This window comes from Balaenoptera ricei, chromosome 9 (assembly GCF_028023285.1).
Source record: "Balaenoptera ricei isolate mBalRic1 chromosome 9, mBalRic1.hap2, whole genome shotgun sequence".
NCBI classification, from domain to species: Eukaryota; Metazoa; Chordata; class Mammalia; order Artiodactyla; family Balaenopteridae; genus Balaenoptera; species Balaenoptera ricei.
In genome coordinates, this window is record NC_082647.1 from 238,699 (window position 1) to 1,260,000 (window position 1,021,302).

The following is a 1,021,302-nucleotide window of genomic DNA, read 5'->3' on the forward strand; positions in this document are numbered from 1 at the left end:
CATTACAAACTTTATATTTAGTGGTTTTATTATACCATAGTATTATCATAATACAATACAACTCATATCATATAGCATATTATTATTCCATGTTTACTCTATAAACTTTAAAGATATTCTAACTTTAAAACGTTCATTTCATTTGGCCCAGTAATTCCATTTCTAGGAATTTTTCCTATTTAAGTATTCAGTTGTGCACACGATTTACGTGCAAGAATAGTCATCACGATGTTATTTATGATATCAATGTCGAAGAGGAACAATAGAAACATTCAGTCATTACAGAGTGATTAGATGTTGTGACTGGACCACAGAGTGGAGACTGAGATGGAAGGTGCAGGTGGGGAGCCTCACCAAGTCAGCCAGGAACCGCTGGGTGCTCTTGAAAGAGGCCAAAATCCTGGGAAGGAAACAGCTGCATAATCTGAGAGGCCATCCAGAGGTAGCCCTCAGGGGTGGTCAGCCTGCAGTTCCCACCACCGTGCGTCCCTGCAGTAATTAACTCGGTCAAGCAAACCATTAATAGTGCAACACAAATTGCATGGTCCAGTTACTCACCTAGCAAGGGTATTTAGGGATAAAGTTTACAACAGCCATGTTTCGATCAAACAAACTGGGGAAAGGAAACGGCCAGCTCATCTCGCACAGGTGGGGTCACTTATAAAGCAGAGACGGGTGTGTCTTCCCTTATGGCTCGGTGTCTCTCCCCGAGGTCCAAACTCAAGTTTCCACTTGCACATCTGACATCATCCCCTGTACACCCACATCTTCTTCCCCTTCATGATGATGAAGGGTCGATTCATCAGGAAGACGTAATAGTCCTAAGTGTGCCAGCACCTGGGGACAGAGCTTCAGACGCAGGAAGCAATGGACAGAACTAACAGAAGAAATAGACGCATCTATCATCATAACTGGAGATTTTAACACACTTCTCTGTGACTGATAGAACAGGCCCGCCAAAAAGTCATTGATATAGAAAATGTGAACAAAACATTAACCAAAAATATCACCCAACTTGGCCTAGTCAACATATATAGAACATACACATAGAACATATATATAACACACAAAACATAGAGAACATACATATAGAACACATGTGTAAAGAACACACATAGAACATATCTACATATGTAGAACATATATACAGAACATATACATATGGAACATATATAGAACACATCAGCCAACAACTGCAGATTGTGTATTTTTCAAGTGCACATGGAATGCTCACCAAATAGACCACATGCAAGTTTAGACAAACTTCACAGAAATAAAACCATACAGAGCAGGTTCTCTGTACGGAATTAAGCTAGAAGTTGATAACAAAAGTTAACTAGAAAATATCCAGTATTAAAAGTTAAACAGCACGTGTCTAAATAGATCTGAGAAGAAATCACAAGGGAAATTATAAAATATTTTGAACTGAATGATAACAAAAATACAATGTATCAAAATTTGTAGGACTGAACTAAAGCAATCCTTGGAGGAAATTTTATAACTTGAAATACAGATAGAAAAAAAAGAAAATTAGGAAAATCAGTGACCTAAGCTTCTACTTCATGAGAAGAACAAATTAGCGTCTTCCTCCCAAATCGGTTTGTCCCGTTACACTTTCAAGCAGAAGCCCTGGAATCACCCTGTCCTCACAGCCAGTTCATCAGGGTGTCTCATCGGCTCCACCCACCGCCTACCCGGGGCTCCTTGTGCCACCTCCCCGCCCCCCATCCCCTCGTTTACAGCCTCATTTTGTGGGTGTTAACCGGCAGCTTCTCAGCTGGTCTCTCAGTGAATCTTCTCCCCCCATATTCTTCCCCAAACCAGCCACAGGGTGACCTTCCTGAAGTGCAGTTCGGCTCACGCTGTGCCCACCAGAGCACCTTCCAGGGCCTTCACCCCCTTCGGGGGCTCTCGCTGTCATGAACACTCTAGTCCCTTTTTCCGCTGGACTCTAAGTCTCTTGGGACAAATGATGTCTTGGTCACCTCTGCACCCTCCGAACTGAGGCGTCACTGCAGAAAGCAGGTCCCTATTAACTTGCTCCTTGTTAATTTGCTGGTGGTGGCCGAGGCCGTATGTCGCCTACAGAAGTATGTAGGGATCTGGCCCAAGTTAGAAGTCACCCCTCTCTGCCCATGTCATCAGGACTTGTAAACTCAGGAGGCAGATATTTTGGGACACAAAGAAACAAACGGGCCAAGGGTCTCCTGCCCCTTCTATTTCCAATGAAGGGCAACGTCCAAAGGATTCTTAGACGTTGACCTGCTAGCTTTCCTCTCTGCTTGGAAGTAGAAAACCTTAACTCAGGAACAGAATTCCTAGAGATTGGCCCTATTAGATCTTTCCAGGGAATAAAGATCCGGGGGACTCTTAGCCAGTTCCTTATAAACCTGTCAAAGTCACAGCACACACAGCACTGCTTGTCTGTGCTCAGTGGTGAGTAGATGAGGCACCTGAAGACAAGTGGCCCAGGGGCCCCAGGGCCGCGGGATGTGGTCCCAGCGCACCTGTGATAGGGGCTGTACCTGAGATAAAAGGACAACCTCCCCTCAGGGAAGCCAAGGCCGAGGGAGAGGCCAGCTGGGCCCCTGCACCAGGCATCTGGGGATTTGTGTAAATTACCCGTCCTTCCTCAAGGCAGGCAGCAAACAAGCTGCAGAGAAGGCACGGGAGCCTCCAGGCTTCGCTTAGGAATAATGACCACAGACGCCTTAGCTTAAGAAAGAAAAAAATAGGTCTTGGAGAAGTTCAAGCTGTCATTAAAATTTTCCCTAATGACAGGATAGGTCACAGGAAGGCACCAGCGGGCTGGAGGGGTGGCTGTGACCATCAACTGACCCACCGCCTGGCCGCCAGGTTGGCGGCCTGCGCCTGATTAGGCCAAGACTGTATAGGCCTTGGGTTTATTTTCCTGGGACTACATTTGAAAATATATATTTCTACGAGAAAAAACCAAAAACCCAATTTAAAATAAAGTGACTCACTTCCTCAAGTGGTCACTTTGGTTCCAGCTACCTGCCTTAGCACAAGATACTTATTGCCATAATACAAGTGCGGAGTGAGAAATTTCAGAGTTCTTCCTCAGAAAACTGTTTTGGTTTTGTTTTGATGGGATCTTTTCATTAAGATGGCTCTGTTCTCAAACGGCACACGGATCTAGTTTGGCGCCAAGGTCAAACGGAGCAAATGTTGCCCAGCCACGCAGTGTGACCACGTTTCCCCTCCAGCAGCCCAGCCGCCCCGCCGCTAAGAACGCGTCCGGCGAGGAGCGCCGCCGGGGCTGCAGATCCTGGGGTGGCATCGCGCTGGCTGGGGTCTGTGACCCAGGCCCACCCAGTGTCCCCCGCTCGTCCCGTGGCTCTGCTCCGGCCCCTCGCCGGGAAAGGTGCAGCTCAAGCCAGGCCCGCACCTCAGGAGGAGCAAGTCTGAGCTCACGCGTGAGGGGACTGAAGCCACTCCCAAGAGGCCCAGACGTCCACGGGCTGCTCACCAGCCACACCCGTCCCGCCAGCACCTCAGGAGCTAGTGGCGCTTCACCTGACAGGGGTTCTTGAGGGCCCTTTTCAGGAAAAATACCAAAGTTCATTTTAAAACCAAAAAAGAAAAACATATGCTAGTACTTCACATTATGGATAAATATGAACCTCAGATGGATTAAAAAGTTAATAACGTATTAAAAATCAAAACCAAAAAATATTACAAGAATATATGGGTGAATTTTTTTTATCATTAGTTGAGAAAGCTCTTCCTAAACTCAAAGAAACATGCTCCATTTTACCACATAAACATTTTAAATTTCTGCACATCAAAAAAAAAGAAAGCCATAAACTAAATTAAAAGGCAAACAATAATATTGGAAAATATTTGCAAGAACTATGAAAAGGAGTTAGTATTCCTAAGGTTCAATCAGTAAGAAATCTGCCAAGACTCCAAGAGATAAATAGGCAATTTACATAAAAAGCCAATCCACAAAGTATGAATGAAAATGACTAATAAATATATGGAAATTGTTCACCCTCACAAGTAAGCAAAGCGATGCATTTTTATTTTTATTTCCCAATACTTATAATAACTTGTAAAATAAATAAGCAATATTCAACTCTGTGAGGCAGGACCTAGAATGTGACTGACAGGATTAAATTGGTCCCAGAGTTCAAGAAAACAATTTGGTAATAACTTTAAAAATGTTCATGAGGGCTTCCCTGGTGGCGCAGTGGTTGAGAATCTGCCTGCCAATGCAGGGGACACGGGTTCGAGCCCTGGTCTGGGAAGGTCCCACATGCCGCGGAGCAACTAGGCCCGTGAGCCACAACTACTGAGCCTGTGCGTCTGGAGCCTGTGCTCCACAACAAGAGAGGCCGCGACAGTGAGAGGCCCGCGCACCGCAATGAAGAGTGGCCCCCGCTCGCCGCAACTAGAGAAAGCCCTTGCACGGAAACGAAGACCCAACACAGCCATAAATAAATAAATAAATAAATAAATAAATAAATAAATAAATAAAAAATAAATGCTACCTATGCAATGCCTAAACTTATAAAAAAAAAAAAAAATGTTCATGAATTCTGACCAGATAGTTTCACTTCTTAAGAATCTATCCTAAGCAAAAAGACAAAAAGAAGAAAAGGTTTTAAGCAGATATGTATGCACAAGGGTGCACACAGGGCGAGAGCTGGGAACAGCAGACAGTGACCAGATCAGAGTGCACCTGTTCACTGGGATATGATTTGACCACAGGATGCTGATGATGCAACGATAAAAGATCATGCTCGGGAGGTGAGATGAAAACAGAAAACACTTAAATTGTGTGTAGAATCCCTATTTCATACAATATGCATTAAAAATATTGGTAATTCAGATTTCCATCAAGCGGATTTGGTGATAATTCAGATTGAAAGTATATGGGAGGTATGTCTGAGAGCAGTAATTGAACTTCAAATTACTCTTCTAAATTATAACTTGACTTTTTTTTTGTAATTAAAACAATTTCTATAAACACTGAAACAAATTACATAGAAAGGCTAAAAATCAATCTACCCTCAAATTTCTCTGCAAAACTAGATGCCAGATTTATATCCAGCTAAATTCTTTTCATGTATAAAGGCAAGAAAAGATGTAAATATTCAGAAAACATAAAACTCAGACATCACCCAGGGACTCTATTTTTTTAATGAAGATACATGCCAACAGTTTGACAAATGGAGAAAATGAAAATTTTCAAGAATGAGAAAGTGATGGTATTAAAAAAACCTGTCAGGGGACTTCCCTGGTGGCACAGTGGTTAAGAATCTGCCTGCCAAGGCAGGGGACATGGGTTCAAGCCCTGATCCAGGAAGATCTCACATGCCACGGAGCAACTAAGCCCGTGCACCACAACTACTGAGCCTGCACGCTAGAGCCCGAGAGCCACAACTACTGAGCCCGCATGCTGCAACTACTGAAGCCCACGCACCTAGAGCCCATGCTCTGCAACAAGAGAAGCCACCACAATGAGAAGCCCATGCACTGCAACGAAGAGTAGCCCCGCTCACCGCAACTAAAGCCCACGCGTAGCAACGAAGACCCAACGCAGCCAAAAATAAATAAATAATTAACTTTAAAAAAAAAGAAAAGCTGTCAGCATCAAGTCAGTCGAAATAGAGATGATCTAAATAATTAAACTGCTTTTTAAATTAAATGAAAATGTAAAAAAATCTCAATATTGAATTACATGAATAAGATTATATAAAATAATGATAATAGTCCTTTTAAAACAGTAGGTATTTCCACAAATCCTGAGCGGTGGGCATAAGCAGGGCACGTGTGTGAAGAGGAAAGTGCTCTAAAGACGCATCTTCAACAGCAGGGGATTCAAGAGAGATCACATCACCACTGACTCTACTACTTACAGGGTATAGGCTAAAGAATGCCTTTAAAAACTAAAAACAATCACTCGTTAGCACTGAATATAGTACATATTGCTTCTAAAACATAGAGAAAAGTAAAGAAAATATATTGGGTCGGCCAAAAAGCTTGTTCAGTTTCAAGTAAAACTAAAAGACACGTTTTTCATTTTCACGAAAAACGTGTTCACTAACCGAACGAACTTTGTGGCCAGCCCAACCGTTCCCATACGAAAAGAAAGAAGCAGCACGCAACCCTAAACTAAAATGAGGAAACAGTATTTACATTAGATATCATTATAAATCACTCATAGGTTAATTCTCTGTAGAAGGACAAATCCCAAATCGTGTCTAAAACAAAAATCCAACTACGTGCTATTTTTAAAGGTCACACCTAAAATAAATGACACTTGAAACATTACTATATTTATTTATCTATTGGCAAAGTATCCGGGCAAATACAGTGCCGAGTAACTCAGGGTGGCGGCGGAGTTGGTTATTGGTCAAGTTTCTCTCTGACAGTAATTTACCAGGCGCCACCCCCCGCCCGCCCATGTGCTTCTGGGAGGACGCGGAGAAAGTTCCCGTGTCCACGAACTTCACCGTTTGACGCCCCGCGCCCCGGCAGCTCCGGTCTCCCCTGGGGGCCTTGTCGGAGTCGGCGCTCTGAACGGATGCCCCGCATCTAAAATCTGCCGGGCGACCATGTAGGGAGGAGTCGGGGGAGTGGAGGGAAAGCGCCCCTGGAATGCAGGCTCCCTGAAAACAGCCCCCAAAACGCGCCCCGCGGAGTGTGTGACTTCCCAGCGGGGGCGCCGCCTTGAAGGAAGAGCAGCGGCGGGTCTGGGGCACCTGCGAGGTAGGGCTCTGCTGGGGCTGGGAGAGCTCTAGGGGCACAGTGCGGGCAGGTGACCCCGAGGCTGGGGCCCCCAGGGGCTGTAGAGGAGTGGCCGTGTGAGACGCCAGCTGTCTCTCCCAGACGGTATCTGTCCTTCAGTGAGGGTGACTTGAGTAAACCATAGTTTCCGGAAGTTCCCAAAACACAGTAATGTGCGGTTTCTCCTTCCCAGGCAAGCATTTCTTGGACGGTGAGGTCCAGCAGGGCGGCTGGACCGGTGGGCCTTCTCCCGCTGCGGGAAGGGGTTTGAATCCAGGCTCTGATCGCGCTTGTTTTAGTCTGGGTTCCCCTCACGCCAGGAAAGGGCTTGCATGCAGGACGTTGATCTGGAGCTGCCGTCTGGACGCCGGCGGAGGCGCCAGGCAGCCCGAAGAGGGAAGCAACATCCAGCAGCCCCGTCCACCCGGGGTGCACCCGCGACCCCCGCCGCGCCCGACAGCGCCGCCGGCCCGGTCCCCGGGCGGTGCTGCTCACCTGGTCTCCTGTCACGCTTATCAGGCAGCCTGCGGGTCGCCCGGAGCTTGACTGAGAGAAGCCAGTCGTGACGGGGTGAAAATGACCTGCGTAGGGGTGTGTGGCCTCCCCCCAGCCAGGCCCCCCCCACCAGCCCCCAACCCAGCCCAGGGAGGGTCTCGTCCCTTCCCTCTTCCCCTCCTGCAGGTCCAACACCTGCCTCGGTGAAGTCCAAGGACAGGGTAAGAGAAACAAAGCGAACCCACGGAACAGGAATCCGCGGGGGAGGGGCACGTGGCGGGAGCACAGGCGGGGCCGGGGGCTCTGGGGGCTCTGGGGACTCGGGGTGTCAGCGCAGCACAGAAAGCACAGGGACGTGGCTGAGGGCTCAGGACTGGGACGGAATTTGTCCCGTGAGAACAAGACCTGTACCACGGTTCTGCGTGCCGGACGGGACGGACCAGACACTCCCCCTGCCCCCCTCCCCCCGGCCTGCTCCCCGATAGGCAGCCTCACGCGCAGGACGGGACGGACCAGACACGCCCCCTGCCCCCACCCCCACCCCGCCTGCTCCCCGATACAGCAGCCTCACCCGAAGGCCGGCGCAGGCGTTCAGACCACGTGGGCTTTTCTGCAAACGCCGGGTAGTAACCACCGGATGCTTTGGAAGAACCACAGACGGCACGGGGCGGGAGTCGAGGCCTGTTTACAAAAGCAGGTGGCGCGGAGTGGCTCTCGGGCCGAGGTTCCAGACCCAGAAGGGGACGGCTCCCTTTCTCACCATAAAGTCACGGGGGCCCTCACCGCAGTGACCCGGGAGCCCCGCTCTCTCCCCCTGGGGCTTAGATGGACACTCCGTGTTGCAGCCCAGGGGAGAGGGCGGTGGGCGGCCCCTCCTGACGGCCCACGGACACGCCATCCATCCCGATGTGGTCCCAGCCGCACACACAAATACTCAAGCTGCGCTGCAGGACCCACGGCCCGAGCGGGGCCCCCAGAGGGACAGGACCCTGGGGCTGGGCTGTCCCAGGCACCGGGCAGTGTGGACACACTCGGCGTGAGGAGGGCTGGGTCCTGAGCCTCACGGGGCATCTCCTGCGGTGAGCGCCCCTCCTCACCTCCCGCAGGGCGGGCTCTCCCGGTTCCTGGGAGGCTAAGCCCAGCCTAGGGCCCTGGAGAGCATGCAGTCTACCCGGGGCAGCAGGGCCTGGAGGAGTGCGGTCCCGAGCTCGGGCTGATCTGGGGCAGCGCCTGACCTACGTATTCGTCCGACATATGAGGATGCGGCCAATTTCTCACGGAGGGCAAAGGCTGGGAAACATTTCTGAGTGGACACGTAATTAATTGGTGCTTTCTTTCTCCATTTAAGCATCTAGCAGTCATTCACCTTTGTTTAAAAAAATACAAATTCCAGCTTCTCAGACGTCTGCACTAGAGCACGAGGGAGGACCGTCTCGGTTCTGGTGACTCTTCACCGAAAAGCAGAGAACAGAGTGAGAACAGAAGCGAGCGTCCCAGGAGTCTGATGGCCCTGACGAGAGGCACGTCTTCTGATGTTCACCCAAGATATGGGTTCCCTGGAGCAGGAACTTTGTCTTTTCTGGGCATTTATAAGCGTGCCTGACACACAGTAGACACTCCATTCGCATTTGTTGAATGAATTATACATTTAAAGATTTGAAGCACAGAGAAAAAGTGACATTTGAAGATCTGAGTAGAAAAACATTTTCCAAGTTTTGAGGAAAACAAAATGTTTGAGTCCTGAGGAGCAGGGAGATAATTTTTCTGAAGTCTCTTTGTTCTTTACTGAGCATTTGGACTCCACTTCCCCTGCCTTCTTACCCACCCTTGGCCCAAACTCAGAAAGGACTGGCCATTCGGACTCTTGTGACCCAGGTGAGCTCCCGTTCGGTGAGGGGCAAGAGGCAGGGCTTTCTCTGCTAGTTGGGACAGTGGGGGCCCCTGATCCCATCCGGGCGCCTCCAGGGCTGGACCCAGAGGGGCTGCAGGGGGCTTCCTCCGGGGGCCAGCCCACGATCAGTCTGCTCCTGCCGAGCCCTCTTTGCTGGACTTGGGGTTCTCCCGCAGTGTGCACGGCCCGTGCCTGGTGGGACCTTCTGCTGTGGGAAGATGAGGGTCCACTCGCCATCCTCCCTCCTGTGGTTCTGGCCTCCAGGACACAGCAGCGGACACTTGGCCCAAACCTGGCAGCTCAGCCACTGCACGGGACAGGCCTCCAGACAGGCTTCTCCCCATGGGGCTGCTCAGCAGGAGGCCAGGCCCCTCGCCCACCTACTCTCATTTACTTGGGCTGGGGTCCAGCCGAGGCCTCAGAATGTTTAAAAGCTCTCCAGGTAATTCAGCGTGGCCCAGGAGGGGCACCACGGTTGGAAGGGGGTCTGCACGCTGGCCACTTAGACTTGCCTGGAGAAGCTTCATCCCCCACCCCTGACCTCCAGCACAAGGACCCGCACCCAAGAGGGCGTCTCCATGCCGACGGAGGCACGCGTCCTGGGAGAGGGGCTGAATTACTCTGCTCCTGGCCTGGGGGCTGGGGGTCTGCTCGATCCCCCCATCCCCTGTCACTTCCTTCCAACCCATTCTCTTCACGTCTGAGGAAAGCGTGGCCCTAGAAGTAACTAATTTCTATTCTGTTCAAATATTGTTTGAGCACTTTCCTAGGATTTTGTGATGTTGATTTCCTGATTAGCAAGACCCATCCTAAGGATGGTAAATCATGTTTTGATCGTGCAGATTTAATCATAAAACGCAGCTCCCTCATCACAGGTCCAGGTTCTCTGGGTCCACAGGGGCCACGTTTCACACACGTGGTGGTGATGTCTGGCTTCTGCAGAGCTGCAGCTGCTTCTGAAGCACTTCTGTGTAGATAATCTTGCCTGATGGCTGGGTCGATCACAGCTTAGCAAGTGAGAGGCCCAGGTCACACGAGGGAGAAGCCCCCGGCCCCAAGCTGGTTTCCATATTTCCAGGAAGGTGGTTGTTCCCCTTTGCAGACGTATCACCGTGGAGGTACGGCTGAATCAAGGCAAAACAGACAAGAGATGCACAAATCCTCCAGTCACAGCCGCAGAACACAAATCAACAAATAAATACAGTCCCTCCAGTCTACCAGTCTGCTGTGCTCAGAGGTTTTCACAGGTGTTGACTCTCTAGGGGGATGATTTCAAGTGCCAGCCGCCACCTCTCCTGGACCTCTCTTCACGTGAGATAAGTAAACCCCTCCTTTTCCAAACTATGGAAAGTGGTTCTGTTACTTACAGCCAAGGAGAGTCTGGGACCAGAGATCAGATCTTGTCTGCCGGTGTTTCTCCCCTGCCCCCGGTGCACTAGCCACACCCACCCCTGTGGCACCCCCTCCCCGGGGAGCGGGGACCAGAGACCCTGCCTGGGCCAGTCCCACAAGAGCTTCTGCCATTCCTAAGGTCTTGGAGTCACCTGGAAACCGCAAGCTTTCACGGCCTGAGTCTTGGCAAACGCTGCAAAGCCAGACGTATCCAACGCAGTTCCCCCGTTGAGCTGGGTTGTCCTGACACCTCAGGGGCTGTGTACTCCCCCCCAATCCCCGGGCTCACATCAGAGAGGCCAGTCCCTCCAAGCTGAGCCCCCAGGCTTCTCACCAAGGTTAGAGGACAAGCTGGCCAGTGACACTTCAGAATTCCTGCCATAGTAGATATTAGGCTAACAGACCGATGACGTCTCCACTAGTTACTCTTTTCATTACTGACGGATCTCGGTATGATCGTTTCTCAATAGTATGCTTTAGTCCTTGGCTGGATGGATGACCATCACCGAGTGTCCTGATAGAAACCTGGCAAAGCGCTGCTAAAAGCCGAGGCTGGCCACCTGGGAGCCACTTCAGGGTGGCCTGGCCTCTGCCAGCTAGAGCCACAGAAGCAGGATGCAAAGTTGGAAATCAGGAGACCTGGGCACTCCCATCTGGCTGTCCGTCCACAGCTCCCGGCCCCAGGGAGCTGGCGTCCAAGGCGTTGTACCTGATTTCCTAGGTCAACCCACTGCAGGTGCCTCGCTGGCCTGCTCGTCAGTTCCTGCAGGGCAGGAATTTGGGATGAATGGTCCTCCTAATTTTCTAAGATGGAAGCCTTCTATAATTAAATCAAAAGGCAATTCTTCACTCAGCAGCAGTAAATATTGGAAATTCTGGGCCAGCAATTTGTGACGACAGAATCGTTTCAAGTGAAACCAAAAACCATCCCCAAAATATTTCAGCTGCTGCCAGAGGTTGAAGGAAGAAAATGGGAAGAGTTTAGAATGAGAATCAGCTTTGTGCAGACAGCTTTGCCAATTTGCTGTTGTGGATAATTTGTTGCTGTTAATCTCACAGGATGTTATGGCATTTTCCACATGAAGGCCTGCCGGGGAACGGGACGCAGGAAGGCCCAGCTGAGCCGAAGGACTCCATCCCTGGAGTCAGCTCACCCACCTTCTGGGGAAGCTCCCCCACCAAGCAGAGCTCTGCATCTCGTTTATGGGAGGAGCGGCAGGAAGGGCAAATCCAAGGACTCGCCTCAAAAACGTCCAGAAAAAAGTGCAAAAGTGAAAGTCGCCCCCCTCAATAGCTGAACTGACATCACACTTGAGTAACTGGGATCCCCCTTTTGGAAGAGGGGTGGCCGGGGAAGAAACTGCTACCATGAAAACCCCCAGAGGAGGGAGGGGCTGGTCTCCCAAAGAGCCTTCACGGCTGACCCGGTGTCTTCTCAGGAAGAGAGGTCTGCTAGCGGTGCCTGTCCCGGCCACCTGGACGCTCAACCGTCTCCCTCCTCACAAAGCCCATCTGCAGACTCCTGAGTGGGGCAGAAGAAATGCTGGACTAAAAGCCAGAAGCCTCGGATGTCTTCATAAAGAAGCTCATGAAATGCATGACCAAATGAGATTGTCTGCAAACACAGTGAACTTTTTCAATAAGCGAAGAACAGGAAAATACGTTTCTTTCAGACCATGGGGCCCCATCACTTGGCTGGGAAGTTTGGTCCCTATAGCCAAAGCTCTGGCCCTGACCCTGGACAAATCATCAAAACCTGACTCAGTTTACCAACCTGTGAAATGGGAAAACTTTCACCTTCCCGCCTGCTTAGTCAACCTGGAACATACGAGAGTATCTGAAATACAGAAGTCATTCTTAAAATTCAAGTCCTTATCTGCGCTGCACAGACACAGTAGTGAGAGCACAATGAAGGCAGTTGCCTAATTCTACCACATGGCAGTGTGTTGAGAGCTGAACGTCACCTGTGCTGGGCAGGAAGAATAGATCCGAGTCAGCTGTGGACCGGGAGCAAGGCACGCAGGAGCAAACCCAGGGGGGACAGGAGGCCGGCTCGGAGGCCTGGGTCTGCTGAGGAACCCAGACCAGCCTTACACTGACCAGATCCCTCAAGCATAGGGGGCCTCGTTAAGGAACGCCTGAGCCCCGGAGGGACGTCGGGCATTGATTGCATCTGTCACCTGGCTGTGCAGGACACAGAGGAGCCCACTGGGGCCAGCCTGGCCGGGGCTGCCCCTCCCTTCTCCGCCCCCTCACTCTCATCTTCCTCTGGGCCCAGTCCCCAGGCAGAGAGGGTATGATGTCAGCTCCCTTAACATGTTATTTTGGTGAAGAAATTTGAAGTGGAGAGTTCTCAAGAAATACTCTTTATAAAATAAAACCTAAGGTCCTGAGTCAGCTCAGCCGGCCCGCCAGAGACCCTCATTCTTAGGAGAGCCTGTTGGCCACACAGGCATCTGGCCTTAGAGCCTAAGAAACAGTAACTCCAGAGGGCCTCCCTCCCGGCCCTGTGGAGTTTCACTGGTCCTTTCACCCGAGCATATTCGGAGTGAAAAAGGCCATCAAATCTGGGCCAAACTAAGCAGTTCACACCTCCCGGGGCCCACACACAGGGACACAGCCCTAGGTCAAGAGTCCAGAAATCAAAGACAGATTTAGAAAGTGGCAGCTCTGGCCCAAAGCTGGTAGGATTCTAATTAATTTAATTAACCAGCAGCTGAGAGTGGCCTTGTGTTGACCCTACATCGCAAGGACAGGTTTCTGTGGTGCCAGATAGGGCAGAATGTTCTAGAGTGGCATAGTCCCCATGGCTAAGAATCGCTTCCCCAGCTTACAGGCAAAGTCATTGGCCTCCTGGACCATCCCCACCTTGCTGAGTAAGAACATCCCTGGACGCGAATCTGACTACCTGCTACTAATCCAGGTATCCTCTTCCCTCGCTCTACTCATGTTGGTCCCGGTGAGTCCCCTTGTTTCAGAACACACAGGCCTACAGTAGATTATGAGAGAGGTAGAAATGGTGGGTTCTGACCCCAAATCTCCACAGAACACAAGCCTGGAGGAGCTCAGGGCCGAGGGCCAGGGAGCACAGTGAGCCGTCTGGGTGCGGGTGGCCCCTGGGGGGTCGTGTGGGCAGCACGGCAGACTGGCAGCCGTGCCAGCTTCTCACAAGGAGTGTGACCTGTCCAGCACCTGACTGTGGGTGGCCTGAAGAACACAGTTCCTCCGCTCTTTCCCTTAAGTGCTGGCTGGGCTGCAAAGGAGGCCGGCATGTGCTCCATCCTTTAACCCTTGCAGAGGCTATAACAGCTTCAAACATGTAAACTCTTGGAAACCCAGATTAGCAGTTCCTGAGCCAAGCGTTAGGAAGATTTGTGGCATAGAGAAAACAGCGTGGCTGTCACATAGGCGATATATACACGGGAAGAGCGAACTTCCTTCCGAAGAGGGACACCTCCCATGCAGTCTGTAAGTTCCTTTGATTAAACTCTTGTCCATTACCGTAGCTTTGTAATGTATTTTGATATCAAGAAGTGCAATGCTTCTGGCTTTGTTCTTCTTTCTCAAGATTGCTTTGGCTATTCTGGGTCTTTTGTGGTTCCCCATTAATTTTAGGCTTTTTTCTATTTCTGTAAAAACTGCCATTGGGATTCTGATGGGGATAAACATTGAATCTGCAGATCACTTTGGGTAATATGGACATTTTAACAATGTTAAGTCTTCTAATCCACAAACACGGGATATCTTTCCATGTATTTGTACCTCCTCTAATTTCTTTCCTTAATGTGTTTTGTAGTTTTCAGTGGACAAGTCTTTCACCTCCTTAGGTAAGCTAATTCCTAAGTATTTTATTATTTTTGATACTATTACAAATGAGATTGTTTTTATTAATTTCCTTTTCAAACTGAAACACTTTGCTGTACACCTAAAGCTAACACAACATTGTTAATCAACTATATACTCCAATAAAAAAATTAAAATTTTTTTAAAATTCCTTTTCAGATGATTCATGTTAGTGTGTAGAAATGCAACTGATTTTCGTATCCTGCAACTTTACTGAATTCATTTATTAAATCTAACATATTTTTGTGGAGTCTTTGGGGTTTTCTACATATAGGATCATGTCATCTGCAAACAGAGATCATTTTACTTTTTCCTTTCCAATTTGGATGCTTTTTATTTCTTTTTCTTGCCTGATTGCTCTGGCAAGTGGACACTCTTGTTTTGTTCTTGATCTTAGAGGCAAAGGTTTTGATTTTTCACCACTGAGTATGATGTTAGCTGTTGGCTTGTCATATGCAACCTTTATTATGTTGAGGTGAATTCCTTCTATACCTAGTTTGTTGATCATTTTTATCATGAAAGAGTGTTAAGTTTTGGTCAAATATTTTTTACATCTACTGAGATGATCATGTGATTTTTATACTTCATTCTGTTAATGTGGTGTATCACATTTACTGATTTTCATATGTTAAGCCATCCTTGCATCCCAGGATAAATCTCACTTGATTATGGCATGTGATCCTTCTAATGTGCTATTGAATTGAGTTTGCTATTATTTTGTTGAAGATTTTTGCATCTATGTTCATCAGGGATATTGGCTTGTAGTTTTCTTTTCTTGTAGTGTCTTTGGCTTTGGTATGAGGATAATGCTGGTCTCATAAAATGAGCTTGGTACTAGAATATAGACACACATATAGACCAGTGGAACAGTATAGAGAACCCAGAAATAAACCCACACATATATGGTCAACCGATTTCTGGCAAGAGTGCCAAGAATACACCATTGGGAAAGGATAGTTTTTTTGATAAACGGTATTTGGGAAAGGTAGATATCCACAAACAAAGGAATAAAACTGGACCCCTACCTTACACCACACACAAGAATCAACTCAAAATGGTTTAAAGACTTAAACATAAGACCTGAAACTGTAAAACTCCTTGAAGAAAACGTGGGGGAAATATTTCTTGATATTGGTCTTGGCAATGATTTCTTGGCTATGACACCAAAAAAGCACAAGCAACAAAAGCAAAAAAAAACCAAGTGGGACTACATCAAATTAAAAAGCTTCTGCACCTCAAAGGAAACAATTAACAGAATGAAAAGGCAACCTATGGAATGGGAGAAAATATTTGCCAACCATATATCTGGTAAGGGATTAATTCCCAGAAGGTATACAATAACAAAACAAACAAACAAAAACCTGATTTTTAAATGGACAAAGGACTTGAACAGACATTTCTCCAAAAAAGACATACAAATGGCTAATGAGTATATGAAAAAATATTCAACATAATTACAAATCAAAATGAAAATAAAAACTACAATGAGATGTCACCTCACACCTGTTAGGATGACTATTATCAAAAAAACAAAGGATAACAGTTGTAGGTGAGGATGTGGAGAACCTGGAGCCCTTGTACTGTTGGTGGGGATGTATGATGGAGCAGCTGCTGTGGAAAACAGTGTGGAGGTTCCTGAATGAATTAAAAGTGGAGCCACCACAGGACCCAGCAATCCCATGTCTGAGTATAATCCCAGTTCTGGGTAAATATCCATAAGAAGTGAAATCAGGATCTCAGAAAGATACCTATGCCCCCATATTCATTGCAGAATTATTCACAATAGCCAAGATATACACACAACCCAAGTGTCTATCAACAGATGAATGGATAAAGAAATGCTGCATATACAGAAAATGGTTTATTACTCAGCTATAAAAAAGACGGAAATCGTGCCATTTGAAACAACACGGGTGAAGCTGGAGGACACGGTGCCGAGTGAAATAGGCAGACACAGCATGAATACTAACCATTCCACTTACATAAGACGCCCCAAATAGTCAGACTCAGAGAAGCAGATGATGCAACGGTGCTTGCCAGGGGCTGAGGGGACAAGGAAATGGAGGGGTTTCATTCAAAAGCCTCATCCAGAGGCCTCTGAAGCACAGGCCCTGGACAGCCTCTGTCTCACAGGCCCAGGAAGGATCAGCTGCTCTGGGGGTCTTGAGGGAAACAGAAGAGAAAAACTGTGCCTCAGGGAGCCTGACATCTCACCATCAGAGACGCTTTGCCTTGGTTGTAGGCTTTGCTGCCTGGGGAGGTGCAGGATAGGAATAAAATGATTCGTTCTCTCCGTGTGACCTGAAGCACCGGGTTCGAAGCAGCTCGGAACCTGGCCCCCTTCCTACACGCCACCGCATCCCCGTCTTCTCCCTGCACCCTCTTCGCCCCTCAGTCTCTCACTGGCCCCTGCCAGCCCAGCCTCTGCATCCCCAGCCCTCTTCCCTACAATCCCTCCCACATAACTTCTTATGACCCCATGGCTTGAAATTCCATCTCTATGTTGACGAGTCCCAAAGCTTTCACTCTCGTCCAGACTCATTGGACCCAGACACGCTGGTCTGACCAAGGTCTCCACTTGGACGCCTCAGAGGTGCTTCACGTCCCCAGCCTGCCCCCGTCATGCTAAATGGCACCACCGCCCACCGGCGCCAGGCCCCTCAGACTTGTCCTGGAAGCAGGCACCTTCGTGCACGCTGCCCACGTCCAAAGGCGTCTGGGTCGTCCCGTCCATGAGAGCTGCCGGCCAAGCCCATCCAGCTCACACGGACCACAGCTCCCTCCCCGTCAGCCTGTCTCCACCAGCATGGACGTGGTCTTCCTGACACATGGCTCAAATCACATCCGGGTCCTGCTGGAATCGCCGCAGGGCCTTCTGTCACACTTGCAATTACGTCCAGCGCCCGGCAGTGCTCAGGAAGGGTGTCCAGCCCTGCCGGTCTCCGGGCCCCCCGGAGGCCACCTCCTGGGCACCTGGGTCCAGGCACACAAGTCCGCACCTGACCGCACAGCTGCTGCCTTTGCAGCTCGGCACCAATGCACACGTTCCTCCTCTCGCTCCCAGGACGCGCTGCAGGCTTGTTGGGGGAAGACTTAGGGTGCAAACAGGCTGCCCGCTGGGCTCTGTGCGACCTCAGGGAGGGCCTGGCCGGGGCCCGGCAGCGGCGTGGCCCGTGGCCGCTGACCTCTGTCCCCCTCTCCACGCTGGTTCCACCACTGAAGCCAGAGCCCTGAATGCCACCCAAAGTCCCAAAGTCCCAAAGTCCCCAAGTCCCTGCGAAGCACAGAAACTCACCGGACCCGCCCTCTGAGGCCAGCTCGTCCCCTGAGAGAACTAGCGAGCCGTGCTCCCTCCCCGGAGTGGCCTGCTGGGGAAAAGAGAGGGACGTGGGAGGGGACAGAGCGCAGCGGCCAGCAGGAGGCCCTGCAACGCGTCTGAAGGGGGCGGTGCAGGGCAGCAGGCCGATTTCCACCCGGGCCCCACGGAGCAAAGCCGTCCGCGAGCAAAGCTAATTTTCCCACAGCATGTGCGGATTTTGCGCTGTTTGGATGGCTTGGGCCGCAGAGGATGGAGCTGGGACGTCAGGGTGAGAACCCACGGCCGCGGGCCCGCTCAGCCTCTTCCTGACTGTAGGTGCCAGCTAACTGGTTCAGCCAGTGGCAAGTCGCTAACCTCTGAATTTAGTTTCCTCACCCAATAAATGGGGTGTATTTGGTGGGGATCGTGCCTCCCACAGCACTGCCTATGCCCCCAGCAGACCCCAGACCCAGGCCTGCTGATGCCCTGGTGGCTTTTTGTCCACTCTCGGAGCAGAAGCTGTCCTCCGGGGTCTCCCCCGCTGCTTCGGGAACCGTGTCTCCTGCCCTTGACTCTGAGGAGCTCATGACCGAGAGAACGCGGCCAGCCGACGCCCTGTGCCTTCTGAGGCCCGACGGCCAAGGCAACGTCCTGTCCTGCTGTTCTTCCAGAGGGTTCCCCACTGAAGGCGCCAGGCTGCGAGGCAGCCCCACCAGCCCACGGGGAGGGGCCACGTGGAGAGGCCCTGAGACCCCTCGGGGGAGGGGCGGGGCCTGGGCAGCCCACCACTGCTTTCAGCCCCGCCTGGTTCCAGCTGCCAAGTCCTTCCCGAATTCCTCACCCACAGAAAGCGTGGGTCGTGCACCATGACCACGGACAGTTAGGGCACGAACTCTCGGGTGACCTGGAACACAGCCACATTCCACCAGAATGCCACAAGTCTCTTTTCATCTTCAGCTCCAGGCAGCTGACTTGGCTTTCACGGGAATCGTCTGACATTAAAGAAAGACCTCGTCCTCTGTTGAAACCATGACTGGAGATGCCTTTAAAGGTGCCAGTTATTTCACAGGGCAGAGCTAGTGCCCACAACCCTCTTCATCTCCCCCCCTTTTCCATCCAAGCCCATCTCCTGGGGCAGCTGTTCCTGATCAGTCACTGACTCTAAACATTCCTTTCTTTGGGCTCAGTGGTCTGCTCTGTCGACTCCTCTCTCTGTTTGCATCCCCCTGTGTCTGTGGACCTCCTGGACACCTCAATGACCAGTCTAACTCCACAAAAGAGGTTTTCTTTATCAAGTCGTCAGACATTCATTGAGGTCCTGGGCTGGGAGTGCTGAATGTCTGGGAAGACCTTACAAGCCACGGCAAGAACACTGTCTTGCTGGGAAGACAAAGAAGATAAGGAAAATGCGAATAACAATTCAATAAGTAAGCATCCATGCAAATCATTGATACAAAGACTATTTTATTCACTTGATATTTATTGAGCTTCTGCGTGTTGGGCACAGTTTTTAGGAAATAACAGTGTTTAAGAGCTAACCTTGAAGCATTTTGTGAAAACTTAGACCTGAGTCAGAGAGAAAAGTAATCCTTCTTCTGGAAATCCAATGAATTTTTAAAGAAAACTTCTTTAAAGAAAACTGTGATTGTCTGCCCAAATCAATGATTTATTAATGCATATAATAATCAGAAGACTGATGAACAGACAGAAATTTCTAACAGCCATTCTGTAATAATGAGGATGTTGGCTTTCTCTGTAATTAGGTGGGATGACATCTATGTTAGACCAGAGCCAAGCTGTAAGGTCAGCAGCATAAAGGACGCCCTTCATCCCTCCCCGTGAAGGCTTCCAAGGGTCACCTTCTTGGCCAGGAAATAACTAGTCCTGGCTCTGTCACGAGTTATTTCTGAAATATTGGTTTGATATTTTTAAGTAGTAACTGGCATCTTCTGAAACATATTTTTGGCCTCTTGGGACTTCTTCATTATTTTCCTATGAAGCCTAACCTTTCAAATAAAGTAGCAAATATCCTGAGACATCACACTTGTGGCACTTCTTTACCCACCGATATTTAGCGATTTGCCATTTTCTGAATTTGCCTGGTTTTCAAAGACCAAGCAAATAGCAGGCTCAGCCCACCGGAGAGTCTAGTCACACATGAGCAAAGCACAAGCACTGCAGTATCATTACAGCTCCTTCAGATGAGGACGTGAAGCTACAGTTCTCTCCATCCTTTCAAGCTTGAGAGCTGATCTGTGGTTCTTAACATCACCGGGGACAATGACAAATGGCTGTAGGGAGAGGACTGAGAGGGCGTTTGGGAAGGTGCATTAGGAGGAGAAGTGGAGACCACTTGCTGCGGGGCTGCAGGGCGAGGAGGGCGCAGGTCAGAGGCTCTGCCTGACCACCGAGGACACGCGGGCGCCCTCTGGCCCGGGAGCGGTGTCCTCTGGGTCTCACACGCTCATCTCCTTGAGGCTCCTGAGCCCAGGCTCCCTCCTGGAAGCCCCAGTGCAAGCCCGGGCCCTCAACCACATCTGATTTCAGCGATTCCTTTCCAAGTCTGCAGATTCTATCACAATATGAAAATACAAACAAATATTTTTCATTTTTGAAGACAACAAAAAACGCGGTTTACAGATTAAGCCTACTTGTGATTGGCGATTTACATGGAAGAAACAGTGCACGGTAGATTGTAATATTGTGCTGGAGCTTCATGCTGAAGACCAGGATCCATGAAAACAATTTTTTCCTTTTCTGAGATGCCACAGATTTTCTTTCCTAAACTGGATTCCTAATCTTACAACGATATATGAAATGAATGTCTAGTTTTCCACGCTTCTAGACTTGCCTAATAAAAAAATCAAGAAACTCTTGACAGGCATCTTTATTTTTACAGCCACATGTCTCTCCTTGGCCCCCTGACTCTGAAACACCAGCCCACCCACCTCCCATCCCCAGCCCCACCTGTAACCTCCCACCCTCCCCATTCCCTAGAAAACTCCATGTGGGCCCAACCTGGCCTTTCTCCAGCCCTCATTGCACCCCCAGGATTTGCATCACAATTTGCCCACCACTGTCCTAAAGCTTTGGAGCCGGCCTTGATTGCCCAGCCACTCTGGCCAGTGTGCTGGTGCTGAGGCTGTACAGGGTATGGGGACGTCCCCCTCATGTGAGGCCTCCAGAGGAGTCAGAGTCATAGAGACAGAAAGTAGGATGGAGGCTGTCGGGGGCTGGGGGAGGGGATGGGTGTCTGATGGGGACAGTCTCAGTCTGAGAAGATGAAAGCGTTCTGGGGAAGATGGTGTGATGGCTGCACAACAATGTGGATGTTGGACTTCCCTGGTGGCCCAGAGGGTAAGACTCCGAGCTCCCTATGCAGAGGGCTCGGGTTCGATCCCTGGTCAGGGAACTAGATCCCACATGCATGCTGCAACTAAGAAGCCTGCAAGCCCCAACTAAAGATCCTGAGTGCCGCAGCTAAGACCTGGCACAGACTAAATAAATAAATAAATAAATAAATAAGTATTAAAAACCCACACACAATGTTAATGTGCGTAATGCCACTGAGCTGTGTGCTTAAAACTGGTTAAGGTGGTGATTTTATGCTGTGCGTATTTTACCACAATAAAAAAGAGCCTTCATGACGCGCTCGGGACCAGCAGGTGTCACTTGGGGGCAGGTAGGAAGGAGGCCGGTCAGGAAGGCAGAGCCAGCCCAGGGACTGGGCAACAGCAGCAGGTTGCAGCCTGAAAGTAAAAGCAAGGCTCCCCCTCCCCGCAGATCCCGCCTTTGACCCTGATTCCTCCTCTTCTGCCCTCTGTTTTCATCTCTAACTCCAAAGTCATGAGGGCTTTGAAGGGCCAGAGTAGGGGCGGCAGGAGGACCAGGCCTGGCTGGAGGGTGGGGAACGGAACCCTGAGGGCTCGCCCTGGGGGGCCGGGCTTGATCACCGCCTCTGCTTCTGCGTCCATGGGGTTCTGGGGCGTCTTCTCAGCTCATCTACAGGCGCCCCCATCTGCCTTGGTCCCTCTGGCCCTGGACAAGTTGGTAAAAAAGAAGCACTTTAACTGAGCATCATTAAAAAAGAGGTGGAACATTCCCAGTTCAGCAGACTCTATATTTTAAAAGATGTCAACCAGAACCTAAGAAATCTAACAACGTAATTCCAAACAAAAGGCCAGAGGGGCGCCACTCCTGCCGGGACTGCACAAAACAAATCTGACGCTCGCCTGCAAGGATAAGTGCACGAAAGACTGGGGCGCTGCTCCAGTTTGCAGACAAAGGAGCCAGATAATCGAAGGCAACGCACTTAGGTTAACAACGGTGCCGCGTGAATGCTGGTTTCCAGTGTTGACGGCTGAGTCACCCGCCGCGCTCCTCTCCTCCCACCCCAGCGGTCGGGGCAGGATGTGGCGGCCTGAAACCTGCTCAGCGGGGAGAACTCGCCCCAGAAATCAGCAAACCCCACGCATCTCCCGCCCCCCGGCGCCCCCTCCCCGCCCTGGGTCAGCCCGGGAGCCCCGGCGCCCCAGTCCCTCGGCGCCTGCACCCCAAGCCCCAGGCCCTGACCCGCTTCCCAGGCCCGGCCCCTCCGCGGTCCTTCTCGAAGTGCCCTCCACCAGCACCTGTCAAGAGCCCACATCATCCACGATATTTGCAAAAAGATCCTAGGTTTGGGATTGGAAAACGTGATCTCCACAATATTTACGTGACTTATTTTGCAAGGAACTTGTCTAAACTTTCAGCGACGTAAAGATGGCATGGAAACATGCAGGTTTCCGCCTCCTGCTCCCTGGGGGGCGGCCCGGGGCTGCGCGGGGGGCGCCAAGGCCCCCCGGAAGGCTCAGCCGAGGGCAGCAACTGGCCCTGCTGCGAGCTGACCCGCCAAGTAACGTGGCCCGCTTGCATTTCATAAGCGAAGGGCCAGGGACGGAAATGCACGCGGTAACAAGGGTTTGAGGAGAGGAACTTAGAGGAAAAGCCATTTCCAATAAACCTCTCAACCCGCCATCCACCTTCGCCGCCACCGACGCGGCCCCTGTGACTCTGACGGGGACCCAGGGACACAGACGTGCCCAGGGACCTGCCACCGTCTGCCCCCTGCCCTCCGCGCTGCTCCAGGAGGTTGGGATAAAAGGACACTAGCGCTACACACACAGACCCAACAGACACTATTGCTGCGGCGATAACGTGTAAAGCCAGGAGGAAATGGTTTTACTCACAAAAAAACTCTCTTTCCCCTCAAAGACTAGGAGCCAGCAGGCCTCCAGGGAGCCAGTGACCAAAAGGAGCCGCGCAGACCGGCCGCGGCCGCTCTGGGTCGCGACCAGCCCAAACGGCCGGCGGCCTGGAGCTCGGAGGGAACGAGGCGCTGAGCTGGTGACGGTGGCCTGGGTCCTTGCGGAGGGCCAGGCAGAGAGGCCGGGCTGCCCCCAGGCATGGACCACCCTGTGGGCCGAGGGGCACGTCCAACAGAGCAGCTCTGAAGCCGCACAGGCCAGGCTGGAACCCCGGCCTCGCCCGCAGAGGCTGTGCCGCGCGGGGCTCGTGACTTGGGCCCCCAGAGTCACGGCAAGTGGGGAAAACCCTGCTCTGTGGGAGCAGCAAGTGTTCCAATGGAGGGACCGGCGCGTCACGGGCCGTGAACATTGACCCCATGCCACGCCTCGTGGCCACTCAGACTGCAGCACAGAGAAGCTACAGAGGAAAAGATAAAAGTGCCTCAGTGGTGAAATGGTAGCTGACCGCTCAGGAAAGAACAGCCATCATCGCCCTTAGATGTGCACAAAACAACGCCCCATGGTTGAAGGAAATGATCACCCGCCCAGGGACCTCCAAGCCACCGTGGGACCCACCTGCGTGAATCCGCTCAGGACAGTGGGTGACAGACCACAGAAAGGCGTTTCCCAAGTCCTGGAGGCTGGAAGGCCAAGGCCAAGGCCCAGCAGAGTCAGTGTGTAGTGGGCCTCTTCCTGGTTCACAGATGCGACCTCACGGAGTGGGGGGAAGGGACAGGGGTCTCGCTGGGATCTCCTCTTATAGGAGCTTTAAGCCCATCATGGGGGCTCCACCCTCCTGACCTCATCACCTCCCCCAGGCCCACCTCCTGACACCATCGCATTGAGGGTTTGGTCTCAACATATGAATTTGGGGGCACAGACGTTCAGCCCACAGCACCAACAAGTGTGTAGGGCTGTTAAAGAAAAGGTTCAGAGCAAGCCTGTAGTGAGAGGGAAGTGTTTAAGTTGTGGTGTCAAGTGTGAAGACAGATCAGTGCACGTGATCCGATGGGGCGCCATTGTGAGGAGCCCAGAGGAACTGTGCGGGACGCGGCGGACACCGTGCCCAGCTGCGAAGCCAGCGCTGTCAGGCCGCCTCTCCTGTGGCCTCTTCTCTTCTCTCTGCCGTTCTAAACCTTCTATACGTATGAGCATGAGTTATTATAAAAATTATAATGTTATAAAAATTATTATATAAAATTATTATTTTTATAACAGAAAAACAGATAGTAAACCATTTTAAAAATAAGTTACAATTATAAAGAAAAAAATCAGCTTAGTAAAGAAGTCTGGTTATATAATGAAATGGTAGGTTTCTCACCAAGAAAGTCAAATGGGGCTTTTGTAGAAGAGATTCCCCTTCCAATGTTAATATTCTGAAATTCTAACGTACTTTACTTCTCATAATCAGAAAACTCTCCAATGCTTAAAAAAACTACTGTGTAAATTAGAAACATCATTTCCAGGCCGCGGAAAAATTAACTGGGGACATGATGTTTTAACGTATGCTGCTAATCTGGGATATAAATGCCCTTAATTTGGCATTTCTCTTCCAGCAGCTAATCTTAGTTTCTCCCGCAGTGAGAGTGAACGTTTGCCTCGTGGAGAGAGTTTGCATTTACACCAGCGGACAGGAAAGCCTCACCTCAGGGCCAGGAGGAGCCAGGGCTGAGGTAAAGGTTTGGTGCCGTTTTTAATACAGAAGTTTCTATTATTCTTAGTGGAAGGAGCGTACTTTAAATATTAACAACAAAATTACCAACCTTAGCATTTTCTCTTTGAGATTTATGCATGGTTGTCTTGGCCCTAAACAAGGCATTGCCTTCCTCTTTCAAATTCCATTTCATTTCCTGCCTTTTTTTCCTACACTACTACGTTTTCAGAATAAGTTCTCTGACATCTCAGGCCATAGAAGTGAAGAAACCAGTGTAATTGATGGGTCTGCCTCGAGAAATGATGTAGATCCCAACTTCCTGAACTGAGTCCCCAGACGCTGCCTCTGAGACATCAGAAGGCAAGATGAGGGACAGTCCGGTGGTTTAAGGGATTTTCCTTCATCTCTTACCAATGGATTACTCACACACAGTGTCACACACGCCTGTGTACATGCAGCGACGTGTTGCTTCATTGCGGGAGTCCTGGACTCCCTCCTGAAGTCCCACTGTCCACACTGAGGCACTGAATCCTGCAGTCAACAAGCTCTTGGTCTTTAGTCCAGTTTTTCCAAACGCACTGTATCTCATTGACTCTAAGAAGCCATTGTTTGAAAACCTATGACTAGTTTATGTAATAAGTAAGTAAGAAAGAACAACTAATCACTGCTGATAAACTATGACACGCTTGCTATGAATGATAAGACACATCATGACTCTGGAAATGTTAAGACGTTCAAATGAGCATCTTAGGATCTACTGAACTACGTTCCCTCTCTAGGTGTATCGCTTACCCACTACTGCCAAGCACAGCACCCAAAAGTGGGTGGCGTAAACTGTTGCTTTATTCGCTCATATTCCATGGGTCTGCATCGTGGCTCAGTGGGGCCCTTGCCCTCTCCAGGCCCTTCTTACAGCCACGGACACGTGCAGCCCCGCGGGGACGGCTGGGCCCAGAACGCCCTCCCTCACATGTCTGCTGGGCGGCCTGGAAGAGGCAAGCTCAGGGCCATTCCCGCTGTGGTCTCAGGGCTCCAAACAGCCGGAAGAGGGGCCTCGGTGTGCGGGAAAGAGCCAGAATGAAAGGAACCATGTCTAAAGGGCTTCCAAGGCCGATGGAAATCAAGGGGATTCTGGAGGAGAGAAGCATGAGGAGCCCCCAAGTCTGAGTTTAGTTCCCTCAGATCCTTGGTGAGCCCTGAACTGCACAACAGGGAGGGCTCCAAGGGGCCGGGGAGAAGGGACCCTGGAGACCTGGAGAGCTGAGTGGACAGCACCTCCGCTGGGGACCATGGGGTGTGGGTCCGAGTCTCCCCAGGCTCGGAGGCTGGGCACTCACTCCCCACTGAAACCCTGGGAGAAACACGCCTTACAGCAAAGAGGACCAAGCGGTGCTCGAACCAAGGGGAAACTGAAATAGATCTGTCCTAGCAGGCTGTGAAGCCAGCCTCCACAAGTTCAAGGCCCTCCAGAGCACAGCCCAGCACTCTCCCGAGAAGTTCAGGGAAGCCAGCCTCCAGGTGTCCCTCACAATGCCGAGTAAACAACACAAAAGTTCCTGCAGAAACAGGAACATGTGACTTATAGTTAAAAGTCAGTCAATAGGAAACTCACCAATGACTCAGAGATTCTAACTAGTAAAAGGGGGCTTTAAAATAACTGCGATAAACGTGTTAAAGATTCTACAGGGAAAAGATAGATACAATGAGCAGGGAATTTCAGAAGATATTTAGAAACTTTTCTAAAACGATATTTTAGACATGAAAAATATGGTGTCTAAAATAAAAAATTCATTGATTGGGATCAACATTAGATTAAACATATCAAAATAAAATATTGGTGAATTTGAAAACAGGTCAATAAAAAAGATTTATTTAAAAGTGAAGAAAGGGCTTCCCTGGTGGCGCAGTGGTTAAGAATCCGCCTGCCAATGCAGGGGACACAGGTTCGAGCCCTGGTCCGGGAAGATCCCACATGCCGCGGAGCAACTAAGCCCATGCGCCACAACTACTGAGCCTGCACTCTAGAGCACGCGAGCCACAACTACTGAAGCCCACGTGCCTAGATCCCATGCTCCGCAACAAGAGAAGCCACCGCAATCAGAAGCCTGCACACCGCAACGAAGAGAACCCCCTGCTCGCCACAACTAGAGAAAGCCCGCGCGCAGCAACGAAGACCCAACACAGCCAAAAATAAATAATATATTAATTAATTAATTTTTAAAAATATATTTTAAAAAGCTATAAAAAAAAATGAAGAAAGCCCAAATGACCTATGGACAATATCACATGGTTTACAGATGTGCAGTTGGAGTCCCAGAAAGAGAGAGACAGAGACAGAGACAGAGACAGAGAACAAGAGAGGGATGGTGCATAAAAATTACTTAAAGCAAGTGTTGAAGAAAAGAATATTCGATGACACTTGCTAAAGATGGTGAGGGTCCGTCCAGAGGAGCCAACAAGGAACCTCCCCAGACGACATCTCCCCCTCCCCAGGAGGCCAGCAGAGGTGCCTTTAAAGGACAAATTTATCTTAGATTTCCCCCCCGTTTCTGGGTCAGTGTTTGCTCTTCTGTTGCTGTGGCAACACCCAAACTCTGGATTCTTTTTGACTAATAAGCAGATTTCTCATGCACGACCCCAAGCCAGAACATGCCAGGGGATCCCGACTTTCATTTTTTTCACAGTAAGTAACCATACTCAACCATCACTTACCCATGTTACTCAACCATCACTTACCCACGCACTCAGCTGTCCTTCAGAACTGACTCAGAATAAGGTTCACATTTATTCAGTTCTTACCACGTGCCAGGAACCATGCTAAACGCCCCACGTGGAAGGTGAATTACTTCATTAAACTTGCCCGTCAGCTCCATGCGGGGGGTGCATCATCACATCCTCCGTGCAGAGGGGACAGGAGCACAGCCAGACCAGGAGGAGCCCCCAGGCCTGAGAGCAGACGCCAGTGCACTGTCTAAACGCCATTTACATCCATCCTTCCTACGAGAACCGAGTGTTGCAACAAGACAGAAAACAGGCCAAAGCAATCACGCTGCTACTTCCCTCAGGTCTGTTATATTTTAGGAAGGTGACAGGAGCAGTTTGTGTGTCGTTGGTGTCAGAAAGAAACCCGGGTCGGGGGAGACTTGTCAGGATGCCCCATAACGAAGGTACCACTCTGGGCCTTGCCCAGCAGCGACCTCAGATAAGACACACACACACACGGGGCTTCCCTGGTGGCGCAGTGGTTGAGAATCTGCCTGCTAGTGCAGGGGACACGGGTTCGAGCCCTGGTCTGGGAAGATCCCACATGCCATGGAGCAGCTGGGCCCGTGAGCCACAAGTGCTGAGCCTGCGCGTCTGGAGCCTGTGCCCCGCAACGGGAGGGGCCGCAATAGTGAAAGGCCCGCGCACCGCGATGAAGAGCGGTCCCCGCACCGCGATGAGGAGTGGCTCCCGCTTGCCGCAACTAGAGAAAGCCCTCGCACGAACCGAAGACCCAACACAGTCAAAAATAAATAAATAAATAAATAAATAAATAAATAAATAAATAAATAAATAAATAAATAAAATCTTTGAGAAAGAAATGTGTTGCAAAAAAAAAAAAAAAAAGACACACACACACACACACACGTCCACGTGTACAAGTCCATACAAAGGGAACCATGAAAGTCCCTGGAACCAAGCAGGGTTCAAACATGAGACAAGCAGTTAAACCCAGGCAGGAAGGTCGGTCACTTCCCCCAAAGCTGTCTAGACAGAACCTGCTCAAGGGCCAGATTATCTAACAGAAACTCTTATCCAGAAAACCAGTCGTTCAGTGGTCACCATGTTGGAGCACACGAAGAGTCTAGCTCTGCCCACGAGCTGGAGACAAAGGGCTCTGGGAACCCCAGCAAGGCACAGGCATGCGCACACACGTGCACATGCACACACGTGCACACACATTTACCACTGGGCAGGGTGTTGGAGCTGGCTCGTAAGTGACCAGAACATCTTGGCACCGTCAGCAGTGTGACTGATTGGGGTCCTCGGGGACCCCAGGACCTGGGTTGTGCACTCACCGGGCAGGTGCTTCACACACTGCTAATTATACCAAGCTGCCCGGCAGCCCACGGGGCCACTGCTCCAATGTCCCCTCGGTCGACACATGGCGTGGACGTCACCTGAGCATGGCCTCTTTTAGGGCCCAGGGTGCCTGTGACGACAGAGGCTGGTATTAATGACCAGAAAGGCTGTCCTGACGTGCTGCCAGGCCCTAATTTAAGCACAAACACAGTCTTGGCCTTTTGTTCCCTTCCCTCCTGCGTTTGAAGTCTGAGAGCCGGGGGATCTGCCCCGGGGGTCTTCCAGGCTAGAGATGGCGGCCGGGGACGGCAGACAGGGACATGCAGTGGGCAGAGAGGTAAGGTGACTTCCCTCAAGAAGTCAGGTGAGGGGACTTCCCTGGTGGTCCAGTGGCTAAGACTCTGCACTCCCAATGCAGGGGGCCCAGGTTCAATTCCTGCTCAGGGAACTAGATCCCGCATGCTGCAACTGCGTTCCCATGCTGCACTAAAGATGCCACATGCCACAATGAAAAGAACCTGCATGCCGCAACGAAGATCGAAAAGCCTGTGTGCAGCAACTAAGACCCAGAGCTGCAAAATAAATACATAAATAAATATTTTTTTTTAAAAAAAGGAAGTCAGGTGTGGACAGCCAGCGGCCTGATTTCACAGATCGGGATCCGAGCATGTCTAGGCCGGGGTGAAACTGCCTCTACGGGGGTCAGGTTCACGGTTGGAAGCCCCGCGAGCTGACCGAGCACTCACCGTATTCACCAGGCCAGATGCCAAACGCACTTCAAAAGCTGCATCCCCTTCAGAGATACGGATTTCCCAACCGTGTCCAAAGAGACAGTCATTGGAACCCGGGAGGGGCCGCTCTCCTGCCGCTGGGGTCCCTCCTCACCACGGCCAGCAGGGAGGGCAGCAGCCCCAGGAGGCCAGTCCGTGGCTTTGGGGTGACCGATCACAGCCACCTGGGTGTGAACAGCCGTCTTAAGGGGCCGCACTCTGGAAGCTGGACGGGGCGGGCATGGAGAGTCTCGGTCCCAACGGGCAGGGGGAGCCCCTTGGGGGTCTTCTTGGAACCTAGGCGCTTGGCCTCGCGCCCTTTTCATTCCTTGTGTGTTTCAGGTTGTTTCTAAACACAAACCCTGGCCCCTCCTGAGGTGAGAGGACCTGGGATTCGCCTCCCTCAGGGGACAGCAAAGGATCAGTGGCTGAAATCAAGAGGGAAAGCAGCTCCAGGAATCAACAGGCACAGGCGTGAGCTTGGGGCAGCTTGGTTCCACTTAACCCTCCTCCCACCCGCTTCCAGGCTCCTCCTCCCAAACCTTCATTTCTGCAGGTGACCCCTCCTCCCCCTCCACCTCCCAGGAGCCTCTGGGCTGTGGGAACTTCCCCTTTGAAATGGCTGGTTCTTCATCCTTCTACATAATACAATGGACTGAGTTGGAAACGAATAATCACCACTTACAGCGCTGAAGAAAGGGATTTGAAAGCCCAAACAACAAATTTAAAGGAGGTTTGGAATAATATCCATTCATAAATCCCAGATTATTTGCGTATAAATAAATGCATGATTAACTCAGAAGAAAAGAGGCTCTAACCTTGATAGATTAAGAAAAAAAACACCTAAAAAGTTAAACTTCAGTCATCCAGTTATTTGGAATTGGGCAGACAAGGTAAAAGAACCTTTCAGAAAACACAGAAGCTGAGTCTGATGAGATGAGGTTATCCTACACAACGATATGTAACACTGAGAAGGAAAATGAGGGAAATCGGCTAAAAAATCATTAATAGAACCAAGTAATCTTAGAGATTCATTCTCACTGAGCAACTTTCATGCAAAACCTGTTACCCAGACTTTTGGGAATTCCCATGACAGCCCTCAAAGAACCTACGGATCATAGATCAGGGTTTCTGTAAACCCTGCAGGGGAAAGAGAATCCATTTCCACACACAGTTTATTGCAAAACAGCGGAACAAGAATGTTGGTTAACCAGAAAAAATTATGACATTAAATAGGGACAGCCACTACTCATTTACTTCCATTGTCACTGTGCAGACAGTGGCAACGAAAGGATTTCTCACACCCTTGTCACCCCCTTCCCGCCCTCAACAGAGCTAAGCTCTAAGGACCGCCACTGGGAGAGGTCTTCACAGGAATTCTAGTCTAAAAACCCTGCAGTTCATTCAGCGCTGCTTTGCACCTAAATTAGAAGCAATCTAAATGCAAAAGGTTCTGCCTGTGGTGTTTGGGAAAGAGCCTGCTGGCCAGCTTCCCGGTGGCGCCTTCCTCTAAGTTTTGCTTTTCCTCTGGGGCCCTCTTCAGGGTGTTTATGAAACTGCCCCGAAACTAAGGCCTCCGGGCCCATCGCCGTGGAGACCAGGTCCTGCTCCGCTCTCTGGATGACTGAGACAAAGCTGGGGCATGTGCCAGCCTTGGAGTGTTGGGAGGGACACGCACGCCGCCTCGGCCAGTGCGGAGCTGGGCCCCAGGGAACCGCAGCCACCGCCAAGGGGCGGATGGGTCCTGAGCAGAGCCTGAGTCACCGGTGCGCTCATCAACAAGTCTCTCTCCTTCGCTTCAATCTGAGGCAGCTGCAGACGCGCTTGCTGGGGGTCCCTCCTTTAGCAAACAGGAAGGTAAGGGGCACGGTCCGTGTGAAGGTCCAGTGAGAGAGAGGCCACTTGCAGACCCCAGGGCGCCATGTCCGTTCTGGGAAAGGCCTGGCTCTCTGCCCGGCAGGACTGGGCCCCTCAGCGAGAGGCTCCTGGCCTCTGCCCAGGGTGGCCTGTGGTCCGGAAACGCACAGACCCGTCTTGCGTGGAGGAGCCTGGTCGGGATCTCCCACGGAGGAAAGGGTTTAGTTCATCTTCAGTGTATCTCCCTCAGGTGCTCCAACGTGTCGCAAAGCACGCGGACTGGCTTCTCCTGGGCCCACAGGATGTTGGTCTCGTGAGTGGTCTAAACAGTCGTAAACCACAGGCTTTTAGAGTCAGAAGAAAGCTTGGATCATCTACGCTGTGTGTTCAGTGCCTCGGATTTCATGCCGGGGACGCCCCCTGAAGGCCAGGCCCCCCAGGATTCAGCAGGAAAGGCTCCGATCACCAGGACAAGCCCGGAGGTAGGGGAGGAGCGCCCTTAGTGTGGCAAGAGCTGCAGGAAGAATTTTATGTGTAAATGTTTTTACAAGAGGCGGGGAGGCCTTTGGGGATGGAAGCAGTTACCGTACAGGTTTTGGGGGTGGGATTTAGACACATACATGTCACCCACCCCAGATTATCCTGAGCTTTCTGGACGTGTGAAGCCAAGGAGCTGATGGGAGCAGGACGAGGCGGGCAGCGGCATCCGGGCAGGCTCCTGGGACGCCGGCAGCCACTCGAGGCAAGAAAAGGATTGACCGGCAGTCCTGGAGCCAGAAAGTAGGCCCAGCGAGGAGGGAAGAGCGACCGTGTTTTGGATCTCCAGTCGGCAAGTGGCGAGGTGACGCCACGCTGATGTCTCAGGCAGGACAGGCACAGACGTGCTTCTGAGCCACAGTGTTTGCTACGCTTTGACGTTTCTGGAATCAAGATGCAGCTCGTAACCAGTGTTACCAGAAATCAGGCGGGTCGTGCTCACGCTCCCAGCACCAGCGCCTCGGCCTGTCGGGGCTTCAGCTCCCTACATCTGTCCCACCACACACAGCGTAACTGTAATTGCAATTTTAATCCCTAATTATGACTTTACGTAGTCTCAAAACATCTCCAGTCTGATGCGTTAAAATAAAAAGTGGGTATACAGTTGGCTACCTGTCGTCTGCACAGTAAAATTAAAGAGAAGAAAATTTTCCTGTTCTCTCAGAATATGTCACAAAAATTTCAGAATGAAAAGCGCTAGTGTGACAGGTTCATGTAACACAAAACGCATATCCCGACCGCTGAGCTGCTGGCGGAGCCGGCGGCGGGTGCTGACAGGAGCCGTGTGACCCTCCACCAGTTCAGCTGCAGAAACGCGTGGCCCTGCAGGACACACCTGCAGGACAGACCCCCGGCAGGCAGGTGACACCCAGCCCCAGGCAGCGTCACCCTCTCCATCCTGAGGGTGCCAAGGAGGCTGAGACTTCCCAGAGACAGCAGCCAAGGCAGGTTCAGGGGATTCGGAGGGGAGGTGTGCGACACCGGGAAGAGCGCTCCCAGGGCCAATGACTCGGAACTCCTCTTCTGGAGAGGTCGGGGCTCTCTAGAGGGAACGCAAGCCGGCCCTCATCAAGGCTGCGGGAGCCCAGACTTTCTGGAAGACTCCACCTCTGAGAGGTGACAGGGCAGATGGGGGCTAGGAGCCAGAGGAGAGAGGCTGGGGGAGAGCCATCTGCCCCTCCCAAGGGCCCCCAAACTTTCAGGGCCTATTATTACTCAATCACTAGCTGCCCAACAGAGTGAACTCAGGGCAGCTGTGGGTGCGGAGCGAGCTTCCCAGCCCAGTGGACACTGGGTGAGCTGAGGCGCTTCCGCAGCAGACAGAGGGGCCCCCGGGGACGCACGGAAGCGGAGGGGATGGTTGGCGAGTACGGCAGCAGGGGTTCGGAACAGTCCATCTTACTGGAAACCCCGGGGGCAGGGAGGTGTCCCTGGCATCTGAGTTGCCACATACAGTGTCTGTTCAAAACGTGCACAGGTGTTGTTTCCTTTCCCCCTGGGATGAGGTTAGTGACCGCAGGCCGTGGGGTGCAGGGGATGTGGTGTCAGCCCCTGGGCTGTTGGTGGTCACGGACTCCACTCCAGGTGTTTGCAAAGTCTCCAGTGACCCCGTGTGGCTCAAGGCTGGTGGCAATGGCTGGGAGCAGAGGGGGAACCGAGGAGCCACCCTGCAAGCGTAATAAGCACCCCAACATCTACCAGCACTTCACAGGTCACGGTGTAGCACACTTGTGGAATCTCACGCCCACAACAAGATAAGAAGGAAACATACATCACTCCCATTTCATAAGTGGGATGTAGGGTCTGAAGAAGTGAACTGGCTGGGCCAATGACAGGGAAGCTGGGGGTCCAGGTCTTCTGAGCCCCACCATTCATCTTCCCATCTCCTCATCTGCTTTGTGCACAAAGGCTAAGGAAACAGAGGGAACATGCACTTCTCTGGGCGCTGAGAGACCCCATGCTGCCTTCTGCCCAAAGGTTCCCATGTAGGGCTTTGCCCCCGCCCCAGAGTGAGAGGCCCTGACCTTCGGTGGACACATTTCTAGCTTCCCTGCAGGATGGCACACTCCTGAATGGGAGTGGATTACAGGACCGTACCCTACCACTGTAGACGGTACACACACTCCTGAACGGAAATGGATTAAAGGACGTACTCTGCAACTGTAGATGGTACACACACTTCTGAACGGAAGTGGATTATAGGATGTACTCTACAACTATAGACGGTACACACACTCCTGAACGGAAGTGGATTATAGGACCTACTCTACAACTGTAGATGGTACACATGCTCCTGAAAGGAAGTGGTTATGGGACATACTCTACAACTTAGACTTTACACACACTCATGAACAGAAATGGTTTTAGGGCGTACCCTGCAACTGTAGACAGTACACATGCTCCTGAACAGTGGTGGATTATAGGGCATACCCTACAATTGTAGATGGTACACACACTCCTTTGGGAACTAAGGGAACTTTTTCCTGCATCTGGACGGATTAGCTGGCTGTTAGAGGCTCCGTTTTTTGGCTGCAGACTGAAATCTTAGTACAGTGCCCGCTGGACTGCAAAGCACAGCCTGGATCACGGCGAATAGATCTGTGCGAACTATCAACACCCGTGGAAAACAACTCAAAGGGCAGACACTGCAGAGAACGGGCCAGGAGTTTCCTTCATAAATAATGGAGTTGAGCATTATGGGACGGGTATGTCGGGTGATTTTATTTAAGAAAAATTATGCTTCACTAAGACAACACTGCCGCTAGCATTATTTGAGGCTCTTTTTCTTACGAAAATAAAAGTAACATTTCTATATGCCTCTCTGTGATATATATTTAAAAACACAGGATCCTTTGGAAATGTCTTCAAATCTTACTTTCCATCCTCACCTCTACCTCCTAAAATCACCCCAAAATACCAGTCTAGAAGAACTGAATGTCCCACTTGAATGGAGACCTTGGTGTAGCAACACAGAACTATTAACTTTCTCTCGAGGAGAGAGGAAGCTGTCTAAAGATATAAGAAGAGGGCAGGTGCTCTCTCTGGGCCTTGCACACTGGGGGCTGCTGAGGAGGGATGACCTTCACCAAGGATGGGCCAAATACATCTTCAACAACAAAGAAAAGGAACAGGGAGTTGAATTTTCATGTCATGAACAGATTTACCGTACACATCCTGACTGCATCCACGTGTGTGTATATATCTCATTTAAAAGACCACGGTATAACCACATTCAAAAGAATGATATTGGGCCCCGATCTCACACCATGTACAAAAATTAACCCAAAATGGACCTAGGAACTAAATTTAAGAGCTAAAACTCGAATATGTTTAAAAAACCGAGCAGTAAGTCTTTGCAATTTCTTGTTAGGCAGAACCTCTTACACATGACACCAAAAGCACATGCAACAAAGAAAAAAAAATGGATTTCATCAAGATTAGAAACTTGTGCTACAAAGTAAACCATCAAGAAAGTGAAAAGACAACCCACAAAATGAGAGAAAATATTTGTAAATCACATATCTGATAAGAGACATAACTAAAATTTATAAAAACACTTACTATTCAACAATTAAAAGATAAACAGTCCAATTTAAAAAATGGGAAAATGATCTGAATAAACTTTTCTCTAAAGAGAATATACAAATAACCAATTAGCACATGAAAAGATGCTCAACATCATTGGTCTTTAGGGACACGCAAATCAAAACCACAGTGAGATACCACTGCATACACACTGGGATGTCTATAATCAAAACTTCAGATGGTAAGTGTTGGCAAGGATTCCACTCTGAGGTGTGTACCCAGGTGAAATGAAAACATGCATCCACACAAAAACTAGTACACAAATATTCCTAGTAGCATAATAGTCCCAAAGTGGAAACAATTCAAATGTCCAGGTGATGAATAAATAAAACGTGGTAGATCCATACAATGGAATAAAAGGAAATGAAGTACTGATACGCAGATGAATCTTGCAAACATTATTATGTAAGTGAAAGAAGCCAGTCATAAAAGACCACATATTATATGGTTCCATTCATATGAAATGTCCAGAATAGACAAATCTATAGAGACATAAAGTAGATTAGCATTTACCTAGGGCTGGTGGGACTGGGGAGGATTGGGGAGAGACTGCTAAAGGACACGAGATTTCTTTTCACATATATAAAAATGTTCTAAAATTGGATGATAGCAGTGATTGTATAACCCTGTGGTTTTAATACCCAAAGCCATTGAAGTGCACACTTTATTTTTTTGTAATATTTATTTATTTTGGCTGCACTGGGTCTTAGTTGCAGCACGCAGGACCTTCGTTGCAGCACGTGGGATCTTTTAGTTGCAGCATGCAAACTCTTAGTTGCTGCGTGCATGCAGGCTCTAGTTCCCCGACCAGGGATTGAACCCAGGCCCCCTGCATTGGGAGCATGGAGTCTTACCCACTGGACCACCAGGGAAGTCCCAAACTGCACACTCAAAATGGGTGAAATGTATGGTATGTGAATTTTATCTCAATAAAGCTGTTTAAAAAGTGCAAAAAAAAAAAAAAGACACTGGACATAAATGTAATAATACTAAAGAGTATTTCCTTCTGGGTGGTCCAAGTACAATTATCTTTTTCTTATATTTTTAATACAATTCTCAATTATCTTCAATATGCACATATTACTTTTTATAATTTCAGAAATAAACCCAATTTTAAAATAATATATAATATCCTTGACGCATGATAGGTTACGTCTTTATTCAAGTAAAACTGGGGGTAGAGTCACGATGATGGCAGGCGAGGATGCGGAGTTTGTGTCTCCCCACAACTAGGGTGCCTGCCAGACACTAGTGTGGGACCTCGAAGCCCAAGGAGGTGGGAGGAACCCTCGAGCGACCGGGTAGGACGAAGGGGGATTGATGGGGGAGGAGAAGTGGAGGCCAGACAGGACCAGCGCACCTGAGGGGTAGCTGGGAGGGGGAGGGGGACCCACGCCTAGAGGGACCCTCAGGGGCTCGGAGGATCGGGGGGAGCGCAGCTAGTGTCTCCCCTGCCCAACAGGCCAGGAGGCCTGCTGGGGTCCCAGGCAGGTCCCCTGCCCACTGGGCTCCTGGTCCTGGTCCTCCATTCTCCGGGGCCCCCTCCAGCCTTGTGGGTCCTAAGGGCTGGGAGAGAGGGACGGAGGAGGGGGGAAGACAAGGAGAGGCAGATGGTGGTGGGGGGACCCTCCAGGACCAGAGGATCAGGGGAGGCATGGCAGGCATTTCCACCCACCCACTTGGGCCCCAGGAAGCCTGCTGGGCTCCCAGCCTGGTCCTCCATTCTCCAGGGCCCCCTCCAGCCTCATGGGTCCTAGGGGCATGGGAGGGAGGGAGGGAGGAGAAGAAGAAGAGAGGCCAATGGGGAGGGGCCCTCTAGGATCAGAGAATGGGGGAATGTGCCTAGCATTTCCCCCACCCACTCAGGCCCAGTGAGTCTGCTGGGGTCCTGGACCTGGTCCTCTGCCCTCCAGGGCCAGAGGCACACCTGGGCCCCTTCTGCTGCAGCCCCTCCTGCTGCACCTAAGCCACACCCCTCACCCCCCTAGAGCCTTTTCCCGCCCTGTGGGTCCTAAGCATAGGCCCCACCCACCACCTAAACCCCGCCCCTTCCTAAGCCCCGCCCCCACAGCCAAGGCCTTGTCCAGCTTTTTTTTTTTTCTCTTCTTCTTTACTACTGTAGGTCTGTTTTACCTTCTGGTTGTTGTTTCATCTATATTCTTATTTTTTAAATTCTTTCTAACATATCTCTTAGTTTTCTAATCTAATTTTATTTTTTACTCTTTGTTATTGTTCTGCTCCTTTTTTTCTTTTTTCTCCTTTTTTTTTTTTCCTGCCCCACATGGCTTGCAGGATCTTGGTTCATGAGCCAGGATTTGGGTCAGAGCTCCTGTGGTGGGAGGTCTGAGTCCAAATCACTGGACTAACAGAGAACCTCAGACCCCAGGGAATATTCACCAGAGTCAGATCTCCCAGAGGTCCTCATTTCGGCACCAAGACCCAGCTCTACCCAACAGCCTACAAACTCCAGTGCTGGACCCCTCAGGCCAAACAACCAGTAAAATAGGAACACAATCCCACCCATCAAAGTAAATAAATAAATAAATAAGGTGACAAAAAAATATGTCACAGATGAAGGAACAAGGTAAAAACCTACAAGACCAAATAAATGAAGAGGAAATAGGCAACCTACCTGAAAAAGAATTCAGAGTAATGATAGTAAAGGTGATCCAGAATCTCGGAAATAGAATGCAGGCACAGATTGAGAAAATATAAGAAATGTTTAACAAAGATCTAGAAGAACTAAAGAACAAACAAACAGAGATAAATAACACAATAACTGAGATGAAAAATATACCAGAAGGAATAAATAACAGAATAACTGAGGCAGAAGAATGAATAAGTGAGCTGGAAGACAGAATGGTGGAAATAACTGCTGAGGAGCAGAATAAAGAAAAAAGAATGAAAACAATTGAAGACAATCTCAGAGACCTCTGGGACAACACTAAATGCACCAACATTTGAATTACAGGGGTCCCAGAAGAAGAAGAGAAAAAGAAAGAGATTTGAAGAGATTATAGTGGAAAACTTCCCTAACATGGGAAAGGAAATAGTCACCCAAGTCCAGGAAGCACAGGGAGTCCCATACAGGAGAAACACTAGGAGAAACACAAGACACATATTAATCAAACTAACAAAAATTAAATTCAAAAAAAAATACTAAAAGCAGCAAGGTAAAAGCAAAAAATAACATACAAAGGAATCCCCATAAGGTTATCAGCTGATTTTTCAGCAGAAACTGCAGGCTAGAAGGGAGTGGCAGGATATACTTAAAGTGATGAAAGAGAAAAACGTACAACCAAAATTACCCAGCAAGGCTCTCATTTAGATTTGATGGAGAGATCAAAAGCTTTACAGACAAGCAAAAGCTAACAGAATTCAGTACCACCAAACCTTTAGCATTACAACAAATGCTAAAGAAAATTCTCTAGGCAGGAAACACAAGAGAAGAAAAAGACCCACAAAAACAAGCCCAAAACAATTAAGAAAATGGTAATAGGAACGTACATATTGATAATCACGTTGAATGTAAATGGATTAAATGCTCCAACCAAAAGACACAGACTGGCTGAATGGATACAAAAACAAGACCCAGTCAACCACCAGAGGGCAGACAACAGAAGCAAGAAAAACTATAATCCTGCAGCCTGTGGACCAAAAACCACAGTTACAGAAAGATAGAGAAGATGAAAAGGCAGAGGGCTATGTACCAGATGAAGGAACAAGAAAAAACCCCAGAAAAACAACTAAATGAAGTGGAGATAGGCAACCTTCCAGAAAAAGAATTCAGAATAATGATAGTGAAGATGATCCAGGACCTTGGAATAAGAATGGAGGCAAAGATTGAGAAGATGCAAGAAATGATTAACAAAGACCTAGAAGAATTAAAGAACAAACAAACAGAGATGACCAATACAATAACTGAAATGAAAACTACACTAGAAGGAATCAATAGCAGAATAACTGAGGCAGAAGAACGGATAAGTGACCTGGAAGACAGAATGATGGAATTCACTGCTGCGGAACAGACTAAAGAAAAAAGAATGAAAAGAAATGAAGACAGCCTAAGAGACCTCTGGGACAACATTAAACGCAACAACATTCGCATTATAGGGGTCCCAGAAGGAGAAGAGAGAGAGAAAGGACCAGAGAAAATATTTGAAGAGATTATAGTCGAAAACTTCCCTAACATGGGAAAGGAAATAGCCACCCAAGTCCAGGAAGCGCAGAGAGTCCCATACAGGATAAACCCAAGGAGAAACACGCCGAGACACATAGTAATCAAAGTGGCAAAAATTAAAGACAAAGAAAAATTATTGAAAGCAGCAAGGGAAAAACGACAAATAACATACAAGGGAACTCCCATAAGGTTAACAGCTGATTTCTCAGCAGAAACTCTGCAAGCCAGAAGGGAGTGGCATGATATACTTAAAGTGATGAAAGGGAAGAACCTACAACCAAGATTACTCTACCCGGCAAGGATCTCATTTAGATTTGATGGAGAAATCAAAAGCTTTACAGACAAGCAAAAGCTAAGAGAATTCAGCACCACCAAACCAGCTCTACAACAAATGCTAAAGGAACTTCTCTAAGTGGGAAACACAAGAGAAGAAAAGGACCTACAAAAACAAACCCAAAACAATTAAGAAAATGGTCATAGGAACATACATATCGATAATTACCTTAAACGTGAATGGATTAAATGCCCCAACCAAAAGACATAGACTGGCTGAATGGATACAAAAACAAGACCCATATATATGCTGTCTACAAGAGACCCACTTTAGACCTAGGGACACATACAGACTGAAAGTGATGGGATGGAAAAAGATATTCCATGCAAATGGAAATCAAAAGAAAGCTGGAGTAGCTATACTCATATCAGATAAAATAGACTTTAAATTAAAAAATGTTACAAGAGACAAGGAAGGACACTACATAATGATCCAGGGATCAATCCAAGAAGAAGATATAACAATTATAAATATATATGCACCCAACATAGGAGCACCTCAATACATAAGGCAACTGCTAACAGCTATAAAAGAGGAAATCGACAGTAACACAATAATAGTGGGGGACTTTAACACCTCACTTACACCAATGGACAGATCATCCAAAATGAAAATAAATAAGGAAACAGAAGCTTTAAATGACACAATAGACCAGATAGATTTAATTGATATATATCGGACATTCCATCCAAAAACAGCAGATTACACATTCTTCTCAAGTGCGCACGGAACATTCTCCAAGATAGATCACATCTTGGGTCACAAATCAAGCCTCAGTAAATTTAAGAAAATTGAAATCATATCAAGCATCTTTTCTGACCACAACGCTATGAGATTAGAAATGAATTACAGGGAAAAAAACGTAAAAAGGACAAACACATGGAGGCTAAACAATACGTTACTAAATAACCAAGAGATCACTGAAGAAATCAAAGAGGAAATCAAAAAATACCTAGAGACAAATGACAATGAAAACACGACGACCCAAAACCTATGGGATGCAGCAAAAGCAGTTCTAAGAGGGAAGTTTATAGCTATACAAGCCTACCTAAAGAAACAAGAAAAAGCTCAAGTAAACAATCTAACCTTACACTTAAAGAAACTAGAGAAAGAAGAACAAACAAAACCCAAAGTTAGCAGAAGGAAAGAAATCATAAAGATCAGAGCAGAAATAAATGAAATAGAAACAAAGAAAACAATAGCAAAGATCAATAAAACTAAAAGTTGGTTCTTTGAGAAGATAAACAAAATTGATAAGCCATTAGCCAGACTCATCAAGAAAAAGAGGGAGAGGACTCAAATCAATAAAATCAGAAATGAAAAAGGAGAAGTTACAACAGACACTGCAGAAATACAAAGCATCCTAAGAGACTACTACAAGCAACTTTATGCCAATAAAATGGACAACCTGGAAGAAATGGACAAATTCTTAGAAAGGTATAACCTTCCAAGACTGAACCAGGAAGAAATAGAAAATATGAACAGACCAATCACAAGTAATGAAATTGAAACTGTGATTAAAAATCTTCCAACAAACAAAAGTCCAGGACCAGATGGCTTCACAGGTGAATTCTATCAAACATTTAGAGAAGAGCTAACACCCATCCTTCTCAAGCTCTTCCAAAAAATTGCAGAGGAAGGAACACTCCCAAACTCATTCTATGAGGCCACCATCACCCTGATACCAAAACCAGACAAAGACACTACAAAAAAAGAAAATTACAGACCAATATCACTGATGAATATAGATGCAAAAATCCTCAACAAAATACTAGCAAACAGAATCCAACAACACATTAAAAGGATCATACACCACGATCAAGTGGGATTTATCCCAGGGATGCAAGGATTCTTCAATATACGCAAATCAATCAATGTGATACACCATATTAACAAATTGAAGAATAAAAACCATATGATCATCTCAATAGATGCAGAAAAAGCTTTTGACAAAATTCAACACCCATTTCTGATAAAAACTCTCCAGAAAGTGGGCATAGAGGGAACCTACCTCAACATAATAAAGGCCATATATGACAAACCCACAGCAAACATCATTCTCAATGGTGAAAAACTGAAAGCATTTCCTCTAAGATCAGGAACGAGACAAGGATGTCCACTCTCACCACTATTATTCAACATAGTTTTGGAAGTCCTAGCCACGGCAATCAGAGAAGAAAAAGAAATAAAAGGAATACAAATTGGAAAAGAAGAAGTAAAACTGTCACTGTTTGCGGATGACATGATACTATACATAGAGAATCCTAAAACTGCCACCAGAAAACTGCTAGAGCTAATTAATGAATATGGTAAAGTTGCAGGATACAAAATTAATGCACAGAAATCTCTTGCATTCCTATACACTAATGATGAAAAATCTGAAAGAGAAATTATGGAAACACTCCCATTTACCATTGCAACAAAAAGAATAAAATACCTAGGAATAAACCTACCTAGGGAGACAAAAGACCTGTATGCAGAAAACTATAAGACACTGATGAAAGAAATTAAAGATGATACCAACAGATGGAGAGATATACCATGTTCTTGGATTGGAAGAATCAATATTGTGAAAATGAGTATACTACCCAAAGCAATCTACAGACTCAATGCAATCCCTATCAAATTACCAATGGCATTTTTTACGGAGCTAGAACAAATCATCTTAAAATTTGTATGGAGACACAAAAGACCCCGAATAGGCAAAGCAGTCTTGAGGCAAAAAAATGGAGCTGGAGGAATCAGACTCCCTGACTTCAGACTATACTACAAAGCTACAGTAATCAAGACAATATGGTACTGGCACAAAAACAGAAACATAGATCAATGGAACAAGATAGAAAGCCCAGAGATTAACCCACGCACCTATGGTCAACTAATCTATGACAAAGGAGGCAAAGATATACAATGGAGAAAAGACAGTCTCTTCAATAAGTGGTGCTGGGAAAACTGGACAGCTACATGTAAAAGAATGAAATTAGAATACTCCCTAACACCATACACAAAAATAAACTCAAAATGGATTAGAGACCTAAATATAAGACTGGACACTATAAAACTCTTAGAGGAAAACATAGGAAGAACACTCTTTGACATAAATCACAGCAAGATCTTTTTGGATCCACCTCCTAGAGTAATGGAAATAAAAACAAAAATAAACAAGTGGGACCTAATGAAACTTCAAAGCTTTTGCACAGCAAAGGAAACCATAAACAAGACGAAAAGACAACCCTCAGAATGGGAGAAAATATTCGCAAATGAATCAACGGACAAAGGATTAATCTCCAAAATATATAAACAGCTCATTCAGCTCAATATCAAAGAAACAAACACCCCAATCCAAAAATGGGCAGAAGACCTAAATAGACATTTCTCCAAAGAAGACATACAGATGGCCACGAAGCACATGAAAAGATGCTCAACATCACTAATTATTAGAGAAATGCAAATCAAAACTACAATGAGGTATCACCTCACTCCTGTTAGAATGGGCATCATCAGAAAATCTACAAACAACAAATGCTGGAGAGGGTGTGGTGAAAAGGGAACCCTCTTGCACTGTTGGTGGGAATGTAAAATGATACAGCCACTATGGAGAACAATATGGAGGTTCCTTAAAAAACTAAAAATAGAATTACCATATGACCCAGCAATCCCACTACTGGGCATATACCCAGAGAAAACCGTAATTCAAAAAGACACATGCACCCGAATGTTCATTGCAGCACTATTTACAATAGCCAGGTCATGGAAGCAACCTAAATGCCCATCAACAGACGAATGGATAAAGAAGTTGTGGTACATATATACAATGGAATATTACTCAGCCATAAAAAGGAACGAAATTGAGTCATTTGTTGAGACGTGGATGGATCTAGAGACTGTCATACAGAGTGAAGTAAGTCAGAAAGAGAAAAACAAATATCGTATATTAATGCATGTATGCGGAACCTAGAAAAATGGTACAGATGAGCCAGTTTGCAGGGCAGAAGTTGAGACACAGATGTAGAGAATGGACATATGGACACCAAGGGGGGAAAACTGCAGTGGGGTGGGGATGGTGGTGTGCTGAATTGGGCGATTGGGATTGACATGTATACACTGATGTGTATAAAACTGATGCCTAATAAGAACCTGCAGTGTAAAAAAACAAACAAAACAACTAATACTAAACTTTCATTGGGTTATTTGTATGGAAACATGTTAATATAAATGTTTCAGACATTACATGAAATTTCTAAAAATCTTATATTTGTATTTGTGTGGAAATATGTTAATATAAATGTTTCAGACATTACATGAAATTTCTAAAAATCAAAAAAAAAAAAAAAAAAAAAAAAAAAACAAGACCCATATATATGCTGTCTACAAGAGACCCACTTCAGACCTAGGGACACATACAGACTGAAAGTGAAGGGATGGAAAAAGATATTCCATGCAAATGGAAATCAAAAGAAAGATGGAGTAGCAATACTCCTATCAGATAAAATAGACTTTAAAATAAAGACTGTTACAAGAGATAAGGAAGGACATTATGTAATGATCAAGGGATCAATCCAAGAAGAAGATATAACAATTATAAATACTTACACACCAGACATAGGAGCACCTCGATACATAAGGCAAAGGCTAACAGTTATAAAAGGGGAAATTGACAGTAACACAGTAACAGTAGGGGACTTTAAACACCCCACTTACACCAATGGACAGATCATCCAAATAGAAAATAAATAAGGAAACACAAGCTTTAAATGACACAACAGACCAGATAGATTTAGTTGATATTTATAGGACATTCCACCCAAAAGTGGCAGAATACACTTTCTTCTCAAGTGCCCATGGAACATTCTCCAGGAAAGATCACATCTTGGGTCACAAATCAAGCCTCGGAAATTTTAAGAGAATTAAAATTGTATCAAGCATCTTTTCTGATCACAATGCTATGAGATTGGAAATCAATTACAGGAAAAAAACTGTAAAAAACACAAATACATGGAGGCTAAAGAGTGCACTACTAAATAACCAAGGTATCACTGAAGAAATCAAAGAAGAAATTTAAAAAAAAATACATAGAAACAAATGACAACAAAAACACGACGACCCAAAACCTATGGGATGCAGCAAAAGCAGTTCTAAGAGGGAAGCTTATAGCAATTCAATCTCACCTCAAGAAACAAGAAAAATCTCAAATAAACAATCTAACCTTACACCTAAAGCAACTAGAGAACAAGAAACAAAGAAAACCCAGTCAGTAGAAGGAAAGAAATCATAAATATCAGAGCAGAAATAAATGAAATAGAAATGAAGAAAACAATAGCAAAGATCAATAAAACTAAAACTTGGTTCTTTGAGAAGATAAACAAAATTGATAAACCTTTAGCCAGACTCATCAAGAAAGAAAGAGAGAGGACACAAATCAGTAAAATTAGAAATGAAAAAAGAGAAATCACAACTGACACCGCAGAAATACATAGGATTATAAGAGACTACTACAAACAACTATATGCCAATATTCTTGGGAAGGTACAATTTTCCAAGACTGAACCAGGAAGAATTAGAAAATATAAACAGATTTATCACAAGTAATGAAATTGAAACTGTAATTTAAAATCTTCCAATAAACAAAAGTCCAGAACCAGATGACTTCACATTCACATTCAAATTCTATCAAACATTTAGAGACAATACCGATCCTTCTCAAACTCTTCCAAAAAATTGCAGACGGAGGAACACTCCCAAATTCGTTCTACAAAGTGACCATCACTCTGATACCAAAACCAGACAAAGATGTCACAAAAAAGAAAATTATGGACCAATATCACTGATGAACATAGATGCAAAAATCCTCAACAAAATACTAGCAAACAGAATCCAACAACACATTAAAAGGATCATACACCATGATCAAGTGGGATTTATCCCAGGAATGCAAGGATTCTTCAATATATGCAAATCAATCAATGTGAAACACCATATTAACAAATTAAGGAATAAAAATCATATGATCATCTCAATAGCTGCAGAAAAAGCTTTTGACAAAATTCAACACCCACTTATGATAAAAACTCTCTCCAGAAAATGGGCATAGAGGAAACCTACCTCAACATAATAAAGGCCATATACGACAAACCCACAGCAAACATCAAACTCAATGTTGAAAAACTGAAAGCATTTCCACTAAGATCAGGAACAAGACAAGGATGTCCACTCTCACTACTCTTATTCAAAGTTTTGGAAGTTCTAGCCACAGCAATCAGCAGAAAAAGAAATAAAGGGAATGCAAATTGGAAAAGAAGAAGTAAAACTATCACTGCAGATGAAATGATACTATACGTAGAAAATCCTAAAGATGCCACCAGAAAACTACTAGAACTAATCAATAAATTTGGTAAGGTTGCAGGATACAAAATTAATGCACAGAAATCTCTTGCATTCCTATACACTAACAATGAAAAATCAGAAAGAGAAATCAAGGAAACAATCCCATTTACCATCACAACAAAACGAATAAAATACCTAGGAATAAACCTACCTAAGGAGGTAAAAGACTTGTACTTAGAAAACTATAAAACACTGATGACAGAAATCAAAGATGACATAAACAGATGGAGAAATATATTATACCATGTTCTTGGACTGGAAGAATCAATATTGTGAAAATGACTATACTACCCAAAGCAATCTACAGATTCAGTGCAATCCTTATCAAACTACCAATGGCATTCTTCACAGAATTGGAACAAAAAATCTTAAAATTTGTATGGAGACACAAAAGACCCTGAATAGCCAAAGCAATCTTGAGAAAGAAAAACAGAGCTGGAGGAATCAGGCTCCCTGACTGCAAACTACACTACAAAGCTACAGTAATCAAGACATTATGGTATTGTCACAAAAACAGAAATATAGATCAATGGTACAGGATAGAAAGCCCAGAGATAAACCAACGCACCTATGGTCAACTAATCTATGACAAAGGAGGCAAGAACATACAATGGAGCAAAGACAGCCTCTTCAATAAGTGGTTCTGGGAAAGCTGAACAGCTACATGTACAAGAATGAAATTAGAACACTCCCTAACACCATACACAAAAATAAACTCCAAATGGATTAGAGACCTAAATGTAAGACTGGACACTATAAAACTCTTAGAGGAAATCATAGGAAAAACACTCTTTGACATAAACCACAGCAAGATCTTTTTTGACCCACCTCCTAGAGTAATGAAAATAAAAACAAAAATAAACAAATGGGACCTAATGAAACTTAAAAGCTTTTGCACAGCAAAGGAAACCATAAACAAGACGAAAAGACAACCGTCAGAATGGGAGAAAATATTTTCAAATGAAGCAATGGACAAAGGATTAATCTCCAAAATATACAAACAGCTCATGAGCTCAATATGAAAAAAACAAACAACCCAATTAAAAAATGGGTGGAAGACCTAAATAGACATTTCTCCAAAGAAGACATACAGATGGCCAAGAGGCACATGAAAAGATGCTCAACATCATTAATCATTAGAGAAATGCAAATCAAAACTACAATGAGGTATCACCTCACATCGGTCAGAATGACCATCATCAAAAAAATCTACAAACAATAAATGCTGGAGAGGGTGTGGAGAAAAGGGAACCCTTTTGCACTGTTGGTGGGAATGTAAACTGATACAGTCACTATGGAGAACAGTATGGAGGTTCCTTAAAAAACTAAAAATAGAACTACCATATGACCCAGCAATCCCACTACTGGGCATATACCCTGAGAAAACCATAATTCAAAAGGACACATGTACCCCAATCTTCATTTCAGCACTATTTACAATAGTCAGGACATGGAAACAACCTAAATGTCTAACGACAGATAAATGGATAAAGAAGATGTGGTACATATATACAATGGAATATTACTCAGACATAAAGAGGAATGAAATTGGGTCATCAGTAGAGATGTGGATGGACCTAGAGACTGTCATACAGAGTGAAGTAAGCCAGAAAGAGAAAAACAAATACCGTATATTAATGCATATATGTGGAATCTAGAAAAATGGTACAGATGAACCTATTTGTGGGGCAGGAATAGAGATGTAGACGTAGAGAACGGACATGTGGACACAGCGGGGGAAGGGGAGGGTGGGATGAATTGGGACTTCAGGATTGACATATACACACTACCATGTGTAAAATAGGTAGCTAGTGGGAACCTGCTGTATAGCACAGGGAGCTCAGCTCAGTGCTCTGTGATGACCTACATGGGGCGGAAAGGGGGGGAGGGAGGTGCAAGAGGGAGGGGATATATGTAGACATATAGCTGATTCACTTCATTGTACAGCAGAAACTAACACAACATTGTAAAGCAATTTTACTCCAATTAAAAAAAACCGGTAATATCTCATTTTATAATTTTAAGATGGTACCATCATATTTAAGAGAATTCTTCTATTCTAACCACTGTACATAAATTAAATAATCCCGATGGATTTAGAGGTTCCGGTCAGTTCGGCTCAGCCCAGTTCGCACAGCCCAGTGGAGCTGGCCTTGCGGGAGGCTGCTGCTGACCCGGGCAGTGGAGCGGAGTCCGGGGCTCCGGGGCGGGTCCCATGTGGTGGTCCACGCGACCAGGTCCCGGTCTCTGCGGGGAGGGGGGGCGGGGAGCTGGATGTGGGGCTGGGCAGCGTCGCCTGCACGGGGGTCGCCCTCTCTGGCCTCCGCTTTGCACTGTTCACTTCCACTCGTTTCAGACTCTGTTGGTTCCCTGGGAATTGACACGACACGACATGACATGACACGACACTCTCGTTTGCTGTTTCCCGGGACCGGTTGCGTGGAAGGAGCAAAGGCCTCGGCGGGCTGGTCCGCGTGTCCCGAGGACGGAGCCCAAACCTGGGCGGAGGGGACCCCGGACTGGACCCGCGAGAAACCCCCAGGGAGCCGCTGGGGTGGGGAGCGGCCACAAGGGGCTCCCACGAAGGTCACCCACGGGAGGCACCCACTGGACACCGTCCAGGTGAGCGCCTGGACCCCCGACACCGCCCGAGCCCTCTTCCCCCCGCGGCGCTGGACATGAGGCGTGCCGGGCGCCGGGCTCCAGTGGCACAGGAGGCGAGCGCAGGGGGCCCGCGTGGACCCCACGGTGGGCGGTCAGGGCCCGACGCCTCCCAGCCCGCAGGTCGCGTCCCCCGGGTCCTGGTCCTTGGCAGGATCTGGGCAGCAGGGCAGGCAGGGCGCAGCATTCTAAGAGGACGATGGGAAGTTTAGGGATTCATGAGAAACTCGGTGAACAGCGCCGGGTGCTGGCCTGCTGAGGGTGCCCCAGGCCCCAGGAGCCTGACTGTTCCCTGCCTGGTCCCAGTTCTGGGGTGAAACTGCCCCATCGCTGGCGAAGCAGCAGCCACATGTGGCCCAGAGAGAACCAACCTGCCCCCCACTGAACGCTCACCTGTCACTGTGTCAAGTGACACTGGGTGTAGGCAAAGGCCATCACCCCAGAATTCTCCTGCCCTTAAATCCCTATAACTGTACAATTAAGAGAATTTATATATTGCATCATCTTTACACAAAACTAATTTTTAATAATAAAGCATAGTGCAAATGTGTCTGAACAGACATCCCAACATTACCAGCAGAAGTCCAACAGAGTATTAAAGAAACACAGGTGGGAGGTCATTTCAGCAGAGTCAGTCCTTTAATTTAAACCTGTGAATATGTCATTTTACGTATGACTAAGAAAACTGTTCATTAAATACATTTTTATTTGGATTGTTTAAAAATCTAGTAATAAATGTTACAATGTTTTAAAGCTGCTCTGAAAATCAGAAATATTCTTGGAAAAGAGCATCCTACCTGGCTCTCTGTTGCCTTTGAAGTTCAGTATACACTAAAATGCTGTTTCCATTCAAAAATAGTAATTTATTTATGGCATACTGAAGTGACATTCTTGAAAAATGAACTCTGGACAGACACACGCCTTCTATCTACACGAATGTACACCCATCAGCTGTAACGTCGGGGTCACTGCACGGCTTCCTCACGGCGTCCCACCACCTACAGGGCTTCCCGCAGCAGCAGCCGCAGCCTCTGCAGCTCGTCGCCCACCGGGGCCACCCACTCCCGCCGCAGGTACTGGACATCCACGTTGCCTGAGGCTCTGGCCAGCACCAGGGCCAGGAAGCCACTGCAGGTCCTCTCTGCTTCACCCACGACAGTCATGGCCACCAGCCTGAAATCGAGAAGCACACGCCGTGTGATCCTGAGTCTCCCAATTACCCACCTTCCCAGGGGGGTGCAGGAGGAAGAGAAACGCTGAAAACATAGGGGGTAAGCTCCTTGACATCAGTCTGGGGATGATTTTGTTGGATCTGACTCCAAAAGCAAAGGCAACAGAAGCAAACAGGTGGGACTACTAAGCAGCTTCTGCACAGCAAAAGAAACCAGAAACAAAATGAAAGGGCAACCTACAGAATGGGAGAAAATACTTGCCAATCATACATCTGTTAGGGGGTTAATAACCAAAACATAAAGATCTCATACAACTCAATAGCAAAAAACCAAGCAATCCAATTACAAAATGGGCAGAAGATCTAAATAGAAATTTTTCCAAAGAAGACACACAGATGGCCAACAGACAAGTGAAAAGATGCTCAACATCATTAATCACCAGGGAAATGCAAATCAAAACCACAATGAGCTATCACCTCACACCTGGCAGAATGGCCATCATCAAAAAGATAAGAAATAACAAATGCTGGAGAGGGTGTGGAGAAAAGGGAGCCCTCCTGTACTGTTGGTGGGAATGTAAATTGGTGCAGACACAATGGAGAACAGTGTGGAGGTTTCTCAAGAATTAAAAATAGAACTACCATACAATCTAGCAACTCCACTCCTGGGTATTTATCCTAAGAAAATGAAGCCACTATCTCGAAGAGATATCTGCACTCCCATGTCCACTGCAGCATTATTCACAAGAGCCAAGACATGGAAACAACCTAAGTGTCCATCAAGGGATGAATGGATAAAGAATATGTTTTATATATATGTGTGTGTGTATGTGTGTGTGTATATATATATATATATATATATATATCCGTATACATGTGGAATATTATTCAGCCATGAAAAAGGGAATCCATTTGTGACAACATGGATGGACCTTGAGTGCATTATGCTGAGTGAAATAAGTTAGACAGAGAAGGACAAACACTGCGTGATCTCACTTCTGTGTGAAACCCCACCTCCACCCTGCACACACACACACACAAAACAGGCTCACAGACAGAGAACAGACTGGTGGTTGCCAAAGGAAGGGGGTGGGGCATGGACCAAATGGGCGAAGGGTACAAGCTTCCAGTTATAAAATGAACAAGCCGTGGGATATAGTGTACACATGGCAACTATGGTTAATATCACTGTGTTGCATATTTCAAAGTTGATGAGAGTAAATATTAAAACTTCTCATCACAAGAAAAAACTTCTGGAACTATGTAAGGTGACAGACGTATCATTTGACAATATATACAAACTTCACATCATTATGTTGTGCACCTGAAACCAATATGTTTTACATCAATTTTACCTCAATATAAATAAATAAATAAATGATAATGTAATTCTTTGATCCTTAGACTATTTTGGACTAAATATGAAATAAACACACTTTAAAGTGGTTTTTTAAGATCTTACTCAAATATATAAATATAAAACTAATATTTAAATTTAAATATAAATAACCATACTTTAAAGTGTAGTGGCCTTATACATAAATCAAGTAAGAAAGACCATCAGTGATGCTTCTGCAAAAATCACCTAGGAGGGCTCATCCTGAGTTTCATCAGACTTACCTGTCCGGATAGACGGGCTGTTTGGCGACAGGACCCAAATCGCTCTCCAGGAGGTCCCAAATATACACACAGGATGTGTCGTCCTGGACCAGGAACACAGCCGGTCTCGTGGAGGACCACTGCAGGCCAGTGACGGCGCGGCCGTCGGTGCTCTTGTCCCACTGCAGGAGCGGCTGCTCGGCCGTCAGCTGGTGCAGCCTGACGCTCCCGTCAGAACAGCCGGCCTGGGGGAGGCGCGGAAACATTATCACAGTTCTTTTCTCTTTTTCACTCAAGCTCAGTAGCCAAGGAAAATTTTCAGAACGTCAAGCTTTTTTGTTGTACAGCAAAAATATTTGGTTTATATTTTGTTTTCCAAACATAAAATCATAACACTAAATCTTGTCCTCACAAATCACAAAGGTGAGCGTTTGGAGATTCTGATACACTTTGTACCCCCTGCCCCTCCCCAAAAGGGCTAATAATCGGTGAATTCAGTGAACATATAAATAGGTGTTTATTTTTAACAAAGCTGAATACTGCTGATTCAAGCATAGGACATTAAGATTGGCAAGACTGACGTCTTTTTTTAAAAAATCACATACATTTGCACATATAATATGGCTTTATATTCCTTTTGGATTGAAATTTCCATAAAACAAAACTCAGCTGGCCTAGTAAAAGACTAAATTTTTAGCCTAGGAAAAGGAAATTTAATTCCTTTTTACTCAATATATTTAATTCTTCACATATTTAATCTTTCAAAAAAAGCAGAGGCAAGATATAGCAATCACGAAAGCTTCTAAAGTAAATGAACAGATTTATGCATAATAGAGCCAGGTGCCCACTGCCGGGAGGGTGGAGGGGACCCTGGGCCAGCCCGGGACTAGGGTGTGCGTGTGACACCTGGTGGGTGGTGAGTAGATGGAGACCAGAGGAGATCTCGAGGTCGTGTCCTGTACACAAGCACTTCTGACTGCCCAGGTCTTGGTTTCTAGGTATTTTTCTCCGAACAGGAGCCAGGACTCCTTGGAGAAATGGCTGATCTCGAGGGTTCCTGTGCCAGAAAGCAAAGAGGGGCTCCCGGAACGATGTCAGAACCACCTCCAGGGACCCCTTCCCCCAGGGGGACCATCTGAGCAGCGGCATAAATGCAGGCAGCGAATCTGAGACGCACTGAGGACAGTGAAAAGCCTCGTGTCCACGTTTAGACAAGAAATACACATGAAGGAGGAAAGGCAGTCTTCCGACCGGCAACAGCGCCCATGGAATTAACGACAGGGCGACAGAACCGGCCTGGCGACCGACACGGGGTGGGGTGAGAAGCAGCAGCAGCTCAGTGTCTGTGCGTCTTCCACCAGCCCCGGCCGATCAGGCAGGGAAGGAGGGGCCCCACGGTCAGGAAGCGCCCGCATCTGATGGTGAGGAGACGTCCCCAGACTCAACAGGGGACGCCCAGGCCCTCTGTGCGATGCTGAGGCCAGTCCCAGGTGAAGGCGGCGAGGAGCCACAGTGACTGAACGGGACGCGTGACCTGGGCCACGGCGCTGCTCACGAAGGACACTGTCGGGACAGTCGTGGGCTTGCGCTCAGACCCGCAGAGAGCAGGACTGACTCGGACGGGCCTGGGCTACAGGAGACCAACACCCGGCCCCTGCGGTGGAGCGTCCTGGCCACGGCAAGTGTGTCACCGCACACTCAGGATGGTGGGGGGCGAGGGGCAATGCTTTGTGCCGTCCTCGTAGCTTTTCTACAAGCCGAAAGTTACGTCAGAATAAAACGTCTGAAGAAGATCCAGACGACAGCCTCATGGAATGAGCTGTGCCGACCACACGGATGGGACTTAGGAGGCCAGACCCGAGTGCTGTAGATCCCAGCAGACGCTGCAGAAGAATCGGTGCTTAAAACACAGGCGTTCTTACCAGGAATATCGGTTCTCCAAACGGTGAAAAGTCAATCACGTTCACCTTCACCGGCCTCACGCCCTGCTGCTGGGGCCTGAACAACCTGGGAGAGACTCTCACGTCTTGTCTGGTGCCATGGCTGATGAGGCCCTGGAAGGGAGAGTAAGGAGGGAACCAGGCGGGGTAAAACTCTTTTTCTTGAAACAATTTAATCAACATTCTGATTAAAGCAAACAGTAAGTTTATCTCCAACAAAGATACTTACAGAATGAAACCTAGACCATTACTCACCATGTCTGTGCCAACAACAAAGCGATTAGGGTCTGAAGGCAGAAATTTAACGTTCAGTGTTTGTGTGGACCCCCGAAATTCATAACCTTTATGGGAAAGGCTGGAAAACAGCAAAGATGAACAGATGGGCAGTCTTGAAACTGTCAGGGCGGAGGTGACACTTAACACCGTCACCTGCCGTCTGCCACTGGATGCGCTTCTAGCTCCTTTTCCCTTTGGTTACCACGCTCTGGACAGTTCCTTCAGCCCGTCCCCTTGCTCACTCATTCTTTCTTCTACTGTCTAATCCACTCTTTCATTCACAGACTTAAATTTCAGAGACAACAGTTCCATTTCTAGAAATGTCCTTCTGATCGCACAATTCTCTCTCGTACCCTGGTGGGTGTCCCTCACACGGCAGCGTCCGTGACTCTCTCCCCATGAGCCTGGCCGTGGACGTGCCCGCCGGTAGGCAGCTGTCCCGGTGCTGACAGCCCCCGGGCACTGGTCTGCCCCACACTCACTCCTCAGCTGCGGACCCCTGACCACACCCCGACTCGGCTTCTGGGATTCTCCAGCTGGAGGGGCAGTGAGTCCCAGGGTCCCGGGCAGGGGTCAGCCCCAGCTCGCTGCCCAGCAGGCCTGACACGTCCCTGGTCCCCACGGGAGCCAGCTCCCAGCCCCACCACCCCCCAAAAGCCTGAAGGCTGACTTCAAGCTCCACCCTTATTCTGGCACTTTCCTCTCTTTTTTAAAAGACTGTATTTAGTGTGTTGTTGGTTTTTTACCTTGCACAGCGTTTGTATTGTAACAACCAGGGCCCAGGGCTGCTCCTGCCACGCTGCCCCAGTCCCGGGTCGGGGATCTGGCCCCTCAGTCTCTCCCCTCTCTTCTTACCTCCGGCCCAGATCCCCGCCTCGGGGCCCGCTGCCCTGGTCACCTCCACGCTGGGCCGACCAGGTCCCGCCCCTCCCGCCCCCAGGCCCCCTCCTCCCTCCTGGTCCTCAGCTGCACGGTGCCCCTCAGCTGAGCTGGACGTCGGGCGAGAGGCACGCTCTCCCCGGTTCCTGGAACCAGCCGGCCACCAGGTGCGCTCAATCCTGCCCTTTGCTGAGCCCAGCCCTCCGTCCCCACGAATGCCGCCTGGTTCAGACTCTCATCTCTGATCTCCATCCGTCCCCACGACAGCTCCTGAGGCTGGCCCCGAGTCCCCTCCTCTGTTTCAAGCTTACACTGTCGCCAAGTTTACGGCTCTAAACTGCAAACAAGATACGATCCCTCCCCACGATCGAGACGAGTCCCCTCCTCTGTTCCAAGCTTACACTGTCGCCAAGTTCACGGCTCTAAACTGCAACAAGACACGATCCCTCCCCACGATCGAGACGAGTCCCCTCCTCTGTTCCAAGCCTACACTGTCGCCAAGTTCACGGCTCTAAACTGCAACAAGACAAACCCCTCCTTCCGTAGAGCTCCGAGACGAGTCCCCGTCACCTTCGAGGGAACCGTCTGAACCCTCGGCGCAGCGGACCCGCCTCGGGGTCAGGCCGCCGACTCTACCCCTCTCTTGACAGCAAACCTACCGGCAGGTCTGAAACCATCGGCGTCTTCATGCCTCTGGGCTCCCTCTGCCCGGGGCGGGCTCCCTGACTCTCATCTCAGCCCCCGTCCCACCGCCGTCCCTCCTCCGAGCCCACACTCCGCGTGGCTCCCCCCAGCGCTTCCCGCGTGTGCCGAGCCACGGGGATGAGGAGACGTGCCACCAGGCCACTCTCAGGGGAGGCCTTGCTGCCCCAGGCGTCAGGGGCACTGCACCCAAGGTCCCCCTCCTCCCCGGGATGCCCGCGTCCAGGGCCGAGGGAGGGAGGCTCAGGCCTGGCAGGGGGACTCTGGGGAGCCGCTCCTGCTCTGAGCCCCCGGGCCAGGCAGCTGCCGGGGGGCCCGCCTCTCAGCTCAGCCCCCTCGCCGCCACCCCTGCCAGACTCCCTCCGCCAGACGCCGACCCCACGGCTGCAGCAGCTACTGGCCACTTGTCTGCACTCGGGGCCCTGAGGGAAGAGGCACCACGAAGCAGCCGGGAGGGCACGCTCCACTCGGCACGTGTGGGCACGGTCCGGACGGATGTTTGTTACCCCCGGGCCTGGGGAGGCACTGCCACGCCTTTAGCGGGGAAAACCCAACGTCAGCTATGGTGACACTCTCCTTTAAAGAGCGTATAGTTAAGTACAGGAGAAATTTATAGTTAAAAGACAAATGCAATGCATGGTATGAAGTGATACGGCCATAATGGAGATGAGAATGGTCTCACAGAAATTCAGTGAGCGGTCAGGGGGCCACCCGTGGCGGGCTCTGCAGTGTATTAGATGAATTTTTTCAAACATAACTCACTTCTTGTCATAATTATACTGAAATCAACGGCAGGTGATTTACAATCATGAAGCACGTATGAATTCATTGATACAACCCAGAGGTGTTCTGTCTGAGGAGGAAAAGTCAGGCTAATATCAAAGCGTTTTCCAGGGTAAATCACAGGCTGACAGCTAGGCCCTGACTGCGGTGAAAAGATGAGAAAAGACATCTTCGGGAAATAAATTAACATGAAGTATATAAATACCACAAACAATATTCATACATCTAAGATTTTTACATCCTATTAAGTTATTTGAGTAAAAACAGAAACCTAATTTCTGAATAAAACTTTCACACCAATGTTTCTAGTTCCTGAAACTTGTCTATTTAACTTCAGGGTTGTATTAAAACTGGATGAAAAAGAGTCAAATCGTACCAATTCATAAAATAGAAAATATTTTAATCAAAGAAAAATGTTAGCTCCATACCTGGCAATTGCATTTATTACTTTGATTCATTAATAATAAACTAAGTATCAAATAAACTATTTAGCAAAAATACAGTGGGAGAAGTTAGGGTTCTTCAGCACCAGCCCAGCCGTGCCTTTTACCTCACACTATTTCCTCCTGGGGGAAACAGGGCTTTGTGAGCAGGGAGGCGGCACAGACCTACCTGTCACTCAGCTGAATCGCGGCACTATGCACCAACTTTATCCTCCCTCCAGGTAGCAAGCCTACAAACAGAGAAACCAGAAATAAATGCTCCTCTTAATACAAGTTAACCAAAATCCAATTACATTTGCCTGGAATTATTTTTCATTGCTTAAATATCTGTGTTAGGAAATAACATAAAAACGCAGATTGATGAAGAGTGTCCTATCCCTCACTCAGGGGAGGTTCCTGCAATTGCCTTAGGATATGAATTAAGAATTTGCAGTTCAGGGCCTTAGGGGAAGAGGGTTGGTGGAATCAATATCAAAAAGCCTTTACATTTTTAGATTTGATTTAAAAAGGGAAGTACACTTAAGCCAAAAAAGAAAAAAATCAATATTTAACAAACCTCCAATGCCCCACAGAAACCCTCTCCTGTAAGCGTCCTCCGGCACCCGTGTCGGTTCCCCATGCAGGTGGGGAGGCCCCCTCCGGCCCCTCTAGCCGCGTCCTGCCCCGCCCGATGTCCCACACCCGCAGCAGCCCCGGGTCACAGGGAGCAGAGCGGATTTTGCACGAAGACAAGGCTGAGAAGAGAGGCCCCTCGGGACGGTTTCCACCACGTCCTCTCTCCAGGAGAGGGGCGTCCACAGCACCGGCCCCTCTTCATTTCAAGAAGTCAGAGTGACTCTGGTCCTATTTTCTGGCTGGCTCTATGGGAGTGCCCCCGGCCCGAACAAGGTGAAGGGGCCAGCCATTAAATAAGCGGCTGGAGCTGCTGAGGAAGTGCAGGCGGGCGGCCCCTTGGTGCCCGAGCCCAGGGCATCGGGACAGCAAACTGCCGGCCGCAGAGCCCCACCCCCCCCGGTGGCTCCAGTCTCAGAGGTCTTGGGGGTCACACACACCCAGGCCTTAGACACCGAGTCTCAGGGACGCCCTCGGGGAGCACAGAGCAGATGACACGCACGGGCCTCCCGTGACAAGGGTGTCAGGGGCCTGTTCAACAGCTGACAGGTTATAAAATACACAACTTAATTTTCATTTTCCATGCAGCTAATTACTGATTCTTCAAAGCGGTTATCAGTATCTTTAATCTTTATTGATTTTAGCAACCGTTGATTAAAATCAGTTTTTATTTAATAGTTACCTAAGTCACTTATTGCCCCTGCAGTATCTGCCTTTGCTAATTCAACCACCACCTGAAATAGAACACTGAAGATGAATATCAGCACGTGTAATAATCGTGAAACAGTCTAAGCAAAGTATAGTTCTAATTAAGACAGCATGTTACATTAGGCACTAAAAACTTAATTGCTCCAGAAAGAAGACTAGCGTTTACAAGTTATAAATCTCCTTCTTCGACCTGTTCCTCTACACTCTGTGACCGGTCAATGCCCTGTGCATCTCCGGCCCTGACACCGTTCCCCTTTCACTCCCACAGACACCCCCAGCAAGCCCGTCTCGTCCTGGTCTCCCCGCCGTAGCTGACTGCATGGTCGCCCCTGCTCCACACGCATCTCCCCCTGCCACCCCGACCACAGACCACCGACCACCACGCAAACCCTGGCGCGAGCGCTCGCGCGTCCGACTCACCCACACGTTGAGAACCCCACTCTCGTCCAAGGAAGCGACGTGGAAGGACAGGCCTGCTGGCTCTAGTGAAGACAGAACCGGGGAAGGACCGGCTCATAACCAGGAAACCACATCTCACAACTTGAGCTCAGGATTTTACGGAAGTGAAGGGTCACGTACCTTCTTGAGAAGAAAAAGGTGAAAGCACACAGCTCTGTCTTTTGCAGACAGACCCTGCGATGGGCTCTATTGCCTGGAGGGGACTGCGGTGGTTTACAGACGTCAGGACACCATCTGGGGATGAAAAGCACAGGCACCACATGCACGTAGTGAGTCGTGGAGCAGAATTAACACTGTGCAGGGACAGGCACATCTTCCCAAAGCACAAGGCCACGCGGACCACGGTGAAAGGACACGTGCCGTGGCTCTCAGCGTCACCGAGGAGCAGAGGCCACAGACCTCGTCACACCTGTGAGAAGAGAGACGGGCCCTGTGTCTGCACGACGGCAGGTACAAGGATGGACAGAGCGGGCCCCCGGGGGGCTCTCCACGGCAAGAGGGAGTCGCAGAGACAGAGCAGAAGCTGGGGCCACCCCGGCTGCGGGGGAACGGGGGGCTCACGGCCAGAGCAGCCCAGGGAACGGGGAGTAGGCAGACTCGGGAGCTGCAGGCTCCCCCCCGCCCCCCACCGAGAGCAGCACCTTTAAAGAAACGACACCTCACGGTCCAACGGAACAGAGCTCCTCTGACCTGGCATATCCACCTATAAAATGTCCAGGAGTAGAAAAGAACAGACAAACTCCACACAAAGCTACCGTAGGAACTCGAGAGAAAATGCAAATGAAAGTATTTCAACCCATGAAAATTCTCCCTCCAAAAAGCAAGCGTGAAACAGAAGACCAAAATCCAAACTACATCACATCTCTTCAAAAATACATCTGTAAATGTATTTAAAGCACATAAACAAACAAAAACACCTGGAATCAGAAACCCAGAACAAAAATGGATTAAAAAACATCAAGAAAGAAAATGAGAGTTAGGGCTGAACTCAGGAAAGAAACTGAAGAAAAAGACAAAATGGTCTCAGGAATGAAGAATAAGTGACAGGGTTTCAGATTCAATGAACTCAATTGAGGGAGGCCCACTGAGGAAGGGGTGTCCTCTGGATGTGAGGTTACTGAAACTTTGAAGGTTTTAATGGCAATGTTTAGATGGCAAAAGAAAACGAAGGACGCACGTTAATGGAGTAATTAAGTTTAAAAACTTAAGAGTTTTAGTGTTTTGAACATGGTGGTGAATTCAAAGGTTAATTAGTAATAGCAGCAGCAGTTAGAAAATGCACATTCTTAAAAGATATCTTTTCTAACGGCATCAAACCCATAAGGTACCTATAAACTCATACATTCTCAATAGTGGCAATTTCACCCCCAAAGGGGCAAAAATTGGTTGTTCGGAGACAAAAGAAACCTTGCCCTTTTATGTATAAAACACAGATGTACTCAGAGAACGTAAAGAGATACACAGTATATGTGCGGCGCTCCAGGCAGGGGCGATCAGGCTACTTGGTGAAGAGAAGGAGGCACACCCGACACACCTGACACAGGACCGTGTCCAGAGCACACGAGGCCTCGAACAACGCAACAGTAAGAAGCAACAAATCAACTTACAAATGCGTGAAGACCTAAACACACCCCACTGAAGACAGACAGCAAATAAGCACCTGGAGACACTCCGCATCCCACGTCCTCAGGGAAACACAAAATAAAACCTCGAGACACGCTCGTACCCACCAGAAGGGCAGGAAGCCTGCCGGCCCCGCTGGTGAGGACATGCGGCCTGTGGCACCCAGGGTGCAGGCTGCAGTCCTGACCGCCAGCCACGGGAATTAACCAGCAGCCCGCCCACCAGCGGGTGCAAAAACCCACATGGTGCCCAGCAGAGACCCTGCCCAGAGAAGGAGGGGTGACGTTCTGTGCCCCACACAGCCGTGACCGCAGGCACATCTCCCAAAGGGGCGGGGGCCAGGCTTGAAGGTCTGGGCCCCGCAGGGTCCCATCATTTGCCTCTGAGAAGGTAAAACTACAGAGAAAAAGCCGATCCTGGGAATCGTGAGGACGGGGAGACGCAAAGCCAGCTGTGGGTGTTGGGGGGGTCCCTGGGCAGGAACAGGGAGAAGGATGGTGAGAAGACAGTCAGGTCTGAGTGCAGGCCCTGCCCGAGGTCAGTGTGCTCATGGACAAGCCTCCCATCCCTGAGTACTGGCAGATGGGCAGAGACGGCTGCTGAACAGGTCACGTCCACAAAGCACTGAGAGAAAACTCCAGAACACAAGGGCCTACCCAGGGGCGGGGCGGGGTGGGGTGGTGGTCGTGCTTGTCCTTGTTTGTGGTTGTGGTTATGGTTGTAGTTGGTTATGGTTGTAACTGTGGTTGTGGTTATGGTTGTGGTTATGGTTGTGATTGGCAGTGATTGCAATTGTGGTTGTGGTTGCAATTGTGGTTGTAGTTGGTTATGGTTGTAACTGTGGTTGTGGTTATGGTTGTAGTTGGTTATGGTTGTAACTGGTTGTAGTTGGTTATGGTTGTGATTGGCTGCGGTTGTAATTGTGGTTGTGGTTGGTTGTGGTTGTGGTTGGTTATGGTTGTAACTGTGGTTGTGGTTATGGTTGTGATTGGCTGTGGTTGTAATTGTGGTTGTGGTTGTAATTGTGGTTGTAGTTGGTTATGGTTGTGATTGGCTGTGGCTGTAATTGTGGTTGTGGTTGTGGTTGGTTGTGGCAGCAGCCGCATGGCATGAAGTATTCACAGGACTCTAACTAGGGGTCCTGGCAGGTCCGGTGGTTCTGGTTCCTTTCGACCCCCGAGAGGCCACTACTTCTCTCCTTCAGCTCCAGTGGGGCTGTCTGAGCCACAGGAGCGCACACACCAACACACCCCAGGCTGATTTAAAACCGGGCGCCATCTCACTGAGGACCTGAAGCCCCAGAGCTAACAGGACGGAGCCCTCCCATCACCACTGCCGCTGCCCGAGCAGCTGCCGCAAGGAGGCTGTTTCTCCTGTTCATCACAGGTCTCTTTTGCTCTTAGGTCAGAGCCGTCCTCTGGGACGACCTGCATGAACGATGCAAGGGGATTTCACAGCTGCTCCAGAAGACCCTGGGCTGGAGGGCAGTGTCACTGACCGGTGGAAAAGGTTGCGGTCCTGAACGTCCAGAAGCACCCGCTCAGCTTCACGTAACGATGGATCCTGGCATCTTCCCTCAGGTCCCACACGACCACCGAGCCGTGCACGGTCCCAGCAAACAGCAAGAAGGCTTTAAAGGGGCTAAAGCAGCAGCACGTGACCTAGAAAGATGCACAGAAAGCCGGAGGCTGACAAGTGGAGGCACCGGTGCCCGAGGACCTTCCACCTGGAAGCCGAGGGCATCTGCGTGTCACCTCCTTGGGTGACGGGAGGGATGGCGGCTGTGGGGCGTGGCCATGGTGCCTCCATTCAGCCCCATCAGGTGGCCCAGAAGGGCTGAGCCCTCCTGCCATTTTATTTACATCCTGCATCACAGTAAGTTATTATTTTCAAGCCCCCAAAACTGATACCCATATAAGTTATCCTTCTCCACAGCTTTGGAGGAAATCGATGACTTTGAGGTCAAGGAGCACATGACTAGAAACACACGTGTAAAAGGGCAGCTCTCCCACTGTACCCACGTGGTCATCACACCACAGCCCCGCTAACCAGGGGCAGGAAACGCACGAGGCCAAGGACTTGGAAAATCTCAGGCACATTAAGAAACCTCTACAATATCCGGACCAACTAGAGCAAGCCGGGAAGCATACTTCTGAGATCCCAGGGGTGCCAGAGCCAATGTTTCCATTAAGTCACAGCCACGACAGTGCTGAACGCCAGGGACTGAGAGGCTGCGGTAACCTGGCCCCTCCGTCGAGCTGGTCCTTCCAACTAGGAGTTTCTGCACCTCGTCACCCTGCACACAGCTGGGGTGGCAGGGACAGAAAGCAGTGGCCTTGGAAGCCCTCCTGGTGCCTGCCCTCTGCTAGTGACACCCACGGCTCTCCCGGGCTGTACCTTCGACTCGCATATCAGGACCTTCTGGGGCCCCGACGGCTGCCAGATGTCCCACACGCAGAGCACGTATCTGCCGTCCAGCAGGGGCGCGAAGGCTTTCCCAGGTCGCCCGTGCACGGACACCACCATCCGCCTCTGAACCTGAGAGGCATGCAGGTAGGATACTCTCCGGTCTGAGGATAAGACAAGAAAAATGTTTCTGCATTTAGTCATCTGCCAGAATCCACGTTAAACTAACATACTTAAGATTATTCAGATACATTTCAGCTTAATGAAGAAATAAACATGGTCTTTCCAAGATGCCCGCACCTGAAATCCGGGTTTTGACAAATGGCCAAGCTTGACTTGAAAACGTCCAAGTTGGCCTCGTTTGCTAGAAGCCACCCTCCTCCACGCTCGGCACAAAGCGGCCTGGGACTCCACTGTCCATCAGCTACTCCCAAGGGCCCGTGGGTGTGGAGGTGACCTGGGTGGGGCGTCACAGCTGCCCCATCAGTGCCTTCTCCCCCGGCAACAGGACCCTGCCTGACACCCACCTTCCTCCTGATATCTGTCCCTCAGACACACTGTCTGTTCCCCTCGTTCGGTCCACTTACAGAGGCAGGATTTCTGTCTGTCTGTCCACTGTGGCTCCAAGGCCTGGGACACTGCAGACACCCCTGAGTATATGTGGAACCCAGAGAAGAATGAGTGGGCCACCAGCACTGCGCGTTTCCTGGCGACGGTGGCATCGAGCGGACTCTGTGAAGGTCCCGTGTCACTCCTTCGGAGCTCAGATACAGGTAACGTGAACCAGGCCCAGGTCAAGGACACCTGCCATCCCAATCTCCCCTCCCGTTACCTCAAAACTCACTTTACTAAAACAAAACACAAGAAAAACCTCCACTCTGCCCACACTCGGAACTAAGGGGCAAGTCCCGGACAACACCCGTGCGTCCTCTGTCTCTTACTAAGGGTTCTGGAACAAGCACAACCCGGCCCCCAGCCCCGGCTCTGTGAAGCCGCCATCGCTCATCAGCTCCTGGAGGAAAGGACTGCTTTAATTCCTGTTTCTTGGGCTGCAGGGGGAGGTTGGGGTGTGGACAGCTGTAGTTTGAATGCTATAGGTGCAATGATTTATTGTTTTTCTAATAGGATAACTCTTACCTTTTAAAAACAAAAATACCCTCAAACAACATGAGTTTTTAAAATTAACAATGCCATTTGTGCCAATGGTCAGTGCAGAGGTACGGATACGAATCTAGATCTCTACAGCAGGCAGGATAGAGGAACTTCCAGAACAAGCGGCATCAATGCGCCGGGTCACGCAGGCCCAGAAGCACCCGGCAGAGCTGACTGCGGGGCCCCTGCACTCCTCGCCCCTCTCCACGCAGACCAGGACCATGGTTGCCACCCAAGCCCTCACCAGCCACTTGTTTTAAAAGCAAGGAGGTGACTCGCTTAAGCAATTTACACTTGGTCATGCGCACGCAGTTTGTTTCGTTTATGAACACATGCCGTTATACTCCATGTGTGACGACACGGGCTTCACTTCGGTTGCTCTGTAACCACGGATCAACTTAAATCTAAGTCAACGTTGGGCTAAGTTAACCACACGACTCCCACCTGGACGCTCCCTCACGCCACTCCCACTGTTCCTCTACCCATGAGTGCCCGTCATTACGGTAACGCACGCGCTCAAGTCTGCAGAAGCTGAACCTGCGCTCTCTGTTCAATAATCCCCCTGTTAACACCGGGTGTAACAGTAAGGATCACTGTCTCAACGCCAATGTTTACTTCGAGAACCGCTTACTTTGAAGGAACGGCAAGCTGGTGTTCAGCTGCGCGGAGCTATCGCTGAAACGCAGGGTGCAGTCCTGCGCCTGGGGTGTCCAGATTGGCTCCAACGCCACCCGATCCTCTTCAAGCAGAACCGCAATCACCTTTCAAAGACACATAAGCAGTCCTTCTTCAACACTCTCAAATGGACTCATTTTACAAGATAAAACAAAGCACTACCTAATCTTACCTGTTTCTTAAAATAACTGCCTAAGTCCAAGACATCATATAAACGGACAGAATGAAATTATTTTGTCCTTTCCCCACAGTAATAGAAACTATCAGGTAAAGTTCCATTAATGTAAACTCCAGAGCCATTATTTAACATTGGATGTCATTTTTCATAGTAAACCTTTTGCTAAAATAACAGGAGTGGGGAAAGGGACCCTCCAGCTTTTCTAGAAGAAACAGGGGCATGGAAATGCCACCTACAGCACCACGTCCTGCTCACCGGGCTGCAGTAAGGACCCAGCGTGACAGCAAATCGCCGTCACTGCCCTCACGGGTCGTGGGTCACACTCAGGACGACAGTGGGGAAGAGAAAGGCGAGGTGGACTCAGGAGAGGCGCCCGCTGAGAACGGACGGGATGGGGTGGGAGGCCCAGCAGTGAGATAAAGGTCTCCGACCCCCGGCCGCCCCTCCTTCCTGCTCCAGCCCACCTCTCCACCACATCACCCGGCACCCGAGCGTGTGAACTCTCACTGAGAGAGGCTGACTTCATGTGCGTGTGAAAGCATGGTCATATCTCGTAAAGCACAGACTCTCCGTAACGCAGCTCTGAGACCAACCACCAGGCGTCCAGCACGGGGCTGAGGACAGGCTCATTCTGAATCTACATGTCAGGTTCATGTTTATTATACTTATCGGTGCTTTAGACTTGAATTCTGAACTGATGTGGAAACAATACGAGACAACTGAAGAAACACAAACGCCGACCTTACACTTGATGGTACTGAGAAATGTTACTGACCCTGATCCTCTTCCTCCAGGGACTCATACGGAAATACCCATGGCGGGACCAGGACGGTGACCGTGGTTTATTTTGAAATAATTGAGGGGTGGGTGGTGGGGCTCAAGAGGTGAAGGTCTGCAAGCTGGGACCTCTGAAGCACGTGGCGGCCACCTGCCGCCCCTCAACCTTTGTACGGACTTTGAAGATTTCCATAACCAGTTTTTAAAGTCATGAGTTTACTAGTTTCAAATACCCTAGATGTGTGCTCACCTTGCCGACTTTGTATGTCTGTTTTTTAGTCTATATTCATTTCAAAATGCAAGCAATCAACATTACAGTACAGAATCCAAACACACAGACAGTGCCTGCAGCCACAGAAGCTGCCAGGGTCCCTGCCCGGGGCAGAGCGCACCTGGCAGGCGGCCCGGAGGAAGCTGCACAGGCGGGGCGTGTTGACCTTCGGGACGACGGCGGCGGCATCAAGGGGGCCGCTCCGCTCACTCCCTGAAAAACAGCGCACATGAAACCAGCCAGAGCGACTCTCACGGTCACAGTCGCACACGTCAAAGGGCGTATGAGCGAACCAGGGGCCCTGGAGGGGAAGCCAGGGAGTCCCATCTCATCCTCTAGATCTCCTCCTGATTTCTCAGAAGTCTATAAACAGAATCCTACTTAAAGCATCAGTTTATTATGTATGTGTTACGTTTAGGTGTGTTATTTTCTTAGGATGAGGCTTCCCTGAGGAAAGGGAGTAACAGAGGTAATTCCTCAGAATGAACAATCCACCAGTAAAGCAATATTTAGCACGTAAATAACCAAGGAGAACCCAGGGCAAGCAGAACTCTGCATATTCCAGGGGCTTCCATCTGTCTTGATGTAACATACCTGGAAAATGTACTTAAAGGTGAAACTTCTCTAAGAATGAGAACAGACTACCCCAAATTAAGAGCAGAGAGTGTTCTAGAAGCCCATCTGCAAAGTGCTGGTTTGGTGTGTGGGATCTTTCCCTTCTGTTTAGGAACAAGTGTCGTGAACCCTGATCAGGGCCCAGTCCAGGCCTCCAGCTCCGCGCAGGTGCTAAGGGTGGTGTTTGGAAGAGCTCTGGTGTTTCCACAGTCACGTGGTGACAACCACACTCGAGACGGAGGAAAGAACAAGAAAGGGAGTAAACACAACTCCCAGGGTCGAGAGCAGAGGCTGGTTACCCCCAGACACGGCCGCGCCTTCCCCCGGGTGCTGGGTCCACACTTCCTGAGTCTCAGCCTCTTCAGTCTGGACGTCTCTGTCCACGTTATCTTCATTATACTGAACGTAGGCCTGAAAAACAAAGCTGGGCTGAACTGGCTTTGGATCTCAACCTCAGAGCCATTTCTCATTACTGAAAACAACTAAAATTTTTTAAGTTAATGATGACAGTCTTCTAGTTTGTCAAAAGTAAGCATCATGGCATAAATAACAATCATGCAAAGACTGGTTGTATCTTACACATTTGATAATATGGGCCTAAATTTCAAAAGTGTTTTCAAAAAGTCACAACAAACAATTCAGCTCTGGTTTGAAAATACGATGACCTAGTCCACCAACACCCTATTCTCTAAGATCATAGCAGCTTTGCAAAACCGGACACAAATTTATTTATTTCAAAAATGTACATGCTTCAGTAAAGACAGTTTTGATACTAATAGTTTTAAGATGAGGAAAACAAGCAAAGAAGTTAGATAGTCTGCTCAAGGTCAGAGTGAGTCAGCTGCAAAGCCAGGGTTAATCTGCCAGCTTCTTAAATGTCCTCCTGTGACCTTCTCCCCCGTGAAAGATTACTGACCGACCGATATACCCAAGAGCATGTTGACAGGTGCGCTGTGGGGACAGAAGAGGAATGTCCCAGGGGACCCCTGACTCCAGGATTTCACCACCTCGGGAGGTGGACTGTCACACAGTCAACAACTGGAAGTACTGCAGGGAAAGACAGGGCTGTGGGGGACGTACTGGAGCAACCTGGAGCCAGAGGACACTCAGTGTCAGTCATCAGGGCGGGGTCACCGAGTTGCCTAGAGGGCAGGACAAGGACAAAGAGCAACAGGCAAGTAGATGGCAGGAGAGGCTGGGTGGCCCAAGCCAGGTAATGGAGAAAAACAGGTAGATGACAAAGGGACCCGGCAAGAAGGATCCACAGGCAGGTGATGGGGGAGCCTGGGAAGGTAAGGGGGATCCACAGGCAGGTGATGGGGGAGCCTGGCAAGGTAAGGGGGATCCACAGGCAGGTGATGGGGGAGCCTGGGAAGGTAAGGGGGATCCACAGGCAGGTGATGTGGGAGCCTGGGAAGGTAAGGGGGATCCACAGGCAGGTGATGGGGGAGCCTGGGAAGGTAAGGGGGATCCACAGGCAGGTGATGGGGGCCTGGGAAGGTAAGGGGGATCCACAGGCAGGTGATGGGGGAGCCTGGGAAGGTAAGGGGGATCCACAGGCAGGTGATGGGGGAGCCTGGCAAGGTAAGGGGGATTCACAGGCAGGTGATGGGGAAGCCTGGGAGGGTAAGGGGGATCCACAGGCAGGTGATGGGGGCCTGGGAAGGTAAGGGGGATCCACAGGCAGGTGATGGGGGAGCCTGGGAGGGTAAGGGGGAATCCACAGGCAGGTGATGGGGGAGCCTGGGAAGGTAAGGGGGATCCACAGGCAGGTGATGGGGGAGCCTGGGAAGGTAAGGGGGATCCACAGGCAGGTGATGGGGGAGCCTGGGAAGGTAAGGGGGATCCACAGGCAGGTGATGGGGGAGCCTGGGAGGGTAAGGGGGATCCACAGGCAGGTGATGGGGGGCCTGGGAAGGTAAGGGGGATCCACAGGCAGGTGATGGGGGGCCTGGGAAGGTAAGGGGGATCCACAGGCAGGTGATGGGGGAGCCTGGGAAGGTAAGGGGGATCCACAGGCAGGTGATGGGGGAGCCTGGGAAGGTAAGGGGGATCCACAGGCAGGTGATGAGGGAGCCTGGGAAGGTAAGGGGGATCCACAGGCAGGTGATGGGGGAGCCTGGGAAGGTAAGGGGGATCCACAGGCAGGTGATGGGGAAGCCTGGGAAGGTAAGGGGGATCCACAGGCAGGTGACGGGGGGCCTGGGAAGGTAAGGGGGATCCACAGGCAGGTGATGTGGGAGCCTGGGAAGGTAAGGGGGATCCACAGGCAGGTGATGGGGGAGCCTGGGAAGGTAAGGGGGATCCACAGGCAGGTGATGGGGGGCCTGGGAAGGTAAGGGGGGATCCACAGGCAGGTGATGGGGGGCCTGGCAAGGTAAGGGGGATACACAGGCAGGTGACCAGGGGGCCTGGCACAGGAAGACCTTGAGAGGAGGGCGAGGAGAATGGAACAGGCAGGAGGGATACTGAGGTGAGCCCAGTGTCTTGGGATTTGGGAGGCACTCGGTCCCTGATCTTGGAGTCCCTACACGTAGGAACATACGTGCAGGACTCGGAGGCAGTGCTGGATGCTACAGCCCCACAGGAACCCAAGCAAGTGATCCGAGGTGACTTCCCGGTGACCTTCAGTAAACCCCCCCTACTTGGGGTTGTCCTCAGGGCTTGGGAGCGATCCACATCCGTGCCCAGGAGCCTCCAGGGCACCGAGGACGCCGGCCCAACCTCCAGGTGATGAGCACATGACGTCTGCGTCCCTCACAACCACTCTCAGGTCTAATGTCCAGACAGGACACAGCGCCACACAAATTCCTGCCAACGCACTGTACTCGCACTTGGCAGATAACCTGGTACTCACCTGCTTGGTGTTTTTTTTCCCAAAGTTTCTGATGTACATGTCGTACTCATTCACTGGTGGGAGGTCCAGGAGGGAGAAGGTGAAGGAGAAGTCCAGGTCGATAAGCCGGAGCAGCTTTGTGCTGCGTGTCCTGGAAACAAGACGACGTGACATCAGCCATGTGCAAAGGGAAGAACGGGCGGGGGAGGGAGCCCCACAAGGAGCTGGCGGCTCCGGCCAAGGGGCGCGTGAGGTTCTGCCTAGGTGGGAGCCTGAGACGTTAACAGTCACTAAGGTGGGAACCCACGCGTGGACAGCGAGGCCGCGGGGCTGCACCCCCGGCTGTGCTGTCGGCGCCCTCGGGCCCCCGTCCCACCTGCCTGACGCCCACGCCGCTCTGAGGGACTGAGCCCTGGCCACTCCCGAGGGACGCGCCCAGCCAGGCGAGCTCCTGCCCTCCGCCACCCCACCTTCGCCTGACAAGACACCGGAAGAGCCGCGCTGCGGCAGAGGTGACGGCGTGAGACCCGGGGGAGGGAAGCCTGCTCTCCACCAGTGTGTCTCCCAGCTGACCCCACTCTCTCTAAACCTACTGCGTCCGTCCCAGATCTGGGCGGACTCTTGCATCTACTCCCAGATTGTACTGGGTTTAGTACAGCAGACCATGGGCTGAGATTCTCTTCTCCACTTTCATGAACCTAGGAATTTTGCAAATTTCTGCGTTCACAGTCACGCACGCCTGGACTCTGACGCCCGGCGGCCCTGGCTGTTCAAAGCTCACACCCACTTCCACCAGAGGCTAACCTGGAGCCTGCGCTCCGTCATCTACATAACTGGCCCGCGGCACCCACGGAGGACACCGACACAGGAGGCACAGCGCCCGGGCACCCGACGGCAGGGCCAGTGTGGGACTCTTCGCCCATGAATCCCCAGCTGCCTCACGCGAGAAACAGCGCTGGCTCTGAGTGACGCCAACCACAGGGCAGGAGGGAGCAGTACCACCGGCGCCGGCTGGGCCAGGCCCACTCTCTGCTCACGGGGTCCGGCCACCAGCCTCGCGGGCCCCTGACGGTGACCCTGCCGCAGCCGTGACATGGGGGCTCCCAGGGCCCCCCAGAACTAACACCAATGCTAGGGCCGAGCTTGTCTGCAGCACTGCACACCCGCACCAGGACACAACATCTGGACGCGGGGAAACGGAGCACAAATGAAATCACGTGACTGAACGCCAGCAGTGAAAACAAAGCAAGAGCTAATTTTTAAGGGTACGTTGAAGAAAAGTGTATTAAAACTCCCTAATTCCTTCTGCAAAGTTCCCAACACACCTACTTTTGCTTAAGGGCCTGAGTCCGACTCTTCTGGCGGCGAGAGGCTGTCGCAAAGTCCAGGAAAATCCCACAAGTGGGGGTTTCGGAGGGGGAAACGTCTGCAGCTGCACACACACAAAAAGCGTTTTCGTGACACTGAAACGTTTCTTCAAGCAAAAGAAATCAAGAGTAAACCAACTAGAAGCATGCAAACCAATTATGTTCAGTAAGGTCTTTACACATAACTAGTGTTAAACATCTTCGACGAGCATTTAAGAACCACTCCAGCTACCGTCATCTAAAACTTTCAGCAACAAAGCAAAACTTCCTACGCATGTGCCAATCACACTACGTTTAGAAATATTTAAGAATACATGTACGAGGCAGTCCTCCACTCCCGCCCCACTCTCCCCCTCCCCCTCCAAAAAGTGTGTCCTCTGGTAAGGGAGTTGAGATGTGAATGCACAAAACAACTGAAGAACAGAGACAGATGCAAGTTAGTGCTGGATCAGCCACTCACTGTGGCAGAGAGAAAACAGGCAGACGCAGGCAGGGGTTCGTCAGGTCACAGGGTGCAGAGGTCGTTGGCCTGGTGACCCACCATCAACTGCTGAAGGCTCCCACCAGGACGGACAGCTCGGGCCCTCACCCTCCCGTGCAGACAGCCTCCGTTGCCTCTGTCCCCTAAGGATGTCTGCGCTTCCCGTGCAGAATGACTCCCGTCTTTGTCTACGCATTTATTTCAGTTGTATCTTACTCTGTCTTCTCATTCCTCTTGGATACGTGTCTGAACTCCTGCAAAGAGTGTGCCCTCTCCTGCCGTCTTACAGCTCTATCAGACCCGCCAGGCACAGCCGGCTCCCGGCCAGGGCACCCGCCTGGAGGCCGCGAGCAGGTTGCTGACCGAGCGCCTCCTGTTTCTCACCCCTCAGAACCCCTGGCACTCAGGACAGTCAGAAGCGTTTATGAAAAGAACGCTCCTACCCTTACAAGTAACCCTCTCATACCCAGATGCCAAGAACTTCTGAGCAAAATACATTTCCAATCTCCTAAAGAAAATCGCTGGGAGGGGACAGCTCCCTGGGGAACAGACCCTGGGCCGCCACGCTGCCCCTCTGACACGCCCGGGCCTCCTGCCGACCCTCACGTTCCTCTGTCAGAAAACCAGCAGCCTGTGCAGCTGACGGATGACTCAGCGCAGGGAAGGAGCAGGGCTGCGCCCAGGCCTCCCGCGCTGAGCAGAAAGCCCCCGCAGTGCCACTTCCTAACCTGAGCCTCCCCGGCGTCCCTGGGGCCCTGAGCACCTGCCGGGCACCGTCACGGGGGCGGAGGGGCTGGGAGCGACGCGGGACCAGCATGCACTCACGTACCCGGCCCCGGCCCCCTGCCACGCTCCGTGCGGCCTTGCTTCTCAAACAGCTTCGAGGACAGCTCGCCGACCCGCTCGTTCTCCGCGTGGATGGCTTTCTGAATTTCCTGTATCTCCCTCCTTCTGGCCAGAGGAAGCTCTTCCGCCGTCTCTCCCGATTCAGGCTCACGTGCTACATCGTCATCGTCCCCGTCACAGACCTCAAAGTCATCCTCGTAGTCCTGCAAACAGTAACAGACACGTGCACAGCACAAAACGCACAACTTACAGTCTGGAACAGACATGGTCCTCAGCGCGGCTCAGGGCGACTTCTACAGCTCGCAGATTTCAACATCACTGCATCACAAATCTGTATGAACTGCTGCGCCTGTTTTTCTGCATCTGTATAAACGCTACAGAACTACGGACACTGAGAGCTCTGAATGAACAATAATGTGCAAACGCCTCTGTGCTGAGAATGGGAGTGTATGTGCACATAAACATGTGTGCTACTTGCATACTCCATGTAGACGTACACATATATACGCATACACACGTGCACATATACGTACACATTTGATTGCGTTTGATTGCAGTGCACTAGCAATAGCTTAAATAGAAAAACCACTTAATTACATCATATTGGTCAGCAATGGTAGACATATAGCAAACTTTTTATAGGTGCCAGACCTAAATCAAACAGCTATGGAGTATTGAGAGCAATAAAAAGAGAAAAAAACTATTAAGTTACTGATTTTAGAACAAATTATCTTTAAGCTGAGAAAATTTTAAATTTTTATACCTACTTCAAAATCATCTTCAAAACTGGCTGCATATTCATCAGCTCCAGCATTTTCTAAGTCAATGTCTTCCTTTTCAATTTCCTAGAAGTAGAAATCAAACATATAATTAAAATATTCAATCATAAGTTGACTCTTGCAAATAGGTTGGGAAAATACACGTTTTCTCAGATTCACTTGATGTTGCTAATTTTAAAATGCAAATATTTATAAAACTAACATAAGCTAATTACAACTCTTTAAGAAATACCCTAACTTATAAGTCTAGCCAGAAAGAGAAAACAGTGAACAATCATATTCTTTTTGGGAAACCTCTATAACTCTGATGGCTAAAGAAAAAAGGTGTGGTACTTCCCTGGTGGCGCAGTGGTTAAGAATCCGCCTGCCAATGCAGGGGACACGGGTTCGAACCCTGGTCCGGGAAGACCCCACATGCCGCGGAGTGACTAAGTCCATGCGCCACAGCTACTGAGTCTGCGCTCTAGAGCACGCGAGCCACAACTACTGAGCCCACGTGCCACAACTACTGCAGCCCGTGCGCCTACAGCCCATGCTCCACAACAAGAGAAGCCACCGCAATGAGAAGCCCGCGCACCGCAACGAAGAGCAGCCCCTGCTCGCTGCAACTAGAGAAAGCCCACACGCAGCAACGAAGACCCAACGCAGCCAAAAAAAACCCCAAAAAACCAATGGAACAAAATTTTAAAAAGAGAAAAGAGAGAAGGTATTATACAAACAACCCACAGACTGGCACTCAGCACTGCCTTCCCCACTGTGCCTCTCACCCATGATCACAGCCCGGCATCTGCAGTTAAGAACAGACACACAGACACACGTGCTCAAGCACTCGCCAGCCAGGTCCCGTGTGACCCACCACAGCTCCAGGGATCAGGACGAGCCCACAGCCCTGCCCCACAAGCAGGCAGATGGGCTGCTCTGCCCCTGGCCCGGCCATCACTGACCACCGCCAGCCTCCGTTTCTCCCCTGAAGTCTGAGTAAGTCCTGCAGTGGACGTGTGCTCAGTCGTGCTCCGCAGGTTTGGGGAGCTGCACGTGTCACCCTCAGGCCGACCCAGTCCGGGTCTGAGGGACGAGGAGGAGGGTGCCGGGAAGACGGAGCAGAAGGACGTTCCAGGTCTCCAGGCCAGGAGGCGGCAGAAGTGAAATACAGGTTCAGGAAACTCACACTTGCCCCCAGGGCTGTTCCTTCTCTTGTCCACCTCCGCTCCCTCTCGCCCGATTTACTGGTGACGTGGCACCTCCACTGCGCACAAGCCTACACACCAGGAGCCCGCCAGGACCCCGCTCTCCCCGCCTGCCAGCCGGCCCTCCGCCCCAACCCTGCCACCCCCCACCATCCCTGCCATGTGCCCTCTCGTGCCCTCGGAGTTCAGAGGCAACCTTCTGAGCAGGAAATCTGATCACACCACACCTGCTTCACACCCACACAGCTCCCCAGCGCCCGTGGCGGACACCCCAAGCACCACAAATTCAATCACCGGAGGGGCTTCCGTCTCCATCCTGGAGGAAGAAGCAAAATATGCCTGGCGCCTGCAGGCAGGACAGACGTGGGGAGGTGAGACCCACCCGCAGGGCTGGTGCAGAGGTGGGCACTGCTGATCTGCCCAGGGGCAAGGAGACGACTCGCAGGCTTTCGGGGTTCAAACAGGACAGATGCTGGGGATGGAGGGCAGAGGGCGAGCCTGGGGAGCACGGACCACCCAGAGGAGGGGCCGAGCGTGGGCCATCCAGGAGGAGGGGCCGAGCGTGGGCCACCCAGGAGGAGGGGCCGAGCGTGGGCCACCCAGGAGGAGGGGCCGAGCGTGGGCCACCCAGGAGGAGGGCCGACAAGCTCGGAGCTCAGAAAGGAGGCGGGAAGGGCTTCATCTTCTCTCCAGAACCCAGTGCCCTGCCGTGTGGTGACCAGTGCCAGGAAGTCAGTGATCTGAGCCACAGAAGAGCCAGCTGAGCCTCAAAGTGGCCATTCGGTCCTGACCCCGGGGATGAGGACGTGGCCCTGCAGGCCCAGAGGACCAAAGAGCTGCCCCATGAGAAGATGCTTTCGGCACATCGTCATACAAAGTCACCGTACGTTATGGTGAGTGACATGCCGCGTGTAGGGTACCAATAAACAGGACCCTGTTGATTGAGAAGACAAACTAAGACAAACTTCATGCAGGAGTTTTAAGCAAAACTCACAGCATCGCAAGCTCACCGCGTGCCGGCAACTCATCCCTCGGCAAACACCCACGGCCTCACGGTGCCCAGGGCGCCCATCAGGGGCAGACAGGAGGACGGTGCCAAGAAAGCGTTCCTCCACCTCCCACGGGGGCCCTGAGCAGAGAGCTTTCTGCTTCACCCTGCAGTTTTGGAGAGAGTGCCTTGGCGTCACCAATGGCCTCTTACAGGAGGAGAGGGCCATTTCCTTTGCCTCTGGTTTGGCTTTTATTTCTGAAAATTATCTGCTACGTGGAATATGTCTCACTGACAGTGGCCTAAATCGTGTCTCTGTGATGCCGCTGTTCAGTTTCTTCCATTCTCCCCAGACCTGCTTTCAACGCAGAGCAACACCGAGGAGGCTGAGGACTCGTCCAGCCCACGCTCCTCAGGAAGCCGCACACCCGAGGGCAGCGCGGGGCACACACGCAGCTCCCCCTCCGTCCTAATGTCCTGCTGCCCAAAAGGAGGAGGGATCACCCCCAGAAAACACACCGCGAGAGCCGGGACACGAGTGACCGCGCGCGTTGGGACAGAAGCAGAGACACGTCCTCTCCTTACCAAGGCCTCTTCGCTCCCTTGCCTCCGGGCCAGCTTCCACGCCGAGGGGCCCTCTTCGCGGCCATGCTGGGGGACAGAGCACAGCTGGTCAGCGCGGAGGGACGGAGGGAGGGTCCCAGGGCAGCCACAGGGCCCACACCCCTCCCATGGGGACGCAGGTCCTGACTCAGAGGGGCACTGGCGGTGCGACTTCACACAGGAACTCAGCCTCTCTGGGCCTCGGTTTTCTCTTCCAAGAAATGGGGAGAACTGTGAACCTTCTTCCTTGTGCCAGTGAGGCAGCACAAAACCATTTGGTGCAAAAGGGTGGGGAGTACACGGCATATCACCATGAAGAAAATGAGCAGTTTTCCACGTGTCCAGAAAATTATTCTGGCATATTGTGGGCTCTCCATAAACGCTGAAGAATGTTGATGCTATAAAATATATGACCCAATCATAAGCCAGAATGAGCTGCCAAACATCTTCAAAATCACTTCTGGGCTCTCTTAGGGGGAAAAGGCATCACATATTTTGCTCCTTTGGCAAAAAAAAGAATGTAAAATGTCTCATTCATAATTTTTTATATTGGTTACATGTTGAAAGAATAATATTTCAGAAATGTTAGATTATATATGTTATTCAAATTAATTTTATGTTTCTTTTTTAAGGTGACTACCAAAAATTTAAAATTATAAATGTGGCTCACATTATAAGTCTAGTGAACCATGCTAACACTTACCAAAAAAATTGGGAGACAGAAGGAAAACATTAAAAACTATATATTTTCATCCAATAATTCCAGTTCAAGAAATTTAGGGCTTCCCTGGTGGCACAGTGGTTAAGAATCCGCGTGCCAATGCAGGGGACACGGGTTCAAGCCCTGGTCCGGGAAGATCCCACATGCCGCGGTGCAACTAAGCCCGTGCGCCACAACTATGGAAGCCCGCGCGCCTAGAGCCCGTGCTCCACAAGAGAAGCCACCACAGTGAGAAGCCTGCGCACCGCAACAAAGAGTAGCCCCTGCTCGCCACAGCTAGAGAAAGCCCATGCGCAGCAACGAAGACCCAATGCGGCCAAAAACAAATAATAAAATAAAATAAATAAAAGCCTTTCTCTAAAAAAAAAAAAAAGAAAGAAAGAAATTTACCCACAAAAAGTAGGAGGGAGATCTGTATCATTAGGACTGGAGGGGTTTCCACAACAAATTAGGAAAAACAGTATATGCTGCATGGGGTGTATGTGTATATAAAACAGAAAAAAAGGCATTCAAATCCCCCAAATATATATATCAAAATAGGATTGTGAAAGATAATATAGAAAAAAAGATTATGTGGGAAGAATTATTTGTAAGGCTAACTTTTTTTTCTAAGGTGTGGCTACAGCTAGACAGTAAGGGATCCCAACCACTGCCCAAAAGTGAATGAATAAAACATCCTCACATCAAACAACACATGCTGCATGACCTGATTTATGAAAGATTACTGTGCTTTTGTGTATGTATATGGAATAAAGACCCGTAAAGACATGGCACAAGATGCTAAAGACAGGTATCTCACAGGCCAGGGTTTCAGACAACTATCAGAGAAAGAAAACGATTATTCTTCACAAGTAACAGAAGCCAAAATCTGCTTGCCACATTATCTATAACAAAACAAAAACCTAGGAAGTGGTTTGATAATAATTTTAACACCATAGTATACAATTCTAGAGATACTAAATAATCATTATGAAGACTCTTCTGATGATAATTATGAAAACGGTATAAAAGATGAAGACTGGGAGTTGTGGTGTCCTGAGTGACACCGTACCACCGACACATGCTTCTCGAGTATACACACACGCACACGTGGTCCAGAACATGAAACTATTACACCTTATGACTTGCATGTGCTTCTCGAGTATACACACACGCATGCACACACACATGCTCGCACACCTAGTCCAGAACATGAAACAACTACGTAAGGAGCGGGGCCATGCGGGCGTCAGTGATAATAACAAATGTTTGACAGAATTCGCCAGTGAGGTCATCTGAGCCTGGGTCGCTTTGTGGAGAGATTTTCTACACTAACACAATTTTGTTACTAACCACAGATCTACTCAGACTTTCTGTTCCTTCTTGAGGCAATTTCACCAATTTATATCTTCCAGGAATTTCCCTTTCATCTAAATTGTCTAATCTGCTAGCATGAAATGCCGTCATTCTATTAGTGAAAGTGGGTGCTAAAGTCTCAATCACTGCTGAATTTTCTATTTCTCCCTTTAATTCTGCCAGTTTTTGCTTCTCGTATTTTGCGTCTCTTCTGTGAGGTGCGTGTTCATTTACACTTGTCACATCCTCCTGCAAGCTAATTATTTTATTACTACCATACATTCCTCCGCCTCTAGTGCAGCCACTCAGGCTCTGTTACAGCTGCTGTTTGATGGTTTACCTTGTCCATCTTGTTACTTCTAATCCATTTGAGTCTTCTAATCTAAAATGTATCTCTCATGTGCCTCCTGGAATCGCCACTCAAATAAGCCATCTGCAAACAAGGCCCGCCTTGGGGTCTGAGTCGCAGGACCACGCCCACTGCATAACAGAATCAGTGTGAAGTGTCTTACCTTCCTTCTGGAGTCTTTATCTTTCCCATTATTCCTCTCTAAATTCTCTGCATGCCTAGGAAGCAAATATGATCAAAATTAAAATTAATTTTAAATGAAGACTTGAAAATTAAAACATTGACATCCCAGTGAAGGCTCAGCAATTGATATGATTAAGAATGGCAGTAGGCTGGCACATTTGCAAAGCATGCTATATTAGAACTATGAATACTAAATCCTTTTTTAAACTATTTTTACTATTTCAGCAGTAGTACAAGATAAGAAATATCTTCAGTAGAGAGAGAAGAAACTATGTGTTTTAACAAACTTGTGTTTGTGTATGAATCTATATCCTTATAAGAGTTCTAGAACATTCCTGTAATTTTATTAGAGAATCTCCCAAATGTTATTTTGTGTTTAATATAATATTTGTATTTCCAAAAGAAAGATTTATCTTGAAATATGTTCTATTCTTTAATCATATTTTATATGTTTACCTGGGACCTAAAATAAAGGCTTTCAAAATTGCAAGTTGATTCTCAATTTTTGGAACTTACATTCATACCAATTCAATACAGCATATGTTTAAAAACATACAGAACCAAGCAAAAGCTTCACTGTGCATTCCAGCAGATCTGCAATATAAAATCCAGGAATCTGCACCCCCAGGTTTAAGTACTAACTTTGTTCACACTTGTAAGAATTTGGGCAAGGCATTTAACCTGAGTCTTCCTAATCTGCGAAAAAGAATTACCAAATATAGTTGTCACAAAGAACAAATTATAACCCAGAGCTCATATACAAAATGAGGGTTTACACACAAACCCTAATCTGTAATCTTCATAAACCGCACAAAATAGGTATCATCCGAGCTGCATCAGAAAAGATGAGGCTCCAAAGGGCCACCCAACATCCCAGGGAAGATGCAGATTTGCAGCGGCCAGGCCAACGCCCTTGCCTTTGTCTGACTTGCAAACATTGGGCAGCGGGGGTCTGCGGGCGTGTCTGCGCTTAGCGTTTAGGGGACATGAACTACAGGCCGGTAAAAGGTGCGCAACAGCCCACCTGCAGACACTCTCCCCTCGCAAAGTGGAGACTCCCAAGCGAATCGGTCCCCCAGGTGAGGGCGGAGGGTCTAATGCTGCATGAGCAAGTATGTAAAAGGCAGAACAGGACTAATGATTCATTGATATAATGAGCTTCCAAGCTCCACGAGTACACCAAAAATACAATTTAGAGGGCTTGCATTGAGAGTAAATGAGGTGTGCCTATAATTTATTCTCACTTACTGGCCCCAGTCAGGCCCCACAAGCAGAATTCATTTTGAAGCTCTGTGTGGGAACCGTGCTGTAAACAGAATAACCAACAAAAGGACGAGTATCCTTACTGGCTTCCAGTACCATCTCTCTTCGAACTTGCGCCTCGGTTTCCGCGTTCACCATTCTATCAAAAGAAATTCCACAACCATTCATTAGAATGTCATAATGCATTAACCATAATTAGCGAACTCTGTAAAAGGAGTCACGGGCTCAGAATTTAACAACAGCATCGATGTTACCGGCTTCTCTTAAAATAACCGTTTTCACAACCTCTCTTTAGTAAGTAAGGGACTTGACATAAGGGAGACGATAAGGTACACCAAAAGGTGGTTATTTGTTACCTGAGTAATGTTACCTAAGTAAAAGAAACTTATACTTATCAATTTCACATAATTTTCAGAAAATCAAACGAGATCCTTACACATTTTCAAACGATAAACTTTCAAAAACATATGGAACATGGCTATTTCACAAATCCATGCACCTATAGAAAAAAATTTAAGTGACTTTCTCTTGAATTAAGTGAATTTTTAAAAACAAAATTAAAATCAACGTACGAAGGTAGGTCGTTTAAAAAGAGAGCCATCTGCTGAGTAAGCACTGGCCAGTAGCGCGCTTGGAGGGAGGGGCTGAGGCCACTCTGTGACAGGAGGGTGCGGGGAGGCGGCGCCACACCTCCCCAGGGCAGTGGGGCTCCAGACCGGGGGTGATGCATGAAAAGCAGAGCGGAGCGCAAGAAGGGCCAGCAAGCAGGGCACGTAGCAAACGCCGTGAAAAAGTTAAAATTATTCAAACACTTTCTGTGACCAATAAATTTTACTTCTAGGAAATTATTCCTAGAAAACAATCAGACATGTCTTAAGAGTTTCAATCTGTCATCACAGAATAATTTATAATATCAAAAAAATTACTGACCTTAGTGTTCAATATTAGGTTACCTGTAAATAAATGAGGTTATGACCACAACAGAATACCAAACAGCTATTAAATGTCCCAGTGTTAAAAAGTATTTCCCAGAATTGCCCGTGAGCCACAATTACTGAGCCTGCGCGTCTGGAGCCTGTGCTCCGCCACAAGAGAGGCCGCGATAGTGAGAGGTCTGCGCACCGCGATGAAGAGTGGCCCCCGCTCGCCACAACTAGAGAAAGCCCTCGCACAGAAACGAAGACCCAACACAGTCATAAATAAATAAATAAATAATAAATAAAAAATTTTAAGAAAGTATTTCCCAGAATAAAAAGAAAAAAGAGCGTAATCCCAATCTTGCATTTTTAGAAAGCTCATTTATATACAGGAAAAGGACTGCAACTAAATACACACATACTGCAAGATGGATCATCTCTGAGCCTGGGGTCACGGGTAATTTTTACTTTTTTATTCTTCCTGTGTTAAAATAATCTTTCCAAAATCAATTAGAAAAAAGTATAATTACATGTTTAACAGGAAGAACAGTCTGGCATCAGTCTATAAAATAGAGTGGAATGGAAAAAGAATGAAATCGGGAGTGCTAGGTAGGAAAAAAATATGATTTAATCGCTATCTAGGTACAAAAATGGAGAAAAAGTAATCATGTTAATTGTAAGAAATAAATTTAAGTGAAAAAGGACACCCAGCACTGGCGGGGCCTGGACCCAGGCTGCACGTGGGCTCAGGTGACACAGCAGGGAGGGCCACCCCATCAGCACAATTCCTGGTTCCAGCTGTATGGGCTGGTGGGGAGGCTTCTGCGCTAGAAGCAGACGTTCACAGCAACATGTGAAGTCACCTGCCCAGGGATGGCAGTGCCCCAGGTCATGCTGGATTCTTCCACTAAAGAAGTCATTCTTGGTCAGCAACCTCTAGAAGGCACTCTGTTGTATTTATTATACTTAATCACACCCTCTCCATCCCTAATCAAAAACTGCAGCAGGCACACATTAAAAGACACATGCAATGAAAGTGATGAATTGGAATTCAGATGAAGTGAGCACTTGCTCAGGAGAGCACACATCCCCGGGAACAGTCCCCGTTTCCACCTGCCATCCTGGCATCATTACTACCAGTGCTTCCCTGCACTTTATAGTCACCTCAGCGAAAATTACACCAATCACCAGGCTAACACAGTAACTAAGCTGAAAAGTATATTTTGAATACCTGAAAGCCAATGCAAAGAAAATGCTAATTATACGATGCTCACCAATCACTCCTGACATTATGATGTCACCTACTCACTTGTTTCTTTCTTTATTGCATGGCTTCTGCAATGGAATGCAAGCCCCATGGAAATGAGAACCTTTGTTTTGTTCACAGCTGTGTCCTTAGCACCTAGAACAGTGGCCTGCACACAGCGGCCCGTCAATAAATATGAACAAATTGGCTAAAAAGGAAGTTTGTCAACCGTCCTGGGACTAACATTATGTTAACCCTTATGTAAGGAGCACTGTTGAAGGCATAGGTTTTATAAAGAGGCAGAATAATGCTCTTTGTGGGACCATCTCTTATATCCACCTTTAATGAAAGCCAAAGGTATGCACATGACACGTCCAAGAAAGGTGTTTCTGTGGGGAATGAAGCATGTCATTTCTAGTAATTAAAGTTGATCAAGGGAATATAAAATAGGCAAGTTCAATAAAATGCTAGTGATAGGATCTAGGTGGTGGAAATTCTGTCAACTCTGCTGGATGTTTGAAAATGTTCTTAATAAAATGTTGGGAGAAAACCCTGAAAAGGTTTTGATCTATGGAAAGAGATGCAAAAGACAAGGGGAATAAGCACCTGTCCACAAGGGTCTCGTGCTCAATCACCAGCCTTCTGCTTGTTGACAAGTCCGTGGTGAGGAACATGAACACACCGTGTGGCTGATCCAAGGCAGGCCTGGGGCTCAGACCACATGTGTGTGTACGTGTGACACACGGTGCTGTCCTAGAGCTGCTAAGAAGCACGACCCACGTCCTGGGCCAAAGGAGGGCAGTGGGCTGTGGGCGACACGGTGGGTTCTGGTCCCGCTGCAAAGAAAGGTGTGGTAGAATGCGGTCACGCCCACTTCAGTCCGGAAACACAGAGCAGCACAAAATGTACCCACAAGAACAGATACACCAAAATGACTGCAGGAAAATATTAAGTAATTACAGTCATTATGTGTGGAAGGGAAATCAGACCCTCTGCCATCAACAGTTCTATTTTTGTGTTTTGTTTTTTTTGCAAACTTAAAACTACCAATTCTGGTTGAAATATTTTGCTAAATTATTCCCTTAATTTCCACTTTAAAAAATATCAGTTTCTTTTTTTTTTTTTTTTTTTTTTTTAAATATATATATATATATATATACTCAAGGATATTTATTGGAGCACTTTTTTTTTTTTTTTTTTTTCTACTTTATTTATTTATTTTATTTTATTTTTGGCTGTGTTGGGTCTTCGGTTCATGCAAGGGCTTTCTCTAGTTGAGGCAAGTGGGGGCCACTCTTCATCGCGGTGCGGGGACCGCTCTTCATCGCGGTGCGCGGGCCTTTCACCATCGCGGCCCCTCCCGTCGCGGGGCACAGGCTCCAGACGCGCAGGCTCAGCAGTTGTGGCTCACGGGCCCAGCTGCTCCGCGGCATGTGGGATCCTCCCAGACCAGGGCTCGAACCCGTGTCCCCTGCATTAGCAGGCGGATTCTCAACCACTGCGCCACCAGGGAAGCCCTCAGTTTCTTTTTTAATGTTAAATTTCAAAATGTTATGACAGATTTCTGAATATTTGTTGACAGTACATTCACAGGGACTTCCCTGGTGGCGCAGTGGTTAAGAATCTGCCTGCCAATGCAGGGGACACGGGTTCGAGCCCTGGTCCGGGAAGATCCCATATGCCGCGGAGCAACTAAGCCCGTGCACCACAACTACTGAGTCTGTGCTCTAGAGCCCGCGAGCCACAACTACTGAGCCCACACACCACAACTACTGAAGCCTGTGCACCTAGAGCCCGTGCTCCACAGCAAAGAGAAGCCACTGCAGTGAGAAGCCCGTGCACCGCAACAAAGAGTAGCTCCTGCTCGCCACAATTAGAGAAAGCCCGGGCACAGCAACGAAGACCCAACGCAGCCAAAAATAAACAAATGAATAAATTTATAAAAAAAATATATATATTCGCCATATAATCCAAAGCCTCCACTTCACGCCTCCCAGAAGATCAGTAATCTCCGCACGTTGATCACGTAACACAGACCTGAATCACGCTTTCACCAAGGTCACCACCTTTAGGCAACAAGCCCATCACCTGGCTGCGTCCCGATGCACCTTCCCTAAGGGAGCTGGACGGTCAGGAAACGGTACCTCGGCCTCCCGCCTCCTGTGCTCCTCCTTCTCGTCCACGCTGCCTCGCTGCTTCGCCTCGTCCACACGGAAGCCTTCCTTATGGCGCTTTTCTTTATGCCTTTCTTCCCCTTCCTTGTCAGAGAATGAACTGCTTTTTTCTTTTGAATACTTCTCTCTTTTCTCCCTCGTGCTGCTTTTTTCTCGATGTTTCTTTTCTCTGTCTGGTTCTTTCTGCTTCCTGTGTCGTCTTTCACCTTCTTCTTTATAGAGCCAATACTTGAGAGGATTGTCTTTGCTGTCACCATACTGCAACTTTGAACGTGACATTGAAAAACACATGAGCGTATAAAACAGACGCCTGCTGTCGTATATACACATTACAGCAAACACAGGGGAAGACACAGAGCTCCCCTGGCTCTCGCTCCCCTGTCCTGCCGCGGGCACCTTCCCATACTCACCTGGCGACGGGAAAGGAAACCGCGCAGACCACACACACACACGCGCACGCGCACACGCACGCACGCGCACACACGTGCACACACACGCGCACACATACACACACGTGCGCACACACGCGCGCACACACACGCGCGAGTGCACACACACACGCACACACACACACACGACAACAGACACCACAGCCAGCAGCCTCGCCCTAAGAGGGAGCATCGTCCCAATTCCTCCGCATGGCGGACACCCTTGCCCTTCCTGCCGCCTCTCCTCGACTCCCCCGCGTCCTGAGCGCTACCAACACGCAAGGCCCTCCTGAGAGAGCCATGTGACTTGTCTGGAAGGACATCCGCTGCCGTGGGCGCACACTGCGCCTCTCTTCACGGCACACAGCTCACATGTCTGCCCCCACCCGCAGGGAGATGGTTCAGCCGTCCCTGCATCCCCCAAGCCCCCAGGGGTGTCCAGTGACCACGGGCGCCGAGGCCACAAGGCAGCGAGCTGCGAGCCTGTACGGCGGGTCGTGAGCGCCCGGCTTGGGGAGCACCACCACCACGTCTCAACAGGACCCAAACCGAACCGTCCTTCTCCGTCCACTCAGGGCCTCCTCCGCCTCTGTTCCCCGTGGTTCCATCCCCTCCACCCCTCTGTGGACCACCCCACAGCCCCCACCTGCTCTGCCCATGGCCACCAGGATAACCTTCCCAAACAGAAACATGGAGAAGCTCCTCAGGTGTGAAGTTAGATTCCTGCACCCCCATCACAGACTGAATTCTAAGGGAATTAAAGATTTACCGTTAAAAAATTATGAGGACCCAGAACAAAACACAGGTGACTCCTTACATGACACCAGTGTGGGGGAGAGGGCTCTCCAAGCATCACAACAACAACAGAAATAAGGAAAGACAGACCTGACTACTTCATAACTTTAAACTTACTTATAAAAATAACAATTGCACAGTAAAACAAACAGAACACTGACATATATAACTAGCAGAGAGTTCATCTTTAAAGTACTCTTAAAGTTAACAATACACCCCACTAGACAAGTACACAGACACACACAGGTAGTAACTCATAATAGGACAATAAACCTTTTTATAAAATGCCCTTTGGGGACTCCCCTGGTGGTCCAGTGGATAAGACTCTGTGCTCCCAATGCAGGGGGCCCAGGTTCGATCCCTGGTCGGGGAAATAGATCTCACATGCATGCCGCAACTAAGAGTTACATGCCACAACTAAAGAGCCAGCGAGCCACAGCTAAGGAGCCTACCTGCCGCAACTAAGACCCAGCACAACCAAATAAATAAATAAATAAAAATAAGTATTTTTTAAAAATGCCCTCTGCTTCTGAATCAAATTAGCAAATGTTAAAAATTATGATAATGCCCAGTTGCTGCTTAGGACATGGGGAATCACACTCTGATGATATGAACAATTACAGTCTAATGTAGTAATACAAATGGGCTAACACTTACTTTGATCTAGCAAGTTCACTTCCAGAAATTAATCATAAGGAAATAATTATGAATAAATGCAAAAAGTTTACACCATGGATGTTTTTACAATACAAAAAAAATTTAGAAGCAACATAAGTATCCAAAAAAAAGCAGATGTGTCCAGAAAACATCATTGAATACTGTATTATGCAGCCATTAAAATACTACAGACAGATACGATAGCTTAGAAAAAATGCTTAAAATGTATTAAACAGTCATAAAACAGTAAAAACAGTTATAAAACAGTAAAAATGCAACTTAAGAAAATAAAGTTTCTATGTACATATCCAAACACATACACATATATGAATATATGTACATAAACCTATAGGACATATATCTAAACATTATCAGTAATTATCTTTGTTTTTTATTTTTTTTCTTATTATTATTTGCATTTTGTAAATTTTCCAAGATAACCAAGGTTTACTCTTGGAATCGGAGAAACACACTTGACTGTGAGAACTTAGTGCCTGAGAACTGTCTTTGGTCTTAGATTCTGTTTTACAGTATTTTCCAGAAGCCCTCTAACGCCCCTGCCTGAGCGCCCTGAGCTTTGCAGCTGGAGCCCCTCCCAGGCCTCGCCCTGCGTACCTTTCTTTCTCGGTATCTTCTTTCTCTCTTCTCATCTCCTCTCTCAGAGTCCTCATCTCTCCGTTCCCCCTCTGCAATTCTTGCTTTACTTACTACAAAAATAAAACAGACTTTTAACATTCTGAAACTTTAGCACATCAAAAATATCTTCTAACATCCTGCTGCAGTCTTTACTGTAGATATCACACAGTAGTACATATGAAAACATATTCGTTAATTAAAACACATTTTCCAATCTCAAGAATGGAAAGTTCTAGAATCTAAACTTAAAATGGAACAAAGAAGAAGGAAACCTGGAAAGCGTGTCAGAGGAACGCCTGGGAACCCGAGAGGGGCCCCAGCCCAAACACAGGCCTTTGCAGCTCCTGCCCTGGACTGAGGTGCTCAGGGAAGCAAAGTCCAGTCCAGCTGGGCAGACGTTCATCCGCAGGGAAAAGCCGGCTTCGGATGAACTGGGGGACTGCTCCCCGCCCAGGGTCTCCCACAGCCCCGCTGCCTGGGGCACATGGATACAGGAGGCCCTGTGATGCAGGTGGGTGAGGCTGAAGCTGGCACCCACCCCACCCCATGATCTCTCCCTGCCACGGGGGAACCCAATAGAACCACCTCACTCACTGCTGATGCCTGCAGCCCCACTCAGTAGTGAAAAACTAGACTTTCACTTTTGAATTTGCACCAAGTTATTAGGCTTAAAAATAAAGGAATCCACATTTTTAAAGGTGAGGACAAAATTCAACATACAGAGATCATCGAAACAAAGTTCATTCACTCCAAAAGTATTCACCAAACCTGACCACTTTCTAAGAGCCTGGGGTACACGAGATCAAAACAACCGGTGGGGGTCCCCTGGGGGGAGACAGGAGTGAAGGGCTGGTTTCCGAGAGACTGGAAGAGAAAGAGTGGGGGATCAGAATGATCCCCAGGATTTCTGACCTAAGGAAGGAAGGGAGGGCCCCAGGGATCCAGGGGAGACACAGAGGAGACGAGGGAAGAGGCACGAAAACAACCAGGGGAGGAGGGAGGACCGTCAGAGTCTAGTTGTGCAATGAGTCTCTCCAGAGCAGCCCACTCAACACTGCACTGAAAAACCAGATCAGGCAGCAGACCAAAGGGCTGATCTGAAACCAAAACAGACTGTATTACTAAACAGTACCAGGCTTCCCTGGGGGCGCAGTGGTTAGGAGTCCACCTGCCAGTGCAGGGGACACGGGTTCGAGCCCTGGTCCAGGAAGATCCCACATGCCGTGGAGCAACTAAGCCCGTGCGCCACAACTACTGAGCCTGTGCTCTAGGGCCCGCGAGCCACAACTACTGAGCCCGTGCGCCACAACTACCGAGCCCACGTGCCACAGCTACTGAAGCCTGCAGGCCTAGAGCCCACGAGCCACAACTACTGAGCCCATGTGCCACAACTACTGAAGCCCGTGTGCCACAGCTACTGAGCCTGCGCTCTAAAGCCTGCGCGCCACAAATACTGAGCCTGTGCACCACAGCTACTGAGCCCACATGCCACAGCTACTGAAGCCCGCATGCCTAGAGCCCACGAGCCACAACTACTGAGCCTGTGTGCCACAACTACTGAAGCCCACGTGCCACAACTACTGAAGCCCGCGTGCCTAGAGCCCGTGCTCTGCAACACTGCAATGAGAAGCCCACACAGAGGAATGAAGAGTAGCTGCCGCTCGCCGCAACTAGAGAAAGCCTGCGCACAGCAACAAAGACCCAACACAGCCATAAATAAATAAATAAATAAATTTATTTTTTAAATAAAAAATTTAATTTAATTTAAAAATACCAAGAACATCAAAATAATAATCCTAAACAGAGGCAATGGATAGTAAGGTAGTCAGTGTTAAACTTAATTAGAGATAACCCTCTTAACCCCAGCCCTGCCCCAGCATTCGGCCCGGCAGAGATGCACACTCGGGTCCTCAGGGCCTGAGCCCCTGCACAGGAGGGACACATGCCAACCGGGACCACGGACCGAGGTCCTGGTCCCATCGTGTTCACAGCCTGAGGATTCTGAGAGTCACTACACGTTCTTCCCATATGTTCCTTTTCTGTTTATGTCGGCTAGTTTGAATTTTTTTATAGGAAGCAGACACTATTTGCATAATAAAAAATAATGAAGATACTTATTTCCATTTTGGGGAGGAAAAAGTATGTACCTCTACCTTAGAATTCCTAGGAATTTGGACAAGTAATATTTAAATACGGCTTAAATCTGACACTTTTGAGGAATTCTTTTTTATCAAAGAGCATTATTTTTGTTTATTTACAACGTGGATTGAGATCTATTGAGGTAATAAACCTAAAATATATTTCAATGGTAAAACTCCAGCAAATATGAGAAAACTGTTACTCCTTTTGTTCACTGAAATGAGTTTTAAAAAAACCCGAAAGAAAAGAGTGCAAAGTGCACACGCGGGCCCCACCGGGGCCTCCGACCTCACAGCCAAAGCCGAGACCTTCACGAAAACCAGGAGAGGAAACCAGCGGGGAGGGGACACCTCCGAGGAGGAACGTGCGCCCGGGACACAGACCTGCCCGCCTGCGCTCGGGCCTGTCGCGGTCCCTGTCGCGGTCCCTGCGGCGGTCGCGGTCGCGGTCACGGTCGCGGCCCAGCGGGCCGGGGTGCGCCGCCACCTGCCTCAGCTCCTCCGGCCGCGCCCGCTCCCTCTCGCGCTCCTTCCCTCGGCCGCGGGGCTTCTCCGCGTCCCGCTCCCGCTGTTGCTCCTTCGGCCGGGCCCTGTCCGTCCTGCCGTCCCGCGGCTGGCCCCTGACCCCGTCCCCGCGGGGGCGCTCCCTGGCAGCCCGGCCGTCCCTCTCGGCCGCGCGCTCTCTGTCCTCGGCGTCACGGTCTGGGGCGCCGGCTCTGCGCTCTTGGCGGTCCGCGCCGTCCGCCTCGGACTCCCTCCGCGGCTTCCCGGCTCTGGGCCGCGTCTCCGCCGTGGGCCTGGCTGATGCAGCGGCCTGCGCAAGAGAAGGACAGCGGGGCTCTGAAGCCAGGCTCGCGCTCACTGAAGGGCCCTGAGAAGCACCGGCGTCAACTGCTCCCCGTCCGGCAGGACCGGCCGGGACGCAGACTCTGGAACCCGCAGAAGTGGGGTCGCCTTGGCAGCCCGCGCCCGGCGAGGCGCCCACTTACAGGGACGTCCCCGTGTGCTGGCAAATCAAACCTCAAGTGCTACGTGGGTCGGAAAGAAAAGAAAGGGGCGCTGAGGCGGTGCGGGAAAGTCTCCGGGACACTATCCGCCGGGGCCCCCCTCAAGGAACAAGGACCCTCGTCGGAAACTCTCAGGAGGTCTTCTTCTGGCCATGCTGCGCGGCATGCGGGACCTTAGTTCCGTGACCGAGGATCGAACCCGAGCCCCCCCGCACTGAAGCACGGAGTCTGAAACACCGCCGGACCGCCGGGGAAGCCCCCTCTCAGGAGGTCCTGATCGCGACCCCTCAGCCCCGCACACACACGCACACAGACCACACACGCGCACACGCACTCACACACAAGGCCCGAGCTCTGAACGCGGACAGGAACCCGACTGGTGGGATGCTGGGCCGAGCTGGGACGGAAAACCCGATCCAAGACGGTTCCAGAGCAATCAACCACATGGCTTCATCTCTGAGCCAAACCACCTCTGAAATGAGCCACATGTAAGCAAAGTTGTGCAGAGCTGAGAACCCGGTAACACTGTGCAAGATTACCATCCAGGGTCCAAACAGACCCCAACTCAAATCTTTTTCCCCAAATCTTTAAAATATATTACCCAAAGGTGTTTTCTGAGCTCATCTTCTTTCCAAGTATCATCTTTGGTCCTTCTCTAAAAAGAAAAGTATACAGTTAGAATTTTTAAAGTTTAAAATATCTAATTTTTTATGCTCCAGTGAGCTGCTTTTTCATCAGACCATTTTAGTCAATGGCAATCCACGGTATGCCAGAAATTACTGTCTATCTACAAGAATAAAAGGCAATACGAACACCGATTTTTAAAAATTACCCACAAATGATCACAGGCTACTTCATATTCATGCTGCTCCGAGGCTCGGGCCCACCACAGGCACCCAGCCCCACCTCTCCTCGGTGGACTCAGGGCGGACTCCTCGGTGGGATCTGTGCCGGGCAGGTGCCTCTTCAGGTGCTAAGGGCACACAAGCCCACAACACGGAGTTCCGGCCACGTGCACGGGGTGATAGATAACAAAAACCACCAAGGATGCTTTCCCATAGAGAACAAGATAAATCTGCCCTGACTACCTCATTTCCCTTTGAGAAACTCTGCCTTAAGGGCACAAATACAGGGCGATTTGGTGTGTTTAAAATTTAAAGCAAATGGAGTACAAATGAAAATGAAAACATATTCACGGATCAGCCACCAAAAATTTTCCTGTTGATGTGAAAATGAGGGAAGCAGAAAAAAATTCACAACAGCTCATAAACACTCTAAGGAGAAATAAATAAAAAGCAACCAGGTCAAGAATCTACAAAGTACAACCAGAAAGTGCATCGTGCTCTGCTGTCACTGGAACACGTATTCTTTTCTGATAAATTGGTCGATTTAACAAAAGGGGTCCACAGTAAGACATGGTGAAGATGGTCAGCGGCAGTTAGCATAGCTATAACCTGCAGCTGCTGAACTTTAAAATGTTTTCTCTCTCAAGTTAACTGCTCTTTAGAGAGGTTTAATACGTGACCGTTTCCAAAACAAACGGCCCAAACCCGACAGAAAGCATGCGCTGCTTGTGGAGCGGGTAGCCTCTGTGACGAGTGTGTGGGAAACGGGGCTCTTAACGGCTGTGATTGTATTACTGAGGCCAATAGAATAAAAACACCTGAAGACAACAGATCACCGGAGACCCCAGGACTTCCCAGCCGCCTCTTCCGTTTTCACCAACAAAAACCCAGCCGCCTCTTCCGTTTTCACCAACAAAAACCCAGCTTCGGGCCTTACTTCATCCTGAAACTTTTCTTTCTTTCCTTTCTTTTTTCTCTTTTAAATTTTTCAAGCTGTAAAATGACACAGAGCTCCTTGTGCCCATCACAACCCCATGTGTCACACGTATCCCCAGAAACTCCACGCACACCCCGTGTACGTGAGACCACAGCACTTCAGACCAGGAGCCCCGGCCCTGTGCCCTCCACTCAGCCAGGGTCCTGCCCTGTGAGGCAGGTAGGCAAGTCAATTAAAATGGACACTCCAAGTAGGCAGGCAGCATCTCCTCCTTCGAGAGGAATAAACCCCACCCCGAAAACAAAAGAAAACCCCAGCAGAGCTGCCTGAACAGCAGAACCTCCGACCTCCTTATCTAAGGGTAAGCTAAATACAGACATACCCCTCCTACTTACCTGTATATATAGGTGTATACGTGTTCACATTGCTCGATGTCCTCCCTGATCCAATCACACTACATAGCTCTGCAGTGAACACTGCTTATATAATCACCATGTGATAACTGATGATATACCGACATTATAATAGAGTGATCCCAGTTCAGGCAAACAAAAGCGGTGGCCAATGAGGATCTGGTCTCAGACACGTACCTGCACCACTGAGAACTTGAACTTTTCCTGAACTGCACCAGACCCAAGAACACCACCAGTCATCAGAACAGCACCTGCCAGCTGCAAGGACCCCAACCAAGCCCTCACTTATTCCAAGCTCCAATGATAATTCTTGACAAACAACTCATGTAGCTAACCGTTTTGCCTTTATAAGCCTCCCTCACTTTGCAACTGAGAGAACACAGTTCAAGAGCTTGAATCTGTGTCTCCCGGGCTACAGTCATAACAAACGCCAAATAAACACGTTTTTATCTCAATCAAGTCTCCATTTCTAAAATTTTGGTTAACACAACTTTTAAAACATCTTATAAACAAATCACAGAAAACTTAAGTTATGGAATAACTTATGAAAATGTAGAGAGATTGGTTCAAGATGGCAGAGTAGAAGGACATGCTCTCACTCCCTCTTGCGAGAACACCAGAATCACAACTAACTGCTGAACAATCATCAACAGGAAGAAACTGGAACTCACCAGAAAAGATACCGCACATTCAAAGACAAAGGAGAAGCCACAATCAGACAGTAGGAGGGGCGCAATCACAATAAAATCAAATCCCATAACTGCTGGGTGGATGACTCACAAACTGGAGAACACTTATACCACAGAAGTCCACCCACTGGAGTGAAGGTTCTGAGCCCCACTTCAGGCTTCCGAACCTGGGGGTATGGCAATGGGAGGAGGAATTCCTAGAGAATCAGACTTTGAAGGCTAGCGGGATTTGATTGCAGGGCTTCAACAGGACTGGGGGAAACAGAAACTCCGCTCCTGGAGGGCACACACAAAGTAGTGTGCACATCGGGACCCAGGGGAAGGAGCAGTGACCCCATAGAGACTGAACCAGACCTACCTGCTAGTGTTGGAGGGTCTCCTGCAGAGGTGGGGGGTGGCTCTGTCTCACTGTGAGGACAAGGACACTGGCAGCAGAAGTTCTGGGAAGTACTCCTTGGCGTGAGCTCTCCCAGAGTCCGCCATTAGCCCCACCAAAGAGCCCGGGTAGGCTCCAGTGTTGGGTCGCCTCAGGCCAAACAACCAACAGGCAGGGGACCCAGCCCCACCCATCAGCAGACAAGTGTATTAAAGTTTTACTGAGCTCTGCCGACCAGAACAACAGCCAGCTCTACCCAACACCAGTCCCTCCCATCAGGAAACTTGCACAAGCCTCTTAGATAGCCTCATCCACCAGAGGGCAGACAGCAGAAGCAAGAAGAACTGCAATCCTGCAGCCTGTGGAACAAAAACTGCATTCACAGAAAGATAGAAAAGATGAAAAGGCAGAGGGCTATGGACCAGATGAAGAAACAAGATAAAACCCCAGAAAAACAACTAAATGAAGTGGAGTTAGGCAACCTTCCAGAAAAAGAATTCAGAATAATGATAGTGAAGATGATCCAGGACCTTGGAAAAAGAATGGAGGCAAAGATCGAGAAGATGCAAGAAATGTTTAACAAAGATCTAGAAGAATTAAAGAACAAACAAACAGAGATGAACAATACAATAACTGAAATGAAAACTACACTAGAAGGAATCAATAGCAGAATAACTAAGGAAGAAGAACGGATAAGTGACCTGGAAAACAGAATTGTGGAATTCACTGCTGCAGAACAGAATAAAGAAAAAAGAATGAAAAGAAATGAAGACAGCCTAAGAGACCTCTGGGACAACATTAAACGCAACAACATTCGCATTATAGGGGTCCCAGAAGGAGAAGAGAGAGAGAAAGGACCCGAGAAAATATTTGAAGAGATTATAGTTGAAAACTTCCCTAACATGGGAAAGGAAATAGCCACCCAAGTCCAGGAAGCACAGAGAGTCCCAGGCAGGATAAACCAAAGGAGAAACACGCCAAGACACACAGTAATCAAAGTGGCAAAAATTAAAGACAAAGAAAAATTACTGAAAGCAGCAAGGGAAAAACGACAAATAACATACAAGGGAACTCCCATAAGGTTAACAGCTGATTTCTCAGCAGAAACTCTACAAGCCAGAACAGAGTGGCATGATATACTTAAAGTGATGAAAGGGAAGAACCTACAACCAAGATTACTCTACCCTGCTAGGATCTCATGCAGATTCGATGGAGAAATCAAAAGTTTTACAGATAAGCAAAAGCTAAGAGAATTCAGCACCACCAAACCAGCTCTACAACAAATGCTAAAGGAACTTCTCTAAGTGGGAAACACAAGAGAAGAAAAGGACCTACAAAAACAAACCCAAAACAATTAAGAAAATGGTCATAGGAACATACATATCGATAATTACCTTAAACGTGAATGGATTAAATGCTCCAACCAAAAGACACAGGCTTGCTGAATGGATACAAAAACAAGACCCATATATATGCTGTTTACAAGAGACCCACTTCAGACCTAGGGACACATACAGACAAAGTGAGAGGATGGAAAAAGATATTCCATGCAAATGGAAATCAAACAAAAGCTGGAGTAGCAATACTCATATCAGATAAAATAGACTTTAAAATAAAGAATGTTACAAAAGACAAGGAAGGACACTACATAATGATCAAGGGAACAATCCAAGAAGAAAATATAACAATTATAAATATATATGCACCCAACATAGGAGCACCTCAATACATAAGGCAACTGCTAACAGCTATAAAAGAGGAAATCGACAGTAACACAAAAATAGTGGGGGACTTTAACACCTCACTTACACCAATGGACAGATCATCCAAACAGAAAATTAATAAGGAAACACAAGCTTTAAATGACACAATAGACCAGATAGATTTAATTGGTATTTATAAGACATTCCATCCAAAAACAGCAGATTATACTTTTTTCTCAAGTGCGCATGGAACATTTTCCAGGATAGATCACATCTTGGGTCATAAATCAAGCCTCAGTAAATTTAAGAAAATTGAAATCATATCAAACATCTTTTCTGACCACAATGCTATGAGATTAGAAATCAATTCAGGGAAAAAAATGTAAAAAACACAAACACATGGAGGCTAAAAAATACGTTACTAAATAACCAAGAGATCACTGAAGAAATCAAAGAGGAAATCAAAAAATACCTAGAGACAAATGACAATGAAAACACGACGACCCAAAACCTATGGGATGTGGCAAAAGCAGTTCTAAGAGGAAAGTTTATAGCTATACAAGCCTACCTCAAGAAACAAGAAAAATCTCAAATAAACAATCTAACCTTACACCTAATGGAACTAGAGAAAGAAGAACAAACAAAACCCAAAGTTAGCAGAAGGAAAGAAATCATGAAGATCAGAACAGAAATAAATGAAGTAGAAACAAAGAAAACAAAGGAAAGATCAATAAAACTAAAACCTGGTTCTTTGAGAAGATAAACAAAATTGATAAACCATTAGGCAGACTCATCAAGAAAAAGAGGGAGAGGACTCAAATCAATAAAATTAGAAATGAAAAAGGAGAAGTTACAACAGACACTGCAGAAATACAAAGCATCCTAAGAGACTACTACAAGCAACTCTATGCAAATAAAATGGACAACCTGGAAGAAATGGACAAATTCTTAGAAAGGTATAACCTTCCAAGACTGAACCAGGAAGAAACACAAAATATGAACAGACCAATCAAAAGTAATGAAATTGAAACTGTGATTAAAAATCTTCCAACAGGGCTTCCCTGGTGGCGCAGCGGTTGAGAATTTGCCTGCCAATGCAGGGGACACGGGTTCGAGCCCTGGTCTGTGAAGATCCCACATGCTGTGGAGCAACTAGGCCCGTGAGCCACAACTACTGAGCCTGCGCGTCTGGAGCTTGTGCTCCGCAACAAGAGAGGCCGCAACAGTGAGAGGCCCGCACACCGCGATGAAGAGTGGCCCCCACTCGCCGCAACTAGAGAAAGCCCTCGCACAGAAACGAAGACCCAACACAGCCAAAAATAAATTAATTAATTAATTAAAAAAAAAAAAAAGAAACCGATTCCATGTTACTCAACAATAAATAACATTTAAAAAAAAATCTTCCAACAAACAAAAGTCCAGGACCAGATGGCTTCACAGGTGAATTCTATCAAACATTTAGAGACGAGCTAACACCCATCCTTCTCAAACTCTTCCAAAAAATTGCAGAGGAAGGAACACTCCCAAACTCATTCTATGAGGCCACCATCACCCTGATACCAAAACCAGACAAAGATGTCACAAAGAAAGAAAACTACAGGCCAATATCACTGATGAATATAGATGCAAAAATCCTCAACAAAATACTAGCAAACAGAATCCAACAACACATTAAAAGGATCATACACCATGATCAAGTGGATTTATCCCAGGATGCAAGGATTCTTCAATATACGCAAATCAATCAACGTGATACACCATATTAACAAATTGAAGGATAAAAACCATATGATCATCTCAATAGATGCAGAAAAAGCTTTTGACAAAATTCAACAGCCATTTATGATAAAAACTCTCCAGAAAGTAGGCATAGAGGGAACCTACGTCAACAGAATAAAGGCCATATATGACAAACCCACAGCCAACATCGTTCTCAATGGTGAAAAACTGAAAGCATTTCCTCTAAGATCAGGAACAAGACAAGAATGTCCACTCTCACCACTATTATTCAACATAGTTTTGGAAGTCCTAGCCATGGCAATCAGAGAAGAAAAAGAAATAAAAGGAATACAAATTGGAAAAGAAGTAAAACTGTCACTGTTTGCAGATGACATGATACCATACATAGAGAATCCTAAAGATGCCACCAGAAAACTACTACAACTAATCAATGAATTTGGTAAAGTTGCAGGATACAAAATTAATGCACAGAAATCTCTTGCATTCCTATACACTAATGATGAAAAATCTGAAAGAGAAATTAAGGAAACACTCCCATTTACCACTGCAACAAAAAAGAATAAAATACCTAGGAATAAACCTACCTAAGGAGACAAAAGGCCTGTATGCAGAAAACTATAAGACACTGATGAAAGAAATTAAAGATGATACAAACAGATGGAGAGATATACCAAGTTCTTGGATTGGAAGAATCAATACTGTGAAAATGACTATACTACCCAAAGCAATCTACAGATTCAATGCAATCCCTATCAAACTACCAATGGCATTTTTTACAGAACTAGAACAAAAAATCTTAAAATCTGTATGGAGACACAAAAGACCCTGAATAGCTAAAGCAGTCTTGAGGGAAAAAAACGCAGCTGGAGGAATCAGACTCCCTGACTTCAGACTATACTACGAAGCTACAGTAATCAAGTCAATATGGTACTGGCACAAAAACAGAAATATATATCAATGGAACAAGATAGAAAGCCCAGAGATAAACCCACACACCTATGGTCAACTAATCTATGACAGAGGAGGCAAGGATATACAATGGAAAAAAGGCAGTCTCTTCAATAAGTGGTGCTGGGAAAACTGGACAGCTACATGTGAAAGAATGAAATTAGAACACTCCCTAACACCATACACAAAAATAAATTCAAAATGGATTAGAGACCTAAATGTAAGACCGGACACTATAAAACTCTTAGAGGAAAACATAGGAAGAACACTCTTTGACATAAACCACAGCAAGATCTTTTTTGATCCACCTCCTAGAGTAATGGAAATAAAAACAAAAATAAACAAATGGGACCTAATGAAACGTAAAAGCTTTTGCACAGCAAAGGAAACCATAAACAAGACGAAAAGACAACCCTCAGAATGGGAGAAAATATTTGCAAACAAATCAACGGACAAAGGATTAATCTCCAAAATATATAAACAGCTCATTCAGCTCAATATTAAAGAAACAAACAGCCCAATCCAAAAATGGGCAGAAGACCTAAATAGACATTTCTCCAAAGAAGACATACAGATGGCCACGAAGCACATGAAAAGATGCTCAACATCATTAATTATTAGAGAAATGCAAATCAAAACTACAATGAGGTATCAACTCACACCAGTTAGAATGGGCTTCGTCAGAAAATCTACAAACAACAAATGCTGCAGAGGGTGTGGAGAAAAGGGAACCCTCTTGCACTGTTGGTGGGAATGTAAATTGATACAGCCACTATGGAGAACAGTGTGGAGGTTCCTTAAAAAACTAAAAATAGAATTACCATATGACCCAGCAAGCCCACTACTGGGCATATACCCAGAGAAAACCATAATTCAAAAAGACACATGCACCCCAATGTTCATTGCAGCACCGTTTACAATAGCCAGGACATGGAAGCAACCTAAGTGTCCATCAACAGATGAAGGGATAAAGATGTGGCACATACATACAATGGAATATTAGCCATAAAAAGGAACGAAATTGAGTCATTTGTAGAGACGTGGATGGATCTAGAGACTGCCATACAGAGTGAAGTAAGTCAGAAAGAGAAAAATAAATATCGTATATTAACGCATATATATGGAACCTAGAAAAATGGTACAGATGAACCGGTTTACAGGGCAAAAATTGAGACATAGATGTAGAGAACAAACATACGGCCACCAAGGGGGGAAAGTGGCGGGGGGGTGGTGGTGGGATGAATTGGGAGATTGGGATTGACATGTATACACGGATGTATATAAAATGGATGACTACTGGTAACTGACTATACTGCTGAACTGAATGAATAAGCATTTTCAGAACTCTAATGGAAAACTGATGAATTCATAAAAGTGCTAACAGGGCTTCCCTGGTGGCGCAGTGGTTGAGAGTCTGCCTGCCAATGCAGGGGACACGGGTTCGAGCCCTGGTCTGGGAGGATCTCACATGCCGCGGAGCGACTGGGCCTGTGCGCCACAGCTGCTGAGCCTGCGCGTCTGGAGCTTGTGCTCCGCCACAGGAGAGGCCGCGACACTGAGAGGCCCGCGCACCGCGATGAAGAGTGGCCCCCGCACGCCGCAAGTCGAAAAAGCCCTCGCACAGAAACGAAGACCCAATGCAGCCAAAAATAAAATAATTAATTAATTAAAAGAAAAAAAAAAGTGCTAACAAAAGATCAAGATGAAAAAAAAATTAATTACATGGGACTGAGTGAACTGATGAGGATGATTATAATTTTTGTGACTTTCTGTTTAAATTAAAAAAAAAAATCCCACAAGGACTCAGAGGCAAAAAATATACAAATCAATTTTCACTGCAAAGTAAAGGAGCTGTTATAGTGGAAGATTACTGGACTGAATGTCAACATTATGACATAGTATGAGTGTGTTTCGTGTTTGGTAATTGCAATCATTGTTGCTTTTGTTGTGGTCATCCATTTACAATGCTTGGTGTCAGTTTATTTGTCTCTTGTAAAAATAAAATACAGTGTGTGTGTGTGTGTGTGAAAAAAAATAAAATGGATGACTACTAAGAACCTGCTGTATAAAAAAATAAATAAAATAAAATTCAAAAATTCAAAAAAAAAAAAAAAGGAAAGAAAATGTAAGGGACCGGTGTAGAAGATGACAGCGGTCAGGAAGTTGGTGAGCTTAAAAATAAATTGAGGGCAGCCAGAGCACTAACTTCCTAATCCATATTATTAACGTTATAAAAGTGGATGATAGAAAAAAAAAAGGAATAGGAGGTAAGGTACGAAGAAATGCATGCAAACTAAATTCCTCGTCTTTTGCGGGAATCCACAGACAAGCGGAACGACTACAGTTCACAGTTAGTGAGTGAGTTAATAACACCATTCTAAGCACTTTTATTTGTAGAACCTCATCCAATCCTACTAGTACTGTCCAGATTTATTCGCTGGGAAATAGATACGTCGGTAACTTTCCCACGGTCGCACGCGCAACCAGAATTCCAGTCCCGGCCCTGGTGAGACCTCCGCCCGCGAGGAGGTGGACGGTCCCGGCGGGGACGGGCCTCCCCGCGCGGCGTTCGCACCCACCTTTCCGGGCTCCATCGCCGCGCGCAGGACGGGGCGGCCGTGGTGAGGGTAGGCCCCGGGAGGAGACGCCCCGGCGCCCGCACCCTTAGCCGGGCCAGCGTCCCGCCTCCTAGCAACCCGCAGGCTGGGCAGCGGAACGCCAAGCGACCGTCGGCCCAGCGTGCCCCGCGGCCGCCCCCAGCGCGCCTGCGCCTCCCCGCCTCCTGGCAACTGGTAGGCGGGGCAGCGGAACGCAGAGCAACCGCCGGACCGGCATGCCCCGCGGCGCGCCTGCGCCTTCCCGCCTTCTAGCAACAGACAGGCGGGACAGCGGAGCGCCGAGCGACCGCCGGCCCGGCAAGCCGCGCGGCTGCCCCCAGCGCGCCTGCGCTTCCCCGCCTCCTAGCAACCGACAGGCGGGGTCGCAGAGCGCCGAGAGACCGCCAGCCCGGGACTACCTGGAGGCCCAAAGGAAGCGGGGGGAGGTGCAGAAGGAGGCTGAGCGCTGCCGGGACTCCCGTCGGGTGGGATGTGTGGTTCGGGGGCGCGGGGTCTCCCGCCTGGTGTGAGGCCCGGCGGTGTTCGGGGCGGGGAAGAAGCCGGGCTGAGCCCGCGGGCTGCCGGCAGGACCGGAGCTGCAGCAGGCAAACAGGCAAACCCGCTTTTCGAAGCGGGAGCGGAGGGAGCTTTCCTTCCGCGGAGGTTCTCGATCCTCGAGTTACTTTGCCTGCGGTTGTCGTTTGGTTAGGACGCACTCTGCAGGATTGGTAGGAATCACAAAGTATCTGAAAAAGTAATTGTTGAAAGACGCAGTTTTTATACAAATCAAGAGACGAGAGGACTGAAATACTAAGACACATGGTCTGCATCTCACATTTATCTTACCACAACTATTTTCTTTAAAGCTTAAAATAAAAGCCAGCCTTAAACATGCAAGGCTGGAGAGGTGTGGGTCCCACTCCCGTGATGCACGTTATAACTGACATTTAGCCCTGATTCTGCAAACTGTTTCGCGTCTGTTTAGCCTGAAAATGTTACTTGGAAAAGATTCCACTTACCGTTTTCACACGAGAGAGAGAGAAGGCTCTCAAACCGTGTGCTAAGCAGCACATCGGTGAGCGTGTTATTAGGGGTCTGTGCTTTTGATGTCATGGTTTTTCTGTAAACACACTACTTTGCAGACGTTGTGCTTTTGAGTCACATGCTATTACGGTTTATGGATCAATCTACTTTCCTCCGGATATAAAAGCCATTTACTCAGCTCCTTACCTTAGAGAAGTTAATAACAGATCCAATCGTCCTTTTATATTTAATTGTGCTCTGGTTTTGGAGTTTCCACTACTACCTTTTTCATTTTCACTCAGCAGGGCATAGGAAGAACTAAACAGGAAAGGAGGGTAGGAAGGGTAGTTTCAGTGATAGCTATGATTTATTTAGGAACCGCTCCAAAGGAGGCACCAAACTGAAACCTTTCCCTTGGTAATTCATTTAATTCTCATAGCGTCCCTGTGAGATAGGCATGTTACTGTTTTTCAGATGAGGAGACCGAGGGCCAGAAAGATTAATTCATTTGCCTTAACTCAGAAAGCTAGGGTGGTGGATGGTCTGACGCCAAAGTCCATTCTCTTAACCACTGGGTAACTCTCTGTCAGCTGAGAAAACAGCTCATACTGGGAAAGCTTCAGACTGTTGACTGTAATGACAAAGTCATCAGCCACGGTATTAGATTAAGTCACGGACATGCACACTGCATGAATGAGCTGGGCTTGGGCCTGGAACCCTTGGAACCCTTCTCCTTCCCCTCCCGAGTGCAGTCAAAACTCCTGTCAAGATGTGTCTTGAGTGTCTTCCTCATTTTTTTCCACTCCAGCCCCACCAATCCATCCTGTGTTGCAGGCAGCAATCCAACAGGTGACTCACCTCACTCCCTGCTTCTGTCTCCACCTGGCTCTCACTCGGTTGCACTCTTTTGTCGCCAAACAGAATGATTTAGGGTTCCCCAAATGCACCATATTCACAGGGCTATCTCCTCTCTCTCACCATCCCCACAATATTTGCCGAATAAATGTCAATAGAAGAAGTTAAAACAATCTTTCTCTCCTCGGACTTCTTTTTTTTTTTTTTTTAATTTTATTTATTTGTTTATTTATTTATTTATTTATGGCTGTGTTGGGTCTTCGTTTCTGTGTGAGGGCTTTCTCTAATTGCGGCAAGTGGGGACCACTCTTCATCGCGGTGCGCGGGCCTCTCACTATCGTGGCCTCTCCCGTTGCGGAGCACAGGCTCCAGACGCGCAGGCTCAGCAATTGTGGCTCACGGGCTTAGTTGCTCCGCGGCATGTGGGATCTTCCCAGACCAGGGCTCGAACCCGTGTCCCCTGCATTGGCAGGCAGATTCTCAACCACTGCGCCACCAGGGAAGCCCTCCTCGGACTTCTTAAAATAATTATTTTCTAAGTAACTTATTTGCCAATCACATTTTATCTTGTGATGTTTCTTCTATCATCTTTATTCAATAGATGACTCACAAGTTCATTTGATGACATGGGGACTGTTAGAGTGCTGGAGACAGATAAATAAAACACTGCCTGGACCTCTAGTCGCTCATAATCACCAGGAGCGAGAAATATGCAAACAATTATTAAATAATGTGAAAGTGTAAGAGCTACTCATAAAATGCAGTGCATGAGGAAGTGGCAAAGTGTGCCTGGAGGAAAGGAATGAGGATGGGAAGGGCCTCATTTCAGGTGGACCTTGAAGTGCAAAAAACCCAGGCAGAGACCTGCAGAGAACATCTTAGGGGAAAAGAAATATGGGTGCAAGTGCAGAGGGAGGGAGAGGTTTGGAGAGTTTAGGAAATGTAATAATTGTATATGTAACAGTGCTGTCCAGTAGAAATATAATATGGGCCACAGGTGTGATTATAAATTATCTAGTAGCCACATCTTAAGAAGTGAAAGGGGCTTCCCTGGGGGCACAGTGGTTAAGAGTCCGCCTGCCAATGCAGGTGACACGGGTTCGAGCCCTGGTCTGGGAAGATCCCACGTGCCACGGAGCAACGAAGCCCATGCACCACAACTACTGAGCCTGCGCTCTAGAGCCCGCGAGCCACAACTACTGAGCCTGCGTGCCTAGAGCCCGTGCTCCACAACAAAAGCCACCGCAATGAGAAGCCCGTGCACCACAACGAAGAGTAGCCCCCGCTCGACGCCACTAGAGAAAGCCCGCGTGCAGCAACGAAGACCCAACGCAGCCAAAAATAAAAATTAATTAATTAATTAATTAAACATAATAAAAAATAAAAAGTGAAAAACACAGATGAAATCAAATTTAATAAAATATTATATTTAACCAAATATATACAAAATATTATCATTTTGTCATTTAAATTATATTTAAAATATTGAGTTGTTTTATACTTTTTTAATACTGGCCTCGAAATCCGTTGTGTATTTTGTACTGACAGCACACCTCAGTTCAGACTGGCCCCGTTTCCTGGGCTCACAGCCCCACGTGGCCAGTGGCTTCCACACTGGGCAGTGCAGGTCAGAACACAGGGTGTGTGAGTGGGGCAGGATGGCAGGAGACAAGGCTGGAAAGGGGGACGGGGCCAGTTTGTCAAGGGCCTTGGAAGGCTCGATGTAAAGATTGAAAGTGTTAGGCTGGGCAGTGATAAGTCATTAATGTGGGAAGAGAAGGCTGTGGCTGAAGGGTGGGTGGGTGGAGAACTCCTGAAGCCCAGAGACTAGGTGGCGGCTTGGTGGCCTTTGTGCCCTGTTCAGCCTCGTGGCCTTTGTGCGGGCTGCTTCTCCGCTTGGATCCCTGCAGCTTTACCCCCTGCTCACGCCAGAGCCTCGTCTGCTCCACCTGTGTCTGATTTGTTTGTCACAGTCTCCCATATCCTCTTCCCTGTAATTTAAAAATGTATGTCCAGCTCCCTTACTAGCCTATAAACCAGTACAGTTGCAGGTTGTGATAGAAACAAAAGATTTTTTTTTCACAGTAATAAGTAACTTTGTTACAAAAGTCACATCACCATAGTGTCACTGTAGTGTGTGGATATGAAACCTACCTGCCATGTTAACTAAGGGCTGGTGAGAAGTCACTAGCAGAGTGTTTTACTGCCTGCAGTAAAAGTGGGAATTACAGGGTACCTACTCTGTAGGGCTTGTGAGGATTGAAGGAGTAATTCTGTAAAATAGTGAGCATTTTGTGTCTGGCGCAAACTGAGCAGTCAGTAAAAGATAGTTATTAACACTTTTATTATTGTTGTTCTTATAGGTTATCGCCTAAACAATAAGCATTTAGAGATGAAAATGGGTGGGATACCAAAACTATAGGCTTCCTTTGTAAATTCACAAATTATCCACTACCATATGAAACCATAATTGGAGCACATTTTGGAATTTCAGAGGGCCCATCAACACCCCTTTCTTCTCTCAACCCACAAAGAGACTGTAGTGGTAGAACCCTAAATGCCCCTCGAGTCCGTGGTCCACTCTCCTCGAGACTGTGATGATTTCAGGCCTGAGACTAGCTTACTAATCAGCTGAGTCAGAAAGGAGATTATCCTTAGTGGGCCTAACACCAAAAGAGGTGATGCTTCAGAGAGACACTCCTGCTGCCCTGGGAGAAGATGAAGCAAACGGCCACGTCAGGAGGGGCCACGTGGAGGAAGCCAAGGGGGACCCCTGACTGTCAGCCCCCAGAAATCAGGACCTGAGTCCTACAACTGCAATGAACTTGGGAGAGGATCTCAGGTGAGGGTCTCCAAGAAGACCACAGCTCAGCCAACGCTTGACTTGCCTCTCTAGGCCTGAGCAGAAGGGCCCAGCCAGGCTGCGCAGGTACCATCTTCGTTATCGGTGAACACGGAAATAGGGCTTGTGACTCAGTACTCGGCTCCAGTTGGGGACTCTAATATGTACCGCCTAATTCAGACTCCTCCACAAACATCAGGGCTTCCCTCACAGGCACAGAGCTGCTTCGGGGCTCCTGAGCTGTACTCAGTAGATAAGTTTCGTCATGGAGACAAGCCTAGACAGCATTAACTCACTGCCGCAGAAGGCTTCCCACAGGTGGAGACATACAAACCAGGTTTTGAAAGATGAATAGGAGTTTTGCATAAGGACAGAAGGAGAAGGATAGTTCGGACACAGAGAACAGCAGTGCAGGTGCAGAGGCACAGAGAGAGAAGACAAGAGTGGTTTGGGGAGAGTGAGAAGCAGTGCGACCGTGCAGGGCACAGACGCTGGTGGGGTGGGGGTGGGTGCGAGGTGAGACGCAGGGTCAGAGCTCTGCTTGTTCTGCAGCGGATCTTTTTTTTTATTATTATTATATTTAGTTTAGTTGGCTGAGTTGGGTCTTAGTTGCGGCACGCGGAATCTTCATTGCGGCGTGCAGGATCTTTAGTCGCGGCATGCAAACTCTTTAGTTGCGGCATGTGGGATCAAGTTCCCTAACCAGGGATCGAACCTGGGCTCCCTTCTTTTGGGAGCGTGGAGTCTTAGCCACTGGACCACCAGGGATGTCCCTGCAGAGGATCTTTAATTTCACAGCAGAAGCAAAAGAAACAGTTCATAAGCAGGGAAGAGATTCAATCAAATCTGCATTTTATATTGGCCATTTGATAAAATAGGGACTTTAAAAAATAATTTTCAAAATAATTTCAAATTTAGAGAAAATATTTGAGTACAAAAGTCTCCATCACCCAGATCATACAGCATGTGCTTCCGCTCGCCTGTCCCTGTCTCACACTTATCATCTATCTACACACACACCCATCATCACTGGTCTTTCTCTGAGTCATTTGACAAAGAGCTTCAGATATGACTACTCATCACCCTGAAATACTCCAGTGCCTACTTCCCCAAAACAAGGACAGCCCCTGCTCCACAACCCTCCCAGTCCAGAAGTAAAGATTGATACAACTCTGCTGTCTAATGCACAGACTGTCCCCCAAATATTTCTTTTCCTTTGTGGCCCAGATCCCACTCGGGAACATACATTGCATGTAGTTGTGTCTCTTGTTTCCTGCGATCCGGGGTAATTACAGTTCCTCAGTAAGAAAACAGGGGCCCCTAACACTTCACCTGTCCAGTGAGCCCCCGGGCCACACCTGGATCAAGCTTTCTGGCAGAAACGCCCAGACATGCTGCTCTACTCCTCTCAGCTCGTGGAGTCAGGATGCAAAATCCCAACGTGTACCCAGCCCGCTGGCAATATGTAGCTGGGTCACACCTGCCGGCTTTTCGCTTTGGGATTGACGAGTACCTAGTAGCAGGTATTAAAACCTCCACCTACCATCCTTAGCCTCCACTGATAACTCACTCCAGCCCTACGATGACTGCTAAATGGCGATTTTCTGCTTCCGTCACTCCAATGATTTATTTCGCATGCATTCCTCACTTGCTTGTTTACCTACATCGGTATGGACTCGTGGGTTCCTGTTTTACTCACTGGGTCGTAATCTGCCAACATCATTTTGATTTTGCTGCTCAAATTATCCCAGATTTAATCAGTGGGCACCCCTCCCGTTGCCTCCCATGTCCTTTGACATCATGTGATTGTTTGATAATTTTCTTACTTTCTGGCACAACAAAATATTTCAGGCTCATCTTGTACTTTCACTGCTCCAGCCCTGAAGTCAACTGTTTCTCAGAAGATCCCTGGCTCCTTTTGCTGGAGAATGGTATTTAGAAGCAAGATCTGGAAACTACATGTACGTCTACCTGTACACTTATATCGAAACACACGAGTTCATACTCCCTCCAGCTCCAATCCAGCGCCTCAGGGCTCCCTCCAGCCTCCCCCTTTGCATGCTTATGGGATCTCCAACAGCAAGAAGCCTGAATTGCATTATCCTGGATAATGCATTATCCTTGCGTTATCCAGTGTATGTGTCTATTTGCCAGTATAACCAGGCTGACTGGTCACCAGTACTAGGCCTAACACTGTCTCCTCCATGCTGGGGAGCAAAGGTCTCTAGGGAGCTTTTAAAGAGGGCAAGATTAAAGGGATACCAATCAATTAAGAAAATGTTGTAGTAATCTGGGCAAGCAAGCAAGGACCAAGCTTTTCCTGATTCCTCTAGTTGCACAGCAAAGAGACCCACTCGGGTGGCTCAGGTAAAGAATGTGTGATTGTGTCACCAGAGAAGCATCTGAGAAAAAGGAACAGGAGTCTTGATGAGTCTGGGAAAAATGAGACTCGTTGGTAGTGCCAACTAAAGATTGCCGCTCGCCATCTGCCTCTGCAAAGATGAGGTCACCAGCCACTGCAGTCGCTGACCTTCCACACACCCTGAAAGGAGTTCAGGGCAGAGATCAGGAATGAGGCCCTTTGTGCTCTGCAAAAACTGGCAGAACAGGTCTTCAGATAGTTAGATATTTTCCGGAGACCATGTTATGAGCCCAATTTCTTGCATCTTCTCACAGCTAGAAAAGCACTAAAATCGTTTCCAGAGACATCTGCTCCTCGTGACGAGCAGCCACCTGCCAAGATGTGTGCTCGATTGCGTGTGCCTCCTTCACCAAAATCACACATACACTGAGCAACCCTCCGTCCCCACCCCGGCCCGCTGTTTGGAGCAGTTCCTCAGAACAACCTGAGAGGCTGTCTCCTGGGCTATGGTCCTCATTTTGCCCCAAATAAAACTTAACTCACAACTCTCACTTTGTGCATGTTTTTCAGTCGACAGTAGCCTGAAAGGAAGGGAGGCAGACTGTGCCCCTCCCCTCTGCACTGAAGCCCATGTGGAGGTGCTGGGGAAGGAGCTAGGACAGGGAGAGGGGAAGAGGTGGACGAAGGGTTGATAAGGCCCAGTCCTAGGCAGGAGGGGATCTAAAACAAAGCAGAACGGATTGAATTTAAACTGAAGGCAGCACTTTTCTCTGAAACTAGAAAGGAGGAGTGCAGAGGCTGAATCTTTAGAGTTCTGCACTGGAACACACAGTGATGTTCTTCTTTCCTCTGAGAAAGCAGTGCCTTTCATTGGAGAACTGTCTGCAGAGAAGGTAAGGAAAGAGGTAACATGAAGAGGTCACAGGAGATTGGGGTATAGAGTGAAATGTTAGCAAAAACCGAAGAACTAGGCCGGGCCTGCCATTAGACTCAGCAAAGAATGAGATGGGTTCTGCCTTGCTGGGAAGTGGCCAGAAGTTCAGTGGGGTCACAAAGGCAGCAGAGGCTGGAGGCTGATTGGTGCACAGCATGGGCCTGTCTTTTCAGTGTATTTTACATCCCTAGACCCCCCAGGTCAAATGCTTTATCACAGACATGCAGGATTTCTTGTGTGGCTCATGTTCACCCAACTCTTTATCTACAGGATGTGATTCTACAGCTTTTTAGAGGAAAGACCGCAAGACAGAAAGGCTCATGCTCCTTCCTGTGCTAACAAGGCAGCTACTTGTTGTGAGGTTGTAACTTGGTCTTGAGTGAAAGGTGGCATTAGAGCTTTAAGCTGTTGCGCAGAAAAAGGGGTAAGACTCACCATTTTACATATTTGCAACTCACATAATGTAATTTGGGGGAAGGAAAACCATTGCTTTCCTTGCTTGCGGTTTAGTGCCCTTGCCCAAAGTTGAGTGTTCTAGCCCCTGGAGCAATGTTTATGAGATTATATATTTATACATATATCTCCATAGCCACACACACACATATATGCATACGTAATTACATACAGACTCACAGATGAGGGGAGAGGAGGTATCCTTTATTCATTCAGTACGTGCTGTGCCAGGCACTGTGCTAGCGTGAAGATATGATGATACACATAATACAGTTCTTGCCCTCATGGACTTAAAGCCTAGTTGAATGATTAATGAGACTTTGGCAAAGTTACCAATGCACGCAGATGCTTCCCTTCCCACTGCCCCCAAAAGTTCATGGCAGCAGCAAGTCCTTCACTCACTGCATCTAACAGGGCTGTGATTGCAGTTGTCTTCAGCTGGTGCTCCTCTTCATCTTTCAGCCTTTCACTCTCCTGTCTGCACAGCAAAATGGTCTGTGGGATATCATTGTTTTGTCCTGAAAATGGCAGTCTTTGCCCTGCAAGTACTGCACAGTTATCATTATTCCAGAATCCCTACAATATGGCAGGGAAGGGCCCATGTGACATGAACACATCCACCAAGAACTTAAAAACATGTAAGCATGCTGTATTTCTCTCCAGTAGTCCCTGCCCCTCCTAAAGATGATCATGCAAGGCTCCCAGTAACAAAGATTTGAAGAGCAAGAGAGGGGAAAAAACTAGCCCTATTGTTACAAACTGAATTAAAACATCCTAGGAACTCAATATGCTTAAAAAACTTACCTAGGCTGTCCTCTGCAACTGTTTGGCTTTAAGGAGACTACAAAATAAATATAATTACCCTGATTGAGTTTAGTGGAAAGCAAAGCGATGAAGAGCTGTCTGTGCTTCTAGAAGCGATTCAGAAATCGCGGGCAGGATGTCAGCGCCCGCAGCAGAAGCTCTCGGGCACGGACAGCATCCTGCTTAGTGAGCGGGCGCTGTGTCCCCGCTGTCCCGCCGGGCGAGGACAGTTTCTGTCCCATGCGCACACAGGGGCCTATCCCGCGCGCTCCTCACGCCTCCAGGACCGCTGGGAGAGTTCCATCAGGAAAACGTCTGCACGCTGTGGGCTCTCAGCACAGCCGGGGCCCCACAGAACCACTCGGATTTTCTAACAGCTTGGAAGTGCCTTTAACAGTGACTTCCTAAAACTTGGCAAGTGTAGCGCAAACTCAGGAGCGTGTACTTCTTCCACAGCAGCCCTGTACGAACCGCGACCCAGGTGACGGGGCGAGCTGAGCCCTCACCGCCCGGGGGTCCCGTCCCAGGAGCCGACCCTCGCCAGCCACGGAACCCATCCCTTCCAGCCTCACACCCCGCAGCCAGTGAGTTCCACGCCGTGACGTCCACGCACGCCCCGCCCACATTCGCCTTATGGGCGCCCAGCCCCGCGTGTGGACGGCCACGCAGGACCCGCCCCCCTCGCCTCATCGGCGCTCTGCCCGCCCGCGCGATGACGTCACAAGGCCCCGCCCCACCCGCCTCAGGGGCGCTCGGCCAGGCCTGTGGGGTGACACCCACGCCGGCCTCGCCCACCCTGTGGCAGTGGCGCCCCGCCCGGCCGCGCGATGACGCCACACATCAGCCCCGCGCACCCGCCTTCGCGGCGCTCCCGGGTCCTGTGGGATGATGTCCCACGCTGGCCCTGTCCACCCAACGTTAGGCCGCGCCCAGGCCCGGGGCCACGCCCGACCGCCGCAGTAGAAGCGCCCGACCCCTCGCCGCCGCCGCCCCGCCAGGCGTGCTGACGTCGCACGGCGCCGCGGGCGGAAGCGCGGGCGGGCAGGGCGGCTGCGCAGTCCCCTCAGAGGGGCGCTGGCGCGCGGGCTGAGGCTCGTCGTCCGGGAGTGGACCGGAGCGTTGCGCGGCGGGGCGATGAGCGGCGCCCGGGCCCCGGGCCCCGAGGCCGGCGCCGCCGGGGCCGAGCCCCCTGGCGCGGCGCTGAGCGTGGACGTGGCGGGGCTGCTGGCGCAGCTGGCGCGCAGCTTCGCGCTGCTGCTGCCGGTGTACGCGCTGGGCTACCTGGGCCTGAGCTTCACCTGGGTGCTGCTGGCCCTCGGGCTGCTCGTGTGGTGCCGCAGGAGCCGCGGCCTCAAGGCCACCCGTCTGTGCCGCGCGCTGGCGCTGCTGGAGGACGAGGAGCGCGCCGTGCGCCTGGGGGTGCGCGCCTGCGACCTGCCGGCCTGGGTGAGTGGGCGCAGCGGACCCCTGACCTTCCTGTCCGCCACGACCCCGCAGGGTCAGGCGTCCCCGCCCGCCCCGCCGGTCGGGAGTCCCGGCCCCCCTTTCAAGTCCTCCCGGGTCTGGGGTCCGCTCACGCCCCAGCCTACCCGCCCACGTTGGGGCGTCCTGACCAGGGGCGGCACGTCCGCCTGGGTGGGCGCCGGCGTCGGGCCTGGGCCTGTGTACCTTGCGGGGCCTCGCCGCTGTCGCCGGGCCCAGCCGCCCGACCGCTCTCGGCCCGCGAACTTCTTTGGGTTGGTGCCTTCCCTCCGCCGCGCGGGTCCCGAGCAGGGCCGCACAGGTGAGGCGCTGTCTGCGCTGTCCTGCCTTGGCCACGTCGCCACGCCTCGCTGTGCGGTGCCGTGACTCCCGCCTGCGGAATGTGAGCTCGCGGCCGCCGGGTTCCCTGCGCGGGCCTGGACGCCACTCCCTGCCCCCTGCGGAAACGGCGGCCAGCGGTGTGGGGAGAAGGGCGGTTTCCTCCTTGCCTGCGAAGTCTCGGCCGTTCTTGGTGGTTTCTGGCACAGTTGAGGAGCAGTGGGGGGTCCCTTGGAAGATTTGCTGGTACGATGATTGGAGGTGTGTTCCAGTTCTTTGGAAGTAACGTTATAAGCTGAGTAACTTTCATGTAGGGTGAACTTGAATCCCAGGTGAATTTGGGGGTGGGTGGGGCAGGCGTGGTATTGATCGTTTGTGCCCCAAGCGGTTCCCTGCATGTTTTATTTAGGCAGCGTGGAAACTAACGGAGTTGGCTCCCTCGTTCTTTCTTAACCGTGAGTTGGTGCCAGGGTTTCAGACGGCAGGAAACAGTGCTTGCTTTAAGATAAATGATGCTCCTGTTAGGCTTGATGTAAACTCGGGAAGATGGCCAGCCAGTGAGTTTCAAAAGGGTCGTTTTCTCTTAGAGGAGAAAAGGGCTTGGAGTGCGATCCCTGTTTCCAGTCAGGAGACACTTGGGAAGCAAGGCATGGAGTGTATGACACAAGGCAAACAGGTTGCAAAGCAGGAGTGCCCACGGCCAGGAGGAGCTCAGTGGCTACTGCCTTGTGGTGACAAGTTGCAATTGCAGTAAAAACCTCACAGTCAGGGACTTGGTAAATTTAAAATTCCGTCAATACGTGGTGGACGTGTGGCACAGGACTACTTGGAACAATCACAGTAACCAGCGTGGTGTAGCTTTTTGCCAGAAGCAGGAAAGAGGAGGGTGGTGTAGAAAACGGGAAATCAGTAACGGAGGTGCGAAAAGCCAAGAACACAGAGGTGCACTTTGGAAACGCAGAAGGACTTTCAAGTGGTGTCTGGTATCTTGTGTCACACCGAATTAATTGATTCCAGAAAGTAGCTAAAAACAGAGAGTAGGGGCATTACCAAAACAGCAGACATAATCAGGGCAGAGATTCACAGAAAGTGGGGGTGCTGATGTTCATAGATACTCGGTTATGGAGCAGTCGGCTAACATCAGATTTGCTTGTAAAAGCTGTGAAATGCACACTGTTTCCACATAATGAATTAACGAGTATGGTTGTTACCATATTGAAGGACAGGGCAAATTATTGTGATTATTTTTAGCAGAAGAAAAGGGTGATCAGCCAGAGCTTCCTTCCTTGGGTTTCTCTTCGGTGTGACTTAAACTCATGAACCGTGGTGTTCATCTCGTACAGTAAGGCATTTATATTTTTTCCAAAATTTTTCACTTGTTCATTCCAAATTTGTGTTTGTGCTCATGTCACACACAGATACATACTTAAACATGCCTGTATGGCTTAGAAAACTACTGTGAGGATTCACACGGAACTTGACGGTGATCATACCCAAGAAAAGCACTAGGAATCTGGGGTTTTAGGCAGATTTTTTAATACTTTTTCTTATTGTAATACCCATGTGTTGTTTTCACGACAAAACCAGTGAATTACACTGTCTAGAAGTGGACCTGCTGTAGCCAGGGAGTCCGTGCATAAGAAGAGTTAAGTTTTCTGTATTAGTAGTTCTTTGATTTTTACTGTACATACTTAGGTTCTTGGGGTTCAGAACTTTGGCCTGATATTTTGCTTTGAACAACATATGTTTGTACGGATTTCATAGTGTGTCATTGACAGCTGTGATTGACAGCAGGGTAGAAGCAGAGCAAAACTAACGTGCTCACTTCCTAACCTCACTTTTGAATGTGTTCACTGACAGTTTTTCTTCTGTTTATTTAGTAAAGTAAAAATTTATATTGGCTGTAAAATGAGATGATTAACAAATGTGAATACTTGGAGAAAAAAATATACTGTTTCAAATTAAGGCTATTAGGATATGAAAAATGGCTCTCAACGTGATAATTCTGTAAGACCTTGATCCTACAGCTTTAATGTAAACCACATTACTATTCATTCTTTTTTTTTTTTTTTTTTGAGAAATAAATGTTTGCTATTTATTTATTTATTTTTGCTGTGTTGGGTCTTCGTTTCCGTGCGCGGGCTTTCTCCAGTTGCGGCGAGCGGGGGCCACTCTTCATCGCGGTGCGCGGGCCTCTCACTGTCGCGGCCTCTCTTGTTGCGGAGCACAGGCTCCAGACGCGCAGGCTCAGTAATTGTGGCTCACTGGTCCAGTTGCTCCGCGGCATGTGGGATCTTCCCAGACCAGGGCTCGAACCCAGGTTTGAGATGACAGATTGAGGACTGGCCTTTTTGTTGTACCAGTGGTCTCCCCTTGTTAATTGGGCCCTGTAAAATTAGAGTATGGTTGAAGAATATTGTTGAAGAGTTTTTATAGACATGAGTAGGGGTGATTGTCCACTGCTGTTTTTGTTTATTTGAAAAATTAGAACTTGGTGTGAAGTCTGTCCTTTTCCTGCTTTCACTACTGCCAATAAATGCTGATTCCATGGCTGCAAATAAGTAGAGACCCAAACCTGTCATAAATGACAACTGGTCTGTTATTCCTCGAATACTTTGATGATTGAGATTTAAAGCATAGTGAACTTCTGTGTTCTGCTGTTTTTACTATTATGCACCAGCTTTTCTTTAGGGAGAGCTTTCTTCCCATGGTTCTTCTGGTAAGTTCAGGAGAATTTAACTCTCGCCAAAATTTAATATGTGTAGGCTAAGAACCAAATGGACAAAAGAAAAGAATACACTTTGGTCTCATGTGAAGGAAGGGCAAGTACTTTTATTCTCAGTGTTAATCATTGACTTATAGTTTAAAAAATTTTTGTGAACACTTGTAACAGACTTGTAGCTAAATCAGGATCCACAGTTTAGGTATTTTAAACTGTGGTTGCAACTTTAGCATCTAGATCCTAGAGCAGTTATGTGCTTTGAGAAGATGTTAGAACCTCCTCAAAGCTGTGAAGGGGATGTGGATAATCTTTGGGTTTCTTGTTTATGTGCACACTACTGCTGTCTATCAAAGAGGAAAAGGACAGTCACCCTCAACATTGCTGTTAGGCTAAGTGCTTCATGAAGTTAGAGCAGGAGGCCCCATCGTTGCTGGACATAAAGCAGTAACTATTTGTTTTTTAGTTTAAGCTAAAAACTGGATTTAAATTTAGGATATATGCACCCATCAGGTTGTGTGCTCTGGTTTTTCTGCATCAGATGAATATTAGCCTCACTTTATATTCAGGATGGGAGCTAGGACTGAACTATATTTAAGTAGATACAGGAATTGAAAATATAGTATATTTATGTTGAATTATATTAAGTTAATACATGTTGTGTTAAATTATATTAAATATGTTTATAAAATATAGACCTTGATCCTGTGAAGAACCGATTATGAACAACTGACTAGTGAGTTAGTGTTCTCCTTAGGCCTGGTGAACCTCTTACCTATTTTCTCTGTGGGTTTTCATGATTTCTACATTGGTTGCAACATTTAACCTTGAATGATATCACAGACATTGTGAATAGATTAAAAACCATTGAATTGTACACTTTAAATGAGTGAATTGTATGGTATCTGAATTATATCTCAGTGCTGTTGAAAAATATTATAGACATTGAATTTCTTTTAAAAATAAAGAAGTGAAACAGGTGAACAGTTATAGTACAAAGTAAGCCATACAAACCTCCTTGCTTATGGAATTCCAGCTAAAACTGATATAATTTAAAAAAATTATTGTTCCAATATAAATTTGGAAACATTTACATTTTAAAGAATATTTAATGAAAGTGGAGGGCTTATGAATGAAAAAAGTAACTAAGTAAATGTTTTTATCTTAAACCTAATGTTACTTTAAGCATTGATACTACATTGGCTAAACAAACAAATTGTGCTTCAAAGATATACATAGCCTAAATGTGTGTTTTTTGTGTGAGTTATTCTGAACTCTTACTTTAATTCAAGTACTGATAAGTAATTACAATGTGTGTTCTGGAAATTTAACCTATAAATTGGTTTGTTTTCTATAAATGTATCCTATCATAGCATTATTTTATTTTTTTAAAGGCCCACTTTAAAAAAATTTTTTAATTTAAATTTTTATTTACTTATTTATTTATTTGGCTGCACCGCTCGGCATGCAGGATCTTAGTTCCCTGACCAGGGATCGAACCTATGCTCCTTGCAGTGGAAGCTTGGAGTCCTAACCACTGGACCGCCAGGGAATTCCCCATAGCATGATTTTAGAAACTATTTGTAGTCTCTTGCGTTTTGTTATGTTTTGTTAAATCATTACCTTTTTTGGTTTCCATGACAATGCTGCCTCAGATGAATTTTCCTTCCCCATTTAAAGATCTGAGGACCCACTACCTACAGAAGTGTTAGAGGTCACCTTGCCCTCATGTGTGTACTTACTTCCCGGTAGATACGAGGTGGGGTGTGATGGCCGAAGAGTGCCCTGGTGGGTCAGAAGGTGGTCAGTGGTGGGGGCGTGCATATAGACACACTAAAGGACATTGAAGAATAAGTGGGAACAGCAAGATAAAAGTGCAGGATTGGGAAATCAGGCATCTCAGGGGGTGAAAGCATCAGAGCCCAGTAGGACAGCAACCTGAGTACCGGGCCCTGCTGTCAGGAGGGAGCTGTAAGGAAGGTGAGGAACTGTCAGCTGGGCCCAGGGGTGAGGAGTAGAGCTGCTCAGACTGGGGCCGGGCCGCCTCCCAGGGCAGCACTGGCATTTCTCAGGGAGGCATGGCGTGCTTATACATGGGAGGAGGGGGACATCGTGATGTACTCAGAACCAGTTTGTGAAGTCAGAAAGTGGAAGCTCCCGTGCAGTGCCGATTACTGCTGGATTGCCCTGCTCTGCACCCTTGAGGTCGCTGGAGACGCCTGTCCACCTACCCCAAATAGCCTGTTTTATTTTACTCTGAAGGGTCTTACTGTGCCATAAACACTGCGTTATCCCCTGCTCTTTTGGAACTGGGTGGGCATAGTTCTTACATAAACAGTGTCAGTAGTTGTCTTGCATGGAACCATTTTTCCATTTAACATGTTTTATTCACAAGTTTTCTCATGGCCTTTTGCCCTCTCAGTGGTTTTTCTTTCTTAATTTTTTTTTGTTCCTTAACTGTTAAAAAAAAAAGTCCTGTAAATTTTTTAAAGAAAACCATCTATTTTGGTGAATTTTTCCTAGAGTAGATCACATTTTAAGGAACAAGCCCAGCTTAAGTGCAGAGATCAAAAATGAGCTTTCATTGATTCATCTATTCACTCAGCCAGTATTTATTGGACCTTTCCTGTGTTCCAGGTACTGTGCTAGGTGATGAGTTAGACAAGGCCTCAAACTCAAAAATTTACTAGGTGGTGATAACACAAATCTAGGGATAATCCTAGTTTTAGTCATAGTATGCACTGGTAGTTTTTTTCTTTTTTAGTAAAAATAATACACATTCATTTTTGTTAAATCCAGAAAAAGTATATAAAAACATTATTCATAATTCCAAACCACCCAGCATAGTAGTTGGTAAAAACTATAGCAACTTTGAATGGAATTGTTACTGTGTATTCATCTATTTGTACTGATAAACCGTACTAAAAATCATTTGTTCAGAAAAATATGGTTTAGCATTTAAAAGTTTTCTAGACTCTTAACTACATGTGGAAAAAGAAAGGCAGACCTTTATTAGGTCTTTCACTTGGTGAAATAGTATGTTCATTTTTTTAAAAGACTATGCCTTTTAGAGCATTTTGTACATTTATTGAATAGCTCAACTCTTTAAATCAGTGTATTGTAAAAGATTTTATTGGTGAGGATTAAAACTGTTTTCTAGGGTTTGTAGATCTAGCTGTGCGTATAAGTTCCGTTTTATGCTATCCTGTCTTTCCTATTTTGTGAAAGGCAGTCTTATGATTACTCATAGTGGACGCCTCTGAGACCTGTAGTTCAATATCTGGTGTCTTTTTTTTTTTTTTTTTTAAATAAATTGATTGATTGATTGATTGCCGCGTCGGGTCTTCATTGCTGTGTGCGGGCTTCTCATTGCGGTGGTTTCTCTTGTTGCAGAGCACGGGCTGTAGGTGCCCGGGCTTCAGTAGTTGTGGCACGTGGGCTCAGTAGTTGTGGCTTGCGGGCTCTAGAGCTCAGGCTCAGTAGTTGTGGCGCACGGGCTTAGTTGCTCCGCGGCATGTGGGATCTTCCCAGGCCAGGGCTCGCACCCGTGTCCCTTGCATTGGCAGGCAGATTCTTAACCACTGCGCCACCAGGGAAGCCCTATCTGGTGTCTTTTTAATGGACTACAGCAAGATGTCCAGAGGAAAGTATCAATGCAGAGTAACAGCACATCTTAAGTGCACCCCGTGTGTCAGCAGCAGTGATTCCCTTTTTAAAAAAATGCCATTGTTGTACCTGGTGACTACACTTGAGAATGGGTGATAACTACACAAATGGCAGATGTGGAAATACTAGTATGGAAGTTTTTATTATGCTTTCTTTTTTATTATTTGTAAAAATGTCATTGAAGTTGAGCTTGAAGTTCTTTTGTTTGTTCAATCACTTAGTGAACTTATCTTTCTGCTTTAATGAACATGCAGACGTGTTTGCCTTTATTTCTTATGTTATGGCTAGACAGGTTTTAAAAACATGACTTTTCTGGTATGAAAGGAACACATGCTCATTGTAGAACATTTTAAGCTTTGGAGAATAAAAAGGAAAAAAGCTACCTGCAATCCTGCTAACCAGTGATAGCTGTTATTAAAGTTTCGGTGATTTTCTGAATCTTTAGTGTGTCTGGAGGGACGTGGATGTTGTATTTGCCTACACTAAGGATTATGTTGTGGACGTTATATCATTATTCTTCAAAAATATGACTCGTTTTTTGCAGTAGTATCTATTTTATTTAAATTATGTCTGGTGGACAGATTCTAAAAATCAGATTGTTATAGTTACTATACGTTGAGAAAAGGTAAAACTAGAGTTTGAGATATTTAATTTTCTACTCTTTTCAAGTTATAAAAGATTATTTGCTTGAACTATTTGTCGGATTGTCCAGGATATATGAACTATTTTTGAACTCATAAGAGTAGCATGAGGGGCTTCCCTGGTGGCGCAGTGGTTGAGAATCTGCCTGCCGATGCGGGGGACACGGGTTCGAGCCCTAGTCTGGGAGGATCCCACATGCTGCAGAGCGACTGGGCCCGTGAGCCACAACTACTGAGCCTGAGCGTCTGGAGCCTCTGCTCCGCAACAAGAGAGGCCGCGATAGTGAGAGGCCCGCGCACCGCGATGAAGAGTGGCCCCCACTCGCCGCAACTGGAGAAAGCCCTCGCACAGAAACGAAGACCCAACACAGCCAAAAATACAAACATAATAAATAAATAATAAATAAATAAATTAAAAAAAAAAAAAAGAGTAGCATGATAATTTTATAAACAGAAGTCTAGCTTTAGGGGGCAGTGTTTGTTTTTGAATGGTATGATGTTAAAATAAGCACAGTAGATTTATCCAGATCCCCTCTTACGTAAATAACCTTTGGAAGAAGAGAGTTCTCCCACGCAGAGTTGCTCTTCCAATGGCTTTTCTTCCTCTCTGCTCTGTTGGGATGTGAGAGTTGGTTAAGTTGAAGTCATGGCTTTGTGTAGCAGTGTTGGGATTGCTGTCTGGAGATTGCTGAGAAGGCTCACTGCATTGTCCTTGATCTTGCCTGAAAACAGCAGCCGCATGATTGGTGTCGTCAGTGTCACTTGGCAGCCCTTGGGCACTGAGTGGTGTGGGCCACCCTCGTGGGTACCCATGTCACGCGTGGCGGCATGGCTGCTTGGGCACACACTCGAGAAGCAGGCTCTGGATCTGATAGATGTAGGTTCCTGTCTGAGACCCACCCACTCCCAACTCCGTGCCTTGGGCAAGTTGGTCACACCTTTTAGAACCTTAGTTTCCTCATCATTAGGTGGGCATTGAAATGAGCCCGACCCTGTGTTGTCGTTGTGAGGCTGGAATGAAGAAAGGCCCAGGGATGTGGCAGAGGTGGCTAGTGGTACCCTGGGGTTAGTGATGCCACTACTGATGCTTCCTTTCAGCTGCACTGGTGTTAACGGCCAGCTTCCTGCTGCCTGTGGCGCTTCTCTAACTCACCTTGCCACCTCCTCCCCACTTCAGCTGGAGGGGGCAGATGAGATCGGAGCTTATCCTTTACTGTGGTTTGTTTATCTGGTGTTGTTGCTAAGAATTTATCTGCCGTAATGCTTTGTTACTAGTCGCACTCTGAAGTATTCCTTGTAATTTCTTTCTCTTTTTCTCTGTATATCCCTAAAGTAATTACCCCTCATCCTTGCTGCTTCTTCCTTAAAACAAATTCTGTCCTGAGGCTGTGGTTAATCTCTCCTTGCTCTGCTTGCAGCAGTTGCCCTGATGCAGTAGATAACCGTAGTTAGTGCCATTATGACAGTATCATGTAAAATTTTTAAATTCTTGTAGTCGTTTCCTTCCTCTTGTGAATAAGTGTTGGTTAGTGACTAAAGTGGGGATTTGAAAATGTATATCCTATTTCTGGGTCAGTTGTAATAGTTTAACTTAATCTATATTAGATGTGGAGTTGTTTTCCTTCCGTTTGCATCCGAGGGGTTGAGATGTGTTTTAGGTTTCCCAGAGGACGGTGGATCTGCAGAAGATAAATCCAGTAATGTGGGAAGAGAACATCGTCCAGCTTGCTTCATGCCATAAATATTACACTGGAGTACATATTCTATACTGGTTTTCGGGTCTGCCACTCATTCTGAGGTACCAGCATGGGATTGCTAAAATTGTTCATCTGAGTGATACTTGTACCTTCTGTTTTCTTACAAAACTTTGCTTACATTTTTGGTTTTTTGTGTGTTTTTTTTTTTAAGGTGTTACTTTACCTATTTTTCTTTTTTTAAATTTTTTATTTATTTATTTATCTGTGGCTGTGTTGGGTCTTCGTTTCTGTGCGAGGGCTTTCTCTAGTTGCGGCAAGCGGGGGGCCACTCCTCATCGCGGCGCGCGGGCCTCCCACTATCGCGGCCTCTCTTGTTGTGGGGCACAGGCTCCAGACGCGCAGGCTCAGCGGTTGTGGTGCACAGGCCCAGCCGCTCCGCGGCCTGTGGGATCCTCCCAGACCAGGGCTCGAACCCTTGTCCCCACATTGGCAGGCAGATTCTCAACCACTGCGCCACCAGGGAAGCCCTACATATTTGTTAAATCATTTAGTTAAGTATGTTTAGTCCTGTAATTGTGTGTAGGGTCAGGAGTTTGAAGACAGGGACTTTTTATATCTGCCATAGCATCTTAACAGTATTTGCATGGAGTTTGCACAGTAAACCTAGTGAGTTGTTGGAACAGTGAGCTACTAATTGTTTGTTTTATTAGGAGTGTCTATACCCAATTATAAATTGTCGTATAATGCCTGTGTTGCCATTATTACACATATTTGAGGTGAGCTGCCTACTGAGATCATTAATTTATTTCATTTGTGCTATAAACATTTAATTGCCTAGCAAGCAAATGCATAAGATCTGTTAATACTAAGTTAATGTCTGAGTACTGGGTTTTTAAAACCAAAAACCCAAATATAATCTGAAACAAAAATGAGAATACAGTCTCAATTTTTTCACATACATAAAGGTCTTGAAATTTATCCAGAGCTATTAGAAAGTGTTGATTTTACTTGATAGCTTGAATCAGATTGTGGTTTTATATTGGGTGAAATGGAATGAGCACTGCTGTGTGTATGAAGGATGGTTTTAACAGGAGTTATCTGTAGATTGTTATCTCATAGTGGATGGTGCAAGAGGGGAAAGGTAACAGCTCAACTTTGCTTGCTGCCTGCACTGGGGCCACTGTAAGAAAACGCGGCAAACTTGGTGGCTTAACAAACACAAATTTATCATTTACAGTTCTGGAGGCCCAAAGTCTGGAATCAGTTCCTTTGGGCTGAAACCAAGGGATCAGCAGGGCCGTGCTCCTCTGGAGGCCTTTCCTAGCTTCTGGAGCTGCGTTCCGGGGCTCATGGCCCTTCTGTACCTTGAAAGCCAGCAGCTGCTTTGATCATCACGGCGCTTTCTGTTTTCTTTCTGTGTCAATTCTGCCTCTGTTCCCTCTTGAAAGGATACGTATGATTGCATTAGGGCCCACCCAGGTGATGCAGGATAATTTCCCAAGATCCTTAATTGATCACATCTGCCAAGTCCTTTTTTTTTTGTCTCATAAGGCAACACTCACAAGTTGTAGGGAGTAGGACGTGGATGTCTCTTGAAGGGCCACCAGTGCTGCCCTACATTTTGGAATACTCAGGAGCCAAGGTGGCTGAACACAGTGATGACGGCTCAGCTTTGTTTCATCAGTTCTGAAAGGCACTTTCCCTCCACTTAACATCTCTGGTCTCAGATTCATCTCACAACCGCATGTGATTCAGTTAGTGTACTCCTTCTTTCTTAGTGGCACAAAAGTGGTGGTGTGTCTTATGGTTGGTCATTTCTTGAATTCAACACTGTGGCTGTTCCCTTTTTCTGCCGTAGCCCTGGTGCCTGAGAGTTACGTGTGGTCTTGGAGAGGCAAATGGGGGAGAGAGAGGAGCTGAGCTATTGGATGAAGGGCGGCCCACTTGGGCCAAAGTGTTTGCATTGGGAGATGAGGAGAGGCTCCCGGGGAGGGGCCTTACGCTGTGTGAGTGCAGGAGTTTGGGCTTGATCTGGATGACGCCCGGAAAACACCAAAACATTTAAAAGAGTAGTGTGTCCCGATTTAAAAAAGGCATGTGTAGCAAGATAAATCTGGCAGTGATGTCCAGGTGGACCGAGGGGACAGAGTGGTGACCAGATCCAAGCACAAAGAGTCACACTGGGAGGGAGGGAAGAAAGGGGCGGGATGCGAGAGTGCAAGGTGACTCCAGGTTACTTGCTTGGCTCCTGGGTGAGGACATGATGATATTTGCCAAGAATGATTCTATAGGAACAGTAGTTTGGAGGCCTAGGGATAAGGATGGGAAATTGTTAACTTTGTTTTATAAACGTTGAGTTTAAGAACCCTAAGGGGGTTCCAAGAGGAGTTATCCAAACAGCAGCCAGCGGCTGGTAGGTGAGATCTGGGGGACACACCCGGACACCTTCAGTTCCTAGGTGACGGGTGGCTGAGATCACGCTTGAAGTGGAGGAATGGAGAAAGCGTGTGTAGACAGCATAACAAGACCAGAGGGCCCAGGACAGACCTTTGCACTCTGGAGGAAATCAGGGAATGGAAAATGAGGGGAGGGAATTCCCTGGTGGTCCAGTGGTTAGGACTCAGCGCTTTCATTGCTGTGGCCCGGGTTCAGTCCCTGGTTGGAGAACTAAGATCCTGCAAGCTGCAGTGTGGCCAAAGAAAAGAAAAAGAAAGAAAGAAAATGAGGGAAATGGTTCATTCATTCAGTGCTCACTGTGTGCAGGTTCTCTTCCAAGCACTCTGCGTAGACACCTGTTACCCTCATTTTGCAGGTGAGGGGACAGACCACTCTAACACTTGTCTTTGGTCCCAGGGCAGAGTTTGAACTGGGAAGTCTCTTGGTGGTGAGGAAGAAACTGGGGATTAGACACCATCTAATCTAGTTACTTTGATAATTTCTACTTTTCAGAGGAGGAGGCCAGGGCCCAGGGGTTCAGCGGTCACTGCAGTCACACAGAACTGGAGGCAGTGCCGGGCTGGGGTCATGTCCCTGCCGGCCACGCCCTCTCCACCGCCCCTCGGCCCAGCTCACTTGGTTATACAGCATTAGCTTAGCCGTCTCAAGTATCGTGTTAGGCAGCGGGGTAGGCTGTCAATGTTTTCGGTCTCTATAATTGGCACAAGTCCTTTTTCCGTTTCCAAGTTTTTGTCTGGGATCATTTTCCTCCTGCCTGAAAAACTCACTTTAATATTTCTTTTAATGCAAGTTGGACAGTAACCATTTTTCTCAATTTGTGTTCATTTACAGAAAAATCAAGCAGATAGAGTTCCCATATCCCACCTGCATCTAATTTCTTGTATTAGTGTCTTGCATTAGTGTGGTACATTTGTTGTAATTATTGAACCAGTGTTGATACATTATTAAGTTCCCAGTTTACATTAGGAGTCTCTCCTTGTTTGTAGAATAGTTTCACTGCCCCCGCCCCCCCCGCAACCCCCCTAGTCTTCCCTCCTCCCCATCCCCACACCTCTGGGTGGCCACTGATCTTTTTACTGTCTGTAGTTTTGCCTTTTTCAGAATGTCAGAGAGTTGGAATCACACACTGTGTAGCATTTTCACATTGGCTTCTTTCTCTTAGCAATATGCATTTAAGATTCCTTGTTTTTTCCTAGCTTGATAGTTCATTTCTTTTATTTTTATTGCAATAAAATTCAAATAACATACAATTAACTATTCAGTGTCATTTAGTACCTTCACAATGTTGTGCAACCATCACCTCTGTCTGGTCCCCAAAATTTTCATCTCTCCAAAAGAAACCCTGTATCCTTGAGCAGTCACTCCCACTTCACCCGCACCCACATGCAACCACAAATTTGCTTTCTGTCTCCATGATTTTACGTATTGTGGATATTTCATATAAATGGAATCATTACAATATGTGACCTTTTGTGTCTGGCTTATTTCACTTACCATAACATTTTTAAGATTTTACCCTGTAGTATGCTTTGTTTCTTTTTTATGGCTGAATAATGTTCCATTGTTCAGATATACCCCAATTTGTTTATCCATTCATCCTTGGAAGAACTTTTTGGGTTGTTTCTGTGTTTATGAGTTGTTTCTGTGCTATTATGAGTAGTGTTGTGAACATTCATATACAAATTTTTGTTTGAATACCTGTGTTTAGTTTTGTAGGGTATATACCTAGAAGTGGAATTGATGGGTTTAACTTTGCAGAGCTGCCAAACTGTTTTCCATAATAGTGGGAATATTTTATATTCTCACCAGCGATGTAAGAAGGTTCCAATTCCTGCTGATGCTTGCCAACACTTGTTATTTTCTGTTTTTTGATTCTGAGTCATCATAGTGGGTGTGAAGTGGTGTCTCATGGTGGGTTTGACTTGCATTCCCTGATGACTTACGTGCATTTCCTCTCAGCTCCACATTTAGTGAGATTCTTTTGGTAGCTCGAAATTGGCCATGGCGGGAATATTTACACCCTGGAAGTTGGCAGTCTCAAAGAATTGGTTGTGAACACGTGCTGGCTATACCACTGCTCTGAACGATGTTTGTTCCCCTCCTCCAGAGAGGGTGCACCCCAATCTCTAAAGGCAGAAGGGGAACAGATCACCTTAACCTAGTAGGGTTTGAGTTGGCCTGAGGGTGGATTTCAGGGAAAAGCTCTCTCTGTTCTGGACCCATCCATGCTTAGGGTTCCATCCAACAGAGGCTGTAACTGAAGACCTGCCGTGTTGACCGAGTGCCCTCTCAGTCCACCTCAGAGTCCAGACCGTGCTTTCTCAGTGCAGTAAAAGCTCTATTTTGCTTTTTATAGGCTAGCCTCTTGCCCTCATAGCTCAAGAATTTGGCAAATGCCTGAAGGGAAACTCAGCTGGCTTCACCTCCCCCTCCCAGGATCTGGGCTCTCAAGTCCTGTCACGCAGCTGACCCGAACTCCAGTTCCTGTCTCTCTGCTCTGGTGAGGTTTCTGTAAGCTCAGCTGGCTTCTTAGCCGCATTTCTCTGGATTTCTCAACCTCTGGTACCACAGCCATGGGGGAAAAACAGCCACAGAATGTTACACCATCGCCCTGCGGGGGCTTCTGCCCTGCGTTTTCATCTTTCACGCCTTGAGCTGCCCAGCGTCCTCTCGTGGGCTGGTGAGCCGTGGGCTGGTGAGCGGGTCTCATCTGGCTTTTCTCAGTGTTCTCAGCAGAATGGGTTGCTGCAAGGTGCTCTGATCATCATAGCTGGAAGCCAGTGTTATTTTTAGGGAAAAATAGATTTGAACTCCTAGTGTATTCCCCTGTGAAAGTTAGGAGAACAGATACTTCCTGTTGTTGAGTGTACACTTTGGACGGGGAATGGGGAGATAGGTTTAGGAGAAAGAGGGCAGGTGTTGGGTGTTACTTGTATAATTTATTTCAAAATGTTTCCCTGGGTAAATATTTTAAGTTTAGGTGGGTTTCATGGTTTTGGGGGTTTGTTGCTATTATTGTTGCTTTCAGGAAAATACTATTACTGTTAAACACAAGGTGTGAGGTGATTTGTAAATTTTAAGCAGTGGAGCTTGAAGTAAACAGCTATAGAAAAATTCCAGTTAAGGCTTCACTTATTTTATCTGTGAAATGTCACCTGACAAGTCAGGTACACTGTGGAAATACCTGTTCAACATGACCATGTAGTGAACTTATCTTTTTATGAGTGGTGAGTATTATTTGTTTCATTCATTTTATACTTTATAGCTCCAGCCTGAAAACACTGGGAGTGTTATAAATAGAGGAGAAAAAAGGTTTTGAAAAATGGATTTTAAAATTTTTCACAAGAGCCCCCTTCCTGTGTAAGGAGGGGCAGGAAATCTGGCCGCCCCACGGGACAGTTTGGCCCAGCACTGCCTCAGGGACCCCAGGAGTTGGCCTGGTGCAGGCGCTAGATCTGGAGTCCGAGGCCAGTCTCAGCGTGGCCACCCGTGCTCCATGGCCAGTGCCTACCTCGTGGGACTCAGACTCTTCACCCGCAGAGTGGTGAGGAAGTGCAGTGATTGATCTGTCGGGTCCCTGCAAGCTCTTAACAATAAAACAAAGAGTGAGCCAGGAGCCTGACCTTAAGTGAGGGGTGGGGGCAGGCGGAGTAGCTTAGATGAGGTGAGAAACTGCTCTGAAGTGGGCGGTGAATGTTGAATAGGGTAGAGGAGACTGAAGCAAGAGATTGGGTGGGAAGGAGTAGGTTGTAGGAGGGAAACACAAGCCCTGGTCGTTAAATACACAGTATATCACACGATAGGGCAGTTTAGTCACGGAATTCTATGGCCTCACCAAATATTTTGGTTCCGATGTTTATATAGGTTTTTAATTTCAGAAATCATTTGGGGCCCACAATGGCATGACTCTGCTCTTCCTTCATCAGTGAGTGGCCCAGGGGCCCTTTAAGGCCAAATACATCACTAACGTTTCCTTGTTTGTTGGCTAATTGACTAACAGCTCTGAATCGAGCTACTAGTTTACCTCGAGGCCACTGGAGTTACTTACTTGGTCTGTTATTATTTGGGGAAATACCTGATCCACACGAGTGCAGATACTACACAATCCGCGGTTGGTTGGAACCGAGGATACGGAGGGCTGACTGTAAATTATATGTAGACTTTTGGCTGCGCAGAGGGTCAGCTCCCCTAACCCCCGAGGTGTTCAAGGGTCAACTGTATACAATTCAGTGTTTTTGGTATATTCACAGGATTGTGTAACCGTCACCAAAATCAAATTTTATAATAGAATGTGTTTGTCCATATGCACTAGCACTCACTCTCCATTCCCTCCACATCCCTCATGCCAACCCTGGGCAACCACGAGTCCACTTTCTGTCTCAGGGCTTCCCTGTTCTGGACATCCCATGCACATGGAATCAGACAGAATGAGGTCTTTGTGGCTTTGACTACCTGTGTGATAGATGATAGAGACTGGTAGATAAGTGATAGAAAATGAGAGAGGTGACATGATTGATAGGTACAATGGTGATGGATTGATAGATAGATCGATGACACCCCATCCATCTCCTGCTGTGATGTTGTACTATAGCTGTATAAGATGTAACCATTGGGGGGTGGAATCTGGGTGAAGTGCACACAGGGGCTTTCTGTGCACTTTTGCAATATCTGTAATTATTTCAAAAGAAAAAAATTTTGAGGGTGATCTTCTGATCTAATTATTGGTTTCTATATAGAGGTATGCATTTATAGTAAGTAAACTAGTGGGTTTTCTAGGAAGAATTGGAGAGAGTTTGGGGTTTGATCAGGAGATGTACAAAAATTTTTGTAATTTTTTCCTGAGGTATCTTGTTATTATTTACTCTCTTGTATGGAAAACAAAAGAAAGATAGCGTAAGCCAGTGTTTCTCCCTGGATCATCACTTTAACACCAAAACTGAAGGGTTTCTTTTTTATTTTTGTTGTTGTTTTAGGTATTTCTGTATTGCATGATCACAGTTAATGACAAACAAGCACTATGGGAGATGTACTGGAACCTTGGTCTCAAACATCCAGTAAAGATAAATGATTATATTCAGGAAAAATGTCTTAATGTTTTCAAGTGCCTGATTACCTATTGTTTCTCCATTGCATACAAATAAAGGAATAAAAGGAGAAAACAAGAAGATTTTAGGTTGGTAAATTTCTCTGACTTCGTTCTCATAATTTTTGAGATATTTACTGTCTGTGTGAGAGAATAAAAGTAAGCTTTTAGAAATACCGTATAAGCGTATTTTTTTCTTTACTGTAAATCAAAAGATTTATTCATAGCTTTTCTGAATTCCTTTAAAAAAACAAAACCAAAATAAACATCCCCCTCTAAAAAAACTCCCACACAGATTCTCTCCAGTATAATTTCTCAGAACTCTTACGATTTTGCCACACTCATTACAATGGTAGTTTTTCCCCAGGATAATTCTGTAGGTTTGAAATACTGCAGAAAGTCACCCTATGTTAAAGTTCATATATAGGGTTGCTTCTTCTCCTTAGAAGAGTATTTTAAAATTTAATAAATATTACATGGTACTAAACCTATTTCTTGAAAATGAAAAATTCACAGTAAAATTTCAAACATGATGGGACTTCTGATTCCATGTAGATGTTTGGTAAACCTGTCAATTCTGTAATCTGTAAATTTAATCCCAACTTCACAGTCTCATACTTCCTCCCTCCTTCCCTCCCTCCCTTCCTTCCACTTTCCCCTCCCCTCCCCTCCCTCTGCTCCCCTTTTTTATAATAGAACAAAGTTGGGTGGATCCCACATAGTACACAGAACGTGTGCAGTTAATTCAGTGCTACAGTTACATCTCTATCTTCTTGTCCATCCCAGTCAAGACCTAAGCTTGTAAATTTGAAGAGTAGCATTGGATTGGAATTTAAAATAAAAAACAACCAGATTTTCTTATGTGTTTAGTGAAGGAGATGAGAAGGAGATGTGTTTTCTATTCTTGGACTCATTTTAATTTATGAGATTGATATATCTCATGCCAAAACCTGGACTTTAAATCAAGATTGTCAAATAATTTCCTTGTGTGATTTTTTTTTTCTTTTAGCAGTTACAGAAAGAATGTCTAAATGACTTTAGAATTTTGTTAAAATATACTTCAGGTCTTTGAAAACTATCATAAACATGCATCTATATGTAAGGCATTAAATAAATCTCTTGGCATTAGTATTTGATGAAGGGATGTCTAATTGTTCTCCTGGGTAGAAGTTAGATGTATCCCTCTTTTGACCCTGCCACTGACTCAGTCCTGGCTTAAATTTTCTTTTCATTCTATGCATGCACTGAAATTTAAGTCCACCTTCAAAAATAAATGGATGGATGAATAGTATATCTAACATAACAGATATATTATAGAAAGCCTCATAGTAACATTCCTTTTTAGCGAATTAGAAATAAGAATTGGTTTTCACATAATTTGGACAGCTTTGTTAGTTATAGAAGGTATGCTGGGATAAGCCTAGCTCCACGTGGCATGCAGGATCTTAGTTCCTTGACCAGGGATCGAACCCGTGCCCCCTGCAGTGGAAGTGCAGAATCCTAACCACTGGACTGCCAGGGATTCCTCAAGGCTAGCTTTTTTAAAAAAATTTATTTTAGGCTGTGTTAGGTCTTTGTTGCTGCCCGCGGGCTTTCTCTAGTTGCGGCGAGCTACTCTTCATTGTGGTGCGCGGGCTTCTCATTGTGGTGGCTTCTCTTCTTGCAGAGCATGGGCTCTAGGCACGTGGGCTTCAGTAGTTGTGGCTCGCGGGCTCTAGAGCACAGGCTCAGTAGCTGTGGCCCACGGGCTTAGTTGCTCCGCAGCACGTGGGATCTTCCCGGACCAGGGCTCGAACCCATGTCCCTTGCATTGGCAGGCGGATTCTTAACCACTGCGCCACCAGGGAAGCCCCCGAGGCTAGCTTTTTAATTTTTATTTTACTGTTTACCGATTTGCAAAAATAGTGGTCATTTATATAACAAAGAAATAGTAATGAATTATTGGGCGATAAACATGCTCTAAACAAGCATTTGTCAACAGTTGTATAATTTGTATTTGTCAACAGTGGTATATAATTATTTCCCCTCTTCTGCCACCTCTGCCATCCTTGAGCCAGGAAGAGCCTCGGGTCCACGAGCTGTGGCTCTCCACTGTGGTTTCAGCCATCTTTCCTCTTGTCAGCAGCCAGTTCTTAGAAATGACAGAAGAAGCAACAAATTTACCCTCACTCTGGTCGTTTGTAGTGAGCAAGTAGGAGAGGTCCGGTCACTCCCTACCTGTGGGTTCAGGTAAAGACGGCAGGAACAGTAGTGCTTCTTCAGACTCCCTAGTGAAATTTCTCATGAACGAAAAAGCACCTTGGAGAGAATTTTGAAAGTGTTTCCTGGTAGGAAAGGCCTTAAACAAAGGCCTAAAACTTTTCCAGTTTTATTTTAATGTCTTTGTACTACAGTGTTCTTCTTGGTGTATCAAATCACCCTGTTACACAGTAATCAAAGTCTACATAAAGCTGGTAACAAACCACTGGGAAAATTGTAACGCTGTGGATGTTGAAAATTATAAATTGCTGTATTTTCTGTGTGAATTAACTGATTGCCTACTTTTTATGTACACTAGAAATAGATAAATCCAGTTATTTTGTGCAATTTCTTTTTACCATCCAAAGGAGTAATTTGGCCACACTGTTACCATTTGATAGAGGTTCTGAGAGAGACGTTCCTCTCTCACCTTTTTAGCCTTGAATACTTTCTTCTTTATAGAGTAGCTATTAGGAGGAAGCATCCCAGTATTTTAGAAAACATATCCTATTAAGACTTCTTGATCCTGTTTTTCCAATTTCCATGCATACTGAGTCTCTGGAGAAGGTGGGAGGTGACAGATTGGAATTGGGGTTGTGAGGAAAGATGGAGATGGTTTAATGGGTAAAGAAATGTTAGTGTAAAAAGGTCGGAGGGCACAAATTTATGTTGGTGCCAGTGTACGTTTGAGTCGTTTTCTCCTGACATGCTCACCAGCCAGCCTTGAGGAGTGCCCAGAGCTCCCCACTGCGGGGCCACAAGGAGGTAGCATGGATGCTGCAAGATGCTGGTGGCTTAACATTGCAACTTTGTTTAAAGCCTCTTATTTGGAAGTCTTGTCCAGTGTCAGTATTTATTAGTGTTTCTAATGATTTTTTCCCGTCATAATTACATAGCACGAAGAAATTGTAAGGGGCTTTCCTCTAAGCCCCATGCAGATGCTCCCAGGTCCCCCTAGTTTATCTCAGCAGACTGTATACACATGGTTTTCTGTGTCTGTCGTGATTGGAAAGCACTGGCATAGAGAGCTGTAGATGGCCGGTTGACCCAAGGTCGAGAGAGTGAGAACGACTCTCTTTGCCCATCATTGACAGCAGCTCCCAAATCCTGGGTTCTCCAGGGAGTCCTTCTATATGTTGGAAACTTGGACTCGCTTTGAATTTTTCTGGGCAATTTTAAATGTCTGTGAGTCTTTCCTTTCCCATTTGCATTGATTTTAAGGCTAATCCATATGCAGACAAAGGAACATTAAACGTTTGAAGATTTTTAGTTAGTCTCTCCCCAGCCTGTGAACTCTTTGAATGCAGTCAGGTCTGTTTAAGTAAACTGCAGTGTACTTCCAGGTGAAGATATGTGTTGATTGCTTAAAGGCTTCCTGAAAACAGTTTCTGTTGTGAGATGATAAAGTACAGGCTTCTCATGGTTTCATAGAACCTGTGGTTCGATTGTCCTAGTTTTGCCTCATCTATTCTTTTTTTTTTTTTTAGTGGCTTCAAGTTTTTATCTCTCATGGTTGTGTGGGTTGATGGGGTTCAATTGGCCCATTCTTCCTCGGCCATGCCTCATCTATTCTTATTTTTAAGATGTAAGTGTTAATTTTAGACAGGAAAACAAAACTCCTGCTTAGATCTTTTCAGCTTGTGGACTTAGGTAGAACTCGTTGCATACTGCAGGAAGATTGGTGTTTGGGGATCGACGAGAGCGGGTGACACTCTGGTGTGCTGGGTGACCGGTGAGGTAGCGCCTGGAGGGCCGGCTGCCCAGCGGGGACCTGTTCTGGGCTCCAGGGCACACTCTGAGCAGCTGTCCCAGATGAAGTGAATTCTGCCACTGGGACCAGTCATTACTCCAAGTAGGAATTTGGTGGGATTTTTGATGTTGGTTTTTTAGTTTTTGGTTTTTTTGAGACACTGCCTAAAGGAATGTAGAAATGAGCAAAGCTCAAATCCTTCTTGGAATAAGGAACAGTATGAACAAGTGAACTTGATTGGCCAGTTTACTATTTGAAGTTTAATGGCATTTGGTTTCTAAAACGATCATTTTATCCATTATCTTTTGTATTTTACTTAAAGACATTAAATCAGTAATGCTTCAGGTGAAATAGATATGTTATCTTCACTCATATTTCCCAGACATTGACCGCCTTATTTTAGATTTCTAAAATAAAGGAACTGCGTGTTTCACCACCACTAGTGGTGGTGGGATTTCAGCAGGACTCCCTGCAACTGCACTTTGTGTAGTTGCCTTGGACTGAGCAGGGACGTCTGCACGAGTGCCGACTATTAACAGGGTCTTCAAGGGGAATGCTGTTTAAAGAAAGACAGTTCTTCTGTTTAGCTTCAGTTCTAAACATTATCCCATGTTCAAAAGTGGGTGAAATATGATTCAATAGAAAATTTTAGCTAGGTATAAATTTGTTGCATGTTTTATACTTTAGGGAGGACTTCAGAGCCCTGTGGGTCTGGGCCTCTTCCCTCTAGCTCACTTATTCCCCTGTGATTTTAACAAATTATCCTTCGGGTGAGTCTGTTTCCTCATCTGTTAGGTGGGGCATTAACTGTGGACAAGGTTGTTGTGAGGATTAAACAAGACATTGTCTGTAGGTAGGGTTCTGGCACACAGTCAGTGCTCTGTCTTTTCTATTTGGTTTATTTTTTCTAAACAACTTTGATAATATCAATATCATATTAGAATCCAAAATATGACTTTGTTCTTTTTAAAGAAAAGATTAAAAAAGATTTCTTGGGTAGTGTCAACTCTTAAAAATAATCAAAATTTCAGTACTCATACAATGGTTATTTCTAGTTTGTAAAGATACTATGAATAATAAATATGAAAACTTGTTTCATAATTAGACTTGTAGAGGAGATTTGAGTGGGGTTTTTTTTTTTTTGGATGTTGTTTTGTTTTTTAGGTTTTGTTTTTCAGCTGAAAAATTGGATTTGAAACCGAATGACATGTGTTCATCATTCCTGTATGCCTTAGGAACACATTTTCTATTTTCCCTGTACATCTCTACCTTTCTCTGTGATGTTTTTGCTACTTTAAATTCTGTTTTGTGGAACATAAACAAGTGTTTATGAATATGTATTAGTGAGAAGCAGATTTTCGACTTAGTGAACAGATTTAAAATTTGGTAACAGATTTACTATCTTCAATTTTGATACATTCTTTTTCTTTGGCACTTTGAAACCATCCCTTACAAATTAAAAACCTCAATTATTGAATGTCCTGGGATTCTCCACTAAGAAATGGCTTGACTTTCAGAATTCATCTTACATAAACTTCAGTGATGTGAGCCAGTTCACTTGTACTGGAAGCCTACTTGTGCAGATGGTTTCTCTGCCCTCTCCTCTGGTAGTTCCAGAATCCGTTTCATCAAATATTAATCTTACATAATTTCCCTCCTGAAAACTCCAGCGTTGACCCATTGCCAGTAGAACAAAATCCACACCCCTCTGCGTGGCACAGCAGGCACTTCAGGCTGGTTTTGACCTGAGTTCTCAGCTTCAGCATCTACCATTCCTCCCTTCTCTTTTTTTTTTTTAAAATTATTATTTATTTATTTATTCATTCTTGGCTGTGTTGGGTCTTCGTTTCTGTGCGAGGGCTTTCTCCAGTTGTGGCAAGCGGGGCCACTCTTCATCGCGGTGCGCGGGCCTCTCACTGTCGTGGCCTCTCTTGTTGCGGAGCACAGGCTCCAGACGCGCAGGCTCAGTAGCTGTGGCTCACTGGTCCAGTTGCTCCGCGGCATGTGGGATCCTCCCAGACCAGGGCTCGAACCCGCATCCCCTGCATCGGCAGGCGGGTTCTCAACCACTGCGCCACCAGGGAAGCCCTCCTCCCTTCTCTTAATCCAGCCAGAGTAACTTGCATGCGCCATTATTTCTGCTTAGCGTATTCTCTTTGCACGGCAACCCCAGCTAACCCTTTCAAACCCATCTCACGTACTGTCTTCCTGAGTCTCTCGTGGACTCCTGGAGGCAGCATCAGACCCTCCCCAGCCCGCACTGTTCTTTCTTCCTAGGCTGGCGGTCATACCTCTCCATGCCCGTCCACCCGCCAGCATGAGCCTCCCAAGGACAGGACCACGTCCAATTCCGTGTCATGTCCCTGGCTCTGGGCACAGAGCCAGACCCCACTAACTGCTCGAAAAATGGCTTCTTCAGCCTGTTTTTCAAAAAGAACAATCTATACGTTTGCGGTAGATTAAAGCACAGTGACGAAAATGCAGTAACAGAATCAGAATTCACAGCAGGCGAATTGTATTTCTGTCCTGGTGTATGATGGTGAGTAGAGAAGCTCTATTATTACATGTAGGTGACTCGTGGGACTGGTGTGTGTCTTGCCTGAGGTGTGACAGGATGAATAGGAGTTGCTGGTGCACTGGCAGACCTAACTTGAGAAATACCAGTGAATTTAGAGAAATCAAATACTGTTAGGGAAGGCGAATATTTCATTTTGGAATATTTTTTACAGGAGTCATTATTGTTTTTGGTCATTAAACTGTTTGTTTCAACATAGTTGTACTTTACCTTTAAAACTTGATGATTCAGAAAAAAAAATTTTCAAATCAGATTTGGAGTAGATTACTTATAAGAGCGTCTTGTTTCTAAGTATCATTCTCTCTAATATAATTAAAAGGTAGTTTATGAAAATTCTATTGTCACATAATTTTAGAGTCATTTATTGTATACTTCTGTGTTAGAAAATTCTTAGTTTTAATCGTAAATTACAGTAATAACTAGAAAAGTAGTTTATGCTTCTTACAAGTAATTCAAACCTACAGAAATAGAGGAAAATATAAAAGCCTCATTCCCCTCCTTGTATTTTTTTTAAAATTAATTATTTGTTTTTAGCCACGTTGGGTCTTCGTTGCTGCGCGCGGGCTTTCTTTAGTTGCGGCGAGCGGGGGCTGCTCTTCGTTGCGGTGCTCGGGCTTCTCATTGCGGTGGCTTCTCTTGTTGCTGAGCACGGGCTCTAGGCGCGCAGGGCTCAGTAGTTGTGGCGCGCGGGCTCAGTAGTTGTGGCTCGCGGGCTCTAGAGCGCAGGCTCAGTAGTTGTGGCACACAGGCTTAGTTGCTCCGTGGCATGTGGGATCTTCCCAGACCAGAGCTCAAACCTGTGTCCCCTGCCTTGGCAGGTGGATTCGTAACCACTGTGCCACCAGGGAAGCCCCCTCCTTGTATTCTTGCAAACTTTTTCTGTACATTTATAAACTTGTATAACATATAAAAGTATATGTTTATATGCACACATACAAACATAACAGTATTTTTAAGAATATATGGCCTCTATTAATAAATTTTCATTAATTGGAAAGTCTGGCAATGTGTTCTATTACCAAACATAGTAGTTTCTTGTAATGCTTTAATTGAAAGTAGAAGTTTATTTGATGGTATTTGCACACATGAATTTGGTACGATGTACTGACTGGAAGAGAGAGGGACTAATACGGGCCCAGTTGGTAAATTAAATCACTTGTTTTGGTATCAATAGGAATTCTCCAATGCTGGGAAGATTAGAAAGGAGCCACTTAAGTGTGCCGAGATTTTAAGAGTTGGACTTGGAGGCAGGAGGTGAGGGTCTGCCCGTGCCCATGGTTGTGTAACTCGAGGCCTGTCTGCATGGTCGTGGTGGTGGCTGTGAGGATGGCTGGGCGTGTTCCCAAACAGGAGCAGAGCGGGGTCCCCTCCAGTGGGGCTGCACTGGGGGCTGGGCAGGGTTGGGGGGCTTGATTCCACCTAGGGCTCTTCTCATGCGCTCGTTTCTTCTACCCTGTCCCCTTCTTCCCCGGGCAACAGTGTTTTAAATTTTTGTTCATTTTTTATTAAAAATTTTTTATTATTCCCCCCCCCCACCGCCGCACCCCGAGATGAATGGTAGCCAGTTGTACCTGCTTTTCTCCGTTTGTACTTTCACTTAAAAATAAACCCTGGGAGTTACTCCACAGCAAGTATGCAAACAATTCTGGAAATCACTGCTCTGGAGCCCCTCCCCACTCCTGCGGCTGCGCAGCACCTCGAGTGTGGGTGCAGCGTCTGTTCCACCCAGCGGTCCTGGCCGCGGCCGCCACGGGCAGCGCTGTGCACGCATCATCTTTCCAGAAGAGATTCTCAGAAATGGAGTTGCTGGGTTGCAGGGTGCTTGGATGCACATGGAATTTTGTCACTGCTACTTAATTATTAATTCGTGTTGATGGATACTAGCTCTTTCCGAGGAAGGAGTTTGAATGTTGAGTGAAACCAGTCTTAACTCACTCTCTTCTTAGTCTTGGGTGGAACACTGGGTCTGGTAACAGTGTTTTACTGTGAACTGCTATTGTGTTTGCTGAACTTTGCCATCGGCTGTTTCAGGATTTGTGTAACCTCTGGAGTATAGACGAATCACTATTAAACGAAATTTTCTACTTCTGGCTGGCACTCAGGACCTCGTACATTTAAGGCATGGAATCGGAGTTTCAGACTCTACTCTGATCGGAGTGTGTCCTCCTGAGGGCTCGGCGAGCTCCACGCACTTTCCACGTCCCTTAGTAGCAAAGTGGCCAAGAGCATGGGCAGACCAGTCTGGTTTGTCATCCCCGTTCTGTCACTAGTAGCTACCCTGCAAATTTGGGGTAGTAATAGTTCAAATTTGTAGATTTGTTGTAAGAATTAACTCAGATACCATGTGCGTGACTAGCTTAGCACAGAACCTGCTGCATAGATAGCAATTCATACTCAGTAAATGGTAGTTACTTGTATTATTTCACACAAGTGTAGTTTGTAGCTTAGTCGTATTGCCCTCATTGATCTTCCAGAAACCTAGTTCCGGAGAGATTTACGATCTGTCCGTTGGCCATCCCTCGGCATCTGCCTTCCCTCGGCATCTACCTTCCCTCCGCTTTTGCTCCTCTGAACCTTTCAGCTGAAAGGCCTTGAAGAGAGCTCACCCTCATCAGCCACCTCATGCCACGATCTAATCCTCTTGTGGCCTAGCCCAGCTAGTCTGGTAAGCCCTCCAGCTCTCCCCACCCCCAGCCCCAAATGCCTCCTGCCTTTTGGGGGGAAAGTGCAGTCCAGTTCCCTTCGGGTCAAACCTCTGCAGTGACATAGCCTCCAGATCTGGGCAAGCTTCGCCAGCAGTCCTTTCCTGAGTCTTTGCTTCTTGAGCCTCATCTTTCTCAACTCTTGAGCCTTTTCTTCATTCTGGAAGGTTGCTATCCATTGGGTTTTGTCCCAGGATGGATTCAAACTAACTTAATTTAGAAAAACTTAACTTGTCATGCTAGCCCACCCTCGGGTTCAAGCAAATTAAAAGCTTCACGTCCTGCAGCGTAAAGGAGTAGGTCTGCTCGGGCACGTGGACGTGGGGCAGGTGGAACGTGCTGTGGCCTTTCCGTGAAGCGGTGGGACCACAACAGACATGATGACGGTGGCCTCTCCAACCAGGACCTGGCTGCTTCCAGCCCCATTCCGTGGTTTGCGCTTAGAGGCCAAGCCTGAGAGTGGAGTTGGTCCTCAAAGAGACATCTTCTTGGGGACACCTCACCCCACAGTAATATTACCTGACCAGCTCCTCTCAGCCAGAGGATGGGGTGGGGCTTGTCTTTTACTGGCTACAGTATCTGTGTTACTTAGGAAGGTAGGTGTGGCAGTTCCAGACCTTGTCCCAGTCACCGGTACAGACCTGCCTGAGATGCATCGTGCAGCTGTGCCAGAACTGCAGTTTTCAGGATGTTAGTGTGGCCAGCGTGTTCTTCTTTCTTCGAGGGGTTGGGGGAGTACGGAGCATTTCTCAGAGGAGGACTCCCTGTCCAAAACAGCTTTAGCCTTTTTCTGCAGGGGTTGTTTTAACACCAAGTAGGTTTTTTCCTACCTCTGTGCTTATTTTCTCCAGTATACAGGCCCCATCATGGAGAACCATTAGAATTCTAATCCTCATCTGGGAGATGGTGTGGAGAGATTTGTGCCGGCTCCTTTGGGCCAGAAGGGGAGGGAAAGGTGGGCTTCTGAGGCTCTGAGCCTAGGTGCTGCAGGCAGGGGCCATACTGGTGGCGAAGGAGGAGCTTGAGACTGCACGCTCCGGGAGCCCCTCGGCCCGGCGGCGAGGTGGGCAAGGGCTTCAGAGTGTCCTTAGAGCGTGGAGAGCCAGGGCCGCACGGTTCTGTGTAGGGCTTCCCAGCAGCGGGCTTAAACAGCATTATACAAACAGTAGATATACAAGAAGAACACTAAATGGCCTGCGTGGCGTTTTACTGAGAGTTGTCAGGAGATTGTAAGTCGTGTGTGTGTTTTTCTCTTAGGTTCATTTTCCAGACACTGAAAGAGCAGAATGGCTAAATAAGGTAAGAGAAGAATACCGAACACCAGATATCAGTGGGAATTAGAGGATGACATGCCATATTGCCATATTTGGGGGTTTGGATGCTGACAGTATGTGAACGCATTTGGACCTAGCGGGCTGGCTTCTGCTCTCAGAAGAACTCAGTCATAACTGAGACATTACTTCCCTTTTCTAAACAGTGCAGACTCTTTCTTTGACATGAGAAAGTTAATGATACATTCATAGTTGGATGTTTGGCCCTGTGTCTTCTTTCCTGATCAGCTACTGCTCAGATCTCTTTTATGATAGTCATAAGTGAAAATTTTGGAACATTATTGTGAAGAGGGAAATAACTCCCAAGAAATCTAGTGGTAGATAATAATCTTTTTTTTAAAGGTTATGTTTTTAGATCATTATACTTTGAAGTAGATCTCTTTTATCTCTATATTTTATATATCCTTAGAGTTATATAGTAAAAACTAATGTGAATAATGATTACCCAAAAAGTAATCACTAGAAGTTAGTCCATCCTTAAAGAAAACTCATTAATGTTGAGAACGATACAGTTTTAGAAAGTTTTTTAGCAGTGAGTTGAAACCACAGGATTTTCTGACTTTTTAGCAATGATTAAATGTGCTGATATGATTAAACAGCATATTTAACTAGAATAACTAATTCCTGAAACATATTGGTTGGTTAATCAATAGTTTACTGTCGTAATACATTTTTAAATTTTAGGTGCATAGCAAAAAGGACAGCCCCCCCCTTTTGCTTTTCAAAAATTCTGGTAAACTATCGGAGCATAATTTTCCATGATGACTTAAGTACTATACCATCTTGTTTAACCTGAGCTCTTTCTCCTTTTCAGACTGTAAAACACATGTGGCCTTTTATTTGCCAATTTATAGAGAAGTTATTTCGAGAAACCATAGAGCCGGCCGTGCGGGGAGCACACACCCACCTCAGCACCTTCAGCTTCACGAGGGTTGACGTGGGGCAGCAGGTTTGTTTCTTCTTAAGTGTTCTCACCTGTGCACAACTGAAAAGAATGGTAAACTGCCTGAGACTGTCTCTAGAGAAAGCTGCTTTGCGGAAGGCTGACAGTGTGTGTGGGTCCTCCCCAGGTCTGCCTCCCATGGGGCCCTCTCCTCCTCTGTTGGGGCCTCGCCTCGTTCGTCCACTGTGGTCTCCGGCCAGTCCAGGTCCGTCGGAGGTCCCCTCAGCCCCAGAGAGTCTCTGCCCCACGTTCTCCTGTTAGAATTACCTTTGTACAACCTTCTACCGTCCGGCCTGCTGGAAAGGGAGTTTGACGTGTAAACTCACTAAGGATGATGAGACTGACACAAGCTGGAGGCGCCCGCTCCACCGCAGCGTTTACGACAGCAGCCCAGGCTCCAGTGCTGGGCTTGCGGCATGGCGGTAGTGACACAGGGGAAGGGAAAGGTAGGCTTTGTTGTTGGACTCACATTATATACAAAAGAAAGTCACGAATTCCAACACTGCTAGGAAGCCTCAAGACCACCATTAAGGGCAAGTTTCCTTTTTTATTTTTTTAAGTCAGTGTTTACAATAATTAGCAACAGTTGAAGGTAATATTTTTTTCTGTTGAGGTGTAATTGACACATAACATGGCATTAGTTTCAAGGCAACATTGTTTTTTTGCCTAATAAAAATTTGGAGTTCAGTGGTACTTTTAAACTCACACACCAGGGCAGAGCCCGACAACCCACTCTCACCACGCACTGCGTCCCGATGTCTGTGCTTCAGCCTGTTGGGGTGTCAGTGAATGTGGCTGAGGACCATCTGACCCCCATCCGTGTCACTGCCCCCAGACTCGTTCCCATCCCACACTCCCCAGGCTGTCAGTCACCTTTCCCCATCAAGGCCCATTTTCTGTGGGCAGAGAATGCTCCTTCTCTTCTGCGGTGCCTCAGGTGTGTGTGTCCTGCCGAGCTGTGTTGTGCAGGCCGTTTGCCCGCTTGACTGTGACATCTGCAGCACGCTGCAAGCCGGGGTGTGGGCATCCTTTTGTTTGAGCACACCGGGCCAGCACAGGACCACCATGGGACACTACCTTTCATTTTCACTTTACCTCAGTCACCTCCAACGGTCACGACAGGTGGGAAGACACAGCTACGAGCTAGAAAGCACGTGACTGTGAAGGGCGGACGGTGACTAGCTTAGGCCTCGACAGCCGCATAAGGTCTCTGCGGCGCGTCCTTCCCCTGCCTGCCCCTCTCCTCCGGCCCTGCAGTCACTGTCTCCCTCTGGCTGGTGTTTGTGTCTCCCAGAGTCAGGTAAGCTCATGCTGGCGCAGATCTGGAATTCTCGCTCCAGCTGGGTTTGTCTCAGGAAGAATTACGTTCCTGTTTCACATGCGCTTCAGTTTGATGCTATGTAAGATCATCATCGGAGGAGACGGCAGGAACGCAGAGAGTAGTGCGGGTTCATTCGGGGAGCTTGGCGTCGCCGTGGCTGCATGGACCTCTTTTGGGCACACGGGACCCGGGCTGTTTGATTGAAGGGACAGAAGAGAGGGGCAGGAGAGCCCGAGCAGAAAAGCCCCGGGACCTGGGGTGGTAGGAGGTGTACACTTAGAGCTTCTCCTGCAGCTGGGTGAGGAATACGGTTTCAGGACACCCGCACTGTCAGAGTGAGCAGTAAGACTCCAGAGGTCCGGTCGTTCTTCAGCTTGAGTTTTTAATGCTCAGATGTCATGGTGAAAACTTTCTTAGGAGGGGTCTCAAATCAATTAATGGGAAAAAGGTTTTGACATGATGTTGAAATATAGCATTTATTGTAGGTCTGCCTTTTCTTTTTACAGAGTCATTTGATTGTGACCTTGTAGCATGTATTAGGTGTTGAAAATATAGCTAGTATTTTTGATTCACTCAAAAACCCCATTTGTATTAAAATCTTAAGAAATGGAAAATTATGACATAAAAAATGAAAGGAAGTTATATTTTAAACAATTAGTAAGGATGGAGTAGAGGGAAAGGGTCAAAGTCATATGGAAGAGACAAGGGCCCAAGGGTCCTGGGAAGGAGTGAAGCTGGGTCATAGCGGAGCTGCGTCTGTGGCCCCTGAGCACCTGCTGTGCCAGGCCGTGCTCCTCGACTTGCATGGTCCTGTGTCCTGTAGCCTCACTGTCGCCCATGTGGAGCTGCCCTCCTGACCATGTTTTACAGATGAGGGCGCTGAGGGACAGAGGTTGAACAATTTGCTGGAGGTGAAACAGCTAGTACATTGTGAAGCAGAGTTTTCACTCCTGTGGCCTGATGCTGAAGCTCGTTGTCTCAGCTCTGCCATGTCACAGGGCTTGGTTTTCTTTCACCCTTCCTACGTTTTAAGTAAGCCAGTTCTTGTTTCAGCCCCTCAGGATCAATGGTGTTAAGGTGTATACTGAAAATGTGGACAAAAGGCAAATTATTTTGGACCTTCAGATTAGGTAAGTTTGTATTTATGTCATAGTTAATGATGTGTGATGTCACTTAGCTGTACCCATAAGGTGGAGGATATAATGAGCACATTTCTTACCTGCTGTTTGATGGAATTGGACTAACTTCTTGTTGAAGACCTAAATTTATTTACTTTCTGGTTTTAGTTCCTGGTAGCCTAGATAATTGCTATCATTCATAAAACATGTTAAATAAAAGAAAGTAAAGGCACTACAAGAAAAGAAAACGACAGACCCATGTCCCTTGTGAACATTGATGCCACAATCCTCAAGAAAGTGCTAGCAAACTGAATTCAGCAACATAGTAAAAGGATTATACACCGTGACCAAGTGGGATTTATTCCTGGGATACAAGGATGGTTCAACATAAGAAAAGTGATCAGTGTAATGCCCCACATAAACAGAATGAAGGGGAAAAAAAAACCCTGCATGATTATCTAAGTTGATGCAGAAAAAGCATTTGGTGAAATTCAACACACTTTCATGATAAAAACACTTAAACAGGAAACAGACAGAAACTACTTCAGCATAATAAAAGGCATATATTCCCAGCAAGTGGTATGCTCAGTGGTGAAAGACTGAAACCTTTTCCTCTGAGATCAGGAACAAGACAGGGATGCCTGCTTTCACCACGTCTGTTCAACATGGTACTGGAAGTTCTTTTAGAGCAATTAGGTATGAAGAAAACGAAGTGAATGGCATACAAGTTGGAAAGGAGGAAGTAAAATTATCTTTGTACACAGGTAATATGATCTATGTAGAAAACCTGAAAGATTCCACAAAAAGCTTTTAGAACTAGTAAATGAATTTAGCAAAGTAGAAGGATACAAAATCAATGCAAAAAAAAAATCAGTTGCATTCTATACATTAACAACAAGCAATCCAAAAAGGAAATTAAGAAAACAATTTCATTTACAATAGAAACAGAAAGAATAAAATACTTAGAAATTAACTTAACCAAGGAGGTGGAAGACTTGTACAATGAAAACTACAGAACATTGCTGTAAGAAATTAAAGAAGACATAAATACATAGAGATACATCCCATGTTTGTGGTTTGGAAGACTTAATATTGTTAAAAGTCAACACTAAAAGCAATCTGTAGAAGCAGTGTAATCCATATAATCATATATCTGATAAGGGATTGAGATCCAGAATGTATAAGGAACTCCTACAACTCAACAGCAACAAAAAAACAAATAACCTGATTCAGAAATGAGCAAAGGACTTGAATAGACATTTCTCCAAATGAGCAAAGGACTTGAATAGACATTTCTCCAAATACACAAGTGGACACAGGCACATGAAAGGGTGCTCAACATCACTATTAATCAGGGAGAAGCAAATCCAGACCACAGTGAGATACCGCCTCACACCCATCAGGATGGCACCTATCAGAAAACAGATTAGTGAGGATGTGCAGAAATTGGAACCCCTGTGCACTGATGGCGGGAATGTAAAAGGTACGGTTGCTATGGAAACAGAATAGTTGTTCCTCAAAAAATTAAACAATTACTGCATGACCCAGCACTTCCATTTCTGGGTACATACCCAAAAGAATTGAAAACAAGGTCTCAAAGAGGTATTTGTGCACTTGTGTTCATAGCAGCTGTATTCCCAATAGCTAAAACATGGAAGCAACCCAGGTGTTCATTGACTGTTGAATGGGTAAGCAAGGTGTGTTATGTACATACAGTGGAGTATCATTCAACCTTTATAAAGAAGGAAATCCTGCAGTGTGTAGTGTCCATCCTGCTACAACAGGGATGAACCTTGAGGACATTATGCTAAATGGAATAGGATAGTCACGAAAAGACAAATCCTGTCTGATTCCACTCATGTGAGGCCCCCAGAGGAGTCAGATTCACAGAGACAGAAAGTAGGATGAAGGCTGCAGGGGGCTGGGGGAGGCGGGATCAGAAGTCACTGTTTAACGGGTATAGAATTTCAGTTTTGCAAGATGCAGAGAGTTCTGGAAGTGATGGTGGTGATGGTTGCACAATAATCTGAATGTGCTTAATGCCACTGAGCCGTGCACTTAAAAATGGTTGAGATGGTAATTTTATGTATATTTTACCACAATAAAAAATAATTGGGAAAAAAATTACTTAGGGATCTGCCAGGTGCCTTGCCTGCGTGGTAGAGAGGTTTTCTCTGGCTCTTGTCTTCACTGTTCGTGAGCCTTTTTTTCTTTTTTTTTTTTTTTGGTGTCTTATTGACTGCCAAGATTCCGGCTTTCCCTGATGCCCCGGCGCAGCTGTGTGCAGGCCGCTGCTGAGCTGCTGACTGACACACGGCCCCGCAGGGTTTGGTTTGTTGTTTTGGCTAAGGGTCATTTTATTTTATCATGTCATCTTTGAGTTTCTAAAGTGTGTTAATATAGTAAATGAACAGTCAGTACCAATTACCTTTATTCTAGAAGGGAGCATAGAATGTTGTGATGATGTAATACGGAAAACTCTGCATCTTTAACATATTTGGAACTACTGCAAACGCTGCTGCCATCAGTGCAGTAAAAGAGGAAGCCCCGCGTATGTCTTCGGGTCAGCTGCACCCCGGAAGGGCTGTCCACTAGGCTGAGGATGAGCTTCAGGAGCGTGGGAACCTTGTTCTCTTGTTCCAGCACCGAGGGAGCACTGCATACACGTTCATTAAATAAACATTGGAATGAATCTGCTACCGGACACCATTTTGAAGATGCAGCCTGGCTTTTGTGGTTTCAGCAGACATGACAGCATACGCAAGTTATGCAGCTCAGATATTTATGTCTCTAAAAAGTCTGCTTTTTCCTGTGTTCCAGATAAGGACCGTAACTAGGTTACTGGCCGTGGAGTTGGGGAAGGAGTAATTGAGAGCTATGAGGAAATAAATGATCAAATCTTAGTGTGTGTGGGCGAAAACCTGTCGCTCGCCATCTGCCTCTACAAGGGTGAGGCCACCAGCTACTGCAGTTGCTGACCTTCCACACACCCTGAAAGGAGTTCAGGGCAGAGATCAGGAATGAGGCCCTCTGTGCTCTGGGAAAACTGGCAGAACAGGTCTTCAGATAGATATATTCAGGAGACGATGTTATGAGCCCAATTTCTCGCATCTTCTCATAGCTAGAAAAGCACTGCTATCATTAACTCAGATGTCTGCCCCTCGTGGCTAGCAGCAACTTTCTGCCAAAATGTGTGCTTGACTGTACGTCCCCCCTTCACCAAAAGAACCTACAGGTACTGACTTTTACATCAGGACTGTGAATATTGGAAGACTTTCATCCCAGATGCCTTTTGTCACTGTTTTGCTCATGTGCTTAGACAGTCGCTCTCATGGTTATCAAATTGCCCCCCGACGCTCCCACGCAGGAGTGGGAAGTCCTGCTTCCAAGAGTCAAGGGTGGGAGTCAAATCATACGGATCCCACACAAAACGTTGTGGACGTGCCATGTTCATTGTAAAGATGGGTGTAAGCCTTACCTTCAGCATCATGCTGTATTCATGTTTGTTTCACATTAATGATTGAAAAGACTTAATCGTTGAGTAAAATCGATGCCTCAGATGGATGTAATGTCTTTAACCTTTGACATCAGAGGGCCCTGAGCACTGCTAGTTTCCTCAGTACGGGGAGCTTGGGCACAGCATTTATTTGTGGTGAAATATAATCTCAGCATTTTTTATGTTTTAAACAAGCATAGTTGTTTATAAAACAAATGAAAACTACGTTCCATCAAGAGACTGCTCCAGAAGTTGCACTTTGAGAAGTGACATTTATACCAAGGCCTCTGGCCAGGCTGCCTGCCTCGCCACCCGTGCGGTGGTACTGACTGGTGTCAGTGACCGCTCCAGTGCTGGCACTAGAACACTCTGGCACAGCCAGGCTGCAGGTTACAGCTTTGCGTACAGTCTAGTTCTGGTTGCTTTACTGTCATTGTATTCAGATTATAAAGCTTGCAGGTCTGTGGTGATTAAGAGAATGTAATACAGAACTTTTTCTTTGCTAGTTTTGTAGGAAATTGTGAGATTGATTTGGAGATCAAGCGATATTTTTGTAGAGCTGGTGTGCAAAGTATACAGGTAAGGTTTTTTTAAGTTTCATAGTCTTCTCAAATTCTCTGTGCTCTATTCAGAAAGAAAATCATGAAGTTTTTATTAACTCAGAATTTCTTTGAAGTTAAGTTTTTGTTTATAGGTTATACTTGAGAGAAACCTGAAGTCAGATGTTCAGGAATCACTGAGAGGATCCTGCATCCTCCTTCTTGTGTCTCTAATGGCCTGTGGAATTGTTTTCTGTTAATGTTTCGGTTTCCCATTTGAATTTAGATTCATGGTACAATGCGGGTGATCCTGGAACCACTGATTGGAGACATGCCCTTAGTGGGAGCTTTGTCTATCTTCTTCCTTAGGAAGCCAGTAAGTCAATGTTTATTTCATTCTTTTCTTCCCATTCACTGACAAGAATGTGTACATATCGAAGAATAGACAGAGTGGAGAAAAAGAGCTTAACTCACTTTATTCCCTTTGGTGCATGAATCCTGCGTGCTTTCATCTCTTTATGCCTTAACAGAGGGCTTCACATCTCTCCATAGACAACTTTTTTCCTCATTATAAAAATAATATGTTTGCTGCAGAAAATTTGAAAGCAGACCTTAGGAAGTATAGGTTGTAACTAACATTCAGCACCTATCACTGAGTATGATATATATTTACTCATTCAATCCTCATAGCTCTGTAGTTAAATACTAACACTAAGTACTTTTGCCGACCAGGATCTGAGAGTCTGATTTGTCCAAGTCACAAAACCAGGAAGTCTGGGGATCTGCACCTGGACCTGCCCTGGTCCGGCAGAGATGCTATCCTCATACTCAGCCTGAGTCACCCTGCTGCTGCCCCCCCCCGCCAACCACTGCCTGCCTCTCGGGGTGTGTTGAATGAAGCACGCAGTATGCTGTGTTTTTAAGAGTCACAAAGATTAATTTTGACTAAGTTATATTTTAACACTTGGATAAACCGTGATATTATTATTTTACATTCCATTTTTGGTTATAAGTCATCAATACTTATTATTAGCCACAAACGTAAGACAACAAAAATGTCACCTACCTAGACTCTCCCTCACTGAGACCCTTTCTCCTCGCCGAGGCCCCTCCCCTCACTGGGACTGTCCATCCCCACCTGGGTGGCTCCATTCCTACAAGGCTCCTCATCTGGGCTTCTGCAGCCTCTGCTTGGCTTCCTGCCTTGGCTCTGTCCTCAGTGGACTTCACTGCTAGGGGTCTTGCCCCGGCAGACTGACCCACCAGGGGCCGGCTCTCACTCGCAGATGGTCATCTGTCCACTGCAGTGGTAGTACCACCCCCACCCCCTCCCACATTGTCCCTTCCACCTCCCTCTTTCTCTCTCCCTCCTCTCCTAGAATGCTGCCCTTCCCAAGACACGGGCAGCCAGGTTCCCTCCTTGTCCCTGTGCCTCGTAGCACACTTCTTAATCTATGCAAGCCACAGCCATATCTGTCTCCATACAGTTCAGTAAATGTCTGATGAATGAATGGATCTGTTTCTCAGATACCTCTTCACAGTGTGCCGTTTTTGTAACCTGCGATGAGTTCTTTCTGGAGGTGTCATTAACATCATGTGTAGTGTAAAATGGGGATATTCATTTGTATAATTTGATTCAAATAATATAAATCATTGTTGCTGGTTTTTAAAATACAAGTTTATCTAGACCAAACAAGTGGTACTTTTCTGTATAAAAACATAAGAAGTAAGTGTCATCACTTTTTGTTACCGCTAAAATTATTATTCTCATTTGCTTTTTATTGCTTAAATAATTGGCTTATTTTGAACGTATCTTAACAACACAAAACATGGTAAAATTCAAAAGCTATTAGGGAACATCTGTGTTAAATTTTAATTTATTACAATTTTGAGAAATGAAGAAATCCGTAAAAGATTCAAAATTCATGGGGTTTTTTCCCCCACATACAAGTTGTTGAAAAGACTATGTTTAAAAAATTCCTTCATTAATGAATATAAAAAACTAATCCTTAGCAAGTTGATAAGTATCTTTAGTTTGCAGGGAATTTTTAACAATTTAAAGAGTTTTTTTTCAGCTCAATGTAACAAAATCCAAATCTTTAAATCTTCCTCAAAACTTTGTAATATTCTTCATTGGATCTTTCTTAGGTATACTTAGTTTAAAAATAACATTGTAGGGACTTCCCCGGTGGTCCAGTGGTTCGGACTCCGTGCTTCCACTGCAGGGGGCCCAGGTTCGGTCCCTGGTCAGGGAACTAGGATCCCACAAGCCGTGCAGCCAAAAAATAAAAAATAAAATAAAAATAACATTATAATATTAATTTCCAAATGAAATTTTAGTACTCAGAAAAGCAGGATGAGGCTGTGAAAGGTTGAGGATCACTTGTATCCTTATATGGTGAATTACAGTCACCAAGCACAGGCTTCAGAGAAAAGGGACTTTTTCAGTCGCTTTCATCTGGAAAATGTAAGAGCAGAATTCCCTGCTGGCTGCCAAGTCCTTCCTCACCCCAGTGAAAAACAGAAAGATTGGGGTTTTGACTATCCAGATGATTTAGAAGCATGGCAACCTTCAGAAGAATATGAAACTTTCGCACGTTTTTTGCTCGTTGATTTGTTTAGATTAGTTCTGATAATGTGCTACTTGTTTTTAAAAAAATAACCACAGGTGTCTGCAGTGCTGACCTCATTCAGCACAGTGGGGGCAGGGCGGATGTACTGTCCCTTTATTTCAGGTTAAGTGACAGACATGAGCGCCACACAGCCTCACTTTCCGCTCCTGTTTCTTTCTCTCCTTTGAACTGTGTGCTTTGAACAAATTACCATCTTCTCCCAGTATCCAACAGGGGATTGGTTCCAGGACTCCCACGGACCAAAATCCGTGGGTGTTCAGGTTCCTTATTAAATGGCGTAGCATTTGTACATAACCTACGCACATCCTCTCGTATCCTTTAAATCATCTCTAGATCACTTATAATACCTAGTACGGTGTAAATTCTGTGTAAATCGTTGAAAGTCCAATGTAAATAGTTGCCCTAGTGCAGCAGATTCAAGTTTTGCCTTTTGGAACTTAAGGAATTTTTTCTTTCCGAATACTTTTGATCCGTGTTTGGTTGAATCTGAGAAGGCAGAACTGGAACCCTCAGATACGGAGGCCCAACTGTGTTTCATTTCTGTAAGCCTCAGTCTCCCCATCGGTAACATGGGGAGTACACTAATACTTCCCTCAAAAGATTAGAGGTGACGATTAAATGTAAAACACTTGGTATAGCACCTGGCACTCAGTGAGTCTTCAGATGTTTAAGAAATTAAATATTTTCCTATATGTAGGGTTAGCATTCTGGTGGGGTCCTGGCAGCAGAGGTCGAGCATTGGTAAGCACAGAAGCTGGGGTTAAGGTTCTGGTACGAGCCAGGGCGACCTACTCTCTACCCTTGGACGTGTCCCAGGGGAGTGGTGGCAACCCACTCATGCTAACTTGACAGTTGTTGGGATTGCCTCTGGCATACACTCTTAAGGGTGTTTCAGAACCCTTAGGTCATTTTTAGGTCTGTCTCAGGAGTATGGATTAGAGTAGACTGGGTCAGGAGGTCCTTTCTAGAACTTCTCCAGGAGATGGTCTGGGGCTCACTCTGAACCTGTTTATCCTAAAGGGGTCCTCCCAGCTAGCAAAGGACATGCCTGCTGAGTCTTTGATCCACAGATTGAGTTTCTTCATCTATAAAATGGAAATAGCATCTTCCTTTTAGAGTGATTGTGAAAAGAAACTGAATCCTACTAGCTAGGACTCCGGCAATTGAGGTACCTTAAGCAAAGGAAGGGGGAGAAGGGGGAGCTTTATTTAAAAACAGAATGAGCATATATGGATGTCTCATGAAACTCATGCAGGGGCTGCAGTTGGGAGTCAGGAACAGGACGGAATGTGGAATGTGGACGCCGTGGCCACTGTCTCCTGTGCCTGTTCTGCCTCAGCTTCGTTCTTCTCTCACCCTGAGACCAGCCTCCTCTGGTCCTTCAGGCCACAGGCCAGAAACGCTGGCTGCCGGTGCCCCCAGGAGTGAGCCTCCCGGTCTTCCCTTGGTCCTTGCCTGCCCTATTCCAGCTGCATCAGATACAGACCCTTAACCCCGAGACCAGGAGTAGGAAGGTTGCAGCATTCGAACGAGGCTCCCAGAAACCGATTCCTGCAGCCGTGCGTGGGAGGTGGTCATGAGGGGCGAGGGAGGGCTGGGCTGGCAGGTCCATGGAGCCCACTGGACGGAAGAGGCCCAGTCTTAGGCCACACATTAAGCCACTGGGGAGTTTGTGGCTGTTTATCCCGCCAGGTGTCCTCTGCATTTCTTGGATCTGGGGTTTGATGTCTTTCATCATTTTGAAGCGTCTTGCCCCAGCACCGTTGTTGTGGTGCTCTTTCGGTGGCCCTGCCCCCTCCCTGTGACTCTGTCTTTGGAGGGTCTTGTGCAGGAGAGAGTGTTGCACCTGCCCCCAGCGATACCGGATCTCTGTGGTCAAGGCATAGAGGGTGAATTCTGTTCCTGTCCTCTGAGTGGCTGTGGTCCCTCGCCTCTGGAAGGCAGGGCTTCTGTCTTTCCTGCAGCAGCTGTGCTCTCCTCGGCCTGCCCGATTTCTGTGGATTTCACAGGGTTTACTCTGGCTCTCCTGCCCTCGGATGGCCCTGCCGCCTCAGCTCTCCATGCATTCAGGAGTGATGCTCTTCCCAGTTTTCTACATCCCAAGTGAAAGCTCGAAGTCCTAGGAGCTTTAAGACATAAGAAAAATATTCGTGACCTTTAACCACCAGCCCAAATCAGAAAATTCAGAAACTCTGGAGAAGGGTGGAGCCACCAGTCTGTTTTGTTTTGTTTTTAAATATTTATTTTCTTTTTGGCTGCATCCGGTCTTCGTTGCGGCACGCGGGCTCCTCCTTGTGCCGCGCGGACGTCTCTCTAGTTGGGGCGCACGTGCTCAATAGTTGTGGTGCGCAGGCTTAGTTGCTCTGCTGCATGTGGGATCTTAGTTCCCTGGCCAGGGATCGAACCCGCGTCCCCTGCATTGGAAGACGGATTCTTAACCACTGGACCACCAGGGAAGTCTCCACCAGTCCGTTTTTAACAGACTTCCTGTGTAGGACGCCTGGCGTGTTGTCAGTGCTGAAATGAGCAGTGGCTGTCGCCGACTCTCCTGCAACCCACAGATGGCACGGAGGGCAGAGGGCAGCCGACTGAGGTTCCCGTGAACACATGCTGCGCTGGTGGGGTTGCAGTTGCAACGTGCCCACCTTACTCACTGTTCCTCGGCAGCCCAAAGAGCTGATTTCCTGTCCTTTGGGAGCACGTCTCACTGGTTCTTCAGTTTCCCGAAAGGAGATCTCAGTCATCCAGACTTGGCACTAATTTTAGTTGCTTTCCCAAAGCGCTGCCTGGATCTGCCCCGCCCTCACACCTGTCCACCTGCTCACACACTCACTCTCGTCCTCCCGCACACAGTCACTCACACTCCTCTCTCACCCCCTCAGCTTGGCTCTTCTGTCCCCTGGCCTCCCTGTGTTCAGGGACAGGCCAGCTCCCCCTTCAGGGCCTTGAACGCGGAGGCCCTTCCCCTGGGGCCTTCTTTCTTGCATTCAGATCTCTTCTTTTCAAGCTCACCTGAGTCTGTCCTTCCATGAATTCTGCCCCTGGCTCGCAGGCATTTTGTTTCTCTGAATTTGGGTAGCATCCAGGTACATCTTACCATTTTGCCAAGGGTCCTGCGAGTCGGCCCTCTGTCACCTGAGCGTTTGTACTCTAGTTATAATCCCCTCCGGGTGACTGCCCTTTGGGAGGGCCTGTGAGTGCTTCTTTACTCCTGGTTCAGCAGGGTGCCCCAGACCTGGAGTCAGCCATTTCTTCAAAATCCCCTGTTCCTTTTAGTGGAAAACGCGTTTAGAGATCGTAGTCAGGGTGCTAGGGAGTCCTAGGGAGGTTAGTGTCTCAGGACTTTATTAAAGTTGTTGCTTTTGAGTTTTGCTCTGTCCGAAAGAATCTTGACCCTTCCAGTTCATGTTTATAACCACCTACTGCCCAGCTTTGTCACTCCAGCTCTATGGGTAATAGAGGTCATGCAGTTTCACTTGGCATCTTCTACAACATAGAGCACAAGTAATTTCATTATGTGCAGTATCCGTCTTGACAGGAAAAGCAGTGTTTCCAATCAGTACTTTTTACCTGTCCACATCCGTTTAATAGAATCTCAGCCAACTATATAGGAATTATTCTAAGATAAATACCCACTAGAAAAATGAGCAATAAAATACAGGTGTTGAATGAATGAATGGAACATGTCCCACTAGTATGAGGAATATGCAGACTGAAACAGCAATAAAGTACCATTCTTTAACTGCTGGATAGACTGATTTTTAATATAGGTGTAAAATATTTTTAACAGGTTGTAAAGAAAGGACATTTTATACAGTTCTGATGGGAATGTAAGTTTGTACAATATTAGGGCAATTATGTAGCATCTATCAACATAAAAAATGAACGTGTATCTTTGACCAGAATTTCCACTTTTTGAATGCTAGTCTCCATGTGTATGTAACAACACGTGTGTACAAAGATATTCACTGATTCATTACTTACAATAAAAGAGAAATTGTAAATATTCTAAGTGCTCGTCAATAGGAGGATGGGTATATAAATAATTATGATTTTACTGGAGTAAATTTTGACATCAAAAGAACAAAACAAGAACAGGCAAGGTATCTATACCAACAAGGGACAACGACCTTGATGTTTTACAAAGTGAAAAACAAGGTATAGGACAGTAGTATGTACTAACCCATTTCATTTATAAAGAAACAAACCTGCATGATTTGATGTGATAATTGGAAATAATTTGCATACTTAATATTTTTGCCCTTTTTTTAAAACAGCTTTTAGAAATTAATTGGACAGGACTGACTAATCTTCTCGATATCCCCGGATTGAAGTAAGTACTCTGTCACGTCCTGTGGGTAGCTTGCTGGTGGTGTCACGTGCGTTTCCAGTGTCGCGAAGACGACACAGGTGTTTGAGAGCTATGTCTTCCGAGCAGAGCCCATGCTTTCTGGGCGGGCTCTCTTGGGCTCTGGTGTCGCCGGCCCATCTGAGGCTCTGGGTCAGAGCCGCATGAGAGCCCTGTTAGGACTAGATGGAGCCTTTTCATTAGTCATGAGGTGTCTTTCCAGTTTTGGTGTTTTAATATCCCAGAAAATTGAAGAAAACTTTAAAAAGTTTTCAAGCTTATAGGTTTCAAAGCTAGCCCTTCCTGGAATCTTTTCAAGCTGTGCTGCGCCTTCCCTTTGTGCCTTCTGTGCCTTGACCCCCTCCTCCCTGGAGGCGTAGGCGTCAGCCCTGGACCTGGGAGCTGCGTCGTGTGGCTGGGAGGCCCTTGTTGTTCCGTGTCCTCTAGTGTCTAAAACACGAGGAAACCTTCCGCCACGAGCATGGGAAGCCCTTCAGGGCGTGTCCCGCCTGTGGGAGAAGGGAGGCTTCCTGGTCGCGCCACAGTCCCTCTGTCCTCCGAGGTGGAAGGTGGTGGCGGCAGACCTGTTAGCCACCACTGAGCAGGAAGGGCTGAGGCTGCAGCCGCCAAGCCTGCTTCTGCTGATTTCACTGTTGCATTTGAAGGTTAAAGTGTGTTGCTTGTTGGTTAAAGTTACACATGTTCCTAGTGGACACTGCTAATCTGTGGGGGGGTTTTCCCCCTAAAATGGCTTAAAAATTGAATTATGAAAGCCTTGGTTTCAATCTCTTTTTTCTCTTCCCGTGTATTTGTTTATGCCCTTGAAATGGCCATTAGGAAGAATTTTATTTTGTTTCATTATCAGGGAAAAATCAAGACTACACTGAGGCATAGTCATAACAATAAAAGTCTTTTTTAGGTGCTGTGGTTTATTGGATATAGAAAAATACTGTTATCTTTAAAAGATTTTTGGAACGAAAGGACAACTTTAAAAGAGTTTTGTTGAAGTGTTGATTAGGATTCTTGCTTGCAACAACAAACCCAACTTACCTGGTCTTCATTAAGTGAGTAAATAATTGAGTAAACAAATACTGTTTTTTTTTTTTTTTTAAATTGGAGTATAGTTGATCTACAATGTTGTTAGTTTCAGTTGTACAGCACAGTGATTCAGTTAAACATATACATGTATTCACTCTTTTTTTTTTTTTTAATTTTTATTTATTTATTTATTTATTTATGGCTGTGTTGGGTCTTCGTTTCTGTGCGAGGGCTTTCTGTAGTTGTGGCAAGCGGGGGCCACTCTTCATCGCCGTGCACGGGCCTCTCACTGTCGCGGCCTCTCTTGTTGCGGAGCACAGGCTCCAGATGCACAGGCTCAGTAATCGTGGCTCACGGACCTAGTTGCTCTGCGGCATGTGGGATCTTCCCAGACCAGGGCTCGAACCCGTGTCCCCTGCATTGGCAGGCAGATGCTCAACCACTGCGCCACCAGGGAAGCCCCAAATACTGTTTTTTAGAGACAGTCTATTCACTCGTCCGACACATGGGTACGGAGTGCCTGCTGTGAGTGCCCGCTGTGGCCGTGAGCAGAGTGGAGCCTGCACCCTCGGCTGGTGTCGCCGAGAGGCCTGCGGCCCTGTCGGGTAGCCAGGCACAGCCAGGTGCTGGCATCCACAGGACGGCTCCTGACTCTGCTTTTCTGTGCGTGGCTTTGTTGCCAGGCAGGCTCTTTCTGTGCAGTAGCCGCTTCTAGCTTCTATTCCACACGCTCAGCAGCCTCAGTCGGAAAAAGAACCTTTTCCCGCGAGTTCCAGCAAAAGTTCTAGGGTTGACTTCTGTTTGTCTGCCTGTCCTTGGGCAGACTCTCCTGGTTCTGAGGGTCAGGTTGGGCCTCGTGCCCACGCAGAGAGGAGGCAGAGAAGTGCTTCAAGAAGCTCCAGTGAAGGGGGGGCGGGGGGGGCCCCCAAGGAAGGGCTCCAGAATTCGGAGGAGAGGGTGCTGCTTAGCTGGCAAAAACGACAAATCCCTGCTGTCGTTTAGTGTAGAGGAGTGTGGTCTGCTTTCCTGCCCTCTGCGTCGTGGGAGGGGTTTGTCGAGCATCCGCCCTGCGGGCCGTGGTGTGCTGGCTCCCTGTAGAGAGCCCGAGGGCGGGGCCTGCCGCGGGAGCCTGCAGCGCGGCCCGGGTCAGTCCCAGGGCTTTCAGTTGGAAGGGAGAAACGCATGCGCACTCGCTCGAGGCGCGCATACAAGTACAGCGCCATTTCATTGCGTGATTTTGTATGAAGGCAGGCTCTATTTGTATAGCAATAGCTTCCGGCTGTTGTTTTAGATATGGGTTTTCATATATACGATATATAAAACCTATTCTTCTATATTCATTATGTATAGGATTGCATTTATCATTAAAAGTATCAAAATAAACTCATATAAGAAATACAGACGGAAATAGACACACACCATTCAAAAATGAGACTGTGGTATAAAAGGGATATGGTAAAATACCCCTTTTAAATTATATATATTTATATATGATACATAATTATGTAAATTTTATGTGATACAATATACGCATATCTACTTAACATAAAACTTGGGCTACTGTTTCTCAAAGATTTTGTCAAACAACTCACAGCTGTGGCAAGCCTTGTCTTATAAAAATAAATATTTAATAACTTTGAACCTAACATAATGAAATCTTGCCCCAAGCTTTACAAAATGAACATCTACATGCTCTATCCATTGACTACAAAACAGAATCCAGGGTATTATAAAGTAGCAGTGATGCCTGAATCACTTTACCACAAATTTTAGCTATCCTTAACATTTTTCAATGAAGACCAATAAACTGAGTGTTGAAGGGATGAGGGTTGTGACAGAAACAGAAGTAGGGTGATGAGCAGGGTCGGTTCCAAAGGACCAGGAGGGTGGGACACAGTGGAAGCTGCTGTGTGCTGAGCCCGGCGTAGTCAGGACGAGCGGAGTGGCTCAGGGGATGCCCAGCCCCACTTGGGAGCCTGCGGGTGGGGCTGCCGAGCTGAGCCTGGTGCTGGCACCACCGTAGGCGTCAGAGAGAGGTGAGACGGTGGCCGACCACCGTAGCAGCTACGGGATTCTTGAAACGTTTATGTCATCAGTGAGGGGTCTGCTGTTTCAACAGATTTTTCAGTATAAACAAAACTGGTACTTCTGCAGGGAAATGCCTGAAGTAAGACTATGCTTGGTATTAATGCTTTGAAGGACCATCTCATCCTCTGCGTGGTGAACACTGATCCAGTGTCTACGGCTTAGACCCTCTGAGTCCCCCTGGACTGTTAGCGCCCAAGTAACTGGCCTCTTCAGCAGTGAAGTGTGGAGCTGTCTGTGGGTGTGTGGTTTGTCTGCCCATGTCGGGCTGAAAGGCGCTGCGCTGAGGTTCCGCATCTTGGCCTTGCATTTGGACCCCCAACCTGCAGTGAGGCTCAGTTATCACTCAGTGAATGACGGCACTTTCACTGTGTCCCAGTGGATGTTCCGTGTGTAGTTACTTTACATCTGCGTGTTCATAATGTTAACATCTGAGAAGTACTGGCAAGAAGTAAGGTTCTTTTAAAACTTTGCACTTCTGGCTAAAGGTGTTCTTCTATAGCAATGAAACTTGGTTTACGTATGCCTCAAAAGTGCTGTCACACATACGTTGCTTGATTCTCACATTTACACCAAAGAACAGACAAAAAGCATATTGAAAGCACATTTGCTTCTTTAGCCTCCACAGTTTTATTCTTGCTACTGAGATCTCTGTGCAGTGGTGTATAGTCTTTCAAATTGATTACAGTATTCAGTACCCAAATAAAGTGTGAAGAAAGAATGAACTGTAAATTCCTTTGCTTCGTTGGGACCTCTGCATATATAACAGGAAAGATAAATTTAATGTAATAAACATGGAATGAGTAAATAAATGGATGCTTGTTTTGGTATTCTCTGTACTTTTATGGGTGTTTGAAATAGTTTATGTTAAAAAAAAGAAATTTATTTAAATGTATCTTACTTATTCAATATTAAATCAATGATAAAGTTATGTGGAAATGTATGAGATGTTATTTAGGACATTGTGAAATATAGCCAGAATAGTATCTTGTGTTCTCAGAATAAACCCCACATAATCGTCACTGTAGCAGTACTGCATCTAAAGTATTAAACTGCTGGCTGTAAATACTGTGTTAGAGGGATTAGCTCCACGCTGTCAGTGGGATGTTGTGTCATGTCTATGCTAAGTTCACTGTTAACAGGCGATAACTAGTACTGAAGTGTCTGAGAGTTGGTTTGTTTGTTTTTTACCTCCCACCTAACAGTGGTTTGTCAGATACTATCATTTTGGACATAATATCAAACTACCTGGTGCTTCCCAACCGAATCACGGTTCCTCTCGTCAGCGAAGTTCAAATAGCACAGTTGCGGTTTCCTATACCAAAGGTAAGCATCCGTTCATTAACACTTACAGACAGACTGGAGGAACTCTTCTCATACTTGGGTGTTGTGACTTCTTGTATTTCTCCTAACAGCAGCCTTGCCACGTGGATCTTGATGCAGTAAAGGTGGTCTGTCCTGCCCTGTTCCTTAGGAGATTGGCTAAGGGGCATCTGGCCGAAAACTTTCAGAGACTTGAGGACAGTTCTTAAACCTCAGCTGTGAACCTCAGAGCTGCTCATAGGGATTTAATTCTGCAGATGTCATTACAGGTTGTAAAGGACAGCTATGATAACTTATTTATTGCCTCAGAAAGCACTTCCTATTTGTATGTATCAAGATGTAACAGTTCAGCGTAAGCTGGGAACTGTACAAGCCTCCCCTCAGATATGACAGAGTGGGCATCTTTGGGGTCACTCAGGGAGGGATGTGGCAGGTGCGTCGTTAGTGTTACAGCTGCCCTGGGTGGGATGGAAGGGCACGGCCGGGGCTGAGCCACAGCCCTGCGGTTAGGCAGCGGCTTCACTTCGGGAGCGTATTCCTTGGTGTGTCTGGGCTGCAGTTTCTTCATCTGTAAGTTGGGGTGATGCCCTGCACACAGAGGCGCGTCACACGTGTTGGGGTCGCCTTCATTTGAGTAAAGTAAACAACCTCAGCCTGAGACTGTGAGAGCCTGCTGGCCAAGGACGTGGAATCCTCTGCTGGGCACAGAGCTGGAAGGTTGGCCCCAGTTAGCAAGGGCTTCTCCCCACCCGTCTGGTCTGACCGACCTTGAGCTCCAGAAGTGGAGTGGGCAGCCTGTCACATGGTGTCTGGTCCTAGTTCAGTGTTTGTTTCCTGAAGTAGAAGTGGCCAGCCTTTCCCCACTGCCCGTTACTCTTTCTAGGTAAATTCGATCTCAGTAACAGTGCACAAACCAACAAAAGTGCATGAGCATTCCTGTATTTTTTCAAGTAACAACACCCCAGTCATTCATGCCCAAATCAGTTACATTGTTGGCATTCAGCAGATGTGATGGGACACCACGTATGAGACAGGGATGTCTTTTTTGTTAACTTAGGATTCTCATCTTTGGAAACCCAGGCCTGCCTTTCCACATAGAAATCCCCGTGCTCCTAGGCCATTAGGCTTTGTATTCTCTGAGTACAGGTGACCATCTAAGCCTGCCCGGATCCAGCCTCCCTGCTGCTCAGATTTGTTTGTTGCCACATTATCTAAGCTTTAGACCTGTGAAAATATAAGCAGGGGATTTTGTTTTGTTACGGTTTTAAAAGCGTATTTATCTGTAAAAATGTCTATCTTTCTATGCTGATTGGTTCAGAAATATTACCTGGTAATTTTTTAAAAAGTGTTTTGTGGTGTAGAATGCTACCCTCCAAAAGGTAACTTTACAGGTTGTGTTTGCTTTGAAAGAAATATGAGTGGAGGTTTTTAATTTTATCAATTAAACAACATTTTTGGAAAAGATAACTATGTTAAGTCTGTGAGTCATATGCATCTCAGATTTTCAGTTTCCTATGCATAAAATAGGTTTAATGACAGTATTTCATAGGATTGTTGTAAAAATTCAGTGATGTAATTGGAAAGTAATTGCATATCAAGGACTTAGGAACAGTCTCGTGCATCCTGTAGTGCCTGTTATCACTGCAGTTACCACTAGTGTTACTACTACCGAAACACAGGACTGTTCGGTGACCCATGAGGCCCTGTGCCATCTGACCTCCTGCCGTCCTGCCCTGCCCAAGTTGGGCTCCTGGGGTCCCTGGGGCACAGTGCCGCTCTGGGACCCCGCGTCCCAGGAGAAGTCTGCAGGAGGTGGTGGCTCACGCCAGCTGCTCCTGTCTCTGGCTCCGGTCAGACCCCTGGGACCCCGCGTCCCAGGAGAAGTCTGCAGGAGGTGGTGGCTCACGCCAGCTGCTCCTGACTCTGGCTCCAGTCAGACCCCTGGGACCCCGTCGCGCTCCTCCTGAGCGTCGCGTGTTTGCCTTTGTTGCTCAGGGAGGAGGAGCTGCCTGGTCCCTGGGCACAGGCTTCACCCCGTGCCTGTCGGGTGAGCCAGCGAGCAGTCTGCTCTGTCTTCCTTCTTTCCAGGGTGTCCTGAGGATACACTTTATTGAAGCTCAGGATCTTCAGGGAAAAGACACCTACCTTAAGGGACTTGTCAAGGGGAAGTCAGACCCCTATGGAGTGATTCGAGTTGGCAACCAAATCTTCCAAAGCAAGGTCATCAAGGAGAACCTCAGTCCAAAGTGGAACGAGGTGTACGAGGTGAGGGAGTGGGTGCTGCTGCCGTCCCCCCCTCCACGTTCCTGTTCCACTCCTGCTGCGGGGTCGTGGTGTGCTTAGTTCAGGGTAACCTCAATTCTCTGCTTGCATTTTCCATTTTTAAAACCATTGTACCTTGTATCCCTACCTCACACAAAATTTTAAACCTTAATCGCATCAAGCTATCACGGTAAATAATTAGCCTTTAATACACATAAACGTATTCCAAAATGAGGTTGATTATTTACTGTTTTGTAAATTTTCATTTAATACATCTGGACATCTCTACATGTCAATAAATATAGCCGTTCACTTGAGTAGGTACCATCATGTTTTTACTCAGAGAGATCTTGGCTTTTGGGTTCATTGTAACCAGTGCTGTATGAGTGCCGTGGGTTTTCTGCATTTGGCCAAGTTTTCCCCAGATTACGCTCCTCAGAGTGGAATTGCTGCATCACAAGGTACGCGGTTTGGAAAGAACTGAGAAGTGGTGCAGCTTATACCCCATCAGCTTCCCGTCCTCCCAGCCCGGTCTGTTGCCACATCTCTCAATCTCGGAGTGGTGGTGAGTGGGGCGCTTGCGGCCACCCTGCAGCCAGCACTGACCGGGGCCGCTGCCGGAGTGGAGAGACATCCAAGCTTGTGGCCCCCGGTAACTGGGAACAAACGCAGCGGCCCGTGGCCGTGTGCGCGGATATTTCACAGGGACCCTGCCATCCAGAAGTCTGTCGGGTCCGACAGTGGGGACCTCAGTGCTGTGCAGCTGCTACCGCTGACTGCAGTCACGTACTCAGTAGACACGATACTGGTGACTGTGAGATAACTGTGAGCTGTTACCTTTCAGGCTCTGGTCTATGAACACCCCGGACAGGAATTAGAGATCGAGCTCTTTGACGAAGACCCAGACAAGGACGATTTCCTCGGAAGGTAAATCCTTCATGACTGAGGAGAGCGTAGACTCTTTTTCTTTGATAATCAGTGTTAAACGTGTAATATAACTTCAAAAACAGAATTATGTACATGTTATGTGTATTTTAAAATGGCTCTTAGATGTAGCGTTGCTTCACCTTAGACTTCTTAAAACACGTTTTGTTCCTAAAACATTTCACATTTAAGTAAGAAAAGGAAAGCTGCTAGATCTGTATCCATCATAGCAGCCACATGTTGCTATTTAAGTTAAATTGATTAAAGTTAAACAAAATTTAAAATTCACTTTCTTAGTTGTGCTGCCCCATTTTAAGTGCTCAGTAGCCACGCATGGCCCCAAATCCAGCCCAGCTCTCCAGCCTTTACACCACGCAGGCAGGTGTGCTCTAGGTTATAGATACAGGTTTTTTAACTTTTGATTTGTTATTGGGTTATGGGGGGCGGGGAATAGATAGTAATTTATATTGTGCCTGTATACTGGAAAAGCAAATATTGACTTGTTTGCTTAAATTGAACAACCTGTACAGCTGAAAAAAATATCAAAAAACACACTTTAGCCTCATCTTTATTATTTAACTGAATTTCTTGTGGCATAAAAGATATAAGGATAGATGACATTGGACAGGTCTGGCTTCATCAAGAATGGCTTGTGTGTTAGGCTGTGACCTCAGAATTCATTCATGAGACAGTTTAATGAGGAGCAACCGCAAGATTTCAAGCAAGGCAGTGAACAGATCAGACTTGCATTCCAGTAAAGCCACTGTTAGGTTAGGTTATCAGGGATTGAGACTGGGGACCGGCCGGCCTTCAGGAGGCTGTTGGAATAGATCAGGAGAGAGATGTCGGGTCTGACCTGGGGCAGAGCTCGGGGGCAGAGAGGAGGGGTGGCTGCAGAAGAAGGGGGTGTCATCGTCCCGTCCTGGTCGTCTCTGGCTCGGGGGCCGGCTCCATGCTCCCAGCAGTGCAGGATTATTGGGGGAAATGGAACGGACCGTCGGGGGTGTGCCGAGCACAAGGCAGAGGCCTCTGCGGCCACAGAGACGCTGGTCAGAGCTGAGGAGCGAGGCTGGGAAGGCAGTCAAGGCCTAATTGAGCCCACGGGGGGCTGAGCCGGAGCAGTGGGCAGCAGCTCAGGGAGAGCGCGTCAGACCCAGGGCGGAATATGCCTGCACATTTGGGACGCGAGTGGACAGCTCCGTGTGGGGAAGACCAGCCCTCCCGGCTCTGCCCGCAGCTGTGCCTCACTGAGTGTTCCCACCTCCCTGCTCTTCCCTACCTCGCTTCGCTCTCGTGGGTGGAAGCTTGGGGAAGCTTTTGGAAGAAGTCTGTTTCTTGATAAACTAGCATTTTGTTGCATTTCTGGAGTACTTTTTCATAGACTAATGCTTAAGGTTATTTCAGTTGTAAGAAATGTGTTTCTATGTTCTAAAGTTGTTGTATTGTTATTTCTATAGTCTTATGATTGATCTTATTGAAGTTGAAAAGGAGCGCCTTTTAGATGAAGTAAGTTTCCTTTGAGTATTGTTCTATTTCATGAGTGTTGACAGAGCACCTGCTGCCACCGCCACCTGATGGTCTGAGAACTTAACATCCGCTCACAGACGTTGAGGACTTAGGCCTTCTAGTAACAGCAAAGTGAAAAGAAGTCAGCACCTACCAGACACTCGAAATTCCTGAGGATCCAAACACACACCAACTTTGTTTCAGGCAGGCACGCTCTCTTTCGGAGTCAGGGCAGAATCTGGGAGAAACTCCCCAATAACAGGCATTTTAAAGGTAGTTGGAGTTCACAGCAGAGCTGGCACAGTGCAGTTGATGAGAAATTGTCTCATGAAAGATACCCACAGATACAGTGTGAATTGACAGCAACAGACGTACTTCAGGCAAGATATTGCTATCAGAATAAAAAGGATAAAAAAGGAAGTTTGTGGTGGCTTCTAAAAGATGGGTAAGATTTGGATAAGTAAAGCATAATTAACCAAACCACTGCTGAGATCTGCTTTCAAAGTAACATGTTTCCCTTCCCGTGCACGTCAGCACACACTCAACAGGTATCTGCAGTTTATCGTGTTGTTGTATGCTGGGTACCGTGTGCGGTGACGGGCAGAGCAGACAAAGCCCTGCACTAGGGGCAGTCTCTTCTTAATACTGAGTGTTTGGGGGCCATCCTTGATTAATTGTTTTGTGGCTTTTAAGCTGAAACAAGTGTATACTAATTGTTAGTATATAGTGATGAGGAAAAACAAACCTGTTAACGTGTTTGATATTGAAATTCAGACTTGGGATCAGTGTTATATTCTCTCTTGGCCCGTAAATTCTATGGAAGTCCATACGTAAAAGCCTGACAGTGTTGCGTGGTGTAAGAAGACATTTGAGTCCTTGCGTGTGAATCGGGGGAGGAATTGGGAGTCAGTGAGTTAACACACGCAAAGCGGCCACTGCTCTCAGTGTCTGGGGCCAGCAGCTGGTTCTCAGGCCTGGAGCTAAAGGTGGCAGGACTCAGGCCTTCCACGTTTGTGGAGACTGTTCAGTTTGCGTGTCTGATCCAGGAGGACTTTGGCTGAACTGTCTTGCTTTCTCTGCAGTGGTTCACCCTGGACGAGGTCCTCAGAGGAAAGCTGCACTTGAAACTGGAGTGGCTCACGCTCATGCCAGACGCTTCAAACCTCGAGAAGGTGCTGGAGGGGGTCCCATGACAGCCTGCACTCCTGATCGCTAAGATTAGTACCTGTAAACTGTGCTGCTGCTCACTTAAAAAAAATTACAGCAATAATTTTGACTCCTGTGCTGTAAATCACTACAGTAGCATCAGGGGTAAATTAGAGATAATGGAATTTTACAGGTCATTCTCACCTGTTTTATGAGATCTTTAAATTTTGTGCTTGATTATTGCATAGGGATTTGAAGAGCCACAGGTCACCTGAGTGCTTCGTTTGATCGATCTGAATAGAATCTTATGTTCATTGTCTCTGTATTGCATATATCAGATGCTTATTTCTCCACCTTTCTTATTTTCTTGAGGGTTATAGACATAATCAGGAAGAAATAGTCAGGAACCTTGGAAACCCACCTGCTGAAGCTTTTTCCTTTCCTTGTAGGTGCTGACAGACATCAGAGCTGACAAAGATCAAGCCAATGACGGGCTGTCCTCCTCGCTGCTCATCTTGTACTTGGACTCAGCCAGGAACCTCCCGGTAGGTGCCTCCGCGAGAGCCCACTGGGTGCTCGTTTCCTGGCAGTGGATCCTGCTGTGTTCAGCCGCGCCCACGCCGTGTCCCCATTCTTGTTGCTGTGTTTTCACTTCACTCCAGTCCAAGAGAGCAGCAGTGGAGAGGGATACGTGTGCATTTCCTCCATGAGTGTAATTTTATGTTTACATCTTATTGGTTTATCCAGGATGGTCAGAATTATCTTACATGTTTTAAGAAGAAATCTCCAATACATAGGAAAAGAATACACCTAGTAGTTAGAGAAGAAGGTTTTCTGTAGAGAATCACTAATTATTAAAATTTAGTGCCCAAAGATGACAATTATATCCCTCTGGCATCATCCTGGAAGTAGCACAGCAGGGTGACGGGGCCGCGTCGGGTGATCCCCTGCACACACGGCTTCTAGCCCAGAGCGGTGCTCCTCCTCATGGGCGTCAGAGTTGTTCCGCGCTCAGAAAAGCCGTAGAGAACAGTTCTTACAGGTAACGACCAGAAGCGTGGAGAAGGGTCGGTCAGGCCCTGGTGTGACGCTCGCCTCCACCCTGAGGGTAGTGTGCTCGTGGTCAGTGTTTATCGTTTTGATAATGCGTTTTGGGTGCCCATTCACTTGTTCAATAGATGGCCTTTCTTGTTCCATTTCACTGTTGGAGGCCAGTTTTGTTGAAAGAAAGACAACTACCTCCAGATGAAGGGTGTTTCCTCCTGAAATGATACTGGTTCCAGGTCACCCAAGTGCACCTGTAGACAGTCCCCCAGGGTGTGTCCTTGGTGCGGGTGGACGTCTGGGCATCTCACCTCACTGTGATCGCACCATGCTGTTCCTTTACCTCGGGAAATGCACACCCTAATTCTGTTTAGCACCTCTCAAGGGTTTAAAATTGTGCATTACTTGGGCTTTGCTCACAAGCAAAGTCAATGTATTTTGGGCATCTCTATGTTTTATTTAAAGTTTTTAATGATTAAAATGTGATCATGTATTTTTTTCATTTTGGGAAAATGTAACAATTGTGTGTGTAAATGTGTATAATTGTACTCTTTTCTTTCAGTGAAGGTTTAACCTTTCTGCAGAATTATTTGTACGGTAGAACTTTTTGCTTTTAACCACAATAATGTTTTAAAGTGTTTCATATATGCCTGATGGAAGTGAATTTGTTGTGTATTTTAGGATATAGAGGAAAGTAGTGGGGAATTGGCCTCTCTTTAGAACTGTGTGTTTTGTCACATTAAATTAAAATTGAATAACGTCATGTAAGCAAAAGACAGACAGAAAGAAAAGTGATTGTACTAACCTTCTGTTACAAGGGCACTTTGTGCATGAAGTATGCTCTGGCCGTCAAAGGCAAAGGATCTTTACAAAACCGCCGCCCGGTTGGGCCTGTTTCCACAGGAGTGCGTGCCGTCTCCTGCGTTTCTGCGTGATTCTTTGACTCTGCCTGTTGCATCCTGGTTATTAGTGCTTTTGTGCCTTCGTTGACCGCAATCCACCATTCTGTGCTTTCTCCTCCCATTTCCATTTTCCCAAGAGTATCTACGAGGGAAACTTTGGGTGTGGCTACTTAAAAGAGAGGCGAGCGTCGGGACTAGTGTTTTGTGAGAATTCCGCCTCAGTCTGTAGCGCACCGTTTGTGAGTTCTCAGCGTTCTTCCTTCCTTCTGTTTGGCGGAGGCTGCTAGAGCGCGCACTGGAGCTTCAGTGCCACCTGCCCAGCGGTGGGATGATGTGCACGCCTTTCCAGCTTCTTGCGTGATTGCAGTTCCCGGGCGCGTTTCTTTCGTGCTTGTTTTGTGAGACGTAACACTGCCGTAACTAATGTTGGTGACTGCATCTGACACCGAGGTGGACAAACCCCATGAGCCATGGAGGAGCCTGGGGCTCTGACGCTGCTCCTGGCCCCTAAAAAAATTAAAAAAAAAAAAAAAATCTGAGGAAAAAGTAGTGAAGCCATAATGATTAAAATGGATTTTCTTATGGTTCGTCTCAATGTGAGATGTAAATATTTCTTGGCAAGCTTTCAAAAAACTTCCTTAAATCTACTTTCTCCTCCTGACCAAACACAGAAGTGTCAGAGCTTGGCTTTCCATGAAGTCCCCCGTGGCCTTGGGGACAGTCAGTGAAGGCAGAAACTCACTGCTGCCCTGAAAACGTGCCTTCTCCCTCCCCATTTAACCAGAGCTCCTAGGGTGAAAAAACATGTTGAGTTTATGATTCACTTCTTTTAAGGAACTTAAAGAATTTCCTGGGGTGGATAATTGAGCATTTCTACCTTTATCTGGGAAGCTGATCTTCATCTCACATGTTTCCCTGAGGCCTTGCTCTGGTGCCTTGATCCCTGGCACTGTTCTTGGACCTTTTAGCAGTTATTTTCACTTGCTTTGGGGTCAGAGAAAGCCACCGATGGCTTAGTCATTAGTCTAGAAACTAATTATTGATTTAATTCAATAACTAGTGAGATTCTTAAAGTTCATTTGTTTCATTTTAATTTATTTCTATTTCCGCATGCATTCTCAGTTTATTCTTATTTAAAAAATAAAAAAGAAGGGGGAGAGCAAAACTGAAAGAATAGGCATTTTGACCCATTTTATAGATGAGGACAGTCAAGCCGCTGAAGAGTGGGTGAGCTGCTGTTGGGTCTCCTCGCATCCCCTGCCCACCTGCTGGGAGGTCAGAAGGAGGGCAGTCATGCGTATCAGCAGCTGTTTCCTGTCACTTCCAGGTGTTTCCTAGTGGAAATCTGTGTTGTAAGCTGCTGTCAATGACAGTCTTGCTCAGCTGCATGAGTTACTGTTTTCTGTAACTGCTTCTTCTAAAGGAAATATTTCTGAACTTGTGTCAGGATTTTTTAACTTGCTTTGTAATATTTAGCTAAGACGTGGCTGGGTTATCCAAGCTAACTTTCCTCCCACATTACCAAAACCACATGCTCTGCTTGATGATTCAGGTACAGGAATCAACAAAATGTCCTACAAAATAAATTCGAATAGACTGATCACTTTTCTCCCCTTTGATTGGCAGTGGGAAGTGAGATCAGTTGTCAGCTGTCCCTGAGGGCCGAGCCTGTGGCTGTGTCCAGGAGAGGGTTTGGGCTGCGGCCAGCCCGTCGCTCTCCTACCTTCTGCTGCTCAGAGCCCTCTTCATGTGCAGCCGCACCAGTGCATTTCCACCGGTGGTCCCGTCTGGGAGCCTCAGCATAGCAGGACTTTCTCCCACGCTGGGAACGGCCTCTTTATCCTGTGGCCTTAGCACTCGGGCCTCCTCCTTTTGGCCAGAGGAACGAGAGGGTGATTTCTGACCCCGGGAGGCCAGCTTCAGACCCTGAGGCCTCCCTGACCACATGCATTTCCCAAGTACTTTCCAAGGGCTCTGCGTGCACAGCTCATTGAGTCTCAGGCTGGCAGGACCTTTTCTTAGATGAGGCGCTGAGATTAGAGACCCAGGGTCGCCACTAGGAAGCCGCAGAGCCGGGATCTGAACACAGCTATGTGACCCAGAGCCCACATTTTCCACCCTCCTGTCTGGTCCATCCTTGTATAAAGTGAACTAGTTATCACTTCATTAAGTTTGTAAGTTCATAATGCTGTATATGGGGTTTATCTGAGGGGAGTGGTGTTTGCACTAGTGTCCACTTTATACATAAAAGTGTTGGTTGTATAACATGGAGACCCTTGGGTGTGATGCTTCTAGGTGCTCTGTGAAAGTGATTTGAGCTCTCAGTTTAAAAGTGCAGGTAACTGTTACTGCCCCCGCTTACGGTGCGCAGCCCCCGAGCGGACGGTGCGGTGACGTCCGGAGGCCCCACGCTGGGCCCTCGCCGAGCGCACCTGAGCAGCCTGATCTGCCTCGCCTCAGGCCGGTGAGGCTTCCCACGCCCGCCCTCGCAGGCCCCTCTTGCACCCCTAACACCTGCCATGGCCTCTCTCTTTGTTTCACTTTACTCGATGCGCTTTGAATAACATGTGCACAGTACAGGTCACATCCATGCAAAGTTAGCTACAGGAGAGGTTCCTTGATACCCACAGGTTGTCCCTCCTCACAGCTCAGGGCAGCAGTTCCCAGCCCGGCCCGGCCCCACCCTCTAGGGGCATCTGCTGGGGCTGGTGTTTCAGGCTGCTTCATAAAGAATAGAATTCAATTTGAAGTTAATTACAACTAAAGTGATCAAGTTTTTCATCTTAAATGTTAATCCTCAAAGGATCTTGCAAAACAACTCAGTCTTGCCCTTTTGAGGGCAAGAAAGTAATGAGTTTTTGAAAATCAATAAAAGAAGGACATAAAACCTGTAATAATAGAACTTTAAAGCAAGGAGGAACTTTTGAGGTGACTTAATCAGCCTCTGCATTTTGTGCTTGGAAAAGAATGGGGGACGAAATACATCAGGTCCCGTCTCTACTGTGGTTTTCCACGAGAAGGTAAAGTTCAGAAGGAGGAAAAGTAGCATTTGGTGTTATAGGATATGATTTGGTTTGAGAGCAGTTGGGGCATCTGTGGCCCATTCATTTGTACTTTAGATAAAACCTTTAGGTTAATTATGGTTGATATTTTAGGGGTTTGTTCAAGCAAAGGATAGTAAATAGAACCCTTTCCTCAAGTTTCACTCTTGGATTTTTCAAATCCCAAAGACAAGAGGGGTGGGGGAGTAAAAGAACAGTAATCATAGAGGGTAAGGAAATATGTTTTGATATTTATAAAGGTTTAGTCTAAGATAAAATCTTGGGCATAAAGAATACTTTTACAAATGATTTATACTGTTTCTTTGTGTAATTCTTGGTGGTTTTTGTTTAAAGATTTTTTGTTGTTGTTGTTGTTTTCGTAAATTTTCATGTCATTAACCTTAACATAAACTCCTCATTGCATGTTTTATTAACCCTTGGTGTATTCATTTTCTTCTGACTTGAAAGAGTAACCCATTAGAATTTAACCCTGATGTCTTGAAGAAGGCTGCAATTCATAAAGCTTTAAAGGTAAACTAACAGTTTTCCCTTTGAAAGTTAATTAAAACATATTGAAAGAGATGATGCTCTAACCTTTATCGGTTTACTGACAAATTCTTCCCAAAGTAATAGAGTAATTACTTGTTTAGTTGCGGAGAGCCTACTTTTGTTGTCAAAGAATTAGTAGTTAGAAGAATTTAAGTCGATTTTGACGATAAATTTTACAAAATGCCAATATGGTAAATTAGACTTTTGTGCTGTTGGCCTTAGGCAGCAGTATCTAAGGTGGTTTTAAATCATCTGTACTTTAATTGGATTTGAATTTGTGAAAATGGTGAAATAGAAGTTCTGTTTAAAATCTTAACCAGTTTTTAGATTATGATTAAAACGTATGCCCGATGCACTGTGACTTTCCATTAAAAAAATCACCTCTTCCAATATGCTGAGTCAGGGCTGTCTCTTGAGTCAGTGACCTCGTGGCTTTTGGTGCTGCTAGTTTGGGTGACAGATCTTTTAAGAAGCTTTAAATCTCATTAAATGAGGTATATTGAAAACTAAGCTCCACTCCCGAAAATGACATGAGCATGTATTTTCTGGCTAAATTGTTAAAGGTTTTCTATGACTTACAAATGTTTTATTATGTTTTTCTAATTTCTTTGAGCATTTTAGACTTAAATATTTTGGGGGGTGAGGGGTTAAATGTAGTTGCTTTAAGAAAATTCTATCCAAAGGAATCAGGAATCGTTTTTAATCAGTTTCATCCAGAAGAATAAGTTAAAATTCAAAAGTGAGGAAGACTAGCATTCTGCTTTGATGCAGTATTTAGTAAGCCCTTAACCCCACCCCACACTGAGGAGGTGAGGTGGACTACTCCTTTGGAGTACTAGTTAGTTAGCAGAGTAATTGAAATACCTGTTCGGATAGAAAGCCCAGAGATAAACCCACGCACATATGGTCACCTTATTTTTGATAAAGGAGGGAAGAATATACAGTGGAGAAAGACGGCCTCTTCAATAAGTGGTGCTGGGAAACCTGGACCAGCTGCATGTAAAAGAATGAAATTAGAACACTCCCTAACACCATACACAAAAATAAACTCAAAATGGATTAAAGACCTAAATGGTAAGGCCAGACACTAAAAAACTCTTAGAGGAAAACATAGGCAGAACACTCTATGACGTAAATCACAGCAAGATCCTTTTTGACCCACCTCCTAGAGAAATGGAAATAAAAACAAAAATAAACAAATGGGACCTAATGAAACTTAAAAGCTTTTGCACAGCAAAGGAAACCATAAACAAGATGAAAAGACAACCCTCAGAATGGGAGAAAATATTTGCAGATGAAGCAACTGACAAAGGATTAATCTGCAAAATTTACAAGCAGCTCATGCAGCTCAATATCAAAAAAACAACTCAATCCAAAAATGGGCAGAAGACCTTAAATAGACATTTCTCCAAAGAAGACATACAGATTGCCAACAAACACATGAAAGGATGCTCAACATCACTAATCATTAGAGAAATGCAAATCAAAACTACAATGAGGTATCATCTCACACTGGTCAGAATGGCCATCATCAAAAAATCTACAAACAATAAATGCTGGAGAGGAGGGTGTGGAGAAAAGGGAACCCGCTTGCACTGTTGGTGGGAATGTAAATTGATACAGCCACTATGGAGAACAGTATGGAGGTTCCTTAAAAATCTAAAAATAGAACTACCATATGACCCAGCAATCCCACTACTGGGCATATACCCTGAGAAAACCATAATTCAGAAAGAGTCATGTACCACAGTGTTCATTGCAGCACTGTTTACAATAGCCAGGACATGGAAGCAACCTAAGTGTCCATCGACAGATGAATGGATAAAGAAGATGTGGTACATATATACAATGGAATATTACTCAGCCATAAAAAGAAACGAAATTGAGTTGTTTGTAGTGAGGTGGATGGACCTAGAGACTGTCATACAGAGTGAAGTAAGTCAGAAAGAGAAAAACAAATACCGTATGCTAACACGTATATATGGAATCTAAAAAAAAAATTTTCTGAAGAACCTAGGGGCAGGACAGGAATAAAGACACAGCTGTAGAGAATGGACTTGAGGACACAGGGAGGGGGAAGGATAAGCTGGGACGAAGTGAGAGAGTGGCATGGACTTATATATACTACCAAATGTAAAACAGCTAGTGGGAAGCAGCCGCATAGCACAGGGAGATCAGCTTGGTGCTTTGTGACCACCTAGATGGGTGGGATAGGGAGGGTGGGAGGGAGACACAAGAGGGAGGAGATATGGGGATATATGTATATGTATAGCTGATTCATTTTGTTGTAAAGCAGTAACTAACACACCATTGTAAAACAATTATACTCCAATAAAGATGTTTAAAAAAAAAAAGAAAAGAAATACCTGATCCTCACCAGAACACTGGGAGGAATCATATCCATAGTCTTCGCTCACCATTTCTTTGATAACTGAAGATTATTAACCCACAGAGCGTGATGGTTAGAATGAAGGCTCTCCAGTTAGGCTAGACTGTCTGGGCTTTAATCCCAGCACAACTGCTCCTCAGTGGGACCTGCAGCAGGCTGCTGAGTCCTCCCTGGTTTGTTACTCAGAGTGGTAGTGATATTCTCTTCTGTGTGGGAGTGTTGAGTACATTAACTAAGTACATGCATGTAAAAGTGCCCAGTGTAGCGAGCATAATATGTATGTTTTTAATTGCTATTATATTATTTAAGCCTAACAGCTGAGTTCTGGAAATGGTATTATGCCCATTTTATAGATACGAAAACTGAGGTTCAAATAAATACATAGATCTCAGTAATCAAGTGGTAAAAAGCTAAGATTTAAATTCAACACAGTCTGACTTAAACGCTTATATTTTCATTATACCTTGTGTGTCTTACTTGTGCTGATGCATTTTGAATATTGCGTCCTGATAGAAAACTTAGTCACTGATTTAACCTTATTTCATAGAATCCAAAACATCATCCATTTTAGGATGCGGGTTTCGCATCCACGGGTTCAACCAACCGAGGATCGAAAATATCCTGAAAAAATCTACAGAAAGTTCCAAACAGCAGCATTACATTGTGTTTACAACTATTTACATAGCATTTACACTTTATCTGGAGATGAGTTAAATTATACGGAGGATAACACCAGGTCATTTTATAGATGGGATTTGAGCATCCTCGGATTTTGGTATCCTGGGGGGTCTTGGAACCAACCTCCCACAGATGCTGAGGGACGACTGTACACCATTATTTTATGTACTGCTAAGAAAGAAAGTAAGGTGCCAGTTAAGGTTTGATAGTGTTTATTTTATACTTACTGAAAGAATTTTTAGACTTAGGATAAACATAGATTTTTATCATGTCACATGCACACACAAAAGCAAAATACAAGCAAAATAAATTGATGAAGGCAGTGATAACTACCACTCTAATCTGCCCAAAAACAGGCGCTTAAAGTCATCAATTGTAAGTTTCATTTTGTTTTCAGAGATGTTAGAAAGTTTAAAAGCGGGGCGAGGGTATATTGAAACTGATGAGCTACAGTAAATCTCTAGGAATGAATGGCTGCTTTTTCAGAGATTAAGTAAGTGTATTAGTTAAACTCAGCTTCTGTATCAAAGTCTCTAGAGTAGCAGTAGCTTAAGTAAAGACAGAAGTTTATTTCCCTTGAATGTCGCAGAATTCTGGCCTGTGGCTTTGCGGTGTTCAATGCCTCCAGCCAGAAGAGGGGCACAGCAAAGGCCAGAGCTCCCCAGACTGTTACAGGGCCACACCTGACTACAAGGGAGATTCGGAAATAGAATCCGTGTCACAGAGGATTTGTGCTCAGCTATGACTCTAGGACTCTCGTGTTAAGGGAAGAAGGAGAAATGGATTTAGGGGGGGAATTAGTATCCTCCCACGGTAGTCTGTAGCCTTGGATTTTTTTTAACAGTGTTTATTTCATTTTGCAGAATTCATTCACATCAAAAAGATGAACCAGAAACTAGATTATCGCAGTAGGTTTGGGCTAGTAATATTTTATTCCAATAATCATGAATTTTACGCCTCTGTCATTGTTGCAGTGTTGAGGATTGACTCTAAAATTATTTAACTTAAAAACATTTTGTGACCTTCTAATTAATTTCCACTAACACAAATATTTAACAGCATCGTCTTGTGGGGCTAAGTTATAAATAAACCTCATGTCCCATATATGTTGCATTTTACTATGTATTCTATCAGCTGTCTGTGCTAAAGTAATGCTTCTTACCATTTTTTCTTATTCCTGAATTTTTCTCATTGCATTTGTATCTGCTTAAATGCGATTTAGATTGACGTTTATTCTTCCAGTCAAAATTACTTTAACAGCTGGTAAGCAAGGTTCGATAATCTGATAGCTACATGTTTGAACGGAAGATAATAAATTAAAAACGTAAAAATGTGCCTCTGACGCTTTATTATTTTTACGATTCCAACCAGAAGACTGTTCTGAATCACACACTCTCACATTTGTCCTTCCTGTGCTTTTCTGTTTACATTTGTTGCACTTTATTCATTTTGTTACCCTAGTAAAATAAGTTTTGAGAGCTGGAATTAACATTAAAGATTTTCGGAAGATTCCGTTTTTCCAAAGTTGCTTGCTTTAAAAAAAGACCTAAACGTTTTAAAATTGTTTGCAAGTACAAGTTTTCTTGATTTATTTTATGTAGATACAATTATGGCTTTGGGGTGTGTTAGCAATTAATTGTTTTCCAGTTAAATTGTGCCTAGATACTCCCTGTAACTGAAGTATCAGAAGTAAATAGAAGTGACTGTTAATATAAGCCAATAATTCCATTTTTAGTAATCCCCATTTCAAGATGTGTTTATTGATTTTTATCTGTTTTTTGTTTTTGGATAGTCAGGGAAGAAAATATACAGCAACCCAAATCCTCTTGTCCAAATGTCAGTTGGTCACAAGGCCCAGGAGAGCAAGGTAAGGCGCCGACAGTCTGGCTGGGGCTCCCTGTGACTGTGCTGTCACTGTCACCAGTTGCGGGTGGTGCAGGCATCAAGACCATTGATTTATGAGTCTTTCTTTTGTTTTCCCAAATCAGTTGTTTGATAACCAGCTACTTAATTTGGTATCAAATATATTCATTTAAAAGTCACATTAAAAAGTGACATGAATATGTTAATTATGCTTTTGCTTGATTTCCTGGGTAGATGACATGGGACAGATTCTAAGTTTCCTTTGAATGTCCTATTAATATTTTGTTTAAAAGACAACCAGCGGTGCACAGTAAGTCCCCTACATGCGAACGAGTTTCTTCCTGAGAGTGAGTTTGTAAGTCCAATTTGTTAAGTCCCACAGAGTTAGCGTAGGGTACCCCACTAACACAGTCAGCTATATAGTACTGTACTGTAATAGGTTTATAATACTTTTCACACAAATAATACATAAAAAACAAACACAAAAAATAAAACATTTTTAATCTTACAGTACAGTACCTTGAAAAGTACAGTAGTACAGTCCAACAGCTGGCCTCCAGGGGCTGGCATCGAGTGAACAGGCAAGAAGAGTTACCGACTGGAGGAGGGAGAGGAGGGGTTGTCGACAATAGGAGCCAGAGGGCGGGCTGCAGTTTCACTCACGCCTGACGTTGATGGCACAGGTTCTGGTTCCTCTGGAACCGGATACACATTTCGCGTCTTTGTAAGGTCACAGCTTGAAGGTGCATATGTAGGGGACTTATTCAACAAATATGATTCTATTCAAAAATTGAGAGAGGGCATTGCTGTTGCTGTAATATGTGCTACTTTCAGGAAACATTTCAGGAATTCCTCCCGTTTATTTATTTATTTATTTATTTATTTATTTTTATGGCTGTGTTGGGTCTTCATTTCTGTGTGAGGGCTTTCTCTAGTTGTGGCAAGCGGGGGCCACTCTTCATCGCGGTGCGCCGGCCTCTCACTATCGCGGCCTCTCTTGTTGCGGAGCACAGGTTCCAGACGCGCAGGCTCAGTAGTTGTGGCTCACGGGCCCAGTTGCTCCGCGGCATGTGGGATCTTCCCAGACCAGGGCTTGAACCCGTGTCCCCTGCATTGGCAGGCAGACTCTCAACCACTGCGCCACCAGGGAAGCCCCCTCCCTTTTTTTAACTGCTAACCATTAATCTAAGAAACTTCCTGACGTGCAGCACTCCGCCAGCCTGGGGAGGTTGTGGTGTGACGGCCACACATGCGGATGGCGCATTGTCATGGGGGCCGGACCCAGGCTGGGAGCTGCTGGCAGGTCATCCGCTGACACACTCTAGACCTTCCACAGTTAACTTGTGATAGGACAGCCCAGAGGATAGGTATCATCCTTAGCTTCCAAGTGCAATACTCGATAAACACAGTGTGGTAGTGCTTTTCCACAGAAAATATCCCAGAGCTGATTTTGATATTTCTTTCAGATTCGGTACAAAACCAATGAACCTGTGTGGGAGGAAAACTTCACTTTCTTCATTCACAATCCCAAGCGCCAGGAGCTCGAGGTGGAGGTAAGTGATTTGCATGTTTACGTGGTTGTGTTTGTACCTCTGCGTCACATAGTCAACACAGGGAGAACCGCCATCGTGGGCCCACCAGATGTGTTCATGCCCTAAGTGTCGGGTGGGGGCCGGTCAGTTTTTAATTTTCAACTTTTGACTGACTGTTACTGGCGTCCAGAGGTGCAGTGGGTGTTGGTGTTCACATGTTGGCACCACTGTCAGCCCTGCTGGACGTGCTTATTCTAGTCGCTTCCGTGTGGATACCTCAGGGTACTGCTCGTAATGACACTTCCCTTCCTGTTCCTTCCTCACTGCCAGCCCGGCCTCGGCGTCAGTGGACACCTTTGCCTCCTTCCAGATCCTTAGGGCAAAGCCTTTGTGTTTCACTTTCTTCTACTCCTCCTGCCGGTTTGCTGAGTGTTTTTGTCGTGAATGGGTGTTGAATTTTGTCAGAGACTTTTCTATAAGTATTGAGATGATCACGTGATTTTCCTTTTTAAGTTTGTAAATATGGTGAAATGCAGTGTTGACTTTTAAATCTTAAATCTTGCAAACATTTACTGGTTTTCAAGATTTAACATGAGAAAACCTTGCAAACAAACCTTTATTTGGGCATAACCCCACTTGTGATGTAGTATCCTTTTTATGTGTTCAATTTAATTTGCTAAAATTTTAAGAATTTTTGCATCATAAGTAAGCAATAAAGGTATATTGTGCAGCACAGAGAACTAGAGCCATTATTTTGTAATAACTTTAAATGGAGTACAGTCCATTTGTAATAACTTTAAATGGAGTACAGTCCATTTGTAATAACTTTAAATGGAGTACAGTCCATTTATGTACAATGTTAATGAATAACTTTTATATACCTGAAACTAATATAATATTGTAAACTGTACTTCAATTTTAAAAAAAGAATAAGATGGGCTAACCTTTAAAACAAAGAATTTTTGCACTACTCTTAAAATAATCTATAGTAACTGGACTTTGAATTAAAAAAGATAATTTGTAACGTTCTGTGAAGTTAGTTATTTCATTAAAAAATGCTTTTGCGATTACAGTTTAAAAAATAAGCAATCAGGCTTTTCGGTTTTCACGTGTAGTTAACTTATTTGATCATTGCTGTAGAGCCTGTGAAACCACCAAAGTTCTTACTCCTTTTGCTTAAACTACCTGTATCGCAGCAACCTAACAGGAGTAATTCCTGTGGCAGAGGCAAAGCTGAAGGTTATTATTCAGGAGCCAGAAATTGTCATGCAGTTAAAGCAGATATTGTACATTTTGAGTAGAAGTCTTAAAAGAAGCTTAGAAATGGGTCTTCTCCATGAACAAGTGTCACCACTGGAACTTGGCGCACCGCTAGGCATGTGTGTTGTCACCGTTTTCACAGGACTGAGGACATTTCCTTCTAATCTTCAGATTCGTGTGGACTGCTGCCACTCGGCTCAGGGTCCTTGTAATGGATTCCTCGAGCGGGGTTTTCTCTTTCTCGTGCTCATTGTGACTATGAGATTGGGAGATGACAGGCCCTGTGACATGGCTATGCTGTAGCGTCACTTGTTGCAAATGTTTTGAGTCTCCCTGAGGGGGTTTCCTACTGCGTTGTGCATGGCGACAGGATGTAGAAGGAGGTGGCCGAGGACGGGGTTCTGGGCCTCCCTGCGTGTTCCGTCTCCATCCCCAGCGTTGAGCGCTCCGTCGTGTTTGGCAGGTGAAGGACGAGCAGCACCAGTGTTGCCTGGGGAACCTGAGGATCCCTCTCAGCCAGCTGCTCTCCTGCGAGGACATGACCCTGAACCGGCGCTTCCAGCTCAGTAACTCAGGTCCCAACAGCTCGCTGAAGATGAAGCTCGCCCTCAGGGTACTGCCGTCTCCAGAGCCTGGCGGGGGGAAGGGTCCTGGGTGGGCGGGCTCGTGGCGCTCCTGGTGCTGGACGCCGGGCGGGGGTGACAGGAAGGTGCTTTACGGGGAGTGTGAGTTTGCACGTTGCTGCTGGCTGTGTAGCTCAGGGGAGAGATGACCAGGGCTGGGACTCCGGCACCGACAGCAGCGGTGTTTCCAGGTTGCTTGAGCAGGCCCGGAACTGTTCCTTGGGCTTTCACATCAATCCCACCAGCCTTTTTTTTTTTTTTTTTTTTTTTTTAATCCTTTTGTCCAGAAAGTATTGCTATCTGGATCAATAAAGTTTTCTGCTAATGTTAAATTTTCTAAGGTCATTCAGAAAAGAATTTTAAAAAACTCTGCAAGACGGTGGAGATGACAGGAAAAATATTGTCCAAAATAGACGATGATTCATTTGTAAGTACCTAAGGAAATGCTGAAAATAAAACTGGCAAACATACAGGAAAATGCTAAAACTCTCTAATTTTTAAAATGCAAATTAAAATGCAGAACCAACTTTTTTTAAAGTAAAACAAACTTAGTCTGTGGAAGGTGTGGTGGAAACGGCCTCCTTGTGCCGGGTCACAGCCTTTCCAGAAGGGACTTCAGTGTCTTCAGTTGTAAATCACAGAGCCCTTTCTCTGGAAACCTGGCTCCTGGTAATAACACAGAACTGGGGGTGTTGGCTGCAGCTTTACTTGGTAAAAGCGGGAAGAAACTTCAGGCCGTTGGGATGACCCCCAATGCAGGGTGTAGACTGCTCGGGGACATGTGCACACTCAGAGCTAATGTGAAAGGAAGCAAAGCGGGGAGGTGTTGCTCCCATGTCAACCCTAGGGGTCCGGCAGCCTCGCCCTTCCCCGGTCGCTGGTGGAGACGGTAGGATAGGGGTTGGTGTAGGGTGGGGTTTGTGGCTCGGGCTCTGCCACTGTCAAGCTGTCACCACTGTGCAGAAGAGTGGCCAGGAGGAGGCCGGAGACAGATGCACAAAAGTGAGGCTTGCACCACGCGGTGCTGTGGCGGTTACCCGCATGTGCCTTTTTCTACACTTTCTGTAATATGGTAGGATAGCTGAACAGAGAGGCTAGATTGTTTTTCATGTTTTGTGCCAAGCTTTAAAGAAACGTTTGCAAATGAGTATCTCTAAAGCTGTTCGTGTATGAGGCTGTTACCAGTGTCACCCATTTTAATTTTGTATCTATTTTCACCTCTAGGTACTCCACCTTGAAAAGCAAGAAAGGTCTCCAGACCACCAGCATGCAGCTCAAGTAAAGCGACCCTCTGTTTCCAAGGAAGGGAGAAAAATATCTGTCAGATCTCATATGTCTGCATCGCCAGGCACTGGTGACAGCTGCACAGCCCCGTCCACGCCGGTCATCGGGGGCTGCGATAATAAGCCAGGTGTGGAAGAGAGAGCCCAGCCTGCAGAGGCCAGCCCACAGGGGCCGCGGGACCTGGGCAGAAGCTCCTCCAGCCTCCAGGCCGGCAGCACCGGCTCCCCCAGCCACGTCTCCGTCAAGGAGCCCACCCCAAGCATCGCCTCAGACATCTCGCTGCCCGTCGCCACACAGGAGCTGCGACAGAGGCTGCGGCAGCTTGAGAAGTAACTAGACGCCCCTTGCTCTTGCTGAATCGGCGCTTGACCCGCGGGCTGCGGGGAGGGAACGCGGTCCTAAGCCAAACAGCTTTCAGGCAGTGTGGCCCTTTCTCTCACCGAGCCTTTGGCTTTCAAAGTAGACCTGCCATTTCCCAGGGCCTAGTATTTGGCTTATTTAAAGCTTAGGAACGGTGGAGTGATCCTCAGACCAGGAAGGCAGAGTCTCAAGCTGACCTGACACGGAAAGGCTTGGCGGAAGCTGGACACGTTTGTTGCATGAGAACAGGCCCTGCTCTTTCATGCTTGGCCCCCACCCGTTTCACCGCCCAACGGGTTTGTCTGTCTGTGGATGTTTGTGTGGATTTCTCACTTATGCCCCGTGAGTCATGGGCGTGTCCGTGGTTTCCTTAGATAAGGACAGAGTCTGCAGTTACTCTAAGCTTCCGACGTGAGCCTTTTCCTCTCAGCAGGGGGAGTGGGTTGCCCTTTGGGGCGGTCTCCTCTTTGCTGCCCTGCGGTGTGCTGAGCACGGAGCAGAGGCCGAGGTGTGGAGCCTGTGGCCCGGGGCTCAGCCGGGGCAGGCGGCCGTAACCCATGCGCAGAGCAGCTCTGCTCGTGGCTGCGATTTTGGGAGAAAGGAAGCAGTCCCTCTCTCTCCCTTGCTCTAGAAAGAAATAGAATTTTAAATAAGAAACCAGTTTTTCTCAGGAGCTAAATCTGGGGAGAAACCGAGAAGATCTCGGAGCTGAGTCAGAGCCGTCATTGGTTGTCCTGGAGCTGGTGCCTCAGCCTGAGACAGGGATGGAGGGGAGGGGGTGTGACCTCATCAGACGACCCGTGAGGTGCACAGCAAGGGGCTCTGAGAAAGGAGCGCAGATTTGGGCAGTTCTGGGGTAGACGTAGCTTCAGAAACACTGAAGAGTTGATGTTTGTAAGGAGACGCCTGTGTCTTGTTTTCACTTTGGGCCATAGTTTTTAGTAGTTGGGTTATATTGAACCCTCGGATGAAATATGAATCCAGCTGGTCCGTTTATGCCCAGAAGTTCAGACTGGGTTCACGTTTGTGGGCACTTTCCTTCCCTCTTGTCTGAGTGAATGGCTGTGCTCACAGCCTCTGTGCTGTCTGAGGAGCGCTCTCACTCTCGCCTTTGTTTCCCCAGCGGGACGACCCTGGGACAGTCCCCGCTGGGGCAGATCCAGCTAACCGTCCGGCACAGCTCGCAGAGGAACAAGCTGGTGGTGGTCGTGCACTCCTGCAGGTGAGCCGGGCTCTCGGCTCTCGCGTCACGGGCAGCGGTTTGTTTCATTTACAGACCAGAGCAAGTAGGCGATACTGCAATTAGATACTGCAATCCTGGTTTTCAGGTTCTTAACCTTGTTTCATAACATTTTCTGTTAGTAACCGTTTTGGTTGCTTTGTAACACTCCCTTAAACTGCCGTATTGTAGCTTATAAAACATTCCCTATGGCTGAACGTTTAGAACATGATAATGAACGTAGTTTTCTTTTATTGAAGTGTCTTTTGGGGATTCAGTTTCCAGGAGTAGATTTATAACAATTCAGAGAATCCAGGCAAGTCTGTGGGATAGTGACAGGAATAGCTGTAGTTGTTCGGGAAGAGCAGACGAGCTCTTGTCCCCACAGGCAGGACGGTTTGTACCGATTCAGTAAACATCACGTGAGATGACGGTGTTGCTTCACTTTGTGTTTGATGAATGATGATGGTGTGGAGCTGGTTATTTTCCTTTACGTGGCTTGACTGTCTCACTAGTAGCTGTGATGTAAATACGTGGATGTTATAAAAAGGTGTGGAAACAGGAAAGTAAAATTAGTAACATTTAGAAACATGATTATATAAATGTCGAGTTCGCTTCACTACCTATTTATTGAGCACCTTCTATGTTCCTGCTGCCGAGATAATTACTATGCGAGATTCCGGAGCAGCAGTCTGATTCAGCGGACTCTCCCTCGTGGGCTTTCGGTCCATCAACAAGGGAACGGTTGGAAGTGGTTGCAGGGACAGCTGACCCCCCTTGAGCAGCGCGGGTTTGAGCGGCATGGCTCCACCCACACGGGGAGCTTTTTGGTAGTAAATGCCACTGCCCTACACGATTTGCAGTTGGTTGACTCCACGGAGGCGGAGCCACGTACGCGGAGGGTTGGAGCCCTTAACCTCCACGTGGTTCAGGGGTCGGCTGCAATTAAATACTAGCGTGTTTGGCCCAGTTGTCCGAGGACAAGAGCAGCGTGAAGCTGCGTGAAGGAGGTGGGCCTGCGTCTGTGAAGCGTTCAGGTGGACGAAGGGCAGAGGGTGGGGTCCGTGACCTGAGCAGGACCCGGGGAGGGGTCTCCCGCGAGGCTGACCGCATCCCCTCACTGGGAGGGGACAGTGAAGCAGTGTGGAAAGGTGATTCTGTGCGGGTCAGAACATCCCCCAAACCCTGGGCGCAGGAAACGGGGCAGAGACCACCTCTGCAGAGCCGCTGAACGAAGTGCGCGTGGGAAGAAGGCAGTCACGGGATACAAGTAAAACCAGGCAGTAAGTTCCAGTGCGGTGCTCCTTGTCATTTTACTAGATTCTAATACCGAGCATTCTCTGGTCTGTGTTATAAGAAATCTCATTGCCTTCTCCGAAGACGGCTCTGATCCCTACGTCCGCCTGTACTTGTTACCAGACAAGAGGAGGTCAGGAAGGAGAAAAACACACGTGTCAAAGAAAACGCTGAACCCCGTGTTTGATCAGAGGTACGCGTCCACTCAGTGGGGTAGACAGTTGTGTTCACCACTCAAGGAAGGCCTGGTGGTGCCTTGGAATGACTGAGGCATTTACACCAGTGAGAGCATGAGTGAAAAACGCCTCCCGAAGAGCGGTCGTAAACTTGTTAACATAAATAAATAAATAGGCATTTGAGCATCACATCGTGAATCCTCAGGCCACACTCCACCAGCCTTGGCCTGTGCACGTGTGGGGAAATAGTAGGTCGAATGGTGTTGATATCCATTAACTCAGTTACTAGTCACTTAATCATGGTTTGTCACCAGTGACTTTATTTACACGGAGATGAGAAACCGATGGGCAGGCACCCGGTCCTGGTGTGGGTGTCTGGCTCAGCCGCAGCCTCTAAGAGTTCCTTCAAACCTGGGGTTCAGGCTGCCCGCTCTTGGGAAGGCCGGCCACGTCCACGTGTCCCCACGTCCCCACGAGGCCTCCGACCTTGTCCTCTGCTTTGCCAGCTTCGCTTCTGGAGGCTTTTGTCCTGCAGCATCCAGCTTCAGCCGCCAGAAGGTGCCTGCAGATCCCCTCCTCTGTGAGGCTGCTTCTCGGACACCCCACTTCTGTTCACTTGCAGGCTTGGAGCTCACTCTCTTTGGGGGAGCGGACTGGCCTGGGCTCCCCAGTGTGTCGCACACCATGGCCCACGTTTTACACCGGGAGTCAGGCGTCGTGTCCACGCGGGGGAGCCATAGGGTCAGCCTTTCGCATGTTTAGGATTCCAGTCTCCTCTTATGTTTGGAAAATAATGGAAAAAAAACCTTTGAGTCTTCCTGAAGGGCCAGGTCCAAACATCTAGCAGGAGAGATCAGTTTTATAATAAAAAATGAACATCACATTTGGAATGGTCTCATAAGCAGCAATGTCATTTTTTAGTTACAGTAAAACAGAGCAAAACTATGGAGAAATTTAAGGATGATTCTCTTTTTTCCACTTCAGCTTTGATTTCAGTGTCTCGTTGCCGGACGTGCAGAGGAGAACCTTGGACGTGGCCGTGAAGAACAGCGGTGGCTTCCTGTCCAAAGACAAAGGGCTTCTCGGCAAAGTAAGTTCGAAAAAAAAATACTACGCTTTGTAAAAATTAAACACTTAACCCAGAGTACTCTTTTTAGACTTAGATTTATGTACGTGGATAATCCACGTCAGCTAAGCTGCTGTGAGTGGTTTGTGAGCCAGTATCGATGTGAATTATCTCCCCTGGTACTTTGTGATAACTTACTGTCAAGACTGTTGGATACAGGAAGGGCCTCTTGGGTATAATTGACCGTATAGGTCATGGGTGGATCATAAGGGTAGAAAAGTTGAAAAGTGAGAGGCTGAAAATGAGGGAGAGTGTGTTGCCAGAGAAGATCGGAAGCGGTGGTGAGAGGCCTGAAACCCACTGTTGCAGGCCTTTTCTCACCACAGGTCCTGGTCGGTCTGGCATCTGAAGAACTCGCCAAAGGCTGGACCCAGTGGTGAGTGTCCCCCAACAGACAGACGCAGAGCCCCGTGCGTCCATTCAGGAGCGCTTCCCCTGTGACCGCGTGTCTTCCTGTGTCTCAGGTACGACCTCACGGAGGATGGGACGAGGCCCCACGTGGTGACGTAGGCTGCGCTGGCCGAGGAGCCCCCGCTGTATCCGCCAGCCCCGTGCCGACACGCAGCCCACACAGACGCACCCATGCTCTTTTTATAATTTCATGTACTTGGTTACTTGTCCCTTAGTGGTTTTATAAAAACATTGACGTTTTAGGCGTATTTGGCCATTATTAGCATTAAGTTTTGTATGTTTAATTTCCTCTAGTATTTGACCAGTTTTTTCGACGTGCATAGGATAGTGGTCAACCGTTGTATGCGTAAAGCTGTATGTCAGTTGTCTCTCCTAGGAAGCCGATATATGGTTGTGCTTTTTTATGGCTTTGTTTTGTATATCACTGAGGTGCACTATGCTGTGTAAATAGACTATTTTTTATAATCTCTACATGCTGGTTTGAATTCAGAAGAACATGGATCAAGGAAATATATATATTTTTTTCTTCTAAAACTTATTAAATTCTTATGACAAATAACCGTTTTTGTCTCTGCAGGAAAAAGCTCTCAGTGACCTATTTTGTGGTGTTTCTTTTTAAAAAGAAAAGCTGAAAGATTAGTAAATATTAGTATATTTCTGCCCATTATGAATGATGAAAGAATGTATTCAAAGTATTTACACTTTCATAAATATAAAGATATATTATTGAGAAGTCAGTTGAAGTGCTTATAAGGAAAAATGTCATATAACTGAGTTATATAAAATATTAAGAGAGTTGTCATGGTTCGTAAATCATAGTGCACTAATCTGAAATTTCTTACATAAAATGGAATGTCTTAAGTTTATTTCTAGTTGCTTGTTGTAACTTATTCATGAAATAGTGCAGATACATAATCATACTTTTCCTGAAATGTAATACAGACGGATTTTAAATGTTAGCAGTTAGTCTGTTGTGAAATTTACAGTGTTTTTCAGCCCGAAAAGAAAGGCAAACTCATGTTGTCCCCGTAGAGGCTGTGAGGTAGGTCGCGGTGAGTAGCTAGGAAGCCGACGCCGGCCCGTGATCGTCAGCGTGACGCACACAGAGGACAGAGGCCCCGAGCCGGCGCCAGCCACCGCCACGGCCCCGGGGTTCCGGCACAGTGGCTGCTGGTTGTAAAGAACCCCTTGCTGGGTTTCCTCACTTTATGCCACGACTGACCTCAGTGTTGGGATATTGTTATACAGCTTTTATTTGGGAACATTTTTCTTCTTAGATTACGAAAAGCATGTTTTAGATACTTAAAGGCCCCAAGCCTCTTAGGAGGTGAGGCTGCAGAGCTGTGCGGTAGCTGTGCGTGCCCCGAACACAGGGTGCACGTGTGCAGAAGGAGCTTTAAGGATTCTAAGGCGTGTGATGCAAATGACTTCCTGAGCCACGGGGGCACCCTACAGTTACGTCGTAATCCTGGGGAAAACAGAGCTGTGAGATTGAGTCAGAGACCTCACTAGGGCCCCGCCATGGACTCCTGGGCGTGACCGGCCTGCCCAAGTGCCTGTGTGGACGCCGCCGCTGCTCCTGCCCTCTGGCGGGTTTCAGTTGTGTCCACCGCACACTTTGAACCCTGGGTGTGCGTCTGATGGGGCCTGTAGCCTTGCAGTACGTCTCACGCAGTCGTGCAGACCCGGCGCTCTCGCAGCTTCCTGGGTCATGAAGCTTCTCCGAAGCCCCAGCAGAGACCGTCTCCTCTGTCAGCGCAGAGGGCGTTAGGAACGTGGTGACACTCAGGGGTGTGTGCTCGGGAAACACCTAACTCTGGTATTTTAGCAGCATGAGGAAGACAGGTAATTCCTAAATCTAGTTGCCTGCCCGTGGTATTAGATCTTTGGAGATTTTTTAAAAATTAGGTTTGTTGTGGGAATTCCCTGGTGATCCAGTGGTTAGGACTCGACGCTCTCACTGCCAGGGGCCTGGGTTTGATCCCTGGCCAGGGAACTAAGATCCCACAAGCCATGTGGTGCAGCCAAAAAAAAAAAAAAAAAAAAAAAAGGTTGTTGCAGGGCTTCTGGCAGTGGTCCCCAGCTTTTTCGGCCCCAGGGCCCAGTTTCGTGGAAGACGGGGTGGCGTGGGGGAAGATGGCTCGGGCGGTGACGCCAGCAGTGGGGAGCGATGGGGAGCGGCAGGGGAAGCTTCGCTCGCTTGCCCGCCGCTCACCTCCTGCTGTGCGGCCCGGTTCCGGTCCTCCTCCCGGGGGCTGGGGACCCCTGGCTCCTGGCATAATTTCCAAGACAGGAGAAACACTCACTGAAATGTAGCATATACCAGTGATTTCTACCAACATCCCCAGCTTTTGGGTTTTGTAACCACGTGGTTCACCTATTCAACGTGTATTTTACACGATGGAATGCTTTAGTTAAGCAATTAGGCAAAATAAATGCCGTGAAAGGTACAAGACCCAAACAAAGCAAGTTAGCAGCATGATGCCCACCCTCTGTGTGGACGGGCAGGCTGGACACAGACCCAGCAGCCAGCGCCATTCTCTTCAAAAGGAAAGGGATGATCTAAGGTCACTGAAATACCTCCCAGGCAGGATTCTGTCCTGATGGCTGATGGGTGTTTTGGGAACCTCTTGTGTCCAGTCGGGCAGCTGAGAATCAGTATCAGGCCAGACCCCCGGCCAGGCTCCAGGATCCTGGCGATGGACACTCCGTTCTCAAAACTTTTCATCGCTGGTGGTTCTGAATAATTGATTCATCTGGGAAAAGGGAACTTTAGCTTTTCTACCTTGAGCCAAACCAATGGAGGGGAAATTAGTGTTGGTTAATTTGAATTGTTACTTTGTTGCTTATCCTGTGCCTTAAAGTAGGAAGTGTGAGGCCTTGCTTCAGGTTAAAACACAAGGAGCCTTGCAGCTGAGTTCGCCACAGTTATTCCTCATCCAGAGGTCGGCCCTCCTTTGTCAAGCACTGAAGCCAAATGCAGTCAGCGTGTGTGTTTATATTGTGGTTGTTGCTTTAATTCCAGTCTAGCTGGACGGCCCGCTGTGGATGGAACACAGCAGAGGGTTTATTGTAGAATGCCCTTTCCGCTCAACTAATTTTACATGACAGTGCATGTGTTTATTCAATAAAACTTTTCTGTTAGTTCACTTGTGATTTGTTCTTCATCTTTTGGAGTAAAATTTTTAGTGTGGAACCAGATAATTTGAAAAGTGGTTACAGTCTAGTATTTATATTTGCCAGTTGTGAATTCTTTCATTTTCAAAAGAACTACCTCAGAGCACTGATACTACTCCTTTTGTTTCCATCTTAACTTGACTATTCTCTGCCTACCTCAGACTCTTGAGTTTTGAAAACAGCTCTTCTGAAAGGTAATCATGAGTAGAAAAAACAGTCTTTAAAACCAGAGCCCTGAGAAGTAATGAAAGAGGCTCTGGTTTGAACAAGTGGAGGGGAACCCCTAGGGGTGCCACTGCTGTCGACATCCCCTGCCGATGGTCGGGGTGACTGAGGCGTGTCTCGAGAGTCTGGCGTCAGCCTCGCTGTTAGTAGCTCACTCAGCACCGTCACAGTAGCCTAATCCCAGTTCAGCTTTATTTAAAGCCATTTCCCGCCTGGACCATACGTGTCCAAAGCAGAGGTTATGTGCGTGTTATTTAAGCCTTTTCCAGTTGTTTATCACTGTTCTGAGCACACAGTTGGTGAATAAATATCAGTTGAGTAAAGGGTGAATAAACCTGGCAGACCTTAAATAACATTAATTTGTCCTAACAAGTTTCCATTTAAGGAAAGGTATTGATAGTTCTTAGTTCCGGCTAAAGAGAAAGGTACTGGTGAACATAGTAAAGAGTACACCCTATTGAGACAGAGGCCATAGTCTGAGAAATAATTGTCTGAGAAACAATTGAGGCAGAAAAGTGGGAGATGAGCCAGGAAGTCTGTCTGTATTTAGTGTTAATCTGGAAATCCTGGGCAATACGATAGGGAAAGAAAAAGATTATAAATTTTGTATTGGGAAAGAAGGTCATTTTCAAATACGAGATTGCCTATGTGAAAAACCTAAGAAAATCATCTGAAAACTTTTGAATCGAACAAGTATTTAATAAAGGGTCAGTTATAAAAACATACAAATATCTGCGGTTTATACACTAATATTGATAGCGACTAGAAAATATAATGGAAAAAATCATACAGCAGCCCTGGAACCACAATAGCAGTGAAAACCTGCAGCGATTGGGAGCGGGTAGGGTGGGTTCAGCACTCCCCAAGAGCCCCGTCCCCAGAGAACTGCCACTATTTGGCCCAGCTGGCTCCTGGGGAAACCATGTGGAAAACAATCAGTGGCAGTTGTTTAACACAGCAGGTCCCTGGGGTGGCGATACAAGTTGGGACAACAGGAGGCTGACCAAAAAAGTTTAAAGGAAAACCTGGGAAATTGATGTCCAAAAGTGGCTTGGGAAAACTGGCATTCCTGGGGCTCTAGAAAGATGTGCATGTGCAGGGCTGTGCACGTGTCCAGGAAAGGCCCGTGCGAGTGAGCTCAGACCCGTCACCTCCAGCTGGTGTTCAGGCACCGTGCAAGCAGGAGGTGAAGGCTGAGGCAGAGGTGTCAGGACACACACACACACACACACACACACACACACACACACACACACTCTCTCTCTAGCCCTCAGCAGGTACTGGGAGACGAGTCCAAAGTACTAGAGAGACCTCTGCCCAGTCACTAGCTGACCAGGTCGGCTAACTGAGCACAGACTTCAGAGGCAGCACAGAGCAAAGGATGTAGCTTTTAGGGGACTCATCCAAGGTTACTAAGCGAAAAATATCCAAGTCGGTGGGGAGGGCTCTTACAGCGTTGCCATGGTATTATTTTAAATGTTCGGTTTTCAACAACGACAGAACATGAGACATTCACAGAAACAGGATAGTATGGGCCACACACAGGGAAAAAGCAGTCATGGAAAGTGCCCCCAGGAAGCCCAGATGTAAGTAGACGGAGACCTTAAATCAGCTATTATGTAAGTATGTTCAAAGAAAACTGTGTCCAAAGAATTCACGGAAAGTATGAGAACGATTCTCAGCAAAATAGAGAATGGCAGTAAAGACAGAAATCATCAAAAGGATGAAATAAAAATTCTGGAGTTTAAAACACAGTAAGTGAAATGTACATTTCACTGAAGTTCAACAATAGATTTGAGCGGACGGAAGAATCAGCAAACTTGAAGATGAGTCACTGAGACGATCTCATCTGAGGACAAAAAGAACAGAATGAAGAAGAATGAACAGGGCACCAACTTACACACAGTGAAGTCCCAGAGGGGAGGAGGGAGCAGGGCCAGAAATTACATTTAAGGAGATGATGGGCAAGCGTGCTCGGATCTGATGGAAAACATTACACATTAAAGAAGCTCAACGGACTCCAGGTGGGATAAACTTAGGCCCACGCCAGGCACATTTCAGCCAAAGGGTGGAAAGTCAGTCTTAGGCCATCTCCCACAAGGATTCCTCGATGAGATACTGCTGACTGCTCACCTGAAACCACAGAGGCCAGGACGGGGGTGACGATGCAGCGTGGTGGAAGAGCCCCACCTCCAACAAGACTCCTACAGAATGAAGGAGGGTGTGGGTATCCCCAGATACTCTTTTTTCCCTGTTGCTGCCCCACCTGCCTTGTAAGGACCACTAAAGGGACGGATGTCTCTGCATCCATACATCTCGTTAGATGTCCCCTTGTTTCTACCTGGAGTGGCCCAGGGGCTAAGAGCGAGGTTCCCAGTCAGACCACCCACGCTCAACCCGCACCTGCCCCACGTGACCTGGGGCAAGTGCATCGTACATGCCTGCAGGAGTGGGCACACGTATGTGTGTTGTGTGTGCATGCTGAGTGTGCATACATATGCCTAGTGTTGTGTGTGTGCATGCACATGTGAATATGTGCTTGTGTGCATGTATGTACTCTGCATATGCATGTTGTGTGCACGTGTGTATGTGTGAGTATGCACGTGTTATGTTTAGCTCCTCCAAGACCCATCTTCTCAAACCCAGGGTCTCAGCCTGGATCCCCCTGAAAGTAGAGCCTAAGGCGAGGCTTGGGTGCATGTGGTCATTCGGAATGTGGGCCTGTGAGGGAAACTTCTTCCTTTTGTTCTAGTCTCTGAAACAGTTTGCATAAGATAGTGATCATCTGTTTCTTAAAAATTTGGTGAAATTTGCCTATAAAAATTTCTGAGCCTGATGTCTTTTAAGAAGATTTTGATTACCCATTCATTTTAACATTTTGTATTAATTTATTTTCAATTTCTTATCAAATCAATTTTGAAGATTATCTACCTCATGCTTTCCAATTTATTGGAAAACTATTTCTTATGAATTTAATATCTCTGTTATATTTGTAGTTGCATCTCCTTTTAATTTCCTAACATTGTTTATGTGTACCTTCTTGATTAGACTTGCTAGAAATCCATTTATCTTACTAGTTTCTTATAGACCTTGCTTGTTATTTTATTATAGCAATTGTTTTTGTTTTTGTATTAAATTTTGCTCTTGCCTCCCTTTCTGTCTTCTTTGGTTTACAGAGTTGAACAAACTTATTTTCCATCTTTCTTTTAAAACAATTAAATTCATTTAAGGCTAGAAATTTTACCCTACCTCCTGCTCCAGCCTCACCTCCCAAGCTTTGGTAAGTACACACTTTCATCCAGATGTAGGCATGTTCTAATATCTATTGAGATTTACTCTATTCCTCGAGTTAACGTAGAACTCAAGGAATAAGTTTCAAAGCATGATGCCCCGCCCCCCCTTTTTGGTGTTGGTTATGAATTTAATTGCACTGAGGTCAGAGAAGATGTCTACACGACATTGATTCTTTGGGGGGAGATTGAACTCATCCCCTTGCCCCTGTCTTTGCTCTCCTGACCCCTGGTCCAGAGCAAGTCTTAAAGGATGTTCTGAGACCCCACTCCGTGGGGAGAGTTGAGATTTTGAGATAGCAGTTCCTGCAACCAAATGAGGGAGGAACTTGACGTGGCTGCTGGTCGGGAGCTGTGTCTGGGTCCGTGGCTCCTGTGCCAGAGGCACTGGGTTTTGAGCCTTTCTGCTTCTTTTCCTGGGCAGGTGGGTCTGCCTGGCCCTTGGCTGCAAGCAGAGAGCCCAGACCTGGTCTCGGTCCTCCGTGGGGCACGCCCAGCCCACTTGCCCGAGGAACCGCACTCGCTGCACCTGCCTGTCCATGGCCTGCACCCCCGTGGCCTCAGGACCTTGTTCTGCATTCCTGTTCCATTTATGCTGCATTGGCACAGAGACGCATTTTCGGCTTTCTCTGTTTGCATCCTATCTCCCATAGCTGCTAGGAGCAGGGGAAGTGAGCAGAAGCGTGCACTCACCGCGCGTCGTAACCCACAGCACTCGCGTCTGTGTCATCCTGCCAGAAAGGAGTCCTGACAGTCTTGGGCTGGTGACTGACGCCTCCTCTCCCTCAGGAGCCTTGGTGCCACCAGGTGGCGCTGCCACCACTGTGATACCTTGCGGTTTTTAAAGGTTCCGTAAGGAGCCATTTCATTCATTTCTGCATGTATTTTAGAACCAGAAGGAGCCGCTAGTTGTTACAGCTCTGCCTCCCATTTTCCAGGCGAGGAGCCAGGCTCTCAAAGAAAATGATTTGCCCAGGATCTCGTAGCTAATTGCCAGAGCCAGGTAAGCCCCACCAGCGTGTTTTACAGGCATCTCAGGATGACAAACTTGCCTAATACGGAGGCTTCTTCTAAACTAGAGGTACAGCCAAATCTAAATACAACAAAATACTTACAGTAAAATTATTCTTATAAGATTAAATGGGTCGATGGCCCATTACTTCAGTTATTATTTTACTAAACTATCTCAATATCACAAAAATATTTAGACCATCCCTTGAATTTAATTATTCAGTAGCAGCCAATAATTACAGTTTCTTTACTCTTTCACAAATGGACTTGTAGGAAAATATCCAATAGAAATAAGATAAACAGAGTATATGGTATAAAGTGATTTAACAAGATAGATAGTTAATGTTAATTTGGATAAGACAAGACTAACCTCTGAGCCATTTACTATAGGTGCTCTTAACATGTGTATTCCTGGAAAAGGCTGCGAAAGGCAGTCCTCACTTTCATGCAGGCAAAACGCTATGCAGAGGGCTCTGCTCCTGACTAAGGGGTCTGGGTCGAGTATTTCATAGAAATTGCTGGCAGATTTAGCTGAGTGTGAGTGACACATGGAGGAGCCCCCGCAGGAGCAGCAGTGCTCAGGGGCCCCTTTCCCACCTCCCGGGAACTGGGCACCCCGTGCATCTGCTGTGCAGTGAGAGAAGCAGACACAAAATGCCACATAGCATGTGATTCCTAGGAAATGTCCAGAACAGGCAGATCCACAGTGGCCTTGGGGCCAGCTCGTGTTCCTGCCTTCTCAACACTCTCCCCTGGGCCCCTGGGTACACGTGGGACCCGTCCCCACCTCCAGAGAGCCTGAGCGGGCTGGTCTGGGGAGGCCCAGGCTGGGTGTCAAGGACTCCAGGGTGATTGTGGTGTGACTCAGGGCCGAGAACTACTGTTGCCGGGTGCGGCTCCCTTCCGGAGGCTTCCTCAACGTCCTGCTGCCCGTGAGCACTGCCCAGGGGTGTGGGCCGTGCAGATATTGCCACACCAGCCCTGCTTTCCCACCCCAGTTAACTCGGATTCGAATCCCCAGCTTGGCACATCTGTGTTGGTACTCATGCTGGTGAAATTTGTTTATAACAGCTTTATTGAGATACAATTCGTATGCTATAAAATTTACCCTTTTAAAGTGTACAATTCACTGGTTTTTAGTATGTTCATGAGGTTGTGCGCAACCATCACCACTGTCTGATCTCAGTTCATTTTCATCACCCAGAAGAAACCCTGCACCCATTAGCAGTCACCCCCGTCTCTGTCAGCCCCTGGCAACCCCTAACCTACCTTCTGTCTGTGGATCTGCCTGTTGCGGACATTTTGTACGAATGGACTCACTCTGTATAGCCTTTTGTGTCTGCTTCTCTCACTGGGCATCGCGTCTTCAAGCTCATCCACGTTGTAGCCTGTGTCAGAACTTCGTTCCCTCTAAGGCTGAAGAATATTCCACGGTCTGGGTGGACCCATCTTGTTTGCCCATTTGTCTGTTGGTGGACATTGGGTTGTGTCCAGTTTCGGTGGTGCTGGTGCTCTTTGAGGGGGCGGTGATCACGTCCTGTGTTGGACGCCTGGCTGGGAAGGATGCTGGCAGGGTGCCTTCCCCCAGCCAGGCCACGCTCCCTCACTGTGGACTCAGCATTATTGGTTCTGTGCTCGTGCCACTCAGGTTTCCTCTTTCTCCATCTTTTCTGCGATCGACTTCTAACCTGCACATTAGGATCACCTGGGGATCCTAATACTAGTTAAAAACACGAATGCTCGCTGTGTCCCCCAGTCGTCTGACCTAATTGGTCTGCACAGGTATAGGCTCATGGTCTCACAAGCAGCTCACTGAATTCCAAACTGCAGCTTGGCTGAGCACGCTTTGCTTGGGCCGTCTATCTCGCTCTCCTCTGAGTTACCCATGCAGGAGACCCCACCCAGCTCTGCGGTGGTCTCCCCGGGAAGAGCTGCCCTGAGCCAGGAGGGAGACGAAGGCGGACAGCTCCCCTTTCCCCTTGTCTTTCCCCTTGTCTTCCCAAGGTCATCACGGCAGGTGGGCGTGCAAATGGCGCCTACAGAGGGGCGCCGTCTTCACCCTTCCCCCCCGCGCCGGTGTTTCACTCGGGTCTCAGTCTGGAGCCCAGTCCCCAAGGTAGGGCAAGGGTGGGCATCGGGCTTCCAGTTGCTTCTGCATTTCCTTTCACTGTTGTTCAAATACATCCACGTTTCCCAACCTCAAACTTTTACTGACAGAGACAGTACAGTATAAAATCACAGAAAGAAGGACGAGTTTCTGCACGTGCCTCCTCTTTAGCCCTGAGCCCGCCCCCTTTGGGCTGTGGCTTCAGAACCGCCTCGTTTTATCACTTTCTACCCAGGAGACAGGACCACGGAAGAGTGGACACGGGGATGGAAAGAGGGGGAAGGGGAGCAGGTTCGGCGCCCGGGAGGCCGTGAGCGCCCGCAGCCCGTCGGTGTGCAGGCAGCTGTGGGTTCCGAGGCGGGAGTGGACGCCCAGGACGGGGTGACCGGCTCCGGAGTGAAGAGGGGGGTCCTGAGCTGGGGCGTGGCATTCGGGGACTGCAGGGGAACCGGCGCTGCGCGGGAAGGCGGCGGGGCGGGGGGAGGCGGAGGGGCGCGTAACCGCCCGGGGACGCGCCCGGTGGGGCCCTCCGGCCTCACTGCCGCAAGCTTCCTGACAGACCAGGACCAGCCCCAAAGCCTCTGCTTTCATGTTGTTGGAATGACAGTATTTTTGATCTCATGGGTTTAATGAGGCACGTGGTTAAGTTCATTTCACCTGTTTGTTCTCATTTTTGCTAGTGAGGTCGCTGGGGTCACAGCTGCAGATGTGGCTCCCGTCATTTTGCCACCGGACAGCACTGTATCGGGCCGGCGGTGACCACCCTCCCCCTCCCCAGACCGCCGGTTAGTCCACAGTCCCCTCCAGACGCTTCCAGCCTGAGGGAAGGCAGGTGCAGGGCTGCATCCTCACAGAGAGCGGCTGGGCAGGAGGGGACAGGGTTTTGCTGGCGAGGGCCTGGGGCTTCCAGGGCACAGCGGAAGGATTTCTGACGTTGGGGTGGGTGGGGAAGGGCTAGCACGGGGCCTCGTGGGGACCGGGGCTGGTAGGTGGGCTGCAGCTTTGCGTGGCGGCCGGCTTGAACCGGGCGGGGGCCCAGGGCACCTGCATCCCAGCCAGGCCCTCACAGCAAAGCCCAAAGCCTCAGGACACGGGGTGATGGGCTCACGCTGGACCCCTGGGGACAGTCTTCCTCCAGGCCCTAACTCCAGGTGGAGGATAGGCCTGGGGTGAGCCTGGGGCCTTTGTTCCTTGACCCTGGTGTCCGAGTGGGCCCGTGGCCCCCATCTTAGAGATGCATTCTTTATTCCTCAGCAGTTTATGAACAGTTCCCGAGGCTTTTCCAACACAGTTCATTCTGATTTGGCTGATTGGCTTAACGGTGAGGCCTGGATTTATGGATCGGATTGTTTCCATAAACTGAGTGAGTGCAATCTGCAGCTCTTCAAGGTGTGGGAGAAACATAAAGCAAGCAATAGAACATTTTATTTAAAAAAAAATTGCATTGGCAAAAGTGCCTTGAAATAAAAGAGTAACTGATATAATTAATAGTAATTCAATGTATCTGGCTAAAGGTTTTTTGGAAACCGAGAAATGATTTTAAGTGACGATAAAAATTCTTTTTGAAATTCAGGTGGTTTCCAAGTCTTTGCTTTGAACAAAAATTGAAGGAAAGCCCAATCAAGTTATTAGCTGATACAAGTTAAATTAAAAGAAATTGATGATAGATCAGTATGTGATTTTTGGCATTTAATTAAAATACATTCAAGGAATAGGGTACATTGCTATTAATTTTTTTTTCATTTCTGTCTGCTTTTTTTGGTGTGAACAAGTTTTCTCAGTATTTACATCTATAAACATAAAAAATCAGAATAGAATATTTATTCTTAGAAACATAAATTGATTGAAAAAATAGTCTTGACCATAGCAGTAAGAGGTGTGTTTCAACAAAATTTTAGTTTTATATTTGATAAGTACATATCAAATTTATAATCAGTTGATACGGCTTTGATCTATTTGTATCCCTAATTAATAAAAGTGTGAATGTAGAGAATTTTGGTCACGAGATACTAAATATGTATCTGTATATACGTATATGTATTTATTTATATATATATTTGCTGGAGACATGGTCCATAGAAGCTGCGTAGCAAAAGTAGATACTACGTTAGTACAGAATTATGTGGGAAACGTGGAATTGACATATGCGTTCACGAACACTCGTCCAATTGCTAGAGAATTCAGACATCACTTGATGTATATAAAGGATGATGTTACAGTTTTATTTTGAGTCAATCTTTATGTCAGAGATTGCATCTATTTCAGTCATTTAAGGCAAGACAAATTTTGATGTCAGACTAAAAAATGTCAGGATCCGAGCTCGCGTGGAAGAGGCGGGGCCCGGGCACGGGTACGGCCCGGGCCCGGGAGTGGTGGGCCTTGGGGGAGGGCGGACTGGGAGGCGGGGCGTGCGCCCTCCGGAGGCCCCGCCCGGACGCTTCCAGTTCTCGCGAGAGTGGCGCGTGGTGACGCGCGGGCGGGCGGAGCGCGTCGAGGGCGCCGGCGGGCGGGTTTGAATCTGGTCCGAGCGCGGGAATCTGCGGGTCCCGGGGACGAGGTGAGCGCCGCGGTGCCGGCCCGCGAAGGGCTGGGGGCAGGGGCCCGGGAAACAGCGGGGTCGGGCAGGTCGGGCCCCTAGCACCGCAGCCTCCGCATGGGCCGTGATCTGAGCCCGCGGCCCGGCTGGCGGCTCTGAGGTGGCCGAGGAGGTGGGCACCGGAGCCGGGAGCGCGCCACACTCCGCGCCTTCCCTCCAGGACTGAATTTAGAGGATATCCAGCCTGGACCCGGGACTGACACTGGACAGGACTCCCAGCCTGGGCTGGGAACTGACTCCGTATGGGACCCCCTGAGCCCTGGACCTGGAACTGACCCCGGACGGGACCCCCCGAGCCCTGGACCGAGGGCTGACACCGGACAGGACCCCCCAGCCCTGGACCCGCGACTGACCCCAGACAGGACCCCTTGAGCCCTGGACCTGGGACTGACCCCGGACAGGACCCCCCGAGCCCTGGACCGAAGGCTGACACCGGACAGGACCCCCAGTCCTGGACTCGCGACTGACCCCAGACAGGAACCCCTGAGTCCTGGACCAAGGGCTGATCCCAGAGAGGACCCCCAGCCTGGACCTGGGACTGACCCCAGACAGGACCCCCAGCCTGGACCTGGGACTGACCTTAGAGAGAACCCCTCCAGCCCTGGACCAGAGACTGACCTCAGAGATCAGTTCCCTGAGCCTCCGTGCTCTGGGAAACCTGTCCTCACGTATCTCTCCTACGTCTGAGATGAATGGTTTGCTCCAGGTGATGAGGGTTTTCCATGGTGACAGTGTGACAGGGATCTCTTTTTAATGCTCATCTTAATTCAGTGCCGACCTCCTGTGTGAAGAGCACAGTGCCATGGGGACGGTAGCTGCATGGTGGGATGATCTCTCACCTAGCAGGTAGCTCTGGCTGGAAGGGTGAGGTCTTGTGCACATAGTAGTGGGTCACTTTGAGAGAGGGAGGTTGCGTGTAAGTTAAGAAATTAGTAACCCTTGAAGAACTACAGTCACTAGTGTCAAAGAGACAGTGGGGAGTGTGGCAATAAATCCGGTAGTCTAGTGGCAGAGGATTACTGTGGTTAAGACCAACATGCCAAGAATTACACTTGGAAATAGAGCAAACCAGAAAAGTTAGCCGAATCACGAAAAAGCAAGGAGGGTCCCAGTTTAAGGTATATGATTCCATGCAGTTGATTGCACCTTTTTGGAAAATTGTTTATTTAAACTCTTGAATTGGTACTAGCCATTGTCACTCATCAGGCTTGTTGCTGGTGGCCCTCCTGCCCGCTTAGCCAGTCGCAAGTTATGCTCACAGCTCAGGCATCTGAGTTGAGGGATGAGGTGGCCACACTTCAGTGGTGCTTACGTGGAGAAGTTATTTTCTATCCTTGTTGGTTTAATTTAACTGCTAAGATCTTGGGGTTCTGTATTTAAGATGACTCTATCCCCAGAATTATTGCCGTTGGTACCAGTAATTTTCCATATTGCTCTCCTTATGACTGCAGGAGGTTTTCACTTATTTGTAAAGTGAGCGTCCTGTTACACGTACGTTCCATCATTTTGCTATTACTTCATTGGGCTGATGTCTTTCAAACCGGGGACCGCTAGCACGAGGCGGTGTGAATGGCAGATGGGATTTGTTAGGGGAGACACGGGCAGCGAGGGAGGCTGCACACAGTCCCTGAGCTCTCGTCCCGCAGGGGTGGGGAAGAGTGTGCTGTCGTTGGGAGCACCTGGTGCGCCCTAACAAGCTCCCAGGTGACCCCAGGGCCACCCTCTGCATAACAGTGTGACCGTGACAGGGATTTTCTTGGTGGAGGAATGGTGCTTTAGGAAGGGAGAGTCTTCAGGATTTGGCAGCTGGGCTCGGTCTGTTCTGAGCTGACGCAGACCTGAAGGAGCGTCTTGCGAAGGTGCTGAAAAGGGAGAGGAGGTGAGCCTCCTGGAGCTGCTGGGTTTCTCTTTCCTTAGTTGATAACCTCGTTCACATTCGGTAGAAACATGATGTTATGTTGATACTATTCTCAGTAAAGAAAATAGGGAAGTTATTTTTATTTATTTTTTAAATTAATTTTTATTGCAGTATAATTGATTTACAATGTTGTGTTAGTTTCTGCTGTACAGCAAAGTGAATCAGCTATACGTATACACATATCCACTCTTTTTTAGATTCTGTTCCCATATAGGTCATTACAGAGTACTGAGTAGAGTTCCCTGTGCTGTACAGTAGGTTCTTACTAGTTATCTGTTTTATACATAGTAGTGTGTATATATCACTCCCAATCTCCCAGTTTATCCCTCCCTCCCCTCTCTCCCTTGGTAGGGAAGTTCTTTTTTAGATATGGTAACTTGTTTATGTCAGAATATTGTTAGAAACTGTCTATCATAGGTGGTACAGGGATTTTCTTGCAGTTTTGGATACTAACTAATGTACCAAATTACATCTTGTAGGAAAAGGTATATTTGCAAATGCAAGTTTCAATATGATTGTGTTTTTTACTAGGGTTACAGAATAAATGCCATATGAAAAACAGTTTGATCTGCCATGGAAAAACGTGAGACATTTGTACAAGCAGTGTCTAAGGAGCTGATTGGAGAATTTTTGCAATTCATTCAACTTGATGTAAGTTTTATGTTTAGCTTTATTGTGTTTGTGACCGTTAATGTAAGACATTTTCCTAAAATCATTATATCCACAAATGAAATATAGTCATCTCAGTGAATCCGTAGGGACCAAGGTTTATTTAAAAAAGTAACAGAAAACTGTACTCAGATAGACCTGCTGATGGGCAACTACTCCCAAATGGTATTCCCTCCTTTCTTTTAAGAGGGTTGCTGTAAGGATGGTAAGTGGTGTAATGCAGCGTGCTTCTAATTACTTAAGTCCTTACTGACCTCTTGCTACGTGCGTGGCACAGTGAGGAAGACATCCTTTTCGTCCTCAGTTATCTCCCGGGTTGTGGTGGATTCAGGCGTGAAACTACAGCACGGTAAGGGCTAGGCTGGGGCAAGGGTGTGGAGGGACAGGGTAGTTTTACCAGGGATCTGAATGGGCTGCGTGGAGACTGGGGGAGGGAGAGAATTCTGGACAAAAGGGAAAGACAAAGACCCTTGAACAGCTCGGGTGAGCGTCCTGCGAGAGGAGGCTGGTAGGATTAGGATGGAGAAGTGGCCTTGGAGGGCCCTGGGGGGCTGCCCCGCCCCTTGCCTAGTGAGCCGCCCTGCCAGTTCCCGCCTGCCCCTCCTCTCCAGCGTTCTTAGTCTTCCCGTATTCTTTTTGCGTCATTGGAGAGTCAGTTGCAGGCCATGTCTCATTATCCCTTAGTATTTCCCTGGGTGTTCCTAGAACATAGACACTCTCCTGTAGAGTCACAGTAAAACCTTCAAAGAGGGAGCTGGATGGTCACCTGCAGGGTGTTTGCGGATCTTTTTGCCCAGTCCCGTATCACGCTCTGTGCTCCGCTATCTGACTTGCTGGTCTCTTTAATCCAGAGAGTTTCACAGCATCCCTTTTCATGACTGACGGTCTTGAGAAGTGCAGGCAGCAGTTCCGTGGTCTGTCCTTCCTTTGCCCTTGTTTGCTGATGTGGTTAAGTTTATTTATGCCTTTTGGAGGAACTGCGTACATAAGTGGTGTTATGATCTCCTCACTGGGTAGAAGTAGTTGACGATTCTTGCCTGAATCGATTATTACTATGATAGCTACAAAATTGTGATTTCCCAATCCCATATTGCTTCTGTATTTATTCATTGCTATTATCAGTATGGCCTTGTTGATTCTTATCTTATTTAAAGGGTTATTATCCCTTACTGTCGCTATTTCGGTGCTCAGATTGTACCAGATTGGATTCAGGGACAAAGTCATGGCCCAAGTTAGGTTGGAGACCAGAAACTTAGCATGCAGTCCTTGGCGTGGATGCCTTATTATCGTTGTTGCTTTTGTTATTACTTAAGCTCTAGCATACTTTTGTAACCTAATTATAGACCTGGAGATGGTGGACATCTGGATGGATTGATTTCAGGGAGGGTTTTTGCTAGGTGGGTGAAGATTAGTTTAGCAGGACTGGCTAGGGGGAGGAGGGATCTGCTACTTTCTGTCTGATAACCCCTTTACTTTTCCCTTTTAAGAATGGACTTTGAAAACTACAGCCAAACTCTTGAGCTTCTAACTAAGTTAGTGCATAAACTTTTCGCCAAGGATAGAACTAATCTTTTGTATTTGGAATGTAACAGTTGCTATTTATTTTGCAGAAAGATGCCTCTGACCCTTTCAACTTAAGTGAATTGCTAGATGAATTGTCAAGGAAACAGAAAGAAGAGCTATGGCAAAGACTCAAGAATTTATTAACGGATGTGTTGGTGGAGAGCCCGGTGGACGGCTGGCAGCCAGTGGAAGCCCCCGGTGAAGGCAATATGGAAACAGAGCAGGGGTCAAAAATGGTAGCACCGGTCTTGCAAAAATCAATTTCCTTTTTCTTCGTTAAAAAATAATTTTTTTGTGTGTATAATTGAATTTTAAGTTAAGGAAAAATTTAAAGGTAGAAGTCAAGAATATCAGAAGTCTGTTTATTGTAGTTATACCCTTTTCTGATCCTACCACCATTAATCTAGTATTCAATGTTGCTGTTTCACACTGCTGACTTGTGTTCAGCTTTAATTCACTTTTTAGAATAAATGTCAAATGTGGCTTGATTTTCTTTTACATTTAAAAATTAAATTTTAAGTTGATTTTAATTTACTTGTACTCTGATTTTTTTTCATTTATAGAAAAAAAACATAGAAATAATTCATGCAATTACATCTGTGATTCTTGCTTCTGTGTCTGTTATAAATGAAAGTGAGAATTATGAAGCCTTACTGGAGTGTGCTGTTATATTAAATGGTAAGTTGACTCAGCTATAATGTGGGGTGTGTATGAGTGGTGTCTGAGTGACACTTGGTACAAGGGAGCCCTCAGCAGGGGAGAAGCAGAACTTTGCAGTCAAGCTCTTGTACTTCAGCTAAAAAAAACTGAGCAAAAGAGCATTCTTTTAGGGGCTATCCTGAGCAATTATTTAATGTAAGGCACATATAAATGGTTCACATGGTGAAAATGTGCGTTACTGAACAACTGACTGCTGTTTAGGGGCTTTTAGAGATGTCTTATTTGACCTTCAGGACCAAGGATAAGAGCTGATAAAGGGGAAGCAGTCTGATTATAAATTTCTCAGCTAGTGATTACTGCCAGACATTTCAAGTTAGCCCAGCATTTGTGACATTGCACTTTTTTCTTTAAGTATGTTATGAACATGACCTGAGGAATAATTGTTGACTCTTAGGGGAGTTTTACTATACTAATATTTATATCATGGTACTTTTCAAATTTTAACTAAACTGTAAAATTGTAGTTATTAATTTAGTGGGAACACTAGTCTGAATTAATGAGAAGATCTGATTATGTAATATTATATGTGTAAAATTATAGATATAAAAGATGCAAAAGTAACTTTTAGTAATGTTCTTTAAGAAAAATATCCCAAGTACCCTCACCTCTACTGTGTGAATCTGATTAGTTCCATGTGACAGATTCTCAGCGTCACTTGGTTTATGTATCTGTTTAGTATGCTGTTTTATTAAGAATTCTTGTGTTGAAATAATGTGTCTTATTAAGAAGTTACCCTAATCAGTATGAAAGTAGCTCCCAAATGCTTGTGGGTGTTACCACCAGTTTATCTTCAGTCTCCCTACATGCTTTATAAAATGAGGAGTGCTAATATTGTGCATCAGTCCCCATTAATTCAGGAATTTTACATCAGAGTAATGGCATTCGGATGTCTGTGGATTACAGTTATGAGCACATTATCAGTATTTTAAATTAGTTCTTGAGCTCTTCTGTTAATAACAGTACTATAGCTTTTGTATTCATTATAATAGTTGCTCTTACTATTTTTCACCAGTGAGCCAGAACTTGAGGCCCATGAACTGAGGGATGGTTGTAGTGTGTTGCTGGTCACTAGGCCGGGCCTTGCCCTGCTGCTGAGTGTTGCCCTGGGTGTCGCTACACTCGGATTTGGAGCCCAGCGTCTGCCTCTTGTAGATGAGGAGTTTGGACAATAGGCCCTCTCTGGGTCTTCCAGTTCTAAAATTCTCGGTTCTATTGGGTCTGCTTTTATAACAGTGGAAAACAATTTTTTAATTAACACCGTTTGTATCCCATAGATAATGTGTACAAGTCTTTGGCAAGTTAAACATAAACTAGTATTTGCTTGGCAGACCTTTGAAGTCATCGTGCTCTACACAGTTGAATATGGACTAACTCTGGTTCACTTGACTCATCGCGCGATGACTGCTCCATTGTAGGTGTTTTGTACGCGCTACCTGACTCTGAACGAGAGCTCCAGGGCTCCATCCAGGATCTGTGTGTGATGTGGTGGGAGAGGGGCCTGCCCGCCAAGGAGGACATGGGGAAGACTGCTTTCGTCATGCTGCTGAGGAGAAGTCTCAAGACGAAAACAGTATGTTCGCTTTCTAAAGTACATGCTGCGTGTTACTTGAAAGTGCAGGTGTTTATACCAGTTAGTAATTGTGTTTGCTTGCGAGAGGCCTGGCCCAGTGGCTTTCAGTTAGGGTTTTGCACTGGAGGATATTCAGAGGTGGGCATTCGAGGGTGGGCAGAGGCTCCACGTGTGGTCGTACGCAGGCTTTCTCCCCATCTTCCTCGGTATGTGGCCTTTGAGAGGCTGTCCCCATGGTGGGAATTGCTCAGGGAAGGACAGAAGGGGGTGGGATGGTCAGGGAGGGCCTGCAGACCCGAGGGGGCGCTGGGCAGGAGGGCAGCCAGGGTGGGGCTGTGGACTGCAGCCCAGGCCTGAGGAAGCTTCGGCGGGGCCAACAGAGGGCATGGTGAGGGTTGGGTGTAACTTGGGCTGTTTCTCATCCTTCAGTCTTTGGTATACAATTCAGAAATCCAGAAAAAGAGCAGTATTTTTCCCTGATCAAACAACGGCAGATACTTATGTTCATCTTAGAAAATTGGGCAAATGAAGAAGAGGGAAAATGAGGAAAAGAAGAATTGTCCGTAATCCCACAGCCAAGGTGACCCTTGTGATTCTAGGGATCTTTGGGGATTTCTCTTTGACCGCCCCCCTCACATCTTTACTTACTTGTCACAGGTTCCTACAAAGGTACCTACAAAGTGAAATTTGTAGGTCAGTGGGTTTGAACTTGGAGCTCTTGGTACACATTGCCAACAGCTTTCTATAAAGCTCACAGCTGGTCACGTTCTTACCACCCGTGGGAGAGTCCGTCTCACTGTGGCCTCCCAGGAGCAGTCAGTTTTATGGCAGAAAAGAACCTTTTTGGCTATGTCCTCAGCTAGTGCTTTGACTTTCTCTGCTGGCCATAGGAGTGATTTGAAAAATCCTTGTTTGTGTCAGAACTTAGCCTTAAGCCATCACTGGTTTGCCTTTTTAAAATCCATTTTCACTGCCCTTTTTGTTCAGCTTTTAAATCAAGACCCTATTTAACGTCTTCCTTATGTTCTACACCTGTGCCTTTACCACAGTAGCCGCTAGCCACACAGGGCCATTTACATTTCAAGTTAAGAAAGTTAAAGGTTTGTTTCCTCGGTGGCACCGGTCCCGCGTCAGCGTCAGTTGCTCCATAGCCCGACGTGGCTGATGCCCCACACTGGTCGGCATAGACTCATGCTCGTCGCACGAAACTGGTGAACAGCTCTGTCTATCAACATCTCTGCTTGCTTTTGCCTAGGTTTTAAGAAAATGTTCTCTAGAGCTCCATTTGCAAATTTTAAGATGTTTTCTCTTGGCATTATTTCTTTTTTTGATGATATATATAAAATAGTCTCATATTTTGAAATGTGACCTTACCCTTTATAAAAGAAAAACTCAGACGTTTTTCTTTTCATGTCATTCCCAGGGTGCAGACATCTGTCGGCTATGGCGTATCCATCGAGCTTTATATTGCTTCGATTATGATTTGGAGGAAAGTAGAGAAATTGAAGACATGCTGCTTGAGTGCTTCATAAATGTTAATTATATCAGAAAAGAAGAGGTAAATGGTTTTTCTTTTTTGGTGTGTTTGTGAACTGCTTTTTAATGGAAGTTTTTCTTAAGTTCATGTGTTTGCTGTTTGCATCTTGCTCAGTGTATTAATAAAAGAGTCAGCTTAACTATCAAGAGCTATTATATTTTTTGTAATTCATTTTTACTGCATGGCAGTGTTAAGCAAACGTTTTCCAAGTCCTTGCATATTTCATCATTAAATCAGAAGGTAACAGGTGGCTGTGTGAATCCTGGGGGAACCATGATTGCATTTTAAATTAAAAATGAATAAAAATAAGGTTGAGCAAGCACTTCCCCATGGATCTGACTCTCTGCCCTAATTCCAGGTTAATTGGCATATAACTCAAAACCATCATCACACAGTATTCTTGGTTTCTTTTTCCTACCCATCCAATAAATCCAAAGAGAGGCTTCTGGCCCAGTGCTACATGGTCCACTGGTGGTCACTCCCACATGTGGCTATTGAGCAAGCTCATGAAATATGGCCAGTCCAGTTGTGGCCTTGAGTGAAAACTACACACGGATTTGAAACTTAATACGGGAAAAGAATGTTAAATTTCCCACTAATAATTTTTATATATTTATTACATATTTAAATGATATTTTGGATATATTGGACTATATAAATATATTATTAAAGTTAATTTAATCTTTTTTGCTTTTATTAATGTGGCTACCAGAGGATTAAAAATTGCAGAGTGGCTTGTCTGGTTCTCTTGGACACGTTGGTCCATTGTCTTAGGAGTTTTCTGTAGTTGTCGTAGATTGACTGTATCTCCATGCCGGGGATGCAAAGCACATTTTTTTAATTATAGAATGTAGCCTTCTTCTGATTATTTGTGGCCTGGCAGACCTGATTGGAGGCAAAAGGAGGCAGTTGTCACCCCCCCGAAGGATGTGTGGGGAAGGACCTCCCAGAGGAGGGGGGGGACCCTAAATGAAGAGTTTGCTCAAGGTTTCACCCTTACAGCTGGCCAGGGGAGTGAAGGATTTGACCCCAGTTTGCCCACTCCCCACGCACAGTCTCTGCTGGTGAGGTTAAAGGGTTGTACCGGATGACTGGCCACACTGGCCAAGACCTTCAGCTCTCGGGGTCAGAAAGGCTGTGTTCAGACCCCTGTTTGTCCACTGAGTAGGTGGTGACCTTGATCACACTCCTTTCAATCTCAGTATTTCCTTCTGTAAAATAGGAACAGCAGGTGCCCTTTCCCAGGATTCCCTTGAGCGGCACACGAGGCCATTCATAGAGCTTTTAGTGCCTGCAGGGCAGGAAGTGCCCTGACTGTGTTCTTGCTACTCTCCCATCATCATTGTTGGGAAGACGCTGGACGCATGGCCTCTGCCCTGAGTATCCCAGGGTTGTTGTAAAATTTGGGAGAGTAAAGAAGTTAAGAGTGGATTCAGATAAATACACTTTATTTATATTGACTTATACATAGCAGTGGATGAAGCGTGCTTGTCTCACACATATGTATGTGCAGGTGTAGACATAAATATACACGTGTGTGTCTTAAAGCTCTCTCTTTTTTAAAATTGATGTGCTCTTTTGAATTTAAGATATCTAAACTTAGTTTCCTAATCAGTCATTAATTTGGTCATGTCAGTTTCCAGTCATTCTTGGTAAACAGTAAATCTCTTCTATACTCTACTGGCAAGTTACTTCCAGTAAATACTTGTTTGTTTATTTTTTTAAATTTATTTGGCTGCACTGGGTCTTAGTTGCCGCAGGCGGGATCTTCATTGCCACATGTGGGCTCTTTAGTTGCGGCATGCATGTGGGATCTAGTTCCACGACCAGGGATCGAACCTGTGCCCCCTGCATTGGGAGCGCAGAGTCCTAACCACTGGACTGCCAGGGAAGTCCCAGTAAATATTTTTTTAAAAATTTACCTGTTGCAAGCATGGTTACCCTGCCTTTTGTATCAAAGTGTGTTGCGTGTCTGTAGGACTCCAGACACTGGTGTGCTGGTAAGCAGTGAGGAGGTGATGGTGCCCTTCACAGGGAAACTCTGGGCAGATGTATTTTATGCCCCCTGTAGAGAGTAAATATAATCTTGCTTTTTAGGTTCACATGTGTAATCTAGTATTATGCATAAAAATTAATATTACATGATATATGTATGATATTTATAATTACATATAATATATGGGGACTATATGTATTTGAAAATTCTACCTTGGCAAACACTTAGCCTCTTAACTTCACAAGCCCTCAGTTTTGTCTTTTATAAAAGATGAAATGAAGGGATGTTCAGTTCCATTCCCACCCCAAGATGCTAGATTTCAAGCATTCTTTGATTTTCGGTTGTGGAGACATCAGGACAGAGCCAGAGTGAAGTGCTGGTGCATCACTTAACTTGCGTGCTGGGCTGTGGGGTAGCTTCCTGGGTCACCGTGTGGTCGGACAGGAGTAGCTCAGAGGTGCCTGCTGCTCCGCCCTCCACGGGGAGCCTCCCACCTGCTGCTGCTGCCCAGCTCGGTCCCTCCGAGGCTCCTGCCGCCGTCCCCACACGGGGCTGCCGCCCGAAGCACTGTGCTCGAGTGCAGCTTCAGTGTGTAGATTCTAACTTAGAAGTATGGATGCTTCCTCGTTGGGTGTAGCAAACTTTAGTGTTACTACGCTTTCAAAGAATGTTTGTTTTTTAGTTCCTGGGAACTTTTTATTTGGTTGCAATTTTAACATTATATCCTACTTTTTTAATTTATAGGGAAGAAGATTTCTTAGTTCTCTCTTCAACTGGAATATAAATTTCATTAAAATGATCCATGGGACCATTAAAAACCAGTTACAAGGATTACAAAAGTAAGTATTAAGGGTAATTAATATTTTGTGCTTAGTGTGGTTTTAAAAGTTTCTATGTGACCTGACTTTTAAATTATATTAATGTATTAGAAGCTGTGAAAATTATCTCTTCAACTGTTATTTATTATGTACTGTTGTATCACTGGATATTTTTTTCCCTTGCTATAGGAAACCATTTTTTTTCCGTAGTGACACTGAAATTAAGATTTTACTTTGTGGCAGTTCTTTAAATAGTCAAATTATTTACCAGTTAAATTTCAGCTTCAGTCATAGTAAAGCCCATGTCACTAGTACTTCTGATACCTTTGGATGTAATGTGCACTGTGCGATTTCCCGTGGACTGAGCTATGTGGTTGGTGGGAAGAGTCCTTGGGGAAGGGGCTCGGAAGCACGCTCTTGCCCGAGCTCCCAGCCTCTGGGCCCTGACAGCATTTGGAGTTATCTGCTGGATTCACGGCCAAGTACTTAATCTGCTCCGGGGCTGAAGGAGGCTGTATTTTATTTATTTGTTTATTTATTTATTCATTTATCAATTAATTAATTAATTAATTATTGGCTGCGTTGGGTCTTCGTTGCTGCGCGTGGGCTTTCTCCAGTTGCGGCGAGCGGGGGCTACTCTTCGTTGTGGTGCACGGGCTTCTCATTGTGGTGGTTTTTCTTGTTGCGGAGCACGGGCTCTAGGCACATAGGCTTCAGTAGTTGCAGCACACGGGCTCAGTAGTTGTGGCTCTCGGGCTCTAGAGCGCAGGCTCAGTAGTTGTGACGCACAGGCTTATTTGCTCCACGGCATGTGAGGTCTTCCCGGACTAGGGCCCAAACCCGTGTCCCCTGCACTGGCAGGCAGATTCTTAACCACTGCACCACCAGGGAAGCCCGAGGCTGCATTTTAAAACCAAATCCTTGTGTTTGCTTTGGCAGCACATACACTAAAATTGAAATGATACGGAGAAGATTAGCATGGCCCCTGTGCAAGGAGGACACCCAAATTCGTGAAGCATTCCATATTTTTAACAGATTGCCAACAAACACATGAAAGGATGCTCAACATCACTAATCATTAGAGAAATGCAAATCAAAACTACAATGAGGTATCACCTCACACCAGTCAGAATGGCCATCATCAAAAAATCTACAAACGAACTTCCCTGGTGGCGCAGTGGTTAAGAATCCACCTGCCAGTGCAGGGGACACGGGTTCAAGCCCTGGTCCGGGAAGATCCCACATGCCGCAGAGCAACTAAGCCCGTGTGCCACAACTACTGAGCCTGCGCTCTAGAGCCCACGAGCCACAACTACTGAGCCCATGTGCCACAGCTACTGAAGCCCGTGCGCCTAGAGCCCGTGCTCCACAACAAGAGAATCCACTGCAATGAGAAGCCCGCACACCGCAACAAAGAGTAGCCCCCGCTCGCCACAACTAGAGAAAGCCCGCGCACAGCAACAAAGACCCAATGCAGCCAAAAATGAATGAAATAAAATAATTAAAAAAAAATCTACAAACAATAAATGCTGGAGAGGGTGTGGAGAAAAGGGAACCCTCTTGCACTGTTGGTGGGAATGTAAATTGATACAGCCACTATGGAGAACAGTACGGAGATTCCTTAAAAAACTAAAAATAGAACTACCATACGACCCAGCAATCCCACTACTGGGCATATACCCTGAGAAAACCATAATTCAAAAAGACACATGCACCACAATGTTCACTGCAGCTCTATTTACAATAGCCAGGACATGGAAGCAACCTAAGTGTCCATCGACAGATGAATGGATAAAGAAGATGTGGCACGTATATACAATGAAATATTACTCAGCCATAAAAAGAAACGAAATTGAGTTGTTTGTAGTGAGGTGGATGGACCTAGAGACTGTCATACAGAGTGAAGTAAGTCAGAAAGAGAAAAACAAATACCATATGCTAACACATATATATGGAATCTAAAAAAAAAAAAAAAACCGAATCCTCAAACTCTTGAGGTGGGCCTGGTTACGTCAGGCAGCTGTATAAGTATTGAGCTGGGATGTGATTCTGGATCTCTGATTGTTTACTAGAATACTTTCTCCTGTTCCCTCATTTGCAGAATATTTGGGTTGAACCAGCAGATTTTCCTAATTATGATTCTAAGTCAGCCCTGGTATTTTAGGGCTCCCTGTACCTGAGCGAATTAGTCCGGAGAGTCCAAGATGACTTCCAAGTCAAAAAGTGTACTTATATTTAAAGGTTTTTTACTTAAGAATTTGGTTCTGGGCTATGTGTCATAGTTTTATAGGAAATAGTAAAGTTCTGGGGAAGCCTGATTGAGAAAGAAGACATGGTTTGACATTTCAGTCCTCCTTCTCCAGACTTTTGTTTTCTACTTTCTGCTGCAGGTGAATAACATATCTCTGCTTTGCAAAGCACTAGTCCAAAACAGTTTCTTCTTCCCTAGAAGAGGAGAGTTCCTGAAATGATACACATTAAAAATATAATTCTTCTGACTTGCATTAAAATTTTTTGATTTTTTCTTCTAGATCTTTGATGGTACACATTGCAGAAGTTTATTTCAGAGCTTGGAGAAAGGCTTCAGGGAAAATATTAGAGGTATTTCCTTTTCATTTTATGAAATGTTAACACATTTTTATTGTGTTCTGGTTACTAAATAAGCAGCTACAGTAGGGCCATTTGAAACCTGTGCTGATGCTTGTCTGTCGCGCTGAAGCCCATGGTGAGCGCCCTCCACGCGCACTCAGGGTCACGTCCGTGCCTGAGCACAGCCTCAAGATGCCCATGACTCACTGTGCCGTGTAGTTTGAGTGGAATCAAGACTTTTGCCCCAGGCATTTTGGCAGCTCTAGACCCGTAGTGCCCAGCCGCATGTGGCTGCCGGGCCTCTGAAACATGGCCAGTCCAAACTGAGATGGGCTGTAAATGTAAGAAACTCACCAGACTTGGAAGACAGTGTGGAAAAAGAAGAATGTAAAATATCTCGTGGTTTTTTAAAAAAGAATATTGATTGCATGTTGAAATGATAGTGTGTTGGATATATTGGGCTAAACAAAATATATTATTAAAATAAGTTTACCTTTTTCTGTTTTTAATGTGGCCTCTAGAAAGTTTAGAATTGTGTCTGTGGCTTGCGTTCTGTTTCTTCTGGCCAGTGCTCCTCGGGACCCTCAGGCCACCTCTTTAGCAACATCATTTGAGAATTTAAAAACTTGTGTTTGAATACAGCTAACCTTTAATGACTATAACACCTACATTCTGGCTGTGTAATTCACAGTCACAATTAAACATTCACAGGCTCTTTTGGAAAAAAATCAGAAGAAAGTGTCTTTGTCTGATATCCCTTATGTTTTTCTCATGCTAGGTTCTTAGATGTGTTTTTTTCCTTCTGAGGGTAAAATTTTTACTCTTAAGTCATAAAGGGGTCTTTCCTCCTGGGGGAGCAGTCCCTGGACTGGTGCGGGTGGGGAGAGGGGAGGTTAACCACCGGATGTTTGGAGTGTATTTCTGCCCACTCTGCTCTCCTGCCCAGCTTAAGCTTTGGTTAACTATACTGGGGTCTATCACTGACATCTACTTCTAGAAAACGAAAACTTACCACTTCTATTCCCCTGCTGACAACTTGTAGAATAGTTTTACAGTGTATAATTTTGGGGGGAAATGGCAGAACCGGGACATTGTTATGCATTTTTTTGCATTGCTTTATTACTGCATGAAACTTGTTCACAGGAAGGAGTATTTGTTCCCCTTTTCTCCAATAGTGGTTTAAAAAATAGGAGTTTGTAATTTAAAATTTAATTTTGACTAGATCTGTACCAAATTAGTACTAGCAATTTGTACTTCTCAGTTTCACTCCCTTCCCTCTCTTCCCTCTGTCCCTTCAAGTTTTTAAAGCAAATTCCAGACGTGACACCTTATTTCTGTGTACTTCAGTATGCATCTCTAAAAAGTGTGGTTATACAGTGCCATTATCATACTTCACAATAATTCCTGGGTATTTAAAAAATTAATTGGGTCATATTTAAATTTCTCTGCTTTGTTTAAAAAATGTCTTTTTATAGTTTTTTTTGGAGTCAGGATCCAACAAGTCTCCCAATGGCATTTGCTTGTTACAGCATTTAAATCTCTTAGAGCGTTCCTCCCTCTTCTCTTTAAAAAAAAATGTCTGCCATTGATAATGTTGAAAAGCCTGGGTCAGTTGCAGGATGTCCATGTTCTGGTAGTTAGCTCTCAGGGGTCAACTTTTGTGGCCCAGACACTTGACTGGCAGTGCCGTGTGTCTCCTACGTCATCACAAGTCAGACAGTTCAAAGTTCATGGAGAAGAGGTAAAGATGTTAGTAGGAAGTTTTCCTTATATCCTTCCCTAAAGCCATGGAATCCTGGGTATGGAGGCAGAATGCAGGCTAACACACCAGGCCTTCACTGTCCTGGTGTGAACGAGGAGCTGCCCACATCCCCGCCCCTGCCCCGCCCCTCTCTGTGGCAGCCCTGAAAGGTGGTGTTTTGGTCAGTTTGGAATCCTGGCCCCCACCGTAGAGGTAGTTCATTGTCAGTTCTGGGGGGGCTCTTGGAACATATCCAGTCTTCTGAGATTATCAGGATGACTCAGGAGAGGGTGCTGCCCGGCCCCCCTCAGTCTCTGAGCCCTGTCTGGCTTGAACCAGGCTCCAGTGCCCTGCTATTTAGCACAAATGTGATATTTCATCAAATAAGACAAAGGAAACTAAAAGTTCTCTTTGGTATCTGAAGATGAAAGGAATTCTAAGAGGTGTAGACTTAAAGTCGAAAAGCTCTGATGAAAGGATCCAGGCCTTTTCCCTCATGAAATAGAAGATGAACAGATCAGACGGTCCTTTTGTGCTCTAACCGCTGCACTGCCCGTCCTGCCGTCTGTGGGAATGTGCTCTCCCAAGTTCTCGCGTTGGGGTGTCGTTGCAGGCCATCGAAAACGGCTGCATCCAGGACTTCTTGTACCACGGCGTCCACCTTCCTCGGAAGTCTCCAGTGCACACCAGAGTGCGCGAGGTGAGCCACACTCTCACAGCACTTTTGAAAATCATGTCTCATCTTTTTTGTTTTCAGATAATTGTTTTTGTGAAATTTTGTTAAGCTTTCACAGGCATCCGTTAAAAGGATTTCTCAGAATCTTGATAGTTGGAACCTGGGACTTTCACCCTGCCACCAAAGTTTCGATTAGGAAAACAAAGGTCTACTGTTAAGACATCAGAACTTTATTCAAACAACTTTAATTAAATTATTCGACATAAAAATGTATAGAATCATCACTTCCTTACTGCCACTACCACTGTTTTCAAGAAAAGAGGCTATTCAAGATTATTTTTTGTTATTTACTCTCATACATTATATTTCCACTTTGTATTCTGCAAACCAAATTGAATAAATGTTTTGATAGTTTCTCTTGATACAATTTTATTTTTAAAAGGTAGTCTCAGAATTTGGATATGGATTTTATCCTCATGTTGTACATGATCTGACTAAGCAAGGCTCTGCTGCCAGTGTGGTTATTACACTGATAGGAGTTGGCTAATCACAGCGATCCTGGAGAAGGAATTGGAAGGTCTGGTCTGTGGTGTTGAGCAGTGTCCTAATCCAGGGGCGACGCCTTCTTTGCTTTCTGTTAGTTTTGGCAACTGTGTGTCAAGCTAAGGGAAGAAAGACTACCTCTTTACTTTTTTGTATAGTGAAACTATTATTTGTAGGATGTAAATATACTAATTATATTAAGTTTGAATGGACAAAAAACATTTCTTTTACGTTTTTGATGATTTACTTTGCATTATCCAAAGGTAAAGAACCAGAGATAAATATATGCACGTGCCCCTTCCACCCCCCCCCGGCACACACACAATCCCAGGTGCTTCATAAGCTGTAGGACAGTTGGCGCCACTTACTTCACGTGTATGATTTGGCGTTTCAGATTCTATTGAATCGTAAGGAATAGCATCATGTTAAACTGTACAGATGTGTGATGTAGTTGTTTCACTCTTGGACCAAATAACTAAAGACTTTTTCATACCTGATTTTCTGCTGTGATAGTGTGAGTGATTAAGGTGTTATAAGTATAGGTATCATCATTTGTTAAATTTATGGAAAAATGCAAAGAAGGAATTGAAAGGCAGAATATTAGATTTCACTTTTCAAATGAAATGTATTCCTGGACTCCAAGTAATTGTTCCTACTGCTTATAACACATTATAGCTTCTTTCTCAAATCCTTTTTTTGATAAATATCAAATTTACCTGATAAGTCATTTTATTGCTATATTGAAAGAAGCTTCAGGAAATACCTTAGGAGTCATTTGAAAGTAAGAAATCCTCATATCGTTGATGAAAATCTTCTAAAATTAGGTAGTAGTAATGGTTGCACAACTCTGAATATACTAAAACCCACTGAACTATACACTTTAAAAGAGTGACTTTTATGGTATGTGAATTGTATCTCAGTACAGCTGTTTAAAACCTTTCTATGAAGTGAGTATACCATTGATAACAAATTAATATTGTACACAGAAAAACAAATGATAGACTAAAATCTCCTAAATGAAAAATTAACAATCAGAAAAAAATAATCCCCAGATTGTAGTTCTTTTAGGGCAAAATTGATTCAAGTCTGCTTAAAGTATAATCTGTAGTTTTATAGCCTAATTTAAAAAATTTTTCCATTTTTCATTAATACAATTTTAGCTCCAAGAGTTGTGAATTAAGGAAAAAGGCAACATTGATTGTTGTTGGGGACAGGAGTCTGTGAAGAGTTGCCGGAAGATTCTGGCTGGTTAAAAAGGGGGTAGAAGAGAACAAAGGGATGGAGCTAAAAGAGCAGTGTGTTTTCTGATTATCCATGAGTTTGGGGATGAACTTGACATCTAAGTTAAGTTTCTACTGGAAAGGATCCCTAGGCAGTGACACCTGCTTGAGATAAAGTCACCCCTCGGGATCTGCGGGGGATTGAGTACCAAATGCACGGATGCTCCAGTGCCTTATACATCCTCGTGCAGTTTACGTCATCTCTAGATTACTTACAGTAACTAATACAGTGTAAATGCTGTGTAAATAGTTGTAAATACTATGTAACTATTATGTAAATAGTTGCTAGTAAGCAGCAAATTCAAGTTTTGCTTTGAAACTTTCTGGAATTTTTTTTTTTCCCAAATATTTTCTATCCAGGCTTGGTTGAATCCACAGGTGCAGAATCTGTGGATATGAAGGGCTGACTGTATATCCTGTTTTTGAATGCCCAATATAGGTTCTTAAAACAAAAGATGGTTGTAGCCAGTGCATTGTAGAACCAGAATGGGTTGTAGAAACCACTTAGGCTGACTCCTTTTTCATTTGACCCTGAAGGTCAGAGGTGTAAGTGACTTTCTATGAGGTTTTGTGGCTACTGGTAGAAGAGTAGAAGCTGGAACCCAAACCTTTGTACAGCCCAAGGCCGTGGGTCTTTCTCTCCACCATAGATGGCTTTTGCATGATTTCCATGTTCCGTGCTGTCAGCATGTCTTTCCACTGTGGTTCCTGTTAGAAAGAATTGTCAAGACTTACGAATAAGGTGCAGCCTATGCTCCCTGTTGTTTCCTCAAAGTAGGATCTTAAATGCTTTTTTGAAAACACCAATGTTACCATTCTTTTCTTCTTTTCTTGGCTCTTAGGTGCTGAGTTATTTTCATCGTCAAAAGGAAGTTCGGCAGGGAGTGGAAGAGATGCTTTACAGATTATATAAGCCCATCCTTTGGAGAGGATTAAAGGTACACCTCTTAAATAGTCTCTCTCTGTTTAGAATGCTAATTATGCTTTTGAGCTTAACATACTGTAATTCAGAATTGCAGTAAGGCACTAAAAGTAAGACTCGAGGCTGGGAATGCTGTGAGATTTTGGGTGAATATTTTATTCTTTTATTAAAAGCATTTCTTAAACTGGGAATCTGAATTGGTTTAGTGCGGACTGCACAGCTGGAAGGAGGGTAGTCATGCTAAGTAAACTGGCAGAGCTGGGCTGAACCGTCCTGGTCCTCAGGACCTCTTGCTGGTGACTGGGGGACAAGATGACAGCACTCTGAGGAGTGGTCAAACGAGCACATGGGTAATTTTCAACACAGGTGACTCTGGTGTTGGGAGCGGGACATGATGGTCACTGTTTCTTAATGACACAAGATGGGCTTTGAAGCAAGCTCCATCTGTCGACATGGAGCTGGGAGTTCAGCTTCACTTAAGGAAGGTCTCACAAGTTTGGTTAGTTTAAATGTTACAGTTGTCTTTAATTTGTAAATAAGTCTGTATTGAGACACTAGAAGCATTACTTTAGGAATTCTACACTGAAGGCTTTGAATGTCAGCTCTTTCTTTGGATTCTGAAACTCTTCTTTCAACTATTCCAGGCCAGAAACTCGGAAGTCCGGTCCAATGCTGCACTGCTGTTTGTTGAAGCATTTCCTATTAGGGATCCAAACTTTAACGCCATTGAGATGGATAGCGAAATTCAGAAACAATTTGAAGAACTCTATGTATGTATTTCATGTGGTCGAGCTCCTTAAGCCTTCAGCTCTGTCTGGGCCTCGTGTGGGTCCTGGCCATCCCCCCGTAACTGCCCTGTGCTGACCCCAGATGGCAAGCTTTCCAGATCTTGACATTCTTCAAGGAAATCCGTTCTCTCCCTGGTACCTTCTTTGACAGTGTGCACTCATAGTCTGTTTCCTCTTCGTCTCAGTCTCCTTTAGAACATCTGATCGTTTACTGTGTGTAGTTTTCAGCGTCTTACGTGTATCCCTGTTGCCCCAGCAGAGAGACAGTGTAACAGTGGTTAGGACAGACCCCGGGTTTGATTCCATCCCTCGTTTGATAGCTGTGAAACTTTGGGCAAGTTTGGGCGCTGACTTTTCTGTCTTTATCTGTGAAGCGGGCATGGTGATAGTGCCTGCTGTAAAGTTGTGTGGCAGCGTTGTGAACAAACACACACTGGTTATGTTTTAAGGCAAGTAACGCCTGTTGCAATGGATTTTTTTCAGATGACTGATTTTTCGAATGAGACATTAGGACATCAGGATGCGACATTTATTTCCAAGGGGTATCTCGAATCTTTTCACCTGGTGGGAGAGTGTGAGCCTCTGCTTCTTTCTCTACCGCCCTTTACATTTGCAGGGTCTCCTGACACAAGCTAAGAAGTATTACTCATTGTCCTAGTTAGTAGAATAACATTTTAGGCAGTGATAGCAAAAATGCCATGGTAATGACGGTTACCCATAGCAGTCCTAAAAACTTCCTTTGGTTGGTTTGTTTCCTGATCTCCTATGAAAAATCTCAGACATGCAGAAAGTTGAAATAATAGTATAATGAGTATGTGTCTACTTACCTCTTCACATGCATTCACATACGTGCATTCACATATACATGCATAAACACCCAGCCACACACACCCCTAAAATGAACAGTCATTAGTATTTTGCCATGTGTGCCTCATCTACATGTATGTTTATTTACAAGTCCCTTTGAGGATCATGGTTAATTTTGTGGAAAGATGTTGTTGGGCAAACCAAAACTAGATTTTGGTAGCTTTTAGCCATAAAACGATGAAAAAAACTTTTGCTCTTTTTAACGCAGGTGTCCAATCTATGAACCACCTGTTTTTGCCTGAGTGTTTAAGTCTCTGCATTTGCCTGCAAAGATGGAGTGTGTGGCGGTGGCCCAGCTACCACCCCTCCTACGTTGGACCCGGTGTGTTACTTGCCCACAGCGATTGCTTGGCCCCAGCCGCTGACCTGACCGTATACGAGGAAGGCATTGCAGGACTGGGGTCACCTGTCAGCCCGCAGATGGCAGTTTGCACAGTGATTTAGAGTGGGGTCAGGCATTTTGTTCTGAACGCCAGTTCCCACTTAATAAGTCTGATCTCTTTCAAATTACTTAATCTCTCTCTAGTCCTGGTTCTTCTTTAAAACTGGGAATAATATTTTATAGGATTGTGATGAGGTTTCAGTGAAAATTTGTGTATAAAGCATTTAGCTCAATCCCTAGCACTAAGATGACAGTGGTTATAACTGTACAAAAGGACATTAAAATATGTAAAGGGTTGTAACTGTCGCACAGAGTCCTCTGTAACGCAGAGCAGTCTATATTCAGATTAATCATTGTGAGTTTTGTATTTGTTTTATTAACTATTTAAAAAATAAAAATTATTGCATGCTATTTTGTTAGAGTTTAAGGAAAGAAAAACAGTAAAAGATTGTTGAAGTCACAAGTGTTTCTTTTTTTTCAGAACAAGAAATATTAAATTCTAAATAATTCCTTTAAATTAAAAAAATGGTAGGTTGTAGAAAACATTGATGTTATGGTTATTTTTTAAAGTTGCATATGTCTTAGTGGAAATAGGGTTATGTTTTTCAAGTAGCAAAACTTAGTCAACAAACAGTCTCAGAAAAATGAGATGTCACTGTCAGATTTAAAACAGCAATAACAGAGTTTCCACTCTAAGTCTTGTTTGGGATGAAAACTGACAGGGAGAGGCTCGTGTGTAAGCAGCAGGTCCTCTGGAAGCCTGGAATCACCTTCGGGGGTGCAGTGAACGTGTTGAGGGGGTGATGGCAGCCAGTGAGTGTGGGAGCCGAGGGAGTCTCGGTGGGTCCTACCTTGCCGCAGGGCGTCCTTGGGGAGGCAGGTGCCTCTAACTGTTTGAGCCCTAAAATGTTCTTTATTTTTCTGTGACAGTTTACAGTTTGTCCAGGTCGAGAACTTTATATTCAAAATCATTTTATTCCAGGACTGCCAAAATATTCTGTATTGTTTTCTAGTGTCGAGGGTATCTGAGACTTGAAGGATGTTTTTCTTTATCTTTTGATTTTTTTCTGTGGCTGTAGCATGAAATTCAGTCCATTGGTTTGAATCTTAGACAAAGGAAATCTTCTTAATCTTTTTCTTTTCTACTTTCCAGTGTCTGTTTGTTCCTAACTTCTTTTAGGAAGCAGGGCAATGCAGTAGTGAAGTTAGTAACAGTAGTAGGTAAGAGCAGGAGTTGTTTCTGTAGAGGACCAGCCGGAAGTGATTTTAGGTCTGCGGGCCACGTGGCCACAGCTCTTCCATCTGCCTCTGTGGCACAAAGGCGGCCACACGTGTACGGGGAAGAGCAGGGGTGGCTTGTTCCAATTAAACCGATCCACAGATACCAAAGTGTGAATTCCATGTAATAGTCTCGTGTCACAGACTATTATTCCTTTTTCCAACCATTCAGAAGTGAAAAACCATGCTCACGCCCTGTGGACCACACAGGGATAGGCATGGGCCAGTCTGGCCTGTGGGTTGGCAGCGAGTTCATGATGCTGCTGGATCAGGGCCTGAGTAGGTGGCAGCGAGTCCTGTGGGGTGGATGGGCTGGGGGGAGTCCAGGAAGTGAGGGCAGCGTTGTCCCCGTGTCCTGCACGCTTTCTGCTCTGCTGTTTCTCCAGCTGGAGTGGAGGGAGGCCTGGTTGGAGGTGGCAGATCGAGGCCTGCATGCATGCCTGTGGTTTGGGAGGTGCAGTGATTCTCCTCATAGAAACTGCTTTACAAGTCAAGTGCCCTCATCTTGGTGACAGAGTGATTGACTGGAGACACAGATGTGGGCCCTGACTCCTGTGGGACTGTGTGTTGCAAGGTGATTGATTATCCAGAGTTATTTTTGAGGAATAATGTTGGAAGTAATTCATAGAAAATAAAAGCCTTAAAACCTGTGAATTCCTAATGTTCTCTTCTATTTTTTATTTTATTTATTTTATCTTTTTTCCTTGCTGTTTGTTTTCTCTAGTGACCTGTCGTCTTCACTTTTCCATCCCTATTTTGAATAAAGGATTGGGTTGAGTTGGTGGCTGACATGGGTTTTTCTCTGGTTGTGCAGAGCTGAGTATTAGTAGCTTCTGCCTTGTCTGCTGAGTTGCCCGTGGTTTTGCATCCGTGCTCAGGGCTTGTCAGCAGACGGGGCTCCCCTTGGGCTCTGCGTGAGGAACAGGCCAGCTGGTGCGCACCGTCCCCGGGTGGGGAGGGAGGGGTCTTTCCTGCTGCGTGGCGTCCTCTCCTTTCTTCTTTCTCGTGGAGGTTTTCGAGTTATTGCTGGCTCTCCTGTGCACCTGGCCCCCAGCGTCCGTTTCGAGACCTTCCCGGCAGGTCGCTTACGCCGCCCTGTGTCCGCTGAGTCCTGGCCCTGAACTGCGGCCGGCCTGAGCTCTGTGTGGGCTCAGCAGGGTCCGCCTGCAGCCCTCTGCCCTGCGGTACGTGGGGCGGCGCCTTGCTTGCTCTTTCCCGCGGGACCCCTGGGTGTTTGCAACACCGCCGGGGAGGAGAGGAAGGAAGTGCTTACTCATTCCCAGCTCAGCCTTCTTTTGGTCTAGTCGTGGAGTAAGGGTTATTTTTGTTTTTAAACTTTGAGTTAGAAAGTTTCACACATAGCAGTAGAGGGCCTTGTACAGTGAACCCCCTGTGCCTCCAGACGGTCCCGGTGATACTGACCTGGGCCCACTTGGTTTCTTCCCTGTTTTGAAGCAGATCTGAGCAAGCATTTCAACTCTAATTACTTCAGTAGGTGTCCCTAAAAGACAGGGACCCTTTTTTAAAGCATAATCCTACCACTGGCACAACTAAAGTAAGATGAATCGTGATTCTTTGATGTCATCAAATATCCAGTCATTGTTTTTCAGTGACATTTCAGTGATGTTTTTTCCAGTTTTGTTTGAGTCTGTGTCCGGATGAGACCCATGTTGTGGTCGGCCAGTGTGTGTTCATCTCTTGGACGATCAGTTCCCACTTAGCAGTCACTCCCGCTCCCTCTCTCTTTTGTTCTTTCTATTTTGCTTGCTTTTGTTTTTGTTGAGGAAGCCCAATTATTCTCTCACTTCCCACAGAACCTAGCCTGCTTGTCACTGATACGTGCCTCTGCCCTTTGTATTTCCCGTAAGTTGGTTAAACCGAGAGTTGACTGGGGTCACGTCTGTTGTGTTGAGATGCTCCACGGCTGTTGTGTCCGTCCGTCGGGGCTGCGTAGCGTCGTCGCCACTTACGTTGTTGGCAACCCCGGACGCCCGCTGCCTGGATCGGTTCTTTACAAGCAGGGTCCCTTTATTCTGGGCTTAGTGCATTACAGCATTTTGGAAATTCATGAGAGTGGTTTAATAGGTTGTGTCTCACAGGACTGACTGAGGTCCCTGAGTGTCCCTCTGCGTGGCGGGGCCCGTGGCGGGGGCCCTGCTGTCAGCAGAGTCCTGCAGACGGAGTTGGCAAGTAAGGCACCACCTGCGTCTGCGTCTGGATGTCCTCCTTAAACACTCGGCTGCAGAAACGACAAGAAACTGCAGATCCCCAAGTCTGTGTGTGACTCTATGACTTGAAACGTCTGTTCGGTTGTGACTGCCCACTGTGCCCGCGTGTAAAGCCAATACTGATAAAAAGCAAACTAATTTAAGGTAATTAAGGCTCTTTCCCTCTTGTACTTATAGAGCCTTTTAGAAGATCCTTATCCGATGGTCCGTTCCACAGGGATCCTTGGTGTTTGTAAAATAACTTCCAAATACTGGGAGATGTTGCCTCCGACCATTCTTATCGATCTTCTCAAGAAAGTAACTGAGGAACTGGCATTTGATACGAGCTCTGCTGACGTGCGCTGTTCTGTCTTTAAGGTAAGGTTTTAAATTATATAAGCAATGCCTGTTTATTGTAGAATAGTTCTCAAATACAGAGAAAGAATAATTTAAAAATCACCCATAGCCCTATTCCATAAATATAGCATTATTTACATTTTCGTTGTATATCCAAAGTAACCTTTTAAAAAAACAAAGGAAAAGTGTTTTCTAAAAAAATAGTCTACTTGAAATAATACTAGTTTTTAGTGTATGTGTTGGGGGGAGGGCATAGCATTTTAGAGTAGTAGCTGCATGTATTTAAATTTTTTTAACATTATTATACATTAGAATGGGCTTTTTGTGTGTACTGTATGTACTTTAAATAAGAGCCTACAAAAATATTCTTTGTCCATCATCCCGTTTCAGCAGTTCTTAGGGTACATCCACTCTTGTTTCACTGTGGCTGCATCCGTCGCCCCCCACACACCATTACTTTGAAGCAAATCCAGGACATTTATCAGCTCATCTGTAAATATTTCAGTGTGATCTTTAAAATATAAAGTCTCTTAAAAATGTATATCCTAACAGCTGGAAAGAGAAGGTGGTGGAGCGCGTCAGCTCTTCAGACGTGCGTGTCTGGTCTGAGCTTGGGCCGGTCTCTCGGACGCCCATGTGAGGTGTGGGCACAGCCGTGCGGGAGTGCGTCTCACAGGCCTGCAGGCCCTGTGCCCCTCGTTTTCATGCAGCATCGAGTCAGGAAATACAGGGAATCTGTGGGATGTTAAGAGAACCTAAAAGGACTCTTGGACTCCAGCTTTGGGGCCTCTCCACCAGGGTCCTCTGGTTTCTTTCAACTCTAATAAAATCCTTTAAAGTGTAGTTCAGAGAAAGCACTGAAAAATTATTTCGTAACCGCTTCAGTCTTGTTTGAATGAAGCAGGGGTGAGCTGATTATCAGGCACTGAAGCCACACTAATTCACTAAAATAGGCTTTTTATACGAAGAGGGTTAGAAAAGAGTTATTTTCTGTGGGTATGTATATTTCACTAGTAGTTTTAGTAAAGATGGAACTGAATTTTTCTTACCTGAACTTTTCGTGGTTTATGTTCTAATTTTGAACTGTTTATCTTTCTCCTTTCTTGTAGTGTCTGCCGATAATTTTGGATAATAAGTTAAGCCACCCGTTGTTAGAGCAACTTTTGCCAGCGTTAAAGTTCTGTCTCCATGACAATTCGGAGAAAGTGAGAGTGGCTTTTGTTGATATGCTGCTTAAAGTTAAGGCTGTGAGGGCTGCTAAGGTAAGGTGAACAGAGGTTTTCTTACTTAAGACACGAAATAAATAAGTACATTTATTTTCAACAACAAAAAGACAAAGCAGTTTTAATTCCAAGAGTTTCAGTGACTGCATTTTAAACCAGTTGGTGTCTGGTATATTCTGCTAGTTGTTTGTGTCATAAAATTTTATTTGTTTTGTCAATGTATGTTTTCTTTTTGAAAGACATTAATGGAAGCAGCCCCCACCTTAAATTATATTTTTATCCTATACATGAAAGTTTTTGTTGAAATATTTAAATGCTTGGCACACAGTAAGCACTTAAAATATTACTTGAGAAAATGGTGAGTATGAGATCCCCATCCCCCCACATTTACAGAAGGAAGCTAGGAGGTATTTGTTGATTTGTGTGCATTTTGGTGTAAACTACTGAGGGGAGAGTGTTTTCCCTTAACTCTAGTTCTGTTCAGCTTTTGGCTAAAAATGTTAGTTACAAGGGTCTGCATTATTACTTGCTAACACTGAATTTTCTTCTCTGCACAGTAGCTCTCTGAAATTTACTTTAAAGTGCTGTTGTGTCGAGGCCCAGGATTTGGGAACAAGCTGACACGTCTGTCAGTGTAGGGTCAGCGCCTGGCCCTGTGGTGCACTCGTGGCATGAAATGCTTCCATGCGGCCACAGAGAGGAGCGCACTTAGGAGGAAGGGCCACTCAGCGAGGCGTGTGGGAGCGAGTGCAGACGAGCTGCAGGGTCTGCCGGCTCCGTAGGACGGGGAACATGTGTGTGCGTTTGCTCAGCTACGGCTCACACATCCCTGGGAGAGAACAGGAAATCGGCCCCAGTCTCTGAGGCGAGGGGAGGGGACTGGGTGTCTAGAGACAGGGTGCTGGGGGGGCCTTACCGCTGCAGAGGATACGCATTGTTTTATGCTTTTCAAATTTTGAACTGTGAACTTTTTTCATGAGAAAAATAGGATATTTTACGTGGCCCATGGGGTACAGATACCCCACGTCATGCCCAGTCATACTGCCTCGGTACGTTTGTTGAAAATCAGTTGCTTGTGTGTGGTCTGTTTCTGGACTCTGCCTGTCCATCCTCAGGCCAGGCCGTACTTCCGAGCTCACTGCAGCTTTGCAGGAAGTGTCGCCATGTGTGTCCTCCCGCTCTGCTCTTCTTTCACAGTTCTTGGTGGTTTGGGGCCTTTGTATTGCCATATAAAGCTTAGAATCGGCATGCCAATTTTGTTAACAAAAAGGCTGGCTGCAATTTTGGTTGGATTTGTTATAACAGCCTGTTGAAAGTGTAGTTCTGAATCTGAAATGGGAGTTTCCGCTTAGTGTTTTGTTTGAAGTGTGCATCCGTTTGCAGAGGATCACTGAGGTGATGGCTGGTGAGGCAGTGGGCAGAGCAGGTGTTCTGAGGTGTGTGGGTCTTCCCAGGAGAACAGGGAAGACCTGGACAGAACGTCTGACTGGAGAGTTTGGGGTTTGGGGGAGTAGCAAGAGCAGAAAAGGAAGAGTAATGTTTTAATGAGGTGCTTCTTTCATGTTAATCCTTGGCTTGCACAAGCAAGGCAGAGCGTGATAGAGCTGTGAGATCTCTGGAAAGGTTTGTTATGGGCGCACCAGCTAATTCTCCTTGAAAATCAAGGTCAGTGTTTGACAGGCCTGTGGAGAGGCAGCTAACAGGAAGGGGGGTTGATTGTCCAGCAGGTTGGAGTGACAGGCAGTGTGCCACTGCACTGTCTGACACCGGCCATGCTGGCGTTATTAGTGCACGTTGGCGCAGTCAGGCCTCCTACATATTGCTTTGAAGGAGTGAGGGGTGTACCTCCTTACCTTCCTTGGTGAACCCTGGCAGGGCTGCACTCAGGATCTAGGAGCCACATCTTATTTGTGAAGGCCCTGGGCACGACGACACGGTAGAGAACTAAAGCTGATTAGATAAAATTATGTCCTGTGGCCAAGGGGCAGTTACCAACTTAGTTAATTAGGCTTCTGTTTATAATTTTCATTGTCAGTGCTACCGGTTTCAAGTTGTTTACTGTTTGTTTTGAAATTCTACATTTTTAGTATTGTATACCTGAGATTCAGGCCAAATCAACAGTTACTAATATTGAAACGTCTTTATTAAAAAAAAAAAAAGGGGGGGTTTCTTAATATGCAGTTATTATTTTTTAATTAATTTATTTTATTTATTTTATTTTTGGCTGCGTTGGGTCTTCTTTGCTGCGCACGGGCTTTCTCTAGTTGCGGCGAACGGGGGCTACTCTTCGTTGTGGTGCGTGGGCTTCTCATTGCAGTGGCTTTTCTTGTTGCGGAGCATGGGCTCTAGGCGCACGGGCTTCAGTAGTTGCGGCTCACGGGCTCTAAAGCGCGCAGGCTCAGTAGTTGTGGCACACAGGCTTAGTTGCTCCCTGGCATGTGGGATCTTCCAGGACCAGGGCTCGAACCCGTGTCCCCTGCATCGGCAGATGGATTCTTAACTGCTGTGCCACCAGGGAAGCCCCTATGCAATTATTTTTAACATTAGTAATGAAACACCAGTTAGCAATTTTGTTTATGGTCTTGTCTGATGTTAATATCAACCTGTGGGTAATGTGTTTAGATAAAATAAAACCTCAGGTAATTGAAGAACCCTAAACTAATCAGAACTGTTCTTCATTTTATTTTAGAAAAAGTGAATCAAAGAAAAATAGGTTAATATGGGGAGTTTCTGGAAAGGCAGACTTGCGGGGAATGTTCACTGCAAGAAAAACCCATGGAACCTTGGCATTTGGTGTAAGTGCCGATCGCTAGTTTCCGTTCAAGGTCGTCTGGTCTCCATGAGGGCTCAGGAGCCAACCTTTCCAATGTGAAAACCCTCTCTTTTAGGCACTGCCCCTCGGTCCAGTCTCAGTGCTGTGACCTACAGTGTTTCTTGGGTATATTGGTTTCAGCAGATCTGAACTCTGCGAGGTCTTGAGGCCTGAGAAGCCCCTGCTCTCCTGAGTACCTCCCTCGGTTTCCCTCTTGGGATCTGTCTGTCGCTGTGCCGGCCGCTCTGGGGCCGACACTCAGCTGGTGGCATGGCTGTCGGGCGGCACTTGTCCTTACTACAGTGACTATTTCAGAAACACCAAGTGTGTGCATGGAAGTGTTCCGGGAGCACCTGGGGGAATGGTCGTAGTGTCGGATGCTCAGGCATTTCCTCGGAAGGGGGGAGTATGCTTGTCTGAACGCGCAAGGCCCTTCTGACCTGGAGGGCGGACTGAGGTATCGTGGGGGTGAGGAGGGGGCCGGGCGGGCAGCTGGCGGGGGCCAGTCCCTGGGTGGGGGGTGGGGGGGGAGGAGACGGGGGAGCGTACTTAAGAGCTGATGAGAAAGGTCCACTGGGAGTCCTGGAGAGAGGCGACGGTCATGAGAACCAGAGTCCGTGTCAGTGGTGCTGTCCCCTGTACACAGATGAGCGTACGTGTTTGCACAAGTGACAGAGACAGGATTTGAACACTGCACCGTCAGAGTCTATTTTATTTCCACTATTCTGTGGTGTTTCCCCTTGTTTTGAATTTCTTGCTGAGAAGTTTGGCCCTTTTCTGTGGGCAGTGGACGACTTTGATGCTTTTACGCCGAGGGGCAGCATGACAGTCCTGCTGTGTGCAGGTGTGGGCAGTGGCTGTGAGGCAGCCGGAGGAGGCCTGTGGCCACCCGGGCAGCGCCCAGGAGAGGGCGGGAGGGGTGACCGGGAGGGGTGCCTCTGTGTCCGAGGTGGGAGACGGGGGACTCACTTTAGCTTTCTGTGCCAAACCTGTTGTAGATGTTTAAATTCACTTTTCATATTAATGGGCCCGAAGTTGTGGTGTTCTAGGAAACTTTAAAATTATTAGACTGATAATCATAACTGTCATTTGAGGGTCCCCTGATGGTCCTGATGGATTATAATTAATCCCAGCAGCCTTGTGCTTATCTGCCTTATATGTCAGTGCTTTTTAAAATACGGGTTTATTTTAATTTGTCTACAGAAGAGTCACAGATTCTGGTATAATCATTTGAGATGAATTTCCTTGAATGTAAAAATTAGTTCCTTTTTGATTATGCTCTGGAAATTTTGCTTGAAATGTTTTCAGGGTTGCAGGAACGACTGATGGTTCCCTTCTGCACATGTGCTTTATCCACAGTTTTGGAAAATATGCCCCATGGAGCACATTCTGGTCCGTCTGGAGTTGGACTCTCTGCCCGTCACTCGGCGCCTGGTGGGCCTTATCTTCAACTCCTTCCTGCCCGTGAACCAGCCCGAGGAGGTGTGGTGCGAGCGCTGCGTGACGCTGCTGCAGATGAACCACGCGGCTGCGCGGAGGTTCTACCAGCACGCGCACGAGCACACGGCCTGCACCAACATAGGTACCCCCGCCCCGCCCGCGCCGTGAGCCTGGTGTGTTTGCTTCGTGCTCAGTGTGGTTCTTAATGAGTTCCCATAAAGTAGCACTTTAATTATTTGGGATTATAATTTCACTGTTAGAAAATTTTGTTGAAGAAACACGTAAATTAATTATTGGTTGTCTTATACATTTTAGCAAAGCTGATTCATGTGATTCGCCACTGCTTGAACGCCTGCATCCGGAGGGCTCTGAGTGCGTGCGGGGAGGACGATGAGGAGCAGGGGAAGGAGAACGTGAGCGTGAGTTGAGCCGCCGCCGCCTCCTTGGGGCCACGGGGCTGGGGTCGGGACCGGGGTCTTGGGGCTGGGGCCGGGGCAACGGGAATAGGGTCAGGGCTGGGGTTGGGGCCACAGGGATGGGGACAGGGCCACGGGGTTGGGGACAAGGCTGGGGTTGGGGCCACGGGGTCAGGGAACGGTGACGGGGACCGGTACAGGTGCTTCTCCCGCGGGAGAAGGGCAGGGCAGCAAGGCAGAGATGTTATTTCCACAAGCCGTTACCTTAGCAATATTTTTATTTTCCATTTATTCCTTTAGTACTGATACTTCACCTGATTATTTTGGAGGATCATAAGTAATTTTCTAGAAAGAATTTCTGTGTATCCTTTGTAAGTTCACTGTGGAGTTTGAGTAGGATTTAATACAAAGGAAAAATTATTATTGGTGACACTCTTTTCCCAGTTTTCTTCACCTTAAGCTTCTGTATATTTTAATTCGACCTGGGGGTGGCACACGTGGATTGGGTCTGGACGTTACCGTATTTTACAACTAGATGGGTGGTGGCGCTCTTAAGGATTTATTCACCACCACTGCCCTAAAATTCTACTAGAAACGTCGTGGGGTTGAATTTTTGGGAATGAGCTTTATTTAGAATTGTCTTTGAAAAAGTAATTTATCAAGGAGGCTATATAGCTGGTGTTTCTTCAGAATCCAAAGTGACCAATTGTATCATTAAAAAAGGAACATTTAAGACTTAGACTCATATTACTTATGAGCAGTATCTTAGGCTTATAAACAAACTCTCATGCTTATATGTACCTCTAAAGTAACAATTTTGGATAGTTTGTGGTGCTATGTAGATTAGGAAACTGGCCTTTGAAAGAAAGTCACAAGATGTTGAATATACTTCAATTAAAAGCAAAAAAAATGAAAGTCTCAGAAGATAGTTTTGCCCTTTTGATGAAACGTGGTGCGCGCTGGCTGCAGGGTGAGGCCCCTGTGCCGTCCGGCCGCCCCCGCCTCCGCGTCCCCGCCCTGGGTGCAGGCCCTTGGCCCTTGAGAGCCAGGAGCCGACAGGGTCGCCCCGCGCTGAGGCTGGGGCTGCGCCGGCGGGCTGTTTGTGGGGCTCAGTCGGCCTGCCCGGGGGCTGGGCGGAGCACTCCCCGGACCCCCCCCGCCCCCCGCCTCAGCCTCCCCTCTCCTCTCCGTCCACTGGGGCAGAAGCGGGAGGAGAGAGAAGAGCCTGATGTCATCTCAATGGCCGAGCCTCCTGGCAGATCCATCAGCTCACAGGCCGGTTCAGCCGGGAGCGTCTGGAGCTGGTTCTGCTTTCTTGGTGGGATTTGAGTTCCTCTTTTCAGGGTGTTCCCCTCAGCATATGGGTTGGGTGGGCAGAATGTTTTAGGAAAGTGATTCTATAACTTTAGAGACCCTCACTGGGATGCCAGCTCCAGGCTCGCGGGGCCCTGCGCCTCTGGGCCACCCCTTCACACTCGTGCTGATGGATGGTGGAAGTGGTTTCGCCAAAAAGTGAAAACTGTTACAGTTTTTAAATACTGAAGGCACCCTCCACCCCCTTATTAAACCTAGACATTATTGAGAAAGCTTGCATTTTATCACATTTTAGGTCAGTTTCTGTACCGTTAGAAAACACAAGGGTTTAGAAATACGTAGCTCTATTGTAACCGGTAGTAGAAAAAAATACAATTTGCCGTCTGGATGTTGTCATTCTAAGAATATTTAATGGCTAAAGCATAATTTTTTGAATTGGTTCTTTTACCTTTTCACATTGCTATCTACTAAAAATCTCTGCTTTCTGTTTAATGAAATCTTACTTAGGAACTTAGCATATTTTTGTAAAGGAGAAGTGGTGGCTTTCTCAGGGGACTTTAATGATAAGAGTGCTATGCTAATCATTAGAATGTAAAAAGTAAAATTAAATACAGATTGAAGTTTTGTCAATTTGTTATCTATATCATTCTCATAGTAGTGTCTAAGCCTTTAGTAGTTTCATTGCTTTTTAAATTTAGCCATAAGTCATTCCAGGTATTAAGTGCCTATTGAAAAATCTAACTTTATATAGCAACTACTTTTGTTTTTTCTGTGTGCCCTCATTAATTAAGTTAATTTGTTCGCCGTATCTTTTCCCATTACATCCGAGTAGCACAAAAATACCAACCCCTGAAATGAATCCTGCTTTGCATCTCAAGGTAGCCTTTCCAGGAAGTGGCCCGTGTGGCAAGTTGTTGGAGTTTGTCACAGTCCCCGGACAGGGCTGGCGTCTGAAGTGGAGCGCGCAGGCGAGCGTGTGGTGCGGGGGAGGCGGCCCCTCCCCGCTGCGCAGACAAGGAGGGCTTCGCTAGAAAACACTCAGACACGGGGTGCTGTCCCGCCCCGCCAGCCCACAAACCAGAGCAGCCCACGGTCACACCACAGTCTTAGGGGTTCTATCTGCCTCTCCCTCCATCTCTGCCTTAGGTCTGGAATTCTGAGATGTGCTTTTAGACACAGTGCTGTTCTCTTGAGCGTTATTATGATTTGATTCTTTCACAGTGCAATTTTTTTTATCTTAGGCTCTGGACCAAACGCTGTCAATAAGCGATGCCGCGTCCATGGCGGGTTTGTTAGAGATCGTTGTGATTCTCTGGAGAAGCATTCACAGGAGTATGGAGAATAACAAAGAGGCCAAAGTGTACACCGTTAGCAAGTTCGCCTCTATGCTGCCAGAGTACATGAAGGTGTTTAAGGTAAGCCTGGCCCCCCTGCTAAAGCAGGCGCGCGAGGTCACGTCTGTGCAGAAGCAGCCTCTGGACCTGCTGCTCGTCTGCAGAGTTGGGGGCTGAGCCACCTCCCACCCTGCAGGCCGCTCGGCCTCTCTCCCTTCACGGGGTGAGGCCACGTGTCCTCCAGCCTCCATCCCGGCACCCAGAGACTTGTCTGGGGGAGCACTGGTTTGCTGTCTCTAATGGCCCGACACTATTTTAGAATCTGGTTTGATTTGCTGGGAGTTGAGAAAGAGGAGTTTGTGAACATCAAGATGTAGTAGCACCTTGGTTTTGGGGGCAATTTTAGGCATTTGACGGCATCCGGCAAGCACATATTTCTGAAGTATCTGAGTTGTGTCTGTGTTATTGGGACAGACAGAACTGTGTGCATAACTTCTGTTTGGAGGAAGGAAACCTCCTCATTCCTTGACTTTCTATTTCTGAGCAAAGGCCATATTTCAAAACCAATGGAAATAAAACTGCTATGTAGAAATGCAAATTTATTCCTAATTATGAAGAAAGCGTGGCTTAAATATAGAAAGGTCATAGGTCTTATGAATCACCCTTCTCTTGGTAAATTTTACTTTTGGTTCTTCTACAACTGCTTATGTGACCTTGGACTTCTTAGCTTTTCTGAGCCATATTTCTGTGACTGTTATGTCTCCGAGCTCCATCCTGCCTCTGAAATGCAAACGTGACCTGTCTGTGAAGGTAAATAATCAAGGCTGCCCAAGTCACTAGGGCATTTAAAAGCTCAGATAATCACATGGGGCTGAGAATTAGAAGATAAACACAGAGGCCATAGGACACCGGATGAGATGACAGGTGAACAGTGTGGCCTGGGTGTGTCCAGGAAAAGGGAGGTGGTGAATTAAGTCTTTAATCCCGAATTATTCTGGCCAGAGAGCTTCTCTGCCCTCAGTACCTCCGAGAACCTTGTGGTTGGCCCATAAGTGGGTAAGGCCTCTGTAAGCCACACATGGAGTGGAATCAGGAGTAGCTGCCAGCCGACTGTTGTAACATCAAGAAAACATTTTCTTTATTGGGAGTTGGGGGTGAGGGTGGGTTCACTCTGACTGAATGCAGATTAATTACAGGCCAGATTGTGACATTGCACCTGTTTCTGTTTCATGTATATGTTCAGGAAAATTGTTGTTTCTTTTCCTTTTAGGGCCCATCTTCTTTCATCCTCTCATCTAACCAAGGGTATTTCTTATTAAGTGATCTTGATGGAGTCTGGTCTGTCTGCTCTGTTACTGTGATAATACTAGTGGTGGTGATGTAGCTGCAGTGGGGCCCGAGGTGGCTTCCTCACTCGGTTCCTGCCAAAGCCCCGCCCTCAGAGGCCAGCCCTTCTCCGTGTGTTGTGCCAGCTGGTTGGGGTGTGGGATCTCATGGGACTTGGGTTTGGCCAGGTAGCTCCATTGCACTGCACTGTCTTCCTAAGGTATTCTGATTATTTTACTTAGGAACTTTTCTGACTAGTTTCATTCCCTTGAGTTTTATACTCAGGACACACTGAGTGTATAGAGTTGGTTTTTTTTTTTTTTTCCTTTTATCAGTATTGTTTTTCAAATACAAGTCAGTGCCTTGACAGCAAGGACTTTTGTCTATTCTGGTTACTGCTGTATTCCAAGGATCTCCTGGTACACAGTAGGTGCTTAATAAATATTTGCTCAAATAATTCATCACAGAAAGCAGTAAAGCGACCTATAAAAGTTTGAGAAGACTTATCAAGCCTAGTGCTTCCCGAGGGGTTACGTCCTCCTGTTGTGTGTTGAGAGTATCACTCTAATGCCTACCAAGCAGCTTTGAAAATGGGATCCTGGGAGTCATGGGGCCCTCGGGATCCCATTGCTTACGTTCCCTGTTGCTGTGTGTCTTTTCATGCTTTCAGGATGATCGCTGCAAGACCCCTCTGTCTGTGCTGGCCTCCCTGATGCCGGCCTCGGCTGTGCCCACCTTCAGGTGCCCGCCCTCTCCATGCGCTCCTGATCTCACTTGGCGACGCCTGCGTGACCTTCAAGCCCCCAGTGCTGTGCTCCCTGCCCCTGGCCTCCTCCCCTGTGGCAGGGAGAGCAGGGGATGTGGCTTCCAGGGCTCCGGGACTGCTGAGGGACACAGGAAGCCACCACGGGGAACTGAGAGTCTGGCGTTGTTCAAGTGCCAGATGGTGAGACGTGAGCCATCCCGCCGTCCACCACGGAGCCTTGGCCACACGTGACTCTGAGTGCTTAGAATGTGGAGACTGGGTTGGGGCGAGCTGTGTGTGCATCCTGGGGTGATGCAGACTCGGGGACTTGGTGTGAAAGAGGGATGTAACATGTTTCATCAGTAGTTTTCTACAGTGACCACGTCTTAAAGGATGTCGCGGGTAGGCTGGGCTAAATAAGATACATTATTGAAATTAATCTTGCCTTTTTAGACGTGGCTGCTAGAACCTTTATAATGACACACGTGGCCTGCTTTTGTGGCTCACATTGTGTTTTTTATTGGGCAGTGTTGCGCTAGGGTGTTGGTTATTAACTCAGTAAAAATTACTTATTTTTATTCATATTTATAAAAAAAGAATGTTTTGATGCTGAACAAAAAGTATTGTCCCCAGATTACGGATCTTTACTCTAGAGTCTGACAGAGGCAACACAGAAACAAAAGGCCAGGGTTTGTAAGTGCCTGATGTGTCCTCAGTGCCTCACATCTAGGGGCCCCTGAAGCTGCTTTCAGGGTCAGCATTTTGTACTGGACCTTGTCCTGCATAGTAACTGTGGGAAAACAGTGTATTTTTCCTGCGGTGGAGAACGTCTGAGAGTTCCCACGATAGGAAGGGCTTATGTACCCTCAGTTTTTAGTTTCTTCATTTTCCCCGCCTTTTAGAAAAGTGAGAAATTGCTACTGAGATATTAGATATGATTTTATATATGTGGCATTTTCAGCTGCGGTGTGATTTCCACACTAAGAAACCAAGAGGAAGGAACAGCCGACAAGAGCTACTGTATTCTGTTAGACTGTCTCTGCTCCTGGGGGCAAGTGGAACACATCCTGGAGCTCGTTTGTGACTCGCTGCCAGAGGAGCAGCCTCAGAGCAAGGTACACCTGTGTCATTTTTAAAGTTTGCTGAAGGAGGGTATCTGTATGCTAGAACTCACGTGCTCTCCTGCTATGCGCCTCTCTCTCTCTGCGCTTTCAGGGTAACTCTGCGTCTAAGCGGAAAGTGCGGGTCCAGGACCCGCGCCCAGTCAAACCCGGGCTGGCGCTGGTCTACGTTGAGTACTTGCTGACCCACCCGAAGAATCGCGAGTGCCTGCTTTCCGCACCCCAGAAGAAACTGAACCGTCTTTTGAAAGCCCTTGAAACATCCAAGGTAACTTTGTAGAACAGATGCAGGTGCCGTGGAGGTTGAGTGATAGGGTAAGGTCTAAGTTTTCCACGTTTATAGTGTAAAATTTTCACCTGGGGGCGGGATGGGACTGGGTGAACACTTCCAGGCCCTGGTCTTCCTAGCAAGTCGTGTTCAGAGCCCAGTGTCCTGTTGAGTGCAACTCTGAGGGTGAGCCGGTCTGTCGCAACAGGCCCGACGGCAGGAAGACTGCCCGCCACCCCAGGTCCCCTTGCGTTGGCCCTGCTCATCGACGAGGGAATTCCAGCCCCCTGAGTCCCGGGCAGGCTTTTCTAGGGCCCTTTGGAGAGCGAGTCCTGTGAATTTCCCATCTCCTCTCCCCGTCCTGGCTCTTCAGCCGTCTCCTCCAGGCCAGCCCTCGGAAGCAGCCTGTCACTGCCACTGCTGCCAGAGGCTCCCACCTATCAGCACCAGGCGTGGGACGTCGGCGGGATGGAGGGGGGAGCGGGGGCTGCAGGGGGCAAGGGCTGGACGAGCTTGACCCTGAGGGCTCCTTGAGCAGCACCTATGAAAAGCTGTCTTCCTGTCCCTTTACGGGAGGCTTGGAGGAGGGAGGACACTGGCCCTGCTGCTCTGGCAGCCCGCTCCCGGCGCAGCTGTGTCCTCACCTCATGCGCTGCCTGCTGAGCCGGGACCTGGCCTGCAGACGTCCTGTTCCACAGGTGGATCTGGAATCGATTTTGCAGTCGCCAGGTGGGAGCCCTCACCACCTAAGCGAGGGCGCTGTCCTGCGGGCCTTCAGCCTCCACTGCCGGTTGAGTATCCATCTTCAGCACAAGGTGCGTCCGCCAGCTTGGGTCAGAACACGGGGCGTGTCGGCCCAGCGGCTCTGTGACTAACCTGTCTTCTGTTGTTGTTGGACAGTCCTGCTCAGAAGGCAAAGTTTACCTGTCCACTTTGGAAGACACTGGGTTTTGGTTAGAAAGCAAAGTTTTATCTTTTATCCAAGATCAAGAAGAAGAATATCTGAAGCTTCACAGGGTCGTTTATCAACAGATTATCCAGGTTAGAAGTCTTAAGACACAGAAACCCTTCTCCAAATTGTGATGTGCTTCCAGGTTTTATTTTCTAATTTAAAGCTGTAACTTTAGTCAGTAGTGCTGCTCTTCTTAAATACTTACAGTGGCATCTGAATATCTAGAGTTTATCTTTTTTTTTTTCGTATGTTTATTTATTTGTTTCTTAGTTTTCATCCATTTTATACACATCAGTGTACACATGTCAATCCCAATCTCCCAATTCATCCCACCACCATCCCCCACCGCTTTCCCCCCTTGGTGTCCATACGTTTGTTCTCTGCATCTGTATCTAAATTTCTGCCCTGCAAACCGGTTCATCTGTACCATTTTTCTAGGTTCCACGTGTACGTGTTAATATACGACATTTGTTTCTCTCTTTCTGACTTGCTTCACTCTGTATGACAGTCTCTAGGTCCATCCACATCTCTACAAATGACCCAATTTCATTCCTTTTTATGGCTGAGTAATATTCCATTGTATATATGTACCACATCTTCTTTATCCATTTGTCTGTCGATGGGCATTTAGGTTGCTTCCATGACCTGGCTATTGTAAATAGTGCTGCAATGAACTTTGGGGTGCATGTGTCTTTTTGAATTATGCTTTTCTCTGGGTATGTGCCCAGTAGTGGGATTGCTGGGTCGTATGGTAGTTCTATTTTTAGTTTTTTAAGGAACCTCCATACTGTTCTCCATACTGGCTGTATCAATTTACATTCCCACCAACAGTGCAAGAGGGTTCCCTTTTCTCCACACTCTCTCTAGCATTTGTTGTTTGTAGATTTTCTGATGATGCCCATTCTAACTGGTGTGAGGTGATACCTCATTGTAGTCTTGATTTGCATTTCTCTAATAATTAGTGATTTTGAGCAGCTTTTCATGTGCTTCTTGGCCACCTGTATGTCTTCTTTGGAGAAATGCCTATTTAGGTCTGCCCATTTTTGGATTGGGTTGTTTGTTTTTTTAATATTGAGCTGCATGAGCTGTTTATATATTTTGGAGATTAATCCTTTGTCCATTGATTCATTTGCAAATATTTTCTCCCATTCTGAGGGTTGTCTTTTCGTCTTGTTTATGGTTTCCTTTGCTGTGCAAAAGCTTTTAAGTTTCATTAGGTCCCATTTGTTTATTTTTATTTTTATTCCCATTACTCTAGGAGGCGGGTCAAAAAAGATCTTGCTGTGATTTATGTCAAAGAGTGTTCTTCCTATGTTTTCCACTAAGAGTTTTATAGTGTCCGGTCTTACATTTAGTTCTTTAATCCATTTTGAGTTTATTTTTGTGTATGGTGTTAGGGAGTGTTCTAATTTCATTCTTTTACATGTAGCTGTCCAGTTTTCCCAGCACCACTTATTGAAGAGACTGTCTTTTCTCCATTGTATATCCTTGCCTCCTTTGTCATAGAGTAGTTGACCATAGGTGTGTGGGTTTATCTCTGGGCTTTCTATCCTGTTCCATTGATCTATATTTCTGTTTTTGTGCCAGTACCGTATTGTCTTGATGACTGTAGCTTCGTAGTACAGTCTGAAGTCAGGGAATCTGATTCCTCCAGCTCCTTTTTTTTCCCTCAAGACTGCTTTGGCTCTTCGGGGTCTTTTGTGTCTCTATACAAATTTTAAGATTTTTTGTTCTAGTTCTGTAAAAAATGCCATTGGGAATTTGATAGGGATTGCATTGAATCTGTAGATTGCTTTGGGTAGTATAGCCATTTTCACAATATTGATTCTTCCAATACAAGAACATGGTATATATCTCCATCTGTTGGTATCATCTTTAATTTCTTTCATCAGTGTCTTATAGTTTTCTGCATACAGGTCTTTTGTCTCCCTTGGTAGATTTATTCCTAGGTATTTTATTCTTTTTTTGCAATGGTAAATGGGAGTGTTTCCTTAGTTTCTCTTTCAGATTTTTCATCATTAGTGTATAGGAATGCAAGAGATTTCTGTGCATTAACTTTGTATCCTGCAACTTTACCAAATTCATTGATTAGCTCTAGTAGTTTTCTGGTAGCATCTTTGGGATTATCTATGTATAGTATCATGTCATCTGCAAACAGTGACAGTTTTACTTCTTCTTTTCCAATTTGTATTCCTTTTATTTCTTTTTCTTCTGATTGCCGTGGTTAGGACTTCCAAAACTCTGTTGAATAATAGTGGTGAGAGTGGACATCCTTGTCTTGTTCCTGATCTTAGAGGAAATGCTTTCAGTTTTTCACCATTGAGAATGATGTTTCCTCTGGGTTTATCGTATATGGCCTTTATTGTGTTGAGGTAGGTTCCCTCTATGCCCACTTTCTGGAGAGTTTTTATCATAAATTGGTGTTGAATTTTGTCAAAAGCTTTTTCTGTATGTATTGAGATGATCATATGTTTTTTTTTTTTTTTAAAGTTTTTTTTTTTAATTAATTAAATTATGGCTGTGTTGGATCTTCGTTTCTGCGCGAGGGCTTTCTCTAGTTGTGGCAAGCGGGGGCCACTCTTCATTGTGGTGCGCGGGCCTCTCACTATCGCGGCCCCTCCTGTTGCGGAGCACAAGCTCCAAACGCGCAGGCTCAGTAGTTGTGGCTCACGGGCCCATTTGCTCCACGGCATGTGGGATCCTCCCAGACCAGGGCCCGAACCCGTGTCTCCCGCATCGGCAGGCAGACTCCCAACCACTGCGCCACCAGGGAAGCCCGATCATATGGTTTTTATTCTTCAGTTTGTTAATATGCTGTATCACATTGATTGATTTGCGTATATTGAAGAATCCTTGCATCACTGGGATAAATCCCACTTGATCATGGTGTATGATCCTTTTAATGTGTTGTTGGATTCTCTTTGCTAGTATTTTGTTGAAGATTTTTACATCTATATTCATCAGTGACATTGGTCTGTAATTTTCTTTTTTTGTAGTATCTTTGTCTGGTTTTGGTATCAGGGTGATGGTGACCTCATAGAATGAGTTTGGGTGTGTTCCTTCCTCTGCAATTTTTTTGGAAGAGTTTGAGAAGGATGGGTGTTAGCTCTTCTCTAAATGTTTGATAGAATTCACCTGTGAAGCCATCTGGTCCTGGACTTTTGTTTGTTGGAAGATTTTGAATCACAGTTTCCATTTCATTACTTGTGATTGGTCTGTTCATATTTTCTATTTCTTCCTGGTTCAGTCTTGGAAGGTTATACCTTTCTAAGAATTTGTCCATTTCTTCCAGGTTGTCAGTTTTGTTGGCATAGAGTTGCTTGTAGTAGTCTGTTAGGATGCTTTGTATTTCTGTGGTGTCTGTTGTAACTTTGACTTTTTCATTTCTAATTTTATTGATTTGAGTCCTCTCCCTCTTTTTCTTGGTTTGTCTGGCTAATGGTTTTTCAATTTTGTTTATCTTCTCAAAGAACCAGGTTTTAGTTTTATTGATCTTTGCTTTGTTTTCTTTGTTTCTATTTCATTTACTTCCGGTCTGATCTTTATGATTTCTTTCCTTCTCCTAACTTTGGGGTTTTGTTTGTTCTTCTTTCTCTAGTTCCTTTAGGTGTAAGGCTAGATTGTTTATTTGAGATTTTTCTTGTTTCTTGAGGTAGGCTTGTATAGCTATACACTTCCCTCTTAGAACTGCTTTTGCCGCATCCCATAGGTTTTGGATCATCATGTTTTCATTGTCATTTGTCTCTAGGTAATTTTTGATTTCCTCTTTGATTTCTTCAGTGATCTCTTGGTTACTTAGTAACGTATTGTTTAGCCTCCATGTGTCTGTGTTTTTTACGTTTTTTTCCCTGTAATTGATTTCTAATCTCATAGCGTTGTGGTCAGAAAAGATGCTTGATATGATTCCAGTTTTCTTAGATTTGCTGAGCCTTGATTTGTGACCCAAGATGTGATCTATCCTGGAGAATGTTCCATGCGCACTTGAGAAGAAAGTGTAATCTGCTGTTTTTGGATGCAATGTCCTATAAATATCAATTAAATCTATCTGGTCTACTGTGTCATTTAAAGCTTGTGTTTCCTTATTAATTTTCTGTTTGGATGATCTGTCCATTGGTGTAAGTGAGGTGTTAAAGTCCCCCACTATTATTGTGTTACTGTCGATTTCCTTTTATAGCTGTTAGCAGTTGCCTTATGTATTGAGGTGCTCTTATGTTGGGTGCATATATATTTGTAATTGTTACATCTTCTTCTTGGATTGATCCCTTGATCATTACGTAGTGTCCTTCCTTGTCTCCTGTAACATTCTTTATTTTAAAGTCTATTTGATATGAGTATTGCTACTCCAGCTTTCTTTTGATTTCCATTTGCATGAAATATCTTTTTCCATCCCCCTCACTTTCAGTCTGTATGTGTGCCTAGGTCTGAGGTGGGTCTCTTGTAGACAGCATATATATGAGTCTTGTTTTTGTATCCACTCAGCAAACCTGTGTCTTTTGGTTGGAGCATGTAATCCATTCACGTTTAAGGTAATTATCAATATGTATGTTCCTATGACCATTTTCTTAATTGTTTTGGGTTTGTTTTTGTAGGTCCTTTTCTTCTCTTGTGTTTCCCACTTAGAGAAGTTCCTTTAGCATTTGTTGTAGAGCTGGTTTGGTGGTGCTGAATTCTGTTAGCTTTGCTTGTCTGTAAAGCTTTTGATTTCTACATCGAATCTGAATGAGATCCTAGCAGGGTAGAGTAATCTTGGTTGTAGGTTCTTCCCTTTCATCACTTTAAGTATATCATGCCACTCTGTTCTAGCTTGTAGAGTTTCTGCTGAGAAATCAGCTGTTAACCTTATGGGAGTTCCCTTGTATGTTATTTGTCGTTTTTCTCTTGGGGCTTTCAATAAGTTTTCTTTGTCTTTCTTTAATTTTTGTGAATTTGATTACTATGTGTCTTCACGTGTTTCTCCTTGGGTTTATCCTGTATGGGATTCTCTCTGCTTCCTGGACTTTGGTGGCTATTTCCTTTCCCATGTTAGGGAAGTTTTCGACTATAATCTCTTCAAATATTTTCTCAGGTCCTTTCTCTCTCTCTTCTCCTTCTGGGACCCCTATAATGCGAATGTTGTTGCGTTTAATGTTGTCCCAGAGGTCTCTTAGGCTGTCTTCATTTCTTTTCATTCTTTTTTCTTTATTCTGTTCCGCAGCAGTGAATTCCACCATTCTGTCTTCCAGGTCACTTATCTGTCCTTCTGCCTCAGTTATTCTGCTATTGATTCCTTCTAGTGTATTTTTCATTTCTGTTATTGTATTGTTTATCTCTGTTTGTTTGTTTTTTAATTCTTCTAGGTCTTTGTTAAACATTTCTTGCATCTTCTCGATCTTTGCCTCCATTCTTTTTCCGAGGTCCTGGATCATCTTCACTGTCATTATTCTGAATTCTTTTTCTGGAAGGTTGCCTATCTCCATTTCATTTAGTTGTTTTTCTGGGGTTTTATTATGTTCCTTCATCTGGTACATAGCCCTCTGCCTTTTCAACTTGTCTGTCTTTCTGTGAATGTGGTTTTTGTTCCACAGGCTGCAGGATTGTAGTTCTTCTTGCTTCTGTTGTCTGCCCTCTGGTGGATGCGGCTGTCTTAGAGTTTATCTTTTTGCAAAGCATAAACTGCATAATTTTAATGTAATTTGACACATTGCACGTAACACGTGTTCAGTAATGTTTGTGGAATTACATAAAATGTGTTTTTAGATTTCTTATGGAAAGAGAAATGAGAATTAATGTATCTTTATGGAAATTTCTTTTTAAACATCTTTGTAGACATCTGCTTTATGAGACCCCTAGTGGTACCCTTAGATATTAGGAGCTTTACCAGCTGGATGTCCCCTCTTGTCCCTTCTGTGGCCTTTGTTGGGTAATCACATCATCATGTCTACCTCTCTTACAGACCTACCTGACTGTGTGCAAAGATGTCATTTTGGTCGGCCTTGGTGACTGTATGTTTCAGACACAGCTTTTACAGCGGAGCCTTGGAATCATGCAAACAGGTACTTCATTTATTAAAGGACTAGTTTAGAGCAACTAGCTGTCAGAACCAGCCCCTCTCTCCCTCCTTCACTTTGCTGGTCAGGACTCTCGTTTTTAAGTGACAGATGTGTAGCACATACCAGCTTACACCAAAAGAGGAATTAACAGGCTGAGGCAGCCAGGAAGTTCAGAGGTGTTTCTGGCCTCGGACGTGACCAAGTACAGAGTTTCTGGCAAGGTCTTGGGATTCTCCTCCGGTGGTTTGTGTGATTGCGGCTGCTCTGCCGTGTGGTCACCAGCACGGCCCCAGCCTGTCTGCTGCTCCTGTCTGGTGTCTGTCATCGTCTGCGTGCAAGTCAGGAGCTGTTTAATGTCCCCCCCCCACCGCCCTGAGACCACTGGGAAGTTGCTGTCACCCCAAGGACAGGATCCCTGGTAACTAATACCATGGCGTCCACACAAGTTAAATGTGTTCAGTGAGTGAGTGAGAAGTTGGCCTCCTTCCAGGCGGGCTGGGCTTAGGGATTATCTGGAGCATCACATCCCGGGGGGCCGGGCCAGATCCTTGCAGCCCCGTCTCATTGTGGCGGGGGGAGTGTGGGTGGACCCAGGATGCCTCCTCTGCCTCGGGTCATGGGCTGGCTGAGACGGGCACCGCTGGGCTGTGACCCCTGCCCGCCGCCTACCTGGGGCAGCCGAGTCGGCACAGAACACCCCAGTGCTACAGTTGGTTCTTCCTGAGATCCCTAGAAGCTTGGAAGTGCGTAATTTGAATTTCTTTAAGCCTAAATATTTGCTAAAAGAGATTGAAAATATTATCATTTACCAAATTCAACATTAAGTTTGCAGTTAGCTCTCTGGGGTCTTTTGCTGTAGTCTTGAGTATCGTCGTGCAGACCCCGGGCAAATCTTGGCCACAAACCCCACAGCTTCTTTCTTTCATGGTTCTGCCCCTGAGGTTGGCACTTGGCCTGCATGGGAGCTGGGGTGGCAGTCACTCTGCTCTGCTGTCTCGAGTGTACGTGTCCTTAATCTGTAATTACAAGCAAGATTTTACATTATTTGGTTACAATATCCACAAAGACTAAATATTAAATAGATGAAATGTTTTTTGTTTTAAAATCTAACTTTTTCCTTTGTTTAAGTCTTTATAACTCTCACTTTCTATTGTGAAAACAGCGTTTTAAACTTAAGCTTAATGATTGAAACATTAAAAATGATTTGCATTTTTAAACTCACTTTATCATTTAAGAATTATTTTCCCCTAAGGATTGAATCTATTTTTAGTATTTATAAAATTTTCCAAGGAGCTAATAAGAATTTTAGATCTCCAGTGTAGCCAGTAAGCTACTGACCTTACCTTCGACCAAGCTGAAATGATCTTTGTATTTCTACGTTCTAAGAATCGGGATTTCCCAGCAGAGAATCGACTGTGTGCTCATTCTCTGTAGTCCTGTTACAAATGAGATTGTACACTGCAGTCTACCTAGGTAAGCCCAGAGTCTGTTCTCTGGACTTGCTCTACTTGAAAGAGTCCTAATAGAATATTTAAATTTAAAACTCAGTCACATTTATGTTATTAACATTTGAGCGTGGCGTTCTCCATGCTGAAGTGCGTATTCTGGAAGAGATGTCCTTGAATACAGCTGAGTTCCCACACATAACCCAGATGTAAACAGCTCAGTTCATAGTTTACTTAACCACCACCTATATATATTTGGTTATAACACACGTATGGCTTGAATGTAATGAAATAGCTTTCAATTAAAACTTTCAACATTTCAGATTTTTGTCAGTAGTAAAGACATTAGTTAGTGTGAGGTTCTCCCACTGCACCAGGACCTTGAGGGTGGATGCAAGGGGACAGGCCCCCTTGTCCTCAGAGCCCTGTCACCCTCAGCGTGTTGGCCTCTGCTGAGCTGCTGCCTCACTGCCTGCTTCACTGAAATGACTGATATGTGGAGAATGTATCTGTCTGCCTTCTTCTAGATAAAGAGATTTGTTTCTTGAAAGTTTCTGTTAAGTTTGCAAAGACTCTCCAAACTTTGTGTTGATTCTGGTAGTGCCGTACACCTTTTGAGGGGCAAACTCAACTGGAACATGACCATTTCTTTTACTTACTTTAGTAGATAAATTTGGATTCGGGGTTAGTTTCTTATTTCTGTCTCAAGCAGAACTTATATGTCTATTAATCTCTTTCATAAATCAAGGAGCTTCCCTATTAGGGCCACATGATTCCTATGTAAGGTAGGAGAGGTCATACGCTTTGTCCCCTAGATACTAATCTTTTAACGAGGAACATTATTTCTGTGCTTTTCTATGTGACAGGTTTTTAAAAAATATACATGTATAGTTTATATAGTATATACTTTTAAATGTACATAAGGAAGAATCATGGTTCCGGCCCAGTCCACCAGGGATGCAGCCCTGCATGCAGACCTGAAGGTTAGTCAGCGGTGGGCAGTGCGAGGTGCAGCATGGGTGCAGAGTGGGGCAGGGGCGTGGGAGGGCGCGGCCGCTGGCTCTGTTGGCAGCGCAGCTTACAGGCCAGTCTGGGTGGAAACAAAAAAGAAAAGTGAAGGTCCTCAGGATGAATTGTAGAATTGAGTTCACACTCTGAAAACATTTTACCAAATCGTTGCCACACAGGAAAGGAGAGAAAGACACCAACAAACTACACAGCGCTGGGGATTTAACAGAGTTGGCCTCGGAGATTCTTAGGTCATAGTTTGAAAGCTCTAGGGTCTTTCCTCTCAGACCTGTCATCGATGTCACCATCGTGTGAGCAAGTGAGGCACACCCTCCACCCAGGTGTTCAGGGAACCGCAATGTCCACACACGCAGCGCTTCTTAGTGCCTGAGCCAGGTGTGGACTGTTAACCGTTACTGAAGGCATCGGCTTTGTATGTGATAAAAGGAGCAAGTCACGTGCGTGTATGTCTGTTAGGCTTTATATTCATCTGACCGACCTGGTACTGGCTCGCCAGTAACACTCTCTTTTAAGTTACCGTAATATACATGTGTTAAGTGAAAAATGTAATAATTTCAACTAATTGTGTGATTAAATAACTGATTTTTTCAACTTTCTTTCCAGTGAAGGGTTTCTTTTATGTTTCATTACTTCTTGGCATTCTGAAAGAGGTAACCAGAAGCTCCTTGACGCAGAAAGCAGATTCAGAGAAAGAAGTCTCAACACTGTTTGATTTGGTGCAGAAAGTATTTCAGCAGATGTTGGAATGTATGGCGCGGAGCTTCAGGAAGCAACCAGAAGAAGGCTTGCAGGTACTGGCGCCTCCCCAGGGCGGGACAGAGGGACTAAAGGGGCAGCGCCCACCTGGTGGACCAGGGTGTGCGGAGCCAGGCCTGCTCACACGCTGGGGCCGTCGGGCGGGGAGCGGTGCCACACCGGCAGGAAGTGGCTGCCAGGTGCCACCTGCAGCTGGGGCTGCCAGCCCTCTCCCTGGGGTGGCACGCTCTGGGGCAGGAGGCGAGGGAGGCCAGGGGCCCACCTCGGGCCACCGGTCTGGGGACGGTGTTGGCGTGTTCAGGTCCGTAGGCCAGCGGCCCGAGTGCTCCTCTGCCCAGCAGGACAGAAGCAGAGAATGAATACAGTAGCTCGTGAGTGCCCAGCTGTCAGTAGTAAAGATTTAAAAAATGCTTAAATGGGAGGATGTTTATGAACTATTGAAACTTTCAATTTTATCCTGTTTTAGCTGGTAGAGGTGATTGAAGGTTATTGGCCATATTTTCTGTAGCCTAGCTCATATTTGAGTTAATTTGAAATAGTCCTGTTTTTGATGAGTTGGTTCAAGTGTCTGTGATCTATTTACGGAATTTGTGCCAAAATTTTTTTCTTTTCTCACCATTGTCTGCGCAGCTTCGTTCAGAACACGTGGCCTCATAGTGGGTGTCTTCCCTTAACGTCAGTGATGTTTCTTCATCTTTCCTTTCGGAAACTTTACTAACGTTACTGATGCTCCTATTCTTGGGGATTTTCCCTTGCTCTGGGGAACGAGTGTCACAAAGGCCCTTCCTGGCGGGCTTCAGCCCTGTGTGTCGCCCTCTGGTCGTGGCGCCCACCAGCTGCAGAGAGGACGGCACGGCAGTGAGGCGGGGCGATGGGACGGGCCCCGGGCCCCCGGGGGACAGCAGGAGGAGGCCTCCTTCTTGAAAGTGGTTTTTTAAGCGCTAACAATGACTGATGTGTTTTTCGTAGCTCCTTTATTCTGTTCAGACTCCTCTTCATGAATTTATCAGCACCGTGCAGTCCTGGCACGTGGACACGCCTGTCCACCGGGGCGTGCTCTCCACTCTGATTGCCGCGTCTGTGGTCGAGATAAGTCACCGGCTCCGAAAGGTGAAGTGTGTTGTCCTGAAACTGCTGTGTCTTGTTTTGACTATTCAAGAGGCTGTTTTCTGCTGGCAGCACATTTTTATGTTTTTCCAAGTATTTTTTCAGAGCTCAGGTATAGCGGGAGGTCTGCTTCTCCCGCAGCTCCACCTCACAGTTCCGTGGCTGGTTTGTGTTTAGAATCACGTGACCATGGGGGGGAAACATGCTAAGGATGTTGTCGTTCTTCATTAAAACCAAGCTGCTCCTTGCATCGTGAATACTTCTTTTCGCCATGTTTTAGAGGTTTAAGCGAGTTGATACATTTCTTAAGATTCCCCCCTCCTGGCAGGCAGAAGTGGCCTGGTCAGTGGAGAGCAGGATGCACGACTGCTCGTGGGCTGTGTTTCTGGAATAGTTCACACCTCTGACTGCCTGGCTATACGTGAGCCTTACTGGCCGTTTTCCTAGCAGTAGCCTATTTTATATGATTAGCCTACTTGGTTCAAGATTGACATAATCAGGCTGGTAATCCAGGTCACAACAAAAACCACTCTTTTCACGGCTTGGAATCCTGGTGGTAGCGAGTGAGGGCATGGAAGAATGCCTTAAGATAGTTAAATAATGAAGCGTTTTCTCAGTATGAAAAGCTGAAATCTGATAGGAAATATCATTGAAATATACAAATGCAAACATAATGTGCATAAATTTTGTATTGTAAAATCACAAATATAAAAAAAGTTGACAAAATTCTGAGACATTAATAGAATTTAAGGTCCTCCTGAAAGCTTGAAGGGAGGTCGTTTTGGTTTAGGAGCGAGATTCCTGGACTACACACCGCCCAAGAACTGGAAGTTGTTCGGGCCTGTGAGCTGCACAGCTGCTGACGACGAATCCGCCAGTGGCCTGTGGGCCATCGTGGCCCGCGGTCTGTTTTTGTAAATAAACTTATATTGGAACATGACCAAGCCCATTTATTTACCTTTTTTCTATGGCTGCTTTGTGCTGTAACAGCAGAATTGAGTAGTTGTGGCAGAGATCGTTGTGCCCACAAAGCTGAAAACATTTACTCTTTAAATATTTACTATCTTACTACTTTATAGAAAAAGTTTGAGTTGAGAAAACCTGATCTGGACTAATAAGAGTAAGGAGTTGTTTGCTCAGTGTAGAAACACGTTGTTTACAGAAGGTAATCGAAGTAAAGGGTGTTCCGCAGAAGGCTTGTTGAGTGGCTCTTTTCTTCTCCCCAGTTGATTGACACCCCTGTGCATAGTAATAGGTTAGTCATAATCATGGTAGGCGTTGCAGCAATTAATAAAAACCATTGTTTTGAGTTTCTGGAAAGCCCTTCTCAAGTTTGGAAGAAAACCCAGGGAAGTGTAAAATGAGTGATTAGCGCAGTCTCAGTCTCAGTTCATGTTACTGACTTGACTTTTTTTTTTTTTTTAAGGTTTCTGATACCAAAGAGCTTACTCCCCCAGAGGGTCTTGCAGCCCTTCCACCATTTTCAAGGTGTTTAATAGGAATAATAATAAAATCTCCGAATGTAGTCAGGTAATCTCTTTTTCTTTGCTGTTCTCTTAATCCTGTCGTGGCTGTAAGCTCTCAATAACTTTAGCTCTATTCCTTTTACTCTCACCGTTTCTCAAAAGTGCATTTTTTTCCTAAGAGAAAACATTCCATACAATTTTCTCTCATTTTATCAGAGATTAAAAATATTAGCATTATACAAAGAGAAATTCTAACTTTCCGAAAGATATATTCATCCAAATAGTCTCTGGTTATGCTTTATCATAACTACAGTTCATTTAGGGGGAAACATTTAAAATTTTAATGTCACTGAAATACTTCCTACAATGGACACTTTCAAAACACTTGACTTGGGTAAATACCATGTGGGTTTCATTCGGCACACAGCTGTTACTCATTTCTCCATGCCGTGTGTCACCTGACCTGCTTCTAGGGTCTCTAGGGTGGCACGTGCAGGACTGCTGGGCTGCAGAAGGGAGAGTTTTGCAGATGTCTGATACCTGTGGGAGTTTAATAGTAGATATGTTCATTGAAAACTTCAAAAAGCATTGTTTTTAACAGCTATGAATTATCTTTCAGTGCCATATCAAATCTTTTTTGTGGGCATTTCAAGTATGCAGAGTGGCTTTCTTCACTAACCAGAACAACCCTGTTCTCTTTCTAGCAGCGCCCTCTGATTTTAGTGTCTCACCTGTATGATTTGGCATGCTTACAGCGAAGAGTATGGGAAGAGCTTAGTCAACTTCCCATGTTACCTGAAAACTAGAATTCATGGTGGTTGATGAATCTTGGCTATATTTGTCTTTCTATAAAGTATTAAGATATACTATAGAGTAATTTCAGTTGTTTTTTACTTTTTTGCAGGTCATTTTTAGATGAATTGAAGGCATGTGTTATTTCTGAGGATATTGAAGGCATCGTGTGTCTCACAGCTGTTACGCACATTATCTTGGTTATTAATAGAGGTTGGTTAAATTTTCTGTGGTAGCGTCTGGGACATTGCTGGGTGCGTCTTACACAGGACAGTTGTGGAATGTTTGGGAGTGAATCCCCTGCTAGTTAGGCTGTCACGGCACTCGCCCCCAGCTCTCCATGCGCTACACGTGTGCCGTCTGCCTGGGCCCCTGCTGTGTGACTGCCCTGTACCGGCTTGAATGATGGCAGCTTCTTAATGCAGCTGCTGTCCACTTCCCCACTTTCCCCACTTCCCCACTGGACCCGTCACGTCTCCCTCTCTGTGCCGTACACGGAATTTCTACTGATTTGTCATTTGTTACCTTTGTCATGTACATTTAAAAATCTGAGTTCATTTTTGCTAATGACGGTGTGTTTTGGTGTTAATATTTGATGTGTCTGTGTTTTGCTTAGCTTTAACTGTGCCTATTCTGGGTATCCCAACCAGTTGAAATAGTATTGGAAAAATAATTGGAGATACCTATGAAATGCTTACCTAAGTGTAAAATATGGTAATGTCACTGCAGATGGACTACTGTTAAGTTTCTGTATTTTTGGACCAGTTTTACTAATGTTGAAATTATTTTCTAAGATATTATTCATAGAGTGTTCCTCTCAAAACAAGCTCTCCCCATAAGCAGGAATGCATAGTATGGCTGTAGAGTCATGACAGGAGTTTGTAACTAGTTTGACCCAGGCCAAGCAGCAGGAAAGTCCTGCCTGAGGCAGTGTCTCCTGGGGAGACATCTGCAGGAAGAGGGACGTTCTCCATGTGGAGGGTGTGAGGATGGAGGCTGGGGTGCAGACGACCACCTTGTACTTAATAGGTTCTTCAGTATTTGCCAAACAGATGATGACTCTGAAATGTGTTAGTTCCATTACTGTTGAAGGTGTTGGTGATCATCGAGTCTGATGGCGTGGACAGAACTCACGGGATCATGGCCTTGGGAACTACCTCAGAGCCAATGAGGTGCTTTGTGATCACTCATTGGATCTTCTAACATGTTACCCTTTAAAGGGATCATTACTGTTCCGCAGGTCAATACATGCACTGGCTCAGAGGGGAGGGTAGGAGGCTCTGTCTTACTGAAATTGTACCTGCATTGATAGAGTGTGTGTGCTTTTTTGTGTGGTGGTGTTCAATATTTTTCTGTCTTTAACAGGTAAACATAAGAGTTCAAAAGTAAAGGGTGTTGCAGCTACTGTTCACAGAAAACTAAAGACATTCATGGAAATTACTTTGGAAGAGGATAGCTTGGAAAGGTAAAACACTAGATACCCACCAGGTGTGATTATCTGAACACTGCTAGTTATTCCTTAGGTATATTTGAGATCACGTTTTCACTGCTGCTAGTTACAGCCAGGTAGAAAACTGGGGATTGAAGGGATAGAAGTGTTTCTGTTGGCAAGACCCCTTGAGCATATGTTTTAATTACTTCCTCATTCTGTCTTTAAAAACAAAAACAAAACTGTCACTTGCAAGATTCTGCCCTAGAAAAGGAAGGGCATACAAACTCATTCTATATGGTTTTATTTTATTTTATTTTTTATTTTTTATTTATTTATTTTTGGCTGTGTCGGATCTTAGTTGCGGCACGTGGGATCTTTCCTTGCGGGCTTCTCTCTAGTTCTGGTGTGCGGGCTCCAGAGCGCGTGGGCTCAGTAGTTGTGGCGCGTGGGCTTAGTTGCCCCGTGGCATGTGGGGTCTTAGTTCCCTGACCAGGGATCGAACCCGCGGCCTCTGCATTGGACGGTGGATTCTTACCCACTGGACCACCAGGGAAGTCCCGTCATTCTATATGGTTTTAAACCTAGACAGATTATATTTGGTGGTTTGCTGTATTTCTGAAACCATCAACGTTCATTCCTGGGTTATAATTACCAGTTTACAAGTATCCATGTTGGGAATGGGAAAGGTCCCTCCAGAGACTGAAGAAATGTGCATTGTTTTCTACTTTCCAGGTAGCCTGTTGCTGCTGCAGGGACTGCTGTCTAAGAATGTGTTCATTGGGCTATTTTTCCAGCCAGGTGCTTTTGCTGCTGTATAATGTTTTTGACATGCTGTGCAATTTCCTGTAGACTCTTTTCTGAATTATGTTTGACTCTCAGACCAGCCACAGAAACAGTGTTTTTCCTGCTGTTTTCTGAACACCATACAGTTAAGTGTTACAGAGCTTTGAATTAGGTAATTAGTTTTATATATGCCTGGGAAATAAGCCACTTCCCATAGCTACTTTCTCCTTTGGAGAAAGGCTTTCAAAATCCTAAATTGCTAACTTATGAACAAAGACAGTTTTATCTCTTCCTTACCAATCTGTATACCTTTCTTTCCTTGTCTTTTTTTAAAAAATTATTTATTTATTTATATTTATTTTTGGCTGTGTTAGGTCTTCGTTTCTGTGCGAGGGCTTTCTCCAGTTGCGGCGAGTGGGGGCCACTCCTCATCGCGGTGCGCGGGCCTCTCACTGTCGCGGCCTCTCCCGTTGCGGAGCACAGGCTCCAGACACGCAGGCTCAGTAGTTGTGGCTCACGGGCTTAGCTGCTCCGCGGCATTTGGGATCCTCCCAGACCAGGGCTCGAACCCGTGTCCCCTGCTGGGATCCTCCCAGACCAGGGCTCGAACCCGTGTCCTCTGCATTGGCAGGCAGATTCCCAACCACTGCGCCACCAGGGAAGCCCTCCTTGTCTTATTACATTAGCTAGGGCTTCTGGTACAATATTGAAAAGGAGTGGTGAAAGGACATACTTGTCTTGTACATGATCTTAGTGGGAAAGCTTCCCATTTCTCACCATTAAGCACAACGTTAGCTGTAGATGTTCTTTATCAAGTTGAGGAAGTTCCCCTCTATTCCTAATTTACAGATAGTTCTTATCATAGTGGGTGTTGGATCTTGTCAAATGCTTTTTCTGCATCTACTGACAGGGTCATAGGATTTTTCTTCTTTAGCCTGTTGATGTGGTAGGTCACATTAGTTGATTTTCAGATGTTGAACCAGCCTTGCATACCTAGGATAAATCCCACTCGGTCATGGTATATAATTTTTTAATACACTGTTGGGTTTAATTTGCTAATATTTTATTAAGTATTTTTTGCATCTATGCTCATGAGTGAGATTGTTCTGTAGTTATCTTTTCTTGTAATGTCTTTGTCTGGCTTTGCTACTAGGGAATTTCTGGCCTCATAGAATGACTTAGGAAGTATTCCTTCCCTTCTTCTGTCTTCTGAAAGAGACTGTAAAGAATTGGTATAGCTTCTTTCTCAAATATTTGGTTAGAATTCACCAGTGAATCCATCTGGGTCTGGTGCTTTCTACTTTGGAAGGTTATTAATTATTGACTCAATTTTTTTTAAAAGATGCCTATTCAGATTGTCTATTTCTTCTTGAATTAGTTTTGGCAGATTGTGCCTTTCAAGGATTTGGTCCATTTCATCTAGGTTGTCAAATTTGTGGGTATAGTATTCCTTAATTGTCTTTTTTTTAATGTCCATGGGATCTGTAGTGATGTCCTCTATTTCATTTCTGATATTAGTAATTTGTGTCCTCTTTTTTTTTTTTCTTCCAGCCTGGCTAGAGGCTTATTGGTTTTATTGATCTTTTAAAAGAACCAGCTTTTGGTTTCATTGATTTTCTCTATTGATTTCTGTTTTTCATTTTTTTTTTTTTTTTTGCTTTCTGCTCTAATTTTTATTATTTCTTTTCTTTTGCCTGCTTTGGATTTAATTTGCTCTTTTTTTTTTTTTTTTTTTTCTGGTTTCCGGAAGCCTAGATGACTGATTTTAGATGTTTCTTCTTTTCTAATAGGCAGTGCTATAAATTACCCTCTAAGCACTGCTTTTGCTGCATGGCACAAATTTTGATGTTATGTTTTCATTTTCATTTAGTTAAAAATATTTTAAAATTTCTCTTGAGATTTCTTCTTTGCCGCATGTGTTCTTTAGGAGTGTGTTATTTAATCTCTCAATTTTCCAGTTATTTTTCTGTTATTGATCTCTAGTTTAATGTCTGAGAGAAGACATTGTATGGGTTTCTATTCTTTTAAATTTATTAAGGTGTGTTTTATGGCCTAATATGTGATCTATCTTGGTGAATGTTCCATGGGAGCTTGAGAAGAATGTGCGTTGTGCTGTTGTAGGGTGAAGGAATCTGTAAATGTCAGTCGTGTCCTGTTGGTTGATGGTGTTGAGTTCAGCTTGTCCTTACTAATTTTCTGCCTGCTGGATCTGTCCATTTTTGACAGAGGGGTTTTCCTTTATATATTTTGTAATCCTGATATTAGGAGCATATGATTTTAGAACTATTATATCTTCTTGATGGATTGACCCTTTTATTTTCATGAGGGGTCCCGCTTCTTCTCCAGTAGTGCTTTGCTCCGTAAAGGCCATTTTGTCAGGTATGAAGCTGGCTCCCCAGCCTCCTTCAGTGAGCGTTTCTGGAGCGTCCATGGTGTTTTAGTCAGGAGGCGGAAACCCCGCAGTTACGGGACAGTGTAAGCTCCAGGTCAGGAGCTCCCATCAGGGCGCTGGCGCAGCGGACTGGGGGCTCGTGAGGGTCACAGCGAACTGTAAAGGGTGGGGGAGTGGCAGAGGTGAGGAGCAGCACTACCCCTAGGGAGGACACCCCCCCCCCCCCAGGCTGAGCCTCTCCCAGGATGGAGAAGTCCTGAGGCCTTCTGGGGGGACCGCTGGCCATCTAGTCTCCGGGGAGCGGGGCCCATCCATAGGGAGGTGCTGGGGGAGCTGCTGAGCCCATGAGCCCTGCTGTGGGGCCTGGGTGCTGCCTCTGCTGCCCGCGCCCCCCGGAGAAGGCTGGACCTTGTGGGAAGCCCTCCGGCGCCCCTGCTGCCAGGGCTGGTGCCGTGCCTCGTGAGCCCCAGCGGGGCCCTGGAGCGGCGGCTTGCTCGTCCGTGAGCCAAGGACGTGTGTTCAATTACAGGCTTTACTGCAGAGACTGTTGACTATTTCCTTTGCAGTTTAGGAAGGGTCTTTGAGGGAGAAACCCAACAGACTCTAGGGTTATGAACTTGTTTAATTTCTAGGTATGTGAGGAAGAGGGAAGTGAGCTTCTGATTTGGAGGAAACTGAGGAGTGTTTGTATGTTTCTGAAAACACAGCGCAGTGCAAATACTAAATAAGGCCGTCAGAATTACAAACTAGGTAAATGATAGGCTATTGTCATGGGACATGGTCATGACCTCGGAAATGCAAGCATTTTACAAGATTTCTCTGTTAGAAATACCATCTGTAAGGACAGTTTTTTGGAAAAGAATGGTGTGAACTGCTCTGAGGGTGTAAGGAAAGAGGGACGTTTGCACCTGTACAGAGGTTCAAGGCGAGTACTTGAATTGTGTTAGTTACGTTGACAGAAAAAAAGGCCTTAGAAGTTCAGAACTTACTCCGTGGAAAAGAAAAGGATATTCATAGAAATTAAATTCAGGGCATGTAATATTTTGTTTCTTCATTGTTTCTACAACTCTGCAGTTTTCTGTGCTAAGCTGATACACAGATGGCAAGAAAGAGTTCTTGCCTTTAAGAAGGAAACATCCTAAAAAAGTAAATAGGTAGAGACTGAAATATTGGCTTCTTACTTAAATATGCAAGAAGCACACTGTACAAAAACCAGTGTCTGGAAAATAAAAGAAAAGAAGAACCTAAAAAAAAAATTGATGAAACAAAGAAATCAATCTAATGGAAGATAAGCAGTTAAGATTTAGGACTCTATTTTAGAATATTATTTATTTTTGTTGGCATAGAGACGTTAAGGCAAGTCTGCATCTTTAAGACTCTTGGGACCCTTTGGTCCAATGAATATTTTAGGAGATGGGGCATTAATTTAGAAGTGGATGTTTTCTTAACAAATACACTAGCTTTCTCTGCAGCAGGGTTAGTATTTTGTTGACTGTCTGTTGGGTGCTGTCTCATTGCACTTTCAGTGCCTCACCTGGCATAGTGCTCTGTAAATTCTGTAAATTGTGTAAACCAGACTGTTTTCTCAGGAGCAACAGCATGCATTCAGCAATGCACTCATGCATTTAAGTGTCAAAGGATGTCACCTTTACTACTTTCATACATAGTGTACGAGTAGCACTATAATTAGAGATTATTTCTTAAGGTTTGTGTTATACCATGAATTTTTCCCTCTAAGTGAACTGGAATCATATTGTAAGCAAGTTAATTACCAGCATTAACTGTGTTTTGGCAGCTTTGGTGGTGTGTGTGCGTCCCCAGTGTTAAACCTTGTGATTAGACTTGAAGCAAAGGAGTATCCCCTGAAACAGTGGCCTCTTTTTTATGATCAAGTATTGATACGTAATATCACCTTATTCCACTGTATGTAATTTTCATAGTCTTTTTTAAAAATTGAATTCGAGGCTGGATGCTTTTTGTAGCTCATTTAGAAGCATGCATCAAAACCTAGGGACCTTGATGTGGATAAATAAAAACTACGCGAAAATAAAACCCTTCTTTAATTAGAAAACATACGTTGCTTATCTTACCGATCGTTTTTCTCCGAAGGCTGATTTTGTGCCTCTCCTGTGTTGGCGTCTCCCGCCGTGAGCACGGCCGGCCTTGGGCCGTAGGAGCTGGAGGTGGGCGGGTCGTGGGGGAATCAGAGCTCAGTGGGCGACATGGGGGACCCTGGACCAGGGCTGCCACTGTTCCTTCCAGCTCTGAAATTGTATGCTCATTTATTTTGCCCCTTAATAATTCTGATTCCTCTGGTCTATACAGTGTACCCAGCCCTCTCCCCAGGTAATAGGAGAATGACTGAATTCACAGGAGAGCAGAAGAGCTTGTTGGTATCCGAGCCCCGTGGGGTAGTCAGAGGCCTGGTTTGCACCCACTGGGCCTTTGCTGATGCTGGGGCCCCAGGCAGGTTGCTTTGCCTCTCAGCCTCGGTTTCCGGCCTTGGAAGGAGAAGTCAGGACGCCCGGCAGCCCGGGACTGGCCTGGTGCTCGGTTCGGAGGCGACCAGAGGCTCAGACTGGACTTAGGCCAGCGTGAGAGGCTGACTACCCTGTAGTTAGTTAACAAGTCCTTTTGCCAAGGTAACCTAACATTTTTCTTTAAGGGTTTTAAAATTCTTACATAAGGAGACAGTATTTTCGAGTGATTAAAAATAAGTCTTAGATTCTGGGGCATTGGTGACTTACCGTGTCCTGTGTCCCTCTGTCTTGTCTCCTGGGTGGGGCAGTGCTCCCTCCCTCTGGCCACCAGGGAGCTGGGGCCTGGCTGGCATGTCGGCCCTTGCAAGCGTCCTAGCCTATAGCTCTCGAAGAGCTGACGCAGGAGGGTGGTGCCGTCGGGCGCTGATGCTGGGAGACCGGAACGGGTGGGGAGCATCCGAATCTCCTGGTGTTTCTCTGGATTGCAGACACCTGCTCGCTGCTGTGATGGGGCGGCTTCCCTAGGCTTCGTGCTTCCCACCGTCTGCCGTCTCTGCTCAGCCTGAGGCGTCCGTGGGGCGCAGACAAAAATGACTGCACACGTGCAACCGTGGAGCGGTGAGAGAGAAACAGGACAACCGTTAGTAAAGCAGCAGTGCTGGGCCAGCCAGACACTTAATGACAAGAGTCTTCAAAGAAAAAATCAATCGTAGCCCAAAAGAATGATCTGGAACTAAAAACCCTTGAGTTGGAAACGTTGCTGAGGCACTGGAGCCTCAGCTCCCAGGTGGTCCAGAAGGTCGCCGTGGAGGGTGCCCCCGAGCAGGACAGACACCGATGAGGAGGGTCCTGGGGGGAGCAGACCAGGGAGAGACCCAGGGAAGCAGCAATCCAACTGCCGACGGGAGAGGATTTCCTGGGGCCAAAGAGATATGCAATTTTAAAGATTCATTTTTTGTTGTTGTTGTTCCTTTAAAGTTTAGATGGGACTGATGAAAAAAATCACCATAAGTCTGAATAAAATTCCTGAATTTTGAGACAGAGAGAAAAATATGAAAGCTTTTCTAGATCTGTGTTGGCCCCTACGGGGCCCCTCGTGACGAGTGGAACAAGTGAGTGTGACTCGAGATGTGGCCCAGGTGTGAGGACCCACGGGCTCTGCGGCTGGTGTGCAGAAGGGCTGTGAGATACGTCGGTGATGTTTCTGTGTTGGTTACAGGTTGACTTATTTCGGTGTGTGGGGTTAAATAAAATACGCTGTTGACTCTTGGGCAGCACAGGTCTGAACTGTGTGGGTCCACTTAAGTGCAGACATTTTCCATAGTAAATAGCCCAGGACTGCACAGTCGTAGTTGGGTGAATCTGTGGATGCGGAACCGCAGATATGGAGGAGCTGCGTTCTCAGAGGGCCGACTAAGTTATCCGCAGGTTTTCAGCTTTGCGGAGGGTCGCGGCGCCCCAAACCCCTGCGTCGTTCAAGGGCCAAACTGTCTTGAGACGAATTTCACCCATTCTTTTCATCTCTTTGAACGTGGCTACTAGAAAATGTAAAGTTACCCCATGCTTGCGTTGATACTGGACCAGGCAGGACACGGGCAGACCCAAGTGCCCATAACAGCTCCAGGCTGAAGAGTGAATCAAGCTGAGAGGCCGTTTGGGATAAAGGTTGAGGTTTGTCTCGGCAGGAATTCAAAGTTGGCTGGCCCGCACGCCCTCCGAGGGGAGCTCGGGGGATGGAGAAGGAAGGGGAGTGGGTGACGGGCTGCCCAGCCAGTCTCGCCTGGGGACAGGTGTGCAGGGGGTGGGACGAGAAAGTGAGGTGTGTGTGTGCAGGAAGTGAGCGAGCATGGTCGCAACAGTGCGTCATGGGGGTTAATAGTTGTTGTTTACCTTGTGCTCTCGCGAAGGAGGGAGACGAGCTAGCGATTGTGGGCGTGGGAAAAGGGGGCGCCCGGCCGTACCCGTGAGCCTGCCATGTGTCCGCACAGCGGTCTAGATCCGCCTAGACGCGAGTCCTTGTGCGTGAAAGAGGAAGCACGGCCAGGTGAGCACCTTTCACTGAGAGGGTCTTCTGTTCGTGTTCCTTGGGGACAGAGGACGCCTCCGGTCACGGATGGCTCTGTGTGCCGTGTGTCGTGCTAAGGTTTCTGCTGATGGCGATTCTTATTACTCCATTTACCTTTGAGAAACAGCGATTACTTCGGTTTTCTCTTTAAGTGTATTCTGTTGCAAACCATTTTTAGATTTATTCTGTGAAAATGTAAATTTGCATAATTCAGTCACATTTTCCTGTAGCTAATTCTTTCTCTGTGTTTCAGGTTTCTCTATGAATCATCATCAAGAACTTTGGGAGCACTTTTGAATTCATAACGAAGCCAACATCTTGGTCATGTAAAAATAGAGAAAAAGGACTTACAGAAAGCTAGATGAATGTGTATTTTCCTAGTGTTTTTAATGTTAATAACCCATATAGTAGAGAAGGGGTAGGATTTATTTTGGGGTGGGTATGAGTAGAAAACTCAAAGGTTCTTACATTTTTGCCCAGCGCCTGCATAAATGATACATTTAATGTAACAGGCTCCAGGTATGAATGGTGCAGAAACCCACAGTGCAAAGAAAAAAAAAAGACACCTTTCTAGCAAACCCGGTTGTTTTAAAAATGACTTTTATATATAATATTGCTTGCAAACTATGAGTAATAAAGCAATGACAACACCTGTTTGTCTACTTGATTTAAAAACATTAGTACAAGTTTTCCCCTGCAGGAACGAGGGCTGAGTTCTGGGCGGGCCTGCCTTTCTACCAGGGGCAGAGGTGTAAAGCGCAGGGAGCGGCTGGGTGGGCGCGGGGAGAGGGGCCACACGCGGGGGCCTGTGGCTGCGAGTGCCAGGACACAGATCCGGTCACGCAGCCTGAAGCTGAACCACCTTTTCTTTCCGAGAGCTGTCCCGGCTGACGGAGGACTGGCCCCCGGCTCCCTGGCTGCATTGTCCTGCGTCACCACCCCCGTTGCCAGAGTGTCCACGTTCAGATTCCGACAGCCACGGCCCAGGTCGAGGCCGTCAGCATCCTGCCGCCTTGGGTGCTGCTTCAAACACACGCGTGTTCTGTCTCAGCCCCCCAGCAGGAAGGAAAGAAGTGCCAATGTCTCAGTGCCTCTGTTTCTCGAAGAAGGTACCTAAATGGACTGTGCACCGTGGTCGTGAGCATTTAGGGCAAGGTGTTGCCGAGGGATATCTGAGGACTGGGGGGTGGGGGTTGATTACTTTAGCTGGTTTTGAACATAAGACTATCTAAACATCTTTGCTAATTAACTAAGCCGTACTTTGTATTGGTGAATTTTTTTTTTTTTCTTTTTTACCTTTTCCTTGTTTGATTTAGGTTCAAGAATAGGCAAGCCTCATAAAATGAACTGAGGAGTGTTCTGTCTTTTGGTATTCCTGGAAGAGTTTGTGCAAGATGAGAAGTGGTTCCTTGGATTTGTTGTAGCACTCTAAAATGGAGCTTGGTGTTTGTTTCCTTTGTGGGAAGAGGTTAATTGGCTTTTTAATTTACATGTACGTTTTTAGGATAGTCGGGTTTTCTTTTATCTTGTGTCAAACTTGATGGGTGAACTAATCCAATTTGTGAAAAAATATAATTCCATTTTTATTGGGTCAGAATAGTTCAGACACTCCTGCTGTAGGCATACACCCTAGAGAAGTCCCTACACGTGTGCACGGGGGCCAGAGCGGGGTGCTCAGATGCGGAGGGCTGGGGCGCCGGGGCTTCACTAGGGGAGCAGGTTTAAAACACGCAAAGCTGAATGCTGTATTGCTTGTGCGCGCGTGTGTGACGACAGCGTGTGGATGAGCGAGGAAAGGATGAAGACACACCTCCCGTCTAGTCCACCCATTCACGGAGCCCTCCTCTCTGTCTTCACACACGGAATGAAAGCAGGGTCTCCTGGCTCACAGGCAAGGGTCCCTTCGTGGGGCGGGGAGGCCCTCCTTGAGATTTCCATCCTCCGGGTCTCCAGAATCCTCTCAGTGTCCTGCAATCGCATGCTCACCCTGATTCCTCCAAGCTTTGGGGTGCAGCTCCTCCCTCCCCACTCTGGGCTGTGCCCTGGAGTCAGGCGGCACTCTTGTGTGGGACAGAGCTGCCACCCCGGGGAAGGGGAGGGAGGCACGGTGTACTCGGGAGTGGGGAGTGGCGGGCGATGTCCCTGGGCTGAGTGACGGCAGCCACGTGGGGTCCTGGCCTCTGCAGCAGTGGCATGGGGATCGTTTGCTCCCCGCCCTCTAGAAGGGGCTCCGTGAACGCCACAGGCTAGCAGCCGAGGGCCCATTAGAGGCCCCTTTCCTTGGGGTCTGGCAGCCCACTTCCCCTCCTGGGTGGAACTGGGACCGTCAGATGTCCTGATCAAGTGGAAGTCCAATGGGCATTCCAGCCTAGCACACTGGCCGTCCACCGACATGAGGTAGGACACAGTCGGTGCTGCTGACGCGGTAAAAACCTTGGGATCCGTGTCTGAGCCCATCTCCTGCCAGCTCCCACGCCCACCATCTCAGTGAATCACCTGCGGCTGGGCCATTTTTTTCAGCACAGAGAGTGGGAGCCCAGCTCCCCCATTTTGAATACTTTCTGGTCCTAATGAGATGTCACAGATAATTCTGGTCGCCTCCGAGGTAATCCAGAGCACTGACAATCAAAACCATCAGGTTGGCCAGCGGTTTGATCTGTCACCACTCAGCAGCATGAAGGCCGCAGAGCTGGTGCACTCAGGGCTGGGATGGGAGCCCCACCTGTGTCCTCGCGGGGAGTTTCACCTGCTCCCTCCTCAGGGGGACAGGAGGCCCCTGAAGGGACACATGGCTCAAGGGTCTTGAAAATCTCCTTGAAAGAGTCATTCCTTGACCTGTGACTGCAACTATGTTCTCACTGTGAACCACAGGACGGCACCACATACAGACTCTGGCATGCTATGGCTGCCTGTCGTAAATATCAGCAAGTGTGACAGTAATGGGCTGAATGATCTCGTAAGGAGAAAGGCACAAAGCATCAGCCCATGCAGGAGACACCCACCCCCCACCCAAAGGGCTCAGGGAGTAATAAGCATGTGTTTGGTTTTGAATGCTGTGCACCCAGTGGACAGATCCATGTGTCTCCGTGCCTTGTACAGCATTCAGACATGTTCTCACACACACACGTGCAGTCACACACGCATACAGACACGCTCCCGTGTGCACACACGCACGCCTGCTTGTCGGGGCCCAGCACTGGGGATTCGTACCGTGCCCACGTACCCGGCCGGCACCCCAGAAGGGGCCGTGCACAGCCCTCCCGCCCATCAGAAATCTGGGCTGCCTCTGGAACGGCCCTGTTCTTCCCACGCGAGATTTCCTTTCCTCCCTGCCTCACGCTCCACTTCTCCCCCCGTGAGCGTCCTCTGTCCCGTCAACGGAACTCGGCCGCGTGGCGGGTGAAGCAGAGGCCAGCACGGTCTGCTCTGCGCAGAGCAGGGCAGCCTCCTGCGCCTCCTCGTGGGTTGTGTGCTTCTCCCCAGGCCCTGTTGCCGCGATTTCCTTGCGGTCCCTCCTGTGCTTCTGGTTCCCCACTTTCCCTTTCTGGGGTGTTTCCCTCTAACTGTGCTGTGACTGCCAGAGTCCTGGAGCTGGGGCCCAGGGGTGAGGCAGGACCTGGTTCCGGAAGCCACCGTCAGCAGCAGCCAGGCAAACAGGGAAAGAACGAACCCCCCACCCCCACCCCGCCCCGGGCTCTTCCTGGAGCCCGTGTAACGACGACCACGCCCCCGGGAAGGAGCACCACAGCCCCAGGCGGCAACAGTCCTGCAGGGCGCGGGCTCAGGAGGGGCCTGGCTCCTCTGGGTCCTTCACCGAGGCCAACCTGTAAATGCCCTCGGATTTGCCTGTCAGGCAGGAACCTGACGACGACGGAGACCTGCATCTACAAGAGGTGGAGTTAGGCCCTTTGGTATCGCATGGACCTTGCTGGGCGGTTTCACGCCCCGCCCTCGTGCTTCTGAATCGCTTAACAGCCTGTCACGAATGAGCTCTACCTTCTAGCCCGCCCTGGTCTTATTCTCTGTCTTTTCCTGTTGTTTCCGTCAGCAAATGTATCACCAGTCAGCTCTCTGGACATCAGAGGACAGACGTCCTGGCAGCCTCAGGCCTTCACCGGGGTGGGTCTCATGCCCAGAGCCCACGTTTGGGGTCAGCTCCATGGGCTTCCATTGCGGCTGGCGGGGTGCTCAGCGTGGCTGAGGAATGAGCCTCTTGGAGCCTTTCTCGGACGAGTCTGGGGATGAATCATCTCAGCAGTGCGTCCACTCCAGGAGGCTCGCTCGTATGCCTTGAGGGGAGAGCAGCATGGTGCTAACGCAGGTCTGGCTGCGGAGAATAACGCAATGAACAAGTCGTGCCCTGAAAAGCCCACTTGCCAGTGCTTTTCCCCAACCGGTGGGCCACCCTTTGTGGGGTGCAGCAGGAAGAGGAAAGGGCGCCGTGGGACCACGATGGATGGTGGCGGCTGCTGCATCCTGGGGAGGGACGGTGGCCCGCAGGGTGGTCAGCACTTTCTCTGGGGGGCGGTCCCCTGGGCCACTGGGCCAAAGAGAAGATAAAACTCCCCACCCACCTGCCTGCTAGGCCAGGAGACAGGAGGAGGAAGTGCTCTCTTGGGTGCTGCGGCACGGAGGATGCCGAGCAGGGTCGGGAGGCGGATGGGCCTGGGGTCTGTGGGACAGGCCCAGTGTTCAATTCCACATGCAGGTGGGCTGGCCGAGCTGTCACCCCCAAACCCAGAGTCTGGGCAGCCCAGCCTTGTCTGGGGTGGGGAGGCCGCAGGAGGCCTGCCTGGATGAGGGCCCGGCAGGGACCAGGGACGGGCTGGAGTAGGCACAGCTGACCCTGGGGGCAGAGGAGGCTGCGGAGCCACACCAGCCAGCAGAGAGGGGTGACGGAGGGGATAAGCCGGGGTAGGGTGCGGGGGACACCCAGCTCAGCCCCGCGCACGCACACGCACGCCCCCCTCCTCTCTCACACATACACAGCCCCCATCTGCTGAAGGACCCCGCGCCGTGCCCAGGTCTGTAGGGAGTGGAAGTCTCCAGGGGAGGAACGCAAGGGCCCCAGCGCCCCTTGCTGGACCCTCGGACGGTGGCCCGTGGAGGGCGGGCTACAGGGAGCAGGGAAGGACCCCCGGCTGGCCCCACCTCAGGGCAGGGTCCCCACTGTGGAATCCTGGCCCCGCTGGCTGGAGCTCAGGGCCGCAGCCCCCGTCCCCGCTGACCCCGCAGGTTAGGCTCCCCCAGCCCCTCCTTCCCAGACTGAAGGAGGTGCTGAAGCCGCCAGCCCCTGCGCGGCTCCCCCTCCTCATGGCTCCAGCCCCTTCCTGGGGAGGCCCGCACTGCCCGCTTCCGGTGCGCTTCCCACTCTGGCCGTGGGCCGGCGTGGGGTACTGGGGTGGGCGGGGGCTGGGCGCCCGCAGGGGCGGAGGGGTCGAGGAAGCCACGGGATGCAGGCGGGCCGAGGAGGCTCGGCGGCCGCAGGGCAGCAGGAGGCCAGGGGCGGGGCACTCGGGGCTGGGCGCCCGCAGAGACGCGGCGGGTTTGGGGGCCAGGAAGGCCGGAGCACGTTTCGCGGACCGCTCCCCGAGTGGGGGCGGGGCGTGGGCGTGGCCGGCGGGCGGACGCGCGGCGTGTCGGGGGCGGGGCCGGGGCGGAGCCGGGCGTGTCGGGGCGGGGCCGGCGGCGCTGTCCGGTGCTGAAGCCGCGGCAGCGCCGGGAGCGCGGGGAGGGGCGGCCGCCATGGACTGAGCGCCGACGACATGGGGCCGCCGCTCGCGCTCCTGCTGCTTCTGTTGCTGCTGCTGCTGCCGCGCGCCCCGCCCGCCGCCCCCGCGCCCCGCGCCCGCCAGCTCCCGGGGCTGCTCGGTGAGTGGGGGTCGGGGTCTGGGTCGAGGTGGGGGAGGGGCTCCCGTGCGACTGAGGGGAGCGGCGGAGGGGCGCGCGAGTGGGGGCGGGGCGTTCTCGGTGCGAGAAGGCGGTGTGGGGGGCGCCTGGGAAATGAGGGGCGGGGGGGGAGGAGGTGAGGGCCGCGCGGGGGTCGCGGGTCCGCCCGTGCTCCCCCTCGGTTTGCGGCCCCCGGCGGGCGCGGGGCGGTGGGAGCGCGCTCTGCGTGGGCGACCCCGCGTGGTTGTGCCGCGTGCGCCGCGGGCCGCGCCGGGGGGCGGGCGGGGCGCCTGGGAGGGCGCGGGGCCTTCGCTCCCCCAGCCTCGGCCCCCCGCGGGGTCCTCCCCGCCGCGCGCGGCCTCCTCCCCCTGCCGGCGCTCGCAGTCGCACGGACATTTTCCTCCCGTGACGGGAGCGGGAGGGCGAGGGTGGGGAAGCGCCACGGGGAGCGCCCCGAGTCGCCTTCCTGCAGGCGTGGCCTTTGCCACTCCGCCCCGGGAGCAGTCGGGCGCCTCCCTCCCGCCGCGCTCATCTTTGTGTGGAGGAGGCCTTCCAGCCGCCGGCGTGCCCGCGGCTTCAAGGCCGGAATAAACGGTGCTGCAAGACTGAGCGCAAATCCAGGTCCAGGGTGGTGGAGGGGGCCTCGCTCCGCCGCCCGCCGCCTCCTCCTGCCTCTGGTCTCCTTGGGCTTCGCTGTCCCAAGAAAAGGGAAACTGCAGCGAGCGGTGGACAGGCGGTCTCCCCAGACTCCTCGTTAATGCGGCCACTCGCCCTGAGCCCGTCCCTGCTTTCCGGGTCTCCACACGCACTCCCTGGCCTGGTGGGCAGCGTCCTGGCCTGGTGGGCAGCCTGGCACAGTTGGAGGCAGAGCTGGATCCAGGAGGAGGCCCTCGCCTGCTGGGGTGGAGTCCTGGGGTGGAAGGGTGTGTCTGGTTGGCCACATCCTGGGGTCGTGTTGTCAGAGTCACCTTGGGCCCTGGGGGCCGCTCCATGCACAGGTGAGCCTTGCCAGGTGAGCCCTGCTTGGGAAGGCTTCGGGGCCTGGCTCACTCGGCCTTGAGCTCCAGGACCTTTCCCCAGATCAGCAACAAAGGCCGAGCTGTGCGCTGGTCTGCTTTTGCTGCGCTGTGTTCCCTCCTTCGTCGGGCCGGAACTGGCATATCACCTGCCGTGAGGGCTGTTTGCTCAGCTCGCCAGACGCCACCCTCCACACACACACACGGTCAGGGAGAGCCAGGGTCAGCTGACACTGGCCACTCAGTGTTGCAGGGAGGGCAGCTTCTACGAGATGAGGGGGAGGCTGGTCCTCGACTACTCTCCTTCCATTGTAATTGCCAGTTCATAGCATTTTTCAGAAATCGTAGAGAAAGGAGGAAGTGGGGAGGGGGGTGGTGGCTCAGGGAGGGAGCAAGGAAAACCCAAGGCCGGACACATGTGAAGAGAAGAGAATCTCTAAGCTGCCCAGGACAGCACTGCCCGACACAGCAGTGGAGTTGCGGCTACAAGCGAAGTCGAGTCGTATCACTGAGAAGGGGTGACTTATTCCCCCTTTGTTCACGATGTGGCCCAAGGGAGCCTCCTGGATGCAGTCTTGATGTGGGACAACATTAGGGGCCCAGACATTGTTAGAACTGTCTCAGGGACTCCAGGTGATCCGTTTAACCTGCTGTATCCAGGGATGATTGGACACTGCCATGACAGTGTGTACAGGTAGTGAGGTGGAAGTGTGGTCTTCCCATTTGGGGCCCCAACCTGGGGTTGCACGTAGCTGTGTCTACCTACGTACGCTCCCAATGTTCTGTTCACCCAGCCTTTTGTCCGTGCGCCGTCCTCATCCAGAGGCTGCTGCCTTATCCTCAGGATTCACATACACAGTCTCCAGAAAGTGCACGGGGAACCGTGGTCACCCATGAAAGGCATATGCTACTATTTTCTCTTTCTCAGCCATCTGGATCTTGTTTGTTAGTGGTCACACCAACTACAGTGTTCCAAATAATGATGGACAGGGAAAGATGCACCCAGAGACCTTAGATCTGGCCCCAACCATGTCACTTGTACCTATTTTTTTATTTAGCTCTTCACATTCAACTTCATGTTAAGGCCTATACAACACATGGTTCAAGGAGATAACACGTTTTTGCTCCTCACTTGCACCCTAAAGTTGTAGGTTAGAATGAAGGGTCAAATGTCACCAAGACCTAAGACCAGTTCTTTTTGCACCGGATGCCTTGCCTTGAGCGAGGGGCCTCTTCACATTTAGACAGTGAAGGAGCTCTTGTTGAAACCCTGGGTTGACAAAACTACCATGTCTGAGTTTAACTTCATTGCTCTGAGCCACATGCCACGGCGAGGCCTTATTTCCACGGCAGCTGATGGCAGCTTCCCACTGACAGTGGATGTCGTACCTCTCCCTTTCTCTTCAAGTGCACCCTTTCCACCTTAATCACTTTAGCTTCCTGACCTTGCACCACCCATTCTGCCCATGTCTTTCTGGTGCAGAAGGCTCCCTTATGGCCCATGGTGTCCCATTATTTGTGACACTATTATCAGAGCTGAATGGGGCTGGAATAAGGCTCCCCTTCTCAATGATATGACTCAACTTTGTTTGTAGCTAGAACAACACCATTGCTGTGTCGGGCAGCTGCGTGATTCTCTTCGTATAAGTCCATCTTTGGGTTTTCCTTCTCCCTCCCTCTGCCTTTCCCTGTGATTTTACGATGTCCTTTTGTTCAGGTGCTCAGTACTTTTTCCATAAGGCTGATGCGAACGTGAGCCTTTTGTCTTTCAGCCATTCTTCAGTTACAGGGAGGCCAGTTTGTGAACCTGCTCCGGCAGGCTCCACGTTTAAGGGCAGTCATGTTAAAGATCCTCCTCTTTTGCTAAAGAAAAATGAATTTCCTTTGCCAAAGGACAGAGTCAACCTTTGCTGCAAATTTTGCTTGGAGAATCCAAAGTCAGAGCTACCCAGTGCACCCGGCTTTGAAGATGGGCGCCTGTTTCTTTTTTCTCCTTTGTTTTTGCCTCTCGATTTGCCCACACATATTTTTCATTCACTAGTGAGCCCACATGGAGCTGAGGAGAGAGCTGCCAGGAGCAGGAGTCGGCTTGCTTTGTCACCTAGATGGCATGATGTTTATTTTTAAATCAAAGCATCCTTCCTGCCACAGAAGCACAAATCCATCTTTGCTTCTCGGGGTCCGGAGCTGTTGATTTTGTTGGCTGGATGGTGTTGAGCAGCCTGCCCCTCCCCCCGCGAGAGCCCTGCTGCCTTCTCTCTGGCTGCGAGCCTTTCTCTGCCTGTTGTTTCTTCCTCCTCCTGCTCTGGCTGCTACAGCCTCAGGTGCTGGTTGATGTCCCCATGCAGAAGGACTGGGGCACAGGGAAAACCCCAGGCTTCCGGGAAAGGCAGGTACCAGACAGTGGGCTCACCCACGGATACAGAGGCGTTGGGTGGGACAGTGGTGCGGCTGTCTCCTGGGTCCAGAGACGGCAGTTACATGTGTCAGACTCAGGAGGAATGTGTAGGGAGTTACAGAGGTTTTTAGATGGCTTCCTCTCTGCGCTGAGCTTAGCTGCGCACCTCAGCATCTTGCATCTCTTCTTTTAAAAGCCCATCTCTTTTTGCACCTGGTTACCAAGATCAGCATCAGTGGTACCCACCAAGGAGGTGCAGGGGGTGTGCTAAATTCGTAGTAGTCTGCTTTCTACTTTCCTCTCGGTGGTGGTGCTGGTCTCCGCTGATAATTTCTCTACGCCATGAAGTGTGCAGACTTGTTGGATTCCTGGCTTCCCGTGAAGAAGGGCAGTAGCAGCACAGTGAACCTGCAGCTCAGGCAGGATGGAACCCAGGGCTCATCACCCCAGGGCATATGTTTTGATGAACTCTGTGGCAGTCATTGGTCCTTTTATGTGATAATAATTTATACGTTCTGAGTTTATTTTGTTCTGTTGTACATGCGGTATTACCTAACTTGAAAATGCAGTTATTCATCCACTTTTCTTAGGATTTTTGAAAGTTAGGAATATGGGGCGAGGAAGTGGAGTGAAGTATGGAGAGATGGGGTCAGCTGAGCTGTCTTTACACATGGTGTTATTAAGAAGGGTTTCCGTTACCACGACCTCTTGGAGCATTACCTTAGAATTTCAAGATATTTATGAAAGGATATTTGTAACTAAATGTGGTCCAAATTAAAAAGAACCCTCTGGCTTTGGGTGGTAGATATTTAAGATATGCCTGGTTATGTGCAAATATTGCTAGTTTAAGGATTCTTTATGTGTGGAGAGGCAGAAAAAAGCTTAAGAAGTGGACAAAAAGGGTTTTCATCTAGATGTATCCCAGTAGACGCAGGCCCGGTGAGGCTCAGCTAACTAATAACCTATCTTATCTCTTGTGACAAGACGTTCCATTTCCTGAGAAAGCAAACAGTTGAATTCATGGCAGATAACTCTCTGTGCCACATAAAAGCACCTGGCAGCTGTTTTCACATTAGTCTAAATTGACCTTCATAAATGTAGACCCAGCTGGACTTATTTTTCAAATCTTGGTTGATAGGAGGCCAGAGAACTGGAGGAGCAGGAAACAGTCAATGCACTTTTCTGCTGGCTGGAAACAGAGTTTGTGGAAGGAAGAAGGAAATTTTTTCTTTTAACTCGTGCTCCAACAACTTGACCATGATCACTACTTAAGTATCTAGGGCAGGAAGTGAAAAGAGGTGTGGTTCTCCTGGAAACACTCATGGTCACATGTTAAGTGACATTTTCCTTTGTTAGTTGTGGGAAGTGGGTGACTCCCATGTTAGCCGGAGAAACTGAACTTTGGGCTAGAGGTGCTGATGTGTGAAGCATCAGGGCCTATAAAACGGCCTCCGTGTGTGATGTGCAGAAATAAGGAAGCTGTTGAGGGTTTTGTGATGATCACTTGGTGTTAACTCTCCTGTGTGGAGGTGGGTAAGAGGGCATTTGGTTGACTTGTTTTGTGTTTATCTGTTCCCTCCAATCGTATTGACTGTGATTCAGAAAACCCAGACACACGCTCTCTCAGCCTGTGTGACTAGTAATGGTTTCCGTGAGGGCAGTTGGAGGGCATTGATGGGCTGGAGGGGATGAGCTAATAGTTATAAAACAGATTGGGGTGATTTCTCTTTTTAATTTAATTAAAAATGATCACACAGTGAAATGGAGTTTTCCTTTTGGTATATGGTTCTACGTATAGATTCCAGTGACAGGAGGTAGCACAGTTCCATAACCCCAACACTGCCCCGTGCCCTCTGTCTGTCCCTTGAACCCTGGCAACCCCTGGAGCACTCTACATGTGGTTACGTGTACGCCCCCGAATAGCTTTGATAGGTAAGCGTTTCTATCTCCATTTCACAGATGGAGAAACACTGAGACTTGGAGTGGCTAAGAAGCACGCTGTAGGACACCCAGTGCTGGGATTAGGTCCTGGGTCTCTGACCTTTTCCAGCAGATGACCCCAGGATGGGGCAGGGACACCTTTGTAGGGTGCAGGTCCCAGCAGAAGGATTCTATGTGCTGTTAGAACTTGTCCCTCCAATTCCACAAGAACAAGGACGTCTGGGGCGGGGGACACTGATTTTCCAAGTTGGGATTTGTTCTGAGTGTCAGATTCAATTATTTGGTTAGCTGTTCTGGGGAATTTTGATGTTTGACTTGGAAATGGATGACTTGTTTTTGGACACCTTTAGCCTTCCCAAGATAGCAGGAGTGCAAGTGCCACCGTAGCATTCACAGATTGATGTGTCCATAAACTCTGTTCAGAATGCCTCTGGGTTTCCATCAGATTTTTTAAATGTAGTAATACAAACACCAAAGAAGCTAGCTCTCATTTGAGACTTGTTACACCAAACAGTGTACTTCGGAGTAAGGCATGAAGGAGGGATTACTTTCATAAGAAAAACTTAAGAGTAGGTTCCGTCTAAGCTTGACATTTAGGGTGGCAGACAAGCAAGGGATGGGGCATTCTGGTCACTCATTATTCTTTCCTGAGGTGTGCTGGCAGGTAAGAGAATGAAGCTTCCCTCATGTGACGTGAGCAGTCTGTGTCACCGCGTGGTCCTAAAAGCCCATTTTGCAATGTCCTACGTACAGTACAAAGGGTGTGTTTAGAAGTTTGTTTGGCGGAAGGAATTTTCAGAAGAAAGGCCGACCTAGCCGCCAAAGGGAAGAGGACTTTACATTAATGGTGCAAGTCAGTTCTGACTCTAGCAGTGAAATGTAGTCAACTTGCAAATGGACGGAGCAGCCACTAAAGTTGGCCCTGGGAGGCTGATGCCTTTTCCATCTGGGGCTGTGGCTTTAGTCCAGCTCAGAGCAGGAATTAACCTGAGGTACGGCTTGAAGCCAGTTCAGTGATATGTGTGTTCTCTGAAATAGCTGGTATTTTAATGGCACCAGACGAGGCAGACCAGTGAAAGAAAGCACAGTTTCTCCATGGTGGGTGGGAATGGGAATCTGGGGAAGAAGCAGAGCAAGTTGCCGTACCCCAGCCTTCCCATCTCAAGCCGTCTTCTGTCCTGCAAAGGCACGTCGCTTTTACCAAAAAACACTTTGGGTCTTCTTGAATCTCCTCTTCTGCTTTTGCCTGAAAATAGGCCGAGGTTCAGATCACCAAACTTCCATCTGAGTTAAGTGTTGCCTAAGCAAAACACAGGGAAGTCCCGGGGTCAGTTCCGGGAGACAGGGGCCCAGCCTTGTGACTGAGCCTTCCCCAGCCTCATACCTGTCTCCCCCGGGCGTCCTGGTCCCTGATTCCATGACATGGTCCACGTTGAACCAAGAGAGGATTCTAGCAGTTTCCAAACACGTGGTGGGGATTGAGTGGATATGGGTCCAGGACACAAATTACATGAGAAAAGATACCATTTCAGGGGGGCATGTGACTGACTGAGAGGCTGCCTCATCTTTCCATCTGGTGATCTTTACAGTTTACACGCACAATAGGAGTCAAGAGAAATGAAAGTATTTCACCTAAACCACTCTGAATTTATACCGCGAGAAAAATACCAAATTTTTTGTGTTTTTGAGAAGATTTTATGAGATGGTGGGAGAGCCCTTGGTAATGGCAGTCCTAGTTGTAACGCTACTTGTTTTTAGAAGCTCCAGGTTTCTCCAGCTTGGTGGCCAGACAGGGTGGAATATTGTTATTATTGAAAACAGTGTGACTTTGCTGAGTCCTAGTCTCAGCTGAATTGACTACTGAGGTTTTTGTAAAAAGATTACAATTTAAAATAGTAATATCGGGAATTCCCTGGCGGCCCAGTGGTTAGGATTCCGTACTTTCGCTGCAGAGGGCCCGGGTTTGATCCTTGGTCAGGGAACTAAGATCCCACAAGCCGTGTGGCGCGGCCAAACCAAAAAAAAAAAAATCAAAAGTCATATGATTTATGTTTTTAATAAGCATATTAAAAAAACGTCACCAGCCCAACTAGACTGCAGTCCTCATTATGTTGTAACAGTGAGAACAAATAGTGGTGATAACACGTCTGCAGGTATGTCATCCCTTCAAAGAGCTTAATAAATAAATGAATAAAGGAAAGAGGGCTTAAATAATAGTCATACGAATTCTTACACGTTTGAGTGGAGAGTGTAATAAAAAGGGATGGTCCATACTCTTTTTCAAGCACAGTAAACGCTTTCTTTTAAATAATATTTAACTGTTTGATATTTGATAAATGCAGAAATCAGAGCACTTTTGGGGGTATATTTGACATGCCTAGTTGGCACCGTTTTAAGTGTCTGGATTTTTGTCTCGTCACCGAAGCATAAACATATTTGACGGTAGAGACTGAAGGCCTCACGTATCTTGCGGAAGCGTTGGGGGTCACACGCAGCATTCGGGGCCCAACTTGCTGAGCATGTCTGCCTTGGGCGCCTGACACAGGACACGGCGGCCGCCCTGCGAGGGCACCGCACGCAGCGTCCCCGGCAGCCCCGCGGTGCCCGCTTCTCGTGGCGAGCGGGCTCCCCCAGCGCAGGGCTCCCGAGCCCACCACCGCCTGCGCCGCTCACCTGCGGACGTTCTGTGCCGCGCGGTCTGTCGGAGAAGATGGCCGCGGCGGGGACGGTAGCCGCGGAGCGGGGCCCTCGCTGCCCCCGGGTCCGACTCCGCAGTGTCTCTGCTGTGGGCCCTGGGCTCAGGCCTTCTGGTTTGGGAGCCGGGGTGCGTGGGCCTCGCACCACCAAGTCCCCTCTGGTGCCCGGCGGTCGCTGCTTGCCTGTGTGGCTCTGCGGGCCGCCCCCCTCCCCGCCCTCCCGAGGGGAGCCCGGTGACTCTGGCCGGTTGCCTGCCCTCTGAACTGCCGTTTGAGGGGCGAGTCTCGCCGCCCCGTGCTTGGCAGGCCTGTGGGAAGGCGGGGTCTTCCACCTGCGTGGGCTGTCCGAGTCCTGCTGCGAGGTATCTGCTGGGCGCCGGTCAGTGCCCCGTTCCTGTGGTTTGCTCCCCGGGTTCACCCGTGCTTCCCCGCGGCCTTTCTCTCGGAGGAAGGACGACGGGGCCAGGCGCTCCCCTCGCTCTGCTCCTGGCCTTCGTCAGGCTTCTCGGGTTCCGGGGACCCGGCCCGTCTGTGGGGCGGAGGGAGGTAAGGAGCTGAGCCGGCTGTCTTCCACCTTGCCTGACCGTTGCTGCCAGGGACAAGCCCTGGTGCCGTGCAGGTGAGCTCGTGTGGCCTGCGGCTCGCCGCCCCGCCGCCCTGCCCAGAAACCTCCCCCCAGGAAGGTCCGACTTTCCCTCCGTCCGCGGTCCCTGGTCTCCACTCCGGGAGCTCACTCCCAGCCCTCTCCAGGCTGCACCCCACTCCTGTCCTCGCCGGGGGTCCGCCCTCCCCAGAGGAAACCCCAGCGCATGCCTGTGGGGAGGGGAGGCAGAGGCGCCAGCGGGGTGTCCCGTGGGGAGCAGACGGCGAGGCTGGGGTCCTGGTGGAGCCCTCCTGGGGGGGGGGGCACGCTCTGGGCCTTGCCCAGCAAGGATTCCAAGATCTTCGCCCAACTTCCGTGTCACACCCAGGGCCTGGAATATGCTTTTAAAAAAGGCTTTTGGCAGAGTGTAGGCGGAATAGAGAAACTGTGGTATCAGAAGCCAAGGCTTCCATCTCCTGCAGAACCAGGTGTGGGCTGAATTTCTCTCTGACAGGAGCCAGGCAGGGTGGCCCAGCCCCCGGCTGTGCCAGCGTCTGTTTCCCCGGAAGTGGCCGTGCCAGGCCTTGGGTCTCCTGTTTGCTTTTGTTTGTTTGGGGCAAGCACTTCAAAGGGCACGTCAAGTGCAGATGCTGAAAGCCCAGAGAATGCTCTTTTACGTGAGTTGTTCATCACCGGGAGTTTAAGCAGGAGGAAGCATTTTGATGACTTGAGTAAAGAAACCTTTTTTAAATGGAAACATTATTTTTCAGAATAAAGATTAGATTCTTAGTTTAGTCTACTAGGAAGCCGAATCACTTATTTTGAATGTGATAATTTTTTTTTTAATTTTTGCATTTTATTTATTTTTTTATACAGCAGGTTCTTAGTAGTCATCCATTTTATACACATCAGTGCAAACATGTCAATCCCAATCTCCCAATGCATCCCACCACCACCACCACCACCCCCCGCCGCTTTCCCCCCTTGGTGTCCATACGTTTGTTCTCTACATCTGTGTCTCAATTTCTGCCCTGCAAACCGGTTCATCTGTACCATTTTTCTAGGTTCCACATGTACGCATTAATATACGATATTTGTTTTTCTCTTTCTGACTTACTTCACTCTGTATGACAATCTCTAGATCCATCCACATCTCTACAAATGACCCAATTTCATTCCTTTTAATGGCTAAGTAATATTCCATTGTATATATGTACCACATCTTCTTTATCCATTCGTCTGTCAGTGGTCATTTAGGTTGCTTCCATGACCTGGCTATTGTAAATAGTGCTGCAGTGAACATTGGGGTACATGTGTCTTTTTGAATTATGGTTTTCTCTGGTTATATGCCCAGTAGTGGGATTGCTGGGTCGTATGGTAGTTCTATTTTTAGTTTTTTAAGGAACCTCCATACTGTTCTCCATAATGGCTGTATCAATTTACCTTCCCACCAACAGTGCAAGAGGGTTCCCTTTTCTCCACACCCTCTCCAGCATTTGTTGTTTGTAGATTTTCTGATGATGCCCATTCTAACTGGTGTGAGGTGATACCTCATTGTAGTTTTGATTTGCATTTCTCTAATAATTAGTGATGTTGAGCAGCTTTTCATGTGCTTCTTGGCCATCTGTATGTCTTCTTTGGAGAAATGTCTATTTAGGTCTTCTGCCCATTTTTGGATTGGGTTGTTTGTTCTTTTAATATTGAGCTGCATGAACTGTTTATATATTTTGGAGATTAATCCTTTTTCCATTGATTCGTTTGCAAATATTTTCTCCCATGCTGAGGGCTGTCTTTTCGTCTTGTTTATGGTTTCCTTTGCTGTACAAAAGCTTTTAAGTTTCATTAGGTCCCATTTGTTTATTTTTGTTTTTATTTCCTTTACTGCAGGAGGTGGATCAAAGAATATCTTGCTGTGATTTATGTGAAAGAGTGTCCTTCTGCTAACTTTGGGTTTTGTTTGTTCTTCTTTCTCTAGTTCCTTTAGGTGTAAGGTTAGATTGTTTATTTGAGAATTTTCTTGTTTCTTGAGGTAGGCTTGTATAGCTATACACTTCCCTCTTAGAACTGCTTTTGCCGCATCCCATAGGTTTTGGATCATCGTGTTTTCATTGTCATTTGTCTCTAGGTATTTTTTGATTTCCTCTTTGATTTCTTCAGTTGTCTCTTGGTTATTTAGTAACGTATTGTTTAGCCTCCATGTGTCTGTGTTTTTTACGTTTTTTTCCCTGTAATTGATTTCTAATCTCATAGCGTTGTGGTCAGAAAAGATGCTTGATATGATTTCAATTTTCTTAAATTTACTGAGGCTTGATTTGTGACCCAAGATGTGATCTATCCTGGAGAATGTTCTGTGCGCACTTGAGAAGAAAGTGTAATCTGCTGTTTTTGGATGGAATATCCTATAAATGTCAGTTAAATCTATGTGGTCTATTGTGTCATTTAAAGCTTGTGTTTCCTTATTAATTTTGTTTGGATGATCTGTCCATTGGTGTAAGTGAGGTGTTAAAGTCCCCCACTATGACTGTGTTACTGTCGATTTCCTCTTTTATAGCTGTTAGCAGTTGCCTTATGTATTGAGGTGCTCCTATGTTGGGTGCATATATATTTATAATTGTTATATCTTTTTCTTGGATTGATCCCTTGAGCATTACGTACTGTCCTTCCTTGTCTCTTGTAACATTCTTTAAAGTCTATTTTATCTGATAGGAGTATTGCTACTCCAGCTTTCTTTTGATTTCCATTTGCATGGAATATCTTTTTCCATCCCCTCACTTTCAGTCTGTATGTGTCCCTAGGTCTGAGGTGGGTCTCTTGTAGACAGCGTATATATGGGTCTTGTTTTTGTATCCATTCAGCAAGCCTGTGTCTTTTGGTTGGAGCATTTAATCCATTCACGTTTAAGGTAGTTATCAATATGTATGTTCCTATGACCATTTTCTCAATTGTTTTGGGTTTGATTTTGTAGGTCCTTTTCTTCTCTTGTGTTTCCCACTTAGAGAAGTTCCTTTAGCATTTGTTGTAGAGCTGGTTTGGTGGTGCTGAATTCTCTCAGCTTTTGCTTGTCTGTAAAACTTTTGATTTCTCCATCGAATTTGAATGAGATCCTAGCTGGGTGGAGTAATCTTGGTTGTAGGTTCTTCCCTTTCATCACTTTAAGTATATCATGCCACTCTGTTCTGGCTTGTAGAGTTTCTGCTGAGAAATCAGCTGTTAACCTTATGGGAGTTCCCTTGTATGCTATTTGTCATTTTTCCCTTGCTGCTTTCAATAATTTTTCTTTGTCTTTAATTTTTTCCAGTTTGATTACTATGTGTCTTGGTGTGTTTCTCCTTGGGTTTATTCTGTATGGGACTCTGCGCTTCCTGGACTTGGGTGGCTATTTCCTTTCCCATGTTAGGGAAGTTTTCAACTATAATCTCTTCAAATATTTTCTCAGGTCCTTTCTCTCTCTCTTCTCCTTCTGGGACCCCTATAATGCAAATGTTGTTGCATTTAATATTGTCCCAGAGGTCTCTTAGGCTGTCTTCATTTCTTTTCATTCTTTTTTCTTTAGTCTGTTCCACAGCAGTGAATTCCACCATTCTGTCTTCCAGGTCACTTATCTGTCCTTCTGCCTCAGTTATTCTGCTATTGATTCCTTCTAGTGTATTTTTCATTTCTGTTATTGTATTGTTTATCTCTGTTTGTTTGTTTGTTTGTTCTTTAATTCTTCTAGGTCTTTGTTAAACATTTCTTGCATCTTCTCGATCTTTGCCTCCATTCTTTTTTGGTCCTGCGTCATCTTCACTATCATTATTCTGAATTCTTTTTCTGGAAGGTTGCCTATCTCCACTTCATTTAGTTGTTTTTCTGGGGTTTTATCTTGTTCCTTCATCTGGTACATAGCCCTCTGCCTTTTCATCTTGTCTGTCTTTCTGTGAATGTGGTTTTTGTTCCACAGGCTGCAGGATTGTAGTTCTTCTTGCTTCTGCTGTCTGCCCTTTGGTGGATGAGGCTATTTAAGAGGCTTGTGCAAGTTTCCTGATGGGAGGGACTGGTGGTGGGTAGGGCTGGCTGTTGCTCTGGTGGGCAGAGCTCAGTAAAACTTTAATGGGCTTGTCTGCTGATGGGTGGGGCTGGGTCCCCTGCCTGTTGGTTGGTTGGCCTGAGGCGACCCAACACTGGAGCCTACCCGGGCTCTTTGGTGGGGCTAATGGCGGACTCTGGGAGAGCTCACGCCAAGGAGTACTTCCCAGAACCTCTGCTGCCAGTGTCCTTGTCCTCACAGTGAGGCAGAGCCACCCCTCACCTCTGCAGGAGACCCTCCAACACTAGCAGGTAGGTCTGATTCAGTCTCTGTGGGGTCACTGCTCCTTCCCCTGGGTCCCAATGTGCACACTACTTTGTGTGTGACATCCAAGAGTGGAGTCTCTGTTTCCCCCAGTCCTTTTGAAGTCCTGCAATCAAATCCCGCTAGCCTTCCAAGTCTGATTCTCTAGGAATTCCTCCTTCCGTTGCCAGACCCCCAGGTTCAGAAGCCTGACGTGGGGTTCAGAACCTTCAATCCAGTGGGTGGACTTCTGTGGTATAAGTGTTCTCCAGTCTGTGAGTCACCCACCCAGCAGTTATGGGATTTGATTTTATTGTGATTGCGCCCTTCCTGCCGTCTCATTGTGGCTTCTCCGTTGTCTTTGGATGTGGGGTATCTTTTTTGGTGAGTTCCAGTGTCTTCCTGTCGATGGTTGTTCAGCTGTTAGTTGTGATTCCGGTGTTCTTGCAAGAGGGAGTGAGAGCACGTCCTTCTACTCCGCCATCTTGAACCAATCTCTGTGATAATTTCTAATGGCTGTTTATTCCTAACATATCATAATGAACTTAGATTTTAATTTACCCTCATCATAGAAGATGTGGATGCATACATACAGATGTATAACCAAGATGGTGTAAATGATATTGCTGGTGTGCTGAAAACCATTGTACGAATTCATATGACAACTAAATGTCTAGGAGAATGGATCAATGCAATATCAAAGGAACAGTCTGGGAATGAAAACCTTGTTAGTAAAAAATATGGTAAGTGTGTACGGGATAAAGAGTATCAATACGTAGCAATGAAACTAGATTCTGCTTGGTTACATCTGTTTTGTCTCTGAGAAGAAGTAGTTCTCAAAGAATATCTTGATTTAGTGCTATTCTGAGAAGATAAAAATGTGCAATCAAGCTGAAAATTTGGATATTTATGTAGATACGCCTGTTCTTATTCTCCAAAGGTTCTGAGGGAGTGAAATACAGATGTAAACCCATTTTAGGGCTCTAGGAGACTACATTATTGACATATTAGTACGTTAATTAAGCAGTCTATTGGCGATGTTAAAAAGTGATATGTTTGGTCTAAATTGATATTGTTGAAGAATATGTAGCATTTGTTTAATGATTAAATGTTTTCCTTAGGAACTCTGAAAGAACATCAGATATCCAGGGTACATTTAAAGTCAAACACTGGGAAAAAAGAATGTTCCAGATTGTTAGAGGTGATCTTACATAAAATAAGATGTTTCACAAAGATTGTAGAAGATGAAATGGGTACTAACTCCAAAATCAAAGCCTTATTTTGAAAGATTCGATGTGAGTATGGGTGTACGTGTTCCAAATGGTGTAATAGTTCCTCCAGTATATCAAAAGCTGCTGCTTTACTGTGTAAAATGAATAAAGGGGGAAGAATATGTCCTTTGAAAAAAGGCGGAGGGTTGTTTTAACCTTCCCCTGGAGAAGGGGGTGTGCAGTTCCTTTATGTAACCCAGTGGTTCTCCACTGGGGTCTCAACTGTCTTGGGGACATTTTTGGTTGCCCCAGCTGGGGTGGGAGGTGTGCTGCTGGGACCTCCAGAGAGGGGGCTGGGATGCTGAATGAATGTCCTGCAGTGCACAGGATGCCCCCACCCCGGAGGACTGGCCAGAAGGTCAGCCGGGCTGGCTGAGGAGCCCCGACGCAGATGGGGGGGCTTGGGAGGAGCTGCTGGCTGTGTGCTCACCTGCAGGAGAGGGAGAGGAGGGCTGATGGGGGTGGCAGAACAAAGTGTAACGGAAAGAAGTCTCGTCTCCTCTGCATGCCCTCCAGTTCTGGTGCAGTGACCAGGGACCGCCCCGAGAATCTGCCCCTGTCACTGTTCTACTGGAAACCTCACCTCATGGACGTGGTCCGCGCCATGTGTATGTGTACGTGTAGAGGTATACACGTATGTGTATATGTATTTGCAAATTATCTACATGCTCTACTGAACTAATGCTTATTATAAAACAAATTAAAACTAAATGTAAAAGAATGAAAGGTTAAACATTGCCAATGATTAATTATTATTGTCAAAGGTACAAAAACCTTTTGTACTCACTAAAATTATTAATATTGTTTCAGATGCTTATTTTTTAAATGTCTTTTCAACCTCAGTGGCTTCAGGGTAAAACCGCTGTCTCAAGGCACACTATGCAGTTAGAACAGTGTCCACCATTAATGATAACATATGTAAACCCATATTTGAAAAAGTCTGGAGGGTGGTTTTTAATCTTTTTGACTGCTTTCTTGTTGGGTCTGATTAAATTGCCATTCCTTTGACCTCATTGTGTCTGAAGGGCTCCCGCCTGGAGAAGTATCAGCTCATCCCATTTTCTGAGTTAGTGTCATCATTAACAATCCATGATTTCTTTGCAAGAATCCCTTCAAATCTGATTCATATTGTGTTTAGTTAAAATAGATCATAAATCACGTCACCGGGCACACATGAGCGGCAGCACATTGAGAGGGCCCCTCGAGGGTGGTCCACCCTTCCTTCCCAAGAACTCACGGGCCTGTTTGCCACAGACCTCGTGCGGCTGCAGAGTGAGCCCATATATCAGAAACACTTAGTTTTAAGTCGGTGTAATGGTGGGCATATCTGAATATATACACTCAGTCATATTTGCTGAATAAATGAATGAGCCAATTATAGACTTTCAGAGCTGGAAAAGATTCCCTGGTCCAGTTTCATCAATTTATAAATAACTACTAAGTAAGGAGATTCAGACCTGGGGATGTGGTGATCACGAAGCCTCCCAGACTGACCCAGACAGAGCCTGAAGAGGGATACGGGGGGTTCTCTTGGTCTGAAAGTCCTCACGGGCAGAATAAACATAGCCATGAAGTGTGGGCGAGCACTTGCTGGAAGTCGGGACACTTGCCCAGTTACTCTTCCAGACTCCCTTCCAGTTACTCTGTGATTGGACTCTTTATTTTCAAAAGTGATACTGGGGACTTCCCTGGTGGTGCGGTGGTTAAGAATCCACCTGCCAATGCAGGGGACACAGGTTCGATCCCTGGTTGGGGAAGATCCCACACGCTGTGGAGCAACTAAGCCCGTGTGCCACAACTACTGAGCCTGTGCGCTAAAGCCCGCAAGCCACAACTGCTGATCCCATGTGCCACAACTACTGAAGCCCGCGTGCCTAGAGCCCATGCTCTGCAACAAGAGAAGCCACTGCAATGAGAAGCCCACGCACCGCAACGAAGAGTAGCCCCCGCTCTCCGCAGCTAGAGAGAAAGCCCGAGTGCAGTAACGAAGACCCAACGCAGCCAAAAAAAAAAGAATGACTATTTTTCACAAATATACATAATCTTATTTTGAAAATTTCTTGAGTATCTGAACATCTCTTCTGGCCTCATCAGCACCCAAAGTTGATGTTTTGTGCATTTCTAGGAAGCAGATTCCATTTCTTGTTCCCCACCCCATTTCTCTGGGTTGGTATAAAAAGCCAGTGAAATACAAAGGACTGTTGATTATCCGATGACTAATTCCTATCAACTATTTTTATAAAAGTGGGACGAGGGAAGGGAATACATTTCTACATTATAAGCATCAGATTTTCTTGCTACTATTCATTATGCGTCACTCTAACCTCCAGAATGACACTTTATAAAATTCAGATTCTCATTCTAAGAACATTTCAAAATGAGTGAATGACTAGTCTTCAGCTTAGAAAATGTCAGGAAGTGAGGTTTGCTTATTCAGTTGGAATAAAATGTAAATCACTCAGAAAATATAAACTCATATGTGGGGGCTTCCTCTACTGGCACCAATCAGTGGGCTGAATGACCATACCATGCTCTCATCTTCATTTAGAAACCACCATTTTCACGTCCGCTTAATTGCTTTCTACTGAAGACCAAGTCTAAAGCTATTTCAATGCCAAAGATTCCAGAGGGAGTTCTGTGTCCATTAGTGGTGGACTGAGGCGTTTGACTAACCCACTAGAACACAAGAGAACCTGGACAAGGGGTAGGAGACAGAAAAAGAATCAGAGTGAAGAGTTAGGGGTGGAACTCTAGGAGAAGACGGATCAGAGCATCAGCCAGTTCTGGGGAGGGCTCCCTGCTTCCCAGGCAGGGGTCCTTGGAGTGTCTCTGAGGTGCCATTTGGGGCTGGGGCCCCAGTGGGCTGTGGACAAGAAGCGGATCAATGGAGACAGGACAGGCCTCGCAGGGACAGAGGTCCAGCTGCGAACCACCTCATCCTGGCTAGATAAGGCTCTCGGGGCCCTCAGTCCTTAGTCACCAGACAGAAGCAAGAACCAGGCTTCTCTGGAGGAAGGTGACATCCTTAGAGCTTAGAGGTAGCGCCACAGTTCACATCTGTGCCCAGGACTAAACAAAATGACAGTCCACCCTTGAATGGCATGGGTTTGAACTGTGTGAATCCACTTACGTGTGGGTTTTTTTCGATTAATACGTTACACTACAATCTGTGGTTGTTTGAATCGATGGATGAGGAACCACAGATACAGAGGCCCAAACTTGGGACTTGAGCATCCGTGGATTTTGGTATCCATGGTGGGTCTTGGAACCAATTCCCCATGGATACCAAGGGACAGTGGTACATTTTGAGGAAAATTCAGATATTTATCCTTTGTCAGGTTTCTCTATTCTCATTATGAACAAAGAGTGTCGATTTTCCTCTGAACTATACAGTTAGCCATGTAGAAAAACCTCTTACCGCTGCAGTGAACTGAGCATGTACTGTGTGCCAGGCCCTATACTGGGCACTGGACGTGCAAACACAAGTCAGTGTCTCCCTGCCCTCCAGAACCTTCCCTGCCTTCCTGAACTCTTAACCACACCAGGTTCAACCAAAATGCTGAGATGCTGAGCTTGGCAGCGAAGAGAGGGTTTATTTGCAAGGCAGGCCTCTCCGAAGGCAAGGGGCTCGGGGCTATCTATGGGATAAGAAATAAAGAAGGAGGGCAGTCCGAGGCCTGGGAAGCATGGAGAGGGTGGGGAAAGGTGCTTGGGAAAAGGTGCGGGAGTCGTAGTTCTGCGCGGGGGTGACTGGGCTACAGGCCTCTGCACGTTCAAAAGGTCACTGAGCGGACACTCGTGCAGGCCCAGTTGGAGGGTTGGTGGTCCTATCTTGTCTCAACCAGCTCAGCTCAAACTAGGCGCAGCTGATTCCAAGTTCCTGGAAAACAACTCAGGCAAACATCTTATTGTTTAGCCTACGTGGTGCTTGGAGGACACGGAGATCTTAAAAGGACCTGGATTAGTGAAGGCGGGTGAAATGGATCTGACTAATTATCCATGGTTTCAGAGCTTTCCCTGTTGCCAGAACCTCTCCTGCCCTCCAGAACCTTCCCTGCCCTCCAGAATCTTCCCTGCCTCCAGAAGATCACCAGGGCCTCTTTCCTGTAAATTCCTAGTGCTTGTCGTATAACGGAATTTTATTAAGTTAATTCACTTAATAACTGGAGAATTTTCCATGCCGCATACACGTTGTTGGTTTGGGAAGTCCTTATCTGGAAAGGGCTTTCCATGTGAGAAGACCTTCATGTGTAAGTACTAAATTTTTTTATTCCATGGATATTTATTTTGTTGTGTTTCCTAATTCTTGCCAGGAAAGGGAAGTAGCACTTGCGAAGTTGACGTTTACCTTTTGGGACCCTGAAGAAATAGATGTTTCCCATGTTTCTCATTAGCTGTGCTGACGAACGTGGGCCTTACTAAAAAACAACAACATGCCAAAACAAACAAAAATCCCAAACCCTGCAACAGGTAGAATAAAAGAAGTGAAAGAGGGACCCGTTTAGAACCTGAAGACTCTGCAGGCGGAGTGTCAGGTCCAGCTTGAAAACACACCTTGCAGAACGCTTTTGTACGAACGTGGTGGCCCCAGGGCGGGCGTTTGGAAAGGCAGGGCTCCTGTGTCCTGGCCTTCCTCCCCACCTCCTCGTCCTTCATGGCCTCTGTGATTTGTTGTCTGGGTCCTTTGGGGCTTTGCATGGGGTAGCTGCTGGGGTGAGAGAAGAAAGCTCTTCTGTAAATCCCTAACGGAGGAGCCGTCCCTAAAAAGATACAAACGTCTCAGCTTCTGTGCTATGAATTGTCTCCTTAGCCACGAACTACCTGACCTCAGTCTAGCAGCTTATAAAGTGTTCCATGTATCAGCACTGAGTGGCTAAAAGGTGACCCATCCTCTTTAGGTGCCTCTGCTGACCGGCGGTGAGTTCAGGGGCCTGTAAGGGTATTCTCTATTTCTCTGCTCTGTGCTCTGCGTGGCTTGTGTCTGGAATTGACCTTCGGCTTCTCTGGGCTGTGTCCTAAATGAACAACGAGGAAAAACTGAAAGTGAAGTGTTTGTGGAAAGGAAACGAGAGTGAGAAGGAAGGGCTCTTGTTTAGATTTGCACGCTTGGTGGTGTCGGCAGGGGTGTGAGCGCTCAGTTGTCCTGTCCTGACCGCACAGACCCACGTGGGATGCTCGGCGAGTCGTGACCTTCTGGTCCCAGGCCCAGGCTGTGAGTGGACGGCGTCTGAACCTGCGGTAGAGGTGTGGCCCGGAGTTGCGAGCGTCCTCCCTTTGACGGCTCTGGTTTGGCTCAGAGGCTGCCCCTGTTTCTGGTATGTGGCGCTCCAGGTCTTGGGGCAGCACCCCTGTGATAAGACCTGGCGGAGCAGCCCGGGTCCTGAGACCTGAAGACAGTGAAGCCAGAGAGGGAGGCGGGGGTCAGGGCAGACCCGGGCCTCCTGCTTTATGAGTGAAATGCCCTGGAAATTGGGCTTATATCACACACTGTTTGCAGCTCTGGGGCAGGAAGGCAGCATTGCTCTGAGCAGAGGCTTCCTGATCTTTTGAAGCGGGCTTTTCGCATCGCTCTTGTCCTGGCCTTCCCCGTTTGCGGGCCTGGTGCTCTGAATTTTCTGGCAGGGGTGAGGTGCAAGGTGGCATTGGCGGGCTTAGAATTCAGACTGACCGTGTGTGCTTGCTGCTGGAAGGCAGGGGGACAGCAGCGTGGTTTCGGCCAGCGGGAAGGACGGCCAGCGCCCGAGGGGCTTCACAGACGGTGCGGCCACCACGGTCTCTTGGTCTCTTGAGAGGACACCTCGTCTGTAGCAAGGACGGCGGATGCATCAGCATCAAGTGGGCCTCTCCTAGTCCTCCTCCTGCCGGACAGGGTGATTCTGCTTCTTCTGTCATTGTGAACAGACAGGCACGTTCTCTGCGGGCAGCGAGCTTAGGTGGATGCGCACACACACACCATTCAGTGTTCCCAGCCTTAGCAAACCGCCCTTGCCTGGCTCCCCGGCTTCTGCCCCAACTCGCAGTGATGAATGTCACGTCAGGTCCCTGAGTGTCAGGACGGCGGGGCTGGGTGCGCCCTCCGTTTTGTGAAGGCCCAAACTTGATTTCTTTCCAGGCTGCTCAGTGATGATCCAGGTCTTGGAAGTCAGTCCATGCTCCCTTACAAAGCCCGAGTTATAGCCCGAAACCTTGAGAGGACGGGGGACGTGCGCCCCGGGAGTGACTGGCGTGGATCATTTCCCCTGGGCCGCCCCGAGGACCGGGTCTGAGCTCCTGGTGAGGGCAGGGCAGACCTGACGTCCTCGGTGCCAAAGGGGCGACGAGTGACTCGTTTCCATCAGGTCAGATCTATTCACTGGGAAAGACTTAAAAAATTTTATTATATTCTCTCTTTTTTTGTTAGTGATTTTTCTTTTAAGAAGTGATTGTGATAGCAGGTGGTAGGGTTTTTTTCTATAAGCATTTAAAATTGGAACTGTAAAGATTTGGCAACTTTGTATCAGTTCCCCACATTTGAAAAAAATGGTTACTAGTTTGCAGGATTAAAAGAATACAAACGGCTATTTTAAGGAATGTTTATTTTTTTCCATTTCAGTTTTATTGAGATACAGCTGACACACAGCACTGTGTAGGTTTAAGGTGTGCAGCGTAATGACTTGACTTCCGTGTATTGTGAAATGATTACAGCAAGTTTAGTTAACATCCATCATATAGATAACAAAAAGAAAAAAGAAAAAAATGTTTTTTCCTGTGATGAGAACTTTGAAGATCTACTCTCTCAACAACTTTCAAATACACCACACAGCAGGGCTCCCTAAGGTCACTGCGTTGAAGCAGTATTTCTGTGAAGTGTGACAGGTGAATGATCTGCTCCAGAAACATTTGTTTAGGTATTTGTGGCAAGTATCCCAAATTGTGCAGTATAAGTCAGGCATATGATTGACACCAATATTTGGAGACCTCCTTTCCCTGCATATTCCCTCGGTATGTTGGAAAAAGGAAATCTAGACTAAAAGTTGTTTTTTCTCCCAGACCGAGGACCCCAGAAGGAGTTATTTAATGTCCCTATCATCATTAAATTATCTGTGAGTAACAGAAAAAAAGTAAGGGGTTTCATGATATTGTGAGTGACCAAATTATCTACTTTCTCTGGACCTCAGTTTCCCTGTTTATATATATGTAATAAGGAAGTTGAACTAGATATACTTATAGGTATACAATTTATAAACACTCGTTTTTGATAAGTAAAGGGAGTCACCGCCCTCTGCAGTGTCTTAGTGGCAGTCGTGGGCATAGCTGGCAGCGTGCGGGTCAGCTCTGTGCCCAGGATGGCCTGCACAGCCACCCTGCACACCTGGGCTGGGGAGAGGCGCCTGGTCCGGGGCCGGGACCTTTCCCGAGCCTCCCCTTCCCCGAGAGCCCGCATGACTCTGCTCCTCCTCCTCGGAGCACTTCCAGCACGAAGCGCCCGCCCGCCTCTCGCCCCCATCCTGGAGGCTGTCCTTCCTCCAGAACTTCCATCGGTTAATCAACTTGGACGTTGGGTTGCCGGCTTTGGGGGAGCGGGCCAGGCCGCTCAGCACAGGCCAGGAACGTGTGCGTGTGTCAGATAATGCGCGAGCCTGGAGGTCTGGAGGGCGCCCACGGAGCCTCAGCCCTGACATTTTACCTCGCCATAATGAAAAGCCTTCCTAAAATAAATGCTGCCTGGGTAATGTCTGATCTGTTCTGTTTGGAGGGGGGAAATGCAATTGCAGGCACAGCGGCCTCAGCCAGCCCGTTTGTCACAGTGACAGGACAGCCTGGCGAGAGCTCAGGAACCTTCAGGCCTAGAAAAGATGGGAATAAACACCATAAATATCCAGGGAAGCACAGGGCAAGATACATTTTCATTCATTCAGTTGGATGAAGGCCATTTGGCTTCCGTTAATTTTTGATCACTGCCATGGTTTTGGTGTTTGCTAACGGACCGGCCACGAACAGGACTGTCTGGTAACCGGCGAAGACCAGGGGAGCTCTGCCCTCCTCCCACCCGGAGAAAACCATGAGGATGGAAATCCTTTTCTCCTCTGGAGACGTTTGAAGGAAGGAAACCCAGAAGCTCAGAAAGGACCCCAGTTTCGCTAGTCCAGGGCCCCCCACCTCTGAAGGTCACCAGCACAGGGATCAGGTGTCCTGGGGTTAAAGGTCGGGGCTGCGCGTGCCGGGCGACTGGCTGGGGCTCGAGGAAGGGAGGCAGGCCTTGGGGCCGCGCGCTGACCTGGAGAGGGCTCTGCAGCGTCACGGGTGACCCTCTGTCTGATGTTCTCGTCTTGAGGGCTTGAGGAGCTAGCAGGACCTTCTGACGGCTGTGGTTGATCTTCAGTGTCTTCAGAACGGTTTGTAATCTCAGGGAGAGGTTTTCAAGAGGAGGAGATGGCTCAGAGGAAGGAAACGTCTTCGGGGATGGCGCTGTGGTGGAAGCCTGGGTTGCGGCCGCGTGAGGGGGGCCCTTAACGCCTCGTGCCTCAGTCCGCTGTCCTGTAAGCGGCACGTTGCGGTGAGGCAGGGGTCGGGTCGTTCCTGTTTATTGTGTGGAGTCCTGGCGTGACAGAGCGGCGTTGGGACCCCCAGCGCCAGGTGTCTGCTCCCTGGGGCTCCACATGGACTCTCTGCCGAGGCCGGGGAAGTCTGGCGTCCAGTTAGGGGCCCTCCCCACGCTGGGCTTCCAAGGGAAGCTGCACTTCTGTGGACATGGCCACTTAGTGCCGGGCCCGGCGGAGCCCGATGGCCCGTGGGGTGGAGATGACCGGTTGGGTGGGGGGTGGCTCTCGGCCGTCTGCAAAGCTCCCCTTCCAGATGGCTGTATTTGAAAGTTGCTTATTTAGCTGTTTTGACAATCTATGTCATGTAGCCACAAATGTTGCCTGTATGAACTGCGTATTTGCAGGTAAAAGTTAACCATCTAAAAGTTAACCCTCGCTACATGTACAGTCAGATCCCGTTCCTCAGACCGGATGCACCGTGGGCCACCTTCTGTCCTGGGAACCTCATGGTTTTAGAAAGGGGGAGCCTCAAGCCTGTTTGGTCAGGCCTCGCCTCTCTCCCCATGATACGGGGTTCCAAGCCCTGCACAGCCCCGGGGCCGCGGCATACAGGACGGGGCTTGGACCTGGGTCTCCCTGTGGTTTCTCCCGGATGCAGATCCCACGGAGAAGCGAGCACTCGCACACAGGCACGATGTGGGCCCCGCTTGCCCCACGGCGCGGTTCTTCTCGGGTTTGCACATGCGTCTCCTTGCTCCAGCAAGACCCTCGTTCTCCTTCACGTTCCTGGCTGATTTAGGTCGTGGAGCCTTTCCTGGGGCTAAAGGATTGGCGGCCTGCTGGCTGCGCTGGTGCTCTCCGGGCCTTACCTGCCCTATACATAAACATGTGCCAGGTGAAGCTAAAGCAAAAGGGTTCTAAACGGAGATGGGGGACACAGTGGGAGGTGAGGGGATCAGGGCAGGTGCCCCCAGGGGTGCTCAGCTGGGATGGGGCGGGGCAGGAGCCTGGCAGCCACACACAGCCTGGCTCCCTGCTGACGCGCCACCCTGGGCTTGGGTGCTGCTCACGTTCTCGTTCGGTCTCCACGCCTCACACAGCACTGGGGTGACCGGCGGGGGCATGGGGTGCCCCGCCCTCATGCCCTCTTGGTGGGAGTAGAGTTGCTTCAGCTTTTGCAGTGATGTTTGTGCAAGGATCTTCACTGCTGCATTTTTCTGTTACAAAAGGATACTAGAGGGACTTCCCTGGTGGTACAGTGATTAAGAATCCGCCTGCCAATGCAGGAGACACGGGTTCGAGCCCTGGTCCCGGAAGATCTCACATGCCACAGAGCAACTAAGCCCGTGCGCCACCACTACTGAGCCTGCGCTCTAGAACCCACGAGCCACAACTACTGAGCCCTCCTGCCACAACTACTGAAGCCCACGCGCCTAGAGCCCGTGCTCCACAACAAAGAGGAGCCACCGCGATGAGAAGCCCACGCACTGCAAGGAAGAGTAGCCCCCGCTCGCCCCAACTAGAGAAAGCCCGCGTGCAGCAACAAAGACTCAACGCAGCCAAAAAAAAAATAAATTAATTAAAAAAAGAAAAGGATACTAGAAACAACTTACTTTTTCTTACTAAGAGACTGGTTAAATGTATGCTGTATTCATACCACAGAATCTGCAGCTGTTGGAAAGAATGAGGTGGAAGAGTCTTTGGAGCTTTGGCGAATGATACTTGGAGTAACAGTTAGCTCCCATGGAGAGCTTGCTGTGTGCCTGGCACTGCTCTGCCCTTTATCCTGGTCATCTTGTTTAGTCCTCGCAACGGCCCTGTGATGGAGGAGCTATTCTGATGCACGTTTCATAGACACACTCAGGCACTGTGGCTTCGGGCCCGAGTTCTTAACCATGATAGTAAATAGCCAGTGTAAAGCACGATCCCATTGGCAGGTTTTAAATATATATACATATGGCCTGTAAATAGAAAAGACTGTTCATTAAAAAATAGGAATCTTATGAAAGATGTCACCATCTTTTCAAAGCTTATTGGGGGATGAGATGAAGGGAGGTGAGACTGGGCCTGTAGAGTCCCCCAGGGCCTTGGGCCCCCCTCTCCTTTCCCTGCCACAGTTGGGCCTGCTTCAGGCCATGGGGCTCGCAGAAGGGGTGTGGCCCAAGCCGACAAGGAGGCCCAAATGTTGGAGACAGGAACGCACGTCCGGTGCTCCCGTGCAAGCCGCCGGGAGCAGCTGAATGCTGTGTGATTAGCTCCGTTTGGGAGAGGCGTTCGTTGTAATCAAGTTGTATTTCCAAGGGTTTGCAGCCCAGTTGTTTTTCCAGCTTGCACCAGCTGGGTGTTGGCACTGCCTCACCCAAACTTCAGATTATGAAACATCACGGCCAATTTGCAAACTGCTGTAAGAATAAGCCTTGCATTTCATTATGCTTTTGGTTCTTCCTGATGTACCCTGTGTCTGTTATGTTTGAATCCTTCCTGTGTTGAACTTCAAGAAAAGGGCATCGGTGAATAGTTAATGCTGGATGATCAGTGATTCTGCCTTTTCCAAGAGGCCACTTCAGGATACCGCCCCCTCCCCGCCGCCGCCCCCAGGACTTTAGCTGTGAGTCTGCAGTTGTGCCTTGGTGGCAGGGATTTCAGCTCTTGGGTCACCCCATGCTGGGGGCGCCTTCTTCCTTGCCTGCATGAGGCAGAGGGGTCTCTCTCTGCGTGAGGGTTTGGCCATGGTGGGCAGTTCCTCTGCAGCCAGGAGGACCACTCCCTGCCCCAGGGAACAACTGCTGTGGGAAATACCGAGCTACCAGTATCTCTAAACCAAGCTTGGGTCCGCTCACCAGACGCGAAGCAAAGCCAGTCTACTGACGTGAGGTTGTAGTGAAGGGAAATACAGTGTTTACTGCAGGACCAAGCATGGAGGACAGGCAGCTCGTGCTCAGAAGACCCAAACTCCCTGATGGCTTTCAGGGAAGGGTTTTAAAGACAAGGTAAGAGAGAGGGTCTCAGGGTGTGTGATCAGCTCGTGCACAGTGCTCTGATTGGTCGGTGTTTTGGGAATCTCAGTCATCAACCCTCTGGTTCTAACTGGTCTGGGGTCTATGGGCTGGTGGTCAGCAGTTAACTTCTTCCACCTGGTGGGAGTTTCCGTATCTGCAGAACAACTCAAGGATATGGCGCAGGACATTATCTATAGCCCTTGGGAAGGAACTAAAGGTCCTTGACTTTGTTTTATGGCTGAACTCTTATTTTGTCTTGCTTGACTGTTTTTCTTTGTTTCTGCACTTTCTCATTTTTCTGATTAAATTTGCTCTTTGGAACTTGGGGAGGGCCTAGGTGGCTAAACCTTTTTTATAAAACGAGGTGGGGGACACAAGGGGGGTGGTCTGTCCCCAGGAAGGCCCCTCAGGGTCCTGCTTGGTCTCACCAGCCTCTGCCATCCACTGATGCTGAGACAGATCAGGGAGACATCCTGTGCTTTTGAAGGACATGGTACTCAGTATAAGGAAGGCTTTTTATGTCTTTGGTTTGGTATTTAGTTAATCTGCTCCATCCACATATGTGATTTTGAGCTGGGTCCCATCACGTTCTGGCACGGGCCCTCTGCAGCGTTCATCATATCGATCCTGGACTCCTGCTGCAGGCCTTCCAGCCCCGTGTAACCGGTGGGGTTGGCGGTACAACGGAAGACGCGCTTCATGAATTATTGAGCCGGTGGTAACTGAAGAGCTTCCCTCTCACGGTGTCTGTCAGCACACTGTCCTTCCTCAGGCCTCCTGCGCAAGTGCCAGCACGTGTGGGGAGGATTGGAGGTGCTGCTGTTAGCGCTAAACGACGGTTTATACGGGAAACTTTACCCCAGCGCTGGCTTTGTCTGTGGGAGGTGGAGGGGTGTCCTAATGCAGACAGGCCCTGGGTGCGGCTGTGTTGACTCGGATTTTGTTTGCTGCCGTTGTTGTCAATTTCACGATCACTTCTGGCGCGAAGGGAAGGTGGAGCCAGGCTCTGCGCCCCTCGCGCCACCTCAGAAGACGGGCACTGGAGGTCTCGCGAGCCCCGTAGAAGACTCGTGTCCGTTGGCCTCTCTGCTGACGCCCTCGGCACTAGATTTGTGGTCGCAGGTTTCACCCTGTGGGAACGTGTCTATGGAGACTTCCGTCTGTGGGCGTCCTTCAGGCTCCTTTCTCAGTGACCAGGCTCACCCAAACTGTGGAGTTCCAGCCGAGCATGGGCAGCGGGGAAACCAGTGTGATTTAAGGCGTGGCATGTTCGCCCCAGGGATATCTGCCTCTTAAGCAGCGTCTTGTCTCACACAGGTTCTCAAACTGAGATGTGATTGAGTCACGGGGGATGTGTTAGAATGCGGCTGCAGGTTTGGACCCTCTGGGGCCACACTTAGAAAGTGAGGTCTGAATCACCATTGAAGCAATGGGCTAAGCAAGGAACCCCATGTTGCTTGGGGATCAGGAGAAAGTTTGCTTTAAAAGAGAGAAATGAAAATAACACTAAAACTTGCTGGACCACTTGGTCTTTTCTTTAAAAAGTCTGGTGTGCTCAAATAAAACACACACATATTGGAGGTTGCCCACGGTCAGCAGAAGCAGACGTTTCCCCACCTCACAAAGGAAGGGCTGAGAGCCCTTCCCCAAACAGCTGTCAGGGGCTCATTATCTCTCAGACCTGAGGCGCTTTGCTTTTCTATAGCAGTAGGTGTTGCAAATTGGTAATTTTGAAAAATACCCTGAAGTGTTAATCAGAACTGCTACATTGTTCCTTTTGGAACCATTGCAATGTTCTGGCTTCAGGGAACTATGGCAAAGTTTGACACGTGCGTGCCCTGATCCTCATAATCTTTCTGAATTTTTGAGATGTATTGACTTGGTCAAGTTTACAAGGGGGGGGGGGAATTAGTAAAACTAAAACCCAGGGCTCCTGACCCCTAGACCTGAGCCTTTCACCATTCAGCTCCCGTTCATGGAACCCCTACGTGTGCGGGGATTTTACTGACCAGTGTCAGTGAGCCTTCTTGACGTGGATGAAGGGAAAAGTTGAGCGGAAGTTGGGCAGCTGCACATGAGTCCTTCAGGGCGGGGTGCTCCTGGGAGCGAGCGACGCCGTCACCAGTGGTCTCACTGCGATTGGGCAGCAGTGGTATGGCCAGGACCCATGGTTTTTTTTTTTTTTTTTTTAAATTAATTAATTAATTAATTTATTTATTTATTTATTTTTCACACACACACACACTGTATTTTATTTTTACAAGAGATAAATCGACTGACACCAAGCATTGTACATGGATGACCACAACAAAAGCAACAATGATTGCAATTACCAAACATGAAACACACTCATACTATGTCATAGTATTGACATTCAGTCCAGTAATCCTCCACTGTAACAGCTCCTTTACTTTGCAGTGAAAATTGATTTGTATATTCTTTGCCTCTGAGTCCTTGTGGAATTTTTTTTTTTTTTTTTTTTTAAATTCAGACAGAAAGTCACAAAAATTATACTCATCCTCATCAGTTCACTCAGTCCCATGTAATTAATTTTTTTTTTTCATCTTGATCTTTTGTTAGCACTTTTATGAGTTCATCAGTTTTTTTTTTTTTTTTTTTTTTTTTAAATTTTATTTATTTATTTATTTATGGCTGTGTTGGGTCTTCGTTTCTGTGCGAGGGCTTTCTCTAGTTGCGGCAAGCGGGGGCCACTCTTCATCGCGATGCGCAGGCCTCTCACCATCGCGGCCTCTCTTGTTGCGGAGCACAGGCTCCAGACGCGCAGGCTCAGCAATTGTGGCTCACGGGCCCATTTGCTCCGCGGCATGTGGGATCCTCCCGGACCAGGGCTCGAACCCGTGTCCCCTGCATTGGCAGGCAGATTCTCAACCACTGCGCCACCAGGGAAGCCCCAGTTCATCAGTTTTTCATTAGAGTTCTGAAAATGCTTATTCATTCAGTTCAGCAGTACAGTCCGTTACCAGAAACCTGTACTTGTCAGAGTCTTTTCCATGTATTTCTTGAAGATGAAACCCTTTTATAGGAACATATTTGCAAAATCATCAGAGTACACCCAGAACTGTCTGTAAATGACAAAACACTTAAAAATGACCACGGTTAAAGATTTGATGACAGTTCATAATAATGCAGTTGACAAGAAAATTAGTTATTTCTGAGATATACATTTTAAAGTAATAACTAGAATTATTACTTATAACATTATACCAGAACATATAAGATTTTTAGAAATTTCATGTAATGTCTGAAACATTTATATTAACATATTTCCATACATATTTCCATACAAGTACAAATATAAGATTTTTAGAAATTTCATGTAATGTCTGAAACATTTATATTAACATATTTCCATACATATTTCCATACAAATACAAATATGATTTTTAGAAATTTCATGTAATGTCTGAAACATTTATATTAACATATTTCCATACATATTTCCATACAAATACAAATATAAGATTTTTAGAAATTTCATGTAATGTCTGAAACATTTATATTAACATGTTTCCATACAAATAACCCAATGAAAGTTTAGTATTAGTTGTTTTGTTTGTTGTTTTATACTGCAGGTTCTTATTAGGCATCAGTTTTATACACATCAGTGTATACATGTCAATCCCAATCGCCCAATTCAGCACACCACCATCCCCACCCCACCGCAGTTTTCCCCCCTTGGTGTCCATATGTCCATTCTCCACATCTGTGTCTCAACTTCTGCCCTGCAAACTGGCTCATCTGTACCATTTTTCTAGGTTCCGCATACATGCATTAATATACGATATTTGTTTTTCTCTTTCTGACTTACTTCACTCTGTATGACAGTCTCTAGATCCATCCACGTCTCAACAAATGACTCAATTTCGTTCCTTTTTATGGCTGAGTAATATTCCATTGTATATATGTACCACATCTTCTTTATCCATTCGTCTGTTGATGGGCATTTAGGTTGCTTCCATGACCTGGCTATTGTAAATAGTGCTGCAATGAACATTCGGGTGCATGTGTCTTTTTGAATTACGGTTTTCTCTGGGTATATGCCCAGTAGTGGGATTGCTGGGTCATATGGTAATTCTATTTTTAGTTTTTTAAGGAACCTCCATATTGTTCTCCATAGTGGCTGTATCAATTTACATTCCCACCAACAGTGCAAGAGGGTTCCCTTTTCACCACACCCTCTCCAGCATTTGTTGTTTGTAGATTTTCTGATGATGCCCATTCTAACAGGAGTGAGGTGATACCTCATTGTAGTTTTGATTTGCATTTCTCTAATAATTAGTGATGTTGAGCATCTTTTCATGTGCTTCGTGGCCATCTGTATGTCTTCTTTGGAGAAATGTCTATTTAGGTCTTCTGCCCATTTTTGGATTGGGGTGTTTGTTTCTTTGATATTGAGCTGAATGAGCTGTTTATATATTTTGGAGATTAATCCTTTGTCCGTTGATTCATTTGCAAATATTTTCTCCCATTCTGAGGGTTGTCTTTTCGTCTTGTTTATGGTTTCCTTTGCTGTGCAAAAGCTTTGAAGTTTCATTAGGTCCCACTTGTTTATTTTTGTTTTTATTTCCATTACTCTAGGAGGTGGATCAAAAAAGATCTTGCTGTGATTTATGTCAAAGAGTGTTCTTCCTATGTTTTCCTCTAAGAGTTTTATAGTGTCCGGTCTTATATTTAGGTCTCTAATCCATTTTGAGTTTATTTTTGTGTATGGTGTTAGGGAGTATTCTAATTTCATTCTTTTACATGTAGCTGTCCAGTTTTCCCAGCACCACTTATTGAAGAGACTGTCTTTTCTCCATTGTATATCTTTGCCTCCTTTGTCATAGATTAGTTGACCATAGGTGCGTGGGTTAATGTCTGGGCTTTCTATCTTGTTCCATTGATCTATGTTTCTGTTTTTGTGCCAGTACCATATTGTCTTGATTACTGTAGCTTTGTAGTATAGTCTGAAGTCAGGGAGTCTGATTCCTCCAGCTCCATTTTTTTGCCTCAAGACTGCTTTGCCTATTCGGGGTCTTTTGTGTCTCCATACAAATTTTAAGATGATTTGTTCTAGCTCCGTAAAAAATGCCATTGGTAATTTGATAGGGATTGCATTGAATCTGTAGATTGCTTTGGGTAGTATACTCATTTTCACAATGTTGATTCTTCCAATCCAAGAACATGGTATATCTCTCCATCTGTTGGTATCATCTTTAATTTCTTTCATCAGTGTCTTATAGTTTTCTGCATACAGGTCTTTTGTCTCCCTAGGTAGGTTTATTCCTAGGTATTTTATTCTTTTTGTTGCAATGGTAAATGGGAGTGTTTCCATAATTTCTCTTTCAGATTTTTCATCATTAGTGTATAGGAATGCAAGAGATTTCTGTGCATTAATTTTGTATCCTGCAACTTTACCATATTCATTAATTAGCTCTAGCAGTTTTCTGGTGGCAGTTTTAGGATTCTCTGTGTATAGTATCATGTCATCCGCAAACAGTGACAGTTTTACTTCTTCTTTTCCAATTTGTATTCCTTTTATTTCTTTTTCTTCTCTGATTGCCGTGGCTAGGACTTCCAAAACTATGTTGAATAATAGTGGTGAGAGTGGACATCCTTGTCTCGTTCCTGATCTTAGAGGAAATGCTTTCAGTTTTTCACCATTGAGAATGATGTTTGCTGTGGGTTTGTCATATATGGCCTTTATTATGTTGAGGTAGGTTCCCTCTATGCCCACTTTCTGGAGAGTTTTTATCAGAAATGGGTGTTGAATTTTGTCAAAAGCTTTTTCTGCATCTATTGAGATGATCATATGGTTTTTCTTCTTCAATTTGTTAATATGGTGTATCACATTGATTGATTTGCGTATATTGAAGAATCCTTGCATCCCTGGGATAAATCCCACTTGATCGTGGTGTATGATCCTTTTAATGTGTTGTTGGATCCTGTTTGCTAGTATTTTGTTGAGGATTTTTGCATCTATATTCATCAGTGATATTGGTCTGTAATTTTCTTTTTTTGTAGTGTCTTTGTCTGGTTTTGGTATCAGGGTGATGGTGGCCTCATAGAATGAGTTTGGGAGTGTTCCTTCCTCTGCAATTTTTTGGAAGAGTTTGAGAAGGATGGGTGTTAGCTCTTCTCTAAATGTTTGATAGAATTCACCTGTGAAGCCATCTGGTCCTGGACTTTTGTTTGTTGGAAGATTTTTAATCACAGTTTCAATTTCATTACTTGTGATTGGTCTGTTCATATTTTCTATTTCTTCCTGGTTCAGTCTTGGAAGGTTATACCTTTCTAAGAATTTGTCCATTTCTTCCAGGTTGTCCATTTTATTGGCATAAAGTTGCTTGTAGTAGTCTCTTAGGATGCTTTGTATTTCTGCGGTGTCTGTTGTAACGTCTCCTTTTTCATTTCTGATTTTATTGATTTGAGTCCTCTCCCTCTTTTTCTTGATGAGTCTGGCTAATGGCTTATCAATTTTGTTTATCTTCTCAAAGAACCAACTTTTAGTTTTATTGATCTTTGCTATTGTTTTCTTTGTTTCTATTTCATTTATTTCTGCTCTGATCTTTATGATTTCTTTCCTTCTGCTAACTTTGGGTTTTGTTTGTTCTTCTTTCTCTAGTTTCTTTAAGTGCAAGGTTAGATTGTTTACTTGAGCTTTTTCTTGTTTCTTTAGGTAGGCTTGTATAGCTATAAACTTCCCTCTTAGAACTGCTTTTGCTGCATCCCATAGGTTTTGGGTCGTCGTGTTTTCATTGTCATTTGTCTCTAGGTATTTTTTGATTTCCTCTTTGATTTCTTCAGTGATCTCTTGGTTATTTAGTAACGTATTGTTTAGCCTCCATGTGTTTGTCCTTTTTACGTTTTTTTCCCTGTAATTCATTTCTAATCTCATAGCGTTGTGGTCAGAAAAGATGCTTGATATGATTTCAATTTTCTTAAATTTACTGAGGCTTGATTTGTGACCCAAGATGTGATCTATCTTGGAGAATGTTCCGTGCGCACTTGAGAAGAACGTGTAATCTGCTGTTTTTGGATGGAATGTCCGATATATATCAATTAAATCTATCTGGTCTATTGTGTCATTTAAAGCTTCTGTTTCCTTATTTATTTTCATTTTGGATGATCTGTCCATTGGTGTAAGTGAGGTGTTAAAGTCCCCCACTATTATTGTGTTACTGTCGATTTCCTCTTTTATAGCTGTTAGCAGTTGCCTTATGTATTGAGGTGCTCCTATGTTGGGTGCATATATATTTATAATTGTTATATCTTCTTCTTGGATTGATCCCTGGATCATTATGTAGTGTCCTTCCTTGTCTCTTGTAACATTCTTTATTTTAAAGTCTATTTTATCTGATATGAGTATAGCTACTCCAGCTTTCTTTTGATTTCCATTTGCATGGAATATCTTTTTCCATCCCCTCACTTTCAGTCTGTATGTGTCCCTAGGTCTAAAGTGGGTCTCTTGTAGACAGCATATATATGGGTCCTGTTTTTGTATCCATTCAGCCAGTCTATGTCTTTTGGTTGGGGCATTTAAACCATTCACGTTTAAGGTAATTATCGATATGTATGTCCCTATGACCATTTTCTTAATTGGTTTGGGTTTGTTTTTGTAGGTCCTTTTCTTCTCTTGTGTTTCCCACTTAGAGAAGTTCCTTTAGCATTTGTTGTAGAGCTGGTTTGGTGGTGCTGAATTCTGTTAGCTTTTGCTTGTCTGTAAAGCTTTTGATTTCTCCATCAAATCTAAATGAGATCCTTGCCGGGTAGAGTAATCTTGGTTGTAGGTTCTTCCCTTTCATCACTTTAAGTATATCATGCCACTCCCTTCTGGCTTGCAGAGCTTCTGCTGAGAAATCAGCTGTTAACCTTATGGGAGTTCCCTTGTATGTTATTTGTCGTTTTTCCCTTGCTGCTTTCAATAATTTTTCTTTGTCTTTAATTTTTGCCACTTTGATTACTATGTGTCTCGGCGTGTTTCTCCTTGGGTTTATCCTGTATGGGACTCTCTGCGCTTCCTGGACTTGGGTGGCTATTTCCTTTCCCATGTTAGGGAAGTTTTCGACTATAATCTCTTCAAATATTTTCTCTGGTCCTTTCTCTCTCTCTTCTCCTTCTGGGACCCCTATAATGCGAATGTTGTTGTGTTTATTAATGTTGTCCCAGAGGTCTCTTAGGCTGTCTTCATTTCTTTTCATTCTTTTTTCTTTAGTCTGTTCCGCAGTAGTGAATTCCATCATTCTGTCTTCCAGGTCACTTATCCGTTCTTCTGCCTCAGTTATTCTGCTATTGATTCCTTCTAGTGTAGTTTTCATTTCAGTTATTGTATTGGTCATCTCTGTTTGTTTGTTCTTTAATTCTTCTAGGTCTTTGTTAATCATTTCTTGCATCTTCTCAATCTTTGCCTCCATTCTTATTCCAAGGTCCTGGATCATCTTCACTATCATTATTCTGAATTCTTTTTCTGGAAGGTTGCCTATCTCCACTTCATTTAGTTGTTTTTCTGGGGTTTTTTCTTGTTCCTTCATCTGGTACATAGCCCTCTGCCTTTTCATCTTCTCTATCTTTCTGTAACTGTGGTTTTTGGTCCACAGGCTGCAGGATTATAGTTTTTCTTGCTTCTGTTGTCTGCCCTCTGGTGGTTGAGGTTATCTAAGAGGCTTGATGGGAGGCTCTGGTGGTGGGTAGAGCTGACTGTTGCTGTGGCGGTCAGAGCTCAGTAAAACCTTAATCCACTTGACTGTTGATGGGTGGGGCTGGGTTCCCTCCCTGTTGCTGTGGTGGTCAGAGCTCAGTAAAACCTTAATCCACTTGACTGTTGATGGGTGGGGCTGGGTTCCCTCCCTGTTGGCTGTTTTGCCTGAGGCAACCCAACACTGGAGCCTACCCGTGCTCTTTGGTGGGGTTAATGGCAGACTCTGGGAGGGCTCACGCCAAGGAGAACTTCCCAGAACCTCTGCTGCCAGTGTCCTTATCCCCACGGTGAAACAGAGCCACCACTCGCCTCTGCAGGAGACCCCCCAACACCAGCAGGTAGGTCTGGTTCAGTCTCCCCCAGGCTCACTGCTCCTTCCCCTGGGTCCTGATGCACACATTACTTTGTGTGTGCCCTCCAAGAGTGGGGTCTCTGTTTCCCCCAGTCCCGTCAAAGTCCTGCAATCCAATTCCCACTAGGCTTCAAAGTCTGATTCTCTAGGAATTCCTCCTCCCGTTGCCTGACCCCCAGGTTGGGAAGCCTGACGTGGGGCTCAGAACCTTTACTCCAGTGGGTGGACTTCTGTGGTATAAGTGTTCGCCAGTCTGTGAGTCACCCACCCAGCAGTTATGGGGTTTGATTTTACTCTGATTGCACCCCTCCTACCGTCTCACTGTGGCTTCTCCTCTGTCCTTGGACGTGGGGTATCCTCCTTGGTGAAGTCCAGGGTCTTCCTGTCAATGATGGTCCAGCAGCCAGTTGTGATTCTGGTGCTCTCGCAAGAGGGAGTGACAGCACGTCCTTCTACTCCGCCATCTTGGTTAATCTCCAGGACCCATGGTTTTGTTCACTTGCTCCAAGGCCAGGTCTGTTGGGCTTCAAAGGTCCACTGTTTCATTTAGCACTTCCTTGACAACAGCATCTGGGAACAAACCCCGGGGAAGTCACGGCACCTGCCAGAGGCCACGCAGGGCCTGAGAGGCAGGGCGGCACACTTGCTGGGGTGTGGCCTGGGACCTGGGGTCAGGGTCACCTGGTGCCACAGGGGCCTCTGTGGGGGACCCCGGGTGCAGAGGGGCAGGAGTGGGAGCAGCCCGTGTCTAGGGTAGAGCGAGGACGGCCTCCTTCTTAGTCACCACCATCGCCCATGTTCTCACGGGAATCCCCGTAGCCGGTGGGCTCCATGTGGACGTGGATGAGTAGTGGCGGGCCTTTCTCCTGGCCTGCACGGCGAGCGTCCAAGCAGGGCTGTGTCTGCGGGGCACTGGGCAGGGACGGTCTGCCCAGCCCCTCCCGGTCTTAAATTTGGCTCAGTGCTGTTGCCGTAACTGATACCAGGCCCGTGTTTTGTGCCCTCTGGGTTTCCTTCCCTTGGAGTCTATAGATCTGTTGGCCTTCGTGAATCTGCTGCCCTTGCATTATTTACGGAGGAACTGGATCCACAGAGAAAACTCCTGGGGGAGGAGCGACAAGTGTTGGTCGTGGGTCTCTCCCTTCCGAGAGCACACACGAGGTAAACGGACATTTTTATTCAGGGACCGTGGCTTTCCCAGGGGGTCGATTCGCCTTTACGTTTATTGCTGCAGACGGTGCGTGGAGCCAAGTACAGCCCTTGACAAGTGTCTGCAAAACACTGTGGACGGGGCAGGGCTGTGGGTAGACTTATGGTTGACGGCTCTGAAGGTGGACAGAGAACGTTAGGGTGCAGCGTTGGGGTGAACTCGGTGCTCCCAGAACTCTGCATTAAGGGTCCTCCATTTCCAAGGTGAATCGGCTGTCTGACCCATTAGAGGACCGCTCTGAGGGGCTTGGGTCTTCCAGAAAAGGAAGCAAAAATAAACCAATAGGAAGAAAGTCAACTTTGCCTGCACAGAAGTGAATGCCGTGGGGCGGCTGCTGTGCGGTGAGCAGGACGGGGGACTCTGAGGCCCGCGGAGGGGAGAGCAGGCGGTTCTGTGAATTTCCGGGCTGCTTAGCGGCCTGCCCGCCTGCACTGGGTTGGTGGCCTTGCCCTGGGGGAGGCGGGCTCTGGACACGCCTGGGCTTCTCTCCCGCTCAGCCAGTGACCACCCACTGCACATGCGTCCTGGGGAGTGATGGTGTGACCAAGTGGCCGCGACGGTGGGAGACCCACAGGAGCGCTTCTCAAGCCCACACCCTCCCGGCTGCTGGCACAGGGGGGCACTGGTGGGGGGGTGACAGGTGGGGCTTCCATGCAAGGTCGTTCTGGCCAGTCTCCTTCCTCCGCATTGGCCCTCTGAGCACCTCAGAGATAATTCATTTCTCCCGGAACAGAGGCTGCCTCTGTCCAATGAGCACGTGCTTTCAGAGAGTGACACTTGGAGGGCAGCCAGCTGGACTCCTCCAGGGGTATTTACATGTTGCTGGCGGCGATTTGTTAAAAGGTCCAAAGCTGTGCTCAAAGCTTGTGCTGCAGGAACCCCCATCTCCGATGCAGGTGGGAATCTCAAGATGCTGGAATGTTCTCTGTATGTGGAACTGGAGCCAAGTCCTCTGTGCCTCTCACCTAAGAGGGTGCAGTCAATGGCCGAGAGTCCTTTTTGCTTTCTCGCTCCAGGAGGACACACCCAGTCCCCAGATTCCTCATTTCTTGTCACTGTGCCCTGTTGGCATCTCAACAGTCCCCCTAGAACATGACACAGGCTGGCCTGAGCCTCTGGCCATGTTGCTGTCCAGTTTGTTGTGGGCTCTCCCTGGGTGATGGTGAGGCGCTCAGGCTTGGCTCTCCTGACCTACTGGACGTTACGGTAGGACCAGGAATTCCTACAAGAGTGAGTGGGTGACATGCGCCTTGGAAGTCTACATTTCTGAGTCTCAGTTTCCTCAGATGTAAAACGGGCAGCGCAGCGCCTACCCCATAGGGCTGGGAGGAGTACATGAAATAACGTGGAGGACCTCGAGCATGGATGGCACTCAGTGGGCTCAATCTATCACTGTCCTCTCACTCCGCAAGCTGGTCGGCTGGAGCTCAGTTGCCAGCTGCTCGGGGTCAGACATTTTGGCAAAGGCCCAGAGTGCAGATGTTCCAATTAAAATGTAAATGCTTTGCTAACAGAGGTGACACAGTTATGTCTTAATATTAAAGTAAGTGCTGAGTTTCCTGGCAGACAAAGCAAAAACAAAAACTCATCAGATCACGCGATTTATATTCGCTGATCAAAGGAAGCTTCGCAAAGAAATTGAATGTGCACCTTTGTTTTGGCAAAGGCCCCACCCCGGGCGTGGGAATCGCCTTTGAGCCTCTCGCGGGAAAGAGTTCACTGAAGTGACCTCAGGTCAGAGCTGGGCCCTGAGTGGGAGAAGTGCATCCAGCTGCACAGAGAAGGGCAGAGAGGGCGCCAGAGGGCCAGGTCCAGCATCACTGTCCCGCTCCTGCATCTAGCGGAGCTTGCCTGGCTCAGGTGTGTGTGGGCGTCTGACCAAGCTTGGTCTCCAGCTGTAATTACTGCTGAATTATGTCTTGTAAAATCTGAGGGTCTTAAAGGAAAAGGGGGCATGATGAGATCCGGAGGGGACAGCAGTCGGGAGCAGCAGAGAATTCACTGGTCGCTTGCTCCGTGACCGCGGCTCCTTGCTTCCCCTCAAGGGGTCTTGTGCTGCGTCTGCACCACTCCAGTAGCTGGTGCAGAGGCTCAGGAAGCAGTCCCCTGGCGATGTTTCGAGATGGCACTAATTTGAGGCCCCACAGACGCCTCTCTGGGACGGAAGGTGACCGTGTCAATCCTGGGAAGGGTGTAGGGAAGAGGAGGAAATGACACATGAATTTTACTTGGAAGGAGGGTTTATGTAGGAACGAGGGGTTTTCTGGGCTTAGCGTGTGTTCTGAGCAGTTATTTTGGAGGGTAGAGTTTGATGGAAGCACCGACATGGCCAGTGGCTGCACCCCACCCGCCCCTTCTTCGGACCTTCGTCGGCTCCACCTGGCGTTGCCTCGGTGTTGCCAGGAGCCCGGAAAGGCTGGCAGTGGAACGATGCGGGCACCACCTGCTCCTAGCACCTTCTGGAAGGATCCTCATGTGGGTCCCCGTGATGTGACAAAGGCCAGGCAGGAAACAGGATGGTGGTTCCCCAAAAAGCCAGATGTTTTTACGTGTCTAACTGCCCCTCGATGTTACTCAGCTGGGTAGAGGGTTAGGTACTGAGATTTGGGGAGGTAAACTATTCCTATTTGCTTTTCTAAAGGGATGGTGGTGAGATAAGTTAAAAAAACATGTTAAGTAAAATCTTAGAAAAAGAGGAAACCATCAAATTCCCAGACAAAGCCGACTGGATAATGAGGCTGCTGGCTCCAGCAGTGACGGGCGACAGCCAAGTGTCTCTCGTGGAAACGGGCTTTCTGACCGTGACACACTGAGCGGCGCGGGAGGGCTCTGCACGCCTCGGACGGCGCTCGTCTGGGCTTGGCGATTGTTCTGGGTGGGTTAGTGGGGGAAGGCGGAGCCCCCTAGAGTCGCATCTCTGCACAGCCCCACCCTTTGTGTGCCAGGCTCACAGCAAGCCCCTCGGTCTATGACGACACAGCCACGGCCCTCACACGCCTCCCCGAGTCTTGGGACCAGGCGTGCCGCGCCGCGAACGGGCGCGGAGCCCGACGGGCTGGGCTCTGGTGCCCGGTGAGGGGCACCCCTCAGGGAAGGAGAGGGTGCTCCCCCGACCTCTGGAGGTTGGAGGTGGGTGGGGTTCCAGGTACATCAGCCGCAGTCCTGGCTGCACTTTTGGCAAAGGACCGGGACACGGGTAGCTAGGAGCTGAAGTTGGCTCTTCAAGTTAAGGACTGGGTGAAGGACACTGAAGATCTACCCTGCAGGGCGTCCGAATGCTCTCCTCTGATGAACCCTCCGAGGTCACACACAGACAGCCTGGCAGGGGTTTGTCCCCTCCCCCTGTGGCAGTGCTCAGCCCCACAGTCACAAGGCAAGGCAGGCTGGGGCTCAGGCCTGTGTGCAGGGCTCCGAATGTTGGTTTGTGTTAAGTGTTTCCTGGCACTCACTGCGTTTGCAGTCAGGCCTCACACACAAGTGAAGTGTGGTTTTGGATAATGCTGGATTAAATGTAAGATCATGTTTGTATCTGCACGTGCCAAAGTGCAAATATTATAATTTCAAATGTTCTGCCATCTTGGCAGGAGTTTTTTTTTTAAGATGATGCAGTTACCCTCAATCCTGTTTTTCCGTCACATACCAGGGTGTTTTTAGTTATCATAAGAAGGGAAATAAAATACAAGAAAAGAAATCGAGCTATTAGTGGCATGCTGACCTTTCTGAGGGTTTTATGAAACCGAAACCGTGATGAGAGGGATAGAGTGAGCGGCTTTGCTCTGGCTCTGTGCGTTTCTTCGCCCACCTTCCCGAGCGGCCTCCGCTGGCTGTGAGGGTGCAGAGGGCTGTGCCCGGTGAGGCCGACGGCAAAGCTCCCACCTTCCCTGCTCAGGGCTCTGCTGTGACCGGTGGCTGACAGCGGCTATTCCCTCAGCTCCCTGGGTCTCAGTTTTCCTGTTTGAAAAGTGAATGGATTGAACAGACCAGTATTTTTAAAGTGGGAGAATCTTTTCTTCAAACGAAATTTGATAAAAGCGTTCACTAGGAAAGCACGCTCATTGTACTGGGGGCGTGCAGGGGCCGTGGAGGGGGCGTGCAGGGGCCGTGCAGGGGCCGTGGAGGGGCCGTGCAGGGGCAGTGGAGGGGGCGTGCAGGGGGCGTGGAGGGGGCGTGCAGGGGCAGTGGAGGGGGCGTGCAGGGGCAGTGGAGGGGGCGTGCAGGGGCCGTGGAGGGGGCGTGCAGGGGCAGTGGAGGGGCCGTGCAGGGGCAGTGGAGGGGGCGTGCAGGGGCCGTGGAGGGGGCGTGCAGGGGCAGTGGAGGGGGAGTGCAGGGGCTGTGGAGGGGCCCCCGCCCTTACCCACCGGGGGTCGCCTCCGGGCAGTGCCCGCCCGGTGGTGACCTTCAGAGCTCGGGGATCGGCGAGCTTGTATGTGCCGCGAGGGCCCGGCTCCCCTGTTCCTGGAGGCTTCAGAGCAAAGCCTCGATAAATAAAGAAGGAGCCCTTCTCTACACACACAACCCAAAGGCCCAGATCCGTCGTCAGCATGTATTAGCGTTGTATAAAACGTAACTTGAGAGATTTCCATCATTAATATCTGAAGAAGAAAAAGAAGGCTTGCAGGCTTTCTGACAGAGTGAGGTTGTGGGGTTTAGCGTGCAGCTGAAGGACGGCGGGGCTGGCGCTGCCGTTCCTCCCCGGCTGCGCCGGAAAGTGGCCATGGGCAGCTGGCTGTGCTCTGGTCCGTCCTCGCCCAAGAGCGACACTCGCAGAGCCAGAGGACCACCCGCCGGCGAGCGTGTGTGTGGCTCTTTGATGCCCCAGAAAAATGCCCCAGAGAAGTCAGTATGAAGTAACAAAAATAAGGGAGCTGGTTTCCTGGGACTGATGAAATATCTAGAAAACATGTCCAGTTTTATTTTTTTAAAGAATGTAGCTAAAGCCAGACAGACACATTTTTTGGTCTCCTATTCTTCGTCAGGGATCTTACTTTTTATAAATAAATAAATAAATAAATAAATAAATGTATGTATAACATGTATATAACATTTATATATATATATAAATGTTAGTAATTAGCATATTAATTGGTAGTTTGAAAGTGGATGCTTGTAATAAAGCAGTGTTTGTGGTCTCAAGTAGGTTAGACCTACTTTGCTTCATAAATCAATTTAACAAACCACACCTTAGCAACAGTCCTAAATTCTGTGCAAATGCTGTGTGGAAGTGAAGCCTTGCTCTTTCTTTGTGTTCTTCTGTCTTTCTTTTAGTTTCTCCAAGTTGGCCCCCTCCCACTTCCAACGCAGTCTCCTTTTGTAGCACTGCAGCCCTTTTTCATTCTCAGCTGTGGCAAGCTTTAGCAAGTATTTCGATTTTCTTCAATTCCCTTAGCTAAACCTTAAAAAAAATTAACTACTGTTCACAACTTGGTAGAATTATAGCCAGATTTTGCAGAGCTTGTGAAATGGCAGCCAGATGGCCGTGGAGTCTGAGTCTTACTCTGGAAACCGTAGCAGGTTTTCTGTCTTGATGACGTTCTGTGTGCGAGCTCACCTGGCTTGGGGGCCCCGACACCCCGTTTGTGGCAGCGACGCTTGTGTCACAGCGGGACGGGAGGAGGGGGCACCCGACCCTGGGGTGCAGCATTGGGGCAGGACTGGGCAGGACTGAGTGAATAACTGCTGCTTTTCTGGTGTTTGGACTTGAATTTTAGAAAACAAGTTATGTTTGCAGTGCTTCTGGGCAGATCAAAGCCGGTGGGTTACCTGCTGTTGCAGTCCTGACTCTCAGGACGATGCTGCCCGCCAAGCACCAGCTAAGGCTGTAGGCACTTCAGGTGGCACATGGTGATGGAAAGCCCTACAGGAGCCCACGAATGTCACTTCGACATTTATAACAAAACTCTGCCCTCCATCTTCCAGAGGAGAGGCTGGCATATGAAGTACCATAGTGCCAGGCACTCTGACGGTATGATTTACTCGGGTATTTTGTGGCCATACAACCAGAATCAGACCTGGATTCCAATCCCAGCACCGATTATTGGCTGTGCAGCCTCAGACAGATCATTTAACCTCTCAGAGCCTCAGTTTCCCCATCTGCAAAATGGGGATTTCTATCTTGCTGGTTGTTGTGAGGATTAAACGAGGTCATTTATGGAAAGCACTCTGTGGTTGGAACTCAAGAAATACTTGATAGGGACTTCCCTGATGGCGCGGTGGTTAAGAATCCGCCTGCCAATGCAGCGGACACGGGTTCGAGCCCTGGTCCGGGAAGATGCCACATGCCGCAGAGCAACTAAGCCCGTGCACCACAACTACTGAGCCTGCGCTCTAGAGCCCGCAAGCCACAGCTACTGAAGCCCGCGTGCCTTGCGCGACAAGAGAAGCCGCCGCAGTGAGAAGCCCGCGCACTGCAACGACGAGTAGCCCCTGCTCGCCGCAACTAGAGAAAGGCCGCGTGCAGCAACGAAGACCCAACGCAACCAAAAAAACGGGAAATACTTGATAAATGTGACATATTATCACTAGATGTCAGATGGCCATAACTGAAGGTGTAACCCTGTAGATAGATGCGGGCACATGATACTTGCTTGGTTGATCTGAATGGAAGGAAAAACTCGTGAGATTTTAAGGGTGGAAGAGGCACCAGTGGTGGGTAGGTGTCTGAGCGCCCCCAGGGTGCACAGGGAGGCCTGGGGCCACCACGTCACTGCCCCCGAAGTCCCAGGGTTTGTGCTGCCTCCATCCTGGAGAAGGGAGGGCGCTGTGCCAGATGCCCCCGAGCCCTGCGCTTGCCAGCCCTCCTCAGGGCGCGGCGGGGAGGGGCGCCCTCCTTAGAAATCCCACCGCACGCAAGCCCTGTTCCCCGGGTGACGGAGGGGGCATGCTGCCCAGCCCCTCCTCGCCCACGAGGCTCCACCTGCCAACATGCCTTGTGTTGTGGACTCAGGCAGGGAGCCAAGCGCCTTCGCAGCCCCAGGGACACTTGGCTGGCAGCCGGAGCTCCAGGCCGAGTCTTCTGTTTGAGGGTGATGTCAGTGACTTAGGAGTCTGAGGCCCTCTGCAGGGAGACAGCAGGTGACGCTGAAGTGGGCCCCGCAGTGTGAAGGACCAGCGTGGAAACGCGGACCAGGGCAGGCCCCGGCCAGCGGACGAAGTGCAGCTGCAGCGGGGGCGGAGTGCCCGTGGGCGCAGCTACACGCAGGCTGTGGTCCTGCCACACCAGGCTCCGTCAGATTTACCCCAGCCTGTGGCCCAGCGGCGGGCACTGCAGGTGCGGGCACAGGTGGTGCAGGCAGAGGGGCCCCGCCCACATGGAGAAGGCGCTGCCCTGACCCGGAGGCGCCGTTCTCTCCAGTCAGACATCACGGCTGTGCCCCCTCCTCCTCAGGGGCGGCCCTTGGAGATGCCTTCTCTTCCCTGCCCCAGAGGCTGGGGCTGAGTGCACTCCTGGGTCCTCAGTCAGGGCGAGCTCTGTAGACTCACCCGGGAGTGTGCACTGAGACCGCGGGGAGCCGGGAGCCGTGTCGGCCAGGTTCAGGGCCCCCACGTGTGGTGCTGAGCCTCTCACACGTGCATCTCTGTGGAAATCAAACGCTTGCTTTTTTGTTTTGTTTTTAAAGCCTTTGAGTAATTAGTGTATGAGACTGAAATAGGACTTTTTTTCTTAAACCCACGCACTTAAAAAAAAAATTATTTATTTATTTTTGGCTGCATTGGGTCTTCGTTGCTGCGCACAGGCTTTCTCTAGTTGCGGCGAGCGGGGGCTACTCTTTGTTGTGGTGCGCGGGCTTCTCATTGCGGTGTTTTCTCTTGTTGCGGAGCACGGGCTCTAGGCACGTGGGCTTCAGTAGTTGTGGCACGTGGGCTCAGTAGTTGTGGCACGTGGGCTCAGTAGTTGTGGCACGTGGGCTCAGTAGTTGTGGCTCGTGGGCTCTAGAGCGCAGGCTCAGTAGTTGTGACGCACAGGCTTAGGTGCTCCGCGGCATGTGGGATCTTCCCGGACCAGGGCTCGAACCCGTGTCCCCTGCATTGGCAGGCGGATTCTTAACCACTGTGACACCAGGGAAACCCGAAACACTTGGTTTTAAAGGAGCAACTCCCAGGGTGTTTAAAGCAACCCCTTTGCCAGTTTTGGGGGTAAATCTATGTTAATTAAATGCGCACAACCAATATTACTATTAGTTGTGGCTAAAAGCACTGAAAATGTGAATAAGATAAATAGTAAGTCCACACCTTAGTGCATTTGAGTATAAATTTCAAAAGATTCTCAGGCTCATTTGAATTCATAGTCATATTTTTAGATGCAATTTGGAGAAAGAGTTCATGGGAAAATGTGCCGGTTTACTAGCTCGTTACCAGTGTAGGTCTTTGCAGTGTCTAACTATGGAGAACTACAGCTAACAGCCAGGAGCATTATTTTCCTTGGGACATTTCTGAATCTGTAATTTAGTTCCCTGCAGAGCTTTGGGAAGGAAAAGGGTGATCACCCCACTGGGTTTGGAAAGACTGGCCTGCAGGGGTGGGCCTGGGTTCGGGAGTGAGACCTAAGGATGCAGGGCACCCAGCCTGCCGCCCCCTCTGTTTGCTCACCTCTGAAATGGGAGTAGAATGCTCCCACTCAGTGCTCTACTCAGTGCTGAATTGAGTAGGAATTCATGTAACTGTTTGAATTACGAGATGATGAGGTAAAGCGCTGGACTCAGTGCCCACACGTGGTCAGTGTTCACAAGTGCCAGCAGCCATTCTTCCCAGGCCCAGCCTGGCCTTTCTGCCTGGTGTCCTCCTTTTGAACCATGCAGTGGACACAGGCATGTCCAGAAGGTTCAGAGCAGCAGAGGGCCTGCTCTCGTCTTCACTGCTTAGGGAACGGCGAGATCCACCTATGGGATTGCAGGGAGCCCTGCAGAGCTTATGGAATCGATCACATCTATTCATTGAAGCAAACATGTGTGAGCCGTGCTGGACTCCTGGACACCCGCGCATCACGAGCATGGCATGTCGCTCTTGTCCTCCGGGAACTTGAAGTCATGCCCTGATTGGTGTGGAACACACAGGACAGTCAGACACGGATGCGGGGTGTCCATTAGTGGGATTCCGCAGGACGACTTCAGCACAGGAACGGTGAGTGGCTAGGAGGGAAACCACTGAAAATAAATGTTTATAACTGCACTCATCACTTACGTGGTAAACAAAAGAAGACCCTTAAAAACAGTTTCAAAATGAGATGCGGTTCACAGTCCTGGCCTCGTGCTTTGTGAAGCATGAAAAGAAAGCAACTTAATGCGGCTCCCTAAAAAATTGACACTGATCCAGAACTGCCTGCACTGTGGTGTTTAGTCTCTGTCCAAAACAGACTTTCTCCATCGCCCCAGGGGGAATATGAAATTCCCTGGTGTTTTACTCATTGCAGCTCTTGGAAAGCCAGAGTTTCGCTTCCAAAGCTAGAAGAAATAAATTACGAGCAAAACCAATTATTTTCTCTCACCAGCTCTAAAATGACGGCTTTTCAGCATTTTGAAAAGCGGTTCTGCTGCTAGAATTTGAAACAACAAATTAAATTTATGTGTCCAGGTGAAACTAGGAAATGTAACACGGGAAAGAACATTCATAAATAAAAATGAAGAAGAGACCATCATTTATCAGAGCGCTAAATAAGGACTTAAGCTGAGAGTGCTGTCAGGCAAAACTCTTGGTGTAAGGGCCACGTCGCCCAATATTCAGAGTTTTATGCAAGAAACAGAGTTCGGCAGAGGAACCCAGAGCAGGCTGGTCGCTCTGCTGGCAGGACGTGGCCTGGTGTTCTGTGTCTTTCCAGGGATGTTGTCTGCTCTCCCCAGCCTGCTCGAGCCGCAGGCTGGTCTGGCATCCTGGCAGCTCCCTGGCTAGTGGCCCCGGTCCACTGGCAATGGGAGCCCAGCAGGCACAGAGAAGGAGCAGGGGTGTCTGGGGTTTCTTCCTCGGACCCCCTCCCAGTTGGCCCTGTCCTGGGGCTGCAGGTCACTGACCCCCAGCGTCTTCATCTTCTGGGGCCTTGGACGCTAACCGGGAGCCCCCGCAGAGCCCCAGGGGTTCCGTGCGTCCTCCACACACCCTTGTAAGTGGTCCCTCTATTAAACCCTCTGCACGTGATCTTAACTTGGCTGAGCCATCTGTCTTAGTCCCTCTGGGCTTGTGTAACAAAATACCATGCACTGGGCCGCTTAAACAGCAGACGTTTGTTTCTCATAGTTCTGGAGGCTGGAAGCCCAAGGTCAGGGTGAAGGTGCTGCCGATCGTACCTGGTGAGAGGTCTCTTCCTGGCGTGCAGACAGCCGCCTTCTCGCTGTGTCCTCATGTGATGGAGAGGGGAGGAAGAAGCAAGCTGCCAAGTCTCTTCCTACAAGGGCACCAGTCCCACCACGAGGCGCCATCCTCAGGACCCAGCCCCCACCTCCTGACGGCTATCACCTGGGGGACTAGGGTTTCAACATGAATCTGGGGGACACAGCCGTGCTGTCGGCAGCTCGGCTGTCTTATCTCCTCCCTGACCAGTAGACCTCCCTGAGGTCTGCTCCGTTCCAAGTTCCGGCTCAGTTGGCGGTGGAGCTGGAAGCCCACGACGAGTCGACTGCCCAGCTGGTCTCATACGTACCTGGTGCAGAAAATAGACGTCACCCAAGCAGGCTCGCTTATTTAGTTTCTTCTTATTGTTTGTTTGTTTTTCCTGACGGTGTCATCAACGTTATGAACCCATCAATGCTTCAGATCACTCGGCAAGCGTGTTTACCCATCCTTATCTGGACCCTGAGCCGGAGTGAAGCTTTCCAGCAAACCTTAAAGAGCACTTCAGACCTTCCTGTTTTAATTTTCATGTTGTTGAATTTATTATTTTAATTGATTGGATCAGTGAAACTTCGGGCACTGCATCACCACAACCACGACAAAAGTTGATTGGGGGCTGGGCTGGGTGTGTAGTTGCTTTAGAAGGTCCTAGCCTTGTGAGTGGCAACTAAAATCATATTTTCCCTGTTCATCTTACCTAGGGCTTGGCCTTTTAGATTATTCATTTTTGAAGTGTTTTTCTGAAATAAAAATAACAGGATCGTGGTGGAAAATTTAGACCTTCTGTAAAGAATGAAGAAGAGAAAAATGACACTACCAAGTATAGCCCCTGTACTGAGATTTGCTGTCCTTCTTCCCTGTGTGTCCCTGCCTGTCCCGTGTGTCCGGTGCCTGGTGTGGAGCCCTAACCGCCCCGGCCCCCGGGCTCCGGGCAGGGACAGCCGTGCTGTGGTGGACGTCCTGGCGCTGCCGCTGCACTTCTGACAGGGGCCCTGCCCATCCTTCGTCCTCACGGCCTGGCACGTCCGGGAGCCGCAGGGCCACTGCTCAGGCAGCCGGTCGAAATGCATGGTTGAAAAAAACCACAGTCATGGACGTGCTTGACGTAAAAGTTGTACCCCGTTTTTTTCACTTTGCATTGTGTAAGCGAGTTACCAAGTAAGCGGAAACCTCTTTATAACCTCATTTTTAATGTTTGCCTAATGAGGATTTTCATACGTTTTGAATAAACAACCACCTGAATGCTGTGAGAGGGAGCCACCTATGCCATGATCTGGTCCCCAGGGAAGCCCTAATCACCCCTCCGGCTTTCTCTCTTTTGTTAAATGTGCATCTGACAGCAGTTCAGTTGCTGAAGGCAAGGTTTCAAATGCAGTTATGTGTGGGGAGAGAGGCAAAGCCAGGCTCCCAAGTCAACTGCTGTGCAGGTTCTGCCCGGCGCCCACAAGGTGGGCATCACCCATCCCCCATTTCACAGAAAGGAAAACTGAGGCACAGTCAGTGTAAATAACCTGCCCAGGTTCTCACAGCTGGAAGGGATGGCGTGGGGATTTCAGTCAGGTCCATTTGGCCGAAGCCCACGGTTCCCCACTGTACTGTGCTGCCGAGAGTATCAGAGACCAAAGCTACTTTTTCTCTTCGACGAGACTGTGGAAGGAGCACGAACTGCCTTTTCTACAGGGTAACTTGGAACTTAGACCCTTCCTCAGATTATATGAGTACGAGCCACAGGAAAGAAGCCCCTGGAGACCTGACCTTTCCAGGTTGGGAATCGTTGGGGTGACAATGCAGGAGGAGCGGGGGCTCGAGCAGCCTGTGGGTGTCGCAGACCCCGAGTGTGTGGCGTGGGGCCTGAGCTCTGAGAGGGGCTTCTGTTCCGAGCCGACAAGTCCCGCTTCTAACACGGGCGCCTTCTGTGGCTCAGCCCTGTGGGTGGCCTCTTGACGCCCGTCTGCCCTGAGCGTGCAGAGTGGGAACCGGTGCACCGTCTCTGCTGACCCAGCAGCACGTCTCTGTGGATAAGCTGCCTGGAGCCGCGAAGCGTGTGAAGAGTGTCTTGTCCCCAGAGCTGAGATCAGACACTGCGCTGGGAAGGCGACCAGCGAGCCACACCCCTTAGCTCTGGCCAGGACGGTGAGGCCCAGCGTGGCGGAGCCGGCTGTCCCGGCAGGGGCTGTGGCGGGCAGCCTGAGCAGTGGCCCTGCGGCTCCCGGACGTGCCAGGCCGTGAGGACGAAGGACGGGCAGGGCCTCTCTCAGAAGTGCAGCGGCAGCGCCAGGACGTCCACCACAGCACGGCTGTCCCTGCCCGGAGCCCGGGGGCCGGGGCGGTTAGGGCTCCACACCAGGCACCGGACACGCGGGACAGGCAGGGACACAGCCTGCAGGCACGTCTGGGCGAGGCATCCCTCCAGCAAGGCCCGCCAGCTGGGGGAAGCTGGGATGCAGGCAGCGGGAGGGTTAGTGTTGCCCTATTGCTCGTGTTCTGTTCGGTTCACTCGGCGTCTGTGTCTTGAGAGGAGATCCCTGGGACTCTCTGGAGAGCCCATCGGGGCACCTTGGAGAGCTTGGTAAAGGCTTCGTGGCGGGGAAAACAGCACCCATTGTAGCTGGGAGCTTTCGTCATCGATGGGCTGATTGACATTGGCTTGTTCTCCGTTGCTCGAACCCCTGTGAGCCTCGGTGCTCCCGTGCATCTGCAGGCTGGAGACCAGCAGGGTTGGGGTGAACTTGTCCCTCTTTCCTTCCGGCTTTGTCGTTTGTGTGCAGTTTTAATGCAGCAAAAACCTATTTTAAGAACAAAATAAGCATGTTTTATTACTGGTGGAATGAGAGGGCTCAGACTGCTGTGGCCTTTTGCCCCCATGTTCTGGAGAACAACCAGCTGGGACACCTGGGCTGTCACACTTAGGCCTTCACACCTAGGCGCTCGTACCTGGGCTCTCACACCTCGGCCCTCACACCCAGGTAAATGTGTAGGCAGCAGCTTTGCACTGGGGAGCTCAAGCTTCCAGGTGATTCTGCAGGGGCAGGGATGGTGCTGTTTGTCTTACGGTGTTGCTTGGCAACACGTATGAGTGGGCGCATGTTTGTATAAGAGTGATAGGAAGTGCACTCCTGCACAATTGTATTCCTTTACTCTCTACCCGAGGGTGGGGCGGCAGGTGGTGGAACTGAGGCTGGTGTTTGAACGTTGGTTTCATGGGATACACTTTTCTTAAGTTATTTCTCCGAAGGTGGTATTTTTTTTTTTAATAAATTTATTTATTTATTTATTTATTTATTTATTTATTTATTTATTTATTTATTTATATTTGGCTGTGTTGGGTCTTCGTTTCTGTGCGAGGGCTTTCTCCAGTTGCGGAGAGCGGGGGCCTCTCTTCATCGTGGTGTGCGGGCCTCTCACTGTCGCGGCCTCTCCCGTTGCGGCGCGCAAGCTCCAGACGCGCAAGCTCAGTAGTTGTGGCTCACGGGCTTAGTTGCTCCGCAGCATGTGGGATCTTCCCAGACCAGGGCTCGAACCCGTGTCCCCTGCATTGGCAGGCAGATTCTTAACCACTGCGCCACCAGGGAAGCCCGAAGGTGGTATTTTAATGGCTCATTGCTTTTATTTTTTCCCGAACTTTGTGAAGGCTGTGCACCTCTTGGCCAGGACAGTTTATTTTTATCTGCTGCTTTCCAGGAGGCTGTTTGTAAAGTGTAGCTTCCACTCCCCCAGAGTGTCTTTGTGGCGAGCCTTTGCCCACTGCTCCCCTGGGGCCTCTGTGAGTGTGGGGATGGGAGTGGGAGGCTGGGCCTGGGCCCTATGGGCGCCGTGGGGTGGGGCCGGGGGTGGGGCGACAGGTGGGCGGGGGCGTCCCTGGGCCCGCGGTTTGACCTTGGCTCACAGACCTGCATCAGGACTTTTTCCTGCCCCAGCGATCCTTCTCGGAGTGGCTGCCGCCCGCGGGGCGTCTCTGGTTTGGAGCAGAGTCTCGTCTTTTTTTTTTAACATCTTTATTGGAGTATAATTGCTTTACAATGGTGTGTTAGTTTCTGCTGTATAACAAAGTGAATCAGCTATATGTATGCATATATCCCCATATCCCCTCCCTCTTGCGTCTCCCTCCCTCCCGTCCTCCCTATCCCATCCCTCTAGGTGGTCACAAAGTACCGACTTGATCTCTCTGTGCTATGCGGCTGCTTCCCTAGCTATCTATTTTACATTTGGTAGTGTATACATGTCACTGCCACTCTCTCACTTCGTCCCAGCTTCCCCTTCCCCCTCCCTGTGTCCTCAAGTCCATTCTCTACGTCTGCATCTTTATTACTGTCCTGCACCTGGGTTCTTCAGAACTCTTTTTTTTTTTTAGATTCCATATATAAGTGTTAGCATACGGTATTTGTTTTTCTCTTTCTGACTTACTTCACTCTGTATGACAGTCTCTAGGTCCATCCACCTCACTACAAACAACTCAATTTCGTTTCTTTTTATGGCTGAGTAATATTCCATTGTATATATGTGCCACGTCTTCTTTATCCATTCATCTGTCGATGGATACTTAGGTTGCTTCCATGTCCTGGCTATTGTAAATAGAGCTGCAGTGAACATTGTGGTACATGACTCTTTTTGAATTATGGTTTTCTCAGGGTATATGCCCAGTAGTGGGATTGCTGGGTCATATGGTAGTTCTATTTTTAGTTTTTTAAGGAACCTCCATACTGTTCTCCATAGTGGCTGTATCAGTTTACATTCCCACCAACAGTGCTAGAGGGTTCCCTTTTCTCTGCACCCTCTCCAGCATTTATTGTTTGTAGATTTTTTTATGATGGCCATTCTGATTGGTGTGAGGTGATACTTCATTGTAGTGTTGATTTGCATTTCTCTAATGATTAGTGATGTTGAGCATCCTTTCATGTGTTTGTTGGCAATCTGTATATCTTCTTTGGAGAAATGTCTATTCAGGTCTTCTGCCCATTTTTGGATTGGGTTGTTTGTTTTTTTGATATTGAGCTGCATGAGCTGCTTGTATGTTTTGGAGATTAATCCTTTGTCAGTTGCTTCGTTTGCAAATATTTTCTCCCATTCTGAGGGTTGTCTTTTCGTCTTGTTTATGGTTTCCTTTGCTGTGCAAAAGCTTTTAAGTTTCATTAGGTCCCATTTGTTTATTTTTATTTTTATTTCCATTTCTCTAGGAGGTGGGTCAAAAAGGATCTTGCTGTGATTTATGTTATAGCATGTTCTGCCTATGTTTTCCTCAAAGAGTTTTATAGTGTCTGGCCTTACATTTAGATCTTTAATCCATTTTGAGTTTATTTTTGTGTATGGTGTTAGGGAGTGTTCTAATTTCATTCTTTTACATGTAGCTGTTCAGTTTTCCCAGCACTACTTATTGAAGAGGCTGTCTTTCTCCATTGTATACTCTTGCCTCCTTTATCAAAGATAAAGTGACCATATGTTTGTGGGTTTATCTCTGGGCTTTCTATTCTGTTCCATTGATCTATATTTCTGTTTTTGTGCCAGTAACATACTGTCTTGATGACTGTAGCTTTGTAGTATAGTCTGAAGTCAGGGAGCCTGATTCCTCCAGCTCCATTTTTCTTTCTCAACATTGCTTTGGCTATTCACGGTCTTTTGTGTTTCCATACAAATTGTGAAATTTTTTGTTCTGGTTCTGTGAAAAATGCCTTTGGTAGTTTGATAGGGATTGCATTGAATCTGTAGATTGCTTTGGGTAGTGTAGTCATTTTAAAAATGTTGATTCTTCCAATCCAAGAATATGGTATATTTCTCCATCTGTTTGTATCGTCTTTAATTTCTTTAATCAGTGTCTTGTAGTTTTCTGCATACAGGTCTTTTGTCTCCTTAGGTAGGTTTATTCCTAGATATTTTATTCTTTTTGTTGCAATGGTAAATGGGAGTGTTTCCTTAATTTCTCTTTCAAAATTTTCATCATTAATGTATAGGAATGCAAGAGATTTCTGTGCATTAATTTTGTATCCTGCAACTTTACCAAATTCATTGATTAGCGCTAGTATTTTTCTGGTAGCATCTTTAGGATTCTCTATGTATAGTATCATGTCATCTGCAAACAGTGACAGTTTTACTTCTTTTCCGATTTGGATTTCTTTTATTTCTTTTTCTTCTCTGCTGTGGCTAAAACTTCCAAAACTGTGTTGAATAATAGCAGTGAGAGTGGGCAACCTTGTCTTGTCCCTGATCTTAGAGGAAATGGTTTCAGTTTTTCACCATTGAGAAGGATGTTTGCTGTGGGTTTGTCATATATGGCCTTTATTAAGTTGAGGTAGGTTCCCTCTATGCGTACTTTCTGGAGAGTTTTTATCAAGTGGGATAAACCCCACTTGATCATGGTGCATGATCCTTTTAATAGTGCTGTTGGATTCTGTTTGCTAGTGTTTTGTTGAGGATTTTTGCATCTATGTCCATCAGTGATATTGGCCTGTAGTTTTCTTTTTTTGTGACATCTTTGTCTGGTTTTGGTATCAGGGTGATGGTGGCCTTGTAGAATGAGTTTGGGAGTGTTCCTCCCTCTGCTGTATTTTGGAAGAGTTTGAGAAGGATAGGTGTTAGCTTTTCTCTAAATGTTTGGTAGAATTCGCCTGTGAAGCTATCTGGTCCTGGACTTTTGTTTGCTGGAAGATTTTCAATCACAGTTTCAATTTCAGTGTTTGTGATTAGTCTGTTTATATTTTCTATTTCTTCCTGGTTCAGTCTCAGAAGGTTGTGCTTTTCTAAGAATTTGTCCATTTCTTCCATTTTTTTTTCATTTCTTCCATTTTTGTCCATTATTGTCCATTTTATTGGCATATAGTTGCTTGTAGTAGTCTCTCATGATCCTTTGTATTTCTGCAGTGTCAGTTGTTACTTCTTTTTCATTTCTTATTCTGTTGATTTGAGTCTTCTCCCTTTTTTTCTTGATGAGTCTGGCTAATGGTTTATCAATTTTGTTTATCTTCTCAAAGAACCAGCTTTTAGTTTTATTGATCTTTGCGACTGTTTCCTTCATTTCTTTTTCATTTATTTCTGATCTGATCTTTAGATTTCTTTCCTTCTGCTAACTTTGGGGTTTCTTTGTTCTTCTTTCTCTAATTGCTTTAGGTGTAAGGTTAATTTGTTTATTCGAGATTTTTCTTGTTTCTTGAGGTAGGATTGTATTGCTATAAACTTCCCTCTTAGAACTGCTTTTACTGCATCCCATAGGTTTTGGGTCGTTGTGTTTTCATTGTCATTTGTTTCTAGGTATTTTTTGATTTCTTCTTTGATTTCTTCAGTGATCTCTTGGTTACTTAGTAGCGTATTGTTTAGCTTCCATGTGTTTGTATTTTTTACAGTTTTTTTTCCTGTAATTGATATCTAGTCTTATAGTGTTGTGGTCGGAAAAGATACTTGATATGATTTCAATTTTCTTAAGTTTACCGAGGCTTGATTTGTGACCTAAGATGTAATCTGTCCTGGAGGATGTTCCATGAGCACTTGAGAAGGAAGTGTATTCTGTTGTTTTTGGATGGAATGTCCTATAAATATCAATTAAGTCCATCTTGTTTAATGTATCATTTAGAACTTGTGTTTTCTTATATTTTTTCATTTTGGATGATCTGTCCATTGGTGAAAGTGGGCTGTTAAAGTCCCCTACTATTATTGTGTTACTGTCGATTCCCCCTTTTATGGCTGTTAGCATTTGCCTTATGTATTGAGGTGCTCCTATGTTGGGCGCATAAGTACTTACAATTGTTATATCTTCTTCTTGGATTGATCCCTTGATCATTATGTAGTGTCCTTCTTTGTCTCTTGTAATAGTCTTTATTTTAAAGTCTATTTTGTCTGATATGAGAATTGCTACTCCAGCTTTCTTTTGATTTCCATTTGCATGGAATATCTTTTTCCATCCCCTCACTTTCAGTCTGTATGTGTCCCTAGGTCTGAAGTGGGTCTCTTGTAGACAGCATATATATGGGTCTTGTTTTTGTATCCATTCAGCCAGTCAGTGTCTTTTGGTTGGAGCATTTAATCCATTTACATTTTTTAAAATAAATTTATTTATTTTATTTATTTTTGGCTGTGTTGGGTCTTCATTGCTGTGTGCGGGGTTTTTCTAGTTGCGACGAGCAGGGTCTACTCTTTGTTGCAGTGCATGGGCTTCTCATTGAGGTTGCTTCTCTTGTTGCGGAGCAGGGGCTCTAGGCACGCAGGCTTCAGTGGTTGTGGCTTGCAGGCTCAGTAGTTGTGGCGCACGGGCTTAGTTGCTCCTCAGCGTGTGGAATCTTCCTGGTCCAGGGCTCAAACCCGTGTCCCCTGCATTGGCAGGTGGATTCTTAACCACTGCGCCACAAGGGAAGTTCTAGTCCATTTACATTTAAGGTAATTACTGATATGTATGTTCCTATTACCATTTCCTAAATTGTTTTGGGTTTGTTTTTGTCGGTGTTTTACTTCTCTTGTGTTTCCTGCCTAGAGAAGTTCCTTTAGCATTTGTTGTAAAGCTGATTTGGTGGTGCTGAATTCTCTTAACTTTTGCTTGTCTGTAAAGGTTTTAATTTCTCTGCTGAATCTGGATGAGATCCTTGCTGGGTAGAGTAATCTTGGTTGTAGATTTTTCCCTTTCATCACTTTAAATATGTCCTGCCACTCCCTTCTGGCTTGCAGAGTTTCTCCTGAAAGATCAGCTGTTAACCTTAATGGGGATTCCCTTGTATGTTATTTGTTGTTTTTCCCTTGCTGCTTTTAATATTTTTTCTTTGTATTTAATTTTTGATAGTTTGATTAATATGTGTCTTGGCGTGTTTCTCTTGGATTTATCCTGGATGGGACTCTCTGCACTTCCTGGACTTGACTATTTCTTTTCCTATATTAGGGAAGTTTTCAACTATAATCTCTTCAAACATTTTCTCAGACCCTTTCTTTTTCTCTTCTTCTTCTGGGATCCGTATAATTCGAATGTTGGTGCATTTAGTGTTGTCCCAGAGGACTCTATGACTGTCCTCAATTCTTTTCATTCTTTTTTTCTTTATTCTGCTCTGCAGTAGTTATTTCCCCTATTATCTTCCAGGCCACTTATCCGTTCTTCTGCCTCAGTTATTCTGCTATTGATTCCTTCTAGAGAATTTTTAATTTCATTTATTGTGTTGTTCATCATTGTTTGTTTGCTCTTTACTTCTTCTGGGTCCTTGTTAAACGTTTCTTATATTTTCTCTATTCTCTTTCCAAGATTTTGGATCATCTTTACTATCATTACTCTGAATTCTTTTTCAGGTAGACTGCATATTTCCAATTCATTTATTTGCTCTGGTGGGGTTTTACCTTGCTCTTTCATCTGCTGCATATTTCTCTGTCTTCTCATTTTGTTTAACTTACTGTGTTTGGGGGTCTCGTTTTCGCAGGCTGCAGGTTCGTAATCCCCATTGTTTTTGGTATCTGCCCCCAGTGGGTGAGGTTGGTTCAGTGGCTTGTGTAGGCTTCCTGGTGGAGGGAACGGTGCCTGTGTTCTGGTTGGTGCAGCTGGATCTTGTCTCTCTGGTGGGCAGGGCTGTGTTTGGTGGTGTGTTTTGGGGTGTCTGTGAACTTAGTATGACTCTAGGCAGCCTCTCTGCAAACGGGTGGGTTGTGTTCCTGTCTTGCTAGTTGTTTGGCCTGGGGCATCCAGCGCTGGAGTCTGCTGGCCGTTGGGTGGAGGTTTCTGGGAGAGCTCTTAGCGTTGAGTCTTAGTGTTGAGATGGAGATCGCTGGGAGAGCTCTTGCTGATTGATATTACATGGGGCCAGGAGGTCTCTGGTGGTCCAATGTCCTGGACTCCCCTCTCCCACCTCAGAGGCTCAGGCCTGACACCAGGCTGGAGCACCAAGACCCTGTCAGCCACATGGCTCAGAAGAAAAGGGAGGAAAAAAAGGAAAAAAAATTTGAAAATAATATTAAAAAAATTAAAAAAATGAAAGAAGAGAGCAACCCAACCAGTAAACAAATCCACCAATGATAACAAGTGCTAAAAACTATACTAAGATAAACATAAAATTCAAAGCACATTGGGAGGTCAAGTGTGCTCCCTGCACTTTACATGGAGTCTGAAGATCATGAGATCCATGGAGCCCAATGAGATGGTGCAGGCGATCAGTCAGATACTGCAAGAAAACAGCTGTGGGTGCATGGCCCATCCTCGAGAGGACTCTGTGCAGTGGAGGATGCAACCTGCCTGGCCTTCACTCACGGGGTTCAAATAAGAGGATATCCGGTGCCTCCATGGCCTTCGAAAGCCTAGTCTCCAAGTTAACTGGCAGCTCAAAGGGCTGCCATGGGGCCACTGGGGAGACAAGAGGAGAGGACCCTGGCCGGAGCCGCAGACCGGCCCCTCCCCTGCACCTGGGTGAACTTCTGAGGCCAGACTTACCCCACCCCCGGCATTTCTCCTCTTCACTGCTCTTCTCCATCTTGTCTTCCATGTTTGTGGGGGAGGGGAAATGACTCAGTAGAAATAAACACAATCGAAAAAAACCCCATAAAAATCAGAAGTCAGTCGCAGACAGCAAACCCCAAGTGTACAGTTGCTCCCAAAGTCCACCTCCTCAGTTTGGGATGATTCGTTGTCTATTCAGGTATTCCACAGATGCAGGCACATCAAGTTGACTGTGGAGCTTTAATCTGCTGCTCCTGAGGCTGCTGGGAGAAATTTCCTTTCTCTTCTTTGTTCGCGCAGCTCCCGGGGTTCAGCTTTGGATTTGGACCCGCCTCTGCGTGTAGGTTGCCTGAGGGCGTCTGTTCTTTGCTCAGACAGGACGGGGTTAAAGGAGCCGCTGCTTCCGGGGCTCTGGCTCGCTCAGGCCGGGGGGAGGGAGGGGTACGGATGTAGGGCGACCCTGCGGCGGCAGAGGCCGGCGTGACGTTGCACCAGCCTGAGGCGCGCCGTGCGTTCTCCCGGGGAAGTTGTCCCTGGATCACGGGAGCCTGGCCGTGGCGGGCTGCACCGGCTCCCGGGAGGGGCGGTGTGGACAGTGACCTGTGCTTGCACACAGGCTTCTTGGTGGCGGCAGCAGCAGCCTTAGTGTCTCATGCCCGTCTCTGGGGTCCGCGCTGACAGCCGTGGCTCGTGCCCGTCTCTGGAGCTCCTTTAAGCGGCGCTCTGAATCCCCTCTCCTTGCGCGCTGCGAAACAAAGAGGTAAGAAACAGTCTCTTGCCTGTTCGGCAGCTCCAGACCTTTTCCCGGACTCCCTCCCGGCTCGCCGTGGCGCACTAGCCCCTTCAGGCTGTGTTCACGCCGCCAACCCCAATCCTCGCCCTGGGATCCGACGGAAGCCGGCACCTCAGCTCCCAGCCCCTCGCCCGCCCCGCGGGGGAGCAGACAAGCCTCTCGGGCTGGTGAGTGCTGCTCGGCCCCGAGCCTCCGTGCGGGAGTCTCTCCGCTTTGCCCTCCGCACCCCTGTGGCTGCGCTCTCCTCCGTGGCTCCGAAGCTCCCCCCTCCGCCACCCGCAGTCTCCGCCCGCGAAGGGGCTCCTAGTGTGTGGAAACCTTTCCTCCTTCAGAGTTCCCTCCCACTGGTGCAGGTCCTGTCCCTATTCTTTGTCTCTGTTTTTACCTTTTTCTTTTGCCCTACCCAGGTACGTGGGGAGTTTCTTGCCTTTTGGGAGGTCTGACGTCTTCTGCCACCGTTCAGTAGGTGTTCTGTAGGAGATGTTCCACATGTAGATGTATTTCTGATGTATCTGTGGGGAGGAAGGCGATCTCCGCGTCTCACTCCTCCGCCATCTTGAAGGTCCTCCCACAGTCTTGTTTTTGATGTGTCTTTTAGTTTGTTGTCGGCCTTTTGGTGGCAACTAGAGTTCATGTGAATTCCATCGATGGACTTCCATCTGGCGGCAACGCCGACTTTTCTTTGAGGAAAAACGAGAGAGAAATGAGCTCTGTCTGCAACTCTGAAGTTCCTTATTGGTTTTTCCTTTATTTTTTCCTCTTTAAATTAAAACAACTGGAACACAGAACAACTGCCAGTTCTTTGACTTCTGGGTTCTGCTTGTGTCACTCAAGGAAATACTGGTGCTTAAGCCACAGAGACTCGATTGTAAATATCTTGTGTGTGCACATAAAGTTGGTTGTTCCTTTGTGCATTTCCCCTCCCCCAAAACATGCCCTCACACGCACGTGCACACATGCATTTATGTTTCGAGGTGACTTGCCCACTCGATCACCCGCTACCACCATAACACCCACACTGTTCTGAGTGAACAGAGGCTGCGTCAGGAACTGTAGGGGCTACACCACCCTCAGGAAGGGTGAAGAAATGGGGGTTTTGGTGGTAAAATACACCTCAGGAGGGTGATGTTCTTTTTCCTTTGCTACCAACTCTTCATGGTGGGTAATTCCAACCCTGGCTCTGCTTTTCCGTACATTTGCTTAAACCTGCACACACACCCTGCCCACACACATACACTCACACTCACCGCACGTGCACACACACACGCACGCCCTGTGGCTGTGTCCCCGTCTTTCTCTTCCGACTCTCGCTGTCAGCCCAGGAGAGCTCCCCTGTCCTCTCCTTGCGCCCCTTTCTCTTCCCCGCCTCCTCGTTTACACTGTGAGCTGCACAGCGTTCCTCAGAGCCAGTAAATGTGAGAACAGCGCCATCGATTCCACCCATTTCAAGGAAAAGGCGTAAGACGACGAGAGGTGAAGTACAAGATGGAGTGAGCCACGTGCCAAGCGTCGGGGACTTGAGTTCGCCCGGAAGGCTCTGCAGAACCCCCGAATCACCGCCCTGGTCCTCAGCCTGTTCTCACTGAACTGTCTTCCTCAGGTTCTTGAATCCGCACTCAGTATGAATAAACATTTATTGGGGGTTCCATTCAATTGTTTTTGCTTAATTATTGTTGCAAAGAGCTGGTTTTCCGTTACTTTAACATTACTTTTTTTGCAAATATGTAGTATTTAAAGTGTATTTTGGATTAAACAGGTTTCGTGGGCTGGCCAGGCCACCAAATCACTAGTTCTGAGCTCCGAATATCTGACTTAACTCTACTTCTTTGTTGGGGACAGTCTGTCCTAAGAGTGAATGTCAGTATCTCTCTGTGTTCTCTGTTTGCGTCTTGGCTGCAGCAGCAACCCTGAGGGGCGTGCTTGCATGTGTGTGCGCGTGTGTGTGAAGGGGGTGGGGAATGACAGGAGCTCATTCCATGTTTCTGCTCAGTTCCTTACCTGCCCCCTTGGCCCCCTTTTGCCAAATGGTCGGGACCCCCTTGGAGACCCCGCGTGGTGTAAGAGTGAGGGAGAGTCTCCAGGGGTGAGGGGCCCCCTCCCACATTTGCAGCTCCGCATGTTCGTCGGAGTCGCTTGCTGTGCAGCTCCCCACTGCTCCCTCCTCCCGTTTGATTCTCCTTCATCCAGAACACACAGAATCCCTGACACAGAGAACGCAGGTTGTTCCAGAGGACTGTAGCCCCTTCAGGAGAAGAGAGTTTGCAGTCGTATCCCGGGCGGCCCTGTGAACACCGGCGTCCATCCCAGCGCCCTCTCTCAGTCACCTGTCTGTGGGTTACCTGTGGTGGGGTCCATGTTCCCGCTGGGCTCCTCCTGGGCATTCCCACTTCGTTCCTGCTGGCCTGGTGGGCAGATCAACGTGTGGGCAGGGCTGGTTTCTCTGAGGCCTCTCTCCTTGGTGCGCAGTTGGATGTCTTCTCCCCGTGTCCTCACGTGGTCACCCTGTGTGTGTCTGTGTCCTGATCTCCTTTTTTTATAAGGACGCCCGTCGTATGGGATCAGGGCCCACTCATGACTCACGGTTTTAACTTAATCACCTCTTTATAGACCCGCATCTCCAAATGCAGCCACATCCTGAGGTCCTGGGGTCAGGACTTAAACGTACAAATTTTGGGGGACACAGCTCAGCCTGTCGCATCCATACATAGGAAACGAGGTCAGGAATGCAGGAGGACGGAGTCAGTTTTCCGAGCCCTGGTGAGCCCCGCAGAAGTGGGGAAGCAGGAGACAGAGGAGGGGCGAGGCCAGGGCCAGGTGGGTTCAGAGGCCTGTCAGCAGCGGCAGGAGGGGAGCCACTTTCTCCCCCCGCGGCGGCCCTCTCCCCCCGCGGCGGCCCTCTCCCCGTGCTGACCTGCCCGCTGCCCTGGTGCTCGTGCGGCTGCTTTCACGCTTCCTGATCAGCGGCAGTGTTTTTAACGTTCACTGAAAGTTATCTGGACAAGAAACAGTACTGCGGGTATAAATTGAAGAGACACAGGTGGATGGTTTCCTTTACTTCGGGTGCTTTTGCTCTCACTGTCTCTTCAGGGGCTTTTGTGGTGAGAGCAGGCAGGCCCGGCTGGGTCACCAAACCAGACACACGCCGCATGACGTAGGTGGGTAGGTGCTCGTCACTCTGGGAGGGGTCAGCCACGTGGTCACATTTGTGATGTCGTTTTCTGTCCCTATTTTCTTTTTAAAAAATATTGTATCAACTTTGAAAGGTAAAGTTTCAGAGGGAAGTATCTTTTGACCTTGAAATTCCACAGAAACTGTTCCTGTTTTCTTTTTAATGAAACAGATTAGGGCAGATCTATCCTCTAATATTTTCTTTTCATAAATATTCTCCAAATCTTTCATTAGCTTTAGGTGAGGAAGAAGCAAACTCAAGCAGACAGCTGCTTGCACGTTGGTGGGTGCTGTGTTCAGGTGTCGGCGGTGTGTTTGCGTGTCGATGGGTGCTATGTTTGCAAAGTGCGTTTGGTTCTTACCTGTGTTTCCTTTGACCACCCGCTGGGCACAGGGGAGGAGGGGTGGCTGTCACACACATGTGAGTTCTTGCCGATGAAATGATGACTCTTCCGTCAGTGGGAGCCATCATCTTGTCCTGGGGTGTGGCGGTATGTTATGTCCCTCGGGGACGCCCACAGCTGGACACAGCTGAGACTGTCTCCTCTGGGGCCACGTGGGCTTAATTACTTCACCAGCGCTAAGCGTCACTCTGCCAGGCCACTCTCGTGGGGCTCGCAGCCCCGAAGGTCCCCCTGATTGGCTCCCACCCGTTATCCCCACCAGCTGTGTGTCCTCTGCGTGAGCCCTCCCCATTTACTGGGTTGTGTTCAAGAGAGCTCAGCCCAGAAGCCCCGACATTCCTGGGGTGGGGTAAGGAAGCCCTCGGGGACAGAAGGAAAGGTTAGGGCCTGTCGAGTAGCCCTTCTTGGAATCAGTCTTAGACGGAGCTTCAGGAAGGTAATGTGGTCACAGCTTCTCTGTTCAGTATCTGCGTTGTTCAACTCAAGGTTTGTTGACACAGGGTTCTGGGCATTTTAAAGATGAGCCAGACCTTTTGGTTTTCTTGGGGTGATGGGCTGAGCGAGTGAGCAGTCAAAACCACTTTCAAACTGTGAAGAAATCAGGATCGTTTCCTCAACTTCTTTTATCCAATGACTTTTTGTAAATCCAGTAACTGATAACCTGTAGAATATTTCATACTACAAAGGCAATAACATTTAAAAACACAGATTCACACAAAAGGAGAAAATAAAATGGCAGCATATTCCCACTGCCCAACGTAGAAGACCACTGTAAATTTCAGTGCTGCTTTTTACACCCTTCGTATTTATAGCTAGCTTTTTAGAACTTAATTTAGCATAAGTCTATTATTATGTTAAGAAATATTAACTTATAGAATGTTTGATGGTTTCGTATATTCCATTGTGTGGCCATACTATATATAAGTGTACGTGTGTGTGTATATATATATGTATTTTAATTTATTTAAAAACAACTTTTTAAAAGAACAGTTTAAGATTTACAAAAAGACTGTGACGATAGTACAGAGAATTCCCATATACCCCACACCCAGTTTCTCCTTATTAACATCTTACATTAGTACATATATTTGTTATAATTAATGAACCAATATTGACATATTACTATTAGCTAAATTCCACACTTTATTCAAATTTCTTTAGTTTTTCTCAGCGTCCTTTTTCTGCTCCAGGAGCCCATCCAGGTACCATGTTACATTAGTCATCATGTCTCCTTAGGCTCCTCTTGGCCATGACGTTTCCTCAGACTCCCCTTGTTTTTGGTGACCTTGACCTTGAGGAGTGCTGGTCAGATATGTTGTAGAGTGTCCCTCAGTTTGGCTTTGTTGATATTTTTCTCATGATTACACTGGGGTTATGAATTTCTGGGAGGAAGACCACAGAGGTGAATGCTGTTCTCGTTACATTGTGTCAAGGGCACACACTATCAAGATGACTTATCCCTGTTGACGTTGACCTTGACCTCCTGGCTGAGGTGCGTCCATGTGAAGTAGCTCTTTCCCCCCTTCCACACTGTGCTCTCTGGAAGGAAGTCACTATGCACAGCCCACGTCTAAGGGGTGGGACTTGTGCTCCCCTCCTCGAGGTGGGAAGTCTACACACATTGTTCGGAATTATCCTGCACAGGAGATTTGTCTCTTTTCCTCATTTATTTATTCGCTAATTTCTTTTATACTTTGGATAATAATCCACTACTACTTTATTTTTTTTGCTGAGATTTTTCCAGCTTTGGTCATTAGGAGCTATTTCAGTTGGCTCTCTTTGAATACTCCCATTTATATGGCTGTTTTTTTGAGCACTTCCTTACTTTCTGGCACTACATGATGCTCTAGGCTCATCTGGTGTATTTCCTGCCCGAATCTTAGAATTAGCCATTTCTTTAAGGAATCTTAGTGCCTTTTATTTGTGAGTGGGATTAGAAGCCAGGATCTGAGCACTGGGTGTGCTCATTGCTACTGTGGTGTCATTGCTTGTGGGCGTCTTAGCTAACAGAGCAAGGAGTCACGTGTGTGCACTAATCATACTTATAAATATTTCTATCTGTGACCATCTGTATCTGTATCAGGCCAAACAGCAGCTCTTACTGGTGTCTCCAGCCCTAGTTCATCGCCACGGGGGTCCTTCTATCTCCTGCCTTTGCTTCTGTAGTCTCCAGCTCCAACAGTGAGAGATCTGGCCCCCACCAACTGCCATCTATTTACTTAATTGTTGGATTTCAGTGTCAGAACTGCTAGTCTGTGCTCCTGGTGAAACTTTATCAACCAGAATACAGGGCTTATGTACAGTCTCTTTTGCCAGTAGTTTTATAGGCTCTCCTCATTTCCAAAGTTACTTAGGTCAACGTCTTTCCCCCAGCCCCTGAGAGGTGGTGGTTTCTCACATTTGTAACACGGTTAGATTCTTTTGTCATAGTCTTCATTCCATCACGGGGTCCTCCTGCCTCACTGTTAATTTTTGGTTAAATTTGCATACATTTAGGTTCATCTTTGTGCTGTAAGTTCAATGGGCTTCGACAGGCGTGTAGAGTCATGTGTGCACAGTTACGGAGAAGTTTCACTGCTCGAAAATGCTCTGCGCTTCACCCAGTCAGCCCTCTCTCCCTGGACCCCTGGAAACCACTGATCTTTTTCCTGTTTCTATAGTTTTGCCTTTTCCAGAATTTTCAGACTGGCTTCTTTCACTTAAGGATGACTTCTTTTTAAATACTGCGATAACAACCTGTTCTACCCAGGGGCCCAGTGAACAGGCTCCCACCCACACGCTTGAGCTGATCCCCTGGGGCCGCAGAGACGTGATGCTTGGGAAACGTGTGGGGACTCTGCGTGTTATCTGTGGGGCAAGGCCGTGCGGCGAGACTTGCCTGTAGAAGTTTTCCTTTTTCTTCAGCAAGGCCGTGGATGTCTGTTGAGGTGTGTTCAGGGGACAAGGGCAGCACCCTGTTTGTATGGTCTTTCATGTGGCTACAAGACGTGCACGGTTTAGAAGAGTTGGAGGAACAAATCATTCTGTGATTTGTGGGTTCTCTTACCTTCTGAATTCTATGTAAATTGATGTAACCTCCACGTTCATATCTCAACGCGTAGCCTTTGTCCAGTCACTTAAGTGGAATCACGAAACCATGCTGCTGTCTGTGGGCCCCGGGACAGGATGAGGCTGGCGCTGCTAGTCCTGGAAATGGACCTTGAGGTGCTATTGCCGGTCCTGACACATCAGCTCGCTCAGCCGCCTCCTTGTTTTTTGAGGTGAGGGGGAAATGAAGAGAAGACCTGTGAGAGGGTAGGGAGGGAGGGGGTTCTGCAGTGATCTGCACCTAAGAAGAGGGTGTAGAGTCACAGACGTCAGAAGAAAAAGTAACCTGGCGTTTTCTGCTGTCCCCAAGTCCTAGGCAACTGTTTTCAACCTTTTGACTTGAGAAAAACAAATTGAAAATCGTGCATCACTGGCACTTGTTATGCTGGTGAGATTCTCTGCAAACTACATACGGTCTCACATGTGGGAGAGAGTAAGGCTTGTTGTGGGAGGGGTCATAAGACAGCAGAGCGCCTTGGTTCTCGTGGCTACTGCTGCCCTGTGCACAGAAACCAGGACCCATCACTTTCTCATTAGTTAATTGTCTCTGAAAAGAGTCCAGTCTCCTTCTAGCACAGTGTTCTTTGTACCCTTTCTGGTGGCTTTTCGCATTCCCATCTGATCTGCTCACGACTGTCTTTCTCCTGCTGTTCCTTCTCTTCCTCATTTTTCTGAGAATGTGGTTGCTTCTTCTACACGGAAGTGTTTTTCGTCAAATGGGAGAATTTCTGATGTCTCTGAACTGCTTTACTGTTACAATAGGAAAGAAAGAACCTGGGCTAGAATAGAAGGGGAGTTACAGTGGATGCGAAGAAGGGTAGAATTTTCTTTTTGTAATGAAATCTTGGAAAACATAAAATACCCTTATTCTGAACGTGTGAGAATGAGAAGGGGGGGAGTTTGAGGGTGTGAGGCTCTCACGGGGTGAGAGTTTGAGAAATCACTCATTTATTACTGAATAAATGCAGCAGAGCTTTTAGTTCCTCTCTACCGAGCACCTGCTCTGCGTTGAGTAAGCGAAGCAAATGTTCGTCAGCGCACCGGGGACATCCGGGTTATTCTGTGTCATGGGGGCTGCGGGGGACCCCAGAGGGGGAAGCCAAGATACAGAGTCATCACATTGAAAACATCCAGTGTTCCCTCTGAGAACCAGGCCCAGAGGAATGTTCCTTAGCATGCACAGGACAGGGCACATTTTCTGGCATGCCCTCGACACTTTGGGGATGGAGGCCCTGAAACGTTACTGGTGGGTCATCATCACCGATGTGAGGTATGCAGATGCACTTCCCGTGGTGGCTTCTGGGGACGGGCCTCTGTATTTCACTTGTGTCTGTGGCCCATAAGGGACCTTGAATGGATGCTTGCTGAGTGGAATTGCAATTTAAGATGCCCCTAGTTGCTCACAGCTAGGCACGGAGAAGGAGGTGGGCGCGTCACCCATCACTTCTCCTGAGCAAACCTGTAGGCAGCTCTGCTGGCGTGTCACCGTCAGTTCTCGCCATGTGTGGCCACCCAGGGCCTCAGGCCAACCTGCCAGCACCAGACAAAGACGGGGCTCATCACATTTTCCTCGCGGCCCTCTGCCCGTGAGCTCAGCCACGCCTGCTGGCTGCTGGCTGGCAGTTTGCCTTTTCCTATAGTGTGTTGTCAGCAGAACCCATAATATAGATGTACATGAGGCCGTGGGGACTGGAAAGAAGGAAAAGAAATCTTGAGAGCTGATTTCCCCACGCATGCAGTTGTGGTCCTGCTTTTTGAAACAGCACTCAACTTTGGTTCTGTGTCACCTTGACCTTTTAATAACTCTGCTTGATAGAAGGGGGAATGGGTTGGGTGTTGGGCCCTTGAACTGAATCACAGAGGTGACTCCGTGAGGTTCATGCACCGCCTACTGGGCGGGGGGCAGGATGGCACGTTGACCACAGTCCTGCTTCCTTCTCTGGAGGAAGAGTCCCGCGCCTGCCCCGCAGGGTCAAACAGCTGTGGCAAATGTGGAAAGAAGGCTCGTAGGGGCATTTGCTGCAAGCTTTTACCAACGACCTTGGTGGTTAGCCAGCCCTGGACGTGGCCCCAGGCCCAGTGCAGAACTCAGTTGACCCTGCCTGCCCAAGACTTAGATATAGATGGGAAGGATGGACCGGTTTATTAAATGTGCACAGGACGCAGAGGGGAGGGCTGGAGAGAAGCTGGAATTGCACAGGTAGAGTCCAGAAGATTTAGGCTGAGGCTACGACGTGTGAATCCCCACGAGGATGAGGACAGAGTCCCGTTCTGGGGTCAAGAGGTCAGTGGTGGGAATGGTCCAGGACGGTCCAGGCTGGGTGGCTCAGCAGTGAATGTGGGAAAAAACCAGCTTGTGTTCTGAGGTGGACTTGGAGTCCGTGGTGTCCTGGGACCCCGGAAAGGCCCCCGTGCGCTTGGGCAGTGCAGTCCAGGTCTGGGGGCGAGTGGCTGCCCCTGTGTGGACTGTGCTGGGGCCGCGAGGCCACCTGACGTAGGCGAGGCCGGCCTTGCGCTCCCTGCCGGCTCTGAGCGTGCAGCGAGGAGGGACGCCCCGAGGAGCGTGCTGGGCCGGGCTGCTGCGGAGTCCCGTGGGCGCGGCTGCATCCCTCGTGGTGTGTTCTGGAGGGGTCCTGTCTTGGTTCCCGCCTGTGTTTCAAGCCCAGTTTCTAACCTCCTTTTGGTCCCATGAGCAATCTGCTTTCCTTCTAAGGGACCGGGGCCAGCTCAGTTTTCCGTAAATAACTGAGGCTTTTCAGGCGCATGGTGTCTGTCACAAGTATTGAGCTCAGCTGTTGTAGGAGAGAAGCAGCCCTAGATGAGGCGTAAGCAGGGGCGTGGGCTGTGTCCCAATAGCACTTCACCTGCACAAGCGTGTGGCCGTGCTTTGCGTGCCCCGGGTACCCTGAAGCTCCTGGGGCTCCTCTCTCTGACCCCCGGGTGGCTTGATGGGCTCCAGCTCTGGTGAGGGGAGGGGAGAGGCGGAACCAGGGAGAGGAGTGTCCACCGCTGCAGGTGGCCTGTCGCTCCTGGTCTCTGTTCACTCCTGAACTGTGTGCCTCGCTGGAGACAGGGATAGACGAGAGCAGGGAAGGTAGACTGAAACCTTGTCAGCTCACAGTTTTCAAGTGTAGTGGCCCCAGCCCTTTCTGCGTAAAGCTTGTTAACGTACCGTGGCCTGTGTCCTACGGGACGTCATTGCCAACTGGACGCTGCTCGTTCATGTCACTGTGACACAGTTTTCAGTCATTTTTCTTCCCTGTTCCGCTGTGTGATCTGGACCTACCATGGACAGCAGAATGCAGGAGATCAAGGATGCAGAAATACAACAAGTTAAAGAGGAGGAAAAAAACAGTTACTGCTCAGATTCACCCAGACACGCTTCCTAGCCCTTCAGCCCCGTCCTCTGTCGTGTGTCTGCGTGTCCCCAGTACTTTAGGTGTCAGTGTTAAAAGGGTGTGCAGTGACAGTTGTCTCATTTGGGTTTTCATGTTTGGCATGAAGACTACACTTACCACCATGCTTCTTTTGTGGACAAGTGCTCACAAATAGCAAACGTTCTTTCTTATCTCATCATTTAAAAACAAAACCAGAAAATTATCTGAAAAAGACATGAGATGTTTCTGAGCTCATGGTGTGAGAATTGTAAACATCAAGCCATAGGGGCAGTTCTTGCCTTTTAATCCTGATTAAAATATAAATATACACCTATCTTAAAATGAAACCTAAGATACTCATAAACGTTAGTTGATGTATGATTTTTTTCTTTCATAGCTAATACAAAATAATTTGAATAAGGCATGTCACTTGATGTTTGGAAAAATACAGAATTTGGATCCAAAAAATGAATCATAAAAGCTTTGTTAAATTTACTTTATAATACAATCTTTAATAATATGCTGATTCAAAATTTATTGATTTATTTTTTTGGGGGGATGCTGCTATTTATTTATTTATCTGGCTGCGTTGGGTCTTCATTGCTGCATGCAGGTTTTCTCTAGTTGCGGTGAGCAAGGGCTACTCTTCGTTGTGGTGCGCAGGCTTCTTATTGCTATGGCTTCTCTTGTTGCGGAGCACGGGCTCTAGGCGCGTGGGCTCAGTAGTTGTGGCTCACGGGCTCTAGAGCACAGGCTCAGTAGTCGTGGCGTGTGGGCTCAGTAGTTGTGGCACACGGGCCGTAGAGCACAGGCTCAGTAGTTGTAGCGTGTGGGCTCAGTAGTTGTGACTCGCAGGCTCTAGAGCACAGGCTCAGTAGTTGTGGCGTGTGGGCTCTGTAGTTGTGGCTTGCGGGCTCTAGAGTGCAGGCTCAGTAGTTGTGGCATGTGGGCTCAGTAGTTGTGGCTCACGGGCTCTAGAGCGCAGGCTCAGTAGTTGTGGTGCACGGGCTTAGTTGCTCCACGGCATGTGGGATCTTCCCGGACCAGGGATCGAACCCATGTCCCCTGCATTGGCAGGCGGATTCTTAAGCACTGAGCCACTGGGGAAGTCCTAAAAATTTTAAATTAAAATTATTTCTACACGTTGTGCCCTTGCTTCTCGTTGGAAATGCGGAAACTTGGGATCCACTCCGGCCTCAGGAATCAACGTGGCATTTTATGAGGACCCCAGTTGATTCATGGGCAGTAAAGTTTGAGAACTGTGTGTTCTATCATGTGACGATGGCAAAATAAGATCGATTTCCTAAGGAGGGTCCTGAGATTTTATGGGACTGTCCAGGGGCCCCATGCATCACGAATGGCTGAGAAACTGAACTAATCCTCCCCTGTTTCTCCTGAGACCCGAGGCAGCCCAGCACTGCGACAGTCCCCAGGCCAGGCGTCCAGCACATCCGCGGAAGGCTGGGTCTGCAGCGTGCGTGCACCACACCCGCAGCCCTACTTCTGCCTGGTCTCCGTCAGTTGTTCTCACTTCCACGCGGTTCTTTCACGGGGAGCTGCTGTGTTTGGCCTGGACCATGACTGCGCCAGTCGGGGGGTCTCTGGGGTTCCATTTCTTTCTCCTAATGCAGTGGGTGTTTGCACCCTCAGTATTTGACATTCAAGGCTCCTTGTTAAATTTTTTTTTCAAAGCTTTTCTTTAACTTTGTATCTATGGAAACAAGGTTAGAAATGCTTCCTAAATCCAAAAGAATAATTCAACAAATACCCTTTTTGGGGAAAATATTATTGCAGTTCAGAAAACCTGTCTGAGAACAAAAAGCAAAGAGACGGTTAAAATGCCACTCAGAATACACCTAGTCCAGCTGGAGCGGGAATGCATGGGGCTGATGTTACTGAACCAGGTGCACTTTGCCCGCCGCGCAGCAAGCCGCCCAGGTGTGCAGCAGAGAGAGGTTCGCGTGGCCGTGGGGTGGGAGGTGTGGCCCTGGCAGAGCCCACACCTAACGACCTGGGAAGATGAAGGTGGACGTGCAGGACGTGAGGACGAGGGCTGCCACCCGCTGGCCGCGGGCTGGCTGCAGGGCTTTGTTCCTGTCTCCGCCCCTGCACCGTCCCCTTTGTGGACAGAGACCTGCTGGTGGGCGGCTGCACACAGCAGAGGGCTTGCCCGCCCCCCTCTCTCCGAGGGGAGGACGGGCCTGTGACGGGAGCTGCTTCTCCTTCTGGGGCGTCCTGGGGGGCGGGCAGCCCCGCTCCTCCCTCTCCCCCTTTTGCTCCCCACTCTCTTTGAAATCTCCATCAGGGCTTCCATCTGCGATCTTGTTGCCCTTGTCTCAGGAGGTAAGCGCCAGTTTCGGATTGCGCAGCCCTGGGCTGGTGCCCTTTAATCTCTTGCTTGCTTTTCAGAGTCTTGTTCCAAGAGAAGTGGGTTTTTAATGTGGAAGTGGTTTTCTGTTCCTGCCTGGACACCCTGCCCTGAAGCATTTTTGCCTTTGATCTGATGGAAGCATCCAGGCACAGCTCAGTGGGCGCAGGGGGCCTCGCTGTTTGTGTGGCCTGTGCCTGGGGCGCGGTGACGTTGAGAGCGGTGCCGGGGGCAGGGAACCCCCGCCTTCACCTCGGAGAAGTCCGCGCGGAGCCGGCCCCTCCGCTTCCCCTTCAGAATATTAGAGATGAAGACGGCCTTAAAGAGAACCTCTGTTCACTCTTACGCCTTCGTTGCTAATGTAGCTCCTAGAAAAGGGTGTAATGTGATCCCCAGAATTCAGGGTTGCAAGCCCTTCGTGCTTTCCGTGAGGGAGCCGATGAGAAGCTGATACGGGGCGGCCGCTGCCGCTGGGTGCCGCGGTCACGTGCCCCGGGTCCAGGGGCTCGCGGCCCCGCGGCGCTTCCTGAGGCTCAGCAGAGCCAGGCAGACACGGCGCCGCTGCCGGGGAGCAGCAGCGGGCTCGGAACCGTGTCGGCAGCAGCGCTCGCCGGGCCTGGGTGTCCGCTGGGGTCTCGAAGAGGTCAGGGGCAGGCGGGGTTTCTGTCACGCGACTTTGCCTCAGATGTTTAAGTTGTGACGCCCGCCGTGTTCCCCGTGCCAGAGCCGGTACGGCTGTGGCGTAAAACACGCTCGCAGACGCCGTGGCCACGAGAGGCTGAGTGTCTGTCCTGAGAGGCTGCCTTCTGTGCTCGCACGACTCTGTCCGCCCCGTGTGTGTGGCGATGGGGGCAGCCCGGGGGCTTCGCCGGGTACCAGCCTCAACGTGGGCCCCGTGGAGGACCGCTCAGGGGCGAGGGTGAGGGAGTGCGTGCAGGCACCCGCCCGCGGGCCTTGAGGAAGACACGCACAAGCCTGGGGAAGAAGCAGGTCGGCCTGGGCCCCGCGGTCCAGGTGACAACTGTCTCTGCTATTGCCCAGCACCAGCTGACGGCCCGGTGCCTGCTGTCAGATGCCAGCTCCATTCAGCCGGGCTTGACAGGCGTCTGTGAAATGGGCTTGATGCCGGACTCAGAGCTGCCTGTGCATCCCTGCGGCTGTCAGGGAGGGAGCCGGGCTGGGCCTTCCACCCCCGCCTTGGCAGGGCTTCTCTGCTCTTTTAGGAGGTGGCCCCCCCCCGCCCCGGCTGGAGAACCCGGCAGTCGTGGTGGGAGAGGGGACCTGTCGCCACCCGGTCCACCAGCCGCCCCTGCCCTGGACCTCTGCCCCGTCAGGAGAGGCCCCTCCTGCTGCCTAGTGGGCCGGCCAGGCACTCGAGAGACGTCGGGCCCGGGGGTGGACGGTCACGGGATGAGGGTGGTACACGCTTTACCAGAGGCCTTGTCCCTGTCACCTGTGTGCTGACACCACTTTTCCCAGTAAAGGGAACGACTGAACCGGGCGAGCCACATGCTGAGTGTGGACGCCCACGTTTGCGAGCTGGAGGCCTTGAGAGCCCCCGTCCAGCTCCCTTTAGGAGCAGAGGAGCGGCCCCTCCCACGTGAGCTCGCCCGATCCACCACCACGCGCCGGGCCCGCTCCCGGGAGGGCCTGGCGGGGGACGAGCAGGGGGGTCCACGTGCGTGCGCGGGCGTTAAGCGGAGCCGGGGGCGTCTGTGCCCAGCTCCAGCTCTGAGGGCTGCCCGGGGACCCCGGAGCTGTCCTGGCGCTCGCCGCGGGGAGGTGGCCCTCAGGACCCACACCCGCAGGGGCCCCCTGGCCTGCAGGCACTGCGCTGGGAGGGCCTGCACTGCTCCCACTCGGGTCCGGTGGCTCACAGCTTGGTTCAGGCACGAACCTTCGTGTTCCAAGGCCACACACACGCAGCTTCTAGGTTGCTGCTACTTAGACAGGTAGAGCCCAGAAGCAGCTCCCGGAAGAAGAGAAATGGTCCAAGTGAGTGGAGAACAAGCTAAGTATATGACAAGTCAGTACCAAAAGCGAAGCCTAAAAAACAAACCAGCTCCAAATCGATGTCTGCCCATCTGCCGGGCTTTCCTGGGGCGCCACCAGGTGGGGCGCTGCTCCTGGGCTGGTTTCCCCTTGTTTCCTTTGGTTTCTTCAGCTTCTGCTTTGAGACTTGCCTCAGGCCGGTGCCTTTGGGCCGGGGCTCCTGGTGCTCAGCTCACGGGACGGGGTCTGCCACGACTTCGCGTGTCTGCAGGGGCTGAAGCCCTGCGTCCCGCCCGCTCTGAGTGGCCGCCCGTCCCTTCCTGCCGGGCTGGGGGCTGCTGCCGGGGCTGGGGCAGCGTGTCGGGGCCGGGAGCAGAGCTGAGGCAGGGGTGTCGCCGTAGGGAAGGCGCGTGTGGCTGCAGGGGCTCCCCGAGGGTGTCAGTGGCCCTCTCGCCCTCCCTGCAGACGGCAGGTCACTGAATAACGCACAGGCTGTCCTCTCCTTCCCCCAGATCTGCTCTGCACGCACGGGAGGGAAGGGCTGCAGGTGAAGGGGGAGGAGTGGAGTGAAGGCTGAGGTCTGGACGTGCCGCTCCGTCAGGTGCAAGTCCAGTGGCCTCACCCCTGCTTCTCTCTGCTCAGGTGACCTTGGTGAGCACACACCCTCTTACCCGGAACAGCATGGAATAGTGGGGAAGAGCATCTTTGGGGCAGGGGCAAACCAGACTTTTGGCTGTGGACATATCATTCACCTTTTTGGGTCCTGGTTTTCCTCATCTATAAAATGGGAATCGGTGCATTGCAGGGTTATCGTAGGCCTTGACACAATGTATGGAAGGCACAGGTCACAGTGTTCAACTGACAAGCTCAGGAGCACAAGTGTACAAGGTAGCGGGAAGGTCGCTACATTGTATTGTTTACTTGGGACAAGTGACAAAGTAACGGAAAATCCACGTATGAGAAGACATTTTGTGGAAAATTGCCACTGGGAAAAGGATGACGTACTTGTCATTAACACATGCCAGGTAGTCCTGTGCCGGCTGGATTTCACTGTAGTTTTACTTGGCTGTGATACTAAACCATTCTTGGCTTAGCAGCATTATCAGCTCTCGGTTCTAACAAAACTGGGTGAGAGTACTCTTGGTTTCTGAGAATCTTCCTCTTACCTTGTAGAAGATCCAGAACCACTGCTCTTGTTCCTGTGGTCCATCTGAGAGGGGAGCTATTTTATTTCTGGTGAGAGAATTCACTTTACATTCAGCTTTTTCTTACATTATTCAGTCACAAAACCTCTGTATTATGTTAGTGCATGTTTATGTCTGTCTCAGAACTTTTGCAGAAGCCCTGAGGGAGGGGAGGGAGTTCTTTTGATTCTGGTTTGTCAGGCGAGAAGACCAGCCCCAGGTGGGTGAACGGCTCCACTGTGGCTGGTTGGAATGGAGGTGATGGAGTTGGCGGGGCTGGGGCCTCTGGCCCCTGCAGCAGAGTCCCACCTGCGGGGACCCCCAGGAGTGGAAGGGACAGGTTGGGGGCAGGTGAGGGTGAGTCTCCAATCGACAGCGCGGTGGGGTCCAGCTCACATGGACTCATTCCACCACAAAATACAAAACCCTTCCTGCATGCCTCTTGGGAGTGGTGGGGTATGAGAGGCAGAGCCTGCCTGGGTGCTCTCAGAAGAGCTGGATCCATTTTAGTTGTGAATAGGATAAGAAAAAAGAGGCACCAAGATGGTGACACTGTCCCTCTCAGTACTCAGAGAACGTAAAGAAGAAGGAGATTTTGAATTAAAAAAGCTCAGGGGTGTGTGTGTGTGTGTGTGTGTGTGTATGCGCGCGCACGTGTGTGTGTGTATGTGTGTGCGCGTGCGCTCCTTGTCTTTATGGGCAGTGTGGACCACACCCTTAAGTGAGGAGTTCCGGTCTGAGCACTGGGCCCCAGGAGATGCAGGGTAGGTGGCCGGCTGTGGCTTTCTTCATGGATTTAACTCTTGCCTTCAGAGCGACATCTGGACCCGAGAGCATCCATGCACTTGACCTGAGGCAGCAGCGTCAGCGGGGACCGCCCAGGGTGAGGGGGCAGTGCCGGCCTGGGGACGGGACTCTGTCCAAACCAAGCGCTGTCAGGCAAACGTCTCTTTCTTTCTCTCTTGATGGTTTATGGCTGATATTTAAAATGAAATATGGTCTTTCTTAATTTTAGTGCAATTAACAACACGAGTAAATTAGCAGTCAGATTAGCATGTTGCCTGGCTGGGTGAGATGTGCACAGCGTTTGCAGCTCTGGCCGTAAATAACTTGACATGCTGCCGGTGGCGGTCTCTCTGACGCATTTTCTCCAGCTCCCTGGGGTAGACCAAGCCAGGTGGACACCGATGGCACACTGTTGTTCCCAGGTTGGGATTCGAGTGCCTCATGATGCACATCCCATTCAGATCGCATCTGACCGTCAGCCGTGACTAGAGCAGGATGGGAAGCGAATAAAGCCTTTTCCTGATGCCTTTTCTAGCAGTGTCACCTGCCGCTTCCACGTGACAAGCACGGAGTTCTTACTGTGGGCGTGTCTCCGGCCCGAGCCGTGCGGCCGCCCTTGCCCCTCTGTCCTGCCTTCCTCCGAGGTCTTCTGCGATCGTCCCGGGCAGTAATGGAGAGCAGCCACCCCTGAGGGCCTGGGCCGTGGCAGAGGCGGCCCGAGCCCCGGGCTTCTCGCGAGACCCTTGGCAGTTGCTTCTGGTCACCCAGCCGAGCGGGTCTCCCTCTGGGTGGATGAGCAGAGCCTTAGAGGTCGGCTAACCTGGCCCTGATTGCAGTGCTCAGGATGCTGAGACCAGAGGAGCCAGGGGACCTCCTCGAGGTCACTGCTTTGGGGGGAGCCAGACTGGACTCAGTCTCCCTAAGTCTCCCTGTGCCAGGCTGTCTCGGGGGGGCATTCGCGCAGCTTCCCTCTTAGGGTGTTTTCCTCCTATCCCGCGCTCGGCCTGGCTCTGGAAGGAGGGAGGAGTGGGGCAGGAGGCAGCAGCTGCGAGAAGAGGGGAACTGGACCCTGGGGTCAGTTCACGGTAAAGGAGGCGGTAAAGGTGTGCGTTGAAACTAGACTAAAAAGGAAGTGCGGTCTCTCATGAGGCTATGAGGTTTCAGGAGGATGGAACCTCTGCTTAGAGCTGAGGCCCAGGGCAGTGTCCAGCTTGCTGCGGGTCTGCACCCTGGGCCTGCCTCTTAGGGCTTCTCCTCTGGACCGAGGGGACTGTAAGGTCCGGCTCTTAAGGTCGTCACAAGGGCAGGGTGAGACTCCTTATTCTCATGAATTTGGGCGGTTCCATCCTCTGTGAGACTCTCTTCCTTGGTTCTGGGACCATATTTTGCATCCTCTGCAGATCCGGGTTCTGGGCCTTCCTCAGTCCTTACCTGTTTAAAGGAATGAGTGCTTCAGCTGTAGGACCTTAGAGCAGTTCCCTGATTGGAAACTTCACAGTGACCCTGGGGGTGAACCCCTTGTAATTAATGACTTTCTCTCTTTGTCACCCTCTTTTTCACTCATCTGTTTACTCTTGAGCACCTGCAGTTCGCCAGACACACGGGTAGCCATTCAAGCAATGGTAAAGGGTAAAAACATGAATTTATGTGGTTCCTCACCTTGAGAATCTCATGTTCAGAGAAGTTATGCCCTTAAGTTGACATCACAGTACAATGTGGAGAGTCCTACAGCGGATGCCTGGACAGAACTAATTGGCCAGCCTAGTCAAGGGAGTTTCCAGGGGGGACTGTTGACTTGGGTCTTAGTGGATAAATAGGAGTTTGTCAGTTGGAGGAACAGGAGTGAAGGCATTATACTTTGAAGGTAACGTGTTCTCTGCACTGCTGAAAGGCACAGTGTGTTCAGAATACACCTGGCTTTTGTTGGCTCACGGCCCTCCGCTGGGGCAGGTGTGATTATAGCATGGGGGCCCTGAGGACCCCTCTGAGTATTGTTCGCGTTGTTCACACCCTCACCTGACCGCATCACCCCACTGGGGATGGATTTTCTCTTGTCCTTTCCCTGCATCGCAGATGTACTTGAACGCAGGGCAGGAGGTCCACCTTCTGTGCCCTTCCCCCGCCCCCCGCTTGTGGGTAAACTTGTCTGGCGTCGCACTCGCTTCACGTTCTGGTCTCTTTATGGAGCGCGTGCCTTTCTCCCTCCTCTTTCTCCACTCCTTGGCCACAAACGCAGGCTGCCTGTCCACTTCGGGCGTGCACGTAGGGGGTGTCAGGATGCTTGAGAGAGGGACCCAGGGCGCTGCCCGAATGATGGTGCTCACAGAGCCCTGTGGGCCTGGCCCTGACGGGGAGCTCGCCGCGGAGGGGTCTGCCTGAAGGGCCCAGCCCGCGCGCCCCCTCCGCTGCTCACCAGGAAGGCCCCCTCGGGCGCACGGCCCCTCCTCGTTGCCAGAAGGGACAGGATGACTGTGGTTGTCCTCCTGGTGGAGAAGCGGGCCTGCATTCATTCCCTCTCACTGACTCAAGCCAGGGGCAGCTTGTTCTGGCTTCCAGATGATGCAACGTCATCTCAGAAAGGCCAGACCCACAGAGCCCGTGCAGGTCTGCACTGTTTCTCTGGGACGCGGGAGTCAGCAGATGCCATGGCCCCGAGGGCTGCCTTGCTCGTCTTGAGGCTCTGACTCCTTTCTCCTTTGTGTTTCCTCCCCAGGCTGCTTATTCGAGGATGGCCTGTGCGCACCCTCTGAGACCTGCGTGAACGGTAAGTGCTGGTGCCACCGGACACACGGCTGAGGGTCTGGGTTTGCCTCTGTCCCACCAACCCACCGTGACTCCAAGAGTGGCTTCACTGTGCAGAGCGAAGGTTCTGGGTGAGGCTGGTTTTGTTTGATTCTTCCGAAGAGTGTCATTTTAAGGTGATTCATGAGAAGCTTTGAACAGTAAAGCTGTTTATTTGTATTTAGAAGTTACAGGTGGTTATGCTCAGACTAGTGTCAATGAAAGTAGCTAAGGCTCCATGAACCTAGAATTCCGGAGTCGGGCTGGTTGATTTGGGGACTCTCAGGTTCTTCCCATCTCTCCTCTTCCGCAGCTGCATCCTTTCGGCCCCCTCTTTTCCTCTCTTATTAGGCGGAGAAGAAGACGTCTGGTGCTTTGTGTTTTCAGGTAGGGCTCGTAGCCCACAACGGGGGACCTAAAATATCAGAGCAGGGCGTCCTCCCAGGCCCGGGCTCTGGACCTTTGCTCAGAGGGGCTGCCCCTTAGAAGAAGACCCAGCGTCTTGTTTGATGGGCAGCAGATGCACACGTTGATCATGGCCCAGCATGCGGCGGGCTCTCTTCTCCCTCACTGCCCGTCCCTGGCGTTAGATTATGGGTGTGTTTGGGGTGGATTTTGTCCCTGCCTGGATCCTGCCGGCAGCGCTCACTGCCTGACACAGGCGCTCTGGCTCCACCTGGCTCTCTGTGCAACGCGGGGCTTGTGGGTGGACCCAACTTGGGAGGCCGTGCGGCCCTGGGACCCTTCTGTCCAGTGCAGTGAGGCCCTCGGGGTGAAGGGGCCTCTGCCTGACCTTCGCTGAGCTCACTGGTCTTTGCCAGGCCCACGGGGGACACTGTTGAGGGGCTGAAGGTCAAACACCAGGTGCACCAGGCATTCCGGGGTGAGAAAGTCCTGGGTCGGAGAGCGCGGATTTCAGGGCTGGGAACAACTTTGTGTCTGTGTCCCGGCAGCTCGCGTGCCCTGGGGACGAACTGCTGACCGGCTGGATGGTTCGGTTTCGTGTCTTTGCTTGGGGGGGTTCTGTTCACATCATGACAAGCGGTGGCCTGGGCTGGGGTGTGGCCTCTGTGACCAGAGGTGTCCCGGTTTGCGACGCTGCAGGGCTGTCCGGCCTGAGCGCCTCGGGGTGCAACCTCGCGTGGCTGGCCCTCTCTCTGGGTCCCGCTGTGGCTTCTTGCGACGGTACCTCCTGAAGCTTTTATTTGGAGGCAGCTTTAAAAATAATTTTATTAAAAAAATATGTCATCTGCCCTGACTTGGTGAAGTTGGATTATAAAGGAAACAGGTGTGCCTGTTTAATTTAATTGGAGACTAGGGTGGCACCAGCGGGATAAAAGCTGTAGCTCTGTTCCCTCCCCTTTGTCCTTGACAAAAAGCAGGCCTGGAAGTCACAGCTGTTCTCGGAGGCTTTCCTTCCCTAACCCCGACTGGCCTCCCTGGCATGGAATTACGTTAACATTATATAACATAATAGCTTTGAGTTCTTTGGAAAAGGAAAACAATTTAAATGTAAGTATAAACACACAGGCCTTGATTTATGGAGACAGACAGTATTTGATATGTTCTCTAGTACAGTCAAGAGCCGGCTGTGAAGTGGCAGAGTGGGGTGATAGGCAGCAACAAAAAGAGGTGCTGGCCTGGATCTGTGGTTCCCACGAGTGACTGCATGATTCAGCCTGGCAGCAGGTGGGTGTGGGCCAGAGAGGTGTGGCCCGGCAGCCAGGACACGACAGGGGGCCGGTGTGTGGAGTCCAGAATGTTCTGCGGTCAGACTCGGTTCCTCTCTCCCTCTCTCTCTCTCTCTCCCCCCCTCCCCCTCTGGCCGTCTCTCCCTCTCTTCTCCCCTCCCTTTTCTTGGAATACAGGTAGAAATATATGCTCCTACTAACCTTATATATATTTTCAAAAAGCCCAACAGGCCTTGTTAAGCACAATTAAAATGCTTGCGTGGAATAAGATACTTTGTAAAGAAAAGCCAAAAGAAACAGAGTCGCCACCTCACACCTACTGTGATGGCTACTGTAAAGAACCAAAACCCAGAAAATCACAGGTGTTGTCAAGCATGTGGAGAAATCGGGTCCCTTGTACCCTGTGGGTGGGAATGTAAAATGGTGTAGCTGCTGTGGAAAATAGTATGGTGGTTCCTCAAAAAATTAAAAATAAAGTTACAGTATGATCCAGCAATTCCACTTCTGGGTATATACTCAAAAGAAAGGAAAACAGGGACTCAGATATTTGTACCTCCAAGTTTACAGCAATGTTACTCACCGTGGCCAGGAAGCAACCCAACTGTCCACTGATGTGAATGGATTAACAAAATGTAGCTCATGCACACACTGGAACGTTACCCAGCCTGCAAAAGCAGGGAAGTTCTGACACATGTTACAACATGGGTGACCCTGGAGAGCATGATGCTGAGTGAAATAAACCAGTCACTAAGGACAGATACTTAATGATTCCACTCATTTGAGGTCCCAAGAGGAGTAGATTCATAGAGACAGAAGGTAGAATGGGTGGGGGGCACCAGGGGCTGGGAGGGGGGACGGGGAGTCCTGTTCAGTGGGGACAGAGCTTCAGTTTGGGAAGATGAGAAAGTTCTGAAGATGGATGGTGGTGATGGTGCATAGCAGTGTGGATGTACTTAGTGCCAATGAGCTGTACACTTAAAAATGGTTAAGATGGCACATATTATGTACATTTTGCCACAATTATAAAAAAGATAAACAGATTGGGAAAACCATTAGCAACATGGCAGACCAAGGGTTTGGATTCTTAACTACAAAGAACTCTTACACATTATAAGAAAAAGGCAAAGAATTCCATAGGAAGGCGGGTGAAGATGTGAATAGTAATTTACAGAAGAGAAAATGAAAAAGGCCCACATACTACGTGAAAATATGTTAACCTTCAATAGTAATTAGGTTACTATTTACTAATAGTAATTAGTAAAAAACATAATTATAAACCACACCCATCAGATTGCCAAAAATTAAAAGATGAATAACATCCAGTGCTGGTGAGAACACAGGGAAATGGGCGCTGATGTACTTTGCTGGTCAGTATGTTTGGTGACATTCTTTCAGAATGTAATCTGGCAATATTTACCAAATGAAAAATACACTGATAATTTGATTTATTTTTGAGATTCACACATATAAAAGCAAAGACATCCACCAGTATTTATAGTGGCAAAAACCCATGACAGCTGTAAATCCAGTGATGTGGGAATGTTTTATGGTAATGGTTTCCTAAATTATGGTGGATCTATGGTATGGAATATTACAAAGATACTTAAAAATGAGTAAAATGTCTATTTTCTGACCAGGAAAATGTCCATTATATAGTAAGTAGGAAAAGTAAGTTGCAGAGCAGTGGTTATAACATGATGTAATTTTCTGGGAAAGCCCATCTGTGTATCTGCATTTCCCCCTCCGTGTATGACCAGGAAGAAGGGTGTGAAAAGGACCACTGGTATCTTTTTGGGGAACTAGAGACAGTTTGGAGTGGGTGTGTATGGGGGGATCATTAACTTACGTTTAAGTACCTTTGCATTGCTTTATTTATTAAAGCAATCATGTGTTACTTTTGTAATAAAACTAATCTTATAAAGACATTTCAGAGTCTGATTTAGAAAGGCAGATCTTGGACTTCCCTGGTGGCACAGTGGTTAAGAATCCGCCTGCCAATGCAGGGGACACGGGTTCGAGCCCTGGTCCAGGAAGATCCCACATGCCGTGGAGCAACTAAGCCCGTGCGCCGCAACTACTGAGCCTGCGCTCTAGAGCCCATGCTCCGCAACAAGAGAAGCCACTGCAGTGAGAAGCCTGCGCACTGCAACGAAGAGTTAGACCTCGCTCACTGAAACTAGAGAAAGCCCACGTGCAGCAACAAAGACCCAACGCAGACAAAAATAAATAAATAAATAAATAAGTTTGTGAAAAAAGAAAAGAAAGGCAGGTCTGGTTAAGGCCCGCTGCCTTGGGTGCTGACCTGTGCAGGCCAGGACTCTAGCCAAGCCCCCAGCTCCCATGCAGAGGGCAGCCCCGGGGGAGGCATTAAGACCCCATTCTGGGGCTTCCCTGGTGGCGCACTGGTTAAGAATCCGCCTGCCAATGCAGGGGACACAGGTTCGCGCCCTAGTCCAGGAAGATCCCACATGCTGTGGAGCAAGCCCGTGCACCACAACTACTGAGCCTGTGCTCTAGAGCCCACGAGCCACAACTACTGAGCCCACAAGCCACAACTACTGAGCCCGTGTGCCGCTACTACTGAAGCCCACATGCCTAGAGCCCATGCTCCACAACAAGAGAAGCCACTGCAGTGAGAAGCCCGTGCACCGCAATGAAGAGTAGCCCCCGCTCACCACAACTAGAGAAAGCCTGCACAGCAACAAAGACCCAACGCAGCCAAAAATAAATAAATAAATTTATATATAAAAAAAAAAAGACCCCATTCTGGCCTCAGATGGAAGCTTCTTGGTGGAAATGTCTTGGGTGTCTGAGGTGGGTGGGCAGGAGGACAGATGGTACCTGATGGTCTTCAGGTGGGGTTAACACTGGGTGGGCAACTGGACGAGAACCTGGGCACAGAACAGCCCCTGAAGTCCAGCGATGAACACTAGTGGGGCCGGCGTGGAGGAGCAAACGCTGGGGCTGGGGAGGGGACCTCTAGGACGGCCGCCTGGCTCCCCTAAACAGCATCCGTCGCCACAGCAAGCGCCTCACTGGGCCCGGCTGGGCTGGCGGGCCTCCGAACCCGGAAGAGGCCTGGGGTCAGGTCCCCGGCCGCCCACTGCCTCTCTCTTGAGTTGTGGCCCTTCTGGGGTCTCAGAAATGCGGCTGCCGGTCCTCAGCCCCACGGGCCCCTGGGCCCCGAGCGTGTGAAGGAACCATCCTCCCTCCTCCCTCCCTTTTTTCTTCTTTTCCTTCTAAAGCTTTCTTGAGGTCTGAAAGAAGCAGACCAAATCAGTATTTTTGTTGGAAGCTCTCAGAACATTTTTCTTTTTTTTTCATTTTAGTGTTTAGCGACCACAAGCTGGGTCTGTCAGCTGCTGGTCGTGATCTACTGGTGTACCCAGCATGCCATGGCAAATTTGATAAACGGAGCTATTCTGTTTTATTGCACTGGAAAAAATAGAATAATAAGATGCTTTAATTTGACAACTTGGAGACCATGAAAAAGTACAGTCAGTTTGAAAAAGAGATTAGGTAACAGCAATAAAATCAACACGGTATGAATCATGGGCCACCCGGAGAGCCTGAAAAGGCCCGTGTGATCTGGACATTCTGAGGCCGCTGGCTGAGGAGACTCGGCCCTTGGCCGCTGCTGGCTCTGTGCGGAGGGGCTGCCCGAGGGCGGGCTCAGCATTCTGGCTCTCTTATGGCCGATTTCGGCAGCTTAATGGGATTTCCATGGAATGGCTGTACAAAATCCACTTTGTGAGAACCCTTTTCACCATGTTTCAGGAAGATGATCCTCCTGTAGTGGCTACTGCTGTTTAGGTAATAAAAGCAGCACCGAGGAATGATCGGATTACTGGTTCTTCACTTGCCAGTAATATCCTGATTGGGCATCTAGACTCCAAGGAGGTAGAGTCCGATGATAGTTTTGTCTGGATAAGTCTCAAGTTCATGGCGCTATAAATCTTGGATAAAGATGTTGAGGACGTGGCCTTTTAAGGATTGTTTTATCAGCAAGATGTAGAGGCCAAGTCTTGGGTTTTGATCTTCACCAGTGGGCCGTTCTCGTGCTTCTCTTGGGCTGTTCCAGTTCCTGAAGCGTGCCCTTGGGAGTTAAGCTGCAGTGTTCGCGTGTCGGCCTCTGCTCAGGGCCCTGGGGGTGTCTCTGAGGACGTCCCTGTGCTGGGCAGTGAGGACCAGTGGCCCGTCGCCCCTCCTCTTGTCCACGTTCCCGCAGGAGCCCTCGCTGAGCTTGCTGTGGCGGAGACTACAAATGAGACCAATTGCATGGCTCCGAAGGATCAGGAAGAAAGTTAGGATTTGAATATTCTGAAGTCGTCAGTTTGGGGGCAGCCCTAGTGCTTTCTGTGATCCACGTTGCTCTGGGCCCACTGAGCAGGATTTTCCTTGAAAAATTCCTGAATCCTGGGAGAGAAGTTGTGCCCATCTGTCTGTAGTTTGCCCAGATGGAGGGGCCGCCATTTGTAACCTGGGGGAGTTTTCAAGTATCCTGGGAGTCCATTTGTCTGCATCAGAGAAGCGATTCCTTTAAGGAGGCACGGTTCTCCTGCTGTGTCCTCGGCCATTCAGGCTTATACCCTCACTTCACTGTGTCCTCAGTTCTTGATGACGTCCTACCCTTTCCGTGGAGAAGGGGCTTGGGGAGGATGGCGTGTCCCGGCCGCAGGAGAGCTTTGTGCGTGGAGGAGCTCCCTCCTGGGGAGTGAACCCTGAGTGGTGTCGCGCCCACTTCGCAATGAGCGGCTGCTTTTGCCACGACCACCCGGGCCCAGAGGGAGGTCTCAGTCCCTGCAGCAGAGACACAGACTGCACGCACACCCCGAGCTGGCCCGGGTCACTGAGCTATGGGAACGTTGTCATCGCAGCGCGACTCAGCCTTGGCCAGCTGACCAGGGAGTGCACAGGTGGAGTGGTTTCCTGCCCTTGAGGTTTCCCCACCTTCCCCGAGCAGAAACGTGAACTTGCCCCTCTGGGTGTGCGCGCGTTCCCACGCCTCTCCTGGGAACTCATCCCACGCTCTGGTGCCTCTTCTGGATCCGGGCCCTCTCCCCCTTCCTGATTTATTTAGTCATTTCCTCCCACTTCTCTTCTTTTAATAGAGACGGGCTCATATTAAAAAGTTTGAAAAGCAGAAAATCTGAGGAAAGTAGAAGTCACTGCCCAGGGAAAACCTCTGTGTTAATAGTTTAATGGCATTTCTCCAGCCTTTTTTCCTGTGCAGATTTTTGCATAGTCACCAGCATATTAAACCTATAGTTTTGTATCCTGAGCAGTTAATAGTCTAAACCTGCATTTTCTGATGCTACGAATAACTGTTTGCAGACCTTCTCTTTTATATCTGCCTAATATTCAAATCATGTGGTTGTAACATAACTTTAAAAAGCATTTCCATGGTTTTTAATATTTAGGATGCATCCACTGTTGTTTAAATTAATATAAGTATCATAGCAAAGAAGAGCTTTGTGCCTAAGGTTTTCAGTAGTATTTTGCATCGGTTTCCTAGAATATATTCTCACACCCAGAGTACTGGGTCGTGGTCTGTGGGGCTTTGGAGGCTCGTGGCGTGTGCTGGCAAACCGGTTTCCATCACGCGGTCTTGATTTGTGCTCCCATGGCAGGCGTGAAAGCAAACATCTCACTTCTCAGCCGAAGCACGATCTTTTAAAAATCTTTGCAAATTTGATTTCCTTTTTTCTTTATATATGGAGTAGTTGATAATTAGACCTTCAGAATTTATTTTTAGGACATAGCATCTGTTTTTTGACTATTTCCCATTTCGAGTTATTGGCCATGGAATCAAATCTACTTTAAAAAAATTTGGAAACCTGCTTTCCTAATATTTAGTATACCTGTGGGATTGCACCTAAACTCTCTTTTCTGTAATCTGTTCCAGGATGACGTAATCTCTTTCTCTCAAGAGTCACTTTTGGAACACTTACATTTGTTCTCTAATGGCCAAAGTTATTTCAGTTTGCTCTTTAAAGCTGTCCTTTTTGTCTGTCGCCCTAGATCTGAGGGACCCCTCATGCACAGCGACCCCCGGTCCTGCCAGCTCTCCCTCTGCAGTATCTTCTGATTCTCTGGTTTTCATGCTCACAAGGACCCGCGCTGCTGCTTGGCTGCATTTCCCTCCTGACTGGTGGACCTGCCCCCAGTCCCCTCCCCCTCCATGCGTCCCACCCACTTCGGCTGTGGTCCTCAGTGCCTGTCTTCCCACAGAGTCGCGTCCAGACCCCTGCGGCCAGTGCGAGCCTTTGAGGTCACTCTCCACGTGGCTGCCACCGCCGGGTTGCCTTTAAGGTGACCTCCCTCCACCAGGTTGCCTTGCACGTTGTCCTCGGGCTCCTTCCTTTCCCGGCCCTCTTCCCTCGTCCAGACGCCCCCCCCCCTCCACCTTCCTCCTGCGTTCCTGCACCCGCTGAGCTTTCCCTCCGGCTCTTCACCAAAACACCGACCTTGTCCTGCCACGGATCTCAGTGCCTGGAGTTTTCTTCAAGGGTTTGTGTTTTAACTTCCCTTCTGGGTTGAAGTTTTTCGAGGAGTCTTGAAGTACTACCTTTCCTCTGCTAGGGCTCTGCTATCATGGGCACGCAGAAAGTACTTACTGATTTCTGGACAGTTTGCATCCAGACACGGAGGCCTGTTGGAGATGAACGGTGGCAGTCCACTGAGTGAGGGGTCCTTTCCTGACCCATGCAGTTGCTGGGAGCACAGCACTTCCTCTTCAAGGACGTGCCCTGGACCAGCAGGGGCGCTGGTCAGATGGTACCGGTCGTGGGGTGAGCGCACAGAGCGCCCTTGCCCACCCACCCTCCTCCTTGCCTCTCATGGGTTCCTGCCCAGCAGTGCCCACCTGCCTTGGCCCCTGTTGGCCTGGCCTCCTCGCTTTCTGCCCCCAGGTGTGACCTCCATCCTGGCCATGGACGGGCACGGCGCACGGGCTAAGTTGTTGTGCCGAGTCAGGGCCTCACTCGGACTCTCTGCTGGCTGGGGTGACCCACAGGACTTGCGCTCGTCCCAGAAAAGGCCATTTCTGGAACCCGCTTGGGGGCCTGCCTGCCTCCCGGGACCAGACCCTAACCCGGGTGCGAGCATGAGTCCTGCCGGCTGCGGATGGGGAAGCAGAGGAGGAGGGGCTTGGAGAAGCTGGCCAAGTGCGGCTGGACGCAGCGGTTGGCGGGGGAGACGGGGGGGGGCTCTCCTCTCCCCCACCCTCGGCTGCAGGGTCCGTCTCTGCCCTCAACAGGCCTCCCGTACCCCCTGCTCCAGCGTTGGATTCCATTTTACGCATCTGTTGAGCTCTAAGGAGAGAAAGTAGGGCTCCCCATCCAAGCTCACTTTGTCCCGCTGGAGGGTTTTCATGTGACACGTGACCCCAAGGCGAGTCCTCTGCAAGCAGCATCTGAATGCAGCTGCATCTGCACCTGCTGCGTGGACCAGGCTGCTGCCTGCCTGTGATCGGAGGGGCAGCGCCAGGTGGGGCTAACCCGCCCTCCTTCTCGTACAGCCTCGAGGGTTCTGGGTGGAGAGCGTAGGGCCGTTTTGGCTGTCCACGGGCGTCCCTGGTGACGGGGAAGAAATGAGGGGACGCCCACATCCGGGTCGGTGCCTTTGAGAACCAGAGCTGTGGAACGAGGGGCTGTGCGCCTGTAAAAGTCTGTCCAGAGCCCTTGAAACTTACAGAAAGGGCGCATTACTGAGGGCACAGATGTTTGTCTGTTTTAGTTTTGCTTTAATGGAGAGTTTGGCACCTTCTCCTGAGTCAACATGCTTACTTATGTGTGTTGGTTTAAAGCTGAATAGCTGTTTGGAGGGTAGAAAATGGGAACCAAATATGTATTACCCATAAAATGTAAATGGCACTGGTTTCCGGAACTTTCTAGTGTACCAGTTTTTGCAGAGACATACTGTCAGGTAGTAAAGCACTCCCAGAGTCCTTAAGAAGGATACCATGCTGTGAAGCTTATTTAAAATAAAGCTTATGAGAAATAAAATTGTGTCTTTTGTTATTTTCTAGCGGACATACACCATTTAATTGAATGTTAGTGATGACGCCAAAAATCTCCTCTTCCAGGAAGTCTTCCTGGTTGATTTAGAACCCCCTCCTCCTCTGCCCTGAGCAAGGTGCATGTGCGCACCTCCCTCACCACAAGCTCCGAGGTCCGGGGCCAGCGTGTCACCTGACACACGGGCATCGTCTGTGGCAGTTGGCAGAATGAAGGAAGTTGTTGGAGATCAAGGAGGAAACGGCAAAGTCTAATTTTGCATTGAGTCACAGCGTGTAAATTCTCACTGTTTATATTCACATCTGTTAAGTGGATTTTTAAAAATAAAGACTTTGTTTTATTTCTCCTAATTATAACATATAAAATCTGGAAATAAAGAAAAGAATAAAGGACACAATAAAAATTCCCCCAAAGATAACACCACAGCTCATTCTGTTTCTTCCACTTAAGCAATTCTCTTTTCTCTTAAGTTTTCACACCGTGTGTGGCATGTGCACACAGGACAGTGGGCAGCGGTCAGCACTCGGCTCCCGTGAGAAGCAGAGCATCATTGTGAATCCTGAGCCCACTTCTGCAGTATTGTGATGATAGAAGATGGCAGCAAAGTCTTACTGTACAAAAAAGGAAAATGTTAGTTCCTGGAGTATTTACCTGCTTTTCTCTTTTTGGCTTATCATGTATTGATTCAAAGTGGATTATACTGATAATACTTGGATACATTCTCATTAAAAATGAGCAGTTTGGAAATACATAGAATAAAAAGTGAAGTGTTTTCTCCACACCCCCTCGTCCACCACATCTGAGCCCACTGAGAGGCAACGGCTTTTACCAGTTGCTGTGCGCCCTGCCAGACTGTTTCCCGTGTGCGGTGACGTGGAACGTGCCTGGTGTTGCCTCAGGAAAAAGATCTAGCAAAGAGCATGCCTGAGCGGTCTCACCGCCTTTGTCCTGTGCTGGGATAGAACCATCTGTGTCATCCGAGGCTGCTCTGTGGGCAGGACCACGGCCCCAGCTGCAGACCCGGAGCCCAGAGGTGCGGGACTGCATCCCTCGGTGTGGCCGGGAGGCTTGTTCCGCTCCCAAATCCCAATTAATCAAAACTCAAAGGGAATGGGAATTAATTACTGAGTTAAATGGTGTGAAGCAGAGTTTAATTTGGCATGTTAACAGGAAAAGAAATGCAACTTTGAGCCTCACGTGAATGACTGGAGATGAGTTAAAATTGATTCGGCTCCATTTGAGTGCCCGCCACACACACACACGCACACACACACACGCACACGCGTGCTCAGAGCACGGGCACGACCGTAGGCGCCCAGGGCTCCGAGGAGCCCTTTGCGCCTGTCCCCCAGGCTGGGCTCCTGCAGGGGAGGCGGGAGGGGCAGAACCGGGCTTCCCTCTTCTCTCACTTCCTTGCAGCTCGGGAAGCAGGAAGCTGCGCCTGGAAGTGACCCGCTTTCCTTCCTCTCAGCTCCGGGGCGGCTGGCGGGTCACCAGGCAGCGGTCAGGCTCGCACTCCCCTCCCGCTTAGCGGCTCTGGGCCCTGAACTTCCAGGGAGGTATGGGCCGCTTCTTCCTGCACCCGGGCTGGCAGTTATCGGGGGATGAAAAGACATTCATACGTCGGAAGCTGAGGACTCTGCTTCTTCGTGTCTTCATGGGGCGCCGCGTCAGCACCGTCGATGCGACCCTAATGTGTCGTATCTGCTGTGGCTTTGTAACTACAGTAATCAATACTGGGAAACGACGGGGGTGTTTAATTCTGAATAAACAGCGAGAGGATGCACGTGCCCGTGAGTGAAAGTGTAGTTTCAGGTCTTCCCTTGAGTCAGGGCGTTAAGGAAGCAAAGTCCTGGGGGTTCATCCCTGCACAGCATGGTCCTGAGCGTGCTGACGCCCGCACCTCTTCCCCAGCAGCCTGCCCGACGAGCCTCGCTTCGCCTGTCCCCGGGCGCCCACTGCCAGACTCGGTTAGGCTCTGCTGAGTGCACCCCACTCCCTGGAATTTCAGGGTGACGGTCCAAGGCCCTGTGCCCCATCCCCTGCTCCCAGGGCACAGAGGTGACCTGCTGCAGTTCCCAGTTGCCCGGTCATCGCGCGTCCCCAGGGAACAGTTAAACTGTCCCACTGGGGCCTTCGCCTCACCAGGCCTCTCCAGGACGTCCTCCGGCAGGACTTGTCCTCCAGCCAAGCAGCCCGTCCTTCCGCCAGAGCCCCGCTGCCGCCTTGCCCACCCGTCCTCAGGTGTCGCCCTGCCGGGGGTCTTCACCTCCACCTGGTGGACCCCCCCCCCACCCCACGGAGGAATGAACAGGAGTGTGAGGCGGTGTCTCCATTTCACAGGTGGACCACCGACTTGGAGGACGGTGCCCCAGCTTGGGATGTGCGCGTGGGTGAAGGTGCTCTTGAAATATTATTTTTTCCTTTTGTCCCTGTTTCTAGGTTGATTTACCAATGACTCGAATTAACCCTTCGAAATCTCTAATTGTGAAGACAGTAGAGGATAATGAATTATCTAGTAGATGAAGCCTATTTTCAGGTTTTCTGTTATATCCAAACCAGAGCTGTTTAGAGCTTTCTCTGGGGGAAAGTTAACTCGAAGGGCCAGTTATGGACAGTGTCTCCTACAGGGTCCAGGGTCCATGGATCCGCTGGTGATCTCGGCGTGTAATAGCTTCTTGATGAATGAGCAGATTTCGTGTGTGGAGTCAGAGGCCCTGTGCCTCTTCCCCTGGGATCGGGGTTTGCTGTGATGAACGGCCCGCTGCCAGTGGGCAGCGCTGCCTGGCCCTGCAGGTGGGCGGGGGCTGAGGGGATGAGAAACTACATCCACATCCCGGCGCCCGCGCTCACCAGGGCTTCCTTTCTGGCCTGAGTCTCTGCTAATTTGTTTATGCTGCAGTTTGGGTTTGGGTCTTACAAGTACTAGATCTTGTGTGTGCCTAAGAATGTCACCAATGTAAAGAGGAGAGCTATTGTACAGGAGCATCTGGGGCCTGGGTGGAAAAAATTAAGCCAAGTAGATTATATCAGAGCCAAGAAGTGTCACTATTTGAGGTTTATATTGGACTGGTATTTGCTCTGCAGTTTTTTTCTTTTCCTTTCAAGTGCCTAAAACATTTGGTTTTTAAGATATTTATGGCAACCTGTTTTTTTCTGCATTAATATTTAAAACAACATTTTTTTTTTTCAGTTTATCATTGTCAACTGTTAGATAGTTGGATGGTCTGAGTTGTCTTTGGAAGCCAAGATTGGAGTTTTAATCAGCTCATTTCAAACCACCCTAGATTTCCTGAGCCTACGACCGTGCCCTTCTCTGGAGCCCTGCGTCTGGGGATGCATTTTTGCACTTTAGGAAGCATCCCCTTCTCAGAGTTGGGAACCCTTTCCTCTCCCCCACCCCATCCAGTTGCCACGGTGATTATAAACGTGTCGCCAGCGGGGGCAGGGCTGCAGCAGTGTGGTCCAGTCTGGAGGGTATGGTCTTCTCCCAGCTGCAGCAGCCCCTGCTGGACGCAGACCACGTGGCTGCATTCGCCCTCTCTGCTCTGGGGCGGGATCGGCCCACCTCCACGGAGCTGTCCCAGGAGTGGGCTCATGCCTACCGGCCCTGGGGACGCCCACACCCTGAAACAGCTCCTTACGGACACAGTTTCTTCAGAGGATGGACATGGGTTTGTGGCAGGAAGGGTTTTAAAGTTTTAACGTGTTTCATGGCTGCTCCTTCTCTGTTAGTAGGACTCTGAGTCTAGAATTGCTGCAGTCTTGAGAGAAATATGCTACATCTTCATTCAGTTTTGGTTCATTTTGCTGGAGGCGTTGGAAGAGATTGGGAGACGGCGTTGGGGGTCACGAGCTGTTGATATTTTCAGCCACGACCAGAGACGAGATGAGGGGCGTGTGCCAGTGGTCACGCCACTGTGAAAAGCACAAGGCTATTTTTTTTTTTTTAAAGATTTTTATTGATTGATTGATTGATTGATTGATTGCTATGTTGGGTCTTCATTTCTGTGCTAGGGCTTTCTCTAGCTGCGGCAAGTGGGGGCCACTCTTCATCGCGGTGCGTGGGCCTCTCACTATCGCGGCCTCTCTTGTTGCGGAGCACAGGCTCCAGACGCGCAGGCTCAGCAGTTGTGGTTCACGGGCCCAGTTGCTCCACGGCATGTGGGATCCTCCCAGACCAGGGCTCGAACCCGTGTCCCCTGCATTGGCAGGCAGATTCTCAACCACCGCACCACCAGGGAAGCCCCCCACAAGGCTATTTTTAAAGCAAAATTTTATACTAAACTTGAGTTCTAGAGATGATATATTTTAAAAAAACTTTTGTTTTTCTTTTTTGATCTATAGGTAACCATGTTGGGATTTCAGTGGTTCAGCCAGTGGTATGTTGGTAAATGTTCAGCAACCAGCTCTGGCCGGGGGTGTGTTGATTTGCCGTCAGTTTCCACGGCCTAAATGTTGCCCCTGGGCTGATTTCCAGCCAGCCGGCTCCACCACAGGGGCGTTGGGCAGACACACGACGGTCAGCTGTCAGGAGCCAGGGCCATCCCAGGGTGAGCCTCTGTTTCAGAGGTGCCGTCTGCCCGTCCTGGTACCCTTGGGCACACAAGTTCCGAAGGGGCGGGTCTGTTGAGTGTCAGTTGACGGCTGGGTGACGGCAGGGGTCTCCGCTTCCCTCCAACTCGGGTGATTTTCACGAGGCCAAGCTTGGCGTGGGGTTGTTTTGAAACATGCCCTGGTCTGTTCCCCGGGCTCAGAGCTTGTGAGGGAGTCCGAGTGGGTTAACGCCCCGCATGTCTCTTCTGTAACTGAAACAGGGTCACACGATAACAGTGTGTTTGCATTGGGTTATGTACTTTTCTGAGTGTTTTCACACGTTATATTCTTGGATTTCTGCAACATTCCTGAGCGATTCTTTTCTCCTGAGATAATTTCGTTCTCATTTAACAGGTGGTAAACTTGGTCTCTTAGATGTTAAATTGGGTGAACGCGGCAGAATCTAGAACCATGGGTGACCCACTGTGCCTCCAACTGAACTCATCATTTGCTTCCCACAGCTGCACAGAAGCACGGGGGGCTCACCATCATGGGCCTTCAAGGGGCAAGTTCTCGATTTGCTACTTGTGAACCCTTCATGATGTTGGCAGAAGTGAGGAAATGGTCGTTTATGGTGAGATGGGTGTTGAAGTGAGAATGACCGCGTTGCGAGCACCTTTGCAGGAGCCGGGGCGGGGGCTGGTGGCACCAGCTGGGCAGGCTGGTGACTGGTGGTGTCTTTTTGCTCTGAAAACAGATTCCAGTGATAGAATGAGCCAGGAGTCTCACGCACACCCAAACCCTGGAGAAACCCCGGGCCAGGGTACCCATCAACTGGGAGGCTCTTGGTTGCTTTCACTTTCATGAATAAGAGAAAACGATCTGTGGCGGGGCCTCCCCTTGATTCATGTGGCTCGAAATCAATTTTGTTAATGGGGTTTTAAACTTGTTCTCAGAACTGGAAGAAATCCCAGAGACCGGAAACTGGTGGTGCTGCGTGTGGGTGAGACGCTGTGGAAATCAGGCTGTGGCCGGCCTGTGGGCTTTATCAGGAGGGCGGGGGCGCGAGAGGGAGAGGGAGGCTGGCCCTGTGGCCAGGGAGGTTCTTCTTTCGTCTCCACGGAGAAGGTTCACCGGCTCAGTCATCTTCCGCCCTGGGGGAGTGCTCTTCCCCAGCGTCCTGCTGTGAGGTTTGACAGGAGGACCGTTCGCTTTCCTGTTTTCTTCCTCCATTTTGGAAAAAAAATAACAGCTGTGATTTTTGCTTAGAATAGAACTGATCCTCTGAGAGTGCTTGGAGAGAAAGAGGGGGAAAAGCGTGATAGCCTGAAGGGCTCTCAGTGGTGGGATTGGTCTGGACAGACCTCAGGCTCCCCAGACCTCCCACTGCTCTGGGTCTGTAGAAGTCAGGCCAGCTCAAGGTCAGGAGTCCAGTTTTTTGAACAGCGTAACGTGGTGAAGAGATTGGAAGTGGCACAAGATTAATGGATGCGTTAGAATAGTGATTACCCGGGCTGTGGTCCAGACGTGACTGGCCTAACCAGGATGACCAGGGTTTTAAGTCCTTGAGGGGCCAGTCCGACAGGGTTGGGGCGGGGGGCGGGTCACCATGCAGGTCCTGGCCCCTCCCTGCAGTGTTGCCCTGCCCTCAGGAAGTTCCTGGCTGCCTGGTGGGCTCACCTGAGGCTGGAGCAGGCCCTCCCCACCCCCGTGCCTTCTGTGCCCACCACCAACATGCAGCTCACCCCTTCCTTGAATTCTACGGGATGCACGAAAATCCACCGAGATGCGCACTCAGGGTGTGTGTCTCCCTCTCTGTACGCTACACCCCAAGTAACGTGGGGTCCTGAGCTTGCTCTCCCCCTGGGCCGTCCGCACCGCCCTTCGCCTCGGCCCTCTCTGGCCCACACCTCCCGCCTCAGACGTTTGTTCCTCTGTTGCTGAGTCCTGTTCTGTCGATGAGTGGGCCGTGTTTGGGTTGTTTCCGGTGTTTGGCTGTCGTAGGAAGGCTGCTGTGAACACCCTGTGTGGGCCTTTGGGGGTGGAGGAGGAGGAGGTAGGGCTTGTCTTGGGGTGCCTACCTGGGAAGTTCCCCTGAGTCTGGTTACTTGAGATTCTGGTAAGATGCAGAAATGTAAGAAATAAAAATAAAGAAATAAAAGGCAGATTATCCCACATGCCACTAGGAAAACACACAGTTGGGAAAACACATAATAGGATTGCCTATTGGTCAGTCTTAGTTCTTCAGCAAAATGGAATAAATTTTATGTTCCCAGTTGTTGAAATGAAACACTATGACCTTATTTGATTATAACCTATGTCCAAATGGAATTCTCCCATCTCTACTTTATTATTTCCCAACATGTCAGACCTTGTTATGATGGTAGGAAAAATCCCCGTTCCTTATGTTTTCCTTTGGCTAGAGTTTCTCTCTCACTTGCCAAGTGGCCTGAACAAATTCTATATGGCTACTGACCTGGTAGGATTCTGTTGTTCTTATTTGTTTCAGTGAACAGAAATGTACTCGAGCATTATCAAGACCCCCGTGGGTCGTGGGGTCAGAGCGGGGGCCAGTTGTCAGTCTCACATGTCCAGAGCCCAAGTCATCAGAGCCCTATCTTTAGTCTGATGGGCTCTGGCCTCTGTGGACTTCAACCACCGAGTCACGTTTCTCCCTCTGGCCTGGTCAGGCTGGGGGTCGGGGAGTCTTGAGATGCTTACACCCATTGTCTCAGCAGGGGTGGTGGGCTCTTCTCTGCCACAAACAAAGGTGCATCAACAACTTGCATCTTGTTTCTTCACTCTTTAAAAGGAATCACAAACAAAACAACTAGACCCAAACTTTACACATTTTGGGTCTGCTCGCTGTGGATTAATGTTTTCATTTCCTTAATCTGAAAGCCTGAGGCCATTGATTCATCTGGCATGTGTGCGTGTGCACCGTCATTGACACAGTGTGGTCATGATATCTGAAGCAAGAGCATATTGGACTGAAAGTCAGAAAACTTAGGGCCAGTCTAGGCTCTACCAGCAGACATTTCCTTGACCTTCTATTTAAGTGAATTCTCCATGGAAGGAGCCAGTTTTCTCACCTATAAAATGAGGAGTTTGGCTACATCAGGGGTTACAAACCGTGGCTGCCCATTAGAAACACCTGGAAGCTTTTAAACAACTGATGTCCAGGCGTCGCCTGGCAGAGTCGGATCAGGATTGGGGAGGGGGCGGTCGGCATCCGCGTTCTTTCTTTTTCTTCTTTTCTTCTTTTTTAAGCTCCCTGAAGTGATTCTGATGCACAGTCATAGTTGAGAACCGCTGGGCCAGATGATTTCTAAGAAACCTTCCAACCCTAAAAATTCCATGACATCTACACTAAAATGCCAGCTGTGCTTTGTGCAACAGAGCCAAAGGTATGGAGGGGGTTTTCAGTCTCCTCATTATTACTTGTATGGTTTGTTAGAAAGAACATCATTAGCATAGAAGATATTTGTCTGTGGACATGCAAATCAATGCAAATGACTAATCTGCCATTTAAGAAATTGCAGATTGCAGCACAAAACTGTCTTAGGTAAATAACCCTAGTCCAATTAGTTGACAGTATTCTGTACTTCGTTATTAAGGATATTTGCCAAAACACAGAAGACTGTAAAAATGCTACAAAATATTATTAATACCTGCACAGTGTTTTACAATTTATGGGAGATTTCATATACTTTATTTCACTTGAGCCACAAAATTCCAGTTGTACCCTAGACTGACTACTTGTATGGCTGTTTGGTCAGGTAGAAATAGGGTAGGGTGTCAAGGAAAGCAGGGGTGTAGACAGTTGGCAACAACGCAGTACAGCCCAACCCAACAAGGCCAGATCTGGGAGGGGGCTGCCAGGTCTTTGGCAGTAGAATTACCTAAGTTTTGGAGGCCAGTGACTTACACATATGCCATGTAAGGTGAGGGGGTGAATTCTGTGTTTGCTTTACGTGCGTCCTTTTTGTTGCCGCACAGATGCAGACGCATCATGCAACAGAAAGACCACCGGGCGAGAGGGCAGGGGGTCTGGGTTCAAGGTCTGAAAGTAGGTCCCCAGGTGAGCAGCTGAGCACATGTGACCCTGGGAGCTCTATGCTGTAGACTCAGGGGGTCAGAGACCGTGTGCCCGAGGCCAGCAGGTGCCTGGCGTGCGACTGGGTCTTAGCAGGCGTCTATGGAGGCCATGTACTTAGGGCAGTGTCTGGTGTGTGGCATCTCTCACCAGTCTGGGTGCTGCTTATGGGCATGGCTTGTGGTCTGTCTGCCCCTGGAATGGGAGTTGCATGGGCAGGGTCTTGACTGTCTCTGGCTAATTGATGTTTCTGGGCATCTACAACAGGGCCCACTGCAGGGCTGGCTGAAGTAGAGGTCAGTGTTTACTTTGTGTTTATGGGACATGGTGCTTTTAACTTTCCCTCAGTTAACTTTATCAAAGCAATGTATATACGTAGTTTCGAACAGTCAATTAACACGAGGTTCCAATAAAAGCAGAACACCCCGCCCCCCTCCCCAGGCTGCCTGTCCGGGGAGCATTTCCCACAGGAGCATCGCCTGGCCGTCCAGTCTGAGGTCCGGCGGTTGCCTCTGTGTATCCACGTTGTGCACTTCCACCCTCGGTCACCGTGGTCCCCTGGTCCTTCTCTTGTTCCTACTGTAACAGAGCAGGACCCTATGGGGCCTTCCCAGGACAGACCCCGCATGTCCTCTGCCTGCCTTTTGTCTGTAGGAAAACTTTAAAGAATAAATTTAATCAGAGAAGTCAGAAAATGCAGAAGCAAAGGAAAACAGTGAAACAAGCAAAATAATAATAGTTTAGCCGTTGAAGTCAAGGCCCTTCAGTTCCTCCTCAGGGCCGCAGATCATATTCTGAGCTGCTTTGTAGATCCTGAAGCGCCCCCACTAGGTTGACTACGTGACGACCAGACGTAGCCGTGACACAAGCTGCCACAGTTCCGAGAACTGGCCTCGAGGAAGCAGCAGCGAACTGCCCTGGACCTGAAGCCTAACTGTATTAAAACAATCGGGAGGACGCCGGTCGGACGTTGCACGAGCAGTTTCAAGGTGGCGGCGGGAGCTGTCCGAGCTGCCCTGCCGTGCGTCCCAGCAGCGGGGCGGGGCGGACAGGCCGCAGGCGTCCCGCGAGGTGGGGGATGGAGCCGAAATCGCCCCCCGCCCCGGAGGTGGGAGATTCCTCTTGTAACTCCTCCCCGACTCCTCGAGGGCCGCGCACGGGCTTCTTGGGATCAGGCCGAGCGCCTGTGGAGCGGCGGACGCGCGGGGGTCTCCGAGCGGCGCTGCCCCACCGAGGCCGCGGCTCTGGGCTCCCCGAAAGGGCGCCTGGCCGGGCGGGCAGGCGGGGCTCCTCGCTCCTTCCTCGGGCCGGTTCACGCAGCGCGCGGTGGGGAGCGTTTCGGGCCCGACCGCTCTGTCGCCGATTCTCGGGATCCCAGCGGGGCGGGGGGCCTCACGCCCGCTGGGCCAGCTGCTGGGCGTGCCCGAGCCCTGGACGGCCCGGTGTCCTCCGGCCCCACCGCCGGTCCCTCTCGCAGGTCTCAGAGCTGCTGCCCCGGGGAGCGGGAGCGAGTGCCACCCTGCATGCAGCCCGTGGGCAAAGCCAGCTGCTGGGGCACCGCTCGTGGGGAGCCCTGCGTGCGGACAGGGTGACCCTCCCCCCCGGCCACGCCTGGCCGAGCGGGCACGAGGCGGTCCCCGCATGCCCTGCCTGAGCGTCCCAGAAAACGAAACGGAGCCGTCCGTTCTCACATGCACACAGCGGTGCCCTCAGATCCTGGCTATCCAGGGCGCGGAGAACCCCCGAGTCATAGCGCAGCGTTACCTCACGTTTAAGTGTAAGTGCTTTATAGCACCTCATAAAATTTAAGTCAGTCTTCTAAACATTGTCATTGACAGTGAGGATGGCGTGGAAAAAGGCTGGATACTTGCGTAGAGGTGGGATCCAATCAAACTCGATTAAAAATTTCCACAGATATTCCTCTGGGCAGAAGTAGGTTAAAAAAAGCATAATACAGACTAATAATTATTAAAAGTCATTCAAGAGTGATATTTTTTTCTACGCAATCCTGTTCTCAATTTTAACTGATTCCCTTAAGATCAAAGTTTTTAAAAATGTACTTTGGTTTTCTCCTTCATTTCCTTTATCCCAGGACAGGGTCCCTCTCCAGTCGCGGGTAGAGGCGGTCAGTCTGCCCTGCAGGGTGAGGCCTTGCTCCCTGGGACCCCGTGCCTGCCGAGCGGGAGTCACAGTGAGTCCCTGAGGGCTTCGGTGTTGGCACAGTGGCCTGTAGGCATTGCTTATTTTAAGCAAAAGGTGCTGACTGGTAAGGCCCAAAGCGCAGAGTTTTATGGAGGTTTTATTTATTTTCCATTCTAAAAGCAGTATTCTTCATTAAAGAAAAATTGGGAAGAAGACGAGCCCGTGGTCCTGTCACCTGAGACAACTTAGTTTTGATCTCTTTTTTCCTGTGTTTTTCCTGCATTTGGACACGTTTTATGCATTTATAAACATATTGTTACTATAATTCTCTCTTGAATATATACAATACATATTTTCCTATCTAATTCACTCTCTTCCTAAATATAACCTTTAAAAGAGTAATAGTTTGGGGTCCTAAAATTAATATCAAAATCACAATCCCTCTTTACTGCTTAGGTAATCCGTTTCTTCATTAGTTCATTCACTCACCGTTTTGTGAAGGGACTTTGATTTATGAGTGTCAGTGCCAGAAACTGACTGGAGCTGGAGTTTCACACCACCCCAAGCATGCAGGGATGTGGGAAGGCAGACATCTGAATAATGGTAACGGGAAAACACTCTCCCACCCCAAAGATGGAGCATCTAATCCCACCTCATGGTGGGAGAAGAGGAAGGTCCAGGCTCACAGGTTTAAGGATGAGTAGCATTGTGGAGAGAGAGAAAAAATTCTAGGCAAGAGTTACTACTAAGTTTTTACAGCTGGTTTAAATGTCACCTTTTCTCTGAATCTTCCCTGATCTTTCATGGTGGTTGTTTGTATCCGTTTTCCTCCCCCCGCCCCCGGGGAAGGGAAGTTTTGTATCACCCGTGACCCAGTGCTGGCACATGTGAGGCGTCAGTGTGTTTAGTCCATTTGGCGACGCTGACCATCTTCACTTAGGCAGCGTGAGGAGAAGGGAGGCTTTCCCGTGGACTCAGCTGCTGTCCAGAGAGACCTGCATCTCCAGGAGGGCTGTGCGTGGTACCACTGCCCGCCCATCCATATATGTGTGCGTACGCATGGGGGGCTTTGCCTTAAGAAGTCTGTTTTAGAAGAAATGAACAGTAGAGAGCAAGTTATTACAGTGACATTGTTTATAAAAATACCACCTTTCTATCTAACTTCCAAAGCATTGATAAATCCAGTGGTAATTAAACAGCTTTGGAGCATAACACACAGAAAACCTTCAAATTCTCTATTACAAAACAGCATTGATACAAAAAGCTGTAAAAGATAGCCCACAGTCAAAAAAATCATAGTACAGTACCACTCAAACAGTCTTATACATATCCTAAATAAAATATTACTAACATAATCTAGTAGCACATTAGAAGAATAGTATGTCAGAATCAGTTGGGGCTCATTTCAAGAATGAAGAATAATTCCATAGTAAGGAATTAATATGACCTACCATATTAATAGGTTAAAGGGGGAAATACATGTATTTATTTGCAGAGTACCAAAATGAGATTTGAGAACATTTAACATCTATTCCTTAACATGATAAGATTTATAGGTAGATAGGTTGTCAAAACCCAGCTTAACTACATAGATTTCAGCGTCCACATGTACATGCATACCTGCTGTGTACGTGACTTTAGTCCTGTCACTGAGCACAGCGTCGACAGCACCAGCCCAGGGCTCTCAGCCTTGCCCCACATCAGGGTCACCTGGGAGCATTCAGGGGCTTCTGCTGTCTTCATTCTGCCCCAGATCAATGGAATCAGAATTTCTGTATTAGCTAATCAAATAAATGTGAAAAACATAAGAGGTATAAAACCAAAAGGAAGAGACAACCTGATCATTGTTTTCAAATGATATGATTATGTACCTGGAAAACCTCAATGAACCCATGGGAGAACTACTGACAGTGTTCAGTGGGGTGACTGGCTACACGATGAATGTAGAAATGAAGAATTTTCCTAAATACCAGCAATCAACAGAAGACACAGTGGAAGAAAGCAACAATGAAAAAAGTTAAACCATCTGGGAATAATCTGAAGAATGTGCAGGTCATTTATGAAAACCCCTCAAATTCTGCTGAGCAAGTTTCTGCTTCTGAGTGTGATGACCAGTTTGCAGCAGACCCATTTTACCTTAAAATGAATAGAAAAGCTGGATAAAGTAGAGAAAACTTCCAGTAGAAGACACCAGGGAGTTACAAAGACAGCCAGGACTTGAAGTGCCAGGGCCGCAGGAAGAGGAGCCAATTGAGGCCAGTCAATAATCGATGCTCTCAGAGGGATGGCAAGAGAGAGAGCAGCCGCTCAGAAGCAGTTATGTTGACTTCTGGGGGCTGGAGAGCTGTGGTTCAGGGCCTGCCAAGGTGCGGGCACCCTGGCGGGCAAGCTAGGCTTTCAGTCGGGGCCCCTGAAAGGCCGTGAGTACAACAGGAGAACCGCGGATGGGCAAGCCCAGTCTCTCAGCCCAGCCCAGCCCACGGTGCATCGAGGCCCTTTGCCCTGCACCGCTGGCTGCGGAAGCTGAAGAAAAGCCCTGTGTGGGGTAAGATACCAGCGAGAGCCTATTCCACTGTTCACACGCTGGGTCAGCATTTGGTCAAAGCTGCCTCGCGCGTCAAGTGACAGGACTGAGAGAAGACAGGCAGACGGTACAGGAAGATGCGAAGTGGTGCAGGTATTGAAGTCATCAGCCTTTGACACTGAAATAACGATGATTCAGGTGTTTGAAGCAATAGTTGATAAGTGGAGAATTTCAGAGAAGTACAATCAGCAGAAAAGAACCACGTGGAAATTCTAGCCCTGAAAAATGCACGTACTGAATTTAGGAACGTAATCGATGGGTTAGTAGCAGATCAGACATAGTGGAAGTGGGGATGAGTGAAGGAGGTCAGAAGACCATATCCAGAGAGAAAAAAGGATGGAAAATGTATAGAGAGGGAGAGACCCATGAGGCTTGTAAGGAGGCCGCTTACTGTGAAGTATAGTCCACAAAGGGGAGGACACAGAGAACGGGCAGAAGCAGTGTTTGAAGAGGTGAAGACTAGCAGGTTTCCAAAACGTGGGAAAGACGTCGAACAAAAGTTCAAGAAGCACCACGAATCCCAGGAAGAATATGCCCGCGTGCCCACCTGCACACACACACGCGCGTGTGCACACACACATGCACTCTGGGAACAGTATAGTGAAACTGTTGAAAATACAAATTTTAAAAAGCTAGAAAGGCCAGAGAAAAGACGTATAACCTCAGAGGTTCTAAGAAGACTGCAGGGAAGATGGCAGTAAGTCCCAGGTCTTCCTCTTTTCCTGCACTCGTGCCCTCTGCCAAGCAGCTCTCTTTATAAATGGCGCTCGTTCTCCACTGCCTTATTCTGGACCCAGCTGCTGGCTCACCTTGGTCAGCCAGACGAGGGTGGAATAATGAGGTCCTGACACGGGGACCTCTCTTGCTTCTCCAGCGTTGTCATGAAGATATGACTGAGCCACCCCCTGGCCCCAAAGGAGGAGGAGGGTCACCGGGAACACAGCCACCCCTAGCTGACCCCTAGCTCATTCACAGACTGATGTGAAATTGCATGTGATTGTTGCTTTCAGCCCGTGGGTTTTGGGAGTGTTTCCTTATGCAGTTGACAGCAGCTTTGACAGAGTTGGGAGCGGCTAGAAGATAATGGAATGATATCTTTAAAGAACTGAAAGAAAATAACTGCCAAACTGAACTTCTATACCCAGAGGAAGTATCCTTCTAAAAGGAAAGGGAAATTATGACATTTTCAGGCCATCAGAAAAAAAAAAAAATAGAATTTATTGCTAGCTGCCCTGACTAGAGAACCACCACCAGGAGGTCTTCAGGCAGAAAGTCTGTGACCCTAGATGGCAGCAGAGGGAGAAGGGCATGGAGGGCAACGGGGAAGGCACGTACACAGCCAGTCTGGACTCTGCCAAACTCAGGCTACAAAGGGGCGAATTGCTGGGAAGACAGTGTTTCTGCGTAGGAAGGTTTAACGTGATAGCGTAGCAGTTCTCTCTGAATTAACCTTGATGTCTAAGTGAGCACAACAAAACATTAACAAAATTTCTTTTGAAACTTAGCAAACTAGTTCTAAAGTTCATGTTGAGAAATAACAGGAAGGTTGTGAAGCAGGGAAGTTGTACGGGGGCCGTTGACCATCCCACGCCTGGTGCTCTGAGATGATGGAGTATTTACACCCGAGTGGCCGTGATCATGAACAGACAGACGGATTGAAGGAAAAGAATAGAAAGCCTAGAAATAGACCCAGTGCATATGGGTATTTAGTATATGATAATGATGGCATTTAAAATCAGCGGGGAAAGATGTATTATTCAATAATGATTTGGGGACAACTGGCCAGACATTTGGAAAATATATAGCTGGATCGCTCCCAATTTTCTTACCCCAAAATAAAATCCAGATGGCTCAAAGACTTAAAAGTATAATGGGACTTTATAAGTACTAGAAGAAAACTTGGGGGAATTTTTAATAATTTTGACAGGGAATTTATTTTATAAAGCAAGACAGAAAACCCAATATCTAAGAAAATGTAAAATGCACATCCTTTTAACTCACCAGGTCTACTCCCATGAAAGTCCATGATGAATATGCTTAAGTATGTTTGTAAAGAATTAAATGTAAAATGATTCTTTGAAACATTGGAATAGAAAAAAAGCATGAGCATCCTAAATATCCTTCAAATTATGGTTTATCCTCAAGATGGAACTGTGTATGTGCAGATATAGAAAGATCTGAAGATATTTTGAATGAAAAAATGAAGATGCAGAACAGCTGGAATCCATACTAGAAAAAATGAAATTGGACCTAATTTCTTTCATATCGGTCAACTCCTATATACTTAAGTGAAAACTGTTTTTAGATGGGAACGTAACATTTTCATGACCTCAGAGTAGATAAAGATTTTGAAACAGGACTTAAAAAACACCAACCACAGAGTAAAAGATTGATAATTTCAACTACCTTAAGATCAAGAACCTCTCTTGATAAAGACAGAGTCAAGACAAGCGACAGTCTTGGGAGAAGGTGAAGTACGTGCACCCAGGAAAGGCCTCACGGTCAGTAACATAAAGACTCCCAACAAATCTTTAAGGAAAAGGCAGACAACCAAGAAAAAATTGGAGGAACACTTGAGCAGGAACTTCTAAGGAGGAAACGCAGTGACACAAATGTATCGGATGGTGTTCAACCTGGTTGTTGAATCAGAGAAGTGAAAGGGAACCACGTGACACACAGCAGACCGCTGACTAGATGGGCAGGAGCTCCAAGTCCTCCAGTTCTGGGCGCTGCTGAGAACGCAGAGCGCGAGAACGCTGGCCTGGCGGTGGAATAAACACCACCCGAGCTCCAGCAGGTCCCTGGATGGCAGTAGGCAGCGCCCTGGGGCCCTGAAGACGCGCACGCAACAACGTTCATAAGTAGGGTTGTTTGTTAGCTTCCCAGTCTGGAAATCCTCAAACGTACTTCAGGGGCAGAAGAGATGAAATAAATATTTCATACCATGAAATTTATATGTTTTGTATATTGTATGAATATTTTTCATATTCACGAATATAAGCTGAATATACTGTATATTCGTTACATTCATACAACAGGAACAAACAGTGATGACCTGGATCACATATAAAACTGAGTGAAAGAAGGAAGGCACGAGAGATTCCATGCCATGCACGTCCAGTTCTAAGAAGGGAAAGACTAGAGGACACGGCGGCCACCTGGCCAGGTGTGCTCGGCGAGGGGGTTATATTTCTGGACCTGGGGAGTGATTCTATGAACATTCACTTAATAATTGTTTGTTATATATTTTTGTGCACGTTTCTCTACGTTCATTACATTTCACAAGAAGAGTGAAAAAAATGCAAGAATAAATCCCCGTTGTGTTTAACCAATGTGTGTGTGTCCTCATGTGTGGGAAGACAGTCTCTGAAGGATGCCAAGAATCAGCTGGCATCTGTAGGTTGGGGGACTGGAATAGGAAGAAAATTTATATTCCACTGTTAATTCTTCTTTATTAATTTTTTAAATGAAAAAGGAAAAAACTCACCTTAGACTTCTACAGTGCATGTGAAAACCCTACAGTTTCAAAAAAATTCGCCAATATGCAGCTTTTCGGAGACCGTATCTAATTTGTTCAGATACAAGGGAAGGGGGCAGGGCGAGGCCCGGTGCGCACGGTGGCGCTGCCCCCGGTGATGCTTCCGCTGCTGCCGGGGCGGAGCACGAAGATACAGTCTGCTTAAACCGCCTCTGGAGGCTTGTGGCAGAACTTCCGGCACGTGTCCTGACGGCCGCACTGTGCAGGTGTGATCGTTCTGACAGGGAGGCAGGTGTGGCCGATGTGGACGCGGGCCCCTCTCCGCCTCCACCCGGGCATCCACTGTGCTCAGTTCAGCGCCCAGCGCCTCCTAACTTCTGCAGTGTCCGGAGTGGTCTGTCTTCCCTCGTTTTCACCAAATGAAACAATTTATTTAAAAGCCCTCCTGTTTCAGCGTGTTCAGCAGACAGTAATGAATATTTTTCCAATTAAGAGAGAGTTTGTACCTAAGTTTCCCTTCCTGAAGAAAAAATTAAATTCAAGGATATGCTTGTGATTTCGTTCTATAAAGTGGTAGAACTTAACAAATGAAGGTTAGATTCATCCTCAGCATGAACGTTGCTTAAAGAGCTGCCTTCAGGTTGGCTGGGGGTCACTGACAAATGACAAGATTGCCATTTTAAGAATAACAAGTTCCGGCTCTGAGGCGGGAGCAGGACCGGGAGCCGGGGCGTCGGCGTCGGGCCCAGCGCTGGAGGCCAGACTCACCGCGCACGCCGCCTTCTTTTGAAAGGGTAAGAAAAAGAAGAGGAAGGGAGAGAAACTACAGGAATCTACGTCAGTCTGGAACTGAACCTGTAATGTCTCCAACGTATGCCTGTTCATATTTTTAACTGATTAAAATGTCAAAAAAGGACCAGAAAGCAGAACAAACAGAGAGTATAGGAATATTAGCCAGACAAAAGCACAGAAGAATGGAATGAAAGACAAACCACACTAAAGTGCAAAATTGGACAAGTGTTGCCATTAAAGACAACGTGAACAATCGTCTGCAGACTTGGGTATGGGAGTGCACAGGTTCAAGAGCCTCTCTACAGGCACATCAGGCCACAGCTCAGTGTGCTGGGTCCTTCCTTGCCGCTGTGTACCAAAGATAAAGTGGAAAGAAATACTAGATCTTGAAGAGAGTTGACTGAAATGATGAAATAGATGGGCAGTATAGCCTGTGGTGAAAGATAAAAAGATTTTAATTCTTTTGTTCCAAGGTGAATGTTTATAACTTGGACCTGAGATTACAAAGCCATGAAACAGGCTACTAAATGAAAGGGTGGTTCTTTGATTCCTACAAATTTTCAAGGAGAATAGAGATTGTGATCTTTTAAAGGACTTGTATACATTATATAGTTCTTCTAAAGTGGAAATTGGGACCTAATCTATTTATGCCCCTTGAAGAATTATGGTTCTGTGAAATTTGCTTAACTTTCTGCCATCACATTCTTTTTAACTTTATGTTCTTCAGAATAATTTCATGACCTTAATTTGGCTTCGTAAATAGGTTTCTTCTAACGGGAAAGGAATACATTGATGGGAAACAAGAGGAGGGTTATCTAGGTAGTTACAATTCCCGTGGTAAATGAATATATAGACCTTCTCTTTAACAAGTTAGTGTTCTGTGAATTTGGTAAGTCTATGGCAGGCTGTTAGGGCCTAATAAACCCTTCAGTCGTGGAAGAAAAGACTTGAAACTGAGGTAATTAACTCTAAGACTTTTAAGGACAAGGATATATGCCACCAAAGGAAGTCTGTGTATGCAGCTAATCTAGGATTTGCAAATATAAGCTATGTTATTCCCTATTACCTTACATTGGTTATTGGATACTGTTGAGGAGACGTGTTGACCTTGGCATATTAGCAATGCCCAAAATGCAACACAACTAACTTAACAAAGTGCAGTTAGCTAAATGGATTATTAATAGAATCATTGCTATGGGCACTAATTAAGATGAAAACTAATTTCATGACCTGGTATAAGAAAACATCTAATCACATAAATTATCACCATTACAGAAAACTGGTTGCCTTAAGAAGCCACATCTTTAAAAGGGTGGGAATAAACCACGTATAAAAATGGTGTATCACAGCCATCTAGTCATTGGGCTTGAACACATATTAAATGCTTATGATATTTCGTATGACATATGTTAGGGTTAACAGTGATATAAAGGTACTATTTAGAATTTTTTTTCAAGATCTTTATTTCAACTAAGTGGAAACCCAAGGAAATTATATACTGTATTATCACAATAAACGTTTTTGCACATGCAAAAAAAAAAAAAGAGTAACAAGCTCCGAAAGCCCGCAGCATCGGGGTGCAGGGCCGCCTTTGCTGATGGGGCAGCGGGAGGCAGGCGTGCCCCTGGCTGCCCGGCTCATTGCCGAGCACGCTCTGTCCTGTGACGGTGGCCGCGGGCCACCGTCACTCTGCGGTGCTGAGGACCAGTAACGCGTGCTCCTCCCTTTGCCGCCTCCCTGGCCGCCAGTCCTCGCCTGTGTCACTGCCCGACTCGGCATCCAGGTGACCCCAGGAGATGGCTGTGAGCATAGGAGAGCGTGGGGAGGAGACACACACGTCCTCCTTTCCTGCTCCTTGCTCTGGAGCGTACATCACGGCAGCAAGACACCGGAACACTGGTCACTCAGAAATTCCGCCGCCCACGAAAGGCTGGGAAGAGGAAGTGCTCCGTAAACAGGTGCAACGTGGATGAATCGGCAAAGATCTTCCTCTCGCGTCACCAAAGGCTGTTGAAAGCAGAGTGGAGCCACGTGGCTGGCTTCGGGAGCCCCACTCTCTTCAGACCCCCGGAGAGAACGTGCTCCTGTGTGAACTGCCTTTTTGCGGGTGATTATGTGGGCAGTGCACACGCCCACCAGCCTGACTATTGACAGACGCATAGCCAGGAACAGTCCCCCCAGAGCCCAGCCCAGGGCTCTACCTGGGACACAGCTGCCCGAGGATGGCTCCCGGGTGGGCCACCTGGTGCCCTCTGTTGCCTCCCAGCCTCCCCTCTAGACGGTTGAGTTTGTTTGAGACCAGGCCGCGTAACAGGCAGCATGACTTCATCATATGGTGTCTTTGCCGTAAGCAAACGTGTGGGTCCAGTGCTGAACGGAGGGAGACGAGGTGAGACCAGGACTTGAGTGAAGAGGGGCCGCCTGTCGGCACCGGCCCGCAGGCCCACCGAGTGAGCTCCCTCTCAGCTCAGGCCAGAGCCTCCCTGCTGCGTGGGCGATGACCCTGCCAGATAAACCCGAGTTTATTCAGAGTGGCGTGGATGAAGTTGGTGAGTCGATGTGCGGTGAGTGAGAGGAAGAAGGAAGACGGCAGGTGCTGGCTGCAGTCACTGTGGGGCCGCAGGAGCAGGGTCTCCCTGCTTGTGTGTCTGGAGGGGGCACTGAGGGACGTGGGCCTTGCGCGTAAGCACAGCACTCGTGTCTGCGTTTCCGCCTCTGTTAGAGCAGCGTTTCAGGTTGGTCCTAGCTCCGCTGTCTTCATTTTAATACCAGTTATAACATGATTTTGAAAAGCAGATACTTTAGGAATAAAAGGGGGTTTCGTGTTCGTGTTTGCTGGGAAAATCACAAAAGGTTACTTGACTACAAAGATGGATGAAAGGCCACAACAAGTTATATGACTGCTGGAAACAGCATGACTTGTTAATAGTTTCATTAAGATGCTCCAGATGCAGTCATCAGGCTGCTGAGATGCAGAGGACAGAGCTCTCAGCTTCATGCTGGTCTGCTTTACCACGTTGGTGGTGATGTGGGTGAGTTCAGAAAGGACCAAGCGAAAGCCTAAGCCCTCAGCGCTTTCACTGCTACAACTTGAAACCTCTTAGTTCAGTCCCACTCAGCTGGCAGTGCCCTGCGTGTCTCTGTCCATGGGGACCGGCCCTGTGGGTTCATCCCTCCTTCGTGACCTCGGGGATGTTCCTGTCCCTAGGGACGGTGAAGGTGGAATACGGTGATTCCCTTTCCCACGTCCCAGGCGGTGCCCTGGACAGACGTCCCAAGGCTCCCTTTGGAGCCTTGCTGTTTCGGGATCAGGAGGTGAACGGCGTGAGTTGTGGTGGAGCTGGCATCGTCCCTTCCGAGCGGGGGTGAAGGGGGAGGACCGATCATCAGGTCACTGTGGTTCTTCTGTCTTTCCCCGTGGCTCTCCAGCCAGCGTGCTTTTGAAGTGGCACTCATTTGAGCAAACCAAGCGTATCATAAAAGTGTCTTTTGGAAGCTGTGGTCCTGTCAGCTCAGCCGGTGCTCACAGTTCTGAAAGATTCCTGTGAGTCGAGTGTGTGAGCTCAGCTTTGGACTGGGGTAAGTTTCTCTTACTGGAGACATGCCGCCCACCCCCATGACCTGGGCGACACAGGGTTCCTGCTTGTTCCCCTGCATTGGTTAGTTGGGAGGAGAGAAGAGGGGGAGCTGGTTTATTTTCCCTTCCGCGTGAAGGTTCCTGGACCGTGAACTTGCCCCGTGGGTTGCCGGGAGGTGTAGGGGAGGGTGCAGGGTCAGGCGACTCCGAAAGGTCACCTGGGTTTCAGTCCTGCGCACCACGTGACGGCGCGGACACCCAGAGCGTCCCCCCGGGTCCTAAAAACTAGTCCCCTCGTTCACGAGAGCTTGAAGCGCGGGCGAGTCCGGCCGTGTGTAGTGGTGGAACCAGCCCCAGGCTGACCGGGCGGGCCTGTGAGGCTGTGACCTTCTGCCCAGATGCAGAGGCCAGAGCTCCTTCCCTGGGGGCTCCGCCCTGGACGCCCGCTGACAGCGGGAAGCGCGGCAGCTCAGGCCAGGGGCGGCACGGGCCTCCCGCTTCTTGGCACCAGGGTGAGGAAGGGGATGGGGGAGGGAGGGTCACCTGAGGGGGAGGGTCACGGGCGAGGCATTTCTGCCCGCGGCTCGGGAGGCAGCGGTCAGCGGGACAAGATGACGTCTGTCCAGGGCGTGCCGCTCACGCGGATGTCAGGTCAGCTTCAGGGGAGGTCACTGCAGCAGCTGAAGCTCCAGCTGGGCCGGGGCGAGGGGAGGGGGGGGTGACCGCAGCCTGGGTCTCTCTAGGGAGGGGATGGCCGAGCAAGAGGTGCCGGAGGGGCCCGGCCCCCAGGGCTTCCCACCGGAGGCCCAGCAGCAGGGCTGGTGTGGAGCTTGGCTGCAGGCCTGCCCTGGGCAGCTGTCCCCGGCCGTCGTCCCCAGGGCACCTCCCAGCAGACCCCTCTCTTCTTTAGCACCGGCCTGTGTGGCGGGTGGGAGGAGGGTTGTGCCCGATGGCGACGACGGGCACCTCAGAGTCCGGGGAGGCGCCACGTGCGATGCTGGGAGACAGGGGCCCCCGGCAGGAGCGCTTCGCGCCCGCCCCCCCCGAAGGCTGCCAGCTGCCCCACCTGGACGGGCCCCGCGGGGCCCCGCCGAGTGTTGGGGCCTCACACGGTACGGGGTGCTCTGCCGTGGGGACCGTCTCTGCTGAGTGTCACTTGTAGGAAGGGACCCTGTGGGTGCCCTCAAGGGGAGAGGGTGGCCCGGCCCTGAGGGGACACGTGGCTGCCATGCCCAGTGAGGAGGAATTCGCCCCAGTGCGGCTCTTGCAGGCCAGTCCCTCTGCCTTCCTCCCCCTCCTCCTCCTCCCCCAGGGCCCTCCTGGCAGCTGGCAGCGACCCAGGTGCTCAGTGTAACGGGCTCCACGGCATGATTAACCAGGTGGGCAGGGAGCAGGCCCACAGCTCTTAAAGATTAATTCTCCGCTGACTCATTTTATCGTTTCGGAAGAAATATCTTGTGTATCGATTTGATATAACCCAGCCCCGCCCCCCGGATGCATGGGCAGCTCAGGCAAGAGGAGGTGACGCTGAGCGAAGCCTTAGGTGCCTTTGCTGGGAGTTCGCCCTTCAGGCTGTGGCTGCAGCCACAGGTGAGCATCTGGGAGGAGCTGCGGCGATGGAACACGTTCTGCGCGCGGCTGCTTCCCTTCCCCACCCGTCCGGTGATGTGGCGCCGCTCAGCTGGGAAGAAGGAGTTTGCTTTGTGCTTGTTGACCAGGGTTCAGCAGAGCAGAAGGTACTAAAGAAAAGAGGCACAGCTGTGTCCCTGCAAGGGCTCCGTCCTGCTCTTCACTGATCTTTCTGGAAAGCCTTTGACATTTTATATTTAAAAAAATTTCTTTTAACTGACGAATGTGGTCAGTTTGCTTTGGGCCCCTTTCCTCTTCTTATCTCCCATGATTTGGGAAAAATGGAAGTAGATGGAATCTGTTTTAATTTTTCCCAAAATTGAAATGTATTATTTAATTTTTTGATGAAAAAAGAAATATAAGTATATTTCCTTTCATACCTTTTTCATATGCATGTTTCCCATAATATTTCCCATAATTAAAGCATATATACAATAAAAAAAGAAATATGCTAAATGGTGGACATTTGGGTTGTACAGAAAGATGTAAGGAATAAAATAAAAATCACCCACTTATTATCCTAAAACCCCAAAGTAATCATCATGAAGGACACTTCAGTGAATAGCCTTTCAGATGCTTTTCTGGCACAAAAATGGAATCCTGTAGTTCTGCAGATTTTTCTTGTCACTTATCAAAATACAGACTCTATTACCCCAGTTTGCTGAGTCATATTCCCCTGGTAGGTACTGACAGGCAGTGCCCATTGTAGGGAAGTGCTGTTATGTCTTTAACTAATTCTCTAGTGGTGAAAACTTAGGTTTCAGTGTTCTGTTTCAGCCCCTTTAACCCCTTCATAATCATATGAAGATATTCTCAGCTCAGGTTTGGGGAATCCATTAGTTTCAGGTTTTGTTTTTTTAAACCGTGTCAGGTGCTCAGAGAATGGTCTTCTGATCACCACCACCACCACCATCATCATCATCCATGTTGAGTAAATCTGGCTGGGGCTGTGTTAACACCCTGAAAGTACCTGTATGAAATCTGTGACCCTTCACAGGCACCAAGGCCTCCAGTATAGGGCCTTTCTGGAGAGTTTTGAGCTCTTGCGGGCTGGACCTGGAGGTGTTGGGCATCTGAATATCAAGCCCATGGAGCATGTGTTTGAGGTGGTGTCTTTGCCTACAAGGAGACGGTTTCTAGTGTGGTTCTCCACCTGTGTGGCTGTGGCCACCCAAGCTGTCCTGGTGGGATTAATGCATCGGTCTCTGTTCTTACAACTGAGCTTGGGGGGAGTGTCTGATCAGAAGTGGTGACACATTAGAGTGAGAGGCCAGGAAGTTGGCAGGACCCAGTAGGACTCATGTGAGCACATAGAAATGAAGCTGTTTTCTAAGTGATTTAATTAGTTATGTCCAGGAAACGCAGGTGGTGTCTCAGCATGACATTGTAGAACCTGAAACCAGCTTTCGCTTGGGGTTTTCCTCGATGGGTCTGGTCAATCCCAGTTACTCCCAGGACTCAACATTTCCACTTTGCAAAATGAGTTCCGAAAGACCTAGCCTCCCTGTGAACATTGTGAGATGTACCACCTCAAATCAGCCCAGAGGACTCTGCAGACCCTGTAGTCCTGTTGTTGGTCTTTGAAAGACATGTCTTGCAATTAGAGCAAAATTATTTCTGTGTCCTACACTTTCTATAACTAATGTATTTAATATATAATTTCTATATTAATATACACTAAGAATTCACATTGAAAGAATGAGAGATGGGATAGAATAAGGGTTGGCAAACTGTAAATTATCAGATGATAAATATTTTGGCTTTGAAGGCCATGTAAGGTCACCGTCTCCTTCTCCATTTCCTCCAACTCCTTTTTCTTCTTCCCTTTAAAAATGTAAAAATCATCCTTAGTCTGGAGGTCCTATAAGGCGAGGTCAAGGGCAGGGTTGGGTCTGAGGGCTCTAGCTTGCTGACCCTGGTCAGAGTCTCTCCCACGAAGTTACTGGTAACCGAAGTTCTGCTGAGCCCTATGTTACTCCGCCGTACACCCAGCTCAACCAGAGTTTTAAAGGATGGTTTCACACAGCATGTATTCATATTTGTTAATTTCCAAGAAAATTTACAAGAATCAGAATTGAACTACAGACTTCTCCTCTTGGCCATGATGAGCAAGTTTGCAGCAGATCAGATTTCCTGCAGAGAACAACTAGAAAACCTGGATAAAAAACATAGGACGTCTGTTTGAAGGCATTGGGCAGCTTCTAAAGCGATCAGGACTTAAGAGGCCGAGATCCCACAGAGAAGGGGCCAGAGGAGGACTGATGCTGTGCTTCTGGGGAGAAGAGGCTGAGAAACTACGCAGGGGTTGTGGGGAAGAGGCATGGAAGAGAGCAAGAAACCCAGTAGGGCATCCTGCCATGTCACACACTTGTGAAGTCCTCTAGCTCCCAAAGAGAAATAGGTACAGAGAAGAGAGGCCAGGGCCTGTGGCTCTCTCCTTCCAGGTGTTTGCCCAATTATTGGGTTGCAGGGCTAAAGCCTGATCAGAAAGGAACAGAGAAGCAGAGCAGAATTTTTGGCAGTCTCATACATCCAAAGAGACAAGACTGGAGTTCAAGGACTTCTAAGGAGGAGAGGCCATAGCCCACACCCAGGCCTCAGCTGAGACTCCTGATGAGTTGCACCCCAGGCGTGTGTGTGACCCTTGACAAGAGGTATAATGGCCCTTGACAAGATGAGTCCTGTCTTGTTGGCTTAGTCCTTGACTGGATTAAGTGATCTGCCCCTGTTCTGGCTGCCTAACCAAGGAGGAAGGTAAGGAGATAAAATCTCCCAGAGTGGCTGCAGTTTCATACATGATATCTGGCATTCAGTTGTCAAGAATGAATGACCAAAACCAATCACAAAAATAGGTGATAGAAGAATGTCCACACACAGTTACTGTACTTACCACACTCAAATTTTAACATAACTGTGACTGATATGTCCAAGAAAATAGATGACAAGATATAAACTTTTACTGAAGGAATGGATTCTAGAAGTAAAATAATCAAATGGAAATACTTGCACTGGATTTAGGAACTTAATGATGGTATAACAGAAGATTGGACACAGCAGAAGAGGGGATCAGTGAACTGGAAGTAGGTCAGAAGGAAATAACCAGGCAGAGCAAACTGATAAAAACTACAGGAAAGAGTGTATGAGACAAATGGGGTATGTGGAAAGGTTTGCTACACGTGTAACTGGAATCACAGAATAGGAGAGAAAATGGTGCAGAAGCAATACTTGAGATAATGTCTCAGATTTTTTTCCAAAACTGAAGAAAGACACCAAAACTTGGATTTTAAAAGATTTACTAAATAGCCATTATGCAGGTAAAAAAGGTTGAATAAAGGCAGTGTTTTATGGTTCAACCCCATAGAATGAATATAAAGAAAACCACACCTCTGAAGACCGTACTAAAATTAGTAAAAACTAAAGTTGAAGAGAAAATCTGGAAAGCAACATTACATTCTGTTAGTTTTACATTCCATTCCATAGTTTCTGTTCTGTTTGAACAGAAACTATGGAAACCAGAAGACAGTGTAAAGACAATTCTGATGTGGTGAGAGAAAGAGCTCTTAGCCTAGACATAGAATATTCTCTGAAATTATTGTTCAGATATAAAGGTGGCGTAATTATATGTCGAGACAAACAGAGCTTGAGAGACTCCATCAGGAGAAGACTCTCAGGAACATGTAAAGGGAGTTCTTCTGACAGCAGGATGTGAAAATGAGGAGGTGCAGGAAGGAGTGGGGAGGGGCTGGTGGCAAATACACACAGACATGGGCCTCATGGGAGGTAAGGTGTCCTCAGGTTCTAGCACCACCTGGGACACGATGACCATGCTACACTGTAGTGAGTCGGGGACCGTGTTGTAGTTTCTAAGGTGACCACAAAAAGAACAGCTAGCAAGCTGAGAAAGGGGAAAAAGGAATAATAGAAATACTCAATCCAAAAGCAGGCAATAAGAGAGAGAGAAAAAGGACACATAGAGCAGGTGGGACAAATAAAAAACAATGATAGGTGGTAAGTGCAAACTCCAGTACACCAATAATTGTGTTGAACATAAATGGGCTAAATATTCCAATTGAAAGTTAAAGATTGTCATTGAAAAACAAAACCCTTTTATATGTTGCTGATTACCACTTTAAATTCAGGGATATAAAAGATTGAAAATAAAAGAATGGAAGAGGATACCATGAAAATACTCACCTAAGGCGAGCTGACATAACTATACTAAGATACAAGTAGATTTTAAGGTAGGAAGCATTTTTAGAGATAAAAAGCTCATAATAAAACATGAGGGTCAGTCTACCAGGAACATGCAGTAATTATACATTTGATGCCCCTGATGATATAACTTCAAAATACATAAAGCAAAAATTGAGAGAACCAAAGGTAGAAAAAATGCATAATTAACAGATTTTAGCATATTTCTGTAAATAACTGGTAGAACAAATGGAGCAAAAAATAATACACGAAGATAAGAAGATCTGAAGAACAGGATGAATGCATCTGACCTAACAGACTCATGTAGAACCCTGCACCCATCGAAATAGAATACACACTCTTTTCAAATGTACGTGGAATATTATCAAAATTGATCAGATGTTGGGCAAAAAAAATGTCTAAAGATTGAAATCACTCTCAGTAGTTCTATGACTTAAGGAATTAAGCTAGAAATCAATAAAAATAGGTAGAAAATCCCTAAATGTTTGGAAATTAAGCAGTACTCTTCTAAATACCCTGTATATCGAAGAAGAAATATCAATAGAAATTAGAAAATATCTTGAGCTGAATGATAATGAAAACACAACATTGTAAGATTTGTGGGATACAGCTAAAGCTATGGTTGGAAGGAAATTATGATCTTAAATGCTTTATTAGAAAAGAAGAAAAGTTAAAAATAAATAATTCAAGTATACATCTCAAGAATTTAGAAAAAGCAGGAAATTTAACTAAAAAAAAGAAAACAGAGGAAGGTAATAATAAAGAACAAAAAATACTGTAGTAGAAAACAGATGTACAGCAGAGAGAATGCAAAGCCAATAATTGGTTCTTTAAAAAGATTTTAATGTTTATTTCTGGCAAGACTAATCAACAGGGCTTCCCTGGTGGTGCAGTGGTTAAGAATCCTCCTGCCAATGCAGGGGACACGGGTTTGAGCCCTGGTCTGGAAAGATCCCACATGCCGTGGAGCAACTAAGCCTGTGCGCCACAACTGCTGAGCTTGTGCTCTAGAGCCTGTGCGCCACAACTACTGAGCCTGTGCTCTAGAGCCTGTGAGCCACAACTACTGAAGCCCGCATGCCTAGAGCCCATGCTCCAGAACAAGAGAAGCCACCGCAATGAGAAGCCCGCTGACTGCAACGAAGAGTAGCCCCACTCGCCGCAGCTAGAGAAAGCCTGCGCACAGCAACGAAGACCCAATGCAGCCAGAAATAAATAAATTAAATAAATTAAAAAAAAGACTAATCAACAAAAGAGAGAAGGACCAAATCACCAATACCAGGAATAAAAAGTGGACATCACTATAGATCCTACAGACATTAATAAGACAGTGGGGGAATATTGTGAACAACTTTTGCCTGTAAATTCAGATAAAGTGGCAAAGCTAGGTATATAAACTCTTCCCCCATGATTCAGCAGTTTCACTCCTAGGTAAATATTCCCAACAGAAATGCATACTTAGTTGTACAAAGGACATATACAAAGATGTTCCGTATCTGTGAAAGCTGAACATATTCAGCTCTTATGGTCCAGTAATTCCACTCCAATTATATAACCAGCAGATGGTGACCGAGCGGGGCAGGGCGTGCTCTGGATTATGGGTCTGTTTCTGAGCGTGTGCATTCATTCTGTGAAAGCCATCAGGCTGGGCGCTTCTCATTTGTGCACTCTTTGGAATGCATGTTATATTTTAATAAAAAGTGGTTTGTTTTCATACCACTTTAAACATATTCCAGGGGCCTTAAAATATATTGTCTCAGCTGAAACTCACAAAAACCTTTGTAGGAGGAGACTCCAAGCTTTCAGTGACCTTCATTCTCACCAGTTAGGGGGGCGTCTGAGCCAGGTCCAGCGTCCCAGCTCCAGCTCCGTCTGCATCCCTCCCACTCTTCAGCATGGCCTGGAAACACACAGACAGACTCATTTTTTATAAGCTACATGTTTGAATTCTGATATGTGTGCTGCCTTTATGAGGGACTCTTGTTTGTAGTCTTCCCCAGCTTGTTAAGTTTGGGTGCTCATTTAGGGAACGAATCCACTGTTGCTGAACACCTGTCCCGTGTCAGCCACTGTGCAGACACCTGCACACATCACTTCTGTTGGTCCTCTCCATATTACTGCAGGCATGGCCATCTTTCTTTTCTCCCTCACATTTCGTGAAAGGTACTCAGTCCTCTGGGTGGTCTGGAGAACATTCCGTGGTCCTGGCTGCAGTGATGGGTCAGGAGGGGTCATGTGACCCCCACTATCCAATCCAGGTGAATTGTAGGAGTTGCCGAGAACGCTGGGGGCAGAACCCTGTTTCTGCTCATGTGGACAGGACAGCAGGTGTGAGAGCTGTGCAGCTGTCATCACCCAGAGGAGGGAGCCTGCAGGTGAACCCCATGACGCAGTGAGCGGATAAGAGAGGGAAAGAAAGCAGACTTGATAACACAGCGGAGCTATTGCTAGTGCCCGCCTGGCGCTGCGAGTCTGTGCGTTTTTAAACGTTGTGTGTTCTTCCTGGGTGCGGGTGGGTTTCCTTGGAGACCGGCTCCGTCACAGCTTCCATCTTGGAGGCAAGATTCAGTAACTTGTGAAATTAATGCATTCCTGTCAGTTTGCATGTTAATGACACGGTTCTGTAGGTGTTCTTTGAATGGTGGATTTTATTGAAGTATTTCTGGGATGAACCTTGATTGCTAATGACCAAACTTCCTCTTTAACAGTAATGTGGCCTCCCTCTCAGCCCCTCTCTGGAGATGATTTCACAGGTCTGATAATGAAGGAAAAGAAACCTATCTGTTTAGAGTTCAGACAAACTTTGTTTTTTTATCCCCAATAGTAATTCTCTATTTCCTCACAGCTATTGATGAATATGTGGCGTAAATGTTTGATCACTACTTCTAAATGTAAAAAGTTTCAATTTCAGCTATATCCCACATATATCAAACAGAGCATATGGCTCTCAAAGCAGCACAGAACATATTGGAGAGAAAACCAGCGACTTGCTCCACATTCAGCTTCATTTTTCTTTCACTTTCATGGAAACCATAGATTGTTTCCGTGTTTCAGATCAAACATGTTTTTGAGCAAAGAGTACATTACCCAGCTGTCCTAAAAGCCATTACTCGTCACTGTTCAAATTTAATCCAGGCCATCTGTTACACTTCTTTCTCTGCATTTATTTTTGAGGCACATCGCAGGAAAGCTGCTTCTTGACATATCTCACTTGGAGAAGTTACAAAAAGGAAAATATGTCAGAAACTTTAGGTATCATTTTGTCAATGCATTTTTGCATAAATAATTAAGTTATATTTCACTTAGGTTCAGAAACCCAGTGCTCTTACCCCAACTTAGAAATAAATTTGAAGACTCCATGAAACAAAACAAATCTTTTTCTATTTCTTAACGGGGTGGGTCTCAATAATATGCAACAGGTTAAATTCTTCCTTTTAAGTGTGATTCTGTTGAAATTTCTATCTGAAGACTTGAGACTAAATGGTAATTAGTGTGTAATGTATATACTAGTGTATTCGTAATTGGTCATGTACCTGGTAAATGGGTATAACTGGTCTATTTTTATTCTGAAGCCTGAAATAAAGATCTGAGCCACAGGGGCTGAAGGAGGTGTGAGTCATCTCTCCAGAAATGAACTTGAGCTCAGTCGTGTCATCAGATGACCTTGGCGGAACTGGGCGCGTGGTTGCCTCCTACATTGGCTTTGGAAACGACGGGGGGACGAAGGTGAGGGTCTCCGCACGGCTCTGCTGGAACCTGGGCTGTTCCCTTCCCCAGGGCTGCAGTCCCTGTGGTTTCCCGCTCTGTGACTCAGCCGCACTGGGGATGTGGACACGTCTCGTTTACAAGGACGGGGAGGACGTGAGTCAGTGGCTGCAGCAGCCCCGGTCACGACGGCTGCCATGGTATTACTCGCTTCAGGACGGGATGTGGGACGAGGGAGACGGAATCTGTTTTTCTGGAAGCCCGTGTGGTTTAGAGTGAAGACATTGTTTTCCTGATTCACGTCCGTGACAGCCCGTGTCTTTGGGAGGGAAGAACAGCACAGGAGCCACACCTCCGTGTGTAAATCGATTGCATGACATTGGTTAAGTCTCCCCTTCCTGGAAATACCTCTCGAATCGAGAGCAAAAGCCAGCTTTGCAGATGCGCTGCTCTCCTTTGCCTTCGAGGAGGAGGGGAAGCTTGTGCGGACCCTCTGCTGGGAGTGGTCTTGGGCTGAACCCTCAGGAGAGCAGGCTGAGGGCCTGAGCTCTGAAAGGAGCCCCTGGGCGCGCAGAGGGTGAGGAGGTCGTGGGACCCGCCATGGGTAGGCCGTGGTCCTGCTCCTCCGACGGCTGTGTCTGAGCCCCAGGCAAGGCCATCGCCGTGCCGTGGACTCCTTGCCTGCCTTGGGAAGGAAGGCAGACAGTAGCTGTGTCGGGAGAGAGATGGCTCTTGCTGTTCTTTGCCCCCTTACCGAGTGCTCAGACCCAACCTGGCAGAACCCACTACGATGTGGCTTATTCCCACTTAGGCTTGGAGACGAGACGGGTGAAATCATGTGCAGAGCATGACCGTTGCTCGTGCTCAGCCAGTGTTTGCTGAGAAAGTGACAGATGTGGAAAACGTCTGTACTGCCCGGCACATGCTCTGCTCCCGGTGGGCTCCGTCTCAACACTGGCCCATCCAGGCCTCCCTCAGGAGTGCCTTTGAAACGGAGACCACCACCTGCCTCTGGACTCGGAGGTGGTGGAGGGAAGGAACGCTGAGCTTCTGGAGACCGTGAAACGTTATTTCTAAGCAGCCTTCGGAGTCTCTTGGTGGGGAACATTGGTACAGGAAGGAAACCGTGGGCTTGTTAATTGGGCCGTTTACCCTCACGTATCATTTTAATTCCGGTCGGCAGTACACTGCCGACTGGCCTCTTGGCATGAAGCGGAAGAGGAAGGTCTGCACCAATCACTATCAGTCCCTGAGGAATAATGATCGGGAAGGAAAGAGCTGACGCTCCTCTGACTTTCCACTTTAACAGTGTTTTTGTGAAGCTGTGCATTTTAAGGGCTCCCTGATGCACTTGATAAAGACTTCGTAAGTCTATGATTATTAATTAAAGCAGCGAATGGATCCTGGCTTATACTGTGGGTAATGTTTGCAAAACAGCCATTTCCTAAAGTGGGGCCTTCTTGGCCAAAAGGACTTCCTGTTAGAAAATAATTATCAGGCCTGTGCTGTCCTCCCCGTAATATTCTGGAAAGATGGATGTGCACGGAGGCGCTCGCGCTGGTCAGTCGTAGGAACCAGGCTGCCCGGGACACAGGCTTTCAGGCCGGACGTCCCTCTCCACGCCTGGCGGCGATACTGTGGCTGTGCTGAGCAACGTGTCCGAACACAGAGGGCGCTCTCGAGACCGGAGCCCACGGTCCTGACTGCGCGCGGAGGCTCTCGAGACCGGAGCCCACGGTCCTGACTGTGCGCGGAGGCGCTCTCGAGACCGGAGCCCACGGTCCTGACTGCGCGCGGAGGCTCTCGAGACCGGAGCCCACGGTCCTGACTGCGCGCGGAGGCTCTCGAGACCGGAGCCCACGGTCCTGACTGTGCGCGGAGGCGCAGGACCCAGATGAGGCCCCGCCAGGCTAACCAGGACTCAGGGCCATGAACCACCAGCGGGGAAAATTACCGTGGTTCCAGCGCCTTTACATTTTTTTGTAAAAAAATGAAGAAGTCTCTTAATGCTGGTTATGTGTGTATAAATGGAAACAGAAACATTGATATTGATTGAATGCATGTAACTTAAACCATCAGACACATTGAGGGTCAGCCGTCTTAAGTCTGGCTCCAACAGTGCCTCCTTCTTGTGTTACAACCTGTGAGCAGGAGGGAGCAGGTGTTCTACGACTGGGTGACGCGTCCTGCACCTTTCTGGGTCTAGCTCGGCCTCCAGTGTTTTACCCTTTGAATGTTCGACGTCGTGAAATGTCTCCGAGGGTTCCTCACTTGAGTGTTCCTGCCGGCGTCACCTCCCCCACTTCGCCCTTTTCCTCGCGACCACGTCCCTCGTTCATGTGGATGAATGGCCTTCACCACCTTCCTGGGGCCCCAAGTCGAATCTCCCAGACGGTGGCCGTGTCCCCGTTCCCTGGTCAGCTGCCTGCTCCATGACTCAGGTTTCACTTCCAGCCTTACCTGCTTTTCATCTCTCTGCTGCACTTCTGTCTTCCTTGGTCAGTTTTCTGTCTTGATGACCCGTTTCTGCGAAATGTTATGTGGTTTGTCACTGGGAGCCAGGGCGCCAGCACGCCTGCGTGCTTCGCTGACAGACTTTGGAAGAAGAGCCGTGAGTGGTGACCGGTCACGATGCAGATCTGTTGCGAACACGGTGATTTGTGCACTGAGGACCTGGCAGCAGACTTTGTCCTTTAGGCGACCGTCACAGTTACCGTCCTGTGGGAACTGAAGTGTGAGCGTGTGCCTGGGGACGGCGCTGTGTAACGAAACGAGGGGGTGAAGCCAGCACGGCCATCAATCCATCACAGACAGCAGGGCCTCGGACCCGGCGATTACTGAGTGGAACCGAACTCTGGTTGCTGGGCCCCAAGGCAAACCTGCCAGGTCGTGTACACGCGTGGAAACACTCTCAGGCGACTCTGACGTGCAGTCAGGTCTGGGGGACACTGACAGGCAGGGTTCAGTGTCCACGAAGCCCCGCCACAGTCAGGCGTGGCAGAGAAGCAGGCCAGGCTCAGTACACGGTGTTGCTGCAGAGGGCGGCCTCGCCGAGATGGAGGCCAGGAGGCTGGCCCAGGGCGTGGCCCAGAGCGCAGCCAGGAATCCCAGGTCTCACAGCTGCAGGGCCGCCGAGGGGACACCCAGCCCGCTGGTTAGCGCCCTCCCACTGAAGGTCTTTGCACACGCGATCGTAGGACCTGCTCTGAAGTCAACTCTTGGTGACTAAATCTAGGCTAAATCAACCTGATTCACTCAGTTTTCCTTAAGAAACTTTCTTGTTTATCATGCAACAAGGAGGAAGCACGCTTGGCCAGGGAGCCTTGATGAGGGGTCTTTGATGAGGGGTCGGGGGAGAGGAAGTCATCAGAAATAATTCTAGGGTGGGCGCCGTGGCATCTAATGTGTGTCCATGGGATCGGCCCAGGGTTCTAAACCCTTACTGCCTGTAGAGTCTCCTGGGGAATTTGTGCTGGAGCCAGTGTGGATGCCATCAGACCAGTCCCATCAGAGCCTCCAAGGCAGGGCCCAGGCACCTGCGCTCTCGAGGTCCCAGGTGGTCCCGGTGTGCAGCCAGGGCCCGGGAGGTTGGTAGGGGCTTTGAGGAGCCAGCAGGTGCGGCCGAGGTGACCCCGGGCCCTGAAGGCAGAGGCGCTGGCCCTCTGCGCGGCTAGAGCAGGCGGGCTCCCGGGCGGCCTGCTGGGGCGTGGCTGGTTGGTGTACAGCTTCGCACCAGCGCAGACGAGGGGTCCCAGGGCGGTGACTGGAGAGGAGAAATGAATCTGGAGGCGCGAAGCAGATGGTACGGCGTGTGGCCCTGCCGTCAGCCAGGGAAGTAAACGGCCGGGTTCCTGTTAAAGGGCCTTGTGCCGGAGCAGCCCACTAATCTCCAGTCCGGCGGGGAGTCTCCTTCCCGCCCCCCGAATGTGGATGACTAATAACAGCTTCCTTCCGACGACCCGGCCGTTCCGTTAGTGGGATGGACTTGGGGAGGAAGGAGCTCCTCTGCCCCGGTGTCCGCAGCCCTGGGTGCTGGCGGGAGCCTCGAAGCATTAACCACACCGGTGTGGACCCCACAGGGGAGCGGGGCAGTCGGACGGTTGTACTGGCTGCGGGACCTCGGGGCAGTCGGACGGTGGTCCTGGCTGCAGGACCTCGGGGCGGTCGGACGGTGGTCCTGGCTGCGGGACCTCGGGGCGGTCGGACGGTGGTCCTGGCTGCGGGACCTCGGGGCGGTCGGACGGTGGTCCTGGCTGCGGGACCTCGGGGCGGTCGGACGGTGGTCCTGGCTGCGGGACCTCGGGGCGGTCGGACGGTGGTCCTGGCTGCGGGACCTCGGGGCGGTCGGACGGTGGTCCTGGCTGCGGGACCTCGGGGCGGTCGGACGGTGGTACGGGCTGCGGGACCTTGGGGACGAGGCCCCGTGGGCCACGGAAGGCGACTGCGTCCCGGCATGCATAGCGCAGGGAGCCAGCTCCGTCATGGGGATTCCCGGCGGGTGGTTCTGATACATCACGTACAGCGGAGCCCGGAGATGCCCGATTTCTTTGGCGCTCCTCTTTCTCACAGATGCAATTACTGTAGTGAAGTGTGGTCCAGGAGGATGGGATGAGATTCTGTTTTAAGGTGATTTCTTTTCTCTGGAGGGAAGGCTCCAGCAGCCACTGTTAACGCCCTGCTACCCTCCCGATCTGCCCTTTTGGGCTCCAGCCCATTCATTTGCTCTTCACTTTCTCCCAGGTGGGCTCTCCTGGTCAGCGCCTTTGTCTGAACCCACGGTTAGGGCCGTCCTCCTTCCTCACGGTGGGCTGGGAAGCCTGCCTCCCTCTGGGGGCGGTGATGACGGGTCACTCCACACAAGCCCCATCATTTGAAAGCTCTCCGGTCCGAGGCTCCCACCTCCCTGACTGGACCCGCCGGGTGGGGCCCCGCCTCACCTTCAGGCTGTCCTCGTGCACCCGGTGCCCCTGGCTGTGCTGTCCTGCGGCCTCCTAGGAGGGTGCTCGCCGCAGAGGAAGTCTCTCCCGAGCCTGCGGGGAGCCCGTAACTCAGGGCTCAGGGACCCCAGGTGAGTGCCCGGGGCCCTGGGCTAGGGAATCACCTCTGACCTGAGGTCTTCCCGGGGTGTTTCCTCCAGAAAAAACGACCAGTCGTCTCTGGGAGGCCGTGGAGAGTGCCTGCTGTGTTTCCTCGTCTGGACTGTGCCCTGGGAGGGTGGCTGGACAGCCCAAGGCTGGGCCCCGCCGTCTGCCAGCGTGCAGTCCAGAAGACGGCGGAGGAGAGGGCGGCAAACCGACGCGTTAGGTCCGCACCTCGTGTCTGCTTGAGGGTAACGTCTTACTGTCCTTTACTTTTGTCTCCATTTGGGTTCAGATGCTAAGTGAACTGTGTAGGAAATTTAAACATACGCTAGGAATTGAGTTCTCCTTTTTTTTCATAATGCCCTACAACTTGTTACAAATCAAACACAGAGGGTTATTTTCTCCTGAACTAAACTCTGGTTCAGAACTTGTCTTCCTTGCTGTAGATTTTGTCATGGGTCCTTAGCCAGCTCACCTCTGTTAGATTGGGACTGGAAAACTGACGTCTGCTCCGTGGAGAGAGGAGTGGAGTGTCCCAGAGGCGAGGCGTGCTGGGTGCTGGCCGGGCCGGCCCTCCACCAGGCCTGCACATGTGTGGTCTCCTGTCACCCTCACGAGGTGGGGATGTGGTCCTCCTGGGTCACACACGGAGCCTGCGGAGGCGGCTCACTGCTGCCCAGGTCACACAGCCCTCTGGCGGGCTGGGAGGCTCACCTGGGGGGAGGTCAGCTGACTTCGGGTGGGGGGCTGGAACTCCAGGGGGCCCCGACCTCCGTGGGCGACTCCTTGCCGAGGGCCCAAGGTGGGCAGCGTAAGCGTGGGTGGTGGTGTTCCCAGCCCCGTGGACTGTAGTGGACCCACAGGTGGCCGAGTGTCCCAGTTGGAAGTGAAGGTGCTGTGAGCAGGATCAGGAGAGCGACTCAGTGCTGGTGTTCTCTGACGGCGGCCGTGGCTACCAGGGGACGCGCCTCTTAGGAACCAGAGGGGACGTGTGCGGTGCCTTCCTCAGGCGCAGCTGGCCCCGGGGATAGACTGAGGGTGATGATGGCGGAGCTCCTGGTGCCCTGGCGGGAACAGGGGGGAGCCTGCCGGGCACCCGCGGGAGTTGGGGCTCTGAGCACAGTAGATGGGCCGAGCGGAGCCCCGTCCAAGGTGTGAGGCCGACAGCGGCTCTGCTGCCATCCTGCCAAGGGGACGCTGACATCCACCAGCCTGGTAGAGAAATAGACTCTGTAATTTAAAAAATAACGAGCTTTGTCACTCCGGACAGGAGAGTTTATTAACAGGCAGTGCACGAATGAGTGCCAGGCTCCAGGCCTGAAGACGGCAGTCGATTCTAGAAGGTACTGAGTGGTGGTGACACGTGCAGGCTTCCCGGCAGCGGCTAACCCGGGCGCGTCGGGCCCAGAGTGACGGTCCTGGTTGCACCAGCGCCGCGGCCAGTTCCTCCCTCGCAGTGCAGGCGAGCTTCAGAGCTGGAAATGCGAGGCCTCCTGGGTACAGATCCACCGGGAGGCGCCCGGCGACCGCCCCGTGGCCCCTGGCTCCTCGGCCTGGTCCTGAGATGGATACGCATGGTTACACACGGGGCCGAGAACATAGGGCGGGGGTTTCAAGGAGCAGGTTCCTCGGGGGCTGTTGCTGAGCTGCGTCCCTCCCAACCTTGGGGAGACCAGGGAAGTGTGACCGTCGAACCCAAGCCTGCAGGGGGCTTTGAGGGACCCCTTGGCGAGCTGAAGTAGTTCCTGCAGACGCCGAGGACTGGGCCTGTGGAGTGAGGTCTCCCCCCGACCCCCAGAGGGCAGGACAAGCTGCCGGGGCTGCGGCTTCCTGTGGCCCCATGTGCCGTCTGGAAGGGAGAGATGATGAGGGTCCGGAAGGGCCTGGGGACCTTGGTGGGATGCGGTCGGGTGGAAGAAGGAGCCAGGAGACCTGCGGCCGAGAGGAGCTGGGGGCTGACTGGCTTCAGGGCGGAGGCCCAGGGCTGCGCACGTCTCCCAGCGGGGTCGGAAGAGACAGGCCCCGTGGAAACGCTCACGAAACTCGGGAGCTTTGATCACGGTGACGCGCTGTGTTCCCTGGGTCCCCCAGCTCCCTGGGGTCCATCCAGTGTCCGCTCCGTGAGAGACTGAGCTGCATGTGAGAGACAGTTGTGTCCTCGTCTCGGGGAGCCGGCCCGTGAAGAGGAAGCTCTGCCCAGACCCCCGGCCTCCTCCCTGTGCTCTGTGTGCATCTCTTCTTTTGCAAGGACCCCAGGCACTGGGTTCTGGGCCCACCCTAAATCCACGATGATCTCACCTTGAGGTCCGTAACTGATCGCATCTGCAGAGACCTTGTTTCCAAGTCCTGTCGAGTTCTGAATGGACACGAATTCTGTGGGGACTCTCTCTGCAGCCCATCACAGGACCCTGTTCCCGAAAGGGCGAAAAGCCACGGACGTTCTTGCTCTCACTTTCGGGCCGAGGAAACGGCTGCTCGGAGAGGATGGCCCCGCTCAAAGGCTTCAGCTGATTCGGGATGCCCTGGGAGCCTGTGCCCCCTGGTGCCCACAGGGCCTCAGAATCCCGGAGCTTTGGCAGGAAGGAACCTTGGCTGGAGCTGGAGGTCAGCTTAGAGAGCATCCACTCCATCACCTTCCTCTGCAGAAGTTTGGGGTCGGCTGGGTAACCCCGGCAGGACAGTGATGGACCCTGCTGCCGTGACCTTCGTCTGTCCTCCTCCCTCACCGCCCCCCCAAGAGGGGACCACGTGTGTGTCCCCATCGCTCTTGATGAGGCTGATGCTCTGGGTGTGGGGAAGGAGCTGCAGGAAGAGAGTGGGGCTCCCGGGTGGGCGTGTGCCTTGGCCTGTGCCTGGAGCTGGGAGCAGAGGGCCTTGGTGCCGCAGAGGTGGGCTGCGTGTTTCTTAACCAGCGCTAGAGAGGGAGGGTGTCCACAGACCTCGGTGCATCAGCAAGTACTCTCGAGTTCTGCTTGCGGCCCCTGGAAGATTTCGAGGGCGAAGTCCAGACCCTGGGGTGAGTCAGGAAACTGCTCTGGCGGCGAGGTGAGCATCTGGGTGGGAACCACGCAGGTTCCCAGGGGACTTGGGAAAGCAGGTGCGTGGCATCTACTCAAAAAGGCACCAGCTTTCTTTTTAATACTGGATTTTTGGACAGGTGATGTCAACACATTCTTCTTAGCTCTTTACTTCAGTCTTAAAATACTTCTCAGATCCTGCAGGAAATATTCTGAATGTCTGCACTTTAGTAAGACTTCCTGCTCCCCAAGCCTTGGGCGGGCGAGGTCTAAAACCAGCCAGAAGTTCCCTGCTCTCGGGACCTCCAGGGACCCCTCGGCCCTTCCGTCAGGCCCTCACAGGGTTAGCTCGCCAGTGCTTCCGCATCTGCGTGGACCGCTGTCTGCTCTGGGCATCTCCTGTGTGTGGGATGACGGTCTGTGGGCTTCCGCGCTTTGCAAGTGGACGAGCCTTGGTCCTGAGGATGAGGGCGTCCTGCCCAGCCCAGTGTGCTGGCAGCGGCCTCGGCACAGGGGCCAAGGGCAAGCGCTGCCTGACCCCGTCTAGTCCGGCCTCCGCCTGGCGTCTCTCTCCTCGGAAAGAGAGAGTGGCTGCCTGGTCCGGCGGCTGAATCTTGGCGAATCCGGCTCAGAAGCAGAGCCCCCCGCGTGGCGAGCAGCCACGCTAGCTCCTTCCAGACCTGCGACAGGGTTTATTACTGATGACTCCGTGAGGACCACGGCCTGAGCCTCCTTCTCAGGTGTCATGACTCATGTCGAGGTCGGCGGGTTTTCCCTTCTCGCCGGTGTGGCCCTGCTCATTTCTTCAGAAGCCGCAGTAGCCCAAACATCCAGGGCCTGGCTGGAGCCGCAGGGGCGTCGACCCAGTGCGGGCCGGGTCAGGAGGAGGGCCCGCCGCGGGCGTGGGTGAGGGAAGGGGGGCTCCAGCTGCAAATGCCGACGGCTGGGTCTGCAGGATCCCCCTTCTGACCACGCAAGATGTTGGGCGTGCTGGCACCTCCCCAGCCGGTCACAGTGTTATCAGCCCTGCAGCCTGTGGTACCTGAGAGCCAGCCTTGCCTGCAGAGCGGGGGCCTGCCCTCCTGCCTTGGTGAGATTCGCACCGGGCTCTGGGTTCCCCGCTGTTCCCATTGCCTTCCAGGTTCACAACCAGGAAGGGAGCGGAGGGGGTCAAGCCAGGCTTTAGAGGGCGGTAGGCACTTGCATCATTTCTGCACGAAATACAAATGTCCACAGTCACGTTAGGAGATGGTGGGGTGTCTGTCCAGTGTCAGGCGCCCTGCTGGCCTCTGGGGTGACCCGGCCATCGCTGTCCAGCGGAGCTGCTGAGGAACGTGGCGGGACAGTCCAGTGCTGACTGTGGACAGTGGGACTGGCCTCAGGTACCACAGTAGCCAGCGGGGAAGCAAGCCCTGCACGGCCTTGTGACGGCGAGGACGTGAGCCCTGGGAGCCTCGGCGACATTAACGCAGGAGTGGGCGTCGCCCGGGAGGAGGAGTGGCGGCAGGGAGAGAGACACCTGGGCCAGGCCCTGGGGCCACCCCGCCCGTCCAGGGAATTGAAAATGTCCCCTGGGGCCGGAAAGGAAACCTGGGATGGACGGACGCTCTTCCACGCCTGGAGATGCCGCTGGTTCATCTGTGAGACTGGAGTCACTCCTGGGTGCAGCAAAAAGTGGATTAGATGGTGCTTGGAGAGGGGGGCAGGCATGATGACCCTCTGACGCGTTTTACAAATTAAAGAGGGTAAAGTTATTACCAGAACGGGTGGCAAGTATGGGGATTAACTGTGTTTCTTTTAGAGTAACATTTCCAGTAACAGAGTTTCAAACTGTGTTTGGAATCTGTAGGCACAGACAAGCAAACACATACAGATGTTACTGGGGAGGTCCCGTGTCTGTGTTATCGGTATTTTATATAAACATATTTGACCTTTGACCAACTTTGAAATTTCGATTGGGCCTCCCGTCTTCTCCGTGGGTTGCAGTTATCGCCGCAGTCAGATTGAAAGGGGTGGGTGCTCGTATGTTTGAGTGCATTTCTGCAAACTCAGGGGAAACACATATACCATGAAATCACCTTATCTTGTGATTTGAAGTTTTCTGAGCCCACTGAATTACCCATTTTATTAATTTAATCTTGACACACACAGTAATAAATATCACTTTGCAGAAGTAAGTGATGAGTCTCCACTTTCTCCTGATTTCACTCCTGATTCTCCTGATTTCACTCCTGATTCTCCTGAATCACTCCTGATTCTCCTGATTTCACTCCTGATTCTCCTGATTTCGCTCCTGATTCTCCTGATTTCACTCCTGATTCTCCTGAATCACTCCTGCGGGTGGCAGCAGCTTCCTGTGAGGTGCTCCTGAACGTCCAGCGTCTTTGTATTTTCTCCCCAGAGGAGAGAGTCTCCTGGTGGGTGCCCACTGGGCCTGACTTCTTGCCCCTCCTCTTCTTGTTAAATTCTGTTTGACAAGTTCCACTGTGCGCGGAGCTACTCCAGTCTGGCTGTTAAGAAGCTGTGGCCCAGGAACAGGAAAATCATGCTTTATTCTTTTGGTTTATTAAAATGAAAAAGGCATAAAGATGTGCTCTTAATAATTTCTTCATTATTTTATTAACATTTTCTACTGCCTCTGGTGGTGTTTGCTTTCAACCCCAAAGAAGAGGTGAAGACGTGTCTTGATTGAATGTGCATTTAGATCACAGAGTGAGAGACCCCCAGGTGTCAGTGTAACTTAGGGTAGAATCTCAAGGCCGTGTTGCTCTGTCAGGGGATCTCTGCTGACCTGGAATCGGGAACCTTGGGGATGCAAGGACTTGAGTCGTGAAGTGTTGCTGTCACCCCTGAAGAGTTGCTCGTCCATCTCCTCTGCTCTCAGCGGCATGGCGTTCCAGGTCACGGGGGCGGCCCCTGGACCAGGGCCGAGGTGGTTCAGTCTGGGTCTCGGGGTCTTTGTCTGAACTTTGACCTCCTCAGAGATGCCCCCCCGCCCCGAATCAGTTTTCACTCCAGGGCCCTTGCTTACAGCCCGAGGGTGTACAGGCCTGTCGAGGGTGCATGGGCTCCTTTTCTTTCCAGGGCTGTGGCTGAGTATTAACTCTGGGTGAACCCCTGTGCTGTGTATGCTTTGTCCAATTCATATTCATAAATTTCTCTCCACGTTTCGTAGTTGAGGGAAGTGAAATAATTTGTCTCAAGTCACTGATCTGTCCGGTTCAGAACCTTGTTGTCTAGGCTCTGTTTGATGTCAGGTGAGAGAAACAAAACTAGCTGAAACACAGACCTAAAAGAGACCCCCCAGATCAGGAGCATTTGTTGAGTGCAGAAGGTGTTCATGGAAACCGAGTGAGGAAGTAGCCGGCTGCTTGTTCCGCAGGACGGGGGGTGAGAGAGTGGCCTCCTGAAGGCCCACGGCAGGACAGGCGCTGGGAGAGGAGGCCGGGCTCAGGCAGGAAGCCGTGGAGGCAGCGAGCGGGGTCCAGGCGGGGGCCGGCGGCCGGGCCTGTGCGGGAGCTGCCGCCCTGGTCGCCGGGGAAGGGTTGGGTGGTAAAGGCCCTCAGGGTAAGCAGCCTGCCCCTGCAGGTCACGGGGGCCGCCTCGCCGATCCCCGTTTCAGCCACACGTCTCAGGAGCCTGGCCGTCCTCGGCCTCAGCACACAGCCTCCCCGCTTCGCCACGGGAACGGTTCTCCAGGTTTTCTACGGAGACGCTTCGCAGGGGAGTTGCACTGTTTCAAGCATGGAAAGAGCACAAATTTGGTTGAGTTCAGAAAAGTAAGTTCTGAGTACGTTCAGGGAAATACTGGCTACCACATAACTGGATAAATCTTATTTTGCAGTAGGGAGAATTGTGTAGGTAAAACGCTGTTTATTACAAACTCTTGCAGTTTGTGGTTCGTCACCTGCCAATCAGGAGGACGGATCAGACACCTGCAGCTTGTTTTGTGTCCCTGTTCGGCGCAGCGCCAAGCAGGCGTTTCCTGCAGAGGCGTGTTCTGGAGAGGCGAGCTTCGCGGAGGTTTGGATCAGGAAGTCCTCAGGCCTTCCGGACCAAGCTCTGCTTTACAGCCAGAGTCTCCAAAATCTCCGCGGCCACATCCAGCCTTCGCTCCAGCGTCCGTTGTTAGACGCCTGCATCAGGCATCACATTTATAGTCAGGAAATTTGACATTTAAAATCTTGGGGGGACAGTGCACTCTGAGCAAGTAACTTTTATGAAATTACTGTTTCTTATTGACACGGCGATGCCTTTTCACCTAGAAAGTTCAGAGGATACAAAGGATCAATAAGAAGGAGGTCTAGGTCACCCCAGTATTCTATTACTGTTTTTGTGTGTGTCCTGTCAGTATTTCTTTTCTTTGGTAGGTGCATGAGTATTCATAAAAAAGTGAAATCATCATGTACTTTGTGACTTTTAACCTGCATTTAAAATTTTATTACCTTGATTAGTTGAATTTTTACGTTAAGCTAAGAGGTAAAGCAAATATCCATCTCCTCCCTTTCAACAGTTGTTGATTTTTCCAAAGTGTGTTATCCTAGCATCAGCTTCAGAACTCCGGGGAATCCAAATGAGGTCTCGTTCAAAGGGACTTTGGTGGGTGTAGGGCTCCTCCAAGTGGGTGGTGGCCAGTGTGATTCTCAACCTGCCACGTTGCCCTCACCCCGGTTAGTCTATTCAAGTGAATCTCTCCGTGCTGAACGCATCCTCTGTCTGGAGTTTGGGCCTCACGTGCACTTACTATTGGGCCCTGGTTCTCAACCCGCTGCCCCGGAGAACTGCCTGGCAGCCTGACTCGTCGTCCAGGGCCTGGTCTAATCGACCTGCACGTCCCCATGAAAGCCCTCAGCGGACTCCCACGTCCAACCAGGATGGAGAAGGACTGCTCTAGCTCATACCCGGGGATGATTTTTAAAAATCGTACAAGAAAGGAACTTCCGTTTTTGTGTCACTGGCTGCTTTAGCTTAAGAGGTGGCTTCTTTGGACCTCTGTTAGTGGAGGCCCGCCGGCCCAGGCTCTGCGCTTGGCCCTTTGCTGCTGTAGGCCCGTCTCTGTCACGTGGCTGGATGTGCTTTGCCTCACACGCACAGATCGTGAAAGGCACCACGGCGCCTTCGTGGGGCTTTGACCGAAACTCCTGAGCTGCCTCCAAACCGTCTAACCAGGAAGGGGCGGAAGTCCGTCCTGGCTGCCTCGGGACATCCTGAGATGTGGGAGGTGTGCAGGGGACAGAGTGCCAGGAGGTCTCCAGGGCCCACACGCTTGGAGAGCAGCACGAGGTCAGGAGGCACTGAAGAACACAGCGGACCAGGAAGTAGCTGACCTCCGCGCCCTGTTACGGCTGAGCTGTGCCCCAAGGCCACATGTTGAAGCCCGACCCCCGGGTGCTGCAGAACTTGATGGTTACTTGCAACAGGGTTGTTGAAAATGTAATGCATTGAGATGAGTCATTAGGGTGGGCCCTACTCCCACATGACAGGTGTCCTTGTAAGAGGACGGTGGCCATGTGAGGACACGGAGGAGATAGCCGTCTACACGCCAAGGAGAGAGGCCCCAGGAGAGACCAGCCTCCAGGAGTGAGGAAGTGCGCTTCCACTCTTCTGAGCCGTCCGGTCTGAGGGACTTGGCTGTGGAAACTGAGACAGGTCCTATCTCCTTAGCTGGGCCTCAGCCGCTGCCCTATTTGGGGCTGTCGTCTGGCTTCTCCAGGCCTCAGAAGCTGCCCGCAGCTGCCTTTGGATCTCTGACTCCAGACTTGCACCTTTTCTCACCCACTAGCTCTCAGCTTCCCTGCCCCTGAAACCAAAAAACACAACTTTCCATTCGAGCGCCAGATGGAAAAACATGCTCATTTGGTCTTTGCCCAAAAGTAGCCTCTTTTTTTCTCCTGAAAATCAGTCCAGTCTGTCTTGAGTGACAAGAACAGGGAGAGCCTGTGAACTTTCCTTGGGAGTAAAAATAATGTCTTGACAAGGTTGCCACATCCGTGCTGGTTTGATGGGAGCTAGTTTTCAGGGTCTAATCTCAGAGTGTTTTTAAACATACGCATGCAGAGTCGCGTATTTTGGGAGGAAGGACAAGTAGCAGGTGAGGCAGCTGGGCCGGCCGTGGAGTCTCCCGCGGCGTGAGGTGTGCCTGCCTTGAGAAGACACGAGTGGGGAAGTCTGGCCTGCATCTCAAGTCACAAGCTGTGCCGAGACACCAGGAAGAGGCAGCAGCCGCCTGTGTCCTCACACATCCCTCGGGTCTGTCCGGTGAAGGACTGAGCCCCCATTATGGGAGCCCGAGCGGAGGACCAAGGATAATCCCTCCAAGGCTGGGCCTTGAGAAGCCCTAGCTCGGCTGTGCCAGTTTCCTGTTTGGTGCAGGCTCCCAATTCTCTTTTCTGCTCAATTGCTACAAACCCTGAAATTAACCCAGAATGTGCAGCCATCAAGAGGCAACGCCCGTGGCCTACCATAATTCCATGGAAAGGAGCATTTCCCCTTGCCTGTGTCCAGTGGCCTGGGATGCACGTAGCGCTTGGAACAGAGTGCCGTGTCTGCTTGGTGGACAGAGACGTGGGGTGGAAGGCGTAAATGCCCTCTTTCCACCTGGAGTTGTGTTTCTGCTTCAGATGGTGCCTCGTGCCAGCTCTGCACGTGCTGATGCATTCAGGGGGTTGAGGTGGACTGACGTGAATAGACGCCATCACGATAACCTGCCGGGCGGCCAGTGGGGCGGAGGCCACACCTAGGTAATCGGGTGGCAGAGGAGCGTCTGGTTCCTGCTTGTCTGCAGTGACTGTGACGGTGGTCAGATGTGAAGGGAATTTGGAGGTGGGTTAACCATCGGCACTCCTAATCGAAGACCTGCCCACATGACTTGGAAGCTGCAGGAGGGAGCGTGGGGACTCGGCACTGTGTACCTCACAGCCGGCAACCACCATGCCGGCTGCGCTGTCAGGCTGGAGGGCCAGGCCACCAGCCCGCTGTGCCACAGGGGCTCTGTGCTGCAGGGAAGCCTTTAGGAGGGAGCTTCGTCCTTTGTTTTGCACAGTTTATCAGCTAACCTGAATCGGCCGTGAGGGAGTAAGGTGTGTTGCAGGGGATGGCACTAACGATAGGCAGGCTTTTGTGAAGGACAGTTACTTGTTATCTCAGGAAGGACCCGGTGCCTTAATTATATCTGCAGTTACGAGATGTGAAAATTCTGACTGATGTTCGTGGACCTGCTTGCCAAATGTCGGTGCAAAGACACAAGTACCAGGGAAGCTCAGGCACATTGTTATTCCCCACCAGCCCCTCAGTTGTGCAGAGGGAGTGGTAGTTCAGTCCCATTAAAGAGAGATTAGAGTCATTACAGGACTGATTGGAAACTACTAATGGGATGTCTATCCACAAAGGACTCAACTAGATTCTATTTAATCACATGCAAAAATTGTCCAGGGCTGTTCAGTAGTAACTCAAGTCTGAGGACCCTGGGAGGATTGCAAGTTCGATTGAGGGGTAAGGTTTATAAACACAAACAGGGGGGTCTGGGATGGTGAAGCAGGAAGCCCCCCCAGTCTGTGTTTTGCCTGGGCAGCAGCTGTGCGGGCAGAGTCTCTCGGATGTAACTCTTTTGGAGCTCTGGAGTCTCTTGAAGGCTTGCACCTTCCAGGAGAAGCCTTGGACGGTCGTTGCGGTTAACTTTGGTCATTTTCAGCTCTTAGTGCAGCAGCAGCTGCCCGCCCCCCACCCCCGCCCCCCGGCCCAGCCAAACAGCAGATGTGTTCCCCGAGCAGCCGGGAACTGACTGTGGGAGGCAAGCGAGGCCTTGTCCTCCAAGTACTGGGAAGCTGTGCTCTGCTCGCGTCTGCTGCTTCTGGTCACAGAGGTGAGTACTAAGCCCATGGTGGCCTTTGCTGTCGCACCTCCCCCGTTGTCACATTACCCTCCCCCTCCGGCTGAAGTCACTTCCGGGGATTTAAAAGGTCAGCATCCTTCCATTTACCCCTTCGTTTTTCACTTTTCCCCTTTTGGGAGCCAGATGTTAAAGACCAGGATATTAAAAATAACTGCATATGTGGGGAAAATTAGAACGTGACTAGGTATGCCCAAGGAAAGGCTCAAAAAAGACCTAAGAAGACATTAAGTTTAGACCTCAGGCTGATCCTCAGCATAGAGCCAGCCCAACAATCAAAGTAACAATAACAAAACCCAGCAAACCCTGGGAAGGGGGAGAATTTGATTTCCAGACTCACCACATTATTAGATTCAAACGTCCAGTGTTCAACAACAAAAAATCACAAGGCATACAAAGAAGTGGGAAAGTGTGGCCCAGTTGAAGGAAAAAAAACCCAACAGGATCTGTCCTGAAAAAAAGCCTAATGGCAAAGGTCTTTAAAACAACTGTCTTAAAGATACTTACAGAACTAAAGAAAGATGTGGGGAAAGTCAAGAAAACAATATGTGAGCAAAATGGAAATATTGATAAAGAAAAAACCTAAAAAGAAATCAAAAAGAAATTCTAGAAAAAATATGATCTATTGCTATTTGCAACAACATGGATGGACCTTAACAGTGTTATGCTAAGTGAAGTAAGCCAGAAGGAGAAAGACTAGTGCTGTATGATCTCAGTAATATGTGGACTCTAAAAACAAACAAATAAATGAACAAATCAAACAAGAATGAATATGTAGATACAGAGAGCAGAGTAGTGGTTACCAGAGGGGACGGGACAGGGGGTAGGAGGGCAAAATGGGGGAAGGGGGTCAACTGTATGGGGATGGTTGTATGGTGGTGAGCATGTAGGGTGTACTGAAATAGAAACATACTATTGTACACATGAAACCTATATAATGTTATAAACCACTGTTACCTCAATTAAAAAAAAAAAAATTCTGGAGCTGAAAAGTACAGTAACTGAAATGAAAAATTAAGTAGAAGGATCCAAATGCAGATTTCAGTGGGCAGAAGGAAAAGGTCAGTGAACTTGAAGATAGGACAATGGAAATCAAGTCTGAGGAACAAAAAGAAAAACGATTGAAGAAAAGTGAACAGAGACTAAGTGGATCAGATATGCCCTGTGGGATTCCCAGAAGAAGAGAGAGAGAAAGGGGCAGAGAGAATATTTGAAGAAATGCTGGCTGAAAACTTCCCAAATTTGTTGAAAGGCATGAATATAAACATCCAAGAAGTTCAGTGGACTCCAATAAGATGAACTCAAAGAGACTCACACCAGGACACATTATAATCAGACTTTCAGAAGCCAAAGACAAGGAGTAAATCTTGAAAGCAGCAAGAGAGAAGTGAATCATCACATACAATGACCTGAATAAGATTACCAGCAGATCTCTCATCAGAAATTTTGGAGGTCTGAAAGCAAGGGGCTGACATATTAAGTGCTAAAAGAAAAAAAATTAACCAAGAATCCTATATCCAGCAAAAACGTCCTTAAAAGTGAGGGATAAATCAAGACATTCCCAGATAAACAAAAGCTGAGGGAGCTCGTGACCACTAGACCTGCCCTTCAGGAAATGCCCAAGGGAGCCCTGCAGGTGAGATGAAAGGGCACCAAACAGTGCCTCCAAGCCAACGAGGAAATCTCAGTCAAGGTAAATACATGAGCTGTTACAAAAGCAAGTATTATTGTAACAGTGGGTTGTGGCTGCACTCTGTTTTCTCCATGATTTAAGAGACTAGTACATTTAAAGGAAAAAAAATTAGTGCGAAAGCCAGCCTTACTGTAGCTTTGGTTTGTAACTCCAAATCTCATTTTCTACATAATTTAGTGGACTGATGCATTTAAAATAATTATTATTTGTGTTTTGGGGCACACAGTATATAAGGACATAATTTTGTGACATCAACAACTGAAAGATGTGGAGACGGAGCTGTAAAGGAGCAGAATTTTTGTATGTTTATTGAAGTTAGGTGCTATGAGTTCAAATTAGAGTGTTATAACTGTAGGATGTTAAATGCAATCCACATAGTAAACACAAAAGAATTGCTATAGAACACACACAAAAGGAAATTAAGAAGGCTTTTAAATATTTCACTCAAAAAATCAGCCAAGCATAAAAGAAGACAGAAATGCAGGAAATGAGGGACAAAAAGCTATGGGGCATATAGAAAACAAAGAGCAAAATGATATAAGTAAGTCCCTTCTTGTAGTAATTGCTTTAAATGTAAATGGACTAAATGTTCCAATCAAAAGACAGAGATTGGCAGAATGGATAAAAGCACATGATCCCACTATGTGCTGTCTACAAGTGACTCGCTTGAGATCCAGAGACACAAAGAGATGAAAGACAGAAGTGGTAAAAGACTGATGGCTGCTATAAAAAAGGAAACAGGTGTTGGCGAGGTTGTGAGGAAACTGGAGCCCTCGTGCACTGCTGGTGGGAATGTAAATTGGTGCAGCCACTGTGGAAAACAGCATGGAGTTTCCTCAAAAAACTAAAAATAGAACTACCATATTTATTTGAAGAAAACAAAAACACAAATTCAAAAAGATATCTGCATTCCCATGTTCATTGCAGCATTACTTACAATAGCTAAAATGTGGAAGCAACCCAGGTGTCCATCAATAAATGAATGGATGAACAAAATGTGGTCCATCTATACAATGGCCTATTATTCAACCTTAAAGAGGAAGGAAATTCTACAATATGATACATGGATGAACCTTGAAGGCATCGTGCTCAGTGAGATAAGCCAGTCACAAAAGGACAAATACCGTGAGGTCCCTGGGGGAGTCAAATTCACAGACACTGAAAGCAGATGGTGGGGGCTGGGGGCTGGGGAGGGGAATGGGGAGTGAGTGTTTAATGGGGACAGTTTCAGTTTATAAGATGAAGTTATGGAGGTGGACCTGGTGATGGCTGCACAACAATGTGAAGGTGCTTAATGCCACTGAGCTGTGCGCTTAAAGGTGGTTAAGATGGTAAATTTTTTATGTGTATTTTAACACAGTAAAAAAAAGAAAAACAACAACAGAATCAATGATGCCATTGTAAGGTGCTGAGATACTCAGGTTTTGAGGGCAGATTTCGATGAATTGTGAAGGTAACAAGCCGTTAGGGATGGAATGGGTTTATTCTGCTTGGTCTGATACAAGAATCATGACCGACAGGGCCTTAAATCTCAATAGTTTCCGGTGTCTGGTCATTCATGGCAAAGATGTATGGACAGACGGAGGAGGGGAGAGCATGAGTGAGGCCGCCTAATTGGTCCTACCGACCACAGCGACCCAGCTGGACGTGGTGACGGGGAGTGGCCATCAGTGCTCAGCCTTGCACGCTGTCCTCCTTTCCTAGAGGGTAAAGCCTTGTGCGGAGGCCCTTGAGGATTCCGGCAGAGGTGGTGGAAAGCCTTAACCAGGGGCGCCAGTCTGCCGTGCCTCCTGCCTGTAAAATGGGGCAACGAGACGGGCCTTCAGTGACGGCCCGAGGCTGCCCTGGCCCCGATTCCAGTCTTCCCGGAGGCGAAAGGGAGCAAGCCGGCCGCACACAGGTGCTCGCTGTACCCGAGCACAGCCGACGTCACACACGCGACACCGCAGGCTCGTGGACATGGTCAGCCGCTCTGGGTGCGACTCAGCCCTGGAAGGTAGGGCCGGGCTTTCCTAACTCACCCTTCCTGAGCAAGCTAAACTGGGCCTCGTTTCTCTCCTTTGAGACGGACATGGCGTGTCTACCTCACTGGGACTTTTCTGACTGGGCTGAGCGTGTGTGAAGAACTGAGGCACAGAGATCCACCCAGAAGGGGAGCTGTGGGGTCGCACCCTTTGTTTAGGTCGAGGAGGTGGAGAGCCTGCCTCTGGCACAGCACGCGCCGCCCGCCGCTTCCCAGCTGCTTCTTGGTCAAACACATTTGCTGTGGACGCCACACCCACCCATCCCTCCACCTCTGGCAGCGTCAGACCTTGAGCCCATGCACGGAGTCGTCACGTAGGATGTGGGGCTGCAGGGACAGTGGACCCTCCGCCAAGACTTCCCTTTCCCGGGAGGGAATAGCAGGGGCTGCCCAAGGCGAGTCAGCCTCAGGAGGAGTTGCACGACCCTAACCCTCTGCATCTGGGGCAGGGGTTTACTTTTATCGGAAAGTGTGGGCTGAGCCCCTACATATTGGATGTTGGGATGCAGTCACGCTGCAACATCGGTTTCTGGCGCTGTGGTGCGTGGACTCCTGAAGGACACTTAGATTCTCACTGATTCACACTCACCAGAGTGGAGGGTGTGGGCGCATTAGCACAGACCCCACAGCACAGCCGCCCGCTCCTGACCTTCCGGCTGGGTGCGCCTTCCCGCCTGAGCAAATGTGCACGGGCCGCACTGAGGCCCAAGCCTCCCTGACAGGGAAAACCCGAGACAGCCCTGGGCGCCTGGGCCCTGAGCCTGCTGCCCTCCTGTCCTGACGTCAGTAAAGTCGTGGTGACCGCTCTCCGTGGTGGGCCTCTGGGACCCTCCCAAGCTTCCTGGTCTCCTGGCCGTTCACGGAGTGAGTGCTGACTCCGCCGACGTCCCCAGCTCCTCTCTGTCCCCAGCGCTGCGCCTTTCCCAAGCCCTGCTGGACGCCGACCAGATCCTCCTTTCTCAAGTGTCGCTGTCTTTACTGAAGGCGGGGACCAAGGCAGACATCCCGCGAGACGACTCGCACGTCCCAGTTCTTAAGCTCCCATGTCCATCCCTGTGCGGGGCGGGGTGTCTGCTGTCCCCCGGGTTCCATCAGTGCAACCACTTGACTTTCTCATTGTCTGCCTCTCGGCCCCTTCAAGCCATGTCTTAGCTATTCTTTCCTCCTCTAAAATACATCAAGGTATATTACTAACTATACTTCTTCCACAAGATTTTGCTGTTGGCTGTTACGCCAACACTTCTCCCCCTACTCGTGACTTTCTAGTAGAATGCAATCCCATCTGTGACACGGGTACCAGGGACCCCCACCTTCACACACACCCCAGGGCTGAGCCCCTCCAGGTCACTGCCTTCACTCGGCCCTGTGAGGGTCCAGCTGCTTCCGTTGTGGTAGCAGAACGGGAAGTGAGTTCCTGGCTTATTTTCTCCTCTGTGGAGGGTTTAAAGACTTGTCATTGTAGAAGAATGGGAAGCAGCAGAGTGGAAACAACAAAGGAGGAATGAAGTCTCAGGTCTCACGCCCTCCTCTACCACACCGGGAAGGAGCCTGGCTCTGCCTGTCTTTGGTCCATGTTTCTGAACAACCGTCAGAACCTCACGAGTCCCAAGAACCCTCAGGCCACTTAGGATCATTGCTGCCAGCTGCACACCCGTCCCCGTGGAGGGTTTCCTGCTTTCCCTTTTTATTCCCTGTCTCTCTGGATGCAGAGAGCAGCCGTCACGATGACGCGTCTTTGGGTCAGCAGGGGCTGGAGCAGGACACAGGGGCACTTTGGAGGAAATCCAGTTTGACTGCTTGCTCAGCTTTTACTCACAGAGTGAGAATACCCCAGATCCAGGGTATTTTTCACAGCGTCTGGGGAGGGAAGGAGAGGGATGGGGGTTATTGGTTGGTGTTTGAGGAGCTCACCCAGAGCCAGACTGCCCCCGGAGACCTGTCCCGGCTGGCGTGGCCAGTGTGGCTGGTATGGCCGGCATGGCACAGGCAGTGCCTGTGTGTGTGTCCAGGACACTGTGGCGTGAAGCTCCATGGAACTTAAAGCCCGACCCTGATCAGGTGCTTCAGGGGTTATGAACAAACGCATCCCACCTGCATTTGTGGCTGGAGGGGTGGCCACCAAGTCTTCTGGCTCCTGAGGTGAGTCTCAGCTGCTGGAGAGATGCAGCCCACAGTGCAGACTGGGAGCTCACGGGGACGGTGACTTCCGACCATTCTTCACTTTGGTCTTAATTGAAACCAGAGACCAGAGGTTAACGCAGTTCCTTTGTTTTTATCGGCTTTGCATCGACCTGACCCCTGCAACATTATGATGTCAAGATGGCTTTGAATACCAGAGAAATTGACTTGAGTGATTATAAAGTGATCCCATTGATTTTTTTTTTTTTAATAATTTTATTCTTTTGGCTGTGTTGGGTCTTCGTTTCTGTGCGAGGATTTTCTCTAGTTGCAGCAAGCGGGGGCCACTCTTCATCGTGGTGCGCGGGCCTCTCACTGTCGCGGCCTCTCTTGTTGCGGAGCACAGGCTCCAGACGCGCAGGCTCAGTAGTTGTGGCTCACGGGCCCAGTTGCTCCGCGGCATGTGGGATCTTCCCAGACCAGGGCTCGAACCCGTGTCCCCTGCATTAGCAGGCAGATTCTTAACCACTGCGCCACCAGGGAAGCTCTGATCCCATTGATTTTTATGGGTCTTATTTTGCTGTGGTGATAAAAGAGATCTTTCTGTCAGGTTTTGAGGAGCTATATGCCTGATAAAGCATACAGCAATACAGAAACAACAACAAAAATCTGCCCAAGCCCCAAGTGCGGAGATAATAGGAAAGCATGAATTTTGGTTACAGATGCCTGCTCCGTCCATGCAAGTAGTGCCTGGATTCTTGCTCCTATTAAAAATGTGATTGGATGGATCCAGACGTAATCAAGACATTGCTTTCAAAAGAAATATTTATCAGTTAAGCTTTTCCTTTGGGCAAAATTCATGAAATTTATGGGGTCAACATTAAGCTTGGTTGTGTTAAGTAGAATGGCTAAGATTAAGTTTCAGTCTATCAGAAAGGGCAGTGGATACATTTTTAGAATTTCTTTCCTGTTTGGACTTTATTTCTTGGATTATTTACATAAAAGCATCTATCATATATAAAAGGTATTTATTTACTCTAGTTAACCCCCAATATGAAAGGGAGTACAGGAGCCATGTAGATATAGTGGAAGTGTTTCAATCAGAGCAGATTTTTTATATCCAGGTAGTTTGACAAAAACCACCTAGAGACACTTGCCTGGCAGAGCTCATGCTCCGGCCCCAGCCCCTTCAAGGGCGTGACCCCATCTGCGATCCTTTGGGACTGAACATGCAGGGGACTAATAAGCCCTGCTCCCCGCCCCTCTTGCTGTAGGAGCCCCAACCAATGGCCAACGGAGGGGGTACCCCAGCTACCCCCTCCTTGGGTGGGATGATTCTGAGGCGTGTGGTCACTTTAGTGCCCAGAGTTTCCCCGTGGGGTTAAGCTCCAGGCACCCACAGTGATAACTGGCTTGACAGTGCCTCTGTTGTTGGAAGCCTGCCTTTCCTTGTCTCGCTGTTCCAGTACCAGTATTTCTTATTTCGGAGTCTGCTTCTGGGGGAACAGAAACAAGGACAAAATTTGCCCAATGAAACAGCTCAGTGGGGTTGCTTGTACTGACACCACCGTCAGCAACTCCAGGTGCACACAGCTCCCAGTCAGCTGCCTATTGCCTCGTTATTAAACATGAGCAGGCAGTCCGGAATCACCGGACACTTACAGAAAACCCATAAGAAAGGACCGGAGTCCAAACAAACACATGGAAGAAGACGATATATAAACAGAGGCTGAAGACTAAGCAAACACATGGGACATCTACAACTCCAGGAAAAATGAAAAGGAGTGATAGAAAGGGATACGAATCACGGTATATTACGTGGCCTAGCTGGGAATAGCATTTACAAAGTGATAATATTGCAATTATAATATAATATTGACCTAATGAAAATTACATATAACTGAAGTGGGACAGTGGGGTGTGTGTGTGTGTGTGTGAGAGAGAGAGAGAGAAAGGGAAAGGGAGAGAGGGAGGGGGAGAGAGAGAGAGAGAATGTTGGAAGCAGTGCTGTGTGATAGAGAAGGCAGGCCCCGTCTCCCATAATAGCAAGTCAACAGGTAACCCTAAATCTGAAAAAAGGAGAAAGAGGAACGTGAATGTGACATTCAGAGATACGGAGATGGAAACCAGAAGAGTAAGTTAATTGTTGAAAGCGCTTGACTCTGAGGGGTAGGAGGAAGGTGAGGAGTAAGAGAATTGGAGATGTGCTGGTTTTCCTAACAAGTCTTAGACTTTTCAAACTACACTGTGTATGGTGTTAAAAAATAAATCCTCAGGTAAGAGACGAGAGTTAGCCTTTACAACCGCAGCAACAAAAACCCAAATACAATTTATATATTTCTTCTGCTCTTTGTTCCAGCAAATGTGTTGATCAACCTCTGCCATCACTAGGGATAGATGGGTGGACGTCATGGACCTGACCTTCCACCCGGGGCTGAGCGGTGTGGGCCGCAGAGCCAGCTGGCCGCTTAGGAGATGGGCAGCCAGTCCTCGGTGCCCAGCCTTGGAAGGCTGTTTGGGGGAAGGACAACATAGTGACGGGACATTTCCTACTCCAGATGGGAGAATAATATCTAGCATTTGTTGGGCACTGTCAGTTTTTCTGTCACACTAGTTCTGGAAACATGCAGTCAGTACACGGGGGACACTTTGAGTGGAATGCGCTGGCTTATGGACGATGAATGACGTTTTGTACTGTGGTCGGACATTTCCAGACAGGTTTATGAGTTTGACTGCTTCCCTCAGGACCACGGGAATATATAAAAGTGTCCGCACTGAAGCATCTCTGTAGCGTCTTGAGCCCCCTGACCTGAAAGTGAGGCCTCATTTCCCTTTGCAGTCCTCAGCCCAGGCTTCAGTGAGTGGCCGTCCTCTGCCCCACCCCCATCAGCACCACGTGCACTGGCCACTTCACGTTTGCAGGCCCTTTGCGCCATCCTGCCCTCCAGGCGGCACCATCCTGTTGCTGCATTTCCAAGGGCGCTTCGTTTGGTCTGCTTTGCATGTTTGTCTATATATTCAAGTAGTTGCTCTTATTCTGTGGTTATACTTTTATTCTATATTTGTTTCTTGTTCCTTTTTGGTTGAAATACCTCAAGAGGCCTTCCTTCTCTTGAGGGTGGAGGAACGCAGCCCGGATAGAGGCTCAGCGGTATGGCAGCTGGTTCATTGGTGTCAGGACTGAGGCCCTACCCCGAGCTCTGGGATTCTGAGACCAGCGTCGTGATTTCATTCCGGTCTCTTCCCCTAAAGTCTACTTCTGGGAGGCCCGGGTGCGAATTGCTGGAAGGATGTGAGGGGCTCAGATGGTGTGGCCCGTGGGCCCCCAGCTCTCTGGGGCAGCGCCCTGTTTCATCCCTCATTTGAAGCAGGGACACAACAAGCTGTTTCTCTGGGAAGGAGGGCGAGGGTGCTGGGACGTCAGAGACGCCGGGGCTGCAGGACCAGCCTGGACCCGGGTGCCAGCCCTCAGCATCCAACCTCACTGCCCCAGGAGTGCTCCGAGGGCAGGTCCAAGGAGGGGTCCTGCCGCTGGCCGTCCTTACGTCATGGGGGCACAAGTGGGCGCCTGTCCAGTTCCGGGAGGTCTGGAGGGAGGATCCCGGCAGCCCCTGTTAGTAGGATCAGCTCAGAGCAGGGTTTTCTGCAGGGCCCAGGTCCAGTCCTGACCCCGCCTCTAGAAGTGGAGCCCATGTCTCTGGCCCAGGACTCAGGCAGTGAGTCTCTCTAAACCTCGTTGGGCTTGGGAATTATGCAGGGAAGGGAAAAAGCAGAAGTCTGAGTTTCAGAGTGCAGGCAGGGTGTGGGCCAGGGAGGGGAGCCCAGAGCAGGAGGCTTTTCGGGATCAGCCAGGAGACTGGAGCCCCTTCTGTGGAACGGGGTGTGTCCAGGGGAGGCGTGCTGGAATTCTTCCCAAAGCTGCCTGTATGTCACCCTTTTCTTGGGGTTTCAGCTCTTTGGGGGCTGTTTCTGGGCTCCCGCCGTGTTGTTTTGGGCGCTGCTGCCGAGCTGGCTGGACTTGGAGGCTGGGTGTTCTTTCCTGACGTCTGCGGCTGGAGGGCGAGGACAGGGGACGACCCGCGTGCAGGTCTCACCCTTTTGGTGCCCATTCTGAAGGACTTTTGGTTTCAGGCCATGCTGCATGTTTGAAAGTAAAAATATACATAGTAGCCATTACCCCACACAGTACTTTCATTCTGTGTTTCAAATAGCTTCTTTTTTTGGTAGAAATGCTCAAAAGGCCTTTGATACTGACAGTAAGGGAAGCAGCCCCAGTGGGGTACAGCATCTCCCCTGGAAGAGGGGCCCTCAGGCCTGTGGGCCTGGTGACCTGCCCCATGGCCCTGAGCAGTGTCCCCAGGCTGTCCCCAGAGCAGTGTCCCCAGGCTGTCCCCAGAGCAGTGTCCCCAGGCTGTCCCCAGAGCGATCTAGCGGCAGCATTTGACCTCCTCTTCTGCCTGAGAACTCGGGTCGCCAGGTCACAGTGTGGGGAGGCCGAGGCCAGCCTGAGTGTGAAGAGCACCTGGGAGGGAACGGCCCCCCACCTGCTCACCCTGGACTCACTGGAGCCACCTGGGTGGCTTGAAACTGTCCCGTCCTGGGCTCTTCGCCAGAGGGTCTGGGTGGTCTGGGTGGGCCCATGACGGAGACCTGCCTTCACCCCTGCGCAAGCCCGGAGGGAGGAGCTGAATTCCCTTCTCCCTGCAGCCCTGAGGAACTAGCTCGCGCCTCCCTCACCTGCCCTCCCCGCTCTGGAGGGAGGGCAGTGAGGGGCAGGTTCACCTGGCCCCGGGGGCGGCTCCCCACACCTCCCTTCGCAGGTGAGAGGCTGTGCCCAGGGTGTGGGTTAAGGCCTCTCTTGGATGCCATCTTGTGACCGCTTTCTGGTATTGCAACCTTCCCACCGGAGCCAGGATCCCACAAAAATGGCGAGAATTAATTCCACCCTAGCACCTGGAAGGGGGAGTGGAAATCAAGGACGACCACCCAGATGAAAACAGAGGCTGCTTACCTGGAGCCGGCTGCAGCAGGCGGGGGCGGGGATGCTTCCTGGGGGCAAAGGGGAGGTGGCAGGTCTGGGGGCTGCAGGGAGGCGAGCCGGGAGCCGCGTCCCACGTGACGTTAGGGGAACCAGGGCTTCCTCCGGGGTCCCGACCGAGTGGGACCCAGTCCCGGCTGCTCCGGCCGCGTCCCCGAGCCCGTGCAGCCTGCCCGAGGGCTGTGCTTGATGCCGAGGCTTCGGGTCGCAGAGAGCTGGGGGAGGAGCCGCCCCCAGCACCCGTCCGCTGTGTCCTCTACAGCCTTCATTGCTCTTCCTCGAGAATTGGAAGGTTTGACATTTACTTTTCTCCTCCAGTAGGAAAGTTTCTCTGTTCGCTCAGCTCACCTCTGTGTCTCACCCCCTCCCTCTGCTTTGGGGGCCCGCAGCAGGTGGTGGGCGGCACCTCTGGGGCAGGGGCGCAGGTCCCGAGCAGCCCCGCTCCCAGCTCAGCGCCGTCCCGGAGGCAGCGACCGCCCCCCAGGGCCTTTGCCCGCAGGGCCCCCTGCCGCTCTGAACGGGGCGGGCTTTCACCTGGAAGATTCCTCCCTGCCTCTCGGCCTGACCCTAACCCCGCTGGCCCCCCCAGAGCCATCACTCCCCGCGTCCTGGGGGAAGGACGACGGTGGCGTTTGATGGTTGGGGATGTGTGGGGAGAAGGGAGGCTGTGGGAGGTGCCTCGTACCTTTCCCAAGAAGCCAGTACGTGACGTGCCGTCGTGAGGCGCTTCGCTGCCGCGCGTTGCACTTACACATCACAGCTCCATCTTTACGAGTATTAGGTAATTAAGTTAGAGTGAACACCCTTAGAGTAGTTACACCGTTTGGAAGGCTCGCCCAGGAAGCCATGAGAAGTTGCTTTGAAAAACAAGAGGCTTTACCTGATGAAAATTACATTTGAAAAATTTCAATTCCAAGGTGCAAATTCGCCAAAGTAAGAAGCCCACAGCCGCGTCAAATCCCTAGCAGGCTTCCAGGCAGGAGGCCCGCACGTTGTCTCACAGAAATGCTTCAGTCCCCGAACTGTGCCCTGACCATCGTCTTTCCGCCGCGTTGTCCCTGCGAGGCGGGGACGGGTGGTCCGGGTGGGCCCGTGATGGGCGTCTGCTGAGGGCAGATCTGCAGGCGTGCTCGTGGCATGGGTTCCCCCAGGTGCCCCCGGTGGGCGTGTCTGCGAAGCCAGGCTGCCCCGTGGTTTCCCAGGTGGGAGCTGGGGCGTGTGCTGAGTCCACGCGACCTTCTGAATTTAGAACCACACTAGGTGTCTTGGGTGTTTGCAGGGTTTTCAAAGGCAGGTGTTTGGGCTAAAAGAAGCCACGGGGTGGGGCAGGGGCCGTGGCTGCGGTCGAGCTCTCGTGAGGGGCGTCCGCCAGCTCCCTGTGCCCCTCCTGCCCCTGGCTGCTTTCTGGCCCAAGTCACAGTAGGACCACGGTCCCCTGTCGAGCGCAGGGGCCCTGTGAGGACTGGTCCCCGCCGCTTTTCCGGGGACCCTGGGGGTGGGGAGAGGGAGGCAGTATTGTGGAGGTTGCCCAGTGACCCTTTCCCTCCTGGCGGGCAGGGACCTCTGCACCACTTCAGGGGGAACAGGAAGGTCAGAAAGGTTGCCCTCCGTGTCCTTATCACTCTTTCCCCTAACGGAAGACTTACGTCCCAAATTCCATCCAAGGGGCTGCATGGGGCGACACCCCCAGGTGCGAGGGGAGACCTGGGAACGTGACGCAAAGCCAGGGCGGAGGCCCAGTTTGCAGGTCCAGCTGGAGGGGAGTCTTGAGGCAGGCGGGGGGGGGGGGGGTCGGTAAGGAGCGGGCGGCAGGGTCTCCGGCTCGGTTTCATGCCCTGGCAGCTCACGAGGCACCTGAGTCTCCTCCGTTTCGGCGTCGTTGCGACGTGATGGGGTCCCGGCGCCTGAGTCAGCTTGACCGCAGCATGGGTGCGCCTGGGCTGCTGGGTGGGTGCTGGGGCAGTCCCTCCCCACGCAGGCTGTGCCCTGGTTCCCTGATCAGCTGGGGGTGTGTGTCCCTGAGCCGACAGCCCTGACCTGGCCCTCCTCACATCAGGAGCAGCGTCCACTGGAGCTGTTACCACCGGGACGACCCCGCTTTCCACCCTCCTCCTGCCTGCTGAGCTGACGGGCTGACAGATTAGTTCTTTTTGCCCATTCTTTCAGCCACTCTTTCCAAGGTGAGCCTTGCCTCCTTTCTGCCTCAGCTTCCCGGGTTCACATCCCTTGGTGGTCCCACCAGAGTGCCCCCTGCGTGGCCCCCAGTGTCTGTCCCCCAGGCCTCTCCCCGTGGGTGCCCCAGCCAGGCTGGTGCCCTTGGTTGAAGGCCAGCCCTGTCCACACCAACCCCCTGTCCCTGGGGTGTGGCCCCTCCCTGGCCCCTTACAACCCACCAACCCCGGTGCTGCACTGTCCCCGAGATGCCTTCCTGCACCCAACCCGGCTCTCGGAATGGCCCCCCACTAAAATCCCCGTAGCTGCCAAGGTGGGGTTCACCATCTGTCTGTCCGGAGCCCGTCCCGGGCGGGTCTTAGCTTACCGGCAGGGCTCTGTCAGCCCCGGGAGCTAATGCCTGGGAACCCACTCTGGCAAGAGAGGTTGTCTGAAGATGTCCCTGGTTTATGGGGCTGGCTTTGCCTGGGGTGCGGCTCCTCGCCCCTTACTGACCGCTGGGGCTCCCGGTCCAGCGCTGGGAAGCCCACCCTCACAGAGAGGCCTCCCTTCCACCCGCACCCACCTGGCCTCCGCTCATTGCACCCCGGGACTCTCGCCCCTCATGGGGGGTCTCAGGGGGCATCAGCACCAGCCATGGGTATCAGAAGGTCCCTTTTCCTGTGGGGTGGTTAGATGTTTCTCATCATACAATGAGCCGTCTTATCCCCTAGCCTGGTGATTTTTGCTCCAGGAAGAGCAGGGGGCACCCTGCTGTGGGTGGAGGTCCTCCCCAGAGCTGGGCCACCTCCTGATGGGGCCCAACAGGCAGAGTCCCAGAGGAGGGGCTTTGGCTCAGAGACTGGAGCAGGACCTGGATTTCAGGAGTGGTAAGGACTGGCCAGGAGAGGGCGCTTCTTCCGAAATCGGAGGCTCTGCCGGAGCAGCACCTGCCCAGAAAGCTGCAGAAGCAGACGTTGAAGCCTGGGTGTCCCTGTGTCCTTAAAGGAGGAGCAGCCATGGCTTAGGGCCTTTGGAATAAGAAGTGTTTGTTTTGGCTTGTAATTGGCAGTTTTACATTTGAGCTTTGCAGTGTAGCAGCTGCGTTCAACCCTTATAGGCGGGAGTAGCAAGCTAGCCTGTGGTTGGAATATTGCAACCCCACACACTTTGGGGATGTGCTCAGTGGTTTGCGGCACAAACACTGAGACCTGCGGGAAGCCTACGGTGTAGACAGCGAGGGGACACCGTGGTTTTCCAGCTGCCTTTCCTCCTGTCTTTTGCAGTCTCCTCTTCCTTTTGCTCGGACGTTAGTACAAGTACGCTGCACTTGGTGAGGGGGAGGAGCAGAGCAGGTGTGGGCGTGGGGAGGCGGGACAGGCGCGCCGGGCGGAAGGAAGGAGCGTGAATCTGTAGCCACAAAGGCCCCAGGGCAGTGCCCGGCGGAGGGAGTGACGCACAGCCCTGAGGACGCTCCGCTCAGCCCGGTTCCCCCCGTGAAACGAGGCTGTCAGTGCCCAGGCTCCGAGTGCTGGGTCTCTGTTGACTTAAGCCACATCTCGCAGGGATAGAGGGAGGAAGGCCCAGGCGTTCCGGGGTCCCCCATCCCACGGGGGAGGAGTTCCTCTCTGCTGTCACCCTCCAGCCCGTCCAGCTGTTGGTTCCACTGGCATTTTCTTTGAAGGCGAGCCCATTTTCCATAAAGATTAGTTTGCCCTGACTTTTCCGTGGTCCCTGCCTCCAAATAACTTCTTAGGAAGGACGTGTTCCCTGCTTCTCCAGGGCTGCGAGACGCGCTCAGCAGGCTGATCTGAGCTGAGCTGAGCTGCAGGACCCGTCGGAGAAACAGGACGAGACCCAGGATGGGTGACGCCCTGGCGTCCGGGTGGAACCGCGTTGGCACGCATTTCAGTGCATCTGGCAGCGGGGTGATGGGCGTGTGGGTAGGGGAGGAGGCCTGTGGGGACAGTGGGTTTGAGTGGACGTGGCTGAGAGTTGAACAGCTTTTAGAGACTTGACCCCTCTTAGGCCCCATCTGGTCTTGGGAAGGGATGTAAAGAGCGTCGTTACCCAGCCCCCGGAAGGGGAGGCAGGAGCCCCGTGGCTGCAGGAGGGAGGCTGGTCTCCAGGGTGCGCTGCCTCCACCAGAGCCCCGGCCCAGGTCTCCTGCGTTTGGGAGGTATCTATGAAGACTTCACAGCCTTGCCCGAAGACCTCTTGACTCCTACCTCCTTTCTGCCCAGTAGCCCCCACTTGTGAAAATGAAGAAGACGTGGTGAGGAGGGAGAGAAGGAAGTGGGAAGGGAGGGTGGGTTATCACTCGGCTCTTTCTGTCCTGGGGGCTGTAAGGCACATAATAGATGGACAGACGGGTGTCGAATGCAAACTGTTACCACGCCTTTAGGACCACAGAGAGGCCAGGGCCCTGTTCTGGAGCCAGAACCCAGAATTAGGTTTGTGAGTATGGCATCTCTTCATTTTAAGTGTGCTTTTCTTATGGGTCCATCTCACAGATCCTATTATTTTCAATTTACTTAACGAGAGGAGTGTTTGTTTCATGGCCCAGAATCAGAGCTGTGATTGTTCACATTTACCTCCGTAGCTGTGTGAGGGGCCACGGGTCCCCGTTCCCTATCCCTCAGTGACAGAGACTTGGCGGAGGTGCCGCCACAGGAGAAGGTGCACCTTGTCTCTCTCCTAATGGATTTGCACTTTGGAGCTTAAACCCAAAGGGACGGAATTCTGTAGCCGAGTGCGTTTTGCTTCGTGTGGTTAATGAATGCAGCCATGTGTCATCCACAGGTTTTCTAACATGTGTACTGATTATATCAACAGGAACAACTTTGTGAAAAGTGGGTGTGTTGTGTTTTATTTGTTTAGGAATCACTAACTGAAACGTGGGCCAGGCCTGGGGTGCATCAGCAGGTCCTCCCCAGGTGTCGGCCTCCAGTTTCCCTGTGTTCCTGCAACTTCTGTCCCAAAACACCATGTCCCAGGGGCCTCCTGGGCCATGCGCGGGCAGCGTCACCGTCAGCCGTTTCTTCTCATGTTGGGTTAAGACCCTGCCCTTAGGTTCCAGTCACCCTCGGGGGAAACCCATCCCTTCGGACCTACCACGGCTGAGCCCAGCGCTGGGGATGGGAGTAAAATGAAGTTCAGTGGAAGCTGTGTGTGCTGTAATAAAAAAATACTTTAGGTCTCTTTATCTGAGCTAGCAGAATTGATTTCTTAGAGCAGTGTTAGGCTCACGGTAAAACTGAGTGGACCGTGCAGAGTTCCCACGTGTGGCAGCCCCGCTGGCATCGCCGTCTGTGTCAGCGTGGACGCTCGGCATCGTGATTTGTCAAAACCATAACGAGGACCGGAGTGAGGCCGAATGTGAGCCCCAGGCTGCGCGGTGGCTGGTCTTTGTCCTGGTCCCCGACTCGCAGCCCCTGAAACACTGGAATCTCTGAGTGACAAATAATAGTCTCTTGTACACTGATGCGGCAACTGGTGTCTGGGGCCCAGGATGGCTTCAGGATGGGACTGGTCCCCAGAAAGATCAGGGCGTGATTAGAGGGGTGGAACCTTCAGCCCCACCCTGACCTCCAGGGGAGGAGAGGGGCCGCAGGTTGGACCAGTTGCCAATGGCCAGTGATTTAATCAGCCGTGCCTGTGTAATGGAACCACCGCAGAAGCCCCTAAAAGCCCTTAAACGACTGCGTTCAGGGAGCTTCGGGCCGGTGAAACGTGGAGGGCCGGGAGGCTGGGCCCCCTGAGGGCATGGAAGTTCTACCCCACCCCCTCCATCTGGCGGTTCCTGAGTTGTGTCCTTTATGATAAACCAGTAACAACAGGGAGCAAAGTGTTTCCCTGAGTTCCACGGGCCACGCTGGCAAGTTACCAGACCTGCGGAGGGCTTGGTGGGGACCCCCGGTTTGTAGCTGGTCGGTCAGAAGAGTGGGTACCCGGGACACGGAGCTGGCGTCGGAAGCGGGGGTGGCCTCTGGGACTGCACCTGTGACCTGGGGGTCTGCACTAACTCCGGTGTGAGTGTCAGATTTGGGTTAAATTGTTGGACATCCAGTCGGTGTCAGGGAGTCGGACTGGGCTTGGAAGAGACGCCACGTTTGGTGTTGGGGGAACCTCAGGCTGTGCTTCCTGCAATAAAGGAAAACTTAGACATGATCGTGTGTGTTTAAATGCAAGTTACTTATTGATGGATACAGTCCTCATCTACGCGTCTTGGTTTGGGGAGAGTTTTATGAACATGTGGAAAAACCACCTTCTAAACGTACCTGGGTCTACACGAACAACTCGGAAGGAGGGTAGGGCAAGGGTGTGGGCTGACCGTCCCAGAAGAATCCATTAGTTGGATTTTTGTGATCAATTTAGTAATAGATATTGTTGGGGGAAAATAAAAAACACTCATAAAACCATAATGGAAAATGGAAAAATATGGAGCAATATGAATTATGGGTGAGAGAGTGCCAAAGTAGCACGTTACGAGTGTTCTGGTCTCCAAATTGTTCTTTTGCTTATTTTTATTACATGAGTAATTAAATATAAACATTAGTTTATATTTGTATTAACTAAAGTTTATATTTAATTACCCCTGTAATACATCTTACTATAGAAACATGACAAACAGGGAAACACAGTGATCATCTTTGTCCCAAACATGGCAGTAGCTGTAGGTGTGATTCTCACCACCTGAGATTTAGGACCCGGAGTGCTGGGATGGGTACCACCTCCTGCGATCGTTGGCAGGTCATAGATTTACACTGGGTGACGGGTTGTTTTTCTTACAGGCGAATACTGAGGCCTGAGGGAGTGTTTCAGCCTCAGGGCTGAGGCTGAATCGCATCTCAAAGTACACATCTTACCAGATTCTCGGGAGTGAACCCATTATAGTGTCTGAGGGTCCCCTGGGTGGTCATCCCATCAGATGGGAAAGAATAAGCTGGAAGGAAGGGCTTCCCTGGGGAAGTAGAGCGGTCGGCGCCCAGACCCCTTGGAGCAGGACCCACTGCCCCGCCAAGCAAGTGCAGGCAAAGTACAGGGATGGAATTTGTCCGTCCAATCCGGGGACAGAAACCCGTGATATGGACAATTCAGAGCGCACTTCACTTTGGGAGCAGATTTTGATAAGAAATAGGTGATATGAGTTTTCAGGAGAACGGCCTCAAGTTACTCTTCAGTTCAGAGGAGTTGTAACCCTGGCCCTGCCTGTCTTGGGCACAAGCCCGAGGAAAGGGGGGACAGGGCGTAGGACTTCCTGGGGAGCTGGGGGCTGCCCAGAGATGCCACCTCAGTATCTCAGTGTCACCCCAGCATGGCGGGGCCACTTGGTTTGGCCACTGTTACCTGAATGAAAGAGGATGTTTTCTGAAGCTTGAAAATTAAAGATGAAATGATTGGCATTCTAATCACTAAGGAAAATAATACTATGGTCTCGATTACCTGATCTTCAGTTAACTAGGATGTTGTATGTTTGCCCAGGCGAATGTGTGTCTTTGAATTTGATTACCTCCGAACAGCTGTCTCTGGTTGCAATGCCGCGAGATATTTTTCTCAGAAATAAAGACAGACGTCAAATTCTACTTTGGTTGTTTTGTGTTGACCTTTAAGTCCCTTCAAAACTGAACTTCCATCAGAGCAAATTTTCATGGGTGCAATTAAAAAAATTTCTCTGTGGCGTCTTGCCTTAATTAGAAAGAGACGAAACAGAATTGGCTGGGACTCTGGTCTCCGGAGCTGCCCCCAGGACTTTATGTCAAAGCAGCTTTTGTTATTGTGGGTCTGAAATAGTGGTGGCCTACGCAGAAGAAGTTTAGGTCCTTGTTTGTGTTACCAGAAGGAAGGGATTGTCTCCTCTTTACCATTCAGGGTACCCAGGGCACTCGTGGGGGGTGGGGCACAGACAACTCAGAGGACGGAAGCCGCATCCGGGACGCTGAGGTTCCGGTGGGATCCAGTCCAGCGAGCTCTGCTCCCGTCCCCGCACGGCCTGGTTGTCCTCCGGGAATTGTCACTTCAGTGCTTGTGCCTTTGGTGCCTTGTACATGAAGGCATATTCCAGAGTTAAGTAGCATTGTTGTTTTTTCTTTTGTAAATTGAACTTATTCTAAACATACAGATACAGAGTTTGAGGTGATGTTGGATGAGGTGAAGGTTCTCTCTGCTCACGAGCACCCTTCCGGCCTGACGGCCCCTCTGCGGTGGCTTCCGAGATCCAGAGCTCCCCTGGCCTCGGCCCCGGAGGCGCTTGTGTCCCCGGCTTCTGCTGCAGGGACCCCTGACCGCCAGTGACCCTCCGCCTCACCGCAGGCAGCAGCGTGGTGGGAAGAGCCTTTGGAAGTCGGATCATGGCTTCCGCGGCCCTCGGGGTGGCTCTTCCTGCCCGTGGTCCCTGCGGCCTGGTGCTCGTTCTCCGTGTCGTCTCCTGGGCTTGTGCTGCCGAGAGCGCCTTCCTGGTCTCCGGGCTGCCACGCGCCCTGGAGATCAGTGGACTCCTCCGCTTTGGAATGTGTGGGCGCAGACCCCTGGCGGCCTTCCTCCTTCACCTCCAAACGCTGCTCTCTGGGGGCCGTCAGTGGACTCAGGCGTGTCCGGTGAGGTTGAATGAGAAGGCAGAAGGCGGGGCAGGCGGCACACGTGGGTCACCCGTGCAGGACGCGTGTGGACGATCAGTGACAGAGGCAGAGGGCACCGAGGGTGAGTCCTCAGAGTCTGCTCTTTGCCACGGTGTCTTATCTGTAAAAGCACTATGTTCGTAATTTAAAATGTTGTTTTTGTCTCCGAAAATGTTAGGAGTCAGAGTTCTCAGCAGAAAGTAACACTACGAAATAGGGAGCCTTTTCAAACCAGGGGTTCAAACAAAGCCAGATTCCTTCTATGTACTCAGACTTCCTGGATCGTAGTATTTCTCACACGTCCAAGGATTGAAAATATATTAATGACCACGCTTGTTAGTGTCTCTGCACGTTACAAGGCAGAGGTGATTCGGCCTGAGCGTGTGCTGTGCCCACCTCACCCTGGTCCTGCTGCCCGGGTCTCTCGTTGTCGCTAAGCTCACGCTCTGGCACTTGACTGAGTCGATGCCCGTTTTCCCTGACCATGAAGAGGCCTTCCTTTGCCCCCCTGTTTTGATGACTCTATTTAGAGTCTTATCTTGACATTTGAACTTCACATTACATTTCTGACACTCTGGCGGGTTAGCTTTAAAATCATTTCTTGGAATCCCTGCAGGATATTTAGCGTCTTTGACTCCATGTAATTAGTGAGAACTGAGCACGTGCAGTGGCTAAACTCTCCATCTCGCTCCAGTGGCGCCATCGGTTGGCGCGTAGTACTTACACAGCAAACTCTCCGTGTTGCCCTGACAGCTCCAGAGGGCTGGGAGGGAGCTCTTCTTGAGACGCTTGTACTTTTTTTTTAAAATTTATTACTTATTTATTTATTTATTTTTGGCTGTGTTGGGTCTTCGTTTCTGTGCAAGGGCTTTTCTCTAGCTGTGGCGAGCAGGGGCCACTGTTCATTGCGGTGCGCGGGCCTCTCACTGTCGCGGCCTCTCGTTGCGGAGCACAGGCTCCAGACGCGCAGGCTCAGTAGTTGTGGCTCACGGGCCTAGTCGCTCCGCGGCATGTGGGATCTTCCCAGACCAGGGCGCGAACCCGTGTCCCCTGCATTGGCAGGCAGATTCTCAACCACTGCGCCACCAGGGGAGCCCAAGAGACGCTTGTACTTTAAGGTTTAAGTACGTGCAGTTTTCTGTTTTGTTGATAGGAGTGATGTTATTAATGTCGTTGTGTGCTCGGAAGCAAACGCTGGTCCCTTGGATCATACCAAACAGATACACTCCGTATCGGAAGAGCAATGCCTGGATCCATCTGCCCCTTTTGCCTCTGATCACTTTTTTCAAGTGAGTTGTAAAAATAATTCTTCAAAGCAGTTTAAGAAGAATTTTACATTAGGTCTGCCTTTTGAGCTCTTGTCAGATGTTCAATTCAGGAGGTATGTCTTCAAGGAAACCCTGGCATGTTAACGTACACATTAATATTCTCTAGGTAGCATGCGATGATAAACATTAATAGACTATAAGGAGATGGAAGGGAGTGTGTATCATTTATTAATGTACCACAGGAGAACAGAACGAGAGAAAACGTTCTTTCCTCAGGAGAAAGATTCTCTTCCGTGGTGTCTCCTGAGGAGGGGAGGGGGTCGGTGGGGAGCTAGCACTTCTGGAGGACTTGGCGATTCGGTGCGGTTTCGCCTACGTTGGGCTCACGGGGTCCTGACCCAGGGAGCCGCGGGGCTGCTTTTCGACCCCCGTGTCTGTGATCCCAGCCGGGCTCCTCAGTCCTGGGGCTTGGCCCAGGTTCCTTGTCCTCCTGCCCGTCTCTGAGGGGCTTCCAGGCTGTCCCACCCCCGGGGCCGCCTCTGTCCTAGACTCTACCCCTCCCGCCCCCGGCTGCGCAGGCTGGGGCCGCCTCAGGCCAGGTCTGCGCGCAGGGGGCCCCGGCCTCACCCCGGTGGCCCTTGTCAGCTGTCTTCTTCGAGGCGCTCCACGAGGGCAGGGGTTTAACCACACGAGCTCTCGGTAAATGTCTACTGGTAAATGAATTCACAGGCGAGAGGGCTTTGGAGCCGGAGTTCCCTCCGTTCTATTAAAGTCCCGCAAGTAGGTTAACACCGGGCACCCTTCATCGTAATGGCCACCATCACTGTTTTGGTGAGAAGCTCTCTAAGCATTTCGTGTGTATTATTTCAGCTATTCCTAACAACGCTGCTGTGAGGTAGGTGGTACTATTATCCTAATTTACTGATTAAAAAACCTCTTTGATGAAGCACTCGTCCAAGCCCACACAACCAGAAGACCCTCAAGTCCACAGTTCTACCCTGGTGCGCCTGGCCCGAAAGCCCAGGGGTTTGCGTCCTTGCTTTGGAAGCGTGGAGGTGCCACGGCAGGTTACCTGCATGAGGGCTCTGGGGCCAGGAGGCGGGGTGCTCAGCCCTTCGGCTCTGGGGGAGAGCGTGAGGTGCCGCGCTGGCCTGGCGCAGGCCCGTGGGATGGGGGCTGCGTGCTGCACAGGCGCCTGCTGCCCACCCTTCAGAGCTTCCCGTTTCTGTGAAGAGCGCAGGCGTCCTGCAGCAGGCGGGCGTCCGATGTGGGGCGAGCGGGTGAGGGGTCATCACGAAGGGGACTGGGACCTGGAGCCCGACGGCTGGATTAGGTGGAAGCACCGTAGTCAAGGCCCGTGGGGTTGCCAGCAGTAGCCTCCCAGAGCGGCCGGTGCGTCTCAGGTACTGAGGTCGGGCTTACTTGGGTAGTTACGTGTGTGACTTGCCTGCAGTGAAGGCCGTTCTCGTGGTGCCCGTCTCAGTGGCTCCTGTACCACCGAGTGGCGCTCTGTCCGCAGGTACACAGATTCTGTTTATGGATACAACGTCTGCTTTCCTGTTGATGGACGTTTCCTTTTTCATTTTTGGTTATGAATGAAGCTCCTTTGAACATTCTCGTACCGTTATTTTTATGAACATGTTTTCATTCCTCCGGGCAGATACCTCGGAGTGGAATTGCTGGGTTATTGGCTAGGTGTGTGTTTATCTTACAAGGAACCGCATGTTGTTCCCCAAAGTGGCTTTCCACCCCGTTTTACCAGGAACGTGGGAGCCGGTCACGCTGCATCCTGGCCGGCATCTCGGTTTCCGTTCGCCACGTCCCTCTGGGGCGCAGCTCCCCGTCTCAACCAGAGCTTGGGGTCAGGGAGGTCAGCGTTTGGAACCCAGCTCTTCCTGGAACCGCTGCTGGGACCGTGGGCGAATCCCTCAGGCTCTGACCTGGTTTCCCCTCTGTGAGATGGGGATGGTGACAGCGCCCGTCAGGGAAAGGGGTCAGTTGTGTGGAGCAGCGCACAAGCCCCCCTGTCGTCACTGTTTGTCCCGGGTGCAGCCCACCGTCCTATTGCGCTGGTTCAGCTCGGCGCCGCGTGCGGAAGCGTCTCATTCCTCATCCCCTCATTCCGAGGTCCTCGGGGGCCACCTGGGGCAAGGCCGACCGTGGCCTTGGGCAGGAGGCAGGCCACACGGAGGGGGGACCTCTGGGTTCAGAGGGGCCCTGGCCTCTCCCATGCAAAGCACTTTGCGTTTCCTTCTTGCCAAGCTGGTCTCTACTCTTCAGGCCACTGTTGTTTATTGGAATGTTCCCGAGTCCTGTTCCTTCTTCAAGTCTCGTTTGCTGGGAATTGGCTCTGCTGCAGTATAACCCTCCACTTCAGAGACGGATGGATCACATCAGCCCAACAGAGAACAGCAATCCGGAACCAAAACAACCACAGATGTGTGCCAGGAGAGACAGACTTTACTTGATTCTGCGGTAGCTGGTGTAGCGTTTCCTCCGAAGAGATGGAGTAAGAGAACTCTCGGTAAATATGTGTGTTACAGAAATGGCCTCGCCGCCTCTGAGCCCGCTAGTTTACTAAAAGGAAACATTTTCCTTTAAATCAATCTGACTTTACTTGCTGAAGATAAATGTACTTAAGGACACGCTGCGTGGTGCTGTGGAGGTCAGAGCGTTCATCCTCGGCCGGGACAGCAGTGCCTCCGAGCCTTCGGCAAACCCGAGATTCCAGCAGGAGTTTCACATCCGGGGTCGTCCAGAGCAGGCCGGCCGCGGCCCCGTCTTCAGTCTGGGGCTCCGTGTGCATCAGGCGATTCTGCAGTGCACGGGCGTTACGGTGGGGCCACAGGGCTTCCGTTGCAGTTTCGTAAAAGCTGTGTTAATATTCCCTTCCAGACAGAGCCGCCTTGGTTCCTGTCTGCACAAGTTTCTTGTGTGTGAAAATCCTGGATTCCACACGCCACCGGGTGAGCTCTCTGTGGCTCCACTTTGTCGCGTGCTGGCCCGTCGAGCGGTCGCCCTCATTTCCAGCGGGGCTGTTGGGAAAGGCGCTCGGAGGCGGCCCGTGCAGGGCCGGGGCCGCGGGGCTCGCTGAGCTGAGGCTGCCGGGCACGTGGGGCGTCTAGAGGGCAGAGGAGCCCCGCGCTCCCTCACTGCATTTCCTTTGGGTTTGCTTGCTTCGTAATGTCACCTCCTGCACTTAAAAATAACACGAACTGTATAAAAACCAGAAGAAATAGCAGGTGGGCTTTCCCAGGAGGACGTTGAGAGGGCGCTCGCAGGGGGACCCTGGCGGTGGGGGGGGGGGGGGCGGGCAGGTGGTCGCTCAGGCCAGCGGCGGCTCAGCCTCGGGCAGGGGGCCGGGGGCCCTTCCGAGCTGGCCCAAGCGGGATGGACGGGTGGCCCCGGGACGCACTGCTCTGCACACTGAACTATCAGGTGCTCAGCACGGGCCTGGGCGCCCTCCGCACGCTTGCCAAGGTGGATTCCTAGTGTTTCAGGCTTGTTCTAGTTTTCACTTCTTGTGCCGAGAAAGTGTGTTTTTCATTTTGTGAATTTTAGCGGTGAAGGTTGTTTCAGGTATTTTATCCTGGATGTCGATTATATTCTCTACATGGTTTAATAAAAAGGTAAATCTTTATGAGATTAAATTGATGCTCCCCTTTGCTTTCTTTTTTGCTTGGAAGACTTTCTCATTCTAAAATCCGATGACTATTCACCTAAATTTTTTCTAGTTTTTTGAAAGGTTTCACTTTATTCTATTTAATCTCTCTCTATTTTGCTGTCAGGGGTAAACTGAGAACTTATCCCGGTAACACACACCTCATTTCACGCCTCTGTTTCCTTCCTATGTAGCTGGTCATGTCAGGGTTATTCCTAGGTATTTAAATTTTTGATTTACTTTTGTGAATGAGATTATTTTTCTCCGTTACATTTTCTAAATGGTAATTCCTTGTATATTTTTAACTTTCGCCTTACAATGGGCTGCTTTACCAAGACTCTGTAATTTTAATAGTTCATTTAATTCTTTGTAACTCAAAAAAGTTACATGTAAGGACTTTAAAAACGTTATTAATTTAACGTGGTATTTAGTAAACTCTTCGATCTTCAGACTAGACCCTTTGGTCCTGAAAGGCTTCCTGACTTACGACCTTGATTTTGCTTCCTTTCCACTCACCTGGTTTCCTCTTCCACCTCTTCCTTCATCCCCTTCCCCTTCCCCTTCCCTTTCCTCTTCTTGGCATTTATCCTGAAGCTGGCTCTCATTCTCAGTCTTCTTTGTATGTCACCTTCCTCACCACAATTCCCAGCACTTTGTTTTGCACGTTAACGTAGTTTTTATTTTTCCATGTTTGGCTTCCACGTGACCGATTGGATTTTCTGTGGCGACAGTTCTGTCTTGTGAGTCTGTGATCCAGACTCTCCATTATTGCTTCTCTCCACATACTTTTTCTTATCGAACTTTGTTTTTTCTGTCTTTCATTGAATTCCCTTTACATCTGGCCTGCTGTGCTATTATCTCCTTTTTTTTTTTTTTAATTTATTTACTTTATTTTTGGCTGCGTTGGGTCTTCGTTGCTGCGCGCGGGCTTTCTCTCGTTGCGGCCAGCGGGGGCTACTCTTCGTTGCGGTGCGCGGGCTTCTCATTGCAGTGGCTTCTCTTGTTGTGGACCATGGGCTCTAGGCATACGGGCTTCATTAATTGTGGCATGCGGGCTCAGAAGTTGTGGCTCACGGGTTCTAGAGGGTAGGCTCAGTAGTTGTGGCGCATGGGCTTAGTTGCTCCGTGGCACGTGGGATCTTCCCGGACCAGGGCTCGAACCCGTGTCCCCTGCATTGGCAGGCGGATTCTTAACCACTGCGCCACCAGGGAAGTCCCTCTGATAGTAATTTTTAAAAATATTTTTCTCACACCATCTGAAACAAAAAAGGTTTACCTTTTTTGTGTTACGGAATCATTTTTCAGCCCTCACGTGCTTGTTTTTGGTGTCTGATGTTGTTTGTGGCTGTTTACAACTAGTTTTTATCCTTGCACGAGGAAGCGTATATTCGGGCTGATATTTGCCCAGAACAGGGCGCATGGGCCTCCTGGGTGCAGGTGGAGGGACGCGTCCTCGCGGCTGGGCAGTGGGGCTCCCTCTTCCCGGATGCCTGCGGTGGCCGGTTTCTGTCTCGGCCCCGCCGGGCGGGGGCGTCCTGCTGCTGCCCGCGGCTGCTGGCCGAGGGTGGAGGGCTTGGTCCTCGGATGCTGGGTCGTCAGGTAGCTGTTCCCACGCACAAGCTCCCAGTACGCGTCCTCTTTCTTCAGCTTTGTCCTAAAACTGTAGTTCCCGTGGGAACACAGGGGCGGAGAAACCAGACCTGCAGATTCCCCGTGGCCTAGGCACAGGCTCACCCCCTGCTTCTGGGTGAGCTTGCCTTTCCCGGAGGCTCCCAGGGACTCTTCTGAGCAGAGTCAGCTCCCCGGCCCTGCAGCGATCCTTTCCAAGTCCCAAGAAGAAGAAGACAGATCTTTGCAGCAGTGGTGCATTTGCGCTGCTGCGGCAGGAACACCCACCAGAAATCAGGAAAGGAACGGCTTCACTCTCGCTTTCCTTGGCACGTCCTCAGTTATTTTCAAAGTTTATTTCTATTTGCAAACCCTGGAAACAGAAAGCAGTTATGTGGCAGCAGCTTTTGGATCTCTGGTGACCAGAGGCAAAGAGAAAAATCCAGGGGCAGGACCCCCGGCTGTGAATGGCAATTGATTTAGCAGGAAAGTGTCCTTGAACCAGACCCACCAAACGTGGCGGGAGAACCGCCTGTGATGGCGTGGCCTCCTGTCCTTCAAACAGCGTGGGTGCTGGTCGCTGGAGATGCCTCCCTGGCGCTGTGTGAGGGAAACAAGCAGTGTCGTGCTTGTTCAGGGTTGCCATGGCGATTCCTCATTATCGCCAGGCGGGGGGAGAGCCGTGCGCGGGGTACTGGCAGTTTACGTGTGTCCTGCTGCTTCTTCCGGTAGTGACTGTGCTCACGTGCGTGTGCCGTGCACCCGTTCAAGAAAGGATCCTTCCAGCTGCAGGAGCTCACGCCAGGACGCACGCCCGGGCCCTGGGTGGGCGCAGGCTCCTGGTGCCGAGGGCACACCTCGACCTGCACCCCTGCCCTGGAGAATAAATACAGAGGTGTTCCTCACCGCACCGTTTGTGGTATAGGAGGGAGGGAGAGACAGTCCACTGCTTTTTCATGCACACAAAGCTGTGTAGACCCAGGCTATGAAAATATGTACCTCTCATTTCTGTAAACGTTCTTAAGCACAAAATGTTTATCATACACTTTGTGTAGAAAATTAGTATGGAAACTTGAAGCCCAAAACAAAACCAACACCTCACATTTGCAAATGGGTATTATTTTTCTATAGAATCAAAAAGAATTTTTCTTAAATAACTGAATATTTTCTACAAACTGAGGCCCATAAATATCTCATCAGTCTTAATATGATGATTTAAATGTAATAGTGACGTTCTTTGAGACTTTAAGAATTTAGGACACTTTATTAGATCCGCCAGTCTCACCCTGTTGTCGTAGCTGTACTGTGGTGACAAGCAGAGGAGAAGCTGAGACCATGCTGGTCATGTAACAGCGGCCGATTAAGCGCGGAGCGTGGTGTGTGCGCCTGGCTGTCTTGTTGAGCGAGCAGTGGCCTCTCTGAGCCACAGCGGACGTGCCGACGTCTGGCGAGGGCCGTGCTCTGAGCGCTCCAAGCGCTTTAGAGAAAGGTCTGAATATTTTAAAACTTTTGATCAGATTGCAAAATTGTCCTTTAGAAAGAGCGTGTCCCATTTACACGCTCCCCAACAGTAATTATTTAGTTTTAAAATGGATGAGCCTGAACGCTCAGCAAACAGCAGCGGCCAGAACCATCACCACACAAAACCTTTGCCAACCCTTTGGGCAAAACCACTGTGTTGCTGTCGTTTGCACCTCCTTCATTACAGGTGAAGAAAAAAATGTTTTTCTCCCGTGTGTGTGTGTGTGTGTGTGCATGCACGTGTGCGCGGGTATGTGTGTGCGCTTTGCACCAGACTTGCTCTGGCCCATCCATCCCTGTTGCCTGATCCCATGGGGGTCCTGATGTTTGGTGCCGGCTGGTTGCGTGTAGCCTGGCTCTGCATCCGTGTCCTTGGTGGGCAGAGGGACACCGCTGCCCCTGCAGTGCCCTTGGAAGAGCTTGGGGACAGGGGGCGGGGCGGGGGATGCCGCAACTTTCTCACCTCTCCAGTCTGGGACTGGGGTTTAAATTGCATAACAGAAAAGGTCTGGATCAGGTGGCACATGTAAAGGGTGATCTATACTACTCAGGGAGCGAGGAAAGAAACGGTGGGCGAGAGGGGAGCAGGGGCCTGAGCACCAGGCAGGGAAGTGAGGGTCACAGCGGGGATGGTCCGGAGGTCAGGGCCAGTGCAAGAGGCCAGGCATGGTTCTGCGTCGCCGCTGTCAACACGGCACTGGTTGCGCCGGCTCGAGACGCCCCGGAGGGCCCGAGTCTGTGCCAGAGCCCCGGGTGACTGAACGTGGGCAGGGAATGCCCTGGGAGCCTCCTGCCCGAGGCCCTCGTGAGGTCAACTGTGGAGCCAGTGGGGACACTAGGGTCCAACCTCTCAGTGCCTTCGCATCCGTACCTGCTTCAGGATCCACCTGTAAGGTCACCTGGTCTGACTTTCCCTGGACGGCTCCGGGCTGCCTGGGCAGTACCTGAGCTGAAGTCAGGCGGTGCCATGTTGTAAAGTCTTAAGAACCTGCTGTCTGTCTCCTGTGGCTACTGTGGTCTCAGAGTCTGAGAATTCGAGCCCAGACTTTATGAGGATTCTGTCAGCGGTGCCCGCAGTGTCCTGGGTGTGGGTGGACACTCGGCGTCCATGGCGTCCTGGGTGTGGGTGGACACTAGGGTCCACGCCCCCGTCTGAGGGACCCTCTGTTGAGTGTGGTCTCGGTGAGGCCCCGCTAGATGTGGTGCCCTCGGCGCCCTACTTCTGCATGTGTCCCAGGTCTTGGGTTCCGAGAGGACACCCTGTCTATTAGTGCAGTTACTTCATATTAAAACTGTCAGAGAAAGGAAAGCGATTTCATCAGGACCCAGCTAATGAGAGCTGGCTGCACATTCCTTTCCTTAGGCGTCTGGGCTCTTGCAGGGCTGCCATTCTTAATCATATTTTAATTTTCAAATAAATTACTTTCATTATCCTTCCATTTCCTATAGCATGTGCGCATCGCTGCTCATTAATGTGTGTCAGCTGTTCTCTGAGCGGTTTTTAAATGGCCGTGGCTGTAGTGCAGTCATCAGGGATGGTCCACGTTGGTTTATAGGAATTATTATTATTGTTTAGTCTTTGAGAAAACGACGCAGAGAGTTGCTGAAATTGGCCCTTTTGATGGAAACCTGTGAGGGCCACGTGAGGACGGGGACTGTCCTTGACCTTGTCTGGAGGAGGCTCCTGGGTCCAGCTGGCTCTTCATCAGGAGGCCCGTCTGGGGTCTGGCAGGGACCAGACTGGCTGTCAGCCTCGCCAGAGATCTCTTTGCCGACAGGAAACCAAATGAAGTTGTTTTTGTAAATCCACTATTTAAGAAAACTCATCCAGGACTTCCCTGGCGGTCCAGTGGTTAAGACTTCACCTTCCAATGCAGGGGGTGTGGGTTCGATCCCTGGTCGGGGAGCTAAGATCCCACATGCCTCGTGGCCAAAAAACCAAGACATAAAACAGAAACAATATTGTAACAAATTCAATAAAGACTTTAAAAATGGTCCACATCAAAACAAAAAAAAAATCTTTAAAAAATATAAATAAAAAAACTCATCCCCCCAGGAGCTGATCTTGTTCAAATCAAAACCAAGACACTTTCAAGTTAAATCATGGGCTCTTGCACTGGATGTGCTTGTCTCTAATGAGGTCTTGGGTTCTGATGATGCGTTTTGACCCACACATGGACGGCTTTGGCCCATGAGGTTCTGGATTGCGGGCCTCGGGGAGTAGCGCTGCTTCTTCCTTATCTCTGGGCAGCTCTCTGGCCATCACTTCACGCCGTCTCGAATTTACAGCCTGGTGAGTCTGCAGGCCTGTCTGCCATCCCCCTCCTCCAAGGGGGGAGCTTCTCTCTCCCATTCGGTTTCTCATTCATTCGCCAAGCTTCTTATTGCTCTTTTAGAAATGTAGTAAAATATACATAACATAAAAGTTACCATTTATTTTAACCTTTTGGGTCCATAATTCTGTGGCATCCAGTACATTCACATTGTTGTGCAGCCATCACCACCATCGTCTCCAGAAGTTTCTCGTCTTCCCAAACTAAAATTCTGTCCCCATTAAACACAACTCCCCCTGCCCCCCTCCAGCTGCTGGGACCCGCTATCTACTTTCTGTTTGTATGAATTTGATCACTGTAGATGCTCATATAAGTGGAATCATACAGTATTTGTCCTTCTGTTGTAGCAGGTGTCAGGATTTCTTTCGTTTTTCAGGCTGAATCATGGATGGACCACATTTTGTTTATCTGTTCATCCATCAGTGGACACTTGAGTTGCTTCCTGGCTGCTGTGAACATGCAGGTACAAATATCTCTTCACGTCCCTGCTGTAGATTTTGGTACATTATTATTAAGTAATTTCCATGGGCCAAGCATTCTGGTAAGTGGGACCCACCTTCCCTACTGCAAGGGGAGAGGTGGGCAAATGATGGTTCCAGAATGCAGGGCTCACTGGACACCAGGGAGGGTGGGAGATGCTGGGGGTCGGAGGGGCCAGGAGATTGAGTCCTGGAGGAGTGGTGAGCCGATTCCCAGCTGCACGGACTGGACCCGGCATGTGGAGAGCGTCCTGGGACTGTTGGGAGGGGTGAGGTGACACAGGACCCTCCAGTACAGCAGGTCCCCACTGCTCCCCCGGTGAGCACGCAGACGCTGAGGGAGGGGAGACCAGGGCAGTGGAGCTCCCGACCCTGCACTCTCAACGTCGGGAGGGGGAGGGGGAGGGGGAGGTCGTCTCCAGGATGCACCCTAACACATTCCCTGAGCACGTGGCGCCTCGCTGGGTCTGGGGGAAAGGCACGCCCACACGTGCATCGCCATCCCAGGAGAGCTGGGCTGCTGGCGGGCCAGAGGGTGGGACCCTGGGACGAGGCTCTGGCCTGGGGTGTGCTCCCCCTGGACTGCCCTGAGGGGAAGGCTGGTGGCCACAGAGCCACCCTCGCCCAGGGCGCCTCCCCGGCCACTCGGTCCTCCTTCCACCAGCTTGAGGACAGAGCTGGGAGCAAGGCAGGGAGAGGGTCTCGGTGGGTTTGACCTTGGCTGGGGCATCCTCCTGAGGCTCGAGCCAGGGGCAGGCCCTCTGGGCTTCCCAGACTCGGGGCTGTGAGTGGCTCGGCTGGCTGCCCCTGGGCTGGAGGGCATATATGTGGGTGACTCAGAGTGCAGGACCTTCCATTCTGAGGAGCTGCCTCAGTCTGTGAGAGCGGAGGGGGCAGGGGAGTGGGGAGGGGAAGAGGAGGAGGGGGGAGAAAGAGGGGGAGGGGGGGAGAGAGAGAGAGGGAGGGGGAGAGGTGAGGGGTCCTTATGATAACCCTGGGTATGGACAAGTCCCCTCCTCCCCCTCCCTGCCCCTCCCTCCCCCTCCCCTCCCCGCTCCCCTCCCCCTCCCCCTCCCTCCCCCTCCCTCTCTCTGGAAGGTGGGCGAGACCCTCTTCAGTAGGTGGAACGGGAGTGGGTGCAGAGGCACGTGAAGGACGGCTGTTTTTGAGTAGCTGTCACCATCCAGATAAGATGAGGGCTAACAGATTCCGTCCCCGTATCCCACATAATGTGCCGTTTTCGTTCAGCGCTGCTCACAGCCCTCAGCGCCAGGCCTTTCTGTTCTTCTCTGAATCGTCAATGGAACGTTCCGGGCTGATAAGAGAGGCGGCCTAGTTCCCTGGCAACGGGCTGGAGCAGAGGGCTGCTGGTGGGAGATTAGCTGCCTCAGATACACCGCCTTGCTTCCTGCTGCTTGTCTGTGCGCCCAGGACAGACGGCAGCAAACCCGAGAGCCCGCAGAGGTTTGGGTGGGATCTGAGCTCCCGAAATGAAGTTTGCTGAGTGCCCTTGAGCCAGCCTTGGGCGGGTCTATCTGCCGGGAGGAGCCTGGCCTCCCAGGACCTGGAGGTGGGGCTGGCCGGCTGGTTAATCCTGTTGCCTCCAAGAAAAGAATGGAAACACGCGGAAGCTCCAAAGCCTGTCTGGTGTGTCAGCCCGGGCCAGGCCCTCGCCTGGGGGCAGGGACACCCCACCCAAGAGCTTGCAGCTGAGGCCTGCAAATCGGGCGCAGTCAGTGGTTTGGTGTTTGCTTCTTTATCTTTTAATTGTCTTTCTTCCAGTAAATGCCCTTTAGTGTAGTTGAGATCCTGCCGGCGTCTGGGAGCTGTCTTCCTGCACACAAGCCCCGCGTCCACTCCACTCTCCTCTGCCCTTGAATCTTGGCTTTTATTTCCTGGTTGTTTGTAAAAGAACGTGGAATTTTAGAATTGGAAGAGAGGTTCAGATCATTTGGTTCCTCTCTGTTATTTTCAGAAACAAACCAACAAAATTCAAACCCCAAACCCCTGACGACCAGAGAGGCTCAGCATAGGGCGGAAGTCACACAGTGTCTGGGCTCCTCCAGGCTGCGCCCCGAAGGTGCTTCCTGCTTCCCAGCAGCGATTTCGAGGGTGACCATGATGCGTTTTGGTTGGTCTACGTAAACATTCTCTCCCCGGGACAGTCCATCTAACTTCCCCATAGAAAATGCAGAGACAATTTGGCTATTAGAAATTGTACTTTAGCTTTTTTATTACATTATCACTTGTCCACATATCTGACTCCTAGAGAAGACGTGAGGCTCCATCTCTATCTCTGCATTTTCTTCTCTGCGAGGCTGGTGCGCGTTGAGACAGGCCTCTTACTCACTTACTCGGAGGCATGCCTTGGGCCTGTGTTGCAGGCCAGCACTGGGTTTGTGCTAGAATTCTGGTCGCCTTTCAGTTGGGAGTTTACTATCATGACTTTTAATTATGTTCTGCTTTCCTCTGACGACAACAGCAACAAAAGTAAGGAAGCAGCAAAGAGCTGTAGCGTGAGTCGGATGAATTTGGAGCTGAAATGGGAAATCCCAGCCGAGGAGCAGAGGGAAGCAGACGTGCTGCCCTCGGCGGTCAGGCCGCTGCACCGAGTCTTCCATTTGCCTGGAGTCCCCAGCACGTGGGAGAAAAGGGGAAAACAACAGGCTGGATGTGGTTTTCTAAAAAATATAAACGTTCACATGTGAGGTGAAACAAAGAGGGGCGAGTGACTCAGAATCCAAGGAGGGTTTTATCAACAATTCAGCAGTCAAACCGGTTTTACTGTCCTTATGCGCAAAATGACCACCTTTTACGTTAGCTATCTTGTATCCCAACAGTGAGGATTTTAATAATTTATTGAACTGTCACAGAGACAGAGCCACGAAGACATTTGGCATGGGTGTATGTGTGTGAAAGAGTGTGAAAAAATTCTCCACCATAAAAAAAGATTGGACTTAAGGCTCAATGGCTGTGACCTCAGTCCTGAGAATGAGACGCCTGGAGGCTGGTCAGTGCTGGGTCCTGGGAGCTGGGCAGCGGCCGAGGGGCCGGGCTTGCCCCCGTCGGGAGCCGGCTTCTTCTCCACGGTCTCCGGGGCCACAGGCGCGGCGCTCCTCTCCGCCTAGAGCCCTCTGGACTTCGTCCCCTGCGGCCGCCTGTGCGGATAGCAATCCCCGTGGCGTCCAGGTGGTGGACACCGGATCGTGGGCGTGGCTGAGCAGCTCTGCAAAGCCCGGTGTGCTTTGGGGACCGGGATGAACCTCTCGGGCTGAGGCCCCCCGGCTGCTAGAGGGCAGCACCGCGCGGGTCTCTGGCCGTGGCGGCCGCCTCTGTTCAGTTGTCTGTTCGGCCACAAGTGGACAGACGGGCCCAGTGCAGGGGCGAGCAGGTGCTGGCGGGGGCTGGCTGCCACTCTCGGAAGGGGTGAAGGTGGGCAGTTCCTGCCCTCAGAACAGCTGCAGTGCAGAGGCTCCCGGTGCCCCACGGGCTTTCACGCAAGCCCAGAGCGTTCGAACCAGCGTGGAGCTTGGGAAATGTCTGATTCAGCTGCCGTGTTTTAGGGACTGAGGCACAGAGAAGGGAAGTCTCGTGCCCGGGGTTGCACAGCAGGCTGGCGGCAAAGCTGGGGCTGGAGCCTGTTTCCTGCTGTTGTCTCCTCGCCCTTTAGTAGAACTCGGGTATGAGGCACACGCAGCCCTTCAGGCCTGAAGCGAGCATGAACTGCAGCTTCAACGTCATACGCAGCAGCGTGGAAGCCGTCCGACCAGGATCTTCTTAGGACTTAGCCCAAAGCGGTGTGTTGTCTTTCCACCCAGACCTTAAATTTTACTCTGTTGTCACCTGCTGACGGAAAACCGCGGGCGCCGAAGCATCAGACCAGGGCCAAGGGTGAGGGTGGCTGCAGGCGGTGCACGTCCTGGCAGTGAGCGGGGGGCAAGGACGGCGGCGACCCAGGCAGGTCGCCCAGCCCCTCAGGACTGCAGCCTTCCGGCCTGTAGGACGAAGGGGCCTGAATACAGTACACGCTACTGCTCTCTTCAGCTCTGGTTAAAAACCCCTGTGTATTCCAGAACCCCGGGGTGCGGTCTGTGGGCTGAGGTGCGGAGACCCAGCGCTGTGGCCGAGCATCGGGCAGGCGGCCAGGCCGGGGTCTGGCCGCGGTGGGGAGCGAGCAGAGGCCAGGGCGCGGGAGGAAGCAGCTCAGAAAGCTTGGTGCCTCCGCTGCGAATCCGTTACTGCTCCCGCCTAGACGCTCCGGTTCCAGCAACTGGAAGCCATCCTTCATGATGCCGAGTTGGGTTTTCTTTGCAGGAAGGGCTACGCTTTGGAGGCTGAGGTGTGATTCGGCCTTGACGGTCAGTGCTGTGCTCAGGATCCCAGATGCCAGCTCCCACCGGCCGGCCCTGAGGCCCAGAACTTTCTGTGCCGGCGCCCCAAACACTTCAGTCTTCAGGGGCCGGAAGTCCCTAAGGAGTTTAGCTGCAGCCGGGCGTGGGTGGCGGCCTCGCACAGACCCGGCCCCGCCTTGGTTCTCGTGATCACCGGGAGGCAGCGGGGTCAGCGGAGGAGGCTCTCGGCGTTTGGGGAGCCTGTGCGCCCCCTCCTCGGCTCTCTGTGCGGCCGGAGCCTAAATCACCGCGGAGGAAGGCCTCCAGGTCACGCGGACGGCCTGCCACGTCGGGATCCGGCTGTGCGGGGGCAGCTCTGGGGTGGGGGGGGGCGGCAGGGCCCCCGCTGGCCTGTGGCGCCCACCAGGCTGCTGGCTCTGCCCTCTCCCACCTCCCCAGTGCGTTCCTGAGGCCGTTCCCCCCGGAAAAGTGCGATGCCCCCCGGGGTCCCCAAAAGTTAGCTTTGGTTTTGTTTAATGGGATCCACGTGGGTCCTGGAAGCTGGTTCTGATGGGATCTGGTTGCCTCAGCACGAGGTTGCACAGTTCACGCCTGGGGGCGGTTCGGTCAGCAGCTGACAGGCGTCTCTCATCCCAGGGTCTCGCTGGGAGGAGGGGCCAGGGCGCCAGCGCCCAAGCGAAGCCTCCGGAGAAGCGTTGCCCGGCTGACTGGGGGCTCTCCCAGGCCTCGCCTCCCCGTGTGTGTCCGGGAGCCCTCCAGAAGCGGGCCTGCTGAGCCGTGTAGTAATTCTACATTTAAGGTTTTGAGGGACTTCCGTACTTTCCGCCGCGGCTGCACCTCTGTACAGTCCCAGCAACACTGCACAGGGACTAGTTGTGTAGATTGTTTGCTTTTTGAAGAAAAATCGTATTTGTCTTGATACTTTACCTAGGTGGTTAGTTTCTTAAGATCCGGGTTCCTTCGAGTTCTCCGTTCTGTCAGACGCTGAGCACGTGCATGAGTCACGGCGACTGCCCGATGCTTTGCCTTTGATTTTGTTTCCTTGGGAAACATGGAAGCAGCTGAGCAGTGAGGATGTCCCGGCCTCATCCAGCCCTCAGCCTGGAGCTGAGCTGGGAGCGCCGGCGTGGCAGGGCTGACCGCAGGTCTCGGGGCAGCACCGGTCTGTGGGTCCCTGTTTCAATCGGGGGAGCCCCAGGTGCCTCAGTAACCCCGCGTCTCGGCGGTCACCACGGTGGAGCTGCCCTCGCTCGCCTCACCCCAGTGGGTGGGAGGTGCCGCCTCCAGGATGGCCACGTGCAGGGGTGGGGAGCGACCTCCAGAAGGCCGTGGACGCTTCCTGTGGCCGGGGGCGACTTGGCCAAGGTGCGGAGTCCACAGAGAGCTGTCGCTGGTGCCCACTGGCTATAGGAGCCACGTGCTGGCCAGCCTCTTCTCCTTCCGTCCTGGATGTGGGCTTGGGCAATAACGATGGCGAGGGTCCTTGAGCTGCCCGAATCTGAAGCAGCTGGCCCTGCTCCCCACGCCCTGGCTGGGTGCTCCTTGTGAGAGCAGCTGGTGTGATGGTAGTAAAGAGCACGGGCGCTGGAGCCAGCCTGCCACTTCCTGTGTGACCTGCGGCAAGTCGCTCAACCTCTCTGGGCCCTAGTTTTCCCGACAGAGAAAGGGGACCGTGATAGCTTAGACCACTGAGGACTGTCATAGGATTAACCGGGTCGAGTGTGTCAGAATGGGGCCTGGCACTCCGTAACCGTCTGTAAACGTTCACTCTTATTTTGAGAGTTGACATATACGGAACCACAGGGATTTTAGAGAACAAGACACTCCATCACTGCAGCGTAACTATGACGACCGCGTTTTCTATGTCAAAAGCCGGGATCCCGTTCTGAAAGGAGGCTTGTGCTCTGCTGATGCCAGACAGCGCAGGGAGGGCATTTGGGGGATCCTGGCTGGACCCGCGGGCCTTACGGTGGGAGCTGTGGCTGTGACTTTGGGTGACTCCCGACCCCCTGTGTGAAGTGGGCTGATGGGGCCCACGTGCAGCACGTTCCTGGGAGTATGGCTGGGACTCGACGAGTTATTACAAGTAGAATGCTCAGGAAAGCGCTTGGACGGGAGCAGGCTCTGTTCTTTGCTGTCTTCACACTCTCCCCACGTGGGCGGGCCTGACCTCTGCTTGGCTGTGCCCTGACCCCCAGCCCGGCCCCTTGGCCTGGGGCTCAGTACCAAGTTTACCTTCCCGGACCTCATTCCACTTTGCGGGGTGGGGAAGTGGACCACTGACATTTACAGAAGGGGTGGTGGGGTATCACCACCTCCTGAGCCCGGGGGCCTGAGGCCAGTGGGCAACTCAGGACAGCTCAGGCCTCTGTCGGTCCCTGGCCGCCGTGCACACGCTGCCCCATCACAGGAGCCTGGAATTGTGTTCCCCGAGAATAGAAACAGTTTTATAGCTTCGTTGCAGAAATGTATGTGGAGGATATTTTATCAATTCAAAGAAAAGTTTTTTCTCTTCTCTGGAGAATTCTTTTCAACTGGGTAGTGGTTCCGGGCTGCTGTTACTTTTCTCTTCTCCAAAAATATCTGGGGAGGGCCTTTTCCTTGCTGCTGCACCCTGGGGCTCTGAGAGAGCAGTGGGTTCCTGCCTATGCGGCGGTGGTGTAAGACGTCCTGGGGGATCAAGGGAGCCCCGGGCAGCACGGCGGGGAGGCCCAGGCTTCCTTGCAGGGCAGCTTCCACCGGGAGGGGTGGGTGGGGAAAAGCCTGGGGTTCCGAGGGGTCCCAGAAGGGGACTCAGGAAAGAATGAAAGGGCGCTCCAGCCTGGAACATCAGGGCACTGGAGCCCGGGGCTCCCCGGGCTGGCCTGCGAGCCTGGTGCAGGCGGCTGTCTGTAGCCGGGGAGACGACTGTGCCTGGCGGTGGACTCCGCAGACGGGGGCTGCAGACCCGGGCTTTGCTTCTCCAGGGGCGAGGGGGTGTGCGCGCCTGAGGCCTGATTAACGGGCCGCGGGCTGGGTGCTGAGGGGGCAGGGATGCCTCTGCGGTGGCGCCCTTGCTGTGGCCTGTGCTTGGCACTTCCTCTGTGGTGACAGCTGTCCCGCCGGGCGTGAGGGCCGCCTCCGATCCAGAGGGGAGGGACAGGTGCCGTCGGCCCGTCGGGCTGAGCATGCGCTCTGAGCGCCCACGGGGTCTCCCGCAGGGCCCCGCACAGGGAGGCGCGCATGCGTCCGTGTAGCCCGGGGCCGAGGCCCCAGGCCGGCCGAGGTGGAGCCCGAGCGCGGGGAAGGTGAGGCTCGTGCGTGTGCGCCCCGCCCTGGGAGGGCTCCGCGGGGACGAGGCGGGGGACACGGCACAGGGTCGGCGTGGGAAGGCTCCCAGCTGCTCTTCCGCGTGTGCACAGCGAGAGCGCGCGAAGCTTGCGCGACTATGTGCACACGTGTGGCGGTGTGAGTGCGCCTGCGTGCATTCAGTCGTGAGCGTGTCAGCTTGTGTGCGTGCACAGGCGTGTGTGTGTCTTGCTCGCCCGCCTCCCTCCTAGTCCCAGTGGCTGGCGCGGGTCCGGCGGGGCGTCCCCGGCCTGAGCGGCAGAGCTGCGGCCGCGGCTGCCGAGGACCCGGCGCTGCATGCGGGGCGGGGCCGTGAGGGTCACTGTTGCTGCTTTGTCCTTCCTGCCACCTTCCCGCTGGGAGGGGGGACAAGCAGGCCGTCTTACCAAGTGTGACGGGCGGCTCCGCGTGGGCGGGCCGGGCGTGGCCGGGTCCCCTGCAGGCGCCGCCGGAGCCCCGCCATTTCTTTTTTTTTTTTTTTTTTTTTTTTTTTTTTAATTTATTTTTGGCTGTGCTGGGTCTTCGGTTCGTGCGAGGGCTTTCTCCAGTTGCGGCAAGTGGGGGCCACCCCTCATCGCGGTGCGGGGACCGCTCTTCATCGCGGTGCGCGGGCCCCTCACCATCGCGGCCCCTCCCGTTGCGGGGCACAGGCTCCAGATGCGCAGGCTCAGTAGTTGTGGCCCACGGGCCCAGCCGCTCCGTGGCATGTGGGATCCTCCCAGACCAGGGCCCGAACCCGTGTCCCCTGCATTAGCAGGCAGATTCTCAACCACTGCGCCACCAGGGAAGCCCAGCCCCGCCATTTCTGAGCCAGGGTTCAATTCCAAAGGCCTGGGAGGCCCCGTGGCCTCGCCTGCTGTGCCTGCCTGCCTTGCCCTGGGCTGCCGTAGACAGAAGATTTCTGTTGTTCCTCTCATCCCACGGCGGGTCCCCTCACGAGGGGCATGAACGTGAGTTTGGTGCCTACTGTATACAGTGCTTTGAGGACCTGCAGGATGCCACAGCATGCGATCACCTGTGGTTGTAGAAAGGAGCAAGGCTGGTGCCCACGCAGGCCTCGTGGCCTTCCTTGCGAGGGGAGGACGCTGCCTGTTCTTCCCTCACAAGGAATTCTCACGCAGATGATTCATATGATGTCTCTCACCGGCCCCGTAATTATTTTAAAGCCACCTCTGGTGCCCCCTCATTTTCAAAGACTTTATAATTGTGGCACCTTTGCTGCCTAGCTCTTCTTGCTCCAGAATCAGGAACATGGATTTTGAGGTTTCCAGGGAACCAAGATGATACGTTTACACATGTGTGTTATGTACGTGCATAAACTATTCACACAATTACTGAGCAGCTGTGTGCATTGCAATAATTTGTAAATGTGCCCTCAGCTAATTAGCCCACTTTGAGAGTCGAGGTTAGGTGATGACATCGTCTTTAATAATCCCCCGTCCTATGATCTCTTCCGAAAGAGGTAATGAAGAAATGTAAAAAAGACATATAACAAACAAAAACAGGCAAAGACCTTAGAAAAGGAGGAAAGAGGATGGTATATTATGGGAGCAAAGAAAATATTTACTTCACTGAAATGAACAGCACCAAAGCCTGCACAACTGAGAAAGGTTGGTAACCTGACAGGAGCTGCCTGGTGGGCCCAGGCAGAGAGGGTCCTGGAAGGTGGAAGGCAGTCCTTCCCAGCGCTGGGGTCTGGGGGGGGGGGGTCCTCCCATGGTCTCAGGATAAAGATGGCAGTGAAACCGGGGGTGACTGTTCTCAGGTGCATGATTAGGTTCCATAGGCTTTTTTCTTAGAAGGTCCTTTAACGCAAGCCTGAGGCACATCACTGAAGGGACACGTAGCAAAAACAGTTGTCTCAGGGGGAGCCTAAACCGACTTGTTCCAGCCCGTGGCTGCCCGCTGGCCTGACGTGATGGCTCTGGGTCGTTCTCTGAGACACCCAGCACGCAGCAGTCCCTGAAAGCCACAGCATCTTGAGGGTGAAGGCTCAGCATCTCCAGGTGTCCCTCCCCCAAGCAGAGGTCCACTAGGACCGCCTTCTCCATGTGTGAGGCTGGGAAATGGATGTGCTCGGGGAGAGCCAGCACCTGAGCCCGAGAGCATGAGAGGGGAGGAGGCGTAGTGTTGGCTGAGAAAATATGGGGACACGTGCTCCTCGTTTGCTGTCCCCACCGTGACCCCCCTCTGTTTTGCCTCAGTGATTTGGGTCCTTAATCCAGCCAGGTCATCTGCTGGGAGTTGAAGACTTCTAAATCTACGTGAGATTACAGCAAATTAAGGTTCTAGCTAATGGTGTTATACATTTCTCTGGGCATCTCTGTTTTATTACAGGCAAAGGGAAAAACACCAGTTAATCAGATACAGATATTTATTTAATCCACAGTGGCTGCAGAGTGCAGTGTCAGATGCTTGCGAGGTTTAAGAGGCAGGAGCTGTGACGCCTGCCTTCTAGGAGCTCGGGCACTCCTGGACCAGAGACGTATGTTGGTGCTCAAGGGTTGGGGGGTGAGGGGGGTCTTGTCGACATGGAGATGTGAGTGCATGTGTGTGCACACGCATGTGGTGGTGAGGCTGGCGACACACGCAGTCCCACACTCTCAGGGGGAAGTGATCTGGAAAGCTGGTCCAGGAGGAGGGCCTTGGGATGGGCCTGTACAGGTGTTGAGGAGACAGTGATGATTATGAGTCAAAGTGACTTTTGCCTGTGGAAACAGTGCTCCGAGGAGGGCTGGTTAAAACAGATGAACAACAGACAAGATAAACAAGCAGTTTTTTCACATTCTTCCCAAAATCCAACCAAAAAATTGTTAATGTTTTCCCTTTCCAGTGGAAGAAATCAGCCTCCCAGTTCTAGGTGACTGATAATCAGATTGTCTCTAAACAGAGCCTTTGCTCCCAGAACTTCTGGTCTGTGGTGCTTGGTTGGCTGGGAGATGGCCGTCTGCTTTCTCAGGGCCTCAGACATCCCTCCCATTCCAATCTTTAGACCCATCCAATCTCTGGTCCCCAGAGGCAGTGGCGATCAGTCTTATGCTCTGCAGAATAAATGGGGGATGTGGGGACAGCTTCGGAATTCCGCTGAGTTCCCCAAGTTTGGGAAGTTCAAGTCCTTGCCTGCATCTGTGGTTGCTGTGGTCACCTCCCACAGAGGTCTGGGGGGTGACGTCCCCCTGGAAGGACGCAGCCTCGCTCCCCTGGAGGCCCGTGGGCAGTGCTTGGGGCCAGTGGCCGTCAGGAGGCAGCCGCTGTTTCCCCACCTCCGCCAGCCAGCCTCAGAGGGCTTTGTTACTGCTTTGGAGAAACACACGTTCTGTGAGCCGCCTCTCAGAATATCCCCTTGAGCCCAGAGCCTCTCTGGGACACAGGCACGGGGGTGGGACCACCCTGTAGCTGGGCAGCACCGATGTCCTGCGGGCTCACCTCCGAAAAGGCTACGGATCTGTCTAGTTCTTCCATCTCCACCGCCCTCGCCGAGCCACCCCCTCTGCACGGGCAGCTCCCTTCAGCCCCGTGGCTCCTGGCAGAAAGCGGCCCCTGCCTGCAAGGCCCTGGCAGCCTCCTGCAGCTCCCGGAGGAAGGCCAAGCCCTCCCCACGCCCTCATGTCTGCCTTACCTGCCCGCCTTGCTCCAGCCTTGGAGCTCTGTCCCTCTTGGTCCCGGAGCCCCGGTGACCAGGCGCTTCCCTCCCTCTGCAGGTCCAGCTCCCCAGCCTGCAGGTCCTTGCCAGCCCCGGGCGGGCCAGCCCGTTCCTTAGATGCCGCTCCTCTGGGGCCTCTGCCTGTGGCACGGGGCTGGTGTCCCTTGTTCGTGCTGTCCTCGTAGCCTGTCCACTGTGGCCCACATCACAGTTAGAGGTGAATAATTTGCGTGTACTTAGTGCTGTGTGGCCATCTGCCCTGTGAGCTGCAAGCCCCTGAGAGCAGAGCTGTTTTGTCCATCTTTGCCCCGCGTGCACGTCCCACGGCTGTTCTGCCTGTTGGTCCAGCGGGACGTTAGGGCAGGGCCGTGTCCAGGGGTCAGGGGGCAGCACAGAGCAGTGTGCGTGGGGACGAGTCTGCTCATTGGAGAGGGTAGGGGCCTCACAAACTCGCTGTGGACACGGGACCGGACATGCTCAGAGGTGTGCCGATGAGAGTGTACGCCGTCCTCCAGCGGAAGCAGAGAAAAAAGTAGTGAAGTTGTTTGTTGAGGAATAAGTGAGGGAACCAGTTTTCTGGGACAGAGGTATTAGAAACATCTGTTTCTGGGATGAGTTTAGAGGTTGGAAGACCAGCTTCCTTGTTCTTGTGGTGAGTTCGACAGTTAAACAAATGTTAGAGGCTGTGTATCTATACACATATACATGTGGACACCAATGCACACACATTATACACATAAACATGTACGTACACAGTAGACACGTATACACCCATACACACGTGGAGGTAGACACATATACATACACAATACATGTACACATACACATTCACATACATATACACAACACACATCTACATATGCCTACACACATTTGCAGGCATATACACATACGTGCATGAAAACACACACATATATGTAGACACAGTACATAGCACACACATGCACATATACTTATACCTTGGTGTCCTTTAAATATGGTGGTAAAGATGAATGACGTTGTTGAAAAATGCATGGGGTAAAACAGTAACGAGCACAGTACACCTACTAGAACAGCCCAAATCCAGACGCTGACAGCACCAAATGCTGACGAGGATGTGGAGCAACAGGAACCCTCGCTTCTGGTGGGAACGCAAAGTGGGGCAGCCCCTGGGGACGAAAGTTTGGTGGTTAATTACAGAACTAAACAGACTCTTACCATAGGGTCCAGCAACTGTGCTCCTTGGCATTTACCCAGAGGAGCTGAAAACATGTCCACACAAAAACCTGCACATGGATGTTTATAGCAGCTTTATTCATAACCGCCCAAACCTGGAAGTAACCAAGATGTCCTTTGGTAGGTGAATGGGTAAATAAACGGTGGTGCCTCCGGCAATGGAATAGTATTCAGTGTTAATAAGAAATGGCTGTCGAGCCTCAAAAAGACATGGAGGAACCTTAAATGAATATGACTGAGTGAAGGAAGCCAGTCTGAGCAGGCTGTATTCTGTATGATTCCAACCATATGACATTCTGGACAAGGCAAATTTATGGAGACAGTGAAAAACATCACTGGTTGCTGGCGTCAGGGAGGAGGGAGGGAGGAACAGGTGGAGCACAGAAGAATTCTAGGGCAGTGAGAATACTGTGTATGACACTGTGATAGTGGACACATGTCATTATACATCTGTTCAAGCCCATAGAAGTACAGCACCAAGAGTGGACCCTAACATGAACTATGGGTTCCGTATGATGATGGCATGTTGATGTAGGTTCGTCAACTGTAACAAATGTACCATTTGGTGGGAATGTTGATAATGGAGAGGCTGTGCATGCATGAGGGCAGGAGGTTTATTGGGGAATCTGCGTACCTTCCTCTTAGTTTTGCTGTGAACCCAACACTGCTCTGAAAACTAAAGTTTATGAATTAAAAAAAGCTACTGGGGACAGTGTCTCTACCTCATCAGCCTGGCTAGAGTCTAGGGGCAAAGAGCATCCAGGGTTAGCTTTCAAACAACCCAAACAATTAAATTATTAGCTAAAACGAATTCTGAAAGCACAAACAATATTATGTATTATGTTATCTATAGTCTAAATATATGTTTAAAAGAAAGGTTTCAAGAAAATCTAATGAATATTTTTCTTAGAATATCTCTACAACGTTGTACACCACAAACCAAATTTAAAGAGTGATGCCATTACACTTCAGAAGGGAAATAATTTACTTGGAAAGCTCCAAAACAGAGAGGAAATGCCTTTGCCCCTTTTCCTCTGTGACCACCTGCGTGATGGGGTGTTCCCTGCGGGAGGTGCTTCTCAGACGCGCCCCGGAAGCGGGGTTACCTGCAGGCGTTTAGCTGGTCGCTGACACGGACCTGATGTCTCTGCCTGCCACTCAGCGCAGCTCCTGGTCCCTCCCCGAGGCCGAGGTCCCTACACTCCAGCCTCGGTTTTCTCATCTTTAAAACGTTGGGTTGGACCGTCTTAATGCTCCTTCCATTCCCTGGTTTCAAGATATTTCCATTTGAAGAGGGAAATGCAAGTTCCGGGTGTATTCTGAAGAGTTCTCACTTTTCTCTCCTTGCCCCACACCCCAAGCACGCCACCCAGTGGCATGGAGTTCTTTGCATGAAACAGAGTCAGAGAACAGGGACACTTATCGTCTGTGTTGCAGCCGAACAGACCGTCCCTCTTGCTGGGGGGTGGCAGTGGGGAGGAGACCCTCCCTCGGAGACAGCTGTCCCCGGATCACTGGTGGCAGTTGGGGTAATTTCAGCGGCGCTCACTGGGGGAGGGGGGGGGGGGCAGGGGCTGAAGGTTGAACTTCTCACGTGGCCGTCGTCTGCCTGCTCCCAGCGGCCCGGCAGGTCGCCTCCCGGATTCCCTGGGCTTTGCAGAGGCCCACAGAAATCCAGGAGGTGCCTGCGAGAGGACACTTACGATGATTCTCTGCTGCTCACGCGGGGCCCTCTGTCTTAAGCACATGTGGAATATCCGAGCAGCAATTACCGATCAGCCTGGTGCTGGGCAAATGTGCTTCTGCTAATTAAACTGGTTGCATTTGAAAGGCAGTGAACAATGGAGGCGCTTTCCCCCTGCGCCCAGCCTGACGCTGTCGATGCCACCCTGGGTGAGGCCCTGGGTCCTGAATTAGCCTTTTGTACCCAAGGCGGTGATTTGAATGTTTGAACCCCCATAAGAAGCTTGTCTCAAAGTGAACAATTCTCTGAATAAGGACTAATTAGGGTCTAAATTAATTAGAAGGTGCGGTTTGAAAAGATGTAGATGAGCAGAGCCTGTCATTTCAGACAAGTAGGACAGAGCAGGATAATGGGTCCCCATGAAGATCTCACCGTCCCTGCAGCCCCCCTTCTTCACCACGTTCTCGCGCGGCCCCCCGGAAGCCAGCCCTGCCGGGGCTCCGTGGCCCCCGCCACCAGCGCCTCCGGAACCTGGCACTTACGTTCCTAGGCGTCCTGTTTCTCATCTGGAAGACCGGCCCTGAATACTATTGACCTTTTGGTCACTGGACAGTCAGGAGCAAAGCTTCACATCAAAAGTGTGAAAGTCTCCGGTGGCAAATGGCAAAAAGGCGGGGGCTGGGCAGGGAGGGCTGGAAAGTAGACTGAAAACCCAGGCTAGGCTGGACCCAGCCTTTGCACCTGTGGCTTCCACGATGCCCTGCTTTTCACTACAAACACGGTCACTTTGCAGGCGCTTCCGATCCTGGCAGCTCCTCCGAGCCTTGCCGCGGGGCGTGGCCAGGGCTTCCTGGCCGTCCGTCTGTCTCCTCTCTTACCTGACCTGCCTCCCTTTGTTGCAGACGGAGTGTTTGGACGGTGTCAGGAGTTCCCAGCCGTAGACGTGCACCACTACGAAGTGTCGCCAGGGGTCCTGCAGCACCTGACGGCCACCCTGCGGGCGCTCTCCCGCACAGGTACGCAGGCCGGGGCCCAATCCGCGTCCTGGTGCTGGGCCAGCGGCCACCACGCGCCAAGCGCTCAGCAGACATGTTGCCTCTTTTTAAAAACCCTCGGCCTCTTAGGTGGTGAGGAGTTAGGAAAGGGCCGAGCCAGCCAGCGTGTGATGGGCAGGGGGCAGGCGGCCTGGGGCCCTCCTGGGTTCGAGGTGGTCCCGGCAGCCGTGGCCGGCGCTGCCGGCCAGTGAGGGTGGAGGGGTGGCCGTGTGTGTTGTTACAGGACGGCCGCGCCGCCGGAGCCCCTTCCTAGTGTCCCAGCCCAGCCGCCTGGCTGCTCGGTGGCCCACGGTCAAGCATGCAGCCTTGAATGAGGCCCGGAGCAGGCCAGGGGCAGCTTCCTCAGGGAGAGGCGTTTTCTGCAGAGGATGCACCCTGAGGGCCTGCCCTGTGATTCACCCGCCGCGGCCTTCCCAGGCTCCTGCGGCATCGGGTCCGCCGTGGACCCTCCGAGCGTGGACCCTCCAGGCGTCTCACCCGGGCACGTGGGACCGTGGCTGCCTCCTGTCCACAGTGTCCCCAGTGTCCCAGTGTCCCCTGCACGAGTCCCGTGAGAGGAAAGGCGATCAGGGCCCCAGAGTCCTGGACGGCGCCGAGGGCTGGAGCGCTGACACGTGGCGGTGTGGCTGGCCCGGCCCCTGAGAGCGGGCTTCCTCTGATGGCCGCTGCCGCGGGCGGGGGAGCACGTGCCGTGGGCTGTGCCACTCGCTCTGGCAGAAAAGACGCATGGCGGCGGCAGCGGTCGGCCCCGTGCCGGTCCCTTCGTGGAACCCACCACTGTCCTCCAGGACACACCGCCGTCCACAGACGGGCGTGGGATTCCTCACCCTCCTTGGTGGCCGCACAAACCTCTACAGTCCCTCCGGGGATGGGATGTTGCTTTTGGCCTATGATGTCGTAAGTGGAAACTGCAGCATGTGGTGGTCTTAAGTGGAGGTACTTTGAGTGCCTTTCCCACGTGATACCCTCACTCCGCAGGTCAGGGAACAGGGTGGGGATTCTGGCAGCTGCTGAGTGTGTGCATTCCAGAGCCGGGGAGTAACCACAGGACTGGTTTGCTCACCTGCCCCGTAAGCCCCTCTGTGCCTGGCGGGCCTTGGTGATGTTTTGGGTCTTCCGGTGTTACTGTCAGTTGAGCCAGTGTCCAGCGGTCACTGAAGCGTCTGCTGACGTCCTTTTCCTCAGTGCACAGCTGCCCCGGTAGAAGGCTACAGGTCCCTTTTGGGGGCTGGGGGAGATGAACAGGATGAGCGTCTGGCTCGTGTAGCAGAGTCTTTCCTCCAGGGGGCCTGCTCCCACCCATCCTTCAAGGGGCTCTGGTCTGTGGCATGGAGTTTCCAAGTGAGGAAACTGGTGGAGGGGCTGTGACTGGTTTGGCGATTCAGTGGATGTAGAACTTTCCTGCTGGTGCAGGTCCCTGGACACTGGTGGAAGGCCCATCTCGTCCAGCTCTGGGAACACTGCCAGCGACTAACCACTGCCCCAGGCCTCATGGGCCACTTTCCTCTGATCAGTGCTCTGTGGTGACCACACCCCCTTCTCTTTGGCCCTTAAGTGCCCCCACTTGGCCCCTGCCTCCCCAAGGCCCCATCATCCTGGTGCACTCAGGGCTCCCAGGTGAATGGAAGCAGCTCCCAGTGTATTCCTGACACATGCGGCCATCACCGTGAGCCCTTCGAGGATGCTGGGACCCATGAACTCATTTCTCGTGCCCTCTGGACCCTCCTGGGGTCATTGGCAGGTCGATTGTGCTGATCTCTCTAAGCCTTTGGGCACATGGCTCTGTCACGTAAAAAGGGAGTTCTGGTGTTTCCGCTTCACTTCAGTAGGGACCTTGTGCCCCTATTTATGTCAACCAGCGGTGGAGACTGCTGGAGCCGTTGGCTGGAGAATCTGTGCTTAGGGGCCCATATCAATAAACTCCGCCTGGTCCAATTTCTGTTCATTCCACCTTGACCTCGCATCCTGAAGGTCCATCCCCGCGTGTGTTTCTGTTGCTACAAATCGGCAACATCATGCAGTTCTTCCCCGTGCTTTGCACTCGCTCTGTGGCCATGCCTCACCCTCTGGGCCTGCTGGGACTGCCGTCCAGATGTGGGATGAGATGCACAGAGAGGTGGAGGGTCAGCAGGGCAGCAAGGCCACCACCTGGGGGGCATTCCAGTTTCCTCAGGAGAGGAAGGGGTGCTTCTCCGGGCGGAGCAGTTTTGAGGGTTCAGTGTCCCAGCGCCTGTTCCCAGCACTGTGACAAAAGGCCGTGAAGCTGGGGATCCAGTGTGTGTCGCGGTTCAATCTCACGGGGTCAGACTGTGAGATCATTTCGAAGGGAGTTCGAGACATACAGAGAGCACTTCATGGAGGAGGTGAAACATAGAGGAAAATAAGTTTTTAAATTAATAGATTTCATTGTTTTGAGCAGTTTTAGATTTACAGAAAGGTTGAGCAGAACAAGTAGAGAGTTTGCATATAATACTCCCCCGCTTCAGAAGGTTTTCTCGATTATCAACATCTGGCTTTGGGGCAGTACATTGACTGCAACTGATGGGTCAGTACTGATACATTATTATCAACTAACATCCATAGTTTACATCAGGGTTAGCTGTTTGTTTTGTACATTCTGCGGGTTTTGACCAACGTGTAATGTCATGCATCTACCATTATGGGATTGCACAGAGTAGTTTCACTGCCCTAAAAAGCTTCTGTGCCCCACCTGTTCGTCCCTCCCCTCCCGCCAGTCCTTGGCAGCCACTCATCTTTTAACTGCCTTTTCCAGAATGTCATATAGTTGGGATCATACAGTATGTAACCTTTACAGATTGGCTTCTTTCACTTAGTAATATGCTTTGAAGTTTCTTCCGTGACTTTTCATGGCTTGAAAAGCTTGTTTCTTTTTAGCGCCAAATAATATTCCATTGTCTGAGTGGACCAGTTTATTTATCAGTTGACCTACTGAAAGACATCTTTGTTGCTTCCAAGTGTTAGCAATTATGAATAAGCTGCTATAAACGTCTGTGTGCAGGGTTGTATGGACATGAGTTTTCAGCTCCTTTGGGTAAATACCAAGGAGTGTGATTGCTGGGTCGTTTGGTGAGAGCACGTTTAGTTTTTTGATTAACTGCCTGCCTGCCTCCTGGCAGCGGGTATGGAGGGGAGGGGAGTTACTAAACCTCTTTGAGGGGCCGTTTCTTTGTCTGGTAAATGTGGATGATCAAACAGGGCTGTTGTGAAGGTCAAATGCTGACATCACGTAAAATATTTTAAACCCTTTTATAAACGTAAGTATTTCCAAGTGTTAAATATTATTTATGTGGTACTCTGTTTCCAATTTATGGAGCTATCACACAGATCATACCCACCTATTTTTTTTCCAGTGGAATTATTGCAAAGTTTCTGCTAAGTTGGTTAGCTCTGTGCATCAGTTCAAATGCCGGAAAAACAGCCATTTTCCAAGGGATGAGGATATGTTCTAGTTCTTTCCTTAGAACGCTGGTGACGATGACGATGATAACACAGGTCGGCTCACTGACCGGCGAGCACGGCTGTGCCCTGTGGGAGCCGGTCTGGAGGTTCTGTGATCACGAGGCAAGGGGACAGGCGGGAAGGACAGCTGGGGCCTGGCGCCGCAGTCCTGTCCTTCCTGAGCCCAGCTCAGTCCCTCCCGGGAACACCCTGTTTTTAAGCTAATTCCCCCGGCCAGTCCTGAGCAGGTTGCACTCGGTCTCTCGCGAGCCCTGTGGCGACTCGCACACAAGCAGGAGGAGTTCTTTTGGGCCTGGGGTCCTGGTTGGGGATGGTGTTTTGGCTTCTGCTGCTGGTGGCTCTTTGCTGCTGGGCCACTAGAGGGCACGTCCGAGTGACGGGACAGGCCCATGGCGTTGCGCTCTATTAGTTTGTACCTGGTGGCACGTTGCATTTCCTTCTGTCTTAGCGGAGTGGAGGACTTGCCCTAGTGAGCCTGGAGGTGTAGGCGTGAAATAAGGTTTTATAGGTTAGGTTGAAAAGAAGCATCATGGGGGCATTTGGGCTCTCCTAAACTGCTTGTTCTAGTACTTTCTGGACATGATTCTGTGTTTCTCCCTGGGCCCCTCCGCCGGCTAATGCTGCAGCTCTCCGTGCTCCCCTCCCCCCTCCCCGGGCGGCTGATGGCGGGACTCCTTCTCTGCCTCTCCCCCCGTGGCCAGCAGGCTGGAGGTGGCGGCCCCAGGCCTTACGGGTAGACTCCCCTCCAAACTGCCCATCGTCCTTGGGTGTGAGGGTCAGTTTCTGGAGGTCAGGTCTGCAGATGTTATGGGGCGTAATGATGGATCCTGGGGAAAATCATCATCCAGCTGGAGAGTCTGACGCCTGGGACTCATGTTTTCGCCCTCTCGTGTGGAAAATCACAGGATCCAACCTCCGTGCCGTCTCGTGGCCTCGGCGGCCGCGTCCACAGCAGAATCGGCTGCGTGTTGCTATTGCTATTGCTCGGCCTCCTCACGGCCACTCCTCAGAGACAAGGGTCTGGTCTCAGTGACAGACGGCAGCTTGCAGGGCCTTCCTCTTGACGAAGGAAGGGAAAATGGGGTTTAATTGTGCAACTTGCTTCTTCAGCGTAAATACATACATCAAGGAGCAGAATATGTTCACTTTTATTCACTATCCTTGTCTCCTGCAGGCAGCAGTGTTTCATGGGTGGACACACTGTTCTCTCGTGTATTAAATTTTTTTTTTTTTTAAGATTTTTAGGAATTTCATGTAATGCCTGAAACATTTATATTAACATATTTCCATACAAATAACCCAAAGAAAGTTTAGTATTAGTTGTTTTTTTTTAATTTTTTAATTTTATTAATTTTTTTATACAGCAGGTTCTTATTAGTCATCAATTTTATACACATCAGTGTATACATGTCAATCCCAATCTCCAAGTTCATCACACCACCATCCCCACCCCCCTGTGGCTTTCTCTCCGTGCTGTCCATACGTTTGTTCTCTACTTCTGTGTCTCAACTTTTGCCCTGCAAACTGGTTCATCTGTACCATTTTTCTAGTTCCACGTACATGCGTTAATATATGATATTTGTTTTTCTCTTTCTGACTTGCTTCACTCTGTATGACAGTCTCTAGATCCATCCACGTCTCAACAAATGACTCAATTTCGTTCCTTTTTATGGCTGAGTAGTATTCCATTGTATATATGTACCACATCTTCTTTATCCATTCGTCTGTCGATGGGCATTTAGGTTGCTTCCACCACCTGGCTATTGTAAATAGTGCTGCAGTGAACATTGCGGTGCATGTGTCTTTTTGAATTATGGTTTTCTCTGGGTATATGCCCAGTAGTGGGATTGCTGGGTCATATGGTAATTCTATTTTTAGTTTTTTAAGGAACCTCCATACTGTTCTCCATAGTGGCTGTATCAATTTACATTCCCACCAATAGTGCAAGAGGGTTCCTTTTTCTCCACACTCTCTCTAGCATTTGTTGTTTGTAGATTTTCTGATAATGCCCATTCTAACTGGTGTGAGGTGATACCTCACTGTAGTTTTGATTTGCATTTCTCTAGTAATTAGTGATGTTGAGCAGCTTTTCATGTGCTTCTTGGCCATCTGTATGTCTTCTTTGGAGAAATGTCTATTTAGGTCTTCTGCCCATTTTTGGATTGGGTTGTTTGTTTCTTTAATATTGAGCTGCATGAGCTGTTTATATATTTTGGAGATTAATCCTTTGTCCGTTGATTCGTTTGCAAATACTTTCTCCCATTCTGAGGCTTGTCTTTTCGTCTTGTTTATGGTTTCCTTTGCTGTGCAAAAGCTTTTAACTTTCATTAGGTCCCATTTGTTTATTTTTGTTTTTATTCCCATTACTCTAGGAGGTGGATCAAAAAATATCTTGCTGTGATTTATGTCAAAGAGTGTTCTTCCTATGTTTTCCTCTAAGAGTTTTATAGTGTCCGGTCTTACATTTAGGTCTCAAATCCATTTTGAGTTTATTTTTGTGTATGGTGTTAGGGAGTGTTCTAATTTCATTCTTTTACATGTAGCTGTCCAGTTTTCCCAGCACCACTTATTGAAGGCACTGTCTTTTCTCCATTGTGTATCCTTGCCTCCTTTGTCATAGATTAGTTGACCGTAGGTACGTGGGTTTATCTCTGGGCTTTCTATCTTGTTCTATTGATCTATGTTTCTCTTTTTGTGCCAGTACCATATTGTCTTGATGACTATAGCTTTGTAGTATAGTCTGAAGTCAGGGAGTCTGATTCCTCCAGTTCTGTTTTTTTCCCTCAAGACTGCTTTGACTCTTTGGGGTCTTTTGTGTCTCCATACAAATTTTAAGATTTTTTGTTCTAGTTCTGTAAAAAATGCCATTGGTAATTTGATAGGGATTGCATTGAATCTGTAGATTGCTTTAGGTAGTATAGTCATTTTCACAATATTGATTCTTCCAATCCAAGAACATGGTATATCTCTCCATCTGTTGGTATCATCTTTAATTTCTTTCATCAGTGTGTTAACGTTTTCTGCATACAGGTCTTTTGTCTCCCTATGTAGGTTTATTCCTAGATATTTTATTCTTTTTGTTGCAGTGGTAAATGGGAGTGTTTCCTTAATTTCTCTTTCAGATTTTTCATCATTAGTGTATAGGAATGCAAGAGATTTCTGTGCATTAATTTTGTATCCTGCAACTTTACCACATTCATTGATTAGCTCTAGTAGTATCCTGGTGGCATCTTTGGGATTCTCTGTGTATAGTATCATGTCATCTGCAAACAGTGACAGTTTTACTTCTTCTTTTCCAATTTGTATTCCTTTTATTTCTTTTTCTTCTCTGATTGCCATGGCTAAGACTTCCAAAACTGTGTTGAATAATAGTGGGTGAGAGTGGACATCCTTGTCTTGTTCCTGATCTTAGAGGAAATGCTTTCAGTTTTTCACCTTTGAGAATGATGTTTGCTGTGGGTTTGTCGTATATGGCCTTTATTATGTTGAGGTAGGTTCCCTCTATGCCCACTTTCTGGAGAGTTTTTATCATAAATGGGTGTTGAGTTTTGTCAAAAGCTTTTTTTGCATCTATTGAGATGATCATATGGTTTTTATCCTTCAGTTTGTTAATATGGTGTATCACATTGATTGATTTGCATATATTGAAGAATCCTTGCATCCCTGGGATAAATCCCACTTGATCATGGTGTATGATCCTTTTAATGTGTTGTTGGATTCTGTTTGCTAGTATTTTGTTGAGGATTTTTGCATCTATATCCATCAGTGATATTGGTCTGTAATTTTCTTTTTTTGTAGTCTCTTTGTCTGGTTTTGGTATCAGGGTGATGGTGGCCTCATAGAATGAATTTGGGAGCGTTCCTTCCTCTGCAAGTTTTTGGAAGAGTTTGAGAAGGATGGGTGTTAGCTCTTCTCTGAATGTTTGATAGAATTCACCTATGAAGCCATCTGGTCCTGGACTTCTGTTTGTTGGAAGATTTTGAATCACAGTTTCAATTTCATTACTTGTGATTACTCTGTTCATATTTTCTATTTCTTCCTGGTTCAGTCTTGGAAGGTTATACCTTTCTAAGAATTTGTCCATTTCTTCCAGGTTGTCCATTTTGTTGGCATAGAATTGCTTGTAGTAGTCTCTTAGGATGCTTTTTGTATTTCTGCGATGTCTGTTGTAACTTCTTTTTCATTTCTAATTTTATTGATTTGAGTCCTCTCCCTCTTTTTCTTGATGAGTCTGGCTAATGCTCTATCAATTTTGTTTATCTTCTCAAAGAACCAGGTTTTAGTTTTATTGGTCTTTGCTATTGTTTTCTTTGTTTCTTTTTCATTTATTTCTGCTCTGATCTTTATGATTTCTTTCCTTCTGCTAACTTTGGGTTTTGTTTGTTCTTCTTTCTCTGGTTCCTTTAGGTGTAATGTTAGATTGTTTATTTGTGATTTTTCTTGTTTCTTGAGGTAGGCTTGTATAACTATAAACTTCCCTCTTAGAACTGCTTTTGCTGCATCCCATAGGTTTTGGATCATCGTGTTTTCATTGTCATTTGTCTCTAGGTATTTTTTGATTTCCTCTTTGATTTCTTCAGTAATCTCTTGGTTATTTAGTAATGTATTCTTTAGCCTCCATGTGTTTGTGTTTTTTACGTTTTTTCCCCTGTAATTGATTTCAAATCTCATAGCGTTGTGGTCAGAAAAGATGCTTGATATGATTTCAATTTTCTTAAATTTACTGAGGCTTGATTTGTGACCCAAGATGTGATCTATCCTGGAGAATGTTCCATGTGCACTTGAGAAGAAAGTGTTAATCTGCTGTGTTTGGATGGAATGTCCTATAAATATCAATTAAATCTGTCTGGTCTACTGTGTCATTTAAAGCTTGTGTTTCCTTATTTATTTTTATTTTGGATGATCTGTCCATTGGTGTAAGTGAGGTGTTAAAGTCCCCCACTATTATTGTGTTACTGTCGATTTCCTCTTTTAGAGCTGTTAGCAGTTGGCTTATGTATTGAGGTGCTCCTATGTTGGGTGCATATATATTTATAATTGTTATATCTTCTTCTTGGATTGATCCCTTGATCATTATGTAGTGTCCTTCCTTGTCTTTTGTAACATTCTTTATTTTAAAGTCTATTTTATCTGATATGAGTATTGCTACTCCAGCTTTCTTTTGATTTCCATTTGCATGGAATATCTTTTTCCATCACCTCACTTTCAGTCTGTATGTGTCCCTAGGTCTGAAGTGGGTCTCTTGTAGACAGCATATATATGGGTCTTGTTTTTGTATCCATTCAGCAAGCCTGTGTCTTTTGGTTGGAGCATTTAATCCATTCACGTTTAAGGTAATTATCGATATGTATGTTCCTATGACCATTTTCTTAATTGTTTTGGGTTTGTTTTTGTAGGTCCTTTTCTTCTCTTGTGTTTCCCACTTAGAGAAGTTCCTTTAGCATTTGTTGTAGAGCTGGTTTGGTGGTGCTGAATTCTCTTAGCTTTTGCTTGTCTGTAAAGCTTTTGACTTCTCCATCGAATCTGAATGAGATCCAAGCTGGGTAGAGTAATCTTGGTTGTAGGTTCTTCCCTTTCATCACTTTAAGTATATCATGCCGCTCCTTTCTGGCTTGTAGAGTTTCTGCTGAGAAATCAGCTGTTAACCTTATGGGAGTTCCCTTTTATGTTATTTGTCATTTTTCCCTTGCTGCTTTCAATAATTTTTCTTTGTCTTTAATTTTTGCCAGTTTGATTACTATGTGTCTCGGAGTGTTTTTCCTTGGGTTTATCCTGTATGGGACTCTCTGTGCTTCCTGGACTTGGGTGGCTATTTCCTTTCCCATATTAGGGAAGTTTTCGACTATAATCTCTTCAAATATTTTCTCTGGTCCTTTCTCTCTATCTTCTCCTTCTGGGACCCCTATAATGCGAATGTTATTGTGTTTAATGTTGTCCCAGAGGTCTCTTAGGCTGTCTTCATTTCTTTTCATTCTTTTTTCTTTATTCTGTTCCGCAGCAGTGAGTTCCACCATTCTGTCTTCCAGGTCACTTATCCGTTCTTCTGCCTCAGTTATTCTGCTATTGATTCCTTCTAGTGTAGTTTTCATTTCAGTTATTGTATTGTTCATCTCTGTTTCTTTGTTCTTTAATTCTTCTAGATCTTTGTTAAACATTTCTTGCATCTTCTCGATCTTTGCCTCCATTCTTTTTCCGAGGTCCTGGATCATCTTCACTGTCATTATTCTGAATTCTTTTTTCTGGAAGGTTGCCTATCTCCACTTCATTTAGTTGTTTTTCTGGGGTTTTATCTTGTTCCTTCATCTGGTACATAGCCCTCTGCCTTTTCATCTTGTCTATCTTTCTGTGAATGTGATTTTTGTTCCACAGGCTGCAGGATTGTAGTTTTTCTTGCTTCTGCTGTCTGCCCTCTGGTGGATGAGGCTCTCTAAGAGACTTGTGTACGTTTCCTCTCATGTATTAAATTTTTAAAAAATACATTTCCCTTCTTCTGACAAGCCATTAAAATTCAGCATATAAATGTCACTCGTTGGCACGTGATTTGCTGTCATAGAAACATCTATGGATTCATTTCCTGGCAAGAGTCCCCTGACGTATTGAGCTGTATGTCAAAAGCAAAAAACAAAAAAAAGCAAAAATTAGCAATCTAATGCAATGTCGCATTTCTGTAAAAGGGAATGAAAAGAAATCCCCTGATGATATGGAACGGAACATGGGAAACCAGCGTGGGCTGCAGAGGTGGTCAGTCGGGCCGAGACTTGGCTCCCGCGCGGCGGCTACCTCGGTTCCAGTGATGTGCACTCACTCACCCGTCGGCTGCTGTTGGAACACCTGCCCTGTGCCCTTGGAAACTGGGGTCACCCCTTCTTGCTGGGGTCCAGCCGAGGCCACCAGCCCGAGCTCCAGGTGGGCTCACGCCGTGTGGTGGAGGGGAGCACGTGAGGATGGGTACTGGTCACGAAGTGACACTTGCCCTTCACAGGATTACGTGACGTCCAGCTGGACGTTCACTCCTGCTGGAAACACGGCCCAGGGACCAGCAGGGGTGGACGGCAAGTGGAGGGGAGACAGAGGTGGTAAAGGGTCCTCTGTTCTCACGGCCCCCTTGCCCACCCTGCACCCAGGGTGCTTCTAACTTCTCCGTATCCCAGGCCGTTTCTGTGAAAGGAACTCCTGTTAAACCACCCACTTCCCAAATAACCAACATGAGCTTCAAAGCTCGGTTTTAAACAGGCCCACGTGGCGGGCAGGCAGCAGTTTGTGGGTTTAGGTGCCGTGTGGTAAGGGGGCAGCGAGGCCAGGGCCGGGTCCCGCCAACCCCTCCCCTGGGTAGCGCTGCAGCCTCACACAGCCCGGCTTTGAGGAGCCGCAGTGACCACTAAGTGACATTGTTTCTGCACTTGAGTTTCTGTGAGGCTTTTAAGGGCCCAGGGCTCAGCACACTACCCGGCACAGGGCAGGATTCCTTTGGCGGCAGAGAAGAACACTGACTGTACCCCAGACAGAGGAAAGATTGCGGTTTCTGGAGGCGGGTCGTGAAGCACACCATGCAGGTCATTGCTGCTGGGGGCTGTCACCTGTCCAGTGTCCGAGGCTGCTCCTTTCAGTGGGGGGCCCGTGGGTCACCTGTGTGCTGGGGGGTGTCACCCCTCCGGTGTCAGAAGCCACTCCTTTCGGTGAGGGCCCTGAGGGTCACCTGTGTGCTGGGGCCTCCTGCAGCTTATCTCCAGCACGGCCTCCGCCCGGCTCCAGACCCGGTCAACTGGAAAGGAACACGCACCAGAAGGGGACCGTTCATTCCATTCACACGCCTTCCCAAACCTGCGCTTTCCCAGTCTTTGCTCGTTCCCATAAATGTCATCAGCATCCACCACCTCGTCTGTGACACCAGCTCTCTACCTCACCTGTCCTGGCCACCTGCCTTCCCTCCTCACCCCACCTGCCTACCCACAATACTCCCTCCGCTTCTTTCTGGAGTGGGCTCTTATTCTGGAACTTTCCATTCCACTGTCACTCATCACAGTCAAGTAAAGCGTCCGTCTTGGCTTTGCTCTCCTCTGTGACACCATTACTTTTGGATGTTGTGTGTGAGGAGCTCCGAAGGCCTGGCTGTGGTTGTTCGCTGCTGCGCAGGCACCGCTGGCGCCTGGTGAGCAGTAGGTGTCTTGTTGGACAGGTGCATCCCGACTCCACAGTAAACCTGCACAGCGGGGAAGGCGTGGCCACACGGGGACAGGCCATTCCCTGACCGCGAGCCAGGACGTCTGAGGCTCATCTCCAACATAAGCTAGCTGTAGGATCCCATCACTAAGGCCTCTTTCCTTTTAAGACACTTTTTAATCATTTTATTGTAAGATGAAACACAGATACAGAAAATTGTACACAACCTGTACACGTGTGTGTACACACACATATAAACACACATGCGTTTATATATATTCTCATGAATTCATACTGATATTTCTAATTCAAATTAGGGCTACAAAGTTTATGTAACACTTTTAATATTATATTTAAATTTCCTTTCTTCCACAGTGAGAATGGTGGTTTTCCAGGGGACAGGGAATGTTGCCATAATAGTGACTTAGTTTATGCTACTTTGCACAGGCAACAGTCTCAGAAACAATACAAAGACCATCTCTTCCAACTGCTATTGCTGAGAACAGTTACAGATTGCCTTTGCTTACGCCCTCTGTGTTTGCGCATTTGTCACCCCATTTGTTTTTACGGTTGTGCCTGTTTACCTTAGTGCCAGGTCTTGTGGTGAGCGTGTGCTGTAATCTCGCCGTGACCCGCCTCCGATCCCGAGTCCCCAAGGAGCCGTGTGTCACTGCTCACGGTCCCTCCTTTCTGGCCTGCTGTCCCATCGTCTGCAGTGATGTTATTCTGTTCCTTCTTTTTTGTCTCCTCCTGGTAACTTTTTATGGGATTTGATGCCTGCAGTTTTTCGTTGCTCTTTTTAAAAATGTGAACTTAGTTTCCCTGAACGCTTAGAAGGAGGCTGGGTTTCTAAAGCTTTTCTAACTCTGTGGAGCTCTCCCTTCTGTGGTTTGTTTTTTGTTTTTGTTTTTTGGTGCAGTGTCAAAAAATATGTGGCAGGTTACTTCTTTTTATATGTTATTGTGATAGAATTGACGTGCCACAGATGAACTCTTTGTAAGTGTACAGTTTAGTAGTTTTTAGTATGTTCATGAAGTTGTTCATCACCACTAGCCTATATCAGAAAAGAAACCTCAAAGATGACAGTACTCACTCCCTCTTCCCGTGCATGCCCCGCCCCCAACTCCTAGCTACCACTGATCTAGTTTCCTTCTTAATGGACTTGCCTGTTTTGGACATTTCATATAAATGAGTTCATACAAACGTGGACTTTTTGTGTTTAGCTTTCTTTTCCTTGGCATCATGTTTTCAAGTTGCATTCATTCTGCAGCATGTATCAGTACTATGTCCCTTTTTAAGGCTGAATAATATTCTATTGCCTGGATATACCATATTTTGTTTATCCATTCATCAGTTGGTGGACATTTGAATTGTTCCATTTTTGGCCATTATGAACAATATTGTTATGAGTACTCAGTACAAGTTTTTGGGACAACATATGTTTTCAGTTCTTTTGGGTATACCTAGAGTGGAATTTCTGGGTCATATATAGTAACTTTATACTTGTTTTATGACGTAAAATATGGTTTCTCTCTAAGAATATTCCATGTGCATTTGAAAAGAATATGTGTTTTGCTGTGTTGTGTGGTGTGTTCTATAATGTCTGTTAGGTCTAGTTGGTTTGCAGTGTTGTCCAAGTCCTCTGTTTTCTTGCTGGTCTTTTCTTTAGTTGCTCTATCCATTATTGAAAGTGTAGTATTGAAATCTCTGACTCTTATTGTCTATTTCTCCCTTCGATTCTGACAGTTTTTCTTTTCGTACATTGGAGCTTGGTTGTTAGGTGCCTACATATTTATAATTATTATACTTTCTTGGTAGATTGACCCTTTGTCTCTAGCAACACCTTTTGTCTTAAAGTTGATTGCATCTAATATTAGTATAGACACTCCTGTTCTTTTTTGGTTATTATTTTTTTAAATATTTATTTATTAATTTATTTGGTTGCACCGGGTCTCAGTTGCGGCAGGCGGGCTCCCTAGTTGTGGCATGCAGATGCTTCACTGCCGCATGCATGTGGGATCTAGTTCCCCCACCAGGAATTGAATCCAGGCCCCCTGCACTGGGAGTGCAGAGTCTCATCCACTGCACCACCAGGGATGTCCCTGGTTACTATGTAACGACATTTCTTTTTTCATTCTTTTAATTTCAACTATCTGTGTCTTTGAAAATAAAATGTGTTTCTCATAGCATATACTTGGATCATGCTTTCGAAATCTATTCTACCAATCTTTGACTTTTACTTGGAATATTTAACCCATTTACATTAATGCAATTACTGATTAGGTAGGATTTATGTCTTCTGTTTTGCTATTTGTTTTTCTGTTTTATGCTTTTTTTTTTTGGTTTTTATATTCCTCCATTACTGTCTTCTTTTGTTTAATAGGTATCTTCTAGTGTATCATTTAAAATTCCTTGTCATTATATTAATTTTTTACAATTTTTTTAGTGCTTGCCCTGGGGATTACAATTAATATCTTAATTTATAACATCTAATTTATATTAATACAACTCGATTTCAATAGTATACAAAAACTTTATTCATGTATTGCTTCCGTCCCTCCTCCCCTCCTTTTTGCTGTTATTGGCACACAAATTATATTTTTATACATTATATATCTGTCAACACAGATTTATAATTATTGCCTTATGTAGCTGCTTTTAACTCAGGAGCAAATAAAAGGTTAGATACACAAAATACATTTATTCTGTTGTTTATGTTTACACACATAGTTACCTTTTCTTGTGCTCATTATTTCTTCATTTGGATGTGAGTTATTATCTAGTTTCCTTTTGTTTTTGTCTGAAGTACTTCCTTTGGTATTTCCTTTAGGGAAGGTTTGCTAACAATGGATTCTCTGTTTTTGTTTGTCTTCATTTTTGAAAGATAGTTTTGCTGGATATAGAATTCTTGGTTGACAGTCTTTCTTTTAGGATTTTGAATGTGTCATCTCACTGCCTGTGGCCACCACAGTTTCTGATGAAAAGTTAGTTGTTAACATTGTTGGGGATCCATTGTATGGATTGAGTTGCTTCTCTCTTGCTGCTTTCAAGATTCTCACTCTGGCTTTAGTCAGTTTGATGCTGATGTGTCTACATGTGGATCTCTTTGATTTGTCCTACTTCTGATTTCTTAAGCTTATTGGATGTGCTGATTCATGGTTTTCATCAAATTTGGGGAGTTTGGGTCATTATGTCTTTAAATATTCTTTCTGGCCCATCTCTCTTTCTCCTCCATCTGAGACTTCTGTTATGTGTATGTTGGTGTGTCTGATGATGTCTCATAGGCTCTGTTCATTTTTCGTCATTCTTTTTTCTTTCTGTTCCTCAGACTGGATAATCTCAACTGATTATCCTCAAGATTGCTGATTCTTTCTCTGCCTGCTCAGATCTGCTGTTGAGCTCTTCTAGTGGACTTTTCATTTCAGTTATTATAACTTTTTTTAAAATTTATTTATTTACTTATTTATGGCTGTGTTGGGTCTTCGTTTCTGTGTGAGGGCTTTCTCTAGTTACGGCAAGTGGGGGCCACTCTTCATCGCGGTGTGCGGGCCTCTCACTATCGCGGCCTCTCTTGTTGCGGAGCACAGGCTCCAGACGCGCAGGCTCAGTAGTTGTGGCTCACGGGCTTAGTTGCTCCACGGCACATGGGATCTTCCCAGACCAGGGCACGAACCCATGTCCCCTGCATTGGCAGGCAGATTCTCAACCACTGCGCCACCAGGGAAGCCCCCAGTTATTATAATTTTTAACTGAAGAATTTCTATTGTTTTTTTAATATTATTTTTACCTCTTTTTTTTTTTTTTTTAATTTTTATTTATTTATTTATTTATTTATGGCTGTGTTGGGTCTTCGTCTCTGTGCGAGGGCTTTCTCTAGTTGTGGCAAGTGGGGGCCACTCTTCATCGCGGTGCGCGGGCCTCTCACTATCGCAAGCTCTCCTGTTGCGGAGCACAGGCTGCAGACGCGCAGGCTCAGTAGTTGTGGCTCACGGGCCCAGTTGCTACGCGGCATGTGGGATCTTCCCAGACCAGGGCTCGAACCCGTGTCCCCTGCATTGGCAGGCAGATTCTCAACCACTGCGCCACCAGGGAAGCCCTATTTTTACCTCTTTATTGGTATTTTCTATTTGATGACACGTTGTTCTCATTCTCTCCATGAGTTCTTTAGACGTGGTATCCTTTAGTTTTTTGAACATATTTAAAATAGCTCACGTAAACTCTCTGTCTAGTAAGTTCAACATCCAGTTTCTCAGGGACAGTTTTTGTTGTTTGCTTTCCCCCTCTGTGTATGGAGCTTGCTTTCTTTCTTTCTTTCTTTCTTTCTTTCTTTCTTTCTTTCTTTTCTTCCTTCCTTCCTTCCTTCCTTCCTTTCTTTTCTTTCTTTCTAGAAAATGTGTTCTTATTGATGATTACAGTCACTCACTAAGATTCAGGAGTAGAATACACTTTCATTTTTTAAGATCACCGGGGGACTTCTCTGGCAGTACAGTGGTTAAGACTCCATGCTTCCATAGCAGGGGATGTGGGCTTGATCCCTGGTCAGGGGAATCAAGATCCCACATTCCTCATGGCATGGACGAGCATACTCTCTTGTTTCTTTGCAGGTCCCAAAAATTTTCATTGAAAACTGGTTATTTTAAATGATATAGCATGGCAACTCTGGAAATCAGGTTCTTCCCCCTACGCAAGGTTTGTTGTTGTTGTTGTTACTATTTGTTATTGTCTATTTGTTTAGTGACTCTGGTAAACTAACGCTGTAAAGTCTGTACTCTCTGTTGTGTGTGGCCACTGAAGTCTTGGCTCAGCTAACTTAGTGGTCAGATCATGACTGGACTGGTTTCCTTAAACATCTGGAATCAGTAAGTCTCTAGGCTTTGCTGAAGGTTCTGTATGTGCACACCCTCAACACTCAGCCAGGTAGCTGAGAACTCTGCCTTGGGCTTTACTTCCCACTGGCTCAGAGCCTCAAGGTCATCCAGAGGTGAGCACTGAGGGTCTTCTCATGTCTTTCCTGAGCATATGCACAGCCCTGGGCATGTGGTCAGCCCTACACATGCTTGTGGCCATCCAGATTCCCAGGATTATGGGAGAGCTCTACAAAGCCCCTATGGATATCTTATTCCTGAGTTTTTCCTTACAGATTCTTGGTTCATCTATTGTTTGCCCCAACTGTTACCCCCACCTTAGGCAGCTGAGACATTCAACATGCCTCTAAATGTTTTCAACAACTGCCCCTGGGGAAGAGGCTTTCACACATGATGAGCTGTGAGTCAGATTAAATAAAGACAAGTCAGGTCTTCTGGGGAACCACAGCCAGGTCAGATAGTGACAGTCTTCTGGCAATGAGGCTTTGAGGACCTCCAGCCCATCCTGCCCTTTCCCATGGCTGCCAGCCTTCTGTTTTCACTGTGATTGTGGCTGTTCATTTCCAGGTTGTGGCAGAGATGGACAAGGTGATGGAAATAGGGCAAGTTACCAAGCCAGGAAGTTCACTGTTCTTACTGAGAATCAGCCATTTTTCTTGAGTAAATGCTCCCCCCAGATTCCTGCCAGCCTTGATTTCCAGAGTTTTGAAAAAGTTGATTCTGACCATCTTTGACCTTTTTCTCACTGTTTTTATGAAGGACTGCCATTTTTACTGATGCCCAGAGCTGGCTTCTTGAGGTTTCTTGTCTCTAGTCCTCTTTCTGGATATTGTCTTGGGGTTACCTGTCCTTGGAGATAACTTCACTTAGATTTGATTTAAATGTGGTCCTGGGTTTTGCTCACCACCTGGTTGCTATGTCTACTTTTATATGGCAGTTGGGGATTATCTAAAGCATTGCAGCCATGGCCACGTCCATCTTCCCAGAATTAATTGATCACTCAACCAACTTCTATCCTCTCTCTCTCTGTATATATATGAGAGAATATATATATATATTCTCTCTCCTCTCTCTTCTGTCTGACATGGAAATGAATGCCTATTTAATCTGTTGCCCTTTCCTTGTTGAAAACGTCCACTGCATTACTCTGCACTGAAGGAAGTGAGCCGCTCTGCCTTCAGAACAGCAGTTTCAGCCCTGGCACCACACTAACATAACTTGGGAAGCCTCAAAAAAGAGGATGTCTGAGCCTTATCCCCAAAAGATTCTAACTCGAATGGTTTCATATGGGGCCTGCCATCTGCACCTCTTAAAAATTCCCCAGGTGATTCCAGTGTCTTAATATCTCTTTTCCTATAAAATGGGACTAAGAGTCTCTGAATTACCTAAAACTTGTTTTATATACAAGCATACGAATCACTTTCTCCCTATGGGTGTCTTAAATTTTTTATCTGAATGTTTTAAGATTTTCAGATTGCACATTTGACATCATTTTAACCCTATACAGTAAGTTAATATGATATATTTTGTTATAATTTTCATAGAATAACAGAGAATAGCAATACTCAGTATAGTATAGAAGAGTATAATTTTAAATAGTTATAATTTCAATATTCCACCCATGCTTTCTTTTTGATGTAAGAGGAATACACCTTTTCATTTAGTACATTAAAAAAAAAAAAAACCAGAGGCACAAAGGCTGTTCCCAGTGTCACTTAGTTGGTGCAGAGTTGGGGTTAGAACTCCCAACAGCAGAGTGTAGAACAGGAGTTCTCAAAATTCTGATCTCAGGAACACTTCATACTATTAAAAATTATTGAAGACCCCAAAGAGCTTCTGCATTTTTGTGGGTTAGTGCTATCCGCGTTTACTGCCTTAGAAACTTAAAGTTGAGAAAATTTTAAAAAGCTGTGTTTTAATTCCGTTTAAAATAAAAATAGTCATAATAAACTTGTTACATAATAACCATAGTGACTCTGTCTTCCAAAACATTTTTAAAAATGTGTTAAGTGTTATGTTTTTGTTTTGTCTTAAATTTTTGCATATTTCTTTAATGTTTGCCTTAAGAGAAAACAGTTGGGTATGCATATCTGCTTCTGCACTCATTCTAGGCAATTTCCACCCACATAGCCTCTGGAAAACTCCAGTGTAAGAGAAAATAAAATGAAAAGGACAAATAGTGCCTTAGTATTTTATGAAAATAATTTTGACCTAATGCCCACCTTAGAGCCTCAGGGACCCATGGAGGCCCTCAGGCCACACTCTGAGAACCGCTGTAGAGAGAAAAGGGGGTGGGTTTGGAGTCAGGAGGAAGCATCAGCTCCAGCTGTGCCCCGAGCGGGCCACATCCGCTCGGCACACACGTTGTGACAGTACCTAAGCTCTCCTGGTTTCCATTTCCCTACCTGTGGCGTGCGGGCAGCACCACACGCCTTTGGTCGGGCGCCCTGGAACCAGACACTGAAACAGAGGTTTGCTGCGGTCAGGTCCTTGGAGAGCGCTCAGGGCATAACACCTGTGCAGGTGGTGGGAGCCTGGTTGGGCGGAGGGGGGACGCAAGGGCGATGCCACGCAGGGGGTGCGGAGCGGAGCCCAGAGGAGCTCTGGGTCTGGAGCCGGGCTCAGCCTTCGGAGGCGACCCCATGGGGGCACGGGGCTGGGCCTCTGTGCCCAAGGAGGGCCAGGGCCCTGGGATACGCTCTGCCCAGGAGGCGGCTCGGGGTGGTGACTGAGGGAGAGGCCGTTCCCCGTGGCTGCGGGAACGGAGCGGACAGGGCTCCAGCTGAGGGCTGCCGGCCTGCCAGTGTCAGAGGCCGAGCCCCGGTTAGGCGTGCGTGCGGCACGACTCCACCCCACAGCCCCTGCATGGTGTTCCATCGTTTCTCAGACGCACTTTGTGTTCACATCTTAACACCCCTGAAATCAGGGGTGCATCTTACATCAATAGCACGCCGTCACTTAACCGGCAACATTTTGGCTTTTCCTTAGCAATACTGAAATGGTCTGTCTCAAGATCAAAATTTCTTAGCATGGATGAAATACAGTAATACCGTCTCATAGGATTGTTCCAATCCCCGGTGGTGCGGGTGGTGCCTTTCTCTGAACGCTCAGGAAATGTTGAAGCCCTTTGTCACCCACACTGAGTTACGGAGCGCCTTCCCTTCCACGTGGACTCTCGCAACTCAAGCCGGCGTGAGCGGGGCGGCCGGGGAGGGAGACTGAACGTCCTCAGCGGATGGACTGCTGGCTCGGTGTGGCCATCGTGTGGGTCAGTTATGACTAGAGCATTCTGTCTCAGGAGCTAAAATGATAAGTCAGAACTGGGTACTGTGGTTAACTGCTTGGGATTCTGAACATATACATTTGTTCAGCTTTTACGGTTGGGCGCAAGTTAACACAAGCAGATGGGAAAAGGAAGGTGGGGCTGTAGAGCGTCTCAGCTGGGAGCCTGAAAGCCGCCCTGAGCGGGAGCTGACGTCTGCGCATGCTCTACCTGTGCCGGCTCTGCAACCGCAGGCCAGGCGCCGGGGAAGAGCAGGAACTAAGGCATCGGACGTTCCCTCCACAGTGTCCCTCCGCCTGTTCTGGTGTTTTTATCTGCTGTTCCACGTCATTCTAAGTCAAGAAAAATTAAGAAATTATTAGCACGGACTTTTACCATTTGTCTTTATATTGTGCAATTCTGGTTTTAAATGCAAGTATAAGAGCATTTAATGCCCACGCAAAATCACCAAGATTATCCAACTCCTATTTCCTGGCTCGAACGTGCATACATGCTGTCCATGTTACAACGGCGGAGACGCTGCTCTGTTTCACTTCTCGATGCGGACACATCCCACCAAGCCCGCCTTTGGCTCCCCGATGGATACGTAGGACCGAGGGAGAGGAACTCTGGCAGCCCTACCGTCCCCTCTCCTTCCCTGTCGTCATTCAGCATAGGTGGCTGGGAATTCGGGGAAGTGGCGGGAATCATAAAGGATGCGACGGGGCCCCCCTTGTCTGTGTTTCTCGGAACACCGCTGCTTGCTTTCTGTGTGTGAAGCGAGTCCTGGGTGGAGGCGAGCTTGTCTCTGGGAGCCCCCTGGGTTCTAAGATGAGGGCGTCTCCGAGTCGACGTGTGAGCGGGCCAGGAAGGGTGGCAGGCACGCGGACGGGGTGCCCCTCCGCCAGCACGCACCCCCGCCGTCTGGTCCGACGTGCCTACAAAACGCAAGTTCAGAGATGAAGTTGACGGTTTCAGGACGGGCGGTAGAGGAGGAGAGCAAACGGAGCTCCTGTGCGCATAGACCTGTGTTCTGCCCGCAAGGCTGGGTGGGTACGAGAGGGACCTCGGTGTGTGGTTGACGGCCTCGCCTTGAGCGGGTCACGGCCGACGTCCCCGCTGTGCATCACCACCGGCGGCCCTGCCCGCCCCAGTCATCCACCCAAGCAGTCGCCGAGCGCGTGTCTCTATGAAAGTTAGCTTCTGCCTTGGCCCACCTCGTAATTGCAGAGGCAGTGTCTGTGGTTCAAAGTGACGTCAATTGCTTGCTGCCGAAACGTCCCAGGTTTCTACGTAGAACACAAATCCTTTTGACTGTCGGACGTTGGGAAAATGCATTTCTGGGAGGAATGGGAGCTTGTGCCGCCCACCCGACCCCATGAGCCCCTGGATGCTGACTCCGGGAAAGGCCTCTGCGGGACAGGCCTGCACTTTGGCCGAGGCTTTGGAAACCGGCCTGTGGAGCTGGGGCGGAGCCCGGGGAAGCCAGGCCTGGGGCGTGGGCCTGGGGGGGGGATGCACCCGAAGACCCGCCTGTGGAAGGCAGACGAGCGAAGGTGGGAGACCGGAGGGGGCCCCGTGGGGGTCGCGCTCACTGGGTTGGAAGGCGGGAGGGACTGAAAGCGGAGCAGCAGAGGACCAGGCGATGCCCCTGCCGGCGGGCTGCGGCGAGGCCGCCCTGAGGACGCACCTGCGCCTGTGCCCAGGAGGGCATGTGGGCGGCTTCCAGGCGTCCGAGCTTTGAGGCCGAGGAGCCGCCAGCGCCCAGCGCCCTCGCCTCCCCGAGGCGGCGGGGGGCTGCTCGCCCTGTTCCCGGGGGCTCCTTCCGAGGGCTGCAGGGGGAGGCCCGGGCTGCGGGACGGGTCCCCCCCCCCCCCCCGTGCAGAGAACGGCGAGTCCGCTCATGGCCGGGCGTGTCCCCCGAGCTCGGCCTGGCCGGAGCCCCTTTCCGGGCTCTTTCTGTCGCTGCGCTTTTCTCTGCACGTGTCACAGGCCCCGTTTACGTGGGGCGGCTTTGTGCTCCTTGTCGTCCGCACGTCTGGACGGGGACGTTCACGTGGGCGGGGAGGGTTTGCTTCCTCGCCCTCCCCCCCGCCCCACCCTGCGCGGTGCCTGATACAGGAGGTCTCCGAATACAGGCATTAGGAGCGGGGACAGGGGAGTGGCTTCTCTCCTCCTCCGTGGCTTTTCCTTCCTTGTCTCTCTGGCTGGGAACGAGGCGCTGCACTTACAGTGTATTGATGCGTTATTTTAGTCAGAGCCCTTGATCATTTGGTTTCCACAGGAGAGGGTGGAATCGTGGTACTGCCGGCCAGTCTGAGGTACCTTTTGGTTTCAGATCCCATACTCACGCCCCTTCCCACTGAGGTGGGTAGACTGCAGCTGATGTCGCTTCAACATGAGGACCACGTGAAAAGGAGTTGACCTTTCCTTTGTTTTGTTCCTGAAAAACTAAAAGTTATTAAACAGACATCAGCAGCCAATTCAGAAGCTGGCCCTGGTCCCTGTGTCGCGTGTGGCTTGGACCACGAGGGGCGTGAGGCCCGCCGGGGCGGGCGGGAAGCAGCCTCCACACGCTGCCCCGAGCCAGCGGCACCTGAGGGTACGGCATCCGTGGAGCTTGTGTGTTCGTCGCAATCACTGATCCACGCGTTTGCTCACACGTTAAGGGGCGCCTCGAGTGTGAGAGGGAAGGAGCCCTGGCCGGACTGTTGGGGAACCGCTTTCACACCACAAAGGGGGCACGCAGTAAGGGGGGGAACTGGCATCCGGGCAAACAGGGGGTGCAGGTGTCGACGCAGCTCGGAGGGGGCTTTGCCCACGCCGGTCACGCTTGACGGGCTGGGGTTCTCACAGAGACGCCCGCCTGCAGTGCCGGGACTCCTTCGCGTGGTGGCCGGGACGCTGCAGAGACCAAGGCAAGGGGGACGTCACGGCCACAGGGAGGTGTGCAGCCAGTCTCACCTGTACTCACGTGCTCATCCGACACACCTCCAAAGCGCAGACGTCGCCTAGTGGACGGCATCTGGCCACAGCCCTGGTCGGGGTCCGCCCCTGCCCTCCCTCTGAGCCCAGGCCTGCCTGGAGCGACCCCCGCCCCTGCCCCTCCCTGGGGGCCGCTCTGGCAGCCTGGGAAAAGTGCCCCGGCTGCGACCTGTGCTCGGCGCCGGGTAGAATCGGCAGTTTCTGCTCCCCGCCCACCAAGTCCCCGTGCCTCCTGGTCTCCTTCCACCTCTGTCGTCTGTTCCCTTTTCATTAAATTCTTGGCAGGAGGGCCCGTGCTGGGGGTGTTGGCGAAGGGGGCTGTGGCCTGGCGGGAAGCTGGGGGGCCAGCCTGCGCTCCCTGCAGGGCCGAGCTCGCCGGGTGCTCTTTCCAGGTGTGGCCCGACTGGGGTGCCCGGCAGGCGGCTGAGGACCCCCGGCCGCGGCTCCTCCGCGGTGAGCAGCGCGTCCGGCCGCGCGTGGAGACTAAGCGCAGCCCTGGCTCCGGCCGCAGCCTGCGCCGCAGACTTAGCACCGGCGGCCCCGGGCCACGGGAGGCGTGTCTGGTGCCGCCGCGCCTCACAGGCCGCCTCTGTCTGACCGCAGCCTCCCCCCGCAGCCTCCCCTGGTTTGCGGCCCCGAGCGCGCCTCCCTCCAAGCCCTCGTCCGCCCCCACGCCACGCCCTGACCGCCTCAGGAACAGTGCGCACGGGGTGGTTTTAATTCAGGCTTTAAACTGCAGGATGGAGGAGGGATTGCGACGGGAGAGGCTGGAGAGGATGCTGAGGGGAGGCTCATCCCCCGGCGGGTTAACCGCGAGTTCCGCGCGGGCGGGGGGAGCGGGGTTCCCCCCCGAGGGCCACGCAGCGCGGGAGGCACGGCCGCGGGGCCGGAAGGGCCTGCTTTTCAGGGCTCTGCCCTTAGGCTTGTAAGAGCCGCCCGGCCTGAAGTGCGAAGGTCTGTGTGTGGGGAGGAGACGCCGTGAGGTCGGGGGACAAGACCGCTGCCTGAGCGCGGGTGTGGGCACAGGTCCTCTGAGCCCAAAAGAGGTCCCTGGCTTTCTGAGTTTTCACACATGTTGCCGGTGGGAGTGGGTAGCCATGGGAGAAGGCCCAAATGTGGAGGTGATGTGGGCCCTGCTGATGGGACTGGCCCGGCCACCAGCCCCTGACGTGTTTGTGCTGCGCCCTCCTGCGTGGCCGTGAGCTCAGCCCAGGTCCGCCTTGCAAGGCTGACGTGCTCAGACGCAACCCATGGGGCGGCGTGGAAGTGGGGAAGCTTCAGAAGTCAGTTCCCCAGAAGCATTTCAAAACTTAGCCAGCAATCTACCAGATATCCTTAGGTGACATGATTTGCTCTGGAGTAACGTGTGTTCTTTTGAAAAGTTAATTTTCTACTAAATGAGTTAAGATGGAATACTGTGTTTCAGTCTGGCTTCTTCTGGAGGGGGTGGTGAGCCTTAGTTTCCTCTGTTAATGAGGCATCTCACACTGCTTGCAAAACTAGTGTTGCCCTCGAACTGACCCAGGTGTTAAACATCTGAGAATGGTCATCTCCAGAGTAGGTGCCTCAGAGGTTATATGCTCATTCTGACTAAGCTACCTCTGCTGATGGCACTGCGGGACTCCGCTGTGAAAATGTGGTCAGAGACAGATGTGTCTACTGGAATAGTCATTGAAAGCAGAACCCTTCATACGTGGAAGAATATGTGGGGAGTTTTAGAACATCTAAATGTGCTTTGGAGTTAAATACAACAGTCGGGAAGATTTCTGGTGAGAAACAACATTATACAACCAAAAAACTGGACTCTTTGCATGTAACTGTGAAGACAGTTCCTGAAAGAAAGCCTCCAAGTTATTCTGAAGGTCTAGGTGAGTGTTCGTGTGCCCCTTCTTGGAGGACTGTGTTTATCAGGACAGGCCTGCAGAACCGCTGACGTCCCAGAGGCAGACGGAAGCCACACTTTCCTGACTTCGGATCTGGGACAAGCTGGAAACCCTGACTCAAACGAGATCACAGGGAGAAATCACCCACTAGGATGAGCCAGAAGAAGCAACGGATAAAAGGATCAGACTCTCAGAATAGAAATAATGGAATAGGCTGAAAGAGGCTGCCTATTCACTGTTTGAAATAATTAAGGAAATAATGCAAGCAACAATAAAAATGCAAAAGAATGAAAAAGGGATGAGAGGTTAAAACAAAATTACCAGAACGTATGGAAATAGAAAATGTGGTCCCGCTAACTAGAAACTCTGTGGATGGATTAGACAGCTGGTCAGACGCCCACTCATAAAGTGTGAGGGTTATTGAGCGGCAGCACGGATCTGAAGAGATGACCCAAAGTGCAGCGTCAAGAGCGACAGGGATGGAAAACGTGCAGGGACAGGCGAGGGATGCAAGGTCCACGTGGCATCACGTGCACGTTCCTGGAGGGGAGGGGAGGGCGCAGGAGAGGCAGTACTTGAAGGAGTGGCCACGGAGCTCCCAGAAGTGCAAGGAGGCGCGAGGCTGCGTGTTGCCGGAGTACCTGGGTTCCCAGCAGGGTGTTGCAAACCGGAAAGTCAAGGTTGGACACATCGCAGTGGGTCAGTGGGAGACCAGAGTCCAAGAGGAGACACAAAATATGTGAGAAAGGACAATATTTAGATTGCACCTTTCTCAACAGCAAGGAAGGCGGGGAACAGTGGGGATTCTTCCAGATCCTGAGAAAAGATCATTGGCACCAGGAATCATATGTCCACTGAAGTATAATTAAAAGCAAAGGGATAAATAACAAATGGAAACTAAGTTTCCCACTAACAACTAAAGGAACTTCTAAAGCATGGGCTTCAGGAGGGACACAGACCCCCGAAAAGATACAGAAGTACAAACTATAGGGGAGCGAGACCGGAAGAGATTGAAGCGTTGTGATGGACAGCGTTTGCGTGTGGGCACAGGGAAGTGCAGAGCGGAGCGCAGGCAGGATGGGGATCCTGTGACACGTGGTCAGGCAAACGTCAGTGCCCAGCACGTAAAGAACACGCGTAAGTCAGGAATAAACAAAGGCCACCCAGGCTCACTAGACATCAGAGAAGTTGAAGCTAAAAATCACAAGATATTATTTCCTTAACTGTAAGATTGGAAAAAATGAAAGAATCTGGCAATCCCAAGTGTTGGCCAGAGTCTAGGGCAAGTTGGAAATTCTTAGACACAGCTGATGAAACCATTTTCGATGCTGTTTTGGCAACAACAACAAAAATGATTTCATGAAAGTCCTACATTGAAGCTCTTCCATTTGTAGTTATTCCACTCCAGGTATTCTGGGCACTAGGAAGCCTGTGCCGAACAGTCCTGCCGCCTCCGTCTTAACAGCAATCAAATGGGAGTTCCCCGAACACCCGTCAACCATAGGGCAATTCAGCACCACAGAGTAACCGCCATCGACCACCTGGAGGCACACGTATCAGCATGTCTGCGTCTCACAAGCGAGGTGAGCAGGTAAAGCACAGAACACACAGAGGCGGAGAGCATGTGAAGTCAGAAGAGAAACCGTACCGTGTGCCGTTTAGGAGAACTCACACACGCAGTGAACATGTAATGGCGAGTGTGGGATGTCGGGTACGGCAGTGGGACAGTTGTCAGCTCCGGGCGAGGTGAAGAGAGAGGCGCAGTCAGAGAGGAATCGCTAACGGAATGTTCTGTATCTTCCGTAAATCAGTGGTGTGAACAGGTTCTTCGTTATGTTTCTTCATTCCTTTGTGACCCCCCACCCCCCGGAACGTTTCATAATAAATTAAGTAATAAAAAGGCCAACGGAGCAAGCAAAAGACAGAAAGAAGGAAATAATGGAGACAAGAGCAGAAAATGAGAAACAGATGGAAAAGGCAAGCATCAGGAAAACAAACAAAAACCCTAGTTCTCTGAAAAAACACATAAGACAGACCTCTGTTTAACCAACAACAGTAACAAAAGGGCATAAATACGCAATTATTGGGAAAAAAGGGAGCATCACGATAGGTGAGCTGAGTTTAAAAATCACAAGAGAACACTATGAACAATTCTGAGAAATGTGAAAAGATGACATAAAAAACTGTAAAACAGTAAAAGTGGCTCAAAAAAGGTCACTTTTGAATTAGCCTATAATCGTCAAAAAATCAGATACCTAAATTTTCAAAAGGGTTGTTTTTGTAGATTCAGTGAGCATAGTCTACATTCATAGTGGAAAATCCATTCTGTCCCCAAACTACCCTATTGAGATGATGCCCCAAACCTGGGACCAGCCCCCAGAGGTGAGGGGGCACCTCCACCGGAAGTCGCTCTGGCCTGGCCAGCGGTGCACGTGGAAATCTAAACTTTGCAAAAGCCTCTGTGAGTCTAAACACTGACCATCATCTCCTGTTTGGTAAGAATCCCCCTGAACTGTATTTTTTTCTAGGTCCATATTTACTTGTAACATTTCCTTATTGGCTCTAAAGAACTCCTCCATATTGGTGAGTTTTGCAATCAAACAGAAATGAGGGCCTTAATTAAATGAAGACCCTTTCCAAGAGAAATGCCTTCTCTGTCTCTAAAAAAGTAGAAAGAATGGTCGAAGGAGCTCGTGGTGTCCTGGGCTGAGGGTTGCTGAACTGAAAGGAAAGACAGTGTCTCAAACGAATGCCGTAGCTACATCATCAACATTGCAACGGGGGCTTCTGGAAGCATTCTTGGCAGATTTCCTTTGAGCAAGAGCTCCCCTGGTACATTTCAGAATTGGTTTCCAGATCCTGACACCAGGGCAGACATGGGAAAGCCAGAGAGTTCGCAGCTTAAATGTTGATCGGCCTGGAATGAAGAGAGAACGGCCCTGTGGTTAGAACAGAAAATACGATCTGTTTCTAAAGCTCGCTTGCCCGGACGCTGAGAGCTGTGATACCAGAGACTGCACGTCCCGCACCTGCTTCTCTGGGACGCGATTCTGAGAGAATCAGTCTCACTCTGCACGTTCCTCTTCAGGATCAGAATAACCAAGAAGACATGTGTCTTTGGATGTGGAGAGCTCATATTTTCTGTGACATTTGAGGACTCCCAGCACGTTGCCGTCTGGCCAGCACTTGCCCGGCCCCCCGCCTGGCCTTCTGGGGTCTCTGCGGCACGAATGTGAGGAGGATCCCGCAGGGCAGGTGCACGGCCTCTCCGCCGCAGACCACACGCTCTGCCCCACGAGCTGCTGCAGGAAGATGGACAGCCGTCACGAGCGGATGGGCCGAGAGGGCTTAGACTAATCAACACAGGTTCACCCTCCGATTATTTAGCTGCCTAACCACCTCTGTCACGTATCCGAGGGTCGACAATATGATGATTTGTAACTGGCACCAGCTGTCCGTGAACAAGCTGGTTGTTGTGGAAATGCAGGAAGGGGCCGACAGGGCAGGTGTCGTGGACGCCCCACGTCTGGGTCTCAGCCGGGTAGGCAACCCAGCGGCGGCGCGGTGCAGCCAGCTTCTCTGCCCCTGGGGGTCCCCGCCGCCGTCTTCCTCCACGGCCCCTTCTTACCAGGTTCTCCCCGTCCCGTCACATCACAGGCCCCGGGTGGCTCCTCCAACCGTCAGAAGAGACGCGGACACGTTTCTGAGGCCACAGTTTGTCTTTCTGGAGCGGATGGCTGGTATTGCACGACCTCTTCTCACCGCAGAGGAGACGCAGACAAGGGAGCTCTGTCGCCCGAGCTGGGGTGCCATCAGCTGACACCAGGGCGACCCTTTACTTCTCACGGAAGACTTCGAGTATGGGAACCAGAAACGCAGACAGAATCCTCCCACGAAGTGTTACCGCTTTGCGGGCAAACCACAGACATTCTTATTGATGTGTATTTGAGAGGCGAATTTTTCTCTCTTAGCAGATGCCTAGGTATCCCTGTAGGTTCAAGGAATATTGACAGACTGTATACTACTCTTATAATTAAAAGTAGATTTCTTAACTTTGAACACTCTTAAAGCTTACATTTTTTTCTGATGCAAACTAGAGATTTTTGCTTTTTAATTTTAAAGTTTGAGGTCAGGTCGATTTCATCTGCACTAAAATTTCATAAGCTGAAGGCTTGGTTCAGGGCACTGTTGAGCGTTAATGGAACAGCTGAATTGGAAGGCAGGCGGGCCTTTGAACGACCTGGAGGGGGGGCCTCGTGTCAGACCCGGCAGAGCCTTCACACTCAAGAGAATTGGATGTAGCAACAGAGGCGGAAATTGAGACCTCTGGAAACCTGGAAGCTTCCCAGACGCACTGAAAACCTGCATTTCTGAGAACAGCAGGAAGGTGGGGAAAGGATATCCATTTATGGGCTGTATGGGATGTAATTTTGTCTTAAACCTCACTAAGAGCTATATGGGTCATGGAGACAATCAGGCTTTTATTCTTTGAAATAATTCACATTACAGGCTTGTGTCTTACTTGCCTTATCAAATAAAAGCCTTTAGCCTCGTGTGGGCAGATAATTACAGTTTGATTTCTGGACCTCATTTTGGAAATGGTTTTTGCCCTCCTACTCTTCTTTCTCTTCCTCTTACATCTCTCTCTTCCCCAGCTAGACTTTGTGGTTTTGTAGGGTTCCGGGGGTGTTAGCTGGCCATATGAGTAGATGCCAAAGCTATATGAAGAAGTCACTTTTATTTGAACTCAGGAATTGAATTACAAAGTGCAGGAACATTGGTGCCGAGAGAGAATTTCTTTTAATGCTGTCTTCAGCCGCTAAAGGACTATTACCAACCAGAAAGCAATAAACCAGACAGCCGGTGGTGCCGGCAGGGTCCAGCGTCCCTCACAGCTGCTCTGGGATGTGTTCTTGACATGAACTCTGTTTTACTCAACCCGGCGAATCTCCAGCTTCAGGACAAAAAGCAGATGGATAAACACCTTTTGTAAAACATTGGAAGCCAACCACAATCTAGTTTATTCACCAAAACGAAGTGGGGGAATTGGAGGGTCCCAGACCTTAGAGTGAAAAACCGAAATAAAACAAAACAAAAATAAACACACTCCAAAAAATGAAATCTCCATTATTTCCCAGATCTGCAAATATGTGCAGTTCTGTTCCAGACTCCGCCTAGAGCCCTCAGGCATGAGGATGGTCGGCCGTGGTCAATTGTGCAAAGTAACATGGCCGGGCCCGCAGCAGAGAGTCGACAAGCCCGATGGCGGGTGTGCGGGGTGCGCTCAGAGGACCACGGAACAGGGGGGTGGGGCTGCTGCCAGCCTTGCCGGGGGAGGGGGGAGGGCAGTGGAGACGCCTCTCCTCCCCCCGCAGTTCTGACCCCCCTCCCCGTCCGGGAAGCACTTCCTGCTCAGCTGGTCACCTCCTCTGCCGCCGAGTCCCTGCTCCCTTAGGAATCAGACACCCTTTGAAGACTTTGCAGGTGCTCCCGTGTCCATCAGCCACCATTTCTGGAATGTTCCAGGGTTACTGGACACGGAGATGGGCCTCTCCAGACCCTCTCTCCGGAAGTTCGCCATCGAGCAGAGAAGGCTGGTGACAAGGGCGAGATGCTCCGTGGGCACAGTGGGAGGTGTTCTCTGGACAGAGGACATGGGAAGGGCGGTCTTCCTGGCCGTCACGGGCCAATTGCGCCGTCTCTCCCTGCACACCCGCCAGAAGCCGGTCTGGTTCACGCGTCCCGTGCAGTGGACAGTAGTGCACGCTGACCCCACGGCCGCAAGGGGGGCCTGGGCGTGCCCTTCCGCCCCTTCCGCGTGGACACGTTCCCCCAGCAGAGGACCCGAGCGCCCTCCTGCTCGGCCCCAGGGTCTCTGCCCCCTCCCCACACCGTCCCTGCAGGAGCGTGACCCTCACGGGGACGCCCACACTCAGCATGTCGGAACACCGTATGTTTTCAGTGGAGCGCCAACAGGACAGGGTCCAAGTGTTCAAAACCAAAACCACAAACGAACAAAAATCAAAGCGGGATTACGGAGCTGGCTGGTGGTTCGTCGGAGGATGTCGTCACCCTGTGGATTGTTCCAGGGCGATAGCGTCGGCGTGGGCAGAGGAGGCCACGTGGCGTGGTGTGGGTGGAGGACGGGTGTGGGCGGAGGACAGGGCTGCGTGTTCACACCCTGTGTAGTACTGCTCTGTGGCCCTCGTGCAGTAGCGGTGCTCACAGGTACTCGCGGCTGCACACGCGGAGCCCTCACCTGTTTGCTCAGGAACGTTCTGGCAGAGGAGCAGGGTGGGAGGACGCCCAGGGAGGTGGAGGGAGGGGCCGGCCAGGAGGAAGCGAACCCTGGGGGGTGGAGGGGGTGCAGAGAGAAGGGCCTGGTATTCTCGGAAGGGCCGCGATGAGTTGAGAGTCGTCCTAAGTGGTCACGAGGAAACGCACGGCCGGGTACTGAGCATCAGTACTGCGGGGGGTGGGGTCCCTGGGAGAGCGGCCCTTCCACCTGCTGCAGGCTGACTGGGCGGGAATGCGTGACCCGTCTAGGCCTCCGTCTCCCCGTCTGTACTCGGGGACCGTGTGCAAGGGAATTTGAGAGTGTTGATAGTGGAAATGCAGTGGCCTCAAAATAGAGCTACGATCACCTCTCTAAAGCATGTTTTAAACATGTAATTGACTAACATATGATCTGCTTTGGATTTTCTTAAAGTCAAAAATTTTTAAAAAGCAGGAGAATCATTTTGAAGAAACTGTGGTCCGTTTTCGTGTTTGCTCCTCCGGGACACGGCAGTGAAGATGGAGACAATTAGAGTGCATTTTGGTGGAGCGTCTCACCTTTTCTGCTGTTCTGGGTGCTCCGGGATCCTCTGGGGGGAGTGGGCTCTGTGGGAGGGGCCTGTGATTAGACAGCGGGCCCATGAGTGTGGCTCTGCCTCCGGGGGGGGGGGGTGGGCAGGCGGGGCCCAGGGCAACCTCCCGTTCGCCCCTGAGCAGGACGCTGCTGGTTTCTTCTTGTGCCAAATGTAAAATCACAGTCGCAGGTGCCGGTACCCCTGCTGCCGGGCACATAGCCGACTGCGCCCTCCTTCTGGCCGCAGGCCCTTCTTTTCTGTGGTCCTTCCATCAGGGTGTTTTCCTCCCCGAGTCTGGGGGTCGGGGAGGTGGGGGAAGCCCTCACTTCCGTGTGTTGTTCCCTTTAACGTTCAACACGTCTCACAAGGTAAGTGCGGCTTCCCCAGGTTCACAGCTATGGCTGCAGCCTTAGGAAGGGTCAGGCCCGCCCCCGGGGCTTTGGGACTGTGAACCCTGGGTCTGCAGTCCCCGCCCACGCTCTGTGCTCACAGCCCAGTAATAACTGTGTCCGTGTTCACTCCGAAGCCGCCCACTGTGTTCCCGAGTCATCTGCTTCACCTTACGTTTCAAAACCAAAATGTACTTTCCCCTCCACTTTTGGTGAGTCATGTTCCCAAGACGACGGGAAAAGACAGGTGACTCAGCTGTAGTTTTTAGGGTTCTGTGCTGCTTATGCTGGGTGAGAATCTGTTGAGAAGTAGCGGAACAGGTATCCTGAAGCTTTATTGGGCAGATGCCTATTTCTTCTGTTTTGCTGCTTTAAAAGAGAAAAGAACCGCCACTGAGGGTAGTTGGATTATGAACCACAGGCCCTGTGTCAACAGGCTCGGTCGGACCGTACAAAACCGTTCAGGGGAGACTCCTGAGCCTTACTAGTCTGAGGCCAGAGCCCCCCTCAGAAGGCAGCAGCCCCTCAGACCAATCCAGAGGGAGTCCTCACCCCGGACAGGTGTGCACTTTCCATGAGGCCACAAAGTCTGGGAGACCATGGCTGGGTTTGCATCCCTTGAAACCATAAATCCCCTTGTTCTGGTGGCAAAAACGAGATGTGTGGGGACGGGGCATCTGAGACCATGGAAGCCTGAAGAAAACGGTCAGGATTTCTGTGGGTTTTACCTGTTACTGATTCACAAGCCTGCATGGAGAGCTGTCTTTGCCAGGAGCGTGGATTGGGGGCTGTGGCCCTGAAGGACTTTGGCTTCCAAGACAGGGCTCCTGTGTCCTTCAGGGGATGTGGTGGGAAGAAAAGCCAGTCCTCTCGTGTCAGGACCTGGGCTCCAGGTCCGCTCCCTCCCCCTGCCCCTCAAGTGTGTCAGGTTAGGGGTGTCGAGCACCAGAGTCTTGAGGTTGGCGGGATGGTGCTTTGAGGGTGACAATTCCTGTCCAACCTCGAGGTCGGCTGGTGACCCCGTTCTCTGTGAGAGGACAGCGAGCTTGCACGCGTGTTCTTAGAGAGGACCTGCGTGCCGCTCCGGCGTCCGCGGGCCACACGGGGTTCTGAGTGAAGGGCGTGAGGCCCACACGCAGTCAGCGGTTCTGAGGTTCGCTGTGTCCTCACACGGCCCCGCTGCTTCCCCCGTTGTCGTGCCCCACCCCCATTAGGCCTGGCTTTTCATTTCCTAAATGCTCTCCGCAAAAAATGCTTCCATTGTTCAACGTTCGGGAAAATTTAAAAATTGATAATATGGCCCTCGAAGGAAAGAGGTCTGTGATGTTCCCTCGTTGGGTTAATGAACCCACTCCAAGGATCTGGGGATGGAGGAGCCCGGAGTCCGTCCACGCGGCGTCCTCACGCGCCTTCTTTTGTCATCTGTTCGTCATTTCATCTCCTGCTTCTCATTTTATCTGCTCTTTTCTCTCTCAATAAACCTCTGCTCTTTCGAGCTTTATCTCAGTACCACAGTGAAAGGTCTTCAAAGAGCTAGTTTCAAAAGCATCCTGCGGAGAGAGCCAATTAAATACATGCAAATGGTTTGGGGGGGGAGGCTGGAGTGATTGGGGTCACGAGAGCGCCTGGAACTTCCAAGTGGAGCGTGGAAGCCGGGGCACCGCAGCCCCGCCCCTACCTCCTCAACAGAGTGTCAGAGCCCCGGGGCCCGCGGGGGCCCCGTCCTGTCCTGCGCGGGGCCTCCCCTCTCCAGCGGGCAGGGTGTCTCCAGCAGCCGCTTGGCACATTGGGAGACACAGCACCAGCTCTCTGAGTTCCAGCGTCTGCGCGGGCCCCTGATCGGGGAGGCTGCGGTCCAGGACCTGTGAATTCCAGTGCGGAGACCGGACTGGACGTTCCCCGGGGCAGGAGCTCCGCCAGCCCTGCCCGGCTTCGTGTGGCCGCACACGGGGAGGTCCTGCTCGCTGAGGTCTGGTCCAGTCAGGAGGGGGGCCTCACTGAGCACAGTGATTGACTCAGTGGTGGGATCTGACCTTGAGCCCCTCTTTTCTGGGGGAGGCGACCCAGCGGGAGGCAGGTAGTTCCCGCTACTTCATCTGAGAGAAGTTGCATCTGGGAGGGGTGTCCCGTCTTTTCTGGAAGCATCCTCGGTGAGGCTGGGGGAGCGGCCCTGGGCCCCCAGGGAGGCTCTGAATCCCACACACAGCTCCGTCTGGGGGGCCACACGTCCCTCTCTGGACAGCACCCTCCTCGAGGGTGGGGAGGCAGCGGCCCCGGCCCCTCCCGGCCACAGGCTGTCTTCTCTGTCCCGGGAGACCTGGCCTGGAGGCGGCTGCCCGCGGAGGTGCCCCGAGTAGGGGCCCAGCCCTGGCAAGGCAGCAGCATAATGCAGCACCTTGCCTCTCACCAAAGAACAAAAATTACTCATAATTACATGCAATTAGCTATTTTAAATTATTAATGGTGGTGAAATAATGTGTCTATTCAACAAGGAATCTGTCATAATTTTTAGTAATTGAAAGTAATTTCTAGCCATTAAATCCTAATTTAGTGCATTTTCTGGGTGATGCCTTTTTTCAGGAGGTGCCTCTGAGTTGTATTATTGGGTCTTTTTCCCAGGCACTTTGTTCAGTAAAATTTGCTGGGTAAGATATTTGGGGGAGCAAAATAACCATAGTCTTGGAAGTGAAGTAAGAATAAAGGGTTGATCTGGCTAACACGAGGCCGTGTTTGCCGAGGGTGTGAAAGATGTTTGCCCCCTGGTCTTCCCCACTGAGTCACCCCCTCTGGGTTTGTTCAGAGTCACAGGAGACTGGTCTGGTGAAGAGCCCCAGAACGGGGCCGGCCCTCGGACCAGTGTCCAGTGGGCTCATCCTACCCACCCGCTCGCTGGGTCCTAGGACACAGGCCAGGGCGGCCGCTGGCCCTCGCGACGGCCAGGCTGGGGCCAGGGCAGCGCAGGACAGAGACGCTGCTGCACAGGTCCCAAGTCTTCTTGTTTACTCCTTCCTTTAGCTTCCCGAACTGAGCTCTCGTCTCAGCAGGCAGGGTGCTGGGGGAGAGCTGGGGCCAGCAAGGGCGGGAGACCGGCCGCACCAGGATAACTTCCTCATGGTGGGTTTGCCTGTGGACAGCAGGCAGGAGACCATTTTGTCCACCCGAGAGGGGATCTTATCCCTGATAAAATCTGCCACCTCCTTTGTCAAGTAGCAGATAAATATTCTGAGTAAATTCTTCAGAAATTAAATGACTTGGGTTCATCTGGGAACCTTGCAAGTTAGTCATTTTAACTGGGCATGACTTCTATGTCCTGGCGGTAATTGAAACTTGAATGTGGTTCCTGCCCTCCTGTGTTTATTTTCTGTCGGGAACGGTGGGACCAGCAGCCAAAAACCAGAGATGAAAGGTGACCGTGGTGACACACGTCTCTCCAGAGCAAACCGGGACTGGGGTGACCCCCCCGCCCCTCCCGGACGGCAGCCCTGTTCGTACCGTACACGCGGTGCCGGGGGCTGCCCCTCCCCTCGCAGCGCTGCCGTCCACACCATCCCACGTGTGCCCAGGCTTCCCACCCTCTGTCTTCCTCCTGTCGCTCGGATTCCTTTGCCAAATCTGCAAGCCCCTCCCTGCCTGGTGACCTGAACTCCTCAAGCCCAAGTCCACAGCCACCGCAGAAAGTCACGGGAGGGTCACGCCTGGCTCACGTGGTGGGGCTCTGCCTTCTCAGATCCGGGCCCTCTGTATGTGAAATATTTTGTCATGTCCCCTTTACTACCCTGAAATAATAATAGCATCCCAGCACACTAGAATTTTGACAAATGAAATGCTGTGATATGAAGGGCAGGCAGGAGAAAGATGAGTGATGATAAGGCAACACAGATTTTGATCTGTGCGCGCCTGTGCACGGCAGGGCCGAGGGTGGAACAAAGTGCCTGGTGCAGATCTCAGGGCCGGTGTGCTCCTCCGGGTGACGGGGGGGCCCAGCACTGAGTCTGAGTTATAACAAGGGCCCCGTAAATGACGAGCAGACGAATGAAAATGCATTCCAGCTTCTGGAAGCTGCAGTCTTGCCCCAAGTCTCCAAAGGTGACCAGGATCCGGAGGCTCATTCCGCGGCGGGTCCTTTCAGGTCCTCCCTCCTGGCGGCCGTGGGAACCTGAGAGCTGAGGCGGGCGGTGTCCCCGGAGGGACTGGGCGAGGCCGAGCTCCCGGTCACCTGTGCGGCGCAGCGGGGAGGAGGGCCGGGTACCCTGTCTTCTCCTGCCTGCCCTCTGCTCGCAGGCCTGATGCCGACACCCAGCTCCCAGGCAGAGGCGGGCTGCTCCCCGAGGACCAGGCAGCAGCGGCGGGTTTCCTGAGTGAGTGTTTAGTAGTCACACCAGCAAGAGGGCCTCCAAGCTGTGGAGAAGCCGTGGCGCCCAATCCATTTCCCGGGTCGTTTGCTGGGGGAGCCCGGGGCACTGACCTTTTCAGCTTTACCTGCCAGCATCTCTCAGGCGGAGCGGTCTGGGTGGAAGGAAGCAGGGGCGGTACGTTCCCTTTCTACAGACGTGACCGGAGGGAACAAAGAGCCGCCTGTGCTCTACACACGAGCAAGGGGAAGAGAAGAGAGCAGGCAGGACTCACAGCCGCGCCATGACCCTGGCCTCGGACCCTCAGGGGCAGCAGAGGCCTTCATTTCCGGGCAGCACCTGCCAAGTGCCCGGCACACCGCGGGGCCTGGCCCTCCTGCTGCAGGCCCGTCCTGGCCCCAGGCTGAGGGGAAGTGCCCTCCTGAGGGCGCATGTCCATTATTCGGTCCTAACTCAGGTCTGGGTTGACGCATTTAACACCTCTGCTTCCTCCCCGGGTGAGCGGCCTGGACCCAGAGTCTCCGCTGGGAGGGAGGCGTCCAGCTTTGTGTGTTAACTGCGAACGTGCTGAGGTCAGTTGTCACGGTAACATCACCAAAACCTAATACGGAGGAGAGTCAGTCTAGAAACTAGAAACAACTCATAATGCTGCTGTGTGGTGATTGGAACAAAAGCTTGGCGTTCATGGTGGGTATATACTAAGATTCTTGTGAATGCCAAAATTTATTAATTAACTCTGTAACAGCACATAATGTACTCCTTAAGATGGTAAAAATATAATTTAAGAAATTAAGGAAAATTTCAGAGCCTCAATGATTCTATATGAATAGGACTAAGGAAGTTAATAAAGATACAGAAATATTGCCGCTAAACTAAACCGTGTCACATTGTCACATTACTCAGTGCAGTTAAGTGACTTGCCCCCTGCAGTGACGAGGCAGTGCGCGAGCTTTGTCGGGGGTTGGTTCCACGCGTGTGGGTGGGTGGAGGTGATGATGGTGATGGTGAGATGTACAGTGTGTCGAGGTGAAGTCACGACCAGGAGTTGGGGAAGAGCTCCTGACTTCCCAGATCAGCCGGGTCACCAGGAAACGGAAAGGGCAGAGCAGGAGGAGGGGAGACCAGGGCAGACAGCACAGGCGTCGGGGGCGGGGCGTCCTCCAGAGCGAGTTCTCTCCTCCCCACGCTGATTATTGCCTGATCTGGAGCAGTTCTAGGACTCGATGGACCAGTGCTGCTGGAGGAGTGAGCTGGGGCGCCCTGGGGGGCGCGACCGGCGGGGGCGACCGGCAGGGGGTGACCGGCGGGGGGCGCGACCAGCGGGTGCACGTGTTACATCCCCCATTCGTCGGCCTGACTCTGCTCTCCCCCTGGCCAGTCCTCCGCCCCCTCCGGTTAGCGCTCTCCGTCACGCTCATCCACGTCTAGGACACCCTCACCGGACACTTGTGAGCTTCACGTCCCCGCTCCACGAAGGAGGTCCAACAAAGTCAGGTCTCATCGCAAAGGGCTCCCTGGCCCACAGCAGCTATTTCAGATTTCCTGGCGCCTGGCACTCAGAGGTTTACGCCCTTGTACGCTGGCTCGTGTCCAGACTCGAATTTCACCCCTGGTGCGCTGTGTGCAGTGTGTGGAGGTGGGGCCACGTGCTGGTGGAGAGCGAGGGGAGCACAGTGGGGACGGGGAAGGACGTCCTGACCTTGGGGGGCAGGGACTGGATCTTCTGGGCAAACCCGTTGAGTGTCTTTGCTAAGCAAGGCCTTCAGTGTATTTACCTAGAGAACAGTCAGACGGGAGATGTGAGGGCAGGGCGTGAGCAGGGACCACACCTGAGCCCTCCTGGGTCCACTGTAAAGACCTGGCAGCGGTCACCCTGCCCTTCCTGAAAACAAACCTGAGACGTGCAGCACACACTTTTTTTTTGGTTTGTTTTGATAATCAGCTTTATTGAGGTATGAATATAATAAAATTAAACAATTTCAATGAGTTTTAACAGAAGTATACAATTGTCTAACTACCAAAATGACTTAGAACATTTCTGTCACCCCATAATTTTCTCTGTGCACTTTTGTAGTCAATCCTAACCCTACTCCTGGCCTGTGCAACCCCTAATTTGCTTTCTGTAACCATAGTTTTGTCTTTTCTAAAATTTAATTTAAAGGGAATAAGAAAGAAGGTAGTCATTTGTGTCTGGCTTCTTTTACTTAGCATAATGCTTTTAAAATTCATCTACATTGTTGCATATGTCAATAGTTTATTACTTTTTATTACTGAATAGTATTCCATCATATTGACATAACAGTTTGTTTATCCAGTCAAAAATAGACATTGGGATTGTTTCCAGTATTTTACCTAATATGAATAAAACTTCCTTGTATATTCAAGTACAAGCCTTGTGTGGACAAATGTTTTAATTTCTCTTGGGCAAATATCTAAGAGTGGGGTGTCTGGATTGTATATACGTGAACGTTAAACATTATAAGATATTGCCTAACTGCTTGCCAAAGTTGCTGTACCGTTTCGCATTCCCACCAGAAATGGTGTTTACTGGGTGTTTAGCGGTATCTCACTGAGGTTTTAATTTGCATTTCTCTAATGACTATAGATGTTGAGTTTCTTTATCTGTATTTTTTCACCATTTGTATTTCTTCTACGGTGAAGCAGCACACACTTCCGAACCACTGCAGTTTTCGGGCCTGGCCACTGCTTTCAGTGACGGTGCCACCGGGTGTCCCGATAACAGTGTCCCCAGGCGTTCCCTGCTTGGCTCTTGACTTGCCCACGGGCTGACCTGTGTCACTGGCGGGTGTGATTGCTGCTGACCCTCTGCCCGCACCTCAGGGTCTATTGTGTTGCCCTGAAGATCCCTCCGGCTGCAGCACTAATGGCCCCAAATGCACTCAGTTGGGCCAGTGGTCTGTGTGTCACCAGCTCCCTAGGTGTTTAAGTGACAGGCGGGTGGCATCCACTGTACCAGCGTTCATATGACTTTTGTAGCAGAGGAGGGGAGGAGATATTACAGAGCAGGAAATAATATTTCTGGCACCACGGGCACCACTAATGTAAAGAAGTGCCCAAAGCCCTGCCTCGGAGACGGGAAAAGCAAGAGCCAGGCACGGCTGGTCACAGAGGCTGGATTTCGTTTGCTGCCCTTGGGTCGTACACAGCCCGGGCACTAAGAAGTGGGCATGCTTGAGGTCATCTGCGCAGTGATTTAACTTTGACCTTAACTTATGGAAGGAGGACCTTAACTTATGGCAGGAGGATCTTGACTTATGCAAGGAAAGGGAGAGAAAGGACCACAGGATTTTGGATGTCCTTGTCCAGAGAGGGCAGGTAGGGGCTCAGCCCCGACCGAAGCAGACCCCGCAGTCTGCTGTCATCAGTTGTCTGAGAGCTGGCCACACTGACAGCCCTGTGCTGCCCGCCAGGCTCTGGCTTCACCACCGTTAACGTGAGGGGTCCCGATGGAGCCCCCTCTGCCTCCTCTCAAGGTCCCCGCGGCTCCAGGATGGAGGATTCCTGTGCCGAGGGGGCTCTGGCACCTGGTGCTTTGTGGCCGGGAGAGCGTTGCCCACGGTCACTGCTGACACACTTGCTCGGCTCCTGAAGACACTGAGATGGGGAGCGGGCCCCCCCGGGTGTGTCCGGCGAGGTCGGCGTCCCGCCCATGAGTGGCTCTGCGCCGGCAGGTGCTGACCGCCGGGGAGTGTGGCCCATGGCCTGGCGAGAAGCCGGCGTTGCTCTCCTGGCTCATTGTGGCTCCTTCCTGATTAAGCACTTGGCGAGACCACAGCAAGGTGTCAACTTTTCTTTTTTTTCTTTTTTAACTTATTTATTTATTTTTCTTGGTTGTGTTGGGTCTTCGTTTCTGTGCGAGGGCTTTCTCTAGTTGCGGCAAGTGGGGGCCACTCTTCATCGCGGTGCGCGGGCCTCTCACTATCGCGGCCTCTCTTGTTGCGGGGCACAGGCTCCAGACGCACAGGCTCAGTAGTTGTGGCTCACGGGCCTAGCTGCTCCGCGGCATGTGGGATCTTCCCAGACCAGGGCTCAAACCCGTGTCCCCTGCATTGGCAGGCAGATTCTCAACCACTGCGCCACCAGGGAAGCCCCATGGGTGTCAACTTTTCTGAACCTCGTAAATGAAAGAGCTTTCTGAGTGTCGGGCGGAAGCTGCGGCAGGTGTAGCAGCTGTATAATGTATAAATCATTAGAAGGGGGCTTGGAAGTAGGTGAGGCATTTTTGCTGCAACTCCTCTGCCCTTTAGCAGCAAAGGAAATGGAAAAAAGCTGCGCGTGTCCGATGCAGAGGGGAGCAGGCTGGGCGCGGCCGACCGAAGACCCCCGGCAGCAGCTCCCCGTCAGGACCCTGATTCACAGACGTTTAAAGAATGCCACCGCTCGTCATGACAATTGGAGCCTATTTTCTTCCCTTTCATTTGACCAATGGATGAGAACTTTAAAAATCTGGCATAATTGAACTCCATTTTTTTTTTTTTAATGAGTTTTTTTCTTTCTGGCCGCACCACGCAGCAGGTGGGATCTTAGCTCCCCGAGCAGGGATCGGACCCGCACCCCTTGCATTGGGAGCGTGGCGTCCTAACCAGTGGACCGCCAGGGAAGTCCCTGAACCCCGTCTTGTAATGGTGTCATTTGACGATGGTACTTTGAGTGATTGAACTGTGAATTCAACCTTCGGAGATAACAGAGCTTCACCTCGGCTCTGGCGGCAAGTGTAATGTTGCTCCAGCGGCCAAGTCCGTGAGGGGCTTCCCCACACCTTCCCTCAACCGTGCAGAGTCGGGCGCTGCCCGCAGCCCCTCTCACGCGTGGTTTCCTGTTGCCACACGTCACGGAGCCAGGAAGGTGCCCGCGGCCCCAGATGCACCAGCTCTGCGCCCCGCCGTCCCCAGGGCGGCCTTGGACCTGACAGAATGTCCTGGGTCCTCCCTCTTCCTTGTCCCCTCGGTCTAATCCCAGCAGGCCCCGCAGCTGTCCCACTCACCTCTCCCCAGGAATGTCGGGGAGCCAGGCGGGAGGTGAGCGCGGCCTGCATGTGGCCCCTGCATCCGTCTGTGTGGAGCCCAGGCTCGGCCGCTGGCAGTGACCGTGGTGACGGGCGAAGGGGTGAGCGTCCCACCCCGTCCTCCTTCAGGACTGTTCCCGGGTGAATAGTGCTGGGTTTTGGACACGTGTATCCCTCCCACCCCCCAAAGAGAGGAGGAGGGAACCCAGCTCGCTCAGGCTCTGAAGGCGCACCCACCTTGGGGAGGGCTTCGCTCCCCCGCTGGACTCTTCCTCCGGGAGCGAGCGCTGCCTCTGCCCTTCCTGCCCCGGGGCCACCCGGCAGCCAAGGAGACGTGTGACTCGGTGCAAAGGCCTTGGCAGGACCGCGGCTCGGGGGGGAGCTGGTGTCAGGCCAAGGCCCTTTGGAGAGGTGTCTGGACCACCGCCCAGCTTCTCATTCCTTCCGTCCACCAGTGTTCGTGGCGCCCGCTGTGAGCAGGTGCGGCTTTCCCGGGCCGTCTGTGCCGCCACCTGGCCAGGGCCACGTGTGCCGGGGTGACGGGAGCCCCCGGGTCCACCTTTCCCCGCCGTGCGGACAGCAGGCCGCCCAGAGGATGGGAAGCCTAAGCCAAAGCCGGAGACCCGTGCTCGGCGCCTGCCTCGGGGCCGCCTGGAGGGTCCCCCGCAGGATAGCCAGTGCGGGCGTGGCGCCAAGGCCACTGGGGTCTCAGCTGAGACCACTGCCCACCAGCCTCTGCGGAGTCACCACAGAAGAGCCCCTGTGGTCAGGAACAGCGCTCCCTGGTGGAGGGCTACGCCCAGCAGATAGGAGAGTGACCCCCGGGCCGGGGCACGCGGAGCAGAGAGCCCGAGGTTGGCAAGGAGGCACGTAGAGGGAGACGGCGTCCTGTCTGCCCCGCGGGGGAGAGGGCGGAGGAGGGGCCGTCTACACACAGGGAGAAGCAGGAGGAAAGAAGCAAAGTCTGGGACCTGAAGCACCTCCCAAGATTTTGAGGGAAGTGCCCAGAGTGGACGGGGCCCTGCGTGGGCATGACACTGGCTGGGTGGCGGTCACGCTGTGGAGAGGGTGTGCTGGGCACCGTTCCAGGGCTTCCTACCAGGAAGGCACATAGCATAAGCCCACCTTTAGAGTTCGGGAGCTTGCAGCACCCAGCCGAAAAATGGGTTGGAGCTCTGGTGAGGAAAGGGGTCCTGGGGAGAAGCCCCTGGCCCCCACCCCTCCTGTCCTCCCGTCCTGACAAGGGGATCTGGAACCGTGTCAGGTGTCCATCCGGAGGCGGCCTCTGTGGCCTGGACTGTTGCAGTAGCCCCTGAAATCACCCCTCCTGCTGCTCTTGCCTGCCGAAGCCTCTGCACAGGACCTGCTGGGCAACCTTTCTGCTGTGAGCAGGGCCCAGAGAGGCCGTGGTGCCCTGAGAATTATGAGAGTCAAACGCCAGGCGGTGGAGACTTTGCAGGGCCCTGCATGCAGTAAGAGCCCAACAAGTAAACACGCCTCTAGTCGGACGCGACTTCACACGTGAAGGTTAGCAGCGCCCACAGGTAACTCTGCAAGTGTGGATTTCCGTGCCCGTGCTTTATTTCCTCTGCTGAGTTGGGTGGTTTTATTCCCAGAATGGGAGGCAGCTGTCACCTCTGAGCAGATGAGCACTGACTCTACACAGGATGCAGTTACTGACCAGGGACAGGGATGTCAGGAGGGTCGGAAGGTAGCAGCGAGTCATGCCTGGACCGTCCGACCTCCTTCCACATCGCCCTTCCCAGGGTGCCAAACGCGGATGTCGGAGGGTAAGTTGGGGAGGCCAGACCTGGTCTGAGTCTAGGGAGGGAAGGTCAGCACCGGTCAGCTGGTCAGCGGGCTGCAGGTCACTGTTCGTCGAGTGAACAGGCGCAGGGTGTGCTGGGAAAACATTGCCGCTGGGTCAGCGGTCCTCGAGAATGTCTGTGGAATCGGCGTGACCGGACACGGTGCAGGGAGAGGCACCGCGCTGGATGGCAGGCTCCTGGCAAGAGGGTGTGTGCTGTGTGTACGCAAGTGTTAACGTTTATGTATGTGCACACTTGAGTATGTGGCCGTGTGTGCAGAGGTGGGTGTGTGTGCGCACGCACGCGAGTGTGTAGGTAGGTCAGGAGAGCAGGGCGGGGAGGCGGGAGAGCCCAGGGCGGCCTTGGGGCAGTCATTTCAGCCGTCGGGCCACCCAGCCGTCGGGCCTGAGGAGACAGCCCCTCCTCCGTCAGGCAGCAGGTCTCGGGCTCTGAGGCCCTGGGGCCCTCGGTGCTGCCGGCCTGGGAGCAGGGGCCCGGGACTCCTGGGGCAGCACGTGAACTGCGGTGCGGTTTGGGGTTTGAGGCCGTGCGTGCCCCGGAAGTCCTGAGCGCTACGTGCAGAATTGGCTTGTCCTGAAATTGTGGGAAACCCACCGGGATATTCAAAATGCAGCAGACCCGTTTCCTGAGCACGTCTCCACAACCTGCAGGTCGCATCTGAAAGGCGTTGCGTGTGTCCTCGTCTGCCTGGGGTGCTGGCGCCTGCAACTCCGGGGGATGGCCTGTATCTAGGGGCCCGTCTCACTGCTTTGTCTTTCCCACCTCTGCGTTCCGCTCAGGCCAGGCTGCTGGGGTCCTGAGCTCCCAGCCGAGAGCCGCTGCCCCGCCTCACTGCCCCCGCACCCCATGCCCCACGCCCCTCGGCCTTGGCCCAGCGCTCCTGGAATGTGCCCGGGCCTCCTGTAGGGGCCACGTGGTGGGCGCGGGGAACGAGCGTCTCTCAAGTCCACATGCTGTCACTCTTTTCTGGGCGACGTTTGCCTCAATCCTGGGGGCTCCCTTGTGCCCTGCGCCTTCCTGGGCCACCTCTTCTGCCCCGGCCTCGCCCACCCGGAGCCGGGATGAGGGAGCTGCCCGGCTGGCACAGCTTCCCCCTTGCGCTGCATCTTCTGGGCCGTCGGGGAAGAGCCTGCTCGTCCTTCTCTCCGGGCCACTGTCTCTGCCACTTAGAGAAACGTGAGCCGCCCAGGTTGGGCCGGCGGCTCCCGGGTTAGACGCCCAGGTCCCCGTCGGAATGAAGCTGCTCGGAGGACCGACCGCTGCTGTCACACCGCGGGTGCTGGACCGCTGAGCTGAGCCCGGGGCTGCTGCCTCGGCCTGCCGTCTGCCCGTGGCTCACGCGAGGCTGAGCCGCGTCCTTGGCCTCGCTGTTCCCGGCCCGAGCTGCTGACAGGCCCCCTCTAACGTTTTAGCCTGTGGGTTTTCCCAGACTGCTGTTCCTTCTCAGAGTTTAGGAGAAAGAAACCGCTCCTGCACCTGCCGGTATCCCTTTTCTGTGAAGGTGCTGAGTGCTGCTTCGCGGGCAGGGATTTTAACCTTATCCTAACAGTTTGAACGTCGACAGGATACGGTGGTGCGGGTGTTTTGTTTTGGAGGTTGTGGGAGCGTACACTTTGGATTTCATAGCCCTTCCGGGCTCTATCCAAATAGATGAGAAAAAGTCATATCCAGCTGGGCTCATGGCTTCTTAAACCATGATTTATGAATGTATGCATCACGATATATTACTGACAAATTATTTATAAAGGAAAGTTTTGTGTATAAAACCTTATTTCTCCACGGGATTATTTAATGAAGTTTGAGCAGTGCTGAGAGGGCAGCCTTGCAGGGACTGATATGAAACCCTTCTGTCAAGCGTGCGGTGATGCGGGCAGGCAGCCCGTGGCAGCATCCTGGCTCCGGGGTCCTCACGTTGGTAATTTGCTCAGCTTTGCTGGGTTTAGAATGTCTGGTGGCTGCACAGATGTGAGCCTCCAAGCCCCACGGATGGACAGACAGGCGTCCTGTCCATCAGGCATATAGGCACTCTGTTCCCATTTGCAGACTCGAATGCCCCACACATGTGCACACATGCAAATGTGCACATGTACCCACACACCCACACACGCACACGCATGCAAATGTGCACATGTACCCGCACGCAGACACAAGTGCACACGAGCACACCAGCACACACGGATGCACACGTGCGCATGCATGCATACACCTGCACACACAGTTGTGTCCGCTCCCTGGCAGAGGCTGAAGGGGCTCATTACCCTCATCCCAGAGTGGGAGGGGTGGGGTCCACAGGCAGGAGTCACCCCGCCCCCCCTGGGCTCATCCGTGCCAGGCGTGGAAGTGTTCGTGCCGCGCAGCGGTCGGGGTGGTAGAAACACTCTTCTCCAGCTTCCGAGCGAGACGTTCCAGCCGTTGGTGAAGACATACTTAGGCGGCCGTCGCGGTGGTCCATGTAGGTTCATCCCAGCGACCGAGGGGCGTTGGGACCTCACTGCCCTTTCCCGTAGTGCAGTGGGGGCTGCAGGAGCCAGTGAGGGACCAGAGGACGCCCGTCTCCTGCGCTGCCTTCCCGCCTGCTCGCACGCACCTCAGCTGCCACCCTTGCTCTCCAGACGCCAGTTGTCACGTGTTTATGCTCTCACAGCCTCTGCCCGAGCACCTTCTACTCCCAGAAGTCTCTCCACAGGTTCTGCTCCTACCAGACGGGTTTGCGAGCGGGTTCTGACTTGATAGAATCTTCAGCATCAGAGCGAAGAGGCATCAAGGAGCCTTTCAGAGCAGCGTGTGCGCTTCAAGGCCTGGCCGTGCAGGTGGCTGCCTGGAGGCCCCCTGGGCCGCGTGCCCCCCCGGGTCTCCTGTCCCGCCCGTGCCTCCTTCACTCCACGTGAGAGCTGTTTCGTCGCCGTCACCCCCTCCACAGCATCTCCTTATGGGACCGGGACGTCCAACGTGGCGCTGTCCACCCATCAGTCAGCACTGCGTCCACCCCAGTGCCCGCTCATGGGAGAACTCTCCTGGCCACGGCTTCTGGTTTAGGGGTCATGTGAAACCACATCTCCAGGTGTTTCCCCACAGCTTAACAATATGAACAAAAAGCAGCAAAAACAGACAAGTAAGAGTCAGAAAAACCACAGGTGTGGGCAGTCCTCGAGAAGCCCGGTGATCCCACAGAAGTGGGGCCGCTCAGGGTCACTCCTCATCCTCCCAGAAATGGGTGCAGGAGAGTCTTACCTGAGCTGCTACCCAGGGTGTCCCTTTGGGTGGAGATGCAGGGGTGCAGAGTAGAAGGATGGTGAACGCACAGATTCACGTTTCTGCCTCAGCCAATAGAAATCCAATCAGTGTCAGCAACAGGAAAGAGAAAAGTCATCTGTGAAGACTGGAGCGGGAGGGAGGCCCACAGAGAAGAGGGTCCCCATGGGCAGCCTCCCTGCCGGATTCCTCACCAGTCTGCACGCAGAGGAGGGGCTGCAGGGGAGATGCTGGGCCACAGGTGGGGAAGCTGCTGGCCGGCATTTCTGGAAGAGTCTGAGGCTTGGGTGGGTTTGGGAAAAGGTGCTAAGGCAGAGAGAGTGGAGAAGATGCCAGGCAGGACATTCAGCAAAGCTGCGCCAGGAACATCAAGTGAGAAAGAATCAAGTAGATTGATAAACCTACCTGAAGACAAATTGTACGCGGGGTCTCCCAACAAATGGCTGGTTTCCTAAAGTAGGGTTAGTGCTCCACCTGGAAAGGAAAAACTTCCCCATAAATGACTCTTAGATGGCAAAGAATAAAAAATGCATTACATTCAACACTGGTGGGGTATGGCTAAAGCAGCACTCAGAGGAAAAGCCATAGCCTTTACCACCCACATTACTTTACAGGCAGGAGTGCTTCTAGCCAAAAGGAAGGAAATCCAACAGTGGGTTGAGCAATACAGGTAGTTCTGATCTCTCCACACAAGGAAGCTGGAAGTAGACGTCTGTTAACTGGTCCATGATATTGGCTCAGACCTAGATTCCTTGTTTGTGCTCCAGAGTTCTCAGCACGTTAGCTCTTCTTTCTCAAATGTCTCACCCCTGTCCTTGTTACCTAATGACCCCAAGTGTCTCCTGCATTCCAGGCACCATATTTGTAATGAAAGAGGGAGGACCAGAGACAAAATGAATTTTCCTTGAGTGGTTCTTTCCTTTTACAGCAAATGAAATAATTTCCACCCCGGCCCAGCACACCCTCCCTGGGTGGACTCCCGTCTCCCAAAACTGGTCACCACTGACCCCCAGGCATGTGGTCAGTTCTTCTAGCCTTGACAGGAGTAGTAAGGGATGGCCCTGGTTGGCCATGCATGGTGTCCCCACGATGTCTGAAACAGAAAGGGTGGGGTAAGCGAGTGAAGCATTTGGTCAAGAAGTTAGAAGAAGAACAAGACACACTCAGGAAAGCATAAGAAGTAAAGAAGATGAAGCAGAAATTAATGGATTAAATATGGAAAGTCAGTAAAATCGACGAATAACGTTAAGTGCCAGCTATTTAGGAGAAAAGGAGAACAAGAAAAAGTGCCAGCTAATCAAGAAAAAAAGCGATAACACAAATACACAAAATTAGATGCAAAAAGATCATTAAAACAGAGAAAAAGTTAGTACTTTGTAAAAGCATACAAAATACATTTAAAATCTGAACGAAATAAATTCTTTTAAAAGAAAAGAGTTATTAAATCTGATCGCAGAACGTGAGGGCTACCTAAACAGAGTGCTGGTATTGGGAGAGAGATCAGTTCTACAACCAACCCCACCCACCACCCATGAAGTAACCGGCTAGTTGGTTTCAGAGGTAAATTATTTCAAATCTTCAAGAAATGGATAATTTCAGTGCTATGTGAGCTATTCCAGAATATAGATAAATATTGAGGGTTTTCAAGTTAAGCATCATGCTTCATAGCTTATTAGAAAAACAAAGGAGAGTCCAGAAATAGACTAAAATACATATGGAATTTCAGTCTAATAAAGATAGATTTTTAAATCAATAGGAAGAAGACAAATTGTTCAATAAACTGTGTTGTAATTGTTTGGGGAGGAAAGTATATTTGAGTTCTTATTTCTTTTGGCAAAAATAAATTCCAAATGCATCAATATTAAATGAAAGTAATACAAAAAAGTTGTAGAAGAAAGCATGGGTGAACTTGATTTATGTCGTGGGAGCCCTTTTTAATTGTGATGCAAATCTAAGAAGCCATAAATGGAAAGAGTGATAAATTTGACTATATAAAACTTAAAAAAAGTTGAATGGAAAAAATATTATAAGAAAAGTTGTGAGACATGTGTGACTGGCAAGAGCTAAAATTTATGTACTTTACATCTCCTACGAACGGGTGTGAAGAGCATAGACAAGTGATTGAGAAATGGCCTAGGCCGTGAGCGGGCGGCTCGCAGAAACAGGTGATGTGAGTCATCTGCAGATACGTGAACACTCAACCTCCCTCGTAATGAGAGAAACAGGCAAAAACAAAGGAATAGGATTCCTCACTCAATAGACTGACAAGAAATGAGACTTTTGGTGGTGCCCAGTGCCAGGGGCAGGTGTGGAAAAAGGAACTCTCATACATAGTTGATGGGGATTTAAATCGGTACAGCTTTCTGGGAGGAAAAGTCGTCATTCTCTCTTCAGTTACGAGTTCAGGTACCATGTGGACCGGCATCCTCACCGTGAGAAGCGACCTGCGCGCATACTTGCAGTCGGCCTGTGTGTGGGGGGGTTTCTCGGCACCGTTGTGGTACAGGAGCCCGAGACAAGCCACGTGTCTGTGACAGCGGACATTCCCGCGGGGGCGCTGCTCCCAGCCTGCCGGCCTGCTTCTCGTCCCTCCTGCTCCCGGCCTCACACTCAGGGCCTCAGCAGGCTGGCTAGGCCCCCTTCCTTCCCGCTCTCCCCCCCCCGAAGGCGGCAGGCAGCCCTACGCTAGGTCCCCCTCTCCCCCGACTCGCCCCCTGACTGCCTAACCAACACACTTCCTTTAGGTTCATCCGAAGTATCTCTCGTTCTGACCCCGCGTCCAGGCTAGACCCCAGGGAGCCTCCTTCCCCTGAAGGCTGGGCCGTGGGGGGCAGCCGCGTGTGGACCTGCTCGTGCCACTGTCCTCTGCTCTGGAAGGAGGGCCTGTCTTTTTCTGTTTACACCCGCCTCTGATCTGCCTTATCTCCTGCCCACAGACTCCCGGGACTTAGGGTCTGCTGTGCCCGACGGGGTCAGGGTCCAGGTCCCAGCCTGGGCTCTGCCAGGCGTTCCCGAAGGAGGTGTGGAGCCTGCGTTTCTCCGCGTGGATCGGATCCTCTAGGGCATCCTGAGCGGGAGGGGCTCAGCAGGGCTTATTCTAAAGGGTTAGGAGTGCCGCCCGTTCTAGCAGGAGGGGTCCCGGTACCCAGGTCCCCGGCTGGAGCTTGGCCATGTACCTAGCCAAGCAGCGCAGTGAACGTGCCGTCGGGGGGGAGGACGGAGCCTCGGTCAGTCGAGGCTGTCACGAGGGCAGGGAGGGCTCGGCGCGGGCTCGCCGAGGCGGTGCCAGGCACCTGGGACCGCGGCGCCGGTTGGATCAGCGCCTGCTGAGCGGAAGGTCCTCGAAGGCTGGCTCTGGGGGCCGTGGCTGGCGCTCCGCGGCGCAGCCCCTCCTCTTATCCTGTCGGGCGCCCCAGGCAGTCCCCCCCCCCTGCCAGCCCCCCTCCGCTCCTCCCCGGGAGCGCCGGATGCCGCATCCCACGGGACCGGGGCCCTTGGGTGAGATGAAACATCACCGCCGACTTGCTGGGGGCCGTGGTTGCAGCGTCCGAAGTCGAGACCAGTCAGAACGGCGCCGCAGCGACCATGCCAACACGCCGTGTTCCAGTGGGTGATGTGCGGCGGTGACGCTGAGAACTGTCCGATGGCAGCGGCGCGCAGCCGCACGGAGACCAGGTGCGGGGGCAGAGCAGGCCCGGGGCCGCTGGGACGTCCAGGCAGGGAGGGCACGCGCGCCCACACGCAGCCGCCCGGCGCCCGAGCCCCGGCACACGCTCTCCTCCGCTGCCCTGCGTGGTGCCGGGCGGATTCGCCTGTTTCCAGCTCCTCATGGTGACGACTGACGTGCTCCCGATAAGGAAGAGGGCCTCCCTGCTCTGAGATCCGGGGGGCTCCTCTCGAGGCTGCCCTGGGCGTGAACCCTCTTTTGCTCCAGGAGCTTGGCCCTTCGGGCTGAACACATTCAAGCAGGGCAGGTCTGTGTGTCTGTGTTTCTTTTGTGGTGGGACCCGCGGGACGCTTGTGGGAAGGGTCACAGAGGCCCCAGTATTTCTCCCAAATACGCTTGGGTGAAACCCCATTATTGGTGTTCTTTTGGTGGGGAAATCATAGCCTTGAGCGGGTTCTTTTAAAAAAGCATACACCTGCGTCTCTGTGTATGTGCACGTGTGCTCGTATGTGTGTCCCAGCAGGCCTGCATGGGCTCCTCGTTGTGAGGGGCTTTAGCTGCTGGCACACTGGGTGTCAGGAATGGACGGGAGCCCCACAGAAGGAGAGGCTGGGAGGATGGTGTGGAGGGGATGCCGAGGAAACAGAGCCTGAGCCTTAATTTTACCCCCTTTACAGTTTTTTCCTGGGACGAGCCCACATCTCAGATGTTTCCCTGTAACTCTACGATTCGTATTTCTTATTTGTTTTCAGGTCTGTTTTGCTAGACAAAGCAGGTCTGTCTACGAAATAAATTTCAGGGCTCAAGGAAGTTGAAGTACGTGGTTTTCCAGGAGCAAAGGTGACTGACGTCGCCCCCTGTCCCGTGGGGAGTTAAACCCACGCCCTCTCCGTCCTTAATGTGGGGTCAAAGGCCATCAGCGTCTCCGGGAAGCTGAGGGTCTGGGCTCCTCTGAAGGCAACTGTGGTGCTTAGTGTTCGGCTAGGTACTCGCCGGGGCTGTTCGTCTTCGCCTGGTATGTGTGTGAACCTCTGCAGTGTCGTCTCAAGAGTTGGTCCACCCTTCTTTGAGCCATTTTCTCAAGGTCTGCCTCTTTTTGGAGCATTTTTAACAGTGGGCGCCTTTGTTCGGGGAAGTCCCAGCTCCCGGCTGCGGACCCAGCAGCCGCCGAGGGCAGCAGCGGGCAGGCTGTCCTGTGCCGGCCGGGGCGGGGGGCACCGTGTCCTGGATCTGTGCGGGGTTCTTTGTAGAAGGAACACACGTGACCGGAACCACGGGGACCTGCCAAGAATGGGGCTAGGAGGCTTGCGTGCGGCGCACCCCTCTCTCCTTTCTTAAACAAGGTCCTGTGACAGGAATGGGCTAACAGCCAACTAACTTAACTACTCACTGATGACTGATGACCACGCCCCGCCCTGCTTGCTGGCTCGGCCTGGGCAGCTTCAGCTACGCACACCCAGGTCCGGGTCGCCCAGACAGTGAAACGGCCGAGGTGGGTCTGCACGATCCGGTCAGTTTAATGGGAGCAAAGACGCACGCATTTATTTTAAAGTCTCCCAGTGTTAGTGCACAACACGTATTTAAAGCACTTGGAAATAAAAGGTAGAATAATTCTGGTTTGATTTTTTCTGCACAGGTAATTCCCACTCAAGGGAATCGTGCCTTCACCTTTGTCTCTGGTTCTTGGCTCGTGAGGGGGAGGTAAGGAATTCTGGATCAAACTGGCTCTTACCCGGCAGGCGTCAGTTCAGGGAAGAAGGAGCAGACCGCCCTGAATGAATGTGTCCGTCGGGAAGCAGCTCTGTTTGCCCAGCGTCTAAGCCACCTCATCTCTGGCTGGCGCTGTGGGAGGGGTGGAGTCGAGGGCAGGCGGAGGCCCCGGACTGGGTCTGCCCGTCGCCCACGTCGTTTAGGGAGCCTGTGCTGTTTTCTGTCCAACACTCGACCTCACTGGATTAACTGCCTAGCCCGTCTCGATTTCGGCGCTCAGCTGTGACCGCACCCCGATCCCCGTCCTGTTCCGTGCAGCCTCGGCTCCGCCGGCGGCCTCCCCGGAGCCCCTGCCTGGGGCTGGGGGCAGGGCTGGCGTCCCTCGCGGGGGTTGGTGGGGGGATGTGACGGTTGGGGGACGCGAGTCCCCTTTGCCCGTTGTAACCAGAGCGGAGGTGAGGGTGGGGAGCAGAGGCTTACTTTGCTTATTGAACACATTCTGTCTCATTCTGCCCTGGCTCTGGGTAGAAGCCCAGACTGGGCTGAAACAGCAGGCGTTTACTGCTCACCGTCTGCAGGCCGGAAGTCCAAGGTCAGGGCGCCGCAGATGCAGATGCGTGTCTGGTGGTCAGGACACTGATTTTGTTTTGCAGGCGACCGCCTCCTCGCCGTCCTCTCAGGGCCGAGAGGGAGCGAGAGTCTTTTCCTCTTCTTCTAAGGGCACGGATCCCACCAGGGGGGCTCCACCCTCAAGACTACATCCAGCCCTCACCTCCTCCCAGGAACATCCCCTGGGGGCTGGGCTTCGGCTCATGGATTCTGAGGGACACAAGCCCGCAGCCCACGCACCTTGTATTTCCCTTCATCGCTCACCTCAAGGAACCTGCCTCCAGGTCATCAGGAGACCCCCCCCCCCCCCGCCACGGGTTCGCACTGTGGTTTCCACTCGCTGGTGCCCTTTCCCCCGTCCTTTAAGCGCTGACTTTAATTTTTGTGGGGTATTTATATTTTGCTACCTGTACCCAGAGGCTAGGAGAAATGTGTATTGTAAGTAAGTCTAATAAATAAATCCATCCATCTGTGGCTGCAGCCTAGCCCGGATTCTCCATTTTTAATGTGTCCTGATGTCACACAGCCTTGTGTCATCACCGGAGGTAGCATCATGCGGTATTTATGCTCACAGGCGGAGAAAGCGTCTCAGAAAATCTCGCTGCTGCCAGCCTTGTCGGTTTGTGCCTCGATGTAGCTGGAAATCATGTTTCCTCCGAGAGGCTTTCCCCGGGGGCGGCGGGGTGGGCGTGGGGGGTCAGGCCGGCGCCTACCCTGAGGGTGCTCGGGGCGCAAGGTGGATGGTAACAAGGACTGAGCGTGAGGACCGCCGTCCGTGCTGCGCGCACTGCTTCCTGTGCCGGCTCGTGAGTCCTGCCAGCAGCCGTGTGCATCCCGTCCAAGTCTCGGGAGAACAGCGCCGAGGGTTTGCGAGCCGGTCCCACTGCCGTGAGTGTGGACGTGCGGAGTTCCGTTCGTATCCGCCAGACTAGATCCAGCCCGAGAGGCTCCCTCATTCCGGTTCCTCCCGAGGAGACTCTGTTCTGCTTCGAGACATCTGCTCGGGTGAAGGCTCCTGCGGCGACGCAGGTGGGGGCGGGGCGCGGCTCTCTGGCCAGCTGATCAGTCAAGGCCACGGGCCACAGCACTCAGTCCCTTAACCGAGCTCATTCTGAACCAGGGAGGCTTCCTGTGGGGCCGGCGCCCGAGCTCCTCCTCGCGTGGGCCCCCAGGATGCGTGGGAATAGCTGGGATGTGGGGCTCTCCCGGCCTCTTTTGAAAGATGACTTCCGGTCACATGGGTTCTCCCCTCCCACATTACACGTTTCCATGGATACCCCAGTTACAGGACAGCAGCATTCCAGGTGTAAATGAAACACATTTTGTCTACTTTAACGCTTGAGGCAAACTTGAGCCGTTCCTCTTACACATGAGGAACCCGGTCACCTGAATGGATGATGTCACTGCCTGGAACACGCAGATTGAGGGCGGTGGGGCTTCCTCCCCCTCCCCCTCTTCCTCCCTCCCCTCCCCCTCCCCTTCCCCCCCCCCCCCCCCCCCCGCTCAGCGCCCACTCCACATTTGTTACATCAGCCACACACAGGCTCAGAGAAAGTTCAGTTCCTGTTAAAACACACACGCACACACATGCACACACCCACACTCTCACACGCATGCACATGCACACTCACACACTCATACGCACATCAGACAACACAGTGTCTGTGAACGTTCCACGTCTCTTTCTGTCTCCTGTTTGGTACTTGTAAGCAAGACACGTTTGTGGGAAATTTTCAGCCTTCTGCTTCAGTTCAATGCCTTGACTTTTTCACTTTTCGTTTGTTTCTACTTTGAGGTACTTTTGTGCTACCCCCTGCCCTAAAGCATCATTTTGAAATTTAGTTTCATTTTCTGCACTTCTTCGTTAAGAAATAAAAGCCCTTATGGAAGTTCTTCCAAGTCCCAGGGAGGATGCCACGTCGGACGGGACCAGGAATGTTTGTCTGAACTCGAGATGCCCTTTGTCTGGATGGGGCTTCGACTTTCCCTCCTGACTGAGCAGGAACCACCATGCAAGTCCCTGGGAAGGAGGCCACTTGCTCTCTGCCCAGGGCTGGGTGCTGCAGCCATGGTCAGAGGGGAACGTGGGCCATGGCGGGAGAAGGGAAGGAGGGAGGGAGGGCAGTGACAGGTGCCATCTGAGAGGCAGGGGTCAGGACTCAGTGGATGCTGTGGAGGAGGTACTTAGTCCCCAGCAGTACTTAGTCCTCTTAGCACCCAGTAGCACTTAGTCCTCAGCAGAGATGGCCGCTGTGCAGGTACTTAGCACCCAGTAGCGCTTAGTCCTCAGTGGAGACGGCCGCTGAGCAGGTACTTAGCACCCAGTAGCGCTTAGTCCTCGGCGGAGACGGCCGCTGAGCAGGTACTTAGCACCCAGTAGCGCTTAGTCCTCAGTGGAGACGGCCGCTGAGCAGGTACTTAGCACCCAGTAGCACTTAGTCCTCAGCGGAGGCAGCCGCTGAGCAGGTACTCAGCACCCAGTAGCGCTTAGTCCTCAGTGGAGACGGCCGCTGAGCAGGTACTTAGCACTCAGTAGCGCTTAGTCCTCCACAGCAAAAGCAACAAGACAAGCAGCTTAGTGAAAATATGGTCTCCTGTGTGAGACACATCTTGTGTCTGAGAGATTTCAGATCCCAGCGCCGCTGGAGCCGTGCAGGCCCCTTTTCTTTCAGGTCCACATGCATTTTTAGGAACATTGAAGCTGTATCATCTCCTTGACTTTAAAAAATGTTCTGAAATATTTTCTTATTCAGTAAGCAATTGAGGGGCCCTGAAGCTGTGATTTCTCATCAGGGGAACTGTGGGCCATAGAAGGTTAATTTAAAATCAGTCACAAGATTCCGGTAGAATCCTTCCCCGGTGGACCAAGACCAGAGGGGTAAGAATTTCAGGAAACAGTATCATTGTGGTGGGTTTGGGTGGGATGACCTGTACTTTGAAGTCTGTATCGAGGGCAGTGAAAGATCTTAAGTAAAAGGTGGAGTCCATCAACAGTCTGTTATGAAAGGAAATATTGCCAAAACCAGCTTGGTGATGGAAAGAATTGATACAATCCCATGATTTGGAAAACTGTGAAGTCTCCATCGTAAAGGTAGACCTGCATGCTTGCTGCCTCAGCACAGAGGCCACTGTTACGGGGGCTCTAGCCCGAGGGTGCCTGCCAGTACCACAGACGTGCTTGGGGTCTGTTGGTTTGGAAGTGACGTCCTAAGAGCTCCTGGGCTTGCGTGGGGCCCTCCCCCAGGCTGTCAACGCAGCCTGCACTCACTCCCTGCTCCGTTCATGAATGGTTGAGAATAAGGACTTTATCTCAATCATTTAATGGGGTTTTTCTCATTTGCTGTTAGAAAAATGTGGTCCGCTGAATGGTTCTTCAGCAGAGTAGTAGACTCTGGCAAGTGCAGAGTTTGAAGGAGATGCAGCCTTTAATCACACCGGCCTTTCTGGTACGGCTGTGTTTTGGGTTTTTATTTAATAGCATTGAATACGGTTCCTTGCTCTCTCTACCTCCCTTCTCATACTTGTTTGAAAGACCAATTGGCTAGTTTTATGTCCCTGTGACTCCCCCTCTTTCTCATGTATTCCCCCATCATTTTACTGGGCCTGTTAACAGGGGAGAAGTGGAGTTACCCTAACCCAGCTTCCTCTGCGTCCACCAGAGTCGGCAGGCCTCAGAGAGAGTGCGCTGCGAGTCCCACCGAAGCTGCACAGGCCTGACTCCCTGAACTTCCCGCTGGTGTTTTTCCCTCTTGCTTGGAATGCGTAGCTCTGGCCGCAGGGACCCTGTCCTTCCCTGGTGACTGCAGATGGCCTGCTTGCCGGGTCAGACTCTCCAGCTCCACGTTGCCACTGCACCCTCTTCACACGAGCAGGTGCCCGTGGTTAGTGAGGCTGCATCACCAGGCGGCCGAGGGAGACTCGGGGCCTGCTGTCATCTCGCTGGGTGGTGACGGCGCCTCATCTCTGCCACATCCAGCGGTGGCAACATGAGTCTCACTTTGTGCACCCGCCCAGGCAGTCACTAGGAGAGCCGTGTGAAGTGACTCAGACATCATTTGACATGTCCTTACTCTGGAAATGGAAGTCTGCGGTGAGATGAGGGTGGTGTCTGGGGACCGTGGAGCAGCCCCGGGGACAGTCAGGTCCCCGTGTTGACCCAGCAGTAGTGAAAATGGGCGAGAGCGCTCACCTGTGCCCAGTACATCCTGACGGGGTGATGGCCAGGGTGCAAGTGTTGCAAGGAGCGAAATAAAGCATCAGCCTTAGGGAGGGAGGGAGGAGGGGAGGAGGGAGGGAGGAGGGGAGGAGGGAGGGGGAGAGAGGGGGAGGGAGGGAGGGGAGGAGAGGGAGGGAGGAGGGGAGAGGGGAGAGTGGGGAGGGAGAGGGGAGGGAGGGAGGAGGGGAGAGTGGAGAGGGAGGAGGGGAGAGTGGAGAGGGAGGAGGGGAGGGGGAAGGAGGGGAAGGGAGGGGAGGGAGGAGGGGAGGGAAGAGGGGAGGGAGGGGAGAACCAGGCTCCAGGGCTCATTGTGAGCGTCGTGGCTGCAACAGTGTTTCTGTGTCGCTCCAGTAAAGCGGACTTGCTCACTCTTGTCTGGACGGTGGTTTGCAAGCCCCGTGGGGCCAACACACGCCCCCTTGTGAAGTTTCCGAACCGTCCTGATATCCGGGGAAGGCACGGAGGACCTACTGCTTTGTGACTGACGGCAGAGGAGGTGGTGGCCTCACGGGGGTCTCTGGGCCCGCGAGCGCCTGCAGCCTCTTCCAGGAGGGATGCGAGGCGGCCCGGGCTCAGCTTCAGGCGACCCGTGGACAGATGCTGCGTGGGGTCTGCACCTGGTGTCACAGCACTGCCCCGCCTCTGTCCCATATCCCTTGTCACTGGGCCCCTGATTTTGTGGCCCCTTCCAGGGTCCTTTGTTCCTCCAGGCCTGCGGTAGAGGCCCTCTCACTGCGAAACCACCCGTTGGAACGCTAAGGCTGCTGCCGGGCCAGTGGAGCTCATGTCCCGGGGGAAAGCCCCCAGCTGGCCCCGTCCCCGGGGGACTTGCAGTGCAATAGGGGGGCAGTTCCCATAAAGAACGGGGGGAAAGGGAGTCACAGAGCGATGAATCAGAAGCCTGGACTCTAGAATAAGACAGTTTCCAGCAAGCAGGACTCCTGCTCAGACGCACGTCGGATTGAGAGGGACGGTGACTCAGGCAAGGAAACAGGCATTTGCAGCGGGCAGGTGGGTCGAGCACACCCGTGCGGTAACCTCCTTGCCCTGCCTGAGTCCTGCCGTGCTCTGCTTTTGCTGCCAGATAAACCCACTTTCTGTTTTTTAAAAATATTTTAATTTTTTAAATTTATTTTTTATTTTTGGCTGCGCTGGGTCTTGGTTGCTGCGTGTGGGCTTTCTCTAGTTGTCACGAGCGGGGGCTGCTCTTCGTTGCGGTGCGCGGACTTCTCACTGCGGTGGCTTCTCTTGCTGCGGAGCACAGGCTCTAGGCGCACGGGCTCAGTAGTTGTTGCGCACGGGCTCAGTAGTTATGGCACATGGGCTCAGTTGCTCTGCGGCATGTGGGATCTTCCCGGGGATCGAAACCTTGTCCTTTGCATTGGCAGGTGGATTCTTAACCACTGAGCCACCAGGGAAACCCCTGCTTTCTTTTAAATTGATGAATAGGATTTGCTTGGCCAGGGAAACGCAGGCAGCCTGCTTTTCCTACCTCCCCTGTGAGGTACCCCCTCTGTGAGGTCCCCTCTCCTCTGTGACGTCCCCTCTCCCATGTAATGTCCCCCCATCCCCTGTGAGGTCCCCTCTCCCCTGTGAGGTCACCCCTTTGTGAGGTCCCCTCTCCTCCGTGAGGTCCCCCCTCTGTGAGGTCCCTCCTCTCCTGTGAGGTCACCTTTCTCCATGAGGTCCCCCCTCTGTGACGTCCCCTCTCCCCTGTGAGGTCCCCTCTCCTCTGTGAGGTCCCCTCTCCACTGTGAGGTAACCGCTCTGTGAGTTCCCCTGTCCCCTGTGAGGTCCCCCCTCTGTGAGGTCCACTCTCCCCTGTGAGGTCCCCTCTCCTCTGTGAGGTAACCGCTCTGTGAGTTCCCCTGTCCCCTGTGAGGTCCCCCCTCTGTGAGGTCCCCGCTTTGTGAGGTCACCACTCCTCTGTGAGGTTCCCCCTCTGTGAACTCCACTCTCCCCTGTGAGGTCCTCTCTCTTCTGTGAGGTTCCCTCTCCCCTGTGAGATCCCCTATCCTCTGTGAGGTCCCCCCTCTGTGAGGTCCCCTCTCCCCTGTGAGATCCCTTCTCTGTGAGGTCCCCTCTCCCCTGTGAGGTCCCTTCTCTGTGAGGTCCCCCCTCTGTGAGGTCCACCCTCCCCTGTGAAGTCCCCTTTCCTCTGTGAGGTCAGCCCTCTGTGAAGTCCCCTCTCCCATGGAGATCCCCTATCCTCTGTGAGGTCCCCTCTCCTCTGTGAGGTCACCTTTCTGTGAGGTCCCCCCTCCCCTGTGAGGTCCCTTCTCTGTGAGGTCCCCTCTCCCCTGTGAGGTCCCTTCTCTGTGAGGTCCCCTCTCCCCTGTGAGGTCCCTTCTCCCCTGTGAGGTCCCTTCTCTGTGAGGTCCCCTCTCCCCTGTGAGGTCCCTCCCCTGTTAGGTCCCCTCTCCCCTGTGAAGTCCCTCCTCTGTGAGGTGCCCTCTCCCCTGTGAGGTCCCCCCTCCTCTGTGAGATCCCCCCTCTGTGAGGTCCCCTCTCCCCTGTGAGGTCCCCCCCTCCCCTATGAGGTCCCCTGTCCCCTTTGAGGTCCCCCCTCTGTGAGTTCCTCTCTCCCCTGTGAGGTCCCCCCTTTGTGAGGTCCCCTTTTCTCTGTGAGGTCCCCCCTCCCCTGTGAGGTCACCTCTCCTCCGTGAGGTCCCCACTCTGTGAGGTCGCCCCTCTCCTGTGAGGTCCCCTTTCCTTTGTGAAGTCCCCCCTCCCCTGTGAGGTCTCCTCTCCCCTGTGAGGTCCCCCCTCTATGAGGTCCCCTCTCCCCTGTGAGATCCCCTACCACTGTTAGATCCCCCCTCTGTGATGTCCCGTGGCCTCTGTGAGGTCTCCTCTCCTCCGTGAGGTCCCCCCTCTGTGAGGTCCCCCTTTCCTCTGTGAGGTGCCCCCTCCCCTGTGAGTTTCCCCCTCTGTGAGGTTCCCTCTCTTCTGTGACGTCCCCTCTCCCATGTGAGGTCCCCCCCTCCCCTGTGAGGTCCCCTCTCCCCTGTGAAGTCCCCGCTCTGTGAGGTGCCCTCTCCCCTGTGAGGTCCCCCAATGTAATGTCCCCTCTCCTCTGTGAGGTCCCCCCTCTGTGAGGTCCCATCTCCCCTGTGAAATCCCCCCTCTGTAAGGTCCTCTCTACCCTGTGAGGTCTCCCCTCTGTGAGGTCCCCTCTCCCCTGTGAAGTCCCCCCTCTGTGAGGTGCCCTCTCCTCTGTGAGGTCCCTTCTCCCCTGTGAGGTCCCCCCTCCGTGAGGTCCCATCTCCCCTGTTAGGTACCCTCTTCCCTCTCAGGTCCCCGCTACCCTGTGAGGTACGCTTTCCTCTCTGAGGTTACCCCCTCCCCTGTGAGATCCCTCCATCCCCTGTGAGGTCCCCTCTCCCCTATGAAGTCCCCGCTCTGTGAGGTGCCCTCTCCCCTGTGAGGTCCCCCAATGTAATGTCCCCTCTCCTCTGTGAGGTCCCCCCTCTGTGAGGTCCCCTCTCCCCTGTGAAATCCCCCCTCTGTAAGGTCCTCTCTACCCTGTGAGGTCTCCCCTCTGTGAGGTCCCCTCTCCCCTGTGAAGTCCCCCCTCTGTGAGGTGCCCTCTCCTCTGTGAGGTCCCTTCTCCCCTGTGAGGTCCCCCCTCCGTGAGGTCCCATCTCCCCTGTTAGGTACCCTCTTCCCTCTCAGGTCCCCACTACCCTGTGAGGTACGCTTTCCTCTCTGAGGTTACCCCCTCCCCTGTGAGATCCCTCCATCCCCTGTGAGGTCCCTTCTCCCCTGTGAGGCCCCCCCTCCCCTGTGAGGTCCCCCCTCTGTGAGGTCCCCTCTCCCCTCTGAGGTCCCTTCTCTGTGAGGTCCCCTCTCCCCTGTGAGGTCCCCTCTCCCCTGTGAGGTCCCTTCTCTGTGAGGTCCCCCCCTCCCCTGTGAGGTCCCCTCTCCCCTGTGAAGTCCCCCCTCTGTGAGGTGCCCTCTCCCCTGTGAGGTCCCCCAATGTAATGTCCCCTCTCCTCTGTGAGGTCCCCCCTCTGTGAGGTCCCATCTCCCCTGTGAAATCCCCCCTCTGTAAGGTCCTCTCTACCCTGTGAGGTCTCCCCTCTGTGAGGTGCCCTCTCCTCTGTGAGGTCCCTTCTCCCCTGTGAGGTCCCCCCTCTGTTAGTTCCCCTCTCCCCTGTGAGATCCCCTCTCCTCTGTGAGGTCCCTTCTCCCCTGTGAGGTCCCCTCTTCTCTGTGAGATCCCCTATCCTCTGTGAGGTCCCCTCTCCTCTGTGAAGTCCCCCCTTTGTGAGGTCCACCCTCCCCTGTGAGGTCCCCCCACTGTGAGGTCCCCTCTCCTCTGTGAGGTCCCCTCTCCCCTGTGAGGTCCCCTCTCTGTGAGGTCCCCTCTCCCTTGTGAGGTCCCCCATGTGTGAGGTCCACTCTCCCCGGTGATATCCCCTATCCTCTGTGAGGCCCCCCCTCTGTGAGGTCCCCCCTCCCCTGTGAGGTCACCCCTTTGTGAGGTCCACTCTCCCCTGTGAGATCCCGTATCCTGTGTGAGGTCCCCGCTCTGTGAGGTCCCCACTCCTCTGTGAGGTCCCTGCTCTGTGAGGTCCCCACTCCTCTGTGAGGTCCCCCTTCCCCTGTGAGGTCCCCTTTCCTTTGTGAGGTCCTCCCTCCCCTGTGAGGTTCCCCTCTCCCCTGTGAGGTCCCCTCTCCTCTGTGAGGTCCCGTCTCTCCTGTGAGGTTCCCCCTCTGTGAGGTCCCCTCTCTCCTGTGAGGTCCTCTCTCCCCTGTGAGTTCCCCTCTCCTCTGTGATGTCCCCTCTCCCCTCTGAGGTCCCCTCTCCCCTGTGAGGTCCCCTCTCCTTTGTGAGGTACCCCCCCCCCCCCGCCATGAGTTCTGTCCTCCTTCAAGATTCCCTTCCTAGTGGTGTAGCCGCCAGCCTTTGACCTCACCTTACTCTGGTGTAGACCTGCAGCTCATACCACGCCCACTATCAGTCCTTGAGAGCCCAACCTCATAGCCTCTTGAAACGGAGAATTTTTCTAACTCTTACCAAATGCTTTCTTCTTTCTCTCTACTATCTTTAACTTGTTGTTCACAAATCATAAGGATTAAAACAGAAAGTACTTAGAAGTGTGCCTGGCTCGTGGGTAGGTATTATTATTGTTTTAAAATTAAAAATTTTTGTCATAGTGTTATTTTATCCTCCTTCTAAGACATAGTTGGATAGTTTTGTCCTACTCAGAATGTTTTCATGGCTCCGCGCTGCAAGCAGAAAACGCCAGGCCCTCCTTGTGTGGTGTCCAGGGCCTCCTGTGGCCTCACACCAGCCCTCCACCCCCCGCTGCCCCCTCGCAGGACTCGCACCCTCACCAACCACGTCAAGCCCTGGCCTGGCACTCCATGTCCTTTTTGGATTGGCTTTTCTCACTCGGCAGAGTTTTCTGGAGATTCGTCCCGGTTGTGGCTGTGTCTGTAGTCTCTCCCTTTTACTCCCTGAGTCATTTTTACTGCTGAGTACTCGTCCATGGTGTGGATGCACGTGTTTGTTTAACCCTCCCTCACTGGATGGCATCTGGGCTCTTTCTAGTTTGGGGGTATTATAAATAAAACCGCGATAAACATTTGTTTACAAGTTTTTGTGTGAACGTAAGTCTTCGTTTCTCTGGCATCAGTGGCCAGGGGTTCAATCGCTGGGTTGTATGATGTGCATGTTTAGTTTTTAAGAAACCGCCAGACTGTTTTCCAGAGTGGCTGCACCATTTTTCAATCCCACTAGAAATGTAACCGTTTCTCCAGATCCTCGGCAGGATTTGGTGTCGCCACGATTTTTAATTTTAGTCCTTCTGAGAGGTGTGTAGTGATATGTCGTTGTGTGTTTAATTTCCGTTGGCCTGTTGGCTGATGATGTGGAACAGCTTCTTGTGTGTTTATTTGCCGTCTGTACATCCCCTTCGATGAAGTGTCTCCTCATGTCTTTTGCCCATTTGATAACTGGGTTTTTTAATGTTTAGTTCTGAGAGCTCTGTATACTCCAGATACTAGTCACTTGTTGGATATGTAGTTTGAATTATTTTCTCCCACTCATCTGTCTTTTCCTCCTCCTAAAAGGACCTTTCGCAGAGCAAAAGTTTTTAATTTTGATGAGATCTCTCTCGTTTATCAATTTTTCTTTTTATGGATGATGTTTGGTGTCAAGTCTGAGAACTTACTGCTTAGCCTTAGGTTCTAAAGATTTTCATTTCTCTAGTCCCCTAAAATTTTTATTGTTTTATATTTTACATTTACATCCATGACCCGTTTTGGCTACTTTTTGTGTAAGCCATGAAACCTGTGTCAAGGTTCCTGTTTTTGCCTCTGGATGCTCAATTGCTCCAGCACTATTTGTTGAAAAGGCAATTTTTCAACCATTAAGTTCCTTTTGCACTTTTATCAAAAATCTGTTGGGCGTTTCTGTGTGGGTCTGTTCCTGGGTTCTCTGTTTTGTTCTGTTGATCTCTTTGCCTCTCCTTCCACCAGTGCTACACAGCCTTGATTACTGTGCCTATTAATAAGACTATAGGTATAGAATTATTAGGTAGAATTCTACCAAATCCTGCTTCATTCTTCTTTTTCCAAATTGTTTTAAGTTCTCTAGTTCCTTTGCTGTTCCACATAAATTTCTTGTCTGTATCTACAAAGAAGTTTTCTGGGATTCTGATAGGAATTGTGTGAAACTTGTATATCAATTTAGGGAGAGTTTACATCTTTATTATACTGTGATTTCCAGTCCGTGAACACATTATGTCCATTATTTATTTAGATCTTTGATTTCTTTCATCAGCATTGTGTAGTTTTCAGTGCACATGTTTTATTAGATTTACACCTAAATATTTTACTTCGTGAGTGACTGTAAATAATATTTTAGTTTCAGTGTCAATGTGTTCATAGCTAATATAGAAAAAATTTATTCTAGGAGTTTTTTGTAGATTCATTGGAGTTTTCCATGTGGAAAATTATGTCATCTGGAAATAGGTACAGTTTTATTTCTTCCTTTTTCATCTGCATGACTTTTATTTCCTTATATTGCCCTATTGCACTGTTGAGAACTTTTGGCTCTGTTGAGTAAAAGTGGTGCAAGAGGACATCCTTGCCTTTTTCCTGATTGTAGTGGGAAAGCTTCTAGCTTCTCACCATTAAGTATGATGTTAGCTGTAGGGCTTGTGTAGATGTTCATTGCCAAGTCGATGAAGTTCCTCTCAATTTCTATATTTCTGAGAATATCCATCATGAAAAGTTGTTGAATTAATTGATTTATTTTGGATTAAACCAGTCTTGCATCCCTGGGATAAACCCCATGATGTATAATTATTTTTATATATTGCTGGATTTTATATGCTAATAATATTGTATGGATTTTTATGTCTGTACTCATAAGGGATATTGGTATGTAGGTTTCTTTTTTCTTTTTCTCTTTTTTGGTACTGTTTTTGTCTGCTTTTGGTATCAGGTTAATATTAGCTACATAAAATTAATTGGAAACTATTTCCTCCTTTTCTGTTTTCCAGAAGGAATTGTGTAGAATTCATATTAATTCTTCCTTATATGTTTGGTAGAATTATCCGGTGAAACTATCTGGGTCTAGAAATATCTTTTTGGGGAGGTTTTAAATTATGAATTCAATTTTCATAATGGTTATAGGGCTATCAAATTATCTATTTCATATTGGATCAGTTGTAGTAGTTTGTGTTTTTCGAGGAATGGGTCCATTTCATCTAAGTTGCTATGTTTATGTGTGTAGACTTGTTTGTTCCCTTATGAGGTCTGCAGGGTCTGTACTGATGTCCCCTGTTTCGTTGCTGATATTGATAATGTGACTGCTCTCTCTTTTTCATTGTCAGTCTTGCTAGAGGTTTGCCAATTTTACTCATCTTTTCAGGGAAGCAGCTTTTGTTTTCACCGATTTCTCTTTTTTTTTAATTTCAATTTTGTTGATTTCTGCTCTTTATTATTTCCTTCCTTCTACTTGCTTTGGGTTTATTTTGCTCTCCTTTTTCTGGCTTCTTCATGTGGGAATTTAGATGATTGATTTGAGACTTTTTCTAATGTAAGTATTTAGTGCTAAAAATTTCACTCAGTGCAGCTTTAACTGTGCCCCAGTTTTGATTTTGATATGTTGTATTTTCATTTTCACTCAGTTCAATGTATTTTTTTCCCTTGGATTCTCTTTGACCTGTGGCTTGTTTAGAAGTGTTGTTTAAGTTCCAAGTGTTTGGAGACTTTTCTTGTTATATTTATGTTATTGATTTCTAGTTTGACTCCATTGTGATTGGAGAACATACTCTGAATGATTTTGATTCTTTTCATGTTGCTGAGTTTTATTTATGTTCCAGGATATGGTCCACTTTAATTGGATGAAGATGCAAATATTTAGGAGGGTAATTGGGATGATGACAATGTAGAAACTTTTGTCAGTTTCTGCTTCTCATATTTGCAGCTCTGTTGCTTGATGTGTATACATTTAGGATTGCTGTATCTTCTTGGCAGATTTACCCTTTTATCATTATATTATATCTCTGTCCCTGGTAATTTTGTTTGTTATGAAGACTAATTTATCTGCTATTACGATAGCCACTGCTACTTGTCTTTAATTAATGATACATCTTTTTTTTCCTTTTACTTCAACTTGAAAGCTGGAGTGAGTTTCTTATAAACAGCATATGGTTGGGTCATGCATTTTTAATCCACTCAGTCAATGTTTGTCTTCATTGGTATATTTAGCCCATTTATATGTAATGTAATTATTGATTTGTTAAGACTTAAACTCCTATTATATATTTTTGTTCTATTCTATTTTTTCTATTTGTTCTATTTTTCTCTGTATTCTTTTTCCTGCATTCCTTTAGGTTATGTTAACAGTTTTTTACAAATCAATTTTGATTTATCTGTATTTTTGAGTGTATCTCTTTATCGCCTTTTTAGTAGTTGGTATAGATAGTACATACATTATATATATATAAAATGATCTCAGTTTACTGGTGTCATCATTTTACCATTTTGAGTGGGGTATAGAAACCTTACCTCCTTTTATGGTTTTCCCCCTGTTTATTATAATTATTTTAAATATTTCCTCTATGTATATTTAGAAGCACATCAGACAGTGTTATCATGTTTGCTTCAACTGTCAAACATAATTTAGAAAGCTCAGAAGAAGGAAAGCTTATCTTATTTACTCATACCTTTACTTTTCATGCCGTTTTTCCGTCTTGATGTTCCCAGTTTCTTCTGTCATCACCTTTCTATTTAGAGAAGTTCGTATAGCAATTCTTTTGGGGTAGGTCTGCTGGCAAAATATGCTCGCATTTTCATTTATCTCAGAATGTCTTCATTTCCCTGTCATTCCTGAACAATGTTTTCACCAGGTATCTGGATTGGTAGACTTTCAGGATTCTGAATTGACAGCTTTTTCTTTCAGAAGTTTCATGTGGCCTCTGTGGTTTCTGATGAGAAATCCTCTGTCATTTGAATTACATTCCCCTCATAGGTAAGGTGTCATTTCTCTGGCTACTGTTAATACTTTCTTCTTTGCATATAGTCTTAAGAAGTATAATTATCATGTGCCTTGGAGGAGATTTGGGTTTATCCCATTTGGGGTGCTCAGCTTCTGGAATCTTTAGGTTTATATCTCTTGCCAAAACTGAGAAATTTTCAACCATCATTTTTTTGAGTACCTTTTCAGCCCTGCCTTCTTTCTCCTCTCCTTCTGGGATTCTGATGACATGAAAATTAGATCTTTTGTTACAGCCCCAAAACCCAGAGGCTCTGTCCCTTTTTTTTTTTCAGACTATCTTCTCTCTATTGTTGAAATTCGGTGATTTCTATTGTTCTGTCTTCCAGGTCACTGATTCTTCTCTCTGTCCCCTCCATCCTTCTATTAAGTGCGCGCAGTGAGCTGTTTATTTTGGTTATTGTATTTTTTAGTTATAACATTTTCACTCTTTTTTTTGTATTTGTGTCTTTACTGAGGCTTCCCATTTTTTCATTGTTTCCAGAGTGCTCATGATTGTTCACTGAAGTATTTTTATCATGGCTGCCTTATAGTCTTTGTCAGATAAGGCTGACATCTCAATTTTGGTGTGTGCTGATTGTCTTTTTTCATTCAGTTTGAGGTTTTCTTGGTTTTGGTAAGAGTGGTTTTCTGTTGAAATCTGGGCATTTTTGTATTATGTTGTGAGTCTCCATCTCATTTAAACTTGTGTTTTAACTGGCTTTTTCTGGCACTGCTCTGCTGGGGTAGGGGCTCTGTTACTGGCAATGGAGATTGAAGCCCAGGTTCCCCACCAGGTCTCTGCTGGCACCTGAGGGAGGGTTCTTGTCCTCACTGCTGGGCAGCAGGTAGGTGGAGTCTGAACTCCCCACACGGTCTCCACTGGCACACCAGGGGGTGGTTACCACGCAGTGGGGAGGGAAGTCCCCCTCCCCACTTGGCTGCTCTGATGACACTGGCAGAGTCACTCTGGCCTCACAAGGGAGGGTGCCCAGGTTCCCTCTCGGCCTTTGTGGTGTTTGGTGGGAGTGGAGCTCTGCTGTCTGCAAAGTGCTAAGTCGCTTCTCTCCCGGCCCTCTGACTAGAGAGAGGTAACTTCAGCTGGGCCCCGTCGGCCACCAGCGTTGGTGGCTGATTCACTTCCAAGTCTGAGATCACAGCCCAAGGGAACCCCAGGGGGCCCAGCACCTGTTTCTTGGGTCCCTGGGTCCCTGGCCAGTCTTCTTTCCACACTGCACAGCGTTCCACACGTATGGTTTCCAGGGATTGGCTGTACCTGGTGGGAAGAGTGTCTTCCCATCTTCCAGACGCGGACCCTCTCTTCCCAGGGTTTTACCTCCTCTGACTGGCCTTGGAGAGAACTTCAGGGAGGACGTCTAGGCCCCTGGACCTACACATTCCTTTGTTTCTCTCTCCGAGTGCCCAGTTCCTGCCTGCTCCCAGGAAAGCTGACAGGTCTGGGCTGGGGTTCAGGGTTCCCCTCGCGGCCCGTGTAGACCCCCTCTGTCAGGTGCCCACCTGCTGCAACTGAGGCCTCCTCACAGACCGCAGAGTTGGCACAGCTTAGACTTCTGTGCTCTTTAGATAAAAATATTACTGAAGTTCTGTTATTTAAATTTTAAAAATGATTTTTTTTCCCACAGAAAGTTCTGTTTGCGCTCGTGATATTTTCTGTTTCCTGGTGGATATTGACATGAAGACCATCCTTTAGGGAATGATGTGGTTAAACCACGCCTGTTTTCTGAGTCTGCAGTGCTAGATGTTATGCTAATATTGCAGATGTGCTTCCAATTGTGAATACTCCTGGGAGTGGACCGATAACAGCCACACAAACACATTTCACGTGGGGCGTTTTCTAGTTGCTTTTGGCAAATGGAACAGACTTGCTTATTATTAAGCACATTGAGTCCTAAAGTAAGGGTAACGGTGCCAGCGGGGCTGGGTCTCCCTGCAGGGACCTCTCTCGAAACGTCACGTCGCAAACTGAGCTGCTTGCTGGTTGCTGTGGTTGCAGCCGGGGGGCGAACTTCCCCACAGCTCCCACTTTGGATAATGCCATCGGACCTTCTGAGATTCAGAACTATTCCAACCGCTTGAATCTTGCCACTTGTAAATTTTAAAAAAACGTTAGATTTGCATTTGAAAAAATATTCAAGTGTGTTCATGAAGGCAGCTTATGTGTAAGAGCCGTTCTTTTAATTCCACCCAGAATATGTGTTCTCAGCGAGTTCTGGACCTTCTTGTACCACACTCACACACACACACAAACAAGCACAGCGGTCCTGATTTGAAGGTTTTGGTAATGTGTTTTTGTACAGGGCATAAAAATATATCTCTGTAATTACATGATATTTAGTGATTAGATAATTACGGATAATTGCATGGGGTAGTTCTAAGTGCTAAAGTGTTACCATAAGATCCAAAATGTACAAATTGCATAATAATTATTCTTAGGGGTTATTTGGTAATTCTGAGCATAATTATCATGTGATCTGCAGTGCATGTAATTAATGCATAATCACATGGATTTTGCCTTCATAACTACTTCGCCCTTGTTATAAAGCTCTTTGTCATAACATTTGAGTATAAATATAATGTAATTGGCTCCCAGATACAGTACATTAAGCCCCGTGATAATTGCTTTCACAGTAACAATAGCCCTTATTTCACTTCAATCGTGTGGCTCTTAAGCTGGGCGGGGTTGCGAAGAACGAATCGCCAGGACGTGGAGGCGGCGAGCAGGCAGGGCGGCGCTGAGTGGTGGCCACTAGGCGCGCTTCTGGGTGAGGAATGTCTTTGCCGTGACCAGACCTTTCCAGGTAGAAGAGTTTGCACCTTTGACTTGGAGCCTGTCTTCTAACGGCGGCGCACGCCCCTCTCCCGCAGCAGCCGGCCCCTGCATACAGCAAAGCACCCACCGCATTTCGGGTGGAGGGGCCGCAGAGGGCTGGAATTTCTATAAGGAGGAGATCTTGTAATAAACTGCAGTGAGAGGGGCCTTGGCCGATGGGTGACATTGTGGGAGAACACCTGGGACAGCAGCAGTTACTCAGAGACGGAAACAGGAGCTCTGGCTCGACTTCCGTGTCGTTAACGCAGTTCCTGCAACTCTCCCCGCAGGTCTCACGTGGCAGGATGGCTACACCCAGCACGTGATGGCGCGGGAGCTCGCCGGCCTTCCCCAGGCCTCCCCGCGGCGCCCTGAGGCCTCCAGCCCAGCCAGGTAAAGTGGACTTGGTTTACGGCTCCCCGCTGGCGGCCACGCCAGCATCCACCAGCCCTCTTCCTTGTTTCACGTAGCACAGTACCCTGTCTTTCCGTGTAGACGTTCCAGGAAGTTGGAATGTGTGTAAGGAGCAGGAGGGGTCCTGGCCCCGGGGGAAGGGTGTATGGGAGTGACCCTCCCACAAGGGGCCGTTCTCACCAACAGACGTGCCCAAAGGTCCTCCCCGCCTTCCCGAGACCCTCGGAAGGTCTGCATCTTCAGAGCCTTGGTTGAAAGCAGAGAAGTCAATAATTCTCACTTCCCAGTAAGAATTTGTGTTCATTTTAGTACAAGAAGCAAATTAAACCATGAAAGGCGTGCCGTTCCCCAAGCACGGCAGCCCGTGTGAGCCGGATTCATTCCATCTCGTCCTCTCTGCACACGTGCGGAGGTGCAGACGCCTTGCCCGCTCGTGCAGGGGGCACACAGACCCCGGCAGGTGAGGACTCCGTCCACAGACAGAGCGCCGGGCGCGGGCCGCCTCGACCCCGAGCCGGCGTTTATACAACAGGGAGACGACCTTCCCCCAAGGCTTCGCTTGGAAGTCCACTCTTCCCTCGGAGAGTGAGTTGTCTCTGTCCGTAGCCTCAGTGAAAATAATCTCAGTGACGGACAGAAACATCAGCCGTCTGCCTTCCTGCCCAGGCTGCCGAGCCGAGGAAGCAGCTAAGCCGCCAGGTCCTGCAGGGTTAAATGCACCAAACGTGAAAACACGTTCACCGTGGCGGCTCTCTCACTGGCCAGACCGTGAGTCTCTTGAGGGTAGGAGCTGTCCTTTGTCTTTCTTGCTGGTATACTGAGCTTTAACAAGGAGACTGTGCCACTGTAGTCTGCTCTGTAAACACAAGACACAAAAGCCAAAGTCAAGCTGTCCTGAATTTCCATTTTCATCTGGGTGAGTTCAGACTCTTCACGCTGGTCTTTCAGTGACATTTGGGCCTTTCAGCACCGGCCGCTGCTCCGTCCCTCCCGGCGAAGATGTACCTTAGTGGGGTGCACTGTCCCAGACAACCTTGAACTCCACTGAGGAGGCCAAAGGGCAGAGGGATAGGGGAATGGGGAAGACCGAGCAGGAACAACTCCGTACGTAGTCTAGACAGTCAGTAAGTATGGTGGAAAGGCCAGCCCGTCGTCAGGGAAAGAGCATTTCCAGAGAGAACAGCCCTGAGAAATCAGACACGGTGCGACCACGGACAAACACCTAGCTCACCACGTTCTCAGCAGCGTTAATATTGTCATTTAAAATAATTGCCCCTTTGTTATGAAAAATGGTAACTTCGCTTTTTTAGATTACAAGTGAGGTTAAAAGTTTAAAAATACACATATGTAGAGATTGGAATTCTCTATATGGATTTCCTGTGCATAATCTTTGTTCATATACAAAGTATTTTTTGTATTTTTCTGCTTGGTTTCTTTCTGCATAGTCTTTATATTTAAGGCTAGTAACTCTTCACGTACCATATTTTATAGAAGTAGCTTTCCAGTCTGTTCCGTAGATGGCACGAGGTACAGTTGCCAGCGGAAAGGGAGCTCATAGCCCTCTCGCGATGGGAGTGCTAATTTCTTCCTTGAGGGTGTTAATTCCCTCCACCCTCACCCGCTCTGCCCCAGAGAGATGGGCTTCCTGGGCGGCACCAGCAGGTCCTTGGCCTTGGGCTGGGTGGGTTTGGCCGTGGTACACCCCTGGCTGGGAGGGCAGGAAGGCATCACACCCACGGCTCTGCCAAGGTCATGGCTGCTTGGACCCCCACTGTGACCCTTTAACTCCTCCCTCCCATAGGCCCAGCCCTTCTCCACCGTCAGCCTGTCGGTTCTCTTGGTCCTGCTCTGTCTTTGCGAACAGTTCCTTTGTTAAACTGCCGGACGTCCCATTTGGAGACGCCGTGTGTCCTATGGGGCCTCTGCCTGGTGGCAGGAATCCTGGTCACCCACCCTCTTTTTCCTCAGCTTTTGTCAAGGTTATAGGGTCGTCATGATACACACGGAATAGTTTTCCTTCCTTTCAAAAACCTTCTGCAAAACTTTCTTTGATGTTGAAATTGTCTGCTGCCTGGTATATATTTTTAAATGATCTTTCTTTGTAGGTAAATCTCATAACACTTTCATTGTCTTCTGAGATTATTGGTGAAATATGCTCAAAGGTTTTATTTACAATTTTGCAGAGAACTATTATCCTGTTCATAGGGATTTCCAAATTTGTTAACTTAGTGTGATTCACAGTACTGTATTATAATTTAAAAAATCATTCGCCATATGTGTAATTATCACACCTTAGCCATTGATTTTTCTCTTTACCCTTTTAACACAATTTTAAAAAATAATTATCTCTTGGACTTTTCTCTTTCTACCATTCTTAGATTTATTGTTTTTATGAAACTTCTTGAGCTGAAAGTTTTGTTCTTATTTTTATTTATTCATTGTTAAAAAGCAGTGAAATCACTTAAGGCTATGCATTCGCCTGTGAGCGTGGTTTTGGCATCATCCTGTAATGTTGATGGGCTCATTTGCTTTTGTTCTAAATTATCTGTAATTGTAATTTTATATCCTTTGGGAGCAGTAAGTGTAGGCTCTTTCCTTTGTTCATATTTATGTGCTCTTGTTTTTAGTCTTTAAATCAGTGCCTAGTTTTATTGCATTTTAGTTAGAGAATGTGACATGTTCAATTTTTACTTTTTAGAAATTTGGGGTTCTCTTTGTGGCCTAGTTTATACCATACTTTTATTAATTTTCAATGGATACTTCAAAAAACTATTGTATCCACTATTTACAGAGTACAGATTTTTATATATAGTTTATAATCATATATAAAATTTATAATTACATATAAATTATATTCCTCAAAATCAAATATCCTTATTTATATTTTTATTTATTGAAATTTCTCAGACAAAAACTATTTCCATAAATTTTCCTTCCATTTTTAACATATTTTGCTTTACACACTTTGGGTTCTGACGTTCAGCCCACACACGCTCACAGCGTTTCTTCTTCACTGTGGATCATCACACCTGCTACCGTTTTTAAATGGAGACTTCATCATCTTTAGTGCTTTTTGTCTTGATCCCACTTTTCTAAAATCGGTATTACCATTCCTGTGTTCTCTCTGTTTTGCTGTCTAATTAATCCTTTAAAATTCTGCCCTTTGGAGTCTCTTATTTTGCATGCAGCATTTATAAACAATATCAGGTGGCATTTTTTACAGCCCCTCTGGCCAGAGACCCCTGATTTCTCTGCTTTCTTTCTTGCCCTCTCTGGCCTGTGACTGGTTTACTTTCATCATCTTTAGTGTTTGTAACTATGTATCTTACTTCAAATTCAGTCCGCGGCCATCACCTTTAGGCTTTCCAGGCAGTTTTTGAAGTGACAGATCTGAGTCACTATTAATGGAGGAATCCCACCTTCGGACCCCCCACCCCCTTCCCAGCGCATCCCTGGCGCCTGGCACATGCCGTGTACAGGTGGGTGTCCAGCCCAAAGCTGTTGACTAAAGAAGGAAGGAAGGAATGAAGGGTCTTGTGACACTTTTGTTTATTACGTGGGTAACCACACCAACCAAGAATCCTGCCTGACCTACATTCCACAGGGTACTTCCAGAGCTTTCTGTACCCCGTAGATGTGTGAATATCCACAGTCAGCAATCTTGGGACAGGACAGGTGACCTTAAAAGAGATTAAGGAACTGGCCCCAAACCAGTGACCCATTCAGGAGGTAGCAGTGAGCTCCGAGTGTGGTGTCAGGACGCCCAGCCCCAGTCTTGGGGGAAGCAGAGCAAGCACTGCCTGAGAGCCAGGAAGAGGCAAAGCCGTGTCGTGGACGCTGCATGAGGGACAGACGCCGGGAGCCTGGGGACACCCTCTGCTGAGGCCCCTGATGGCCAGAACAGATGGGGGTGGGGTGGGCAGCAGTGTTATGGAGGACTTGACTGAGCCATGAATTCTGTTTACGTGAAAAATAAAATGGCACCGAAATGATCATTAGACAAAGTTGGGATTATGGAGAAAGGAGTGAGAACCAGGTCACTGTGTGCTCTTTGCAAAGCTTCTGCTTATAATTCGGATTTTTTTTTTTCCTGAGCACATTGGGTGCCAACTGAAAGCATCCCATGTTATTGGAGCCTGAAGGTCAGTGCAAGGAAGTGGGAAAGGGACCAGTGGAGACCGACGTGTAGGGACTACATTCTTAGTCTTTTGAGGTAGAAAATGTACACTTAGAAAGTTTTGACCTACTTCAAGCCGAATGACAGGGCAAAAGTCAATCTGAGAGCTAGCTGCTACAGTGTCGCACACACAGAGAGGGACGCTCTCTTGGCTGCTGTAACGTATTACAGTGTCACAAACAATCCTCCAGCAGCGGACACGCGGGGAAGATGAATAAGACAATTTAAAGACACATTTATGAGGTGGTTCTATCTGCATTGATTAGCAATTAGTGAGAAAAATAGATAAAGTACCAGAAAAGTAAATTGACTTCAGTTAAATTACACACAGAACATGAAATTTCATCCATTAAAAAATGGTCAAGGAAGCTGTAGCCATGATTTGAGATGCAAAGAACCGTGCAGCTCCTGATCATTTATACGCCTATTAAGTCTGAGCCAGTGTAACTTGAAAAGGCGTCAGAAATAAAAACAGGACAGTTGGGGCTTCCCTGGTGGCGCAGTGGTTGAGAATCCGCCTGCCAGTGCAGGGGACACGGGTTCGAGCCCTGGTCTGGGAAGATCCCACATGCCGCGGAGCAACTAGGCACGTGAGCCACAGTTACTGAGCCTGCGCGTCTGGAGCCTGTGCTCCGCAACAAGCGAGGCCGCGACAGTGAGAGGCCCGCACACCGCGATGAAGAGTGGCCCCCGCGCGCCGCAACTAGAGAAAGCCCTCGCACAGAAACGAAGACCCAACACAGCCAAAAATAAATAAATAAATAAATTAATTAATTAAAAAAAAAACAGGACAGTTTTATCAATCGCAATAATTAAACACAAATGTGAAGATTTTCTGTAAGTCCCAGATTTTATGAAATACTTACAGATATCAAACCCCTAACATTAGTGATCTGTTCTTGAAAATCAGACTTTCTACGTGGAAACACTAGCCGGGAGCCTGTTCTCCGTTACTCCAAGTGGGAAATCTACAAAAAGGTACACACCCACCTAAAACCCCAGTACATTCCCTAAATCACAGTAAAGACCCACATATAAGGAATAGGTTGTCATGTTTGGATATAAAATACTTAAAACATTGTTTCCTGGTCCCTGAAAGTGGATATGGTTGTTAGCACACAGGCACTTTATTTGTAGTAACACGGCCTCACCCAACATCTGCAAAACACACAGGCACACACAGATACACACGGACACACAAACACATCGACACACACACAGATAAATACATATACACACCCAGGCACATATAGACATACATACAGACACATGCGCATCCATGCAGACATGCACGGACACACACACAGACGCACACAGACGTACCCTCAGAGACACGCATGCAGGCACGCACGCGTGGTGACCCCACTCTCGGTCACTGCAGACGCCTCGTTGCCATCAGGATGGAGGTCGCTTCCGCTACAGAGCACCGTTCTCACTGTTGGACTGCGGCAGAGTGCCCGGATCAACCTGGGAGACAGGACACTCTCCTGGACCTGAAGAGGCCACGGACGTCCTGTCCCCGTGAGGAGTGAGCGTGGACGGGGCCGCTGACCCTAGATCCCCGACTGGGAAGGAAGCTCAGTTTTATTTGTCTGGTTTCCGGGCGCAACCAGAGCTGGCCTCACCACGTGACCCAGTGATGCGCCGGGGCTCGGTCCCCTCAGCTGGACGATGGGGCGATGATTCTTCTTCCTCAGGTTGTCGTCTGAGACGACACCAGGCCGGCGGGGCTGCAGACCCAAGCCCATCGGGACCCTGCCCCGGGGCGCCCAGGGAGCTCGTCTCGCTTGGGTCCTGAGCTGCGTGGGACGCGGGCTCCGGTGTGCAGTGGAGTAGAGGCCGGGCACCCGCAGTACCAGAGGTTCCGGAGCCCTGAGCCTCCCGGGCCCGGGGCTGGCGCACATCTTCTGAGGTGACCTGGGCAGGCCGGGTGGCCCTCTCCGGGCACAGGCCGTGGGCTGTCTTCTGGCTGCAGCGAGAGGCAGCGGCCGAACAGGGAGCCAGCCCCGCCGTGCTGGACGCGGCCCTGCTCTCAGCTCCCAGGCTGGGGGTAGCCGGAGGCTGCACGCGTCCTCTGTCCCTCCGCCCGCGCTTACAGCCTTTCCATCCCCACCCAGGCCGGGGAGCTGCAGCACGTCCACCTCTGCGCGTCAGAACACCTCCTTTTCTACAATTATCATGGCTCTTATCACATTCGGTACATTTGTAAATAAAAGTGAAGATCAAAAGCCATGGCTCTCCAAATACAAAATCAGAGAAAGGATGGGAATAAACGAAGAAAACAGCGAATGCGTCCTTGTCCTTCACACGTGCCGAAACCACACATCAACGGCGTGTCAGCTCTGCCTCTTCTGGTGGTCTGGGGTATTCTTGTTCACATCTAGGGCACTTCCGGCAGTTAATAAAAAATAAAACAAACTTAAAACCCCATATTTACTTACATGAAGATCAAATGAGTTTAGTAGGTGAGAAAACCCCACGCGCCTTGTATGTAAACGTCAGGGAGCGCTTGTGTGCAGTTATTTACGATTCACAAATCACCGCACGTTTGTTGAGCGCCGGCACAGAGCACAACTTGAGGTCGTGTGTAGTCCAGCTCTTTCCGCACAGACAGCGTCTGTGGTTGTCAAAGAGTCTGACAGGGACTGCGTACTGTGTTTTATATAATTTAAAAAGTCCATTTTCTTAAAAGAAAAAGAAAACGTTTTTTCCAAGTAAGTCCATAATCTGCATCACTGCCGTTCACCACAATAATTAGTTTGTTTTCCTAAGTTCACTCCCAGTGATAAACGATTTTAGTCACAGAGACGCTTTTCCTAACGCTGGAAAAGTACCATCTGCGAGGTCAGCGGTGGGAAAGGCTACTGTTGTAAAGCTGACTCGGTGTCACCCCAGAGCCTACCAGGTGTTTCCAAGCTGGTTCTTTCAGTGGGCGCTGTTTTCAGTGCCGACACTGACTTAGTCTCCGTGCAGATTCTGGGCAGAGCAATGAACAAGAGAAACCCACAAGAACAAGGTCCCTTCTTCCAAGCAGCCTCTCAGGATTGCTTCCTGCCTTTTGCGGTCCTCGGGCCCCATCCTTCAAAGCTGGAGGTCTTTCTCATGACATCACTCTTGACACCAGCCCTCTACCCCCTCTTCCTCTTCTAAGGACCTCGTGGTCACACTGGGGTACCGGGAGGGCCCCCCACCTTAGGGTCAGCTGAGTAGCAAGCTGATGCCACCCGCTCTGCCCCCCGCCGTGCCGTGCCGCGGAACCCCATGCGGTCACAGCTTCCGGGGGTCGGGATGTGCCGTCGTGAGCACCACCCCCTCACGCAGTGCGTCCCTACCCCATTCCTCTGCACATGGGGGGCGCTGGCTGAGATGGTGGGGTCCCAGAGCAAGTGGGTGGTAGGACCAGGGCTCTCCAGTTGCCCCTCCCCACACTGGGGAAAGCTCTCTGCCGCTCAGATTCTTGCTGGACTTGAGTAAGTGCCAGCTGTTTCCCACATTCTAGTTTGTCTCCTGTCCCTGGTGGTCGGGGGCGGTTCTTGAGAACGTACTTTAGTGCTGGCCCTCTTCTCAGGGTCACTCACCAGGTCCGCACCGTGTCCGGCTGCCAGGCTCAGGGGGCGCATGAGAGGTTCCAGCTGCAGTTGGTGAGAGCAGCGGGGGCCGGGCTGTCACCGCCTGGCCTGACGCCCGGGTCCCCACGTGGTCCCTGCGGCCACCCTCCTTCGCCATGGCAGCGTCTGGCCGCGCAATCAACGCCATGCCCCGTGGACTGGCTCACGCTTTCCTTTTGCTTTGCAGGAGCTCAAAGCAGAGTGTCCAGGACAAGCGGAGCCTCAGCCTGGAGGGCGACGTGCTGGCCGAGGCCCTTCAGCGCTACCTGCCCTACCTGGAGGCCCTGTCCCAGGCCGCCGGCCCTGACGTGCTCCCCGGGCTGAAGCCGGACAGGCCGCCGGCCCAGGTGACCCTCGGAGCCCCTCTCTGGTCTGGGGTGTGTCTGCCCCTGCTGGGGGCTTCCTCCGGGCACGCACAGGGAACGTTTCCTATGGCTGTGGCATCGCTGGGCTTTTCTCCTGTGTCTCGGGCTAGCCGGGGCGGGGGGGGGCTGGGGAGAGACGGGGTGCGTCTCCACCCTTTCGGGAGGACCTGCGCTTACCGCCTGGACCCGGGACCCGGGCTGCGGGGTCCACCGTGAGGCAGGACAGCAGGGAGTCGGTGGGCACGGGGTGAGCAGCCATCCTGGTTGCCCGAGGCTGTCCTGGCGTCGGCACTGAGGTCCTGTGTCCCAGGGCGGCTCTCCTTACGCAGCCTGCCCTCGGGGGCGCCCTATGTGTGCCAGCTGTCAGGTCCTCAGTGCAGGTTCATTCTGTACCAAGGCCAGTCTGCTCTAGAGCCATCCAGGACTCGAAGCCCATTGAAAAGAACAGTTTATAGAAACGATGAGAAATCTCATAACTTTCTAGATGGGAAAGTATGCATGATTTTATGACAGCCGGTTAAACCAGAGTTGCCAGCTTTTGACTAGCCTAGAAGAGGCGGGTCTAGCAGTGGTGTCCAGAGCCAGAGGCCCTCATGCATCTCGAGGGTGGACTCTGGGGAAAGCGTGGGCGTCCCGGTGCTCTGGGCACGTTGGGTGTTCGGCAGCCACACTCACGCTTCCTTTCTGCGGAAGGTTAGTTCCGCCAATGGAATTTGACTCACTTTTCTTTCTAACCCTGATGCCGTGCTGGAAGACGGAGGAAAGCCCGGACGCTTTGCTCCTCTCACACCCCCCAGATTCATCCCAAGGCGGCGCGGCCCTGGGACACCGGGGGAGCAACTTGGGCCACACCTTCACTCTCGTCACTTCAGCCAGCTCTGGGCTGGATGTTGGGCGGCACACGTGGTGGCCGTGCAGGGCGGCTGAGCTCGGTTAGCTCCCTGGGCCAAGAGAGGCCTGAAATCACCCGGAGGGGCCTGAGCGGCCCCCTGACTCTCCGCCACGCTCGCCTACTGTCCGCGCCCGCGAGACGCGGGAATTGGGAATAAGCTGCAGCACCTGCAGGGACTTGTTGACGGCGGGGTCTTTGAGCCTCCGGGAGGTGCTGCGGTGACGCGGGCGAGCAGCTGACACGGCTCCGGGGGCAGATGTGCTGCGCTTCCAGCTGATCCGGGGACTTAGCGCAGAGCCTTTCCAGCCCTGACCCGTGCACACGGTGGGCCCAGCCCCGGGCGTGTTCTCCAGGCGCCTTCCCCACTGTAGGAGAAGGATGACTGCTGTCTTTGCCAGGACCGTTCATTCCTCCCGGAGCTGTACCCTCGGGCACTGGGCTGCCTCGGAGAGGAGTGATCACATCCCGACCTGCTCTCCCTTCCAGGAAACAGCGATGGGGAAACAGAATGGCTGTCCCTGCCCTTGTCCAGCGTTCCGTCAGCGACGGCCACCGTCCATCAAGTTTGCCCTCCGTAATCTTTAACACTCCCACCCAGGGGAATGACCACACCTCGTGGTCCTGCTGGACCGTGCCGGTTTGTGCCTGCTGCCCCGTCGTAATTACTAAGAAGCCCCTTTTCCCTCTCAGAAATGTCCAGTTTGAATAATGAATTCTGTGGTCATCTCACCACACAGCTGTTTCAGCATGACAGTCACACGGATTATTCGCAAATGAGCACTTGGTGGCATTTTGGCTTAGGCATTTTTATTCTGTGTTAAGATAGATGCTTCTCAATATTTAAAAATGCATGAAAACCTAGAACTCATTATTTTCTCTGTCCAGGGTTTAAATGAGGAGAAAGCACTTCATCATTCCTCTAATAAGCTGAGACAGGATAAGGTACAAGAAGCTCTTCGTGCAGACTTTTGCCAGGGATTTGGGCAGTGTTTTCTGATCCCCTCCGCTCTCGGTTGATCAAGTATTTCAGTTGGAAATGTAAGCTTTCTACACAGATGATCTTTCAAGGTGCAACCAATTTGCAATGAATTATTTTATGAATCATGTTTCTATGTATGTGCCATCAAAAATCCAGCTGTCATAGACAGAGAAATGCTGTGAACTTATCATCTTTAGAGGCTTAGTACTAATTACTTCCTGACGGAAGCCAGAGGGAGTAAGTCACACTCCTCTTGGACAGAAGTGCCCAGAAGCGCCCAGCCCCAAGCCCTGGCACACACCTGTGCCCTTAGCATCACCACATCAGTGCGGTTACTGCTTCTGCATTGTTAGTGGTGGAAACCAGCTCCCGCTTTTATCAGCCACAGCAGGGCTGGTTCATCACAGACAACATTGTAGGTCCCAATTTATTCTATGCTTTGGAGGAGGTTTAAACCGAAATTCATCATTTGGAAATACCATGAATTAACTGATTTATTTGGAATCCTTGTTTGACGCATTTTTAATGTGCAAGAAACTGTGCTAGGTGCTGGGATTTTACAATCCTGCCCTCTAGGATTTTACAATCTCACTGAATGAGGGAGACACAAAGATACATTTAAAAACAGAGCAGGTGCTGTAATGGAGGGAAGGCTGAACTTGAACCAGGTGGGCACGTGGGGTCAAGGGCTTCCCAGGGGCTGGGCGTTGGAAGAACAACCAGAAGTCAGCAGTTGAAGATGTTCAGATGAACTCAAAGTGAAGAACGTCAAGAGATCACCCCAGTCTACCCTGACAGCAGGAATAAGCCAAGTGAGCTACTAAACCATAGCCTTCAAACAAAAACCCGGAAAGCTAGGATACAAAGAAACCTGAATGAACTAAACTCAGGAAGTGATGAGCTCATTCTAGGGGAGAAGAGACCACAGCTGCTTGCCCACGGGCAGGAACCACAGTGGGGAGAGGAAGAAGGCAGCCTAGGTTTTAAGGACGGTTGGCAGTGGAGACTGATGTGAGGGTCGAGTCCGGAGGCAGCCTCCACAGAGCCCTGAGTGCTGGAGGGCGGGAGAAGGGGACAAGGACCGAGAGATGACCTTCCAAGGAACTCCAGGCCGTTCTGAGCACACCTCAGCCCTCCGAAGGCTTGGGATGAGGCTGCATGGTGGAGAAGGATCTGGGCTGTGACTCAGAGAGAGCTCCCCTGGTTCAGAAAACCGGCGGCTGTCTGCAAAGCATGAAGCGATCCTCAGAGTTGCCCTGGGGCTTGGATCGGAGCCCTGCCGAAGAAAAGGCCCCAGTCCTGCCCTCAACATTACTGTAGTCAGTAGTGACCGAATCCGACTGCCTCTGCAACAGAATCCACACCAACTTCACTGACAGACTTCATGGACTCAGCTGCCACATCAGCAGACTGAGAAAAGAAGGGACACTCTGCTTTAGGGTTAAATATCATTTACTTCATTCTCCATTACTCTTTTAAACAAAATTTCCAGCGTACGATAAAAAATTGGGAGACGCATGAAGGAACAAGAAAATGTCCCTCTTGGTCAAGAGAGTAAAGAGTCAATAGGAGAAGATCCAGGTATGACTCATTCATTGGGATTATTGGGAAAGGATATCTTAATAATTAAGATAAATATGTTAAAGGATTGAGTGGGAAAGGTGAAAAAGCATAAACGAACAAGTGGAAAATTGTAGCAGAGAGATGGACACGGTAAAAAAGAACCAAATGGAAATGCTAGAAATTAATAAGATCAGAAGTAAAGAATTCATTTGAGGAGCTTAATGATAGACTAGACACAGTAGAGGGAAGAATCAGTGAATTTCAAGTCAGCTCAATAGAAATGATCAACAGTGAAACAAAAAGAACGTATTGTAGGGCTTCCCTGGTGGTGCAGTGGTTAAGAATCCGCCTGCCAATGCAGGGGACACGGGTTTGAGCCCAGGTCTGGGAAGATCCCACATGCTGCGGAGCAACGAAGCTCGTGTGCCACAACAACTGAGCCTGTGCTCTAGAGCCCGTGAGCCACAACTACCGAGCCTGTGCACCACAACTACTGAAACCTGCGTACCTAGAGCCCGTGCTCTGCAACAAGAGAAGCCACCGCAATGAGAAGCCTGTGCACCGCAACGAAGAGTAGCCCCCGCTCGCCGCAGCTAGAGAAAGCCCGCATGCAGCAATGGAGACCCAACGCAGTCAAAATAAATAAAATAAATTTATTTTAAAAAAGAACATATTGTAAAAAAGAGTGCAAAATGGAACAAAACATCCAAGATACATGGTGCAATTTCAAATAACTCTAAAACAAGTATAATTGGAATCCTAGAAGGGAAAGAGAAAGAGAATTAGGCAGAAGAAATATTTAAAGAAATAATGGCTGGGGTTTTTCCAAAATTGACAAAACTTATCAAAACATAGATCCAAGAAGCTTAGTGAACCTCAAGCAAGATAAATACAAATCTAGGCATATCATAATCAAATTGGGGGAAAACCAAAGATAAAGAGGAAATCTTAAAGGTATCCTCAGGGGAAAAAAGACACCTTACATCCATGGGAATGATTATAAGAATGAAGTCTTCCTTCTCATTAGGAGACCATAAAACAGTGGAAGGACATCTTTCAAGTACTGAAAAGGAAAAAAAGACCAAACAAGTCCTGTCAATTTAGACTTCTATATTGTTCAAAACTGTAGGTGAAACAGGAAGAATCTGTGTCTGGAAGACTCATACTCCAGAAATGCTAAAAGAAGTTCTTTACCTTAAAGAAAAATGATATCATATAGAAGCCAATATCTACAAAGGCGATGAAAAGAACCAGAAATGGTAAATTTGCAAGTAAATATAAAAGATACACACACATAACATATATAAATTTTTGGATAAAAGCTATTGGATATTTAAAGCAAAATAATAAAAATGTATTGTCGGGTTTTTAGCTTACGTGGAAGAAAAATACATGACAACAGGACCACAAAGAGTAGGTAGGAATACTGTAATTACACTGTTGTAACTTTTTGTTGATTTGTGAAGTTCTGTGATATTATCTGAAGGTAGACTGTGATAAATTAGACACATTATAACTTTTACAGCAACCATTTTTAAAAATAGGCAAAAATAGGTATAACTGAAGGTCAACTTAGAGATAAAATGGAATGCTAAAAATGCTTCATTTATCCGTAGGAAGGAAAGAAAGGAGGAAGAGAGGAAGAAAGATCAGATGGGTTGAATATAAAGCAAATATCAAGAAAGTAGAATTAAATCCATCCATATCAATAATTATATTAAATACAAATGGATTAAGCCCTTCAAATAAAAAGCAGAGATGTTCAATCTGAATAAAAATAAAAACAAGCTTCAACTATATTCTAATAAAGCCAAAGCACGTTGAAAGACATATAGGTTGAAAGCAAAAGTATGGAAAATATACACAATGGAATCCCTAAATATACGAAAACTGGTGTGACTATATTGATATTAATCAAAGTACACTTCAAGACAAATAGTATTATTAGCTATAGAGACGTTTTATAATGAGTAAATGGTCAATTCATTAAGATGACATAGAAATCTTTTTATGAACCTAATGTCAGAGCCTCAAATACATAAAGCAAAAATATGAAACTATTAAAGAGAAATGTACAAGTCCACAATCATTTTTAGAGATTTCAACTTTCCTCTCTCAGTAACTGATTATACAAACATTAAATATCAGTAAGGATATAGAAGATTTGAACAACACCATCAACCAACTTAACCTAATTGATATTTATAGAATGATACACCTAAAAACTGCTGAATACACATTATTTTCAAGTACACGTAGAGTATTTCCCAAGATGGATCATATGCTGAGCCATAAAGTAAGTCTCAACAAATGTCAAAGGATCAAAATCATACAGAGAAAGATATTAAAAGAAGAGAAAACTACAGATGATTATCTCAGAAATACAGAAACAAAATTTCTAGACAAATCAAATCCAGCAATATAAAAAAATAATAATACATCATGATCAAGGGAGATTTATTCCCGAAATGCACAGCTGGTCACATCTGAAAAGTAATCAGTACAACTTACCATATTAACAAGGAAGAGAAAAGCTATATGATAGTCTCAAAAGAGAAAGCACTTGACAAAAGCCAACATCCTGATAGAGACTTACAGCTAACACCATACTGAATGAGGAAGGACTGAATGCTTTCTACTTCAGGTCTGGAATTCCACAAGGATGTCTGCTTTTACCTCTTCTGTGCAACATTGCCCTGGAGGGCCTAGCTCGTGCAATAAAGCAAGAAAAAGGAATAAAAGGCATCCAGATTACGTGACCATCTTTGTAGAAAATTTGGTGGAATCTACAAAAAAGCTACTAAGACGAATAAGTGAGTGTGGAAATGCTGTGGAATGCAGAGTAAATATACAAAAATCAATTGTATTTCTATATACCATCAACAATTAGGTATTGGAATTATAAAAATATCATTTGTAATAGCATCAAATATTATGAAACAACTAGACATAATCTAACAAAAATATGTGTAAGGCTTTAAACGTTGAAAATTTTAAAACAGTGAGGAGAGTAATTAAAGAAGACCTACATTTGTGGAGACACACACCATGATCATGTGTGGGAAGACTCAGCAGTGCTAAGGTGGCAGTTTCCCCCAAACTCTTCTATAGACGTGACACCTCTGTTTACAGAGGGAAACCGAGGCTGAAAAAGACAGAGTGAAATGTTCACTTTCAGATGCTTAATTGGTGGTAGAGCTGAAATCAGGGCCCTGGAATTCTTGTTCAACTTTTTCATGTTTGTTTTTTAAGCCAAAAAGAAGGTCCCCAAGTTGCCTTCTTGGAACCCAGTTGAGCACAGTTCTGTATTCTCCGTCAGCCAGCCTGCAGAAAATGGGCCTGCTTCTCTGTGGCACTGCCTGAAGCCAGGCCTGGGGCCAGATCCAGCTCTGCTCCCACTCACCAGAGAGCCTGTCTCCTTATCCACAAAATGGGGAGTCTGCAGACACCAAAATGTCATGTCTGTTGAGAGGGTCAAAAAGAAGTAAAAACACATAAAGCCAAAGAACGGCCTGGCACTGGCGGTCAGAACACACCACCCACGTTGTGGTCTTTACCTGAGGCCCTCCAGGTGGACGTTGCAGGCCGCTGACCTGTAACCCCACGCCTCGTGCTCACCCAGGGTGGACAGAAGAGTGGCCTGGAACTCCGCTTCAGTCCATTCCCTTTGCTCTCTGCCTGCGGGCGTGAGGGTGTGGGGTGCAGCTGCTGCAAAGCACAAAATGCAAAGCGGGAGGAGCGCACGGTGAAGCAGAGGAGATGCAGCAAGAAGGCAGTGCCGAGGGGAGCCGAGGACCAACATGTGCTTCCTGTCATTGGCCGTCTCTGTGCGCTAGTTCCAAGCTACATAATGGGGCATCATTTGCAGGTATCCGTAACTTAATTAACATCCACGCTTCGTACTGCTGTCAACTTCCTGCAAAATTCACTGATCCTGTGGTTTAGAACTTAACGCCTCTTCAACCTCAGATTTTGTGGACTCTAGAAACTGGGGACTGACTTTTCTAACTGATAGCTCTGTATCTGAGCAGCAGGTAGCGTAGCTGTCGTGGTCAAAGGAAGACCAGCGTGAGGCTCCTCTGAATGCAGAGATGTTTGTGTCCCGGGGACAGTGCTGTCAGTAAGAACGACACCCCCAATCTGCTGCCCCTGAACGTGGGCGGGTAGCTTAGAGCCTGAACGGGACTGAGCACTGACCACCTTCCCACTGTGTGGGGAGAGAGAGACACAGGACGGTGTGCCAGAATTACCCTCTACGGCCCGAGCCCGAAACGGCAGAGCAGGCTAACCCCAGCTCTCCGTTAATGAGCCGGAGGTGAGGGTTGCCGAGACCCACCCCAGCTCCCCAATCTTGCCGCCTGCAACGGCATCATGGGGCCGTCTCATTAGGAAGCCTGTGGACAGCCCCACCGCTGTGTGCTTTGTCACGCCGGCAGCAAGTGTGTCGTGATCAATGTGCTTGTCACTGCTGCCTTCGGGCTGTGAGACAGACCGGAGGAAATGTTTGTTATGTGGTCAAATGATGGCTCAATTTGGGTTTCCTAATTTGTTCTGGGTCCTTGGCACAAGAGAATATTTGATGAGCACGAGTGACCAGTGTATAGACAAAAGTCTCATCCACTCAGCGTTTGCTGGCAAGTGGGACTCTGAGGGCCTGCAGTCTGAACTCATAATTGTGCAGTCTGGGACTGGGCAGGTGTACTTCCATGAGAGGAAGGGGCCCTGCCTTCCGGCTCTAGTACCCAGGCCCTGGCACAGCTGGGAGCAAGGGGAGCCACGCAGGCAAGGGATGTGGTGCAGGTGTGGCTCCAGGAAGCTGCCCTGATTTCCCCAGCTGATTGTGATCACTTCCAAACTCCGCATCACCAAACCTCTTTGATGTACTTTCCGTTATAGCTACTAATGTCTATGACTTAACTCCCATTTCAGTCTGCAGGCTGTTTGAAGACAGGCCCATGTTTGAGGCATTCTTCCCCCGTAGGATGGAGAATGTGGTCCAGAGCTCAGCACACAGCAGCAGTAGTGGTTGTGATGCTTGATGGCAATGGCACTGATGCTGACTACCATTTATCCCGTGCCCTCCGCTGAGCCGCGTGCTGAACTAGGCACCTATACGCTCCCTAATACAACTGCTTCAGGAAAAAAAAGGATCCCCCCCCCCCCCCGCTGCCACCTCAGTTTTGCAGGAGCAAAAGTGGAGCTCAAAGAGGTTAGGAAGTTACGAAGGTTACGCAGAGCTGTGCTGACGGGACTGGGCCAGTCTCCCAACCGAGCCTTCTGTCCGCTTGGTTTACTCAGCAGACCCTTGTGGGATGTGCAGGGAGCGGATCTGCGCCGTCTCTTGTGGAGCACGATGGGCTAAGGAATATCGTCTCAGGGTTCATTCCAGGAAGGTCGGCAGCAGTTCTCAGCTGCTTCACACGCACGACGCAGACCACACCAGCGACACCCAAACTAGATTTGTATGACACACAGTGTGAAGGGTTAACCTGCCAGGAGTGGCTGTACCACGTGCTGGAAATTGGCCAGTTCTCATGCTTTTCAAAGGTTGCTAATCTCCAGAGTTGGGCAACTGCAGTCGTAACAATTATTCAGCATTATCTTAGGAAATCTGACATCATAGGTTTGTTGAACTGAGGTTTAAAACATCTTCAGAATAGGGGTTTGAAAATGAGTTGCAGAATTTTAGACTCAGAGGGGCAAGTGGAGCAGAGCCCACTTGGATGGCTCTCTCAGGGCTGGTGCTCAGGTCCCTGCCGCTCTAAGGGAGATGCAGGTGTGAGACGGTCAAGTGAGTGACAGCCACTAGCTGTTAGCAGGCTAGCGGTAAGCCACTAGTAAGTAGGAGCTACTAGCGCTTCTGTGCCAGGTGCTACGACCATCATCCCCATTTCACAGGTGACTTAGAGGTTAAATAACTCGCCAAGGCAAAGGTCGCTAAGCAGCAGAGGTGAGATCCAAGCCCGGGCGGCCTTGCCCGGAGTCCGGCTCCCTCCACACGCTCACTCCGTCCGGATAGGAAGCCTCAAAGAGGAAGCGACCGAGAGGATACCCTCCTCGCTGCTCCCCCCGACCCCAGGCTCTGGGTGACCTGGGCACCCTCACCAGGGGCCGCGGTAAGCTCTCCCACTCTCAGAGGACCTGGGGTCACCTGTGAAAACTGAAGTTTTTTTTTTATTATTATTACTTTTACAGTCTGCCTACTGAAATATTCTTTTTCCCTCTTCACCTTAATTTGGTTCAGAGCATAAAAGACCCCACACAGATTGTTTACCCTGGTCCACTGCACGGATCACACTCGGCGCTGATTGTCTGCGCTGCGTGCAGCCTGCTGTGTCCGCTACCCGAGCTCTCCACTCGACTATAATGAAAGGCCCTTTGAGTAGAAGGTGCGTTCGCAGCAAAGAGGGTCGGTGCTCGTGGCACCGTAATGAGGCTCTCGGAGGCCGTCCCAGCCCCCAGCGCTGGGGCGGGCCCGACCAGGTGTTCAGAGACAGCCTTTCTCCACGGAAGTTCAGGCTGAACTTAAGATTGACACTTACACCCAATTTGTGCAAAACTGCTGGAGGGGCTATTTGTTGTGGAGGCATCCTCTCTCTCTTTCTCTCTCTCTCTCTCTCTCTCTCTCTCATGAATCTTACTTTTTCTCTTCTAAAGGAAAAGCAGTTGATTTCAGCCAGCACTTGAACAAAATTATACATTTGGATGACAACTAAAATCACATCATTTAGAAATAAAAACAATCTTAGAGATAATGGCCAATCTCCTTTGACAGTAGAAAACCGAGTGTCAAGAGGTCAGGTGACTTGCCCAAGCTCATATGTGAGAAAGGAAAGTAGCACGCCTGTCAACCCCAGTTTCCTGCTTCAGGCTTGCTACATGAAAATCTATCCTGCAAGGCTGAACCCAAATATTTTTAAAAGTAGACAGATTTGGGAGTCTGAACCACTGTCTTAAATTCAGTGATGGCTGCACATCTTAACTAGATCCCCAAGTATATACCCACTGACTAAACACTGATTTGTGCCCCAAGGGAGGTGCATGTAGAAAATATGAACGGGCAAGATTTTAAATGTTTATGGTCCCTGCACCCAGAGAAAAACCATGAAAGCAGCCCTGAGTAATCTCCAAGTGGGCAATTAATGTTTGTCCATGAAATTCTGATGGTGCCATCGTCAGAGGTAGAACACTGAGATTTCTAACGTTTTTACAGCTGTCCCGGACGTGAGGAAACTGGGCCTTGTTTTGTCTAGTGGGCAAAACAAAGTGTGATGAGATGACGTCCGGGGAACGTTTACTAAATGAGTGAGGAGGGAAGGTGGACGGAGGCTGAGGGAAAGGCCATGGATTCGACATCATCTGTAAAACAAGAGGCCCTGGCAGCTCCACCTGCCAGAATATCGCGGTTAAAAGGATTGGATGGATATAAAAGGGATTTAAGTGATCAGTAAAGACAGGAGCCGGAGTGAAATAAAAACCATCAGACAGAGGAGAGGGTCAGTCGCGGGGGAAGCTGCTCTGTGGAGTTACAGTACGCACCAGTGCAGGCACAGGGGTTGGGTAGACATTCCCCACAGAAGGCATGAGCACGTGAGGAGGGGCTCCGCATCCCTCGCCAGCAGACCCACGGGAGCGCCCTCACCACTGCATGCCTACGTCAGAGGAAGACAGCTCTAACGTAAAATAAAAAATAGTAAGTGGAGAAATGGAGCCCTCACGCTGCTGGCGCAGTGACGGTGGTGCTGCCACGCGGGAACACGTTTTGGCGGCTCCTGGACAGTTCATGCAGAGCTGACCACTGCCCAGCACCCCACTCCCAGCCAGGCACGTGCCCAGGAGACATGAAAACATAGGTCCACACAGAGACTTGTACAGGAAGGTTCACAGCAGCGTTATTCACAATGGCCCCAAAATGGAAACAACCCAGATGTTCACCAGCTGAGGAACGAAGAAACCAAAATGTGCTCTGTCCTTAATCAGAATAATTTTCAGTCATCAAAAGGAATTTGGCACCAACACGCTACAACACGGATGCACCTTGGAATAATCATGCTCATCGAAAGAAGCCAGACACAAAGGCCCCATTGTGATTCTGTTTACATGAAGTGTCCAAATTAGGCGAATTCATGGAGAAGGGAGGTAGATGAGCAGTTGCCTGGGGCGGGGGGAGGAGGAACGGGAACGGGGTGATAAAGTGTTCTGTATCAGGCGATGTTTGCACCGCTCTGTGGATCTACTGAAAACACTGAATGGGGGGAATCTCATGGCATATGAACTGTATTTCAATAAAGCTGTTATGAAAACAACTGTGGGAGGAATGTGCACGCGGCACCCGGCCCATCGGTGAGTTAATCCGTGGCGCCTGTTTGGGGGTGTGCGTTCCGGGTGCCTGGTGCTGCTTTAGCGCCTGGAGGTCCAGACCCGGTGCCACTTCAGGGCCTGCCCGTCGGTGGGCGCTCACCTGCTGTTTGTCCCCCGGCCCCTGCAGGGTGAGGACCCCCCGGCCGACAGCGCGCTGACCTTCGTGGCCCGGACGTCCGCCCTGACCTACGCCCCCGCGTCCCGGGCCGACTTCCCCGGGGACCGCCCGCTGCGCACGCTCCGCCGGCTCCAGCCCGACGAGCTCAGCCCCAAGGTGGCCGGCGGTGCGGACAGGCAGAGTCTGGTCGCCGCACTGGGTGCCTTCGCGGCCCGGAAGCCCCCCGCGCCCCCCAGGGACGGCGACCCCGCACCCCGCAACCTCGTGCGCGCGCCCTGGCGAGAGCCCAGGGTCCTTTCGGCACCGGCGGCCCCCCAGAAATGGCCCTCGCCTCCGGACCCCAGGGACGCCCTGGGCACGGACGACGGTAAGTACCCTTCGCGTGCTTCTTGTCGGCTTGTTTCTGCCTCTCGGGCAGCTGCCCAGGCCGGGCCTCCGAGGGTCTCTCCACGCGCACCAGGCTCCCCCGTAGAGGAGAGGGGCCGAGGCGTGGGAGGGGCCGTCCGTGCTGGCCCTGCTCCTGGGTCGCGGGGACTCGGGCGGCCGATGACCGCGGCGGAGGGGCCTTCGGATCTCCTGGGGCAGGCGGCTTCCGCGTTTAGTTCTCGCTGCCCCGACAGTCTCGCTCTTTCATGACTTCATTGATGGAGATGATGAGGGAACACGACTCACAGGCCAAAGCTGGCCCCGCCCAGCGTTTGGCAGATTGAGTATAAACGACTTACAAGTCCACTGCCCTTTCCTTTTGTCTCCGCCTCCCCACTCCTGTGGTCGGACTCACGCCCAGCTCCTTGGTTCATGGGTGTTTGCTGGTCCCCATGAGACCGGCCGGAAACGAACGCTGCCCCCAGTGCCGTGGGTGTACTTGGGCCCTTGAAGTGACCGGCCCTCGAGGCCGCAGCTTCGGCCCTTGATGTGAGTCACCCCTGCTGTGGTCGCCCCACGGGAGGAGGGCTGTTGGTCGGTCCTAGCCTCTGTAAGATGCCCAAGGGCCTCATCTGTTTTCTAACAGCCTTTCCCTAAGACCATAAAATATAAAGTGCAATTTCGATAAAATATGACTTCTCCTTTGAAGATATACAAATAATAACATCAAGCAGGTAACAGATTAAAAAAATACTGAGTGTCCGTTCCCATTAGCGCTCCCTGTCTGTAAGTGGAGGCTTGATCGGGGCTGCTCTGGTGGGGCTCTTCGGGGAACAGCCTCTGAAGATGCTCTCTCCGCTCTCCAGTGACCCTTACTAACGGCATCATTTGGTTGGCGTTTTCTCCTGTGCTACGTTGCAGTGTTGGTTATCTTTTTATATATATTGTCTTCCCATCTGCGCTGTATGCTCTAAAGAGTCATGTAAAATGTTAGTCTTCAGAGCAAACAGAGACTTGTAGGATGAACGCCCACACATGCATTGCTGGGCTCCTCTCGCTACTTCTCTCGCTACTTCTGTGATCCCCTCCTCCCCTACGCTGACAGATTCAATCTGACGCTGTCAGATTTCACCTGGCACACTTCAGTATTCCACTGCCAGAGATACGACTCTTGAATAAACCTAACCAGACAGCTTTATCACATGTTAAACTTCATACTAATGTCTTCATATCACCAAATATCTAATCTGTGTTTAAATTTCTCACTTGTAAATTTTCTTTACAGTCAGTTCTTTGAAGGCAGGATCCAAAGACGGTCCACTGAATTGGTGGACGTACCTGTTAAGCCCCTTTTAAACTACAAAAGCTTTCTCCTCCCTCTTTTATTCCCTTGCATCATTTTAAAAAAAAATATTGTTTCAGGTGTACAACATTTTAGTTTGACATCTGTATACACTACAGAGTAATCACCATCAAAGGTCTAATTACCATCCATCTCCATACAGCTGACCTCTTCACCCATTTTGCCCCCATCAACCCCGTCCTCTCTGGTAATCACTAATCTGTTCCCTGTATCTATGAGGTTTTGCTTTATCTTGTTTCTTTATTTTAGATTCCACGTATGAGTGGAATCATACGGCATTTGTCTTTCTCTGTCCAACTTATGTCACTAGCTTAATACCCTCTAGGTCCATCCACGTTGTAGCAAATGTCAGAATTTCATTCTTTTTCATAACTGAGTAATATTCCATTGTATATATGTATGTACTGCACCTTTTGTTTTGTTTTTTTTTTAAAGATTTTTTTTTTTGATGTGGACCTTTTTTTTTTTTTTTTAAGTCTTTACTGAATTTGCTACAGTATTGCTTCTGTTTTATGTTTCGGTTCTTTGGCCCTGAGGCATGTGGGATCTTAGTTCCCCTACCAGGGATCGAACCTGCACCCCCTGCATTGGAAGGTGAAGTCTTAACCACTGGACCACTAGGGAAGTCCCACCACATCTTCTTTATCCATTCATCTGTTGATGGATACTTAGGATGCTTCCATATCTTGTATTGCAATGAACATGGGGGTGCATATATCTTTTTGAATTAGTGTTTTTGTTTTCTTTGGATAAGTACCCAAGAGTGGAATTGCTGGATCATATGGTAGTTCTGTTTTTAATTTCTTGAGGAATCTCCATACTCTTTTCCAAAGTGGCTGCACCAATTTACATTCCCACCAATAGTGCACAAGGGTTCCCTTTTCTCCACATTCTGTCCAACATTTGTTATTTCTTGTGTTTTCAATAATAGCTATTCTAATAGGTGATATCAATGAGGAGATATCTCATTGTGGTTTTGCTTTGCATTTCTCTGATGATGAGTGATGTTGAGCATCTTTTCATGTGCCTGTTGGTCATCTGTATGTTTTCCTTGAAAATGTTTACTCAGATCCTCAGCCCATTTTTTAATCAAGTTTTTGGCTTTTTGTCGTTGAGTTGTATGAGTTCTATTTATATCTTGGATATTAACCCCTTATTATTATATGCTTTTCAGGTCTCTTCTCCCATTCAGTAGGGTGCCTTTTCATTTTTTTTTTTTAAATTTTATTTATTTATTTATTTATTTATTTATTTATTTATGGCTGTGTTGGGTCTTTGTTTCTGTGCGAGGGCTTTCTCTAGTTGCGGCAAGTGGGAGCCACTCTTCATCGCGGTGCACCGGCCTCTCACCATCGCGGCCTCTCTTGTTACAGAGCACAGGCTCCAGACGCGCAGGCTCAGTGATTGTGGCTCACGGGCCTAGTTGCTCCGCGGCATGTGGGATCTTCCCAGACCAGGGCTCGAACCCGTGTCCCCTGCATTGGCAGGCAGACTCTCAACCACTGTGCTGCTAGGGAAGCCTGCCTTTTCATTTTGATGATGGTTTTCTTTGCTGTGCAGAAGCTTTTTAGTTTGATGTAGCCCCATTTGTTTATGTTTTGCATTTGCTTCCCTTGCTTTTGGTGTCAGATCCACAAAAACATCTCTAAGATCCATGTCAGTGAGGTTACTGTGTATGTTTTCTAGGAATTTCATGGTTTCAGGTCTTACATTCAAGTCTTTAATTCACTTTAAGTTAATTTTTGTGTATGGTGTAAGATTGTAGTCTAGTTTCATTCTTTTACATGTGGCTGTTCAGTTTTCCCCACATTATTTATTGAAGAGACTGCCTTTTCTCCACTGTATATTCTTGCCTCCCCTATTGTAGATTAATTGACCATATAAGTGTGGGTTTATTGCTGCGTTCTCAGTTCTGTTCCATTGATCTATGTGTGTGTTTTTGTGCAGTACCATCCTGTTTTATAACTGAGGCTTTGTAGTATAGTCTGAAGTCAGGGAGCTTGATGCCTTCAGCTTTGTTCTTCTTTCTCAATATTGTTTTGGATATTCAGGGTCTTCTGTGGTTTTACAGATTTTAGAATGATTTGTTGTAGTTCTGTGAAATATGACATTGGAATTTTGATAGAGATTGCAGTGAATCTGTAAATTGCTTGGGGTAGTATGGACATCTTCACAATATTAATTCTTCTAATCCATGAACAAGGAATGATGACCTTGCTGGGTAGAGAATTCTTGGTTGGAAGTTTTTTCCTTTCAGCACTTTGAATATGTCATGCCACTTCTTTCTGGCCTGCAAACTTTCTGCTAAAAAATCTGCTGATAGCCTCACGGGGGTTCCCTTGTATGTAACAAGTTGTTTTTCTCTTGCTGCTTTTAGGATTCTCTCTTTATCCTTAACTTTTACCATTTTAATTATAATGTGTCTTGGTATGTGTCTCTTTGGGTTCATCTTCTTCAGAACCCTCTGGGCTTCCGGGACCTGGATGTCTGTTTCCTTCCCCAGATTAGGGAAGTTTTCAGCCACTATTTCTTCTAATAATTTTTCTGGCCCTTTGTCTCTCTCTCTTCTCCTTCTGGGGTCCCCATAAAGCAAATGTTATTTCGCTTGATGTTCTCCCAAAGGTCTTTTAAGGTAGCTTCACTTTTTAAGTTCTCTTTTGTTTTGCTGCTCTGAGTTCCACTGCTTTGTCTTCCAGCTACTGATTCGTCTTCTTCCTTATCCAGTCTGCTGTTGAACCCCTCTAGTGCATTCTTCTGTTCAGTTATAACTTCTGTTTGGTACTTTCTTATAATTTCTGTCCCTTTGTTAAGTTCCGGCTGTGTTCGTCCGTTCTTCTTCTGGGTTCAGTGAGCATCTTTATGACCATTATTTTAAACTCTTTATCAGCTGAGTTGCTTTTCTCTATTTCGTTTAGTTCTTTTTCAGAGGTTTATGTCTTGTTCTTTTGATTGGAACATGTTCCTTTGTCTCCTTATTTTGCCTAATTCTCTGTGTCTGTTTCTCTGTGTTAGGTGTGTCAGCTACCTCTCCCGGTCTTGAGGAGTGGCTTTTGTAGGAGACATCCTGTGGGGCTCAGAGGTGCAATCCCACTGGCCACCAGAGCCCGGGGCTCAAGGGGTGTGCCCGTGTGGGGCACCTGCCCTCCTGTCGTGGCGAGGTCAGGGTTGCAGAGGGGCGCTGGCAGGTGGGGTTATCGCTGACTGGTCGTGAGCCCTGCTGAGGTGCAGGGGTGGCAGCGCTCTCGGGAGGGTGCTAACAGGTTAGGTGGGGATTTCCACAATGGCGCCTGCAGTGTCTCGGTCCCTGGGGAGCATCCCAAGTGGTCCCTGTTTCTCCAGCAGGTACTTCAAGATTAGTAAGTGGGTCTCCTTCCTCTGTGATCCAGGTGCCTTGCAATCTGGCACGTTTGCGTTGGTTTTGAGTCAAGTGAGTCTGCACGAGGGCCCTTTAAGAGCAAATTTCCCATTCTCTGTAGTTCTGTAGTTTTCTTAGATGTATTTCCGTTGGTTTTCAAAGCCAGCTGTTTTGGGGGCTCACCTCTCCTGTGCAGGGTCTGGGGGCTGGAGAGCCTCTTGGGGGGCTCGAATCCCTCGCTCCTCAGAGGGAAGATTCATCCCTTTGTGATCCTTCGCGGCTTGTGGCTCGCCGTGGCTGTGGGTTTTCTCTTGGCGAGACCACCTCTCTGCTTTCGTACCCGTTGATGCTGTCCTTTTACCCACGTCCTGTACTTTCCTGGTTGCGCCCCAAAGAGGACGTGTACTTGTTCCTCTTTTCCACACGTCCTGTGAACCAGGAGCTCGGAGATGTGACTGTCGTGTTCACCGTTCGGCAAGGAGCCTTCAGGGGGGCGGCGACCTCCTGTGAGGGGGACCTGCCTCCCTGTGGTTCGTTAGCGTCCAGCAGCCCCAGCCACGTAACCTTTCTGGCACATTTCACCTTGACTCTTTGGAAGGTGCTCGATCCCTCAACAAGGGGAGCTTACCTCACCCTATCCCACCTCGAGGGAAGCCCTCGCAGGGGTGTACTTTTCTCTGGAGCATGTCTCACAGTCCGACTTGCGCATTTGCATGTATTTGATAAACGTTTGTCTCTGCTTGTAGACCATCGACTTAAGGAAGCCAGCAAACTGTGCTTCTTTTCTCACATTTGCACCCGGGACTCAGCATGTGCCTTGCAGGGTGTTTGCTGAGTGGATGAATGGTTTAATTTGCTCTTCACGTCAACCATGAAAGATGGTGTTATTGTCAAGCCCATTTTCCTGTTGAGGAAACTGCAGCTTGAGATGGCAGGTGATAGCATTTGTCCCAAAGTCAGATCACTTAAGGCAAAGTGGATGGAAGCTTTTAAGAACCATCTGTCTAAAATGCAGATTTAAACACAATTTACTTTGTTTCTTGGGCTAATTGGTCCTGGACTCTAATGTTTTAAGTGGCCATTCAGCTCCAAATTCTAGCTTTCTCTGACATTCATTGTGTGCAGAGTTGTGTGCTGCGCCTTTAGCGGGAGCAGAGGAGTAGAGAAGGGTCACCTGGGGGCAGGGGTGTCAGCCAGGGCTGGAAGAAGGAAGGGTTCTCTTCTTACATAGTGAAAAAGGACAAGGCAAGAAAAGACCAACCGTCTTCTAAAGCCCCAGAGCTTCCCGGGGTTACCTGTCCAGACCAGTCACAGGCAGGCCATTCCACACCACTCACCCCTGGAAAACTGCCCCTGCCATTCGGTCTAACATCCTTCAGAACCTCGGGGAACGTTCAGGTAGACGCAGTGAGCCATGAGCACAGGATCCCTAGGAAAGCGCAAGGACACAGCAGCCCTGTCCTTGAAACCCAGTTTCACCTTGAAAGCATCAGCGAGAAGGTCAGAAGGGAGGCCCAGAGGGCCAGGGTGTGTGACCGCCCCGGGGGCGCAGCCCTGGAGAGCTGGCTGTGCCGGGCACCCAAAGGGTGTAGTGCGGAGGACAGGGACGTGGGTGATTCAGATAGAGGCTGCCCTTCTGCAGGACGGTCGAGACCAATTTGTAGCCCTCAGGGCTCAGGAAAACCCACCCATCCCTGCTCCCGAATCAGTAAATCAGGCCACTGACTTCATGTGCATGGCAAATGTTCACTTGGTAAAAACTTAGAAAAGAGACCCTCTTCCTTCATTTATTCATTATTTACACCTTGTCGCCTTTGAAAAAACTTTAATTCACATAAAATTAAAAGACCAGCGTGCAGTAGGATAATGGCAAGGGCAAACGACAAAGTGTGGAGTGAAGTGTGGGATTCAGACGCGGTTGGGCCAGCTTCTCCTGTTTAGGACACGGTGTCTCGGGTTGTGGCCTAGCTGGGAACGCTCCTCGTTAGAGAGTTGTTCTGTATTCTGTGATCAGTTCTCTACGGGAATCAGAATGTGTAAAGGATTATTTGTTGTGCTTTGTATCAGTGGTAGAAGTAGTAAATGGTTACCGTGCGAAACCAGAATAGTAGATGTGTGGAAAGAAGACAACAAGTCGCCTTTGATCTCATCGCCACCAGGTGGGTGCGTTGAGCACCGGGCGTGCCTTTCGGTGCTCCGTGTGCGTCCGTGAGGCCTCGCGCTGCACGCGGACCCGGGGTGTGGCCGTGCACAGCTGCTGCTTCTCTCCGTGTCCCTTCAGTGCGTTCGCCAGGGCTCGTTCTTCCTCCGTCGCTGGGTTAAAGTTCAGGCAAGTCCCATGAACTCCAGTCACTCTTAGGTAATAAAAAGTGCGAGGCCACTTTTGTATTTAAATTTTTAAAAATTGTGGTAAATACACATTGGTTTGGCTCTGATCATAGATTGAGTTCCTGTCTGCCGAACTGCAGCACGAAGCGTGCACACCTGGCCATCTACCATCCAACCTTTGCTGCGGGGAGGGCGTTCGGCAGCTCTCACCTTCAGAGGGGGTTTCCATGAATGGGATCCAAATGCCTCGCTGATTCAGCCCATTTAGTGAATGTAGACAGATTCCAGGGGCTGCCCCGGTAGCCCTTCCTGGGAAGTTTGCTACTGTGGTCTGCATTTGCCACCCAGCATGTGTCTAGGCTGCTCCCGAGTGTGATGATGGTGACGATGAGGGTGACGAGAGTGGGAATGGTGATACTGGTGATGGTGGTGATGATGGTGGTGATGTGTGTGCTTGTACGTGCCTAAACCGTGTACTTTCATGTACACGTGGTGGTAAAGGCACTTAGGAGCAAAAACTGTTGTGTATGATTCACATCCGCTTTGTGAAAGCAGATTTGTGTGAGGTTAACTGCACACCATTGCTTATTCTCTAAAGCTTGTAGCATTTGTCTGGGGGACCCTATTAAGACATATAATTTCTGTAGGTCAGGCCTGCAGCAGTTGTTCATGGGAGCTGATCTCCTACTCCAGGCCTTACATATTTGATGTCCTGACATTTCGTGTAATTGCTCTGCTAGAGCCCACTTGGCACATTGAAAGCTACTTAAAATGTCATTATAAGCCGGCTGGATCTCGGAATTACATGGTGCGGCGGCCGGAACAGAGCGTCTCACTTTGATGCATGTGGTATTTGATTGTGCTCTGCGCCACGGCCCCTCTTCAGTCCACCAGGGCTGGCTAGACTCTTTAGAGAGGATTTCCTCATTTCTGCTCATCTTCAGATGACTGACAGTGGGTGCCTCCTGGCTGACTCACGGTGGTCAACAGCACTTAGGCGGGAGATGATCGCTGACACGAGTTCATTGCTCTCCTCCTAAGTGGTCAGCCGCTAAGCATATACCATTATATACCTAAGGGGTTTTTAGTGATTTTTCACTAATGGTAATCTGAAAAGTTTCTTTTTTGGATGAGAGGAGACAATCTTAGGAATTATATTTTATTATACCATTTTGAAGATGGATGTTTCTTATTATAGTTAGAGAGGCCCACGGAAAGTCTCTCCTGTTCTCTGGTCTTTATCTTAAAGAACATGAGTGTTTTCACACTGCAGGTCTATTTCTGCTCTTCCTTCCAAATAAGGAGAATAGAGCTGAGGGAAGTTAAGGGAAAAGACATGTGGTAACCGTAGGGAGGGTTTCTCTGAGGTATTAAATGTCAGGACAGATTATTGGAGGAGGGGCACAATTTCCCCTTAGCTATTTGGTTATTAGACGTGGTAGACAGACTATATACATTTGATTTCATTTTCTCAGTAACCCCTTCAAGTGGGAGTTGCTGACCCATCTACACAGACAGACCCTGAGACTGCAGCCTGGGTGTGGCTGGCCACAGAGCACACTTTCTCCAGAAGACCGTGACCCCCTGTTTGCGGTGGGTCTTTTAGCATTTCTGGTCTGACTTGCCCTGTGTTTGACCAGCATTCTTCCTGCCCCGGGTTGCATAAAACAAAACATCACCCGGTGGGATGCCTTGAGGGGCTGCCGAGAGCCCCCAGCCCTGCCCAGGCTCCCCCGACGCTGGGAGCTGACCTCACACGGCTCCTCCAGCCTTGCTGTCCGTTATCACCCACCTGGGCTCTGTTCCGCCCCCTGACCCTCACATCCGGTCCATCTGGACCTGCCATAGAAACAAACACAGGCTCCCGCCGGCTCTGCCTGCTGCACCGCCATCCCCAGCTGGGTTCCTGCAGGAGCCTCCTCCGGCCTCCCTGCTCTGACCGTGTCTCAAGCCTGCAGGCCTCTTAAAATTGTAAACCAGATGACGACTCACTGCTCAAAACCCAGCAAGGGCTCCTCATCTCACTCAGCAAAAATCCAGGTCCTTTTCATGGTCTGAGACCCTGTAAAATGCCCCCGACTTCACACCCCCTTGCTGCTCCAGGTCACCCACTCTGGCCACCTTTCTGTCCTTCCAGTGCCTCTGCCCCAGGGCCTTTGCACTTGCTGTTTCCTCTGCCCGCAGAGCGTTTCCTTAAGATCGTCCCTGGGCTCAGGACTTCCCTTCTTTGGGTCTCTGAGCTTTTCTCCGACAATCCTGTCTAACAAAGCATCTTCCCTCCCCACTGCCCCATCCTCCACGCTCTGGATTATTGTTCCCACAGCCCCATCACCACCAGACCTTGTATGCGTTTGTTTTTAATTGTTTATTTTCTGTTTCTTCTACTATAGATGAACGTTCCATGAAAGCAAGTGCTTTGCTAACTGCATTATTCCTGCGCCTTGACAGGCAGCTGAGCGTAGACGATGTGCAGCGAACATCTGTGGAGGGAAGGAAAGAACGAAGGGCGGGAGGACAGTTCCTGCTCTTGAGCTCTGCTGTTTAGCTTTGAGACCCTCTGGGAGGCCTGAATCTCTCACTGATTATCCGCCTCCCTCATGACCTGGAATGTGTGTCTCCCACCCAGGCAGCCTGAGAGCAGCTGGGGGGAGGGACGTGTGCAGGCAAAAAGGTCACGGGGCGGTGACAGGCCCTGGCCCCCTGCACGAGGTCGGCACCAGGGAGTCAGGAGATGCGGATGTGGCCGCCCACAGGCCAGGCCGTGCCCAGGAGAGCCTGCCTGCTTCAGCCACAGTTCAGTCCGCGGCCGACTTGCTACCCAGGGTCTGAACTGTCACCCTGAGACCCGTGTGCCCTCATTCGCATTACGGTTCTAGCACAGTAATCCCACCGGTCCTGTTCCTAAGTCTGGAATCTGAGAGAAAGTGGACTCTTAGAAGGAAATGTTCTGGCCAACAGCGCGACTCAGGGGCTTCACTCAGTGGTGAAACATGCTCGCAGAGCACAGTCGGGGCAGGGAGCCCACCTCTTGGACCCTTGTTAGGAGGGACGCAGCTCTGCGCTGAGGGTGGTCCAGCGGAGGACAGGACCGGATCCTCGGGGAACCAGGGCCCTCGGGAAGGGAATGTTCTCCTCAGCCGAATGTCCTGGTTAAGTTTGCGTTCCGCAGAAACACATTTTGGATTCAACACTTGTTAAAAAACGTCTCGTAAGTGTACTGATCCATTTCCTGCCTTGGTCGGTGTCCTGGGACGCCAGGGTGGGTTCTGCCATGCTCTGGCCCCTGGCGGGGACCACGCCTGCAGGGGCCACGCCTCGGCCTCTACTTTCAGGGCATTGCGTTTCCTCACCTTTCACGCCATGGCTGCGACAGTACAGACCGCTGAAAGTTGATGTGTTTATAACGCTAGAGGCTTAATAAACAGCTAGGTGGTGTTTTTCTTACTGTTTGCTCTACCTTAGTGTTTCTCTTTTCTACGAAGCTACGTGTGCCCTTTGTCAGCCCAGAAAGGCAGGAGTTCTGACACCGTCTGTGGTTGGGATCCCTCAAACCTTCAGCCTCCTGCGCTGTTCTGTGTCAGGCATGCTTCTCTGTGTTTTTACAATGCTTCTGTTCATGAGGAAGTGAGAAATATTTTTCCAGGTTCGCTGCTGGAAGTTATTTTTAAGGCAAGCGTTTGGTCCCTAAACGTATCTACGGGGCTGTGGGGGGGAGGGATGCAGGGGGAGGTGGGGATGCAGGGGGAGGGATGCAGGGGGAGGTGGGGATGCAGGGGGAGGGATGCAGGGGGAGGTGGGGATGCAGGGGGAGGGATGCAGGGGGAGGTGGGGATGCAGGGGGGCAGTGCCCTCCCCAGGGGCTCAGGTCGGGGGCAAGGACCACGGAGGCAGCAGCCACGGGGAGGTCATCCATCTGCATTTCCTTCCACGGGAAGCTGTGTCAAAGTGCAGGTTTTATTACTGTTCAGGTGTGGTGAGACCAGCAGATCAGGAGAGGGTTATCATGAAAAAGATCGTGATAGGCCCAGAGGTCAGAGCATCAGGAGCTCCTGGTTGACACGGAATCAAGGCCGGAGCTGTCACCACCCTGCGGCAAACCTTGTGGGGGCCTCCCGGCCACCCCACTGCTCTCCAGCCTGCAGAGCTTTTCCTAGCATCTCCTGCACTGCAGGTCCAGGGTGAGGGACCATCGTAACTCTTTTTTTTTAAAATAATATGAAAATGTCTTTCTTCCACTCTCATGTTTGAAGGATATTTTCACTGTATAATCTAGACTTCTGAATTAGACACCTTTTCTTTTAGTGGTTCAAATGCATCCCTCGTCTGTAAATGATCCAGTGTGTAATTATGTATCATGTCACATATGTCATGCTTACAGGGCGCGTCCTGGGGCCACCGCCCTCCTGGCCCCGCCTCTGGCTGATTTAACATCTTCTCTACCTTGGTTTTCTGTGCCGCCTGGTGAGCTTGGCTGTGAGAGGCCACCGTGCGGTTCTCTTTAATTCTTCTTGAGGTTTACCGAGTGCCTCGAATCTCTGAGTTAATGCTCTTCACCAATTTTGGGGAATTTGTGGAGGTTTTTTTCTTTTCTTTGTCCCCTTGTCTCTCTCTCCTTTCCCTCTCAGATCCAGTCACACTTGTGATGCCTGATGCCGTGCCAGGTTGCCAAGGTCTGTCCAGTCCTTTCTCCTGGTTCCACGGATGATAATCGTTTCCGTTATTTGTCCTCAGGTTCACCAGCTCTTTGCTCTCCATCATCCAGTCTGCGGTTCAGCCCATCCAGTCTGCGGTTCAGCCCATCCAGTGAGCTTGTGAATCTCGAATACTGAACTCTTCACTCACAGAATTCCATTTGGCTCTTTTTTGCTTCCGCCCCTCTGCTGCGCTCGCCGGGGGCCGCCCGTCTGCCCCTGCGTGTAGCCACTCCTCTACATCCTTGCGTCCTTGTTCTAACGCTGTCCCTTGTCTCGGTTTGTCTGTTTTGTGTGTGCCGTCTAGGGGCACGTGTTCAGGCTCTGCTGAAGGACCTGCGGAAGCGCCCGGGCAGCGTGGAGGGTCTGAGCGCCCTGGACGTGGCCGAGGCAGCCCGTGCGATAGCGAGCGCGATGCCAGGCGGGGGCGCGGAAGGGGAGCAGGACGGCGCCGGGAGAGGCGGCGGAGGGCCGAGAGGGCAGGCGGGCCGCTCGGGGGCCACGCGCCACAGAGACGGCGTGCCAGGTGAGCGCCTCCGGCCGCTCGCCCGCGTGTGCACGTGGCGCGCTGTGCTGCATCTTTCTGCTGCGAGGTGGGATTCGTGTTAATGATTTGTGTCTGTCGGAACTTTTGCCTCTGAAAGCCTCCTTCGCAGGCTGAGCCTTCCAGAGCACTTACGCTGAAGGGGGAATTGCTCCCTGGAGGGGGGCTGCGATGCCTCCGTGCGAGGCTCCGGGTGCAGAAATAGCAGTGGGAGAAGGAGGTTTTGCCCGGATTGTGTGAGTGATACTGGGGAGGCAAATATTTGCATAATAAAGTGAAAGAGGTTCATTCGAATGTCTGCTTGAGGCTCACACCAGCCTCTGAGGCTGCTCCAGGGAGAGCGCAGAGATCCCCACGCCCCGGCACACGCACACTGGTGCACACTGACACACACACTCACACACAGAGACACGCTCACACGCCAGCACATGCATACTCACACACACACAGAGACACGCCCACACCCCGGCACATGCACACTCACACACACAGACACGCTCACAGCCCAGCACATGCACACTCACACACACACAGAGACACACCCACACCCCAGCACATGCACACTCACACACACACACAGAGACACGCTCACAGCCCAGCACATGCACACTCACACAGAGACACACTCACACCCCAGCACATGCACACTCACACACACACACAGAACCGCCCACACCCCAGCACACACACACGAGACACACTCACACCCCAGGATATGCACACTCACACACACACTCACAGAGACACACCCACACTCTAGCACACACATACACACATCCCAACATTCACACTCACACACACGCTTACACACCCCAACCCACTCACACATACGTACACCCATAAACAGCCGCCAGGGAACGTTGGGCGAGGGCCGAGCAGGGCAGGCCCCATCTCCCCTGCCTGACCGCTTCTCAAAGTCTCAGAAGCTACATTAAAGCATGTAACACAGTGCCCTGCACACAGTAGGTGCCCAGGAACGTGCCAGGTGAAAGGTGCATGTCTCTCCCTCCTCTGTGGGCTGGGACGAGGCTTGCCTGGAAGCTGGAGGCGTGGCTTGACTGATGCAGGAAAGGACGCTGGGTTGCGACTCGGACGAGGTGGTCCAGGGGGCGGTGGTCCCTGTCCCGGGGCTGGGAGGGTCTGCAGGGGCACAGGAGCCACACACTGACTCCTGCGTGTGTCCTTAGAGGAGTGGCCACCACAGGAAAGTAACCAGTCTGGAGGCATCTCAGCGTGAGATGTGTGGGTTCGACACTTCAATTTCCTTTGTCATGACTGCCCACTGCTCCTGGCTCAGCGGCTCTTTCTTGCTCTGAGCTATCTGAAGGATAACACGTGGTTCCCTGGAACTGGCCTCGTGACTGACTGACGTCGTGTCTGAGCTAGTGGGTCACCCCTCCTCTGTCGTGGGCTTTATGGAGCGCCATCCCTGTACTGTAAGCGGAGGTTTTCGTTGTCGTGGGAATGAGGCCAGCGTCATCGTGCCTGACCTACTCGGTGGTCGCCCTGTACGTGCCGTGACCTTTGTGCTGACGTTCTGGACCGGGATTTTGACGAGCTCGTGTCTTTCACAGATAACAGAGTGCGAGACGGCGGTGCAGGAGTTTACCAGGAGGTAAGATGGGGCGTGTTTGGGGCCTGTGAAGCCCAGAGTCACGTTAGTTTTCTTGTCCATAGTTTGGGAACGTACGTGAAATACAAAAAAATTTTTTCCAGAAAAAGATAGAAAAACCCTCATAATCTCAAATTAATATTCCTCAGAACCCCCCCCCCCACCAGGGAAACGGGAGGGTAACACCGCACGATGAGACTGCACGCCCACTTCGTGTCGTTGACGTCACCCCGTGTGTCCTGGCTTCCGAGGTTCATTTAAGGGACATTCGCAGGCTCTGGATCATTTACACCCGCGGTGCTGTCCGTGGTGGTCGCCACCAGCCATACGTGGCTGCTTGAACTTAAATCCATTAAAATTAACTCAGTAAGAATTCAGTTCCCCAGCTGTGCCAGCCACACGTCCCGTGCTCCCTAGTAACTGGGGGTGGGGGGGTGGGGAGACCACTGCTCCTCCATCGTTGCCAAGGGTCCCCTCGACAGTACTGGTCCAGAGGGGTCTGGAAAAGGCTGGGACACGGGTGACGCCCACCCACAGAGCGGTTTGTTGGTTTTCCCTGTTGAAGAACCTCTGCTCATTTGTATTAGTCTTAAGGATGCAGAAAATCAATTCATAAGCAATGGCAGTGATGTGGTTCTACGAAACTCTATTTTGTGGGTGGAAAGGAATTTCTGGTTAGTACTTCTCTTGTCAGATTATGTTAGTGGTTCCTGGTTCAGTGCCTGTTAGCAAGTGGTGAAGAAAACACCAACAATTCTTTTAAATGTCCATCAGAAATAAAAAAATGGAGGGTTCGGCTATCCGAGTTGTGGAGGGAGCCATGGGGTCTAGGGACTCGTTTCCTAATTCGGGACGCAGAGGGAGAGGCCAGCAGAGCTTGGGGTCTCCAGACGACATGCATTCAGCCAGACCCCGAAGTCGCCCTGCGCGGCCCACTCCCAGCCCCAGGCTCACGTACGCCAGTGCCCGCTCCCCCATGAGTCCAGCGCTGATGGCTTCTCTTGTGACTTGGGGCACATTCTTAAGCTGGTTTCCTTTCTGCCAGGTCAGCCGTTTGGGCGTCAAACTCGAGGACCTCCTGCAGGGTCCTGGGTCTCCATTCCTGCCTGGAGCCCCCCGTCTTGCTGGGTCCTTCAAGACGGAGATCAAGAAATCAGAGGACCCTGAGGCCTCCCCGTCTTCAGAGGAGGATCGCTTTGGGGTGGAGAACATAAAGAGTCAGACCTACTCCAAGGAGCTGCTGCAGAGGCTGCCGCACCCAGAGCCGGGGCCGAGCAGGCTCGGGGCGTCGCAGCTCCAGGCTCCGGTGGCCCCGCAGGAGGACCAGCGCCCCGGCGCCGGGGCCCGGAGACCCCCCAGCCAAGGCCTGCGGCTGGAAGTGCAGCCTCCCCAGGAGGAGTACGGCTACATTGTGACGGAAAACGAGTGAGTGGGAGCTTTTCATCTCTCCGTGGGTGAGATCCTGGTCCTGCGCAGGCTGGGGAAACGCTTTCATTTTTTTCCCCATCTTCACCTGGAGGTGGAGGGTGGGCCTCCCTGGTCTTGCAGGTGTGGGAAGGCAGCCGGGAGCCAGCCCGTCCCCCCGACCCCGTGTTCTGGACCGGGAACCCGAGCTTGAGGGTGATTCTCCACAAAGCAAACCCCAAACAAAGCCCTGCCCGGCTCCTTGGTCCTGGCCCCATCACCTGCAGCTCGGACCACAGGGTGCCTGTTGGAGCTGGAGCCGGGGTGTCTCAGGCAGGACGGGTGGTGCAGGGGGCGCCCCGGGCAGCCCACGTTGGCTAGAACTCCAGAAGCTTCAAGTCGTCCAAATACTAGGGTATGAGTCACTCTTCAGAGGGAAGAACGTGTCGCACACCATGGAGTGTTCTGTCCTCCCCTTAATTTTGTGCTGAGCGTAACAAGGGACAGAATCAAATGTCACGTGCCCAGCAAGTGACAAGTGGGCGGCCCTGTTCTTCAGGTCGTCTCACTAACGAATCTGACGTTTGACGCTTTGCAACGGAAGCGGGGATTCCAAGGGAAAACACGTCTGTCTGGCTGCAGGCACAGGCGTGTGTGCGTGTGCAGGTGTGCGCCGGTGCGTGTGTAGGTGTGCGCGCACGTCCACCCGCGGTTTTGCTTCTGCGTCATCCCGTGCCTCTGGTCAGGCGTCGAGGGAGCTTCCGTGGTTACTCCCCGCGGCGAGGGGGCTACGCCAGAGCGGGAGCCGTCTCTCCTGCTGACTCCGCGGCCTCTGCGCTCTCACCCGCGCGTGTTCGCCGTCGCTGCACCGCACACGGCAAACGCCGCCTGTACCACCGACACAGACCCTGTGTCAAGGCCGCGTGAAAGTGGAGGTGGTGTTCTCGCCTGGGCTGGGAGACCTGCGCAGCACTGGCGCCTCGCCTCTCCAGCCTTTTCATGAAGATGCGCCTGCCCGTTCCGGCCTCCACGCCTCCGGGCCGTGCTCCCCGCGCTCTGTCTGCCTTGAGCCCCTTCGCTCAGAACTGGGACTCCCGCTGGGTGTGTCAGGATCACGCGTGACGCAGCGCGCAGGGGGGCCTGGGTGGTGCTGTTGCGTCGGACCCGCCCGGCGGCCTGCTGCGCAGTGTGACCTGTGCTGTGGGGTTTCCCTTTCTCAGCAAACGTTGCTGTCGTGTGTGTGTGTGTGTGTGTGTGTGTGAGACGTGTATGTGTAGTATTGTATGTTTATGTGTCTGTGTATGTGTTGTGTATGTGCATGTGTGTATGCGTTTGTGCATACGCGTGTCTGTATGTGTGCATAGTACGTACGTGTCCCTGTGTGTGTGTGTGTGTGTGTGTGGATGTGTCTGTGTGCATCTCTGTGCTGTGTGTGTGCGTGGTCACTGGAGGGACCACTGTGCAGCTGCTCTGAGCACCTTTCCTCCCGCCAGGATCTCCTGATGCCCAAGGGCTGGTCCCCGGCGCAGGGCACGGGGCTGCTCCTGTCTGGGGCCTGGGGCTCAGCTGCGCACAGAGGAGACTGAGGCCCTGTGCAAGTGCTGGAAAAGGATTCTGATCGTTGGGAAGACTTTTTGAGTCCACATGAACAACGGAGAACAGAGGACGATGAACTTTAGAGCAGGACCATCCAGGCCTACCGTCCTCAGCGTCACAGGAAACCCAGCGTGAGTGGATGACGCCTGGATGGAGGGAGACCCATCTCGTCGGGTGTCTCCTCTTGTTCTTGCTGGATTTCCTGTTAACACGAAGCCACTTCTGAGGGTTTCTTCTCTGCGTCCAGAGTTCATTTTCCTGAGGGCTTTTCCTTGGCCTCACCTTTGGGGCCTGAACATTTACCTGCTACAAGCACGGGTTAAAGAAAAAGATCATTATCCTATCTTGGCTGACTTCCCATTTTCTCTTTTGCTGTTTCCGTTGGATGGAAGATCTGTGGTGCAGCCGACAGCTTTACATCCGGAACTCTCTGTGTATCACAGGGGAGATATGCTCCAGAAGCTTCTCCCACCCTCCCTCCACGGACAGACAGAGGTTTCTGCCTCTGTTGTCAGATGAACTGGTAATTTGGGATTCTCTGGGGCGAGGTTTCACCAGATCTCAGTTTAAGCCTTAATGGACCAACTGTTTACTGACAAGAATCTGACACTATTCTTTTTCTTTTCTTTTTTTTTAAAAAGCACTTTTGTATGTTTGGTTCTTCCTAAAAGGAGAAGAGCATGACGGGCAGCTCAGCGTCCTCTCACCCCTGACATTGGCGGGGATGGCGCGCTCTCCTCGCTCGTACATTTCCTGGTGGGCGGGGCTGTAGTTTCATCCTTTGCCACTTGCATTTTCATCCTCTTTACAAACCGGATGGATTATTCGAGACGCATGAAGGGCAGGGCAGCCATCCCAGGTCCTCCAAGGACGATTTAAAAGTTATTTCAAGTTAGGCTGCCAGGAAGGGACCCCAGAATGGAGGGTGCATGTGAAGCAGAGGGACTGCTCACCTGTCAGCAGAGGACACACCGCCTTTACAGCTGAAAGACTGGGAGTCACGAGGTGCACTGGGCAGGGATGCCCCCCCCGAGGAGACGGGCCCTCGTGTCCTACGGGGACCTGTTCCTGTACAAGGATCGTCCGAGCCGCGCAGACCGAGTCTGGGGAAGTAAACCCACGGTGTGAGCACATGCAGCGGCCCCCGCGCCCTCACGGATCACCTGGAACGCCCAGCGTGGGGCGAAGCCCGGGTCCCACTGGGGGCTGCGCCCTGGGCCCCACGGCAGCAGGCGACCCAGGTAGTGGCGGCGGCGGCGCGGGAACGGATGGGGGGGGGGCGCGCTCACCAGATGGGGCGTCAGCCGCAGCGCTCTCCGCGGGGAGGCCGCCCCCCCCCCCGGAGAAGCGGAGCGAAGGCCCGTGGGTCGGGGGAGGCTGTCCGGGGGGCGCCGAGGGGCGTCGGGCCGCGCGCTGCTCCCTCCCTCCGCCGGGCAAGGGTAGGGCCTGGGCAGTGGAGTCCGGAAGAAGGGCCCCCGTTTGGCAAGGCCTCGGGAGCGTGTGCCGCCCCAGGCCGTGCACTAGGCTGCCCTGCCGGCCGCGCCGGGGCAGGTACTGTCCTCCTCCTCTCAGACCCCTGCCGCTGGCAGCCCCGGGGGAAAGCCTGCCCGCCCTCCGCCATCCCTCACCGCCGTGGGAGAGCCCCGTGTTTGGGCTCGCCAGCCGGCAGCCAGGGGGGCGGGACGGGGGGGCTCCCGCTCAGCCGCGGGAGGGGGGTGTCCAGCCCTGGTCTCCCTCCGCCCTCCACCCTTCCCCGCCCCGCCCGAGCAGCCCCTCAGGGCTCACGTGGCTGCTTCTGTGCCCGTGGGCAGCTGGGCGCGGGTCCTGCCCATCTCTGCGGGTTTTCCCTCCCTTGCTGGAGAAGGGAGACTCCAGAATGTCGGGGGGCGGTTCTGTGTGTGCGGTGGCAGCGCAGACTGTAGTTACTCAGCGCCACTCTCGGGCCATGTCTCGATGACGTGTTGAGAAGGTTCGGCCCCATCTCTGTGCGGAACCCTTCCTGGACAGCCCGCCCATGACACCATCCATTCTTTGTTTTGTTTGTCTTAAAAGACGGCCTTTGGTGTGATGGGTTTACTATCACTTAAGATTGGGGGGGGAGGCGGAGATAGCCTCAAGGAGTAAAAATAATCATTTTTTTGTGTATTAAAAAATGGTAAGAAAAAGAAAAAAAAATACGCCAAATCTAAATTTTTGACTGCTTAGTTGGTAGTTCTGGGGACTGTCAGTGAGAAGAACGGTGAACAGTGGTCTTCAAGCCCCAGAGGGTGGCCCAGTTCTGACTTGTCTGTTTCCTGCCGGCCTTTCTGGACTTGGCGCCCCAGCTGTGAAATGGGACGAGTGTTGAGGACCCACAATGACCAAGACACAGGAGGTGCTCACAAAAGTAAAGCGATCCAGACGTAACACAGTGTAATTTTTCCCCTGAGGCAGTCAGACATACCTCCGTTCAGCTTGGTGGGTTGTTTTGAAATTCAGCCGAGGAAAGTACAAAAGTAGGCTGTGAGATTCAGAACCCCGGGGTGTCTGTGTTGTTAATGAAGGTGTAAGCAGTGTTAGCCGGGTGGGTCCCCAAGCGCACGAAGTAAAGAACCTCGCGATCCCGTGTCACAGCTCGAACCAGATCTCTACCTGTAAACGTCTCACCCCTGACCCAGCTGTCTCCGCGTCGCTCTCCTCCTACTGGTTACAGGACCCCAGGGACTGAACTCGACGGTGCTCAGCCCCGCCCCGCCCCGCCCACTTCCTCTGCCGTCACCTGGGGTGTGGTGCCTCCCTCCCCGCCCCCAGCTGCCCGGCTCCTCCTCCTAGTCCGGGAGACGCTGTCCACGCTGACGCTGACGTTTCCACGCCAGCCCTGCCCCTGCAGGACCCCTCCCAGGTCTCTCCGCATCCCCTCCATCCTTTCTCCGCAGGAGAGCGCTCCGTAACCTAAACCTGACCGTGTCATTCTGTCCCCGACGACGACGGCCTTGCCCAGGCCTGGGCCCTGCGGCTCCATCTCCCTCCGCAGCCTGCTTCCTTTCTGCTCTGGAATGTGTGGGGTCCTGACAGGAGGCCTTGGGTTTGCTCCTCACTCAGCACGCTCAGATGCCACCTCCTCCAGGCAGCTCTCCTTGGTCAGGGTTCCTCCTCCAGGGCGCCGCCCTCCCCTCAGAACCTTACCTGGGGGTGGAATGATACACCCTGTGGGGTTCTTCCGCTTCTAGCAGGGGCCGCATCAGCGTTTGCTCAGTTGCGTCCCAGCCCCTGAGGCCCCTGGCTCCTCCGAAGGCGCTGGTGGTCTGCGGTGCTTTCCTTCCCTCTCGCACCCTTGACAGCCCCCCGCCCGCTTTCCCTGCACGCGTCCCTCCCTTCCTGATGTAGCCCCAGTGCTGCCGTAAGATCGTGCAAGCTCCCCGGCTTGATGCCCTCACTCCTCCACCCCGCTGCTGTCACCGACCTCCGGACCCCGCCCTCCAGCCACGCCCGGGCTCTCACGTTCGTGGTTCTGAATCTCTCTGGGAAAACACTCACTCCTCAGGGCGGCTGGGATGGGCTTCTCTATGGAGACCCCCTCTGGATCTGTTTACTTAGTTGCAGATCATGCCTTCACACAGACATCAGGCTTCTTGTGGCGGCTGCTCTGTCCGTCTTGCACCCCCAGCACCAGACGGGCACTGGGGGTGCTGGGGGAGTAAGTGACAGGGTGAGAAGGGACTTCCGGAAGCTGAGGCCTCCGCTCGAGGGTCAGCCCGCTGGGGGCAGGCTTTGTGGAAATTCTAGGAAAATGGATGTAACTGATGTGAGAGTCCTTCCCGAGGCACTTTGAGGATCCGATGGTAACAGAAACCCAAAGTCACAGAATTGAGTCTTTAAAAGCACCAGTGACAAGGCTTTTGCCTCTAAACAAAGGTTCTACTTAGAAAGCCCTCCCAGGGTCAGTTCACAGCCCTACATCTGCATCCTCAGTGCTGATTTAAGGGAGCCTGGGGGCCGCGAGGATAACGTGCCGGTGGCCGCGCTCCAGGGGCCTGGGCGGTGTCCCCATGGCCTCGGCTCGAGGGCCTGGGCATCCCAGGTGACGAGATGCAGCCACGGGGTCCCCTGTCCAACAGGCTTCCCTGACTGTCAGTTTCGTATTTTTCACGGGGCAGCAGATTTGTGTTTGCTTTTCCCTATGCAGAGTTTTGAACACACACAAGAGCAAGATACTGACCCAGGCCCGGCGACCCAGACAGCCCAGGCCGGTCACACCCCACCTACTTGCAGCTCTCCTCCTCCTTTGAAACAAATCCCAGTTATACTGTCTTAGAAGCATTTCATGAAATATCTTTAAAATGGAGGGATTCTTTCTTTTTAACATAGCGTAACGCCATATCACACCTACAAAGGACCCCAAATCCCTTAATATCATCAAGTATTATCAAATATGTAGTCTGTGTTCAAATTTCCAGTTGTCACGTCAGTGTCAGAACTTTGTTTTTGTTTATTAGCTTGTTGACTCGGGTTCCAAATAAGGCGACACCTTGCGGGTGGCTCTTTGGTCTGCGATGGCTTGGAATCTGCGGGCTCACGTTTGCTGAGGTTATAGAGCCGTGTTGGATTTTGATGTCTGCTATTGGCTGGAATTCTAGAACTGGAGGATATTTCACATTTGCCTGGCCTCTAACCATGGCGGTAGACGAAGTGAGAAAATGCCCTAAAAGTGCAAATGTGATGGGTGTTGAAAACAATTTCAGTGCCTCTCTGGCCCAATGCCTTCCAGGTCAGCTTGGCCATGTCTAGCTGCCCAGAAAGTGCCAGAAGGAACGATGGTGCCAGGGGACCCTTTTGGTCTCTGACTGTGAGCCCCCTTCCCGCATGGGATCCTTCTGCTGCAGCAAAGGGCGAGATGTGTTGTTGGTGGGCGGCGCCGGGAGGGGAAGGAAGCCCAGCCCACGCCGAGCAGGCCTGGAGCCTGGCCCTGCAGCCTCCCTCTGCCGCACGGTTGTCCTCAGAGGCCGCCTCCTACCGGCTGGTTCTACAGCTCAGCCTGGGAGTGCGGAACGTAGGAGGGTCTGGGGACGTGGGGACTCTGCTCGCTTAGCCATGAAGACCTGTACCTGTATGTGTGTGTCTGCAGCTGCACCTGTGCGGATACCTACGTCTGTACACCTACATCTGTGTCGTCTGCTTAGGTCTTTGTCAGCTGTATCTGTGTACCTACATCTACAGCTACACCTACATTTATCTGTGTCTACGTCCATATCTGTGTCTGCATGTCTACACCTACAGGTACACCTACACTCATACCTATACCTACGTCTGTACCTGTGTACATCTCACATCTGCGTCATCTATTTATGTCTGTATCTGTCTGTCTACATCTACAGCTACACCTAACCTATACCTACACCTATATATGTATACCTACATCTGTACATCTACATCTGTGTCATCTATTTATGTCTACATCTACAGCTACACCTAACTTATACCTACACCTATATATCTATACCTACATCTGTATCATCTACATCTACATCCATATCTGTATCTACGCAGCCCACCAGCTGCTTTGCTGTTGGATTTCCATAATCATCGGGGAAGCTTAGCTTTTTGTCTTCAACGATGCCCTGAAATTCCACAGTAATCCCCACAGACCTTCATACCTTAACACCTGCAATTGATTTTTTGCAAAGTGTCATCTGTGTTATAAATGGGCCAAGACTTGAATCTGTCAAAAGTTAAGCAGTTTAAATTCCACTCCTACATATGAAGGAGTAGGAAAGAGGGAGAAAAATATGAAAAGATGGGATTTGCCCTGCTGTCAAAATAGTAGTAAGTCTGCAAGTGAATAATGAAGCCAGAGGGAAAAGGAAAAATGGAAAAAAACACCAGTATCCAAAGGAGACTCAGTTGAGGCATATAGGCTTACGTAGAATGATGACTTTAAAAAGTTTTACTAGAAGCGCTAGCTGTGGATACTGGTTACGTCGGAGCTGGTTTCAGGCTTCAGATGAGCTTGCAGGGCCCCTGCTTGGAGCTCAGCAGGGGCAGGCGGGCGGAGTGGCACAAGCAAAGGCCCCGCCTGCGTCAGGAGGCTCGTGGGCACCTGAGGGGCTGAGATGAGGCTGGAGGATGGGCAGTGAGCGGTGAGGTCTTCCCCAGCAGATGTAGGATGGCCCTGCGGGCGCCAGCGGTGGGTGGCGAGGTCAGAGTCCGCTCTCCTGGGTTCTCTGCTGCCCGTGGAGGAGGGATAAGGGGGCCTGCAGTGGACGGAGGGGACCGGCCAGTGGGCATGCTGGCCGTCAGCACCGTGCCCACCTCGCTCTCTGTGCCACGGGCGGCGTCTGTGCTGCGACCTGGGCTGGACTGAAATCTGAGTTCGGCAGTTGCACCTCGACTGCTGGGGTGAGGAGTCTGCCCTGGCGAGGTCTGGGGTCAGCCTCCGGGGCCCGGGCGTGGGACGGGGGAGCCAGCAGAGGGCCACCCGCTGCTTCTCGCGGCGGGGCTGAGCTGGCGGAGGCCGTGTGTCCCGAGGAGGCTCGGTGGAGGATCCCCACGTGTGGGTGCCGCTGGAGGTTAGGGCCGCCGGAGGGGCGGGGAGGAGAGTCAGGAGAGGGGCTCCCGGGGGAGATGTTCCCTCCCTCCCCCCACTCCTCCCGGACCCTGATCCGCGCTCCGCCACATGGGGGACACAGCGTGTCTGGGTCTCATGGAGTGTCTTGGAAGCAGGTGAGAATGACCATCTCAAGAGATGTAGGAAAAGCCTTTGACAAAATTCAACTTCCTTTTATGATGAAAACGCTCAACAAAGCGGGCATAGCGGGAACTTACCTCAACGTAAAAAGGCCATGTATGACAAACCCACAGGTAACATCATACTCAGTGGTGAAAAGCTGAAAGCCTTTTCTCTTAGATTGTGCTACTATTGACTTTTGCTTTGTGGTTACCATGAGGCTTACATAAAACATATTTACAAGTCTCTTTTGAGTGGATAGCAACTTAACTTTGAATGCATACAAAAGCTTTACATTTTTATGTTTTTGGTGTCAATGCACTTTTTATAAAGGTGACACTCTAAGATGTTGTATACTTAGATTTGTATTAAGCGGTTGGCAAATTTTTTTTTTTCCTGGAGAATAAAATTGTTTTGGAGAATATATTTATTCAAATATATTATGGAGAACATATTTGTTAAAATTTTGAATATATTTATGTTGAGAAGCACAGTCTCATCTTGATGTTAAAAAATGCCAAGTTGTTAGCAGACAACAGTTTTTTATCTATTTATGATTTACCTGTGAAGAGTGGATGGTTGTTAACAGTTTTTAATAAGAGTAATTCAGGGTTGTCAGAGGCTCGAGGTGAATTTGCCTGTGCTCTGCCATGCCGGGGGGCTCCGCCCTCACGGGAGCTCAGTGTGTCTGCCCAGATTGTCATAGGCTCACTCACTCACGCTCTGCAAAACGGGGCCTTCATTCGACTCCTGCGGGAAAACGGTGGTGCGAGGCTGGAGTTGGGACCTTGAATCACTGTGGTGCCTGCAGCAGCATCGTCCTCGTCAGAAGCGTCACTTCTCTGCACCGGGGAGAATTCCTGTGGGTTAGCAAAAACTTTAACTACCTTACAGGATTATTTAAAAAGGTAAACGTCGTTATTTGTTATAATGATGGGTACGGATAACTAGAATAATTGGTGAATCCCGTGAAAATCTCATTTTATTGATTGATTTCAAGTATCATCTCATCAGAAAGATTTCTATCAAGGTTGACTCGTTTTCATTTTGTGATCCATCACTCATTTGGTTCCCAGCCTTTGGTGAATTTTCAAATAAATAAACGTTCACAGTGAGGCAGTGAAGCAGCAGAAGCCCAGTCGGCTCTTGGACGCAGAGTCCCAGGCGTGAACGTGCGGCTGGCGGGAGCATCCAGCCCCGTCGCCGCGTCCCGTTCTCAGCTTGCTTTCACGTGTCTCGTAAGTAAGAGACGATAGCGCTTGGAAAAATAAGACCTGGAGAGGTTATGGGTGCAGACGCTCTTCAGTCTGGTTGGGCTAAAATCCAAGCAGAGGTGCAGCAGTCGGGGGGCTCACCCCACAGTCGGGAAGCCGACATCCCAGCGTTAACTTGACATTTTCCGTTTCCATCTTTCTTTGGGGATTTACTAGCACGCTCTCGGGCAAGGGATTTAATTTCCCGAGTCTCAGTTTGCACCTCTCTCAAGTGAGGTTAGTACGGGGCCTTCCTCCCAGGTCTGTTGTGAGCGGTGAGTGAGAGAATTTCCATGGAGTCACGCACGGCCGAGGGCGGAGGGACGCCTTCCAGAAGTTTGCACGGGTCCTAATCTTTCTGACCCTTACGCCGTTTTCACTAGTCTTTATTTTCGGGGTGGCCTCCGAAGCTCCCTCATCGCCTCCTCATTTTGGCCCCTTCCTCTGGTCCAGCAGTGACTGAGGACGCCGCGGCCATCGTGGGGCTGTGCGTGTGGCCATCAGGCTCTCCTGAGCGTGGGGCGCGGCCGCCCCTCAGCGGGCTTCCATCGAGGTCAGGATGCGGACGCAGTCCATTGCCCCTGTTTGGCTGACTTAGTGGCTCCCAGCAGCAGCCTTGTTTAACTCGGTTAAGCAGCAGGAACGTGTGGCTTCAGAAAGGAAGTGCCTTAGTGAGGAGGCCCGGCCCAGCTGTCGACGGGAAATCCTTCCTGCCGCTGACGACCAGGCGGGCAGAGGACCCCACGGCCGCTGCTGGCTCTGACCTCGGGCTGCTAGAAGCGCCCCCATCGCTCTCTTCCAGGCGGTGCTGGGCGTCCAGGTAATCAGGGTGGCAGCTGTCACAGGCGGGCCCATGAAATTGCACATGCTGTAACCGTCCATTGACTTTTGAAATGAACTCCAACTGCTTTCTAAGGAAGTTCAGACCATGAAGTGACAGCTGATGGCCACATAGTTTAAAAATGAAACAGAAATAACTGCGTGCTCGTTCTGAGTGCAGTCAGCAGCCTCTCGTGTGTCCGACTTGCACAAGAACGGAGCCGCTGTTGTCCTGAGCCATTTGCCCTGCCTGCCCGGAGCCGTGACAGCGAGATGGGAGGCGCTGACGGGGTCACCGCGCGGCTCTGGTCGTCGAGGCGTCTCCTCGGAGAGCGAGCCGGCCTCTGAAAACATTCTGGGCTGGCGAACTTCATCATTATCTTCAAGGCTGTTTTAGATAATCTTGTGATGGAGGAAAGCGTTCAGTTTCTGGGCTGTGAGGGTGGAAGAAGGTGGGGCCAGGAGGCTCACGGGGGACCTGACATCCACGACGGAGGCGCCGGGCTCCGCATCTCCTTACGTTACCCCTTGTTGAAGACAAGCTAGGAAACGGGGTTCGTGGAATCTCGTAGCAACCTGGTTGGGAAGTTGGTTTGTGTCTGGCAGGGGCATAGGCTTTGGAGAGAAAAAAAAAAAAGATAAGAGCTGGTCACACCCTCAGCAAGCCTGCAGCTCATGGACAGAGTCAGGACCGAAACACGCGAAATCCTCAGAGACCTTTGAAAATAAGTGGCGTGCTGGGTGGTTTTGAGTCAACGTGCAGAGGGAGGTTCAGGGAAAGGAGGGAGCCTCGCGGCCTTAGGGGTGAGAGCTGGTGGGGCCTGCTCGGTGGCCAGGAGCCGGGGAGGGGGGGACAGGGCCCTGTCTTCCTGACGCCGGGCTGTGGGACTCGTCCCCCCTCTGATGTGGCGGGATTTCTCCTGCGCACTGAGCTGGCGCTGTGGTCAGCACCGGATGGCTCCCTCGAGACCTGTCCCCGGCACCAGGGCACAGGTGCCCACGGGGCTGCCGTGAAGCCAGGCCTGTCCCCACGCGGAGCTCGGGGTCCCAGCAGACTTCATGTAGATGCAGACGCGCTCGAGCACCAGGCTGGCTGAGGAACAGACGGACCTGACCTGCAGCTCCTGGCAGGGAGGGTTCCGAGTGGACTCCTTTCCCGGTTGGCAGCTGACCTCCTGGCGGGGCTGAGATGCCAGCTCTGAGAGGTGTGCCTGGGATTCCGTGAGTGAGGGGACAGGGTAAAAGGGCCCGTGTCTGCACCACATGCACACACACCTCTTTAAAAACATTCTTATTTTAAAACCTCATAACGTGAAAGCCTCTGGAGAGCGTGTTTGGGAGGTTTGGGGGATGCGTCCACCCTTGATGGGACGGTCCCCAGCCCTGAGGGCTACTTTCTCAGGAAGCAGGATGGTGGGGGCAGCCCCTCAGTTGCAGACCGGGACCAACCTCTCCTTCCTCACCTTACGAAGAACGGCTTGGAGGCTGGAGAGAGGGTTTGGAGTCCCCAGCAGGGGTGTGGCGAGCGGGCCTGGCACAGTCAGTAAAAGTGGTGCCACTGGCAGCAACCGGTGTCCCCACCCAAAAATCACATTCCAGCTCCTTCGCTGGGCTGGCGGCCCCGTCTCCCCCCAGAGAAGAGGTGGGTGTAGCGTGAGGCGCCGCCGTGGGCGGCGTGGCTCCCAGCCCAGACCTGCCGCCAGCTCGCGGTGGGACTGGCTGATGGCAGCCCCCCGAGCGGTTCCTCCACTGGGTGACAGCATCTTCCGAGGGACGCGGCGGTCAGCCTGGGAATCTCGGAGCAGTCGCCCCCAGTCCCGTCGCTGCGCCTGCTTCTCTGCCTCTCCTCGGGGCGCAGCGACGTCTGGAATCCTCCCCCGACGCCAGCCGACCTCACAGCCCGTGTCGACGTGTCTACGCGGGGACTCGGCCTCTGCCCTTCCCGAGGCGACCCCCTCGCCCCTGGTCTCGCTCACCTGCCAGTCGCTGCTGCCCGCACACCCGAACCATCTCAGCAGGCTGCGGGGCCTGCCCGGCACCCGCCTGCACGGCCCCCGCCTCTGGGAGCCCCCTTGGTTCCTTCTCGTGCCCTGTGCCCCCGCTGGCCTTAGAGTCACGCGGTCCTGGGACAGCCCATCGGGCACCTCCTGCATGTTCACCGCCCTCCCCTCACAGGGTGCCGCCAGGGCTCCTGCCGCCCTCTGCGGGGGGCGAGGGGGCTTGGCACCTGGGTCCTCGCGGTCGTCCCCCGGGCGTGTCTGTGTCCCGACCTCCTCTTGCCATGGGGACCCCAGTGCTGGTGGATGAGGAACCGCCTGATGACCTCACAGACCCTGTTTCCGCGTGAGACCACATTTTGAGGTTCCGGGTTTAGGACGTGAAGGTGTGAATTTTCGGTGACACAGTTCAACCCCCAACGACACAATCCCTTTCTCTTGTTGGTGACTTTGCTGCTTATGTCCCCACTTGGATATAAACCCCAAGAAGCAGCTCAGTGTTTGTTGCTGAATTTCCCGGGTGGCGCCCGGCACCCCGTGGCTTTCTTGCACGTGTGCTGAATGAATGAATGAATGATAGGCTGGGACGAAAACCCTGGCTGTCGACGGTGCTCACGTAACCGCAGGCGAGTTCTCCTCTGAAGGGCTCTGACGGGCTTTCACGGGCAGCGCCTGGGGTGCGAGACGGGCTGGGCTCAGGGACCTGAGTCACGCGCGCTGCTGGAGGAGCCCCCCTGGGGGCGCTGGCCTTGCTGGGGGTCCGAGGCTCCGTGCTGCAGCTCGTGAGCCCCTTCGGGGAGTTGCTCCTGCGCTGCCTTGCCATCCTTAAAAGTGTGACCTTTCAGTCTCCTCACTGGCGCATAACTCATTTGAGAAGTGAATCCGGATCCATTTAAAGACATGCGTTTGCTCCGTACGTTTGACGCCCCTCCTGAACTTGGATTCCCGGCCTCCGCTCCTCCACCCCCCCCATCTCCACCCCTGCCCCCCGCCCCCCGGCTGAGATGAACCACTTGCCGGTTCCTGGGCCCATCACGCTCCCCTAACAACCCCATTCGCATTGTACTCTTGGTCTATTGCTGGAAAATGCAGGTGATTCATCACGGCTGGGGAGGCCTCTGCCCCCCCCCGGTGCCTGCAGCCCAGCCCTGATGTGACAGGGGCACAGCCAGGGCAGTTCTCCGAGCAGGGCGGGAGGGCGGGCTGCGGGGGTCCCTGCTCCTCGGGTGTGACAAGCCCACCGCGTAACCCTGTGCTCTCCCCACAGCCCGCTGAGCCCAGAGAAGGGGACGGAGGTGCTGGAGGACGTGGCGCGTCTCCTGGACATGCCGGCGGGTGTCTTCTCGGACATCGCGTGAGTGTGGGCGGGGCCCTGGGCGTCTTCTCCGTCTGGTGGGTCCACCGTGAGCTTGTGGGGTGTGCTAATTGTGTCACAGAGAAACTGGTGAGGGAAGAAGAGGAAGGAAGGGTCCAGTGGGGTTCAGGTTGGTTCTGTAAGCGCAGCTGAAACCCGAGCGTCCTCAGAAGGACTATAATCCCCTGAAAGAACCCCGCCCCAGGCTTCAGGTCTCCCCGCTGCACCAGGAACCACCCGGGAGGCTCTAGACCGTCGGGACGGCCTGGCGCCCGCAGGCGAGCCAGGGCCCCGGGGATGGTGCCCCAGCTAATGAGGCTCTTCTGGCAGCTCTGCGCACGTGGTGGCCCACGGGGACAGTTATGGCTACACAAGTGTTTACCAAGCGCTGAGTGCCCGGGTGGAGTGGAGAGCAGGCGGGGGTCCTGCTCTGGGGAGCTGAGCTTCCAGCAGAGGTGGACACGTAGACAGAGCCGGAGAAGGTCAGGCGCCTTCCGTCCTGTCCCCGCGAACAGAGGCATGAGGCCAAGAGGGAGGAACCTGGGGCAGGAGACCCCACCCACGGGGGGGGGACGTTTACATGGGAGGGTCATGCGGCCGTGGGAGCCCGGCCGGGAGCCCAGGTGGCCTTTGTCCCAGTGCTGGAGCCACCGCGGATGTTCTCCAGGAAAGTGTCTTTCCAGCCGCACGGAGAATGAACTACAGGGGACCCAAGCGGAGCCCAGGTGCCGTGGGGCCGCTGAGGTCTCCAGTGACGGGCCGTGGCCTCGGAGAAGGAGGGGCGGTGGGAGGGGCGGGTGTGAGACGAGTCACCCGCTGGTAGAGGGTCCATTTCTGTGTTCCGTTAAGCCGCACGCGGGCCCCCGAAGCCACTTGTATTCCCACCTGTAACGTCAAGGGTCCTTTACAGCTGTCCTGTGTCAAATCGCATTGATTGGCAGTGCGTCCGGCACCGCTCCTGTGTGCAGGACCTCCAGGAGGGTCTGGTCATCAGACTCAGGCCCTGGAGTGGGAGGGCCTCACACAGCCCAGCAGGGAGCCGCTCCTGCTGACCGTGGCCACTTCCACAGGCCCTTTGGCCCCGTCACGGTCTCCGTGTGGCCCAGTAAGCAGGACAGACGGCCTGAGCCAGAGGTCCCGACTGGTCCCTTCAAAGAGGAGGAGGGGGTCCCTGGAGCTTCCTGCCTCGTTCCTGGCTCCCGTGGGCAACTCCCCTGGGCCGCTCACACCACTGGGTCCCCACGGGCTTGGCCACTGAGGACCCAGCTCAGGTCCAGTGGTCCCTGCTGCATGTCTGCATAAGCACGCCTGGCACGCTGACCGCACGGCGTGGGTGCGTGTTACACACACGCATGACGGAATGAGTGATGGACCCCAGTGACACTGCACCCCTTCCTCTGTAGAGGGGGCATTGAATGTGGCCCAGGGCTGAGGGAGGGAGGGAGGGAGGGAGTGGGCGCCTCCTTCATCAAAGGCAAGAACCTCGTGCGAGAACTCCAAGGCCTCACGTACCAGGCAGAGGGGTCCTGAGGCAGGAGCTTCCAGGAGCAGCTGGTGGCCTGCGGCACTAGGAGCCCGTCCTCGTGGCTCAGAAGTAATCACCCAAATCAGCTCTAGAGTGGGGCTCCTCAGGCCCACGCGGGGCTGTGTTGATTGAACCTTCATTATCTTCCTTTAGCAAAACCCTCCGTGGTGACCAGGCAGCAGGCGGAAGGCAGAGGCCCCAGCCCCAGGCTGTTTCCTGGAGACGTGCCCTCTGCTGCCCCGCTGCTGCCCCTTGTTTCTTAGAAACCTTCCAGAGGGGATGGAGGCCGGGGCTGCCCCCCCCCCCCACTGCTGCCACGGTGGGGTTTGAGGGAGGGTTGGAGAGGAAAGGGAGCTGTGGGAAGTGGCGTCAGTCCTGGGGGGCTCCAGTGGGGGGGCTCGGGCCTGGGGGGCTTCAGGAGACGCTGCCTAACCTGCCTGGCGCCCCCTGTGGCCCCTCTCCTGGGTCTGCTCCTCACTCCTCGGCTCTGTCCCTCCAGACACGCTACCTCCAGGTTTGGAGACTCTGGGGACACAGGGGTGTCCTGGGGGGCTTTCCAGCCTCGGAAGCTGGGCCGGTTCCCAGACCAGCTCTTTTGTAGATATCACCTGCCAGTCTCTTTCCTGCTCAGGGAACGGGGGCTTCCGACTTCCCCCGGGGCCATGCTGGACCCCGCTCTTTCAGCCTTTGGGAGTCTGGTCCAGGGCTCTCGCGTGACTAAACCCCTGAGCGGCCCTTTCCCCGCAGCCTCGCCTGGGCCTGGAGTTCCCCGTCTGCCCTCAAGTCTGCTTCTTGGTGCCCAGGCCTCGTGGGAGCCCCCGTCCTGCCCAGTTAACGCTTGTCTCACACCTCTGGGTATTTAATGCTGTACGTGGTCTGTGGGGGGGGGGGGTGTTGCGTCCCATGCCGCACATGCATGTCCTGTGTGTCGCCCCCAGGACCCAGCACGTGAGGACGCACACCAGCTGCAGGGACTGACCTGGGGGGTGCCTGGGGGGACGACCGCGTGGCCGGCACTGGGCTCTGCGTGCCGCAGACGCTCTCAGGGCTGGTCATCGTTGCAGGAGAGGAAAGGAGTCTGCCCCACAAAGCGGCACTTCCAGGACCGTCTGCGTTTTTATGGAAGTACTAGTTATGCTTAATATGTTTTGTTAATGGTTATGTAGCTGTCAAGCAAATTTCATTATTTCTTATTACATCATTAGCAGCCATTAAAACGGCATCAGCACACTGGTGTAATTACGCCGGCAGACGCACGCCGACCGCAGCTGTGGTTTATAATCTAATCGTGGCTGTCCGGGGCGGTGCTGATTGATGCCGCTGCTCTGGGCGCTTAGTCGGGTGGGCGGCGCTGCAGGGCCTCGCGGACTCCCAGCCGCTGGGGGCCTCGGCCGAGCCTGCAGACCAGCTCAGGCAGCGCAGGCGCCAGCCGCATCCCGGGTCCCCCTTTGGATCCCCCTTCGTGAGCCCTCATGGGGCAAGAAGCGGTGTGATTTCCCTTCCGTGTGGTCGACTGCGCTGGCGAAGGGCGGTTCCTGAAGACGCAGCGGGAATTCACAGCCTGACACGGTCGCGAGGTCCTGTGCACAGGCCAGGTCAGCTGGACCCTGCCGGAGCCCGGCGAGGACGCGGCACCCCTGTCCCGTGCCCACCGCCGACCCTCCACACCTCCCTCCCCATGTGAGGACCCCTGCAGGTTTGGAGGATTCTGGAAGACGTGTTTCAGTTTCCTGGAGCAGAGTTTGTACTTATTTGCCTCCTGTCTTGTTTCCCTGGCGACTTGCCAGAACTGCCCCTGTTTTACAGCTGGGCAAACCCAGGCCTCGGAGGTTAAAAGGCTCAGCAGGGTGACAGATGGTGACACAGGATGTGGCTGTGCAGTGGAAAGTCTGCAGAGGCTTTCGCATCCCCGCTCATTAGAGCAGGTGCTGGGGAGGGGGCACCTGAGCTCACGTCGTGTTCGGCCATAAGGGGTTGGATATGCCCCGTGCAGCGGGGTGACCCTTCCCTCACTGGTGCCAGGGCCAGGGCTCAGCTGCGCAGGGGCTGGGCCGTCACAGACCAGGTGTCAGGTAGGGAGCTGGTGACAGCAACACGGACCCTCCATTCAGGGCGTGCTTTCCACGCTAGGCGGTCCCAGGGTCACGGGTGTGCATCCCGGGGTCACATGTGTGCATCCCAGGGACATGTGTGTGGCGTCCTGGAAGGAAGGAAGGCCCTGGTGCCCCGTCGGCCTTTCCCGCTGGTCCCGCAAGTGTTGGGGCAGGTGAACAACCCCTGTGTGCTCCGTCTTTGGGAAACCGGGGACGTCCGTGTGATCTTTAGAGAAAACCGTCGGCACCTGAGGGAAGATTAGATGTGGGGGGTCCCGTGTGCCTGGAGCTCTGCAGACGCAGTTTAGATTAGAAACGTCCAGAAACCACACGTGAACCCAGAGTCGTGCCGTGCGGCTCTGTCGTTAGTGCTCTCTGATGGTGGGTGCAGACTGCTCGTGTGAGGAAGGACTTTCTCTTAGTTTTGGAAGCAGTTGCACTCAGATGTCGTGACTCAGTCCCAGACGTAGCCCCATCGTCCACACGCGTGTAAGGCGCCGGCGGGAAGTGTCATCACACGAGTGATCTGTAAAATAATTAACGTTCAGTTCAAGCACAAACCGGGGGGGGGCAGTGGAACCGAACATAGAGCCTGTCGTGGGGAGCCTCACTGATCACCAAGAAGAGCAGCTGCCTTGCCAGGGGCATCCTGATGGCTAGGGGCCCCTGGAAACCACGCGTCTGATGGGAAGGGCCGAGCGCACGCAGCCGCCCCCGAGCCGCCCGTGCCGTTCCGGCTCCCTCGACGCCAGCTCCTGGGGGTTGTCCGGGAGATGACGGGCCAGGAGATGCAGAGCTGGGACAGTCCTGACGAAGGTGGCCTCCCTGCCCCTCTTCAGACGAATCAGTTGTTAAAAGAGGGATGTACTTTTCAAAGTCATGTGCAACACAGTATTTAAAAAGCTTTGAAAAATTTTGACAACTCCTGTCTAGCAATCCCCTGCCAGTTATTTTTTTACTGAGTAGTTCTAAAGATTTCAATAAGTTCCTTTCAAGAGAATTTTAAAAATACCCATCTCTTTCTTTTCTGCTTTTGGTTCCTGCGGCTCCCTTGGGAACAAAATACTGAAAACAGTTTCCATAACAATTTTTCTTTTTCCCTTGCAAGAATATTTGCTTGTTATTGTTGGATATTGGGGTTGATTTGAATTTTTTGTAAGAGCCCTGCCGTGTGTGCGTTAGAAAAGCGAAGCCTGTGGATAGAATTGCTGGAATCTGGGAACAGAGTCACAGTGACCCCGCAAAGCCACCCCCGCGGAGGTCGCGTGTGGAGGAGCAGCGCCTGGGGTGCGTGTAGTGTTCAGGGAAGGGGCCCGTGTGCTGAGTGGTTCTCACGCCTGTGAAACGCTCTCTTCCAGGGTCTCGGGACCAGCGGTGACCTTCAGGGTGCGCGCCAACGTCCAGAACATGACGGCGGCGGACGCTGCGAAGGCGGCAGGTGAGGCTGCTTCCGCGCAAGCGCACGCGCCCACCCGGGCAGGGGAGGGGGGCCAGCTGCTCGGAGGACAGCCGTCTCCCCAGAACCCCGACGCTCATCGGGTGGGGCCCGGAGGGGAGTGGCTGGCCTCGGGGCGGGGGGGACGGCGACCGCACTGCTCGCTCGGATAGAAGGCGGTGTAGGGGCCGGGCTCCGGCCTCTGCGGTGACCCCGTGTGGACAAAACGGTGCCCTTGTGCTTTGAGGCTTTCCGTCCCGTCCCAGCCCAGCAGCTCACACGGGCTTCACCGTGTCCACCTGGCGCACGAGAGCACGGGACGAAGGTCTGAGTGGCCCCGTGCTTGACCTCGGCGTCCCTCTTAGAGCCCAGCCCGTCACTCGCTCACGCGTTTTGAGATCTTCTGGGGGGTCCCAGCGTGTGGTTGGTTGTCACTGAATGAAAAACGCAAAGCGCAGAATGTGGGGTGTGTACGAAGCCTGCTTTCCCCTGCACCCCACGTTTGTTTTCAGCTACTGAAAGCTTGTGTAAAATGTACAGTCCTTCCGCCCAGTAAGAAAAATATAGGAAACATAACAGAACCTGAGCCTGATGGTTTCCAGTAACTCAGTGGGAAGGACTCTCGTGCTTTATGGTCGTTTGTAAGCGCCGTGGCTGAATGCACCGACCCAGACGCAGCAGAAAATGACTCTTTGTTTCAGCCAGTCCTGTATGTGGCTAAATATATGAACTGTTTTTAATGAAACTTACATCTTCACCCCAATGTACAATGCAGCACGGTATTTTGGCTGATTTAGAGATCTGGACGTTTAGTTCTCGTCAATTGAGGTGTCATCTTATGGCGTCTATTAACTTAAAGTTTCTTTATCCAGTGACGGTAAACAGGGCATAAAAATATCTGTAACACCCTATTTGGTGGAACAAACTATAGGTCTTCTCTATTTTGGTTGCTGTTGGCTTTTCCTTGTAGGATATTTTGGTGCCCTTAGGAACTCTGATTTGCTGAAAGGAATGATTTGGGGAACAGAATTTTTGGTTAAAGAAGAATGCCTTGCGGAGTTGTACAACTTCCCAGAAACCTGGCAGCTTTAAGCCTGTGGAGAGCTGACGCGCACGCCCCCAGCCCACGTGCCTCCCAGGCTTCATTTCACTGTAAGGGGTGGAGCTCGGGGTCCAGCTGAGCGGAGCAGCCTAGTGGGTCCCGGAGAAAGGAAGTCAGCAGATTCCATTCTAAACACTCTGCGGGCTGAAAAGGAGCGGAATTCCGTGTTAATGGCTTCGCTCTGTGTGACCACGGGCTCTCTTTCCCTGCACAGCACCCGTTTTATGGTCCTCGTCCCTCAGCATAAGAGATTATTGAATATATTTAAGACCAAATCAGTTATCAGTTTTTTACCCAGAAATGCATTAACAATTGTTCCATAATTGGCAATTCATCCCAGTACTGGGAAGTAATACTTTCAAAATTGGATTTGCTGGAACTTAAGGATGCTCTCAATGGAATAAAAAGGAATGAAGTCTTTTTATCTTTTAGAATTGTGACAATATATTCATGACAATGGCATTTCATTTATTTTATTGCTTTCTGTGGGAAATAAGGTTGATTATTTGAAGTCTGGTTCCTTGGTCATTTTAAATGTGTTCATGTCAGGTACCGAGGGGGAAATTGCACATGCAGTTTGAGTGTCGTATCAACAACCCTCTAAATACTCAAATTTCTGAATTACATTTTCGTGAACCAGCGTAGCTGTGCCAGCCAGGGTGTTTCTTGCTTGTGCAAAATGGATAACATACGTGCATACTTTAAAAACTTCGTTTCTTTTGTATTTTAAATAATTTCATGATGTTATGGATGTACCTGACGCTATACAGGGAAAGGATTACGGAGAAGAGTCTGTGACCGTAGGATCTGAGCGTTTGGCGGCAGAAATACCAAACTGTAGTGGCACCTCGACCCCGGCCACCTTGAGGGCGTGTTTGCTGCCACCAGGAGAAGCAGCCTCCTCCAACGCGGGGTCCACGTAGAGGTGGACGTGACCCTGTGTTATCAGGAAGAGTTTGAACTTAGAAGGACGTTTTGTGGCTCCAGTTTTAGAAGATGACGTGGAATCTTACTAGCGTTGTTGCGGCAGTGTGGGCGGGGCCGGCGGGATGGGCCGCGTGCAGACCGCACGGCCTTCCGCCCGCGTGTCGGCGCCCCTGCAGATCCCGGGACCGTTTGCCCTTGGTTCTCGCCATGGGGCCTCCTGGTGCTGCGCTGTGCGCCCCTCTTGTTACCAACGAGGGGAGACGTGACCCTGTGATGGAGTTCAGAGGGCATTTCCTTTGCCTATTCTGCACAGCATGGTACAGAACTTAATGAAGAGTCGTGTAGCTGATGACACGTCTGTCCCCACCAGACATGGTCCGTGTTTGTCCTGAAAGGTGGATGCAGTGGGTTTCCTTATATGGGTGGTTCTTTCCTGGCATTAATTAGTGAACTTGGGCGTGGACGTCAGGCGTGAGTGAACAGTGGTTCCCAGGAGACACTTCCTGCGTTCAGAGCACACAGAGAAAACTGGTGGTTACGTTCAGCCTTCGTGGCCATGTCATCTAGTCAAATTGAGCAGGACGGAAAAATCCTTTTTTCACTCTTCATTTTCTCGGTCGCTTATCCTTAAGTAGCGTATTTCTAACCCGTGTGTGCGTCTCCCTTCAGGGAGGATGTGCTTGATCGCCTTTAGAGGAAGCACACGCTTTGCTCCCCACGCCCCGCAGAGACACCTGCCCCGTGGCCTCCGGGTCCGTGGCCTCTTGCGTGCGCTGCGCGGCCCCTCCTGCCCTGAGATCGGCCGTGTCTGCCACCCTCCCGGGGGCCTTCTCAGCCTCGGCTCCTCTTTGCTGGGGTGTCTGACTCATGCCTGTCCAGCAGGTGATGGGCCTGGCTCAGCGGTTTGTCTCCCTTGGATCTTAGCACCACCAGCTGCGTCCTGTCTAATCCAAGCTCTGGCCTCGGCACTCGGCTTCCATTCTTCCTCTGGGCTCATTTCAAGTAACACACGTGATTTTAAATCCCAGCATCTCCCGTTCAGAGAACGATGCCTTTAAACCCTGTCGGGTGCGGGCCCAGGGCTGGGAACCGGGACAGCGGGACACCAAGACCCACCCCGGACCGTGAGCTCTGCCCAGCCTCCGGGTGAAGGGGGCAGGCATGTCCTTCTGCAGAGTGCGATGCCGTCGCTCCTGGGAGAACGGAGTGACCCCTGCTGTGATGCCCATGGAGTGCAGCCGTCTGGACGGCCGACCAGGCTTCTCCCTGACGGGAGCACCGCGCGAGGCCCAGGCCCCAGGGGCATCTGCAGAGCCCGGCCTTCGGAGGAGGGGACGCCTCGCCTGGGTGCTTGTCGGGGGGCTCTGAGGACCAGCGTGGGTGCCAGGTGGGCTGGAGGCGAGAAGGGGGCCGTGCAAGGGCAGCCACGGGGCCGGGCGGGGCCGGCAGCTTGACTCACCCGACTCAACTCGGGGCGGGGCCGGCAGCTTGACTCTCACCCGACTCAACTCGGGGCGGGGCCTTTGGGTCCATGAGAAGGGCTCAGCGAGTTCATGGCGGCTTGTGGGGCCAGCGCTGCCTTCCTGACACCCAAGGGGCTTGGCCAGTGGCCCAGGTGCCCGCACCTGCACGAGGAATCCCGGAGCGAGGAGGCTGCTGGCCCGGGGTGGGGGTGGGGGGGGCTCCTCGCTGCAGCGCCAGCCGCGCACACAGGTTCCCCCGACGGCGCGGCCTGCTTGCCATGGGCACCCCCTCTGTTCTCGCCTGGGACGCAGCGCCTGGACCTGTGAGTGTGGGCAGGCAACTGTGCGTGTAGGTGCCCGAAACCGGGTTTGCGCCCAGTGTGCTTTCACTGTGATTGAGAGACCGGAATAAATGCTAGAGGGACTGGTGAGCCCTGGAGCTGGAAAGAAGGCTGTGCTTTTTCAGCGAGACCGAGGAGGATGCCTGGGAAATGCTCGCTCAGCGCAGCCGCTAGGAAACCGTGCTCTTCTGCCGGGGAGTGGGACGCCCGTCAAAAGCTGGTGGAAGCCAAAGCCTGCGGGGACTCTCATCTTCTCCAAGGCGTAACGTGAGAGAACCGGAGGAGTTTTTAGGTAAAAGCGACGTCGGGGTTCCTCCTGATTCGTGCCTTGTGACACAGATGAGAAACACGGGCCGGAGCGGCGGTGGCCTCGTGGTGGGACGCGGGGAGCCCGCGGGGCCCGCTGACCTGCCCGTGGCAGCAGGCGGTGAGCGGCCTGGTCTCAGCTCTCCAGGCAGTTCTGGCGCGGTCGCCTCGCAGCCTCGGGCAGGTTCCAGGTCGAGGGCCCATGAAGCCTGGCTGAACCTGGGGGGGGTCACCGGCGACGGGCAGGGGGCCCTGCAGGGTCAGCTCACCTGCCCCTCCCAGTTCAGCAGGCGGGTTGGCGGACGCGGCGCCCGAGGATTGAAGCGGGAAGATGGGCAGCAGAGGGAACCGGCCAGGGGTCTGGGGACTCGGCAAGGGTCTCGGACTCCAACAGGGCGATTCCGGAAAAGAAACTGAATAATTTTCCAGCTCTGTCTGTCGTGTATCCTGTGTTGTTACCTGGAAGGGACAAGCTTGCTTTATTTCGCTGAATGGATAGACTGTGTGTTTCCAAAGCGAAGCGCGCGACAGAGGCCCGTCCTCCTGCTGGCCGTCGGATGCACCCTCCATGTCTGCCGTCCAGGAACGAGGCTCATCTGGGCCGGGGGTCACCATGGCCGAGTGAACGTTCCCCCCCTGCAGAGGGAGTGTGGCCTGGAGCCCCTGCTTTAGCGGGTGCTTGTGCTTTTCCTGAGGATGAGAAAGGAGTCTAAAGACAGAGCCGCGGTCCTCATGCCTGTTCAGAAGGAAGCAGGGGTGGTGACGGCTTCATCCTGGATGGATTCGCGACCAGCTGCAGAACACACATCGGGTGGAAAGATGCTACTGGAAAAAATGAATCTATTAACAGTCAAAACACGTTGTCATTTGGGGGATATTTCAGTTTTTGGAGAACTCAGCTCAAGAAGTTCCTGTGATAACGGCTGGGGCTGCTTCCTCTTCATACTTACGTGAAGACAGAATCTGCTTCTGTTCGGATAGACTTGGAGACCTGTCTGCAGACGACTCTCTTGTCTCATCCTCGGTCCCAGAAAGGTATTTTCTGGCTTCTTTTGGGCACCCCCTCCCACTGCTACAGCCCCCAGCAGAGTGGACGGGAGGCTGAGACCAGGCGTTTTCAGTGCACGGGCCTCACTTTCCTCCTGGGATCCGGCTGGCTGCCCCGGAGTTGGGTGCAGTCCAGAGCCGAGGGCTGTTCGTGGGCACCTGTCAGTGTCAGAACCAAACGCCGACACGACGCGATCCTGCAAAGGCAGAGTCGGGGTCGAACCAGAGTCGGGACAGGAGTGGAGTCCAGAGCTTGGGGGTCCTGGGGGGCCAGACCCACGTGGGTTCTGGAAGCTGTCAGCATTGGCCGGGGCTGGGCGCGCGAGGGTGGAAATGTGGACCCGGGCTGGCCTGCTTACACCCTGGCCAAACACGAGTGCAGAACCGGGGAGTGGGAGGGGGCCGGCTTAGCTTCGAGGTGTCCACGCCGAGGACTTCTGCATTCTGTTGTCTCTGGGGTCGAGGTGTCTCATGGAGCTGCTTTTAGTCGAGGCCAGTTTCCCACTTACCAGTCATTGGTTGGTACCAACGCAGGGCGGCCAAGTGCCAGGCCCTGTGCTGGCAGTGGGGATGCTGGGGTGATGGAACAGAGGCTGGGCTCTGGTGAAGGTGCGGCCCAGCGGGGGAGACGGAGGAGGAGGACGTAAATATGCAACGCGATGTAGTATGGCGCGACATGGGGCATGTGACGTAGTCTCTAGTGTAGTCCAGCAAGATGCCAGGTAATGCAGTGCCACATTGCGTGCACTATCACATGATATAATTTTGCCATTACATAATTATCTGATATTACCTGACATTGTATAGTACGTGATATAGCATGACGTGGTGTGTGGTATGTTGTAGCATAGCGTTATATGTAGCAGTACAATGTAACATGCTGTAAGACAGTACACCGTACGATAGTGTGCTGTACCTCACATCACCTCAGGGAACGTGGAGTGGTCTGAAGGGAAACCAGGCAGGGCGTGGGCGCTGGACGGGTCGGGACGGGAGCTGGTTTAGATGGTGGCCAGACAAGGCCCCGAGCGGCCGTGGAGACAGAAGCCGAGGCTGCCGGCAGCTAGGCCTCCGCGTATGAGCAGTGGGGTGTCTGCGTCTCTGGGTTGGGGCCCTGGATCTGGGAGTTGGCGACACGATGCCCAGCACATCCTTGGAGTCTGTTTGTGGTTGTCAAGGTGGGTTTTGTAGTCTCACGCTTATAAGTCCCATTTCCTTCCTTCCTTCTCCTTCCCTCTTCCCACTCTGTGCTGGTGCCAGGAGTCACAGAGAACCAGACAGAACAGGTCTTGTCCTCTCCAAGCCTGGTGTCTGCTGGAAAGAGAGACATTGTGGCCCAGGCAGCCTGAGGAGGCAGGGAGGGCTTCCTGGAGGAGGCGTCTCGAGGGAGCACTGGGGTTCACGAGGGGGAGTGATGGGCTCAGACCTGCAGTTTTAATTGTGATATATGACACTTTTGAAAGCTCCCGGCTTCAGCTCGAGGGGTGTATGGGGAGACGAGGTGCGCTAGAGGTGTTTGTGTGGTCCAGAGGGACACGCGTCATGGATGGGGACACGGCAACGTCGTGGGTGAGGTCACAGGGGCCCTGGGGACACGTCTGCTGGACCTGGTGTATGATGACGGTGCTGGGTGTGCAAGAAGCGTCCAGGCTGAGGGCACCAGATTTTCTGGCTGGGTCACCCGGGCAGAGGGGCGTTTGCCGGGCGGTGGGGGAGACAGGACGCACTCAGGACAGGACGACGTGTTATGGGGACGCGGTAAGTGCTGTTTGGCCCATGTGCGTCTGGGGCCCCGAGTCTCCAAGAGTGACACGTGCAGGTGCAGCTGGAGAGAAGCGGCCCCGGTGGCCCCAAGCTGACCCGAGCTGGGCAGGTGCCACCTGAGCAGCTGCTGTCTGCGGAGGGCAGACTTCTCGGTCACACGGGCCCCGCCCAGCCCTGTGACCTATGACCCAGCCCTCTGGGGCCCTCTGACCTCAGACAGCCTGCTCCACGCTAAGTCCCAGGTGGCTTGTGTGAAAATGACGCAGGAACCCTGATCCGCAGGACAGTCGAGTGCTGGGTAAGGGGGTGTTCAGGAGCGGGCCCGGCATGCGGGCACCCGGTGGGCAGTGTCCTGTGAGCTGCCCCTGGGAGTGGTTGCCAGGCTCCTTCCCTACACGTGGGCCTCCCCCTCCACTGCCGCAGCCCTCGGCCCCACGGGGTCAGTGCTGATCTCAGTGGTCAGGGTGTAGCCGGCCGCCCTTGGAGGAGGTGACCCGCCATGTGCAGGGCTCAGGTGGACGCTGTGTCCAGTGACGGGGCTCCGGCCCCCCGGCGACACGCAGAGGACACGCCTGCTGTCCCCTTGCCCTTCTGTCTAGTGAGTGTCCAAAACCCCAGTCCTTCCGAGTCACGCAACTGTTCCCACAGTTGATCGTCGTGACGCTTCGTCGGCACGTGAATGCTGTTCCCTCCTCATCTCAGCACCAACCTGAGCGTCCTTGTGCCTAAGTGGAAGGTGGCTGGTTTTAAAAATAGGGCTGTGGCCGCAGCGCAAGACAGGCACCGGCGGGAGGAGACGCGGTGACGGCACGGGCGCGCCACCCGGCAGCGTGTGGGGAGGGACGGTGTGACCCGTGGCCGGGGCCTCCTTCAGCAGTTTCCAGCGGCCCCCCTGCCCCCGGCCGCACAGCTGGGCGAGCGCAGTGTGTCCGAGCCACCTCCCCGGGGCTCTCTGGCTGCACCAGTCCCCATGGCAACGGCGGAGGGCGCGGAACAGCGGAGCAGCCGTGAACGCGCTTCCCTGTTTCTGCGGGCCGGCTGCTCCAGGTGGGGTCTGAGTGGAGGCTCCCAGCCCAGCCCCTCCCTGGCCCCCATGATGCTGGGTCGGTAAGCCTGGAGCCCCGCGCAGACCTGGGGGCCTCCTTCCTCCTGGGTGGCTGTCGGACCAGCTCTACGGCCAAGCTCAGGTCTTTGACTCTTGAGGTGTCCTGATGCTATCATTTCAGAGGCCCTGTGACGCCTAACTGTTTAACAAATTCTTCCCACGAGCCCTTCGGTGTCTGAGCCCCTCACCATTTCTCCTAGACGCACCTGCAGCGTGTAGCCCCTCCGCAGACCTGGCAGCCGCGGGCGGTCACCTGCGGGGCCCAGGGCAGGTCCCGCAGATGCTGGGATCAGGAGAGGCACCTCCCGCTGCGGGACAGAGGACGGTCAGGAGCCACGAGCTCCCTGCTGTGGGCGGGCCGGGGCCCTGGCTTTGTCTGTCGGCACTTGGGCAGGAAGCCCTTGGAAACTGGTGGGGACGTTTGTCACAGGCAGGTCTCGCTGTCAGCAGGCTGCTGAGGCCAGCGCTGCCTTCCTGGGCTTGTTTCCCACCCACTTGCCCGTTTTCCTCCTGCACAGGGACACTGAGGCCCCAATGGCCCATTCTTAAAAATGAGCCCCTAATTACGGGGCACGCTGGTACCCCGAGTCCATGTGGTTCCCAGGGCACGCTGGTACCCCGGGTCCGTCTAGTTACAGGGCACGCTGGTACCCCGAGTCCATGTGGTTCCCAGGGCACGCTGGTACCCCGAGTCCATGTGGTTCCCAGGGCACGCTGGTACCCCGAGTCCGTCTAGTCACAGGGCACGCTGGTACCCCGAGTCTGTCTAGTTACAGGGCACGCTGGTGTCTGAAGTCCATGTAGTTTACAGGGCATGCCGGTACCTGAGGTCCATCTAATTTACAAGCGACGTTGGTACCCCAAGTCCACCTAATTCACAGGGGATGTTGGTACCCTGAGTCCACCTGGCCCTGAGACACAAGTCTGAAAAGGCACCGTGTGCATCAGGGAGCTGCGGTAACTCCGCGGGTGGCTGTGTTACGGGACAGCAGCCCTTGGGGTGATGCTGAATGTGTGACATGCAAATCAGCCAGCGAACAAAAGGCTCCACGGGATGGCGTGTGAGCCCAGCTGGAGCAGCTCCCACGGCCCTCTCCGTGGGAAGAGGGGTATGCACCACACGGTGGGCACCGACTTCCAGGCGAGCTGGCTGCAGGATCGCCCGCAAGCTGAGAGCCAGTCGGCACGGGCTCCAGTCCCAGCCTGGCCCGGCGTCCCCTCTGCTCTTTCTTGGCAGCCAAAGTTGGGGACACAGACCCGCAAGAGTGGGGACCAGGGTTCAGAGCTGAGTCCCAGCCCCCATCCTGCTGCTTCGTCCTGTGACGGCTCCTTTGTCGGGCTCCCGGCTCCTTCTCTGTGGGACGGGACTGGTACTTATGCCCCTGGGGTCGCAGTGGGGTCAGGCAACGGAGGAGGAGTTCGGTGTGAGTGAAACTGCACTTCTACAGGGTTGGCAGGCTGCTGTCATTGCCCACCTTGGATTTCTGTCGGTTTTGCTTGCCCGGAGGGCGTGGTGTTCTCCGCGTGGCCGGAGCTGCATTGGTGCATCGTGGGGTTGGACGAAGGGGAACCGGCCGTGTGTGAGGGTTGTGGGAGGATCGCAGGCTGAAGGGACCATGGCGTGGTCATTAAACATGGACCCAGGTCTTCCTGGAGGGGGAGGGAGGTGTGTGGCCACCGTCTGCCCCTGGACTCCCTTCTGCTCGAGGACCGAGGCCCGCAACGTGAGGGCAAAGCCTCGGTGTGGATGGTCGCCCAGGGGAAGGCAGCTCAGGAAGGACGCCCGCAGGGTCGATGCCCTCGTGCTGATTAAGGTGGTTGTACAATTCCTCCTTTTCCATTTAAAGGCGATTTGCTCTCTGTCAACACCTCGTCTTATTACAATTGCAAAGCATGAAAAAGCAAATTCAAAATGAAAAGTCTTCAGCAAAAGCAATGATAGGATTCCCTGCCACAGGATAAAATGGTACAGGTAAAGTCTTGCCAATGTCACAACCAAATCGACATCCCCAAACTGCCCCTCGAGGAGGTAACCCAAGCTGCCACTTGTTGGAGAAAACTTGGTCATGATGAGTGAATAGAGACGTCCCGGCTGGACGACGGCGAGCCGCGTCCTGTAGGTGGTCGCCCAGGGGCAGTGCTTTATTTAACCCTGTGACTTTAAAGAATGAGAACAGTGACACCGTCCGCGGGGCCTCCCTGCAGGGGCTGCTGGTTCACCTCTCTTGGCTGCAGAGCCTGGAGCAGGGATGCCCTGTGCTGGGCCCTGCGTGATTTTAGGGACCTTGGCGGAGACAAGCAAACCACGGGGCAGCGAGGCCAGCACCCCCGGCGTTTCCCCGGCTTCCTCGTTTCCTCCTCCTGCACGGTGAGGGAGTGAAAGGAAAGGGCAGGCCGGGCCCGGAGCCCCTGCAGAGGGGCCGCCTGCTTGCCAGGCTCTGCCCGGGCTGCTGCCGGGACCCCGCAGCCCACTCCCCCTGCGGACACAGCCCGGCCCTTCACGTACCTCCACCGGCTCCTCCAGCCCCTGTGCTGCCCTTCCTGCACCTCCCAGCCCTGCCTCTTCCCCCGACCCCGGACCCCGGATCCGCACCAGCTCAGCAGGAAGCCTCCCTGTCCGCCCGTCGCTGCCCACGCGACCCACTAGGCCTCCCCCTCCGCCCCCAGGGGCGGCCCTCGGCCAGGCTGGCTTCCTGCGGCTCCTGGGCAAACCACAGTTGGCGCCCAGCCAGGCTCCCGCGTCTGCGTCCGGCTGGCAGCTCTCACTTGCACGCAGGGGAGCGGTGTGGCAGGATGAGCGTGTGGCCCCAAAGGCTGCACTCTTTACTCCGTGGCCCTTTGCAGAGTCCTAGGACGGTGGTTCTCAGCGTGTGGTTCCCCAGAGCAACCACGTCAGTATCGACTGAGAACTTGTTAAAAATGCAAATTCCTGGGCCCCCAGATGTCCTGAAGCCCTTACTCTGGGGAGGGGGCACAATCCGTGCTGGAACCAGCCCCGCAGGAGCTGCTGTGATGCAGGCGCCTGAGAACCTCTGGCTGTTGTAGACAGACATCCCCAGACACCCGCCTGAATCCGCAGAGGTCTCCAGACCCGCCACCCGCTGGGGCTTTGCCCATGCGGGGGAGCAGACGGTGTCTGTGGTCGGCGGGAATGGTGATGTGGACGAAAGGAAAATGTGGGCACTTGAAATGTGCGTGCCCTGTTTCAAGAGCCGCCCTAAATGGAGGAGTCCTGATTGAGAAGTGCATTTATGGCAGTTTCATTTATACGGAAGTAGAAACTTCATCCTAACGCTCCCTCCCCTCCCTCCGCCCATCTGGACACACCTCTGACTGTCCAGGACGTCCCGGCGCTTCTCCGTTGGCTTTGCTGCTGGTGGAGGAGATGGGAACAAGCCTGCTCTCTCCCCAGCTCTGAGGTTGTCATCTGTGGCGATGACTGCTCCCCTGAGACGCTTCCCAGGACGAGGGGAAAGGCCGGAGGGTCTGCTGGCTGCTTCCCGCTGGTCAGCCTTAGGGACCTGCTACGGGGTCTGGTTGCCAGCGTGACCCGGGCCCGCTCGGCTCCCGTCACCGGCTCTTTCTTGCGGCAGCCCGAAGTCCCAACAGGGCAGGCGCCTCCAGAAGGCGGCCCATTGGGTGAGAGCTGGGACCACTCAGAGTCCTAGAAGTAACCTTAACCTTAACATCTTCCTGTGGAAAATCATTTTTTGTGCTTCACAATGTTTTGGAACGTCTCCACCGCATTTTGTAAATGCCTCACGTGTCCACCTGAAAGTCAGGACCCCTTTTAGTGCTCAGAGGGTCTTTCTAGGTTGAAGAACTTGGGAGACATTCGAAGATGCCTGCAGAAGAAGCGCAGCCCTAGGTGCCTGAGCCCAGCCCCCTTGGGACGCACGCCTAGTTAAGGCTCTTTCCCACCTGGAGCCAGAAAGGCGGACCCCTCGGGAAGGAGGGAGGAAACACCTGGCTCAGAACTCAGCGACCTGGGTCGCGCTGGAACCTGAGGGTGGAGCGTACCGTCCTACGGGTCCTCCTTATTCCCGACTTTAAAGAAACATTTTCAAGAACGAAATGATCATGTAACTTTCTTCTTCTAAAATAATACAGAGAGACTCTGACGTTCTCATGCTCTGAGGTAATTTCCATTCTAAATATGAAATGTCTCATCATTGAAGAAAAGTCAGATTTTGTTTATCTGTAATTAAACCCAGAATGTGTTATTATTTGAAGGCCCTCGTGGATTTTCAACTTTGTTGTTCTAAAAATGAATTGGGTGAGGGACTCCCCTGGCGGTCCAGTGGTTAGGACTCCACGCTTCCACCACAGGGGGCGTGGGTTCCATCCCAGGTTGGGGACCTAGATCCCGCATGCCCCGCGGCATGGCCAAAAATAAAAAAATGAACGAGTGAAACGGTTCCGAGCACCAGTTTAGTGAACGGTTCCACTTGCTGTACTGTCCACCCATCGTGGAAACAAGAGTCCTGAAGCGTCCGTGGACTTGACCTGCGGCTGTGCTGTTGCCGTGACCCCGTCCACCCCGCGCACAGCACCGCTGGCGGACACCATCCTCATAAGGCACAGCTGGCGGCCTCTGTGCCTCTCAGACACTTACCTGAGACTTACCTTCACGCGGCCAGAGCACCACTGGAGAACAGCTGGCGCTGGAGGCCTGAGTGCCGAGGGTGGTTCACCAGCCGCTCCTGGAGGTTCCCCAAGATGTGTCCACGCCGGCCTCTTGAGCACCTTTCCTGGACCGACCACTGAAAGGAGTCCTCGTGGGGACAGCACACCTGTGGCCGGTTAGGGAGCTTCTCTGTGGCTCTCCGCCAGGAAGCTCCACGATACACTTCGGAGCTCGCGGCCAGGGTAAAGGCTGTGTTCCAGGGAGCTCTCAGGATTCCTACCAGGAGGCGCTGAGAGTTGCTGAACCCATTGTTTCTCTTCGCCCTGACCACCCGGAGCCTCACGCTTGGACTCCGTGCCCACGCGTTTACCATTTCCCACCCGGGAGCATGCCGTATACTGTTTCCTGTCACGCGTCATGTCTGCTGTATCCTGTCTTGCTGTATCCCATCCTGTATTGCTGTTTCACACCGTGTCCGACTGTGTCGTGTCACTGCCCCGAGCTCCTCGGGAGCTGCTTTCCATCCCCTCGGAAGCAGGCGGAGCCTCGGCCATCACTGCCATTAGCTGCTCGTGCCCCACGTGGACCGTCTGTCCCGACTTTCTAGGGGACACCAGGCAACCTGCAGTTCTGTGGACGGTCACACGCACAGGGTCACGAGGACCCCATCCAGCCGCGCTTGGAGGACGGTGCGATGGACCGGCAGTCAGTCCCGCTCACGGGAGGGGACCTTCCACCTCCCTGCCTACAACCAGCGGGTGTCCCCCAGCAGATGGCCTTCTGGAAGCCACTGCAGTGGGTGGGATCAAGGTTGTGTGGAGGAAGACGGTGTCATTGAGAAAAGGGTTGTTCTGAGAAAGATGGAGCCATTGGCATCCTTCAGATACAGTGAGTAGGCAGCTCTGTGTGGATGGCTCTCTGGGTAGACAGTTCTGTGTGGACGGCTCTCTGTGTAGGCATCTCTGTGTGGACGGCTCTCTGTGTAGACAGCTCTGTGTGGATGGCTCTCTGGGTAGACAGTTCTGTGTGGACGGCTCTCTGTGTGGACGGCTCTCTAGGTACATGGCTCTCTTTGTAGACAGCTCTCTGTGTAGACAGCTCTCTGTGTAGGCAGCTCTGTGTGGATGGCTCTCTGGGTACACGGCTCTCTGTGTAGACAGCTCTCTGGGTGGACGGCTCTCTGTGTAGACGGCTCTCTCTGTAGATGGCTGTCTGTGTAGATGGCTCTCTGTGTAGGCAGCTCTGTGCGGACGGCTCTCTGTGTGGACGGCTAAGCAGTGATTCTGAGCGGAAGCAAATGAGGCCCCGGCACAGAGCCGCCCACGGCAGCACAGTCCGCGCCGGGCCTCCTATCACCTGGGCCCTTAGGTTGCCCGCACAGACCACACGCAAGTGAGAGCGTGGCGCAGGCATCCGTGTTATTTCCCTCTCACACCTGGACCGGATGCTGTGGCCGCAGGGCCAGGAAGCGGGCCTGGCCGAGCATCGCACAGAGTGACGCCAGCCTCCGCAGATTAGTGGTAGTGGCGGACGTACGCCTTGCTTCATGGACTTCCAAACGCTTGTCGTAAAAGAGAAGGCTCGTCTCAAATCACACTTCCCCAAAGTTGCGCGATTCTGGCTGGAGAAATGGGTGTGGTGGGATCGGGGCCTTGAGCGAGGCCCCTGCAGGTCGGACTAGAGCAGGGGCGTCTCCGGCTCGTTCTGGAATTGCCAGTGGGGGAGCCAAGCGGGTGAGGGGATGGAAAAGGGAAAGAGGAAACGTGGGTCCCGGTCGCGGACGGAGGGGCGGCGATGCGGCTCCCCTCCTTGCACGTGGCGGGTGTGAGGCCGGGCGGGCTGTGTGGTCCGCCGGCTGCCGTGGGGCGGCGCGTGCGGGCATCGCTCCCGGACCCCAGTCCCACCTTCGGTCGGAGGAGCTCTGAGGGCTGCCGAGCCCTGACACCTGACCAACGGCCCCGTCTCACCTGCCTTTATAGACATCAGGCAGTTCCCACCTTCCCTGGTGAGAACATTGACTTGTGAACCATCGGGAGACGGTTCGAAGGGTGTTGATGAGGTGACACCTGTCAGCCAACCTGTCGGGTTGACCGTAGTCACTGGAAAAGGGTTCTTCGAATCAGAAATAAAGTGGGCCTTGGGGGCGTTAAGTGCCTGACCCAGCCTGGGGCACAGGGCAGGAATTTGTGCTGAAAACAAATCCAAGAGAGACTTCTATGAAGTGGTTTTCCCCACACTTTCCCAGGACTGACGGGGGCTGTGAGAGCAGCGCGGCCCCCTGGGCGCTGCCCGCAAGGCCAGCCCGCCCCGTCCTTGAGCGTCTGTCTGTAGGAGACGCACATCTCACCGCCGAGGGGCTGTGATTTACGGAGCATCTGTGAGGAGACCTACCGAGTCCGCAGGAGGATGGCCTCGCTTTGCCTCGAGATGAGTGGGGTGTGAAGGTGTTGACAGAGCCAGTGAAGGAGGGTGGCCATTCCAGGCAGAGAGCGGGCAGGAGAGGGCAGGACCCCGTGCAGAGATGTGCCCCGGGCCACAGGGGCCTGAGGAGGCCAGGGGGCTGGATCGAGGCTGCAAGGACGGCAGGGCTGGGCGGAGCCGGTTAGAAGCACCCCTCTGGCGGCCGACCACCACGGGGCCTGCCGGGCAGGCAGAGGCGAGGAAACCAGGGCCCCTCCTGGACTCGTCGGCCCTCGGGGCACGGGCGCAGGCAGCAGGTGACTCCAGTGGGATTTGATGGACCGGACGGAGGGACGGAACCGTCAGGGGTGAACGGCTCGCAGGACCCCGGCTCTGTCACCTGGCCGCGTCCAGGTGGAGGTGTGCGTCGGGGGTGCAGAGTCCGTCCCCACTGCCCCCCGTGGGGCCTCCTGTGGCCGCTGGATGCTGGAGAGCTGCGCTGCCGGCAGGCCTCTCCCACCAGCCACGGGAAGGTGTTCGGAAATGCTTGCAGGATAAATACTGCGTGTCGGAGAGTAATTTAATGTTTGTAAGACCCCGGACTCGGGCAGCTTCGTGGACATGAGCCCCGCACGGTCCCCGTGGGAAGGTCCGCTTTCCCCCCGACCTGCCCTTCTTTCTGTGGCCGCCCCGGCATGGGGCGCACGCCCCTCCAGAGGGGCCTCTTCCCGATGTTCCTGTGCGTGAGGCCGCCCACCCCCATCCCCGCTGGGGCACCGGGCTTCCTCTTGGTTCTCAGGGCTGGAGCTCGGCCGAGTCGGCGCCGTGTGGGCCAGGTCCTGTGGAGCAGTGGTTCCTCCCCACTAGGGCACCTCCGCCTCCAGGGACCCCAGATCTGAGCCCCCTTCCGTCCAGTGTCTCTGGAAAGGCGCCTCCTCCCCACAGGACCCCACTCTCTCTCTGGAGTTTCCTTAAATCTTCCACAGTTGGTTTAAACACTATGTAAATGAAGAGAAACTTCCTTACATGCAGCCTCCAGAACACGCCTGTTACGTTTAAATGTTTTTCTTTTACCACACTAAACAAGTTTAATCCCTTTAACAGTTTGTAATAAAACACACAGGAAAGTTTGTTTCCCATTTGGTCGCGATCTTCCTTGCTCTTTGGAGCGCCGCGCATTGGGTGTAAGATGCTGCAGTGGGTCCTGAATGTGTTTTCTTTTTCTCTTTTTCGAATAACCTGTTTTCTTCTATTCCACACTAAGTGGTGGCCTTCCCCCAGAAGCCACCCCGGTGTCACAGGCCTAATGAGGAGATGCAGAGCCCCCGCCCCGCTTTTCCCGCTCCTCTGGGAAGCCGCCGACGTCGCTGCAGCGGCGGCTCTGACCCCGTGGGCGCTCCTCCGTCGGGTCCTGCGGCGCGTCTGCCCCGTCGTGAGCTTTTCCACGGTCTGAGCTCCTCTGACGCCCACTCTCTGCTCCCTGAGATTCTGTCCCAGGCAGACCCTCTGGGTGAGGTTATGGGAACCGCCTCTACTGACGTGATCCGAGGTTGAAAGGACGGCCCCCCCCAGACGACGTGGTGGTGAAAAAGCAGAACTTCTGTGTTGCCGTATGGCCGCGGTCAGGGTTCCGAGGCGGGCGCCGTTCGGCAGAGCCCCTGCCGCGAGGCTGAGCGGGGCAGGAGCCGGGCGGGCGCTCACAGCCCCACGCCCTCCGTCCCCGGCCGGCAGCAGCCTGGGGACCCGGGCCTCGGAGGGAACAGCTGGGCCGCCAGCCAGCCTCCCTGGCCGAGATCAGCCTCCCTGGCCGAGATCGGGGCCGCCAGGGCCCCCGCGTGTGGCAGGGAGGCGAGGACCAGACCGGGCGCTCCCCTGGGTCCTGATGTTTCTGGTGGGGAACGGCTGAACCATTTCATTATTTTAAGAATTTCCCCCAATCACCCACAGACTCCATAGTCATTGCTTTTGGAGGAATCCAGGGAGGGCCCTCAGTCCTTCCTTAACTTTCAAAGCCCAATTTCCAGACAGTTTTTGCTCCCTTCTGAAGAGAAAGTCAGAAGCCAAGGAACAGGTGACGGGCCGTCAGGGGAGGTCACGTATCAGAAGAAGATGCTGCACGTAATAAACGTGAGCACGTGCTCGACAAAAAGCCTCCTCGTAGGAGTCGCTCCGTGTTAATTTAATCCTGCTGTTGAAGAGAATGCCATCTGTTTGAACAGCCTCTCGACTTCGCTGCCCAGGACCCTCTCTGCATCAGGGGCCGAGTGTCCATCACCCGATGAGCTCATCCGAGGTGACAGCCTCTGATGCAGACGGGGACCCTCCTGTCAAGGGCTTCTCGTCAGAGACAGCGCCCCACGTGTGTACTCACCCCCTCCCCTCGTGCGTGCGTGACGAGCTAGTAGCTGTCCTCCCACGGTGCCAGGTCCTCATCGCAGATTGAAACTCAGCCTTTGTGCTTCGAGCTGCCGGTGCCTGCGAAGCTGTTTACAGGCCTGGCAGCGTTGTCTGTGTACGTTCAGTGTGTGTTTTGACATGTAAATTTACATGAGGCATATTTAATCAGCCACAGTGATATGCTAATTGGATTCACCTGTGAACTGAATAAGAAACACATTTGAAGAAAAATGAAGTGAACTTATTACCAGCTGAGACACTTTGTAATCAGTGCTGTGCGTCGTTAAAATGCGGAAAGGTCAAGTGCCAGGTATTTGTGGGGACTGGGCTGTCCCAGTTCAGGTCGGCTGTTTTCCTCCTTCCGTAAAACGCAGTGTGACTTGTGAACACTCAGCAGGGCCGTGTCACTGTCCTGGGTGCTGATTTGCAGGAGCCCTGGGGGCACCCGACACCAGGGCAACCCGTGAATCCATTGTGGATGTGTGGGTGTGTGACCATGAGTGTGAGCGTGCAAAACACAAGGTGAGTGTGCAAACATGAGTGGGCAAGTGCGTAAGCACATGTGTTGGGCGTGTGCGAGTGTGCAAGGATCAGCGTGCAACGTGAGAGCGCTGTGCAAAGCATGGGCGTGAGCATTCAAACACGAGTGTGCAAGCATGCAAACGTGTGCAGGTGTGAGGGAGTGTGCCAGCACAAGCACGCAGGCACGTAGAAGTGGAGAGGAGGGGTGCGTCCCCGGCCTGTCCCCGGCGTCACACCGGACCACAGGCGCTGAGCTTTGCCCAGAGCAGCAGGCGGGGCTCCCGCCCTCCGTGTGCACAGCAGTGTCAGAGCCTGGGGCCCCCCATGGGGAAGCCGCGCACAGGCCGCTGGTGCTCCGTGGTGACACCCGGCTCCATGGTGACCGCACGCTACCCCTCCCTCCCCCAGACACACCCTCTGAGGCGCTGCCAGCCATGGTCGCCCTGCTCACCGTCACCTCTGCTTCTCATCCTTTAGCTGGAACCGGCGGAGGGAGGCTGGAGCTCTCAGACGTGAGGACCTCTGGGCCTGGGCGCCCCGCTGGGGGGCAGCATCTCTGGGTTCCGCCCGCTCTGCCCTCATAAGTCTGCTCACCAGCACCGTGCACACGGTCACTGGGGGCGGGGTGCTTCCCGGACTGTTCCCTGCGGGAATGGCTTTTGTAAACGCAGCAGCGGCTGGAGCGAAACTTACCCAGTGAAGCAGTGGTGGACGGAGACGGTCAGTGCAGCTGGACGGAGAAGGGGTTGGCGGGGCCTCTGATGTGTCGAGCGTCTTTTTGTAGGAGCAGAGGTGCGAGAGTGATGAATGGGCTTTTCCTTTTCAGTGGGCAGGTACTTGAGGAGCCGGGAACAGGCAGGCAAGACGGCGGGAGAGACAGAGTGGGATGGGGTCCGCCCCCCCTCCCCAGCCAGGGATGCCTCTGAACCCTGCGGAGAAAGGAGCCCAGCGGGGCTGCAGAGACCAGGCCGGGACGGGACCGTCGGCCCCGGAGGGTGTGCGCCTGGGGAAGCGGGAGGCCGGGATGCAGGCGCGTGGCCTCTGGGTGGTGAGGAAGCCCCAGAAAAAAGCCTCGGAGCCTGTTCGTGAGCCCCCGGAGGACCCAGAACAGCAGGGGCTTCCTGAGGTGGTCGGCTTCAGGCCTGCAGGTGTGAGTCGTAAAATCGGGTCCAAGTTGAGTTCAGCTTACTTTTGCTGGTTAAGCGAGAGGGCGCTGAGCTGAGGAAACGTGAAGCGTAGCGGTGCCCACGGGCAGTAAGGACGGGGCATGGAGTAGAGGCTCCACTCTGGGACGTATGGGTTTTCTTTGATTCGAAGAGAAGATAGAAGAAAAATCCATGAAAACCTGCGTTCAGCGAGGGGTTCTGCTCTTCAAAGTGATTCCATCAACAGTTTTAACTGTAACTTTTCTTAGGCAACTTAAGCAGCGGTTTGGTTGGACACATCCTTCTGGGTGTGTGTTCTTGGTCAGGGTGCCCACTGGTTGTTCGCAGTGGCTTAGTGTCCTCTGTTCTTTAACTTCTGGGGCCCCGAAGGTGGCCGGGCACCGAGCGTCTGCCAGGCAGCAAGGGGCAGCCCTGGGCTGGTGTGCGGGAACTCGAGCCCCAGAACTTGGGGATCAGCTGCGGGTCTGAGCGCCAGGCCTGGCCTCCGGCCTCAGTGTTTACACAGCCATTCGAGGGTCTCGGTGAGCAGGTGAGGAGACAGGGCAGCGTCCACCGGGAGAGCGAAAGCCACGGGAGCTGAGATGGGGCAGCCAGGAGGTGGCGGGGACGGCCAGCCGAGGACGGAGGAGCCGGGCGGGCAGAGGCCAGTCCCCGGAGCAGCCGAGGCCCCGGGCGGGGCCGCTCGGGAAGGGGCCTGGTGGTGGGACGGGCAGGACGTCCGGGCCTGGGGCACTGCAAAGGGGGGTTGGCGGGGGCCTGCCTTCCCTGCTTCGTCCACCCGGGGCCCTGACCCCGGCACAGCCGCCCTCCGTCCCCCTGCAGTGCTGGTGCCAGGATGCCCAGGTGGCCCCTTGGGTCTGGCGAAGAGTCCAGCCGTCCACGCGTGGCCCCTTGTCCCGGCTCTGGCTCCCTCTCAGACCCGCCCTCCGCCCCCAGCACCACCTCCATCCTCCCGGGCGCCCGCCCCGGTGCCGCTCGCGCTGCGGGGCTGCGTGTCCCTGCCTGGACCCTGGCAGGCTGGACGCTCCGGCCCTTCTTTCCCTGGGGCTACGACGACGAAACTGGTCATCGTGCGCATCCCTTGTCTTCCTCTCGGACCAAAGGCCTCTGGAGGGGGAAGGAAGCCCCTCGTTGGCCCTCGGCCCACTGAGCTGTTCGTGGTGCTTGGCCCCCACACGGTCCTTCCGACTCTGCCCGTTACTCCGCCACTGCTGAGCCCGCCCCGGAGAGAGCAGCTGGTGCCGCAGAGGTGCCGCGTGCAGAGCAGGCGCCGAGACGGTGTCCGGGAGCACGGGAGTCGGTGTGGGTCAGCCACGTGTCTGCAGGTTCCACCCCAGCTGGGGGCCACGCGCCCTCTCCTGCTTGGTTGTAGCCTGATGGCCTGTCCCTTAGCTGATCCAGGTGGATTGAGGTTAAATTAGAAATAAGCCTTGGTAGGTTGGGACGGCTTTCTCGCAAGTCGGTGGGACGGACGCCCAGCGCAGGTGCGCAGAGGTCAGGGCTCAGTCTGTAGGTGGCGGGTGAGGGATTATGGCTGAGAAACTCATCCCCAGTTAAGGAGGCGCAGGAGCCCCTCGAGGTGGGTGCTCCCCTGCTCTGCCGCCTCGTCCAGGCTGCCCTCACCTCTGAGAGGTACCAGGTGCCCACCTCCCGCAGTGTCGGTGGGGTATACGCCATTACCGCGGGGACAGTGTCGAGAATGTGCTCGCAGGTAAGTCCGGGACGGACTTAGTTACCTGAAGGGCGGCTCTTGGAAAGGCAGTGTCAGGACCCCGGGGTTTAGGTTTTGCCCCTGGGTCTGTCGCTAACCGGTTGTGTTAGTTGTCACTAACTAGTTGTGCAATGATTACTAGTTGCTTGCTCTCTCAATTCCTCAGGCCCCTAGTTATAAAACAGGAGGGGTTTGCTAAGTAATCTCTGGAACCTCTGCCGACGGAAAGATGCTCTGAATCCAGGGCGTGTCCGCACCCTGCACTCACCTCCCCGCTTCCCCTCCAGCATCCACTCTGCCTCTGCGTCTCCTCTCGACGTGAATATTCACAGTGCCGACCCAGGCCAGCACCACCAGGGCATTCAGGATGCAAAGCCAGCATTTACCTGCGCAGCCAGGATCTTTACCACTGGGAAGTGGAAAAGTGGAAATCTGATGAATGTAAACGTCTTCCCAATTTGCTTTTTTTAAACAAAAAAATTATTTTTCCAGCCACTTGGAGCCGCCTGACACAGAGGCTGGCTTAGCTCTACTTGTTCACTGCTGTCTTCTCCAGAAACAGATGCCGGTGCTGCACATAATGTGCCTGTTTTCCAAAAAGCCCTTGACTCTTTTAACTGAATCGGATCCCCGTCCCCAGCTGTACCTTTGGATGGTTTCAGCATAAATTCCCATTGATTTCGGGGTCGATGCACATGTGTAGGTTCAGCACAGGGAGGTTTAACAGAGGACCCCTTTTTGTTTTTAATGTGGGAAGTTTGCTTAAAAACCATCCAGCAGGGATCACCTCTCCTGCGATCCTGTTTCTCCCCTCAGCTTCCAGCTGCTCCTGCTGAGAATGAAAGACCGCCCTGCGTCCCCTCCTCGGTGTTTCGTGTGATTAAGCTGAACCTCTGGAGGCTTGTGTGCAGGAGGGACATCTTTCCCGGGCGCCCAGCACCCGGCCTACACCGCCCAGGCCGGTCCCATCGTTGTCATCCGGGGCCGCCGTTAGCTCAGCTGCTCCTGTGCCCCTTGCCCTCCGCTGCCGAGTTTGATTTTACAATGACTCGGGGTCCCGAGCCCCTGCTCCCCCAGGCCTCCTCCCCACCGGGTCTTCCACGACACCGGCTGTGCTTCCCTCCCAGGCCCCTGACCGCTGGTCTCCCTTTGGGGCTGCAAGTAATTTAGACCCGGCTCCCTGTTAAGTAGGAACTGGAAAGACACACGTGTTGGAAAGCTGCTTTGCTTTGTTATTTTCCAGTTTCTGCAGAGGTGAGGCATCTGCAGGGGGAGGATGAGGGCCAGACACTGATGAAATGGATAATAAGAGTGCCCCCAGCCCCTTCCCCTCTCTTTCCGGTTCTTCACTCTTCATCTCGTCAAGTGCTCCCTAGATAAGCCAGCTTAATAATTTCTCTCCTGTTTTCTGTGCCACTCAATCATTTTTTATTTAACCAAAGACTGCTTTGGACATTTCATGGGCTGTTGGTTTATAAAATCCTGTAGCTCAGATAAAGTGTTTTAAAATTTTCTGATCTTAAGCATCCTGCAGGGTTGCTTTGGGGGTTAATTAATTTTATGAACATTGCATGTGCCGTGGTGTGGGACAGGAGTGTGAGACGCAGTGTTGGTGGCGGGTCTGTCCTCGCCCGGGGAGTCCTCACCATTCCCTCCGTCCCCTGCACACGTAGGTGCTTGGCGCACCTTTCAGTGAGTGAAGTAAGTTAACCTTGCACATTCCACGAAGGCTGTGTGGCCTGTGTGTGAGCCCTGCGATGCAGCAGGCATGTCTTCCCGGGTCGCGTGTCCAGCTTCAGAATCTCTTGGCGTGTTTAATTGCATCTTCCTTTAACACAGACATCTTTCTCTTGACATTGACCTTCCAGAAGGCTTCTAACAGGTAATATCTATACAGGAAGACCCCCAAACCATGTGATTAATAAGAGCTGTGCAAGGTAGAAGCATTAATAAAGGAGCTAGACGTGGCTTGAAGGCAATCTGTCTTTTCAAACACCAGCTTAGTCATCGGTAGGAAAGGATGTTATTGAGAAGAGTCTCGTGACAAAGGGTTAGGAAAAGCTGAGAGCTGACCTTAAACGAACCAAATCCACATAAACTTAGTTCCTTTTTCTGGACCTAAGTACTCAGGTCTCTGGCCAGAGGTTTTCCAAGACAATAAATATTGACTGTTTGTAGCTTTCGATTGTTTCTTTATAGTAATGGTATTAAGAACTACTTGGGAAAAAGGAGTCAACGATTTTTATACGGATAATGTATTTTTATTCTTGTTTTCGACGTCCCTTAATGATGAGTAGGTCCATTTCAACTTCCCCGGCTTTCTTGCTGCTCCTCACACATTCCAGGCAAGTTCCCCCGCGGGCCTCTGCATGTGCCTCCCGGAAGCCTGCAGTGATTTCCCTCGATATTTGCATTGTTTCTTTACATAGATTCTCATTCCTTACCTACATCACTTTCCTTCTCTCTAAGGAACTTCTTTTAACATTTCTTTCAAGGCAGATCAGCTGTTGACAAACTCGCTCATTTTTCTTCTATCAGAAAAAGTCTCTATTTCTCCTTCACTTTTGAAGGATCCAGAATTGCTAGGTTGGTGTGTGTGCTTTTTCTTTCGCACATTAAATGTCTAATTCCATTCCCTTCTTGCTCACGTGGTTTCTGAAACAGAGTCGGTGTAAGTCTGTCCTTGCTCCTCTGTGGCTGCTTTTCCCTGTGGCTCATTCACGATCTTCTCTGTGGTGTTGTGTAGTTTGAATATGATGTCGTAGGTACAGACTTTGTGGGAATTTCTCCTGCTCGGCGCTCTCCGAGCTCCCTGGACGCGTGGTTTAGTGTGCGTCACTCATTTTGAACTTTTTCAGCCATCATGCCTTCAGTTGTTTCTTCTCCTTTTGGTTTTCCCATCACACAAGGTGCACCTTTTGTAGCCGTCTCACATTCCCAGGTAACCTCCCCGTCTTTTTCACTCTCTCTCCGCAGAGCAGTTTTGGGGCCTCTTCCTCAGCCCTGACCAGCCTAGGCCTTCACCGTTTCTGCTACAGTGTTCCAATTTCTAGCATTTCTTTCTGATTCCTTCTGAGCGTTTCCATTTCTCTACTTATACTACCCATCTGTTGTTACATGCTGTCCATTTTCTCTGTTAGCAATCTTAGCATATTGATCATAATTATTTAATATCCCTGGTCTTATAATCCCCAATCTGTGTTTTGTCTGAGTCTGAGTCGTGTTCTGATCTCACTTTGCCTCTTGAGGCAGTGATTTTTGTTTCTGTTTTGTTTTGTTTGCCTTTGAGTATGCTTTGTGATTTATTTGTTGCTGAAAGCCAGGCACGATGTATGGGGCAAAAGGAACCGGGGTAGATGGGCCTTCTGTGCGAGGTTCTGCATCTCTCTGGCTGTGAGTCAGGCGGTACTTACGGTTTACGTGACCATAGGAGTCAGAGGCTAGTAGTTTTTCAGTTTGTTTCGTCTCCTCTGTCCTCTTTGGGTTTCCCTAGAGACGTCTTCTTAAATGAAGTCTGAGAGGCTCGGTTCTTTACCTGTTACTGCGCAGAAGCCCTGCGATGCGGTGGTGAGGCATGGAAGGAGGGGCCCAGCCCCTGGTCTGCGGTCGGGTCTCAGTCCTCAGCGAGCCTGGGCCGTGCCCGTCGCACACGCTTCTCAGCGTTTCTCTCCCTTAAGTGAGCGTGAAGTCTAGAGGGGCCTGGGATTGGGACCACGTACATATCGTTTATGTCTTATAAATGGCGCATGCATAGTATTTGCAGTGTATTATATGTACTACATTATACATGCATTATAAATGCTATATGCGTTTTATATATTACATAAATGTACACAGTTGACCCTTGAACGATGTGAGAATTAGGGTGCCAACCCTCCACACAGGCACGAAAATCTGAGTGTAACTTTACAGTCAGTCCATCATATCTGCGGTTCCACATCCGTGATTAAACCAACCACAGTCCTGTAGTATTTACTACTGAAAAAACCCATGCAGTTCAAACCAGTGTTGTTCAAGGGTCAACTGTATTACCTTAAAATATATAAATATAATTATTTACATACAAATGTTATATATTTTTATATATGGTATAATATTTGGTTATATAATCTTATAATATCATATTTGAATACTAATACTTTTTCAGTTCATTATATATGTTACAAAGATAAAGATATAGCTTATCTTTTATCTTTTTGTATGGTATCTTTTTATTGCATAGAATTTAAAAATTAATCTCATCAAGTTTATCAATATTTTTCTTTATAATGTTTTACTTTATGTATATGCATGGAATATTACTCAGCCATAAAAAGAAGGAAACCCTGCCATTTGCAACAATATAATCAGGTTTGAGGGTATTGTGCTAAGTGAAATAAGTCAGACAGAGAAAGACAATTACTGTATAATCTCTCCTCCATGTGGAATTTTAAAAAACCAAACCCATGGAAACGGAGAGTCGATTGGTGTTTCCCAGGGCAGGGGTGGGGAAGCCACGAGATGGTCAAAGGGCACAGATTTTCACTTGGAAGATGAGTAGGTGCTGGAAACCTGGTGCCAGCCTGGTGACTGTGGTCAGTAACACGACAGTTGCTGAGAGGAGATCTTAAACGTTCCCACCACACACACACAAAGTGACAGTGTGAGGTGATGGACATGTTAACTGACCTCATGTGGTCATCATTTCACAGTATATCCGCGTAGCAAATCATCACATTTTACACATTAACTTACACAGTGTTACATGCCATTTGTATCTCAATAAAGCTAGAAACATAATAAACATTAGTTCAACTGCAAACAAGGTAAAATTATTTTATAGTTGGTTGCTGCTGGTATGTAGGCACACGGATTTGTATTTTGACCTTGTGTCTTTCATCCTTAAAAAAAATCTCGTATTAGTTATACTTGTTTGATTATAGATTCTCTTAGCATTTTCATAGATGTATCATCTACAGTGAATATTTGCTGTCTTCCTTTCTAATCCTACGTATCTTGTAATTTTTCTTATTTTATTAAGTTATCTAGGATCCTCTGTATAGTGTTAAATAAAAGGAGTGATGTGAGACGCATCAATTTTTCAGTATTTCATTTTGCCAAGGATGATGTTTGCTGAATGATTTTACTACAAAACCTTTATTGAACTAAGGAAGTTGTATTCCTAGTTTTTAAAATTTTTTAAATTTTGAATGGATGAAATGCTTATTCTTGATCTCTGAGATGTTATTGGGTCTTTTCTCTCTTTAGCTCTTAGCAAAGCAAATGACATTGACAGACTTCCTGCTGTAGAAGCACTTTTGCCATTAGGTTAGACCCTTTTGGGTTATGAAGTTTTGTTGATTTCCTTTGTTGGATTCAGTTGCTAATATTTTTTGAGAAGTGAAATTCACTTATTTTTCTTTCTCATATTTTTGTTGTCCAGTGTCAGCATCAAGGTGGCTCTTGACCACAGGAGAATCTTTGTCAGGCAGGGAATACCTGATGCTCTGGGTGCGGGGAGTCTTCTGGGAGCCGAATTCCGATGCAGCCGTTTAACGTCGTGAGAATAGTCAGGTTCTGTTCTCCTCAGTTCAGTTTTGGAACTTTGTATTTTTTCCTGAAAATGATTCGTTTCATTTATGTGTTCCAATTGTGTTTATATTGTTCATAATTTTCTCCTGTGGTTTTGTGAATCTCTGCTGTGTATATTGTCACAACCCTTTTCCATTCCTAACATTATTTATTTTTGCTTTCTTTTCTTTCCTGATAATCTTGATTAGATGTCTTCCGAGTTTACTAGACTTTTCAATTGACCAGCTTCTGGGTTTTTGTCAATGTTCTCTATTGTTTTCCTTTTCATTAATTTCTGCTGTTATGGTGTCTTTCAGATGCTTACATTGTCTCAATTTCTTATGGCATTAATTCTCTTGTTTGCCTTTTCTTTTAAATTTTGCCAACATTGCCTCATTATGGATCATTTTCTACGTGGTTTATAATTTTCATTGTAAACTTATCTTCCACGTCTCCCTTCCCCTTGGGAGAACCATATGGAAGACCCAAGAACCCTAAGTGTGGGACATGTTCCTCCAAAGTGGTTTTAAGGAGAGTGATCCCAGTTGGCGTGTTAAGTACACAAGAGTTTTACTGTATTAGGGCGTGACACCCTGTATGATGCAGACTCTTGGTCTCTCTTGCCCATGAGAGATATTTTTGTTTCCATCCAGGGTCTGAAGACAAGGCATCCTGCCCCCCGCCCCGGCGAGGGCAGGTTGTTCTGACCCACTTGCACGCCAAGGCAGCGGTTCCGTCCTTCATGTGGGTGTCAGGACCCGTGTCTGCACGCCCCGCCTCTCAGAAGCTACCCCACCCGTTGCCGTTCTTGCTTGTGGCTTGAGCTTTGGGTTTCTCTGTTTGGGGGCATCTGGGGTTTCCCTCTGCTTCTTCCCAGTTTAGTAGTGGATCAAAATCTTTGTCCCACTTTATTTAACATGCTTATGCATCAGACAGGGAGCAGTGTCCATGTTGTTTTTACAATGTTGGCTTCAGCCTAAAGTGCCTCTTGACTCTTTAAAGTTCTGTGATAAGATGCTTGTTGCTTATGAAATTAGAGTATTTGAAAGTGCACATTTTTGCCACATGGCTGCTTATAAAGACAATCGCATGTCAGATTTCCTAGACAATCAGACCTCAGATTTTCGGTCCTCCTGAGCGCAGACGTACTGGACAGGCCACGTGTTCTGAATTGGAGTTCCAAAAAAATGGTGACTGTAGCTATGAGAAGAATTACTAAATCGATCCCAGTTTTCAGTGAGAGCGTTTTGTCCATCGTGGGTGTGAGGAAGGTTCCGCGTGGAACGGTGGCTGGTAGGCAGGTGTCCGTGTGCGCCTCATACCGCAGCTCTCGGAGACCGGAGTCCTCTCTGCCAAGCACTGGCACCGTCCTGTCATCTGGGCTCCACGTCAACGGGCCAGGCCTCTGCGGGGACCCAGACGGTGTCGTCGTTTCTGGAGTGGGGAGGGGAAGGAGCTGGGGCAGGTGAGGGGTCCAGGGCCCCCCAACTCTGGTTCCGGGTCTGGTGGGGCCTCCTGTCGGTCCCTCCGTGTGTCCCCTCCTGCTGGGGTGCGGAGGACGGCTGAGCCGCAGACGTCACAGACTGGGTGCCGTGCGCGGCTGCCGTGGATCTGGCCCTGCTACCCGGGGTGAACCCCACTTCTCGGGTGGAGGGCACAGCCCCCAAGGCTGCCCTTGCTCAGACCCCAGCTGCAGGCTTGGGAGTCCCCAGGCCGCCCACACTTCTGACCACCGACTATAAATTTGGGGTTCCCACAACTCCCTCAGGGTCAGTGACTCCCTAGGGCGACTCGGAGAGCTCAGGAAAGCACTAGCCTTACAGCCAAAAGGGGTACAAACCAGGACCACTGAAAGAAGGGACCCAGAGGACGAGGTCTGGGGGGGTCCCTGAACGTGGCTTCTGTGCCCCCTCCCCGCGAGCTGGGACATGCCGCTCTCCCCCATGTCCACTTGTCAGGACAGCAGGGCGGCCAGCCACGTTGGCTCCCGAGCCTGATGCCAGGGGTTTTATGGGGTTTCGCTGTGTGGGCGAGATGGCTGAGTCCTTGGCCGCGAGGCGGGCACCGGTGGCCAGCACCCCAGCTTCCTCTCCTGCAGGGTCTCTCTGGGGGGCAGCCCTGTCCGGAGCCCTCGTTGGCACCAACCACCGGGTATGGTCCAAGGACTCGCCCGTCACAGGGAAACTACAAGGATTTAGTGGCTCCTCCTAGGAACCGGGACAGAGCAGCCAAATCCTAAACCACCCACCGAGCTGAACCAGGCGTGCTTCCTGGCCCTCGCCCTCCCCGACCCGGAGGTGAGCTGGGTCCCCCGCCTCATGCCTGGCCTCACCGAGCCTCACGCCGCCCAGATCCTGCCTCTGGCCCAGAACCGTCTGGCCTCCGGCCCAGGCTCTTGTTCTGCTCTCAGCCCAGCGCTGGGCCTACAGCTTGGCCAGCTGCCTCCGTGAATCCTTCCCAGGAGAAGTGCTGAACGGGCGCGTCCCGAGAAGCAGCTCAAGGAGGCTTCTCACGAGGAGACCGGCCCCTTCCCCTGCGGAGCCTGGAAGTCAGAGACGGCCCGCCTCTGCTGTGTAGGAACCAGCTCCCCAGCCCGTCCTTGAAGAGTTCGGGCTGGGGGTGTGAAGAGGTCGCTGCCCCCCAGGCCACGCTGGACACGTGGCCTCCCAGGTCCAGAGTTCTGCTCGGCCCTGTCATTAGCACTGTCGGCCCTCCGGGTGTCGCCCCGGGTGACCAGCGGGAGACAGATGCCTGCTTCTCCGTGAATGTACATCCGAGCATACGTAGGACCTCTTTGTGCTGACAGTCGTACAAACTCACCACCCAGCATTACATGCCCTTTATCCTAAATTCCCCTAGTCTGAGCCTCACAGGATCCAATCCAATTCTAATGCGTGAAAAACTGCCAAGTGTGCCCTTAGGTACGCTGCATGTGATTCAAAACTTTGTAACCTGTCTTTTCTACTCTGGCATTCATCTTTTCAGACTAAACAGTTATTAATTACAGACTTTCTCCCTTTAATTTGCTTTACCTTTGCCTTCCTCTGGACTTTATTTTAATTCTGAGATACACACACACACACACACAATTAACACACAAATACAACTCACACACATGTACACACACATGCACATGCTACTGCACTGATTTGGTTACTTGATTTGCTACCATTCCATAATATCTCCCCAATATTGAAACTTTTTGCCGTTTTCCTCTGGAAATAATTATGGCTCAAATTAAGTTTGAGGTGATCCCAGCGCCTGGAGACCCAGAATATGACTTGACGTGTAAGTTACTTCAGCAGCACTTCTGCTGCTTCAGGGAAACACACGGCTGCAGCGTTTCTGCCGTCTTAAGGGACGGGACAGGCCCTACTTGTCCGAGATCCTCGTGTCTTGCTCTGTGTCCTAATGAGTCTTAGAAGGATCATTTTGGTAAATATTTAAACGACAGACACTCATAAGGCCTTCTTTAAAAGACGTAATATATGCTTTTAGTTGATTGATTCATAGAGCTACATTTTAAGGGGATCGTAAGTGGATTGTCAATTTATGCATCTGCCTGGGATTATGTCCTCTTGGGGGCCGAGAACAGTCACCTGTTACGTGACCCCATGGTTTAATTGTACGTACGATAGGATTTCCTGCCTGAGTTTGGGGTGTGTCCGGTGGGGTCACTTTTCCCTGCAGATGTACCGAGGCAGGTGGCACGGAGTGGGGTGGTGGCCGCACACCGTCCTGGGCTCCCTCTGGGTCCCTCTCGCCCAAGGAGGACCTGCTCTCTCAGGCGTCACGCACGCTCACGGGGCGGGGGCACAGGAGGGGCCTGGAGACGGGGCCAGACCCGCCTCAGAGCCCGCCCCGCCCTCCCTGACCAGAAGCATCTCGAGCTCCAGGAGAGGCAGTACTTACAGAAGGCGGTGAGCACAGCCAGCTCAGTTGCCCCAGCGCGAGAAGCAGAGGAACCCAGGAACTTGAACGGTTTCGGTGGGGTTGACGCCCCAGCTTCCCAGGGGCGTCTGTCTTGCAGTTTCCCTGCAGCAGTGTTAGCGGGGTCCCGCGTCGCTGCTGTAAAGACCGCCACCCAGGTGCCGGCCCTCTTCTCCGGCACGGTCGACCTTGTCTTCCCCACTTCGTCTCTCATGTTATCTAGCAGCTCCTGACCTATCTTCCTGTTCCTTTTTTTTAAAACAGATGAATAGTAACATCCATTGAGGACTCAAGCACCTTTTGAAGGTGTGTGAGGACGCCATTCCTACAAAATATACTCTGCCTGCCCTTCACTTATTTTTTCTAAAGTCAGAAGAAGCATTAATTTCCCAGTTCCTGAATATGCATTGATATTATAATTTTTCATTTAAAAAATAAACATAAAGCAGCTTAAAGGGATTTTTTTCACACTCTCATTTGTGGACAATATTTTATCACAAAGTGATGGCATTTGGTGCAAACACACTGGTTATAAATGAATATCTTATTATAATTAAGGGCATTTCTGCGACTTTACTGTTTGTTGCTCTACCCTTGGCGAGACCTGTCCTCCATTGAAAACAAAATAGACCCCAAATGTCAAACATGGGAACCTCTGAGTGCAGGGATGCAAGAAAATTCGGCAAGGTGTAATGTTGGTCCCTCGGCTGCCGAAGCAGCACCACAAGCTGGTGGCCGAAAACTACAGAAACGATGGCCTCACCGCCCGCGGGCGCCGGCAGGGCCAGGCTCTCTGCGGCTCCTCTTCCTGCAGAGCGTCTGGGGCTGCCGCGTCCCTGGGGTCCCCCGGGTGTAGACGCATCACCCCGTCCGCCTCTTCTTCCCGTGCTGTCTTCCCTGTCTGCGTCCAGATTCCCCACTTTCACGAGGACGCCGTCATACTGGGCTAGGCCCACCCTGTGACCCAGTGTTAACTTGCTCACCCCCGTGAAGGCCCTGTTTCCACACGAGGTCCCGCCACAGGGCCTGGCACTCAAGCCCAGCGCATCTCCTGGGGGCCATGAGCACACGGTGTCGGCCGCGCCCTTTCCCGGAGCCGGGGCGTGGGTCGTGGGTTCACCTCACGGGCCTCTCGGGTCTGCCCCGTCTATGCAACTTGCCTCTTTGGGGGGATTCACGTCTGTACTGTTTCACCTTTAAAAGGAACCAGTCTTGACTGGCAGGTGCAGTTCCAGCGTGGCGATGCCGCCTCGGACAAGTCGTCGTGGCTGCTTTCTGCTCGTCCTTCAACTGTTACCCTGGTTGGGTGTTGTTTCTGCTCAGGAAGATGTTTCTTTCGCTCTAACACAATATTATGATCGTTCTTACTTGTGTGTATGTTTCCTCTCTGCGTGTCTGGCTGTCTTTGGAATTGGTACGCTCATGGTTCACACATCACGTCCTTCGGGTTTTGTCGGGTGTCTGACTGCTTCGTGGTGGGGGGAGAGGTTCAGGGGTCGTGCCGGGAGGGGCTCCACCTCCTCCTCTTCTCGGGCCAACGCGCCTCCTCCCCACACCCCTGCTCCGGTCACATGTTGCGTTATGAAGGACGCGGCTCGGGGCAGGCAGAGAGGAGGGGCTCCGGCTCGGAAGCTCCCCGGCCCCGTGGTTTCGGGGTGTCATGGAGGCTTTGGGGAGGGTCCTGCTGGACTGGCTGTGTGGAGCCCTTGGCTGTTGCTGACGAGCTCAGCGTCCAGCGTCTCCCCCCGGAGGCTGGGGGTTGAGGCTGAAAGTTCTAGGTCTCTAATCAAGGTTGGGTCTCTCTGGTGACCAGCCCCGTCCTGAAGCCCAAGAGTTGCCGCATTAGAACAGAGATGCCCCATCATCCTTGTCCCTCCAGAGACGTGGGGCTTTTAGGAGCTTGTGCCCAGAAGTGGGGTGCAGGACCAAGGCGGCCTCGGGGTTCAGGAGGCCTGGTGCTGAGAAGCGCGGCTGCCTGCCTCGGGGTCGGTGGGGCAGTGCAGGAGGAAGAAGGTGGCAGACGGGCCTCACCATCGAGGGAGGCTCAGGGGAGACAGGACGGGGTACCGGGGGCCTGCTGTCCCGGGAGGTGGGGCGAGGGCCGTGGGCAGGACAGACAGATGTCTGCGGTCGGCCTGGAGCAGCCTGGCTTGTCCACCGGCTCGCTGGGGCATCCGACCGCTCCGAATGGGTGACTGGCTTGAGCGGACAGCCCGATGTTCTGCTTCGGGTGTTAGGATGGCTGCTTTCATGGGCTTGAGGTATTTTCTACCAGGTGGTCTTTGCAGCGTGGGCAGGGCCATGGTCCTCACCCCCTTCAGGGGTCCTGGTCTCCTGCGCAGGAAGGGGGTCTGGCTTCCCCTCACCCTGCTCTGTGCTGCTCCCCTTCTATGGATTTTGATTCTTCCCTGACGGTGCTGATTTAGTCCTTGCTGCCCGCCCAGTTTTCACGGGGCTGGCCCCTCTGTCCCTCACGTGGTGACCCTGGGGCAGGACGCCGAGCTCCGGTGGGAGAACAGCCCATGAATCAGTGTTTCAGAAAATGCAGGGCCTTCTTCCTAAGGTTGCTGTTCAAAACTATTTTTTCCTTCCAGAACTTTAGTCTTCCCCCCAGCCCCCCAGTTAACATCAATTAATTTAGTTCACTTCTCTTTCCCTTGTTCCTAATTTTCATTTGATTCCGCCATCATCTCTTTTCGGCTTAGGCTGGTTGGTATTCTGGTTATGGTTTCCTTGCCTGTTTTTTCTCCTTCTCTCTCTTATCTAAATGGCTTTCTCCCGACATTTGGGAGAGACAGGCCGGTCAGTCCTTGGTGCTGCTTTATAGAGTGCCTTCTCTGTACTTTTCTTCTTCATTTTCAATTTTTTAGCTCCTTCTTTGTTTTTCTCCTCCTTCTTTTCTCCTCAAGCAGATTTTTCACCTGTCTTGTCCATGTAGGTTTTGCAAGTTGACTGGCATTCAAAACAGTGTCGACATAATCTGAGCCCCAGAGATTTCAGGAAAAAATTGTGTGAACGCTGGGCCGTGGGTGGGGCTGCTTGTTACGTGGTGCAGCCCTGCCTTGGGCACCCGGGACCACCTGGTAGAATCGCTGTCTATGGGCTCCTCGTGCGCCACGCGGCCCCTGGAGGAGAGGGCGGGCGTGTCGTCAGGCCTCTTTTTATGGAAAACACCACGAGGTCACCCTGGAGTTGAGTGTGTGGAACCATCTGTGTGGCTGGGCAGAGCACTCGGGGGATGCAGGTGCTGTGCTGCAGGGTCTCAGCGGGGCAGGTCCAGAAGCAGAGGCAGCTGTGGTCCCGGGGCCTCCGGTTGGGAGTTTCCGCTGCTGCTGCGTCAGGAGCCCTCGGTGCACCCGCTAGCGGTGAATGGGCTCTTTGTCTCTAACTGGTAGATCCCTTTAGCTTATGATCACATAGGAACTGCAAACGTAAGGCCCTTATACGTGTCTGAGTAAGAGAAGAACAGAAGGAATTTGAGCCAGTGCTGAGACGGGTGAGTCTTGCCTCTGAACGGGGTCTGCCCAGCTCAGTTCTGCAAAGGCGCTGCCCCGAGGGGTCCTGCCCGCGTCTGCACAGAGCCCAGCCCCGCCACCCTGACCTGACTGCCGGCCAGAAACCGCTACACGTTCTTCAAAAGAGCCCGGGTCACCGGACCAGGACACCTTCTTTGGAACTTTGTGCACATGTCAGTTCCGTAATCCCTGGCGTTTTACCTGCAAATTAATATTCTGGGAAACGTGTCAGTAGCAGTGCTGTGGGTTCTGTGATTTTCCCCAAATGAGCGCGTGCTCTGGATGAAACCACAACATCTAAATGTCACGTCAGCCGCTCAGCCCTCCTGCACGCGGCCCCCGGTTTCCATCCGAGCCCAGCCCTGTGCTGCTGTGATGGGCAGGCGTGCACAGAGCTGGGCGGCAGCGGGACCGCTTACAGGACGCTGCTTCCCATGGAGCGCGGCCGCCTCGGGAGGTTCACGATCACGGTGGGTAACATTCCCTGCCTGTTACAAAGGGAACCAAAGGCAAAGGTAAGACCCAGACCAGGGAAGGAAGCGCCGGAGCAGATCCACCCTGGCTCCGTGTCGGCCGCCTGGCCCAAGGGCCTGCTTTCTGCTCTGTGTCCGTTGCTGCCCGCACACCTCCTGGCAAAGCCTTTGTGGAAGAGCTTTAGTTTTTGCTTTGTTTTGCTTCTGCTCTGAATCTCACCTGCCGATACCCCGCGGATCAGCTGAGTAGGGAGATGCGAGCACAGGAGCCGAGACCGTCCCAGCGGGTCCCCTGTGCATCTCAGCCCCAGTGGGGTTTTTTGCTACCTAGACCTGCTCTGTGCGTTGGGCTCGGCCGGGTGTGGACGGCAGGCTACAGCTCAGTGTCTGAAATCTGACCCTGTTTCCGGGGTGCACTGGCCGCAGGAGGGAGAGCCCCAGGCACCACTGGTGTGCCCTCAGGGGAGGGAGATCAGAAACCAGGCCACGCGTGTACCTTGGGGACCTCGGCCTGCAGTTCTTAAGTGTTAAGAATGCTTTTTAGCTAACAGGGCAGGCAAGGTGTGGTCGGTTGCGTTGTGCCTGTGCGGCGGTCTCCATCCACACGGGCAGCAGGCGGGCGGGGGCCGCCCTGCCTCTTCTGGAATCAGGCCTTCCACCCCCTCCCCAGACAGTGACGCTCGCCTGCATCCCTCTGGGGCACAGTCACTCTGACCCTGGTGCCCTGACCACCTTGGAAGAGAAATCTAATCTGATGGCCACAAAGCCACACAACCACCACCGACTAAGCAAGCCGGTACCCTGCAGCCCCCAAGCCCACTAAGCTTTCTGTTTTTAGGTAAAATCTGTTGTTTATTGAGAACCTACTGTGTGATGGCCTTTGTCCAGGTACAGGGAAGACACAGGGAGACCGTGGGAAGGCACCGGGTGATGCTCGGTGCCGAGGGCAGGGACACCTTAGTGCGGGGGGCCTTCCCCAGCCCAGCCATGGGCCGGCGGGCTCGAGCCCCCGCGGTCCGAAGGGGACCTCCTCTTCTTCATCCACTTGTCCCCAGAGCCCTCGCTTCTGCCCCACAGCCGGGGACAGCGGGTCCAGAGCCTGTCCTGGTCATCCTGTTAGCACAGGCCTGGAGGTGCACCTTGGGCACGGCTGGGCTCACAGATGCAGGATGCGTGTCCGCGGGAAGGCCGGGGTTAGGTCATGTTGTTGTGCCCTTTTCAGTGGCCACAGGCGATCTTCTGGCAGTTTTTTTTCTTTAAAAAAATTAAATGCACACGTTTCCCTAGATCTTTAAACTCCAGAGCCACCGCCTGATGATTTCAGTTGAGGGGACTGTTCAGGGCAGCTAGGTGCGCTTGTGATTGATCTGCTTCTTGGAATGAGCTGACTGTGGTTTGCCCAGACCAACCAGTCAGTTAGGTCAGACCCTCCATCCAGGTTCCAAGGGCCTGGGTGCATCGAGCCGCTGGCAGCAAGGATCCTGAGCTCCATGGTCCTCCGCTTCTCGGGCGTGCACGGGGCGTTTGGACAGAACACGAAAATGGCCCTCACGCTTCAGGGGGAATTGACACGCTGCCGGACACAAGCACTTAGTTCTGTTTACAGCATCAGCCGGCACCTGCCAAGGAAAAAACCCCAGCGCCGCGCTCTTTGCGAGCGTGTGTGCATGTGCACGCCTAAGTGTTTGTGAGTGTACGTGTGTGCACGTGTGTCGGGGAGCGAGAGGGAATGACTCGAGGGGCAAGGGTGATCTGGTGAACACCCGGGACGTGAAGGCTTGCATCGTGATGTCGAGATATGCTGCGGTAATAATTTCATGTTAAAGACATGGGTATCCACAGGACGCAAGGTCAGGGAGCCTCACGTCCACGGTCGTCTTTGCCGTGGTAAACACGGATCCACTGGTGCAGATCACCGGGCGGAGGATGGGCCGGCCAGGATCAAACCGCTCTCTGTCCTCTGCTCCCCACGGTGAGTGGGCACACGCGTGAGGTCTGTGCCTTTGCAAAGTTCTGTGAGTTATTTAAGAGCCCAGAAATAGAAAAAAAAAATTAAGTGTTACTTACTACAAAGAAAAGTATGCACGTCCAAGGCCTGGGGCGGAAACTCTGCTCCGAGGGTTAAGATTCTGGCTCAGCCCTTTGGGGCTGCCGTAACAGAACCCAGCCTGCGTGCAGACAGCAGGAGTTTGTTCTCACCTGTCCTCTCTGGGGTCCTTTCTGAGGGCACTGATCCCATCACCAAGGCTCCCCCCCTCGTGAAGGCCCCTCCTCCTTCTATCTCAGCCTCTGGGAGTGAGGATTCAGCATGGATTTGGGGAGACCCAAGCAGACCACTGGACGGTGCCCTGCCCTGGGGGGCGCTTGGGGGGCAGCTGCGCTCCTGCCTGAAGCCTCCACGGGATTCGGGCCTTGTGATTCGGTCACACGCAGAGCCGGCCGCCCCCAGACACGGCGCTGGGCATCTCCTCCTCAGAGAGAGGTGCATTGCGGGTTCGGCTGGTGTTCCATCAGCGGACCGCTTTTAGGACAGGACTGGGTGGAAGGGGGACGGGCCCCCGGAGGCCCCGTGATGGGAAACCGTTGGGAGGAGGGGCTGCGCTCCGAGATGGGGAGCTTCTGAGCCACTCGAGCCGGGAGGGGCCGTCACGCCCGGGTGAATCTTCCCCAGGCACCCCCACCCCCCGGCCCGCTCCCCAGCACTGGCTCCCAAGGGGCCGCATCCTCTCCCTGCTCCTCCAGACGTGGCTTCCCTCCCGGCGCACACCCAAGGCTGACGGGTTCGGGAGCCCGTCGCCTGTCGGGTGCCCCGGGGTAGAGGCCACGCGGAGTGTGTGTTCAGTCCCCTGTGGTGCCCGCAGCCGGGGGGCGAGGCCGGACCATGGAGACCAACGGCCCCCTCCCCCACTCCCTCCCTTCCCCGGGGCACCTTGCGAGACCACTCGCTCGGTTTGGGTTTAACTCCAGAACAGATGTTGGCAAACTCTGGCCTGTGAACTGGCCACCAGTTTTTATAAATACAGCTTTTGTTGGAACTGGTTTTGTTATTAGACGTATCAGTCTCCAGGGCTGCTGTAACCACCACAGACGGGGCGGCTTAAACAACAGAGATTTATTTTTTCAGTCCTGGAGGCCGGAAGCCGGGGGTCAAGGTGTCAGCAGGGTTGGTTCCTCCTGAGGCCTCTCTCCTCGGGTGACCTCCTTCCCGCTGTGTCCCACAGGTCATCCCTCTGTGTGTGCACGTTGCTGTCTCTTCCTGGGTCCAAATCTCCTCTTCTTACAAGGACACCAGTCATACTGCGTTAGGGCCCATCCTAACAGCCTCATTTTAACTTAGTCACCCCTCTAAAGGCCCTGCCTCCAAATCAGTCACAGTCTGATGTACTGGGGGCAGGAACTTCAGCATCTGAATTTGGGGGGACACAATTCAGCCCATGATATCAGAGTTAGCAGTTAAAAATACAGGACAACAGTTAAATTTCAGATAAATAGCAAGTTGTGCATAGGAAATACTTATTTTTAAAAATTCTTATTTCTATGAAATTCTAGTTTAACTGGAAAGCTTACCTGACAGCCCTAATTTGAAGCTAGTCATACCCATTCGTGTATATTTTGCCTGTGACTGTTTTCACGTTACAGTGGCTTGAATGAGTTGAAGCCAACCCCAATTCCTTTCAAAGTTCACTTGAAAAATTAGCCACCGCCCTGGGAGAAGGATGTGGAATTTGTAATTACTTCCCAGGACCAGGGCTTTGAGCACAGTACAGAAGCTAAAACAGCACATGAGAGTTAAAAGTCTGCTCCCCTAGACGTTCAGTATTGAGTCTGTATTGACTTAAAACCTCCAAAGACCCGAGACTGTATAATTGGGAGTGGGATCTATATTCTGTATCAATTACCTATATATCCTTCTATCTGTTTTCCTTAAGGACTTCCTAATATTCTCTTTATTAATATGTAGTTGTTTTTGGCCATCATCATTGATTGAGTTTCTCATTGTCTCGTCCTGAATTAGAAAAGTGTTGTCTGTTGGTCATTATTGTGATTTTTTTCTTTCTTTCCCTTCTTACTTGCTGTTTTCATTCAAGGCTTTTGAACTTGTTTTCCTGTAATTACGGTGGCTTGAATCTCATCCAACTCCTTCCTAATACCTGCTGTGTCCTAACAAAGTAAACACAGGCGTTTAAAACTTGAGAAGGCAAAGGATGTCAACAAATTGGAGGGAATTCAGAGAAAGGCACAGAAATGGTTAAGAGCCTGGAAGATTTACTTGTGAGAAAAGTGCAAAGGAGGTAAATGTGTTTGCCTTGGAAAAGCAGTGACCAAGATGGGCAGAAGCAGAGCCGAGAATTTTGAGTGTAACGGTCCCAGGAGAGAGGATTATTTTAGGGCTGCAGAAGGAATTTAATGACCAAGAGAGAAAGGGGCCTTTTGACCGGAGGTCAATGGAGGAAGGTCTTCTGTGAAGTTGGGTCCGGCGGAGGGGAAGGAGGAGGTGGGGGGAGACCAGATGCGGCGGGAGGTGAGGTGGCGGGCGGGTAACGGCCACATTGAGCGAGGTCCCATCCACCATCGGCTCCTAAAGGCCGTAGGGGACCTTCTGCTCTTTGTGCCTAGCAAAGTGCAGCTTCTTGGTGGCCTCTGCCTGGACTTGGCTTCTCCCTGTCTCCATCCCTCATTCCATTGGAGAATCTATTTCTGCCGTGGTCCTGGGAGCGTCAGTGAGGCGGGGTTTGGGGACCTCAGCAGCCTCATCAGACGTCACCACGCCGTGCCGATTTCACCTCGGGGATGACCCTGGAGTCTGTTCCAGCCGCTCGGCGGCCGACTGCATCCCCAGTGCGGGCCCATCACGTCCCCCCACCCAGTCCTGACCCGTCCCTCGCCAGGTCGGAGCCCCCAGTGGCCGCTGGACGCAGGCAGAGCCCGCGGTCCTTCCGGCGTTCCCTGCCTCGCCCCACAGGCTCCCGGCAGCCCCACACGCTGCTTCTCACCCCCAGGCTCTGCCACTGGAGGTCTCCTGCCTGGAATGGCTCCCCACCCCTCCCCGAGTGAGACCCTGAGAGACGCAGCCGAGGGGGCCGCCCTGCGCCCCGCATCCTCGCCGTGTCTGTAGCGTTGCACCCAAGAAGGGATTAAGATGCAGGAACAGAGTTGCATTGAACTGTGGTGATAACAGTACGATGTTCTAGGTAGGCGAGGGCAGCGCTGGACCCTCAGGGACGCCCCTCGGTCCAAACCACACTGAACGAGGGTGGGGCTCAGCCCCGGGCCCTCCGGGAGGAGGAGGGCGACGCAGAAGTCCAGGGTCAGCGCGGTGTCGGAATTCCTGGTGACCGTGGGCAGTAGCCAGGACGGGAGGCGTGGAGCCCAACCTGCAGGGGATGGTCTGGAGAGGCTGGGGGGACAGTGTGATCAGTAGATCTCCCGTGCCTGGCCAGCCTGAGGCTGGCGCTTAAGGCAGCAGGGCTGACCCCCGGGGACACTTCGTCCTGGGCAGGGCTCCTCCTGCATGGTCAGGCTCCGCCGCTTGGTTCAGAGCTGACCGGGCCTGCAGAGGTGTTTAGTGGGCCTGTGAAGGGAGCAGATAAGACCCGCACCCCCCTTCCCATCAGATGCTTGTCACTAACTCCTGAGGTTGTTTGCTAAACGCACGTCTTCTGAACAAGGGGCTCGCAAGAAATTCTGGTTTCTCTATTTGATGATATTTAAGCTCCCTCTGTCATCCTTGGAATTCTTTAGAGGAAAGAGACTAAGGAAGAAAAAGGAGTCATTGTGTAAACAAGCTGAATCTGTCAGTAGGTCCTGAAGGCAGAGTGTTTTGCTGCATCCTGCCCTCCAGCCAGGGGTCTGTCGTCCGTGACCCTCCGACCCCCATTACGTCTTCACCCCCTCTCCTGTGTCCACACCTAGAGGAGAGGGGGCTTACAGACACTCACCGTCTCCCTGCTTCCCTCATGTATCCTGTGTCCGATCCATATGCTATTTATTTACAATGCTCATTATTTTATATTTGTACACTGAAAATACTCGATACAAGATAAATATTATTTGGTGACAAACACATTGTTATGACAACAGAGAGCCCTAGAATCAGGAAAGCCTCCCTTGAGTCTGGGACCCATGTGGCATCTTGTCTGCGGGTCAGGATGACCCTTGGCCCTTGAGGTTGTTCCTGGGAGCTGCACGGTGGGTGGGACACTGGCACCAGACCCTCCTGGTGTTTCTACCCACAGCTCAGACGGATCCAGAGCTGCTTCCCTCATTCTGTGTTACATGCGATCATGCTCATGTTGTAATGTATTCTACTTCCTAATTTTAGTGAATTAATTTCACTTGATTTACACATTTCTTATAGTCTTTAAAAATTTTTTAATTTTTTATATAATTTTATGAATTGAGGTATAGTTGATGTACAATATTATATGTTTCAGGTGTATAACATAGTGATTCACAATTTTTAAAGTTACTAAATATATCTTTCCATTTACAGTTATTATAAAATATAGGCTGTATTCCCTGTGCTATATAATATATTCTTGTAGCTTATTTATTTTATACATAGTAGTTTGTACCTCTTAATTTCCTACCCCTGTCTTGCCCCTCCCCAATTCCCTCCCCGCACTGGTAACCACTAGTTTTGTTCTCTATATCTGTGAGTCTGCTTCTGCTTTGTTATATTCGCTAGTTTGTTTTATTTTTTTAGATTCCACATATAAGTGATACCATACAGTAGTGGTCTTTCTCTGTCTGACTTATTTCACTTAGCATAATACTGTCCAGGCCCGTCCATGTTGCTGTAAATGGCAAAATTTTATTCTTTTTATAGCTGCATAATATTCCATTGTTTATACATACCCCACATCTTTATCCATTCATCTGTTCTTGGACACTTAGGTTGCCTCCATGTCTTGGCTGTTGTAGGTAGTGCTGTTGTGAACATTGGGGTGCATGTGCCTTTTCAAATTAGTGTTTTCATTTTCTTCAGACAGATACCCAGGAGTAGAATTGCTGGATCATATATTAACTCTATTTTTATTTGTTTGAGGAACCTCCATACTGTTCTCCATAGTGGCTGTATCAATTTACATTCCCACTGACAGTGTAGGAGGGTTCCCTTTTCTCCACACCCTCTCCAGCATTTGTTACTTGTAGACTTTTTTGATGATGGCCATTCTGATAGGGATGGGGTGATATCTCACTGTGGTTTTGAATTGCATTTCTCTGATGATTAGTGATGTATAGCATCTTTTCATGTGCTTGTTGGCCATCTGTATGTCTTCTTTGGAAAAATGTCTATTCAACTCTTCTGCCCATTTTTTAACTGGGTTGTTTGTTTTTTTGAGTTAGTAAGTTATATGAGTTGTTTATGTATTTGGGATATTAACCCCTTATTGGTCATACCACTTGGAAATATTTTCTCCCATTCAGTAGATTGTCTTTTCGTTTTGTTGGTGGTTTCCTTTGCTGTACAAAAGCTTTTAAGTTTAACTAGGTCCTATTTGTTTATTTTTGCTTTTATTTCCTTTGCCTTAGGAGACAGATCCAAAACATATTGCCATCGTTTATGTCAAAGGGTGTTCTGCCTATTTTCTTCTGGGAGTTTTATGGTTTCTAGTCTTACATTTAGGTACTTAATCCATTTTGAGTTTCTTCTATATATGGTATTAGAAAAAGTTCTAATTTCATTCTTTTACGTGTAGCTGTCCAGTTTTCCCAGCACCACTTGCTGAAGAGACTGTCTTTTATCCACTGTGTATTCTTCCCTCCTTTATCGTAGATTAATTGACCGTAAGTGTCTGAGTTAATTCTGGGCTTTCTATCTTGTTCCATTGATCTATGTGTCTGTTTTCATGCCAGTACTGTACTGTTTTGATTACTGTAGTTTTGTAGTATAGTCTGAAGTCAGGGAGCATGATACCATCAGCTCTATTCTTCCTTCTCAAGGTTGTTTTGGCTATTCAGGGTCTTTTGTGTTTCCATATAAATTTAAAATTTCTTGTTCTAGTTCTGTGAAAAAATACCACTAGTATTTTGCTAGGGATTGCATTGAATCTGTAGATTGTCTTGGGTATTATGGTCATTTTAACAATATTAATTCTTCCAATCCATGAACACAGTATATCTTTCCATCTGTCTGTGTTGTCTTCAGCTTCTTCCATCAGTGTCTTATAGTTTTCTGAGTACAGGTCTTTTACATCCTTAGATACGTTTTTCCCCAGGTATTTTATTTTTTGGATGTGGTTGTAAATAGGATTGTTTCCTTAATTTCTCATTCTGATAGTTCATTGTTAGTGTACAGAAATGGAGCAGATCTCTGTATATTAATTTTATATCCTGCAAATTTACCAAATTCATTGATGAGATCTAGTAGTTTTTTTGGTGGCATCTTTAGAATATTCTATGTATAATGTCATGTCATCTGCAAACACTCACAATTTTACTTCTTCCATTCCAGTTTGGATTCCTTTTATTTGTTAATCTTGTCTGATTGCTGTGGCTAGGACTTCCAAAACTATGTTGAATAAAAGTGGTGACAGTGGGCATCCTTTTCTCATTCCTGATCTTAGAGGAAATGCTTTCAGTTTTTCATTGTTGAGTATGATATTAGCTGTGGGATTATCCTAAATGGCCTTGATTTTGTGAGGTATGTCCCCTCTATACCCACATTCTGGAGAGTTTTTATCATAAATAGATGTAAATAGATGTTGAATCTTGTTACAAGCTTTCCCTGCATCTATTGAGATTATCGTATGGTTTTTATTCTTCAGCTTATTAATGTGGTATATCACATGGATTGATTTACAGATATTGAAAAATCCTTGCATTCCTGAGATAAATCCCACTTGGCCATGGTGAATGATCCTTTAAATGTATTGTTGGATTCAGTTTGCTAAGATTTTGTTGATGATTTTTTTCATCTACATTCATCAGTGATGTTGGCCTGTAATTTTCTTTTTTTTTTTTTTTTTTTTTTGTGATACCTTTGACTGGTTTTGATATCAGGGTGATGCTGGCCCCAGAAGGAGTTTGAAAGCATTCCTTCCTCTGTAATTTTTTGGAATAGTTTGAGAAGGAGAGGCGTTAACTCTTCTCTAAATGTTTGGTAGAATTCACCTGTGAAACTATCTGGTTTGTTTCTTGGGAGTTTTTAAAATTACTAATTCAATTTCATTACTGGTAATTGGTCTGTTCATATTTTCTATTTCTTCCTGATTCAGTTTTGGGAGATTGTACAATCTAGGAATTTGTGCATTTCTTCTAGGTTGTCTACTTTCTTAGCATATCATTGTTTGTAATAGTCTCTTATGATCCTGTGTATTTTTATGGTGTAGGTTGTAACTTCTCCTTTTCCATTCCTGATTTTATTGATTGGGGCCCTCTCTCTTTTTTTTTTTTTTTTTGATGAGTCTGGCTAATGTTTTTTCAATTTTGTTTATTTTTTCAAAGAACCAGCTCTTATTTTCATTGATCTTTTTATTGTTTTGGGGTTTTTTTTAAAGTTTCTATTACATTTACTTCTGCTCTGATTTTATGATTTCTTTCCTTCTACTAACTTTGGGTTGTTTTGTTCTTATTTTTCTAATTCCTTTAGGTATAATGTTATGTTGTTTATTTGATATTTTTCTTGTTTTCTGAGATAAGCTTTTTCACTATAAACTTCCCTCTTAGAACTGCTTTTGCTGTGTCCCATAGATTTTGGATCATTGTGGGTTTTTTTTTATTTGTCTCCAGGTATTTTTTTATTTTCTCTTTGATTTCTTCAGTGGTACATTGGGTGTTTTGTAGCATATTGTTTAGCCTCCATGTGTCTGAGTTTTTTTGCAGTTTTTTCTCTTGTAGTTGATTTCTAGTCTCACAGCATTGTGATCAGAAAAGATGCTTGATATGATTTTAATCTTTTAAAATTTATGGAGACTTGTTTTATGGCCTAGCATGTTATCTATCCTGGAGAATGTTTCATATGCACGTGAAAAGAATGTGTATTCTGTTGCTTTTGGATGGAATATAGATATCAATTAAGTCTATTTGGTCTAATATGTCATTTAAGGCCTGTGTTTCCTTATTGATTTTCTGTCTGGATGTTCTGTCCATTGATGTGAGTAGGTGTTGAAGTCCCTACTATTACTGTGTTACTGGCAATTTTTCCCTTTATGTCTGTTAATATTTTCTTTATGTATTTAGGTGCTCCTATGTTGGTTGCATATATGTTTACAGTTGTTATATCTTCTTGGATTGATCCCTTGATCATTTTTTAGTGTCCTTCTTTGTCTCTTGTAACAGTCTTTGTTTTAAAGACTGTTTTGTCTGATGTAAGTATTGCTACCCTGGCTTTCTTTTGATTTCCATTTGCGTGCAATACCTTTTTCCATCCCCTCACTTTCAGTCTGTGTGTGTCTTTAGATCTGAAGTGAGTCTCTTGTAGACAACATATATATGGGTCTTGTTTTTGTGTCCATTCAGCCAGTCTGTGTCTTTTGGTTGGAGCATTTAGTCCATTCACATTTAAAGTAATTATTGATATGTATGTTCTTATTGCCATGTTGGTAATTGTTTTGGGGTTATTTTTATAGTTCTTTTTTGTTCTTTTCTTCTTCTTTCGTTCTCTTTCTTGTGATTTGATGACTGTTTGTAGTGTTATATTTGGATTCCTTTCTCTCTTTATGTGTATCTATTATAGACTTTCAGTTTGTGGTTACATGAGGTTCATATATAGCCATCAATTTATAATAGTGATTGTTTTAAGTTGCTACTTCTTAATTTCAAATGCATTTTAACAACCCTGCATTTGTGCTCTCTTCCGCTCTTGGTTACTGTTTTTGGTATCGTATTTTACATCTAACTGTTTTGTCTCTTAACTACTTGTGTGGATATAAATGATTTTACTACTTTTGTCTTTTAACCTTCTTAAGAGCTTTGTGTGCGGATGATTTACTACCTTCACTGTATATTTGCACTTATCGATGAACTTTTTCCTTTTATAATTTTTGTGTTTCTAGTTGTGGCCTTTTCTTTTTTGTTTAGAGAAGTCCCTTTAACATTTCTTATAAAGCTGGTTTGCTGATGCTGAATCTTTTAACTTATGCTTCTCTGTAAAACTTTTGATCTCTGCATCAAATCTGAATGAGAACCTAGCCTAGCAGAATACTATTGGTTGTAGGTTTTTCCCTTTCATCATTTTAAATATGCAGAGGCTGCCTGTCACTGGTTGGTGGGGCCAGGTCATGAGGCAGCTGGCTGTGGAACCCCGGGGGCCTGGGGGCTAGTACTGGTTCACTGGTGGGCAGAGTTGGGGTCTGGGATACCTTGGGGCTTGTGCCCACCCACTAGTGGGTGAAGCCAGGTCCTGGAGCTAGTGCCAGCCCACTGGCGAGCAAAGCCAGGTCCTGGGATCTGCCTGCAATGTCCGGGGGTACTGGACCCCTGGCAGGTGGGCCCAGATCCCGGCACAGATGACTGTGGGATCTGCCTTGTCGCAGAGTTTGTGTTGGCCCAGCTGGCGGGTGGACCGGGTCTCCTGGCTGGAGCAGGCTCACGGGTACACAGAGCCAGGGATTCTGGGGCTGGTGGCTGTCCCCCCGGTGGTTGGGGCTGGGGCCCAGGGTCTCTGGCTGCAGGGCCCTGGGGGTCCGAGGTCTGCTGCCTGTGCCCTGGGGTGTGGGGCTAGGTCCTGAGCCCTTTGGTGGGCAGGGCCATGGCCAAGGGCAGCTGTGGGCTCAGGGGTCTGAAGGCAGCCTTTCTGCTGGTGTGTGGGGCTGTGTCCCTGCCTGGCTAGTTGCTTGGCCTGAAGTATCCGCGTACTGGCGCTGACGTGCTGACAGTGGGGCCGGTCCTGGTGCTAATGAGCTGGAGGGAGGACTGCACAGTGGCTCTTGCCTGCACCAGTGTCCACGTGGCAGAGCGAGCTCCCAAGGTGGCTGTGCCGGCGTCTCTTCCCCAGGGGGAGCTGCGGTCGCCTCCCGCCTCTTGCGGACTTGCTCAGATCAGCGGGTGTGTCTAGCCCAGGCTCCTTTCAAATTGCTGCTCCTGCCCTGGGTCCCTGAGCTGTGAGATTCTGTGTGCGCCCTTTAAGAGTGAAGCCCCTATTTCTCACAGCCCTCTGGTTCTCCCGAAAGTAAGACCCGCTGGCCTTCAAAGCCAAACATTCTGGGGGCTCGTCTTCCCAGTGCAGGACCCCAGGCTGGGGAGCCCGATGTGGGGCTCAGTCCCCTCTTTCCTTCGGGAGGATCTCTGCAACTGTAATTATTCTCCCATTTGTGGGTCACCCTCCCAGGGGTATGGGATTTGACTATATCGTGACTCCGCCCCTCCTACCCTTCTCATTGTGGTTCCTTCTTTATATCTTCAGTTGTAGAAGATCTTTACCAGTAGGTTTCAGTCTTTTTCGTCATTAGGTGTTCTGTAAATAGTTGTAATTTTGACCTGAGAGGAGGTGAGCTCAGGGTCTTTCTCTTCCTCCATCTTGGCCGACTTTCTCTACGTTTCTTATACTCTCAAAGAGAAACCAACTGAATCTTTGAGTAGAGATGGTTTCTACCAAACATGGTGATGTTACAACACGTGGGACAAAGCTCCCACAGAGATCTTCCACAGAGACAGACATTTTCTGAAGAAAATTTCAAGTCCAAGGCACACTGTATGTCACAGACTACGAAATCTTCGAGCCTTTCAGATTTATGTAAAGTAAACAGTGAAGTGTCTCCTTACCCAGGAGTTACAGTTCCACGTAGGTGCCATCAGAGCGCACGCGGCCCTCGGTGCTGCCGTGCCGTGTGGGAGTGACACCTGACAGCCGCAGGGCCCTGTCTGATGGTCAGGTGGCCGCCCGTTGTGGGTGTTTCCTCAGCCTCAGTGCCCGTGGTGGGCGTGCACGCCTCCCAGTCCCCCTGCAGTCCCAGTGTCCCTCGAAGAGGAATTGGGCTGGTCCTCCTCTTCGCCTTCACCACCTGTTGTGAACGTCTGCAAAGCCTTCTCCGTCTTGGCCAGATAATCAGAATGTCACAGGAACCCTCCCAAGGGCTCTGGGCTGGTGATGGCCGCCCCTGGCAAGAGCCCACGTCTTAGGGACACTGGGGAGGGTGTGCTGTCCCTTGGGACCAGTGCCACCAAAGGGATGGTCTTGGAGCAGAGACTCAAGTCCACTTAACTCGGGTGTCCGCAGCGATGTTGTCGCAGTGAGGAAAGGAAGACAGGAACGGACTCTCTGAGAGGCAGTTTGTTGGCACAGACGAGTCATGTCTGCGTCCCGCCGTGCGTGGCAGGTCGGCTGGCCAATCAGGTGCTGGTGTGTACTTAGAAAAGACAGTGGGGTCAGGCATGGGGCAGACCTGGTGTGGGTGGGCCCTGGGGGCTTCTGCATGAGGGTAGGATTGCCATCACTCAAGTTGGAGGGACCGTGGGGTTGTGTCCCTCACACCTTCCTTCCCCATCCACCTCCATGGCCTTCTTTTTTCTCGGATTTATTGAGGAATTGTTGACAAGTAACGTTACAATGTATGATGATTTGCTATACGTATACATTGTGAAACTGTTCCCCAAACCAAGTTAACTAGCACATCCATCTCCTCACAGTTAGTTACCTTTTTCCCCCTTTTCTCGGTGAGAATGCTTGAGTCTGCCCTCTTACTAGCCCATTTCAGGGGCACGACACGGCGGCGTTACTAGCCACAGTCTCCGCACGGCATGTGGCATCCTCAGAACGCGCTGCGGCTCGCTCTCAGGGAGGGGCCTCCCACGAGGGCCTGTTGCCCGGCTGCTGGCAGGAGGGTACTCCCCTCACCCAGCCCTTTTCTTGGCTGCTGGCTTGTTCCTCGATTACTGCCCATGCATTTTAACGTGAACTTAGGCAGAATCGGGGCAGTTAATTTCGAGAAATGAGAAAAAGAGCATAAATTCTTCTGAGGCACTTTAAAACCAAACCTAACGCAAACGTGACCACCCCTTCCAGCACTGCTTCTTCTCAGAGCCCTGGGGTGGCACCAGCGCAGTCAGGAGACCTGGGGGAGAGAGCCCTCTGTGCTCTGGGCCTGGGTCCTTAACCCCGCGGAGGTCCCCACGGCGTCCCCAGCCTGGCTGCGGGGTGCAGACTCGACCGGGTTCTCAGGACGTTCCTTCTCCCCGACTTGAGCACGGGGCCTCTCTGTTTGATGTTCCCTGTTGGGAAAATCAACAGTGGATAATTATCATGACCTTTCTTCTCTAACAAGTTTAAGCCACACTTGTCAGGAGGTGCTGGCGTTCATTTGCAAATGCACCTTTCTATAATCTTCAGGCAGAAAATTCATTTCAAGAAGCACCATCCTGCCCTTTGCCATAGTGTTTGTTAACGTTATTAATCTGATTTAAGTAAAAATTATCCTTTATATTGCTTCCCACATATGCACATTTTTCCCTTTAAAGTTGGGAGGTTATACCAAATGCTGTGTTTTCCTTTCCTGCAAAGATGTACAGGGCTGTTTTAACACGGATTAGTCCAAGTGCAATAGGGAAGCACTGTGGGTGGTGAAACGCACTTATCATTTGTATGATTAGTTTCACCTTGTAGCTGTGTCTCCGAAAATGCAATTAACAGTTTCATATTCAGCTTCGCCAGCTTTTATTTCTGCTGCGTGCTGTGCAGCATTTGCATCATAAAAAAAAAACTAATTGGTAAACACAGTCTTGCCAGCTTCTCTGCAATCCACCCCGTTCTCTTCGCGTTAATTGGCTCAGCTTCAACACACACTGGATGGAATTTCAAAGGCTGCTGCAGATGAGAGAGCTTGCGAGCACTTGTGTTTCACAGGACGGACTCCAAGGAGACCGGGGGAAAGTATTTTAAATTAATGCCGAATACAGGCAACTCTCTTGTCCAGTAGTTGCCATGGAAACCATTTTGTCTGCTAATCTGATGGGGGTGTGTGTGTTTACTGGGATTCGTCCCTAATGACCTTCAGAGAGGAAGTGGGCTCTGAGGGCCCAGTGCCCTCGGCCGCTGAGGGAGGACCCCCTGGACCACTTCTGTGCCTCTCAGCCACATCCTCTCTCTGCCCCAGCTCAGCCCGGGAGCACACTACCCTTCTGCACGCGCGTGACCCCAGGTGGCAGCACTGCGGGCAGAGACGCACACGTCCCACCCGGAGACGCGGTTCCCTGTGCAGGAGCGTCACCCGCCGTCCCCTCCTTTCCACTTCCCTACTCGTGAGCCTTTCACAGCATCAGATGGCACCTTAGAGATAAGCTTGGTTTTTCTTTCTCTCAGAGAAATGCTGGTTGTTGGCTTGAATGGACAGGGTCTTGGAAGCAGTTTTTGTTCCTCAAGTAGGGGGCCATCCTGTGCGACCCGCGTGCCACATGTTTTCCGTGGAAGCTCACAGAGCCTGAGCGGCTGGGGCGACAGTCCACTCAGGGTCATTCCCTGCACCCTGTGAGGCGCTCAGAACTTGCCCAGTGACAGGAGGTTCCCCTAGCCTTAAAATTAGACGCTTGTTTTCTCTGCTCTCCTCCTCCTCCCCTCCCCTCCCCCTTCTCCTTCCCATCTCTCCTCTCCTTTCCTCTCCTCCTTTACCTCACCCCTCCCCTCCCCCTCCTCCTAGATCCTAGACTCTGGCTGCTCCGTGTTAATTACCAGGCCCTAAGGAATAGATGTTTCCCCTTACTGTTTACCCTGAGGACTGTCAGACAATTGTATTGGAGGTATTTGTTATCTGTTTTGAATTCCTATAAATAGCTATTTGCTTGATCCCAGAAAAAAAGGAAGAAAGACCGCATATGTTCAGCTTCCTTTGAAAGTGGATTCTAAATATGTAGATGGAGAGCAAGAGGGGGGGATGGGTGCAGGAAGCAGGTGTTCCTCCCTGTCGTGGGCAGGTAAGAGTGAAAGGAATTGTGAGACAGGGTCATAGTGCAAGGACGCAGAACCAGGCCGAATCCAAACTGAGCAAACAGGGGTCTCCAGCACCCCTGCTTCCCCATCAGACACTGAAGGTAGTGCCCCCCACCCCAGCCCTCCTAGAGACACAGTTCATGCTTCAGTCCTGTCCTCTCTCTCACTTGTCACAAATTTTCTAAAAGTACCTTGAATACTTCTTTATCAATAGACTGGAAATTCACTCATTTTAGTATTTAGGTTAGGAATAAAATGAACAAATGAGGACAAATGAAGAAAAGGTAACAAGATATTATGGTTTAGAGAAACTCAAAGATAGGCAATCAAGTCATTGGATCCAACATGGAACATAGATGGGGTGTGGATTGGCGCTCGGCCGTGCTTGTGAAGACAGGTCAGCTAAGTGCTTGAGCTTCCTGGGCATTTGGAGCTACAATCTTTTTCTTCTGCTCTGTCCAAGCCTCCAATTTCAGCTATCTACTTTTCCCTGTAGGATTTTCAAGATAAAAGGGAAGAAAAAGAGAAACAAATGAGAGAGTAGAAGAGGAAGAAAGACTCTGAAAAGTTTATATTATGTTAAAAATTAGGAACTGAAAGTAAGTTTTTGAATTTAAAAAAGAGATTTCAGGGAAAACAATAGCCTTAACTCTTTTTTGTTTTGGAACAAAGGGAAAGATAGATGAATAGAGGTAGATAATGGATGGATGGATGACAGATGGATGATGATGATGGATGGTGGATGATTGGATGGATGGGTGGATGGATGGTTGATGGGAGATGGATGGATAGATTGGATGGATGGTGATTGATGGATGTATGATGGATGGGTGATGGATGAATAGATTGGATGGATGGTGGATGGATGGATGGACAGTGATGGATGGATGGAGGATGGATGTATAGATAGATGGATGCATGGTGGATGATGGATTGCGGGATGGATGGTGGACGGTGGATGGATGAATGGATGGTGCATGAATGTATGGATGGATGGATGGATGATGGATGGATGGACAGGTGAATGGATGGATGGATGAATGATGGATTAATGGTGATGGACAGATGATAGATGGATGATTGATGGATGGATGAATGGATGGATGGTGGATGGGTGGATAGATGAATGGATGGAAGATAGTGGATATGAAAGGAACATGTTCAGCAGTGGCCAACATCCCTACAAATCCTGCCTAATGGAATGTTAGCTTGGAAACTTGACCAATCTGCTTGGGAGCTGACTGGCTGAAAGAGAAGGCACTGGGCTATGATTCTGAAGTGGAATTCAGGGAAGAGTTTTCCTTCAAGAAGCATGCCATTCAGCTGATGGGAGCCTTGGTGAGCTGGAGCATGGGTGGTAACATTAATTTTTCTCATCTGGCTAAGTTTTTGGCAACCCCATGCATTTCCTCCTGTCAGTGGAGCCGCTCTCCATGGCCCAAGGACAGATCCTGATCTCCATCATGAGCATCATGGGTTGCAAATGCAGGCGGTCATGAACAATGAGCCCTGCAGATGGGCATTTCCCTCAGAGCACTGCAGGTGTACATGCTCCTCTGAAGCACATGTGAGGACAAATGTAAAAGGGCCTGGCCCACTGTCTGTGGGGGGGAAGATGGGTACAGAAACTGTTCTTAGTCTCTGATCGCTGTGACTGAATGTTGGTGCACCACCAAATCCCGGATGCTGAAATCTTAACCCCTGGTGAGACATTAGGAGGTGAGGCCTTTGGGGGTGATGAGGTCATGAGGGTGGAGCCCTCTTGATGGGATTAGTGCCCTTATAAAAGAGAAAGGTCCATGAGATCATTCTTTCCCCATAATGAGAGAGTGTACAGTGAGAGGACAACCATCTGTAAGCCAGGAGGAGGGCCTTCACTATAACCCTGGCAACACTGGCACCAGACCACAGACGTTCAGACTCCAGAACGATGAGAAGTAATCATCTGTGGTTTAAGCCGCCCTGCCTGTGGTCCTGTTAGAGCAGCCAAGCTGACAAACGCTGATTCCGGGTTTATTTGTCTCCCCTCGCCACCATGTCACATCCAGAATGCTGTGCTCTGATGCTGAGCACGTTTAAACTGCCCCACCCCCACACGGGTGCTCTGAGCCCAGCATCTGTCGTCTTCTTCCTTAGTCATAGAACCATAGTTGAGTTTGGGCTCCCCTTCATCTAGGGGAGGCCGCTTGACTAAGTCCTGGCCAGTTGGCATCAGCCAGAGTGTTCTGCACACATTCTTTGTTCCTCCCTCATTTCTGTGTCTTATTCCCATTTCTAGAGTGTAGATGTGATGGCTGGAACTGATGCCACACCACGTTCCATGAGGTGACTTGGGAATTGAGGCCATAAAACAAGAGCAGCAAGAGAGGGAAAGGAGGGCTCACAAACCCCAGCCCACATATTAGCCCTGAACTGCCAACTTCCAAGTTTTATGTGAGAGACAATCTGCTATGTTGTTACTTGGGTCTCTCCTGTCACTTGCAGCCAAAGTCAGTGCTAGCAGAGACCAGAGACAGCATGTGACTTTAGCTGATGTGGGTGTAAATGGAACCCCACTCACCCCACCCCAAGCTGATTACTTGATACACCTTAAAATATCCCCCTTCTACATTTTGTGAATTTTGGTATTTCTTCCATGGGGATTTATTATCCCTTACTTTATAATTTTCTACTCTGGTTAACTAAACACCATAGTTTTTTTTTGGAACATTGCTGCCTAAATTCTGCAGGCTTTCTTGCATCTGCCTTACTGTGGCTTACTGGGTATGACATTATCATTACGTCCTCTACGTATCACACGTGGTCACAGGTATTTCTTCCTTCTTCCTCCATTTATCCACTCACACACCCCGCAGATGTTTTTAAACATCCTCTCTGTAAAAAGTGTATATCAAACACTATGAAAAATAAACAGCTCTGGGCCCTGCCGTCTGTGCTCCTACAATCTGTTAAGGAAGGTTCTAGAAAGGGAAAAATTATTTCATAATTACACAATAAATGACTGTATACAAAGCAGAAATTTGAGCGACTTTCTTAATAACCTTGAATTCATCCACATGAGTAAAAGGCTTCTGTTCATTGTCCCAGGCTGAGTCTGAAATCCTTGGTAAGTTATGAAATGGCTATTTTTGCTCTCTTATTGTTACAGTTTTCTGAAAAGGAAGGGAGGGAGGGAGGGAGGGAGGAAGGAAGGAAGAAGGGAGAGAAAATGAAAGAAAAAAAGAATTTTACACTATGATCAGACTGAGGAAGAGCTGGAAAAGGTACCTTACTGTAAAATAATTACCTATGACCAACTAAACCAGTCTTTAAGCCATTTTGAGTTTATTTTTGTGTATGGTGTGAGGGAGTGTTCTAACTTCATTGATTTACATGCAGCTGTCCAGCTTTCCCAACACCACTTGCTGAAGGGACTGTCTTTTCTCCATCGTATAGTCTTGCCTCCTTTTTCGAAGATTAATTGACCATAGGTGTGTGGGTTTATTTCTGGGCTCTCTATTCTGTTCCACTGATCCATATGTCCACTTTTGTGCCAATACCACGCTGTTTTTTTAAATTTATTTATCTAATTTATTTATTTTTGGCTGCATTGGGTCTTTGTTGCTGCATGTGGGCTTTCTCTAGTTGTGGTGAGCAGAGGCTACTCTTTGTTTGGTGTGCAGGCTTCTCATTGCAGTGGCTTCTCTTGTGGAGCATGGGCTCTAGGCGCACAGGCTTCAGTAGTTGCTGCACGTGGGCTCAGTAGTTGTGGCTTGCGGGCTCTAGAGTGCAGGCTCACGAGTTGTGGTGCACAGGCTTAGTTGCTCTGGGGCATGTGGGATCTTCCTGGACCAGGGCTCAAACCCATGTCCCCTGCATTGGCAGGCAGATTCTTAACCACTGCGCCACCAGGAAAGTCCTACCATGCTGTTTTGATTACTGTAGCTTTGTAGTATTGTCTGAAGTCTGGGAGGGTTATGCTTCCAGACTTGTCCTTTTTCCTCAAGATTGCTTTGGCAATTCTGAGTCTTTTGTGTTTCCATATCAATTTTAGGAATATTTGTTCTATCTGTGAAAAATGTCATGGGTAATTTGATAGGGGTTGCATTAAACCTGTAGATTGCTTTGGGTAGTATGGCCATTTTAACAATATTAATTCTTCCGATCCAAGAGCATGGGGTATCTTTCCATTTCTTTGAATCATCTTCAGTTTCCTTTATCAATGATTTAGAGTTCTCAGCATATAAGTCTTTCACCTCCTTGATCAGGTTTATTCCTAAGTATTTTATTTATTTTTTGATGCAATTTTAAAAGGGATTTTTTTTTTTTACTTTCCCTTTGTGATATTTCATTGTTAGTATAAAGAAATGCAACCAATTTCTGTATGTTAATCTTGTATCCTGCTACCTTGCTGAATTTGTTTATCAGTTTTAGTAGTTTTTGTGTGAAGTCTTTAGGGTTTCCTATATATATTATCATGTTGTCTGCATATAATGACAATTTTACCTCTTCTCTTCCAATTTGGATACCTTTTATTTCTTCTTCTTGTCTGATTGCTGTGGCTAGGACTTCCAATACTATGTTGAATAGAAATGGTGAGAGTGGGCAACTTTGTTTTGTTCCAGATTTTAGCAGGAAGGCTTTCAGCTTTTCACCAATGAGTATTATGTTGGCTGTCGGTTTGTCATAAATAGCTTTTATTATGTTGAGATATGTTCCTTCTATACCCACTTTGGTAAGAGTTTTTATCATGAATGGATGATGAATTTTATCAAATGCTTTTTCTGCATTTATTGAGATGATCGTGTGGATTTTGTCTTTTCTTTTGTTGATGTGGTGTATCACATTGATTGATTTGCTTATGTTGAACCATCCGTGTGACCCTGGAATGAATCCAATCTGATTGTGGTGTATGATCTTTTTCTTATCTATTGTTGGATTTGGTTTGCTAATATTTTGTTGAGGATTTTTGCGTGTATGTTCATCAAAGATATTGGCCTGTAATTTTCTTTATTGGTAGTGTCTTTGTTTGGTTTTGGTATCGGTGTGATGGTGGCTTCATAGAATGACCTTGGGAGTGTTCCCTCCTCTTCAGTCTTTTGGAAGAGTTTGCAAAGGATTGGTATACGTTTCTTCTTTGTATGTTTGGTAGAATTCCCCAGTGAGGCCATCTGGTCCTGGACTTTTGTTTGCAGGGAGGGTTTTGTTTTGTTTTTTTTTATTACAGATTGTTTTTCACTTCTAGTGATCAGTCTGTTCAAATTATTTCTTCTTGATTCAGTTTTGGTGGGCTATATATTTCTAGCGACTTGTCCATTTCTTCTAGGTTGTCCAATTTGTTGGCATATAATTATTCATAGCATTCTCTTACGGGTTTTTGTATTTCTGTGGTACAAGTTGTGATTTCTCCTCTTTCATTTCTTATTTTAATTATTTGGGTTCTCTCTCTTTCCTTCTTAGGGAGCCTGCCCAGGGGTTTGTCAATTTTGTTTCCCTTTTCAAAGAACCAGCTCTTGGTTTTATTGATTTTTTCTATTGTTTCTTAATCTCTATTTTATTTATTTCCTCTCTGATCTTTATTATTTCCTTCCTTCTGCTGACTTTATGTTTTGTTTGTTCTTCTTTTTCTAATTCTTTTAGGTGGTGGGTTAGGTTGTTTATTTGAGATTTTTCTTGTTTTTTGAGGAAGGCCTGTATTGCTATGAACTTTCCTCTAAGAATTGCTTTTGCTGCATCCTGTAGATTTTGTATGGTTGTGTTTGTTTTGTATTCTTTAATTTTATTTCTCTTGGCCCACATCTTCTTATGAACCAAAGCATCATAATATGTCCTTAGCCTACTCTGTAGTTTTCTATTACCGGATGCTGTTATTCTGGTCGTGATGATGATCTGATTGTTCAGGGTTCTTTTAAACATGTGCTCCCTCTTCTGGTTGGAAGATACTTTGAACTCGAATGGAACCAAACACATGTGCACCTGTGATTGAGGGTATTAATACTTTAAAAAACCATTCCAATAAAGGATTTCAGAAACAAAGATAACAGAGAAGAGCTTCTATCAGCTCTTAATGATAATTGGGAGATAGAGACTATGGTGCTGTTCTTTTATAAAACTCCCCATGTTTAAGCATCATGGGGAAGCAGAGGCGACTGTGAGAGTCATTTTCAATGTCGCACAGAGGCCCATTCTGTTTTCTTTAGCAGTGACATGAAGACGGGATCTTGTGTTGGTAAAGACACCATGGAAATCCCATAATGAACATCTTTGATCATTTTCAAGGACACCTTTTACTGTCACATTCCATGATCCCATCTGTGTTCGTAAATTGGTGAACTTCTAAAACCTTCTGTGTGCAGAAGTGGGTTTTATTCAAAGCAGAAAGATGCTATTAAAGTAGGGATGTCCCTTCCCTTCCACAGCCAGATGGAACCATTTGGAACAGGGACAGCAGCCTCCTTGTCACACAGTGTCTCAGGCCTTGGGTTTGACACCCAAAGCACCGTGCTAATATATGCAATGAGGACTCTGAGTCATCAAGAATAAATTAGTCTCTGTTCATTCTACCAGGCTTAAGGCATCAGAGAAATAAGCAATACTTTTACAAAATAGACTTCCATCTTAAACCTCTCAAATGGACGCTTATGTAGGTATGTTTTAAGGTATCCTGGAAATATATTTTTTTGGAATAACTTTTACCTGATTAATGCTAAATAAATGAGGTGCTACCGTATCTTCTCTGAAACCTGAATTTTTCTATGGTTTTCAATATTTGCAAGACTCTTCCATTGCCTGTTACCTGCACACATGGGGGTCACTGTGAAATGGAATTGGCACCAACCTCTGTTCCCCACTTTAACCACTGATCTTGGGATTCTTACTTTTTCAAGTATAGAAGAGATGTTGTGTGTGTAACCGACGGGGAAAACACCCAATGCTGTGAATTCGACTTTAAAAATCGAGGGTTTGTGTATCTGTGGGTCCATTTTAGGCATCCGTGGACCAGGGGGTGAGTGCTGAGCCGGTGGGTACACCTGTGAGTGAGCAAAGGCTTTTCACCCCCAGGACCCTCTGCTCTTGGGGAGCAGACAGACGCCCCCACAAGCCCTGTTGAGACTTCGCCCTGAGGACCAGTGGGGATGCCCATGCCCAGGGCGGTCCTCCCACAGTGCCTGGATGGGAGACGACAGTGTAGACGGGAGGAAGTCTCTACCAGAGGCACAGGCATGCAGGGAATGGGGAGGATGGGGAGGTGGGGAAGCGGCCCTGCTGGGGCTGGTGGACGGCATCTCCCCAGCAGGATGAGCTGGTGCAGAAGGGCGGGATTGGACAAGGGCATGGGATTCCGGAAATGGCACCACGTAGCTCATACGTGAAGAATGTGAAGCATCAGGGAAGTGTCCCGTTCGTGGGGAGAGTGTCAGCGGCGGTGCTCATGATTCTAGACTGGAGACTCACACGCCTGCCACTGCCTTGGGGGGTCTTCCCTGGGAGAGACACCCCCTCCGCTGCTCTTCTCAGCCCAGGCAGAGCTGAGCCCGGCAGACACTGGAGAAGGGGGGCTGGGGCTCCAGGTTGCATGGTGGGTGCTTAGGGGTGCCAGGCTTGTGGACAGAATTGCTTTTGGTCAGAATTTAAATGTGTCCTGATACTCAGTACAACGCCAGGGTTTTCACGTAAGTGGGAAAATTTGGCTTGTCTAAGATTTTTGGTTAAGAATACCCAATGATCGTTAAGACTCATGGCCTCATCGTTGGAAACTTTTTAATCTTGTATATTTTACTGTGCTGTTGCTTCAAATCACATCGTCTCCATTTCCCTCATGTGTGGGTTCCACTTTCCATGCAGAATTGACTTTATCTGCATTTAAGATAAAATGGTGACTTTTCCACGGACAGAGCAAGTAACTGTGTAAGGTGGAGGCTCGCTGGCACAGAACTTAGACCAGCAGCGCGGTTAACGGAATGAATTCTGTGGGTGTGACGTGCCTCAGAACTGCGGGCCCACACTGGGTGGATACAGATTTAGTGATTCATGAAGGTGTTTTCAAGTCCAGCCTGGAGAGAGTGGTTGTAAAACGACTGAAACACTGCGCAGGGCGTGAGTGCACGGGGCTCAGGGCACCTGGGCCAGGACCGTCGCTCCGGATGAGTGAGGGGGATTCCTAACGCTCCGCGAGGACCAGTCCTGCAGGGAGGCCTGTCATGCTGGACTCCGAGGTCCCCGGAGCCCCGAGAGGGGAGGGTCTGTGCCTGTAACTTCACAAGAAGGTCACGGGTCAGTGTTTGTGGTAAAATTCCCTGAACGTCAAACATTTACTTATCACATTTACTACATATGTACTTAAGAGTGAAAACACTTACAGCGACTAGACCATGAGAACAATGTACCCGTGAGACAGGAGAGTACAGAAGCAGGAGGGTTGTGGAAGCTTTATTTAAATTCCGGACAGTTGGTGAGTGCCTGCAGTGCCCCAGGCGTTGTGCAAAGGTGGCAAGAAAGAGGCTCTGGCTCTGAAGCCTCACGGCCCGGAGTGGCGGCATCTCCTCGGCTACAGGCTTCGCCGTCAGGGGGCAGTCTGTAGGATACATGAAAGTCAGCAGAAGACAGAACAAGTCGTAAACTTTCCTTTGATGATTGGGCAGCCTGTAGGATATTCCGAAGGCATCACAGTGAAAGGTGGAACGATTCAGACCCGGGTTGAAGGAGAGGCAGAGCTGGACGTGCGCAGGCCGGGTGGCCGGCCCCCTGCTCGGGGCTCGCAGCCCCTCTTTGTCTCGAGGATGAAACTGGGAAGAGCCAGGACCCCATGTCTCCCCTCTGTGCTCTCAGGAGGAGTTCTGGTTGGTGTCATCCCTGACTGTCTGGTCCGTTCGTTCCTCAGAGCTCACCAAGCACCCTGTGTGCGTGACAATCACTCACCACATACACATCGCGCGCCTTCATATTTTTCTGCCTCGTGTCTTGCCCGGCTGTCCCTCTTCCTCACAAATCCACGACCGTTCCTTTCAGTTCCTTTAAGGACTACGTCAGGCCCCTCTTGATCGGGATCACCACGCTGACTCACTGCGATTTCGGGTCCGCTTACTTCGGGGAGCCCCTCCCGAGGTCTCTGACTCTCCCGTCCGTCAGGTCGTCCTCTCTGACCTCCGCCCTCAGCGTGGCCGCCAGTGGCAAGTGGGCTCACGTGAGGCTGGAGAGGAGCCAGAGAGCATTCGCACAGGACCCCTGCCCCTACATGCAGACCAGCACCGCTTCCTCGACTCCCCTGATCTTTCCGGTTACGGCTGAACTGTGTGTCCCTGAAATCTGTATGTTGAGGTCCCCAAGCCCAGTGTCCCGGGATGTGACTGTATTTGGGGTTGGGGTCTTTAAAGAGGTGATTGAGGTGAGCTCCTATGGCTGGGCCCTGATCCAGTCTGACTGGCGTCTTTCTGAGAGGAAATGCGGACACACAGACACCAGGGATGCACACAGAGGGCCAGCCACGTGAGGAGGGCACGGGGAGAAGACGGTGTCTACACACCAAGGAGAGGCCTCGGGAGGAAGCAGCCTGCCCACACCCTGATCTCGGCTTCCAGCCACCAGGATGTGAGGCAATGTTTCTGTGGTTTGAATGTCAGCCTGTGAGCGGGTGACGAGGGACCCACCCACACGGCACAGATCGCACCTGGGGGCCATCCCAGCCGAGACCGCGGGGCAGCCTTGGATTCTCAGGCTCGTGTCTCTGATACCTGCGACCTTCAGTGTCTCTTCTTGGAGAAGCAGTGACAGTCGGGGAGGCCGACGGTCGGCATCCCTCTCTACAGTGACCCGAACAAGACGGTCTGACCGCGCCTCCCGTCCCAATGAGGACGCGCAGGTCTCACAGGACAGCCAACCGCCCGGCGCTGCAGCTTGGCCTCTGCCCCAGTTGCGGGAACCACTTTAAAAGAGAAGTGAGACCCTTAGAGAAGCAAGGGGCACAGAGCAGGGAAGAATGTTCTAGAAAGGGAACGTGAATGATGAAAACAGTCACACTGGGGACTTCCCTGGTGGTCCAGCAGTTAAGACTTCGCGCTCCCAATGCAGGGGCTCCGAGCTGGATCCCAGGTCCCTGGTCGGGGAACTGAGATCCCACATACCGCAACTAAGCCCGCGGGCCGTGGCGAAGACCCAGCGCAGCCAAAATAAATGAATAATAAATTAAAATAAATTGTTTACAAAAACAGCCTCATGCTGTTTTCCTTCCTTATGCTTTGCCCGGGACCACCCCTCGCTGGGGCTTGGGCAGCGGGTGAACCCCGAGAGGCTGGCACGACGGGAGGAAGCCGCGCTCTGGGAACGTGGGGCTCCAGCCTCGGATGCCGGAGGGAGCCTCCAAGTCTGGCTCCAGACCCCTCAGTGCTGGAGCCACGCCGAGCACGGGGCAAGCAGAGACCTGGACTTTTCTCTTTCAAAAGGAAAAGGGCGCTGAACGCAGCCACTGCCCAGAAAACGTAGTGCTGTCGTTTTCTTAGGTGCGCGGCCGCCTGCGGGCCGGGCACCCCCACGCCGGGGAAGGACGCGCCCCGCGCGGAGCAGGGGCCGCGGGAACCCAGGCGGGAGCACCTGCCGCCTGCGGGGCCTGGAGGGTGCGACCCTGGGTGCTCCTCAGGGCGGTCAGGGCCAGGCTTTCCGTCCAGAGGGTGGGACGTGAGTGTTCTGGAACCGCAGTCAGGCCCGCGGGAGCCCTCACTCAGCCTCTAGCGGTTGCTTCCGTGACGGGCTCCAGGTGCGGGTGCCTGCGCGGAGGAGCATTTGAACCGGGTGCGCCCCAGCCCGAGGTTCCCGGCCCAGACGCGCCCCCGGGGCGCAGGGTGTGTGCGCGGCTGCTCGGGGCGCCGCTCTGAGCTCCGTCTGTGCGTCCCTGCCCGCGCGCCCGTCGCTGACTCCCTGAAGGCGGCGTGAGGACCCAGCGGCCTCCCATCCTGTTTCCACGTCTGAAGGGGCCCCATTAGCAGCTCTGTGTTTCCGTCAGTGTGGGATCACTGGATTCCAGACGTGACTTCCTGACCTTTCTCCCCGCATTTGCTAGAAGAAATCAACAGAGACAACAATAGTGACCTGTCTGCGTTCGTTACCATAAGCTGCAGTGACCTTAAGAAGAGGCCTGGCAGCCTAGGGTCCGGCACTCACGGCGGCCTGGACACCGGACGGCTCTCCTCCCCTTTCCATCTGGAGATGGGGCTGCTTCCAAGGAAACGGGAAATTGATTGTTTCTCACATTTTGTTTATGAGACCATTCGCATTTCTGCAGCACGTCTTATGCTCCTAGAGGCTCTAAAACCATCATCACGAGTATCTCTGTTGTGAGAAAAACGGAAATAAGCATTTTAAAGATAAAAATTTGGTGGAGTGGAGGTAAGGCTTCTCAAACCATTCTTTGAAAATGAACTCAGAGTCGGTGAAATTTACATTTATTTGCTTGAAGGACATGGTTTAATAAAGCCTCCAGGAGTAATATATTGTCACGAATTTTTTAAAAATGGAAACAAATTTAGGGAGAGCAGGAAGCCACAGTCCTGAAATTAAACTGTCGGCAAAGTGATACAAACCATAGTGAAAACCAAGCTTGATGTTTAATCCCTTTGCGTGTGTGTTAGGTAAGGCATCAATCATAGCAAAGGACTGCATACAACCCTTTAATAAGAGACCCTTGGTTGACTCTACCTTTGCTGCTGAGAGCAGTGGCCCCCCCAGAGGAGGCAGAGGCCGATGGCGAGGTGTAGGTGGGGACCCCGGGTGCGGTCGGAGCCCAACTCACCTGGCGCGAAGGTTCTCCCGGGGCCAGATGGGGCGAGCGGACCTTTCCAGAAGATGCACAGAGACGGCGCAAGCCCCCCGAAACCCCGCATACTTATCGCAGGCAGAAACATCACTACTGGTCTCCTTTTCGGGTGATAACATCCAACATCCATCCTTCACCCCCAGATTGGGCACTGGAAGCATTAATAGAGCAATTTGTGCCTTTTCCACGGCTCCAGGCCCAAGGCATTTTAAATGAGGAACTAAAACCCTGCTTCCATTCGGACCCACTTTATTCTGGCTCAGTATAGATTTTCCCGAACTCGGGGAAATGAGAAACATCGTCTGGGGATCGAGGTGCTGACGAGTTTGCTGTAATATATGACAGTGAGTAGCAAATGAGTTCCGCAGTTTATAGAATTGTAAATGAAGTTTCTGATTAAGTCGGCAGCATGAAATTAATAGATACTCTCAAAGTAATCAGACAAGCAAGCTATTCTTTAAAGAGGAGAGAGATGGAAAACTGTACTGCGTTTTGTCAGTGACCTCGGACGTCTGGGAAGGGAAGGGCCGATACGCCCAGAGGGGGCTCCGAGCCACGCTCGGCCGGAGAGACGAAGGAGTCCGTCCTGCGTTGGTCAGCTGCCCTGACAGAGCCCACGACCCCGGGAGGGCGGCCCAGCTGGCCACACCGGGCACCTCCAGGGCCACTGACCCCCATCGGTGACCAGTGAGGGGAGGGCGCCCAGGCCTGGCTCCGCGCTCAGGTGGGAGTGTCTCTGAGGCCCATGGGCTGGCGGAGGCCTTCCAGGGCCTGACCCAGTTGGCCCTCTCCCTCCCCCGTCCCTTCCTCTCGCTCCCCGCGGCCCCTGCGCAGACCCCGAGGCACAACCGCAGGACCTCGCGCACACGGCCCGAATCCCCGTCCTCCTCTTCGCTCTTCAGCAGGCTGTGAGCTCCCGGAAAGGGGTGGGCAGGAGACCCCTTTTCCTACGCCCTCCGCGTCTGTATGTGTTTGGTCTGGGCCTCTCGTGCTGCATGGAGATTTCAGGGGTTTCTTCATCCACGTTTTCTGTGCGTTTGTTTGGCATCTTTAAGCTGCCTGAGCGCCGCCTGCTGTGTGAAGCATCGCCCACCGAGAGGCTGCAGGGTCCAGCGTTCTCGTCGCCACCATCTAACACAAGCCTTTTAACCGGTCACCCTGATGCCGGTACCCCTTCCACTCTCCAGGCACTGGTTCCTGCGCCTTCTGTCCCCAGCTGAGTCATTGCTTAAGACAGTTGCTCGTGAGTGAGTGAGTGAGTGAGTGAATGAGTGAGTTTGTGAGTGAGTGGGTGAGTGAGTGAATGAGTGAGTTTGTGAGTGGGTGAGTGAGTGAATGAGTTTGTGAGTGAGTGGGTGAGTGAGTGAATGAGTGAGTTTGTGAGCGAGTGGATGAGGGAGTGAATGAATGAGTGAGTGGATGAATGAGTTTGTGAGTGGGTGAGTGAGTGAATGAATGAGTGAGTGAATGAATGAGTGAGTTTGTGAGTGAGTGGGTGAGTGAGTGAATGAATGAGTTAATGAGTGAATGAATGAGTGAGTGGATGAATGAGTGAGTTTGTGAGCGAGTGGATGAGGGAGTGAATGAATGAGTGAGTGGATGAATGAGTGAGTTTGTGAGTGAGTGGGTGAGTGAGTGAATGAATGAGTGAATGAGTGAATGAATGAGTGAGTGGATGAATGAGTGAGTTTGTGAGCGAGTGGATGAGGGAGTGAATGAATGAGCGAGTGGATGAATGAGTGAGTTTGTGAGTGGGTGAGTGAGTGAACGAGTGAGTGACGCGGCAGCACGGAGCTCGCGCGGGCCGGACGCCGCCTCCGGGATTTGGGCTCTCCCCGTGGCGCGTGGTCTCAGCTCAGTCCGGGACGTGAGCGCTCCTGCTCGGGTGGGTGGACAGCCTGGCCCCTGAGTGCCAGTTCCTGCCTCGTTTCCCGGAAGGGGGTGTGAGCGAGGACGAGGCTCCCACCTCGCCCCGTGTTTACAGTGGGCGTGCCCCGTGGCTCCTGGTCTTATGCAGAGGGAGATGGCACCGAATGTTTCCTGGCAGGAAGCTCACAGCCCGTGTCTTTATTCACAAGCCCCCGTCCTGGTAGGTGGAGACCATTTACCTAGTTCGTGGTGTTTATCTGGTTTCTGAATCCGCGGTGCCAGGATGTTTGCGTTCAGACTGTCTGAGATGTGATACAACCCATGGTGTCTTTCATACAGGTCTGGTTCTGGGTGAGATACGGCAGCAAATAAGACCGAATCTCTAGAAGGCCTGCCGCCTAAACACATGAACAATTTTACAGATCTTTTACAGCGGTAGTGCACGTTTAGGATAGATTGAGAATTACATCACGGAAGTGGTTGAACTCTCATCAGTGCTTGAAACAGCTCGTATCCCACCAGTTACAGCACTGCCTACATCTGTTTGCAAGGTCGAAGCACCCAGCAAGGACAGGAGTCAGCCTGCAGCCGTCCGTCCCCAAGGAAATGGCCTTGGCTTCGGCTGCCCCTGTTTCCAAATTCTGGCTCTGGTTTTAGTAGTTGTGTGAGCTGAGAAAAATCATGTAGGTCCCTGAGCTTCAGATGCCGTACTCGTCAAGCAGACTCTAAATTCTGCATCTCAGGGTCGACCGTGTAAGTTGCGCAGAGCACAGTCTAAATACCAGGCTGCTCCTTGTGGAACAGAGTGGGGGACAAGGGACAGGAGGAAGATCAGGGCCCCGACAGGGGCTCTCTGCACGTCGGCCGGCGCCTCTCACGGGGCCCTTGCTTCCCGGCGTCTCTGGGCTCCGCACCCACCTGCCTGCCTGGTTATGACTGTGAACTGATGACTCACCTTCCTCTTTAATTCTAGTTGTTCCCCAGTTGTAGCCTGAGGTTACCCTATGGCTTAGAAAACAGTTTATCAGTGAGGCAAGTACTTAGTTGTCAAAAAGTAGGAAACAGGGCTTCCCTGGTGGCGCAGTGGTTGAGAATCTGCCTGCCAATGCAGGGGACACGGGTTCGAGCCCTGGTCTGGGAAGATCCCGCGTGCCGCGGAGCGACTGGGCCCGTGAGCCACAGTTGCTGAGCCTGCGCGTCTGGAGCCTGTGCTCCGCAGCAAGAGAGGCCGCGATAGTGAGAGGCCCGCGCACCGTGATGAAGAGTGGCCCCCGCTTGCCGCAACTAGAGAAAGCCCTCGCACAGAAACGAAGACCCAACACAGCCAAAAATAAATAAATAAATAAAAATTAAAAAAAAAAAAAAAAAAGTAGGAAACAGAGGCCAAAGTTCATCAGGTAAACGCTGAGCTCAGATACGGGCGCCCCTCACCCCCAGGTCACAGCCCGCAAGCCTTACCAATGCGCCGACTCACGGGGTGACCGTGTCCCCCACGTGGGCTCCTTCCCCGCCGCCCAGCACAGGTGAGCCCAGACCCTTCCCAGGCCACCCGCCCCTCCCTGCCCGGCCTCGCGGAGGCCCCGGGACGTGGGGAGGGGGAGAGGAATCGCCGCGGCGGCCTGTGGAGTTGGCGGGGGCCAGCCGCTCAGCCAGCGAGAACTGGCTTCCTTTGGGAGGCAGGTGGTGAAGACGGTGCTGTTCCTCTGAAGGGAAGACGAGGGAGGACAAGCCCACTTGACCCCCGAGGCCTGAGCGGGAGGACGAGTGAGCAGGCAGCTGTGGCTCTGGGGCGCGAGGCGGGTGTCGGGCAGGGACGCGGAGTGGCGAGGGTCAGCGGTGCCAGGCGTGGTGCCGCCGCGGCCCGTCGCCCTCGGGGGCCCGGGTCGTCCCACAGAGCCCGGCCGGACAGTGGGGAGATGGCCTGTGCACGGAACACGCCTCGTGGGTGGGACGGATCCTGGGAATCGGGGCTGGAGCCCTCGCTCGCTGAGCTCCACGTGCAAGGCTGGGCCCTGCGTCTCCGTCCGGCCGCGCACGTGCCCTCTCAGTGAGCCGCGCTCAGCTCCACTTCCCAGGGCGCCGGCTGCTTCCGCCCAGACCTCTGCCCCCGCCTGAGCCTGGGGGACCCGACCCCGCAGAGCCTGTGCTGTAATTCTGGGAGGATTCCGTGGCCCCTTTCCTATCCTGCAGACGGACACAGATGGACCACTGGGTCCAACAGTTAAAAAGGCAGAGAAGAGGTGGGCGACATGCCCGGTGTCCACAGCTTACGAGCTTTCAGCACTAAGTATATCATTCATTTTATTCTCATCTGTTCCACTTTTCCCCCCAAAACATCTAAACGTGCCTGCGTCTCATCGCCCCGACCTCCTTAAAAGCCGAGCTTCCCACTGGTCAGCGGTGCCCGCGTGCGGCTGATCAGCCACCTTGCTGCAGTGTCCACAGCGCCGTTCAGGAGAACTTCTGCCCCACGGTCCCACTGCCCAGCAGGAAGCCTCTCGCCACAGGTGCCTGCTAGGCCCCGGCCACGTGGCTGGTCGGGTGGAGGGACTGAATTTTTACTTTACTTTAGCCGCATGTGGGTTGTGGCTCCCCGAACGAATAGGACAGGCCCTGCGGTTCGGTTTGATACTGTGAAGCGTTTGGAGCTAAGATTGTGGGCGGAAAGCGTTAGAGCTTCACCGGCCAGCTGCCTGCACTGGTGGACCCACTGGACTTCGCTGTCTCCTCTCCCTGTCCTGAGGAGGGAGAGGGATGAGGGAGCGAGAGGAGGGGGAAGGGAAGGGGAGGAAGGGGGAGGGGGAGGGGGAGGGGGAGGAGGGGCCTGCACAGGACTCTGGGGAGGGTGAACAGGTCGTGTCAGGCACCTTGCGCTCTGTCTACACCGGGGGAAGTGAGTGGCCTGCAGAGCCACGGACGTGTAGGGCCCAAGTTCTCACCCAGGACCTCCTGGTATCCAGTATTGTTGTCATAGTTTTGACGTTTGATGGTAAAGCCTGGGTGACTTCCAGGGTCCAGGGGAAAAACTCTCAGCTCAGAACTGGAAACAGATACCCCAGCTCCTACAAGGCCATTTTATAGGGGGTTTTACCCATGAAGAAAATGGGTTTTCTGAATGTTGGGATCCTTTTAGGCAGCTTCATCGCCAAGCTCCTGATCAGATGAACAAATAATGAATCACAACGTTAAGCCAAAGTAGCCGCTTCTCAGCTGCCACAGGTAGTTCATCACCCTGAACGGCGTAGACACAAAAACGGTTTTCATCATCATCTCGCAGCCCACTCGTGGGAGAGAAAGCCTCAAAGATGCTGGGTTCTCAGGGTCGGGGCAGATTGTTGAAGCAGGTCAGTGACTTTGGAGACAAAAAGATTTAATCAGTTTTCTTTCCCAATAGCCCCTATTTTCATAGGGTTTTTGGGCCAGCCCCTGTCGGGTACCCAGAGTACCCCCAACCTCGCCAGCCCTCAGCTTCGCCTAAAACAAAAGATAGAGCAACTGGTGGAAACGCTGGCCTGCCTTTTGCTTTGGGATAAAGGTTGAGCTCTCCTGCTTTCCCACTGGGAAGGCAGAGGACTGAGCTGGGTCACAGCTTTGCGAGTCCCACCCGGCGGACCGCTCCTGGCTCTCTCGTGTAATGGGCCAAAGACTGCTGCTCTAATTCAGACCAGAAACGGCCCTGAGTCCTGTATGATCTTTTTTCTTTTTTTTAACATCTTTATTGGAGTATAATTGCTTTACAATGGTGTGTTAGTTTCTGCTTTATAACAAAGTGAATCAGCTATACGTATACATATATCCCCGTATCTCCTCCCTTTTGCGTCTCCCTCCCTCCCTCCCTATCCCACCCCTCTAGGTGGTCACAAAGCACCCAGCTGATCTCCCTGTGCTATGCGGCTGCTTCCCACTAGCTATCTATTTTACATTTGGTACTGTATATATGTCCATGCCACTTTCTCACTTCGTTCCAGCTTACCCTTCCCCCTCCCTGAGTCCTCAAGTCCATTCTCTATGTCTGCGTCTTTATTCCGGTCCTGCCCCTAGGTTCTTCAGAACCGTTTTTTTTTAAGATTCCATATATATGTGTTAGCATACGGTATTTATTTTTCTCTTTCTGACTTACTTCACTCTGTATGACAGTCTCTAGGTCCATCCACCTCACTACAAATAACTCAGTTTCATTTCTTTTTATGGCTGAGTAATATTCCATTGTATATATGTGCCACATCTTCTTTATCCATTCATCTGTCAATGGACACTTAGGTTGCTTCCATGTCCTGGCTATTGTAAATAGAGCTGCAATGAACATTGTGGTGCATGACTCTTTTTGAATTATGGTTTTCTCTGGGTATATGCCCAGTAGTGGGATTGCTGGGTCATATGGTAGTTCTATTTTTAGTTTTTTAAGGAACCTCCATACTGTTCTCCAGAGTGGCTGTATCAATTTACATTCCCACCAACAGTGCAAGAGGGTTCCCTTTTCTCCACACTCTCTCCAGCATTTATTGTTTGTAAATTTTCTGATGATACCCATTCTGACTGGTGTGAGGTGATACCTCATTGTAGTTGTGATTTGCATTTCTCTAATGATTAGTGATGTTGTGCATCCTTTCATGTGTTTGTTGGCAATCTGCTGTACGATGTTTCTAATGCCTCCATTTCATCGGAACATCTGCTCAGGCTGGGGAAGCTGGCTGGAATTCATGACAAGCTCTCCAGGGCTGAGCCCGGGGTCACAACAGGGTCCCAGGCTGGGCTTCTGGAAGCCGGGAGTCATTGAAGGGGAGGTGAGGGGCGGCCAGTCCTGACCCCACGGCCGGGGTGGCTCTTCCCGGGGCCTCTCACATCCCCTCGGCCCCGCCCCCTGCACTCCCGTCAACCTTCCTTTCAGCCCTGGCGTTACTGCCCCTTCCTCGAGGGAGCCCCCAGCCCCAGACGGCTCCCGACCTCCCCATCACTCTCCTTCCTGGGACCTCCCACGGGGACTCTAAGGTCAGCTGTTTCTTGTCTCCCCTCTAAATGGAAGCTGCCTGAGGCCGCGGCTCCTTCCACTGGTTCACCAGTTATTGGGGCAGAACAGTCGGGGGGCGAGGGGGCCACAAGTGGATGCCTCCCAGCGCCCCCGGCCGCTCCTCGTAATCAGGACAAAAGCTGCGGCTGCCCCGGCGCGTGCCCGGGACCCTGGGGGCCGAGCGGCCACGGACGGGGCTCCTCCCGCTGACGGCGGCGTCCGGCGAGAGGCCGAGGTTCGCGTCTGGGGCTGGGCGCTTCCCCAGCAGCCCTTCCCCTTGAACCTGACGGAGCTGACTCTGCAGCCAGCAGCCAGGCAGAGCCACTGGCCCGAGAAAAGGGGCTGGAAGGCGCGGAGGCTCACACGCCCCTGCTCCCGCCCCACCGTGACACAGGGTTCTGTGAGGAACGCGCGTGGTCTGGACCCCAGAGGTCCCTCCTTCCAGGGGAGGATGTCATTGCCACCCAGGAACGCTGGCTGCTGTGGTCCGAGAGGTGTCACCTGCCCCGAAGCTGTGATCACTTTCCCTCTAGGAGCAGAAGACTATTGGAGGCCCGGGTAGTGTTGCCACCAATAAAATATTTAAAGAGGATGAAGCCAACATTGGAATATGAGGTCTGTTCTACTTGTTTCAAAGAAACACCTAACATGCTATTTGACAATATTACGGCCCTAACAGTAAATATTCAGGTCACATTTGTTGTGTAAATTGTAGCCGTGCACGCGAACTTGGGGCAGTGAAACAACAGCTGTGCGTGTGACATGCGACCCGGGGACTGTCACCGAGACCACCTTATTTTCGTCTCCCACCAGCCCTGGGCACTTTGAGGGCTAGTCCTCTGGCTCTAGACAGCTCTGCTCACTCCCATATCCTCCCATCCCCTTAGTGGACAACACTGGTCCGCAGCTGGAAATTTGGATTTCTGGCCTGGAATGACCCAGTCCCCTGGTGCTGGGCCAGCCGTGGGTCCGTCCCCCAGGGCTCCCTGGAGCCTCCGCAGGCCTCCCACCCCCTCTGCATGCGGGAGTGGTAGGGTTGGGGAGGGGACGGCTCTTCTTGGCGGGGGGCTGTGATTCTTTAGGCAGGCAGGTGATTAAAATGGCATCTTTCCTATCTTTCCTGAGCAGTTAGGCGAGCCTTGGAGGTTTCCTGCTGTGCTTTCTCTTTCGCAGTCTCAGGTCCTGGGTGGGTACATCATGGAAATTACTTTTCTGAAAGGAAAAGAAAATTGACACCCACAGTGAGTGTGTCAGCTCTGCCGCAGCTCGGGGATGGGCTTGTAGGTCTTTTCCTCTGCAGATGCTGGTGGCTGCTCAGATACTAGTGTTATTTAATGTCAAGTCGTACCACCTAGAAAAAAAATCTGTTTCCCTCTACGTCCTTGGACTTAATCTTAAGCTGAACTGGTACAGTGATGTGGGAAGCCTGCTCTACAGAGAAATCTGAGTCTATTTATGTGTGATGGAAAATCTTTCAAATAGCACATACATTGTGGGAAAATGAGTCTGAGCCGCATCAGAAAGCGGACGCTGCGGTACACGGCCTGTTGGAGGCACATCGGGTTGCTCGTTGTAAGAGCCGGGTGCTGGCAGGAGAAGGGGCCGTGACCCAGCCCTGCGGCCCCTGTAAGGGAGCCCTGCCTCCCTGGGTGAGGCGGCTCCTCCGTGGGGAACTGCCGACTCCTGGTCTGTTTACTCTCCTTCAGGGGTGCCCGTGTGGAAGATACAGAAAGTATTTGCCAACGCTTTCTACATGAAGACGTTGAGGGGTCATTTTATTCAGTGTTCATTCTTAACGCTTAGCTGTTTGCAGTGATTAAGCCTAGACACTGGAGACACCTGAACAATTACCTGGAAACCACACGACACTGATGGGCCGTGATCCTGGGGTCCTCAGGCTCCTGGTCTAGCTTTGCCTCCGTCTCCGGCCTCTGCTCTCGGCCCACCCTCAGCTGAGAGCTGAGCCTCCCTCGACAGGTGTCCTCCAGGGAAAGTCGGGTCTGGCTTTTATTTTAGTTTCTGTGCGTTATGTAATGTGAGAAAACCTCGCAATGTGAACTGCGGTTTCACCAGGACTGTGTGGAATGAAGGGCTGCAGGGTCTTCCTGACGGACCCCGTGTCCTGCTTCCCCCGGGCAGCTCAGCCTCCCACCCAAACTGTTCAGACGTGGCGGCCCCCGACTCCACACCCTCACGTGGGCCGGCGATCGGGATCAGCTCCAGACCCTTCTTACTCGTTAGCACGGCCCACCCTCTTCTTGTTGAAGGACGGGTCCTCTTGCGGTATTTTACTGTTGTTTTATTTTTAATTTAACATAACACTATGTTTTATTTTCATTGTTCTCATCTTCAGGATCACCTTCTTGTAGCAACGATGCTGGTTTTCATTTACAATAGTAATACACACTTTTCCTATATTACTAATTTATTCCATTAAAAAGTGAGACCTTAGGGACTTCCCTGGTGGTCCAGTGGTAAAGAATCTGCCTTACAATGCAGGGGACGCGGGTTCGATCCCTGGTCAGGGAACTAAGATCCCACATGCCGCAGGGCAACTAAGCCCGCCTGCCACACTACTGAGCTCGCGCACCTCAACTAGAGCCCGCGTGCCACAAACTACAGAGCCCACGCCCCCTGGAGCCTGCGTGCCACAACTAGAGAAGGGAAAAAGCCCCCACGCCACAACTAGAGAGAAGCCCTCGCGCCACAACAAAGAGCCCGCTCCACAATGAGAGATCGACATGCCTCAATAAAGATCCCGCACGTCACAACTAAGACCCGACGCAGCCAAAAATAAATTAAATAAATAAGTAAATAAATCTTTGAATAAGTAAATAAAAAGCGAGACTTTAAGGGAATTCGCTGGCGGTCCAGTGGTTAGGACTCTGCTTCTACTGTAGGGGGCACGGGTTCGATCCCTGGTTGGGGAAATGGTACCCTGTGTGCCATGTGGCATGACACCCCCAAAAAAGTGAGACTTTCAAAGACCTCCCGTACATAATAGCTCAGGTGGCTGGCGATAGGCCTGGGGAACAACGTCCACTCGTTTATTGTAAACACCCATCCAAATCTCCTGAGTGCCCATCAATGTGCCGTGACCACAGGAACCTCTGTGGGCCTCAGCCTCTGTGTCTCTAGAATGAAGAAATTGGACGAGCTGACCCCTCTGGCCTTTATCTGCTCCAGAGTTCCATGATTTTAAAGCCGTCCAAAGCTAACCGTCACCACTTGGCGGTTTTGCCTGAGGCCTCGTGGTAGAAACCGCAAGCTGCTCACCAGGTGGTAACTTATCGAGTGGTTCTCGGCTCTGCGGTGCCTCCTGCACAACGTCCCTGCCCGCCCCACCCATGTGCTGGCGCAGGGCTGTGGGTTAGAGCATCTCATAGCTCCCCAAGCTGAGAACCCGAGATGTGTGGTCAAAGCCCCACCCCCGCCCCACCGCCTGTGTGGGGCCAGTGTATGAGGATTCTCGCCTTTCTCTTGTCAGTACTGGAGTCAGTTGTCACGTTTCAGCTCCAAATGCCCCAGGGAGGGCCTCATCCAAGGGTGATTTCCGAGGTGCTTGGAGGAGGCTGGTCAGGAATCATCCTCGCTGATGGACCAGGTCGGGTGTCTGGCTGGCTTTTCTTGCTCTCAGTTTTTGAGCTCATGGCTTCTTACCTACACCTCTCCCAGCACTTTTTCTGGCTTTGCAATATGCAGAAGACACACTTGCTGTGTCCCACACCGAAGAAAAAATTTAAAAGAATAGAAGAAGGATAGAGCCTTCAAGACCACAGTGATGGATCTGAGGGTGATTGAATCTTCAACACTATACATATTCCTTTCCAGCCAAGGGCTTCTACAGCATAACTGCATTTCTCATCTCTAATCACTAGTGCTACATGTCAGTATCTTTTATTTCTTTCCCATTCTGAGTGACACAGTGTGATATGTCTAATGACAACTAGAACAAATTCTGGTAATGAGGTCACCTTGGGCCTGTATTACCGTCTGACTGCTGTTTTCCATAGAAATTATTTATAAAAGCACCCCACGTGCTCAGAATAACTTCCCCTACATAAGTGTGGGTGTCGACAGGCAGATATGTTAAAACTTGCAAGATACAAATGGCTTGCTTTGGCCTCTCTAGTTTAGAGCTGTAAATTGGTCTGTAATGAGACAGCTTCTGCTTTCATCGCAAGGAAAGAGTGATTGGTTGTGATTAAGTTATTTAGTTTCCTTTAGACTCAGGCTTCTTATGCAGAATGTACTAAGTGGTTTAAACGTAAATCGGGCCCAGGACATCTTATTAATTTTTTAAAAGGGAGTTTTTAGTGAACATATACCACGTTTCCAGAATTGTAGAAAGCATTGTCGTCGAGGTGGGTGTCCGGGAAGAGACAGAGGGAGGCTGTGGGGACCTGCGGAGATGGGCAGGACTTGGGACGGAGAGGCGTGGGCCTTTCAGCAAGGAGTGCGTCTCGGGCACGGGAGGGGCTGTGGACCAGGAACGAGCCTGGAGAACGTGGGGCAGGGGAGGCTGTGAGGGGCTGTGACAGAGACCCCGAGGGCTCACGCCAGGGAGTGGTGGAGCGTGGCTGGGGGGCTGAGTGCAGCCCAGGCTTGAGAGTCACGATGGCGGACCTGAGCGCTGGACCTGCCATGTTGTACCGCTGGGAGCCATCCCGGGCAGGTAGAAGGGTATGCATGACACCGCTCTCGAGTCAGGGGAGACAGGTTGCAGATAGACTTGGAGGAGACCAGAGCCATGGAGAAGGGGTCAGGAGGACCCTGCTGCTTCCAAGCGGGTCACATAGCGTGGGTGCTAATGTTGATGAGGACAGCCCACCTCCAGGGACCTGGGCTGCAGGCCGGAAACCCTGAGGACCCAGCCCCTCCCTGCCGGGTCTGGGGGCTATATCCAGGGCCCCACATGTGCACCCCGGGTTCTCAGACTCCCAGCCAGAGCGGGTGGTCTCTGTCACATGGAGCTTAGGCTTGGGGGCAGTACCCAGAGGCAGGTGATGCTCTTTTAGAGGAAGTCATCCTCACCTGGACACCACCTTCCGAATAATGAGGGAGCACGAGCTGTAATACAGAAATGCGGTGCTGACGGCTGAATCCACGCGTTACCTTTCTTTGTACTCGGCTACACAAGTGCCTGTAAATCAGCTCTGTGTTCTAATCTCGAGGGCCACGCTGGCACCTGCTGAGCTAGTGACCTTTGCCATGACCCGTAACGTTCCCAGTCCTCACAGGCAAACAGGCCATCCCGGTGCAGCAGTCGCATGGAGATGATCAGGGCAGTGCTCAGCCCGTGTCCGTGTGCAGACACTCACGTGTGTGGGCACCTCAGACCCGCACACACACACACACACACACACACACACACAAGCTTGCAGGCTGGCTGCCTCTTGCTGGGAAGCAGGCCCCCTGGGGACCGTGTGGATGTGTGGCTGGAGGCCCTTTGCTCTTGGGAAGGTAGTGAATGGGTGAAGAGGCACATCCTTCAAAACCGTGTTTCAGCCTCTGGCTGCGTCAGAGTCACCGGGAGGGTTTGTGAGAACAGTGATTACTCCTGTCTCCTCCATCATGATTCCTTAGGTTCGGGTGCGCCTGTAATTTGCACTTCTAACAATTCCCAGGTGACGCCTGGTCTAGGGGCTACACTTGGAGGACCTTTGCTTTAAGAAACCCGTGGAGAATTGCTTCATTTGATAGGGGAGCTACAGTTACATCAACTTGAGGTCTTCAGTTCATAACTGTGCCATTCTGAAAGTATTGTCAATTAATTAACTTGGATACAGATCACACGTAATACCCCAAGGCAATTTTAGAGCAAGCCTTGCTTCTGCAATGGATATAGGTCCTGATAAGTTATGCACCAATAGGATTTTAGAACATTGGATCATTAAGTCATTTGGTGTACTGATTTTTTTTTAATTTGGTAAAACTGGATTATTAAAAAATAAAGAAAGAAATGGAAGAACTCCCTAGTTAAAGTCAAAGGGAAAATTTTCTTTAAAAAAAAGAAAATTATTCTTTTTTAGAAAGAAGTTGTCGTTTTTAAAAAATCTCCTCTTTTATCTGTGACTGGAGTCAGATTTTTTTGTTTTAAAGTTTATGAGCTGGTTTTATCCCAGTGAGCTCCATCTGTACTGGAGTAGACGTCTGTCCACCACAGGAAGTTGCCCCATTTTCCACCAGCACACCGCTGTCTCAGTGGCGCTCCCGGTAACCTCTGTCTGCAGGTCCTCCTCTGAATCTGTGTGAAGACCAAGGAAAGGAGGGGCTCTGGCAGGGTCCGAGGTCACTCCTGGGGTAAAGCCGGTTTGTCCAGTGGACGTTGGTGCATATCTTCTGCATGTTCCTGATCTAAACTTCTTGCCAGAGGACAGAAGGGGAGGATGGCGGTCGGGTCCGTGCATCCCGGGCATGCATGGGGGGCTGGGCTCAAGTGGCCCTCCCTGACCCCACCGACCTCAGCATGTCCCTTCCTGCTTCTCAGGTCAGCTCCAGTTGTGGGAAGATCTTCGTCTGTGTTATTTGTACAGACTCAGAAATGACACCTCCTGCAGGTGAAGTCCTTGCAGAAGAGAATCTCTTCATTTTCCTTTCAACCCAAAAAGCCCAGTGTAAAAATTACTGTTTTCAAAACATCTCCTATTTTATCTATGATTGGAGTCAGATTTTTGTATGTTTTAAAAATGTTTTAGCCGGGCCCCAGGGAATATTAATCGGTGTGAGCTCTCCCAGAGGTACTCATCTTGGCACCAAGACCTGGCTCCACCCAACTGCCTGCAAGCTCCAGTGCTGGATGTCTCAGGCCAAACAACCAGCAAGACAGGAACACAGCCCCACCCATCAACTAAAATGAGATGACAGAGGAATATGTTACAGAAAAGGGGCAAAGTAAAAACCTACAGGACCAAATAAATGAAGAGGAAATAGGCAATTTACCTGAAAAAGAATTCAGAGTAATGATAGTAAAGATGATCCAAAATCTCAGAAATAGAACAGAGGCATGGATTGAGAAAATACACAAAATGTTTAACAAGGACCTAGAAGAACTAGAGAACAAACAGTGATGAACAACATGATAACTGAAATGAAAAATACATCAAAAGGAATCAATAGCAGAATAACTGAGGCAAAGAACGGATAAGTGAGCTGGAAGATAGAATGGTGGAAATAACTGCCGAGGAGCAGAATAAAGAAAAAAGAATGAAGAGAAGTGAGGACAGTCTCAGAGACCTCTGGGGCTACATTAAACAGCATTTGATTATAGGGGTCCCAGATGAAGAAGAGAAAGAGAAAGGGTCTGAGAAAATATTTGAAGAGATTATAGTGGAAAACTTCCCTAACATGGGAAAGAAAATAGCCACCCAAATCCAGGAAACACAGAAAGTCCCATACAGGATAAACCCAAGGAGAAACATGGTGAGGCACATATTAATCAAACTAACAAAAATTAAATTCAAAGAAAGTATATTAAAAACAGCAAGGGAAAAGCAACAAATAACATACAAGGGAATCCCCATAAGGTTATCAGCTGATTTGTCAGCAGAAACTCTGCAGGCAAGAAGGGATTGGCAGGATATATTTAAAGTGATGAAAGGGAAGAATCTACAATCAAGATTACTCTACTCAGCAAGGATATCATTCAGATTCAACAGAGAAGTCAAAAGCTTTACAGACAAGCAAAAGCTAAGAGAATTCAGCACAACCAAACCAGCTTTACATCAAATCTAAAGGAACTCCTCTGGGCAGGCAACATAGGAGAAGAAAAAGACCTACAAAAACAAACCCAAAACAATTAAGAAAATGGTAATAGGAACATACATATTGATAATTACCTTAAACGTAAATGGATTAAATGCTCCAACCAAAAGACACAGACTGGCTGAATGGATACAAAAACAAGACTCATATATATGCTGTCTACAAGAGACCCACTTCAGACCTAGAGACACATACAGACTGAAAGTGAGGGGGTGGAAAAAGATATTCCATGCAAATGGAAATCAAAAGAAAGCCGGAGTAGCAGTTCTCATTATCAGACAAAATGGACTTAAAAATAAAGACTATTACAAAAGACAAAAAAGGATACTACGTAATGATCAAGGGATCAATCCAAGAAGAAGATATGACAATTGTAAATATTTATGCACCCAACATAAGAGCACCTCAATACATAAGGCAAATGCTAACAGCCATAAAAGGGGAAGTCAACAGTAACACAATAATAGTGGGGGACTTTAACACCCCACTTACATCAATGGACAGAGCATCCAGACAGAAAACTAATAAGGAAACAAACTTTAACTGACACATTAGACCAGATAAACTTAATTGATATCTATAGGACATTGCATACGAAAGCAGCAGAATACACTTTCTTGTCAAATGCACACAAAACATTCTCCTGGATAGATCACATCTGGGGTCACAAATCAAGCCTTGGTAAATTTAAGAAAATTGAAATTGTATCAAGCATCTTTTCTGACCACAAATGCTATGAGATTAGAAATCAATTACAGGAAAAAAAAAACTAAAGAACACAACACATGGAGGCTAAACAATATGCTACTAAATAACCAAGAGATCACTGAAGAAATCAAAGAGGAAATCAAAAAATACCTAGAAACAAATGACAATGAAAACACGACGACCCAAAACCTATGGGATGCAGCAAAAGCAGTTCTAAGAGGGAAGTTTATAGCAATACAATCCTACCTCAAGAAACAAGAAAAATCTCAAATAAACAACCTAACCTTACACCTAAAGCAACTAGAGAAAGAATACCAAACAAAACCCAAATCTAGTAGAAGGAAAGAAATCATAAAAATCAGAGTGGAAATAAATGAAATAGAAATGAAGATAATAAGAGCAAAGATCAATGAAACTCAACGTTGGTTCTTTGAGAAGATAAGCAAAGTCGATAAACCTTTAGCCAGACTCACCAAGAAAAAAAAGAAGAGGACTCAAATCAATAAAACTAGAAATGAAAAAGGGGAAATTAAAACTGACACCGCAGAAATACAAAGGATAATAAGAGACTACTACAAGCAACTATATGCCAATAAAATGGACAACCTAGAAGAAATGGACAAATTCTTGGAAAGGTATAACCTTCCAAGACTGAACCAGGAAGAAATAGAAAATATGAATAGACCAATCACAAGTAATGAAATTGAAACTGTGGTTAATAATCTTCCAACAAACAAAAGTCCAGGACCAGATGGCTTCACAGGCAAATTCTATCAAACATTTAGAGAAGAGCTAACACCCATCCTTCTCAAACTCTTTCAAAAAATTGCAGAGGAAGGAACACTCCCATACTCATTCTATGAGGCCACCATCACCCTGATACCAAAACCAGACAAAGATATCACAAAAAAAAGAAAATTATAGACCAATATCACTGATGAATATAGACAAAAATCCTCAACAAAATATTAGCAAACAGAATCCAACAACACATTAAAAGGATCCTACACCATTATCAAGTGGGATTTATTCCAGGGATGCAAGAATTTTTCAGTATATGCAAATCAATCAGTGTGATACAGCACATTAACCAACTGAAGAATAAAAACCACACGATCATCTCAATAGATGCAGAAAAAGCTTTTGACAAAATTCAACACCCATTTATGATAAAAACTCTCCAGAAAGTGGGCATAGAGAGAACCTACCTCAACATAATAAAGGCCATATAGCCATATATGACAAAACCACAGCAAACATCATTCTTAATGGTGAAAACTGAAAGCATTTCCTCTAAGGTCAGGAACAAGACAAGGATGTCCACCCTCGCCACTATTATTCAACATAGTTTTGGAAGTCCTAGCCACGGCAATCAGAGAAGAAAAAGAAATAAAAGCAATCCAAATTGGAAAAGAAGAAGTAAAACTGTCACTGTATGCAGATGACATGATACTATACATATAAAATCCTAAAGATGCCACCAGAAAACTACTGGTGCTAATCAATGAATTTGGTAAGGTTGCAGAATACAAAATTAATGCACAGAAGTCTCTTGCATTGCTATACACCAGCAACAAAAGATCAGAAAGAGAAATTAAGGAAACAATCCCATTTACCACTGCAACAAAAAAGAATAAAATACCTAGGAATAAACCTACTTTAGGAGGCAAAAGACCTGTACTCAGAAAACTATAAGATATGATGAAATTAATCAAAGATGACACAAACAGATGGAGAGATATACCATGTTCTTGGATTGGAAGAATCAATATTATGAAAATGACTATATTACCCAAGACAATCTACAGATTCAATGCAATCCTTATCAAATTACCAATGGCATTTTTCAAAGAAGCAGAACAAAAAATTTTACACTTTTACGGAAACACAAAAGACCCCGAATAGCCAAAGCAATATTAAGAAAGAAAAACAGAGCTGGAGGAATCAGGCTCGCTGACTTGAGTATATACTACAAAGCTACAATAATCAAGACAGTATGGTACCGGCACAAAAACAGAAATATAGATCAGTGGAGCAGGATAGAAAGCCCAGAGATAAACCCACACACCTATGGTCAACTAATCTATGACAGAGGAGGCAAAGACATACAGTGGAGTAAAGACAATCTCTGCAATAAGTGGTGCTGGGAAGACTGGACAGGTACATGTAAAAGAATGAAATTAGAACACTCCCTAACACCATACACAAAAATAAACTCAAAATGGATTAAAGACCTAAATGTAAGCCCGGACACTATAAAACTCTTAGAGGAAAACTCTTTGCCATAAATCACAGCAAGATCTTTTTGACCCAGCTCCTAGAGTAATGAAAATAAAAACAAAAATAAACAAATGGGACCTACTGAAACTTAGAAACTTTTGCCCAGCAAAGGAAACCATAAACAAGATGAAACGACAACCCTCAGAATGGGAGAAAATATTTGCAAATGAAGCAACTGACAAGGGATTAATCTCCAAAATATACAAACAGCTCATACAGCTCAATATCAAAAAAAAAACAAATAACCCAATCAAAAAATGGGTGGAAGACCTAAATAGACATTTCTCCAAAGAAGACATACAGATGGCCAAGAGGCACATGAAAAGATGCTCAACATCACTAATCGTTAGAGAAACGCAAATCAAAACTACAATGGGGTATCACCTCACACCGGTCAGAATGGCCATCATCAAAAAATTTACAAACAGTAAATGCCAGAGAGGGTGTGGAGGAAAGGGAACCCTTTTGCACTGCTGGTGGGAATGTAAACTGGTACAGCCACTATGGAGAACAGTATGGAGGTTCCTTAAAAAACCAAAAATAGAATTACCATCTGACCCAGCAATCCCACTCCTGGGCATATACCCAGAGAAAACAATAATTCAAAAAGATTCATGCACCCCAATGTTCACTGCAGCACTATATACAATAGCCAGGACATGGAAGCAACCTAAATGTCCATCAACAGAGGAATGGATAAAGAATATCCATATATTCTTTGTGGTACATATATACAATGGAATACTACTCAGCTATAAAAAGGAACGAAGGTAGGTCATTTGTAGAGACCTGGATGGACCTAGAGAGTGTCATACAGAGTGAAGTAAGTCAGAAAGAGAAAAACAAATATCGTATATTAACGCATATATGTGGAATCTAGAAAAATGGTACAGATGAACCTATTTGCAAAGCAGAAATAGACACAAACGTAGAGAACAAATGTATGGACACCAAGGAGGGGAAGAGGGGGTGGGATGATTTGGGAAACTGGGATCGACATGTGTACACTACTGTGTATAAAATAGATAACTAATGAGAACCTACTGTACAGCACAGGGAACTCTACACAATGCTCTGTGGTGACCTAAATGGGAAGGAAATCCAAAAAGGAGGGGGGATATATTATATGTATAGCTGATTCACTTTGCTGTACAGCAGAAACTAACACAACACTGTAAAGCAACTATACTCCAATAAAAAAAAATTTTTTTTAATGCATTAGCTGGTTTGTTAACCTCAGAAAAGTGGATGCTGGTCAGTTGTGTCACTGCCTTGCTCTCAGCTCCCCGGGTGGAGGGGAGGCTGCCTGTCTCTCGGGGTCACTATAGGCTCAGTGCTGACCCTCACACACAACAAAAGAGCTGCCCAGGCCTAGGAGTCTCCCTTCCCACTCTGCAAAGAGCTGGGGTAGTTTAATTTGGCCTCTGAGAAAACTTGACTGCATTTCTAAGATTTTTGAAGAATATTCTTCCCTGGAATAAAAAGCGTGTGTGGTTTAAGAACTTTCCTACCCAGAGGCAGAGATACTGGATAACTGTCAGTGCCCAGCTTCGCCCACTGGTCTAAGAGTCACAGACTGCAGAAAAGGAATACCCTGATGACTGTGTTACCAAGCCCCATCTTTTGCAGGAAAGTCTCAGTGATGTGCTAATACACTCATCATTTTCAACACTGCTGAATTTTTACCAGGTTATCAAAATGTGATGGCCATTGAACTTTAATGAGAGTAGGGTACATTACAAAGGCTAAGGAATGTTCAATAGTGACCTTTACAACCCTTTCTAGAAGTTTTTTTCATTCATTAAGGAATATACTGTATTCGTTATCTGATGCTGTATAATGAGTTATCCCATACTTGCCAGCTTAAAACAACAAGCATTTATTATCTCACAGAGATAATTTCTGTGGGCCAGAAATCCAGGAACTGCTAAGCCAGATGATTCTGGCTCAGAGCCTCTTAGGAGACTGTCATCAAGCTGTGGGCCTAGGCTGAAGTCTCACCCGAGGGCTTGACCAGGGCTGAGGATCTGCTTCCGAAACGGCACCTTCACACACCTGCTGACCGAAGGCCATGGTTCCTCACTGCACAAACCTCTCCAGAGGGATGCCCATGGCAGGGCAGCCAGCTGCCCCAGGAGCAAGTGATCCAAGAGAGAAACAGAGCTACAGGAAGCCCAGCACCTTTTACGACCTAATCTCTTCCGTTTTATTCTATTCATTGGACATGAGGTTTTAAGTCCAGGTCACACTCCAGAGGAGGGGAATTTGGCTCCACCTCTTGAAGGGAACAGCATCGAGCAATTTGTGGACATCGTACAAACTCCACACATACCGATAATAAAGAAAGGAACTAAAAAGGTAATATTCCACTGCAGTCCGGCTGCCTGGGTTAAGATGCTGGCTTTTCTACACATTGACCAAGTAACCTTAGACAAGTTACCTCAGTTTCTCCATCTATAAAACGTGGGTTAGGATACTACCTCCTTCATAGGATTTTGATGAGTTCAATATGATGTAAGAACTTAGAATAATGACTAGTACATAGTGAACACTCAGCAAGACAGTGTTGCTGCTAACATCTTCATCATTATCATTATCACCATCATCACCACCATCATCGCCATCATCACCATCATCACCATCATCACCACCGTCATCACCATCATCACCACCACATCGTTATCACCATCATCACCACCATCATCGCCATCACCATCATCACCACCATCATCATCGCCACCATCGCCATCATCACCATCATCACCACCGTCATCACCATCATCACCACCACATCGTTATCACCATCATCACCACCATTATCATCACCACCATCGCCACCACCACCATCATCACCACCATCATCACCACCATCATCACCATCATCACCATCATCACCACCACATCATCACCATCATCACCACCATCACCACCACCACCATCACCATCATCACCACCACCACCATCACCACCATCATCACCATCATCATCATCACCACATCATTATCACCATCATCAGCACCATCATCATCACCACCACCACCACCACCACCATCATCACCATCATCACCATCATCATCACCATCATCATCATCACCACATCATTATCACCACATCATTATCACCATCATCATCACCACCACCACCATCATCACCACCATCATCACCATCATCACCATCATCATCACCACCACATCATTATCACCATCATCACCACCATCACCAGCATCAGCACCACCATTCCATCATCACCAGTCTCACCATCATCATTACCACCATTTCTGTTGTTATTGCTGCTTCAGCCACAGCTATGCAAAGAGTGTTTTCTCAGATGTTTGAAGTTTTAAAGAGTGGTGGTTTTTCCAGAGAAAACCAAGGATAATATTTTTTAAACTATACTTTATAGTTAACATGTCTTTCTGTTGGGAATTTCTTTCTCTGCTTACTTAAGTAATGTCCCTTCATCTCCTTTGAGTATTTCAAATATTTGAAATTTTTTTCCTTTTTTATCCATTCAACAGTCATTCATTGACCACCTACTGTGTACCGGGTCCTGTGGTAGATTCTTAGTGTACAAAGAAAAAGAAATGGTCTCTTCTGCCCAGGCACTCACAGGGCCATGGGGGTGGTAAACGCATAAGCCCAACAGTGGGGGTGCACTGGGGACTCGGGAAGGAATAACCCCAAGCACATGTGGTCCATTTTCTGGATGTAGCAGCATCCTAGCTGGGTAAGCTTGAGCAAGCCACCGTGCTTCTCCGACCTTCAGGCCCCTTTGTGTGTAATAGAGCAGAGACGTCCAGCCTCACGGGCGCTCGTGAAGATCAGAGTGGCTCAGAGCACAGAGCCAGGCCCACCCTGAGGCTCTGTCCCTAGTGGCCGTGCTGCAGGGACATGGAGAAAGCACGACGGTCATTCCGCAGAGCGGGCACTGACCTCATCAAGTATGAAACACTGCTTTGCGCCCCGAGAGAAGTGGGAGGGAAGGGCAGGAGGGCATGTTTGAAGAAGGAGTAAAAAAGCGTGTGGTTCCGGAGGGAATCCGGGAAGGCTGAAGAATTCTCTCCTGTTTCATAAAGCGTCAGTCCTTGAAAATGTATGAGGTGTGATCAACTCTCAGCTTTGAGAGAAGTTTAGCTCCGGTTTCTGTTTTTCTGGGTTTGTGACTTTGAGGGGTTTGTTCAAGTTGCCAAAATTAATGCCTTCCTATTATTCTCACAAACGTTATAGCTGTGGGCCTGAAGGAACAGCTGCCTTGCTGGGAACTAAGACATGCTGGAGCTCAAAGCCTTCTCAGGAGTGAAGGACTCGGAGGGCCAACCGGCATTTTCCCCGATGGGCCGTGATTTCTCTTTGTTGGGGAAGGCTTTTGATCTATATTATCTAGGAGGAGAGGCTTGGCCCCTGAAAAGGAAGGTCAAGAAAAATGTGATGAATATAACAAGTTACTGTGCTGTGCACACCCGACATGGACCGACTCCGCGAGCCTCTCCCAGCCGAGCTGTTTGAGGAGCAGGCAGGGCAAGTGTGGGGCCTCGTCGGGGAAGACGTGACGAGACAGAAGCAGGAAACCCCGGGGCTGCTGGCAGCCTCCCGCGGGCATCCCGTCCGCCCCTTTGACCCCAAACAGTGGTAACAATGAAAACCCACCGGAAGCACCATTCGCCTCTTTTTGAAAACCTGTCTGGAATTGAATCTGTAGGTGACACGCCGGTCTCCACTCCCCCGGGTCCGCCCGCGGGCCACCTCCTCGTCAGAGCTTCCGGGCGTGGTCGTTTTCGCTTTCCCCCCACGGCCGCCACGGGGATCTCTGGAGCACAAGCAACTCACGTGCTGTCCTCCTGAGATGCAGCCGGGACCCCACACCACGATGCCCACACCTGCCTCCCCCTCCCCCTCTGCCCTCCCGTCCCCACCGAGGGCCCTGAGCCCTGTCACTGATGCGTCAGCCCCAGAGCTCCTCGGCAGGCCTTTCCTGGCTCCTGTGTCTCAAACAGGCCCCCGGCCCCGCTCATCAACCCCCGTACTCGGTTCAGAGCCGTGTCAGGATCCAAAATTATCTTGTTCAGTTATTGATCTGCTCTCTGACGATCAGAGGTGCTGTTGACGGGGCGTCCGGTGCCACCTGCCCACGGGGTCCACCTGCCCTCATAGCTGTGCTTGATCAATGCACCTTCGTTAATTAGTCCACTGATTAATTAGTTGCCAGGACTGTTGCCTCTGGTTCATGTCCTTGAATCTGTTTCATTTTCCGTAACTGCTAACAGTTTTTGATTGAAACTATTACTGTTAGTAATTATATATGCCTTTGAAATTTGGTGAAATCTGTAACAGTTCATAACATGTCAGTGACCTTTGTTAATGACCTCTGATTTGATTCAACTCACTTTTCTTACCCTAAATCTGGCTTTCGTGACTCTGGAGCTTAAGAAAAACATTTATATTATCTAATGACTTTGTAAAATGCTCCCCACCACCATGCAATTTAATATAAACTAGGTAAAATGGGTTTAGATGCCTTTAAAAACAAAAGATTAGAGTTATTATTAATTACATCTTAACATTTTATCTTAATTATCTGATGTAAGAATATTTAGCTCAATTCAGTACACATTTATCAAGTGATTGAGTCGTATTCGGGGCATCACTTAGATGGTCTGGAAGACACGGGGCGGAGGAAAACAGGTCGCGGGCGCTGTAAGGAAGTGACAGTACGTGCACGACGGACCCAGGGGAAGGCAGGGTTTGTAGCACCTGTGGAGGTGCCACCGGCACTGGACCCTGACTCCCGGCCGGGGCTCTCCGGAGACCTGGGAGGAGAAGGTGGCCACTGGGGAGACCGTGAGGGCGGAGACGCGGGACGAGGGGATGAGACAGCACGGCGCTTGGCGACTGGAAGCCACCCGCTTGCAGTGGGGTGCGTGCGGGGACATCGAGGAGAGGCTGGAAGGGCAGGCCGTGGCTCCCGGGCTCTGCAGTTCATACCTAAGTGGTAGGGGCACCTTTGATCAGGAAGGTGTGAGGATCGGAGCTGCGTTTTAGGGCGACGGCTCCTCGGTGGCGCGAGGGAGCAGGGGGGGAGCTGAGACGGCCGCCTTTCGTCAGGAGGTGAGGCTTCATCCCCCCCACCGCCCCGCCAGCCTCAGATGGCCAGGATGAGGGAGGCTCGGGCCATGCAGGGCCCCCCGCCACCGAGCCCCACGTCTGGGCCTCTCTGCCTGTGCCCCCTTGATGCCTCACATCAGCCCAGGAGCACCTCACCAGAGCCTTTCCCTGCTTCCCCGCCCTCTGTCGTGTGCGTCTGCTCTGCCGCGGCTCTGAGGCCCTGCGTCGTGCTCTCGGGCCTCTGGCGTCTTTGTCTCCGTCTTGTCTGTGAACCCCTCTGGACAGGAGCCATCTCCACATTGCTGGTACCCAGGCACACACCAGGCACCGGGACGTTTGAAAGAAGGGCAGTGGAAATGGGTGAATTCGGATGAAAAAGGCACAGAGAGTTTCTGTTCTGAGGCCTTGGAGCTGCATGTGGCCCTCAGAGGGGAGACCTGGGCCTGCACTGCCGAGTGGTCACTCAGAGAGGGCTGGGGGCTCGGGAGTGGACGGGGGAGTAGGTGCTTGGAAGTGGTGGTGGACACAGCGGGCAGGACGGGGTCGGGGGAGCGCAGAAGCCCTGGGGACAAGACGCCGAGTCAAGGACCCGGGAGGAGGGGGAGCGCAGAGCCGCTGAGGAGCCCCAGGATGGAGGGCGTCTGGCTGGTGGAGGGTGGAGGGCGTGTCCCGGCTGCATCTGCCCGCATGCGGCCCCCGGCCCCCTGCTCGCCCGCCAGCCCCGTGGAGGCCGCGTGTTTCCGGAGCCTTTCAGGCCGTTGCAGGGCCGTGTGCCCTGGGTTTCCTCCGTCAGATGCGCCTGCTTCTTCTTCTTTCTCCCCAGGGCCCGCTTCCCAGCAGGTGGGAACAGGGAACGAATGAAACGGGCTCTCACACTCAGGGCGTGTATGCACCCGCAGGCCCGCCCCTGCCGGTCAGGTGCCCCCTGTTCCCCAGTCCAGGGACCCCGCCCGCCTGGGCACCGATGCTCCCCAGGACGCCCCTCCCTCCGCCCAGGACCTTCTCCGTCATCAGACAGCCGGGTCCTCCCGCAAGCCCTGCCCGCCCTGCCCAATCCCCTGGGGTCGAGGTCCCGCCCAAAGGAGCCAGATCTCTGGCGGCTGAAACCAAACGTCCCTCTCACGTCGCGGCGTCTGAGGGCAGTGCCGACTGGGAGGCGCCCCGACTCTCTGCCCACGAAGGGCTTCGTCCTCGGACCGTCGCTCCGTCTCCAAAGCAGACGCCCCGGGTCCTGCCGCCGCACGCAGGTCGGCCGCGCAGGCCCAGAGCCCACTCCCCAGGGCGGCCTCGGGGAGCTGCCCGCAGATCGGGGCCCGAGGTTGGCCGCACTGGGCTTGTCCCCGGGGCATGCCCATCGGAAGACCCGAGGGTGGCCGAGGCTTCCTGCGAAGCCGGCGCGCTGGGCTCCAACGTAAAGAGCGGCCGCGGGAGCGATCTCGTTATACGTGTGTCGTTCAGTAATTATTCACAGAAAAGCTCGCCAAAGGCTCTTAGTGCAGCTGGCAAGTGAACCCTCTGAAATATATTTCCGGTTTCTATTCTTCATCATCTTTTCAAAACAAATTGTTTTATCTTTGTTTTCTTTTTTTACTTTCCATTGCCATTAAAAATAAATACAGATTTGAAAAACCTTACAACGCTTTTTATCGTCTTATACACTTGCACCTGCCCATGACCTGGAAGCTGGGCATTCGATATTTAAGGAAACCGTTGTAGCTTTGAGCGAGACCCAGGGGCGGCCTCCCAGCATCCTCGGCTGTTGCAAACGGGTTGCTCGTTATGGAATAAGTGGTGCCTAACGGTTATTACATCTCTCACGTGGACCTCGGCCCCATGCAAGTCTTCTCTGTAAAGCCTATGGTTATTTTGTAAAGTTTCTAAATGATGTGCAGCCTCCCGCCTTATCTGCAGGGGAATGGTTCCTAGAGCCCCTGTGGATGCCTGAGACGGATGGTGGTACCTACCCCACATATACTATGTTTCTCCTGTGTGCACAACTGTGACACAGTTTAATTTGTAAAATAAGCACAGCAAGGGTTTAACAGCAATAACTAGATACGTGTGTCCATCCTATCGGCCCATCGACCAAAGGAGGCCAGGCAGGGCTGTCCTGTTGGAAGCCTGCTACCCACCTCTTGACCCCAAAGCAGGTTCGGGGCTCGGGCGTCCATCCCGCTCTGCTGCTCGGGGTGCAGCTCTGCGGGGCCCCCGTTCTCATGCTGTGACATCCCAGGGGTTTCCCCGGAGGGACCACAGCCTCCCTCTGCTGTCTGGACGGTATCAGCCTACTCTCGTCCTGGGTGTCTTGTCAGGCGGCTCCGGGTTCGCCCTCTAAGATCTGGGGCATGACTCGCTCATTTCCGGTGCCTCTGAGTGTCTGTCCTCCCTAAAAAGACGCGCATATGAAAGACGCACATAGAGCCAGCAGAAAAAAGACATGGGATGATTGACGTGGCTTCTGACACGGCTTTTGTGAGGGCTGTGGCATGCCATTTGCTGGGGACCCTCTTGTAATGACGCCTCTGCACTGCAGCTGTGGGGCCCCGTGATACACGCCTCTCTCCACCTCGACAGCCAAACGCCAGTCATTGGGGAAAATTGTGCTGCTGAATGAGGTGGCATGCAATTTATCCTCTGGAAATTGAACACTTACCTTAAGTGGTAAAAAAGGTGTTTTCTGTACCTTGATATAAGTTTGCATATAAATCTCTGCCTTCGTGTGTATCATTCACGTACACTGAGCGTGTGTCTTTGTGAATCATTCTCTTTTATTTCACTGGAGTGTTTACTACACATTTTTAAACTGCTTCTGTACATAAGAAGTTAACAAATTAAAGTCCAGGAAAAGGTGTTTTCGGCCTACACCTCCCTTGGGGAGTTCAGTCCCAGCAGCCAGTGTGACCGCAGGTGGTGGAGCCTGGGCCACCTTGCCGAGGCTTTCCTCACCGGACACCAATAGGGCGTGTGTTTCTTTCCTCTATGATTTTCTTCTTTATCGGCTTGGGATTTGTGTCTTAATCAAAGTGTGCAAGAAGCACGCTTAATCGTAAGGCATGGTGACACTTTTACAAGATGCTCCAGTTAATTCATGCGGCATTGCTGTGGAATGTCGCAGGAGTGCCTGCGATTTTCCATTTACACCAAATGAGTTTGCTGTGATTAATGTTATCGTAGGAAATACCAGAGGAGTTAATAATGATTAGGCCATTACTTCCAAGTGGTGCTGAAAACTCAGAGATCTTTACTCATTACAGCAAGAGCTTTCGAAAAATCCAACTTGAGTGTCTCTGTTCTGAGTGTACAATTTGAACTCGGCGATCTTGAGTGAAACAAGTCCCCGGACTTACCAGCTGGTGTTTGGTTTTCGATTCCTTTTTCTCCCAGAAGTATTCAAATTTGGGATCATGATGGGTCAGAAAAAAATAAGTTTTTTGAGGGGTTGATGTTTAAAAATTCATTTATTCATTTCAAAAAATATTAAATGCAAATTCAAGTGTTTATTGTGCACGAGGCCCTGCGTCAGGTATTCAGGGGACGCAGAGTTGAACATGATGTGGTCCCTTTTTTGGGGGACCCGAGGAGGAAGCACCACACACAAGATAAGTGAGGACCATGTGGCACAGAAGCTGAGATGGAGACGCCCGGGGTGGGGCGGGGGAGGGCCAGGGGTAACCCCCCAGGATTGTCTCGGGGCCTATAGGACAGAAGAAACTTCTCCCTCTTCCAGCGATGGCGGGGAGTTTGCCAGGCGGATGAGCCAGAAGGCGGCCTGGAGTTTGATGTGTTCAGGGCAGGACGACTTGGATGTGGCCTGGGAAGGACCCTGCACAGCGGGTGGAGCCGGGAACGGCCAGGGGGTGCTCTGCAGAGGCAGTGTGGCTGCCACGGGCAGCCTCTGAATGGGGCAGAAACCACGTGGACGAGCCCTAAAGGGGGCGTGCCCGCCGTGCAGCTGCCCCGTGCGGCCGAGAGCAGACGCCACGGCGGCTGTGCCGGGACCTCCGAGCTGCCGTCCTGGGCGCCCGCCTGGGGTGCGAGCAGCGTCTGAACTCGGTGGGTGGGGGTGGGAGGGGGGCAGCGTGCAGGCAGGGGCGGCCACCCAGACATCGGGTGGACGGGGCTCTGCCCTCGGGCCTGGTGGGACCGGCTCGCCGGCCGAAGGTGATCTCCGCCCGCTCTCTGTGCAAGCCCGCCTGTGCTTGGTTCTCCTCGTAACATCGTGTCCTTGGTCGGGAGTGGAGACGGGGACCCCCTGCCTGCGACGACCTTCACCTCCTGGCAGTCAGGGTGAGGACCCTGGGCAGAGGGCCTGGAGCTCGGCCTGCGTCTCCCCGTCTCTGCTCTCTCTGGGCATGTGCATTGAGCTCTGGGAGCCCCTGCGGCAGAGGTGGCGAATTCGCTGAAACTGTCCCCAGGTTATGATTTCCTCTGCTTTGCGCCCTCGTCTGAAGAGCTGAGTGGGTCGGGCCGTGACCGCACAGAATGTTAATTCAGGTTGTGTGCTTCGGGGCCCAGCCCTGCCTCTGCAGTCGCCCCTGCGGCCGTTTCCATGGGCCGCCCCCCATTCACGTCCTCCCGTCCTGGCTGCTCCTTGTGTCCTTCCCTGGCCCTCTCCCTTCAGCCCTGCGGGGACCCCTCACTGCTCTCCAGACCTGCGCCCCCAGCCCTTTCGGCACCTACAAGCTCCAGGACGTTTATGGACATTTCCACTGGGTGCCTCGCTGCCGTCTCTGCGATCCGCCTGAAACCTGACCCGCCAAGGTTCCGGGGCTGCTCCAGGAACCCTTTCCACTGGCGGCAGGAGCCCCAGGGCTGCCCCCTCCGGTCCCCACGTTCAGGCCACATTCTCAAACCTTCCTTCCAGGCCTCTCTCCTCTCTCTCTATTCGTGCTTCCTCGTCTCCATGGTTACCACCTGGCCCCCTAGAGATCTCCTCAGGCGGTCTGATGAAATGCGGGCAGTCCCGGCCCCAGCGCTGGCCGGTCAGCGCCCACCCACCCAGGGCAGACCTTCCCTGCTGTGATCCCACTTCAGCCCGAAGCAGCCCAGGGCTGGACAGTGGGGGCCCGACGGGGACGGGGGACGGGGGGCAGCCCTGATGCGCCTCTTCTTGGCGGGGGGGTGGGTGTAGACTCATCATTTAGCCTGGATTAAAAGATTAAACAAGAAGAGCTTTAAGAGGGAGATGAGTACGTGGCTTGTGGGACAGGGCGCTCTGTCGCTTGTTCTCGGCAGCCTCCTCCGAGCTCGGGAAGCAGGCGTCTCCCCAGGGCAGCCTCGAGCGCCGGGCAGGGACTCGGCTGCCGCTGGCTTGAACTCCCCGGGACCTGACAGCATCTCCTGCCTGAGCATCTGCTCGACGTCCTCCTGGCACTTTGTGTCTTCTTCTTTCTTTCTTTCTTCACTATATGCATGGGATAAAATAAGTGAAATGACATCAGGGATTCACTTGGAAAAACAAAACAGCACAACTGCTAGGCTACATCCTGGGGCCTAGATCCTCCGTCTCTGCTGATGGCCCTGGACACGCAGAGCTGGAGGGTCGGGTGAGGGCCCGGGAGGGCCTGGCCCAGCCTCCAGCCTCCAGGAAAGAGGAGAAATGGAGGCCGAGAAAGTCACCCGCTTTTCTGAGAACTCGAAACCTCCATGGGCTCTGATCGCCCTGACCCCGCATCACAGTCACCTTGGACAAGCCCTGACTTCTGAGGCCTGGTTAGCGCCTCTGGAAACGGGAACGAGCTGGCCCCCCGCCCCTGCCCTCACGCGCAACCCTGCCTTCCTGATTATCCGCTCGAGAAGCCCCTGGAAGCCAAGCATCTTCTCAGGGCCCACCGCGCAGCAAACGCCCTCAACTGCCGTGAGCTCCGTGCTGACCACGGCCCACAGCCTGGCCTGATCTGCTGCAGGAAAGTCAGTGCCAGCATATTGGGTGCGGCCCAGACCCCCGCCCACAGAGCATGCTGAGGGTGGGTGGAACCGTGCCTCTCAGGACCTTCTGTGTCCCCGACGGTGTCCGGGCCTTGGAGATGAGGGCTGGGCCTGTAACGCCGACTTCTCACGGTTAATTTGAGTTCAGTGGTATAAGGTGGGCAGAGGTGCTTTGTAAACCACGGAAGGTCAGGCAGCTGTTTTTAATCTGCCTTTGAGAGCACCCGCACAGGCCGGGAGGGCGCCCCTGCCCGAGAGTTCGCTGCCCCTGGTCCTGGGTGTCCGAGGCGTTAAAGACGAATGCTCTGCATGATGTGGCGTTAAAACTCTTGGAGCTGACCGTCCTGTGAAAGAGCCGACCCAGCGAGCCCCGGCACCCCCGCCCCCACCGCCTTATATCTCATTTACGCAGCTTAGAATCATACGTCGCCTCGGTTGCTGCTGGTTTTGGACCTTGAAAAACAGAGGGCGCGTCTGAAATTCGGTGCTTCGGTGGAGGGGGCTATGTGCGTCCTTTATTTTTTGTGTTTAGCTTTATTTTTCCCGATAATTCAGCCCAAGGCAAGTTTGTCTTCACCACGGGAGGCAGGCTGCTGCTGCTGCTTTCCGTTTGCATCCCCTTCCTCGTTCCTTCTTCCCGCTTCCTCTCTGCGTCCAGCAGCTGCGGGGGCGTAACTGACACAGGAAAGGCGGGTCTCCTCCTAAACAGCCGGGTCGGTTGGGAGCAGCGGGCGCCCTGCCCCTCCGTCCACCTGCAGGCGCCTCGGCCCACAGCCCCGCTGGCCCAGCGTCCAGTCCCAGCCAATCCTCCGCCTTTTAAAGGTCTAACAGACAGGAGCGGCTCACGTGTCACCACCGTTCCCGCTACACGAGTGGGGCTCAGCTCCGCACAGAGGTTTCACGTCCCTTCCCCAGCCGGTCTGCGATCGGCGTGTCCCCGAGGCCCTGGAGGCGCGAAGCTCGGTCGGTGGTCGACGGGGCTGAGAGAGGGCAGGCCGCCTGGCGCTCATCACCTCCCAGGGGCCGTGTGTACTTGACCCCCAGGCTCTGTCTTACGCCTGGAGGCACGACTGTCCACTGAATAACAAGCCCCCGCTGCCGTGAGCGGATGGGCAGGAGGGTGCCGCGTGGCTGCCCATCTCCTCTTCGGGGGGCCAGGACCCTGCGCTCAGGAACCCGCAGCGCATCTGCTTTGTCCACGAAACGCCCTCTCGCTCTGGGTGGGAGAAGCACCTCGCCGGCGCCCTCCTCCTGAGCGCCGGGAGCCGAGAGCGGGTTCCCACACGTGGCACGTGGCACTCTGCAGGTGTGATTCGGGCGGGGCCCCGTGATGGGGGTCATGCCCACAGGCCAGCATGAGCGCCGGGCTCCTTGCAGGTGAGGGGCAGGCCGCGGGAGGAAGGCCCCGAGAGATGCGGCCTCGCCGGCTTTGGCGGTGGAGTGGTGGGCCAGGAGCCCCCGAATGCGGGAACCCGGGGAAGATGGAAAAGGCTGGACGTGGATTCTCGCCTGGCGCCTCGGAGGGACCCAGCCCCGCCGCACCTGCAGACCGAGACGTTTCTGCTGCTGTAGGTTTGTGGTAATTTGTTAGGGTGTGAACACACGTTCAAACCCGGGACTTTTCGAATTCAGGCCTTTTTGGGAAGGATGCCAAGGAGGACGGTAAGAAGCAGGGGAGGAGGAGGGGAGATGTTATCAGGGACCAGGCCGCAGACCTCTTCTTTCCAGGAAAGCCGGCAGGCCGCGGCCACGCAGAGCTGCCCCGTGAGTAACAGACAGAACGTGCTTGCAGACTAATTCCAGGAGATTTTACAGGCACCGAGGGACTCTTCTCAGGAGCGGCGAGTTGCTGTGGCTCTCGTGTTGGCAGCGGGCCTCCAGGTGGACTGGCTCTCCTGTCACCTGCCTGTGAATTATCCCAACCTCCCTGTCTCCATGGTGGTGAAACCACAAGGCTGACACCCTCACACGTGGCCCAGTGGAGCCCGTTCCCCAGGGTTTGCCAAGGTCCCAGCGCACGGGAGGGATTCAGGGCTGGTGGAGGTGCTGGGGGTGTGGATTTTCTGTGGTCTTCCTCAGGAGATGTTTTGGGAGGTGTGCTTTAAGTTTCCGGTAATTAAGGGCCTCCTGTTTTTAAAGCTCGGAATTCTTCAGAAAGACATCAAGTCAGACTGTGTTATTTGAGCATCAGAGGGATGTGGGGTGGAGCACCGCAGCGACGTACGTACGGAAGAGAATGGAGAAAACGAAGACGATAAACCACAACTCCACCCCCTGAGAACTGCAAACCTCCCTGGGCCCTGATCGCCCCTAACTCTGAATCACAGGGACCCGCCAGCCTGAAGAGCAAGGGGGTGGGGTGAGTTGAGTGGGACCCAGAGTCGTCACAGGTGTGGGAGGGAAACACCCCAACTTTCCAGGCAGGGCCGACTTTGATCTGAACGCTGGCCTCGCCACTTTTAACTGTGTGAACCTGGGGAAGTTACCTGACCTTCGCTGTGAGATGTTTGTCCATGTCATCGTAGCTCCTCCAATCCCAGCTCGGCCGTCTGTGAGACACACCTGCACTTCGTGTGCCCTCAAGAGAAGGGCTCCCATTCCCAAACTGTCTTGCCATTGACAGTAAGACACATCTTGAGTGCAGAAACGTTAAAATGTGAAAAGCTGCAAGCGGAAGTGATGAGGGGTGACGGTGCTTGTCTCCCATGTGAGCGCTAAGTAAGCATTTAGCACAAAGGGGCGCTTGCAGGATACCAGCTCCTGTTCCACGTCCACCTCCTTACTCTAAAATTCCTCCATGGAGCTCACTTTCCGGGTTTTAGCAGGTGACTCCTGAACTTCCTGTTGAGTGAAGACGTGTCGCCTACGGATGGAGTGACCGCATGTCCAGTTTCGGGGGACAGTCCTGGCTCATCCCTGGGCAGCACCCACTCTCAAAGGTCCTCTCTTTGCAAGATGCATCGTATTGTGACCTGACTTGCAGAGAACAAAGGGCCAGCAAACCCAATCCCAGACCCACACGTGTGGTTAAGAAACGGGCAAGAGGAGGACGGTCACAGAGTGCAGGTGGTGACAGGCTGCCAGGGCTGGTGGAGGTGGGGCAGCCGAAGGGGGGCGGGACAGTCGTGCTGGGACTGAGGTAGCTGCATCCCAGGCTGGTGTGGGTGGAAGCAGCTCCCGGTGGGGAAGACGGCCGGCTCTGGACTTTGAGGGGGTCGGGGGGAGACGTACCCAAGGCCACTCTGTCCTGCCCAGGGTCGCTGACTGGACCGTTTGACCAAGCTAACTGACCGCCAGCGTGGAAAGCTTCAAATGCAATCAGTTTAACTCCAAATTGATTAATTCCTCTCAAGGCCAAGCTGTCCTCAGCTTTTACCATCTTGACTAATTCAAGCGACCCTTTCACTTTTGTAGTGGTCAGAACCGCAAGTCACAGCCAGCAAGCATCTTAATGTCGTGATGACCATCCTCTTGCTGCTCTTAGGGATCATCTAGGAAGATTTTTTAATTTATTTTACTTTATTTATTTGTATTTATTTATTTGGAGTATAGTTGATTTACAGTGTTGTGTTAGTTTCTGCTGTACAGCAAAGTGATTCAGGTATACATACATATATGTACTCTTTTTCATGTTGTTTTCCATTATAGGTTATTACAGGATATTAAATATAGTTCTTTGTGCTATAGAGTAGGACCTTGTTGGTTATCTGTTTTACATATAGCAGTGTGTATATCTTAGTCCCAAACTCCTAATTTATCCCTCCACCCTTCCCCTTTGGTAACCATAAGTTGCTTTCTATGTCTGTGAGTCTGTTTCCATTTTGTATGTAAGTTCACTTATGTCACATTTTAGATTCTACATGTAAGTGATATCATATGGTATTTGTCTTTCTCTGTCTGACTTACTTCACTCAGCCTGATAATCTCTAGGTCCATCCATGTTGCTACAAACGGCACTTTTTCATTCTTTTTTTATGGCTGAGTAAGTATTCTATTGTATATATGTACCACATCTTCTTTATCCATTCATCTGTCGATGGACACGTAGGTTGCTTCCATGTCTTGGCTATTGTAAATAGTGCTGCAATGAACATTGGGGTGCATGTATTTTTTCGAATTAGAGTTTTCTCTGGATATATGCCCAGGAGTGGGATTGCAAGATCATATGGCAACTCTATTTATAGTATTTTAAGGACCCTCCATACTGTTTTCCACAGTGGTTGCACAAATTTGCATTCCCACCAACAGTGTAGAAGGGTTCCCTTTTCTCCACATCCTCTCAAGCATTTATTATTTGTTGACTTTTTTTAATGGTGGCCGTTCTGACTGGTGTGAGGTGATACCTCATTGTGGTTTTGATTTGCATTTCTCTAATAATTAGAGATGTTGAGCATCTTTTCATGTGCCTATTGACCATCTGTGTATCTTCTTTGGAGAAATGTCTGTTTAGGTCATCTGCCCATTTTTTTGATTGGGTTGTTTGGTTTTTGAGTTTCGTTTTTGTTTTTGAGTTGTAAGAGCTGTTTGTATATTTTGAAAATTAAGCCCTTGTCAGGCACATCATTTGCAAATATTTTCTCCCAGTCCATATGTTGTCTTTGGTTTTGCTTATGGTTTCCTTTGCTGTGCAAAATCTTAAAAGTTTGATTAGGTCCCATGTGTTTATTTTTGCTTTTATTTCTATTGCTTTGGGACACTGACCTAAGAAAAACATTGGTATGATTTATGTCACAGAATGTTTTGCCTATGTTTCCTTCCAGGAGTTTTACAATATCTTATATTTAAGTCTTTAAGCCATTTTGAGTTTATTTTTTGTGTACGGTGTCAGGGACTGTTCTAACTTCATTGATTTACATGCGGCTGTCCAGCTAGGGAAGATTTTTTAAATGCTGATATCCAGACCCCAAACTCATGAATCAGGCTGCAGGTGGTGGAGTTCAGCTTCTGCATCCCAAAACTCTCACGTGATCCCGCTGTGCCCACAAGCTGGAGCCCGGGCTAGTCTGGCGTCCTCACAGAACGAGGATGTTGAGGACCCTGGCGCGGGGGCCCAGGGGGTGGGCGGGAGTCAGCATAGCTCTCAGCACTCCACCCCCCAGTGCTGTGGGGAACTGGTGAGGCACGGCCGAGGGACGGCCAGGAGAGGATGAGTTTCTCCCAAATGATAGTTCCCTTAACTGCCTCTTACAGATGTGGAATAAGATCTGTTAAGAATAGTCTTCACTTAAAAATATATATTGTTCAAACTTAACCAGGACGAATAACGTATAAATAGGATTTAATCATAGAAATTACATTTCATCAACGTGGCAATCACTGCTGTCAAATTGGAAAGGTACATGGAGACCACTTAGTGACTAGAATTAATACTAATTTGGCCTCTTCATCGTGGACTTTCTCTCCTGCTGCTAAATGAAGTGGTCTTGGCTGTAAAAGGCGTCATGCACTTTGGTTGTGAGCGTGAGGCCCTGACCAAAGGTCAGGTGTCAGGACTTGTGCCCCAAGACAGAACTGTTCTCAGGCAAGGTTGTGAGCGGATTCTTTATGGAACACATTCCCGGAGAAAATGTGAAGTAATTAAATCTAAGCTAATGGGCTATTTAGCAACTGAACTGATGTCTTTAACGTGTATCCCATATAATTCTTTTTAAGAACTGAGTCTTAACCACAGCCATATTGCTTAAAGAGAAATAATACAACGGAATCGATTCTTAATTATTTCAGTCCTAGAGCACAAGGATGCCTTCAATAAGTGAAATCCACAAATGGCTCCGAAGCCTTGTATCTGAAGTTCCAATAACTCATCTCCCCTTTCCCGGGGACAGACTTGCCTGTTTCTCGTCCGCTCCCCGCTGGACTCAGCGGTGGTGCCTGTGCGCCCGTCTGTGCTGCAGCGCCGCCCGTGGGGCCGCACTTACACTCACGCGGCCTGGGAGGTGCAGGTGGGTATTAACTGAAGACGCCCGCATCCGCGTGCCGTCCTGGGGAGGGCACATCACGCCCACTTTGCAGACAGAGCCTCGGACCTGTCTGCCCGTCCACTTCACACACTGCCAGGTGGTTTACCACCGTCACACATGGTTCACCCGATCCCATGGTCCACACAACAGACGGTCCCCAGACTGGATGGTAATAGCTGTCCTGAAACGGGGCCCCTCACATTAACCTCGGTAAATCCCTTCGGGCCATGGCTGAGATCGTTCCTGACGGCTCGGTCGTGAACTTTCCCCACAGCGTCTATAGCAAGAGAGAGGTCAGGGACCTTCCTCTTCCACGGGCTGCCATCCAGATCGCTTCCTGGAGATCCCTCCTCTCCCATCACAGGTGTTTATCGAGTTCCCAGCCTGGGCTGGACTCCAGAAAGGCTTTCAGTTCTTTTGGGTAAATTCTCAGAAGTGTAAGCACTGGGTCATATGGTAATTCAATCATTTCAACGATTTCAATACTTTTTGAGGAACCGCCATACTGTTTTACAGAGTGGCTGCGTGGTTTTACATTCCCACAAGTGAGGGTTTTAAAATTGCTCCACACCTTTGCTAACACGTATTATTTTCTGGGCTTTTTGGGTAATAGTCATCCAAAGGGGTATGAGGTGGTATCTCATTGTGGTTTTGATTTGCACTTTCCTAATGATTGGTGATGTTGAGTTTCATTTCATGTGTTAATGACCACTTATATATCTTCTTTGGAGAAATATCTATTCAAATCTTTTGCCCATTTTTAAATTCTTTTTTTTTTCATTGATCCTGAGAGTTCTTGATATATTCCATATACTAATCCCTTACAAGATACGTGATTTGAAAGTATTTCTCCCATTCTTTGGTTACCTTTTTACTTTCTTGATGATGTCCTTTAATGTGCAAAAGGTTTTAATTTTGATGAAGTCTAACTTGCTCTTTTATTGTTTTGTTACCTCTGCTTTTGATGTCATATCCAAGAAATCATTGCTAAATCCAATGTCATGAAGATTTCCTCCTACGTTTTCTTCTGAGAGTTTTACAGTTTTACCTCTTACAGTTAGATCTTTGACCAATCTTGATTTCATTTTTGTATATTATGTAAGGTACAGGTTCAACTTTATCCTTTTGCATGTGGATATCAAGTTGTCCCAGCACCATTTGTTGAAAAGATTGTTCTTTTCCCAATGAGTGGTCTTGGCACACTTGTCAAAAGTTATTTGATCATACATGTGAGAGTTCAATTCTGGGCTCTCTATTCTATTCCATTGTTTTGTATTTCTGTCTTTACTCCAATATCACGTTGCTTTAATTACTGCTGCTTTATTATAAGTTTCGAAACCAGGAAGTCTGACTCCTCCAATTTTGTTATTCTTTTCCAAGTTTGTTTTGGCTATTCAGGGTCTTTTGAGATTCCATATAAATTTTAGGATGGATTTTTTTCATAAATGGAGCGCTGCAAAAAGTGGGGGCACTGCAAAGAACCTCATTGGGATTTTGATAGGGATTGCATTGAGTCTGTAGATTGCTTTGGGTAGTATTGACATATTAACACTATTAAATATCACAGTCCATGAACATGGGATGTCTTTCCATTTATTTGTGTCTTTTAAAATTTCTTTCAGCAACATTTTGTAATTTTCACCATACAATCTTTCACCTCCTTGGTTAAGTTTATCCTTAAGTATTTTATTTTTTGATGCTGTTGTAATTGGAATTGTTTTTTTTTAATTTCCTTTTCAGATTTTTCATTGTTAGTGTATAGGAACACAGCTGATTTTTGCATGTTGATTTTGTATCCTGCAACTTTGTTGAATTCGTGTTATTAGTTCTAACAATTTTTTGTGGAATTTTAAGGTTTTTCTACATATAGGATCATGTCACCTGCAAACACAGCTAATCTTACTTCTTCCTTTCCAATTTAGATACCTTTTACTTCTTTTTCTTACCTGATTGCTCTGGCTAGAATGTTCAATACTATGTTGAATAGAAGTGGTAAAAACAAGGATTCTTGTCTTTTTCTTGGTCTTGGAGAAAAGCTTTCAGTCTTTTACTATCGAGTATGAGGTTTCCTGTGGGTTTTCATATTTGGCCTTTTTGTTGAAGTAGTTTACTTCTACTCCGAGTTTGTTGAGTGTTGTTCTTTTTTTTTTATCATGAAGGGTGTTGAATTTTGTCAAATGCTTCTTTTGCATCAATTGAGATGATCTTGTAATTTTTTTTTCCCTCTTCATTTTCTTAAAGTGTTTTATTACATTGATCAATTTTTGTATGTAGAACCATCCTTAAATTCCAGGAATAAATCCCACTTGGTCATAGTGTATAATTCTTTTAATACCCCACTGAGTTATGTTTGCTAACATGTTGTTGAGGATTTATACATCAATATTTTTAAGGGATATTGATTTATATTTTTCTTTTCTTGCAGTGTCTTTATTTCACTTTGGTATCAGGATAATGTTGACCTCATAGAATGAGTTAGAGAGTGTTCCTTACTTTTTTTTTTTTTTGGAAGAGTTTGGTGTTAATTCTTCTTTGAATGTTTAAATCTGATCCAGGGCTTTTATTTGTTGAGAGGTTTTTGATAAATGATTCAGTATTTTTACTAGTTGTATGTCTGTTCATATTTTCTACCTCTTCATGATTTAGTCTTGGTAGGTTGTCTGTCTAGGAATTTATTTGTAGTACTCTGTTGTAATACTTTTTATTTCTTAGCATACTTAGAAAGTGTCAAATATGACTATTTTAAAGCATTACTTAATTTGATTTTTTTCATCTTTTATCCAAATGTATTATAAATATTTACCTCTAGAGATTATTTCACCATACTCTGATGCTTATTTCATTCTATAAATATACTCCCTTTTAAGTCTCTTATCCACTCACTGCCTAGTATGTAGTTTGCGGGCTTCCCCTGTGTGGATTAATACTCCAGCTGCCATGCGGCACACAAGCACATTCCAGGGGCGCAGTTGCGATGCTGGTTATGCCGTATGGGGGGAGCTGGCACTGTGTGTGGGCGCCACCATTCTGGGATGGTAGCACCAAGAGCGTCTGCAGAGACCTAAAGCCCCCTCGTGTTGTCCTCGTGTCCCCTACTAGTGCTGTCCCCTGTGTCCCCTACTAGTGCTGTGTCCCCTACTAGCGCTGTTGTCCCCTGTGTCCCCTTCTAGTGCTGTGATGGGATCAAAAGTGCAGAACCCCCAGAGCAGTTTACAGACTCCGCCCACCTCTCTGCTTGCTCCCTGCACGTCAGTGTCAGACACTCGTGTTCTCGGAGTGCCCGCTTGCCCTGCTCTCACCCCATGGAGGACATTCCCTGTCGTCTTCCATCCCGTTCCTCTTTAGGGGACCTTCACAAAAACAGAACCCGCTCAGACACAGGGTTTTACAATGGTGTGGATAAGGTGTTCCAGCCAGGATGCACATTTAAATGATCCCTTTGCTCTGTGGCAGTAAACAAATTCTTTTTGTGAATTTCTGATGTGAGTCAGTCACGCAGATTAATTCCAACTCTCAGGCCCAGGAGCCAAAAGACAGCAGGCCCTGTATATGAAAATGTATCCTCTGGGAAAGTAAGATTTTTGTTAAAAACTGAAGCAGTGACCCAGGACATTGGCCACCTCTGTGGGCCTTTCATGCTCATGGCGTCTCAGCGCCTTGCGGTCATTCCTCCCCCGGGGGCTCGGAGCTGCGGCCTCTCTTACCTTATTCCTTTGTTTACGAAACACACATCACGGCTAAAGGCTGAAATTAGGCTGACGCCCGGGACAGGCAGAGCACAGAGGGCCCGGCGTTCACCCGTGTGCTCGTCACACACCTCTCGTGTTTGCTATTGCCCGAGGACTGTGTGGTGTTTCTCAAACCAGGGCCCCGCCTGTCACAGACTCACTGGCCCAGACTGAGGAGCAGTGTGTTTACGGCGGTTCGCCCAGACTCTGTCGATCGACGTCCTGCTGACCCGCGCTGGGAATCCGGCTGTGGGCAGGAGCCACCGCTGCCCCAACAGGAGCCCGGCCCGCCGCCCACAGGCTCTGCCGCATCTCTTACTGGTCGCACGTGTCGATGCGCAGGGCCCCGCGCCCGCCGCCAGCACCGCGACTCAGAGGACCCCAGGAAAGCTCTTAGCTTAAACCCCACGGCTCCCTAGCCTTTCTCACAAAACGGCCGCCAGTAGCCGTGTACTGACTGCCAGCGTGAGGAACGATAAAGCGTCCTACCAGCACAGCACAAATGCATCGCGGTGCTAGGGGCACACGATGTCCCGGCAGCTGACGTCGGGATTAGAGAACACACTTGTCACAACTTGCATGTTTCCTTCTTGGCCTCCCGGGTTCCTGCTGACCCGAGTCTCCTTAGAAATATGCAAAGGCCACTTTTTGTTGCTGAAAATTGCACCAATCTGGGGGCTTTCTCAGAGGTGTTATTTCGGAGTCTCCTGCCTGTGCCTCACGAGCCGGGGGCACGCTGCGCTGCTGACCGCGGCACCGGGGCTTGAGGGGGACCAGGAGTCGCACCGTCCCTCGGGGCCTCCCGGTCAGCCCCCTGTGCCGAGCTGCCGTGCTGACCTCACCCTTCCCGTCTCTCTTTTCTGAGTGGCGCCCTGCCGCTTCAAACCAGGCTGACTAGGGGTGGCCTCAAGCGGGGATGTGCCTGGAGCCCGTGCCTTCCAGTGCTTGAGTCACCCCCGCCGTGCCCTGTCGGAAGCAGACGCGGGCGCAGGACCAGGTGGGGACGTGCCGCTCTCCTCCAGGGACCTGAGACTGGCTGCTGATGCCCTCCCGGCTTATGCCTTTAGAGAAGTTGATGTGGTTTAGAAATCACTGGCAGGGCCTCCCCGTCCACTGATTAGATCTAGAAGTAGCCCTGCGCGGGGAAGATGTGAGCCTGTCTCATGTTCTATGATAGGTTTTCAGCTGCAAGGAATTTTAAGTATCACAAACATGAAGTAGCTTTGGCTGTAGTACTTAGAATTGCTTTTCTCCACCAAAGTACTTACGATCTGGCATAAATTCAAGATATTTATTGCCAAAGAAAGGTTGCCTAATCGGTAGTGAGCAGTATGCCAGGATAGAAAATTCCAGGCTTTTCTGAGTTACTTGGAGCTCACACCAGAGCAGCGTTTGTATGTGTGCTGTTCCAGTGCACAAGAGTGGCCTCGGAGAATCGATATTTCTGGAATAGAGTGTGGAGGGGTGTTCCTCTCACAGAAAAAAGAGATTTATTTACACTGACCCAGCGGCACTCCGCTTCATCCCTGGGCAGAATGTGAAATCGAACAAAGAAGCAGTGCTTTGTCAAGTTCAAGGAGAATGCCAGAAACTCCCCAATTTTTATATTTTAACTCTATTATTTTGCTGTATTATTCTTATTTATTTTAAAAGACAATTTGGTAGAAATAGACATAATTACTGTAAAGCACATGGGATATATAAACCCATCGCCTGACTTGGTTCCAGAGATTCAGAAGGAACTGGTCTGGGTCCCCCCAGGGGCTCAGAGTGTGACAACCCCCCTCCTGGTGCACAGGTGCCGTGGGCCCCCTGGGGGCGCCGAGAGCCCCCCACTCCCACCCCCACCTCTCCTCACTTCTTCGTCTTGACACCACTGGCCTCCCCTTGCCCCCCACTATCTAAAGGTCCTTCAGGCAATTAAGAATGAAATAACAATTTAAGATCAAATGTGTAGCATTCACTTTTTAGCCCAGAAACTGAAACTGGTTCACTGTTGCTGGAACCTCCACTAATGCGACATTTAAAAAAAATACTAACCCTTTGAACTGCCTTTTAAGAGCGTCCTCTGGGTGGAGCTGCTCCTGTGAGCAGCCGTCTTCAAAGCGTAGCGTCTGCGGCTCAGGGAAGGGGGAGACATTCAAACCAGTGGTTTCTGCTTCACAATGCTGACTTTCCTGTATTCCTCCAGCGTGGCTTTGTGGCATCCCCTTCTCAGTGCTGTCACGGCCCCTTCGTTCCTCCGTCTCTCCGTAAATCTCTTCCCTGGGCCAGTCCTACGTCTGAGCCCTGCTTCCTGCCCGGCCCCTGGCCTTCAGCATGGTATGCAGGCTACACCGCCGTCCGCAGCTGCCCTCAGACCTTCTGAGGACCAGGCTGTGCGCAGGAGCTGGACCACTTCTGCAGGCCTGGGACAGATCAAGCGGGCGGGGGGAGAACCGGAGCTCAGCGGTGCAAGCAGGTGAGTCCTACCCCGAAAGACACGGCCGTGGCAGGTGGCGTCACAGGGCAGCTGCAGCATCAGACCGACCAGACCATCCTTCCGCTCGTGTTTGCGCCCCGTGGAAGGGGAAGGACCAGGCTGGACGCTGGGGTCCCTCAGACGGGGCTCTGGGACGTCCTAAAGGGTTTATGGGGCAGCGGTGATGGCGGAGGTCTGACGGGAACTCAGGTTGCAGCGTGGGTGCAGGTAGGGACCCTCAGACCAGGATCCGGTGGCACAAAGTTGGACGGATTCCTGAGCCCCCAGGCTGGGCTCTCCGGCCGGGTCAGCAGGTGCACGTGCCCTGCGCTCTCGCCCGGCATCTCCGCGCAGCTGCCCGTGTGCTGGAGCAGGTGGCAGGCCCCCGGGGAGGGTCCCATCTGGTCGCGTCCTCCCCTGAGCTCTGGGCGTGGAGCCCTCCCCGGCTGCGGTCACAGCCAACACCGCACGCGCTCAGGACCGCGTTCACGCACCTGAGGGGCGGCCGCGAGTGTCACGTCAGATCGGACCTCACCATTAACACAGGACTCGCCAGAGACTCCGCTGGGAGGAAATTCCAGGTTCCAGAGCGTCCGGGGATCTACTTTGAGTGTCACCTGTCGGTCCCCTGGGCTCCTGGGCCTGCGCTTCGGGTGTAGGAAGCTGTAGTTTCTCGTTCATATTACGTTTCGGAGCTCATCCCCCGCCCCCCGCCCCATCTGTCTTTGTCTCTCTCTGTCTCTATCGCTGTTTCTCACACACGCACGCACGCACGCACACACACGCACACGCGCACGCACACACACACACACACCCTCTGATCCCTCTGCCGCCCCCTTGCATGCAAGCCTCTCCCTCTCTGAGGTTTGCCTTCCGTCTGCGATGCCCAAGGGGGCCGAGCGAGGCCCAGGCAGCGAGCGTCCCAGGGGAGCTCTGGCCGGAGGTGCCTTCTCTTCTGCCAGCTCTCCAGCTCAGCCTCGATTTTGTTCTGCGGTTTGACCCTCGAGGGTTGCGGGCAGCTGAGGCTGACAGAGGAAGAGGGGCACAGGCGTGGGGCGGTCGTCCGTGAGCTCTGGAGACATATGGCAACAAACCACAAAACGAGACCCAGTCTGCAGGACGCAAAACAGGGCGTCTGGAGAAACAGAATCAGACCCGTCGATGCTCGGGATGAAAGCAGCAGCGGGGGATGAGCTGGAGACGCATGCAGCAGCCCGACACTCGTCAGCTGAGCAGACGCGGGTCCAAAGCCAGGAGCAGCGGGACTCGGGCCCACCCAGGGTTGGACAGACACGCGGACTGGAGGGAACTGGGGGGTCACAGACGGGAAAGGGGGAGGCACAAAGGGAGGCAGACCCTGAGGCACCAGCGCCAGAGGTGACAGAACTCGGAAGGCATCTGAAGCCAGAAAACCTGCCAGACTTAAGACCAGGGAGCCAGGAGCTGGGATTAGTTCATTATTTCGATTAAATGAGAGTCAGTTAAGAGTAGAACATCTCTACTTTTCTCCCCGTTGAGAGGCTGTGACAGTGTGTCTGTGCCCCTTCCAGTGCTAGGAGTGGGTCAGAGTGACAGTAACTGGACCTCGGTGGAACCCCTGTTACTCGTGATGTGCCCAGGCCTCGCCTGTCCTTCTCAGGACACGAGCTGAACTTCTCCAGACCAAAGATGAGAAGTCAGAATAAAAAGCACACAGGTCCCCGGGCAGAGCCCGTTGGGGTTTGTTTGCTGGTTTTACAAATCCCCAGTAATATATTAATTGTTGTGCGTTTCCTCTTTTTTAGGAGAGGTTCTTTGTAAACCTAGTAAAATTAGTAAAATCCTAATTTCCTGCAGGTTTTGATTAAAAGAGGTTTTATGTATCCGTTTCAGACAACGGGCCACCCTTGCCTGACCTTTACTAAACTGGGCACCAGTGTGTGTTTCATCCCTGACTTAGAGAATGTGATTTGGATTATGAGGTTGACCAGTCCAAGGGGCCAGAACACGGAGGGGGTCTTCTGTCCCGGGGACCTCCCGTGGCGCACACATGCTCTCCACGCGGGGTTGTGAGCTGCAAACCCCGGTAACAGCCACCCTGGATGAAGTTAAACTATAGCAAGTGGAGGCCAGCCTCCCAGGTTACGCCTCGTGAAGAGTTGACAGACTAACGACGCAGAGGGATTTCATCTCGTTGTATTGTTCATACGTGAGGGGCCCTCGCTCCATCGGCGGGAAAGGAACCGGCGACTCTCAGTGTCCCCACGGTCCTGGCAGCGTCATCACTGGAGCTCTGAAGTGTCCCCCCACCCAGATCTCCCAGCTACACGGTCATCCCGCCACCACGCCCACCCCACTCCGGTTCTCGGCTCCAAAGTGGAAAACAAAGGGCCCGGCTCACAGCAGAGCCCACATGCCCTCTGTAAAGCAGCTCCAGGGCAGCACCGCCTCCATGATGCGGGGTGCTCGCCATGACGGAAACAAAATCGAAATAACAACGAAATACAGGAATACGAGAGAAACAGGAGGTCACAGGCCAAACTGCCAGTAAACACCAACAAAGATAGCCAAACATGAGTCTGAACGTTGGAGCAGAGGCAGGCCAGTTACAAGGGTCCCAGCAGCAGCCTCTGTTCATTCAAGTGTTCATTCCTTCGGAAACACTCGGTCGGGAGGCCGTGCTTGCTGCCGGCATTGACCACGTTGGGGGCACAGGATGAGACCACAGGACCACAGAGCTTCGCAGTCTGGAGGAAGGACGGCAAACAGACATGGATGCTACAGTATACACACAGCGTGGCCTTAGAATCTCATCTGTCCTGACATGAACTTAAACATTTATTATGATATTTTTACCAAGATATAAAATGTTGGTGACCCACAAGCTAAATAAGAAATATATCAACCCACAGTCTCAGGATTCTAGTGCAACCTTTTAGAACCTTTCCGCCAATTTGAACTCAGTTTGTCGAGAGGTTGAAAGTCAGCTGGCGGGGCCTGGAGTCTGGATTCTAACAGAGCCGGGAGGAGCTCCAGACGGCGCTGGGAACCTGGCCGGGCTCAGGGCTGGGGAGGCTCTGGACACAGCCCGCCCCCCTCCTGGGTCCCTCTCCTCAGGCATCCATCGTGGGCTTCAGATAAGCCTAGTGTCCGGGGGCCGAGGAGTGAGGGCCCCTGCCCAGTGGGGGACAGACGTGTAAACAGTCCATTTGTTTTTAAGGTTTGGATGGAATGTGGGCTCAGAGGAGACAGTGGTCCAGGTCACCGGCTGGAGGGCAGAGGGGTGACTCCCGCACCCCAAAGGCCGGACACGCGGGTACCCGCTCGCTGTCCTGGCAGCCCAGGCGGGGTTTGTGAACAGAGCTGTGGCCGTGCCCCCGACCCCCAGGGTTCTGATTCAGTGGGCCAGGGAGAGCCCTGGGATTAGGACATCTTGACGGCCCGTAGCAGACACAGGCCGTCAGAGCTGAGAGGCCACAAGGCAGCCCCAGGGAGGTGATGGGTTTCAGGATGAGAGAGACCAGTTTGGCGTTTCCGAGCGGGCGGGGATGAAGGCAGCTCAGGCCCGACAGCGGCGGTGAGGACGGGGGTGGGCGGGGCAGACTGAGGGGACGAGGACCTGGACGTGCCAAGGGAGGGGCTGGGGGATGGGGCCGGGGGACGGTCTCTCCTAAAATGGGACGTCCAGTCTGGCTGGAAGGGGACCCCGTCAGCGCCGCCCGAGCCCCGCAGGGCCCTCCAAGGCCTCCGTGACTTGTAGAGACCGGAAGGCCCCCAAACCACCTGCAGACACCGTCTCCCCTCGTTCCTGAACCTTCCGGAATCCCTTTCGGTGGAGAACAAACCTTGTGCTTCTCAGTAAAAGAGGAAAGGCTGACTGACGTTCTCATCCCCAGGCGTAACCCTTGGGTCCGCAGAGGCCCGCAGGGAGGGCTCGGGCTGGGGACTCTGCCCCGGAGTGGGGAGGAGCCCAGGGGGTCGCTCCCCGCGGCTTTCACACGGAACACGTCTCTCCACACCTTGTGCCGGTGTCTGCACGTGTGTCTTTGTCACGTAAAGTAGCCTGAGAGTAGCCGGCAGCTCCGGCCCTCGCCAGAGGGACCCCGTCCACCTCAACGGAACCCGCCGGCCAGGCAGCGGCCACTTGCTCGGCTTTGGGGGTGGACGGAAACGGACGAGGTGTGGGCTCTTGGCACCTTGCCTGGTGCCTTTCGTTTTACACGTGGGGCAACCAGGACCCTGCTCAGGTGGGCCTGTGCTGAGCCCCCTGCCCCCGTGACGCCCGTTTCTCCCCACCCCGTCCATCTCGTTGTTCCCCTCGACCTGCACCCTCGCCTTCTGTCTCAGTGCCGGTGCCCGATTCCCGCTCAGTGTGAGGAAAGGCGAGCCGTGCACTTTATCCGAGGCTGAGCTGCGAGGGCAGCGCCCGGTGGGCTCCGGGGCCCAGCTCTGGGCGATCCCTGTGCGTCCCGCGTGGGGGGGACCGGCCGCTGAGGGTACTTCAGGAGGTCACTCAGAACCGTGTTCCTTGCAGAGCCGACTGTCCTAGAAAGGGCTGTCTGCGGCCTCTCGTGCAGCCGGGGAGGAAGAAATCCAGAGTGACTGTGGGCTCCCAGCATTTTATTTAAACTGGACGCTCAGCCCTGTAGCAGATTCAAGAGCAAATGCCCGACGTGCACGTATGGAAAATACTTAACATCCCTCCCCCTGCAAATCCCAGCGGCTGGGAGCCTCCTGGGCGGCAGAGCGATGGCACTCGAGGCTGGACAGAGCGGCGAGCGGGGGGCAGAGCCCCGTGGGAGCCCGTCTCGGCACGAGGACTTCACCCGCATTTCAAGCTTCCACGGTCTGGCAGGCTGATGAGTTTGCAGAGGTGCTGCCGGGTCTCTGGCCCGTGGACGGAGGGACCCGTCAGGAGAGATGTCGTTAACGTGCTCCTGCCTGGCTGAGAGGTCAGCGGGGGGCTGGACACGAGGGGGGTCTGACCGGGCTGCTTGCACCAGTGACCGGGCTTCGTCCTCTGTACGGTTAACCTCCGAGGTCACTTCCTGAGGGCAGAGGGGACCCTGCCACTGTGTCCGACTTCACTTCCGTGCAGACCCTCCGTGCAGTCCTGCCGGGGTCCCTCACGGGCCCCACCAGGTCCACGACGTCCCCGCCGCACCTCTGCTCGTGTTCGTCCTCGCCGGGAGGTGCTCGTCACCCCACGAAGCCCCAGGCCGCTGAGCGAGCGGGAGCTCTCCCTGCCCTGAACCCTCTCAGCGTTTGTCTTCCGCTGCTCTGTGTTGTCACTTGTCTGTTTAAGCATCACTGGTTTTGTCTCCTCTACAAAACCGTGAGCTCCGTCAGGACAAGGCCCACGTCTTAGTCTCTGCAGCGCACGCACCCCGACACAGCAGCTGCCACGGAGCTGCAGCAGGCAGCCCAGCACGTGGCCCCGCCATCGCCCACGGCTCCCAAGCTCACAGCCTCCAAGCCAGGTTCCTTCAACGACTGCTGACGCCCAGTGATTTGCGTCCCCGCATCTCAGGCCCCCTGCAGCCTCGCCAGCTGCTCTGGAAACAGCAAGCCCAGCCGTCCCCCTTACACCCGCCTGCTGGCCCTCCCCTGGGTGACAGCGTGGCCTGTGGGCTCCCCCCAGGTGTCCACATGGCCCATTGGCTCCCCCGGGTGACCATGCAGCCTGTGGGCTTCCCCCCCGAGGTGTCCACGTGGCCTGTGGGCTCCCCTGGGTGACCATGTAGCCTGTGGGCTTCCCCCCCAAGGTGTCCACGTGGCCTGTGGGCTCCCCTGGGTGACCACACGGCCTGTGCCTCACCGTCTCAGCCAGGCCTCCCTGACCTCTGACCCAGGGTGGCGCTTCCTACCCCGTTCCCTCCCCTGACCTCCTCCTTTACGTCCATCACCAGTTTGTTTTTAATTTTATTGTCTGCGGCCCCTGCTAGGACGTCATCTCCGTGAGACCTAAGATTTTGTCTGTCTTGTTCCCTGTGGGATCTGGGAGCCCAGGGTGGTGCCCAGGGCATGGACCACGGGCAGTGGACCTGGTGGACGTGGACCCCCCGTTGTGTCCGGAAAACCTGTCAAATGTGCCAAATGCCCCACGTTGCTATAGGAACCAGGCCAGTCACCTTCGTATATTTAAATGTAAGACTTCAAACGCTGTGAATGTGTCTTAGATATTTGTAAGGAAATAGTTGTAGAAGAAAGACTGAGAATTTTGAATATAATCGCTCTCCCCCCTCTCTGTAGCTTCCAAGTATATTGACTCCGAGTGAAGGGAATCTTGTCAAATGAACATAATTTGTAGGAAAAGGATAGGATTTGGTTTCCAGGTTTCCTGCGCCCTCCCTAGCATGAGTGTATCAGGGAACGTTTCTGAGAAGGGCCTGCCTGCCTGCCTTCTTGGTGGCTTCAGAGCAGCTGATCTCTTCAATCTTGTTTTTACAACCAATGTCAGTCACAAAGGCAGAGGAATCCAGAGTGACCTGGTCCTCGGGGAGACGAGCATGGACAGGGCCGCCTGGCACCTCTGTCTCTCGGTCCTTCAGCAGCCGTTCACCGAGGGCTCCAGGGCCTGTCCTGTCCTGGGGCTGTGAGGCTGACAAAGCTTGTCAGCAGTGGTCGAAGGTGGCCCTTCCAGAGCCTGCTCACAACGGGGGAGCCGCAACCTGCAAAGGAACCGGTGCAAGGAGACAGGACGGGGGTCCGCTGCTCTCTGAGCTTGAAGTGCTGGCGCGGGGGGTGGGGGCCGCGACCCCTCCTGCGGCTGGAGATGCCGGCAGGCTGACCCTCACGGCCGTTGTGTGGCCATCAGTGTGGGTCACTCGGTGATGTCACCGTGCTCACTGGTGCCGCCGACAGATTTTCTCAGGCCAGGCACCAAGGTGGCGACATCACAGATGAGGAATACGGCCCCATCCCTGCTCTTAAAACACCCATAATCCACAGCAGCAAATATATGGGAAGCAGATAAGTGCAGCACAGCTAAACTGATGAAGCCTTTATAAAGCTGAGCTTAAATCCACATAGCATAAGCTTGAGCATTTTAAAGTGAGCGACTCAGTGGCATTTAGTGCATTCACAGTAACATGCAGCCACCCCTCCGCCTGCTCGGTAAACATGCGTCATCCAAGATGCACCCTCTCACTTTCAACTTACTTGTGTCTTTGGATCTAACGGGGGTCTCTCATAGACAGCATGCAGTTGGATCAGACTTTTTAAAAAAATCTATTCTGCTAGTCTGTCTTTTAATTTTCCAATTTAATTCCTTTACATTTAAAGTAATTTCTGACAAGGAAGGGCTCACTTCTTCCAGTTTGCTATGTTCTCCTCTATATTGTACATGGTTTCTGTTCCTCAGTTCCTCCTTTTTTTGTTTTTGATTGATTGATTTTAGTCTACCATTTTGATCCCCTTCTCATTCCTTCTCTGTAAAATTTTTAGTTAGTTTTTTTTTTTTTTAGTGGTTATCATGGGGATTACAATGAACATCCCATATTTATGGCAATCTGTTTTGAAATAATACCAAATTAATTTCAGAAGCTCCTGTACAGCTGCCCACCCAGCTTTACATTGTTATTGTCACAAGTTACCTCTTCATCGTCCCGTGCCCGTTAACCTGGATTTATAATTACTGTGTTATCCATGCGTCTGCTTTTAGATCGATTAGGAAACAAAAGAGGAGGTACAAACCCAAAATACAATGACACTGGTTTTCATATTTATCTACGCAGTTATTTGATTTCTTTGTACGACCTCGGGTCACTGTGTACTTTTCTTCCATGCCAGCCTCAGTGACTCCCTTCAGCATTTATTGTAGAGCAGGTCTACTAGCAACAGATTCCTTCAGTTTTTGCTTATCTGGGAATGTCTTAATTTCATCTTCATTTTCAGAGGATAGTTTTGCCAGGTATAGAATTCTTGGTTGACAGGTTTTTTTTCTTTTAGCACTTTAAGTGTGTCATCCCATTGCCTTCAGGCCTCCATGATTTTCTGATGAGAAGTCAAGTGTCGATCTCATTGAGGCTCCCTTGTACCTGACAAGTCGCTTCTCTCTTGCTGCTTTCATGATTCTCTGTCACAGTTTGACTAGGATGTGTCAACATGGGTCTCTTTGAATTTATTCTGTGTGAAGTTAATGGAGCTTTTTGGATATGTACATTTGCGTTTGTCACCAAATGTGGGACGTTATTGGCCATTATCTCTTCTAAGACTCCCTCTGCCCCTTTCTCTCTGTTCCTCTGGGGACTCCTGTAATGCATATGTTGGTGTGCTTGGTGGTGGGCACAGGTCCCAAAATGTGGGCTTCCTCAGGAACAGTTTCTCCAATTGCTTTTTCACTCGTGAATCAGCCATACTTTCCTGTTTCTTTGTATGCCTCATAGGTTTTTTTTTAAGAACTGGACTTACTGAGTATTATAATGTGGTAACTCTGGAAATCAGATTCTTTCTTTTCCCCAGGGTTTGCTGTTGTTGATTGTTGAGGGCTGTGGTCATCCGTTTGTTTAGTGACTTTTCCAAACTCTTTTTGCAAAGACTGTATTCCTTGCCACGTATGGTCACTGCAGTCTCTGTTTCCTTCTCTTCACAGTCAGCCAGTAACCTGACAGAGATTACCTTGAATGCTTGAAGCTAAGAGAGGGATTGCAGATGGGCTCTGAGCTGGCCACTCCGTCACTCAGCCAGGCCACCCATAGCTCCTCACTTCTTGCTTGTGCAGAGTACAAAGATCAGCTGGAGGTGTGAGCCCAGTATCCCCTCAGCTCTTCTCTAGGATGAGTCTAGCCCTCGGCACATGTGTTACTCTCCAAATTCCCTGGGACATGTTTCAGCCCTTCAAAGCCCTCATTCCCTGAGAACATCCTCTCAGCCTCCCTCTTCCCCAGCTTTCTGGTCTCTCTGCTGCTTGGCCAGCTCTTGCTCCAAGTGGTCACAGCCAGGATATCTCTTTAAATGCTTTCAGCAGATGCTTTCCAGAAGGCCAATCCAGCTAAACAAAGGTTACGCTCTGTACTGGTCCCTCAGGGAATCAGTACAGGTCAATACACACGACCACAGTTTTTTGAGAATGAGGTCAGTCTAGCCTCCTGGTACCAGCAAGTCACACCGGGAAAGGAGGCCACCATCCCCATGGCCTCTGTCAAGTTTGGGAGCCGAGGGTAATAGATGGGTAAGCAGAAATGCCACAATGCCTTCTTACCAAATTTAGTTATCACTTTCTCCTTTGAACACTCCCTTGGTCCTCTGGTTGCTCTAAGTTTGTTTATACTGTGCCAGAGTTCTGAAAAGTTGATTCTGTCTGTGTTTGTGACCTTAGTGGTTATTTCAGTGGAGGGACAGTCCTTGGAGACACCCACTCCACCACCACCATGGTGCCATCAGTCTGATAGAAGCCCATCTTGGAAGAAAAACTCTGTAACAGACCCCTCAGCCCTACCCACCTCCCCCCCACCCACCTGGGCCCACCTGCAGCTCTGCTGGGCAGTTCCTGGTTATGTCGACGGCTTCGGGCCCTAAGCCCCTGCGTCCCTCTGGCTGAACAAGCCCATTTGGTCCATGTCCAAGGTGGGCCAGGGCTGCTCAGCGGTTAAGTCCTCTAAGACCCTCAGAGGATGAGGCATGAGAGTTGACAGGTAAACACCCTGCTTCTCTGCCCCTCAGACAGTTCTGGGGCACACTCCAGAGTCCCCCAGCGGACCCTCCAGCGCATTCAGCACCTTCGTCTGCTTCCTCCCTCCCCAGTCTCACCTCCTCACCCCTCAAGCTGTCTCCTGGGATCACCTCCCAGACAAACCACAGGTACCCGCATCCTTATTGCAGGATCTGTTTCTGTGGAAGGTGTTTAATCCACGGAAGTGCCACGGTGCGTGGAGTCAGCCTTGGCCGCCCGCTCAGCAGAGGCTCCAGCGCTGGGGCGGCAGACGGGGGCCTGTGCCTGTCCCTCAAGGTTAGGACCCTCCACTGCTGGCTGTGGGCCTCAACATCTGGGTTAGAGTTAGTAATTAAAAGCTTCTCATTTGTGTACAGATATGTCACAGTGGTGAAGTGCAGAATCCTTGCCTTGGGACAAAAATAGGCATGTGTGAAATGGTGTAGAAAAAAGTGGTTTATTGTGTTCTTGGTGTCCATGACCTCACTCAGTGCGTGAGCAAGTCTTCCAGCTGAACTTCCCGGATGAAGAAAACTTGCTCTCTAAGGACTAGCTGGATCTTACCCTTTTTTTTTTTTTTTGGAGTGTCTTCTTGGAAAAAAGATCTATAAAAGCTCTCATGAGGACTTCCCTGGTGGTGCAGTGGTTAAGAATCCACCTACCAATGCAGGGGACACGAGTTCGAGCCCTGGTCTGGGAGGATCCCACATGCCGCAGAGCAACTAAGCCCGTGCGCCACAACTACTGAACCTGCACTCTAGAGCCCATGAGCCACAACTACTGAGCCTGCGTGCCACAACTACTGAAGCCCGTGCGCCTAGAGCCCATGCTCTGCAACAAGAGAAGCCACCGCAAAGAAAAGCCCGTGCACCACAATGAAAAGTAGCCCCCACTCGCCGCAACTAGAGAAAGCCCACACGCAGCAACGAAGACCCAACACAGCCAAATAAATAAATAAATATATTTATTTTTTTAAAAAAAGCTCTCATGAGGTGTAAGCCACTGAACAGACTTCAGAAAGCTGGTTTGGTTATTTTATAAGAGCAGAAAGTTGGGGCTTCCCTGGTGGCGCAGTGGTTGAGAGTCTGCCTGCCAATGCAGGAGACACGGGTTCGAGCCCTGGTCTGGGAAGATCCCACATGCCGCGGAGTAACTGGGCCCGTGAGCTACAGCTACTGAGCCTGCGCGTCTGGAGCCTCTGCTCCGCAACAAGAGAGGCCGCGATAGAGAGAGGCCCGCGCACCGCGATGAAGAGTGGCCCCCACTTGCCGCAACTGGAGAGAGCCCTCGCACAGAAACGAAGACCCAACACAGCCATAAATAAATAAATAAATAAAAGCAGCTAAACCCCATTATAAAAATCAATTACTTTAAAAAAAAAAAAAAAAAAAGAGCAGAAAGTTGGGTTTTTTTCCCCACTTCCCTGGAAGTGAGTTTGGGAGCAGCTAACTGTTCACTCTGTGGTTCTGAGAAGTGATTCAAGGGCTTCTCTCTCCTTTTCTCCTGCTCCTGTCCCCATACTCAGAAGCGAGCCCAGGGTTGTGGAGGTTCCAGCTGGGAGCTGTGTCCTGGTTCTCCTGTTGTGCTGGGAGCTGCACCCCTGCCCTGAGCCCTGGGTTAGCCTGGGACCTGGCAGCGGGAAGCCTCGGGCTTCTTGCGGGGAGGGCGGAGGCCCAGGAGTGGAGACAGCCCATCTGCAGTCACACACTTCTCTGGTGGCTTTTCTCAGCTGTGGACCTGATATGGTGACCACAACACGGGGACAAAACCAAATGGGAGCTGGTGACGTGCCTGGTAGACCCGGGGCAGAAAGGGGCACCTGAACCCATTCGGGGGAGCCCCGTAGTCTCAGCTCCCCCTCCCCACTCTCTTCTCCTGCTGACGGGCGCCCCGTTCCACACCCACCCTGGGCCACGGCCACAGCCCTGGGCTGCAGGGAGCCGTCGGTGGGGCTCATTCAGAGCCCGGTTCTGGCTGGTTCTCCCCTGATGGCTCAGGGCAGCGGGCAGCTCTACCATCATCTGACAGGGGTTGGTGTCTTAGGGACGTGTCCTCTTGACAGGAGCCTCCAAGGGCACAGACATTGCTGTGGAGCTTGTGAGAGTGCCGTCCGCGCAGGGGTCCAGGCAGGAGGCAAGAGGGGGTGGGGGCAACGCGGCCCCTCCAGCTGATTCTCCTCCCGTCGGCACGTTCTGCCCGTAGAGAGGCTTCTAATCCTCAGTGAGTTCCGTGCAGACATACGCCACTTAGAGGAACCAGCGGCCGGTCCCCAGGGCAGCGCTGGCCCAGAGCTTCCCGGGATCGTGCGGATGTCCTAGATTTTGCTGTCAGTGTGGCGGCCACTGGTTGGGCTGCTGAGCAGTTGGAGTGTTGCTAGTGTGACTGAGGGCCTTAATTTTGATTCCAGCTGATGTAATGGGAACCCGTGGGGCTGCCGTGGGAGTGGCGAAGCCCTGGGGGCTCCTGGGGGCTGTGGGTGCTCTCGCGGTCTTGAGGACCCAGCTCATTTGCCTTTAGTGCCCGTGTGACCGTCTTGACCAGGCAGTTGTTTCTTGTCGCCTAAATCCGTAGATTTAAAAACTCTCCGTTTCACTATTAGAGGTTAGATCATCCTGCATAACGAGTTGGAGCCCCCCCAAAAGGTGGTTGTTTTCATTGACAAGTGACCATGTTCAGTGGATCAGAAAGACGATGTGTCTGATATGAAACAGAACTTTTGGGAGGAGAGTTTCTCATGGCTCCAGCACTTCGACACACCCCAAACATTTGATATTCAACGTACTGCTGTGGTAGGTCTAATACTGAACACGGTAGTGTTTGGTGCAAGACCGACCTGGGTCCACGTCCTGCCTTCGCGTCGTGTGTGTGGCGGCCTCCTGGGTCCCTCCTCCCCATCCGACAGGGGAAGGGGCAGCGTCGGGTCCCCGTGCCCGGCACGTGGTGGGGCGGGGAGGGTGGCTGTGCCTGGCAGCCTGTTTCTCGTACCTGACCCTCCCCTCCCCCGAGCAGACGTGGCCGAGCCATCGCATCAGGCCTGTGGCCGGCAGTCACCCCCGGAAACCAAGCGTCCCCGAGACCCGCCCGGATGACACATCGCCCATCCACTCAGCACTGCCCCCGCGTCCTTCTCCTCCACGGCTCCCTGTCCCCTGCGTTTTCACTTTGGTTCATGTGGGATTTTCCACACAGTGGGTGCTCCAGTGTTTCTGAGACTGCCGACTGTTCAGAGCAGAGGGCGCCTTTCATCAGACGCAGTCGTGTGCGTTTGGCAGTCTGAGTGCCCAGCAGCTTGGAGCCACCCGCTCTCCAGAGCCCCCTGTTCCACGCGGAGAGTGGCTCTTGGCTTTGAACGGCTGGGGTCGAGTTGTACGTAAAAACATGGCACAGCCCTGCCGTGCATTTGGCCTCAGATCTGAAGGCTCCGTATGTCACGCTGTTTCCAGAGTTTAGATTGACGTCGTCAGAGGAAAGCGAAGCAAGGGAGAGAGAACAGGGGACGTGTCCAATAGTAACTCGGTCCCCCGGTCACCGCGGTTGTAGTCGGGGCTGAGGAGCCCAGGTTACGGCCAGGCTCCCGCCGTCGGATGGGAGAGGACGGATGGGGAGAGCGCAAAGCGCAGGGCTGCTCAGGCCGCCCCTGCAGCCCTTTGTGAGCGTGGGTCCGTCCACCTTCTCGCAGCTCCGTGGGCTCAGGACTCGCTCACACCAGAACCAGAGGCCAGCCTCGCTCCCAGCGGTGAACAGAGCTGGTGGCGGTCGGGAGCGGAAGCTTTGGACTCGTGAGCCCATCCAGCCCCTCTCTGGCTTTTTGAACGTTGTCCCCCGAGTGTACAAGGTGAAAGCCCTCCATTCGGTGCCTCGTGCCCGGGTCACCCTAGAGCATTGCATTTGGAAAGTGAGGCCATCAGAGCCGCACCGCAGATGGCTGTCTCCTCTCGTCAGACCCTTGGGTCGGGCTCCACCGTGTAGACGATGGGGAGTTCAGTGTGGCCACACGAGCTGCTCCAAAGCTCAAAGATAAGCATATTCTCATACCTTTTCACCTCCTCACGAAATCCTCAGATCCCCTCACACTCAGGTAGCAAGAGGTCCTGCATCCCCCTCCTCACTCACCTGTGTGTGATGAGTTCTACATTCGTGTTGTCACTCATGTTTAGGACCTGCAACAGTGGCACTCACAGAGGACCTCAGCTCTTTAGATGTGGAAGGAGTGTCAAGATACCCTCAGGCCTGAACCTTTGCCCTAAGGTACATGGAGCACCAGGAGGCCTTCCTGGAGAAGGTGTCTGGGATGGGTTCTGAAAGATGAGGAGGAATTACTCAAGTAAAGGAGGTCAGTGTGAGGGTGAGAGAGGCAAACACGTGCAAAAGGTCCAAAAGTGAACGAGAAGATGGTGCGTTTAAGAAAATGCACGTGGTGGGGCAGGGCCTGGTGGGAGGGCAGGCTGAGAGACGGGATCATGGTGGGGATGAACCTGAAGGACTCATTCATCAGAATAGCACTCTGATGCCCCCTGAGGACTCGGAAATTCTCAGAAGGGAGTGAGAAGCCTTTGAAGAGTCCTGCCCAGGGTTTCGTGTGATCAGACTTGCGATTTAGAGGTCTCACTCTGGCTTCAGAGCCAGAAGAGGTGTTGGAAGTGAGAATTGCTGGCGTGAGGAGAGCAGCAAGGAGTCTGTGTGATAATCCAGGGAGGCAGAGGCATCGTGGTTGGGGAGGAAAAGCGGGCTGATCGGAGAGCAATTAGTAGGAAGTTCAGTAGGGTCTGGTGAAGTGACTGGGTGCGGGGAGAAGGGAAAGGGAGCAGCTCCACAGGTTCTGGGGCATCGTGTGGAGGCAGCAACACCCACGGAGCCTGTGATCTCGTGTGTTATCTCCCCGGGAAAACAGAGAGCTTAGCCCAGTAAATCTGTCTTGTTCTTTGTTTTGTTTTGTTTTTAACTAGTCGCAGCAAAATACCTCTTCAGACTTTCCTGTAGTAGTGTCATGGTAGTAGTGAGATTCAGTGATGACTATTAAGCATCCCTGTACAAGAAACTGTGGTAATGAGTTAAAGTAAAGAGAATATGTTTGCATTTACTTTAGTGGTAGACATATGATTAGTTCATTTTTGGATTGCAAAGCGTACATGTCAAAATAGTGTTGGTGCACATTCTAGGGATAACTAAACAGCTCTAGAGAAAGAGAAACAGATAATAATGAATGCAGATACTAGTAACTCACAGTTATTTCTAATTTAAAAAGCAACTAATAGGTGTAAATAGATTTCTATGATGTCTATTCAAAATGTCCAGTATACAATCAAAAATTACTAAACATGTGAAGAAGCAGGAAAATGTGCCCCAAAATGAAAAAAGAAAGAAAGAAAGTAGTCAACAGACACAAACTCTGAGATAAACCAGGCAGGGACTTTAAAACAACTATCACAAATATGTCCAGAAACTTAAAAGGAAAATATGGTCATAATGATTGGATACATGGGGAAACTCAGCAGAAAAATGAGGACCATACAAAACACCACATAGAAATTTTAGAAAAGAAAAGTACATGTAAAGTTTTTAAAAGTCACTGGATGGACTTAACTGCAGATTCAAGACTGCAGAATAAAGGATTGGCAAACGTGAAGAAAGACCAATAGAAAATATCCAATCTGCAGAACAGAGAAAAATAGTGAAAAAAATACACAGAGCCAAGGTGAGATGTCGGACACTATCAGGTGGTCTAACACTCATGTAAGAGGGATCCCAGAGGAGGAAGAAGAGAGATGGAATGGGACAGGGGGAAAATGAAAGAAAGTACACCCCCCTCCAAATCTGTGAAAAAAGCAGCTCAGAGAACTCCATGCAGGATAAATGAAAAGAGAACCAACCTAAGAACCTCAGAGTCCAACTAAGATGTCTAAGACAGAAAATCTTAAAAAAAACCACTGGGAAGAGAGACACATTGCTTTCTGAGGAGCAGTGACATGGATGGCAGGTGACTTCATTTCACACCAAAAACAAGAGAGGCCAGAAGACAACTTAACATCTTTAAAGTTCTGCAAGGGGGAGAAAAAGTCAACCCAGAGTTTTATATCCATCAGAGATATTCTTCCAAATAGGGTGAAATAAAAGCATTTCCATGTCAGCTCATCATGAGAGAATCTGCAGGTTTGGACCATAACTCTCCAAATGCCAAAGGAAGCTCTCCCACCAAAGGGAGGACCCAGCAAGTGGAGACCCAGCTCTGCAGGAAGGATGGGGAGCCCAGGAAATGGCAGGTTCTCGGTGATGCAGGCGCAGAGCAGAGCTCAGGATGCAGTGGGGAGGAGAGTGAGATGACCCTGCAGCGGAGCAGGAAGGGTCCCACGTGTGATGGTGCCATGCTTGTCTGCTGCCCCGGGAAACGGCCACAGACCAAAGCGAGTCTGGGCAGGTGGGGACAGAGGAGACGGAGAGGGGAACCTGCAGAGACCGCAGTCAGATGCCTGTCCCATGCACACGACAGCAGCAGAGACTGAGGTGCAATGACTCGTCTGCTCAGACCACCCCCCCTCCTCCCTGGTTACTCCAGGGAAGGGAGAGTAAAAGGCACGTCTCATATTCGACATCCATAGCTATTAATACCTAAAATCTCCTCACATTTTATATTCTTTATAGTAAAATCAAATAAATCTTGATAGTGCTTGATTCAGACAAGAATCACCAATGCCTGTGAAGATGAGAGGGTTCAATTCTGAGGGATAACAGGGTGGATCTCGCCACAGGTATCAACGCCAACGGGAACATGGTGACGTTTACACGGAGAGACCTGGCCGATGCCACCCTAGCATGTTACGGATGTCCACAGCACCTGCAGTGCTGAGGAACAGACAGCACCCCTGCCCCTTGATCATGCCCTTCTGCAGTCTTCTTGCCAAAGTGCAAAACCTGCCTCTCCGACAAACTTGAATAGAGGGACACAGTGTAAAATAACTGACTGCCACATGGTAAAAATATCAATATCAATATTACAAGAGACAAGGAAGCACTGAGAACTTGTTCTTCATTAGAGGTGGTTAAAGAGACACGACCACCTAATGTGATGTGCGATCTAGGCTTTATCTTGTCATAGAAAATGTTATTGGGATAATTGGACAAATCCAAATAAATTCTATTGATTAGATATTGGTACCATATCAATGTAAATTTCCTGATCTCGATAATTGTACTATGATTATGTGGGAGAATGCCTTTGTTTTTGGAAAATACACACCAAAGTTTTTTTTTTTTTTTAATTTTTTTTTTTTATAGCTATTTTATTTATTTATTTATTTATTTTTGGCTGTGTTGGGTCTTCGGTTCGTGCGAGGGCTTTCTCTAGTTACGGCAAGTGGGGGCCACTCTTCATCGCGGTGCGCGGGCCTTTCACTATCGCGGCCCCTCCCGTTGCGGGGCACAGGCTCCAGACGCGCAGGCTCAGTAGTTGTGGCTCACGGGCCCAGCTGCTTCGTGGCATGTGGGATCTTCCCAGACCAGGGCTCGAACCCGTGTCCCCTGCATTAGCAGGCAGATTCTCAACCACTGCGCCACCAGGGAAACCCCCACACCAAAGTTTTTAGGGCTAAAGGGATATCATGTCTGCAACTGCCTCTCAATTGGTTAAGAATCATAAAGTAAAATATAAGTGTAAATATATAGAGAGGTTGTCAGGAAGAATACAGTGTGATAAAATATTGGAGGAATCTGGATGAAGGGCATACAGGATTCTAGTATGATATTCTTACAACTTTTCTGTTAATCTGACATATTGCAAAATAACATGTAGCAATCGAAAACCAAGGCCAACCTAAACCATTTTCCTAACAGTGGAATTGGTAGAATTTCCATTTTAGGCACCTGCTTCTACAGTTGGCCCTCGGTATCCACAGGGGACTGGTTCCAGGACCCCTCGCTGACACCAAAATCCACAGATGCTCAAGTCCCTTGTTGTATTTGTGTATAATCTGTGCACATCCTCCAGTACACTTTAAATCATCTCTAGATCAACTTATAATACCTAATACAATGTTAGCACTATGTAACTAGTTGCTGGTGTGTGGCAAGTTCAAACTTGCTTTTTGGAAATTTCTGGAATTTTTTTCAAATATTTTTGATCCCCGGTTGGTTAAATCTGCAGATGCGGAACCCACAGATATGGAGGGCCAACTGTATACAATAGGAGCTGTGGAACGTTGCTGAGCACGGGGTCAGAATCAGTGGTAAACTCCAGTCATTTACTGAATTTAGTTTACCAAAGCTAACCTTCTAACAATTTGCTGTAAAGAGCCCTCAGTCATATATAAAAACCAGAGTTTATGGAATTATCCATAAAATGTTGAAAAGGACTTGCATTTTTGGATTCATTCATGACCCATTGAGATGCCTGTCAAGTTCCCCCAGTGGCTGTGGAGTTGGTGTAAGAAGGAGTGCTTTCACCCCAAACAGATGCCTGGGCCTCTGTAAACAGGGGAGACGAACAGTCCAGCTCCCGTTTAAACTGCCTTTCTCTAAGTGTCTGTTCAACATTTATTTGGAAGAAGCCTGGGTGCTGTGTGGAGAGCAGAGACTGCTGTTGCCCTGGCAGTTCTGCTCAGGCCCCAAACTTGCACACCCTCCCCAGTAGAACAAAACCTCTTTCCTGGACCTGCCTTTTAGAAAGAGCATTGACTGTTACTTGAGCGTCACCCTCTGGAGACCCTGTCCCTCCCCTCCAGCATCTGGTCAGTCAGGATTCGTTCGGATAAGCAGCAGAGCCTAGTGTAGGCAGCAAATTCGTTCTGAAAGGTGTTGGTCGGATCCGAGGCCTGCCGGGAGAGCTCCGGAACCAGGCCCTACAGCCTGGGAGACACTGAGCCCATGTCCTCGAGCCGTGGCCACTGATGTTTACACCACGGCGTCTAGAGACCCCCTCTGGCCGCAGCCCCTGCAGCTGCCAGAGTAGTGCTGGTTTCCTCTGCTCCCAGCCCTGGTCCGTGCAGGAGGGAGGGCCGGCCTTGGCCCCTGCGCCCTTGCCGTCCGGCCGGGGAGAAAGCCGTCGTTGGGGTCAGCATCCGGGCCTGCATGTGGGAAGCTGCCTCTGCCTTCTGCCAAAAGAAATGTCTAAACACAGGAAGGCAAGCAGATAGGTGGGCGACAGAAAGACTTCATATTCGCACTGACACAGACATTTCATCCACAAGTAGCCCTGTCCCGTGCGCAGCCCTGGGAGACACACGTTGGTTCTCCGTCTCGCGCGCTTCCGAGGACGTGGCCTCCCCGTGGGCGCGGCCGCCCCGGGCAGGTGTCCAGCGCCTCTGCCCCTTGGTGCGTGTCGCCCAGGGAAGCCCCTTCAGAAGCAACGACATTGGCACGAACGACGGGCTCCGCGGGCGCAGGGAGCGCCGCCAGCCCCCACCCGCGTGGGAGCGCACGGGAGCGCGTTGCAAGCGCTTCAGCCGCGTGGCGTGCGTGAGGCCGCCCGCAGACGTTCCGGGCCAGGATTCCGACCCACGAAGGAGCACAGAGCAGGGACCCCGCGCCGAACGCGGCGGTGCCCGGAGAGCCGTCAGGGCCGCTGGATTCCGAGGCGTTTGTGATCAAATATTAATAAATCAGACCCGCTTTAAGGGCTACCATTTAACACGGCGTGTGCTATGAATATTTCAGAATTGTGGTCAAGGGGGCAGGAGGAAGCGTTTTCGAGAAGGTGCGGCATCCGCCAGACGCCGGGAAGGCCCAGAGCCTTCAGGAGACGTGCCCCCAGTGATGGGGGGCATCCCCTGGAGAATTGGCATTTGGGTCTCCTGAACGCCAGCCGGGGTCCCCACCAAAGAAGCAGGAAAGAGCAGGGGTGTCGGACAATGGAGTGATTGCGCTACCAACCAGGGTTCTTGACGTTACCCAGTCAATAGAAATTGACTAGAGGCCACACGAGAAACTCAGGCAGGGCTTTATTGGGGCCCCTGCTGCAGCAGGGGGGAGTGAGAACAAGTAACAGGTTCCCTGGCTTGCTCACTCCCCGCGCGGAAGGGCGAGCTTGTTCCTTATACGGGGTGAAGGTAGGGGTGTGTCCAGGGGCTGGGCCAGAGGCGTGGCTTAGGTGTTTTGCCCACCCCTCTGGTGGTGGTGTGTGCAGGGGGCATGCTCAGTTCCCTGCTTTTGCTCCAGACCCCCTGTTTTTGCTCCAGGCTCTTCAAAAGTGGCAGTTGGGTTTTTTGGTCTCCTTGTATCTTTTGGCTTTAGAATTTGCCCCAACTGCTCATGCACGCAGTTATTTTTAGTCGCCTACAGTTTCTTTGTATTTTGCTGCTCAAGGAGAGGTGTGTCCAGGTGCAAGCGTTGCAACACTACAGCAAAGAGTCCCAGGTCCCAGCCTGTCTCAGTTGGAGCAGAGGGGCCTGGTTATGGGGCTGAACGATGTGCAGCAGGAAACATGGGGTGGAAGGAAGGCTTTTGCTCGCTTGTAACCTTCAGCCAGTCACCTGTGTTCCTGGGTCTCGGTTTTCCTGTCTCGAGGCAGCTGTGTTGGGTCACTTTTTCCTGCTCCACGTTATGGGACACTCTGGGGAAGCTGAACTGTGAACACTGACTGAGCCTTGGCCTCCTCTGCAGGCAGAGCATGTGGATGGTGGATGCATGGATGGATGGATGGATGGAGGGAGGGATGGATGGATGGATGGATGGAGGGAGGGAGGGAGGGAGGGATGGAAGCATGGATGGATGGACGGATGGAAGGATGGATGGATGGATGGAGGGAGGGAGGGAGGGAGGGATGGAGGGAGGGATGGAGGAATGGATGGATGGATGGATGGTGAGCGGATGGATGGATGGACGGATGGAGGAATGGATGGATGGACGGATGGAAGGATGGAGGGAGGGAGGGATGGATGGACGGATGGATGGTGGATGGACAGGTGGATGGCAGGTGGATGGATGGATGGATAGATGGAGGGATGGATGATGGGTAAGTAGACATGGAGATAATAGATGGTAGACATACAGATGCAAAGATAGATGTAATAACTAAATGTAAATCAAATCCATTCATTTGTGTCACAAATGTACTCAATAGCTTAATAAATTCTGTCCCAATATGCCATAATTGTAGTGCATATATTGAAAATTATGACAAAAGTACAAAATATGTTTTGTGAGGAAATAATCCTCTCATCCCTGGGAGAAGAGGTTTTATAATTACTCAGAGTAAGAGAAGTCTGATAAAGAATGCTTTGTATAGCTGCCCTTTTTTCCTCTACAGTTTCCTTTTTTTAATATCAATTCATTTTTTCCTGATTCTTTTTTTTTTTAGCATCTTTATTGGAATATAATTGCTTTACAATGCTGTTAGTTTCTGCTGTATAACAAAGTGAATCAGCTATACATATACATATATCCCCATTTCTCCTCCCTCTTGCGTCTCCCTCCCGCCCTCTCTATCCCACCCCTCTAGGTTGTCACAGAGCACCGAGCTGCTCTCCCTGTGCGCTGATTCTTTTAATTTAGGGTGGGACGATTAGGTGCTAGCTTTCTGCGGCCTCCACGCAGGAGCTTGCTAGAAATGCAGGATCTCCTGAGTCGGAATCTGCATTTTAACGAGATCCCAGGTGGCCCCTATGCACATAGAGCTCCAGAAGCACCGCCCAGGGTGTCTCATGGTTCCCACTTGCCTCGCAGGGGGCAGTCACACCCCAGCCCCCAGCCACAGAGACGGGGCCCATCCGGCAGCTCCAGAGCGGAGCCCAGGCTGGCCTGAGTAGTGCAGGGGCCGTCAGGAGCAGAACCCATCGCTGGCTGCTCTGACAGCAGCGTCGGGCACAGCAGACGCAGGCATTTAGACTTTCAGGATCCAGGAGATTCTGGGAGAGATTTATCCCAGTAAAGTGAGATCTGACACACAGGGCCCTACATCCTGACGGCACATCAACGTTTGCATTTGCCCTTTTGAACTTTGGCTGCAACGTTTTCATCACCTAAGACAGTGAGAATTACACAACTTCATTAAGTGAAGCTGGGTGAGCTGGAGAGTTGAGTCAGGTGCTGGTGGCTTCCTGCTCCACCCTCAGTGTCCTGATGCAGAGGGCTTCTTACCCCTGGCATCACCCGAATACACCAGAGGCACCCTCTCCAAGCCTGGGGAGTCTACACTCTGTCTTCTTTTGGGCTCAAGAATGGAAATGGCCATCGTGGGGTCAGGGACACCTCTGTTGGCTCTGACGCGGGACCACACTTGGGGCCTTCGTAAGCAGGTCCCTGTGAACGGGGCCTCGGAGGCCCTGCTGGGACAGGGGTCCCGGGTCAGACCATGCTCAGAAGGAGCGGGTGCCTCTGCCCGATGCTGCTCGCCTTGTCAGCTGCCGTGGAAGAGGATACCTCCGCTCTGAACCCAGGATTCTTCCTCTCGATGCTTCGGCCGAGTGTGCCTCCTGGCAGGGAAAAGGAGGGGGAAAGGGAGGGTGTTTCCCATGAGCAGCCCCTTCGGAAGCCCCGTGGACTCCCCGATCCCCTTCGTGCTCTTGTCCTGCCCCTGTGGGGCGGGTCCCCGCTGAGACTGGGAAACACTCAGGACTGCTGGCTGCTCGGAGCCCCCCGCCCTTCCCCATTTCCAACACAACCTTTACGATGAGGTTTGCAGACTCCTCCGTCCCCGGTGGTCCTTCCCTCCACGGGCCGCGGGGGCCTTAAGAGGTGCCATCGGAATTGAAAACCAAATTCAGATGGTTTGTCTTAACCTAGAAGCAGTGATCTCACTTTATCCTTTGCCGTCCCCTCTCATTGGCCTGACGATCAGCCGTTCTACCTGTCGGGGCCCTTTGCAGAAGGATTGGCCTCTCTGAGTTTCTGGCTTTTTGTCCATCGGTTCAGGGGATGGGATTCAGGTCCTCTGAGGTCTGCCTTTGCCCCAAACAATGTGCACAGACTTCAGAGCTTGGTTCTGGCCTCAGTTTGGACCATCTGGCACATGGGGAAGATGTGGATGATATTCTTTGCGTTTCCAGCTAAGAGTGGGTATGTGTCCCACGCTCCGCCTCCTCTGAAGAACCGTCTGGCCTCCCCCTGGGAACCTCCCGAGCTGGGGTGGGTCCAGCCCCTGTCTCGCCCTGCCCGCCCCCCCCCCCCGGACACGCCCAGCTGGTCTTTGCTCCATTGCAGGCATCACGGTAATGAATCGCCAGCTGCGCCCACCACACCCACGCTGGCTCATAGGAAAGCTCCTGGTGGCTTATCTGATTTTTATAGCTTGGGGTTAGAAAAATTTCCCAGTGGAACTGCTCTGATATTGCGTTCTGCAGAGTGTTGGAATAAAGATGAAAAACCCAGAGTGATGTTTTATTTATAGACCTGCTTTGAAACACATACCATTTAGGCTAAATTTTATGTGAAGCCCCGGTGACAAATAAATGTGTCCATCTGAGTCAACAGTCTCTGGGGTCTTTATTAACATTGCTTTAAGGAGAGAGGAATTTTTTAACTGCCAGTGAGCGGAAACCACGGAGATGGCTGGGCCCAGGGCCGGTCGATACTGCTGGCATCACTCGTAATGGATATTTTCATTTTGCTCTGAAGCAGAGCAGACAGACGCTTGTAAGCGAGGGGCCTTGTGGGTGAGCTGTGTTATCTGTGACGTGGGGAAGCCGTCAGCTGAAATATTCACAGTGTTTTCCCCGCTCAGCTGAGTCCAGTGCTACGCCCACGGGACGCTGGCCTCACACGGTTTCGAAGGGAAGGACTTAACCTGACACTAACGCTGCCTCCTGGCCCCAGCGAGAGGGGCTCCCAGAGCGAGAGTGACGGGGCGAGGCCACCTCCAGCTGAGACAAGGTCACCACACCTGAATCAGCACCTGGCTGTGGGCACGGGTCTCCCCGCCCATAACTCTCTCTGCAACCCCAACTTTGCAGAGTTGGTTGGACGCTCCGCCACTGGCCTCTCGGGATGCAGGACTGTGGCCCGGACGTCTGTTTTCTTCTTTGCTGCGGGCCAGCACGCGCAAGGGCCCCAGGGCGCAGGGCGAGGCGCCAGCCAGAGCTCAGCCTTCTGTGTGGTGCCTCTCGCCTCTGCCCAGTCGCCCAGTTTTAAAGAATTAAAAATCCCAGATTTGAGATGTTAGACACAGAACACCAGTCAGTTGAGTTGGAAAATGATAATCACTCTTCAAAATTCCCCTGAACTTTCCTCTGCGGTGATCATCTTTGGAGGAGAGGATGCCCTTTTCCTAAAGTTCTTAAGACACTGAACATCTGCCCAGGGCCATCTACGCTTCAGACAAGAGCAGCTGACTCCTCGCTTTGCTTTTAGAGCAGTTGTCCGTTTACAGAAAGGCGGTCGAAAGCGGAGAGAGTTCCCTGTACGAACGTGTTCGCCCTCCCTCCCCACAGCGTCCCTGTTGCCAACACCTGGCTCCAGCTGTACACAGGTTGCCTTGAGGAGCCACTATTCACACGTGATTATCGACTGAAGCCCCCAGTTTACGTCAGGGTCACTCCTGGTGCTGCACGTTCTGTGGGTTTTGACAAGTGTGTGATGTCACGTCTCCACCATTATGGGATTGCGTAGAGTAGTTTCACTGCCCTACAAATCCTCTGTGCCCCACCTATTCATCCCTCCCCTTTTCCCCTAACCTCTGGCCACCACTGATCTTTTCACTGTCTCCATAGTTTTGTCCTTTCCAGAATGTTATATAGTTGGAATCATACAGTGTGCAGCCTTTTCAAATTGGCTTCTTTCACTTAGTAATGTGCATTTAAGGTTCCTCCATGCCTTTTCATGGCTTGATAGCTCATTAATTTTTAGCACTGAATACTATTCCATTGTTTGGATGGGCCACAGTTTATTTGTCCCTTCCCCTTCTGATGGACATCTTGGTTGCTTCCAAGTTTTAGCAATTATGAATAAAGCTGCCATAAACATACACATGCAGGTTTTGAGTGTGGACATAGTTTTCAGCTCCTTTTTGTAAACATCAAGGAGCGTGATTGCTGGATCGTATGGTAAGATTATGTTTAGTTTTGTAATTAACTGCCAAACTGTCTTCCAAAGTGGCTGCACCGTTTTGCGTTCCCACCGGCAGTGATGAGAGTTCCTGTTGCTCCACATCCTCGCCTGCATTTGGTGTTGTCAGTGTTTAAATTTTGGCCATTCCAATAGGTATGTAATGGTATCTCATTGTTTTAAGTTGCATTTCCCTGATGACATATGATGTGGAGCATCTTTTCATGTGTGCTTATTTACCATCTGTCTATCTTCTTTGCTGAGGTGTCTGTTCAGTTCTTTTGCCCACTTTTTTAAAAAAAAAGTATTTATTTATTTGGCTGTGCCTGGTCTTAGTTGCGGCACCTGGGATCTTTGTTGTGGCATGCGGGATCTTTAGTTGCGGCATGTGGGATCAAGTTCCCTGACAAGGGATCGAACCGGGGCCCCCTGCATTGGGAGTGCGGAGTCTTAGCCACTGGACCACCAGGGAAGTCCCTGCCCACTTTTAATTGGGTTGTTTGTTTTCTTACTGTTGAGTTTTAAAAGTCCTCTGTATACATTTTTAATGTATTTGTATATATTTAGTATATATACACATCCTTGGTCAGATACATCTTTTGAAATATTTTCTAGCTTGTCTTACCATTGTCTTTTGCAGAGCAGAAGTCTCTAATTGCAACAAGGTCCCATTTATAGATTGTGTTTTTCATGCTGTGTCTAAAAAGTCATCACCAAGCCCCAGATCACCTAGATTTTCTCCTCTGTTATCTTCTGGAAGTTATTTAGTTTTGCAATTTACATTTTCGTCTAACTTTGGATTAACTTCTGTGCGAGGTGTGGGGTCTGTGCCCAGATCCACCCTCTGCTTGTAGACGGCGGCTGCCCCGGCACCACCTGTTAGGCGCTGGCCTCCCACTGCGAGCTGCCGTGGCCGCTCTGTCAGAGGTCAGTCAGCCCCGCCTGTGCAGCTCTGACTTGCAAACGTCGGGATGAGATGGACCTTTCACTCACGAGCTTCTAGAGTGTCAGCACCTGCACCCTGTGTCCGCATCGTCACACTGAAAGGGAAGAAGAAACAGGCAGGGCCATCAGCTCACAGGCCACGGGCCACAGTGCTGGAGGCGAGGTCCCCGGCTGCCCTCGGCTGTCAGCGCTTCCCTGTCGGGGAGGTTCTGGCCCTGACTGCTCACTCCATGGGCCTCCGCGCTGGCCGCAGCCCTGTGAGGGGCTGACCAGGGGTCATTCACTCCTTGGAGTCTCAAAGGTGTTACCGAACCAAACTTGGGTCCGTTCACCTGTGCGCAGTAAAGCCAATCTACTGACCCCAGGTTGTGGTGGAGGAAAGCGCAGCGTCTATTGCAGGCGCCAAGCAAGGAGTCCAGGCAGCTAGTGCTTAAGAGACCTGAACTCCCCGAAGGCTTTCAGGGAAAGGTTTTTAAACACAGGGTGAGGGAGAGGGTTGCAGGGTGTGTGATGAGCTCATGGACATTCTTCTGATTGACTGGTGGTGAGGTAATCGGGGGTCAACATCCCTAACTTTCTGGTTCCAGCCGGTCTGGGGTCTACGTGCCTGTGGGCAGCATGCAGTCAACTTCTTCTACCTGGTGGGGGTTTCAGTATCTGCAAAACAGCTCAAAGGACGTGGCTCAGAATAGTGTCTTGAGGAGGAACCCTCAAGATAATATTCTACCCTTGAGGAGGAACCAAAGGTCCTTGACTTTGTTCAATGGCTAAACTATTATTATTTTGTCTTGCTTGATTGTTTTTCTTTCTTTCTGCATTTTCTCACTTCTCTGATTAAATTTATTCTTTGACTAAAGTTTTTCTACAGACAAAAGGCAGGCGGAGGACATGGGGTACAGGGTCTGTTCTGGGAAGTCCCCATAGGGTCCTGCTCAGTTACAAAGCCACTTTGCTTCCTCACAGTCTGGGCCTCATGCTTTTCCTGAAGGAAATTTCTTTGACAGTCTTTTCTATTTCTTCGACAGTCTTTTCTATTTCTTCATAGTTTCCCTCTTCACACTTGCCAGTTTAGTAATTTATATTTTCTTTATTCATAATTCAATTCCTTATGAGTTCCAAATTTTTATACACTAAGCAGTATCATTAGCTTGTAACTCTTAAATTTCCACTGTATCTGTGGTTATGTTTCCTTTTTCATTATTAATTTTTGGTAATTTTTGGATCAGAGGTATCTTATTTTTCCCCATATTAGACTTCTAGTAAGAGTTTTTGTGGGTTTTTTCCCCCTGAAATCAAGCTCTTGGATTTATTCATCAATCCTGTTTCCCTTGTATGGTTTATTAATTTATATTTTTATTACTTATTTCTATTTCTTCCCTCAAGTTTTAACTATTTTACTTTTGACTCCTTAATTCAAATGCCTGGTTTGCTGTGTTCATTATTTCTTATGTGACAGTGAAAGCATGGGTGGTCCACACCCACCATGATGGGGGCGCTCTGGCACCTCCACAGTTCAGATTTATAGCGTTCTCACATCATTATTTTCTAAGTATTCTGTAATCACAGTTTAGATTTATTCTCTAACCTAAGAATTACTGAAGAGTGTACTTTTCAATGCCCAACTGATTGGAGAGTTTTATTTTCTGTTGTTCTTAATTTCTAATTTTATTAGGTTATGATTAGAGATGCAATTTGTATAAATTTTACACTTTGGAAATCGTGAAGGCCTTCTCTGAGGCCCAATATCTGATCAGTTATGACGTTGTTTCTAGACCATGGAGTCTGACCAATTGCTACTGAATTATCTTTATTAATTAGGTTGTTAAGACTCTCTGTATGTCCCCCATGTGGGTTATGGAGACTAGTTTCAAATCTGGCCTGTCATTTACTAGCTGTGTGACGTGACTTGCCCTGTAAACCTCAGGCTTCCTCATCAGTGCCCTGGGGCAGCGGAAGGCACCTGCCCCAGAGGCCACTGTGAGGGTGTGTTGTGCATGCAAAGTGCTGGGCTCGGCTCCCAGGATGACGTAAGTAGTCAGCAAGGGCTTCTGTCTGCCGAGCCTGAGAGGCATGTCTGCTCTTCTTTATTAATTTCAATGTTTTGTTTTATTTCCTGGCACGTGCTGGTTCATGAATACTATACCTTCATTTTGGATTTATTTTTCGTTTGTTTTTTGGGTGGGGGGGGGTTTACCTTTTTTTTCATTTTATTATTTTTTTAATATCTTTATTGGAGTATAATTGTTTTACAATGTTGTGTTAGTTTCTGCTGTATAACAAAGTGAATCAGCTATATGTATGCATATATCCCCATATCCCCTCCCTCTTGCGTATCCCTCCCACCCTCCCTATCCCACCCCTGTAGGTGGTCACACAGCACCGAGCTGATCTCCCTGTGCAATGCAGCTGCTTCCCACTAGCTATTTTACATTTGGTAGTGTATATATGTCAATGCTACTGTCTCACTTCGTCTCAGCTTACCCTTCCCCCTCCCCGTGTCCTCAAGTCCATTCTCTACATCTGCGTCATTATTGCTGTTCTGCCCCTAGGTTCCTCAGAACCATTTTTTTTTTAGATTCCATATATATGTGTTAGCATATGGTATTTATTTTTCTCTTTCTGACTTACTTCACTCTGTATGACAGACTCTAGGTCCATCCACCTCACTACAAATATTTCAATTTCATTTCTTTTTATGGCTGAGTAATATTCCATTGTATATATGTGCCACATCTTCTTTATCCATTCATCTGTCGATGAATGGTTAGGTTGCTTCCATGTCCTGGCTATTGTAAATAGTGCTGCAATGAACATTGTGGTACATGTCTCTTTTTGAATTATGGCTTTCTCAGGGTATATGCCCAGTAGTGTGATTGCCAGGTCATATGGTAGTACTATTTTTAATATTTTAAGGAACCTCCATACTGTTCTCCGTAGTGGCTGTATCAATTTACATTCCCACCAACAGTGCAAGAGGCTTCCCTTTTCTCCACACCCTCTCTGGCATTTATTGTTTGTAGATTTTTAAATGATGGCCATTCTGACTGGTGTGAGGTGATAGCTCATTGTAGTTTTGATTTCCATTTCTCTAATGATTAGTGATGTTGAGCATTCTTTCATGTGATTGTTGGCAATCTGTACATCTTCTTTCGAGAAATGTCTATTTAGGTCTTCTGCCCATTTTTGGATTGGGTTATTTGGTTTTTTGATATTGTGCTGTATGAGCTACTTGTATATTTTAGAGGTTAATCCTTTGTCAGTTACTTCATTTGCAAATATTTTCTCCCATTCTGAGGGTTATCTTTTCATCTTGTTTATGGTTTCCTTTGCTGTGCAAGAGCTTTTAAGTTTCATTAGGTCCCATTTATTTTTGTTTTTATTTCCATTTCTCTAGGAGGGAGGTCAAAAAGGATCTTGCTGTGCTTTATGTCATAGATTGTTCCGCCAATGTTTTCCTCAAAGAGTTTTATAGTGTCCGGCCTTACATTTCTGTCTTTAATCCATTTTGAGTTTATTTTTGTATATGGTGTTAGGGAGTGTTCTAATTTCATTCTTTTACATGTAGCTGTCCAGTTTTCCCAGCACCACTTATTGAAGAGGCTGTCTTTATTCCATTGTATATTCTTGCCTCCTTTATCAAAGATAAGGTGACCATATGTGCATGGGTTTATCTCTGGGTTTCTATCCTGTTCCATTGATCTATGTTTCTGTTTTTGTGCCAGTACCATACTGTCTTGATTACTGTAGCTTTGTAGTGTAGTCTGAAGTCAGGGAGCCTGATTCCTCCAGCTCCGTTTTTCTTTCTCAAGATTGCATTGGCTATTTGGGGTCTTTTGTGTTTCCATACAAATTGTGAAAGTTTTTGTTCTAGTTCTGTGGAAAATGCCATTGGTAGTTTAATAGGGATTGCATTGAATCTGTAGATTGCTTTGGGTAGTATAGTCATTTTCACAATGTTGATTCTTCCAATCCAAGAACATGGTATGTCTCTCCATCTGTTTGTATTGTCTTTAATTTCTTTCATCAGTGTCTTATAGTTTTCTGTGTACAGGTCTTTTGTCTCCCTAGGTAGGTTTTTTCCTAGGTATTTTATTCTTTCTGTTGCAATGGTTAATGGGAGTGTTTCCTTAATTTCTATTTCAGATTTTTCATCATTAGTGTATAGGAATGCAAGAGATTTCTGTGCATTAATTTTGTATCCTGCTACTTTACCAGATTCAGTGATTAGCTCTAGTAGTTTTCTGGTAGCATCTTTAGGATTCCCTCTATATAGTATCATTTCCTCTGCAAACAGTGACAGTTTTACTTCTTCTTTTCCGATTTGGATTCCTTTTATTTCTTTTTCTTCTCTGATTGCTGAGGCTAAATCTTCCAAAACTATGTTGAATAATAGCAGTGAGAGTGGGCAACCTTGTCTTGTTCTTGATCTTAGAGGAAATGGTTTCAGTTTCTCACCATTGAGAACAATGTTTGCTGTGGGTTTGTCATATATGGCCTTTGTTATGTTGAGGTAGATGCCCTCTGTGTGCACTTTCTGGAGAGTTTTTATCATAAATGGGTGTTGAATTTTGTCAAAAGCTTTTTCTGCATCTATTTAGATTATCATATGGTTTTTATCCTTCAGGTTGTTCATATGGTGTATCACATTGATTGATTTGCATATATTGAAGAATCCTTGCATTCCTCAGATTAACCCCACTTGATCATGGTGTATGAGCCTTTTAATGTGCTGTTGGATTCTTTTTGCTAGTATTTTGTTGAGGATTTTTGCATCTACGTTCATCAGTGATATTGGCCTGTAGTTTTCTTTTTTTGTGACATCTTTGTCTGGTTTTGGTATCAGGGTGACGGTGGCCTCGTAGAATGAGTTTGGGAATGTTCCTCCCTCTACTATATTTTGGAAGAGTTTGAGAAGGATAGATGTTAGCTCTTCTCTAAATGTTTGATAGAGTTCACCTGTGAAGCCATCTGGTCCTGGGCTTTTGTTTGTTGGAAGATTTTTAATCACAGTTTCAATTTCAGTGCTTGTGATTGGTCAGTTTATATTTTCTATTTCTTCCTGGTTCAGTCTCAGAAGGCTGTGCTTTTCTAAGAATTTCTCCATTTCTTCCAGGTTGTCCATTTTATTGGCATATAGTTGCTAGTAGTAATCTCTCATGATCCTTTGTATTTCTGCAGTGTCAGTTGTTACTTCTCCTTTTTCATCTCTAATTCTGTCGATTTGAGTCTTCTCCATTTTTTTCTTGATGAGTCTGGCTAATGTTTTATCAATTTTGTTTATCTTCTCAAAGAACCAACTTTTAGATTTATTGATGTTTGCTATTGTTTCCTTCATTTCCCTTTCATTTCTTTCTTTTTTTTTAAGTTTTTATTTATTTATTTTTTTATGGCTGTGTTGGGTCTTCGTTTCTGTGCAAGGGCTTTCTCTAGTTGCGGCAAGTGGGGGCCACTCCTCATCGCGGTGCGCGGGCCTCTCACTGTCGCGGCCTCTCCTGTTGCGGAGCACAGGCTCCAGACGTGCAGGCTCAGTAGTTGTGGCTCACAGGCCTAGTTGCTCCGCGGCATGTGGGATCTTCCCAGACCAGGGCTACGAACCCGTGTCCCCTGCATTGGCAGGCAGATTCTCAACCACTGCACCACCAAGGAAGCCCCCCCTTTCATTTATTTCTAATCTGATCTTTATGATTTCTTTCCTTCTGCTAAGTTTGGCTTTTTTTTTTTGTTCTTTCTCTGATTGCTTTAGGTGTAAGATTAGGTTGTTTATTTGAGATTTTTCTTGTTTTTTGAGGTAGGATTGTATTGCTATAAACTTCTCTCTTAGAACTGCTTTTGCTGCATCCCATAGGTTTTGGGTCATCATGTTTTCATTGTCATTTGTTTCTAGGTATTTTTTGATTTTCTCTTTGATTTCTTCAGTGATCTCTTGGTTATTTAGTAGCATATTGTTTAGCCTCCATGTGTTTGTATTTTTTACAGTTTTTTTCCTGTAATTCATATCTAGTCTCATAGCATTGTGGTCGGAAAAGATACTTGATAGGGTTTCAGTTTTTTTAAATTTACCAAGGCTTGATTTGTGACCCAAGATATGATCTATCATGGAGGATGTTCCATAAGAACTGGAGAAGAAATTGTATTCTGTTGTTTTTAGATGGAATGTCCTATAAATATCAATTAAGTCCATCTTGTTTAATGTGTCATTTAAAGCTTGTGTTCCCTTATTTATTTTCATTTTAGATGATCTGTCCATTGGTGAAAGTGGGGTGTTAAAGTCTCCTACTATGATTGTGTTACTGTCAATTTCCCCTTTTATGGCTGTTAGCATTTGCCTTATGTATTGAGGTGTTCCTATGTTGGGTGCCTAAATATTTACAATTGTTATATCTTCTTCTTGGATTGATCCCTTGATCATTATGTAGTGTCCTTCTTTGTCTCTTGCAATAGTCTTTATTTTAAAGTCTCTTTTGTCTGATATGAGAATTGCTACTCCAGCTTTCTTTTGATTTCCATTTGCATGGAATATCTTTTTCCATCCCCTTACTTTGTCTGTATGTGTCCCTAGGTCTGAAGTGGGTCTCCTGTAGACAGCATATATATGGGTTTTGTTTTTGTATCCATTCAGCCAGTCTGTGTCTTTTGGTTGGACCATTTAATCCATTTACATTTAAGGTAATTATCACTATGTATGTTCCTATTACCATTTTCTTAATTGTTTTGGGTTTGTTATTGTAGGTCTTTTCCTTCTCTTGAGTTTCCTGCCTAGAGAAGTTCCTTTAGCATTTGGTTTAAAGCTGGTTTGGTGGTGCTGAATTCTCTTAACTTTTTCATGTCTGTAAAGGTTTTGATTTCTCTGTCGAATCTGAATGAGATCCTTGCTGGGTAGAGTAATCTTGGTTGTAGGTTTTTCCCTTTCATCACTTTAAATATGTCCTGCCACTCCCTTCTTGCCTGCAGAGTTTCTGCTGAAAGATCAGCCGTTAACCTTATGGGAATTCCCTTGTATGTTATTTGTTGCTTTTCCCTTGCTGCTTTTAATACTTTTTCTTTGTATTTAATTTTTGATAGTTTGATTACTATGTGTCTTGGCATGTTTCTCCTTGGATTTATCCTGTATGGGACTCTCTGTGCTTCCTGGACTTGATTGGCTATTTCCTTTCCCATGTTAGGGAAGTTTTCAACTATAATCTCTTCAAATATTTTCTCAGTACCTTTCTTTTCCTCTTCTTCTTCTGGGACCCCTATAATTCGAATGTTGGTGCATTTAATGTTGTCCCAGAGGTCTCTAAGATTGTCCTCAATTCTTTTCATTCTTTTTTCTTTATTCTGCTCTGCAGTAGTTATTTCCACTATTTTATCTTCCAGGTCACTTATCCATCCTTCTGCCTCAGTTATTCTGCTATTGATTCCTTCTAGAGAATTTTAAATTTCATTTATTGTGTTGTTCATCATTGTTTGTTCCTTAGTTCTGATAGGTCCTTGTTAAAACTTTGTTGTAATTTCTCCATTCTATTTCCAATATTTTGGATCATCTTTACTATCATTACTCTGAATTCTTTTTCAGGTAGACTGCCTATTTCCTCTTCATTTGTTTTTTCTGGTGGGTTTTTCCTTGCTCCTTCATCTGCTGCATATTTCTCTGTCTTCTCATTTTGCTTAACTTACCGTGTTTGGGGTCTCCTTTTCGCAGGCTGCAGGTTCGTAGTTTTTCGTGTCTGTCCCCAGTTGGTAAGGTTGGTTCAATGGCTTGTGTAGGCTTCCTGGTGGAGGAGACTGGTGCCTGTGTCCTGGTGGGTGGGGCTGGATCTTGTCTTTCTGGTGAGCAGGGCTGCATCCGGTGGTGTGTTTTGAGGTGTCTGTGAACTTAATATGATTTTAGGCAGCCTCTCTGCTAATGGGTGGTGTTGTATTCCTGTCTTGCTAGTTGTTTGGCATGGGGCGTCCAGCACTGTAGCTTGCTGGCTGTTGGGTGGAGCTGGGTCTTAGCGTTTAGACAGAGGTCTCTGGGAGAGCTCTCTCCAATTGATATTATGTGGGGCCGGGCGGTCTCTGGTGGTCCAGTGTCCTGAACTTGGCTCTCCTACCTCAGAGGCTGAGGCCTGACACCAGGCCAGAGCACCAAGACCCTATTAGCCACATGGCTCACAAGAAAAGGGAGAAAAAAAGAAAGAAAAAATAATAATAATAAATAAAATAAAATTATTAAAATAAAAAAATTTTTAATTACTAAAATAAGAAAATAAAAAGGTAATTTTAAAAAAAAGAGAGCAACCAAACCAGTAAACAAATCTACCAATGATAGTAAACTCTAAATACTAAACTAAGATAAACATAAAACCAGAAACAAATTAGATGCAGAAAGCAAACCCCAAGTCTACAGTTGCTCCCAAAGTCCACCGCCTCAATTTTGGGATGATTCGTTGTCTGTTCAGGTATTCCAGAGACGCAGGGTAGATCAAGTTGATTGTGGCGATTTAATCAGCTGCTTGTGAGGCTGCTGGGAGAGATTTCCCTTTCTCTTCTTTGTTCGTACAGCTCCTGGGGTTCAGCTTTGGATTTGGCTCCCCCTCTGCGTGTAGGTCACCCTCAGGTGTCTGTTCTTTGCCCAGACAGGATGGGGTTAAAGCAGCGGCTGATTAGGGGGCTGTGGCTCACTCAGGCCGCGGGGAGGGAGGGGTAGGGAATGCGAGGTGAGCCTGGGGCGGCAGAGGCTAGCATGACGTTGCAACAGCCTGAGGCACGACGTGTGTTCTCCCGGGGAAGTTGTCCCTGGATCACGTGTCCCTGGTGGTGGCGGGCTGCACCGGCTCCCGGGAGGGGCGTTGTGGAGAGTGACCTGTGCTCGCACACAGGCTTCTTGGTGGCGGCAGCAGCAGCCTTGGTGTCTCATGCCCGCCTCTGGGGTCTGCACTGATGGCCACGGCTCATGCCCGTCTCTGGAGCTCGTTGAGGCCGTGCTCTGAATCTCCTCTCCTCACTCACTCCGAAACAATGGTCTCTTGCCTCTTAGGCAGGTCCAGACTTTTTCCTGGACTCCCTCCCAGCTAGTTGTGGTGCACTAGCCCCTTCAGGCTGTGTTTATGCCGCCAACCCCAGTCCTCTCCCTGGGATCTGACCTCCGAAGCCCAAGCCTCAGCTCCCAGCCCCTACCTGCCCCGGCAGGTGAGCAGACAAGCCTCTCGGGCTGGTGAGTGCTGGTCAGCACCGATCCTCTGTGCAGGAATCTCTCCGCTTTGCCTTCCGCACCCCTGTTGCTGTGCTCTCCTCGTGGCTCCAAAGCTTCCCCCCCGCCACCCCCCGTCTCCACCAGTGAAGGGGCTTCCTAGTGTGCGGAAACCTTTCCTGCTTCATAGCTCCCTCCCAGAGGGGCAGGTCCCATCCCTATTCTTTTGTCTCTGTTTTTCCTTTTGCCCTACCCAGGTGCATGGGGAATGTCTTGCCTTTTGGAAAGTCTGAGGTCCTCTGCCAGCATTCAGTAGGTGTTCTGTAGGCGTTGTTCCACATGTAGATGTATTTTTGATGTATTTGTGGGGAGGAAGGTGATCTCCACGTCTTACTCCTTGGCCATCTTGAAGGTCCCCCCTGGATTTGTTTTAACATTAATATACAGTTACCTTATTTATTTCACTAAAAAAAAAAATTGTACATTATCTTGATGTTAATGCCATGACCACTCCTTCATTTCTGTTTATATGTACCTCCTGTTTTCCTACCCTTTCAATTTTTAATCTTTCTGAACTGCTGTGTTATAGATGTGTTTTCTGTGGATAACATATAGTTTGGCCTGAGTGAGAGAATTTGTCCTAATAGTATAATTTAACCTATTTACATGTATTGTCATAATGATATATATTTTTATTTATCATCTTGTTTGTTTTGCTTTCCACTTTCTATGCCTCCTTCCTGTTTCTTTTATTGTTTGTCTTCTGCTGTGTAGATTGTGTTAGTTTTATATTGTTCTCAAGTGAGTCGGAGATGATATTCACCATTTTATGTTCTTCAGACTTTTCAAAAACAGTTTGGATCTGTGTATTTCTAATTATCAACTTCAGGAATTAAACTAATTATCTCCCCTTAAGAGGGCATTGAGGACATCTGACACTCATATTTTATAACATGGAGGCCTGATTAACTTCATGCTCACCTTATCAAAAGCATGCCTTTACCAGTGTCTGTGCTAATAGCTAAAAAAAAAAAAAAAAAAGTATAAGAAAACTCAGAACCTAAAACTGCAACAGTATGTCTGGAAGAAGGCTTTTGTAGGGGCAGGTTGAAGGCCTTATGGCTGAGAATCATCAGAAAATGTGTTGATGAGGAATGTGGCTGTTTAGCTACCTTTTAATAAAAACAGCTTTGTCAGATTTCACTGAAATTTGCTTCAGGAAAGCCAATTACACAGTGAAATTGGTGGAAAATCTTATTATTATGAGCTCCTAGCCCTTGCTCTACCTGCTTACTTTAATGTCTAGAGATAAACGATAAGAAGACAAATTTCCATCTCTCCTACGCACCAGGGTCCCTCCCTCCCCCGTCACTTTTATTGAAGTAGCAGTTTGCCAGGATCCATGCATGGAAAATTGCTGAAGATAGACACTGTATTTTAAATTCCTCCAGGCAACAAGGCAGACTGGAAAAAATCATTTGAACAAATTGAAAACTGAAATGTTGATATCAGATATTAAATTAATATAAGTGAGATTGGGACAATATCTAATTAAAATAATTTGAAAAATGAGTTGGAAATTGAAGCTGACATAGCTTTTACCAGCTTGTCATTGTTGTCACGTTGCGGTGAAGCTCTGTCCTCACCGAAGCCCAGCCCGCTCTCGGGAGACTTCACAGGACACCGGGCAGATAAAAGCCTCCTATATTTACTCAGTCAGGGCTGGAAGACAAGGCCTGAAGGACCTTTCTGGGGACCGCGCACGGGGGTCTGACACATTGGCCTCTGTTTCCAAGGGAGGATGGATCTCAGACGTGCATTTCTGCATTTGAGGCTGGACGAGTTCAGTGCTTCGCTTCACACGGGCAATAAAGAGAGAACGGGCAGGTTTGGAAGGCAGAGTGGTGAGGCCGCTCCCTGCTGCAGGGACCCCACGAGCGGGCAGGATGTGCGGCCCGGGGGTGCGCGGGGCATCGCGCTCTGGTGCCGAGCGAGGGCTCCAAGGACAGGGTACCACGCCGCTCTCCGGATGCAGACGGGGCAGCATCTGGTGTGTCTTTCCTGCTCCTCTCACAGCCGCTTTGGGACCATCCACGCACCTCTGCTTATGAAGCAAAGATGACGGGAGGGGAGCCGTTTGTGACGTTGGAACGCTCACTTCTTCATGATCCCAGGCGTCCTGAAGCGGAAGATGGCCTGGAGTCCGGACGCCTGCCTGTAGCGCCTACAGCCACACCGAGGGCCTCGGGGAGGAAGCGTGCGTCTGCCTGTCTGTGAGCCGGGGCGCTCTGGGGTGTGCCTCAGCCCCAGGCTGCTCCCCGGGGCCGAGGCGTCGGACGCAGAGTCTGCAGGACCCTGCCAATTGTGGGTGGAGGGACCTCGACCGGACTCTGGCCACACCAAGAGGAGGGGTTACTGACGCTCCGTCTCCCAATCCAAGCAGGAGTTCCTACAGCAGATTGCACACAAACATTGAATAATCTGACGATTTTATACCCACGTGTACATACAGGTACAGAAAATTGCTGATCATCTGATGTCTTACGCACCTCATATGTATCATTCCCCGAGGTTTTGCTCAAACTCACTTAAGCCTGGAGCAGTCGAGGATGGGGTGGGGACTTCCCAGAGGATGGCTGGGGCTTCCCTGCTTCACCAGTGCACTGAGAGAACTAGATACTGGGACGGATCCTCATTCAGAAAACAAGCAAAAGTGCCGGAATATGAAGATAAAAAGAGACAATTTTAAACATATTAGGTATGTGGCAACATTGAAATCCTTAGAGATCCCAGTTAAGTGGAAGCAGGAGCCTGGGACGTAAGGGAGAGTAATGTGGACCTTTATCTTGAGGGTAGTTTCCAAACCAGGTGAACTTGAACTTTAGCATTCATGACCCCATAGACTGTGGAGGACAGGAGGAAGACCCAGGGTGGGAATAACACAGCGAGGCCGGTGAGGACCCGCCACGAGCAGCCAGGACTGCCTCCAAACCACGGGGGGTGACAGCAACCCCTGACTGCCCCGTTTGACCCTGAGGATGGGAACTGCCCATTTCCCGAGCTGTCACCGGGTATGGGGCTGGCACTGGGCACTCGCAGCCCCACAGGAGTGTGCCGTCCACCTGCACAGCTCCTGGTGTCCCCAAACCCCAAGCACGCAATGCAGTTTAAACTGGTCCCAAGTTGGCAGGGATTCTGGAAGCCTGGAAGAAGGGAATGCAGATCCTCTGAAGGAATCCTCCGTTTTCTCTGTCCTCAAAGGATTCCCACAGTTAAAATCCCGAGAAATAGGAATTTCAGAACATGCTGGAGAACAAGGCACCATGAGAAAGGTCACCTGAAAGCATGGACAGAATGAAACCTCAGACACTGACTAGTAGACATGGAACGTGAATTCAAGAATCATGGTCTGTTTAGCGGAATACAAGAGAGAGGAAAAATATGACCTAAAAATGTCATATTAAAAATGACCATTTTTGTCTTAAAAATGACCAAAAGTACTTTTTAAAAGAATAGAATTTTTTAAATGAAAGATACAATTATAGACATTTTAAACTCAGGAGGTGAGTTTAATGACATTAAATCTAGTTGAAGAGGGAATTAGTGAACTAAAAGATAGAACTGAATAAATTATCCAGGATGCAGCCTAGAGAGAGAGAAAGAAATGGAAAATATGAAAAGAAAAAAGGTAAGTATTCCTAGAACACAAAGGAAGAAGATCTTTTATACACTTACTAGGAGTTCCAGAAGAAAGCAGAAAGTGGTCAAGCTGCAATGTTTGAAGATATAATGGCTGAAAAAGCCTGTCACTGATGGAAGACACCAGTTCTCAGATTCAAGAAGTCTATTAGAGTGAAAACAATTCCACACGTAGGTTCATAACAGTGACACTGCAGGACAACCAAGACAAAGAGAGGATCTGAACAGCAGCCAAGGAGAAAGACAAGTGATGCGGGAAGGAATGAGAATTTGATTCATGGCTGATTTCTCAGCAGCCAAAACGAAACATGACAGGAGAGTAGTGTCTTCCTATTACTGAAGGGAAATTGTTGTCCACCTGGAATTGTACCAAGAGATAGCATCTTTCAAAAATGAGGCCTTAACAGAAAATAAGGTTGAACAATGATACTTTATTAAAAAAAAAAAAAAGAGTTTGTCACCGAGAGGTTCTCATTTAAGTTAATTCTAAAAGATTTACTATAAGCAAAAGAAAATAACCCCATAAGGAAGACCTTGAGTGCAGAAGGACTAATGAGCAAAGGAAACAGTAAATGTGGGAATGCAACTAAACAAAGTATACTGTTTGAAATAATAATGTTTTGTGAGGCCAAAACAAGGGAGGATTGAAATAGTGATCGTGAAAGCAATAGTGTTTAAACTGAGATCACTTAGGGTCTTTGTAACGTTTAGGAAGAGAGCATAGATCTTTACTAACATGAACGTTTGCTACCTGTGGGTAATATAGTCTCTGGGAAACCACTGAAAAATAGAAATAGAGAATATAACTTTCAAACATAAAGACAACAGAGGATGCTAGAAATAAATTCAAATATGTCACAATAAATGTAAGTGAACAAAAGTTCCAGTAAAAAACAGAGATTTACAGACTGGAAAAAAAATAGATATATGTTCTTTTTGAGACATAGGTAAAAGAACACAAAAAGATACATATATATATAGAGAGAGAGAGAGAGAGGGAGAATATATATCAAAATGGAAATTTAAAAAATATAATCAATAATAATGGATGATAGAAATACTGAAGTATATTTTAATACCCTGAAGTATATTTTAATACTTGGGAGTTTGCTTTAAAAGCAGAAACTTGAGAGAAATTTATTGCTTCAACTGTTCATATTAGAAAAGAAACAAGACTTAATTAAGTTTTTAATTTAAGAGTTAGAAAAAGAACAATGGAATAAACCCAAGTAAAGTGGAAGGAAGGAAATAAAAAAGATAAAAGGAGAACTGACTGAAATAGAGAACAAATATAAAACAGAGAGGATAAGTAAAGCAGAATACTTCTTCTTGGAAAAAACTGATAAAATTGAAAAATCTGTATCATAAATGGTCAAGATAAAAGAGAGAGAAAACAAAAACTATATTGGGAATTACAAGTGGAATGCAAATAAAGATGCTTTAGTGTATAAAAGGATAGCAAGAGGGTGAACAATGTTGTGATAGTTTATTTGAAGACTTAGATAACATGACCAAAATGAAGAAATAGAAAACTTTAATAGTCCTATAACCAAAGAAGAAATTGAATTTATAGGTAAATGTCTTCCCGTGAAGAAAACGCCAGGCCCACATATTTTATAAGTACATGTTCCTTCTACACATTCAAATAAACCCAGTCTTATACAAAACACCCCAGGCTCCTCAACTCATGAGTTAGGATAACCCTGATACCAAACTCGACAATGACAGTGCAAGGAAGAGAAATTAGAGATGAATTTCCTTCAAAAACACAGATACACAAACTGAACCAAATACAAGGAATTAAATGTAGCAATTTATTTTAAAAATACATCATGAACAATGTAAGGTCCAATATTAGAACGATAATGAATGTAATCTACCACATGCATAGATTAAAGAAAAATCATGTGGTTATCTGAGTAGATGTCGATAAAAACATTTGCTAAAAGTTAGCATTCATTCATAAAAAAATGCTTAGTAAAGTAAGATGAGTTTGTTAACTTGATTTTAAAATCCTACAGAAATATCATACTTGATAGTGAAACACTGAAAATATCCCCTTTAGCACCGGAAATCAGACAAAGATGTGTGCATCCACTACGTTTATGAAGTGTTCTACGGGAGGGTCCCGTCAACTTGCGGTAAAGCAGGAAAAAGAAAGAGAAGGTGGGGTTAGAAAGGAGGAAACAAACCCATTACTTTTTAAAGGCAATCTCGTTATTTACTCAGAAACACAAAGGAAAACCCAGATAAATTCGTCAGATAGTTGAGGGTTGCTATATATGAAATCATGTGCAAAAATCAATTGGATTTCTGTACTTTAAAAAGTTAGCAAATATAGTTTTTAAAATGATAATTGTTTACCATAGAATGAAAAAAAGGCACCAGGAATAAATATTTTTATATGCAAGAACTATACGGAGAAAATTATCAAACTTCATTGAAAGATGTGAAAGAAGGCCTTAACACCTGGGAAGATTTACCTGCTCACAGGTTGAGAATAATGATGTTAATTCTCCCAAACCTCCGGATTCAATACAATTTTAACAAAAATCTCAGAAGATTTATTTTTTTATTGTGTTTTATTTTTTATATTTATCTGGAAACTTGACAGGCTGATTCTGAAGTGTATTAGAAAGTGCAAAGAGCCAGAACTGGCAGGGCACCGCTGCAGGAAAGCAGGGTGAGAGGCTGCCGTGCTGTGATGCAGCAGGTACCAGGTACTGGGGCGTGTGAGACGGGGCGGGTCTGGGCGCACAGAGACTGGGGGACCCCGAGCCCAGGAGGCCCGGAAGTGGGCCCTCCTGTGGAATTGATTGCAGATGGAGGCGGCATCGCAGACTGGAGGGAAGAAGGGCCTTCTCTGTAAATTGTGTGGCAAAAACTAGGTGTCTGCTTAGAAAACAACTTCTCCTCATCCACAAAATCAGCTCCCAGAGGTAGGACTCACCTGTGAAGGGCAAATCTTAAATCTTTTAGAAGAAAATATACAATGATATCTTTATGATCTTGGGGTAGAGGAGAATTCTTTAAACAAGATACCCGAAGTGCAAACCTTAAAGAAAATGATAAATTAGACTGTATTAAAATTAGGAAATGTGAAATAAGCCAAATCACAAACTGAGATAAGGTAGTAACACATGTTAACTGACCAAGTGTTCGTGTGCAGAATGTCTCAAGACCCCCTACAAAGCAATAAGAAAAAGACAAACAGCCCAACAGAAAAATGGGCAAGAAACACCACAGATATTTCATGTAAGAGGAAGCATGAATGGCGAACAAACACACAAAGTGCTCAACCTGATCAGGAATGGAAGACACACACAGTGAAGGCACCAGGAGATACAATGTAACAGCTACCAAAAGGGCAAAAATGTGTATCTACAAACTGGTGAGGACCTGGAGCAGGAGGAACGCTTGTGAGCTGATGGCAGGCGTGTAAATTGGTGAAATCACCTTGGGACTCTATGTCCTAGCGATTCTACTAGAGAGCATTCTCTCCACCTGCCTGGAGATGGGCAGGGATGCTCACGGCCACACCATTTGAGCGGCAGGTGAAGAAGAAACAGGCCCGTGGTCCCCTTGATTGGACAACTGACTGGAAAAGTCAGTTAGGATGTGCTGAATGTATTAATGCAGCCAGAGAGCAGTGAAAACACATAAACCACAGCCAGCGCAAGACCCAGTCGGGCCTCAGAAACGCCAGGGTCAGCACGAGATGCAAGTTGGAGGAGGACCTGTTTGACATGTTTCATCTCATTAAATTCAGACCCAGCAAAAGCAAACACTGTGCCCATGTGTGAGAGAAAGTCTGCGGAAAAGGAAACCGTCACCCCAGAATTCCGAGGACTTACTGCGTCTGATGGGGGGACTAAGTAGGGCCATGATGGATGCTCCGAGTATCAGGTGCAATTGAAACGCTGCATTTCTTTGGCAGAGGGTGGCTGACGGGGCGTTTGCTGTCTTATTATTCTTTATAACCAATATATATTTTATAAAATGTCTAATCTTTAATTAAATACCGAAATAAAATATTGATATTTTTGAATTACAAATTAACAAAACAATATTTCTAACAGTCAAGAGAACGTCCCCATGAGTCGGCAAGGGAGATGCTTTCCAGGAACCTGTGACACACCTTTAAACATGGGGTGTATTTCATGCGGACATACACCAATACGCATTTATTTTATCTCTTTAGCAACAATGTTGCTCTTTTCTCTCTCAGCACGGGGAGCCTTGGGTGATGTGGAAACGAGCCCTGTAGCATCGTGTAAATGTGTCAGGTGGCGTCTCCTCAAAACAGAAACCCTTTTAGGAAGCCAGAGGGCACTGCGGCCCCTGATGGGGAGGTGCCTGGAGGCCCGTCTCCGGTGCCAGGCCTCACCGCGGGCACAGGGACACAGTGATGCAGGCTCTTTGGGGACGGCCAGCACCACCCCCTTTGGAGACCAGACAGAAGGTGCAGAGGAAGCTGCTGGAACTTCCCCCCCACCCTCCTCCTTCCCTCCCTGGGAACGAAGCCTTAAGCGCTGTCTCTGGTTCTGGTATATTAGCGTCAGGGAAGCAGTTATGCTCCGGGATTATTTTAATTCTTTCTGACACTTAGCAAAATCAAATCCCCAAATATCGTGGCAGCACGCTACTGTAGGTGACTCAGCGTAAAGTGATGGACAGAGGACACCTCCCGGGGCCGCGCTGTCACGGGCGGGGCTGCGATCACAAGAGCCACCAAGCGCCCTCCTGCGGCCGCTCCGCCGGGTCTGAACGGCCAGTGCCACGTGGTCTGCGTCACACTCGGGCAGTGGGTGCCGCGTGGGAAGCGGGAAGCCTGAGCCGAGGAGCCTGAGGTGGTCTGCACCTCGTGCAAGCTTGAGCCAGAGCTCAGGGCTCAGGGCGGGGCGGGGGGAGACCCTCCGTCGTGAGGGTGCTCCGTCCATAGGCACCCTCGGACTTTTCTGGGTCGACGCTTTATTCAAAAACTGGAACTGTGGGTGTGGAAAAGCTCCCCCCAACACACACACGTATGTGTGATGGTGATAACCTGGTGATTCACGGTCATGGTAAGAGTAACGGGGCAGAAAACACCAGTAGGGCCTGCATTGGCTTGTTCGTTCTACGCATCACGTCCCGGTTCCCCCGGTAAACAGACCCCGAGCGCCTCCTGTGTGCTGACGCTGTTCTAAGCCTGCGCCCACCCTGCCTCGCAGGAATGTCCTGTCTGTTGAGCTACGTTCTAGGCAGGAAAGCAGATAAGCAAGCGCACATTCTGTTGGCTGGGGATAATGGCTCTGGGGAAAAGTAAAGCTGGGCGGGGAGGGGAGGACCACACGGGTGAGGGGCGATTTGATACTGGGTGGAAATAAGGTGACTTTAAACCAAGACGTGGAGGAGGCGAGTCATGTGGACCCAGGCACCCAGGGAACAAACGGCAAGTGCAAAGGCCCTGAGGCAGGAGCTCCCCTCCCTGCCCCTGGGAATGCTCAGGCCAGAAGGAGCAGCGTGGGGGTGGTCGGGGGTGCCAGCAGGGCAGCGCCACCTGATCGTGAAGACCTTGCACGTGTGGCAGGAACCTGAGACTTGACCGTGAGTGAGGAGCGCCCCCAGGAGAGGATGATGTGACCAACTCGCATTGTCACGGGGCCACTGGGCTGCCTGCTGGGAATCAGCTGCCCCAGTGCCGGGGACCCAGGCCGAGCACGAACCAAGGCCCCGCACTGGGTTTCTAATAGTGAAAAGTCTGCATCAGGCTAACGAGCTGTTGACATTCTACCTTTATACTTGGAAAATATATATTCATAGTGAAGAAATGTTTAAATATGCATAAAGCTATGGGTTTTCTTTCTGAAAATCAGCCAAATATAAAAGACAGCTGGATTGAATTATTATCTTGCATGTTTGGGTGTTGTCTTAATGAGTTAGCAGAGTTTGGGTGGGTAATGAGTTCAAGCATACACAATCCCTAAATTATAGCGCATTTATTTATAAATGTATTTTCTTCCCTTTGTTTCACAAAATCACTGATAATATTGTTTAAAGAACATTTTCATAAAATCTATGCATTTAGACACAAATGATCTAGCTGTAATTGTACACAATGTATAAAATGTGGAAGTATTTTCCTCAGAAATATAAAATACATATGAAATTGCAAATTAAATTTATATGCCTTCAAAAAGGCATTTTTTAAAAAAATTCAAAATGAACTATTATCATTATAAAACAAAATATAATTAATAAACAGCAAAGCTTTAAATCTAAAGTATTTAAATAAAGCTGAATTTTTTATTCTATTTTTTGAAAATGTAATCAAATTGTAGTTATTTTTATAAAAATAAAGTACGTGCAGTTTAGCTTCAATATGCATCTAGTTGCCAACGTGATGAACCAGGAGCATAATTTGTGGCGTTCCATCCAGACTGACATACAGGAAAACTGGTAACTAACAGGTGTCATTCCAGCTGCAAAATGCTTTTCCGCCGCTGCAGGTACTGCGACGGTCTGTGAAAACTTGCAGAACAGCAAACCGAGATGTAGGGAAACTTGAGAGTTGGGCATGCAGCCCCGCTGGGAAACGGGGCCTCTTCAGGCACGAACCCTTTGCTTTCTGGCTGAGAGGCAGGTTTGACAAGTTAATTAATTTGTGTCTCCTCTCCCCCCGTCCCCCACCCTGCACTCCTTCCTGCCCTGCCGTTCAGACCCTCCGCGGCCCCTCCTCAGCTCAAAACCCTCGCGGCGTTAGGTGGCAGCAGCGTGTTGCCCAGAGGACACGAGGGTGTGCAGCTCACCCAGGGTGGCCTTGTCGATGACGGGGCCAGCACCTCCGCTCGGGTCCTGCTGTGGCCCCGTCCCCTCACCCTGCGGGTCTGCAGGGGACAAGCTGCCAGGGCCCCTAGGGTATGTGCCTCAGTGCAGCCAAACCCTAAGCGGGGGCTCGGCCCGGTACCTTCCACCTGTCCTCGGGCAGGTGTCGGGCAGCTCACCTCTGGTCCTGGGAGGACCGCTGCTCACGTGGCCCACTGCTCTGAAACACCCCCTTGGCCCCGAGAGCAAAAAGGGGAGGTGCGGGCGAGATTGCCCAGAGCGCCGACGAGGGGGCCAGGCACCTGGAGCGTCGGGGTCAACCTTCTCTCAAGCCTGCTCCCCTTCCCAGGACTGAGTTCAGCCCGACAGGTTCCGAGCAGTGGGAGTCTCTACGGGAGGGTCGAGTCACTTCCCGGGCTGGTGACCGGAGGCCGTGCGATTTCAATAAGGCTGATCCCAGGGTGTGGGGGACAGCGGGTCCGGTCAGTGGCCCCCGAACGGTCTAGACTGTCCACGTCCGCAGACGCCTCTGGGTGGGACCAGGTGCAGAACGGATGCATGTCTCTTAGGGTGGAAATACGCAGGGGGCGCAGATGGGTACCCCCAGGAGCAGTGCTCTTGGCTCTGCCAGAAGCCGGCTCCACGCTCTCCCTAAGGACCCCAGCCCCCTGGCGTCTGCCCACCTCCTGCACCCTGCTCCCCGCCCTCGTGCTTTCTAATGGGCCACGGCCATTAAGTTGTCCCTGTAGCAATTGAGATCACAGAAGAGACTTCTGCACACCCTTTCAGGTTAAAATCACGAGGATAAAGAAAGAGGCAAAATTATTCCACCGTAGCTACGTGTTTAAATTATATGGAATGCTGCATAAATTGTCAAGTGCAAAGAATTATTCTGATAAATTAAAATACTAATTAAATAGGCTATTGCAGAATTTTGAGAACATTGTAGGGTTCTGCTTCTCCAGGTAATTTGCATATCCTTCATCTAGTGAATTTAATTTTAAAGGACTTCTTTTTGTGTTTGGAAACCCTTTTTGTCTCCCGTGAAGATAAGAATGGGCTTTGTGCATTGTTCTCGCCTTTATTCAAGCAGCTCCTCCAGGGGTCTCTTAGCCCTGGCCTGCTGGTGGCTCACACCCACCAGCTCGGAGTCTGCATTTGGTCATGAAAATAGCCTGGAGCCGACATCCGACAGAACATGTAGCCCCAGCAAAGCTTTTCTTTTCCCCTCAAAGGCCTCAGCAAAGCCTGAAAAAGTGGCAGTGAGTTCCCCGCCTCGGTGGAGAGGGAGATGCTGCAGTTAAACGTGTTTCCAGAGAGAAGGAGTGGTTGCCGGCCGGGAGGGGAGCACGGGGGCTGGTGCCCGCGAACCAAGTCTGACTGCCTGACGGAGGTCACGGCGTACATCTGGGTGAGGGATACCACATACGAACGTCTGAGATCCGGTCCCACTGAGCAGAAGCGATGGGTGAGAGGAAGTCCATGCAGCTGTGCAGGGAAGTCTCAGAGGAAATATACACAATGATGAACGTGTACGAATGCTGCTGGGGAAGATTCCGGAATGGCCTGAGAGTTACAAAATGAGCTCAAGACTACTGGGCTTGTTGCTCTTTTAGGTCAGTTTGAGCTAAAATAAATAAATATAGATAAACAAACCAAAGAAACCCAAAATGGCTGTGCTTAAGATAAATTGTGTACCTTTCACACATGCTGGAAAAAAGGCACCATTACAGTGTCTCTGTTTGGCTACCATCCCCACCAATGAGAAATTTCAAAGAACGAAAAAATTAAAAAGAGCGAGACAGGCTTTGTTGAAAAGGACTTGATGCCCAAGACTGAGAAGTTCGCAAGAGAGCACGAAACCACGAGAAGTGGGTTGAAGTCCCACGGACGCGCATGTTGCAGCCGCCAAGGGGACTTGCAGGTGTGATTAGAAACCGCATCAGCCATCTCTGCGGGGGTTTCTCGGCTAAAAGCAGGAAGATGGGGGCCCTGGGTGGGTTCTCGGAGGACCCCGGCTCCAGGCAGCTCCTCGGGGCCCTGTCGCTCTCTGGACGAGGATGGAGGTGGGCTGGAGGTGGACTCAGAGTTGGACACAAAGGTGGCATGAGTCACGATTCCGGCTCGAGTTGTTAGGAGGTGCCGCGGCCTCAGGAGGCTCCCATGAGCATCACGGCAGAGGGTCCTCGTGTCCTCCGTGAAAGAGCCCCTGGTGGGGACAGCCTCAGCGAGATGCAGAAGGCTCATGCTGTCCTTGGGGTTTTGGGGGCAGATTCACCACTTGCTGAACAACAGCTGCTACAGAACAGAACCTGTGGGTTCATGTAAAGCTGAACAATGGTGACTGGTCCTCCCCGCAGGGTACCGCTCCTGGGTCTGCCCTGGTTGTGTGTGTGTGCCCCTGTGTGTGTGCCCGTGTGTGAGCGCCCACGTGTGCGGTTATTTGGAGGAGGTCCCTTTTGGGGAGGGGTGGTTAACACCCTGCGTCATGTGAGGAACATAATAGGATCGAAGGATGGAGCAGACATTGCAAATCGAAAGAGAACAGGGACAGACGTGGCGTCCTGACTCAGGTGACGGTGATGGGCCACCTGCCCCGCCTGATCCATCACACCTGCGGAACAGGTGACGCTCCTGGGACTTCCGTAGCGGTTAATGGAACGACCGGGAAGACAGTGATCCCTCGTGCTGATGCTGGAGGGACGAGGTCACGTCCGGGCCGCTTTCCAGTGGATCCTGGACGCTCCGACTGCCCGCAAGGACGCACCTCCAGCATGTCCGTCCCATCCATCCCAGGGTTTTCGTTTCTCAGGGACAATTCCCTGGAGTGCCGTGTCAGTTCTCAGTGACAAACCTTTAACAGACGCAACCCCTTGTCAGCACGAGTCTGGGTCCCTGGGCTCCCTGGCTGGACCCTCAGGCAGGACGTGGACCCTGAGAGGCGGTCAGCCCGGAGGGTCCGCAGTGGCTGCACTTGGGGACGGGTCACCATGAGGGTGAAATGACATCACTTTCCAAGGCGACGCCCATGGTTTTCCAAGGATGATGCCGCCATCAGGACTGTTGCTCAGGTAGGCTCCGGGGTGACCTTCCAAGCAGCTGATGCCCCTTCTAGAAGTTTCTGCTTTGTTGGAGGTGCCTGTGGGAAATTTTCTGGTAGAAACGAGGACGCGTGTCTTTCCTCTGCAGCCTCTGAGGCCATGAGCTGAGGTCGGTCAATAGTGGGCCCCATTCCCACGACGGTGGCTGGAACAGGCCGACTGCAGACGTGTTCAGATGCGGGGAAACACGCATTTTAGAATCGAGGAAACGTGACATGTTAAGACCTAGACTTTGGGTAGAAACAAAGTACTGTACGTATGGGGCTGGAGCCAGCTGGACCGGTTACTGGAGCTCGTTTTTACTTTTTCAGGAATTTTTTGAGCCGGTTATTAAACACAGCCATCATGAAAAATTAAGTTTTACACGCTTGCAGTTACTTACGTTAAAGACAAAAGACCTCGATACCCAGCCAGTCGCCTGTACATTTCACCACTGCCGGGCGCTGCGGCTCCCCTCCCCCTCCGCACCCCACTCGGGGGCCCGGAGCTGTGTTCACAGAGGGCAGAGGTCGGGGGCGTGTCTGGCAGGGAAGCGGCTGCCAGGGCCTGGGGCGAGGAGCCAGCCCGGACCCTGGACTGGCCGGTGGCAGTGGTGCTTGGGGGACACAGGGCAGCTGTGCTGAGACTGACTCCGCACCACGTGTGCCCCGGGGGCAGGGCCCAGGCACAGAACCTTCTGCACAGCGTCGGGGGGCGTGGGGGGCGGGTCTTCGGGCAGCGAGCAAGGCCCACAGTCGCCTCGGGGCTCCGCGGGCTTGTGCAGGACACAGCCAGGACCTGTCGCTCGTCCCTCAGGCCCGTCCACACAGCCGTCACACTGCCCGCCCGCTGGGGACCCATGGCGGCCGAGCCTCAGGTGTCCCCACCTGGCCTTCCCAGCAGGTTTGCTGACCCCTGGACTGGGTCATCTGCATCTTACTGCCCGGCTGGTTTGTTCATTCCTGAGCCTGGAATGCCTGTCACTTCTCGGCAGCAATAGTGGAGTACTTTTAATTTCCATCTTTACTTTGTGCTTTGTGTCCCTCAGCCTATTGAAGACTCACTGTTATCCCCAAGGAGCCTGTCATTCAGCAAAATGCCTCCTTTGTTCACAGGGGAACGTGAAAATCAATTGCTTTATACTCTATCTCTTAAGAATATTCTCCTCCATTCAAGGTTTACCTTTGGGCCACTGCCCCCTCCCTGCCCCTCTGCACCCCCCAGCTTAGAGGCTCTTAAAGTGCTGGTGCTCTAACCCCAGGTTTGTGTCTGCCCCCCCCCCCACCCGGTGCATGCATAATTACCTAAATGTAAGAAATAACGTTGGTTTGTTCAAAGGAAAACTTTCTACCAGACGATGAGAGAGCCCCAGAGGCGGGGGAGGCAGGCCATAGCAGGATCCAGTTTCTATCCCTCTGAAAGATATAATTTCATTACCCAAGACTAATGTAGGTGTTTTACAATAAGAGGTGAAAGTAATTGCTATTTTCTTGCTATCTCGTTCTGCATTAATCACAGTTGCAGTGCACTCTTCCTTCTTAGGGTTTGCAATAAAATCTATTTTTTCTGGTTTTCATTTCCAAAATGACAGGGGCTTTATCCGAAAGAATGCTTCTACAGAATCGTAAGCCAAGGTCAATTGCTTTGTGACACACTTCCTCTCCAAGAGGTGGGGACCGCGGCTTTGCCGCGCTGGCATCGGGATTAACTGGGCTTCCTCTCCGGCTGCTAATTGTTTCCAGGGCTCAATCCGCTTGGTCTGACACGGAGGGTAATTCATTCTCAGGGAGTCTTCCTCACTCTAAGTCAGGAGCAAACTAGGATGAGGGTTGATTGTGGTGGAGGCAAATTATTATAGGATGTTCTCCTGGGACAGGAGTAAGAGGGGTACAGCAGCTCCCAGGACTCACGGAACGGAGGCGCAGTTCAGTCTTGCCTGCTAGCGAGTCTGTCTTGTGAACGCGGAATGCTTGTGAATGGAACCCAGTTCCCAGTGATTATATACTTGTAACCATCATATCGTTCGAAAGTAAGGCTCTACAGTTTGCAAAGCAGGTCTGCCCACCGTTTCTCAAGCAGTCTTCACAAGGATGCTGTGAATTTCCTGTGGACGTTCTGTGGGCAAAGCTGGAGGGACTCACGTCCTGGCCCTACCTCTGCCGGCCCCTCGGTGGGGAGCCCCCTGCCCCGGTTTCCGCCCCAGGCTTGTCCACAGCACCTGTTCAAATGGCGCTCTGGCAGTGACTATGGAAGTGTCTGCAGAGGGAGACGCTCAGGGTGTCTGGAGAACGCTTGCCTCTCAAAGCTGACCGCTTACTTCTTAATTTCCCCTAACAGCTGACAACAAGGACCAACTGGAAAGAATGTCTGGACTGAGAGTTCTTCAGACCGGAGTCGGCTCGGTGAGTAGCTGCGGGCTGTGTGGTCCGGGCAGCCTGGCGGGCTTGGGCCGGGGGCAGAGGTCGGTCGGCGCCAGGCGGGGGGCTGTGGTAGGGGGGCCCCGGCGTCTGGGCCGGGTGAGTCCTCCCGTCCCGTCGGCAGAAGTGCTGGTGCGCCGTGTCAGGCTCGTCTGACACTGTTTGGTCGCCTTTGAAATCGTGATTCGGCGTCTCCCCAAGAAAAAGCGGTCCTGGCTAAGAAAACATTGGATCCTTTGGAAATGTGTACTTCCTCCTTCAGACGATTCTCAGTTGCTGAGTCTGTGTAGCAAGAGAAGTTGCTCTTTCCTCTGGGTCTGGTGGGCACACTTTTGTCTTCCTTGTTAAAGACGTGTATGGGGTGGGGTGTGAGAGGAGGATGACTGCTGATAAATTTAATGACACTCAGAGGCGCTGTGTCCCAACGTCGCTGCGCTGGCCTCAGCAGCAGGTACTTGACCAAACTCTCCATCAGCAATTAGAGCCGATGGTACTCAGCCCCAGGCCCTGGCGGACGCCTGAGCCCCGATCGCGGGCAGTTAATGAATTGTACGCACGACGGCGGACGCGACTCCTCTCGGGGGTGGATGTCTGCGCTCGCGCGCGTCTGAAATCCCAGATTTCACGGCACCCGCCGTGACAGTAATTAACTATTAAGGGCGCTTATTTGCGATGCTCCTCGCCAGGACCGAGATGCCGCCACGGGGCCACTCGAAGGCCAGCCGCCGTCTTCGGGGGAGGCTCCGCTCGGCCGTCATGAGTCCCGGCTCTTGAAATAAGAACTTGCTTAGTGGCTGGTCCTCCGCAGACGGAGCCCCCAGCTCTGCAGGCAGCGGGCGGGCGCCTTGCCGGGGGCGCCTCGCAGGGGGCGCAGGCCTTGAAGTCACTGTGTTCCCAGCACGCGGCGGGCACGGCGCAGACAGGAATCTGGGTGACCGCAGACCCATCAGAGCGCGGGGCTGGGTTGATGAGGCTTTCACAGCTGAGGAAATCCTGGTCTTTTCTCCGGAAACTCGCAGTAACTTTGGCGGCCGGGGAGGGGGAGGGGGACGCCGGGAGTCTGTGGGTTCCTAAGACCATCTGTACCCCCATGGGGTGCAGTGACTCCTGGCGGGAAGGGCCAGAGGGCTCAGAGGATCCAGGCCCGCGTCGGAAGGCTCTGACCCGCGGCCCCTGCCCTCCCCCTCGTCCCTCGGCCTCAGCTGGTGTCCCTCCTGCAGGAGCAGCCCCAGTGCCCAGCGGCTGGGGGCAAATCCAGACTGACTCGGGTTAGGGCCTTTGGTGCTCCGGGGTCAGAGGAAACTCAGGCGCTGGGCCTAACCCCTCCCTGTGCGTGTTCCGTGGAAGCGGGCTGGGCCGCCCCGGAGCAGGGGGCAGGCAGGGCCAGGGGTGGGAGATGCAGAGCCGGGGGCTGGGAGGTGCCTGGAGCCGCCCGGTCCTCCGCCCACCCCGTGGTTGCGGTTCCTGGGCAGCGGGGAGGGTGGAGGCGGTGTGTTAGGACTTGGCAGACTCATGTGAGGTCACAGGCACAGATCCCAGAGGGGGATGCTCGCCGCCCACCCCCTCCTCGCGCCCAGCAGGCAGCGCCCAGCGCACTCACACACAGCCGCCCCATCTGTGACCTGCCGCCTGCATCCCTGCGCCGAGCCCCGCGCCTCCCTCGGGGAGCCCACACCCCTTCCCTCCGGGGACGGTGCCCCCCACGGCCTCCTTCCTGTCCTCTCTCCTGCGTCGCCACTGCTCCGTCTCCCTGGCCCCATCCGGTCAGCACACAGATATGCTCCAGTGTTTTCCGATTCACTAAAGTGAGAGCTCCTAGGACTGGTCTCACCACGTCAGCGCTCTCGCCTCCCACTGGCTCCCTGTCTCCTTCATCGCAAAACTACCGCCACGTGTGTCTGTATCCCTCGTGCGGACACGTCGGCACCTGTTTGCTCCTGACACCCGGCCAGGCCTGGTCCCCACTGCCCGCTGGACGGTCCACCGTCTGCGGCCCCAGGACCTCAGTTGTCAGGCCGTCTGCACTGTCCTGAGCGTTGCCGACTGACCTCGTTCCGAAGCCCGGCTGCTCTGAGCTCCTCTCTCTGAGGGATCTGCGTCTCCCCGAGGCCGTGGCCTTTACATTGTTTGTATGATGATGACCCCAGAGTCCACCTGTAGCCGGGCCCATTTGCCTTGTTCCAGGCACGCACAGCCGCCGGCGCCTGCCTTTCTGTCCTTGGAGACCCGTGACGCATTCCCCGAGCCTGGGCAAAGCAGGGCTCTTAATGTCCTGCCACCACCTGGCTCTGCCCCCGGCTCCTGGGCTCAGAAGTGGAAGCTGGTGACGTGCTGTCCAGGAACTGGGAGCCTGAGTTGCTCTCGGCTTGTCTGTGAAGATGACAACCTAACCTCAGAGGGACATCCTCTGCCTGTTCCAGGTGCCCGTCTCACATGGGGGCAGGAGGTCCCTCCTAGACTGGGGGCGGGAGGCGGCGGGGGACACAGGGCAGAGCAGAACCCCCGTCGCACCACTCCTGCATTTTCATCGAGTCTGATCTGCTTCCTCTCTGGTCCCCAAGTGGCCAGGAGCCTGACCTTACCCTCCCTGGGGGCAGAAAATGGCCACATCCCAGACCATTTATTGATACTTCATTCACCGATTGAAACATGGCAGTGAGAGGCTTGCCCACCCTAGTTCTCCCTGAGCCACCTTTGTCTTCTTAGGGCCCCAGGGGTTTCCTTGGTCCACGCAGACCAGCTCTCCAGTCTCCTGTCCTCTTCCACGTGGCAGTTTTCCATTTCAAAAGGCAGTTTTGCTGTCACCTGTGAAGTTGTCTGAGGTCATTCTGATGGGTTCTCAAGCCCAGAACCCACATTCCATGCAGCTTTGCCTGACCAGTCTCCAGTTCGGATGGAGGGAAGGAGCGTTTGTATATTTGGAGTGAGTTTTGGATCGTGAAAAAGGGAGCAGAGATATTTTAAAAATGCTAACAATATTTCTTTTTCTAATTTTTATTGCCTCGTGCAGTATTGAGCCTGATTTTGATGCTTCTGATTTTCTTTGAAACGTATTTGATATGAATGTCTCTGCTAATTCCTGACTCTGGAAAGTAAAGCAGAGTTCGATTCCTCGAAATCTAACAGCGTTTACCGAATGTCTCCCTGGTGCTTGTGATTCAACATGTGATGACAGATAGCGGAATTAAAACCTTTTAAGCCAAATGGAAATATTTCAAAACAAAATTTAAAGGAAATGAACACACTACAGTAGACACACACGTTCCTGATAGATTGGTGGTATTTTGACGTATTTCAAAATCTAATTTCTGATATCTAGAAAGTATTCACATTTTTCCAGATGAAAAAAGTCATGTTTCTTCCAAAGGGAAATTATGATATTACCAAGAAAAACTCAACTATTTGGAAGAAAAATAGATGATTGTCCCCAGGCGAGCATTTCCATGAGTATGGCTTCCAAGGTGCATCCGAAATAAGTCATGACTTCCTAAGTTCTTGATAGTGTGATAAACGCAGTATGATTAACGATTAACCTGCCCACGTTTCAGTAGGAGTCTCTGTGCAGCCGCGGGAGGCTCGGGGCTTCGACAGGGAAGCCCAGAGCAGCGCGTTCCCGGTGCAGACACCCTGCTCAGCCCCAGACGGGCTGCCTCCCAGCCAAAGTCAGGCGGGAGGGGACAGGCCTCCACGCGGGTTCTGGAAGAGAGAGGAGGAGGTTTTCCTGGACCCGTTGAGGGTCCTCGGCTGCAAAAGGTAAACGGATGAAGACAGACAACAGGAGCTAAGCAGCACCTTTATTTGATCTGAGTTTCACGGGACACGTAAGGGAGTGAAGCCCGCGGACGTGGGTAGACCGGGTGCCTTCTGCTGGGTTGGTGGGGAGGGCCAGGGGGCGTGGGGACCCGAGGTGGGTCTGTAGCCAACCGGGCACAGGGCGGGCACAGCTCCCACGAGGGTCTCGGGCCTGCTTCGGGGAGAAGGGGGTGGACAAGGTTGGAGACACCTTCGGCCAAGGTGTCGTGTTTGGGGCAGTGTGTCCTGCACCCACCACTCATGCCGTGGGATGTCAGACCTGGCTTCAGGTACTTCAAAGAGCCCTGGGGTTCCAGAGCTCAGCTGTACGGGGGCAGGAGGCCGTGGAGCCCCAGCAAACCGCCGTCCATACGCTGGTTTAACCCACTGAGCTTCCCTTGCCTTGGTCACTGTTTGGGGTCCTGGGTAGGATTTTGTCCAAAGAAAGGGTTTTTGTGGCCAAGACTATGTCGATCCCCAGAGTCCCTTGAGAGTCTACGAATCCGTGGTCGTGCTCCTCCCCCCACAAATCAGTGTGACTTTGTTGTGCGATGTGTGTGTTGGTGGGTGTGTGTGCCTGACAGCTGTCCCATGAGACCGAGCAGGTGGGACGGGGGTCCGTGATGCATGTCTGAGAAAATGGCTCGTTTCCTCTGCAAACCCCACTTGGTCATCGCCTGTCTGCTGGAAGGGCTGCTGCTGCTTTAATGCGCGTTATCAAAACCTGAACCCAGTGGTCTAGGGATTTCTGAGAGCAACTGGGTATCACATGTCAGCGGGCAGAGGAATGCAGGCGGGGGTGGCCCGAGTCACGGGGGCCCTTGGGGGAGCGAGCGTCCAGCCGAGCCCCCGGAGACCCGACCACAGGTCTGGTTGGACTCGGGGGATGACTTGACGTTGAGGGCCCTTTGCCAAGGTGTGAAGATGGCACAGAGTAACCCCACCCCCAGCGAAGACGGTGGGACAGAGCTCCCCGTGGTCATCAGGTTGAGGGGAAGCTGTCACCCCCCGCGTGTCGCTTTTCACGCGTGGATGGAGCCGGCACCTGCCTTTCGCACGCTTGGTAAACACCAGCAGGTGTGCAGTCCGGACTCACAGGCGATGGGGCACTCAGCTTGTGGGAGTGCGTTGTGGCCGTGTCAGCGGGTGACTGGCTCTCAGGCCGGGGGGGTGGGGCGGATAAGTTTGCGGTGAGGCAGGAATCCCCGTGGCAGCTGGGGGCCGGGGGGCGGATGCATCAGAGGACCCTCCATTGAGGAGCCTGCGGGTACCCTGTAACGTCCCAGCATCCAGTCCGAAGCCTCATCCTTGGAAGTGGTTACAGAGGTGGCTTACGGGTAATAGTCTTGGTCCTTTAATAAAGATCAAAAGTGCTAACACTTAAACTCGACTCTTAGAAAGCAGCGTGACAGTGGGAATCTATTGCTTTAAAAAAACTTACCCTTCAGATCAATAATTGTACTCCCAGAATTTTATCTTAAGAGTATCATTCACCAGCTAAGAAAAGGAAAAAACAAAGCTTTGGAAAAACCAAAACTGACCTAAGTATAAAACATAGGAAGCTATCTAATTATAGTAATCAAATAAACGGATTCAGTGATTTCACTAAAAATCGTTGTGACACCTCTGAACTTAAGGGCAGCTGTGAAAACTGTCTGTGCCCACAGATCCGGGCTGGCGGACCACGTGCAAATGTGAGGTCAGCTCTAGAACGGGGTTGGTGGGATTATAAGCGAGTTCTCTCCTTTTCCAAAATTTTTGTTAGTACCATTTTTTAACTTTTTATTTTGAAATCATTATAGATTCACTGGAAGTTGCAAAGACGGTATAGAGGTGTCCGTGTACACTTCACCAAGTCTCCCCTGTGGTTACATCCACATAATTCTAGGACGGGAGTCAAACTGGGAGATGGATATCGGTTCAATGTGTGTGTATAGTTCTTTGTCGTTTTATCTTCAATACCATTTTTTAGTTTTAATAAAGAAAAAACATGCAACCAAAGTAACTGAGCACATACTCGCTTTTAAATAAGTGAGGACGCAAGAAGAAGCACCACCCGTGTGTGAGCTTGGTGTGGCTCCCAGGTGGCTATAGAGAATGTTTCAATCAACTTGAGTCATCACATATTTATGAATACGGTGCTGTGTGTATATGCACAAGCAGGATGCAATACGTAATTAAAAATATCCTGGGTTCAGATCAAGGCCCATATTTGGAAATTCAGGAGAAAGAGCCCTGGTGTGTGTGGACAGCAGAGGGGCAGGAGAGGCCTGGAGGGATCCCACCTGACACCCCGGGCAGGTGCAGAGCTGTGACAGGTGGAGGATGGGTCTTGTCAGATAGAGACAGAGCCACGGACTCAAGAGTGCGTGAAGGAGAAGTTGGTAGCGTTTGCAGTTAAGTATAACGAATAAGACGGAGACAGTGTCGGAGCTGACAGGGTCTCTTGGGTAAAGACTCCGAGTTGAGTTTGAGATGATGCCAGGTTTACCCAAGTGCGCGCTGGAACCTTAAAGACTCTGGGACTCCTGGGCGGGGCTGCCATCCACCCCCCCCCCCCCCCCCCGCCCCGGCGGCTCCCGCACCCCTGCCAGCCTCAGGCCGGCTGCGCCCAGAGGGCAGAAGGTGGACACCAGCGGTCACCCGGGGCGAGGGGTGTCCTCAGCCGCCAAGGGCCCTGCCCTGTGCCCGTCCACGTGGGCTCTGGCTCCTCAGCGTTGTAATTGTGTGCCCATCCCCTTATTTTATTCGAATCTGTGTTTCTAGACAGGGAACGCTGATATTTTTTCTTCTCAATGCAAAATGTGCATCAGTCCTAAGAGAAGCTTGTTTACTTGTCAGTATTCCTAATTTATGTTTGAAAAGGGAAATCTGCATGACATTGCATTAAAATATTTGCAGCGGCCTGTCCGAAGCTGCCCTGAGGATACCCCACACAGGGCTGAGATGTCGTGATAGAGGTCAAAGTTCAGGGGCAGCCGTACGGCCCCTTCCGTGGTGACACATCCCCACCTCTGCTGGCGGGGGCCCCCCCGGAGCTCGGCACCCTCCGCCCAACGCAGCCCTAGCCACCGCTCTTCATACCCTTCTCTTATTTCTCAAAAGTGAAGAAAATCACACGAAAATATGTTCGATATAATTAACTGCACTTGACATATTGACAAATATGAGTTTATTATGAAACGGCGTCCTTTTCTTCTGAAATGCTATATAAAGCAGCCTGTCACGTGGGCCCACGGGTGTCTTTTCCGTACTTTTCGTGATTTAAAGCGGGCGAGGTGCCGTGTGATGAGGCAGTTGCTATGGTGACAGATTCGATTTTTATCCACTATCAAGGTAAGTAGTCACGGAAAATGAAATAAGTATCGTCTGCCTGTGGCAGCGGCAGCTCAGGTGTCCCCCCACCCCCCTTTCTGACATTTCAGCCACGTTTTTCTAGAAAGTGCGTGACGTGTGTCTCCTTGCCAGGCGTGGCCGTGGTCCGGCTGGGACTGGACGGTGGTCCCCCTGAGACACGGAGGGGCCGCCCGTCTCAGTAACGTGTGAGCGGCTCTGCCACACAGCCGGGTAGCGTGGAGTCAGAAGTTAATTTCCATGTAAAAAGCTGAACTCTGGAGACGCTCATAAGAGCCCTCGGAATGTAATATTCCAGAAACCCCTTTTCAATCCTCAACCCGGAAGACTTGGAATTGCTCGAAGGAGGGTGAAGAAAATTAGAGGCAGGCACACAGGGCAAAGCCCTCCCCACTGCCCAGCTTCCTACGGAGCAGCGGAGGTGCCAGCGCGCCGGGCTCGGTCGAGCCGTCCTGGGCGCCCCACGCGCATCCCCTCCAGGGTCCCACCAGGTGGACACACTTCACGGATGGGGAACCAGGCACAGCGGAGTTAAGGTCGGAAACGCCCCTCCAGGTGGTCACCTCCAGGTGGTCCCTGAATGGAGCCCGAGGCTCGCCGGCCTTGAAATCGGAGAGTCTTGAGTTCCGCCTTTTAGTGAAAGGATCCCAGAGGCTCCTGTCACTTGGAGGTGCGTCCACTGGAGGGTCAGCCTCGGAGTGGGCTTCCGGTCTCCTGCCCACAGATGCCTGTCCTCCTGGAAGCCCCACACCAGCCGCCAACGCGTCCTCGAACTCTGGCCCGAGACTCCCGTAGGGGAGGGTGAATCGGGGGTGCGTCACTTTACAGGAACTACAGGATCCCGGGGCTCAGGCCCACCCTAATGACCTCACTGTAACTTGATCCCCTCTGTAAAGGTCGCATCCAGAAGTCCTGGGGGTCAGAACTCCACTTTATCCATCCTGAGGGGGGACGCGGCTCAGCCCGTAGCAGGCCGGCGGTGCCAGCCCTCCCGCCCCGCTGAGGACGGTGCTTTCAGAGCCTTCTTCCCCCCACCCCCACCCCAGGGATCCCGGAGTCGAGGGATGGGGGAGCTGCTCCGGGCGGACTGCTGAGAAGGTGCGTGTCACCCAGGGCTCCCCCGTCCCCTCCCTCCTGCCCGGCTCCTCCGTGGCGTTCCCCAGAGCGCGCTGAGTCCTGTGAGTTCAGGTCTGTCTCTCAGCCTGTGAGCTCCGGAGTGAACCCCATGTGTGTCTCTGTCGCCCGGTGCCTCCCGACACGTGGCAGGAACTCAGTAACCCCTGGCTGGGACAGTGAATCGTGAGCCCTGGGCTGCAGGTGGACACCCCACCCTGGCACACGCCGATTCATCGTGCCGGCTTCTTCCTGGGTCACTCGACTGCTCTCCTGGTGCTTCGAAACCTCCGTGAAAGCTGCCTTGCTCCGGAAGAGGTTTCCTCCTGACCCGGGCCCGCTTTCTCTGTCATCCCCGAGACAACAGAGGCCCCTCTTCTATGTTGGCGCCGAGGCAGCAGTGGCCCTTCTTTCTGTGACAGTGAGCACGCCGGGCCACATCGCCATGACAACTGATATGAATCCCTAATTGCTGATTTGAATACTTCCCCTCTGCTTTATCCATGGGTTAAAGAAACAAGGCTGTTTTCACCCATGTGAAATAACTAGTAATCAGTGTAACACAAAATATAATCAAGTGCCAAATTTAAAATAATCTCACTTCGAAACAGATAAGCAGCCAGTGCCATGGTGGCGAGCACGGCAGAGGGGAGTGTGGTGTATCACGATGGTCCACACGTCTCCTGCAGTGAGAACGGGGCCCCCACACGGGCGTCTCCCTGAAACTGGGCCTCACTCCTCAGTGTGCCTGGCACCGGCAAGGCCACTGGTGTTTCTCCAGCCGTCAAATGCCTCAACCCGCATCCAAGCAGAGTGGTTGCAGGTGGGAAGGGCGGCTGGGGCCGGAACGGCGGCCCCAGGCCGGGGCTCGGTCCTGGGCAGCAACCGGGGAGGTCAGAGGTCCCGTGGGCCCAGCGGAACCACCCCTCCCTTTACCTGGACTCCGGGGCGCACTGCCCTCTCTGTGGCTCCACTCCAGGCCCTGAAATCGGTCCACGAAACCCCACCCTCACTGGGGCCACGAGGTCCTGTGATGTCTCTGCACCCCTCCCACATGGGACCCTATTAATAAGCCTCGGTGCCCGTGTTACCCCATGTCACCGCAGGGGTAGCATCTGCAGGGCCGGCCTCGTGACCTGCCCTTGTCCTGCGGGGCCGCCCACAACCGGCGGGTGGCCCTCAGCCCTGGGGTCCTGCTGCCCAGCAGTTTCTCGCCCAGACCGGGCCACCGCTGACCTGGGTGTCAGGGTCCCAGGGCTTCTGTAACAAAGCGCCACAAACTGGGGGCTTAAAACAACAGAAATGCGTTCTCTCGCAGTTCTGAGGCCAGATGTCCAGAATCCAGGCGTCGCAGGGCCACGCGCCGTCGGGGGCTCCAGGGGAGGGTCCTTCCTGCCTCTTCCTGCTCCTGGGGCTGCCGCGTCTTCAGCTGCATCCCTCCAGCCTCTGCCCCATCCTCTCACGGCCTCCTGTGCATCTCCTCTTTTGAGGACACGGGTCACGTTGGATTAGGGCCACCCTGCCCCCACTGTGACCTCATCTTAACTAGATCGCATCTACAAAGACCCTACTGCCAAGTAAGGCTCCTTCCCAGGACTGCGGGTTGGGAGGTGCACACCCCCTTCTGGGAGACACCGTGTGACCCTCAACACCCGAAAATCACAGGGGTCATCCAAGCACCAGGAGCGATTATCAGCTGACCTACAGCTGAATCTCTCCTTTCGGGGTGACGGTGCCTTGCTCACCTGACTCGTACACAGAGTTCGCCTTTCTAGCCACGTGGGTTTCCCGGTTAACAGTCAAGTTTGATGGGATGGACCTCAGGCTACTCTGGGTCCCCTCCTCCCCAGGCCCCCCTGCACATACACACACACACACACGCACACGCACGCTCCCCAGACCCCCCTCCCCAAACGCGTCTGCCATGCGTGAACGATGATGGGCCGCTTGGGGCTGAGGAAGGAGACAGCTAATGTCCACGTCCAGGGCTGGGGCTGTGACTGATCTCGCCTGTCCTGTTAAATGCATTGGGTGAGAAAGACATGGAAACGGTTCACTTACAGGCCTTTTTGATAATGGCATATTTTCAAGAAAACATGAAAAGTAAATAATTTGTTATTTTTATAAAATTAGCTAATTCTCACTGTATTGTCATATTGTTGTCTTTTTCTTGAGATTCTTGGAAGTTGAAATCCCTTAGTTACACCCCTGAGGCACATTGACACCTGCTGTACTCCACGAATAGGACATATTTTTAAACTAGGTGGTAGGTTAACTGCACAGATAAAATTTTCACCTGCAGAGGTCATGAGACAAGTGCGAAACCCTAATTTCCCAACCTCTGTATACACTACGCCTGCTCGAGCGTGGCGGGGCCCACGGTCACCTCGGGAAGAGCCCTCAGGGGCGGCGGGGGCCCTCGGTCTGGTCTCGGGGTCACAGGTGCATCCTCAGTGCCTCCAGACGCTCCTCCTTCCTGACCCCCCGGCACCTCCACTCGGGCCTCCGCCGCCGGGCAGGTGTCAGCTCGGCACCTGGAGACAAGGCGGGCGGTCCTGCCCCACACAGGGCCCCTCCGGATGCCGAACCTGGACCAGAGCCCGGGGGCTGTCCTTCCGGCCCCTGGACGGCCCTTCCCGTCTGCTGGATGTGCCTTTCAGTCACTCACAGGGGACCCTCAGGACAGCGGGCACAGGGAGAGCCCCTCCCTGGGGTGGTGGCCCCAAGCTGCTCGGGGAGGGACAGGAGCACCAACTCTCCATCGGTCTGTCCGCACAGACTTCACCTTTGTTCCTGTGGAGCGAACGCTCAGAGGCAAGTTAGGCTTCTGTGTGTGCAAACCCTGAAGCACACTCTGTTTTTTGAGTGAGAGCATAAAGCAAAGAGCAGTGTTTTAAGAGGTAGCGTTCTTCCCTTGACAAGCACTGGGACTTAATGCTGCACTAAAAACATCTAATTCTTTCCCGTTCCTGGGGGAACACCGCCTGCGATCACGGCGAGGCGTGGCCAGGGCTGGGTGTCTCCACGCCACCTGCGCTGGTTTCCTGGGACGGCCTCAGGGAGTCCCGCAGTTGGGCCGAAACGGGCACCCACCGTCCTGGAGGCTGGGATCTGACACCCAGACGTCGGCCAGTCAGACCCTCCTGGGCCTCTCTCCTCGGGCGCACATGCCATCTTCTCCCCGTGTCCTCACGTGGTCGTGTCTCTGTGCGTGTCTGTGTCCTGGCCTCCTCTTCGTATCAGGACACCAGTCACAGTGGATCAGGGCCCACCCATGACCTCACCTTACGTTGTCTCCTTCAAGGCTCATCTCCAAATGCGGTCAGATCCTGAGGTCCTGGGGTTAAGGCTTCAACGTATGAACTGGGGGGACGTGGCTCAGTCCCTAACACTGACCCTAACCCTAGGGTTAGTTACAAAGGGTCACCCTTGGACAACTCAGCTTCTAAGAAATATATGTGTCCTGTGCTCTACGCCATGCCAGGCAATAACTGAAAAAGTGAAGAATTCTACATGCCAGTCAGGGACGTAAACATAAATAAATAAAATGTAGTGTGTATGGTTAGAAGCGTAATGGGATAGTCTTGTCCGAAGCCCCATCAAATCCATGGTTTGACCTGGGACGCCAGTCACAGCACTGAAGTAGCAGCTACCACGGGTGTAGATAAACGACTGTCCCCATTGCCGGTGGGCGTTCAGGTGAGAGGGCTGGCCGTGCTCGCCGCTGACCGGGCCCCCAGGGCGGTTTTGCAGGGCAGGTGTGTCTGGGGATGTGAGGACCAGGGCGTGATGCAGACGCTCCCCTCCGCGGGGGTGAGGGGGCAGTGAAAAATTCTTGACTTTGAGACAATATCAGTTGTGTTGCCATTTTATTTATTTGGCAAAGGGCGTCTGTTTCTTTGGCACGTTTTCGTTTGGGTGTACAGCAGGCAGACTAAAGAATTTGTTGTAGAATTTACCTGGGGGTGTCAGCGGTGCTTTGTGATATTGCCCTTTGGCAGCAGCATAGAAGGGCCTGCTTGTTAAACTGCTAATTTACAGATCTTCTCTAAGTGAATGCAAACAAACTCTGGGCCTCAAAGCCCTGCTAATATACAATGTTCAATTTTTAATTTCCAGTCCATCGTAGATTATGGGAATGAAAAACAATATTTAATCCCTCGTTAACACATGAATAAGCGGAAGCTGTCATTTTCGACCAGACAATAACGGGATTATCTCAAGAACTGTCAGTTTATGTGAAAACATTATGTTGCCCAAATTTTCATAAAAATTAGCAGTGGATAATATTCAAGATCAGAGCAATGGAAAGAGGGAAGTCTGCATTCATGGTAATAAATATTCATATTTGTCTGCTCAGGAGATGAAAATCTAATCAAGGGGCTATTGATGCGCTGGCTTTTTTTTTTTTTTTTTTTTTTTTTTAACCAAGACGTTTCATCTAAATTGGGTTTGATATGGAAATTCGTCTCACTGGAGGCCTCCAGGCCGTGAGCACGCGGGGCTCACGGGGCAGGGTGTCCGCTGGGTCAGGTATGGCCCTGGCACAGGCCGCCGGAGTCCACCTCCACCTGAGCGATGGCCGTTACCAACAGCTTGCACCACCCAGCGTCCTCCGCATTTAATGTGTGGAGTGTTTGGGACTCTCCCTCCCTTTTTTAAGGAAAAAACAACATAATTTCATGCCGGTTAACTCCTAGCTACTGCAGGGTTAAAAACCGTCTGTGTCTTTGCTTTTGTTGACAATTACCATAAATCAGAAGACGCTCTGCATGAAGCTTAATGAAATATGTATGATTTTAAAAAGAAAAGATGGTGACTGCAGGACGCTGCTTTGTGTGTGTGTTCCTGCGATTTCCTCGAAGGCTGTGCTTTTCCCGACCCGTCAGCAGGCGTCTGCCTGCGAGGACCTGCCGCCCGTCCAGTGCCACCTGGTCTTCCGTGCACGTGGCAGGCGAGCGGTGAGCGGTGTCCTCCAGCGCTGGGCCAGCGGTCGGAACCCTGTGTCAGTCAGGGCTCCCGAGAGAAGCAGCTGGCCATCGATTCTGAGGCTGAAGTCCTCTGTCTCCAGGGTAGAGGCCCAGGGCAGCTGGTGGTGTCGGTTCCGGTCCAGACCCAAAGGCCGGGGCCCGGGGGAGCCAAGGTGCACGTCCCAACCCACCTCTGAAGCCAAGACCCCGAGCACCGTGTCCAAGGACGGGAGAAAGTGCATCTCCCCCCAGGCAGCTAGCAAAGCCACCTTCCTCCGCCTTCCTGCTCTGTTCAGACCCTCGGCAGACGGGGTGATGCCCCCGCGGTGGTGGGTGACCTACTGATTCACGTGCTAGTCTCTTCCAGAAACACAGGCACGGACACACCCAGCCGCCTGGGAGTCCCTCAGCCCGGCCATGGTGACACGTGGAATTAACTGGCACACCTCCTAAAATTTCTCATCTTCCCCGCGGCTGCCCTGAGACACTGAGACAGCTTGCTGCTTCCCCAGGAAGGGCAGGGGCAGTTCCAGGGCTTGGGGTTGGGCAGGAGTTTGTGTCTCACAACTGTGCTTCTTCCAGGTTGGGTTTCCGCTGCTGCGTGACCTTGGGGGGCCGTCCCCGTTGAGTTAGGAGTGACAGAGTCCTGTGACCTCCAGGCTTATCTTTCCCTGGAGGTGAAGACTTAGCATCACCTGTTCCTGGTGGGCCGAGCAGAGCTGCACAGCCCAGACGCCCGGCCCAGGAGAGGAGCAGGACGGGGGCGGGGTGAAATCTCCGTTGACTGTGGTCCTCGAAGGGGAACTTGGTGTAACTGGGAGTATTTGTGTTGGTGCTAATATGAATTCTGTTCTTTCAAGGAAAGGGATAATTTGCCACAGGGAAAAAAAAGAAAATAGTATTGGATTTAGATGCACTTCTGGTGGTGCTGCCACCCCAACACCACTGCCGCTAATTCCGTCTCCTTGGGGCCGGGGAGAGTTTGCGGGATGGTGGCCCAGAGGAAGCGCTGCTTCTCAGAGTCGCCCCAGAAACGCAGCGGGAGAGGACGCAGCATAGTTAGCAGGTGGTCCCCGCAGCAGGAGGGACCAAAGAGGAATTTCTGATGAAGTCCCTGGGCACTCGTTCGCTGGGTGTGGTTCGTCCAGACGTTACCATGGAGGAAGGAGACCCGGGACGGCAGGGTGAGTGTAGGAGGGAAGCGGGTGAGCAAGCGGAAATCAGGATCCCAACCCTGAGCTTGTGGGGAGGAGCCATAGCGGGTGTCTCCCCAGACGAGGACCGGCTTCCGTTCTCCGCAGACGTGGCCGAGGCCCCTCCTCCGAGGGGAGCAGGCCTGGCCTCTCCGGACCTCCCCGCCCCGCGGGGCGGCCGCGGCTGCCCCACTGGGGTCACACAGCCCTGTATCCAGAGTCAAAGGGGCCCTAGGGTGAGGGGGGGGCTCCATCTCCCGCGAGCTGGCGGGACTCTACCAGGATCTGAGGAGGGGGCCAGAGGGGCAGGCGGGACGTGTCCAAGCTCTGTCTTCAGGGAAGCCCGGCTTTCCAGAACTAAGGCTCCTGGGACTGCGCTCAAGTCTGTGGGTGGAAGGAGTTACGGGGACTTATCCTCTCGCGCTGGCACCACCGCCGCAGAAAGGTGACGTGCGACCTTCGGCAAGGTCGTCAGAAATCGCTAGCTTGTATTTTCCCCTCTTCTGCTGTAGATACTTGAAGCCAAGGGGAGGAGGGGCTCCCCCAGTGCCTGTGGAAGACCTGCCTGCTGTCTGGTGTCCTCGGGCTTGAGGAACTAAAGGCTCCGGGAGAGCATGTGGGACCCACCAGCAGCCTGCACAGGAAACCACAGCGGGTCAGCTGGGGGCCGCAGGGCACAGGCGCTGCCCTTCTACGAGGGGCTGCTGCACGTGACCCCTGGTCTTCCGTTTATCTGTGTGCGTGTGTGCGCGTGTGTGAGCGCGTGTGCGCGTGTGAGAGCGCGCTGCCTGCACGCGGACCCGCCGCTCTGGAAGCCCGCGGGGCCACCCTCCCCCCCTTCTCCTGGTCCCCCTGCCCCCAGCCCGTCTGCTGGGGGCTCAGAAGTTTGCTGATCGAGGGGCAGTTAGGTGGGCCTGCAGCTTCTCTAAAATGAAAGTCTCAGGGAAAAATGGGAATTGCTTGAGGGAAAAGTGGTTGTGAACATATCAGAAGCAAGAAGGACACCGTGCGCTGGGGTGGGGACACGTGAGCCGCGTCAGAGCTGGAGGCCGTGGGGTGGGAGCTACGGGCTGGGGGGATGGCGGAAGCCGGTGGGTCTGAGGAGAGAAGGAGGTGCATGTGCCTCATGGACACGGTGGCTGTCAGAACGGGGCTGGAAAGCAGCGGGACCTTAGATTCCAGGCGAGGGGCTGGTGGGTCGGTCGCAACGGGGGTGGTGAGTGCTGGGTGGGCGGCGGCCTGTGCAGTTGGGCCTGGGGGTGGAGGGAGGAAAAGGAAGCCCGGGGATGCCGGGGGGTCGGGGAGGGCTGGAGCCGCGGGGCTGGGGGGGAGAGAGTGCAGGGTGGCCCGCCCCCCGACCCGACGGCTGCTCAGACGCGCACGTGGTGGGTTGGCGGGTGGGTGGCCCCTTAGTTCCCCCCGTCACCCCTCTCTTCAGGCCCCAGAGCTGGACACAGGCTGCTGAGGACCCTGGGATTTTGTGGAAGTCTGGACTTCGGGGCAGGTGGGCGGCTGGGTCAGGAGGAGGGGAGAGACCGTGGTGTGAATCAGGGAAGAAGTTAACCTTCGGAGCCGAGGGCAGAGGTCGAGGGGAGGGACGCGTCTTACCCTGTGTCCCACCCAGGACGCATCCCAGAGGCTCCAGACAGTCGGGACTCGACAGCCCGGTCCCCGTGTGTGTGCGCACACGTGCGTGCGTGTGTTTAAGGGAACTTTAACCCTCTGACCTTCCAGCTTACGTGGAAAATATTCCCCAGTGAAGTCACAGAGGAGCTCGAGGACTTAGTGACGGGAGAGGAGGTGGGTGAGTCGTGCGGTGAAGCGGGGCTGCTCCCTGAGGCCCGGGTGCGGACGGGGCAGCGGCCCTGCAGACGCACCATGCGCCTCCCCCGCAGATCAGCCCAGAGCCGCCCACGCGCAGTTCTCACCCGTCACCGAGGCAGGAGCGCCAATGCTCGGCGCAGGCTCCGAGCCCGCCCGGGGCCCGGGGTTCAGGGGCCGGGGGCCAGGCCCGGGAGTTGGGAAGCAGCGCTCCGAGGGCCCGGGTCTTAGCAGGTGAGAGGAGAGGGGAACTGTCCCCACATCACAGTCAACCTCGAGGGTTCCGGGAAGCCTGGCTTCCTCTTGGGGGCGCTGTGTGACCAGTGGTGTCTTGTGCAGCCAAGGGCACCGTGTGGCACATACCAGCCCCCAGAGCTGCCCCACTCAGATCACAGTGGGAGGGCCCAGCTGGGGGACATTCTTTTTTTTTTTTTTTTTTTAAAGATTTATTGATTGATTTATTGATTGATTGATTGCTATGTTGGGTCTTCGTTTCTGTGCGAGGGCTTTCTCTAGTTGCGGCAAGCGGGGGTCACTCTTCATTGTGGTGCACGGGCCTCTCACTATCGTGGCCTCTCTTGTTGTGGAGCACAGGCTCCAGATGCGCAGGCTCAGTAGTTGTGGCTCACGGGCCCAGTTGCTCCACGGCATGTGGGATCTTTCCAGACCAGGGCTCGAACCCGTGTCCCCTGCATTAGCAGGCAGACTTTCAACTACTGCACCACCAGGGAAACCCTGGGGGACATTCTTGGCATCTTGGAGCCCAGGTGAGCTGTCCCCCCCCCCCCATCTGGCATCAACAAGCGTGATGGCACGTCCGCCCACCGGCTTCACGGAGAAACCGGCTGTGAAATACTCCACGAGGCCAGGGGCGCGGCACAGGGCCGGTGACCGAGGGCAAGTGGCTCTGGCCCGAGGGGCCGCCAGGCTGGCAGGAGGGGAACACCAGGAGAGCATCACAGCATGTCCATGGCCCCCGGGGCGGGCCTGGCGTGTTCATCCCAATTCTGTCCTTTCTCTGAGTTCATCCAGCACTTAGAGCTGTCATCTCTGTCTGTGACGTATTTGTCTACTAACTGAGTGAGGGAAAATGTAAACTGCTTGGTCTTTACTTTGGCACTGAGTGGGGAGCCCTGCGCCTCTCTTGTCAGTTGAAACAGTTCACAGGATTCCACACGAAAAAGGGACAACTGAGGCGGCGAGTCCCTGGCCCAGACCCCCACTCCCGGCAGGGGCTCCAGGCCCTTCACAGGCCTCCTGGGCGTCCACGGGCCGGGCTGGGTGCTTGGCAGGTGTGCAAAGCGCTCATTCGGGCCCCAGCAAAGCGGAGGCGCCGGGAAGCGTTCGTAGAAACGATCTGATGTTTCAGTGGAAAACCTCGTACTCCTGAAACCTAATACGTCTAATTTTTCATTGCGTGTGGTGTGCGCTGCAGCGGTGCTGGGAGTCCGTGACCTTGACTTCGAAGTCTTTATGAGTCTTGGCTTGGCCCTGCGCGGAGCCTTGTGTGAAAGCAGCTGGGGTTGCGGTGGGCATGGTGGCCGGGGCTCCCCACGGCTCCCTGGGGACGCTGGACCAGCGGTAGAGCCCTGCCGGCCCTGCTCCCTCGCCACCGAGACGGGAAATGGGGCGGACGACCCTGGAGGAGGCGTCGGGTGGACCGGCGCTTGCTCTCGGCCCCCGCAGGACCCGTCTGTCTCCCAGCCTGTGCATTGAGCCCTCAGTTACCTCCGCGAGGGCTCCTGGGTGCCGTCCCTAAGTGGTCCCAGGAGGTGGTGGCATGTGTGTCCTCATCCTGCTGTTGCAGACTCTGCAGGCTGTGTCCCCAGGGCCCGGCCTCCGGCACGGCTCTGTCCCGCACGGCTCTGTCCTGCACGCCCCTGGACTCCGGGCCGCTGAGCTTCAAAGTGAGCCGCGCACCAGCAGGACCCGGCCCCCCGGGGGTCTGGGCGGGGCCGGCGCCCCGCTCCCCGCCTCCCCGCCAGCCCGCTTCGCCTCGCACAGGCCTGGGCCTGTTCAGTCTCTGTAGCTGTTGGTCCCTGAGATCCATTCATTATGATTGACGGGGATCTGGTCCGTCCTTCCGGCCCTGGCGTCAGGTTCCAGGTTAAATCCAAGTCTCAGCTAATCCGTCCACCCTGAGGACGGTCCAGCCGTCCCACGGTGTCACGAGCGGGGCTGTGATGGCGTCTCTCTGGGCACGGGAGCTGTGGCTTCTCAGGATGCGCAGACGGGGAGGGGTGGGTCCCAGCGGAGGCCGCGACGCTGAGCTGGTGGCCCCGCTGCAAACCCTGACGCTGCCACTCACGGGCGGTGTGACCGCAGGGAGGTGGGAGCCTCTGCGAGTGACGGTCCTCCTTGTCATTGCGAGGACGGAGGGGCGCACGCGGCGGCGACGAGAGCAGAGGCGGTGGGCACCGTGTGCGCATGCGTGTGTTTTATCTGTGTGTGCACGTGTATATATGTGTACGTGTATAGGATTGTGTATCATGTGTATGTGTATACGTATAGTATGCGTGTACATGTGACTATATGTACAGTGTGTGTATATGTGTGTAGTCTGCCTCTGTGTGGTATGTATGTATGTGTGTATATTGTGTTATACGTGCATGTTTGTGTGTTTTATGTGGGTATAGTGTATATATGTGCATGCATGTGTACGTGTATTTTATGTGTGTATTTATGTATATGAATTGTGTGCACATGTGTTACAAATACATGTATGTGTATGTATAGTATGCACATGTGTATGTATAGTGTACATACATACAGTATGTGTGTGCACATGTATAGTGCATGTGTGTGTGTGTGTACATGTGCAGTGTGTGTGTGAGTGTGTACAACGTAATTTCCTTTTCGCCAATTTACTGACACAGAGGTACATCAGACCGGGGGGACCAGAGCCTCAGCTTGTCCTAAGTATTTAACTCAAGCCCACAAGCGGCTGCCTCGGTCCCTGTGGTTGGAGCATGTCCGTCACTAAAGCAGTGTTTGTATAAAAGGAAAAGAAACAAAGCGCAGCAAAAACGGCGCATCCGGCCCCCAGCTTCTAGCCTCTGCTCTCAGTGTGTTAACGCAGCAGCAGAGGCCGTGTCCTGAGGAGGGACGTGCGGGTGCATCTCCTGTGATGCTGGCTGGGAGGGTGGCCTGTGGGGAGGGCCCATTGAGGCGTTTCACACGTGTGTTCTCCAGAACCCTGGTCTATACGAGACCTTCAGGAAAAGGGGGTCGTGGCTCTGCAGGTATGTGGGGTGATGTCCCACCTGGGGTCGTGGCTCTGCAGGTATGCAGGGTGATGTCCCACCTGGGGGTCATGGCTCTGCAGGTATGCAGGGTGATGTCCCACCTGGGGGTCCTCGACTGCCACTTTTTTGGCTGAAAATCCTCGGCGAAGTTTAAACAGACAATCACCTGACCTCCGGTGCCCACTGCAACCAGAGCGCTGAGGGTTTCTGGAGCCAGGAGTGACCCCAGAGACCGGACGCCCCGCCTCTTTGTGAGGACAGCCCGTCTGCCTGGAGCCCCATCACTTGCCGTCCAGCTTCCTCACTGCAGCGTCTGTTTTCTGGGCATTTACGCTTGGCCACCGGCCCATACGCACTGCCGGGCTGGGAGCGGGGGGGTGTGACTTTCACGGCTGCGGTGGCAAAGCTCTGCCCATCGCCACCCTTGTGCTCCCAGGCCCGCGTCTGAACAATGCACATCCCAGATGCCAGCTCTGTAGATCCTTCTTACAAAGCATTTTATGTTGGGTAAGAGGCCCTTGCGCTTTTTTTTTTTGCCAATTTGTGAGTATTAAATATTCATTCTTTCATCCCATAAGCATTTTGTAAACCTCAGGAACCATGGAACCACACACACCGGAGGCTTCATTCTCAAGGCTTTTCAAGGCAAGGCAACATCTGGGTACCAATTTCTGTTCTGAAAATCGAGATGAATTTAAAGATGAAAAGTCACAGATCCTGCCCTCAGTTACCTTATAATCTAGTGGGAGAAATATGATGAATGCATAAAAATTAGACAAGTCAACAGTGTTGTGATGAATTAGCATATGTGAAACAAACAAGAAATTCTTTGTGTTCAGAAAAGACTCCGGGGGCGTGGGCTCTAGTCCCTCGATGGAACTTCGGAACAGAGAAGGTGCTTAAGCTACTGTGGACGGTCAGATCCTGTCCCATGAAAAGACATGTGAAGTCCCTGCCCCCAGGACTCAGAATGACCCCTTTTTTGGGGCTAGGGTGGCTCCAATGTCACTATTTCAGTTGAGATGAGGCCATGCTGGGGCAGGTGGGCCCTTAATCCAGTGCGGCCGTGTCCTTAGAAAGGGGACAGCACCTGGACCAGGCAGAGGCCGCAGGAGGCCCCTCCCCAGGGACCTCGTGGGGTGGGAGGTGGCAGCCCTGCCACATCCTGACCTCAGGCTTCAGCCTCCAGACTCTGAGAGAATAAGTTTCCGTTGTTCTGGGCACTCGGTGTGCGGTGATGAGCGACGGCCGCCGCAGAGGACTAATGCAGCTGGATGTCAGTACGACGCGAGGTGTCTGGGCAGAGACCGGGGACGGACAGCAGCCAGGGGTCCCCGGGAGCTGGTGGGGAAGCCGGTCTGGAGCCTAGCGCTGGCCCAGGGAGATGGTAGGAGATGGGGCAGCTCCGGTGGGGCCGTGCCGAGCCCGAGACCAACCACCGGACCGACCAGTGGACTGACCACTGGACGGACGCGGGAAGAGAGGCCTGGTTCCCCCAGGCGCCCATCAGAGCACCTGCACCTGCTCCCAGCAGGACGCTGTACTCCCACGCGTGGACCGCCACCGCCCTCCGACCAAGTCACACCCGACGGCTTCCAGGCAGTTGTCTGGTTTTATCAGCTTCACTCACCCGAAGAATACGAGACTTGAGCGCTTGGGCCTCACGGGGGTGTCCTCTCCGCTGAGAGGAGGGGCTCTGCCTCCCATGTGGCGGCTCCTCCGGGGCCCCTTTAAGAGAGAAGAGGCGCGCTCCCCCTCGTCCCCTCGGCTGCCTCGAAGGAGGCCCGTTTCATTTATCCTCCTCTTGATTCTTAATTAACTTTAGGCTGGTCCAGCTGTGCCTGTTCTGGACTCCAATTTTGACAACTATTGACTGAATTGCCTGGTCAGTTCCATGAAAAAATAAAAATGAGCCCAACCAGCCAGTTGCCGTGATTGAATCGACCAGCCCGTGCAATCGAATGGTTTCTCAAGTCGCCTGGTTTAGACGCCACGAGTGCGTTCAGTTGCTGTATTTAAAGCTTGTGTATTTATATAAATGTAAAGGACGGTCTGCTCTCTGCCCACAGAGTAATTGTCTAGCTCTATCACCTAATTATCTCAACACGGTTAGCGATTGAGATATTAAAGCAGAAGATTAGGTATTAAAAAGCGTCGTTAAAACACAGAAATGAGATTTTGCATAGATGATGTCTAATTCCAAACCGGAAATGCGTTCACAGAGGATGCGGTTAGATATCGAGCCCCAGCTTGGAAAATCCGTACAGGAGAACAGGTGAAAATTCGTGACTACGTCCAAAACATAGGGACTCTGCCATTTTTTAAAAAGTTGCAATGCTATGGATGTCCCAGAAGTGCTGGATGATGAGAACAGCTGAGGAATTCTGTTTGCAGAACATGGTCCAGCCCTGGAGAGGGAGCGGGAGGGCGGTGGGATAGGGCAGCTGCTCCGTGGTCACGTCCACACCGTCTGGAGAGACGACCTGTCACGGCCCTGGGCCTCGTGAGTCCTGGCGCGGCCCGACCCTGTGCTGCCCCCTCCCGCGGGTGCCAGGCACGCGCTGACCCGGCCAGGGGGCCCTCCTTACAGGGCATGCGAGGAGGCAGCTTCCTCACACTGGGGTGCCAGGGAAGAGCCGCTGCCCAGCCTGCGACCGTCACCGAACGCCGGGACCTGGACGTGCCCCCGGCCTGTGCTGCTGCTCGGGTGGACGCCCCCGACCCTGCCAGCGAGGACTGCTTCCCCGCGAGGGCTGGCCACTCACCAGCTTTGTCGTCGGGCGAAATGCCAGATGGACTTACCGAGGGTTCGAGGGTCTGTGCTCGGAGCAGAGTTGACCACATCTCGATGTGCACACGTTGTGACCCTCCAGAGGGAAGAGGTAAAGAAGATCAGTTCAACAGAGCACACGCAATCCCTCGTAACAGCAATGCTCTATGGGCAAAAAAAAAAGCCCTAAAATTGGAATAACTGTGGGTGAAGTAACTGCTGTGGCTGAAAAAATACTTCAAAAAGATTCTGGGGTGAAGTTACAGAATTTACACCACATGTGAAATCCATTCCCTAACTTATTCAAATTAATACGGCAATAACTTAATTTTATATATTTAATGTATTTTTAAGATTTTATAAACTTTATAAATACAAGACCTCTAAACTATTGTACAACCTTTGTAATAAATTTCGTAATAAAACAGGGAGAAACCAGAAAACATGTGCCACACAAGTTTGCTTGTTATGCGGCAAAATATTTTAAGAGAGTTGAAGGGCCGTTTGAACCCGTGTCCACAGCATGTGTCCACAGGTGCTGACTTAGGTGGATGGGATGCTTCCCAGAAAACGTCCGCAGATAAGGTAAACCTTCAGGGCAAAAGAGGCATTCGGAAATATTTCCCTTTCTCTGTGATACCTTACAGCTTCAAGAGCTATTAAAACAATTATCAAAATAATACTGGATTTAGACCTTCAGATATCTTTAGGACAAAATATAAACCCAATCTTAGCAAAAATAATGAAGCATATGCAACCATATGACTGTCACTGAAGTGTATTTTAGAGCGAGCAAAATGATCTTCACACCATCACGTAATACAGGGAGTTACTTTTAACTGTTGTTTATTTCATCTTTTTCTCGTCCTTTAAAAGTTATTTAATAAATTCTCTACAATGTACACCATGTATTAGGACAATAGTAGATGGATACGTTGCCAATAAATCAATAACTATTGGCAGATGTTCAAAAGTTATAGAAAGAGAACATTTTAAAGCAGAGCCAGGTGATTGATGGTGATTTGCAGGCTGGAATTTTTTTTTCTCGTTCATCTATATCTCTGCTGTTTCTCAAAAAAATACTGACCTTTGTGATTCCGAGACCTCCGACCTACATCACCCTGGGGGCAAAGGTAAGCTTCCCGCCCGCGTCCCGCCAGCCCCGTCTCTGGCCGAGCTCCCCAGGCCCGGCGCCCTCTCTTCTCAGCGCGTCCCCAGTGGCCGTTGTCACAGCATCCGGCATCATCCCCAGCAGGGGCCTCTCCTGTCTTCCCTCCCGGGGAAGCCACACTTGGACCCCCGGACTGACTGTATCTGGGTCAGTCCACGTGGAGAGTCTGCATATCAAGTCCACGTGTAAACCACGGTACTGGCCTCCCAGGTCCACAGTCCAGACCCAGAAGCAGCCCCGCAGGCCCAGGACACCAGAGACTGGCCCCGGGGCTCCTGCCCTTGTTTGGCTAGCATGTTCGCAGTGGGGACCCTGGGAGACCTCCTTCCCCGGCATCAGGTCTGTAGCTCAGGAAATGGAGCGGGCAAGGCGGCTTTGGTCGATGGTCTGGCTGAGGCGGTCACGGTCAGCGGGTTCTGGGTTCTGTCTGGCTCAGGCCAGGCAGCGTGAGGCTAGGCGTCCCCAGCACCGCCCTGCCGCCCAGCAGACGGCCCGTGGCTCTGACCTCATGGGACCACGGCTCTCAGCCCACCTGCCTGCGTGGACGCCTGCAACGTCAGTGCTGGGCAGGCCACCCAGGCTTCGCTGTCCAGAACCTTCCGCAGGGCTCAGAGCTCTCCTCTGATCTTTCCTCTGCCTCTGTGTCTCCTGCTGCCCCGCGGGGCGCCCGCTCTGCTCTCAGCCCCGTCCACAGAGCCGCTCCAGGGGACTCACGGGCAGACCCCCAGCACAAAGGAGGGTGGGGTTACGTGGTCCCCACCCAGGTGGCCTCAGTGCCACGTCCTGGTCTCACCGTGAGGACCAGAGGGCTCCGTGGTCTGACACCGGCCCAGCCTGCACCCTGCAGCTTTCCCGGGGATGTGGGCAGGTCCCGCCCCTACCTCCCAGCCTCGCCTGCAGCCCAGAGATGAGCCCGGCTTTCCGCATGCGGGACGTCACCTCTTCCTTCAAAGGCGTCAGGGGATTCGAAGGTACTCTCTTACTTTTGCACAACCAAGAAGTGGGCCGGTCCCTCTGGCCTCTGCAGGACGCTGCCGTCTCCTGGGCTGAATAGCGAGCAGGAGACGTGGACAGGGCCGGGTGGGAGGGGCTTATCCCAGAGGCTGCACGCAGGCCTCCCTCCTGAGCCAGCCGGCACCCTGCTGGGCCCTGACCCGGAGCAGCGAAGGGGGAGGAGGGTGGTGTCCCCACATTTCCCAAGGCTGCTGGGACGGCCGCAGACCCTGGGGGTTAAGCACAGACGTGTCTCTCTCACACGCGGAGCCCGGGATCTGGGGTCCAGGTGAGGGCAGGGCCGGGTCCTCCGGAGGTTCTCTCCTTGCCGTGTAGATGCCGTCTTCTCCCGTGTCCTCACGTGGCCGTCGCTCTGTGTGTGTCTGTGTCCTGATCTCTTCTTCTTACAAGGACACAGTCCTCTGGGCTCAGGGCCCACCCGTGACCCCGTAACCTGATTACCTCTGCAAAGACCCTCCTCCAAGTGCGTTCTGAGGTCCTGGGGGTTAGGACTCAACACGTGATTTGGGGACACAATTCAGCCCTAACATGTGGGAAGCGATGTCTTCTTTTCAAGACCAATTTCCCTACAAACACCAGAGGATGGAACTCTCTCCACATATTTCTGTTATTGTTGATGGAAACGCCCGTTTTGTTGTGAAAGAACTTCCGGGGAGAGCTCCGGCCCCTCCTTTTCTCTGTCTGATCTTCCAGGCCCGTTTCTGATAAAGCATCACCAAGGAGACGCAGCCGTGACAAAGGGCCGCCTGCCCGTCGGGAAGGGCTTAGGGTGTTGACTGGAGGATTTTCCACTTCACATTTACACAGAGTCAGACACAAAGGCGCTGAGTGAAGTGCGTGGGGAAGAGGGGCAGACAAAGCACAGGCCCTTTTCCTGGACTGCAGCCCCGTCCCCTGGGTTAGAGGGTCCCGTCTCCCCTTCCTTCCTGGGCGGATCTTAAAGGAAACGCGCCTCCCTCCCGGCCCCGCGCTTGGCACGCGGTGGGTAGCCCTGCTGCCTTGGGTCTGCGGCCTCCCTGCCACACGGAATAAATTCCCCCCAGAAGAGCCATGCAGGGCCCTCCCCCAGGCCCCCTGGTCGTTCCTCGTCTCGCTCTCCTGGACAAGCCCCTCTCTGCCCCTTGCGCCTGGCGGGTGGGGGACGGACTGTGGGTGGGATCCTGGGCAGGAAGGCTGCTGCCCCCGTGGTCCCCCCAAGGATGGGGACACCTTCCTTCCAGAATAAACGCTTTTCACGTGGGCCTGGGGAGGAATGACCCTCCGAAACTGGTGGATTAGCACGAACCCCTCTGAACCTCACATTCGGAATGGTTCGTTCGGTCATGAATAACACCCACGTCACTGCCCGCAGCTTTTAAGGAAGCAGGAGGAAATCTGAAAAATCTGACCTGCCCTTCGTGAGCACCGACAGCCCCACAAGAGAAACTGATTTCAACATGTAACTTAAATTTATTTATTTATTTATTTTTGGCTGTGATGGGTCTTCGTTTCTGTGCGAGGGCTTTCTCCAGTTGCGGCGAGCGGGGGCCACTCTTCATCGCGGTGCGCGGGCCTCTCACTGTCGCGGCCTCTCTTGCTGCGGAGCACAGGCTTCAGACGCGCAGGCTCAGTAGTTGTGGCTCACGGGCCCAGTTGCTCCGCGGCATGTGGGATCTTCCCAGACCAGGGCTCGAACCCGCGTCCCCTGCATTGGCAGGCAGATTCTCATCCACTGCGCCACCAGGGAAGCCCTCAACATGTAACTTAAAAGTAATCACTTGGGGGGAAAGGACGGCTCGGTGTAGAAACCGTAAGATTAACATTTCTTGATCCATTTATGGCCTCGTCGCCTGAATGTCGTTAATAAACTTATCTCAACGTAAGTGGAGCTCCCTGTACATTTTAAAGTAATGGGTTGCTTGATGCTTGTTTTCTTAATTGTTTTCAACAGAGATACACAAATTAACTTTTTTTTTTAATATGGTGGTGCCTTTGACTGAAAGCTTATGTAATTGGGCAAAGAGGTTGCTAACATTTAGACTTTTTTAACAAAATAATCTCTGTAGAAATACAACTTTCCTTAGTTCTGTCACTGTGATGCTGGGATATTTTTAGCATATTTTAAAAATCTAGACACAAAGGTGGGCACCATTTTAAGCAAACTCAACCGTAAAGCCTGATAACTCTGTACTATAGTTTTCAGCACCAAATAAACTCCACACAGAGGTTATTGTTTTTGTTTTGTCTTTACCAGGCAGGTATGCATCACATTTAGAATGTAATTCCGATAACTCGTCCCCTCCCAGTCTTTTGGGGAAATTGTGTGTTGTCTAGAGTGAGCCCGGTAGGCAGGTGTGTGCACCAGCAACGCAAGGGGAGAAGATTTTGTTCAATTACAAATACAGGGCATTGAGGTTTTGTGCCAAAGAAAAGAAAATTTGCAACGTGGGCATCTTGCTTCTCGTGTAAAAGAGAATCCAGTGCGTCAGAGGATCTGAGGACACATCGGTCTTGCCTGAGGGGTTCCCACGGCCTGATTGCTTCCCGGGGCTGGTCTGGTTCCTTGTTGGAAGTCGCTCGTGATGACCGACACCTCCTGCCTGCAGAACAGCTGCTCCTTCTCCCCTGGGGCAGGAAGGAGGGCGCAGCGGGTGGTGTGGACCCACGGGCTGGGGCAGCGCCTCCTCAGGATGGGCTCGTCTGCCGTGACCCAACCTGGCTCGAGCAGATTCTGGACTGGGAACCCCCTGGACAGAAGAATTGCTCCCAGCACCCGGAATCAGGGCCAGGGACGCCCAGAGGTGGGCGTCAGGGAACTTCAGTCCGTGTAGGTTTGTGGTTAAAAAACAAAGGCGCACTTTTATTCATGATCCATATTTGTGTGAATTTTCAAATGCGTGTTGTGATTATCTTGAGAAGCTAAGGGATCGTTTAGATTCTTAGCCGATACTCTTTTTATTACTTAAATAGCACATGCGCTTATTAAGCATCAACTGCCACCCCGTAGGGGGTGGGACCCAAAATGGCCTCATTAAAGGGGTGATTAAAAGGCCCTGGTTAAAGACCCCTCCTCAGGGGTGGTAATGACCAGCGACCACCGGTGTTTACTGGGCCGAAGGGCAGGAGCGGCGAGGATGCCTCGCCCCTCGGCTGGTCCTCCGTCCTCGGCTCTGCGTCTCTTCAGCCCCCTCGCCCTGCCCCTGCGTGACTCACCTTGCTTTGGGCAAATCAAGGAGAGTAAAGCTCTGAAAACCCTAATTTATAGAACATTTCAGAGGTGATGATTCACTTTCCTGAAAGAAAAGCATCCTACACAGCTACGCGGCGTGAATTTGCGCCCAGGTGTCTACCTGCGGCTACAGGGAGGCTCCACCGCCCCTGGCCTGGGATCTAGACCTCGTTGTCTCTGGAGAAACTGGGGGTCTGGGGCCTCCACGGCCCCACAATGGACCCCTATTGAAGGAACTTGAAGCCAGATCCGGTGGGTTGAGCAGGAAAGACTCTGGATACTGTGCAGGACTGTCTTTCTTCCTTCCTTCTTCCTCCCTCTGTCCATGCTTCTTTCTCTCTTGTTCCCTTCTTCCAACTTCCCTGCACTAGCCCAGCTGGGAAAACCTTGCGTGTGGCTCACAAATTGAGCTGCTGTGAAACACCAAGACCCCTGGGGCTGCATGCGGGGTCCCCACGTGGGAAATGACCAGCAGTGGTTCCATCACCATCAGAGAGTAGCATTATCTCTATTTATTAGGAATATTCCCTTTCCCTCCATAAAATATTTCGAAGCACATTTGATCTATAATTTATTTAAACCAAGGGCATTTGAGTGGAAGGTGGTATAAACTAAAACAAGGAGAGTTTAAACGTGTCAGTTCCTGGAGGACAGTCCGAGGTGCAGGGGAGCCCCCCATAGTCTGCGTCTTCCCTCCCTCCCAAGACAGACCCTGGTCTCATCGTGTTCCCGCCCTGCGGCCAGGAGAGGGCGTCCCCGCCTCCCTGGAGTCGGCCACCTGAGATCTGACCTCGAGGCCACGTGGACGTCCCGTCAGCGTGGACAGACCCTGCACGGGGATGAACGCTTCCCCCATGGCCGCCAGGACAGGACAGACAGCAGGACTCCAGCCGGCGTCTAAGACGGCCAGAGAGCTTGGGGCGGAAACCAGGAGTGAGGCCAAGTGGATGGAGGGGGCCGCCGGCCGCCCCGCCCGGCCCTGGCTTGTTCTGTGCAGGAGAGAATTGACCACGTGGGATCCGGCCCGCTTGATAGAGGTTTCCTGCTACGTGCAGCCGAAACAGCCCTGAGCGATGCCTGGATCTAAATGACAGCCAGCCCAGGCTGCCCATTCTCGAGGGCGGGGATTCCGACAGAGAAGGGACCTGACCTTCCTCAGGATTCAGCTGTGTGACCTGGAGCAGATACGTAGCTTCTCTGGACCTCCGGCCTCCTGCACTCCTCCTCCCGGCCCGCCCCACCTCCCCCAGACCCAGTGGGGACCCTCACCTCCTAAGGTTTTACCTTGGGAAGGGAGCCAGAGAATCACCCCATCACCTCAGAGACCACCATGTGTCCAGGGTACGGACTCGGGCGCAGAAGCCCTGGGGTTCTGGAAACCAGCCGAGTGGGCCTGCCCACGGGCCTCACCCCTGGACCTGCAGTTGGGCCAGAATGTGGGGCTGGGGTCAGAGTCCTCGTCGGGGGCTGGGCGTGTCCAGCCTCCTTCCCTCGTCTCAGCGCGGCTGTGGCCTAGCCAGTCACGGGCAGGTCTGGGCTCCACGGTCACCCTGGCCAGTGTGTGCGCCGTGGACACCCAGGAGGCCCGGGGCCCGGGATGACCGTCGGAGGGCGGGCCTCAGTGTGACCCTGAGACGTGCCTCGTTGTCCCGCAGTTTGGAGGCCGGGGATGCTGCTGACGGCCTCCTGGAGGCTCAGGACTGTTTTCTCACCTGTAAGTGGGCAGCTGTGACTCACAGGACGGGGCCCAAGTCCGTGAAACAGCGGGAGCTCCCGCAAAGGTCCCGTCAGTCCCCGTAGGCTGACCCGTCCTCACAGTGGTCATCCCGCCCGTGCTGGGCCCGGGCTGCGCCCCACGGACCGGAGGCGGGGGCCCCCCAGCTGTGCTGGCCGCACAGTCGCGGTGGGTCCCCGCCTGCTCACGCTGTCGCCCAGGGGAGGCCCAGGGCCTGTGTCTTGGGAGCCCCGCCTGCTCGCGGCCCCCAGCTTCCCCCTCACTCCCCCCAGCCGCCCTGAAGGAGACCTGGGCTGTTTAGGGTCCACTAAGAACCCGACTCTTCTCGCAGTAAATTAAGAGGCTCTCCGTTTTCAAGATCAGTTTTTTACCCTTTACTAATTTCCTAGGATGCAGACTTGAGTCATAACTGGAAGCTTCTGAAGAGCCCTTTCCATGATTCCCGCTTTGTCTTGTGAAAATACCGGCAGCTCCTCATCTAAGTGTCCTCGCTGCCCGGGGACGGGGGAAAGGACCCCTAGTTCTGCCTAGGGGACCTCAAGTTTCTCCTCCTGCCTTGAGATGCCCGCCCACCCCCCCCCCCCCACTTTCCAAGAGTGTCTTGTGAGGCCCAGAGGATTCTCCTTGAGTCTAATCACATTTTATTACCCTTTTCCTTTGTGGTTTGTGCTCCCCTACGTTCAGAGCGGTATTTGGATGTTTTCCAGTATTTCCTTTGAAGCATTTACAGTTCCGTGTTCACATTTAGGCTGTCATTTGCCCGGCGTTGGTTTTTACGTGTTGAGGAAAGCAGGTCCAGCAAAGCCTTCTTCTTCCCTGTGTGGCCCTCCCATTGCGTGTCCCTCCCTGCCCTCTGGCCCGTGGTGCCACCGCCACGTCCTCGCGCGTCTGGGGTCCCTCCTCTGCCCCTCCCCCAGTGCCCACATGGGGTCCTGCGGCTGGACACTGAGGCCCCGGGTGTCCAGGTTGGGGGGGGCCCCCTGCCTTGGCCGTCAGATGGTCTCTGTTCGTGGGCTGTGCGGCCGTGAGCACATGTGATGCAGAGCTGTGTGTGTCACAGGGAGAAGCCTCAGAAATGTGAAGCAAATGGAAAAAAGGCAAATTTCAGCAGCATCCATACGAGAGTGACCATTTTGTGTGTTACCTCCACGAGGCATGGGACACGGGAGCCGCACAGGCCGGGCCTCGTGAGTCTGTTTCCTGCTCTTCCCGTGGCTGTCTGTGCACCTTCTCTAGGTGGAAAACTGTCCACTTGAAAAAGAAGAAAGAGAATCTCTTGGTCCTTCTTTGTCTTTCTTGATCAACATGCCCTCGTGTCCAGGTCCCCGCCTCTCACCTGTCTGATTTGACGGAGTCCAGACCATTCAAGGGCACCCAGGTGTCCACTCTCCTGTGGGGTGGGTGGGAAAGCTGGGCTCCTGTGGGACCACCCACTGGACCACCGTCAGAACCCACAAGAACATGATAATAACAGTAAAACAGGAGAACCGGAGCCCGTGGGGTGCATGGCCACGTGCAGGAGTTGGGGGTGACCCGTCCTGGCCCAGCGTCTGCTCCCTGGCCTGTGGACCTGAGCTCAGCATCTGCGCTCGGCGGTCACGGTTCCCCCCTCTGGCCCCCGCCCCTCCACCGGCGAGTCCTCTGCCCTTCGGCAGGCAGCTCTTCCCCGGCATCAAAGGGACCTGACGCGGAGACATGGTGACCCGGGAGTCTGGAGAGGATGCCGTCACCACCCCGCCTCTCCTCGCCCCTCCGCTCTTTATCAACAAACCTCCGTCCGTCCGTCCGTGCGCAGACCTCGGCCGTGGGTCATCAGCACCGAGGCAGGGATTTCTTTTGAAATTACGTGTACGAAGCAGGGAGCTGTGTGTCAGCCTGTCGTGGAGCATTTAAGGAAGAGCCCGAGGGCATCCACGTGTGTCAACACTCCCTCAGCGACCAGCCCCCAGAACGTGGCTGTTCTCGCCTGGCCTCACCCACCCCATGGGGGGCGCGGCCTTCAGTGCCCAGGGAAGGTGGTGCTGCAGGGATGTGACCTTGACTCGCAGGAACACTGCAAGTGGAGGCAGGTGGGCGCAAACCCAGGAAGCAGCGCGCCACCCGGCGCCGGCACGCCGACCCCTGGGGACGATTAATTCATTAGCGCCCGAGCCAGCCTGTGCTGTTTCCTTGTAATCACACCCACCTCACACACTTGCTTTTGAAGACATTAATTGCATGATTAGTTTTATGATTTCTTCTGATTACCAATTAAGTTACCTTTTTTTGTATTTCATACATGCCATTATGGTTTATAGTGCAGCTTTTTAAATTTCTCACCCAGCGGGGGATCTCACACATTTGAAAGCTACATTATCCACTCAATAAACAGAGAGAGTTTAATTTTCTGTGCAAAGTATTGGTGTGGACCTGGGAAGACGATGTTTCAGATATTATGCCATCAGGAGTGACGTTTAATTCTACAGGGGAGAAAGCTTGTCTTTCGCTGTCATGACGATGCCCACGGAGCGTGACCTTAGCGCCGCGTGGGGACCCAGCGTGAGGCTCCGGGGTCGGCCGCGGACGGTGCTGAACGGTGCTGCGGCCCCTGTCCTCCCTTCCGCGGGGCTGCTCCCACCCCGCCGACCGCGTGCCTGTTGGCGGTGGGTGCCCTGCCCCGGAGACCCGGCGGCCGCCCCGGGCAGGGACCCACCGGCACCCACCCAACGGCACCCACCGAGCACGCGCTCGTGAGGTCGGGGGGCGGGGGGGGGGAAGAGGCAGACCAGCCAGGCTCCCGCAGCTGCTCGAAAAACGGCCTTCGGGCCCTTGTTGTCCTGTCCGCTCCACAACCTCCCCCTTCCCGCAGGAGAAGAAGCGCAAATAGATGTGTAATCAGCGTCCAGGCAGGGGACCTGATGCCTCACTGGGTGCACTGAAGGCTCCACGAGGGGGGACGTGGACCTGATGCCTCACTGGGTGCACTGAAGGCTCCACGAGGGGGGACGTGGACCTGATGCCTCACTGGGTGCACTGAAGGCTCCACGAGCGGGGACGTGGACCTGATGCCTCACTGGGTGCACTGAAGGCTCCACGAGCGGGGACGTGGACCTGATGCCTCACTGGGTGCACTGAAGACTCCACGAGCGGGGACGTGGACCTGATGCCTCACTGGGTGCACTGAAGACTCCACGAGCGGGGACGTGGACCTGATGCCTCACTGGGTGCACTGAAGACTCCACGAGGGGGGGACGTGGACCTGATGCCTCACTGGGTGCACTGAAGGCTCCACGAGGGGGGACGTGGACCTGATGCCTCACTGGGTGCACTGAAGGCTCCACGAGCGGGGACGTGGACCTGATGCCTCACTGGGTGCACTGAAGACTCCACGAGCGGGGACGTGGACCTGATGCCTCACTGGGTGCACTGAAGACTCCACGAGGGGGGGACGTGGACCTGATGCCTCACTGGGTGCACTGAAGGCTCCACGAGGGGGGACGTGGACCTGATGCCTCACTGGGTGCACTGAAGGCTCCACGAGGGGGGACGTGGACCTGATGCCTCACTGGGTGCACTGAAGGCTCCACGAGGGGGGACGTGGACCTGATGCCTCACTGGGTGCACTGAAGGCTCCACGAGCGGGGACGTGGACCTGATGCCTCACTGGATGCACTGAAGGCTCCACGAGGGGGGACGTGGACCTGATGCCTCACTGGGTGCACTGAAGGCTCCACGAGGGGGGACGTGGACCTGATGCCTCACTGGGTGCACTGAAGACTCCACGAGGGGGGACGTGGACCTGATGCCTCACTGGGTGCACTGAAGGCTCCACGAGCCGGGACGTGCGGGGGGGAGTTTAACCGTGCGATTTAGCAGCGTTGGTTCACAGCTCCGCGCACAAAGGGGCCACTGAATGATGCCGTTTACAATATCGTGTGTGGGTTGGAGAACTTCACGTTGATTTAACATGTACGTGTGGGTCCAGTGCTCTGACCGCCCGGCCGCCCGGCAGGGGAAGCTGCCGAGGTCTCAGGGACTTCTAAGTGGATGCGGCTACAGAAGGAGAGAGTTCCGAATCTGATGCGGAGCCTTACGGTGTCAGCTCGACAGAGCTCTGCATTCTGGTGGAGGGAAAGGGAGGGGACCGAGGAAGGCGAGGAAGGCCCCTGGGAGCCCCTGCGTCCCGCGGCACCCTGGGGCCTGGAAGCCCGCCAAGAAAGTGCCAAATTGAAGGTGCCCACGATAACAGGGAGGGCGGCTGCACCCTCAAGCTGCAGTTTTTCCTGAAGTGTAGGGAAAATTGTAGGGTTTCTTGGGTAACATTTGTTCACTCCCGGCTTCCCTCCGTAACCGAACTCTCTCTCTCTTTTGAACGCCGGCCGGCTTCACGTACAGCCCTGAGTAATGTATGAGCCGGCCGGCTCTGTCACAAAGGTGACAGGGGCACAAAGGTCCCCTGGGGGCAGGGTTCTCGGGCTCAGCAACCCCTCCCTCCACGGCCTGGGAGTCAGTACCGCTCCCTGCCCCATATATTTGCGTCTCCCTCTGAGGCTAATTCAGGGTTTCTAATTTAGGGGCGCTGGGAGGCGCCACCGTGTGAAGTGGACGCGGGAGGGGAGGGGGCCTTCCTCCAAGTTTCACTTACAACCCAAGTGCAATACTGTAAGTTAAAAAATCCTTCAGGAAAAGAGGACAGTCCCGTCGGCCGGCCTCGAGCTGTCCCGAGGCCCCAGGTGGTGCCTGTGTGGGGCTTTGTCCTGAGTGGGCAGCTGTCTGACCAGCTCCCCCAGAGTCATGGAAGCACAAGAAGGATGAACGTGGTCCAGACGCTTCGGGACCCTGCAGCCCGTCCAGAAAACACCCAGATGAAGCCAAAAGTTCCTGTCCTGCGGGCCGACAGCTTTCCTGGTGACGGCAGAGCTGGTTTCCGCCCAGCCCACATCCCTGGGCTTTACGTAGGCCGCTGGCAGGGACCTGGTCTGACCGCTACGCAGAGGCGAGCGGGACGCAGTGCCTGCAGCAGGAAGAGGAGCAGGGCCTGGCGACCCTCGGGGGTGGGCGCAGCTGCTCCCCAGGAACCTGGACCAAGCCCGCCCCTCCTTCCCCGGGCTCCCCTCACCCCTCAAGCAGAGGAGAGTGTGACCGGGAGGGCTCTGGCGTCGGGCCAGCGCTGGCCGGCCGGGCCAGCAGCAGGGGTGGACACACAGCAGAGTTGCCTTTGGTCAGCCTGTGTGTCTGGAGCAGAGTCTAAACCGAGCCTTGTCCCACTCAGCACTGCCCTCTGACCCTGGGAGACCCGGGCCCTCACGCCCCGCCGTCCCCCAAGGGCCGGTCCCCTCCTGGCCGCCCCGCCGGGAGCCGGGAAGTATCAGTACTCAGAAACGCCTGCTGTTACGTGACGGAAAATGAGTCTGGGACAAAGAGGCAGCCCCGCTGGGCGATGACACCTTCACACCCCACGCAGACACACTCACAGTCACACAAGAGTGTGTGAAAGCCACTGGCTTCTAGAGACTCGCACAGTCTGAGCGGGTTAGCGCCACCAGAGGTGACTTCAGGAAGGCGGTGGATGCTTGTGGCTCCTGGGAGGGAGGGAAGGATTTGCACAGACATCGGGGGGGCAGGTACGTGCCGGGAAACACTTTCATGCGTGGGCTTGGCACGTGGGGGATAAGATGCGTGGGACCCGGCCCCGTGCCTGCAGCTCCCGGTCTAACGGGTGGACAGACGCATACCCTTGGCCTTGCAACTTGGGGCAGCACGTGCCTAGAGCTGTGGCCTGTGGGCAGAGTGTGGATGGAAGGAGCGGGTCCCCACGTCACAGAGGAGCGCTCTGCTCTGGGCCTGGGGCTTGGTAGGATTTGCTGAGCAGGCCTGGCCCAGGAGGACGTATACACAGGGCAAGAGAGGCGTGAACCATGCTGCAGCTGGGGCTGTGGGCACCACTGGCCTGTGTCCAAGGGAGAGCCAACCGCCTGCCCTGGCGGCGGTCCCCTCCCCTGCTCCTGTGAAACCCTGTGCTTGGCTGGTTCCCGCGGCTCCACATCCAGCCACCTCCTCCCTTACCCTCTGCACCCCTCAGGGGCACAATTACGTCCTAGCCGTCCTTAAACCCCAGGAGTGGGCCTTAAACCTGGCCCACAGTACGCTGCAAGTGGAAGTTCATCTGATCAGATGGACAAGTGGATGGACAGGTGGATGGAGGGATGGAGGATGCGGACATGGGGGATGGATAGGGGGATGGAGGATGGAGGATGTGGACATGGGGGATGGGGGGTGGATGGAGGGATGGAGGATGCGGACATGGGGGATGGATGGGAGATGGATGGATGGAGAATGCAGACATGGGGGATGGATGGGGGATGGATGGATGGAGGATGCAGACATGGGGGATGGGGGATGGATGGATGGAGGATGCGGACATGGGGGATGGGTGGGGGATGGGGGATGGAGGATGCGGACATAGGGGATGGATGGGGGATGGACGGATGATGGGTGGATAAGTGGGTGGATGGTCAGACAGATAGACGGGTGAGTGGGTGGGGTGATCAGGTTGTCAGATGAAGGAATAACCCACACGAGCAAATGCAGCTTTGGTGACAGTATTGGAAAGACTCTGGGGAGATAAAAATGGTCCAGGCCAGTACATTGTGTCATGGCATGGGCCATAGGAAGCCTTCTACATCTTCAAAGTCAGGAAATGCATATTTTTGTTAAAACACTTGTTTTATTTTATTGAATACTTGTGTGGAAAACTTAGAAAATGCAATAAAACAATAAAATTACAATAAAATAAAGTCACTAATATTCTAATAAGCCACCCAGATTTGCTCATGAGTTGGTATTTCTTTTAGAATATGTGTATGATACACACTTCATAGAGGGAGTTTTATCTGGCTTTTTACTCAGCGTGTTTGGCATTATCAAACGGTCTTTAGAACATTACTCTTAGGAACCGTAATTTATCTATTAACCAATCTGCTCTTGCTGAACGTTTAGGTTGTTTCCAGAACTTCACTTTTGTAAATCTTGCTGCAGTTAAAGTCCTTATACATAAGTTTGATCTATGTGACTTCTTTCTTTAGGACACAGTCCTAGAAATTTAACTACTGTGCCAAGAGGTGCACAGTCTCTCGGTTCTTATTATCCAGTGGAGCCGCTGTCTCCCCAGATCCCAGGACGTCCAGGAAGGTGGTGCATCTGATGGGCTCTTAGCAGCGCTGAGACGGCCATTCAGCTTGCGTTTCTGGCATTCTTTAAGGCAAATTATGGCGTCTTTTCATTGCTTTAATTTGTGGGTTTGAACTCTTGTAAAGGCAAACACATGTTCTGATGCTTGATCATGAATTGTTCTGCTTCTGGGAGTGAGCTGCTCAGAAAACTTTGTCGTCCCTCTTCCTTGCGGCAAACGTCCTGGGGTCTCTGCATCTCAGTTTCTTTGTTGTAAGTGTTTGAAGTGCAGAATGTGAAACTTTGGTGCATTCAAATATATTTGTCATTTCCTTTCAGATTTTCGCCAATTGGCTGTCATGTTCAGGGAGTTCTTGATCATTCTGTGGTCAGGTCAATAGTAATTTTTTCCTGTAGTTTTTTAATGGTTCATATTGTTCCAGTTAATCTTTTAATCCATCTGGATCGTCTTGGGTTGCTGTCGTCATATACTGTGAAGTGAGGGATAAACATGGATTTTTTTCCCCCAGATAGACCCTTGTTTGTTGAGTAACCCATCATTGGCCCGGTGATTTGCAACGTTTCCTGCAGCTGTGTCATTAATTTCGCCTAAAACACGGCTGCCTGGTGGAGAGATCTGCTGAATCCTTCTGTAGAGCCTTGTGATTTTCACACCAGGGTCTTCTCAGACCTGGAGACTCTTCTTCGAGTCTCCTCTTGCTCCTACTGGCGATCCTGGCCTCCCTCCCAGTTACGCCCAGGCCTCCTGGACCCTGCAGCTGCGCCCTCCCCATGCTGGGGCAGTGCTCCCCACCCACCTGAATCCCAGCTCACCGTCTCCATTTCCTTGCCTTGTGTCCATCCCCCAGGCCCGCTCTTCGCCTTCCTGACTGTGTACCTGCTTTGCTTGCCTTTCACCCTGCGTTTAGTCACCGCCTGGGCCTCTGCCCCACACCGTGGAGACCGTGGCTCCTCCAGAGGCCGGCACGGTTGTCCCTGGTCTAGAACGTTCCTCCAGACACCCCGGCGCTGGTTCTTGCATCTGCTCCTGGCTGTTCCCAGGTGGAGACCCGTCCTTCTGGTCACGCCCCAGCTCCGGCCCTTGTCCTGTGCTCTGCTAGAGTCCCCTCCCCAGATGCACTGCTTGCTTGGGGGTGGGGAGGACACTCGTTTGCAGCAGAAAGGCCCCCATTTCCAAGGCAGGTTTGGGCAGCTTTCCTGATGATAAAATCCACCAATCTGATGAGTTGTGACAACCATGTACAGCTTTGCGCCCTGATCCAGATCTAGAACTTTCCCAAGCCCCTCGGGACCCTCTCCCTACCGCCCCCCCCGGGGCTCTGGCCACCACCGATTTGCTTTCTTTACTCTAGTCCTGCCTGTTGTGGAATTTCATAAAAGTGGGAGCATGTGGGATCCAGTCTTTTGTTTCTGGCATTTTCCGTGGGGCAGGTGCCGGGTGTTCCCCTCCTCTGAGCAGAGGCTGAGGACCAGCAGGCAGCCTGTGCCTCTCCTCCCTGTGCCTTCAGGCCGATGAGGAGCAGCGGGGGAGGGGGCAGGACACCCCCTGCCTTCCACATGACGTCCAGAGGCCGTGCAGCCCTCCGGCCCGGCTCCCCAGACCCAGGGAGACGCGATCCTGAGCCCCGAGGCCGGCTGTCTGCAGGTTGGCGCTGGTCGGGTGCTGCCAGAGAGCAAAAGCAAGGCCACGAAGCCGTATTTACACACGACTCACACTTAGTGGGTTTTCTGGGGGGTTTTCTTTAAGTTTTATTGGAGCATAGTTGCTTTACAATGTTGTGTTAGTTTCTGCTGTATAGCAAAGTACATCAGCTATACATATACACATATCCCCTCTTTTTTGGATTTCCTTCCCATTTAGGTCACCACAGAGCACTGAGTAGAGTTCCCTGAGCTATACAGCAGCAGGTTCTCATTAGTTACCTATTTTATACATAGTATATATGTACGTAGTGTATATATGTCAATCCCAGTCTCCCAATTCATCCCACCCCCGCTTTCCCCCTTGGTAGCCATACGTTTGTTCTCTACATCTGTGTCTCTATCTCTGCTTTGTAAATAAGACTGTCGATACCAATTTTTTCAGATTCCACATATATGTGTTGATATACGGTATTTGTTTTTCTCTTTCTGACTTAGTTCACTCTGTATGACAGTCTCTAGGAGGAATCAGGCTCCCTGACTTCAGACTATACTACAAAGCTACAGTCATCAAGACAGTATGGTACTTGCACAAAAACAGACATATAGATCAATGGAACAGGATAGAAAGCCCAGAGATAAACCCACAGACCTATAGTCACCTTATCTTTGATAAAGGAGGCCAGAATATACAATGGAGCAAAGACAGCCTCTTCAATAAGTGGTGCTGGGAAAACTGGACAGCTACATATAAAAGAATGAAAGTAGAACACTCCCTAACACCATACACAAAAATAAACTCAAAATGGATTAAAGACCTAAATATAAGACCAGATACTATAAAACTCTTAGAGGAAAACATAGGCAGAACACTCTATGACATAAACCACAGCAAGATCCTTTTTGACCCACCTCCTAGAGTAAGGGAGATAAAAACACAAATAAACAAATGGGACCTAATGAAACTTAAAAGCTTTTGCCCAGCAAAGGAAACCATAAACAAGATGAAAAGACAACCCTCACGCTTAATGCCTCATCTGGGCCGTTACACCGAGGGTAGTGACGCATTTACAGGATGCCCTGGATCATGAGAACAAGCCAGGCTCGTCTCAGCAGCTCTTTCCTCCTGGGATGGGACTTCTCAGCCAACGAGGGGCTCCCATCCTCTGAGCTGCGTCACCCAGGCCGTCCCTGTGCCTCCGACACACCTGGCTCCTTGTGGGGAGTGGCCAAGCTGAGCCCCCCGGCCCAGTCCCATGACCAACAGAGCTGGGGATAGAGGGCAGGAGGGTCCAGGACCTCGGTGGGAGCCCACCTTCTGCCCCTCTGGGCTCCAGGCGGAGGGAGGGTGTGAGGCTGCAGGACCGGCCCCAAGTCCCGTCCGCTTTCCTGAGCACAGGCGTTCTTCAGGCACAGTGGAAAATGGAATTTTCAGGTCTGCCCACTTTCTGCCCTTATTTGGCTCACAAATACCTGCTGCTTTATGGAGCTGAGCGACTTGTTAGTCCTAAAGTTTCCGTAAGAAAGAGTTTGACCAGAAGAAATGCGGAATACTGATTTCTATCTGGAAAGAGATCCAGGTGTATCGGTTAAAAGCACCCACGGCCAATCATCATCTCCAACTCTGCACCCGGATCCCGGGTCCGCCGTCATGTCCATCCGCCCACTACCTCCGCTTGAGGTCCCTCCTTCTGGACGTCGGGACCGACGCCTCCATCCGGCTTCCTGCTGAGGAATCTGGTGACGAACGTTGTCCTGATGACTTACCCGCTTTCCCTTTGGTAGTTTTCTCGCCGCCACATTTGAATTTACCCCAGAGCCCCTGTTCTCTGCGGCTGCTTTACTACTCGGAGGAGAGCAGGTCCAGGTTCTGAAACATCAGGCTGGGCCTCCAGCAACAAAAGAGCCTCCAAATCAACCCCAGAGTCCTGCTCGAAACACGTGTTTTTGAGAACTGCCACAGACTGTGCATTTTCCCTCGCACCCTGCCACTCCCCACACCACTGGTCTCCTTCGTGTTCTTTGGTTTCCTTCTTCCTTTTTTTTAATGGCGATTTTTGTGCTATCTGCAAACAAGTGCAGTAAATCTCTGGGTTTCAGGAGAGCTTGAGAGCATTCACCAGTCGGGCAAAATACGGATCAAACTTGGACATGGTGGGGACATCTATCAGCTCAGCTGAGCCCCTGAACTTCCTTGCCTTCCACCTGCTGTTCAAATTCATATTTAAAATAAAAACAAAAGTCTTCCGTCTCCAGTTTACAAAGATGCAGCCATCCTTAACAGCCCAAAATGGATTAGAGCCGCTGCATCAGCAGAGCCCACTTAGCAAAGTGTGAAACCGTCACAGCACAAGGTAATTTGCGAAATGCAGTCGCCTCTGATCAATCTGAAATAATCCGCCTGTTTATAAAACAGAACATAAGAGGCGGCACCGAGCCTGACGCCAGTTACGCTGGTAACACGGTTTTAAAGTGGCTCCCAAACCCCAACTCCTGGGGGCTGGCCAAGCATCGGAGTCGCCTGGCAGGCTAGGATATTCCCTTTCTGGGGCGACCGGAGGAGGATTAATCACGTGGCCGTGGGAGCCATTTCCATCCTAGGGAATTAACGGAGGCGCCAGACACCGAGCACCACCGCCACCCTGCCCGGCCACAGTGCCCACACAGATGCCAGCAGGAGCCCGAAGCTTTTCTCCCACTTTGTCAGCAAGCACAGCCCGCCGCAGGGGTGAGTGTCCGTGCCCCTTTCAGGACTCCGCTGGATCAAACCTTGACCCTCACTGTGTTTCAGGTTCAATTCCGGCTCTGCAAAGGGCTCCCTCCAAGGAGGGGCAACAGCTGCCTCGTGGGACGAACTGTGCGTTCCAACGTGTGACACCTGTAAGGGGACGTGAGCCTGGGGGCTGCACCCGTACCTTCCTGGGCCTCTGTTCCAGCCCCGAAGCCGAGAGGAACTCAGTAGAGGACATTCGTTTCTCAGGGTGGTTTCCTGAGGGCTGAGTGTCTTCCCGAGTCTGACCCCGTGAAGGCGGCTCTGACCCCTCCAGGTTCCCCTACACTCTCTCCCCATCCCCCCACCCCATCCCCTCCCCATCCCCTCGGTGCCCCGGGGTGAGGACTGATTCCCGCCCCGTCCCCAGGAGAGCTCCCAACGTCCAAGCCCTTTAGAGCTCTTCCCTCAAAGCATCAATCTGCACCGTTAGACGCTTTGAAGAAACAACAGGAAAGCCAGGGAGGGGGCTGACCCCGCAGGGGAGATGAGGAGCAGGAGACAGAGGGTCCCGAAGCGGGTATCCCAGCCGTCCTCGGTGGTGGCTTCTGTCCCGCGCTGTCATAGGACGTGAAGCTGTGCCCAGCATCTCCCCAACCCCCCGAGCCAGGCTCATGGCAAAAAGGAGGAGTGTTTCTGCATGTTTCTCCTTTGACCCTCGATTTTATTTTGCAAATTTCAAACTTGCAAACAAGCTGAAAGAAGAGTAAAGTCAACACCCGTTACTGTTCATCTAGATTCACCAATCGTTAGCATCTACCCTGTCACTCATCTGCTACCTGGATGAAATTGTTGAAAGTATGTTCCAGACGTGAAACTCCACCGTGAAGTACATTTTTAAACATGTGTCTTCTTCTGCATCCTCCCCCAAAGTACAGCATTGATGCAGTCATGTTATTTAACACAGTTTGTGGTCAGAGTCCCCCACCTCATCCCAATTACGCTATTCATAGCTACCCTTTCACTTTTGATCCAGATTCCAATCAGGGAGCAATGCTGCTTCCTGTTGTCACACCTCCTTAATTTTCTTTATTCTGGAACACTCTTCCTACCTTCTAATTCTGTTTTATGTTTAGTCGTTCCTAATATAGCGGTTTTTAAAGACATGGGGCCAGCTGTCCTGTGAAATACGTCTTGATCTAGGTTTGTCTGATTGTCCCCCAGGGCTCAGGTTCAGAGGAAAGGTTTGGGCAAGAGCGCTGCACACGTGGGTCCGCATGTGCCCCCGGGGCGCCACGTCAGGAGGTGGATGGCGTGGGTTCCCCCAGGTTTGGGCGGTGCCGAGTGGACCTCCTGGGGAGGGTGGGGTCCAGCACGTTGCTCCACTAGGAAGGGACCTTCTCTCCTTGGTAATTAACCATTAATCTCGGAGATACTTTGGGACAGTGGGACCCCCCTGGTGCCCGGCTGCCTTTCCCCGGGCGCCTCTTGTTTCTGGCCGAGTGGGGAACCTTTACACGGAGGAGGCTGGGCACTGCCTGTGCGGCCCTGAGGTTCTCAGTGGCGTCTCCGGCGGCCGTGCAGGCACAGAGATGCCAGCACCTTGTCTCACGGAGGCTGGAGCTATCGTGGGGCCCAGAAGGCAGGACACCGAGGGGACCGGCCAGTGAAAGTGGGGGGAGTGTCCGCAGACGGGCGCGCTTTGGAGCCGGAGGACAGAGAGTGTCCCCGAGGGGAGGCTGTCCTCCCAGGGGGAGAGCCCGCCCGGCGCGTCTCGGAAGAGGAGGGGCTCCGAGGGGCGGAGGACACCGTCATACTACAAAAGGCAGATGTCTGGATGGCATGGCCTTTGCCCAGGGCCGGGTGTGCGCCTCCCAGATTGGTGTCCTTTGTCAGGTGCTCGAAGGGGACCAGACAGGCCCTTCTGGGGGAGCCCTGGGACACGGCCGTCCTCCCTGCCATCCCGTCGGGGCCTGGGCGCTTCAGCGATGCCTCCCTCAAGCAAGGGCCTGTGGTAAAGCCTCCTCCAGGCCCCGCTGTAGACGCGGCATAGCTCAGAGGCGTGTTCCTTTTCAAGTGTTTGAATGAGACCTCGTAAACATAACTTTCCACCAGAGTTCCCTCTTAGTCTTGCTAGAGCCACTGAACAGTGGAGCTTTCCTGCCATTTAACAGCCCTCCTTTGGGGACACCCTGTGGGGCACAGACTCACCAGCAGGTGGTTCTCACGCCCTGGGCACGTGAGGTCTTGCCCATGCACATGTGGTCACGTGTGTGCTTTAGGGCAGCGTGACCGCGGAAGGGCCCCCAGATCATGGCCTGATTGATGTGGAAAAGCTCTGTTTGTCATTTTTAAAGACATCTACTTACCAACCAACTTTGTGAATCACCGTAAAATGTGGTCTTTCTTTTGTGCGCCAACAAATTCAGGGTCTAGGTAGCACCTATCCGAACAATTGCTTTGGGAATGGAGTCTTTACATGTTTGCTTTTGACTTCAAATGGCTTCTCTTTGTAGAAGGCAGTTTATTATGGATCACTTCTAAGGCAACAAATTTAGCCGTCCTTATCAAAAATGTACTACATATTTCGAAATAAGTGGCTCACGAGGATGCCGGGCTTGGTCGCACCTCACGCATCAGGAGAGCAACATGCGGGGAGGCGCTCCGAACACATTTGAAATTAAAATAGTGTTTAGTCTTGAGATGAGGATGTAATCAGTTTCCCTTAGAAAATTATGAAAACTGAGATGCAGGGAGAAATGTGCTTTGACGGAACAGTGATGCCGTCTTGTATGAATTCATGGCTCGAAACACCTGCCCCTGGAGGTGACGTCCGCAGTGCTGCACGAGCCCCTCTCCGGGGCGTGGCCGCATCTTCCGCTGCTGTCCCCCCTTCACCTGACTCGGGCATAATCAGGAGTCCCTGACCCGGAGCTTCCCCTGTAACCTGTCAGCTGTTTGGCAGCAAGCTGGTACCTGCCATCGAGTGAAGTTTGCATGGTTTTGTTTAACTTCTTGTAAGCACACGTTTGACTCAAGTTTTCACATCTGCAGTAACCAGAACCTCCACCCGGCGTCTGCCTGAGCTCTGGACCACCTCTGCTCACTTGCCTTCGCTCCAGCCTCTGGGGCTGGCAGGGCTGCCGGTCTGAGAGGTGGCGGACGGGCCAGGAGCGGGTGGACACGGGCTGATCTCCTGCTTGATGGCTCGCTCGCTTCACACACCGGCTCCTTAATCTACTTGAACTCTGACGTGAGTCACTAAAACGCAGATCGTGTCCAAATGCAGATGCAGTCCAAGGCAAAGAGAAGACCCCTCAGTATCCAGACGGGTCGGAAAGGGAGGCTGGGGCTCTGCAGGGGTTTGTTAAGAGGCCTCAGCCCGGCCGGGACGGTGCCGCAGGTCCAGGGAGGTCTCGGTGGTGCCCGTGGTCTGTCCCGGGGCTCAAGACGTCTCCCACAGACGGCAGCTGCTCAGATCAGGACCCGTCTGCCTTGTCTGCCAGAGAACCCGAGCGGCTACACCGGGGACCCACGCGATGGGAGCTTGATGACGTATTACTGAGGGAGGGGAGGGAGGGGGACGGACGTGCTGGCTCTTTATTCACGGTTTTTCATGGGTGGAGAAAGTCATAAACGGGTTATCAGTGTGTCCAAATGTGCGCTGCCAGCCCTGTTGCCGGGAGGGGTGGCAGGCCTCCTGGGCCTGCATCCCATCACCCCCAACTGCTGGGATTCTCGGCGACTCTCCCCTGGAGAATCTGCCGCTCATAGCACTCAGGATCTGGAAGTCCGGTTTATGGTTCCGGAAACTCGCTAAAATGCTCCAAATAAGGCGGCTAGCCTCCAATTCTTCACCTCGAACTCTCTGAAACCAAGGGCTCTGGTTCCGACCAGCCGTGATCACTTCTCTGTGCTGCTCGTACCGTATGTGTCCTGCTGCCCACGGGGAGCCCTTATCCAGCGCTGGAGTAAGTGCTCGAAGTCTGTGAGGCGGTGCCCGTCTTTCAGATGTGGGGTCCGAGGCCTAGAGAAGCTGGCCGTTGCCGCTCAGGGTCCCTCAGAAAGGGGCCCGCTTCCACGGCTTTCACCCTGGGCAGTTCCTGCCGGCAGGAGCAGACTGGATCTGAACTTCCCTGGCTGGATTACATCCCTGCAAGCCTGGGTCTGTCTCTTCCGTCAGCTCTGAGCGAGGCTGAAGGACCACTTCCAGGGTGGGAGGCCCCTTGTCTCCCCGCCCCCTCATCTTGCAGGAGCTGGAGCTGGACTTCACCTCAGTTTGTGTGAGACGTTGTGGTGATTAGAGGCTCGGTTTTCTTCTAACCCAGAGAATCAGGCTGGTCCCAACTCTTGTCTGAATCTGGGGAAAATTAATCTAAGGAAGGAGGGAAATCACACCCAAACGTGCTTTGTGGTGGGTGCCTTGCTAAGAATAAGCACCTGTTCTGATTTTACCCTCTTGGTGGTTTCTTTTCATGCTTTCTCTCTGACTAACATGAATAGGGGCCTAATATGGTCTTAAGTCTTACCCTGAAACGGGAGCAGTAGGAGAAGAAACGAGATGGGCGGAAAAACTCCCGAGAGGCACGGAACCAGCTTCTAGACGCTTCCTGGCCTGCAGAGTAACTGTCTACCCGGATGATCTCTGCCGGGTTCCTCCCAGAATTTCTTACCGCGCTTCCTACCCCTGGGGCTGCTGGCATCACGAGCCGTCTGAACGTGGGGTGTCTCCCCCAGAGCCGTCTGAACGTGGGGTGTCTTCTGAAATAATCCTGAGAAAGCAGTAACCCAAACCGCAGTGGCAGGGTGGGTGGCCCGGGGCCTGGGTTCCTGCATGTCAGGGGGCGTCCTTGGGAAAGTCACCCTGGTCGTCCTCATCCTGTGGTGCCTGGTGTCTGGACGCCGGCTTGGGGATCAGGGCACATTCCCAAAGATGCCAACAAGCCCCCTGGACGCAACATCGTTCCTGGCCCTGTAAGTTCCGAGGACAACCTGACCTCTGCGGGGAAGGACGTGACTTGATGCCTGTCGGAGCCCCAGGCCCGCCCTCTGCTCGGCCCCGACCTGAACCCCTTCCGTGGAAAGTGAGCCTGGGCTCTCTTGATGCAAAGGTGGGGCCGCCTCTCGAGACGCTGGAAGGTAAAATCAGGTTTATGGGGACACACAGAGGGCGTTACAGACAATCTCCAGGGACAGATAATTCCAGAAAACCACGGAACCCTTGAACACTATTAAGGTAAGGGGATTTTTATATCTTAGAAATGTTTGTACAGGTGTCAGGGTTGGGTTGGTATGATGTTTACAGATGAAAACTCACAGCCAGCCTGCCTGCTCAGACAGCACCCTCAGAAGTCAGGGCAGCGCCGCGTTCAGACCAAGGCCTCCGTCTTGGGAGATACCCGTTGGCAGCATTGCTGGAGACACGGGCGCACGTCTTTCAAACACTCGTGGGGTCCCGTGCTCGGAGCTACCTGTGGGCTAACGCGTGTTCTAACAGGTGCAGTGACCCCTCTGCAGGCCGTCCAGGCTGCCCAGCTCCCTAAACCAGCCTTTGCTCTGAGTCCCTCCGTGTCCAGTGGGTGCCCCTCACTGTGCGGGGCACCCAGGTCCCTACCGGCTGCGATCGGGACGCTGCCTCCTACTTCCGCCAGCTCCTGTCTCCCCGCAGGGTGGGGTCCTCACCTGGAAAAGGGGAAGAGCGAGGCCTCCCGCGCGGGAGGTGCCTGGCGCAGGACACGTCTACACAGCGTGCGCTGTGATTGCTCTACTCACCTGCAGGGTGTCCTCGTCCCTACGTGTGCCTGAAGGCAGGACCATGTCAACCCTCATACACGCAAGCGAGCAGGTGGAAAATGGAAACAAGGGACGCTGAGCTCCTCCAGAGGAAAATGTGGGCCGAGCCCACAGAAGAGCTCCCAGTGCCGGTGTCCACACCTGCACGGCCAGGAGCTCTGCCCAGGGAAGCCTTCTCCGGTGCTCAGAGCCTGCAGATCCTAAAACGGCTCCAGGGAGCAGGAGAGACAGCAGGAGGCGGGGCGGGGCTGGGCCTGGGACTCAGCTGCGCACAGAGACACAGGTGCACGTGGGGACCCGTCTTCCTGATGGCGCACTGGCCCTGCAAGCCTCCCTCGTTCAAAGGTGTGATTCAGAAGCTGACTTGGCGTTCTGACGTGTTTGAGAGGATAACCCGTTTACTGGCAAACTCATGTGCATTAGTCGGGATTAGTGTGACTGACTTGTGACAGAAAACCCAAAATAATAGCAGCTTAAACAACTAGAAATTTATTTTCATTTCCTGGGGAGGAAAAAGTCCAGAGGCAGGGAATCCAAGAACCGTGTGGCATCTAAGGTAACAGAGGCCCTTCCCCTCGTGTCGCTCCCACACCCTCAGCACGTGACTCCCTCCTCATGGCCCAAGCTGGCTGCCCGACTCCCACCATCAATCCACATCCCAGCAGCAGTGACAGTGGAGTAGTGAAGAAGCACACATGCACCATGAGACACTACCTGGAGGAAGTATTGGCAGAAGCTCCCCGAGGGAGTGGCTGGGAGGTAGAAGCATTAGTCTGGGCAGTCGTGTGTCCAGCTAAAGCCCAGGGGTTCCAGGAAATCAAGAAGTGGCAGGTGTAACGTGAAAATCTCACTTCAAGGTGGCACTCTGGCAACCCCGCCCAGGCTCCTTCATGGTTCCAGGGCCGTGTCACCTAAGGCAGGTCACCTGCTTTTTCTGGGGCCTTGAATCCTCTTTCTCAGACCACTTTTCAGCCATTCCACCCGCTGACCTCTGGGGAGACGGGAAAGGAAGACAGCACTGATTTGTCTCCTGGCCCCGCCCAGGCCCGGGCAGGAGCTGCAGAGCGCAGCCTGAACCCCGTCCCAGCAGGAGCCAGGCCCTCTAGAGCTTTTGAGTTATTCGAGCACCTTCATCCTCAAGGAAGAGCTTGACGTGATCAAAACCAAGTCCCAGGACATCAGCCCCAGCCGGTCAAGGGGGACCGGACAGCAGGGCTTTGAACAGTTCACAGGAAGCCGGCCAGTGGGTGAAGGAAACTCCGGAGACTTACCTGTCCTTACCTGTCCTGGGGACCTGATGACCCACCCAATAACCGTAGGTGGTGGGGCCTCAGAGACACAACGTCCAAACTAACGTGTCCCCAGAGGATGAAGACACCAGGGTGCCGGGGGTGCAGCTCCAGACGGGGCCTCCCATCAGGAGCGAAAGGTGGGTGGAGCCCGGGGCACCAGTGCAGCTAGAGCAGCTGCTGGGGGTCCCAGCGCAGGTACCAGCGGCTCCTTGACAAGAGCCTGGGCTCTGGGCCTGAGGCAGGGAGTCTCTTGACGCCAAAGATAACCTCGTAAACATTAATCAGGATTTCTCAACTTTATTCAGCTAATAATTTATTTTCCCAGGCTTTTATATTTTAGGTATTCATACATTGTTTAGGTTTTATTAAGTATTTTAGATAAATATTAGCTCTCTTTTGTACAACGTGGGTTCTCAATAGAAGTTTGGTTGGTTGCATGCATGGGAAGATGGATGGATGGACGATGGATGGATGGAGGGAGAGACAGATGGGGTGGATGATGGATGGATGGATGGATGGATGGATGGACGATGGATGGAGGGACAGACAGATGGGTGGATGATGGATGGATGGATGACTGTATGGACAGACGAACAGGCAGATGGGCAGCTAGGTTGGTGGGTGTGTGAACAGTGGATGAGGATTCCTGGTGGGATTTCCCTGAGTAAAGAGAGAAAACGGAGGGACGAGGGGACGGGTGTGAGCCCCGTGTTGCTGGGCAGGAGACTGAGGAGTGAGCAGAGCGCCCAGCACGGCCTTGCTTCACCCCCGAGGTGCCGCCCTCGCAGCCGCCCGCACACCCTCTAGGAGAGCTCAGGCCCTGCGGGGAAGGCAGCTCCGCGCAGACGGTCAGCACGGGGTGAGCAGGGCGCGCCCCTGGACACACCCGAGGTCTCAGCCCCATACGTGCAGACCCTCTGCTCGTGTGAAACCCAGGCTGCGCGGGCTATGCCGTCCTCCGTCCCCCGGAGCTGGGTCGGGGCGAGGGACGCGGACGAGAAGGGCGTGGGGGTGGGAGGCCGGCCCGGCTGGGGCGCGAGTCCACACGGGCAGCTGTGGCCCCGGAAGGAGGCGGCCGCCATGTGGGCGGCTGGTCCCCCCAGGGCGCCCGGCGGGAGGGGCAGCTGCGCGGCGAGCAGGGTCGTGAAGGAACACGTGTGCGTCAGGCATGTGCATGTAAGTGTGTGCTCATACACACGTGAGCGAGAGAGGCCGCCTCAGCGCCGGTGTCGTCGCCCTGTGTCTCCACACCGTGTCCCCTCTGCGTGTCCAAATGTCCCTTTTTATAGGCACTGGTGACGTGGGATCAGGGCCCACCTGGGGGAGCTCATTGCAACTTGATCGTCTGCAGAGACCCTGTTTCCCACATGAGGTCTCAGTCAGTGGCCTGGGGGTTAGAAATGCCATATCTTTCGAGGGGACACAATTTAACCCATGACACCCACGGACACTGGCTTTTGCGCCTTGGTGACAATTTTTCTCCACGCTGATCCATAAATACTAAAACGTCAGTGGAACCGTCGGACTGTACCTTCAGTTTCCATGGACAGAGCCCACATCTAGGCCCAGGTCACAGCGAGTGATGGGCCAGGAGAACTGCAGCCTCGGCACAGGAAGGGCCTGGGACCGGGCCAGCCCTCCATCCGGGCCCCTCGGGCAGTTCGAGGTTCCCCACCCCAGTCAGCCCACCCTCTCGGCCTCTTTCGGGACCCCACAGCCAGCCACGTCCCCTAAACATGCCTGTGGGCGGCCTCAGAGCAGAGCGGGTGGAGCTGGTGAATCCCAGGTGAAAGGAAAACCACAGAGCCGAGCCTGTGGTCACGTCTCCACCTTCCAAAATCAGGAAGAGGGGGTCCACACCAGCGCGATTCACCCCCCAGTTCTCAAGGGCAGAGTCACCTGAGGTCACACCCAGTGTCAGGTGCTAGTAGTGACGACTTGCATGTGACCATTCGGCCCTAGTGAAAGGAATATTGAAAGCTGGGGAGAGAGCTTTCTATCTGCTGGCTCTGCTGGGAGTTAAGTGCCTGAGTCTCACACTGTTTTATGACCCCAAACCAGTTTGAAGATTGAAAGAAGTCTGCACTTTTTTCACTTTTTATTTTTTGAATAATGGAATTCCCGTGGGTGAGGGGCTGGGGGTCTGAGGGTGACGATGGGGGGGAGGGCGGGACACCTGTGCAGGACCCTAACCCGCCCGAGACCCCACCCTCCTCTCTGCCAGCCCTGTGGCCCCCGTCAGGTCCCTGTCTGCGCTGTCACCTCCTCCCCGCCTCCCATCAAACCCCCAGGGCGTCCAGCACCGTCCAGAGCACGTCATGTGAATTGGGCACTACTTGGGGCCGCTGACTGGCCGTACTTCCTCCGCAGGGATGAACACACTCTGTGCTGCGTAGATCTGCTCTGGGAGCGAGCAGAGGCGCGGGGCCGGCGCGGGGTCCAAGGGCGCGCCCTCCTCTGCCCGCTGGACGGAGGGGAAGCCGGGGGTCCTGAGGAGATCGCAGGCTGCAGCTCTCCAGCTACGGCTGCAGAAGCAGAGCAGACCCCTAGGGCCGCCGGCCGCGTGCGGGGCCTTCCCTGGGGACAAAGCCCGGGCCAGCTGGGCCCAGAAATGCGGTGTTGCTGGTGGCCCCTCCTGGCCCGTCTTGTTAGGAAGGACAGAGCTGTACCAACGCACAGGCGGGGCGGCCTCTGGACACCTGTGTCGTGTGGCAGTGGTTCTCACAGCGGGTCCCCAGAGCAGCAGGAACTTGAGGGAAATGCAGAGTCTCGGGCCCCACCGCAGACCCAGTGAGTCAGCGTCTCTGGGGTGGGCCCAGCATCGGTGCTTCAACCAGCCTCCGGTGATTCTGACCCACGATCAGGTTTGAAAACCACCAGCCGAAGGTGTGCTCACCGTGTAGACAGTGACACGGGGACCAACTTCAGTGCAGGCGTGGTCAGCTCGGAGCAGTGACCATGGGGTGCTGAGGCCTGGGTGTCAGCTGGTGACAGGCTGCCTGCCGGCCGGGTCTCCCACATGGTGACCCCAGGCACCTCCCCCTTCCTGCCTGAACCTCTCAGTTGTCCTGCCTTCCAGGCGCCGACTCTGCTGATTTTCCTGGTTTATCTCGCAGACTCCCGTGACCATTTCACTGTCATTACTGGATGCATTAGGAATGCCTTTGGCTGCAGGTAATGGGCCATGAGGACGGTCAGGTATCTCACTGGAAAGGGGAGCCCGCAACCATGGGAGGCCTCCACGGCACTTCCTGTCACCTCCGCCCCGTGTGCAGGAGCAGCAAGGCCTCGGCCCAGAGCCTGGGCAGCAGGGTCCCCTGGGAACCTCGAGCGTAAGCTGACGGTGCCTCACCGTGCCGTCCCTTCTTTACAAGGAGGGACTTAGGGACTTTGTTTTTGTAGCTGCGATCCCGGTGCTGGACCAGCCACAGGGGCTCCTCTCCGACGCCTGCTGTCGCTCTGGTGCCCCTCGCTCACGGTGGTGCCCTTGGCCCAGCTCCCATCCCCCCACCTGCCCACACCTCGAAAGCTACATGCCGTCTCTCCCGCCCCGGGCACCACAGAGCTCGTCGTAAACGACAAGCAGTGGAAACCCAAGACCATTGGGCCCGAGTAACGGGGGCTGCAGGGTGAACTTCGAACAGCGTGTTCAGTAAATATTAAACAATCTCGTGAAAATTCCAGCCAAGCGACTCTGAATTTCAGGGACCCCTCGCATCACGGGGGAGGGGCAGGGCCTTGCGGTAGCGGCTTTGGAGCAATTACTCTGAAAACACGCGCATTAGCTGTCCACAGATCAGACCTAACTTTACAACGGAGCTGATCCTTGCTCCGTGGAACAAGTTACGTCCATTATATTTGTTTGCAAAGAAGATTTTCGTTAAATATTTTTTAAAAAGAATCCCCTTGGAGTCGGAAGCCTTTGTGCGGACAAGTTGTTGAGGTGCTGGTCAGCCCGGGACACGCCGCCCTCCCGGGCCATCCCCACCCCGGCTGGGGCCCTCTCCCCACTGGGCGCCTCTGACACCAAACCGGTCGACTGTTTGCTGAGTCACAGCCCGCAGGATGATCTTACACGTCCGGACGTGCGAGGCGGCCTGAGAAGCTGGAAGGTGGAATACGGAAGTCTGCAGACCGTGCCAGGCCTTTGGGCGACAGCGGGACGTGAGGTCTTCACAGCCACGAAGACGCGAGCGCAGCCGTGGGAGACGGGGCGGAGCCGAGCCCTGAGCTCAGAGACGCTCCCCACCCTCCCCCGGCCCTAAAGCAGCCCCCGTGGGACTCCTGCTCAGATACGTCGTGAAAGGCCTTTTGGTGGGGGCAGTGGGGACGCTCTCACGGGAGGGGGTGGCGGGCCACCGGGCTGCAGACGTCACCACCTCCTCCTGGGGCCCCTTCCCCGGGTGTGCATCCCTCCCCGGCCCCACGCCTCCACAGGGGGAACCATGAGGCCCCGGGGGGGCCTGGGCGTCTCCAGCCACCACTCTGGACCCGTGGACGCAGCTCCTGCATCACCTCGCCATGAGGCCGTGGTCCTCCTGTCCTGGCACTTCCGCAGGCATCTTTCCGCCTCTGTGTGACCTCTCTCCATGCTGTCTCATGTTGCCATGGGCAACTAGACAGAATGGAAGAAAACCCGGATCCTGCGCTGGCCTGGGTCTCACCAGTGGTTGCCGGCAGACGAGGCCAGCCCGGGGCGCGTCCAGGCGTGGGACCTTCTCTGATGAGCAGGGGCCGATCCTCGCCCGGTACGAGCCCGCCCGCGGCACCTTTCAGACCCAGCGCCTGCCATCTCGGCAGGGGCACCTCGCCCTCCAGCTCAGCCCCCGGCCGGGTCTGCGCCCCCCGTCCTGCCTGGCACTCGGCCCCACGTGGTCAGCACACGGCCCTGGGGCTAACCCCGCAGGGCCGTGTCCATGTGCCCTCCCCATGGCTCAGGGAAAGGCGATGCCCGTCCCAGATGAGGACCGGAGCCCTCCGAGCCCAGAGCTGACCTGTGGCGGGTTTGGACCCAGTCTGCTGAGTCCCAGGCCCGTTTTCAGAGCCCCCTACACGGCCTCGCTTGTTGGACGCCACCCGTCTCTCAGCTCCTACAGAAAATGTCCTGCAGAGGCTGCTTGCACGGGCTGAGATTTTCCTGGAAAGAAAATGAAATGAAACAGACGGCCGTGCTGCAGAAGTCCCGGGCGGGCTGGGCTGAGCTGGGCACTCCCGGGAGGCCCCGCAGTTGGTGCCGAGACAGAGGGGGCAGCGGCCCCATGGGGAAGGTGGGCAACCCCACCACCCAGAGCACACGGACCCCTCCTCCGCGCTCCTGGGCGCCCCCCGCCCCGCACCCTGTGGCCGTGGTCCTTAACCCTGTCTAACCATCGAGTAATGCAGGATCCTCATGGGACGTTCGGAGCGTCCCGCAGGCCACGAGGACAAGGAAAGTCACCTGTCCCCCTGCCCCACAGGAAGCGGCATCACCTTCCTCCTGGGGCGTCTCCCTGGGCTTTTTGTGTAAAAGTGGGATCATCAGGTTTTGCGTGTTGAGCTGTGGAATTTAACAAACAGCTCACATTTCCCGTGCCTTGTGTGCACCTGCTCTCAGACCCTCGGATTTCTCCTCTCTGTTGCGTCCGGGCTGTCCCCCTGCCCCGGCCGCCCCGGGGGGAACCCCGCTCCTACCAGCCAGAGGAGACAAGGGCCCGTCCCACCTTCTCTGAGACGACTCGCGGCCCTAAAGTGCGTATTTACGGGTTTGCTGTCTTGTTGGAGGGATAATACCACGTATGTGAGCAAGGAACTCAGCATGGGCCCAGCCGACTGCGGGGCCGGAAACGCCGCTGTAATCCCTCACCATCTCCCTCCAGGCACCTGTTCTCTCTTTATAAAATCACGGATACTCGTTCAGAGGTGAGGGGCCAGATTCAAACGATTAGCCAGGAGCAGGGTGGAAGGTGAACAGGAATTTGTGACTTCGGAGCAAAAGATGAAGGGATGCTGGATTGGGGACGGGGACAAGTTTTCCACATTTTGATGCCAGTTTGCACAGTATTGGTTCCAAATGGAAATCTCAACGCAAAGGGAAGATGACAGTAAACGCCTTGGGTTCCTTTTCCTTGAGCTCAATTTCTATTTCCGTGAAGCCCTGTCTCTCCCCTGTTGTAGGTCAGACAGATGAAATTACAGGCCTCTTTTACTAGAAATTAAATGGAACTTGGCTGAATACCTGGTCGTCGTGGGGTGACCGTGGAGGACTGCGGGCGTCTCTCTTCTCTTCCCGTGCAAGTTTCTCAGCCAGAACACAGTCCCCCAGTTTTCTCTGGCAGTTTCTCTCTTTTTACAATTAGGAAAAACTCCAGATCATTCCGATCGGCTGTGCGTTAATGCGTATGCACAGGCGCGTTGAAAGAGCTCTGTCCCCTTGCACTCACGAGACCCCTTGGGGGGGTGTTACTGTCCCTCCAGGACCCCGGGGAAGGTGCCTCTGGTCTCCCCCACTCCCAGAGGAGCACAGCTGGGGGCCGAGGGGCCACCTGGCGTCTGCGGGAGGTGGGCGGGAGTGTCGGCCCACACCCGTCGCCACAGCCCCCCACGTGTCTGCCTCCTGGGCCTGGGCCCCGGGCGGGCGCACACGAAGGCTCCTGCCCCCCAGCCTGGGAGGCCCTCGGCCAGCCCACCTGGGCTCTTGAGCGAGGTGTGGGCTCGGCTCTGACCAGTGCGCTCCACCCAGGGCGCCCGGTCTCGCCAGCCCAGGGGTCTCGCGCGACCCCTCTGGATTCCCGAGGGCACAGCGGCCACCGGACGCTCCTGTGTGACTTCGTGTCGAAAATACCCGCCGCTTTGGGCCGGAGAACAGCAGCCCTGGATGCGCAGCTTCTGCTGGGCCTGAGTGGTTCTGAGGACAGGGGCCGAGCTCAGCAAGACTTGCATGTCTGCCGGCAAAGGGTATCTTTCCCTTAAAAAGGACCCTTGCGCCCCACACACTGAGCGTGAGGACAGACCATGCATCAGGGTCCTGGCAGCCGGTTGGGGGAGGGAGGGGCGCTGGTCTCCATGGTGACCTGGAACGGCCTCTGCTTCCCCGGCTCTGCGTTTGGGCCTGGACAGTGGACGGAGGGTCTGGGGGACGGAGACAGGGCAGGGGGGTGGGGGGAGCAGGAGCGCAGATTCGGGGAGGTTGAACGTGGGAGGTGGGTCAGCATCCAAGGGGGCCGTGGGGTCCGGGGAGAGACGAGGCTGGGAGGCCCAGGGACAGGCCAACAAGAGGACAGAGCCCCAAGGGGAAGAGCAGGGATTTGAGAACTAAGACCCAGGGTCCCGAGGTCTGGTGATGAGGGCTGGGGGGGCGAGGTTTGGGTGTGCTGGGGTGATTTGATGCCTGGGGGGAAACGCTGACCTGATAAGAGCGGTCCTCTGGGTTCCCCAAAGTGCGCTTTATTGAGAGATGGAAAGCCCCAGCCTCAAATCCATTCAACTTCCATTATCCCGCCGTACTAGTGGGGTCAGTGCAGGAAGCTCTCAGGGCAGATCTGAGGAAGCTGCCCCACTGCTGGGCTGGGCTGGGCTGGCTCTGCGTGGAGCCGGCGGGGCCCGGGCTCAGAGAATTCTGAAGCAGTTCACAAGCCTCTGCTCCGGCCTTCAGGGCTGGGGACGCCCGCACTCCCTGGCCTTCGGAGGTGCTGTCTGACCTCCACAGGCGTTTGTTTCTCACCCCATGGAAGCCCTGGACCTGAGAGGTGCCTGGAAGATTTAAAGCCCTCTGCAGATGAGGGTGGGAGACAGAGTGAGGCCGCAGTCTTGTCCTCCTGGGGGGGCGGGGCATGGGGGCGATGGAGTGACGGGGTCGCGGGTGTTTGAAGCATCTCTAAACTTCTGAGAACACAGGAGGGCCTGCCTGTCTGCAGAGGACATCGGCCTCGTAAGGAGGTGGCTCTTCCTGGGCCTCTCTCCTCGGTGTGTAGACACCGTCTTCTCCCCGTGTCCTCACGTGGCCGTCCCCCTGTGCGTGTCTGTGTCCTGATCGCCTCTTCTTACAAAGACACTGGTTACACTGGATCAGGGCCCCACCCATGCCCTCATTTTACCTTCATCACCTCTTTAAAGACCCCTCTCCAATTGCAGTCACATCCTGAGGTCCTGGGGGCTCAGGGCTCCAGCATGTGAATTTCAGGGACACAGTTCAGCCCATGACACCCTCAAAACCCCTCACCCATTCTCGGGGCAGGTGGTTTCAGCACGTCTGCAAAGCGCTGGTGACGGCCGTGTGGTCCCCTCGCTGGACCAGGGGCACCTGGACATTCGGAGACCAGGGGGACTGGCTCTCGGGCCAAAGTCCATGGTACCTGACTTTGGGCAAATGTTTTGACCCGTCTGAATGTTGGGGGTATTTTATCTGTGAAAACTGAGACTCGAGATACTTAGCAGAATTGACAGGAAGAGAAATTTGAAATTGTGAGCGACTAGGGGTGTAGCACGGGGCCCCACACAGTGTCGCTGTTCCATGGGCGTCAGTCTGTCTATTGTCCCCAGGCCCTGCCTCACCCCCGCCTGCAGGCGGCACACGTGTCCTCTGTCTCGGGTGGGAGAAGAGGGGGCGGCCTCGTTCCCGCAGGTCCTGGAGCTCGGGCGGGACGATGGCGGGAGAGAAGGTGGGACCCAGGCTTCCCGCCAGGCCTGCCTCTCAGCGCACAGATGGGCGTTGGCTCACTAAGTCGGGACCAGCACAGAAACAGCACTCACCTCCTGCAGGTGGAGAAGGTGGGTTTGGAAAGTGAACCTAAGCCACTTGGCTCTCCGCTCGGGAAACTGTCCCTGGAGAAGACCCAGGCCGCACAGCCTGAATCTCAGGGCCTCGGAGCACGTGAAACGCTGGTCTGCACACACAGCTGCTCCAGCTCGAGGCCTGTTGGCGTTTACCACGGAGCAGGTGTTTCTGGTGCGTCCCCTACGCGGTGGCCGGCACCACGGACACTGGGCACTCTGAAAGGGTTGGGCTGGGGGGGCAGCCACGGGCCGTGTCTCGCCCTTAAGCTCGGAATTCTCAAGACGAGCTCGAGACACCTGCCCCGGTAGGCGGTGCCACGCCAACGGTAACAGGAAGGAACAAACATTTGCTTTTTACTGAGGTATAATTGACACGGAACATCATGTCAGTTTCAGGTGTAAATGTGATGATTCGATATTTGTATACATGAAGATTTGGGGTAAAATTAATTTGATACTAAAACATACATAGTTGTATTATAGGGCAGATTGCAAAAAGCCACTCCAGCTTTTCAGATGAAGGATGGGACTCCAAAGCCGCGTCCCCCGCAGTCCCGAGCCCCGGACAGGCCGCTCTGTGTGGGAGTGAAGGGGGGCCGGCAGGCGGGGGTCCATGGAGCAGCGGACCAGCTCTGGGCCCCGTGGGCGTCCGGCTCCCGGGGGTCTGCCCGCGGGTCCCGTACTGCGGACGGCCGCCCTGGGGCATGCGGGGCGTCTATGCCAGAACCGTCCCCGTGCCTGTCGGCAGCCTACCAGGGAACTGTTCAGCGCATCCCTCTTGGGTTTAACTGGTAACAGTGAGGCTGCTAGGCTGCGTCCCAGCAAAACTCACAAGACGTGGCGCTGCGCCCCTCCGCCCCTCCGCCGGCAGTGTTCCTCCGCGTCACCGCCGGCAGCCCTCCCCTCACGGGGCGGCAGGAGCGGGAAGGCAGGGTCACGACGTGGCCGCAGTCCCCCTCTGGCCCTGCTGCCCCCTCGGGCCCCTCCAGCCCCCCTTGTCCTGCGGCCCCAGGAGCTGCTTTCCCAGCGGCCTCCCCAGCCCCACCCCGGGCTCCGCCTCCCGCGTGGGGACCGCGAGTTCGCGGTCTGGGGCGCGCAAGTCTGAGGTCACGGGGTCGGGGGCCATGCTGCCGAGAGAGTCCAGGGCGCCTCCTTCCCGCCTCGCCCAGCCTCGGGGTGGCCGCCTCCCTCCAGTCTCTGCTTCGGCCTCACGTGGCCTTCTCCCTGTGTGTCCCTCCTCGTAAGGACACCAGTCCTCTTGGATCAGGGCCTGCTGTGATGGCCCCATCCTAACAAACTTCCCCTGCAAAGACCCCCTCTCCACACAAGGCCCATTCACAGGGACCCGGGTTAGGATGCCGACCTAGGTTTTGGGGGACACGGTGCCATCTGCACGGTCCTCTGAAGTCAACCCCCCTCGTCCCATAGGGAGCCGCCCATCTGGACCCGAGTCCGGCCCACCTGGTTCCCACACTGCTCGCTTAGACACGGCGTCCCACCTGCCCTGAATCATAAAACACCTGGTCCTCTGCTGCGTCTTCTCTTTAAACTGGCTCAGGTCTGAAAATCTTCATACTCATCTTAAGCAGGAGTGTCCGTGAAATCATGTTTCTGATACACTGATATGTTTTCCTGATACACGTTAAAAGAAGCACATATTTGAAAAATATTGTCCACATTCTACCTAAAACCGACATTCCATGCTTCAGGAAACAGGAGTGGTGGTAGATGCTGAATGTCTAAAATGTGAGCCCTCCTAGGCAACAGTTGCGCTTTGTCAGAAGCTCCTTCCACAAAGGTGTTTCCAGGGGTGGCCGTTCCAGGCCCAGGGTTTGTCCAGTGGGAAGAGACTCAGGGGCCCGTGGACTATTCCAAAGGCCATGAGCTCTGGGACCAAACAGACCTGGCTCAGACCCTAGCTCTGCCCTCCCTAACTTGAGGGGCTCGGCTTAGGGAACGGAACCTCTCTCGGCCTCAGTTTGCTCATCTGAGCAGTGGGTGTGTGCATGTGTGTGTGCGTGTATATAGATGATATACATGCACATCTATACATATACACTTCTACACATACACACATATATACATATATGCAAGTATACACAGACACACACCTATACATTTGTACACCTGTGCACATATACATCTTTATACACGAATATACATACATGCGTATTCATATACATGTGTACACATGTGCAGACGTACATTTATACACATCTGCATATGTACACATATATACATGTGTGTACACACACATTTATCCACATGTGCATGTACACACACACACATACATATAAACATACACCCATGTGTACACATTTTTCATGGCTTCTGCTCTCCAATGTGTGCTCCTCTCCACGTGGGGAACTAGGTGTTCCTCCGTGGGCCCTGGGACAGCCACAGTGACCGACACAAACCATGTGGGCTTTGCCATCGCCTGGATTGTGCGCCGAGGCCTTGGCTCCCAACTGGACGTGATTTCACCATCTGGGAGCCCTGGGGTCCCCAGGGTTCTGGAGCCTACGGTGTCCTCACAGGTGGCAGAACAGGTCAGAACTCACCAGGCGCATCTGGGCCCTCCTGGCCCTTTTGAACAAAGCCCCGCTCTCCAGGGCCCTCTGTGTGTGGCACCCACGGTGGGATCACCCTAGGCCTCTAACCGTTGCTCTTTCCTTCCCGGTTTAATTACTTCTGTTCCACCTTTGCAAAATATGGTTCATCGTTGAGCTAATTAATTAAGATTTCTCTCTTAAATATTAGCCACTGTGCACCCTGCCCCCCTCCCCTGGTGAACGAGGCCAGGAGACCTTTCAGCTGACAATTCTGCTGCACCTTAAATGCCAAGCTTTGCACGTCTGTTGCATGTTCCGTGCGTCTGATTTTCCTCCCTGCTGCCCATTGAAATTCTCGGCGTGTTTTCAAATCTTATTTCTTCTTTACCCATCTCCCTGAATTTTACACTCGCCTAATTTATAAGAAAAATGTGCTTTGAACTTTTAAGTAGGATGTTGGAGAATAAGCCATCTTTCATTCTTGATAAGCTGACGTCCTTTTTCTTTTCTTTAAACCTTGAATTGCTGATATTTTATATATTTTTTCCTTCACTCCTTAACAAAACAAGAAGGTCTTTAAAAGACTTTCTGCATGTGGGAAGGAAATTAATAATTATTATTAAAGAGGGAGAGCTGATCCTTAATTCTTAATGGAATTTGCATTTTTCTGGAATTCGTGGAAAACGTATCTGAGCGTGTGGGCACGGCTGTCGGCTGCGTCCTGTGGTTTTGTTGTTGTTTTCAAGAGCTGAAGGGAAGGGGTCTTGGTAGTTAGCGGTCCACATGCCCCCACCACCCTGCGATAATTCGGCCAACAGGACCCTCTGGTCACTCTGACAGCCAGGACAGCGGAAGCCAGTATGAGGACAGAGAGCATGAATCGCAATAACAACAGTGGGGAGAAAACAAACCCTCACCTGGATGAGGCCCCGACCTGGGGCTGCAGGTGGGACTGGGGAGGGGGTGACATCAGAGCTCTCAGCAAAAAAACACCACTGCAAGGAGTCAGGTCTTCAAGTTCTGACTGAATGATGGCTGTCGGTCTCTTCCATCACCTACTGGCCACCTGGTAGGGTCAGAAGGGCAGGAGGGAGAAGGGGGTGTGTACACACCTACACGTATCATGATCTCCTCATGAGCTATTTAGTTGGGAACATGAAATTCCCTCTGGGAGCAATTCCCAACAAGTATCAACTTGTTTCATGACCTGGGAAATTCATCTTTTCTGACCTCGTAGCTGGGCACTACCAAGCTCTGACACTGCAGCCTCTTCTAGTGGAGCCAGTGTGTACTCAACGAGGATCTCTGGACTATTTGGAGACCAAGGGCTTGAGCCTGCTTCTTAGGGAATCCCAGACTGCAATTTCTAAATTTCCCATAATGAGGTCTTTTATTTCAACTTTCGGTAGGTTAAGGATACATCAGTATTACCCACTCTTGCACCCATTTATACCAAGTGATTTCAATAGCTCCTCTCGAGGGGCTTTTAGAAAATGTTTATTTCACCATCGAAGGAAAATGTGAGTTGGCAGCGAAGAAATTACACCAAAAGAAACAGTTGGCATGTTTTGCTCTCATGAAAAACCTGCCCAGAATGCAACTAAAGATCCTGCAACAGCTTCTGATCTCAGAATACATTACAAAGCTCTGGTACTTTAAACAGTGTGGCACTGGCATAAGAAGAGACCCACAGGTCAATGGAACAGAACAGAGAGCCTGGAAATAAACCCACGTGTATATGGTTGACTCACATTGTACAAGGGCACCAATGGGGAAAAGACAGTCTCTTCGATAAATGTTGTTAGGAAAACTGGATATACACATGGAAAAGAATGAAACTGGACCCCTATCTTTTACCATACATAAAAATCAACTCAGAATGGGTTGAAGATTTAAACATAAGACATAAAACTGTACAACTCCTAGAAGAAAACAGGGAAGAGCTTCATGACATTTGGCTTGACAGTGATGTCCTGGATATGACACCAAAAGCTCAAGTAACAAAAGCAAAAATAGACAAGTGGGATTACATCAAACTAAGACGCTTCTGCACAGCAAAGGAAACAATCAACAGAGTGAAAAGGCAACCTGCTGAATGGGAGAAAATATTATCATATATCTGATAAGGGGTTAATATCCAAAATATATAAGGAACTCTTACAACTCAATAGCAAAATAACCATCATAATAATCTGATTTTAAAATGAGCAAAGCACTTGAATAGATACTTCTCCAAAGAAAACATAGAAATGGCCAACAGGTATATGAAAAGATGCCCAACATTACTAATTATCAGGGAAATGCAAATTAAAACCATAATGAGATACCACCTCATACCTGTTAGGATGGCTATTATCAAAATGACAAGAGATAACAAGTGTTGGCGAGAATATGGAGAAATTGGAACTCTTGTGCTCTCTCGGTGGGAATGCAGAATGGTACAAAATACTGCAAAATGTGTATGTTCCTAAAAAAACTAAAAATAGAACTGCCATAAAATCCAGCACTTCCACTTCTGCATATTTATCCAAAGGAATTGAAATCAGGATCTTGAAGAGATATCTGCACCCCCGCGCCCATTGCAGCATTATTCTCAAAAGCCAAAATATGGAAGCATCAACAGGTGAACAACTAAAGAGAACGTGGTGTTCCCATGCAGTGGGCTATGATTCAGCCTTCAAAGAAGGCAGTCCTGCAATAGGTGACAACGTGGCTGGACCTGGAGGGTGTGATGCTAAGTGAAGTAAGCCAATCACAGGACAGATACGCCTGATTCCATTTCTGTGAAGTATCCAAAACAGTCAAACTCACAGAAGAAGAGGGTGGAATGGTGGAGGCCGGGGGTGAGGGGAGGACACGGGACTTAGTAGTCAGCGGCATAAAGTCTCAATTGTGAAGACGGACGAGTTGCAGAGACCTGCTGTGCGATCCTGAACCTGTGGTTAATGGCACTTAAAATGTGCTAAGCAGACAGATCCCAGGTTATGTGTCCTCACGGCACACAGGAGAGGCCGCTGGAAGGGGGCGGAGTCGGAGGGAAGCCAGGCGCTGGCTTTGAGGGGGGCGAGGGGACCCAGAAGGCAGTCCCAGAAGCTGAGAGAGTGAAACCAGCCCCGCAGTTTCTGCCCAGCAAAGCCATCTGAGACTTCTGGCCTCCAAAACTAGGTGAGAATAACTATACAACAGTGATAAAAGCGTGCAAGTTTCCAATAAGGCCGGTTTGCTTTGGAGGGAATCCGTGCCCCTTCCGTGCCCTTTACCTGAGCCACTGGGGCCCTGTCTGTCCCAGGTGACACAGTGAAACCCACCTTGCATGGCGGCATCAACCGCCACTCCTCCTCCTGTGAATCCTCCTCAAATAGCATTTGGCAATGATAATACCATGTCCATCAAGTCTCCCCAGAATCAATAATCGTTTGTGCGCCTTTAAAACATGCACTCCTTCCTTCTTCCAAGAGAATGTTGGCTTTCGAGCAGGCTGAAAATATGTGTTTTTACTACACTCTGTCACCCACAGATTTCTCAGCCCAGTGGGGCAGAAATGGGGATTTGTGCTGTTTGCATGTGGAGTTTGACATTAAAAAAAATCTATGCGGCTCCTCCCCCAGGGCAGCGTGGCATCTCTCTCCAGTGGATTAATGAGTCACTCTCACGACGCGTTCACCACGGAAAGAGCCCAATGAATGAATCACCATGGTCCTCTCTGGAAAGGAGAAAACAGTGCTCACTAAGTGGTGGTGTTTATTCTGATTCACTGTTGTTGTTGAGAAGCTGGGAGACTGACGTGGGAGGGGCACCCGGTGGAATCAGTGACACTTCAGTATCTGAGGTTGGGATCTTGTTCTGACACCACTCAGCAGTGGGCTGATTTCTCCTCGGCCCTGAAAATCAACCAGTCCCTGAAATGCCTGGATCTCACAGCCAGTGAGTTTCCGGATGAGGGTGTCAAAGTTGCTGTGTTTGACTCTGAGACACCCACTGTGTTTCCTGCAGAAATTGTCGTTGGAAAACTGTCACCTTACAGAAACCTGTTGTAAGGAGCTGTCTTCTGCTTTGATTGTCAACCAGAGGCTGACCCACCTGTGCTTGGCCAAAAACAACCTTGGCGTTGGCGGGGTGAAAATTCTGTGTGAGGGCTTGAGTTACCCCGAATGTCAACTACAGACCTTGGTGTTGTGTCACTGCAATGTAAACAGACATGGCTGCAAATACATCTCAAAGCTTCTCCAAGGAGACTCCAGCCTAACAAGCTTGGACCTGGGTTTCAACCCCATAGCCACTGGATTGTGTTTTCTCTCTGAAGCTTTGAAGAAACCAAATTGTAGCCTGAAATTTGTAGGGCTCTGGGGCTGTTCCATCACCCCTTTCAGTTGCCAGGATCTCGCCTCTGCTCTTATTAGCAACCAGAGCCTGGAAACTCTGGACCTGGGCCAGAACATCTTGGGGCAGAGTGGAATAATGGTGCTCCTGGAGGCTTTAAAACAGAAGAATGGCCCCTTAAAGACACTCAGGTTGAAGACAGACAAATCTACCATGGAAATCCAGAAGCTGTTGAAGCGTGTGAAAGAAAGCAATCCACAAGTGATGACTGAATGCATTAATGCCAGAACAACAAGGTCCTCTGGTTGTGACTTCCTTTCCTGAACACCCCGAGATAACTCTCTCGCATGTCCCCAGAGGGGGCCATCTGATATCTCTAAGACATCTCATTAATGAAGACCAGAACATCAAATGTTAATTACTGGTTCAAAATGTAGAATTGAGCACTGGTTTTTCACTCTCTGGTTTCTGGTAAATTCCGCACAAGTCACGTACCCACTTGATGTTAAAATGTTCTCTCTCACAAGGATAAAAAAAAAAAGCAAAGTGCTTTGAAAAAAAAAAAAAAACTGAACTTTGTTCAGTTTCTGGTTTGGAGTCACTTCTACCTGCACCACATAATCACAGGAGACACACAGATCGCACTGTAACACCACCGTGAGGGTAAAATGTGAATTGGATGTTCATATTTTAAAGGTTTTTTTTTTTCAGTCCTCTCTTTAACAAGGTATTGATTAAATTTAAAATGAACCAGGGAAAGCAGGGAAACCAGTCTGTTTCACAGAGCGTCTACACCGGACAACCCCGTAGGGACAGTGCTGTCGGATGCCAGAGGCCTTCAAAGGAGGCGGGGGGGGGGCGGGTGGGGACACACCAGGTGAGCCTACCTGGCCGTGTAACTCAGGTTCTAAACGAGCAGACGGGTGAGGTCATTTCAGATAACGAGCGATTCAAAGAAAATGGAACAGTGATGAGACAGAGGCTGCCTGCAGCGGGAGCCCCCTGACCAGGGTGATGAGAAGCAGCCCCCCCCCCAGGGAAGAGCAAGGAAGGGAAGCACCGAGACCACGTCGGGTCTGACCGGGCACAGCTGGGACTGGCAGGCAGGTGGCCCGCGGGAGGCGGCTGCAGGTCACCAGGCTTGCCCAGCACCGAGGGGCTTTGGGTTCTGTCCCAACAGGTTGAGAGCCAGGAGGTGGTCAGTTAGCAGAGGGACATGTTTAAATTACGACTTCGGAAGATCAGTGGGATTCCACCGCAGGGACGGAGTGTAGGGCACGGCAGGTTCGTGGGGCGGTGACGCTGTGGGCCAGCCTGGGCCGAGGACGGGGAGGGCACGGCGGGTGCACGTTGGATGGGGCCGAGCGACCGCCCAGCAGAGAACGGAGGACCCCGAGGCCGGGCTGCCCTCCCCTCGGCTCTGAGGAGGCTGCGACCAGCCGTCCCCCTCCCGCCGCGGGCTCCACGCTCCTGACCACCGAGGGGCAGACCCAAGTGCCCCCCGAGCACGTCCCATCGGGCAGCCGGGAGCCCTCGCGACTCTGAGTCAGGCCTCAGAGCGGGACCCCAGGCCTTTCCCCTCCTCCTCCCACATCCAACCCAGTGGACCTCCTGGGAGTCTCACACGCGTGTGTCGGCCCAGGCGCATCCGTGCCAGGCGGCCTGGGGGGCAGAAGCTCGGTCAAGGGCTGGATCCCAGCCCCCAGATGGTGGGTCTCGTCCCGCAGCGGGGGCAGCAGGCGGGGCTGCAAGTCCGCTCTTCACTGGGCGGATCTGGATACGGCCCCGCTGCGGGTGCCGCCAGGCAGGGATGGTCGGCGGGGCTGCGGCCGCTGCCAGCCTCTCGGCCCGTGAAGGGAGGGCGTCCTTGCGTGGCGACACAGCGCAGGCGGGAGAGCTTCTCCCGGAGCCCGTCACATCTTCACCTGCTCGTCCTCCGACCTCGGTCTCCCCGGCGATAAACGGGAACGACCGCGACCATCTCAGAGGCTGGCGGTAAAAGTTAAAGGCGTTCACGTGTGGCCGTGTGGAGCCCGAGCCCTGGCAGCTCCTGCAGCCCCCTGGCTGGGCCGGTCACCTGCGAGAACGCCAAGTAGAGAAGGGTCTGTCGCACTTTGCAGCCTCAGGGTTTTTCACGTCCACAGGCCCAGAGCTGCCGGTTCACGACACTTTGGGTTCCCCTTATAGAAGCAGCAGCCTTGTCTGCGGCTGAGGGTGAAAATGCCTTAGTGGACGTTCTACTCGGGGTCCAAACGCCCCAAAGCAAGGCTGCCATCCTCGTAAATCGGGTGAGCCCTCAGCAGATAGGAAAATCACGTGCTTGGCGTGTCTGTCGCCGTCAGGAAGGTTCGGTGGGAAAGAAAAAAGCCATGAATGCTTCATCAGTACCTGTGGAGAGAAGATAACCTAGAGACTGATGTGAGGTCCCGGGTCTGAGGAGGAGATTTATGTCATTCAGATGGAGAACTCATGGGACTTGGCCTTCCCTGTGACTTGGGTGACGCCTTCTTTCCCAGCTGGAATGTGTGCTCACTGGTTCCCACGCTGTGCTGGCCACTTGTCTGCAGCAGGCACGTGGGCTGGGGGGCTGGGGACTGCATGCACTTCGGCCCCCGGCTGACCCGCCCTCGATCACCCTGCGGACTGCACGTGGCACCAGCCCTTCCGGTGCCCGTGCTGTGTCACCCTCTGTCACTATGCTTCCTTAGACGAAGCAGGATTTCTCAGGAGGTCACAGAGGCTGTCCTTCTCTCCGCTTGGCTCCCCGAGTGCTGTGTTCCCGTCTCCCAGTGTCAGGGGTGTGAGGGCAGCAGCCACAACCCTGCTGGGAGCCTCTTGCCCTTTGTCCTTTGCCCTGGGCGGTGCCTCGGTGCCTCGGCCCGGAAGCCTCGCCCAGCAGGTCTCACTTACACCAGTGGGCTTCCCGAGGCCTCTGGGGGCTCACCCTTGTTAGTGGGCGATGGCTGGCAGTCCTAGCCCTGGACCGGTCACCACCAGGATGGTGTGGCCTGTGCGGGACCGAGCATCCCCCGGGGGGTCCCCAGATCCTCACCTTCTGGGACTCAGCCCCAACTCTTAAGGCTCGGGGCCGGTGGAGCTGGGCAGTGTCAGCGAGGCCAGCGGGAGCTTGGCACCCGGGCCGCCAGGCGGTGTGTGTGCTGGCCGGCCTTGGCAGGAGGTCCCGGAGGAGAGCACGGTACCAGCAGGACAGGGCAGCTCCTTCTCGTCCTAAGGAAGAACGTCGATCATTCTCAAATGACTCGTTCCTGAGGAAGAACAGTGTCACCGCCGGCTGCAAAGCCTGGGCTGTGGGGAGTGAGTGCTGAGTTACTGGTTGATTGAGTGGCTGTGAGTCTGTACGTGTCCCTAGGTCTGCCGTGGGGCTCTCATAGACCAGCATACGTACGGGTCTTGTTCTTGTGTCCATTCAGCCAGTCTGTGTCCTTTGGCTGGAGCAATTAATCCATTTACATTTAAGGTAATTATCGATATGTATGTTCCTATTGCCACTTTCTTAATTGTTTTGGGTTTGTTTTTGTTGGTCTTTTTTCTTCCCTTCCTCTTTTGTTCGCTTCTCTTGTGTTTCTTGCCCGGAGAAGTTACTTCAGCGTTTGTCGCAAAGCTGGTTTGCTGGTGCTGAATTCTTTTAGCTTTTGCTTGTCTGTAAAGTTTTGATTTCGCCATCAAATCTGAATGAGAGCTGGATAGAGTATTGTTCGTGGTAGGGAGTGTCTCTGAGTCTTAATCTGGGGGGAAGGGGAGCCGTAGGTCCCTTTGATGAAAGCTATGGTCTCTTGTAGGAAAATGTACAAACAAAACTCTGCATACAGTCTTGGGAGTTACAGGAATCCCTGAAGTTCACCCCTGAGTCCCCTGGTGAGTCGTGACACCCTCCTGTCCCCCAGATGAAGCCCCTCGGGCCCAGAGTGGGATGGGGATTTAGTTTCCGGCGGTTCTGAGCTCACCGCACAGAGCGAGAGGGCCGCACTGCCCCCGGCCCCCCTGCTCCCAGTGGTGGGGACTCAGAACGCAGCGCAGAGATCACAGGCCTGCCCGGTGCTGTCCGGGGGCTGAGGCCACTGGGCTCTGCCTGGCACTCGGGCGCTTGTGCACCGGCCGCCTCAGGGAGGGGCTGGGGGGAGGGGGAGCACCTGGGGGCCGGGGACGCCCGGGGTGGGCAGCTGGGCGCCTGCTATGACCCCAGGGAAGCCGGCTGTGCTGTGGAGAAACACCCGTCAGCGCAGACCCGGGAACCCGTCCTCCCGTCCGGTCACCCGTGGCACCCGAGAAGAACGCAGTCACCCTGCAAAGCGCTCTCCCAGGGCCCTGCGGACGCCCTCCAAAGCCTCTGCTTCCCACAGCAGCTGTGCTCCCGCCCCCGCTTCCTGCGCTCCCAGTTGGGAGCCGGGCGGGTGGGGGCCCCTCGCACCGCCCAGGCCCAGCGGGGGTCTGCACGTGGGCCGGCCCCTCCCACGAGGCCGAGGGGGTGGGGCAGCAGGCGGGACACAGCTCCACGGAGGAGCGGGGCAGCTGTCCTCACGTGAGCCAGGGGACACTGCACCGGCGGGACCACCCCTCCCCCAAGGGACGCCTGCACACTTCTTCTGGAAACTCCTCCCAGGTGGGCGGGAGGATCTGTGCTGGGGAGGAGGAAGGAGCGGCCTGTGCTCCACCGAGAGCAGCTGGGGGAGAAGTGAGAGGGGAGCGCTGCTTCCAGCTCGGCTCCGGCCACGGCCACCTGGGAAGTCTAGACAGAACCCAGCCCCTCCCTGGCTCTGGGGCCGGGCGGCCAGGTGTGGCCAGGTGTGTCTCACCACCTCAGTCACGGACACACTGGTGTCTCCGGCCTGGAAACCTTTCCCTGGAGACGGTGGGGCTGAGCTTTTGCAGGACAATGACAGGCAGGGCTGTCAAGTGCTTTGTGATTCTGCTTGTGTTATTTCAAAGAGGTTTCAGCTGGGAAAGGTGCCTGAGGAGAAGGGTAACGCCACTCTGCTGGTGAGGGCGTCCCACAACCCACAGCAGATTACTTTTTTTTTTCAGGCTGGGTGTTTTTCATGCTCCTTGGGCTACTTTGGAATAAATAACATGATAAAAAAATATACAAAGTGCCTCAGGCGCCGATTTTTCCTTTTCTGGTTTTCGTGTGTGTCATATCAGCAATGAAGAAGTGAAATCCCAACACATGAGCGGAGCAGACACAGAGCTGAGTAACAGTCCTGTGGTTAACTGCCCCCCGTCACTCACGGGGCCAGGAGGGGTCCTATCATCATACTCACGCCAAAGCAGTGCAGCTTCAAAGGATACGGACGCCACAACGGCTTCTCGGGGGAGGCAGCTCTCCGCCACCGCTGGCTTGTAATCTGTCCCCCTGGTGCCCCAGCACCTACGGGCAGCTTGAGCAGCTGGCTGGGGTGGGGTGGCAGGGACCCCGGGGTGGAGCTGGGGCGGGGGCTCTGAGAGCAGGGAGGTGCGAGCTCCCTTGGTCATGAGACCCGGGGCCAGGAAGCCCAGAACAGCCCCGAGACGCTGCCCGAGAGCGCCCTCCCCGCAGACTGTGCCGCAGACACATGCCGGCCCCGAAGATGGGGGAGCTGCGTCCGGGGCCCCCTCCTCTGCCTGGCTCTGTCCCGCTAGTCGTGGGCGCCCCAGGCCTGGAGGATGTCGGGGCACCCGGGGCGGCTCAGAAGCTCCCAGAGCCTTGACCTTGGTCCTGGTTGCCAGGCAGCAAGGCTGTGGCCGTGGAGCCAGCAGAGGCAGATGGGCTTCCCCACCTCCAGTGGGAGGGGCCCCGCTTCCGCCCCCGCAGGAAGGAGGGGGACGAGGGGGTGGACCCCCCCCCCCCGCACCGCAGCCCGGGTTACACAGGGGTGCCCTTTCTCCTCCAAGCCAGATAGGTTCCGTCAACCCCAGGCACAGGTGCGGACGCCGAGGCCCCGAGAGACTGGGTACATTTCTGAAGATTAAGCGGCTAGAAGCGCTGACACCAGGGCTGGAGCCAAGGCCTGTCCGCCTCCGACGTCGACCCGCGGCCTCCAAGGGGCCTTCGGGGACCAAGCCGTTCCCCAGGCACTGCCCTCCACAACCAGCCCCGGGTATATGTGGGAAGATGCCACATTTATCTCTCTGCCCCCCTCGCGATGCTCCTGGCCCACTGTGGGCGGTCTTAAAGGCTCTAGAGTAAACGACAAGCAAATTCACAAAGAGCAAGAAAGAGAAACAAACAAGCCAACAGAGGCCAAGCAGCCCGGCGCAGGGCGGGGGATAAGGGCAGCGTCTGTGGTCACGTGCGTTCTCAGACACCCTGGTGGGTTCAGGCTAAGCATCTGCGCAAAGGCCACCTTGTGGGGGAGGCGAGTGCGTGGCCTCCGTGGGATGGCAGGAGGCCTGCCGCCCGAGACGGGGCCGTGGACGTGCTCCTGGGCTCAGACGCCAGGGCCCAGCGACCCTGCAGTGACGGTGTGTCCTCGAGGCTGGGGCTGCTGACGGCACGTGAGACCCCCACGGAAGCCACGGCTCAGTCTCCGAGCAGGACAGCGGTCTCTTGCTCCTTCTAGCTCAGGGGGGCTCATGGGAATCTCACGCGGATCCAACTACACGTGCCCCTCCCATCACCTCCCCAAGAGAAACCGAAACGGAGGTGTCAGATGTAGGACCCTCGGAGCCCTGCCTGCCCCAGATTTCTGTGATGCTGTGATTTTCATACGCTTGAACGATTCAAGAGTGAAATTCTACCCCCAGAAACACAAGTATCTGCAGCGCTAGCGCAGAAGGGGAGTCCGGGGAGCCCCCAGATGGAAACATCACCGCCGTCGTCTCCGAGCTGGAGACTGAGGTCTGCAGTCTCACATAAAGTACCAGTTAAACTTCTCCAGAAAACCTTGCCGTTTTTATTAATATATGACATTCACTTTCAGTAAACACAGTGCTTGGCTGTGCAAATGTGACTGCAGACGTGCAGCTGGGTGCTGTCCCCAAGGCCCCAGAGAGCAGGTCACAGGCACACCCCACCTCCACCCGGCACGGCACAAAGGGCTTCCACTAATCTGAGTCAAAACTAACCCTACAAGATACCTAGAAAATTCATCTCATTTATTTAAGCTCATCACTGTTGATTAATCCCAAACCGAAGTCCCTCGGCTCTGCTTTAGAAAGAAGTGATGGGTTTTAAAACTGCATCAGTGGCCGCGTGAGCATGACAGAGAAATTGATCCGCCCCGTCGAGCTCTGCGGTTAAAACGGAGTGTTCATTGATTTCTTATGTTAAATCACCAGCAATGCTTTAAAATGTAAAGCTCCTGGGTAAGAAGTGCCCAAGCTCCTGCAGTCACTGAAAAGCACAGGCTCCCTGACCCCAGTGGGAAGTCACACCTCCCAGGGCCCCGCACACCTGAGGCCGCACATCCCGATGCGGGAGCAGAGAGGGCTCCGGCGGGCTTGGCAGGCAGAGGGGCGAGCTTCATTCATTCACTCAAATGCTGCTCTGTGAGCACCCGGCATTCCCCAGGTCCCCCTGGTGGGCTTGGAGGTTGGCAGGAGCACAGAGATCTCACAGCCGCCCTGGAGGATCCGGGGAGCCGTGCCCTGGCCGGACCCCTTCTCCAGCCCCCAGAATTCCCCGCTGTGCTGAAGTCCAGACCTGGCCGGGCACGGGTACGTGGTCTTCTCCTAATCCACACGCAGCCCCCTCTCCCTCTCCCCCCACAGACAGCCCGGGAGAGGGAGCACCTGTGTAGGGGGAGGTTAAGGCACTGGCCGGGGGCTGGCCTGGGATGGCGACTCAGTCCCCCCCTACCCCGCGGTACCTCTGGGCCTCTCCCTCGGTGCGTGGGCTCCGCTGTGAGCCTCAGGAAAGCAGAGAATGTGGGCCGTGCTCGGCGTTCCGGGGGGCGGGTGGGAGGTGAGGCCACGGTGCAGAGCAGGTAGCCTGCAGGAGCCCCAGACGGGGAGGGGGCCCGGGGGGGGGGGTGCCCTTGCCCACTTTGACTGTGGGACATGGAACAAGGCAAGTGTGGGCAGGCGGGCAGCGGGTGAGGGCACTCTTGGGTGTAAGGCCTGTTTCAAAGGTCAGGTCTCCGAGAAAGATGATCTGGCAACAGAAAGCTCCTAGAAGAATAATCTGGGTTTCCAGCAAAACCAAGAATTGTTGAAGCTCTGAGCAAGGTTACAGCTAAAACTCTTTTTGTTGCCAAATTAACTTAAAAGCCAAGAAGGTCTTGGTTGAAAGGCTGTTTATCTGAAAATAGAGAAAGCCCGAGGGGTGGCTCTGGCCCTTCTTATCCCCGTGAGCTGGGGTCAGTGTGAAACTCAGGTTTGCAGGGAGGAGGAGAAAGCGTTCATGGAAACTTGGCCCCTGAGCCCAGCAGGCAGACGCCTGGGACCCGAGGGAGGGGCCACCTGCGCCCGACCCAACGCGCCCTGGGGGCCAGCTCAGTGCCACCTCGGCTGTTCCGCGAAGGCCGGCAATGTCCCTCCACACACGGCCACCCCCCCCACCCCCCCCCCACCCCGAGCGGGACCTGCCATCCACACCGCTCACACCACTCGTTTACCTGAGCCAGGCGAGCCCTTGTCCTTTTCAGCTTCTCTGTGGCTCAAAAATGATCAAAAAGCACAAACAGAAGGAGGAAATGAGCACACCTTTCACCCTCCCTCGTGGTCAGACTCCCCGGAGTGTGTGACGCCCCGAGGGTCTCACCCCGTGACCCCTGCCCACTGCAGCCCCCAGAGCAAACCCCGGGATGTGTGTCTGGGTTCCCTCCATGCACACAGTGCTCAAAGACATGGGTTTGGGTCGTTGTTTCTTGTTAGATTTTGTTGCTTTGTTTTCAAAAGTGAGATTGGGCGTTGGCTGTTGTTCCGCGATTCGCTTAAAAGACTTACCAACAAGCAGTCACGTGTGGATCTTTCCCAGTCAGAACCTAGAGACACATCTCCTTTTTTAAGAACGAAACATTGAAATACCCTCAGTGACGGCTTGTTTCCTATTTGTTTATTTGCTGTTGCAGGCAATGCTGGAGTTAACTATTCTTGTACAAATATATGCATTTGTCATATAAGTTTTGTAAATTAGATTACAAGAAATGGGATTTTTTTTTTGCTCATAGAGTATGTGCATTTTTATTGCCAAATTACCCTCCAAAAGGGCTTTACCAATTTATACACATAATAGAAGTACACGGGGAAAAAAGATATTATCAAGCTTTTTAACTTTTGCCAATGTGGTAGGCAAAATATTGTTTAGTGTTTATTTTGTAATTATTACAAAGTTGAGTGTCTTTTCACGCACTAATTTCCCCTTCATGTCTTCTACGATTTACTCGATCATAATCGATGCTCATTTTTCTTTTATTGTTTTCTTTACTGATTTGTAGAAGCCATTTGCACATTGGAAATAGTACTCTTTTTTTTTTTTTTTTTTTTTTTTTTTTTTTTGGAAATAGTACTCTTTTAAGACTTACTTAAATTTGTAAGAATAGCTTAGGTTTTGTGACAGTCTAGCCCCAAGATAAGTATTTTACACTTCTTTCTAATTGCTTTGTAGTTCATTGTTTTTTACATTTAGATTTTGAGCCATCTAATTTTTCATGTGGAATGTGGTAGGAATCTCACTTTATTTTCTTACAAAAGGATACTTCATTTTTCCACTTGTATTTATTGGATAATTCCTTCATTACCCATTGGTGTGAAATGCCACCTTTATCACTGAATTCCCTGGTGTGATCAGCTCTGTTTCTGGACAATCTGTTTTATTCCACGGATTCAGATGCTGGTTCTTATGTCGGCATGATGCCACCTCAGTACTTGATTTTGTACTTTAATATCTTCAGAGCAAGTCGTTCATTCTTGCCCTCAATTTCTTGGCTGTTCCTAAACATTTATTCTTCTAGGACCTGAACCCAAATGATCTTTCAGAACCAGCTTATCAAGTCACACACGAGTCACCTGATCAAGATTCTCATCACGAATGTATTAAAATTATATGTTCTCTGTAATGACTGGCTTTTCACCACTGAGAGTCTTTCAGTCCAGCAGTGTAATTAATTTTTCCATTTTTGAAGGACTTGCTTCAAGTGTTTCAGCAAAGCTTCGTGCTTTCTTCATAGACAACCCACCTTGCCTGGGTTTCTCTTGTTGCTGTTGTTGTGGGTGAGATTTTTCCCCAGTTTGGTTTCTTCCTGAGCAGAGTGGCAAAGAGACGCCCTTGACTGGATGTCACCTCTTCCACTGGTCACGCTGATTCCCGTCAGCACCAGCATGTCTGGTGGGGTCTTTGGGGCTCTCCGGATGCCCAGTTGTATCTCCCCAAATAGTCACTTCGTAGTTTTCAATGTTCATGTGAGTGTCATCACACGGCAATGGCTTGAACCTGTGAGTGGCACATGCAGTGCCCACTTGTGACGCCCACTCGTGGCCCCCGAGGTCCCACAGCCCCGCGCCGGCTTCCCAGTTACACCCCAAGTTACGGGAGGAAGGAACTGCTTCCCCGCCCCTCCACCCCAGCTCTGTGTGGTGCCATCTGGTTCTAAGCACCTGAGAGCGGTGAAAGCCGTGTGATTTCTGAACGTCACGGGTAAGATTACTGCAGCCAGAAAGCCTGGAAAATGCGTGAACCCCTGGACCCTCGAGGCTGCCCGTGGAGCGCGGTGGTGTTGGCTGATCCCTAACTCTGCGGGCACCCGTGTCGTGAGCTCAGCCTGTTCCGGCGGCCGTGGGAAGACAGACTGGAGGCGGCTGTGGGGTCAGCGTGGCGGACGTCCAGGGTGGACTGAGGGCGAGGCAGCGGGAGAGGAGGAGGGGCCGGACTTGAGGGTCCTCAGGGGACCCAGCAGGACTCAGAGGGGGATCAGAGTGTGAGGTGAAGTCAAGGCAGGACGGGAGGACAGGGGACCCTGAGGGAGGGGCTGGTGGGGGGCTGACGGGGCCGATGTGCCCGCTGTGGACCAGGTCCAACTGGTCATCCACATGGGGCTCAGGTCACCTGGGTCTGAGCATGGGGGGTGGCAAAGTCACCTGCCCGGAGAGCCGGGGGAGGTTGGTGGAAGGTGGGTGACAGGCCTGGGAGCATCAGAACGGAAGGAGGTAGGGAAGGACCTCCAGGAGGTGGCGGGAGGTGAGGTCAGGCTCTGCTCAGAGCAGCCCAGGCTGGTGACCCGGACACGCAGCCTGCCTGCAGGGACATGGGACCAGGGACACGGGAACACGGGCCGCCAGCACTGAGCTTTGTTCTGTTAAACCGAGCCGCAGCACTTGGGCCGTTGATTCCTTTGAAACTTGGTCCCCACTGACCCGATCCTGCTGGTCACCACGGTTTCGGTTTCAATCTGATCCCAGAGGGTTTGGGTCCTGAATTCTGCCACCAGTGTGCCAGCTGTCCTGAGGGTAGAAGGCAACCCACATGCTAAAATCCCCTAGTCCAGCCTCCTCGGGCCAAGGAGGGGACTGGGAAACAGACCCTGCATCTCAGCGCCGTCCGGGGACCGGTCAGCCCCCCCCCATCCTGTTGGTGGCCGTGCACTTGCTCCTCAGAAGAACTTTCACGGCTCACCTCCCAGGAGAGGGGCCACATCCGAAGGCTGTGGAGAACTAGGCCTGGCGGTCGTTTCTGTTATTGTAAAGGGGTCATTCAGAGGTAATAAAATTAGTCCCAGGACCATCTGACTTTGCGATGTCATCAAAGAGGGTCAGTTAGCCAGAAAATGGTGATTTTCCCCCCACCAAATGTAAGCATTACTTAGAAGATGCTGACCTAGAATTTCTATCACACTTTCCAGGTTCAACAATTTTCCTAAATCCCACAATTTTCACACGTGTGTTAGCTCCTGCTGTGACTCCTTTGGGTAAGAAAGCTGGGGAAACAGAGGCAGGAACGAAGCAGGCCTCGTGTGGGACGGGATGAGGTTGTCTGTGCGTCTGTGGAAGAAGGAAGAGGGTTCTTCTCTCTTGAGTGAGGGCAGGTGCCACAGCAGCCCCTGTGTGACTGTGTGCTGATAGGTGACAGGGCCAGTGAGGCTGTGTCCCCGCCCTCCACCTGGAGGGGCCTGTGTCCCACCGGCCAGGCTTCCCGTGGTTGAAACTGCACTAGGGCGTCTTCCCTGCGTGTGGCTACTTAGGGTTCCGCAGGCGGGAACTTCAGAGCTTTGGCAACTGCAGTGCCAGGCAGGCACTGGCAGAACCAGCTCTGGAGGACAGAGTGGATGGTACCTTCATCCAGTCTGGGTGCTGGGAGGTTAGCCCTCTTCCTCCTGCTGCTCCTGCCTTTCTCCTCCTGCTGGAACTGGGTTCGAGTTTGGAGACTGAGGTGGGGCAGAGAGGAAGGGGGTCCAGGGCACCCAAGACGGGATCCGTCGCTGGGACCACCAGAGGGACCTGGGCGCCCTCCTGAGCCCGGTGCCAGGACGGGGGTGGGGGCTGCCCCCCCAGGACCTCTGGACCCCGGCGCAGCTCCCTCAGGCCACTGCTGGCCCTGTGACGCTGGAGAAATAAGGTCACCGCGGGGCGTGCTGTCCCTCTGCTGTGCGTCCAGCACCTCCTGTGGGTCAAGCCTGATGGAACCAGTCAGGCCAGGGTTCCAGGTGCAAGGAGTCCGCAGATGATTTAAAAATGGATGGATTAGGAAAGAGCTCCTTGGCAAGTCAGTCAGATTTCTGAGTGATCAGATACCTGAATCCAGAGGAAACGGCTGAAATGTGGAAAGCAGGGCTGAGACGTGGAACAGGAGGGGCGCCAGATGCAGCTGCTGTCCCAGCCTTTCTGACTTTGGACTCCGTGCGTCAAGTCACTTTAACAGCAATGCGGCCAAGTACGCCCGCGCTCCGGGCTGTGCCCCTGGGGCCCCCGTACCAGCCCCCAAGGGCAGGTGCGCACCGGGCCGCGCGCTTGTGCGCCAGTGCCTCGCCTGGTCTTGGCCGTCAGGCCCTGGGGTCCCTTAGTGAAGGAGCCAGTGTATTCCACCACCCGACACCTCTTCTCTTTAAGGAAAGGAAACAAAGCTTTTATCGCCCGCTTTCCTGATGCCTCTCTCTGCACGTGACATTTGTGTGCTAGAAGGAAGTGCTGGACATTGATGAGCATTTGTGTGATCGTCATCTTCCGAATCACTTCTTTGAGGGCAGACGCTGGTTTCCCTCTCTGAGGGACAGCTGGGACCAGTGGGGACCTTGCACACGTATGAGTGTGTAGCTGGTCTCTGCTGTCTCTGTTTGAGGTTGCACCCGGACGTTTGACTTCGCAGGGCGGCCCCGGCCGCTCCTGTGGCCGGACGCCCGTGCTCCTGCGGGCTGGGCGCCATGCCTCTTTCCTCTTCGTGCTGACTCCCTCCCTCTTTTCAAATGCCGGCTGCAAACACGGCTGAGGGCTGCCTCCCGCTCTTAGCAGGTCGCCGATGACTCTGCAAATCCCGCGCCCCGGGGACATCGTGAGCCTGCTGACCTCCTGTGGACACGGCAGCTGGAGAACGACTTTGTTCCTTGAAAGCTATCCTTTTTAGACGTAATATTGATCATTTTAATTAATCGTAATTTCAACAAAGCTGCCCCTCACTTATAACCCAACCTCCCTCTGTTCTCGACGGGCAAGAGAACCAGTGACCATCAATACATTTGTCTGAGGAGAACCTCTGGGGATACGGAACCCAGACCCGCCTCTCCCTCGCTGCAGAGCCCAGGAAGCCTCCTGTCCGACGCCGACACGGACGCGGAGCCCAGCCCCCGACTCAGCGCCTGTGGCGGCAACGCCAGGTGGGGAAGATCAGAAAGTCACGCGAGCCAGGCCGTCCGCCGCCGGGCGCACGCACTTCTGCTCGCGGTGCCCGTAGACGCCTGTTGGGCGTGGATCAGGGTGACGATGTCACGCTATTTACTCTTAACGTTCGAGCGTCTTGCTTAAGCGACGCACGTAGCTCATTTTTAACAACCGCGGGGAATTAAATCAGCAGGTTAATGACCCACAGGCTGGTCGATCTCAGGTGTGAATTTGGGGGGTGGGGGGCCCAGTTGGTCGGTCAGTTAGGCCGAAGTCTTCATCCGCTGTGACCCAGGAAATACTGTGCGTCAGGCCACTCCAGGTGGCCTGCGGGTCGGAACGTACCCCTGGCCGGCTTCCTAACGCCACACATCTTCCTGTTCAGAGTCGAGGGCTTGTCCTTGGGTTTCTGAGGCCCCAGGAGCAGCGCTGGCAGCAGGTCCTCGCCCCTCAGCCGCGAGGGTTGCTGAAGGAGCCGGCTCACGGGGCGCTCTCGTGCTCCCCAGCCCAGGCCTGGCGGCGGTGAAGGCGGGTCCTCGCTGGGGGTGGTCCCCCTGCCCTAGCAGGATGGGAACGTGCCACATCACGTGGAGGGCCCGCGAGGAGGGTTATTCTAGCTGCCTGCGGGCCCCCGAAGAAACCCGGCCCTCCCTGACTGGTCAGCTGAGGAGCGGTGCTTTGTGCGGACACCAGCCCGCACTCTTCTGCCCTGGGCCGCCCCCAAGGGGCACGGGACCCACTGAATGCCAGGCAGACCCTCGTCAGCAGGAGCCGGGCACCCAGGGCTCGACTTCCCATATCAAGGAGTCACCGACCCTCCAGGAATATTAGCCACTATCTGGCATTTTCGACGTAGCATTGCTATCTGAACTCAAGAGGTGTCCTGATCAAGTTGGAGCCACGGTTATATTTAAGGCTTGCATCCTGGTGACCAAAAATAGAAAGTTTTGCGTTCAAGTGGCATTTGTTTGAGGGGCCCAAGACCCCGGGGAGGGGCCGTCCGAGGCCCCGACGAGGCAGATGGACGTTTTCCTCAAACACAGCATAGCTTCAGGCTGGCGCCTTGCATGAGCGATTCGGTCCGTTTCCGGGCGAGGTGGGAGTTGAGTGCAGCAGGCTGGCCGGAAGCGGGCCCAGTGAACCGGCTTTTGCTTGCGGGATGATGGTTCACAGAAGGAGCAGCCGCATAAACGCCCTGAGCTGTTGGTTCCCGGAGGGGCTCCGAGACCCACGCTCCAGTGTAGGTTCTAACCCGCCATCCGGAGCCAAGCGGGGAGGTTTGGTTTTGACATTTTGGTTGTTTTCCTCGTCCGTCCTTCACGAGGTCATCAGAACATGGGTCACCCCCAGATGCTGTGGTTTTCACCAGAGTTTGCTTCGTTCCCTTTAAGCTTTTGTTCCGTGACTTTTAATTCCTTAGGTGGTCCTTGTCGGAGTTGATTTTTACTCTAATTTGGTTTGAATTTGGGTGTTCTGTGCCGTGCTGTGATGATTTGTCTAGAGGTACTTTAACGCTGTAAAAGTCAATTGTGTATCAATATTATTGATCAAAACATTTTCCTTGGTGGCGGTTGGAAAGAACTAACTTTTAGTTAGACACTGCATTCTGCTTTTCCTTTACATCCAAAGCTAAAGGGAAAAGTAAAGAACAGTAAGCAAATTTCCACTTACGTTTCAAGATCTAATTTTGGGTATCACATATGAATTGATTATCAGAGATTACTGTCCCTTGTAAGCGAAGCTGCATTTCACACTGGGATGCAAGCGCAGGCAGTCGTGTCCCAGGAAGAGAAGGGCTGGCCGGGCCCGAAACGCGGGTCGAGATGCTGTTTTCGGTCTGAACCTGTGGGCCGTGGGCCTGGTCGCTAAGGCAGTCTCTTGCCAGTGCTTCCCAAGAGGCTGGACCAGCTGGGCCGGCCCTGCTTTGCTGCCCCATTCGTCAGTTTGGGGCATGACTCACCTGGGACGTGGGGAGCCTGCAGAGGGGCAGCGGCCCCTGCCAGGAAGCCCCACGATGCCCCCCATGGTGTTTGTGACGCTGCTGTTTCCGGCAAGGGCTCATGGATCTGTTTGCTCTTGAAGGAAGGCAGCCGTCCTCGCTGCGTGCTGTGTGTGGAGAGGGACTGAGGGGAAAATATTGGGAAGAGAAGGGGAGGGAGCGGCATCATACAGGCCTCGAGCGTCAGACCTTCCTCCGGCAGGGCTGTCCTCCGGGTGCTCCAGGGGGGAGGTGGCCCTCGCGGCCTCCCTCTCGTTTCCAAAGAGCAGGCCGTCGGGTTCTCCTCTAGGAAGCCCCACGCCATCCCGTTGCTTCCGGCCCTGGGCCTGGGCTTCTTCTCAAAGATGGGGTCAGACTACACAGCCTCTCTTTCCTTTATCTTGAACGTTTTTATTTCTTCAGGCTCTTCCCTTCCATCTTTAAAGAATCCTTTCAGATGAGGGATGGGGGGCTTCCAACGAGTGCGTTAACCGCAGCGGGTGAGGAGGGTCAGCCGGGAGCTGCCCCCGCTGGGAAGTTTCTGGGGAAGGGGGTCGCAGCCTCTCAGGACCACCAGCAGGCGCTTATTCGTCACAGATGGAGGAGGGACCCTTGACAGCGGGGTCTGATGGGCAACACCCAGCCCCCTAAGCTGGTGCAGTGGGGGGGCACGGGACACCCTGTGTATAAGTCTTGCTGAAGATGTTTAACCTGAACCCAGTAATGAGGAAACAGGCAGACAAACCCAAATGACTGTTTTCACACTGGACATTCCTAAGTGCCCCCAGGGTCGGGGGCGGGGGCTGTCCCTGGGTCCTTTCCTTCCCTTTCCCAGGGCAGGAATTTCCCAGGCACCAGCAGAGAAGGGCCAGCTCATGAGTGCTCATAGAAGGTTCGAGACACAGCAGAGTGAGGGCTGCAAGTGACCTTTAAAATCTTCACAAACACCCTTGAAGTGGCCACTCTCCATTCGTGTTTACAGATGAGGAGGGGTATGTATATGTGTAAATAGGAAAAAACCTAGAAAAAAATGTACAAAAATATCCATAGTGATAAGTAGTTTATTTTCGTTATACCTTTCTGTATTTTTCAGTTTTTCTTTTTCAATCAAAAAGAAATACCTTATTTTGAAAGCCATGTTCAGTACCCTTACTTGGCAGCTGTGCTGCACTTGTGTGCAGATCCCAGCGGCCGGGGTGAGACCACCCTTCCCCCAGGAGGGCGGGTGGCTTGGGGCTGCCGTCCGGCTGGAGCCCAGAGCTCCGCCCGGTGAGTCGGCACACACATCCAAAGAGAAGCGCCTGCCTTTTACAAAACGTGAGCGGGAAGCTCCTGGACAGCGCGTCATGGTGACCCCAGGTTGTGGAACTGGAGAGCTGAAGGTGCCCCCAGGACGCACCCATGGTCGGTGCCTGGAGGGAACGGCTGAGCTCAGGTCCACCTGCGTCCCCCCTCCTCCCCTCGTGGTTGCATCTTGCTCTGAAAGTTCTGCCTTTATTCAGGTTCTTCCAGCCAAACCTTCCCCAGACCCTCCATCTCTCTCAAGTGCCAGCAAGTAATCTCAGCAGGTGCCTCACGGAGGAGCAGTTGTATTTAGGTAACAGACCCTTAAGCTGAGCAAACGTGACACGTTCTAAGCATTTATCAAGCTGGGGACCCCCTTCGTGAAGAAGGCAGAAGAGGGGCAGGAGATGTCCAATGATATTAAAATGCACCGTGGTGGTTTTTAAATGGTAGCTCAGCTAACCTTGAGGGAAAAGGGTTTGCTTTGTGGTGGGAGGTGAAGGAAACGGGGCTTTTGCTGAAATAAAGCTCAAGCCAAAGTGCATGGACGCCTGCTAACCTTTGACCCTGACTTGAGTGGGTCTCCACACTGTCTCCTGCTCTCAGCTCCAAGAGCCTCCACCCGGCACCCCTGCACACGGGTCTGTCCCCGTGCCGGGAGCTGGGCTCTCAGGAGGAAGACACCCAGGAGGACAGGACACTGTGTGTCCACCGAGCCCAAGCTACGCCCCCGGGAGCTGCTCGAAGGCTCCTTGCTACCGGTGCATCCAGGGTCTGGAGAAACACTAGTAAAACCAAAGCCCTATTCCCCCACCGATCGTACTCACTCTCCACAACCCCGGTTTGTTGCAGAGGGCAGGGTTGATGCTGTGCTACAGAAGCACTGAGACTAGGGCGGTGCTGCGGGCAGGCCGGTGGCGGCCGGCCTCCTGCCTGCCATGCCTGTGACCTAGACCCCGGGAGGAAGGCAGCCCCCGTCTCGTTTCCGTAAAGGGTGTCGGAAGCTAACGCGCGGAGACTCACGAGTCTGGGCCTCGAGGCCGTCCTGCTGCCAGACCCGCGTGTGGAGGAGCATCTGCTCAGGGGCCGGGTTCCGGGGGGCTCAGAGATGCTGCATTTTATCCCCGCCCCATGCCCAGCCTTCATGGCGTGTGTGCCAGGGATGGTGGCCCTGCCCGGGGACACAGATAACGGAGGCGGCCTGGCCCCTGGGCGTTCCCTCCCAGACTGTGAGGCAGAGAGCAGGCAGGTCACTCAGTGCGGTGTGGCCATTTCCCAAAGTCCTTTAGAGCCTGAGGAGCGAACCGCGATTGTGGACAGACTGCAAAAGCAGGGCTCGGTGTTCTCCGACCTCTGAATCTCCCCACCCACCCTCCCCACTTTCGTCTGCCTTTTTCTGTAGGGAGTTTTTGTGAGCATGCGGTTTAAATGAATGTCAAAAGGTCGTCCATGTTTATAGCCTAAAAACTCAATGGCGTAATGTGTTAAACTTCTCAGGAATGTTATAAGAGAGGAACACCCCAATGAATGCATCTCTAATGGTGGACGTGCAGTAGAGAAAATACTTATTATCCAGCCAGCAAAGTACAGCAGGCTCAAGTGAAGGCTGTTAGAGAGACCAAGAAAGCAGGCTGTGGGCCTGGCAGAAACTCCTACTCCTTTGGGTCTCTTCTGCACAGTCCCCTTTTCAATTCAGAATTCCTGACGTGTGACTCTCATGCAAAGCGTAGCAGCTCGAAGTGGTGATGAGTCCTAACCGAGAGGGAGGAGAAGCAGATGGTGAGGAGACGCGGTGGGGTGCAGGCCCGCAGGAGGCGGGTGCACAGAGTTGGAGAAACCTGGTCAGGGCCCCTCCAACCCCACTCACAGCCCCCAGCACTGCCACGCTCCCTGGGATCAGCCCTGGGACCCTCCACTGCACCTGGTGCTCGGCTCCTGGCTTCCCAGACGCCAGACGCTGCAACCCTCTCCTCCCCCGGGTCCAGACTCTGCATCTCACCCGCTCCCTCTGGGCAGGAGGCGGCGGTCTGGGTGGGGCGGCCGGAGGCCAGCTCTGGGGACTGTCTCTCACGGTTAGTGGTTAGCGTCACGCCCCTCACACCGGCCTGACCCCCGTGGGGCAGGAGCACGGAAGGTGGCAGCTCGATTATAGGTTATAAGTTGAAACTCCTTGCACAATCCAAGAAATACAGCTTCAGTAACCTCAGATCTTGTCAGTGAGCAGAATGCCATTGGGAATCACAGCCTGGAAGGGCAGGTGCTCCGGCCTGGGGGCCCCACCAGGTGAGACAGCGGGCCTGGCCTGGCCTCGGTCCTGAAACCCACTCAGGAGATGGCCCAGCCGAGGACCCATGGCCTCTGTCCTCCAGTTGCAGCCTCACCTGCTATGTGACACCAGGCACTGTGGGGACACCTCCTGGAGGCCACACAGCCCCTCCCCCTCCTCCCCCTCCTCCATCCCCCTCCTCCACCCCCTCCATCCCCCTCCCCCTCCTCCATCCCCCCTCCCCCTCCCCCTCCTTCTCCCCTCTATCCCCCTCCCCCTCCTCCCTCCCCCTTCTCCCCTCCTCCATCCCCCCTCCCCCTCCTCCATCCCCCAACTCGAAGCTGAGGGTCATGCTGCCACCGGGAGGGGGAGAAGATGCGATGAGGCCCTTGCCCACCCCTCCAGGAGCCCACGTCCCATGGTGGCGCCTCCATTAGAGAGCTGGCTCTGGGTGAACATCCAGAGGGGAGAGTCTAACTGCTGTAAGTGCATCCCTGGGACCCGATGGCTCCTGACCCTAGAGGAAGTGCTTCCCATCCCTGGGACCCCTGGAGTCATGGGTTTGGGAGCTCGGGCCCTCCCAGAACTCAGGGTCAAGATTGGCCGTCTTGCTACAGCTGCAAACAAGTTCTCCCAAAGCCCGGGGCTGCATGGTCCCTTGAGTTGCTCACACATCTGTAGTTTTGGCAGAGATGGTGGGGGTGGGCGTCAGGTGGGCCCCCCAACCAGGGCTGGAGGGGTCGCTCCCAAGATGGCGGGTTCACACAGCTGGCAGGTGGGGGCTGGCGGTCAGCTGGGAGCGATGCCCGGCTGCTGACCAGGAGCCTCAGCTCTTACCCAAGGGGCCGCCTCCCCAGGGTGGCCTGGGCTTCCTCACAGAATGGAGGGCAGAGTCCCGGGGGACAGACCTCGAGCCCCTTGAGCCTGGGCCCCGACGCCAGGCACTGCGGGTGTCACTCCTGCTGCGTCTACTGGAGACACAGAGGCCTCACATCTGGGTCAGGGGTGTCAGGGGATGAGTCACCCTTCGGTCCCCCCGACGGTGGAATAACCCCCGAGTGCCCTTCAGCTGTGCGCAGGCTGTGCCAGCCAAGCACCTCTGCCCTGACAAGGGTGCTCGGGGTGACGTGTCACAGGAAGGACGTAGGGGACTCTCTCTCAGATCTGTCCGGCCCCCACGGTGCTGCGGAGCGTCTCTGCCCAGTGTCTCCCCGGAGCAAGTGTCTGCCAAAGCCCACAGACCACTGGAGGGACTGAGAAGCCACCAGCCTGGCAGCCGCCGTGACCCTCATGGTGGAACCTGAAGACAGGGAAGTTGCTCAGCTTTTCCACCCAGAAGTGCTTAACTGAAGATGCGGTTCCTCTGTGTGTCGCTGTCAAGAATACTTAATTAGCATTATCATTATGCAATAATCGTTTGTCACAATGACATCATGTGTCTGTGACTGATGCGTTTAAACCAGTTCTGTCTCTGTAAACCCTGCTCTGGAGCTAAGCTTCGTTCTAATACACTTCTGAAATTAAATTACTGGATTAAACACATAGAATGAGGGCACAGGATTGCACATCTAAATTACACGCTGTGTGGGGAAGGGAGTGAAAAGCCTTTTTTCCTGAGTCTCTATACTCTTCCCCCTCAAAAGAAGCCGTGACCTACAGTCGCACAGTTTCTGGCTGCAGAGTCTTTGCGAAAGCTCTGAAGTGGATTAGGCCTCTGTGTCATCCCTCTAGACTTGGGGTCCCTGGGTCAGAGAGCACGTGTGCCTCTCCCCAAACCATCGTGGCATCTTATTTCCTTGACTTTTTTTGAGGGACCTTCAAAATCAACCTGTAGAACCTACCTGGGCCACCACTGACAACATTCTCCGTGGAATCACATCGTTGATGTACATTGTCCATACAGATGTTGTGAATCACGTGGCTGATTATTTCTGGTTTTCACTCTGGCCTCCGGGAAGCTCGGGGTCAAGTCCACAGGTCAGTTTGAGCAGCCAGAGGGGACGCACAGCCTGCAGGTCTGCAAGCTAATCTCCCGCCAGGATTTTTTCCTTTCTTATTTTTATCAATATTTTCCCTGGACCTGTTTTTTTTTATTTACATATTTTTCCATTTCATCATCTGTATTCTTTTTTTTTTTTTTTTTGCAGACTAGGAAAAGATACAAATAAATTTTAGTGCACAAATAAATGGATAAATAAGTAAACATGTAAAATGTTGGCTTTCGTTGTATGAGGAGTTTGGAAGATCAGATACACATTATACCTTTAATATTTTGTGACATGGGTGTGAAGTTAATGCTGTGTGAAGAGCATACTTTGTGTTTATTCATTCGACAAATAATTACTGTGTGTCGACTCCACGCCTGGCCCGGGTGACGATGGCCAGGTCCCAGCTTAGCATCTAGTGGAAGGGACAGTCTTCAGTGTGGGACGAGGTGCCCTTGCCCAGATGCATGGAGGCCAGGAAGGTAGCAAGGGGGTGGAGGAGGGGTGCGGGACGGGGCTCTAGAAGAAGAAACGGCCACCACGGAGGCTGTGGCAGCGGGAAACGCAGCCCTTCCCAAAAGAACGGCCGGGGAGGCGAAGCCCAGACACCGTGGAGGGTCCGCAGGTCGGAGCGTGGACTTCTCAGGCCGTGCTGGAGATTCAGGGTCTTCACCCTAAAAGCAGCGGTAAACCATGGAAAGTTTAACGGAGGTCGGGCAACACAATCTGATACGAGTTTTCAGACTGTCCCCCGTCTTGGGAAGGACAAAGTGGGGCGGGAGGATGGAGCAGCGGAGCGGGGGCCGGGTGGGTTGGTGCGGAGGCTCCACGTTGAAGACGCAGTCGGCAGGCCCGGGGGAGGAGCGGGGGAGACGGGAGTCAGAGAGACCCTGGAGGGGACCCCACGTGCAGGAGGTGCTCACGGCTCTGTTTTGCCGGCTGGAATCCGAGGGAAGGTGTCGAGCGTGGAGCCGAGTACACAGACCCCAGGAACCCGTGACGTGGCTGAACCCACGTGGGCTTCTGTGCCCACGTCCGCGAAGGCCTGGGGTCTGTCAGGGACCCAGTGGGGCCCGTGGGAGCAAAGCCCCCAGACGTTTGCAGCTTGACTGATGTTCACCCCTTGGTGTGGTTGGGACACGTGTTCGAAGTCGCAGGTTTGCAGGCTTCATGGTTGCGCGTCTGCTTAGTCTCCTGTCCCACCTGGAGGCCGACAGCTCCGGGGGGCGCAGCGGGGCTGGCGGGCGGGCGTGCAGGGAGGCTGCGGAGGCCTTTGTTGCGGGGCTGCTGGCGGCTCATTAGCACGGCCCCCCCCCGGCCGGATTAGCAGTAATTAAACTGTGAAATCAGACCAGGGCCGTAAGCCCAGGCACCACACCAGGCTGTCGAGAGCAACCGCGGGGGATAAATCACCGGCCCGTGCCCTGCATCCCCCTTGGCACGGGCAGGGCAGGCGGGAGCCGGGATAATGAGGGCATTCAGCATCTCCTCCGGAGTGGACGCGGGCGGCGAGCTCGCCAAGCGTTGTCATGACGATGACGGGGCACCGGCAAGCGCTTCCTCCCGCTCTCGGTGCTTAATGAAGACGACCGTGAGAAGTCGTGCCAACACCAGGCCACGCCGTGTGCCGACAGGCACACGCAGCCTCACGCCCAGCGGCACCGCACGGTGTGACAGTAATTGTGCCTTGACACGCGGGGCCGCGGTGCCGGGGAACGTCTGACTCAGGCAGGAGTGAGTCCGCTGAGTAATCTCTGCCGATGAGACCCTGCTTTGTTCTCCGAACCCTCGGTAGGTGGTCTTGGCCTGTGGGTGCCAGAAACATCTCTAATCACTTTTCACTGTTTACTAAAGAAAAGACACTGTAATTCAAGTGAAAACTGCTCCCCTCAGCAGAACCGATGAGATCAAGATAAATGAAAATGTTTTTAAATATTTTAAGGAAATCAGTATCATTTTCAAATTATCTTTCCTGTGGGGTGATGGTTTTAGTTTTTTTTTTTTTTTAACTGCTTTTGTCTCTGGACTGAAACATTCGGGCTGGGCTGGGCTGGGGTGGGGTTGTCACCGTCCCTGGCACGTCGTCGCCGGTCCCCCCCCCAGCGCCTCCCAAGTGCCTCCTGCTTGTCGCCACCACGGCACCTCGTGACGATGAGCCGTGCGAGGCTGAGGGCACACGTGTGCGTGGCCGGGCTCGGTGGGCCTCCAGGCCATGGCCACGCTCTGCCGCTGCGCTGTCGTCACTTCTAGGCGTGTGGACGTAGCGGGTGCTCTGCACGTGGGCGCCGAGCTGCAGTGGACGCTCAGGTGGCACAGACACGTGCAGATGGGCCGCCCGGAGGAGCGGACGGCCGTTCACTTACTGTAAAATGAACTTGCTGGACCATCCTCTGAGCATCTCCTGTGGCCTGGACTTGAAGTGCCGGCCATCTGGGGAGTTCACAGAGATGCACAAAGAGAGGCTGTACCTTGTTCACAAGATCCTTTGCTCGCAGTTAGTATAACAGTTGGGCTCTCGGGTGGCGTCTGCCCTCCCAGCGTCTGGTTGGGGTGTGCCTGGGAGGACGGTGCCGGGGCCACGCTGGCGTCTGTGACTCAGGAGGACATCTCTCTGCCCATTGCTCATCTTCAGCAGCAGAAGTGGCAGGAGGACACATTCCCGTCACCGTGCCCGAGGGTCCCTGATGCCCCAGCTGGGCCCCCGTCAGGTCCTACCTGCCTTTCCTCGGTGCTGCAAGTTGCTGCTTCCTGTGCGGTCCCTTCCCGTCCGTATTTCTAAATATGCAAGAACCAACGACGCCAGCGCTGGCACCCCAGGTCAGGAACTGACGTCTGATGATTGAAAGCAAAGCTGAGCCTGAATCTGAAGGCCTGGCTGAGCCCGGCTCCGTCATTAAGTGGGTGCCCCTGACAGTCACCACCCCCTGGAACTGGGTTTCCTTTTTTTATCCATTTTTATTGGAGTGTAGTTGTTTTACAATGTTGTGTTAGTTTCTGCTGTACAGGAAAGTACATCAGTTATACATATACATACATCCCCTCTTCTTTAGATTTCCTTCCCATTTAGGTCACCACAGAGCATTGAGTAGAGTTCCCTGTGCCCTACAGTAGGTTCTCATTAGTTGTCTGTTTTATACATGGTATCAATAGTGTATATATGTCAGTCCCAATCTCCCAGTTCATGCCACCCTCCTTTCCCCCCCTTGGTGTCCATACGTTCTCTACATCTGTGACTCTGTTTCTGCTTTGCCAATAAGTTCATCTGTACCGTTTTTCTAGATTCCACATATATGCAATATTATACGATATTTTTCTCTGTCTGACTTACTTCACTCTGTATGACAGTCTCTAGGTCCATCCACGTCTCTGCAAATGGCACTATTTCGTGGAACTGGGTTTCCTAACGTGTAAGTGGGAGCATGAATGATCCCCAGCTCGGGCGTCCTGTCAGGCGGCTGGTGTGAGGGCTTCCCAATCGTTTCTATGAAAGCACTCTAAAACGCATAGATTTAGGTCAGGTTAAGGTGGGAGGGGGAAGGTGGTCACTCCGAGGAAGCAAGTGCCGTGGACGGTCAGTCTAACGATTAAAAGTCAAACGCTAGGACGAGAACGGAGCCCCTCCCTCGTTGCTCAGGCCTCAGTGTTCCCGCTGCGGTTGTGAGGTCGGAGGGTGGACGTGTGTGACAGCGATCTGTAAGCTGACCCTGGCAGGGATGCCAGCTCAGGCTCGCGACCTTTGAACAGCTGAGCAGGCGGTGCCCGTCGTGCCCGCGCGGTAAACACGGGAGGGGCATCCCTGACCCAAAGCGCCTTGTCTCCGACGGGAAGTGGCGGGGGGGGGACTCACATCCCACGTCGACCCGGCTCCTCGCCGCGTCCCCCGGGGCCACAGGTCTGCACCCGCGTCCGGGCTCCAGCGCGGACCAGGGAAGGACATTCTGGTGCCATGAACCCCATGAGCAGATTCCAGGGCAAGTCGGAGCCACAGGGCTGACTCCTGTGTCACCGTGGCGGCAGCAGGGGAGGGTCATTGGTGAAGAGGCTGGAAGGCTGGGACTGCGGGGCAGTGGTCAGGGGACCTTGCAGGGTCAGCAGCAAATCCCTCTGAGTCACTGAGCTCCAAGCACCCTCGACTCAGCTACGCCTCCCCTGTGAACTGGGGTGAGAACAGGGCCCACAGCACAGGGTCTTGGTGAGGGACCCCAGGTCCCACGTGAGCCCTCGGGACAGAGCCTGGGACACACGCTCTAAGTGAAAGTGACAGCAAGTCCCCTGGAGGAGAAGCTCCCGCAGAGCCCGGGTTCTGTTGCACTGTTGTCTCTGCAGTGAGATGTTTGTTGACTGGCTGGCTGGCTGGTTAGACGGAGGCTAAACAACCATTCTGTGCCAGATGGGATGGTGCTGCCTCTCTAGGACATTGCCAGTCTGCCTGGACCAGACCCGCGAGCCTGGTGTGGGCTTTCCGAGGCCGGGAGCACGTGGACGGCCTCCCCATTCCTGGCCCTGGTTCAGAACAACCCACCTTCTCCCACCAGTGGCTGAGGGAGCCCTGGGGACTTGTGGCCACCCCTCGGGGAGAAGGGGCAGTCAGACCGTGTCCTGAGTGCAGGCAGGCCCAGGGGCAGCCTGAGTCCTGAGGCGGCTGCGTGCCCGGTGGAGCAGGGAGCCAGGGCCCCGAGACCAGCCCCGCCGCGTTCAGCAGCAGGGCCAGATGCAGCTTCCTGGGGCGGGGACAGAAACTGCCCACGCCCGGGATCAGAGAGCATCGGCCCTCGGCCGCCAGTTTCAGGCACAGGAAGACTCCAGGGCTGGGCCGGGCCAGGTGCCCTGGGGCCCGAAGAAGGGGGTTCTGGGCCCCGAGAAGATGCCCACAGCCGTGATTCCGGGGGAGGGGTCTGGCTGGGGTGGCGGGGACAGGCGGGGAGGGGAGGGAAGGGCCCAGGGACCCCAGAGGCTGGCCCTCTGACGCTCCCCGAAGCCCTCACGCATGGGCGTGGGAACGGTCCTCACCCCGTGTTGGATAACAGCGGGCGGGGAGCAGCCACGGCCGGGTGAATAATGCTGCTAAGACCATGGGGGTACACAGATCTCGGAGTCCCTGCCTTCGGTCCTTCCGGGTAAATACCTGGACGTGTGTTTGCTGAGTCACACGGAGGCTCTGTGTTTAGTTGCTTGAGGCAGGCGCACACTGTTCTCCACTGTGTCTGCACCAGTTTACAGTCCCACCAGCACTGCACAAGGGCTCCGGTTTCTCCACACCCGCGCCAGCACTTGGTATTTCCTGTTGGTTTTTATAAATTACGACCTTGCTGGTGGGTGAGCACGCAGCGTCTCTTGACCGCTGCCGCTTCAGCTTGCGTGGTTGTGACTAAGGCCACCTCACGCTCGGGGCAACGCGGGGTTTAGCCGAGCATGAAAGAGCTCGGGGGCAGGTCACAGGTCAGACTAGACGGTAGGTGCTGTGGTTTCTCAGAGAGGCGGGCAGGCGGGTGTGAGCCGGGGCTGCGCCAGGTGGAATCAGCTCCCCGCGAGCCCAGCTGAGGAGGGAGAGCTCCAGGCAGAGCAGGGAGACGGGGTGCAGCCCACCACGGATCTTCACCGCAGCCCCCCACCGACCGGGGCCCCCTTCCCGCCCCGAGGAGACCTGCGCGCCCACACGGGCCCGCTGCCCCCAGCCAGCTTCTCCCCCGGGGCGAGAAGTGGGGACAGCGGGGACCCGCCCTCCCTCCTGGGCACACATCTGTCCCCCGCGGGGCTCCTCGCCCTCCTGCCCTTGGCGACTCCACGTGGCAGGACTGAGGACTTGCCACCAGCCATGGCCAGCCGAGTGAAAAATTAATTCCTAATGAAGAGAAATCAGCCGACCAAGCGCTAAGCCCTTAAGCAGACTTTCATCTGCAGCAAGGAGCCGTCTCGGCGGGTTGGGTGCTGACCTGCGGGCTGGGCCGCGGAGGCCGCTGCTCGCGCTCAGGGCGGCTCAGCGGGTGTGGGGGAGGCCTGGGGGCCGTGGGGAGGGCGGCCACCCCGGCCACCAGACCCGCCCCAGCCCGGCCGGCGAGCTGTGCTCCGGGCGACAGTCGGGTCACAGTTACGATGACTGGTCGCCGGCCACCTCCTCTCCAGCCGCGAGAGCCAAGCCTCTGGGCGTCACGGTGTCTTTGTGCACGTAGGAGGTGCTCCTTTGTTGGGAAACAGGAGGGAAAGGGGGCGAGGAGGGCCGGGCCCCCGCCGGCTCCGACCCCCCGGCCCCCCGTCCGGTGTGCCCTGTGCCCGTGGGCCGGGGGAGGGTCGGGCTCCAGGGCAGCAGGACAGTGAGGGGACCCCCCTAGAGCGGGGCTCTGCCACATCCCCTCTGCCTGCTTCCTGGGGCTCACCCCTCACTTTGGCTGGTAAGTTTTTGCCAGATTCCAGGTGCCCTGGTAACAGGCAGGTATCCCAGGACGTCCGGGGAGGGGGGTGGGGGTGGGAGCCCGACTGCCGGACGCAAGTGGCAGTGGGGTGAGGCCGGGCTGGAGGCCCGGATAGGACAGGGCAGGGGCGCCGCCATTGGTTTCCTCCTTCACGGTTTTCTTGTGAGTCGGCCCCGGGTCTGGATAACGGCTAGTTCAAGAGCCAGACTTGCTGTGGTTTTATTTGCATTCTGAGCATTTAGGAAGTTGGGGTCACGCATGTTTAGTAGGATTTAAGGCCCAGGGAACGTAGCTGGCAATGCTACACCCCGACCACGCAGAGTTCATTTCTCTATGGGAGCCCGGGTCACAGGCTCACCGGGGCCGTGCTCCGCGTCAGACGGGCCTGTGTGACCCCGCTCCGCCCCGCGTCAGTAGGGGATGGGGGCGAGTTCCTGAGCCCCCGGGAGATGGGAAATGACCACGACTGGCAGGGAGGCTGTGGGAATTCAGCGCACACGTAGGGGCACCTGGGTCAGAAAGTGGTGGCTCTTGGCACAGCCGTGTGTCCACTCCCCACGCCCAGGGTTCTGGCGGGCCGTGTCTTACGTCCCCAAGGTGGCTCCACAGCGGAATGACTGATGCGTGTCCAACGATGAAGGGATGATGAGGACCACCCGGGGGGGCGGGGGGCTGAGAGCGACCCACTTTGCCAGCCTGGCCTCAAGAAATGATGGTTCCCACCGGCGCGGCCAATGCAGACACATAGGAGGCCTGCACAGCCATCCGACCGAGGTCCGCCCAGACCCCAAGGGGCGTGGGGAGGCTGGGCCAGGACGGGTGCTCCCTGCGGGGTGAACCTGCCCACGCGAAGCGGCCCCGTTCCAGAGCACACGAGCACCCTCGGCTAGGATGGCTGCCCACGTGCCCATCACTTGAAGCAGCATTTTTTAAAACCTCCAAGTCACAAGCCTAGAGCTTGCGGATCTGAGTGTGAAAGTCATCGACCAGTAAAGCACAGCGTTGGAAATGAAGGGCGTCCAGGCGGAGCCGGGCCCACCCCTATGGAGAGCCTTCGCTGTCCTGGCTTCCACCGGAGGGAGGCGTCTGAAAGGGGAGCGGCGCCTTCTTTAGGGTCCGGCTTTCAGCTCTGCGCGATGAGTGAGGCCGTCATGTTCCGACGAGGCGCTGACGGAAGCTGGGTGAAGACCGGGGCCGTCCTGGGGGTGCGGAGCTGCCGCATCTGGGGCGAAGCCACAGACCTCCCGCGTTTCCCCAGATGTGCGCTTCTGCCAGGAACGCTGGCAGCACCGGGGAGTGTCTGGCGGCCAACGCCGCTCGGCCGTTCTTCAGGAGCCTAGTCGAGCAGAGAAGATGCAGCAGCCCAAGCCCGACCCGAGACCCCGCGTCCAGCCCCAGAGCGGGAGGAGGGAGAGGGGGCCGGAGGGGTGGAGCCCCGTCAGTCTCAAAGGCTTCTGGTTACCGGTCTTTTAGACCCAAGGAGGACATCAAAATTACTCCACGTGACTTGCGTAACTTTGAACGTGCGACATAAATTCCAAGTGCAGAAATTCCGGAATGATTCCTTCCTTCAGTCGTTCCACAAGGACCTCACGACATGAGTGAAGGGGAGCCTGGCCGGAAGCAGGGGCCCAGCTCGGGCCGCCCAGCTGCAGCAGAACCACTGGACGGGACAGGAAACGGGGATCTGCCGTCGGGGACCAGGGCGGGGAGGCGGGAGCGTGGCCGCTGCGGCTGTGCGTCTGGTGGGTCCTGAGCCCCTGCAGGGCAGGCGGCCAGCAGGAAGCGCTAGAGGCCGGAGCGGCCCCGGCCTCCTCTCCCTGCGTCTGAGCCGATGACAGTGACCATGACGTGGGCGTGCAGGAGAGACAGGACTCAGCGGGCTGAAGGAGGGCGTCTGCGCTGTGCCCATGCGTGGGGCTGCCCATCCCCGCCGGCCCTCCCAGCACAAAGGGGCCACTTGGCCTCACTGGTTCCCTTCGGACCTGTGCAGGGTCCCCACAGGGAGGATATCTGGGGCCTCATCCCGGCCGAGCAGGGGCGCCGCCCTCCATGGGGCCTCGGGCCGTCCGTTTAGCCCCCTGTGGCCGCATCCTTTGTGGAGACGGGTTACCCTGGCCCTCCCGGCAGCTGGGATCCAGGGAGACCCAGAGGGAGGGCACCCAGGGCTCCCGAGGGCGGGTGGCCTGAGCTGCTGTGAAGACCCGCGAGCGTCCGTGTTCAGATCCAGTTTTCACTGGTCTGTATTCAGCGGCCAGTGGAGGAGACCTCTCCCCGCTTCTCCCTCCGACCCACCGTGGTTCCGCACCCATGTCTCTTCACCTCAGGGTGTCGGCCCTACAGGCCATGCCCGCTTGACTCCAGGGGCTGAGTTCAGGCAACGTCCAGCAGGTGGTCGCCTGAAAGACTGGACCAGAGAGGCCCCTTAGGGCCGCCCGGGAACCCCGCTGCCTGGGCTCCAGGGTCTTGGATACGGGGGCGGAGCCAGGTCCCTTGAGACCCTGTTTCAAGCCCAGTCACGTGGCCTTTATTTGAAGGTCTCTGCAACAATCTGCTCATAGAGCAAAGGGGTCTTCGGGTAATTATTTCTCTTATTCCTTGAAATATGTTTTGCAAGTTTAGATCTTCTTTTAATAATATAGTGATGAGGGGGATTCTTAACTAAAAAAAAACACATTATTTAGAAAACAATCTAATCCACGAGTGAAATGTCCAGTGTCTATACTCTCCTCCATGGGCGACGTGATAACCACCTTAATAAGAAGGGAACTACACCTGCTCTGAAGTAGGTCATGTCCCAGAACCAGTCAACGTTCCGAGTGCCGCGACTTCACACCTGTCCGTCCTCCTCCCATTTCCCAGGTGGCCAGGGGCTCGTGCAGAGCTCAGCCCGGCCCCCACGCCTGCCTGCCCCTCCTTGCTGCCATCAGTCACCCTGGGGATGCCAAGTGGTCTTGCCTAGGGTCTGGGGGTTGCGGGGTCCCTCCGTGAAACTTCCTTCGGGGCCTGGCCTTCCTGTGTCTAGTTGGGTGAGCGCCGTCCCCGCATAGAGGCTGCTTCTGTTGTGGGCACCTGCGTGTCCCGCCCGGAAGGTTCACACCCCGCGCCCTTGGGGTCTCACGCGCTTGCTCTGCGGGCGTCTCCCGGTTTCTTGCCGGGAGCCCCGTGCCTGCCCGCCCGCTGGAGTCCTGCCCCCTGCCTGGCCCTGGACCGCGTGGACTCCTCCATCTGAGCCGTCCTTGGAGAGCTTTGCGCACGCGGCTCCTGGGCTCTCGCGGACACCACCTCCTCCGTCTCAACTGTTGGCTAGCCTCTCAGTCCATTCCACGTTGGCAGGAGAATGATGGAGTGGAAAAGCTGTTTCTTCTTCCTCTTGAGCGCTTTCTCATCCATCAGGAGCAGGCTGATTTTTCTCCTTTTTTTTTCTTTGCCTCCCTTCTCCCGACACATTGCTCCTCGTGCCTCCTGTAAACTACAGCCGTGGCCAGTGTTTGCTGAGTCGCTGTGCTCACAGCTTTCCAGGCCTTTTCTGGTCTGATCGCTGTGGTGGCTCTGCGGTCCTCACGCGGTGGCAGCGACATCGTTACGATTACAACTCCCCCGCAAGCAGGACAGAGCCAGGACCCTGACCCAGAGCCAGCCAGCCACTGTGGCCAGAGTTTACTCATTTATGGAAACTCCTTTACGGAAATACCACTTCTGCAGAGAATTCCACTTGAACACACACACACACACGACTACTTTTTAATGTAAATAAGTCTTATCTTGTCACTACATTTTTTTTTAATTAAATGATCTTTTTTTTAAATTAATTTATTTATTTTTAGCTGTGTTGGGTCTTCGTTTCTGTGCAAGGACTTTCTCTAGTTGCAGCAAGCGGGGGCCACTCTTCATCGCGGTGTGCGGGCCTCTCACTATCGCGGCCTCTCTTGTTGCGGAGCACAGGCTCCAGACGCGCAGGCTCAGTAGTTGTGGCTCACGGGCCTAGTTGCTCCGCGGCATGTGGGATCTTCCCGGACCAGGGCTCGAACCCATGTCCCCTGCATTGTTTGATGAGCTTCTCAAAGGAAGGTCCTTTGTAATACCCTCATCAGCACCCTAGTACTAAATGATAATTTAAAAATAACAAAATCCATCAGAAGTCATTTGAATTACATTTCTTCTAGTTTCCTCAATGTTTGGAAGGTATCAGCTTCCCGGGTTAAGTGTCTTTCCAGCTTGCATAATCTAAAATTTCCATGTTTGTGTTTTCCATAAAGAATTTTTTAAAGTAACACTTCATAATATTAGACCTTATTTCCATTGAAGCAAACCCCACCGCAGACTTTCCATCACAGACCTTAATTTCAGTGCAACTTAAATGTTCCAATTTTTATCTGAAATGGTCACCTTTGTATAGCCCGAATTGCCTGTTTCCAGGCCTGGACAGGCACCAGGGACCTCGCCCAGCGGACCTTGTCCAGAGCGAGCAGCGTTTCCCAGACCAGCCTGAGCTCGGGGGACCCTGGAGAACAGGCTGCCCACCAGGCACCGTTCTTCCTAAACCTGGAGGGTGTAGCCGAGGGGGCCTGTATTGCCCTCACCGTCTGCCCTGACTCCCCGGGTTTGTCAGCTCCTGACCTCGTGGCCCCGTCAGCCTGCCCTCTCCCCGCGCCCACTCACAGACCCAGTGGGCGTCAGGAGGCCGGAGGGTGAGGCTTTCCAAGGATGGGGGTCAACCGGTGTAGAGCCCTAGGGTCGGGGGGAGGCTGACCGCCGGCTGGAGCTGCTCCTGGCCTCCAAGGAGCCTGCGGTGTGAGCTGGAGGTGAGCAAGGTGGTGACAGGGCGGAGGTGAATGTCCACATCAGCAGTTGCAAAGCAGGAGACGGGCCAGCCGAAGAATTGCCTGGCCCAGGCCGGAGAGGTGGACACTCCCGAAACAGGACGGCCAGGAGCTGGGACGTCCACCTGGATTCTGATGGAACAGGATCGGCTGGTCACATTATATGGGCTTTTTCTAGGGCCTTCTTCTGATGGCACGAGGGGGGAACAGGCTGGCAGAAGAGTAAACTGATGTGCAGCAAACGGTACTTTGTGTTTGTATGTTGTAATAGTCCAGAGCGAAGGGTCCTTTAAGACACAGTCGGCAGCGATTTTATCACTGAGGGTCCACGTTGCACATCAGCTCACTCGAAGATGATCCTGCAGTCCCCTTGGTGGCACCACAGGGAGGCCGCGTGCTCTGGGGGCTCCGCACGTCCCCACAGGCCTGGCAGGGCCGCCCACGGGGGGTCGGTCCGCCTCGCCCTGACCTGGAAACGGAGAACCACCCTGCGTGCCAACACCGTTGGCCTCGGCAGAAGCCGTCTGGGACCGTGTCCCTAGCAGGACTTCCGCGATGACCAGGGCGTGAGCCGAGGCCCAGGGCCTTCTGAGTGACGGCTGGGCCTCGTCCCCGGCCCTGAGGAGGTCTGGACGCCAGCAACAAGAGCAGTGTGACCGCGCCTGAACTGGGGTTTAGACCAAGCGGGAGTCTGCAGTCGGTCAAAGGTAGCATTCGATGAGGCAGGAGCCAAAGTCCGGGTGAGAAGCGCCTGGAAAACAGACAGCGAAGCTAAAGAGGCAGAGCGTGGAGGGCGGGGCCTGTGCAGGCCGAGGGCGGGACGGCTGCGCCAGGAGAGGCCTGGCGGGCAGGCGGAGGCTGCAGGCAAGCCGGGCCTGGCCTCTGGAACTCGGAGGGGCTGGAAGCGGCTGGGCGGCAGGGTTAGATTCACAGGAGCCCCCGTGTTGCCGGAGCAGCACCTGGGCGTCCCCCCAGCACCGCCCCCGCCCCGCTGGGGACGCCCCACCTCTCCCCATCCCGCTGGCCTGGCCGCTTTGGTGTCTCTGCGCCGGAAACAAGGCGGCTCCACGGAGCAGGAGCTGCAGAGGGAGTGGCCACGGGACTCGGAAGGTCCTTACGGAAGCTGGGCGGGGACCCAGGGGGGAGACGCGGGCCCAGCGCACCGGCGTCGGAAGCTTAGAGCCTGGAGGCTGGACTTGGCTCCAGCTCATCTGGCCCACGTGAGTCAGGATATCTCCCGAGGCCTCGTTCTCTGGGGTGGTTTCGGGTCCCCGTGGGTGACTTCAGGTCCCCGTGGGTGCACGGCGCTAGTCTGTCCACGTCAAGGAGCAGAGCTGTATGCAGGTTGGGGGCCCCTTCACCTGCCCCCATCTCACCCCCCAATCCTTCCTCCTTCTCTCTTCTGTTCTTTCTCCCTCCTTCCTCCTCAGGCCTCTTTCTAGGGCAGGAATGCATTCAAGCCGCTTTTTCCCCACGGGAAAGGGTCCCCTCCCCTTGGGGGGGACGGAAAACAAAGGGCGGTTACCGCGTGGCTCTTCTCCACCCGCATTTACTGGCGCCCACGTCGGCGGTGGAGCAGAAACAGGGAAGAATCTTCTGCACTGAGATCTCATCTATTCCAGCAGCCGTGTCTGGTCTGCACCTTGGCAGAGACCCTCCCTTGAAAGTAGATGGAAAGCCCGCCCCCCCCGCCCCCCGTCCGAGGTCTCGGAAAGGGCGCGAGAGGAGGTGCAGCAATTAACCACTCAGAAGAGCTGTCGGCCTCGCGCGCACACCCTCAGCCGCGTGATGCCTCCATGCGAAATTATATCTGACATTTAATTTAAATGCACGGAGCTTTCATTCAAAAGTGAAGCCGGCCGCGAGGCCGGGGTGCTGCCGGTGTGGATTTCTTTCTCTCCGCCCGCTCTCCGCGCTGACCCGGCCTCACCTTCCCCGGCGCGTGCAGCTGTCTCTTTACTCTGGGCGCCCAGGGCTTCCCTGCGCCTGGCAGAGTGTCTCCGTTTGCAGAGTCTGTAGCCGAGAAAGAAGTCAGTTCCCCAGAGAGCTGCTGCGCGCGGTCCCCGCGCCATCAGTGGGCGTTTGGAAGGCTGTCTGCTCTGGCGCCTTCAGAATCAGGAGAGCTCTGGCTCGGGGGGGATTTACCCGGGGGGTGGGGTACTTATCGGCGAGTTGTTTATTTAGGGAGTCTCCGTCCAGGAACCCTTTCCATGCAGACGTGAGACGTGGGCCGGAGCGCTCCCGTCCAGCAGGACCAGCCGATGCCTGCACCCCTCCCATGTCACGGGCAGACAGCATCTCTGCAGGTTGGCTCCTGCTTGGTCTGGTCGTCTCAGAACACTCGCGTTCTGGCTGCTTCTAAACCAGGCGACTGAGGACTCCGGCCCCCGGCAGATCCAAGCAGGTCCCTCTTAGGAGGCAGTGAGGCTCTTGGCCGGGAGCCAGGGGAGAGGCTGTGCTGGGAGCCAGAGGCGTTTGTTCAGCTGCCAGAACCTGTTTTCAGAAGAAATGGAGACGTACCCCAATCAATTCCAGATGAACTGGAACTGGGGTGCGTTCCAGGGAAGGGGAGGGGGTCTGGGCCCCCCCCCCCGGCTCTCCTCCTCCCCTTGCCGTGCTGGAGCCCCCAGGGCAGGAGGAAAGACCCTCACAGCAGCTGTGAGGTGCCCGCACCCTGAAGCTGGTCTCCTGAGGCAGGTCACCTGTTGGTGGCTGAGTGACGTCCCTCTTCGCGACCCCAGTGACGGCCTCGGGGGAGGGGGGGGGAGGGGGAGGACACTCTCTGAGGAGGCAGAAGCCCTTCTCACTCATCCCCCAGCTCAGGGCTCAGCAGGCCCCCGGGGCGCTCTTAGCGTTGGATTGACAACCACTGGGGCCCCCAGCCCTGGAACGCGTGGGTCGCGGGCACCGTGGAGAAGCCGAGACCGCAAACGAATTAGCAACAGAGGCGTTTGGCGGGGGGAGTGAGGGGGCACCTGGGCCTCCCGCACCTCTCTGGGCAGGTCCCGCGGGCCACGTGGGGGAGGCCATCGTCTTACAACGGTGTTGGCACCTCCCCGGGAAGCGGGTGGTCTGCTTAGGTGGCCACAGCGAAACACCACAGCCTGGTGGCTTCCACGTCTGATGGGGCCCCGGGCTTACAGGTGGCCTTTGCTGGGTGCAGCTCCCAGTGTCTCTCCTTGAAGGACACTCATCCCATCGGGCCAGGCCGCCCTCAAGGCCTCACTCGGCTGTAATTAGAGGCCTCGTCTCCGAGTCCAGCACGCTGGGGTCTGGGCTTCCACACGTGAACTTGGGGAGACATAAACCTTGGCCCGTAGCAGGTGCATCATGGACCCCCCAGCTGCTGGGAGGAGCCATCGTGCCTGCAGTTCAGGGTCTCTGCTCCTCTCGGAGGCCCACGCCGGGCCCCTCTCCGCCCAACACAGTGGCGTGGCCCTGAAGCCCTGGTTACTCCCTCGTCGTCCCGTTCATCTCCCTCTGCCACCAGGGACGCGAAGCCCTTGTGCCGGCGCCCACACCCAGCCTGGGGAGTCTGCTGTCGGTGAGCCCAGAGCAAGAGCGTCTCTTTAAGCAGTTAATAGATTTGCTGCATTCTGTAATCTTTTAGTGACACTGGAGTTCTACCTGCGACCCCTTGGGCCTTGCAGCCCCCAGACCCTCTCCGTGCGGGGAGCCTCCATGCTGCACTTCCTCCCCCGAGTCCTGGGCAGAGTCTGGGGAGTCTGGGGTCCTCAGGGACCCATGGGCATAGCGGTTTTCAGCGAGTTACCTGGTCGGGCACCACCTGAGCCACCGTGGAAGCCCAGCCCCACGCACCTTCGTTCACTGGTACTCCGGCCCCCCAGGCTCACCCGTCGCTGGAGGGGCCCCTCCCTCACATCACAGCCAACCCCCCGCCCCAAGACAGGGGCGGGCCCTGGCTGGAAACACGTGATTCCTCCGAGCCCCGGATCCTGGTCCCAGAGTCCTTGCAGACTTGGTAAGGGGGAGGGGGGAGGGTTTGAATGGTTCCTGGGGGCTTGTTTCCAGCAGGTTAAAAGGGGGCCTTTCCTCTCGCCAGGGCAGGGCTTCTCACTGCCTCTCCGTCTCCGCCCCCCCAGCCAGGGGAGCAGCCGTTGGCGGCTTCGTGCGTAAAGATCGTTGATTACGGCCCCGCGGACCGGGGGTCAGGGTGGGCCGCCGGGCCCTGCTTGCCGCCCTGCGGGAGCAGGAACAGCAGGGCCCTCGCTGCCTGGGGAGCCCCCGAGGGCGCCCACAGAGACCCAGGCCAACTCGCCTCCTCTGCCGGGCCATCCGTGCGGGGGAAACAAGGGGCGGGGGGACGCGAGCTCTGCCCGGCCGCAGTCTGTCCCCTTCCCCAACCATCCCTCCGCTCCGCGGGGAGAGAGCAGGTGTCTGGGGTCTGGAGGGCCAGCTTCATGGGAGAGATTCCTCTCCAAGCATATGAGCTACTGTGCCGACCTGGGGGTCCAGGGGCAGAAGCAGGCGGGGGCAGGGGGCCACCCTCGGGCCCGTCTCTTCCCTGCGCGACGCTAGACCACATGGCCCATGGTGCGTCCTCGGGGATGTGGGACTGCGCTCGATCCGGCCCCCTCACACATAGTGTCGGGGGACCAGAAGCACGGGGGGTGCACGAGGGCCGTGTGGCCCGAGTAGGGGGGCGCTCAGCCCGGCCCCCCGGAAACCCTGGGAGGGAAAGGGGCCGCGCGACACAGCGAGGGGCCGGGAGCGAGCCACAGACCATTCGGTCAGAGGCGTTTAGTCCGCTGGTCCTGCCTGCTTGTCCGAGTGAGGACAAAGGACTAACTTCCCAGCCCCGCCTGAGTCCGCGTAAACCGACCCGGCGAGCTGCCTGCCGTGTCTCCTCTTTCCTGGGTGTTCTGAGGTGCTTCACATGTTCGAACGTGCAAAGCGCAGACTTTCATTGTTTTCTAAAGTTCGAAAGCAGACCCATCTCGTAGCTTAAATTGAGGCTGTAGACGGCTGCAGTATCATAGCTCTACTTATGTGTTAAATGAGAATTCGTTGTAATATTTCAATAGTAAATGGGATCTGGGCGTGTTTACGGAAGAGCCATTTATTAGCCCCAGAGTGGATCCCGTTGTTGCCACGGCATCCACATAATGGCCCGGATGGTAAGAATGGGGCTCAGGTTCGCTGAAACACTAGACTGGGGACCCCAGTCACCCGCATTTAGGTGGATATTCCAACGCCTTCCATTTCTTTGAATTCCAAACTCTTTAAATCCAAATCGGCATCTAGGAACGCTTTTCTGAGCACCCCCCCCCCCGCCCCCGACCCTGGGATGTCCCACTCCATCCTCCGTCTCAATGCCCTCTGTCTGTCCCATCAGCCTGAACTGCCTCTCAGTCAGTCGTGTGTGCTCGTCCCTCCACCAGACTTCACTAACACGTGCAGTAAATATTTGTTGAATTAAGGAGACTCGGCACAAAAACAGAAAACAGAAAGTATCCAAACAGCATGAAATGTTAGCTCTCCCCCGCGGTCAGAGTTGCAGCCCAGAAAACAGCCAAACGGAGCTGGTGCCTGACTCGCCATCGAGTGGTCCTCCGGCTGCACGTGGACACACGGCGTGGCAGGAGCTCACGGTTCCCACTGGGGCCAGTGGGGGAGGCAGGCCAGCATCTCCTTAGCATCCGTGCCGGGGCCTTGCCGGGGCCTTGCCGGCACCTAACTCGGTCAGCCAGGAAATAGTCATCTCACCTAAGCGTGAGGAGGGTGGGTGATGCAAGCAGGGCCGTGTGAACCATCCCTCCCGGAGCCACTGGGCGGGTAGGAGGTACTGTTCTCAATCAGGCTCTGGGCTGGAGCCCCTCCGGAGGCAACACCTTCCCAGCAAAACAGAACGAGGAGGATATTTTAGTGGACTGGCGTTTTTCATTTGCCCCCCACCAGGTGGCCGTGGGACCGCTCTGCTGGGCCGGGAACCCCACCATGTCGTGGGAAGAGTGAGGGGTTTCTAGAGCCACGGCTGAAGAATATGCTTTAATGGTTGTCTAGTGGCCTGTCTGGGGCTGAGTCCCTGAGAGTGACCTGGTAGGTTTGTGTCTCACGCACCATGAGAACCTACCATCTCGGAGAAAATGTTAAACGAAGAAGTTTATAAGTTATAGTATACCTACTTCCAGGAAAAGGAGTTAAGGTAGCTCACCATTAAAAGAAAAGCGTGTCTATGTGTACAATATGGTTAAACTAAAGGGGTAGAAAGTCTGTGGAGGAAGGGGGCCTGTGGGCCAGCAGAAAAGCACCCCTTAAAATACGTGTTTGAACAAACAGAGAGATAAGAAGTCAGTAAAGGAAAGTGCGGCTGTACAAAGTGTAAGTGCGCGGGTGGGCCCAGTGGTCCAGCTCCACCTGGAACCTGCTGAGCCCTCACTTCTAGGCGGGAAAGATGTTGGTGGGAATGATGTTGTCTGTGGCTGGAGGCCACCGGAGGGCATGCCCCTCACGGGCGGGCGTCCCCCTCACCGGCGGGCGTCCCCCTCACCGGCGGGCATGCCCCTCACCGGCGGGCGTCCCCCTCACCGGCGGGCATCCCCCTCACCGGCAGGCATCCCCCCGGAGCCACGTGTAGAGCCTGGGCGTGTATGTGAATGAGCTCAGACCTCGTGTCACCACTTCTGAGCCGTCCAGCAACACCAGAGCACGTCCCACAAAAACCAACGCGGCGACTCTAGGGAAGAGTTGTTTGCACAGTGACTGAAATTGTCATCTTCCTTATCCAGTATCTGATTCAATGACAGCCTTGAGGGTTGGCACGTGGAGGAGAGCTCGGGGCTCTGAGTCGGCCCTGGGCTGCGAGGCCAGGGCCACTTCAGTGACCGCAGGCCGCAGAAGGGCTGTCACAACATCCAAATGCCCCCCGCAGCTTCTAGCCCCTACTTGAGGCTTTTCACGGGAGCCCATCTTTCCTCCCCTGAGGAAAAAATAGGATGGGATGCAGGTGCTCTGGGGGTCATGTGAGGACCGCCCTCCTCGGGGTGAAGGACTCAGCCTGGATTACTCCCCAGAGACGTCCGGGGCTCGGGAAGCAGATGTAGGAAGTCAGGGATGACCGGGGACAGGAGGCCAGGCCACCGACGAACGTGCACACGTTTTGTAAATTTCCCTGGGGCAGGGCCAGGCAGCGTTACAGCCGCTGCTGCTTCTGTTTGCTTTGAGCTGCTGTGGTTTCGGGAAAGGAAGCTTCAGACCCGGCTGAGAACCCAGGACTGGGCTCTAACCCCGGGCGCATCTCAGTCACGTGTGACCGCGGGCAAGTCGGGTCTCCCACTGGGCTTTGCTGCTGCTTCTCCACCGTATTTTACAAAGTGAGACGTGTCCCCATGTCACGGGGACTTGGGGACAAGAAGTGAACCCTTGTGCACAAAGTGCTCAGAGCTCCCTGGAATGAGGACACGGTCTAAGTTGGAGGCGCCGATAAAAAAAATAACCTAATGCAAAATTAACCTTAAATTCAGACATTGGGGGCCGTCCCTTTCCTCTGCTTCCCTCTCTCTGCTCTTAACTCCTTGCACCCTTCCTCCAAGCTGAAGTTGACCAGGGCCAGGGCAAACGTCCGGCTGAACGGTCCTCTTTTGACTTGGGAACGTCTTAAAAATCTGGTTGCCTTCCCGCTTCGTGTAATTAAAATGACAGCACGAAACCATGAAACAAGTCTTGAAACGGCACAGAGTTCTCATTGCTCCTGTGATGACGATGGCTTAGATGCTCACCGTATCAGATACCAGCTGACTGGGTCCTAAGTGTAAGCTGGGGCTGCCTCGTGGGAGGCAGCGCGGGTCACCCTGGAAACACCCCTGGCGGCTGCAGACAGAGCCCCGTCCACCACGCGCCGCTCTGCTTGTCCTCTTGTGTCGGATTCAGAGCAAGGGAGACGCTCCCCGGGGGCCTGAGGACTTCCACAGACCACGGAACCTCCAGGCGCCCCGGACCTGCTTCTGTGATGCGCAGGCTGGCAAACCTCGTGCCAGCAGCAGCCCTCAGCCCTGCCCCTGGTACCTCTCTTCTCTCCAGGTGGTTCGTCCGCCACGTTAGGGTCCACATGTGCTGACTGTGATGTCCGCCTTCCCAAGGCCCTGCGGGTGCCATCTGTGGTTGACGTGTGGGTCACTGGCTCGTGGTTAGCTGGCTATGACAGCCTTGTTGTAATCAGTGCAATAAACGATTAATAAATAGATTTTTAAAAGAAATACAGTACCAAGAGGGCTTAATATTGTTTAAAAGTGAAAGCACTCCTGACAAAATAAAATTTTTAAAGGACAGTCCAGACCAGTGAGGCCCTTTGGGGCCTCGGATATGAATGAGTCAGAGACATGGCCCTTGACAGCTGCCTCCCAGAAGGCACGTGTGAGCAGGGCCCCAGCCGAGGGCCAGGGGGTGGCCTGGGTGAAGAAGGGCTGGTGGCAGGGCCTTCTCCTTTCTGGCCTGTGGCCCTGAGCCATCTGGGCCGCCGAGAGCCTCCTGGAGCCCCCGTCACTGGCCTCAGACGCGGCCGCTCCCTGCCGGTGGGGGCACGTGTAGTTTAACACACGATGTCCTGGTTCACAGGCAGGTCTGCTCCAGACGTTCCAGCCGGCGATGCGGGACTCAGTGTATTTTGCCCTGGAAATCACGGGCAGCTCTTCGGCCAGGACACTGAGGGCGCCTAAAGACGAATGCCCAGGACCCGTGCTTACCACACTGCCATGCAGGGAAACACGGGGTCCTGTCCGTCAGCTCTAACTTGGGACCGCGGAACCAGAACGGGAACGCCGACCCCGAGTGGGAGTCAAGGGGCCCTGGAACCTGCCCGCGGGGCTTCTGCTTCACAGGAGCCAGCGGCCCGGGGGGGCCCCCTCTAGAGCTGGGGCGTCACAGGGGCAGGGCAGCGGCTGCAGGCCCCCCACGCCCCCTCCGTGGGCAGGTGCCAGGGCGCACTCGCTCTGAGTGCAGGACACTGCCAGCCTCCAGGCTGTGGGGTAATCCTGCGGGGACCCCGGCCCGGCTGTAATTGGGAGAAGCCTTGCCAGGCTATCCAGCGAAGGGAAAATGTACCAAGATAAAAACCGCGAGCCACTTAAGCGTGTGCTGAGGCTCCATGAAATACGTGTCAAATTAACTTCGTGATGAACACGCGGAGCGCGCATAGCTGGGCCCAGGGCCTCAGCGCACTTGCGTTTGTCCGCACACCTGTGTGACTGTCTGATAGGCTTTCCTCTCGCTGAGGGGATGTGTCACCCTGGGGGCTCCTGCGGCCTCCGGAAAGGGCAACCAAAGCCGAAGCAAATTTATTCTACCCTTTAAAAATGTCACCTCCCTGTTTCACCAGGACAGAGAGCAGCCTTTGTTTGTGGAGAGAAAGAGCTGCCCCTCGGCTCCGAGACCAGTATGTGTCCAGCCTGGCATGGGTAGAATTATGTCCTTTTTGATTTTTTTCTCTCAAAGTGGAGGGAACTGCACATAAAGTAGGTGAGCGGCACACTGTACATGAAGCAGAGAACGGAAGATGTTGCAAAACGTGGCTCTGATGGTCCCAAGGAGATGCCAGACACTCTTTCACCCAAAGGTGGACGCTGCATTCCTAGAGCTGCCCAATGCCCAGTGCACCCTTTGTCTCAGTCAGCTCGGGCTGCCGTGTAACAAATATCACAGACGTGTATTGTCTCACAGTCCTGAGGCTGGAAGTCCCAGATCCAGGTGTGGGCTGGGTTGGTTTCTCCTGGGGCCTCTCTCCTTGACTTGCAGATGACCACCTTCTCGCTTGTTCTCACGTGGTTGTCCCTCTGGGCACATGCAGAGAGAGGGGGAGATCTCTGGTGTATCTCTTCCTCTTCTTACAATGACCCCAGTCCTATCAGATCAGGACCCACCCTGGTCACCTCATTTAACCGTAATTATCTTCTTAAAGGCCTTATCTGTAAACACAACCACATTGGTGATCAACACGTGGATTTGGGGGACACAGTTCAGTCTGTAGCACCTTCTGAAACAGCAAGGCCAGAGCTACACCCTCAGTCCTGGGCAGGTTTAAGCCTGGAGCATGCGGGCCATCTAGCTGGTATCCCATCCCCTTGCAAGGGAAAGCGAAGGGAAGCCTGGAGTCAGTGAGATTTACCACCTAAGAGACCCTCCTGGCAGTGCAAGGGGCTCCCGACCCTGCAGACCCAGGGCATAGCCTGGTCTCCACCCGTTTCTCCAGCCTCTCAGGATCCAAGAGCAGGGGAGCGAGGCCATCTCGGACTCTCCCGGGAGACCCCTCCGGCGAGCTGTCTGAAGAACGGCCTCCTCGCCTCCCACTCTGAGCTGCCTGGGTGAACGCAGGACGTCCTCCTCCTGAGACAGCTTGATGAGTAGCTGGTCATTATCAATACCGTCCTGGACCCAAACATCTCCCAGAGCATGACGATCCACATGTTCATTGGGAATTAACTCAGCAGATGCTCCTGGGACAAACAGAGGGACAAAGGGATCCTTCGTTCCCAGCACTTGCTGTGCGTCTTCCACGTAACAGACATCAAGATCGGGCATCAGAACACACGCTTCTGCCCTGAGAAGTTACATCGTGTTCTGTAAATTCAAGTGTTATGAGGTCACTCGACCCCTTCATATGTCTTCAAAACATTTTTTTAACTAGACTTTCATGTATTTCATTTAGCAGCCCCAGCTGCTCCTTTGTCTTGAACTCCCCCATCACTTCCGAGGGGCAGACTCAAAGCCTCATTCTCAAAACCGGTCCACACGCGCTCTGTGCCTTGGGCTCCTGCTCAGGTGAGCAGGGGCCCAGGTAGGAGGCAGGTTGCCGGGAAAGGTGAATCCCCTCCGACCTCTCTGTTGCCCGGGGCGCTGGACAGATGGCACAGAGAGCCTGCCTGGGCCCCCACGGCCAAGGGGATGCTCTCACCCACCGACTCGGCCACCCAGTAGCCACAGCTCTGGGGGATTCTGGGCCAAACCCAGTCAAGGCTTGTCCAGCTCGTCTGTCTGCCCATCCAGGTGCGGGGGTGAACGGCACTCGGCAAGAGGTTTCCTGTAATACGTGAAACTCGTGACTGTTCCACCGAGGCCACTTGAGAATGCCGCAAACAAGGCGCCCATCACAGGGTCGGAGGCTGCCAGCATCCCCCCCGGGGCCTCCCTGTGCACATGGCTCCGACCAAGGCCCACCGAGGTGGACGCACCTGAGACGCAGCGGTTCCCCCCTGCACCGTGTGTCAGAACCACGGCTGGTGGGCGGATACGACTCCCCACCGGGGCAGTAAGTGGCTGATCGCAGGTTCTCACACACTCACCTCCTAAGAGCAGCTGGAACGGCCGGGGTAGGGACGCCGGTGGGTCCCAGCTTGGCTCTGCCTCCGGCTGGCCAGCCCCACACCCTGCACCTCCAGCCGTGATGTGGGTGGGGCTGAGTGACTGGCAGGGGAGGCCCTGGTAGTTCCAGATTATCATGACGGTTTCGCGGTATCATTTCAAAGCCAGATGAAACTGCCGTATCCCAGATGTAAGTATAGCCCTGGGACACTCAGTGAGACGGGAGCAGAGTTAAGAATAGAAAGCTGTTTACTAAGGGAGTGTTGGCTGAGTCACTGTTTAGTCATCGGGATGTTGTTAAAATATTTGTACGTCTCTGGGCCTGGAAGATGCTGAAAGGTCGTCTCTGCTGCAAACCTGAGGCGCCGAGATTCGCTATGAAGAGCACCCCTCTCCTTAAAGTACGCGTGTTACTGAAGCTGTTTATAAATCTCCTTTAAGGACCGTGTAGTGTTTTCCTGGAATAAACATTTACGGCGCGCTCCCTGTACATCCGCTGCCGTGCCGAGTGCCGGGGACAAAAAGGAGGGTGACAGAGTCTCTGTGCCCGAGGACATCCCGCTAACTTACTCCTTCCTTCAGTGAGTTTTCACTGAGCATCTGTTACGCGCCAGACGCCGCCCCAGCAGCTGCGCAGCTCGCAGTGTGGGTGAGTGGGCGCAGCCCGGTGCGGTCAGGCTGCCGTAGGCGGGGACCGGTGAGGTCAGGGCTGCACCCTTGAGGCACCACGCTGGGCGTGGTGGACGGGGCATCACCACGTCACCTGGACGGCTTCCAGGCCGAGGTGGTGCATGCACGCAGGGACTTAGAGAGGCCCGGGACCCTCCGTAAAGGCGATGACCGCCTCTAGACCACATCTCAACCCCGCACGGGCACACCCTTCACCCTGGCGTGACCTCGGCACCTCAGGGAAGGTAAACAGGGTTGAAACCTCGGCAAGGGGATCACTGCGGAAGGCGGGGCCTTGGCTTCAACGCTCTCGGCAGGGAACGGCCCCCAGGACACGGCTGGGGGCTCTGCCGGGCTCAGCGTGGCCCCGTCACGTTTACCACGGGGTAAGTTCAGCTCCCCATCCCCGCTCCCCAGAAGAGGAGGCCTTCCAGACGGTCATCACACGTCACAGGAGTTGTTCTGAGCTTGGTTTGTAAGATGAGCGCAAACTGCTGTGGTGAGAGCACGGGTGACCCCGGGCCCGGGGTGAGGCGTCCACTGTGGCCGCAGCGCCTGGACCTCGGTGGTGGGTGTGGGAGAGAGGGCTGGGCTCAGGCCCTGAGGCTGCAGACTAGAACCCGGACCTGCGGGGCTCTGCTCGCTGCCTGCTTAGAATGCTGTGTGCACTGGGCATCGACTACATGGCAGGGCCTTTATTGGTTGTAATGTAAAAATAACTTCCCCAAATCTTCCAGTAAAACTGACCTTCGAGGAAGAAGGACACGTTTACCTTGAAGCTCCGAACACCTTTGGGAGACAGGCAGGCTCTTTAACACGAGTCTTTTGTTTTCTCCTGAAAGAAAGACAGAGGGGGGAGAGGCAGAGACAGAGAAGGAGAGCCCTGGGAACCTGCGCCCCTGCTCTCCCGGGGCACCCCCAGGGCACCTGGACCCGCCGTGGGGCTGGTCGGGCGCAGGGGCCCCACACCCCGCTGTTCCAGCCCACAGGCTGAAGGCACCACGTCTGTGCTCAACCGTCAGGGTCCCGGGGCCAGCTCAGCGCCTGGCTTACAAGGTCACTGGGTGTAAAGGTCCCGTCTACTCTCGAACCTTCTGAGTCTGCCCTTTAAACCGACGGCAGTGTTTACACAAGTTTTAGCCGCGGAAACCTCTCTGCAAAAAGCAGCTTTCTAGGAATTCCAGTACACAACAGAGTTCATGGCGCAGCTGGGGCCCAGGCAGGCGTCCAGCCCCGGAGCCCTGGGCTAGTGTGCAAACTCCAGTCGTGGTTCTGGAAAACAGTGCGCTGGGCTCCCACGTGCACCTAAACAAATCTGCACCAAAAGATTAGCATCTTCAATTTCTTCTTCCTTCAAATACGTGGAAATTTAAAAGTGGGCGGAGGGAAAAATAAAATACTCTATATTATATTTAATGAAGCTTCTACCCCGTCAAAGTCATTAGTGACCTTCCACCTTTTATAGTCTCCTCCCTGTTTATTTTCATTTCCCAATGTTATCGCCTGGATTCCAGAGGCCAGGGAGCCGCCCAGAATCTGCCATCCACGCTCTGGGGCAGCCTCTCTGTGTAGCGCTCGAGCGTGAGGCTCAGACCTCATCACGCCCACCCCTGACAGACGGGACCTCTGCCAGGCTGGGCCCCCCTGGTCTCCTGGGAAAGTTCATGGGGGCAGAGCAGCGACCAAGGTGTCACCACTCCAGCCTTACTGGGAGGGAGGTCTCCAGGCTGGGATCGGGGGCTGTGGGGGTCCGGGCCAGGCTGGGGAACTCATCCCTTTTTGTTCCAATTTCATTAACCTCCTATAAGAAGCAGGTGAAAGCAATTTATACAAATCCTTTTTTCAATTGTGTAAGACTTTCCACCTTTTGATAACAGGCAGCCTGCCTGAGGGGGGAGCCGCAGACAGGCAAATTGTGAGACCAGTTTAAAATTTGAGCTCCCTTTTTTTTTCCCCCACTTCTTCAAAAGCTTCTCTGAGGATAAGATAAGAGTGTAATCCCTTAGTTTGGTACAAATGTTTTAAGACTTTGTGTTTCTAAAAATCCAATTTGAATTAGCCTTGAACTTTAAAGCTGTTTTGTCGGCTGAACCAAAAGACGTCACGTGACACGTATAATGGACAGCATTGTACGCCTCCTTCCCCCCTCCTGACCCCCACCAGGACACGCCAGGAAAACCGTCCAGAGGCAAATGTCACAACTTCAGAAAGCTACAGTGCTTGTCTCTTTTCAACAAAGACTTTGCTGAGCTTCCCTCCCCGTGGCCTTGAGGAGTCTGACAGCGTAATAGCTGCCCCGCTCTCAGACACACCTGGGCCAACCTTGGCGCCATCAGAAGGTCACCGGGCGCTGACAGGCTGGCACAGACCTGGCGCCCACTGCTCCTCACGTAGTCGGCTCTGCCCGTCCTTGCCTGGGCCCCTGGCAGGGCAGAGAGAGGGCGCCTCCACTCGGGGGCAGTAGCCGCCCATCACAGGACTTCACCCCAGGACACTCCCGGGGTGTCCACGGGGTCCCAGGTGCCACGCGGGAGCCTGTGTGAGCCTCAGACGTGGGCAGAGTGAGGCCCACGGGGCAGGACAAGGCCAGAGCTGGGCTGAGGAGAGGCCCCGGCACTGGCCGGAGGGAGGCCCACCGGGCGCAGGAGACACCCAGATACCCAGGAAGCAGCCCCGCAGCACAGGGGTCTGACCCAGGGGGTTCGCTGCACTGGAGGTGGGCAGAGGCCGGGCGGCGGGTCTGCCACAAGGGCCTCCCAGCTCACCACCCCCAGCCTCACTCATGTTCATGGGCCTCTCAAGACTTTGCCAGGAGTGGACCATCCCTAGAAGCTCTGTAGGTTAGATTTTTTTCCCACTATTACATCCTTTTTTTTTTTAAGTTGCGATAAAATATACATAACCTAAAATTTACCATTTCAACCATTTTCAGCTACAGCTCAGTGGCATCAAGTACATTCACGTTGTTGGGCAGCCATTTGCCACCATCACATCCAGAATTCTTCATTTTACAAAACTGAAACTCTGTCCCCATTAAACACTTGACTCCCTGCCCCCGGTCCCCTTTCTCCTTTCTGTCTCTGAGGACCTCATATGAGTAGAATCATGCAATATTTGTCCTCTTGGGACTGGCTCATTTCACTGAGCATAATGTCCTCAAGGTTCATCCACAGTGTAGCAGGTGACAGAATTTCCTTCCTTTTTAAGGCTGAATCGTATTCCATTGTCTGTATGTACCACATTTTGTTTATCCATGATCTGTAGATGGACCCTTGAGCTGCTTCCGTCTTTCGGTTATTGTGAATAATGCTGCTGTGAACATGGGTGTACTAGGGTCTGTTTGGGTCCCTGTTTTCAATTATCTTCAGTATATAGTGAGAGGTGGAATCGCTAGATGGTATGGTAATTCTACGTTTAACTTTTTGAAGAATCACCAAGCTGTTTTCCATAGTGGCTGCACCAGTTTACATTCCCATCAGCAGTGCATGAAGATTCTAATTTCTCCACATTCTCCCCAAATTTTATTATTTTCTGTTTTATTTTATAGTAGCCATTCTGATGGGTGTGAGGTGGAGTCCCCGTGTGACTTTGACTTGCATTTTCCTGATGACTGCCGACAGCAGAGCATCTTTGTACGTGCTTGTTGGCCATTTGTGTACCTTTCAACTGTCTATTTTTGAACTGGGTTGTTTAGTTTTTTGGTAGTCGAGTTGTAGGAGTTCTTTATTCTGGATATTAATCCCCTATTAGATATGTGATTTGCAATTATTTTTACTTATTCTGTGGGGTGTCTTTTCACTCTCTCAATGGCATCCTTTGATGCACAAAAGTTTTTAAGTTTGATGAAGTCATATTTATCTATTTTTTCCTTTGGTTGCCTGTGCTTTTGGTGTCGTATGCAAGAAATCATGACCAAATCCAATGTTATGAAGATTTTCCCCCGTGCTTTCTTCTAACGGTCTTGTAGTTTTTCCTCTTACCTTTAGGTTTTTGATCCATTTTGAGTTAATTGTTGTATCGGGTGTGAGGTGAGGGTCCAGCTTGGCTCTTTTGCATGTGGGTGTCCAGTTTTCCCGACACAATTTCTTGAGAAGACTATCCTTCCCCTCAAAGGTGTTTTAAAAGTCAGTTTGTTTCTGTATACTATATGGAAAAAAACAGGTAATTTTTAAGTAAAAGAGTTTTATTTCAGGTTGGTATATTTTTAAAAAACGATATTATAAAATTAATTTAATATTATCTTACAAATATTGATAATATATAAAGCTGAATTTTGACTGCCCTGCCTAACACATGTCGCATGCTATTCAATTGGCTTTAAATTAATTATGTAAGAAAAAGTATAATTCATGAAAAGTCAACTTGACAATAATATATCATGTTCAGTTTGGGAACCGAATACATGTTAAAATGTAAATTGAAATTTAACTAGGTGTTATGACTCCAATAATAGACAAAAAATGTTTTAATGACCTGATGTTTGAAAATTCTTTCTTTTTCAATTAAAAAATAGTATATTTTTAAGCAAATAAACACATTTCAGTTGTGGGTGTCCAGGCTGGACATAGTCGCCTGGAGTTTCAGCTCTGAGCGTGTCCCTGGAGTGCGGGGGCCATGACGGGGGGAGGGGCCTTGGGAGCTGGTGCCACCAGCGGGCGACTCGCAGATGCGCTTGGAGCCTATCTTTCCAGGTCCTGCCTGCCGCCAGTTCTGCATCCTGGGAGCCGACTTCACTGCCTGCCCCTCAGTAGAAAAGCGGAAAGTTTAGAGCTTGTAAGTGTGTGAACCTTCCACGCTGGCCGGCAGCGTAAAGGCCGAGATGGGCCGTCTGAGGGAAGAAGCTCTGGGGGAGGACGGTGTCTGAAGGGGACGGAGCCGGTGGGCCAGGCAGGAACACGGGAAGGACGAAAGGGTCTGGGAATGAAAGCAGCAGGACGGGACGACGGGCTGGATGTGGGTTAGGAAAGCAGAGGTCAAGGTGCTGGTTTGGGACTCATGCCACTGACCGTGTGGGGCTGAGCAGGGGGCACCTGAGCCGTGTGAGGACGGGCCTGGGACGCCTGGGGAGATGACCGGCCAGCCCGGCCGGAGGCTGGAACCAGAGAGTGAACTTGGGGCGCTCAGGTGCTGGAAGCCAGGGACAGAGACCAGGGGGGCTGTCCGCTAACAGGGGCTCCTAGTCGAGGCACAGCGCCGTGGTCCCCTCCCCAGCGCCTAACTTTCAGCTTGATCCAGTGACTCGTCCTTGAGAGAGGGTCTCTGAGCCCCGCCTCACGGACCAGCAGGGTCTCTGCAGAGCTCGAGGAAGCGCTCCCTGCAGTGTAGACAGAGTGTGACCCGCGTCTGGCGACGTGTCTGACAGGTGGGGACAAGGGCGGCGTGTGTGTTTGCGGCCAGTGCCTGGATCCCGCGGCTGTTCCCCAAGCATCTTCCAGGGGCCTTTCAAGTTGGTGAAGCTGGTCCAGCCCCCGTCACACCCGCTAGACCGAAGCAGAGGAGCCCCTGCTGCGTAACCGTCCCTCCACAAGGCCGCGTCCTGAGCCCCCAGACACCCGTGGCCACGCGCACTCGCACACAGCCTCTCCCTGACGCCCCAGGAGGTGAGGGACGCCTTCCTGCTGAGGACCCGGCTGACGAGTGGCTCCTGAGCTCACAGGGCACAGCCCGTGCCTCGTCACAGCCTTGCTTGAGGACCCCGGGCTGCCAAACCCGGACGGGGTCACCCTTGGGGGGTGCCTGCTGTCCCTGGCACCTCACATGTCTCGACCTCACTAACCTTGCTCGCCCCCTGAACTTCTGCAATAAAGGGGGTTTGTGTGCCACAGGGGGGACGGCGGGGGTGGCCGCAGGCCGGGTCCTCCAGAGCCCTCGGGCCCCAGAGCAGGACAGCGCCACCCCCTCGGCTGGAGGAGAGTGGGGGACAAGGCTCACCCCGCGGGCGGCCGGCCCCCTGCCCGGGGGTCTCCCCGCAGTTCTGGGCCGCGGGGCTGAGCTTTTCCGCGTGTGTGTGGACCTGACGGGAGCGAGGGCGACCTCCCTGCAGACGTGGGGTTCGGGGTGCCAGTGGAGACCAGCCCACGGAGGGGCCCTGATACAGTGGGGGCCTGTGATGAGAGCCCCTGACGGGGGCCGGCCTCTCGGAAGACGCCAGAGGGGCCTCGGGAGGGCGGGGTCGCCACCTGCCCCACGGCTGCCCCCGGAGATGCGCGTTTTGGGCGGTCCAGCGACCTTTGACCTGCATATTTGGGAGGCCAGAAAACGTGCATGTTACTTGGACAGGAAAACGCGTCTGTCTCCATCTAACCTGAGGGTACTGACCGCTGCAGTCACAGACACCGGGGCAGGTGACGAGGGCTTCCTGCCCGGGCGGCGTGCCCGTCTCGGGTCCCCACTCGGGGGTCAGCGCGGCCTCGGCCTGGAGCTGGGCAGCTTGCAGACGAAGGGACAGGGGAAGAGGGGACTTGCCCAAGAGGCACGGGTCACCTGTGCTCGCATTTCGGGGCGGGGAGGACAGCCCACCAAGTCCCTCTAGGAGACCCCGAGGGTGAGACAAGCCGCACGTCCACTGACGAATAGGAGGAAACCAGCACGTGAGGCCGAGAGGGACAGGCCCAGACTCATGGGACAGTGCGGGATGGCCCCGGTCCCTGGGCCTCTGCTCCGTGAACCTTGCCCTCGCCTGTGACGCGGCCCCGGGGAGGGTGGCATTGACGGGGGGAGCAGGACCCCACGTGGACAGCTGAGTCCCTGGGGCCTCAGGGCAGAATCCCTGGCACATCGTCCCGAGAAGCTGAGGCTCAGGCACCTTCAACCCACGTTCTCTCAACCTGGGGGTCACACTGGGTCTCTTGTTCTTGAGGGTCACATTGGGTCCCACCTGTAAAAATCATACACCATGATTCATGAGTCAACGTTCTGAAAAAATGTCCAACTGAATATTTCCTGGTTTTGGTCATTCTTTCTTACTTTAGTTTTCTTCTGTGGGCTTTTCAAACCAAGGAAACTTCTGGGGGTCGGGGGGAGGTTACATATTAAAAGGTTTAAATTTTATTTATTTATTTATTTATTTTTATAAATTTATTTATTTATTTTTGGCTGCATTGGGTCTTCATTGCTGCGCACAGGCTTTCTCTAGTTGCGGCGAGCGGGGGCTACTCTTCATTGCGGTGCACGGGCTTCTCATTGCTGTGGCTTCTCTTGTTGCGGAGCACGGGCTCTAGGTGCGCAGGCTTCAGTAGTTGTGGCGCACGGGCTTAGTTGCTCCGCGGCATGTGGGGTCTTCCCGGACCAGGGCTCAAACCCGTGTCTCCTGCATTGGCAGGTGGTTCTCAACCACTGTGCCACCAGGGAAGCCCCGGTTTAAATTTTAAATAACTAAATAAACCATTTTCATTTAGGAATTCCAGCACTAAACCACTTTAAGAATTTCAGTTGACTATTACTGTGGATTTTCAGCTGGCTGTACGCATCACAAAATTACCCAATAAATAGGCACGTGCTAGAGAGATTTTTTTTTCTCTGCCTGTATCTTTATCCCAGAGCTGCTGTAACAAAGTGCCACAAACTGGGTGACTTAAAAAAACAAAGATCGATTCTCTTCCAGTACGGGAGGCTAAGTTTGCAGTCAAGGTGTCAGCAGGGCCAGGCTCTCTGAAAGCTCTAGAAGGTGATCATATGGGGTTTGTTGTTTGTTTTGTGGTGAGAATGCTTCAGATCTACTCTCTTGGCAAATTTCAAGTATTTAATACAGTATTATTAACTATACCATGTTGTACATTAGATCCTCAGACCTTAATCACTTATAACTAAACTTTGTACCTATTGACAGGCAGCTCCCATTTCCCCACCCATACCCTCAACAACCATTCTACTCTCTGTTTCTGTGAGTTTGATTTTTTTTTTGATTCCACATATAAAAGCAATCATACGGTATTTGTCTTTGTCTGATTTATTTCACTTAACCATAATGCCCTCAAAGTCTATCTGTGTTGTTGCAAATGGCATTATCTCATTCTTTTTTATGGCTGAGTAGTATTCCATTGTATATACGTACCACATCTTCTTTATCCATTCATCTGTCGATGGACACGTAGGTTGTTTCCATGTCTTGGCTGTTGTAAATAGTGCTGCTGTGAACATTGGGGTGCATGTGTCTTTTCGAATTAGTGTTTTTGTTTTCTTCAGATATATGCCCAGGAGTGGGATTGCTGGATCCTATGGTGGCTCTATTTTTACTTTCTTGAGGAACCTCCACGCTGTTCTCCATAGAGGCTGCACCAATTTACATTCCCTCCAACAGTGCAGGAGGGTTCCCTTTTCTCCACATCTTCACCAACACTTGGTATTTGTTATCTTTTTGATGGCAGTCGTTCTGACAAACGTGAGGTGATATCTCATTGTGATTTTGATTTGCATTTCCCTGATGATTAGTGATGTTGAGCATCTTTTCATGTGCCTGTTGGCCATCTGTATGTCTCCTTTGGAGAAATGTCTGTTCAGAAGGCTCCTTCCTTGTCTGTCTAGTTTTAGGTGCTTCTGGCCACCCGTGGTGCTCCCTGGCCTGACAATGCATCACTCCCATCTCACCTCCACCAACACTTGGTGCTCTCCCTGTGTGTCTGACCTTCTTCTTATAAGGACACCAGTCATATTGAACTAGGGGCCACCCTTTGACTTGATCCTAAGTACATGTGCAACAATCTTGTTTCCAAAAAGTTTACAGTCTAAAGTGCTGGCATGTCTTGGTCCATCCAGGCTGCTGTAACAAGAAAAATAGACTAAGTGGTTTAAACATCAAACATTTATTTCCTACAATTCTGAAGGCCAGAAGTCTGAGACGAAGTTGCCAGCAGATTCGGTGTCTGGTGAGGGCCAGCTTCCTGGTTCATAGACGGCCGTCTTCTCGCTGTGTCCTCACATGGAGGAAGAAATGAGAGAACTCTCTGGGGTCTCTTCCAAGGGCACTGACCCCGTCACAAGGGCTCCACCCTCCTGACCTAAACACCTCCCAAAGGCACCACCTCCGAATACCATCACACTGGGGGTTAGGATTTCAACAGATGAATTTTGGGGGTGATACAAACTCAGTCCATAACTTGGGAGTTGGGACTTCAGCATTTCTTTCTGGAGATGACACAGTTGAACCCATAACACTACCTGAGGGTGCTGTTTACTTTTGCATGAGAAAGAGACCTTCACTCATGTATTCTGATAGTTCTGTATTGTTCTCAGATGGGCGGGAAGGGCAGGTCCCAGCCGCTCACCAGTGCTGTCCTCCCACAACCCGAACCTCACTCTGGACCCAAGGAGACCCCTCTGGGTAGGAGCCAAGGATGCAGGCAGGGTGGGCTGCCTGGCCTGCTAGACAGTGACCACGTCTGGAACCGGCCACTTTGGGAATGGCCCCTGTGGTACCGGGTGGCTGATGAGAAATCAGTCCTATAAATGAATATCTGACCCCCAGCCAAACGCATTGTTCTCTCCTCTAAGATCCAAAAGAGTCTGTCAGTAGTTTACCTGTTATAGCATTTATCACGTGTTCCACGTGTCGGGGTCATTTATGTTGACGGCAGTCTACCTACCTCCCTGGGTGAAAAGACCCTCAGAAAGAGAACTACGTCTCTCTTGTGTTTATGGCCCTCGCGGCACGATGGAGCGCCTTGCACTTACAAGAACTCAAAAATTATTGATGCACAGACACTAATGGATTAGTTAGCTGATGTGCGACCTTCTCGGTAATAGGTCTAACGTATCTCTTGGTCCAGTTAGACTGTAGATTAACGAAGCCTCTGAGAAATGGGGGAATAAATGGGGGATTCCAGAAGACAAGATATTGCAGAAGGTTTTCTTGGGCGAGACGGTTCTGTAGCAGCCTCCCAGCCTCCCTGCCTCCCTGCCCACACCGCCAACGCGCGAAGCCCGTCAGCGGGGGAATTTGGAGGAAGTTGACTCACATGTCATCATGCACTAACACCACAGTGTGTTTGCCTCTCAAAATAGAGGAGGGGTTCATGCCTGAGGTCCTGCTGCTGTCCAGTATGACAGAAGAGGGACAAAAATAGAGAATAAGCCTCAATACTTGATGAGTGTCCTGAATTCTCATTCTGAAAAAATTCTCGTTAACCCTCCAAAAATTTTTCTTCTGTCGACCTGCTCAGACCGTCAACCTCCTCTTTGCGTGGCCCGTCCCGTGGTCTCGGCCCCCGCTACCTTAGGGGAAGCTTGTTCCTGCGGCTTCCAGGCCTGTCAGTGTGGTCTGGGTTCTGCCTCTTTCTCTGAAGCTCCTAAACGCTGAGAAGCGGACAGGAAGGGGGAAGTGGTCCCACTTCCCAAGAGAAGGGGCCTGTAGGCCCCAGCGTAGTTGCCGGGGGTCGGTCAGGACTGAAGAATATGGGGAAGCACCTCTTTGGGGCCCAGGAAGAGAGTGGCCAACGCTTTCCTTCCACTCCACAGGGGCTCTGGGGTCCCCTGGAGAGCCTGACCCCCTAGCTGGAGTGGAGACTGGGGGGACACAGGCTTACAGAGAACTGGACTGAAAACCCGGAACCCTGACTGCCGGTGCGCAAGGAGGCAGGGGGCTCCCATGACCTCAGGGGGCCCAGGACCCAGGTCAGGATGGTTTCTGCTCGGGGGAGCAACTCCGTCCGAAAGAACTGGGGACTCTGGTTGGGCTGCAGAGCCGTGTGGGCGGGGCAGTCTTGAGCAGCCAGGCCGGGGGAGAGGCACCATGTACGCGTGTTGGGGATACCTCCTTGGGACCCCTGAGGGTCGGGACATCCTGCAGGAGGGCGAGGCCCAGAGAGCGCCCCCCAGCGGGTCGGAGGCCAGGACAAGAAGGAGAGGTGCCTGCCTGCAGGAGGAAGGAAGCCGGAAGCTCGGGTGGGTGTGGAGGCCTGAGTGCACAGAGATCACACGTCGGGGGCCGCCGGCCAGACTACGAAAGGACAGACCGCTTTGCACCGTCCCCGAGCACCGCAACGGTTGTGTACCACCCAGGAGTCACCCGGAGCAGAGAAACAGAACCTGCGGGGAGGCCCCGGCGCCACAGAGGAAGGCTCTCGCCCCGTGCAGTGCCTCGCGTGACCGTGCGCTTCCAGCCGGCTCTGTACCCATCTCTCAGGGAAGGTCAGCACGGGAAGTCGCCCTCAGAATCCCCGTTGTATGTAGCACACGTAAAGGCAGGGACGATGAGTTGTTTTTAAAAATAGCCTCCCTTTCTACAAGTGATTATCTGTAGAATTAGCTGATAGGTCAAAAACGCTGCATTCATCGGACACGTTCATTCAGATTATTCTGATTTTATCATTCTTCCCAAATCCCACATTTATTGCAAATTCGTTTATTCTTCTGCCGCCTCCCTCTGTGTGGTGGGGAGAGATTACAAAAGGTCATTTATAAGAGGTTAGGAAAGAGCAGTCACTCCACAAGAGTCAGGCAAAGCAGCCTCTCGCCCTAGGTGAGGCGTGGATTTGGGGGAGGCGTGTGGGGTCCTGGTGGCCGCCAGTGGGAGACAGAAGTGGGTGGCATGTGTGTCATGGCCGCTGACGAATGGCTTCGCGTCAGCACCTTAAAGCCACGTGCGGTGCTTTGGCACCTGGAGGCTCCGAGCGGGCCACGCAGGCGTCACAGCGAGACATACGGGTGAGGCTGAGTGGACGGGCCACACCCACTGGGAGGCCGGGCTGCGCTGTCCACGGGGAGTGACCGGGGTCCTCTGGGGGCTGAGCGGAGAGGTCCAGGTGCTCGTCCCCGCGGACACGCACGGGCCGAGGACCCGGAACAGGCAGCCTCCTGCGCGGCGTCCCCCAAGACGGTGATGTCAGGCCGCGGGTGCAGGTCCAGCGCGGCTGTGAGGCCAGGACGGGGTGCGGGCTGTGCCAGCGCTGGTGACTGGGCCCTCCCGCGTCCACGCAGAGCAGCTGAGCACTGCGGGCAAGTGACACTGACCGGCCAGCCGGCTGTGCTCGCAGACACACACGGGCATCACTTCTGCCGACACCGAGAAGGCCCTGATCTCCAGTCCACTGGAAGCGCGGCATTTACACGTGGGCAGTGTGGCCAATGTGTCCCTCCATCGACTGCTTTCTTGTATGGGACCTCGGGGTCCCTCGACGGGGTCTCTGCCGGTCACCCCAGCCCGTGGGCTCTGCCTTTGCCAGGGCTGTTGAGTCCCCACAGGCTCCTGGGGCTGTGGTCTTCATCCCTTGTTCTGGGGGCAGTTGGTGTCTCAGATAGGTTTGGTTGAACAAAGAAGCTTAGCTCGTCTGAGATTTCACCCCGGAGTTCTCCAAGCCAGGTCCTCCCGTGTCGCTACATGTCACTCGCTGCTTCGCCTGCGGGGTCCTTACCCTCTTGGGGTGTGAGCACAGCCACCTCGGTCCTGGAGGCTGGCCTCTTCCCGCCTCGGCAGGAGCCGCCGGGAAGGTAGGAGCCCCCCAGATGGCAGGGCCACGTGCTCCAAGCCCGCGCGCCCCTCGGCGTTGCGGCTCCTGGCGGATTTGCCGGGAGTCGCTGTCGTCAGCACCCGGGGCCGATGGTTCCCGGAGCGGCTGAGAGTCAGCGTAGCCGAGAGGAAGGACCTGATACCAAGGCAGGGCCTGTACCGTAACTGCTGGTCCCTGTTCAGGTCACAGCTGGGGTCAGCAGAACTCGGAACCAACTAGAAGAAGGCCGTGCGCTGTGCAGAACCCGTGGGACCTGGCCCACTCCTCGGACCTATGCCAGCAGCCTTAGGTCTGTGCTCCCCGCACACCCTGCTCCTTCTCCTGTCCTGCTTCCTTCGGGCCCTTCGCAGGAGGAGAACACGTGTCCGAAGGACCTGGTGGCTGGGACCCACGCACAGACCGCAGGCTGCCCCATCCTCGCCAGGCTCCAGGCCCTGACCCACCCCGGCGCCCGCGTGGGCGTGCACTCTCCCCGAGGCAGTCCCGTCACGGACCCACCGCCCGGCCTCTGGCTTCACAGTGTGCGTCTCCCAACCTGCGGGGAGACGGCTCTTGGCAAAGACCATCGTGAGCAGGTTCACTCATCAGGACAAAGGTGGCACAAAAGGCCCCAGATGCAGATATGGAAGCGGGAGGCGTAGTGTTTCCAGGAGAAGCTCGCCAGGCTGGGTGACGTGTTTCCCTGGGAAGCGGGTTCCGTGCTGTCGCCCATCTGAGTGCTCCCGTGAGAGCCCACGCTGGCTTTGCTAGGGCTTCAGGATGCTGATTTTCTGAGAAAGAAAATAGTTTGAACGTTGTACTCAATAACAATTATGTACCACAGTTTCTAAATTCATGGTTTTTTCCACTTATTTTAAGCCTTGTTGGGTGTCCTTCTCACACCCCCAAGCCTGCATCATGCCTACAGCTGGTTCTCCCTGCAGAAGGGGTCACCTCTCTCTCGGGACCACCAGCGAGGTTTCCCGGGGTGGTCACAGCCCGCCCTGTGGGAAAGAGGAGGGACCACTCTGATCATCCCGGCCTGAGTCGTGAGGCCAGCCTGAGCCAACAATCAATGAAAATACACCCACGTCTAACCGACCTACTACACTGGTAGCGACAGTAACTAACCTGGCATCTGTAGGGTCTCCGTCAGACTCAATCATGAATGTAAGTTTTAAAAGTAATCTGACTTAAGTTTCCATAGCGTTAAATGTCACTCGTGAAATCACACAAGCAATCGAGCTCACCTAAGACCAACCACCACCTTCTGGTCAAGGATGAAACACGGAAGGGATGCCTTCGTGCCGACTGGTACTTGCACACCTCAGGCTGTGGAGCTTTATCACTTATGTAATTCTTTTCTTTAAGACTAATCACCAAATCTGTAGCTGGGGGCGAGAATGCGTCTTAACAGTGATCAGAGCTTGGCCGCTTCCACGTCGTTACGGCTCCTTCACTAGGTGGACGGAGCCCACGCGGCCTGGGTGATTCGCTCCGTCCTGGGTCTAAGTCTCGCCAAGTGAATCCTGTCTCAGGAGCTGGGTTGGGGCCCCTGTCACCCATGACAGAGCAGCAGAGAGCAGGGGGGCGGCAGATGGCAGAGTCAGGCGAGCGTTCGCCCAGGGTTAAGGGCAGGTACGGGGCACACCCGCCAATGCGCTCACTGTGATCCTGTAAAACTCTAGACCCGTCACTGAACAGGTGGCTCCCAGCACTCCAGGGTGGGTGTCGGGGTTGCTGGCCTCTTCCTTGAGGCTGTGACTCCCTGCGGGGGTCAAGGAGCTGCTGCTGACCAAGAATATGGATTCCAGAGATTTCTTTTTTCTTTTTTCTTTACAAAATCTCCAAAAGCAAAGACAGAGCAGTAGAACGATAGCGCCAAACCAGCCTATTCTGACAGGTGATTAATTAAATAACAACCAATGAAGAAAGCTAGACTCTCTAGAGGGGGCCCCCGGTATCAGGCCATGGGGTGTATCGCCTGAGTTCTGTTCTGTTCAATATCTTTGTCAGGGACTTAGTTAAGGACGTCTAATTGGATTTAGTAAAGGTTCGAATGGTTCGGGCTAGGAGGGCAGTAGGAACAGAGAAGGTGGGATGAAAGTCCGTCTCACGTTGGAATTCTAAGGTGAGGACCCGCCCACCCTGAGCGCACAGGTCAGCAAGAAGGACCGTGGGGTTCCGCAGCTCCCTGAGGCCACCGCACCGGTTACCCACACCAGAGGACGCACACTGGCCCCGCGGCTGATGCTATACCCACACGTGTGTTTTGCGTGCCCGGCTGTCAGTCTCCTGGGCTGCAGTAACGGCACCACAAACCACAGCCCCAAACAACAGAAGGGTACTGTCTCGTGGTCGCGGGCCAGAGCCTAAACCAAGAGCGCACAGGCAGTGCGCTCGGGGAGCCTCCCTGCCTCTGCCGGCCCTGGGGGCTCCCGGCTTACAGCTGCCTCCAACCCCCCTGTGCTTCCCCATTGCCTGCTCTCTGCGTGCGTCTGTGTCCAAACTCCCCTTCTTATAAGGACACCACCCACCTGGAGCAGGGCCACCCTAATGACCTCACTTGATCGCCTCCACGAACACCCTGTCTCCAAACAAAGTCACATTCTGAGGTCCCGAGGGTGAGGACTTCAGCACGTGTATTTGGGGGACACAGTTTGGCCCATAACAGCCCACTTAGTGTTTTCAAAATTGAGAAATTTTACTTAGATAGTTCAGAAGTCTGACTTTTACCACCAGGCCCACCTTCCCTCCCGGCGCGTCTGCTGAGCAGGGTCGGGGGTTGGGGGATTCGCAGGGGCTCTGCCTCGAGGCTCTGCCTCGTCTTGCTGCTACACTGGCCTCTCCACCCGCAGGGCCGGCTCGGCCCCCAAGAGCGTGGCGGTCACAGCCCCCGATTTCCACCGCGCCATGCCCCAGGAGGCCTTTAGGTATCTCTTCAAAGGAATATGTGCGCTGAAATAATGATGAAATTAAAAAAGAAGTAGAGAGAGAAACATGCCAGCACACCCTGAACGTCCTGGGGCAGAACTGCGGTGTCCTGCGGAGGGGTCCACGGCCCCAGGACTCACTGGCCTGGCCGCCCCCGAGGGGCGCTCAGTTCTCGGCTCTGCCTTCAAGCGGCCGCGTGAGAGTCAGGAGAACCAGAGGGAACGGACCGGAAGGGATTGCACGGCCGGGGGCAGAGGGAAGGGCGGGAGGAAGGGGATGGGTTAGCGCCTTCAGGTCACGGCCTGACAGCGTGTGGACTAAGAGCCTTATTTCAGCCGCAGGTACAGCTTCCTGGCATCAGGGCCGCTCCACCGAGCCGGCTGCCTCGGGACAACCCTCCCCGGGTGTGGTGAGGCGAGGGGCCCGGCCACAAGGGGAGGGCCACGCCGATGGGGCTGTTTCCTAGGTGACAGGGCTCAGAGGGGCCGTGAGGTCATGGGGGGGGCCTGGGAGACCTGGGGTGACGGGCACGGGATGGCACAGCGCCGACCAAGCCCCGAGTCCGCTGTTCCATGACACGGGGCTCTCGACTGTGACACCAGGACACTCAGGTGCCTCCCGCACGGTGGGGCGTCCTGCTGTGTCCCTGCCTCCGCCCATCAAGTGCCAGGAGCACCTCCCCTCCCGCTGTGCAGCCAAAGCTGTCCCCACAGGTGGTGGAAGCCCCCTGGATGGTGGGGGGGGTAAATCACACACACGAGCACACACGTGCACACACGCGCACACACGCACACGAGACCCGCTGCTCTGCCTGTGCGGGGCCGCAAGGACCCGGCCCTCCCACATGAGTCCAGCACTGGGTCCCGGGCCAGTGGACTCGGGGATGTCAGGGTCAGGCTGGGCCGTGTTCAGACCCCAAGCCCCGCCGGCGACGTGGCCTCACACAGGGTCTCCGTCCTGATGCACCTGCCTCTCATCGGGTTGGAGACAGAAACGGAAAGTGCGGAGCACTGTCGCTGCTCGGTTGTGTCCAAGACAACTGGGTATTTTTCTCACCCAAGAGAAATGCTGGAGAAATCGTCAGCGCACAGCATTGACAGGAGGAGAAGCCTAGTAGGATAAAAACACGCCCAGTCTCATCTTCCAGGGGACGTGGGTGACCAGGATTCACTCCTTATGGGCTGGTAAAAAGAGATCCATCTCACCAGCTCTGTCATTTTGCTATAAATGGGAGTCTCATTCCCTGCCGCCCCCCGCCCCGTTTAGAAGTTTAGCAACAGAGCGCCAGCTTTGTCCCCCTGAGTGGGGTTGGCGGCCGTCTCCTCTTTTCTGGGAACTTGGCTTTCCAGGGGGCCTGGGTGTCTGCCGGAGGCTCAGGCTCTGGGCTCCTCGTGGGACCAGGCCTCCATGCTCACCGCCAGCCCTCCTCGCCTCGAGGGACAGCCGAGCCCCTCACGACAGGACTGGAAACTCTTGGCGACAGTGCTGGAAAAATAAGTATGTGTGTGTGTCTCTTAAGCAGAGTCTATTTTCTCCTCCTCTTGGACGCCCAGAGATCCTATACCTCCCAGGCCCCCTTGCAGCTATGTGTGCCCACGTGCATCCACTCAGACCAGCGGGACGTGGCAGAAGGGACCTACACGATTCCCATGATGGACTCTAATGGTCTCCCCCCAGTCGTCCGCGTTCTCTCTCTTTCTGGGTCAGCCATTTGGAGGGGGAACCAAGGAGGGTGCTGAGGCCCCGTGGGGCTCTGCAGCCAAGAAACAGAAGGAGTTTGGTTCCCTGGGGGAGTGAGCAGGGACAGTCCGCACCACGACTGACGTGCACTGGACAGCACAGGGAGGAAAGAAGTCTTTAGTGGGTCAAGTGCACTGAGATTTTGAAGTTGCTGTAGCAGTTACTCTACTTTGACTACTCTCTCCCTCAAGTAGAAAACTGGAAATTAGTCTCAATTTTCTACTCTCTCACCTCTTACGTATCATTTTAATAACATGTCTATTTTAGTACGTAAATATACTTCTTCTCTTTCTCACCGTCCCTATTGCCACTGCTTTAATTCAGGTCCTAATAATCCTGCATCAGAATTATTGGGAGAAATAAGTTTTGAGGAGCACCTAATCATACCTTCACGTGTCTGAAAGGCCAGACAAGGAGAGATGGGGATTACGTTTGTTCTGAACGTTCCAGAAAGCACAGCTAGAACTGGCTGGGGGAAGTGGAGGGAGCTCATATTTGAGCCCAGGGGCCCAGGGCCCAAAAGCTGCCTGGCTCCCCCAGCGTGTGGGTGCCCAGGGGCCCCCGGTGCACAGAGTCCAGCACCCTCTGGCCGGTGCCTGCTGCTGCCAACCTGGGACCGCAGCTCCTTCCCCTTCTCGGTTTCCTTTGGGAGCCTGGAGCTTGCTTCCCATGCAGCCCCCCTCCCTCCCTTCTCCTCTGCCCCAGCGCCCCCCTCCTCTGCCCCCCTCCTCTGCCCCCATCGCCCCCTCCTCTGCCCCCAGCACCCCCCTCCTCTGCCCCCTCCTCTGCCCCTAGCACCCCCCTCCTGTGCCCCAGCGCCCCCCTCCTCTGCCCCCCTCCTCTGCCCCTAGCACCCCCCTCCTGTGCCCCAGTGCCCCCCTCCTCTGCCCCCCTCCTCTGCCCCAGCGCCCGCCTCCTCTGCCCCCCTCCTCTGCCCCCAGCGCACCCCTCCTCTGCCCCCAGCACCCCCCTCCTCTGCCCCAGCGCCCCCCTCCTCTGCCCCCCTCCTCTGCCCCGGCGCCCCCCTCCTCTGCCCCCTCCTGTGCCCCAGCGCCCCCCTCCTCTGCCCTCCTCCTCTGCCCCCATTGCCCCCTCCTCTGCCCCCAGCACCCCCCTCCTGTGCCCCAGCGCCCCCCTCCTCTGCCCCCCTCCTCTGCCCCCATCGCCCCCTCCTCTGCCCCCAGTGCCCCCCTCCTCTGCCCCCCCCAGCCAGCCCCTCTCCTGACTCTCCTGACTCGGCCAGCCCTGACTCCGCAGCTGGAGGTTGCCCGGAGCCCTGGCCCCATGGCCTCGCCTCCCAGGTGAGCAGACCCTGCCGGATGTCTTCTTTGTTCACTTCTGGTGATTTTCCCCTGTGGGTTTTCATTGTCCCTCCTTGAATTCTAACGTCCCAGGACGCCCCAGCCCAATTACGGACAGGGCTGCGTTCTGCCCCCTGGGACTTCTAAAGCCTGCACAGTCGGGGGGATCTGAACAGGAGGAGGTGACATTTAGCTCCGGGAGCAGGTGTGTGAAATCCTAAGCTCTGTATCCCCGTGGCTGCACGGCCATGGAAGAGACCCCTGAGGAAGCAGAGGCTAGACGCTACCAGAGAGATGCCGTCGGTGGAGGGGAGAGGGGGTCGCTGGCCTTCCCTCCGCTGCGTCTCCTAGCTCTCTGAGAGACCCAGCTGTCGTGTCTGTTAGACAGGATTTTCTAACCCAGCACACTGCCTTCCGTGCCTCACGCGTGCTTTTATTTCCTTGCAGGAGGAGAGGGGCTAAAAGAATAGTCAGAGGTCAAAATCGTCTTTGTAATTTTCTGGGAAATAAAATCAAGCAGCTCCTTCCAGACCTACCAGGTTCGGAGCGTTTGTCCAGAACGCCCGTGACTTCTGTGGTCACTTCTGCCACGCGGACCCCGGGCAGCGTCTCGTGCAGCCCCAGCAAACAGGCCTGGCTCGTCCGGAGCGGGACTCGGCTCAGGGCGGCATCTCCCTCGGGCACGTGGCCTCCCTCCGTCAGAGGGGGTGGGATCGCAGGTGACCCTCCCAGGCTCACTGAGCATCCAGCCGTGGGTGGCCTCTCATCACCCTGAAAGGGGTGCCAGTTCTCAGGTGACAATTAATCTCTATCCAGGACCCTGTGTGAGAGCCAGAGTCTGGCAGAGAAAATTAATGGAAGAACACTTCCAGCTCTTAATGATAATTTTTATTGAGCCCCACTTGGTTTGTTGTTAAATTGTGACTATGACCCATAATATGTCTGAAAGAAAGGATAAAGATATTATATACCTACGGGTGATTACACTGCATTCTTTGGTTTATGAACCTCTAAGTCCCACAGAGAGAATTATCCATCACAAGGCACCTTCGTGGCTGACGTTAAGTGTCGAATCCTAAATTGCTTGAGAACATGTAATGGCAGAGCGCTCACTTCCGACTGTGCTTCTGTGGTCACACGCGGAAGGCTCGCCCGGGGACGGGCATTTCGGATGGAACCGGGGATGGTGACCATCCCAGGCCCCTCTCAGAGCCCCTCCCACGGGCTCTCCACACCGTCTCCCGGGGGCCCGCAGGCCGACCCTGATGAGCCCCCGCAGTGATCCCGGCAGACACGCAGGAGGGACATGGGCGAGGGTGGGTCACAGACGGCACTCTCGAGGGGAAGGGGAGGAAGTCTCACGTGTTGGGGAAACGAGGCGTGGAGGGAAGGGAAGCTGTGCAACCAGGCGGCGCGACCACAGTGGGGAAGGCCTGGCTTTCCGGGGAAGCCGGCCGCAGAGCCCGAGGCGGTCATCTGCCACTCCCCTCGGCTTCTACAGAGTAAATGTCAGCGTCCTAGGGACTGTGGCTTCCCCACCTTCTCAGCGACATTTGCTGAAATCGGATAACCACGAGGATTTTATCTTTGAGAATAAAAACCAAAGGTCTTAGATCTCTCACTGGTACTTTGTTTCTGAAGTTGCATGAGGAGCTCTGGGTCTGATGCTGTTGGAAGGAAGAGTTATCTGCTGCCATAACTAATGCACAGGGACCGGGAGCCTCAGGGATTCTGCGTCCAAACGCAGCTGTTTACTGTCGCTGCCACTGCATGGTGTCCAGGGGGTGTGATTCGGACATGCTCCCCACAATGACCCGCACCGGGCGGTGGAGACTTGCTCTGTGCCTCTGGCCTGTCCCCGGATCTGGGGAGACACGAGTTACTGCTCAGGGTCCCATCGCCCACCAGATGCACGTGCACAGGTGGCGAGAAGCACTAGCGCCCGCACCGTCGAGTGGATCCTGCCCGCGGTGCTTCCGCGAGCGAGACACATGACCACACTGCACTTCCGTGTCCTTGTCTGGAGAACAGAGGTGATAACAGATCTGACCACGAAGGATCATTGTCAGTTTTAAGGAAGACGCCTCGTGCAGCGCCCGTGGGCTGGGACGTTGGCACAGCGTTCATGGCTCACAAGCGTGGTCAGGGCAGGTTCCGGTCGGGAAAGGGCTGTTCTTAGACGGCAGGTATTTAACTTTGAAAGTGACAAGAGCGATGGAATGGACACGGTAAACCCCAATAAATGCAGCCATCACCAGGGCCCTGGACTCCAAGATCTGCCCGTCCATGTGCTTTCCCAAGAGGAACTAGTGCACTGACCTGAGATCTCCTCTCCTCCTCCCTCCGAATGGCCCCAGGAGAAGCTTCCAGACCAGGAGGTGCAGGGGAGCAGGGGGGTCACCAAAGCTGGGGGTGACACCTCCTTCCCAGTTCAGACATTCGGTGTCTGCATACAGTTGGGCTGGTGCACCCCCCGTTTATTGCAGATGATTTTTCCTCTTTGTATTTTTATTACTGAATTGTACCTCCTTAAGCTACAGCTTCAGCATTTGTCTGAACACAGAATTTCCATTTGCCTCCATGGAAATGAAGGTGGAGCCCACACAGTGGAGAAAATGATAATAACAAGTAGCGAGACCCGCCCGGCGCTGACCTCCACCCTCCTCCATGGCTGGACCTCTCTTCTGACCCTTCCCACAAGCCCACGAGGCGAGTCCCACCCCATCCCCGTTTCCGAGGCAGCGAGAAACTGAGCCCCTCGCTCAGGTCAGAGTCAGGAAGTGTCAGAACTGGGGTTGGAATCCTTTCTCTAAAGCACCACACTGGGTTGCCCCCGGGCCCCATAACGTGTGCAGGAGTTTCTCAGCAGGCAGCCCTGAAATGTAAGAGAAATGACCAGCCTGGTCACCTTAACCCCACGCAGGACGGCAACAGAAATTCCAGTTCGAAAATAAGAGCAGCCATTTATCAGGACACCAGGTGAGCTCTTCGGAGGAACCTGGACCCCGTCGTGACGAGGAGTTGGGAACGGCTGCTGCACGCGGCTGCGCCAATATTACGGCGAGAGGAGAGGTGATGTGCGAGAGGTGGTGCCGGCCAGCGGCTCTCCGGGCACCTGACGTCGAGGGGGGAGGATGTGGAGGGTCTGGCCCCCTCCACGTCGGCCCCTGGCGTCCAGCGTGAGCGGCGGGCAGGGGGCAGCTGCTGGGAGTTGGGCAGTGACAGGGCTTGACCTGCAGGGACAGCCAGCCCGCGTGGACCCGGACTTGCGGAGAGGCAGCTTTCTCAGCTGGGACCCGCAAACGGGCCTGGGAGGAAGGTCCGTCTGGGCACACGCCCAGTCGGCCTCTTCCAGACTCCGGGAGCGGCTGGGCTTTGCCTCCAGAGCCTCCTGACGCCGTCGCTGTCCTTTGCGGCACAGCAGCGCCCGAACTCGGCATCTGAAGACCGCGGCTGTGGGCCCGGCCCGACTCACGGCCCTGGGGGTCCAGAGCGCTGGCGCCCCGCCTGAGAAGGCCGTTCCTGTCACAGGGCGGCCGGCTTCCCGGGGGCCGGGAAGATGTGTCCCCTCCTCCTTGGAGCAGCTCCCGTCACTGGGCCGGATCTCATCCGCTGGAGTCGAGTCCCCGGGTCCAGCCCCCTCGGGCTGTCCGCGGCGCCGGCGGCTCAGGATGAACAGGTCCAGCGGGACGCCAGTTACTTTCCACAGGTACACTCACGAGGAGTTTCAGCTTCCCCATCTCCCAAACTTTCTGGAATGCGGTTATATTCTTTGCTTTTTAAATTTTAGTCCATGGCCAGTCCTCTCCTAGGACCTGTCCTGTTTCACAGCAGCAGCGGCTGGAAGTCAGCGATTCTGGCCGCGCGGGGTGTAGAGGCCCCTGACTTCCCGTGGGCACCCCGTCCCCGTCAGCAGGCGAAGCGTGGAGGGCAGACATTCCTGAAATGGCACAACTGTTCTTTTCCGGTCGTGTGGAGTGTTGTAGCAGTCATTTGACAAAAGTCAGTGTTTTAAAGCCACAGCTATGTAGACGTGATAAAGAGAGGACACCGTGAGCTGAGCGAGTGTGCCCTTCACACTGTCAGAACTGGCCATCCAGCGTTTGCTGGAAGTCGCAGGGGGAGCCAGCGGCCTGGGGCCCTCACCGCAGCCGGGCCGCGCCTGGCGTCTGCGGGGGTGGGCGATGGCCCCAACTGGAGGCAGGAGGCTTTGCCCGCAGGGCGGTCGGGTAGGAGGGCACGGCGCCTCTGCCCACCGTGGACCTTCCTGTGTGGTGAGCGCAGGGCCCGTGCCGCCCGGCGCCAGAGCCCATCCTGCCTAAAACCCCTGCCCTCCCGGGAGAGGGGCGGCGCGGGACCGTCTGCGCCGCTGGGGCCCCAGATGCGGTGGCGGAGGCCGGGGGCCACGTCAGAGGGAGCGAGGATGGGCACGTGAAGTGGCATCTGTGGCGCCGATTCTTCAGTGGTGGGTGCCAGAGTGACAGCAACGGTAAAGCTCGTAAGATGCCCGCGATCTCGTTTCATAGAAGACTGAGACTGAGTGCCAGCTGTCTTTTCCAAAGACAATTATTATTATTGAATGAATAATAATTACTATTACGGGGAGGCTGGGAGGAGCCGATGGCGCCCTCACTGCTCACCCGGAGCTCGCAGGGCCCGTGGTGAGAAACCGAGTTCTCCCTGTAAAATGGCGTGTGTGCACAAGTCTGTGTGTGCACATGCACACATGTGTGTGTGTGTGTGTGTGTGCGCGCGTTTACTGATGTTCTAGTCTTGACCAGCTTGGGACACTTAGTTTACCTCTCAAAATTTTGGTTTTCTCATCTGTGAAAATAGAAATAGCAACGCACAAATCTGGGGCTTCTGGGGGGCCTCTGGGGGCTCCATGAGCCCCACGTGGAAAGGCAGCAAACAGGGCTCAGGTCGCTCAGCCCTGCTCATCCTGGTGTCCTCTTCTCCATGTGCACAAGTACACACGTGTATGTGAGATGGTGTGTGTCAGATGCTGTATGCACTTGTGTACAAGATATATGTGTATGTGTGTGTGAGATGATGTGAGAGAGGATGTGTGTTCACATGGGAGGTGATGTGTGTACATGTATGTGAGAGGACTGCATGCATGTGACATGGCTGACACGTGTTGTAGACAGTGTGTGACTGTGTGAGGTGGTGTGTGCCTGTAGGTGAGATTGTGTGTGTGCCTGTAGGTGAGATGGTGTGTGTGCCTGTAGGTGAGAGTGTGTGTGTGTGCCTGTAGGTGAGATTGTGTGTGTGCCTGTAGGTGAGATGGTGCGTGTGCCTGTAGGCGAGATGGTGTGTGTGCCTGTAGGTGAGATTGTGTGTGTGCCTGTAGGCGAGATGGTGCGTGTGCCTGTAGGTGAGATTGTGTGTGTGCCTGTAGGTGAGATGGTGAGTGTGTAGGTGAGACAGTGTGTCTGCCTGTAGGCGAGATGGTGTGTGTGCCTGTAGATGAGATTGTGTGTATTCCTGTAGGCGAGACGGTGTGTCTGCCTGTAGGTGAGATGGTGTGTGTGCCTGTAGGTGAGATGGTGTGTGTGCCTGTAGGTGAGATTGTGTGTGTGCCTGTAGGTGAGATTGTGTGTGTTCCTGTAGGCGAGATGGTGCATGTGCCTGTAGGTGAGATGGCATGTCTGTGTGTAGGTGAGATGGTGAGTGTGTGTGTGTGTGGGTGAGATGGTGTGTGTGCCTGTGGGTGAGATGATGTGTGTGCCTGTATGTAAGACAGCATGTGTACCTGTAGGTGAGAGTGTGTGTATGCCTGTAGGTGAGAGTGTGTGTGTGCCTGTAGGTGAGATGGTGTGTGTGCCTGTACGTGAGATGGTGTGTGTGCCTGTACGTGAGATGGTGTGTGTGCCTGTAGGTGAGACTGCGTGTGTGTGTGTGTATGTGAGGTGATGTGTGCACATGTTTGTCAGAGGTTAACAAATCTGGAGCACCCAGTTATTCTGAAGGCAAGGGATTCAACATAGGGTTTCAAATAAGAAACTTTGAGCTGAAAGCACGGGGGCTGGGGGGAGCAGTGTCAGGGGCGGGGGTCTTAGATGAGGAGCCAGCACTGGCAGCCGACACAGGGGCCTGGTGTGGGCAGCCAGGAAGCAGGGTGCTCTGAACACACCAGCTTGGTTGGTTGGAGGAAAGGGAGCCAACCTTCGATGGATCTGGGGAAGAGTTGGTGCAGGTCATAGTGAGAAAAGAAGGGGGTCAAATGGATTGAGGGGAGGATCCTGAGGACACGGGGCACAGGACGAGCCTGCATTGGTGCAGGTGGGACCAGGAGTGAGGTCAGAGCACATTGTGGCCTGAAAGAAGGGACAGACCGGATCACAGGAGGACGAAGGATAAGATAGCCTCACCCCAAAGAAGGACATTCAGGACAGAGAGGCCGTTGTCATGGAAACCGGGACACCCAACGGAAGAGAAGGAACTGAGTCTATTCTGAACACGCTGAGCCCACAGGGCCTCTTCTTCTCCCGACTGTCACCTGGGGAAGCCACCCTTCTCCCCACCGTGCCAGTGTGGCTGTCACATTTAGGCACTGCTTTTGTAAATGGCCTTTTAAAAAGTATTCTTAATGGTCAGAAGTGATCTTTCTTTAAAGGTTTATTTTATTCTTAAAAACACTCAAGAGCCATTTGGAAATAAGAACAGTGAAATAGGGGGTGATCAGGTTAAATAATAGGGTCTTGGAGGAATCAGAAGTACAAAATGTTTAGAAAACGTAAAACTAGATTTCTAGTTTTGTTTGAGCATATCTCCAGATAATTCTGAATGAGAACTTCAAATATGACAGAGAAAGGTCGAAGTAAATATGTAACTTCCTAAGGTGTTTGAACTGAAAGATCTCAGGAGACTATATATATATATATATATATATATATATATATATATATATATATATATATATAGTAGTTTTGCAAGAATTTTTAAAGCTGTCTCAGTACATGGTAGCACCCTATGTAAGATTTTCTGCTGATTTGTATCCTACTTGTTAAAATGTGAATGCACATATGCACATAATGCTGCATCCACAGAGAAGATTCAACCGTTTTTTATTCAGTTGGCTCTTCGGCAGCTATGGGTGAATTCATACGGAATTCTGAAGGGCCATTACTGGATTTCTCGGAGTGACAGCTAACCCTGAACATTCTGGGACTGATCCATGTTGTGTCAGAATGACAAGCCGCTGGCTGTTTCCAGAAACTTTGTCCCCATTAGATCTCAATACTTGTACACATGTTTGCAATGTAAAATCAGAAAATACCACTTTATAGTGATTCCTCTTCTGTAGGCTTCAGGTACTAAGCCAAACTTGTCAGGCTGTGACAATTTTACATTTAATGGGAGCCTATTTTCATACGTTAAAGCATACGTCAGTGTTTTCCTTAAAAGTATATGTAAACAGGAGAAAGCTGAAATGCATGATTATGAAATAAACATTTGCTTGAATTGTTGTTCTACTTTTAATTCCAAAGCAATTTCAGGAAAAAAAACTGTTTCCAAACAATTATAGTGGACATGTACTATGTAATTGACAAAGTATGTGAAAGCACTTTTAACCCAAAAAGAGAGAGAACCCACACATTCTTCATAGCACTATTGTGTTTCATCTGAAGATAACGGCATGATTTAGCCATTTTAAAAAAATTTAGATTCTTGTTCAAGTGGTAATGAGTCTTTCTTGCAAACATTCGCTCTAAGGAATTTTAGCTCAGTTTTGTGAAGAAGAATAAAATCTAGTCATGAACATACAATATATTTACTATACTGGACATCAATTATTAAATATGTATTTTATAGCATTATTTTGTAAATAATAAAAGGTTAGATCTTTACAAAGAGGGAAATTGAAAGTAATACACCTTCTAGACTCTAGAATCTAGAGAATAAAAAACAAATTAAACTGTAGGGAGACTGCTCTGTTTGTAAACATCTGTCCGTTGGAAGAGTTTTTCAGAATGCTACTTTTAATGGACAAACCATTAATAGTAATAATCAGGCTTTGAAGCTTTTCTTGTCCTTACAGGAATTGTAATTTCAAAGCTTGAAAAAGAAAATCTAAAAAAAATTCCTACATATTTGTTAACGAATCCTTCAAGCATAAATTCTTGCTGAAATACATTTTTTGGTTTTAATACAATGGTTTCATGTGATCCTCTTAAGCCATTGGAGGGAGTAGCAACTCTATTTCATAATAGAGTTCCTATTTTTGTATTTTGAAAATTCTAGATCAATCTGAAGATGAGCCAAGATGAGAATAATAAAAGCTGAATTACGTTGGTGATTTTCTTTCTGTTTTGAGGAAAGAATTCACATTTTTCTTGAAATAAAGTGAAATATTTGAACCAATAATTTTATTATTTCTCCATTCCTCTCAGTTTTAAAGATTTTATAGCAATATGTTAAAGTTGCTAAACACCCCAGTTGGTGAATTTGATTGTCCTGCTTCCAATATGCAAGGGAGACTGGTGAGGAATCTACTCAAATGCAGCCCCTCCTGTTGCAATGGACTTGGCTTCTGTCTTCATGAATCAGGACTTGTCATTAGTGTCTAAAACTCTTCCAAATATTGTCCTTGAAAATATTGCTCTTCACAACTAATGCAGTTCAATTGAGTCATCTCTACTGACCTGTGCAAGCATTCTTTTTAGAAAATTATCTCAGTGACAGTTACTGTTTCACTAGGAGGTTGACCAATAAAACATCTTGCTTTTCAAAATGCATTCATTGATATAAAATGTTATTTTCTTTAACATTATATCGGTATGAAAATACAGTATACACATAGCTACAATATTAAAAGGATCAAATTTCATTTTTATAATTTAAAATCATTTTTATAAATGGATTTACAAATCAAAAGTATTTTAAATATAATTCATGTACCATTATATTTTTTTAACAAAAATGATTCAGATTTTCTGAAATCAAGCAAGTATCCCAGAAGGTCTTTTTGCCACTTACTATCTTACCATAATATTGAAAATTCCTGACCTAGGTGTTATTTTGCTTTATAATAATCATGTTTCCCATCAGTCTTTCTCTATATTGTTTTAAAATACATTTTCTCTGATAATTTAGTTCATTGGAAATTTATTCTAATCAGTTAAATGTGTGATCTATAACAGTTTGGTGCTTCCTAAGTTGAAAATGAGATTTTTAACACAGAACATTAGGTTTTACACATAACAAATGTGAACTGCACTTTACAAGAAGTCTTAGCAAGATCAACATATCATTTTAAACCATTTAAATTGTTTAGATATTTTGTAGGTCTTGGTGAATTTTACATATGCTTCTTATTCATCAGCTAAACAATCCCAATTTCTATATGAATAATATACGCATCATATATAAATGATTTCAATCAACATGCCTCTCAAAAACATTTTGCATCATGTTTAAAAGTTTCCTCTGAAAATGTCATTGAAATTGTAAACTGAAATTTATTATTAAATGAAGTCTAAGCTCTCATGACAAAAAAAAAACCCTAACAGCACCATTCATTCTCCAAGATATTAGCTGAACCTAGCCTTACATTATTGTCAAAACACTTTCCTACTAAAGTATTTTTAAGAATTAAAAGATAGATACATTTTTCCTGCCCTGGATATACGGAAGAATTTTTAAATAAAGGGAAATAGAATGAAAATCTGGTGGATTAATTTATCAGTTTTTGAAACAGACTAGAAGAATCCGAACCTAAAATATAAATACATTCTTTTAATGAATTTCCTGGGCAACCTGTTCATGTTTAAGCTCTGAGAGTGAGGGTTCTGGACTCTGGCGCTGCATCCTGGGAGGGCGGGGAGGAAGGGGTGGGAGGACTTGACAAGTCCCGACCCCATGAAGAATACACTGTGTGGTGTGCACCAAGGCATGGGTGAGAAAACAGACTTTTCTGCTCATAAAAACCTGCATTAAGAGTTTAAGGCCCTTCTGTTTAAAAAGTGACCACAGGCAAACTTAAAACTGTGCCACCATCGTGCCACCCACCCTTCCTTCCTGAACGCACAAGAAAGACAGGGCACTAAATTCAGATTAAATCGGGAATGTGCTGCTCTGAGGTTGGAAGTGAAACCCTTTGGGACAACTGAAAAACTAGCTAAATAAAATGAATGTATTTGCTTATTATTTACTTATTTAACATGTCATATCGTGTTTGTATGGAAAGCAGGACAGTATCTGACTTGGAGCTGCACGCCCTCTCTGGGGTCGCCGACCCTCTGACCGCCCCCAGGGGCCCTGGACGACGCGGCCAGGGTCCTCCTCGCGCTGTCTGTCGTAGAGCCAGGGTGGCCGCGTGGGGTCCGCGCCCCCTTGGTGACTGAGGGACCGGCCCGGGCCTCCCCTCGGGCCGCTCCCCTGGCCATCCGAGCAGGGTTCTCACACCCGGTTGTGGCTCCTGGCGATCGAGGGCAAGGAAAGTGAGAGGGGCGTGCAGCGGGCGGCCGGCCGGCGAGGAGGGTGCCGCCGAGGCCGGGCCCCTCGCGGGCTCCCGGAGCCTCTCGGCGCGTCACCGCAGATGGGAGCTCGCGCAGGTTCCCCTCCAGCGCGGGTGAGCAGGCCGGGCGCTCCCCGAACCGGCGCGGTCCCCGGCCCCGCGAGCCCCGCTGCCCCCGCGCCAACCCCAGGTGCGCCTGGCGGACCCCTGGCCAGCCGGGGAGGGAGGCGCGGCCGCAGCGGCCGCCCGGCCCCGGCCCGGCGCGCCGCGCCCCGGGAGGCACCGCGCTGGGTCTCCGTGCAGATGCACCGACCGCGCTCACTCCCGCCAAGTCCCAGGGCCCTGTTAGCAAGGCAGGCGGGCCGACAGCGAGGGCCGGGCGCCCAGGTGCCCCCACGGCCGAGCGCGGGGCCTGGGCACGTCGTCCCCCCTGCTCGCCCCGTGCCTGGCGCGGCGTCCCCTGACCGCACGGAGTCCCCAGCACCTCAGAAAAGGCCGGCCCTCCTGTCCCGGAGAGGATTCCCTGTCCCCGGCCCCCGGCGTCCTGAGATCCCCCCCGCGGGCCGAGGAGGCCCGGCAGCCCACTCCCCCGCACACAAGCGAGCGCGCGCGCGCAGGCGGTTGCTATGGAGAGGCCGGTTCCCAGCCGGGCTGAGGGCGGCAGGTCCCCTCCCGCAGGCCTCCCCTCCCTGCCGGCCCCTCTGTCCGCAGTCCTACCCCCGCCCCCGGCCGGGGCTCTCCGGGGCCCCTCCCGCCTCCTCCCCTTCCCCCTCCTCTTTCCAGGAGGTACCGGGCCGACCCGGGCCCCCCGGAGGGCAGCAGGGAGGGACAGCCAGTCGGGTCTTGGTCCCCAGGTGGCGCGGGGCGTGGGCTCCGGGGATGGGAGCGATCGGGCGGCTCCCGGGAGGCCCGGCGGGTGGGCAGAGGACAGGGGCTCTGTAGGCCCTGACCCGGCGTGGGGACGCGAGAGCAAGGGTGGCTCCCCCCGTCCTGGCCTGCCGGCTGCCCGGGGGCGGGGTGCGCCGTGGTGGGTCGCTGGAGTGGAGCTGCGGTGCCCCTGTGGCCGCCCCGAAACTGAGTTTCCCCTCGAGCTTCTCGAAGCCCGGCGAAGCGGCCAGCAGGCCTCCAGCCCCCGCGGGCTCGGGCCGCTCAGGCCTACCGAGCCCGGGTTCTCGGAAGCGCTCGACTCCCGGCCCCTAGAAATAGCAAATGCAAGTAGATCTGGGCTTAGGCCTTCGGTCAGAGGAAGCGAGTCCTTCGGACACTTTAGACAGAGGCAAGCACTTCGCAGGCACTCGTGCCCGGAGCCCTGGCCCGGGGAGGGTGGGCCGGGGGGCGGGCGGTTAGGCAATTATGTTTCCGCGAGGGAAGCGCGACGGCGGGGACTCTCGGCGCGGGGCAGGTCTGGGGGCAGCGCCCGGGGGAAGGGAGGGGGGAAGCGGTGCGAGCCCGCCCGCGGGGCCGACCGGGCTGGGGGCGGGGGCCGCGGCTCTCCCTGCAGGGGCCGGAGCGGGCCCCGGGGCCGCCGGGTGTGGGCAGAAGGGGCGTCGGGCGAGGAGGGGCCGCCCTGCTCCCGCGGGCCGCCGTCTCCAGCTGTCCCGAGCGCGGGAACAATGGGGAGGCGGTGGGAGAGGGGAACTGGGAGGAGGGCGCCCGGGTTTCCAGAAAAGGAGAAACTAAAGAGCCCTCCACAGACTGTCATCTGCATGTGACAAGATCTCCCCCCCACCACTCCTTTCTTTCTTCCCCTTGTGCCTGCAGCTGTGGGCCTCGAGAGCGCATTGTACGCACAGATGTTGGGTTTCAGCTCTCGCTCTAGGCTGCTCGGCGGGGGTCGCCGCGCACCGGGGGTGCCCCGACCTGTGGCTGCGACCAGGGGTCCAGAGCTGGGAGTGGGGAGAGTGGGGGAGAAAGGGCGGGGGAGGCCGCTCACCAGGCCCAGCCGGTCTGGTCGCCCCCCAGGTCCCCGCTTGGCCTCGGGCGCCGCCGGCCCGACTCTGAGTCGCGCCCTGGGCCCGCGCCGGGGTCGGGGAGCTTCGGGAGGAGCGAGTGACTAGCTGAGAGCGCGGCCTGCGACCCCGCTCCGCTCCTCCTGCGGGGCAGTGGGCCAGGCCGGGCCTTTGACCTGGGGAAGCGAGGACGCAGCTCGATTCCTTCGTTTCCCCGCCATCTCGGTCCGACGTTTTGGGCTGGCGGCCCGCATTTCGCCTGGACCAAATGGTGGCAAAGTTCTCAGCAGTTCCTGCGTCCGGCAAGGCGCTTTGTAGGCGCCTTCGAGACCTAAACACTCGAGCGGGATTCCTATAAGGGGCGGGGGCATTTACTTGCTGATTTGCACGGCGTCATTGGCCAGCTTCAATTTGGAAAGGGAGCAAGAGGCCCCCAGGGCAAAAGTGTCTAAACTAACTCGGAAGAAGGATGTGTCCTGAGTTTTTCTCTTGCAAAGAGTTTCGACGCCACCCCTCCCATAGCAGAGGTCACAGCAGGGCCGTGCAGGTTGACATTTCTTGCCGTGTCCCCTCTCCCCCGGGCGCTACCCTGAACTTGCCCAGTCTGAAGTGCGACTCGAACGATGAAAGGGAGAAAGGCTGAAAAGAAAGAAAAGGCGAAGGCCCGGGCTGCCGCGCTGTACAAATGACTGACAAAGCCGATGTCCATTCATACTCTCGGGCGGGAGAGGGTGTTTGGAGAGCCGCGGCCCCTTAGCCAATTGCTGTCAGCAACCTGTGTGTGGGGGGGGGACATCGCTATAGCAACCGGTGGCTGGGCCGCGAGCCGCGCCGCCGCCGGCCGGGTGCGCGCCGGGCCGGATATAAGGCGGGGCGCGGCGGCCGCGCTGGATGGAGCTGCGCGCGCGGCCGGTGGCCCTGCGGGGACCGTCCCGCGCCCACCCTCTCCGCGCCCTGAACCGAGCGCCTTGCCCTGGGGCCGGGCCCCGGCGGAGCGCACAGAGCCCGGCCGAGCGGCGGAGCAGAGCTGCGGGCTCCGAGCTGGTGCGGCCGCCGCCACGGCCCGTGAGCTGCGGCGCGCAGCACCTTTGTCTCCGCCGGCTGCCGGAGAAGTTTGTGGTCAGAAGCAGGATGGCCCCGCTCGTCTGTGGCTCCGGCCCAGGGAAAAAGGCTGACGGCGGTGATGGCGCCGCAGCTGCCCGCGGCCGCCGCGCCCCGAGGCCGTTCGGCCGGGCACACGTCCTCCTCTCCTCCGGCTTGGGCGCCCGGCGCCCGCCCCGCTGCAGGTAACCAGGGGCGCGGGGCCGGGGCGTGCCGGGGCGTGGGCACTGGTGGGGCAGTAGGAGAAGGGACAGGGGCCGGGTTGGGGGCCGAAGGGAGTGGGAGAGACCCACCGAGGGCATCGCCAAGGCATGTAGGTGGCGCGGCGAGGAACCGGAGCCTGGTAAGGGTGGAGGGTGCGCGCGGGGCGGGGGGCGGGGGCGGGGGTGGGGTGAGGGGCTCGGATGGGCGACCTGGGCGTCGGAGAGCCCAGTCCGGGGGCTAACTGACTCGCAGCAGGCCGCCTGTCAAGTGCTCTGTTTGGCTGGGGAGGTCTGCGTCTGAGGTCATCCCCCAAGTGGGTCAGGGGTGGACATCCCTTGGTGACCCGGTCGGTGGCAGTCCCACCCCATAGCTCCCCGCGGAGACCGCCGGGGCTGGGCTGGGGCCACTGCCTCTCGGACTCCGCATCGCCAGCCACTCTGGGCGGTTCGGACCAGCAAGAGGGCGAGGGCGAGGGCGAGGGCGAGGGCGGGGGCGGGGGCGGGGGCGGGGGTCGCAGATGGGGAGGGTTGTGGGAAAAGATGAAGGGCAGGATGAGCAGCCGGCGTGGAAAGGAACCAGCGTGGGAGCATTTTCCCCGCAGCCCGTTTTGGGGCGCTCTTCGCCCTCCTTATCGGGGCTGGAGCGCGCCTCTGTGCTGTCGAGGCGTCCCAGTTAGAGGACGCTGGATGGGCACCCAGGGGCAGGTGGGGCCGTGTGTGAGAGTGCAGGGTTCTCTGAACTCCCCGGTCCGGTGGAGAACGCCTCCGAGCGGCCACCTCCCCTCCCCCAAAAGGGAGCTGCGCTGTCTCGGCGCCCTCCCCGGTGGGGCGGCCGCGCGCTTGCCAGAGAAACTTCTGACGCGGAGCTGTTTGAAGGAGGGACTTTATTGACTACCTGTGTGGTTCTGAACTGGGACTTGCTTCGGGGTTTTAGAGAAGCCTCGGTCGGGGCAGTCGGGCAGACCCCCGAACTAGGGGTTGAAACCTCAGCAGAAGAGACCTTGTAGAGCCGGAGACGGACTCCCGCCCTTTTGTGTCATCAGTGCTCAGAGGTCGCTCCACGCTGGACGGCTGGAGGTGTCTGTCACAGTCACCAGTGCCTACTGCACCCCCAAACGCACAGCCGGAGGGTGGCCAGGAGCCAACGGCCGCAGCGGGCACGGTGCCCCCGCCAACCACCCAGCTCCCCGGCCCCTGCCCCCGCGTCCTCCTGCTCTGGGGTCCAGTGGCCCCGCTAAGTCCGCAGACAGCGGCCCCTGGCCAGCACCGGGGAGCCTCCCCGCCTGGGGTCAAGGGCGCTGCGGGGCCCAGTGGTCTTAGGCAAACCGGCCTTCTGTGGATGAATGCGAACGAAAGTGCGAGGCGGTGAAGGTTTGCGTGCAGGAGGGAGGCGGAAGCTCCCGTCTCTTTATCAGCCCCGGAGGGGCCGCCCGCACGCAGCTAAGCACACCCCGCTTGGCTCCCGAGACGGGCGGCGAGGTGAGGCAGGGGGCCTGTGCGGCTCCGCGGGGCCCGGGGTGGGCGGGCGTCGCTGGGCACACCGATCCTTGCCCCGCGGCCGGCGCGCTTTGTGGCGGGAGGGGCTGGGCCCCCCGCATTGTCCCCGCGGGAAGCGGGCTGGGGCCGCCTGGGGACCCCTCCGCGCTGTGAATACCGCGGCTCCCAGGAACCCTCGACCCTTTGTGTCCGGCGCTGCGGTCCGACCTTTCCCACCTCGGTGCGGATCGCGTACAGGAGAAAGGCGGGAGGGACTGGGAACGAGAAGCGAGAAAGCCGGGGCCTGTCGAGGGGGAGCGGCCGAAAACGGCCGTGCGCCCCCGGGGCCCGCGCTCGGAGCGGCGCCGCGGCCGGGTCCTGACCCGCGACGCCAGGCGAGCCTCCCGGAGGCGGCTTCTAAGCCTCCGCGAAGGCGAGAAGCAGAAACCCCAGTGCTGAGAAGGGCTTGCTTCTTGCGGAGGGAAAAAAAAACTCCTTCCAGAGCACGGGTGACCCAGGGGACGCCTGACCCCGGGGGCGCGCGCCCGGGCCTGGGCAGGCCGCGGGCCGACCGTACGCTTCTGCAGCGCGGGCCCCCGGCCGCGCTTCAAGCTTATTGGTGGGGTTTGAGTTTGGATGCGATAAACATGCCGACGGAGCCTGAGAGGTGGCCGGGCCGGCTTTCTCCCTGGCCCGGCCACGTCGGTCCCTTCTCGGAGGGTCGCCCTCTGTTTCCCCCGAGACAATTTGCTGCTTATCAAGCTCTGCTAAAAATTAGTTCACACGGGGGTGTTTTTCCCACTTTAAACATAAATATCGTAAATCTTCCCTGACACCTGAAAACAGAGTATTTCCCCAAAACTGATCTTCTAGGAGTGCTTAAAGATGCAAACAGACAATTTATAATGTTTTGTGTATTTACTTTTATGCCTATGCCTGAACAAAACCTCACAAATAGACGATTTTAAAACAGTGTATCCCCACTTTATTTTCATTGAGGTTTATATTTAAGAATAATTGTTTCTTGGAGATTGTTTTCTTTTGCCCATATAAGCTTTTTTTTTTTTTTTTTTTGGCTACTTGAATGGCAGATTTGCAAGTACAATTTCATCTGCACAAACGAACAATAGCCTCCAGCTGCACAAAGGATTCCTCCCACCCTGAATTCAGACCGCAATGCCTCTTGCTCTGATAATAGCTTCTGAAAAGATTTTGTAATGCAGAGAATTAATACATGATTATTTCCGCCTGACTTCTCTCATTTATTAGAATTCTGTGGCCAGTTCCAAATTAAAAATAGTTCAGTTAACAGCTTTAAAAAAATACTTTTAAAATATTTTAAGACACCCCCCCCCCCAATATTTTTAAGTTTGGTCATTCCTGTGGCCTGAAAGCTGTTAAAAATTTTGATCAGCTTTAAAGTGATAGTTACTATATCTTAGTAAATATATCTTAGTAAACTTAGCATGAAATTTCCAAATAATTCTAAGATGATTCATCTGGGAAACCAAAGACAGACTTGTTTTTAACCATTCATTAGTAGTCTCTAAAATTAACTTCTACATTTTACAGAGAAAAAGATCTTTACAATTATAGTAACATAAAAGTGCAGAGGAACACGGGATAAGGCTGGGTTTGCAAATCAAATTCTTTAGAAATGATGCAAATGAAAACATCAACAATATTAGAAGTTTAGTATCAATGAAATTGCTGCATGCCTGTGCCCATAAGTTTTTGGGTACAAGTGTGTCTTAAAATTGAAGTCAGTGATTTAGATAATGAATTACTCTTGCTAACTGGTTGCATAGCACAGCCTTGGAAAAATGCTAAATTTTTCTACCCGTCAACAAATATTTTTACCATAAAGTTTTATATTTGTGTAGCTGCCTCAGTTCTCACAATCAAGTTTGGGAACATTATACAATGTTCTTTTTTCTTCTTTCTTCTTTTATTTTAGGCTTACCACGTGGACAGCTTTAAAAAAAAGTTTTGAAGGTATTTTGCCATAAATGGCAAAGAAGATAAAGGAAGCCCCATGCACCTTCACTTATAAGCACAGATCAAAATAGTTTAAATAGGTCAGGACAATGTCTGCAGATTCTGAGAGCAATTCCACTGATTGCCTCTGTGGTCACATATGCATTTCAAATCACAGCTTTTGCAATATTTTATGTTCTAAGTTCAAGGAGCTGCAGGTGGAGATGGTTGAGTGGAAGAAATATGCAATGTGCTTCCGTTTACTCTCGATGCATCTAACCTGATATAAAGTTGACTTACTCTTCCTGATTATTACAAAAATCATACTTTTCCTGCTTCTGCAACTTAGTATTTAAGTGCTTGTATATGTGTCGCCTGCACCCTGGGGTACACAGACACCCCGTGCTCCCTGTGTGACCGGGCTGCTCGGGACGGCTGCTTCCTCCACCTTCCCCCTCACCCCTCCTCTGCTCCAAACTTTCCAGGGGGGGGGGAGCTGCCACTGTACAGAAGGAGGCGGCCTGACTGTAAATGTCAAAGTCATAAATATTTAAACATTATTTTCTTTCAATTTCAAGTCAAGACTGGCAAGATGGCTCTAATTAGTGGAGGGCTCTCGGCAGGGCTCAGCCCCAGGACAAGGCTGCAGGAGAGCACCTGTAGTTACAGCCTCTCGGCCTGGGGGAGCAGGGACGCAGGTCACTCCTGGGCAGGACAGAGGGTCAGGCTCACTTTTAAGCAAAGGCACCCATTGCTTTCTCTTAAATCTCCTGGTTAGCAGGGGTCTTCTTAAGATTTTTTTTAACTCTACAATAAAGAAAGGATATACAATGATCATAGTTATTTAAACTCAATCACTGTGCCGAGGACGGCGTTCACGCTCTTTAATTAAAAAAAAAAAAAAGTATAAATTTTTGTTTCTTCCGGGATTCCTCAGTCCTGACTTGCAGCCAAGAGTTTTTCCTCCCCGCTTGACCCTCCCGACAGCACCAGGTAGGACGTTGGAGTCATTGAGGGCGCCCCAAGGAAGAGCGACTTTTCGGGTTCCAACCGAGGTGCCCTGGGGCCGGCGAGAGGCAGGATTCCCAGCCGGGCCCTAAGATCCTGCGGCCTCAGCGTCACAGTGGTCCAAACCGGCGCGTCCCTCTCTGTCCCCAACAGGCTTCCTTCCTCTCCCGGTCAGATCCCTCCTCCCCGGCCGCCCCCGCTGTCCAGGCCCCTCCTTGACCCCGTGCTTGCCCTCCCCAGCCTCACCAGACCCCTCTCCTGGCTGCGGGAGGACCGCTGCCACCCCTTCCCTGCGGGACAGCTCCGGCCCAGGCGGCGGGGAGCTGGACGGGACCGTAGAAAGTGGGACTCGGTGGGCGTGGAGTCCCCTCCTCTTCCCCGGGAGCACCTGGGACCCAGCGGGGGCTGCGCAGCTGGCCGGAGACAGAGCGGGGCCCAGGGAGGAGGGACCCGGGCAATCACTCTCCTTGACATTTTTCTTTGACCTCTGAGTAAACTCCAAGCGCTGCGTGAGCGGAAGCCGGGCAGGCCCCTTTCCGCTTCCCCGGCCGAGCAAAGCGTACGGGTTACGGGGACCGTCGGTTTCCGGCAAAAAGGACCGAGCCGGCCGGGCGGCGACGCTTCGGCTGCCCGGCCTCCCTCCCGGGGGAGCGCCCCGCCGGGGTCTCTCCTGCCGCCCCAGGCCCGGGCCAGGGTACAGTGCAGGCGCCGCTGCCGGCCTCCTTAGGGGGCCCCTGCGCGTTCACAGCCTCCCACCTGGAACCGAGCGACAACCGGGCTACGCTTGTGCCCCTTTACCCGGCGAGACCCCGCGCCTGGGCCGGACCCTGCTCAGGTCCTCAGTCCTCAGCGCGCTGGCGACCGCCCGTCGGCTGCGCACTGAGGTGGTGGCCACCCACCGAGGCGCTGCGCGTCCCCTCGGAGCCAGGCCGGTCACCGCGCGCGTGTGCGCTTCACGTCGCGGGGCAGGAGGGCTCGGGAAGGCCCCGTACCCGGGCGCGGTCAGCCACGTGGGCGCGCGGGGACCCCGGACGCCTGGACGGGCCCCCCTGGGGGGGGGGCGCGGGGGCCGCCGGTCGCCTGCGCCGGGGCGGAGTGGGGGCTGCAGTGACGGCTGGGGGCGCCCCCTCCGCCGGCCGCGCGCCCTCCTTTGTTGTCGACCCCGCTCGTCTGCGGAGGCTCGGGGCCGGCCTCTCCCGGGAGCGGAGGAGCGCTAGTGGGGGGAGGGGCGCCTCGGCGGGGCGGGAACCCGGGCGGCCGGAGCCTCGCCGGCCTCTCAGGGGAGCGTCCCGGGCCGGAGGGCTTGGAGAGGGGCGCGCTCCCCTTGAACCGGCCGCGGGCGGACGGGCGTGAACCACCGGCACCGCGCGCGGGGGCCGAGGAGCCGGGCACGGGGGTGTCGGGCACGCTCCCGGTCCGCCCGGGTCTCCGGCACCGCGGCCGGGCCCCTCCGGTTTATTTCTGCGGTTCGGCCTGTCGCCGCGCGGGGCGGGGACACGGTGCCGGTGGGTAGCGGGGCCGGCGGGGCTGGCGGCCCGCAGCCCTCCGGGTGACTTCTTTCTGGGCCGGGGAGGGAGGGGCGAGGGGAGGGGTGAGAGAGGATGGGGAGGGGTCTCCCGCCCGCCGCTCCCTCCAGGCCGAGGGCCGCGCGCACCGGCCGCACGGGCCGGGGGCTCCGCGACCCGCTCTCCCCACCGCCCGGGCGTCCGGGCTCCCTCCCCCGACCCCTCCCTCCGCGCCTCCCCCTAGCGTCCCCGCGCCTCCGTCCCTCCCGCCGCCGGCGGACCTGCTGTCCTCCTCGGAGCCGCGCATCCAGGCAAGAAAATCCGGCGTCTTTTCTCATTTCACCCGCGTTTCCATTAACCCAGTCCCGGCACCAGCTAATCCGCGGCACCGAAGGCAAAAGGAGGCTAATTAATGACCAGCTTTTCCAGTCAGGACCGGCGATAATTGCTTTGGTGGCCTTTATGATTACAAGATAAAAATGGCCCGGCCTGACATAAGAGGCCCTGTGTACACTCGGAGACAGGAGGAAATGAAGAGTTGGGAGGCTGAATACGGAGCAGAAAATTACTAATAGAAGAGAGATAATGAATAGGCCGGCCAGGCATTCATGGGGAAAAATCCATTTTGTTACCACGCGAAATTAGGTGGTGGAAAGGAGTTTGCTAATTGTTCGCATCTTGTAGCAACCAGGACTGGGGCGGGGGCGTGCATTTCTATTCATTCCCCGAGTAATTGCGGAAGGGTGTGCTGGCCGGAGTCTCCATCGTCCCCTGGCGTTTTTAATTGTTGCTGATATTCCTTATAATGAAGCTAATGAGGGCGAGCACTGTGCAACTTTGTGCGCACGGAGGCTCGTGCAACGCACCGAAAGGATGTTCTTACCCACCCCCACCCCGCCCCCGTGAAGCAGGAGAATCTGCCGGACCTGGGCTCCCTTACCTTTCACCCGCCGAGAAGTGAGCTCTTGAACCATAGTGCCTGCGCCCCTGTCTCGCAGCTCCTTTCAAGGAAAAGTGCCGAGGTGCGAAGTGCGGGGTCTGTGCGGGGTGCAGACGCGGCCCAGGTCCGAGGTCTGGACGAGGGGACGAGGGGACGTGCCTTGGAAGGCGAGCGGAGGGGCTTCCGGGATGGCAACTCCCTGCAATATATCCAAGAATATTAGCCTGACGCTTCACAGAACCAGGCTCACTTGTTGGACTTCTGCTGCTACTCTTACCCACAGCAGGAGCTAGGCACCCCCATCCGATCCCTCCACCCCAGCTCCACCGTTTCTGAAGCGTCCTCTCCCCTCATACCTCTTTAGAAGGGACGAAGGCTTTATTTTACTTAAGGCAGTGAATTAGCTGCCAAATACTTTATATCGTTAAGTTTGAAAAACGGCGGCCGGTAAGAAAAAAAAAAAGTGACGCCTCTAATGGCTTTCCTTGTGAAAACATTGCCGTCTGTGGTGCGCTGTGTTGAAATGACTCTAGCTTCTGGTCCGAGGGCTGCTTTTCTGGATGCCCTCCTGTTGTTGTTTCAGTGCCAGCCCAGAGCTTTACGTTTTAGGTTGCGTTTGGAAGGGATGGTTTTCAGGACTCATGATTCGCTGGGTCGTAACCTGCCCCCTCTCCTGTTCTGCAGAAAAGCAAACTCAAGCTTCTGCCTCACCAGGCAGAACGAGAGGACTCGACCAAGTTCATCGTGCTCACTCTGGTCTCCATCGTGGCCATCGTGGCGGTCCTGCTGGCGTCCGGCGTCATCTACTGCCTACGACACAGCTCTCAGTACAGGCTGAAGGAGAAGCTCTCGGGACCTGGGGGCGACCCGGACCCCGATGCCACCAACGCCTACCAGGTAAAAAGAGACTTTTCTAAGTGCTGTTTCAGTTCCATTCACCACTGGAATGGACGGATTGTTTAAGTCGTCTCTGGCCCCTCCCCGATTCCCAGCAGTTGTTCATTTATTCATAGTTTGGGTTCTTGTGTGATGACGATTTGAAACTTCTCATTAGCATTCATGTAAATACCTTGAAACCCTAGTTTTCCTGCTCTAAATTAATCTTATGCTGTTCTGGGATGGTCTCACGTTAGCTGTGAAAGCGGGCTGCTAATTAGAAATGTGAAAAAAGGACAATACATGAATTATGTATTATCTGTTATCTTTCTTAGTTTGGCCACTATTCATAAAAAATGCCAGAGTTGCAAGATAAATTGGTTGTGCAGATGTATGAAGATGTCTCTTAAATCATCGACTTCCTCAGGGTCTTATGTGAAAAGATCCTCTGACCTGATCTGTTGCCACCTTCACTGTTATTTGGATAAAGTGGCAGCTAAGGCTGATAGATGGAACGTAAGCCAAGGATGTCTTCAGGAGAGCAGTGGTGGAGCCGTGCACTGGTGATGCAGAAACAGTCCAGACACACCTGGAAAAAAATTGGAACCAATGAGACTGAGGGGAGGAGATTCAGACCAAATTGGACATAAAGAAAAAAATTCACAGGATGTTTGGGAGTTCCGTAGCACACACTCCAGATTTAATAATATTCTGTAATGAAAACACATCTTCATGCAAGCCATGCAAGCCCAGAATATATACCAGTCAGGGCATTTGATTTCTTCTAACATAAAATATAATGCAACTCCAAGTATATTTTCCCATTTGGGAAGGTAATTTACTTAATCATCGTTTTTTGAAGTTCAATCGATATATTTTGTAAAAGGTTTTCTCCCATTGGAGTAGAGTCTTGGTTTTCTGAAGTCACATGATTGTGATATGGAGTATGTCGTGTAAATAATGCATCCTGTTTTACAGTCACGTCTGTAAATATTATCATTCTGTCATCACAGTTGTGCTGCTGGGGGGCTGCTCAAGCTCTTTCTAGAACACCCCCCCCCCACCAGGAGCTTGTCTGAGAGCCCCCCTGACCCTGTCTCACACAAGGTGCTGGGATGAACTGATAAAATCGCTCTGCTTAAGAGAGACCAGAAAGTACTATTTTCCCACTTCAAAACTCTTGGTGGTGGTGTTGAATGAAGAAAACCTCTGGTTTTCTGGAGGGGGTCAGAAGGCTGGTCAGTACGATATTATCTTATAAAGAAACAGCAACTTCAAATGTGTGGGAGATGGCATTTCAGGGGCTAGCTTTGCTTCAAAGCAAAAGAAAAAGCACATTTGAAGAAGAAGCTTGGGAAAAAATGTCACACAAACTAGTAAGAATTTATCCAGAAATTCTATTGAGCAAGACTGGTGTAGGCGTTTGGGTCTTCTAGGCCAAGCCTGTGCCGGGACATAAATAAATTATCACACTAGTTCTGTTAGGTGTGTGAGAGATGGCAGATCGTACGGGCGGAGGTTTGTAGAAAGCACGGCATCCTTTGATATGCTTTGAAATTCGAATATAAAATATTGATAGAATGGAAAGGTTGGACTTGCATGCAGAAGTGACTAATTCTGACAAAAGTGCAGGTTGCAAATGCACACTCAGGACTGAGTTTGTGATAATTAACAGAAAAAAAAGCTTCCCAGTGACAGCTCTAATTAATAGTATCTGTAATTAAAATCATGCCCTTCCAGCAGGAAAATTGTTTGAATTTCTTGGAGTGACCTTTATGTGGTTCCTCCTGGGGGCATGGTGGTTAAGTTGATATTGATTTTATAATGAGCTCTGGCTTGTTTAATAAGAATCTGTAATCCAGACAATAAATGAAATGTGTGCTTTTCTTCAATCCAGATTAATAATAAAACAAAAAAGGGTTGGGGGAGAACACAGAAAAACACATTTCCTTTAAAAATAGGATCTAGGAAAATTTGGAAATGAAATTATTGGAAAGATTTTCTGGTGGGCTTAGTTTTGAAATTACTATAGGACACCCTTGTGGGAACTACTTTGATTAAATGTGGAGGTTTGCGCCCTCAGAGTGGACTGTTTACCAGTAAGGACATGCTGGCACGAGGCTGTCGTGTTGTTTTGATTTGTTTTTAGCAGAATACACTCAGCAAATGGGGATAAGGATGTCCTGATTTTTAGCTCTCCATTTAGCTGAGTCATGGATTAAGGACTTGTAAGAGTGTAGTTACGCAGAGAAGATTGTACATTTGTAAACGAAGCAGGTATTCATTCATTCATGTATCCGTACTCTGTTAGGTTTTTCTGTAACTGCCATGGAGACCCCCTTCAAGTTTAAAAATCTGTCTGAAAAGTTTTTTAAAGTATTTCAAGCACAAAACAATAATTTTAGGACAGTATCTTGTTGCTTCCACGCTTCGTTTTCAAATCATTGAACTTCTGCACTTTGCTAATTCTACAATACAGGTGAGGTTATGGATAACCTCAGCATAATTCTCATCACGGGGTTACAAGGAAAATTGAACAATTTAATATCATGCTTTATTTCATGGGGACATGATGGAAATATTCAATTCATTTTATAAAGTTTCTGAAGGAGAAAAAGAGTATTGTGTAAGTATAGAAGTAAGTGGCCTAGGAAAGGTGGAATGGTAGGTGGCAGTGTCATAGGTTTTACTGATATCAGCATATGACGTCACCTTGTAAACGAAAGACCTGAGTGTCCTCATGCAGGAAAGATGCAGGGCACAGGCCTTGGGAGAGAGGGGAGGGGAGGCTCGGGGCTGGTGGTCTGGAGGAGGGTCTGGGTGTGTGACTCCCTCTTCCCAGAGCGCCAGAGAGGCCACGTGTCCTAATTAAACTGCACAGCAGTGGTGTTGTTGCCAGATTCTTCTAGTGGGAAGGCCCTCGTGTGGTTGGCCCTTCATAAAGCTCTGGTCTGTGTCTTCCAATATCCATCCCCTGTGGTCCCTGGTGGTCCGTGCCATGCCCCTGCACGCTCGTAATCCGTGGTTTGGGGTTTGAGGTTCCAGCGGACTCATGGAGGGTTCCTGAAAAATCAGTGGGCTTTTCATAAATTGTTTCCAAACAGTGAGTAGTTTGCATTATTAGCTTCGAACGCAAACATGTTTAAACATTTTTTTTTTCTCTTCTCCCTTAAAATAGAACTATCTCATAGACAGAGTCAGCACTTTAAAGATTCTTAGTTAGTTTACACGTGTAGGTGTGTGATATTTTCGTTTGCCTTACCTATTGGAAAATCACATCTTTCTTAAGAGACTCGTATTTTAACACTTAACAAGATATCAATTTCACCAGGTAATCTATCAAAGTTTAATTTGCTCAAACTTGAAAGATTTGGGTATGTTAACTTGTAGAAGAACTGAAATCCATCTTTAAAGGTCATGTTTTAATGGAATTCTGCCGCCAAACTTTCCCCCATTGTTTTAGTAAATGTTATTTTTGTCCTCTACATAGAGCTGCATAATGTATTTGGATTAAGTCTGTATTTCCTGATCTAAAAAGCCAATTTCTTTACTTTTATTCCTGTTTTCCCCCAATTGGCATGTCACGTGACACGTATGTCGTACGCACACGTGAGTGTGTATTTACACACACGCGCTCCCCAAGGGCACCCGGCAGGCTTGTGAGGCGAGGCTACCAGCACATTCTGCGTTGTCACGTCGCTGTCCTACTTCTGTGCACGGGGATTGGGTAAAACTGCGCAGAAACAAGCCGTTAGATGATTAGAAGGCGTCCCCGCCTTGCTCTCCCCGAGTCTCTTTGAATGTTGAGTCCGTGTCTCTGCGGCTTTGATCATCCCAGGGCAGCAGCCACTCCCCTTCCCCACGCGAGGGCACCGGCTTCTGCGGAATTGCCAGCGAGGCCTCTTTTGATGGTTCGTCTCCCAGTGCCCACAGGCTCCCTGGGTATCAGGGGGCCTTTGGAACCCGACCCAGAGGAGAGGAAGCGGTCGGGAGGGCGCCCTGTGGAGAGCCGCCCGGGGCCCAGCCCGCTAGCTCCAGACTCTTCGGGAAACGACGGCCCGACTCGGGCTGGCGCACCCGGGAGCCCAGAGGCCCCCTGTCCTCGCGCCTGGGAGCAAGGAGAGCCGGGCTGTCAAAGAGAGGGCAGGTCCCAAGTCGGCTGTTCTCCTGGCCTTTGATTCGGAGGCCCTTCTAGGTGAATCTCCTCTTCTCGGTGTAGCACTCGGCACAGAAACCTTTCCCAGTTGAAGTGGAAAACAGTGAATTCCTGGGGTTTACTTGATCCACCACCAGTTTCTACCATAGCCCTTTCCATTTCAGTCAGCCGTGCATCTTACAGTGGCTTGGCTTGGCTTTATGTTTAAATTCTCAGGTCAAAATACTTTTGGGTGCAAATTTCCAATAAGCAAAATCTGTCCTGCTTCAAAAATGGAAGGGTGCCCTGAAATGCTATTAAGGAACATTTCTTTCTGTGATAACTTAGTCAAGCCTGAGAACTGGAATCTTTCAGGTTTTGCCTTTGCAGAAGTAGCTGGCAGTACCAACGTCCACAGGCAGAATTCACTCGAAACTTTCCCAACTCTGATTGGTTTTGCAAGGGGGTGTATCGTCAGGTAGAAGCCCGGCTGCTGAAGGTGAGGCCCGGGGCCTTCCTGCCTCCACAACCCCCAGACAGGCCTGGGCTCCCCTGTACTTTAAGTCACGCCATGCTCGTCAAGGCAGCCTTGTGAGAACCCAAGGAAAACTTGCTCACTTTCTGGGTGATGAGAGCAAAGGGACGTGTCCGCCTCGAGCGTTTCCGGGACCTGCTTTTTGTCTGTGTGTTCAGTGTCAGGGGATCGGTATCAGGGCCAACAAGCTGTTCTGCAAGCTCAGTCAAACCTTCCAGATACCTTTCCACTCTGGGTCTGAACGTGCTTCTGGAAGACCTGAATGTGTAGCATGTTTTTCCCATAAATCTTAAACTTTCAAACATGTGGTTTCCAAAAGCAGCGACTCCATGCTCGTTCTCTGGTTTCTGTGCCACACGTTCCTCAAAAATAGCTCCTGAGATTTGGAAACAGATCTTCTAGGGGAGGCTGAAGTCTGGAAAGATTGCCAAAGAAATATCTAAACATGTAAAGAAAACATGTTGCCGTCCTAATACAGCAGCCACTTCCCTGATCAGACAATGATAATTAGATCAGACTTAATTAAAAATAACAGACCGCTCAGTGAGATATTTTGAAAATAAAAGACTGGAGCATCTAATACGAAGATTTCTGAGGCCTGGATTCTGCGGCTTCTTCTGGATCCCGCGTTACTTATTCTGGTCTGTTTTCATTTTCCTGGCGTGTCAGCAGATCTGGATTTTACTCAAATAAGTGTTTCTCAAGGTCGGCCAGGAAGTTACGTCTGGGAAGCGGGGGCAGCAGGGGGGCTTATCTTCCCTCCTCTGTGTCCGGCGACTTTTCCCAGGTCCTCCCATTTTGTTCTGGCACAGCCAAGGGAAGAAAGTGTATCCGAGAGGGAGGTCTGGTCCTCACCGGCTGCTAGGTGGCGGACAGTTTGGGGGGTGACGAGGGGAGGTGCATCCTTTTAATCGACTTCAATACGGGGAATGTTCTAGTCTGCCTTGCCCACTTGCTGTCAGAATCAGAGCACCCTTCCACCTTGCAGACACCAGAGGAGCGGCCCAGAGGGTGCCCTGGGTCCGGGAAGACCCCCTGAGAGTCCCTGCCCTCCGCCCCCAGCTACAGGCTCCCGCCGAGCGATGCCCACGGAGGTGCTTCGAAAGCCGCCTCTGGCCACTGGTCCACACCGCGTGGCCACTCCGGGCAGGCAGGGCTCATTGTACACGTGGAGGAGTGGCATGGGGTGGGCCGTGACCCCTCCCCGGCCCCCGGATCTGATGGCCCTGCCGCCACCTTCCTCCTCGTGGTGGGAGACTTAGGAAGAGTCGGCCTCGTTTCTCTGCTCCGCTGATGATTTCATTTGCTGTAAACCCACGTGAAGCCCTGGAAAGCAGCACGTCCCAGAGTGACCAAGAGGCGGTTGGCACGGCGTGGACATCAAACGCTGCAGGGTCACAGGGAGGAGCGCAGAGCCCGCCGGGGGGTGGAGAAGGCATGGTGGACCCACAAAGATGGCCCCCCGGGTGGATGGGGGCCGTGCCAGGCAGGAGGATGGGCTCAGACCCGATATCCTCGTGGCTGTGGCTATGGACCCAGTAAGGGTGGACCTGTGGAGCAGGGCCTGGAGGCAGGAAAGCTGGGCGGGGCTGCAGGGACCGCGCGGGGGGGGGGGGGGGGGGTGGACCCTGCCGAGGTCCCAGGAGGCCCCTCCCACCCTGAGTGTTCGTTCTAAGGACCACGCTGTCCTCTGAGGCTGGGCCAGCTTCTCCATCACTGAGAGCGGCTCCGTGGACCACGGCTCTTCGTCGCGTCCATGCTAGTCTTCCTAGTCTCTTTCCCTTTTGCTACACTTTCCATTTTTTAAGTTTCTTTCTCTCCCAATATTTAAGTTCGTTCAGACCCGTGCTTCCCACCCTCGTGACATCGGCTGGAACTTGGGCCAAGCCCTCCTCTGAGACCAGCTCTCCTCGCCACAAGGTGGGAAGGAAGGAGCTTTGTACCCTTCACTGGGCTCTTGAAGGTCAGAGAAGGTCGTGGAGGGGCCAGTGCATCTCACATCTGAGTTCTGTTTAAGGGGCCGCTGTTTGTGGTGGCTGTGGTGCTCAGAAGTGCCTCTCGGTGGGTGTGGGATTCGTCTCAGCTGCTCGGCTCTGGCCCGGCCCTCCCAGCCCAAGTGTGCATTTATGACCTCCTCGCCTTTGCATGGGCTGCTTTCTCTCCATCAGGCCCTGGTCCAGAGATGCAGGCGCATTTTCTAAACGAAAACTTGGCACATACAGTCTGCAAAGAAAGCAGTGTACCTCTAGGGAAAACCGGAGAGAAACCTGGAGATCTGGACTGTTCTAGGAAATCCAGGCTTCGTGGGGAAGGCCAGGTGTGGAGACAACGTTCCGGGGACTTCTGCGGAGCACTTCTCCCCCGTCTGTCCAGGACCAGAGATCGGTCAAGTCATCAGTCCACTGTCTGGAGAGGAAGGTGGACTCGGGGTGCGAATTTGGGTCTAGGCCACCCTCAGTCAGAAGGAGCCCTCGCTCTCCGCCCCCCAGGCCTGCCCTAGTACGAGTGTCGCCCCTGCCCGGCTGAGGGGCGCGGCTTGGGCATCCCTTGGCGGGGGAGGTAGCCTGTGTGCAGCCAGGTGCCCCTGGAGACCTGCTGCCGTCGGACTCTCGGAGAGGATGCTGAGCCATCCTGAAAGGTGGACGTGGGGAGGAGAAGCCTGAAACAGCAAAGGGGAGTGTGAAAAACGGGTTAAACAGGGATTTAGACCAAAATGGTAGGAGGGTGGGGAAGGAATTCTAGAAGGCAGGTAATCAGAGACCGAGGGTCACTGTACGTGAGCGAGACGGTTCTCCGCGAAGTTTAACAGGCCCAGAAGACCCGTCTCCCCTTCTGAGGGCTTGTCTCCCAACTTCTTTAGCTTCTGCTCACCCGTTTCCTCTGGGGAGGCGTTTGTCCCCAGGAAGAGGTGAGGGCAGCTCCCCAGACGCCTCTTCAACCAGAGCCCAGCTCTCTGCAGGCGGCATCTGCAGACCACGGCCCGGGGCAGGCCGCTGAGAGCAGAAGCCCACAGACCCGCCCAGTCCCTGCTCCCGGAGGCTGGCCCAAGGGCACTCCACTCTCACGCGCCCCCGATGGGCGCCATCCACTCTCAGGCGGACTTGATGGGCACCAGAGGACGTCTCTGTGCTGCGTGGCGTCACCTGCAGTGAAATGCACTAGCCTGTCAAAAATGGCCAAGCCCAGCTCCTAGCACAGCACGGACCTGGCATAAAAGAGGCTAAGAGATTACAGAAGGTGGTCAGAGGAGGAATGACGGCTCGGACCTTCAGAGGCAACAGGAGTCGCGGATTTAGAGGAGGGAAAGCTTCAGAGTCACCTCTCCAGAGTGGCCCGAGGCCCCTCTTTAGAGACAGACATCCTGAAAACCGAAGCACCACGGCCCCCAAATAAGTGATTTCCCTTCTGCTGTCGGAAAACGACTTTCTGTTCATTCACACACGCATTGGTTTTTTCTTTCCTGCTAAAGTGCAAGTGCCCAGCCCAGCCCAGGAGCATCGGGAGGTGACAGCAGTTTCCAGGCGTCAGCGGAGGAACATTTAGGGACATGGGGGAGGAGGACAGCTCCAGCGTGAGCCCCGGATGCAGGCCGTCTCTCCCACCCAGGGGTAGACTGGACGTCAGCACCACTTTCTCCCGAGGCCCCTTTGGTTTGGAGTCTCTGTGCCTCGGCCCCGTGACTGCGCCTCCCTTCTCCCCACCCCTGGCCGGCAGCTGCCCCGGCCTGGGTGTGGTCCCCAGAGCCTGCATCTGTGTCTGCATCCCTGTTGGCGTGCGGGTCACCCTTGAAGAATGAACACCTCAGAGAGCCTTGGGGAGGCTGCGTGGCTGAACTTAGAACTCTTCCAGACAGTGTTTTTTTCCAGAATGTATTTCTTCCAACGATAGAGTCACAGTTCCTGAAACGGTAGGGGCAGAAGAGAACTTTATTTCCCATTGGAGTTTACAGGCAGGACCGGTTCACACTGGGTTAGGCGTGTGCTTGAGACAAGCAGCTCTGTGATGGGCCCCAGCGAGCCTGGTGTGGTCAGGGAGGGCTTCCCAGAGAAGGTGAGCGAGGGGCTCAGACGGAGAGAAATGGAGGCAGGGGTGCCTGGGAGAGGATGGAGCAGACAAAGCCAGAAGGCTGGGCAACAAGCAGACGTCTTCTTGGAGCTGAAGCCTGTGTTGAGGAGAGATAGGCGACGGGAAGCTTGAGCCCAGATCTGAGAGGGTCACGGACAAATGGAATAGAGGGAATTTCAGGAACCAGGCAGGGTTTGTCTGTGCTGCATGTGGGCCTATGCAGCGTCAGTCGCTTTTTCAGGAACCATCACAGTAACGGCGTCTGTGACATTAGAGAAGCTATGTAACAGTGTTTCTCTTCTCCATCTGATTAACTGTTCTTAAACTTTGTTGCTCAAAATATTTAAAGTCTCCATTGGGGTTTTTTGCTTTGGAAGACTTGCTGATAATTAAAAATGGAATCTTGGTAGGTTATTTCTCTATTAGCAAGGGCAAGATTTTCATAAAGGTGATTTCCAGTTAGGAAGGTGACAGTTGTGAAAAAGTATTCTCTTAAGATTTTTGAATGTAAAAGATAATGCAACCAGCAAAATTAGGTGTCTGGGTATGTTTGTATGTGTCTGTGCTTGTGATTATTTGGAGAGTAGGAAAAGGAAGATTCACAAATGATTATATCAGGAAGTAAGTCCAAATGCTTTAAAACGCACAGTTCTTTAGGGTGTTTTTTGTTTTTTTTTTTTTAATTATTATTATTTATTTATTTATTTATTTTTTGGGCTGTGTTTGGTCTTCGTTTCTGTGTGAGGGCTTCCTCTAGTTGCGGCAAGTGGAGGCCACTCTTCATCGTGGTGCGGGGGCCTCTCACTATCGCGGCCTCTCCCGTTGCGGAGCACAGGCTCCAGACGCGCAGGCTCAGTAGTTGTGGCTCACGGGCCCAGTTGCTCCGCGTCATGTGGGATCCTCCCAGACCAGGGCTCGAACCCGTGTCCCCTGCATTAGCAGGCAGATTCTCAACTACTGCGCCACCAGGGAAGCCCCCTCTAGGGTGTTTGAGGGTTAGGGACACGAAGCACAGGTTTCAACTTGGACTGACTTTGTGATGTTTAATCGCAAATCAGCTAGAAGAGTTTGTGTGACAGATGCGGGATTATTAGCGTGCACAAGGTGTTAGTGTCAATATGTAACTAGATGGAAATCATCCAATTAAAGTTTAAAATTTGGGATTTGCTCTATAGGTAAGCATTTTATCATTTTCTTTTTTTTTCTAAAGACAGTGAAGCAGAAGAATAACCAACAAAGGAATATTTTTTAAATTACATCTTTCATAAGCCAGCACAACGTACACTTTAACTAGAACCCAAGAGGGTCTTGAGTGGGAGGAAATCAAATGCAGATTTGTTTGTAAAAGTCATCAGTTGGCAGGGAGGTTACAGCTAGTTCACCTGTTTCAGGATTATCTTCCCCACCCTGGCCTCCCTTTCCTCTCCCACCTTCAAGAAGAAAAAATACCGAGTTCAGTGACCACAGATTTGAAATTGAAACGTGAGGGAGAAAACTAGGGGAAAAAAAATCTCCGATTCTTTTGTCGATTGCTTTTGAACTGCCTCTTTTCTGACCTTGGACCCTGTGTTTCCCGGCCGATGGCTGTGAAATGGTGCGTTTTAATTCTGCCTGCTCCCCACCACCCGCTCCTGGTAACCCCCCTGCTTCTAGAGGTGGATTTCCCGGGCATATCTGGGGTCCACAGATTTCACATCAACTCCAAGAGAGGCAGCAAAGCAGAGCTGGTGCCCCGCGTGCGACGAACAGCTCTTGTCCCCCGGCCAGCAGTGTCCTGCGTGCCCACTTGCTCTTGGATCCTCCCCCAGCCCCTCCTCCTGAGCAGCAGGACGCCCCCCTCGCTGGTTTTACTCGAGGGCCATTGCCAACTCGGACTTGCTATGGAAGTTCAGCACCTGTCCCCTCTTGGTGGCAGGTGACAGATCTTGCAGGCCTTAGGGGTCAGAGCCCTCATTTCACAGCTGGGAAAACTGAGATAAAACAGACTGAAAGTGACTTGCCCACAGTCACCCAGCTCATCAGCGGTGAAGCCCCCAGACCCGGGTCTTCAGAGCTCTGTGCGTCGTGCAGCCGGATCGCCATTCACAGCAGCTTCAGATGGAGTAATTGGGTCCCAGAATGATGTGCGTTTGTTTCTGAGAAGCAGAAGCTGCTTCCTACTCCTCCACCCCGCCTCGGCCCTGCCCTTTGCCTTAATGAGGCAGCGGCCGCAGAATGGGGAGCTGTGAATACCTTTTGTGCTCCTGGCTGGTCCGCATCGCCCCTGGACTCTCCCTCGTGTGCTTCTGTCTCGGAACCTTTGTGCAGACCGCGGCCCGCGCTCTGAAAGCCCTCCGCCTGCTTTATTCTCCAGAGCACCCCATCTGCCTGCCAGCCCGGACCCTACGCCCTCCGCCCGCCCAGCGCGGGCCCCTCCCGAGAACCCTTCCCGGTGCCCTGGAATTACCCTTCACACCTGGAGGGACTTTCGCATCAGGGGCTGAGACAGACCTGGGTTCAGAACTCGGCTTGTTCCTTGCCCGGCGTGTCCTCCTGGAAGACGAGGAAGTTTCCCGAAACACCAGGGCGGTAGAATGAACGCACTGCACCAGCAAGGGACCTGTCAGTGCTCAATAAAAGCGAATTGACACGTGAATCTAAGGTATCGATATGAGAGGAGCTGGCTGGGGGAAGCGTTTAGAACTCTCGCGAAAACCATCACCCTTGATTTCCGGCGTCCAGAAGAGCGCCGCGCACGGGGAGCGTTGAGCTCTGTAGATGTGGACCAAAGTGACGATGGTGGTGATGACAGGTGATGAGGATTCAGTAGCTTTTGAGCCAGAAGAAAACTAGGAAGGTGACAAAAGTCTCTCACAGAAAACAGCTGCTAATATGCTCTTAGGCCACGTCAGGCCCATGCTGCTCTGAAGAGGCGGGCGGTTTATTTCCACCTGACTTGGCTATTTTTAATCGTCTGAATATGAAACACGAAACTGAAAAGCCGGTGCACACAGGTGGGGCTGCTGCAGGCTACCTTCGCTCACAGAGGCCGAGCTGAACCGTGAGCTGTGAGGCACCTCTGACTTTGGGGACCCTTGAAGCACAGTTGTCTGGTGAGTCGTCCACCGCAGGAGCCCAGGTGTTTACTGCTTTATTTGTCTTACGGATGGCGGCCCTGCCAGGGGGCTTGGGGCTGGACCGGAGCCCTCCTGTGAGAGCTGGGGTCTTGCAGGGGTTGTGTGTCAGGCACGCTCTGCCCTGGGTCTCAAATTCCAACTTTCAGCCGAAGCGTTACAGATCATTACGGAATGCACGGTGACTACGGGTTAGGGGAGGGGAAGACGCTCACTGGAGCCTGTTTTTTTTGTTGTCACAGTTCTTTCCCGATTTCACCCTGATGTTTGTCAGGAGCGGAGCGGATGGAGCGTGTCTCAGGTCTGAAAGGACAGACAGGCCTTAGGTGGGGTACGGGGGGCACCTGGTCCACGGTGGGCGCGTCCGATTCGTTCTGGAGGAAGTCCGCGCACTTAGTAACGTACCTTCCAAGCCCCCCTTTAGGCAACACGCCAGCTGCAAATTTCGTGACGGTGCACCCTGCGCTGTAAAGCTCTGGAGAGCGAGAACACTCTGGAGCCGCCAGCTTGGGCTCACACATGACCTCCCAGCCCTGCCTGGTCTGAGCAGGAGGCCTCAGCCTCCGGCCGCGGGGCCTGATTCCAGCTCCGGCAGCATCTCGGCCGCCGCCCAGGGGTGGGGACCTGGTCCCCTAGGGGCTGCTGGCTGCAGGTGATGCCCACCAATGAGCGGGCATCTAGCGAAGCCTCCCCGATCTGTGCTGGACGCCGAGGGAGACAGAGAACGGGAGAGTGACTGCTGTCCTCAGTTTGGGGGGTGAGAGGCCGTCCACGTGGCAGTAACTGGAGAGCAGGACAGGGCTGGGAGCGAGCACGGGGTGGCTGGGAGGGGGCAGACGGGGTCAGTGTCCTGGGCCTGGCTTTCTGACGGTAGATTGTTCCAGATTTAGACGCCAGCTGAACATAATGTTCACCTCTCTTAGCTGAAATGTGTCTATAACTTTTATTTTGAGAAGACATTTACAAGACGGGAACAGTTACTCGATGTTGCTTGGTAAACACGGCTGGCCGTGGAGCTGTCCTGGGCAGTTGACTGACGCCGTGGGACCTGGCGCGTAACGCAGCTGCAGTTGGGCCAGAGGAGCCTGGGTTTGCGGCCGCAGCTGTTATCAGGGGGTCGGGGTGCGGGTGAGGGTGCCACGTCCCTAGTTAAAGGTCAGAAGGAGCACCGCCCCACGGAGGCTCTGGAACCCGGCACAGGGTCCACCATGGAGCGGTGCTTCGCCCCTGCGTGTGCACACGCGTGTGTGAGCACGTGTGAGCGTGCTGTCCCGCCGCGGAAAGGTAAACGCTATCCGGGCACCACTGAGCAGCCTGGCGGAGGTGGTGAAGAGCGTCCCAGGACGGGTGGTGGCGACCTCGTGACACACGCCAGTGACGGTGAGACGGGCTAAGCGCCGAGCGCCCCGTCCTGGGAGCAGGAGCTGGGCTGGGCCGGCCTGAGGACGGCCCCCCAGTGCACCTGCTGCGGCTCTGACCTCCGGGGGCGTGTCCTCTGCTTCTTACCCAGAAATGGCCGTGTTCCCGTGGCCCCCAATCCCTTAGGAGGCGGCACGGGGACCCCAGGACCCCGGGGAGAGCCGTCCCAGGGCACAGAATATGCGCCTGTGTTTACCTCCCAGACCAACACTGAGCAGGTGAGCTACTCGCAGTGAGAACATTGATGTAAAATCCCTCCCATAAACCGCTTCACGTGTCCCCGGTTCCGTGCTCACAGCAGCCTGCCAGCCTCGAAGGCCAGGCCATTCCTTCCAGGTCACACTCGGTGTGCAGCTATTGGAGAAGAGCCGGCCGATCAGACGAGGCTTTGCTTTTCTTCCTATGCTTTTTCTTGATGAGACATTCCTGGCCCCTGACCATCCGGGCTGTTTTGTCCCCTGCTTTCCCCCAGACATTTCACTCAAGTTTAATCATATTCAGTGTAGAATTTGCTATATTTTAAACATATCTTGTATGGGTTATTTTTACAAAAATAATGCCTCCTCAATTTAGAGACTACAAATGAGCAAAATAAAAAATAAGATAAACACCACCTGTCCCCCACCCTGAGGGGACTTCCCAGGGCTCCCCTCCTGCCTTTCGGGGCATTTACCGCAGTGCTTGTATTTACGGTCACCTCCGAGTGTCTGTGTGTCTCCTCCCTTTCACCGCGGCTCTGTGGCCACTATCGGTGCCCTGCGAGCTGGGCTCAGGCCCCTCCCAGGGAGGCCGCTCCATTTGAGCGTTTTCTCCGTCTGGAGAGTAATTGCCCCCCCCCCCACACCCCCTAATGAACCCATTTCGCTTTCTCCCCGGCTTTGTGCATCCTGCCTTGGTTTTGCCCTGTTACCACTAATTACGCTCCCCAAATAACCCTAAAAACCCGGCCGCCTTTGTGTGCGCACTCAGGCCGTCCACTGCTTTGTTCCTGTTGTTCCTTGAAAGGTACAAAGAAAGAGGTTTTTCTCAAGCCTGTGGAGTCCTGTCTATCCTTTGGCAGAATCTGGGGATGGCGAGGCTTTTCTCTCAGAGTGAGTCCCACTCTCTGCAATTTCCCCCATCAGATGAAGATTCGAGAGATGAGACATTTGATGAGACATTTGCGTTATTATGCGTATGGATGGATTTCTTCTGCCGGAGTCCTAGTCAACCTACTTTGCAAATTGTGTTACAAAGAGCCATAAGACACTTGAGACTCTGCAGACACATCCCAGGGCCTGGGCTCCGTAGGTAACAGAGAAGCAGGCGGCTTTACAGAAAATGATGATGGCGGATCAGACCGTGCTGTGTGATCCTGTTTTCTTAGCCTGCATCCTTGTGCCCTAAGGACTGCCTCTGAAAATGCGAAGCTCTCGGGCTTAAACGGATCCTGCGCTGACTCTGCTCTGCGGACCTGCCCCCGCTCAGGGGTGGCCGGCAGGGCTGGCGTGTCTGCTGGGCTGGCTGGACCTGCGGGAAGCACCCCCAGTGGCACCAAGATGGGTGATTCACATTTTCTCGATGGAGAGTTCGTGCTCCTGTCTCACCTTTCTTGACCAACGAGGAGCCATTTGGATATTTTAAGATAGCGGGGCACAGGCTTCACGTGTTTATTTTGTGACTGAGCATTTGAGTTTAGGGAGACTGTGAAAATGCTGTTCTTTTCTCCTTAGAGACTTCTAAACTCTGCTTTCCCCCAGAAGGGAGGGGAGAGATTCTTCTTGCTAAAGACAGCGGTCGGTCGGCAAACTGGGTTCCACACGGCCCTTGGTGCCATGGACCAGCAGAGGGACGGCCCGAGTGGATCCACGTCTTTTAGTTCTGGTGCCCTGGGAGCAGGACCTCACCTGGTGTCCCGACTCCCTTCCCGCCCCCGTCTGCAGACGAGGAAGCTCGGCAGGGAGGCTGCGTCCAGCAGAAGGAAGGTGTGGTTGGGGGTTGCATGCTGGCCTCACGCCCAGCACTGTGTTGACTGCTTCACGTGTTCGCTCTTGGAATCCTCCCGGCAGCCCTGTGCAGCCATCTGCCATCATCCCCATTCCATAGATTAGGAAACTGAGGCACTCAGGCAACTTGTCCAAAGTCACGCAGCTCCTAGGTGGCTGAGCCGGGATTCAGACCCGGGTGATCTGGGCCCGAGTCCTTGCCTCGACCCATGATGCACGGTGTGGACCAGGGTCTGTCTTGGGTGGCGTTCTCTCCCACTGATGGATTTCATCTTCTCCCTGGGACTTGTTCCTAAGACACAGATGGCCCTAGAACACCTGCTTCCCAGGAGTAGAGGCCCCTCCGTCATTGGTGGTACAAATGTGGGCTCAACAGCAAAATCACAGCGTCTCCCCATGACTGTGTGGGCGTCCTCATCGGGAGCTTGGGATGACTTGCATCTGTTTTCCTCCGTGATTCTCTCCACACCTGTGAGGGTCCAGAAGCTAAAAAGGCACAGCCACACTGAGAGGAGTCACCTCTCCACAGTGGCCCGAGGCCCCTCTTGAGAGACAGACATCCTGAAAACCGAAGCACCACGGCCCCCAAATAAGTGATTTCCCTTCTGCTGTCGGAAAACGACTTTCTTTTCATTCACACACACATTGGTTTTTCCTTTCCTGCTAAAGTGTAGGCACTGGATGAGAAAACAGACTTGGCCAAACTCCTGGTGGGAGTGGTTTGTGACCCAGGGCGCCAGCTCACAGCCCGAGTGAGCACTCGGGTGGGAGAGGCGCCCCACGTCTGCGGGTGCAGCCCACAGGGTGTCCGGCTCTGTGCTCGGCGGCTGGTGGTCTGCAGCGGTGGACGGGGGACAGCCTGAGCAAAGAGCCATTTGAAGGGAACCCATGGATGCCTGGTTGACCTCACGTGTAGGTCTGCCTCTTGGTCGTTGGGTTATGTGAATCACTCGCTACACGGGGATTGTACTTGTGTTTATCAACTCAAGGTCATCAAGCTAAATGCTCAGTATCGTTTTTACGAAAGTAGTGCTGTCCTAGATCATAAGCAAGGTCATTTTTTAATTAAAGGCGAGTTAGTCTGGATCTTAAACACCTTAAAAGATGTTTTTCAATGGAGGGGCTGGAAGGTGCTGTACCTCTTTGTCCAGCCGAGTAAAGACTATTTGCCAATCTCTCCTCTGTGCTCAGGACAAGGCCCCGCTGAGGACATGCCGCATCTGTAAAGTTGAAGGGAATTATGATTTTAGTGAATTTGCACCTTAATTAGCACCTCGATGGGCTTGGTATCATTTTGGGGTTTCCATGACCTAACCCGGGGAGTTGGTGTTCCGGGTGTGGGTTCTGCCCTTCCTGCTTGCTGCCAGGATTATAAATTAGGAAAAGTTCAAAACATAAGTCTCCAGGTTTCTTTCAGAGCAGGCTGTGTAGTTCATTTAGCGTTGTCAGTTACCTTTTGCTCAAATAAGATGCCCTCCACGGATGATCACAGCTCTGAACTTTAAACTGCCTTCACAGGGCATTACTTACGGGAGGTTGATCTGGTTGATGGTGGTGTTTGTCACTTGATGACATGAGGGTCCTGTCCTATCCTGTGTGGCCCTTATTGGTAATAAATGCAGGCAGTAAGCTCAGGGAAGTGCTTTGACCTGATAGCAGTTCCCTGTGTGATGGGAACTTCAAATTACATTTAAAATAAATGTTTAAGCCCAGCCCGTGGCTCAAAGGGGTCAGTGGGATCGTGCCTTCATCCTTGCCGTGTGGACCGCGGATGCCTTTTTAGGGAGAGATGATACTTTTAAATGAAGAACGAGGCTCACAGGGTCACCATCTGGTCTGGGGAGGGGAGAGGCGTGGAAGCAAGAGCTCCCTGGTAAACCCATGGCTGGTGGCCCTCCTGAGAGGTTCAGATCTGCGGAGCACGGGCTGAAACATCCCCGCAAAACCATAAACCTAAGGGATTTCAAAACTATCCAGTTAGTGTCTGGCCAGACCATTACTAAGTCAGGTAGTAATGTTCTAAAAAGAGGTTCATTTTTCCTTAGAAATTTAAAATTTTAAAGTAATAGTGCAGAGCATGGACAAAATATAGAATTTCTGATATTAATTTAGAAGCTATGATCAAACTAAAGGACTAGTTTAAAAGGCCATACGGTGATTCCCCCAGAGATTTCTGCATCTCTTTGCGTCCTGCCTGCCTCTCTGGGGACACCTAGAGAGTCCTGTGACAGTGCAAGGGGGGTGACATAGCAGGAGGTAGGGGAGGAGGGGAGGATGCGTGTCCAGACGTGAGAGCTCAGGGCTCGGGCTCAGGCGGCGGCCACAGGGACGTGGAGGGACTCTGCCTGGTACCGAGCAGAACAAGCCATGATGGAAGATTCACCCGAGCCCCTCCCGCAGGCAGCGGGACCGGCGCGTCTCCTCCTGAGGGGCACGATCGTCAGACTCGGGCGGCTCAGACTAAACCACTTTTGAGTGATCGCTGCTTTTGTCACAGGCAGATAGGTCTGGCCTTCTTGTGTTAGGCTCAAGGGCAGCAGCGGGGGTGGACCTTGCCACCTTGCAGTCCAGGCGCGTGTGTGGCGCGGCTCCCCCAGCCCTGTTGTTCTGAAGCCAGTGGCGGCTCTGGCACTGCTCCGGCTCCCCACCTGCCGCCCGTGCAACGGCCTAATCTGAGCCAGACGTGTTCAACCCGTGTCTCAAATCAGGACGCTGAGGCTCGGACCCCAGCCTCGCGGAGTGCGGCAGGCGGACCCCCGTGGGCGAGCTGAGCCGCAGGCTGAAGGGACCAGGAAACCTTCAGCCACAGCCGGGAGCCACGCTGCCTCAGCCACAGGCGCGGTGCAGAGAGAGGCCAGCCGCCGGTGAACGGTTCCCTCCGACGTGTCCAGGGCCCGTCAGCACAGGTGGGCCTTGGGCCACACGCACACAGCTTGCTCCCAACATCTTAACTCCAGAAACCCAAGCACAGTGACGGGAGCAAAGTGAAGATGCGGGACGGGGCACCAGCACTGCCGCCCCGGGGGGGGACACGGGACGGTCCCGTCCCCCCGCTCCCCGACCTGTGGCCCCACTTGCTGGGAAGCTCTTGCAGCCCCGCGGGCCTGAACCGCCCACATCCCGGCCTCCAGAGCTGTTTTTGTCCCGCCGGGTCCCGCCCGCGGCTCCACCCTGACCGGGGCTCCCGTCCTGACACCGCCCTACCTCTTGTCTCCGCTCAGCTCCGCTGGCCTGTGAGCCCCGGAGGTCGGGCCCTGGTGCATCCGCCCGACGTGCCCGGCGTCCAGTGCAGTGCCGGACGCGAGGTTTGCTGAGGAGGTCGGCGGTGGGGGCTGACAGTCACCCAGGCGCGTGCGCCCGGTTCCGGAGGCTCCTCCTGAGCACGCTTTCTCATTCAGGCCTGCCGAGAGCTGCCAGGTTGGTGCCTCTCTGAGGCACAGAGAGGTTCGGTGGTTTGCCCAAGGTCACACAGCCAGTAACGGCTGCAGCCGGGACTCAGGATCAGGCATCGCCAAGACTCCAGGATGTGAGCGGATGGAAGTTTCCCGGAAGCTAAGAAAGAATCGACGTGAAACGTGTTACCCTTCTCATTGCAGCCTCTGGAGGGACAGGTGCGCCCTGGGCCAGGCTCCAGGAGGAGCTGCCTCCCCGCCTGGGTGGCCTGGTGGGGGTGTCCCGGGCAGTTTTGTGGAGGCAGGGGCTCCCCTAATGTCTCCTCACGGCCCTCGGAGCACACCTCCGCTGGTGGCTCGTGGGAGGTGGGGGCACGGGGGCTGCTGTGCCCCAGGTGTGTCACACCCCCTCCCACCCAGCCACCGGTGCTGGGCAGGACCCCCCCAGGCCTCCCAGGAGCAGTGCTTCCACCGCGGGGGTCCCACCACCGCCTGACCCTTCCAGAGATCCTGGCTTCGCCCCCTCTCAGGTAGTCCAGAGGTAGAAACGGGACTACGGTCAATTCGAGGTCAAGCGTCCCACCTCAGCAGGTGCACCCGTTTTTATTTGCAGATGGAAGCACGTGGTGAAGGCCTGACCCACCCCCCCCGGGGTCCCTGCGCAGCCCAGGAACCTCCCCTCTGCACAGGCGAAGCGCCATCACCCGGGCTGCCAGCCTCCGGGGCTTCCTCTCTGCGGTCAAGGCACCGATGTTCAGCCTTGTTTGCTGTTGGAAGTGCGGGTGACCGATTTGTCTTGGGTCTCTACTGCAGCTTTTATTTTTAAAAAACAAAGACCCGCAAGGGGAATCCGCTCTCGGCAGCAACGGGAAGGGGGCTGGGCCTGAGTCACAGGCTCAGCCCCGGGGCCACGAGACACCTGTGAGGCCTTCGCCGAGCCTGTACCTCAGTCCTAATCATCTGCCAAATGAGGAGGTCTGAGTGCTTGCTCCGTGGGCACCTCCGCCTCTAAAATTCTTGCTTCCTTTAGAAATATCTTTGAACTCGCCAAGCCGTCGAGCATTTGTTCTGGTTTAAAGAATTGTTTTTATCTTCACTGCCCCAGTACCTCTACCGTTGCACTGATTAACTATGGGACCTCGTGGCAGGCACCGCACCGGACATCTCACACACATGAACCCTTTTCATCTTCTGTACTGTCCTGTTACTTCCATTTTTAAGTGACAACACTCAGGCTTGGGGGCCTCGAGTGCCTGACCCGAGTTCACATAAGGTCTGGTTGCGCGAGGGCCCCGCCCGGGGCACTCCACTCTCCACAGGGACCGAAGAGGGACAGGAATCCAGGCTTGGCCGTCACTCTTCATCCCTGGCACCTCCACGGGCAGACACCCAGCTGCTCTGATGTTTTGCTTTTCAGAGGGTGAATCTCAAACATCTCACATCTTCTTCCCCAGAGGAGCCTATTCTTGGAGGGCGTTTTCTGAGCTCTCTTAGCCGAAGCTCATCGGACCTGGTCTTCTGGGCGAACTAAATGAAACCACGGAAATTACTGCAGAAACGTTGTTTGGTGGGCATTCCCAAAATCAAGTAATGTTCCACATGCGTGAGTGGGAAATCAGCGAGACATGGACTTGGTGGTACCTAGTATCATCAGCCTTATTACAATCACCCGTTGTGTCTGGGTTTCTTTTTGTTTTTAAGATTCTGAGGAAACGTGGGTGGAATTTCAAACAGATTTGTTGTTTAGAAACCATGTGAAATTGCTGAGCCCTGGACGGGGAGGGCCGGCAGGGAGACCCCACCCTCGCTGCTGGCCCTTTTTTCTTCTACTTCGTCTTTTCCGCCGTCTCCTCCAGGTGCCCACACTGACCCCCGTCACCAGGTGCTCTAGCGGGGCTGGGGGTTCGCATCCAGCCGGCCCCCACTCAAAGCGCCTGAGCCGCCCTCCCACCTGGGGGAGAGCTGGCACCGCGTCCCCAGGGAGAGCGAGCCCCCAGCGGCCTCATGACGACCCTTAGTGCCCAGTAAGCGGCAGCCGTGTGAGAGGACAGGAAGTGGGGACCAGCCCCGTGGCCGAGGCTGTGCCCGCGGGAGTGAGAGGCCTGTGGCAGGCGGCGCTGGTTGGGCAAGCGGGCTGCGGCCCCCTGATGGCACCAGGTGAAGAACAAGGGGCGTGGGGGACCCTCAGATCTCCAACGAGTCCTTTCTCCCCTGAACAAGTTTTCAACTCTTGGGCTCAGATGCTCTTATAAACTTCTTCTTGACGTCATTTTGCTTGACGGCTCGGGTGACAGTGACGTGTTCACTGGGCAGAGGCTGGGAGTCACCAAATCGTGACTGTTGAATTCTCCCCAAGGGCGCTTGGTTGCTCAGAAGTGGTGGGAGCAGGGCGTCCAGCTGAGTCTCCCGGGGGCTGGGTGACGGCCAAGACCCGAGTCTGGTGGCTGCAGGGCCACAGGCATGGATGGGCCTCCCCGGCCAGGCTGGTCGCGCATCCCTGTACGAGGCAGCCCAAGACTCTGCACTGACCCAGCCGAGCTCCGTCGGGTGGGGGGCTCGTCCGTCAGGCCCGAGCCCCGTGTCTGGTGTCCGCCCAGGGGGGCCACGTTCCCCATCCACCCTGCACTTTCCGTCTCGTATGCGCTTCTCTGGATTCCCTCCCGTGTGGGCTTTACCAGTTGGAGTGATGCTTTGAGAACAAGGAGAACCAAAAAGAGTTTTTTTTTCTGTAAACATCCTGACCCTGGTACCAATTTCTGTATTTCAGTCCACAGTGTAAAATCCCTTCCCTCCCGCCTGGGCCCACATTCTGATAAGGAAGGTGCCTGAGTTAGTGCACATGACACACCATTCTGAGGGTCCAGGGAGGCCAGAGTTGGCCCAGCGGCCCCTTCTGAATCTGTGCGTGTCTATCTGTGTGTGTCTGCGTATCTGTGTGTGTCTATGTGTGTCTCTGTGTATGTGTGTATGTATCTGCGTGTGTCTATAGCATATCTATCTGTGTACATCTGTGTGGTGTGTGTATATCTCTGTGTGCCTATAGCGTATCTATCTGTGTTTCTCTGTGTGGTGTGTGTGTACCTGTGTACATCTGTGTGTATATCTGTGTATGTATCTGTGTCTGTGTATCTGTATATCTGTGTCGGGGGTGTGTGTGTCTACAGCGTATGTACCCGTGTGTGTCTCTGTGTGGCGTGAGTACATCTGTGCGTGGTCACGGGTGGACCCCGTCGGCCCTGGCCCTGGGCACGCAGGTAGGGAGGCTCTGACCGGCGCCCGCTGTCTTGCAGGAGCTGTGCCGGCAGCGCATGGCCGCGCGCCCGTCCGAGCGCCCGGAGACCGCGCGCACGTCCCGCGTCAGCAGCGTGTCCTCCCAGTTCAGTGACGGGCCGATGCCCAGCCCCTCGGCGCGGGGCAGCACCTCGTCCTGGTCGGAGGAGCCCGCGCAGCCCAACATGGACATCTCCACCGGCCACATGGTCCTGGTAAGGCCTGCGGCCTCCGCGCGGGGTTGGGAGGGAGTGGCCGCGAGAGGCTTGGGGGCCAGCTCCCCAGCATGCGGCCCGAGGCGGCAGGAGGAGGGCGCCCCACGTCCAGCCCCTCTGCCCAGGGCCCCCCGAGGGAGCGTCGTCCCGGCTCTGCACAGAACCCTCGGCCCCCACCCTGGAAATGCGCATGCGTGAGCACCGACTGCGTGCGCCGCTTCTCCAGCCCGACTCCAGACGCCGTCCTCTCCTCCCTCCAGCCCCCAGCTCGCCGAGCAGCCTTTGGGTGAACGCATGTCGCCTACAGGCTGCTTCCCGTTAAAAGTGGCGTGCGAGGGGTCAGCTGCTTCGTATGCCCTTCAGAGGCCCTGTCCGGTGCAGAAGCCCCCCTGGCGGGGAGCCCTCTCCCCAGGATGAACCCGCCCCCTGCCCGTCCTGGAGCACGTGGTGCTTGATGCGTGATTACTGTCCAAGTTTTATTAAGAGGGTCTGTTCACAACTCAGCGCTTCTTGCCGTGTGGATGAGTGCTGATGGCTGCGTGGACACCGCCCTCCCAGGTCTCCAGGCCACAGGCCTCTCCCTCCCTGTTCAGTGACCATCACACTGGCCGTAGTCTCTCCTACTGGGGATGGGGCTTCGGGTGACGAAGGGCAGAGCCCGAGTCACTGCCCCCGGAGCATCGGGGCTCTCGTGGATCAGGGAAGAGTTTCCACTGCACAGCTAACTTCCCAGGAAGGGGAAGGGACTGGGAAGGCCAGTGTCTTTGTCCCTTCTAGTGGCTTGAACAGACACTTAATTAACTCTCTGTCTGGAGGCTGGAAGGCTGAGATGGAGACCCAGCGGATCTGGGGTCTGGTGGGAGCCCGAGTCCTGGCTCACAGACGGCAGCTTCTCGCCATGTCCTCACGTGTGGGAGGGGCAGGGAGCTCCGTGGCATCTCCTTAGGGCACTGACCCCGTCATGAGGGCTCCACCTCGTGACACCATCGCCTTGGGGGTTAGGATTCCACACGAGAATGTGGGAGGACACAGACAGTCACCCCAGAGCAGCCGGGAAACCACGTTTGCACTGAAGAGCCTCAGTGTGGAGCCTGGAGGTGGGTCTGGGGATGCCCCCAGGACGTTGGGGGTGGAGGCGCCCACTCCCGGGATGTCCGATCCGGGGGCAGGAGGCACAGGTGCCAGACGTGGGGACTGAGGGGCACAGCAGAGATACCAGACGAGGGAAGCCGAAGTCGAGAGGTTCAGCTCGGCGGATCAGCGCGGCTGAGCTGACGCCTCCCTCTGCTTCCTCCTCCCGCGGACGTGGACGGAGGGCCCGGGCTGGGAGCACGCGGCACTCCCAAGGCTCCACTGTGGTCGCGTGCGGCCGGGCCTGAGTCCCAGGGTTCGCAGTTTCCGGAGGAGACGGCGCATCGCTCAAGTTGCAGACGTGTGCTGCCGTCCTACTGTGCGCCCACAGCCAGGAGCGCGGAAGGAACCTCTTCTCTGGACAAATAACAGTCATATTAGTTTAGAGCTGACTTTTAGAGAACGTTTCAACATGTGTCCCTTTTAGAAAAGGAAACTCGACCGATCTCATTCAGATTTCTAATGAGATTCGGTTTTGGGGCCAACACATCAGCCAGGTGCGTTTATCTGACAAGTTGGTGGGGGGGGGGAGATGCATTTCGAGAGCCTTTATCATATTCTGGTATCTTCATATTTCAAGACAACTGAGCTACGGCTTGATGGTATCTCACCTCCAAATGGGACGTGAACACGTTGCCGTTTTCGTAGAAAACTGTGTTTTGCGGTACCCGTGCGTGATGGCAGACGTGACAGGGAGCCTGGTGGTGGCCTCGCGCTACAGAGCCGACCCGCTGTCCGCAGGCCACCCCGCGGCCGAGCCTAACACGAGGCGTCCCCTGGGTGATGGCGGCGACAGCTTCCAAACCCACGTCCACCGCCGACCAACCCAGAAACCTGCGGGCGCTTGGCCGCCCCCTGGACTCAAGGCTTCTTCTTGTTAACCGACCGACGCTTCATTTGAATTGGGGTCACCGGCTACTCCTCCCGACTCTGAGTGGGGAGCAGGCGCCGGGCACCGTGGAGAGGGTCCAGCTCAGCCATGGGGGCCCCACTGTGCACGCCCGGGCGTCTGGCCCTCACGCCCCAGTCCTGTTTTCTGCCCTCTCGCCCGCTTACAGAGGGGTTTTCTTAGCCCTACCGTGGTCTTCGGCCCCCCGTACGGGACCCCGAGGTGTGGAGACGTGGCAGAAGGGAGCCCCACTTGGCATTTTTACACCTTCCCATCCACGAAAGCAAGTGAAATGGCTCGTCTTTTAGGCTCTGAAACTGCAGCCCTTTCTCACGGGAAAGGCCATGGGACACATTCACCCAGAACAGAGCCACGTTCGCAGGGCCTGTCTTGTTACTGGCACGTGGATGCCGGCTTCCCATCTGCAAGGGCTGCAGCGAAGCCGCCTGTGCCGGACCGCAGGACACACGGGAGCCCCGACCTCCTGACTCATTACGGCCACAGGGAGACCGGCGGGTGGCGCTCAGCCATCCCGGCCCTCCGTCAGGACCGTTCCCGGTCATCAGACAGCCGCCACGGCCATCTCCCTGAACCACGCACTGAGGTTTCAGAGGCCCCGAGGTACGTTATGCAAAGTCCAGGCAAGTCCCAGGAACCCACCGTTCCTGATGCCTAGCTGCTCCCGTGAACATCACACGGATGTGACGTTTCAAGTTAAAGACGTGGTGGAACCAACAGCAAAGCTACTCACGTTTGGACAGCCGGGTGGAAGCGAGGAGTAGCTCAGGAGGCCAGTGCGCAGAACTGGAACGTTCTCCTTGGCAGAGGACGGAGGTGCCTTGGAAGGAATGAGTGGTACAGGAAGCTGGAAAGCGAAACATTGACCTGTCGCTGGAGGACTGTCGGAGGGCTGACCTAGGGGAGGCGCCCCGAGCGCCTTCTCCCTCTCCCTGTCACTCCACCCACTGCAGCGTGATGTTGGTTTACGTGCTGTGGCTTCACGCTGGGAGCCGTGGTACAGAACTCTAGGCATAGACACTCCTCCTAGGGGTGAGCAGAATTCGCCCTCCCCTGGAAAGGAGGCAGGGCTTTCCGTGGAAGAAGGAAGGTCTCCGGCTGGCGGGAGGTCGCAGGCCGCTGTGCAGGTGACAAAGCCACTGCCGCCAGCCCAGCTGCTCTGGGCGGTCTTCGCGGCGGAGGAGGCCGAGCGTAGCTTAACTGCAGGGAGGGACCTAATTACCGCTGAGCCAGGGATCCCAGCCAGGTGGACGAGACACAGAGGAAGGGGCCAGGGAAGCAGGTGTTGACTGAGGCCTAGAGGCACTGAGGTCTCAGGGACATGAGTGTCGGCCGGTGCCAGGAAGTGGGGAGGGGGAAGGCCTGGCAGCTGCCCAGTGGACACGTGGGAAGGGGCGGGGCCGGCCATCGAGAGCCCCTCCTCCCAGGAGCCACGTCCTCCTGCCGAGACCAGCACGGCCTCCGAGCTGCCAGGGCCCAAGGGGTCGATCTGGAGATGGAGCATGCGGCTGATGGCACGGATACTGCAGCCCCAGAAACCGGGGCGAAGCTAGGAAGCTTAGCTGTTTCCTGGTCCCACATCCCTGACAAATCCTTCAGCCTCCGTTTTCTCATCCCCAAGACGGGCTTAGTAATAGCGCCTCCTGCGAGGTCCCTGTGAGGGTTAAACGAGACCGAGTGTGAGATGCTGCACCTGTGGAACCTACAGTTGTAAAGATTCAGGCTGAAAGGATCACGGCAAAAAAAATGGAACCAATTCTCCTTTGATGAAACTAAGGGGAAAAGGGCCTCCACAGGGAAAATGTCACATGCCCTGGAAACTGCAGCCCCGGGCACACGGTGAGGGTGCTTTGGGGGGATTTGCAAGCCCAGGAAGGGGGTGCCCGGGAGGCTGTGCCTGACAGGCTCCCCGAGCCATGCGGCGCCCAGGCCTGGGGCGAGGTAGGAGCCCCCAGACGTTTGTCGAAGGAACGACGTCACCGGGAGGAGGGAGACGGGAAGGGAAACACCCTCAGCTGTGAACCTGGTCGGCTTCTGAAGACACGTTTTCCAAGGCAACGTGGCCAGGTCTGACCAGGCTCAGAGCAGAGCTCTGGAAACAGGTGACCTCATTCCAGTGACTCAAGGGAACTATTATCAACATCGTTGTGTTTTACATACGTCGTGGGACTCAGCTTCTTAAGAACTGCCGTCCATCCTTTCGAAAGGTAAAGGATCACGTTTGAACTTACCCTTCGGAAAGACCTGTTTCTAGAGCACGTTTGATTTCAGAGGCTGGCGTGTCAGCATGGCAGCTTTGTGGGTGGCGTCAGGAGCAGGTGGCCGTCCTGGTCCCTGGTTCCTCGGAAGCCAGCCGCTGGTCACAGAGACAGTGAACGGCATGCAGCTGTGTGGACGGAGGGGCCACGCCTTCATCCAGGTTGAAGGTGACGGTACGGACGGGATCTTTGCATCCCCTCTATTCTTGCAGAATTCGATACACCAGGAGTGAGCGTCACCGAGCGTTTATGTAACAGCACTGGCCTAGGAAACCATGAAGTAGGAACTGGTTTCAGCCCATTTCACAGATGAAGACAAGAAGACCAAGAGCAGTGATGTAAACACCTGAAAAATGGGAAGTTACCACCTTGCAAAATGTGACCAAGCCTCCCCATCGTCACGGAAGGGAGGAAGCTTACGGAAGCAGAAGTGTTTGGCGACAGACAGTTGCTCTGGACCTGCGAGGGGTGAAGGATGCCGTGCCCACGAAGGAGACAGGCCACCTCGGACGTCACAGCCCAACCCGCAGGGCTCGGGGCCTCTCCACGGCGTCCGCCTCCTGCGCTCCTTGATCGTGGGACATTTGCGCTGAGTGATCACTCTCATTTTATCTGGCACCAGCCTCCTGAGCTGGTACTTTTATACCCACGGGTATAGTAAGTTAAATGCTTAACCAGGAAGCGACGTCTCTTCCCAGAGGCCGAGGGTCTGTTTCGGGGGGTGGGGGGGCGACCCCGTTTTCTTCGTCTTTAAGTTCAGCACGTGTATTCCTAAAAGAGTGTCGCCCAGGGTCCTTGCCGCGCGCCCTGGTCCTGCTCTCTGTGACCCGAATGTGCGTCTGAGGCTCAGCTGGCCGCTGTCCTCGTGGTGAGGGTGACGGGGCCACCGAGAAGTTGACACGGTGGCCGGGCTTCCTCCGGCCGTGTGCCTGCTCGAGGGTGTCAGGTCCAGCCGAGCCGGGGTCTGCCTGCCGCCGTAGGACCCACGTCCAGGCACCCGGAGCTCTGAGGCCGTGGCTCCCGCCCGCGGCGCCGCTCTCCGTGGCCTGCGCTTGGAGGAGCACGAACTTGCGTGGAAGCTGTTTCCTGCCATGTGAACCCTGCCTGAGGCTGAGACAGAAGCCCTCCTGGGAGTGAAATGGCTCAAATGCATCAAACGCTGTGCCCCCGGCCGCCAGCCCTCCCAGAACTTGGGGGACGGCCACGAGAAGCCTTGCAGGCCAGCCACGCAGGGCATGTGGTCAGAGGTCCAGGGCTGCACTGACGGGGCAGGAGGTGATGGAGTCGAGGCCAGAGGAAGGTGCGCCCACTCGGGTGGGCTGCTGCTGGGGTCATGCGGTGAACCCGAGTCCCATTCCCGTAGAATTGATCTGACCGCCGATGGCGGCCAAGGCCTCGGGCAGGCCCTAACCCAGAGTTCCCACGTCGGAGCGGCTTGGGGCTTTGCTAGAGGCCCCTGTGTCTGTGCATTTTCTCACCCCGGGCACTACCTCTGCCACCCGGAAACACCTGCCCTCGAGGTGAGCTTGGGGGCCAGAACTGGTCGGCACCCACTTCAGACTGCTCACGGCCCCTCAGGTTCCAGGAGGACCCAGCTACTCAGACAAGACAGCTGTGTGTGTGTGTGTGTGTGTGTGTGTGTGGTGCCCAGCGTGTGTCTGGCACACAGTAGGCGTTTAATCAGTCCTTGGGACCCTTCCTCTGCCTCCTCGCAGTTCTTGGGTGGCCGCCCATCTTCATCCTCGCAGGAGGGTAATCATCCAGCAATTCCCAAATTGAGAGCAACATCTAGCTCTAAGTCCTGCATCTTCTTAAAGCAAGTTTGCAGTGACCTACATTTACCATTCTCTTAGCGTCTTCCTGTCGTTTGAGTCCCAGCCACCCAGGTTCAAGGACTGTGTTTTGTGTTTGTGTTCATGGAAACATTTTAGTAACGACTTGCACAGCTGGTGGGAAGGTAGGCCGTGGAGAGCTTGTCCTCCATCCATGTGATGACTTCTGGGATCCCAGCCCTCCCCCACAGGCAACACTGTTACCGGGAACCACACACTGTCCCTCACGTGACGCTGTGTCTAGGAGACGGCTCCACCTGAGTGTATGTGACTCTGCTCACCTTAACGGTCTATATCATTCTGTTGTTCAACGTACAGTAACTTAGTTATTGTACGCTAGTAAAGGTCATGTAGGCAATTTTCAGACTTGGCCACTGCAGCATCACAGCATGTGTAAAAATAATTGTAGGTTGAATTTCTGGAAGAACCTAGGTCTTGTTGTTTATTGGGAGAGGCATTGCCAAGTTTCCTGCCAGAACGTTTGACTAATTGATGCTCCCACCAACTACGCAGAAAATGGCACTGTATCCCCAGGCCCTCCTGAGGCTCGGGTACTGGCCAGCTTGGATCTTCCACTGGTGAGTGGAAATGCTATTTTAAAGCAGTTTAGTTTACATTTCTCTAGCCACGTGTGACTTTTCATAATTTGGGGAGCCATTTATTGTTCCCTCCAAGAATGGTTTTTGAAGTGTCCCGCGGGGATGCCCACCCTGGGGGCAGGAGTTCTCCGTGTTACATGGCACCAACCACGGATGCCAACGCGAGTTTACTAACGTGGTGTCGGAATGAAACTAGTTCACTCTTGTCTGTCTTCCGTGCCCATTTATTAGTCCACACGTGGGAGTCAGCCGTGGACTCGGAGAGCTGGCCTGCAGCCCCTCCCGAGGGCCCTGGCCGCTGGGGTGCAGCCTGTGCTGAGGGGCTGTGATCGTGTCTGCTGCCCACACTCGGCCGGCCCCTCGGCACCAGGGCTCCTCTGGCATCTGCAGCGTCAGTGACTCGTGACAGTTTGGTGTTGATACAAGGCAGCGAGTTCCGTTTCCACTGCCCAGTCTTGGGGGGGTGCAGAACTACTTATTATATTTTTGGTGAGGGATGTAACTTGCCATGTTATTTTTAAAAATCTGATTTATCGTTTAAAGTGCTAGAATGATGCTAGAATGGTTTCCTTGCATGTTAGACCTTCTACTGGTGAGAAGATAGGGTAACATAGAGTAGGATCAAGCATCCAGTTGGTATTTGTTGAATTAAATGGAATAATCAAACACTAAATTTGGTAGTAAGTCTGTGAGTTAATGTTTCTGAGGGGAAAAAATTGAAACTGGTGTCCAAATGGCACTCGGAAAGTGTCCGTTCATACATATGAACAAGAAATGTTTCCTGTGTGCCCGGTGGCCTACTGGGACCCCCCCTCAAATAAACCTGATGGGATGCCCAGAAAAGAGGCTGCGTTCTTCCAGCCCATCGGCTTCCTCTTGGGAACGGAGTGACAGCAGTATCAGTCCAGGCCCAGGGCAGAATGATCTGATTGTTCATGTACAGACTCGGGTGTAAAAATAATAGTATATAATATGTAGCTTTTGAAATTGCACTAAACCATAGGGTTTCGCCAGTAATTCATCAGTGGACCACTTTTGCTCACCTTTCTATGCTTGGCATCTGGCACAGCTCTTGGACATAGGGGGTTTTCAGTAGAAGTTTCCTGAGTGCCTGAGTGAAGTCGATGGTCGGTGTGTTACCCCTGAGAAGTTTTCAATCTAATTGAAATGAGGAGGGGGGCATGGCCAGAATACACTAGACTCAGCCAAGTGCCAATCACGTTCCTTTGCTGGGAGACGTCTCCGTCCTGGGGGGCCTGGTCAGGGAGGAGCAGCTGTCCTGGGGCGGGCAGGAGACAGCAGGGAAGGTCACAGCCCCTCCAGGAACCCTGATTCCGCTCACAGGGAGAGTCCGTGGGAGGAACAGGACACGCACGCAGCCTCGAGTGGCCGTGACCCTGGGCCAGACGTGGGGCGGCTGGAGCACCAGCGTGAGGGGCTGTGTCCCATCCGTGTGTGGCCACTGCGGCTTCTTGAACGAGAAAAGTGACACCTGGTTATTGGCTTGTTCACTTACTTGAGGGCATCTGCCAGAGGGTGAGGGCACTGGTGACAGACAAGCAGGAACTGAGTGGGTCGTGACCACTGTCCTCTGATGTTTTCTCTTCCGGAGTCAGAGGGGAGGGACCCAGAGGCGCTCTGATGAAAGGTGGTCCCAGATCCAGAGGCTGCTCCCCAAGGTGACACCTGGGGCAGCTCAAAACCATCCCCTCAGGCTTCCCCACCCATAAAGCATGACGGCTTACAAAGCCCACGTGATCGTACGGTTGTTGGGGAAAGAGAGTCGCTCAGGATCTGCAGTGCTGTCCGGACGTCCTCAGAACTGGGGATGCTGGAGGTGAGGTGCCAGTGTCACGGTGTGCCTGTGGCCTCGTTTCCTAACCACTGCTGGGGTGACGGCGTTGGTCTTATCCCCCCTTTCCCCTCTACTGGCCCAGCAGTTATAATTTAATAACTGTCCTCATCATTTTGACGAGCATAGCTCTGCCCTCCTCCCAAGTAAACCCAGAATCTCCGACTCTGAACCCGGCATCTCCCTCTGACACACGTATTGTCATTGCCCAGTATTTTAGTTTCACCTTAACATTTATACCCCTAAATTAACCATTTTTATTACTGATTTTCATAGTCAGCCCTTGTTCAGATTGACTGTTATTTTTTTTCATCACCATCACGCCGTCTCGGTTCTTTGTTTTGATTAAAATCTCCTCTTTTCCAAAACTATATCCTTCTTTCAGTCTTTTAATAGGAAAGTCTCCCTGTCTTTGTCTGAAAATGTCTTTAATTAATCCCCACACTTGCATGATAGATTAGACAAGGATCAAATTCTAGTTAATTTTCTCTCATTACTTTAAAAATACTATTTTCTTGCCTTTGATGCCGTAGCTGTTGAAAAGGCTGTTTGTTGCTGGTCCAGGGGCTGTTCCTTCAGGGGTCATCTTACTTTCTTCCTGAATTCTACACCTCTGTTGTTCTGGAACTTCTTTGTGCCTTGTCTTGGTGTGGACCTATTTTATTATATACGGGTTTTTTGCGAGTGGGGAGGGGTTGTTTTTTAGTTCGTTTTGTTTTTGGCTCAGGACTTACTATGATTCCTGAATCAGAGAATTGCTATCTTCCATCAATTCTAGAAGATGACACACCATTTACAGTTTAAATTTGACTGTCTTCCATTCTCTCAGTTCTCTCCTCTAGTAGAAACTGTTGGGCGTTCTTACTCTCCTTCCGTATTTTCTCTCTTTATCCCTCTGCCTCGCATTCCAGGGAATTTCCTCAGACAGACCTGCCATCTAGTGCGCCCTGTTTCTCTTCAGCAGAGCCTAGTCTACTGTGCAATCCATCCGTTGTGTCTGTCATCTCCAGGAGTACACTTTTCATTTGCAGTTGTTACGTTATTCTTTTTTAAATCCGTCTGCTGTGTTGTTCTTGTCTTATATTGTCAATCCTCCTTTAATATCTTCAGTTCTTACAAATGTGGCATTGGGTTGTTTCCACCTAATACTTCTATTGTCTAAGTTCCTATGAATCGAAACCTGCACTTGGGTATGTTTGCCGTCTGGTGGGTTCTGTAATTTTGGATTATAAGCTCCTCATAAGTGGGGCTCTATCTCTCAGAATTTTGTGTTAACCTCAAAAGAGAGGTTTTGAGATTGATATTCTAGCCACTCCAGGCTACCATTAAACCAGGACCATCTTTCCATCAATTCCCCACTCAGAGATTCCCAGATGATGTATATATTGTAAATTTGACCCTCAATCCCAGGTGAGGCCCAGGGTCCAAATGTCTTCCCATCTTGAATCCATGTGGAGACAGGTAAGCTTTCTTGAGGCCTGAACAAATGTTTTCACTGACGGCGTGGTCTTCTGAGGGTCCTGGTTCGTGTGTGGTCTCACATCCAGCCCCCTGACTCCTGCATGCCAGATTTCCCTAAGGCCCCACGTGGACAGTGGAAGCCCAGAGCCCGGGGCTGAGGTACAGGAAATCGTTTGGCCCTGCCCCTCCCTCAAAGGCTTGAGTGACTTCAGGTCACGTACCTCCCTCTTCATGTGGATTCCTGGGGATTTCCCTTAATTTTGTGAAAGGCAGACCATGCCGTTTACACAGCGTCCCTAGACATCTTACAGAGGAGGCCCTTCAGTTTACCCCGTTCTTCTCGTCTCCGGGAACGTGAGACTCATCGCAGGTTAAAACACAGTGCAGATGCTGCTACCAGTTAATTTCATGTCCCCTTGACAGTCATATCTAAGACCCAACTTCATGTTCTGCATAATAAAGAAAGACACCTCAAGGTGGGTCCCTGTGATCAAAGAGAGTGATCAGCCATCTCGTTCAGGCCAGTTCCCACACTTCCCTTTTGTACGTGAGCAAAGGGGTCACCTTGCTTCAGGAAGTGCCTGCACACCTGTGTGTGCAGCATAAGCTGTCTGTGGGTGTGCATGGACAGGCACCTTGGTCAGCAGGCAGGTGGGCAGGTGAGTGGAGCCCAAATGCTAGGGGCTGGTAGCCATGGAGAAATTCCGGTGGTGCGTGTTTTGCAGTGATGATCAAGGCAGCTGTCAGGAGGGGTGGGTACCGGTTCTGTAGCTGGGTTGTGCTGGAATGGAAGAGCAAGATGGGTGACATCTGATAATCCTCCCGCTTCACCCATCAAACCTTGAGAACTCGTGGGCGTGTAATTTGGGCAGCACACAATATGATTGGCAGCTGAACTGGGGAGAGATGAAAAATACATTTGATAGTCTTATCTCTTAACTTTTCACCCTAAAAAGTGAAAATAATTTTTGATAGATCAACTCTCCTCTCTTCTACTTTGAACTCCCCATTTCAAAGCAATTGCACAAAGAACACTTGTCAACCAGCTCCTGGTTGCTGTGGCTGACTATTGAATCTTCATTTTTCCTTTTTCTTCACTGTATTTTAGCTATTTCACTGCTGGTTGGAAGGTCTGGGAAAAGAGAGGAGATGGACATTCTAGGCTTCATTCCCTTTTAACAATTTTGGTTGGTGAAGAGAAGATAAATTTTTGTGTCTTGTATGAGCTTTTCCTGTTTTGCTGCCATTTCTATTCCCCCATTCTCGTATTATTGCTCACGAGCATGTAGCCTGTTAGTTTTAGGAAATTAAAAACCAAACATTCTACTTCCAAAGGGCACTTCTAGAACGTCTGCAAATATTTTCTAATAATGTGCTGTAGAATCCAGAATTTCCCATATGGATATGGAGGAGAAAATTCGTGCCTGTGTTGCTGTCCTAGGTAACCTTTACTGCACTCGCTGGAATTCTTTATTCTTCCTAAAAACTTCATCAGAAAATCATAATGAGTACATCATTGGTACAGAACAGAAAAGGCTGCTGCTAAGAAAAGACCTACTGCTTTGTGGTGCGCGAGATGCTGTCTGTGTGTTGCTAGGCGACCATCCCTCCTCCTTCCTCTTCCTGAAAGGTTTCCCTGTTAAACCGCTGTCGTCATCTTTCGAGTGAAAATTGTCTCCTCTGGGCTTTTTCATGTCAGTTGGGTGATAGTGAAGGTGTTGGGTCTTAGAGAGAATCTGCTCTTATAATTGTGACTTGGAATTGGCCGCTTGAATTTTGTAGGTGACCATCTGGTTGGGGAGGCATGGATGGATGGCCCCTTTAAACACATGGATCTGCTGGTACACACATATAGAAACATTATTCAAAACTGCTTTTCAAGAAGATCTTAAGGAAACACTGCCCAAGTCACTGAACGACAGTGAAAATGTAAATGATTTCTTCATCGCTCAACTTCTTGTCTGGCGGGGGGTTACCCATCAGGTACCACCCCTCCCCCACATGCTAGAAGTAGCAGGGAGGTCGATTTGGAGATTCTTTTGTCTCCTAGAGTTTGTTTCTGTATTAGAAGATCTTTGAGGGTTGGTTATCTTAAAACTGCATTATCATGATTCTTTTTTCCTCTTATTTCCTATCAACTCTGGAATTTAAGGTTGGTTTCCAACTGCATTTTGAACATTAATGGAATTTCTGAATAACTCATGGCTGAAAGTATTTTTCATATGTCAAAAAGACATGATTGAGGTTGGAATCAAATTCTTATTTTCTCATTGAATAAAGACTTTTTATTAGTCTATATAATAAAAATTTGTTGTAAAACTAATACTTGCAAATGCATTTTTACATACTGTCTGAGTAATTTATAAAAAGTAAACAGAAACGTAGCTTTAGCCAGACAGTTTACTTTTCTAGTTAAACTATTCTGATTTCTCTTCCACATCAAAGTCTCAGAAACATTAACTTTTCTTTGTAAAGGTTAACATTGGCTTCTGCACTAAACCATCTATAGACAAACTTTGATTATCCAAAGAAGAGAGGATTTAATTATTGTTAAGCACAGAGGTTTACAATGGATGAGAAATGATTTAGGAGAGTTTAATCTATTCAGAATGATTGGGGTTTATCTCTTCATCTTTCTTGCAGTTTCTTCTCAGTTTTCCAGTGTTTTCCGTTTATCTATGAAGATGAGTATATCGTTGGTAGGAATAAGACAACTTAATAGTAGTTTTTTTGTTTGTTAAACAGCTATTTTAGGCGTTTGAAATGCCATGGATAGACATCTTAAACTGCTAAAAGGCAGAAATTAGTAGAAATATCACAAACTTGAACTAATTTTTCTTTAGACTTGTGTTAATGGAAGTAGCTGCAGCCTGGCAGACTGATATTTAAAATCACCACATTATCAATTGTGAGGGTGTTTTTTTTACTGTTTGTAGACCAAAAGTACAAAAAGAAGAGAAGCACACAAAAGATATTTGGTAAAGGCAGGTGGTCTGGATGAATAATGTTTCTTTCATTAACATATTTCCCATATTAACTGTATAATTAATTGTACATAGCCAAGGGAAGCTATGGAAATTGCATTTTGAGATGTATCAAAGCTGCCTTATGCTTCAGACTTCCATGCACTTTACCGTTAATGAATCCAGAGATGGGAGCCTCAAATCTATAATTATTACTTACTATTTGAATGACAAGCAAAGAATTTTATCAGCAGAGTTTTAAATGAAATGGGATTAGCCGCTAATGTTGAAATTGTTCATCTTATGAAAATAATTTTGAAGAAAATGTTTTAGTGGAAAGAGAGGTCTGAGGAAAGCATTTGCCATTAAAATAGGCATTTTCCAATACTCCACATGAATCTATCCACGTTTGACAGCAGGGTGCAAATATTTTTGAAAGCGAATGAATATTTTATAGGCTCCAGAGCTGCTCATGCATCCCAGGAATAGATTATGCAATATCCCCAAACATCCTGGCGAAGGTGAGAGGGTTGGTAAGGTAGCCAGAGAAAAAAGCGAGGCAGAAAAAAATACAATATATGAGGGTATTCTGCAAGAAATTAAAATTTGTTTAATAGCATAGAAGTCTGCCTTTCCCTCTGCTGAGTGCTCATTCGATTTAAGATTGTAAACAGTAAATATTGTTGAAGAAAACTGTAAAACGAAGCCCTGAGACCCATTTTTCCACATTGGCGGAGCCTCCGTGGTTCCACGTCTCTCAAGGTGACCCTGGCGGTCACTTACGCCCATGTGTCCACCGTGCAGCCTTGGCCTTGGCTCCGGGGCTGAGTCAGAGGCTGAGGGAGCTGGGCCTCTTCTCCAGGCAGGGTTCAGTGGGTGATGCACCCGTCATCCATCCAGGAAGCGTTTCTTGAGCACCTAGGCCGTGCAGGCTCTGCACCAGATGCTGGAGAGGCCATGAGGGGTCAAACAACGGGCTCACTGTCAGCGCCTGGAAACTCATCTTTCCTTTATTTCTTTGCCCTGGTTTTTCCCACTGAGTTGATGGCAGGGACTAAAATACCCAGTTTAGAGCGTCACCCAGTTAGAGCCCGGTGTCCTGTGAACAGGAGAAAGGCAATGTTCAGATTTACAGAAGCTCTGGAAGGTTGGTCTGGCAGGGACGTCGCCTTTAGGGCCTGGGGCGGATCCCACACGTGCTCTGGGCTCACGGTCCTGCTGGAGCCCCACACAGGCTGGAGAAAGCAGCTGGGCGCGAGCTCCGGGTGGTTCTCTGGGAGAACCAGGCTGGAGAAAGCAGCTGGGCTCCCTCCCACACGGCACCCAAGGAGAGCCAGCAGCCGATGACACCTATACAGGTGTGCGCTCTTGTCGTGTCTTAAAAGTCCTTGTTTTCTCACACCTAGTATCATCTTGGTTTCATCTGAATATGTCCGAATGCACTGGGCCTATGTTACTCCAGTGTGCGACTCTCTCAGAGACTGTTTTTTGTGTCATCTGGGAACCAGTCCGTGACTGCTGTGGGAATTTAATACGTGGAACCCAGGTGATCTGAAAGAGCTGATCAGTATTTCCGACCCACCAGGGGAGAATTTGCTCCCCGGGACCGTGACTGCTTACTTCGTGCTTCTGACGTGGCTGCGTTTGTGTTTGGAGATGCACACGTGCTCGCACACCTTTGTATTTCAATAGTTGCCTTATTTGTGTAAGTATATCTAAATATTCCACATTGCTTTAGTTGTTCAATTGATTTTACTTGTTAAGTTTGGGTTAAGCTATTGGCTCGTAGTTTTCCATGGTACTTTGGGCAAACTGATCTTCAGTGAGATTTTGTAGAACAGCTAAGATAAAAACTAGTCTCATCAAATATCTGAACATTTCATCCAGGTAACAAAGCATGAAGATTGTTAGAAATATCAGGGTTGTTGATGGAATTTTCAGATTTCTACCCAGATTTTTGACTTCTGGTGAACTTAGGCTGTGACCTTGTTTCTGAGATGAAATCTTTCCTCACTGTGGTTGTGTGAGGGGTAGGGGGTTTAGACAATTACTAAGTTTGCAGGCGTTGAGGAGAATAAGGAAGAGCAGGCTGGATGACGAAATGAGCGGAATCTGTATTAAACCAACTCAAATCCTCTAATTTGCTCTGTTAGTAAATCCTGGCAGTTCTGCCTGCACTGTTGTTCCCCGAATCCCAGCCCCTGAGCTCCCTTGTGGAATGTCCAGCTGGTGTCCTCAGTCCCTGCCTGGAGCTGGCGTGACCTTTCCAAAGCGTCTTTATCGTCACGTGCCTCTTCTGCGTGAAGCTCCCCGCGGGCTTCACGTTGCTCTTGAGATAAGCCTCAGACCCCTCCCTGTATGAAAGCTGCCCCGGCTTTCAAGCTCCCGTGGCCCCGGCCACCCTGGCCTCCTCTCCGATTCAGAACTGCTGGGCCCATTCCCCCCCAGGACCTTCTCTCTCCTGGAACACACCCACCGTCCTCTGCGCCTCCGGCCCTTCCCATCTTTCAGGAGGAACCTCCCTTCCTGGACTCTTCACACCGCCCTCCACCCCAGTCGCCTTTACATCCTCTTACCACTTACTGTTGTCTGAAGTTATCTTTCTAAATTCTGTTTAGCTGCTTGTGTGTGGTCTGTTCTCCAGCTAAAGCATCAGCCCCGAGAGGACAGTGTTTCCGACCAGCTGCCTGCTGGATCCTCAGAACATACGACATCCCCAGCTCATACGATATGCTTTTGATGAAGGTAGTTGAATGAACAAATAAATGGCCAAACCCACCAACAGATGAGCGGGAGTCTGAAATAACACTGCAACTCCTAACTCTCTCTTCCACAATTAGAGGCGGAATCCAGGTTTCACTCAGAATGCCAGGCAAACCTCTTTTGTCTTCAATTTAAATATAAATAGCTGTACATTTATGGAAATAGGGTATAAGTCTCTTAATTATCTTCCATTGCTTATAAGTATTCACCTTTGTATTTTGCCTATGTTCACATAACCTTAATTTTTAAGATGTTAGATAAGATAATAAGGTTCATCAAATTGCTCATTTAAAATTCTTTGAGCTTCTTGAAAATGACAGCCCGAAAATACGAAGTGAAGTTATTGTTGTCGTTACTATTATCACGTGGCTTCTCTCTCAGCATTTCTGCAGAAGACCTTTGTCACCCTCTCCTACGCACACACCCGAAATTATTTCGCACTGAAGCACCCAGCATGAAACAAACTCTCAGTCGTATAGAAGAACGAGCCTTTCCCTTATTTAGGAAGAGGAGGTGGTAAGGACAAAATTACTTATTTTTTAAAGTTTACTAATTAGAACATTTCTGGAACGGAATGTGTCCATTATTAACATTTTCCACCAGGGTTTCAGTTGTAAGTCTTCATAAAATTGTGATTTTCCTTTTCCATAAATCTATAAATTAAGTCGAGTGCCGGTCACAAAGAGATTTGACGAGCACGTGCTTTAGTGCACGAGGGCCTTTGAGAGCATCTCTCACGGGCACAGCCCTCCATGGAGACGACCTGGAGGCTAGGCTCAGGGGTTCCTGACCCCAGGAAACACCCTGCAGGTCATTCAGAAAACTCTCTGTTACAATCGGTATGCTTTCTTGCAGTTCTGGACTCTTCTAGATTTAGAATACCAAAACTCAAAATTATTATAATAAAAATATAGTAATGGAAGATTCCAATTAGTTAAGCTCTACAAAATAGAGATTTAACTAGTTTTCATGTCCTCTTAACTCACTGCTTGGCGAGGAGTTGCCTTTTCCTTCTCTTCACGCTTCCAAAAGCACATGGGGTGCATGCACCCCGTCTCAGTGCCAAATAGGAGCAAGGAACTTGTTCTCGGGGAAACTGTCCCAGCAGTACTTTGTAAAAACACGTGGTATTCTTTAAGGCAGGGGTCCCCAACCCGTGGGCCACAGACCAGTACCATTCCGTGGCTTGTTATGGACCGGGGCCACACAGCAGGAGGTGAGCGGCGGGCAAGCGAGTGAAGCTTCATCTGTATTTACAGCCGCTCCCCATTGCTCGCGTTACCGCCTGAGCTCCACCTGCTGTCAGATCAGCGGCAGCACTAGATTCTCATAGGAGCGTGGACCCTACTGTGAACTGCGTATGCGAGGGATCTAGGTTGTGTGATCCCTATGAGAATCTAATGCCTGATGATCTGAGGTGGAGCTGAGGCAGTGGTGCTAGCGCTGGGGAGCGGTTGCAAATACAGATCATCATTAGCAGAGAGTTTGACTGCACAGAGGCCATAATAAATCAACCGCTTGCAGACTCATATCAAAATCCTATCAGTGAGTGGCAAGTGAAAACAAGCTCAGGGCTCCCACTGATTCTGCATTATGGTGAGTGGTGTAATTATTTCATTATATGTTACAATGTAATAATAATAGAAATAAAGCGCACAATAAATGTAGTGCCCCTCACCCCATCCGTGGAAAAATTGTCTTCCACGAAACTGGTCCCTGGTGCCAAAAAGGTTGGGGACCGCTGCTTTAAAGCTTTTGTTTGTTTTCTTAGCTCTTCCACGTATTTTATTTTTCAACTAGAAAAAGGATTTTAAACAAAACAAGATAATCCACTGTTCACAGCCTCCAAACCAACGCGGCGTATTCTGTTTCTCCTTCTATGCTGCTTCTCTGTCCTGGGCTTTTCCTTGCTCACTGTCTCTGCCTAAAATGAGTGTTAAGTTGGGGACTTTCTCTTAAAGGCTTTGCATTTGGAAGCATATGAACTTTTCTCTACTATTTTAACAAGTTAAAATCTCTGTCACTGCACAGGCTGCTTGGTTACCACACAAGGAACGGGAGCGCGTTGCTAAATCACACTGAGACAGCGTGAGAACAGTTTTCAGGGGTCGCTGGGCCTGCAAAGATTCTATGCGGTCTTCAAAACAGCTCAGCTTGAGAGACAGAGCTTTCGGAGGAAGGATTTGGAAGAAACGGCATTGATTCACATTTATCAGTGAAGCCAGTTCTGCTGCCCACGCCTGGTGCTTTTTGCTGGTCAATTTCATCTGGTTTTAACCACGTCCCAATTCACTAGGATAAGGGAAGCGGATTGCCCACTGCAAGTTCACGTGGGAGTGCTTCCTCCTCAAAAACAAATTTCCACGGAGGTGATACCTAAAATGTAATAAAAAGAGAAAAGACCGCGTGAATGGTCTTTCATTTATTCTTTCTAATTCCTTTGCTCCCGTTCCTACTCCTTGAGGCTTAGTACACGTGACCCAGAGGCTGGATTCCAAACAGTGCTGACTTTTCCCAAGTGACCGCACGCTGCCAACACAGGGCCGTGCGCTGAGCTGGCCTGGTCTCGGTCTGCGTGTTTTCCTTTTTTTTTTTTAATATGATGTGTGCATAGCTGGTCTGCATCTTAGTCTCCTCGTTTGAAGGCGATAAAGCGCTGCGTGTTTAACTAAATATCCGGTGAGACCAGGAGCCCCACGACAGGTGAGACGTTGGGCATGTTGGGCAGGTGTGAGAACAGAGGGTGAGTCGCCGGGTGCGGAGCTTCATTTGTTATTTTGATTGCAGTCAGATGGTATTTCAAATACAATTGTATGGTTTGTGATTCCATTTCAAGCAAATCTTTCCTAAGCTAAGAAACAGCAAAACTACCCTCTGATCATTTAACCGTATCTGTCCTTCCTTGAGCTTGAACGGGCTACTTTGAATTTCTAATTCCAAATATCTTAGCCTGCCTGATGCATAATATTAATAAATAACATTTAAAATATGCCAGATGCAGCAATCTATAGACAACCAAAATACCTTTTTCATCAAGCCGTTTGCTCTTCCCGCGTCTCTGTGTCCGTATGTGCTAAGCCCAGACAATTAACCCCATCTAATTTCTCCTTTCATCTTTTCATATTTTTTGCTTGGAATTTAAATGTCTTACTTTCGGAATTCAAACATGTAGCATAAACATTTCCCTTTAATGTATTAATGAAGACGGGTGACAATGTTTTTTTTTTTGTTTCGTTTTGTTTTGTTTTTTAATTAATTAATTAATTAATTTTTGGCTGTGTTGGGTCTTCATTTCTGTGCGAGGGCTTTCTCTAGTTGGGGCAAGCGGGGGCCACTCTTCATCGCGGTGTGCGGGCCTCTCACTATCGCGGCCTCTCTTGTTGCGGAGCACAGGCTCCAGATGCGCTGGCTCAGCAGTCGTGGCACATGGGCCTAGTTGCTCCGCGGCATGTGGGATCTTCCCAGACCAGGGCTCGAACCCGTGTCCCCTGGACTGGCAGGCAGACTCCCAACCACTGCGCCACCAGGGAAGCCCCCCAACAATGTTTATTTTTTTAAAGGAAAAAAGGTCATCATCTCCCCAGATGCCAGCAGAAGCGGCTTACTGCTGCTTTTAAAAGCATTCATCTGACTCTACCTGATTTTAAAGCACCAACCTATGGTCCCCTCACAAGGAAAGGAAACGTAAATGGCTGTATTCTTATTCTAACAAAAGGTTTGATTGTTGTAATAGGCACCCAAACAGAGAAGGGAATAGAGACAACACTTTCCTAATAATAATTGGATCTTCCAAAAACCCACCTTCCTTTACTACACGTGCTCCTCAGCGGAAGAAGCTTGTTTCTGGCAGCATCATTGTGAAATGAACTTTTGCTGGGACAGTTTCTACTTGTTTCATGTCTAAAGACTCACAAAGCAATAGAAGTCTCCAAAGATCTGTGCAGACATGGTTTGATGTTGACATTACTGGTTTCCGTCTGTATTGATCAATGCGACATGGTGCCAACTGGATCTTAGTTTGCTTGTTTTCAGCAATGGTCCACCATCCTTATGGGTTCTAGTATTTTGTGTTAAAAGCTTATTTTCATTATTCTCTTTAATAAGTCCTCTTGCCACTCCCAGTATGTCACCCTCTCATTGCTAGTGGTAAGAGATGCCAGAATACATCATTTCTGTGCCTTTTAACAGAGCTAAAACCGTGTTGTCCACCAGGGCTCTCGCGGCCACTCCACGTGGGTTTGGTTGAGCACTTTGGCAGCCGGGATCCCAGCTCCGCGGGCTGGATTCAAACGAACTTGCACAGCTCTCCAGACCCATCCTCCCAGCATTCAGAGGCGGACAGCAGCACGCCTGTCCTGCAGCACGGAGGCGGCCAGGGGGGCCGCGGAGCCAGGTGCCCTCGGCTGTTCTTAGAGCAATCATGGTCCGAAGCCCTTGTTGCATGTGGTGAAATAGAAGATTTTAGTAAGTGGGATTCTTTCCTTGTGACCCTGAAAACTGATCCTTGATGTTGACACTAGTAAAATGGTGCCCGTGAAACAGTCCAGATCCCGACATGATCTGAGGTGCCAGGGCACAGCCCCACACAGCATCACGAGCTCTTTCCACACCAGAAATCAGCAGTTCAACTTCACGTCCATCATCTCCTAAACTGGCATTTCCAGTGACTCCTCGAGACTGGTCAGGAAATGCCTCCCTCTTAAACCATCGACGAGAAGCACGTAGAAGGGACGAGCTCCAGGACCAGCCCTGATGCACGCGGTGAGGAAACTGCGGGTTTGTTAGAAGGACCTCTGTCCCTTGTAGATCGGAAGCAGTGCTGAAACCACGAACTATGTACTTAGCGGCATTGCTTCTCATCCCTTTAATAGTATCCGGGAAGGTTGGCCACACCGACAACAACGTCTGTCCATGGTGACGCCCCTCAAATTCTACACCCAAGCTGCGGTCGGCGGCTGCTGTTTGTGGAGACTTAACGTATCATATTTCATTAGACAATGGTGAATGTCCCCAGAACTGTGTAGTCCCAGAACATAGAAGAGACATTAAGAAATTTTCTAATGAGAATCACCATCCCTTCCATCTGTATATACTTTATAGTTACAAAGTATAGTTGATACATTAACTCAGTCAAGCATCAGAACCACCTTAGAAATATGTACTATGATTCCCGTTTTTATGTAGCAGTAAATTAAGGGTCAGTGAGATTAGATGGTTTGCCCTAAAAGTCGTTGTGTGGGGACTAAACCTTTTTGTTTATCACATCGTTCAGAAGTCTTTCAAAATCGAGCCAAATGCCTTCTCCATTTTATTAGAGTTGCCTTCCTATTGGAAAAGCTCCCTTAGGCATTCACAAAGACTCTGTGAGTGATGGGTAAAATTAATCTCCCAAACACACAAAGTGCTCCTGTGATTAACAAAACTCTATTATGCTCCATAACCCAAATGCTCCGTATTCCTAGGAATTGCTTTCTTGACCTGAAGATGCTGAAAATTTGATCAGAAAACAGTGCAGAATATATTTGAGTGATATTAACAAATTGTGGACACACATCTCCACCTTATAATGGCAGTAACACTTTTCTTCCACAGGTTTGGGATTCTGTGTAAAATGATTCCATTAAACGTGGAAGCCAGTGGTTTGTTCAACACACGAGAGCATTTCCTGAAAAGTCATCAGGTGGCACATGGTCCTCCTGGCCCAGAAACAGTTGGTCATTTTCCTACCCAAACGGTCTAATTGTGTGGGCTAGAAAAGGGGATGTGAGCTGGGGAGCTGGAAGGATAAAGTCAGAAATGAGAGGCAGATTAAAGAGGAAAACCTTAGACTGAGTCAATAGCTCATAAAATAGGTCTTGTGAAAGCTGACGCCATCCTCAAGGAGCAAGAAACTCAGAAGAAAGGCAGGTCCATCTTCAGCCTGTTGTAAATGATGTTGTTGCGTGGTCGGGGGTCACGAGGTCAGTGTCAGCCGGTTTGGCTACAAACTTGGAAAGCCCATATTCTGAAACCTCGGGATATGGGGATTATCTTTATGCAAGTACATCAAACCTAGGCCCTTGAAAAGTATCCCAGTTCAAGAAGGTTTTAGAAACCTTTGCACTCAGGGCTCATCTGGAATTAGCTCGAGTGAAACTCCCCTGACAGATTCCAGGAGCATGGAAACACAACGCTATGTCCTTCCAGCCAAGAGCCCTTTGGAATCCCCACCCCGTCACCCAAAATCTAGCTGAGTGTAGTGAGTAACTCTTCAAGATTAAAGACTTCCTTCCTTCCAAACGTTCTTTAAGAACTGGGGTAGCTGTCATAACTCATCTGTATAAGCTCTTCAAATTGAACCAACTGGTGCTGAGCCCTGACTCCACTTGACAGAGGTCTTCTGAATGTACATGGCAGGGGATCCCCTTCACCTGGCTGACCCCCCCCCCCCCCGCCCCGCTACAGTGCTGGTGATTCGTCGTGCTCTGCTCTGTGTATCCCGGAGCTTCCTCTGTGCAGGGTGATGATGTTGGTGTAAGACGGGTCCCTAACCCCCAGGAGCTCACGACCCATGGGGAAGACAGGGTCCTTACACTAGTGACAGCGCATGGAACGTCCCCAATGAGGGCCACTCGTTGAGGGCACAGGGGTCCACAGAAGCGTCTCAGGGAGACAGCGCCAGACCTGGACCCTGAGGATGGTTAAGACCAAAAAAGGAGGAGAGTCTGGGAGAAGAGCTTTCCGACCTGTGGCTGCTCCTCCAAATCTGTGAGACCGCCATGACCTTGGGGCTGTCACTGGAACGTTAGGACACGGAACCACCCATTCGACATGAATTGTGAAGCTGTTCGTTGGCTAACTCGGAAAGGAAGAAGGCAGCAGGAAATATTTAATGAAACATTCCGAAGTCCTTTGGTAAATTTTGGGGCAGTTCTTCCAAGTTTCAGAAGATTCAATGGCAAACTTTTTGGCATGCCAGTTATCAATATACAATTTTTATCTGGAACACAAATTTCTTACAGAATTTTGCAGGCTATGATCAATCATTCAACACGTATTGACTGTGTGCTAAGTGCATGCGACACGGGCCCCACCCTGAACAAGTGATCTCGTGAGAGGAGGGAGGGCCTTGTGCCCACAAAGCAGACGGGGATCCACGTCACGGAAATGCAGTTTTTCAACTAGCGTCTGAGGCGGGGGGTGGGTTGTAGGAAAGCAAGATCAGAGAAGGCAGTGACGGGCGTGAAGGCGGAGGACGCATCTGTACTGACCTGGACTTCTGGGTAGATTCATGGCAGAACAATCAGCGTGAAGAAAGCGTCCAGAATGATGGTGACGGGGGAGGGTTCAAACAGTGGGACATGTTCTTATTGGGACGGAGTAGCAGGTTAGTAAAGTGAAGTCTGGACAAAGGATAGTGCTATCTGGGCACCACTGGTGGCTTTTGAAGCAGGTGGTATTGTGACCAGAAATGCCAGCCTGTGAAGGAACCAGAAAGGGGATGTGAGGGAGGTTGTAGTGAGGAGGCCACGGCAGCAGGAGGACACCAGCGGTTCTGTGTCTATAAGACCCTCATCTCAGCATCTTTTCAACTTAAATAAGAAAATTCTATAATATCGATGTCGTCCAAAGCTTAAGCAACGGTTGTCAGAACAGAAAAAAAAAAAGCAGCTCACACATGTGCCAGGAATGGTGGAGTTTATCACAGGCCTTACAGTTTAGCTCCAGGTGGAGAAGTTATCAGCAGCTTCTGTTTTCATTCTGCTTTCTTTCATTTTCTACATGTGTTATATATGGAATAAAAAGTTACAGTTTATTTTTTTTTAAAACTAAGCCCTCCTCCCATTCCTACCACACCACCCCCCTCTCTCTCTCTCTCTCACACACACACACACACACACACACACACACACGTTAAATGAAAGTATTTTAAATGTCAGCTTTTAGAACACCTACAGTCTGGGGGAAGAACGTGCATAATGTTTAAATTTCATGTTAACTTACCTAATTATTCCAGGAGGTGATGGTGTCTGGGGAGGATCACTACACCTGTTCTCACATCCTTGAAGAGAAGGGGCCTCATAGTATTGAGTTATGGTGGCAGGTTTTGTATTTGTATAAAACACGTTATTTTACTACCAAGGCCTAGCTTCCTGACAGACAACATGAAACATACTCTCATGTCTCAGAAGAAAAACATCTAATCCACAAACATAAAGAGCAAAAGCTCCTCAGACGTGGATGGGAATTATGTCCATTTAATACAGTGAACGATGTTTTGTAAAAATACTAATAGAAAAACAAAGAACAGGTCAAATTGAAATGACCAGAGCAGGGCAAACACAGACTATTGTAGTAATACATGCTGAGAGGATGAAAAATTTATCAGTTTTAATATAATCAAGTGTATCTTTAGATGAGTTACTTCTCAATGAAAAAAAGTAATAATGTTCATAACTACTGTTTCCTCCCTGTGTCACTCAAGCTTGCATACTAGAGTCCCAGTTTATACTTCTTGCCATAAATTTAGAAATTCAAGTGAACTTCCAGCACGATTTCACTTTCCATAGTTAAGATAAATAGGAAAATTTAAACAGCTGCAGTTTACAGGAATTAAGATAATATCCGATGCCCCTTTTGCGGACAACATTTGAGACCTGATTAAACCTGCCAAGGTTTATCATTTTAGAATCCATCACATTTTATTGAAAGAAGCTCATTCGTTCATGATGGATTTTGTGAACAGAGGAGTATTTTCCAAAGAAAAGTGAGGATCCCAAATCATTTTGCCAGGAACCGTTTTACATCCATTTGTAAGACTGTACATTAACGAGTCTTGGGGACAGTAACCACAGAAGCACTGAGACTGTACACTTTACCCAGAACTACCCCCTCCTTCCCGGGGACCCCCGCACACACCTTTTTTTGTAAATTTTTCTATTTATTATTTTTTTATTATTTTTTTGTTTTTGGCTGTGTTGGGTCTTCGTTTCTGTGCGAGGGCTTTCTCCAGTTGCGGCAAGCGGGGGCCACTCTTCATCGCGATGCGCAGGCCTCTCACTATCGCGGCCTCTCTTGTTGCGGAGCACAGGCTCCAGACGCGCAGGCTCAGTAGTTGTGGCTCACGGGCCCAGTTGCTCCGCGGCATGTGGGATCTTCCCAGACCAGGGCTCGAACCCGTGTCCCCTGCATTGGCAGGCAGATTCTCAACCACTGCGCCACCAGAGAAGCCCCACACACCATATTTTCAGCTAGATAATAAGCTAGTTGGTATTTCCCCAAACTTAAGTGTCATCCTTATTAGGGTAACTTTGGTACAAGAAATATGTATCTGCTATTCCATAATGATTGTCCCAAAAGAAAGCAGTCTGTGGTTTACATTTTCTAGATTGTGCCCTTAAGTTTGCTTCTTCCCCACCCAAAGAAACCGGTGAGCTGTGTGGGCACCAGGGGCTGGCGGTGGCCGGGGACTTAGAACTGCTGCGATGTTTCCGGTCCTGACGAGGGTGAGCTTCTGAGGCTCATGGTCTGTCCCTGAAAAGGGGTTCATGGTCACAGTCTCGGTCTTCTGCATAAAAGGCCATCTGCCGGTTCCCTAAGCGGCTGGAGCAGGGGGCTGAGGGATATGTGACCGTCACCCAGGGCCCCGTCGCTGGCCCTCCCGGAGCCACACCTGCCAGGGGGGCCCTCAGCTGCTGGGCCAGGCAGCCCCGAGGGTGACTTCTCCCCTGGAACATGGCGCACCAGGCCCCTGGCTTCCGAGCTCTGGTTCAGCTCACGCACATTGATACACCAGCCAGACCAACGTGGACAGAGTCGGTGTCTGTTGAGTGAATAAAACAAAACAGTTCAGGTCGCTATAGTCAGCGTTTCCCTGAGAAGTGTGGGACCCCAGCGCGACTGTCTGGTGGAGTTTCCTTCCTTTTCCCGTGCCTCTCTGTCCCCTGGCGTGGGTGCCGATGAGCTGGGGCGGCCAAGGGCAGTGGGGGGGATGATCCGAGCCGGGAGGTCAGCTGGAGTGAGTGGACGAGGGGGCTGGCGGGGGGTCGGGGTGATGTGGAACGGGTGCAAGCTTTGGCCAGACGTCGGGGTGCCTGACCGCTGGAGACCTGGCCTCGTGTGTGCGTGTGTGTTTCATTTTGCTGTGCGGGCATAGTTGAAAACCCACACGCAAGATATTAGAGGATGAGACCACTATTTCCCCACTATTTCCTTTGGGCACAACAAAGCCACCTGGGTTGGTCCTTTGAAATGCTTTCCTTAAAATCACGGTCATTTCTGGACTGAACAGATCAATAAGGTGAGTAGGCAGGACTGGCTCGGGCGTCTTTGTGGAGGGAACGTTCTGGAGGCCTTTGTTTCCCCATCCAGTTCTCCTAGTATCGCTGCCCACAGACAAGTGCCTGACAAATTAAGATCAGAGCAGCTGTGGGTCAAATACTTGGTTTGTTGTTTTTGTTTTCTAACACCGCCAGCCACGTGACGCTGCGCACATCAGAGAAGCCCAGTGTCTTAAATGCATCACCCCTGGTGGGTTCAGAAAAGCCAGGCAATTTCAAGAAAAATGACTTCTGTGCCAACAGAAACGGGAGCGGGGGCAGCCCCAGCGAAGGCCCCGTCTGAGCTCCCTGCCCTCGAGTGTGTGGCGAGTGGCAGGACTGTCGTCACCGCTGGCGACACCTGTGCCCCCTCCCTGCACCGGGGCCTGTGCACATAGTCAGCCCTCACGTGGGGAGTAAACGGCAGCCCCTCCTGGGGTCCCCCCAGGGTCCCCACCCCTCCTGGCTGCCCCCACCGGGACCCCTGGCGGAGCGCCTGGCCCAGGCTCTGGAGGATCTTGGGAGGGTGTGGTTTCCGTTTCTGTCCAAGAGAAACCACTGGGACACGATTTTGCTTGGATACATACAATAGTTTTCAAACAGTGTGTTCCCTCCTTTTCATTGAAAATATTTCAAGCAATTATTGCAACATAGTGTCTGTTGGTAACCAGTGGTTCCCTGAGATGGGGAAAAAGAAAGTGAGACCGAGTGCAGAACATGACTTACTGAGATGCTTTCTCAGACTGAAGTTACTAGCAAACACGTTTCTGTTGGCCCTGTCTTCTAACCCAGCTCCAGCTCGCTTCCTCCGTGCAGCACTGTGGTAGCTTCTTCGTGCTTCTGAGCACGTTCCTTCTTTGCTGCAGGGAGCAGGGTCCTCCTGTCCGTGTTTCCACGCACAGAGGCAGGGCCTGCAGACCCGGCTCCCAAACCTCCCTCACTCCTTACTTCAGAGCCTGGATGCCCCAGCCAGACATTCAGGGCCCCTCGGCTCTCTGTCCCCGGCCGCACCGGACACACCTGCACGCGCGCCCGCCCCTCCCCCGCACCGTGTTACACCTCTCCCCACTAAGTGCGGCACCATAAGCTTACCTCCCTGACTGCGCCCATCCCGTGACCTCGCTCCTGGCTGGACACACCTCCCACCTCTGGGCTGGCGCATCAGCCCTGGTCTGCAGCGTGTGCGTCTGTTTTCACGGTGGCCGGGTGTTCTCACCGCCCCCCTTGGCACCGTGGTAAACGCATCGTGACCACCTTTGGACCAACCACCAAACCACGGGGCAGCCTTTGCCGCACCCCCTGCGTCTGGTTAGTCCTCGGCCCTGTACCAGCCCCCGAGCCAGCCCTACCCCCCCTCAGCAGGTGAACTGTGGGCTGCACCCCGTGGGCCGCCCGGCGTCCCCGTCACCGCCAGGGGCCCGCGCCCTCCCGGCTGGCGCCCCTGACTCTCGCTCTCCGTTCCAGGCCTACATGGAGGACCACCTGAAGAACAAGAACCGCCTGGAGAAGGAGTGGGAGGCTCTGTGTGCCTACCAGGCCGAGCCCAACAGCTCGCTCGTGGCCCAGAGGGAGGAGAACGTGCCCAAGAACCGCTGCCCCGCAGTGCTGACCTGTACGTACCGCCCGGGGCTCTGGCCGGGAGGGCGGCCGGCGGTGGTGGGGATGAGCTGCGCCCGCCCCCCGGGACTTCCCGCTGCGCTCAGGTGGCTGCAGCGCCCTCCCCTCCTGCCCGTCTGCCCTCTCTGCCAGCAAACGTCCTCCCACTTTATTTTTTTTATTTTATTGAGGTGTAGTTGATTTACAATGTCATGTTAGTTTCAGATGTACAGCAAAGTGATTCAGTTATACATGGATAGATAGATAAATAGACAGATAGATAGATGATATATAGATAGATGATAGATAGATGATAGATGATAGATAGGTGATGGATAGATGATAGGCAGATAGATAGATGATAGATAAATAAATAGATATTCTTTTTCAGATTCTTTTCCCTTACAGGTTATTGCAAAATACTGGGTAGGGTTCCCTGTGCTATACAGCAGGTCCTTGTTGGTGATCTGTTTTATATATGGCAGTGTGTACATGTCAATCACATGCTCCTAATTTATCCCCCCACCTTCCCCTCTGGTAACCTTAAGTGTGTTTTCTATGTCTGTGGGTCTGTTTCTGTTTTGTAAATAAGTTCATTTGGGTCATATTTTAGATTCCACATGTAAGTGATATGATATGGCATTTGTCTTTCTCTGTTTGAGTTACTTCACTTAGTATGATGGTGTCTGGGTCCATCCATTCGTCTCACGTAAAGGGCAGGGAGACCACCACCCTTTGAGCCGGCCCCCGACAGCGGCCTCGGAACACAGAACCGTTTCTTCCTTTTGGCCTCGCGGCCGAGTCCTGGAGCCACGGGCGGGAGTACAGATGCCGCGAGCCCCGGTTGTTGCTCTGGGATCTGAGGCTTGCTTCTGAGCCCTCGGGGTCTCATTCTCGCCCGTACTTGGGCTCACACCGTCGTCCTTGAGTACTTAGGGCCGTGAGGAGTTGACAGGCAGTCACGTGGGCCGGGCAGGCTGTGGGCACAGCATGAGCAGACACAGGTGCCCCAGCAGCCTTCAACCCGACAGTGTGTCACCGACATCGCCAGGAGTCACTGCCAGGAGATGGGGACACAGGAAGGTACCAGCCCTGCAGTCTCACACTGTGTGAGGTGACAAGTGACCTACAGGTGCGGAGGCCCACGGAGCACTAAAGGGAGGGGCGGGCCAAGTCTGCGTCTTCCCACCCACCTGCAGCTCCTCTCCTCCTGTCACTTAACTAGAGACACCGGCCTCCTGTGTCCTAGCAGGTTCCAGGCCGGTCTGGGCTGTGGTTACTACACATCCCCCTGCAGGGGGAGGGGACCTGGGGAGTGTCTGTGACCAAAGCGTCTGACGTAAATGCCGACTGTCTTGGTAACGGAAGACGGGAGAGATGCGTGCAGACCTCACACATGACAGGAGGAACTCTGTGGGCTGACGTTTTCGAGGGCTCAGCAAAGCCACACTGGGTCTCCCAGGCAAGACCAGCCCCCTCGCAGGGAAGCACGCCCGGGGTCACAAGCCCCGTCCCAGCCCTGTGGAGCCAGTGGGGGACCAGCCTGGCACCACCCAAAGGGGCGGCCGGGCTCCCATCGCGCCGCCCCCCTGGCCTGGGAGATGCAGCAGCAGACGTCCTGTCTCGTAGTAAGTGGCAGCGACTCCACGCCGGCTCACAGGACAGCGAGAGCAAAGATACACTCCTGTGCCGCTTTAGACCCTAGCCTGGGAATTACACACCTTTGTAAAACCTTAACACGCTGCTTCTGGGTGTAAGTTTTTTCTAACTGTTTAGTCAGTGTTCAGACTAGTTCCGTGATGTCTGAGGGCCTTTTCCCTAAAGAGCTCTAAAAATAGGAGCTGTTGCGATTTATAAGTTTTCCATTTAGAAGAAAAGCCAGTAACTGACACATATTTATTAAGCACCTACTTGTGCCAAGAGCTGCTGACAGACACTGGGTCATCCAGTCAACCAAGCTTGGCCACTGTCCTCAGAGAGGATCCAGATTAGGGGGTGCAGGGGTGTTCCAACTACGCCCTAAATAATGAGGTGTTGGGGGCAGACGGACCGTCAGCCCGGGTCCAGCGTGCTCCCAGGCCAGGCTTCCTCGGGTGGCAGGCCCTGTAGGGTAAATACCCAAGTTCAAAGCAGCCCTTCCACAGAGCCAACCACGGCACGGCACATTCCCGTCCACGCACCCTGCAGCCCGGCCGGCCGCTGGGCTCCGTCGGTGCCGAGTCAGCGATGGGTCCACAGGCCAGGACCTCGGGCACGTAGGGCGTCCTGTCTTCAGCCTTGGGGGTGGTGCTTCAGCCCCGCGGGGACCAGGGCCCTGGAGCCCTTGGACCAGAGCCTCGGGCCTGCCATACATGGGCCGGAGCCAGGGCTCTGAAGAGGAAGCGCCTTCTTGGCTGGACTCTGGCGCTGGGCGTTAGAGAGAGGCCGCTGATCTTGACCGGCGCGGCCGTCCCAGAGCCTGACCTAGCTTCTCGCCTGTCCGGGGTCCTGCAGGAAGTAGGGGCCAGTACCCTGCGGAGACAAGTGGGCAGATGGAGCCTCCCCAGAGGCACAGGTCCAGTCCCAGCAAGTGCGGCCCCGCCTTTGTCCTCCACACTCCTGCCTCCTTAACTGTTAGAGGAAATCCTGTCATCAGATCTCCACCGGCGTCCCTTCCCAGGCAGGACCCTCCGGCGATGGCATCACTGAAACTCTTGCTGGTCTCGCCAAACTCCACCAGGGAGAACCGCCGCCTCTTCCTGAAACCTGCTTCGTATTTTCTGGCTGTTCACTCCTTATGGCACAGAGACGGTCCGCGGTGGAGCGTAGGGGGTTGACAGGGTGGCCTCCGCATGCCCCGCTCCCTGAAGCCGATGTCGACACCCCAGCCCGGGACAGCGTCGTGCGTCCGACGTGCTCCCCGCAGCACCCACGTGTCACTCAGCCTCACTCAGGGCTCGGGATGGAAACCCCGGGGCCACCTCTCTCTGCATTTGCTCCTTTTGCCGTGTCCTCTCCCGTCACCTCCAGCGAGGCCCCTCATTTCTGGATCTGACGGTACTGGCCCGCTCTGCTCCCCCCTACCCCTGGCTGGACCCCACCTTCCCGCCTCTACTTCCCTCCTTGAACCAGCTCTGCTCCTGCCCCGCTTCTCCTCATGTCCATCCTCCACCCGGGAGAGGGGAGCGATTGCCTGCCTCCCTGGGCGGCGTCCCCCGGGCCACCCACCTGGACCCCGCCCAGCCCGGCAGAGTGCAGCCTCCCCTCCTCCCACCCCCTCCACGTCTTTGCTCGTCTGCTGCCCCCGAAGCGTCTCTCCCCCCACCTCCCCCAACACGAGGGCCGTTCCAGCTGAGGCTGGAAGACGTCCCAGTTGGCAGTTTGGTGGGAAATTCAAAAGCGGCCGGGCTAGCGACTTTCCCATCCCTGACAGCCCGGAGATTCTAGCTACACGTGAATTGTCTTTCAAAGGAGAAGGCAACTAGCATTCATGAGATGTTGGCTGGCCCTGTGCTAGGTCTAATTATATAGCTCAGAAGTTTAAAGAATTTAATTTTTAAATTCTATTTTTTTTTTTTTGCATTTTTAAAAAGAATTATGCAATATTCCGCTCATCTGTTTTTTAAATTAAAAACAGGAATATGATGCTATTTTGGTGTGCCATCTTAAACAAAAAAATGTTTGTGATTCTGAGTTATAATAACAAGAGAGAGACATAGAGACACGGGGATACTTAGAGATGAAACCAGAGAGAATGTAAGGCCGAAGACACAGGTACGTGAAGATGGACAGAAGGATGTGTGACGCCGTTTCTCGCAGTTCAGCCTTTTAGGGCGTTGCTGCTGACCAGCTCGCAGCTCGGCCCCCAGCCTTGCCGGGCACACGGGCCGGGGGAGGGTCAGAGCGACTCTGGCCCGGCTCTTCCCAGAAGCCACATCACCTGGTGGCACCAGGCTTCGGCCACGTGTGACAGAGAGGTCAGCGGCCAGGCTGCGCACATCGAGTGCGGCCCCCGAGCGCCCCGGGCTGCCCCCCAACCCTCCTGCCTCCCCCCCCCCCCCCGTCGGACAGATGAGGGTGCTGGAGTTCGAGCCCGGGTGCCCTGTGCTGACAGGACGCCACCCCCCTTCTGCTTTTGTGGACTCACCTGAGACTTTTTTGAGTCGGGAACATGAACACGGATTTCGAACGTCCACAGAAGGAAAGTCTAGAATACATCCAAGGCCCACGGTACTTGACAAAGCATCGCTTCCCTTGAAACACACAGAAAACAATCTATTTCCAAACCTTTGGTTTCCGTTTTTTTCCCAACTCCCAGCAGAATCCCCGCAGTGAGTAGTCTGGTTTGGTCACATCTGAGTGACCTGCTTAGCCTCTAGCCATCAGTCGTGGGAAATTCTAGATCCAACAAGCAAGCAGGATTTTCTTCCCCTCACATAAAACGGCTGCCTGAGAAAGTCAAGTGTCCAGATAAGTTGCTGGCTTGGCTGTCTTTTTGTCACTCCCTTTTTTCGGCCTCAGAACCAGCTGAGTAACTGCCTCTGGATTTGGGAAGGCTGTAGGTGTGTTGGTGGCGACAAGAAACTATCCCAGCAAGTTCTGTGAAGGCTTTTCCTTTGCTACATCACAGCAGAAGCTGGGCCGCCTGAGACTGAAGAGCTTTTAAGGGACACGGGGAGGAGGCAGGGGCCGCGTTTCAGAAGCGCCCGGGCCTTCCCGTGGGGCTGTGCACGTGCGGAGCCTCTGGAGATGGGGCCCTGGGCTGTGGGCGCCCCGCCGGAGCCTCCCAGGGCAGAGGGGCTGCTTGCGGGCTGGGGGCCGCGCCACTGTCTGCACAGTTCACCACTCGCGTTCAGCTCCTGCCCTCTCTTCACTCCTCTCCTTGAAGCTGGGCCACTGGATGTGTAAGACATCCAACCTCCTGTCCCCTGGTGTCTGTGCTGCTCACCGTCCCATCCCGATCCTGCTCGCAGAGGCGGGAGCCGGGGCTGGGCCCCTCTTCTGGACCCGCTCTGGTTTCTGCGCCCAGAGGCCAATCACAGCCTTCAGAAGGGCCGCAACGGGCTGTGTTTCCTCCTTGACCTGGACATTTCCAGTTTCCGTTCATCGTGCAATGGGCACATCACAGGGCACAGCCCCGAGCCGTCCATCCTTATACGGAATTGAACTCTGCATTCACCGCCAATAAACGAATCCTTGTTCAACGTCAAGGGGAGTTTGACTCCTGGTCACCACGGTCACCCTCAGCCTTTTGCCATCCGCACATTTTGTAAACATGTGTTACGTGCCTTCGAGTCATAGACAGAGCCACATTCAGCAGGATGAATACAGGGCGCTGCCTACCAAGGCCCCCCGCAGGCTGACTCGGATCCAGGAAGGAACGTTCCAGTGGCTGCTCCGTGAGCCCCTCTTTGCCTGCCGTCCTCCCGTGCAGCCCAGGAGATCCCTGCACAGTAGACCGTGCAAAAGGCCAGGTGTGCAACGTCCCGTTTACACCGTCACCCGAGAGCCTGGAGCCAGAGGTGAGCCGGGGCGTCGGGGGTGACGTGGCTTGCCCCCCGCCCTCCTGACCCCAGGGGATTCCTTGCTGGCCAGTCCAGGGGCACTTGGCAAAGAAGCAGTGTCGCCGGCTTGGCGTAATTCCCCCCCACACACACTTTTTATTGCAAAAGTTTTAAAATCCTCGGGTTGAAATGACAATTTGATGATCGCCTATATTCCCACCAGCCAGACTCCGCACAGCTGCCGCTCCGTATTTTGCCTTCTTTGTGTGATCAGTGTGTGTGCTTTACTTCTTTACTGGCTGAACTATTTCAAAGTGGGGTTTAGGCATCGTGACATCTAAATACGTTAGTCTGTGTCTCCTAAAAGTAAAGACCTTCTCCTGAGTAACTACGACCCCATTGTTGTAACTGAGAAAATCAGTCATCCCCTGTTAGCAGCTAATTCCGGTCTATCTTCCAATGCTCCCAAATATTCCAGTTCTATCGTCTACAGCAGTTTGTCAACTAGGATGCAATCAAGGTGCATAACTGCCTTTTGGACTTCGCGTCTCTCTAACCTTTGTAACTTTAGAACAACCCCCTTGGTTTTCCGACGTGACTTGACCCTAACAAGCTTCTCTTCTCCTGGCGGCCACCCTCCCTGGAAACTTTCACAAGCTCTCCAGTCAGGAGGCTGGCTGGTCCTTGGGACGCTGACGGCCTGGTTCCCAGACCCGCTCTTTCCCCGCTTCTGGTCACGCACCCGAGACCCAGAGGCCCAGGGACGCAATGAGGTTGAAACCAGCCATGGCCAGACTGTGCGTCCCCAGGACACACCGTGGACGTGGCCAGCACCAGCTGCGGCTGCACCCAGAGGACTTGCAGAACCTGTTCTGGTCACGGGACCGGAGACCAGAACCTTCCCGTGAACATCGTCCCCCAGCATCCGTCGACCCCCTAACTATCTCCTCTCTGTCCTTGCTGGTTTGAAAAGGTATCCTCTGATAGAGATGGCCACGACGGAACTGTAATTGAATAGATTTTCTGTTTGTTATCTACCAAAATGATGTCATCTACACCAGACAGAGGCTTCATTCGGTTTAAACAAAGGTGCACAGACTCTCCTGTTATCCCCTGTGTATTTTGCACCATCCCACTCGGGACGTCAACCTTTCTGATGATCCTGGTTTACGTGCGCGCTTCCGTCTTTCGTATGTGATCTTTTACATTGCGGGCCACCCTGGTTTCTTTGGATGTCTGTTTCTCCTTTCCTTACTCAGGATATTTACCACTGTGTCATCAGAACTCTGACGTTTAGGGTTTCCCATCTCTTTGGCTCAGTGCCCTTTTGGAGTCTCTGGAACCACATTCCCTCATCTGGTTATGTGTTAAATGCCTAGCATTCTCTTTCTTGGCCACTCAAAACTTTAAGATCGTTTGGTCACTGTTCTCTCAAGGTTACCATCAGCTGAGCAATTCTGTCCTTATTAGAGTTCAGTTTAGACGTGTAGCAGTACTGGCCTGGGTCCCCATCAGGTGCTGTGGCTATCAGCAGAAGGTGACACCTGTGTCCCCGCCCGTCCGCCCTTGGTCAGCACAGATGGGGACGGGGTTGCTTTCTGGTGACAACATTGTGCTCAGTAGAACACAGACTTCTGTCACTTTGTTTCAACATGCGTGAGCTGCCCCCGACAGGGGCCCTCCGAGGCCGCGCCCTTCGCCGTCTGTGTCCGGCCCTCCTCAGCTCAGCGGGGGGCGGGGGTGGGAGTGGGGATGCAGGTCCTCTCGCTCAGAGAAGGTGCGTGACTGAGGTCCGTTGATTGATGGTCTCTGGGTAGAACGGTGCAGATGGCGCGGTTTTGCTTGGTTAGTGTCTGTGCTCTTATTATGCAGAGTTGTTCTTGTGTGTGTGCAACACGAGTGCTGCCAGCAAACATTTGCACACTGTGCTGCACGCCATCCTGCCCTCCAGGCACGAGGACGGTGCCCTGGTGTCACCGCCGTGCCCACCATGGCCCAGGGCTGGGTCCCGGAGCCTCTTCCCACGCAGTCACCTCTCTGCAGAGCTACCCTCCCCCTCCTCTCCCTTTCCCCTCCCCCTCCTCTCCCTTCCTCCTCCCCCTCCCCCTCCTTCCCCTCCCCCTCCCCTCCTTCCCCTCCCCCTCCCCCTCCTTCCCCTCCCCCTCCCCCTCCTTCCCCTCCCTCTCCCAGGTTCATGAGGGGCCCCCTCACGCCTACTAGCTAATTTTCTCATAGAAAGCTAACTTTTTTAGCTGGTAGGAACTTTCTGGTCATCTCGGTCAGCCTCCTCATTGAAGACGTGGGGAACTGGAAGACGTTAGACACGTGAAAAGGGCAGACAGGGCGTCGTGAGAAAGCCAGGCCCAGATGGAGCCTCAACTCCGGGGGCGGGAGCGTCCAGGCCACAGAGCTGTGTCCTCACCATCTGGAGGCCGGGGTCCAGGACAAGGGTAGATATGACAAGGCTGGCCCCTCAGAGCTTCGAGGGGGTGTCTGTCCCGGGCCCTCTCCTCGGCCTTCGTGTCTACACGTCATCCTTCCTCTGCTTGTGTCTGATTCCAAACTCCCCCTTTTATAAGGACGCCAGGCATGGGCTGAGGCCCACCCATATGACCGTGTTGTCACCCCATCCCCTCTGTACAGACCCATCTCCAAATAAGGCCACAGCCCGAGGTCCTGGGGGCTAGTGCACCCACACATCTTTTTTTGGGGGGGACACAATTCAACCTTCGACACCAGGCGCCCCTGGACGGCTCAGTGGTTGGCAGGGCGGTGCCAGGCCACTACCTGAAACCTTTGGAGCTGGTTCCTGCTCGGCACAGAGGCCGAGCCCAGAGGGACCTTTTCCTTGCAGACGCTGAGCAGCAAGGTTAGAACAGGGGCTCCTGCTGTGCTGCAGCCCCTGTCACCCACCTATATGGTCATTCACCCGCCGAGCTGGGTGGCGATCCTATTTGGGATTGCCTTTTGAGAGATCCGCAGAGAAGCTGGTGAAACTAAGAAATGAGACACGAGATGAGGTCTTCAGACCATGTTTCAGGCCACGCGTGTGCCTCCGGAACCTGCTTCGGGAGTGTTTGGAGCCGGGAAGCCAGCCGTGAGCCTCTGGCTGTGGGCCGTCACCGCGGGGCAGCTTCCGGGGTGGGGACGGAACCAGCCTGCCTTCTTGCGGCCGTGGGTGCCGGCAGGTGTGCTGACCCTGGGCCCCAGACGCCCCGCTCTGCCCGCCACTGAGCCAGGGAGACGCAGAGCGGGAGTGTCTGCTTTCCTCCTCAAACGTTTGATGGTCCTGTGGTTTGAGGTGTGGGTTTCTTCACGAGAGCAGAGCCCTTGCCCACGGGCTTCCTGAGGAAGGGGCACTGGTGGGAAGAAGTGTGAGCCGACCTCCAAGGAGGACTCACCGCCTCAGAGCAAGAGTGCTTCGCGCTCACGCCGTCATCCTCCGGTTCCCGGGGCTGTGGAGAAACGTGTCGTACACTGAGCTTCTCAGAGTCCCGAAACAGACAAAATACAAACATTTATGGCTCTGCCTCAGCTGTGACAAGACCAAGTCAATGAAGACGTTTCCAGGCGTGACTGGCTGGGAACGGGAGACTGGCGCTAACAGCTGGTGGAGAAGTTCAGGTGATGTTTGCGGTTTGCTAACCCGTCAGGGGACCCAGGAAATTCAGGAAGGAAGTGGTGCCGCTGGTGCCATTTGTGAGCACAGCCCGGTGTGTGGGGTCTCCATGAAAGACTCAGAGCCCCCCAGGCAGAGTGCTGGCCCGTCACAGACGCACCGCATGTTTGCACCAGCCATACCCTCCGAGTAGAGAAGATGCCATCAGCCAGTGTAATGGTTTCATCTCAATCTTAACAGAAAATTGAGACAGCTGCAGGGCCCCAGGGGAATATTGACAGACCACTCGGATGAAGAAATCCCCATGGCAAGTGCCAGTGTCAACTCACGGCTTCTACAGATGCCTAACTCGTGTTACCGCCAGCAGTATCAATGCCTTCGTCTATTAGGGAAGTGAAGACTGTTGACTCGTATACGTATCAGTACACTCAGACAGTGTGAGGGAGGGACACGATCAGGGAGCCTAAGGAAACGCTCTCCTTAAAGATCCATGTTAGGAGATGATGTCACAGGCAGGGGAGGCCTCCACACACTCTCCTTGGGTGGGCTCTGGTGGAACGTGGGCACGGGCTACGCATGGCACGGGCTAGAAGGAAGCCTGAATGGTTAAGCCGCAGTGTCCTCCAAAATCTCCCTCTCTCCAAGGCTCCTTTGCCTTAGTCATAATCAAGAAGCAATTCTAGACCTTACTCCTTCTGTTGGCATTTATGAAAATCACCCTGTATTTACTGACAACTCATCCTATACCACACAGTGAGTTTTGCCAGTTCGGCTGACTTCTTGTCAGGTGTGCGTCCATCTGTAATCTTGAACTTGTTCCTAAATCTCTTGCTCTCTGCCAGGCCTTACGTGAGCACTTTATAGAAGCCATTTATCACAACAAGCCTGTGAGTTAGATATCGTTATCCTACATTTTGGATGACAAATCTGACACTTTAAGATATTGAATCATTTACCCAAATATCACCAGGCTAGCAGGTGGCCAGGCTGGGTCAAGCCTGGACCCTTAGCTCTGTGGTCTTTACCAAGTCGATTACTTGATGTTTTAGAGCCTTAGTTTCTTCAACCTAAATGGGAAAATGGACTCTATTCTGTCTATAGCACAGTGTTCCAGGAAGAAGGAGGATAATACATGTGAAACATTAGGACAGGTAGAACGCTACAGAAATTCGAAGCACTGTTCTTAAACACGGGAACAGTACACAATAAATTCTTCAGGGGTTCAGAAAAGGAACAGGCACAGAGGGTTAATTCAGCAAGTTTCTTCTTAATAGGTGTTTTTCTCCTTCCCTCCTTGATAAAATTTACTACTGTGGATCTTATGAGAGGAAAATAACTCAGTTATAGAGCCAGGTACAGCGGGAAGACACTACCTGAATTTCCTTGTTTCCTGGCTTCTGAGTGAAGTCTCAGAACAAGATCTTGAAGGACACACCCAGCTCTTAATTAAAATGTAAGCGCTGCAGCTGTAAAAATTCTTGCTCTGTGGTGTGTGTTTGTAACGGGGAAGACAAAGGAACAGTATTCAGCCGATCCACAGAGGAGAGAGAGGGGGTTATTTGCTCAGGAGCCCGGCCCTGGCTTCACCTCCACGCCGCTTGTTGACCTCGAGTGAATCAGTAATCCTGCCAGGAAGCCTTGTCTGCCATGTGCATCACAAAGAATCCAAGCAGCCACCCTCAGAACAGGAACAGTGAACCACGAAATAGTTGAGACTTGCCCAGCCGAGTGAAATGTCCACTGGACCGTCCCTGCTACATCAGCCTACCCTCTGCCGGACTCTGGCCCTTCTGGGATGGCCCCCGGTGTTTCAGAGGGAGGTTCAAGATGGTCCCACACTAAAAAAAAAAAAAAAAAAAAAAAAAAAAAAAATTCACTGTTAATTTTTAAATCAGCACATTGCTGCAATATCAAATGTGTGATGGGAAGGTAGAACTCTGAGCTTTGGAAGCCCTTGTCCCAGGCGCAGTGGCATCTTGGAAAGCGTGCCCTGCGGGGATGAAGGTGGCTGGACCGGTACCCGCAGGGATGCAGGATGCTGTGAGCTGTCTTCACAGCAAGCTTAGGCTCCGTCCCTGCTCAAAACAGTTTTTCCCGTTAACCATCGGGGGTCAAGCTCACCGAGACTCCCAAACCGAGGACACGTTTTCTTGATTTTCCGACTAGAAAATCCAGCTGGCACTTGTTTACTGAGGCTGGTTGCTTGCAGGGCCCCGTGGAGATGAGAGGGACCCGGCAGCCCCCCAATCCTGGGCCTGTTCAGTACGACCAGGGGGCCACTCTGCTCTGGGTGTGATCGGCGCCCTCTGAAGCTCCGGGCCCTGCTCCCTGGTCCCCTCCGTCGCGATGGCCAGCAGCCCTGCCCTGGGTAACGGGTTCTCAGACACTGGGAGCAGCCCAATTGCTGCTATTAGCAATGCCTGAAGTGGGCTTGTGGAGAATATTTGCAGTGAGGGGGGCTCCTGGGAGACCCTCGGGAACCCCTTGGAATCAGCTAGAAGCCCTGCTCTGTGTATCCAGGCTTGTGTGTGGGCAGAAGGCACGGTCCCCATTCAGAGAAGGGCCCGGCTTCCGAGCGGCTCGCCCCGTCTCCGGCTTTGATGTGTCTGGGCGCACCCCCCACACACACACGCTGAGAAACTGGGCCACTTGAACTTCATTTTGGGGTTGATTGTTTGTAGCGCTTTGGAATGTCAGAGTTGACCGACTTTTCTCGTGGGTTTTATTTCAACTTCCTGCCACAGCCAATTTTCAGTCTCTCAAGAATAAATCTGTGCAGGACCCCGAAGCCATTGAGTCCAGGGAACTTTTGAACCGTTGGTCACACCTTAGCGGGGGGCTTTGGCAGCTGCCATTGTAAACACCTTCAGAACATTCCACAGCATCTGGTCCGTGTCACCTGTGCTCAGGTAAACACGTCAGGCGTGAACCCCTTTCCCGTCTCTAGATGTTTCTTACCTGTCTTGTCTCTACCAGGAAAAAGCCAACATTAATACCTCAATAAGACGGATAGGATGGCGTCCAGTCTCCAGTGGACGATACCTTCCAAGTTCAATCAGTTTAGGCCTCGCCAAGTTTCCCAAGCCCCAGAACTGTTTAAAACAAAAAATAAGTAAATAAGTAAAATCTCCCAGAGGAAGAAAAGAAACACAAACCACAGCAAAGCCCCCGTGCTCTCCTGAACCCACTGCCGAGCTGCTCCCAGGGTTTGGGAGCAGGAGGTGGGGAGACGCGGCTGAAATGCCAGGGCTCTGGACTTGGGGTAACACACTTACCACCGTGGAAGCCCTGAGCTCCAGGGCTGCAGCCGGGCTGCCTGTTTTCTCAGCAGAAGCAGGCGGTATGGGGGCCGCCGGAAGGCCTTCACTGCCGCACAAGATGATGGAGCTCGGCGCTTCCCGTTTTCAAGTTTGCACCTTGCGGAGGAAGGGGAGGAAGGTGGGAGAAACGGGGACTCTCGGTGGTGCCCTGCTGGCCGTGAAGGTTCCTGAAAACAGGCAGAGAGCTGTCACTGACCGCAGAAGGGTGGTTACTCCAGAACCAGAGTTAGGGATGATTCACATAGCAAACACATGAAGCTGTGACCGATCACATGTCCTTAATCCCCCCTGAAGCGTCTGGTCTCAACACTCGTCCAATTATTTTGCCCGTTTTAGGCACGTTTCTGTGTTGGTGAGTCCCCACGTGAACACTACTCCCCGCGCCCTCTTCCGCTGCATTTTCTTTTGCTCTTTTCTCCTTGTAAAGCTACATTCTCGTAATCTCGGGTATTTCACCTTCTCTAGACGACAAAATTGTATGTATTGAATGATGGTCTAATAGCTTAATATCCATGTTGATGTTTATTTTCTCTGTGTTACCAAATACGTGTTATTTAAAGGCAAACAACACTACATGAGCTACTGCTGAGGAGCACCCAGCCTTGGCATTGGAACTTGACACGAGAAAAACACGAGGTTCCCTGCACACCCTGACGCTCCACCTCGTGGGCTGAAGGACCCTCGGTGGGGGAGGGAGGGAGGGAGGGAGGAGGTGCGTTGACGGCCTTCAGCAGGACCTGGGGGCAGGGGGCAGCGGTGGCCCTGGATGACGCCCTGCACGGGTTAACGCTCTGCTTTGGGGCTTGCAGACGACCACTCCCGGATCCGGCTGAAATCAGAGAACAGCCACAGAAGCTCTGACTACATCAACGCCAGCCCCATCGTGAGTACCGCCCGCCACCCACCAAGGCTCCCGGGGGCAGGGGGCGGGAGCGGGCCGGCCGGGCACTGGCTCGATAGCTGATGGCCAGTCGTCTCCACCGGGTAACCAGCCTCCTCCACCAGCTAACTAGCCTCTGCCAGGTAACTACCCTCCACCAGGGACCAGGGCTGGCGCTCTGCCCCCCTGCCCACTCCTGATGGCTTGGTCCCCAGGCGGGGCTGAGTCCCGGGCAAAGGGAACGTGGTGCCAGGGTGCTGAGCCTGGTCCCCCCAGGGGCCCAGCAACAGCGCCCTGACGAGTTACTGCTGGAACCCGTGACTTTGGGGAAATTCGTAGCTGGTTGTGTAAAGGGTTCCTAGGCCCACTTGTTCCCTGTTCGGGGGAAACAGGAAAAACCAGACCCAAACCTGGCACGTGTTGAAGTGATGGGTGACGTGGAAGCAGGTCGGACACTGCTGGTTGGTCTCCTCCGGTCTTTCCAGCGGGCGGGGTCCTCCCTTCGAGGGAGGGGGTGCGGCGGCGCCTCTCTGGGCAGCAGGTGTGATGGAGGACGGGGGAGCGTCTCTGTCCTGAGACCCTCTGGCCGGCAGGTGTTCCCAGCCTCCGGAGAGCTCCCCACGGCCACAGCGGCCGTTGCCTAGCGGCTTCCTGCCCTGCACCGGGGGAGGGGGCGCGGGGGAGAGTCGGGGGCCGCCCGAGGGGAAAGAAGAGGGGCTGGAAGGTGGGGTGAGTGTAGGTCAGTAGCTGCTGGGAGGAACCTGCCAGGGGTTCTCAGGGCGCGTGGTGGGCGCACCTGGGCCCGCAGCAGAGCGACAGGAGCAGGTGGGGCTGTGTCCCCCTTAAGCCGTGGTTCTTGACGCTGGTCTTCGGGGAGCGTCAGGACATCTCACTAAGTTCTCACGTTGGCTTCAATCAAATACGGGCGTGTAGGACGCAGCACGTCCTGGGGGCTCCGGCGCTGTGAGGCTATGGGGGAGGGGGGAGGGGGCCGGGCGGGCCTGGGTCATCTCTGGATCCGTGAGAGCGCCCTGGGCGAACGACAGCCCCTGCTGTCCTCAGTGGTGACCTTGGACGAGACAGTTCGCCGTCTGATCGCAAGCAGAACTGCTGAGAGTAAACTGCTGCCATCGTGGTGGTTCCATCTATTTCAGTGCATCTGCTGTATAAACCTTATTATTATGACTCGAGGGTGCCGTGGGTCAGCCCCATTTCCTGACACCTCACAACCACACAGCGAGGGCACAGTGTAACACACTTGCGGTGCAAAAGGGATTCAGAGGGAAGCATCTTGTCTGCACCCGTCCGAGCTCAGGCCTTTGTTTCTGGGGTTATTTTTAAGGAGTCACTCCTTTCCCTCCAGCAGAGTAGACCTCAAACGTTGGCTCCGTCTGTGTTCAGAGGCCTAACTGGAGCCGTTCAATGAGTCTTTCTCAATAAACACACTTGTTGAGTTTGGTATTTTTCCATCAGTTCTAAATTCAAAACACCAAGCCAAAGCCCCACTGATTTACGCATGTCTCATCCGGTGAGGGTGGGCTTTGTAGCTGCCTGGACTTGCTCCCTACACAAGGGTCATGGTGATGGTCTGTAGAAGGGAAAGAGCTGCCTTCTTCCCGCTGGGCTCCTTCCCTGGGATGAACCACGTGACAGGGCCAGAACGAGCAATAAAGCAATTCTTTTCACGTCTCAGAGACGGGAGTTGAGTGTTGGGGGGTGCCCGACTCTCCCCCATTTTATGGGTTCCGGCTTCCAGACATCGGAGCTATTTCAGGCTAAAGTTAGGACTCAGTGAGGACAGGGTGCTGGTGAGAAGCTGCATCTCTCCCAGAGGCCGCCCACCAGCAGCCCCGTACTCCTGCGCCTTCCCCATCTCTCTCTTGTTGGTGGAAATTCAGAACAGCCTCTCAGGCTTGACGGGGCAGGGTCTTGGGTCAGAAGGTGAGGCCAGGAGAGGCAAGTGATTTTTCGGTGTCTTTTATGTTTTCCTTTTATTTCATGCCACAGTTCTTTTTTGTGCAAATTTGTGTTGGAAGCATGAACTAGAAGAAATCCTCGGTACCTCCTCCTGAAATGACTGAAGGTCTGATGATAATGAGCTTCCTAGCAGAATTGAGTGAGAAGCTTACAGTGAGAGCCCAAGAAGCCCGTGACCGTGCAGGATAAAACTACAATAACGACATCTGTCATGTTTGTACTTAGTCCTCATTAAATTTCAGGAAGCCATCCAGTAGTAAATAATGTGCAATCTCTGCTCTGAAATCAGAGGTCATGAAAGTAAATGGGAATTCTGCCTCCCCGCATGGGGTGTCTGCGGGAGAGCTCCATCGGCCGCGCTGGAGCTTGGTCACTGTCGGGCGTGGACCAAGCGGTGGCGGGCCTGAACACAGCAGCACATGGGTCCCCTTACCAGGGACGAGTCTGAACGTCCCAACAACACTTGAAAGTAAACTTACTCTTCATTTCTCTGTTTATTCAGGGGGGAAATGGTTTCATTTTTAAACTCAGAATGCGTTTAACAAATTTAAGTAGATACAGCCTGACTCTTCAGAAAAGGATGACTGCTCAGATGCCCTGAACATCCTAAGAAATTGGCCAACTATGGGGGCCAATTCCTTGGTTTTCGGATTTACAAGCCAACATCTATATGTGTATAATTATGGTTTATAGCCAATACTTTTCTTAAATAAATCTCAACTCATAAGCATATGAAAAAAAAAAAGCCAGACTCTCTCCCACTGATTTTACTAATGCTACAATTTCCCAGCAAACTCTCACATTAAGACTTGGTGTCTGGAAAAGTGACTTGAAAACTCAGGCTTGATGTTCTCTTGTTCTTAAGAAAACATCTGTGAAATTTGCTTTACATGTTAGGAAAAGCAGGTGTAAGGTGGGCAGATAGGAATACAGGAAGGTGACCTGCCTGTTCACCTTGCGTGAGATTGCAGGGTAGGAGACGTGACCCCCGTGGCCCCCCTACCAGAGGCTGGCCCAGACCTTCCCTGAGACTTTGGGCCACCAGGTGGTCCGGGGGCAGTACCGGCCCTGCCCTCACTTGCGCACCAGCTGGCACCACCCCTGCCAGTCACCCTTCAAGGCTTCAGAACACAGGCGCTCTGGTCTTAATATGCTGAAGGCTTAGTTTTTAGGACGAGTTTTGTTTGGAACATTGGGGAAATATTGCTACATTTTAAAATGCAGTTTAGAACTAGTTACTCATGGTCATTTATAACTGTCATTCTACAGCTTGAACCAAATCGCTAGGTTTTTTTTTTTAACTGTGCATTTAGAAATTCATAGGGATATACCTTGCGGGCACCCTAGTTCATGTGGTATCTTCATAAGACTCAGTCAGCCACATGAACAGTAGATTGAACACAAACTTTGGGGGTCTACTTTTTCTGAAAAAAATCCCAGAATCCCAGAGCTAAAGGGCCTGTAGAGACCATGTCCCGCCTCCCCGCCCCCGCTTCACCCATTTTACAGACACTGAGACTGAGGCCAGAGACCCTGACTTCATTCACAGTGCTGGAGCTTGTGTTTGTAATCACAGCAGTCCTACAGATAAAAAGTACACTACAAAGAAATGGGAAACAACAAGGAAGAACGGGGGAAGATTCAGCTCAGATGCCAGCAGAAGCCAGTGCTCATCCCCACCAGGAGCTGGAGGTGGAGGCGTCGTCCCCCACCAGGCTGGGTTGGCAGCCAGAGCTCCTGATGGAGAAGTCGTGTCCGTAGAAACTGACGCGATTTCCTCCAGTTATGCTTATCCCACCTTGGAGATCTTAAGTGTAGTAAGACTTCGGTGCATTTAGTGAAATTTTTGCTTTCATTCATTCAGAGATGCCCAGAACTGGGCTGAGTCCCGTGGCCTTATCTTTGCTACACGCACAGAGTGCTTCTGCCCAGACTTATTTTCTGTCCAACAGGATGTGCACGGGATGAGGCGATGGTGGTGGTCGTCTCAGTTACTGTTCAACTGGTGGCACATGTCACCACTCTGTGATCACTTACTGCCTTCCAGGTGGCAGCCATGTGACGCAGCCAAGGGGGAGGGGAGTGATGGGCCATTGAGCACCCCCTGTCTCCTTACCCCTAGCCCCACGTCCTCCGTTCCCGGTCTCAGTTTGAGCAGTGGATGGGGAAGATGGGAACACCATGATATCAAGACCTCCCATGACAGGGGGCCTTATTTACCCTCCCGAAACCCTGTTCCGATTTTTACTTTCAATCGCATATTTCTCATTGTGGAAGCCGCTAAATGTGCTAGGTTGAACGTACTATCGATTTTCAAATGTGTTGCTCTCTGAATTGCTTTGGGCAAAAAAGCACACTTGAAAAGGAGGTGGGGTGTTACTTTTCATGCAGAACTATTTGCAGGGAAGAGATAGGGGTCTCCGTAAATAGCTGTCACCCCCAACAAATGCATATTTTGAACATAAAACTCCTTATTTCTGGCAAGCATTTTTCTACTGAAACATTTTAATTGGGGCTTTCAGCTACAGAGTAACGTAATTTTACCTGTATTGTGTGTGTTGTGCATTTCCGGTTTCAATTACGAATCTCACTAAATTAGATGCACAAAAAGCGTTTTTTTCCTGCCCCTCCACCCTCCAGCTAGCGTCAGACGTTGTTCTGTTACAATAACTTACACCTGTTCTTTTGTGCTCTTTCCCTCTTTCGTGGTGCACATAATTAGAAGGTGCGCTGGGGGCATCCTTTCACGCTGACAACCATCGGCCCCGAAAGTGTTGATGGGCGGGCGATGCGGGAGGATTCACTGGATTCGTGTTAAGGCGGACGCGCCTCACGTGGGCTCTTCTCACACCCAAACTCGGAGGGGGCTTTCAGGTGATGTCCTCACGTGTCGCCGTAGAATCATGTGTGGTTGCACCCTCTGTGTTTTTCACCGTATTGGGAGGTGTATTCTTAACAGGTACCTTTAAGTGCAGAGCATTTTAAATCTTTCATCAAACGCTGGTGTCAAAAGCGTAGAAACTGGTGCTGGATGGGTAAGAATGAAGGATGTTGTACAGCCTGATAAGTGAGCAAACGCCTGACACCATGGGGAGACCCTCCCACTCTCTTCTGGGCGAGGCCTCTGCGGTCCTCAAGGGGGTGACAGCAAGGACGTCTTTGCTAACACCTCGCCTGGTCCCTCCCTGTCCTCTTAGGACGCCAGTGTGAGGGGAAAGAGCCCCGTCCCTCTGATTTAATCCTGTTTGCTTCTCCAGGCTTCGTTCTCATATCCTTTTTTTTCTGCTTAGTCAGTCTTTGAATTAGATGTTATAATGAAGGTCTTTTAGGCCAAACTTCCTCTCTCAAAGCCAGCAGGCTGCATTCGGACAGATCACCTAGCCAGGAAACCCACCACGGCATTGTCCTTTGTTTGCTTTCGGTCCTTGTCTGGCGAGGTGGAAAGAGAACAGGGGAGTCAGCTGCTGGAAGGCTAGGCAGCGTGTGCCGCACTGGCTCTCAGACCCCAGGAGGACCCTGGGCCCGAGCCCCTTTCGGGGTAAAGAGAAACCAGCCGCCACGGGAGGGGCGTAACTCATCCTGGGAGGCATTGCTGCTGGATCCCTCCAGGCCCCAGCCGTGCCCCTGCCCTCTGACCAGCACAGCGCCCTCAGTGCTAACCTCGGCCGCGTTACCTCGAACCCTGTGTGTGGCCAGTGGTGGCCGTGGAGGCTGTGCACGCCGGCCGAACTCCTCTGCGATCACACGCGCCCGTGGACGGGTCCCCGTGTTGGTGGCCTGAGTGCTGCCCTGGGTGCCCCCGCTTCGTCCCCACCACCCTGCCTAGCACGGCCTGTGCGTGAGTTAACGCGCTGGTATCTGGTCTCTGGGTCACGGTTCCTACCGACGCTGTTCAGTTATCTCCATCCCGGGGCAAGGAAAACAGTCAGCCCCAATCGCCAGGCTCCAGGCGCCGGGGGGCCCCAGGCCCCCCCTAAAATGCAGGCGGCTTGGAGTCAGGAGGGGCCGTGGGGCGGAGCGGCGGGTCTCCCACTCCGCAGACGTGTGGGTCGAGGGCCGGGACCCTGAGCACAGGACACGCCGCGTCCCTCCCCGCGGCCGGCCCTTCACCCGCTTTCCAGCTCGTCTCTCTTCTGCGGTCTTGTCTCCGCAGATGGACCACGACCCCAGGAAGCCCGCGTACATCGCCACCCAAGGACCGCTGCCCGCAACCGTGGCTGACTTCTGGCAGGTGAGTCTTTTTAAATTAAATTTTGTTCTGAAAATAAGATCTTAATACATTGATCATGAATAACGCCTTGGATTCAATTAAGCCAATTCAGATTTGTTTACAGGTGTTCCTCAGATGTTCCTTGATTTCAGAATTTATATGAGCCCTTTCATATTTTTTATTATCAATCTTTTTTTCCAAAACTTGAGTGTGACAATTTCCCTTTGAGAGATTTAATACTTTTAAGACTCTTACCTTTTTAGCCACTTTATTTTATGAACTATAAAGAAATGAAATAATAAATGTTTAAATTATCGTATTTTATTCAAATGTATCTCTTGTCTGTAGTTTTAATTTCATGATGGTAAAAGGTGGTGCTCAGATTATAGTCTCTCTCTTTGTGGATACTCTGTAATGATGCATTTTGCAGGCCAGGTTGGTCTCTATTCATTCAGCAAAGTCCTGAACACTCAGGCCAGGCTCAGACGTTGAGAGCTCGTGTCAACATTGGCCAATAGAAGGGAAATCAGGAGGCAGTGGGCTTCCCTCTCCCAGTCCCCTCGCTTCTTTCCCGTTGTCCACAGCGTGGCAAAGCTCCGTGGGAGCAGCTCTTGGAAGGTGGCACCGTGGGGTGTGCGCGTGAGGTCACGTCATTGCTCGGCGGCTGTAACAACCCCCTCCTGTGTGTCGGGCACATCGGGTGTCCCCAGAACTGGTACAAAGGGCCCCCTGAGGACAAGATGAGGAAGATGTGCCTTCTGGGCCCCGGGGCACAGGTGTTGGGGCCGCAGCAGCGTGTGGTCCACAGAGCTGGGCCGTTCGGGTCCTGTGGCCGTGCCGTCTCTAACCCAGTCGTTCATCCCAACAGAGGGACTAGCTGAGGTTGGCAAATTCCGTGTTCCCTGTTCCCTGTGGTCTGACACTCACTTTCCCAACTTTCCAGTCAACCCTCTCCTGACTCTCCACCCCAAGGAGGGACAGTGGTCCTCTCCACCCTTGAGAACGGTCTCTGCAGGCTTTTCCGGAGAGTCAGGAAGGGATCCAGGATTTGCTGAGTGTCCCGGTGTTCTTTGCCTTGTAAGCGTATCAACGCACAGGTGTCAACATCCCCAGTTCCCAGGCAAGACAAGCGAGCATTGGGGAGACTACGTAACTCACCCAGCAAGTAGGAAACCAAGACTGGACACGTCTGCGTGGCCCTGCTCTTTCGTGGTGCCTTCACGCTATTAGAAAAAAAAGACCGAGCTGAACCCTGTGATCATGGCCTAGAGCCATCAGGCTGTGGCACGAGGACAGTGTGAGGACAAGCTGGTCCCTCCACCCTTGAGGGCTGAGTCTCCTCCGCGTTACACCTAACCTGCCGAGAGGTCGTGCAGCCCAGGCGGAGCTGCTCCAGGAGGGGAGCTTGGGGCCCGGGCCCGAGGGCCTTCCTCACGCCATGCGGAGCTGTGTTCCTGAGCCGTGGGCCCACTGGTCCTGGTTCTGCCCGCAGAGCGTCGCTGGGATTCCGTGGAGGCCCAGGGTCTGCGCAGCCACCTCCCCGGCCAACCCCCGGCTCCTCGTGCTCAGACACACAGAATAAAGAAAATCCCGAGTCGTGTGGCGGAATGAGGGACCCACAGAATCCCACTATCACCGCAGCTTCTACTGTGCTTTGACCCACCATCCCGATGTGCACCGTTACAAGGGGCGTGTAGTACCCCCAAAGAGGGGAAGTTTCATTCTTACCAACGTCAGGTCCCGGTTGTAACTTCACGCGTGAAAGCTTCTCTTGCCAACGGAATCACAAGTTCCTGAGGGCGTGTAGATGCTCGGCCTGGTCATTGCTCACATCCGTGGACCACTTAGCGTGTACCAGGCCCTGTGCCGAGGGTTTTATACGTTCTGTCCTGTAATCTTGGCAGCCCGTGAGACTAGAGGCTCATACTCTGCCCCAGCTCACGTGGCTAGTACACAGGAGCTCTGGTATGCTTTTCTCTCTGCTTATTCCGAGTAGTTGCCATTGTTGGGGACAATTCATTTTGTCAGTACTTATAATCAGTATTTGTCAGTATTTATACCGACAAATATTTGTCAGTATTTATAATAATAGGATTCTAGAGCATTTATGGAGGTCTGATACCAAGGAGTATACGTTCTCGAAATGGAAAGAAAATATCCCTAAATGACACAGCTGGAGAAAAGCATTAAGGTGAGATGAAGTGCAAGATACTATGAGACACAGTCAGCATTTATCAAACTGTCTGGGAAGCACTGGCATCCCTCAAGGTGGGAGCAGATACTCTGTGGCCAACAGGCTGGCCCTCCCGGGATGTCTTGGGCTCGTCAGCCCGTCACAGCCTGGGGGCCATCCTTCAGCAGAAAGACCTGCCTGACTTTGTCTCCTCCACAGCCCTTGAGAGACACCATGGTCTCCACACCCCGGCCTCAGGGCGTCCGGATGCAGGCAGAACACAGTGAAGAGGTGTTGGCCTTGGGACGGAGGGCAGTTCATGGCTTGTGATTTGCTTCCTAGCACAGTCACATTGGTTGGGTTGGCCTCTAAATCATATTCTAGAAGCGGGCATCTAGCAAGCATGGCTCTTTATTAATAACTCACCAAGGTCACAGGCTCAACATCCTCAAACATTCCAAGTCCAGCTCCCCCCTGCCACCTCGGGCTCAGCAGAAAGCGCGAGGAGGAAACAGCGCCGGCAGAACTTCTCAAAAGCCACAGTGAAGTGCAAGCTCTTTTAAGAACAGAGCCTGATTTGAAACATAAGCAGTTTCCTGTGTCAAAGACAATAGGCTGAACAGAAACCTCTGAGTAAGGGTTCATGTCTCATCGCGTTGTCTGGATTCATGGCCTTTGATAAGTTTTGACCCAGGAACTCAGCACCTGTTATAGAAAGTATCGGAGCATCTTCCTTTTATTTGAGCTCTTGGGTGCTGCTCTGAGGCCCTTCCCAGGGAGGAGCTCACGGGGGCTTATTCTGTGTCTGTGGTGAGCAAATTCCCATAGGAAAGGCCCCTGTGAGGCGGGTTCGCGTGAACGGCGGGATCCCCTTTCCCACGGCACAAAGGAGCCCAGGCTGGGAGCTGAAGACAGCAGGTTATTCCTTCTCCTGTTTCCAAATAAGGCCACGTTCACAGATTCGTGGACGTGACTTTGGGGGACATTATTCCACCCAATACGATGGCAAAGAAGAAAACAGACACTAAGCCCCGAACGTGGCAGCGTCGCAACAGGACGAGTGGCCGCGGGTGGGCGGAGGAGGGCCAGGGATATGCAGCAACGCCCGAGGCCATCAGCAGGCTCGGGACGGAGGGGCAACATCCAGAGGAGGGATCGGGGAGACTCTGTCTTCACGCAAACACGGCACTTCTGGAGCATTCCATCGTAGGTGTGACTCAGCAGCGGCCCTTCCGCCCTGACTGCGGTCACCACGAGGCAGGGGTCTCCTGCCCCAGCCAGGACCCTCACTCCTGACTCCCCTCCCCGCCCCAAGGGCTCTGCCGGGACACACAGCACTGTTCGCCGTCCCGCGATTAGAATTCTTTCTCTGAATTCACATGATGTATTCTAAGAATTTCATTCCAAACCAAATGCATGCCCGACCCACGACCTTCCTGTAGAAGCATGTTCTGACCTGTGAGGACAGCCCCACGTGTCCCCGGGGCCTGAGGTGGCAGCTCTGGGAGAAGGCAGACCGACGTCCAGGTCCAAGTTCACGTGAGGAAAGAAGCAGGAGAGAGGAAGATAACAGTTATTGAGCACTTACCGTATGCTGGGCCCGGGGCAGACGCTTGGCATACGTGACCTCACCCGACGCCCCTGACCACCTGGGGTAAGGCTATCGCGAGTGTCTGATCCCCCCAGACGGGGTCCCGCAGAGACAGGTGGCTGGTGGGGGGCCTGGGGCTGGGGAGGGGTCGGGGAGTTGGTGTTTGGTGGGGCAGAGGCTCAGTTTGGGGAGATGAGAAAGTTCTGGGGACAATGGTGGTGATGGTTGCACAAGGTGAATGTCCTGAATGCCCTTGAACTGTACACTTAAAACTAGTTAAGAAGGTATTTCTATGTTATGTATATTTCACTAGAATGAACGAAAATCAGGATCCCAATTCCAGCAGAAAGCCGAGGCCCAGGGATTCCAAACGACTCCCCCAAATCCACGCAGCAGCTGCAGGCGGGTTTCAAACGGGATCTGTACGGTCCGAAATGCTTCTCACTGCCCCACTGGCCTTAAAGTGAGGAGGGGGCGGTGACTGGGCAGGTGTGTCTCCGTGAAGAGGAGAGAAAGGCCATCCTCTCGCGGGCCAGGCCCCTGCAGTGACGGAGGGGACGTGGTGCCTCCCCCCCAGACACAGAGGCTGTGAGCTACATCCTCCAGGTGTGCGTGTGCGCGTGTGCGTGCGTGCGTCCAAGGCTGGAACAGGGGGAAGGCTTCTCCAGGAGCCGAGGTTCCCCTGCAAGGAGGGGAGCCCTGCACACCGGCCGGGAGCCAGGCCCGCTGGGCGCACACACGAGCTCCAGGTGCCTCGGGAGCTTGGGGACAGCCTTCCCGGAGGACAGCGGCCTCTGGGCTGTGAGCAGGGAGGGGGGACGAGCCCCGGGCGCAGGCTGCCCGGCCCTGAGCTGTCCAGGCGGGCATCACCCATGGGTCCTGGAGCTGCTCCGGCCCCCGGCCCTACCGTCCCACCCCCGTGCTCCAGGGAGCCCCATCCGTGCGGGCCGTGGGCTGTCTGCCGTCTCTCCTTCTGTATTTTCGGACAAGGCAGCGCGGTGGCTGATTCAGGTGCGTGAGGACTGTCTGCGGATGTGGACCCTACAGTGGGCGCGCGAGGTCCCCGGCCAGCCAGCGGTGCCTGAGCTTGGGGCCGGGGCCCCTCCAGCGCAGGGACTGGTGACCATTCCCCGCTCACTGGGGGCTCGTGGGGGGAGACACTGTAGAATTTCCAGCCTTGCCCACCTTGCTTGACAGACTTTTTGGTAACTTCCAGACAGAATCAGAGGCTGGGGAGCTGGGCCACAGACTCCGAGGCGGAGGCCTGCTGAGGTCAGCAGCAATTCAGCTGGTGCCCAATTAGTGTCGACGTTTATTATTATTAATATTAACATTTTACCGAGAAAATAGTCCACCTGTTGATTTCTATTTCCCACTTTCTGAAAGTATATTCTGCTATGAAGTCTTAACTGGGGAAGTGCACTTTTCCAAACGGATGGGCTTGATTTAAATAAAGTGTTTTTATTCTGTAGCACCCATCAATCGTCGTTCTTAGGATGGTCAAGGAAAAACCCGAGCGAAGTACCGTGGAAGACCGAAGGAACATAAAGATTTTTCCTCCAGGGACTTACTGCGCAGGGGGGTGAAGCAGAAATGCAGTAGAAAGGTCATGACGAATTGCAGGAGTGAGCCGTGCGCCGGGGCCAGGCTGGGTCCAGCAGACAGGGAGCCGGGAGGTGGCAGCCCCGTTTCCATAGCGCGCCTGGGCTCCCACCTCTGGGCAGGTCAGCTGACAGGTGACTGCTTTACAGCCAGCGTCACCCAAGCCCCCAGGAGCCGAGCCTGGCGCACCCGTGCAGGCACCCCAGTGCCCCCCAGTCGGCAGGACGCCTGGTCACGTCAGGGCTCGTGATGTCTGGGTGTTCTAAGAGGCGGGACCCAGCGTAGGAGGACGTCCTCCTGTCCCTGGCCCTCAGCTTATGCTGAGTCGCTGCTGGATGTTCGTCCAGCACTAGCCCTGGGCAGCGAACAATGGGAAAGGGAGGGATTTGCAGATTTTACTGATCCTGGAGTGTTAAGAGATTGTGGTCAGGGGAAATGTACTCAGGAACCCTGTGAACTTTGATGTTAAAGCACATTATTTGATTAAATTAAAGGAACGCAGGAATTGAGTGAGGACAGTGAATTTCTTAGGAAAAACCTGATCTTTCATTTGCATGAGTTCACAAGTACTTTAACCACGTGCCCTAGATTTTCCAGGATATTTTACTTCAGATATTTAGTCTGGTTGAATTCTCTGTACATGAATTCACAAACCTTTAAAGATAAAAGGAAACTTTTGTCAGATCATCTTGTGTAAACGTGGGTTTGGAGACCGTGCTCTGTGCAGGGCTGTGCACGGTCGTGTATGGTGAGCCCGGCAGCGTGTCCTCACGCCAGGCACGTGGCAGAGCCTTAGCTCAGGCTCGGGTAAAAATCACAGCCTGAGTTTCCTTTTTAACTGATTTTTATGGACCTCAGCTGAAAACACTTTGCTTTTCTGTGTAATACTGGTTCCTTAGTCTGTCTTTCCTTTCTTCTTTTTTCTTTCTTTCTTTGTTTTTTTTCTTCTTTCTTCTTTTTTCTCCTCCTCCTTCTCTTGATTCACAAGTGGATCTGATGCATTTACATCAGGTCCTGATTTTGAAAAGAAAGATGGCAGCCTAAGTGGCACTTTTTTTACCTAAGAAGTCGACGTGCATATTAAATTTGAAACACAAACACGGGCCAGGGAGCTGTAAGTGATTCTAAGGGACAAGAGTCCCGGGCCCAGGTGACTCCCCATACAGTCAGATACCTGACATAAACACCTCCGCAGCAACTGCACAAAGTTCGGATAAACAGGCAGCTTGGTCTGTGAGTGGCCTCGCTGTGGAAATGCTAAATGGCCACACCAGCTACATCGCCTCTGCTTGACGCACAAGCAGGCTGTTTTGTCTTTGCAAAGGAACTCTTGCTCGATTCCAGTGAAATGGCAAGTATCTCTTATGTAGACGGTTTCTCCGTCTTGCTGGTGGAAAACATCCAGAGGTAGCTGCTGCAGTTTATCCAGAATCGAGACTGGCTTGGGCTCAGGTCCGATCTTAATAGCTGGGAGAAGCCTTCCTCCCTGCTCAGCCCTTCCTGGGTGTCAGCATTTAATATCGGCTTTGCTACCATTACCTCAGGGTTTTATCTCCAAGGGAGGCCCACGCTGACAGCTTTGTTTACTGAGAAGCAAACCAGGTGGGTGTGAGTCACACACGGAAGATGTAATCAAGATTTCATCACCTTCATCCTCATTTAGCCAGACCGCCACCCCCAGCGTTCACAGTTTGACTCAGGGCCTGTGATTGTGTAGCCAAAGCAGACCAGAGTCTGGAAAGGCTTAATGGCGCGTTTCTTACGACCGCCCTCTGGACAGGGCGAGAGTGAGCGGGGCTGGGGATCTGCGCCGCAAAAGGTGCCGTAGACACTGCTGTTTTCCTTCTTCAGTCGATTTCAGAGCACGTGGTTACAGCTGATTGGCGTAAAATGCAAGTGCTCTTAGACCTCTGAGGCCTTATCGTTTTCAAATTTGTCAGCATCCTCCTTGCCAGGCCTAAGCTGATCTCCGTTCAACCTTTGCAAAGAAGCCGGCGACGGAAATGAGTCGTGTGGCGGGGTGGCGAGGATGCTCGGCCTGGTCTGGAGAAAAGCTGCCCCGCTTCCTGCAGTGGCCGCTGCCGTGGGCATGCAGACGGCGCGTGCGCTTCAGAAAAGACACTCTTCTGTGCACCGAGCAAGTCCTAGGAGCCCTTCTGCCAGGCAAGCCTTTGATAGCATTCTCTTTGAGTTCTCTTTTTACAGAACTTTTCAAACGATCTCTTTTTAAAACATGTATTGTTTTCAACTAAGCATCAACTGTGATAAGTCACTGTGCCAGATGCCTTGGAGGTAGAAATGGCAACCAGACGAGGCTCTAGTCTTCAAGGAGATGACAATCTGGTAGTGGAAAGTCGTGCCAACACAGACGAGACCAGTACAAGGTGGAAAGGGGCTCATCACAAGAGATCCAGGTAAAGGGAGGAGAAGCTTCCTGCCCGGAGAGACCAGCGTGCTTTGTAGAAGAAACCCTGGCCTTCTACCCATTCAGGTGGGGAGAGACCAGCGTGCTTTGTAGAAGAAACCTGGCCTCTTACCCATTCAGGTGGATTGTCTTGCCTTTAATCGGGTCTCAGTGGGGCTTTGAAAGAGTTTTGTTTGCTAAACACTTGGTGCTCAAGAAAGACTTCGAATGAAGAGACCCCGTAGTTTCTTTCCAGCTGCTCTAATTAGCTTAATATAAGGAACTTGGAGCTGGTGTTTTTCAACACCTGTGGATGATTTGGGGCTGGAGTAGAGGGCAGGTATCAGTGAGTGTATTCCTTTCCTGGGGCTGCCGTAACAAATTTCCACAAACTCGGTGGCTTAAAACAGTAGAAGTGTATTCTCTCAGTTCTAGAAGCCAGAAGTCCAAAATCCAGGTACCGGCAGGGCCGCTCTCCCTCGGAAGCTCTGAGAGGAGGACCTTCCAGCTTTTAGGGGCCCCGGGTGTTCCTGGCGGCGTCTCCCCGGTCCCAGCCCATGTTCACATGGTGTCTCCCTCCTCTTGTGTTGGATTAGGACCCACCCTGATGGAGTATAACCTCGTCTTTTTAATTCTATGACATATGCAGAGACCCTCTTTCCAAATAAGGCCGCGTTCATAGGTGCCAGGGGTTAAGACGTCAACGTGTCTTTTCAGGGGACAAAGTTCAACCCCTGTGGGGTTGCAAAGAGCGATATGGTGTTTGTTTTTTAACCAACAATCTGTAAATTACTCAGTTGGATCAAATTGCCTCCAGCGTATGTATTTCATGTCACTTGGGCCAACGGTCTGAACTACTGCCGCGTGTTAGCTTTTCCACTCGCCTGGGTCTGACGACCATGAAAGGTTCCCAGGCTCAGCTGCGTCACCTGCGTTGTCATCCTGTGTTCCTTCTCTGGGTGGCCTCTGAGTGCCACTCGGGGCTGGGAGCACAGGCATGGGTGGCGGGGTGTAGCTGGAGTGTTTTATGACAGCCCAGGAACTCGGAGACGGCCACCCCGACCCCTGTGACACCACCACCAGTGAAGAAGTCGGTGGGCGTCGTCACCACCGGTGGCCCCGTCACTCCTGCCCCTCACCCTCGTGTGAGGGGTGATAACGTGCCTTCAGGGTGGGCTTCCCTGGCCTGTGCTGGTGCGTTCTAGGAGAAGCTCACGAAAAGGGGGGCATTCCCGGTTCTTCTCCAAACGCAGCGCCAGGGACTTATCCTCGGGATCCCACATGTAAGGCCACGTTTAATCCACGTTGACAGCTTTCTTCTGACCCAGGGCTGACAGCACCTGCTTCCTGTTCGGGAAAAGCAACCCACTTTATGCCAGTAAAGGACCGTTATGGCCAGGACCTCTCTCCCCACCCCTGCCGTGGCCTTTGATGTCCTGACCCATGCTAGGTGCCAAATAAATGTGCCCAATGAACCGGGAGACGACCACGCATGCTGTGTTGTCTGACATTTAACCAAATGGAAAGTGCTAGGAAGTGCCATTTCTGGTATTCAACCATCGCTCTTTAATTCAGCAAAGCGCTGGCTTCAGTGGACCACAGCAAGATCAGGTAGGGAATCCGGGTCATTATTTACTTCCTCGAAGAGAAAAACGTAGTAGGTTTCTCAAAGATTGGGCACAGAAATCGCGTCTTCCTCGTGCCAGGCACGACCCTGCAAAACCAAGCCAAGGAAGAGGGCGGGAGTGCGGTCTCCTGTTCAGAAACGGAACCTGCTCAGCTGGAGTTTCCACCAGATCCTGTATTCCCTCCGAAAGCCGCCCCAGCTTTCCCGGTGTGCTCGGGGGTCCAGCTGGCACAGGCAGCACAGTGGGAGACCGGAAAAGGTGGCGAAGGTGGCCGTCACCCCACGCACAGGCTCCAGGCCACACGGGCAGGGCTGGCGGAGTGGGAACCGCCCTGTGATGCTGGTGCCCACGTGGGCTGAGATTGGTTTGATTTAGTCAGTTCCCCTGTCTGCTTTCACCCAGTGACCTCAAAAGAAATATTATCCCCAGGAGTGCCTTTGCGGTTGTTCGCTTAAATTATTTCATTTGGATTCACTCTTAACCAAACCTTCAGAGAGCCAGGCGGGTCCCCAGACAGAAGGACCTCGGTGGGGGAGGGCCTTCCTAATGCCACTCCTGGGGGGCACAAGCAGAGCCTCGATGATTAGTTTATGGCCTGGATCATTGTATTTTTATTACACTCATAAAATCTGTGTTTCTCCTCATTTTCGTAATGGTTTCACTAGGCTTCTGCACCTTCTCAAGGCACATTAAACTGCTACGTGTTAGGAGGACAGATCAGTGGGTAGGTCTGGAGGCCTGAGAAGCTTAGAGCAGGGCGCTGGCTTTGAATTCTCATCTGTTGCTGGATTTGCACCAAAGAGAAGGAAAACATGTGGGTTTGAGCGTAATTCACGTTTATGTGGGCTTTTTTGTAAACACTGCCGCAAGTCCCCTTGAATTCCACTATAAATGATACACAAAGAGGGGCCTTAAGAATATTGACTAGGACTTCCCTGGTGGCACAGTGGTTGAGAATCTGCCTGCCAATGCAGGGGACACAGGTTCGAGCCTTGGCCCGGGCAGATCCCACATGCCGCGGAGCAACTAAGCCCGTGCGCCACGACTACCGAAGCCCACGCGCCGTGCTCCGCAATAAGAGAAGCCACTGCAATGAGAAGCCTGTGCACCGCAACAAAGACCCAACGCAGCCAAAAATAAAAAAATAAATTAAATAAATTTAAAAAAAAAAAAGAATATTGACTATTTCTATCCCTTACGTTTAACCCATAGAATCAGTGGTTTTAGCAAAGATGCTCCAAGCACGTAGGTTCACGGCCACAAAGTTGTGAGTTTTGTCTGAAAAGAAGCCAAGTTCGAGAGCCTTTGTGTCTTTGCCATGTCTGGTGTTTAAATGTGGGTCTGTTTGTTTCTTGTGTCTCGGAGCTGGTTTTGGTGTGGCTGTTATGGATGATTAAGTCAGTTTGGGGTGCGCTTTCCTTTGGGCAGTATTGCTATATTTTGGTAAAAAGGAAACGAAATGCCGGCGGGGACTCGTGGCTGTAACGCACTTGGGAAGGAATACTTTCAGGGTTGCTTCCGATAGGATGGCAGCTCCACAAAGCAAACTGTTTGTCTAGTCGCACAAATAATGACAAGTACTGGAAAACGAGCATGTCCACTAAGTTCTGTTTGTGTCCCACGGAGAAGTGGTGTGTCCGAGTCGGGCCAGCCCACCCGCTGTGGGACCAGTTGCCTGTTTGTCCTGCGTTACTGACCAAAACGGAGGGAGCCAGGCAGCTGAACGTACAACTGAGGAGGTTTTACAAGGTGTGGAACGAGTTTACTAGATCCTTTTTTTAATATTCCATGGAACATGCAAATTATGGGGCCAGCGTATTCAGAGATGCAAAAGCAGCTGCAGAGTCCACTGTCTAATGAAAATGAAATAAATTACCTGTGCACGGAATAGATTTGGACTGTGTCTCTGGGGCACTAACTACGTGTGTCATGGGGCTCAGCCACTCACACCGGTCTCTGTCTGTCTGCAGATGGTGTGGGAGAGCGGCTGTGTGGTCATCGTCATGCTGACCCCCCTCTCGGAGAACGGCGTCAGGCAGTGTTACCACTACTGGCCAGACGAGGGCTCCAACCTCTACCACGTCTACGAGGTACTTCCCCGGGTGGCCGCCGTGGGCCGTAGGCTTGGGGGCCGTGGGCTGTGGCGGGCACTGGCGGGCCTGCCCTGTGTGGTCGCCGGCCGCTGTCCCTTGAAGCCTTGCTGTGCAGTCGGTTCCCATAGGAGGTGTCCCCAGGCCCGTGGTCAACAGACACCAAGAGCCTCCAGACACCTATGCCACGGGGACTCTGGCAGAAATGGTTTTCATTTTTTTAATTTTATGAATACAGATTTAGACAGAAAGGACCAAAAAATGACCTCACTGGGTGGTCAGTTGAGCCTGGTTCTGGATAACAGGCCCCTGTTGGATCCGTTTTCAGAAAGAAGCCTCTGTTGACTCTGTCCCTAATTCTTAGCATCCCGCCTGCACCCCGGCCCCTGCTGCTCTCCGGTGGTCTGTGTCCGCAGTGCTTGGCCTTTTTATCTGAGGGTCCCCTGCAGGCAAGCTCATTTCTCCTGCTGGATTTTTGCCCACATCCAGAAGGAACTAAGGCAACTTGGGCAGTTAAACTAGTACTGGAGTGTGTCCTTTGACCCTGTTTTGCATTAAAATTATTCAGAATGCCAAAGTCCCACGGCAGGACCCACGTTAGAAGCACAGAGGTTCCCCCTAAGCGGGTCGTGGCTTTGGGGTCCCTGCCCTGGGCTTCCAAGCTCAGGGCCCAGCAGCACCTGTGGAGGCCTTTGGTCTCCTCTTTCTACAGCCAGGTGGTGCCTCCCTGATGACATGTCAGTGAGAGTGGAACCTCGTGTGGCGTTTTTGCTCAAAAGTATAATTTTTCTCTGGTGATGTTTGTTGAAGGTTTACATGGCTTAGAAAAGACAGAAACTAGAATCGTTTGGATTGTAACAGGTTTTTCCAATAATTTGACTATTATGCCCCAGAGTGACATTAAAAAAACACAAAAAAACAAAAAACCCACCAAGTGATCTTCTGTGTAAACCGTGTTGAAACTGGGAAGGTGGGCGGGGCTGCTCACCATCATCCCCCGCCCGCCACGTGCCCCCGTGGTCCCCACCCCTCTCTCCGCAATGTGGCTCCGCGCTCAGCCGAGCTGGGCCCCCAGCCAACGCCTGCTTCTGCACACACACACCCCCGTCCGCTCTCCCCCCGCCCAGGTGCACCTGGTCTCTGAGCACATCTGGTGCGAGGATTTCCTCGTGAGGAGCTTTTATCTGAAGAACCTTCAAACCAACGAGACTCGCACGGTGACGCAGTTCCACTTCCTGAGCTGGTATGACCAGGGAGTGCCTTCCTCCACGAGGTCCCTTCTGGATTTCCGCAGGTAAGACCCACGGCCCACCGGCGGGGTAGCGTGCTGAGTGCGGGCACAGAGAGAAGGGCTTTCCTGGGTCCAAGGGGCCGTTTGCTGTAAGACGTGCCATCTGCTAATATTTGAATGTTATAAATCTATTTATGTTGTGTATAGGGGAGGGGAGGGGAGATCATGTTAACGCACACGTGAATTGTAAGACGCTTTCTAGCTTTAGAGGTGTTAAAGTGTGAGGGGGGAATGGGTATCTTAGAACTGTGGGAATGTGGTCATTGTTCTCGATAAGATTCTTCAAGTGGTGAAGAATCCTAGGGTGTGAATTTCACAGGATATTGGTGAAGAAAGCCCAGAGATTTCGTTTGGGTGCTCAGCTGGTTAGCTATGGTGATAAGAGCTAGGCCCAGATTCTGAAATGGATGACCTTGGCTGAACACCTGGCTGGAGTTCCCACATTACCGCGTATTTGTGGTGCAGTTTGGAAGCTGACAGTTTAAAAATATCTAGAGAGAAAATGAAGGTGTCGAAGGCCACCCATAGCCACGTTCTGAGCTTTCTAGAACCTCCCTTACGTTTAGCTGATTGGAAACCTAGCAAGTATGGAAAACAGATAAATATTCAAAACAAGGAATTAGAGAATAAAGGCAAAACGCTCTTTAAACCACTTTAATTGCACGTGTTCGTAAAGTGATTTGTATCTGAACAGTCACAGATACGTAACTCGAGGGAGGTTGAAACGGCGTGTTGTCATAAAGAAGGGGTTTCAGGCATAACTCTGGATTTCTTGAATTTGTGTTACAGATTCTGAAGGTTATTTTGATACTATTTCTTTTGCCTTTTAGCCCACTTTGAAAAACAAAACAAATTTATTTATTTGAATAGCCCTGTGTGTTAAATAGCACGTGAAACAGCTCCAGCAGAGACGCGAGTTTGGCGTCTCACCTGTCACCCTGTCCCCCTCCCCAGGGAGGCAGAGGGCGCGAGCGGCAGGGGGTCCTGGACGCTCTTGGACAGACCCCCTCCATCCCGATTGCCTGGCCATTACTTACATTTTCTTAATACGAATTTATTTCTAAAAATCTTACTTAGGGCACGTTTCCTGAGATAGACTCTTCAAAAAGCAGTCATTACTGGCAAAATGGATGCAGCTACACACACGGCCATTGCCGTCTTGGTGCTCATCCAGTGTGTCTGTACATATATGCATATGGGCGTGTATCTAGCTCCGTATCCATATATGTAGTTGGACAATACATAACCAACCCTCTGTGCTTACAGTTCGTCAGGAAGAAAAATCTGATTCCCCAAATTCCCTTTCTCCAGAGTCCCAGGAGATAGGGCCCGAGAAGGTTTCGGTAAATAAAAAGGAACGCAGACCCCCAGACCCGGTTCTGAGCATCTCGTTAGAGAGAAAAGCTGTCCTGCCCTCACTAGCGGACAAGGTTGCTCTCATGTACTACCTGGGCCGTTGGTATGATCACATTCTCAGAGCGCATCGCGCTCAGACACGGATCGCTGCTTTGTGGTTTTCTGTGTCAAGCAGCCCCCAGATGTCAGCCATCGGAAGGTGAGCCGGCTTCTGAAGACACTGGTCATTTCAATGCAGCGGGGCGGCTCGGCTCCCTTTGAACAATAGACCCGCGTTCATTCCCGCTCTGGCCGAGCGCGTTTCGTCAGACACCGAGATGTGTAATTAAATATTTCTGGCGCCCAGAGGGAGCACATTTACACTTTAAAGAGAAACTGCTAAGCTAAGAGATAATTAGCATCACATGTGAGGGCTTTGCTGCTGTAGAAGAATTCTCTCTCTCTGCTACTCTCTCACTCCTGGCTGTGTGCAATGACATCCACTAACGCTGCTCACTGTAAAAATGGACAACCCTTACTTTGCCAGCTAATGAGCGGTGGCCAGTGTCATTTTTGTGATGTTGCAGCTAGTAATATGAGCCCAGTTGCATAGTCACAAAAGTGATCATTGGAAACTGTGACTGTACTGCAGGGACAGAGTGGGAAGCCCCCTTTCTGAGCCTCTAACGACCTCTGACCTTTGCTTGCTGTTGGTTGCATGGCGGTTCCTTCTCACTCAGTGACCCATGGGTTGGTTTGTATTACTAATCGTTCTTTCTCGGTGAATGCCTCCTGTTGCAGCATATACGATATCCATTTTCCTCAATGTTTGCGTCCTCTTGCTTACTGATGATTTGTTCCAGTAAAGTAAAACCAGACAGCTGTGCATTGCTCATCTTCATGAATAACCCGCATCTCTCTCTCTCGGGTCGACCAGATGAACGCTTTGGTGGACTGTGTGATGCTTCTGCTTTTCTCCTTGTGATGCTTTATGTGGTAATAATACAAGTACCTGGTTCTGTGTAAATAAAATTCTAAACCATGGCAGCACACTGGATTTCCACTCGCGCCTCCTTGATTGCTTGCGGCTGTTTGTAAATAGGTTTAGCCCAGGGAGGGGCTGGCATGGATATTAAAATTACAGTGAAACCTTCTTGGGTCCTGCCGAGGCAGCCAGTCACAACACGCTGGAGAAAATAACATTTTAAACATGTCGTACAATAGAGACCGGAATTGCAGTCTGGAGAAGCAAGTCACAGCCAAAATAGCCAGTAATTTGCTTTTTAGCCACATTTCTTAGCCAGGGAGGTGGTTCCTACTGCGTTTGGCCCGAGGGGGCCTGACCAGCTAGCTGTACGTGGAACACTGCTGGTCTGCTGTTTCCTCATGCTGTTCTTTCCTGAAACCAGCACGTTTCAAAGAAGGGTATCCTGTTGTCGTGTTTATTTCTTTTTCAATGTACCTTTTTTGTGCTTGGCCCCATCAGAAAAAATGAGCAAAACTGGGGGATTGACCAAAAGTTGAGTTTAGTCTTTAGAAACACAGACAGGCCTGTCAGGTAGGAAATATAACAGGGTGTTGGAGGTGCCAAGCTGAGGTGGTTCACACCTAAAAGATTCCGTGACTGAGAAGCGTCCAGGAGAAAATTCTGTTTGAAGGTGCAAGGCCTGTAAAAGTAGAGCCACCCCGGCTCTGGTCTCACGGGCAAGCAAGCTCCATTCTGCACACACACACACACACACACACACACACACGCATGCACACACGCACACACAGCACGTGCATCATGCCTGGACACACGCATGTGCACACGCACACACACGGCCTTTATTGGGCCGGCGGGCTCCCCACTGCTCACACTGGAGACAAGTCCTTGGGGCCTGGCATCTATTTTGTCGGAGCTAAAGCTCACCGTTGCCTTGACAACCGGAGTGGAGAATGGGAGGTTTTAGAAGGAGGAGCTGGTAGATCTCTTTTCCGATCTCTTATTCTCAAAGGGCTGAGAAGTTCCCAGGGATCGTGGCACAGACGTTCCCTCAACTTAGTCGCTTCCCCTTTCCTCTCCCCTAAACCCTAACACTGGGGTGTAGGTCAGAAGCAAGGACAGGCTCCAGCAGAAGCAGCGCCGCGGCCACGAGAACACTGAGCAGCCTGCTGTCCCCGGTTCCTGGGCCCTCACCTCCCAGGCTCCCCGCGGCCCGGGCTTGCAGGCTGGCTCTCAGCCGGGCGGCAGCCATGGAGCACGTGCCGCTGCCCCGATGGCCCCGGGCGCGGCCGTCTCCGGGCACATCTTACCTGGACTGCACGGCCACCTCCTGCCACTTCCCTCGTGCTGTTCTGGGGGTGGCGTCTCCCTTCAGAAGCGCCTATTCTGTTCACTCCGTAGCGGAAGTAGGAAAGCAACACAGCTCTGACATTTGGGCAATAAGTGTCATTTTACGTGACACTAAAATACCCACTCAGCTCACCCATCAGCTGCTGCACTCGACTCCCTCCCCATCCCACACCGTCTCAGGGGTTTGTAGCAAAAGAACCCGCTGATTGATTGAATTTCCACTTTCAACTATTTCCATGCTGAGCAGACAAGCCTTTGCAGAGAAATGTGACATTTTCCCATTTCCGGCATGAAGAAAAAGATTTTTCTCTACTGTCATTCTTTTTAAAATTTTACTTCACGTCTTATATCATAGAAATTCACATTCAGAGCACATTTTAGAGCACACCCCCCTCACACATATTTTCCCTCCAATTAACCAAAATTCTGTCTTTAATTTTCTTTATTTAGAAAGATTTTACTGAGAATTTGGATATAATTTGTAAACATGATTAGTTGTTTCACTGAATTACAAAAAATATCAAGCTTATACAGTGAATTTCCTAGCAGTGCTCTGTAGTGATTTAGGATTTGGTTACAACATCTTAATCTACGCTTCTTGTTAATTTTCATGGATTCTGACCTAAAATCTGCACAACCGAGTTGTTTTAAACATAATCAACGCTTCTTGTTAATTTTCATAAATTCTGACCTAAAATCTGCACAAACAAGTTGTTTTAAACATAATCGGATTTATAAAAACGGAAATATGTGTCTTGGACATAATTGAGGCTTCTCTGTAATTTAGATATCCTTACAAAACTGACAGATCAAGAAGTGTCTTTAAGATGCTGTTTTGAGACATCACGGCAATGTTGCATTCCAATGTGATGTCTAGACTGTAAGAAATTCGGAGTGAAAATTGCAAAACTCAGAAATTTAAGTGAAGAATCTAGACATATCACAACGACAACGGAAGTCAAATTAACTAGAGCAACCAAGAGATGGGGGGGAGGCGGGAGGAAGGCTCAAACTGATGGATCTGTTGACCTCAGGCCAGAGTTCATACTTGTAAAGGGAAAAAGAAAACTGTGAAAATGTAAGAATTGTTTTCAAAGCTCTGTTTAATAATTTAATATTGAAAAGAAAAACAAACCTTTGAAAATGTGTGCATAATTTTGATCTTCTTTGTCAAAACAGGCTGTTGCAAAATGATGTCCAAGAGACGGTCTGTTTGCTTTGGCGTAAGGGTTGTTTGGGTGGCTGCTACAGAGTCTAGTACATAATCATAACTTCTGTGTCTCTCTTTATTTCAGAAAAGTAAACAAGTGCTACAGGGGCCGTTCTTGTCCAATAATTGTCCACTGCAGGCAAGTACAACCTTTAACCTGGATTAAGAAGTGTTCACTACCTCAAAAGTAACCGCTATTAAATATAGGAACTGAACCTCCTGATTGCTTAATAAGTATATCTAACTGGTAACTTCTAAGGGAAACCGAGGATATAAACTTATTTTGTCTTAAACCCTCCTGGGACCGCTGCGCAAACGCTCAGAGACGGTGTGTGTGGTGCGCGGAGGGGTCTCGGCCCAGCACACTTTGCAGACGTCTGGAGCCCTGCGCAGAGGCTGGGGCCGGTTGTGAACGGGGCAGACCTGGAATCAAACGAGTGGCCTTCGGGTGAAAGTTCAGTGGCTCAAGTGTCCTCGGGTGGGTTCCACCCAACCAAGAAGAAAGATCCGCTTGAAGAAAACTCCCTCCGAGGGTGAGCTCTCCCCCGAGCTCCCTACCCACCTGTTTTGGTGAAGAAGTGTGCTCCGTTGTCTAGAACTGTCTTGCAGAGTATTCCTTTCTGCCTGGGATAAAAAGGAGTCAGGTCTCCAAAGATCAAACAAACACCAAGTCTGTCCATTCAGTCAAGAAGTCTGTGCGTGCATCTGAGTGTGTGGGTGTCGGAGTGTGTGTGTCTGTGTGTGCATCTCTGTGTGTGTGCACCTGCATGTGTGTGTGTGTATCTGAGTGTGTGGGTGTGGGATGTGTGTGCCTGTGTGTCTGTGTGTGTGCACCTGCATGCGTGTGTGTGTGTATCTGAGTGTGTGGGTGTGGGATGTGTGTGCCTGTGTGTCTGTGTGTGTGCACTTGCATGCATGTGTGTGTATCTGAGTGTGTGGGTGTGGGATGTGGGTGCCTGTGTGTCTGTGTGTGCACCTGCATGCGTGTGTATCTGAGTGTGTGGGTGTGGGATGTGTGTGCCTGTGTGTCTGTGTGTGTGCACCTGCATGCATGTGTGTGTGTCTGAGTGTGTGGGTGTGGGATGTGTGTGCCTGTGTGTCTGTGTGTGCACCTGCATGCATGTGTGTGTATCTGAGTGTGTGGGTGTGGAATGTGTGTGCCTGTGTGTGTGTGTGCACCTGCATGCGTGTGTGAGTGTGTGTGTTTCTGTGTCAGTCCATGAGAGAAGAGGAGGGGCACAGAGTATGGTCTGTATCCTCGAGAACTGGACCAGAACACCTTTGACCCACCCGTGGAGCACAGCCATCTCCAGTTCTGAGGCAGATCTGGGCAGAGCTGTGTGATGTGAGCTGAAGGGAACTGAGGAAACCCTCGGCCGCAGGCCGGTCACTCGGGCGTCGGCGACACTGGCGTGGCGGCATCCCCGCCTCTGGAGCGCAGGTGGGCACAGCGCGATGCAGAATCATTCTCTTTCCAACCGAGGCTTTTTCCACCGTTTGTTTGAGAAACATGTTGAGGCCAAACTCAGTGACTCCTTGCTGTGAAAGGATAACCGACAGGCGCCCGGGCCGCTGGCCGGCCCACAGGTCCGAGACTGAGCACGGTCACACAGCTCCCCAGGTCCTGAAACAGAGACGCTGGTCTTCTCCTTAAGTTGGCTGATTCTGCCAGGAGTATAAGTGTAAACACCATTCTCTTACTTACATGCTGCCCGTGGGCGTGAGAACAGCCTGCTTGACCTAAGGACCATCTCAGGGCACGTGATGCGGGAGGAGAGATGCAGGGCTGCTTCCTCCTAGAAAAGGCACCTTCCTCTCCTCTCATTGGCTATTGTCGAGCCACAATTCAGAACGTTTTTACGGCTCTCGTCCAGGTGGTGATTATGCCCATTACAGCTGGGGGACGATGGGGGATGAAAAGAGGCTCTGTTGAAGTGACGGGGGACATGTGCACCCCGCTCCTGAGAGGGATGGACAGACGGCCCCCCGAGGGTGTGGACACACAAGACCTGCACCCGCCCTTCTTCCCTCGCTCACAGCTGGCCTCTTGCAGACACTTTGAATACAAATGCCATCAACTCTGACACTGCCAGGCATTTCTTTATTTCATTTTTTTTTCTGACAAAATTTGCTGAATCTTTGACCAAAGAGGGGAGAAAAAAGGAAGAAAGGAACAAATCAACGCAGGCACAATAGCTAATCCGCACCACTATTAGCTCAGGGCTGAAAGCTCTCCAGTCTCCTCCTCCTCCCCCTCCTCTTCCCCCTCCCTCTCTTCCTCCTTCTCCTCCTTCCCCTTCCCTTCCCCTCCCCCTCCTCCTCCTCCTCCCCTCCCCTCCCCTCCCCCCTCCCCCCTCCCCTCCCCTCCCCCCTCCCCTCCCTCTCCTCTCCTCTCCCTCCCCTCCCCTCCCCCTCCCCCTCCATTCCCATCCTCCTCCCTCCCCTCTCCCACCCTGACCCCCCTCACCCCCTTTCTTTCTCTTCCTCTCCAGTTCTCTACCCTGCCCTCCTCTCCTCTCATGGGCCCCCCTTGAGCACAGAGGGAAGATTCATCGTTGGCGTGTGGGGAGTGGGGACAGCATGGTGCGTTGTGTCCTCATCTCTCTCCTTCTATTGACAGTGACGGCGCGGGCAGGAGCGGCACCTACATCCTGATCGACATGGTTCTCAATAAGATGGCCAAAGGTAAGACTCAGAGCGGGGCTGCTTTGTTGTGGCTCTGAGCCGGATGGGGTTGCCATGGCAACCTCGGTGCAGTAGTCACAGAAAGCCTTGGGGAAAATTAGCCTGTTGTCCCTTTCCTGAGTCGCAGGAAAACTGTTTGCAGCAAGCACATTCATTTCTAAGGTTCCTCCTTTGTCACCTCCTCCGCCCGGGGTCGCACACTGGTCTCAGCGCACAGTAGGTGATGGGTGAGTGCTCGCTGAGGACGTCCTGTGTTAACATCAGGAGTGAGGAGAAGGCAGCCCTGATCTTTCAGTGTTTCAGCAGCTAAGAATAACCTTAAACAAATCCTCCCTGTTATTAAAACTATATTTGCAAACTTCAGAGCCACCTAAAATCTCTTGTAGTGATTGTCTCTAAAATAGGTCACCTTCGGATGCCCCTTTGTAACATCGTTTTAGCCCATGAATCGCTCTCCGTGGTCCTGGGCCTTTCCCTCCTAGAGACAGTGTCGGGGGACTTGGGCTTAGAGTGCTGGGATCTGAGCACAGACCTGGGATGAGTTCATGGCTTGGGTGGAGTTTAACCCATGAGAGTGCAGGGACCAGACGGGGCTGGCAGCTCCCCAAGTGTGGTCCACAGAACAAACCCGCGAGGTGTCCCCTCAGAGGCCAGAGTGCGCTCCATAGTCAAGTGGGAGAAGATTCTCTCGGACCCGCCTCTGGGAGAACCACGCGCACGTCAGCGGGGAGACCCTAACCTGACCTGAAAAGACGCTTCCTTGTTCTTGAGATGCCTGTCAGCCTCCAGGGAACCTGGGAAGGAAACACTGGGACGAGTGACATCTCATGGTCTCCTTCCCACCTGTGAAAACGTCCTCCTCTCTACATTGACACACACTCACGCACACACGCACACGCGTGTTCTTAGCTAGGGCACCCACCTTCCAGGACACCCACCCTTCATCCTTTGCCTGGCGATAAGAGCAGACACTGATTGTAGAAATGGGTTGCTATACATTGTCACACAACTGCCAGCAACTCTGAAATAGGCATCTTTCTTACTCCATTTCTCCTGGTTAAAAGAAAAAAAGAAAAACAGAACACATCTTTAGCCCAAGGATATCGATGTGTGAAGATAAAATAATAGCCATTGTGTTACGCACAAGGACTAGAGAGCTTGAGCAAGTTACCAGCCCTACAGCTAGTAAGCATATGACTAGCCGGGACCCAGGACTGACCCCCCTTGGTGCCGCAGGCTCCCTGCCGGCTCCGGGAGGGGGTGGGGGGAGGCAGGGGTGCAGGACAGTGGGCCGGGCTCGCACCACCAGCGACTGTATTTCACGCCCTGAAGTAGCTCCGCGCTGTGATGTGCAAACAAAGAAACAACGAAGCAAATGCAAATGCTCTGATGGTGCTTTTAATAACATGTTTTGGTCTTAGATCCAAAAAGCTAACTTTTTTGGCTGAAAGGTCATTTGTTCCCCGTCCAGTAATGCCGCTGTGTCCCATCGACTGTATCTGTCTCTTCATTTGCAAATGCGCGGTCACTGCAAGCCCGCAGCCCCCGGCGGAATCCCTGCTTCTTCCCCATCGTCGTGCTCCCGTCTGCTGTCACGTGTAGTGTTTCCCTGTCTATCAAACCAAATGCCTTCCGAGAACGCAGATCGCCTTGCGTGTTTGAGGTGCCGCCTTTGTGTGTAAGCAGGTGACACAGGAACCCACTGGGTATACACCGCGTGGCGTGGCTCCCGGCTCGTCCCAAGGACAGGGGCCCCAGGGGTACCGGGGTGGGGGGAATACCCAGGTGTCCACCCCGGAGGTGTGGGGGCACCTGGAGCAGGAAAGTGCCGCAGCCCCGGGGGCGGGGCCAACTCCCATCCCGGCTGCCCCCCCCCACCCCTGCCAGCCACTGGGCCCGAGGTGCCTGCCCCGTCCTGTCAAATCCCGCTTGAAGCTCGGCTGCGGCAACAGTGCGAGCCCAGCCATGTGGAACTGGCCCGGGAGGGCGGTCTCCAGGCTCTTTCAGAGATTGGTCACCCCTCATTCTGCTCCTGACCTGCTCCCCTCTGCCCGGGGGCCCGCGCTATGAAATCCCCTGACCCGGGGCCCAGGCTGTAGTCTCGGGACAGATCAAAGGGCGGGGAGGCCCCTCGGCCTGCGAGGTGGGCCTTTCCCAGGCCGCCCCGGCGAGCGGCCGCCGGGGTTTTGTTCTGGGCCAGGCTCGCGGGGCCGGGCGGCCAGGGCCACCTTTGTCTGGCCTGAGAAGCCGGAGGCCCGTGCTGCCGTCCCGCGTTCATCAAATGATCAAAGGCTCTGGGCCTGGACACGAAATCTTTATTCCCGTTTCCTTTTCTTAAAGGAATGAGTTGCAGGAGGACCGAAAAATGCCTCTCCCAAGCTCTCCTGCAGCCCGGTGCCTGCGTCGGCCCTGGGCTCTGAGGCTGGCCGGGGACACTCAGCCAGCCCAGCCAGCCACAGCCTGGGGCCTCGGCCAGGCACACGGGCTTCGGGGGAGTAAAGCCTTTGGGGCCTTTGCGTGTACACCAGGAATCATACGGAGCTTTCGGCACCGTCTGGTCTGTCAGCGAGCAGACAGGATGCGGTTTGAAGTCTGAGCTGGGGGGCTGGTTCTCTGCCCGGCGTTTGTGGCGGGAAAGTCAGGGGTCAACCTGTAAAATTCTTCCACACATTTTTCCTGTAGCTGCGAACACGTTTCTAACTCAGGGTTAATATTTTGGGTCAGAATCAGGGTTTGGTAGCATTCCTCTCTCACCTAGGGACTGAGCTCAAACGTAGCAATGTTGATTTTGCAGCTGAGATATTTTCCAAGCTTGTGCCTTTTACATTTTTGTCCGTGACCTCTCTTTGCCCAGGGTTTTTCATATTTCACCACAATTTTTCAACCAAATGGAGAGCGCCAGGCGGATGGTGGGACTTCCCAAGGATCACATTTGCTGGGTCACCCGGAGGTGGCGGCCTCACTGGCTGTCCCTCACCGGGGGCCACGGAGGAAGCCCCACCTCTGGGAAGCTGGCCGTGCCGCCCTGAGCCTCCTGGCTCCTGGGGTGTCCGCAGGCCCGGACTGTCCTGGGGGGCCTGTTCCTTTCGTTTGGCAGGAGCTGCAGGACTGAGATGTCATTGTATGACGTGGAGTGCCAGCCCGAGTCAGCAGGTGCGCCCAGAGATGCCTTTTAAGCTCGCGTCGGCCGCGAGTTCACCCTAAGTGGTCTCAGCACGGAGTGTGAAGGGATGTCCAGCACCACGTGGCCATCTGTCCAGCTCCCGGTCTCCATCCTCAGGAAGCTCATCTTCTTTACTATGTCCCTGTCACGTGGTGACATCAGCAAGCATCTCCTCTTATAAGGGGATGTGTAATCTCCATCGTACCTCCTGTCTCTGTGAATTTGACAGCTCTTGGGACCTCATATGAGTAGAATCAGACAGTTTGTGTCCTTCTGTGGCTGGCTTATGTCACTGAGCATCATGTCCTCAAGGTTCACCTGTGTTGGAGCCAGTGGCAGGATCTCCTTCCTGGTTGAGGCTGAATAACGTTCCATTGCAGGGGTGGACCACAGGTAGCTTATCCATCATCCATCCATAGACACTCGGGTTGCTTCCACCTTTCAGCTATTGAATTAATGCTATTATGATCATGGGTGTGCAAACATCTCTTTGAGCTTCTGCTTTCAATTCTTTTGGGTTATACACCCAGTGTGGCATTGCTGGATCGTATGGTAGTTTTATTTCTAATTTCTTGAGGACCCTCCGTACTGTTTTCCACGGCAGCTGCACCATTTTCCATTCCTACCAACAGTGCATAAGGAGGGGCTCCAGTTCTCCACACCCCCTTCAACACTTGTGTCATTTTCTGGGGTTTTGATAGTAGCCATCCTCGTGGCTGGGAAGCAGCATCTCGCTGTGGTTTCGCTTTGCATTTTCCTAAGGACTAGAGATGTTGAGCATCTTTTCATGTGTGTGTCGACCATTTGGATATTTTCTTTGGAGAAGTATCTATTCGAGTTCTTCGCCCATTTTTTAATTGGGCTGTTTGTTTTGTTGTTGTTGAGGTATAGGAGTTCTTTATATATTGTGAATATTAAACCCTTATCAGATGTGTGATTTGCAAATATTTTCTCCCATTCTGGGAGAAGTAACGCTTCATGGCTCATTGGACTTTTAAAACCCAGCACTCCCCCAGAGCTGCACTGTTCAGGGCAGTAGCCGCTAGCCACGTGTGGCAACTTACATGATAAGATTGAAACGCTGACCACATGCCAGGCGCCCTGATAACACAGGTGCCTGATGGCTGCCAAACGGGCGGTGCAGACGGAAAACACGCCCGTAGCAGGAAGTCCCATCGGGTGGCTGTGCTCCAGGGAGCAGCGCTGAAGGTGGTCGTCCATGTGTGTCCAGTCCTCCGTCTCTTCTGTCTCTCGGCCCTGCTCCCACCATCCCTCCCTCAGTGGCCTTGGACTGGCCTCCCCGCTCGCTCCTGTGCCCATCTCTTCTGCACACAGTGGTCAGCGGGATGTTAAAGAGAAAGATCTCGGGAGGCCCCACGTGTTCGCAGCCCCTCTCTCGGGGCCACGCCGGCTCCTTCCTACAGAACCCAGGACCCGGCCCTGGTCTGCGGCGGACGTGCCCCCCAGCCCCTTTCCCCACTCATGGGCCCTGCTGTCCCCCTCGGCCACCATCGCGGTGTCATTCCTCCTTTTGGCAAATACGGGCTGAACCACAGAAGTGCCGTTCCAACCTAGTACTTATTGAGCACCCAGAATACATGGTGAACAAGGGAAACGATCCGTCCTCCTGGGCTTTACACTCCATGGAGAGAAGCAGGTGGCGGCTGCAGCTTGTGACTTGGGGCAGCGAGCACCGTCGAGGCCCCGGGATGCAGGGGCAGTGGCGGGGGGCGCTTCGCCCCACGCCTGTCACAGAGCCGCGTACGCGTCTGTAGCCCGTTCCTCACAGCCCCAACACTTGGTTGCAAACTGAGGAAGCAGATCCCCGGAGGTTTGGTGACCTGCCAGAAGGCATCCAGCTGGCCAGGCTGATGCGGAGCCCTGGTCTTTCTGCAAATGGCAGAGCCCAAGAGGTTAGGGGGCGGCACTGCAGAGACACGGCCCGGCTGCGCGGCCCGGGGACAGGGGCGGAGCGGGTAGCTGGGTCTGTTAGGGCCGCAGCAGAAACTCCGCCAGGGAGGGGAGACGGAGGTCAGACCACGGGGACCTGGAACCACAGGCTCGCTGACTCGGATCCATCTGGGGCCGCTGGGGAAGGAGAGCGTACAGCGGGTCCCGGCAGGATTGACTTGGTGCCGCTGGATTTGAGGGCTGGAGCGGGCAGGACCCCAGGGGTCTGTGTGCACAGGGGTCTGCACAGAGGGCCGAGCCCGCCCCGGCCATGGCCGTGCACGTGGACGGCGCTTCTACAGACAAGACCGGGAGAAGCAGGCTGCAAAGAACAGGGCACGTCGAGGGGGAAACGTCTTGTGTCTATGTCTGGCTGAAGCATGAAAACCTGAAGACCCAGCAGAAAATGAGTTCTACGGACCAGTCTGCCTTCAGCGTGGCTTCCAGGTGGTGACGCCTTGTCTTCAGCTCATGCAGGTTTCAGGCTGAAAAAAGTGTCCAGAACAGGGTGGGGTGGGGAGGCCTTTCCTTTAGTTGGAGAAATTGTGTCCCATGAGGTGACAGGAGGATATTTCTTCCCTTGTCTGTTCATCTGGCCAGTTGGAGCTGAGACTCGTGGGGTGGGGACAGGGGTCCCAGGAGCAGTATCGCTGGGGGTGTGACCCAGGCCCGGGTGACACGATAGACAAGGGACTGATAGGAGAGAAGCGAGACAAAATGGGACCAGTTGTTCCTGGGAAACGTCCTAAACCCATCTCATCCGGGTCCTCTTGTGAAGCACATTGCAGCCCGGAATCCCACACTTTGCTTCCTAAATGGTGTCTATCCTGTGGATCATTCCTGGGCAGGCAAAGCTGACGGTTCTGTGCTCTCTCTGACCTGCCGATGGGCGGACAGGGGCCCCGTGGACTTCGGCACCACAGGGGGCGCTTCTGGCCGGTGTGGAACCCCCGTGCATCTCGTGGGTCAGACCTGCTCACATGGCTCCTGCTCCCTCCTGACTCACCCGTGGACACAGTCTCACGTGGCCGATGAGAAGCCGGGAGACCTGGCTGGACCCCACCCGACGCCGGTCCAGGGCCGTCCCTCCCATGCACACTTCCTTTGCCCGGATGAGCGACAGCCAGCTTGTCACCCAGGTTTTCCTCTCTCTCGTCCCCAAACCCAGACTGGCCCCCCACCCTGTCCCCGTGAGCATTGCCACCGTCTGCCCCGCTGGCCCCTGGCAGGCCTGGCTGGCCGTGTTTGGCAGGATCGCCGCGGCTTGGAGGCCACAAGAGTCCTTCCGCATCACCGGCTGCCCGCTGCCCAGAGTCTCCCGACCCCGGAGACCCCGGAGGCCCAGCAAAGCTGCCGTGGCCCCTCTCAGCAGCAGCTCACAGCTCCTCCCCAGACAATGAGAGTCCGTCCCCTCTCCTGCCAAAGACCCCTCGTCCCTCCCTGGTGGCAGGAAGTCCCCGAGCACAGCAACCCTGGTCGCGGGGCAGTGACGGCTCAAACACTGTGTTAAGTAGGACACTGAGGCCGCGCTCTGTGGGTGGGCAGTGGTGTTGGGGACCACGCCTCTGTCACTTTGCATCAGTGACCCTCCCGGAAAATCCTGCCACAGTTGCGTGAACTTGTGTTAGAACGTTCTGTGACAAGTGCTGACCGTCTGTGTTGTCCTTATGACCTCGCGGTGCCCGATGAGGCCTCCCCGGACCCTGCTTCTCCTTTCATGGGTGGAGACGGTGCGAGGAACCCAAGGAACGTGGTCTCCGTGCTGCCGTCAGCTGAGTAACTAAGTAGCCCCGTCCCCGGCCAGGCCGTGGGGCCGGCCGCACCCTCAGTTTCTGACCCAGACATAGACTCGGGGGCCGAGGTGGGAGGAGGGGCACGGAGAGCCTTCGATGGGGGTTTTGTGAGTGGCTGAGAGCCCAGCTCCCCTGGAGCACTTGCCCCTCGGTTCAAGGGTAACACGGGCCCAGCCCCTCGGGGCGGCCATCGGTCCCACGAGGCCCGGCCGCCCGCTCTCCTGCCCCCTGTGCTCTGATCACATGGGGACTCAGGAGTGTGTCCGTGGCCCCAAGTGCAAGATCCTGGGTGACACGGGAGGGCCACCTCAGAGGCCCCTGCTCCCCTGAGCCTCCCGTGTCATTACGGACTCGGTGGGCTACCCAGCCTCTTCCCTGCGCCACAGACATCACCCGGATGACCCACCCCTCGTCCCCTTCGTAACCCTGACCTGTCCACTGAGGACCTGAGTGTGTCCCGGGGCGTGTGCGTCCTGCGTGGTTCCTTGTCACGTGGGCGGAACCGGGAGGTAGTGAGGTCCCCGCCGTCAGCTTCCCGTGCCCGCGCTGTGTCCGCGGCGCCTGCCTTCCCGGGGCGGGTGGTGACCTGAACGGCGCGCTCCTGCAGGCCTCTCAGGCTGCTCGTGGCCGTCACGTCCGTCTCTTCTTTACGAGTTTCACGGCCGCCCCCTCCTGACGCCCTCTTTTTTAACCACTGTGCCCTCGCGCGCACCTGGCTGCCGGGTTGGTCTCGGCGCTGAGGCTGCCGGTACGGGCGCAGCGTCACAGACACTCCGGCGCCTCGCTGAACATCGCAGATGCGTCGCACAGTTCCGTCCCCTCCTGGAGCGTAAGTGATGGCATCTTTCGGGCGACACGCCCAGTCCTGCTTCCGTTTTCTTGTATTTGTTTATAAAGACGTGGAGGCATCCTAGCTTCTCCTGAAAAACGATTTCGAATTTGTTTTCAAAAACATGAAAAATACCTGGTTTGTTTGGGTTCTGAGATACTTGATTTTCAAGTGAATATGATGCCAGTTTGTCTCCTTGGATCCCAGTGAAACCTCGTGAAAGGGAGATGATCGTTCATCTAGAAGGCCAGCAAAAAAGTCTTCCTCTTTAATTTTGATAAATCTTCAGTCGATTCAGAGCATCCGGAAACATGAAGTAGGAACTGCTCGGCACGGAAGACCCAGGACAGAGTGTGTGCGTGTGTGTGTGCACGTGCGTGTGTGTGCGTGTGCACCGTGGGGAGTGTGTGGGAACGTGCCCACGTGTGTGCACAGTGGGAGGCCAGGGTCTGGAGGCGGCACCTGCACCCAGAGACACCCAGAGGCGGGAGGAGGGCTGCCCTCCGGCTGTGATGCCCCCTGACTCGCGGCGTCTGGGGTCAAGGCTCGGTCATCCTGTTGACCCAGAGGGACCCCAGCTGCGACATCCAGCCCTGCCGATAGCAGGGGTGAGGCCTCGCGCTGTCCCTGCCCATCACTGCTCAGCCCTTCCTTCCCAAACGGAGCTCAGCCGAAGACCACAGGCTCTCGGGACCCAGCTCAGCGCTCAGACAGCTCTGCCTTCGTCCTGGGACATAGGCACTGCTCCCCACTGCTCCTTGCGGGCTCATGACCGTCACCGCTCTCCCTTCGTCCCTTTAGGTGTGTTTGGCGAGGAGCAGAGCTTTCCTCAGTTCTCCCAGAGGGTGGAATTGAGACAATTTCCTCCTGCAAAATAAAGGCCTTTCTCTCTTGTGCATTTGACGCATGACGGCTTTTTCTTACAAGAAAAAAAGGATACATTGCATCCCTGCCGTCTGCAAAACCTTCTGGGTAAAAGCTCTGCAACAAAATGTATTTCTGTTTATTACGTGATGTTGCTGTGGACGCCCTAGAGAAGGACGGGGAGAGACAAGGGCGCTTCTCGACGGTGAGCCGCGGCCACGCCGCCAAAATCCGAGAGCCCCGCGCCCCGCCCACTAGCCAGCAATCACCAGGAGAAGTCAGAACAAGCCTCGTGAGGAGGCACCGGTGGCCCGTTCGCTCGGCTTTCTTTCACTTTGAGTTGATTCTCGCATCCTAAAAAACTGTTTTAATATTGCTAATACTAACGTTCTTTTAATGTTTCTTGTTTGATGGCGAATACTTTTTTATCTAAAGCTTAAAAACCTCTGTTGTCTTAAAAATGTATTTAACCAATAATGTGAACTTCGGAGCCAATGCCCCCCCCCCCCAAGCACCCTGGGAAGCCGCAGCGGCAGCCCTTTGTGTGTGCTGGTCGGTGCTCGGGGTGGCGCCGGGCCAGTGTCTCTCAGGACCCCGCCGGCCACTCCGGCCTCGAGCCTGCAGCGCACCTGCTGGGTCACTGGTGCCGGGAAAGATGGGTCAGACTGACTCACAATCGCCCTGTGCGGTGCTGGGCCCAAATGCACAGCCTGCCTCTGCCTATGTTGTACACTCATGGAATCACCAGCTTAAGCCGACCGCAGGGTGACTTAAGTAAGCACGTACGTTCCTCGCGTATCCGAATAGCGGTGATGCTTCTCAAATAGAACATGCCAGAAACCTCTCCCTGAAATCACACCCCGTCTTCTGTCTGGGTTTTATTTGCATCTGTTACAATTAATTCCTCCACTCTTCACACGCTTTTCGACCTGAGCACCGCACCTCGTGTGTCTGTTCACCTGGACCCTGACGTGTGATCGGCAAATGGGATTTGTAGAGAGCATTCCATTTTAAAAGCAGTACAGGGAGCTTCCTAGCTATTGGGGGGATTTAAATAAATCCTTTTCCCTTCAGTAAAGCCTTGTGTAAGGTGATGAAGGACACACACCCCTCCCTCCAGCCCCGAGGCTCTGGGTTGTAAACGCAGACTGTGTGTCTCATGCACCGCAGGGTCACCAGGACGCTCGGGGTCACTGAACAGGAAGCAGGGCCGTGCCTCCCCGCCCCTCATAAAAGATCCTGCGTGCGCGTTCTATGAAAAATTCTCTCTCTACACACACTTCAGACAACTAACTCTCCTCGATCCTAACACGCAGGGAGACACCAGCCATCCACGTCGGACCACTGAGTCTACCCGATACATCCATTACTCCTCTATTTTCAGCGCTGTACGTTTTGTAAGCTTTAATTTGATTCCCTCCACTGTTGAGTCTTGGCTTCAGGCTAAGCGTGATCTGAGGCGTGGTCCCCGGGCGTTTTGTCTAGGGAAGACCTAAGTAGGCTTTCTCCTTCCTCTTTCTCACTGCCTCTGTCAGCAGTCGTCCGAAGGAGAGTGCAGTGAAGAGAGAGGTTTCGTCCGTAGCACCGGATCAGAGCATCACCCGGTGGCCATACAGTCTCCCCACGGAGCTGCCTTCAGAGGGGACCTGCACGTGGCCCCAGGCAGAGCCCTGCAGAGTCGCTCCAGGCTGACAGAGGAGGGACGGGGGGTTCAGGCCTTCATGCTGGTTCCCTTGCTCAGACTAGCCCTTCGGAAGAAAAGGGCCGTTGAAAGAGTCTTTCAAACCCGTTTCAAGGACTAAAGACGCCGCCCTGAGCAACCGTAAAAAGTGGGGGGTTAAGTCTGGACCCCTCAGGACTTTGTTCTTAAAGGACTAGGATCGTCTCTGAGCTGATGAATCAGACTCTACCCCACACCTCGTTCTCCTGGCATCCACGGAGCAGGACAGAACTGCCCAGAGATAGCACTTCTCCCAGAAGGCTCTGTTCACGGAATCTGCGGGGTCACATGCACTGAGCATCTAATACGTTCTGTGCATCGCGCGGTCACCGCGCACTGACCCGCGGGTCCCCACGAGGCCCCTCGGTGCTCTGCTCCCGCTGGAGCTTCGCGCCTGCCCCGGACGCTCCCAGGCGGAGTTTTCTGTGTCCTGCCCACAGTCGGGCCTCTTCACGCTTGGAATTAAACTGCAGCAACAGCTCCGTGCTGCGTCCAGAGGGGCCACCCTGACCAGGCAGCTGGGTGTTTCTGGGGGGACGAGAACTCAGGTCTCAGGGGTGGGACTCCCCCCTCCGTGCTGGCTCTCCACGTAGGACTTCACTTTCTAAAGGCAAACCTGTGGTTTGAAGAAGCCCATTTCTGTGTTCCTTTGGGGAGGTGAGGAAGCAGGTTCCCGGCACAGGGGGCCACTCGGGGGGCCGCTGCACACGTGGCCGGGGGACCCCACCCCGTAGCTCCTCTTTCACCCACTGTTTCAGGCTGTTCTGGACTCACAGTTTCCCCCCAAAACAAGACTGTACATCTTGTGACCTTGTCAGCTTTCGAAAACTTCTGACACCTTCAGAGGAGCCTTCAGGCAAACAGAAGGAGACCCTGTCTTCCGCCTGGACGAGTTTCTCGGCGGATTCCCCAGAAAGAAAGACTTCCTAGAAAGACTTTGACTTAAGAGTCGGGGGGCTTGGGGTGTTCCCATACCCGACGGAGGGCGTTCATCGTCTGGAAGGACGGCCAGCTTAGATGAGATGAGCTCATGCCATACTGTCCCCGCACCTCGAGGCACTCAGACTGGCCACCGTGCTGGCCGAGGGGGTCAGCCCTGATCCTGGCCTCCCGGTCTCAGCGACTTACTGCCGGATTCCCAATACTCGTGGCAGTTTCCCTGATGCGAGCACAGCACCTGGTTGGAATGTGTTTCCTCCCAGCCGTCCCCACCTTCCCTCCAGCCGCCAGCCCCTCCCACTTCAGACACCCTCTCCCTGAGACAGTGTGCAGTGCCCCCACCTTCCCTCCCACCCTCATCCGTGTCCCCAGCGGCATCTCCCTGCCACTCGGAAAAAGGCGCTGGCGACTCAGCTGTCACCCACGTGGGCCTCAGGCCCCCAGGATGAACCAGGGCACTAAGGCTACTGCGGCCTTGGACGTTTTCAGGCGCGCCTCCCAGCTCCCGGCCAAGGGCAGGGCTGTGCACATGCAGGTGTGATGGAAGTGGGAGACCAGGGCCATCCTGGTGGCCACCAGCCCGGTCTCACTTCCACATCTGGGTCCGAAGAGCATGGCTACCTGCTCTGTGTGACCGGGACGAGCCTCAGTTTCCCCTGAACAGGGCATGGTGACAGTTCTGGCACCGTGAGACGAAATGCTGCACGTGACATGCACCTACTGGGGGTTGGTGAGGGGGTCCCGGCCGACTTGAGAGGTGCCGCCCAGCCCAAGCCCCCAGCATTTGACGGGATTGCGCGGCAGACGTGAGGTGCTCCCCGCTGAAGTGTAGGAAGCTCGCGAGCCTGGGGCCCGGCCTTGTTTGTTGTCCAGCTACCACAGGACCTGGCAAGATGGGAAAACAAGAATGTACGCGGAATTCATAAGGTTACATTTTCAAACTCAAACAGTATTATTTCTGTGGCACCCAAGTCACCTGGTGTCAGGTGGGTGCGTCCGTAGGAGGGGATCTAGGCCACACGACTAACCCATGAGCACATGGGGCGTCCTCACCTTTTCTTAACGTTTGGAACACTCACTTCTCACAGGCAGGGAACTCTGCCTTTAGAAGCCAATATTTAGATGTGTAAGATTAGTTAGTCTAATTTTTCATTTCTCTGAATAAAAATCCTATGCAATAGAAATTAAAGTTTATATGCTACTTCCTATGACTTAAAACATTGTTGGGGGGATTTCCCTGGTGGTCCAGTAGTTAAGACTTCACCTTCCAATGCAGGAGGTGCGGGTTCGATCCCTGGTCAGGGAATTAAGATCCCACATGCCTCGCAGCCAAAAAACCAAAACATAAAATGGAAGCAATATTGTAACAAATTCAATAAAGACTTTAAAAATGGTGCACATCAGGGCTTCCCTGGTGGCGCAGTGGTTGAGAATCTGCCTGCCAATGCAGGGGACACGGGTTCGAGCCCTGGTCTGGGAGGATCCCACATGCCGCGGAGCAACTGGGCCCGTGAGCCACAATTACTGAGCCTGCGCGTCTGGAGCCTGTGCTCCGCGGCGGGAGAGGCCGCGATGGTGAGAGGCCCGCGCACCGCGATGAAGAGCGGCCCCCGCTTGCCACAACTAGAGAAAGCCCTCGCACAGAAACGAAGACCCAACACAGCCATAAATAAATAAATAAATAAATTTAAAATTGGAAAAAAAAAAAAAATGGTGCACATCAAACGTATCTTTAAAAAAAAATTCTTGGGCATTCCCTGATGGCCTGGTGGCCTAGTGGTTAGGATTCCAGGCTTTCACAGCCGTGGCCTGGGTTCAATCCCCGGTCGGGGAACTGAGATCCTGCAAGCCGTGCAGCACAGCCAAAAAATTAAAAAATAAAAGTCTTAAAATGCCACCAAAAAAAAAAAAAAAAAAAAAATCAAGAAAGCCCTAGTCCCTCCTGGCGACAGCTTGCTGTGGGTATCTATATAGGCATCTGATATCATTTGTCAGTCCAGCCTTCTTGAATCAATGCTAATGAAAGCCGCCTTGCCCTGTTTTCTTGTGTGAACCCTGAAATTGCCTGCCAGCCGGACAGCTGAGGGATGACTGTCATTGTCATTTGGCCGCTGAGCCCTGAGGGACCCCAGCAGCAGGAGAGGGACGCAGAGCGCGGATTGTCTTGTGCCTGAACTCAGCCCAATTTGTGTTTGTTGCAGGCGCTAAAGAGATCGACATTGCCGCGACGCTGGAGCACTTGCGGGACCAGAGGCCACGCATGGTTCAGACGAAGGTACTGCCGGCCGGTCCCCGGGGCTGCCAGGGCTTTGCGGGGCTGGGTCTTTGTGTGGAGGTTTTCTCGAGAGGAGCGAGGGTCAGGCCGGCTGGCCTCCTCCCGGGCCAGGGCTGCACGGGGCAGGACGTGGGCAGCCCCACCCTGCAGGGTCGAGGGCAGCTCCGGCAGCAGCCAGACATTTCAGCCTAAGCAGATGCGGTCAGATCTCAGGCCCTGGGAACTCTCCATGTGCCAGATTTGGGGAGGGAGGGAGAACACTGCAGTTTTATAGTCAGAGGTCAGTGATAAACGCCGGCACCCCTGCATGGAATGTTCTGTGTTCATGCAACATTCTGCCCACCTCCCGTATTTCCAGCTCCCACAGCTGCAGCTCTGCCGTGCGGTCATCAGGACAGTGGTCACCAGAATGTCCCCAGGTGCTGCTGGGTCCCTGAGCACCCTGAGTAGCTCAGGTGCATACTTATTAAAAAGGCCAAGTTTGCAGCAAAAAGAGCAAAGACAAAAGATTCCTGGTTGGCCTTGGGTTAACCAGAGCTAGAAACAGGTCACTGTGATGACCCAATTCTCTCAGCATTCCAGAAATATCTGTGTCCAACCACAAACACTCCCACACATCCTGCAGCCATAAATACAGACTCTTCTCCTTCTCGGTGTAGTCTCGACTCTCCGATGCCATTAGCGCCTCCACCAAAGGCCAAAAATCATGAAAGATGCCCTTGCAAAATCACTGCTTTATACTTGAGGGGACTTTAAGTTATCATAAGCTCTCCTGGGAAATCAAGCTGGGTTGTGCTTTGGTGCCTGGTGGTGACGATTCTGGGACCCCAGTCCTCCTGCCTCGGGGTCTTACTGCCCCCCACAAAGGGCAAGCAGTTCCTACGCCCTCCCTCCCTCTCTGTCCCTATGAGAAATCAAGCAGGACAGTGCAGTGTCTGAGCCTGAGGGGAGAGAGAACAGTCTAAATGCCACTCATTCCGCTGAGGAGGAAGAAGCCAAGGGCCTGGTAAAGTCCAGCAAGCACACTTTGACCTTGAAGATCATTTCAAGGGCCCCTTGGCTGGTTCTGCGCTGTCAAAGCCCCAAGCACTGAGGCAAAACCAACTTAATTCTCTTGTAGAATCAGAACCCTCTTGTTAGTAGGACCAGAGGAAACACTCAGTGGTCAGGATATCTGCCCAGCCCTGCCCTGTCCAGCTGGCGATCACACCTGCCCTGCTCTCTTCCCGCATCTGGGGTGGGGCGGGGGGGAGCGGCTTGATGACACCAGCACCGACAGCCCCTCTGTCCCTCCGCTTTATTTCGGGCCCTAGAACGTGCAGTACTGTCACCAGACCCTTATGTGGAATCTTATGTGAAAGTCACTGCACACTTTATGTTTTCTTAGATTTTTTGAAATCTGAAATTATTTCAGACCTGCAAAAACTTGCAGAAAAAATACAAGTAATTCCCGTGTGCCCTTCGCCAGCTTCCCACTGTTAACACTTCGTAACCACAGGGAACGAGCGAGGCCAGGAAGCTGGCACTGATTCGATGCCAGTAGCTCATGTGCGCACCGCGTCAGGTCTCCCAGGGACCTTTCTCTGGAGCGGGGTCCCGTCCTGGAGCCGCCACACGGTGTGCTCACTGGTCCTGCCCCCCTCACCTCCTCCGGTGGACAGCACTGTGGCCTTGAGGACCGGCCGGGTCTCGTTGTGCTTCTGTGGACTGTCTCTGGCTGGGGTGTGTCCGGTGCCCCCGTGATGGGGTCCGGGTGTGCGTCTTGAGAGGAGCGTACTGGAAGAGGGTGTGTGTCCTCGCTGGAGAGGTGAGCTCGGCCCCTGGGCTCAGGGTGTGGCCGCCAGCCTTCCCCGCTGGTCACTCTTTCTCCGTTGGCAGTGGTGGCGTCCCGGGGAGAACTGGACCCTGCTCACACCTGTTTGTTTGTGGTTCAGGTTTATCACAACGCGATGCCGTGGCAGTACCCCGTAGCCCACGGGTTTGGCGCCCGTGGGACTGACCGTGCTGGGGGTAGTGGCCTGGTCATCCAGAAATGCGGGGTCGTTCACTGTCCTGGATGGTCTGGGCCCTACATGGCCACCGGCAGCCGTACAACTTCCCACGTCCCAGAACCGGGGCTGGGGCAGCAGGGGCGACTTAACAGCCAGGAATGAAGAGCTGATTCTGTCTCTGGTCAAATCTGCCTTCCATGCCACCCCGTTGACTGCCGTGTGGATAATGCTGAGGACCCTAAATTCAAACCCATCTCTTCCCTCCTTGCAGCTGGGCCCCTCCCAGCCAGGCCTGTCCGCCCCCCAAGGGTACAAGGATCCTCAAAACACACGGACTCTGGGACGGATCTAGGCAGAACTATTGAGAAGACGGATCTTCCCTCCAAAACAGAAAAAAACATTTCCTAATACACGACGAACCCCATTCAGCCCCCTGTGGCCTGCAGCGCGTGGGCCAGAGCGAGCGCAGAGGGGTGGTCCCCAGCCCCGCCTGGAGGAGGGGGCGCTGCCCTGTGGCAGCATCACGTACCGCATAGTCACTCACATTCTGGTTTCCTTAAGTGACAAGGGGACACTGTTGGCCAGAGGATGCTGCCCCAGCATCCGGGTGCTCCCAGACGGCAGAGGCTGGAAAAGCTGTGGCCTCCTGTGTGGCTGGGCTGGCCCGGACCCCCGCCCTTTTCCTGGGGTGCGGGTGAGCCGGCCGAGGCTGCCGTGCAGAGTGTACGGAGATTCAGCTCCTGGCGTCGCGGGCATAAAGCATAGCGAACACACACGCGCCCCCGTTCTTTCTTCACTGATGGCTGCTCTGCCCGACATCACTCCATGACACTGAGCTTGCCCTAAAGTTCAATTTAACAGAAAGGTAGGAAATTTCCTCGGACAAAGCAGTGCCGTAAATCTGAATGCTGTTTCCCACGAGCCACGAGAAGGTCGTCCACAGCCTGTTCATTTGAACCCGTTTAGTCAAATCGCATCATTTGAGCTGAATACGGTCAGAACAGTTCATAAGCTCTGAGCTCGCTGAGGCTGGGGCCTGGGGCAGCCACGGAGCCCTGACGCCTAGCCGGGCACAGAGCTCCACTAGGTTGTAAAAAGTCACAGAGAGCTGGGTTTGTTTCCACCCGGAAGCAAGCTCTCAGTCAAACCAACCGCGGATGCCTGGGGGACGGCTGTGCCCCATCAGGCACTCAGAGGACAGACCCAGCCCTGGGGGGTGGGGGCAGCACAAGGGCACGAACCGAGAGGACATCCAGGGAGAGGTGTCACGTGGGCGCGTGACACTGTCCACACGACCCCGTCACTGTACGTCCGTAACAGGCCCAGCAAAACGCTCATTTTTAGGAAGAGAGGTGAAATCGGGGGCTGCAGTTAAAATAGCACACTTCAGAAGATGAGTAATGCTGTCCTCCGTGTGTGCCTTGTGAACAGACGGCTTCCTTCCCCTTCAGTGCGTCTCCTGAAAGAAAGGTGCCCTTTTAATCAAAGGCCTTGACACTTGCTCTTCCGTAATAAAATTTCCTCTTACAGTTGTCACTTAGAAATAAAAGCCATTCGACTCGTGTGTTCAGTCACCTCCAAGTAATGATGCCACGTTTGCCCCCTTGGGATACACGCAGGCGTGTCCACGTGGTCTCCGTGCACTGCCCTCCCCTACCTGTCCCGGTTCCGCACTTTGACTTCACCCCTCGGGTGTTCTGCTGCTCAGGTCCGTCCCTGACACCCCGACTCGCCTTCCTCCTGGAGGCGTGTTTACGCCTCCCGCTTTCTGTCTGTCTGTCTGTCTGTCTCTCCCTCTGTCTCTCCCTCTGTCTCTGTCTGTCTCTCTGTCCCTCTGTGTCTGTCTGTCTCTGTCTCTGTCTCTTCGTCCCTCTCTGTACTTCTGTCTCTCTGTCTCCCACCCTCCCCGTGCACACGCACGTACACACGTGCACACGGCACGCGGGCCCTGTGCCCCGTCTCTGTCTCTGGTGCCGGAGGTCAGGGTTGGAGCTGGGAGAGGGCATTCCGTCCTGACCCCTTTTAGGGCCACACTGCCCCGTCCTGTGTGGACGCGGGGCTCGGACGTGCTGCCTCGGCCGCTCCTCACGCAGAGGGGCAGGGACCCCGGGAGAGACGGGGACCGTGTCCCGCGGGTCTCCTGTGTTGAACACATCTCCCTGTTTAAAGCATCCCAGCCCTCTTTCTGATTTCCTATCCTTGCAAACCCGGTCAGCTCAGATGTTCCACAGCCAGGGCGTTCCGCGTCCTCCCTGCTCAGATGGCTCTTGTCCTACGCTTGAGTCTAGGCCAAAACGGTCATCTTATCATTTATTGAATTTTATTCATTAAGTGCAGCTTCTGCCTGTTATGTTAATGGTTGTCTTAAAATAAATTTGTCTTAAAAGGACTTCAAACGCTGGGTTCTTCCCGATTTCTGGCATCCCCACCCAGGCATCTCAGCTAAGGCGACGCTGCTCAAAATGTGGGCCACACATGGTCCCCACCCGTGACAGGGAAGCAGCTGGTGCCGGAGCCTTCCAGGATGACGGGCCAGGCGCTGACAGCCCCTCTCACCGCGGTCCAGCGTTGGGCGCTGCTGTCAGAAGGAGCCTGGCGGGGCGCGTGGAGCCTCAGGTAGCCGTTGTCCTGCTCACGTGTCTACTGGCAGCTTCTTGCAGCCATAAAAAATGAGACTTTCCCACACGAGAAGCGTGGCTCGTCCACATTGGGTAGTGCAAACCATTGGTCCTGCAAACCAGTGCCCTGTTCTCCTTTCCACGGAAATCTGCGACCTTTCCCTTTTTCTCCTGAATGGTTTCTTTCTGCAGAGTAACACACGGGAGCCTGAGGCTGGCGTAGAAGGGACCCCCGCTCACATCTCCTTCCTTCTGTCCCTCCAGGAGCAGTTCGAGTTTGCGCTGACGGCCGTGGCCGAGGAGGTGAACGCCATCCTCAAAGCCTTTCCCCAGTGAGTGCGTGTGCCGAGGCCCCGGGGAAAGCCGTCTGCAGTCAGGGGACGACCTAACCACGCCTCCCAGCGCAGCTGCCTCGTGACCGGGTCCTGAAGACTCTGTGGGCCGTGCAGTTTAGCAGTTAAAATGTGTATTTTTGTTCAACCAAACAATAATAAAGAGAGATCTGTGGGAAGATGCAATTACGGGGGGCAATCAGTTCATCTATTTTCACTTTCTTGAAAAAAAATTTATTTTTCCTTAAAGCACCCATACACATTCTTAACCGCAATCATGTCGTACTGGTGGTGCCGTCAGCGTGGTCCCCGGAAGAGAGTTGGCTCGTGACCTGTCACTTCCTGAAGGGGTGTCAGCTGTGCAGGGCGGGGCCCAGAGAGGCCTATGAGGCACCGAATGGAGGCCACCGGCTGTAAGAAACTCGACCGGCGTTTGTCTTGACAACAGTTTATCACCGGAGGAGACACCGCGGCTTATTCGGGACTTAGGTGGACAGAACGGGGACGTTCTGCAGCTTTGGGGCAGGAAATAAGGAAGTCGCCCAGCTCTGTGTTTCATCCCAGCTGCTCAACACCCTTCCCGCCCTGCACTGTCAACAGCCCCTCCCGACCTCCCACCCCCGAGGATGGGCAGGGCCGCTGGGGGCAGACGCTTTCCCACCCAGAGTGCCTGCTTCCAGGCCAACCACCGCAGGGGCGCCTCACCTGGGCAAGGTGGGGGGCGAGCCCCAAACTCCAGACACGGTCATGAACTACAAATAAGGATTCACACAGACGCAGCTAAACGCTTCCCTGCAGGGTGACCGAAATCAGAGGGGGTGCGGGGCAAAGCCGGGCACTCAGCGAGCTCCCGGCAGGCACCTGTGGTCCCCTCTCCGGGAAGGCTCGGGCCCTGCTGGCATCCAGAGAAGACCAGGGGTGCTTTCACCATGGGAGGAACGCAGGGAGACCCACATTTTTTTTTTGCTCTTTACCTATGTGGGATCATAGCAGCTGGGGAAGAGGGATGACCTGGGCTCCCCCCAGGGCTCAGACTCCTCACCTCTTTGCCTGCCCCCTTGTCTGATGTCACGGAGACACACACATCTAGCAACGATCTGGATTTGCCAAAATACCACTTGAGCGCCAAATGTACCACCCCCGCCCCGAAACAGAGAAGGCACTTCCTTAAACTGAGGACGATTAAACATCTGGGAAGGTGTGCAGGCCGCTCTGGGTGTTGCTGGTCTCGTTTTAGGGAACAAGACGCTCCCCGGTAACCCAGGTACCTCTGTTTCCCGTGTTGCACACCATTCTTTCCATCTTAAATAGGTGTTACATCTCAGAAGACAGTAGAATAGGGAAAGTGGCCAGCTGAATGGGGAGAAAAATGCCAAAATATTGTTTGTGTCTCTAAATGGTGTTGTCATGTGTATCTGCTTTAATATCTATAATTTCTTTCCCAATGTTGTTTCTCTCTATCTGGAATCTAAATAATTAATAGAAACTAGTTTATCTGAATATAGGAAGCATATACCTACTTGTAATTTCTAACTTCTTATGTTTCTTCAGTGTGAGATATATAAATATATTTAATTGTGTCTGATTAAACATCTGATTTCACATTTGAATGGTCATTATTTGGGATGAGAGAGCAGTTTTTTCCCATCCATCCTGTTTCCTGTAGGTGCGGGCATTTGGATTCCTAAAACAACGTGTGTGTATTCTTTAGAACTCTATACTGAGTTGCTATTTTATTTGCAGAGCTGTGTACAGGGGGATGTCGAGTGTCGCTGAGATTTTATTCATTAAAAAGTGATTTTTTTAAAAAAGTGATTAAGGGGCTTCCCTGGTGGCGCAGTGGTTGAGAATCTGCCTGCCAATGCAGGGGACACGGGTTCGAGCCCTGGTCTGGGAAGATCCCACATGCCGCGGAGCAACTGGGCCCGTGAGCCACAACTACTGAGCCTGCGCGTCTGGAGCCTGTGCCCCGCAACAAGAGAGGCCGCGATGATGAGAGGCCCGCGCACCGCGATGAAGAGTGGCCCCCGTTTGCCGCAACTAGAGAAAGCCCTCGCACAGAAACGAAATAAATAAATAAATAAATAAATAAATAAATAAAAACTGAAAAAAAAAAAAAAAAGTGATTAAACAGGGAACTTCCCTGGCCGTCCGGTGGTTAAGACTCCGCACTTCCACTGCAGGGGGTGTGGATTCGATCCCTGGTCGGGGAGCTAAGATCCCGCAGGCCGCACGGCGTGGCCAAAAAAAATAAAAAATAAATAAAATGAAAATGAAAAGTGTTTTTAAAAAAGTGATTAAACAATCTCAGTCAAAAGATGGGGAATGGTCTGTGCTCTGTGTGTCCCTGTCCCCTCTTTAGTGCGTGTCTGCCCAGGGAGTGTCGGCGGGCGGTGGTGGCCCCGTCTTTGCTGCCTGCAGAGGAGAGGGGGCCCTCCACCACTTCACAGAGACACGGGCCGTCCCGGGACCCTCAAAACCGGGGAACACGCTGGGAGCAGTCAAACCCCGGCCAGGGAGGGACGGCGCTGCTGGATGTGACCTGGCGGCTTCCCTCTTGTCCTGTGCTGGTCTATCTTGGCTGGCGGTAGCAAGACACGTGGCCTGTGGTGTCCGACTAAATGCTGGTGTTTGTTTGTATCTCAGCCGATGGGCGTCCACTTACACTCTGTGAGCTCTGCCTCGCCAGCGTCTCCTTGCCCCAGTTTGCGTCTTCCTAAAATCCTGCCCAGGCATCCAGGAAGCTTCTGCTTTCCGTGTGTTGGAAAGTTGCTGTCACTGTTTCATACAAGCGCACATAGCAATGGGTGACACTTCTCGTGAATAACACGTGTCAGAATCTGCATGTGACATAAAGATGCCCCTCTGGCCAGGAATACTGAGGGATGCGGGACAAAACGGACCTTGCACACGTCGTGCGTAGGCAGCTCTAAAGACACGTGGGATATGGAGGGGTCGGTGTGGACAGCGTGATCGCTGCTGAACCCGAGGGGGCGGAGGCCCGGGTCCACGCGGTCCGCTCGGGGTCAGCGCAGGGGGTGCTGGGAATGCATGCAACCGGCACCAGTAAAAACACACACAGCCTTCCCTGTTGTGGATGCCACAGAGCTAACGGATCCTCGCGGGAGGCCGGCTTCGGTTTTGCGGGATTCCTGCGTCCGCGGCCGACCTGTGGTTCCAGCTTGAACACGGGTTGTTTTCACCTTAACAGGTGGTGTGGTCAGAACTCCCCTGCTCACCAGTGGCGCCAGCGACTTCTTTGCGGGGCTGGGTCGTGGTCTCGGGGCCTGGGGGAATGTGTCCTCTGGTTTCGTGTGCTGTTCAGATGTGACCCTTGCAGACACGACACCACTCGCGTTTAAGTCTAATCCGCATTATCAGTGTCTTCTCCAGCCCTCACTTCAAGTCTAGACAATCAACCAGACAAAAGTAAAGCGTTGACTTGTCATATTTGCTAATTTCTGTGATGTAAACACACCCACTATGAGTGATTTTAATGTGGACTCCCTAGATGAAAATGATTACACGAGAAGACAGCTACTGGAGTCGTGAGAGTGAAATGTAGTTCACACAATTAGGAAGCGATAAGTTTCGAGTATTCCTTACCTGTGTATTAATCTAATTTGTCAGTTAATATAATTGAATTTTAATGGCGGCTATATTTATCAACCAGCTCATAAAATTCCTAAAAGTTAACAGTCTGCTTCTGCAAGTCGACGCAAGCTGGCTGTGATACGCCCCTGCCCCAGAGCCACAGAGGGAGGGAGGAGTTTGAAGAAGGGCCGGCCCCGCTGTCCAGCCAGAAGAAGACAGGCGCCGTCTGCGGGGCTGGGGCTGATTCCCCACGTCCACGGGGCACAGGGAGTCCTCGCTGAAAAGCGGGGTGAAAATCTGATCCGACCCCAACAAAACCCTGAGCTCCCAACCTCAGTGGAGGCAAAACCACTTGGATGGACCACGTGCAACCCCCAGAGGAGATGCCCGCATGACAATCAGCTCTTAATAAAACGTCACAAAGCACGGGAGGAAATGGAGCGCAGTTGGCGAGGGTCACTGCTGTGAAGAACCGCGGTAACACGATAAGGGGAGATGGTAATAGGTTTAAGCATCTTAAATGGCAGCGAAGAAGAACAGCACGAAAGAGCAAGTGGCTTTGAAACAGAACCAACAAACACAGCAAAACAGAGTCATAGAAACAGAGAACAAACAAGTGGTTGCCAGAGGGGAAGAAAGAAATGGGTGCGGGAGATTAGGAGGGATAAACTTCCAGTTACAAAGTAAATGAGTCACAGGGATGAAATGTACAGCATGGGGAATGTAGTCAGTAACTAGGTAACGTCATCGTATGGTGACACATGATAACTAGACACCCCGCGGTGATCATTTTGAAGTGTACAGAAATGCTGAATCACTATGTTGTATAACAGGAGCTTACATAGCGTTGAAGGTCAATTATACTCCAAAAACCAACAAACTCGTAGAAAAAGAGATCAGATTTGTGGTTACCAGGGGCGGGAGGTGGGAGGGAGGGAAATTGGATGAAGGCCGTCAAAAGGGACAAACTTCCAGTTGTAAGGTAAATGAGTACTGAGGATGTGATATACAACATGAGAAATAGAATTAACACTGCTGTGTGCTGTAGAGGAGAATTGTTCAGGGGGTAAATCCTGACAGTTCTCATCGCAAGGAAAAAAATATTTCTATTTCTTTTATTTTGTAGCTGTCTGAGATGAGCGATGGTCACTAAACTTACTGCAGTTCTCATTTCACGATGTATGTGAGTCAAATCATCGTGCCGCACACCTTACACTTACACCGTGCTGTCTGTAAATTATATCTCAATAAAACTGGAAAGAAAAAGTAAAAGAACCCAACCAAACTTCTAGAGGTGAAACCCAAGGGGAGCAGTTATTTGGAAACGAGGGGGAGCTCGCTCTCGAGATACAGGCTGTCCGGGTGAAACAGAGGGTCGGGAGCAGCTGAAGCCAGAACGGTGGACCGTAAGGTGGAGGCGGAAACGCGAGGTGAGAACGTGCAGGAGAGGTTTGGACACGGCGAGCAGGGTGAGGGACCTGAGCGTGGTGCCGAGGGTCTGAGGAGCGCCCGGTCTCCTCCACGGGCAGGGCGCCAATTCCGCTTCCTGGTGCTTCCGTCCCAGGCCCGGCTCAGCCAGGACAGCTGGGACCTCGGCGCCCATCCCGACGGGAGCTCCCGATCAGAGCCCGCAGCGGGCACCTGTTTGAAGTTTTATTATCGAGATGAGACTTCCTTCTCAAATGGCACCAGAGACCCGGGCTGTGCATCTCCCGGCCACAAGGAGGGCTTTCCTCCCTGACAATACTGGCACTAAGTGTGCACCGAGTGTACACCCTGCTCAGGGGGGCGCGGGTACAGCGGGAGCTACCGTCCCTGGTCTTCAAGACCAGCTAGAAACACGGGGACTCGGGAAGCTACAGAGCAGCCTGTGAGGCCTCCTGGGCCCGAGTCCTCACCAGGTGCCAGTGAGGAGGGACGGGCAGGGGAGTTGGTCACCCTGCTTCACAGGGGGCGGGGCCCAGCGGCTCTCAGAGCAAAGGTGGGACGGCATAGGCTCTGAATTCGTCCCGACCCTCGGCCACTCCCCCAGCGTGTCTCTCTGGGCACAGAGCGTGTCCTGGGGTGGGGAGGTCTGACCATTCACCTTTGCAACACCATGGGGCTTAACCATCAAGCGATTTAGGGATGCGTTCCTATGAAATTGGTGCTTGAGACTAAGGTAAATTTTACAAGCTGTTAGATGCAGTCTTACAAAGAGAAAACAAAAGCTCTACGTGTTGCAGTTCTGTCATCAACTAGGCAATTCACGGCGTGCTCAGTGCTTCTCTCGACGGCGACACCGTGAGTCTGTGTCGGGGCAGGAGTGGGTTCCCTGGAATTCCCGGAAAATGCACACGTGGGCTCACATCCGCGCAGCAGCTGGCAGATCAAGCCTTGTTAAAAGTGCCTCTTTCTCCTGGGAGTTCTGAGCCCTCGTGTGAGGGCATGGTGGTCCCTGGGGCAGCCCACAGCCTGACTCTATGAGTCTGGGCCCATCCTTATCACACTCAACTCTGCTCTCAGCCTCCAGCCCCACCCACACCCACACTAACTGCATCGTTTCTGCACCGCAACCTGCCCTCGGGTGGGCACGGTAGGTGCTCGTACGAATTCTCCATCCTCTCCTGAGACCACCCCCACCCCCAGGTCACTGGGAGCCAGCACTGCCCTCTCGGCCCACACTGAGTCCATTGGCCACCTCGGCCTTGTGCCGGCTGAGGTCCCACGGCCGGGGTTCAGGGCCCACCCCCGTGTCCACTCCCGTGTCCACACCCCCGTGTCCACTCCCGTGTCCACACCCCCGTGTCCACTCCTGTGTCCACACCCCCGTGTCCACTCCTGTGCCCACCCCCGTGCCCACCCCATGTCCTCACCGCTCCGTCTCCATGGCTGGGAGCAGCGTCTCCACTGCAGGGTCCGAAGTGAACGCTGCGGGTGACAATCTTCCCCCCCACCGGCCTCGGCCACAGCCTGGCCCACCGTCGATGTGAGTCAATGCTGTGGATCTGCTCTACTGGGTGGTGTAAACGGATAGGATCCGTCTAAGAAGCTTTATTTTTCTTACAAAATTAACGTCCTACTTTTCAAAAGCCGTTTTGCTCCCTCTTCGTGCTCCCAGACGCCTCCCGCTCTCGCTCTCGCTTTCACATGCGATTGAGAAACCACCACATCCGTCCCCAGGGGGACATGACAGCAATAGTATATGTAATCTGTGTCGTGTGCTTTATTAATCAAGTAGAACGCTAATAAAAAACCTTCATAATTAGTGGAATAGGCATTAATTCAAAGATGTTTATTGGAATAGAAAATTAGAATTTGATTACACTTTTGTTCCTAAACGATGGCTGGTTTTCATTTTATTCGGGATGTTTGTTTAGAGACTGTTCTTCGCTGTTCAGGTCGCTCTGTTTATTAGACAAACCATATGGTGTGTGTCGATAGTCCTTGTAGCTGAGTGCAGTGGATGGATATTGTGGCCGTTTCTGGATGGTGCTCTCGAGAGGCCAGGACCGCTCCCTCCCCTCCCAGGGGGCCGTGACCGCCTGTCCCCGGGGACGGGCCAGGCCGCGGCGGAGACTCGGTCCCTGGGCAGGAAGGGGACGCGGTGAGGACCACCCGCAGGCACAGTCCCCTCGCATCCAGAACCTGAGCGGCACCGAAACTTCCGGAGTCTGCCCTGCACGGTCTCAGGGGACGCCGAGGGCTGGCGGGTTTGCTTCTGGCTCTGAGAGAAGCCTGGCCTCCAGAGAGGCCACCGGGCAGGAGGAGGCCGGTTCTCAGGGGAGAGAGGACGGAGACGCCTGGTGGAGCAGCCGCCTGTCTCTGCCTGAACTTAACGCCCGCGGGGCCCATCCCCCCCTCTGCTCACCTCTGCTGGGGGACGTCTTTGTGCTCAGTCCTCTGTCTGTCTCTGTCTGTCTGTCTGTCTCTCTCTCTTCTTCCTCCTGGGGCGTCTACTTTGAAGGAGTAACTTACACACAAGTCTTGGGGTTTGGAATGGCACAGCTTCTAACTCAAAACCATCTTTTTTGAACCTTTCCTCCCATCTCTATTTTATTTCCTGACATAATTATAATTACAATATAGTGATAACCTGTTTAATTTATCAGGTCACTGGAAATAGCCTCTCCCATCCACAGATGCAGTTTTGTCAAACCCCGCGTCCATCAGACTGACTTTTTAATAAGCCTGGCGGCACGATACTTGGGGATACTTTCTTTTCACCAGGAGCTGAACCACCCACGTCTGCTAATGTGGGAGCAGCTGAAGGGCGACACTGCAGCCGCTCGTGTCCTCATCCCCGGCCCCTGCCCGCAGCCTGAGCCCTTCGTTTGTCCCCACGTTTAGACAGAAGGGGGGAATCGTCACTTCCTGACCGGGAGGACGGGGGCTCGGCCACGTCTCCAGCCCGGCCCCGGGCAGGCAGGCCCACCTTCACCCCCCTCGGCCACGCGAGCTTCGGGTCAGCTTCCTCCTGGGCCACCTGGACCCCCTCCGCCACCGCCTGCCCACCTTGAGGAGCTCTCCCTTCTGCTTATCAGCTGCCCAGACTGTTTCCTCCGTGGGCCGCGGAGGGCCTTACACACCCTCTTTTTCTTTTCCTTTTCACGGAAATCAGAGAATCGATCTGTGAGCAGTGGACTGGCCTGTCCCTGCGGAGGAGAAGCCGCAGCCATCCCTGAGCAGGGCGCTGGGGGCCTCGCCCTGCGGACCGCGGCCTCCCCAGGACTCCCCCGTGTCCTGCAGGCAGGAAGCGCCCCTGCGGTGTCCGCCGTGTGCCAGGCCGCGAGCAGGGGCTGCCGGGGGCCCTGTGGCCAGGCAGGCGTGTGGCGGGCGTGAGGTCACCCCGCTCCTCGCCCAAGACCACAGCCAACGCCTTGTTTGATAGCGTTTGATAACTGTGTTTTGTAAGTTCAGATGTGTATTGTGTATTATCAGAAAACTTTATCATGGAGAAACAAGGAAATTTTTGAGAAGACTGAGAAACGAGGTTGTTTTGGTCAACTCCAAAATCCTGAAATCAGGATTTATGGACGATTCCCCACAGTCTCACAGCAAACGGGACCCAGTGGAAGGCTTGGGGGCCCTGACCCCTCCAGGTCCGGGGGCTCAGTGTCTGGGAGGCCCAGTCTGGCTCTGCAGGGCTGGGGAACACCCCGACGGGGGCTGCCCAAGGGGCTGCGAGACCCCCGTTCAGAAGCTGACCTCACAGGAGACCTCCCCGCCGGGGATGGGGGAACGCAGGGGAGGACGGTGTTGGCGGGCGGGACGGGGTGCACACGTGCGTGCACGTGTGTCAGTGTGAGGAGGTGGAGGAGCAGCAGGGGAGGCCAGGTGCAGAGGCCCAGAAAAGAGGCCCTGGGGGCAGCAGTGGGGAGGGTCGGGGAGGCGCCAGGGAAAGCCGGGGACCAGCAGAAAGTGCAAAATCCTCGCAGAGCTGAGCGGGTAAGCGATGGAGGAGGTGGGATTGGCCCCCGGGGCCACTGTGCTGGAGCCTGACAAGGCCTGCTGCGGCCAAGCTCCTTAGCAACCTGGACGACTCTCGGGCACCAGGGCAGCTGGTGTGCTGCATGCAGCCCATGGGCCAGGGCTGGGTTTCAGCCCCAGTTTGTCCCCTCAGCCAAGGGCCCTTGTGCAGTGCACAACATGCACAACTGCACTCGGGCGGCAGGAAGCAATGGTGCCTGGCCTGCCGCACACGAGGCTGAGCAGCAGCTGTACGTGCACAGGGAGGTGGCCAAGAGTTGATGGCACAGAGACCCCCGCCCCCGGCTGTCCAGCTGTGAGGGTCATGGGGAAGCCAAGGGGCAGATTCCAGGGCCCAGCCTACTGAGTTGGGGCCTGAGGGAGGAGCTGGGCATCTGGTTTTGTTAATAAGTGCCGCAGGAGCGTCAGGGTCCGCGGTCTGGAGAAACATTCAGCCTCGGGCTTGGTGGGAACACGGGTGCAGAGAGAGCGCAAGCGACCAGGGGCGCACAGCCTGGGCCACGTTCCCCAACCCGTCATCCCTGCCCTGACCCCTCCATGTGTCAGTCTTTGCAAACTGCTCCAAGTTCTATTTTGGAACAAGATAAAAGACTGAAATAACACTTTGAGGCAACGCCCATCACACAGAGAACTCGCGCTCCAGAGACCACCTGACACCCCCGCCCCCAGCGTCTGCTGATCGTCCTCAAGTGGCTTCTTTACCAAGAGCCAACCCCACATCCCAGTCCTGTCCCCAAACCCAGAAGGGCTGAGAAGCAGATGGTAAATTCAGACAGACACGGATTTTGGTCCTTGTTCTGCGATCCTCAGGGACCAACCCCTCCCACACGCTCTCGTGCACCTGAAATGCCCCGTAAAGTCCCTGGAGCCCGGACCTGCGCCCTGACAGCCACTGTGCTGTCCAGCTGCCGTCCAGACCTTACGAGGCCACAGCCAGACTCCCGGTGGCCCCCTCGGTCCTCCCGTGTCCATGGTGGCAGCTGCAACGTGCAGATGCCCAAGCGAACTGACGGGGTCCGTGGTGACCCCTCTTCCTCTCATGCTCCACCCCGACAAATCTGTGGGCTCAAGAGTAGAGACCCACCCAGAGCCCAGGCGCCACGCCCCCCTGCGGCAGCTGTACACATTCAAGCCGCCACCACTTCCCCAATGACTGCTGCGCGGCCTTGAAGTTATTTGTCTGCTGCTGCCTCTGCCCATTGGGCTGCTCCACACGAGGTGGCTTGGGGGGGGGGGGGGCGGGCACAAAACCCAGGCACCTCTTGTCCCCTCCCCTTTCCCTCCTGAACAGTTAGGGGGGCCAGCAGGCAGGGAGCGCCCGCTGTGGCGGAGCTTGGGGCAGAGCGCTCCTCTGCCCCCAGTCTGCGGGACTTGGTGGCAGTGGCCCCGAGCTGAGACGGTGAGTTTGCTCTGGGGGAGCTTTTCTTGGTCAGTCTGGGGAATGGTGCGCACAAGCCTCCTTTCCCAGAAATGTCGTGCGTTAAATTTGTGTGAGCAGTCAGTTAACGGGGTGGCCCGACCACCCCACTCCCCGCTGTCTGTGCTCTGCCGCTGAGCACACACCCAAAGGCATCTTCCCACAAACCAGGAATCATCGCGGGGAAAGACCTCCTCCTGTTAACAGGCCGGCAGCGAAGCCCCAAGGCTGGGACGTTTATGCGTCGAAATCTTTGAAACAAAAGGTCAGGAAGGTGGTCCCCCCAAATTACCGAGTGCAGTTGGAGGGAGACCCCTGCCCCATGTGCCCAAGAGGGGAGCTTCTGGTTTCCAGGCTCCGGGCTCCCACGATCGTGGGAGAAGTGATTATCACGGCATCTGAAAGGTCAGAAACCAGACGAAGGGCAGTAAAGTTTGACGGTAAGAGAAGCTTTACCAGCACAGTGAGTGTTTGGCCAAAGCCAGAAATGACTGCATCCTTCCACACAACTTACTAACTTTTGATTTCAGTACCAGAACCCGAAGGGGCAGAGACATTTTGAGCAGGAGACAGAAGTAGCTTTAAAGGTCAACCTTCAAATTTAGTGTTAACAAAAATAGGAAATCAAAAGCGTTTTCTTTGATCTGAAGTAAAGGCGGAGTCCACAAGCCCTTGGCATGTTTGGGAGACGCCCGTCTTCTCCCGGCCGCCCTCAGCCTCCCAGGCCGCACACCCCTCCCGCCCCAGCGAGACGCAGGTCACAGCTTATCAACCAGCAGGGGTGGAGGGGACTGAGGCACAGGACCACAGGGACTGTCCTGCAAGGAGGCCGTGGCGTCTGCCAGCCTTCGGGCCGGGGACCACTGACACTTAGGTGAACAGGCAGAGAACCAGTGGGAAAACTTCAGGGGGATATTACATCCTTTGGGGGTCAAAAAATATGCATAAAAATATGAATGATAACATGAGGCAGAATAACAGAGACCAAATTAGATCGTATGTATAATCTCTATAAAAATGTTTGGTGTACAAGTATGAAAGTAAGCCAAATCACATTTAAGACTCTTCAACAATTTGCCTGTATTTAGAACGTCAAAAACAATTCTAACTTGAGAATACTTCTCAGCTTTTGAGAACGAATGGAAAGCTGAATGTTAACTCTGCAATTTCACAATTTCACAAATAGGAAAATGTCCAGATTGACATCCAGTTAAGTCCAGAAAAAGTCACCTTTGGTTCAGATGTGAAACATATAGCGATTATGAGGAAAAGAAAACTGTATGAGGGACCAAAAGTCTCCTGCTTCCCATGGACCTGGGTCAGAGGAAAGGCTCTCTCATGACAGACGTGTGACACGGGGACAGCAGACACGGGCCAGCAGCTGGCAGTGCCGAGATGTAATCGCTTTGCTACGCAAACTTCTTACAACTTTAATTTTGACTGCTTTGATTTCTAATAATAAAGTTATAACTACGGAATTATTGGTCCAAAGCGCTATCTGGGATGGAGCTCTTTGGTTTCTGCTCAACATGGACTGGCTCTTATTATCATGTTTGGTCATAAGCCATTTGGCCAGAAGGTATTTTTCTGTCCATCTGGTCAAAGTCCTGATGGACCCAGACAGTGACCTGCCCTGCCAGGTCCCTCATGCCTTTGTCCCTCCCCACCCCATGATGACCCCGGTTCCAGCAGATCCTGGGCAAGGCCAGCTATGAGCCGAGATGCACACAGAACACGTGTGTGGCTACAGCACAGCATGTGGCGCCTGCAGCAGGGACCTGGGCCTGGAGGCGGCCAAGGAGGGTTTGGAATGAGAGAAGGGGGAGGGAGGGAAGACACCCAGGTCTGTGGTCCAGAGCCCCTACCCTGAGGCTTGCCCAGTCCTGGCCAGGAGGGGAGAGGAGCCCCTGCTGGTGGTCCCAGAGTTTGGGGTCCAGACATGAGATTTGAGAGGGCTTCCCACGCTGGGCCAGGAGGGCTAGGAAGCACCGTGAGCCCAGAGGAAGGTGGAGGCCGGAATCCGGGCCAGGGTGCAATCTCCATCTCCCAGACCACCCTGCGAGCTTCTTCCCACTGGCGCCTCTGCACCCATCAGCCATCGCCGTGTAACAAACATCCCAAACTCCGTGACTTCAGACAACAACCACTTTATTATTTCTTATGATTCTGGTGGTCACTGGGCTCAACTATAGGTATCACTGGGGTCTCTCGTGGGGCTGCGGTCAGGTGACAGCTGTGCTGGGATGCCCACAACAGCCTCAGCCACCCATCAGGGCTCTGCAGGGGGCTGGACCGAGGGACCTTCTGGGTGTCTCTCTCTGCCCCCACCCACCCCCGTGTCTCTCTCTCTCTCTCTCTCTCACTCACACATACACACACACACACACACACACTCCTGGTTGTCTCCTCAGAATTCGCAGTGGCCCGTGTGCATCAGGACCCCATGGGCAGTGTCCCTGAGGCACGCGCTGGCCCTGATGGTGAAAGGCCCTCACCGCCCTCCTGGGCCGCAGACCCCCTGCCTGGCCTGGGGACGAGTGTGGACGCCTCTGGTGACCCTCAGACTAAGAGGTGGTCTGCTCTGGAACAACCGGTCCCTGAGCAATTTCTCTTTTTATCTAAAAGCGGAGGGTGTCCTTTTGGTTTGGGAACAAAAAGTCGCCTTTCATAAGCCCTTGGTTTACGATCATTTGCTAAAATTAAACCCTGTTCAGCATTTTTAGACTCAGTAATTTTCAACTCAGGCCATGTGATAAGTAACCTGTTTTATTAGTTAAAAGAAAAAACTTGTCATATTTGTGCACGGGTTCCATTAGACTTTGCCCGTGTGTCACCGGCTCTCAGGGGACGCGGTGAGAACGGCCTCTGTGTGCATCAGGGCCGGGCCCTCGGGCGGCAGCAGGAGACCCGCTCTACCCCCCTGACCGCGGGGTGCCAGCGGGGCCGGCAGGCCGGCGGCTGCGAGAGGACCCTCGAGGGCATAGACAGCGAGCGGCCGGGACCCCGGGAAGCGCCCCCAGTTCACGTCCACCTCTGCTGAGCCAGGGCGACAGCAGGCCCTGGAGACGCTGCGAGCCGGGAGGGGTGAGGCCCGACTTCCCGGTGTGGGAGCGGGTAGAGGCAGGAACAGGAGCAGCCGGCCGCTGTGCGGGGTGCCCCACACGACTGCCCCCCAGGGCAGGTGAGTTGTCACCCTCCCTTCACCGACGGGGACACCGGGGCACAGAGAGGGGCCTCTCGAGGGCACACGGCCAGTTGATGGGGCAGGTGTTCAGGCCGCCTGGCTCAGGACACGTGATCCCACTCCCAGGTGGTCGGATAATAAGAGGGGTGGGGCCGGCGGGGAAGAGAGCAGCACATGGGGCCCCAACCTGGAAGTGAGGGTGGATGAGACCCGCCACTTGGCTGAAGCCTGGGGTCAGGCTCGGGGGGAAGGAAGCAGGAGGGAGGTTCAGGAGGTCGAACAGCGCGTGGGCCGGGCCACCCAGAGAGCAGTGCAGGTTGTGCACTGCACAATTCCCATCACGGCAACGTCAACGTGCCCCCTGAACTGGGCAGCTGGACCAGGCCAGTAGAGAGCGTGGCAGGGAGGGGAGGCCGTGAGGCGGAGGGGTCGCGAGGGGGGACGTGAGCTGGAGCACGGGCTTCACGTGCCCCGTCTTTGGAGGAAGGCGCTGGACTCTGCTTCCATTGGGGCCACGTAAGTCCCTACCACGTGGACTGTTCTGCAGGCCCAACTGCAAACCCTGGGGGGAAATAAAATCTACCCATGGCAGTAGACAGTGAAATCCAGCAGGCAGGATTCTGGAGGGGGTCGACCCCTGAACAAGAGAACAGCACAGAATGAGTTCCTCGTTTTATCCCAAGGGCAGCTTGTAGCTGTTGCCTCAGTTGTAGCTGTTCTGGCCTGAGCAGCCAGATCCCGGAATCCAGGGCAACCACAGCCTCTGAAAAGTGAGGGAGGAATCCAAAAGGGGGGCCTTCAAACTCGGCCCCAATCCCCGCCAGCCCCTGCAGAGGCAAGCGCAGGACTCAGAGCAGCCCCACCGAGGATGAGCTCCTGAACTGGGTTTGGAGCTGCCACCCCAGGGGCAGGGTTTGTAGTCTGAGGTCAACCCTTGAGCTGCTGCTGAAACAAATGAACGGGAACATAAAATCCAGAGTCTCCGGCTGGGCAGGCACCTGCAGGCCTTCGTAAGGTCCTCCAACACAAGGAAGCAGCAGGCGTGACACTGGAGGCCAGGTGACTTCTGCCCTCTCCTCTGTCTCACGTGGTCACCCACAGACCCAGTCACTGTGTGTGCGGGAGCCCACGCACGGGTGACCTGCCAATCGCCCAGCCAGGCCCCGGCCCACCGCCATCACTGCTGGCCAGGTGTGCGGGGAAGGCATCTCAGGTCAGTCCAGCCTCCGTCTTCCAGCTGAAGCGCCGGACGCCATGGAGAGAGGAAGTGGTCCCCGCAGTACCCCGTGTAAACTGCTCACCCACAGAAACCGTGCAGACATAATAACTCACTATTATCATTGTGGTTTTTTAAATTGAAGTAGAGCTGATTTGCAATGTTGTGTTAGTTTCAGGTGTACAGCAAAGTGATTCGGTTATACATATAAATATATATATATTCTTTTCCAGATTCTTCTCCATTATAGGTTATTACAGGTATCGAATATAGTTCCCTGTGCTGTACAGTAGCTCCTCGTAGTTTACCTATTTTATATATAGTAGTGTGTATATGTTAATCCCAAACTCCTAACGTATCCCTCCCCCATTGTTTTAATCTATCAATACCACATTTGGGGGTGATTTGTCATGAGGCAGAAGAAAATAACAAAGAACCTCAGGAACCTGCAAGACCGTATCACAAGGTCAAACATTCATGCGATTGGAGTGCCAGACAAAGAGGAGAGAGAGAAGGGGGCAAAAAATATTTGAAGATTAATAGTAAAAAGATTCCAAAATTTGATGAAAGACATAATTTTACAGTTTCAAGAAACTCAAGGAGCCCCAAGCTGGACAAATGCAAAGAAGAACTTGCCCGGGTGAATTACAGTCAACCTGCCAAAATATCTCGAACACGTCTAGTGAGAATGACCCGCTTTGGAGAGGGAAGCGGGTTCAACCTGCCGCCTCCTTGCAGCCCCACTGCTGCTGTGGGTCCCAGGGACCCGGACGGTCACAGGCACTTTTAGGGCCAGGCCTGGAAGTGGCCTCCAGGACTTGGGCCCACCTTCTAGAGGCCAGAGGTCAGGGCCGGGCCCCACCCAAAGCCCTGGGGAGGCGGGGGAGGCGGGAGGTTGTGGGAAGACGTGGGCTTCCTGAGCGCCCAGAGCGGGACCCGGCGGTGAACTCAGCTGAGAAGAGGCGTCCTTCGCTGGCCGTCTCTCCAGCCATAACTTCCTAATCACACCTGCCCAGCTGATCTGACCTCTGCACTCGGGGAAATCTCTGTCCATACAGAGTTGCTCCATTTCATTCTCCCCTTTCATCCCCTTTGAAAATTACAAACCTCTCTAATCTTTGCTGAAAAGCTAACGATCATTTACACAGAGCAGAGTTAAGCCATAACTCTGACGGTGCGCCAGGCTTGTCCGTGGATCGGGGACTTGCCCCTCAAAAGCCCTTTGCTTCCAGACCACCCTGCAGCGTTGCCCAGCCCTCGCCCCGCAGACCCCTAATCCAACATCCTTCCTTTGCCCTCCAGGGATCAAAATAATTTTGAAAAATCTCATGCTACACCGTGGGTTTTGGTTCTGTCCAATTCCTGATATTTCAGCAGTGTTGTCTTCTGCCACTAAGGGTGTTTTCGAGCCAGCAACACCATAGGTGACATTGTCTCTGAAGGAAATACATTCTGAATTTCAAACGACTGACTTATTAAGACATTTGCTGTTTGGAAATAAGGCACCAGCTGCATTTTAACTCTTTGGAGACTTGGGCTCCACGTATAGTAAATGCAGTAACTTCCAGGTCCCCAAGCTGTTCATTTCACCAAAACGACCCATTTCCTGACCATTTCACTCAATAGAAGCTACTGTTGCCAAGGCCTCCAGGCCTCAAAGGCATAGGTGTGAAGCCGTGAGGTAGCAACTTGCAGGTGTCCTCCATCGCCTGGCACCGTCTCAGGCCTCACGGCTCCCTCGGAAGTCACAGCCTGGGGTCAGAAGCACCCGAGTCAGTAAATGACCGAATTACGGGGAAGTCCCTGTAAACCACACAGCACTGAACCAATGCGAGGCCACTGATAGTAAACAACTTGCCATGATCATCACATGTTGGTCCCAAAGCAACAGCAGGACCAAGGCTGCGGCAGCTTCTAAAAATAGAATCCGAGGGCCTAGCAGTCGCCAGATGCCCTCCGATGGAATGAAGGAAGCACATTTGCCATGGTCAATGGAGGGCATCTTGCAACTGGCATACACACGTGTGCACCCCGGTGCACAAATACATATGCGCTGTGCACACACATGTCTACATACGTGTATTCACATATAGGCACATACTTTCACGTGCACACACACACACCCACACATGCACCATGATGCACATGCACACACGTCACACGCGCACGAGGGCACAGGGCCCAAAGGGACTGCGTGACTTCCTAGGTTAAAACATAGGCAACATCTGGGCAAAGAGGGAGAAAATTTCTAGAAATATGTTAGAATCCCGCAGACTTGGACTACATACGATTTCTCACTTGGCCCGCGGCCCCCTTTCCCAACATGGAAGCTCCCCAGGAGGAGGGCTGGCGGGTCAATGCCATGTCCACACAGGAGAGAGCCAGCTGTCAACCCTGCAGTGGACCAGCCAGCGGGAGCGACTCGGACCCTGCGAGGCCCCCAGGCGGCCCGTGGGGCCGGTCACCGCTCAGGAGGGTCGGGACGTCCACCGGACACAAGGAAGCGGCTCTCATTCTGCACACACAGGGCCCGCCGTGCACTGTCCCACGGCCACGGCAGGTGGGCGCGTGCCCTGCCCCGTCACAGAGGTGGCCGAGCACACACCAGGCTGGACCCAGGCGCGCCCGCTCCAGAGCCTGCTGCTGGTGACCTGCCGCCGGGAGGAGCGGAGATCGGGGTGGCTCCCCGATCACTTCCGGCTGCATCTCTGCACCGGCTGCTGAGTCACAGCTGGCCTGCCCCACGCGCATTACGCGCACTGACTCGGTAAAAGCAGTTTTATCCAGGTCCCTCCGGCTCCCAGGCCTTGTAGACAGAGCCAGCGACGAAGGCTGTGTAGACTGACCTGGGCAGGCCGTGGTCTCCTGGCCCAGCACAACCGCACTGGGGGCCGGGTCTTCTCCTTTAGGGGAAGCTCACGGGTGCCTCATTTGCTCACGTCCTCAGGGGGCTTGGTCTGATTTTGTGCAGAATCAAACCTCCGGGACTTCTGAGGGCCTAAGGCTTCTGCCGTCCCAGGACACGGAAGATCTGACCTGGAGCCTGGCCACACTTGCTCTTCTGTCAGAAAGAAGACTAGGAACGTCGGCTTCCATTTCCAGGAGCCCGAGGACACCGGCGTTTGGAGCCGCCTCTGCTCCCCCTCAGCCCGGATCACACACGGACCAAGGCCAAGGCCACCATGTCCCCGCGCTGTGCCGGCTAACACTGCACAGGGATTCCGTTCTGCTGGGTGTCAGCTGCTGGAAGGCTCCCCCATTGGACTCCGAGGGTCACTCCCAGCGGAGGTCCAGGACCCCAGCCATTACTAATGTTCTATGCAGTTTTTTTGTTTTTCTGCTGCGGTTTTGCGTGGATCTGGTCAGGCCAGGGCTGGGGGCCGAGCCAGGGTGGGCACGGCTGCAAGAGTGGCCTCGGCACTCCCCGAGTCTGGGTTCTATGGCAGGTGAGTCAGACGTGATGGTTTTCAACGGCCACCGATCTTTCCTAATTTTATAGACTCGCGTTCATACAGGCCGGTGATTGCTCACAGGGTCAATGATGTGAGTCGATACCATAAACTGTACCCATGAGGGATTCTCCCCGCTTCCCCCCAGCCATCCCCGCAGACCCCGTGTGGACCTCCCTTCCGTTTTCCCAACAGCATAAAGAGGGTGTTGGCGGTGAGATCGACAGTGAGCAGGGAGACACTGCTGCCAGTATTTTCTGAGCTGCAAAGGTGCTTTCCAAGCGCAAGCCTGGGAGCCGCTGGGAGCCGGGCCTCTGGAGAGGCCGGGAAGAACCCCGGGGCTCACTCAGGCCGCCAAACCCTGGCTGGATCGAGGGGTGCAGATACGCCCGCAGGAGGGAGGAGTTCATCCTGTCGGGTGGAGAAGACATCCCTCTCCCGGCCCCTGCCCTGCCCGCGGAGCCCGCCAGCCGGCACTCATTAGTACACCCATCTCTCATCCAAGCTTCTGGGTGTGATAAAGAATTAGGGTTAGCAAACTCGGTGAGGAGAGGGCGTCTGGAAGTGACACCATGGTGATTGATGCTGCTAATAAGCCTTAAGCCGGAAGAGTTCCAGTCCCGGCCCAACGCATCCCTCCCGCACCCGCCGGCGGCTGCGAGGCCCACCCACCTGCCTTCCTTCCCCAGCCCGGCCTGTGCCCCGAGGCGGCGCGGCCCTGTGTCTCTTGGAGCGGCTGCAGGCCTGCCTTCCGAGACCGGGTCTTCCTCCTTCCATCCTTCCCTCGTCCCTCCTTCTCCCCAAATACTCCCACATCCCTAAATCAAAGGAAAAAGAGTGCAACTGCCCCTCGTGCATACCTCTCGAACACGACCCCGTGTGCCTCCGTCTGCGTCCGCAGGGTTTTCTTTCCACTTTTTCTTCCCCTCTGGGAACCGCAGAAGGCGTGTCCGTGGCGGTAGATGGCCGGGCGGTGGTGGCGCGGCCCCGCTGACGCTGCTCCGTGGCGCAGACCCAGCGGCCGCGCTGCTCGTGACTCGGTCCCCGTCTCTCCCGCGAGCGTCTGTAGAAGCAGCCCCACTTTAGAGAAGTTCCCGTTAAGACACGACACATTTCATTCTAGGAGGGAAATGTGTCCAAACGACTAAAGGGTTTTTTCTTTTTAATTCATTGTAGGTAAGCACCTTCTCAGAGCAAAACATTGGCCTGGGTGTAGTGAGAATTCAAAGTGAAATAAACAGTTCCTGCCCTTCAGAAAGTGACAGCAAAAAAAAAAAAGAAAGTGACAGCAGAGGTCACAGAGCAGGTCACCCAAAAGTGTCCTAAGAACTAAGGTAGGGGATTGGGCAGCAAAAGCGCAGGAGTCAAGCCAGGGGGCTGCTCACCTGGGGAGAGCTTCAAGCTGTTCCAGCAGCAGGGACACGGGGGACGTGGGCAGACCTGTGGGTCAGAGCAGGGCACGGGTCCAACAGGGAAGAGGCTTGGAAGGGAGCTTGAACCCGCATGCAGGCTTGGCATCAGGCTAAGGACTTAGAGTTCTCCTGGAGGCATCGGGAGCTGTTAAGGGGTCTAACCAGAGACGAATGACACAGTAAACAAAGTGGCCTTGTTGGGCTGAGCCATCTTGACAAAGAAGAAGCAACACGGTGGCCAGGTGGCCCACAGCTGGAAGGCTGGCGTGTCCCTCCCGCGAGCCACCGGCCCCCCAACCTGGGCAGTCCTCTCCTGACTGCCTTCCTCTGGGCCACCGAGACCCCCAAGGCCATCACACATCTACCCTGCCTGGGATGCCCTTGATCTCTACTGATTTATCTTCCTCTGCTCCAATATCGTTCCGGATAGCACAAATTGAATTATTTCACTATACTGACAGGCTCTGCTCCCGGACTCGCAGCAAGGCACCTACCCCTGGTTCCTGGAAGGGTGGTCGAGCCTTGGGAAGCTCCTGGGGGTCCAGGCAGGGAGACTCATCTTCACTCGTGTGAGGAGTCTTGTCAAGCGCGGTCCTTTCACGCAGAGGGGCTGGTGGGAGATTGATGGATCGTGCTGCGGGAAAGACACAAACACATCTGTCGATCGAATTACAACGACAAATAAAACAATGTGTGCGGGACCCTGTGCAGATTGAACAGCGTTACCTGCGTCTGCGGGGTGTTGTGATGTGCGGGACCCTGTGCAAATTGAACAGCGTTACCTGCGTCTACGGGGTGTTGTGATGTGGATAGATTCTGGGAACGGCTTCAGGCATCCACCACAGGCACCATTTCCCTTTCCAAATTGGCTACATTTCACCCGGAAAGCCTCCACATCAGCTGCTACACACACGCTGGCCGAGTGTCCGTCCTCACCCGAACTTCCCCCCGACCTGTAGCTACACGTGACTTTTCCACCTAAAACCCACCACACCCCCGACTCTATGTGGCAAAACTGAACATCTTCCCCGTAAGCCCCCTGTTTGCCTCCAAAGACACCCACAGAAAGTCTTCTTGGACTTTCCTCTCTGTCCCCCCATCCTCCTCGTTGCCCCCATCCTAAATTCCTCCAGACGCCCTCCCTCCATCCGCACGCCGTCGCCTGGGGCCACCCTCTCGCTGCTTCTCCTGTGTTTACAGGACACCCCCCCACCCCGTCTCCCTCGGCCCCTAATCCACGTCCATGCCACCATGGCTCCATCTTTGCAAGGGCAAATCTGATGGTGTCACTTCAGCCGTCAGCGGCTCCCCGTCCCCTGATAAATGCATCCAAGGCCCTTCACACCCTTCCCGCCGCCCTTCAGCCGGCCCTCACCCCTCCCCGGCACAGACTGTGCTCTGGTCGCGCTCCACTCCCGCAGCTCACGGACCCCACCTTCTTCCACGCTGTTTCCACGACGGCAGCGTCCCCCCTGCTCCCTCCAGGAACCCCTGGCTGATCCTTAAAGACGGGCTCAGTGTGGGGACTTCAGCCTCCCAGCCCCTGACACTCGCCAGCCGACCACTCATGCATCCCTCCCCACAGCGCTGTCCCGGGGTTTCTTTACACCTCTCCCCCCATGAGGCTGTAAACTGCCTTATGGCAGGTTTCTTTACACCTCTCCCCCCATGAGGCTGCTAACTGCCTTATGGCAGGATTTTGCCGTTCTTCTCGGCATCCTCAGAGCCTTGCACACGTGTCAGGCGGTCAGTGAATGTCTGTTGAATGGGGGAAACCACGAGCGCCTCCCCTTCCCCTGGCTCTGACATCCACCATCTTTACAATTCTTATTATTTCTATCCTGCCTTGTTCCAGAGGGATCTAAGGATACTTTGATCAAAACTTCACAAAGACCCATTTCCCGGGACTCCTGGATTAGCTAAGAGATCCAGAGGCTTAAAATGATAAATTCTTCCATTCAACCAACAAATACGTATTCAGCTCTGAGTGCCGGGGACGCATTCAGCCCCACGTCCAGCTTCACCCTAGACATCCTCAGGAAGCTCAGGTTTTCTCACTGATTACGGGAGGTTTGGGTACGAGCAAGAACTACCCATGGTCTTATACATGATCCCAGGAGGAGGTGGCAAGAAGTCTTTTATCCATTCCTCGAAGGAGATCTGCTGAAGACCCCAGTCCTGTGTCTCCCCACCTCGAATCCTGAGAACGCTTTCCAAGGAGCTCATCCATCCCAGACGGCAAACTTCCACAGGGACTTCAGCACCTCCAGCCAAGCGGGAGTGATGGGAGGGTCCTGGCGACCACCCGCCAGCTCCAGCATCCGGGACTCAGATTTATCCCCAGTGAAAAGAAGGCCTGGACGGGATGCCGTCAAAGATCTTCCCATCTCTGGAATTCCGGGATTCTGAAACTCTGCTCCACAGGAGAGGGCCGGGGAGCCCAGACGGGTGGAGCTGCTTGTCCTAAAGAAAACCAGCTAAGAGGGACGGGCGTGGCCTCTCTGACGAGATCACCGCACAGGAGGGTCCAGGGAGGGGGTTGAGGGAGCAGAGGTCTCGAAGGACCCCGCTGACAGCTTCTGCTTTGTCCGGCCCCTCATCCAGCAGGCGTTTGTTGGGATGCTTAACCTGAAAGACGCTGTATGGACAGAGGGGCACAACAGCCGTGAGCAAGTGGGCAAAATCCTGCCGTGTCACACTCAGGTGAGGGGCGGGGAGGGTCACTTACGAGGCTGCGACGAGGCTGTGGAGGGGACGAAGCAGGCGGGGAGGCTGGGGCGGCGGTGGACGAGGAGGGATGCGGTCGAGCCCACCTGGGGGACAGGGACAGCTTCCCAGACGGAGGACGTGCCGGGTGTCAGAACCCAGAGGCGGGATGGGACGTGGCCCCTGAAGGGGACGGCGCGGGTGCCGGGAGGTGGTCACCCTGGCCGTGCAGCTGCCGGCCGGGCGGTGGACGCGGTGAGCAGGGGCGTGGCTCGCGGTGGGCAGGGGCGTGGCTCGCGGTGGGCAGGGGCGTGGCTCGCGGTGGGCAGGGGCGTGGCTCGCGGTGGGCAGGGGCGTGGCTCGCGGTGAGCAGGGGCGTGGCTCGCGGTGGGCAGGGGCGTGGCTCGCGGTGGGAGAGCGAGGAGTGGGGGATTCCAGCACGAAAGTCAGTGTTCCGGCTTCAGCAGCTCGGCGGATGGGGTGGGGCTGCTGCCGGGATGCCGGGTCCTAGAACAGCCTAGGAGGCCACTTATCTCAGAGACAAAGAGCCTCCTCAGGCGCTTTATGTATTTTTTTTTTAAAGACAACCCAGTTTTTTAAAAATATTTATTTGCCTGCGCCGGGTGTCAGTTGCGGCATGTGGGCTCTAGTCCCCTGAGCAGGGATCGAAAACCCGGGCCCCCTGCATTGGGAGCGCGGTGTCTCACCCACTGGACCGCCAGGGAAGTCCCCCCAGGCTCTTCTCCCACGAAAAGGCTGCCATATTCCCAGTTTCTTTGCTCTCTGTGGGATCCTCCCTCGAGAAGAAAATCAGGCAAAGCTGGTGTTGGGTGGCCGCCTCTTCCTCCTGCGGCCAGATGTACAGACGGCACAGGGAAGGCAGGAAGCCGGGACAGGCTGGAACCAGTGGGCCTGTCCTGCTCGCCCCGTCTCATCCCCGGTTGCACCCTGCGTCCTGGGTTCTCCACCGTCAGGACCCCGGAGGCTCTGGCCCCAGCGCGTCCCTGCAGCTGCTTGGCCTTTTCCTAACAGGGATGTAGTAGCACCTGGAGGGGCGCCCACGTGGGACCAGCCCTGACGGGAGAGAAACAGGGGACCTGTGGGCTTGAGCACCGTGAGCAGACAGCACATCCCCCGTGGGCCCAGGGCCTCCCCCACAAGCAGAGGCGAGCCAGGACCACGGAACCAGGGAGGGCCCGCAGTCCCACACCAGGCGCCCTCTCAGGGGGACCATTTCTGCCGTGAGACGTCAGCTGACCATCACCTTAACACACCTCAAGGACACCTTCCAGTTCATCTCCTGCCCCCGGTCCCAGGACTGGAGACTCAGCAACTGCAACACTAGCAAATTTCATGTGGATTCTTAGCAAAATTCTAAAGCACTTTATTAAATGACGGACTGGGAGTATTCATGTTATTAAAGAATATGCAGCATTTTATGAGCCAGTGTTTCCTGATACCAGAACCAGGCAAAGACACCACAAGATGAGAAAACTGCGCAGCACTGTCTCGTGTGAATATGGACGCACAAATTCTGAACAAAACACCAGCAGACTGAATCCAGCAACATATAAGAATTATGCACCATGACCAAGTGGGATTTATCCCAGGGATGCAAGAGTGGTTGAAATCTGAAAATCAATTAAGGTAATACATCAAATCAATAGAATAAAAAGTAAAAACAACACGATCATCTCAACACATACAGAAAGAGCACTTGACAGACCCAAGATCTTTTCATGATAAAAACACTCAGCAAACCAGGAATAGAAGGGAAATTCCTCAACCTGACAAAGGGCATCTAAAGGAAAACCCACAGCTAATGTCACACTTCATCATGCAAGTCTGAATGCTTTCCCCATAAGATCATGAAGACAAATGTCGACTCTCACCTGGCCATTCATAAATGTGCTGGGAGCTCTACCCAGGGCAGTAAGGCAGGAAAAGGAAATAAAAGACGTCCACGTGGGAAAGGTGACATGATATGGTACGTACAAAACCCCAAGGAATCTGCTAAAAATCTATCACAATTAATAAGTTAGTTCAGCAAAAGAGTAGGATACAGGTCAATATATAAAAATCAATTATATTTCTATACACTTGCAATGAGCAATCTAAAACATGAAATTATGAAAACAGTTACATGCACAATAACACCAAGAAAAGTAAATTACTTGTGAATAACTTTAACAGATGAAACGTAAAACGTAGACTCTGAAAACAACAAAATATTGTTGAGAGAAACGAAGCTCTCAATAAATGGAAAGACATCCCATGTTCATGAATTGGAAGACATGACGCCGGTAAGACGGAAGTATTCCCCAGGCTGATCGGCAGATTCACCTCAATCCCTACCGGAACCCCAGCTGACTTCCTTATGGAAACTGAGAGCCTGCTGTAGCAAGGGTTGTACCGGGGTGCACATAGAGTCCCACACAGCTCTGAGGCCAGAAGTCTGCGGACGGGTGGGTGAGCCGCACTCCCTCTGAAGCTCTGAGGGGAGAGACTTCCTTGCCTCTGTGGTCATGGCGGGCTCACAGATGTGTCTCCCCAGTCCCTGCCCCCATCGCCAGGTGTCCCCTGCAGGTCTGCCTCTCTGCCTTCCTCTACGGATGCCTGTATCGGACTGGGCCCCTCCTGCAGGATGCCCCCCTCTTAACTCAGTGATACCTGCAGGGACCCTGCTTCCAAGTACAGGGTCAGGACTTTAACATACATTGGGGGGGGGGCACAAAATTCAGCCCCCAACTGGCCACAGGAATTTGCCTTTACGATGCGTTTTACTGAATTCTCCTCCTTTGTCCTCGCAGGCACCAGTGGGAGGGAGGCTGCGTCACCACGAAGCACCCGCCCTTCCACTGGCTGTGGTCCTGCTGTGTCCTGCTTTGTTTGCTTCCCCTTCGTGGATCTCTATAGCTTAACTTTTCAAGTTTTTCTTTTTTTTCATCAACAGTGTTCATTGTACCAGCATCGAGCACCACACATGCATTTTGAAGGGTCTACTCCCTACTTTGTATTGGAACTTGGACCTGGAATGTGCCCTAGGACAGATGTTTCAAGAATTAAGCGCCGCCCTAAGGTGGAGGGAAGACGCCACTCCTCCCGCCGTGGCCAGAGCAGCGAGGGCGTCAGGAGCACCCGGGCGTTTGGGTAAGAGCGGGGCCCACCCGGACTTGCCGGCTCAGAATGACGGGAGCAGCACCCTCAGTTCCATCAGCCCTCTGGGAGGCCTTCAGTAGAGGCGGTGCCTCCGCACTCTGGTCACCTCGTTTTGCTGCCTTTATTGCTCTGAGTCTGCTGTCCTGGGGAGGGGGGACCCTGCCCGCATCACCTGCGCCTTTCCTGCCCCCAGCACACACTGGGAGCATTTATAGATGCTCCATGAAAGTATCTGTGACTGACAGCTCACAGCGTGGAATGATGCTGATGGCAATGTACCTCGTCCGTGACCACAGAGATGCTCTGATTGACAGCTCCCAGTGGGCTCTCCTCCCCCAGGACCTGGGCTTCTCCAGAAGCCGGTTCAGCCCCACGCCTCCTGGCGTTCACCTTGCCCCGGTAGGGGGTGGGGTGAGCTTTGGGTTCCTCTCAGGCTCCAGAGCAGCCGCGACTGACCTCTGTGAGCTCCTCTCCGGTTCGCAGGCAGCTGCGAGCTCTCCCCGGGGAGAGTCTAGAATGGGCCTCCCCTCCCACCGTGTCCCAAGATGCTGGGACCACAGGTGACACCGGTTCGGGCCCTGAGAGCAGCCGGCCCCAGGGAACAGAAGGAGACAGCCATCCAGGACCGTCCACCCTGGAGCTCGGACAGGAGGCTGTGGTGGGGAAAATGGGGACAAGGGACCTATGACAAAGGCTAGGACGCTGGCCCCAAATGTGGAGGGGACGTGAGCCCCCAGCTCGACTGGGGAGCTACGAAGAACAGGAGCTTTAACCGTTAAAAGGTTTAAAAGGTCATTCTGCATATATTAGTAAAAAAGCAATAGGAATTTCTAAGCAGCGACAGCTGGAAAGAGCAGAAGAAACCCTCCTTCAATCACCATGGAAATCTCTGCTCATCACACACAATCATATTTAGTTATTAATAGACGTCAGCTAGACTGACATTTTGCACATTCATCCCAAGATGCGTCGGGGACACTTCTGGCATTTAGTTTATCATTTTCATCAGTGTCTTCCATGGATTGACCGGCCCGACCCCAAAATCTCACACTGTCACTCATCATAAGTGAATTTATCAACATGTACAGAATCAGAATACACATGAGAGTTTTGACTGTTTGCATATGAAATTACTTCATTCTCCACGCTTCAAAAAATTCAATTTTGCATAATAAATGATGATAAGGGCCAGTTGACAATTATATAGGTGGGAAGAGGAGGAGGGAGTGATTGGAATTTCAATAGGCCTGTGAATGTATCTGGGGGCTGGCTAAGTAATCAGCACCCAGGCGGACTCTCTCCATTGTCGGGGGTTAGTACAAAGCCTCCAGCTCCTATTAGAGGCACCCTTCACTTAAACTGCAAATTGGCACAAAGCCTGTTAGTGCTTTCCTCTTGAGACACATCTCCAACTGACTTAGATGCACAGTCAGCCGGATATGAAAATTAATCAGGCTAGTATCTGAATGCAGGGAAACAGCAGCCTGTCTCAGAAAAATCTCGCAGGGACACACAGACACACACACACAGACACACACACACACACACACACACAGACACACACACAGACACACACACACACAGACACACACACACAGACACACACAGACACACACACACACAGAGACACACACACACAGACACACACACACACAGACACAGACACACACAGACACACACACAGACACACACACAGACACACACACACACACACGCACAGACACGCACACACACACACACACAGAGACACACACACACAGACACACACACACACAGACACACACACAGACACACACACACACAGACACACACAGACACACACACAGACACACACGCACAGACACACACACACACGCACAGACACACACACGCACACACACACACAGACACACACACACAGACACACACACACACAGACACACACACACACAGAGACACACACACGGACACACACACACACACACACGGACACACACACACAGACACACACACACACAGACACACACACACAGACACACACACACACAGACACAGACACACACAGACACACACACAGAGACACACACACACACAGACACACACACACACAGACACACACACACACACAGACACAGACACACACAGACACACACACAGAGACACACACACACACAGACACACACACAGAGACACACACACACACACACAGACACACACACACACACACAGACACACACACACACGGACACGCACACACACAGACACACACACACACACACACAGACACACACACAGAGACACACACACACACACAGACACACACACACACACACACACACAGACACACACACACACTCCACGGCCAGCCTTGCGCAAAACACAAAGTCTGCCGTCACCTGCCGGTAGACCCTGCCCATAACACCCTGAGTGATTGGATGTGGAGTCGTCACATCAAAGAAGGGAGAGCAGAGCTCGTTCTGGGTTTTTCCAAGGGCAGCCAGTCTCCCACCACAGGGCAGGGCTGTGCTCAGACGGAAATGGGCTTTTACATCTGATTACAATGGTTTCGGGACAGTATTGCAATTTGGTTCATTAGGTAGAGGTATCCCGCGTGTTCTAACCTAGTTATTGTGTCCGTTGAAGGGCCCCCACAAAAATTTCGCTGTCCCCCTGCTGCTCTGCACCCCCTCCGCCCATGTCAGGCTGAGGCACAAACACGGCAGATCTCCAGCAGCCACCAGAGGTTCCCATCCTGATGGCGGGCGTCTGCCTGCTGGTCCCGTGGACCACGGGGCACACGCAACATCCCCAGCTGTCGTACAGAGAGGGCTTTGGGGAAAAACTAACTTCATCTGCGATTAAAAAACAAATCCATACACCCTATGTAATCCTAAGCTGTCCTTCCCACTGAACGTGTGTTGTCTGCAGAATTGAGTTGTATGTTCTTGCCTAAAACAATTCCTGTTTTTCCCACCCATGTGTCTGCACATTGCAGCCCCTCAAAACGTGTGGCACTTTCTCAGCCGCGATGTTGCAGAGAGCGCTGGGTGTCCGTGCGCCGTGCGTGACCTCAACCCCACCGTCGGAGGGGCTCTCCCCTTCGGGTCTGCACTCTGGCATCCGTGTTTGATGCCTGCCCTCCTGATTCCTCCCAGACCCTGTGTGGAGTGACCGCCACTGTCATTCTCTGCCGAGATAAGTGGGAAATGAAGATTCTGGGAGAGGAAGCTCCCCCGCCAACCTCTGATGGTCCGCGTGACCCTGCCACTCTCACTCCTCCCACCTCCAGGCATTCAAGAGACTCCATCCCGAAGGGCGCACCCACCCGGGACGCCTGCAACCTTGGTTTAAAAGGGGGCAAGTCTGGTTTAAACCACCTGCCTCTCCTTGGATGTGGGCAGATCGTCACCAAACTCGCCTGATCCGAAAATCTCCCCGGAGAAGGGGGGGACACACCCACCTTCAGGATTTGGCTCTAGATTCATGAAAAAGAAAATGCTACCATTTAAACCCTAAAGAACAAGATGGAATTTATTGGAAACACGAATGACTTCTTAACAACTGGGTGCTAATTCCAGGAACATGGGACAGAACGAGCTGAGGCAAACACAGAACATGATGGAACGTCTCAGAGGGCTTGGGTCTAATCCAGCCTGAGGAAGGGGTCACATCTCCAGGCACCTGTCAAACCCGAAGGGGCTGAGATGGTCCTGGTGGCCCTGCAGCAGCTCTCCCGCCTGCACACCAGCCTGGGAAAGGGGGGGCCCCGGCCCCACTGCTGGACAGCCGAGAATCTGGGTAAATCCAAGTTCCTGCTCGGGGGGAAGACCGGTCCCAAGACACTGGACTCCACTGTGACCCCCTTCCTGCCACCCCTGCCCTGTGACCCCCTCCCAGGTACCCCCTGCGACCCCCTCCCAGGGACTGCTCCTGGTGACCCCTTGGGCACAAGCCCGGTGTCTGGGGCTGTGTCTCCAGGGCGAACGCCACTATCCTCCTCCCACCCGTGTCCGTCTACACAACACCAAACAGCACGACAACCGGAGAGCCTCCCCTTCCATCCAGCACTGCCCTCGGTTGTGGGTTGCAGCACCCGGCACCCCTAGTTCCCAAACCTCATGCCCCTCAAAGTTACCCGGGGTGAACTGTGGTGAATTCTGGAGAGACGTGTGCACTGGGCCACGCAGAACAGCGCTGGAAGAGCTCTGGGGCTCCTGTAAGGGTTTAATCCATGAGGAGAGGAGAAGACAATTGGACGCAGAGGAGGAGGAACTGCTGGAAGCTGGAAAGCTCACCCGCTCGTCCGAATGCACTCATCAGAGCAATGACTGCAGAAAGCGACTCCCTCAGTGGGTGCAGTGGGTACAGAGGGGTGCGGTGGGTGTCAGGGTCTCTGGTGGGGTGCAGGGGTGCAGGGGTGCAGTGGGGGCAGCACAGCTGTTTTCAAGTCACAGACACGGGAAGTCTCGGGACTGAAGGCTGGGGGAAGGGCTGGAATTGGGGGGCGGGGTGCCACCCGCTGGATTCCCCAGGGAGCCGAGCAGGCAGGACATGTACGGGGGTGACCGTGGGGCCCGTGACCCTGAAAGGCAAGGGAGAGGCCGGCTACGTGCCGTCTCACTGGAGCCCCCGCCGGCCCAGCAGAGAGCGATGGAGCCAGATGGCCCTGCAGAGCTGACGGGCTGGGCCGAGAGGGCGGGGCCACACACACACACGTGTGCACAGACACACGCGCACAGCTGCGGCCCTGAGGAGCAGCGTTCTCAGCTGAGAACATTCCAGACGGGGCTGGGACGCGCCTGCCTTCCCCAGCGCTTCCTGTGCAGCAGCCCACCACTCGGGAGGGGGTCCCCGCAGGCCCCCGGTCCAGCTGCACAGCTAAGAGCCCACCCTCCCTGACCCAGCTCAAGACAGCCTCACCCCAGGGAGGGCAACCCAGAGGTCTCTGGCCTGAGACACCAGGACCAGCTGAGGGCAGGGGCCAGCCCTGATGAAGGGGGCCGTCCACAAAAGCCTGCACACCGAGATATGAAAGGCCTGGCCCTCAGCATCCAGACACAGAGCAGCAAGGCTCATACACCGAGCAAGACCGGGGCCCCTCTGCAAGGGCGCCGGCCTCCCGAGAAGGAGGCTGTAGGGATAGACTCGGAGGCCCCACCGTGAGATGGCCGGGACCTGCCCAAGCCAGCTGCAAAGAGCCTGACTCTTAAAACCAACGCACATCCAGAGATGCCCAAGCCTGGGGGATTTATTTACGGAACAAAAACTACAGGCAGAAGAAAACTTCACAGAAAATATAATTAGACTGTCCAGAGAGATAAGAGAAAATATCGCAGCCAAGGGGGAAAAAAAAGCAAGATGCTATTTAAAACCAAAAAGAACAAAGAGTCGAAAAGAACTCCTGTGAAATAAAAATTTTAATAGAATGTTTGGAAGAAAAAGCTGAGGAATCGCCCTAAAAGTAAAACTAAGAGCTGAGAGCAGGCGGGAAGGGATAGGCAGAGCACAGCCTCAGACGGGGTCTCAGGCGTGAGGAGGGAGGGCAGCCGCGGAATGAGGCCCTGGGGCCCCAGGGCAGGTCCCCCCGCCACTCCACCACGGGGCTGCACCCCTGCCCGCACCAGGCGCCACCTGAGCAAGACCCACGACAAATTCACTGTCTGAGCCTCCCTCCGAGACGGCAGGTGTGCAATGGACTCGGAGGCTTTTCTCGGCAGGGCCAAGCAGCCTTCCTCTTGCTTCTCTCTGGGCTCCGACGCGCGGTTGTAGACGTCGTGACAAACGAACCCTGAGTTAGCGGTGGTTGCACGTGGCAGCTGAGGACTCCTGTGACATCGTGTCACTCTCAGCTTTGAATACGTGTGCAGTTCTAGACCTACTGTGTGTGAACTGCCAGCTCCCTCACGCTGGTAGCCAGACGGCCGTCGGGCAAGAATCGAGAAGAGCTGTATCTTTACAACAACGTTGAATGCCATTTAATTGATTGAAGTGTTTTAAAATTAAATAAAATTTGAGATTTTTTAAAATAATTTTGATTTAAAGTTTTTTATATTTATTAATTCTAGTTTGCATGGAGCCTTTCAGATTTAAGAGAGAATTTTAACACTCTGGAACGAAAAGCTTTTTAGAAAACATGTATAATCTTAATATTTTAATTTTTACATTTAATTTACACTTTTAATTCAAATTTTATACACTGAACTATAACTACCTTTTATGTGTCAGTTCTTTAAATCATAACTGTCAACAGACTATAAGCTCTGTGAAAAATATTATGAAATGATAATCAGTTATTCTGCTGAAATAAAGGGAAGAAGAATAACTCTGGAATAAATATGTAACGATTTATAAATGACACTTGCCTCCTAAGTCTCACCCAGAGAGCTCTGGCCCATCAGCAGATCATCAGACACACTAAGTAGTAACGATTCATCCCTGACGTTTGCAAACTTCAGTTACAAAAAGCTCAACTGTTGATGGACCCCTTTGGTTTCGGCAAAGATGAAGGTGCATCTGTCAGGCGGGAGGAGGGGGGGTGCTCGGGTCTGTCGGTGTGTGTGGTCTCCCTCCCTGGCACCCACCCGAACCCCACACTCACGAGGGGCAGGTCTCAGCTCTGGGCCGGCAGAGGCACAGCCCGGCAGCAGCTGCCCTGTCTCCTTGGAGACCCTGGGGAGGCCTCGCCCACCAGAGGTCCGGCCTCGGGCCTCAGACACCAGCCACGTGTTCCTATTTCTCCCCTTCCCTCGCTCCTGCTTTTGTGACACCTGCAGACCCTCTGCAAAGCCCTCCAGGAAATGCTCCCTCAGGGGCTCTTGGGAGCCACAGAAGTGCCAGGAGCCTTGGCTACTCCTGTCGGACTTGGGGGCAGTCCCAGCGGGGCCGTGGACCCTGCCCTCCCCACCCCAAGCCTCAGGTGGAGATGGCCGGGAAGTCACCTCCGGGGGGGGTGGGCAGTGCGCTGACCGCAGCGTCCAGGGGGAGGGGCGGGGAGGGGTTAGAGCAGCAGCAGGGACCAGGCGCTTCCCTGGACAAACGCGGGGCTGGGACTTGTGTTTCTCTATAGAAGCAGCGATCCGCCAGCTAGGAGGGGGGGCCGGGGACCCCCGGCAGACGCGGGGCCGCGGGACATCCCCGTCCGTGAGGAAGCGGCGGCGGCCTCCGCAGCCGGGCTGCCCGAGTCGGCTCCCCGCGTCCACAGGAGGGCACGGCCCCGCCAGGCAGGCTCCCTCGGGGGGAACGAGGGCGCTCCGCTCCGAAGCCGCCTTTGGGCCTCAGGAGGCCCGGCGCCCAGGGAAGCCTTGGGGGCGCGGGGCGGAGAGGCGAGAGCGTGCGGACCGCGTGCGCGGGCGACCCGGTGGAGTGGCCGCTGGAAACCCCGGGGGGCTGGAGGGGAGGAGCGGCTCGTGCCCGCTAGAGGCTGAGCTGCGTCCCCTGAGAGTCGTGTGCTGGGGTCCCGACCCCAGGACCTCAGGATGTGACCGCGTTCGGAGGTGGGGGTCTCTAAAGAGGTGATTAAGATAAAACCGTGGGTCATGGCTGGGCCCCGATCCCATACGACGGGCGTCCTTATAAGGAGATCAAGACGCAGACGCGCACAGGGGAACCGGTGTGAGGACACGGGGAGAAGACGGCGCCTACGCGGCAAGGGGAGAGGCTCAGGGTGGCACCTGGCGTCCCCTGCAGTCACAGGCCGGTGTGAGAGCAGCACAGGGCTGACCCGGGGCCGGGACGTCACTGCCTGGTCCCAGCGGAAAAGGGCTTGGACGGGCACCCAGGCCAGGTACCCTGGTGCCGGCGAGAACAGGACTTACACCAGGGAGTCTCACAGAACCAATAGAGTTTAACTCCCATTTTGTGAAAACGGAAGTTCTGGAAAGCCTTTCTGCTAACAAATGCCTGGAAAGGTGTTTAAAATGATACAAGCATTACTCAGTGTTCTGCTGAGGCACGAATGAGGTGAGGCACCCGTAGTGGAGGGGGAGGGATGCGGGAGGCGAGCCGCACTGAGCCGAGTGCACCTGCCGGCCGGGCCCCTCCTGCACCGGCCCCTCACGGCCAGAACACGGGCCCGGGCCCTGAAAGACGGAGGGGCCAGGGCGTGAGGGCCCTCTGAGGGGATGCTCTACAAAACGTGCCTGAGCCTCTCCAAATGTCACTGTCACCGACGGCAGGAAAACAAGCCTGAATGAACTGTTCCAGAAGGAAGGAACCAATGTGCTGATTAGGCATGAAAACTAAGCAAGGCTTCACTGAATCTTTGATTTTAAACAGAACCGCAAGGAAGTTATTGAGATAATTGCACAACTTGAGCTGTGGCTGGATGGCAAGTGTATTGTAAAATTTTAGATTTCCTGCACTCGATAATTTTATTGCGGTTACACAGCACCTTGTCTTAAGAGATACATATTCCAGTATTTAGAAGTGTCATAATGTCCACATCTCTCGAATGGTTTAGCCAATTAAAAACTATGCACCTAAAAAAATGGTACAAATGAACATATTTACAAAACAGAAATAGAGTCACAGATGTAGAAAACAAACTTATGGTTACCAGGGGGGAAAGGGGTGGAGGGATAAATTGGGAGATTGGGATTGACATATACACACTACTACATATAAAGTAGATAACTAATAGGACCTACTGTATAGCACAGGGAACTCTTCTCAATGCTCTGTAATGACTTATATGGGAAAAGAATTAAAAAAAAAAAAAAAAGAGTGGATATATGTATGTGTATTACTGACTCATTTTGCTGAACACTTGAAACTATTATAACACAACATTGTAAATCAACTATACTCCAACAAAAATTTAAAGAATAAAGACAAATGAGAGTTGAGCATAAAAAAATAACAAAATAAAGGGCATCTTTTATAATTTTTTAAAAACTATACACCTGTGAGTAAACACGCACATTAGGAAGCAAGAGAATGGAGAGAGAGGTGAAACCAATGGAATTAGCCCAGGCGAAGGTCATGAAGATGGTCTCTCTGCTATTGGGAAGCTTCCCTGTGGGTCTGCGATGTTTCCAAGTTAAAAAATGGAATAAGAGAATACAAACAAATAAATACAATTTAAAATTTAAAAGGAAGAAAGCACGTCAGTAGGAGACGGTGAAAAGCCAAAGAGACACAGAAGCAGAAGCCATGGGAACCTTGGTAAAAACCAGGGAGGAACTCAGAGAGACTGGACTGTAAAAAGCAGTGATCATAATGACTAACTTTTAGGGTAGGCTTGTAAACAAAACGGAATTAAAATGTCAGATGAAAATAACATGGGAGAAGGGCAGGGGCCATCAAAGTGAAGCCATCCCGAGGCCTGTGCGTTCAGAGGAGGAGATGTCACAGCAGGCGTGTGGGTCAGGCATCCTATTACCGTGAAGGTAGCTGCAGAAGAACAGGAGTCCTGGAGGGGATAAAAAGAATAAAGGAACTTGCTGGATCCAACAGCAAATAGTGAGGGAGGGGGAAAAAGCAACGAAAGACACATGATAAATAACACAAAATAAGATTGTAGAGAGAAATCCCAGATCTCTAATTGGAGCTTAAAAAAAACAGATACAGTTTATAAGAACATGTCTAAAATGAAATGGTTTGAAAACCGAAAGTAAAGAAACGCAAAAAATAAACCAGGCATGTGCTGCACAGTGAAGACCGGGGATAAGAACCCCAAGTTTAGAACACGTGTTGCCAAGTCCCCCGAAAAGCACAGAGCCAGAGGGAGATCAGGGCCATTCCCAGAAGACGGTAAGTTACTAAATCCCCCGAGATCAGAGACGGGGGATCGGGTTGTAAAGAGGCGAGAGACGCTGACAGCACCCACTCCACGAGGGATGGAAGGGGGACGGAGGAAGGGACCCCATCTGCACAGACACCAGCTCTCGTCCCTCCGTCCAAACTGCACTCCTCTGCCGGCTTTGTCCACCCACCGCAGGGACTGCAGGCCGGATGCCGGGCCCTCCTCCTGGTCCAGCAGTGGGACGTCCCCCCCAGCTGGGTGTGTCCCAGGCCCTTCTCGACACACGCAGGACCGGCTCTTGTGTTGCCCCCCAAGGCCACGGCAGCCGCCGAGCTGCTCAGAGCCTGGCCCACGTCTTGGTCCCCGCGGCCCCGGCCGCTGGGCTGGGCCCGTCTGCAGTCGGACAGGAGCCCAGGTCCTACGAAAACGTCCACGGCACCTCCGCACCTTCAACCACCGGGTCTGACGCCGGCTCCTGAAGCCCGCGTGGAGGGGGTGTCAGCCCCGGGGGCCTCCACTCCCCGTGGCGTCCACGCCTCACCTCCAGCCCGCAGTCTGTGCTGTGCATGGCCAGAGGCATCACTTCTCCAGGCCACAGAGCAGAGAGGTTAACACGAGACCGGCCACACACTTCCCGCCCTCATCTCCATGGTGGCCGACGACACCCACCGGCGGCTCAGGCACCGGGACGTCCCCCTGACCCCCTCCACCCTCAGAGGCCGCTTGCCTGGCCCGGGGCCGGCAGCTCCCACGGCAGCCCCCCACTGCCCCCGGACACTAGCTCCAGCACCAGGGCCCTGTAACCGCCCAGAGGCTGGAGGTGCAGGCAGCGTGAGAGCCATCCAGCCTTCATGGACGGACACCTGCCTCCTAAACATCCTGGGAGCTCCGGGGGCCAGAACTTCTGTGCTGGGATTTGGACTGAGGTGGACAAGCCAGTGGGAAGCAGGAGACCGAGAACGCGAACCGCAGTGAACGGTCCCGGGGCAGCTGTCACCGGAGGGGTCATCACCCCGCACCCCGTGTTCTGAGAGCAGCTCCAGCCGCGATAGAGGGAAGGGGAGGCGAGAAGCCACCGCCGGCTCTTCCATCAGGGTTTTGCACGGCCATCTGTTTTCTGGTCTGGAGAATTTCTGAGGATGCCGTAGACATCCTTCTATTCCTAAATCTTCTGTGACACGCAGAGGTGACTCCGTGTTCAGGGGGGAAGCGGAAAGAGCGCCATCTGTGTGTCAGGGCGGAAAACGCCGAGAAGGTGAATGGTGTGAAGGACCCGCTCATGGCCCAGCGGCTCCGGAGGGGAGCTCGGCGGGACGGCCCACGGGGGGCGTGGCGGGGAGAGCACGCGCCCGCCGGCCCTGCTCCCGCAGGGTCTTCGGTCCACGTGGAGGGCAAGACACACTCTGCTCAGAAAGACCACCCCCAGGGGAAGAGAAGTGACAGGGCACACCCTGGGGGTCAGAGAAGGGACCACAGACCGAGAGGAATCATGCTGAGGACGGAGAGTCTGGCGGGTCCTAGAAGATGAGCAGGGTTGGGGTCAGCGAAGACAAGGCCAAGGCGCTAAACAGAGGGCGGCTGGGTGGGCGGGGACTTCAGGAAGACAGGAAGTGAGCCTGTGAGCCGGTGGGAGAGAGCGCCGGGCAAGTCCGGCCGGACGTCCCCAGGACTTCAGCACGGTCGCTCCCCACGAAGGCCAGGCCGGCCTCTGGGAGGGATGGCGCCGTGTCAGGGGCTCAGCTTTGCCGTCGGCAGTGGCCAGATGGCCTTGGCTATTTGGAGTCCACGCTGTGAGACCCGTGGGCACTTTATTCACATGCCCATCCCCGTGGCCACTTCTTTCCAGGGCCCACCGTGCGGGCACATCTCAGAGGCCACTGCTGGCAGGTCGTCTGGGCTGCTTGGTCCTCCTCCCATGGGGGATTCTGTCCAGCGGCCGTTACTCTGCAGCAGGGGGATCACACCTGGTGTCCACTCACACGTGTCCAGCCACCTTCCCAGCCCAGACTCCTTTCCCAGTTTCCTGACCTGCCGCCCGTGGTCTACGCACATTCAAACCTCAGGCTGCCTCCCCAGCAGGTGCTGACAGGTGCCCGGGGGACGCTCTGCCGTCGGCAGGACTTCTCCTCCAGGTGGTCTCTGGAGGCCGCCTCTGAGTCGGGCTGTTTGCAGGTGTCCCTTTGGGGCCGGCACCCACACGCCCCGCAGAAGCATCCAGAACACGCCGGCTTTTTCTTCCTCCTACCAGACAAGAGCCTGCACTGGACCCTGGCCTGCGTGGCGGAGACCCACTGTGTGTGGGGTCGGCGTAGAGGGCAGCCTCTGAAGCCAGCAGCAGCCGAGAGCAGGGTCCGTGCAAGGGGGTAGGTCAGCACCACCCTCGCGATCAAGGGGGCAAGTCGGTCCCCACCCTATCCCCCCCGGGTTCCCAGTCTGGCCCCTACGAGAAGCAGAGGGGCTCTGGACGGTGACGGTCAGCAGTGCGCGCGGGCGCTCAGGAAGCGCAGAGCAGGCTGGGGCTTCCGGACTTCAATTTCCTTTTCTCGTTTGTGTCTTTGCTCTCACGCGGGAGCCACGCTGTCCGTCTCCACTCTGCCAACTCCCCTTTAAGACGTGCTTGCGAGTCCTTGCTCCTCCCTGATGGAGGCAATGCAGCCGCGCAGGCGGGATGCAGGTCCTGGAGACCAGCTGTGTGACCTTGGGCAAGTTACTCCACCTCTCTGTGCTTCAGTTCCTCATGGGCAAAATGGGGATAAGGGTGCTGGGAAGATTAAATAAAATATGCAAGTAACGCGCCAGTCAGGGCTCGACTCCCGGTGTCTGTGTTGAACTCTCAGCTGTCCTGAGCCTGCCTGACAGAGGGCTGTCCTGGGAGATGACAAAGCACCGTGTCACTAGTAGGGCCGCGTCCTGTGGGAACAGGAGGGGTGGGCTCAGCAAGAGCTGGCTGAGGACACGCCCCGGGGCTGAGCCCCTCAGAGGGACGAGGTGAAACCCAGGTGACCCTTGAGGGCGCCCCACTGCGGAGAGTGGAGCCAGAGAGCCGGAGCGTGGACGGGGCCGAGGGGAGCAGGGGCCGGCGTGGAAAATGAGACCAAGTAATTGTCCCGTCATGTCCTGAAAGCATGCTGGGCATCTCCGTGACTCCGGCCTCCAGGCAGAACCTCGGCGGCGGCAGGGGCTCTGGCCTCCGCTCCGCTAACCCTGTTCCTCGACGACACTTCCTCAACGTGAAACGCCCACACAGGTAGCTACCTCGGGTCCCCAGGTGTCCAGAAGTCCCTGTGAACAGCATGTGGGTAGCTGGCAAATAGCTCAGTCATCACTTGGATGTTTAGCTTCATCGATTCAACCAGAAGCGGCCCCGGATGCAGGCTCGCGCGCAGGCAGCCAGAGTCTCTGTCGGAAAGCCTCCCTTTCCTGCCAAGAAGACCCTTGGCTGTTCGGGCCACGTGCATAAGCCCGCCGCACCCAGCCTCTCCTCGTACTCCGGGCGTTTCCTGTGTGCTCCCCTCGTCTGGGTTGTGACGTGAGGTGCGATGCTCTTCCTGACCCCGCCCTCCCAGCAATTACCCCCTGCTCAGCGGACCCGACAAGCCAGAGTGTCCACGGAATTAATAAAGCATTAATAACCACTAGCAGGCTTCCCTGGTGGCGCAGTGGTTGAGAGTCTGCCTGCCAGTGCAGGGGACACGGGTTCGAGCCCTGGTCTGGGAGGATCCCACATGCCGCGGAGCAGCTGGGCCCGTGAGCCACAACTACTGAGCCTGCGCGTCTGGAGCCTGTGCTCCGCAACAAGAGAGGCCGCGATAGTGAGAGGCCCGCGCACCGCGATGAGGAGTGGTCCCCGCTCGCAGCAACTAGAGAAAGCCCTCGCACAGAAACGAAGACCCAACACAGCCATAAATAAATAGATTTTAAAAAATAATAATAACCACTAGGAGCTGGTCAACCAAACAGAATCACTGGTTCCTGGAAGTGGCATTGATTTTACCTCATACAGAAATGGAGGCACTTCTGGCTTTGTTTCTGTTTCAGCTGAAGTGTCACCTCTCTGCTAGCAGACGGGTTGAGTCTCCGTGCTGGGTGAATTCTCCTTGGCATTTGTTTATTTGTCTTGTTTTTTGTTTGTTTGTTTTTGTGTTTCTTGTAAAGAAACTGGATGGCACAAAACGTATTCTTTAAAACACCACTTTCCTACAAGCCGCATCTGCATTAGATGTTCCCAAACAGAACCCTTCACGTTCATCCAGCTCTGGGTGCTGTCAGCCCATCACACAAGTTCCATGAGCTGCAGGAACCCCTGGAGACTTCTGTCCTGTCTCCACCTTCCTGGGGGGAGGCCAGGCCGGCTGCACACGTGCGGCGAAGGGAACCGGCTGGAGGACGCGGGGAGGCGGGGGAGGGAGGGGAAGCCACCTGCATGTTTGCCTCTGTCACCTGGGATTTTGCTGGCGTCTTTTGATTAACCGCCTCCGTTTTCCCACCACCTCTGTAGGTGGACGGGGGTGAGATCCAAGTCCCCCTGGCTTTTCTATTTTGCTGTCTTTTAAATTCTTAGACAATTGCTATTACCCATGATTGTCTCTAGGTGACCCTGAGCAGAATAGGTGACCCATGGCCCTTCATTAAAACCGTCCCCGAAATTCTGAAAACCACACCCACCCACCATTCGCTCAACAAGAAGACAGAACAGATCAAACTTCAGACACACAACGCTCGGGAAGGAGTCTCAGTCGATCCTGCCACTCATCTTCGGGGCCCTGCATCTCTTTGAAATTCCTGGGCCAAGCCAGGCCTCGCTCAATAAACACTAATACGGGGGTGACGAATGTAATTTTCACCTAAACCGCTTTTCCATCGTTCTGGAATAAAGGCTTTGCCTCTTGGAAATAAAGTTCTTTCTCTCTCCTTTCTTCCTTGTAATAATTGTGGGTCTCTCTGCGGCGGTGAGAGATTACCTGCTGGCCGGGGCAGGTAATAACAGGCATTTTCGCTGAGTTCAGGGCCTCTCCAGAAAAGTGGCTTATTGTTTTGCGTGCTGAGCCCCGACGCCCGCATGCCTCGCCTCCTGTGTCTGTGAGTCTGTCTGTCCTCGCGACCCTCACCTCCTGCCTCCGAGGAAGAGCCGGGCAGGGGAGCCGTGGGAACGTGGCAGGAAGGTGAGTCTGGAGCGCAGGGCTCACGGTGGACCCTTCCCTCCCCGGGCAGGAGGGGTCTCTAACCCTGAGGCATTTACTCTGGAACATTCCCCTTCTTTATTATGGAGCACGCGGCCCTTAGATGCTACTCAGAGCACCAGTGCCTGAGCGAGGCGGCGGGGAAGGGGCAGGCGGGGGGCCCAGCCCTCTGTCCCCTGGTCCCCCTCGGTCCACTACAGGCCGGGCGGTGGGCAGCACAGAGACCCCCATGCAGACAGCATCTCAGCAACACAGGCCCCTGCGAATGCAGCAGCGCCCGAAAAGGGCGCGAGGACCCTCTCCAACCGAAACGGAAGGAGGGCGGGCCATGACAGAGGCGTTCGCCACCCACGCTCTGCGGAGGAGAGAAAGGCCTGGGTCTCCTTTGCCTCTGGGGCGGAGGTCCAGCGAGAGGGCGGAGGGAGAGATGAGTCCTAACTGCTCTGCCAACTCCCGGCACCGCAGGCCCAGAGGAAAAGTGTCTCACATTCAGAAAATGCCACTTCTGGTGTTTATATCCCATTTTTGTCTCTGATCACACACACACAAAAGGATGCCCCCAAAGGGTCACAGAGTTCAGTGAAAATCCTACAAGCTTTTCCAGAACAAATAACAGACACTGACCCCTGGCCCTCTCTTTGCATAAGAATTAACGTCGGCAGCCCAGCCTCTCTAGTGGCAACTGGGACTTCGTAAAAGCCAGCTTCTGATTTAAAACGCTGATTTCTTTTTTTCCTTAAGAAGCCAGAAGAAAAGGGGTGACTTGGAGCTCATCTACATTACAGATCAGGCCTCTCGGAGAAAACCAACCATCCATAATTCATTACGTGTTCCCTGCAGGCCTGGAGGCTGCACCATCCTAGCAACGGAGTCCTGGCAACGCGGGCGCAGCCAATCCGGGCCGGGCTCCCCGCCCGCGGGAGAAGGGGACGGTGACAGGACGTGGGCCTGCGACTGGCACACGTCTGCATCGGCTTTTTATGAACTATTACTCGGGAGGGAGCAGCACGGGCTTGGGCTCGAGCAGGAGAATTGGAGCTGCATAAAATATTAGCGAAAATCCGGGCAAGACCTGGGTTTTCCGAAGGGCCGCGGTAGCCGCCACGCTAGCTGGTGGACGCGAAAGCCCGCGTTGCTAAATTTAAAACAACACCATCTCTCACTAGCAAGCAGTTTTCACAAAAATAATGTGACTTGCGACAAAGGCTCCCGACTGCCGATCTGAGAGAGAGCTCTGTTGGCACTCGGGGGACGACGGTGGGAAAATAGCTTAGTTTGACCCTCCGTCTTTATCTTCAAATCACCTTCTGGTTTCAGAACACTGCTGAGAAGTGCTCTTGGCCCCTTAACTGTGTGATACCCACCCCCAAGCCAGAACCACTCAGTTCCGACCCCTCGTCTGGGCTGGGCCTGCACCAACGCACGGACGTGGTACTACCCGTCCCCGGGCCAGGAGGAACGCAGGTAAGGCGCCCCCGCTGAATCCAGAAGGTGGGAGTCTCGCCGCCGAGGTATGGGCTCATCCTGTCTTTTAGGACGACGCCCTCGCCGCAGCAGTGACTGTCGTGTCCAGCCGGCTCTCGGCGGAGTAGCAGGTAAGCTCACGTCATGCAGTCCACACTGGTTCTCTGGAAAGCAGGAAGGGTTCTGTTTCAGCCGCCCCACCGCCGACGGCCCCGGCGTCAGCGCTGGACCCGGCAGCAGAATCTGGCTGTCGAGTCTTGCAGCTCCGAGCTTCCGAGTCACACGCACAGACACCTTTTCTTCCTTCCCCTCGAAGGCATCACGAGGATGTGCTGTCTACCACGGCAGAGCACTCAATGTGCCTGTCCCACGTGAAGACACCCAAAGAAGCCGACCCAGCAGCCTCATGCCACAAACACCACTTTTCCAAGGGGCCCGTCTGATGCCCTCCAGACGGGCATGCTGGCCGCAGAATAGGCTCAGGGGAAACCTTCTGCGTTTATCTTCTACCTGAATGAAGAGCTCATTGATCTGCACCGGATCTGGGGGCAGCCCAGAGCCCCTCACCGGCAGGCCTCCGTGTCCCGCAGGCCTGCGTGTGTAGCTCAGGTGCTGGGAGCGACGAAAAAATCTCTTACGGATGCTCCAAGCCACATCTGGGGACCCCTTGCCCTACGTTGAACTCTAGTGAATTGAATAAATTAGCAAGAGCCTGGGCAAGCTGCCAGGAAAAACGAGGAACCTGCAAGATGCTCAGAGTCCACGTCCCACTAGGAAGCCCCTCTGGGAGGTGGGAGGGTCTCTCCTTTGAAACTGTCCTGAGAGTAGATCTCACGAGAGGTGATCCCCTCCCTCAATTCATGCCGATGGGTCTTCGAATATTACTTCAAGAATGATTCATCTCTGAAAAATAAGTGGTATTTTTTTCTTTGTTGAAATGGGTGGTTTCCCATCAAGTCACATGAAAACGTCACCTTCAGTAATGATTTAGATTTAAAGCCACGCTTACGTTTCTGCAGAGTTCGAGTCGGCTCCAGGAAGCTCATCACGCTTTAAAGAAGAAAGCACGCCAACACACTCAGAGACGTTCGTTGCAGTGGGAACGCGAGAGGCTGCAGGGGACGTCGGTATACGGGACATGTAACTATCTTTTCTGCCCTGCAATTAGCCACAAAGGAAGGAAGACTGTGTACAGCAGATCTGAGCTTTTCTCAGCGTAACCCCAGGACCCGCTGGTCCGCGTGGCTGGAGGAGACACCGGCTTGCAGGGATGCTCTCGCCGTACCTGCTTCCCGCAGCATCCTCTGGGGACAAGCACCGGCTTTTAAAGAGCCACTAGGAGCACAAAATTCAAGTCAGTCCATCTGTTTTCCTCTCATATTGGTAAAAACTTGTAGTAGGAATCCAAAGATACCTGTTATTTTAAATAACTTTACACACTTCTCCTTTATCACAGTGTGTTCCCTAAAAAAGAAACAAAGACCCTGAAAACTGGGCAGCAACATAATCCTCACCAGCCACCCGTCATTATGAGATCACACAGTGAGCAGAGAGTTCGGACGTGCTTAGTCCGTGACAAAACGTGGGGAAGGCGACCGTTCAAGCCAGGCCACAGCTCCCCGGAAAGGGTGGGCCTCACGCTGGAAACTGCTCGCAGCCGAAGTCGCCACCACCCCCTTCCACCCGGTGACGGCAAACGGGAAACAGCAGGGCTTCTGCTGCCCAGTTCGTGCTTCTCACCCACAGTCTGCAGGGCTGGCAACCACGGCACGGCCCCCGGCCCTTCCCAGCTCAGCCGCGCCCGGTGACCTCCATCCCAAGGGGACTCCGTGGCCCGCGTGTATCACCTCCGTCGGCTTTTAGTGGCTGTGACATGTGTCCAGACAAGCCTGGACCCTCCTGCCCCCAGAGAGAAGCAGGCAAGGACTTCTGTGTCGCCAGCTCTGCGCCCGCGTCTGATCTCAGGCACGCGAGCGCCTGCACACACGCACACACACCACATACAGGCACACACACGCGCAGATACACACACACGCGTGCACACACATCTAGTGCCTCGAGATGATCACGTCCGCAGCCTTGTGGGCCAGAGAGGGGGCCAGCAGGGCGTGTAGCTGCCGTCTTGGAAGTACGTTTCTGGGAGAACTGGCCATGTTCAGAGTTGCTTCCATGTTGAGCTTTAACAAGAGCCAAGCACAAATGAACTCATATACAAAACAGAAACAGAGTCACAGACAGAAAACAAACTATGGTCACCAAAGGGACGGGGCGGGGGGGGGGGGGCGAGGGGTAAATTTGGCGTTTGGAATTAACAGATACACACTCCTGTATATAAAATAGATAATTAACAAGGACCTACTATATAACACAGGGAACTATACTCAATATTTAGTAATAAGCTATAAGGGCAAAGAATCTGAAAAAGTATATATATATGTATGTATATGTATATCTATAACTGAATCACTGTGCTGTACACCTGAAACTAACACATTGTAAATCAACTATACTTCAATATAAAAATTTAAAAATAAAAAGCAGGAACCAAGCACACTGTAACACCTCCAAAGGATGGAAGGCTCTATAGCTATTTCAATGATGTCTTGAAAAGTGTTGATGACGTGAAAAATGACCAGGACACATACTATTAAGTGGGAAGGAAGGACTCAAAACTGTGTCTATGTGAGGATTTCACTTTTGTTTCTAATGAAAGCTGTACGCACTCAAAATCTGTGAACTAGTCAGAGAACAGGAAGGAAATATTCTAAAGCTTTTACAACACTGATCTCTCAGTGATGGGTGATTAATGATTCTTAACAGCCTTCCTCCAACTTTCCTGTGCTTTCCAGCTTCTCCTGAATGAGCATTTGTGTGATGGGGGGTGTGCTGTTAACCAAGGGCTGGGCGTGAGGAAACCTGCCTCAGTCAGAAAGTTCCAGAGATTATGGCCTGGTAGGGGGGTGGCGAGAGCAGCTTCTGGCGGATGCTGGAACTTTCAGAAGGACTGGGAACCAATGGGGCGGGGGCTGTGGCAGAAGGAGGAAAGCGGGTCACCGGGGGCCTTGGATCTCGGCACGGGCCCATCAAGCGCCCCACGGCCTTACCACCCCTCAGATTCTGCTAAGGAAAAGCAGCCTTGGGGTAATATCCCAGTCAGAGAAAGAGGCTGGTGGTGACCCCCCGTCAGCGCCTCCCCCAGAAGGAGAGGAAAAGGGTGTCAGACAACACCGTCCCCCCTCCCAAGAGGGGAAGCGACCCTCGCTGACCCTGCTCACGGGCGGCAATGTGACCGGTGATGCAGACGCTGATTTCTTCCTTCAAAGGCACAAAGGGGGACGCACCGCCCAGGACAGTCCTGGGTCTTGTCCTCTCTCTCCTCCCGCTTCCCTCAGAGCGGACCCCGGGGGCGCAGGAGGAAGCCTTCCTGCATCAGGACCGGAGGCCCCAGGAGACTTTCCTCCCAAGACAGGCGGATGCTGGGATCCTAGACCCCACTTCCCACGGCCGCCCGGGACAGGGCCATGTAAAGGGCCTCCCAGCATCCTGGGTAAGCCTGGCTCGGCCAGGGAAGCTGAGAACATGACCCCCGGCCCTTGGCTCGGCAGGGGTTAGGGTTCAAGAGAGGTCAAGGAGGGACTTCCCTAGTGGCGCAGTGGTTAAGAATCTGCCTGCCAATGCAGAGGACACGGGTTCGAGCCCTGGTCCGGGAGGATCCCACATGCCAGGAAGCAACTAAGCCCGTGAGCCACAACTACTGAGCCCGCGTGCCTAGAGCCTGTGCTCTGCAATAAGAGAAGCCACCGTAATGAGAAGCCCGTGCACCGCAACGAAGAGCAGCCCCCGCTCGCCGCAACTAGAGAAAGCCCACACGCAGCAACAAAGACCCAACGCAGCCAAAAATGAAAATAAATAAATTTATTTTAAAAAAAGAGAGAGAGGTCAAGGAGGACAGCACCCGGGCCCCTGGCCTGCACTGCGGGGGCCGCCCACTGCCCCTCCGGACACCCCCGACCCTCGCCCTCAGGAACAAGCTCATGCCGGGCAGAATCGCCAAGCCCACTTGAAGCAAGAATGAGTCTCAAAGTCTCTGACCTAGAAATCAGAACGAAGAGTGGGAAAAAATTAAATAAAAAATCAAGGATGAGGCAGGGAATCAGGGGTGCCCGCGGGAGAGGCATAATCAAGATGGAGCCACAAATTGTGATGGTTTTGATTAAAGAACAAATTGCCAAGGAAGCCTCAGTAGCGTCCATGCTTCCTCCTCCTTAAGGGACACGGTTGTCCTCCGGCGGCCCAGAGCTCTGAGCAGAGCAGGCAGAGGGGTGGGGTGACGAGGGCGGAGACGGGGGCAGCTGTGGGCCAGCCCCAGCTGAGTGCAGACGGTCCAGCATGTCCTCCCCCCAACCCGATGTCACAGGGGCGGTGGCAGTTCACCCGCCATCTCCAGTTTCCTCGTCCAGAAAACGGAGGCTGTGAAATTGCGCCTGCAGAGGTTTTTGTGAAGATCAAACGAGGTCACGTGTGCAAGAGGTTTACAGACAGCAAGTGCTGAGTGACCATGAGGCATTAGTAGTAGCACTAAAAGCGTAAAAAACAGGCATCTAGCAGACAGGGAATTTCAGTTTGGGAGAAGTCTCAAAAAGTTGGGAGAGTGAACATAGTTCTGACCACCCTGGAATTTGCAGAGGAGGGTAGGGAGCTCATTCATTCATTAATTAAATATTTCACTGGACATGAGGTGAAAGGTAGCACCTCCAACGGTCAAAGTTCTAATATTTCAGTCTAAATTCACTCTGGAAGTCTTTGCAAGGTGACAAAGCTAATCTGCAAATGGAAACTCAAAGCCAAAAAACTGGCTTGAAGATTCTAGGACCTGCACACTTCATGTCGACCCCCCAGCAAAATTCTAGACACTTCACAGATTGGGAGACTTATTTTATGAATATGCCTCATTTTATGAAGTCAGTATTTCCCTGATACCAAAACCAGACAAAGATATCATGAGAAAACTACAAATCAATATCTCTTCTGAATATGGACAACAAAATCCTCAACAAAATACTAGTAAACCACATCCAGCAACATAGAAAAAGAATCATACCCCATGACCACGTGGAGTTTATCCCAGGAACACAGGATTGGTTTAACATCCGAAAATCAATTAATGTAACACATTAGATGAACAGAATTAAAAACAAAAATCACATGATCATCTTATTTACTGAAAAAGCATTTGACAAAAACCAACACCCTTTCATGATAAAAATACTCAAAAAAAACCAACAACAACAACAACTAGGAATGCAAGGGAACTTCCTCCACTTGATAAAGGGCATCTAGAAAAAACCCACAGCTGATATCACACGTGGTGAAAGGCTGCAGGCTCCCCTCCTAAGACCAGGATGAGACACGGGAGTCCGCTCTCACTGACAATACTGAACGTCCTGCTGGAGGGTCAGGCCAGGGTAATATGACAAGAAAAGAAATAAGAGGCATCCAAACTGGAAAGGAAGAAATAAAACTCTATTTGCAAATGACATAATCTTGAACATAGAAAACCCTAAGGAATCACTCAAAAAGTATTACAACTAATGAATGAGTTCAACAAGGTTGTAGGATACAAGATCAATATGCAAAAATCAATTGTATTTCTGTACAACTGCAATGAGCAATCTGAAAATGAAATTAAGAAATGATTCCATTCATAATAGCATTAAAAGAATAAAATACTTAGGAACACATTTAACAAAAAAATGCAAAACTTACACTCTGAAACTACAAAACATTGTCGCAGGAAACTAAAGGTCTAAATAAATGGAAAGCATCCCACGTTCATGGATCAGAAGACATAATATTGTTACAATGACAATTCTCTCCAAACTCATCTACAGATTTGATGCAATCCCTGTAAGAATCCCAGCTGATATCTTTGTAGAAAATGAGAAGCTGATTTAATATTCATATGAAATTTCAAGGGACCCAGAATAGCCAAAACAGTTTCATTTCTGCCACTAGAACACAAGCAGCAGGGGATGAGCTTTCCCTGTGTGCCAGCACGGGCAGGGGTGCCCGAACCAGCAGGAACCAGCAGGAACCAGCGCCCTTTTGTCACATGACTGGGAAGCCTCAGGCTTGGTCGGACTCACCTCTGCCTTCCTGGCAGGTGGAGCTAGATTGGATTTATGGGCAGGGACAACGTGCCCTGTAGCCAACGTCCTGCTCATCTAAACTGTCAGGGACTTCGAAGGAGGAACGAGGTGTGTGGACGTGGAGAGACTGAGGCCCCAAAAGGACAGACGAGGCCTCAGCAGAAAGGCTGGGCGCCAGGACCAAGAGGCCGGCCTTCGGTCCAGACACACCGAGGTTGGATCAAGTGGCCATCCAGATTCCACCTGCTTTTGGGAATTCCCGGCAGTCCAGGGGTTGGGACCCTGCGCTTCCAAGGCAGCGGGCCTAGCTTTGATCCCTGGTCAGGGAGCTAAGATCCCGCAAGCCACACGGCGCTGCCAGAAAAAGAAAAAGATTCCATCTGCTTTACCTCTGGTGTGGACACAAGGGCAGGTCTCTGGTGTCCAAACACTCATTAAAACCCCTGCTCTGGGCCAGCTCCGTGCCAGACGCTGAAATGAGTGGTCGGCCGTCAGCAGGGGGCTGCCAGCTACCGAGCTCCATGTGCCCGGGGGCTTTCTCTGCTTCCCTGAGGGGCCCCCGCCCGGCTAGAGCCCTGAAAGCTGAGGTCTGGGTGTGAAGGCGCAAGGCCCAGGCGGTGCGGCCTGGGCAGAGCGCGTCCAGGGCAGGTGTCCGCCCAGACTGGATGCCCCAGGGGACCAGGGCCTGGGACCCGATGGGGGAGCCTCACTCG

At 51.4% G+C, this 1,021,302-nt stretch overlaps 4 protein-coding genes, 2 long non-coding RNA genes and 1 other non-coding gene across 12 annotated transcripts; 5 read left to right on the top strand and 2 right to left on the bottom strand.

Annotated features, from left to right (window-relative positions):
• Positions 1–49,486: 49,486 nt before the first annotated feature.
• On the bottom strand, positions 49,487–99,588 carry DYNC2I1 (dynein 2 intermediate chain 1). 3 transcript variants are annotated; one of them, XM_059932924.1, is made up of 25 exons: positions 99,417–99,588; positions 89,788–89,841; positions 88,564–88,993; positions 86,021–86,112; positions 83,496–83,789; positions 79,272–79,327; positions 77,906–77,960; positions 75,320–75,385; positions 72,548–72,625; positions 71,764–71,983; positions 70,416–70,518; positions 69,108–69,237; positions 66,550–66,661; positions 65,757–65,848; positions 64,366–64,495; positions 62,574–62,746; positions 61,675–61,837; positions 58,674–58,787; positions 58,515–58,576; positions 58,069–58,120; positions 56,944–57,004; positions 53,947–54,046; positions 53,674–53,805; positions 51,773–51,996; positions 49,487–50,154 (listed from the first exon to the last, which is right to left on the bottom strand). In XM_059932924.1, the coding sequence occupies exons 1-25, from the start codon at positions 99,429–99,431 to the stop codon at positions 49,980–49,982; spliced, it is 3,183 nt and encodes a 1,060-aa protein (XP_059788907.1). In that variant the 5' UTR covers positions 99,432–99,588; the 3' UTR covers positions 49,487–49,979. The 3 variants fall into 3 exon arrangements, with proteins under 3 accessions (XP_059788907.1, XP_059788908.1, XP_059788909.1); XM_059932925.1 differs by lacking the exons at positions 83,496–83,789; positions 86,021–86,112; positions 88,564–88,993; positions 89,788–89,841; positions 99,417–99,588 and adding an exon at positions 74,757–74,901 and having other exon boundaries at positions 79,272–79,332; XM_059932926.1 differs by lacking the exons at positions 79,272–79,327; positions 83,496–83,789; positions 86,021–86,112; ... (1 more) ...; positions 89,788–89,841; positions 99,417–99,588 and adding exons at positions 74,757–74,901; positions 79,174–79,262.
• An 8,507-nt stretch (positions 99,589–108,095) lies between these two features.
• Positions 108,096–109,694, bottom strand: LOC132371641 (uncharacterized). The gene is made up of 3 exons (XR_009504903.1): positions 109,562–109,694; positions 108,708–108,744; positions 108,096–108,451 (listed from the first exon to the last, which is right to left on the bottom strand). It is a non-coding gene; the product is annotated as an uncharacterized LOC132371641 (long non-coding RNA).
• Positions 109,695–109,754: 60 nt separating this feature from the next.
• ESYT2 (extended synaptotagmin 2) lies at positions 109,755–184,950 on the top strand. Of its 4 annotated transcripts, XM_059932929.1 has the most exons (23): positions 109,775–110,153; positions 137,293–137,334; positions 138,181–138,315; positions 140,684–140,760; positions 144,751–144,823; positions 145,070–145,159; positions 151,694–151,749; positions 156,093–156,213; positions 158,299–158,475; positions 159,317–159,399; positions 160,854–160,902; positions 161,985–162,074; positions 162,498–162,593; positions 167,504–167,566; positions 172,444–172,518; positions 173,981–174,067; positions 175,770–175,919; positions 177,154–177,542; positions 178,697–178,795; positions 180,150–180,281; positions 181,249–181,354; positions 181,717–181,766; positions 181,855–182,049. In XM_059932929.1, the coding sequence occupies exons 1-23, from the start codon at positions 109,842–109,844 to the stop codon at positions 181,898–181,900; spliced, it is 2,598 nt and encodes an 865-aa protein (XP_059788912.1). In that variant the 5' UTR covers positions 109,775–109,841; the 3' UTR covers positions 181,901–182,049. The 4 variants fall into 4 exon arrangements, with proteins under 4 accessions (XP_059788913.1, XP_059788914.1, XP_059788912.1 ...); XM_059932930.1 differs by lacking the exon at positions 181,717–181,766 and having other exon boundaries at positions 109,755–110,153; positions 181,855–184,950; XM_059932931.1 differs by lacking the exon at positions 167,504–167,566 and having other exon boundaries at positions 109,757–110,153.
• A 9,130-nt stretch (positions 184,951–194,080) lies between these two features.
• NCAPG2 (non-SMC condensin II complex subunit G2) lies at positions 194,081–254,005 on the top strand. The gene is made up of 28 exons (XM_059932552.1): positions 194,081–194,168; positions 196,657–196,776; positions 198,405–198,593; positions 198,921–199,035; positions 200,493–200,647; positions 202,071–202,205; positions 204,925–205,019; positions 207,530–207,599; positions 209,942–210,028; positions 212,670–212,765; positions 213,394–213,519; positions 218,470–218,649; positions 219,738–219,890; positions 224,023–224,245; positions 224,419–224,522; positions 227,075–227,248; positions 229,164–229,234; positions 230,200–230,353; positions 230,454–230,627; positions 231,326–231,442; positions 231,528–231,668; positions 237,512–237,611; positions 240,686–240,873; positions 241,808–241,948; positions 243,372–243,475; positions 244,316–244,416; positions 245,569–245,668; positions 253,609–254,005. Exons 2-28 carry the CDS (start codon positions 196,699–196,701, stop codon positions 253,658–253,660), a joined length of 3,423 nt encoding a protein of 1,140 aa, XP_059788535.1. The 5' UTR covers positions 194,081–194,168; positions 196,657–196,698; the 3' UTR covers positions 253,661–254,005.
• LOC132372295 (U6 spliceosomal RNA) lies at positions 205,922–206,028 on the top strand. The gene has a single exon (XR_009505163.1). It is a non-coding gene; the product is annotated as a U6 spliceosomal RNA (small nuclear RNA).
• A 23,017-nt stretch (positions 254,006–277,022) lies between the features above and the next one.
• On the top strand, positions 277,023–974,073 carry PTPRN2 (protein tyrosine phosphatase receptor type N2). The gene is given in 26 exon segments (XM_059932932.1): positions 277,023–277,124; positions 277,126–277,509; positions 277,511–277,598; positions 277,601–277,708; positions 335,813–335,863; positions 437,960–438,073; positions 507,265–507,367; positions 515,361–515,520; positions 527,461–527,818; positions 539,862–540,080; positions 541,673–541,713; positions 542,756–543,135; positions 556,750–556,836; positions 561,813–561,892; positions 716,314–716,378; positions 864,182–864,394; positions 886,308–886,502; positions 914,031–914,178; positions 927,394–927,467; positions 933,595–933,672; positions 945,020–945,139; positions 946,267–946,433; positions 951,396–951,449; positions 953,931–953,995; positions 967,455–967,528; positions 972,402–974,073. Coding segments are annotated over 26 exon segments (3,600 nt in total). The 3' UTR covers positions 972,474–974,073.
• LOC132371643 (uncharacterized) lies at positions 876,088–880,771 on the top strand. Its single transcript, XR_009504904.1, has 3 exons — positions 876,088–876,200; positions 877,732–877,858; positions 878,765–880,771. It is a non-coding gene; the product is annotated as an uncharacterized LOC132371643 (long non-coding RNA).
• Positions 974,074–1,021,302: the final 47,229 nt, after the last annotated feature.

What these genes read in the sequence shown, in the direction of transcription:
- NCAPG2 (XM_059932552.1), top strand. Translation starts at nt 196,699, where the DNA reads ATGGAAAAACGTGAGACATTTGTACAAGCAGTGTCTAAGGAGCTGATT. An exon ending in CAGTTACAAGGATTACAAAA is followed by an intron (nt 205,020 to 207,529) that starts GTAAGTATTAAG and finishes TTTTTCTTCTAG; the next exon opens with ATCTTTGATGGTACACATTG. An exon ending in CTTCAGGGAAAATATTAGAG is followed by an intron (nt 207,600 to 209,941) that starts GTATTTCCTTTT and finishes GTGTCGTTGCAG; the next exon opens with GCCATCGAAAACGGCTGCAT.
- ESYT2 (XM_059932930.1), top strand. Translation starts at nt 109,842, where the DNA reads ATGAGCGGCGCCCGGGCCCCGGGCCCCGAGGCCGGCGCCGCCGGGGCC. An exon ending in GAGCAGAATGGCTAAATAAG is followed by an intron (nt 137,335 to 138,180) that starts GTAAGAGAAGAA and finishes TCTCCTTTTCAG; the next exon opens with ACTGTAAAACACATGTGGCC. An exon ending in ACTCAGCCAGGAACCTCCCG is followed by an intron (nt 162,594 to 167,503) that starts GTAGGTGCCTCC and finishes CTGACTTGAAAG; the next exon opens with AGTAACCCATTAGAATTTAA.
- DYNC2I1 (XM_059932924.1), bottom strand. An exon ending in GCCCGAGCGCAGGCGGGCAG is followed by an intron (nt 86,113 to 88,563) that starts GTCTGTGTCCCG and finishes TTATTTTTGTAG; the next exon opens with TAAGTAAAGCAAGAATTGCA. An exon ending in TTGGAGAACCGATATTCCTG is followed by an intron (nt 51,997 to 53,673) that starts GTAAGAACGCCT and finishes CGCCTCCCCCAG; the next exon opens with GCCGGCTGTTCTGACGGGAG.